Consider the following 1,153,433-nt stretch of genomic DNA (forward strand, 5'->3'; position numbering starts at 1 on the left):
AATATCTACTTTTTAGGATTGTTTTGAGAATCAAATTAGATTGTTATGAAGTTAATTAGGGGAAATATTCCATTTAGAAAGTATCTGACTTATTTAAAATGTGCATTGTAATTATTATTAAAATGATTAGCTCCATTGTAATTATCATTTCATGAAAAGAATAGGAGAATGTGGGTTTCTCCAGAGCATTGGGGAAAGTAGTTTTGAGTCCTCTAGCAGAATGGAGTTAGATGACTTGAGTCAGGGGTCATCTTCCTACCTAGAGCAGAAGCACAGGCACCAGGACTTGAATGGTGACTAATGTGCCAAGGATGACTTGGAACTTTATTTCTACTTACTTTTTACTAATTATATTGCTATGTTCTCAGAATATTTTTTGAATTTCCATTTTGGAATCACTGTCAATCCTTGAACGCTTTGAGTTTAGATGGCAATAGAGTGAAATGTGCAAGGTAATTTTAATTTTTGGGAATAGCTGAACATCAATTAGAAGTTAGTCTGGCAAAATGTGAATGACACTGGATTGCAATATTTTTTATTAAAATTAAGGTAAAACTACAAAGGAAGCCCAGCACTGGTGAATATTTATACTGATATTTGTGGTATTTTGAAATAGGTAACATCATTGGAATTCACTTAAAGTGTTCAAGAGGACAACTGTGAAGAACAGCATTTCATGAATATGTAAGTCCTGGTATGTTAATTACAAATAAATACTATTTTACAGTTCTGTTCTCGACCTCCATGAACACACTGTAGATTTTAATTCATATTAAGTGTAAAATACATGATTTAAATTCCACAGAAATCAAAAGGAATTGTTTACAAAGATTTTGAGCGATTTTGACAGGGAAGTGAGTCATATAAATTTATACCCAAGAGGTAAGAATAAGGTCATATTTTAAGACATTCCTGAGATCTGCTGAAGTAGTTGCTTGAATCCTGAAACACTAAAATAGTCACAAAAGCACATTTTATGGCATTTGTTCAGAAAGTGAGTGTGTATGCTATCTCAAGGTTGTGGTGAAGCAAACAAGATTTGTGCATTTAATTTATGGTCTAGCCAGAGGGTCAAGGTACTATGATTATTGGTGACAAAGTTACACATAATAGACATGGAAATGGACATTCTATAAATTTTCCTAGAAAAGGAGTTCAAATATCTCAGGGAAATGCAAGCACAGTGTCCTGTATCACCCTGCTGATAATCATTTTCATTATTTATTATGTGTGCCCAGAATTTTTCACAAAATAAAAAAGTTCCTATGAGTGAAATTTCTATCTTTAATAGGTAATTCCTGGAGGTCTCATCCTTCATAATTTTCCACTATTATCTTGTGGCAAACTACATTCTGCTTTTATCTTTATCCCCAATATTAAAATTACATTAAAAGACAGAAAAATAACAATAAAAATGTTTAAATACACACACACACACACATATAGCTAATACTATATGTATATAACTAATTCATATGTAGTCTGGACTAAGAATGACTTCTTGGTGAATGAAGGAACGATGTGGCCACCCCTGTTGAGAAGAGAAGAGCTTAAGTTCTAAGTTCTGTGACAATATAAAACTTCTAGTATTTATGTTTAATATATGCATTGAAATGATGTGGGTAATGTGATTATTCTTTATTAATTTTAATGCTCAGCTACTTAAATTTGCTTTCCCCATTGAAATAGGTTCCTACGACAAAGGCTGTTCTTGCAGTAGAAATGCTGCAATATGAGGGAGTGGTTTGTAATTTCTATAATTCTCTTCCTCACTGTAACCTAGTAGGGGCTCATTCCAAGATCTGCTTCTGACTCCTTTGACATTGGACAAATTACTTTATACTCTTCCTCAACCTTTCTTTCCTTCATCTGTAGAATAAGAATACTTAGCTCTACTTATCTCAACAGGAAATGTGTTTTATTAAAGACCCATTAGCTTCTTGGAGTATAAAATTGTAGTTTTGGTGAAGTTTGCTTTACTACAGCTTTTGGCATCAAATCTTTTCAAATCTTTATAAATGCTTCAGTGTCTAAATGTGCTTTCCAAGGACAAATGAAAAGTAGTTCATTCTGCTACAAAAGAGGACACTGCTTTTATTCTAACAATAACTGAGCCTGAGCAGGTTCCTTCCAAAAAATGGCAAATATTTTCTAGGTTTTTAAAATAAAATAAAAATGGCATAATTATACAAGAAGAATAGGACTAAATATAATGTAATTATCATGGAAATATATGACTGAGGTAAAGAATAATATGCTTCAGTTTATTTAAAATGTTCTTTAACGGGGCACCTGGGTGGCTCAGTGGGTTAAAGCCTCTGCCTTCAGCTCGGGTCATGATCCCGGGGTCCTGAGATCAAGCCCCAAATTGGGCTCTTTGCTCTGCAGAGAGCCTGCTTTTTCCTCTCTCTCCCTGCCTGCCTCTCTGACTACTTGTGATCTCTGTCTGTCAAATAAATAAATAAATAAAATCTTTTTTAAAAAAATGTTCTTTAACTTGGAGAAACCCTATAAATGAGAAACATTTGAATTTCTAGGACAAGGTAAATATAAGGGATGATTTAAAGACCGGAGATAAAATTTTATATATCAGTAAAAATTAATTTCCTGCTTGCTTTTAAAAATATTTTTATGATATAATTCTTATTTAGGAACCAGTAAGCTAGATATTTGTTTTATAAGTAAGAAATTATAGGAAGTTTTTAGGTACACTCCAAGGAGCCAATAAACAGATTGGCGTAAATATAATAGCTGCCAAACTTATGTAGAAGTCATTTAGAAATGCTCTTTCCTATCACAGGTCCCAAAATTTCTGTTTTAATCATGAAAGTGCTTCTACCTCCTTTAAAGAAGATAGGATAGAAAAGTCGGGTGAGGAAGTTGGTTAGGAGAGTGGAAGAAGGAATTGAGATAACTAACTTATTTCAGACTCTTTGTTGATTATTTGAACACATTATCCCCAAGGATTCCAAAGTTAAATGAAAAAATATAAGGACTTAACTATGATTCTTTCTTTCTTATTTAAGGGCTTTTATTGTGATCCAAGGAATAACTCATTCATGAAATGTAATCTCAGAAGGAGCCTCCTGTTGTACAGCATGTGTCTTAAACTGTATTACTGGTATACTCCCTCCCTCCCTTTCCTCTCCACCCATTCCCTGTGACCTGGTGCCTCCCGCTGGTGGGAGATACTTCCCTGTCCTTTTATTTTTATCAATGGATATGAGCAACTGTGATACACACTTTAAAACAGATTTCATAATTCATCACAGGCTCCTGCTTTTGCTCTCCGCCATAAAAACAGCATGTCCCAGAGACGGCACCTCCACACTGGGTCCAAGAAGAGAAAGAAGAGTCACAGCAGAGCCAAGTACTGTTGAACACTGACACAGCAGTCATAGCCACACCACAGTTTGCATGTAATGGGAGAGAAATAAAATGCTTTCTGAGGTAATCTACTGAGCTATGGGGTTATTTGTTATGGCAGCAAAAATGTCCAATTGAGAAATTGCTATTAAATCTTGTGGGCTGCTGTAACAAAAATGCCAAATATATGTGACAAAGATTTTTTTTGGACACCAGGAGGAAGAGAAACGATTATTGCAAACTGGAGAAGTGTTGTATGGTGGCAAAATATTTTGTAACATTTTTGTTTAAGACCATTTGGAAGGCAGTTGATATATAATAAAGGGTCATGGCCTCGGGCAAAAGGTTTCAAAGCAGTCCATTACTAGGATGAGCTGGTTTTTATTAGGAGCATTTGGGAAGGCTGAGATCGGAAAAGGGTGCTGTCTGAAAGTAGAGATGAAAGGACGTAGAGATCGCAGCAATTCTGTAACTTGCAAAATTGGAAAAAGGAGCAATTTCTCAATTCCAATCATCAGAACATAAAATTAGGAAATCTCTTGTCTGCAGTCTCAGGGTAAGTACTAAACATGACTGTACCGCATTCCACATTAAGATTTCTGAGTGGATTCAGATGTTCTTTCCATTGGACAAAATGTGGTAAAGAGAAGGGCATAATCCCACAAAAATCTGAGAGTTTCAAAGAACTGAAATTAAGTCAGGAAAAAAAAGCTACTTTCACAAGGCATTGTGGGGCTAGTGATTGCTTATGGCACTGATGGTAATAAAACTGAATTTTAAATAATACTGTTTTTGAGAAATTTGTTTTGGCAAAAGTAAGACAAGCCTAGAACAAAGACAGTGTGACTATTCAAGGTATTAAGAAACCCTTGATCCTCCAACTTTTATTTCCACCTGAGGAAGAAGGCTGAGAAACTTCTTTACCCTGGAGAATCTGAAGCCCAGAGAAGTTATACGGTCCCAGCAGTTCTGAAATTTGGGAAAACACTGTGAAAGGCCCTTCCACTGGAGTGGGGCAATGATCTTTCACTGGGTCTCTGCTCTGCAACCCTATTCACTGTTCTCCATGGATTTTGGCTCTATGTTCTGGGAAGTTCTTCTTTTTCTAACATCCTTCTTGGCTAAAAAGAGTAATAGAAAATCTTTAAATATGATTGCTTGATTCATTTTATCCTTTTCTCATGCCTCTGCCATGAAAACAAAATGTGCCCAGAATGGGTCCCAGAATGGGACGGTGTTGGAGAGCTGATCAGTTCAAGTGCAACCACAGCCTCCCTGCAGAGTACATGCTACATGAGGGAAACTAAGTGAAAGTTAATGGAAGCCACCCAATGAAATTTTGGAATTGTTTGTTGTCCAAAACCAATTAGTACATCTTTAATCCTTCCTTTTTACTCACAAACTTCTTACTAGTTTATATGTACTCTTTCCATTTTGCAAATTGAAAAGCATGTTCCAAAGGGAAAACACTTTTCAAGAGTATGAGACATATATCCTCCTAAGAGGTATGTACCATAGAGACTATCCCAGCTGCTCCAGTATAATCACCAGTTTCCAAATTCCCACGCAAGGAATTGGTCCCCAGTGCAGATGTGGGAATTCTGCCAACTCACTCAAAAGGGAGAAGTATAAACTTATTCATGGGACACACAGAAGCTGAAAAGTGAAAAGAGGAAGATGCTAGCCTAAAGATAAACCATTTGTAATAGGAGCACATAATTCCTTGTCTTGTACATGAAGATAACCAAGGACCACATAGTAACTGAAATTCCTTTCAATAGAGAAATGTAAAATACATTTTTCTGAATATGGGCTTTAAAAACAAGACTCCTGGAGTTCTATTCTTTTCAGAAGGGATCCTCTGGAATCTAAGTATTCACTATATTCAGTGATTACCTCTGATTCTGTAATTTTTTTCTCTGTTCAATACCTATAGTGCCTATAGTGTGAATAAGAACCTGCCTCACTTTAGATGGTTGCATTTTCCATGTCTGGCAGAAAAGAAGTGCCCAATAAATATTTATTGAATTGAACTGTATTCATGATTTAAAACATGAAATATTGTATAGCTTGGCATCATTATTATTGAAAGTCAGTTTTTGCACAGCCCTCCAGCTAAGACAGTTTTTTTACAATTTTAAAGAGTTGTGAACAAAATCAAAACACATGGTTATGCAATAGAGATTCCACGTGGCCTGCAAAGACTAAACTGTTTATCTTTTGGCTATCTACAGAAAACGTTTGCTGACTCCTGGTCTGAATTCAAAGAGTATTTCCCGGACTTAGTGCCAGACGTAGGGAACTTAGGCAGTGATACATATAATGATAACTCAGATGAAGAAACAATATTACAAACAGAGGAAAATGCATATTGGGAGAAGGAAGTTGCTGGAAAGTTATTCTGTCTTAAAAAGTAACAAAGGAAGAAGTGCAGTCTTGTTTTAAAGTCTCTGAGTGTCATGTGGGGATATAATGTTGAAGGTGCACACAGTCCTCTTGTGATCACAAGGGGATAAGCCAAATGATGGAAACGGACACACTTGACAAACCTCTAGCCAGACTTACCAAAAAGAGAAAGGACCCAAATAACTAAAACTACAAATGAGAGCCGAAACATAACAACCAACGCCCGCCACAAAAACATAAATAATTTTAAGAGACTATTATGAAAAATTATGTACCAACACATTGGACAACGTAGATGAAATGGATAAATTCCTAGAAACATATAAATCACCAGAACTGAAACAGGAAGAAATAGAAAAGTTGAACAAGCCAATAACCAGCAATGAAATTGAGTCAGGAATCAAAAAAAATCCCAATAAATAGAGAAGTCCAGGACCAGATGGCTTCACAGAAAAATTCTACCAAACATTTAAAGAAGAGTTAATACCTATTCTTCTCAAACTATTCCAAAAAATAAAAAAGGAAAGAAAACTTCCAAATTCATTCTATGAGGCCAGCATTATCCTGATACCAAGAGAACTAGAAGCCAATATCTCTGATGAACAGAGATACAAAAATCCTTAACAAAATATTAGCAACCAAATCCATAAAACATTAAAAAAAAAATCATTCACCACAATCAAGTGGGATTTGTTCCAGGACTGCAAGGTGTTTCAATATTCACAAATTAATCAATGCATATGCAACATTAAAAAAATAAAGAATACAAACCATCATTTCAAAATAGATACAAAAGAAGCATTTCACAAAGTACAGCATCATTATTGATAAAAATCCTCAACAAAATAAGTGTAGAGGGAATATACTTCAACATAATAAAGGTCATATATGAAAAACACACAGGTAATATCATCCTCAATGGGGAAAAATTAAAAGTTTTTCCTCTACAGGAACAAAACAGGGATGTCCGCTCTCACCACTGTTATTTAACATAGTGTTGCAAGTCCTAGCCACGGCAATCAGAGAAGAAAAGGAAATAAAAGACATCCAAATCGGCAAGGAAGTAGTAAAACATTCACTATTTGCAGGTGACATAATACTTTCATCATCGGCAGCTGGCACAAAAACCTAGAAAACCTGGAAGAATCCACCAAAAAACTTCTAGAACTGATAAATTCAGTAAAGTCACAGGGTGACAAATCAATGTACAGAAATCTATTGCATTTCTATACACTAGTAATGAAGCAACAGAAAGAGAAATAAGGAATCAATTCTATTATAATTGTACCAAAAGCAATAAGATACATAGGAATAAACTTAACCAAAGAGGTGAAAGACCTGTACTCTGAAAATTATAAACACTGATTAAAGAAATTAAATACAAATTAAATAAATTAAACTGGCACAAAGAAATGGAAAGATATTCCATGTTCATGGATTGGAAGAAAAAATATTGTTAAAATATCTATACCACCCAAAGCAATCTACACATTTATTATAATCCCTATGAAAATACCAACAGCATTTTTCACAGAGCCACAACAAACAATCCTAAAGTTTGTATGGAACCACAAAAGACTCCAAATAGCCAAAGCAACCTTAAAAAAGAAAAGCAAAGGGGTGCCTGGGTGGCTCAGTGGGTTAGGCCTCTGCCTTCAGCTCAGGTCATGATCCCAAGATCCTGGGATCGAGCCCCGCATCAGGCTCTCTGCTCAGCAGGGAGCCTGCTTCCCTTCCCCTCTCTCTGCCTGCCTCTCTGCCTACTTGTGATCTTTAAAAAAAAGAAAGAAAGAAAAAAGTAAAGCAAAGCTGGAGGCATCACAGTTGCAGACTTTAAGTTATGTTACACAGCTCTAATAACCAAAATGGCTGGCACAAAAATAGACACATAGATCAGTAGACTAGAATAGAAAACCCAGAAGTGAACCCACATGAGTCTTTGACAAAGCAAGAAATAATGTACAATGGGAAAAAGACTGTATCTTCAACAAATGGTGTTGGGAGAACTAGATAGCAACATGCAGCAGAATGAAACTGGATCACTTTTTTATACCACACACAATAATAAATTCTAAATGGGCTAAAGACCTAAATGTGAGACTTAGAACCATAAAAATCCTAGAGAACACAAACCATAACTTCTTTGACGTTGTTGTAGCCACTTCTTTCTAGATATGTCTCCAGAGGCAAAGGAAGCAAGAGCAAAAATAAACTATTGGGACATCAAAATAAAAAGCATCTGCACAGGGAAGGAAACAACAAAACTAAAAGGCAACATAAGAAATGGGAGAAGATATTTGTAAGTAACATCTGACAAAGGGATATCCAAAATATATAAAGAATTTATAAAACTCAATACCCCCAAAATGAATAATCCAATTAAGAAATGGGCCAAAGACATGAATAGACATTTCTCCAAAGACAGGCAAATGGCTAACGGACACCATGAAAAGTTGTTCAATATCCCTTATCAGGGAAATACAAATCAAAGTTGTAATGACATATCACTTTATACCTGTCAGAATGGCTAAAATCAACAACACAAGAATTAACAGGTGTTGGTGAGGCTGTGGAGAAAGGAGAACCCTCTAGCACTGTTGGTAGGAATGTAAACTGTGCAGCCACTTTGAAACCAGTATGGAGATTCATCAAGAAGTTAAAAATAGAACTATGTTATAATCCAACAATTGCACTATGAGGCATTTACCCAAAGGAAAAAAATTACCATTCAAAGGGATGCATTCACCCCAATTTTTATAACAGCATTATCAACAATAACCAAATTATGGAAACAGTCAAGTGTCCATTGATTGATAAATGGATAAAGAAGATGTGCGCACACACACACACACACACACACACACACACACTGGAATATTACTCAGCCACATAAAAGAATGAAATTTTGCCATTTGCCGTGACATGGATGGAATTGAGTATATTATGTCAAATGAAATAAGAGGAAGACAAATACCAAATGATTTCACTCATGTGGAATTTAAGAAATAAAACAAACAAGCAAAGGGGGGAACAAAAGAGAAGAATAAATCAAGAAACAGACTCTTGACTTTGAGAATGAACCAATGGTTCCCAGGGGAAGGTAGGTGGAGGGATGGGTGAAATAGGTGTGGGGATTAAGGAGTGTACTTGAGATGAGCACTGGGTAACCTACAGAAGTATTGAATCACTATATTATACATCTGAAACTAATATTACACTGAATTTTAACTGGAATTTAAATAAAAACTAAATTAGAAAATAGGGGAAAAAAAACAAACACACTGAGTATTACATAATGAAAAGATGAGGAGAATCTGGGTCCTATATCATGTTGTTGAGCCTCAGCATTACCAAACCTAGAAGTTTCATAATTATGTGTCTTGCTTTGAGTGATAACATATCCCTACTATTTAAGTCTGTTAATGCAAATTTTATATTCCTTGCATCTGAAAGTATTTTGAATGATACTATAAACAGAATCTGGTTGGGAAGACAAATGAAATGTCTTTTCATAACCATAAAAATGACCCCTTTTCTGACTAATATAAATAACTACTATTTCTTTACCAGTGATATCTGTAGGTAAACTATAATCCCCTGCTATTTGGAATAAAAATTATTAAGATGCCCATTGTTCCTTAAAAAAAAGTACCAGGGTCCCTGGTGGCTCAGTCAATTAAGTGTCTTTCATCAACTCAGGTCATGATCCTGGGGTCTTGGATCAAGCTCCACCTTGGGCTCTCTGACCAGTAGAGAGCCTACTTTTCCCTCTTCCTCTGCTGATCCCTCACTTGTGGTCTCTTGCTCTATCTGAAATAAATAAAATCTTAAAAAAAATTTTTTTTTGTTTCTGCCTCTGATAACATTCAAGCCAGTACTGACCCAAGTCCTCCATAGACCCTCTTTAAAATTATCAAGCTCAAATTCAATCCTATTAGAAGCCCCCTTTAAGTCCTTGTAACTTGAAGATCTCCCAGAGTTCCTCTGGTTTTCTATTTCCTGTTTTTCTTGCTGTAAAAAGCACAATAATTCTAATAGCTTTTCCTATGAGTATTTTCCTCGTGGTTTTTAACTTTTTAATTAATAGACTTTATTTTTTAGAGCAGTTTTCAGTTTAAAGAAAAACTGGGCAGAAAGTATAGAGTTCCCATATACTCCCTCTGCTCAGTTTTCCCATTACTAGCATCTTGCACTGATGTGGGACATTTATTGTAATTGATGAACCAATATAGATGGACATTATTATTAACTAAAGTCCATAATTACACTAGGATTCACTATTTTCTTTGCATACTTCTCTGGATTTTGTCAAATGCATAATGTCTTATATGCACCATTCATTATCATACAGAATAGTTTCACTGCCCTAAAAATCACCTAGACGCCACCTATTTTTCCTCTCTACCCCATGCCCTAGAAAGAACTGATCTTTTTAGTCCCTAGTTTTCCTTTTTTGAAAGTTCATGCAGTTGGTCATACACCATATAGCCTTTCCAACTCATTTCTTTCACTTAAAATATACATGTAGGGTCATCATGTTTTTTTCATGCCTTAATAACTTATTTCTTTGTATCAGTGAATAATATTCCATTGTCTGGGATGTCCCACAGTTTATATATCCATTCACTTACTAAAGGATATTTTTGTTGTTTTGAAAACAGTAGTTTTGCAAATTATTAATAAAGTTGCTGTAAATATTCTTGTGAAGGTTTTTGTGTGGACATAAACTTTCAACTTATTTGGGTAAATACCATAGAATGTGTCTGTTAGCATGATACATGGTTCTCCACCTCTTCACATTCAATCTGGAGGTGTCTTTAGGTCTAAAATGAGCCTCTTGTAAGCAGCATATTGGTGGGTCTTGTTTTTTCATCCCTTCTAATACCCTGTATTTCTTGATTGGAGCATTTAGTCCATTTACATTCAGAGTAATTATTGAAAGATATGAATTTAGTGCCATTATATTACCTGTAAAGTTGCTGTTCCTATAAATTGTCTCTGTTCCTTTCTAGTCTTTGTTGTTTTTGGTCCCTCTTTCCTGCTCAGAGTCCCCTTTAATATTTCCTGCAGAGCTGATTTAGTGTTCATGAACTCCTTTAGTTTTCGTTTGTCTTTGAAACTCTTTATCTCTCCTCTAGTCTGAATGAAAATCTTGCTGGATAAAGTATTCTTGGCTGCACATTTTTCCCGTTTAGCACTCTGAATATATCATTCCAACCTTTCTGGCCTCTTGGGTCTCTGTGGACAGGTCTGCTACTAGCCTTATGTGTCTACTCTTGTAGGTTAAGGACTTTTCCCCCTAGTTGCTTTCAGAATTCTCTCTTTATGTTTGTATTTTGCAATTTTCACTATGGTATGTCATGTTGTTCACCTGTTTTTACCGATTTTGAGGGGAGTTCTTTGTGCCTCTTGTGTTCAAATGCCTGTTTCCTTTCCCTGATTAGGGAAATTCTAATCTCTAATTTGTTCACATAAACTTTCTGCCCCTTTCCCCTGAACTCTTCTTTTTTGGGGGGACTCCTATGATACAGATATCATTTTGCTTCATGGAATCACTAAGTCTACATTTGTAGTCTAATAGTTTTCTTTCCCTCTTCTTTTCAGGTTCATTATTTTCCGTAATTTATCTTCTTTTTTTCCTCTAATTTTTAAAAAAGATTTTATTTATTTTAGAGATAGAGAACATGAGGAAGCAGGGGGTGGAGCAGAAGGGGAGGGAGAGGAAGAGTGAATGCAAAGCAGACTCTGCACTCAGGGTGAGCCTGACACAAGACTTGAATTCACAACTTTGAGATCACCACCTGATACAAAACCAAGAGACCTATACTTAACTGACTGTGCCACCTAGACACACCCATAATTTTATCTTCTCTATCACCTATTCTCTCCTCTGCTTCTTCAATCCCCATTGTGACTATATCCAGTCTGTTTTGTATCTCAGTTTATAGCATTTTTTATTTCAGTCTGACTAGTTTCTAGATCTTTTATCTTTGTAGCAGGGTTTTCTCTGTTGTCTTCTATGCTGTTTTCAAGTCCAGCTAGTAGTCTTATGACTGTTGATATAAATTCTTGTTCAGATATATTGCTTATATCTGCTTGGAGCAAGTCCCTAGCTGTTATAGCTTCCTGACCTTTCTTTTGGGGAGAATTCCTCCATCTTGTTATTTTGGCTAAGTTTCTATCGTTTGGATGTTTTGAAAGCTTGTTATGTTTCCTTCATCTCAGAGTAATGCTATATTAAAAAGAAGTCATTCATTGTCCAGGGCTTGGCACTTTGGGAAGTGTTTCTGGTGTATACTGTGTGCAGTCTGCTGTTGGGTTTTGAGTGCTCTTTCCCACTGGTCTGTTCTCTGCAAAGTTCCCTCTTGTATAGTGGGGACTGTTTATCTAGGTGTGCTTTGCTTTGTTTGTTGAAAAAAAGCCTAGAAAAAAAAGGGGGGGGAAAGCCTGAGAAAAAGGAATAAAAAAGTTAAATTAAATTTAAAGATAGTTTTAAAAAAGACAACTAAAAAGGAATAAAAATTAAAAACAAAAATTAAATTAAAAAGAAAAAGCAATTAAAAAATTAAATTAAAGTTAAAAACAATTTAAAAAGACAATATAAAAAAGCAAACAACAACAACAACAAAAAAACTGCAAGCCTGATTTCAATGGGAGAAAAAAGAAAAGAAATACAGCCTGGTCCATTTCCACCAGCACTGAAGGAGAGGCTGAGGCACTGTACGATCAGTGCGCTTGGTGCATGTGGTGTACTGCCTCTGCTGCCCTTCTAGAAGTAGGCTGGCTGTAGTGGCTTGGAGTCAATTCTGTCCACCACCCCCCCCCCCCCCCACAAAAAAAGCACTTGCCAAGCACTTGCCAAGCACCTGAAGAGGGTGCTTGGTGAAAGCAACTCCCACGTCCACCAGGGGCCGCTGTGTTGCTCTCTGAACTCCACCCGAGTTGGTAGTGAGGGTAAAATGGCAGCACCCTACGCTTTCGTGCTTGGATGGGGTCTCACACCGCTGCTGTTCAGGAAGCCCTCCCAGAAAAGCGAGAGCCATCAGCGCACCCAGAGCCCAGCTCTCCTGCGTTTTGTCTTTGGCGCATGCCTGCGATTCAAAACTAATCTTAGAGGAGTCGGCACTGCTTGAGTATGCTCGGTCCTCTGGATTAGAGTCTCACCGTGCTCTGACTAGCGCCCTTTGTTGCACAAAAAGAGCAGTTCCACGTATGCTAGATGCACGGATTCTATCTGTGGCACCACAAGCAGCAGTATCCTCTGCTCTGCGTGCTCCTTCATCCCCTGCGGATGGAAGGCGTTTGCTGACGCTTTTGTCCTTGGAGAGGAAATACACCCTCTTCAAATTGTACTGCAGGAAGGGAACCGACCCCTCTGAGCGTGACCCACGAGATCCCTGAGCCACTTGGAGCACCTTCTGGGAACCAGACCCTCCTTCTCTCTGGGAGTGCACGTCCCGGCCACGCCGTCTCCCTCCAGCCCTGAAGATCCCACTTCCAGTCCTGGGACGGATTTCCCGGGTGTTCCAAGTGATCTGCGCTCGGTAGAGCTGTGTTCTAGAGACCAGGTGAGCCCCCGGTCCCTCCACTTCTCCACCGTCTTAACTCCTCTCCCCCAAACTTCTTGGATAAGTCAAATACTGTAGAATGTGATTGCTGAACAGTGTGGTAGAGTATGTTTAGCTTGCTAAAAAACAAATAAAGAAAATAAACTGTCAAACTGCCTTCCAAAATGGCTGTGCCATTTATTTTGCAGCCCCACCGGCGATGCATGCAAGTTACTCTTGCTCTGCACCCTGTCAGCATGGAGTATTGTCAGCGTTCTCAAATTTAGCCCTTTTAGTAGATGTGGAGTGGTATATTGTTTTAATTCACAGTTCCCTGCTGGTATGTGATATAGAGCACCTCTTCATATGCGTACTTGTCATCTGTACATCTTTTTAAAAGTGAGGTGTTTGTTCAAATCTTTTCCTCAGTTTTTAATTGGGTTGTTTTCTCCTTGTTGAGTTTTAAGAGTTCTTTGCCTATATTAAATGCAAGTCCTCAATGAGATATGTGCTTTGCACCTGGTGGTCTTTTGTTGTTGGCCTTTTTAACGACAGAGAGGAGACTTACTTTCTGAACAAGACCGGTATCTCAGATGCAACAGAAATTGAGAAATTAGGAATGAGGAATTAGAATTGGTAGTGAAGGAGGAAAGATGTTTTTGAACATTAAGTTGTAACAAATCTTAATAAGCAGATGTAAAAATAGATCATTTCATTATTTCCACATTTCTAATGGGGGTCAGCTAACGTTCTTTCCAGGTGTTAGTTTCATGCTTAATGAAACTTCTTACCAGGCTTTTGATTCTATCATTAATAGTACTCTCCACACCTATTTATTACAGAATTGCAAGAAAATCATTAGGGAATAGAGTAGCTGTGTAGATTTGAGAGTGGTCATGCCTTTTGTGTCTCATCAAGCCATCCACCCAAATTTCAAGGAAATTGCTAAATTTAATTTCTAACATAGATAAAAAAGGAAATATAACCTATGTCCTCCCCCAGAAGGTTGAAAGTGTGTGTAGTTTAGTCCATACTTGTAAGTTGCACAGCTGAGAATATAAAATTTTCTTTTTAGGAGAAATGTGCTTAAGCTAGAAGGAAATGAGGCATTGTCTCAACAAGTGGTCTTTAAAAAACTAAATTTATTTCTTTTCATCTTTGCAGATAATAATAAACTTGAGTAAATATTAGGTCTTTTTCCCTTACAGATTTTGAGAATGTTCCAATTATAGAGAGACTAGAAATATATTTGGAGACTTTCTGTTATTTGTAGACAGTTTTAAACCATAGTCTCTTCCAAGAAATGTCTTCTCTTTGTTTGCCTACTACAGTATCCCCCTCCTACACCCACCTTTCAGGAAACATTCATCATTTGGTGGTGAATTACCTGCTGCATTTTCTTAAGATGTTGGTCCTTTTTGCCATGTGTTAAAGGAGTGGTTAATGAATGGGTCCAGTGGGTAATCTGTTTTTAAGTATGGTGTTTGTAGTGTATTTTCAGAACACTCTTATCTTTGGAATTCTGATGCTATAGTTCCATGAAAGCCTTTAATATTTCTTTGGCATCCTTTATAAACCCTTCTGGATTTTCTGTAGCAAAATATTTATAGTACTTTTTTTTCTCTAATGTTGTGGCTTTATAAATATCATATTGTAATCAATAAAGTCTGTGGACAGAACTGTCAATCTCTTTCCTTTTAATAATTCCTGATGTATGACTTTTAAATCTTATATACCCTAAAGATTTAAAAATCTAATTAGCTACCTTTTGAGTGCTGTTAACTTAAAGATCATGATTTTCCATCATCTCATTGAAAGATGTCAGATGCAATGTAGAAGAATTTCCATAACTTTGTGTGGTATATTGACAAATTGTCAGGAAAATAAACAGAAGTTATACAGGGACTCAGTAGCCCAAAACCATTGGGAAAATTCTTCAATAAAAGAGTCATACATAATTTTAAGTTTTATGATTTTACCCAGAAGAAACACATGTTGAGCATAAATAAGTAAATAACTATAAATAATCAAACTAGAATTGTTACCTTGTATACTATCTACAGTTACATATTCAGAAGAGCATTTTTGTTGAAAGTAGCATGAATGTGTTGAAAGTAATAGAACGTAGTAGCTATCCATTCAGCTCATACTGTCCTCTGATAATACATTGTTGGAGTATTTTTATAATTGTTCTTTACCATATTTACTCCAAGAGGTGGCTATATGAAACCACTACTAGAGACTCTCTTCTTCATCTGTACATCTTTGGGAGAAGCAACACATTATGTCACTAACTTATCAGTATGATTTAGTGACTGAAAAACAAAAATGAAGATCTTTATTGAGCATAAATTACACATTAAGTATGATGATAGACACCCCCCCCCCCCCCCCATGTATTGTCTCATCTCGGTTTTCTTTCTTACCTCCGGAAGGCAGGTGTCTTTAGCTCCAGTTTAGAAATGTGAAAATTGAAGTTGGGAAGTAGTAGGTGCTAAAAAAAGAATGATTTTTAAAAAGCAGAGTGTCGAGGAAGCATGAGACAGTTAATTTAGAAGCAAGTGGATCTTGAAGGAGAGGAAAAAGAACGTTCCAAGAAAAGGAATGGAGGTGAGACTTTTTGAGTAAAATATGTGCTTTATTATTTTTCTTTGCCTAGTTTTTTTTAGTGGATCCAATTCTGGGTATCTGCCCAGACAAAACTTATTTTTTTCTAAGAACTTTTACCACTCCTCGAGTGGTGGTCATAAGAGATAACAATATCTATCACAGTACACTTCTGTTGCTTCAGGTAGTCTGAAGGGAGTTCTGGTATTTGCAACCAAACAACAGTACACTGAGGAATTTTTTCTATAACTGTCTACCAACAGCATAGTAGAATTTTGTTTTGTTTTGTTTTCAGTTTACTTTTCCAGTCCTTGAGATTAAAGGAAACTTATTTGATTGACTAAGAATTTCCATGACTAAAATTCTTAATAAAAGTAAGCCAAGGCAGGAAGTTGGAAATGTACATCTTTAAAAATATATACCAAAGTATTTATCCAAAGGATGAATTTTGCAGAGTTGAAGGGGTGCCTCTCCCTTAGGAGGCATTCATATCTTCCTGTGAAAAGGTATGGTGTTTCTATGTCCATGCTAGTCCTACCCCAGATTCTACTAATTTTATGTACCGACTAGAGATCTTTGAAGACTGCTTTTGTAGTTTCTGTGTCGTGGAAGTCAGTAAACTTCAAAAGCCTCACAAATCAATTTGGGGCTTTGTTTCTAGTATCGTATTTTTGTACATGTTTTAGAAAATGGGTTTTTTAATTTCAGATGCTTTCATTCAGGGAGAAAAAAGAAACAAGAGAAAATGCTTCATTGAATAATACTGAGCAGAAACAAGGAGGAAACTCAGGAGGGTTGTGTGTGTTTGTTGAGGTGTGTTGATGTGTGTTGGGGAAGACTGTGAAGAGGAAATCCATGCATTTCTGTATCATATTTGGTGATTACATATGTAGCATGCTGGGAAGAAAATCAGGCCCCAAACATCCATTATGTGAGAGTATTTTTTTCTGTCCAGTACCCCCTGCTCTCTACTGAATCATATCCATTTATGTTTAATTCCACACAATCAAAACATAGTAATATTTTGAAGGGGAAGAGTTTAAACCAAGACAAGCAGTTACCTAGTTATTTTTTTATAATTTCCTCTGCTCCGTATTACTTTATCTAATAAAGACATGAATAGCACAGTATACATTTTAAAAAAATTAAATGTGCCCTGGTAAATAGGTTCAAAAGATCATATTTAATATTTTCAACTCTCCTAAAAAACAGAAATTTGGTATTCTCCAATGACATTAGTATGTAAAAAATAATCCTGTAGCCTTTTTTTTTAATGGTGAAAATTTCCTTTTAGACTGGTTGATAGGAAATATATAGTTACAAAATGATTTATATTTCATGATGCATTCTCCTACCGCAAAGAGCCCATTAGATAAAATGGGATATTTCTCTGGTATTTAAAATTTGGAGAAATTAAGGCTTAGGGTGGTAAGTCCTTTCATCAAGGCAACTCTATGAATAATTAAAATAGTACTAGAATCCTTTTCATTTCTTAGTCCAGAGCTCTTACCGCTTCTCTATAATATAGTGTACCATTTAAGCCCTATGAAATGATGTGTCCAGTTATTTGTTCCTAAATTTCTAGGCATTTAAGAAAGAATGAAATAATAGGACTTACAGAAATTATGACAGTAAGAAATCAAAATCTGTGAAGGGAAGATAGAGCAGTTGACATAGTTTAGCCTGGAGAAGAGAAGTTGAAGGGTGGCTTGATATGTGTGTTTGAGTAAAATGTTCCTGTGAAGAGGTATTCTATATCTCTCTCAAGAAGATGGTGTAAGTTATAGTGATGTACTACTGGGTTAGATCTAAAGTAACATTTATGGTCAAGGGGTACATTAAATTCAAGAAAAGGCAACAAAATGGGTGAAGCTTCCTTTTACATTGAAGTAAATAAAATAAACCTAGATTCCTTTTTGCCTGTTTATATAGTAACATTGTTTGTGGATATTCAAGCTTGTAATATTTCTCTGGTCATATACCAAATGGCGGAATTTCTAAAATGCTCAAATCTTATGTATAATCTATATGATATGTTAATTCCCTTTGAAGTCCACATTGCCTCATCCCAGTTGAATTAAATATTCTAACTAGAAGGAAGCTCAAGATATTGCTATCTAGTACATGATGTTTAATTAAATAACAGTACCTCAGGGTAAGCCCTAAAGATCTGCTCATGCAGTAGGAATTGCAATTCCGGCTTCCCCTCTTCTGCCTTTTTTTCTCCTTTCAGTTCACTTACTCTTCTTTTGCATAGAACACAGTACAACTGAGAAATCAAGATTTCCTAATGTGATTACTTCTTAGCTAACTTTGTTAAAAAAAAAAAAAGAAGAAGTGGGAAAAATCAGCAAATTTGTTGCATTTTTTGGAGTGTTTAGATCCATGTTATCAATGAGTATTTTAATCTATATGCCATTTTTTATGAGCTCCTGCCAGTATTTGAGAAGTAATTAAAGTACTGTGGCAAATGTAAAAGAAATGTAAAATATGGTTTCTGCACTGCACATGAGTTTAAACTAGTAACTATCGACAAAATACTTTATAACTAGCAGCTAACTGACATGATACAGACATTAAGTGTTGTAAAATCTTAGAAGAGAACAGGATTAATTGCATCATTTGATAATAATTGGGCATATACTATGTTTATTCATTTATTCATGAATTCAGTAATCTTTCATAGAGTGCCTACCTAGTGTCATACACAGAGGAGAGAGCCATGAATTCTCACTCTCACGGAGCTATAGTTCTAATGAAGGTTGAAGTGAGAAGATGTATAATAAATAAACATGAAATAAGCAGATATTGGTGAGTGTCATGAAGGACACTAAAGCAAATTAAGGGAGCTAGGGAGTGTGAGACAGGGAGGAAAGGTGACATTTTATGTAGGTAGCCATGGCGGCCACTGTGATTCCTTGAAGAAGCTAAAGGAATAACCCTTCTAGGAACTTATGCAGGGTCTTTCCAGGAAGAATGGTCAAAGTCAAAGTCATAGAGATGTTTGAGTAACTGAAATGGACTGAATTTGGGTCAGAGTCAAAGAAGAGATGAGTTGAGAGATGAGTTGAGGGGTAGAATGATAGGCAAACCATCTGGGGCCCTGTAGGTGAGTGTAAAGACATTGGCTTGCTCTCAGAGGTGGGATATCATTGGAGGGATTTGAAGAGAGGAGTGAAATGATTTGAGTTATTTGTAAAATAATCATCCTGGGTGCTGCATTGAGAATGAGCAGTAAGTAGGAGGGCAAGAGAGGAGGCAATCAGGGAGACACATAAAATAATTACCACAATAACCAGGCTAGATAAAATTGTTGCCAGGGCATCAGGGGTAGTAGTAGCAATCATGAAGAGCGGTAGATTGTGGATATATCTTAAAGTTAGATTATGTAGCCATGCTGTTGGTTGGCTGTGAATTGGGAGAGAAGCAAAGAAATAAAGAATAAACTTTAAAACTCTTCATATGGTTAAATAGAAAAATGAAATTTCAATTTGAAGTGATTGCAATAATGCTACAAGGATCAGATTTGTAATGGGTGAAAAAATCAGAAATTTGATTTTCGAACATATGCAGTTTAAGATGCCTACTGGCCACTCAAGAAAGAATATTGAAAAAGCATATGTACCTACAAGTTTTGAGTACAAAGAGATTCAGGCTGGAAATGTAACCCTGAAAGCCATTAGCTTAAAAATAGCTTGTATAACATAGGACTACATGACACTATCAAGGGCTTGAGTGTAGAAAGGGAAGAGGCCCATAGACTGATACACTGGGGAATCCTCAAGCAATGGACACTGAGAAGAAGAACCCAATAAGGTAGGATGAAAACCAAAAGAGAATGTTACCCAAGCGGAGAAAGTATTTTGGGGGAATAATAGAGTGATTGATTATTTCAAGTGTTGCTGATAAGTGAATGAGATAAAGACTGATCATTAGATTTAGCAATATTAAGTTCATTGATTATTTTATTATTATTTTTAAAAAGTTTATTTATTAATTTTAGAGGGAGAGAAAGAGTCAGAGAGAAATATGCTTGCATGCTTGAGTGCAGGGAGGGATCGAGGGAGAGAATTTTCAAGTGGACTCTCCACTGAACGTGGGGATTGATGCATGAGATCATGACCTTAGCCTAAACCAAGAGTGGGAGGCTTAACCACTGAGCAACCCAAGCACCCGTCATTGGTTATTTTATTTTATTGATTTTTTAATGTTTTATTTGTTCATGAGAAAGAGAGAGGGAGCCCAAGGAGGGGGAGGAGCAGAAGGAGAGGGAGAAGCAGACTCCCTGCCAAGCAGGGAGCCTGATGCAGGGCTCATTCCAGGACCCTGGGATCAGGACTTGAGCTGAAGGCAGATGCTGAAAACCAGCTGAACCACACATACAGCCCCTCATTGGTTATTCTAAAAATAAGTATTTCAGTGAATTGGTAAAAGCAATTTGAGAGAGAATTTGAGTTTGAGAAAATAAGGAGAGAAATGTTTGACATAATTATGAGTAATGTTTGAAGTTTTGGTAAATGGGGAACAGCTATGAGATGGTAGCTGGAGGAGGATCAAGGTTATACTTTTTGTTTGTTGATGGGAATAATCATGTAGAGAATGAGCAACTGATGAAGTAGGGAAAGGGAGACAAATTGCTGGAATAATAGATATTTGGGGAGGATGAAATCTAGTACACAAATGGAGGGTTGGTTGGTTTTGGACAGGGAAATGAGCAGTTTTTCTGTACTAAAAGCAAAGGCAGAGTCCATGGAATAACCCTAATCCTAACCTTAAACCTAGTTTATATGGCCAAAGTAATAGATAGAAAAATAGGGATGGAAAACTATGGAGATTGTCTTTTGATATCTCTGTTTTCTCAGTGAGAAAAGAATAAATATCATTGGCTAAAAGTAAATATGGGCAAGAGAATCTGGTGATTTGAAGAAAATGAAAAATTGCGAATTTTCCCTTAAAGAGAGTGCGAGACTGAAACAACTGGTCCATTGGGTCAGGATTATTGAGCGATATTAAAAGTCCACTTGAGGGGCGCCTGGGTGGCTCAGTGGGTTAAAGCCTCTGCCTTCAGCTCAGGTCATGATCCCAGGGTCCTGGGATCGAGCCCCACATCGGGCTCTCTGCTCAGCAGGGAGCCTGCTTCTTCCTCTCTCTCTCTCTGCCTGCCTCTCTGCCTACTTGTGATCTCTGTCAAATAAATAAATAAAATCTTAAAAAAAAAGTCCACTTGAGGTTATTGGTCATGAATTTAATGTAAACTATAGAAAAATTTGTGTGTTTTTTTCCCCAGTCATGCTTAATTACATGGGCCTTGATAAGTAGTATTTGGAGAATTAATCAAAATTTTGTTTTTGTCAGGCATTGTTGTGAAGAGAGGAATGGTGAAGGCAAGAATAAACATAAGAGGGCAATTATAATGATGGTACATGGTTTTTAATAGGTGAAAAAGAAGTACATGATCGATGTTAGAGCCAATGAAAAGGAGTTAGGATAGGGATTCCTGGCTGGCTCAGTGAGAAGCTCATGTGACTCTTGATCTTGGGGTTGTAAGTTCTCTACATGTTGGGTGTAGAGATTACTTAAATAAATAAATCTTTTAAAAAAGGTGTTAGGATTAATAGATCTATATCTTGGATTAATCAAACACTTACTGGAGTTGAACAACACAGTTGAGTGAGATAAAAGGCAAGGAGTTTGTAGGCAGAAGAAACATCCAAGAGAGTGTGGTTCTGCCCTGTTTTTAGAAAGAGTTAATTATAGAGTTACTTTCTACTGAGCTTAAATATTGACTACATTTGAGTGTAAAAAGTCATTATAACTTATATGGTATTTATATTTTTAATTTTGTGAGGAACGTCCATATTTCCAGCAACATACATTCCCAGGTGTTTACCCATAGAAAACAAAGTCTACTTTGAAAAGATATATGTGCTCCTATGTTTACTGCAGCATTATTTACAGTAGCTAAGGTATGGACCTAAGTGTTCATTGATAAATGAATGGATGAAGTTGTGGTATATATATACCCACACACACATACATCAATGGAATATCCCTCAGTCATAAAAACAATGAGATCTTGACATTTGTGATAACAAGGATGGATATTATACTAAGTGAAATAAGTCAGAAAGAAAAATACCATATGATTTCACTTATAGTTGAAATTTAAAAAACAGAGCAACAACAAAAAACAAAGCAGAAATAGACCCATAAACACAGAGAACAAACTGGTAGTTGCCAGAGGGGGCGGAGAGTGAGGGATTGACAAAACTGGGGAAGGGGAGTGGGAGATACAGGCTTCTGGCTATGGAATGAGTAGATAACAAAGATGAAAGGTACAGGATAGAGAATATTGTCAATGGTATTATAATGTTCTATGGTGACAGTTGGTAGCTACACTTGTGATGAGCACAGCATGACACAGACTTGTGGCTTCACTATGTTGCACACCTAAAACTAACATTACATTGTATGTCAACTATACTTCAATAAAGAGGTCTGTATAGCCCAATGAGGAAACAAGGGTCAAAGGCATTGTGGGAGTATGATCAGCTTGTCAGATATAACGTGGACTTTGCAGTGAAAGACACATGTTTGGAAGTAGTGAAAAATAATGGTAGCTTAAAATGTGGTTTACTTTCCTATTAATTTTGAAACGTTGTAATATGTAGAGAGAATAAAATAACATTATTTCTCTCTAGTTCTTCATCATTATGGCAGAAGACCAAAGACTATAAGAATCTCTTTGGTGGAGTCTGAACAGTATCCCTTTGTGCATTCCTAGCATAAGAAGAAAAGGGAAATGTGTGGGCTGGCAATGCTTCAGGCATTCTTTGCTGAAATAATCTTTTCTTCTATCTAAGCTTATATTCAAGGAACTATTCCTTAAAAACTTGAGGAGCATTCCAAATATTATCTATTTTAACTCTTGTTTTAATACTAGGAGTTATTATGCAGGTTGGGAACCTAAGCATCCACTCATAATGTAAGTGTCATAAAAGTTGGAACTCTCTGGGGCGCCTGGGTGGCTCAGTGGGTTAAAGCCTCTGCCTTCAGCTCAGGTCATGATCCCAGGGTCCTGGGTTTGAGCCCCATGTCCGGCTCTCTGCTCTGCAGGGAGCCTGCTTCCTCCTCTCTCTCTGCCTGCCTCTCTGCCTAGTTGTAATTTCTCCCTGTCAAATAAAAAAAAAAAAAAAAAGTTGGAACTCTCTTATTATAGTACATCTTGTGTCTGACAGCATCTTACAGTTGGTAGATTCTTTATAAATATTTTTCTTTATAAATATTTGTTAATATTTAAATAAATAAAATTTAATAACTCATCCAAATTCACACACAGATAGGAAATAAAGGAATATACAATTTTCCATGGATAATCATTGATATTTCCATTGATTTATTAAAAACCTTATTATATTAGCTTTGACAATATTGCTCATATGTGTATTGCTTCCTGATTCGCACCCAGTCTCTCTGTGCTATTTGGAATTGCCCAAACCAGGAAGGAAGACTTATAGTTCTTATTAGTTAAGTTCAGTGTTAATGCTTGTTCTGTGTATACTTGTAATAGGAGCCACAGTATGTTAAAAGAATATATTATGGGTATACCTCTCAGAGCAACCCTGATAATACACATGAGTTTTCCATCTGATTGTCCATTGTTATGCTTAGAAAATACATTTTCTTCTACTTACATTATTTTCTTAATTATTACTTTTGGTACTCTAATAAATCTAAAATCTCTTTGGGAATATAACATGAGAAAAATTACAAATCAAATTGTGTGTTTCTTATCTAATTATTCAACCAATTACTTCTATTAGTTTATTCTAGCTCTTGTTTATAATATCCTAATTATACAATTTATATCATAAAATTCTATTTAGTAGCATTTTCAAGGGGCTTAACATTTCACTTCAATCACATACCAAATTTTCATACTTGTTTAGATTTTTAGGATACACTTTTTTGGATTTTTCTGTTTTCTTCAGTTAATTATGTTGTTTATTCTGGTGGGGATACTGTTTTATCTTCATGCTATGCTTTAAAGTCTGGATTTTCCAACACTTGCTCTTATTACCCCCTCATCTGCAGTCTTGCTTTCTGTGGTTTCAGTTACTGGCAATCAACCAAAGAAGCAAATGACCCTCACCCTGACGTATTGTCAGATGATCTGTAGTAGCCTAATGCTAGTCGCAGTGCCTACGTCATTCACCTCATTTCAGTTCATTATGTAGGCGTTTTATCATATCAGATCATCACAAGAAGGGTCATTATACTACAGTAAGATATTTTGAGCAAGGCCACAGTCACATAACTTTTATTATAGTATAGTGTTATAATTGTTCTATTATATTATTACTTATTATTAATGTCTTACTCTACCTAATTTATAAATTAAACTTTATCATGGATATGTATGTATAGGAAAAACATAGTATATAGGGTTTTGTACTGTCTACAGTTTCAGACATCCATGGGGGGGTCTTGGAATTTATCTTCCTCAGATAAAGGGGGATTACTGTATTTTCCAATATTGTCTTAGGTATTCTAGGAGATATATTCCTAGGTTTGTTGTCTTTTAATAATCTTCAAAGTTTTTCAAGTTTTTTATCAAATTCAGGTACTTTTATTTTTGTGTCTGTATGTGTATATGTTAATTGTGACAAAACACATTTTATTCTAATTTTATAAGTTGTTTACAAGAGACACTCAATATACAAAGAACATGAAAAGATATAAAGAAGAGAATGAAAATATATGTAGCAGGCAAGTACTATCTAAACACAAAGTAGCTATTTTAATCAGACAAAATAGATGCCAAAAACAAAAGTCATTTCTTTTTTTTTTAATTTTTTTTAAATTTTATTTATTTGACAGACAGAGATCTCAAGTAGTTGGAGAGGCAGGCAGAGAGAGAGAGAGGAGAAAGCAGGCTTCTCTGTGGCTCAGTGGGTTAAAGCCTCTGCCCTCGGCTCAGGTCATGAACCCGGGGTCCTGGGATTGAGCCCGGCATTGGGCTCTCTGCTCAGCAGGAGTCTTCCTGTCTCTGCCTGCCTCTCTGCCTACTTGTGATCTCTGTCTGTCAAATAAATAAATAAAATCTTTGAATAAATAAATAAATAAATAAAATTGTATGTACCTAGCAACATATCTTTAAAAGCGAATATGCAGAATTTTACAAGACTATAGGAAGGAAAAGAAATTCGCCATACAGGAGGTGATTTCCACTACATTTGTCAGTTATTGAGGGGGAAAACACTCAACAATTACTGAGCATCATAATAATAAGTTCACCTGAATCAAACCCACAATTAAAACACATACTATTATGCTGTATAACTGAAACCTTTAACAAATTGTCCAGTAACTCAATAATAAAGTGATTTTCAACAGAATTCAAGCGCAGATCTGATCACACCAGTTCTCTAGTCAAATGCATTTGTATTAGAACTTGATTACATACAATAAAGTAAAATATTTGTTAAGCAACACACACCTAAATAATTGATAGGCCAAGAAATTTAACAATAGAGCATAAAATTATTAGAATTTATTAGTACCTTAAATATTGCCCTTTATAATTTGTGGGGTGAAGGAGGCCTAAATTCTCAAATGTTAAATTGTATGTTTAAATGGAAAGTTTGAATAAAGAAGTTAGAAAAGTGTAAGGGAATGAGCACAAAACAATTAGAAGTAAGGTTGTATAAAACTTAAAATCAGGAATTAATAAAATGGAAAATAAAATATGAAAAGTAGACCCAGGAAGGAAAAAAGTTATTTCTGTATAGAACCTGGTAAAATAGGCAAATCTCTAATAAGACTGATCTGGAGAAAGATGGAAAAGGCAAAAATAAGCAATACATTAGGATCTTTAAAGGAATCAAACTACAGATACAGCAGCAGTAAAGAGTGAGAGGAATATCATAAATAGCAATATAGAACAAATATTGGAACTCTGAATAACTGGAAAAATTCTGAAGAAAATACAGTTTAACAAAGCTGACTAAAAGTCAAAAAGAATGTCTAGATAGTTCTTTAAACATTATATAAATTGAATTTATATTCAAATCCTTAGCCCAAAGAAACCACCAGATCTATATTTTATCAAATTTTGAAGAACAGAGAATTTCAGTCTTATGGAAAATTTCTGAATTATAGAAGAGTAAAATTCTAAAAGTTATTCTTAGATCCTATTATCACCTAACAGTGATTGGAAAACAGTGGGTAAAAAAAAATAAAAGAGGGTGGAAGTTTTAGTCTAATCTCACCAGGAATGTAGAAAAAACATTTAAAAATATTCAGCTGTATCTAGAGAATATCAAAGGATAAGTACATCTAAATTGGTTTTGCTTTATCCCAACAATGTAATGGCAGTTTGATATTACAAAATCATTTAATATCATTTATATTAGCATATCATCTCAGTAGATGAACAAAATGATAAAATTCAGTAGTCACTCGCTATAAAAGATTTTGCCAGACTACAATAGAAGACTTTTTTTCCCTATATAAAGAATGTCTAACAAAAGCCTAGAATAATTATTCTTTAATCATTTTAATATTCTCTTTAATCAGAAGGCAAAAATGTCTGTTGTCATGATTTCTTTTCAACATTGTTCAGGATATCCTAGCTAGTATTGTAAGACTAATAAAAACTGTGAGGATTGGAAATGAAGGAGAGACACTCATTTGTATACGATTGTTTAAAAGAGCAAAGTATCAACAAATTATTAAGATAAATGGGAAACTTTAGTAACTTTGGCTATAACAACAATATATAAAATAAATTTCATTTTTATACATAAGTAGTACAAATATTTTGTTAACACTGATATCATTCTTTTTTTTTTAAAGATTTTATTTATTTGACAGATAGAGATCACAAGTAGGAGAGAGAGAGAGAGAGAGAGAGAGAGAGAGGAGGAAGCAGGCTCCCCGCCAAGCAGAGAGCCCGACGTGGGGCTCGATCCCAGGACCCTGGGATCATGACCCGAGCGAAAGGCAGAGGCTTTAACCCACTGAGCCACCCAGGCACCCCAACACTGATATCATTCTAATAGATGCAAAATACAGGAAATATATTCTGAATGAAAGTTTCTTAACTTTTTTTTCTCCTGAGCAGAGAGAATGCATTCTTCGTTGACCCTGTCAGTGTTCAACTAGATGTTATTTAGATTGCATTAAAATCCCCTCCTTATCTCTGAAGTTGAAGGGTGGAATAATTATAAAAGCAGTTCAGTTTTCATTGAGATTGAGGGAAATGGAAAGAGAAATGGAACTGTGAGCAGCCCTAGTAGGAGGGTCTCTAGATTTTTGTTTTTGTTTTTTTTCCTCTGATTGTTGATATCCGGGCTCCAGGAAAATTGTATGTAATGTATTATGTGCCCTGGCCTCCACTCCAGGTGTAAGGAGTAAAACTGATACCCCTTCCTCACAGCCCCATTACCGCCGCTGCCACCACCATGACCATGACCACCACCATCACCACCACCACTAAACCTGGGCCTACTCCTTGACTCACTGCCTATACCCTCAGTCTTATTAGTCCTGTAGATTCTTCCTACATTAAAATCCAACATGGTATATACGTGTATTTTCAAGACTAGGCAAAGAGTATAAAAATTCTACATTCAGATTGGGGCCAAGCCAATGATAGCACTAATTTGTACTATTAAGATTCATTTCTTGAGCTCTTTATATTGTTCTTTCTGTCCACTTTGCTTCCTGAACAAATGTGTCCATGGGGCAAAATCCATCAGCATGATATCCTACATATCCCTTTGCTGTGCTTATAGTCCCATTTTTACAATTTTAACAGTACTATGAAACATTTGTCAGTGTGCTGCTGCTTTTAAAATTCATGTAAGAGAAAACTCTATCTGCATATGGCAAGTTCCCAGATCCTTACTATAGTGAAACATTTTCCGTAATTAAAAACATTTATAAAAATTAACTGTAACGAGTTAGAGGCAAGGTTACTTCAGATTACATCCTATAAGAATATGAAGAAAAATGTGTGCTTCATGGTATAATGCTCTCTGCTGAGCAAGAGGCTGGATGTGTCTTTGCTCAAAGCTTGAGTTATATACTTAATTTTACACATTAAAATTTAATGGCCTTTTAAATGTAATATGCCTTTACCAAATAGACTTTTTTTTCTTTTTTAATAGTATAATTTCATAGTATTGTAATAATAATATTCTGGAGCATAGTTGACAGGTTTTTTTTTTCTCCCCAGTGTACAATTAACTATTTTTCATTGATTTTCAGAAGCTTTTTCTTTAATAGCAATCAAATTTCTTTTAAGGTCTGACAAAATTCTGAGATAAAATGATTTAAAACAGAATAGTATGCTTCTTTTAACTTAGAGAAAAATTAAAATTTGGCACGTGTAATACTTTTCATTGACTCCTTACGTTTATCATCATATGTACATATTGAGCTGCTTTTTATTCATCAGGATTTATGGGTTTTCTAAATTAAGATAATCTTCATTTGGAGAAAGCATATTTTGAAAAAAAAAAAGTCTCCAGGTGTTTTCAGGGACAACTACACTAGGGAAAGCATTTTTATAGGTGGGATAAATGCTTGTTTCACAGTACACTTATTTCCAAATGTTTCTGACAAGACTTACACAAGATCTTAATTTTACATTTCTTTCTCGTGTGTACTTTTTTATTTCCCACTGAAAAATGAAGTAGTGAAAAGACATTAGAGAGTGGCAGGGGGACCTGTTGTTGTACTAGGTATCTAGGCAACCAGCCCCCATTCCAGTGAATTACACAAAATGCTACTAAAATCTAAAATTCGTGGAATTTTATACTTTACAAAATGAGTTCACATTTACATGATAACTTTTGACTCCAGCCTTATGAGGTACGCAGGAAAAATATCATTATTTCTGTTTTGTGGGTAATAATACCAAAAATGGAGTAGACTGAGGCCATTTTGGATATCATAATAAATGGTGAAGATAAAATTTGACTCAGGAATCCTGATGCCTTATCTGTTCTTCCTCTGTTACACATGGTGAACTACCAAATAGGTGTTGACTGACTGACCAAATAAAAACAATACTTTCTTAAGCTTAAAAGCATATATATGTAATTTTAAGAAAGTTTTTTTAATTTTTTTTTCCATTTTATTTTTTCAGCGTAACAGTATTGTTTTTGCACAACACCCAGTGCTCCATGCAAAACGTGCCCTCCCCATTACCCACCACCTGTTCCCCCAACCTCCCACCCTTGACCCTTCAAAACCCTCAGGTTGCCCCAACCTCCCACCCCTGACCCTTCAAAACCCTCAGGTTGTTTTTCAGAGTCCATAGTCTCTTATGGTTTGCCTCCCCTTCCAAATTTTTTTTTTTTAATAAACATATAATGTATTTTTATCCCCAGGGGTACAGGTTTGTGAATCGCCAGGTTTACACACTTCACAGCACTCACCATAGCACATACCCTCCCCAATGTCCATAGCCCCCTCCCCCTCTCCCAATCCCACCTCCCCCCAGCAACCCCCAGTTTGTTTTGTGAGATTAAGAGTCATTTATGGTTTGTCTCCCTCCCAATCCCATCTTGTTTCATTTATTCTTAATAGCCTCTGAAAAATCTTATTCACTAGATAGTTATAATTTTAAGATTTTGTAGGCATCTGTATTTCTAATGAAATTACTATTTATTCCAATAATGTGCAGCAACTAAGAGAAAAAAAAAACTACAAAGTAAATATTTAGAACTCTGAACAAGATTTGGGTAACAAACTTTTTAAACCGATGCACCGTGTTTAAACTATTTTAAACAAATTGTATTTCCCACCTAGGCTGAAGAATTATAAAAATGGGAACTTGGGTGTGGTGCACATTCTTACCTCTTGTGGTCAAATTTGTACTGTTGAGAATGCCTTGAGCTGATGGCTAATGTCCGGAGTGAGAGCATTTATCTGACTGATGTGAGGTAACAAAAGATTCAAGGGACCCCCCCCCCAAAAGGCAGAAATTCTTTGGTATAGGAAGATAAAAGACGAGTCTCAAGAATTTATAGCAATCAGAGATGAGAATTAAATTTAGGAATGGAGTCTGTTTCCAGGATGAGAAAATAGATTTAATGAACATGCGTAAGGACAAACTGGGTGAAAGAAGCCAGAAATCATACCAAATTATATGGAACAACCATTGGCACTTGTAACAGGGCTATGGTGAGTGAATGAAAAGATCCTTTAGGGGCCTTGGGTGGCTCAGTCGGTTAACCATCTGACTTTTGGTTTCAGGTCAGGTCATGATCCCAGGGCTTTAAGATCCAGCCCTGACTTGAACCCCATGTCATGCTCCTGTGCTGGGCATGGAGCCTGCTTAAGACTTTCTTTTTCTCCCTCTGCCCCTTTCCTGGACATGAGAGCACACGTTCTCTTACTTTAAGAAAAAAAAAAAAAGATGCATTAACGGCTCAGGGCAGAGTAGACAGTCTCTTTTCTGGCATTCCCCCAATATGCCATTCTCTTTCCCTGATGGAGAATATCCTGAGTTCACCTACAGATAGCCCTTAAATACTCTTTTTTTTTTTTTTAAAGATTTATTTATTTGACAGAGAGAAATCACAAGAGAGGCAGGCAGAGAGAGAGGAAGGGAAGCAGGCTCTCCGCCGAGCAGAGAGCCTGATGCGGGACTCGATCCCAGGACCCCGAGATCATGACCTGAGCTGAAGGCAGCGGCTTAACCCACTGAGCCACCCAGGCGCCCCTTAAATACTCTTTTTCATTCTTAAGTTGACAATATTCTTGGAATGGAGAGCATTTTATACATGGGAAAGACAGTCATGACCATAGTGATAAGTATTAGTGCTGACCATGGTGCTGGTGAAACATGTTTCTAATTATGTACATATTCTTTTTCTTTATGATAACAGAGTTAAGTAAGTGTTGAGAAATGGAGTGTGTGAGGAAGGCAGGATCCAAATAAGGTGAGCAGAAGTGATAAATGCCGTTAGGTTGATGGCATCCATGTATTAGGTGGTGATAGTACAGTTTTTAATCAAGGGAGAGGTTATGGTTATGGTACCTGTATATCTGTTATGTGTATATATGCTTTGGGTTACCAGCCTCAATATAACATTTGAATAATTTTTTTTGCACTAGTGGCTATCTTTCTGTGTGAATGACCTATAAGCTTCCCAGATATTATCTAGCTGATGGGGTTCCAAATGGTGAAAAAACCAAAGACAGAAGCAGGTAGAGTCATTTCAAAATCCTTCTCTTCCTCTTTTTGGTCTGTCTATTACAGTTTACATATAAATAAATTTTTTTTTTTAAGATTTTATTTATTTGGCGGAGAGAGAGCACAAGGAGGGGGAGGGGGAGATGGAGGAGTAGGCTCCAGGGCTCGATCTGGGATTTGATCCCACAACTCTGGGATCATGACCTGAGCCAAAAGTAAACACTTAACTGACTGAGCCACCCAGGCATCCCATTAAAATTTTTGTCATATGTGTCTCATAGATCATGTATGAAGTTTGGTTTCCTAAATTTTTTGTTTTGGTGATATCTCTGAGAGTTTAAAGAAATGTTCTAATATGGTACACTCAAGTATCTTGAACCCATTATCAAAGGTCTAAAAGCACTTTACAATTAACTTGAACTTGATAATAATTGAATAAGATGAATAGACTTACCAATTTACAGGCAGAAAGGCCAGTAGTTATGACTGATATGTGTTCCTTTACATTCTTGTCGTTAGTTTAAAAAAAGGCAAAAATGTCACCAATTTTTCCAAAAGTAGTTAGTCCCTATGTATTTTGAAATCCCTTCTAGTTTCTTTAACATTTGAAGCAGAAATTCTGATGTTATTCCAAAACTTGAGACAGCTATATTAATAATATATTATCAACTAATTCATGATGAGGCAATAGAAAATTTGTTCACTTATTTTTTCCTTTTTAAAAAAAACTTGGCATAGCTACAGTTAATAAAAATAAGATAGTCTAAATTTTACATATATATGTATAGACCAGAAATAAAATAGGTAGAATATAATTTTGAGGGGCTTCTGGGTGGCGCAGTCATTAAGTGTCTGCTTTCGACTCACATCATGTTCCCAGGGTCTTGGGATAGAGCCCCACTTCGGGCTCCCAGCTTGGTGGGAAGCCTGATTCTCCCTCTCCCACTCCTCCTGCTTGTATTCCCTCTCTTGCTGTCTCTCTCTATCAAATAAATAAATAAAATCTTTAAAAAATATAATTTTGAGAGATTATACTTGCAGTTTGGTCAGGTAGTCAAGTAATTTTTAAGTAATTAAGATCCCAATTCATGGAATATTTATGCTATAGATTGGATTTCTTGGAAGCAGCTGCTGAAATAACAATTGAACCAGAATATATTTATTAGTAATCAACACATGTTAAGGGTAGGAGGGAGAAGCAGGACTGGATAGAGGAAAAACTGATTCAGGTTCAGTAGTCTCCATTAATCCACTGGAGAGTTTTGAAGACAGAATTTCCCTTTAGAAAGTCTCACACGGTGATAAAATGGCAGGGCTTTTGTAAACCTTTCTCATTTGGTCATCAGATGTTGGCTTTCCTGGGCAAGGCATGACCTGGAAATTATTGTGAAATTATTTGATTCTAAGTATTATGCTTATATTTGAAAAGGGTCTTTATTTTTTAAAAATTTTTGCTCCTTGCAATACTTATGAATGCAATTCTATGTTGTGTGAAATTAAGATAAAGTAGAAAAAACTAGAGAATATTCCATTTCAATGACTAAAGAGGGGATAAATTGAGCATGCCTCTCCCTAAAAAAGACCACAAGACATCAAAACACTTAAAATATATATACATGTGTTCATACTAATATTTTAAAATGGCATCATATTAGGAAGTTGATTGGACACCTGTTCATCATTTTGAAAATAAATGAGAAAAACCTAGCACTTTTTTTGACTTTTTTGTGCAAATATATTTAGAGTAACCAAGTATTTGAGAAAAAGTTCTTTACAAGAGAATTTCAGATAATAAGCATGTCAAAGAAAGAGCAATAGAATGGAAGAATTATTTAGCAACACAATAAAAGAATGGATTTAGGCAAAGATCATCAAAGACTGCTGAAACATTAGGCAAAAGATTGACAGAAAAGCTAAATGATTCAGGTTGAAACAAATGAACCAACTGTTCATTCTTGACCAGTTGGACATTTATGTATTATATACCTCCTGATAAGATGCACTAAGATGTATATAGGATCTCCTATACAATATTGACACTAATAGTTAAAACCTACATCTGATTAAGTCTTTAGTTCTGAGTTTACAGGAAATATGAGAAATGGAGAAACAATAGAATTAATAGTCAAATTCCAATCCTAAAGCACGAATGTGGGAAATATTATGTCACAGTCTTTTTTAGCAAATAACTGATATGAAAAAGAAAGGGAAGAACTATGACAAATTTTGAAAGACTTAAAAGACATACTAACCAATGCAATTATAAGGATATCGTTTGGATCCTGATTAGAAAAAAATCAGCTATGTATGGAAATGTTATCATGAATTAAGTATTAGGTTAACAAAACATTAGTGTTAACTTCATATGTATAACAATGTCATCATGGGTATTTTAATAAGGTCTTGTTAGAAATGAACACTGGGTTATTTTTCCCGGTTTATTGAAATATTATATAAACTATGCAAATATTATATGAGTTATTTATGGGTGGAATGCTAGATAGTGGTGGTGAGTAGGGGAAGAAATGAAATAAAATTAGCAAAAGTTGAAAATTATTAAAACTGAGTTGTATATATAAGTACATGGAAATTTATTATACCATTCTCTTATATATGGTTGAGAATTTCTAAACTAACTGTTAGGATATTAAATTACTTGTGTGGACCCATAGAAAACATTCTTATCAAACCAGCATACCAAAAAATGTCATAAATGACAGAAAATATGTTGAACGGCAAATCTGGATTCAAAGACATCTTGACAGTCATCATTATAGGCTGAATCCCATAAAATAAAATTTAACACAGATGCCATTGCAAATTGTCAGAATGAAGGTAAGCTTACTTAACTGTAGTTCGTGAGGAAGAACCCACAGTGTTTATATGAAATGGGTAACACCATGTCTATGAAGATTTTTTTTAAAGATTTTATTTTTAGAGAGAGAGAGTATGTGTGTGCTTTAGTGAAGAGGGTCGGAGGGACAGAGAGAGAGAATCTCAAGCAGTCTCCACACTCAACGTGGAACCGGACACAGGGTTGATCCCAAACACTGAGGTCATGACCTGAGCTGAAACCAAGAGTTGGATGCTTAATCAACTGATCCACCCAGACACCCCTGAAGGTTTTTTGTTGTTTTTGTTGTTTTTTTAAACAGTGGAAGCACAGAAGTGATTTTTTGTCCTCTCATTTCATCATAATAGGCTAACTGAGGTTGCTTAGTTCTGCAATTTTAGTTATATAATTAGTGAGGTTGAAAATTCTGTTCCTTTTCTATCGTCTTAAATAGAATATATTGAGCATAATTTGTGTATTGTCTTGATGTCTTATGTCACTGTTGCTCATCAGAAGTACTTGCTGTAGTATACTTGACAATCTCTTGGATACTGAGTTGGGAGAAGAGTTTGCTTTACAGTGGTAGCTCTGCAATTCTTGCTGCCTCTGTAGTTCATTGCTGTTCTCACGTCTAAGTATTTCAGCTTTCCAGAGCCTACTCAGAGCATGCACCCTTCCCAAGTGCCCAAAAAATGCAGCTATGCTGCTCTACTTTTCCAAGCTATAGGAGAGTTTGAGGGTAAATCTGTTTCATGAGCATAATTAGGTGAGGGATTCTTTGGAAGGGCTCTATTTTTTCAGGGTTTCCCATTATTGAAATAAGTGCCTTCCACACCAAATTCTGTAAATTAGGTAATGGTCAGCACAACTCTGATTTCTCTTGAGGAGTAGCACAGATTTAGATTGTAGAGTTGACTTATTTATTGCATGTGATTCACCCATCCCCCAACACTTGAGGTAGTAAACATTTTTGTGTTTCTTACTTGACAGAATTTAAGAGGCAGAAAGCAGATAATTTTCTCATTATTGAAAGTATTCAGTTGACTTTTAACTAAAGCATGATTCCACAGATGCATTTTCCTGTATAAATTGTATTTTTAAATTTTGGTCTTTGCTAACAGTCATTTTTGATACTTATATTCAAGAGATTTTCGTGTGTATTTTTGCTGCCAAATGATGTTGAAATAAGTCAAGCAGAGAGAGTCAATTATCATATGGTTTCACTTACTTGTGGAGCATAAGGAATAACATGGAGGACATTGGGAGATGGCGAGGAGAAGTGAGTTGGAGAAAATCAGAGGGTGAGACAAACCATGAGAGACTGTGGACTCTGAGAAACAAACTCAGGGTTTTTTGGGGGGGGTGAGCTGGTGGTGGGTGTTATGGAGGGCATGTATTGCATGGAGCACTGGATGTGGCACATAAACAATGAATTTTGGAACACTGAAAAAAAATTAAAATAAATTTTTAAAAAATGATGTTGAAATTATCTAAAATGAGAGAGAGACTTTTATGACTACCAATAAATAGATCCAAATCATGAACATAAGAATTGTACATAGCTATGGTTTTAAAAACTCCTATCCTAAATGAAAAAAAAAAAAATGGCCCAAGTGAAGAAAGAGCAGGCACACAAAACCATTTATGATTATTGGTGCCTTAAAGATCAGGGAATAGGGTATTTTTGTATTTATGTCTAGGAGGAAACTGAAGTCTGGCATTTTATAAAGGCTGAGACATGTAGAAGCTGGTAGCTTCTAAACCTTAGTTATTTCATAGAAGAAAAAAATCTCATTATTATTAATAGAATATTTGATGAATGCTCATTTACTTGTAGTAGTATTTGTGTGATTGAGAGAGGGGACTGAAAACTAGGAGGTCAGAGTAAGGTCGATGCCACAAAGTGAGCCAATTTACAGCCAAGGGTATATAATTCAAGAGATACCTAAAAGTAAGTCCTTCAATAGATACAGTATTTTCACATATAAACATTTCCTATCCGTATTTCATTTAATCTTTATCATTAGAAGGCACTGCCCACTATGTTGAATAAAATGTAAGTGATTAAGTCTCACCAGTTAAACATTTTAATTTGCTTATGAATTAAATTTGAACTGTCTTAGTAAAAAGAGCTAAGTTTAAAATCCTGCCAAGAGGTTTATTAATTCTGCATGTATTTATTTAGCACCCACTTTATAGAAGAGGCATTGCCAAATCCTAAGGACTAAGATGAATACCAGAACTAGACAGTGTGCACACATTTCAATTGTAGCAACTGTCACAGCACATCGAAACTGCTTTTTCTTGCATGTTTGTCTGACCATTGTGCTTCTGTTACATACACTTGTGTATGTGTGTGTGTGTGGTTGTCATGTAAAGAAAATATCTAAATGGGTATAATAAGAAACATTTGAAAAATACTACACTTAAGTATGAATTGCCTGAGCACAGAAAACTGTGGACTGTGTGAGAACAGAGACTATTTGATCTATTTTTCCTGCAACCCACACTATAGCTAGAATGTGGCAGAACTCAATGTTTGTTGAATCTTAGGCAAGAGGGAAAAAAAATGAAATATTGTTAGAATAGTGATAAAATTCTTCTAACCATTAAGCCTCAAGACAAATGATTCCATAAGCAATAAGGTTGGATTATTTTTTGTATTTGTTGTAAATGTCATCTAGGTAATTCTAAGGCTACTAGCCAGGGTGAAAATGTCAAGGAATCGTGGTGGAGAATGCTTTGTGAATATGTTATTGCAACTTGCTCGGTGAACATGATCATGTTGGAGTAAAGAAGGAAAAGAGATATGTCAAATGTTGGGTCAAATTTTCTTGAAATGGGCAACAGTCAGATTTGGGGATGAAGTTTAAGAAGTGAGGTGAAAGCCTGAGGAGGTGGACAAATAGAAATGCAATTCCAGCTTTAAGAAGGTAGGGGCTTGGGAGTTTAGCAATGGAAAAGAAAAATAAGGTGACAGCAAGATCCCAGAACCTCAGCTAGCTGATGGACAGATAATGATGCAGAAAGTAGAGGAAAAAATGGAAAAGGGATGAATGAAACTTGCAGGAGCATTGCAGGTAATAGTGACCCTTCGGATGGATCTCCATGAAGTTATCAGCTCTACCATCGCATACCCAGAGCGTATTGAGGAAATGTAAAATATGCTCAATTTGGTAATATGAGGATGTTCTAGAAAAATACACAGCAAAGACAAGTTTCAGATAGAAAGTCCAAGGTAAAGAAGGGAGGATATTATTTTTAGGTACCGAGGGAATGATTACATTTTTGAACGGGAGAGTTAGAAAATCAGAAGTGTACACTTGGCAGTATCCAGAATAAGCAGAAAAGGGAACAGAATTAAGGTCGGTGTGATGGGGAACAAATGCAATAGAAGTAGGAGTAGTAACCTTTGCTAGGTGACAGGCTTGGCAATAAGCATTATATACGCATCGCTCCTATTTAATTCCACAATAATCTTATGAAGTAGATACTAATTTTATCATCCATTTCACACTTGCAGACTGCAGTATAGATAGACTGCATGACATGTTAAGGTCGAAGTGCTAGAAGGTGAGAGGGTACAGTCAGGAAGCAGCGTCTGTTTGGATTTTAAAATCCTGCGTCTGGCAGGATTTTAAACTTAGCTCTTTTTACTAAATTTAATTTGTAAGCAAATTAAAATGTTTAACTGGTGAGACTTAATCACTTACATTTTATTCAACATAGTGAACTCTCAGTTACCAAGCCACGTTACTTCCATAGATAGCATTCTACATCCGGAATTATATTCATTACACATTTTAGAATAAAATAGCTCTGTGAACCAAGTTTCTCAAGTTTAACTTAACTTCTTTTTTAATCTCCAATTAGTCTTTTATAGCATAAACCAATTAGGCATATGGTTGAGACCAACTTGGCAGATTTCACTATCATATAACAAGCCTGGGCTCTTGTTATCTCTTCCATGTGTACTATTCAGAGCCTTACATACAGCCTCTGGCTGGCTTTGGGTATTGATTCCATTTTGCTGCCAACACCCTTCAATTGATGTAGAAAATCCAGGCTGATCTATTAATATACTCAAGTCTACCTTCTACAGCATAGGCTTGAAGCAACTTTTTAAAAGAATATGCTTGCAGGCAACTGTATTTCTAGACCTTTCACATATAATCATGTATAGGTTGACTTAGACACTGTCTCATTCAAGACCCCTCTGAAATATTGTCTTATAAAACTTCTCTACCCACATCTTTTCTGTTATTTTATAGAAGTCTTTCATTCTGTCATCTGGCCTAACTACCCTCTGTTCTTTGAAATGCATCTTTTTTTTTTTTAAAGATTTCATGTATTTATTTGACAGAGAGAGATCATAAGTAGGCAGAGAGGCAGGCAGAGAGAGTGAGAGGGAAGCAGGCTTCCTGCCGAGCAGAGAGCCCGATGTGGGACTCAATCCCAGGACCCTGAGATCATGACCTGAGCCGAAGGCAGCGGCCTAAACCACTGAGCCACCCAGGTGCCCTGAAATGCATCTTTTAATACAGTCATTGCTTATATGAATCCCATTCATTACTTCAAAATCAAGATAACATCCCACCTCTGCTAGTGGCCAATTACATAAGCCCTGGTGTTGCCTCTTTACATTTCCATAGCACTTTCTCGAAGTAATACTTATTAGTAAATTCATCTCTGACTCTTTCATGAGGTTAATCATATTTTTATGTGACCATATGAGTCTTAGTACAATAGATAATAGGTACTCCTCTCTCTAACTAGAGCAGGGTCTTGGCCACAACATTTATTTATATTTCCAAAAACCATTTACCACAATATTTTTTCCCATAAACCTCCAATAAGTATTTTTATTGATTGACATCTTTAAAAGTTATCAAATAATTCTTATTTTGTTATTATTAGATATAATAGTGTGTATTATTGAAGTCCCAAACTCAGGGACAAGATAGATAAAAGTTTAGCAAGTCATTTGGAGATTATATGCTTTTTCTAAAATGGAAAAGAACACTTTAGTGGTAAATTATGGCAATGTAGGAATGCACTTACAGTGTAAACAGACCTCGTTTATTTTTCAAGGCAATACAGAAATCCACGCTCGTGAAATTTCTTCAGTGTTGAATATTTGCTGAAACGAGTTTTAAACACCATAAAGGCAAAATAAACCCATATGTTGGTTCATGTTGTGCCTTCTGATGTATATCTGTCATTTCAATATATTTAGAACACTGTACTCACAAGCATGATCATCATAATTTAATGTATTAACATACACTATTTTTTCTTATAGACCACAATGTAACATAAAATAGAAAAGGACCTAGCCTTATTTCAAAATTCCATTTCATACATATATTTCAATAAGATTTGATGAACAATTTCCTACTGCACAGAAATGCAGTTGTGATGGGGAATGCAACCATCAATTCTAGCAGGAATTATTATAGTGTTCATAGATGTATTAGTATATACATTTTCCAGGCCCTAACATAACTTGCCAGGGTCTGTATCTGCAAAAATGAAACATTTTTGTGAAAACCCAAAGAATTATAATTATTGCTCTCTGCCTTTTTTTTTTTTTTTAAATCTGGGTTTAGGTTTCAGTTCATTTCAAACAACATGTACCTCATAGTAAATGCTGTAAAGAGCACGTAAAAATAAGTAGAATACTCTACCCTGTTTACACCTTTGCTGACATCTTCTTTGCCTATATAAATTCTACTTATTCCCTCAAAGACCAAGTCTTTTTTAAAATTTTTTATTTAAATTCAGTTAACCAACATATAGTACATCGTTAGTTTCAGATATGATGTTCAATAATTCATCAGTTTCAAAGCCCAAATCTTATCCAACCTCTCTGAGTCTAGTTGAGGGACAAGACAAATACTCAAGTACAGTATAAAAGACACTATAGTAAGTTCTTTAAAGTATATAACAAAAAGTTATCTGAGTGTGTAAACATTGTAATATATGAAAATAAGGTAGGGTAATAGTAAATGACCAATAAGAACTGAAAGCAACATTATTTAGTTTGGTCGTACAAACTGCCTTTGAGGAAATGATTTGAGCAAAGACCTATTAGTAAGGAGTTAACCAGAAATATGACTAACAGGGAGTCAGGCATAAGGCATAAATTTGGCACAGTCTGTGAGGAGAAAGAAGACAAGTGGGACAAGGACCGACATGAGCAAGGAGGAGGGTAGTAGGAAGTGAAGGCAAGTCACATGGAGTTTTGTTGACCAACATAATGACTCTGGAAGTCATTTGAAGTGTAATGTGAAGCCATGGAAGAGTTTTAAGCAAGGAATTAATACTATATAATTTACATGCTTAAAAGATCACTGGCTTACATGGACTGTGTTGATGCATTCGTTTGTTGAGACAGAAAAGGTTGGGGGAGGAACAAGTATAGAATATTTTAGTTCTTCTACGGTAACAGGCCCCTAAATGGCCATGGTTTACAAAACCATTTCTCATTTATGTTATCTGCCAGTTGCTCTGGTTCAACTGATGTGATTCTGTTCTGTGTGCCTTTGTAACACATGGCCAGGTTAAGGGACCAGACCCTATTTGGGACACATTTTTCTCAAAGCAGAGAGAAAAGAGCAAGAGTTAGTGCCTAATTTTGAAATTAATCTTAAAGTTTCTTAAAGTTTAAGAATTATACCCCCATTTTTAAAGTTTAAAGATGGGGGTATAATCACACTTACTCCCATTGGCTAAAGCAAGTCACGTGGCCAAGCCTTCAGACGGAATGGCATTCTTCTTCCATAGGGAGGCTCTGCAGGTCAAGCAGTAATACGTAAGCATTCACAGTCATTTTACAGAGGAGGCAGTGATTACTTGGGAGTAGTATTGTAATCCATCACAAGAAATTAAGGGGATAGACTTAAATGGGTAAATATAAAAGTGTTCATGGAATACCTTTAGAAGAATACACATCTTCAGCACTGGATTCATGTGACAGGAGGAAGAATTATCTGGGATCTAACTTTGCTTTGTGGGTAATAAACAGTGACTGTTAGCAATTCACTTATCCTATCTGAGCTACATTTTCTTCAACAGTAAAACAAAAAAGTTATACTAGAATTGTGGAAGATTATCTTTGCTTTTGAGAGGTATCCCCTAATATTGTAATCATGTAGTTATTTATCTTTATATGACATTTAAGTATGTACATTTTCTGGAGAAAGGAAAAAGGATGTTCAGCTGCTCAAAACTAGTGGGATGTGAAGAATGTTACAAACACTAGGAAAAAAAGAATTTCCTTGATTCACAGCTTTAAAAGTCTTGATTTTAAAAGTCTTTAAAAGTTTTAAAAAAGTTTTTAAAAGTTTTAAAAGTTTTGATTTCAGCTTTAAAAGCCTTCAAACCTACCTTCTGAGGCACATAGAATCCCCAGGTTTAGTTTATTTCTTTTTTCCATTTCTGTATTTTTCAGTGAAGGTGTACTGATTGTAGGAATAAAAACAATACAAAGGAATAATTAGTGGTCTCCACACAACCCTGTAAATGACTGGTGTTAACTCCCTGGTATGAATTCATCCATGCTATTTTCCATGAACAAACAAGCATGTATGGCCACTTGAAGAATCCATAATTTACACCTTGCTTACTTTCTTTCTTTTTTTAAAGATTTATTTATTTGACAGAGATCACAAGTAGGCAGAGAGGCAGGCAGAGAGAGAGAGGAAGGGAAGCAGGCTCCCCATTGAGCAGAGAGCCCGATGTGGGGCTCCATCCCAGGACCCTGAGATCATGACCTGAGCCGAAGGCAGAGGCTTTAACCCACTGAGCCACCCAGGTGCCCCACACCTTGCTTACTTTCTACAAAAGGGATAATGCAAATGCATTTGGACCAAACCTATTTCTGCAACTTTCTTTTTTTCTCTTACATAATATATTGTGATAATTCTTCCAGAATAGTATATATAGATCTAATTGCCTTTGATGCCTTTATAATTGTTTACAGTGTGGGTATACTGTAATGCATTTAACCATTCACCTATTTAAGCATGTTCATACTTCTATATAAAATTTTCATTATAAAAATATTGATATAGGGTGTCTGGGTTGCTTAGCAGATTAAATGTCTGACGGTTGGTTTCACCTTAGGTCATGATCTCAGGGTGGTAAGATCGGGTCCCATGTCAGGTTCCATGCAACATGGAGTCTGCTTGAGATTCACTCTCTCCCTCTCCCTCTCCCCCTCCTTTTACTCTCTCTCTCTCAAATAATTAAATAAATAAATAAAATCTTTAATTTTTTAAAATTTTTTTACATATAATTATTTATATATTATTCCCTTTATTTTTTAATGATAGATTCCCCTAAGTAGGATTGCTGTGTCAAGAATATGTGTACTCAGTTTCATTGAAGTGGTGGATGTTTTGATTTGTTGTACACATCTTCCCTCTGGAACTGTGGTTCTCATTTCCCAACTGCTGAGAGTCTTGATGGCCAAATTCTCTTAGCTGAGTTTCTCTCTGAATAAAAAGAGTTGAATAACTCAAAGATTCTTGAATTATGACCCAAAGGTCATTGGGTTATGAAAGGTCATGGGGCATGGCCCATGGGCATTTCAGGAGGGCATTCCAAAGTGTAATGACTGGTTGATGGAGGGATAGGAATGTCTAGTCTCTGTGCTCCAAATTGGGACAAGTCTAAGGACCATCTAAGCTCCAGATTTCTCATAATGACTGGCTAAGTTTTTGTTGCAACTGCACCAAAGTTCTACTGTTCCTCTGCCCAATTCAGCTTTCTTCGTTTCCCCACAGGTGCTTATAGTAAGAGTGTTTTCCGCTAGACTGATGCACATTAATCCCACTAATCTCCATCTCTGCTAGCCTGTGGCAGTGACAAACTGATTTCTGTAATGACTATTTAGATCTCTCTGGTAATCAGGAAGTCAAGCCTAACAACATTGCTCTGTAGATTTCACAAAGTATAGCTTCCATAGGATGAAGCATCCTATCACTCAGATTTCCTCAGCAGCAATTTGTTTATCTGATTTTAATGAGAGTTCTCTAATGAACATACACTGCAGTGAATGATTTGTTCAGTTTGTCCAAATAATAATCATCTTCCATAATCAAAGTGCCTTGCAATATTTATATAAATCATTTATTTCAGGTGAGTTTTCCTCAGAGACCTTGAGTTTACTACTTAGCATAGATGAAGCAAATGTTTACAAAGTATTTACAAAGCCAGAATTATGTTTATTAGGTACAAAATCAAAAGCAAAGTTTTTAGGATTACCCTGATTTTCTGTGCAGAGCTAGAGTTCTTCCATTTTGTCTGAAACCTCAATACTATTTCTGAGAGTAAGACTTTTAAGTAGGAAATTTGAAGCAATCCATTCCCATAGCAACCCTTTGGAGGTGCTATGTAGCTTGCCCATCAGTATATCAGATCCACACAGGAGACTTAGGGAAAGAAGATGCAAGCACAAGAGTAAGGGTGGGGAGAAGGAACTCGTTAAAAGTAACAGTAAAAATAAACTCCAGGATTTTTTTGTGTAAGAAATTAAATAGTGATAATTTTGTCAGAATATTTTATTTTTAGTAGATATGCCTGATTTAAGAAGTGTACATAGGCATTAAATTTTACCTTTAAAAGTCTAAAGATAATACAAACTAAGTGTATTCAGAAGCAGATAAAATGTGCTCCTCAAAATCAGCAAAGGAGTATGGTATGGTAACCACAGTGTTATAAAACTAGAAAACTAAAGGTTTCCATTAGGTGGGTAAGAAAGGGCCAATATGGAAAGAATATACTTTAAGTTGGTGAGCTTCCTTGTAAGGCACTGACAATAAATCACTATTTAATTTTGGCCATGTCAGAAAAAAAGTGAAAAGAAAATGTTTACCAAGCTTTTTTTTTTTTTTTTTTTTAAAGATTTTATTTATTTATTTGACAGAGAGAGATCACAAGCAGGCAGAGAGGCAGGCAGAGAGAGAGAGGAGGAAGCAGGCTCCCTGCGGAGCAGAGAGCCCGATGCGGGGCTCGATCCCAGGACCCTGAGATCATGACCTGAGCCGAAGGCAGTGGCTTAATCCACTGAGCCACCCAGGTACCCCTGTTTACCAAGCTTTAAGCTATTCCGTGTGCTGCACAGGAATACAATAGATCGATTTCATTACCTGAAAGTAACTGATTGACATTTTGAGTGTCAGTTTGAAATATGACTGCAACAAATCTCATCCAATTAAATAATTCCCCCAAAGAACAATCTTCTGCAGCTCTATGTTGAGGGACAGTGTTGTGCTTAGGATAATAAAGTAAATGGCAGCAGCTGACAACGAGAGCGCTCCTCCTTCAGTGTCGACATCTTGCCCTGCTAATGAGCTCCGCTTCACCCTGGGGAGAGCTGTCTGTTCCGGGTAAGGGAAGTTATTCTTTCTCATTGCCAGTTTGCTGCTAATTCCTTCCTGAAAAGAAAGTGTCAGTCATGCTTAATTGCATTAAATTAGGTGTAATAGTTTGAAACAGCACACGGTCTTCTTAAAGCTCAACCAAATCACTCAAATTCTCACTTCTTTCTTGAGCCCCAGGTTGTTGGTGTTTTAAGTCATGTCTAAGAAGTGTCCCTCAAGGGAATTAAATGTCATGTGTGTCCAAGGTCACCTAACTTCATTTTCTGACCGCATGTCGTAATCATCATCAAGAGGGATTAAATAGCATCATGTGTATGGCGCTCTCCAAGGAACAAGCCAGAACAACAGGGGCCTGACACGGCTGTTTCGTAGAATTCCGAATCAGACAATATGGTTCATCACACACACAAGTGTAGTGATGAATATAAAGTCATTATTAATTTGAATTTGACTCATTTGGAATCACTAATCATTCATGCCACAGACTATCTCCTCTTCGAAGAAAGAATTTCTGAGGAAAGTACAACACAAGGATTTCACAGGCAGGCTTGCCTACAGAAAGAAATATGTTTTCCAAACATGCATATATTTGTTTCTGCATTCATTTATGTATGAAATTGCTCATTCAGCCTTCATTCTGAGTATTCACTGTATGCCTTCAGAGATCATATAGAGATGTTGTAGGGTTTGAAATGATAATACGCTAAAGGTGAAACAGATTCTTCAAGAACATGGTCATTTAGTTAGAACTTATAGACATTTGCTCTTCGTAAAATTGGCTTGAACTAACATGACATCCTTTCAAAGGGTTTGTTTTGGTTTTTTTTACGTGTTTACTTTTGGGTTTAAAGTTTGATTTTATGGACTAAAGTTTTGTTTTTTATCTTAACCTGAGCTGATTCATTCTAGCTAATATTCAAAATTAGTTCCAAGAGAATGTTATTATTATCTTATCTGAATTTTTATAGAAGTCATTAGCAGATTCTGAGTTAAACAACATTCACAAGACATATGTCTACCTGTCCAGATATAGGTATGCATTAACTTTGAGGGCATTTTGGTACTGGGCACTAAATACATATTTGATAAGTATATATTGATTTAGCCAATTAAAAAATGAGAGAAAAAATACTTTATCTAGGTATTACAGTCAACTAGCTTAGCTTAACTTACAGAATTTTTCTCAATTTATTTTCCATAATAGACCTTCAACTTCTTCAGAATTCTCAATTCACTTTTAGCCTAGTCTTTCTGTCCCCTCTGAATATGTACCTGAAGGAGATGTGAGTTATAGGAAGGGGGTTGTTACAGCATGTAGCCTCTATATTGTTGGTAAATATAGTTCATCTAAGTGTAAATTTATACTACAGTAGCAAAAACAAAGCTACTTTTGATCTTTGTTTATGCAAATTCAAAGTGTTAAAAGATCTTAATTCCTACTGTGATAACTGAAAATGAAGTCACTTACGTTGCTTTTTAGTTCAACCACCTATCAGTCATCCCATCTATTTGTCCATCTGTCCAGCCAGCCAGCCATTAATACATACATCCAGCTATCTGTTCTATGCAACAAAATCTGTTCTATAAACTACCATGAATTTAGGAGTAAAAATATAAGATATATTCACTGTGTTTTAAAAAAAATCATACAGTCGGGGTGGAAGGAAAACAGCATAAAAACTCTTATAATTGAAGACAGTGGATAAAGAGGACAATTTGAGGTTAATACATAACTTGATGGCTGAAGAAGGGGAAAAGTTCACCTTTAATAAAAGTATTTGGCTGTGTATTTTGGAATCTAAACTACCTTAATAAAGATTTGTTGAATGAGTGAAAGAAGAAATCAATGCATTAGAATTAAAACTGAATCTAAAAACAATAGTATCTTGATGGGCGCCTGGGTGGCTCAGTGGGTTAAAGCCTCTGCCTTCGGCTCAGGTCATGATCCCAGGGTCCTGGGACCGAGTCCCGCATCGGACTCTCTGCTCAGCAGGGACCCTGCTTCCTCCTCTCTCTCTGCCTGCCTCTTTGTCTACTTGTGATCTCTCTCTGTCAAATAAATAAATAAAATCCTAAAAAAAATTAAAAAAAAATAGTATCTTGATAAGGAGAGATACAAACTTAACCTTTTCTTTGAGGAGAAAGCCATAAAGGCACCACTGCTCATACTCTGAAAAATACAAGATAACTGTGTGTGGTCTAAGTGAACATAAGTGTAGAGAATATGAAAGGAATTAAAAACCATTATCATAGTTCCAGAAAATGTGGTTCCAGTTTCTTCAGTATTCTTCCATCAGAGGTTAGGGTTGACATACCCTCTCCTTGAAACAGGTCAGTCTGGTGATCACTGACCAACAGAGTACAGTGGAATCAGTGACAATATGCAACTTCCCAAGCCAGGTCATAAAAGACCATGCAGCTTCTTTCTGGTTCTGTTAGAGTGTTCACTGTGGTGGATGCCAGCCACCATGTAAAAAATACCACCTCCTACCCCACACTGAGACTGCTGTGCTAGGAAGGCCATGGATAATCATTGCGTTTGGTAGCCGCCTGAACTGCGGCATTACCTACCAACCCTGTATGTAGACCCTTTTTTTACAGCCAACCCAGATAGCTCGCTGTTACCTTTGCCAACATCTGGCTGTAACCAGATGAGAATTTTCCTAGTGGACCCTTCCCAACTTCCTGACCACATATGGCATGTGAATCAAAAGAGTTGTTATTTTACACCACTAAGTTGTTGTACAATTATATAGGCAGAAGTAGTAACTACAATAGAAATATTCAACGTTCGTGTGAGTTTGAATCCTATCTTTATAGGATTCTATCCTATAAAGATAGGATTCAAACTCACACGAACGTTGAATATCTGGTTGGTTTGGATTTCTCATTCCAGCCAACACATCAGTAGTCAAGGAAGAGGTTTACTCTGCTGGGTAGGTTAATGGATCCTGACTTCCAAGGAAAAACTGGGATGCTTTACATGATGGAAATTAGGAGGAGAATGTCTGGAATAGAGAAGCTCCCCTGAATTTTCTCGTTGTATGTCTTATTGTAAAAGTCAGAAAATCTATAATAACCCAATATAGGCAGGACTTCTAGTGTCCCAAACCTTTAAGAAATGAAGATTTGGGTCATCCCACCTGGCAGAGAACTATGCCCAGTGCAAACGCTTACTGAAGGCAAATAAAACCTAGAGTGGGTGAAGAAAATGATAAATACTGGCTCAACCACATGATCAGTTGCAAAAACCAGAATCTGTAGTAGCTGTAAGTATTCCTTATTTTATATGAATATATAGGTATAATGAGAATCAGTTGTCTTCCTCTACCACGTCCCACTATTAACCCAGAATGTATTAATAGTAGCTAATGTTATATCTCATTATTTTAATTCTAAAATACCAAAAGGGGACAGTGACTCCTAGAAGAAAAATTTGCATTATCCCAAGATGGATAAAGAGAGTTGATACATTTTTTTTTTTTTTTTTGAGAGGGAAGGCAGGGAAGGGTAGAAGGAGAGGGAAAGAAAGAATCCCGACATTGGGCTCCATCTCATGACCCTGAGATCATGACCTGAGCCAAAATCAAGTGTTGGAATGTTAACCAACTGAGTCACCTAGGCACCCTAAGGGTTGATACACTTTTTTGGGGAGAGGGCCAGCGTATTTTTAGTTGTAGTTGGTTGTATCATATTAAGTAGAAGCACAATTTTGCTATTTATTTATTTGGAAGTTTTAGGTGCAATTAGAAGATCAATTAGAAGGTTTAGGATGACTCAAAAATGGCACGAAGTTGCCAACGGATTGAATGTGAAGGCTTTGTATTATGTCAGCGTAGTTAAATTGGAACAACATTTCCCAGTCCCCTTTCTCTGTGCTTCCCAATAAGCCACGAAATAAATTAACTCAGGGTTTGGAAAGTAGAAGTGAAGGAGCAACCATCTTTTTATGCTCTATAGGTCAGGACAGAGCTACGCACCATTGAAGCTCGTACATAGTTGATGATTTGTTGGTTCTCCATGTTTGTGTGGGGCAGAGGTTGTTTCAGTAGCTTCTCAGTTCCTGTTGGATCTCTTCCTTTACTTCTCTAAATCCTGAACCAGTGCTTGACTAGTTGTGGAGAAGAGTATCAGCTTATCATGCATACCGCCTGCATGACTATGATTGGAAGTTGTGAGAGATAGGCATGGTTACTATTTGATCTTTGGAGGTTCCTGTTGGCCTCACAGATTCTAGCTTTTTATTCCTTCCTCTTACATAAGTTTACATATCCTACCCAAATTCCATCCCCACGACTTTAGAAAAACACAGTATATAGAGGCAATGGCATTATATTTGATTGCCTAAACAACTATCATGACTTCATGAAGTCTAATGGCTATAATCTCTTATTCTATAATATGTATAGTGGTTTTTCTTATCAAATTCTGACTGCTAGGACTTCAAAAACTTATAATAGTTTGATGAAGAGAATTCTGAACTTGTGTTTTTCTCCTGTCTGTACCACTGACCCACTAATACATCATGGCATATCTCTTTGTCTCAATTTCTTCATTTGGAAGATAAGGATAAACACAGTTCATACCTGAAATGTGCACATTTTATGCATAGTACCTGGCATTCATTTTTGTATCTTCAGTTTCAACAAATTTGTCCAGTTTTGGTTCTTTTCTGAAATCGTCTTTACCTGGTTATCCTTCCCACAACATTTTTAAAAAAGATTTATTATTCATTTATTTATTTATTTTAGAAAGAGAGAGTGTGTGCAAGCTTGGAGAGAGGTAGAGGGAAAGGGAGAGAATCTGAAGGATACCCACTGAGTCCAGAGCCCCAAAGTGCTCAGTCTCAAGACACTGAGATCATGACCTGAGCTGAAACCAAGAGTTGGAAGCTTAATCCACTGAGCCACCCGAGTGCCCTTCCTTTCCACAACTTGAACAGAGCATATCCAGAAATAAATTTAGGGTCTTCCTTCCCGTAAGTCTTCTCTTTGTCTTTTAAAAAACTGCTAAAAAACTACTCTTTTACCAGTAATTTAGACTTCAACAGATCTGTTTAATTTTGCAAATTATTTTGTGCATCCTTTGGATTTGGAATGTAATGTGGCAAAGTCTGTCATGTGCATTCTCCCCATTATCCCGCTACCCCGAAACACCATTCCTCAATCTCATTCCAAATTCAGTTTCTCTCATGAATCTTGCTTAAACTTTCCTTGATATAGTCTCATGCTTGTAAAACAAATCCATGCCAGTATAATCCTTTGTTGTTTTGAACTCCATAACATAGTTTTTCTCTTATGTAGAAATTATTATCTGCCCTAGATTTTATTGTTTTGTGTATTTATCACCTGTTTTTCTATGTCCGTCCCACAAGACTATGGATGGAGACCATGTTTCATCTTCCATAAAGAACACTAAATAGATATTTGTTGGATGAATGAATAAATAAATGTAGGAAAAGGTAAGGAAAGAGACGTTTAAAAATAGGATAAGTGGTAGGGCACCTGGGTGGCTCTGTCGGTTAAGCCGCTGCCTTCAGCTCAGGTCATGATCCCAGGGTCCTGGGATCCAGTCCCATATCAGGCTCTCTGCTCAGCAGGGAGTCTGCTTCCTCCTCTCTCTCTGCCTGCCTCTCTGCCTACTTGTGATCTCTGTCAAATAAATAAATAAAATATTAAAAAAAAATAGGATAAGTGGAGTACATTGTGATGTGGTAAATGTTGTGTCATGCCATGTGATAAATGAGAACTGGGAAGATAACAGCTGTTTTATCTCTTGTCCTATAGAGAAAATAAATGTGCCTATTTCTACTACCTCAAAGAAAATCTTAAAAAAGTTTTCACCCCCTACCTGGAGAAAAAAAAAAAAAAAGAGAATTTTTAAAAGTGGAGCACAGTAAACAGCAGGTATCAATGTACAAATACACACACACACACACACACACACACAAACACATATATAATACAAATATGATCAGAGTAGGATTTGTATTAAAGAGTGAAAATGTGCTCAATGTGCAGATGGTGAGAATACAAAAGTATGGATTCCCCTCCCCACATAAACTGCACAAACACATACCTACTTTCAAAGAATCACAGAATGCCCATAGGCTCTCTTAAACTTGATCACCTCTGATTTAAACATGAATAATGAATAAACATGAATAAATATGAATATATATGAATAAACATGAATAAATGAATTTCTGGACTGCTGCATACAGTATCAGTAAGAATAACCGTGAAAATTTTAGTTGTCTATAATTATGGTTGTTGTTTTTTTTTTTTTTTCTACTTCTCTGCCCACATGACCCACACTCATTGTGTTCCTAGGCCAGCCCCTTTCTCTCATTCAGGACTATGGTATTAGCCTTTTCTATGAGAGGTGGCTGTGTATGAATAATTTACCATTTTGTTTTCATCATGAGCCCATACCATTAAAACACTGACTAGAGAGGTACACCTCACATAAAACTCAGGTACAATTAGTGTTAGTTTTCTAGGAATAGTCTCTAGTGAAGCTAAATAATTTCTTCTTTTCTGGGGCACCTGGGTGGCTCAGTGGGTTAAAGCCTCTGCCTTCCGCTCTGGTCATGATCCCAGGCTCTCTGCTAAGCAGGGAGCCTGCTTCCTCCTCTCTCTCTCTCTCTGCCTGCCTCTCTGCCTAGTTGTGATCTCTATCTGTCAAATAAGTAAAATCTTTAAAAATAAAATAAAATAAAATAATTTCTTCTTTTCTATCTTAAAGGACTCAGGCCAATTCCCTGCCTCTGATTCTGAGAAGACAAGGTTATAGAGACAAGTCCTCCCACAAAATGGCACAACCAAATTCCCTAAGGACATACATACTGCAGGAAACCCTTGATTAAGCTAGAAGACATGTTCCAACCTGACATGGATAGAGAAACTTTGTAAAGGGGGAAATAAGGATAAAGACTCAATCCTGCAGGAATCACATTGGCATAAATTGATAAAATTTCCTTGATGAATGATACCTGTCAGAGACAAACCAAGTCGATACTGGATTTTGTGCTCAAGAGACCTCATTGTGACCTTGGATTATGTCATCATAACATTAGCCAGAGATACCTGGGAGGTTAAACTACTTCTACTTCTCTGCAGGTTTTTTTTTTTTCCATTTTATTTATTTTTTCAGCATAACAGTATTCATTGTTTTTGCACAACACCCAGTGCTCCGTGCCTGAAGGTTTTTTGTTACCATTCCTCTATCTCTGGAATATTCCTCAAGCTATTATGTCTGCTCTTTAATATTCTCTTCTTCAGTACTGACTACATCCCTTCAATCTGCAAATGTGCATATCTCCTTGCTCCCCCTTAAAAGAGACAAAAGCAAAATAATAAACAAACAAACAAAAACAACCAAATTTTCCTCTTCATGCTATCACACCATTTTCAGTTTCCCTTCTGTGTCCCTTCTCTGAGCACTCTCCATTTTCTACTGCTATTTCTTTGTTCTGCTCCTCCATGACCTACTCTGTGACACTTTGCACTTTGCTTTCTGTTGTCAACATCCTATTAAAAATGCTTTTTATTAGTGGGAATGATCTTCCCCACTGTGAAATCTAGTGGCTATGATCTGAGGCTGGGATCTGAGCCTCATTCCAAAAGTTCAAAACATTTAGAAGAGACATACCAAAGGTATGGTGTCAAATTTTTCATCACGAGAAAAATGGTCTGGGCTTAAAATGCCACAGAATGTGAAGTTCCTATACAAATATGCACAAGTCCGTTACTACCCCTCAGTGTTTAGTTTCAGGAGATAATCTTTGACACAGTCTTCAAGCTGTTTCTCCTATTCACTAGGCTTGGTTGGTGTGGACCACTTTCTACTGAGTAAGATTATTATACATTCTCGTCCTAGCAACTAAGCATCGTCCTGAATGTTCACTCTTACAACACATACAATATAGGCACAATGTGCTATTTCTCTTTGGAGAATTATGTGGAGTTCATCAAAGCATATGTTTGGTGACTTACCTATCCCTATTTATTTTGTTTTTCTGCCTTATTTATGATGTTTACTTAATAGAGGAAAGTGTGAGTATCACTGTTTTTGAGTCTCCAATTTCTTTTCTTTAAACCTCTTGTTACTTCTGATTACCCAGATTTCTATAATTTCCTAGTAACATTTACCTCTCATTTTATACTCACTTCCTTTACTATTCGGTAACTCAACTTTTACCTTTGTACAGATTCCTAAAGCAGTATCTTACAAAAGTCTTCCCTCCTGATCTCCAGCTCAGATTTCCAGCTGTACTTGACTTACCCCATCCACCAGTGCAAATTATGCATGATTTTCTATCCTCAAAAGACAGTCAAAACACCTGTTCTCAAATAAATATTGATACAAATTGATGTTGAAGTTCCTTAGAAATTTATATGCAACATTTTCGTCAATGATTGGATGAGACCCCAAGTGACTTTCTCATGAAATTTGCAGATTACTAGATAGTGTGACATATGTTACATGCAGCTGAGTTGTTATCTTGAAGTATTTAGTAGATAAAAATTTGATGTGCATAATAATATGAAATGTAATTGGGAAAAAGTTAAGTCTTATTCTTGGTTCTTACACATAAACACACACACATACATCCCTAATAAATATATATATATTTCCATGGCTAGAGAGCATGGCTTAAATTGTTCTATAGTAACAAGACTCCTACATGAAGTGGCCAGAAGGAAGGACATTATTTTCTCTATGCTGAATCAATTAGAAAATTGTGGATTTTCAGGATTATTGTATTCGGTTACAGTTTCTACACTTAGGAATCTTCAATAAATGGAAAGAAGGATGTAAGAAAAGCCAGGTAAATGGCTAGGAAAAAAGGAAAAACAAAACTGAGAGTATTTAACTTGAGGAAAAATCACAAAAGTTCCATTAATTGATTTCAGAATACGTCAAAGGTTTTTGTGTAGATCAAGGTATACAGCACACTAAGTGATGCTCAAGTTCATATAACAAGCAAACCTGAATTCAAGTCTTGGCTATGAGATTCTATCACTGAGAAGGTCCTATAACTCTCCAGTCTTCAGTTTTCACAACTTCATTAAGTGACTGGAAGAATTACATAAATACAGATGAAGTGTAGGCACAGTGTCTAACACAGAGTAAGTAGTCGGTACTTTTAAGTTATAATGATCAGTGGAAATTGGAGAAACAAAAACAAATAATAGCTTAAAAATTTTTTAACAGGGGCGCCTGGGTGGCTCAGTGGGTTAAAGCCTCTGCCTTCAGCTCGGGTCATGATCCCAGGGTCCTGGGTTCGAGCCCCGCATTGGGTTCTCTGCTCGGCAGGGAGCCTGCTTCCTCCTCTCTCTCTCTCTCTGCCTGCCTCTCTGCCTACTTGAAATCTCTGTCTGTCAAATAAATAAATAAAGTCTTTTAAAAAAAAACTTTTTTTAACAAAAGTAGTCTGCATGTCCATAATTGGACAGTTTAAGAAATTTCTCTTGATAAAGTTCAAAATGATCTTCATTTCAACAACTTCCAGTGTTTGGAAGGCATTAATTACTTGTCTGATGTCTGCTATAATTCCAAACTATCATGATTCTCTCATGTTGTTTATGTAAGAAAGCATTTTATTGGAAGGAATGAGTACAACAGTAAGGCCAGTGAGAAAAATGCCCTTGGCCTTCAGATGCCTCTCAAATTCTACCACTGCTCCAAGGAGGCTGTCTCTGCCTCCAGGTACAATCTGCTTATGTAGGCTTTGAAATAACTTGTAAAAATATCTCTTGCCACTTTCCATCATTTCTAATCTTTTCAGAGTAACTACTTTTTCTAGAATCTGTATATCTTTAATGGTAAATGCTTTGATATCTCTTGGGAGCTTTCTATATTTTCATTTCAAACTAACGATGGTAGAATGAAGCAAATAAATGAATAAAAGTGTGTGAAAAGAAACAATTACCCTTCACATCCAGCTACCACCGTCCTTCAGAAACCAGAAGTCAGTATTAAAAAAAAAAAAAATCAACTGATAGGAGATTTTGGTGAATTTGACAGCTCTCTGAAGTCTTATCTCGATATTTCCTCCTAAGGATGAGAATACGTGCATATCTTAGGCCAATAAAATAGTTAAAGCACTTATTTGAAAAGTTATACATCATTTTACAGATATCCTGGGAGAAGTTAAAATTGGATACAGGTAATACATAAGAACAAGTGATATTCATGGGAGCAATAGGATGAAATTTGTTATGATAATTATTAGTGTGAATTTATATCTATGTTTTCTGCATACTGTTTTCACATTGTTCATTCTTCCTAGCCTATTTCCCTAAGAGTTGTGGGCCATTGTGTCTGTATTATGCCATTTCTGACTATCATTATGCATGAACTCTTAATTGCTTCATAGGGTAAAGCAGAGTATTTTATTCCAACTAAGTGCTACAAAAGGGATAATTAACCTATTTTTTTCCTGCTTGAGAATCACATCACATTACATATTAAAATCTTTAACTTGGGTATCAGGAAGCTGTATTAAGCATTCAGCCATGCAGAATGGTGACAAGTGGTGTGAAACATCATTAGAACACACATTTATTTTGGCCCCACTGGTTCTCTCAGATTATTTGTTTATTCTTGATTGATTTCATTGTTGGTGGTGTCAGGAGAAGAAAGAGTCACCACTTCTTCAGAATTAATTTTATTTCTTTTCCACCTTAAACTTTTTATGTGGCCTGGCATTCACCCATATCAGTACTGGTTTGTTTGTTTGTTTGTTGTCTGCATAACAGACTTAGTTTTGATGAATTTAGTGTTTTCCACATGAATCCAAGTTATTGCACTGGAGAACTAGTGAAGCTCCATCAGGATCAAAGATTTAGTAAATTACTATTAACTGTTTAGATATAAAGAAGAATCTCTCTGTCAGCTTCCAAATATAAGTACCTTCAGATACTGCCTGAAAGTAAAATTCCTTTTATAAAAAACAGGAAATAGGAAGAAAAACAAGTTTCAATATGTTCCTTAGACATATCCTATTACATTCTATCTTATGAAAATTAACAGTTGCTCTTCAGGATTTTATATTTACAAAAAGAAAGGTAAATATTACCTCCAAATGTTGAAAACATGCCAAAGTAACTGCACAGTTGTATTTTAATCTCAGTGAAATTCTCAGATTCTTTTCAAGCCACTACTTAGAGTAAAGATCAGCAAATCAGGCTACCACGTGTTTTGGTAAATAAAGTTTTATTGGAATATAGTGACATCTGATCATTTACATGCTGCCCATGGGTGCTGTCTGGCCATGGTGGCAGAGTTGAGTAGTTGCAAGAGACTGTATGCCTACAAAACCCAGAATAGTTGCTTTCTGGTTCTTTACAGAAAACATTTACTTTTGATGGAGAAAATTCTCCTAAAGCAAGATTATCTTGAGGGACCATCATGCTCTCTGATCTTAACAAGTTGGTAGATTCCCAATAACACTAAATATTTTAACTCTCAACTTTTTAAAATGAAAATTTTTAGTAAACTTTTTATTGGAATATGGTATATACACCAGAAGGGCTATAAATGAAATTGATTGAAAATAAGTGTTGGTGAGGATAGAACAACTAGAAATCCCATGCAATGCTGGTGACACTAAAAATGGGAACAGCCACTTTGGGAAAAAAAAATGTTTGGCAATGTCTAATAAATTTGACTGTGTACATGCCCTCTGAGCCAGAAATTCCATTTTTAGGTATATACTGAACAAAAAAATGTATACTGTTATCTCCCAAAGACATGTATCAGAATGTGCATAGTGATGCTGTTTGAATTAGCCAAAAACAGGAACTAGGCAGACATCCATTAATAGTAGATCAGTTAAATAATGTATAATATAGTTACATGATAGAATACGATACAACAAGGGAAATTACAGCGGTGTGGATCAGTCTCACAAATACAGTACTGAGCAAAAGAACCAAGATACACAAGCATATATCATATATTATTCCTCTTATATAAATTATATAAACAGGAAACTAATCTGTTTTTGTAGTGGTGAGGAGAGTGGTTACCTATGGGATTGGTAGTGTCTAGAAGGGGATACAAAGTGGGTTTTGGAGGTACTAGTACTCTTCTGTTCATCTGAAAGCTGATTATATGATGAGTTCTTAAAAATTTATCAAGAGACGGGTGCCTGGGTGGCTCAGTGGGTTAAGTCTCTGCCTTCAGCTCAGGTCATGATCTCAGGGTCCTGGGATCGAGCCCTGCATAAGGCTCTCGGCTCAGCAGGGAGCCTGCTTCCCCCCCCCCCCGCCCCCTGCCTGCCTCTCTGCCTACTTGAGATCTGTCGATCAAATAAATAAATAAAATCTTAAAAAAAATTTATCAAGAGGTATACTTAATGAGCATTGTAGTTATGTATATTATAATTTTTAAAAAGAAAAAAGTAGCGCATAGTGCAATCCATAGATTGATTCCATCTTCAAAGACTTGAAAGCTATGTATATGATGATTCTTTTTAGTCAGTATAGAAGTAGAATAGGCCCTTGGAGAATGAGAATGTATTATCATAAGCATCATTGGGTCTTGATTTAAGCTGTTGCTACTTTTTCAGATATTGTTTCTGTAGTTGGATTAAATCAACCCAGGCTCGAGTTCCTGGTATACAGCTATTGATTTGGCAAAAACTGTTTTCTCTCTGTTGGTTAGCAAAGACCACCAGAAGCAACTTGCTTTCATTTACTAGGACAGCAGCACACCTTCATTATCTTACCTCTGGTTGTTTGTCTTAATCTAGAACCCAGCAACATGGATGGGCCCGTCATTCCACCTATACTGGGGACACATGTATGGTCTACTAAATTGGCATTATTTTACAGTTTGAAAATGATGAGCAGGTTTCTTGGGTGCTTGCATAAGACACATGTGCTCTAGAGGGTGTAGAAGATTAGGTCTCATGAAGACTCTTGTGCCACTACCTCGGAAACATCTGCAGATCCACTGTGAGGCTTATGTTGTCATATCACCTTCAGGTGAAAGACAGTTTTCACATTGTATTCCTAACACTATGATCTTGGTGGGACTTTTGTTTGTTTGTTTTTTCCTTTTTAAAAAAAATTTTAATTTTTCTTTTTAGAGACAGTGTGCAAGTTGGGGGAGGCACAGGAGAGGGAGAGAAAGAATCCTGAGCAGGCTCCACGCCCAGTGCGGGGCCTGATGTGGTGTCTCAATCCTATGACCCTGAGATCATGCATGATCTGAGCTGAAATGAAGAGTCTGATGCTCAGTCAGCTAAGTCACCCCGGTACCCCTCCGGGATTTCTTTTTTTTTTTTTTTTTTATGCGGGCTGTATATGGCATATTTGAGTGTGTTCTACAGTCCTTTCAATGTTTAATTCAGCTTTGAGAGGTTCCAGAGCAGGAAAAGGAAAAACAAACAAACAAACAAGCAAACAAAAAAGACCTCTGAAGTTGGTCCTGGATACAGGTCAGCTACTCTGCATTGGAATTTTCTGACCCAGTAGATTCAATGATAATCGATATATTTGTAACATTTGGAAATGCTCTCTATCGTCTCTTATAAACTCCAGTGGTAGAATCACAACACAGACCCTTTGAATTTGGTAAAAATTGATACCTTCTTCAAATAATAATTCTGTTTTTGTGAAACAGATTTAGGTTTACTCCTGAGCTCTGGGAGGTCCGAGAAGTGAATCATCAATGGGTATTATCTTGCTTATCATGTCATAAAATTGGGCATATATAATAGCCCAAGATCAAATGCATCTTAAATTGGGCCCAGGATTTCCTAAACATACAAAAAGGCTGCTTGTGTAGGTGATTCTAGGATCCCATGCATTATGTCTGTTGTGCTGCCCATTCTCAAGCTAGGTATGTGACCTAGGAAGAATTTTGTAAGGTTTGTTGACAGAAATTTAAAAACTAGTGCTACATTTGATTCTATCAATGAATCTCACAAATACAATGAGAAGCCAGAAACAAAAAGGTACATTCTGTATTAATTCACTTACATGACTTTAAGAACACAATTTATCTGTGGTATTAGAAGTCTGAAAAGTATTTATCTTTGGAGAGTATTGCTAGGATGGCACACAGAGGAACCCTCTGAGGGGTTAGAAATATTTATTGTCTTGATATGGGTGAGTTATACATATACAGATGGTCCCTGACTTACAGTGGTCTGACGTAGGGTTTTTTTTTTTTTTTTAAGATTTTATTTATTTGACAGAGAGAGATCACAAGTAGATAGGCAGGCAGAGAGAGAGAGAGAGGGAAGCAGGCTCCCTGCTGAGCAGAGAGCCCGATGCAGGACTTGATCCCAGGACCCCAAGATCATGACCTGAGCCGAAGGCAGCGGCTTAACCCACTGAGCCACCCAGGCACCCCTGACTTAGGTTTTTTTTTTTAACGTTTTGATGGTGCAAGAGTGATATACATTCAGTGGACTCTATATTTTGAATTTCGATTATTTCTTGAGGTATTCATATGCAATAGGATATTCTCCCATGATGCTGGGCAGTGATAGCCAGCCTTAGCTCCCAGTCAGCCACAGAATCACAAGGGTAAACACCTGATACACCTACAATTATTCTGTACCTATACAACCATTCTGTTTTTTCCTTTCAGCATAGTATTCAGTACATTACATGAGAAATTAGGCACTGTTATAAAATTGGCTTTGTGTTGGATGATTTCACCCAACTATATATAGACTAATGCAAGTGTTCTGAGCACATTTAAGGTAGGTCAGGCTAGGCTGTGATGTTCACTAGGTTATGTTTATTAAATTCATTTTTGACTTACGATGGATTTATTGAGACATAAGTACATTGTAAATCAAGAAAGATGTGTATTGCAAAAGTCTTGGAGTTAAACACTTAAAATTTGATTTGCTCAAGTGAAAAAATTAAACATAATAATAAGAGAGAATTTTTGCAAATCTCCTAATTTCTATTTAAGGGGAATATATATAAGATACTGTGACTGGGGGCACCTGGGTGGCTCAGTGGGTTAAAGCCTCTGCCTTCGGCTTAGGTCATCACCTCAGGGTCCTGGGATCGAGCCCCGCATTGGGCTCTCTGCTCAGTAGGGAGTCTGCTTCCCCCTCTCTCTCTGCCTGCCTCTCTGACTACTTGTGATCTCTCTCTCTCTCTCTCTCTGTGTCAAATAAATAAAATCTTAAAAAAAAAAAAAGATACTGTTTTTGGACAAGAAGCTTTAGATATGTTTTTTCTAATATGAAAGATTATAGCAACCTTGTAGGGGACCCCAAGACAACACCCATGTTCATTGATTCACTAGGAGAACACACATGACACAGCATATAGTTGAACTCACAGATGTGATTTATTATAGCAGAAGGATACAAAGAAAAATTAAGAAAAGGAAAAGAAACATGGAATGAAGTCCAGAGGAAATCAGGCATACGCTTATAAGAGTCTTGTCCCAGTAGAGTCAGGATGCACTTAATTTCTTCAGCAATGAATTGTGACAATACATGAAATTTTGTCTACCAGAGAAGCTCAACAGAGACACAGTGCCCAGAGCTTTTTTTTTTTTTTAAAGATTTTATTTATTTATTTGACAGATAGAGATCACAAGTAGGGAGAGAGGCAGGCAGAGAGAGAGAGAGGAGAAAGCAGGCTCCCTGCCAAGCAGAGAGCTCGACGCGGGGCTCGATCCCAGGACCCTGGGATCATGACCTGAACGAAAGGCAGAGGCTTTAACCCACTGAGCCACCCAGGCGCCCCGTGCCCAGAGCTTTTATGGGGGCTTATTGCTTATGCACCTTCTAGATATATAACAAAATTGCACAAAGATGCTGATATTCTGAATAAACCACATTATTTGTACAAACAGTTTAGGTGCTGCCAGCCATTCTTATCAGGGAATGGTGGGAACCCTCCCCCAAATCCAAGTTTTGAGACACCGGATGACCAACATTGCAAGCAGGCCTTATTGAGGATACTAGTTCCAGGCCTGAAGAATGACCTATTCTCTGCACAGCCACCAAATATAGGCAGGTCCACTACAATCTCCAATACTTCAGGAATGAGGATTTGATTTAGTCTACTAAGTAAGAATCATGACCAGCTGAATTGATGAATGAAAAGTAAAGATACCCCAAAAATATGGTGGAAGACGAAAGATAAAATATCAATTATGGCCTCATGACTACTCTCAATTTCAGAAAGGAGGTAATTAGTAGTAGTTGTTATTCTCTTCCTGCTATTTTAATAGTGTTATTGTTGATGAATATATAAATTAAATTGTATTTTTATAAATGTGGGTTATACCTAATTTGGGAGAAGTAATCTTCGTGCAGAAAATGGGACTTGGGGTCTCCATTTTTTGAAAGAAGTAAGTACATTTTTATTTTATAAGAGTTAATTGCATGATGTTAGGCAGAAGTATGTTCTCGATATTTTTTGTGCAAAGATAACATGATGAGAATATGGATGCTGAGTAATCAAAGGAGGAAACCGTGCTACTTTTTTTCTTGGCAACTTGATCCTTTGTAGATCTACCTCCTTTTTTGATGGACTGAAAATGTGGAATTTGTGTGTCTTGGACTCTTGTCTCTAAGGATCTGAATTCTTTTTATTTTATTTTTTAAAGATTTTATTTATTTATTTGACAGAGAGAGAGATTACAAGTAGACAAAGAGGCAGGCAGAAAGAGATTGGGAAGCAGGCTCCCTGCCAAGCAGGAAGCCCAATGTGGGTCTCGATTCCAGGACCCAAGACCATGACCTGAGCCAAGGGCAGAGCCTTAACCCACTGAGCCTCCCAGGCACCCCTCTAAGGATCTGAATTCTGCCACATTTTGCAAAAAGAGATGTATTCTCATTAGAACTTACAGGAAGACAGGAGTCAGAAGCCATTTTCTAAAAGTGATAACAAAGATTGGTGGACTCCTGCAACTGTGAGCATTTGCAGAAGACATTATGTGTTTCCCTGAAAGAAAAGGCCTCCATTGCTGTAGGACAACTGTGGTTTCCAGAGGAGTTCCTCAGAATTCTAATGTAGTCCAGCAATTTTTTTCCTTTCAGCACCGCAGTTATGGTGGTAAACCTCAGAGCTAGCAGTGGTCTTCTCCCTGTTGCTCCTCTAACACTTACATTGGCTTCACTCATCTCCTACATTAAATTCTTTTTTAGTTATAAAACCTAGTGTCATTTCTGTTTCACTTAGCTTTCTGTCTGTGCTTTCTTTAGCTATATGTTCTGCAATCTTGTGACTTCCTCAAATCGACAAAATGTTTCCATATTCACCATAGCAGGAGAAAAGAAAGACAAGGACATCAGGCAGGGTTAGCCCAGAAACAATATCACTTTCACTCATACCTCATTGCCTATAACTAGTCACATGACATCAACAAACTGCAGGGGCCCTTAGAGGTGTAATTTTCCATATGCTCAGGAAGGAACAGAGAACTAATGATCTGTGAGTATGATACATGAATATGTTGGGGGGACTATTCTAGACAAGGATGAAATAATGAATTATTAGGATCTGGAGGCAAGAAAATATCTGACACATTCAAGAACTAATGAGGATGCCAGTGTGGCTGGAGCTGGATGAGAGAGGGGAAGTAGCAGGGGACATAGAGGTAATGGTGGGTCAACTCACAGAGTGATTCACAAGTCCTAATAAGGATTTTGGCTTTTAATCTGAGTAACATGCAATATACTAGAGAGTTTCGAATGTATGAATGACATAATCTGATTTGTATTTTAAAGTTGACTGGCATTAGTCACTCCAGCAAGGAGATAAGCAGTTGGAATTTATTGCCCTAATCCAGGAGAAAGATAATAAAGGCTTAGACCAGGGTGGTAACAGTGGGAGTAGTGAAAAGTGATGAGCTTCTGGGTATATTTTGAGTATGTAGTCAACAGGATAAATTGATGGACTGGACATAGTATATGAGAAAAGGAATGAATGAAGGATCACTTCAAGTTTTTGGCCTCAGTAATAGCAAGAATAGAGTTACTAAGAACTTGAAGGGCATAGTCTTGGAGGAAACAATTTGGGAGGATACTGGGAACTTCAATTTAGACATGTTAAGTTTGAGACAATAAATCTAAGTAGGAGGAATAATATATGAAATAGAATGCTGGACTAAGATCTATTTTAAATAAGTATGTTTTGGAGTCATCAAATATTACATAATAATTAGAGACATGAAACCAGGGATCACCTGGTGAGTGAGCGCAGATAGGGAAAAGGGGAAGAGCAAGGACTAAACTGTAAGACAGCTCAACATTAAGAAGTTGGAAAGTTGAGGAGGAACCAGCAAAGACACTGAGCATTAGAGGCCTGTGAAATAAGGGATACGTAGGATATTCCTAGGCAAGGCAAGGCAAGGCGATGCAAGGCAAGGAGAGGCTTTGGGTATCCTGGAAGCCAAGTAGGAGAGGTGATTCAATGGAGAGAATGAAAAGATACGTGATGCTAATGGTTAAGGAGCAAGAGGCTAGGGAACTGACTTTTAGCTTCAACAATGTGAAACATTTGATAATAGCAGATTCTCTGAGATAGTTTGAGTTAAAGCATGATAGCTGTTTTCCATACCTATTTTATGCTTTTGGAATGCTTTACCATCTCTTTCTGATGCTCATTTAAAAAAAAAAATCTTAATTATTTTTTCCAGTTTACTGACTCTATTACTTACTGTATCTCATGTATTCATTCTTTTTTTTTTTTAAGCATTTTATTTATTTGACAGAGACACAGCAAGAGAGGGAACACATGGGTGAGGGAGAAGCAGGCTTCCCGACGAGCAGGGAGCCTGATGTGGGGCTTGATCCCTGGTCCCTGGGATCGTGACCTGAGCCAAAGGCAGATGCTTAATCTACTGAGCCACCCAGGTGCCCCTATTCATTATTTCTTGATGGTGTAAGATTTTTCATTAATTTACTTTATTCTTTTATTCTTGTTTTATAGTCTTTGGATTTTTTTTCATTCCTAGAGGATGTAAACTTAATTTGCATACAATTTCCTTTTGTTTCTTAAAGGTAAGCATTTTTTCTAGAACAGATTTTTCATCTTTCCTTTTTTTTTAGCTTCCTTTTTTCTTCCTTTACTTTCTTTGTTATCATTCTGCCTGTCTTCTTAGTACTTTTGAACAGTTGCGTTTCATTTTATTTAGCTTGTTCATGAACATCTCAAGTTAGAATTTCTATTTGCCTGGGTATGGGATGGTTAAATGGTGCCTAAAATCTTTTTCCTATTTATCTCTCTTGTCTGGTCATTATTTATGTTTATCCTTATCAATCCACACTGAAAGTAGAATTGAATTAAAGGCATCTTGCACTTTCTCTTGTACCAACTATCAGACACACAGCTCATACACAGCAGTATATACTCTGCTTAGTTAGAGACAGTATCAAATGATGGAGAGAACATGGATTATATCACCATCATTAGCAGCAATCAAGTCACCGGAATCACTTCAGTACAGCTACTTCAGAGTAAAATAAGGAGGTCTCCTCCACTCCCATCCCCTCCCCTTCCCTCCCCTCCTTTTCTCTTCTCTTCTCTTCTCTTCTGTTCTCTTCTGTTCTCTTCTCTTCTCAAGTATCAAGGGCCTAAGTGTTTTCTTATTTAAAACTTAACCCACTGGGAGTTAAAGCCAATAGCAACATTTATTAGAAGACACATTGAAGAAATACAAGTGAGCCCCTGTCCTTCCCCCACTCCTAAGCCCCCAGTCAATACCGTTTGTCAAATTGAAGCTCCGCAAAAAGACAAAATGTATATAGCATTAGAACCAAGAATTTAAATCACCTTCATCATGGTGTAGTCTTGGCATGAAAACCAGTTTTCAACAAAGAGTTTTTACAAGCCATTGGTATTTCAGAGGCTAAGTGGGAATAGTTAAGAGCCTGGTTCTGGATTCCGGCCCATCTAGGTCCCCGCACTGCGGCATACTCCCAGTGTGACCGAGCCTCTGTTTTCTCATTCACGGAATAGTAACTACTTCAGGATTGTTGAAAACCTTGAGTGACAATCAATCTCTTAGCACAGAACGTGGCATATACCAAGACTTGTTAGATATGAACTATTACTATTTTTAGTTAGTTTAAAATAATTATTATTGTATAAGATAATGAGTTAATGAATGAGTTATAAGTATACTTGACTTTGTTTTCTGCCTAGGCTTTGACTGGCTAACGGTGATTCTCAAGTTCGGCTGTATATTGGGACCACCCAGGGAGATTTAAAAGTTGCTTCATCCCTACCGAAGAACAATTGAATCCCAGCTTCTGGGAGATGGCATCTGGGTATCATATTTTTAAAAATCTCTCCAGATGATTCTCATGTGCAACCAGAGTTGTGAGTTACTGAGCTACACATAAATGAGGAAGATACCCTCGTCTGTTAGCTAAGCTAATAGATAAAATTTCCAGGATGGATAGGTCTGTAATCTGAAAATGAACAGAAAGACAAACAGGACCACCAGGCATCTGATGTGGTCCTACACTTTGGTTTTACTTTTAGATTTAACTGACTCTTGTCCGGATCTGACCCCTTTTATTGGCTTTCCCCTTTTCTAGAGGCTGGCTCAGTCAGTAGATTCAATTATTTCTAAAGACCATTCCAGATGGGAATATCTATGTTTCTAATTACTTGAGCATATTCCTTGAAATATTAACATAGAATGGAATATTTACTTTTTTCCATTCCACAAATATTTTATTACATTTTTCAGTATATTAGGTCTTAAGAACACATTTCTTTCTGATTAAGAACAACTTTTAGAGATATTAATATAATAGGAATCACAGGAAATGATTGACTTTTACACAGAATATATTATATTATCCAAAACTTTTTTCCCTCATCACCAAAACATTAAAACACAAATAGCACTCAATAGTTTGATTCATAGAGGATAATTTGTTGGTCCAATTACAAAAATTTATGATTAAATGCTAAACTATTTGTAGACATATTAAGTGGGACTTTTTTTTTACTTTTTTAAAATTATAGTTAAGAAAAATATGCCATTCACTTGAGTGACACTAAGCACAACTATATTATTTGAGCATCATATTAACTTTTCCTTAAATGCCTTCAGAAACAACCTCTAATTTTATTCTAATTTTCAGTGCACAGTGAGTGGCATGAGCGTAATTTTCTCATTGAAAATACAATGCACTTCCCTTTTAATATAAAAATACACCTCAGTTTTCAATCTAGGAGCGAAAAATCTCTTCTTAAAGCTTTGGAGCTTATTGCAATTATAATAAAATAGGCAAAGTGGCTTTTGTTTGAGTTTGCATGTGACTTTGGAGAACTATTTTGGAATGAATAATATTTTCATTTTTCTGCTTCTTAACAGTACCCACCTCCTTTCTGGGATATACATGCCATCTGAACCAATGACTTATGTCTAATCAGATAGCAAATATAGGCTGATGTCTTGCAGCTAGGTTAATAGAAACCCAAATATTTTCACACAGACTAACAACACAAGGGATTTATTGCACTATGAGAAAGGAGCATTATTTTTCTAATATATATTTTTAAACATAATAAACCAATCCCAGAGGACTGTCACCAAATAAGTTCTTGGATGCACTCACAAGTCATATGATAAACACTAACAGGAAAGTTAGAATCGTGGGGGAAGTTCAATAATCTCATTTATACTGATCGAGTTAATTTTGGAATGGTTATGTCAACCATTGAACATTGCATACCTCAGCATTCTTTAAGGCAGCCAAGTGTATAAGACTCTACTAAATATTTTTGCTGTATGTGTAGATTTAGCAGCTGACGTTGATTTGGTGCAGATATTTGTTCTTGTACCATATATACCTAACACAAATATTGACAAATAATAGGATTTGGAAGAAAGTACTGAATTGGGAGTAAAGGGTGGTTTTAAATTCTGACTCCTTCACTAACTAGTCTTGGGACAGTCACTTGACTTTCTTCAGTCTCTGTTTTCTCCCTGTAAAATAAAGGTTATAATCCTACCCGCCTTAATGGGTCAGTAGGTTTGTTGATGAGAGCCTTGGCAGCATTTTCAGGAGATTTTATGAAGAAATTTCTGCTCTTTGGTTGAGGTCCCACTATTAAGGTAATAAAGCTATTGTCACTGATAACAGACTACCACAAAACTCAGTGGTATGCAAAAATATACATTCATTCCTTGCTCATGCATCTACAGTTGGTTGGAGTTCAACTGATCTAGGCTTGGTTTGTTGGAGTTGGATCCAAACTATAGGTTAGGTCCAGGTCTGTTCCACATGTCTCTTATTCTTCTTGGGTCAACAGTTATCTGAAACCTATTCTTGTTAAGGGGAAAGGCAGGTTATGCCAGAAGGCAAACCTAACTGTACAAACGTATTTCAAGCTTTTGATCCAAGCCTAACTGCTAACATTATATTGTTAAAACAAGTCACATGGCCCAGCCCAAAAACAACAGGACCAGGAAAATGTCCTTTGGTTCTTACAGGAGGAACTGCAGAGCAGCATGGCAAAGGGGGTAGATACAGAGGGGATGAAATCATTGAGAACAATATGTAAAGTACAGCAGCAGTAAGATTTTCTTCCTTAGAAATATTTCTCTTAAAAATCCACTTGAAATAGCATCTGTCATAGTATTTTCCTCTTCAATTAGTTTTTGCAAAATATATATGCTTCTTATTATAGAGTAAGTCTTTTACTGTGATCATTCAAATGTGTTCCAAAAGGCTACTGTCCCAATGCTAGGACAACTGTGAAGAATATTCTTTAAAAATTAAAACCCACTACAAAATTGTCTTGAAATTGAGACTGTGAGAATAATCTTTCAACTAGAGATTGGATGATTTAAATGTTATAAAATCACCTTAACATTTAATGACCTAGTGAGATGGTAGAGCAGGGTCCCACTCCTCAGTCATTTCCATGAAGTCATATGTGTGTGTACATAAATACATACATACATGTGGGAACAGATTCTATTGATTGTCTCTGAAATAGACTTTCACATTCCTAAACATATATTCATATCTCTCTAACTGAATGAATCCTTTTCTTTGCTCCTTTCCCCATCATTTTTACTGTCCTTATTTTTTACTTCTCTTCTCAAATATAATTTCTGCTGCAATTTTTGTTCCTTCCCAATATAGCATACAGGAAAAGAGGATGGATTGTAGAATGAAGTCCTCTGGCATTTACTGTTTACTCGATGCTGTTTACTCGATGCTAGACTTTCTGTATGAACACATCTTAACTATTTTTTTAATTGAAATATGATTGATATAACATTGTGTAACTTTAAAGCATAGGACCTGTTGATTTGATACATTTATATATGACACTATGATTCCCACTGTAGCAACAGCTAACATCTCTATTATGCCACATAATTACCATTTCTTTTTTGTACTGAGAACTTTTAAGATCTAGTCTCTTAGCAACTTTGAAATACATAATATGGAATTGTTGACTATAATTACTGTGCTATGCCTTAGATATCAGGAACTTAGTCATCTTCCAACGACAAGTTTTTACACTTTGATCCACATCTCCTCAATCCCTCTCCCCCCATTCTGTTCTCTGTTTCCACAAGTTTGGCTTTTTTATACTCCATATATATGTGATTTCCTACAGTATTTATCTTTCTTTGACTTATCTCAAAGTAATGCCTTGAGGTCCATCTATGTTGTGGTAGCAGGAATTTCCTTCTTTCTTGTGGCTGAATAATGTTCCATTATGTATAAATACCTAGAAGTAGAATTGCTGGATCATATGGTAGGTCTCTTTTTAATTCTTTGAGGAAACTCTATATGGTTTTCCATAGTGAATGAACAAATTTTCATTCCTATCAACAGTGCACAGGGGTTCTCTTTTCTCTGCATCTTTGCCAATATTTGTTATCTTTTGTCTTCTTGATGATAGCCATTCTAACAGGTGTGAGATGATATCTCATTGTGGTTTTTTTTTTTCTTTTTTTTTTTCCATTTTATTTATTTTTTCAGCGTAACAGTATTCATTCTTTTTGCACAACACCCAGTGCTCCATGCAAAACGTGCCCTCCCCATTACCCACCACCTGTTCCCCCAACCTCCCACCCCTGACCCTTCAAAACCCTCAGGTTGTTTTTCAGAGTCCATAGTCTCTTATGGTTCGCCTCCCCTCCCCAATGTCCATAGCCCGCTCCCCCTCTCCCAATCCCACCTCCCCCCAGCAACCCCCAGTTTGTTTTGTGAGATTAAGAGTCATTTATGGTTTGTCTCCCTCCCAATCCCATCTTGTTTCATTTATTCTTCTCCTATCCCCCTACCCCCCCATGTTGCTTCTCCATGTCCTCATATCAGGGAGATCATATGATAGTTGTCTTTCTCCAATTGACTTATTTCACTAAGCATGATACGCTCTAGTTCCATCCACGTCGTCGCAAATGGCAAGATTTCATTTCTTTTGATGGCTGCATAGTATTCCATTGTGTATATATACCACATCTTCTTTATCCATTCATCTGTTGATGGACATCTAGGTTCTTTCCATAGTCTGGCTATTGTAGACATTGCTGCTATAAACATTCGGGTACACGTGCCCCTTCGGATCACTATGTTTGTATCTTTAGGGTAAATACCCAGTAGTGCAATTGCTGGGTCATAGGGTAGTTCTATTTTCAACATTTTGAGGAACCTCTCATTGTGGTTTTGATTTGCATTTTTCTGATGACAGTGATGTTGAGCATCTTTTCATATACCTGTTGGCCATTTGGATGTCTTCTTTGGAAAAAATTTCTGTTCAGTTCCTCTGCCCATTTTTTAATTGACTTCTTTGTGGGCTTTTTCATTATTGATTTGTATGAATTCCTTTTAGTTTTTGGATATCAAACACTTATAATGGGTTTGCAAATATTTTCTTCTATTTGGTATATTGCCGTTTCATTTTGATGATTTTACTTTTGCTGTGCAGAAGCTTTTTAGTTTGATGTAGTCCCACTTGTTAATTTATGCTTTTGTTGCTTGTGCTTTTGGTATCAGATCCAAAAAATCATTGCACAGACCCTCTGAATCTTTTTTTTATCCTTAGAGTAACGTTGGAAAAATAAGATCTAAATTGTAGAGTTTAAAGACAAATTCTTGATTTCTATAACATTGCTATTGATCACAGTTGAAAAGCCATGTTTATCATCACATACATCATTCTTCATAATGCTGAAGAAATCAAACCAATTTATAGAGGCTCTTCATTATACTTGTAGTTCTCACCCACCATCCAAATTTGAAGAAATATTTGCCTTTTAAATTCATACCTCCTAAAATAGAAACCAAGATTTTATTCCCCAGCGTCCTATGAACATGGATGCAGGCATGTGACCTAAGTTCTCACTATCACATAAAATAGTGCAAGACCTCAGTGTATATGCTATTGCTTCTGAGCCTCCCTTGTCTCCTACTGCTGTGCTTCCTTGGTTGAGGACAAGTTCATTTGAAATAGTCACTTTCAGTGGGAAGCCAGTTCTCTTCATGCCGGTCTTCTGCCTCTCATTATTGCCAAGCCTATTATTACTAGAGTCATATCCTGTCGTGTTCTTTGTGACTAATCACAAATTCAGACTCAAGAGGAGAATATATACATGAATAAAAACCTGGGTTATACGTGTTAGTATGGCAATCATGGATGTTAGAACAGGAGGAACATAAGTTTATATCAGGCCAAGGTTCTCGATTCGAATATAGTACCAGGAGTTCTGGATTGAATTTGAACTCAAGTGAGTGGAGTTGTTCTGTATCTTCTTGTTTGAGTAGACTAAAAACTGAATTACCATTGCCTACATTAAATGACATCAAGATGCTGAAAGTTTTTTTTGTCTGAAAAGGGAAAGGAATACACAGATATTGAGAGAAAGATAACAACATTAGAGTAGATTCAGCAAATTGGAACAGTTCCCTCCATCCCCATTCTCTTCTCGTAGGGGGAGCTCTAGTTAATTTTTATTTCTATATTTCCAATTTTTGTATTCTGGATGAGGCCTTTCTTGGACAATTTTTATTTTTAAATTAAAAAAAAAAGATTTCCTGTAGAAGAGGAGAGTAGAGTAGAGGACAGAGAGCTTCCTGCAACGAATGGTGTATGTTTGTTCCCTGTAGAATAAAGAAGAAGCCTGGATAATATCAGAGTATGAGTCTGATCACCTTCTCAATGACCTTAAAGCAGCTCTCTTATTCCAACAATCCTACCTTTGCAGGGTGTGTGTATATATGTGTGTATATGCTTGTGTGACTGAGTGTAAAATGAAAAACTACTATCCATTCCTAACTGCTATACAGCACAGAAAAATTATGCATTTTGTTAGATGTGTATCATACTAACTTTATTTTATGTATAACCAGCTCAAAACCTGTCATCCTTTCACTCTTTCAATTTCTTAAATAATCTTAAAAATAAGACTATAGCTTTAATGTAAACCAGTAGTTCTCAGAATTACTTTACACTCCTAAATTTTTTTTGAGGACCTGAAGAACTTTATCTAGGTTTATCTATTCATATTTACCAATTAGAAATTAAAATTGAGAACTTCTGGAATACAAAAATATTAATGTACAAAATTTCATTCACTGTCACAGAGATGGTATCATCACACCTTATATAACCTCAAAAAATTTCATATTCACTCAGGATGAAAGTAAAATGAAATAATATCTGGTTATAATTATGAAAATACTTCTGACCTTGTGGATCCCTTGAAAGTACTCAGTGACCACTAGGAGTTCCTGTAATACACTTTAAGAACAATTGGTCTAAATCATTTTATCCCTTCTGAACCCTACTATAATTATCATCTGAACTGAGCACATTAACCTTTGAAGGAGAAGAACTGTATATTTTTATTTCTGAAGTATAGCTCCTAGAGGGCCTATCTTTGTATTATGCTTTTTTCCCTACTAGATAGTAGTAGGTATCCAAATATCCACGAATCTTGGTTCGTTTATTCTATGTGTAGTTCTTTAATACCATTATCAATTTGTCAACAAAATGATTATCATATACACTAGGAACTATTTAAGTGAACTTTTTATGGTAAATGAATATGTAAGTCACATTGACAAGTCCATACATTTCGTTTTTCTTTCTTTTCTTTTTTTTTTTTTTAAAGATTTTATTTATTTGACAGAGATCACAAATAGGCAGAGAGAGAGAGGAAGGGAAGCAGGCTCCCTGCCGAGCAGAGAGCCCGATGCAGGGCTCGATCGCAGGACCCTGAGACCATGACCTGAGCTGAAGGCAGAGGCTTTAACCCACTGAGCCACCCAGGTGCCCCTCTTTTTTTTTTTTTTAGGAATACATTTCAGGGGCGCCTGGGTGGCTCAGTGGGTTAAAGCCTCTGCCTTTGGCTCAGGTCATGGTCCCAGGGTCTTGGGATCGAGCTCCGTATCCGGCTCTCTGCTCGGCAGGGAGCCTGCTTCCTCCTCTCTCTCTGCCTGCCTCTCTGTCTACTTGTAATTTCTGTCTTTCAGATAAATAGGTGAAATCTTGAAAAAAAAAAAAAAAGGAATACATTTCATTTCTTATTTGTTATGGTGAATTTGATTATTTTTAAGAATCAGGTGGTCTGGGGGTGCCTGGGTGGCTCAGTGGGTTGGGCCTCTGCCTTCGGCTCAGGTCATGATCTCAGGGTCCTGGGATAGAGCCCCGCATTGGGCTCTCTGCTTAGTGGGGAGCCTGCTTCCCCCTCTCTCTTTGCTTGCTTTTCTGCCTACTTGTGATCTCTCTCTGTCAAGTAAATAAATAAAATCTTAAAAAAAAAAAGAATCAAGTGGTCTTCAAGAGTACAAATTTCCAAGAGCAATGAGATAACATGCTACAAAATATCACTATTTTCCGGTCTCTCTTTATTCTTAATTTGTTTCCTTTAAGAATAGAAATCTTGGGGACGCCTGGGTGGCTCAGTGGATTAAGCTGCTGCCTTCGGCTCAGGTCATGATCTCAGGGTCCTGAGATCGAGCCCCGCGTCGGGCTCTCTGCTCCACAGGGAGCCTGCTTCCTCCTCTCTCTGCCTGCCTCTCTGCCTACTTGTGATCTCTCTCTGTCAAATAAATAAAATAAAATCTTAAAAAAAAAAAAATAGAAATCTTGAATATAAGATTTGATGCTATTGAGAAAATAAACAGGAAATACTTATACAAGTGAAAAGACCTGTCTTTGAAATACTGTATTAAGGCCCTTTTTTCTGAGCTTTGCCACAGGAACTTTGTTGTACAATTACTCAGCTCTAAACTCAGCTCTCTGAACCATTTTCAGTCACTGCTAAAGCCAAGTTTTTGAAGGAGTCATTTATCAAAATTACTAAGCTCAGGATGCTGAAATGGATTCATAAAAATTGCTATTATAATTTGGCCTAAATCTGTAGCTTTATAACATTCATAGTGTGCATGGGGTTACATTAGTGGAAACATTAAAAAAAAAAATCTGGCCTCAAGTTAAAACTTGATGTCATTGTAAGTAACCCAAAATAACTGAATCTAAAGTCTTCTCTAGGAGATAATTATTGTAAAAGCTGCCGTATATTGAGTAGCTCAATATGACATGCTAGGAACTTGATATTTTTTCATTGTAATTCATGTAGCCATCTTGTGAAGTGGTTATCATAATACCCATTTCATAGGTGAGCAAACGGAAGTTCAGAGAGAAGTTGAGAATCTTAGCAATGTCACCTAGCTAAAAAGTGGTAGAACCACTATTTGTAATACAGTTTGTTTCACACTAATGCTATATTTTCTAATAAATTACCAGGATTTCTTTAATAAAGAAATTAAGTAACTAAAGCAATCAAAGAAGTTCAGTTAGTAGTGGCAAATAAACCCAAATTCATAATGGTGTAATGCAACCAAGGTTTGTTGCTGACTTGTGCTATGTGTCCGTCATTAGGTCAGCTGTGGGCTCTATTCCGTGTTTTTGTTACTCAGCAATGCAAGTTAAGTGGGGTCCATCTTTTGTATTATTGCTGGTTTCTGTGATAGGGAAAGGGACACAGAATTGTACATAACTTTTAAAGCCTTCAATTTTATTAATATTTTATTTGCCAAGGCAAATGTACATACCTAACTTCAAGGGGATGGGGATGTTCAATCCTCCAATATATGGGGAAGAAAGAAAGAATTTTGAAATTTTGAGTAAAAAACTCACTCTCTAAACATCAGTTCTTTGGTACCACTAGAAATAAAATTTGTGGTTTGTGATTATTTTTGAGATGATAGATAATTATACTTTTAACTTTTTTCCTTCTTTAGAAACTTAAGATGAAAATATCTAGAAAATGTTATAAAACATTGAGAATAATCTACAATTCTTATGCCTCCAGTTCTTATTAGCTAGTTTAAAAATGCACTTCAATTAGATGTACATTGTTTATATTATTTCAGTATGACAGTCATGCTATTGTATATGATATTCTTAGAAATTATGGCTTGCTTTTTGAAAGAAGCTACCAATTTATTTGTCCTTCAAAGAATAGGCTCATTGAGATTTAATATATTTATCTTTTTTCCTATCTCTCTCTTCATCTCTTAACCAGCATCATTACAGTATGTCTCCTATCTACCCCTTGGTTCTTATCAAAGCTTGAAAGTCACTGTAACAGGATAAGTCTTTCATCTACAAAAATAAATAATTAAATGAAAACAGGAATCTCATTATGTCCTCGAAGTTATGGCTCTGTTTGTTTACTTATTGTAATCAGAGAATAGTTATTGGGTTGAAGAGAATAGGCAGGCTATGTGGTAGCATAGAGAAGTCGTGGGCTTTTTACCTGGTGAGTTGTGTTAAATCCTGTTCTCTTCCACCCACAGAGGTGAGGACAGACAGAGGCCTGCCACCCCATCACATGATTATTTCTGAATGCATTCACCTGTGACATTGAAGTGCACTGTATGGAAATAGTCTTTTTTAAGTCACACAAAGATTGCTCTCCTACATGGCCATCTCTCCTATCATCCCTTCTGAAAACTATCATCAGGGACAGGTAATCAGTATCTACTCACTGGAGATGACACTTGAGAGTCAGACTGGGCAAAGGCCACTGTCTTTCGGAAATCAAAACATATGTTAGTCTACCCTTTTGAAATGCTGTCACATTCTGCCCCGTAGGGGAATGGTAAATAAATAGATCCACTTCAGCCCTCTTGTAAAAGAACGGGTGGAAGTCAACAAAGTAAGTAGGCTGTGCTGTGGGAACTTGTTGTGTTCAAGTATATAGAACCAAGTTCTGTATAAGTTCAAGTATATACTACCAAGGCCAACATATAGATGAGTCACTGCAGGCACTTTATTAGTGGCATGAACCAAGATTTATGGTGGATATGGAATTTAAATCATAGAGATATATAGGTCAGAGATTAGTGGGTAAAATAATATCATTCCTGAAACTGGAACAAGTACAACAGTGAAACACTTTTATTTTTTAAATAAATGATAAAATGTATTTTAACATTATAATTTATTTGAAATAGATGCTCCTCTTATTTATTTCCCTTGGACAGAATTGGCTTGAGAACCAGCAAAGCTTGAACAACCATCACTGTGATATTGATTCTCCACCATCCACTCAGGAATGTTGTAGAAGCTGCAAACATCCTGATTCTTGGGCTCCCCCCTTTCTTGTTGAGAGCTCAGTGTATCTCACACTGCCATCTGCCTGAAGTCAGTTCTTTTCTGCTGGTCATCATCTGTCTCTATGGCTCTCTGCTCTTCTATGGAGAGGTTCTATCCTGCATGGACAACAACTAACAGGAACAAAATCAAATATTAACCCAAAACTGCCAGCACCCTTACAACTATTCTGCCATCACCTAGACCCCCAACCTTCTTTCTTCCCAAACTATATTGTTCGATGCCAGTTCTATACTCTGCCTTCCAACATCTCTAAAGTTCTTAAAGACGACTTCCTCTTCTCTCGCTCTGAATACTGCTCTAAATAACTTGTTTTCACTCCTCCAAGCTACCTCTCTCAAGTTTCAGGGCCCTCTCCCTACGTCCTAGGGGCTAGGCAGAAGGCACTGAATGACACCAGTGTTGCACTGGGACGTTGCTTTTTCCTGCAGTTTCTGTTTCCCAGAACAAAGTCCTTACATCTGCCCTACATCGTGGTGAATTCTTGCTAACCTGGGATTCTCCCCTGCAGATTTAGACACAGTTGTTGTCTTCTTCATTTAGAATTGATATTTCCAGTGAGGTAGAACACACACTTACCTTTACCAAAATTTCCATTACTTGTTCACCTAGGAGGGCCTTCACATGCAAATAAAAAGTCTGGAGATCTGTTCCGTATCACATATATCAAGGCAGGTTTTCAATTATGTGATTTAATGAAATACCTTATAGGAATATATGTGGCTATCATGTTTTAAAATAATGAATGAAATTCTGCCCTCACTCAACTATTTTATAACGTGTAATTAAGGAAAAGGAAACTAGGAAGTGATCAAGGGCTAAATAAAAGACACTCCACATATCTATTCAATCTTAAAAGAGCCCCACCAGCTCAAATGAAGCAATGTGAAGTGAATATGATAATTTCATGTGTCCCCACAATTTGATTTGTAAGGCTTATTTATTCATCTACCATTTAGTCTGAATCTAGATCGTTAACAAACATGGTAATACTACTTTATATTTGCCCTTATCTCCTTTTCACTCACTTCAAGTCTCCTTTATACCCTTCCCAAAATGCCAGTAATAGGAAATAGTACCCTAAGTTGTTCATCGAGAGCTAATTAAAATTTCAAATGCCAATTGGAGACTTTGCATTCCTTATTTCTTTATCTACAAATATAAAAGATATGTCTGATGAGGTTATTTTCCCTGTCAGTGTCTAACTTCTGCCATTCTATTCCACCATGGCTCTGGGGGCATTGCTGTTAGTGAGCTATCAGCTTGCAAGGAACAGGAGCGTTCAGGATTTCACATTGGTTTCACCTCAAAATCCAATTGCTGGGCTCATGCAGCTCAGATGTTAATTTCATTGAGATGTGTGCAATTATTTTTTTTAAGATTTTATTTATTTAATTGGCAGAGATGACAAGTAGGCAGAGAGAGAGAGGAAGGGAAGCAGGCTCCCCACTGAGCAGGGAGCCCAATTCAGGGCTTGATCCCAAGACCCTGAGATCATGAGCTGAGTGGAAGACAGAGGCTTTAACACAATGAGCCACCCAGGCGCCCCAAGATGTGTGTAATTTTTGTTTTAACTAATTTGTAAGGGCTAACTGGAATCGGGTGTGTGTTTTGTGTGCCTACTAAGCGTTAGTCGCTACCAAGTAGAACAAATTGTCATCAGAAGTACAGTGACTTGATCGCTGTGCAGCCCTCCAGTCTCCTTAGCTCCCCAGGGTTTTGGCTGGCTTTGGCTCCTCTGCAGTGTGTCAGCAGCTCTCTCAATTGTGACTGGTGCACTGACTTTTATCAGCTTTAAATGGTAGATGCTAATGGCTTTGCAGCCTTGCAGTTTTCCCAGCAGGTTTCAGTGCTTTGTATTACTTTAAACACAATATACTTCAAAAACATACATAAATTAAGGCAGTAATTCCATCGCCAGTCTTTTGGCATGTGTTACTTGTCAACTTCTTAAGAAGCAAATGGCTGACATAAGGCATTCCAACAGGCTTGGGTCGGAGTATTTGCTCCTTCTGTTTCCCATCTATGTCCTGGACCTTCTGCCTTTAATCTACCTATTGCTCTTTTCTTGCCCCACGTTAACACTCTCAACCCTAAATTAAGCATCTTTTTTTTGTTTCCCTTTTAGCTTCCTCTTCTGTTTCTCGTTGTTTCGTCTGATTCATGGATTGGCTTATCAGAGCTGAGAGTGACCACAATTTCAATCTGGCATTTTGTCATTTCATACACATATAGGGAAAGATGGTTTTCTGAGTAAAGGACTTTGGGATACTGAGTATTCCTTTTGTTCTCATATTGTTTAAAAGGCAGTGATAAGTGTTTCATTTGTAACTAAGGGTTGAGCATTGAGAAAAGATGGGAGAGATGCACAGAAAACATATATGCTTTCTTGAGTATCAGTTGAGCTGGTTACTTTCTCCCCTGTGACAGGACCTGCCACCATTACCTAGAGAAGTGACTGGGGACCAGGGAAAGAATGAGATGTAATTTTATTGCACAGAGGAGTTCTGTTCTCATTTACTATTTCAGAACCTCTAAAGCACACTCATTGGGGAATGATAGTTCCCAGGCCGCCTGGACAGCCAGTCATAATATTTAATTCTGATGTTCAAAAACTTCTGTTAAACTTCTTTGAGTGAGATATACTCTGAATTGCACATAGCTCAGATTAAAATTCTTTTTTTTTTTTAAATATTTTATTTATTTATTTATTTATTTGACAGCGAGAGAGAGAGAGAGATCACAAGTAGGCAGAGAGGCAGGCAGAGAGAGAGAGAGAGGGAAGCAGGCTCCCTGCCAAGCAGAGAGCCCAATGTGGGACTTGATCCCAGGACCCTGAGACCATGACCTGAGCCGAAGGCAGCGGCTTAACCCACTGAGCCACCCAGGCGCCCAGATTAAAATTCTTAAGTGAGGTGTTGCACTGCTGTCCGCTAAAGACCTGGGTGGTAGAATGACTGAAGTTAGGGGTCATTACAATATCACCAGAGACCTTCTAATGGCTCACTAATTATTTACTCAGCTTTGAAAACTATCCCAGTTAACACTGGAAAAGAGCTATTATGTGTAATTAACAGACCTATGAGTACAAAATTACTTCTAACTCCATAGAAAGTGAGCTAAAAAGTTAAAAAAAAAAAAAAGACATATAGTTTCAAGTTTCTCTATTCCTAAACCAGCCAAATGGAAAAGCCTCCTCCTCAAAATGTACAACAGAAGGGTAATATTTTCATGTTTTCATAAAGGGAGTCTGTTCCTTTCCAGGTAAATCCAGAGTCCCGATAAAAACACTGATTCCAAATAACATTGCTTTACCTCCATCTCACCGGGGATACTCTGAACTGCACCCTTGTCACTGGGCATATCGGGGTGAAGACGAAGGGGTGAGAACTGTTTTAATAACTTTATTGAGCATCACTAGGGCACTTTGGAAGCAATGAAGCTTTCCCGCCTGGGTTGCAGTGTTCATTCCCCTGACACAAAAGCATTCCCTGATGAACCTCTGAAAATAATAAACATTCTGCTTTGCCTTTTTTTTTCTTGGTGGTTGTTTGTTGTTCCTAATTGCTAGCCATGTTGCCACTTATGGGAAATAAAAGCGCACATTAACAAGTTCTAGTCCCATCTGCCGGGATTCCACTCCACCAGTATTCTTTAGGACAATAAGTGAAGCAGACTTTCTGCTACTACTGGGGCGTTTTTAGCAGAGATTAAAGATTTTACAGAAGGAATAACTTCCGGGACACCAGTATATGCATTCGTAGGTAGGATGCTTTCTCAGGTATTTCTCCTAAATTATTTGGAATTTTCTTTTCTGGAAAAACAACCACCACCACCACCACCACCAAACTTAAACATGGTGTGATTCAGAGAAAGAACACAACTTGAATAATTATATCAGTATTGTCACTTACATAAAACAGCACAAATTGAGTGCCTGTATTTAATATTTACAGCTAATTTTAAAATTTCTACATACAGATTTTAAAACTTTCTGTTCTAATAGAACATTTCATAGCAAGAGGAAAAGGAAGAAGCACAAATGTTTAATATTTTAATAGCATGCTGAATTTTTAAAGACCAAGAATTTTGTAATGAATGTTAAGTTATTATAATAGCAGTCTGGTAACTGGCTTACTTTGAGTAAAAATTGAACAGATTGTATAGCAACCAACAGAAGTCTTATTTAAGCATCGAGTCAAAACTTTCTCAATATTTAGTGATCAGTCATCAATTATTTACAGCTAGATTTACATACAAACTTATCAAACCTAGTAGAGACAAGAAATAAGAATACTTTAAAGTTAGTAAATTTTTTACTTAAAGCCACAGGATATCTATAAACTTTCTCCTCTGGCATTGCTCCAGAATCATTTGAAATTTCTGAGAATACTGCTCACCTCTCCATTTCCTTTAACCATGTCAGTAAGAGTCAGTGTTTTTTATTTGTTTGTTTGTTTGTTTTGTTTTGTTTTAACTGATGAAGTCCATCAATTAAAGGAAATGGTTTTTGGGAAAAAATGCAGTTTAATTATTATTATTATCACAGTGCAAACCTAAAATAGGTGCTTAAAAATAAGGTAGGAGATCATATGAGAGATAAAGAGATCAAACTAGTTGTTCAGAGTCAAATACAAAATTCAACAGAACAAAAACAGAAACAGAACTAAGAATGGTCCAAAGCTGGTACCAGGACATAAAAAATAAGATAGTGAAATTTGTCTTGAGGGTCCTTCAGTGTCTCCTATTAATGCTCTTTTTATTGAAAGGTATTCTGGGTGTGGTTAAACGTTTTTAATTTTTTGTTTCTTTAATTTTACAAGTTATTCTTAAAAAGTTAGAAAACTTTTAAGCCCCACAGAAATAAATCCCTGTTCTGGAGTCTGAGGCTCACAAAAGTCATGGAAGTGATGTTTGCACCTATGGGCCTCCTAGGTGTCCTTCAGATCTTGCCCCTGAGCCATCTGCACATTCTTATATCTCTGTAGCGTGAAGAGGCAGCAACGTGTTGTCAGGACTGGACATGGGAAGAAATCCTGGGTGGGAGATTTGCTTCCATTCCTTACCAGTTGGGAGAAATTGTATTGTTTTTTTGTTTTGTTTTGTTTTACCTCTGTGAACCCTAGCTTTCTCATCTGTGTATATAATAACTTGTATTCCGCTGACTTCACAGTCCTGTGAGGGTCAGGATTAGAATGCACTTTAAAAGCAGAAGGCTCTATGCAAACATAATGTGATGTTACCCAACAGGACATTTGAAATCTGTATCGAAACCATAGGTTTTTATACTAGATGTCTCATTAAACTCTAAGATTCCATGTTTGTCTGTTGTTTTGTTTTTGTTTTTGTTTTGTTTTGTTTTGTTTTTATGTAGGAAGGAGTGCCATGAGATTACCCTTAAGTTCCAGGGAAGGATTGTCTTTTGGTTGTAATGAGCTAGATGAGGTTAACTCCCATTGGAACCCATTCTCTGTTCTTATTCCAGTGAATCTGTGGGGGATGTCAGGGAGCCTAAGCCTTAGTTTTCTCTTTTTACACTCAGTGCTGATATTACCAAAAAGATTTGCAATAACCATCTGATTAGTAGTTACTTAAAGATGCTGAGAATGTTTAGCTTGAAAAAGGGAAGACTAGAATGAGAAGTTGGAATAGTAATTATGGCTTGGTTGTTGTATTATTCAGCGTTCCCCAGAGGAACAAAACCAATAGGATATTAAAGATATATGTAGGAGGAGATTTATTATAGGAATTGACTCATAAAGTTTTGGATGCCGAGAAGTCTGCTGTTTGAAAGCTGGAGAACCAGGAAAGCTGGTGGTATAATTCAGTTGAGTAAGGCCTGAGAACTAGTGGGTGTGGGGTGAAGGGGGGTGGGAATGTGGCAGGGGTGGTGGTGCTTGTGTAAGTCCCACAGTCCAAAGTCCCAAGAACGAGGACCTCTGATATCCAAGCATAGGGAGAAGACAAGTGTTTCAGCTCAAAGAGAGAGAATTAGCCCTTCCTCTACCTTTTTGTTCTGTTTGGGCCCTGAGATTGGATGGTGCCTGCCCCCCTTGGTTGAAAAGGGACCTTCTTTTTTCAGTCTACTGATCCAAATGCTAATCTCCATTCTTTTTAGGAAATATCCTCGCAAACACACCCAGAAATGATGTTTTACCAGTTTGTCTGGACCTTTTGTTACTGTTTTTGGACACTTCTTAATCTAGTCAAGTTAATGCATAAAATTAACCTCTGCAGGTGATTACCAAGTATTTGAATCCCTGCTCAATGAAAAGAGACTGGATTTGTATGTAGTTCCCTCCATCTCACTAGATGCTGTGTTCACAGGGCTAGCTTGCAAAAAAGCCTTTTTCTGGGGGCTTCATTGGGATTGACTGAAAGATACTTCTTTACTATGTAATGGATTATGAAGAGGTATCTGTTTCTATATTTGTCCAAAGAGTCTCTAAAAAGACTAAGAAAACCAAGATGCAATTGCTCTGCCTTTAAATTCCAAGATAATGTAAAACCATGGGAAGTTAAAAAAAAAAATGAATAGGGGTAGGTTGATAAAAGTTCAAGGAAACTGTTTGGGTGGGAAAAAAAATATAAAGCTTATAATATTCTACCCCATAGTGTCCAAAAATCCAGTCCTGTGCTGCCAGCTTCACAGATGTTTCTTGTGAGGAAGATGGATGCCACTGGCGGTTCCTTCCAAAAACGTAATTTAAAACTTTAATTGGCATTCCTAATGTGCTGCACAGTTTAATCATATGAAAAAAGGGGTGTGCCTTGGACTTCCACTCTACAGTGTATTCACATTATGTTGAATGTTTGAAACGTCTTTTCTCCCCATTGTTAGGAGTAAATTATAAAACATTCGTTGTACTCTCTTTTGTGTGTACGTATAGTAATCTTAATTAGTAAGAATTTTTAGTGAAAAGTGTTACTAGGAAATGCATAGAGCCTCTCTTTTTTCTTTAACAATGACTTTTTTGCTTTGATATAGAGTTATTATTCTGTTGAGGAAGATTTTTTTCCTTTTCTTTTTTTTTTTTTATTTGTTTATTTTCAGCGTAACAGTGTTCATTGTTTTTGCACCACACCCAGTGCTCCATGCAGTACATGCCCTCCCTATTACCCACCACTGGTTCCTCAACCTCCCCCGCCCCCCCCCCCCCCCGCCCCTTCAAAACCCTCTGGTTGTTTTTCAGAGTCCATGGTCTCTCATGGTTCATCTCCCCTTCCAGTTTCCCTCAACTCCCTCTCCTCTCCATCTCCCCATGTCCACCATGTTCTTTGTTATGCTATGTTGAGGAAGATTTTAATTCTAACATAATAAATCTTAAAATGAGAACTTCTGAGGAAAATGGTGACATAGTTCATGCGTATTTGGAAGACTTCTTGTCCTTCGCTGGAAGCACATACACAAACATAGGCACTCACACACACACGTGGGAAAATTACCCCAAAATGGTGAGGATCTCCATGTACATGGACCTCATATGTTAGTTATTCTCAATTATAATTTGAGCCATTTGGGAAGGTTCAGTTAAAGTGATTGATTGGAATCAATGCAAGTCAATGCATTGTAACTCTCTGGTAGCTCTCATTAATAGGACTTCTGTTGTTTTCAAAAATTGCAAATTTACTTTTTTTAAAATAGGGAATAAATGCTTTAGGTTAATTTTTCTTTAGTCATTCCCTAACAGACATAATTTAAGTATAAAGAAATATGGCCGAGCTAGCCACACTTTAATGAGATTCTTGCAAAGTAATTTTGATAATGGTTCCTCCAACCTAGGTGCTGACAGGCCAAATAATACTCATTTGGTGAAGACCTAAACTTCTTCCTCTTCTAGTTTTCATATAAGAAATTTGTTTATCTTAAAGATTTGTTTATCTTAAAGATACATAATTTATATATACAACATTTAGCTCACATGCTTTTTTTAATCTTTATTTTCAAAATAAACAAATATGAAGTAGCTTGCTTCCTATTCGAAATGATTATTAGTAACTCATGGGGTCCCAGCTGCTGACCCGAGATCACCCAATTAGAGCTTCTAAATGGCAATATTGAGACCTATATTAGCTAATGATCATATGAATTCCAGTTATTTGATATAGATTCGAAAGCTTACTTTTCTCAGAAACCCATAGGCAAAAAGACCACACTTAGGGTTATTTTGAAGTCATCTATTTCTCTTGAATTATCTTAAATCCTGCTACTTTGCCATTATTATCTTCACCGTGGGTAAATACTACTCTGATCTCTAACAGAATAGATCAGTTTTGTCTGTTTAGAAACTTTGCATAAAGAGAATTGTAAGGTATTACTTCTGGCTTCTTTTGCTCCGTAGGTTTGTGGTATTTAGCCATAGTTTCATGTATAGTTATACATCATTCATTCATTCTTATTGTTGTATTATTATTTCACTGCATGCGTAGGCCACAATTTATCCATTCTACTGTTGATGGGTATTTGGTAGTTTGCTTTTTTTTCCCCCTGGCTATTACAAATTGTGCTGCTGTAAACATTCAACATTCATTTCTGTTAGGATTGGAGTAGAATGGAGTTGCTGGGTGTTGCTAGGCACATGTTGAGCTTTATTAGATAGTGTGAGAGTCTTGTAAAGTGGCTTTACCAATTTCCACTTGTACACAGTCTATGAGAAATTTAGTTTCTCCAAGCCTAACACTGGGTATTATCTGTATTTTTTATTTTAGCTAGTCTAGTAGGTATGTAATGGGACCACATTGTGGTTTTACCTTACATTTCCTATTGGCTAATGTAGTTGAAAACTTGTTTTGGGCAATAAGCATATAATAAGATTATTTGGACATTTTCTTATATGGATTATCTATAAAAACCCTCATTCTTTTTTATTCTATTGGATTTTCTGACCTTTCCTTATTGATTTAATGAGTTATTTAAGATATTTTAGATATTAATATTTTGTCAATTGCATGTATTATGAATATTGTTTTCCTTTTGGTTGATCAACTTTTCATTCTTTCAATGTTCTTAATATGTTCTTAGTTCTAATATAGTCTCATTTGTTATTTTTAATTTCATGGTTATTGCTTATTGTATCCTGTTTCCGAAGTATTTGCGTAATGCAGTACACAGTTATTGTGCTGTGTTTGTCACTAAAAGCTTTGTAATGTCACCTTTCATATGTAGATCTCTGTCCCTCTGGAGTTAGGAGTTAATTTTCATATAGTGGGGAGTCAAGATTTACTTTTCTCCAATGGACTGCACTTGACCCAGGACCATTTATTGGGAAGACTATCCTTCCTCCATGTACTGTGTTGAACCTTTGTCATGTAACTCAGGTGAATATATTAACACCATGATACACACATAAACACACAAACACATACGTATATACTTATACGTATGTATGCATCACCTGTATTCAAATAACAAAATTTTTAAAATATTGTGGACACTGTTTTCTTCTATTGGTCAATTTTCTGCCTATGCCAATGAAATTCTTTGTTTCTTTTTTTTGTTTCAGATTTCTATTTAAATTCTAGCTGGTTAACAAATAGTGTAATATTGGTTTCAGGAGTAGAATTTAGTGATTCATCACTTACATATAACACCCAAAGCTCATCACAACAAATGTCCTCCTTAATACCCATCACCCATCTAGCCCATCCCCCACTTACCTCCCTTCCAGCAACCCACAGTTTTTCTCTATAGTTAGGAGTCTCTTATGGTTTCCCTCCCTCTGTCTCTCTTTTTTTCCCCCCTTCCCATGTGTTCATTTGCTTTGTTTCTTAAATTCCATATATGAGTGAAATCATATGGTATTTGTCTTTCTCTGACTGACTTATTTCATTTAACATAATACACTCTAGCTCCATTCATGTCTTTGCAAATGGCAAGATTTCATTCTTTTTTACGACTGAGTAATATTCTATTGTATATATATCACTCCTTCTTTATCCATTCATCAGTCAGTGAACATTTGGGATCTTTCCATACTTTGGCTGTTGTTGATAATGCTGCTGTAAACATCATGCTGCATGTGTCCCCTTTGAATAAGTATTTTTGTGTCCTTAGGGTAAATACCTAGTAGTACAATTGCTGGGTTGTGGGATAGTTCTATTTTTAACTTTCTGAGGAACTTTCATACTGTTTTCCAGAATGGCTGCGCCAGTTTCCATTCCTACCAACAGTGTAAGAGTGTTGCCATTTCTCCAAATCCTTGCCAACATCTTTTGTTTCCTGTATTGTTAATTTTAGACATTTTCACCCATGGGGAGTGATGTCTTATTATAGTTTTGATTTGTAATTCTTTGATAATGGGCAGTATTGAGCATTTTTTCATGATGGGTAAATCTGTGATGTTGAGCATCCTGAAAAGATGCCAAAAGATCCTGAAAAGATGCCAAAATTTTATAAAAGTTTTTGCTCTCTGGTAGATAAATCATCCAGCTTTGTTCTTCTTCAAATTTGCCTTGGCTATTCTTGACCTCTGCTTTTCCATACAGATTTTTGACTCAGATTTTTAATTTCTACAAAAAAAAAAATCTCAGAAGGATATTAGTATGCATTGAATGTAAAGATCAGTTAACTAATTTAAAATTGAGACAGCCAATACATGAACATGTTATACTTCTATTACTTGTTTTCTGTAATTTCTCTCATGTTTTATAACCTTAAGCATCTTTTTGATGCATATGAGATCCCCCAAATAATAATAATTATCCCTTTATGAATTGAATTTTGTGAATAAAAATAAATAACAAAAACAAAATATGATATGTAAGAATTGAATTTTAGTTTTAGCTTTGCTTTCAAAATGTGAGCAAGTCATAGTTGCTCTCAGTGTCCTCAATTATAAAATTGAGGTTCAAATCTCCAATTTTGTCTGCCTCTATTTTAAATTTATATATTTGGAAAGTTTTTATGAACCTGCGAGGGTACATAGGTGTTGTTTTATGAAGTATAGAAATGCTACAAATATCTTTTATTAGATAAAGGAAGAATACATTTATGCACATCATTCCAGGATCCAGGTTGCCCTATTCAGGTCTAAACATGGCAAGGGCACCTGGGTGGCTCAGTGGGTTAAAGCCTCTGCCTTCGGCTCAGGTCGTGATCCCAGGGTCCTGAGATCAAGCCCCACGTGGGGCTCTCTACTCAGCGGGGAGCCTGCTTCCTCCTCCCTCTCTGCCTGCCTCTCTGCCTACTTGTGATCTCTGTCAAATAAATAAGATCTTAAAAAAAAAAATAAACGTGGCAGAAGCAGATTGGGGCCTGAGTTTAATACCAAAATAATATGTAGTTTCAGTGGTCCCATTAGCTTACACATTTAGCAGGTCTACACCTGACTAACAGTGGAGGTTGGCATTACTGTAGTATATGATATTGGCAGAGTGATATAAATATAGGATCCAAAGTTTACCATGGAGCAGGCTCAAACTATTTCTCTTGGTTAATTTTAATTTTAAATGATTATTAATTTTTACTATGAAACTAAGATTTCAAGTTAAGAATTGAGGTGAGGAGATAGTTTACATTTGTCAGTTTCATATTTTGACATAATTTTGTCTCCAATATGTAGGTACTGTAAACCACTGTGAGGAAGAATAGCCTGTAATAAAACTGGAGAACAGATTTCTTAGCCAGTGATGATACTAAATGCATATAACCATTTTATGTTGTTTTAAGTAATATGCTTTTTAAGTAATATGTTTTTTAAGTAATATGCTTTACTGATACATGTATCAGCAACCATTGACATTCCCAGTGCTAATAAATAGTGATATAGTCCAGTGCTTCTTTTTGAAAAGAATAGAATGCTCTTTTTTCTCATTTTAGGGAAAAAAAAGATGTATTATTGGAGTCCTTGACTTACCTGATACTCTATAGGGGAAACACAGTAAACAGAAAATTCAATATTCTGAAAGTTTTACTGGATTGAAAATATCACTGGACTGTATGTAAATTTAGATAGATTCATTTATCCTAAATCCGTAGCAGATCATTAAGTGCAGTTCAAGGATTTGTCCTTGAGTTTTTGAGACAGACATTGTTGTACCCTCTTGTAACATCTTTTGATTTCATGTTTACTAGTTTTGAATCATTTGCCTAACTCGTGTGCTCGTGTGAGCCTGTGAATGTATACATTATATTGAATGAAAAGGAATAGAACTTTATACAGCCCAGTCTTGTTTGGTGCAGTTATCACAGCTGATTATCATAATGGGTTAATGAGACAGAAATCATGGGTTTAATTTTTGGATAGAGCAGTTTTTATGTTGTAATATAATTAAAACTCTACCCTAGCACCTCCTAGACTTAAAAATTAGTGCAATGGCTGAATCGTGTTTTTCTACCAGCAAATGAATAGAAACATATTCATGTAAGAGAAATCTACACCATTGAAGAGTCTGCATATGGGTATGAAACATGTGCAGAAACTAGAGTTGTTGATTTAAGTATTTCCTCCACCTTCACTGAATTGAAGCAATTATTTTTTAGGTAATAGGATGAAGGACTCTGTGTTTCAGGAAAGGTGGTTTTGGAGTCCATACTGTGATCCAGTACTAGTCAATTAAATATAAGTGTATATTTGTCAGTTGGGAATTCTGGAATGTATTGTTCCATAATAAAAGCCTAGAGTCAGAGGATGAGTTCCTTCTCAGCCATGGTCACTTTTCTACCCTTTCCTTCTACCTTTTATGGTGTTGTATAATAGAGTGGTAGTAGCCATATTGCAACTACGAGCAGTAAGCCTGAGGGTAGGAATTAAAAATATAGACATGGCAAAGTAGAAGAGTGGAAAAATGCTGGGATCCTTAGTCACTGAGGCGATGGACCAACGTCAAGTGCTGCTCACCTCTAATATCTTCTAACACAAGGAAGAACAAACCCTTGTTTGACTAAGCCTATATTTTTATGGAGGAAAGCATTCCTAGCAAACAAAATATAAATGTTATTGGGTTGTAGATAATCTATCCTCTTCACCCATCATGTTTTCACTGATGCAGTAGACTCTGCAATAAATTGAGGTAGTGAGGTTAGCCTGCCACTTAATTCATTCTGTACACTTCAAGAGGAGAGGGTCTGTATTTCTTTATAAAGGTAAAAACATTTTAATATTTGTGAAATTATTTTCTTTAAGCGACAGTGATGAGATTAGTTGGATACTACTCTTCTTTTTCCTAATTATCTCTTTCACACCTAATACCCACATGTGCACATATTTGCACATTCATGCTACCATCTTTCTTAATGGCCTTAATATCATTTTAAGGAAACCGTTTCCTGTTATCTCTAAAAGGGCTAATTTCAGCAACAGTGCAATTCAGCCTTTTTCAGTGAAGATTTTCAGAAAGAATGTTATTAAGTCTCAAAAGTAGCTTTCTCTCTGTGTAAGGCACTTAGAGCTGCTATTGAGCCAATGGTTATTGGCAACGATGTGGTGGTCTAAAGCGGAAGCCACTGCAGGCGTGTGGTAGCAAAGTATTTGTTCCATAGCAGGTGAACTTGTGGAGTGAGGCTTATTGTAAATTAAATCATTCTGAGTAACACAGGAGTGTGAGTTTTCCAGCGACTGTCCATTTAAAACATCTTAATCCCTTCCTCCCAGTACTCAACAGCAGTGTCTTTGAGAATGTACAATTCATCTTAGAGCCATCCTTTTCCATTCCTCAGTGTTTTTGCTTTGTTCCTTCTCAGGAAAGCAGTCAGGCTGCTTGATTGTCTTAGATGCTCTGGCATAGCCCAGGACCAGGGTTGGTATATATTTTATTGCGTAGGTAGATGTTGTTCAAGTGACTAAGTCTTGTGACTGCCTTAAGCCACGTGTGTCAGAGACTGTATTCCAAGTGCCTTAATTCAGTTTGCTAGCCCTGATGACCTCCATGTATACCCTAAAAAGGTACTTGTTTTTTGTTTTGTATTTAGGAGTCTTCTCCTCTAATCCTATAAAACATTTACCAGGAAGGGATTTTGCTTTTCGGTTTCATAATTGGTTCTAATTCGCGTGCCTTCATACAAACAGTTGTTTGCCCTTTTCTCCTGTGTGTGAACCCGTTGTTTATCTCCACGAGAAAAATCAAAGCTGCTAGTGGGTAAACAGAAACAGTCACCTGAATTGTAACTGCTTTGGCTTAATTTATCAAAACACAGTTCTGTCAAGTCTGGGCTCCTAAATTTACTGTAAGCCAAAAAGTTTGGAGAGGAATCCGAAGGGGCATAAGCAAAGGCTCAGGCATAAATTTGCACAATTAAACTGTGAATAGCTGATGTCTACACATGCACTAATATCCTAAAGCCCGATGAGTTTTGATTGGCTGCAAAAGGGATGGGTCCTGCCCAGTAAGTTGGGCTGCTTTTCTTTTGAGGTGCAGCCATGGCGCTGACGTCTGCAGCTTCATTCCTCTCTACTCTGTGGCTCTGGATGCAGTTTGTCCTGTGACACTTTGAGGTCGGAAGTTATACTCTGATCAAGCTGATAGTTTTCACTAAATCAGAATTAAATGTTTCAGGACATTTGTTTTGTTTTAATTTTTCCAGGCATGTTGGCATTTTGTTTTTAAGCTTTTGCATTTTGGGAGGTGAGTTCCTAGAGGGCCACATATCAAGACCAGATCAGTCTTTTCTTTTGCACCTCCCTGAGTATTTGGCGGTGTGAACTTGAACCCTGAATCTCCATCAGTACCTGCAGCTCCCTGGCTGCTCTGCACAGTGACAAATATCACTGCTTGATATTACCTACAAGACAACACATGACAGTCACAGCTGCAGGTGTTCTTGACCGTTTGTTCTGTTGCATGTTTGGGACTGCCTTTCTGAATGTGTATTTTCAGGGAGTTTAATTAATATCCATAGGCATGCCCTACATGCTTTTATTTATGACAGCCAGTCTTCCTTAATGGAATTTTTAAAAATAAAAGAACTTTGATTTTGGTCTCTAGAGCTCACTGTTTTATTGTGGTTTTTTGTTGTTGTTGTTGTTGTTGTTATTTATTTATTTTTCTAAATTACTTTAGGTTGCTCTGCAGAGAGAATAGAACTTTTTTTTCCCCCAAGCTGTCATACATCAAAAGTATTAAGGTGTCCTACACATAGAATGTTCCTGAGTGACACACAAAATAAGATGCCTTTTTAAGAAGTTACAATTTAAAAATAGGTAAAATTATGTTACTGGAAAAATTCTAAATATAGGTGTGTGTATGTGTGTGTTTATATTGTGACAAGGCAGGAGCCTTGATGATGTCCTTGATGAGGACAGACATTGACTTTGCTTTTGTAATAACTATGGTGAGGTAGCTATGGCTACTATACTTTGCACGACCTGATCAAGCCTCACCAGCTGTTGGGTGTTCTTCACACATAAAGGATCCAGTTCAGGACTAGGGGTCACATTCTGTTGTCATGTCTCCTCAGGTTTCCATCTAGAAGAATTTCCCAGTTCCTCACTGTGAACCTTATTTTTTATTTTTTTCTAAGATAACAGGGCATTAATTTTGTATAATGTGCCTCAATCCAGATTGTCTGATATTTTCCTAAGATGAGGCTCAGACCATGAATTTTGGGGAGAGATACCACAGAAGCGATACCGTGATCATTTTATTGCTTTCTAGCAGGTAGTACATGATTTTGTTGTGTCCCATTACCCACGATGTTACCTGTGATCACTTGATTTAAGTTGGTGGTTGAGGATTTTCTCCATTGTAAATTATTCTTTTTACATTTGAAACTTATAAGTGTTTTGTGGGGAAGTGCTTTGAGATTACGTAAACATTCCATTCTTTGTCAGCCTTTTACTCACTAGTCAGGCATCAAGTGGTGTTTGGGGTTTTCAAATGACTTTTCATTTCCCCTATGATTTCTTTTACATTTGTTAGTTGACAGTCTATCAGAAATAAATTTTCTTCCCCGCCCTTCATTTACTCATCCATTCATTTAGCATTAGTTTAAAACCAAGTGAGCACAGCGTGAATATGATTTAAATGAAATCAGGCAGGAAGAGAATAATTTTAACGGGTCAGAAAAGTTAGGACTAAGAGGTGGTTTAGGAAAGTGTTTTTTACATTTTTTAATCATTCTTTTTTTGGCGATTTCCATTTTTATTTTTTCCACTCAGTACCTTTGTTTAAATATTTTGTTCTTCCAGGGGCACCTGGGTGGCTCTGGGTTAAAGCCTCTGCCTTCGGCTCAGGGCATGATCTCAGGGTCCTGGGATCGAGTCCCATATTGGGCTCTCTGCTCAGCGGGGAGCCTGCTTCCCGTCTCTCTCTGCCTGCCTCTCTGCCAACTTGTGATTTCTGGATGTAATTAAATAAATAAATAAAGTCTTAAAAAAAAAAAAGTTTTGTTCTTCCGTTTGGCTTCTGTATATTTGTTGGAGAATAATTGGGTCTTTTTAAAATCTTACTATCAGTTTTTTGTACATTCTCCATATGATTTTGAAAATAAAACACATTGTCTATTTGCATTGTAAAAAATTGATAAGTATCTATGGGATTTCAGATATTCTTTGATATTCAAATTTTCTTCCTTATGTTAATCTATTCTGTTTCTAAAGACTTAGAAAAATGTATCAAAATTTTATATAAGTAGTTCTATTTCAATTCCAATTACTCCTTTAAATTGAAGATTTGTTTATATATTATAAAGCCATATTATTTAATACACAAAGATCTATGAGAATTTACCTACTATATTAATTAAACCCTAGTGTCTTCATTAATTATAATTATTAGTTATTATATTAATTATAATTACCTCATGGGTTTGTTTGCATTTAATTGCTGTAAAGTTTTAGAGTAGTGTCTAGTTTTGAATACATGCTACATAAACATTGTTATAGAAATAAATGTAAGTAATATGTTTATGGGGATTATATTTCATAGCTATAACCAAACTATCTTAATCATTATTGTCCTACTTAATACCTTTCATCTTGAGGTTAACTTTATCTGATGTAAATCTTTTTATCTCTTTTGTTTTGCTTTGCTTTGGTTTAGGTGTTTATTTTTCCAGTGTTTCTTTGTTAATATTTTAATTAACTTCATTTGCATGAATCTTTTTTCCTCTCTAAAAAAATTTTTATTTTTAAGTAGGCTCCGTGCCCTGTGTGGGGCTTGAATTTACAACCCTGAGATCAAGAGTCACGTGTTCTATTGACTGAGCCAACTAGATGCCTCCAAATCTTTTTTCTTTTATATGGAGCATTTATGGAGTTTTATTAATCACCTAGGGGCCTTTGACTTCAATATATGATTAGAGTATATTGTTCTTATTTTGATCGAAACTATTTAAACTACCTATTTTCATCATAATGTGCATTTTCTATGTTCATTCTTACAAGTTCTCTCTTCTATTTCAGCCTTTCACCATACATATTATCCATGCTTTCTTGAAAGCAACACTGCCCTCTCCATTTCCCCAACACAGCAATTTGAAAGTTGTGTAGTTCAAGTTTGTTAACCTCATTATCACTTTAAAAATGTTATATAATTGCTTAAACTTATATTTTTTATTTACTAGCTTCTGAAATCTTGTGTCCCCTATGAATTATTATTTTTTTAATGTTTTCTTATTTTTATTTATTTTTTTTTCAGCGTAACAGTATTCATTGTTTTTGCACAACACCCAGTGCTACATGCAAAACGTGCCCTCCCTATTACCCACCACCTGTTCCCCCAACCTCCCACCCCTGCCCCTTCAAAACCCTCAGGTTGTTTTTCAGAGTCCATAGTCTCTTATGGTTCACCTCCCCTCCCCAATGTCCATAGACCCCTCCGCCTCTCCCAATCCCACCTCCCCCCAGCAACCCCCAGTTTGTTTTGTGAGATTAAGAGTCATTTATGGTTTGTCTCCCTCCCAATCCCATCTTGTTTCATTTATTCTTCTCCTATCCCCCTAACCCCCCATGTTGCTTCTCCATGTCCTCATATCAGGGAGATCATATGATAGTTGTCTTTCTCCAATTGACTTATTTCACTAAGCATGATACGCTCTAGTTCCATCCACGTCGTCGCAAATGGCAAGATTTCATTTCTTTTGTTGGCTGCATAGTATTCCATTGTGTATATATACCACATCTTCTTTATCCATTCATCTGTTGATGGACATCTAGGTTCTTTCCGTAGTTTGGCTATTGTAGACATTGCTGCTATAAACATTCGGGTACACGTGCCCCTTCGGATCACTATGTTTGTATCTTTAGGGTAAATACCCAGTAGTGCAATTGCTGGGTCATAGGGTAGTTCTATTTTCAACATTTTGAGGAACCTCCATGCTGTTTTCCAGAGTGGTTGCACCAGCTTGCATTCCCACCTCAGCCGTAGCAACATCTTCCTAGGAACAACGGCAAAGGCAAGGGAAGCAAGGGCAAAAATGAACTATTGTGATTTCATCAAGATCAAAAGCTTTTGCACAGCAAAGGAAACAGTTAACAAAACCAAAAGACAACTGACAGAATGGGAGAAGATATTTGCAAACGACATATCAGATAAAGGGCTAGTATCCAAAATCTATAAGGAACTTAGCAAACTCAACACCCAAAGAACAAACAATCCAATCAAGAAATGGGCAGAGGACATGAACAGACATTTCTGCAAAGAAGACATCCAGATGGCCAACAGACACATGAAAAAGTGCTCCCCTATGAATTATTTTTAAAAATTAATTTGTATTTCTTTCTACTTTATCTGTGTCACCTGTGACTTCTTAATGATATACAATGAGCTTTTTGTTTTACTCTAATTGTTCTTACATTTATATTGGTTTATGTTTTTTAAATTGTAATATTTACAATATACTTTATAATTACAAATGTAGACAAACATGAGAGTTATATAACTTTATCTTTCTTTTCCTTCCTTGTACGCAAGTTGATTTTTCAGGACAAAGAAGTAATATAGTCCTTGGGCTTTTCGACATTTGAACATGAATATAAATTGCCTATATGTGTTATAGTTAATTTAGTGTATAATCCTTAAATCATCTCTTTTACCCTGAAAACATTGTAGATATTGCTCTTCCCCTAGGATTTTATTATAAAAATTTCAAACATAGAGCTAAGTTGAAAATATTTTACAATGAACAGTAAAATAATGATTACTTACATTCTACATTAGTTTTTTTAACCATTCTTGTGTTATCACACAGTCCTCCATCTATTCTTTTATTTGTTCATAATCTATTTATTTTTTGATGATTTTGAAATAGATTAGAGATACTACTATATTCCTTCCACCAAGTACTTCCCATGTACAACACTAATCAGATTTAGATATCTGTATAACTTTTTAGATAAATTACATTCAGTAAAATGTGCAGATCTTAATTATATATTTGCAACATTTTGACACATGGATACCTCTGTATAACCTAAACCTCTCTTTAGGTACAAAAGGTTACCCCTACTCCAGAAAGTTCCCTAATACCTTTCCCAAGTTAATCCCAACCCTACTTCTTGAGGAATATTTAACAACCACTTTTTTTTTTTTAAGATTATTTATTTATTTATTTGACACAGAGAAAGAGATATGAGAGAGGGAACACAAGCAGGGGGAGTGGGAGAGGGAGAAGCAGGCCTCCTGCTGCCCAATGTAGGGCTCGATCCCAGGACTCTGGGATCATGACCTGAGCCAAAGGCTGATGCTTAATGACTGAGCCACCCAGGTGCCCCCACTTTTTAAATTTTTTGTCAATATAGATTCAGTCTAAGTTCTTAAAAATGCTACAAAATATGGAATTACATATTTTACATTTTTTGTGTAAGATTTCCTTCACTTGACATGCTTTTCAGATTCAGTTAGTTGTTGCAAGTCTCATATGCCTTTATCTTTTAATCTTTTTAAAATTTAATCTTTTAAATTTAATCTTTTTATTTTTTATTTATTTTTTTTTTTTAAGATTTTATTTACTTATTTGACAGAGAGAGATCACAAGTAGGCAGAGAGGCAGGCAGAGAGAGAGGGGGAAGCAGGCTCCCTGCTGAGCAGAGAGCCCGACGCGGGGCTCGATCCCAGGACCCTGAGATCATGACCTGAGCCGAAGGCAGCGGCTTAATCCACTGAGCCACCCAGGCGCCCCAATTTAATCTTTTCAAATTTTTTTCTTTTTATTACTAAGTTGTAAGAGTTCTTTTTATCTTGGATACTACTTTTCTTTGTGTCAATCTGTATCTATATATCTATATTGGCAACACTTCATACCCAGTTAGTATGCTTATTCTTTTTCTTAAAGTTGTTTTTGAAAAACATAATACTAACCTGTCAGTTATTTCATTTGGTTATTGCCTTGGTTTTGGTCATTGTTTTCTAAGATATCTTGGTCTGTCTCTAAGTCATGAAGATGTTCTCTAAAAAGTTTTAGACTTGGGGCACCTGGGTGACTCAGTGGGTTAAGCCTCTGCCTTCAGCTCAGGTCATGATTCCAGGGTCCTGGAATCGAGTCCTGCATCTGGCTCTCTGCTCAGCAGGAAACCTGCTCCCCCCCCACCCACCTCTGTCTGTCTCTCTGCCTACTTGTGATTTCTCTCTCTCTGTCAAATAAATAAATAAAAATTTTTTTTAAAATAGTTTTAGAATTTACATTTAAGGGAATGACCTATCTTCACTATTCTTCTGTATATGATGTGAATTATTATTATTTAGTGTTATCATTTAAACTTGAGATAAACTTTACATGATCATAATAAATTATCATTTTTATATGTTGCTGGCTTTGACTTATGAATATTTTGATAAATATTTTTGCATCCATAGTCATGAGAGATACTGGTCATATTTTGTTGTTGAGGAGTGATGTCTTGGTCAGGTTGTGATAGTAGGTTTATGTTACTGTCTCTGTTTTCTGATAGAGTTTGCATAATATTGGTGTTTTTCACGTATTAAATGTTTAATCGAATTCATCAGTGAACTCATCTATACCTGGAGTTTTGTTGGAAAGATTTTTGATAACAAGTTCAAAATTTAATTTCTTTAATAGATATAGGAGTATTCAGACTTTTGTTTCATCTTCAGTCAGTTCTGGTAAATTGTATTTTACAAGGAATTGTCTATTTAATCAAAGTTTTATAATTTTTAAAATTTAAAATTTAAATTTAAATTAAAAAAAAATCAAATTCTAAAGTTTAAAATTTAAAATTTTAAAAGATCTTGACTGTTTAAGTTTGCCTTTTCACTACACTTGTGAAACCATTTTTTAAAATTAACATATAATATATTATTTGTTTCAGGGGTACAGGTCTGTGATTCATCAGCCTTACACAATTCACAGCATTCACCATAGCACATACGCTCGCTCCCCAATGTCCATCACCCAGCCTCCCCATCCCACCCATCCCCTTCCACTTCAGCAACCCTCAATTTGTTTCCTGAGACCAAGAGTTTCTTAAGCTTTGTCTCTCTCTCTGGTTTCGTCTTGGGGAAATCATTTGTAAATACATTTTCTGCCTTATAATTTATCTTTTCTCTCACTGGGGTTCTGATTCCATCTATGCTATGAAATGCACTGATTCTTTTCCTATCTCTGGTATGCTATTAAACCCACCTCATGTATTTTTAATCACAGATATTATATTTGTATCTCTAGAATTTTTATTATGTATATATCTATTTCTACACTGAAATTTCTTTTTGTTTTTGTTGTTAGCATATTTTTCTGTACTTAATGGCTGCTTTTAACTCCTTCTGTACTTATTCTAACCTCTGACTCATTTTGGCATTTTTCTTTTCTTTCTAGATTTATTAAACATTCCTAGTTTATTTATGCTGAGCAATTATATCTGGGAAACTGCTAATGTTTTGCTGTGGAGAATTTCGTCTTGGTAATCTTCCTTTAGAGAGAGCTTTTGGGTTCAACTCTTCAGAGAGATTTTGTGTTATTCAGAAGGTTATTAACTTTAGTGAACTCACTCTGCAGCCACTGTCTGTCTCTTGGGTGACAGCTCAGATCTCAGTTGGGCTGCTTTGTGAATGCCCTACACATGTGTGGTTCAGGTTTAGTCAGAGGCTTGAGCAGATGTTATGCATGGAATTGGGAATATTCCCTTTCTAGCTCCTTCTTTGCCAAGATTTCACTTTGACTTTCCAATGGCTTTGATCTTAAGACCCAAAAGACTAGGTTTTTGCCAGAGTTTTAACCTTCCCAGGCAGTGCCTCCACTTAAGCTGAAAGTGTTAAAAGTGGGAATCTTAGTCACACTAGGAACAAAAGTCCAACTACATTGTATTTTGTCGTTTCATATTGATAAACAGAAGCCTGCAAATATCCTCTATTTTTCCTATATGTTGAGCAGCTTCTGTCTAGTTTTCTTAAGATTGTTTGGATTTGAAGTTTATATCTCAGTATCATATTTTATTATTTTTCTGGATTATGATGAGTCAATTTAATCTTTATTCAGTCAGGAAAGTTGCCTTGTATTATGTCTGAATGTTTTCCTATTTTAGTATTTCAGTTTTCTTCTCCAGTCATATCAGTAATTCATATTTTAATCTACTTTTCCTTTCCATTATATCTATCACTTCCTATCTAATATCTGTCATATCTTTGTCTTTTGCTCTGCTCTTTGGGAAGTTTTCCTTCAACAGCTGTTACATATAATTTTACTCCGATTCTCCTGGGGTTTTCAAATCCATCTTTTACACGACAGTTTTGTGTAAGATCTATGTTTATTTCCTTCATTCTTCATTCTTTCCTATCTCTTTATCTCCAGATAAATGCCAGGTGCTTAATACATTTTTGTTGTTGAATAAAGTTGGGGCAACCTGAGGGTTTTGAAGGGTCAAGGGTGGGAGGTTGGGGGAACAGGTGGTGGGTAATGGGGAGGGCACGTTTTGCATGGAGCACTGGGTGTTGTGCAAAAAGAATGAATACTGTTACGCTGAAAAAATAAATAAAATGGAAAAAAAAAGAATCCAAATTGAAATATAACTAGCTAATATTTCTTACACTTTATAATATGAGGATTGAACCATTGTCTGGTTTCAGTATTGATGTTGTATTTTTCTTTTTCTCTTCTTTCTCTTCTTTTCAAGCTATTTTATAAAAGGGAATTATGAATCTGCACATACATCATAATTTCCCCCAGAAATGGGCTTGTGAACTTTTCATAGAGCATCCTAATTTGGATAGTTAACACTTTAGGTTTGATGAATATTCAAATTTTATTTCTTCATTTAATTGGACTACATTTATTGTGGGTGGTTATTTTTTAAAAAAAATGTATCCTGGCAAGTTATTTTTCAGTATCCTTTAAATATAATCACAATAAATGCCCAGATCGCCATCTCCCACTTACCCTTTTCACCAGAGAATAAAGTAATGGACACTTTCTGTAGCCTTAAGTGACTATTCCTGATTAATGTTTATACCATATTGATTTTGTAAGAAGTGACTTCCTGTCATTTACTGCCACATTTACAACAGAAAAGTCCCCTTATGTAGGTTGTTGGCAAAGTAATTTCCTACAAAAATCGTCAATCTATGAACCAAAAGACTAAGTTACAAGATTATACAGTAAAGTTGGAGAAGTCTGATAATTATATATTTTATCTTTCTTAAGTACTTCGAGTTGATTGAGAACTAAACAGCATTCAAGATTGAAGTGTAAAACATTGTCTTCAGAGGCTAATCATAGCAATAAGGTCACATACATAAATAATTTACTAGGATCATTTTAATATCTTTTTTGGAAGAGCCAATTATTGAAATAAATATTTTGCCTTATCTCGACCAAAAAGAGAAAAATGTTTGGGGACAAAATATATTTAAGCCATGCAAATAAATTTAGTAATTTAAGTGCTTGTATACTATGGTTTGCTTTGTTAAATGAAGCATTTAAAGGTGACACATTTGGTTGCAAACTTGTCTCATAAAGTCAAATACAGATTTCAGTTTACTTTTGTTTTCTTGTAGTAGAACTTAGTAAGACCAATAATTCACATTTTATCAGTTCAACCTATTTAAACTTGGTTTTGCTTTTAAGTCACACGTGAAGATTGCCCTTAAAAGAAAACTATACAAACAAGCAAAATTTGCTTCCAGTACCTTATTTCTGTACATATTGGGCATATGAGTCTTTATTTCCTAACTAGGAAGGACATTTTCTTTGTATTTCAAAATCTTTTCCTGCTTTCCAGACATGCCGTTTTAGAACCTACTGTTGACTAGACTTCCATTCTAGATCAGCATCTTGAAAATGCTCAGTGAAATCTATCAGTTCTTTATCTAATCACTCTGGGACCCATAGCGGGGCCTTCCTTAGCAAAAATGTAAAATACGGGCTTAAGTACCTTAGACTTTATTTCTACTGTAGTTTTATTTTTCTCAGGTACTTTTTGTTCCTCAAAACAAAAAGTATGTATGTCTCACCCATTAAACACTCATGCCACAATCAAATTTGCTTATAGTTTGCCTCTTTCCACTCATCTTAACCCTTGCCCTATCTTAAAACTTAATGTGAATTCATCATTACACACTTTTTAGAAACCATATTGGATCAGAAAACCGAAATCTAATAAAAATCTAAGAGTAGATTCGAATAACAAATATATAGTGTATAATTAGTGTTATAATTAGTTATAGTGTTATAATTAATGTGTGACACTAATTATACACTTGACCCTAATCTTAACTCTCTTATAGACCCAACTTTAACCATGAGTATTAATGTTAATATATAGCTAAATCTTGAAGTAGTCTAGGATACCTGGAGCCAGGAATACTAAGTATTTATTCATTTATCCATTCATTCTTTATTTACAATTTATATTAGTTGATATAATTAATAGCAATGATGACTGATTAATTTACATTTAATTATACATTATTGGTAGGGTAGAATCTAATTTTTAACAAATCTTTCTGGAAAAGTTGAAATACCTAAAAATGCCTATTATGTTATATAGATGAACATATATTTACAGCCTTTATATATATGAATAATTTTTAATAATGGGGAGAGTAATCATAATAAGTCTAATGAATAATTAATATATAAAAACACATTATAATAAATGTTATCTTGAAAAAATAAAGAAATATTCTGAAATATAATATAAAACTTACTTAATAGATATCACTGGATGGTGGGCATAAAGGTGGTTTCTTTTTTTTTCTCCTTTTTCCTTTTCTAAATTTTTCCTGATATATAAAAATTATTTTCATAATCAGGGAAAAATATTCCCTAATTACAGAAGATGTTAACAATTATCAAGAAAAATAGAGGATAAGCTATAAGATATAAGATACACATTTGATTATGTCTTACATAAAGGGAGCTTTTCAGGTGAATGCAGAGTTTACTTGGTTGAGCAAAGCATTTTTCAAGTTACAACATCTACTCTTAAATGTTTGCATGATCCCTTTGACAGGAAAAATCCTTTTATTTTTAAAACTTATTCATGTAAAAATTTATCAAAAAACAAAATAATTTTTTCTTCTGTACTTCTGATGAAATTTTGCAAATGTTATAATATCTGAAAGCAGGAAGCATCTGAATTGTGTTCCTTTATTGCAGAAATAATTAATCCAGAGCATTTTTACAAAAAGGAATATTGGCTTATTGAGTCAAATAAGAAGCAATACAAAATTATTTTCCTTTTAATAAGTAAATAGAGGAGAATGGGGAGAGGTAGAGGCAGCAGAGGAAGAGAATCCTGCACTCTTTAGAACACCTCCTCTATTACTAACATTACATCATATAGACATAAAAATAGATCAGAGTGTTTTAAGTGATTTAGGGGACACCCTGAGTGGCTCAGTCACTTAAGCATCTGCCTTCAGCTCAGGTCATCATCCCAGGGTCCTGGGATAGAGTCCTCCCTCGGGCTCCCTGCTCAGTAGGGAGCCTGCTTCCCCTGCTCCCCCCGCGAATGCTCTCTCTCTTTCTCAGTCATTCTTTCTCTTTCTAATAAATAAATAAAATCTCTTAAAAAAACTGATTTAGGACATTAATTTTGATACAATATACTGATAGAAATGAAGTCAACTCAAATATTGATATTGAACATAATATCAAGTAAGTATTGATTTACTAAGATAATTTTGCAATTTAGTTTTCTAATGTATCGTTAGAATCAACAAGGAAGTTGCATTGTAATCGCACACTACTTCATTCATGTGTTGATATATTCTACTCTCTTTTCAGATTTCAACTAAGGGTTTAATTCCAAGTTATTACATGGAAAGCACTTGTATTATCACACAAACTATTAACTTCCCTTTTTCCTGTAAACTTTCTTCATTCTTTTCCCAAATATGAACCTATTCTGGACCAAAATATATAATTTGGAAGTAAGATTAAGGACACTCTTTTTTTTTTTTAAGTTTTTGTTTATTTATTTGACAGAGAGCTCAAGCAGCACAGTGGCAGGCAGAGAGAGGCAGACTCCTTGCTGAGCCGAGAGCCTGATGCGGGGCTTGATCCCAGGACTCTGGGATTATGACTGGAGCCAAGGCAGACACTTAATCAACTGACTGAGCCACACAGGTGCCCCAAGGATACTAATTCTAACATATTTTTTTTTTTGGCATCATATAGTCAGCTCATATAATATTACTTATACTTAAGTTTATGCTGCCTTAAAAGTATTCAAAAGCTGTATACTTATCTCCCCAAGACTAGGAATCATACCACCTTTTTAAGGCCTTTCTCAAACATAAAGCAATACACTGAATAATATTGAATGAATAAGTTCTATACAGTTACTGGAAATTTGTTCACACTAAATATCCTCTTCAAAGATTTGTTTGAAGTTTTTTTTTTCCTTTTTTAATCCACTATTTGTTCCTTTAGTAAAACCCTAAGATTATCGATTAGAAAATTCATTCATAATGAATTATGAAAACACCCTTCAAAGGAGATGGTGATCCCATAATTGAAAATAAAAGTAAATGGATAGGAAACAAGAGAAGAATAATTTTAGTATAGGTACTAGTATTAAAATAAGGAAAAATCTTTTGTGCCTGTCCAATCACTTTTAATACAGAATTTTGACTTAACTGAGAATATTAGTGTGGAAATCAAGCAAAAAGCAAATAACTAAATCTATTTCCATTGATGTGCCTTTGAAGAAAGTGGTGTAGATACTTCTGAAGTTTGTATCCAGAAATTTTTAAAAATTAAGGTACCAAAGGGGAGAGTTTATCAGAACTGGTTGTGTACATTTTCTGAAAACATCTATATAAGGTTGGAGTTGCTCCTTTAACTCAGCGTTGAAAAGCTCTGAAAATTTCCCTTAAAATGTGTGCAGAGAGCACCAACACTAGGTTTCCCTCAGGGTATCCTCCCCGTAGCACCCTGTTAGCTTTCTTTAAGGACAAAACATCTTTAGTGCTTATTGCAACTATTAAATGACTTTTTGTAGCTCTAAAATGTCAATTCCAGCAAAGCATTAACGTCTAAGAGAAGCTTCTTTCAATTTCCCAGTTACTTATGGCTTTCATTCCTGATGCTATCTATTGCAAAGATTTCTGAACTAACTACCTCTGAAGCACACGTTTACTGAAAACATTAGTAAAGTGAATGTTTGGAAAAAAAAAAAAAAAAAGCCTGTCACTCTCCATAAGAATCTTTGTAGCTTCTCTTTGCTGTGCAGCCTTGACATTTCAGTAATTGCTTCAACCTTAGTGCGGCCGGGCTTTGTGCCTTCCCTAGATGAAACATTTCTTAGACTCTCTATTTTAGAAGTTCTCCGCTTTGATTACTAAGGCACTAAGTTTCTCCTCTGACCGGCCAAGGCTGCTTTTAGCCTGTCAACATGTCTGAATCAAGTTTTTCCTCAGTGAAAATGGAGTACCCACAGTGAAAAGTGGTTTTATCATTTCCTGTCTTCTTTAAACTCTTTTCGACTGAACTAAATTTACTTTTGGGAATGTTTTTTGCTTTATTTTATTATTTTTTAAAAATGAAGCCCATAGATATTTTGTAGTAACTGCGAAAGCACTGAAAAGAGGTACTTATAATGAATACATCTGCATGTTAAGGACTTTTTAAATAGGATTGTTGACAATCACGGTTGTTTCAAATTGAAATAAGACTCTGCAAGGAATTATAAATGCATGGGGAAGAAATAATCCAAAATTAAAGGAAAGAATAAGATGTCACTCCTGTATCTTTGTTCAATGCACCCAGCTCTTCCCAATGTTTCTGTATTACCTGTTTGAATGAGAGGTGGTGGCAGGAGGGGGTAGTGGAGAGGTCTTAGACGCTGTGACTTTTCAAGAGATCTTGGCTGGGGGCACCTGGGTGGCTCAGTGGGTTAAGCCTCTGCCTTCAGCTCAGGTCATGATCTCAGGGTCCTGGGATGGAGCTCCACATCAGGCTCTCTGCTCAGCAGGGAGCCTACTAACTCCTGCCCTGCCCCCACCTGCCTCTCTGCCTACTTGTGATCACTGTCTGTCAAATAAATAAATAAAATCTTTAAAAAAACAAAGATCATGGCTGGAATTATAAACTGGTACATTTTCTAGGGAGGTTTAATGCAGTCTTCTAATAGTGTGAAGGTTAAGAGATGATACAGATACCTAGTAAAGCAGCTATACAGCGTGTGGTTGTTGGTCAGGCCTCCCATCCTTGCTCTCAGCTCAGGTGTTGATCTCAGGGTCATGAGCTCAAGCCTCGTGTTGAAAAAAGAGAGAGAGAGAGACCACATAAAATGTTATATAAAAATGAAAAAAAAAAAAAAAAGGTGGCACCTGGGTGGCTCAGTCATTAAGCTTCTGCCTTCACCTCAGGTCATGACCCCAGGGTTCTGGGATGGAGCCTGGCATCAGGTTCCCTGCTCAGCGGGGAGTCTGCTTCTCCCTTTGCCTGCTGTTCCCCCTGCTTGTATTCTCTCTCTCTCATTGTCTCTCCCTCTGTCAAATAAATAAATAAAATCTTTTTAAAAAATGAAAAACACCCCAATATCTACCTAATTTTCTTGCACTTTATACGTTTTGGGGACACCTGGCTGGCTCAGTTGGTTAAACGTCTGCCTTCAGCTCTGGTCATGATCCCAGGGTCCTGGAATGGATCCCAGCATCAGGCTCCCTGCTCAGCAGGGAGCGGAACCAGTTTCTCCCTCCCCCTCTCCCTCTGTGCTATCTCTGTCTCTCTCAAATACATAAATAAAATCTTTTTAAAAAATAAAGTATAGGGCACCTGGGTGGCTCAGTGGGTTAAGCCTCTGCCTTCGGCTCAGGTCATGATCTCAGGGTCCTGGGATCGAGCCCCACATGGGGCTCTCTGCTCAGCGGGGAGCCTGCTTTCCCCTCTCTCTCTGCCTGCCTCTCTGCCTACTTGTGATCTCTGTCTGTCTGTCAAATAAATAAATAAAATCTTTAAAAAAAATAAACTATAAGTTCTTAAACAGTAAAATCTGTACCTTCTCCTTTGGGGCCCTGCTTCACTTAGCATGGTAATAAAACCAACTTTTTATGGTTTCCAGTGCTCTCCTTTTCTAGGTTCTTTTATTATCAGCCATTTTATAGATTTTCCCTGTCCTCATTCTGACTTTGAGTTTCCCAAGCACTTACATCAGATGCGTGCCTAATATTTACATGGAATTAGTGTTAGCTGGAACTATCTAATGTATATTGAAACATTGGTAATTCATATATTTTTATGTATCACCCTTCCAAAGGTGTTTACACTTTAAAGACCATAATTGCTAACAGTGCATGTCCTCTGTTATGGTAGAATTTCAAGTATGATTTATCTATTGAAAGGAAATTGTGTATCAGAGAAAGTTCGTATTTCCCTGAAATGCAGTCATATAAGAATGTCCTCATCTGGTTAAGGGTAATAATACCTGTATCAGTCAGGACAGGGTAGGATTTGCTACGGTAACAAAATGTGAATGTGTCAGTGGCTTAATACAACAAAACATATCAAATCAGTTTCCTTGATAGTTATGGCAGGAACAAGTGGGCTGGAGAATTGAGCAAAGACCGTTCATTGTGTTCATGCACAAAGCTGACACCTTTTTCTCCCACTCACATTTTATTGGCCAACACAGCCGTGTGGCAGGCTTGAGTTTAAGAGACATGAGAGCACAGTTCTCCCTCCAGAACCAAGAATAGACAGGTGCCTGGCTGGCTCTGTCAGTAGAGCACATGACTCTTCATCTTAGGCTCATGAGTACAAGCCCCACATTGGGGGTAGATTATACAGGTGGAGAAGAGAACAGGATGTCGGAAACAGTGGAAATGTCTATTAAAATGGTCTTTTCTCTAACACTGAACTCCATTTCCAAGTATTTTATGACTGATAAAAGATGAAACTTCGTACAAAAATCATCGTTATCAAAAGACTTTTTAGTCCTATTTTCTTTGCTAAATAATTCCAACTCTTCTCCATCTCTCTTATAAACTCTATTTCTAAACTTTCAATTAATTTTTAATTTTTTTTCTTAACTCTTCTTTGAAAGGCAGAAATTAATCCATATAGCAAAGTGAGAATAGAGAAAAGAATAGAAATAGGAAAGCAAGTATTTGAGGCAGATGTAGCCTCAACTCCCAACTCTAAAATTGACGAGATTTATGCTCTTGCAGTCATTACTTGACCTCTCTAAATTTGGCTTCCTCAGATGAAATTTGGGATGACCTACTGGTAGGGTTTTACAAAGGCCAAATGGTGTTTGTGAGTTCTGAATCTGGTACCGAGTGGATAGCAAGTATACAATGAATGAACTGACTTCGGAATAAGCACATACATAGGGTGATGAAATTTTTTCCACCTGTTTTCTTTGTAAACAATTTTATGCATAGAGATGAAGAATGCAAATTCATTTTTGCTGTTTATTAAAAGCTTTCCTTCTGTTCTGAGCCTATGAAAAGGTGCCGTTTATTAGTTAAAGTGTAAGAAGTGTGTTGTCTTTCATTGAAAACTGAGCCAGTGGCACTGATGTAATTTTTAAGTTATTCAAAAATTCAATATTTTGGTTAAGAGACACTGCATCTGATTCTCTGGTATCTGTTTTTAAAATGCACTATTGTGATTCAGTTCTTAAAGTGCATATATTATTAGCACTTAGATTTAAAAACTTCAGTAAAACTGAATGAACAATTCAATTTAAATAAAGTGTATTTTAACTTCTACTACCGTAATACATAAAAAAAGATTTTTAAAATAGTACGTTTAGTATTTCCATGTATAGTTATGATCAGGGATGTTAATGTTAGTCCCAAATGCATTGCTATGTTCCATTTTTATATTATAAAAATAATCTGGAAGGCAAAGCTTGGGTGTATATTTCCAGACTCACAGTAAAAAGAAAAGGTGTAATTTCTCATTAGTGATAGTTTTACTAGAGACTGTGGTTTTCATAAAACATCTGGATTACTATAGCTAAGTTGGTTCTGGTTTTTCTTAGATGTAAAAGTAATATTCATACATAGGACAACAAGAAGATTTTCAACTTTTTTTTCTTTTTGTCAGCCCATGTAGTCTCCGAATAAATCAAGAACTGTTTATGTTTTGTTCACTGTCAGCTTCATTTCCATCTACTTTAACATGTGTGGTGAATGTAATGTATTCATTTTTCAAAAAAATTCTCTATTCTTCTGACACCATTCATGATTCAGCAAGACACCATCAGAGTCAATGATAGCTTTGGTGAACTGCCCTCCTATCTGTCTGACTACTGGAAAATAGTCTTAGAAAGTAGCCTGCATTTTTTCTCTTCCATGCCAGTGATCCATGGTTTCATATAACACATATCTTAAATCGTGCCATCCTTCGTAATATAATCTTCTTTTGGACAGACTCTTAAGATTTATACATTTGAAGCTATCTTTCTGCACATTTGACCTTAATCTAATTCCTCTTACACCTCAATGTAACCTATTTCTTGAACCATCAAAGTCATTTAAACCATCAGGGTGAGCTACTGATCTCTCAGTGCTGTTCACTGTAATCACACTGGGCAGTCCTCGCCTGCGCTTAACCTCTTATTGCTACAAATCTTACCTACCTTCCAACTCTCGGTTCTGTGTTCCCAATTTCAATCATATTTCTGGTCCTTAGGATTAAGTGTAAATCTTTGCTTTTACTAACAGATTCTTCTATAAAAGAATCTTTTGCTCTCCCTACATACTATCTTTTTTTAATGCTTACAGAGTCAAGCCCTGACACCAACAATTAGATAGTACCTTGCAGATATTGATAAGAAAAATACTTCAGGGCAGGACTAGGGAACACAAAATGAATGCTCCTTTGGGAGACTTTTAAAATTATATGTTCAAAATGATAACCTACTTTCTACTCAAATTTGAGAGCAGCGAAATCTTGCCTACTCACTCGTGGTGGTAGTTTGAATCCCTGTCATGTGCCAAGCACTGGACTAGGTGGCAGAGATACAGGGATGGCTAAGAGACACATTACTTCTGCCTCCTCAGAGCTTACAGTTTAGTAGGAAAGATGGAAAGTAATACATGAGATTATACTACAGTAGGATAAAATCTATGGTAATTTGTTAGTAAACATATGGAATGGTCAGATGGATATTTTTAAAAGATGATCATATAAACTGGGATCTGAGAGAGAAGGGGTGTTAGCTCAGTGAAATGACAGTGGTGTGGACATTTCTGCAGTCAAATACTCTACCACTGAGCTATACCCCCGGTGTGGACATTTCTTTTTTTTTTTTTTTTTTTTTTTTAAAGATTTCATCTACTTATTTGACAGAGAGAGATCACAGGTAGATAGATAGATAGATAGATAGGCAGAGAGCCCGATGCGGGACTCGATCCCAGGACCTGAGATCATGACCTGAGCTGAAGGCAGCGGCCCAACCCACTGAGCCACCCAGGCGCCCCGGTGTGGACATTTCTGACAGAGCAGATATCATATGCAAAGGGACTGAGGATTTTGTTCATTTGCTTCAGCAAATTGAAGTCTTGTTGCATAAAATATTAGAATCATCACATAGCCTTAATCTTACATTTTGCCACTTAAGAGTGCAACATACTGGATGGAAAATAATCATGGTGTCAAACTGTATGAAGTTGTCCAATTAGCTTTGTCAGGAGTATGGTGGCATGACTTTCTATTGCCTCATTTTCCTCCTCCTCACCCTGCCATCTCATATGGTTACAAGAAAATACACTTAACAGACTTTGTGGTGTCACAAAATTAGAATGAACACATCTGTAGATAATTAGTTTCCTTTCTAGTCGAGATGTACAGCCTGTACTGGAGGATGAAGCCTTGGTGGGCATGCCAGGTGAGGATAAGTAGGCCATTATTTCCCAGAGCATGGATTCCCTCTCTGTGGCTAGAAAAAGTCTGTCATTTGAAAGGAAGGTTTTAGTTTAGCCAACACATGAAGCTGAATATTCTCCATTTTCACGTATCTCAAAGAATACGAAAGATGGGGCAATTTTTTTTTTCCTAGCAGAACTGCCTTCGAATGAAATAAAAAACAACAGTACAATCTGAATGTAATAGGATACCAGATGGGACATTTTCTGTTGTCCTAGAATTACTTAGTAGTAATCAGGGATGAGACAAAGAGGTGACAATTACGAACAATTGGGGATAGAAATCACTTCTAATGAATACGGCAAGAGTAACAGGGTATTACTTCCAAGATTAGGTTACAGAAAGACTCTGGCTTCTGTTTTGCTTACTTTCGAGACCCTTATCTTGCTCACTCTGAGGGAAGCCAGCTGCCAGGTTGTGAGGTATCCCGTGGACAGGCCGACAGCACAGAGAATGGACATCTATGGTCAGCAGCTAGTAAGAACCTGAGGCCTGCCAGTATGGGCTGAATTGTGTTCCCATCCCCCAGATTCATTTCTTGAAGTGCTAACCCCAGTATCTCAGAATGGCATTATATTTAGAAATAGGAACTTTTCAGAGTTAAGTTAAAATGAGGTCAATAAAGCCCAGTATGAATCCAGTATGAATAGAATCCTCATGAGAAAAAATATGGACACAGACCTCAGGAACAGAGGGAAGACAAGGTGAAGACACAGGTAGAAGGCAGCCATCTATCAGCCAAGAATAGAGGCCTGGAACAGTTTCTCCTGTACAGCTCCCAGAAGGAAACAATCCTGCCAACCCCTTGTTCTCCCACTACTGGTCTTCCAGAACAGTGAGAAAATAAAGCCTGTTGTTTAAGCCACCCAGTCTGTGGTTGTTCTGTTAGGGCAGCCCTAGCAAGATAACACACCTGCCAACAACCATGTGAGTTAGCTTGTTAGGAGATCTTTTGAGGTTTGTCAACAGCGAGGTCAGTGAGTTTGGAAGAAGATCCTCCCCCAAATTGCACTTTGAGAAATGCTTACAGAAACACTCGAAATAGACAAGTTAGGCAGAGGAACTTGGTGCAAAAAGAGAAACGCAGAATATGTTGCGTATAGTGTGAAGGTAGAAGTAATTCATCCAAAGGGATCCTGGATATTTGAACCTGAAGTTTAAGAGTCAGTCTACTTCATACTGATATAAAACCCTGTATCATGAGACTACATTACGTTACTGAAGTAGAAAATGCGTGGCAAAAAAGTCAACATGGCAAGAATAAAACTTTGGAAAATAAGATTGGAGTAGGAGGGAGAATCCAGTAGAAAAGCCAAAGAAGGAAATATCTAGAAGTTGGCTGGCTACAAATGTTTCTTAAAGCTGAGAGGAGATGGCCTAATCTTGAAGTTAATATAATAAAGGAGAGAACCTCTTGAGAGTATTTCAGTTTCTTTTCCTAGATGAGAGTATATGCTAGAAAAATCTTTTACACACCTTATTATCTTCACTTTCTATCTTTCATCTATCTTTTCCATAGGCTCCCTATTGCATGGAAGGGTCCATTTTTTTTTTTAAAGATTTTATTTATTTATTTGACAGACAGAGATCACAAGTAGGCAGAGAGGCAGGCAGAGAAAGAGAGGGAAGCAGGCTCCCTGCTGAGCAGATAGCCCCAATGTGGGGCTCCATCCTAGGATCCTGAGATCATGACCTGAGCCGAAGGCAGAGGCTTTAACCCACTGAGCCACGCAGGCACCCCTGGAGGGTCCATTTTAATTGCAGTCTGGTTTCCACTTCTATCAGTTAGTTGGCAAGGCCCAGCCTTATATTTATGAGTGGATAATATCTTCTCAGGGGAATCCTTCTGCTCTGGCTCATGTCTCCTTATTACCCTATACAGTTTGCTATTTCTAACTCTATACCTCAAAAACTTAATATAGTCTAAATTTGAGTGTGTGCCATTTGTATTATTTTCTCTACATTTCTGTGTTTGAAATATTTCATAATTCATATACTAAATTGATGAAAGAATATTTGGAAGCCATGGAAAAAAATTTTTATAAAATACAAATTATTTCTAATTCTACTGCCTGTTCATAATCACTATAAAATTTCGGTCCGTATCTTTCTTGGTTTTCTTCTCTGCATGTCCATACGTACTTACTTACATGAGTATTTTAATTATGTTGAGATGACATTTGATAGTATACTGTAACCTATTTTTATCACTTAAAATTCATGCAGAAAAGCTTTACAACAGCTTTAAATATTTTTCCAGGCAGGATTTTTGAAAGCTACATACTAAAGCTTTTTATACCCTAGTTTATGTAATCAGTCTGTTACTCTTGGTCATGAGAGTGATTTTCTTGTCATATGGAAATGCTTATTTGTATTTTGCTCTGTCTTTGAGAGAAATTTCTTCAAGAGATTTGCATGTTCTTAAGACATTTGATTTATATTGTCAAAAAGTTCTTCAGCAAAGTTGTATAATCAATTTAAGAAGAATTGGCATTTTTACAATATATATATGCTATTCCTAGTAGAAACACAGTTGATCTCTCCGTTTACTTAATTTGGCTTTGGTAATATTTTATAGATTTTTAAAACATAGTTTCTATACATTTTTTTAAAAAAATCTATGCATTTTAACATTGTTCTTTGAGATAAAATTGTTCTAGTATTTTCTGTCTGCAGTCCAGACCTACAATGTCTTTCAGAAACTGAGCATAATATTCAGCAACCTAAAACCTAGCTTTTTAACCCTTTACTTTTACCCTCTACTGTACAGTACAGTGTTTCTCAATGATACTTTTTCAAATGACATGGCCAAATTTGCTACTTCCTATTGCTCTGCCTGTTTTCTTACTTCTGTAATCAAAATTTTAAAACTGAAATCTATTATTATTTTTTTAATGTTTTTAGAAAATATTCTTCCAAAGTTGGGTAATGGTGCTGTGAATTTTCTTGGTTCTTTTCCACAGAGGAAAACAGCCTTCCCATCTTACAGGTTACGTCCCAAAGGAAAATTCAAATCTTTGGATTTAAGGACTAATAATATAACCTAGCAGGGAAAATGAATGGCTGAGAGCATTTTTTATATTTTATCCCAACAATATTTCATGCATCTGTGTAATACCTAAAATGCAAACAAAATGGAACACGTGTTAAACAGATGAGTGAAGACTCTAGAAATTTTGCAGTCACAAGAATTTAATTTCTGACAGTATATGTGCAGTTTCTCTTATAAGGAAGTCGGTTCTCTTAATGCTATATATATTGTGATACCTCTTAGTAGATTACTTTGAATTTTTCAGAAGGTAGGATTGTCCTTTTTACTATGAAGTATCTGCTTTAGCAGTCAGTATAAAAATACTGGGTTCCTTTTCGGTCTGGAAGCCAAGAAACGAGGATGGACAGTTCTAATCCTGAAATTAAAAATTATTTGTCAAAAAGGACCTATTGCTCTTTATTAAGTTCTAGGCGAATCAACTTTTAGATTAAATCTCACCTAAAATTCAAAAACATGCAAAATTTTTATTTAAAAAATCTATAGCATTAAAACATGAGGTAATAATATGGCTTCTTAACTTTTGTTGTTATTGTTAATTTACGGCATTTCACTGGTGGTTTCCATAAATGTCTCTCCCTTCTAAATCTTTTCTCTTTTACAATTGGTTTGTCATCAGTTATTCAAAAATATCTCTAGCATTAGGGGTGCCTGGGTGGCTCAGTCAGTTAAGCAACTGCCTTCGGTTCAGGTCATGATCTCAGGGTCCTGGGATTGACCCCACATTGGGTGGCAGTACTCTGTTCAGCGGGGAGCCTGCTTCTCCCTCTCCCTCTCCCCCTCCTCCCTGGTTGTGCTCTCTCTCTCAAATGAATAAATAAAATCTTAAAAAAAAAATCTCTAACATCGTAAACACTAATTTAATACAGTAACCTGAAGCCAAACACAACTGTGTTTAAAATTTTAAAAACCAACGAGTGGTAGCTGAGTTTCTGAGAAAATACTCCATTAAGTATAGTAGGATAACTTTTTATTAAAGCTATATTTCAGAGATTTTTTTGAAGTAGAAATAAGACAAATTTAAGCAATGATAAACATAGTGAAAAGATTTGTGCTTCCTACTTCTGGTAAGGAAATACTTCACTATAGATAAAATTATGATCCAGCACAGTTTGTTCTATGGGTTCCTTACCACAGTTTCAAAACATAGGCAACACTCAAATTAAAAATAAAAAGACCTGGGGCGCCTGGGTGGCTCAGTGGTCTAAGCCTCTGCTTTCAGCTCAGGTCATAATTCCAGGGTCCTGGGATCGAGCCCCACATCTGGCTCTCTGCTCGGCAGGGAGCCTGCTTTCCCCCTCTCTCTCTGCCTGCCTCTCTGCCTACTTATGATCACTCTCTGTTAAATAAATAAATAAAATCTTTAAAAATAAATAAATAAATAAATAAAAATAAAAAGACCTAGCAAGTTGGACTTTTATCTGAGGGTGTTGTTGAGTAGCCTGAACTTGTTTATTTGGACATTTCCTTACTGTATTAGTTTGTATTCATTTCTCTTTAAGAGAGTAATGCTAGTAGTATCTTGCTATTGATGGACAATCATTTATAATATTGTAATTTATAGACAAAATAATGTTCCTGCATTATTTAAACTGTTCACTTTGATTGGAAAATTGGCCGAAAATGGAATCAATTTGGGAAAATTATAGCACATTAGTCAATTTTGTAGATACATTCCTTAACTAAGGTAGTAGAAAATGAGCTCTCTCTTTATTGAAAGGATTATTCTCAGTGGAGGAAACAATAAGCTAAATACCTGACCTTGAACCTGATACACACCTGCCAATGATCACATTAACTACCTCATGACCTACTAGCCCCAAACAAGTGACATATTCATGAAGACAAATTTAGCTAGGCACCTTTTTGTCCTATTTCCTCTAGTTACTGGTGGGCAAGACACATCTCGTAAAAATAACCTGTGAAAGTTTGCTTTATGACTTCTATATAAAATATGCATAATTTCCTCTTGGATTCCACCCAATTTCAGGTTGTAATTGATTCCGCAAAGAGAGCTTGTCATGGATATTCACTATTGGAAAAGATAATTTCATATATTTTCATCAGACCTGTTTGTTTATTCCAGTTGATTAAAGGTTACTCTTGATGTCCTAAGCTTCTTAAATTTACCTGCTCTATCAAGGACAAGAGATGCTCACAGGCAGCCAATTCACAATTATTTACTTAAAACAAACCACACCTCGGCATTTTATGCTTATAATAGCTATGTAGGTTGGAGTGCTCTCTCTTTTTTTTTTTTTAAGATTTTATTTATTTATTTGACACAGAGAGAGAGAGAGATTACAAGTAGGCAGAGAGGCAGGCAGACAGAGAGGGGGAAGCTGGCTCCCTGCTGAGCAGAGAGCCCTATGTGGGGCTGGATCCCAGGACCCTGAGATCAGGACGGGAGCTGAAGGCAGAGGCTTAACCCACTGAGCCACCCAGGCACCCTGGAGTGCTCTCTTACTAGCAGATGTTCTTTCCTCTGCTTATGCCCTTGGCTGGCATGCATTGGCAGATCAATTCTACCAGAGCACGAGGAAGGAGAGTCCATCTTTGTTTCCCATTGAGTGTTCTTATTCCAGATCAAAGAGTACAAATAATCACTTTAATTCCTTTCCTGCACATTTGTAACTTCAGCAATGAAGGCATTTCTTTGCAGATTGTGACTTAATATACATGAAATATTTAGTGCAGAAAGGGGCTTATCACAATGCATCGCATCAATATTGTCCACTTGACTCATTGCCCATGGACAGGCTTCTGGGATGCTACAGATTGGGAAGATGGGGGGAGGAATTATTGTGTAACAGAGGAGAGGAGAAAGGATAGAGTGGAGAACATTTACTCCCTAATACAATGTGTTACACGCACATACACACAAACCAAAGGTTACCTATGCTGTGATCCTGCATTATGAATTATTTAATAAATCATATTATATCTGTCACAACTCAGCAAACTCTGATGTTTATATTCCACAGTCAGGTGACACTGAAATGTCTTATGTTGGAGTAACTAATATGAAGCTCTAGCTTATTAATTGCCATGGCAAATCATTGCTTATAAAAATAATCAGTTAATAAAACTTATGTCACGAATTTACATTGAAATTTAAAGAAAATATTTTGCGTAGTATAAAATGTTTACAACTCAATGCATGTTTCCAAATCAGCATCTAAGATATTGATATAAAATACATTTTTTTTTTGGTCAAAATTTTCTGTTTCTGATGTAATGAGGTACATAATCATAGAAGTTTGTGTAGTATCTCATAAAGGTGAAAGTGGCCTTGTCAATATTTTCTTTGGTGCCATAATTAAAACAAACAAACAGATAATGGCAGGCCTTCCTCTCCTGCCTAGAGTTAGTCAGCCCTCCCATTCTGAAGAAAAACTATGTATTACAATTTCAGCAACTAAATTTGTCTTTAAAGGGAAAAAGTTCTCTTCATTTACATATTTGATGCAGTGAATTGAAGGGTTTCTAACATTTCATTTTAGTCACAATTTTTGATGAATGGAAAGAAATGTTTCAAGCTTTAATTTTGTACGATCTCTATTATCAAAGGAAGAGTTAATAAATGCATTTGATGAGCATTAACATGAAAGCTAGTGCTTGAACCACAATTAATGCTTACATCGTCAGCAGACACAGAAGAGAGGTGAATAACAGCCTAATGACAAGTCTGTTGGATGTGCCATGGAGAAAATGCCTTTTTTTTTTTTTAAACAGTAAAAACATCTAGCACCCAGCTTCAATCTGAGAGAGGGAAATGCCCAGAAGCATTGCCATTAGGCTATAAATCACTATTGGAAAGAGGTGAGCTATGTTTCCATAAGTAGTTAGAAAAAAATGACTCGGTGATGTTCCTGGTCTTTTGAAAAGTGTTCGGTTGTCATCTGACCAAGGGTCCTTTTTGAACGACTCTCTGGGCTGACAAAATAACATTCACTTTATGCAGGTTACAGAAGATCAACCATCCTAAAAATTAATCGCATTGACTGAACACGTTTTAATCTCACGGGATGCCTCTAGGACGTTTCCTGTGACTCTGCTTCCTATTTCACCTCCAGTCAGCATGGCTAGAGATCAGAAGCGCAAAGCCTTTCCCTAAGAGCCCATCAGCTGCATTCTTTTTGGTCACTGCAAGTGCCTTACAAAAGAAATAAAACCCTTCCCTTGTGAACAGAGGCTAGTACTACCGTGGGATTTAGTTTTGCCTTCAGATAAGAATCTTTGAAGTGAAGTAAAGATAAAATTACAATAAAGACAAGCAGTATATAATTGATTGTATAATTTAGTTTAGTGACAAACTATGAACAAAAAGTAATAAGTGCTATTTGCAAACAGAGGGTATCTCTCTTTTTTCTCACCGTGGGAATGGAATGTACCATATGGGGACTGTTCCTAATACCTATGTTGTACATAATGGGGGGGAAAGACAAGCATGTTTTTGTTAGGCATTAAAAATTTGGGTGTTTGTGGTGCCTGGGTGGCTCAGTGGTTTAAGCCTCTGCCTTTGGCTCAGGTCATGATCTCAGGGTCCTGGGATGGAGCTCCACATCGGGCTCTCTGCTCGGTGGGGAGCCTGTTTCTCCCTCTCTCTCTGCCTGCCTCTCTGACTACTTGTGACCTCTCTCTCTGTCAAAAAAAAAAAAAAAAAAAAATTTGGGTGTTTGTTACTGTCTAATAATCTTGCCTAGGCTGGCCATTAAGGTGATTTGCTACTCCATCACTCTCAGCTAATTTCTCTTCCATTTAGTGCTCCCTCCCTCTCCCTGGTATATATGGTTTTTCCTTACTCATTGTGTTTGGGTAGTATCTGTTGCTTTATGTCTTCTCCTATAGTGACTTCAGGTTTTTGGTTTTGTTTTTTTTTTTTTATTTTTGTCTCTTATGTCTTTTCTTTCCTATTTTTAACACTTACCTACTACCAGCCCTCTAAAATTCTCATTAAAATTCTCAAGAGCAGGGGTACCTGGAAGCGTTAGTGGTTAAACAGCCTACTGGTGAATTTAGCCCAAGTCATGATCTCATGGGTGGTGGGATGGGCCCTGCATCATTGGACTCCCTGCTCAGCAGGGAGTCTGCTTGAGATTCTCTCCCTCTGCCCTTCCCCCCACTCTTGCTTTCTCTCTCTGTAAAATGAATAAACCTTTAAAAAAAATTCCCAAGAGCATAGGAACAGAAGTCATTTTTTCATCCTTGCTGAGCAGAATGTCCATGTACAACCAGTTAATTGACCACTAGTCAGCCTGTATATTGATACATATGAGGACTCTACTGTGCTGTGTCATTTTCTATATGGGTAATATTTCGGTTATCAGTTCTCATGATTGAAAAAAATGTCACCTGCCCTTAAATTTTCTTAGAAATAATGAAGTTATTAGAATCTCTGTCTTAAAGACTCTCTAAACATTAGCATCTGTTAATGGACTAATTGTATGATTTCCATGGAGTTTATTCAAGAAATCAGATGTAATCAGATACTATATTAAAACAAAAGAAAACTGAATGTTCCTACTGTGCTTCTCTATATTAGCCAGAAAATATAGATTTTAATGAAAATCACATTAATCTCTTATTTTGGGATATTTAGTTTACTATTCCTCTACTATTATATAATACCCTAGTATTAGGTGCAGGAGACAAATGATGTCATTTGATTCAATCACTGTATTACAAATTTTATAATAGGGAACTCCAGGCACTTCTCACTCTGCTGTGTTTATGAGTCTGTCTAATCCTTACAACCACCTTTCAGGTTGACAATTCTTAAAACATCAGTGGATATGGATGCCAATTTCATGAAATATCCCGGAGAATAATACATCCTGAGTTGTTTTTTTGACTTAGAATATTTATACTGCAGAGGAGAAATAGCTTCAACATTCTTTTCATTTCTGTTCAATCAGTTTTCACAAATTCGTATTCCTATGCAGGCCTATTTCATTTAGTCACAGCATTACAGAAACCAAAAGCTCAAAATACTTGTAAAACTAGTGAATGGAATCCAGTCAAAATAGAACCTCAGGCTCATGGCTTAACATCCATCCTCAGAAAAACTGTGACATTTATAATGGCAACAGGGGGAGAGAGAATGCATTAGAAATAACAGTGGTGTTAACCTACAATATTTCTAGAAGGAATCCTGATTTTCCTACTTTCTGGGTATATGATCTCCACTCTCCTGAGCTTCAGTGCTCTCAGCCATAACACAAATTAGGTTCGTGTTCATTGTAACCAGTTGGAGATTCCTGTTTTGGTGACATCTCATTTTCCCCTAATTCAGTGCCTATCATTTCAGGATGCCCCTGGAAGCTTAGAATCTTCCCTGGGACCGCTGCTACCCTATTAGGCTAAGCAGTGTCTTATACTTTTCATCTTTTCCCAATCTTATCTTTCCTCATCTTCCAAATCCAGGTGGTTATTTTCATGTCTTATTTCAGATCATTAATTTATTTCATTATATCGATGTCATTAAATCGATGGAATTGTATCCCCATAAAATTCATAGGCTGAATCCTAACCCCAAAGTGGCAGTCTATGGGGACCGAGCTGAAAGGAGATAATCAAGGTGAAATGAGGTCATAAGGGTGGAGTCATAATCCAGTGGCATTGATGGCCTCATAAAAGAGGAAGAGAAAGAGATTTCTCTCTCCCTGTGCTTACAAAGAAGAGGTCTTATGAGCACCGTGAAATGGAGGCAACCTGCAAAGCAAGAGAAGAGACCTCAGAATGAAGCTTAGCATACTTGCACCTTGATTTGGGGCTGCCCAGTCTCCAGAACGATGAGAAATCAGTTTCTGTTGTTCAAGTCACCCAATCTGTAGTACTGGTTACGGCAGACTGAGATGACTAATACAATTAACCACTACCCTACCTTCCATCCCCCTAACCCACACTCTGCTGGAGTAGACATACCTCTATTTGTCAAGAGCCTCTTGAGACATTCTTAAACCAGCGGGATGGCATTAGTAGTGGGATGGAATGTCTGGCTTGGAACATAGCAGTGGAATAGAAATCAGATGAACCTGAAGAAAATCAAGGGGCAGATATAAAGAAGATTCTGCCAGCAAAGGGAATAGTGGGAAGTGACAGGAGATACAAGTGAAAATCTAGTACATGATGGTTCTCCTGTTTTTCTTCCTACTATGTTTTCAAAAACCATAGTGACTAGTTAAAAGGAGAGAGAATGTATTTGTTTTTTTACTTAAGTGTTTAAAGCAAATGCTTTAATATTTTTTTCCCATACATAGTAGTATAATAAAAAAGAAAGTTAAGGAGCCAAATGATATCTACAGAGAATGGAAACACACCAGAAAGATATGTTCATGTAAAATATGAAAATTTTTACATTTTATTTCTTAATAAGCTGAAGACATGAAATGTTACAAAATAAGGGGAATAACTTTAATAAGAATTGGAAACATTTAAAATGTAAGTGAAAGAACTTAGGAGAAAATATTAAATATTTAGAACTTTAAATTAGACAAAATTAAACATAAGAGCAAATGAACACAATATAAAATATAGATGTAATGTAAAATATGTATCAAAGCATAGGAAACATGGTATATAATGTATATGAATATACAAATTGAGATAGAAGATTAAAAGAAAAATAAAAAATCAGGGTGCCTGCGTGGCTCAATGGGTTAAGCATCTGTCTTTAGCTTAGCTCATGATCTCAGGGTCCTGGGATCAAGTCCCGTATTGGGCTGTCTGCTCAGCGGGGAGTCTGGTTCTCCCTCTTTCTCTGCCTTCCCTCTGCTTGTGCTCTTCCCCTCTCTCTCTCTCTCTCTCTCTCTCAAAATAAATAAATAAAATCTTAAAAAAAAAAAGAAAAATCAACTATCAAAAGGAACTGCAAAAAGATACACATATTCATTTCTAGTTTTACCGCCAAAGTTCACAAACAATGATCAACTCAGGAACAACTGGAATCTCTAGCACTCAGGTTGTAGTCTTGAAATACTACTTACCATCAGAAGATACTAGAGCTTCTTGGAAAAGTATCTGATGGAAGATCTGAGGCAGAAATATTCAAATCTAGCACACCTTGCTATAAAAATTGGTGGTGAAGTTTTCAAAGATTACTTGGGTCTTGTCAAAAGGAGCCAATTTGAAGAAGTTCCCACGACCAGAGGGACAGGACAATTTGTACTTTAATTAGGATAATAATTAAAATTTATTTAAATCCATCACTATGCTCTCTTAAGAATAGGTAATTAGGGGGAGAGAAACAAGCATTTATATTGAACCACAGGTAAATAAGTAATAGATGGAAGTGTCTCTTTGTAATAATATTCCAACTAAAAAATAAACAATAAATGATAGAATTGGAATATCGCTAATTTGCGATCTCAAGGAATTAATGGATCTAGGCATTGAGTATCAACAACTGCCAACATTACACACACACACACACACACACACACACGAAAACCATGCAGTCTATGCCTATGTAGTCTTCTCAAACATGAGTCATGTTAAACCTCTGAATTTACCTGTCCATAGAGAAAATAGAGGAACATACATATCTTTCAAATGAGTATGAAATTAGTAAATTTCATACAGTAAATTAGTAAATTCCAGATGGTGTGAAATGTGTAGGTCAAATGGCTCAGATTCTTCAACTATAAATTGTAAAAGCAAAGGAAAGGAGGGGATACTGGTAGACTAAAGGGACTAAAAATCATACCAAAAAAATTTTTTTTGAAGTTGTACAAAGCTACGACATTTAGGGATATACACTTTGGTGATAAAACTAGAAAGAAACAAAAATGATTACCATAAAAGCTAAGAGAGTAGATACTTTGTGGGGAGAGAGAGGGATATAATTGGGACTGGGAATGTATAGGGGCTTCTTGGTGGTTGGTAAAACTCTTGACCTGGATGGTGGTTACAAGAGTGTTCATCATCATTATTTAAATATGCACAACCCATGTTGTAGCATCCCAAAGTAAAGTGAGTTTCTTCTTTCAGCAACTCCCCTGTCTTCCCTCACCATTAGCTATTACTTTTAACACACTAGTATATATCCTCCTAGATATTTTTCTAACCTTTTACATGTATACTAGAGAGATAGATGGATAGACAGGCATATATAGGCATACACATGTAGTAGTAACTACATGTATTTGTGTATTTGCTTTATAGAAGTGCAATCGGGATATACATATAACCCACTGACTAGTTTTTCTCACTGAAAATATGTCTGTGATATGCTTTCCATTAACTCCTTTAACTGTATCCTCTTGAATGACTATGCAATGTTTTTTAGAATGGCCTAAAATTATTTAATGGGTTTATTAACTATTATGTATTTATTAATTATTATGTATTTACAAACATTTGTAAAAATATGACAAATATAAAGAGCAGTGGTACAATGAAGGCTCATGCTTCCATCACCAAATTAAAAAAATAGTCAATAACTTTGAAATTATCTGTATGCCAGATATTATCTCATTCCTTTTCCTGGGTTATTTTACAGGTGAACTTGGGCATTATCAAAGTTTCTTGTACTGTGCTCATATCTTCAAGATTTTATTACATTTCTTTTAATATATTATACATAATTATTTTAACATCTGCATCTGATAATTCCAATATCCAGTTTTGAGATCTTGAGGTTATGGTATCTAATCTAATTTCCATTTGTCATGTCATCTTACCTTCTTGTACATTTTGTGATTTGTTTTTACCCGAGTTCATAATTTTTGGATCTTTATTTATGGAAATACAGTTTAAAGCTTGGATTAGAGGTGGGTCTTTTTTCCTAGTGAAAATTTGCATATGATTTTGATAGATGACTGGTGGCACTACTAATCTGGAACCATCTTCAAATGAATTCTCAGCTTGAGGTTTTTAAGGTTATCCCACAAAGGTGAAATTTCTCATCACTGGCTCTTCAATGTCTCCTTAAGAGTGCATTTTTACAAAGTAAAAAGTCAATACAAATAGCCAAAAGAGCTATATTTAATACTGCAGTAGGCACTTTACAATGTGAGGTACAGGGATATGATTGTTTTTTGTTCTATTTATAATGCTGACAGTTTTCTTGTGTCTTATATGTTATCTCATTTTATCCTCAAGCTACTCTAGAAAGCCAATATTAGCAACATTCTACAGTTAAGGAAACTGAAGTTCATGAAATTTAGCCTTTTTTTCTGCAGCATTCTCAATTCCGCCTGTTTTGCTGCCACATCCCACAACCGTGGGGCCCGGTGGGGGGATAATTGTTCTCATATTTCTCATTACCGCTGGCAACCCATTTCTCCTCCCTGTTTCCTTTTATTTTTTTCTTTTTAAAGATTATTTATTTGACAGACAGAGATCACAATTAGTCAGAGAGGCGGGGGGGGGGGGCAGGCTCCCTGCTGAGCAGAGAGCCCGATGCGGGACTCGATCCCAGGACCCTGAGATCATGACCTGAGCCGAAGGCAGAGGCTTAACCCACTGAGCCACCCAGGCGCCCCTCTGTTTCCTTTTTTAAAGACAGTCCTTTCGGGGTGCCTGATTTCAGGCTAGGTCTGCTAGTTCTCTTGTCATCTAACGTTTTCAAGATTCTTCTTTTGCGGGTTGTCTATCTTAGTATCTACGTCACTCCCTTTCTAACTTTATGTCTATTATTATCCCATGTGACTATACCGTCTATTTTATTGATGTGTCCAATACCTAGCCCCTCAAAGTCTTATATATAAGTCCCCAACTCTGACCACTGACATGCTCTCTTTCAAATTCACTTCAGCGTCTTCTCTCCAACACTCCTTCTGCTTCCATTGAAACATCCAATCCTTCGACCCAACCTATTCTTCACTGTCATCTGCCTTATCTTATTCTCAATTTTCTCCTTAGTCATGCTGGCCTTCATGATTAATCACTTTAATCACTCCCTTGTAGAGGCCCTTGACTTCTTTGCCTTCCTCTAGTGCTTTCAAAACTTGCCTGGCAAAGTGTCAAACCTGATTAAACTCGTCATTCTGCTTACTCTGTGTGAGCCCCTGAATATCTGAATGTGCCTGAAGAAACAATGAACCATGCCGGTTGTTTTGCACTTTAAATTTATAGTCCCTAGCCTGCAGTGGGCACTCCGGAGTGCTTGGCAGTCTTATATTTCCTTCGTAAAATTACTTGCCTATTTATCAGAAAGACTCTCCTATTTCCCTTTTTTCGAATATCTTACACCCTCTAGCTTCCTTTACTGACAGGAAAAGGATTCTTGCTTCACTGATAACCTAGAAGCCACTAGGAGAGAATACTTTTGTCTTTTCATTTTATTTGAAAGAATTTACTTATTTGAGGGAGAGAGAGAGCACAAGCAGGGGGAGCGGCAGAAGGAGAGGGAGAAGCAGTCTCCTCGCTAAGCAGGGAAGCCATTGCGGAGCTCCATCCCAGGACCCTGAGATCATGACCTGAGCCGAAGGCAGATGCTTAACCCACTGAGCCACCCAGGTGCTCCTACTCTTGTCTTTTTATAATCAGGTCTTTCAGTGTCCATTTACATGCACCCATTGCTCACAGAACCAGTTATGATGCTTTTGCTGGCAAACAGCGAACTACACTACTAAAACTGGTTTTAGTAGTTTTAGAGTTTTAAATACCACTTTAAAGAAAACCAGAACTATATTGTTTTAAGGATAATTAATTCCACAGTTCAAAAATATTAGAGTTCTGGGTTGCTTCTCTATGATCCTCTTGATTGTAAGATAGCTGCCCAAACTCCAACATCATGTTCCAATACACCCAAACGTAGATAGCAGGGGTTTCCCTTTGAATGTCGCTTCTTTTTAATTAAGGAGGAAAAAGTTCCCTGCAGTTTTTGGTAAACTTTCTCTGGTATCTCTGAGTATACTGGATCATATACGGACCCCTAAACCAATTGTTATCAAAAAGGAAATATGGGGGCGCCTGGGTGGCTCAGTGGTTGTTAAAGCCTCTGCCTTCGGCTTGGGTCATGATCCCAGGGTCCTGGGATCGAGTCCCGCATCGGGCTCTCTGCTCAGTGGGGAGCCTGCTTCCTCCTCTCTCTCTGCCTGCCTCTCTGCCTACTTGTGATCTCTGTCTGTCAAATAAATAAATAAAATATTTAAAAAAAAAAGGAAATTTGATCGGTTAGTCCTTTGAAGTGGGTCCATTGATTCTCGGCCTCTCTTAGCATCATTTGAATTCTGTTAGAGGGGATGAAGGAGGAAATAGCAGTTTTGGAGACAACCAGCATGACATATAGCTCCTTTGATATTTTTCCTTACAATGGCTGGCCCGTCTATACCTATTAAAGATCAGCCCCGCCATTTATGCACAGGATCCCATTTCCTCTTGCTTGCTCAGGGATGTTGTGTGTCAAATAATTTCTATGTCCTTTGCATCAACAATTTCTCTCTTTCTAATCAGTTATTCCTATTAACACAGAGATGTGCTATAATATTTCTTAGCTGAAAAATTCCTCTTTGTGACCTGATGACCCTTCTCCAATTACATAAGAGAAACAAGAATTATTTAAACTGTTGTGTGTAACTGTCTTCAGTTTTTCTTTCTTCTCTTGAGTTAGAGTCAATTTACTATGTTGCATTGTAAGATATTTTATCTAATTAAAGTTATAATTATTGTAATTTACCCTCACCACAAGTGCTCCGAATGTGTTTCCTTATGTTCCATTGACTCTCTCTTTTTTTGCTTATATCGCTGTCATTTTATTATTTCATTATTGCATTCATTATTTCATTCATTCATTCACTTATTTCATTCATTATTTCCGTTAATGCCAAGTTGAACAAGGAGGGCTGGGTGGTGAGAATTGAAGAAAAGGGAGGAGATAATGAGGCTGTGTGAAAGATTAGCAGAATGATTGGAAAAGCATGGAAAGCAATGGAATCAAGGGAAGGCATTCTTATATGAGGGACCGTCATGGCCAATGCCTTTAGAGAGTGGTGATCCTTTATTAAATCAATGCAGAACACCATTTATATCTTTGTGGATGCCAATTTGACCAGCAAAATGCTTTGCTTATAAAGAGGTACAAAACAGTTATTTGTGAATTTTAATTTTTCACATTGCACAGTATTTTCAGAAAGACTAACCATGCATCACATGTGATTTGCATAACTACTTAGTGAATTAGGTTAAAGAAGAATTATCTTCTTCCTTCTACTACCTCTTGATTTGGAGCCATTTAACCACTCTGAATCCTAACTTCATCATCAGTAAAATGGGTAGAAAGGCCGTTGTTGATAAGGCTTTAATGAGGATTGAATTTAACTCAGCACCCAGCACACAGCAAGCATATTTGTGTGATCTGTCAATATTATTAACATTATTATTTTAAAGATAGGAAAGCTGAGATTCATAAAGCTTAGAATCACCTAACCAGAGAGTGATGAGTTCTTGACCAAAATCCTAGTCCTTTCATTTCAATTCAGTGATCTTTCTTTTTTTTTTTTTTAAAGATTTTATTTATTTATTTGACAGAGAGAGATCACAAGTAGACAGAGAGAGAGAAAGGAGGAAGCAAACTCCCCAGCGAGCAGAGATCCCGATGTGGGGCTTGATTCCAGGACCTTGGGATCATGACCTGAGCCGAAGGTAGAGGCTTAACCCACTGAGCCACCCAGGTGCCCCTTCAGTGATCTTTCTACTTTACCATCTTGTTGGATTCAGTGGATGATTTAGACATAAACTTGATTCTAGACAAACTTTTATTTCCTTTGGGAGACTGATATTTGTCTTCTTTCCTGACAATGAGAATTAAAAAACTGATTAGCTTTACCTCTGTTCACTGGCTGCTGAGAAGCTGAATCAAATTTAAAGTGTAATCATAGCAATTATCTGCCTTTATTGCCTTTATCTTCATTGCCTTTATGCTTGTCTTATTTGTATTCTGCTTTTTCCTGGTAATTACTTTTTATATATATTTTCTTATTAGCTGTTCTTCTGAATTTCTTTAAAGAATTACTCACCATTGTTGAACAAATAAATCTCTGCAACTACCATTGTTGGAAGTTACAGCGTAGAGTTGCCCGTGTGAGAAGTAGTAAATTGCAAGGAAAAGCCCACAGTTTGGAGCTTCCACCCTTGTGGCTCTTTATTTAGGGCTCATAATTGAAACCACTATTTGTTTTCTCAGCCTGTGATGTCTTAATATATGCAGGATGGTTCTTCCAATTGTCAGTTCTACAAACCTCTTTTTGTGTCTCAGGCTCAGCTGCTCTGGGGAACAACAGTCTTTCGTTTGAAGTGCTCACACCAGGGTTCTTCAGAATGAACACATTTACCACAGAGCCTCTACATATTTTCCATCTCTATCTCTTTTTAAGTTGAGATATAATATACATAAAGTGTGTGAAGTAGATTGCTCTTAATTATGCAGTTTAACAATTATTGGTACATGTTTACAGTATTTTAACCACCGCCCAGATCAAGGTATAGAACTAGAACATTTCTAGTATTTTATAAGATTCTCTTGTGCCTCTTCTTATCTATACCAACATCTCCAAGAAGTAACTACCATTCTGGCTTCTAGCATCATCAACTGGTTTCACCCGTTCTTGAACTTTCTCTAAATGAAATAATACAGCATGAACTGTTCTGGGTGTCTGACTGATTTTTGTTTTTTTTTTCCCCCACTTCATATATCCTTGAGATTTATCCATGTTTTCCATTGTGCCTATATTTTGTTGGTGTTGTTTGGTTGCTATATCTATAAGTGGGTATATTTTGCTAATACAATAGATTATTCTTTTTTATTTTTTGTCATATCCCATGGTATGACTATACCTCAGTGTATATGTCCACTCTTCTTTTTGATGGGCATTTGAGTTGTATCCAGTGTGGAACTACCATGAGTAAAGCCACTTTGAACATTCTATATTGAGTGTAAATCCATCTAGATATTTATGCAGAAGAGGCAAAAGTACAGAAACAAGATATTTTAGTTTCCTTCACTACTGAGTTTTTCTTGCAAATCTTCTCAATTTTTTGTAAAAATATGATAAATATGGAAGTCTTGCAAAGAAGGAAAAATGGAACTAAAAGTCCCAAAATACCAGTTAGAAGGATAAGATAGGAGAATCTCACTTGCCATTAAAAATGTTTCTATATACCATTTCTTTATAATCACAAAGCAAAAATTTTAGTTTTCTTTACACACCATTCTTACCCTTCATACACACAACAGGAAAGGCTTGTTTCTCTGTGGCCAGCCCCTACAGATTATTTTCCTCCCCAGTCCTAATTTATATTCTTTTCCCTTTAATACTGAGCTCTTATTTCTTTGCTTATCTGAGAGAGAGGCAAAGGAAACCTAGTGCTGTTTTTACTCTGATATTATCTGGAGCACACTGGCAATTTCTCTCTACATTTATATACTGCTTTCCCTGTGCACACAAAGTATTCCCTTTCTTATCTTACGTAAATGGTAATATCTTATAGGAATGTTGACTTTAAAAGATCCTCTAGGTTTTCTTCATCCTTATACAATTTCTGAACCATTTTACATACAGACATACAGTTTTTGTGTTATCTTTTTCACCAATATTGTTGATAGTTGGAAATATATTAAAAATTTCAGGATGTTTTCCTCCCTTTATCTCATCTTTCTTTTTATCAGTATGCTTCATTTCTTATCAACTTCTTATAGAGATCTGATTTCTTATTGGGTTCATCATTGCTTTATCATTTCTTACTTAGATTAAAGCCTGTATATGAGTTGTGAACCCTACTGTTTTTCTTTCAAGGATTCTTAGAATCTAAGTATACACTTCTCTATTACAAATGAGTGGAATAATGTTATTGAAGTAGAGCTAGGAAGGTGTGGACAAGCATCACACAGAGCTGGCTTCTGGCTGTGTTCTTACATGGCCTTCTTCAGGGCACCCATACCACACTACACCACACCACAGGGAAAAAAGGGGAGGGTAGAGAGAGAGAAGGGGTAGGGAGAGGAAGAGAGGAATATTTTTTCCTCTTCTTTTAAGGCCACTTAAAAGAAGGCCCACCCTCATGACTTAATCTCACCTTAATTACCTCTCAAAAGACATCTCCAAATACCAATACATCAAGGGTTAGGGTTTCAACATATGATTTTTGGGGGACACAAACTGTCATTCAGTTTGTAGGGGAAAACACACCTTGCCTCATTCTTCTCCTAAAAGCAGAGGACCTGGAAGGAAGTTCCTGTAAGTGTTTAAGTATCAGAAAGAACCTCAAAGGCCAGCTAGTCCAAACTTACCTATCCTGTGCATAGGATATCTTGAATATCACAGTGGCTGGACATTTCTGAGACAAAACATTTGGTGATCTTATACATCTTGTGTTTTGGGTATCCATAGATATAGCACAAATAATCCCTCAATTTGAGGGCTTTTAACAACAGTAATTTGTCATTTCTCATAATTCTGTAGGTTTTGAATTTGGACAAGAATCAGTGGGGCTGTTCCTCTAATCTACATGTTGTCAATGGGGTCAGTCACTCAGTTACATTCATCTGGCAGCTGGGCTGGGCCTAAAGATTCAAGAAGGTTTACTACCTAGCACTTTGGTGCTTCCCCCCATCAACTCTCTCGTTCCTGTTGTGTCTCATCCTTCAAATTCTACATGGCCCTCTCTGCAGCAGGCTGATCTGTAACTCCTTATAGAATTGCAGCTGCCTTTCATGAAGGAAGACAAGAGCTGCCAGGCATCCTAGAGTCTAAGCTCAGAATGGACATATCGGTGCTTCTTCCAGATCTTATTTATTAAAAGAAGTCACAAGTCTAGTTTCAAGGGATGGAGTGGAAGGAAACAAATAGGTTCCATACCTCAACAAGAGAAGCCACAAAGGCTCATTGCCAAAGTTGCAGGACTGGAGATACTGCGGTCACATTTGAAATCTCTTTGCCATGTCTAAAATGTAATAAAATCAGCTAGGACAACTTCTTCTCCTTTACTCTCTGCCAGTCAGTATTCCTGGTTGTTTTCATTCCCATATTCTAAAGAAATTTTTTTTTTAAAGAAAAAAAATTTTTTTTAAAAGATTTTATTTATTTATTTGACAGAGAAAGATCACAAGTAGACAGAGAGGCAGGTAGAGAGAGTGAGAGGGAAGCAGGCTCCCTGCCGAGCAGAGAGCCCGATGCGAGACTTGATCCCAGGACCCTGAGATCATGACCTGAGCAGAAGGCAGCGGCTTAAACCACTGAGCCACCCAGGCGCCCCTCATTCCCATATTCTAAAAGACCTTCTGACTCAAGCTTTATGAACTCTAACCTTGATCCCTAATTCTGGCCCAACTGAATTAAAAAAAAAAAAAAAGTAGACTTTTTTTTTTTTTTTAAGTTTTAGGTTCTTAACAAAGTTGAGTGGAAGGTACAGTGATTTCCCATATACTTCCTGATATCATCTATGCATACCTTTCCCTTTTATCAACATCCTCCACCAGAGTGCTCCCTGTGTTATAATTGATGAATATGCCTTGAAACATCATTATTTGGACTCATAGTCCATAGTTAACATGAGGGTTCACTCCTGATGTGGTACATTCTCTGTTAGGACGAATATATATACAATGTACATCTTCCATTATAGTACCAAATTGTCCAAATGAATTTCTTAAATATATTTTTTCATTCTTTTCATTGTCTGAGGTAGAAAATTCAATGTCATGAAAGGGGGTAGAGAGGAGTATGCCTCATATCATCTTAACACACCTCTACTTGTCAGAAAGCATCTCCACTGAGTGAATTAAAATCCAACTCCTGGTAAATACTAATTGTTCTTTGTTCTGCAGATGTGCTCTCTTTAAGTACTAAAGACAGCTACCATGCTCTCACATACCTAATGTTTGGAATACATACCCACTCTTCTGTCAATGTTTCCAGATCTTTCACTAGCCTGACAGTTCTCTTACATATAGGTTACATTTGGCTAATAGATCTCTTAATGGGAATATAGTTCATTTGGGGAGTCTGAGCAGTCCATAATAGATAGTGTCATTTATGTCCTAGTTCTGGACACTAAGAATCTATTGATACTGTTGTCTTATACTGAGCTTGTGAACAAACAAAATTAGGTTTTGTACACACTTTCTGTTCAGCCCTCTTTCCCTCATCCTAGAGTTAGTATACCCAGCTGTGTATAAACCTGGTGTGTATAAATTAGGAGAAGTGTCTGGGGACATTTGGGGAAACCATTTACAATGTACATTCATCTCATTCTATTCAGGTAGAGCCCAACAACCAAATTAAGGGATATAAACATCTTCAAATAAATCTTCCAAATGAGAAAATCATAATTTTTAATACCTCTAAGATTTACTCCTTCAGACTCTATTCTTCAAAAATCCTGAATACTTTTAAGTAACAGCTATAAGCAGATCTGGTTAAGTAAGGTCAAAAACTCTGCATGTCTTAAAATAAGAATGTTTTCATTCTTAATATTTTTTTCTAAACATAATGGAGCATTTAGAAAAATATCTTCTAATAGTTACTTGTCATAAAATCCTGAGGCAAGATTTTGTTATAGGTCTCAACTCCTATTATTGTGTTCTATTAAAATGTGCTGAAGGTTTATTCTTTTATATTAAGAAAATACTTCACACCTGAGAGTCTTTATTCTAATACCCACCCAAGTTTTTAATCCTACACACTAGAATACATTTATTTATTCAGTTAAAATGTCAGTTTCTTCTTTCCGTAAAATGACTATCCATGACAACTCATCTATTTTCTTCATTCACTCATTCAGCAAGTGTGCTAGATGGAAGGCATATACCAGTGAGCCGGCAGGCAAGTTCCATGCTTCTGTATAATTTACATTCTTATGGAGGAAAATAAATAAGTGAATGAATAAATAGGTGCTATAATTTCAAATATATTTTCTATAATGAAATGAAATAGAATGAAAAAGAATTCAAAGCAGGGAGTGAATGGGGGGAAGTCTACCTCATAGGCAGTTAAGGAAGGGCTCTCTGAATCTGATGTGGAGGTGTTTGAAGAGAGACATGACTTCTGGGAAGGAGCCAGTCTGAGGAGATGTGTTGGCAGAGCCTTCTGGATGGAGGCACAGAATGTGTAAAGGCCTGAAAATGGGTCAAATTTTGCAACTTCTGGAAGCAGTAATAAAGTCATGGTAAGCAAAAGGGAAGTGGTAGAAGCTGAGGCAGAAGTCAGTGAGGAAGGGCAGCTTGTGAAGTGATTCACATGTTATGTCACATTGTTCAGCTTTTAGTTTTCAATACGGTGAAAACTGTAGCCGACACTGCTGGAGTCACCCATAGAAGTATTTCTCGGATCCATTTATCAGGCTACTTAGAAGGATGCAAGTTTTGAGTAGGATCTACAGCTGAAGACAATTTTGTGGCAAGTTCAGATTGTGGTGCAAGCAGACTTGTTGCCACATGATCTGGCAAATTCCAGAGTTCTAGAAGTATCTGAGGTAAATAATGGCAATATGTGGAGTCTCAGGCAAGCCCCAGTAGAAGATTCTCCAAGAAGACTCTTTGGGATCTGGAGCAAGATCATATATTTTGCAGAAGATAAATCTTCACTGTTCAGAGAACATTTCCTGGTATGGCATTAGGCCCTGGTAGAGAGAGCGCCTTGATAACCGAACAGCAAATGTCTATGCAACTGGAGTTTCCATGGTAAACTAGTTGTTGTCATCCAAGAAGTTATAAGATCTGGCAGGAACAGTAACAATCCACTATACAAGAGACATGCTACATTTGGGATCAGTTCTAAGCAGATGGCTCAGAGCTCTGTGGCATCTGTTGTACCATTGACTCTCCCTCAGTGTAATTACATATAGGGTTTCATGGAATGTTTATTAGGACAGTCTGATGGAGGAGGAAAACCCTAGCCAGGTTCCAAGGGATACTGATCCACACAAAAATTGTATCTGAATGTTCATAGAACCATTATTCATTGTAGCTACAAAGTAGTGACAGCTCAAAGGCCAGCAACTAATAAACAGAAAAAAATGTGGTATATCCATATATGGAATATTATTAAATCTTAAAAAGAAATTAAGTACTGATACAAGCTACAACATAGATAAACCTTAAAAACTTTATGCTAAGTGAAAGAAGCCAGTCACAAAAAGCACGTATTTTATGATTCCATTTATATGAAATGTTCAGGGTCAGCAAATCCATAGAGACAGAAAGCAGATTAGTGATTGCCTAGGGCTGGAGGAGCTGGAAGTTTGGGGGATGATGGATAAGGGCTTTCTTTTTGGGGTAATGAAAATGTTCGAAAATGGACTGTGATGATAAATGCACAGCTTTGAGAATATACTAAAAGCCATTGCATTGTACACTTTAAATGGGTGAATTGTATGGTACATGCTTTATATCTCAAAAAAACACAAAAAACAAACCTGTTTTGAAAAAAAGATGGATTGGCTTATAATGATGCTGAACGCTTAAAATAGATTACCTATATACTACAGCCCCAGGTAGTGGTGGTCCTCAAAGACAGTGGTAAGGGGGACCGACACCCTCTCAGTTGGCAGAACATTGAGCAGGATACCTAGTTATCAGTTTAGAAGGAAAAGAGAAGTGGTTAAAATTAAGGTTATACACAGATTCCTAACAAGTTGAAAATAATTTGGTTTCAGAAGGGGAAAGCCTTAAAGAGCCAGTCATATGAGGTTTGCAAAAGAAGTATACAGATGGGTCTGTGGGAATGAGCACAAAATATGTAGATCTCTTTGTCTCACATTAATGACTACCAGGACAGTTCATCATACTGAATAGCTGGTAGTAGGGTATTCCTCTGCTGAGATCAGCCAGCTTCTACCCTGAATCACTGCTTGCTTGTATAATGGGTCTAACATGGAGAGGCTCTAGGAACAGAGATGGAGCATATGCATGTGTCCAAGCCTGATCTAACTACTGTTGCTGCTGAACATATAAGCAGCCTCAGAGAAAAACTCTGAGACCCCATTCTTTCAGATTAACAAGAAATTGGCACAGACTGTTTATATCAGACCCCGTCTACCCATGGTAGGCCATCAATTCATTATATTTGGATGGATACATATCATAAGTATGGGTTTACTTTCATGCCAACAGTGACTCAGCTAGTGCTATTATTCAAGAGTTCACAAAGTGTTTGATTTATCAAGATGAGAATCCAGCATAATACATTTTTGGACCAAGGAATCCACTTTTTTCTTGAAGGAGGTATGACAGTAGGCATATGGCCATAGGACCCACCGTTTCTGCCTTATATCATATCATGTAGAAGCTAGTAGATTGATAGTAGATTGGATAGAATTCTAAGATGGATCTCCAAGACTCTGAGCCCTTGTATATATATATATATACATATATACCTTCTCCCAGTTAGGCAATCAAATACTAATCTAGGTCTTGCTGTAAAGGGATTTTTATATGTAATTAATATCCCCAATCAGTTGATCTTAAGGGAAGGTGATTATCTAAGTGGAGCTAATCATATGAGCCTTAAAGGCAGACAATTTTCTCTGGCTGATGACAGAAGGGGAAGCAGAGATGCAAAGTACCAGAGTGATTTGATGTACGGCTCCTGCCACTTGGCAAGGAATGTGAACATTGTTGACAAGCTGAATGTGGTACCCAGATAACATTCAGCAAGGAAATAGGGATTTTTGTCCTAAAACCACAAGGAACTCAATTCTGCCAATAACTTGAATGAGCTTGGTGGTGGATTTTTTCCCCCAGAGCCTCCAGATAAGAACTCAGCCCAGTCAACGCTTTGATTTTAGTCTTGTGATACCCTGAACCCAGTCAAGCTGTGCTGATCTTCTAACCTACAGAACCATAAACTAATAAGTGGGAATTGTTTGCAGTCACTAAATTTGTGGTAACTTGTTACACAGTTATAGAAAACTAATATAGATGGCCTATGAGAGGTATATCTAGAATGCCAATCTTAAGGAGTTTGGGGCATTCTTTTTCAAGTTGCACTACATATTTTGAAACAGTGGCTATTATATAGTGTTGTGTCCCAACAAGTAGAATAATTGGGTCTGGGAACAGAGAGATAGAAGTAGGAGTGAACTATCTCCTTTGTTGCTTTGTACATTTTTCAATTCCACTTTAGGTTGTTTTGGACCAGAGTTCTTGGTTCCAGGCATGGGATGATGGGGACTTCCACCAGGAGACACAGATTACATTCCACTAAACCTAAATTATGGTGACCACCTGGTAATTTACAGATGCCGCATACCAGTAGACCTGCTAATAAAGGAAGGAATTACTTTACCAGCAAGAAGAATTGAGTCTGATTTTCATGAAGAGATAGGACTGCTATTATATAATGGAGGCAGATGTGGTTATGCCTGAAACTCAGGGGATTCACTGGGTCTTAATTCTTTAATGCCATGATTTGGCAGTTATAACAGCTCTAGCCTAACAGTAAGTAGAGGTTCAGACCCCTAAGAATAGACAGTAATGATGACCCGGTAGGCTATTCACCCAGTGGTTCTTAATGAGTGTGGGGGTTAGTCCCCCCAACCTCTGCTCCAGGAATATTTGGCAATATCTGAAGAAATTTGTAATCACAATGTTGGAAAAGATGTGCTCCTGGCATTAGTCAGTTGAGGCCTGGGCTTAATATCTTATAATGCACAAGACATTCCCCATAGCAAAGAATTTTCTGTCCAAAATATTAATAGTGCTTGAGGCTGAAGGTATCTGACTTAGACCAACAGAAATGCTGACCAAAGTTAAAGAGAATATAGAAGCAGTGGCAGAGGAAGGAAATGATAATATATCGGTTTTAGCCTTGGGATCAATTATAGGAATGGACTGCTACTGTTATATGCCTATATGTGTGTAAAGAATATAACGAGCCATTTTCTTGAGATTGAGTAAGAGATGAATGGATCAGAGTGATACAAAAGTTGTACTCTCCCTTAGCTCTCAGTGTCCCATATTTAATCTCTTGGCACTAACATATCTAGGCCTTCAGGGTTGACTTCATTCACCAGTATCTATGGCTCTTTGCCTGAGTGCTTGTTCACTCACTTTCTGTCCATGGTAGCCTGCTCCACTTGAAAGAACCCCAAACCAGAAGTGCTGGAGATTTAATGCCTACAGTCCCATCTACCAGCCCTTAAACGAACAGCCTCAAAAAAATGAATAACAAGAACTAGATTCTTTGGCCATCCAGTGGGATAACTTGAAGGACATGTTCTACATTGGCTTTTGGAATTCCCTGTGGGATTCATCCCCACTTGCTGATAAGTAGTAGATTGCTTAGTAATGCACTGTTTATGACTTTCTCCCTTTTTCTGTCTTACATCCCCAATCTCCTACGGGTATTTTTGGTCATCACCTGTCACATAAACTCTTTGTATTTCAATCCTTATCTGCTTCTGGTGAAGGAAGGTCTACTTCTGGGGAAACCCAAATTAAGACAAAATTTGGAGATTTTTAAGCCAGAAAATGACACTACCTAACTGCTATTTTTATTTATGCTTACTTAAAAAGTTTTTTTTTTAAAGATTTATTTATTTGAGAGAAAGAGAAGAGAAAGAGTGTGCATGTGAGTGGAGGGGAGGGACACAGGGAGAGAGAATCTCAAACAGACATCTCACTAAGCATGGATCATGATGTGGGGCTCAATCTCATGACCCTGAGATCATGACCGAGCCAAAATCAAAAGCCAGATGATCAACAAACTGACTCACCCAGGTACCCCTGAAATAGCCATTATAGCTATTTTGTGACTAATGGGAAATTGGGAGGGCGAGCAATAGTGTAAGTGGGAAAACTAGACAGGAAAGGCATTTCAGTGTCCAACAGATATGCTGGGGGCTGGCACCCATGTAGCATCAGATTAGGTTAGAAATGGATGGATTAAAGATAGAGCTGGAGATAGAGGAAAATGTAAAATTTTGGCATGAATAATTAGATGTATTCTTGAAAAAAAAGGAGAATGGGGAAGCTAATGATGCAGGGATGCTGAGCAGATAGGACAGGGCAGAGGAATAAAAATGTCTTTTTTGCACGTGTTCACTTGGTGAATTTTATTGGACTTCTAAGGTTAGGTGCTGAGTAGACAATTAAAATATTTCTCATTACCATCATTCTACCACCTCAATCCATTTATATCTATAAATACACTTGAGGAAAACATATCAGTTGTATCATTTACTATGCTGTTTGTTTTTTCAGTCCTCATCTCACTCATCAGCATTCAGGCTTGGGATGCTGGAGCTGAGGCTCTGGGAGTCACATGGACTCTTCAGCTGCTCTGTGTCTGGATCCGCCAGTAGGGAGTGCTGGGGGGAGGCTGCAAGGCAAGAAGAAGGTCAGGGAACTTATTCCTTCTCATCTGCTTCATGCAGGCTCCAGGTAGACTTCTGTTCCTGTCAGCATCTCCCTAGCAACACCTGTCCCCTTGGGCAGTAGTAATTCCTTCTTGTAGCAGTGACTGCATCTCTTGGCAGAAGACCCAACCGTCACAGAATCGGCTTCTGTTTATGCCCTCAGGAGCCCAGCACCAACCGCCAACACCCCTGCGTCAGAAGTCTGAATATCATCTTTGTGAAACCCTCTCAGACTTCACAGTATGAATACATCCAGCATCTTCCCTTTGTTTCTTCAGCCCTGGGGGTGGTAACTGCTTACGCAATTGCTATCTCTGTGATTCTGTAGAGTTCCCTTTTTACCTCTTCAGTCACCTTTTTAAGAACTTTATACCTCCCTATTCTAATTGGATTGATTTCCTTTTTTAATGACTAGACTCCGACTATAAACTGGAACATAGTATTTCTCCCCTGTATGAGTCAGAGTTCTCCAGAGAAACAGAATCGATAGGATGTGTATTTATATATTATTATACATGATTATGAGGTAGGCAAGTCCCAAGATCTTCAGGGTGAGTCAGCAAACTGAGGACCGTGGACACCTGATGGTTTAGTTCCAGTCGAAGTCCAGGGTCCTGAAAACCAGGAGAGCCAATGGGGTAGCCTCTGTCTGAAGGTTGGGAGGCTGGAGACCAGAAAGACCCATTATTTTAGTTCAGATCAATCAGCCAGGAAGAATTCTCTGTTACTTGGGCCATTATTATCAGCCTTTTTGTTTTATTCAGCCCTTCAACTGATTGGATGAGTCCCATCTACATGAAGGAGGCAATCTGCTTCACTCAGTCAATTTCAAAGTTAATCTCATCCAAAAACAATCTCACAAAAAAACACATAACAAAGTTTGGCCAACTATCTGGGCACCCCATGACTCAGTCAAGTTGACACATAAAAATAGCCATCATGGGGCGCCTGGGTGGCTCAGTGGGTTGGGCCGCTGCCTTCGGCTCGGGTGGTGATCTCGGGGTCCTGGGATCGAGTCCCGCATCGGGCTCTCTGCTCGGCGGCGAGCCTGCTTCCCTCTCTGTCTCTCTGCCTGCCTCTCTGTCTACTTGGGATCTCTCTCTGTCAAATGAATAAATAAAATCTTTTTAAAAAATAGCCATCATATTTCCATTTATTCACTTTTTCTAAGTTTCTTTTTTTAAAGAAGAATTTTACAATTCTTGTTCTATGTTCGTATTATTCATTTCTAGTTAATTATGCAATATTTTATACTTTGCTGTTTGTATGCAGGGGGTAACTTTGCAATACACAATCCAGCTGATTATTGCTGAAATAAAGGAAAAGTTTTTGTTTCCATTTTCATTTTAAATAACTATTTTTTTTCCTGAGGTTAAGGAAAGAAGAGAATTATATATTTGGGGGGATAATCACTGGAGATGTCTCTAACAGAATATATATTAAAAGCCTATGACAACACTAGAGCAACCTAACTATCTAGGCCAACGTCTGTATCACAATATGTCTTCACTGGGAAAAACGGAGAAGGCGTAGTAGAGACCACTGAGACAAGAACTATAACAGCAGAAATTACTTACAAAGGCAATAATTTTTTTAGATTTTTATTTATTTATTTGACAGACCGAGATTACAAGTAGGCAGAGAGGCAGAGAGAGAGAGAGAGAGAAAGAAAGAGAGGGAAGCAGGCTCCCTGCTGAGCAGAGAGCCCAATGTGGGGCTCGATCCCAGGACTCTGAGATCATGACCTGAGCGGAAGGCAGAGGCTTAACCCACTGAGCCACCTAGGCGCCTCAAAAAGGCAATAATTTCTAAAGGAAATACTATTTATAGTGAATTACAAATGTTATTTATTGGTGATGCGATCTGTGAAGGTATAAAAGAAAATTTCATTTTTGTCAGTATGAGAGTCTTGATAGGTCAATTTTTCAAGGATCAAAACAAGTTTAAAAACAAATGCTGTTTTTAATGGGATTTATGTTGTTCAGAGAATGAAGTATGTAGCTGTTAAAGGTCTTTATTTTGATTCAAATGCTTCTGTGGGAACTATGATTAGCAGAAAATAAAAGTTGGGGGTTTCAGGTAAAGAAAGCAGAGTTGACTGTTTGCAAACAGATTTCCATGTGAATTAGTGTTATCGATGAGATTGTGTCATAGTTCTGCATTTCCACCAAGGTCAAAATAAGCGAGTTAAATTGAGCTCAAGCAGAATTTGTATTAGGCAGAGGAGAACTTGCATTAAAAGGGCAAGTTTGGGGGCGCCTGGGTGGCTCAGTGGTTTAAGCCTCTGCCTTCGGCTCAGGTCATGATCTCAGAGTACCGGGATGGAGCCCCGCATCGGGCTCTCTGCTCAGCAGGGAGCCTGCTTCCTCCCCTCTCTCTGCCTGCCTCTCTGCCTAAATAAAATATTAAAAAAAAAAAAAGGGCAAGTTTGTATTATATTTTGGGAACCTACCTATGTCTTTCTTTAGAACAGGAATAGGCAAACTTTTTCTGTGAAGTGTCAGATAAGTAAGACTCTTAGACTCGGTGGGGCCACACAATCTGTCACCGTTACTCAACTCGGACCGTGCAGGACGAAAGCAGCCTTGGACAGTAGTAAACAAATGGATGTAGCTATGTTCCAACAAAACTTTGTTTACAAAAGTGGACAGCAGGCCAGATTTGGGCCCCAAGTTGTAGTTTACCAACCCTGCTTTAGAAGATTAGAAGCAAAACACTGTAAAATCAATTTTCCAGAAAAAAACATTTTGGGGGAGTTTTGTTTAGTAGCTCTCAAAATACATGAGAGCTCAGGGGCTCCGTACACGAGCCTTTCTCTTCCATGTGATCCCCTTCTGAGGATCCTGTCAGATAGCTATACCCTTTCGGTTTTCGAGTTGTTTTTTTTTTTTTTTTAAGATTGTATTTATTTATTTGACAGAGAGAGACCACAAGTAGATAGAGAGGCAGGCAGAGAGAGAGAGAGAGGGAAGCAGGCTCGCCACTGAGCAGAGAGCCCGATGCGGGACTCGATCCCAGGATCCTGAGATCATGACCTGAGCCGAAGGCAGCGGCTTAACCCACTGAGCCACCCAGGTGCCCCGGTTTTCGAGTTTTGACCTTAAAAGTGTTGTATGTGGGCACCTGAGTGGCTCAGTGGGTTAAGCAACCGCCTTTGGCTCAGGTGATGATCCCGGAGTCCTGCATCTGGCTCCCAGCTCTTCGGGGAGTCTGCTTCTCTCTCTGACCTCCTTCCCTCTCACACTCTGTCTCTGTCAAATAAATTTTAAAAAATTTTGAAAAAATAAAAAAATTAAAGTGTTGTATGATTTCTGAGCCATGTTACTGATATAAGTTGTCAAATCCTCTTCGGATGGTGTTAGGCCCCCCAATAATGGGTCCTTGATTAAAGGAGCAGGACTGATACAAAGGGAAGGTCAAGCAAAGCTTTATTTTGCGCCAAGCATCAAGAATCAAACCGAACATCGGGGGCCGCGCCTCTTACAGAGAAGGCGACCTCTCTCTGCTTCACAGACTAGCTTTTAAGGGCAAAGGCCATGTGGTTGGGCTTGGCCATGCACAAGTGGTCAATGAAATTGTAACACACAGAGAAAGCTGGACAGTCATGCTAGGTCACACATAAGTGACCAATTGAATTACAATTTACCCTAGTAGATATTTGAACCAGCCTATCATCTTGGTCAGAATTGGTGCCCAAAAGGTGCCCAAAGGGCGGGGCCCATACTCCTTGGTAACTAGAGAGACAGTATGTGCCCCCCCCACCCCCCACTGATTGGATGTCTCCACCTGGCCTGACCCACCCTTATATTTGGGCTTTGTTACCTGGGACTCCTTCCGAATTTGTTTTTAAGTAAATCCCCTGGGGGAAGAGGGCAGGGACAGTTTAAGGGTTAAACAACAAAGTTATTGTTTAACCTGGATGGAAGAGCTCTGGCTAAATAGGTCCTTACAATGGAACTTTTTATTTTGTTTATAAACATATTCAAGTGTGTTTTCACTTTAATAAATTAAATAGGCTAATAAACTGGCCTGCCTATCCTCATCCTCTTGCAAGGGCACTTGCATCACCTGTAGCCTCTGTTAATTAGGTGGCTATATTTTCTGTTTTAAAGCTACCCTGACTTTCAGAATCAGCGGATTGTGCTTTATTCTAGGGAAGCCCAGTAACAGACTGGCCACTGTGCTAGAAGGTACTTGGTGTGCTAAAATGTGATAGACCAGCAAAGACAGACTGGAAAGCTCCCAGAGGTCAGGGACATAATGTAAAAGACTGAAAGGGTCCAGTGACAAATACTGTCATTCATTTTGTGCTGCTTAATGGCACTCCTCTAAAATAAGGCAGTGCATAAAGACTCAGATAAAAGGGAAAGGAATCTCAGCTTAGTGTGGGACACAGTTGGGAGTGGTCGCCACCTGGACTGCATTAGCACTGTCTGGGGGACTAGAGCTAATCTGTTCAAGTAATTGTTAATGTGAAAAAAAAATGCCTGAAATGTAAGAACCTCTTTTTTGTTGTTATTGTTTTGTTGTTTGTTTTGCAAGAAGTGACAGACATTAATAATAATTAATTATTTATTAATTAATATATTATTAATAATAATAATAATTAAAATTTCCCAATTTTTAAATGTTCCACATTAATTCAATTTTTTAAAGATCTGTGAGGGGGGAAACAATGTATGTACTTGAAACCAAACAGATCTGACCACTTAAAATGTATGTACTTGAAACCAAACAGATCTGACCACTTAAAATCTATGTACTTAAAACCAAACAGATCTGACCGCTTAAAATGAACCGCTTAAAATTTACAACTTCTGTTGTAGAGATCAGGTTTCTTTTCTTTTGAAGAGCTTAAATTTGAATGATAAAGAAGTATATAATGGGCTTATCTAAGAGGCATAATAGGAAAGAAACTGACAGAAGATGAGACAGAGTTGGAGCTACTGGCAAAATGAAGTCATCTATCCCTAGAACACAGTCTGTGTCTAGTAAATATTTGCTTTTCAGATTGAATAAATTGAATAAACAAATCTTCAAGTTAAATATTTGAACTACCATGAGTATGAGTAAGCAGAGTAAGTGAATTGGGAGTAAATCAGTTGGGAGAAGAGCAGAAAAGACATACAAAGAACAGTAGAAACTCAAAAGATGATTTAGACCATGAGAGAGCAAGGGAAAGAATCTGGTCCTGGAGTTGCCGCTTTTCATTCCAGTTCTAGACATTTGCCACCTGTAACCTTACAGTAAAGTCTTCTTATCTTTAGCTAACCTGAGTAGATTTGTAATTTCTTGGTAATTAAAAGAATCTGAACCAAGCATATAGCATTATTGAATACTCTGGTTGTTGCAGAATCAGTGAATACGGGGACATGATGGCCAGTCTTACTGGTGGGGCCCTAAGGAAACTGATATGCAAAGTACATACAGTTACAAACTATAAGAATTGTTCATCATTCGTGGCAGCTGGGTTTCTCAGTCACTTGAGATCTGCCTTTGGCTCAGGTCATGATCTCGAGTCTGGGGTTCCAGCCCCCAGTTCAGTAGAGCTCCCTGCTTAGTGGGGAGCCTGCTTCTCCCTCTGCTCCTCCCCATGCTCCTGCTCTCACTCCCTCACGCTCTCAGAGAACTAAAATCTTTGACGAAAAAAAAAAAAGAATTGTTCATCATTCAGTGATGTACATTGTTGTTAGTTAATTTGAGATTATAAAGGTCATTACCTATCATTCAAAGGCTCTGATACAATCTGGTTCAAGTGATACTTTAAGCAATTGGAAAATTATTCAAAAAATATTTGAATTTGAAAATAATTCAAAAAAGTTACGCTTTAGTGAAGGAGTTTGGATGGTGTGCTATACAAAATACTTTAAATATAGTTTCTGGTAAATTAGGATCTTGAGTTTTTTCCCATTTAAAATAATATTATAATTTCTTAAATTGAAATTTCATAAAGTAGAATCTTGTTTTTCAAAATTCATAAATGCTTCGTTAAATCCCAGTGAATCTAATGAGTCGGTGCTTCATAATATAAAAGGGAAGTTTATCCACCTATCACATGTATTTACCTGATTATTTTAGTACTCTCATTGATGTCATATTAAAATATTTTAAATATAGATCTTATGAACACTTTTAGATTTATAAAAAGCATCCCTATTAACTCTTAGTTTTTGATGGGTAATAAGGCCACTTATTCTTTTTTTTTTAAGGTTTTTTATTCATTTACTTGAGAGGGAGAGAGCATGAGCAGTGGGGAAGAGCAGCAGTGCAGAGGAACAGCAGAGGGAGAGGGAGAAGCAGACTCCCCGCCAAGCAGGGAGCCTGATTTTGGGGGGGAGCAGAGGTTCTATTCCAGGACCCTGAGATCATGACCTGAGCTGAAGGCAGGCAGAAGCTTAACCCACTGAGCCACCCAGGTGCCTGAAGGCACTTGTTCTACACAGCTTGAGGTAGTTTCGGCACTCGAGGGTTGATTATTAGATTAATCTGTGCTATTAACATGTCCATTGTAACCATGCCTCTTTTTAAAGTAGTGAATTCAGCAAGAGCATTGAATTTGCCTTACTGTGCTAATAATTTAATAAAACAATATGGATTGATCTTTTCCACTGATCCAGGGTTAAGATAAAATAATTTTTAAAACTTTAATCTAGACTTTCTTTTCCAATTGGCAAATTATCTAAAGATATCTGAAAACAACATGCTATGTTAACTATGGCTTCAACACCCAGAAGCAATAACACTTGGAGAATTTATTGATGTGAAAAGACAAGGAGAAATATTATAATTGTCTAAACGATTTTGCAATATTTCTGAACTTGAAATCCATATATTACTCATAATTTGCAGCTTCATTAGATACTGAATTTTTCCTGACCTGTTTTGGAGTATACACATTTATAATTTTTTTTATCATTGACAAAATCAGACCCTAGAAAATCTGAGCCTATGCTAGCCTGGCTCTCTTTTCTAAACCACTAAGGAGTCATTGTGTGTTCATGAACTAGAAGACAACTTCAAAAAAGTGAGTAAACAAAATATTGTTTTAAATGTACTTGTAAATATACTGCACAATCATGACAAACTAACACAATAACCAGCTAAATTGCCACCATATTGTTTGTTATGTTAATTAATGAAACACAAAATTCTAAGTTCTCAGTTAAAGATAGGGTTTCTGCGTGCATCAAGGTCCAAACAGGAAAAAAATAAAAATTAAAAAAAGATAGTACATGCATGGGGTAATTTGAAGAATGCTTGCTTAATGAAGAACAGAGCCACAGGTAAACCACAGGTATAGTGCAATACCCTGAGGTTTTGTAACAGTAGCTGTAACAGCTATGTGATGAAGACTGACTGGCAGAAAATATAGCCTTATACAAGAAATAGAGTCAGCCCAGAATTACCCCAGGGGAGGCAGTGGGAGGACTATATACCCTGACCTCACTCTCCTGCTTCCCACTAATCTCTTGATAGTGTTGCCCATTGGATGAAGTCAACCAGAAGCCTTTTAAAAATAATAATAATGATAAATATATATGTTGTTATTTTTTTTTCCTTAGAGACTGTGAGGGGAATGGCAAAGGGAGAGTGTGAGAGAGAATCCCAAGCAGGCTCCAGGCCCAGTGCAGAGCTCATCTCACCACCCTGACATCATGACCTGAGCCAAAATCAAGTCTGCTGCTCAACCGACTGAGCCACCCAGTTACCCCTTACACCACAGCATAGGATACAGAAGGATGGAGAATGCAACTGAAAAGGTAAATAAAAGGTATTCAGTATAGATTCTGATCTTAGGTTTTCTCAAGACTTTATTGTGTATAACCTTGGAAAGTTACTTAACCTTTCTACATCTGATAATTCTTATCTTTTAAAATAGGATCCCTTACAATTCTAAACTAGCCATGATTCTCTGAAAACAACTTCAGAAAAGGAAAGTAACTTCATTTGCATTTGTCCCTAAATTTGCAGGGTTTTACACTACTTAATGGAACATATTTGAAAGTCTCATAACAATTTAAAGGTTTACTTTCAATTACATCTAGTTTTTATACGGTTTTAGGACCTTATTACTTACTCTTGGCAATTAACCTAACTTTTAAGTACAAAGGCTCTACAGAAAGAATGTTAGCTATTTAATATTTTCCTTCCTATGAAATAATTCTTTTGAACCTCTGGGATACAATTCATTTTGTCTTATACATGAAAATTTTCACCTTTAAAAATGTATTGGTATTTAAAATAATTTGTTCTTTTGTAATACTAAAACCCAAAATTATAGCATAATTCTAATTTATTTTAGATACTTTTCCTTAGCATGAGAAATTGTTTTCAAAAAATATGAATGAGTAAGTAATATTGATTGAGTCAAGAAGATTTTGAATTAGATATTTATACATATTTCATTTAAACTTACACACTCATATTATATAAATATTAGAGACTGATTTTACAGAAAAGGAAAGTAAGGAGTAGAGATATTAAGTCCTAGGTCACTTAGGTAATAAATGGTGGTCAGGATTTGAACACATATCTATCTCATCCCAAAGCTGAAACATTTCCTGAAATATACAACATAGCATTTATTCTCTCCTTCACTTCCTCTAATAATTTTTACTACACAGTATTTGCCTGGGTTTTGAGAAAATCACATGAGCATCTGTGTTATGGTTAGATTTCAAGTTTGAAGCAGAACATCTGTAAGTAGAGAATTATAATGAGGTTCTTGTTTAGTAAGTGGTCTGTGTCTATAACAATGCATTTTTGAGATCTGGAAAGTTGAAGTTAACACTCAAAACAAAGTACACAAAAGATGGTATTTACATTGACGATTTTCATTGTTGACATATTTCAGGTTTAAAATTTAAGCTTGTTGATTCACGGCAAATGAGGCAAGAATTGAAATCTTCAGGGATGTGTTTTCCTATTCAAAAGAAAATACAGTGGATGTGGAAAAAGAGAGTGGAGGTTTGGAGAGATTGTATTCCCAGTAATGGTAAAATAGCTTACTGTGGCACAACTTTGTTACTGAGAACAACCAGTAAAGTTGGGGGGAAAAAAGCCCCCAAATCTGACCCACAACATCAGAGAACTGGCAAGATGGCCAGGGTGGGAAGGAAGGGAAATAAGTTGAAATAAGCCTGACATTCTTTATCCCTTTTCCTTTTAAAATTATTTGCCAATTGATGTCATGCACAGCTGAGGGGCCAAGAAGTTTAAAAACAAGAGGCACTTAATGGATAAGAAACTGAGCAGATTTTTGACAGTCTCAGAGGCTGGTGAGACAAATATTGGAAATCAAGTAGTATCAAAGAGCAGATGTCCTGGAAAATACTCAAGATCCATGTTTAGGAATCTGAAGCTATTATAACCTAAGAGGCAGGGTAAACTGAAAATATACCAGTTCTCATAAAGGACTGAAAAACAACTTTAAACCAGCTCAGTCCTAAACTGCATAGCCTTCTTGTCTTACTCAGACTGCTTGCCATGAAGCAAAGATATGTATTTTGTTTGTTTGTTTTGTTTTCCTGAAGAGATGTCACATCAGCCAGATCCTCTTTCTAAAGAAAAAATATTTTTTTAAATATTCAGGACTGGCATGTAATGAAAAATAAAAAAATATCAAGAATTCCAAAAGAAGGGCAAATGGGCAAATATCTCTCTCTTTATATAGAGAGAGATATTTGCCCTTCAGAAAGAAGGGTCATTTGCCCTTCTTTTTTTTCATATATATATATAGAGAGAGATAGATAGATAGATAGATAGATAAAGATATATATAGAAATAAAAACAGTCCTCCAGGTAATCTAAATATTAGAATAATCATACCTGACTTTAAAATAACTGAGATTAGAGGTGCCTGGATGGTACAGTCAGTTAAGCAACTGACTCTTGCTTTTGGCACAGGTGGTGATCTCAGGGTCATGAGATCAAGCCCTGCCTTGTGCTGACTTAGTGCAAAGTCCGCTTAAGACAATCTCTCCCTCTCAATCTCTCCCTCCCTCCAGCTCTCGCTATCTCTCTAAAATCAATCAATCAATCAATCAATCTTAAAAAAAAAAAAACCGAGATTAAGATGTCTAAGAAAATATATGACAAAATTGAAAAAGTCACCAAGAAACTGAAATATATAAAATAGAATACATTGAGCATTCTAAACCTGAAGCAAAACTGAATAACTTTAATTAAGAATTTCGTACATGATTGCATGGAGCACTGGGTATGGTGCATAAACAATGAATCTTGGAACACTGAAAAAATAAAATAAAAAAAAGAATTTCAAACATGTATTTTAATAGCAAGTTAAAATAGCAGAAGAGAAGATTAGTGAACCAGAAAATATGTCAATAGGAAATAGTTATATTGAAGCCGTAGAGTAAAAAGGATGGAAAGTACATAAAAAAAAAGAACTTATGAGACATGATAAAGAGTAAAAAGGATGGAAAATACATAAAGAAAAGCTTATGCGACATGATAAAAAGATAAAATATTGGTATTTGGGGGTCCTGAGAAGGAGAGGAAAGAGAATGAGCAGAATAAGTATTTGAATAAATAGTGATGAATATTTTTCAAAATTGTCAATAGATAGTGTTACAGTTAATCTTAATGTGTCAACTTGACTGGCTCACAGACTGCCCAGAAATTTAGGTCAAATTTTATTTTGGATGGGAGGGTATTCCTGGGTGTTACTAACATTTGAAGCAGTATACTGAGTAAAGCAGATTGTCTCCTTAAGGTAGGTGGGCCTCATCCAATCATCTGAAGGCCTGAATAGACCAAAAAATCTTAGTAAAGGGGAATCTTCTCCTGCCTGACTGCTTGAGCTAGAACACTGGACTGAGACTGAAACGCTTGTTCTTCTTGGGTCTTAGATCTTTCAGCTTTCAGACTAGAACTTACACCACCAGTTCCCCTAGTTCTTGGGCCCTTGGACTCAGAGGAACTATATACATTGTCTTTCCTGGGTCTCAGTTTGCCAGCTACAAATCCTTGGACTTCTCAGCGTCCAAATCACTACATAAACCAAATCCATCATACACACACACACACACACACACACACACATGCACATGCACATACACATACATCCTATTTGTTCTGTAAAATTCTATAAATACAGATATTAAGCTACAAATTCAAGAAATTTCTTTAAAACCCATTCAGCATAAATACAGAATATCATTCTTATGTATGTCACTGTCAAATGATTATAAATCAAACACAGATCTTCAAAGCAGTCAGGGTGAAAACATACTGTTTTCAAAGAAGTAATGATCAGATGGAGAACTGATTTTCCAATGGAAATAAAGGAAAAAATAAGACAATGAAATGATAAATTTAAAGTACTGAGAAAAATCATCAACATACAATTCTATATCCAGTAAAAATACCCTTCAAGAATAAAGACCAAGTAAAGTTAAAGCCTTCTCTGGACTAACAACAATTTAGAAAAAAATTTTTTCAACAAATAAGCACTAAAAAGAAATATTGAAGAGAGTTCTTCAGGCAGAAGCAGAATGATTACTTGTGAAAACATAGGGATACAGAAATAAATGATGATGTACAAAAAAAGATAAAGATATGGAGAAATCCAAATGGATGTTTCACAAAACACCAGTAATTATTGCTTTAGAGTTTTTAATGTACGGAGAACTCAAAAAGAGGACTATAATAAATACAAGATGGGAGGAACTTAAGGGAGATAAAGTTTAAATATTGGTATTGTCAGGGAAGAGATTGAAATACAATGCATGTAGTAACATCTACAGATATTCACTAAGGAAAGTTATAATGTGTATGATATTCACTAAGGGGAAAATTAATGCATAATTAACAAGTGAATGAGAGTTTAAAAAGTGATGAAAATAGCTGATTAATTAAAAAAATGGAAGTGGGGGATAACTAGAAAACATCTTAAGGTGTTAGATTTAAACTTAAGCAAAAATTACATTAAATACAAATATTCTAAATAATTTGAAGATCATGATAGATAATTTTCATAACAAGTTAATTCATGATTTTTATGCAGAAATAACACTTAGTAAGGAGTTTAACTCATACTTATGAGTTAAACCTAGCATATTTATAACCAGTTCATGAAAGATCCCTAAGAACAGGCACATTTATAATTCTGGAATAGTGAAATGACTTACTGACAAAACTTTCTTCCAAAGGATGGGAGGGAAGGCAACTGAGTTTCCACAAATCAGACATAATTTACATGTCTACAAGTTTATGGATTTGCACAAGAGCTCAAAGATAATGAAAGGTTAGAATTAGATAACCTGTAAAGCTGTGCACATTATGGCTCTTTTCTCTCCAGTAGAGATTTCTAGAATGAATATAAAAACAAAACATAATTCATGCTCTTTGTAGGAGAAACATCTTAAATACAAGAATTCATGAAAGTTTAAGGTAAAAGAACGGAAAAATGTGTTCCATGTAAAAACTAACGGAAAATTCAGTGTAGTGAAATTATCATCAAAGCCTTCATGATAAGTAACACATTTCACAATGAGAAAGGGCTCTATCAAGATAGATTATTTATGGCAATTCTAAATTTTAATGCACCTAATACTACCATCCCTTCAAATTATATAGAAAAAATGGACAGATTTGAGTAAAAATTTCAAGCATCATAAAAGATTCGGAACACAAGTTTTTCAGTAACTCATACAAGCAGACCAAAAAAAAGAAAAATCAATAATATAGAAGATTTTAATATCATGGTTAACAAGTATATGTGCTCTTAAACACACATATACAAGACACATAATATTGTACTCAAAACTGAAAGAGTACATATGTAATATATACCAAAATCTCAACAAATTCCAGAAGAATAAAATCCTACAGAATATTTTCTCTGATCATAGTGGAAATAAGTTAAAAATCAATGGCAAAGAGATAACATGAGAATTCTTAGGTATTTGGAAATATAAGCAAGATATTTTAAATAATCCAGGGTAAAGATGCAATTATAATGAAATTAGAAAATGTTTTCAGCTAAGTGGAAATGAAAATAAGATATATGTCAAATTAGTTTTGTCCAGTTAAAGCAGTACTCATAATAGAATGTATAGTATGTCTTAAGTTTGTTTCTCCCAGAAGCACTCCCTAAATCAAGGATTTTTCAGAAAATGCTCCAGAGAAACTGATGAGAGAGTGGAGAAATCAGGTTGCTGAAATGCAAAAACCCAAGAAATTTGTGATTTCACCTAAAGACTCATCCTGTCTGATCCTGTAGAGAACTCCAGAGCTAAAAGTGTGTATTAGTATGAGTCTTTTCTAGGAGACAGAGAGCTAAATTTTCAGCCTCTGAATCAGTCTGTAACTCACTGTGGTCTCTTCCAGGAAGATGTAAATTTCTAGGTACCTCAAACTCTCCAAATAATCAAGGCTGCTCAAGAAATCCAAAGGTGAAACTTGGTGATTTGAAGGCAGGGTACAAGGTAGCTAAGGAAATCTACCTGGCATAAATGGGAAATTTAAACTCCCAGGCACGTAGAAATCTCCATATGGGCGAGGTAGTTTAAAGTACCTGATGTAAGAAGGTTGTAGCTACACACAAATAGCAACAAAAACATAGAAATAAGGAGAAGAGTGCACAGCACTAGGAGATACAAGAGGGTTTGAGCAAGGCACCATGATGTCCATTAGATTGTTTTAGTCTGAAAATTAATCTCTAAGAGTCCATCTCAAGAAGTCAGAAAAGCAAAAGTGTATTATACAAACAATGTAGAAATATAAAAATAATAAATATGAGAGTAGAAATTAATGACTAGAAGGCAAAACAAAAATCCAGCATATGTTTCTTCTTAAAAAATACTAATGACTCTTTGAGGAAGACGCGGTCGCAGGTTCAGCGGTGCCTCGGACGCCCCGCTTCTGCTCCTGACTCACCGCTGTTCGCTCTCACCGAGGAACAAGTCGGTCAGGAAGCCGCGCCGCAGCCATGGCTTTTAAAGACACCGGGAAGACACCCGTGGAACCGGAGGTGGCGATTCACCGAATTCGAATTACTCTCACCAGCCGCAACGTAAAATCACTGGAAAAGGTATGTGCTGATTTGATCAGAGGCGCAAAGGAAAAGAATCTCAAAGTGAAAGGACCAGTTCGGATGCCTACCAAGACTCTGAGAATCACTACAAGAAAAACTCCTTGTGGTGAAGGCTCTAAGACTTGGGATCGTTTCCAGATGAGGATCCACAAGCGGCTCATTGATTTGCACAGTCCTTCTGAGATTGTTAAGCAGATTACATCCATCAGTATTGAGCCAGGAGTTGAGGTTGAAGTCACCATTGCAGATGCTTAAATCAACCTTTTTAATAAATTGATAATCCGTTAAAAAAAAAAAATACTAATGAAATTAATCTGGTTAAATCATCTATCAAAAAATTAAAAGAAATACAAATTACCAATATCAGGAATTTTAGAAAAGGTGAATATCCCTACAGATCTTATGGGTAATAAAAACATTATATTTCTCATTTTATGTGAGAAAATAATGAAAGAAGTAACTATGCCAAAAACTTGAAAATATAGAGAAATAAATTCTTAGGTCAAAAATAAACTAACCTCAAGTGGAAACAGTATGAAATAGAAAATATGAAGTTTTCATAGCTACTGAAGTAATTGAATCTGTATTTGAAAACCTTTTCAAAGAAATTATAGGCCCAGATGATTTCACTGGTAAATTCTACAATATATGGAAGGAAGATACTATACTAATATGACAACTCTTTCAGAGAATAGGAAAATTTATTTTCCAAGCAAAATCTTGGTCCCCAAAACCTGACCAGAACATTATAAGAAAATTATAGGTCTTTCTCTCTTATTAGTTTAGCTGCAAAAATATTTAAATACAATATTAGCAATCAAAACCAATTAAATATAGAATAATACTGTATCAAGACCAAGTTGAATATATTCCAAGAGTGTACAATCATTTTAACATTCAACAATTAGTCAATTTAATTCACCACACTAACAGAATAAGGGAGTAAAAACTATATTATCATATCAATAGACAAAGAAAAAGTATTTGAGAAAAGTTAAAATCCATTCATGATAAAACTAGGAATAGAAGAAATTACCTTAAACTGAAAAAAAGCATCACAGAATTATACAAAAAAAAAAAAAACAAAAAAACAACAGACCCCAGAATAGTGAAATATCTAAAGCTTTCCCTTAGAGAATAGGAACAAGACTACAATGTCTGCTCTTAAACCTCGGTAACGAACTGAATCTAATATTGTATTCTCGCTTAGCAGTGAAATGACACAGGAAAAGGGAATAAAAATAAAAGGATTAGAATTCTGCTTCAGCAAAATATATCAAACAATAGTTTTCAGACAATCATTATTGGCCAATGGTGACAGTGATCTCTGAGAAAGGAGAAACAAACAAGGTAAGTCCCACAATTGCTACAGTTTATGACCTTGGGAACACTGGGAGGAAAAACCCTGGCAGCTCACACCAATCTACTTGAGCTGAGGGGACAATACTGGGAGGCCAGGGAGGCCAAGGTTAAGTTTATGAGATTAGAGAGCTTTACAGAGAACTGCACAGAGAGTTGCACAGAGAACTCCAGAAATCAATAACGGGCCTTTGAATATTCAGTGAAGAACTAAGGAGCATGTGTATAAGAAACTACCTGAGGCCAGAGAGACCATATCCTAGGAGTTGGCAAAGGTCTGGGAATAGTTTCTGTTCCTACTAGGCAGATAAAGATAGAATAACCTGAATGGTTTCACCTTAATGATGAAGGAGATGATGGGGGAAAGAAGGCCCTAAATAAAAATTATTTGGTCCTGCCTAACGAAGCATAAAAGCTAGCCTTTAAAAAAAAAAAATCAAACAATTTAACAAACAAATTAGCATTTTTCAGAACAAAGCCCAGAGACATTTATAGAAATACGAACATTTCTAGTGTTATGTGAAAATTCATAATGTTTGTCAGCCAATCAAAAATTGCCAAGAAAGAAGCAGGAAAATATGGTTCAAAATGTGGTGGAAAATCAACCAATAGAAACCGATGTAGAAAAGGCATGTATGATAATTAGTAGACATGGGCACTGAAAATTTTTTTATAATAATATTCCATGTATTCCATGAAAGAGGAAAGATTGTGTATAATTAGGAAATAGAAATCTGTATAAAAAAGAAGCAAATCAAACTGATAGCGGTGGAAAATAAAATTCCTAAGATGAGAAATGCATAGGATGAGATAAAATACAGATAAGACATTGTAGAAGAAAAGTTAGTAAACTTGAAGAATAGTAATCAAAACTAAATTAAATGATACAGAAGATATTAAAAAAAAAAGAACATTAGGATCTGTGGGACATTTTCAAGAAGGCTTGGTATAACTAGAGACCCTAAGTAAGTGTGGAGGGAGGAAATAGAGAAAATGTTAATGATAGATTTACCAAATTTTATGGAAATTATAAACTCATAGTTCTAAGAATTGCAACAATTGCAAGCACAGGAAACAAGAAAATCACACTATGGATTATCATAATCAACTTGCTTAAAATAAGTAATAAAGAAAATATAAAAATTAGTAAGAGAAATGAGACATTATATTGAGAGGAACAAAGGTAAAAATGACCATACAATTCTTGTTGGAAACGATTCAGACCATAAGAGAGTGCAGGAGCACCTTTAAAATACTGAAAGGAAAACACAATCTCAAATTCTGTATCCTTACCCTATATATAAGGGACAATAGCTTTAAAAATAGCTAAAATAAGGAATTTTAAGGACAGAAAAGCTGAAAGAATTGGTTGCCAGCAGATCTCCACTACAGCAAATGGTAATGAAATCCTTTAGGCAGAAGGAAAATGATTCCAGGTAAAAATATGCATCTACACAAATGAATGAGGAATATCAAATTTGTAAATATATAGATAAACATAAAAGACTATTTTTCTTAGTTTAAAAATCTATTTTTAAGATAATGAACTATTTAAAACAAAAGTAATAACAATGTCTTGGGACCTTTAACATATGAAGAGATAAAATACATGACAAGAATAGATAATACAAAGGCTGGAAGAGAGGAAGTGAAGCATAGTTCACAAAGTCTATACTTTGTGAAGTGATATAATATTACTTGAAGGTGGACTGTGATAACTTAAAGAGGTACGCTATTAACCTTAAGCCACTTGCCAAAATAACACAACAAAGAGTTACAGCTCATAATGCAAAAAAAAGAAGATATAATAGAGTCATAAATTTACTCAATCTAAATAGAGGCAGAAATATAATAAAGGAAACAACACATGGAATAAGAAGAAAACAGAGAGCAAGATGGTAGATTTAAATCCAACCATATCAACAGTCACATAAAATGTCAATGATCTAAGCACAATTAAAAGGCAGAGATCGACAAATTGAATACATTAAAATAAATAACAAAAAACAACAAAAGACCCAAGTATTCACTGCTTTCAAAAAAGACACTTTATACTATGTGAATACTAATCAAAAGAACATTGCAGTGGTTATATTAATGTTAGATAAAGTAGATAACTCAATCAAGATTTTTAGAAGTTCAAAACGTATAAAGCAAAAATGCATAGAACTGAAAGGAGAAATGGAAAAAAATTACAAATAGTTGGTTTTTCAACAAACTTCTCTAAACAATTGCTAGAAGTACATGGAAAATCAGTAAATATGTAGAAGACTTGAAAAACACTATCAACTGACTTGGCTTAATTAAAATTAATAGAATACTGCATGGAACAAACAGCAGAATACACAATGTAAGATGGTATAATTATTGAGGAAAATAGATGTTGTGGTTTTTTAAAACACTAAACATGTTAACTGTATCATCTAGCTATTTAACTGAAGTATTTAGTGAAAGAAAGAAAAAAAGAATATATCCACACAAACATGTGTGCACAAATGTTCATAGCACCTTTATTTATAAAAGCCAAAATCTGAAAACAACCCAGCTATCCCCAACAGGCAAATGGATCAACCAATTGTGATGTGTATGTGGAATACATCTCATCCATGGGAAACAATGAACTATTGATACATGTAATAACATGGATGTATTTCAGAATATAGTTGTGCTTAGTGAAATAAGTCAGAACACTAATATATGCAGTGTGATTCATTTATATGAAATTCTAGAAAATACAAACTAATCTGTAGTGACATAAAGCAGAATAACTATTGTCTAGGAATGAGAAGGGTGTTGGTGTGAGATTCATGAAGGAGTGATTACAAAAACACATGAAGAAATGTTGTGGACTGGTGGATATGTTCATTACTTATTGTGATGATAGTTTTAAGAGCATATGCATATGTCAGAATTAATAAGTTTGTGCATTTAAATATGTGAATTCATTGTCAATTACACCCCAATAAATCTATCTCTATATATAAATATTGGAAAGAAAGAAATACAGTTGTCCTTATCACAGATAACATAATTAAGAATCTAGGAAATCCAAAAGTAAGGGCACATAAACTATTGGAAATAATGTGTTGTTAGATACAATATTGCTGGATATAAAATCAACATATAAAATGTATTTCTATATATCATAAATATAAAAATATAACTTATCAGATACAATCAAGTCTCAAAATGTAATGAAAAATATATAAAATATTTACAAAGACAACTTCAAATATAATTGAAAGAAAGCAAAGGAAATATAACAATGGGAGTATATAACATTAACAAATAAAAATATTTTAAAATTCAGTTATCTACAAATTAACATGTAGTTTTAATATAAATCAAACAAAACCAAAAAATTTTGGGGGAAAATTGACACAGTGATTCTAAAATTGTATAGAAATGCAAAGGATGAGAATAATTGGACCAGTCTTGAAGAAGAATAGAAAGAAAAATGAATAACTTCCATTACAGAAACCAAAACATTGTCATAGTACATTAATTTTGACAATGTGATGTTGCTATGAAATAGATTTTCCATTAGTACAGACACAAGGAACATTCCTACATCTATGTAAACACTAACTTTGTAACAAATTTGAAATTTAAGAACAGTGCAAAATAGATTGTTTTTCCAGTAAATGGTGTTGAATTGATTACACACTTACGCGGAAAGAATTCATTTTGATCCATACCATTACATAAAGATCAATGCCAGTATATTAGAAATTAAACTCAGAGACTATCTTCATGACCTAGGAGTGGGGAGAGGATTCTGAAACAGAATGCATTAAACATTAGAAATTTTTTCTAAACTCTTAGAACTAAGTAATAGAAAGAAAAAGAATCTGATTAAAATGGACAAAGGAAAAATAAAAAATGGACAAGGGCTCTGAATAGACATTTCTCCAAAGAAGGTTACAAATGCCAATAAATACATGAAAAAATGTTCAACATTATTAGTTACCAGAGAAATGCAAATCAAATACACAAAAAATTATCACTTCACACCCACTGTGATGGCTCTAATCAAAAGAAGATGTGGTATATATACACAATGGAATACTATGCAGCCATCAAAAGAAATGAAATCTTGCCATTTGCGACGACGTGGATGGAACTAGAGCGTATCATGCTTAGTGAAATAAGTCAATCGGAGAAAGACAACTATCATATGATCTCCCTGATATGAGGACATGGAGAAGCAACATGGGGGGGGGTAGGGGGATAGGAGAAGAATAAATGAAACAAGATGGGATTGGGAGGGAGACAAACCATAAATGACTCTTAATCTCACAAAACAAACTGGGGGTTGCTGGAGGGAGGTGGGATTGGGAGAGGGGGAGCGGGCTATGGACATAGGGGAGGGGAGGCGAACCATAAGAGACTATGGACTCTGAAAAACAACCTGAGGGTTTTGAAGGGTCAGGGGTGGGAGGTTGGGGGAACAGGTGGTGGGTAATGGGGAGGGCACGTTTTGCATGGAGCACGGGGTGTTGTGCAAAAAGAATGAATACTGTTACGTTGAAAAAATAAATAAAATGGAAAAAAAAAAAGAACATAACAACTAGTATTGTCAAGGATATGGAGAAATTGTAACCCCACATACATTGCTGGTAGGACTGTAAAATGGTGCAGCTTCTTTGGAAAAGAGTCTGGCAATTCCTCAAAATGTTAAACATGAAGTTACTGTATGGCTCAGCATTTCCATTCCTAGGTCTATACATAAGAAAAAGGAAACCATATGTCCACACGAAAACTTGTATATGAATGTTCCTAGCAGCATTATTCATGATAGTCCAAAAGTGGAAACAAACTCAAAAGTTGAATGAATGAATAAAATGTAATATATCTGTACAACTGAATATTGTTCAGCTTTAAAAAAGAATAAAGCACTGATTCAAAATGCCACGTGGATGAACCTTGAAAACATTATGGTAAATGAAAGAAACCTGCCACAAAAGACCACATACTATATGATTTAATTTATGTGAAAAATGAAGAATATGGATGGACAGAAAGAAGATACATGGTTATCTAAGGCTGGTGAGGCCTGGTGGAAAATGGGGAGGTATTGAAAATACATATGGGGTTTATTTTGATAGTGATGATATTCTAGAATGTGTCATGATGATAGTTCCACAACTCTGTCAACATACTAAAAAACCATTGAGTTATAACTTAAAATGGGTGAATTGAAAGGTGTGTGAATAATTCTCAAAGCTGTAGTAGGTAGGTAGGTAGTCAGAAAACTAGATAGATGACGTATATATAGATAGAGATAAATTTGATTATTTTAAAATAAAAGACTTCTGATTATTAAAAAATTCCGCTGCGAACATTAAGATGCAAGTACCCGAGTGGTAAAAGATATTTTTAGTACCTGTAATCAACAAAGGGGTGGCATTTGGAATATATAAAGAACTATAAATCAACCATACAATCTGAAGAAAGATAGACCTAAGACTTAAGTTGACCACTTCACAAAAGAGAATGTCCAGTGGCTCACTTAACATGTAAAAATGTGCTCAATCTCACTAATCCTTCTGGGAAACAGATTTTAAATACAAATGAGATATAGCAACCAGAATGAATATATTTAAAAAGACCGAAAGTCCCATGCCTAGAAGATGTGGAGAAACAAGAATTTCCACACACTTTAAACAGTGGTGTAAATTCACATCATCACTTTGGAACCATTTTTGGCAGTTTCTAATAAGCCTGATATATTTATCCTCTGATCCAGTAATTCTTGTAGGAAGAAGTGAGTACTATAGGACACTGAGCACCTATGTTCACCAAAGGAAATGCTAAGAATTTCCATGGCAATGGAATGGTAATGATTACAATAATCATTATAATAAACAATGAATAGAAACAAATCAAATGTTTACCAACCCTAAAAAAGATACACATTATACCATGATACAGAATACTATACTGCACTGAAAATGAATGATTTATCACTACTTGCAATACATGGATCTATTTCATAAACACGGAAAAAGGAGCCATATTCAAAAGAGTGTATATTGCTCCTTTATATTAAATTCAAAAATAGATGCTGTGAGTCAGGGTGCCGGTTACCTGGGGTGAAGAGGGAAGTAGCCATTAGGTGAGAAACATGATAGGGCTTCTTGGGTTTTTGTGATATGTTGCAGCTGGCTTGCATCAGGTTGCAAGAATTGATTGGTAAATGTTTGAAATTTGCAAGCTGGTTGACATCAAGTTGGTAGCTTGAAATTGGCCATGCTGGGGTACTTATGCCGTGGCAATTGTGTTTTGTCAAGGTGTTTTTGTTTGGTTTTGAGGTAGGTCAGCTGGTTGTTACATACTTACCAGCGTAATACTGGTACAGGATGTTTTTATTTTGTTACATTCACAGAGATATGTACTTGTGATTTGTGAACTTTTCTTTAAGTTATACTTCAAAAGGTAATTCATATTTCAAAGGAGGAGAAATGGAAGCCACTGTAATTTCAAAAAAATATCTCTGTAGTATTGACTAACTCAAATCCAGGGAAAGTAGAGCAGGAGAGTAAGGTAGGCAGCTGTGAGAAAAATAATAGGGCCAAAGTACAAAGAAAAACAAAACAAAAACAAAACCACTGTTTTCTACTCCATTTTCACTACTTAAATCAAAGGGTCATGATCTTTTATTTTTTCAGAGGTCAGACAGATGGTACAAAAAATGAAGATAGTTAGCATATTTATTCACATAGCAACATTTTGTACCTCCATGCAAAAATGTTATTTCTGCTTCTTTGAAAATCACATACCTCTTCTTAATATTGCAACCTGAGGATCTAGGATATTGATTCCTGGTATCCGACTGCCAAGGTTTGAATTGTTGGCTTTTTGTTTTTTAGGTATGTGAACCTGGGCAAATTATATAAGTCTAACTTCTAGATTCCTCATTAGCAAACTGGCAAAAAATGATACTCCATCATTTATTCATTCAAAGCAATTTATGGAGTAAGGGCTATGCACAATGTAGGATTCTTAGAGCAGGGAATATAGCAAAAGTAAAATATTCAAAGATACATGATCTAAAGTTGCTGATATTATAAGGGGGACACAGAGTAAATAAGATATATAAGTAGAATCTATATGTGGGATTAACCATGGAGGAAAGTCAACTAGGGAAGGGAGAAAGGGGTGTCAGTGGTATAGACGGTTAGTTTTCACTAAAAACATTTAAGTAAAAACTTGAAGGAAACAAGAGAGCAAGATGGAACTGTCTGGGGAAGCGTCATCATAGGCAAAGGGGACAGGAAATGCAAAGGTATAATCTTGCCTGAACTGTTTGAGAAATAGGAAAGAGATCACTATGACTAGAGCAGAGTGGTAAAGGGTCACAAAGAGAGGCCACTATAAGGCCTGTCTCTTACTCTAAATGAGATGTGAAGGTGTGCAGAGTTTTGAGCAGAATGGTGATGGAATTGAATTTGCGTTTAATGGGATTAGTTTAACAGCTTCATTGAGAATATATTTGAGGAAAAAAAGAATAGAAAGAGGCGGCTGTTCCAATAATCCATGTGGGAAATAATAACTGCTTGGTCCAGTGAATTATGTCCACTTTGTACTTAATAAGGTGGGTTCAATTTTTCTATATCTTCTAATTTTTAAGACATGCCAGATATCAGGTTTTTATATGAGAAATATCCAATTTTCTAATATTGGATCAATTTATTTTGTTCAGTTTCATTTTTTAACACATGAAGACACACATATACAAAATTCATATCTACAGATTTTTTTACTAGAATCAGAGTGTCACTGGAATACTGCTCCTAACCTTCATGACTGCTCTTTGTAGCTAGGTCTATTTTTCACAAACAGATGAGTCTCCAGCTGGATTCTGGCTTGCTGTCTCTCCTTACTTGTTCCACATCTTTTGGTATCGGCTTTCATTTTCCTGTACCAAGTCTTAAAATATGACAAATTGAGAAACAGAAGAAACAAACAGGAAACTGACTAGTGCTCTTTTAGCCCCCAGTGAGCTATTTTTGACAATATTTTTCTTTGATACTTATCTCAAAATATGAGAGGTTAGTAACTGATGAAAGAAATAGATGAATAAAACAGTGTCCAGCTTTTGCTCAACATTAAGATAGAAGCAACAGAGATTGGCTCTTAACCACAGGTAGTGACTATGAAATGCAAATTTTGGAACATTTCCTAAATGTTATTGAAATATCCATATAAGTTTCTATTTAAAGAGTGCACATTTATTTTAAAATCTAGAAATCATCATTTCTGTACTTCCTAATGGAAGACTTTGCAAAAGCCTTATAGTAAATGCTGCAGTACTATTCAACATTAATAGAATAAGTGGCTTAGAATTCTATTCAGGTAGTTCTGTAGGTGGTATATCATGGATGCAGTTCATAATTTGTATGTATAAAACTAGTTCCTCTTTCCATTGGCACTGATAACAAAAACTCAGTAGTTTGAAGGTAAATAAAAGGAGTGGAAAAAGAAGTCCTAGATAATCTACTTCTCAATAATGAGTAAATTACATGCCAATACATTAATTTATTCAGGGGTTTTACACTTTCTTCTGAAACTCTGCAAATTGGACTGACAAAAGGCAAAAAAAAAAAAATATTGTGGTAAAATGGAAACTATCTCCCATAATGCTTTATAAGGAAAAGTTCTGAATTTGAAAATGTTAGAGTTACTATCAAAGTGTTTTTGAGTCCTGAGGAACAGATCATGCTTCTATTCCTGTTCTTTCTTAAGAGCTTCCTACATTTGTTACATCTTAGGCAGTTTAGGACATCTTTGTAGTGGCTGTAGTTGGCTAAGCAAAGTTCAGGGCAAGCTAGGAATATGAGACAGAGTTACTTTTTGAACTAGTCAAATTCTGTCCTCTTCTTTATGCAAAGTTTATGGTGGATTCAGCAGGTGGTTTTTGGCAAGGTGATCTTCACAGAGAACAGCATTTATTGCCTAAATGGAAGACTATTAAAAAGATTGGCAGGGGGCACCTGGGTGGCTCAGTGGGTTAAGCCTCTGCCTTCGGCTCAGGTCATGATCTCAGGGTCCTGGGATCGAGCCCTGCATTGGGTTCTCTGCTCAGCGGGGAGCCTGCTTCCCTCCACTCCCTCTCTGCCTGCCTCTCTGCCTACTTGTGATCTCTGTCTGTCAAATAAATAAAAAAAAAAAAAAGGACAGGAAGAGACTGATAAAAAGCCAATTTCCCCCCATATGTAGGGGTTATTGAGAGAAGAATACGATGATCTGTGCTATTTATTTGACCCTTATTAAGTGGCCCACACTTAGTTCTGTCTACTGGGATATTTCTATGACTAAAGCAGACAAAGCCCACGGAACTTACATTTTAACGTGGGAAACTGTGTACTCATGTGAGCATACCTGGTTATGCCTATGATGGGAGTATTAGGGCTAGAAGACTATTCATAGTACAAATGCTTATTCTGATTCTAAGTTAGGGCCATTATTGAGTTTAGAGATTGCAGGAGGGGGGAAGAAGTGAGAGAATTTTTGATACATAGCCAAATGGTGTTGATTATCTTGATTCCTTATTCTAAATTGTCCGCATAGCAGGGGAAATGAAATCTTCCTGGGTTCACCTTAAATCCCAATTATCTTTGAAAATCGACAATAGCATTTACAGTACAGGGAACACAAAAATAGAATGACTTATTGAGTGTCTAGGATGAGTCAGGTATACATACTACATCATTTATTTCTCCAAAATTCAATTATAATACTAGTGCATAATACTTCTGTTACCAAAAATGTGACTGCTTCCCAGAGAGGTACATTCCTGAGGTCACATAGCTGCTAAGTGACAGAACTTGCCATTTAATCCCTGTCTAATTTACTTCAAAGTCTACAAACTGTTTGGGTTGCCTGAGCCTAAGAAGAAAGATAATGTGTAGATTAAAAAAATGTGTACAACTTTGTATAGGTCCAGTGAGTAAATATGAGTGGACTTTCCATTTACTAATAGTATGGCTTGTTTGTGGTGAAAATGGAAGCAGAAGCACCACTTTTGAAAAGCTGATTCTCATACAGTTAACTTCTGCTGTGCATTCCTTTTTTAAATGGATGCTTAGAGGCCATGCATGACACCAGGTTTTATATAAAATTTTTAAATCTATTTACTGGAAGTTCACATATTTTGCAGATCTGTGTTTGTGGGGGAAGTATTATTTTCACTTTTTAAATTTTTAACCACTGTGAAAATCATTCAATATTGATTACTGAAGAATCTTTAAAATTTAGTATAATGCCTATATGTTGTATGAATACTGAGTCCCATTGTATGTTTAATGAGAGGTAGCTAAAAACATGATTTTTCACATTCAAGAAACTGAAAGCAATTATCCACATGGATAGCTCTGGGAATTCACTTCATGGAAAATGGTTGTACTATAGTTCATAGATTCACACATACACACACATGCATATACTCACATATACACATATACATATATATTATATATAATATATAATGACTTCTGTTCAGAGAAGGAATACAAAGATGTCAGTCAAATTGATATAACTGAAAGTCTGGAAAGAACTTTAAGAACTGTTCTAAATAGTCCTGGGGCAAAGATATGCTTAAATAGTTTAAATTCTATTTTCTTTACAAATTTGAGCAATTGCTCAAATCTTAGAATATAAATTAAGAAAAGCCAATTTCCATGTTTATGGAATTCTTCTCAGAGACTATATCATTAATGTCTTTATGGATAATAAATTTGATTATTTTTATCTGATACTAATGACTCTTTTAATTTCAAAACATCGCTACATACTCTAATCTGACGTGTCTTCTATAATACTCTCTATTGAGTTTAGAATCATGAAGGCTCTTGTTTCATCATTTTTCTTGTTCTTAATAATCTGCTAAATTTTACTTTTATACTTATTATTATACTTTACATTTATAAAATGCTTTCTACTTTTCAAAGAAACTATATATATGTATAATACTTATATATGTGTGTTTTCTTTGTATATATCATAATATAATTACTACCTATTTCTGACTTCATGAATTGTTATACATTTCAGGCTGATGAAAGGAAAAAAAATCCTAATAGCATGTTCTCCTTTCAAATTTAATCTGTTGTATAGTATCAACTTTTATTCTTTCAAAATAAAAATATCTCCCTTTATTTATTTACTTAAGTTTTGAAAATTCCTCAGTTAGTTGGAATCATCTTTTCCTAGTGATAGCCATACTTCTGTTCTTTCATACTGAGGCAGTTGCCTTTTCATATCAATTTGGCAATGCAGACAGATTTAAAATGCAACAGGTTCTTTCCTTTTTATTCTGATTCTAATTAGGTGTTTAGTTAGAGTCTAATACCAAAATTTGTGACACTCCACTTAATACTTCCTACTTCCTGTTCTTTGTTAAGCATTGAATAATTTATGAGTTTGTGTTGTTAAAATTGTTCAGTACACACAAATTTTGTATATTATGTAGCAACGTAAATAGTTTTCTTTGAATGGGATAGCTGAAGAAAAGACTGAGTAGGAAAATTTCATATGAATCTAGGAATTTTAAAATGTTACAATTTAAAAAGTGGTTTTAATACATTTCTTTATTCCTTGTACCTTATTTCCTCTAATTCTATAAGACAGTGACTTACATTTGTGCATTGATGGGGTAGAGGCCTCTAGTAGCTATTTGTTGACTAAAGGATTTTGTGGTTGTTACATTTTTTTGTATGTTGGATTTCTGAGTAAAGCTTCAAACAGCTAATTAAAACACACTGGAAAATCCTTCATTACAAGAAGGTGATATTTTGAATATAGTTTTAACATATGAAAACCAGTAAAACTTACTTGCTCTGTAACTATTTTTGATAAGCATTCATACTCAAACTTGAAATAAAAATTACTAGATTCTTAAATACATAAGTAGTTTTGCCAATATAATAGATTATTCATGAGTTTTAATAAGCAAGTGAAATATTATTTACAGGATGATGTCATTTAATCTATATGTTTAATAAATGTTTAATAATGTATATGTTTAATAAATAAATGACTATTATCTGCCAAATGTTATATTCAGTCCTGGGAATCAGTGATACAGCCCCTGCTTTCCAGGGATTTGCCTTCTAAATATATATATATATATATATATGTATATCCATATGGTGTACACAAGTAAAAAACTCTTGAGGTAGTGGATATGTGAGGCGAACGTGATAACCACTACACTACGGAAACCGATGAGGTAGTGGATATGTAATTGTTTTATACTTTGAACTCGGATGGTGTGTTTAACATTTGCTTCATATTTTCCTTTTGATTTAATGGAGATACAGAGATGTTAAGTGACAGCAAAGCCACATTCCCTTATGTGAATGCCAGTGCTTTTCCACATTGTTATGTTTTCCACTTATTTACTTATCTTTGTTTATGAATGCTGAATAGTAGCATAGTTCGTTTTTTACATATTGTTCTACCTTCTACCGATTTGCTTATCCCTGTCGATGTATGGTAAATACTAGCATAGGCTGTCCTGGGCACAGAATATGTTGGGAGATGCTTATGTGTTGCTCTCCGTGGTGCTGAAAATTATTATGAGCTGAAATTTTTTCCTCTATTTTTTTTTTAAAGATTTTTATTTATTTTGTGTGTGTGAGAGAGAGAGCACGGGGGAGTAGCAAGCAGACTTTGCACTAAATGTGGAGCCCTATGCAGGGCTGGATGTCGTGACCTTGAGATCATGACCTCAGCCAAAACCAAGAGTCAGGCGCTTAACCAACTAAGCCACCCAGGTGCCCCATTTCCTCTAATTCTTTGGCACTAATGATTATTACCCAGTCAAGAATTCAAAACAAAGAAAGGAAAAGTCTAGTGGGGAAAGGAGAGATGAAAAAGGAAAGTTCACACGCAAGATTCGGCCATTGGTTAATAGAGGGTTGGATTGATTAATTTATTTAACTTAAATATTCAACAGGTATTGTGTCTAGATTCAAGCTACAACTTTGCACCTCCACTGCTCCCACACAATTACATTTTGCTTTGGTGTATCATGTTGTATGTGGGATAAAACAGACATCAACACACAAATATGGAAAAATGTAAATTTTAAATGATGTTAGACGCTAAGAATCTGTGTCAGATGCTAAGATGCTGCAATGGATCATGAGATAAATTAGAGCAAAAATGAGTATTTAAGTATGGAGCTTGGTTAAAAATTAATTATCTTTCCCTCATATTTTTAAATTATTATGAAAATAATATATTGAAGAAGATAAGGTCTAGTGAATCATGTAAGACTTCCAAATACAATCTTAAAAAATATTTTAATGAGATCCTGCTTCCATGAACTGAACTTTTTAGTAACGGATTTCATATTTGAAATAACTATACTTTCTGATCATGAAATTTTAAATGATGATATAATAATTCATCAAGGATGAGAAAATATTTGCATAAAGTAGGTGTAAAAGATTTTATATCTTTATTTTTATGACAAAATGTTTGTCAATTTAAATGGTATTTAAAGTATATCAACTTTTTCTTTCATATGAGTTGGGATTTTGAATTTTTATGGATATAAATGGATTTTAAATCTATTAAAATTTTTTTATCAGAAAATTGAATATAACTATAAAGCTTAAATTTGAAAAACACTCAAACAGTATTAGAGCAGTCAATCTGCAGCTGACACGGCTATCACAAAAATAGCAAATCAGCATATGGCACAGAATTACAGTACATTTGTGTTGCTAGAGCTTTGGGTCATTAACTGAAAGTATACTAGCTACAATTTTCTGCCTAGGCTCCTTGCTTCCCCATGGGCAATGGGTTACATTTTGAACTACATGCAGTGTTTCTTGACCCCTAAAATAAAAGTTTTCTTTCTTTCTTTTTTTTTAAGATTTTATTTATTTACTTGACAGAAAGAGATCACAAGTAGACAGAGAGGCAGGCAGAGAGAGAGGAGGAAGCAGGCCCCCTGCTGAGCAGAGAGCCTGATGTGGGACTAGATCATGACCTGAGCGGAAGGCAGCGGCTTAATCCACTGAGCCACCCAGGCTCCCCTTTTCTTTCTTTTTTTTTTTTTTAAGATTTTATTTATTTATTTGACAGACAGAGAGCACAAGTAGGCAGAAAAGCAGGCGGGGGGTGAGCGGGGGGAAGCAGGGTCTTGATCCTGATGCGGGTCTTGATCCCAGGATCCTGGGATCATGACCTGAACTGAAGGCAGAGGCTTAACCCACTGAGCCACCCAGGTGCCCCTAAAATAAAAGTTTTCAAACCATTGCAAGAGCCCTTGCAGACTACTGGGTCTGTAGCCGAATGCTGAAGTAGATGTTCAGATGTAGATGCTTCTTTATATCACCTTCAGGAAGAATGGGACACATGCTCAGACTTCACTTGTTCAGGCCATCCTACAAAGAGCCCTAAACAAGTTTCTTCCGAGCAGAGGCCACCTGTCTATGAACTCTGGCAACTTGAGGCCACCCTACTTGGCCACTTCTGATGGTTAAGGTGGTCAGTATATCATGTGATATCTGTTAACCATTTTTGGTACAGTAGTTGGAAAGCTCAGCTTTCTTAGAATTTATTACCATCTGACATAAGTACATATTTGGTTTTTGTTTAGGACGTATTACACTAAAATGTAGCATTCATGAAAGTGAGTCTTATCTTTTTACTCCCTGTCCTAACCCAGAGCATGGTGTAAACATTCAATTCATATTCACTGGGTAAAGGGTTAGACTCTAAGTATCATGAGAGTTATCTTTATGTTCCTCTTTATCTTTTAGTACCTATCCCAGTGCTTAAGTCATTGTATTGCACTAGGGTAATAAGCAGGGGCCAGATTATAAAGATTCTTCTAAGACTTGTTAGGGCTTTTAGAGTACTTCCTAAAAAACAATGAGAATCCACTGAAATATAATTTGTAAGAAATATTTTTAGATTTTTATTTTAGAAAACAAGAGTTGTTGCTTCCTGCATCTCTTAATAATGGCATCTCTATTTTCCCACTTGCCCAGTTTTAAACTCTCACAGTAATGTGACACTTTTGCCCTTCTCCCTCATTGCTAATAATTTTTCAAGACCTGACAACTTACCTTCAGCAATTTCTCTCTCCTCTCTCCCTCTTTCTTTTCCACCCTCCCTCCCCCCCTTCCTTTATTCCTTCCCTTCTTCCTTTCTTTCATCTATCTGGATAATATCACCCTTTGTTTTCCATTTGGGCCTTGGTTGATCACTGGTTGGTCAAGTGTACCTGCTGAATTTCTGTCTTTAGTATATTCTCCATCTAAATCGCTTTATGCTTTATAGATGATTACTTGTACAATTCTGGTCATCCCATTTATCTAAACAACTACTTTCAGTAAATCTTCACTGATTAAAGTTAAATTCCTAGCTTTCTATTTGAAAAAAGTACAATATAAATTTTTATTACTTTCAACAGTCAGTCACATAAATTATTGCATTTATTCTTCTTCTAAGATAAGCAATGATTGTTTCTTCTCTCATTTTTAAAAATAAAATAAATTCAAACTTTAAAAATGTTGCAAAATTACTACAAAAAATTCCCACTGTATTCTTCATCCAAATTTACCAACTGTTAAGATTTGATCACATATCCTGCATTATTTTCTCTGTAGGTATTTCTGAATGATTGTGAATAAAATGCAGCCATTATGCCCTTCTTACCCCAAAATATTACAGTAACTATAGTAAAGTTATAAAAATTAAGACATTTAATATTGATGGAAAATTAATTGTAATTTAACATAAAAGGTCTATAGATTAGATATTATAGACTTTATTCATATTTTGCCAATTGTCCCAATAATGTATTTTTTTTTCCAGTCCAGTATCTAGTTCTGGATTATACATTGCTTTTAGGAGTCATGTATCTTTAATCTCCTATAGTCTAGAATAGTTCTCCAGCCTTTAACTTTACTCAGAATGATATTTTTGAAACGTATAGACAATATATTTTGTGGTATTTTCCTCAATTTGCACTTGTCTTTTGCTTTTTATCATGGTTACAATCAATTATGCTTTTTTTTGGGGTTTGAAATACCAAAAAAATTACATTGTGTGTATGTACTTTTGCTTGAGGCTTATGATGTTACCTGGTCCCATTATTGGTGATTTTAACCTTGATCATTTGGTTAAGGTGATATCTACTAGATTTATTCCCTACAAGGATTTTTTTTTTTAATTCCCTGGTAATTAGGAATCTATGACAGATTACAAAAATGGCTTCAAGTGCTTCCCATTTGTGTATGCATTCCTTTTTGCAAAATGATTTTGCAGTTTTTCCCATAAAGACATGGAATATATTATTCCATCATTTGAATCTGGGCTTGTCCATGTAATCTCCTTGGGCTAATGGGACACTGACAAATTTGTGTCAGCATAATCTTGAGGAATACTCTGCCTTGCAACCTGCACTCCATTGTTGTTTTCTGGAACCCTGAAAGTATCATTAGTCGAGAAAACATGGCTAACCTACTGAAGGATGACAGCAGGTGAACAAAGATGAGCCATCCCAGCTTAGCCCTGTTCCCTCCCCCCCTCAGTCAACCTGACAACCAGCAGACAAATGAGTGAAGTCATTTTAGACTATCCAGCCCAAACTAAGCCAGTCAGAAGAGATAATTACCCAGACAACCCATAAAACCTTGAGAAATTATAGATGTTTTATTATTTTAAGCCATGAAGTTTGGGAATGGTTTGTTATAAAGCAAAAGGGAAAGGGGTGCCTGCATAGCTCGGGTGGTTAAGAGTTGAACTCTCGGTTTCTGCTCAGGTCATGACCTCAGGGTCATGAGATCAAGCCCTACATCGGGTTCTGCTTAGTGCGGGGTCTGCTGGAAGAAATTCCCTCTGCCCCTCCCTTGGCACTCGTGCTCTCTCTCTCCCTCCCATCAAACAAACAAGTAGAATTAAAAAAAATAATAATACCCAGGGAGATACTTTGGGACTACATAAATATCTTGTTCAACATATAGTCTTTACCCACTAGAATTATGATTCTTGCTTTAGTTAAATATTAGCACAAAACTTGCAGGATAGTATTGCTACCTTTTTAAGAGATGAAGAATGTAAGGATAGGAGATTATATGTCTTCAAAGGACTTATGTCTGATAAGTGGCTATGCCAGCATTAGAACCCCAATCTTTAACTTGCTGGTCCATAGCTTTTTTTCAGTTGGCCATGCAGACGTGTGTAACCTGATGGTAGAACTGGAAGTCACATGAGGGAGCAATAGAGAGAAATTCCAGGGTGTCCCTGGTATTATGAATGGCATCCTGTGTCCTCACACATACACAGAATCTCCTCTGGTGGATGCTCCATCACTGAAAGTTGGAAGGGGTAGTAGGACAATGTAAGAGAAGATATTAAGTACGGTTATCATACTAGTTTAGATAATAATTGATTCATGAAAGATATAACATTTCTAGAAATTTGCTTTTGAGGATAGTCAAGAATGTCATTGACATTCTAGATAAAAATAATATGTTTGTACAACATGGCTCCTTAATATTTTTGAAGTAGCTGTTAGATCTTCCCCCAGTCTTGCCAAATAAACTTAGAAGAGTGAATTAAGACAGGTGAAATGACACCGGGAAAGGAGGAAAAGACCCCTATTTTATTCTCACAAATAAGAAAACCAACAGTGAATAAATGGCAAAGTAGGGATTTTAACTCAGTAAACCCAATTTCCTAGGAGAGTACTTCCCTCATGGCATTGAGGGATAGGTCCCAAGTCTTCAAATGCTAATATCTGAGTCTTAAGTCTGTGCCTTGTGCCAGACATTGTTCTAAGACCCTTACATACATTTTGACCATTTAGTACAAAACCTTCTGCCACACTATACATTAACTTTACTTAGAAATGACTTCACATGAACTTTACTTTGAAATGCAAGCATTCAGGCACTTCAGGGTGTATGCATGTGTATGTATGTGTGTGTATGTGCATACCTTGTTGACTGAGAAAGGAATTCAAAGCCCCACTTTTCCTCTTCACTTCTCCTTAAAAAATTTATGAACACAAGGAATCCTTTTGCGTTCCCAGTTCTCATATCCTGTGTAAGCTAGCAGCAGCTGTCGCCATCCAGAACACTAGGATCCTGTCAGGTGTAAAAACTGTAATGGACAAGAGGCCAAACTCTTGTCTGTCCTTTCTGCTTCAAGGCTCTGAAACCTTAAGTCCCCCGCATCATTTCTCCACTGGAGACACTACGACAGGGGGTGGGGTTGCCCCAGCTTTTCCCCGAGGGCAGTCCCCGATCCTCCAGCATCCCTGTAAGAGGCTCGCTGGTGCACCAGACTAACACCGTGTATGCAAGTCGGCTTTTGCACCATGGAAAACCTGGATGGCGGGGGTCACGAAACGCTCTGTAGGGGAGAGGAGTCGACCCCACAGTTGCTCTTGGGAGCCGTGCCTGCCAAGTATCGCGGGACTTGTGCACATCGCTGGAGCAGCAGCTCTAAGAGCAGCTGGAGCGCGCTCGGTGCACACCGCCCCAGCCCGGGGAGGAGCGGGAGCCGGGAGGGAGGAGGGCTGAAGGGTGCTGGTTACGTAAATGATACTAGCCCAGTGAGAGGCCTCCAGGCTGGGGTTACGGGAGGGGGAGGGACCGCGCGAGGAGGAGGGGCTGGGAGGGAGAGGGCCGGGGTGGGAGGGGGGCGGGGGCTGGGGGCGAAGTGACCAGGCGGTGGCGGCGGCGGTAACGGCGGCTCTGCCGAGGTGACAATGTGTTAAGAGCCCTCGTTCGGTCTCCTGCGCCTTTACGGCCTCGGCGCCCGCTCTTGCGGCGTTCGCGGAGCCCTCCAGCCCGCCGCTGCGCTATGAGGGCGCCTCTCTGGGGCTGGCCCAAGCCGGAGCCAGCTTGCTCCGCTCCCGGGGAAGTGTGAAGAGAGAGGCGCGGGCGGGAGCCGGGGCTGCGCGCGGCGTTCGCGGGCCGGCGCGGGTTCCAGGTGAGCGCGGGCTCGGCGCACCCGGCACTCTCGGCGCGGCCGACCGGCGCCTGCTGGGCTGGTCGGAAGCTGAATCCCGCGTGTGGACTGCGGTTCCCTCTTCGCGGGATCCTTGGCCACGATAGCAGGTCTCCGTCTCTCTCTTGCTCCCTTTCTCTTCCTGGTAATTGTCTGGGGCGAGTCCTCTCCGGGTGCCCAGGGTGCCCGGGTGGGTGCCGCAAAGTCCCGCAGCGAGTGTAGGGCGCGGAGTCGAGCGCCCGGGACCGGACGGGGGTCAGGGGCGCCCGCGGACCCCGCGAGACAGCCCCTTGGGCACTCTGAGCGCGCTCGCGGGTCGCTGCAGGTGCGGAGGGAGGATCGCGAGGCGCGGAACTTTCTGCCGCCGCCCGCTCTCTACCCGGCTTTTTCCGCTATTTGGCTGAGCTCCGGGTCGCTGGCCACCCCCTGCGCCTCGGTGGCTCGGCGGCAGGGGCAACTTTCTCCTACCAGCTGCGGGAGGCTGGGGCTTGCTGTGCGCGGACGCTTCTCGGCTTGACACCGCGGACGGTCTGGAGCTGGGGTGTCCTCTTCGACGATTGCCTTCCTTTCTTTCTGCCTCTCTCTTTTCGTGCCCCTCGGCCTCTCATTCTTTTCTGTGCGTCTCTGTCTCTGACTCAGTTTCTTTCTCTGACTTTCCCTCTGACTCTGGCTCCCCCTGCGCCCTTCGGGTCTGTTTCTTTTCCTCCTTGTCTTTCTTGGGATGTCTCTTCCTGTTACTCTGTCTCTTAGGCTTGTCTCTCCTTCTTGCCATATTTTCCGTTTTCCTCTCGCTGCCTCTCGCTGTTTCCTTTCCTCGCCTCTCCTGTCTTCCAGATCCCCAGACCCCAGGCGCTTTGGCCAGTGGAGCACGCCCCGGCCCACCTTCTGGGCATCTCCAGGTACAAAGATGTCCCTGGTCAGAGCCAGAGGATGTGCAGAGGATGCCCTTGTGTGGGCTCTTGTGGAGTCGAGGGGCTGAATGAGCTGCTCAATGGCCAGTCTCCCGGCTCCTCGCGGCCGCGAACCCGAGCGCACAGAGGATGCTGGCAGTGAAAGCTGCGGGCGCCCCTCCCCTTACTCCGTTATTTGACTACGATCAGTTGAATTTCCTGGTAGATAGTCTCCATCTCCAGCTTTTACAGGTAGCCCCAGGAGAAGAGACGGATGAAGATTTTGGATCCAGGGACTGACCTCGAAAGGGTGGGAGCTTTCGTGAGGCAAAGGTGTTGCTAGCGGAGGAGAGGAGCATTGGGGGCTATATGCTTTAAACTGCCATAACACTCAATCCTTGAGTGGTTTCCTTGGGAGAGATCGTGGTCACTCTTCCCAGGAACAGAGCGTAGAGATTTTATTTGCAGGGTAAAGACACTTGGCTGCTCTAGACGCCAGAAATTTCGGGTTTTCTTTGGGCCGTCAGATCTTTAGTTTTATATGAAGGCTGCCTTTGCTCAGGGTTGCTTCCCTGTCGTCCCCGTGTGTGTGTATGTGTGGTGTGCGCGTGTGCGTGTGTGTGCGCGCGCTATTCCTTGCGTTCATGCCCTCTAGTGTTAAAGAAACCAGCTTGTTTGAGAATAGTGAAAAGTAAGGTCAGCCTATTTGGTGACATATTTTGTACCTTTCACTTTCCCAGATCATTCTCCTTGCCTTCACCCATCCTTTCCTTTTCCTCATCTTCACTTTTGCATTGCATTACTAATTTTACCTTTTCCCTGATCTTTACAAACTCCTTCTCTCCTGCAGAATTAGAACCTTAGTATTGAAACCCTGTTTGAGTGACTTCACAGATGGATAGATTTGGAAAATCTTCATAGCCCAAGGCAGGCTTTGAACACGAGAAATGTGCATTTCTCTGCACTGTTTGCCACAAGCCAGAATTTCACATCTCTTCCTTATGCCCCTGCCCACCTTCAACTCCACTGAGCATTTTCTCTGGCTGCTCCTGCTTGTTTAAATAAATGCTTTTAATTCTCCGTGTGTGTGATGCTCATCCCATTCCAGGGCTTAAGCTGCTTGCTTAAGTAGAGGCACTGTGTCTGAGATCAGGTTCCGAGAGGAAGGAATGAAAGCTTTTGCAAAGAGGTACAGTGCTGCTGGTGTAGATTAATTCTGGATTCGAGAGTGCATAGTGGAATGGGATGCTGCTTCAGATATGTAGACCCTAGTGCAGTGTGGGAAAACTAGTAAATGCTTAATAAAAACTTGCTAGTTGAGTGATTAGCATGCAGCTAATTATGGGCTTTTAAGTCACCCAGTTATGCTAATGAGCCTACAAACAAGAAGTTGGATTCTGCCTCTTTTTTTTTTTTTTCTGTTTCATTTAGTCTTTTATGAATGGGAATTGAGGACTAGTAGAAGGGATGTTGAAACATGACTCTGCTGTCCCTTTTTGGTTCATTCACTGCTTGAATTTGCCCCTCTCTGCAAGTCTTAGACTTGGCTGATGCTCTTTAACAAGTCACTGCAAAATTGAAGAAATGATTTTAGAAGCTCTGATGGCTGGCATGTCTTAATCTTCCTACCTGAAAGTAAACTGCAACATGACATCATTTGTTAGTGAATACTTTCATGTGGTCTTTCACAAGTGAAAAGTTCTCTCTTTTAATATAAGGAACAGATCTGTCAGCTTAAAATATTTGGGGCTATAAATTGATCTGCAAACTGAATCACTTGCCTTAAATAATTTATAGGCTTCCTTACTGCTTCAAATATATATGAGAGGTGTGGTACTACATATATATGAGAATTTGCCAGAGTACCTGGAAATGTAGTCCTCCTGGCACAAGGTACTAGTAGGAATTTTTATGCTGCAGTATTGTTTTTTTGTTTTGTTTTGGGGTCTTTGTTTTTCCCATATTATTTTTTTGATGATAGGGTAGTCACTTCACAAAACAGTTGGGGATTTGCCCTGACTGTTGTATAGGAGTGTGTTCAAGGCAATTTTGCTTTAAAAATATTGGCTTATAGATCACCTGACATTGTACCCAATGTTTTATATTTAAAAGTAGCAAAGATACAGTGAAGGTAGAAATTCTGATACTGGTTGAGATATATTCTGATTTACTGATGATATTGAGGCATATTTAACTTTTTAATTTTATGTGCATTGAATTCACATTGAACAGTTTTGTCAGAGTGAAATACAATGTTTCCATTTTGCTTGCTTGATTTTTAGAAGTGGTAGTTCTTTTTTTCCTTTCCTTTGTTTTCTTTTTTAGAAGTGGTAGTTCTAACAGGAAGATTTCATGGAATAGAAGTTGTGCAGCTTTTTAAACTTAGCATTTTAGGGAGAAGGTGAGAGAAGGCAATACATGAGTATTTTTATTCTTTCTGGTTGAAAAATACAGAGGATATTTCTGAATAACATCAAATGAAAGTAAAGAGTATGATTGAGAATGATGTATGAATAAGGTCCACTAGGTGAAAGAAATAACAGTACTCCATGTCTTTAATAAGTGTTCATTGTGTTTTATGGAGATGAACAGTCTCTATTGGTATTTTTAGGTATCACTATCTCAAGTGGCATCTCTTAAAATAAACAAATTCTTTTTTTTTTTAAAAGATCTTATTTATATATTTATTTGACAGGCAGAGATCACAAGTAGGCAGAGGGGCAGGCAGAGAGAGAGGAGGAAGCAGGCTCCCTGCAGAGGAGAGAGCCTGATGTAGGGCTCTATCCCAGGACCCTGGGATCATGACCTGAGCCAAAGGCAGAGGCTTTAACCCACTGAGCCACCCAGGTGCCCCATAAACAAGAAATTCTTGACTATGACTTTTAATATATCACCTTGGGTTTGCATTGTCATCAGTAGTAGGAACATGTACATGTCTTAAATTTAATGAGACCTTACAGGATCACTACTTTGAAGTTTGAGTGACCATATGCCTAATTATTCAAAGAATTTCAACTGGGTTTTGGTTCTCATTCCTTCCTTCTGCTCTTGTTATGGGAATAAACACATGTGAAACATCGAATCGAGACTCATACTGACTTTGACAGTCTATTTGATGTCCTTCCTTAATGTCACCCCCCACCCACCCACTCACACAGATGTTCACACACATAAATCACATATAAAGATCTGGTACTGTCTGCTCTGATAAACCTTTTGTTGTTTTAACAGATTAGACTTTTTTTAAAAAAAGATTTTATTTTTAAATAATCTCTGTACCTAAAATGGGGCTTGAACTCAGAATCCTAAAATCCAAGAGTTTCATGATCTACTTAGCGAGTCAACGAGGTACCCCCAGATTAGACTTCTGTTTACAATTTCTATCTTAAAGCACATTGTTTAATAAAGGACATCTGCTATTCAGTTACAGACATGTGTTTTTGAAGAGTCCAGCTTTGTGTTGTGAAATTTAATACTTAGAAAATTAAAAAAGAAATTTGTGAAAGTGAGTGCACACAGTAATTCAGTAGTTGGTCATCCATTTGGGACATTATAAGCAATATATTTTGGAGCAAAATACAAATCAGGTGGACTTTATTCATTTGATACTTGTTTTTTCTGGATTCAGATTTAAATCTATGTATATGCTTTCAATATAGTGTATTATAAAAATATTTTTAATGAGTCTCTTTGCTTGATTACCAAGAAATAACAGGTGGTTAAAGATACCTATGTGATGAATGTATGTTCCAGTTCGCTTATAAATGAATTAGCTAAAATTTATTTTTAGCTATGAGTTTTCTGGTTTTATGGTCTTTGTATGAGTCAGGACCTATGTATTTAAGCTGAAATTCTTAGTTTTGAGAATTCTGGGGCCTACCATTTAAAATATAAGTGAAAGTAGGGAGATGTGCCTTTTCTCTATGGGGCTCAACTTCACTCGAATGTGCACATGTAATTGTCCTTATGAACTCCTGGGTTCTCTCTCAGCCTTTACCTTATTATAATTGTCCACTCCTCACAGTAGACCTAAAGCAAAATACAAAATATCGGCTGTTGAAAGTTGTTCCATGTTAATGGTAAATCCTTCCAACATAGCTTGAGAGGGATGCAGAGAAAATTGTGACTGTTAACATTGTAGATATGAACACAATTGTGATCATATTTTCTGTTATATTAGAAAATTAAAATGCTGCTCATATTAAATATTCAGACTTCCTTTGTATTATTATTGTTATTATTTTTGGAACTGCTTACTGTTTAGATGGGAACTGTCCAAGATCTAGCATATCAGGGTTTTAACAGGATGTGAAATTAATTAGGATTCTGATACATTAAACTACATTGATATCACTTAAATCTTATTTAAGCTCTTATAGAATATTATAGGAAGTGTGATTAAACTGTTAGTTGGCATTTTGGTGATCATAATACAAGTGCTGAGTAGCCACTGTAAACAGAAGAATTTAGAGCAAAGCCTGCATATTCAAAATCATCTAAATTACGCCTCAGAGATAGTAGTAAATGTCAACTTAATCTCTTGCCTAATATTAATTGCCTTGATATTATAAGCACAGCACCTCTTTTTTTGTTAAAAAATGGATTTTGACATATGGGGAGGATTATGTTCTTGTAGATCAGAAGCATAATAACTGAATTAATTTCCTCTTGAGATTTTTATTATATAATTAGTTTCAGATAGGAGAGGATGAGATTTATGTGACTATCAAGACCCCTATACGATACTACCATTAATCTAATGAAAGAAAAATGAGAACAAATACTTGGAAACAAATCTGTGTGAAGGTACAGCCATTTCCATTTATTTATGAGGAAGTTAAAAATGGTGAATTAAGTTACACGTTCAGAAAATAAAATCTGTTGGATACTTACTTTGTCCTTGTACTGTGGATAAGTAAACATCTAATAGGTCTTGCCATGTTTTATCCTCATAAGCATATGAATAGTAAGTAGTATTACTGTCCCCATTGTGTCCGTGAGGACTCCCTCACTCAGAATTACACCGTTAGTATGTATGAGCACCGGGGATCACATCAGTTCTTTATTTCGATGAAGACAATGCTCTGGTAGTTCTTAGTCTGACATTTTCACTGACGAATAATTTAAAAAATAAAAATGAGTGCCAACCTTCATGTGAACATTTCCTTCTGTATGGTAAGAATGATTTAAGAAGTCTACTTCTATCACCATTGTGTTCTAAAAGGGTAGACATTTGTACACCGGCTAAGATGGCAGAATTGATTATCAAAATATAGTTCTTAAAATAGAATAAATTTAGCTTTCTATGCGTTTTTCTACAGTGCACTTATTTTTCAAATTTCACAAAGACTGATGAAAATTTTATCACAGTCTGGTAAGTTATTTCACCCTCTTCTGTAGTCTGTGCTTGGGAACCCTGCTTGGTGGAACCTCTGTAATTTCCTATCTTACCCATGTGCCTTGTGCCCATAGACAGCACAGGCTAGTATGGTAGTCCTACCTGTCACTTAATGAGAAATACACAGCCCTTATAGCTATTCCACTTTTTTGCCAGTCGTAGCCTGGGCAATAAAATTTGGACCCAAGATGCTAGCAATTGCTCTAGCCTCAGTTTACTGTGGCAGTGTTTGTTGGAAGGATTAGAGAATTGGAGGTGACTTGTTCCCTCATGGCAGTTAAACACAAATCAGTGTCACTGAGATGGTGGCAGTCTGTGTCCTGGGACAAGAGGTGAATGTTGGGCCGAAATAAAGGAGCATGTCTTAAGAACTTTAACTCCTCTGTCCTTCCCCCAAACCTTTGTGTTCAGCCTTTAAGGAACAGCCTTCTGTTCGTTTTTCACTTCTTTGTTTGCCTTAGTGAGGACAAAGCAGTTTTGCTTTAGGTAAGAGAGAAAATTGCAAAGGTAAACTTCTAACTGCTTTTGTAAAACTGTTAAAGCTGTTAAATGCCAGCTTGCTTTGGATAGAGACTACTGGGGCCATCGAAGAGGGAAAAAAATGCCAGTGGGGGTAGATGAATGTAGCAAAATTGACCTAAGGCATCGTTTCGTATCCTTGCTAACAGATCTGTCTGTCAGATCCCACTGATACAGATTCTCATTTGCCTGGGATGGGTTTACAGAATCTGTTTTTGTTTATTTATTTAAAGATTTATTTATTTGAGGGGGAGAGAGAGAGACCACAAAAGGGAAGGGGAAGGGGCAGAGGCAGAGGGAGAAGCAGACTCCTTGCTGAGCGGATAGCCAGATGCCTTTCAGGTCCGATCATGTTCTCAGCCTGGGATGTGGGCCTTGATCCTAGACCGTGAGATCCTGACCTGACCTGAATGCTGCCCTTGAGCTACCCAGGAGCCTCCAGATTCTATTTTTATAAATACTTTTCTAGATGATTCTAAATACAGTGACATTTTAAGCAACTGATTTACTTCAAGTTCATCATTTTTCAGATTTACTTACTAATTGTTATTTATTAAAAAAGGTAGTAGTTACTGTCCTTTTAGCACAGCCAGATTACTCTCCACACCCACGCTTCTTTTTAAAATTGTGCCTTCATTTATGTCATAAATTACAATGACAAACAAATTGCTGTTAAAACAAATTAATGCATATTTTTCTACAGAGTTTGTTCATAGGACTTCTGATGTCAGTGAGTGTTCCCAACTACACACTTAACACATTTTAACATTCAGAGACTTGAACTATCACAAGAAATGCTAAAATTCTAGTAAACATAGTTGTGCATTTGATTTCATTTTCATGATGCCAAAATTTCAAAATAGTACTCAGAATATAAAATAACTGTAGATCTTAAAGGAAAAATAGAGTCAAATCTGAAGTCAGAATGTAGTTTCTGGGCAAGCTGTTAGGACTCAGTGATTCCTCTTTCATTTTGAGCTTTTAAAGTAGTGACTATTCACAATAAAAGAAAGTAGTAACCAGCTATTTTAGAAACAATAAAAATGGGCAGACATTAGGACCTGGAGCCTAAAACAGATACCCTGGGAATAGTAAAAATTTTCACTGCTACAAGTGTGAAGGCCAGTAATCTGTAAGGGGAGCAAATAGAATTAAACTGAACCGTCAAGTCCATGTCTCCATATTTAAGAAACAGAATAGTTTCTTTTAATATTACTTACCAGTTATTACTTTTGTAATCAATATTAGTTTTAATATTACTTATATTACTCTATGGTTTTGAATAGTCATGCATTCTAAAATAGGCATGTGGATTCCTTATGGTAGAAACCACTCAATTTTAACTAGGGTAGAATAGTTGGGAAAGAACACCCCAGCATTATGTAATAATTAAAATAGCTTCACATTACTGTAGACTCTTTCTTCCCTTAAAAAAGAAGTTACTATGTTATGGACACAATTCTAAGTGCTTTACAGATACTAATTCATTTTTATCATAACAGCCCTCCAAAGTAGGTTTTATTAGTACCTCCATTTTACACACAAGGAAATTGGGACACAGAAAGGTTAAGTGAATTGTTGCAGACTGAGCTGATGAGTGACAGGACAAGTACTGCGCTATTTTGATGAGATGGTCAATAAAATAACTTGCTTTACATCACAAAGCTCCAAGTAGCAGAATTGAAAATGGAACCCAGATTCTTAGGTCTTGTTTCCTATTTAAGTAAGTTTTGCCTTTAAAAATGAAGGAAGAAAACCTGACCAACAAATCGGATTTCTGCAGTGGGAAACAAAATTGTTTACATCTTAGAAGTCATAACACCGGATTAAGAAAGACAAGCTGCAAGTAAAAATTGAAGTTCTCTCCTGGGTGGCTCAGTGGGTTAAAGCCTCTGCCTTCAGCTTGGCTCTGGTCATGATCCCAGGGTCTTGGGATCAAGTCCCACATTGGGCTGTCTGCTCAGCAGGGAGCCTGTTTCCCTTCCTCTCTCTCTGCCTGTCTCTCTGCCTACTTGTGATCTCTGTCAAATAAATAAATAAATAAAATCTTTAAAAAAAAAAAGACAGTTAATTATGTAAGAGAATAAATGTGGGAAAATTGGAATGGATTTCTTAAGTATGTTGTCTCTACTTAGATGCAGACTGCCCCCACCTCCCCCAAAACGAAGAAATTAACATATAGTTATACAGACAGGAGGAAAAATAATTAAATCCTTAACTAAGTTAGATTTCTCTATATAGATTGTAATCCGTAACTGAGATATGTATGTGTAATCTAATAAGAAATAGCTTATTTTGCTGTGATATTGCTGATAAAATGTTTAAATTACATTAAGAAATCTTTATGGAAGGATTGAGGAAATCCTGCTGAAATTTCTGGCTTTTTTTCTCAAGTGTTTCAAGTTTTTCTTATAATGGCATATTTTTATAATTTGTAATCACTAGTAATCTGTGAGAACTGATGTATTAATTTTTGATAAAATACATTTTCTCTTTATGACCTTTGGTTGATTTTCACCAACTTTCTCTTTACTATTTTTGTTTAATGTACTAGGACAGTGTTTTAACGATTTTTCTTTAGTCTTTAAAAAACATAAATACTATTTTAGATTGACTGATAGTTGATTGGGTTATGTAAATTATTTCAGTTACATACCATCAATAATGAGTCACTCCACCTGCCTGGTTTTTTAAAAGCTAAAATTTGGGGGCGCCTGGGTGGCTCAGTGGGTCAAAGCCTCTGCCTTAGGCTCAGGTCATGATCTCAGGATGCTGGGATCCGGCCCCATCAGGCTATCTGCTCAGCAGGGAGCCTGCTTCACCTGCTCTCTCAGCCTGCCTCTCTGCCTATTTGTGATCTCGATCTCTCTCTTTCTCTGTCAAATAAATAAATAAAATCTTTTTAAAAAATCTAAAATTTGTACTTAACAGTGCTGTTTTCAGAGTCTATAAGTGAAAGGAAGGTTTATGGGGTTACTAACTAGCTTAGTATCAAAACTCGGTATAGTTTTTCCTTTTTTCTCACAGCAAATTCGTTTTTTCTGAATCTTTTTTTTTTTTTCTGAATCCACAAGGCTTGTCTTTCTTTGATTCTCTTGATAGTTAAGTCCCAAATGGGACTGTATGTCATTTGTCCTGAAAAATGTGAGAACCCTGAATATGGTTCAGATTTTATACCTCTCCTCTAGGTTGTCAGTGTGCCTCTGTATTTTCTTCTTAAGTAAATATGTGTTTATTGTTTCTTGATACTCTTTTTCTTCTCCCGTATCTTTTCCTTACTTCTCCTTTCCTTTATTTCTTCTTCATGGTCTACTTTACTTTAAATGGTCTTTCTTCTGTGGCTTGGTAAGTCCACATGTAGCAGGATTAGACTACTAGTACTCTTGATTTGTTAAAAAAAAATTACAAAAAGAGCTTCTGTTCATTTCATCAGTTAGTTCTGAGTAGGTAAGAGACAGACGCTCTAGCTTTTGCATCTGGGTCATTTAGCAGGAGGCTGGGGATGCTAAATTCACATCTCATTACCTTTGTCTACTTTTAGAATTGTGTACTTGGGCCCTGTGGTCAGTTGGCAGTTGGCCGGCCCGTGGCTCCAAGGGAATGCTGTGTTATTTGAAGGGATGCCAGTTTCAGTTGCCACACAGTTTCTATATTTCTTGGTCAGAGTTTCTATACAAAACATCCAGTATGTATTTTATTATTAACTCTTGGGTATTGACTTCATGTCAAAAATTATGATATTAACTGATAGATTGTAATGAACAACTTTAATAGTTTAGTTTCTGTGGCTCTCACTTCCTGATTTTGGGTAGTGTTTACCCTATTTGATAAATGTAGAGCAGACATTTTTGTCACAGATTTTTAAAGTTTTATTGTTGTGCACTAAGTTGAGATGAATCGTAGGTAATTGGATGGTGCAGCTGAATTAACACATTGAATTGCTAGTTATGAGACACTTCATTTGCTGTTGCAGACAACAGTAGGCCCATTCTGCTTCTACAATGCACAGATTCTTACTATCTATGTAAAATTCTAATTCAAGTGGGATAACGTGTATGCATCATTTCCATTCCTTTTGTGAGGAAAAATAACCTTCACAAATATAAGATACTTGCAACTATCTCATTAAATAATTTTGAACTTCAATAAATACTTTTTTTCTGAGAATGTTAATCACTTGTCTCATTCTCCACAAAAAGGACAGTATAAGACATTTCATAAACATGAAATCAGGAGTATTGCTTTTACCCTGTGTACCTTAAGACCTGTGCAGATGTGCAGTTCGCATTTCTTTCAACAGAGAGAGAAAATTTGAATCATTAAGAGCAGCATTGTTGCCATCATGATTATGTTGATATTCAATAGTATAATAATTTTGCTTGTTTTTTTTTTTATCATTTTAAGGGTTCTAAGTGTAGCTTCTCTAGGTCGGTGGAATCTTTTAAACAGGTCAGTATCCGTTTTTAAGAGGAAGTATTGATACATATCTGTATTTATTATATTTTTTTCTTGAAACCTCATTAATTTAAGCATAAATTAAAGAATCAAAAAGATATCAGACTGTTAAAAATTGGGTAGAGTAAAGCAAGGTAGAGGAAAACTTAAGATAGAGGAGAGTGGCCTGAAATTGAGGAGGGAACCACTGTGTCCTGAACAAGCCCCCAAAGGCCAAGAAATATAGAGGACATAATGCCAAGAAAAATAGAGGACAGAAACGAGACACTAGAGTTGACACAGAATAATGAATCAACCTGTATAGATGGAATAACAGCTTACTACTTAGTAATTCTACTTCGTATGCAAATAACCCTATAGCAAGTGTTTTTCACTAACTGTCTCATTATACCTCTTAGTACATTCTAATGATGTTACTTAAATGGCTGAGGAGCAATAAGGGCAATGAGGGTTACATCCTAGAACCATAGAATAAAGTCTCTTTTATTTTGGCACTTAAAGTCTTCAAGCCTAATGATCAGCATCTTGCTTATCCCAAAGCAAAGTCTTCTAATCAATAAGACCCATTCAAGTATGGAGGACTCAGTACTTTCTGTTTCTTTGTTCTTAATTATAAAATAGCAAGCATGGAGTACCAGACTTCTAAGAAATAATTTAAGAAAAGATATTAAGAAAAGCCTGCAACATGAAAAAGAGAGACCAAGATAACTGAAAAGCCATTAACAATAACATGACCTTGCAGGGAACAGATAATTGAAAGATCATAAGACAGACAAAAAACATTAGCGTTGTCGAAGAGGTGCAAGAAAATACTACATTCGTAAAACAATGGATGATATGAAAGAGATAATGAACAAGAAAATTATGGAAATTAAAGATTTTGAAATTAGTAGTTTAAGGGAAATTTTAAAATTTCTAATAAGGAAAATACTTACCAATGCAAAATGAAAAGACAAACAATACAAAATATTTAAGATAAACCTCCCTGAAGTGTGACTTCCTACTACTTAGGTTCTGTAAGAAAATAAAAAACAGAGTAGAACAAATACTGAAGAATTAATACGGGAATTCTACAACATGGAGGCCTAGGAAGACCCTGAACTCATTTCCTTCCATGGACACACCAAATCTTCAGCTACATATGAATCATTTCCCTCTGAAAACGTTCTGAAAACTAGGTGAACTTCTTCTCTACATCAGAGGATAAAAAGACCACATCGAGAAAGATAGGAGAGGCAGAGACCTGAGGTCACAAAAACTATACCCTAGCACAGCACTATGCCATAGCATACTAGTGCAGCACTTCTCCTGGAGAAGCAAGGGATTGATGCCTCACATCAGGCACCCCAACTCCCCATGGCCCACACCAGAGCGATGAGCCCCCAAAATGTGAGTGCAAGGGAGCCAAAATACTGTAGGAGACTGATTCCCTTTTTAAATGGCTCATGTCTAGTCTCATTCACCTTAGACCCAGTTAAAAAACAAAACAAAACAAAAAACAGTGGTTTGAAAAGCACCTAGACTGCATGTGAAGGAGGTTTAATTGCTGATCTGAAAGCATCTGCTGGAGGGACAGAGGACAGTTGGAACCCTCCCCAGAGATGAAGGTGCTGACAAATGCAGTTTCTGCATGTTCCACCTACCCTACTAGCAGGTGGGTGAGCTCATACACAGCACTGTCTCACTGCCATGCTAAGTCAGTCAAGGGCTAATAGTCATGGCGCTATCCTGCCTTGAGAAGCCAGGAAGCATGAATGGTGGCAGCACTTCCTGCTCCCTGGTGGGGCAGGTGAGTATGAATTGTTGTGGCATTCTCCTGCTCCCTAGCAAAAGTTGGTTAGCTGGGTATTTGTGATACTCCATTGCTTCTTGGCTGAGCCTGACAAGTGTGAGGGATCATGGCATTCTCCTACTAGCAGTCTGAAGGCAGTCTAAAGACCATGGACACACAGATGTTTTCATGCTGCCTTCTTGAAGTCGACGAGTGTACCCTACCCCCTATACTCTCCAGCTGCCCATAAACTAGTGGATGCATGCAGTCTGTAAAAGGGGAGGTCTCTTAACTGCCTGACCCTAGTGGCCAAGGGGACTGGCATTCTTGAGCTCCATGGGAATGTAACATTTGGAAAGGCAGTTCTTGGCAGGCCATCCCCCCCCCCCCCACCCCTTCAGGGCACTGCACAGAGAGCAGACTGAAACACAAATGCAGTCCTCCTGTGAAAAAGCCTTCTGAGTTAGTCTGGAACTTCAACCAGAGGGACATGCCTAAGGTTTCATGCGCATCTATAGCTTGAAAGAAGTGCTCCCAGGGAAGGTAAACAGGGAAACACCATCCTTGTGTTCCCTCTTGGTCTCAGTACAGCTCAACAAGACATCCCAGAAAGGAACTTACAAACTCATCTGGAGCCTTGATTTTTATAACTGTTTTCCAGGGACAACTGCAGATCTCCTAGACACCTGCAGATCTGGCCTAGAGGCCATCAGAATTTATATTTCTGGCCCCTCAGGACTGTACGTATTTGCATGCTTCCAGAGCTACTGCGTGAGGGTCAGACTTCAGTTAGTCTGAAACTCGGTGCTAAATGAGATTTCTTCCTTTGGAAAACTGACAGCTCTTTTCACACCCTCAAAAATGGGGTCATATCAAGAATAAATTGGGTAGTTTAGAGAGTCAAGGATTTGAGAGACAAGCAAAAGCGAGAGCAAGGTTGGATGAGAAAGTTCCTCACCTACATAAGACCACTCCTTCAAGATTGAGAGAGAGAGTTGTTTCAGCTAATACATATAAACAAACACAGTCAAGGGAAGTGAGGTAACAGAGAAATATGTTCCAAACAAAAGAGTAAGAGAAAGCCTCAGAAATAGACATTAGTGATATGGCGATAAATAAATTACCCAATAAATAATTCAAAGTAAGGTTATAATGGTGCTTACCAAACTCTGGAGAAGAAGAATGGATGAACGCAGTGAGGACATCAGCAAAGAGGTAGAAAATATATGAAAGTATCAAATGGAATTCATAAGAGTTGAAGAATATAGTAACTAAACTGAAAAAATATAGCAGAAGGCTTCAACAGCAGACTGGATAGATAAAACAGATCAGTGAACTGGAAGACAAGACACTAGAACTCACCCAACAAAGCAGCAAATAGACAAAAAAGAATTAGAAGATAAAGATGACTCAAAGAACCTTTGGGACATCAAGTGGAATAACATTTGCTTTGTAGTGGTCCCAGAAGTAGAAAAGAGAGGGAAAGGGGGTGAAAACTTCCCTAATCTAGGAAAGGAATGAGACATCCAGGTTCAGGGAGCCAAGAGAGATCCAAATAAAATTCATCCAAAGAGCTCCACACTAAGTAAGATACATTGTAATTAAAATATCAAAAGTTAAAGAGAAAATCTTAGAAGCAGCAAGAGAAAAACCAAGTATTATATATAAGGGAATTCCATTGGAGTATCGGCTGATTTCTTACCAGAAATATTGCAAGCCAGAATAGAGTGGCATGACCTACTCAAAGAACTAAAATGAAGAAACTTCCAACCAAGAGTGTTCTAATTGGCAAGATTATCATTCAGAACTGAAGGAGAGAGCATTTTCCAGATGTGCGAACGGAGTCCATCACTACTAAATCATTCTTACAAGAAATGTTAAAGGAACTTCTTTAAGCTGAAAATGATGGTGCTAATTAACAATAAGAAAACATAAAGTAAAAATGTCACTGGAAAATGTAAAAATATATGAAAGGCAATGGATCAAATACTTCTAAAGCTAGTATGGTTAAAAGATACAAATAGTAAGATTAACCAAAGCCAAAATAATTAGTTAAAGCATAGAATACAAGGATGTAAAATGTGACATTAAAACACAAAATGTGCTGGGGATGGGGTAAAAGTGTGGTTTTGAAAAATGTGTTCAAATATAAGTTGCCATTAACTTAAAATAGATCATTATATATAGAGAATGATACATGTGAACCTCTTGGTAACCACAAAACAAGAACTTACAGTAAATACACAAAAGAAAATGCAAAAGAGCGGACAGTGTGGGAGAGACGCTTTCCCAAAGGAAATGACTGTGCTCTTAACAGAAGCGAGGAGAATGCTTCAGTGTAGGCAGAAACTTCAAGTATTCACAGCAATAATTAAGGTATCTTCTCTGTTGACAGGACTTGAAATACTAATTTAATGATTGAGCAGCCTGTTCCAATAGCCAAGAGAGAATCTTGGAGTTTAAGATCAGAAGTCCTGGAGGAGAGGCAGGATGGCAGATGAGCAGGGGACTTCTTTTCACCCAGTCCCTTGAGTTGAGCTAGATACCTGACAAATAATTCTGAACACCTGTGAATTCAACTTGAGATCTAATAAAAGAATTGCTGCAATTATGCAAATAGAAAATCGACCGCTTTTTGTAGGGTAGGAGGTGTGGAGACATGAATCTGAGGGGATATATTGGAAAATAAACCATGGGGAGAGGGAGCTTCTGTAAGCCAGCTACTGGAAAGCAATTTAGCAGCGGAGTGCAAAATTAGAACTTTTACAATTCTCCTGCTGTGAGGGACTCCCCTGCCTGAAAGGTGCTCAGGTGGCAAAGTGGGGCAGAATTCTGGGTGGGACAGTGTGGTCTCAGGATCCCCAAAGTCACAGAAAGAATGGAAGTGCTTGAGTGCAGCAGAGTTCCGAAGCATTGGTGTGGGTAAGCCAGTTACATTAGCGAGCCCCAGGGTGGCCTCTTAACTTGGTGTTGCCATAAGCCATGAACTGCAGCAAGATCAAATGACTACGTTCCAATCAGGGACCCAGCAAGCAACAACTGCTGTTAGACCCTGCTTCTTCCCCTGGGAGGAGCAGTACAGGAGTGTACATGATCAGACAACTGCTCTGGAGCAGGGACCCAGGGAGTAGCAGGGCACAGTGAAACTCCCTCCCTTCCCCTGGGAGGATTAGGGTCCTATGCAGTGAAGGAATCTAAGGAGTTTGGTGCACACAAAAGGGACTGACTGCCTTTCCCTGAGGGTACATGTAGAGTGGGGGCAGTGATCCTTCAGCTCCAGGGCTGGAGATCAGGGTGCTGCCATTTTTTATTTTTATTTTTTAATTTTTCTTTTTTTTTCATCCTCTAAAAGAGTGTGAAAGAGAAAAGAAAAGAAAAGGACTGTGAAAAGAAAAGTCTTTAGGGAACAAAAGCCACATAGAGCAGCCCATAGTATAACCCCTTATACTGAGCCCGGCCCTCTAGCAAGGAGTTGTGCAGCTCCACCGAGGCAAAGACACCTGAGAATCAGTGCAACAGGCCCCTCTCCCAGAAGACCAGCAGGAACAGCAGGCAAATACCAAATTTATGAATCACACAGAACTGAAAAACGGTGCTAAGAGAAAATATATAGAATTTGAGGTTTTTTTCCTTACAAGTCATCTTTCAGTTTAAAATTTTCTTTTTTCCTTTTTCTTTTTTAACTAGTTTCTTTTTTTTTTAAGATTTTATTTATTTATTTGACGGACAGAGATCACAAGTAGGCAGAGAGGCAGGCAGAGAGAAAGGGGGAGGCAGGCTCCCTGCTGAGCAGAGAGCCCGATGCGGGACTTGATCCCAGGACCCTGGGATCATGACCTGAGCCGAAGGCAGAGGCTTTAACCCACTGAGCCACCCAGGCGCCCCAGACTAGTGTCTTATTTTATCAACTCCTTGTTTTTTAAGTCTTTTTAATTTTCATGTTTACACTTATATTTTATAGATATATTATTCATTTTTGGCTTCCTTTCACTGTATTCAATTTTATTTTTGTTTATATATAAGTTTTTCTTTCTTCACAATTTTGGGATTTAGTGTCTTCTAATAAACAGACCAAATACACCCAAGGATCAAGTGGATCACCCCGTTTTGTCCACCTATAAGATTATATTCTCCCTTTTTCCTTTTTTTTTTTCTTTTCTTTTTTCTTTTGGTTTCTGACTTCTTCAGATTTGCCTAGTGTGTATTTTGCTGGGGTCATGGTTGATATTTTTGATTTTATTCTCTTGTTCATCTGTTCTTCTCAGGACAAAATGACTGGAAAGAAAAATTCACAACAAAAGAAAGAAACAGAGATAATACTCTGTCATAGATCTAATTGATATGGATATAAGTAAAATGTAAGACCTAGAATTCAGAGTAATGATTATAGAATTATTAGCTGGGTTTGAAAAAAGCATACAAGACACTACAGAATCTCTTTAGTACAGAAATAAAACCTAATCAGAGCAAAATTAAAAATGCTTTAACAGAGATGAAGTTTAAAATGAATGTTCTAACAGCTAGGGTAAGTGAGGAAGACGAGTCAGTGAGATAGAAGACAAATGATGGAAAGGAAGGAAGCTGAGAAAAAGAAAAAACAACTAATAGACCATGAGGGGAGGCTTCAAGAAAGCAATACCATAAAGTGAAACTATTAAAATTATTGGGGTCACAGAGGAAGAAGATAGAGAGGGACACAAGGCATATTTGAGCAAATCATAGCTGAGAACTCCCCTAATCTAGGGGAAAAAAGAGGCATTCAAGTCCTGGAGACTCAGAGAACCCCCATCAAAATCAGTAAAAAGAGATCAACAGCCTGACATGGAATAGTGAAGCTTGCAAATTTCAGCAATAAAGAGAAAATCCTGAAAGCAGCTTGAGAGAAGAGGATCTTAACCTAATAAGGGCAGGAACATTAGTCTGGCAGCAGCCCTATCCACAGAGACCTGGCAGGCCAGAAAGGGCTGGCATGATATATTCAGGGTACTAAATGAGAAAAAATGTACAACCAAGAATATTTTGTCCAGCAGCTGTCATTCAGAATGGAAGGACAGATAAAGAACTTCAGGACAAAACAGAAATTTAAAGAATTTGCGATCACTCAGTCAGGCCCGCAAGAAATATTAAAGAGGATCCTGTAAATGAAGAGAGAGCCCAAAAGTAACTTGGCTGAGAAAGGAACAGAGACAATATGCAGAAATGGTGTTTACAGGTAATACAATGGCACTAAATTCATATCCTTCAGTAGTTACTATGAATGTGAATGGGCTAAATGCTCTAATCCAAAGCCCAGCCATTTCAAAGGAAATTGAAACTGTAATCAGAAATCTCCCAACAAATAAAAGAGTCCAGGGCTGGATGGCTTTCCAGAGCAATATATCCTGGGAAAAAATAAAAGGCATTCAAATTGGTAAAGAAGGTGTTTTGCAGATTACATGATACTTTATGTGGAAAACCCAGAAGACTTCACCCCAAAATTGCTAGAACTCATACAGGAAGTCAGCAGCAGTTGCAGAATAAAAAAATCAGTGGACAGAAATCAGTTGCATTTCTATGTAGTAATAATGAGAGGAAAGAGAAATTAAAGAATCCATCCCATTTACGATTGCACCAGAAACCATAAAATGGTGGGAAACCCAGAAGACTCCACCCCCAAATTGCTAGAACTCATACAGGAAATCAGCAGCATTGCAGAATAAAAAAATCAATGGACAGAAATAAGTTGCATTTCTATGTAGTAATAATGAGAGGAAAGAGAAATTAAAGAATCCATCCCATTTATGATTGCACCAGGAACACTAAGATACTTGGGAATAAACCTAACCAAAGTGGTAAAAGGATTGTACTCTAAAAACTACAGAACACTATGAAAGAAATTGAGGAATACACAAAGAAATGGAAAAACATTCCATGTTCAGGGATCAGAAGAATAAATATTGTTAAAATTTCTATGCTACCCAGAGCAATCAACACATTTGATGCAGTCCCTTTAAAATATCATTGATGTTTTTTCACAGGGCTGGAACAAATAATCCTAAAATCTGTGTGGAACCAGAAAAGACCCTGAACAGCCAGAGGAATGTTGAAAATGAAAATCTAAGCTGGGGTTAGCACAGTGCCAGACTTCAAGCTATATTACAAAGTTGTAATTATCAGAATATGGTGCTGGCTCAAAAATAGACACACCGATCAATGGAACAGAGTAGAGAACCCAGAAATGAACCTTCAACAATTTTCAGCAAAAGCAGAAAAGAATATCCAATGGAAAAAGGGCAGTCTCTTTAATAAATGGTGTTGGAAAATTGGACAGCCACATGTAGAAGAATGAAATTGGACCGTTTTCTTCACCATAACAAAGGTAAGCTCAGAATGAATGGAAGACCTAAATGTGAGACAGAGATCCATCAAAATCCTAGAGAGCATAGGCAGCAACGTCTTTCACCTCGGGTGCAGCACGTTCTTGCTGGACACATCTCCAAAGGCCAGGGAAACAAAGGCAAAAGTCAACTGTTGGGACTGCATCAAGATAAAAAGCTTCTGCACAGCAAAGGAAATAGTCAACAAAACTAAATTGCAACTTATGCATTGGGAGAAGATATTTGCAAATGACATTTCGGATAAAGGGGTAGTATCCATGATCTGTAAAGAACTTTCCAAGCTCAACACCCAAACAAAAAATCTGGTCAAGAAATGGGCAGAAGACATGGACAGACATTTCTCCAAAGAAGGCATAAAAATGGCTAACAAAAACATTAAAAAAATGCTCCACATCACTGGCATCAGCGAAGTAGAAATCTAAACCACAATGAGATACCACCACATACCAGTCAGAATGGCTAAAATTAACAAGTCAGGAAATGACAGATGTTTGCAAGGATGCAGAGAAACTATTGTTGGGAATGCAAGTTCATACAGCCATTCTGGAAAACAGTTCCTTAAGAAGTTAAAAATAGAGCTATGATTCTATCCAGCAATTGCATTACTAGGTATTTACCCCAAATATACAAATGTATTGATCTGAAGGGGCACCTGCACCCCAACATTTATAGCTGCAATGTCCACAATAGCCAAAATGGAGAGATCCCCGATGTTTGTCGACAGATGAATGAATAAAGAAGATGTGGTATATATATATACACAATGGAATAGTACTCAGCCATCAGAAAGAATGAATACTTAACATTAACATCGGCATGGATGAAACTGGTGAATATTGCGCCTAGCGAAATAAGTCAGAGAAAGACAGTTATATAGTTTCACACATATGTGGAATATAAGAAACAGCACAGAGTATCATAGGGGAAGAGAGGGAAAACTGAATGGGACGCCATCAGGGAGACAAAACATGAGAGACTCTTAACTATAGGAAACAAACTGAGGGTTGCTGGAGGTGAGATGAGTGGGTAGAATGGGCTAATTGGGTGATGGGCATTAAGGAGGGCACGTGATGAGATGAGCACAGGATGAATTACTGAACTGATGAATTATTGAACTCTACATCTGAAACTAATGATATACTGTATGTTGGCTAATTGAATTTAAAAAAATGCAAAAGTAAATCTAAACATAAATACAAAAACAATGCCAATTCTGTATGCTGCTTATAAGTGACTCCAAAAATAAATACACACACAGATTGAAAGTTAAGGGTAGGAAAAAAATATTCACTGCAAATGGAAATAAAAGAAAGCTGGTATAGCTCCATGCTCATCAGAGAATATAGACCTTAAAATATACTATGATAGAAGACAAAGAGGGGCATTGCATTATGATAAAGGGGTCAATCCAGCAAAAGATATAATATTTGTAATTATATGTGCACTCAACATAGGAAGACCAAAATATATAAAGCAAATATTAACAGACCTAAGAGGAAAAATTAAGAGTAATACAATAATATGTATTGAACTTGAACACCCGACTTACATCAATGGGTAGAGGATCCACACAGAAAATCAGTAAGGAAACATTTGTCTTAAAGGGCATAAGAGACCAGATGTACTTACTATATATAAAATAGCCTATTGATAAGTTACAAAATACACTATTTTCTCAAGTGCACATGGCATATTTTCTAGGATGGATCACATGATAGGTCAGAAAACAAATCCTAATAAGTTCAAGAAGATGGAAATCATCAAGCATCTTTTCTGACCTCAGATGAAACTAGAAATCAATTACAAGAAGAAAACCAGAAAAACTACAAATACATGGAGATTAAACAACTGGTCACTGAATAACTACTGGGTCATAAAAGAAATCAAAGGAGAGGACATACCTAGAGACAAATGAAAACAGAAATCTGACATATCAAAATCTATGGGATACAGCAAAGCAGTTCTAGGAGGGAAATTCATAGAAAGGCCTACCTCAAGAAATGAGAAATCTCAAACATTTTAACTTGACACGTTAAAGAAGTAGAAAAAGAAGAACAAAGCTGAAGTTTAGTAGAAGGAAGGAAATAAAGTCACAACCGAAATAAATGGAATAGAGGCTAAAAAGACAATAGAAAAGATTAATGAAACTGAGCTGTATCTTTGAAAAGATAAATGAAATTGCCAAGCTTTTAGCTAGATTCACCAAGAATAAAACAGAGAATACTCAAATAAAATCAGAAACGAAAGAGAAGTTACAGCTGATAACCACAGAAACATAAAGGATCATGAGACTACTGTGACCAATTATATGCTAACAGATTGGACACCTAGAAGAAATAGATTCATTTTTGGAAACTTAGTCTTCTAAGAATGAATCATGAGGAAATAGAAAATCTGAATAGATCAGTTACTAATAAGATTTTGAATAGTAATAAAAACCTCCCAATAAACAAAAGTCCAGGATCAGAGTGCTTCAGAGGTGATTCTACCAAATATCCAACAACTTAATACCTAGCCTTCTCAAACTCTTCCAAGAAGTTAAAGAGACGAGCAAGGACCCAAACTCATTTTATCAGACCAACATTATCCTGATACCAAAACCAGACAAGAATATTATAAAAAAGGAAATTGCAGGCCTCATGAACATAGATGCAAAAATCCTTAATAAAATATTAGCAAATCCAATAGGGCAATACATTAAAATTGTGATACAACATGATCAAGTGGGATTTGTTCAGGAATTCAAGGATTTTTGAATATCTACAAATCGATTAAAGTGATACAGCATTTAACATTTAACATTTGTATGCGGAAAAGCATATAAAACATTGATGAAGGAAATCAAGACACAAATAAATGGGAAGATATTCTGTGCCCATATATTGGAAGAACTGATACTAAATTAATAGTAAAATGACCATACTTCCCTAAGCAATGTATAGATTTAGTGGAATACCTATCAAAATTCAATGGCATTTTTTTTTTCTTTTTACCACTTGAACAAATCATTCTAAAATCTTTATGGAATCATTAAAGTTTCTGAATATCCAAAACCAATCTTGAGAAAGAGGAAAAAATCCAGAAGTGTCACACTCCCTGATTTCTAAATATGCTACAAGGATGTTATCAAAACTGCCTGGTGTTAGCATAAAAATAGATACACATATAGTTCAATAGAACAGAGTAGAAAGCCCAGAAATAAACCTACACATATATGGCAAAATAATTTATGGTAATATGGACAATAATATATAGTGGGGCTAGCACAGTCTCATCAATAAATGAGAATGGGAAAACTGGAAAACAATCAAAAAAATGAAACTAGGTAACTACCTTATGCCATATACAAAAATTGACTCAAAACGTATTAAAGACTTCAATGTAAGACCTGAAACCATAAAACTCATAAAAGAAAACATAGACAAGAAGTTTTTTGACTTATAATAAGTAGTGTTTTTTTTTTTTTTACTCTGGCTCCAAAGGCAAGGGAAAGAAAAGTAAAAATAAACAAATGGACAATATCAAACTAAAAAGTTTCTGCACAGTTAAGGAAATAAGTAACAAAACAGAAAGGCAGCCTACTGAATAGGAGAAGATTGTTGCAAATCAGATATCTGATAAGGGATTAATATTGAAAAAATAAAAACCTTATAACCCCATAACAAAAAATAATCTCATTTAAGAATTGGCAGAGGATCTGGTTAGAGGATAACTATAAACACATGGGAAAATGCTTGATGTCACTGTTCTTCAGGGAAATGTAAATCAAAACCATAGTGAGATACCACCTTACACCTGTCAGAGTGGCTGTTAGCAAAAAGACAAGAAATAACAAATATTGGTGAGGATGTAGATAAAAGGGAATACTTGTGCACTGCCAGTGGGAATGTAAATGGTGCTGGTACTATGGAAAGCAGTATACTACCACTATAGAGGATTCTCAGAATATTAAAACTAAAAATGCCATGCGGTCCAGCAATTACACTTCCAGGTATGTACCCAAAGAAAACATAAACACTAATTTGAAAAGATATTTGTACCCTAATTTTATTGCAATATAATTATTGAAATATTAGTATGGAAGCAACCTAAGTATCCATTGATGGATGTGATAGAAGATGTGATACATATATCTATTGTGTGTACAATAGTGTACTCTTCAGACATAAAAAACAAGTGAAGTCTTGCTATTTGATACAATATGGATGGACCTTGAGGATATTCTTTTGCATATACTAAGTTGGACAGAGAAGGATAAATACCACATAATTTCACTTACATATGGAGTCTAAGAAACAAAACAAAATCCAGAGTTGTAGAGGGAGATTGGGCAAGCCAGGTGGGTTCAGGGAGTCAAGAAGTACAAATTTCCCATTATAAAATCATGGGGATATGATGTACAACATGGGGAAAATAGTAATACTGTGCTAACTTTAGCAGGTGGCAGGTGGTAACTAGACTATGCTCATCATTTCAGTCTATACAAATGTGGCATCACTGTTGTATACCTGAAATCAACATAATTTGTGTATTAGTTGTATCTCAATAAAAAAGCAAGGATTAATAGAATAATTCTCAAATTTCTGAAGAAAGACAATTTGCAACTCAAATATCCACTGAAAATATCAATCAAGTGCAAGAGTAGAATAAAGACATTTTCAGACACACAAAGACTAAATATATTTTCCAGAAATATGGCCTTTCTTAAAAAATTACTTGAAGTGCAATTCTAGCAAAGTCTAACTGAGTAAGAAAAAGACATGGCAAGATAGTTATAAAGCAGTCCAAGACAGCAAACAGGTTATGTTGTTCCAGTGCAGTGCAGGATTAGTGTAAAAATGGAGTGCTTAGGTCAGTGAGTGTCTGTCTGACATAAGCAGATATTATAGAACATTTAATGTTCAAGATGTATTTGAAAAGAAAAAGAAAAGTAGTGCCAGGAGAAAAAGAGGAGAAGCTCCAGGAAAAAAAAAAAATCTTCAAGAAAGGAAAGTAATCTAATCATAGAATTTTACTTTACTCTTAAATGAACATAGTTTTAGGGGCACCTGGGTGGCTCAGTTGGTTAGTTGTCTGCTCAGGTCATGGTCTCAGAGTTCTGGATGGAGCCCTGTGTTGGACTCCCTGCTCAGTGGGGACTCTGCTTCTCCCTCTTCTCTGCTCCTCTTGCCCTGCTTATGCTCTTTCTCTTGCTCTTACATAAATCTTTAAAAATAAGTGAACATAGTTTTATGTTAATTAAATGATATTTAGTGATTTTCCATTTTTAGTATCAGTCTTTAGATAAAATGTCAAAGATAATCATGACTAGACCGTTGAATGCAAACATTATCAGCACTGGTAATGTTACAGTAAACATAAAGATGGTGAGGGCTGGAAGTTTGGCATGAGGTTTGCAGAAGGCAGCAGGGAATGGTAAGGATTGGATGATTAGCACATTACAAAGTGGGGTCAAGAGACAGTGTCTGCAGTTGATGACAAGAAATAACAGTGATGATGTATTCCTTAAAATTAGAAAGATAACCAAGAGGAGGAATAATGAATATATTAAGAGGAAGAGTACAGACAAGTGGGGAATGTGGCAAGTGAGATAATTTAGTTAACGTCTAAAATACTTTGAGTCCATTTGTGTGGTCAAAGTATGCCTCAATTTGATTTTTTAAAAATGTGCCTGCATTGAGGTGGTTATGTACTCTCCAGATTTTTACAAATTCCAGTTACTCTCTGTTAAATCATGCTGGTCTGTGAAGACATTTGAATTTAAGGCTTCTGTTGTGGAAGTAATAAACAATTATGATTCCCTCTGAGGAGAGGAACTGGTTGGATTTAGGCATGGGGGTTGCGCTATATAAAGAAATGTAAATACTAACCTCCTGCTAGCATAGTAGCCGTCACCCCCTACAGCATTATAAAGATCGTGGGGCTAAGAGGAGAAGAACTAGATTCTAGTCCAGAAAAAACCATTCATAACATCCGTGGCATGTCATTTAACTTTTCTGGAACTGAATTTCCCTACCTTTAAAATAAAGCAACTGGTGGGTGAGGGGATGCGTTAGATGGGGGATGGGTATTGAGGAGGGCACTTGTGATGAGCACTGGGTATTGTATGTAGTGACGAATCACAAGATTCTATTACTGAAACTAATATTACACTATATATTAACTCACTGGAATTTAAATAAAAACTTAAAAAGTAAAGCAACTAGTTTGAAAAAATACCTGATATCACTCTATAATCTACTGTTTATTTTTAATGAGATAGGCCTCTTACTTTCTTTGAGAATGAATTTTTGTAGGTATGATAGTTGTCAAGACTGACTCAGGTTTCTTACTTGCTCTAGCTGACTATTAAAGGTGTTAATTGTCTTTTTAACAGTGGTCCTTATTCTCTTTAACTTTACTTCTTTACCTTGTGTCTAACTGAATTGACCACTCAAACCGGAATCATGCTTCTTTAGCCTTATTAATCTGTAATAACCACTTCCCAAATAGTTTTGATAGTTTTTTTCATTATGTAAGGTTTTCCTTATAAGTAAAACAATGTAACTTTTTTTTTTTTTTGCTGATGTAGAAATGCAAAACATTACTAAAAGCTTCTTTAAAAGATCTTATCTCCATTCCATTTCTGTTTTCCTGAACATTTTCATGGCACTAAGCAATAATTTTAAACAACATTTTGTAGTGGTTTCCAGGTAGAGATGGTAAATTTTATAGTCCTCTGTGTTATTAAATTATACCAGTTACTGTGATTACCTGATGTGCCTGCAGATTCACAGAAGAATTGATAGATGAAGAGTGGGCATTTCACTGTTACACAGATGTGAGGATATTGCTATCTTAGATAATTGGCAGCTGGCTTGAATTTCTCAGTGCTGCTTATCATTTTGGCTAAAACTTTAATTTCATAGACAATCAGAAATAGTTGCTTTAAAAATGCTAGCTATTCCTAATAAATGTGAGAACACAAATGTGTTTCATTGAGAGATTTCTAAGCTACTGATTGCTGGAAGAATTGTGTGTGTGGTACGTGTATTATGTATCTGTGTGTTCTTCAGCATCTTTTAACTATGAATATCAGTGAGCTCAGTAAACCAAAAGAAAATTTGTGATAGTTTTAGAGGGAGAGAGAGAGAGGGAGGAATGAAATTTCCCAGTTTTCCTTCATAACTTGGGATGTATATAACACGAAAAGGTATTGTGGAAAATTGCCCCCCAAAATTACTTTTAATTGATATGTTAAAAAAATACATGTGTATATATATATATATATATATTTTTTTTTTTTTTCCTGGAGGGAGAGAATTCACCAGCTGGGGAAGGAGCAGAGGGAAAGGGGGAGAGAGAATCTTTTTTTTTTTTTAAGGTTTTATTTATTTATATGACAGAGAGAGGGAAATCACAAGTAGGCAGAGAGGCAGGCAGAGAGAGAGGGGGAAGCAGGCTCCCTGCTGAGCAAATCGTGACCTGAGCCGAAGGCAGAGGCTTAACCCACTGAGCCACCAATGCGCCCAGGGAGAGAGAATCTTAGGCAGGCTCCACACTCCATGTGGAGCCTGAGGTAGGGCTTGATTTCGGGACCTGAGATCATAACCTGAGCTGAAATCAAGAGTTGGACACTTAACTGATTGAGCCCTGAGGGTGCCTCCCAAATAAAGTGTTTTTATGGTATGAAAGGATGGGGGATTCTGAAGTGAGAAAAAGCAAATTATAAGGCATTCTTTAAAGCTGTGAATATCTTGTTTCTGTTGACAGCTTGTGATTATAATCCCTCTGGATCACCTCCTTTTACCATTTTTTGAGTAATGTGGTTTTTGGACAGTGTTTTGGGTGCAGTGAGAGTTGCTTTGTCCTGCTATATCATTTAGTTTGTTGAATCAAAGGTCCGTTTAATTTCCTTTTAAAGGTGGCGTTCTTGGCAGTTAATAATAACCTTTAAGTATATGAATGACCCCTTGATTGTAAGATAGAAAAAATGTAGACATTCAAGTTTGGAGGGGGCAGAGAAGCATGGTTGTGTTAAAGATACAAGTTTGACTGTGGGGTTTGCATAAATGCACTTTAGAAACTATGACTCATCCAATTACTAATAGACTGGCAAATGACAGTTACGTAGTCTCTGTGGAATTTAGTTACCTGATCTTAAAAATGAGGGTAATAGTAATAACAGCTACCACTATTAAAACCCAGGTCTCTAATGGGCATGAGGTTCCCTTTTAAGTGCTTTTCATAGATTAGCTCATTTTATTCTCACAATAGTAAGAGCTAGATATTTATTTTCACCCACCTAATAATTACAAGTATTTTAATAGGTTGTCATGAGGGTTGAGGTGACAATGCAGGTAATGTATCAATTACTGTGCTTGGCATTTAGCAAGCGCACAACAAATGCTATAGCTATTATTAATGTACCTCCTCTTCCAGGGTCCTCTACTGGCATTTAGCATGACAGGTGCCTAGTAAATCTGGCCTGCTTCTGATTTCTAAAATAAAATGATCAGACCTGGAAGAGTTATTGTAAAGAGTAACTGCAAAATCAGATCCCAGGAGACAATAAATAAATAGAAGTCAGAGATAGGATTGAAGGCAAGCAAAACAGAACCACAGTTAAACTGTATTAGCGCAGTATTTAGAAATTTTATTTAAGAGAAAAGAGAAGGTAAATGTGTGAAGGCAAAGATACACACTGATGATGTGTATGTAGAAATTGTACACAGTGCTTAACATGGAAATGCCTCTTTGCAGAAAGTGCATCTAGCTTTGAAAATGGGTGGTGGTAAGCTTCTATTTGCTTTAAGTTTATTTGGAAGATTCCGATGTCACTGCTAATTTTTGTTAGGTGTTCTTGGTTAAGTTGAACAGTCATCCTCCATTTTCTCTTTGGTTTCTTGATCATCTTTGACTGGATTTTTTTTTCTTGAGAATGATCCTAAGAGAACTGGAAAGATAAGAGTTTTTTTTGTGTGTGAGAATACAAAAAATAGTAAAAATTTAAAAACATGTTGCCATCCTAGCCTTAGTCCCTGAATGAAAAAGATGTGACATATTATTAGTTTTTTGTGCTTTAGAGAGAGATTTCATATTCAGTATGTGATATCTACTTTTCTTTTTTTTAAATAAATGCTTACCTGGAGGTTTTCTATTTTTTATTTAGAAGAACACAATTTAAATAACAAATTATAATTGATATCTCATTTAGAGATATTTGAAGTCTGATTCTCTTCTCATCATATGAGGAAAACGTGGTGTTTTAAACACCAATAGTTTGTAATTTACTCCACAATAATTTGAACAAATGGTAATTATACATAAATTAATAAACTGTTGGTGGGAATCTAATGATGTGTCATGCGATTTTGATTTATTTGTGAATTATTTGCAGATGGTTGAAATGTTCCAGAGCTAATTGTTAAATGTAACCTACCAGTTCCTCAACTCCAAAAACATGTTCAGGAAAATAGAATAGTTATTTTAAAAAAGTGACAAAGGACTAACTTACGTTATGTTTTGTGAGACTTAATCATATAAAAAGTGGTTTTATAGGATATTAATTAACGCATGTGTTTAATAAATTTTCATAGTACAAATAATGAAATTATTAAAATAACTTTTTATTACTTTTTTCTTGCTGTGATTCAAACAGTTTTCTGGTACTGCCTGGAAATACTGTGAGTCCTCAGCTGGCATTTGCTCAGTATTCCTTTTTCTTCCCATCATGAAGTTTTGTGTGCCACTTGAATAATATTTTAGGAGTTACTAAAAAGAAACCTTTATTATAAGCTTCAACAGTCTTGTAAAGAATTTCGGCATATGAAATACTTAAAATCCAGGGATGACTCCTGTGATGTGTGGGAACTATGCATGAGGTTAACAGTTTTCAATCAAGTTTACATTAAGTCACAGACGATTGATTTTTTTTGTACTGTTCCATCTATCCGCCAAAATATTACGCCACCTGTATTTTATAGTGTGATAGACTACTGATAATTAGCCTTGTAAGCTTGCTTTGTGATGAGTTTTCATTTTATTTAACAAGTGCTTCGGACATTAATGACTCACAAAAAATATTCTCCATCGTTATAAAACCAAGATATAGGAAGTTTAGCAAAGATTGATTTTGCAGTGTGGTTTTAACTAACTCTAAATCAAAGATAACATACTGTTTCCTGTCATAGGACCAGACTAATGCCCACCAGCTGTGTGTGTGTGTGTGTGTGTGTGTGTGTGTGTGTGTGTGTGTGTTTCCCCAAGGGTTTCTGCTGAAAGTTGAGTTTTTGTTTTTATGGGTTCCCTGGAGTTTTTAAGTGTGGCCTTCATTATTTTGTGTTTGGGCACCACTCAAGCTAGAAAAAAAGTTACTGATCTTATTTTTTGATAATTCAAATTTATTCTTGACTTTTAGTTGCTTTTTAATTATAGAGTTTATTTTGACCTTTATTGGACCAATTTAAATTATTGTCCAACTTCTTTAAACTGAATTACCTCAGACCTTATTTTCAGTATAACTATCTTAATCAGGTTTAACTCAGTAGTTTTAGTTTTTCACCAGCCTTAAAAATTTTCATGTACCCCAGTACCTTGTCACTTTTCTCCATAATAATACACCCTAAAACTCGCACATTTAGTCACTTTTAACCAATGTTATTTTCTGTCCATCTTTTTATTCGTATATATATTTATTGTATGTACATGTTATATATGTACTTACTTGCCATGAAAAAAATTACGTGATTTTAATCAAAATGTATTATATGCACCTGTATTTCATTGTAATTCCATAAATCGTATACACTTTCAATTAATCAAAGGGCTATATCTCACAATAAGTTGGTATAGACAATTGTGGGCCAATAAATTATCACATTTTAATACAGAAGTACCCTTGATTGGTGCATGAAATGATTCCTTCCTAAGCAGTCAGTGTACATAATCAATTAATAAATCTGGCCAGTGGTTTTTGGATTCATTTATTTTGAGACAACATGTAACTGCAAGATCGGGTGCTTCCAAAATTTCATTAAAGGGCACATACTTACAAATGCGTTTTCAGCAATGGGCTCATGTTCACTGCATGCAATTACTGAGTGCTTTTGCAGTTCTAAAACCCTGGAGATCCGCTAGGCAAAATCCCTTTTTCTGTGCATCTGCTCTTCTTGCTTCCTGTCTGTCAAGTTTCTGCCTTACTGAAGTCTTATACTATTAAAAAGATGATTTTCTCTTTCCCGCTTCTGAGGATTATTTTCTTATTCAGAGTTGAACAACATCTGCAAAATAGAGCTACATATTTTCATAACGCCATGTGTTCCAACAAGAAAAGGACCTCATACCATAAACAAACAGAATTATCATCTTTCTGCATTAACATTAACTTATCATTTGAGTATGTTACTACATATTGGTATTTTGTAGAAATTTTACTTTTTCTTCTCTGTTTTTCAGCAATTGTGTTCATAGCATATTATTCATGGCTGTATTTTCTAGGAAATTATGCAACTCATTTGTTCATTGTGCAGGGGCTTGAAGGACAGTGAGTTTCTTTATTTCTAGAACTGCGATCTGATGCTATGCTTGGCTGATTGCCATCAAGCAAGTCATCCAGAGGACTTAAGAATTCTGATGTCATGCACCATATATTTTATTTTTCAGGGGAAAAAATTCACATTGCACTCCAATTTCTTTTTCACATGTTACTGTCTCAATCCAGTTTCACGCTTTCTATTTATTAGCTATTTTATGAATTACTGTTTTGCTCTTACGCATCTATAGCTCTCCCTCTTTAAGGCCACATGAGCTTGTTGGAATGGCCCAACGCCAACACTAGTGAGAAGGAAGCAAGGATAGAAAAGGAAAGGAAGGAGCTAGTACCCCAGAACTGATGCTGTGTTGTGGTTGGCCTGTTTCTCCTGCTTCACTGACCTTGGCTTTTAGTGCTATTAAAGCTGAGTAGGACTGAGCTTTCCTTTTTTCTTACAGCAAGTCTCTGGAGTGAGATCTGGTCCCTGGTATTTATTCTCTGATCCTTAGCTCTGCTTTCCTTTGAAATGGAACTAATCAAGGAGTTGTCCTGCATATGGATGCTTATGAAGCAATCAGTGAAAGTACATGTATTTTTGCCTATTCCTATAGTTTAATGAAACTTTTCTTCTATCTTCCTAAGTTGTAGACTTATATCTACATCTGTCAGTCTTTTGTAGATTATGAAATCCAAACAGGCAGTCCAACACAGTTCTTTTTGTGCTGTATTAGCAAAATGTCCTCCACAATTAAGTCCTTACTACATGCTTTTAATTAGACTGCACACGTACAGATAGATCCCTTGAGCCTTCCAAAGTAGTAGATGCTACTTTGGAAAATGATGCAGGCTGAAAAGGATTTAGGTCACTCCAATTTTTATCTGGCTTTCCCAGTAGGATAGTTGAAAATGCCTTTCTACTCTGCTATGTTAATGTCTTCCTTGTGATTTTTTTCCTTTTCCATTTCCGTTGTCAGCAAGTCAAAGATTGTAGGACTTCTTGTCAAACACAATGGGTATTTGAAATGGTAGTGTCTTTTAGATATTCACCACAGTGGCCTAAGAGTTCTGCCACCTTGGTCATTTATAAGAATTTGTCTGTAACTCCTTTCTTTTGCAAGGGACAGAGTTTAAGATTGAGAGGAATCTTGAGGAGTGATCCTGTCACCCCGCCCGCCCTCAGTCAAGTTTGTACCTAGTCTAAACCCAGGGTTCCCCACATCATGTAGTCCTTTGTGCACTTCACGTTGCCAATAGAGGGATCTCTCTAATTCTGAACTTGTCATTCCTCGGTGTAAAGGCCTTTGAAAGCACCGCGGGGTAAATCTCAGATTCTTTAGTGTCTCATTCAAGATCATTTATAGAAATTTATCCCAAATGACCTTTGTAGCTTCATATTTCCTCTCTTAATCCTTCCAGACCTATTCAGGACTCTCTGGGTTACTTCTCTGTTACCTGGACAGGTCAGAGCTGTCCAGGGCAGTTTTCTTTGGGCACACTGCTTTTCAGCCTTGAATTACTTACTTCCACACAGCACAAATCAATTCAAATGATACGTCTTTTTTTAAGGAATTTTCCCAAGTCTTTAAGCCAGAATCATTGTATTCTTTTATTCTGTTCCCACAGCACTTTGTTCCTATTGCTGTTGCTGACTTACACCATGTTATTGTAGTTAATTGTGTCCCCATCTGTCTCCCATTTTAAATTATATGCTTTCTCACATTGGAGGCGTCATAGTTCTCATTGTTCCCCTGAGGCCCACCAAAGTCCATAACATTCCTAGTCATTCAATAAATGTCTTGAGAAATTGTTAAATATTGATTCAGTGGGAAAAGGGTTATGAATTTAATGATGCTCTATTGAATGAATCTTTGTGACATTCCTGGTAACTTTTTCTGGAATATGATGGGGATATAAAAATACTAGTGTAATGTTTTCCAAAGTAATCACCACAAATTTATCAAAATCATGGATTCAAGAGGCTGTTCAAAAACCATGTAATTTCAGGAACTAGCCAGTGCTTGAAGTCCTTTCCATGTATCTGGCATATGGACATTTAACTTTTACTTGAACTCTTAGGCCCTTTCTTCGGGCAGCCCATTCTGTTTTGGCATTCCTCATAGTAAGACAGCTTTTCCTTGGCTGAGCTCAAACATGATTCCTTATAACTTTTCTCATTGGTCTCACTGGTCTCAGTTATGCTTTTGGGGAGAACAGAAAACAAATTTACACCACTTACCACATTGTCAGTTCTTTATATAGGAACAGCACTCAGGGTTCTGCTATATAGTCTATTTTATAAGCTGAAGGCCCCCCCCCATACACTATACACTGTGTGTGTGTGTGTGTGTGTGTGTGTGTGGCCAGAAAAACCACTGGAAATAATTTTAATTGGAAATAAGATAATTTGTATAGGTAGAGGTAGAGACAGAGACCGAAAGATAGATTACCATACAAACAGTTCACATTTTGGTCAGTATATGTTTATATATATAATTTCAGATAAATAAAGGACATTAGATTAATTCATTATACTTCCAGATTTTACGTTCTAGGATGATCGCATTTTTTTCTGGTTATCTTACTGCTATGCAAGAAATAATCTCAAAAGTTACTGGCTTCAAACAGCAATTTATTTATAATCTCTCATAGTTGTATGGGTTGACTGGGCTCAGCTGGGAGATCCCCACTTAGGGTCTCTCATGTAGTTGCCACCAGGTGGTAGCTGGGGGTGGAGTCCTCAAAAGACTGATGAACTGGATTCCAATATGTCTTCTTTAGTCATGTCTGATTCTTGAATGAATCTCCCAACATGGGAAATTATTGAATCTCCCAACATGGGAGAGCTGAGGGCTCCAAGAGGCAGAAAATAGAAGACACTAGGCATGTGAAGAGCCACTCATGGAAATGGTACAGTATTGCTTCTACCATATCCTCTTGGTCAGTGGAGTCTTTGGGTCTGCTCCGATTCCAGGAAGTAAAGGAATAGATTCCTCTCATGATGGGTGGGATGTCTGGGTCACATAGCAGAAGAGCATGCTGGATGGGAGCTATTGTGACCATCTTTGGAAAATACAAACGGTCACACCATGTGTTTGAGTGGTGTAGTGGAGTAATGGGTGCATTTTTGATAAATACTAACTTATTCTCAAAAAAATTAATACAAATGTAATATATTTAAACAATGGCATAAAACATGAAGAAAACAAATATTGGTCATAAAATATACAATATAAAACTAACAATCTCTACCTACAGTTTATCATATAGTCACACCATATTTCTAATTGGATTTCATGATTTGAAAGATGTCATTCCTGAATTTAGACTTGAAGATATTTAGGATGCTTGCGTGGCTCAGTTGGTTAAATGAATGCCTACAGCTCAGGTGGTGATCCCCGGGTCCTGGGACAGAGTCTCGCATTGGACGGGCTCCCTGCTCCGCACGGAACCTGCTTCTCTCTCTCTCTCTCTCTCTGTGTGTGTCTCTGTCTCATGAATTAATAAATAAAATCTTAGAAGATGTTTAAAAGAGTTTTTGCTTTAAAAAGTAGTATCTAAGTAATTTTTAGTTTCTGGAAATTCATTTTTAATGCATAATATAATCCCTTCTACTTTTATAGATTTTTTGAAAAAATTATTTGAGAGAGAGAGGGAGAGCATGAGTGGGGCTGGGCGGGGCAGAAGGAGAGGGAGAAGCAGGCTCTCCACTGAGCAGGGAGCACGTCTCGGGGCTTGATCCCAGAACCCTGGGATGGTGAGATCTCATTTGAAGGCAGATGCTTAATTGACTGAGCCACCTAAGCTCCTCTCTTCTGCTATTTTTAGTGCTATTTCATTATTTGGATTTTAATTGTAAAAGCCTTCATGCAATTCAAGATAAAATACTAAATATTTCCTTTTATGAAATATAAATTTCTCTATTTGAGTCATTCTTAATATATCCTAATTTCCTAAATGTTAATTCTTTCCATTTTTCTTCTCTGAACTCCTTTAAATTTTTCTTCATTTTAAGTATGATTTGGCATATGAACCCTAAAATTTGATAATATATGTGCTGATTAAATAATCATTAAATCCATCACAGAGGAAACATTTTCTTTATTCTTACCTGCAATTTTTTTTTTAAGATTTTGTTTATTTATTTGACAGAGAGAGAGATCACAAGGAGGCAGAGAGGCAGGCAGAGAGAGAGGAGGAAGCAGGCTCCCTGCGACAGAGAGCCCAATGCAGGGCTCAATCCCAGGACCCCGGGTTCATGACCTGAGCCGAGGGCAGAGGCTTAATCCACTGAGCCACCCAGGTGTCCCTCTTACCTGCAAATTCTTAAATAATATGTATCACTTAGAAATTGTGTTCAGTGTATACCCAGAGTAGCATAAAGAAATTAGTGATTTATTTTCCCTCACAAAACATGAAGTCTTGATATTGGTAGACCAAGTGTGACAAGAGGGTTCTATCATGTCACCAAAGGGCTTGGATCCTTGTAGCCATCTTAAGATTCATATACTCAAAACAGGTGCCAGAATTCTAAGTATTATATCTACATTTCAGATAGGCAAAGGCCAAAGAGCCTAAAAGTACACATAGCTGGGGAGCCAGGGTGGCTCAGTCAGTTAAATGTCCAGCTCTTGATTTTGTCTCAGGTCATCAAATTCCACCTCAGGCTCTGTGTTCAGCAGGAGTCTGCTTGAGATCTCTCTCTCCCTCTCCCTCTGGCCACCCCCCCCCCCCCCCCAGTCTCTCTCTCTAAATAAATCTTAAAAAAAAAAAAAAAAGGTGCACATAGCAATGGAGGAAGGAGAGCATAGATATTGGGAAAGCAACTGTCAGGTCTAGCCACATCACATTAAAAAAATCACATTTTGTTAGTTTTTTTGACAATTTCATCTTATAATGCCCCAATTTTGTCTATGCTAGTCTCCAGCTCTTTTAAGGCTAGTTTTGTCTGATTTATAGCTGTGCATTTGGTTCTTACATATGTACTTTGTTGCTTTTCTTTCCACCGAGCTTTTATAAACTAGTATTCTTTCTTTCTTTTTGGATTATAACATGATACATATTTTTGCAGAAGATTTGCAAAATTAAGAAAATAAAAAAGAATGAATATTTCTTACATTTTTATATCATTCACAGATAACTGTTAACATTTTTCTGTATAGTCCTTTAATCTTTCTGAATTTTATATAAATATATGTAAATATAAATATATATTTGTAATACAATTGCTACCTTATCCATATTACTTTAAAAAAGCACATTGTTTTAAATATATTTAAGATTTTTGTATATAAATAAGTACTATTTGAGACATGAGTTTTGTGACTGCATAGCATTCTATTAGCTGCACAAATCACAACTTACGTATTTGATCTCTAATTCTTAGACACTCCAGGTACTTTTAAGGATTTATGTAATGAAATTCTCCTAACATCTGCCTTTGCCTGTATCTTTAATTAGTTTAGAATAATTTTATTCAGGTGAAATGGGTCAAAAGAGGAATATATAAAGGAAAAGGTAAAATTTCTACAGACTAGAAAATAATGAAGCGAAAGTCCAAAATATGGCATGCTTTAGTGCATGTTTGCGGAGAGTGGGGTGGAGTGAGCTAATAACCTGTTACAGCTTTCATGTAAGGATAAAGGAGCCAACATTTTCTCATCTCCAGGTAGATAGGAGCAGTTGAGGAAGGGGAAGGTATTTAAAGCTCTTTGCGTGGAGAGACTGGTAAATATTTGGAAAAGGCACTTTGCCAGTTCCTCCAATATTCAACAACAACAATAACAACAACAACAAAATGAAAAAAAAAAAAAGAAAAAGAAGGGAACAAAAAAATTGACTGAGAGCCCACTTGCCTTGGGAAACGGATCTTGACTTCTCCCAAGCTAAACAAGTAGAGAAGAGGGATAGATAAACAGTTTTCAGTTAGAGAATGCCACAGTGTAAATGCTGTCTGTAATGAAGAACACACTGTCGAAAATCAAAGGTCAAAGTTGTCCAGGAGCTTGGTCAAAGCAGTACCTATGCATTTAACCATAGAGTACAGACTGGACATGCAATTACGCACTCATATAAGTTGTCCAGTGGTCTTGAGAAGAATTATGTTTAAGTAATGTACAGTATCCAGAAGTTTCTGATTTGTCATGCTTTTCATGATTGAAATTATCATAGGATTTTTATCAAGTCATATTTGCAATAGAAATGATGCAAGGGAGTTAGTTTAAGGTTATTGAAGGCCACATGAAAATATTGGGGCAGGGAATGAGCAAGAGAGGGAGAAAGAGATGGGGAGAGAGGGAGAGGACCAGAACATACTAGTGATGACTTTAGAAGTTATAGATTAATGAGCTTGCTCTGGTATCTAGGAAAATAGAGGAATCAATTAAAATATAGTTGATTTCATACACCTCAAAAGAGCAAAACAAATGGGAGTAAAAACAACATGATTTTGAGAGAAGTAAATCACTTTGACTTAATCTAATTTTATTCACTGACACAGTGACAAGATTTAAATATGAGTGGAAATAAGTTTGTATATCTTCATGTTAGTGAAGTTTTGTTTTTGGCTTACATGAATGTGTGAAGGGAGTTATAACTTGTGATTATCCCTGGTTCAGTGCCTTGTCAGGGCAGACCAGCGAAGACTTCAGAGGGTTGAGTGGCTGCTTATACTGAATGAAATTTGTATTAATCTCCAGAATTAAAGAATACAAAATACGGAATCTCCAGACTAGAAAGTTGCTAAATCTATAGGGGCTCTGCAGGAATTCAGAGTGAATATAGGAAGAAAGGTGGCAGAAGGAGGTAGAAAGTCATTGAGAACCATCAATGAGAATGACATTTAAAGGCGCCAGGGTGCTTCAGTCCTTAAGCGTCTGCCTTCAGCTCAGGTCATGATGCCGGGGTCCTGGGATTGAGTTCCGCATCAGGCTCCCTGCTTGGCGGGAAGCCTGCTTCTCCCTCTCCCACTAGTTTCCTCTCTCACTGTCTGTCTCTGTGTCAAATAAATAAATAAAATCTTTTAAAAAATGAAAGAAAATGACTCTTAAAAAAAGGGTAATATCTATGTAATAAGATGTAAATGGTAATGGCTAGTGTAAATAAAATGGTAACATGCAGGCATTGGAACACATTGTTGCCATAATTAGAAATGAGACCTGGATCGCTGCCTGGCTTATTCAGAAGAATCTGTAGTGTTTCCTGCCTTCCCCTGCACCACTAGTCATGTAACAATCCTGTTGCATGTCCCAGTTACAGGACGGTAACACATGTTCATCTAGTTATTTTCCTTCCTTAGGTCCTATAAAGTACTTGACTGTTGCTTTGTAAGAGAATAAGGAATTGTGTTAATTCCTCCAAAAATAAATAATTATTTTACTAAAATTGCTCTGTTTCCGTTCTTTCCCATAGAGACAGTTTTTTATTTCAAGTTAGATGTTTGGGTAACTTCTTTTTGAAAACATCTTAAAAGGTAGTTCAACTCAACATGTATAATACCCAGAATGCATAGAAATCAAGTTAAGACATGACAATATGAAAAACTAGGGCCAAATCAGATTTCAAACAGGCAACAAATATTATGTCATGACCCCCACTGGCTGCGGTGATTATAAAGTATAACCTGATTGTGGGGTTCAAATATGAAAATTGTGCATATCAGTATTAATAAAATAGCCAAATACTATTAATATAATTAAAATTAGTATATTAATGGATGCCATATGATCTGACTTATAATGTAACATATTAATATAGTAAAACATCAAGTCTTTTTTTTTAAAGATTTTATTTATTTTTAATTTTTTTAATTTTTTTTATTTTTTTTTAAAGATTTTTATTTATTTAATTGACAGAGAGAGAGATCACAAGTAGGCAGAGAGAGAGGAGGAAGCAGGCTCCCCGCGGAGCAGAGAGCCCGATGCGGGGCTCGATCCCAGGACCCTGAGATCATGACCTGAGCCGAAGGCAGCGGCTTAATCCACTGAGCCACCCAGGTGCCCCAAAGATTTTATTTATTTATTTGACAGAGGGAGAGAGGCAGATAGAGAGAGAGGGAGAAGGAGGCTCCCTGCTGAGCAGAGAGCCGGATGTGGGGCTCTATCCCAGCACCCTGAGATCATGCCCTGAGCTGAAGGCAGAGGCTTAACCCACTGAGCCACCCAGGCGCCCGTAAAACATCAAGTCTTAACAGCGGCATGCTCTTTGATTTAACAATCCCCCTTCTGGGTATTTTATCCCAAGGAAACATGCTATAGCAGAAGATACATACAAAAGGATACCACAGTGTTTTTGTTCTTCATTGTTTTCGGTAACAGATACTTGATAACTTATGTATGAAAAAAATACAAAATAAATAATGGCATGTATGGGGTATCAATGAGTGAAATTGTTTCATATTGTAATGATAAAAAAATGGTATTGCTACAGAAAGAAATTCACAAGTAAAAAGATACTAATTATAAAATAGTTTATATGGTATAATTCTTTACAGAATAGTCTGGAAATAAAGGCAGAAAAGTTATACATAAAATAAATTACTTTAGGAATTAAGGATGATCTTATTTTTGAATTTTTTCTAAATTCATAAAAAACTTGATAATTTTTTATTTAGCAAAACAATTATATAAGGGAAAAAACACTTATATTGATAACCTTTAAGGCTATTTGATAATCTTCTTTTTCTTTATTTTTTTCCCTTTAACTGCAGATACCTTTTTTTGTGAATAAAATATCATTATTTGTTTTATATAATATTGTCTGTACTGTTTATTTAAAATTCCAAAACTAGATTCTACATTTATTTGCATTCTCCAGTAATTTATATATTTAATACATGTATGTAAATACAGAAATTGTAAACAATATTTTAATTTAAATACATTACATATAGATATAAAATATGTAAAATACAGGAGGATGTGTATATAGCGATACATACATGGATTTTTGTTATTTTAGTTGTCCAAACAACTTGCTTATTTTTTAACTTTCTAGTTTTTTTCTTGATTTAAAAATATGTCATTGAGGGACGCCTGGGTGGCTCAGCTGGTTAAGCAGCTGCCTTCGGCTCAGGTCATGATCCTAGCGTCCTGGGATCGAGTCCCACATCCGGCTCCTTGTTTGGCAGGGAGCCTGCTTCTCCCTCTGCCTGTCAGTCTGTCTGCCTGTGCCCGCTTGCTCGCGCTCTCTCTCTCTCTCTCTCTCTGACAAAAAAAAAAAAAAAAAAGTCATTGATTTATCTGTTTGCCTATTTTTTGTGATCCCAAAATATCATAGTGACTGTAAAGCATTTATTTACTTCTGTATTTTTCCTGTAATTTTAAGTTTTTTTAGAAATTTTATTTTATGTTTTTGAGAGAGCAAGAGAGAAAGTCTGAGCAGGTCGGGGAGGGGCAGAAGGTGAGGGAGAAGCTGACTCCCCACTGAGCAGGGAGCCTGATGTGAGGTTTGATCTCCAGACACTGGGCAAAGGCAGATGCTTAACTACCTGATTGAGCCACGTAGGCCCCCCTCTAATTTTAAATGTTGATACAGTTTCAGACATACAGAAAAGTTGCAGTTATTGTACTTAAGAATCCTAAATACTCTGTCCAAATTCATTAGCTATTTACATTTTGCTCCTTTATTATTTGTGCTTACTCTCCATGTATTCACATGTTTATATACATGTGCATCATTATGTAGTTATATAATCATGATTTTATATATATATATGTGCATATATATGTACACATATTTGTATTTTCCCCTGATTCATTTAAGAATAAGTTAAGGCATCATGCTTCTTTATTTAAGTATTTTAGTATGTATTTCCTAAGAATAAGGGCATTGTTTTATATAACCACAGAATTATAAAAATTGAGAAATGTATTATCAACAAAATACTGTTACATAACAGTGCATCTAGGATCACATGTGCCTTTGGTTGTCATGCCCTTTAAACTTCCTTTAATCTGGAACATTTTCTCAGTCCTTCAAGACTGAATTTGAAGATATTTTTAGACTTTCCTCAGTTTGGGTTTGTCTGATATTTCCAAATGATTGATTCAGGTTATGCCTTTGGGCAGACTTGTGTACCGCAGGAGTGATGGGTCTTTCTCAAGTGCACGTGAGGACTTCATGGAGTGGAGGCAGGTGTTGTGTATTTGCTCCATTATTGATGACGTTATCTTGTCTTCGATCATTTAGATAAGGGGGTCTCTGCCAAGTGTCACCCTTGAAAGTTTGTATTTCCCCCACTGTAATTAATAAGTGATTTGAGAGAGGATGCCTTAAGACTATGGAAATATCTTGCTCTTCATCCCACTCCCACCCATGAGTAAGTGTGGATCCACAGTGTTTTGTTGAGTGAATCGGTTAACTATAATGTTTGCTTAATGGTGATTTCCTAACTCCCTCAACATGCCTACATTTGTTAGGTGGCATTCCAAGCAGAGAAGAGGTTATCCTTCTTTCTTATATATTTCATTCATTTCTTTACTTATATTTACTGTAATGAATCTTAATTCTTTATGATAATTATTTATTTTGATTTTCCAGTTGTCCTAGATAGGACTGGTAAGAACTTCTTGAAGCTGACACCTGTGTCCTTTTGACATATCCCATCATTTTTAAATGCCTTACTTGCCCCCAACCCAAAATATAATCACCTTGAATTTTATATACTCTCATTGCTTCCCTGTGTGCATGTTTTAAAATGCCTGGATAGTTTTTTTACATTTTCATTGTTTCAGTAACTTTGTAAAAATGCCCAGGTAGTTTTTTCACATTTTCATTGTTTAGTAACTTTTTGAAAGTATTGTCTTACTTTTAGACCTTTGCTTTCCTCTTTTCCTCACAGTTTTTCTGTACTCCTTAGATCTCTGTAATACATACAGTGGGAGCATGTAAGGTAGCTCTGTTAGAAGTCAGTGTTTAATTTTCTGTTCACAGATAATTTGACATTTTTATTATCTTCCAACTTCCAGTTATACTGAAGACCTAGGATTTGTATATTTTTATGTTTGTATGTTATGTATATATGTTATGTTAATATGTTATGATTGTATATGTTTATGTTTTTGTTGGCTGTATATTTTTTGCAGCATGTGGGAAGAATTTCAGTTTAGGGCGGCTGGTTTTACCACAACTACCCAGAATTCCAGGTCTATTTTTTTTTTTTTTAAAGATTTTCTTTATTTGACAGACTGTGAGAGAGGGAACACAAACAAGGGGAGTGGGAGAGGGAGAAGCAGGCTCCCTGCTGAGCAGGGAACTCAATGAGTGGTTGGATCCCAGGACCCTGGGATCATGACCTGAGCTGAAGGCAGATGCTTAGCGACTGAACCACCCAGGTGCCCCTAGGTCTATGTATTTTAAGTGTTATACAAAACATTTCAACATTTCAAGTTATTTGCAATATGCCATGATGCAACCAGAATTTATGGATTGCTGATCTTTACCTTCAGTGGTCTGTGTTCTCTTAATCTGGTTTAATTTAGTAAAATTGAAAGTTTCTTTCTCTATTTTTACAATTATCTTACCATGTAGTATACTTGTCAGTCTAGAAAGTATGTTTTTGGAAGATGTGTTCATGGTAAATGTAAAATCATTATTCTAGATCATTAAGTACCTTGATTTGTACTAATCAGTTGGGTTTATAAATTTCTCTCTTAGCTTTAAAAATTATCAATTATAGGGGCAATTGGGTGGCTCAGTTAACTGTCTGTCTTCCGCTCAGATCATGATCGCAGGGTCCTGGAATCAAGCCCCACATTGGGGTTGAGTCTGCTTCTCCCTTTCCGTCTGCCCCTCTCCTGGGTCATGCTCTCTCTTGCTCTCTCTCTCAGGTAAACAAAATCTTACAAAAAAATAAAAATTATCAAATATGTATTTAAAAAATGGAAATTCAAACCTATGGAATTTTAAACATACATATATTAAAACAAGATAATTAATAATATCTAATTATAAGAATCCAGTGAAATGTGGTTATAAACAATGGCTTTATCAAATGAAATAAACTTTTTCCCCATAACTAAGGAAAGTTCTTCCTCTCCAGTTTCACAGCAAAGAGATCTGATTGTAGTTGGCATATAGGGATCAGGAACAAAACACTCAGGGCTTGCAAATGGCAGAGTAGAAGTCAGCTTACAAAAGTAGGCAATAGGTAAGTGTCCAAAGCGTGTCACATCCAGGAAGGGCAAGTGTTTCTCTGTTCTCTGGAGGCTGTGAGCCCAGCCTTACAAAATCTTTGCTCTTTCTTTCTTTCTTTTTTTTTTTTTTTAAGATTTTATTTATTTGACAGACAGAAATCACAAGTAAGCAGAGAGGCAGGCACAGAGAGAGGGGGAGGCAGGCTCCCTGCTGAGCAGAGAGCCCGATGCGGGGCTCGATCCCAGGACCCTGGGATCATGACCTGAGCCGAAGGCAGAGGCTTTAACCCACTGAGCCACCCAGGCGCCCCTCTTTGCTCTTTCAAAGAAGGTAGAAATGAGAATTCTTACGGGAAACCTCCTGCTTCAAAAAAGTTCTTAAATAGTTATAAAACCATGGTGTGGGATAAACAAAAATATGTCAGTAAACCAGATTTGGTTATTTTATCCCAGTTTGTACCCTCTACTGGGGATGCACTGTAGGGATTAGCAGGTGCTGTTGTGAAAAGAATCTGTGTCAGGAAAAGCTCGTTTGACGCCTGGGATCACCTCTTATTAGCTTGTCAAATTGGGAAAATCATGTGATTAGTATTAAGTTCTCTTGCCTATGAGGGTGACTATGCTAAGATCTGAAGAAAATACAGGTTTGCTAATTGTTAGAACTTTATAATTCTTCTGAAATTCTAGGTAGACATGAGTTGGTATCCTTTTTTAAGCTCTAGGTATTAAACTTAGAACAATGAAATTCATAAAAATACACAGTTCCTTAAAAATTTCTTAATTCACTTTCGACATGTAGTTATAAATTGCTAACCCTGTCTGGTTTCTTCTTCTGGGAGAGGCTGTGTGTTGGGGATTAGGAAAGTTACTCATTCTTGTGCGAGGTAGGGACTGGTGTCATCTTGTTGTCTCTCATACACTAGAGGAAGATAAATGAGACTTTCAACTCAGAAGACCTGTTCTGCTTGTTGAACTTCTGATTTGATTACATTTGTTTTTGGTTAACACAAAAGTATGCCTCCTGCATCAGTAAGGTGATATTTCTATTTGCACTGGAAACGCAATCTTTCTGGGCAGAAATTCTGCTTCTCCCTGAGAATGCATGTTCCACTAAAGATGCTGGCTACCTAAGAGGATTTTTATTCGTATTGTCCATAGTGTGTTCAATCTGTCTGAAATAACACATTGTACTACTGTAAGAGGTTATTTTGGTTCTCATTAGGTGTGTTTTGTTTTATTTTGTTTTGAGCAGCTCTTTCATGGCACCCTATACCCAATAGAACAAAATCCATTCAAGTTGAAATATTTTGAGCTTTGAAATTAATGTGCTCTTCCCAACACCTGTCCTCTAAAACAAATTAATTAATAAAATTTGATTAACTTTCTCCTTATAAGTGACTTTCTGACAAAAAAGAAATGGAAATTTGTGTATTTTTATAAGGTGTGCAAGTGGCATGCCTGCATTTTTCTCAAGGTGTGGTTTTCAATTAGAATTGAAATGCAATTACAAAGTGAATTGGTGCAATTCTCTGGATAAATCAAGCAAAATTCTCTTCTAACTCAGTGATCTTTATATGTCAGACAAAAGTACATTTTAAAGCTTGAAATATTTTAATAACCACCTCAAATCTCCAGCCTAAATTTACTTATAAATATCTTATATTTTTGAATTGCTTTTATGTTGTTCTGCCATGTTCTGGGTAAACTGTTTCTTGCATATATTTCTGAAGCCAGTGTGTAGACCTCATAAGAGTATCCTCCTTGATTGATGTATAGAATATTTGCATATAGTTGGAAATATTTCTGTTCACCAGCCCATTATAGTTTGCTAGATGTGTAATCTATATTTTGCAAAACCTTATTTCAGTATGTTAACGTATATATTGTCTAAGTGTGTGTTGGCCTGGAATAGTTTTTTGTGACCTTGGCAAATTGCTTTACTCTTTTGGATTTTTTTTTTCTTTTCACAGATGCATTTTGTAGGAGTATTTTGAGGATGAATGTTTGCAAATCATTTTGAAATTGCCAAATGCCACATACAGTAAGTAATACGTATTTTTATTTTTCCACTCAATTGCAGTCATGCTGAATGAATTTGGCAGTCATAAAAGAACACATTTCTATTTATGGTTCTTGATATTTGTGAATATTGAGGCAAAATGTATATAAAAGATAAAAATTTGATGAGCTATTTCCTAGTCTGAATTAAGTTGTATAAATTCAAGATTTCTAAGGACAGATTTTACTGTTGTTCTACTTATATAACTTGCACATAGTACTCCTCACTTATATTTGAGTGAGATTTTTTCTCTGAATCATAAATTGAGAAGAGTACAGGAAACATTAGTGTTATTAGCCAGTGCTGATACGGAGATTTAAAAAGGAGTATTGAATTAAGAATTAAGATTTGCCAAGTATTAAGACTTACTGTGAATCAGGCAATTTATATATGTTGCCTATAATTCTCCCCCAGGTATTTTAAGATCATTATTTTTATTCCCATTTTATATATAAAAGAAGCTGAGAGGAAGTTTTAACACCTTGCTCAATATCTATTCAAAGTAAGGAAATCTGGGCTTCCTACACAAGACTTTTCAGATAATACTGCCTCTATCTATTAACATAGACAAAGTTAAATAACTTCTCTAAGAGGATGAACATTTAAAGAGTTTAAACATGTTCTGATACTTTCTTTGTATTTCTGTTTTGCTTAAGCATTATCCTGGAATATTGTATTTTGTGCTGGATTGTCTGTCATTTGATTTCTTTCATTTCGAATGGTGTTTTCTAATTCCTCATTTAGACTGCTTTGAACTAGGATGGAAGAAGTGAAAATGAAGATTCTGAAAAAAAAGTTTCTAAATCACCTAAGTTTATATATTTTTTAAAGTGTTTAGAATTAGAGTTCTGAAGTTCTCCAAGAATTTTCTTTCATTCATTAAAAAAATTAAATTATGTTATTATTTTAAGAGTTTGCAGGGGACCACAGAATCAGAGTCCTGGCTTTCACATGCTCAAATTCCTTGTTTGATGAAATGAGATAATCAGGAGGGCAGTTATAAAGTAGAATTTATAAAAAATGTGGAAGCAGTAATGGCACCATTGATGTTTTTATGCTGTACCCCAACATGACTTTAAAAAGGTGGCCTAGTGCATGTTTAGGAATTCAGACTCTGGATTCAGACCACCTCCATTTGAATACTGATTTATCACTTAATAGCTTTGTGACTGAACAAATTACTGAATGTCTCTTTAAAATGGATGTAAGATTGGGAACTACTTCATTTGTAGTAAGTTAATACATGTGAAGTATAGCACAATTCCAGGTACAAAATAAATTGATATTTCAAGTCTGTTTGTTAGTAAGCATCATAACTTCATAGTCATGTCATGTAAAGTATGCAACAAAAGTACTCAGTGAATAATGTTGATTAACCTGGTCCAAAAGAAACTGAAGTTCAGCCTTCTTTATGAATGTAGAGATCTTTACTAATTGGAACTTCTAGTGAAGAGACAAACCATTTAGGTAATCAGTATGCATATATACAGTTTATAAAATCAGCACACATGATATGTCCTTTGTGTGTTGACTGTATATCTAGGCTGAAAGTATGTTTGTGTGGTTCGTGGAGAAAAGAAGGGGACAGTTGTGAAGTGCTTACAGAGTCTGAAATGCTTATTTTGAAAGAGGACAAACTTATGGATATAAAATAAATAATTGACATGATGGTCGATTAACTTGAGGGAATCATCTCATCCAGTGCTTTATGAAGCCATTCATGGAGATTGAAGTGATGTGGATGAGAAAACAGTATTAAGTATTTACTCTACCCCATGCACTTTACATTCAATATCTCAGGTAATCTAAGCAATAAGATGATGAGGTAGGTGTGTTACTATCTTTTTTTTTTTTTTTTTTTTGGTATGAGGAAAATATACCAGAGAAAGTTCAAATGTGTCATTTGTGGGACCAAACCTTGAGACTGATCTAATTCTAAAGCCTTTTTTTCTTTATACTCTTAACATGAGTGTTAAGGACTGAAATTCTGTGGCTGATCTTTCTTTCATTTGCATGAAAACACTGCTCTCAAACCTCAGATTATACATATGAATTCTTTAGTAAATAAGTAATTGATGATTAAATTTTAACTAAATAAATGACAGTTGTCTTAACATTTGTAATCCAGCCCAAGCTGATTCTGTTCCCTCCCTCTCCTGGCACAACAGGCCAGTAAGTCTAAAGGGAAGGTGTTGGGGCCCGGAAAGTGGCTTTATTCAGAAAGCCAGCAAACTGCAGAGATGGTATACTGTTGTCCCAGAGAACCATGTTCCCTCAACATGGAATTTGAGCTGCCTTTATATTAGCAAAAGAGGGAAGTGGGATGCGATTGTTGTCAGAAGGTGACTAATGTTTGTAGAAATCCAAGGAAGGTCATGTAACTTCTTGGTCAGTTCATCTTTGTGCACAGGCATCTGGTCATGCCATTCCTGTAAATCTTTTTTTTTTTTTTTAAGACATTTTTATTTATTTTAGAAAGAGAGTGTGAGTGGGACCGGGAGGCAGGCAGAAGGAGAAGGGGAGGGAGAGACTTTCAAGCAGACTGCTTACAGATCATGGAGCCCTTCAAAGGACTTGATCCCATGACCCTGAGGTCATGACCTAAGTCATAATCAAGAGTTGGATGCTTAAGTGACTGGGCCTTCCAGGTTCTCTGCCATTCTTGTAAATCTTAATCATAACATAATCATTTCTGTATTTCCTTATCTCCTGGGTGAAGTAGGTTTTGGGTAAAGAGTGGTTTTGGTAAATCATAGCTGTAGTATGTCTATGTGGCAGGGCTAAGCAGAAGTCTCTAAGCTATAGGTTATAGCAGCAAGGGAAAGAGAAGCAATATGAAGTCAGGCTAATTTTCTCCCTGTTAGATATTAAGTGTTAATAGGGGCATTCAGCAATCTGAAACAAATTGTCTTTAAAAAATGTTGTTTAGGGGGCGCATGGGTGGCTCAGTTGGTTAAGCATCTGCCTTGGGCTCAGGCCATGATCCCAGGGTTCTGGGATCGAGTTCCTCATCGGGTTCCTTGCTCGGTGGGGAGTCTGCTTCTCCTCTGTCCCTCTTTCAAAAATAAATAAAATCTTTAAAAAAATGTTGTTTATGTCAAGAAAACTAAAAAAATAAAAAAGCTGCTTCTCCAAGGGAAGAGACTGTATATATCTTAGCCTTCTCTGAATTTGAGGGGACTGTGGTCTTTTCTTTCAGTCCTGTGGTTTCATGCAGTGCAGAGAAGTTTGGAATGAGGAGTTTAGCTTGACTTAGTTAATTATTCTCCTGTTTGTCATCTTCAGGAGTGTCATCATTGAGGGACATCCTTTATAATACCACAGTGGCCACACTGATACTTTCCCTTTTTGTCTCTTGGGTGATCTTCATCTTTTTTCCATTTCAGTCATCCACTGATCCCAGTCCTTTTACATAACTTCTTGAAACAGTCAGACAACATTTTACCTGAGGGATATTTTCAAACTTACTAGTATTTAAAATATTATTGCCTTTAAAGGGAATGGGTCACAGTGTGTTCTCACACTACTGTTGGTTTTGAGAGGGAAGGACTTACAGAATGCTTCTCTTTTTAGTTTGCAAATTTGCTCTCTTAAATACAAAGCTAGTGATTACATGTAGTGATTCTTCACTTAATTCAATAAATATTTATTGCATGCTCCTATATGAGGAGCACCATGCTGGTTTAGTACTAGAGCAAGTAGGAGGGAAAGACAAAAATGGCTCTCAAGAAAATTCCGTGTTCAATTTAAGGAAATAAGACAGGCACAGGCATAAATAAAGAATAGGATATTAGGATATGGTATCACGAGAATAGCCTAAGGTAATCAGATCAGTAAAACTGTTTTAAATAATTTGAGAAATAATGAAGCAATTACATATATGTGAAAAAATAAAGGATTAGAAGAGATTTAAGAAAGATACAATTCTGGACTGCATTGGCTCAAGATTTCATCATGATGATTGCATTTGCCCTAGATCTTGGTGCAGGTGGAAAATGTTAATAGAGAAGTCAAGGAAATGGCATGCTTGGGCTTAGAGTCGAAGAGACATACTTCACATTCAATGAATGGTGAATTAATTAGTTTGACAACAGAATAAGTTTCTTGTGTTGGACTAAAAACAGCACTGGAAAATTAAGGCTGGAGCTAGGTTGTAGGAAATACTGATAATCACAGTAAGGACTTTGAATTTAATTGGTAGGCAATTGGGGGAAAAAAAAAGAAATATTTTGGGTGGGCCAATCCTGTGAATAAAAAGTTCCTCTTTGATATTAGTTTGGTGGTGTCTTCACAATGGATTCCAGTTGTAAGACATGTGGACAAGAGGATAGTTTTTAGGAAAATATAAAAGTAAAAGAATAAGGCATGAAGGAAGACCTAAGACCATAGCAATGGGAATGGAGAAAAGGAATAAATGCAGGTAAGACTTTGAAAGAAATGGGGTTAGGGAGTAATAATAATCATCATTTGTGTGGCATTTACTTGGCCCTAGACTCGGAGTGATTTATATTATTTAATTCCACATCAGACAACTCTGAGAGGTAGATACTAATACCATCCTCATTTTGCACAAGAGAAAACTGAGGGAGACTTTAGCCAAGTAAATTGTCCTAGGTCAGATAGCTAGAAAATAAAAAAGGTGAGGCTTAAGCCCATTCCTTCAATCTCCAGAGTCTCTGAGTAACCACAGTACATCATCTCTGTAAAAAATAACTCAGATTTCACTTCATAAAATCTATCTATGAAAGACCCACAGCAAATATCATCCTCAGTGGGAAAAAGCTTGCAGCCTTCCCGTTGAGATCAGGAACACGACAAGGATGCCCACTCTCACCACTCTTGTTCAACATAGTATTAGAAGTTCTAGCAATGGCAATCAGACAACAAAGAGAAATAAAAGGTATCCAGATTGGCAAGGAAGAAGTCAAACTCTCTCTCTTCGCAGATGACATGATTCTATATATGGAAAACCCCAAAGACTCCACCCCCAAACTACTACAACTCATACAGCAATTCAGTAACGTGGCAGGATACAAAGTCAATGTACAGAAATCAGTGGCTTTCTTATACACTAACAATGAAAATACAGAAAGGGAAATTAGAGAATCGATTCCATTTACTATAGCACCAAGAACCATAAGATACCTGGGAATAAACCTAACCAAAGAGGTAAAGGACCTGTACTCGAGGAACTACAGAACACTCAAGAAAGAAATTGAAGAAGACACAGAAAGATGGAAGGCTGTTCCATGCTCTTGGATTGGAAGAATAAACATTGTTAAAATGTCTATACTGCCTAGAGCAATCTATACTTTTAATGCCATTCTGAGCAAAATTCCACCGGTATTTTTCAAAGAGCTGGAGCAAATAATCCTAAAATTTGTATGGAATCAGAAGAGACCCCGAATTGCTAAGGAAATGTTGAAAAACAAAAACAATACTGGCGGCATCACGTTACCCGATTTCAAGCTTTACTACAAAGCTGTGATCACCAAGACAGCGTGGTACTGGCATAAAAACAGACACATAGACCAGTGGAACAGAGTGGAGAGCCCAGATATGGACCCTCAACTCTATGGTGAAATAATCTTCGACAAAACAGGAAAAAATATTCAATGGAAAAAAGACAGTCTCTTCAATAAATGGTGCTGGGAAAACTGGACAGCGATATGTAGAAGAATGAAACTCGACCATTCTCTTACACCGTTCACAAAGATAAACTCGAAATGGATAAAAGACCTCAACGTGAGACAGGAATCTATCAGAATCCTAGAGGAGAACAGAGGCAGTAACCTCTTCGATATCAGCCACAGCAACTTCTTTCAAGATATGTCTCCAAAGGCCAAGGAAACAAAAGCAAAAATGAACTTTTGGGACTTCATCAAGATCAAAAGCTTCTGCATAGCAAAGGAAACAGTCAACAAAACAAAAAGGCAACCCACGGAATGGGAGAAGATATTTGCAAATGACAGTACAGACAAAAGGTTGATATCCAGGATCTATAAAGAACTTCTCAAACTCAACACACACAAAACAGATAATCATATCAAAAAATGGGCAGAAGATATGAACAGACACTTCTCCAACGAAGACATACAAATGGCTCTCAGACACATGAAAAAATGTTCATCATCACTAGCCATCAGGGAGATTCAAATTAAAACCACATCGAGATACCACCTGACACCAGTTAGAATGGCCAAAATTAGCAAGACAGGAAACAACGTGTGTTGGAGAGGATGTGGAGAAAGGAGAACCCTCTTACACTGTTGGTGAGAATGCAAGTTAGTGCAGCCACTTTGGAGAACAGTGTGGAGATTCCTGAAGAAATTAAGAATAGAGCTTCCCTATGACCCTGCAATTGCACTGCTGGGTATTTACCCCAAAGATACAGATGTAGTGAAAAGAAGGGCCATCTGTACCCCAATGTTTATTGCAGCAATGGCTACGGTCGCCAAACTGTGGAAAGAACCAAGATGCCCTTCAGCGGATTAATGGATAAGGAAGATGTGGTCTATATACACTATGGAGTATTATGCCTCCATCAGAAAGGATGAATACCCAACTTTTGTAGCAACATGGACGGGACTGGAAGAAATTATGCTGAGCGAAATAAGTCAAGCAGAGAGAGTCAAGTATCATATGGTCTCACTTATTTGTGGAGCATAACAAAGAACATGGAGGACATGGGGAGATGGAGAGGAGAGGGAGTTGAGGGAAACTGGAAGGGGAGATGAACCATGAGAGACTATGGACTCTGAAAAACAACCAGAGGGTTTTGAAGGGGCAGGGGGGTGGGAGGTTGAGGAACCAGGTGGTGGGTAATAGGGAGGGCACGTACTGCATGGAGCACTGGGTGTGATGCCAAAACAATGAACACTGTTATGCTGTAAATAAAGAAATTAAAAAAAATAAAAAATAAAAAATAAACACAGAATACATGATGATCATAAAAACAAAAACAAAAACAAAAAAAACCCCTCAGGTTTCCAGGTTGACTGAACTGGAAAATGACATTACCAATAGTCAGAGAAACTTTTTTTTTTTTTTTTCCAGTTTACTACTTCTTTGGTTAAGTCTTTGGGTGGGAGGAAAATCTTTGGACTTTTAGGGAGAAATATCCCTTATGGTTCATGTAGAATCTCTTGGATACATTCATTTCTATGCTGGGCAACAGGAACAGTGTAATTTATGATATTGCTCGATTATAAATTAGAATAGTAAATATGTCATCTTAATATGATTTGTCTTCCTTCCTTAGCACAGCTTAAAATGAAACAAGGATAGAGTGCTAAATTAAAGATTAAATAGCTTGGGTGCATGAAAGACCAATATTTTACAGTTAGTTTACCATCATACTAAACAATAATCTTGACAGGGGAAAAAATCTAACTCCTAATATAGAGAGTATCTCTCTTTTTCTATACTGGAGAAGTAGCAAAATGTACTACTTAGGAGCTTGGGCTCTGGAACCATGCTATTGCATGGGTCCAGATCCCGAAATGAGTCCTCTTTAGCTGTGTGATTTTGTAAGGTGTGATTTTAGCTGTGTGATATTTTGTGTGTCAATTATGTAAGTTCTCTGGCCTCAGTCTCTTCACCTTCGAAGTGTGATGGAGCATAGCGTGTTTTCTGAATATTGTGAATGTTAAAGGAGATAAAGCACTTACAGTGGTCCCTAAAACACAGTAAATCCTCAATGATGTTTGTTATGTTCATTGAACTTGGTCTCATCTTTCATAATTTTTAAACATGTTATTGTGAATTTTTATGTGTTATGGGCACAAAACAGTGAATTTTATAAGCAAAAACCCATGTAACTTCACAGATCAAGAAGTGGAACATTTTCTGCATCTTGGAAACCCTGTTTTTGTTTGTTTGTTTGTTTATTTTTTGTTTTTTATCGCCCAAACATTACTCCCTTCCACCAGTTCCATATGGATAACTTTTTCATGACTTTTGTAATCACTTCTTTGCTTTTCATTATAGTTTTAACATTTAATCATGAGTCCTTAAATACAAAATGCTAGTATAGCTTGATTTTTTAATGTATTCATAATAGTCATGCATGCCTTTGTGTCTGGTTTCCTTTCCTAACTTACATATCTAAGTTTTGTTAATGTTTTTCTGTGGTTCATTAATTTTCATTGTTATGTAGTATTCCATTGCAGAAAGATGCTACAAAGTATTTATCCGTGGTTGTTGATGGACAATTGGACTGTTTCAGGGTTTGGACAATTTTAAATAGTGCTGCTGTGAACATTCCTTTAGATGTTTCTTGCTGTGCATATACATGAATTCTGTTAGTGATGAAATTGCTGAGTTAAATTGTATACAAATTTTCAATTTTAGTGAATAGTGCTAAACATTTTCCGAAGTAGTTATACTAATTATACTCCAGTCAGTAGTGTATGAGAGTTCCCATTGTTTTATCAGTATCAGTGTTTGGTGGAATCAGTTCTTTAAATTTAGCCATTCTCATGAGAATAAAGTTTACATTTCCCTTTGAATAATGTGCTTCTGTTATGTGGTTTAATTGCCATATGGATATTATTGTCTGTAAATTGCCTGTTCAAGTGTCTTGCCTATTTTTCTATTGTGTTGATTTTTTTATTGTTAATCTGCAGAAGTTAATTGTATTTGAATGAAGAGCCTCCTTTCAATTACATGTTGCAAATCCTTTTTTTTTCCTCTCTGTGACTTGCTTTTTCAGTTTCTTAATGGAGTTTTTGATGAGGAAAAGTTTCCAATTTTAATTATAATCATATTTTTATCTCTATATTTAGATCATTCCTTTTAAATTTATTTTTGTGACTGGTTTGAAGTAGAAGTCAAGTCCTATTTTCCTTCCAACTGGATGTCCAGTTGTTACAGAATCATACTGAAAAGTCACCTCTGCCCACTGCTCTTCAATGCCATCTTTATCATAAATTTAATTTTCATCTATATCTGCATTTTGGGGGCCAACTCTTCCTTCTTTTAGGGCAGGACTGGCAGGGTGAGAATGTTAAGCAAGCTCTGTGTCCAGTATGGAGCCTGAAGCAGGACTTGATCCTACCACCCTGAGATCATGACCTGAGTGGAAATCCAGAGTCAGATGCTTAACTGACTGAGTCCCCCAGGAGTCCCCCAACTATTGTTTTTAACTGGTCTATTAATTTCTTCTACTAATTATAACACTATTTTAACCATGGTCACTCTTTAATTATTTATGGTATTTATTAAAATGGGTTCTCCCATTATGTTTTTATTCAAGGAATCTTGAAATTGCCTTATTGCAAACAAATTTTACAATTAATCTGTTGAGTTTGACAAAAGAATAATTGTTGGGATTTTAGTTGGGATTATATTCAATCTATTGTCAAATATGTTTTTAAAGAATTGACATACTTACAATATTGACTTTTTAAATGAGCATGGTATATGTACTTCATATATCTAGGTCTTTTTTATTTCTCCTAATCATATTTTGTGGTTTTCTGCATAGATGTCTTATACATTGTGGTTAATTTGTTCTAGATGTTCTATACAGTTTAATAATATTACATATTATTAATTTTTAAAAACTTTTTTTTGTTCCTTGAGTAAAGAAATACAGTTTTTTATACTGTCCGTGCATATAGCAGATTATAAACTCACTTATTAATTCTAAAATTTTTAATAGATTCTTTTGAATTTTCTACATGAACAGTTATGTTTTCTGGGATTAAAGATAATATTATTTCATACCTTCCAAGCTTTACACTTTTATTTCTTTGTCATATCTTACTGAATTGGCTAGAATATCCCGAGCAATGCTGAATGAAAGTGGGAAGAATGAAAATTCTGCTTTTATTCCCAGGTCAAAGGGAACACTGTCACCATGTTACTATTGAGAATGCTGTTTGCTATAATGTTTTGACAAAAATCATATATTAGATTGAAAAGTTTGTATTTTTCTGGTTTAACTGGGATTTTTCCTTATAATTGGGTTTTGAATTTTACCAAATGCTTCCTTTGTATATATTGAGATTATCAAATGATTTTTCTTTTTTATTTTTTTAATCTGGTGATTTATATTGATTGATTTTTTTCACCCCAACAGACTTCACATTCCAGCAGCAGAGCTGCTGCTTTCTTGGGCTTACTGTGAGACTTAGAGTGCCAGAGGAACATCCCCCCATTTGCATAACAGAGTAAGGTTCTTGTTGCACCCTTGTACTTTCCTAGGTGGCAGAGTGCTATTACTTGTTACTGGCCCAGTGCTTCTGGTAGGGACAGGAGGATGCTGGGTTCCGTTGCTCTAGTCTCAACCTTAGACCTATTCTGGGCATCTGGATCTCCGGACAGTGGCTCTTTCAGTAATTCTGAATTCTCATGGTACCCATGAGAATGGGTACCCATGAGAAAGAGGAATTCTCATGGTACCCAAATTCTTCCTTGACTCTCTGGGGTTCTTTGTGGAAGATGGTCCTGTTCTTCCCCCAGTAGTAGCAGATCTCTGCTTTGTGTTGTTGTGCCTGAGTTTTCGCGTCTGAGAGACCACCAAGGAGCCAACACCGATGCAATCACAGGAGGGTTTATTTGACAAGCTTAAACTTGGGCCCAAGTATACCCGACACAGCGGAGTAGGGACTTGGACCCCGAGCTTAGTTAAGGCAGGGGTATTTATGGGTTCCTGTTACTAAAGCAGGGTGGGGGTCTCTGTAACTAAAGCAAGGTGGGGCTTCCTGTTACTAAAGCAGGGTGGGGGTCTCTGGAACCAAAGCAAAGTAGGGGAAAGTTCAGCCCTTGGGCACAGGGGTGTGAGATGGCTGCTGGAGCTAAGATGGCTGTACTTACGCTAAGGCTGACCCTGAAGTGGGATGGCCTTAATTTTTCTCGGCCTCCACAGTGTCAGTTTGAGAGTCTGGACACAAGAATTACCTGTTCCTCTAACAGAGCCAGATGAATTTTTCTTCTACCTCTTTCCCAGAAACTGTGGATCTTTTCCAGGGCACTGGAGATAATGAGAATTTTCTGTCCTAAAAGGTTAAATTTTGCATTGCATTAGAGAAGGGTCTGGGGAATCAGACAAGATTTTATGTTTTTGTGACACCAAAGTGCTCTTTCTGGTCTCTTGCCCTGACCTCAGTCTTTCTGCTAAGCAACTGGTAGCTGTCTGCAAAAAGAGCGTATGAATGAGTGCATATTCCTTTGTGTCTGGTGATCCCAGGGTGTCTGTATTGTTCTGGTGACCTATTCTGCCCTTCAAGTATTTGTTACAATTTTTAGCTGTTTTCTTCTTACCTACTTTCATAATGAACAACTATTCCTCTCATGTTCTGCCAAAGGTGAGAAGGTTCTTATGTCCTGTCTGTCCTCGGTGGCTGTTACTCTTTAAAATTTAGTTAATCTCTTTGTCTTGCAACTCCAGGTCTCTCGTGGGCTCAGAAAAAGTTATTATTTTGTAGATTATCAGGTCGTTTATTACTATTAGGATAAGAGCAATATTTTCTGGTGGCTTTGACTTTCTAAGTAGAAGGAAAACTGCAGATTTTTTCACATATATTTTAACTCAGCCTTTCAGGTTTTCCAAGCAAAATGATTTCTTTCCTTCACAGTGCCTAGTCTGCATTTACCAGAGCCAGAGTCCTAAATTAATGCTATCTTTATAGCCTTTCTACACAAAAGTGAGTTTTTGCTGTCACAGTTTTGTGCGTAACTGAAGCTCATTGGATTATGTGTAGCAAGATTCCATTGTTTTAAATAAGGTAGAATTCAAATTTTCTCCTATAAAAGAAAGTCTGGCCATGGGCACTGTGGGTCCGGAATTGTGGTACCTTGCTCATTAGAATCTAGTCTCCTTTGACAGTTCTGTTCTACCATCTTGGCCATATGACTTCATCCTTAAGGGTTTTCCAGTAGTTGAAGATGACTATTGGACAGCTATTTGTGTTCTATACAGCAAGAATGAAAAAAAAAAATGCAGTGGCAAAAGGGCATACTACCAGCTGATTTAGCCTTCTTTGAAGAGATTCACTGGAAACTCTACCCAGTATTTTTTACCTAACCATCGTTACTCTTTTTTTTTTTTTTAAGATTTTATTTATTTATTTGACAGGCAGAGATCACAAGTAGGCAGAGAGGCAGGCAGAGAGAGAGAGGAGGAAGCAGGTTCCCCGCTGAGCAGAGAGCCCGATGCAGGGCTCGATCCCAGGACCCTGGGATCATGACCTGAGCCAAAGGCAGAGGCCCCAACCCACTGAGCCACCCAGGTGCCCCTATCATTACTCTTTGTTGCAAAAGAAGCTGTTAATAGTATTTTTGTTGTACACATAATGGCTCTGAACATGTCCCTAGTAGGGAAGGGGAAGATAAGTATTGCGTGGGCTCTCAGAAGTCTCAGTTACAGTTAGAGGATGGGGAATATATTTTGGTAATGTGATTTCTGACCTAGAATGGTGTGTGTTAAAATAAACAGATTCTATCTTAAAACAGCTGGCTGGATTCTGATCTCAACTCTGCAAATTGCTAGTTATATGACCTTGAGCCAAGGTTCTTATCCTAACTTGTCTTATTTTCTTAGCTGTAAAAGAATTACTTTTTTGGAATTACTATTTGGAAATACTATTTGGAATTACTATTTGGAAATGTTTTGGTGGGGATTGAATATGGTAATATATGCAAAAGGTCTGTCACATAGGAATGGATCAGTAAGTGGTATGTTTTATGCCACCCACCATATATTAACTTACATTAGATTCAGTTATTTAAGGGAGGACAGAGTTTATTCAAGCCTGATACTGATTGATAAGGTAGCAAGGCCATTTACTTTGTTCCTCATGGGTAAAACTTTATCTTTTAGATGGGATTGAGAGTCTCAATTTCTACCCTTTAAATACATCATTTTGTACTTTGAATGATAGTGAAATATTGCTCAAAATTCAGGTTTATGATAGCAACACTTTATGTATTGTCGAACCAAGAAACAGATAAGATGAGTTCCAGTTTGAATTCTACCATTAGAAGTTCTGAAACTTTTGAAAGTCATTCTGACCCTCCGGACTTCAGTTTTGTCAGCTGACAAATCAATTAGGTAGACGAGCTGACCTCCACCACTGTTTGACAGCCTTGAAGCTCCGTGATTCCGTGCAGTTTCACTTGCCCCAGATGTATGCCCTTGTCAAAAGAAACATCCTAAAACCAGCAAATAAAGTGATAAAGACTTAATTTCTCAACCAAAGTTGAATTTTTACAGGAACTGTTTTTTTTTTTTTTAAGATTTATTTATTCGACAGATAGAGATCACAAGTAGACAGAGAGGCAGGCAGAGAGAGAGAGAGAGGAGGAAGTAGGCTCCCAGCCAAGCAGAGAGTCCGATGCGGGGCTCGATCCCGAGACCCTGGGATCATGACCTGAGCTGAAGGCAGAGGCTTTAACCTGCTGAGCCACCCAGGTGCCCCTACAGGAACTGGTTTTATTGTGAGGTTTTGCCAGTTCTGAAGTGAAGCGATAGATGTTAATTGAAAAACACAGTGCTGTATTTAAAAACTGGCTTCAGATTCTGCTTGCAGAGATCGCTGGGCTAGACAAAGTGTGTCCCTTTGGGCAAGTCATTTAAATTCTCTGCACCTTAGATTGCTCATTTATAAAATAGGCAATATATGTTAAGGCCACGGTGAGGACCAAATGAAATGACAATGTAAAAGTACTTTTAAAAACAGCACAATTTTTCAACGCTAAGTTCTTTAGAAAGTCCAGTGGGTTAAAAAAAAATGGAAAAAGCCTTCATGCTGTGGTGTGAAGATTATATAATAAAGTGGTATAAATAAAATACAATAAAGTAAAGCCACCAAGGATCTCTGTTTTACAGTTTATGTTGGATTTTGCCCACCAGTTTTTCCATCTACATTATGTTTTAGGAAGCTGTGGGTCTCAGGCACTTCAGAAGCCAGGCGAGCAAGGCATGTCTGTGATTTTTTGCATGAAGTGTCTCCTTGAGATATTTCTAGATGTGATCTTTGTATCTGAGGCATTCTGCTGGAGATCCAGCGAGGCTGAAACAAAGAGTGAATCTTTTGCAGCGTGTGGCTATTAGTGCTCTCTGCTCTCCTCAATTTGCCCATCTGAATTGACAGTTAAAGCTCCTTCTCTATAAATAGCAAGTTATTAGTTAAAGCATGGTTGCCATATGGCAAAATGGTCTCTTTTGCTAAACTGATTAAGTACAATAGCAATGTCCAGTCTTTAAGAAGATACTGTGTTCTGTGATACAAGCCTAGAGATTACTTTTGTTCCCTACATGAATCAAGCTTATATAGTCTCTTGTTTCTATATGCGTGTGTATATTTATTCATCTTGTCACTACTTCCTTAAACTCTCGAAACATGCCATATATGTATTAAAGTGTGTAAAGTGCACTGATATTATGTCTACAGATTGATGGATTTTTACAGAGTTATACACTTGTGTTACTACTGTGCAAACCAAGATACAGAGCACTTGCAATCCCCAAGATGTTCCCTTTAAATCTCTTCCCTGGCAATAATCTTAGGATTTTTAATAGTTAAAAAATTTTGCCTTTATGGTAATAAGCTTCTGAAAAGGAATGAAATATTTCTTAAAAAATTATTTATTCTTAGGAAGGAAGTATTTTGAAGGGCACTTCTGATTTTTTAAAATTTCTTGGAAGTAGTAATAATTATGACAAAAAAGAAAAAAAACTCTGTACAATGCTGAGTAATGCAATGAAGTATAATAATGTAAGTAATAAACTTCATTATATGATCACTGAAATGAAACAGGATTGCAGCGTGGAAACCTCGCGCTAATCTGTCCGAATCTCCCACCTGCGAACCAAAAAATAAGAGGTGCCTACAGGCTGGTGAGTGTTCTGTTGGTCATGTTGCCAGGCAACCTCAGTCAGTATCAGAGACACCCAATTGAGCAGCAGAGACTCAGACTGGAAGGTATCTTGGAAACAGAGGGGTCCAGCTGAAGGAGAGGGAGGGAGGGAGGAGAGAGAAAAATAAAGACTGCCACTTGAACATTTATCCGTGTTAGTCATGACCACAAAATGTTTTTTTTTTTTTTTTCCCTAGCAACATGCAGCTAGCTGAGAGCAAGATTCTTTGGGTTTCTGCTCCCTTCACTGTTTTCCTCCTTCATTGTGTCTACAGGTTAAGAGTGCAGAGACTTGGTAAACTGCATCATCATTAATTTGTAGGAGGGAAGGATGTTCTGTGAGTCATTTTCAGCAAATGCAAACCATGTTAACTAAAAGTTCTCTGAGATTTTAATCATACAGTCTTCTATACGATTCAGTCATGCTTAAAATAACCTGATTCTTACATTGATATACTTCTTCTAAAAAAGTGAAGTACAAGATAAAATACTCACCACCTGGGGTTAACCCTCTTTGTGGAAGGAGAAGGTAAAAAGGAAGAGAGAGGGACGCCTGCGTAAGCCCCTCTGGATGGGCATTAGAGGAGATGAGGTGCACCAAGCAAACAGGGAGAGAATCTGGGATCATGACCTTGGGTGAGCCCTCCACTCAGATGCAACTTCTATGTATCATCCTAGAAAGTTATCTTCCACTCTCCACAGTTTTCTGTAAAACCTTTTCTGCTGTACTATACTCTCACCCCACATTATTCTCCTTTCTTCCTGTTTAACCGATGTTAAACAGAGAAAATCACCTCTGTGAGATAGGAAGCACCTGCTAATTTAGCACTCTCCCTGACTTCTTTCGTTCTTCCCTTCTGATGCTTCTTCCCCTTATAAGCCAATGCCTTCATGCATGTTCTGGATCTTAACACCTGTGTGTTTTCTAAAAGCCCTGACTTGAGTATTTTCTTTCTCTTCCATATCCTCAGCCTTCTTCCCCTCTCCTGATTTCTTCCCATTGGCATTAGACCTGTCAAAGGATCTTTCCCCTTAAAAACAAACATTCACCTGTGCACGAATCCTCCCTTGTTCCAAGTACACTTTCAGCTACACAGAAACTCTTGTCTCCGCTCTCAACTAGATGTTTCATAGCTATATTCTCTGTCTCATATCTGCCTCTTCCATTCACACCTCAACACACTGACTCGCTTTTTCTGTTTGTCTGAAAGTGTTCTTTCCAAGGTCACAAAAGTGAGTCCTGGAGCTCTACATGGAATATATATACCTTTGATCTCTTTGTGTAACTTTGTACCATTGAGCATGTCCTCTCTTGTACGATATCCTTTCTGTTGGAAATTATTACAATTATTACAATTATTACAATTATTCTTACTCTTACAAGAAAGGCTGCTTCTTAATTTTTCATCTGGTTATGGCAAGCGCTAAAATTCTGACTTTGACAGAATAATACTTACAATGCCTCAGTGATTTAAGTTGAAAGTAGTACATCGCTACATGGCTCTTGTACTCAGTTATCAGGATTGTACAAATGTCTTTTTATTCAAAAACACAAAGTGAATGATCTGTAGCATGGTCAGTGACAGCAGTAAAGCATGATATGTTGTCAAATGAAGCCAGAAACTGATGATTATAGGGATTTTCTTAAATATCAACTTAGAAAAAAAAAAGATTTACTTATTCATCAGGGGATACAGGGTGCAGAGGGAGAAGGAGAGAGAGAATCCTCAAGCAGACTCCCCACTGAGCACGGAGCCAGTCGTAGGGCTTGATCTCAACAACCCTGAGATCAGGACCTGAGCCAAAATCAAGAGTTGGCCGCTTAACCGACCAAGCCATCCAGGCACCTGGCCAGGCTTTTCTTCAGTCATTTTCTTTAGCTGACTTCTCTGAAGTTATTCTTGAGGGCCTCTGCCTTGAGCTTCCTCTCACAGCTCATTAATAATGGTGAAGCACTATTCTAGGAAATAGAACATGCCTCCTCCCATACCACCTCTTCTTCCACTCATTGCACCCGTTCCAGGGCCCTTTCCTTCTTGAGGAACTCCCGTGATTACAACTTCTGCTGTAGTTAACAGAGAGGCCACTTCAGCTGCATTCAGTAAAGCAGTTTACAGTCTTAGTTGGATCAGTGATTCCTTTTTCCACCGTATTCACAGAGTCTCAAACATGGTGTCATAACCAACTTCTGAGGAACTTCACATAATTTTCTCAACTGTCAGTGCTCTTTCAACACCTGAATTCTTAGCAATGGTTATTGCAGGAATTTTGAGTGTCTTCTTCATAATTTCTGTACCAAGTTTTGGATCTTCATTAGCTGAAGTTACCGAATCCAAAGCTGGAATGTGCCGAAGCAGGGCACAACCCCTCTCCCAGAACACTGCCTGCTTCAACAGCAGCTACTGACAGCTCTGAGGGCACCTGCAACCCTCCCTGTCTTTTCATGCACTTTCTTATCACTTTTCTCACCACCCTTCAGCCCAGCTACTCCATCTGAGAGTTTGCCAGATGTTCATTCAGCTTTTCCTTTTCCTTTTCACTGGTTGTCGTATCTAACTGCTCAATGATTTTTTGAATACGTTTCTCAGTTTGGGCCTTGTCATCTTTTCCTTTAAAAGTGTGGCACCTATGACCCTGCAATTGCACTACTGGGTATTTACCCCAAAGATACAGATGTAGTGAAAAGAAGGGCCCTCTGTGCCCCAATGTTTATAGCAGCAATGGTCATGGTCGCCAAACTGTGGAAAGAACCAAGATGCCCTTCAGCAGACGAATGGAAAAAGAAGACATGGTCCATATACACTATGGAGTATTATACCTCCATCAGAAAGGATGAATACCCAACTTTTGTAGCAACATGGACGGGACTGGAAGAGATTATGCTGAGTGAAATAAGTCAAGCAGAGAGAGTCAGTTATCATATGGTTTCACTTATTTGTGGAGCATAAGAAATAACATGGAGGACATGGGGAGATGGAGAGGAGAAGGGAGTCGAGGGAAATTGGAGGGGGAGATGAACCATGAGAGACTATGGACTCTGAAAAACAATCTGAGGGGTTTGAAGGGGTGGGGGATGGGAGGTTGGGGGAAACAGGTGGTGGGTATTAGGGAGGGCACGTATTGCTTGGAGCACTGGGTGTGGTGCATAAACAATGAATTCTGTTACACTGAAAAGAAATTAAAAAACAAAAAACCATGGCATCATTTTTGGCCATAGAGATCTCTCCAACTTTTTCCAAGTTGTGAGGCTAAACATCTTTAAGATTCAGAGTAGATCCTTCTTCTGCAAACATTGCACCATCAGTAGCAATAGCCACATCTTTAAGCTAGTTCTTTGTATTGTCACCAAAACCTGGAGCTTTGACTGCTACAACCTGAAAACCCAACTTTTCGCCTATTCAGAACCAGTGTACTCAGAGCTTCCCTATCAGTATCTTCAGCATTATGACCAAGGGCTTAAGATGAGCACTGGCAGTTTTAAGAGCACGTACAATAGACTGGACACTCAGTGGAATTTTCTTTTCACTTGGTAGAACATAGGCATCTTGGAATTCACATTTCTTTTTTTTTTTTCTAAGTCTTATTTTAGAGAGAGAGCATGTGCACGTGCAAGTAGTGGGAGGGCAGAGGGGAGTGAGAGCAAGATGGAGAAATACAGACTCCCTGCTGAGTGCCAGAGCCCAACTTGGGGCTCGATCCTACGACCCTGAGGTCATGACCTGAGCCAAAATCAAGAGGTCCAAAGCTTAACCGACTGAGCCACCCAGGCACCTCCACATTGCTGAGCTTTTGATGTGTTCACGAGATATGGAGAAATACAACCTCGATCAGACTTCATACCTTCAACGATTTCTAATTCATCATTTAGTGTTTTTCCATCCTTTACTATGATAATATCCTTTCTCCTAAGCATTTTCACTGCATCAGAAATAATGTTGCCCATTTCTTTGTCTCCATTTGCAGAATTCCTCAGCAGTTGTCACAAAGGCAGACTGCTTCCTAAGTTCAGCAGTTATAGCAGCCACAGCGAGCATGACACCTCTCCTGATCGCCACAGGATTAGCACCTCCGCTAATCTTCTCAAAGCCTTCTTGGCAGTCGAGCATGCCAGGGCAGTAGCAGTCATGGCGCCATCCCCAGCCTCTTCATTTGTGTTATTGGCAACATCTTGAATAAGTTTAGCACCAATATTTTTATATTTATCTTGTAAGTCAATAGACTTTGCAACAGTCCCGCCATCTTCTGTTATTCTGGGAACTTCCCCAGCTCTGTTAAATAATCACTGTTCTTCCCTTTGGCCTCATAGTAATGGCTACAGCATTGACTAAATGGTCTACGCCTTGAAGCGTTAAGGCTCTGGCATCGATACCAAATTTTACATCTTTGGCATAGGCCCGAGTGAGATGAGGAGCCAGTGCCCTGGACACTGGCCTAATTTGACAAAGGACTGTTGGTAATCGAAGCATTTCTGTGGAACAGTGGCAGGGTGTGCGGGCAGTGAGGCAGGCATTTAGAAGCGAGTGAAGGCATAAAATCAGTAACTTTTAACAATGTTGGCCCCAGAAATCTTAATCTTCAACAGGTTTTTGATTTTTATCTAGAATTGCTGTATGATAAGCTCAGTGAAGACGTTGTCCCAACCATCTAGGACAGGGCTAAGAGCAGTAGGCACTTGAGTTTTCCAAATAAGTGAAATAGCTTATGTATGAATGAATTGTAAATGCTTTTCTCTTTTCCAGTTGTATTAAATTATTTTGCTCATCATACTGTTGATCGCAGCGTTAGCAATGGCTAACATGTATTGGTTAGTTACTGTGTGCCAGTTCCTATGATTCTCATTATATATATATTATATGTATAATATATATAGTATATATAATAGAGTCAGACAGCTATATATATTATATATATGTAATAAAGTCAGACAGTTATATATAATATATAACTTGTTAGGTTATGGTAAAGATTATATATATATTTTTTATATTAGGTTATGGTAAAGATTATTTATATATCAATATAAATATAATTAATCTTTACCGTAACCTAGCAAGTAGGTATTGCGCTCATGGGCACTTTGCAAACATGTGAACAACTGGGTTTAGACTAGGCAAATTAATCTCTCCAGTATCTCCAAATGAAAGGGTGGTGGAGTTGGCACTTGAATCAAAGTCTGGGGAGTACCCCTGACTGTACCATATAGGGGTGGATTTCTAGGAAACAATAGCAACAACAATGCACCATTTTCTGTATTTCCAGCTCTTCAATACAAACGTTTATTGTTGTGATCCTTTTCTATTGTTTAGTCTCTTCATTATCTCAGAAGTGGCACATGACTATAATTGCAGTCTTTCTTAGGGGTCAATGATTATCATTTTGGTTTGGTTTGGCATATGAAGAGAGAACCGAGAATATGCATTCAGGGAGCACAGGGGCGTCTCAGCTGGTTAGCTGACCGACTCTTGATTTTGGCTCAGGTTATGATCTCAAGGTCCTGGGATCAAGCCCTGTGGCAGGTTCTGTGCTCAGCGGGTAGTCTGCTTGAGGGTTTTCTCTTTCTGTTTCTGTCCCTCCCCTGGCCACACTCTATCTCTCTCCAAAATAAATAAATAAATAAATAAAAATAAAAATAAATAAAAAATTGTGCATTCAGGTATTTAGGTTTGGGCTAAGAGAAAAGGAGCTTCTGTAAAATGGCAAGAGGAGATAATGGAGGAGTATTGGGATGGCCAGGAGATACGGTGTTGTCTCCACGGAAGAGAGAGAAAATACAGGGAAGTTGGGGAAAGAATAGTAGAACAACTGACAAATACATCCTGCAGAGCCAATTGCAAATTGAAAAGAAAAAATCCTAGCTGCTGACTTTTATAAGTGGAAAAAAAAGGGGAGAATATAGAAAGGAAGTGAGATGAATGAAAAAGATGTACAAAAATGTGATGAAGAAAAGCATGACTTAAGTATGATCAAAGAGAAGTATAACATTATAAAATGAGAAGAGGGAATAACCAGGAATTAAAAATGGCATAAAGAAAAATATCCAGTGCATCAGTAATAGGTTTCATTGATTCAGATTGCTGCCTTTATAGGTATCTGCCAGAAATGTGAAGCAAAAAGAAAAATAAAATGTTGATCGCTATTCTGCTGGGGTGGAGCCTAATGGATGTGGGAAATCTGAGAATTTTTATGCTGATGGTGGATTTTTGCAGGGGAGAAATCATACCAACATTTTCTTTCTCTGTTTATACACTGTTTTATTCCACTGAAATTAATAGATAAGAGATTTTGGAATGGAGTCCACTTACTGATTTGTTTGGATGTCAATCAGTGGTTAGAATGTATTTACCAAGCTTATCAGAATCAAAAGAAAACATTATAACCATTCAGCCACATGTAGTGGAGCCTTTCCTTGGACAAATCAGATGTTATTGATCTTAAAGCTTTATGCTTTTGCTGTTTGAAGTATAAAACTATAAAAGCTTTGCAGAAAATTTATGAGTTATTTGCTTTTGGAATTTGAACCTTGATTCAAAAATAAACCATAATAAGGAAAACTATCTATTAATACCTTGTTTCTCACCGTTCTAATGTAAACTATAAAGATCTCAATTCTAGAAAAGAAATCTAACAATTGAGGTAAAATTGAGTAGGGCGATACTCGTTTTTGTCCTCCCCAGCCCTGTTCCTCAGCCTTCCTCTGTATTCCCCATAGCTCATTTCTGCTAAATAATACTGAAAGAAAGATTGTCCTCATAAGTTGATTTAATTGGCAATGATTGGTACAGAGTGATAAATGGACATACAATTTTATATGACCCAGGGACATAATATTATTTAATTATTGCATTAAAATGAGAATTAAGGTCATTTAAAATAGCATTTTTAGATTAGACATTTAAAAACAGACTACAGGATAGATTACCTTTCTTATATAGTGCATCTTCTTTTTAAATTTTTCTTTTGTCTGAATAAAAACAAATAATGGGGTGCCTTTAACAGGAAGTTTTTTGTTTGTTTTTTTGTTTTTTGTTTTTTCTTTTTTTTTTGCTCATGGTAATTTGATTTTTGAATTTGATTACTTTTGTCATTAACTCAATAATGATTTTTTTCAGGTTACAGTATGCTATTGATAGGAGACCATGTTTTTCTGTAGCAACAATCACTGTAGTTCTCAGGTACTTCAGTTAGTATGCTGTTTTAATCTAAATCATATAGAAGGGAAGAACCTTTTGGGGTTCAAGAAGGTATGTCTCTAATATATTAAAATTTCTTTACATAAGTGACATAGAAAATTCATTTATGTTGTTTCTTCTGTAAAAACTCAGTCGGATTTGATTAAATGTGGGCTGCAACAATAACAGTGATAAGAGGTGAAGTAGTCTTCCCTCATTTCAATGACTGCTTTTAAATACTGGGCCTGATGGTTTTGGGAAAGTATTTATTTGATACAAAAACCATAAATCCAACTTGAAGAAGATAGTTCCTGAACCTTGCATGAGACTCCAGGTTTGGAAGGTTAGCCAATTTTGTAGAGTTTTAATAGAATTTGACATGGGTGCAAACTTTTATCTTCCGAAGTCACATAGATTCTGTAACACTGGAGACTTTTGGAAATAAGAGAGAAAAATCTGGAAACAGAGTACTTAAATCAGACTTTATTTTATGGTATTTTAAAATTTTTAATTAACTAAAGAATTTATTCATTTATTTTAAGAGAGGGTGGGGAAGGGGCAGAGGGAGAGAGAGAGAGAATCTCAAGCAGACTCCCCACTCCCCACATGTTCATGTGAGCATGAACCTCCCCCACTCCCCACATGGGGCTCAATCCCAGTATCCTCAGATCATGACCTGAGTTGAAATCAGGAATCAGACATCTAACCAAATGAGTGACCCAGGCACCCCATAATTCAGCCATTATTTTAATAAAAAGTTCTGCCCTTCTTTTCATTCTCATTTACTCTGTTTTGTGAACAACTTTTGACAATCCTTTGAGTCTGATACTGTTTGTGACACTTCATTATAACTGAATATGTCCCCATGTACTCACATATGCACGTGCACAAGTGTCAGAGAATTTTTTTTAATTCTTTATCACTATTGCATGGTGCTTTTCTTACTTGTTTTCAAATAAAACACATATTTCCTATAATTCAGATAATAGATGCTATTTCTGGGTAATTTGAAGAGTAGAAAAAAATGATAAGAGTTGCAAAACAAACAAAAAAATTCACACATCCCCATCTATTCTTCCCAGCACTTTTATAAAAATAAGTAAAAAAAAAAGTTGTGATATAGTGTTAAAACAACTATGTATGTTAATTTGTTGAATTTTATAGTATCTTATAAGCTTTTTTCATGTTAGTGCAAAATTGCGTAAGTTTCTAATAGCAACATAATATGCTACCAATTTACCAATTGGTTATGTATCTATTTTGAATTCTTTTAAATAAATAATGCCATCATACCATCTCCCTTTAACATGGGGTTTGGATTTTATTTTTTCCTTCCTTATTTATTTTTTTTTTAATTTAAATTCAAGTTAGTTAACATATAGTATAGTAATTGGTTTCAGGAGCAGAATTTAGTGATTTATCACTTACCTACAACACCAAGTGCTCATCCCAACACATGCCCTGCTTAACACACACCACTCATGTAGCCCATCCCCCCAACCACCTCCCCTCCAGCAACCCTCAGTTTGTTCTCTATAGTTAAGTTTCTCTTATGGTTTGTCTTCTCGGTTTTTATCATATTTTCCCTTTTATCATATTTTTCCTTCTCTTCCCCCATGTTCTTCTGTTTTGTTTCTTAAATTCCACATATGTGTGAAATCATATGGTATTTGTCTTTCTCTGACTTGTTTCACCTTGTGTAATACACTCTAGTTCCATCTGTGTTGTTGCAAATGACAATATTTCATTCTTTTTTGATGGTTGAGTAATACTCCATTTTATGTACGTACGTACGTACGTATGTATGTATGTATGTATGTATATACCACTTCTTTATTTCTTCATCAGTCGATGAACATTTTGGCTTCTTCCATAATTTGGGTATTTTTGATAGTGCTTCTCTAAACATGGGGGTACATATGCCCCTTTGAATCAGAATTTTTGTATCCTTTGTATAAATACCTAGTAGTGCAATTGGTGGGTGTTAGGGTAGCTCTATTTTTAAGTTTTTGAGGACCCTCCATGTTGTATTCCAGAGTGGCTGCACCGGCTTGCATTCCCGCCAATAGTGTAGGAGGGTTCCCCTTTCGCTGTATCCTCGCCAACATCGTTTTTTCATGAGTTGTTAATTTTAGCCATTCTGACAGGTATAAGATGGTGTCTCATTTTGGTTTTAAGTTGTATTTCCATGATCATGAGTGATGTTGAGCATTTTTTGTGCGTCTGTCAGTTATTTGTAGGTCTTCTTTGGAGAAATGTATGCTCATGTCTTCTGTTCGCTTCTTTTTTTTCTGTTCGCTTCTTTTTTTTTTTTTTTTTTAATTTATTTGACAGAGAGAGACACAGTGAGAGAGGGAACACAAGCAGGGGGAGAGGGAGAGGGAGAAGCAGGCTCTCTGCGGAACAGGGAGCCAGATGTGGGGCTCGATCTCAGGATCCTGGGATCATGACCTGAGCCGAAGGCAGACACTTAGCGACTGCGCCATCCAGGCGCCCCTTCTGTTTGCTTCTTAACTGGATTATTTATTTTTGGGGTGTTGATTTTGATGAGTTCCTTATAGATTCTGCATACTAGCCCTTAACCTGATCTATCATTTGCAAGTATCTTCTCCCATTCTGCTGGTTGTGTTTTAGCACAACTTCACTGTGCAGAAGCTTTTTAGCTTGATGGAGTCCCAATAGTTCATTTCTGCTTTTGTTTCCCTTGCCTCCAGTGATGTGTCTAGTAAGAAGTTGCTACGGCTAAGGTCAAAGGGGTGGCTACTTGCTGTTTCCTCTAGGATTTTGATGGTTTCCGGTCTCACATTTAGATTTTTCTTCCATTTTGAATTTATTTTTGTGTATGATGTGAGAAAGTGCTATAGTTCCATGCTTTTTCATGTGGCTGTCTGGTTTTCTCAACACGATTTGTTGAAGAGACTGCGTTTTTCCATCGGATACCCTTTCCTGCTTCGTCAAAGATTAGTTGACTGTAGAGTTGTGGGTTCATTTCTGGTTTCTCTGTTCTGTTCCATTGATCTATGTGGCTGATTTTGTGCTAATACCACACTGTCTTGATGATTACAGTTTTATAAGAGTCTGAGGTCTGGGATTGTGATGCCTCCTGCTTTGCTTTTCTTTTTCTTTTCTTTTCTTTTCTTTTTTTTTTTTTTAGAAAGTAAAGGCATAGCTTCTTCTTCTTTTTTTTTTTTAAGCTTATATATTTTATTTATTTGACAGGCAGAGATCACAAATAGGCAGAGAGGCAGGCAGATAGAGAGAGGTAGAAGCAGGCTCCCCACAGAGCAGAGAGCCCGATGTGGGGCTTGATCCCAGGACCCTGGGATCATGAACTGAGCTGAAAGCAGAGGCTTTAACCCACTGAGCCACCCAGGCGCCCCTGCTTTTCTTTTTCAACATTACTTTGGCTATTCAAGTTCTTTCATGGTTCCATACAAATCTTAGGATTGTTTGTTCTAGTTCTCTGAAAACTGCTGGTGTTATTTATTTATTTTTTAAAATATTTTATTTATTTGGCAGAAATCACAAATAGGCAGAGAGGCAAGCAGAGAGAGAGGAGGAAGCAGGCTCCCCGCTGAGCAGAGAGCCTGATGCGGGGCTCGATCCCAGGACCCTGGGATCACGACCTGAGCCGAAGGCACTGGCGCCCCTGCTGGTGTTATTTTGATCACAATTGTATTGAATTTGTAGATTGCTTTGGGTAGTATAGACATTTTAGATATATCTGTTCTTCCAGTCCATGAGCCTGGAATGTTTTTCCATTTCTTTGTGTCTTCTTCAATCTCTTTCATAGTGTTCTATAACTTTCAGCATATAGATCTTTACCTCTTTAGTTAGGTTTATTCCTAAGTATCTTATGTTTTTTGGGGCAATTGTAAATGGGATCAGTTCCTTGCTTTCTCTTTCTGCAGCGTCATTATTGGTGTATAGAAGTGCAGCAGATTTCTGTACATTGATTTTATACCTTGCAACTTTGCTGAATTCCTCTATCAGTTACAGCAATTTTTCGGTAGAGTCTTTCAGGTTTTCTACATAGAATATCATGTCATCTGTGAGGAGTGAGTGTTTGACTTCTTCCTTGCAGATTTGGGTGCCTTTTATTTGTTTTCGTTGTCTGATTGCTGAGGCCAGGACTTGCAGTACTGTATTGAAAAGCAGTGGTGAGAATGGACATCCCTATCTTGTTCCTGCCCACAGAGGAAAAACTCTCAGATTTTCCCCATTGAGGATGATACTCACTGTGGGTCTTTCATATATGGCCTGTATGATGTTGAGGTATGTTCTTTGTGTCCCTATTTTCTTGTGGATTTTGTATCAAGAAAGGATGCTGTATTTTGTCAGATGCTTTTTCTGCGTCTATTGAGAGGATCATATTGTTCTTATCCTTTCTTTCATTAATGTGGTGTATCATGTCGATTGATTTGTGGATATTGAACCACCCCTGCAGCCCAGAAACAAATCCCACTTGATCATGGTGAATAATCCTTTTAATGTACTGTAGATTCGATTTGCTAGTATCTTGTTGAGAATTTCTATATCCATTTTCATCAGGGATGTTGGTCTGTAATGCTCCTTTATAGTGGGGTCTTTGGTTTTGGGATCAAGGTAATGCTGGCCTCATAGAGTGAATTAGTTTTCCTTTCATTCCTATTTTTTGGAATAGCTTCAGAAGACTAGGAATTACCACTTCTTTAAATGTCTGGTAGAATTCCCCTGGCAAGCCATCTGGCCCTGGACTCTTGTTTGTTGGGAGATTTTTGATTACTGACTAAATTTCTTTGCTGGTTATGAGGTCTGTTTAAATTTTCTATTCCTTCCTGTTTCAGTTTGGGTGGTTTATATGTTTCTAAGTATTTATCCATTTCTCCCAGACTGCCCAATTTGTTGCCATGTAATTGCTCATAATATTCTTTTATAATTGTTTGTATTTCTGTGGTGTTCTTTGTGATCTCTCTTCTTTCATTCATGATTGTGTTTATTTGGGTCCTTTCTCTTTTCTTTTTGATAGGTCTGGGCAGGGGTGTATCAGTTTTGTTAATTCTTTCAAAAAACCAGTTCCTACTTTTGCTCATCTGTTCTACTGCTTTTTTGATTTCTGCATTATTTATTTCTTCTTTCATCTTTATTACTTCCCCTCTTCTACTGGATTTAGGCTTTGTTTGCTGCTCTTTTTCCAGCTCATGTAGGTGTAAGGTCAGGCTGTGTATTTGAGAATTTTCTTGCTTCTTGAGGAAGGCCTGTATTGCTATACACTTCCCTCTTAGGATCCCCTTTGCTGGGTCCCAAAGGTTCTGGACTGTCGTGTTTTCATTTTCATTTGCTTCCATGTATTTTAAAAATTTCTTCTTGAATTTCCTCATTACCCATTCATTCTTCAGTAGGATGTTCTTTAGCCTCTATGTATTTGTGGTCTTCCAAAATTTTTTCTTGTGGTTGACTTCAAGTTTTACAGAGTTGTGGTCTAAAAATGTGCATGGTATGATCTTAATCTTTTTGTACTGACTGAGGCCTGTTTTGTGACCCAGTATGTGATCCATTCTGGAGAATGTTCCAGTTGCACCCAAAAAGAATGTGTATTCTGCTGCTTTAGGATGAATGCTCTGGATGTATCTGTTAAGTCCATCTGATCAAGTGAGTCATTCAAAGAGATTATTTCCTTGTTGATCTTCTGCTTAGACCATCTGTGCATTGCTGTGAGTAAGATGTTAAAGTCCTCTGCAATTATGGTATTGTTATTAGTGAGTTTCTTTAAGTTTGTTATTAACTTATTTGTATATCTGGCTGCTCCCAACCTGGGGGCATAAATATTTACAACTGATAGATCTTTTTTTTTTTTTTTCCCAAAGATTTTATTTATTTATTTGACAGAGAGAGATCACAAGTAGACAGAGAGGCAGGCAGAGAGAGAGAGAGGGAAGCAGGCTCCCTTCTGAGCAGAGAGCCCGACGCGGGACTCGATCCCAGGACCCTGAGATCATGACCTGAGCCGAAGGCAGTGGCCCAACCCACTGAGCCACCCAGGCGCCCCTGTTAGATCTTTTTGGATAGACCCCTTTGTTATGATATAGTAACCTTCTTCATCTCTTATTATAGTCTATAGTCTTATGGTTTAAAATCTAGTTATAGTCATATATCTATATATGGTCTCATAGTCTTTGGTTTAAAACCTAGTTATAGTCTTTGGTTTAAAACCTAGTTTATCCTATATATTATGGCTAGTTCAGCTTTCCTTTGATGTTCATTAACATGATAGATGGCTCTCCACCCCTCCTTTTCAACCTGTCAGTGTCTTTGGGTCAAAAATGAGTCTCTTGTAAGCAGAGAATTGATGGGTCATGTTTTTTCATCTATTCTGTTACCCTGTGTCTTTTGATTGGAGCGTCCATTCCATTACATTCCAAGTAACCATTGATAGATATGAATGTAGTGCCTTTGTATTACCTATAATGACTCTTTTCCTGTAGATTGTCTCTGTTCCTTCCTAGACTTTGTTGATTTTGGTGTCTTTCCCACTCAAAGGTCCACTTAAGTATTTTTTGCCAAGCTTAGTGTTTAATGTTCATGGTCTCCTTTAGTTTTTGCTTGTCTTGGAAACACTTTATTTTGCTTTCTATTCTGAATGACAGCCTTGCTAGAGATATAGTATTCTTGGCTGCATATTCTTCCATTTAGTTTGTTGAATATATCATTGCTACTGTCTTCTGGCCTGCCCAATTTCTCTGGACAGGTCTGCTGCTAACCTTCTAGGATAAGCACTTTTTGTGCCTAGCTTTCAGAATGACCTCTACTTCTTTATATTTTGCCAGTTTCACTGTGGTATGTCTTGGTGTTGACCTGTTTTTGTTGATTTTGAGGGGAGTTCTTTGTGCCTCTTGGACTTGAATGCCTATTTCCTTCCCTAAATTAGGGAAATTTCTCAACTATGATTTGCTCAAATAAACCTCCTGGTCCTTTTTCCCATTCTTCTTCTTCTAGGGCTCCTATGATGTGATTATTATTGCACTTTATGGAAGATCTAACAGTTGTAAATATTTATTTATGCCCCCAGCTTGGGAGCAGCCAGATATATAAATCAGTTAAAAACAAAACTCAACCTGAGGGTTTTGAAGGGTCAGGGGTGGGAGGTTGGGGCAACCTGAGGGTTTTGAAGGGTCAAGGGTGGGAGGTTGGGGGAACAGGTGGTGGGTAATGGGGAGGGCACGTTTTGCATGGAGCACTGGGTGTTGTGCAAAAAGAATGAATACTGTTAGGCTGAAAAAATAAATAAAATGGGAAAAAAAAAAACAAAACTCATTAATAACAGTACCATAATAGTAGGGGACTTCAACATCCCACTCACAGCAATGGACAGATCAACAAGGAAACAATTTCTTTGAATGACACATTTGATCGAACTTAACAGATATATCTAGAGCATTTCATCCTAAAGCAGAAGAATACATATTCTTTTTGGGTGCAACTGGAACATTCTTCAGAATGGATCACATACTGGGTCACAAATCAGGCCTCAGTCAGTACAAAAAGATTAAGATCATACCATGCACATTTTTAGACCACAACTCTGTAAAACTTGAAGTCAACCACAAGAAAAAATTTTGGAAGACCACAAATACATAGAGGCTAAAGAACATCCTACTGAAGAATGAATGGGTAATAAGGAAATTAAAGAAGTTAAAATATACATGGCAATATACCCTCTTCCACATGAACTCCAGGAAGGGGACCGTTCTCTCCCAGTGTGACCCAGGGTATCCCCACACTATAGCATCTTGCCTGTGTGCTGCTCTCTCTCCCACTCTCTCCTTCTCTCCCTGACTTCTGTCTTTGAAAAGGCTTTCCCTCTACGGCACTGAGGCTTTTCTTGATTCACATCTCTGAACCTTGTTTCTGCCACGTTCTCTCCTTGCAGTTGTGCAGACTGTTTTCTTATCCTCATATCGATTTCCTTGTTGTTCAAAATGGTTTGATGTTGATCTAGCTGTGTTTGAGGGATGAGGCAAGTCTGGGATCCCTACTACTCTGCCATCTTCTCTAATATGGGTTTTTTACAGAGAGTTTTCCAGTGCAGAAATTGTTGTTTCAAAGTATATGATTTTACAGAGGGTTTTCCAGTAAAGAAATGATTGTTTCAAAGTATATGGTTATTTTTAAGAAACTAGATAAAAAATCAGTTATTTCTAATAAGCCAACTTCTTTCCAAAGAAGTTTTTATCATTTTACATTTCCTCCCACAAAGTAAAAAAGGCCCCTTTTCATCCTAAAATATAATTTTATCAAAAACAGTATTTAATTTTAATGTACAGTTCTTTAATTCACACAATCCTTAATTAAATTAATTAGTAGTTTTTGCAGACAACAAGGAAAATGTTGCCTTGTTTTCGGGTTGGTTGTTCATTTGGTTGTACATGTAATGGTAATCTCTGCTCAGCTTTTAAATCTTGTTTCCTTTTCTCATGTATTTTTGGAAAATTTCCTTAATTGATAATTCTTCCATATTTTGTATTACTGTATTATATACTCCATTATATTAGATTGCTTTATATTGATAAACAAGTTATAGTCGTTAACAATTTTGTAAGACAAGATTGCTTTGCTAATAAGAATATGAATTTTCATTTTCATTCTTTGAGTATGTGATAATTTTACTTTACTGTTAATTAATTGGGGACTAATTAATCAATATTCTGATTTTTAATTCTTTATTTACTTCTTCCCTTTAATTGCCTGTTTTAAGGCACTTAATTTATGACTAATAACTTCACCAAGAAGGTTGCAGGAAATAAAAAACATAAACTCAAGCTGCAAATCAAAGTAGTAAGTAAGTATATGGTAGCTTTATTAAGGTGGACTTTTTTTTTTTTTTGAGTGGAGGATTTTGACTATTTTACATGTTAATACTTTTTCACTCTATTTTTGGAAAGTGTGCATTTCTTTCAGGTATCATTAAGGTTAGAAAAACCCACTATATTAAAATATTCAAGCAGGCAAATAAAACTTTATTTATGTTTGTGCATTTGTACTATAAAAATTTGGAAAGGAGCACTTGCTAGTTTTAATTCTGGGATTTTTTTTGTGTCTAAATCCTGTTTGCATCCTCTCCTTTGTGCTGCTGGCATCCTTTTGTGCCCTAGAGTTCTGGACTTTTCTTTGACTTTACTTTCTTTATGTCTCCTGCTAATTACCGGCTGGAGCAGAGTGATTCTGATATAATTTTAAAGATAATTTAATATGGTTTTTCATTGTCTTCTACAAATAAATGCTTTGGAAAGAAAGCCTAGACAAGAAATAGCCATTAGCCTCCACAGTTCAAATATGGAACACTTGTAATTCATTCCTTACATGTTTTGTTATGAAGAATTCAAAAGTCTTAAGACCAGCTAGGAAGCTGAGGTTAAGATTTTCTAATGGTTTAATGTCTCAGTGGAAACAATTATTTTCTTTTTTAATCATGTGACTTGTGACAGAAGATGGACAGCTCACTGGTGGATGTCTCTTGGGAACTGTCTAAATGCTCTGCTGTTGTCTTAAATCTCTAGGTCTTATATCCAGTTGAACATTGTGAATTTCTGTTTTCCCCTCTTGATAACTATTAATGAACAAGCTTAAACTCTGGTATGCCATTTTATAAGATGAATACTGAGTTGCATTAAATACCTGAAACAAATAAATGGTGAACTATTTGTAGGTTGATGAATACATTTTTTTAAATTTTATTTATTTGACAGAGAGAATCACAACTAGGCAGAGAGGCAGGCAGAGAGAGAGGAGGAAGCAGGTTACCTGCCGAGCAGAGAGCCCGATGTGGGGCTCGATCCCAGGACCCTGGGATCATGACCTGAGCCGAAGGCAGAGGCTTTAACCCACTGAGCCACCCAGGCACCCCAATGAATAAATTTTTTTAAAGATTTTATTTATTTATTTGATAGAGATCACAAGTAGGCAGGGAGGCAGGCAGAGAGAGAGGGGGAAGCAGGCTCCCTGCTGAGCAGAGAACCCAATGTGAGGCTTGATCCAGGACCCTGAGATTATGACCTGAGCTGAAGGCAGAGGCTTAACCTAACACTGAGCCACCCAGGTGCCTCTATGAATGCATTTTTTATTTTTTAATTTTTTTGAAAGATTTTATTTGTTTATTTCACAGACAGAGATCACAAGTAGGCAGAGAAGCAGGCAGAGAGAGAGGGGAGGAAGCAGGCTCCCCGCTGAGCAGAGAGCCTGATGTGGGGCTCAATCCCAGGACCCTTGGATCATGACCTGAGCTGAAGGCAGAGACTTTAACCCACTGAGCCACCGAGGTGCCCCATTTTTTAAAAACTACTTAATTTCATTATCTTTTTGAGGGTCACGAATAGCTTTTTATAAGCTTTCTTCATGAAGACTTAATTTCACTATATTTTATTGATAATCCATTGCTTGTAAAGTCTTATTAACATATACTTTAGACTTTGCCATTCATGGCATCTTCATAGAATGCATACTTGTGTTTACAATCATGACTACGAAGACCAATGTATAACAAACTGTTTTGAGAAGTGGCATCTGCCTCATAAATACTCGGTATAGAATTTCACTCTTCTTTCAATCTCTACATGCTCAATAATTTTGTTACTGCATTGTCCTAACATTAATAATTATATATAATAACTACATTAAAAAGAGCTTTGCATTTTGGAATCATTCCTAATGTTTCAGTTATCTTTGAGTGATAGCACTTCTAGGGATATGCTCAAGAGAAATGAATACATGTGTCCATACAAATATTTGTGCATGAATGTTCATAGCTGCATTATTCATAATAACCAAAAAGTGGAAATAATCCAAATATATACCTACTGATAAATGAATAAATAAAATGTGGTATGCCATACAATGGAATATTATTTGGTAAGAAAAAGACATATAGTACCGGTATATACTACAGCATGTATACATCTTGAAAATATTATGTCAAGTGAAGAAGACAGTCACAAAGGAGCATATGTTGTATGATTCCATTTAAATGAAAGTTCATAATGGACACTTTGGTAAGATGCAGAAATTAGATTAGCAATTACCTAGTTTGGGGCCCTGGGAAAATTGGGAGGTTATTGGGAAGGGGAGCTGTTTTCTTTTGAGGTAATGGAAGTGTTCTAAAAGTGTTTGTGCAGAGCTTTGTTACTATACTACAAGCCAATGCATTGCAAACTTTGAATGGGTGAAGTATATGGTTTGTAAATCTTCAGTAATTTTTTAAAAAAAGTTAAAGCGGTAAGTCAAGGTGGTGATGGTGGCTTGGTCTAGAGTGGCAGCGATGGAATCGGTGAGAAGTGGGTCAAATCTGAAAGCAGAGGCAACAGAATTTGCTGCAAGATCAAATAGGGGGTGTAAAAAAAAGTTGCACAGGAAACAACAGATGTTGACAAGGATGCAGAGAAAGGGGAACCCTCTTTCACTGTTGGTGGGAATGCAGACTAGTGTAGCCACTCTGGAAAATGGTATGGAGGTTCCTCAAAAAGTTAAAAATTAAAAAAAAAAAATCAAAAAACAAAGCAAAACAAAGTGACCCAGCAGTTGCCCTACTAGGTATTTACCCAAAGGATACATAATTCTAATTTGAAGGAATACATGCCCTGGAGTGTTTATGGCAGCATTATGAACAATAGCCAAATTATGGAAAGAGCCCAAATGTCCATTAACTGATGAATGGATAAAGACGATATGGTATCTGTCTATCTAGCTATCTATCTTTCCATTTATCTATCTGTAATGGAATATTGCTCAGCCATAAAAAGAATAAAATCTTCCATTTGCAATGATGTGGATGGTGCCAAAGAGTATTATGCTAAATGAAATAAGTCAGAGAAAGACCAATACCACATGATTTCACTCGTGTGGATTTAAGAAACAAAACAAATGAGCAAAGGAAAAAAAAATAAGAGAGACGAATCAAGAAACAGAGTCCTTAACTATGGAGAAAAATACTGATGGTTACTGGAGGGAAAGTGAGTCAAGGATGGGTTAAACAGGTGATGAGTATTAAGGAGGGCACTTGTGATGAGCACTGAGTGCTCTCTCTAAAGGATGAATCATTGATTTGTATGGATGAAAGAAAAAAAAAAGTACAATGTTTTTGGTACCAAAAAAAAAAAAAAAAAGAGAGTCCAAGGTTTTTTTTTTTTTGTTTTTTTTTTAAAGATTTGATTTATTTATTTGACAGACAGAGATCACAAGTAGGCAGAGAGAGAGGAGGAAGCAGGCTCCCTGCCGAGCAGAGAGCCCGATGTGGGGCTCAATACCAGGACCCTGGGATCATGACCTGAGCTGAAGGCAGAGGCTTTAACCCACTGAGCCGCCCAGGCGCCCCCCCCCAAGGTTTTTTGATACAGCCTACACTATGTCACATCCTGCTTAGGAGTTATGTAAAATGGTGCTTGAGGATTGACCATTGAATTGGTCAATCTGTATTGACCAATTGGCTGTGACTGTATCAAGTAAGGTTTCCATATGGTGGCAGGGGCCAAAGCCTGTTGGGTTCAAGAAAAAAATATGAGGTTAGGGGTATGGGATATGTAGGCAGTGGGTATACATAATTCTTTCTAGAAATTTTGTATTAAAGGTGAGTGGGCTGCTGGAGGAGTAGCTGAAGAGGGATGTGGGGGCAAATCAGTTTATTTTAAGATGATTATTCATACAGCATCGTTGTATGGATAGCATTGACTTAGTAGAGAAGAAAAAATGATGCAGAAGAGACAAGTGTAATCCGTCAGTGACATCCTATGGGAAAGCAGAGGGTGTTGCACTCCTAAAGGGACAGTCATCCATTGTAACACCTGGACGTGCAGATTTAGGCTTGGCAGTCATAGAACAAGCAAGTTGATACAATCAACAGGGCAGTAGGAAAAATAATTTTTTGATTGTTTATGTCTTCTCTGCTAAATGTAGAAATGTAACGATTGGCTAAGAGGTAGAAGTGTGGAGATGGCAGTCTGAGGAAGGCGGACAAGGTGCAAAAGTTTCCTGATGGATGAAGATTGATTTGAGTAGGAACTGTTGCAGGATTGCAGCAAAGCACTGAAAGATACTTGTAGTGGGATGTGAGTCTATAGTGTGAAAAGGAGCAGCATACAGGGGGTGGGGGACTCTTTCTAGGTCATGTTCATCTGTTTGCAAGTAGGAGTGGAATAGGAGAAAGTTCGACTAACCTGCTTATTGGTTTCGTAGAGCTGCCGAAAGAAAGTATCACAGACTGTGTTGCTTACACACAGAAATTTATCATCTCACAGATTTTAGAAGCCTATAATCAGTGTGTCAGTGGACTTAATTTCATTCTGAGGTCTTTCTCTATGGCATTTAGATGGCTGCCTTCTCTGTTTTCACATGGTCTTTCCTCTGTGTCCTAATGACCTTTTTTATAAGGATGCCCATCATTTAGATTAGGACCAATGTGTATGACCTAATTTTGCCTTAATTACCTCTTTAAAGGCTCTGTCTTCAAATATAGTCACGTTCTAAAATAATGGGGGTTAGGACTTCATATATGAATTTTTGGGGATGGCTGTGGCAAAATTCATAATAATCCATAACAACCAGTGCTAGAGTTTTAAAAACTTAAATATATTTGAGTGAGAAATGGAATATGTAATACATTTGAAATCTTGTTAATCTTTTAATATGTTTGGAAGTGTTCGGTACAAAGAAGAAAGATAAATGAATTAAAGAAATACAGAGTGACTGAGTTGTTGTGTTATTTTACATAGGTTGATAGGAAAGCTCTCCAAGATGTGACATTTGAGCAGGAAGGAAGGAAGAACTGAAGGAAGTAAGAGCAGGGAGCCATGACCATGTCAGTGGACAGAGAAAACAGCATATGCACAGGCCCTGAGGCAAGGTATATATGAGGAACAGTCTGGAGACCCAAGTTTCTGCTGTAGAGAACACAATTAGGAAAAGAGTCAGAAAGATACTAGTCAGGGAATCAAATGATAGGTACACCAACATTTTGCTTTTGCCTTAAGAAAATGGGGTATAATTTATACAGAATGAAATGCATAGCTCTTACGTCTATGGTTCAGAGTTTGACAGTTGTCAAATCCTGTGTGACTCTTCCTGATCATAAACTGTACTAAATATATTTGTGATTATTAACTATAAAACACTATAATTTGTAATACAGTTACTAATATTAAATATATTCATGATGATGATCTTGTCTTCCGACCCCCTGAATACATACATACTGAATTTATACTACTTCTGAAAGGATGGGCAAAGAGAATTCTCACTCTTTTTTCTCATTCTTTTGATCATGTTCATGATGTTGATAATATTATTGTTACTACTAGTACTACTAACTAATGTATATTGAATCCGTCCTGAGTGCCAGGCACTGTTATAAGAGCTTTGCCTATATCAGTTATTCAGCACTCACCATAGCCTGTGAAGTAGGTATTACTGTTCACATTTTCTGATTAGGAAAATCAAGGCACACATTTAAGTAACTTGAATTAAGCCATACAACTGGTGAGTACTGGAATGCAGATTCAATGCCTGGCATTCTAACTCTGCACTATATAATTTAAATCTTATGCTAGGTTGCCTCCCAATAGTCAAAGTTTATGTTATGAATATTCCACTTTCCTTAGTTTAAAAGCAAGTGAGGGCTGTTCTTTCCTTTCTATTCCACTGTTTCCACACAGGCATTCATTTAACATTATTTTTGCTTCTTTCTCTCTTAGTACATATTCCCATGTGTTGTGATTTTTATAGTGGCTCCTTTGGTTGAGGCTGGGGAAGATTCCCTTAGCTCATCTTAATTTTTGATTTTCATTCATACATAGATCAGTCTTCTTGTCAAGCATACCTGTGGCTAATGCAGGGTACTTTTTTCAGTGCATTAGATTTATCAGTCCGTAAACCAAATTCTGCAAATTTGTCCAGTCGTCAGGTCCCAGAAGCTCCTGCACAGTTATTTAAAACATCTGAAGCATGTTGGTGCCTGGAACTTCTGGGAGTACTATCAGCATTTTCTGCTAGCTCCCAGGATCCTTTTGCAGCCTCACATATAGTTTCACAAAGTAGATTGGATAAATTTGTACCTATTATGCAATTTTCTACAAAATAAATGAGTACAGATAAACATGTCTAGTAGCAACTAAGCTAGACTCTCTATGCAAGTGATAACCTCAATTCAAAAACAGAAAACTCTTTCTCCTTATTTAAAACATATGTACCAAACTCCTAAGCTTTGTCTAGATTTTTTAATTTAAAATCTATTTTTGATTAAAAAAAGAAAATGGTGCATATCATCAAATCATGTAATAGGTCATAGAATATCTGACTGATAGAAGAAAAAGAGAGGCAGTCTGACTAACAAGATAGTACTTGATGATTTTCTTTTATAAGTATTCCTACCTAGAGAAATACTTGTAACAGAGAGAAATAATTGTGCTCCAGAGATACTGAAATGGTTAGGAAAGGGGCTGTGTTTTCAGATAGAAGAGCCTCTAGTTTATGCAAGTTAGTCCTTTTCCACATTGGTTTGGCAAGCCAGTGATATTGCAGAACTTGGATTCGGTCTGAGAAACTGAGAAGTGTTTGCAAATTAATAGAGGCTTCCTGGAATAAAAACATAATACAGATGCTGATTCTCTTAAATAAACCTGGGCCGCCAACTGTGTTTATGCTGGTTACTGTTACTGTGTATGTTGTACCTTCCTTCTGCTCAATCAGTTTTGTTCTCATGAAGAGTATTGGGATACAATATATGAGATTACTGTTATACAAGTGTCAGCAGATAAAACTTACAAATGATAAGATTTAGTATTTTTTCAAGGTAGAGATGTTTTCAAGGTAGAGGTGGAATTCAAAAGTTGAAATATATGGGGGAAGACTTTCACAAACAAAAATTTAAATAGCAGTGCCATTTTATCATTAAAATAGTGAGGAGACTTCTCTCAGTGCTAATGCCTTGACATATAGCTCTGTCAGGCTATGAAATTAGATAATTTGAGTAATGCTTGAAGTGGCAATAAGATATGATTTTGACTTTCTATTATAACTAAAGTTTGTATTAAATTCTGAATAACCTTAAATGTTAGGCCATTAGGAAATGTCTTATCTTAGACATTTTAATATTTAAGTGGTTTCACATTTTTTATTATAATAATGTTTTTTATATTTTCTTTTTAAAGTGTTCTCATACTTTATCTCACTTAAGCCTTACAGTATTTTATGAGGTGAATACGACAGAGAATATGTTATAGTAAAGGCAATGAAGCACGGAGAGGCAAATGCCTACCCAAAGACATCTTTTCATTTTATGACAGAGCCAGGGATGGTGTTGTTTATGCCTTTTATTATAGATCTTTATATAACATATTAAGATCTTTTATTACAGGATCTTTTAAGATATTTCCGTCTTAAATCTGGGGATGGCCATTTGGTAACTATCAGTGTTATGTATACTTTCCTGTGAGACTTTTTTCCACAATAAACTGAAGGGGACTGCTTCATCATAGGACTGAAGAAAGATACAATAGCTTGAATTGTTTCATATCTCATATTCAGTAAAGCATGCAGAAAGTAAAAGGAAAGATACATAGGGGAACTATTCCCTTGTTATCAGGTTTAGAGGCTGAGTTCCAATGTTTAGTTTTAATATTTACAAAAAACGAAGTTGAAATGAAATAAAGTAGATAATTAATGTGCCATTTTTTAAGAAAAATAAGCAAATAGGTAAACCCCATAAATCATATATTCCTTCAGTTTGCAGTTTTTGCATCTTTCTTTAATAATTATATGCTGAATAAATGTAAATTTAATGCAGATCGTGAAAATAGACTGTTATATTTTTTCAGCTGTCACTTTATGTAAATTTCGAATTCATTATGAATCTGGGTAGTTTGTAACAGGCAGCAGCATTGGTGTTGCTTTATCATGCAAAGTCAGCTGCCATTAATTTAAAGAGCTTCTGCTTCTGCAAATTGCACTTTGGTGTTTTTATTTTGAGACAGATATTTATGAAATATTTCAAGTATCTTTGTATTTAAAAGCTGTTCTTCCCAAATATCTTTCAAGGCTATGTTACTAATTCACATCAAAGATTTTATATTTAAGTTATTATTATATTTTATTTTATTTTTTTAGAGAGAGAGTGAGTAGTGGGGGCAGAGGGAGTGGGAGAGAGAGAATCCCAAGCAGGCCAACATGGGCTCTATCTCATGACTCATGACCCTGAGATCATGCCAAGCAGAAATTAATAGTTGGACACCGAAGACTGAGTCACAGGAGCCCCACAGTTGATGTTATTTTAAATGTAACAGATGATATGAGAATATTTTTGGTTTGTTATACTTACTGTACCTGACTTAACTGTAACTTTATGTAAATTAATTAACCAGGCAGTTACGGCTCTTTATAATATAAATGAAAGAAATATGTTTATGGTATTCTATACTTAACTTTGAATATCTCTCAATGATTGTGCACTTATCTGTTATGCCTTTTAGAATTTTTGCTTTGGTTATTTTAAGTCACTTTAAACTAGTATTTTGTTTCCCCTCTGATAATTTTTTTGAACATATACGATCCTTTCTAAAGTATACATTTGTTGTAGATACTTTCTGTGCAGTCCAGATGGGGTGTTTAAGGCTATGTAACTGATGACTAATTTCATGTAATGGTCCTTTTTGAGAATTCAATTATTTTTGTTTTATATGTTAATATTAATAATTATCGTTTTGCAAGATACTTTACAAGCATTATTGTGGTTAGTCCTCATAACAATCTTTAGGTTTGGCCTTGTTACTCTCATTTTATAGATGTGGAAACAGAGGCTTAAAAGGGTCCCACAGAGGGTCACATGGAGGTCATGGTCCATTAAGCGTCTGACTTGTGGTTTTGGCTCAGGTCGTGATCTCAGGGTGAAGTCGAGTCCTGCATCTGGCTCTGTGCTCAACACGGAGTCTGCTTGAGATCTTCCCCCTTTCCCTCTGCCTCTCCTGCTTGTGCTCTTCTCTCAAATAAGTGAATAAATCTTTAAAAAATTTTTTTAAAGGATCCCACAGATAAGAGGTCACTAAACAAAGGCCTGTCTATGTATAAAGGTAGTTTTTAACTACTATTATATATTGTATTCCAGGATGATTTCTATTACAGCAGTATTGGCTCCTCAGAAGTGCTGAATCAGGGTAAATTCAGGGCTGTGACAACTTGGTGCTCTGCAGAATATCATCATAGGACTTTTGAAGAAAAGAATACAACCTAAAGAAATCAGATAGTTGTCAAGCGCCCGACAGAGTAGTGACAGATCCAGGATTAGCTGTTCGAATTTTAGCCACCTAGCTTGCTTGCAGGTTTCACTTATTTAGTCTTTTCAGTCTGAATTTGAAGACTGAGTGCGGATATGTATGTATAGATACATTAAATAAATCATGTATTTCGTGTTATATTTCCTTTATATGGACAACAAACTATGCAATAATGAAATTTTCTTTTCCTCCTCCTCCTTTTTTTAATACAGTGGGATGCATCCTGCTTTTATCTTGGAGTTCACCCCTGTGGCTTGGAGTTGTCACTGTAGCATCTGTCTTCGATCTGTGTGTTAACTAGAAATCAAAAGAAGACATGAGGAGGTTTGTTTACTGCAAGGTGGTTCTGGCCACTTCCCTGATGTGGGTGTTTGTTGACGTCTTCTTACTTCTGTACTTCAGTGAATGTAACAAATGTGATGACAAGAAAGAGAGATCCCTGCTACCTGCACTCAGGGGTAAGTGCTTCTGAAGCAAATGTTGCTTTTATAAAGATGAGAGTTGTGGTGACTCTTGACGAATCTGTGAGATAGGGATTTTGTAAGCTGTTGAGTTAGAAGAGCATTTTGGCAGAACTATTAATGTACATTTACCCGTGGGAAATCTACTTTACTTACTCAGCCTCAGGGGTCTTGTGGGAAGAAATGAGACGAGTTAGCTAACCTCTAAGGTACCCTCCAATTCTAATAATTCCAGTGTTCTGTGACTGTGTGGAAAGAACAGTGTAGTGAACATTCAAATTGGACAGATTTTAAAATTTAGACTTCCAGAAGCAAAAGCCCTTAGAGGCTAAGTACACAACATAAAAGGGAAAAATGACTAAAGTGAGATGGTTGGGATTATAACAAAATGTAAGGACACATGACACCCTTACTGGCTTCTAAAAACAATAAATGAACAAACAACTTTTTAAACAAAACACATATTGAGGGGAGGCGAACCATAAGAGACTATGGACTCTGAAAAACAACCTGAGGGTTTTGAAGGGTCAGGGGTGGGAGGTTGGGGGAACAGGTGGTGGGTGATGGGGAGGGCACGTTTTGCATGGAGCACTGGGTGTTGTGCAAAAAGAATGAATACTGTTACGCTGAAAAAAATAAATAAATAGAAAGCAAAAAAAAAAAAAAACACATATTGATGGCCAGATTCGATCTGCGGCCACCAGGTCGTAGCCCCATAATTTCAAGTACATGATAAAGTCACTTTAATGTAGTATTTCCTTCTTTAGGAAGGACCCAGTTTCCTTTTCATTTTTCCCTTCTTTAGGGACCAGTTTCAGTGACTACATAAGAAACAATTATTTTTATAAAAGGTGATTTATTAAGTCAAACCATGGGGATTCATTTTCTGCATTTATTCCAAATAATTTTCTCTATGCTTTTTGTTGACTTTTAGATTCATTAAAAAGTTTCCATAATACTCCCAGTATAGGAGTGCTTCTAATGTATAAAGGATGCTTGAAATTAGTTTTATTATCATTGCCTTAAACATTGGTTTTCTTGAAATCTAGTTTACAGTAATTCTCTGCTCAACAAATTTTTCTTTATAAATATGATAAAAGGTAGGCTTTCAGTCCCATTTCGAATGTTTGTACCTTTTAGAAAAGTAAATCTAAATTACTGACTTGAGTTTTGCATTTGCTTAATGGATGTAGTTAGCTTTTAATGTGACACATATTTTTGAGCTTATTAATCAAAATATGTGAATAAACAGAATTTTATTGTTACTATTTGGTTATATGAGGGTTAGGAAATACAGAAGATCATTTCCAAAAGTTAGTTTTTGGTAAGAGTATTTTGAACTTTTTTTCACTTTAGTTGCAGTAATGCTTTTGCTCAGTTGGAGGCATTCTGACTATCTTCTTCTTTTCCAAAATGAGTTTCTCTCACTGTAATTTTTTTGACTAGCACAAAAAATGGAGAGAAAGTGCTTTGGGAGTGACAGTGCCTAGACCCATTTAGGTAGTTTATATGCATATTTTATGCCTTTATACTAGAATTATTCAAAAAGGAGAACTTTATATGAGTCTATCAGTTTTTGATAAATGAACATGGGGATTGATAATGCTGATCTTTGGTTAAAATCCCAGAAAAAAATCCGCCTTCTCTGCTTCTTTGTTGAATCAGTTGAGCTACTGGTTGGCCGAAAGTGGAAGTGTGTTTTGATGGAGCTCATCAGTTTGGAATGATTGCTTTGTCATTTGTTAAATAGGGACATCTAGATTGGTCACAAAAAAAAAGTCATAATCTGATTCAGCAAAACTATCACAGCTTATTCTGCGAGTACCAAAAAACGTACAGCTTTGCTGATTTAAGCCCTTAATGCTCAGTCTTAAATCTCAAAATGTGAAATTTAATGATGCAGGGCAAAAGTAGTAATTTTTCCTTATACTTAAGTTGTAAAATTAAACTACATTCTTCGTATTTTTAAGACTTGTTTAATGTACATTAATATTTGTCTTGAATAAATGGAAATAGACTTCAGGGTTTTAAGTTTATTTTCTATTGTGACTTCTTATTTTAGAATCTTACTTTATTTAGGAATCGTGCCACATATTTAAAATGATATTTTATTTACAGGCAGACAGTGCTGTACAAACTGTTCTTGACTAAAAATTTCATGTTCTGTACATGCTAAAAACAAACTTTTTGACTTAAAAGAAGTTGATGCTTCTGGACTTATGTGTCCCCATTATTAAAAAAAAAAAGGGTTGGGACTAGGTGGTTTCTCAGATCCCTTTTAATACTAAATTTTAAGCAATGCTAAGTATCCACTGCTGGCATACACATGAATTAATTTTTGAGACACGTTTATTCATTTATTTATAAATTCGTCAATTATTTAAGTGCCTATTGAATCAACACTTTGTACATCTTAAACCTACATAATGTTCTATGTCTAGCTATATTTCGAAAAATAAAAGAAAGGAAAGAAAAAGAAAAGAATATAGCCTAGCGATGAGCAAAGGAAAGGAAGGTACTAGAATTTTTATGAAATAACAGAGATTACAGGGTACTTCTGAATGAGAAAAATGCAGAACTCTTATTAGAGTAATTAAGACTGCAGTATTGGTACAAGGGGTCACAATGGGTAGCTAAATTGCCCTAATAGAGTAGCATAGAGACTATAGAAGTAGACTTACACCAAGTGTTTGGACTTTCAAAATATGACAAGAGCACCACAGATCAGTGGGGGAGAGAGGGCTCTTTAATTAATGGATTTGAAAATAAGATGGTAATCTATGTGGAAAACATGAAATTGGATGCCCAACTCATGTCATGAACCAAGATAAACTTAGGATTTATTAATGTCAACAATACAACTAAAACTTTTAGTGAAAATAATTTAGGCATTTATAAGACCTTGAATTAAGGAAAAATTCTAAAACACTACATAAAAAACATAGACCATAAAAGAAAATATAAATAAATCTGGCTATTTGACCATATGAAAATTGAGAAAGTTCTTTCATTAAAGTATACGTTAAATGACAAGTTACAAACTGTAGGTGTTAAAAGATCATTGGGGCGCCTGGGTGGCTCAGTGGGTTAAGCCTCTGCCTTAGGCTCGGGTCATGATCTCAGGGTCCTGGGATCGAGCCCTGCATCGGGCTCTCTGCTCAGCAGGGAGTCTGCTTTTCCCTCCCTCTCTGCCTGCTTGTGATCTCTCTCTCTCTCTGTCAAATAAATAAATAAAATCTTAAAAAAAAAAGATCATGCAACTGAGATATATATGATACACACACACACACACACACACACTATTATTAATAAGGAAAGTGCAAATAACCCAATTGGAAAAAATGGGTGACAGGAATGAATAGATATACCTTAGAAAAGGAAACGTATAGCAACAAAACTTATGAAAAAATATTTAACCTTAATTGTGATCAGGGAAACATAGACCAAGGCTGTAATGACATATTTATATCCATTCAATTGTCAAAAATTAAATTGGATGATAATACCAATTGTAAGGATTTATTTATTATTTATTTGAAAGAGAGAGAGAAAGCATGTGTGGGTGAGTAAGGAGGGTGGGGGAGGGGCAGAGGGAAAAGGAGAGAAAGTCTAGAGCAGGGGATCAATGACCCAGAGATCACAACTTGATATGAAACCAAGAGTCAGTCACTTAACTGACTGAGACACCCAGGTACCCCCATCTCCACATTTTTATAATAACTTCAGATAACAGTTCATTATTTCTGAAATCTGAACATTCATATATAACCCATCACTCATAGTCATATGCTCAGGATTCTTCCACATAGACAAATATCTCATTATTTTATTTTATAAAAATAAAAGCTGAGGGGCACCTGGGTGGCTCAGTGGGTTAAAGCCTTTGCCTTTCGCTCAGGTCCTGTTCCCAGGGTCCTGGGATCCAGCCTTGAATCTGGCCCTCTGCTCAGTGGGGAGCCTGCTTCCCCCTCTCTCTCTGCCTGCCTATCTGCCTACTTGTGATCTCTGTCTGTTAAGTAAATAAATAAAATCTTAAAAAAAAAAGCCGAAAATAACCCATAGATCTATCAGTGGGAATGCTAATAAATGAACTGTGATAAATCAATGTAAGAGAATAGTATATATTAGTTAAAATGAGTCTATGAATGAATTTTGGTAGTATAATAGTAAGTTATATCCCTCAAAGATGACAAATAACATGCAAAACTAACTAAAATTTAAAAATACGGGGCGCCTGGGTGGCTCAGTGGATTGAGCCGCTGCCTTCGGCTCGGGTCGTGATCTCGGGGTCTTGGGATCGAGCCCCGCATCGGGTTCTCTGCTCCGCGGCGAGCCTGCTTCCTCCTCTCTCTCTGTCTGCCTCTCTGCCTACTTGTGATCTCTCTCTCTGTCAAATAAATAAATAAAATCTTAAAAAAAAAAAATAAAAATAAAAATACACATTTTAAGAATATGTAGAATTGCAACAAGACTCTATAAAGCAAGCAAGATTAATTATGATAGGGGCGCCTGGGTGGCTCAGTGGTTTAAAGCCTCTGCCTTCGGCTCAGCTCATGATCCCAGGGTCCTGGGATGGAGCCCCGCATTGGGCTCTCTGCTCCGCAGGGAGCCTGCTTCCTCCTCTCTCTCTCTCTCTCTGCCTGCCTCTCTGCCTACTTGTGATCTCTGTCTGTCAAATAAATAAAATCTTAAAAAAAAGATTAATTATGATAATGGGATTTAGGATGTTTATTTTCATGTGTTGGGTGAAGCAGGTGCATGAGATGGGGAATGGACATTTTGACTGAATCTGGGGCATTAGTAGTGTCCCTAGATTTGTTTTTCATATGGTTTTGATGTGTGTCTTGCATTATATTACATGGATAACTAAATGAATAAAAGCCACTGATTGGATTTAAAAATTGAGGAGCCACTTAACGTATTTAAAAGACAGAGCAGACATGATCACAGTAGTGTTATGGGAGGATCACTATGGATTCAGTGTGGAGAATGGGTTGGAGAAGAAGCAGCTCTTTAAGGAGGCTGGGTAGGATGCTGTGGTAGTGTCCCATGAATTCTGATTAGGCAGGGATGCCTACTTGGGGCAGAGGAATTGTGGTGAGGTGTGATGGAAGTGGGTAAAATGAAGAGGTATTTGAGATACGGGTGCTGGATACGTGACTGACTCTGGCAGGTGTGAGATATGGGAGTGTCAAGAAAGAGTCTTGGGTTTCTTGAGGGCATTCTTTGGTTCTGTTTCCTGAGAGGGGGGAAAGTGTAGGAGTAGATAAGTTGAGGGTGGACATTGAGTTTATTTTAGAGACATGTTGAATTTTAGACATCTACTAGGCAACTGAATGGAATTGTTCAGTAGGAATTTGGCTACATTATTAATCTCCAAATATCAAACTTAGAAACCACTACTTCGATGGAAATTTTTTTTCTACAGTCGATTGCATTTTTTCCTCCTTTATCAAAGACTGAACCATGTGGAATGTTATTGAATCTTTGTTACTGAGTCAGTATTATCATTTTCACACATCAATGATTGGATGATGCTGTTTAAAAAATGATTATTTCAGGGACCTGTTCCAATATGAAATACAGACGTGTAAATCCTTTTTTTCCCTCTTTTCTAAAGGACTGCTTTTTGGTTACATAAGTACTTGTTAGGGGAGCATGTTAACTTTTTCATGCCACTCTGGGACCACCTAGAATTAAAATGCACTGAAGGATATTTCTGACTCCTAACTGGTATGGAATACTAACTAGTGGTACTCCCAAGCTGGAAGAATTAGATGTTTGAGAGAAGAGGCTTTTAAAAAGACCAGTGCTGCTTTAGTCCACCTTGAAACACTTTGGACAAATTTGAGGTTGTGTGGTAGGCTTGCATGAGTGCTCTGGCATAGTGGGTCCAACTCTTGGCTGAGCCACTAAGGGCTTATGTCTGAGGGCAAGTTACTTAATCTTTCTGGGCCTCAGTTGCCATCTGTAAAATAAATGAATATGAGTTATGCCTTTAAAAATCCTGGTCTTCAGATGAATGATTATATGTTCCTAGCTCATTTTTTTTTAACAAAACTATGACAAGTAAACTCTTTTACTATCTAACTTTTGGTCAGTTTGTAAATAATGTGTGGTCTGAGATGAGAAGTAGTGATATCGAAGTGATATGATAGAAGGATTTTGCTTAGAACGCCCAGAGGTGGGCACCTGGGTGGTTTGGTTGTTTGAGTGTTGGACTCATTTCAGCGTAGGTCTTGATTTCAGGATGATAAGATCAAGTCCAGCGTCAGATTCCACACTTAGTGGGGAGTCTGCTTGAGATTCTCTCCCTTTCTCCCTCTGCCCCCCCCATCTAAAATAAATAAATCTTTAAAAGAAAAAAAGAAACCCCAGAGAGGTTCCTGTCATCACAGAGAACAGAAAGGCTATCTGTAAATTTATGATACTCAAGATGGGAAGGAGCCTACCTTTCTTTACCTGATCTGAGTCTTGAGCATATGGCACATACTTAGGGAATGAAATGAAATTTACTTTAAAAGGGGGAGATATCTAAGAAAGAATTGTTGCTTGTATGTAAACAAAGATAAGTACATAGCCAATAATGATCACAGTAATTATAGGCTGTCAACGATTCTAAATTATTTCCAAATGTTAACTCATTAATTTTTTACCAAAAAATATGTGAACTGAGGCAGAGTGAGTGTATGGGAAAAACACGTCTGTGTTTTCTGTTACTCACACATACAGTGCTACTAATACCAGATGTGTGGGCTTTTTCTCCACACCAAGCAATTGTCTGCACCAGCTGAGTGTCCTACAGTTCTGATGCTATCTACTTGGTATTAACATCAGATCTCACAAGGTAAGGGCTCAGTCCCATAGGACTGCCCCCACTTCAGATACCAATTGCAAGTCTCAGATTATTACCTGTACTTCTCATCCACAAGCTATAAATTGGTGTTTCCATGACCCCCTCTTTAAGTTTGATGATTTTCTAGAATGTCTCACAGAAATCAGAGAAATGGCTCTTTACAGTTATCATTTTATTATAAAAAATGTGATAAAGGACATGAATGAAGAGCAAGAAGAAGAGATACATAGAGTGAAATTTGGAAGGGTCCCAAAGGAAGGAGCTTCTGTCCCCATTGGAATTGGGTGTGCTACCTCCTGTCAGGTTTACCAACTGAGAAGTTCTCTGAAACCCATGCTTTTGGGCTTTTTATGGAGGCCACCTCACATAGAAATGATCCATCATTAATTTAATCTCCAGCCCGTCTCCCCTTCCCAGAGGATAGGAGTGAGGCCGAAAGTTCCAAGCTTGTAATCATGTATTTGTCTTTCTGATGACCAGTCCCCAGCCAGGAGTCATTTAGGAGCCCACCAAGAGTTACCTCATTAGAACAAAAGAAAATACGTATGTGTGTGTGTGTATTTTTACATATTTTACATATGTAAAAATACATATATACATAAATATATATTCATGTAAATTATGTAAAATACATAAATACATATTTGCATTTTACATATATGTGTGTGTGTGTATATATAAGTAAAATTTAAATTTGAGTTAGTCAACATAAGGCATAATATTGGTTTCAGGAGCAGAATTTAGTGCTTATCATGTACATATGACATGCAGTGCTTATCCCAAGGCATGCTCTTCTTAATACCCATCACCCATTTAGCCCATCCCCCGACCCCCTCCCCACCAGCAACCCTCTGTTACAAGACACTTCTATGACACAGGAAATTGCAAGGGATTTAGAAGCTCTGTGTCAGAGACACAGATTATTAGAACCAAAAGATGCTCCTAGTGGTCTTATCAGTTAGGAAATTACAAGGGCCAGAGATGTTCTCTGCTAGTAGCTGGAGGCAGAGACTAACACAGACACACACACACACACACGTATACACACACATTTATGTATATATATATAAAATTTATTTTTTTCCGTACTGAGATTAAGGGGGAGTGCCATAATTTTCACAATCAGTAGAATAGGATTTGGTTATTCAGGTGTTGGTTATTAACACTTTATTAAATAAAAGCCTTTCTTATAAATAAATTACAGTTGGTACTAGAGTTCCAGTACCATGCTTTCATTTGGATACCAGGAAGGAATACATATTCTGAAAACTTGAAGTGACTCTTTTGTTTTCACTCAGAGACACTATGGACCTTGCCAGATCTCCCTGGCTAGTAGGATGTATAAATTCCAGTCAGGAAGATAATTCCTAGGGATCCTCTGATTTCAGATCATTTATAGAGCAGTATCACCTTCTCTGGCATTTTAAGGTTTTACAGAGTTACAGTTAACCACTTGTGTCCTTTAAGACCTTCTCCTGTGGCTCTCAATGGGGGAAATCAAGAAAATGAATGGAATTACTCACCAATAACCCCAGTTTGATATTTCCATGTTTCCCTTCATCCTTTCTGGGAGAACAGCTTTTTTTTTTTTTTTTTTTTTTCCTTCATAAAGCTAAGGATACAAGTTGCCTTGTTCTCTTGGAATCTTGACAGTGGACTATTGCATCAGCCCTTTCTTTTATTTCTTTCTAGAGGATCTCCTTACAACATTAACACTGAGCCATACAATCATTTATTAAACAGTGAGTGTTCATTAATTTTGTTTGATTAGTCTTTGGTGCTTCAGAGAATTCCTGTGTGCAGGTGTGAGGGAAAACTGAAAACTGGTAAAGTATTAAAATTAACACTCAGTTTTCCTTATTTAAAAAACAAAAACAAAAACAAAAAAGACTATGGTTTCATCTTTTGGGGACAGAGTAGATGAATTTGATAGATTAAAATGTGTTGTCAGTATTGGAATTGCCCTTAATAAATTATGATGACTGCTGGAACTTTCAGGCAATAATATTTGTAGTCATATGAAAAGTAGGGCATATAGACACAGTTTCAATAGAGAACATGTATTTCCCAGACAATTTTCAATCAGATTTATAAATAGTGTTCAAAAATATATGGGCCTTATAAAATTATGACCTTTGTTATATGCTTTGGCCTTCCATACTTTATCCACAAGTCACTCTGATCCCTCTGCCAGTCCACATAGACATACTAATGTTAGGAATGAAAATGAATTTGATTTAATATAATCAATTATTAAGTTTGCTGTGTCAGGTGTTTTATATATATTGTTTTGATTAAATCTCAACAGAGGATTGAGGATACATACCATTATTATCCTCATTCTCATATGTGAAACTGAGACCTAAAATGGTTAATTAAATTACTCAGGTTCACAAGACTGGTAAGAGGGAAGAAAGGACTCACACCCTGATTTGTCAGACTTCTGGACCCACACTTTGAATCATATTCTGTGCCCTTGAATTAGGTGCATCTAGACTTCTTTTAAAACAATCACAACATTTATATGCTAATTTATGAAATATTTACACAAATAGGAATATTTCTGAAGTACATAGAAGGAGGTAGTCACTGACCTTCGGTAAAAAATATGTTATTTAATATACTTCAGAGGAAAGTATTCTGGCAGGTTTGCCTTGCTTATTTCAGACTTTAGCAATTTTGCATTTATTGACCCTCTACAGTTTACTGATTTATATTGCAGTTTTTTTCTGCAGGTCCCTTTGGGACTAAGCCTCTAAAGTCTTAGCAAGAATAGTTAAAAGTTGTGAACAGCAGTGGAACATTTTTTTTCAAGGTTTAATAGGACCAATTGGTACAATTCTTTCATCAATTTATTCAGTAAAAGTACTGGGCTTGGTATTTTGAAATATACAGAATTTCAGCAAATAGAACATTTGCCTTCAAGAATCACAGCCTGAGGTGCCTGGGGAGCTCAGTTGGTTAAGTGACTGCCTTCGGCTCAGGTCATGATCCCAGAGTTCTGGGACTGAGACCTGCATTCGGCTCCCTGCTCGACAGGAAGTCTGCTTCTCCCTTTGACCTTCCCCGTCTCATGCTCACACTCTCTCATTTTCTTTCTCTCAAATAAATAAAATCTTTTTTTTTTAAAGATTTCATTTATTTATTTGACAGATATCACAAGTAGGCAGAGAGGCAGGCAGAGAGAGAGAGAGGAGGAAGCAGGCTCCCTGCAGAGCAGAGAGCCCGATGTGGGGCTAGATCCCAGGACTCTGGGATCATGACCTGAGCCAAAGGCAGAGGCTTTAACCCACTGAGCCACCCAGGTGCCCCTCAAATAAATGAAATCTTAAAAAAAAAAAAGAAAAAGAATCACAGCCTAGCGGAAATAACGACATGTACATGCATGATATATACATAAACAACTGCATTACACGATAGGAAATAGTGACTTTTGTAAGAGGGATATCAAATGAACTAAGAAGAGAGGTCTTGAAGAACATAAATTATGTGGACATGTGAAATGCGGGAGGAAATAAAATGCCAGAAGAAAGCTATTGCCTTTTTCAAAGTGAGGATATAAGAGAACAGCGAATTGGTTGATTGAAGCAGAATCAGACATAAAGGGGATTTCTAGATTTTAGGTTGAAAGTTGGGATAGAGATAGATTTTAAAGGACTTTGAGTGCTGGAGAAAAAAAAAAATCTAACTTTGTTCTCTAAGAAATGAGGAACCACTGAAGGTTTCTGGAAAAGGAAAGGTGCGAGTGTCATGAGATTTAGAAGGAGAATGTAATGCTGTTAGTTAAGTATGCAGCACAATAGCATGAACACATTTTTATCTTTACATAAAGTCTCAGACATTAGCGTTTTATTCATTAAAACTACCTGAATTTCAAGGTTAAGTAAATGGAATATTAAGTCATTTAAATTGTTCACTTTGCAAATTAATTGGAACAAGAACATTTCCCATTTCCAAATTAAGATGTTTTAGAAACTTTCCTACTCAAAATCTTCACTAATTTAGTATTAAATAAGCTGAGACAGTTCTTTCAACAAACATTGGAATGCTTGATTTGTATCAGGGCTTGGGATAGGATGTTAAGGAAGTCATTCTTTCAGTTTAGAAAGGGAGAAAGGAATCCAGGATTGTATCAAGGAAATGTCAACATATTAATGCTGTACTATCAGGAGGAGAGAGAAATATGACATAAAAAAATCAGGGCACCTGGGTGGCTCAGTGGGTTAAAGCCTTTGCCTTTAGCTCAGGTCATGATCCCGGTGTCCTGGGATCAAGACTCATACTGGGCTCTCTGCTTGGCGGGGAGTCTGCTTCCTACTCGATCTCTCTCTCTCTCTGCCTGCCTCTCTGCCTACTTGTGATCTCTGTCTGTCAAATAAATAAATAAAATCCTAAAAAAAATCAGCAAGACATTATCTGTCTTTTGAGGGTAAGATCTAATTTTCAGTTCCATAAAGACTTGAGTTGATTGAGTAGAGGGTGGTGGGCAAAATATTTACCAAACAGTCCACCCTAAAATGGGAATGGACAAATTTTATCTTGAACTACTGGAAACTATTGTTGCTGAAGGGCTATAATGCAGCAGAGACAACTGGGTATGTAAGATTTTTATCAGTTTTGTCCTCTTCTATCCTTAGCACCTAAAACATTGCCTGGCTTATAGTTGGATGCTCAATGAGTAATTATTGAGTGAATGAAGAATGAATGCATGACCTGTTTGATATTTTCCAAGGGTTCTTATGATTATAGAATGTACAGTTTAAGTTGATGATTAAGAAATTTGAAATAACTCAATTATCATTTCAGAAGTAGTATTTGTTGTTTTTAATTGGTTATATACATAGTCCAAACCATTTCTTTTATCCTTTATTGGTACATATAATATGATTTAGAACCCAAATTGACACATTTATAGCCAGGGAACTATCTTTTTCCCCCTCAGAATTTGTTTTGTGTTACACTGTATATATTGTCTCTGGGATGCTGGGACAGAAGATCACTGCATGTTGACATGTGGCATTTGTCTAGATAGAGCAGGTGTATCACGTGGGGTATGGGGAATGAACCAATACGTAGCGGACACAGAGGAATGTTTATGGAAGTTAGATTAAGGACTTTTTTTTTTTAAGATTTTATTTATTTATTTGAAAGACAGAAATCACAAGTAGGCAGAGAGGCAGGCAGACGGGGAGGGGGAATCAGGCTCCCTGCTGAGCAGAGAGCCCAATATGGCCTTGATCCCAGGACCCTGGGATCATGACCTGAGCTGAAGACAGAGGCTCTAACCCACTGAGCGACCCAGGGGCCCCAGATTAAGGACTTTTGAAAAAAAAAAGATGTAGTATGTGGTAAATTTAATTCATCTGTAAAAAGAAGAGAGGGAAAATGGAGATGATGAAAAATGAATATAAGAAAGTCATATTGGAAAGCTTTAAAAATGAAAAATCCAATCAAAAAGGAAAATTACTGAGAGTAAGGTAATGTAATTTTACAACAGGACCCATGGTTAGTCAGTAAGTAAGGCTATATGTAAATATAGCTTTGAGAATGATTGAAGAGAGTATTTGGTGTAAGAATACTTTTTTAAAAAATAAATTTTATTGAGGATTAATATATTGCTCAACTTTAAGTGTACACAGTCTGATTAGTTTTGACAAATGGATCCCAGGGTTCAATCTCATAATCAGCCATGTCCCCCCAAAATGTTTCCTTACACCCATGTGCAGTCAGTTTCCTCCACTGTAGTTAAAACAACCACTGATTTGGTTTTGTGACTGTTGGTTAGTTTTGCTTATTCTGGAAAATCTGATGAGTGGAAACGTACAGTATGAACTCTTCTGTATCTGACTACTTTTGTCAGCATAAGGGTTTTGAGATTATTCCATGCTGGGGCGCTTGGGTGGCTCAGTGGGTTAAGGCTTCTGCCTTTGGCTCAGGTCATGATCACAGGGTCTTGGGATCTGCCTGCTCTCTCCTCAGAGAGGAGCCTGCTTCCTCCTCTCTCTGTCTCTGCCTGCCTCTGTGCCTACTTGTCTGTCAAATAAATAAATGAAATCTTAAAAAAAAAAAAGAGAGATTAATCCATACTATTGAGTGTATCAGTGGTTATTGCTGAAAGTATCCTGTTACTGTATATACTGCGATTTGTTTACCCTTTCACCTGATGATGGACATTTGGGTTTGTTCCCTGGCTGTTATGCATAAAGCTGCTGCATTTATACAAGAATCTTTGTGTGGACATATGTTTTCACAACTCTTGGGTAATATCAAGGAGAGGTAGTGCTGAGTCATATGCTAAGTGTGTTTTAATTTGGTAAGATAATGCCAGTTTATTTTTTCAGGTTGTTAAACTACTTGCTATTCCCATCAGTGACATAAGAGAGAGCTGGCTACTCTACATCGTGGCTGACAGTTCATAGCCAGTGCTTTAAATTTTAGCTATTTTAGTAAGCATGTGAAAATATCTCATTTGATTTGATTTGCATGTCCTGGTAACTGGTGGTATTCAGTAACTTCTCATATTTTTTGTTTGTTTGTTTGGTTGGTTTTGTTTTTTTTTTTTTTTTTGCTAGTCTTCTTTTATGAAATGTCTCAAATTCTTTTGCCTATTTTGTAAGTGAGTTGTTTCTGGCTTGCTTTTTAAAATTTTTAAAAAATTGTGTCTTTCAAAGAACAAAGATTTTTAATTTCATGAAGTCCAGTGTATTGTTTTTATTTATTTTATTGTTCTTTTTGTGTCCTATCTAAGAAATCTTTGCTTACGCCAAAGCCATGATGACTTTTTTTTTTTAATCTGTGCATGTTCCCAGAAGATTTATGGTTTTAGCCTTTAAGCTTTGACTTAATTTTTGTGTATGGTGTGAGAAGAGTCAAGATTACTTTCTTCCTGAAATAAAAACCCAGCTGTTCCAGAAACATTCGTTTCTTGAAGATAAAAAAAGGCATAGATTTTAGAAATAAGCATGCTATTTTCATGTAATACTCCTCAGGATATACCTATAAATTTTCCTATTTTTTAAAAGATTTTATTTAATTATTTGAGAGAGGGAACATGTATGAGTGTGTGAGGGGACTAGCAGAGGAAGGGGCAGAGGCAGAGGGAGAAAGCAGCAGACTCCCTGCTAACTAGGGAGCCTGATGCAGGGACTCAGGCCTAGCACCATGGGATCATGACCTGAGCCAAAGGCAGACACTTAACCAACTGAGCCACCCAAGTGCTCCTATTTCTTATACGAATGATTTGATTACAAATATTTGAGTTTATTTTCAGAATTTACTGCATATTATATGTAAATGATATAAATTTTATTATATAACTTGAAAAGTACCCAAATGTTACTAACTAAATCTCCTTTAGACATTTTGATTTGAAGGCAAATGAAAGTCTAACATAAAACTGTGTTTTAAAAAAAGTTCTTCTGTCTCTCCCTTCCTTCCTCCCTTCCTTCTTTCCTTCCTTTCTTTTAGATTCTATTTATTCATTTGACAGAGAAATAGAGCACAAGCAGGGGGAGGAGCAGGCAGAGGGAGAGGGAGAAGCAGGCTCCCCACTGAGCAGAGAGCCTGATGTGGTGCTCAATCCCAGGACCCTGTGATTATGACCTGAGCCAAGGGCAGACGCTTAACTGACTGAGCCACCGTGGCGCCCCAGTACTACCTTTTCAAATAATAAAATTGATAAGTATTTATTGTAGAAGAAATTTAAAATACAAATAAAAATAAAGAAGAAAAATAACTAGAAATTTCACTCAGAAATTGGCATCATAAAATAAAATTTAATATTTTAACTTTTTTGATCAATATAGCATGAGCATTTTGTACCTCATGAAATATTTATTCAAAACATGATTTTAATGGCTGCATATTTTATCATATGTATATACTATAATTTTCATAATTAGCTACTTTTTATTTTTGTAGATTACCTCTAATTATTATTATTATTTTTTTACCACAGAATAATCTTAAAAAGCATTTTTAGAAAGTTTGAAAATATTGAAAATGTTGCTGATTATATTCTTCGGCTAGATTCTTGGTTATGCGATTTACTCTTTTAAAGACATACGTACTTTTAAAAGGCTCTTCATTGTTGTATCTTTGTATCTTTGGTAAATACCAAAGTAGTGCAATATCTGGGTCATAGGATAGCTCAATTTGCAACGTTTTGAGGAACCTCCACTCTATTTTCCAGAGTAGCTGCACCAGCTTTCATTTCCAACAGTGTAGGAGGGTTTCCCTTTCTCAGCATCCTCACCAACATCGGTCATTTCCTGACTTGTTAATTTTAGCCTTACTGACTGGTGTGAGGTGGTATCGCATTGTGGTTTTGATTTATATTTCCCTGATGCCAAGTGATCTTGAGCATTTTTTTCATGTGTCTGTTGGTCATTTGGATGTCTTATTTGGAGAAGTGTCTGTGCATGTCTTCTGCCCATTTCTTTTTTTTTTTTTTTATTGTTTGGTCAATTTCAGGAAGACAATGTTTAATAGTTTCAAATTCCATTCTACTCCCAGTAGGGAAGCTCACCCAGCAAATTCTTTTTTTTTTTTTTAATTTTTTTTTATTTGTTTATTTACAACATAACAGTGTTCATTGTTTTGGCATCACACCCAGTGCTCCATGTGCCCTCCCTATTACCCACCACCTGGTTTCTCAACCTCCCACCCCCCCCGCCCCTTCAAAACCCTCTGGTTGTTTTTCAGAGTCCATAGTCTCTCATGGTTCATCTCCCCTTCCAGTTTCCCTCAACTCCCTCTCCTCTCCATCTCCCCATGTCCTCCATGTTATTTGTTATGCTCCACAAATAAGTGAGACCATATGATACTTTACTCTCTCTGCTTGACTTACTTGATTGGATTATTTGTTCTTTGGGGTTGGGTTTGATAAGTTCTTACAGATTTTGGATACTAGTGTTTATATGATATGTCATTTGCAAGTATCTTCTCCCATTCTGTTGGGTCTTTTGGTTTTGTCAACTGTTTCCTTTGGTATGCAAAAGTTTTTGTTTGTTTGTTTGTTTGTTTGTTTTTCTAAGATTTCATTTATTTATTTGACAGAGAAAGTGAGAGCAGAACACAAGCAGGGGGAGTGGGAGAGGGAGAAGCAGGCTTCAGGCTGAGTAGGGAGCTCGATGTGGGGCTTAATCCCAGGACCCTGAGATCATGACCTGAGCCAAAAGCAGATGCCTAACAACTGAGCCACCCAGGTGCCCTGCAGAAGCATTTTTGATGAAGTCCTAATAGTTCATTTTTGCCTTTGTTTTCCTTGCCTTTGGAGACAGGTCTAGCATGTGGCTGAGGTTGAAGAGGTCGCTGCCTGTGTTCTCCTCTAGGATTTTAGTGGATTCCTGTCTTGTATTTAGGTCTTTCATCCACTTTGAGTCTATTTTTGTGTGTGATGTAAGGAAACGGTCCAGTTTCATTCATTGTCATGTGACTGTCCAGTTTTCCCAACACCATTTGTTGAAGAGACTGTCTTTTTTCCATTGGATAGTCTTTCCTGCTTCATCGAAGATTAGATGTCCATAGAGTTGAGGGTCCATTTCTGGTTTTCTATTCTGTTCCATTGATCTGTGTGTTATTTTTTGTCCCAAAGGGGCACCTGCCCCCCAATGTTTGTAGCAGCAGTGTCCACAATAGCTAAACTATGGAAAGAGCTCAGATGCCCATTGACAGATTAATGGATAAGGAAGATGTGGGGTATATGTCTATATCTGTATCTATAATGGAATATTACACAGCCTTCAAAAATTGAAATCCTGCCATTTGCAATGAGGTGAATAGAACTAGAGGGTATTATGCTAAATGAAATAAATCAATCAGAGAAAGGTAATTATCATATGATCTCACTGATATGTGTAATCTAAGAAACAAAACAGAGGGTCATAGGGGAAGAGAGGAAAAAAATAAAACAAGATGAAACCCGAAAGGGAGATAAACCATGAGAGACTCTTAATCATATGAAACAAACTAAGGGCTGCTGGAGGGGGTATGGGTAGAGGGATGGGGTAACTGTGTGATGGACATTGGGAAGGGTATGTGTTACAATGAGCACTGGTTATTATATAAGACTAATGAATCACAGGCCTATACCTCTGAAACCAGTAATATATTATATGTTAATTAATTGAATTTAAATTTTAAAATGTTAAAAATAAATAAATAAAAGGCTCTAATGACTTCTTGGAAAGGTAATCTTCACATCTCATCACTGTTTGAGACCATTTATCTCACCACAATATTTATAATTTTAGAGTACCTTTTTTTAAAAAGATTTACTTATTTATTTGAGAGAGAGAGACAGACAGAAGGATAAAGCAGGCGGGATAGGCAGAAGAAGAGGGAAAGAGAGACTATCTTGAGCAGCCCCGCATAGAGCATGGAGCCCAACAGGTGCAGGGCTCCATTCCATAACCCTAAGATCATGACCTGAGCTGAAATCAAAAGTCAGACAAAACCGACTGAGCCACGCAGGCCCCTGATAAGATTACTATCTAATATATTTAAAATTTACCATTAAATACTAAGGATAAGTATGCTGGCCTTATTACAGACTTTTGAAATAAAAAAGATAAATGGATGTCTATAAAAGGTGATATATTAGTCACTGTAGATATATTCAACAACAACAAAACCTACGTAGTAGTAAAATTCTGTCTCTGTACTATGATGCATTTAGTGGTACAAGTAAACTCCATGGAGACAGGAAGAAAAACATAAAACTTTGAATTGCAGTTGGTGGAAAAAACCTGTTTAGGAATGAATGGAGAGATCCTTGTAGTCCCCAGTTTTTTTAGTTTTTCTGTTTTTAAACTTTTTTTTTTAATTGAATGATTTGATCCTTATGTATTTTATTTTTGCGTAGGAATAGGATGTATTGTTTTCACTAATTACTTGTGACACCTATATCTTTCCTCTCATTACTGATTGATAATGTTAAAATGAACACATGGAAATCTTTATATTTATCAACATCTTTATATCTGCATATTTATTTGACTCCATTGATTTGTCTTCTAAATCATATCCCAGACCTAAACTGTTTTGATTATTTGACTTTATATTATCTGATGAAACGCTTGACAAATTTGCAGCCTGCTTTAGTGTGGAGAATGAGAACACTGCAGTTCTGATCTTGGCTTTGCTACTCAGTATGTTCCCCGCTATCATTCTGTCTTGATCCGTAAAATGGGAGGTTTGGTGCAGACCTGTTCTTTTTCTGTATTTAAGAATTACAATTTTTTTTTCATGTTAACAAATGGGAAATACGTTGTTGTCATTGAATCTTACCATATTTAAATACAAACAGGTCTGATAAAATCAGGCTGTGGAAATGTACAGAATATGCATCTAAAAGCTATATTTGGCATTAGTATAAGCAGTATCCTTTTTTTGTTTCATATTTTTTGGAAATACATTCAGGTGTGTTTTCTTATAGGTCTGTCATACTGATTCCATTAGGTTGGTAAAATGAATGGGGATATTGGACATAAAATATTATAGTGACAGGAACATTGGTGCTGTGGTTGTAAGATATGGATTTCATTATGGTTCTGTACTTAACCAAAAGCGTGACCCAGATAGAATTTCACTTCTCTCTTTTAAGGATTAAATAGATACATTAAAAAAAAACTTTTTAAGGATCATAAAAAGCTCTATAGAAAGACATTAGTGCACAATATTTACCTGAAGTTAATAGCCCTGAAAACAAAACCTTGTTCCTTTAAGTAAAAACGCTTTTCAAATACTGTTGTTATTACAAATCACGTAAATATATGATTCTTTCTCTGGAAGATTAATCCTTCTTCCAAGTTACAGTAATGCATAATATTTATTTAAAAAGTGTTTTTTCAGTGTAGAAAAATACAAGAAAGGATATAAAAAACCCCTAGAGGCCAGCCACAGATAGACTGTTTTAATTAAAGTTTTGGTTTATTTCTTTATATTTCTAATAGGGATCCTACTTTATTTTATTTCATATATCCTGCTTTAATTCTCTCAATTTATATTTCACACATTTATCTACATCATCAAATATTCCTTAAAACAATTTTATTGGCTGTACATTATTCTAATAATCATAACTTATTTAAACATTTCTCTTTGTCTTTTAGAAAGGGAAAAAATTAAAAATCGTTACTAGTTCCTCATTTATAACTGTCCTTATTATTTGTTTCCAGGTAGTATGGTTCTTTTGTAGCTTTCTCTCCTTTAATCTATGAATTGTAATTTATTTCATTATTTCTGTGCCTATTCTGAACATGCCTAATTCTACCTATTATTTACTACATGAACTGTGAACTAGATCTCAAAAGATTAGATTCCAGGAGGTGAGAAATTGTTTTTGAGGAAATTGGCGCTCTTGCTGAATTGGAAGGATTGTGTGCATTAACATCTTCGCCATCATTAGAGATACCACTTACTGTCTCCTTTTTGCCAAGCCTTACACTCCAAGTTCCCTGTGCCATATCATTAAGTCTTCAGATATCTCTTTGGAGAAGTTAAGAGAGAATTATCTTGACAGATTTTTTTTTTTTTTTTTGGACTCAGTATCTTTGAATTAATTCTCTTAAATACAGACTGCACTGGTCAGGTTCTTTTCCACCCTGACTTCACCAAAAATGCTTTTATAAAGGCTACTCTATGAAGTCTCCATCTTGCTAAATCCAAATGCCTAATCTCAACCTTTATCTTACTTGACTATGAATAACATCTAAAACAGTTAATCATTTCTACTTCCTTGTAATACTACTGCTCTTGCCTTTTAAAGGCTTCACACTCGTCTGATTTTTACCTCACTGACTACTCCTTCTCAGTCTCCTTTCTCTGTCGCTTCACCTTACCTGAGAATGTTGAGGGATCCCAGGACATGGGATTCGATTTATCTGTTCTTTATCTATGCTTACTCCTTTTGCAAGCTCATCTAATCTGATCTCTTTGCTTTATAGGCTGTCTTACAATTTTACTTCAAAATTTATATATCCATCACACACTTTTCACCTACATTTTAAACATTTATGACCAGGACTTACTTGATATAGTCTATTGGATTCTAAGAGATACCTCAGACTGAGACTAAAATTGAACTTTTGATCCTCTGCTAAAAGCTTCCCTACTGGTAGTCTTCTCTCTCTGTTTTTAGAAGCCCTAGCACTCCAGTTGCTTAAACCAAAAATCTTAATCATCCATAATTTTTCTTTTCTCCATTTAGCAGATCCTATTTATACTTCCCTCAAATATATTCAGAATTCAAACACTTCTCACCAATTCACTGGTTTCCCTGCTTCTATCCTTGCTCACCTATAATCTATTTGCAGCAGACCAGGTAGAGTGATTCTTTCAAAACCTAAATCAGATCATGCCATTCCTATGCCCAAACTACTTCATTGGCTCTGTGTCATTCAGAGCAAAATGAAAGTTCTCAAATGGCCTAACCAAGTTCTGGAACACCTATACTGACGTCACCACCAACCTCAAGTCCTGTTAATGTCTCCTAGTTCATTCTACTCCATCCACCCTGACTTTTTTGCTATTCTTGGAATATGTCCCCTCACAGCTTTTGCACTTACTGACTCTTCTGTCTGTAATGTTCTTTCTCTGGGTGTCCTCAAATCTTAATTTTATCCCTCAGTTTTTGGGATATCTTCTCAAATGTAACTGGTAGAGTGCGGCCTCCATGGCATTTACTATTTGAAAATATAAATTGTTCCTTATCCCTGAACTCCTTATCTTTCTTTTCTGTTTTGCTTTTCCGTGCTGCATTTTTTTTTACCACCCGAAATATTACATATTTTTCTTACTTACATTATTTTCTTTTATTTTCCCCTCCCTGCTGACTACAGTAACATCATTCTGTGTAGTTTACTGCTATGAATCTGGTGCCTACAAGTACCAGGCATGTCAGATGTGTGAATGAGGCAAGGAATACTGAGTTATTACTTGCTTTATGGTATCATGATAAAAGGATCTGTAGAACAAAAATTCAACTTTTGTTCCCAAAATAAATTACCACTGGAGAGATTCATTTTAAGACTCTAACTAGAAATCTTTACAGAACATAAATAGTATATAAACATGGTCAATATATAAAGCAAGCATGACATTTTCAAATACTAGTTTTTCATAGCTGAAAGCATACTGCTTTTTTTTCACATAACTTTATAATATTAATAAAAATGTGTGTATTATTATCATATCTACTATTTTTCATGTTTCATACAAATTGGTAGAATATTTCTAACAAATTGGTGTTGCGGGTTGAGTAGTGTCTGAAAAAATTCATACTTACTTAGAATCTCTGAATGTGCCCTTATTTGGAAACTAGATCTTTGCTGATGGTAGTTAAAAGATCTTACCGATTAGGTTGCATCCTCAGTGCAATGGCTGGTGTCCTTAAAAGAGGAAGAGTGACCAGGGAGATGCACTGAAAGGAGACCATGAAAATGAAAAGAAGACCATGTGAACATGGAGGCAGAGATTAGAACTATGTTGCTCCAAGTCAAGCAATACCTTCCAGGAGCTGGAAGAAGCAAGGAAAGATTTTCCCCTAGAGCCTTTGAAAGGAGCATGGCCCTGCTGACAACCTGATTTTGGACTTCTAGCCTCCAGAACTGTGAGAAAATAAATTTCTCTTTTTTTAAGCCATGGAGTTTGTGGTAATTTGATATGGCAGTTCTAGGAAACACAACCACTAATAACCATTTTTAAAAAATGTTGCACAGTTGTAAAAGTACAAGAAGAGGGAAAATGTGGCTTATCTCGCATCACAAAGTAGTTCAGTCAGGATACTGAAAATGATATTAAGAAATCTTTATCAAGATTAAAGATGGTACACCAAAATACACTTCTCCAGTCTTTCTGACTTCAGCATCAGGATAAAAATAAGATATTTTAGAGTTCTGTGAAGATATGAAAATGTATTTCAGAAATCACCTATACTAGAAGAGAAGTTAGGAAATATTGAGAATATACAGACTTCTATCAACTTAGATAAGCAGACTTCTAGAATGATCATTTACATTATATAATTTGAAATTCTCACTTCTCATGATCAAAGGAGCTACAGGTGAACTGGAAGCTATGTACGTGCATGTAACTCTTTATAGGAAGTACACAGAGTAAAACTTAGTTTTATTCAGGGTGATCTGTGAAATGGCCTTATTGATAGAACTTATATCATGTAACATTTTAGAATTGATATCTGTATAACAAAGAGCAAATGATAAGGATGATGTAAAGATAGTTATTGAGTTTTAGAGCTTGTAATAATCTTAGAAATCATCTAGCCTATTTTCAAATTTCTCAAAATTTTCAATGACATAGCGTACATTTTTCAAATAAAATCTTACATAAATGTAATTTATCAATCAATCAAATAAAATATAAGACTCTAATGTATAAAGGAAAGGTTAGTGGTCCATAGCCTTTTTTGTTGTGGTGGTCGGGGGCGGGGGTGGTTAAAGGAAATGGAGATCTAAGATGGTGAATCAGTTACCAAAGGTAGACCAGTAGGAGAAGCCAAGCTAAATCTGTTGAGAGCCTTGAAGATTACAACCTAGTGCCCTGTTCAGAAATTATAGACTCTGTGAAAGGGCCTATACAGTTTGCAACCTTGCTTTTGCCCTCACGAGTCATAATAATTCTTCCTGTAATGTATCAGTATCATTATATCTGCTATACCCAATATCATTAAAAGTTACTGATGTTTACCCAAAATTACCCAAAATCTATGAGTACACTATGTTTGATGTGCTCTGATGTAATATATTTTGTAGTTCAGTTACTAGAAATTCACCCAAGATTTCTGTAATCCTAAACCGAAGGTAACCCTTTTCCCCTTTCAGTCTACATAATACTTTATCTAAACTTCTTCCATTATGATCTTTTTATTTTCAGGCTATTTGTGTGCATTTTTGTTCTCACTAAGGACACTTTGGATCTAGGATTAAGATCCATCTGTGACTCAGGAAACCATCTGCCATAGTGTCTTTCATAAAGCAGGTATAGAACCAACATTTGGTGAATAAATAAACTTTGATCTAGTTTGGATACCCTTTTCTACTTTTACTTTATAGTGGTCCTTTGAAGATCTGTAAGTTGTCTGTGCTATTCTCATGCCCATCAAGTAGAATGAAGTGAGCATGGCTATATATAGATGATCTTATCACTTGACATAAAATGTCTGGAAGAGTCTGTTGATGGTTGTTATGAACATTGTGTGCCCTCAATAAATATTTGTTGAATGAACATCTATAATAGGTCTGCATTTCAAAGCTGAAGACTAATTTGATGTTTCCAGTGATTTATAGACTTTACTTTGACTAGTTCCTGAAATTATCTTTGGCTTGTGCTTTTTTCTTTGAACTGTCTTTCTGCCTTGATGTTCTTCTCCTTCCAATCTATTCCACACACTGATGGCAGATAAACCTTCTTGAAACACTATTTTGATGCTGTTACTTGCCTGCTCGGTGTCCTTCAATAACTTCCTACTAATGGCAGCTCAAAGTCATAACTCCTTACGCTGGCTCTAGAGGTTGTGTATAGTCTGACCACTGCACACAATTCTAGTCATAGCTTCAAATGCATTACAAAATACTTAATGTGTGGTAGCTAAAACGTGGATCTTAGTCTGAGAAAGATATGCATTTTAATCCTGACTCTGTCATTTCCTAAAGATGTGACCTTGTACAATTCATTTGCCATCATGAGCCTCAGCTTCTTCATTTTGAAAATGGGACTGATGACTGTATTACTTTCATTCCTTCCTTCAGTATATGTCTTTTGGGTGCCCACTATGTGCTAGGCACGTTTCTGGGTACTGGGATAAATCAGTTAACAGAATAGACAAAATTATCATGGAGCTTGCATGCTAGTGGGGAGAGTATAAAATAAATGGATAAGAAACCTATAGAGTATCCTAGAAGGTAAAGTACTATGAAAAAAATGTAGGTGAGTATCAAGAATTGGGAGGAGGTCTTGGTGAAGAGGAAGGATAGAAATAGGTCTTGGACCAACTGAGGTATTTTTCCTCCCTTGCTTTCCAGAAATTATAGAGCTCCCAGAAAAATTCAGATTTTTGAGATAAACTGATTCAAGCTTTCTATTACTTGTTTTGTCAGAAGGTCCTAGGGAATTGTAGTTGTGTGTAAGGAAAAGAAGTTGGTTTTGACAGTTTAATATTCCTAGGCCTTTATAATGTAAAATAGTCTAGATGAAGAAGTGAATTTTTTTCCTTACGTGATGAATGAGAGACAGAATTCCTGATTAGTATATCGTATGGGTATCACCTTTAGAATAGATAATATTTTATACCATTCTCTGCTTTGCATATGACTGTCCTTGTTGTTTTCCTTTTGTATATAAATGCACAAATCAGGTAAGGGAAATGGAGAATTTGGGCAATGTATTTATTCTGAATTTATATTCAAGGCAATATCCATCTTCATGGCATTATTGGTTTTCTTCTGATTATAACCCTGTCATGGCATTCCGTGACAGTAGACTACAACCCAGAATTTTACTGGGTGTTTCGAAGTATGTAGATCATCGGTTGACACTGGATAGATATCAGATTCACTGGAGGGCTGAAGAACAAATGCTTGTGTTTGAACACCACTTTGCCCCCTTTCTGCTGATATAATTGGTCTCTGATAGAACCCAGGGATTGGTACTTTCTAAAATTCCTCAGATGATTTAATATGCAACCTGGCCAGAGAAGCATTGATTTAAGTAATTGATCTAGCCCTGCCTCTCTCTCCAACCTCATCTCCTATCATTCTTTCCATTTCTCTGTTCACAGGCCTTGTTTCCATTCCTCCACATTGCAGATTGTACACGCATCTCAGGGTCTTTGCATTTTCTGCTTTACTCAAAATGCTTTCTCCCAGATGCATTCATTTAACATTTCAATAAATATTTATCGATCACCTCCTCACTCTGCTATGGATAGAACTGAAATGAAAAATAATATAAAAATAAGATAAAGTAAAATAATAAAATAAAATATCCCTCTCAGCCTGGCTACTGGCTTCTTTTCATTAAAGGATTCAGTTTAAATACCAGATTCTGGTACACTTTCCCCAACCATTTCAGCTGAAATAGCTACTCCTAGCCTATTCTCTTTGTCCTTACCCTAATGTTTTAATTTCATGGCCCTTATCTTATTATGTAATTGGATTTGTCTTATCTATTTTTTCTCTCACGTATAGAACTATGATGATGAAAATTTTATGTTTTATTCAAAATTTCATTCTCAGCGCCTAGAATAGTATTGGCTATTCTATGATTTTGGAATATAGTAGGTACTTAAATTAATCAGTTAATCAACTATCTAATGTAAAGAATATTTACTCTATAGTTACTAAAAGGAATCTCACTTACCATGAAGCTATTGGAGCATAAGCTTTAGGGTCCCATATGATCAGGAACCAATTTCAATTTTGTATTTTTTGTAACAAGATTCCTTCAAATAATAATAAGTTTCAGGGCTTATAAAACATGGATGTCTACTATACCTAAACTAAATTTTCCTCATTTATCAGAAGAGTATTTGTATTGCTTTAGTTAAATAAGTAAAGTAATTTTGCTGTAAAGGACAGGCTATGTTGGAATCATGTGAGCTGAGTGAGTAAAACATTTGGACCTAATAATAAATGTTTGAGAAAAAGCTTGTTTTGGAAAACAAGAGGAATGCCTAGCTTTTATTGCAGAAACGGGTTTTTCTGTCAGTCTTCTGCATTGGGTCATTTACAATAAGTTGTATAACAATATATTTATTTCCATACGATTAAGTAATTAATTGCTGCAGAACACTTGATGTTTACATTTCTAAGAACATTTTTGATAAAAAATGAATAACATGAAAATATATGATTGGCAATCTTCAATGCTCGATTGAAAGTGGTGTGAAATTAGACTTTCAAAAATCACTGATTTGAAAGTACATTGAAAATAAATTAGAATAAAATTTTGAAATAATTCCATTTCAAGGATGTTTTTAAGGGCATATTATTCTAAGAATTGAGGGAATGGTAGCCTTAATTAAATTAAGTCTTTATATTTAATTTCTTTTAAACATTGCTCTTTTCAATTTAAGGGGATGTTTTTCTTTGAGAAAGCCTTGGAAACAAGTAATGCGTTTGAAATAAAATCTGATTAGTAAGCTGTTACTGAACGTCCTTCATAATTTGACTTAAATATTCCTTTCCAACTATTGCTTCCCCAGGGTAGGAGTGTTACTGGCTGTCAAAACACAGACGATTCTTTCCTGCCTTGTAGATTTGCTCATGCTATTTTGCATTTCTAGACTCATCTTGCTTTGCAAAATGCGGCCCTTACACCAGTGGCATTGGCATCACCTTGGAGCATTGTGGAAAGATGCAGAATTTTACGTCCCACCCCAATCAGTGGAATTAGAATCTCTGTATTAATGAGATTCCCAGGTTGTTCATGTACACTTTAAAAATGTAGAAGTAGGTCCAATTTTTGAGATTCTATTTTTTCTTCACATTCATACCTCTATCTTTTGATTTCTTCCCTGAATCCTCCAGAGAAATATGATGTCTCAAATGTGGGGGGTATTGTATTTTTAAAAATATTGCCTTTAATTGTTATTATTTGTGTCCAAACTTCTTCCTTGAGGATATTATTCATGCCTAAACCACCCCCTAAGTAAATGGATTTCATGGATCTTCCAAACATGTTCTGTTAAGTAATTCTATCCTTGCTTCCCAGAACATTACAAATGGAGTACTGAATTTAATGAAAACTAAATTTCTCTGAGGTAAGAAGACAGATTATCGTCTATAAGCTCCCTAAGCCATTATTTAATTGCTGGCATTGCTGGGTCTCAGAGTCAGAAACTTTCCGTCTTCTCCCTCTAAAATGGTAGCAGAGGGAAGGAAAACTGAAGAAATTCTCTACATTTTTCTGAATGGCCTGGATTATCATCTCTGCTTGCATTGAGGCAGCCTGAGTGTGAACTCCTTTTCTTCCTTGCTTTGTGTGAAGTTTAGCAGGTATCTTAGCTTTCTAAGTTTTCATTTCCTCATCTGTTAAATGAGGGTAATGATAATACAAAAACAATACCTACTTCATAGGCTTATCATTAAGTTAATCTGCAGAAAATTTTGCATGTTCTTAGCATATAATGAACACTGAGATGACTACCATTGATATTATTACTATTATTATTATTATTTTAAATGTAGGTTACTTTAGTGTACCTAAAGGAAGCACATAGAAAATTTCTTAAATTATTTAATTTATATTTACCTTTAATACATTGCCCCAAACCAATAGTTTTGAACTTTAAATATGGATATTTTCATGAATCTTGTCAGTAATTCAGCTAGCCACACTTACTTAAATGGTTTTCCAGGTTGTTGAGGGGCATAGGATTAAAAATTAATGTAGCAGTAAAGACTTCCTTGCTTTTGAACAGATCAATATCTGTAAGTGAAAAATAGGCACTTACAAGTAAATATCCAGGAATAAATTAAAAATAGATTCACTGTGGTAAAATGGAGTTAGGGATCTAAGATTATGGTCTCTACCAAAACTTAGTGACCCGAATACATATTCCTCTTCTGTTATCCTCCCTTTTAGTAATGCTTATCAATTTCAATATGTCTTGATATGTCTGGATGCTCAAAAGGAAATTGAAGAATTGAGCTCTTTAATCAGTAATAGCTTTGAAAATACAAATCAAGTCATGATCATTCTCTAAAGGAAACTTTTACAGAACATATGTTGTTTTGTATACGTGTATGTTTGTATAGAATTACCTACCTACAAATACAACATTTTGTATAGGTGATTCTAGACATTTGTCAACTTCATTAAAAGTATAACTAAGCTGAAAAAATAGAGAAGAGCAATTACAGAATCTAAGATTAGAACTGATCTGCTTCTTAAAAAGAGACTTGAAAAGGATTCGGTTTTAAATCTGGTCAAAAGTCTATGAAAATCAGATGAAAGGTAGGTCACATCCTTACCCACATTCCAGATTATCACTTACTACTCAACTGAGATACTCATTGAGCTCTGTTCTGTACAAGACATTTTACGTGCTGAGGTATAAGCGTGAGCCAGAGAGTCCAGCCAATATGGAACATAAACCTCAAAAATAGAATTGCATGTTGATTTACAGTTATGATGTTCCCCATCCCAAATGATATAACAGCATGTAAATGGTGACCTGATCATTCTGTGCCAAGGCCCTGGGGCAAGGAAGAATTACAAGATTTGAGGGACAGAGAAAATGCTAATAATTGCTGGAGGACAGAGACCAAGGAAGTTAATGGTGTGGTCAAATCATTCTAGGCTATATTAAGAGTGTTGCTTTTAATTCTAAAAGCAGCGGGACACCACTGAAGGATTTTAAACAGGGAAGCCCAAAGGTCATAACTAACTGCCATGTGAAAAAATAGATTAGAAAACCTGAAAAGTGGGTGGGAGGGAGGACCTTTTGGAAGGTTACTGCAGTAGATTGGAAGATGACATAATGGTAGCTTGAACTGGTTTAGTGGCAACACAGATGGAGAATCAGAAGAATAGATGGGACTGAGAAAGAAAGCTTTAAGAAGGGTAGTGGGCGGGGCGCCTGGGTGGCTCAGTGGGTTAAAGCCTCTGCCTTCGGCTCAGGTCATGATCCTAGGGTCCTGGGATGGAGCCCCACATCGGGCTCTCTGCTCCGCGGGGAGCCTGCTTCCTCCTCTCTCTCTGCCTGCCTCTCTGCCTAGTTGTGATTTCTCTCTGTCAAATAAATAAAATATTAAAAAAAAAAAAAGGGTAGTGGGCTTAGCTTAGAGACAGTGGCAGTGGGCTTAACTTAGAGACAGTGGTAGTGGGCTTAGCTTAGAGACAGTTGGAGATTGTTAGGGGATAAGTGAAAAGGGAGGTAACTAAGATGATTCCAGGTTTTGTGCTTAAGCTATTGCATAAATGAGAGTGATCTTTGCTAAGAAAATGAGTTTAATCTTGGATATGTTGCCCTTGAGTTGCCCTTGGGAGATTCATGTAAAAATGTGGAGTAGGCAACTACCTGCATGTTTCTGAAGCTTAGAGAACCATGAGGCAGCTTTTAAAATTTGAAAACTATCATTTTAAGGCAAATGAAAGGAACTACTTCTGCACTAATCATATAAACCCAGGAAACTTGTCATCTTATCCTTCTTGAAAGTTTAAAAAAACAGAAGAAGAATCGCAAAGGATTTAGATGCAGGCAATGGTTTGCAAGCTTTGTTTCTCAGAATCCTAAGATACCAGGAAGGAGCCTCAGAGCATCCTGTGTACTAAGGAGGTGGCCCTTAACCTCCTTCTCATGGAAAGGAACTTTGCTTTTTTCTACTACATAAGCTGCAATTTCAAATTATATTTTACTTTTAAAAGGATTCACCTTTTAAATTAAAAATATCTACCTCTATGAATGGTAATTCTCTGATACATTAATAAAGAATAGGAATCAGAGTTCACATAGGGCAACTACTCTTCTACACTTGACATTGGGTTGGAAGGACTGTTCGGTTCTTTTGCAAAATTATTCTCATCTCTGTGATATGTTTGAAAAATAATTTTCAGAAACAATAGGGCAAAAGTTGCTTCAATCCATGGTTTTATATTGTGAGTTTTGCCTTGTTACCTGAGATCAGCAACTGGGTGAACCAGATTATCTCCTTTTAGCTTGCAGATTTTTACCAGTTGCTGGGAACACAGACTAGTAGTGATCCATTTCCAATATTCCTCTGATAGAGATGGAATAGACTGAGATACATTTTGTCTTACTGGTCTCTTTTTCTGTAGTCTTGTTACTATTTTACTATATATTTTATCATGTCTGTTACTGTAATGTCATTTTCTGGACTAGGAAGTGGTGTTGCCCTTTTTCTTGCTATGAAGGACAAATAATTACCACACACAGAATGCCCCTGTACTACAGGAACTGAAAAGGTATAATTTCAGCTTTCTGATGCTCTTTCAGACTGACACTCAACTGTAACAAATGTGTGCTGAGAGAAATTAACATTTTTTTCTCTCATACTTCACTACAATTCACAGGAACAAACACAGTTCCAACACTGATCATTTTAGGCCAGTGAAACGTTAAGAATCAAAGTGCCAGTCTCAGAGAGAAGTTATACTGTGGAATTAAACTTTATGATCCATTTGCAAGGATTAAAACGTACTTGGCTCATCTTAGTAAGTAAATACTGCTAAATTTATTTAAATATTGATCTGTTTTCAGTGGAAGGATTAAATGGATTTCAAAATGTGGAGGTTATAAATGTATGCAAAGCATTTTCTACTGTGATACAAATCCTGAGCCATTTCACTTTACAAGTCTGTCAATAGGTTGCTGATAACTGCAAATTCTGTTGTAAGTTGTAGCCATCATCTGTCACCAAGTTGGTATGTGGAAGACAGGGACAGATTAGTTTCTGCATAGCATCTGTCAGTATAGATAGCTACTTCCTTTTATGGGTGAGAAGCTTTACTACCCTGAGCAGGTAATATAGGGCCTATTCTAAGATTGACTCTGTATTTCCCTTAACAAGTGACATGATGAAGTTGTAACTTCTACCTTGACTTTCAGAAATATGATGATCTTAAACATCATGTTTCATTTCATTTTTCAAAATAATTTGCACATGATCTTATAAATATAACATCATACAAAAAACACAAAACAAAACAGATGACAGTTGTTTTTAATCTGCCTAGAGGAAAAAAAAAAGCGTGTGTTCAATAAAAGTTTGATGTTTTCTGTACCAGATGCTGAGAATATTTCAGGTACTAGATGGCGAGAATTTTGTTAGCATTGGAAGAGAGGGGGAAAAAAAAGACGAAATTTACTGAAAGGAAAACTGTGTCTATCTGGAAATAATTTCAGTGAAAATTAGATATATTTTATAAAGTTAATTTGTCAGAAATACGAAAGCAAACTTGATATAAGCTGTTCTATTTATAAACTGATTTTCTCTGTTATGTAGCTAGTGAAATTTGGTATCAACAGTGTGTAGTGAAATTTGTTACAGCTCTTTCAATTCATACTATATATATATATTTTAATAAATACAAGTGTTACTTTAGTCTTTACCAGTTCTGAGCTGGAGTAGAACTTCCAAATAAATCTGATGCAGGTTATTATAGTAGTTTAAAAATAATAATTATTTATGGCATTGGAATGTTTTCTCCAAATTAAATAATTTTAAATGAGAAAATAGTTTTCTTTTTTCTTTTCTTCTAAAAAGTATCTAAGTTCTTGTTAAGTGTCAAGTCAATACTTGTTAAGTCAAGTAATTTCTTGTTAAGAAATAAAGTGGAGGTAAGTGTTAACTAGGCTAATACAGGTATTCATTTATAATCCCTGTACCTATTGGAAACTATGACTTAGAATGTGCATTTAAAATAATATAAGTTGGGTGCCTGGGTGTCTCCGTGAGTTAAGCCTCTGCTTTGGGCTCATGTCATGACCTCAGGGTTCTAGGATTGAGGCCTGCATGGGGGCTCTCTGCTCAGTGGGGAGCCTGTTTCCCACCTCTCTCTCTGCCTGCCTCTCTGCCTATTTGTGACCTCTCTCCATCTGTCAAATAAATAAATAAAATCTTTAAAAAAAACACACACACAAAAAAATACAATTTAATTCTCTTCTTCCTCTTCTCTCCATTTATTTTTTTGGGCTGGTTAAGGTTATTTGATAAAGTTGGTCTGTGACCAAACACTGAAGTGTTCAATGGATGATTTATGTTCATAGTGAAACATAATGAATGTTATGATGAATGAATGAATGAATAATAAAACATAATGAAAGATTTAGGTTACATTCTCTCAAACTGATTTCTAAATATGACCAACTAAAACGAGATTTTATTTGCATAAAGAAAGAATTTGAGTATCATTTATTCCACTGCAACCCTTTATGTCTTTGGCATTCTATTTTAATTTTTAACACGCATATAACAGGTGGCAGTGTATATAGTCTAAATGAACACATTTCATTCTGTGCCCTTTGTAGTGTGACATACTGGCAGTTTCCAGAAAGGTGGTGTCACTTACCTTGTTCCCTTTAGAGAAAATGTTGTGCTTCTTCCTAAAGGAAAGGAAAGATAATGTGAGGATAAAACAGGTAATATTTAATGGTATCACAAAACTATAATAAATTTTATTGGTTAGCTTAAGGAAATATCTTTCATATTTGATTACATCTGTCATCTTTAATTTTAAAGTTTTATTTTTTACAATAAAAGACTTCTTAAAGGAAATCCACTGAATGCTGATTTTTTTTTTAGGAGCTACAGCTTTTAGAGTTTAAGGAAATAACTGTATTGTGGTCAGAGATGATTACTAATAATGTAATGCTTTCATTGAGTCTCATGTTGTAGGATTTTTGTGGAATTTGGAAGGAGAAGAAATAGAGGACAGTTTATGAAAACCTTAAATTGTTTTTATAATTGGCCAGTTGGATCATCAGTGATATTCTGATGTGGAACACCACCACTATGTGTGCAGTTTCACCTAGATACTTGGAAGTGTATTTGGGAGGCTAGTGTAATCAAGGATATTATTCTAGCTCTAGAAGACTTGGATATACTAATAGCACCTAGAGAAATTAACATTCACGTAGAGCCAAAAAGTGAAATTTAGAGAAAGTTACCTTTAATGTTACCCAAATATTATTAGTACTATTATTAATATTACCATTAATATTACTAATTATTTATTATTATTTTTACCTTTAAAAATAAATTTTGTTATTTGAATTGAATAAATTCAAACCTTATTTTCATGAAATGTACGTCTTTTGACATTTCTCGCCATTCACTTTTTTCTTTAATCAGCTTTATTGAAATATAATTTATAAACCGTTACATTCGCCAGTTTTAAAGGTGCATGATGATTTTTGACAAATGCATACACTTGTATAATCACCAACATGATCCTTTCCCCCTCAGCCCCTGGAAACACTGATCTGGTTTTTGTAACTATAGTTTACTGTCTAACATATCACTGATGCTTCTGTTCACATTTTTAGGTTTTTTTCCCCCATTGTTTTACTTTTGTTAATGTGCATCACTATTAAGGTTGCTGTTATATTCTGCAGTATCGAGTCTATTGTTAATTCTATCCAGTTCCATTGTCCACTTCTGGAAGGACCTCTATAATAAAATATGCGTAATTTTTCAGTTGGCTATTCAAGATCAAATCCTGCTTTTGATGTTTGAACTTTCATCTGCAAAATGGAAAAATAATTATGTGTGCCTCATAGGATTAAATTCAATTATCTGTGTATAGCCCTTAACAGTAAACAGTAAGCTCTCAGTGAGTACTAGCTGTTATTTTTATTATAACAGTCTTCGTGACTTATTAAAAATGCCATTTCTTAGGTAATTAAATATGCTCATTATTTCTAGTTTTCAGCTAAGAGCATCACTTTCCCAGGAAAAAAGACTTGTACTTCCTTCTTAACTTCTCTTCCTTACAAAGTAAGTTCAGAGGGCAGTTTCTTTTGAAGTCCTCTTGACAACATCCTGCCTGGGCTCCTTCTCTCACCTTCATCCATACAGTATACCTTCTCAATTGGTAGTTGAGTTGTATGAAGAATTCCTTTCCTGTTTCTTGCTATTCCTCTTTTACATCAATTTTTACATTAAACAGATTGATTTATGAATTTTTCTTTGGACTGAGAGTTCCTGGAGGAGTGGGTTTTCATTTTATTTGTTGTATTTTCAGCACCAAGCACAGTATCTTGCATAGTAGTTACTTAATATTGAAGGTCAATATACAAAACGATAAACAAGTTCTAGGAAAAAACCATTAACTTTTGCAGGTGTCATTTTCATTTTAGCAGTTTTATGGGCTATATCAGCTTGACACATTAATGGCCTTCCTTCTCACCTATCTTAGCAAGCTGTAGAATATGAAGAATTTACCCTAACAACAACTTGACAATACGTGAAAACATGTTCTGACCAAATGTCTCCAGAAGACTTCCAGGCCTGTTTGCCTGATGCATTTCCTTGTTTCATTATTTATTAAAATGCTATTCAGGAAGCTGAATTTGGTGGTGGTTTGCAATGCTGCATTTTTATTGGAAATCTTTGGCTATATCTAGTTTCCTTGGTATAAGTTGTTATGTGATCTTAGCACAGTTGTCCAGGTCAGAGCACTTTTGTACTTTCATGGTAGTTCTAAAACTGGCCCTTGGCCAGATTATCAAGCATTATGTAAAAATAATGTGAAATTGCTAGATAGCATTTCCACTGATAAGTTACTGAGACCCTGATCAGGAGCCCCTAAGAGCTGGCTTTCTCCTATTCTTTGAGTGTAGCAGTAAAAAAAGACAACTATGTCTCTATGACTTTGCCTCTTTTCTGTATCATTACCTTGTATTTGCTTTTTATCGTAAATAGTTGGCTTCCAAATGTCAAAAGCTATATGCATTAATATGGAGGTTTGTTTATTCTGGAAGAGTATAACTTAGAGATTATAGTATTTTCTTTTGACTTTGCACCTCTAAATCAGAGGAAAGACATGCAGTACTCAAAAATGTATATTACTTAGTAAAACAAAAGGGAAATATCATTAATTTTCCAAATGAGATGTTCTAGTTTTAATTAGTTTTAATTTATAGTAATCAACAAGTACTAGAGGGTTCCTTTCTGGCTCAGTTGGTAGAGCATGGGACTCTAGATCATAGGGTTGTGAATTCAAGCTCTACGTTGAGCAGAAAGCTTACTTTAAAAAGAAAAAAAGAAAAAGTAAGGACTACAGCAGTATATTTGATCATATAGCAAACATTAACTAGGATCTGGTAATCACACATTTGAAAGTCACTAACAGGGAGATACACTCTGGGCATTCCAATTTAAACTTATGGACACTCAAAATTGTAGCTTGGCATTTATTTTTAACCTTTCCACTTCTAAAACCTTTTATTTCAAGTTTATCTCAATCACTTGTGACAAGATTTCCATGTCAGAGTGGAAGACTCAGTGTTCTGTATTAGTATTTTGAAAAGTAAAACACCCTCTAATTGTGGAAGTTTCTAAGGAGCTCAGGATGTTCAAGGAATTAAGGCCAAATTGGGTTTAGCTATGTAGATGAAGGGCAGAATTTATAAGAGACTCCTATGGAAAGTTAGTCAAGAGGCAGCTATACAGGCTAGCTCCTAGAGAAACTTTGAATTTTTTTCTGAAGTAGAGTGGAAGCCACTAAAAATTATCAACAACAAATAGAGGAGGGGCTTGAGAGGAAAATAACATAATTAGATTTACACTGAAAAAAAATCTCATTGTGGATATTGTTTGGCAAGTAGTTTGGAGGGAAAGGAGAAGCATGAGGACCAATAACTAGTCTAGTGCAAACTGAGGGTTTTGGAGGGTAAGCCTGGTGGTGGGTATTAAGGAGGGCACATATTGCATGGGTGTGGTACATAAACAATGAATCTTGGAACACTGAAAAAAAATAAAATTACCAAAAAAACCACCAAAATCCATAAAAAACCCCAGTAGTCTAGTGCAGTAGTCCAAGGGAGGAAGGGAAGAGGGTTTGAGCTTAGGAGGAGGAAATGGAAATGGGGAGAAACGCATGGAGTTGAAATACATTTATCCATTGAATGAACATGTCTTGATAATATATTGGCTCTAAAAGATGAAGGAATGGGAAGAATCATGATGAGGTCCAGAACTCTGGCCTAAGCAGTACATAAATGCTGAGGCCATTTACTTAAAAATTGGACAAGGCAATGGGGAGAGGAATTGTTTGGGAGTAGAAAGAAAGGGAGTTCTTATGAAACCAGAGTTTGGTATTAGCTATTAGATTCGAGAGGCTCATAATCCATCTTAGTGGAGTTGTTAGGTAAGTGGTTGAAAATTAGTCTAGTCTCAGGGAATAGGGACTTCGCTGCCTCTACCTTGGAGATAAAACAAATAGTAAGAAAAAGGTATCTGTCTGTGCACTAAAGGGGGCAAATATTATTAGATCTAACCCTGAAGCTGAAAGACCTTGCACTTTAATTGGGAGATATCAAATGCATATACACATGTTTAAATGGTCCCAGGATTGAGCCTATTCATGTGCTTATTATAAGGATTTGGGCGTTATTAGCTTATGCCAGAGCAGGACACAGGGATTATATTCTGCAGACTAGTTTTGGAAGAATTTTACTCCTGTGCTGAGAGGAGACCTCATAGACAATCATAGGAATAGATTTTGCCCCTTAATTAGATGGAATGGAGCTCACCCTGAGCTTTAGGATACTTGACTTAAAGGCAATGAAGATACGCTCTTTGCAGAGAAGGATGTTATGGAGTCATTCATTTGTTTCATGGACAAACTCTGTGTTTTGCAACAAAATTAAATAGAAAGGATTGTAAAATAAAAAGAGTTGTAATATTAAGGGCCTTACAGCAATCCATGAAGTCAGCATTAAGCTCCTTATCAGTGTGATGGGAAGGAGCACCGTGAACCAGGAATTTAAAATATGGGTGGTACTGGAATAAAGCCCTGGAGAATGATATCCACATCAGCTGACATCATGAGTTTGTGGGAAACAAGGATATTAATGGCCCTCCTGAGTAACATGTATCCACTCTATACTAGAAGAAAATTTAAAAATTTGAGAAAATGGCAAGGGCCTAAAGTACTGATATTAGTAAAGGCTACATATTTTTTTAAAAAGTTGCTGAATTATTTATGTATTAACTTTCTTACTGAACTCAGGTGACTAGTTAAAAGATAAGTATGATTTATTAATAAATTAGAAATAATATTGAGTAAAAAACGAGTAATTGCCAGAGATGGTAGTAAAAGAGGGATGATACCCCTGTTCTTGAGAGAGTCATCATGTTGTATTTAAATTGAAATTTTAAAAATGAGGTAACATGTCAAATTTGGTAATCATGGCTATGCCACATGCTTGCAATGATAGATAGAAGTGCAGTTATGGAGTGACAATTAGTTGTTATTCTTAAAACATCTTCGACCAGGCATTTGGGATACCTGAATCCTCTCCTATTGAAAGTTTGCTGGGAATTTTCTAGGGAATTAATGCATAATGATTTAAAACAAGGTGAAGTAATACTTTATGATGACATATTTGGTTCTGTTGAAAACTCTATTATTTGGCTTCAATATTCAGAATCAGAATACTGTGATAGGTCTGCATCATATATTTCAAGCCCTAAGTAGAAACCTGAATCTCATTCACATTCCTCTGTGCTTAAAAGAATATATCCTTTAGGGCCAAGGAACGAAATACAGTGGAGAAGGCTTAGTGTTTGCCTGATTATTTATATGTCTTCCTCTAAGGTATCAGTTTTTAAATATATATGGCCCAGTTCTGATAATAAAAGTCAGCCCATTTAATTTTACCCATTTAGGGTAGTTGCAAGGTAGCATGGAGATGAAGTGAAGAGGACTCCCTTCTCTTCGAAACTAACCGATGGGTGGAATTTGAGTATCTGTAAAGATGTGAAAAAGTATTTTTGGCAAGGTAGATTGTGGAAGGAAATGTATATGAGTGTGGCAAAGTCCAGGGCAGTTTTAGAAAAGTGAATATGACAGAGAACTATTTGTTAAGCATTTTTTCATATCTATTCACATTACAAACTACTGCAGCAATAAAAAGATGTGCATCCCTTTTCCTGTCTTCATACGTCTTAGGAATTTAGTGAGAAGTGTTAAGGAGTGAAAGATATTGATTGAAGTGATATTTTAAGGCATATTGATATGATATCAGAACACCTTTTGGATGCAGTTTGGACAAAGAAAATTCTAGAGGTAAATAAACTTGTGAGACAGTGGTATTTGTAGTTCTAAGAAGGATGATATTAACCTGCAGAGATGAAACAAAACAAAAAGATCCACAATTTATCAAAATAAGGTTATCGAAATGAAGCAAAACTTCCGAGTTTGATCTGTCTAGATCTCAGAGAGCCATTCTATTGATAGCATAATAACTAACATTTACTGAAGGCTTCTAATGAATACACACACACACACACACACACACTCATATACCACATATATATTACATATATAAAGGCACACAGAGGTTCAGTAACTTGCTCAAGATCACACAATTAGTAAATGGTGTAGGTGGCATTCTGTGTAAATCAGCTATCATTTACAAAAAGATGGAAAAGAGAAAAAAATGTAAAAAGGTGGTGTTTTCACAGAAAAGCAAGAGAGAAAATCTATTTATCAGCTGTGTGTTCTTGTATCATAATTTGTGTTTAGAGACTTTCCACACTTAATTATATGGATTGCCAATGTTAGAATCCTAAATCTCTATTGTATAAGGCTTACTTGTAATAAATAAATAAATGAGTAACTAATACGCACTTCCAGTTTCTTAGAATAAAGTCCACGCTTAATGCAGAAATGAAAATGAGTCACTGGAGGATGATAAATTTTAGAGATCTTTGTTATAAGGGAATTAGGCTCACTTAATCATATTTAAAAATATGTTTTGGAGTCTGACATGACATTCATTACATATAGTAGTGTTCTGTTACTGTGGAAAATAAAACAAAAGAGTAGGTTAGAGAATATGGAATGATAAATATCCCGAAGCTGTGCTAGACACAAATCTACGTGAATAATGTAATGTGGACTGCCCTGGTCATACAGCTTACAAAGCAGAACTAAAAACTTTCTTCTGCAACTTCAAGCTAGTTCAGACTAATATTTCAGAAAATTGTTGTACAAATGGTGATAGCTATTGTCTCAACATTTGATAGGCAGACTGAAACACAAAATTGGCTATTAGCCTAAAGCCCAAGTGCTTTTTAAGAAGAGGAAAACAACTGAAGCTAGCAAATTGACTTCCATTTGGGTGGGTGCCCAGAGTTCTGACTAAATTCACTTGTGGTCACTTTCAAATCTCTGGGGACATAGGTTCTACTGACCTTTGGGAAACGGAGCAAAGAGAAGCAGGACAGCTTTAACAAAACCACCCTTGGAGTTTCACTCAGCAAGACCTTCTCCAGGACAGTCAGCCAGAACGAATCACCAAATAACTTTCATAGAAACTGAAGCCTTGGCTGGGAGAGGGGCAGAAAAATTCTTTTATAATGTTGGGAATAGTGTAGAACGCATTCCAATAAACCCTTAGCTGGGGCTGAATTGCAGTAGGAAAGAGAATGTGAGAAGGAGCTGACCCTTGGCTGAGTGGAAAGGTTGGGGTGGAGAAGCCTGAGAAGAAGCCCAAATAGGGAACTAGAGGGAGGGGCCAGGAGTCCAGAGAATCAACCCAAATGAGATATCTTGGGAACAGTGAGGCTGTACTGGAGACAAGGGCAAGACTCAGAAGAGAAAGGGTAGACTTGTCCCAAGGTCCAAGTCAGAGAGGAGTCTGTGGTGGGGGGAGTGTACAGAGCATTTTGCCCTCAGACAGGGTGTCCCTTTTCAAATGAAGAAGTACTGTTGAAGCCTTGTTGGGGTATGTTACAAGAAGAGAAGGAATTTGGTACAGTTCATGCTATTGAGGGAATTATAAACTAGACCTATAAGCAAATAATTATTATATAATGCATTAAACAGAGATACTCTACAGTGGTTAAGGGGAAGGTCTTGACCTACATTTAATTCTCCTTTCTGCCATTCCTGGCCATATTAACCTTTAGAGATTATTTAGTGTTTAGACTTCCATTTCCATTTTCTTGTAAGGGAGTGATTACATTACTGATGTTATTGGGCTGCTGTGGATTAATGTGTTGATCCACAATGGGGGCAGGATTGGACTAAATGGGGACATGGATTGGACAGGGGATAGGACTGGACTAAATGGCAAAGAAATAAACAATGTGGAAGGCTAATGGCTTCAGCAATCTGTTTGAGATAACAGGAAAGTAAAATCACATAAATGAAATAATAATTTGATAATTGTTACTCTGTTTGGGGAGGCTGAACTTTTTAGAAACATAATACTACCTGATTATTTTGTCCTGGAATTTGATAAGTGAGTGAATTAGCATTGTTCTATTTTTATGCTATGCTTTTGGTCTGTGAGTTCTTCTAAATAACTAAAATATCAACCATTGTGTTTACTTAAATATTTGAATATCACAAACTGAAAGAACATGAAATGAAGTGGTAGTTAACATAGTTCAGTGTATCTTACTATCTCATATGCATGTCTAAAATTAGTGTGCTAGGATAATATACACTTGTTCAGTTTAATTTCGAACTCCAGAATTCTAGGCACAAGTTGTACTTTGGTGAAAATAAAATAACCGTGAATGCCAGGAATGTTTAATGCTACTTAGAATGCATGTTGCAACATACATTAGTCTGTGGACATGTATCTGGAACTAAAGTGGAGTAGGACCAGATAACTTAGTATTCAGTTATTCATTTTATATATAACTCATTGCAAAAAACATGTATGGATAAAGTTGGATTCACCCTGAACACTGAATGGTCTGCTTGTGTAACTTGTTTCTGGGCTTCTAGGACCACACAACTATATCCCTAGCAATAGTGGTAGGTGGTTCAGAACTGTGGATAGCTCCTCCTATAGCCTTCTAAAAAGACAAAGTACGTTTATAATATATTGTCTTGGGTTATCATTTATTCTGGGAAAACATTATGGTACTCATATTTCCTCCCACAGCCCCTTATTTTAGAAGAAAAGGTGGAATAAAACAGAAAAGGCGTGGCAGCAATAAGTGCTGCCTCATTATTCAGACCTATTAGGCAAATTAAATATTTTCATTGAGGCCAATAGAAGTAAACTAATTTTTATGATTGTTTTCCTTGCATATCTTATGTCTTTCCCTAATGCTCAGTTTTCTTCTATCATTAAAACCTTAAAACGTTACAAATGTCTGCTTTGAGAAAAAAATGTACTATGAAATCATATATGGTAGAGTCTAGGGAAGCATTTAGTTCCTTAGGAAAGGTTAGTCCAAGATTTTCTTTCGGAAGTAATTTTGAGAAATTCAGAAGGTGCTATATATATGACTAATATATTTTAAATTTTTAGCAAGTATGAAAAGTCAATTTATAAACATACCACTAAAAAATGTAGATAATTCAGGGGTGCCTGGGTGGCTCAGTCTTTAGTGTCTGCCTTTGACTGGGGTGGGGGGCTGGGGTCTTCATCGGGCTCCCTGCACCGCGGGAGGCCTGCTTCTGCCTCTCACACTCCCCCTGCTTGTGTTCCTGCTCTCGCTGTGTCTCTCTCTGTCAAATAAATAAATAAAATCTTAAAAAAAAAGTAGATAATTTGAACACCTAAGTGTACTATTATTATTTTAAGTTCCTATATTTAACAACAGTAGATATTTGCTGTAAATTAAATACCCAGTTTACACTGAATACATGGCATAAAAATTTAAAAAGTGACTATAAATTCACTAAATAAAACAGATTAAATATTAGTATTATTTAATATACTAATAGTAAAATTTAAAATATTCTTTTTATAGTAAAATTAACAAATGATTTCTTGCAAATTCAAATTCACTATAGAAGCCAGTATTAATATGATCAAATTCTAATAACATATTAGAAGATAGACCACAGAAATGCAAACATTTTTGTGGTGGTGCTTTTTCTTGCTTTTCAAAAGATGTATGTAATCCCACTGTATATCCATGATCATACTTTAATTACTGAGAATAAGGCAAACTTTTATTATTTAACTCATATTTTCAACAAAACATCTGTTGCTGTATTTTAGTAGCACTATAAATTATCTAAGATCATCTAAGAAAGTTGAAATGTTTAGTAGATGAGCTCATATATTTCTGAATATGATAAAGAATATTGTCATGGATACCCTTTAGTATAGACACATTGACTTATTTGCATCTACAGAAGTTGTTTATCAATTTTTAAATAGATTAGTTATAAATATTTACATATCTGTATTGGAAATTTTCTGTTTTTCAAATTCATTTACATATTTAATAATTTTAAAACTCGTGTATTGATAACTTGTTTAAAATCTGTAAATCAACTCTTTTTTTTTTTTTAAGATTTTATTTATTTTATTTGACAGATAGAGATCACGAGTAGGCAGAGAGGCAGGCACAGAGGCAGGCAGAGAGAGAGAGAGGAGGAAGCAGGCTCCCTGCTGAGCAGAGAGCCTGATGGGGGCTTGATCCCAGGACTCTGGGATCATGACCAGAGCCAAAGGCAGAGGCTTTAACCCATTGAGCCACCAGGTGCCCCTGTAAATCAACTCTTGATTTGCTTATGTGGTAAGAAAAGTTTAAACAATTTTCAACTCATTTTGATTTAAACATGTATTATGTTTACTCTTCTAAACTTAGTGCTGAGTCATATATACAAATAAACATCAACTGCATATTCATTTGGAACCTGTGAAGGTTTATATATAAGTTAGTAATAATAGGGCATTGCTGTTGCTCTCAAGGAGCTTAGAGGCAACTTAGAAATATTTTCAGTTATTTCATTACTGACATTTTGATATTTTTAAGTTGTGTTGAATACAGTCTTGTTTTGTAGTTTTTGATTTTTTTCCATAGGATTATTCCTAAGGTTTACTAGTTTACTATGGAGTATCCAAATAAAGGGTCAATTTCCCTGAAATACTAAACTGTTTATTGTGGACCTGACTTCATAAAATGGAGTTAAATACAATACATTGAAAGACAGAGTTTAGGGGCGCCTGGGTGGCTCAGTGGTTAAAGCCTCTGCCTTCAGCTCAGGTCATGATCTCAGGGTCCTGAGATCGAGCCCCACATCGGGCTCTCTGCTTGGCAGGAAGCCTGCTTCCCCCCTCTCTCTCTGCCTGCTTCTCTGCCTACTTGTGATCTTTTCTGTCAAATAAATAAAAAAAAAAAAAAAAAAGAAAGAGTTTAGTTCCTGACAGAATATGGAACATAAAATAATTTAGGGCCAGCCTTTCTTACTATTTATTATAGATTGGCCAACCGCTCAGTGTTTTTATTTGCGGCTAATATCTCTGAGTCCATAGATGGATACTTAACCTTTGATGCCATTAGTGACCTGCTGTCTCTCAATTAGCTCCGATCATCCATGGGACTAATGTTGAGTAACAGGTATTAAAACCTTTTCATTGGTGGAGAGAGTACTTTGAGCATAGATGTCTTTCAAATATTTATCCTTGCTTGCAAGGAGAGGAAATTTTTACACAATGCTAATAAGCAAAATACCAGGTAGTTGTTTGATCAGTAATATCAGCATTTTGCGTATTATTTTATTGCTTTAGTGTTAGGAAAATATTTAATCACTAAAGAGTGCATTACAATTAGAAAGAGTGGGATGACAAATTTAGTAATTTTTAATACAGGATTTCCATAATATAATGCTTTAGAATTCCATCTATGCGAGGGAAGTGGATCACATTCTGTGCAGGTTTCACTTTTTGACCTTAGGTTTTTCTGATTTTAAGTTCTGTGAATACTATAAATTTATGATTTTCATCTTTTTCAACCATATTAAATAATTAAACTTTAAAGTTATATCATGGTCTTATTGAAAGTCACTTAAAATTGTTGGTTAAATGGGTCAGTCATATTGATATTGATATACAAGCAGTAATTACCTTACATTTCAGAAGAATTATAAGGAGGATACTCCAGTAGTAAAGCTTTGGAAGTTTGATTACTTATATCATGTTTTTTTTTTGGTTGTAAGTTTTATTTTCAGGGCTATGCTTTTATTCTGAGTGATTTTTGGAATGTTGGAAACTTGTGCCCACTGTTGTATTTTTTAAAATCTTCTTTTAAATTCCTCACTGCATAATCTGCAAGGCTGAAGTGCTAGTATCTTTGATTTACTGTTTAGTTGTCTGCGCTCTGATGGAATTTATGGTCCCAAACCATCATGTGGAAATGAGAAATAACACTGGAACGTACGTTCAGGCTCTGGCCCTTTGCCCTTCATCCCAGAGGCCTATCCAAATATAGGGTGGGTTTGTTGTTCCCTTCCTTGTTGATGAGACAGTTTATTGACTAATTTGAAGAGGAGTATAAATAAAAGGGGAAAATTTCACATATGTATTTTGATCTATTTGTTTTGTTGGTAAAATTTGTATGGCTATCAAGATGAGCTAGATAAAATCTTGTCAAACTTGAGTGTGGATGAGAATCACCGGGAGAGATTGTTAAGACCCATTCCTGGCAATCACTTTGAGATTCTGATTTAGTAGGTCTAGGAGTAGGGTGCTTTAGAATTTTCATTTTGGGTAAGCTCTCAGGTGTTGCTAATGCTGTCTGTACAAGGACCATATTATGAGTAGCACTGAGGCGGATAATATTAACCAGGGATATTAGCTGAATGTTTAAAACTTGGAGAAGAATGAGAACATTTATTAATTAGGCACACGAAAGACTTCCACATGTTTGAATGTTACTAATTAACAGAGTGTAAGGGTGAAAATTTGGTGGCAATTATACTGAACATCTATTTTGTTCCATAAAATTTTTACGTTACAATAATTCTGTGAGATTCTTAATTCCCAAAGCTCATTGAGAGAGTTTAAGCCTCAAAATGGAAACTGCTTCCATTAATGATCACTTATTAAAAAATAATAACATGAAAATTAAAGGTTATTTTAAAGAGGACATTTTCAAAAATATCATTTCTGATGGCATATACTAAAATTTTTGCTTGAAGTCAGTGGTGTACTGTTAATAAAAATTACGTCTAAGTAGAATGATTAACATTAAAAGCTGACTTTTAAAATTTTTTCCCTAATTAATTCTTCATAGATTTTAATGATTAAAAAAAAGAAGTTAACTTTCTTTCAAACTAAACCAGTTGCCAGCTTATTACTGTTGTGCTGTATCTTATAAATCTTTTTGTGAATAAAATCTCATAAACTACCAGAGGTATTGAGTTCCAATAATGGTAGACCAGCTTGTTGGCGATTAGCATTTCTAATAACAACCAGAAAACCTGGATTCTATTTTTAAAAATAAAATAAAAAATAAATTTAAAATACCCCACGGCGAACATGTGTTTGAAAATCAAACAGTTACCAAGGTAGGGAGCACATGAGGGGTCAAGGATCCTGGAAAGAAGGGAAGCAGAGATTAGAGTCCAACATTCAGCGCAGATTTATTTTTCTGGTAACTGCCAATTTGCAAGTCAGAGGCCAAGCAGATAAACCAACAAGTTTTATTTCTGAAAAACCCTGGCAAATGGTAAAGATACTTGTTAAAAAGTAAGACTACTCAAGTCATTTTCCAGTGTTTCTGGACTTAACTCTTGATTAACTAGAAGTAGGCTGAAGACTGCAGCTGTTCTTCTAGCTGCACTTTGGGCAAAATTACCCTTAAATTATTCCCTCTACTTAATGAATCAGGAACCTAAATTAATAGAGACTAGCAGTAGCTTCCCACAGTGAAGTTTGAGTTCAGCCTTGACCATCCAATAGTTGTTCTAAGCTGAGCACCCATTTTGTGACTTTTGGTTGGATGAAGAATCATATGTTCTAATAAAAGGTTTGCTTTCTTTTTGGTGATCTTAAAAAAAAAAAAAAAAAAGAAGCCAAGCAGAGCTTCTGGTGGTTTTCTAGGGCTATGGTGGGTACCAAGGAGGAGCTGCAGTACATTCCCAGGCTTTCATTTGATAACACTGAAGGGCTACATTAGATACAGGGTTCTGATAGAATTCTAAGCTGAATCCCCAACCAGGGTCAGGAGAATTCTGAGATGCCCTCAATCACCATATCCATATCTGTGTAACATCCCTTCCTCTTGAGTGTTGGAGGACCTCAGAACATGATGGGATATCACGCTGTGATTAGATTCAACCCTGTGACAAAGGTCAAGGGATTTTGCAGATTATTTTGAGTTAATCACAAATCAAGTTATCCTAGGTGAGCTGGCTAATTAGGTAATTTCTTAAAAGAGTAACTGGACTTTCTCTAATGAGAGAGGTTCTCTTACTGGCCTTGCACTACTAAGCAACTATTGTTTGAGAGGGCCCTGTGGTCTCTAGAAGTTGAGAGTAGTCGGTGGCTGATAGGCAGCAAAGAAAGAGGGACCTCATTCCTGTAACTACAGGGTACTGAAGTTTGTCAACAATCATATGAGCTTACTACAGAAAGTGACATGGCCGGGCCAACACCTTGATTTCAGCCTCATGAGACCCTGACCAGATGGCATAGCCAAGCTGTGCTTGGATTCCTGACACATGGAAATGGTGAGAACTCTCAATAGTTACCAATAAAAGGTTTTGATTAGAAAACTTGAATAGTTCCTTTCATTTCTAAATATTATATTCCCAAATTGTGTTAGTATCATATTCTGAATTGAGTGTTTTGGAATTGACTCTGGATGATTTGTTCTTTGTTTCATTGAAAAGGATTTTTATATAACTAGGAAATGTACTGCAGGAATGTTCACCAAATTCTTAGTATTTAATATTTAGTTGCTGTAGTAGGATTAGGAAATGGTGGATGGGGGAGAGAGAGAAGGGAGCTTTGATATTTTCTTTATGCACTTACATACTTTTGACTTTTTGTGGAAGGGATGCTTATTCTTCACTCTCTTGCACCTTGATACCAACTTTGATCTCATAGTACAATGCGACAGGGTCAAAAATTATTTCTATGTACAGTCTTGAGGAAGTCCATTACCAACTATAGCCTCATCTATACTTAATGCTAGTGGGGAATCCTTTCTACATTCAGTGAAAAGATAGAGTGCTCATGTACCCACTCCTTCCCGACATCTACTGCTTCCTTGGTGCTTCCCAGTTACACCCATGTTCTTCACATTTTGGTCTCTGCATGTCCAGCCTCAGTTTATAACTTACTTCATTATGCTTTACTAGAATCTCATTATAGTTGATAGGGTCATCCAAAATCTTTCTCTCTCCAGACAGGGAATCAAATCAGGTCACTCAGCTTTCCTTTAAGGACATTTGGGTTATCCATTATCTTGCAACATAATACCACATTCTTTTCTTATCTGACCTTATAATGATTTCTTCCTGTTTGGGGTCAATTTTCTAGTTGCTTTTACTGCAACTTTTTATCTTTCTGACAGTTCTCTGTATCTATCTGACTCTAAATATACCAATAGAAAAATATATAATTTCCTTTTATTGACATATATATGAAATAGAAAATGAAAGCAAAACAGAACATGTGCTATCTACAGATAAACATGTATCCAGTCTTTATAGATAAATATCTGTTTAACAGAGGAAACAATGCTTTATACATGTCAGCACAAGAAATAAAGGAAAGTGATAGTGCTTTTCCAAATATTGGCTACAGTAACTTAAAATATAAATTCTTGCCACTAGAATATATCTAGTTTAGCAGATTTAAGCTGTTTTATTTTTCAGTCATAAGGGGAGAGTATGAGAAAAAATAAAATAAAATTAGTTACTTCCTGATACTAGATAAGACAAAGGCAGGGCTTCATTGATGAATTTTCAAGAAAATCCTTTTGCAGAAGTGGATGTTTCTGATCAATAGATACGATTTCTCTATCATTTATATCAATAAGAGGTGTCTAGTACATTGTGGCTGGTGAATCACCAGGTCGTCTTCCCCTTAGCGATCTCTCTTGAGGCTTCCCCTGAATTTCTTTGGGAGAAAACACAGCTCGCTGTGAGCAACTTTTCTTCTATCTTTCTAGATTTTAAAAACTATTTTTCATTTTTTGTCCTTGGAAATATGTATTACTGACTATACTGCCTTCTGTTACACTGGCTACTCTAAAGCTTGGAGGAAATGAACAAAAGCTTAAATTTAAATGAGAGAATATCTACTGGGAGGATTTTATTTTCAGATACTTTGAATGTTCCTAATTGTAATCAATTTTTTTTCTCCAATATTTAGCCTTTTAGTGCCATGATTTTGTACTCTCCTACCCAAAAAAGAAATCCTATATTATTTCTCTAAAGTTTCAAATCTTCGTAGTCCCCTAACGTTTTATATAACAAAAAACAATTTCCATATGGACATTGGGGAGGGGAGGCGAACCATAAGAGACTATGTACTCTGAAAAACAACCTGAGGGTTTTGAAGGGTCAGGGGTAGGAGGTTGGGGGAACAGGTGGTGGGTAATGGGGAGGGCACGTTTTGCATGGAGCACTGGGTGTTGTGCAAAAAGAATGAATACTGTTACACTGAAAAAATAAATAAAATGAAAGAAAAAAAAAAAAAAACAATTACCTGGAAGCAGTTGAATGCTGATGTGAAAATCTGAAGGTTTAGGTTTCATGGCCACACAGGTGCCAGCCAGAATGAAACTAATCAGTATCTACTTGTTCTAGGCAGTTTACCAGCACAGATGGTAGCAAATTAGCTTATTCTTTGGCTTAATATATATATTAATGAGGCATAATTATATGTGTTCCACTCTGGGCAAACACCTGACCAGATGACATGGACCATTTTAGAAACATGTGCCCTTGATTGATAAGGGTGAGGGAATACTTAATATTATTAGATGGCCCCCTCTTTATTTACTATGAGCGGTCTATCTTATTTTTCAGAATTTGAAGTTGGGACAAAGTGAGCAAAAGGGAAGTTCAGTGTGTTTGTTGAGTATATGATTAGAGTATTGGATCGGTCATTTATAAACATGGAGGCAACTTTTACAGATGCAATTTTTGAAACTTTCCTTTGGATGATGAGCTTTCTGGGAGGAGACTGGGGAGGTTTTCTTTGGGCCAGACCCTTAAATCAACAAATCAAGGCAGCCAGATAATTTGAATGGCTTATTTGAAACAACCAGAAAAAACTGAATAACAATCATACCTTTTACTTTTGAATGATAAGCGATCAACATTTGAATGCTAAAAGGTGTGATGTAGATGCTCATTATTGAAAGGAAAGTGCTTTTAGTCAAGGGGAAGTTTTTCTTAAGATATGGGAGCTTAAGAAGGAAGGATATGAATTAATAAGAATTTTCTGGGAGTGTGGTTAGGAAAGAAAGTACAAGCAGAGACTTGGAGAAGGTGTAACATACATTAGCGGAAAGGAGCCTATTCTTCCCGGCAGGATTATCATGTAGATCCTAAAAGATTATAAGGAACCCATGATTTGGGACAGAACAAAGAACAGTGTATCCATAGGTAGCATGGTACCTAAAGAAGAGCACTGGATTAGGAATCTAGGGATCTTCTTTTTTCATCTACAAAATGGAATTTATTGATTCTTTTTTTTTTTTTAAAGATTTTATCTATTTATTTGACAGAGAGAGATCACAAGTAGGCAGAGAGGCAGGCAGAGAGAGAGGAGGAAGTAGGCTCCCCGTGGAGCAGAGAGCCCGATGCGGGACTCGATCCCAGGACCCTGAGATCATGACCTGAGCCGAAGGCAGCGGCTTAAACCACTGAGCCACCCAGGCGCCCGAATTTATTGATTCTGCTTATTCTGATAAGTATGAAATTTGTGAGTGTATTTTAAAATTGTAAGTTACTAAATGTTATAATTGCTATTAAGTGTATATTAACTATAAAGTGAAATTACATCCACATATACTTTTCACTTAGCCATATGAGCAGGAATGGGGAGTGTGAAAATACTAGCTTTGGAGCCATACTATATTCATTGGATTTTAAAAACTATCAAAAGCCATTCTCTTAAATAAATGATTGCTATGATATTACAATATAAACTGAAGAACTCTGTCTTTGGAAATCATTTAACAGGTACAGTACTTTACTCTTTACTTAAAGTTTTATTTATTTATAAATCACTAAGGTCTTATTTATAATATTAACATCCAGAAATCTACATAGTTTCCACATAGTTTGGGAAGTCTATAATGTCCAGTTTTTTTATTGTCTAAACACTAAAAAATTAATTTGCCCTAGCTGATGAACAAATATACTCAGATTTCTCTGCCAAACATGAGCAAAACCTCATACCTTCTCTGAATTATAGAGTTAACTTTTCTTCTAAATGAATATTACTATCATTTTTTAATATTTTATTTATTTAGTTGACACACAGAGATCACAAGTAGGCAGAGAGGTAGGCAGAGAGAGAGGGAAGGGAAGCAGGCTCTCTGCTGTGCAGAGAGCCTGATGCGGGGCTCCTACCCAGGACTCTGGGATCCTGACCTGAGCCGAAGGCAGAGGCTTTAACCCACTGAGCCACCCAGGTGCCCTATTTTTATTATTTTTGAAATAGTTACTATTTATATCTTACCCCTGCAACTTGACATGCACATTGTGGACTTCATTTTGGTTCTTGATATGGAGGATATTTGACATTACGTTAAATGGCTAACTTCTAAAGTGCTGAAATGAACCTAGTTATAATAACTGTTGTCTTTAAACTCTTATTTATGTTTTTAGTACACAGGAAAATAAAGTTCTTTGTTGACATTTGTCAGTGTATATTGCTGACTTTTCTGCCCCCAGAAGTTCATTTTTTATTAGTGTACCTTTAATCCACTTTAATCTTCATAGCAGTACAAAGAAGAAAACATGTCAGATTTCATTCTCTCTGTTTTGCAACTGTGGAAACTGATAATCAGAGAAATTAAGTGGTTCAAGGAAACTAATAATCAGAGAAATTAAGTGATTTGAGGAAACTGATACTCAGAGAAATTAAATGATCAAAGATTGTTGTATATATATATGACATACCATATGGAATGGAAATGGAAAAACTGGAAGCAGACTCAGGTTCTCTGATGTCATGTCTGGTGACCTTTGCTATAGCTCTCTACTTTAAGAAAATTTGAATGATTTTTAGAGAATCAGATACCCATGTAGTCAAACAGAAGAGCAAACGATGGATGCAGACATATAATTATTTTTTTTTTAGCAATATTCTGTTCCTGTCTATTTTTGTATTTGGATATTTAAGGGTAAAAAACCCCAAGAATGGCTCTTTTTGAAATATCAGATGGTATATTTTCAGTTATAAATTCATAAACCTAGTAAATGTATGAGTGAAAAAATATTTTATATTTTTACTTATTTTGCTGTTACCACATTTTTATTTATTATTTAGGATTTATTCTCTCCTATAAACTGCTACTCACAGCCATGTGAGAAGGAACTGCGTTCTAAAATGTAATTCTGTCAGACCCTTCTCAGCAGCCTGGACACAGCTGATTGGCCACACCTTATACCAGCTAAGCGAATCAGATTCTCTCAGATGTTTGGAATTGGGTTTCATACAATATTTCTCTGTGGTCACTCAAATAAGATGATAAAAATTTCAGATGAAAGGGTTCTCTACACATTGGCCTATGTGTATAGATATCAGAGAAAGCCAGCCCTGAGGGGAGAGGAGGAGAAGGGGAGATTGTAGGAAACAGATGTGTCTTGAAGAGCAGGATCAAGAGATTAGGTGTCTTCCGGGAAGTAGAGATCCAGGTCATAACCATCTTTTTATTCCCTGATTTAGTTCCCAGAATCATGATTACACCTCATTTTTCTTTCTTGGCTTCCTTGAGGCCCATTCCTGTTGTTTTTTGTTTGTTTGTTTTCGTTTATTTTGCTTCATTTTTATGCCTTAAGAACTTTGACTAAAGCATAAATAAAAGCTTTACCACTCTCATGCTTTGAAATCAAATAGATAGTTTAGATTTTTAAACATTTTAATTTCATTTAACGTATTGTTTTGCTCTAGGAATAATAATTTTGTTTGTCATATTTTAAAAATGCACACATGTTTAACAAAAATAAAATAAAGTTTACCTTAATCCCACCATCCGGAAGTAGCTTCTGTTAATGTTTTGATATATTTTCCAGTAATCTTCTGTGTATGCCAGCATGCGTGCGCACACACACACACACACACACACACACACACACACACACATTCTTTCTGAACGGTGGTCAGCAGTCTATATGGTTTTAAATTCTACTATTTTTATTTAACAAAATGATTTTTGGAGTTTTTTTATTTACTATAGCATCATTTAACCATTTTCCTATTTATAATCATTCTGTTTTTAACTTTCACATGTTGCTTTATTGGAGCTTTGATTCTTTTTATTCCTTCTTTCATTCAACAAATCTTTATTAAATATCTCCTGTGTAGCAAACATATTGATCCATTAGGATGTATTTGCTTATTTTGAGAAGAGTAGAGCCTTAATGTGAAAGAGATTTGTAAACCAATAGGTTCCTCGAATTCAGGTTAGTAAATTCTTTGAGGAAAGGCATTGAAAATACTTCTTGGGGCTCTGGGTGGCTTAGTAAGTTGAGCTTCCAGCTCTTGAGCTCAGCCTAGGTCTTGGTCTCAGGGTCCTGAGTTCAAGCCCCATACTGAGATGCATGCTGGATGTAGAGCCTACTTAAAAACAAACAAACAAACAAAGAAACAAAAACAAAACAACAAATGTTTCTTAGAGGGAATCTGGGTCTTGAACTGAGTCTTTACATGCGAATAAATAACTGGAGAGGAGAGTATGTATGAAGCAACAAGAGATAAATTAGAACGGTAAGCAGGACCCAGTTAACGGTAGAGGAAAGCATGTTTGCCATTATCTAAGCAATGGATAAAACTGGTTTTGAGGTGGGGTGGGGATTGGTAGATTTGCATTTTCAGTTGATTTTTTTACAGCAGAAGATGGATTGCTTGAGTGTAAAACTAGATGTGAGGAAGCTACTTCAAGTGAGAAATCTACTGAAACAGTCCATGTAGGAAATGAGATCTAATATTATCACACTAGTCGTGGAGAGAAATTAAGTTATAGTGATATTGAAAAGATAATATATGGTATTTGATGACTGGTTGGCATTCAGAAAGTGTAAGGGTAAGGAGAATCTCAAATTGTTCTCAATTTTCTGACTTCTATTATTAGATAAAGAATACAAGAGGAGGGACAGGTTTAGTGGAAAAGTAATGAATTTTATTTTAAACATGTTTGGCTTGAATTACCTGTTGAATATCCTGGTAGAGATGACTAGTGGTCACCTGATCCACCCAGGTGCTCCCACAAATATTTTGATATATAATATGAAATAACATGTCAAAAACTACACTTTTACAACAAATAATCTGTTAAATTTTATGTTGTTCTTAGTTCAAAATAATGTCAAATTTAAGCTTATGGAAATGCCTCTGCCATGGAAATACCTGGAGATACATTCCCAGTCTCTATTCTCCATGATATTTCACAGATCCACCTGGGTGGATCACTTGGTTGAGGATCCGACTCTTGATGTTGGTTCAGGCCATGTTCTCAGGTTTGTACGATCAAGCCCCATGTGGGGTTCTGTGCGGAGCGCAAAGACTGCTTGAGATTCTTAGTCGCCCTTTGCCCCTCCCCCACTCACTCTGCCTGTGCTGTCTCTTCCCTTCTCTAAATAAATAAATAATAAAAATCTTTTAAAAATATTTGTTAATGAAAAAGATATTATATAATCTTTTTTGGTAAATTTTGCCTGTGAAAAATATAAAATTGGGGGTTTTGTTATCAGAAACGAACCTTGGTCTTTACAGGGTAACAGCTGCATCTCTAGAGCATTGTAGCCGAAGAAGGAGGGTAAACTTTTAGGTAATGCTGAACCTCCTTGTGTACAAGGGCATTTATAATGACAGTGACATGAATTGAAGGAAATAATGACATTGTCCTAAATAACATATTTTGAATTTTTAAAATTGTTTCATTGCGGGCAAAATCAGAAGTTAGATAAGGTCACAGTATATTGTAGTTTATTATTTTGCCTGTGCTGTTTTGCTAGAGAAATAAATTTGATTAGTCTGATCAATTTATTCTTCACAAGGGCATTTTTTTTTTTAGTCAATAGCCTGTAATTTTATTAGAGCTCACAAATTGATTTTTTTGTTTTATGATTTACATCAATATATTCCCAAGCAGGAAGTTATAGATAAGTATGCCTATCACATTTGAGGATTATTTTTTAATATACCCCTTTCTATAAATATGTATTGTTTAAAAAGGCAACATAGGGACACTTGGGTGGCTCAGTGGCTTAAAGCCTCTGCCTTTGATTCAGGTAATGATCCCAGGTCCTGGGATGGAGCCCCGCATCGGGCTCTCTGCTTGGCAGGGAACCTGCTTCCTCCTCTCTGCCTGCCTCTTTGCCTACTTGTGATCTCTATCTGTCAAATAAATAAATAAAATCTTTAAAAAATAAAAAAATAAATAAAAATAAAAAGGCAACATAGTTGCCCATTTCCCATCTCCTAACATCTTAAAATGTTCCATGTGTTAAAATAAATAATAGATAACTTTTCTGTGATTATTTTAGCCAATTCTTTAGGGTAATTGAGAAAGGCACATGGAGCATTCTCCACAATAGACCATATTCTAGGACATAAAATAGAACTTAATAAATTCAAAATAATAAAAATCATAGAAAACATGTTCTCTGAACATAGTAATTAAATTTAAAATAAAACAAATATAATCTGAAAAATCCTCAAATACCTGGCAATTATGAACACTAATAATTAATCCACAGAAGAATTTTCAAAGGGAACTGGAAATATATTTAATATTGAAATTACAAAATGATAACATTTGTGAATTGGTACTAATACAACTCTTAATGGAAAAGTCATAGCATTAAATGCTTATATTAGAAAAGAAGACATAAATCAATAATCAAATTTTCTACCTTAAGGTACTATAAACAGAAGAGCATATTGAATTTATGAGAAGCCAGAAGAAAGAAATTAATAAAGAGCAACAATATGAAATTTAGAACAATAGTAGAGAATAATAATAAATAATATAGAAATTTAATTGAGCTAAAAGATGATTTTGAAGGGGGAGGAAGCATTGAATTTGACAAACCTCTATCCAGACTAACTAAAAGGGAATAAAAAGAGAGAGAGATGGCAGGAACTGTCAAAATTGGAAATGAAAGGGCGTATCACTACATATCTCACAAGTTAAAAAAGATTTTAAAGCTTCCATTATATACCATAGATTCAAAAATTTAGATAAACCAATTCCTTAAAAGACATAGAATACTAGATTTAACTCATGAAAACATAGATTAAATGTATAGTAGTATCTGTAGTTAAAACCACTTAACAAGGAAAGAGTGTAGACTCAGATGGATTAACTTGTAAATTCTATTAAACATTTAAGGAAGAAAGAATACAAATTCTACCCAGTCTTCCAGAAAATGGAAGGAACACATTTCATTTTATGAAGCCAGCATTTTTCTAATACCAAAACCAAACTATAAATATCACTGAACAAACAAACAAAAAACCCCAAACCAAAACAAAAGAAAACTATCAACAATAGGTAGTAATAGATGTGAAAGTCTTCAACAAAAACTTAGGGGAAAAAAAAGTCCAACAATATATTAAAAGGAAATTATGTCATTAACAAGTGGGTTTATCTAGATCATCCCAAGCTTGTTTAACATTTGAAAATCAAGCAGTGTAATATACTTATGTTAAATATGTTTTTGTGAAATTTCTACTTTCATATTCATTCTCATTAGCAATATTGCATTTTCAAGTACAGCTTTCAGAGGCTTGTGACCTAACCAGAACAAAGCCAGTAGGGTGTGATCTAATGGCCCTTCTCAACTTTAATACATAATATATCTCTCTGTTGCGTCAAGAATTGAGTATTCCCTCAGGCAAAGGAGATTAACTGAAATCTTTTTTTTTTTACATTGACCTTATAGCCTGCAACCTTAGTAAATTCACTTTGTAATTCTAGGAGTTGTTTTGTAGATTGTTCAGAATTTTCTACATAGAAAAAACAGTGTAATCTGAATAGGTCTTAAGGGGAAAGATAAAGTCGGTAACTAGACCCAAATTGTCAGGTTTTCTAAGCAGTGTGAAGGAAATGTAGCAGAGAAAGATAATTTTTTTCAATAAATGGTGCTGGAAACTTTTGGACAACTTACATGTAAAAAAAAATGTTGCTCTGACACCTTGCACAAAAATTTGCTCAAAATAATTATAGGCCTAAATGTAAAGCATCAAACTGTACAATGCCAAGAAATCATACGAGAAAATCTTTGTGTCTTGGATAAGACTAAGAATTCTTAGAGACGATACCAAAGTCATGATCCATAAGAGAAAACATTAATATATTTAACTTTATCAAAATAAATTTTTGCTCTGTAGAAGACTCTGTTAAGACAGTGGAAAGAAAGCCACAAATTGGGAAAACGTATTTCCAAATCATTTAGTTAACAGAGGAGTTGTATCCAGGATATATGGAGAATTCTTACAAATTAATGATAAAACCCATCCAATTAAAACAAATGAGTAAAAGATGAACAAGCTCTTCACCAAAGAATATATGTGGATGGTATATAATCACATGAAAATATGCTCAACCTCATTAATCATAAAGGAAATGCAAATTAAAAATATAATGAAATATCACTACACACCTTTTATCATAATTCAAATAAAGGAAAAACTGACAGTAATGGATGCTAAAGAGGATATGGAAAAATTGGTCAACATAGAACAGTTCTCACAGTGCTGTGAGAATGTAAAATGGTCCAGTCACTTCAGAAAACAGTTTGTCAGTTTTTTTAACAAGTTCAACATAAAATTACTGTATAACCCAGCAGTTGCAATAAATAGGTATATACGTGGAAAACAAAAATTTATGTTTACACAAAGTCTTATACGTAATTATTTTTAGCAGCTTTATTTGTAACCACCTAAAAATGGAAACGATCAAGATGCCCTTCCACCAGTGAGCGGATGAACAAACTATAATGGAACCATACAGTGGACCCTCAGCCCTGAAAAGGAATGTATACTGATACACACGAAAACATAGATGAATCTCAAATATATTTTGCTAAGTGAAAGAAGGCAAGCACAAAAGACTACATGCTGTGATTCATTTATGTGATATGTTAGAAATGGCCAAAAAATAATTTTTCAGAATAAAATTAGTATCAGTAGGTGAAGTTTCCCTTGGTTTGCTTACTGCTTATCATTTCTCTATTCCCATCATGCAGTGTGTGTGTGTGTGTGTGTGTGTGTTTGTGTGTGTGGTAATTTTAGTAGTATTTTACATTAAAATATTATTTGCCATAGAAATGAATGTGAACAGCCTGTAGCATAATTCTTTTCACTTGATATGATGGTCAGTTGGAAGCCAAATGTACTTTGGGATTTAGTAATCTAGAATGTTAGCCCTATAACTAGGTTATATTTTGTCTTCACTGGTTAATGTCACTACAAATTGTTTCTCCATCACTGAATTATAAATAGGAGTAGTAAGAAAAAAAAATTTAAATATTTATTTATTTATTTTGGAGATAGAGCAGGAGCAGGGAAGGGCAGAGAGAGAGGGAGAGAGAGAGAATCTTAAGTGACTACCCTCTGAGCATAGAGCCCAGGGCTGGGGCCCATTTCACTCCCTAGATCATGACCTGAGCAGAAACTAAGAGTCTGACACTTAACTGATTGAGCCAGCTAGGCACCCTACGAGTAGTAAGAAAATTAACAGATGTCTAGCATGCTATTATTAAACAATAATTTCTTTAAAGTAGAAAACTCTCAAATTAGAGTGGTTTAAACTATTAATTGAGGTTTAAGTTTAAACAGTACGTTAGATCTGTGAAGACAGACATGCTTTGATCACTGTTTATTAATGCCTAGAGCAATGATTGGGACATAGTACATCTGATAATATTTGTTGGATAATTTGTTGGATAAATGAATCTGCAAAGAGAAAACATCATAACTAAATATAATAAAACTATTTTTCTAAGATTTTTTTTAGCAAAATCTAGAATACATATACCTTGAACATGTTTGGGATTTTAGCATTATTATATTACTGATATGGTCGTTGAACTCTTAGTCACATTTGGGGAGGGGAAGAATGAAGAACAAATAATCCTCTTTGAGGTGAAGATCTCATTCCATGCCCAATATCGAAGATACCTAGTAAGTCTTCACTGTTGGCAGATTTATAAACCTGACTTTTTTTTTTAATTTGTTTATTTTTATTTTTAGATTTCCTTTAATTTAATTTTATTTTTTCAGTGTTCCAAGATTCATTGCGCCCCACACCCAGTGCTCCATGCAGTTCGTGCCGTCCTTAATACCCACCACCAGGCTCACCTAATCCCTCCAACTCCCCACCCCTCCAAAACCCTCAGTTTGTTTCTCAGAGTCCACAGTCTCTCATGGTTTGTCTCCCTCTCTGATTTCTCCCAATTCACTTTTCCTTTCCTTCTCCTAATTTCCTTCATGTTATTCTTTATGCTCCACAAGTAAGTAAAACCATATGATAATTGACTGTCTGCTTGACTTATTTCACTCAGCATAGTCTCCTCCAGTTCTGTCCGTGTTGATATAAAAGTTGGGTATTCATCCTTACATTCATTCATACAATATCCCATTGTATATATGGGCCACATCTTCTTTAATCATTTGTCCGTTGAAGGGGATCTTGGCTCTTTCCAGTTTGGCGACTGTGGCCATTGCTGCTACGAACATTGGGGTACATACGACCCTTCTTTTCACTACATTTCTATCTTTAGGGAAAATAGCCAGTATTGCAATTGCAGGGTCATAAGGTAGCTTTATTTTGAATTTTTTGAGGAATCTTCACACTGTTTCCCAAAGTGGCTGCACCAACTTGCATTCCCACCAACAGTGTAAGAGGGTTCCCCTTTCTCCACATCCCCTCCAACACATTTTGTTTACTGTCTTGTTAATTTTGGCCATTCTGACTGGTATAAGGTAGTATCTCAGTGTGGTTTTGATTTGAATCTCCCTGATGACTAATGATAATGAACATTTTTCATGTGTCTTTTAGCCATTTGTATGTCGTCTTTGGAGAAGTGTCTGTTCATGGGAGAGGATATTCTCAAAATAACACTACAGACAAAGGGCTGATACCCAAGATCTATAAAGAACTCCTCAAACTCAACACTCAAAAAACAGATAATCATGTTAAACCTGACTTTTTATTATTTACTAATTTCTTGATGATTTTTTTGTTTTAATGTTTTTAACTTATTCATAATAAGAGCTCTTTGGTTATTTCTCCTCAATATATATATAAATTTATCTATTTTGAAGTGAAGAATTATTTATTAAGACAAATTGAAATTTTTGTGCCATCTGTTGATACAGTCTGCTGGCTATTAGTGTACAGTTTAAGAAATACTGCTATCACAATGTGACTTCCTTAGAGGCCTTCTTTAGTCATAAAGTGAGAAAATTTCATATTATAGCCCTTTTGTTTAAATTTATATATACCTAAAAATTGCAAAATTGATCCCTTGATATACCTGATATATTCAAATTGTCTTGTATGGGAGCCACAGATTCTGAATTGCAGATACCATTGTAGCAAATGCTATTTAACTTATGCAAAATTGATACAATGATGGCAAACAAAAGCTTCTGGGAGAATAATTGTTTTACCACAAAGCAGTTTATACATCTCAGACTCAATTCCTAAAATGTAAATCAGCCTTGACTTAGCATTAGTTCATTTGATGCACACAAGTAATGGGAAGAAAATGTTCTTAGTGGCCCATGGGTGGCATATGGGTGTGAATGCGTGTCTGTGTGTATAAATCCACACAACTTTTTTCACATACTTTCTTCTTTTATCTAAAATGACTTTATTCACTTTCTTTTATACCATCATGTGTTGTTGCTTTGACTTCTGTGGACAAGGAAAGCTGCCCTCTGTTCAGTGAGGGGCTGAAAAGAATACTGCAGGGACCAGGCAGAAGTCTGAGGATGGTCCGCAAACTTGGCCGGACATGGAAACACTTGTGGAGTTTGTTTTTAAAAAGTACTGGTCCCTTGGATATCGCCTCAGGGCTTCTGATTTAAAATGTATTGTGGGTAGACTGGATATTAGGATTAAAGGAGCCAAAACAAACAAGCAAACAAAACAAAACCCTGACCCCCTGGAGGACCCTGATGGGCAGGAAAGTTTGAAAACCACTGCTCTAGAAAATGTAGTTTCTATACCTGCCTAAGAAATAGAGATACTTGTGTACTTAGAAACAGAAGCAACCATTTTATTTAAAAAATGTATATAAGTTGTTTTCTTGAGGAATTTAAGGTGATAGGTCATGGTCCCAGGGTCCTGGGATCCACTCCCGAGACATGCTCCCTGCTCATTGGGGAGTCCGTTTCTACCTCTCCCTTTGCCGTTCCCCCTGCTTGTGCTCTCTCTCTTTCTGTAAAATAAAAATAAAATAAAATAAAAATAAAATCTTAAAAAAAGAGGTAGTATGAATTAAGGTGTAACTTGTTCTTTTTGTGGAGTGTACAGAATGGAAAATGAGTCAGGAAACATGTCTTTCAGTGGTGATTCTGCTACTTCCTAAATATATCGCATTAGCTGGGCTTCTCATGAAATTTAGTTCCTTATGTCTAAAGTGCAGATAGCAATATAGTCCTTATGGGATTTTGAAAATTAAGTGGTATGTGCGAAAGTAATTCTTAAACTTTAAGCACTGTACAGATTTAAGGTGTAATTATTCACTGCTATCCCAGCCTATTTCTGGCCTTTCATGTGCATAGAATATGATTTTTGAAATCATTTTACTGAATAACATATTTACTGTTAACCCATTGATGTTTTTGTTCATTAGAAAATCATTCATTCAAATGTCAGTTAAGTAGATACCTAGTTCTTATCTCAGTTAATGCAGAAGAAGAAAGACATGTGCACACACACACATTTGTATTTTGGATGGCAGGGGTGAAAATCCAGAATATGCACAAGTAAAATATGAACATGACAGATCAAGGAGGTCATTTTGGAGTCCTTTAAAGTGTAAACCCAAAAATTTCAGCTTTAAGGTATCTTTCTAAAGCCTCTTGAGCACTGGCATTGTGGTGCATGGAATGAGATACACTGTGATTAAGAATTTTTTTTTTAAAGATTTTATTTATTTATTTTACAGACAGAGATCACAAGTAGGCGGAGAGGCAGGCAGAGAGAGAGGAAGAAGCAAGCTCCCTGCTGAGCAGAGAGCCTGATAGGGGGCTCGATCCCAGGACCCTGAGATCATGACCTGAGCCGAAGGCAGAGGCTTTATTTAACCCACTGAGCCACCCAGGTGCCCCTTAAGAAATGTTTTTATTGGGAGGGTATAAACTAATGAATAAATGTTTAGACTCTGAAATCATACTGTCTTCACTGAAATCTTTGCCCCACCACAAGTTAGCTGCACAACCTTGGGCAGATTGTCGACTTCTGTGTTTTACTATCACCTGTAAAGTAAGTAATAATGATACCTGCTTCTTGGAGCTGTTATGAGCTTTAAAGCAGTAATACCTTTAAATTTTTTTGAATGATGCCTGACACAGAGGGAATGGTAATAATTTACAAGTCATCGTAAGATTTCTTTGATGATCATTTCATCAAAATGGTTAATTGGAAATCCTTTACTCTTATGGTAGGTGCTTGTCATTACTCCACTGGGGGAAAAAATGATTTCATCAACAAGTTATAGGAGAAAGCAAAATATTTTATTTTAAGTCAGTGTATCAATATTTTCTTCTTCTGCTTTCAGTCTCAAATCTAAAAATTGTTATTCATAAGACATTCTCTTCCTGTGGGTAATACCATGTGGCAGTTTTAAAGAGAACATCTGTATACATAGAAATTGCTGCTATAAAGCTTCATCAGTAGAAAAAATAGCAAACATGTAACTTGGGACTGCAGCTAAGGAGTGGGATTGTGTTCATTTGGTTTGACTGTTTATCATGAGTAGGACATGATTACAAGCTAAACTACACATTTCAGATGGATTGGTATTATAAATCCAGTGGTTATCTTGTTCTTTGATAAAAATCTTTATTTTATAGATTTCAGGGCCTGTGAAGTGGTTTATAAAATGTGGTTTCTTCCATGACTGAATGTATTTTATTGTAGAAATTACTCACACTAGTTTAAATGGGGAACCTTCTGGACATTTTTTAGACTGTGGTATTTTGCTTGTTTTTTGCAATAAGTATATTATTACTTTTTAGCATTCAGCTCTTGTTCTGAAGCCTTAATAATATATTTACATATATATATATTTGTAATATATGAATATTTACATTTTCATATTTATAAATATCTAAAATATATAAATTATGTATGTTATACATAAATTTTAAAGAGAGAGTCTTTTGATAGGAAATGCAGAATTTTCATTGCCCTCTAATTGTATTTTTTATCTTTAGAAAATGTGCTGTGTTTTCTTTCTGGGCAAATACTGTGACAGAATTGATCAAAACCAATGTAAACATCGTATTAAATTTACACACAAGAGAAGAGGTCCATGAATTAATTTATGTAAATCATTAAGATGACCATAAAATATATTGACAAATGAAAAATTCAGAATTCCTTCAGCCTGGCTTATCTTATTGAGAGTATTTTTTTTAAACAGACGTAAGAATTTATACAGATACTATAGAATTTTTTTCTTAGGATATAAAATGTGATTTATATTTAGTTACCGTTGATATAGGAAACTGCTTAATATCCTTTAAAATAATCATGATATTGGAGATGAGGTTTATAATGATTATCTAATTCAAATACAGATTTTAGTGCATTTTTCTTTTTGTTTCTGTATAATCTTTAAAACCAGCCAAAAGGTTGGCTAAGGTATGATGTTTTCCGCATCCCAAGGCTGTGTTTAAGACTTTATATTATGTCACCATGATTTGAGTCAGCCAAAAATCAGCTGCTAGTTTTTTCCTCTGATTTCTAAGAAACAAAGAGAAAAAGAAAGAAAATCGGAGAGATGAAACTATTTTGCCAGTTTAACAAGAAACACCTAATTCTTTGAATTAAATAGCATATTGATGAATTTTTCCCTTGGATTGTAAGCTTCTGTAAGACTCTAGGGAAAAGGCCTGTGTATTTTCTTCTGTTCTGTATCTTGAACAGTCCTTAAAATATCTGGATGCTGCCTCCTCTGTGTTTTCATCAAGTTTCATGCCTTATAGTGTGGTTTAGAGTGAGTTTTTCTCATATCTATATTTCTGAGTAGTTTGTAAACCTCCTGACAATAAACAGTATGATTAATAACATTTGTTTCTTCCCATGGCATTGCATAAACCAGGTGTTTGGTAAATTTATTTTGTATTTTCATCCCTAATAATTAAAACTGGGATGTTTTATAATTGATTTATAAAAATCATAATACATGATGTTCTTTCTACACAATGACTGTAACTTACCCATTCTAAGTATATCCACTCTGTGACTTGATGCAGCAAACTTGCTGGCTGTATATCATAGCTCTTTAAAGGAGAACAAGATCAGGATTTTGATGGGTGAGAAGAGCATTGGAGGAACTCAAGTCGAACTTGGCTTTTTTGAATGTCCATTACCATTTTACTTCTTTGGATCTGTTACCTTGCACATAAACTGGAAATGATGACATTTGCCTTACTAATCACAGTTTTGTTTTTTTCCCAGCCACCTTAGAAATATGTACTGAGTATCTGTTATGTGATGCTCATGATTCTAAGTACTGAGAATTTAATCCCTGTTTTCAAAGAAAGATCTTCTAACCAGTGGAATAGACAAACTAGCAAACTCTTACTACAGGGTAATATGTTATGATAGTATCATTTGAGTCTTATTTCTTGGTCCTTAAATGTCACCTCCTCAGAAAGGCAATCCCTGACCGCCCAGTCTAAAGCAGTTTCCCAGGCAATATCATAATCATTTTTAAAGTGCACAATACTCTATAAATCTTCCTTATTATCTATTTATATCTATCTGTTTGTCTATCAGTCTCTCAATAGATCAATCTACCAATCTATCAATATCAAACCTATCAATAGAGATAGCTTTATCATGATTTGTTTTCTGTTCTCCTCAAATGTAATGTTAGACCCATAGCAGCAGATACCATTTTATTTACTTTCTTTTGTTCCAATTTTATTTAGAAATATTGACATACATCATGGTTTGAATTACATATATTGTGAAATGATGACCACAGTTGATTGAGCTAACATCCGTCTTCTCATGTAGATAGAATAAAAAGAACAGAAAGAAAAAACATTCTCCTTGTGATGAGAACTCTTCGGATTTACTATCTTAATAATTTTCTTATATATTATACAGCACTGTTAGGTATAGTTACAGAGTTGTACATTATACTCCTTATACTTATTTATCTTAGAACGGCAAGTTTGTATCTTTTGACCACCTTCCTCCATTTCCCTCTCTGGCTACCCTCCTCTGCCTCTGCATCTAACAAGAAGTCTCATCTCTTTCCTATGGGGTTTTGTTTCATTTGTTTTGTTTTTTAGATTTACATTTAACTTAGAGAACATACAACATTTGTCTTTCTCTGATTGACTTATTTCACTTAGCATAATGCCTTCTGGTTTTATCCATGTTGTCACAAATGGCAGGACACACTTGTTTTCTTTTAATAACTGAATGTAAATTTTGTTTAATAATGATTTTGTTTCTTGGGCTTTAGATGTTATATCCAAAAATCCTTACCAAGACACATGCCAAGAGCTCTATTCTATGTTTTCTTCTAGAAATTTTATAATTTCGGGTTTTACAGTTAAGTCTTTAATCCATTTGAGTTAACTTTTGTGAATGATGTACAGTATGGGCCCAGTTTTATTTTTTTATATGTGAATATCCAGTTTATCCGAGCACCATTTACTGAAGAGACTGTCTTTTCTCTGTTGGGTATCCTTGGCACCCTTGTTATATATTTGTTGCTTGGGCTCTTGATTCTGTTCCGTTGGCCTTTTTGTCCTTTTTTTATGCCAGTACCATACCATTTTGATGATGATAGCTTTATTGTATAGCTTGAAATCAGGAAGTATAATACCTCTTACTTTGTTATTCTTTCTCAGAATTCCTTTGGCTACTTGACTTTTGTAGTTCTACATAAATATTAGTTTTTTTTTTTTCCTACTTTTATAAAAACTACTATTGGGGGTCACCTGGGTGGCTCAGTGGGTTAAGCCTCTGCCTTCGGCTCAGGTCATGATCTCAGGGTCCTGGGATCTAGTCCTACGTCGGGCTCTCTGCTCGGCGGGGAGCCTGCTTCCCCCTCTCTCTCTGCCTCCCTCTCTGCCTCCCTCTCTGCCTACTTGTGATCTCTCTCTCTGTCAAATAAGTAAATAAAATCTTAAAAAAAGAAAACAAAACCCATTATTGGAATCTTGTTAGGAATTCTGAGTTCTGTGGTCAGGCTCACTAAATGCCTGGGTCTAATCCACTACTATATTTCAGCTATAGATTAGTATGGATTAGTGTCCCTGCACTAGGAGGTCAGCAGGCCAGAGCCCACAGTCTATATGGCTTATTGTTTCCAGGCTTGAATCAGGCTGAGTGTACAGTGAATTCCTTGGTCGGGTGAGACCCTCAGTTTGATCTGCACATGAGGGAAGCCAGAGGCTGTGCTCTCTGTTCAAGTGCCACAGTCACTAGGGCTGATGAATGGGCTTTCCAGTTTGCTGTGTGCTCTGGTTAGGATCTCTGTTAGAATTGGGGCTTGCAGAAGGGAGGTGGGTGGGGGGATGGGGTAACTGGGCGATGAGCATTAAGGTGGGCGCTTGTGATGAACACTTGGTGTTATATGCAACTAATCGTTGAACCCTACATAAAAAAAAGAATGATGTACTGTATGTTGGCTAATTGAACTTAGTTTAAAAAAAAAAAAAAAAAGAATGAAGGCTATATTCAGCAATAAGTGGGACCACAAATTAGATTGTCTGTCTGGTTGCAGTGGGGGAAGCAGCCCCAAAGCCAATGAAGCTTTGTTGTCTTAACTCAAACTGACCCGCACCCTAAGTTCATTGGCCTAACAGGACCACTGGCTTTGTCCTGCAAACTGTTGGCTCTGCTGTCCTTGTCTCTGCTAAAGTGCTAATGGGCAGCACTGCTTTGGTGTTTCCACCCTTCCTCCTGGTCAGATGGGGCTGGAAGCCACATTGTAACTTATCTGGAAGCCAGATTGTAACTTATGTCCCAGCCCCCTTGCTTCTGTGGAAAAGGGAGGGGCTGCTGCATGCTACTCTCAGTTTCCCAAATGGGCTTTCTGTTCGGGAGGGCCTGGGAGCTACTCTCGGCCTTAGGATGAATTAATCTGCCTGACTGTGCATGTCATGACAAGCCCTCATGCTGGGTATTAGTTTTGCTGTGCAGGTGGTCAGCTCTGCCTGTCCACCTCTCAGCTTGAACATCCCTGGGTAGCATAGCTTCCAGAAGTTGTTGCCAACCTTTTGGTTCACATGAGATGAGAAGACTCTCTCCCCTCTCCAAGGGGCGGTGATTTAGCACCTTGCCTGGGCCCAGGCAAAATGGGCTTTAAGTCAGGCAAAACTCATCATGTGAGGATCCTCCAAATCTGCATCCCTCCAAATCCCTAGCTCAGAGTGCATCTTGACTTGGTACTGCAGGTGAGCAAATCTGCTGGTTGGGCATTGCAGGTATGAACTTGGTTTGCCAAGGTCCATGTGCTGTTTGTTGCAAGTCCTTCCCTCATTCTCCATCACAGTCAGATTCCCAGTGCTGAGCTCTAGAGATTACCCTGCAAGATCCTCATGGTGCAAGATCAATGTGGAACATTCCACAAAGTGACCCACTTTCTGGAGGAGGTTGGCTGTCCCTTCTGGGTTATCTGGAGGAACCAGAGGCTCACCTCTACCTGTGGTGCTGTGCTAGCCTGAGGGTGGGAGGGGGGGGAACAATGCGGTTAGTGTGTAGCCCCTTCTCTTACTCTTTTAATGCAGTCTGTCCCGGTCTCTCGGGTGTACAGGAATCACATTCTGTGATTCCCTCAGTGGTGTCTTGTTCTTGAATAGATGCAAGTTCTTTTTTTGAGGGGGCACAGCATCAGGACTGACCTATGCCACTGTCTTGGTCATGTCAACCCCTTTATTCACTCCTTTCCCTCACCTCTTAGAATTATGCCTCATACGTATAAGGCTTTTATTGAATATTTATTAAGTAAATGAGTGAAAGGATATTTAAAAAATACTTGGGCCATGGCAGTACTGATAAGAAGACTTCATTCATTTTGTAGATGTTTATTACGTGTTCACTGTGTTCCAGAGGCATAGCACTTGCTCCTGCGAATGCTTAATCTTAGTTGGGCGGAGAGACAGACATCATCCAGTTATGTAATTACAAACAGTCATAAGTACTATGAAGGAACAGTCTAGAGTGAAGTGTGTCCGCCTAATGAAATTTTTAACCTGATAACGAAAGTTCATAAACCTTTGAGGATGCTGCATTTGGGTTAATATCTGAAAGATTTGAGTTCATTGTGCAAAATCAGTGGCACTAAGATGTGCAAAGGCACCATGACAGTGGCAGCCTGGCTCTTGTAGGTAAATGAAGGAGGACAGTGTGGATGAACTCTGGGGGGTACTTGAGACAGTGGGAGAGATGTGACTGAGATACTGACCTCCGAACTTGTACAGCGTTGAGTTATGCTCTGTGTTGATTGTTGACATCAGAAAACAAATTGAATCTAGAGGGAATAGTGTGAGCAAAGGGAGAAGACAGAAAAGAGTCAGTGACACAGTGCCCTTGTCTTGGGGTATTACTGCACTATCCTGAAATACCAGCCTTTTCTAAATCTCTCCTCACACTTTTACTGTAAAGATGTGAAATGTTACATGCACACAAGTAAGGTATCTAGGAAATAGTTGTCAACAGTGACAGGATATACGGGTTGTTAAGAAAATAAAAAGCTGTCTGTCCAGCTGGAGCAAACTGAATTGAAAACCATGTGTGAAGTGTGAATAATAGAGAATTGAGAATTATAAATACATGAATAATTAAGTAAAAATATTTATTGAATGCTTGCTTTGCATAAAGGAAATAGAAAGTCTAGTCCTACTTTCAAAAAATCAGCTGAGAATTAAAATTTATATATGTGAAAAGTATCAAAGCAAATATATGGCTGGCACATAGTTTAAAAGAGAAGTGATGAATAAGATCTGGGCTTGGTTAAAGATACACGGCTCTGCCGAGCCGAGAGCCCGACGCGGGGCTCGATCCCAGGACCCCGAGATCACGACCCGAGCCGAAGGCAGGGAGCCTGCTTCTCTCTCTCTCTCTCTCTCTGCCTGCCTCTCTATCTACTTGTGATCTCTCTCTGTCAAATAAATAAATAAAATCCTTAAAAAAAAATTAAAAAAAAAAGATACACGGCTCTATAGGGGATCAGATTTTAATTAAGCTTTGAAAACAGAAGTAGATGTATATTAATAAGCAAATGGAGAGAATGGGAAAGATGTTAATAACAAAGTCACAAAGTCTAAGTCATAGAAGTAAGAATTAATAAAATTTGTGAAGTTAACATACAAACTGAAAAGACTTATGAAAAGACTGAGTTCAAGAGTATAAAAAATAAGACTGTAATGGAATGCTACCTTGACAAAATAATTCTAGTGAAGTAGATATTGGACTCTGACTTAAAAAGGGAAAAATAATTCAACATCTAGTTAATATTCTAGAGAAACTGCCTAATCATTCATGTACAAGTATTTGGATGATTTTCAAGTGCAATGTAAGTTGATACCTCTTACAAATATTGCCTTAAATGATACTTTTTTTCTATTTTTGAAGTATCTTACTTGTTTTATTGACTTGTTTCCTAACATTCTACATTTTCATTTTCAAATAATATTAAGGATAAGTAATATTTTTATAGAATTTATTTATTTACTTGTTTATTTATTTGGCTGATTAATTGAGGGAGAGGGAGCAAGCAGGGAGAGGGGCAGAGGGAGAGGAACAAGAAGATTCTGTGCTGAGCACAGAGCCCAACATGGATCTTGATCCTGTGATTCTGAGATCACAACCTGAGCTGAAATCAAGAGTCGAATGCCTAACCAACTGAGTCACCCAGGCACTCTAGTAATAATTTTTGATAAAACATATTCAAAGACTCTGTCAAAGGCTTTGAAAATAGAAAAATACTGCTTTTCTTTCAGTTGAATTGATTACAAACTCGTTATTCACTAATACAATGGATATTATTTTGCGGAGTATCAATTTCCCATCTCATATAATGGTAATATATTTTCTTGTGTTCTAGGATTTCACTTTGTGTTAGAATTAGAATTTTAATTTTAATTCACAAAGTGAAATCCTAGGACATGTAGTAACCCATTGATTTTACTTAAAATATTATTTTTATATTGTTACTAACATATTTCCCCTTATTTTTTTCTAAGATTTATTTGCTCATTTTAGAGAGAGAGAGCATGAGTGGGGCCTAGGGAGAGAGAGGAAATCCTCAAGCAGACTCCCCTCTGAGTGCAGATCCTGGCACAGGGCTTAATCTCACAACCCTGAGATGATGATTTGAGCTGAAATCAAGTCGGACACTCAACCAGTTGAGCCATCCAGATACTCCACTTCTACTTCTTTTTCATATAAATCATAAGATACTAAGACTTACATTTTATTAAGGCTCAGAAATTAAGTAATGCTTTAGGTTTTTAAGTAAAATGTCAAGGGGCACCTGGGTGGCTCAGTTGGTTTAAGCAGCTGCCTTCGGCTTAGGTCATGATCCTGGAGACCCTGGATCGAGTCCCACATCGGGCTCCCACCTTGGCTGGGAGTCTGCTTCTCCCTCTGATCCCTCCCTTCTCATTCTCTCTCTATCTCTCTCTCAAATATATAAATAAAATCTTAAAAATAAAATCAAAATTGTACTTGCATCTATAAAAATATTATGTGACTTATCTTTTTTAAATGTTTTTAAGTAGCATGTTACTATACATGTAGTAGATAGTTAGTCCTTGTGTGTTCAATCACTTATCATGCATCTACTTAAAATGTGGAATAATTACTCTGGAATGCATAAATAAACATGGAATAATTATTTTAGGAATGCATAAATAAAAAAATGCATCATCCAAACCAAACTGTTCATAGGCTACTTGCAAGAAAAATGTGTGAGAACTATATTATAACATTATCAGCTATATTATAACATTATATATGTTATATGTTATAACATAATCCTCTAGAATTGTGAGGAAGACGTGACCAAGTCTGCCTGGTGAAGTCAGGGAGACTTCATCAAATAGGTGCATTTGAACTGCATTAAAGTCTGTTTCAGAATTTATCTGAAGGGAAATGGAAGAAGGGACATTTCAGATAGAGGGCTGCTTTATGCAGAAACTCAGAGATACTCATCATCAGTTGTGTGATATGGTGGTATTACTGGCTTGGGGCTTTGAGAGGGATAGAGGCTGAGCACCGGTGCAGGTGCTAGATTAAGGCGGGCCTCAGTTGCCCTGCTGTAGAGCTAGAGTTTGGTTCACTGAAAAACATAGAGTGACAAGAAAGGTAAGTTAGGACCCTATGCAGTAGGCTAGGTGGGAGATGATGAATACAGGGTAAAAGATAGAAATTTGACGAAATGTTAGAGGCTTCTAAGAGGTCAGTTCTGTACAGTTCTAGTAAATGATTAGTGGGAGAGGTGGGTGAAGAGGAAGGGGAATGAAGGATGATTCTCAGGTCTGTCTTGGCCAAGTACTTAAGGGAACTCTGGGGCTGGAACAGCTTTCTGGAGGAGATAATGAATTCAGTGCTAGTTATGGTTAATGCGAGGTAACTGGGGGAGATAACAGGGTAAGATATCAGAGGGTAGACGGATATCAGGTCTAGCTTCCATTTGGAAGCCATCACTTGGAACAGATTGGATATTAGGTGAAGCTCAGAAAGTGAAGTGTCTAGTACAGGGAGAAGAGAAGACATTCTGGCCTGACTGGTGACCTGTTCTTAGAATAATGAGGAAATTGTTTTTTTTTTTTTTTTTTCTTTCATTTTATTTATTTTTTCAGTGTAACAGTATTCATTCTTTTTGCACAACACCCAGTGCTCCATGCAAAACGTGCCCTCCCCATTACCCACCACCTGTTCCCCCAACCTCCTACCCCTGACCCTTCAAAACGGTGGCTCAGTGGTTTAAGCCGCTGCCTTCGGCTCAGGTCATGATCTCGGGGTCCTGGGATCGAGTCCCGCATCGGGCTCTCTGCTCGGCAGGGAGCCTGCTTCCCTCTCACTCTCTCTGCCTGCCTCTGTGCCTACTTGAAATCTCTCTCTGTCAAATAAATAAAAAAAAAAAAAAAAAAAAAATCTTAAAAAAAAAAAAAAAAAAAAGAATAATGAGGAGACAGACATTATTAAATTCAGTGTGTGCTGGAGTAGTGTGTAATAAGGATGGATCATGGAACTGTAGGGTGAAACCAAATTATGGAGGGAAGCAGTAGAATAATTAAGAGCTGATGTGCCTTTTAATTGAAAGGTCTTTTAGAAAAGGGAAATGACATTGCATGATGAAAAAGCTGTTCAAGTGCCACTAATCAGGTAGAGGTTGAATGGGGAGACATTATTACAGTCAAACAAACCCACGTGAGTATTGGTTGCTGTGGTTAGAAGAGATAGGAGGGCGGAACATAATAGCCATGATATAGGAGACTAAAAATGAGTGAAATGGAAATTTATGTTCAAATGATTAATAGTTGTATTAGTGATTTGCTTACACTTAACAAATGTTTTTGTTGTTACCATGTTGCTTCTTATCTTTTTTCCGCTTAGCCGTGTTTTCCAAGAAATTATTCCTCTGTGACCCCTGTTTCAGTCCATTTGGTCTTTTCCTTCTGTTCTGCTTGACTCTCATCTTTTTCTCTTTGTTTTTGCTGACCTGCTGAGTAGGCAGACAGCTCTGAAGGCAAGTTGTGTTGCTTCATGAGTGGAGGAGAGAAAAACATGTTCTGCAGTTATGATCTGCTTTCTTGGCAGGCAGAGAAGGCAGGCAGAGAGAAGCAGGCTTTAAATTGTAGTGAAAACAACCTCCTTAACTTCAAGGTAGCCTTTCTGATCTTACTGTGACTTTGAAACCAAAGCCAGCAAAAAAGCAATAACAAACAGAAAAGAAACCTAAGTGAAAGCAAGGGAACTGTAGATTGCATTTATCTCTTTCTCTCACCGATAAAGATAATGATCTGTACGCTTTGATTGACATGCATTCTGGCCATCAAAGTTACTTACTGGTTTGTATGTTTGCTTGTCTGTCTTGTAAATGGGAAAATATTGAATGACTATGAATGGAGATGGTGATTGCCAAGCACTTAGCTTCGCCTGTAGACACAGCAGATTTCAAGTTGGGTCTGTCAGGGTGTTTGTCTTTACATTTAGCAACTGTGGTGCTGTCTTGGACTGACACCATTCTATTTATTCTCATAACTATTCTATAGATTTAAAAAAAATCTAAAAAACTATTAAAACTAATCCTCCATGGAGGAGTTCTTGACAGGTTAAACCCATGTCTTCTTAGGAACTGTCCTTGCCATATGTTTGGTGGGATTAAGTACTTTCAAATTTTAATGTTGTAGTCTTAATCCCTGATCCCTCAGAATATACAGTATTTGCATATACAGTCTTTAAAAGGATGATTAATTTAAAATATAGCCACAAAGGTGGGGCCATACTCCACTATGACTAGTCCTTACAAGAACAGGAAGAGACACCAGGGTTACAAACATAGAGGAAGACACAGGGAGAAGGCAGCCATTGGCAAACAAAGGAGAGGGGCCTCAGGAAAAGCCAGATCTGTCCACACCTTGCGCTTGGACCTCTAGCCTCCAGAACTGTAAGAAATACTTTACTGTTACTTAAGCCACCCAGTCTATTGTATTTTGTTATGGCAGTTGTAGCAAATTAATACACCATACTTTCTAGTTATTAAGTTTGTATTTTCCCTGAATGAATTTTTGGTAGCATATAACTTATCTCTGCTGTACTTGAAAGTACGAGGCGTCCTGACGATTCAGTGAATCTCTTACTCTTAACTTGCTTTTATACTTGTAATATTATACCAAGGCTAAGTGCTTTCTGTTCTCATTTTCTTGTTAGTGTGATATGTTTCACTTAGTTGCATTTTTCATTTTTCTAGACATTTTGAGTACATTTGCTAAAGCTGAAATGAGAATCTCAATAAATTAATAAATAATGATTTAGTGACATCTGCTGTGTGCTTGAACTTTTATTATTGGTCTTCAAGAATGAAATTTTGCAGTAGAGAGTAATACATCAGGGGATTTTATAGATCTTATTAAATACAATTTTTAAAAATCTATATCAGAAAGCAGGTTCTCTGATCACCGTGAAGATAATATAGTGATGTAGTCAAGAGTCTGTGACCTGGAGTTAGCACACTGTGGTTGAAATCCTGGCTCAGCCTCTTGGAAGCTCGGTAGCATTGAGCAAGATAATTAATTAAATTAAAGTCTCATTTGTTCATTCATAGGATAGTGATAGCAGTAGTAGTGCTCAAATTATAGGACTCTGATTAATGCTGAGTAAGCTAGTTAATAAAGCAAGCACCTGGTTCATGGTGAGTACTCCCGACATCTGTGCCATTAATAATAATAATAATATAATAATTATTATTTTCTGAATCTTACTGCTTACTAATCTGAAAAATCACTTTGCATTAATACTGTTCATATTAGAACCTTGTTTAGATACTGATTTCAATTAGGCTTGGCTCTAATTGGCTCCTTGGCTCTTGACATTTTGGGCTGGGAAATTTTATTTATTTATTTATTTATATCTTTTTGACACAGAGAGAGGGAGAGAGCATGAACAGGGAGGACTGCTGAGCAGGAAGCCCGATGTGAGGCTCCATCCCAGAACCCTGGGGTCATACCTGAGCAGAAGGTAGCCGTTTAACCTACCGAGCCACCCAGATGCCCCAAGGGCTGGACAATTCTTTGTTGTATGAACTTTGCATGCAATATGTTTAGTAACATGGGGGAAATCGGAAGGGGATATGAACCATGAGTGACAGCGGACTCTGAGAAGCAAACTGAGGGTTTTGGAGGGGAGGTGGGTGGAGGGTTTGGGTGAGCCTGGTGATGGGTATTAAGGAGGGCACATATTGCATGGAGCACTGTGTGTGGTGCACAAACAATGAATCTTGGAACACTGAAAAAATAAAATTAAAAAAAAAGTAATTAAAACAGATCACCTGAAATGTAACACATAATTTATTATGGCATAAGGCAAAAACATCTTTGTATATCTTTTTTTCTAAAATAATGTGTAAAATGGAAAAATATACTTGCCTTAAAAAATTGATCACATACATTTTCATGAAGATTTGCATTTGGATGAAATAAGTTACACCTACATTTGATCAGATCTAACTCAAATATCATCAGCAGTGGAAGCAATTACTGCCTGATATTTTTCATGTACTATAGAGCACTTTGACTAAAGTAGCATTGGGGGCAGGAGAGAGAAATTTAAGTATTCATCAAAGAGTGCTGCTATATTTCATTGTTCAATGTGTAGAAAGATGAAGTGTGGGGGGAATATTTAAAAGTACCATAGAGGCACTATTTTGCTAGATAAATAAAATACATGGCAGTCAAATGTATACCATCCTTCTAAATTGCAGTATAAGTGGAAATTATTGTGGCTCAAAAACCCAATAGAAAGTTAAAAAAAAATGTATATGTGGGTATTCCAAAGTATAATGATATGTGGGTATTCCAAAGTATAATGATAGATCAAATCTTGTGTCTGGCATCTGTTTAGGATCAGTCAAAATGATCAGCACCTGTCAGTCACTGTCCATTAGTCCTTTGCTGCTTAAAAATTGGGGTGTATCATTACTGATATACTAGTCTGTAAAATAGGCTTGTGTGTGTGTGTGTGTGTGTGTGTGTGTGTATGTGTGTGTCACATCACACCACAGTATAAAAGTCAAGAGCTGTAGTACCAAATGGATCCAGAATTCATGTTTTACCAAATATAGTGGGAGAAGATTATCTTCCTTTTTTTTAAAAAAGTTTATTTATTTGTTTGTTTATTTGAGAGAGAGACAGAGTGAGAGATAGCATGAGAGGGGAGAAGGTGAGAGGGAGAAGCTGACTCCCCATGGAGCTGGCAGCCTGATGCGGGACTAGATCCTAGGACTCCAGGATCATGACCAGGGCTGACGGCAGTTGCCTAACCAACTGAGCCACCCAGGTGCCCAATGATTATTTTTCTTATGAAAAAAAAATACTATTTTAGTAACTTTTAGAGCCTAATGGAGTTTTTCAAATGTTTACTAGTTACTGTAGCAGGTTTTTGTGTGAAGAAATTACATAATCTTTTATGGGCAAGGTGACAAGCAAGAAGAGAATGGCTTACCTCTTTATTGGTTAATGTGTAAGAAAAAGTTTTCCTTTGTTGCCACTTTGCAGATGGTATCCCAGAGTTTTTTCATAGGATTTTTTTAACTACCTCTTTTGTTTGCTTTTTGTTGGATACCATTTCTCTTTGAACAATACCTGTAAGCCTTTCTAAAATAATAATATAATTCTATGTAAATATGTACTTCCCTTCCTCAGTTAAGTGTTCATTATCGACTTGGGTAATTTTCTGTCAACATGTTATTTTAAATATGCGACCTAAAAATTAATGCAAAATTTTTGTCAACCCCTCTCTCTTTTTCCTTTAATTCTTTTTGTCTTAACAGAATCAAAATCGAAATCAAGAGTAGAAAGAGAGATAAGGGTTTTTAGATGTAATAATATTAACAGTTGTAAAATTTTACTATAATGATTTTTTAAAAATTAAAATAGTAGTGTGATACAGATGTGGTGGGAAAAAGTGAGCCTTTGGGTGGACAAGGGCTTGGTAGGTGGAGCAGCGAAGTGGTACTAATCCTAGTTCCTTTGGCTCCAGGGCCAGTGCTCTGTGCTCAGTCAGTGTCTGCTGAATCAACTTTTCTCACATCTGTTGCTGAGGAAATGAATACGTGACTATTGCAATGTGCAGTTCCTTTGGTGGAGTCTTTCAAAGACTGATGAAGACAACCAAAAGGTTTTCGAGAATGATGAAACTGTGCTCCCCATTTATTTTTTAGAAAGCCTCGAGGATCTCTCCTCTGATGCTGAAAAATACCGCAGCCACCTTAGGAGGGAAATAGTATGGAAATATGAATCTACATTTTAATAGCAAATCTACATTTTAATAGCAAAGTTTAAGATGTGCTGAGGTGCTCCAAGAGGGAGTATGTGAATAGATTGCTGCTTCCTTTTTGAAGCTACATAATATCATAATATGATACTTATAATATCATAATGTGTATACACATACATACATACATACATATGTGTATATATACACACATGCACATAAACACATGTGTATAGACTATATATGACATGCATGTGACATATATGACATGATAATCATATATGTGACAAATAGTTTATATATAGATACATAGTTTATATACTGCATATATAGTAGAGAGGAAAGTTAGTTATGTTAAAATAGTGAAATATTCTAATACTTAGTATTTTTGTTATTGTTTTTTCCTACACACTCATCATCTTTAAAATAATTAATATTACTTTCAGGAATACTGTCTTTATATTGCACTGTACTAGAAAGTAAGTAACAATACATTGTAGAAAAAATGAAAAGAAATCACATGTCATTTGTTTCAGTAACCAAAGGTGAGTATTTTATGTCTGCTTTCTGCCACAGACACAGTATTTGACCCCTGATCCAAGGACATAGGGTATTATAAACTCTGGAATAGAATATCCTCACGGAAACTTGGGGAGCATTGTGTCAGACTGAGGAGTGATGCTCAGATAAGAGCCAACAGTCGTTCTAACTCTCAGTAACAATATCTCTTCTATCATCTCATGAATCAGACATTGTCTGAGTGGAAATCAGAAGATAATGCCAAGGAGACATCAAATGTGCAGAATGTTCTATTCTGTAGAGTAAAACTTGTTAAATTTCACCCCGGTTTAAATCTCAATTACTGAAAGAAGCAAATAATGAAAAATTACCTCATTCCTTCTGGAAGCTGAAGCTTTTAACAATTAATTAATAATAAGGGTTCAAATCAAGTCAGAGAATCTATTTCAGTAAGCTTTTTCCTTTTAAACAATATACGTACTCATCGATACAGGTATCATTGGATGGATTCATGTCATTAGGTGTATAGATACAAGAAATTTTCCTTTCTAGATCAACGTATCATAAATTCTACTCCAGCATACAAATTCTGTGCTGCTTATATGTAGACCATTTGATTCTTATTCAGTGTACTGAATCTTACTCAGTAAGCTTCTTATTCAGTATACTGTCCTATCCTATGTCTAAACTTCCAAAGACCTATTTAGAAATTATTTTCATTTGTAAAACACTATTTTCAGTATTCATGGTTTTTAGCAAAATCAAAGTTAGGATGTAAAAGAAAATTGTTTGAATATTGTTTTTTACCTGTTCTTATGTTTATACTAATACCTGACTGCTTAAAAATCTTCATTAATAATTAATTATGTAATTATTTATAATAGTATATTAGATGATACTTAATAAGATATTGTATAATTATAATAATGATTAATTAATAATACTTAAATGAAGCCCAAATAAAAGCCAGATTCCTAATCCTCAAGACTTTAAGGTCCATAAGGACAGACAACTTGCATGTCTTGTCTGTGGCTGATACGGTCAATACTTGCTGTTGTGATTATCTTCTAGGAGGCACACAGGAAATATCTGTAAAAGGATAAATACTGCAACAAAACCCTGAATTGTCTGAGCTCAGTCTGCTTTACTGAGGTTATCTCCCATAATTGATCTTCACATTCTGTGTTTTAACGAATGAGCTATTTTTACCCTGTTCCCTACATATGTCCCCACTTTCTTCATGTATTTTATGCGCTGCTTCTCCTTAAAATGGCTTGCCCTCATATTGGAAGACTCCATTTTTCCTATCATCTAAAAACCAGCAGTTCACGTCTACTCTGCTCTTAGGGTTTTTCTAATCTTTTCATTTAGATTTTTTTTTTTTTTTTTGGTTTTCTAAAAATTCCCTTAACACTTTATTTACATTTCTTTTTACCAAATTTCTTTATTTTTCCTGTCGAAGCATAGTTACTGAATATATCTTTTCTCCCTTCTTGTGGGGAGTGAGTGTAAGAGCTACAGAGGGTCCTAATGCCTCTTTCTTTTAAAGCATCCAGCACAGAACCTTCGATGTGCTGTTGTTGTTCATTAAATGGCTGTTGAGCGAATGGACACATGGCTTCTATGTTCACACTTAACTACAGGATTGATTCTTTTGGTTATCGCTTTTCTCCATAGGTATCTTCAAAATTCCCCACAGCTGCTGTGATTCGGTAGGAATCCAACAGAACTCGGCTCTTAAAGATATCTGAAGAATAATTTTTGGTTCCAGGTATATAACTAGATCAAATTTGAATTAGGAGAAAAAAATCTTAACTTCTCTGACTGGCTTCTCTAAAAACTGGTTGAATACATTTGCCTCAGAACTGATGATTCAAAAAAATCCCCAGTATCATATGCAAAAGCATGTAATATGGTACATGTGATAGTAGGTGCTCAGTAATTACTCCTGTTTTCCATTTCCTAGTATTAACTCCCTTTCACGTTCCTCTTTTCTTTCCTTTTCCTTCTTGTCTTCCCTTTTAAAAATAGTGATTTTCTTAAATAAATCTTAATTCCTTTTAAACTTTCAAGCCCTTTTGAAACTATTATGATCTGAATTTCGTATCAGTTTACCCTTTTCCTTTTAGGGTGGTTGATTTCCCGTATGCAAAAACTGGAAGAAAAAATCTTCTTGTTTTGTTTTGAAGAGCAGAAGACTAACAATAGTCCCTTAAGCTCCTAGGAGGAAGTGTATAAATAAAAACTTAAATATAAATAAAAATAATGAATAAAAAATATTATTGTTGGCAGTATCTAGATATGCTGCTAGCATTTACGTCTTACATCCTTTTCAGAATGAAGTGCATAGAGAGGCCACACATACATGGTTAACTGATTTTCAAAAAAGATGCAAAAGCAATTCATGGAGTAAGGATAGCCTTTTTAAAACATGGTTTAGAACAATTGGACATCCATATGCAGAATAAATGAGGATTGATACATATTTTGCACTATAGACAAAAATTAACTCCAAAATGGTTCACAGATCATCTGTCTATAAAATTTAAAACCCTAAGACGTAGAGAACAAAACAGTAGAAATTTTTGTCACCTTGCATTAGGCAGAGGTTTCCTAAATACAACTCCAAAGCACTAAAAATACTGATAAATTGACCTTTATCAAAATTAAAAAACACCCGTCTGCTCTTCAAAAGACATTGTTAAGAATGAAAATACAATCAGCCAACTTGTGGAGAGAAATTGAGAGAAAATAATTCCAAATCATATGCCTGATGAGGTTCTTTTATTCAGATTACATAAAGAAATCTCTATAATAATAAAAAAACCCAACAACCCAATTATAAAAAGGACAAACTATTTGAACAGATATTCAGCAAGGAAGATATACAGCACATAAGCATATTAAAACATGCTTAACATCTTTGGCCATTAGGGGAATGCAAATTAAAACTGTAATGTGACACCACTATATTCCTGCTAAAATGGTTAAGAACTGGGGCACCTGGGTGGCTCAGTAGGTCAAGTGTCTGCCTCTTGATATTAGCTCAGGTTTTAATCTCAGGGTTGTGAGTTTAAGCCTTATATTGGGTTTCACACTGGGCATGGAGCCTACTTAAATTAAAAGAAAACTTAAAAAAATGGTTAACAACAACAAAATGATGGTACCATAGACAGCAGCTCGATCCATACATTGTTAGTGGGATGCAAAATAATATAGTCACTTAGGAAAATTGTTCAGCTGTTTATTTTAAGGTAAACTTATACTTACTACGTGACCCAACAATTCCACACTGGGTATTTACCCAAGGAAAGTAAAAACTTATGTTTACCTAAGTACATGCATGCAAATGTTCATAGCAGCTCTGTTCACTGCAAACAGCAGTCACTGCAAACAAGTGTCTTTCTTCTGGTGGTTGGACACCAAACTGGGGCATCCATATAATGCAATACTTCTCAGCAGCTGAAATGAACTAACTATGGATAAGTGCAGTGACATGGATAAATCTCAGATTCATTATGCTAAGTGAGAAAAACTAGACTCAGAGGGCTATAAGCTGTATGTTTCTTTTTATATGACATTCTGGAGAAAGCATAATTACAGAGACAGAAAACAGATCAATGGTTGCCAAGGGAAGGGAATAGAGGGTAGATTTTCCACAAAAGGACACAAGGAAGATCTTATGGGATGATGAAACTAATTTTATGTCTTGATTATGGTGGTAGTTACATAATCGTGTGTGTTTTCCAGAATTGATAGAGCTGTGCATTAAAAAGGACAACTGCAGTGTGTTGAAAGTATTTTATATCTTGATTTTGATGGTGGTTACATGCTTGTAACTCATAGAACTGTACATCAAAACCAGGGAAATTTACTAAATGTAATTATGCTCAGAGCACCTGGGTGATGCAGTTGGTTAAGCTCTGACTCTTGATTTCAGCTTAGGTCATGATCTCAGGGTCCTGGGATGGAGCCCCAAGTCGGGCTCCTCGCCCAGCACATTCTTGTCACCTCCCCCAGCCTACAGCATGTACATCCTTGGGCTAATCATTTAACTGCTTTGTACCATGGTTTCTCAAAATAGTTGTATTGATAGTTCTTATCCCATAAGATCATTATCAAATAATGCATGTAAATAACAGTGTTTAGCACATAATTACTCAATATATTTAGCTTGTTTTTAATTAAAATATTTTCTGTTTCTGTAAGGCTATCTTGCCTCACAGGCTGAGCCAGGAACCATATCTAACATTGTTTTGCATTAGGGCATTTATTTATTTATTTATTTTTTTTTTAGATTTTTATTTATTTATTTATTTGACAGAGAGAGATCACAAGTAGACAGAGAGGCAGGCGGGGAGAGAAGCAGGCTCCCTGCTGAGCAGAGAGCCCGATGCGGGACTCGATCCCAGGACCCTGAGATCATGACCTGAGCCGAAGGCAGCGGCTTAACCCACTGAGCCACCCAGGCGCCCCGCATTAGGGCATTTAGATCCTGTGTCAGACAATAGAGTGAATATTTGTAGGTAATGGAAAGCTTGTAAAGGGGTATAGGTAATTTGTGGCTTTGTTGTTTAGGTTATACATTAGTAGAATTTAAAGAAATCAACAGTTTGAATCTGGGCCAATAATGGATGAAAGACCAGTGTGGAGAGTTGTTTTGATTAAATGCTCTTTTTTTGTTGGTTTCTTTTTCTGACTTTCCTTTTCTTATAGAAACTGATAGTCCATCTGTCCTACTGTGTTTTCTATGATGAGAAATACATTTAACAGAATTGAGAGATTTCCTATTATTTTACCTGCAGATAAGCACCAGGCTCTGAACACTTAACTTCTCCTTTTGTCACTTTTTGCCTGAGGAACTTTTTGATTTATTTATTTTCTCTTTATTTTATATTCAGTATTTTTCTCCTTTACTTTCACTCTCTACATAGGAATACGGTGCATTTTTTTGCATGGAACTTTAAAAAATTTAAATTCCAGTGTAACTGACACACAGTGTTACATTAGTTTCAGTGTATAATGTAGTGATTCAAAAATGTTATACATTACTCAGTGTTCATCATGGTAAGTGTAACCTTAATCCCCTTCACCTATTTCACCCATCCCCCCACCTGCCTCCCTTTAACCATCAGTAACCATCAGTTTGTTCTCTATATTTAAGAGTGTTTTTTTGTTTGTCTCTTTTTTTAGTTTGTTCATTTATTTTGTTTCTTAAATCCCCTGTATGAGTGAAATCATTTGATATTTGTCTTTCTCTGACTGATTTCACTTAGCTTAATACCCTCTAGATTCATCCATGTTGTTACAAAAGACATGGAACACTTTTTTCAAATAAGTTCACTTTAATATTTTCTTTTGAACCTATATGATGTTGAGGAAGTTTTCCATATATGATTGTTTCCTTTTTATGGTGCAGGTTCAGTTCTTTTTCTTGTTTTTCTTTTTTTGTTTCCCTACCCACACACCCCACCCCACCCCACCCCCTGCCCCAAATGTTTCTTAGGCGTGTTCCTTAATTTTTTCCAAAATACTTTCTGAGCAAGTGTATTGTTAATTGCAGATAATCCATTTTTATTTTCATGCTCTGACATGACGTTCTCTGCCTCTGTTATTGTCTACATGCAGAGCAAAGGTGGAAAAGAATGATTACAAACTTCACCATTAAAGTTACTGCCAACTGATTACTTATTCTAATGTTTAAGAAATGTATTCATAGGATAGGGGTGCCTGGGTGGCGCAGTCAAACATCCAACTTTTGATTTCAGCTCAGGGTCCTGAGATCCAGCCCCATGTATGGCTCCGTGCTGAGCATGGAACCTGCCGGGATTCTCGCTTTCCTTCTCCCTGCCGCTCCCTATTATGCATGTGCACAAGCTTGCTCGCTCTCTCTCAAAAAAAAAAAAAAAAAAAAAAAGGAGAAAGAAAACTAAATTTATTCAAGAAATACTTTGCTTTTACTTTTCTCTTAAGAAACCTATGTTAAATAGGAAAAAAAATTGTTCACTTCCATTTTAAAAAATTAAGTGTGCAAGCATACGCATAATCCCTCAGAAAGTATCTTTCTGTGTGCATATATTCAAAAGGTAATTTCCTTCTTTCTTTATGGATTCCTTTCTTGGCAGAGAGGAATAGGGTTGCCTTATTCTTTCACTTGTAACATCCTTTGAGCAATGTATGCTAGTAGCCAACAGAACAACTTGTAGGTAGGAGGAGAAAAAATCAAGTTGACAGCAAAACTATTGGTTGAAGTATTTTCATAGGAAGTTTTATGAGGCGAGAATGATATCCAAAATAAAATACTTAAGAAAACTAAAAATTATGAGCATACCTTAAAATGTTCTTTAAATATTCTGTATGATTTCAGTGGACTGCATAACATATTCAGTGTCTAATTATGTTGGTAAAATATGATGTGGGACATAACTTTGTTAAAGTAAAAAAAATCCTATTGTAACTCGTTGCCCTTGTATGACAAATTACTCTCTTTAGGTAAAATTAATTGGAGGTTTGATCAAGGATCTAGACTCTCTAGTTCCCTAAATCCCACATAATCATTTCTCTACTCATATGATTTCCCTCATAAGTATGGATTTTTGTGGTGCAATGTTTTATTTTGCTACTTAGCTTAGGTAGATACAGCTATCACTTGGAAGCAGCAAGTTCTCTCTCTGAGAAGGCAAGATACCCTTGATGGTTTTATTCACAGCAGGGGTCCTTCCTCTTGAGCCCTGTTTTCCAATATGCAGCTATTTTTCTTTTTAATTGAACCAGTATTGTTCTTGGTATTATAGTTGTATATGAATTGAAGTAAATACAATGCCTTTTTTATGGGAGTGTGATGAGTCCATTACTCATCTAGAATTTATTACCTGACCACTACATTCACAACAATTTAAGCATATTCATGCCTCTGCACCATATACAGATTTTTGGAGACAAAACAAATGTATAATCATTAAAACAGAGATAAGCACATAATTACAAGATTGCATTGAGCTTCAGCTATAAGAGTGGGAGTCACTAATTGGAGGAAGTATCCCGAGGTGCAATTTTAGGGAAGAAAACTCTAGGGATAGGAGGAGGGATGCTGTCCCATACAATTAGAATAGTTTGAGGAAAGTAAATGGGGTTCAGTTCTAAAAATACAGAGCTAACTACAAAGACAGCACTAAGGCAAGCTAGTGTCTGTATTCACAAATAGACTTTTGTTAAATTTCTAGTTTCGGATTCATTCTCATTAGGAATATTGCATTTTCAAGTATAGCCTTCAGAGTTTTGTGACCTAACCAGAGCAAAGGCAATAGGGTGTGATCTAATGGACATTCTAAACTTTAATACATAATATATCTCTACTGGGCCAAGAATTGAGTATTTCCTCAGGCAGATGAGATTAACTGAAATCTAAATTTCACTCTTAAGTAAGCCAATAAGAAGTTTGATCTTTATGTTACAATTCTGTGAAAGGATTTTTTTTCGTGTGAGAATTCCTGATCTCCCATAAAGATAAAAGCTCAGGTAAGAAAAGTATGTTAAGCTGATTTTGTCCTATTTCTTAAAGCCGTGCATTTTTTTATATTACCAAATTGGAAGAAAAAAATGAATTATTTTCCTTTATGAAAGATAATTGAAAACGTGTTGGCCAAAAGTCAATATTTTTCTGTTTAAAAAAAATCACAAGTCTTACAATACATTCTATTTGCTTATAATAATTTAAGTATTACTGGGCAGCTAGGCTTATCTTATTCATCATAGAAATATTTTAGTAACATCCTTACATTTTTAATCTAAGGCAAAATATTGATCAGTCTATCCTAGGATATAGTTCATATATTAGTTGATCAATTTAACTGTCGTGATAACTTCAGATTCATACATCAAGTGCTTTTTATAGTACTTAAAAAATCCTTGAGTTTTTTGTACTTGAATTAATTTTCAGTCATTCTTCTTACTATACTTAAGGTTATTGATGGGAGAGTTAGCATTAAATAAATGGGAATTTGGAATGAAGCCTATAGTTGATACTGATAATAAGAACAGCTCAAATTTTACATAAACACTTAACTGCATCTTTGCTTAAAGTACTATGACCTACGTTCCCTGAATTTGTTACATATTTCATAGTATTTTAAGGATGATAAAGAGTATTAAAACAGTGCAAGTGTTAGCATATTCACATGACATTTTGAAAATAGTCAGTTACCCACATGTAAAACTAAAACACTACAAAAATTTTAGGATTATATGAATTAATTCTTTTTAGGTTGAGTTTTTATTCTTATTGGACTTGTGTGTGGGTTTCTTTTATCTGATTACTTTAAAGAAGACAGTAAGAAAAAGACGAGAAGGAAAGCTTTTAAGTTTTGAGACAACTAAACATCGATAGTAGGCAAAATAGATGTATAGTGCACTTTCTTGTTCCCTTTTTGTCTCCTTTTTATTCTTTAAATTTTTATGCAATGCTGACTTTAAGTGCTGGAGAAATTAAGGTGAATATAATACATACTGCCCTGGAAATTTTAATAAACTGTTGTGGAATAGACACACTAACAGATAACCCCAATTAAATAAATTAAGTGACATGGCGGAGCAAAGAGAAGGAAGGCCACCTAATCCAGCTTGGAGCTAATATGGGAGTGCAGAAAAGAGATGAGAGGGACCTATGACAAGGAAATCTTTTATTTATTTATTTTTTAAAATGTTTGAAATATATGTACAGAAACATTTGAAGAGGATTTACTCGAAATTAAAAATTCTTTTGTATGTGATAAAATCATATATTATGATTTCCATATCACTTAGACTTTGTAGTTAATCTACAGAATAAATGTTTATTGAAAAACCTGGGGCATTTATTGAAAATTCTGGGGCACCTGGGTAGCTCAGTTGGTTAAGCAACTACCTTCGGCTTGGGTCATGATCCCAGGGTCCTGGGGTTGAACCCTGCATCGGGCTCCTTGCTCTGCAAGGGAGCCTGCTTCTCCCTTTCCCTCTGCCTGCTGCTCCCCCTGCTTGTGCTCTCTCTGTGTGCATCAAATAAATAAAAATCTTTAAGAAAAAAAATTCTGAAGGCACTCAGTTCATATGGGTTGAATGTATTAATTCATCAGTTTATTGAACAGATATTTATTGAACATTTGATTAGTGCCAGTCATTGCAGTTAAATCACAGGAAATAATGAATGCAGTGCATAACTGATACAGAAAATGATAAGGCAATGACTGTGGTGGAGCAAAAAGTTAGGAAATGATAGGATGAGGGACATCTTACGAATATTAAATTGGAGGTCTGGGCCGGCCTCATTGAAAAGTTGACATTTGAGCAAATACATCAAGTTCGGCTTGTGGCTTGTGGGTAGTTGATCATATGGGACAGTGAGAATGGTTTGTGTTGAGGTGGCATCATGCCTGCTGCATTTGAGGAGAAGCACGGAGGCCAGTTTGATGAGAGGAGAGGGAAACTGTTGGAAATTAGTAAGCAATAATTTTAAAGAAATAATGGGAACATGATTGTACAGAGCCTTTTAAGCAATTGTAGACTGTGGGGTTTACTTTGAGTGAGCAGAGGAACCATTGTAGAGTTTTGAGAGTAAGTGTGACATAGTCTGCTTTACTTGTGAAAGGATTATCTGGCCACTGTGTTAGGAAGAGACTTTGATAGAAGCCAGATAGAATTAATAATACCAGTTAGACTACTGTAGTAATTTAGGTGAGAGACGATAGTTCACAGTAGGGTGGAGCAGTGGAAGTGATTAGTCAGGCTTTATGTTTCAAAGTCAGAAATAATAGCTTTTGTTAGTGGAGAGGATTTGTTGATGGATAAGAAAGGATTTTGTTGGTGGATAGGATAGGAGGCCAAGATAAGAATCAAAGATGGTGGGGCGCCTGGGTGGCTCAGTGGTTTAAGCCGCTGCCTTCGGCTCAGGTCACAATCTCAGGGTACTGGGATCGAGTCCGCATTGGCTCTCTGCTCAGCGGGGAGCCTGCTTCCCTCTCTCTCTCTCTGCCTCTCTGCCTACTTGTGGTCTCTCTCTGTCAAATAAATAAATAAATAAAATCTTAAAAAAAAAAAAGAATCAAAGATGGCCACAAGGTTTTGAGACAAAACAACTGGAAGATGGAGTTCCCATAAACTGAATGATAAAAGAAAAAGTTCATTTTCCCTAACTTGTTGATATTAATATTCAGTGGTAGAATTCAGATGGATTTGGTTATAGAATATGGATAGAATGTTTTGAGAAAAAAAAATGGAGGAAAGATAAAGAGAAACTAGGGAAAATAGTCAGGGTTTTGTACTTAAGTTAGCTATTTTGCAAATTCTTTTCCGTTGAATGGTCTTTGGGGTCTTGACCATGGCTGCAAGTAGAGTGATAAAAGTTCAGTGATAATAATTTACAATATAAGGAGTTGATCAGAAATAGCATGGACTCCACTTTGTTTTTAAGGCATTTCCTCTGGTATCCTCATATAAATATTTAATTCCTACCAAATTGTATATGCACTATTATGTTAGACTAATGTATGGAAATCTTTTGAGAAACATGTGATGCTTTTTTAACATGATTAAACATGTTCCATCTATTTTTCTTCTGAGAAACAGCCCATGCAGATACTTCAAAATGATTAATTTTTCATACTGTTTCACTGCTTCTCCTAAGTTACATTCTTGGTAAGATACTGTTTCAAAAATACTTTCAGTATTTGAATATACTACATTTTTCATAGTTTTTCTTTTTTCCATTAGCATTATGAATCAGACAACATTCCTGCAAGAGAAAGATAACACACAGAAAAATGACTATTAGGGGAATAGTTAATAAAGGAGATATTTACAAAGGTGCGGGCTGCATTAAAGGAAACCAGAAAGAGATAGTGAAGCTTAGTGAATAGACTCAACAAGGCTAAGGTTGGTGTTATATTTCCTAAACAAAGGGAAAGAATAGTTTTGCAGGTACCCAAAGGATAGAGTTGTAGCTCTTAGTATAGTTGTATCTATGCAAGATGGCCACTCAAAAGGATCCCTAAAGTTAGGTAAAGGAGTAGAGCTTGGAACAATGCAAGCTTGACCTAACTTGTCTTACACATGATGATACTGTTTAAAATTTAAATATGTGCAAAAAATCAAATAGGCATTTTAGAACTGAAAAATGCAATATGGAAAATTAAAACTTCATTGGATGTGGATTACCTGAAATGTAGATACAGCAGAAGACAGAATTAGTGAACTCATATCAGGCTAATGGAAAAAACATACACACTGAAGCATAAGATTTTAAAAAAAAAATGGTAGAAGAAAAAGAAAAATATATTGTAAAAGATGTTTTGTGCGACCAAGAGAGACATAAATACAAATGATTAAGATCTCAGAATGAGAAGAAAGAGAACAGGACAGAAGCAATTACCAGAAAAATAGTACTTGAGCCTCATTTCGAATCTAATGAACTACATCAATCTACAGACTTAAGAAAGATGAAAATGTAAAAAACCGTCTACAATAGCATAAAAAAACATAGACTGCCCAGGAGTGAATTTAATATATGTGTGAGACATTCTATACTGAATGCTTTAAAACATTACTTAGAGAATATAATGAATAAATGGAGAATGTACTTGATCTATAGATTTATTATTATTATTATTTTTGATTTATTATTATTATTAATTATTATTTTAAATTATATCCAAGGACTTTTTTACATTTTGATGTACATTAGATAATTTTAGTATGTACATAGAAATCCAAAGGATGTAGCATAGCTAGAATAGTCTTTAAGAAGAACATGTTATCAAATTTCAGGACTCATCATAAAGTTAGAGAAGTTAATAGAGTATAGGATTAGTTCCAGGATCAAAAATTCTACCAATAGGATAGAATATAGAGTATATAAATATATCAACACACAGACATTGGGGAAAGTTTGGTCTTTTAATGAAAATGGTTATTCCTTTCCATACATAAAAATTAACTTCAAAATGACCATTAACAGAAATATGTAGTATTACTCATTTTCTAATTCAGGTGACTTGCACAATTCATGGCATATATTGGAATTTCAATACATAGATGATGAACCTGTGGCACTTAAATCTCATTTTATGAAAATTTTATTGAAATTCATAATGAGGACCAGCAACATGACTGACCCAGAATTTAGGACCCTGGAACTATCACTATTGAGGGCTGAAGGAATAGAAATGAGGGCTGTTTCTATAGGTACTTGACTTGTGACTCTACATTTGAACTTAAGGGGATTCACAACTGAGCTGCCATCCAAGGATTTAGAAATCTACATTTGTGGAAGCAAACACAAAACAGAGTTCTTTACTTGGTGTTGAAGTAAAGAAGAAATGGAAGGGTGGTCTTTCATGTTCCCTCTGTGTCACTAAATAAGGGAAACCTCATTAAAAAAGGTGATTTCTAAAATTTCAGAGAGTTAACATGATACTGTCATATGGTTCTATGTATTGATAACCCCATACAAAATAGTTGGCTCAAAAAGACTTACTCCCAATTAGAATTAAAGCCAGACATAGGAGAGAGTGTTGTGGATGAGGTAAAAGGCTGGCATCCTTTAATGAAGAATATGAAAGGACTTTGAAAAGGAAACAAAGAAACTGTTAAAAGTCAACCAAAACAAAAGAGAAAAATAATAATTTATTACCTTTCCTCTTAACTATTGTGATAAAGATTCAAGTTTGAGATAAGAAAATTTTAGCATTTAGCTATTACTAAAGAGATCTTAAAATAGTTACAGATCTTTTGAAATGGACAATAATGATTTTTTGCAAATTGTATTTTTATACTTATTTGTGTTTTCTAAAATTTCTATAATCAATCACAGTCAAGGGAATACTAGTTTTTCAAAAATGAATTTTGAAAATAAAATTTAATGCTTCAGAAATATTTTCCAACTAACAGCTTTTTTGTTGCAAGTTGGCACTTTTTTCTTTATTAATTCAAGCATCATGGCTTTTCTACCAATATTTAATTCAATTAAAAGCTGAAATAATAGGGACGCATGGGTGGCTCAGTCAGTTGAGCATCTGACTCTTGATTTCTGCTCAGGTCATGATCTCGGGGTCATGGTATCAGGCTGTGCGTTCAGCAGGGAGTCTGCCTGGGATTCTCCCTCTCCCTCTCCCTCTGCCTCTTCCCCTCTACCACCCTAAATAAATAAACAAATCTTAAAAAAAACCCAAATTACAAAAAACTGAAATAATTAAAAATTTATTTTCTTTCATTGGACCCATACTGAGAATTGATGTCATTTGGATGAAGAGCTCATATTTAAAATTATCAAGAATTTCTGGGTTTTTAATTTACACCATGTGTAACAAGCTACTTTAATATCTTTAATACGTCATCTGTCCCTAAAAAACAGGAGTTTATAGATGAACACTTTCATTATTGACAAAAAAAAAATACACAAAGTGTTGTCTTTGTTTTTGGTTATACCACTTTTGTACTTCCAAATACCTTTGAACTTACACTGTGTTAGTGCTGCCAGTCCTCATTATTCATGGATCATGTGTTTGTGAATATACTTACTCACTAAATTATATTTGTTGGGGCGCCTGGGTGGCTCAGTGTGTTACAGCCTCTGCCTTCAGCTCAGGTCATGATCCCAGGGTCCTGGGATTGAGCCCCACATGGGGCTCTCTGCTCAGCAGGGAGCCCGCTTCCCCCCCACCCCCGCCTGCCTCTCTGCCTACTTGTGATCTCTGTCAAATAAATATATAAAATCTTTAAAAAAAAATTACATTTGTAACCACAAAATTAATACTTACAGCTTTTTCAGTCATTCTTGCATATATGTAGAACAGCAAAAAATACAAATTACTGATTGCATACATTACCACCTGAGAACAAGGTAATGCTCTGTTTCAGCTTGTCTCATGTAAACAAGTATCCTTAGTAATCTGTGTGGTACTTTTTTTTTTTTTTTTTGCATTTTTGTGGGTTTTGTAGGTGCTTTCACTATTGAAAATGGTCTTCATGCACAGTGCTATAGTGCACTGTGGCTTAGTATTCCTAAGTCTAAGAAGGCTGTGACGTGCTTTAGGGAGAAAATAGGTGTGTTACATGAGCTTTATTCTGGCATGAGTTACAGTGCTATTGGCCCTTGGTTCAATGTAAATGAATCAACAATATGATATATCCAGCAAAAGGAAGAGGAAATTTGCTGATCTGTACATGAGGTCGCTCTGCAGAGTGCTAAACTAACATTTGTAGTGAAGGTGAACCCAGAAAGATGGGGAAGTGGCTAAACGGGGGTTCATGAGATAACAACCAATAAAATGCATAGTGGACAGCATTGCTGTGAGGCCGGTAGCAAAAAAATTTACAGTCATGTTACCCAGAGTTAGGAAAATGCTAAACCCTTCTCAGCTAGTGATGGCTGGTTTGCACATTTCAAAGGGTATTATGACATGAAAATCTTGGGACTTGCAGGTGAGGCAGGTTCTGCAGATAGGAGGCGGCAGAGGAACTTTAAAAATGACTCTTAATCTCACAAAACAAACTGGGGGTTGCTGGGGGGAGGTGGGATTGGGAGAGGGGGAGGGGGCTATGGACATTGGGGAGGGTATGTGCTATCGTGAGTGCTGTGAAGTGTGTAAACCTAGCGATTCACAGACCTGTACCCCTGGAGTTAAAAATACATTATATGTTTATTAAAAAAAAAAATTTGGAAGGGGAGGCAAACCATAAGAGACTATGGACTCTGAAAAACAACCTGAGGGTTTTGAAGGGTCAGGGGTGGGAGGTTGGGGGAACAGGTGGTGGGTAATGGGGAGGGCACGTTTTGCATGGAGCACTGGGTGTTGTGCAAAAACAATGAATACTGTTACGCTGAAAAAATAAATAAAATGGAAAAAAAAGGATGCCTAGGTGGTTCAGTTGGTTAAGCATCTGCCTTCAGCTTGGGTCATGATCCCAGGGTCCTGGGATTGAGACCCATGTCCAGGTCTTTGCTCAGCAGGAAGCCTGTTCTCCCTCTGCCTGCTGCTTTCCCTGCTTGTAGGTACTCTCCTGCTCTCTGACCAAAAAAAAAAAAAAGTTAAAAAAAAATGCCTGCACTACGTGTGGAGCTTGCTTAAGATTCCTTTTCTCCCTCTCCTTCTGCTCCTCTCCCTTTCTCTCTCTATCCCGCTCTCTTAAAAAAAAAAAAAAAAAAAGAATCTTTCTGAATGTTGTACAGGAAAAGAGTTACATGTAAGAACAGATTCAAGGCTGATTGGCTAATTTTGTTAAGGACTTCAGTAAATGAACCTGTATAATGCAAATAGTATTTTGGTGACAAAAATGTTAGACCAGAGACGTGCAGGAAGAGAACTCTATTTCCCCTAAGAACTATAGTTCATTATTTTTTAATTCAGCATCCACAGCAACTTTATAGAACACAGTTGCTGCAAATAATGAGAATCCATTATACTTGATCTACGTTATATGCATAGTCATCATTTTTGCACATGAGACTTGTATATGAGACTGGTGTTTATGTTTGTGACTGACATGTAGCTTATACTCCGTTGTTTACCATCAAAGAGACTGGGTCTCATTGCAGTTTTTCCTCTTCATTACCGTGTATTCAAGACTTGGCTCAAAAATCACAACCTAGGGTGACTGGGTGGCTCAGTTGTTTGAGTGACTGACTCTTGATTGCAGCTCAGGTCATGATCTCAGAGTCTAGGATTGAGCCCTGCCATTGGGCTCTATGCTTACTGGGGAGTCTGCTTGAGATTCTCTCCCTCTCTCTCTCTGCCCCTCCTCTTTCTTATTCTCTCTCAAATAAATAAATACATCTTCTAAAAAAAAAATCACAATCTAGTTCTGCCCGTCATAACTGGTAGCAGTTGCCCAGAGCCCACATGTATATTTCCTTGTTTAATGCTCCCTCATTCACGGTGTTTGACCCAAGAGACGAAGACGTGCTTTGCAGAATCAATAGAACATTGTTGCCTGGTCATAAGTACTCGAAGACTGAAGATACTCATCCCTGAGGAGCCTTATGGCAGGTAGATGCACCTTCAGCATTTAAATAAAGCTGATTGATGACACTGCAACTTGCTGCCAAATTTTTTTTTTTAGAAGATTTTTCACTACTACAGAGAGGCAGGCAAAGAGAGAGGGGGAAACAGGCTCTCCACTGAGCAGGGAGCCTGATGCGGGGCTTGGTTCCAGGATCCTGAGATTATGACGTGAGCCAAAGGCAGAGGCTTAACCCACTGAGCCACCCAGGTGCCCCAGGACTTAGTGATCTTTACTGCCAATTGAAGTGGTGCTATTTGGCGCAGTCCCTGTGGTAAATACATGGAAAAGAGAGAACAGTAGAATGATGACTCAGTTGCTATATGGTGAAAAGATGCCCATAAACCACAAAACCAGAAGAAATATTTTGTTTGCTTGAGGTCTAAAGTATCAGTCAACTGATACAGCGTAATAACTCTTCTTATTCATGGGTGTCTGTTAAGATGATAGCATCTAGAGTCCATAGTCTCTTATGGTTCGCCTCCCCTCCCCAACAACCTGAGGGTTTTGAAGGATCAGGGGTGGGAGGTTGGGGGAACAGGTGGTGGGTAATGGGGAGGGCACGTTTTGCATGGAGCACTGGGTGTTGTGCAAAAAGAATGAATACTGTTACGCTGAAAAAATAAATAAAATGGAAAGACCTGAAAAAAAAAAAAAAGAAAAAAAAAAAAAGTTACCATCACAAGAAAAAAAAAAAAAAAAGATGATAGCATCTATTGAGAACAATCAGGTTTTCACTTGCAAACTCTTGTTTCCTTTCCATACAACCCAATGGAGTGGGTAATTACCCAAATTATCATTTGGTAAATTGTGGAAAACATGGCTCATTGATGAAGCTGAAATCACAGAGGGTGGGAGAGTTAGGATTCAGACTGGATATTCTCAGCACCACAGGTCTTTTAATTATTATTTATTTATTTATTTATATTTATTTATTTAATTATTTATTTATTTTATTTAATACTTTTTATCTTGATATGGTCCCAGTATTTCATTTTTGCTTTTGTTTCCCTTGCCTCCAGAATCGTGTCTAGTAAGAATTTGCTAAGGCCGATGTCAAAGAGGTTGTGGTTTATGTTCTTCTCTAGGATTTTGATGGTTTCCTGTCTGATATTTGAGTCTTTCAACCATTTTGAATTTATTTGTATGTAGAGTATAAGAAAGTGGTCCGGTTTCATTCTTTTGCATGTTGCTGTCCAGTTTTCCCAGCACTATTTGTTGAATAGACTGTCTTTTTCCATTGGATGTTCTTTCTGGCTTTGGTGAAGATTAGTTGACCAATTATGTGGGTCCATCTCTGAGTTTTCTATTTGTTCCATTGATCTATGTGTCTGTTTTCATGTCAGGCCATACTGTCTTGATCAGTAGAGCTTTGCCATATAACTTGAAATCTGTAATTGTCATGCCTCTAGCTTTGCTTTTCTTTATCAAGGTTGTTGTGGCTATTAAGGGTCTTGTGTGGTTCCATAAAAATTTTAGGATTGTTTGCTCTAGGTCTGTGAAAAACACCAGTGGTATTTTGGTAGGGATTACACTAAATGTGTAGATTGCTTTCAGTAGTATAGGTATTTTAACAGTATTTGTTCTTCCAAGCCATGAGCATGGAATGTTTTTCCATTTCTTCGTGTCCTCTTCAATTTCTTTCCTAAGTGTTCTATACTTTTCAGAGATCAGGCCTTTTGCTTCTTTGATTAGGTTTATTTCTAGGTATCTTAATGTTTTTGGTGCAGTTGTAAATTAGATCAATTCCTTGATTTCTCTTTCTGCTGTTTCATTTTTGTTGTATAAATGCCACAGATTTCTGTACACTGATTTTGCCACAGATTTCCTGCAACTTTACTGAATTTGTGTATCAGTTCTAGCAATTTTTTTGTGGAGTCTTTTGGGTTTTCTGTGTGGAGTATTATGTCATCTGCAAATAGTGAAATTTTGACTTCTTCCTTGCAGACTTGGATGCCTTTTATTTCTTTTTGTTGTCTGATTGCTGAGGCTAGGACTTCTAGTACTATGTTAAATAGTAATGTTGAAACAATGTTCCTGTCTTTCCTGAACATTGAGGAAAAGCTCTCAGTTTTCCTCATTGAGGATGATATTAGTTGTGGGATTTTCATATGGCCTTTATGATGTTAAGGATGTTTCCTCTGTTCCTACTTTGTTGAGAATTATTATCAAGAGTGGATGCTGTACTTTGCAATATGCTTTTTCTGCATCTATTGTGAAGATCATATAGTTCTTCCTTTTCTTATATTAATGTGGTATATCATGTTGGTTGAATTTTGAATATTGAACCACCCTGGCAACCCAGGAATCCTCTTGATCATTGTGAATAATTCTTTTAATGTATCATTGTGTTCGAATAGCTAGTATCTTGTTGATAATTTTTGCATCCATATGTATCAGGGATATTGGCCTATAATTATCTTTTTTAGTGGGGTCTTTGTCTGGCTTTGTAATTGAGGTGATTCTGACCTTATAGAATGAGTTTGGAAGTTTTCCTTCCATTTCTGTTTTTTGGAACAGTTTGAAAGGGACAGGTATTAGCTCTTGTTTAAATGTTTGGTAGATTCCCCTGGGAAGCCACCTGGCTCTGGATTTTTGCTTTTTGGGAGATTTTTGATGACTGATTCAGTTCTTGCTGGTTATCACTCTGTCAAAGTTTTCTTTTTTCTTAGCTTTTTAGATTTACTTACTTATTTTAGAGAAAGAAGGAGAGACAGAGAGACCATGAGTGGGAGGGGCAGCGGGAGAGGGAGAGAGAATCTCAAGCATTCAAAATCTCAAGGTTCGCACTCAGTGTGGAACCTGATACGGGACTTGATCTCAGGACCTGAGATCATGACCTGAACCAAAACAAAGAGATGCTTAATCAGCTGCACCGCCCATTGTCCCCTTTTCTCATTTTCTGTTTCTTCCTATTTCAGTTTTGATAGTTTTTATATGTTTCTAGGAATTTATCCATTTCTTCTAGGTTGTTCAATTTGTTGGCATCTAATTTTTCATAGATTCTCTTATAATCGTTTATATTTCTGTGATGTTGGTTATGATCTCTTCTCTTTCAGTTGTGATTTTATTATTCTGGCTCATTTCTTGTTTCTTTTTGGTAAGTCTGGCTAGGGGTTTACCAATTTTATTAATTCTTTCAAAGAACCAGCTCCTGGATTCATTGGTCTGTTCTATTATTTATCTGTATGTTTCTGTGTCATTTATTTCTGTTCTAATCTTTATTATTTCCCTTCTTCTACTGGCTTTGGGCTTCATTTGTTATTCTTTTTCTAGTTCCTTTAGGTGTAAGGATAAGTTGAGTATTTGATATTTTTCTTGCTTTTTAAGGTAGTATTGCTATATATTTCCCTCTTAAGACAGCTTTTCTGCTTTGCAAAGATTTGGACCATTGTGTTTTCATTTTCATTTGTTTCCATGTATTTTTAAAAATTATTCTTTAATTTCCTAGTTAACCATTCAGTATTTAGTAAAATGTTCTTTAACCTCCATGTATTTGTGGTCTTTCCAAGTTTTTTCTTGTAGGTGACTTCAAATCATAGCATTGTGGTCAGAAAATATGATCTGAATCTTTTTGTACTTTTATTGAGGCCTGACTTGTAACCCAGTATATGATCTATTCTAGAGAATGTCCCTTATGCGCTTACATAGGATGTATATTCTGCTGCTTTAGGATGAAGTGTTCTGAATATATCTGTAAAGTCTATCTGTTCCAGTGTGTTATTCAAAGTCAGTGTTTCCTTCCTGATCTTTTGTTTAGATGATCTCTCCATTGATGTAAGCAGGATGTTTAAGTCCCCCACCATCTTTGTATTATTATCAATGAGTTCCTTTATATTTGTTATTAATTGTTTTATATATTTGGTTGATCCCATGTTGAGGGCATGAATATTTACAATTGTTAGATCTTCTTTTTGGATAGTCCCCTTTATTGTGATATAGTATCCTCCTTCATCTCTTGTTAGAGTCTTTGTTTTAAAATCTAGTTTGTCTTGTATAAATATTGCTACCCCAGCTTTCTTTTGACATTTATTTACATACCAAATTGTTCCCTATTCCTCCTCTCACGTTCAGTCTGCAGGTGTTGTTAGGTCTAAGATGAGTCTTACAGGCAGCGTGTAGATGAGTCTTTTTTTTTTTCTTTTCTTTTCTTTTTATCTATTCTGATACCCTCTGTCTTTTGATTGGAGCATTTAGTCCATTCACAGAGTGAATTCACTCACAGAGTGAATGGACTAAATGTATTTAGTGCCGTTTTATTGCTTGTTTTGTGATTATTTCTGGAGATTTTCTCTGGTCCTTTCTTGTCATTGTTACTTTTGGTCTTTCTTTCCCACTCAGTGAGTCTCCTTTAGTATTTCTTGCAGGGCTGGTTTAGTGGTCACAAACTCTTTTAGTTTTTGTTTCTCTGGTTAATTCTTTCTCTCTCTCCTATTCAAAATGATAGCCTTGCTGGATAGAGTATTTTTAGCTGCACATTTTTCCCATTCAGCACATTGCGGAAATATCTTCTTGCCTGTCAAGTTTTTGTGGAGAAGTCTGCTGCTAACCTTATGTGTCTTTCCTTGTAAGTTAGGGACTTATTTTGTCTATGACTTTTAGGATTTTTTCTTTATTTCTATAATTTGCAAATTTAATTACGATGTGTCTTGATGCTGGCCTGCTTTTGCTGATTTTGATGGGAGTTCTCTGTGCCTCCTGTATTTGGCTAAGTGTTCCCTTCCCTAAATTAAGGAAGTTTTCAGCTATAATTTTCTAAAATAAATGTTCTGCTCCTTTTCCCCTCTCTTCTTCTAAGACTTCTATGATGAGATTCGTGGAGTCACTGAGTTCCCTCAGTCTATATTCATGATATAATATTTTTCTTTTCCTGTTCTTTTCAGCTGCATTATTGTCCATAATTTTATCTTCTGTGTCACTTACTCATTCCTCTGATTCTTCCATCCTGTGGTCATTACATCCTGTCAGTTCGCATCTCAGTTACAGCATTTTTTATTTAGGTCTTTTATCTTTGTGGTAAGGGACTTACTGGTGCTTTCTTTGCTTTCCTCAAACCAAGCTAGTATCCTTATGATTGTTGCTTTAAGTTCTGGATCAGGCATATTACTTATCCCTGTTTGGATTAGATCCCTGGCCATGACCTTTTTTTTGTTATTTCTTTTGGGCTGAATTCCTCTGTTTTGACATTTTGTCTAGGTCTCTCTCTTCTCTGTGTTAAGAAAGCCTGTTATGTTTCCTGCTCCTGAGAGTAATGGCTTTAGGAAGAACAGGTCATATACTGTCCAGGGCCCAGTACTTCAGGAAGTGTCTCTGGTATATGCTGTGTGTATTCTGCTGCTGTGTTTTGGCTGCTGTTTCCCTCAGATCAGTCCTCTGCAGTTTCTTCTGCCTGCAGTGAGGAGTGTTTGGACCTTAGCCAGAGTGTGGTGAGTTTCAACTATGTGTGCTCTGTCTACTTGTTAAAAGAGACCTGATTGTATTTCCACTACAGGTGAAACTTTGCAGAAGTCTGTGGTCACTAGATGTGGTGCATGTGGGGGCTCTGTGCTGATCTTCTGGGAAAGGAGCCGCTGTCCTTGTTTTCAGGTACACTTGTCCTAGAAAAGCAGCACCTACAGAGCATAAGGGGACAGGGCTTGGTGCAAGTGATTTAGATCACAACTGTTGGTGTTGTGCTGGCTAAAGAAGTCAGTTTATGTGAAGGGTCAGGGGAGAGAAATGGTACCTGCCACCTCTTTTGTCCCTGAGAGGCAATGCCACCTCTCCAAGATGTACTCCAGGAAGGGGGGACTGTCTCTCCCAGTGCATCCTAGGGAATCCTCAGATGATATGTCTACTCCTTGGCTGTCTGCCTTCCTTCTCCATAGGAGCACTGCAGCACCTTCAGGGCTCCACACTAGCCACACTGTGGACCTCTAAAACTCCAGTATTTCAACCCTGCTGGTTATAAAAATACATGAAAATCAGCCCTTCTCATTTTCCCAGTCAATCTTAGGGGAAGTGTTTTCTTTGCACGATCCCCTTATGCTTCTCTCACTTCCTCTCTCTATGACTAGGGATCCCTCCCCTCCATGGCACCTGAGATCCATTTCTCCCACAAACCATATCTCTGCACTGCCTGCCTTCCATGATGTGGCTTCTTTTCTCCCTCTGGTTGTGCAGTTTGTTCTGTCCATCTTCAGATAGGTTTCTTGGGTGTTCAGAACAACTTGGTATTTATCTATCTGTATTCAAGGGATGAGGCAAGCCAAGGGTCCTCCTATAACTTCATCATCTTAGCTCCTCCTGCCATGTGCAGTTTAAAAACATATTCATTAACTGTTGAAATATTACTAGAAGTAATCATTATCAACAGCACTTACATATTAATTACTATGAGCCAGGAAATGTTTTAAATGCTGTGTGTGTGTGTGTGTGTGTGTGTGTGTGTATTTTTTTTTTTCCTGAAAATACTTTGAGATAATATACTAGCTAGGCCCAAATATGCTGGTGCAACAAACAACCCTCAAATCTCACAAGCATACTAAAACTACAGAGTTTTATTTCTTGCTCTCAGTATGTAAGTATTGTTGACCAACAGCAGCTCTGCTTTACCTTTTCTTCATTTTAAGACCCTGGCTGAAGAATTAGTCCCTAGTTAATGTTTTGACAGAGATGAAAGAGAAAGGGCTTAAGCACACAGTGATTCATAAAACCTCACTGTGTATCGGGTATTCACTACTTTTTTTTTATATATATATTTTATTTATTTATTTGACAGAGAGAGATCACAAGTAGGCAGAGAGGCAGGCAGAGAGAGAGGGGGAAACGGACTCCCCACTGAGCAGAGAGCCCGATGCGGGGCTCGATCCCAGGACCCTGAGATCACGACCCGAGCCGAAGGCAGAGGCTTAAACCACTGAGCCACCCAGGCGCCCCCGGGTATTCACTACTTTTGTTCACACTGCTTTGAGCGCAAACATTCAAACGGCTACACCTGTCTTAATGGGGTAAAGATGTACAGTCCTTCCATGTTGAGGGGCACCACAAGTCACAGGGTCTGTCATGTTTTCAGTGGTGAACAGGAAGTATTACCTTCTTATAAGAAGGGATGCCAGATATTTAGGAACAAAAAGTAAAATCTGTCACATTAGATACAGTCATTTTCCACATTTTATAGATGAAAAAACTGAGATACAGAGAGTTTACATAGCTTGTCTATGCTCAGAAATTTAATAAATGGTGGAACAGGTCATAAGCCCAAGCACTCTGGTTTCAGGGACTGTTCTTTGACCCAGTGATGGGAAATAAATTATGTTCAGTAAAATCACCTTGTACCTTATGCTGTTTTATAAATACAATAGGTCTATAATTTATTGTCTAAACATGGACTCTTTTTCTTTGATAGATGCTAAATCTAATGGGATGCATTGACTAGTTTTCACCTGGGACTATATCAAAGAAATGAAGATGAGTGGTTAACCTCGAAGCAAATTTTATAAAGTACTGTACTGGTTAGTAATTAAGGGCTTTGGCAAGTATGGGTAAAGAGTACTAATCATGTAAATACTTACAGAGACTTCTCTGCCTAATACGTGAAGTAATACCCTCTAATGCATAGTAAATTTCTAAGTTGGGTTTGCTTCTTTGCTGCATACTATAAATGAAACTTACTAATATTTGTAGTGTTTCCCAAGATGGTCTCTAAAATCTGTTTTATTTTAGTTCATTTTAGCTACCTTTTAAAGTTATAAATATTTTTTAAAAAATTCAAATAATAGTTCTAAAATTTTAATAGCTAGAGTAGAATGAATAATAAAATGTACACTAAGAACCGGTTAGTGTAAGATGAAAAGGACCAAAATTTTCTGATCTTGGATTTTGTGCTTATTGTTTTGTGTGAGCAGTGAGGGAATTTATAAATGCAGCTGAGTATACAAATGACAAAACCTCATTAACTTCAACATAGCTTATTCATGTACTAGAAACCTTTAGGGGTAGCTTTTGTAAGTTTACCAGAGTCATTAGTTGTCTGGTACAACTTATATTTACAAGGTTCCCATTGGTTTGTATCTAACATTTGAAATTGGAAAACTTAAAAATGAAATATAAATTCCACATAGAGAACTTATCACAGGATCCAAAATAAGCAGGTATCCCTTGAAGAAATAGAATGATAAACAAAAATATATGTCACATTATGTGTGACATTACTTGTGAGTAAACACCCTTTAAATTAAAATGAAAAACCATTTCATCTATGAAATGGGCAAAGATTAGAAAATAGCATTCATTACTGATGAGGGTTTGGGTAAATGACCATTCTTTTATACTGACCCAACTTTTATCGAAAGTAATAAAAAAAGAGAGCAAGGTTTTATAACTATTTTTAATATTGAAATCAAGGAATTTGTCCTTTGGAAATACTCATAAATTTTAATGAAATGTTTCTGTTACAGCATTATTTCTAATATTGAAAAACTTGAAGTAATAATGAAGTTTAAGTAAATTATAGTCTATCCATAGGAGGGAAACCTATGCTGTAATTTTTAAAAAATGCCTTCAAATAATGCATCAGAGGAAATACTAATTTTTTTAATGTTGAGTGAAAACAGTCTATAAAATTGTTAAACAGATGATGATCACAATTTTAAAAGTAGGAAGAAATATAAATATGTACCAAATTTTTAACAGCAGTACTGTTGTGAAACAGTATTATGGGAAAATGGGTAACTTTTGTTTCTTTTCCCAAATTGTGGTGTTTTCCAAATATTCTGCAAAAAATTTTCATTATAATCAGTGTTATAACCAAAAAAATTACCAAATGAATTTAAACCATTAGAAATTTAAATTTATTAGTGGAATGTTGCTACTTGGAGGACTATTTTTTTTAAGATTTTTTTTTTATTTATTTGAGAGAGAGAGCACAAGCAGGGGGATCCAGAGAGGGAGAAACAGACTCCCCTCTGAGCAGGAGCCTGATGTGGAGCTCGATGCCAGGACCCTGGGATCATGACCTGAGCTAAAGGCAGACGCTTAACTGACTGAGTCACCGAGGTGTCCCAAGGAGGAGTTGCGTAGGGATTTGGGAGGTTGTTGTTGACTACCATCTGGCTTGCTAAATATCTTTAAATCCATAACATATTTGTGTAGTTCATTAACTCCACATACAATCCTGTCATTTCTGTTACAATAGAATTAATGTTTAATGAAGTCAGGTTACACCAGAAATCCAGAAAATTTAAAATGATTTTCTCATTTCGGTTTCATATATTTCCTTCCTCAGATGAAAGTATGTTTCTTAAATTGTAATTGTGGGTGGATGGGTGAATGGATAGATGGATAGATAGGTAGGGAGGAAGGTAGGTAGATAGATAGATAGATAGATAGATAGATAGATAGATAGGCAGACTGACAGACAAATTAAGGAAGTTAGCAAGCAAGTAAGCAAACTATAAGATACCTAGGTAGAGTTAATGTGGGTTGGAAGAAGTTTCCTTTTTCATCCTTCTTTATCCCTAAGTAATGTTAGAATTAATGGAAGGATCTTTCTGATCACTATTGTTGCATCTTAATTGAAAAAACAGTAATTTTGCCTCATAGTCATTTAAATGTACTTCTATTTTTCCCATTTGTTTTATGTATTTATATGATCATCTTTTTGTGGGTAGGGTTCTTAATTTCCTTCCCTTTTCTATCTGTCTAAACTACCAAATACATTGCATGTATAAATGATAGACAAATTACTAAACATATTTGCTTTCACACAGAGAAAGGCAGTGAATGCAGTGGTTGAGAGAGCAGACTCTAGAGTCAAATTGCTGGTGTTTAAATCCCAGGATTGCTATGTGACCTAAGGAAGTTAACTCAACTGTGCCTGTTTTCTCAAGTGTAATAACAGTGCTACCTATCTTTAGAGTTTTGAGAATTATATGACTTAATGCTTATAAAATGCTTAAAATAGTTCCTGGCACATGATATGTGTAGTTATTACTATTTCAAGATAATTTCCTTGCTCAGTGACTATAATGATTAAACCCATGTTTATCACATTGAGGAATACATAAACATATGCAAACTTGGAAATAATTTTGGGAGGAGCTCTCGTTACATAGCAGGATATAGAAGATAGTCAACATATGTAGAGTTAATCATCAAGAGATATCTGGTATAGAGAAATGCATGATAACTAGAATGTTTATTGATGAATTTATAATTAGAGAGATAAAAATTATGAATATTATGGGATGTAATTAAAGAGCTCTTAGAAGAGGAAGTTCTTATGGGATTCCCAAAACGGTATGGTGATAAGTATTTGTGGATCAGAATAAAAGCAGGTCTTTCAGTTCTGACAGAAGGTATGTTATGTAAGTAGTTCTCCTTAATGGCAATTTTCTTTTATTTTTTTCTTTACGTTTGGATACCTGATAAAAAATAATACTTTTAAATACATAAAATAACTTTTTAAAATATTTGCAAGTGATTACACTGCTTTCCTTATTAATAATCATCATCATCAAACTTAAAAAGTTGAAACTTACATAAAAGTAAAATCAAATTAGTCTGAGCCCTCTTTAACAACATTGACAATATTGAGAAAAAATGTTGAGCAAAATAAACATTACATTTTATCCTATTTATAATTTTTATAGGTAGTCAGTATTTTGGACTTGAGTATATTTGGATATTATGTTCCCAAGTACTTTGGGCTGCTTTCATCCCTTTGTTTTCTTAAGGTTCTTTATTTCATAGAGTTGACGCCCTGTGCAAGTATCACTTCCACAAAGGGTGCTGGGAGGAGGTATTTTGTGGAAACCTTTAAGTAGGCAACTTGGCTGCTTTGCTTGCAACATCTGTTCATTCTGTAAAAATTCACTGGACATAAACTAGAATACAGCTGATCTTTCCCAGTCCTATCCCCTGATGATTGAATGAAGCTGGCAGCAGAAAAGGGAGAGAAGAGGAGGAAGGATTCAGTATTACATTACCTTTATAACCAAGATGTTGAAGTGGTTCCATTAGATTTTAATGAAGAAAATTAAGGGAAAAGAGAGTTAAGGAGCAAGAAGGAAAAGTTAAAATGCACTTAGGTTAGGATATCAATCTGTAAATATGATTAAAGGGTAGACGCAGCAATCAATAGAAGGAAGTTTTGGAATGTTTTTCCTGGGGGATCATTTAAAAGCATTATTTCTCTGCAAGGAGATGACAAGGGGAGGAGTATTTACTTGACTTCTAACTTGGCATTTTTTTTTAGGTTCTCCTGACGTACTAACATTGGCCAGATTCCAGGATATACAGAACCCAAAGCATCCTTCCATGCTCTAGAGACACCTGTATTTCTCCCTAATCCTTTGGCTGTTCAAATGATATGAACACAGCAAGATGATTTCAGCTCTTTTTCCTAATAAATTAGGACCTTATATCACTGAAATGTATCCCTCATCTTGTCATCCTGAGAAATTTTGCAGTTCCTTGGGTAAACTCAGAAGTTAGGATCCCTCAGATTAAGTCTCTGGGAGAAAGGACAGGAAATATTAGATTTTGAAGAAAGCTTAGTATTTCATGTTTTCCATGACCTGGAGGATAAGTCAGCATGCCCTGTGGTCACACTGAAGCATTCGGTAATATATTTTATGTTACTGTGCATCCAATATTCACATATACTTCTCACACATAGGCCAAGTTTTATGATCTCACTATCTGGGTTTACCTGGGGAATGTCTGTAATCCAATCTAATTGTAGTAAAAAAAAACTCCACAGGGAAGTTATGAAGCCTGCAGACTCATCTTTTATCTAAATCTCACCTTTTCTGTGCACTGATCACCACCTTAGCACTCTTCTCTTGATATTTTTTCACTTTTATTTTCCTCCTTTCCATTTTGAAACCATCACAATATTGGCATACAAATCTGTCTTCCTGAGACAGAGAAGAAATTCTTTTAGCCTACTACCTTCTGCTCTGTGTTTCATAGCTACCCTTCTTCATGACTTACCTTCTAGTGACTTGTATCACTTTTTTTTTTAAAGATTTTATTTATTTATTTGACAGAGAGAAATCACAAGAGAGGCAGGCAGAGAGAGAGAGGAAGGGAAGCAGGCTCTCCGCTGAGCAGAGAGCCCATGTGGGACTCGATCCCAGGACCCTGAGATCATGACCTGAGCTGAAGGCAGCGGCTTAACCCACTGAGCCACCCAGGTGCTCCCGACTTGTATCACTTTTGATCAAGCAGTGCACTTGTATCCTCTTACTAGATAAACCACATCACTGCCCATCACTTTTCTCTACATGGCAATACCAGCAGTTCTATTTTAGTCCTTCCTAAAGTAGTGATAGTAGTAAAATGGGCTATGATGGATATAGCATTATCATTCCAAAGCCCAACATTCCATACCCAATACTCAGACCATAGACCCCAAACACGCTCTGGTACAAGGGTCTTTTTACTATAATCCACACTCATGTGATACCCCGTACTGCAATGACTTTCCACACACTACTGAGCAACTTCTCATAGATGTGAATGTTATCAAGATCCAGATGTAGTTTGCTTTGAAGGTAGAACTTTGTCAATGACCATTGATTTATCTTATTCATGCTTCAACAGTATGTCTGATGTTCAACACCATTCAACCTTGAATGGACACTGTGGTTAAACCACAATAAAGAAGTACACTTGAGCTTTGGGTTTTCTTAGTCTCTAGGCTCTAGCTCAAGAAATTTCCTATTCATACAAGCAAAAAAATTTCTTTAAATATTTTATGAATATGACAGATTTCTTCTAAAATAGTGCAGGTTATTAGTACCTAGATTCTAGGTTAAAATTTAGAAATCTCTTTATTTCCCTATCCTGTTAAATTCCTTAGTTGTATAGGCTTTTTCTTAACTTCAGTTCTTTATATCCATAGCTAGAGAGTTAAGAAGGAGGAGGAGGAAGAGGAGGAGGAGGAGGACTTGCTTATGCTTTTCTTTTCTTTTCCTTTTTTTTTTTTTTTTAAGATTTATTGTAGAAAGAGAGTGGGAGGGACAGGGAGAGGGAGAGAATCTCAGGCAGACTCCCTGCTGAGTCTGGAGCCTGATATGGATCTTGAGCCTGAGATATGACCTGAGCTGAAATTGAGACTTGAACATTAATTGACTGAGCCACCCCAGTGCCCCTATGGTTTTATTATATATGTTTATTTAATGAATTAGCTCCTTTGTTTTATAAACAATATAATATACATAAATTTTATTTTCATCTTTTACAAAATGAAGATGAAGTAAAGTAAATAACTTACATAAGGTCATAAAACAAAGACAACTGAGCTGGCATTTTGCCTGAGGCTTCAAAGCCTGAACTTTTCTCTACTTTATGTACCAGAGCAGTTAAAATTTATGTATGATATTAAAACTCTCTTTATTCATTTCATAAGCCTTGAAAATTAATTTAATGGCTGATTCTATTAATTTCTTTGTACCTATGTTTCCTCACTTAAATGAAGGGTGTTAAACATAATGGTGTCTACAATTCTTTAAAGCTCTCACTTTCTGAATTGGCATGGATGCTTGTTTTTTGAGCATACCTTATGTGCAGGTTGGTTATGATGAATATGATGAAGTGTAACAAACAGTTCATTCCCTCAAAGGAACAAATGATAAACATGTAATGATTGGTTCAGGAAATAAGTCTCATTGTCGTTCGTCTCTCTTGAGCTGGAGAACGAACAGGCTTTTTTGAATGGCTTTGAAGGAAGACTTGAAAGATACCTTGCTTCCATCCTCTGCTCTCTGATGCATGGGTACTTGTGTTTAGGACTCACCTTTATATAAGTAAGGTCTTGCACCACTGATAATGAAGCAGTACCTGTTTGTCCTCTCATCTGGTATCCACATTCCTGCCTGCAATTTCCTTTTATATGGCAATCACAGAAGTTCTAATTTGGTCCCTCTGGAAGTGAAGAAGGCAACAGAAGTGATGTTACTGGAGAAAGGGTGATGGCGACAGGCATTAGTAACCAAAGGAGATTGCTAGTGCTGAGCGCAAAGTGTCATGATGAATAACTCAACCTTGCCGTTTCCATGGACAACAGGAACGGAGAAAGGCAATATTCTGAACCTAAGGACTAATGGGGCAGGTGTTTTGAGACTGTCCATCTGGTGAAAGTGGAGGGCAGATTGAAAGGTTTGGGTGAGTTACGCTGTATGCAAATAGGCTGCGTCTGGAACACTAAAAAAAAAAAAAAAGCACTTTTTAATTTTTACTCTTGGAGATATTTAGCCTAAACACTGTCTGATGATTGCTGTTTTTAGAATCCCAAGGAATAATGGTCTAAAATTAGTATTTTAACTGTAAATGTCACTTTGTATTATAAGTTAAAGAATGTTACAAAATCACTTTTTATTAAGTTCCTTACATTTGTTTTCCTGGACATTCTCTCTACATTAAGCTGATTTTTAATATGGGAAATTTGTTGCTGAACTGGTAAACAAAATTCTTGGCTTATATAGTTTCTAATATACAGATCCTATCTGAGTTTTGTAACGATTAAATTGATACATCTTGACCATGAAAAGGATTGTTTAAAACTAAGTTGTAATCCACAAAACAGTATTACAAGTCTAAGGTAAACTCACTAAATTTCAGGGAATTGATTATTATTTAAGTAAAATATAATCCCTAAATTATTTAAATATACTGAGAGATCATATGATAGTCTAAAGATGCTTACAATACTACTAATGCTTTCACTTGCGTCTATCATGATGCTGACAAACTTAGTATTTAAAACAGATCTTTTGGAGTGCCTGGGTGCTCAATGGGTTAAGCCTCTGGCTTCGGCTCAGGTCATGATCTCAGGGTCCTGGGATCGAGCCCTGCATCGGGCTCTCTGCTCAGCGGGGAGCCAGCTTCATCCTTTCTCTCTGCCTGCCTCTCTGTCTACTTGTGATCTCTCTCTCTCTGTCAAATAAGTAAAATCTTCCAAAAAATAAAAATAAAGCAAAAATAAAACAGATCTTTCATGTCACCTATATTACAGGTATTTGTTTTAGCTAAAATAATAGGGAAGTTCTATGTTAACATTCAGGTAAGAATTCATTCTATCCATACTAAGAAAAATTTTGTGTATAATAAACATTTCCTTCTTCATTGTAAATGTCATTCTTTTGTAAATGTCATTCTTTTGTTTTTACTCCTCAACATAAAATAGTTACATTGTATTTGAAATTGTTTAGAAATCTTTTTTTTTTATTTTGAGTAATTGACCACAAGCATCAATTCACATTAAATTTCTTGCTTAAGAAATTCCTATATTCTCTGTCACTGTTCACTTTTCTCTTACTCACTAAGGCAGTCTAATTGCTTTCACGTAATTTCAAGGTCATGCTTAGTTATTAGTCTTCTGCCTGTTCCTACAGAACATTTTCTGTAATGAAAATGCCAGAGACCCCAGTTGCACACAGTTGATCTGTATTTATATTCTTGCTGAGCTGTCCCAGTACCTTTCACCCTCCTACTCCCCCAATCCAGCTTAGGAAATAAACATATTTGGGAGGGCTAATTCTCAAAAGGTAAAAAACACTCTAAATGAAAGAAATGTACCAATTGAAATTATTTCTTTGAATGAAGAAAAATGTTCTTAAATTTTTGCCCAGGTTTGAAATAGTGACAACTAAAAATAGTGAATTGGAGCTAATTGCTGAGTAAAACAAAGTTCAATTATAATTTCAGTGTAAGCTGTGTAGGAGTAGTGTGAGAATGACTCTTCTTTGTTCGTGTGAACCTTTACTGTTTTCAGGTACAGCTTAGACTCACAAAGCTAGCTGTAGAGCTAATAGCATCCAAATTCACAAATCAGGGGAGAGACAGACAGAAGCTTCATTCAAAATTCCGTGGCTTTATGAGGGACAGGAGAGTGTGAATGAGTCTGTGTTCTCTGATGAGGTGTGTTATAACGGAAGGACCAAAAGTTTGGTAGTCCTCGAGTCTTGGATTTGATTTCTGCTTCTGTGATTTATTTGAAGTACACTTGAGACAAGTTACCTGAATCGGCCTTAGTTTCCTTTTGTTCATACAACAGAGCATCTGTGAAGATTGCTCATGATAATGTATTTTAAGCTTCATGCATTAATGGAGTTCATCTCCCACCTTCTGAATTTCTTTTAATGAATTAATTCATGAAAATTATATATATGTATATATATTTAAGATTTTATTTATTTATTTGACAGACAGAGATCACAAGTAGGCAGAGAGTCAGGCAGAGAGAGAGGGGGAAGCAGGCTTCCTGCTGAGCAGAGAGCCCGATGCGGGGCTTGATTCTAGGACCCTGAGATCATGACCTGAGCGGAAGGCAGAGGCTTAACCCACTGAGCCACCCAGGTGCCCCGAAAATTATATTTTCTTAAGTACTTTGTAATTTGACTTCTTTAATTTTATAGTGCCACTAGTAGTATACATTGGGAAGTTACTATACTATGGTTGCTGCCCATTTGTCACTAGACTGTATTACACCAAGCTGTAATAGAAAACTGAGAGCACCCTTTTACCCTTTTTCTTTAGGGATATGTATATATTTTTTTTCTTTGCATAGAGAAGTCTCTCTTTCTCTCTCTCTCTCTATATATATACAGATATTATTGTGGGTTTATCTTAGCTATAGATATGAGTACTTAATGGATTTATAAATGTAATCAGTATTCTACATACTATATAAACTTTCGATTATATGCATCTGTGTTCAGAACATTAATTTTTTTTCACCCAATGAATGTAATTTTCTGTCCACAGAAGATTTACCTTTAAACTTGTTTTGGTGATACTTTAAAGCATGGGTTAACTTTCAGAAAACCAATAATTAAAAGTACAACTAGGGAACTGAATATTTGCCAAAGCAGAGTATACCTATTTATACTTTTAAATTTTATAAATAAAATATAGGAGGACCCTACAGATTGATGCCCTCAAGAATGTAACATTTTGGTTAAAGAAGATTAAATGAATTTATAGATACATCATTATGCAAAACTAAAACATCTTTCTGGGAGAAAAAAAAACAAATCTAGCTTAATCTAGCTTGTGATGAAACAGATGGAATTTAGTTCACCACATGCACTGTGGCATCAATATTTGTTTTTTATGAGAGGATTTAGTTATTTATATTGAATGTTTGCAGGTGCGAACTCAGGTCCCTGGTAGGGAAAAGAAAAAGATAAATTGTTACCTTTTGAAAGGAAATGACTGTTGACATTGTGTAAATTTTGTACTATTGAAAAATTAGTAAAAAAGCAGTAGACTATCAAAAAAATGTTTTTATAACAATGCCCTGTATGCCATTGGTCCATAGGCTCATTTTCCAGACTGTTGTTCAGATTAGTGGAAACTTAGATAAACGCTATGGTATGTGATTTTTAAGAAAAACTCTGAATCATTGAGCCTTAAAATACATCGCATATTAACTGAAGGCACATGTGTGTAGAATTCATATCACATACTATATTCTGATTATACAGAGCTTTTTTTTTTTTACAGGGATCTTTTTAATTATGACATTCACAAGTTTATCTTGGAGTTTCTTTAAATTAACTTTATTTTAGTGAGACTATGATATGATATCATAACCCATTATGAGTTTAATTGTTGAGGTCTAGCTGTCAATTTGTCTGCCTTCATCACTTCATGACTTCATATAGTTGAAAGACTTTATTGCTCTAAAATATGGTTATGTTAGCTTGGTCAGTAGTTCCCCAAATACATTTATTATGTACCTTTGGAAAAAATGGGAAAAATGGCATAAATTCAATAATGTTCAGAATTGATAAATTTGATCTAGGATGCCAATATATGTGTGGTCCATTTTCCTGTCATTACTCCCTAATACCAGAATAAGTACATATGGGAAATGTTTCTATCAGACCTTACTGCTAGAATAATAGGTTGACCTTCAGAGCGATAGTGTACTTTTCCTAGAATAAAAATGTGAGCCTCCAACTATTCATTTTTTCTCATTTCTTTGTCAAGGGAGAAAAAGAAAGAGAGAATTAAATTTGTATCCCAATTGTAGTAATGCTTACAGCGTTTATGTGAGACTTATCCATGAGTTTATGGTACCAATTGTGTTTCACTTTCTGGCAGTGGTTTTGTGTCAGAAAATTGTAAATGTTTCTATAAATTGCCTTATATTCTTTTTTGAATGAAGCAGATTATAAGTAAATAAGTGTACAGATAACTATAATACAGTGTGAAAAGTTTAAACACAAATGTCCACAGGCTATGTCCCATACACTATAATTCTTGATAATAGCCTTCAATCTCTTATTAATATTAACAAAGTAACCATAGCCTTCATCCCCTCTGTTTATATTCTCATATTCTTTTGTTTTCTCTTTAGTAGACTGGAAGAAGAAACTATTGTGTGCTTTAATTTTAACTAGATTCAGACACTATTTTCTTTCGCTCATTTATCCTACTTTAAGCCCTCCATAATCTATGTACTTTTAAAAGTATTTGTGTTTTCTGGAAAAGCACTCTATTCACCGTTAATTATATCTATCTACAGCTAAAAAGTAATGGTAAGAGTGCTTTTTAAAAAATAAATATCAGAACAGTTTGGGGAAGCATCTTGCACAAAAGTATCAGACCTATTTTGGTTCTTCAGCCCAGTTGTCAACTGATTGCTCCATTGTTTTCGACGAGCCTGGGGATATAAATTGCTCCAGAGTCTGAGCCAATTAAATTCAGACGTCTTTGCAGGAATAATGTTAGAGACTGGTCTTTGAGATTTGTCTGAACCCAGGAGGACACTTATTAACTGTCTCTTTACTTGGTTCTCTGTGGTGAACTGTGAAGGATCTACAGTTCAGCTTGTTACTCTCATCGAGCTACCAGTCTTCTCTTCATGCTCACTTCCAAAATCCCCGTTGTTACAGAGAAGAACATGGTTAGGCTCGATCTTCCTCATGTTCTGGTCCAAACAATGTCCATTCCTTTCGGGAGAACTTTGAAGCTTTATTTGTTCTTAAAACCTGTGTTGGGGGCACCTTGGTGGCTCAGTGGGTTAAAGCCTCTGCCTTCAGCTCAGTTCATGATCTCAGGGTCCTGAGATCGAGCCCCAAATCGGGCTCTCTACTCAGCAGGGAGCCTGCCTCCCCCCCCCACCACCCCGCCTGCCTCTCTGCCTACTTGTGATTTCTGTCTGTCAAATAAATTAAAAAAAATTAAAACAAAAAACAAAAAATCTGTGTTACTCCTGTGCAAAAAGTCTGTGCTTCACTACTCTACAGCTGAGTGGGACAGTGGTCTACTTCTCTTAAGAGTGACGCTCCTCCTTCATGAACAGGACATTGGGAGGGCATGGTGCCTTCTTGTCTTCTTGGTTTGCTTCTCCTAGCACAGAACTTCTGCCCTCCAAGTGTGATTTGGAGCAAATGCTATCAGGGCCCCACTATTCTTTGTCCAGCAGGTGTTTACTCAGCCTGTCATACCTGGGTTATACTATACCTGCGAGTGGAGGCTAGACAAGAGGAAAGCCCAGGTCTCTCAGGCATTGTTGTGTGGAATAGAACTTCTGCAATACAGACCTCAGGTGAGGGATAAGAAATGCTGGTTGCCTGCAATATAAAATGTAGTTCATCAATGCAAGCCCAAAATACAAGCCCGTAAAAAATAGCAAACTTAATTTACTCATTCTATTCTTTTGAAAACCTAGATTTCCTGTCCTACAGAATGTGTCTTCAGCACTTTTTCCTGATCTATTTTAAAATAACCTCTGTGATTGAGCATCTCCCGGAGAGTCAGGAAGCTGTTCCATAATTCATTTATTGTTCCTAGTTAGGAAGTCGCTCCAGATATTCAACTCAAATTTCCTTTACCTTTATAAAAATAACTTTCTATAAAAATAACTTTTCTCAATTAGGATATTTCATATCCTAATATTGTATTTATCCTACTCATTTACATGACCCTAAATTTTTGTCCTGTTTTACATAAATATGTGTGTTACAATTACTCAACAGAAATTTCTTTATGTCATCATGTTTTAAATCTTAAAATTCTAAAATGCAACAACAAATTTAATCTACTGTATTGGATAAGATTTCTTTGATACAGGAAGAAACAGCAAATGTTTTTATTAGAAGCTTTTGCATAATGGTTTAGGGTTTTTAATTTGATGAGCCAGACTAATTATTAAATACAGAATTATCAATATTATTAGTAGGAATGAAAAATAATTCAGCAAGAGCCAACTGTTGTCACCATAAAAATTGCCTTAAATGCCTTAGACTGCATGGGGTGCTTGGATGGCTCAGTCAGTTAAGCTACTGACTCTTGATCTCAGCTCAGGCCACAATCTCAGGGTCATGAGATAGAGGATCAGATTCTGTCTGTCTGTCTCTCTCCTTCTGCTCCTCCGCCACAGTAACTAACTCCATTTTACTGCTAAAGTTGCATTTGAAGTCCAGTGCTCAAGATATTTGATAGAATCTCTCATATTTTTGTTAAGATCTCCATTTTGGGATGGAGGTAGTAAATCTATGCTGAATGGTCCATTTAAAAACTTAATTTTTTTTTTATTTTATTGACTGTGATAGGTTTATTTTTAGTATTGACATATTTTATATACTTTTATAAATGCAGAATTAAGTTTGATTTATATTCAGTTTTTTCTGTACCTGTCAGCCCCCTTTATCTATTTCAGTATATATATTATCCATATGTATATTATCAGTATAGATAATGTAGAATTATCTATTTTTAGTTTTTAATCCTTTATTCATCTTGATTAGAATGAAGACAAATGGGCATGCTACATGCATATGTAAAGGATGGTCGACTGGGAGAATGTATTAATATAATGGTTCAAAAACTCAAGACCTTCAAAATAATCTTCACAGGCTGAAGCAGATGATCATATAAATATATATAGTCTGTATTCAGCATTTTAAAGTATGCTAGATAAAAGGGATGAGTTACCTTTTATCATTTTTATGGCTTACATAATGATTTCTGATTATATTTTATAATTAAGTTATAGTTTCAACAGTCTCAAATAGAAAAATTTGAGGTCATTAATCCAAATGTGTATGTCATTTTGCACATCTTTTTGTAATGGGGATTATTGTATTAAATCATTTTAATGATTTAGTTCATCTCTAAAAATGTTAATAAACCCTTTTTCCTCAGAATTACGGTCATTTCTGTCAGAAAATGACATATAGTGGTTAGACTGAGAGTTTTTATTTTGCACTCTATTGAGGTAGTTTTAAATTTTCATTTAGGTGTTAATTCATGGCTTGATGATACTCACCTAGTGACCAGGAAAGGCTCTGTAGTCAGCCACTAAATGGACCATTTAGATTATGGAACTGCTTTGAAATAATCAGATATTTAATGATACCCTGAGAGTTTATTATCAAAATTTAGATTTGATTTGGCAGTCCTACTATCACAAGCCAAGAATAGGGAATCTTGCTGCCAGTGGAGACATTTCATGCTTCGTGTCTGTAAAATATGCTGTAATTTGGTTGTGTACGGTTGTTCTGATGGTTTCAAGTCAGTGCTTTGACAGTCTACATTCCAGCTGCTCAAGCCTGGGAGTCCTCTTGTGAAAAATTATAAACTCCCAGCCAAGTTAACTGCAGTTGTTTTTGATAGATCTCATCTACATTGGTAAGAATTACTCTACACTGCTCTCTTTAAGACTAATTTGGTTCTAAAATAAGAACTAATTAAAATTATTAAGAAGAAAATTGAGGCAAATGTTTGACATTTTGTATGCATTGGAGGACCTGTCTTTTCTTAAGAAGGTGTTTTGCTAGACTAAATAAGATATGCAAAATGTCTGTTATAATATGAATCTTTTGGAGTTTAAAAGCAACTGCTCAATTTAAAATGCAGGCTCCATGTAGGCTGTATCTCCTGGAATGCTGAAAATATCTTCTCCAATTAACTTAATTAACTACTGGAATTGCACTGGCAGAACCAAATACTTAAAATGTACAATTATTCTTGTGAGTATCAGAAGCTGCTTTAAGTATACCTAGAATGTACTTAGGGGTACTTAGGGACTAGTTAATAGTGTCCAGACGAAGAGAAATCTAGAGTTGCACAGAACATCAACACTAAGAATGGTAACTATGTGAGGGTGGGTGATTGAGCACTGAATTTTCAATGAGAAAAATATAACATGTGTGCGTGGTAAGAGGCAAGGAATATGAGTACAGGGAATGTTGTGAAGTGTCGGCAGCTGATGCTTCTTGTTTGGGGAAAAGGAATCCAGGTAGAGAAAAATGACTCTAGTTTCTGTGCCATACCCCAGTGAATATTTGGATTGTGTCCTGTGCTTGTTCAAAAAATAAATAGAGTGCTCAACACATCTACTTTTAAAGCACTAAGTACAAAATTTTAAGATGGGATTGGGAGGGAGACAAACCATAAATGACTCTTAATCTCACAAAACAAACTGGGGGTTGCTGGGGGGAGGTGGGGTTGGGAGAGGGGGAGGGGGCTATGGACATTGGGGAGGGTGTGTGCTATCGTGAGTGCTGTGGAGTGTGTAAACCTGGTGATTCACAGACCTGTACCCCTGGGGATAAAAATACATTATATGTTTATTAAAAAAAAAAAAATTTTGGAAGGGGAGGCGAACCATAAGAGACTATGGACTCTGAAAAACAACCTGAGGGTTTTGAAGGGTCAGGGGTGGGAGGTTGGGGGAACAGGTGGTGGGTAATAGGGAGGGCACGTTTTGCATGGAGCACTGGGTGTTGTGCAAAAACAATGAATACTGTTACGCTGAAAAAATAAATAAATTAAAAAAAAATTTTTAAGTATACATTTAGGTGCTTAAAGGCTCAGAAGATTTCATGTCCCGTTTAAATGAACATAATATAGTCCTGCTTATGTCTTGAGGAAATCTCAGTTGTGGAAGAAATAAAATAATATGGATAAAGAAAATGAGATGTGACATAGGTAGTAAATGGTGAATATATGTTGTAAACTGTATTTTTTATAAACTATTTGAGTGTAGAGGATTTCTTTTACTCTTTCTTTTGTGCTTTTTTTGCTGATATCTGTAACCAAAAGATCAGTGATTGCAGAAATTAAGAGAAACTCCAAGATACACTTATGTGTAGTAAAAAAATGTGCCCTTAAGCATTTTTAAATTAAAAAAAAATTTAAATTCCAGTACTGTTAACGTACAGTGCTAGTTTAAGGTATACAACATAATGATTAAACAATTCCATACAACACCTGATATTTATCACAACAAATATACTCCTTAATGCCCTTTTACCCATCCACCTACCCATCTCCACTCTGGGAACCATCAGTTTATTCTCTATAGTTAAGAGTCTGTTTCTTGGTTTCTCTCTCTCTCTCTCTCTCTCTCTCTCTTTTTTTCTTTTCTCCTTCCCCCCCCCCCATTTGTTTTGTTTCTTAAGTGCCACAAAGAGTGAAATCTGTGTTAATCTGTGGTATTTGTCTTTTCCTGACTGACTTGCTTTGCTTATATTGTACTCTCTAGCTCCATCCACACCATTGCAAATGGCAAGATTTCATTCTTTTTTTGTGACTGAGTAATATTCCATTATGTGCTTGTGTCTGTGTCTGTTTGTGTGTCTGTGTGTGTATATCACATCTTCTTTATCCTTTCATTAGTTGATGGCTATTTGGGCTCTTTCCATAATTTGGCTATTGTTGATCGTGGTGATACGAACATAGGGTGCATGTATCCCTTCAAATTAGTACTTTTGTATTTGGGGGTAAATAGCCAGTAGTGCAATTATAGAATTGTAGTATAGTTCTATTTTCAACTTTTTGAGGAAACTTCCACATTGGCTGAACCAGCTTATGCACATTCCACCAATAGTGCAAGAGGGTTCTTTTTTCTTCACATCCTCACCAACATTTATTCTTTCTTGAGTTTTTGATTTTTGCTATTCTGACAGGTGTTTGGTGATATCTCATTTTAGTTTTGATTTGCATTTCCCTAATGATAAGTGATGTTGAACATCTTTTCATATGTCTGTTTGCCATCTGCATGTCTTCTTCGAAGAAATGTTTTTTCATGTCTTCTGCCCATTTTTAATTGAATTATATGTTTGGGGGTGTTGAGATGTATAAGTTTTTTACATATTTTGGATGCTAACCCTATAGCAGATATGTTATTTGGAAATACCTTCTCTCACTCAGTAGGTTGGCTTTTGGTTTGTTGATTATTTTCTTTGCTGTGCAGAAGTTTTTATTTAGATACAGTCCCAATAGTTTGGTTTTGCTTTTATTTCCCTTGTCTCGGGAGACATATCTAGAAAAATGTTTCTGTGACCAATGTCAGAGAAATTATTTCCTGTGCTTGCTTCTAGGATAGTTATGGTTTCAGGTCTCATATTTAGATTTTTAATACATTTTGAATTTATTTTTGTGTATGATAAAAGAAAGTGGTCCAGTTTTATTCTCTTGCATAGCTATCCAGTTTCACCAGCACCATTTTTTTTTAAAGATTTTATTTATTTTTTGACAGTGACAGAGATCACAAGTAGGCAGAGAGGCAGGCAGAGAGAGAAGGAAGCAGGCTCCCTCCTGAGCAGAGAGCCCGATGCGGGGCTCGATCGATCCCAGGACCCTGGGATCATGACCTGAGCTGAAGGCAGAGGCTTTAACCCACTGAGTCACCCAAGCGCCCCTCACCAGCACCATTGTTTGAAAAGTTTTTTTCTCATTGGATATTCATTCCTGCTTTGTCAAAAATTAATTGACTGTATAATTGTGTGTTTATTTCTGGGTTTTGAGTTCTATTCTATTTATCTGTCTGTTTTCATGCCAGTATCATACTCTTTTGATCATTACAGCATTTAATATATCTTAAGCTATGGAATTGTGATAGCTATAGCTTTGTTTTCCTTTTTCAAAATTGTTTTAGCAGTTCAGGGTCTTTTGTGGTTCCATATAAATTTCAGGATTGTTCTAGTTCTGTGAAAAATGCTATTGGTATTTTGATAGGAAATACATTAAATATGTAGATTGTTGTGTATAGTGTAGACATTTTAACAGTATTTTTTCTTCCAACTCATGAGCATGGAATGTCTTTCCATTTCTTTGTGTCCTCCTCAGTTTCTTTTCATGAGTGTTTTATAATATATAGAATATAGGTCTTTCACCTCTTTTGTTAGGTTTATTCCTAGGTTATCTCATTATTTATGGTACAGTTGTAAATGGAATCATTTTCTTAATTTCTCTTTCTGTTGCTTCATTATAAGTGTGTTGCAGTGCAACAGAGTCTGCTCATTGATATTGTATCCTGTGACATAAATTTACTGAATTCATTTATTAGCTCTAGTAGTGTTTTGGTGAAGTCTAGAGTATCGTGTCATCTGTAAATAGTGAAAGTTTTACTTCCTCCTTACCAATTTGGATGCCTTACCAATTTGGGTGCCTTTTATTTCTTTTTGTTGTTTAATTGCTATGGTTAGGACTCTAATACTGTGTTGAGTAAAGGTGGTGAAAGTGGATATCCTTGTCTTGTCCCTGACCTTGGGAAAGCTCTCAGTTTTTCCCCATTAAGGATGATGTTTGTTTTGGGTTTTTTACATATGGCCTTTATTTTGTTGTGGTATGTTCCCTCTAAACCTACTTGGTTCAGAGCTTTTATCATGAACAAATGTTGTACTTTGTTAAATGCTTTTTCTGTGTCTATTGAAATGATAATTTTTTAATCCTTTCTCATATTGATGTGCTACATCACATTGACTGATTTACAAATATTGAACCAAACTTTCACCCCAAGAATCCCATTTGACTGTGGTGAATGATTTTTTTTATTTAATTGTGTTGTTGGATTCTGTTTGCTAGCATTTTGTTGAGGATTTTTGCGTCTATGTTCATGAGAGATATTGGCCTGTAATTCTCTTTCCTTTTTTGGTGTTGTCTCTGTCAGGTTTTGGTATTAGGGTAATTCTGGACTCATACAATTCCTTCCTTTTTTATTTTTTGGGATAGTATGAGTAGAAGCATATTAACTCTTCTTTAAATGTTTGGTAGAATTTGCCTGTGAAGCTGTCTGGTCCTGGGCTTTTATTCATTGGGAGATTTTTTATTACTTTTTCAATCTCCTTGCTCATAACTGGTCTCTTCAGATTTCCTCTTTCTTTCTGTTTCAGTTTTGGTAGCTTGTATGTTTCTAGAAATTTATGTTTTCTAGGTTATCCAATTTTGTTGGCCTGTAGTTTTTCATAATAATCTCTTACAATTGTTTGTATTTCTGTGATATGTTGGTTGTTATTTTCCCTCTTTCATTTGTAATTTTACTTAAGTCCTTTCTCTTTGTTTTTTGGTGAGTCTGGTTACCTGGTGAGGTTAATGAATTTCATTTATGTTTTCAAAGAATCAGCTCCTAGTTTCACTTATTGGTTCTGCTGCTTTTTTAGTTTCTAGATCATTAATTTCTGCTCTAACCTTTATTATTTCCTTCTGCTGGTGTGTGTGTGTGTGTGTGTGTGTGTGTGTGTGTGTGTGTGTTTTCTTCTTGTTCTAGCTCCTTTAGGTATAGGTTAGGTTGTTTATTGGGGATTTTTCTTGCTTCTTGAGATAGGCCTATATTGCTATAAACTTTCCTCTTAGAACTGCAGCTGGAACTTAGAAATTTGTCTGAAAGTTTTGGAGTGTTGTGTTTTATTTTCATTTGTTTCTGTACTTTTGGATTTCTTCTTTGATTTCTCAGGTGACCCATTCATTATGAAGTAGCATGTTATTTAACCTCCATATATTTGTAGCATTTCCAGATTTTTTTTTTTTTTTTTTTTTTTTTGTGGTTGATTTCTAGTTCATAGTGTTATGGTCACAAAAGATGCATGGCATTACTTTGATCAATCAATTTGTTTAGACTTGTTTTGTGGCCTAATATGTGATCTGTTCTGGAAAATGTTCTGTGTGCACCTGAAAGGAATGCATGCTCTGCTGTTTTAGAATGGAATATAATAAATATATCTGTTAAATCTTCCTGGTCCAAGGTGTCACCCAAAGCCTTTGTTTCCTTATTGATTATCTGAATGGATGATCTGTTCCTGATGTAAATGGGGTGTTAAAATCCCCTACACTGACTGTCTTATTATCCATTAGTTCCTTTATGTTTGTTATTAACTATTCTATTTATTTGGGTGCATAAACTTTTATAGTTGTATCTTCTAAATTGGATTGTCCTGTATATTATTATACAGTATCTTCTTTGTCTCTTGTTAGGGTCTTCATTTTAAAATTTGTTTGTCTGATTAAGTACTGCTGCTCTTGCTTTCTTTTGACATCTGTTTGCATGATAGATATTCCTCCATCCACTCACTTTGAATCTGTAAGTATCTTTAGGTCTAAAATGAGTCTCCTGTATATAACTTAAAGATGGGTCTTTTTTTTTTTTTAATCCATTTTCTCACCCTATGTCTTTTGATTGGAACATTTTGTCAGTTTGTCAATTTCTGGAGATTTTCTTTGATTCTTTCTTCTCTTTCTTTCATGGTTTGGTCATTTTCATTCATGATGTGTTTGGAATTCTTTATCTTCATTCTCTGTGTATCTTTTAGTGGTTTTTAATTTGTGGTTGCCAGTGGGTTTTTGTATAACATCCTCTGCATGTAGCAGTATATATTAACTTGATGGTCATTTAAGGTTCAACCCATTCTTTACTCCTTTTCTCCCCACATTTTAGCTATATGGTGTCATATTTTTTGTCCTTTTATTCTGTGATTTCTCAACTGATTTTTTAAAAGAAGTGTCTATTGTTAGTACTTTTGTGCTTCCTACTTTTCCTACTTTTATACTGTCACTTTTAATCTTTCCAATCAAAGAGTCCCCTTTACTATTTCTTACAGGGCCGGTTAAGAGGTCTTGAACTCCTTTAGTTTTTGTTTGTCTGGGAAAATCTTTATCTCTCCTAATCTGAGTGGTAGCCTTGCTGTTTATAGAATATTCTTGGCTGCAGATTTTCCCCATTCAACACTTTGAATATATCAGGTCACTCTCTTCTGGCTTAAAAAGTTTCTGCTGCAAAATCTACTGATAGTTTTATGGAGTTTCCCTTGTATGTAATTGTCTTCTTTGAATTACTACATTTATTTATTTATTTAAATTTATTTATTTATTCCAGAGAGAGGGAGAGGGAGGGGAGGTAGAGAATCTTCAAACAGACTCCCTGCTTAGTGGGGCGTCTGATGCAGGACTTGATCTCATGACCCATGAGATCACAGCCTGAGCTGAAACCAGAAGTCAGATGCTTAACCACTTGAGCCAACCAGGTGTGCCTTGTATTGCTGCTTTTAAAATGTTTTCTTTTTCACTACATTTTACCATTTTAATTACAATGTGTTTTGGAATAGATCTAATTTTGTTGATTTTTATGGGGGTTCTCTGTGCCTCCTAGACCTGGATGTCTGTTTTCTTCTCCAGATTAGGGAACTTTTCAGCTGTTATTTCTTCAAATAATTTTTCTACCCCCTTTTCTCTCTCTTCTTCTTCTGGGATCTCTGTAATATGAATGTTACTATGTTTGGTTCAGTCACAGATTTCCCTAAGTCTATTCTCTTTTTCCATAATTCTTATTTCTCTCTTTTGTTCAGCTTATTTCCCATTACTCTGTCTTCAAGGTCATTAATTCATTCCTCTGCTGCTTCTAACCTGCTCTTGATTCCACCAAGCATGTTTCTCATTTTATTTATTGAACCCTGTATCTCTGCTCTGTTATTCTTTATCTCTGTGTTAAGGGTCTCACTGATATCTTCCACTCTTCTCAAGTCCAGTAAATATCTTTATGAACATTTCTTTGAATTCCCTATTGGGCATGTTACTTATATCTTTTTCGCTTAGATCTCTGGCTGTGGCTTTGCCTTGTTCTTCTGTTTGGGACAAGTTCCTCTACCTTCTCATTTTTTCTAAGTCTCTGTCTTTTTCTCTTCATTAGAAAAGTTACCTGTGTCTTGTGTTCTTTAGGGTAATAGCCTTATGAAGAAGGGGTCCTATAGTGCCTTGCAGTGTAGTGTTTCCTGTTTCAAGGTCCTGACACTTTAAAGAATGTCTCCTGTTAGTGCTGAGTGTCTTCTCCTATTGTGTTGTGACTCCTTTGTCTTTCATGCCAGTCATCTATGGAGGTGCTCTTTGCCTGCTGTGGGCAGTATTTGGTCCCTGGGCCAAATGGTGGCACATTTTAACTAGATGTGCTGTGGTGTGTTTGTGAGATACAGCCTGTCACTACTGCCATCAGAACTTAGGACCCTCAAAACTCTTAAGTCAGGAATCACAGTATTTGCCAGGGATTGGCATAGTCTGGGGGAGGGTCCTTCTGTACTTACACTAAGGCAGGTGTTAAAGGGTTGTTCCTTTGGAGTGTGTGGGGGCAGGGCTTGGTGTAAGCAAGTTAGGTAGCTAGTTAGCCACCAAGCAAGTTGGCACTGCTTTAGTTCCTGCAGGTGGCTCTGTGGTTATGCTGAGGGGTGGGGGAGGGAAATTGCCAGTTTCTTTATTCCTAGAGGGGGTCCTTTCGTGAATGTGGCTTCTATGGGATGAGCTCTGAGATGAAGTAAATAATCTCCCCCCCCCCCACCTTGCTTGAGCCACTCTTCAGAATACTGTTTCCACACTGTATGCCTGTGGGCTGTTTGCCCTGCCTTTTCTCTAAGAATAGCCCACCAGTTGGGGAGGGACACTGACCTTTAGTACACTGACCTTTAGAATTCTAAGCTTTAAGCCTGAGAGTTTGAAGAACTCATAAAATTCAACCCCTCTCACCTCCTAAGCTAATTGCTATGGGAATTCGCTTTCCCTATGCTCTCCCCTGTGTGTTAGTCTATCTCTCACCCTTCTCCATGACCTTGGCTCTCTCCCCACCACACTGGCCATGACCTAGTTCTTTTTCAAACTGTGTCTTCCTATCTTCTTTCATGTGGCCTCTTCTTTACCTTTAGTTGTCGAGTTTGTTCTACCAGTCTTCAGGTTGACTCTGGGTATTTAGGATTATCTGATAGTTATGTAGTTGTATTCATAGGACAAAACAAGTGTAGCGGCCTCCTACTCTGCCATCTTCTTTGCAGTCCCTCATTTTTTTTAGTTTTTAATTTTAGCTTAATCCAATTCAGCAGTACTTGTTGAGCATGTCTAATATACTCTGCTCTACCACTACAAAAACAAATAGTACATAGTTTCTGTGTGTGTTTGGTGTGGAAGATGAATTAGCTATATAAATATTCTTGTAAACATTTGCACAGGGGAGTATATAACTACAAAGAAGGGTAATATTCCAAACTAAGAGTTTACAGGAGACTTCTTGGAAGAGATTCCACATTAAATATAAAATAGTTAAATAAACATAAATACATAAAATCATTTATGAAATACCCTGAAATGTGTAAGCATTTTGCCAGATGTTATTTCATTTAAATCTAATGGGGATTTTGGGGCGCCTGGGTGGCTCAGTGGGTTAAGCCGCTGCCTTCGGCTCAGGTCATGATCTCAGGGTCCTGGGATCGAGTCCCGCATCGGGCTCTCTACTCAGCAGCGAGCCTGCTTCCCTCTCTCTCTCTCTGCCTGCCTCTCTGTCTACTTGTGATCTCTCTCATCAAATAAATAAATAAAATCTTTAAGAAAAAAATCTAATGGGGATTTTAGGCATTTCACAGGATAGTTATTGTCCTAATTTTGCAAATGAGAAAATTTATGGTAAGATGGTGAATATCTTTGCCTGATATACATGTACTTTGGTATACAATTAATATATCACAGAGCATGGCTTAAACCCAGGTAATCTTGTTCTAAATACAAGAAAATGTTAAATTGACTAAAAACAGTATGTAAATATAGCCATATAGGCAATAAATGGAACTTCCTGTTGTTGTTGTAAAAGTCAAATCTTTTCATGTGGTGATTTATGGCTATTTACTACATGTAAAACCTGCCACTGTTTAGTGTTTGCATTGTTTTTAGGTGTTGCATGAAGAGTTATCTCATAGTTCATAAATGTAAAGTACCTTTAAAACTAAGCATATGTTTTGTATAGATAAGTTATTATTATTGTCTTCCAAGCTTGTTTCTTTTGTGTAAAACTCAGTGCTGTTCAATAGCCCATTAAAGTCATCTGGATGAATTCCTATAAAACTAGGCCACCAGGCAGTTTCCAAGGTAGCAAAGTGTAGTGCCTTCACAAAAAGGAGAGCAAAAAAGTTCAATCACGAAAGGAAATATTTGGGCGATGTCTTGTTCCCCATTGAGGTTATTTGCTGTACTCTCAAAGTCTTGGTGTAATGCTGCATAGCCTCACCATCTTTTTTTATCATCCTTTATTACCCTAGGCTCTTGCGATTAATAAGGCATTAGTTTTAAGACATGATAGTATAGCAAATATGTAAAAATTATTTTCCAGCAGTAATTCTTCTTAAAATTGCCTAACGACCTCTTTGATTGAGGAAACAAGTTTCTGTTCAAATAAAAATTAATACTTTTCATTTAATTTGTGTGTATTCTAATTTTGTAATCAATTTTTCTCATTCTCTCTCTGTTTCTCTGTCTCTGACAGTCTCTCTGTTTCTGTCTCTTCCTCCCTCTCTTTCTCCCCGTTTCCTAATAATGTATTTCAATAGTTAACTTGGCACTGAGTAGTTTTGTACGATATTTAATTGGCACATCGACTTCACTGTCAAAGGAAAATATTACTTACTTAACACATTCTCTTGGTTTAAATGTAAACTATTCTTTTGCCAGTTAGCTAGCTTGCTAGCCTTATCTTCAATATTTTGCATTTCCAGAACTCTTGGTGTCACATAACCTGTGTCTGTAAGACACTAACTTATTTGTTAGATTAAGGAGAAAAGATAAAGTAATTTTAAGTTCAAAATAATGTAATGCATACTATTATTTTTGCCACTATGTAATGCTTCCTATCAGTTAATTTCTCAGCACCTATGCATATTTCATTGACTTTAGGTACAGTTTAAAAAGTTGAATATATTTTGTTTTAATAGAAAAATAGACTTTATTTGGAGGATGAATGTCTTTACCATCTCCACCTGATGCATAATTGATGGATGTAAGAACTATTTTTACAGTGAGAATTCCTGTTGCAAATGTCTAGGTCTTAATAGATTTTACCTATGCTGTTCATATATAGTCAATTTAATGTTGCGGTGACATTTTTAATGGCTGTTCTTTTTTGATTCCTTCGTCTGTCAACATATTGTCTAGATGTTCTAGTATCTTTTAAGTATCAGTTAGTCTCATCAGTACTTCATAAATATTGGAGATAATAGATATGCTACTAGATCATGTTACATGATGTGTTAGTAGAGAAGAATCCATGTTACTGTATCACACATTTTTAAAAAGATTTTATTATATTTTAATAGATGGGTTTCTATTGTAATCCTATATATTTTACCTGTTTAAAACATTAATTTGGGGGGCACCTGGGTGCCTCAGTCATTAAGCGTCTGCCTTTGACTCAGGTCCTGATCCCAGGGTCCTGGGATCTAGCCTCTCATTGGCCAAACTCCCCCTGCTTGTGTTCCTGCTCTCACTCTCTCTCTCTGTCAAATAAATAAATAAAATCCTTAAAACAAAACAAAACCATTAATCTGAAAAGAGCTAGAAGAGCTTTACTAGAATACCGAAGGGATCTATGGAGCAGAGAAGAGTCAAAAATCCCATTTTAAACCTATTTAAAAAGGTTTTAACTTAATATTTACTTTCAGATCATTGCTAATAATAAGCTGATTTTTGCATTCCACCCCCAATTCATTCTTGTCCTCAAATCTCTTTCATTATGCATAATGCATATGGGCTCTCTGCAAGAAGAAAAAAGAAAAAAAGAATTGTTTTTCTTAATATCTGAATGGAATGCAATTCTGTTTCGTCAGTTCTGTTTATTCATGGGTTATACCCAAAAATGTTCCATTTATTAAACTTAAAGTGAATGACATGGATTATTTATAGGGTAATTTAGAATTGCATAATTTCATCTGAATAAATCATAGGAAATTAAATAATTCACATAATTTAAAATATACTGGCTTTAATATTTGTAATACTGAACATAATGGTTCTGGTTTTATACCTTATAAAGATTTAAGAACCAAACATAAACACTTAAAACTTGAATATTGTCATTTATTTTATTTTATTTTAAGATTTTATTTGTTTATTTGAGAGAGAGAGTGAATGAGCAGGTGGGAGGGACAGAAGAAGAAGGAGAAGCAGACTCCCTGCTGAGCAGGGTGCCTGACACAGGACTTGATCCCAGGACCCTGGGATCATGACCAGAGCCAAAGGTAAATGCTTGACTGACTGAGCCATTCAGGTTCCCCGAATATTGTCATTTTCAAAGTGCATTTATCAGTTCCTACAAACCATGAAGTATGTAGATTAAAATAATTGTTTTTTCTCTCTCTAAGTACATATCTATAAAACATGGTAATGTCTTCTTATTAGCATGGTGCTAGACATGATAATGATTTGAGGCTCCTTGCAGTTCTAAGATCTATGTATTATTATTAGTATATATATATATATATATATATATAGTAAGGGAGAATTATATTTATTCTTCAGGTATCACTTTTAGTAAATTATGTATTTTCTTTGGATAAACAAATCAAAGTATAATTTTAAGTGTTCCAATGGAATTTATATAGCATATTATAAGAAAATAAAATCACAGGTTCTGGATAGTGTTTTTCATCTCTCTAACCCCCACCCCCCATTTCCTAGTGTTAAGTACATGCCACTCCTGTTCTGGCTTCTGGTTTTGAAACATATCGAGCTATCATAATTGATAGAATGGAGAAAAGAGACAAATACTCTTATTGTGAATCAGGTATTTCATAAGAAGCATGTCATCTTTCCAACTGGCTATGGGCAGTGACATTGAAATGGTTTATAGTAATCTCAAACTCAGTTAAAAATAACAGCAGATAAAGTCTCAACACTGAAATGGTTCTCAAAGCCTTTTCATCTCTTACATATACAGAGACTTAGAGACTTATATACGCAGAAATGTTTGTCATCTCATAATATTTTCTCAACCAATATTCCTGCTTCTCATTTTTATTATAAATAGCCATTTCCTTTGCTTCTAGTGATTAGTTATAAAATACTATACTTACGCCATGTGATTCAACTACTATAAATGACTAATTATTGCCTCCAGGATAAATCCAAACTTGGTAGCATAGGTATCAAGTCATCGGTGGTAAGGACTGTGAGGAATATCAAGAAATTGCAACTTTCTTTCCTTAAATGAGTTCTAAAAAATTGAAAAATGTGAAAAGATGTTAGCAGTTACAGGCTAAAATAGTAGTTATATTAATGATAAAGATTAAATTGCAAGACATAGCTTACTTAGTATGAGAATCAAAAAGTGCTCTTAATTGAATCAAATAATCAAACATGTGACATGAGGTATTTGGGGAGGACATAACCCATGTGTTCAAAATAAATACAAAAGAAAATGAGTAAATTAATAAGTAAATCCTTTTTTAAAGCATTAAAACACTCAGCAGATCACATCTTGTGTTTCTTATACTATAAAAAGTCTTTATGTTCACAGGGATTTGCCACACTACACATTTTTTTATTCAAATTAGTGTTAGGTTATTATTTTAGTGACATTTCATTAAGTGTTCACTCCATTCAAAGCTTATATATTAAGCTTTATAGGGAAACCTTGTATAGGTTTTGGTATTCACCTATAGCACTTTCATGCAGTTTAGAAACTAGTGGGCCAGATGGACACATAAATAAAAGCAAACAATAACACAAAACCTTTGGGATGACACAAAACCTTTGGGATGACAAGAAATAGTATGAAGGTGAATGATGTGCTGTTGATGGTAGGAGGGAAGAAAAGATAATTTTCTTTTTTTTTTTTTTTTTTTTTTATTTTTATTTATTTATTTATTTTTTTTCAGCGTAACAGTATTCATTCTTTTTGCACAACACCCAGTGCTCCATGCAAAACGTGCCCTCCCCATCACCCACCACCTGTTCCCCCAACCTCCCACCCCTGACCCTTCAAAACCCTCAGGTTGTTTTTCAGAGTCCATAGTCTCTTATGGTTCGCTATCCAGCAACAAATTGTAGTTAAAAGAGAATGTTATAAATAAATCAGAAATAAGAAAAAGCCTGTTTCTGTATTTATCTTGATAAACCTGACATGGACGATAATATGCACTGTTCATTAACATCATCAAATTGTTGAAATATCTCACCAGAAATATTCTGAAATTTGAACCTTTAGTAATCATTCCATTAAGACCCTTCCTTCATCAGATAAGGCAGTACTCCCAATCTTCATTAAATATGCCTAATACAATAACTATTAGGCATGAAAGTTTCTTCAGAATTAGAGTTTTACTAAGAAAAGATTTAAGGACCTTAGTAAAACTTTTATTTTTTTGACATTTGTAAAGAACTTTGACAGGATAACAAAAGTCTATGTGGATTAGTGTAGAGAATCTAGAAAGTGCTGTTTCATAGAACTCATTGCAGTGATAGAAATGTTTAAAAATTCTCACTGTCAAATAATACAGTAGCCACTAGCCCATGTGGATTTTGAGTACTCGAAATGCGGCTGTTGCAACTGAGGGACTAAATTTTTATTTCATTTCAGTTAATTTAAATGAAAATAGCCACATGTGGCTAGCAGATAACCATATTGTATAATGCAGCTCTAGAATGAATTTCTGAAAATTCTTGGTTAATTGATGAGGTAAGGAAACCAAAAACGACAAATCACAGTAAATCCTGCTGGAACCTCTGCTAGTTCCTGAAGCCCATTCAGTCTTCACTTTCCCCTTCAATGCATGCAACTAATGTGGCAGTCCTACCACTTAATATTAAAGGAGCAAGTGATCCCGACCATCAGAAGTATGACAAATGATGGATCTAGGAGCTGGCAAAGTGACTCCACTTTCATCAGGAGAGTTGTATCTGATGAGTTCCGTCATTTCCTTTCTAATAATGTGTGTCCAATAGGAAACAATCAATAATTGCCTGCTGAGTAGATCATCAAATAAAGTGAATTAGCCTTACAATTGGAAAAGAGTAGATAAATAGGAAAGATTGCACATGTAGAATGTATAGTATTTGAGATTTTGATTGAATTTTTTTGGGTTCATAGATCAAGTTGGAATAATTGTTATTTTACCAGTGTGTCTTCTAATCCATAGAAAAAGGAATATTTCCTATTCCTTTATGTCTGATTTGTTTCATTAGAGTCTTATAATTTTCCACATATATAGGTTTTGTACATCTTGGTGTTTTAGTTTGATTTCATTGTGGTGAAAACATACTTTGAATGCTTTTTATTATTTTAAAAATTTTATGATGCATTCTGTGTCTTCGAATATGTATCCTGTGGAGTCTGCCATGTGAGCTTGAGAAGAACGTGTATTTTGCTGTCATTAGATGGAGTATAAATTCAATTAGATTAAGGTGATTTATAAGATTCTATATTCTACTGATTTCAGATTCAGGTCATCTATATCCTTACTGATTTTCTGCCTGCTAGATCTACCAGTAATTGGATGAGAGGTGTTGAAATCTCTAATCCTACATTTTCAACTAATCTGAGTATCCATTAAAATGATGCTATATCACTTTCACATATAATATAGGTAACTTTAACAGAGTATTACCAATTCTTCCATCCTAAGCCTTATGACATTTCTTTCATTCATTTCACTTGTCTATATGCAATACCATCTACTAACTTATTACTATTATTGCTTTAGACAAACTAGTTATTAGTCAATTGATTTTAAACAACTATGGCAAGGTAATTCGGTAGAGATAGAATAGTCTTTCCAACAAGCAGTGCTAAAATAATTGGCTATCTGTGTGTATATACATATATACTTTTATATACATATATACTTTTATGTATAAAAGTATACATATATACTTTTATATACCAGTTATTTATTTAAAAATAATTTGAAATGGATTATAGAGCTACATGTAATAGATACAACTATTAAAATTGTAGAGGAAAATATAGGAGAAAGTTCAGTGACTTAGGGTAGGTGAAGATTGCTCAGGCAGGACAAAACTGAGTAAATCATAAAGGAAAAAGACATTGAGAAGTTGGGACTTCATAAAAATTATAAGTTCTGTTTTTAATTTTTTAATTTTAAAGATTTTATTTATTTGACAGAGAGAGAGTGAGAACACAAATGGGGAGAAGGGAAGGGAGAAGCAGGCTCCCCACTGAGCAGGGAGCCCAGTGCGGAACTCAATCTCAGGACCCCGGGGATCATGACCTGAGCCGAAGGTAGACGCTTAACTGACTGAGCCACCCAGCTGCCCTAAATTCTATTTTTTAAAAGAAAATAATGATACCACAAAGTGGCAGAAAACTTCTGTAAAGCATGTAGTTTATAATTGATTTTATCCAGAATATATAAAGAACTCTTACAAATTATAGAGATAATAGACTACCCAAGTAGAACAAATAGACAAAAAATTTGACCGGACATTTCACCAAAGAAGATAATGTGATGCAGATATGCATATAAACAGATGCGCCACATCATAGCATTAGGGAAATGCAAATTAAAGCCAAAACAAGAATACACATCTACTAGGATGGCTTAAGCCAAAGGGCTAAAAATACCAAGTTCTGGCTAGAATGCAGAACTAGAAATCTTATTAATTGCTGGTGGAGATGAAAAAAGATAACAGACACTTTGGAAAACAGTTTGGCAATTTCTAATAAATTTAGTTATATACTTACTTTATATTTCATCAATCTAATTCTTTAATATTTAACCAAGAGAATGCATCCAAAGATCCCTGTACAAATGTTCAAAGCTGCTTTATTTGTAACATGCAACAATTGAAAGCAATCCGATTCCCATTAACTGGTGAATGATAAAACAAATTTGGGTACATATTGATTGAGAACTACTACTTAATAAAAAGGGAACAAATTGATGCACAGAAGAACATGTCTGATTCTCAGAAACATCATGCCAAGTGAAAGAAGCAAGACACACCAAAAACGCAGAAAACTGAATGTTGTGAGATTCTATTAATAAGAAATTCTAGGATAGAAAAAAAATTATAGGAACATAAGACAGTTACAGTGATTATCAGGGGCTGCTAGTATGAGGAGCAGATTGTCTGCAAATGAGTACAATGAAACTTATTGGTCTGGAAATAGTCTATATTTTGATTTGGTGGCAGTTACATGCTGTCAACATTTGTCAAAAATAATCTTAATAAGGATGAATTTTATTGCATCAAAATTGTATTAATATATATAACTTTAATGGACTAGAATAAAAATCAAACAGCCCAACTCTTAGCCAGATGATCATGAATTTTCACAGTAAAGGGCTGTGGACTTCAGTATCTATTGCGTGTACAAATTTCTCTTTCAAGGAAAAAATAGAAGGCGTGCCAAAAAGCAATATAAAACAGAATGTGAAGCAACATAGTCATTATCAAAATTAGACTCAGATATTGTTCAGGTGGTGGAAATATCAGATGTGGAATTTAAAATAATTTTAATATGTTTAATAATTTTAATTTTAATATTTTTAATAGTTTTAATTTGTTAGACTCTAATGGAAAAGGTAAACAACATGCAATACCAGACTGATAATGTCAGTAGAGATATGGAAACTATGAGAAAAAATTAAAAGAAAATTTTAGAAATTAAAAGCATAGTAATAAAAAGGAAGAACAAACACACTCAAAGTGTTCATAGCAGACTTAATATAACCAAGAAAAGAAACAGCAAACTTGAACATAAGGTAGCAGAAGTTTCCCAAACTGAAATGCAAAGAGAATGAAGACTGGAGAAGAAAACAAAACACAAATCAACACAACACCCAAGACTATGGCACAAAGTAAAAAATATATTTGATGTAATTGGGATAGCAAAAGAATGAGCAGATGAAATATTTGAAGACATAATTATTTATTTCCTCAAATCACAGATCCCAGCAGCTCAGAAAACATAAATGAGATAAGTATCAAAACCATACACCTAGGCAATTCCTATTAAAATTGCAGAAAACCAAAGACAAATAGAAACTTTGAGGGCAGCCAGAGAGAAGGAACCTTATCTGTGGAGGAATGATAATAATTAGAGCCAACTACTCATCAGAATCCCTGCAAAAGAGTGATCCGAAGGGGCACGTGTACCCGAATGTTTATAGCAGCAATGTCTACAATAGCCAAACTATGGAAAGAGCCTAGATGTCCATCAACAGATGAATGGATAAAAAAGATGTGGTATATATACACAATGGAATACTATGCAGCCATCAAAAGAATTGAAATCTTGCCATTTGCGACGACGTCAATGGAACTAGAGGGTATCATGCTTAGTGAAATAAGTCAATCGGAGAAAGACAACTATCATATGATCTCCCTGATATGAGGACGTGGAGATGCAACATGGGGGGTTAGGGGGATAGGAGAAGAATAAATGAAACAAGATGGGATTGGGAGGGAGACAAACCATAAATGACTCTTAATCTCACAAAACAAAACAAACTGGGGGTTGCTGGGGGGAGGTGGGGTTGGGAGAGGGAGAGGGGGTTATGGACATTGGGGAGGGTATGTGCTATCATGAGTGCTGTGGAGTGTGTAAACTTGGCGATTCACAGACCTGTACCCCTGGGGATAAAAATACATTATATGTTTATAAAAAAAAAATTGGAAGGGGAGGCGAACCATAAGAGACTATGGACTCTGAAAATCAACCTGAGGGTTTTGAAGGGGCGGGGGTGGGAGGTTGGGGGAACAGGTGGTGGGTAATAGGGAGGGCACGTATTGCATGGAGCACTGGGTGTTGTGCAAAAACAATGAATACTGTTACGCTGAAAAAAATATATAAATTTAAATAAAAAAAAAAGATTCCATGCAAAAGAGAGTGCAGTCAAATCATTGAAGTATTAAAAAAAAAACAACAAAAAACAAAAAACCTCTACCAGTATAGAATTCTATATGGGATGAAATTGTCCTTCAATAGTGAAAGAGATATAAACATTTTCCTGAACACAAATTGAGGAAATTTATTGCTTGCAGACTGTACTGTAAAACATTTGAAAGTTCCTTTAAAGGAGCATGGTAACATGTGAAAAACTTGGATCTACATAAGGAAAGGAAGTATATCAGAAAAGGAATGTGTATCTGTATTTGATACTCTACAAAAAAAGATCTGTTATCACAAGTAAGGACCATGAGAAATAGAGGGGACATCCATAGAAACTTCTGAGATCAAAAAAAGATTAGAAATAGGACCATGATTAACTGACACATAGAGATGCAAAAGTCTGCATCTATAATGTCAACCTATAGAAAGAATTTCAGGCATGATAACATCAGGTATATTTCTTTCTTCATCTTCGTCGTCATCTTCATCTTCGTTGTTGTCTTCTTCGTCTTCGTCGTCTTCATCTTCATCGTCTTCTTCATCGTCGTCTTCTTCTTCTTCTTCTTCTTCGTATTTTTCGTCTTCTTTACCTTCTTCTTCTTTGTCTTCATCTTCTTCTTCTTCTTCTTCAGAGAGAGCAAGTGAACAAGCAGTGGGAGGGGAAGAGGGAGAGAATCCTTAAGCAGACTTCATGCTGAGTGTGAAGCTCAATTCCAGTTTATTTCACAACCCATGAGATGATGACCTGAGCCAAAAAGCAAGAGTCAGATGGGTTGAGCCACCCAGGCACCCCAAGGTGTATTTCTATAAAGTCTTCTCTAGAATGGTGTAGGGGATCGAAAGTAACTGTTTGCCTGCTACTGCCTGTACGATGCCTCAGTGTAGGCTCAACTTCAAACATTGGTCGGATAGAGATCAGGTAACAAAGATACCACATCATTTGTCTAAATATTTGCAAGTTACGAATCTGTAGAAAACTATTAAATAAAATACTTCTACTCTTAAAAAAACGATAATGAAATATCACTATGAACCCATTTTTAGAACTAAATAAGAATGGAGACAATACCTAGTAGTGGCAAGGATGGAGAGCAACCAGATTTGTCACGCATTGCTGGTAGGAATGTGATTTAGAGGAAGGTTTGCAATTTCTTGTAAAGTTGTACCATGCCATCCAGCAGTTTCATTTCTAGGTGTTTACTCAAGAAGAATGGTTACTGATATATTCAGTAGTATAGATGAATCTTGATATACTGAGGGAAATAAGTCAGACAGAAAAGGGTACATACTGTATCATTTTTTTTAATTTTTTTTTTATTTTTTCCATTTTATTTATTTTTTCAGCGTAACAGTATTCATTCTTTTTGCACAACACCCAGTGCTCCATGCAAAACGTGCCCTCCCCATTACCCACCACCTGTTCCCCCAACCTCCCACCCCTGACCCTTCAAAACCCTCAGGTTGCCCCAACCTCCCACCCCTGACCCTTCAAAACCCTCAGGTTGTTTTTCAGAGTCCATAGTCTCTTATGGTTCGCCTCCCCTCCCCAATGTCCATAGCCCGCTCCCCCTCTCCCAATCCCACCTCCCCCCAGCAACCCCCAGTTTGTTTTGTGAGATTAAGAGTCATTTATGGTTTGTCTCCCTCCCAATCCCATCTTGTTTCATTGATTCTTCTCCTATCCCCCTACCCCCCCATGTTGCTTCTCCATGTCCTCATATCAGGGAGATCATATGATAGTTGTCTTTCTCCGATTGACTTATTTCACTAAACATGATACGCTCTAGTTCCATCCACGTCATCGCAAATGGCAAGATTTCATTTCTTTTGATGGCTGCATAGTATTCCATTGTGTATATATACCACATCTTCTTTATCCATTCATCTGTTGATGGACATCTAGGTTCTTTCCATAGTTTGGCTATTGTAGACATTGCTGCTATAAACATTCGGGTACACGTGCCCCTTCGGATCACTATGTTTGTATCTTTAGGGTAAATACCCAGTAGTGCAATCATTTTTATTTATACAAATGCTATAAATATAAATATAAATACAAATTGGCAGAAAATATATGAACAAGTCTGAGCAGTTGTGTGACTGGAAACAAACATGGGGACTTTGAGAGTAATGGATAGTCTGCTTTTTGATTGAAATGGTTAAACATATATACATTTATAGAAAATTGAACTGCATGCATGAGTGTATTACATTTAAATAATACATCATTAAAGTTAGTCTTGAAAAATATATCTTAACTATGAGGGCCAGTTATTAACCTTAAAATGAATAACATATCTGCATTTCCTTCTCTTTCTCTCTCTCTTACTTGAAGATGTCATAATTAGAATCTGCTTAATTATCTTAAGAGATATTTAATCATCCAGAGGAGAGCAATATCATTTATATGCCAGATAAGGAAGCTATATATCTAATAATTATATGGGTGTGATAAAAAAGAAAAAAAAAGAAATATCCACCATTAGCAAGTTTCTAGCCAGGAGGAATATGCTGAACATGCTAGAACAGTGGCTCGAGAATAAGAACCAAGTACATTTGTCATTATGTATTAAATTGATTAACTTAATCTGATGCAGTAAACTTTGTTCTTTTATATTTTGTTATAGGTCTTTGTTGAATGAACAATATGCAGATAAAGTCACTATCTAAAGATACTCTATATTTGCTGCAGAAATAATTATACAATTATTAGAATCATTTTGTCCAAAACAAAATATTTGGAAATGTAGATAACATGTTTTGTCACAACCCAGAAAAATCATGGTATTAGGGAGTAATATACATTATTCTGTTAATACAATATATCTCTCGCTTGTAGGGAAAATTTAATTATTTTTAACAGATATGAGTTCTCTGCATTAACATGAAGAATGATCAGTTCAGAATTAAAGAGGAAAATTTTAAATCAGTAACCATAAGATTAACTTAAATTGATTAAGAATGGGAAAGATTACTGAGCTCTGAGACCTATTCAGTGTAATTTGATGTCTTTAAATTGACTTTAAATATACAGCATGATTTCAGCTAGATCAGAGATTGTGATCTAAGTTTTGAATTACTATGGAACAGATAATTAAAATAACCAAATTAAAAGAAATGCTACATAAATTTTTCTGGAGAGATTTTGGACAAATGCAGATTTTGTGCAAATAGCACAAAACCTGAGCTTATGCTGCCTGGTTTGATCAGGGCTTCGCTCATTAACTGGGCAAGCATGGACATTATTAAAGCTTTCTCTATTTTTGTGTTTCCCCTTCCATAAAATTGGGGTGATAATAAGTAGTGTCCACCCCATATACTTGTTACAGTGCAGATTAAATGAGTTAACATATATAATACATTTAGAACAGTGCCTAATATATCAACACAATTTAAGTATTACATGGTTTTTTGTTTTTTTACTATTTTTATTGGACATTAGCACAAGTGTTCATTGAAAGTTTTCCAGTGGTACTAATGCGAATGAATAACAGAAGGAAATGGAAATTGTTGGTGGGTGGAACAGAACTAAAGAATGTATATTGTAAGATCTCAGAAGCACTAGAGTAGGAATTTTTTTCCCTAGTGTTCACTGATACATGCCAAGTATTATAAATAGAGCCTGGCATATAAAAGAAAATAAGTGCTTGTTAAATTGAATTGTCATAAATATGAAGAGACAATTCCATCATGTCCAACACTTATAAAAGTTAAACATCTCAATTACATCTGAACAATTATAACTAAACATGTAATACACATGAGAATAAAATTTTGAAATTGTTTCATGAAACACTGTCCCAAACTTGAAAAATGAAGTCTGCATGAGGTAGATAATTTGCTGGTAGGAGAAAAGGCTACAAAATGCCTTGATAAGTCATTGGCATCTGATAGGACAAAGAGAAGATGGCAACAATTTATATTAGCTGAGGAAAAAACTGGGAGGAAATGGAAAACCTCTAAGGAGAACAAATTTCCATTGATCAAGGAATTCCTTAGTTGTATTCTGTGAGGAATGCATCACACTGAACCTTACACAGTTAAACTTGACAAAGTTTGGTTTCATCTTCCTCACTTCTTTTTTGCTATTCTATATGGTTAAAAGGTGACCAATATGAAAGGAGTTTCCTGAAATGATTATCGTGAAAATAAACTTTTAATTCTGCCTTGGACCTCCAGGTATAGCTTGCTTTAAAGTCTTAGGGATATCTTTTTATATGAACAGAATGACTTTACATAAGGATCTCAGATGCTTTGTTACAAGAGAGATGTGCACCTTCTTCAACATCTTAAGCTGAGGGTTCCTGACTACTTTTCAGTGAGTGAGCAAATTATGTCAGTTAATACGCAAGGGAATAGCAAGTTGCTACTATCACGGGATTCTGTTTTAGTTCGGTGTGATCCTTAATATGAAGAGAAACTTTACTACATTGCTCTACCTTTTCTACTCTCCCAACAGTCTGTTTTTCCTGAGACAAATACTTTTATTCTTTAAATTGTCATAAACTATTGGTAAGATCATGGATGATTTGCACGACTGACCTGCACACTAAACTCAGCTTTATTTTGTAAAAAGCTAATGCAAAAAGAGATACTTTAGCCGTAAGCACGTCTCTGTTCAAAACACTTCTGTGCATTCACTTTAGTGCATTTAGGCAAAACACCTAAATTTCCTATCTTGAGATACTGTGAGTCTATAATCTGAGAAGATACAGGGGGGTGGGTTTTGATAAATGCAAGTCAATATGGCCATACATGTACCTGTTGTTAGTCTTTTCACCCAACTGGTCTCTCATTGGAGAGTTTATGAAACAGGACAGTACATAAGAAAAATGAGGTCAGAGTGAAGAAACAGAGCTGAAAGGAAACAAATTCCGAGGGGTGGTGAAATGTTTTTGCTATGCTACAATGGAAGATGAACTAACATATGATAAGTAAGCAATCTGAAAGGTCACTTCTAAAAGAACACTCATCTGATAGCTGCACTTAAAAAAAAAACTCATTTTGAAATCACTGGAGTCTTTTTAACTTGATGGGCTATAAAATAAGAAATAATTCAAATTAGTTCAGTGATGCAGAAGAGTAAATATAAAATAACTGTGAAAATATAACAGTATAATGATAGATATTAAATTAGTTGTCCCTTCCTACTAGCATGAACAAAGAGCTATTAACCCTAAATTGCAATGGAATTACCTATAGGATGAGAAAACCCTGATATAAAGAGATTTTAAAGCTGTTTCCTAAAGTGACTACTACTGCTTATTCCTATAGAGAGCTGAATCTGTTAGTAAACATTGGCAGGCAACTGTGCCAGAGTAAATGGCTTTTTTTCTTCTGGTTAAAATAAATTAAAAAACAATTCCTCAAAAGGTGCATAGTTACCTTGGAAATCAAGTTTGAGTCCATAATCACTATAAATAAACTTTAACCTATCATGATAGGTTTTCAGTAGTATAGGATTTAAATTATCAATGTATACAAAATGAAACTTGAACAGTTTCATATGTGGTTATGAAAAGGTGAAAATCATCAAATATGAAAGAAAAAAGTAGAATCAATAGATATTTTCAATATTACCACCCAAAACTGTAAAGATGTGTGTTTATATATTTTTTGCATAAATATAAGCATATATATGTGTATATACATACATATACATCTTTATTATATAGTCAGGTAGAATGTTAATTAGGAATTTTTAAGAGGAAACTATAAAGAAAGAAGGAGGAAAAGGTTATTGCTTATTCTTAGCTTTAAAAGACTGTTATTTTGTATTGGTTCACTAATTTAACCCATAGCTTACCTAGATGAGTAAGTACCCCCAGTATGCCTTTAACCTTATAATATAACCAAAATTCTGTTTAAAAAACAAACAAAACAAATAAAAACAAGGTTTAGATAACAAAAGCCAGAGTATATTTGACAATATTTGATATAGTTCTGACGAGTTTTAAAAAGGATTGTTTTCATTTAAATATGTACCTTATTGATGGTTGAGCATCTTGATTTTTATGACAGCATTTAAATTTTAGAATTATCGTATGTCTTTGGCACAGACAGTAAATGCTTATTGAATGAGTATTGATTTAAGTCTGGGGTGTTTTGAGTGGTTAAGTTTCTGGGATATTTGGATACTTTAAAAAGGGCAAGAGTATTTGTATATGATGGATTTCTGAAATTTTAATGACACATTTATGTTCTAGCATATTCAGTTTAACTTTTGACTGTTATATAAAGTCGTCCTTTACTATAGCACATTATTAGTATCCTGGTTGCTCTTAATGTTAACTAATAAAAAATGCCCAGAGGCAATAGAAAATTCAAAACTCAATATAAGTTAGTGTTAAGCAATAAGATTTATCACAACTGTGAATAAATACAAAGATCAGCAGCTGGTTTATACAGATGGCCAATAAAATGTTGGAATGCCCCAAACATAAACATAAGGAGTGACGGTAGGAGGCAGGTAGTGATTAGATATGTGATGGCTGAGGTTAGCTTTTGGTTTGGGTAGAACATTGGGCTTTTTTTTTTTTTCTTCCAGTAGAAATTTTCTCTGAAAAAATAATTATCAAAATGTTATGTTTCCCCTTGTAACAAATTTACATCATTTTATTTTGATAGGCTGAAATTATTGCTGGAACTTCTGAAAAGGACTTTATTTAAAGATCAAGTAACCATTTATGTAATAGGAAATCTGAGTCCATTACTGGACAGCCAAATTGAAGAACTGATATAATTTCATTTTTATAAGTTTACTGATGAAATACCCAAGCTTTCTTTTGGGATTATATCTGATCATTCAGAAATGTAAACCTTACAAACCCTCATTAACTTCATGATATTTTTAGTATCATAAAAACTGGCAGTTTTTTAACCTGACTCAAAGGAGTACATTCTGATTAATATTTAGAATAAAACAAGCAAATTATACTTTCATGATTCCACTCTGTGTGCAGAATTCTAAACTTTTCCAGTTTTTGTATTCTGCCCAAGCCCCCTTTACCACACCACATCAGAATATACACATATATACAATACCTTAACATATTTTACTCCATGAAATGTGGCAATGTTGTTATCACAAAAGGGAACAAAGCACATCTGCTACTTGAACCTGATCCATGTTTTTGCCTAAGAAGTCCTGTCCATTAACTTTCTCTTTTTTTGATGTTATGCCATTAAGGATAATCAGTAAGAAGGTCAAACCCATGCTCAGCATCAAGAGGTGAATACAGAAATGAAATAGTATCGGTATAACAGCCAACCAACCAGCAATGTCAACAAACAACTATTTTTGATGGCAAAATGTCTTGAGACAAGAAGAAATGCATGTTATGATTGATTTATTGACAGTGATTTCCAGAATGTGCCATATGCACCTCAAGGATGCATAAGATACTCTATTGAGGTGGAAAAAGAAAATGTTAGAATTGTTTTTTACACTACTTCAAATTTCCTATTTTTGGTTTGCTGTGATACCTCTATTAATCATCAACAAATAATCATAATACATTACAGATATGTAGTCATATTTTTTTAATTGGTTGAAGAATATGACCCCCCAAAATGTTGACTTTTAGGAGATCATATTAGAGAGTTAAATTGAAAAGTAGAATTGAATACAGAAAAAATGGTGAGTTAAGTGCTTGTTAGAGTCATTTAACTCTGAACTTTATCATGAAGTGGGGTATCCGCCATAACTCTCACATACCTTCCTAAAAATTTTTTATCAGCAGGAAACAGATGGCATACTTCATGCAAGTAGCCAAGGAAAGTATAATACAAGAAGTATTCACACAGGAATTCACACAGCCCTCAACAGAGTTTAGATAGTGCGAAAGGAATGGTTGGTTGTGCACTGGGCTAGTAATCAGGGAGTAAGTCATCATGACTCCTAGACCTTAAATGGAAGGGGAGAAGGCAATTATATGAACTCATAAAAAGTACCTTTTTGCAGAGGGTCACCTGAAAGAGACTATGGTCTCAGGACAGGGGAGGGCCACTACCCAAGGAAGAGCCAAGGAAATAGATACCTTGACTTTATGTTTTTGCCACTTTCCAAACTCTTACTACTGGTTTCTTCTATTGGCCAGATCCAGTCTGATGCCAGAGAAGTGGACAAGTGTAGTCCATACAGGCCAGCCTCCTGGGGCATAGTTTGAGAAAGAGAGTGGAGTGTGGATCTGCAGGAACAAATTGAAAATTTACTGCATTCTGCTCCTCTTTATTTTCAGCATCTTTTCTCTTCCAGAGGAAAAATAATGTGTCTCAATACAAGGGATAAGTGAATCCCATTATCTGCCATAGCCTAATGAATTAATGTTGGTTTAGTCATATTCCCAAATAAAACCTAAAATATTAGCAGACTTCGGTATTCTTTATATAAGATAATATAGAAAAAAGATGGGGAAAGAAATTCTTAATTAACATAAAATATAGCCGCCATAGTCCCATGACTTAGGCATGACTTAAATGACAATTATATGTCCTTTCAGCTACATCCATTCAGTGTGTATTCTAAGTTCTGTCAGTGAGTGGGCTGTAGTATTCTTTACCTGGTTTTATGATCCTGTGGTATGAGCCTTTGATTGCTTCTGCCTTGATTAGATCAATTCATTATTCGGTTACTGGCCTTTTATGGAAGTGAGGCAATCTAGAGAAACCTCTAGGTTCCAGAAATAGTTCTTCTTGCTTCCATTGTGTGGCAGCAATATGAGTTCCTATTAAGTAACATCAGTCACCTCTACCATTATTGTAGTCCCTTTCTCTGCCAGTGAGTTTACTGGCTTGAGTTTATGATGGCCAGAGGGCATACTCGGTTTCCGATTTGACAGAGATTGTGTGGTCTAGTGGAAGCATTTCTTCTGTGGAAACTAGTGCACTTCTACCTATTTGCTGGAAGAAGCCAGTCTCAGTTTCTGGACATGCGCATTCTGTCTATAGGAGAGATGAATCAAGCATTGGATATTGGTGTAAGGTCTGTAACATCCATTGGAACATCATTCTAAATCCACAAGATCGCATCTCCCAAAAGACTCTATAGAAGCCTTTAGCAGATTATTCCATTCTATCAAGTCAGCTGTTTCTAGATGTTGAGACGGGCGGATTTTTTTGGGTGAGACCATGGACACATTTCTTTTTTTTAAAAAATTTTTATTTATTTTTTAAAAATTTTTTCAGTGTTCCAGAATTCATTCTTTATGCACCACACCCAGTGCTCCATGCAGTACATGCCCAATATCCACCACCAGCTTCACCCCACCTCTCACACCCCCTCCCCTCCAAAACCCTCAGTTAGTTCCTTAGAGTCCATAGTCTCTCATGGTTTGTCTCTCCCCTCCAATTTCCCCCAACTCCCTTCTCCTCTCCAACTTTCCATGTCCTCCGTGTTACTCCTTATGCTCCACAAATAAGCAAAACCATATGATAATTGACTCTCTCTGCTTGACTTAATTCACTCAGCATAATCTCTTCCAGTCCCATCCATGTTGATAAAAAAGTTGGACACATTTCTTTTGTTACAAATTACTTCCCCTTGTCTGAGGTAAGATTATGTCAGAATCCAGAGAAAATTAGGATTTTGCAAACCTGCAAGTTGCAGTGCTGACATAATTGTGACCAGAGAAGACAGTATCCAGATACGTTTCTTCCTGCAAGAAAACATTTCCCCATAGAGATAAAAGGAGTCCAATAGAATCAACCTCATACCAGTTACTCGAGAATGTTGCCTATCAGTGGCTTGGTGTTGTCTTCTGCTATTGGCAAGCTGGTTGGCCATAACCATGTCAACTATGGTGAGAAGTTCATGTTGTCAAACCTAGACATAGTCTTTCCTTGTGTTATCCTGGCTTAGTAGTATCTTTCCTATTGAGCAAACACTTGAATTAACTGAAAAGAGAGACTAACAGCTATAGGACAGATAATGTTGTATATTTTATTATTGAGAGGTCTTCTGAAGTGGAAGTCTTCTTTGAAAGATTAAATGGGACACAAATATGCATATTTTATGCTCTTTTTAAGGGGACCACTCAGATACTTCATCAAAACTTCTTGTCAGTTTTCTAGTTGGGTTCTTCTAAATTCCTCCTTACCAGGGGCCCAGCCTGTCAGCTTCTGCTCAAAGATTGGAGTAGATCCTAACCTCACGCTATATTTCCCTTTATGCTGGGTGTGGGATAAGGGGGTGGGTGAAGTAGGTATGTTTTTGCAAACTTGAGGAATTGTGTGTGATGATATATCAAATGTCAAGAGTTTATCTTTGTGTATCTTAGGAACAGTGTATATGAATGTTGGGCTGTGTAAAGGGCTTCTTTTAAAAATTGTTGGGTGCCTGGGTGGCTCAGTTGGTTAAGCTTCTGACTTCGGCTCAGGTCATGATCTCAGGATCCTGGGACTGAGCCCTCTGCGGACCCGTACTAAACGGGGAGGCTGCTGCTCTCTCTCCCCGTTTCTCTGCCCCATTCCCTCACTCGTGTGACCTCTCTCTCTCAAATAAATAAAATCCTAAAATAAAATAAATAAAATGACCATTGTTCCATCTGAAATGTGCCTTTACAAAGGGCTTCCCAAAGCAGCTGACAGCCCAAATTGGTGCTTTTGTTAACAAGAATTCTTTTTTTCTTGCCTTGCCCTTGGCCTTTGCCTTGCCTTTGCCTTGCCTTTGCCTTGCCTTTCCTCTTTTCTTTTCTTTTCTTTTCTTTTCTTTTTGGCAGTGTAGGGGAATGGGATTTCCTACTTTAAGCTCAAACTAAGGCTATTACTAGAGCCATTGCAAGATGAGGGCCTTTTAAATACTTTTAATGAGGAAGCTCATTCTTGATGGAGAAGGAAATAATTTCATATTTCAGCATTATTTTATTACCTCAGTGAACACTTGAAACGCTGGGCCAGTTGTTTCCAGGAAACATTTATGACTGTAACATGTGCCAAACAACCTCTTAGAGTATGTGAGAATAGCACTGGCTTAATAAATGTGTAGAATCTTCTGTAAGGATGATTGTGGGGAGAAAAAAGTAAAACATTTTATGCTAATACAAGAATTTGCTTTGTCCTATAAAGAAATGAAGAATTTTGCTACTTGTCCTTGCTCAGGTGCTAAGTGTTTTCTTCCTTAGTTGTAAATTGTAGTGAAGCTCCTGGGAAGAACTTTCCTGCTGGAAAAAACATAATTCCTGTGGGTGATCTACCTGCTTTTCATCTTATGTTCACTGAGAGGCTTTCCTTCCTTCAGGAACTCCACCCAACACCCATCTCTCTGTTTTCATGCCCCCAGCATCTACTGCCTTTACTTTGTACCTGTCACTGTAACAAGTTGTGTATGTCTTGACTAAAGCCAGGCCTCTGGTCAATACGTGGCTGAAATCACCTTATGAGGTGATGAACTGATTTAGAAAATACGGATAATGCTAAGGGAAGCATGTAAAATCTCCTCGAATGAAAGGAACCACTGCTAGCCTTCACTGGAGACATGTACTTATATATCATGGAACTTAATTCTTTATAGAAATGAGCTTATTTTGGTAACATTACTCATGATCCTTTTCCTCATTTGATTATAAAATGAACATCTTCCATATCATTACGTACTTTTGTGCAGAAAATTTGTAATTACTGCAGAGTTTTCATTGTATCTAACACAGTTTATAGTATGTACTATGTGTACATATGCATGTTTATATATAGAGAGAATATACATTTATTTTTACCTGCAAATACTACTTTAATCATCGATGTAAGTGTAACTTTGGACATATCATATCTCTCCTTCCTTAGAATACATTTTTTAAAAAGGATTCTTGAGTCAGAGTTTATAAGCTGTGTTTCATTTTCTTGTATGGAACATTATAGAAAGTGTGTTATGGGCAACCACTGTAGTACTTATGTGCATTGGCATATAATATTCATTCATTCATTCATTCATTCATTTTGTTTCCAGCTTTATTGAGGCATAATTGACAAAAATTTTATAGATTTATGATGTACAGTGTGGTTTTTGATATATGTGTATTTTTTGTAATGATTACAAAAACATATTTTGTATGTTTTTGAAACTAATTAGCATACCTTTTACCTCACATAATTTTGTTTTCTTTCTTATGGTGAGAACATTGGTGACCTACTCTCTTAGCAAATTTCAAGTATACAAAAATAGTATTTTTTAAAAGTTTTTATTTAAATTCTAGTTAATGAACTAGAGATTTTTCATTTTTTAAAATACCACATGGATAATTTTATGCATCTCTGAGATGCAGAAAATTTCTATTTTAACTCCTCTGTTCCTCAGTTTTTCCACAGAACTCTATTGTCTGAAAATTTTCTTTTATCTTTTTCAACTTGTTCACTGATTGAATGAACAGTATCAGGCACTGGGTTGAGGCAGAATGCACTGGTGAGTCTTCATAGACTAAAGGGGAAAGTACGAAGTGCATTAGTAAAAATAACACTATCGGGTAGAATAGGTCCAAAATCCCAACAGTTTAGCAAAATAGAGTTGTTTTTCTTTTATGTAAATTATACTATGTATCTATGTATCTATATATCTTATTTGTTAGTGGCTCTCCTCCAAGTAGCGATTCATACACCCATGTTACTATCTTTTTGTTTTGGCACTGTTTTCTTTTTCTCTCTCTCTCTCTGTCTCTCTCTCTTTTTTTAAATTTTTTTGTGGGGAGGTGCTTAGGGAGAGAGAGAATCTTAAGGAAGCTCCACACCGATCGTGGAGTCTGAGGCAGGGCTTGATCTCACAACCCTGAGATCATGACCTTAGACAAAATTCAGAGTTGGGCACTTAACCAGCTGAGAACACCCAGGTGCCCCTCTGTCCCACCATTGCTGCTTTCAACCTGGCTTCCAGAATTGCTGTATTGAGGGAAAGAGCATGAAGAATCACTAGGCCTGGGTTTGGCTCATATCATTTCTATCCTCAGTTACAAAACACATTTAACTACAGGGGAGGCTGGGGAATGTTGTATGGCTGTGTGTTTAGGTAGGAGAGAAAATGGGCTCAATAGTTTGGCTCTCTTTCATAACATGTGAACAGGTAGTGATAATTTAGGTAGTGATAAAAGGATAATGAAGTAAAGTTAAAGAGCTATAAAATCATGGAGGAGAGAACAATTACCTTTCCTTAAAGTTGAAATTGGTGAACAGAGACTGTTTTGGTCATCAGAAATAGAAGATACTTCCTAGCCAAAGGGATATATGGAAAGTCAGAGATAATGAAAAGAATAATTCCCTATATAACATGATAAATATATAATTTCTTCATTAAATTTCTGCCACTTTTTCAAAACAAATTTTCAGACAAATTTGTAAGAATTGATTCACAATGAAGTATATTAATTGAATCATGATTTATATTAGGAATTTTTGAAGCAATATAAATGTTTAGTGAAAACAGATTGATTAAATAAATCATAATATAGCCAAGCTATGGCATACTTTGCAGACAATAGAAAGTAGGTATGGATTCATATATATATATATATATATATATATATATATATATACACACACACAATCGCTTTTTAAATTATAAAAGTAAGCATTAATCATAAGATCATGCTAAATGAAATGATAAAATTCAGTGATATGAATGATCCTACTTTAAATACATAAGTATGTTTCTACAGAGATCAAAGTTAATCATCCACGCAGTCATTTCATGATTATTCACTTTCTTTTTCATAGTGCCTGCCTACCCCTGCCTCTGTCTCTCCTCTTTGTCTATCTCTACCATCTTTCTTTCTTCTTTTCTTTTAAATGAGTGTATTATTTTTATTTGTTGTAAAAATAATATACTTTTTATTTAAAAAGAAATGAAAGTTTGGCAATTAGTGTCCCCTTCGTTCTGCATATGATCTCTCATTTAGCTAGCTGGTAAAAATACCACCTTATTGATACCTACCACAAGGCCCTCCTGGGAAACAGTAGCTAATGCTATTTACAACATTTTGCCACATAAAAATCTAGTTACTGAAAAGTAGTAGACAAAAATCAGAACACCACATATGGCTAGGATAAAAAATGAAAAAAATGTTATTGCCAGATGTGTTAGATTTATTAAAGTTGTATATATTTTTCAAAGAGATAGTAAGTGAATTCATGTTTATGCATTAGAGTCATTTTGATTATTTAATATATTAAGCTATATGTTGTAATATCAGTACTGTATTTATATTTGAAGTCTGTTACTGTTTCTACAGAAATGTGCCTAAGTAAGTGAATATAAATTTCCTTGTTCCTAAGCAAGTATTACCTTTGACAAATTCAGGGTCTTTAGAATGGCAAAAGAGCATGGCCCAGGGAATCCTGAAGGGAGACAAAATGGTCTGGATGGTGAAAGTATATCCCAGTGATGGTTTGATTTCCTTATCTCTGAGTCCACCACGAACACATTTATGATTGGCAAGATAAAAAGCACTGTCTTAGAGAAATTGATTTATTAGCAATGGAGTATGAATATTCAAAGATGAGAGAGGTTGAAAGTCAGGGTTTTAAATTTATTACAGTTCACAAACTAGAAGTGATACAAGTGAGAGAAAAGCTGTAGTGTTACCAAAAAGAATGCTTTTAAAGGCAAATATACAGAAATTAGCAACTGAGTAAATTTGAGAATAGAAATACAATTTGAAGTAATTTCCTGGAGGGCATGGCACCTGGAATAACATTAGGTTTTGGTTCAAAATTATGCTTTTACCAACATACATTATATATTACTGTGCTCTTTAACTGCATAAAGTTATTACTTTAAAATCAACATAATGGGCACCTGGGTGGCTTAGTCAGTTAAGTGTCCAGCTCTTGATTTTGTCTCAGGTCATGATCGTGGGTTCCTGGGATTGAACCCAGCGATGGGCTCTGCGCTTAGCATGGAGTCTGCTTGGGATTCTCAGTTTCCTGGGATTCTCAATTTCCCACTCTCTCTGCTCTTTCCCCTGCTCATGCTCTTTCTCTGTCTCTCTCTGAAATAAATAAATTCTTTTAAAAGTATATGTATATATATGAAATAAAAGAAAATAAACTTGAAATTTTCTTACTCAGGTTTTTTTTTTTCTACATATAGATTGTCTTACCTCTCTTTTTTCAAATAAATAATGCTCATTGTTCTTGGGACATTTCTGCAATTGAAAAAAATGATCATAATGCAATCTACATAACCAATAATGAAATTAATACATAGTGTTCCTTTGGTAGGTTAATCGGTTGGTTTGTAGTTATATTTTTATATTTCGGTAGTTATCCTTTTTATCAGCAGGAATTCTAAGATTAAAGTGAAATCTCCTTAAAATCTTTGCAGTATGTACTATGTGAAATAAATATGTATATACATACACACATATATGTAATGATTCTGCTTTCATATTTCTGTAAGCTTTACAATGTCATTTTGAGTGAAGTTACTACTTTTTAATGATTTCATCATATAATTAGGAAGAAAATAACAGAGCCCAGCATATTATTTTTGCAGTTCAAACTAGCTTTGGAATTGGGACATTTCCATTCCTGTTCAAATTAAAAATAATAGAATCATAGATTTTGTTGCCTTTTGTATTATATTTGCCTTTTGTATTACATTTGTAGCCTTTTGTATTTACATTTGTATTAGAGGAGAAAAGTTGAATCAATACTTCAATGATTTTTTTTTTAAAGTTTGGCTGTGGGGGAGCATGATATTGTTTGGATGTAGGAGGTCTTTTTCTTTTTTTTTTTCCTTTTCTTTTTTTCCCCTTTTTCTTTTCTTTTCTTTCTTTCTTTCTTTTTTTTTTTTTTTTTTTTTAGCTATGTAGAGGGGAGAAATCAATAGGTTAGAAAAAAAAATAGGAGTTGCTTTTAAACAAAATGCAAATCAGAGATAAGCCACGTATCTAATAATTTAATCTTTCCCATTTCCTTTTTATATAACTGAAGAAAAAAGTACCTTGTAGTGCGTATTTCTAGCAAGATGAATTCTTCCAGAAAAGATCCAGAAAAAGAAAAAGTCTAGTTCTATGGAGTAATTACCTAGCATTCTTTTCCATTTTTGCTTAAAGAAGGTGAAAAACACCAATAGGTCTGCTCATGCAAAAGAAAAAAAAAATTTTATAAAATGTCAAATATGCATTCGTTAACAGCTTTTACAGAAAAAAATATTTAACTTTAGGAATGAGAATTTAACCTGGTAGACATTAAGCTTTTGTCTCTTCTCCACTAAGAAAATCAGAATAATTAAGAATGATAATAGGTGCTTGCTGACTGGTTCTTAGTGTAAGGATACTGTTTATGACAATTTTGTTTTTATTGATGATGATTCTATAACATGATCACATTTATTGTTACTAACACTGACATGTCATCCTGAGAATGCTAAGCAAAGCAAATGGCTGCATCTTTGAACATATAGCAGAAACCAAATACTTTTGTGTGCAACTTGATCTTCATGCCCTAAGATGTAGCTGAGTGCCCTGTCTTTTCCACATAGAATAAAATGTTAACCCTGTTTGGTTCCTAGATAGCGATTCTGGTGCATTTTTCTGCAATGTGATATACTTTTGTTAGAGTACACAGAGGGACTTTAGAAAAAACTATAAATGGTGAATTACTTTCTTAATTTCTAAAAATTCTTAACCTCCAATTCTTCAATCACTTTATTTTCTGAAGAATTTTTTAAAATTTTATTGAAGTAAATCATTTTGAACAGTTGTTCTTTTAATGGTGTTTTCTTAGTTATTCCCTTGAGCTCTCTGCTCTCTTTTAAAAATAGCATGTATGTATGTATGTATGTGTATATGTATTTATTTTTATCATGTTAACTTTAAAAAAAAAATCTCTCTTCTCTCTTCCCATAACTGCCATCATTTTTACAAGAAAAAAGTCAATTTTAAATGGTTTATTCCCATTCTTCTCTTGTCAGTTATCCTTCCAAGTCCTGTGACCTTGGCTGATGGTTGACTTGAATGATGGGAATGTGCTGGTAGCATGGCACCTGGTTGTGTTCAACACAGAAAGGAATTCCAAAAGCATTAAGGATAGAAACAAAACAAGGAGTTTAGATATATATGACAATAGAGAAAATGAACAAGTACTAACTGAAAAAAGGAAAAAAAAAACCCATTTTCTTAAGAATGTTAAATGCCGTTTCTCGAATATCTCCAAACCAGAGAGGATAGGCATACAGCTATAATGCAATAGCTGATGACAACAAGTAAATATATACCTTTTAAAAAAGACTTTATTTATTTATTTATGCAGAGAGAGTGATCACAAGTAGGCAGAGAGGCAGGCAGAGAGTGTGGAGGAAGCAGGCTCCCCGCTGAGCAAAGAGCCTGATGCGGGGATCAATCCCAAGACCCTGAGATCATGACCTGAGCCAAAGGCAGAGGCTTAACCCACTGAGCCACTCAGGTGCCCCTATATACATTTTATTACCAAAACAGTGAATTGTTGAAAAATGAAAATTGAGGGGTGCCTGGGTGGCTCAGTGGGTTAAAGCCTCTGCCTTCAGCTCAGGTCATGATCCCAGGGTCCTGGGATTGAGCCCCGCATCGGGCTCTCTGCTTAGCGGGGAGCCTGCTTCCTCCTCTCTCTCTGCCTGCCTCTCTGCCTACTTGTCTGTCAAATAAGTAAATAAAATCTTTAAAAAAAAAAAAAAAGAAAAGTGAAACAGCACTAAGATGTGATTATTTTGCCTATCATATTGGGGGAAAAAGAAGATACTACACAATACTGGCAAGAATATGGAGAAAGTAGTGTTGATTTCCTGCAATAGGGAGGGCTAATTGGTTCAAGTTTTTGTGGCCAATTTGAAAATACATGTTTAAGTTCAAATATTGCATAACCTTTGGCTCAGCAATTTTGTGTTGATAAATGTACCATGCATGCACTAACACAAGTTTATAAAAATTTATGTACAAAAGTATTTTCTGAGGGAATGTTGAGCTTTAGTTCTAGAATCAGACAGATGTGAGTTGTAATCACTGCTTCATCACTTTCGAAGTATATGAGCTTGGGCAAGTTACATACCATGTTTAGGTGTTTAGATATCACTATACTTTGATAATTAAATGAAATTGTGTCATAAAGTGTGTAACAAAGTATTTGGCATCTTGTAAATACTTTATTACTCTTTGTAGTGAAGATAATATTGTTATAAATATTATGCAGTGTGGTTTAGTATAGCAAAAATCTGAAAACAACCCTATTATTCAACTACGATATCAGTTAAATAAGGTTCATTGACTAGACTACAACACAGTCATTAAAAAGAGTAAGATCAATCTACATGGAAGTAGAGGCAAGAAATACTTTGAAAAAAACCAAGTTTTAGTATTAATGGTATTACTCTACGTGTATGAAAAGACAGAGTAATATATTTTTACTAGTATATATAAACAGAGAGGGAGGAAAAGAATATTAACCAACATATTAATAGTAGTTATCTCTGGGATGTAGAATAATGAGCCACTTTTATTTTTTCTCTATTTTTTGAACTATTTTATGTTTTTTAAAATCATTCTTTATGTATCCAGAAGTCAAAAGATTTTTATCACAAAAAATTAATCCTATTTTTCTGGCATTATCTATCTATACATATGTATGCTGGTTCCAGACCAGAACATATAATCTAGCCATATCTATCTCCATAAAGATAGATTACATATTCTGGTCTATAACCTTAATGCCACAGAAATAGGATATATGCACACACACATAAAGTATCAGTGGTAACTAAGTATCATGTAGCCTGATTTTACTTGAAAATGAGAGGGAACTACAGAAATTCATTTTTAACCCTTTTTATGGAATCAGTACTTTAAAAAGACACCCTAGAAATGGAAGGAAAATTAGTATTTATCCAAGTCCAGCATCTCACCAGGAGCACAAGTCAGGGAAAGCCAACTCCACCAACTTTATCTGATTTGGGGATAATAAACATATTAACTCCCAAAGTAAAATATTGCTGTTAGAATTTTATTTCCTAAATTGACTAAAATGTGCTTTTTCATAAAATTTCTGCCATCATTTCTATTTTTGCTTCATAAAGTGAATGAGGCTCTTTATAAACTCTTTAGATGACCGCTTTTTAAATAATTTGGGGTTGGATACATACAATTTTTTCATTTAAAATTTTCCCAATTCTTAGTATTTTTCTGTATATCAGAGGATTTCTGGGCTTGTTATCCTCTTCTCATAGCTCATACTTATATCTGAAGGTCCTTAGAGATGCTTATTCTCTTTTATAGCCTGACTCATGCCATTCCAAAAAGAATAATCAACTGAATGATCCCATTGTTTATTAGTATTAATAATATCAGGCTAGATGTTCTCTAACTACAAATATCAAGGCAGACAAAAGTTTCTTACTATGTTCTAGTTTCAAACCTATTCTATTATTTTGGAATTTGTATTTTTATGAAATAATTCACAAATTATTTTCACAGTCTTTATATCCTTTATAACTTTTACAATTTTTAAGGTAATCTGGCTCCAAATATTTGCCCTTATGTGGGAAGCTAATTTCAGTAAGATTAATGTCAGGGAATAAAATAGCAACACATTGAAAGAGTCAAGACCAGACCACATTCCTTTCATTTTAACTTAATTTAGCATCATTATGAAGAGTAAATTAAGGATCCATTAGGATGGACTGGAATTTTTAAAAAATTATAAACATTCACATCCACATATGCGTGTGCATGCACATACACACACACACACACACACACACACACACACACACAAACATTGAAACGTATTTTGGAGCAAGAGGGGATATTAGTGTAGTGATAACTTGCAGTGTTATGACCAGAACATTAGCCTGTATTGGAATCCCAAGTACTCTTAATAGTCAAGTCCAGAATATTGTTGCGAGGTTCCAGTAATGGAGCATATAGTGTCCAAATCCAACTTGACATTTGAAATTCTATTTCACTACTGTGAAAGTTCTATTTTTTTAAAAAGCTTAGAGGAATCAAATTACAGTTGAGATGGGTTATCAACCTTGCTTTCTTTTATAAAGGTGCACTGGGAGTAGGTATGTGAAATATCAAAACATTTAATTGAATGAAAATAAATTTATCTTGGTATATTCTCAAAAGTTCTCTTCGATTTTGCACAATTTTGTCTGCCTAAGTGCTCAAGTTCATCCCTTCTCTAATTTATATTAAAAATATGACAGGGACGCCTGAGTGGCTTAGTGGTTTAAAGTCTCTGCCTTCGGTTCAGGTCATGATCCCAGGGTCCTGGGATTGAGCCCCGCATCGTGCTCTCTGCTTAGCAAGGAGTCTGCTTCCCCCCCGCCAACCCTGCCGCCTGCCTTTCTGCCTACTTGTGATCTCTGTCTGTCAAATAATAAATAAAAAATCTTAAAAAAAATGACAGAGAAGTTTAAAGTTTTGGTGCTTGCTATTGCTTAATTATCAAGCCTAGATGATTAGTCAAATCAAATGTTTAGACTTAAAAGGCAACAGGCAGTATTGAGATAATGAATTAAAATAGGTTGTTTCATTAGCATAGTATATGGTTTGTAAGTAAGCAATAAAGACTTGATGAATATATTATTAAACCAGTCTCTAGATAATAGACTTCAAAATCTAATCTAACATATGAGTTTATTTATTCAGTTCATTATCTGTGTGTTTGTATGTGTGTGTGTACCTGTGTGTGTCTTACAGCTGTTATTTCAAGAAATCAAGAAGGGCCAGGAGAAATGGGAAAAGCTGTGCTGATTCCTAAAGATGACCAGGAGAAGATGAAAGAACTGTTTAAAATCAATCAGTTTAATCTTATGGCCAGTGACTTGATCGCCCTTAACAGAAGTCTACCGGATGTGAGATTAGAAGGGTGAGTTTACATGTGTTCTATAATCTTATATATTGCTAATCTCTATATTTCACAATATCTCAGAACTTCTGGATCTCTATGGTTCTGAATACCTATGCCATAGTGGGGATGTACTGTGCAACATATGATAAGAAATACGAACTATTTTCTTCCCTGGCAGAGCAAAATAGTATGCTTGCAAAGACACCACAGGATATGCAAGCCTAACAAGTTTCTCTTCATGAGATGTTTTTTGTTTTGCTTTGCTTTATCTTCCTAAATACAGAATAAACATGCTATTTGATAGGTTATATGCTTGCCTGCCTAGAAATCTCTTACACTTTGTATTGAAAAACTATATGCTTTACTTCCAGTGTAAAAATGGCCTATTGCCTGTATGATTCTTTGACCCTTTAAACATTATTTATTAAGGATTCCAGCAATTTATGGTACTATTTATAATTAGAATGCTCAGCTATCAGCCATGGAAGAAATATTCACTGGGAAATAGTAATACTGCATGCAAGATGATGTTGAAAAATTCAGCTTGTTTATGATTAACTGTAAGCTATGCTCTAGATAGTTGAACATATTTTAAATGGGTGTAATAAAAATCAGAATACTTAGTGGCAGAATTGTCATCCTAGTAATATAGTTCTTACAAAGCAGACTCTTGGCGCTTAGAAAAGATATATCCTGAGACTTTAGAAAATTTCTAAGTTTACAGATATGCTGCAGACCCCACTTCCATGGAAATAGAAGTTGTTCTTTTAGACATGTAATGACTTTTTCCATATAGAATAAAATCACAGTTAATGCAAATAATGACTGCCACCTATAATGGTTATGTTATATTAGCAGCTTAGTGATGTTAACATCATATTAAATAAATCTGATTTTTTCCTTTCTAAATTACTACAAATGAGACCAAAACAGAGTAACCAATTCTTGTTGAATTGGTGGGACTGGATTGTCAGGTTTATTTGATAGCTAAGTAACTGGGCTTGTATACCTTTCTATGCTTTTGAAATGTCTCTCTCAAAAAAAAACCCAAAAAAATCCCAAAACCAACCACAAATAACTACATATTATGGACATCTCTGGTCTCTAGTAAATGACTAAAACATTGAATATTACATTTGTGCATTCCAAAGACCTATATCATTTTATACGTAGTTTTATCCATGTTTTTATGTTTGTATATAGACACATTTAAGGTATACAATAAGCATATTCTGTGAAAGAATTTTGAACACTTTAGATGCTGTTTCTACCATTATAATAATGCATTTCTTACTTTGTTTTATATATCATATTGTGATAAAATGGATAAATGTGATGCCTATTCAGGAAAAACATAAACACTATTTCAAATTTTTAAGAACTCTTCACTTTCAACTATAAGAACATAAATTGTATATGAGATCTGGGATAATTAAGGTGACAGCTGTTTTAGTACAGAACCATCACTTTAAAAAAAGAATGAAAATCTTCACCGAGCATTGTTTAAAATATTTGTGGCCAATGCATTTCTTCTTTTAAGAATCACTTAGTAAATTAAGTACTTGAGTAATTAAGCCTTAAAATATAGAACAATTCAGCATTTTAATATGGAAATTTCAAATGGATTACTATAAAAATTACACAAAATGCAATACTTACTGTGTTTTTATTTATTTATTTTCCATAATGACTGCACCAGTTTACATTCCCACCAGCAGTATATGAAAGTCTTTTCTCTACATTTTTACCAACACTGATTTCTTGTCTTTTTGATATTAACCATTCTGACAGTTGTGAGTTGATATGTCATTGAGATTTTGATTTCCATTGCTTGATATTTTAGTGATAATGAGTATATTTTCATGTGCCTATTGGCCACCTGTATATCGTCTTTGTGCCCATTTTTTAATTGGATTGTAATTATTGTTACTGAGTTGTATCATTTTTTTGCATATTTTGGATATTAACCCCAATCATATATGTGATTTCTTCAGATATCTTCTTCCTTTTGGTAGGTGGCCCTTTCATTTTGTTTCTGGTTTTCTTTGCAGTTCAGGGAGTTTTTAGTTTGATGCAGCCCCACTTGTTTATTTTTGCTTTTCTTGTTTTTAACTTTGGAATCAGATCCAAAAAGTCATCACCAAGATAGATGTCAAGAGCGGACTGTGTCTGTTTTCTTCTGGGAGTTTTATGGTTTCAAGTCTTAACATTCAAGTCTTTAAGCCATTTTGAGTTAATTTTTGAGTATGGTGTAAGATTGTGGTCTAATTTTATTCTGTTGCTTATGTCTGTCCAGTTTTTCTAATACCATTTATTAAGAGTCTGTCTTTTCCCCATTGTACATTCTTGCCTTCTTTTTCATAAATTAATTGATCATAGATGCATGGGTTTATTTGGGGGCTCTCTATTCTGTCCCATTGATCTATGGGTCTGTTTTTATGCCAATAGCATGCTGTTTGGTTACTGAAACTTTGTCATATACTTTGAAGTTAGGGACCATGATGCCTCCAGCTTATTTCTTCTTTCCAGATATTGCTTTGTCTATTTGGGATCTTTTGTGGTTCCATACATGTTTTGGGATTGTTTGTTCTATTTCTGTGAAAAAATCCTTTGCAATTTTGAATAGAAATTGCATTAAATCTGTAGATTGCTTTGAGCAATATGGGCATTTTAACAATACTTATTCTTCTCATCCATGAGCATTCAATATCTTTCTATTTATTTGTGTCTTCAATTTTTGTATCATTATCACAGTTTTCAGTATATAGGTCTTTCACCTCCTTAAATTAAATTTATTAAATTTATTCCTAAGTATTTTATTCTTTTTGATATAGTTGTAAATGGGATTGTTTTCTTAATTTCTCTTCCCGATAGTTTGTTGTTAGTGTATAAAAACACAGCAGATATTTGTGTATTGATTCTGTATCATGCAACTTTACTGAATTAGCTAGTGAATTAGCTAGCTTATTAGTTCTAACAGTTTTTTGATTAGTTTTAACAGACTCTTTTTGATAGAGTCTTGGGGGTTTTTGTGTATAAAATTTTATCATTTACAAATAGTGACAGTTTTACTTCTTTTTGTCCAATTTGAATGCCTTTCATTTCTTCCTCCTCTTCTTTTCCTCTTCCTCTTCCTCCTTCTCTTCCTGCAATCCTTCTCCTCCTCCTTCCCCTTCTTTCCAAATTGTTCTGGTAAGTACATCTAGTGCTATGTTGAATAAAAGTGGTAAGAGTGGGAATCCTCGGCATTTTCCTGATAATGGAGTAACAGCTTTTCACCAATGAGTATGATGTTAGCTGTCGGCTTGTCATATATGAGCTTTAGTATGTTGAACTATATTTTATCTTTACACATTTTGTAGACCATTTTTATTTTAAATAGATGTTGAACTTTGTCAGATGCTTTTTCTGCATCTATTGAGATGATTATGTGATTTTTATCCCTTATTTTATTAATGTGGAGTATCACATTGATTGATTTGCAGATGTTGAATCATTCTTTCATCCCAGAAATAAATCCCACTTAATCATTATGCAAGGTCCTTTTTTTAAAAATTAATTAATTAATTTATTTATTTTCAGCGTAACAGTATTCGTTGTTTTTTCACCACACCCAGTGCTCCATGCAGTAGGTGCCCTTCCTATTACCCACCACCTTGTTCCTCAGCCTCCCATACCCTGCCCCTTCAAAACCCTCTGGTTGTTTTTCAGAGTCCATAGTCTCTCATGGTTCATCTCCCCTTCCAGTTTCCCTCAACTCCCTCTCCTCTCCATCTCCCCATGTCCTCCATGTTCTTTGTTATGCTCCACAAATAAGTGAGACCATATGATACTTGACTCTCTCTGCTTGACTTATTTCGCTCAGCATAATCTCTTCCAGTCCCGTCCATGTTGCTACAAAAGTTGGGTATTCATCCTTTCTGATGGAGGCATAATACTCCATTGTGTATATGGACCACATCTTCCTTATCCATTCATCCGTTGAAGGGCATCTTGGTTCTTTCCACAGTTTGGCGACCGTGGCCATTGCTGCAATAAACATTGGGGTAGAGATGGCTCGTCTTTTCACTACATCTGTATCTTTGGGGTAAATACCCAGCAGTGCAATTGCAGGGTCATGGGGAAGCTCTATTTTTAATTTCTTGAGGAATCTCCACACTGTTCTCCAAAGTGGCTGCACCAACTTGCATTCCCACCAACAGTGTAAGAGGGTTCCCCTTTCTCCACATCCTCTCCAACACACGTTGTTTCCTGTCTTGCTAATTTTGGCCATCCTAATTGGTGTCAGGTGGTATCTCAATGTGGTTTTAATTTGAATCTCCCTGATGGCTAGTGATGATGAACATTTTTTCATGTGTCTGATAGCCATTTGTATGTCTTCATTGGAGAAGTGTTTGTTCATATCTTCTGCCCATTTTTTGATATGATTATCTGTTTTGTGTGTGTTGAGTTTGAGGAGTTCTTTATAGATCCGGATATCAACCTTTTGTCTGTACTGTCATTTGCAAATATCTTCTCCCATTCTGTGGGTTGCCTTTTTGTTTTGTTGACTGTTTCCTTTGCTGTGCAGAAGCTTTTGATCTTGATGAAGTCCCAAAAGTTCATTTTTGCTTTTGTTTCCTTTGCCAGCAAGGTCCTTTTAATATTGAATTGGGTTTGCAAATATCTGTTGAAGATTAGATTTTGCATTTATGCACATCAGGGGTGTTGGCCTATAATTTTCTTTTTTGTGGTCTTGTCTGGCTTTGGTATTAGGGTAATTATGACCTTGTAAAATGAATTTGTCTAAGTATTCATTCCTCTTCAATTTTTGGGGAAGAGTTTGAGAAAGATGTGTATTAAATTTTTGAAGTTTTGATAGAATTTACCAGTGAAGCCATCTGGTCCTGGACTTTTGTTTGTTGGGAAGTTTTTGACTATTAATTTAATCTCCTTACTAGTAATTGGTCCATTCAGATTTTCTCTTTCTTCATGATTCAGGAAGGTTGTATGTTTCAGGAATTTATCCATCTTTTCAGGTTGTCTAATTTGGTGGTGTATAATTGTTCATAGCAGTCTCTTTTGATCCTTTGTATTCTCTAGTACCAGTTGTAATTTCTGGTCTTTCATTTCCGATTTATTTGTTTGGGTCCTCTCTGTCTCTCTGTCTCTCTCTTTTTCCCCTTGATGAGTCTAGTGAAAGGTTTATCAATATTGTTTACCTTTTACCAGCTCTTTCACTGATATTTTCTATTACATTTTATTCTTTATTTCATTCATTTCTGCTCTGATTTTTATTTTGTCTGTCTTTCTTCTTCCCTTTCTAGTTCTGTTAAGTGTACAACCAGATTGGGATTTTTCATTTATTGACGTAGTATCACTCTGAGCTTCCTTCTTAGAACTGCTTTTGCTCCATCCCATAGATTTTGGTGTGTTCTCTTTTCATTTACATTCTCAAGAGTTTTTTGTTTTTTGGTTTGCTTGCTTGTTTTAGTTCCCTATTGATTTCTTCATTGACACATTAGTTGTTCAGTACCATGTTGTTTAATCTCCACATATATATTTTTTTAAATTTTCTAGTCATGATCTTGTAATTGATTTCCACTTTCATACCATTGTGGTTGGAAAAGATGCTTGATAGGATTTCAGTCTTCTTAAATATGTTTAGACTCATTCTGTGGTTTAACATATGGTCTATCCTGGAGAGTGTTCCATATGCATCTGAGAAGAATATGTATTTTGCTGTCTTGGGTGGAATGTTCATATTTTAGAGTCCATTTGGTCTAATGTGTTGTTTAAGGCTGATGTTTCCTTATTGATTTTCTGTCTGGACAGTCTATCCACTGATGTAAGTGAGGTTTTAAAAACCCTACTCTTACCGTACCGCTGTTCTGCTGTTAATTTCACTCTTTAGGTCTGTTAATAAATGCTATGGACATATTGGGTGTATAGGTATTTATAGGTCACATCTTCTTGCTGGATTGATCCTTTACCATTATGTAATGCCTTCTTTGTCTTTTATTATAGTCTTTGTTTTAAAATCTAATTTATCTGATAAAAGTATAGCTACTGTAACTTCCTTTTGGTTTGCATTTGCATGATTGCAGGATTTTTCCATACCTCCACTTTCAGTCAGTGCATGTTCTACTAAGTGAGTTTCTTGTAGGCAACATTTGGATGGGTGTTATTTGTTTGTTTGTTTTAATCCACTCAGCCAGTCTTTGTTTATCCCATTGGAGAATTTAGTCCACTTATATGTAAAGTAATTATAGATAGCTATGTACTATTTGCCATTTTGTTAATTGTTTTCTGACTCTTATAGTTTTGTACTTATTCTTTATTTTTTCTTCTTTTTCTCTCTTCCTTGGTGGTTTGAAGACTGTCTTTAATGTTATGCTTTAATTCTTTTATCATTACCTTTTGTGTATCTTCTTACAGGTTTTTGCTTGGTGGTTACCATAATGCTTACATATAGTGGCCTACATATTCAACAGTGTATTTTAAGTTGATAACAAGTTAAGTCTGAATACATTCTAAAACTCTACATTTTCACTCTACCACCCCCCCTGCACTTTATATTTTCATGTCACATTTTGAATCTTTTTATTTTGTGTATGCCTTAACAAATTATAGGCACTTATACTACTTTTGTCTTTTAACCTTCACACTAGCTATGTAAGTTTAATCTGTTACCTTTCTTAAATATTTGCCTTTACCATTGAGATTTTCACTTTCATATGTTTCTTGTTACTAATTAGTATTCTTTCTTTTCAGCTTAAGGTAGTCCCTTTAACATTTCTTATAAGGCTCATTTAGTGGTGTGAATTCCCTTAGCTTTTGCTTGTTGGAAAACTCTTTATCTTTCCTTCAGTTCTGCATGATATTATTGCTGGGTAGAGTATTTGTGGCTGGAAGTTTTTTCCCTTCAGCTCTTTAGGTATACCATGTCTCTCTTCTGACCTGCAAAGTTACTTGCAATAAATCTGCTTATAGTTTTATGGGGGTTCTCTTATACATATCAAGTCCTTTTTCTCTTGTGGCATTTAAGATTCTTTATACTTAACTGTTGACATTTTAATTATAATGTGACTTGGTTTTGATTTCTTTCAGTTCATTTTTTTTTTAGACTCATTGGCTTCCTGGCCCTGGATATCTGTTTTCTTCCCCAAGCTAGAGCAGTTTTCAGCTATTACTTCTTCAAATAAGTTTCCTGCCCCTTTCTCACTTTATTCTCCTGGGACCCCTAACATGAAAATGTTGTTTTATTTGATGTTGACTCCGTAAGCTATCTTTACTTTTTTTTAATTATTATTTTTTTTCATTTTGCTACTGTGCTTTAGTGAGTTCCACTGCCCCTTTTCCAGATCACTAATCCTTTTTCTGCTTCATCTAGTCTATTGTTGAAAACTCTTATGTACTTTTTAGTTCAGTTGTCTCTTTCTTCAGCTCTGTGACTTCTGTTTGGTACTTTATAATATTTCTCTCTCTTTGTCATCCATTCTTCTCCTGAGTCAGTGAGCATCCTTATTCCATTACATCGAACTATTTATCAGATAAATTACTTATTTTCCTTTCATTAAGGTTTTTTTTTCCCAGAGTCTTGTTCTTTCATCTGGAGCATATTTGTTTTTTCAGTTTCCTTGATTCTTTGTGTTTGTCCACATGTATTAGGAGAAACACTTACTCCTCTCAGTCTTGAAGGAGGGGCTTTATGTAGAAGATGACACTTATCTTTCAACCTTGTCCTAGCTCTCGGCTGTCTCTGAAACCTTTGCAGTTGTCTAAACAGCCTGATTTACTTTTGATCCATCCCTATTTTTGAGGTTGAATCAAGACCTGTCATTGTTTCAGAGGGAGGAGTCTTAGCCCCCAGTGTCAGGCTGATTGGAAATCAGACCCTCACACAAAAGCTTTTAAAGTATGCTAACATACACAGTCCTGCAGGACTACAGTTGTAAACCCAGCTGGCCTCCAGAAGAAGTTTTTGGAGTATCTCCTTAGCAACAATTGCAAAAGTCAAAGCTCTAATGACTACATAAACTCCTTTCTGGGAGGTACTGGCTGGCTGTAGCATAGCCACAGGAGAGCACAAAGATGGCATCCACAGCCTATGCCCCTAAAAGCAACTCTGTGTCCTCTCCTTCTCCTTCTCCTTCTCCTTCTCCTTCTCCTTCTCCTTCTCCTTCTCCTTCTCCTCCTCCTCCTCCTCCTCCTCCTCCTCCTCCTTCTTCTTCTTCTTCTTCTTCTTCTTCTTCTTCTTCTTCTTCTTCTTCTTCTTCTAAGATTTTATTTATTTATTTGACAGAGTGAGAGAGAGAACGAAAGCAGAGGGAGAGAGAGAACCAGGCTCCCTGCTGAGCAAGGAACCGATGCTATGGGAGGCTCTATCCCAGGCCCTTAGATCATGACCTGAGAAGAAGGCAGATGCTTAACTGACTGAGCCACCCAGGCACCCCCAGGTGTTTCAGCCTTCTGTCTGTGCTGAACCTTGGGGTTGTAACCCTGCCAAAAACTTTCACTCCAATTGTTTGTACTGTGGGGCCCCAAAATACAAACCTCCCATGCCACTATAGTTGAACGCTCAAGAGGTATCCCATGTATGAACTCTACACACACCCACCAGCTTTAATGGGGCAATGGGGCATGGGATCAGGTATTTCCACTTGTTTTAGTGGTCCTGTGGGGTAGTATAGGACCTGGGCCTGCCTGCCAGCTTTAGTGTAGTAGAGCACTCAGGTGGGATGCAACTGCCGGCATTAGCAAATCCATGGGAGAGTACAGGGTTGGGGCACACTCACTGGCACTAGGAAGAGTGTGAAAAATGTCAGCCACCATCACTGGCTCTACCAAGTAGAATGAGAGCCCCAAAATCTTGTTCACCAATGTCTCTGTCTCGCAAGTCACATGAGGCCCCTTCCCCTCCAGCAGACACTTTAAGATTAACAACTGAATCTCTTCCACACACGGTATAGTGATTTTCACTTTGCTGCTTTTGTGCTGGGTCTTGGGGTGCATGAGGCTTCATGCAATCCCTTTAGGAGAGATTCTCATCTTCCTACATCCCTCTGGGCTTGCGGAACACAAGTTCTGTTGGTTTTCAAAGCCAGCTCTTCTGGGGCCTTTTCTCTTCAGTGTAGGTTTCAAGGGTTGGGAGTCCTGATGTGGAGCAGGAGCCTCTTGCTCCTCAGGGAAAAACTGTGTTTGTAAGACGTGATTGTGATCAGATTGTAAGTTGATGCGTTGTTGGGTGGGGGTTTTGGTGAGACCAAGTGTCTTCCTCCCCCACCCCCCCATCCTAATGTGACCCCATTATCCTTTGTTGTGGAGGATCTGATCAGCCAGTTTTCAGGTTTTTTTCAGAGAATTGTTCTATATGTAGCTGCAAATTTGGTGTGTCTGTGGGAGGAATTAAGTTGAGGATTTTTCTATATCACCATCTTGAACCACCTCCTGTTTACTGTGATGATTACTGCTCGAATTTTGAGATTTTAAAAATGCCCTGTGAGACGCCTGGGTGGCTCAGTTGGTTAAGCAGCTGCCTTCGGCTCAGGTCATGATCCCAGCATCCTGGGATCGAGTCCCACATCGGGCTCCTTGCTCAGCAGGGCGCCTGCTTCTCCCTCTGACTCTGCTTGCCACTCTGTCTGCCTGTGCTTGCTTGCTCTCTCTCTCTCTCTGACAAATAAATAAATAAAATCTTTAAAAAAAAATGCCCTGTGAAATAATATTAATGAAATGAACATTTTCTGTTTTATTTTTATGTACCACCATAGTGTGTACTATCAGTAAGAAAACATAAAACCATCCAAACTTTCTATGCAAATCATAAAATGTATGTGAGTTTTACTGGAGATATTTGCAAGTCATGTTGAATGACTCAGTTCTGTGACTGTCTGGGAATATCTAATGTTGAAAAACACATTATGAATCATATATCCAAACTGTTATTTAAAAGAAGTAGAAATCTGCCAATACTCATTTGATGTAGAAAACTTTCTTTCAATTTTGGTGTTAGTTACTATTCAATTTTTGGATAGTTATGTCTTAAAACGATATGAACACATTAAGTTAGTCTCAGTGATGACTGATAAATTACATAAAGGTGTACAAAATTGGTATTGGAAAATAGTTTTAAAAAGAGCTCTATTTATTTTAGTGGAAAACAGAGTTGATATTTACTTACAAAGTGTCTGAATGACACAGTCAATTCATTCGAGTATCTCAGCATATTTTACTAGAATATAGCCTTAAACTGGCTTGACTGAATTCAGAAAAATTATCCTATTAGTTTAGTGTTGTGTTTGGCCTTAATATCCATCTATAAATATTTGAAGATATGTTCAGAGCAAAAAACTTTATATCCCGTGTTTTCACAGAGAAGAGAGTAGATAAGAATATTTTTTTCCTTGAGGTGATTGTGATGAGACATCAGGACAAGTTAGGGTTAAGTTCTGGAATATCCATTCCTAGTGAATTTGAATTTTGAATAGTGAATAGTAAATATTGAATAGTGAATAGTGAATATTGTTTGAATGTTTACATTAATTAATTAACTTACTTGTACTTAATTTATTGACATGTGTAATACATTTGTATATACTCTTTATTTATTTATTTGAGCAAATAAAATAATAGTATTACAAATAGTCATGGCAATAGGCTATTTTAAGTGCAGTTAAGACTGAAGATCTTACTAAATTTTTTACTTTCTTTAAGTCCCTCCATTTCTAGGATTCTTGTTATAGTGTGCATATACATATAAATAAAATTACTGATGGTCTTACCACCCCTCTCTCTCCTTTGCCCGTAAACTTCCTAACTTAAAAAACAAAAGTGAAATGTCATAAAATTCTGATTCAGAACTTTGAGGAAAATGAATATTAGCTTAATGTGTTAAGGATCAGCATTAGGGATTTGTTACCATGTTTCTCAATAATTATGGTTCTAAGATTTTGTAAATTTATGTAGTTTGTATATAAGAACAGGCCCTAAATATTACTATTTTCAGAAAACAAGCAAATAGATGTCATATTGTTTAGATTTTTAACATAAGATTTTTATGTTAATATCTAGAGAGAGAAATTTAAAGAGTTACCAAATTAAAAATTCCATTAAGAGACATTTAATACATTATTTTTGAGCACTTAGTAAGCTAATATGTGCCAGATATTGTTCTGTGTGCCTGGGATATAATAGTGAACACAAAAGTTCCTGCTTCATGGAATTTAGAATGAATAAAAGACCTGAGAATGGTAAGGTGTGGTGAATAAAGTAGTGAGGGAAAGCCTCTTTGAGAAACCCACATCTGGGTAAGTTGATGGAACTTTAAACACCTAAATATTCTAATTTCTTTTTACTAATACATAGAGATGTTAAGTATTTACTGAGTGCCTGAAACAGTCAATGCTAGAAATACAATGAATCTATGGATATGTAAAACTCCATAAAGGTACAAAAGTGAAGGAAAAATCATTAAATAAAAATAAATCATTAAGTAAAGGAATAATCATTAAGTAAATTAAGTGTAGATGCTTGTGTGTTTGCATTATTTTTGAAAATAGCGTTGAATTACATATTCAGTGAATGCCAGCAAAAACCATGCTTTGGTTTGCTTGGGCATCAGTAGTCAGTGTTATCTCATGGTTCTGGGCTGTCCTAGAAGTAGAAAAAACATGACTATGACCATAATCAATGAAGTTTAGATACATGACTCTATGCTATTATATGTAAAACAAATGTGGGAAGAAAAAGTCAACTGTGGAGAGAGATTTTTCAAATAATTGGGAAAAATCTCTAGGTATAGAGCCGAACACGTAAGTTTAAGATCAGTCTCTGTGGCTAACTGTTAGGTCTTGGGCAAGACATTTTCTAAGCCCCAGTTTCCTTTCACTGATTAAACCAGCAAATCAGTCAACCAGCCAAACTGCCCTGTCACGTACCTACCATAAACTTAGCTTTGAGAACAAATTAATGCACATAACAGCTCCTGTCTATGAGGAAATAAAAGGGCTATATTTACATAAACAACTAATTAACAGTATTGTGTGAACACACCTATAATTGCAAAGTTGACAAAGTAAGAATAGGATTGCCTTGAATTCCTGGTGAAATTTTTATGTTTATTATTACTATTATTATTCTGTCTGATTCTCTTATGCCCTAGGCTCCCTTTTTCAACTAAGTGAGGAAACTTTTTAAGCAGTCGGCTTTTCCCTTTACTCTGCAATTATTTTTGAATAAGAAATTAACAGTAATTATTGGGTGAATATTTATAAAAAAGCTATGGGCAATTAAAACAAAATACTAAGGTTCTTTAGCATTTACTTGTATTCAGACATTTAATAGCACTTCAAGTTCTGGTATTGAGTTATTTGAAGGTTATAATGCAGCTGGCATTTAAATATATTTCATCAGGGAAAAAAATGAGGAAATCGGAGATTTATTTCAGCTATTTATATCCTAGACCAAATAACTGCTTCTTACGTATGCACACATGCAAGCCGATAAATAGAAAAAGACTGGAGCAGTCTTGCATTATTAGTGGAAGAGCTGTAGCATACAGATTCTGAATAAGTTGCTCTCAGAGGACAACAAGTTTATTTACTACATAAAACAAAAATAAACCGTAGTATACATTTTTTGCTGTGCTCAATCTCATAAATGTACTTGTCCATTTATATGGATGGCCTTTCCCATGAATTAAAAAGTGACAAATTCAGCATTGATGGCACAAAGGAGAAAGAGAAAATGAAAATATTAATTGGATTTCTCATCTCTGTTCCACATCTTTTCTTTTTAATTTGAGAATTACTACAACTTTCATATGCTGGCAAAAATTTTGATGATAAAAATAATTTCTACAATACTTGATTTATGTAATGTGCTCATGTGTGGAATTAATTTCACTACCCAGATAAAAAGGGGTGTGTAAGAATATTTGTGTATGTTTATAGGCACATAAATATATATTTGACAGAAATGGAGATGATAGGTATTACTATCTTTGGGATAATAATATTACACTATAATTTTCCTTTCAAATAAGAAAGTGGAGTAAAGCATTTTTAGGTATGTTCTCAGGGACACATTTAAGTACCACTGTAAACAGCACACTGCATAACCCAATTTAGACTTGAACTACCCCCAAAAAATCTCTTTAATTTTTTGACTCTGTTACTTTGAATTTTAAAAAATTATGGTAAAATATATGTAGTATAAAATGTGTTATCTTAACTATCTTTAAGTGTACATTTTATTAGTGTTAAGTATGAAGGGGATCAGAATATGGTACCTCAAGCCGTACCATTTTGACATAAAAATTATTTTAAGTTGAAGGCAACTGAGAAATTGCAGACAGGAAAAGTTCTCTTATGCTTTCAGTCTGATTAAAAGGAAGGCATGCATTTCCATTTCGAAAATGTCCTTCTCTCTCCTGAATCAGGAAAGGCACAACAACTTTTTTCAATAGAGATAGATATGGCACTGAGATGATTATGCATAAACTAAACTAACCCTTATTTGCCACTAGTTTCTCCCATACGTTTGCTTTTCTACAATTCACCAACCTAAACATGGTTGTTGGGTTGTTTTGTTTTGTTTCTGTCTTGTCACTTCTTCACAATTTATCACCTTTGTTAAAAGATGTATAAGCTGCCAGGTTTAACCACTTTTTTGGGTATTCAGTACTTTTCTCTGAAGGCCTCCATACACGTAAAAATAAAAAAATATTAATATCAAGTAAAATTTATATGCCTTTTCTCCGGTTACTTTTTCTTTTATCAATTTAATTTGTGAGCCTTATGTTTCCAAAACAAGAGGGGGAGAGAAAAAGTTTTTTTCCCCTCCTCTGTAAATATAGTCACGTTGTTGTGCAACCAATCTCCAGAAGTCTTTTCATCTTGCAAAATTGAAACTCTGTATCCATTAAACAGCTCCTCCATAGTCCCTCTGATCCCTGGCCCCTGGCAATCAGCATTCAAATTTCTGTCTCTCTGAATATGACTACTCTTGGTACTTCATATAATTGGGATCATACAGCTTTTGTCTTTTTCTGACTGGCTTGTTTCACTTAGATGAATGTTTCAAGGTTCATCCATGTTATAGTGTGTGTTAGAATTTCTGAACTTTTTAAAGTTAAATGTTATTTCATTATATGTATATACTATTTTCATCCACCCATCTGTTGATGAACACTGGGTTTACTTTCACCTTTTGGCTCCTGTGAATAATACCTCAATGAACATGGGTTCACAAGTAACTCTTTTTTTTTTTTTTTTTTTTTTACAAGTAACTCTTTTAGGTTGTGTTTTCAGTGCTTTTGGATATATATACCCAGAAGTGGAATTACTTAGTCATATGCTAATTCAACTTTTAATTTTGGGGGGAAGCACTATACTGATTATCACAGCAGCTGTACCAGTGTGCATGGTTCCAATTTCTCCATATCTTTTCCAACACTTTCTCCTTTCCTTCTCTTTTTCTTTTTTTATTCTTTCTTTCTTTCTTTCTTTCTTTCTTTCTTTCTTTCTTTCTTTCTTTCATCCAAGTAGCCATTCTTCTAGATGCGAGGTGGTATCTTATAGTTTTAATGTCATTGATTAGTCGTGTTGAATATCTTTTCATGTGCTTTTTAGTCATTTGTATATTTTCTTTGCAGAAATGTCTGTTCAAGTCATTTACCTGTGTTTTAATTGGATTGCTTGGGTTACTTTGATGTTGAGTTGTAGGAGGTTTTTGTTTGTTTGTTCTATTTTTTTGAATTGTAGGAGTTTCTTAATATATTTTAGATATCAACTCCTTATCAGGTATGTGATTTGCAAATATCTTTCCCCATTTTTTAAGGTGCATTTTCACTCTGTTACTTTTGTCTTTTGATCAAAAACAGAAGTTTTAAATTTTGACATCATCTAGTTTATCTGTTTTTACCCCTTTGCCTGTGCTTTTTTGTCATATCCAAGAAATGATTGCTAAATCCAATGTCGTAAAGCTTTTTCCCCTATTTTTTTTTTAAGATTTATTTACTCATTTGAGAAAGGAGAGAGAGAACACATGGGATGGGAGGAGGGGCAGAGGGAGAGGAAGAGAAAATGCCAAGCAGACCACCCACCTGCCCTGCCCTGATTGCAAAGCCTGACATGGGGCCAGAGATCATGACCTGAACCAAAATCAAGAGTCAACTGCAGAACCAACTGGGCCATCCACATGCCACCCTGTTTTTTGTTTTTGTTTTTGTTTTTTCCCTAAGAGTTTTATACTTTTAGCTCCTTTACTTAGGTCTTTGATTTATTTTGAATTAACTGTGGATACAGTTATACCAACATAATTTCTTGAAAAGGCTATTCTGTTCCCTTTGTGTTATCTTGACACCATTGCTGAAAACCATTTGACTATATATGTAAGGGGTTATTTCTGAGCTTTCCATTCTATTTGATTGATCTGTATTTCTGCTTTTATGGCAGTAACAGTCTTACTTTGTAATAAATTTTGAAATCAAAGTATGAGACTTCCAACTTTGTTTTTTCAAAAACAAACTTTGTTTTCAAAAAGTGTTTTTTGGGGGCGCCTGGGTGGCTCAGTGGGTTAGGCCGCTGCCTTTGGCTCAGGTCATGATCTCGGGGTCCTGGGATCGAGTCCCGCGTCGGGCTCTCTGCTCAGCGGGGAGTCTGCTTCCCTCTCTCTCTCTCTCTCTGCCTGCCTCTCTGCCTGCCTCTCTGCCTACTTGTGATCTCTGTCTGTCAAATAAATAAATAAAATCTTTAAAAAAAAAAGTGTTTTTTGAACACTTTTTTTTTTAAATGATAGGTGCTTTCTTCCCAGTATTGCAAATATAGTTTTCAGTTTTCATTCACAGCCTAATCATTCTATAAAATTATTTTTAATTATTTTATATATTCATCATTTATCAAGATCTAATTGTGTACTTATGAAAACCAGCAGATACAGTTCTTCATTACAGAACATTATGAATTCAAAATAGAAAATAGCCAAAAAATTATAGTACCTTTGACCTTTGAACAACTTGGGGTTAGTGGCACCAAATCCCCATTGGTCAAAAATCTGTATATAATTTTTGACTCTCCCAAAATCTTAACTAGTGCTAGCCTACTATTAACATTTTGTGTATGTATTACCTACTGTATTATTACAATAATGTAAACTACAGAGAAGACAGTGTTTTTAAGAAAATCATAAGGAAAAGAAAATACATTTATAGTAATATACTATATTGATATTTAAAAAAATTATGTGTGTAAGTGGACCCACACAGTTCAGTCCCGTGTTGTTCTGGGGTCAGTTGGACCTGGAAGTGTGAATTTAGAACTACCACTGTGTGGAGGTGTGATGAAGGAAAGCTTTAAGTGAGTGTATTTGAACCCTGGCTTTAAGGAACGGATGTGTATGGAACCAGGCTTAGAAAGAAAGAAGACAGTTTTCTGGATAGGAATAAAAGCACTTGAGAAGCAAGCCATTTCTTTGTAGAACAGAGCCAATGAAAGTACTTGTTAAGAACATGGATTATAGGTCAACTTGGATATGTTTCCTGGCTATTTGTTCATTTATCTTTTTAAGAGTTTATATATTGAAGTTGACCAAATATCTTTTTTCCTTTTATTTTGCAAATTGTTTATTTTATTTTATATTTGAGAGAGAGAGTGAGCATGAGCAGGGGGAAAGGACAGAGGAGAGGGAGAAGCAGACTCCCCACTGATCAGGGATCCCTGGATATAAGGCTCCATCCCAGGACCCTGAGATCATGACCCAAGCTGAAGGTAGATGCTTAACTGACTGAGCTATCGAGGTGCCCCTTATTTCACAAATTCTAATAGAATAATCAGGTAATTTAATTTTTAGTTTTAAAATCTAGCATGGTAATTATATTTTTATATTTTTACTTATATTTTTCCTACTTGAGGTATTTAGGACTACAAGTGTTTTTATATTTATCCACTTTTATATCCATTATATTTCTAATTTTGTATACCTCAAATTTTTACTCTGTGTGACTTCTGGCAGAATCTATTAAAGATAATAAATCTTCATTAATCTTTATTAAAGGTTTTATTGATTAAAGATTAATTTGTTAAATTAATCTATTAAAAATCAGGGCTCATATAAAAAATGTGATGGATTGCATTCTTAAAAAAGTAAAGAAAAAAAGAAAAAGAAATTTTTCAAAAGCAGAGATTTTGGATAATTGGGGAATAGAAAAAGATGATAGGGTTTAGACAGTAAGTATTTGATGTCTTGTGAGGAAACAACCCTTGGAGAATGGAAGGCTAACCATTCCAGATCATTGGCCTAGGAAGGATGATGAAGAATGTTACAAACAATGCCCCTGCCTTTGTTTAGACATGTCTTGGTAGACAAATAGAAGGTAGTAGAGGAGAAACATGACATGAAGAAAAAGATATTTAGGAAGAACCATTTCTGCCATTTTATTTCTGTGAAGGATATTACAGATAGGAAAAGCTTAGATTTAATAGGATTTCTCCTGGCTTTATATTCATGTAGATATGATTAGATAAGGAGCTTCTCTAGGATAATTGTCTTAGAAATTTAAAGCAATATGTAGTAATTAATTAAAATGAAGGGGAAAGATAAACACCAAATTCAGGAGGGCTTCAGGATAGATAGTCATGTAGTCGAATTTTCAGTTGTGTGTGTGTATGTGTATGTGTGTGTTTTAAACCTGAAGCAAATTAGGGGGAGGGAAGGGAGATGATTGCAAGTATATTTTGAAATGATGTCCAGTGACTGACCGGATACAAGAGATGAGAAAACAAAGGAATCAAAAGATGATTGTAAAGTCTCACATTGGGGTGACTAGGAGGTTGGTGGTATTGCTGATTTTACACACATGAATGCACACACACATACAAACACACACACAAAGTCATACTTACATACTAATTTTTTTTTTAAAGATTTTATTTACTTGACAGAAAGAGATCACAAGTAGGCAGAGAGGCAGGTAGAGAGAGAGAGAGAGAGGGAAGCAGGCCCCCTGTTGAGCAGAGAGCCCGATGCGGGACTCGATCCCAGGACCCTGAGATCATGACCTGAGCCGAGGGCAGCGGCTTAACCCACTGAGCCACCCAGGTGCCCCTACTTACATACTAATTTTAATCTGGGTAGTGACATTAGTTCCACAAATGAACACATGAGATAAACCAAAGTATTGTGGAAACTATTGTTATCTTTACAGGCAAGGCTTTTGCCAACACATGAAAATTATAGTTTTTCTCAAATTAAAAAGGAAAGATGTGGAAGAGAGATGAGAAATCCAATTAATATTCTCATTTTCTATTTTTCCTTTGTGAAATTGATGCTACATTTATCTGCATAGTGTTAGCATAATTGTACAAAATATAATTTAAAAAATTTAAAATTAGCCCTTGAAAGGTAGACTTGGGGGTTACAAATGTGTAGTTATTAACTTACCATATTAAAAAAAAAAAACGAATTTAAAGCAAAGATGATACTTTACCAAATATTTGCAAATTGACTTACCTTAAGAAAATAGAGTTCTGCATTTGCTAGAATAATCCTGTGTGGAAGGAATATTTGACTTCTGTGTGAAATTTTTCCTTACTATTTTTTCCCATGACAGATGTTGTCTCTACACATATCAGTGCCCTACAGGAAGCCTAAATTGTTTCTGATGCCAACTTCTGCCAGTGTTAACTTTGCTGAGGAAGATGTGATTTCATAGTCAATATACTTTAATATAGTTATAGCAGTAAGTCATTTTATTGACATGGGAGATGTTGGCAGGTGCCTAAAAATTCTCATTGTATATCATAATATTTTCATGACCTTGCAAAGTTTCCTTGCTGAAAGCAATATACATTCATAATGATAATTGCTATATAAGTGAGAAAACTTGTGTTCAGTCTTCTAATTTTAATATTTAATACCTTAATATTACTATGTAACTTTGTTCATTAAAACATATTAAAACAGTGTCAAAAATAAAACATATTAAAGCACTGTTAAGAATACATAAATTTCATTTTGTACACTTCATGTCCAACTTAAAATGTATGGAATATATGATTTATATGTATGGAACATATGATTTTAGTATAAAAAATATATTGTCCACCATATGTTATTTACTGCATTTATCATGTCTTGACTTATTTTTCCCCTGAAAAAAGACATTCTTTCTGTTTGTTCGTTTGTTTTAATAACTTTTTCTTTTTAAGTAATGATGTGGTAGAGATTAGGTAGAGACTTTTTTTTTCTAAAATATCATAGGAAACTAACTGGTTATATTTAATAGGTTAGTTAATTTTCTAAGGAATTCAAATGGAAAGATCCAGTATAAAGTAACTGTTGTTTGTTTTTTAAGATTTTTATTTGTTATTTTAGAGAGAGAGGGGAGGGGCAGATCCCTGGATCTCACAACCCTGAGATCATGACCTAAGCTGAACTCAGTTTCACCTAGGCACTCTGTAAAGTAACTATTGTATCATCATACTATGTAAGATAAAGTTAAATTTTACAGTGCAAGCTAGTAAGTAAAATTCAATTTTGTAAACACTCATTCAGTGTCTTTCTGACACTATTTTGTGAGAAATTTAAAAGCAAATATAGCACATAGTTCCTATCCTTAATGGGCTTACATAGCATAGTGATTAAGGGAAGATTTTCCCCATGAATCCATTATTATACATAAATTAATAAATTATATAATAATAGTAAATGTAACTAATTGTCATTGTCAATATTTGTGGAACTTTTGCTACTTAGCAGGCATTATATTAAGTGGTTTACCTGCATTATGTCTTGGAATTCTCAACAAAAGCCCCTTGAAGTATATCCTATGTTTTGTTGTGTCTGTTTTATGGATTGGGAATCCTCTCAGAGAGGATAAGGAATTTCTCCAAAGTCATACATGTCATACATACATCTGAATCCAGGCAGTATAATTCGCAGTATGTGCTTTTAGTTACTAGAGAACGCTAGTAAATATAAAGAGGAATATAAAGAGGAAATAAGACAGAGATTCATGTTACTAAAAACTTCGGATAGTACGAACCATGGGTTAGCCCTTAAATAATGGGCAGAACTTATTCAAGGGAGAACATGGAGATCCCAAGGCAGAGAAAGAGATGAGGAGATGCACAAAATGGGATGACACAAAATGGCGTGTTGAAGAGGCTGATCTAATGTAATAGATTATTTTGAGGACTGTTCATATGGTCATGCTGGCAGTCATGCTGACTCACAGTCATGATCGCTGCCCTCAAGCAGGCCCTCCAACAGTCATCTGACATTTCCCTTGTCTGTTCTCTCTTCCACTTGTAACTTATTATTTCATAATTTTAGCACTCCCCTCACACCTCCAGTACATCCTCTCACTCAGTTTATGATCTTACTATTTATTTTATTGAGCAAACCAGAAGCAAATAGAAGAAAATCCCCACTGGTCTCACCATCACATCTCCTTCTTCCTTGCATTTGTAGCCCTACACTCTTTCTGCCTTCTCTCCTATTCACTATGAATGCATTGTCCATGCTGCTAATGACCACTGGCCCGTCTTTTCGCAATCTGATGCCGTCCCCTCATACTCAAGCACATTATGACAACAACTCTGCACACCTCTTCCATCAATTCCTTTTTCTCTCGATTTATCCTCAACAGGAGGCAAGCATGCTATTTATTCTTCCTTAAAAACAAACATATATTCTTTTTGCACAACACCCAGTGCTCCATGCAAAACGTGCCCTCCCCATTACCCACCACCTGTTCCCCCAACCTCCCACCCCTGACCCTTCAAAACCCTCAGGTTGTTTTTCAGAGTCCATAGTCTCTTATGGTTCGCCTCCCCTTCCAATTTTTTTTTTTTAACAAACATATAATGTATTTTTATCCCCAGGGGTACAGGTCTGTGAATCGCCAGGTTTACACACTTCACAGCACTCACGATAGCACTTACCCTCCCCAATGTCCATAGCCCCCTCCCCCTCTCCCAATCCCACCTCCCCCCATACTGTTACGCTGAAAAAATAAATAAAATGGGAAAAAAAAAAAGAATATCATCATATATGATCCCTGCCACTCACAATTACTAGTAATATTTCAATATATTCCTTTGTATTCTATTCTCCACACTTATTACACTGACAGTTTTTACTTTTATTTACTATGTTTAAAAATTATTAATAAACAAGTAATGGTGGCTGTGTAAAAAAAAAAAACAAAAAACAAACAAACATATAAACAAAGTATCTCTTCAGACAACGCTTCTCACAGATACGTCTGTTTTTCTTCCTTTTCAAAATCTTTTTGAAAAAATTGGCTGTAGTCACTGTCTTGAACCACTCCATACCTCCATGTTGTCTTAAACCCACTTTGGTTAACTTTAATCTTGCAATAGCCGCAAAACTGCTCCTGCCAAAGTCACTAATGAGTCCTACATTGTTTTATTTAATTGTAAGTTCTCAGTCCTCATGTTTCTTGGGTTATCAGCATTAAAATATACTTGATTCCTATCTTCTTTTTGAAACAAATTTTCACTTGGCTGTCCAGTCACTGTGCTGCCCGAATTTTTCTTGCACCTCTCTTGGCCATTCCTTCCCTTTGTTATTTCTTGGTGTTTTTTCCTCTCCGTAACTCTAACTCTAAGTATGTCCCAAGGATAAGTCCTTGGAGCTGGCCTGTTTTCCATCAGCACTCACTTCCTTGCTAATTTCAGATAGTCTCTTCATTTTAAATATTGTCTCGATCTCCAGTCTAAACCTCTCCCTGTCATCCAGAATTGAGCATCAACAGTGTTCTTGATTTGTTCTTTTGAATGTCGAATGCTGATCTGAAACTTAACATATTCAAAACTCAGTACCAATTCATCATCTTGGGAGATGGAAACTCCATTCTTCTAGCTGCTTCTGCCAACCCCTGACGACTCATTGGAGTAATCTCTTGCACTCCACATCTGATGCATCAGCAAATTCAAAATACTAGCTTTTTCATTACCTCTACTGCTGTTACCTGAGCCCAAGCTTCCAACATTTTTATTTTTTTAAATCCTTTTTTTTAAAGATTTTATTTATTTACTTGACAGACAGAGATCACAAGTAGGCAGAGAGACAGGCAGAGAGAGAGGAGGAAGCAGACTCCCTGCTGATTCAGGGCTCTATCCCAGGACCCTGGGATCATGACCTGAGCCGAAGGCAGAGGCTTTAACCCACTGAGCCACCTAGGCATCCCCTGATATTTTTAACTGAATTCTTGTGGTAACCAACTAAGTGTTTTTATTTTATTTTGTTTTGTTTGTGTTTGTTTGTTTGCTTTTCCTTTGGTACCCTACAGTCTCAGAACAACATAATAGAATGATCCTACCACACTTTGTGCTACTAGTTGGCTTACATCTCTTCAGTGCTTTGCATCTCTTTCAGTGTAAAATCCGCTCTTTTTTTTTTTCTCATTTTATTTATTTTTTCAGTGTAACAGTTTTCATTCTTTTTGCACAACACCCAGTGCTCCGTGCAAAACGTGCCCTCCCCATTACCTACCACCTGTTCCCCCAACCTCCCACCCCTGACCCTTCAAAACCCTCAGGTTGCCCCAACCTCCCACCCCTGACCCTTCAAAACCCTCAGGTTGTTTTTCAGAGTACATAGTCTCTTATGGTTCACCTCCCCTCCCCAATGTCCATAGCCCGCTCCCCCTCTCCCAATCCCACCTCCCCCCAGCAACCCCCAGTTTGTTTTGTGAGATTAAGAGTCATTTATGGTTTGTCTCCCTCCCAATCCCATCTTGTTTCATTTACTCTTCTCCTATCCCCCTACCCCCCCCATGTTGCTTCTCCATGTCCTCATATCAGGGAGATCATATGATAGTTGTCTTTCTCCGAAAATCCGCTCTTTTTGATGCCTATAAAGCTTTGGATGATTTGACTTTCCATACTTCTTGCACATTCTCTGTTAGCATTCACCGGATTTCTCCCTCAGTTCCAGATATAGATGAAAACTGGAACACACCAAGAACACTACTACTTCAAGACATTTGTACTTTCTGTTCCCTCTGCCTGGGATGTCTGTACTCTGAATATTCACATGGTTTATTCCCTTCTTTTCAAGATTTTTACTCAAATGTCATCTTCTCTTTGAGGTCTTCCCTGACACATTATATAAAATTACACCCATCTATAACACTTTCTATCTCATTTCTCTGCTTTATTTTTCCCCTTTATACTACTGGCTACCTAATGTCGAGCATGTTTTACTTAATTATCTTGTTCATTATATGCTTCTTTCATTAGAATGTAAGCTCGTTGCGTGCAGAGATGGATGTTTTATTCACTGCTATATCCCTTGCTCTTAGAAGAATCTCTGTTGTATGATGGGCACTCAATAAATATTTGTTCACTGAGTTTATAAATCGATGAATAATAACATATATTCTGGTAGTATTTTGAGGATGAGACAGGCAGAAAAGCTTGACTTTCATAATAAGAAGAAGAGCCGTTACTGGTTTTCAGAGGGATACTGACATGATGATAGAAACATAGATCTGAATTGGGCTAAGTTAGTTAGCACTTTTGTCATTTTATTTATTTATTTATTTATTTTCCCACCTGGACAGTTTAGCCTGAAGCAGAATAAGAAAAAATGGACATTGGAAATTGTCTAATATTGGGAATTACTATAATATGCTTAGTGTATTAGAGCAAAATTGAATTAGTTGGAATATAATGACAGCTAAGAGAGGACTGACAAAAATGTTAAATATAAAGTTGGGGTCCTTTTTTGCTTGCATGTATTGAGAAACTAATAGCTGCAAATCACTATGCGAGGTGCTCAAAAATACTCAACCTTAGTCCTCCTCTCCAACGTTTAAATTAGCCTTAAAAAGTAAATGGCATTATTCCCATTTACAATTTAGGAAACTGAGGTCAAAGGAGCTGAGCTATTGGAAATGGCTTTCTCCCATAATTTCTTCCAAATATGATGCCAGATCTCCCTCCCCAGGCTTTGGTTGACTTATCTGCATTTTTCTGGCTATGTTAAGATAGTAGAAAAGTCTCATTTTCAAATAGTAAATGATGCAGCCTAGCGTAGGCTAATAGTGGATGGCCTATGACCCTTCAGTGTGACAGGCATCTGGTTTTAATTTTTAGTGAGGGGCATTTTGGAGCTTTCTTCACTGTATAATTGCCAAAGACTCCCAGCAAACTTCTTTCGATCTCCTCACCCAGTTCCTGCCTTGGGTCATGTGCCACCGAAGCATTTGCTGCTTGAGCTTCCTTTCCTCAGCAGACAGCTCTATAGAGCAGAACCCACTGAGAAGCTGTGAGTCCAGCTACTTCCTACCATGTCCACTTGCCCTTTGAAACTCATGGCTCCATGCCACACATAACGGAAATGTGCTTCCATGACCACTGACTTCTTTTTCTCACCCCACCCTTAAAGACTCCTCTAGAATGCTTCCTGCCTTGCATGTCTACAAACACCAAGGAGAGGAGATCATAGTTCTTCAGGTCCTTTCTCACTGCATTCTTTTATGGCTCCAAAACATCATTTCAGTTTAAAATTAAACGGCCAGTAAACATCTGTTCAAAAAGGGGAGATGCCGATCTCTTAAAAATAGTCACAACCTCTGAGAATGAATAATTTTAGATTTCTGTCATTTGGCTTTAGTTAGAAGTACTTTTCTCCTTTGTCTTAGATGTAGGAAATACCACCACACCCTCAATACCTTTGAATTCCCTCACTTCATTGAATTTTTCTCCAAATTCCTAATCTCCTCTCATACAAGCTGTGGGTGGGTGATCTTTAGTCACAATATGAACTCTGCTATCTTTCCAGCATTAGTTGGCTTCAGTTTTGAGACTTGCTGAAATTGCAAAACTATTTTTTTTTAATCCCATTATGCCTATCCATGTTTCTCTGTTTTCAGACAGTCTACAACACCACTTGCATAGCCAGAATTTGTACAAAGGCTCTTTGGCTCTAAAACTGTACTGTTTCTGATATTCTTACTTGAGTTCTGTGAGAAGACAGAGGACACTGAAAGTGCATACAGTAGGGAGGAAGCAGTGGTAAGAAGACTGAGATCTTAAAGGCAAGCAGACTTGGCTGCGAAATGCTGGAGTGTACCTTGTTCAATGAATGTATTCCCAAGGTCCGATGATCATGTACTGTCCTATTACTGAGCATTCAACTGGAATGAATACGTCTGCCTTTAAAACATGAGAAGTCCATGCCAAATGCATTTCGGAACCAGACGATGGGAGTGGACTCTGGAGTAGAAATATAAATGTGAGCCCTACCGCGGTGTCATTTCAGGGAGTCCAGAATTGATATGCATTGTGGTGGGAGTGGGGACAAGAGAGAACAACGGGGGTGATTAAGTGGGTGGCTGAGACAGATGGTGTGGATTTCAAATAAAGAAACCCAGAGGGTGGTGGATAAATAACCATGCGAGTAGCATTGGGGAGTAAGGAAGGAAAGGATAGTCCCATCCCGAGAATTCAGAGACTGTATGATGAGGTAAGACCTTTAAATGGTTAATACATTTGAGAGTGAAAATTATGCAACATTTTTTTCAGTGTTTTTGCTAAAACCTCTTGTTACAGCCAAGAGGATCCGTTTATAAGAAAAGATGAGGCTGAGCAATGTAACAGAATCAAGTGTGTTTTTTTCTTTTGAAAAATTTTGTTGCAGCTTTCCTTCCTCACATAAATACTCTGTATCAGAAGCAAACAAACAAAAAAACAATGAAGGAAGAAAAGTGGTCATATACCAGAATTTAAGTAACGATGAAATTTTTACTGGTAGAAGGGTGCCAGTGTTTATTTGTGGGGAGGTGTCAATTTAACTGTAAAATTTTTGTGTCCTATACAACTCCAAAGCAACATGATAATTTTTAAAAAGACATTTAGTGACTTTCATAAACAGTTTCGGTTATCTGAGAGTCAGTTCAGCTGTGAGTGATTTTAACAGGAGTGCATTGCTTCAACTGTGTGCTTAATAGACTGTGTCATAAAACTGCAGCCCCGATAACAGGAGGGCTGAAAGCCATGAGGTATCTGTGAGATGAGTTTGTTTCTGTCATGGCCTGGCTATGGCAGATGCTTTCTGGGAGAACTCAGCTGAGGCCACACAGTTAATACATTTTCATATTTGTTCTTGAGGAGAGAGGGGGTAGACAGCGATTGGGTCTTCCTAATAAAGAATATTCATTTGGGGCATCTGGGTGGCTCAGTGGGTTAAGCCTCTGCCTTCGGCTCATGTCACGATCTCAGGGTCCTGGGATTGAGTCCCACATCAGGCTCTCTGCTCGGCAAGGAGCCTGCTTCCTCCTCTCTGTCTGTCTGCCTGCCTCTCTGCCTACTTATGATCTCTCTGTGTCAAATGAATAAATAAAAAATCTCTTTAAAAAGTTCATTTATTTTATAAGTACATCTAATATCTGAGCCTTGCAAAGAACATTATTAAAGATAGAAATAGTTAAGTGACGCAAGTTTCCCATCCTCACTATGCTTAAAAGTGGCAACCAAAAAATATTCATTGCGAATTATTAGTTTCATCTTCATGAAGTTATGATGATGAAAGAGTTAATTTGGTGCCACTTCCAAGTATGTGAATAGATGTCACACTGTCTTTATTGTGTTTATAGGGACCCACATACAATTATTATGAGAATTATTGTGAATTATATTTCCCACTCAATATTTTATTACAGTGGATACACAGAACATCAGGTGGGTTAGTGTCATCATCATCGCTTACAGTGGTTAGTGGGGGTTCTAAAATCATTTATGAGAAAGGACAAAACTACGTCTCAACTCATATTCTTTGAATACATGAGTGTTTCACTATTCATCTCACTGCCATTGTTTGCGTGACACTCAGGCTGTGGTGGCTGTGTGATCATTGGTATGGTTATGTATTTTATACTTAATACCTGGTGTGATTGTGAGTTTCTTCAATTTTTGTTGTTGTTGTTGTTTTGCTGTAACTTTTTCTTTCTTTTTTTTTTTTAAGTGTTTATTTTTAGAGTGCTAGTGGTTATACAACAAAATCAAGGGTAAGGTACAGAGGTTTCCCATATTCCCTGACCCCCACTCATGCAGTTTCCCCCATTATCAACATCTCCAATTAACATTTGTTTCAACTGATGAGCCTATTTTGATGCACCATAATCACCCAAAGTCCATAGTTTAAATTAGGGTTCACTCTTGGTGGTGTACATCCTATAGGGTTAGACAAATATACATTGACATGTAGCCATGATTGTAATATCATGCAGAGTAGTTTCACCCCTTCACCCCCCAAAAGTCCTCTGTGCTCTGCCTGTTCAACCCTCCCTCCATACCCCACAACTCTTGGCAACCATTGATCCTTTTGCTGTCTTCACAGTTCTGCTCTTTCAGAATGTCATATAGTTAGAATCTTACATAGCCTTTCCAAATGGCCTTCTGCTACTTAGTAATATACAGTTAAGTTTTCTCCATGTCTTGTCATGGCTAGATAGCTCCTTTTGTTTTAGCACTGAGTAATACTCTGTTGTCTAGATATGCCACAGTCTGTTTGTCCATTTACCAACTGAAGGAGATTTTGGTTGTCTTCAAGTTTGGGAATTATGAATAACCTCCTATAAATATCCATGTGCAGGTTTTTATGTGGTTGTATTCTTTAGTTTAGTGTCTACACAGGAACGCCGAAGGTATCATAGGAAAAGGAAAAGGAATGGTAAATACAGAAGAATGTCGTGAGGACCAAGATCATAACAGTGGGAAGTTAGTAAAAATGGGGCACATAGTTAAACCTATTTTAAATTTTTTTTTAAGGTTCGAGTCTTTCTGTCTTTCAAGGATTTTATTTATTTATTTGACAGAGAGACAGTGAGAGAGGGAACTAAAGCAGGGGGACCGGAAGAGGGACAAGAAGGCTTCCTGCTGAACAGGGAGCCCAGCGCAGGGCTCCATCCCAGGACCCTGGGATCGTGACCTGATCCAAAGGCAGACGCTTCATGGCTGAGCTACCTAGTTGCCCTGAAAAAAGTGTTTTAAACTGGGGTCTAAAAAACACCATTGTGTAGGAGTTCAGAAATCATTTAAAAAAGTCATCCTCTGTCATTAACTCATTATGCCATGTCATATATGTTCTATGGGTTTATGTTTCTCATTTATAAAAGTTTTTACCTTGATGTCATTAGAGATTTCTTTCAGCTCTAAGATTCCTTTGTAAAATGAAGATTTTGTTAAGATGCATCCTCTGTCTAATAAAGATCACTAGATCATTTGGCATGAGAAATAGTGCAAGGTCTTTACATCACACTGAATTACAGATGCTGTGTTACTTATTTATATAACCTATACTTAGGTTACATTGATTACATTTGAGATTTGGAGGTCTAACTTAAATAGTTAAAGTATTTTTATGGTTTCAACAATAAAAATGTTTTTTAGCAAAAAGTAATAGGGGTATGAGGTCCTGGCCATCCAAATGAAAAATAGTTTAAGTTCACTAAAACGTACAAGAAATCTAAACTTGGCATTCCAGACAACAAAATACAGGGTTTGTTCAAGAACAGCAACTGTACTGACTAAATAAAGAACTGTTGTATTTGCTTAAAAGATTTACTCAGTTTATCTACTCAAAAGTTTCATGTAATTTTAATATTGAAAAATTATTCATAAGGAACAGAAAGCACATGATGTGTCAGCTTCGAATACAGTAATTTAAATTTAGAATCTTAAATATCAAATAGATACTTGGACTTGAATGCACACACACACACACAGAAACATTCAAATTTAGAACTGAGAATATCTAAAGGTTTGGAAAAAATCAACCATGTTATTTTTTTTTTTTAACCAAAAAGGTTGGTTTATTTATAATAAATCTTAAGTTTAAGGGGGACAGGGGCTTGGGCTTATTTTTTTCATTACTGAAATTGTGAAGTCTAGCAAAGTATTTAACACATAGTCTATACTCAGTAGTAATTATATATTGATTAAATTAATAAATGCATGCTGAAAAAATAAAATCCAAGTGAAAATTCCACACCAAATGGAAAGTGCTAATTGTTTCAGAGTTCCAAAAGAGAACTCAAAGAAGGAAAATAAATATTAGGATGCTATTTTTTTCTTTTAATCAATGTTAGTGTGAAAGGAAGATCAATAAAAATATTAGTCTTTAAGTAGTGAAAGTTGGTATTTTTGTTTGGAGATTTTTGCCTCTACTCTATTGACCAAAACAAAAAGCATCAATAAATTTGGATGGAATCATCCTATTTCCATTTGAGGAAAGGTCCTTTTCAATTTTCAGAAATTGGTAATTAATAGGACATGTGTATATGCTTACTCAGTGGCATTACATCACCAAAATACAAATAAAGTCAGCTAGAGAAAGGATAAAACTTTGATTTGGGTATTTAATCATTTTAAGATGTGACTAAAATGCTATGAATGAATATTTATTTACAGTTTATTATGTGAGGGTTTTTTTTAATTCAGTTTATTTCATGAGTATTCAGAATTATTGGAATGTAACTTTCTGGGATAAGATACAACATGGGGTTCTAATTCCTTACAGTGAGAAAATCTAAGGGATGTCCTGGAAGTTCCTATTAGATGAAGAAGGAATCTGAAAGAACCATTACCAGGGGCTACTGATCGTATTTTTGGTAGAGAAAAGTGAAATTAAAGCAGTATCTGGGTTCCAAGCTGAGAATAAAATTACACAAAGAAAAAAGCTATTAGAAGAGCTCACTCGAGAGGGTCTCATTGGGTTATACTCCACAGGTGGCAGAAGACTTTCAGTTGATTATGAGCTCAACAGAGTAGTGGGCAGAGGTATGTTTCGCTTGAGATCTTTGGGCCCAAGATGGTTATTATCTCAGGCTCTGTGTGAGATGTTTGGATGTCATAGCCTAGGTCTGGTATGCCAGTCAGTTTCTCCAGAAGTCTCATGACCCTAACAAAATAGCTTTCTATTTGTTCTGAACGACTGGTCTAAAGGAACTCAACTAACTCGTTCACTAAGCAATATTGATATGGTCTACCAGATGGCAGGAACTGTGCCAAATCCTGTGATTGCAATCTAAACGTGGAGTTAAACATGTTCTCCACATTGTGGGATTTGCATTTTAGCAGGAGAAAAAGTGAAGAGTACCCAAGAAATACCTTGTATGCCAGAAAACTTAGCAAGATCAATTGATAGGTTTCTCCAACACATATAGCACTTTAAAAAATTATATTCTTCTAGGGCTAACCAGGGAATATTAGTACTAACCGAGGCTTTGATATTTAAGCAGCTTTCAGGAATTAGTTTAAATGTCTGAAAGGTTAAAAAGAAAAAGGCAACTTCTTGAATGAGCCGTTGGGAATCACAACAGCAAAGTTTTTCACATTCAAAATAAAGCACAAGGCTTTTTTCCTTTTCTTTTTCCTTTCTTCCCCCCTCTCTCTACTTCCTATTACCCTTCTCTTCCTAAAGATTTCAGTTCAGAAGCCATTAGATGGGGCTGATCAGTGTGGGAGGGCCACACTTAGCTGATCAGAAAGCCAGAGCTCCTTTTGGATAAAGAAGACCTCTATGCATCCATGTGTGATAGAAGGTGTCAGAGCCTGTAGAGTACAATGAGGGCAACCACATGGCCATGAGATCCCAAGCTGGGTGAAGGGAGAGTCTTCCTTGAATGGCAGATTTGCACCAGGTTTCAGAATCTTTGCAAATCTAGCAATCCATTGGGAGGTGGCCTGGGATGGCATGTCAGAACAAATAGCATGCGGAAAATATCTGCATAGGAGGGCTTCCCAGAAAAGGATTTTAGAGCCTGAGTGAGATGAAGAGTACTTTCTCATTAGGACCAGCCAGTTTGTGGTTTCAAAGCCAAGTCTGGTGTACAGGACATCACTGTGTGAAAGAGAGGCATTTAGCATGAGCAGGTGGACTCCAAGTGGTATGACTAGGTTGTCCATGCAGGAACTGGACAGGGAAGAGTGTTGGAGCTTGGGTAGTGGAAGGAAAGCTGCTGTGTGGCAGAATAGCCCAGAGCTACATGTTGGAGTATGGGTAGGGTGAGGAAACTGACCACATAGAGCTTGGGTGGTACCCTTTCTGAGTTTCAGAGCTCATTTGTGTGGGGAAAAAGATGATTGGGAGATTTGTTGCATATGGGGGGGTGTGTGTGAAGCAAATAAAGCAGGCTTCTTACTGCCAGAAAAAGGAGATAAAAACATGGAAATGAAAAAATTAGATGAACCCTGTATTTTTGAGATGTCATTTTATATTTCCCTCAAATGAATAAGTAATAAAATAACCCTACGATAAAATTCCAACATGAAAATTTTCAGGACTGATGATAAAAAGAAATGTTTGATTTAACAGGAGAATCTTCTGGAACAACTTGTGTAGTTTTCTAGAGAAGCTTTGGACTCAAAAGACTTCAGTCAGCTCTAAAATCTAACAAGCAGTAGTGAAGCCTTGAGTAATTTGCTTTAACTTCCCAGCCTGGCCTTTCTCCGTTGTGTTGTTAAAGATCAAAAAGGATATCTTTAAAGCATTATAGTATCCGTCTGGCTTTATCCCACATTCGTCAATGTCAGTTTTCTTTTCCTGGCTGAAAAAAGTGACTGAGGTTAGAAATATTTTTGAGACTGAACAACTACCCATTAAGCATGAAAAGAGTTTTCTCAACAAATTTCCCAGACAGTCGTCCATCCCCAGCCACTCCTTATCGAGTTATAAAATTCTCATTCACAGGTTGGAATGGAAAGGGATTAGCACTACTGCTACTCTAGGAACTTGTCCTCCATTCCACTTGCCTCCTACCATTCCACTGTAACTTGAAGCATAAGAACTATACTGGAAATGTGTATGCTTTCAGTATATAAAATGACCTCACCTATTATATTTCAATTGAACTTCAAGGCAGAACATGGGTTGGCAAATGAGGTAATAATCCCATTTCACAGATGGGAGATACATAATTTCAAGAGATTAGTTGACTTACTCTAGATAATACAGCTAATAATTGGAAAAGACAGGCTAAATATGGACCTTGTTTTCTTGACTTCAAAGTGTCTGTCTACTTTTGACACTCTGAGGTCCTTGACTTTAAAATAGAAGCTCTGGATGTCTTATTAAGGCAAGTATCAGTGAAGTATGAACACATAAGTGCTAAACTGTTTCTCAGCTTCACAGCTTGTTTTATCAGCTATTTCAAAATTATTCCACTTGAGAGTTTTTGTACTTCTGGCCTGCTGTGAGTCACTAATGATATAATCCATTTGTGAAAGTGGTAGTAAATTGTGGGTTATGATAACTCTGTTATGAGTTTCGTATTAATTCTTTGACCTCACTTTCCATCTGATACTTTGTTGTTTCATAGACATGACATTTGTGTTCAATACAAGAATGAAATATATGTCTATATATATATATAACTTTACTTGACCTTGAGTTTGAATATCAAATATGAACCTGGATTCCTGAAAAACTGAGTTTTCAACTGTTTGCCAAATAGGAAAAACCCAGAGAGGGTGTTTGAAGATCAATTTCAAAAGACCATTCCCAATTAAAATGTTCTTTGAACTTAAATTAGATAGGTGTAATTTAATTGCAGTAAGTTTCCAATGCATACCTAGCTCATTAAGTTTTCTTAACCTAGCTCATTTAGCGTTTTCTTGGGATATTATCTTTGGAAGAAATTTTAAGATACATTGCAATTGTGCAGTCTCCATTTTTTCATTGATACGTTGGATGGTCTAAGAGAGCTCCAGCTAGATAGTGCCTCAGAGTGTTTTGCAAACCCTTCATCAAATACCAGTATTCATGTGAAGGGGATGTGGATTGGTGTACTTGCAGCCACAGTCTGAGCCTGGATGAGCAGTCCTACCCATGGGCACAGAATCCTTGGGGCCACACTGAAAGTAGGCACTTGTCTACAGAGTCAAATAGCCTGAGAAATGGTTGGGAGGGGGGTTGCAGTGTAGGGAAGATATTATTAAATAAGAAATTCAGTGAGATAAATCTGAGGATTGTGTAAGGATGCATAGAGTCCCGTGGTGATGTTGGAATACAGACATAAAGTAGACAGACATAAGTAGACAGACATAAAGTTTGAAAAATGAACATTAACTTGTCTAAAATAACCTTTTCTAATCAAAGGAAGTTTTTAAGCCAGACTAGTAGAAGTGTTTGACTTTTTTTAGATTTACCTAAAGAGATAACCTTCATTATTTTTTCCCCTCTGTAAGGATATATAGGAAACTTGACTTTTGGTTTACTAATGTTTTAGATTTGACATTGAGAAATAAAGCAGAAGCTTTTTGAAAATTTAAAGCAATTATGGAAGTGGGACTTTTGTTTTTGTTTTTGCCATCATTTGTTATTGTTGACTATAATAGATCATCACCACATTTTTCTTGCTGCATATCTATTATCATATGGAAATGTTTTTAGTCTTGGGGAAATAAGGAAATTCTTCTTGTCAACAAAACTATATTGCTTCCCATATGCTTGATTAAAAAGTCTCTGCATATTAAAATGAGATTTATCATGAGTTCTTATGAAAACTTGAGCTGATATTAATTCATTTCATTGCAGTTATAATAACCATTATCTTTTTCCTGAACAAATCATGTATAATATTCCCTATCATTTTGTTAGTTTGATTAGAGAAGTTGTAAATTCAGATATTCCAGTCCTTGAAAAGAACAAGTAATCTGCATATCCTTAAAATAAATACTATTAGGAAGTTAACTAGTAATTTGAACAATTTTACTTTAGGGTTTTTTTTTTTTCTTTTTACCTTCTGGACTAGCTAAGTTATACAACAAATGTATCAGTATTTGGCATAACTAATCTGTTCATGTCAGCTGTTTTCCTGATCGATACTGTGGTCAATTCAATTTATAGAGATCCACACTGATCACATCACACGACACTTCCAGCATCCTGAGGTTCATCCAGAAAGAGCTGAGTCTTTCTATTGTCTTAGTAACCACATCTCTAATATCAGCCCTGCATATGAGAGACACTAGTCAGATGGCAAACTGAGAACCATTCTGGATGGAATAATTCAAGCCAGTAGGATCCTTAGTACTAATTTGGAACAGAAAAGATGTGTTTTTTTGTTTGTTTGTTTTGTTTTGTTTTGTTTTACCAAGTTCTATAGCTTCTCTTAAACTTTCAGGGTCATGGACTCCTTGGAAAATCTGCTTCAATCTATGGACCCCTTTTCAGAATGTACAAAATATGAAAATAAAGAAGCCATTTATAGTTGATTCTTGAACAACATACGTTTGATCTGTGTGGGTCCACTTACATGTGGATTTTTTTTTTTTTTGAGAAATGCAGTACTATGCTATAAATTTATTTTTCTTCCCTATAATTTCCTCATTAATAATTTCTTTGCTCTAACTTGCTTTATTATAAGAATACAGTGTATAATACATATAACAAACAAATATGTATAATCCACTGTTCATGTTAGCGGTAAGGCTTCCAGTCAACAGTAGGCAATTAGCAGTTAAGTTTGAGGAGTCAAATGTTATATGTGGATTTTCGTCTGTGCTAGGGGATCAGCACCAGTAAACCTTGCACTGTTTGAGGATAAACTGTATATCGAAATAGAGTCACCAACATATTTTTAAATAACTTGTATTACAGTAGTGTGTCCTATCTCTAACTTGAGGTACTTCCAATAGCTATCATAATTTCAAAATAGTGATAACCACAGATAATAATCCCAGATACCTGCGACTGTGATATGCTTACGAAAATATCTATAATTGTTTGTAGTATCAAAGTAACAGGTACTGCAATATGTCCATGGGTTGCTGCCTATGTGTACCTAAAGTAACTTCTGTCTCCCATTTAGAAATTAATGAAATATGTATTTTTTCCAACTAATCTCATGCACTCCCAATTTCTATCCATGAATCCCTTTGGGAAAGTAGAAACCAGGGTAAGAAACCCTGTGTCAGTGATTCTTCTGAAAGATAGAAACGAGAATAATAGCCTTGGACAATGCTACTTAAGTTATATATGCACACATATACACATAAAGGAAAAAAGGAACATTTCCCATTTTGTATTAAATTCTCTATCCCTTTGGTTGTGGGAATATGTTACTCTTAGAAGTCAGCATGATCCAGATTTTTTTGTTGTTGTTGTTGAAGTTATAGTAGAGGAACATAAAATTTAATGAATAACTCTTTTTTGTGAACTCCTAAAGGAGTATGGTTAAAAGATGAGGTTTTGTTGTTGTTGTTGTTTGTTTGTTTGTTTCCAACCCATTATTTATTGACATGTTGCCTTTTTTCATATCGGTGACCACATGTCACAACTTTTTTTTTTCCAACCCATTATTTATGGACATGTTGCCTTTTTTCATATCAAAAAGATGAGGTTTTTAACAGATACAAACAGTGGAAAAAACAGTAGCAACAACCTGGATTAGCCAATGTTTAAACACGGAAAGACCTCATGTTAAAATAATTCTAGCATTCTACTCTAATAAAAAAAGCAAAATTTATGGTACATCCATGCAATAGAGTGATAATTCAACAACAAGAAGAGGGTGTCTCAGTCAGTTAAGTGTCTGCCTCTTGGTTTTGGCTCAGGTCATGATCTCAGGGTCCTGAGATCCAGCCCTGAGTTGGGGGTCTGCGCTCAGGGCAGAAGCTGCTTGAGATTCTCTCCCTCTCCCTCTGCCTCCACTCTCCCCCTGCCCTCTCTCTCTCAAATAAATAAGATCTTAAACAAACAAAAGAGAAACAATAAAAAGAATGAGCTTTCAAGCCACTGAAAAGACATGGAAGAAAGCTTAAATGCGGGGCGCCTGGGTGGCTCAGTGGGTTAAAGCCTCTGCCTTCGGCTCAGGTCATGATCCCAGGATCCTGGGATCGAGCCCCACATTGGGCTCTCTGCTCAGCAGGGAGCCTGCTTCCTCTCTCTGCCTGCCTCTCTGCCTAGTTGTGATTTCTCTCTGTCAAATAAATAAAATATATATATATATATATATAAGAAAGCTTAAATGCCTATTGTTAAGTGAAAGAGGGCAGTCAAAAAAGGCTACAGACTATATGATTCCAACTACATGATATTCTGGAAAAAGCAAAATGATAGAAACAGTTAAAAAAAAAAAAACAGTGGATGTCAGGGATTAAGGGTTAGGGAAGGAGAGGAAGCACAGGGTATTTTCAGGTCAGTGAAACCATTCTGCATGGTACTATAATGGTAGATACATGTCATACATTTGTTAAAATCCATAGAATGTACAACACAGAGTGAACCAATGTATACTATGGACTTTAGTTAATAATTAATTATGCATCTATATTGGTTCACCAATTGTAGCAAATGTACCATACTCATGCAAGATGTTAATAATAGGGGAAACTCTGTGGTGAGGGAAGAGGATGTAGTGGGACATAAGGGCACTTCATATTTCCTGATCATTTTTTCCTTAATTCTTAAGCTACCATAAAAAATAGAAGCTGTTTGTATATATGTAACAGATGAAAAAGCAGCTAGCCATATGGGTTAGGTTTTTCGCATAATAAAGCTCCACAGGTGAGTGGTGGCCACTCTCTTTTGAAGGGCCAAGACATACCCATTTGCCCCAATGCCTAATTTACCATTTTAGGAATTTGATTTTTATACACCAAGCTCTCACACCTTAATCACTCAGATCACCCACTGGTAAGTTTAAGAGCAGAATTGCCGTTTACTTCATCAATATTTGAAATCTTTTGCTCTTGAGAAACTTTGGTCAAGGAGGCCACTGGTATGATATCTTCAGCTACGCCTGTGCCTAGCTGTGGTCATTGTTTTTAAGGTCCAAGTGCCCAGTACCTTACGTATTGTAGCTCATTTACTCCTCGGTTCATGTCCGTGAGATAGGGGCTAAGAGATGGAAGCAACGTGCTTGGTGACACAAGCACTAAATGGAGAAGTAGCCCTTGTCTACTGGATTACCAACCTGCAGAGCCGGTACTCAAGAGTGACCGGCTTATACCAAAACGTCTCTGACTGCTTTTACATCTGACAGATTTGACAGGGAGTTTTCAAATGGGAAATAGAATGTAGAGGGAAGAAACGATATTTAAAACATGGGAGCTGCTAAGTGAGAAAATAACTCAGAATTTCACGTGTCTTCCCTCATATTTACCCTTCATATCCAGATCGTCACAATGTCTTAATTCTGTCAATTACAGGTTCTGCATCCTTCCAATTGCACTGTCCTCATCTTGGCTGCCTGAGGGTTTGCAATAGCTTCCTAATTTATCTCCTTGTCACCAGCTCTGCGGTCAGCTTCCTTCCCTATTCAGCCAGCTCCAATTTCTTTCACAAGTCTGCCAGAATTATCTTCTAAATGCAAATATGGTCATATGGCTCTCTTCCTAACACCTTTCACTGACATCCTAACTCTAAATGCCTTGACATCATTTAAAACTCCTTCAGACAGCCTTTCTAAGTTCTTCTGCAACCGCTGCCCCAAAGGTCCCTTCTGATCCAGACATGCAGAACCAACTTGGAGTTCTAGAGCACTCAGTTTTCTCATATGGACATTCCCCTTTACCGTGCTATTCCATTTTCTAGAATTCCCTCCCCGACCAAATCCACCTGATAACCTCCCAGTTGCTCTTCATGGCCCAGCAAAAATCACCTCCCTCCTCTGAAGCCGTTTCTAATCCCTTCCACCCCTAACTGTACCCCCAAGTATGGTAAGCAGTACCCCTCAGCAGAGCGGTCTGTATACACCTTTGTGAGCTTACTACACAGCTCATTGTGGTTAGTTTTTACAAATCTGTTTTCCTCCTGAAGAGTGCAAACTAAAGACTGTATTTTCTTCCTCTCTCTTTTCCTAACATGGAGTAAATACTCAGTAACTGATCAGTGAACAAAAGGATACATGCATAAATGGGTGAAGGAATCTGCATATGAAATGTATGGTTATTTTTCAGCCTGATTTCATTACATTGTTACGAAATGGGAAATTTGGTGGTAAATTGCACGTATGATTTCACTTCTTCCCATGGATTTTCTCATAGTCATTTAAAAATGTTAAGTATGCATAAAGTGTTCTAAAGTGAGAAGGTGGGAGAAGTTATGTAAAATGTGGAAAGTAAGCCCTTAAATGCTTCCAGGGTTGTAGGACTGAGTGTCAAAGGACTTTACTAATATTCACTATAAAATAAAATGTCTTGCATTTGTTCTTCTTCTGCAATAGGCCATGAAGACATACTAAATGCTAACTTTAAGGGCTGTTCCTTCCTCTGACATTTATAACTTAAAGAGGCTTCAGCTACAATTTCATATCAAGGCAAAGCAGCTTTTCCAGAAAGGACATACAAGTGTCAGTGTTTTGGGTTTGGGGGCTCTCTTTCATGATGAAAATTTTCAAGAATGTTTGCAGCTAACTTTGACATAATTCTGTTTGTTACTTGACTGCCTATCCAATTAGATACTTTGGGAGGCAGATGTTTTTGGACACACATTTCTCTATAGCTGACTTAGAGCGCATTTTATTATGTGCTTGATTTGAAAACAAATTTCACAGCAAAATTTACAGAAATATGCTGCTTGTTTTGTACTGCAGTTCACATACTCAGCATGAATACCAATTTATGAAGGTGTCATCAAGTTGTTTAAACCAACCCAAACACACATAACACAGATGGCACTGAAGGCATTAGTGCCTGAAAAATAATTTGTGACATCTGTAGCCTTCTCATAATCATTTCAGGGTTTTGTGCTTTTTGTTCAGTGAGTATTTTAAGCTATTTCAAAATACATGCAGACTCATAGCATCATGGAAATTGTTTTCCTGAGCATTAAAAATAAAAGCTGATTATATATAATTATTGTTCTTTTATCTTCCATTACTTTTGCATAACTAGACTGTTAAATATGTTTTGATAGTTCATTTTCTCTTTTTTGGGGTGTGTGTGTGTGTGTGTGTGGTGCCTTTCCTCAGTTAAATAAACCACTTATTTTAAAAATCAGTGTAAATACACTTTACATATCTACATTTATAATTTCTTAAAGTATGCATTTCTATGGTTATATGTATTTGTTGAAACAAGTAGCTTTATTTTCTTTCTGATTATAAATGTAATAAATCCATTTGGAAAAAATTTCCCCCAAAATCCTAACTATGTAATAAAAATCTAAAAATCACTTCCACAAATAAGCATAAATATTTGCTATTCATATTCCCAAACTTTTTAAACTATTATCCTTATGTAGATATCTCAATCTATGTATATAGCTATAGAATTCATCTGTGTGTTACTTAGGCAGATTTTATGGATTTTTTTTTTTTTAATCTGTTCTGTGTATTTAATTTCATGGCTATCTTTCACTGTCAATAACTGTAGATCTTCCCCCGGATATTACTGATAAAACAAGTGTTCAGTAGATATACATATTTCTATTTAATTGACCTTTTATTGTTATATATTGAGTCATTTTTATTTTTTTGCAGACAATATTGACAAATATTGAGAATTTAATAGAAGAATAGGTTTTAGAACTGAGATCAGAATAAGAATATATTCCTTAAAAGAAAAATATTTTATCCTTGAAGAGAAAATATTCTTGGACTTTACTATACATAATGCATTTATTTATTGCTCATATTTATAGCATTTTTTCATTGCTCGTATTTATAGCATTTTTTCCTATTTACATTAACATTTTCCTCTCTGCTAAGTACTCTAGTAAAATAGTGATTTTAGGTTTTATTGCTTGATTTAAAATGGATATGTACTTTTCCTAAAGGGATAATTAAAACTTCAAGATGAAGCAATACCATACTGCATTTTAGAGCATTGTGTTTGGTCAGCTTCCACAGCATGAGATACAGCCTTTTAAATTTTAACTATAAAACATATCTTTTTTCAGTTCACTTTTAAATAGTTACTGGATTTCATAAGTTAAAATAGAAATAATTTAGTTTTTATTTGATCCAGATAACAGTAAGTTATATTTATATGCCTCTTGGAGATTATAAACAATGATTTTTCTTAAAATGAGTTACAGATAAATACTTAATATTAGAAGTATTTTCCCATTTTAGTCATGTCCTTAATATCCAAGTTAAGTGTATTCTTTAAGAACATTTTAGACTTTCTTTTTTTTCTTCATATATTGTTGGAATTATTTATCTCTCCTCTCTCTAAGAAAGTCTTTCAGTCTGCTCATCTAATAAGAATAATAGTAACTGTGATAATACAGTTTGAAATACTGACTGATATTTAGAGGATTCTTACATAATGTCAGATACTGTGCTAAATACTTTATTTGCATTGTTTACTTAATCTTCTTAGAACCTATTGAGGTTGGTGCTATCATAGCTGGCTTCCCTTATAAAGAAGCAGATGCTTATTATAGAGGTCAAATAAATGGTCCAGGTTAACAGAGCAAGGAAAATGAGAAACAGATTTTCAAACTCGGGCTGTCTGACTTCTAAACTTATGCCAGTCATTTAACTACTAAACTCATTCAGTGTTTTGTTTCTTCTCGGGATCTCTAGTTGCACAACTGGCAAAAGCATAAATTCTACCATATTTCATGAAGTATCTCTAGTTTGAAAATTGTCAGCCTGTTCTGCACACCATGATCAGAACCGAGCCTCAGAGGGCTGCTGCTTTTTTACAGTGATGTTGAGTGTATTCTGAGGTCATTAGAGATCCTTCTTTCTCACTATTAATATGGAGAATAAACCAACAGCACTCAAACTTTAATCTTAGAAATTATTGAACAACCCAAAAGTTGTTCATATATGTAGATTATAACAAATGATATTTATCATATTTGAAGTTCAAGCAGAATAATTTTAAATATATATTTACTGATTCATTAAAAATAACAGTAAGCCCATTATATATTAAATATTAAATAAAATATTTTTATGAAAAGTAACAGTGTTTTACAAATTTAGAAACTAACAGGAGTAGTATTAATTTCATGTCAGTCTTTGAAAACTGCTGAATTCTTGTATGTGCTTATGCATTCAATCTGTTGGAAATGAAGAATATTAGATCTCACAGAGACATAGAGTGAGAAAAGGAGGATGTGTTTTAACGTCCTGTAAGAGAACTATGGAATTTTAAATCTTGCATTGGTAGTTTCTTAAAGATCACCTGCAATGTAGAATCTGAAATTGTATCAGTGCACTTTCTATTCTGGTATATTAAAATCTTTTACTCAATGAAACTTGGTAACATCATCCATTATTTGTTTGGAAAATACTTGTTTACTAAATTTTACTAGTCTTCCAAATTTGGTGCATTTGCTATCATAAAATTTGACAGATTTATATATAAAACAATCATTTTAGCTAATACCACAACCAGTATCATCAGAGAACTCCTCCATAGCTGTAGGGCTCTGTACAGAGCTCTCAGGATCAAAGTAAGGATTTGAGTTTTCTGAACTTATTAATTTTTGCTTTAAGTCTTGAATTTGTATCATTGATGAAAAATCCACTACTGTCAGTTGTCTTCCTTCAAAAAAAAAAAACCAGAATTATTTTTGTTAATTTTCAAGAAAATATCAAGCAGGTTTCTTAATTATTTAATGATAGTTTGTCTAAGAAGGGCATTCCGTGGAACAAGTAGCAAGTTTAACTTGTGACTCAGTCTCTTGGGTGCTTTTCTTTAGACAACCATCCTATTTGTCTGTGTAGCCAGGTGGTTTAGACATTGTAGTATTCAGGTTTCTCTAGAGAAATAGAACCAGCACATATCTATGTGTGTAAGGTAGAGAACCAGGAATCCCCGTGGTGTAATTCAGTCCATAGAGAACCAGGAATCAGTCCAAATCTAAAGGCCTGAGCTGGTGGGGTGCAGGGGAGGCTGATGATGTAAGTCTCTACTTGAGTCCCCAAAGCCCAGGAAGTAGGAGTCCTAATGTCCAAGAGCAGGAGGAGATGGATGTCTCAGCTCTAGCAGTGAAGAGAGCAAATTCTCCCTTCCTCTGCCTTGTTTTCTTCAGGCCCTCAACAGATTGGATAATGCTCACCCACCCTGGGGAGGGCCATCTGCTTTATTCAGTTCCACCAATTCAAATGTTAATCTCTCCTGGAAACATTTTCTGCAGACACACCCAGAAATAAAGTTTTACCAGCTCTCTAGGTGCCCCTCAGCCCAGTCAAATTGCTATATAAAATTAATCACCAGACGTCTCTTTCCATTTCATCACACAGAATATTTAAAAAGTATTTGTTACCATGTTGCTTTCTTGCTGGGAGATGTATTTCTATTGCTTTTTACTGGGAGGTATATTGGTGAAGAATTTAATGATCTCTAGGACAGCTTGGTGCTGAAGGGGCCAGCACTTTACCCACCATTGACTTTATTCCATCAGTACAAATGTCAACTCTGAAAGGCAGATAACATCCTAGTTTTGCTTTGAAACTATTTGGGAAATACTGCAGTAATGCATTCACATTTCTTTACCTGATTCCTCCTCTTTCAAAGATGTAAGTTTGGGCTGGAGTAAGTCCAATTGTACATTTATAAACATATATAGTTAGGTAATCCATCCTTTATCATTACTACAATGCATTACTCATTAATCATGCTAAAGGTTCTAGGTACTCTACTGGGGTAGAGAGACATATGGGCTCAAACTCGAACAACCACCTGAGGTCACAGTTAGAAATTAAAAACTGAGGATGGGGTGCCTGGGTGGCTCAGCGGGTTATAGCCTCTGCCTTTGGCTCAGGTCATGATCCCAGGGTCCTGGGATTGAGCCTGGCATGGGGCTCTCTGCTCAGCGGGGAGCCTGCTTCCTCCTCTCTCTCTCTCTGCCTTCCTCTCTGCCTACTTGTGATCTCTGTCTGTCAAAAAAAAAAAAAAATAAATAAAATCTTTAAAAAAATTAATAAATAATAAAAACTGAGGGTGGAAGAAAGAAGTGCAAGTAATTTGCAGTATATTTTGAGGATATTAAAGATGGAATTTTATATTAAAATTAAAAATAAAATAGAAATCTTCTCTGTTCCTGTGGCATTTTTATTAGGGTTCTTTAGACTGTAAGTAATAGAAACACAACTCATATTAGCTCACCAAAAAGTGGTAAATCGTCGGCATTATTCTCTTCTATTAATGTTGATGAGAAGAATTTCCTTATTTTGCAGAATAATTAAGCCAGGGAAAGAATAGTGATGTAGCCAGGAATCAGACCTCTTTCCCTGTGTCTCTCACTTCTGCTTTTCTCTCTGTATTAGCTTACATTTCCGTACTGTTGTACAACTCCCAAATAGTGGAAACATGGCCTTTTATAGTAACTTGACTCCTCTGGACAGACATCCAAAAATAACAAGGATTCATTGGCCCACCTTTGGTCAGATGAACACTCTAGACCACACAAAATAATGACCAGAAACTAAAGAGTCAATGGCAATCCCCACTTGACCTAGATAAAGTATGGGACAATGACAATTCCCAAATCAAGAGTAGGATTGTCTCTGAAGAAGGGAGTGGCTACTGAGCAGGCAAAATAAAGGTATATATTGTAGAGATTCATTATTAGGTTTTAAAACTAGGTCTATTAAAAGTTACTATAATTTATAGTTACAAAATGTATCCACGTTGAATAAAAATGAAATCCATTACTAGGCTGACTGCCAGCTGGGGAAACAAAACACAAAAAGATGCAATGATTATGAGCCCAGCTGAAGCCTTGCATGTAAGTTAATTAGTATTTATTAATGTTAGAGCAGGAAAGATAAGCATATTAATCTCCTAACAGCAAAGAACATTTGATAAATAGCAGACTATTTCTAAATTAGATTGGTGAATATTTTATTTGTACTTGTTTATAACAAATGGAGTAAGATATGACTTTTCTTATTTTTGGTTACTTTAATATTATGGTGGAAACAAAAATCATCACAGAGAAACAAGTATATTTTATTTCATTCTCAAAATACCAAGCATTATCTTTCACTCAAATACAGCCTTTAGTTTTTCTGTACCTTAACCTAGATTGAAAATATTTTTTAAGTCCCTGCTCCTTCCACTGACTGTCATAGCTCTGAATCAGTGTTTAGACTGATGTGCCTCAGTTTCCCAATCTGAAAACAGCTTTAATAATCCTGTCTCGTAAGATTAAAAGCTATGAATGAGGTGATGTAAAAGAGAAATATTTTGAACTGGGATAATTAAAGTGTTTCTCTTATTTATATAATTATACTTTCTAATCTTTTCAACAATAGCATGTAGAAAGAATGAAGATGTTCTCAATCAGAATTAGGACATACACACTAAAAAGTGAGATAAAAATTAGAATTGGGGGCCTGGATGGCTCAGTCATTAAGCGTCTGCCTTCGGCTCTGGTCATGATCCCAGGGTCCTGGGATTCAGCCCTGTATTGGGCTCCCTGCTCAACGGTAAGCCTGCTTCTCCCTCTCACACTCCCCCTGCTTGTGTTCCCTCTCTTGCTGTCTCTCTCTCTGTCAAATCAATAAGTAAAATCTTTTTTAAAAAATTAGAAGTTAATTTAGAAAAAACAGATTGAATTGAAATGCTGGAGTGATGTCAGCTTCCACCTCAGTAAATATTATACCCCTAACATTTACTCTGCCACCCATTCTTGCTGAGGTGGGGTGCAGGGTGAATGCTTTAGTGATAAGTAAAGCTGTTTTACCAGTGTCAGTGACAATTGCCTCACCTCATAGAAAAACAAAAGAGAAAGAAAGATTCACATTCTTATACCTGTAATAGCGCTGCTTGAATTTTTCTGTCATGAGTTTTAACATGTCAAATGCAAGTGGTTATCAAAGCCATAAAAAGATACAAAAATAAAAGATTGTTCAGTCGGAGTGTCTGATCCTAAGATACCTTATTTGGTTTCCTTTTGTGTGTGTGTTTCTTTTCAGTGTCTTGTCCTCGATGAAATTCCCTGAAATGCTCCTTAGAGGCAGGCTTGCTTACAGCAGGTTCCATGGTGTGAGAGGACTGTAACTCAATTTTCTGATTTAATAGTGCAGGGCTATTCAAGCATGAAATTACCTCCTTCATGTAGAGCAATCTCCTTTGCCTGGCAAGTCAAGGCTCAAAAACTTGATGTCTACTGTGATTACAGCTGTTGACCCAACCAATTGTTGCTGGAATCCAAGTTAAGCTTTCCTGTATACCCCACTGAAGAAAATATGTCTCTTCGGACAGTTAAAAGGTGAAAATAGGCATGTGGCTCTTCTTAGAATCTCAGCACTGTGTGATTAACGTGCTGGGTTAAAAAGAGCCAGATAGGATTATAGCATAAATCCTATCTCTAAAATTGACTAAAAAAAAAAAAAAATGCTTTCAGTAGATCTAAACAAGTTCCTTTTAATAAAAATTCTATCAGGTCTAAAAATTATAGAGGAGGCAAAGTCTAGCTCAGCTTTGTCTCTGACCATCTGCTATGCAGGAAACAATCAATTTGTTTTTTTTTCCTCATTAACTTAAGCAAACACCATGAGCGCGGATGTTTTGCATAGCAGCCTCTGAAGTCTGAGAATGGTAATAGTCTACAGAGCTGTCCGGTAGTAATCGAAATCCCGACCACAAATGCAAGCCAGAGATGTAATTTTATTTTTTCCCAAGAGTCACTTTTAAAAAGTAAAAAGAAAACAGGTTAAATTAATTTCAATACCATCTATTTTAATTTACCCAACATATCAGATAAATATGGCAATTTCAACACTTAATAAAAAATATGCTGGATGATATATTTTATATTGTTTTTTATATTAGGTTTTTTAAATCTAGGGCATACTTTATGTTTAAAGCACATCTCGATTTGGAGTAGCGAGATTTCAGGTGCTCGATAGCCACTCGCTCCTGTCATGGGGCAATGCAGGTCCACCATCCTTAACATCCTGAGATAAAGTCTGCACTCGGGGGTTTGTGGAGCCCTTTTATAAGTGACGAATACTGGAGATGTGAAATGATAGGAATGCATACGATTATTTGCTTTAGTGAGGCTTTTTCAATATGCTAAGACTATAAAGGATAAGTTTCCTTGCATAGACAATGGGAACAATAGCAAATATTCATACACACATACACACACACAGAGCATTTATTTTCTCAGCTTACTGACTTTCTTGTCTTGAGCAAAGTATGAATTAAGTTTAAATTTATTTAGATTTTAAGGGATGGAAAACTACAGTTTGTAAAGCAAAAACACAACTGGGAAGGCTGCAGTTGGGAGCAAGTTAAGTGTAATTGTTGAGTGAGATTCAGGGGAGAGTGATAGAGAGATTGAAGATCCCCCACTACAAGAAGAGAAATGCAGAAAGGTAACATTCCGTTGTGTGATAGGCATGTCACTCACTGAGTTATCCATGCCAGTGCCTTCGGTAAAGATTTAAATCTCCTTTCAGTTTGACAAGATGGTGAAATAAGGATTTTTAGAAATGTGACGTGATATGAGACCTAGATGGGCCACGAGGCTAGTTACGTTTATTTAGGTTCCATTTATAATCACAGGGGCTCGGTGACCCAATGATACAGCTTCTTTCTTTCTTTTATTTTTTTAAGATTTGATATATTTGTCAGCGAGAGAACACAAGCAGGGGAGAGGCAGGCTTAATGAAAGTTGAAATTTGTTGATGTCCTTAAATTGTCTATAAGTTCTGTTTCTTGAGGAAAAGAGCTGTTGACATATATTAATTAAAATGGGTAAAGAATAAATACCATATCACATGTGCATTAAAACATTTTGACACAATGTGGTGTGGGTATGCATATGTTTCTGAACAAAAAAATATAAGCATGCATGTGTTTTGCCTCAGATCAGGATAAGAATACAGATCTTTCTGGCTATTTCTGAACAATGACAGCAAATAATTTTATTTGAAAATACCTGTAAATAATTTATAGTTGTTTTGCACAGAACCAGATGAGCATAATTACGTATGCCAAATGATTCACTGCTTCTTCTCTCCTACAACCTTATATGGCACTGATATCTCTTGCTACTTTATTTTTCACTATTATTAAATAGAACCCATAAACTCAGGCCGGGAGGCATGCAAGTTTGTGCCTTCCTGTTGTGTTTCCAGAATTGGGACCACTATCTTTGGGGGAGAGTAGATGGCCTTCCTCAGACCTGACCAGTCTGCTATCGGGCAGTTAGTTCCCAAAGAACCATGACTGTGACTACGTATCATTTGAATTTAGGAGTGTTTCTCCTAACAATTTTCCTCCAGGAGCCTGATTTCCTATAGACACCTGGTATGTGATAATCATAGTATGGATCTTGATAGGGTCTGATGGAAGCACATGGCCCTGTCCCAAGGAGCTCCTGCTGTAGGGCTGCACAGAATTCCCATTTGCCATAGAGATAATAACTAATGATAATTTCCCTCATCTCATTTGTCTGCACTAATTCCTTGAGAGCAAATGTCAAAAGCTTGCTTTGCTTTCTAATATTGACAGGCAATAGATGGCTTCTGGAGCCAGAATTCCTGGATTTCAATTCCCGCTGCACCTCTTACTAGTTGTGCTGCTTTGGGCAAGTTACTAACCTCCCTATGCCTCAATTTCCTCGTCTGTGAAATGAAATAACAATAGCAGCCTGCCTTTAAAAATAGCTGTGAGGATCAGGTGAGCTGAGAGTCAAGTGTATTAATCCATGTAAACCACATTGAATCCTGTCTGGCACTTGGTAAGAACAGATAGGTATTAACTGGATTTACAATATAGGATGGTGTATACTCACAGCAATGCTTCTAGATTGCTCATCAGAACTCCTCAACAAAATTTTTAAAAATCGTGATGCTTTAGCAGTCAACCTAGACTTACTGAACTAGCATCTTGTATCCTGTCCTGGGTCCTCCTCCTCTTCCTCCTTCTTCTTTTTTAAAATTATGTTATGTTAGTCACCATACAGTACATCATTCATTTTTGATGTAGTGTTCCATGACACAGGTACTTCTTTAAAAAAAAAAAAAAGTTTTATAAGTATTTCTGATTTATAGCCAAGTTTGAGACTAACTACTATACCAAGACATTATCAGTCTATTTGAAGACCAGTTTTGAATAGTTACAAACTAACTATATGCTAACAGTAGCCATGGTATGTTTGGTTGACTCTAGACCACCATTCAATGTTAACATTTTCCTGGAGATCTCAAGTGAGAGGCTGAGACTAATTCTGTCTGTGCCATTCATATGCATTAAAAAAAAAACAAGTTGGAAAAAGAAGCACAAAGTGTCAAAGTTCAGCTATGAAAATACAAGGTCGACAAAGAGAGAAATCACAGTTTTTGTTAAGCTCCTTAGAGTGAACACTCATTTTTTGTGGGATTGGTGATGAACTTGTTGTGTCCATTTGAACCAGATCATGCATCTGAATGTCTTTGGATCCTCGTTTTCCCCAAGATTTCCACTGCTCCTTCCAGAGCAGAACAGCATCCTACTCAGGATAAACTTGGCAGGTGACCCTCAGTATTATTGTTTAGCTAAGATTTATTAAAGGCCCTTTGGGAATCAGACACTATTCCATGGACATTGCATGAGTTTATCACAAAAATGCAATGAACTAGTAGCTGTTCATATCACCATTTTACCTATAAGGGACCTGTGGTCAAAGAGATTAAGCAAGTTGCCCAAAGTCAGAAAACTTATAAGTGATACAGCCAGGATTTTAAGTATTTTAACCAACTCCAGAGCCACATTCTTAACTACTGCTGTTTGCTGCACCCCCTACAACCACAGACTTTCGGCCGATGCTTTTGAGAATAAACTGATCCCTTTATATAGACTACTTTTTCTGGGAACCGGGAATACTCTTACCTGGGAATTTCTTTCTCTCTGCTGACTTTTATCTTCAGCCACCCAAGGTGGCCATTACCACACTTTCTTGGAGGAAATTGCTGTTCTTAGCATTTCAAGTTTGAGTGCAATGGAGAGCTGTTCTCCATTTTTTTCTAAAAACTTATCATGGGAGAAATGTAACCATTTCTGCTTAAGGGTTCTTTCCTTTAGACATGCTTAAATAATCCATATCAATACATGTGTTCAACCAGCAAAACAGAGAAGTCCTAAGAAATCATAATTCTCCTTAGTTTTAAAGTCTGCTGTTCACTTCAGGTTATTGAGATAAAACACTTCACCTTAAAACGATTTAATCCTACCATCTTGATCCTCTGCTGCCTCTAGCACGTCTCAGATTTTCAACCCTTTGGCCTGACAAAGAGGGTGGTTTGTTTTGATTTTTTTTTTTTTTTTTTTAGATTTTATTCATTTGACAGATCACAAGCAGGCAGAGAGGCAGGCAGAGAGAGGGGGAAGCAGGCTCCCCGCTGAGCAGAGAGCCCCCTGCGGGGCTCTATCCCAGGACCCTGAGTTGAAGGCAGAGGCTTTAACCCACTGAGCCACCCAGGCACCCCAATTTGTTTTGTTTTTTGCATCTATTATTTCACTGTTCTGCGATCAAGGTTTTCCACACATATAGGAAGAGGGCTCGTAGTTTCTTCTTAGTGGTAATTAAACATGAACCTCTTCAAATTTCGAAAAAGTTGCAGATGTGGGGCTTTAATGAATTACTCTGTCTCAATTTAAGAGACCATTGGAAAGTTATAGGCAAACCTACCCTGCACAACTAAGCTCTTGTAGTGAAATGATTAGGCCTCTGGCAAGCATCCTTCCTGCTACCCTTCCCAGTAACTGCAGCTTCACTTTGAAGAACTGTATGAATGACTCCTATTCCTATATCTATTATTTCGGTAATATTGACCAGCCAGGCTAGAGGCTGAACCTGTGAAATCCTTTCTCCTGCCCACATTAATTTCATCTGGCCCGAGCTTGTGAGTCGGTTTGAACCAGTGCTACATTGCAAATATTTGCAGGTTGTCTTCTGAGTAAGAAACTTCCTCTTTCGGGGCGCCTGGGTGGCTCAGTGGATTAGGCCGCTGCCTTCGGCTCAGGTCATGATCTCAGGGTCCTGGGATCGAGCCCCGCATCGGGCTCTCTGCTCCTCAGGGAGCCTGCTTCCTCCTCTCTCTCTGCCTGCCTCTCTGCCTACTTGTGATCTCTGCCTGTCAAATAAATAAATAAAATCTTAAAAAATAAATAAATAAAAAATAAAAAAATAAAAAAAAAAGAAACTTCCTCTTTCTTCTGAGAGCTGTGGAGAAAAAGCAGTCCTTCTTTCTTCTGGACATTGGAACATAAAATGTAAAGCTTGGGACTATTGCAGCTCTTTCCGAGAGAGAAAACCAGTCTTTAGAAGTATAGGATACTCAGAAAAGGAAAAAAAGAATCGCTAATGACATTGTGAGAATTCAGATTGAACCATATGTATATGAACTCAGAGTATTCTGAGCTTTTCAAATCCCTTTCGTGCTTAAGGCTGTGTTGTCTGGGATTTTGATTGCATACAACATAAAAAGTTCTAACGATATTCAAGAGAGAAAGAGAAAAAATTATTAAATTTTATAATCGTTTAGAGTAGTTATTTTATTTTCATTTATTTATTTTTAAGTTCACTTGTTAGTCACACCAAAGACACAGGAAAGTCAATTTCTTAGCTAATCATACACTTTGTAATATAATGACAGAAATTTAAAAAAAAAAGAAGGTATACTAAAACTCAGTTTCATTGAAAGGCTTTGATTTGATCAATATGTATCTGAAAACAATGATGATAGTAATAGGAAGCGACTACTCGTCATTGTTGGTAAGTTATAATATTATATAAACTTTATTATCATTATAAATAAGGACATGTTTGAAGAGTTGCATGTGAATTATAGATGTAAACTTAAAGAATGAAAGTTAATGTTCTTTTGATGCTCTTTGTATTCCAGTTTCAAAGAATTAGGTTCTCTTAATAATCATTTCATGAACTTTCTGTTGAATGCCTTTTGGCAGTGTATTTGCTAAGTGGTCATTCAGCCTGCATTTGAGTCCCATAAGTTCTAATTTTGATTTGTTCTATTATTTCCTGCTTCCTACATCAAAACATGAATCATTCTGTTACTATCCTATTCCCTTGGTGCCATATAGAAATTCTATTTACACATGAAAGCCTTTTAGAGATTTAAACATATTTTTCATAAGTCTTTTTTCCTCCAAATATCCAGCGTCTTCTCTAGGATATATTCCCTCAGTATCCTCAACTTACTTGATTATTTTCTCAATATGTTATAAATATAACAGTGTTTTTCTCTTAAGCATGTGACTACTGTCTCAGTACAGGAAATTGGGGTGGAGAAGGTACTGAAAAAAGATTGTAGCTTCCTCCACTGAGACGTGAGTTCTAAGGGATACCTCTGAGCTAATAGCTTTTTCAGCTGAGATTACAGAATAGAAAATAAATATTATTGACCTTGACAAAATAAAAAGTAAAATGACAGCAACAGATGAGGAAATGGAAGTGGGAAGAGTTGAAGGGTTGAGGAGTTAATAGGCTTTTCTGAAAAACTGGGAAATCAAGACATACTGTCTGTAGTTGATATAGGAAGAGACAGATTTAGATATGGTATTTACAAATATACAAATGCAACTAACAGAGTAATTAACAATTGTATTGCAACTGTATTGTATCAAGAGGAGCATGATATAAATGAACATAGATGGTTGATGTTAAATCATCAAAAAATGAGGAATATCCAATAATATGTTCAGATTTTTAAAAAATAGTTTATTGCTTATAACTATGGAAAAGTAACTAAAAAAAGTTTCCAAGTGCATGCATCTGAAAAACTGGACTGAGAGTGGAGAGGTTAATCAGGTGATTATGTCTTTTAATTCTAAGTTCCTCTGTATATTTTTTTGACCATTTGCATGTATTGCTTTTACTAAAAAATAATTCTGTTAGGTTCAGCAAACTGATTCTGTTCTTTCACTAATGTCTCTTAAATTTGTGTTCTATCTAAATTTTAATATTTCACTGTTAATGGAATAGTATACCTATTATTGAATTGCTCTAAAAAATTGAGTGCAAGAGGATAGGAGAAGTGTTTTTACCCTAAGAAGTAAACTAAAACGCATTGCAGATGATTTTTTAGGTCTAGTAGACTTGAAATAAAATTCAACCTTGATTTTAGGGAGGATTTTAAACTGCATTATGCTTTCTTCATAATCAAATACAAGCACAGAGTGGGCACATTAAACTTCAGGAAACTTGAGAGTTAGTCATTTTCTTCCTTAACACTTTATCCATTATCACAGTGGTTTCATTAAGTGGATTTTGTTGTTCTTTTGTGCAATTTACCTGTAAGGCAGGGTAGTTAGTGAGAGGGTTTTAGAGTTAACAGTGGTAGCTAAACAAAATAAGTCTAAGCGGAGTAATTTGTTGCCTCTGTGTGCGTTACAAGTTTTAACTAGTACAAAAATAATCAGTCTCATAATTTTGTCATATAATTTGATTAGGGGCATAAAACTACAGATTGTAATACCATTAGCGTACAGAGAGTCTGCAAGTTTCTTTCTTTCTTTTTTTAAATCTAATTTTGAAACGTGTCTCTTTTGGACACCAAAGACAAGACTTTTTGACCCTAGGGTAAGAAGTTCTTTATTTGAACTCTGTCTTGAATTTTCTAAGACCTAAAACAATCAAGGCTTGGATTAAAAAGCATAATACATTATTCAGATACACATTATGTCCTTGAACTTGTAATTGCAGAGGAGGAATCCCAAGAGATATGCACAATTGCCATATTCTTCCTAGACTCCTCAGAAATCACATCTTCAACATTTGTAAAATTGCTTCCACTAGCAAGACATTTTTTGTTTTGCTTTTTGGTGGTGGGTAGGGGGGATTAACTCAAAGAAACCTACTTTTTTTTTAAAGATTTTATTTATCTATTTGACACAGACAGAGATCGCAAGTACCAGAGAGGCAGGCAGAGAGAGAGGGAAAAGCAGGGTCTCTGCAAGCAGAAAGGCTGATGTGGGGTTCAATCCCAGGACCCTGAGATCATGACCTGAGCTGAAGGCAGAGGCTTTAACCCACTGAGCCACCCAGGTGCCCCCCTATTCTTTTATTCTAAATATTTTTTAAATTTATTTATCTGACATAGAGATCACAAGTAGACAGAGAGAGACTCCCCGCTGAGCAGAGAGCCCGATGGGGGCTTGATCCCAGGACCCTGAGATCATAACCTGAGCCGAAGGCAGAGGCTTAACCCACTGAGCCACCGAGGTGCCCCAGAAACCTAACTTTTAAGGCATTAATGTTGTCTATAAATTATTATCTCTCCAAGCTTTTACTTTAGGGGTCATAATGATATGTTGGACCATGAACAGAGAATTAGGTGTTGTTCTTGCATTGAAGTCAATTATCTAAATATTACACATGAAGCATACTTCTTCCTATCTCCCATTCTTCCAGTTAAAAGCCCTGCTGCTTTAACAAGGGGGTTGGGGTGGTGAATAAGGAGAGGATCCTACCAAAGATATGGATGTGTGGTCTGGAGGGCATACAGCAAGAGGGAAGGCGGGAAAGCGAGTGCACTAACTTTTAGTTGCATTTTCCTGTGGAGACTCTGCTGTAAAATTTGGCTAACAAATATGATGATGCTTTTCATCTTTTTAGCTATATTGTGAACTAAAGAGGCTTTAGGGGCTAGCCTGGAAAATTAACATCTTATATAATTTTGTTTTTCTAAGAAAATACAATCCAATTTCACAAGAACTAAATGAACTTTTAAAAAGGCATTTTGGAGTATTATCAGTGCTTACATTTAAGGTCACTTTAGATGTGTGTATGTATGTGTGTGTGAGCAGTCGTACTGATTGGTTTATGTATAAATAATATTTGTATTATTATTTATACACTTTATTATTGTATTAGTCTGTGAGAGCTGTTACTATCAAGTTCACTTGGCTAACTGGAGGAATCTTGGGCAGCCTATGAAGAATTGTTCTAAGTATTAATAATGTAATCCGAATGACTTCACAGTGATAAAATTATAATGTTGGTAGTTAATAAAGGCGATAGAAAGTCCTGCGTGAATGTATGTTGAGGACGGTGTGGGAGAATAATTCTTTCTAGGTGCACTTTGAAATCCTGACATGTCATAGAAGCTTTGTCTGATTTGTTGCTGTCGCTTTCTTGACAGAAATTCAATTTAGGAAGGAAGCCCTGAGACCCACGCATTTGTGACCTGCTTTGTGAAGCATGGCATGGAGAAGTGTCTCACACCCGTTAGCAGTCATGATGAGAGATGTTAGTGATGATGGCACACGTGTATATCATCTCCCTCTAACTTTATTTAGGGTGACATGGGATTGTGCCCCTTCAATAACGACTCCGAATGGGCTTAGATAATTCTTCCACTTAAACATACAGAGACAATCAAAATCATAGACCATATAATGTTACTCCTTTGACCACATTTTTTAAAGCCTTTTTTGTTATCTGCTTCTTTCACAGGCTTCCTTTATCTTCATTTGTGTTCTGATAATGGTAAGAGTCAATTCTAAATGTTTTTCGCCATAAGCTTGTGTATCTGAGAATTCTTTGCTTCTCACTTATGGAATCGGCATCCGGTTGAGCAAGATATGTCCAAAAAGATTGATTTATCTGGCATTGCTTCCCCTTCACCTAAATTCTTGTTCAGTTGGAGTGATCGTATTGATGAATACTTGTGCACTCTGTGATTTGTCCTTGACATCTTAAAGACTCTGAGAGATTCCCCTAACTTTATTATTGTTATTTACAGTTTGTTGTTTGACAATCACCTTTTCATAACTAAGCTACATTGGTGAAAGTAACCCTGCAGCATTTATACTGTTTATACTGCTTATGCTAAGATTTAGTTCAATCCAAAATAGTTTTATAAAAAACTTGCTGGGCGCCTGGGTGGCTCAGTGGGTTGAGCTGCTGCCTTCGGCTCAGGTCATGATCTCGGGGTCCTGGGATCGAGTCCCGCATCGGGCTCTCTGCTCAGCAGGGAGCCTGCTTCCCTCTCTCTCTCTCTGCCTGCCTCTCTGCCTACTTGTGATCTCTCTCTGTCAAATAAATAAATAAAATCTTTAAAAAAAAAACACAAAAAAAAACTTGCTGAGTGTCTGGCTGTAGGAGAAGTTGCTCTTTGTCTTGCAGGGAAAACAGATAAATAACTATATGACAGAATAATGCAGACCTGTATAAAGTCTTAATGGAGTATCTATAGGGGAGGGAAAAAAAACTTCGCCTTTTGTAGGAAGAGATTGGATCAGAGTAGTCATGGAAAATACCAGTAAGGTAATATTTGAGCTAGAATTTAAAGGGGAAAAAAATGCATTTTCATTGCATATAGTAAACACTGTATGTTTTCTGATTAAAAAAAGTTTTTTTAAGGGAAAACTACTGTGAATGTCCTTGAGAACACAATCCTGTTTTTGTATTAGTGTAAACGTGAAGGAAGTAGTGGGGTTTTCTTGCTGTTGTTTTTTTTCAGATGTGGATCCGTGAGGTGGGATCCTTCACGTTAGGATAATGACTACCAGTATCCTTTTTCTTCAGCCATAGTGCAGGAATCCAGAGTAACATAAAACCATAGAGTAAAGTAATAGATTGGTAGCCTGAGAAATTTAGTTTTATTGGATATCCAATGGCCAATACCAAGGTCCAAACTTCAGTTGCTATAAAGATTTTATAAATTGAAATACTAATTTTCTTATAAGTCTATTCATCTTTCACTCCCATGACTATTAAATTATTAAAAATAGATTTGTTTTTGTTTAAAATCTTTTTATATTCCATATAGGCTAAGACCATATTCCTTAGCACTTCAAGATACATATCAGTAATCCCAACTGATCCCTATCAAGGGTTTCAGCCTAAGTGGACATTAGGTCCCCTAAGGAAATTAGTAAAAATGAAGATTCCTGAACTTAACATTGGATGTTTTGCTGTAGTAGGTCTGGCGAACAAAAATAAAATACTTTAAATATGTAATTTAGGTGATTACGATTTAGTCTGTCTATGAAATGGGGCCTGGAAACCATTGTTTTAGATTTTATACATCAGCTAGTGAAATATATATTTCTTACATTTTCAGTCTGTTCTTTTGTTCTCAGGGGGCTGTAACTGACCCCCAAGCAAAAGTATCTCAGAATTTAAAACTTAACTGCAACCCAGCTGGGGGTAGGGAGAAACATCATAATGAAATTCATTATGTGGACTCATAACCAGTCAGCCATTTTTGCCTTGAGCAGCCCTGGCAGAACATGATGGAGAAGTAAATGTGAGTGTTTTATATTCTTCCTTGTTAACTTCCAATTTTTTTTCATGAGAAACATCTGGATGATTAATAACTTATTAATATTCTTCAATAGGAGACTCTCAGTTTGTCAAGATTGAAAGTCTTGCTGTCAAGGTATCAGGATTGGCATCCCCATTTATAACTGAACTGTCCTATGATACGTCTCATGTCACTATATATACATATATATAGTGTATATATACTGTATGTGTATGCATATATACAATATATATACATATATACTATATATACAATATATATACATATATATGCATACACATACAGTATATATAACAGTATTATATATTATATTATATATAAATATATATAAGAAATATATATATATTTGTGTATATTTTTTAATATATGTATTTTTAATGTTAATTTCCCTTTTGCCACAAAACCTCCTCCTAGTCCTATAATTCCTTTCAAAGTCATTCGCACTAGACACCTGGAGACTCCCCCAACTCTTGGTTCCCAGGGAACCCCCTTCTTCTGTTCCTCCTCTAGTCTTCCCTGCTTGAATGTGTGACAACACATTCTATCCGGTGACTTGGAGAAAAAGCCAGGAGTCTTTAAGGTATTTCTGTTTCACTTGTAACCTGCTTTCAGTTTCAGCAGTCTGAAACACTTACTCATTTAATTCCATAATGTATCCTGAATCAACTCACTTCTCTCCAGTAGGCTGCCACCATATGCCGCTGCCATTGTTGAGTTTCCTTTGTTGCCTATCTCCAGTCCATTATCCACAGAAAAGCAAAAGGAGACTTCATTAAAACAAAGTATGAAACTGTCATTGCCTCAGTAGTGACTTTCAATGCATTCTGATTGCATTAAATAAAATAGAAATCCCTCACTTTACCTGCTAGGCCTTCAATAATATGGCCTCTGCCAATCTCTTTGACCACATTTATATTATCACGTTCCCAAAAAGCCCGTTTTGATTCAGAAGCATGGGTCGTAATTCTGTTCTTCAGACATTCAAGTTCATAACCTCTGGACCACTGCTCTTTACTATCTTCTGGGGCACTTCACTCCTGACTGACTCCTTGTTCAGTAGGTCTAAGTTTGAGCATCAATCACCTCAGAGAGCCTTCTCTAATCAGCCTAATTATAATTCCACTGCTCCATTCTCTCTCTCAGTACTTTATCCCATTTAATTGTTTTATGGAACTTAAAATATGTGTTTATTTATTACTATTTTTTAAGATTTTATTTATTTGTTTGAGAGACAGAGAGAGTACAAGCAGGGGGAGGAACTGAGGGAGAGGGAGAAGCAGCAGACTCCCTGCTGAGCTGGGAGCCTGACATGGGGCCCCATCCCAGGACCTGGAGATCATGACCTGGAGATCATGACCTGAGCCGAAAGCAGAGACTTAACCATCTGAGCCACCCAGGTGCCCCTTAAAATATTTTTTAAATTGTATATTGATTTAGAGGCACCTGGATGGCTCAGTCGGTTAAGCCTCTGCCTTAGGCTCAGGGTCCTGGGATGGAGCCCCATGTCGGACTGTCTGCTCAGTGGGGAGTCTGTTTCTCTCTCTCCTTCTGTGCTCTTTCTCTTTCTCTCTCAAATTAATAAAGGAAATCTTCTAAAAAAATCTATATTGATTTAATAAAAATTTGCTCCCAGTAAAATATGACTCGTTTTTTTAAATTTTCCATTCCTCACCCTAGAAAAGTACCATAGTTGTAGGTATGCAAGAAATATTTATTGAATAAATACATACATTTCGGTGCATGATAACTTGAATTCTTAACTTTCTTTTTTTCCATCAAAAACCTCCTGAATTATGAGAGGGCTTTAGTATGACACTCTTTTTAAGCTCAGTTAGAACATTCTAACAATTCTTTCCCCAGTTTTTTTTTTTTCCCTTTTTATTTATTTTTTTCAGCGTAACAGTATTCACTTTTTGCACAACACCCAGTGCTCCATGCAAAACGTGCCCTCCCCATCACCCACCACCTGTTCCCCCAACCTCCCACCCCTGACCCTTCAAAACCCTCAGGTTGTTTTTCAGAGTCCATAGTCTCTTATGGTTCGCCTCCCCTCCCCAATGTCCATAGCCCGCTCCCCCTCTCCCAATCCCACCTCCCCCCAGCAACCCCCAGTTTGTTTTGTGAGATTAAGAGTCATTTATGGTTTGTCTCCCTCCCAATCCCATCTTGTTTCATTTATTCTTCTCCTATCCCCCTACCCCCCCATGTTGCTTCTCCATGTCCTCATATCAGGGAGATCATATGATAGTTGTCTTTCTCCGATTGACTTATTTCACTAAGCATGATATGCTCTAGTTCCATCCACGTCGTCGCAAATGGCAAGATTTCATTTCTTTTGATGGCTGCATAGTATTCCATTGTGTATATATACCACATCTTCTTGATCCATTCATCTGTGGATGGACATCTAGGTTCTTTCGGGCAGAGGACATGAACAGACATTTCTGCAAAGAAGACATCCAGATGGCCAACAGACACATGAAAAAGTGCTCCACGTCACTCGGCATCAGGGAAATACAAATCAAAACCACAATGAGATATCACCTCACACCAGTCAGAATGGCTAAAATTAACAAGTCAGGAAATGACAGATGCTGGAGAGGATGTGGAGAAAGGGGAACCCTCCTCCACTGTTGGTGGGAATGCAAGCTGGTGCAACCACTCTGGAAAACAGCATGGAGGTTCCTCAAAATGTTGAAAATAGAACTACCCTATGACCCAGCAATTGCACTACTGGGTATTTACCCTAAAGATACAAACATAGTGATCCGAAGGGGCACGTGTACCCGAATGTTTATAGCAGCAATGTCTACAATTTCCCCAGTTTTGATCTCACTACAATTCATCTTCCACAGAATTACCAAAGTTAAATTTCTAAGCCAATAAGATGATACACTTTTACAGTTTCCCAAATCAGTAACATAAAGTCAGAAGTCCTGAGTAAGGCCTACAGGCATTTTATATGTTTGTCTCCATCTTTATATCTACCTTTATTTTCTGCTACTTCTCCCATAAGAACCCTACTATCCAATCACTTAAAACTGTGAGTAGTCTCAGGCATAACATCCTATTTTTGTCTTTGCTCATGGTTAGTACATTATTCCTTTGGAGGTTCTCCTCCTGTCAGTTCTTCCCTCTTTGTTTTTTGTTTTGTTGTGTTTTGTTTTTGTTTTTTTAGATTTTTATTTTTTTGACACAGAGAGGGTGAGCACACAAGCAGGGGGAGCGGCAGGCAGAGGGAAAGGGAGAAGCAGGCTCCCCGCTGATCAGAGAGCCCCTTGTGAGGTTAGATTCCAGGACCCTGAGATCATGACCTGAGCTGAAGGCAGATGCTTAACTGACTGAGCCACCCAGGCACCCCAGTTCTTCCCTCTTTGTAGGTAGCTAATGGTTTGTACAAGTCTCTACTTAGCACTTATTACACTATATGGTAATTATTTCTTTATAAGCTATTCTAGTCCCACAGACTAACATAGTGATAGGCTTATGTTCCATTTGCAAACTGATGAGTGATGGATGGATGGTTGGAAGGATGGATGGATGGATGAATGGATAGATGGCTGGATAGAAAATATCCTTCTAATCCCTAATCATCATGTGGACAGGACCCTTTCTAAATCATCTGGGTGTCCCCTTGACACAGTGCCTTAAACATGCTAAGGGCTTAGCGCTGTTTATTAAATGAATGGATAAAGTGACTACTTATTAAATAAGTGCCTAAAGAATAGTATTCTCATACTTTTCTTTAAAAGAGATTTATCCTCCTCTTAGAAAAAGTATAGTGTCCTATGTTCTACACCTGTGTTCTCTAACGTCATAGCCAGTAGGCACTTGATTCTACAGAATGCTTGGAATATACGTAGTCCAAACTGAGATGTGCTATAAGTATAAACTACATATGTGGTTTTAGTAGAAAAAAACGAATGTAAATTATCTAAATAATAACTTTAAATGGATTAAATATTGAAGTGTTAATGATTTGTATATATTAAACTACATAATTAAAATTAATTCACCTATTTCTTTTTGTGTTTTTGACGTGGCAGCTAAATTCAGAACTGCATCTATGACTTGCATTTTATTTGTATTTTATTACAGCTGTAGTTGTCTTCTTTCTAACATGTATTGTTTGTTATTAGCAGTTATTTCTAATTTTCACAGTGTTTATGCCAGTGATGCTGTTCTGTTCCTAGGAGTGCCTCCTTCTTTCACATTTTTTATTATTCTCATTATTTACTTTTTGCAGAATAAAATGGTTAAATCAGATAACTGCCATGTAACTTTTTGTGTCTCTAGTTTATCAGTAACCCTCCCAAGACATTATTATTAAGTGACCCCTTCTCTGTTTACCTCCACTGCCTGAAAAATCTAGGGATTATTTATTATAAATTTTTGGAATATGCCCAATGTTAGTACCAGAAAAAATCCATTGTTTTGGTTTTCTATATTTAAACTTCATTCAGTTTATCTTTAAATATCTTCTTTTGCATTGCATTTTATTTAGAAACTCTGTTTTCAAGGTTTGAGACATTTACGAGTTTTATGTTTACCGGTTATTTATGGTAAGGCAAATTCGATTCTTGAAAACTTTTATTTGTTGCTTTCTTTAGTTGAGTGAAAGTTGTGGTTCTGAATAAGTCTGCTTATTCAGATGCAGTTAATTACCTTCTGAACTTCTGAAGTTTAGGACCATATTTGTCTTGGGGTGTAAGAGGAAGAGGATTTTGGGAGTTAGGGGATAAGTCCAAGGTCAAGAATAAAGAGGCTACTTCACCCTGCAGAATTGGCTACTGGGATAAATTCATCAAATCTGATCATCCTCCTCACCTCTAATACCATGTCTTTTGCTGGGGCTTTCTGATCTCTTACCTGGATGACTTCAGTAATCTTTCAACTACTTCATTTTCCTCTAGTACTGTCTCCATCAAATCCATTTTCCACATGACTACCAGAGAGATGATTAAATATGTATCATCTAAAAATACCACTTTCCTAAGTAAGAACCTCTGTTAATCATTAACTATGAGCTCATTAAGTACAGAGATGGAGTTTAAACCCTTTGAAAGGGCATCCGTGGTCCCTGTGTAATTGAGCTTTTGGCTGCCTCTCCAACATTGTGTCTTGCTTACTACTTTCTATTTCCTGCTATATTTTCTAGCAACAGCAGTTATGTCTTCCTTTTTCTCCTCTCCATGCTGTGTTCCTCTGTCTGCCTTTGCTGAATACTTTTGTTGCCTCCCCTTAATAACCTGTAGATTAGCTATCATTGCTATACCAAGTTTTATTATTAATCTGTTCATTATAAATCTCACCACTATACTGTTTTGCCTATAAGGCTGAGACCATGTCTTCTTTTATGTGGCTTACTTTCCTCATCAGAAAAATGAGAATGACACATTACTTTGTTGGAGGTTAATTGTGTTAGAAGTTGTATGAACTCAATCAATAGTCCGTGTTCCTAGAGTTTTAGTTGTATTGTAATTATTGTTATAATTATCGGTAGTAGCAGTAGTTTGTTATTATCGCATGTAATAGTGACACATAGTAGGCACTTGGTAAAGTGTGTAGACTGAATAAGGACAGTTGATCAACTACATTGAGGAATCCAGGAATAACGGTAGGAAGAGAACTGAACTGAATTAAAAGCAAAAAACTAAAAAAGAAAGCATGAGGCCAGAAATTTCCAACTGAAACTAGTAATGCTGCATCCTAGCCTGAACCTTGATCACTCGATTTGTCCCCTGAGCAGTCATTTTTCACATAGTCGTTGTAAGTCCCCTCAGAAACCGTAGTATTAGGTCATGTTAGAACTAAGGGAGCATATGCAGTGCTGACATGGAAATTTGCAGTGAAGCCTCCACAACAATACTCTGATTTACTTCCTATAGTTCTGTTCTACTAATTTAGCTCCTTTCTACCTATGCAATAGTTAGGGTATTATTATTATTATTATTATTATTATTATTATTTGCAACAAATAAGGAGGTTAGCAACTTTTACTAAGTTTCCAATTAGAAGAAAGAGGAGATATATCATGTAGTTTCTAAAAACTGAATTAACCAAAAGATCATTCCAGAAAAAGCTATACAAACAGTGGGAATAATACCATAGTGTTTAATAGTTGGTATTGTGCCTGGCACTTATGATATTATTCAGTAACCATAAAAAATATATTTACCTAAAGGATGGACTGAGTTACTGGGCTTTTGACTATTTATTATGAGAAAAATGGGACATAGAGTCAGAAAATTAATCTGGATATTGCATTTATATAAAATTAAATATAAAATTATTTCATGCATAGTCTTATAAATATGATGTGTAACAATGTGTAAAACCTAATAATATTAGATAATACTTACTGAACATTTATTATGTTTTCATGCTTAATCCTCACAACATAGGGCTAAGATTAAATATGTTTCCTGGAATCATGAAGTCACAGAACCACCAGATTCAAGCTAGATCTGCTTGACTCTGGAGTCATATCTGAAGCACTACACCCTCCTGTTTTAATCAATGTGTGTATGTGTGTATTGTTTATTGAATATTTATGCCTATAGTGCACTAGTCATACTTTAGATGAGTTTCATATATTTTCATTATTTCAAATGCCCTCTAGTGTCATAGTTTTCATAATCATTTATCCCAGTTTGACTTCCTACTTCCTTTGAGTCTGTATGTATTTTAATTGCATGTGAATACCTTTTATAATGAGACCCATAAATGTGGTAGCTGGTTGAATACTAAGAAGTAGAAATTCTTTTTATTTTATTTTTTTTCCATTTTATTTTTTCAGCGTAACAGTATTCATTCTTTTTGCACAACACCCAGAGCTCCATGCAAAACGTGCCCTCCCCATTACCCACCACCTGTTCCCCCAACCTCCCACCCCTGACCCTTCAAAACCCTCAGGTTGTTTTTCAGAGTCCATAGTCTCTTATGGTTCGCCTCCCCTTCCAAATTTTTTTTTTTAATAAACATATAATGTATTTTTATCCCCAGGGGTACAGGTCTGTGAATCGCCAGGTTTACACACTTCACAGCACTCACGATAGCACTTACCCTCCCCAATGTCCATAGCCCCCTCCCCCTCTCCCAATCCCACCTCCCCCCAGCAACCACCAGTTTGTTTTGTGAGATTAAGAGTCATTTATGGTTTGTCTCCCTCCCAATCCCATCTTGTTTCATTTATTCTTCTCCTATCCCCCTATCCCCCCATGTTGCTTCTCCATGTCCTCATATCAGGGAGATCATATGATAGTTGTCTTTCTCCGATTGACTTATTTCACTAAGCATGATACGCTCTAGTTCCATCCATGTCGTCGCAAATGGCATGATTTCATTTCTTTTGATGGCTGCATAGTATTCCATTGTGTATATATACCACCTCTTCTTTATCCATTCATCTGTTGATGGACATCTAGGTTCTTTCCATAGTTTGGCTATTGTAGACATTGCTGCTATAAACATTCGGGTACACGTGCCCCTTCGGATCACTATGTTTGTATCTTTAGGGTAAATACCCAGTAGTGCAATTGCTGGGTCATAGGGTAGTTCTATTTTCAACATTTTGAGGAACCTCCATGCTGTTTTCCAGAGTGGTTGCACCAGCTTGCATTCCCACCAACAGTGGAGGAGGGTTCCCCTTTCTCCACATCCTCGCCAGCATCTGTCATTTCCTGACTTGTTAATTTTAGCCATTCTGACTGGTGTGAGGTGATATCTCATTGTGGTTTTGATTTGTATTTCCCTGATGCCGAGTGACGTGGAGCACTTTTTCATGTGTCTGTTGGCCATCTGGATGTCTTCTTTGCAGAAATGTCTGTTCATGTCCTCTGCCCATTTCTTGATTGGATTGTTTGTTCTTTGGGTGTTGAGTTTGCTAAGTTCCTTATAGATTTTGGATACTAGCCCTTTATCTGATATGTCATTTGCAAATATCTTCTCCCATTCTGTCAGCTGTCTTTTGGTTTTGTTAACTGTTTCCTTTGCTGTGCAAAAGCTTTTGATCTTGATGAAATCCCAATAGTTCATTTTTGCCCTTGCTTCCCTTGCCTTTGCCGTTGTTCCTAGGAAGATGTTGCTACGGCTGAGGTCGAAGAGGTTGCGGCCTGCATTCTCCTCAAGGATTTTGATGGATTCCTTTCTCACATTGAGGTCCTTCATCCATTTGGAGTCTATTTTCGTGTGTGGTGTAAGGAAGTGGTCCAATTTCATTTTTCTGCATGTGGCTGTCCAATTTTCCCAGCACCATTTATTGAAGAGGCTGTCTTTTTTCCATTGGACATTCTTTCCTGCTTTGTCGAAGATTAGTTGACCATAGAGTTGAGGGTCGATTTCTGGGCTCTCTATTCTGTTCCACTGATCTATGTGTCTGTTTTTGTGCCAGTACCATGCTGTCTTAATGATGACAGCTTTGTAATAGAGCTTGAAGTCCGGAATTGTGATGCCACCAACTTTGGCTTGCTTTTTCAATATTCCTTTGGCTATTCGAGGTCTTTTCTGGTTCCATATAAATTTTAGGATTATTTGTTCCATTTCTTTGAAAAAAATGGATGGTATTTTGATAGGGATTGCATTAAATGTGTAGATTGCTTTACGTAGCATAGACATTTTCACAATATTTATTCTTCCAATCCAGGAGCATGGAACATTTTTCCATTTTTTTGTGTCTTCCTCAATTTCTTTCATGAGTACTTTATAATTTTCTGTGTATAGATTCTTAGTCTCTTTGGTTAGGTTTATTCCTAGGTATTTATATAGTTTTGGGTACAATTGTAAATGGGATTGACTCCTTAATTTCTCTTTCTTCAGTCTTGTTGTTGGTGTACAGAAATGCAACTGATTTCTGTGCATTGATTTTATATCCTGACACTTTACTGAATTCCTGTACAAGTTTTAGCAGTTTTGGAGTGGAGTCTTTTGGGTTTTCCACATATAGTATCATATCATCTGCGAAGAGTGATAGTTTGACTTCTTCTTTACCAATTTGGATGCCTTTAATTTCTTTTTGTTGTCTGATTGCTGAGGCTAGGACTTCTAGTACTATGTTGAATAGCAGTGGTGATAATGGACATCCCTGCCGTGTTCCTGACCTTAACGGAAAAGCTTTCAGTTTTTCTCCATTGAGAATGATATTTGCGGTGGGTTTTTCATAGATGGCTTTGATAATATTGAGGTATGTGCCCTCTATCCCCACACTTTGAAGAGTTTTGATCAGGAAGGGATGCTGTACTTTGTCAAATGCTTTTTCAGCATCTATTGAGAGTATCATATGGTTCTTGTTCTTTCTTTTATTAATGTGTTCTATCACACTGATTGATTTGCGGATGTTGAACCAACCCTGCAGCCCTGGAATAAATCTCACTTGATCGTGGTGAATAATCCTTTTAATGTACTGTTGAATCCTATTGGTTAGTATTTTGGCGAGAATTTTTGCATCTGTGTTCATCAAGGATATTGGTCTGTGGTTCTCTTTTTTGGTGGGATCCTTGTCTGGTTTTGGGATCAAGGTGATGCTGGCCTCATAAAATGAGTTTGGAAGTTTTCCTTCCATTTCTATTTTTTGGAACAGTTTCAGGAGAATAGGAATGAGTTCTTCTTTAAATGTTTGGTAGAATTCCCCTGGGAAGCCGTCTGGCCCTGGGCTTTTGTTTGTTTGGAGATTTTTGATGACTGTTTCAATCTCCTTACTGGTTATGGGCCTGTTCATGTTTTCTATTTCTTCCTGGTTCAGTTGTGGTAGTTTATATGTCTCTAGGAATGCATCCATTTCTTCCAGATTGTCCAATTTGTTGGCGTAGAGTTGCTCATAGTATGTTCTTATAATTGTCTGTATTTCTTTGGTGTTAGTTGTGATCTCTCCTCTTTCATTCATGATTTTATTTATGGGTCCTTTCTCTTTTCTTTTTGATGAGTCTGGCCAGGGGTTTATCAATCTTATTGATTCTTTCAAAGAACCAGCTCCTAGTTTCATTGATTTTTTCTATTGTTTTTTTGGTTTCTATTTCATTGATTTCTGCTCTGATCTTTATGATTTCTCTTCTCCTGCTGGGTTTAGGGTTTCTTTCTTGTTCTTTCTCCAGCTCCTTTACGTGTAGGGTTAGGTTATGTACTTGAGACCTTTCTTGTTTCTTGAGAAAAGCTTGTACTGCTATATATTTTCCTCTCAGGACTGCCTTTGCTGTGTCCCACAGATTTTGAACTGTTGTGTTTTCATTATCATTTGTTTCCATGAATTTTTTTCAATTCTTCTTTAATTTCCTGGTTGACCCATTCATTCTTTAGAAGGATGCTGTTTAGTCCCCATGTATTTGGGTTCTTTCCAGCTTTCCTCTTGTGATTGAGTTCTAGCTTCAGAGCATTGTGGTCTGAAAATATGCAGGGAATAATCCTAATCTTTTGATACCGGTTGAGACCCGATTTGTGACCCAGGATGTGATCTATTCTGGAGAAGGTTCCATGTGCACTAGAGAAGAATGTGTATTCTGTTGCTTTGGGATGAAATGTTCTGAATATATCTGTGATGTCCATCTGGTCCAGTGTGTCATTTAAGGCCTTTATTTCCTTGTTGATCTTTTGCTTGGATGATCTGTCCATTTCAGTGAGGGGAGTGTTCAAGTCCCCTACTATTATTGTATCATTATTGATGTGTTTCTTTGATTTTGTTATTAATTGGTTGATATAGTTGGCTGCTCCCACGTTAGGGGCATAGATATTTAAAATTGTTAGATCTTCTTGTTGGACAGACCCTTTGAGTAGGATATAGTGTCCTTCCTCATCTCTTATTATAGTCTTTGGCTTAAAATCTAATTGATCTGATATAAGGATTGCCACCCCAGCTTTTTTCTGATGCCCATTAGCATGGTAAATCGTTTTCCACCCCCTCACTTTCAATCTGGAGGTGTCTTCGCGTCTAAAATGAGTTTCTTGTAGGCAACATACTGATGGGTTTTGTTTTTTTATCCATTCTGATACCCTGTGTCTTTTGATTGGGGCATTTAGCCCATTAACATTCAGGGTAACTATTGAGAGATATGAATTTAGTGCCATTATTAGCCTGTAAGGTGACTGTTACTGTATATTGTCTCTGTACCTTTCTGATCTACTACTTTTAGGCTCTCTCTTTGCTTAGAGGACCCCTTTCAATATTTCCTGGAGAGCTGATTTGGTGTTTGCAAATTCTTTCAGTTTTTGTTTGTCCTGGAAGCTTTTGATCTCTCCTTCTATTTTCAATGATAGCCTAGCTGGATAGAGTATTCTTGGCTGCATGTTTTTCTCGTTTAGTGCTCTGAATATCATGCCAGCTCTTTCTGGCCTGCCAGGTCTCTGTGGATAAGTCTGCCGCCAATCTAATATTTTTACCATTGTATGTTACAGACTTCTTTTCTCGGGCTGCTTTCAGGATTTTCTCTTTGTCACTAAGACTTGTAAATTTTACTATTAGGTGACGGGGTGTGGACCTATTCTTGTTGACTTTGAGGGGGGTTCTCTGCATCTCCTGGATTTTGATGCTTGTTCCCTTTGCCATATTAGGGAAATTCTCTCCAATGATTCTCTCCAATAGACCTTCTGCTCCCCTCTCTGTTTCTTCTTCTTCTGGAATCCCAATTATTCTAATGTTGTTTCGTCTTATGGTGTCACTTATCTCTCGAATTCTCCCCTCATGGTCCAGTAGCTGTTTGTCCCTCTTTTGCTCGGCTTCCTTATTCTCTGTCATTTGGTCTTCTATATCACTAATTCTTTCTTCTGCCTCATTTATCCTAGCAGTGAGAGTCTCCATTTTTGATTGCACCTCATTAATAGCTTTTTTGATTTCAACTTGGTTAGATTTTAGTTCTTTAATTTCTCCAGAAAGGGCTTTAATATCTCCAGAGAGGGTTTCTCTAATATCTTCCATGCCTTTTTCGAGCCCGGCTAGGATGTTCAGAATCGTCATTCTGAACTCTTGATCTGACATATTACCAATGTCTGTGTTGATTAGGTCCCTAGCCTTCGGTACTGTCTCTTGTTCTTTTGTTTGTTGTGATTTTTTCTGCCTTGTCATTTTGTCCAGATAAGAGGATATGAAGGAGCAAATAAACTACTAACAGGGTGGCAAAGACCCCAGAAAAATGCGCTGTAACCAAATCAGAAGATACCCCTAATTGTGGGGGGGAGAAAGAGGATAAAAACAGGTTCTGAAAAAAAAAAAGAAAAAAAAAAAAGAAAAAAAAAGGAAAAAAAAGAAAAAATTTAAAAAATAAAACAAATAAAAAAATATAAAAAGGAAAGAAAAAATATATATATATTTAGATGAACTAGTCAAAAAACGTTAAAAAAGAAAAGGGTAAAAGTTTTAAAAAATTTAGCAGAAGAAGAAAAAAGAAAAAAGAAAAAAAATTTGAAAAAAGAAAAAAAAATAAATTGAAGTAGCTGCAAGACTAAAGAATCATGGGGAGAAAGCCATGAGTTCCGTGCTTTGCTTTCTCCTCCTCTGGAATTGCTCTGCTGTCTTAGGAATTGAACCTGCTTTCTCCTTGATAGATGAACTTCGTCCTGGCTGGATATTTTGTTGATCTTCTGGGGGAGGGGCCTGTTGTAGTGACTCTCAAGTGTCTTTGCCCGAGGCGGGATTGCACCGCCCTTACCGGCGGCCGGACTAAGTAATCGGTTCGGGTTTGCTTTTGGGAGCTTCTGTTCCCTGAACGCTTTCCGTAGAGTTCCGGAGGATGGGAATGAAAATGGCGGCCTCCCAGTCTCTGGCCCGGAGGAGCCGAGAGCCTGGGGCCCCACTCCTCAGTGCGCCCCCAGAGGACAGCACCCAATCACTCCCGTATCCCCAGCCTCTAGCCGCGCTCCGAGCTCACCCAGCCCGCGACCGGTTCAAGGTAACCCCGAGCTGAGAGTTCAGTCCTCGGCTCTGTCTCTGCAGCCGGCTTCTCCGTTCTAATACCTGCGAGCTCTCCGACACTCCGACACCCCCGATCCTTCTGTGACCCTGCGGGGCCTGGGGCCACGCTGACCCCGCGTGGGCTTCACCCTGGTTTAGCCTCTGGAGCAATGTCCCTCAGTGGAACAGACTTTTAAAAGTCCTGATTTTGTGCTCGGTTCCTCCGCCGCTTGCCGGGAGCCGGCGCCTCCCCCCGCGGTCTATCTTCCCGTCGTTTTAGATTCACTTCTCCGCCAGTCCTACCTTTCAGAAAGTGGTTGATTTTCTGTTTCTAGAGTTGCTGTTCTTCTTCTCTTCGCTCTCCCGTTGGATTTGTAGGTGTTTGCAATGTTTAGATAAGCTATCGAGCTGATCTCCTGCTACCTGATGTAGTTTCAGGCTGCTACTTCTCCGCCATCTTGACTCCTCCCTCAGAAATTCTTTTTATTTTAACTAACTTGTCTCTGTTGTTTTGCAAGGGGTACCCATAATAATAGTAATTAATGACTTGATATTTAAGTCCATGTATCCTCTTTACACTTTCTGATGACTTTATAGACAGTTATCAAGTCCCTTCTAGACTGTCCTAGCTCCTGATCAGAGTCAGAATTTTCAGTGTGTGAGTATAACTACAAAAAGAGGAAGAATGATGACTTTCTAAAAGAAAAAGAAGAAAGAAAAATGGTTTGTGAACATTCAGAATAAAAGAAAGAATATCAATAAATGAGAGTAAATGATCTTTTCAACTGAAAAAAATGAAAATACCCAAATCCTTCATGAAAGCCAATTTAATTACATTTCGGAATATAGGGGAGTTTGTGGTTATGGTTTTGGAGACCTATTTTTAGGTCACAAACCTTGGGGGAGCATTTAATGAAAGCTAGGATTCTTTTCTCTCAAGCAAAATGCATGTTTGCAAATAAGTACAAACTTTTTTTCATATAATCTCAGAGAATAGTACCCAAAGGATGGACCTTAGGTTAATAACTTGTGACTGAATCTATAAATTAGGATTCACTTTACTGAATTGCACTCAGTTTCCACTATCTTCTGCTGAAGATTTTTTTTTTCCAAACTGTAACATTTCTTACTGCTTCAGCATTGAAATTTTCTCCCAGCATTTATGTAATGCTGATGCTAAGCTCTCCATTGCTGCTGGAAGTTTCTTTCCAGTAAAAAAATTTTAGGAAAAATCTAGCCTTTCAGAAATTGTCCTATATGCCAGTACATTATTTGGGCATTGTTTCAGAGTGATCACTGCATATTTCTTCAGTTCCAGTAGTGTGTCTGTGTATCTGTAGTGACAAAATCAGTAAATGTAAGCTTCTTGAAGCTTATATCAACTTTCTATCCTTGTTTTTCAACTAGAATGATGCACACTCTTTCTGTATTTTAACTTTCCGACATGTTCACATAAAACATTTTATTGAAATTTCCTTAAGATTTGGATGATATCTCTTAACAGGAATGTGCATAATTTCTTTTCTATGTGTTTTATATTTTCCTGAATTTTTATGAATTTTCCAGTTATTGGAAAATGCCACCAACCTTTGGTGATAAGATATAAAATGTATTTTCATTATAACATTTTATTCATTTATTTATTGAATCTATGTGCCCCGGAATTTGTTAGATGTTTGAAGTACAATGTGACTGATTCAAAAGAGACTCTGCCCCAGTACGGCCTACAGTTCAGAAGAAGATACCTAATAAAGTGTCAAGCTATAAAATGGTCCTGTAATTATGATTTGTGATAAATGGAAAAGAGGAAAAGACAGGTGAGATAGAGTAATTTATGAAGGGGCCCACTTCTTTGAGAGATACATATTTGGGGTAATATTTATTTGTGACGCTTAAAAGAATATGTATATTTAAGCTGTATATAATATGTATATTTAAGCTGAATATGTATGTATATTTAAATAACTAGGGTCTGACCAGATGAAATGAAGAATAAAATTCCCATCAAAGGGTAAAACCTGACTTAGTGCTGGAAAGATGTTGGCACCTTTACCAAACTGAATGAAAGCCAATGTGTTTACGTACATAAGTCACTGGGAGAATATCAGATAATGAGGTTTGAGAGGTAGGCATGGTCTGTATCATGCAGGGTCTTGAGGGCCATGTTAAAGAGTTTGTATTTCATTTAAATGTGATGATGACCATTTAATGGTTTCACACCAAGGAATTATACCATCATAATTCCATTTTTAAAATATCATTTTGGGGGCACCTGTGTGGCTCGGTCGCTTAAACATCCGACTCTGATTTTGGCTCAGGTCAGGATCTCATAGTCATGAATCAAGCCCTGCATTGGTTCTGCACTGGCATGGAGGCTGCTTAAGATTCTCTCTCCCTCTCCCTTTGCACCTTCCCAGCTCACGCACATGTGTGCACCCTCCGTTTCTCTCAAATAAATAAATAACATAAATTTTAAAATGAAATAACTAAAATAAAATATGATTTAAATTATTTATGAAAAATTGAATTGGGCAAATATGGTGGCAGGGAAACCATTTAGGAGGCTATTTTTCTATTATTGGCAAGGGAATTATGGTGATTTAAACTATGAAGGTTGGGGCACCTGGGTGGCTCAGCGGGTTAAAGCCTCTGCCTTCAGCTCGGGTCATGGTCCCGGGGTCCTGGGATGGAGTCCCGCATCGGGCTCTCTGCTTGGCTGGGAGCCTGCTTCCTCCTCTCTCTCTCTCTGCGTGCCTCTCTGCCTACTTGTGATCTCTATCTGTCAAATAAATAAATCTTTTAAAAAATAAATAAATAAATAAACTATGAAGGTTTAGTGATGATTGATAGAAGGTGGATTCATGATGTATTTAGAGAGTGTAGTTGACAGACTGAAGGTGGGGACACTGTTAGAAATGACTCCTAAGTTTCTACTTTACGTAAATTAGTGAATGTGGACATCCTTAATGGAGATACTGAAAACTAAAAGAGTGGTAGTTTGATAGTTCAATTTTGAATATGCTAATCTTGACGTCTTTGAGACACTCAAGTAGATATATCAAGTTGATAGCCCAAAGAAGAGATTAGGGCTTGATACAGAAATGTGTAAGTGGTATTTAAAGCCACGGTCCTAGATGAGAATTCCTAAGGTGAAAGTATGAAAGGAGAAATGAATTCAGAGGGGCCCTTGAAGACTTTGTAAGCATAGGTCAAGGAAGACAATCCAGAAAAGTAAATTGAGGAGAACTGATTAGATACTTAACAGGATAACCCAGAGAACGTATGGCAAAAAAGCCAGAAGAAAACAATAGTAATCTATCAGTGATTTACCAAGGTGAGGACTGCAAAACGTCCACTGAATTTGGAAAAATGCATTATTGGTAATACTCTCCAAAGAAATTTTGCTAAAATGCTAGGTTCAGAAGTCAGATTGAGTTGAGATTAAAATTAAATGAGAAGCAAAACGGTGGAGACAGAAAGTAGGGCAACTTTTCAAGAATCTTTGCCTTTGAAAGGGTACAAAGTATTTGGGGAGAAGGTACCATTTTGGAGATATGCAGTCAAGCAAATGTTTTAAACATATATTCCCTTCCTCCCCCATTTCTTCTTTAATTTTAAAGTCAATAGATACTACTAGAGCACTTTTTCAAAAAAGAGTTTTCCTATTTTTTTAATAGATTTTATTTATTTATCAGAGAGAGAGAGCACAAGAAGTGGGAGTGGCAGGCAGAGGGGAAAGCAGGCTCCCTGCTGAGCAAAGAGCCCCCTATGGGGCTTGCTCCCAGGACTCTCTGATCATTACCTAAGCTGAAGGCAGGTGCTTTGCTGACTGAGCTACCCAGGTGTCCCTACTAGAACAAGTTTAAATGCATAGAGAAATAATACAGTGGAGTATATATAAGGAGTTTGCAGGTGTAGGTAGTACAATCCCTTCAATAAAATACAATGGTTATTAAGAATTGGGGATGTTCCTTTCCAGATTTTTCCACTTTGATACCTACTTTAAAAAAAAAAAATCACAATAGTAGAAATAAAACAGTGTAAATATCAAAATATTCTGCAGTCTTATACACAATGTTTTGATGTTTGTTTTGGATATTAAAATCAAAGGACTGAGCCAGTAATTGAAGATTGTTTTTCAGATCGGTTAAAAAAGTAAGAATGGTGATAGTTGCTGTAAAGGTGAAGAAGTATGGATTTAGGTGCAGAAACAATCAGTTTTCTTTATATTGAGGCTGAAGTTGCCAAGCGACTTTTAGTTTGAAGGTAAATGTTGCGGACAGACTAGCAGAAAGCAGGTTGCAGATACAAATGCCAAAACTCTCTTCAGATTCAAGTTAATAAAATAAATATATAGTATATATATATATATATATATATATATATATATATATAGCAGATACAAGGCTAAAGTCTGTGAAAAGAACATTTAGGCGGGTATGGGGAATGAGGAGGAGAGGAAGATACTCTTTCTTTATAGGGAGAAAGGAAAAAGAGTAGGAACAAGGCAGATGGTGAGAATTTGGGTATTGATCTACCAGGAGGTGATGGTAACTGAACTAAACCTGGGGAGTCCTCTTCTGAAAGAAAGTAGAAAATCATGTTTGTTTGTTTAAGATTTATTTGAGAGAGAGAGAGAGAGAGAGAGAGAGAGAATCTCAAGCATACTCCCTGCAAAACCTAAAGCCTGACATGGGGCTGGATCCCATGACGCTGAGATCATGGCCTGAGACAAATTCAAGAGTCAGCCACCTAACCAACTGGGCTACCCAGGCACCCCCAAAATCATGTTTTTATAACCAGATGGCTCATCTTTAAATGACAAGATAGATGAGACCAAAAAATATTCAGTAGCATTTATTTTATATTTACCTAAAATCATTCAAATATTCCAGTTTGTTCATAATTCTTTGAGAAGAGTTAGAGTAATAGTCATTCTCGTGTGCCTTCTCCCCATCTGTTAATATTCCTGTCTTTTCCCTCTTTTTACTTCCCCAAATTTTTCTTTATTTTCTCATTCAGTTAAACAATTTTAACTTTCATTTGTCCAGATCTCTCTTTTGAGGTCCATCTCAAAATATCCCACTGATATCCTTACATAATTTATCAATCCCAGTTATGAATCCACAATAGGATTCTTTCTCTGTGACTAGCTCTGTGATTCACGCTATTCACTAAGATGAGGTGTTAGGATATCTCTTTTCTCTTTCCTCTCTCTGGGAACTGATAACCAATCCTTCATCAAATGATGTCAGTCTTTGATTTTGTCCTAAGCTCATCTTGAATCCAACCCTAATCTGCCATCTTCTTAATTTAAACCCTCGTCATTTTATTACATGCTGTACTGAAGCATTCTACCTAGGGATCCAACATGTTGACCTTGCTTGTTGTGCTACTGTTTTTGCTTCTCATCCTCAGTCCCATCTTACTTAAATAACATTATTCCAGTTCATGATTAGGGGAACCATCCTTTCCCTACTCAGTCTATGTGATAGGAGTGAAATTGCTGCCAGCTTCCGACCCTGAGGGATGGGCTTGTGATGGGTTTGCGCCATTAACAGCAGCCTGCTACCCTAGCCACAGTACTGGATTCAGGAATGGCACATGACTAAAGATGATCTGTGAAACTCTCACTCAACTTTAATTTCAGATGTTTGGGGAAATGTCAAATTTTCAGAAGTATCGCTGAGTTGGGTAGAATATTCAATCCAAAAATTTCTGGTGGCTAATTCTCCAACCATGTGTAGAGAGAGAAGTTAACATAGAGGAAAATTGAACCTAGACAGAGGAGAGGGTTTCAACTTTCAGCCCCATACCCTGATGTCCATGGAGAAAAGAGGGACTGGAGATTGAGTTCAATCACCAAAGGTCAGTGATTCAATCAACCATACCTATGTAATGAGGACTCCATAAAAACTCAAAAGGACAGGGTGCAGAGAGCTTCCCTGTGGGTAATCACATGGAGATGTGGAAAGAATGGCATACCTGGAGAGAGAATGGAAACTCCACACCCCTCCCCCAATACCTCACTCAAAGCATCTCTTCCATCTGCCTGTTCCTAAATTATACTCTTTTATAGTATAAGGGAAATCCAGTAAGTAAACTGTTTTCTTGAGTTCTGTGAGCTTCTCTAGCAAATTGATCAAACCTGAGAAGGGAAATGTAGAAACCTCTGATTTCTAGTGAATCAGTCAGAAGCGCAGATAACAACCCAGACTTATGATTTGTACCTGAGGTGGAGGGTAGGCAGTGTTGTGGAACTGAGCCTTTAATCTGTGGGGTTTGATTCCAACTCCACATAGATACTGTCAGAATTAAGTTGAATTTTAGGACAGCCAGCTGTGTTCCAGAATTGCTGGATATGTGAAAACCAATCGCCCATTTCTTGGTCAGAACTAACAAGTGAAATAAATAGAGTATTGAGAGTAGAGGATCCCTAAGTCTATTCTTGTGTTCCATAATTATTCTTTCTCTCTTTTGTTCAGCTTCATTATTTTCCATTATTTTGTCTGCTGTATCACTAACTCATCCCTCTGTTTCTTTTAGCCTGCTGTTTACTTCATCAAGCCCATTTCCAATCTCATTACTGCCTTCTTTGTCTCTGATTGATTGTTCTTTAACTCTTTAATCTCTGTGGTAGGTGCTGATGGCTTTTCTCAAGGCCAGGGAGTATCCTCATGATTTTTACTTTAAATTTTCCATCAGGCATGTTACTTATATCTGTTTCATTTAGATCTCTGGCTGTGACCTCATCTCGTTCTTTCATTTGGGATGAATTCTTTTGTCTTGGCAATTTGTTTAAGTCTTTACCTCCTTCTGTGTGTATTAGAAAAGCCGGTTATGTTTCCTGCTCCTGAAAGCAGTGGCTTTATGAAGGAGAGGTCATGTAGTGTCCGGGGCCTGGTGCTTCAGGGAGTATCTCAGGTCTGTGCTGTGTGAGCTCTGCTGCTGTGTTTTCACTGCACTATCCTTCAGGCCAGATGTCTGCAGAGGCTGGCCTTGCCTGCAGTGGGCAGTGTTTGGTCCTTGGCCAGAATGTGACAAGTTTGAACTAGACGAGTTCTGGTCTGTTTGCTGAAGACACACTGGGGGAGTGTTTTTCCTTTACAGTTTGGTATCCAAAATAGATTTAGAGTATGTCATTATTAGGAATTGCCAGCTGAAGGTGTGACTGAGGGGCTTTGTTCTTACAGCCTACAAACCTAATTATATAGCATAATGGAACATTAGAGAGCCATTCCCTTTACCTATTTCTATATACATCATTTTCTAGGTATAAAAATTTACTGGCTTTTGAGTATTTTCATTCAGTAACATTCAAGAACTTAGTGAAATCGAGGAGCCCCTTTTCATATGAGGCTATCAAGCACTTGAAATATAACTAATCCTAATTTGACATTCTATAAACATAAAATAGACTCTGATTTTGAAAACAATACAGAAAAGGAATGTAGAAAACCTCAATAATTTTTATATTGATTATATGTTGAAACATGATATTTTGGACATACTAGGTTAAATAAAATAAATTAAAAGTAAAAATAAAAAATAAGTTAGTGAAGATGTAGTTTTTTTGTTTGTTTGTTTGTTTTTTTAAGATTTTATTTATTTATTTGACCGAGAGAGACACAGCAAGAGCGGGAACACAAGCAAGGGGAGTAGGAGAGGGAGAAGCAGGCTTCCCACTGGGCAGAAAGCCCCACGCAGGGCTTGATCCCAGAACCCTGGATCATGAGCGGAAGGCAGATGCTTAACAACTGAGCCACTGAGGCGCCCCAAGATGTAGTTTTTTATAGGGTCTGTTCTCCCACACGAAGCATTATTTTTTGTTAGTTTTTATTATTGATTATGATAACATATTATGAATTTGAAGTATGACTGGTTTAAAAATGCTCCAGATGTTGCCCTTGATTTATTAAAAGGAGGTCAAATAAGGATGATCCAAAATATTATAATAGGGTTTGTTTTTACATTTGTTTTTTTTTTTTTCCCATTTTATTTATTTTTTCAGCGTAACAGTATTCATTCTTTTTGCACAACACCCAGTGCTCCATGCAAAACGTGCCCTCCCCATTACCCACCACCTGTTCCCCCAACCTCCCACCCCTGACCCTTCAAAACCCTCAGGTTGCCCCAACCTCCCACCCCTGACCCTTCAAAACCCTCAGGTTGTTTTTCAGAGTCCATAGTCTCTTATGGTTCGCCTCCCCTCCCCAATGTCCATAGCCCACTCCCCCTCTCCCAATCCCACTTGTTTTTAATGCATTGCAATTTGGTATAGGTAGACTTTCAGGATAATCACTTTTTATACATTTTAGTCAATGTTTTTATATATACATTTAAAGAAGAAAATACAAAAAGAATTTGTTTCCCTTTCTTAAAATTCTTTATAGATGGCAGCTATACCAAACACTTTACATTTTTTAAATTTCTTTTTTTTTAATTTTTTATTTTTAATTAACATTTAATGTATTATTAGCCCCAGGGGTACAAGTCTGTGAATCGCCAGGTTCTTTTTATTTCTTTTTTTGTAATTAAGTTATTCAGGTTTCTTCTGTCTTCCTAAAATGCTTTTATATTTTTTATTATTAGGGGGTAAAAACAAACAAACAAAAAGAAGGTACCCATTTGCTTTACCTCTTATAAACACCATCTCTGAAGAACATAATAAATGAAATTTAAACTTCAATTTCCAGTGATGAAATTCTCACTGTTTAGGACATAACTCACATGTCACTTCTTATTTGGAAACATAAAAGTGAACAAACTATTATTTCTGGAGGGAATTACATCTGGCTGTACATTTGGAAACCAGCTTAATGTGTTTGAAGGGAAGATACAATTGTGTAAATTAGTGAGAAGAAAAGTTATCAACATTTTTACATTTATATTTTAATTTTATGTCTCAGATGTTCTATTTTAATTTATATACCTCTTGATTTCCATGACATTTAGTGATATTATACACATGTTCTGACAGTTGTTAGTATCATGAATTTTACAGATCATGCTGACTCTGAAGATTCCCTTATGTATACAGAGCTTTAGAAATATCTATAAAAAACAAAAACCAAAACAAAAGCCATGGCTGAAGAATCAGCATTCTAGTAATATGAGAATTATGCACTGTTAAGATTAAAATACTTTTCCTTTTTCAGGACTCTAAGAGAAATTGAATGTCCATGGCTAAAAGCAAAACCCAAAACAAAACAGTAACACTAAATTAAAACTGCATAGAAATATTTAAATAGAAAATGAAAAAAAAAAAAAAAGCCTTTCTCAGGAAAACATTTTAGAACTTATTTTCAAAAGAGTCAGTGTGAACATAATTTGTGTATACCAAATCCCTCTAGAATTCAATAATAATACAGAAAATCATCCAGAATAAGATCCTAGATAAGCAGTAGGAGTTTAGGAGTTATATACTGCAAGGAAAGACCAGGAATATCTAGTGAAGCAGGAAACGTCCAGCCAGGAAATGGTATGGTGCCAAGAGGATATTTCAGTTTCCAGGACACCAGGATACTACATCAGATACGCATAAGATACTACATTCCAGGAAATAAAAAAAATAAAAAATTGACAAAAAGGCTAGCCAATAAAAGGTCAAATACATAGATTAGTAAACCCAAAGAATGATCTTTCATTAGCATAGTTTTGGTAGTCATGTGGGACATTGGCATTCAACCAAGATTGTATTTACTCATTTTAATAAGTCTGTGAAAGGTGATTCTCTACATATTCCACTATCAGCCATAGACAGAAATGTGGGGGTAACCACATGTCTTCCTCAGTCTTCATACCTTCCCTGTCTACTGACTCTTTCCTCAGCCTATGAACACTTTCACATCACATCACTCCTTTGACTCCAGATCTTCCAGTTGTTGCACTATTTCTCACTTTTTCTTAATAGCAAGAACTCTAAAGTAATTTTTAATTGACTGGCTCTACTTACTTACCTTCAGTTTATTATTCCAGCTAGTGTAATCTGTCTGTGCTCCAAGACTGTCTGTCGAAATTCCTTTCAGTAGGGTTACAGAGGGATGGACTCCTTATTGGGGAATCCAAGAGATTTTTCAGTCTTTCTCTTACTATGCACTATGGGCTATGCCTTCCATTAAATCACTTTATCTTGGATCTTATTCAAATAATCTCAGAGTTCTTCCCAAGGTTCCTCCATGTACGAGGTTTTTTGCCACTCACATCTTGAATATTAGTATCCATTCTTGACACATATTTTTTCATTCATTATTATTAATTTTGTGAACAATCCTCTGTTGGTGATTTCTCATATCTATCTGAACTTTTGACTAACCCCAGGTCTTCAAAGTCAAATATTTTTATCTTTTGCTTTCCATACTTCTTGCATCTATCAAAGTCAACATATAACCTAAAATGATGCACAATCTTTCCCTTTGTATCTCCCATACCAGTTCCTTTTAGAGCATTGCTTATCTCTATTTTGTCTCTTTTTGTGAATCTGGAATCATCTCAGACTTCTCCATATCTTTCCCCACTCATCATAATCAACCAGAAAGATGCAAATATCTCTTAAATATATCTTTAATTTTTGTCTGTTTCCTAGTCTTACTATAACTAGTGATAACTAGTAACTAATAAATGGTAGCCAACATTTATTGAGTGCTCACTATGATGTAGGCACTGTGCCAAGTGCCTTTTTATGTATCAATTTATTTGATCCAATACCTTTATAAGATAGAGGTTATAACTAATTTCATTTTAAAGATGAGGACATGAAGGTGAAAGGTGATGAAGTCATTTTCTCAAGTTCCCATCTATAGTGAATGATGAAGTCAGGGTTTGAGTCTAGACATTCTGGTGCCAAAGCCTACCTCCTAATTTCATTACCTTGTCTTTATCTTTCCAGTATTACCACTTCCCAAACCTAAATATATGTATAAATTTGCTATCCATAATTTTTTTTTAGGAGCACTAGTTTGGTGTCCACATGAATGGTATATATTACATACCACTAACATGACTCAAATTTGATTCCATCATTTCAGAAGTCTCTTACAAATAAGCCACTTCAGCTTATGTTTATGATGAAGCCGCATCTCGCCAGCCCAATCCTGCTTTCAGTTGAGCTGTTTGCAGATGGCCTTGGCCTTGGGTGTTTTGGGGGAACTAGAGCTGTTAAAGTGCCAATATAGTTTTGTGGTTGCTGGTCCTGGATGTGCCATGGTCAGGCCCTGTTTCCCTGCTGAGGTAGAAGAATGCCACTCTCTACCTGGGAAGTGACAGTTTTTAGCAGAGTTTGTGGTTTGATAAAGCCTTCAGTCTGTGGGCCACATACCGTGTCTAGATGTCTAATGCACTGAGAACAGATGGTCCTCAGCAAGCAGCAAGCTAATTTCTGATAAGTGAAGAATGAGGAAATACCTTATACAATCATACTCAATTTCCAGGGCAGATCTATGTTTGTGGGGCTTGGAACCTAAACTCATTTGGGGTCTTCTTTGTGAAAAATAAAAACATTTGTAGGGGCACATGAGTGACTTAGTTAAGTGTCTGACTCTTGATTCACCTCAGGTTGTGATCTCAGGGTTGTGGGATCGAGCCCCATGTCAGGCTCTGCACTGGGCATGGAGCCTGCTTCAGATTCTCTCTCCCTCTACCCCTCCTCCAGCCCCTCCCCATCCCTCTATAATAATAATAATAGTAATAACATTTGTGATCAGAAAATTGGTTTTGAGTGTGCTGAATGGGCTGTGCTGTGGGCTCTGATGCTTGATCTTCTTTGGTTTTATGGTACATCTGCTTCTATCTATTTCATTAAATACTGGAATCATGTTGATTCAACAGTTCCCCCCCATGGGTGGATACTCCCATATGTTCCAAGTGTAAATTTTATCCATGAGTCATAAGTGAAAAGTTTGAATGTATAGTACACAGGAAAGCTTGAAGAGATAGAGATTACAAAGTAGAACAAAGAAACTGAAAACAAATCTTAAAATTAGTATAAGTCTTAAAGGTTGAAATACTAAGGAGAAACTAGTTATTCCATGAGGTGCCAAAGAAAGAAATCACCCAATTTCCAGTTTTTACATTCTCTTAGCAATTTTAAAGTCACTTTCTTCTGCATTACATGATCTTAAATTAATTTCTTTTTAAATCCATTTCTTCACTTCAGATCTTAAAAATGTGTGTAAATATGTGTACATGTATGTATGCATAAATACTCTCATGTATATCTTTGAAGAGTCAAATGTTATTTTAACTTGAATATTTTACATCATGACCTTGAGATAGGAATTCTTAAAATTTTGATCTCATAAAAAGTTCTACACTTGAATATCTTATTACGAATTCTACTATTCTGGTGTTAATGACACTAATAAAGCAAGTTGTAACATTAATAATCAAGAGTGAATCATCCTCATCACTGTGTTTAAAGCCAGTATCTATTGTAATTAGGATTCTTATGAGAAAAACTCCTTGACTTGTACTTCACCTAACTGAACAGTTTTGTTGGGCAAGTAGGTATTTCCTTTGGCTTTCGGCTTGAGGTTGATTTGGTTCCCTAAGATTGACATCCATGTGCGCCATCTGACATCTGAGAGAAGAGTACCCTTGAGCATATAAATTTGACAATCACAACTGCAATAATTTCTCCTTGGAGAATGAAAGGAAACACTGTTTGAGGCTTCTGGTAATGGATTCCAGTGATAACTCATTCCTCCCTGCAACACGTGGAAAAAGGAATTAGATTGCAGACCGTAACTCTACTCACTCACTATTCTTAAAACCCTTCTTATGATGTGAAAACATTTTCTTTTAGAACACAAAGATTGACATTAAAATGAAGTTTGTTCTTGCCTTGGCTGAAAACATCTCTTCTTTCTCTTGTTGTAGAAAGTCAGTTGTTTTATTTTTTTATTAGTATTTGAAGTATAGTACAAAGTTAGTGGCCTAGCCTCTTTCCCAAGAGACCAAACTACATAGTCCTCCAAGAGATGGAATCACCACAGCATTTCTTTATAATAGTTAGTAGTTCCTCCGTCACTGTCTCAATTCGAGCTTTGTTTGCTATGTTGGGAAAAGTTTTAAATGCTATGCATGATTGCCTTTCCCTAGCATTTCAGAGGCAGCCACTATTTTTGTCTTTTCTTTTCACCATCTATTCTCTACGTATTACCTGTATTCTTATCCTACCTGCTCTCTTTGTACATTTTACAGGTTGATCCCACTCCCTCTAGAGAAGAAAGTATTGGGTATTTTGTCTATAAGCCCTATGTAGGACATCTTAATAAAATCAAATATTTAATCTAGATAAAATTTAAATTCCAGAATGCTATAATAAATTCTATAATGAATTACATAAATTAGTAGTCAATGAGAAAGACTTCTGAAACACTTCACTGCTTTTCCTCATCTGTACTCTGTTGTTTCAATGAAAATGTATACTTAAGCAGCCAACCTCATGAAAGATAAAGAAGGCTTAAGAATAAGAAAACCAGACAGGGATAGATGGTACAGAAATGGGAGGGGGAGTCCCTTATATTGTATTGATACCTAAAATGATTTTCAGTAAACCACTGAATGAACATTGACCTGGCCCCTTTCTTTTGTTTTTAATCTATTGTTATATGCTTCATAAAACGTGAAATATATAAAGCCTTTGTGTTTCATGGGGAAAGTTCCCCCAGCAACCTCTGGACACACTGAAGAGGGAAAGTCACACTGTCCAGGGAGTTCAAAAACCTAGATTCTGGTGACATCACAGCCACCACGTATTTGTGAACCCTTGCCAGGTTTTTTCTTCATCTGTGATGCAGTTTCCCCATCAATAGAATTAAAGGTTATTATGTGGTCTGTAAGGCACTTTCCTCATCTATGATTCTGTGGATACTAAATAAATGTAAAGCCAGGAAAATAGAAAATATACACATAACATTGCTCAAGATGATGAGAATCATGGCGTCTTAAGGGCTTAGGTTCCTAACTGTGTCCCAGACATTGTATCAGTCACTTCCTCCTCCTCTTTTGCCAACTTCCTCCTCTCCTGCCTACATCATGGTGCTGGATGTCTCTATGGGTATAATTCTCCAGAATGGAAATTGGGTTAACTGTCCCAGGGAGTAAATGCTAATGCTGGTACCAGGAGTCTAAGCCATTTAGAAACTAATGAAATTGGGGTTGCAATGAGGAAACAGAAGCTAAGTCTACCCAGCATAAATATCTCTCAGGAAAAGAAATTAGGAGGAAGAGTTGATGCGCATATGTTGTCTCTTGAAGCAGGGACTTGCTCTGCAAGTGTGAGTACATGGAATGGGTCGGATTAGCATGGGTGCATCATTGAAGTGGTAGGATCTATGGAACTATGTGAACAGAAGAGAGGCAAACAGTGTTTTTTTGTTTGTTTGTTTGATTTTTTTTGTTTCCACTTTATTCCAGAAGATTTAAAGATAAAGGAGAATAGCATGTTGATTAAGAAGACCACATTAAGAATTTTTTTTTTTTGGGCGCCTGGGTGGCTCAGTGGGTTAAGCCACTGCCTTCAGCTCGGGTCATGATATCGGGGTCCTGGGATCGAGTCCCACATCGGGCTCTCTGCTCAGCGGAGAGCCTGCTTCCCTTCCTCTCTCTCTGCCTGCCTCTCTTGTGATTTCTCTCTGTCAAATAAATAAATCTTTAAAAAAAAAAAAAGAATTTTTTTTTTTTTAGGTCCAGCCCAGACATTACATTTGCAGAGTAGAAATATTTGGTTTAAGTCATTGATTTCTGTTTTTTTTTTAATCAAAAGATAATATCTAGAATTTCTTTAGCATATAAAATGATCCACCTTTAGGTATTTAATCAGGTAGTCTTAAATCTTAAATCTTTAAAAGAGAAAATAATTATAATGATACACAACTTAATTTTTCTTTTTTTAAGTCCTTTTAAAATCAAATACAGATCTGGAATCTTTTAATAATGAATTAAGTAAATACATACCATTTTTAAAGATAGCTCAGTGGAAGAGATATTAGCAACATGCAACGGTTGCTGGATGGATACCAAATCTATTTGGCAGTCATTATATTCACTATTTCTCTTCACTATGTAATTGTAGATGAATAGCTGGTGTACTTTGCTAGAATTCATTACTTCATTTTTTTAATAAATCATTTGGGAATTATCTTATTACAGGTAAAAGTATTTATCACCCAGGGTTCTCATTCTTCAATAGTAATGGCTGCTCTTAACTAACATTACATTGAAATTAAGAACAGATATATTTGACATTTCGATATTGCTTGCAGTCACTGAAGCATGGTATTTTATGTTAAATTCAGCAGTAACAGTTGAGGCTCAGGGCATTTATGAGGTGTAAATGATGGGAAGGGAGGAGTTGATATACAGACTGCTTCTCTTCAGTTATTCATTATAGTTTAGAAAATGCTTGATAGTAAGGTTGTTCTTCGCTTTTTTTTTTTTTTTAGGTAAAAAGAGTTTTCATTGTTTTTTAATTGTGTGTGTGTGTGTGTGTGTGTGTGTGTGTGTGTAGAGAGAGAGAGAATGAAATGTCTTATATACTATATAATACCATAATACCGTGGCAGAGTAATTATATGATTAAAGAAAGGTAGTTAAGTGGTTGATTTGGTGGGTAAAAACTAGTTAATGAAGAAGGTTTTCTGCTGTTATAATGTTTCATAATTTGATAGGAGTTTAGGTTATACAAGTGCATGCATTTATCAAATTAACATTTGTGTATTTCATTGAACTTAAATTTTATATTAAAAAAACGGAATAAAATTCCAACTCTAGTTAATAAGCATGCTGCAAAATTTAGGGAGGGAGTGCATTGATTCTTTGAAATGCATTAAAATAAGATGGATAATGGGCCTCACAGGGGGGCATAAACATGCCAGAATAACTAGGTAAGCAAAAGAAAAAAGCTACAAAAGAGAACTTGTCTTACCACATATTAAAACATAGTATAAAGCGCTATAAGTTAAAAAAAAAAAAAAGTGTGGCGGTGCCCGGATGGTTCAGTCGGTTAAGAATCTGGCTCTTGGCCTCTGCTCAGGGCCTGATCTAATGGGTCTTGAGATCCAGCCCTGCCTTGGGCTCAGCAGGGAGTCAGCTTAAAGATTCTCTCCCTCTGCCCCTTGCCCCTCTCAACCTTTCTCTCTCTCTCTGAAATAAATAAATAAATCTTTTTAAAATAAAAGAATAATGTGATAATAGGGTATGGGTACACAGACAAGTGGAATGAAATAGAAAATATACAGATAAATAAGAGAGTAATTTAATATATGATAAAGGTGACATCTGAAATCACTGTCCTAGTGCTAATAAGTAAGGCTGAAACAACTGTTTAGTCATTTGGAAAGGAAATAATTAGATCCATGCTGCACACCCTACAAAAGAATAAGTCCCATATCAACCAGCTTTCTAAATTAAAAACAAAACAAAACGAGTTCTCTATAACCCGGTGAAGGGAATACTAACTGCAATTATCATGCACATATAATAAAAGGAAATGTTGAAACATTTGAATACATACAGTAAAATTTACATAGCAAAATAAGTAAAATGAAAAGACAAATATCAAATAATAGAAAATAGTGATAAAAGTTTAGTATCATTATAATGTGAAGGTCTGAAAATTTGAGGAGCAAAAGCAAAACAAGTGAAGAAAAAAAAAGGAAACCTTCAATACAAAAATGGACGAAGAATTAGAAGAGATATTTACATACGCACACACTCACATACACCCAAACACACACACACACAGATACAAAGTTGACTGCTAAACATCTTGAAATATATATGACTTCATTCCCAATTGGAAAAATGCAAGCTGAAACTACTTTGAGTTATCTTTACTCACCACTCAGACTGGTGAAAATTTAAAAATTTGTTAATAAATTCTGTTTGCAAATCTATCGGAAAACAAAAATTGTCAAACATTGTTGAAGGGAAAGCAAATTGGTACAACTTTTACAGTGAGAGATTTGTTAATATCTATTAAAATTACATAGGCATTTACCTTTGAATCAGCAATTCTACTTTTAGAAATTTACCACAAGAATACACTTTCATATGTATGAAGAAATGCATGCACAGATATATATTAAAGGCAATACTCATCAATGGGTAGTGTAACGGGTGAAACATTGGTTTAAAAAAACCGAAGAAAATATACAAAATTTCAAGTTATCTTCTCACAAATCATTTATTATAGTGGGAAAAATACTGTAATAAGAAAAACCTGGCAGATACCACCCTACTCAAGTGATCATTATTTCCATTAGTAATGGCACATTGCAACACGCTGTGCTTTGTGTGATAGTACACTAAGATTGACACAACATTATCCAAAATGGTTACCTGAGCCTGAGTCTGATGATGTGGAAACATCAGACAAATCTCCCTTCCTGAAAGATGGTGTTCCTGATGTTGTCTTTAATAACAATGGCTGTACTCAATGACAAATAATGTGAAGAAAAAAAAATTTATTTCTTATTTAAAACCAGGTGTGGAAAAATATACAAGAAGAAAAATTCATGATGCATACAGTCTTTTAATTGATACTTAATTTAGCAGAAATTAAACCTTGCAATTATTATTTGGTATTTTTATACTTACATTTTAGTAGGTAATGGAATTTGGTTTCTATGCTTTAATTTCTTCATTTTTTTCACACATAGGACTTTGATCTTAATTTTGTTCTATTCATGAATTTAAAATAGTTTTGTGAATATATATAACATAGAGTATTTGAATTCTATGTGAGGAAACAAAGTATAGTTCCCTGAAGCATTTCTATAATGTTAGAAATCCATGATATTCAATTTCTTTGAATATTATTAAGTATAACTTATGTTGATTTGTATACATATATATTTATAGATACAGGTATAGATGAATATTTAGTTATATAGTCCTTTATAGTAAACAAACCTAGAAGTGAATGAAAACATTGTCTGAGCCAAAGCAAAAAAATTATCACAAAGCCTGCATGCTTGACTCCATACACTTCACATTGACCCCATTCAAATAAAATGCACTTACCTCCCTAATTTTCCCCCACATTCATTCTATTCCAAATTCTTAATCTAAAGATGCAGCTGTGCATCTGGAAACAGAGCTAATTGTCTTCATAGGATAATTACAGGATTTCGAGGCTTATGACATCCTTTAGAGTTGCCCAGGGTGTGCACTGTACAAAGACATCCAGCTAGAAGGTTGAGTGGATAATAATACACTCTGTTTATGATGCTGTGCACCTTGGCAAGGGGCTGGAAGGAATGCCTTTTTCTGGGCACAGAGGCCTAATTTGCTTTTAAGTCTTTTGTAGCAGGACTCCACTGTCCAGAAGGAGCATATTTTTCTAATTACACAGTGGTTATGATAGGCTGGTTGTGGCCTGATTCTAGTTCAGCATGTCCATTTTACATCTTTCCTAATCCTATGTATCTCTTTCAATTACCATTTTGATCCTAAAATATAGTTCCCATGTTATACCCTGCTGCATGAACTGAGTGTGTTTTTGTACTTGTGTATGAATATCCTTGATCTAATAAAAGCAGAACCCCAGTTTCTTCATGAGTGAATTCTTTACTTTCTCTGACCTTTCAGGGACTGCAGTGTTCTATTTCTGAATTCATCCATAAACTTTGTCCCTATTATCTGATACTAAGTCCTGTAAATATCACCAGTTTCTCTGTTGGTATATCTTCATTTTGCTTGTTGCTAGGCCTCCCATGGCGATGCTTTCATCCCTTGCCAACACCTGGCTGTTCTTGACAGACTTTTACTCTGAAACATCATCTGTCACAATTCACTCTGGATTTAGAGCTTTGCTTGATCAACTAAAAATTTCTTTCATTCTCTTTAATTCCATCTTTCCTCAAGAATGTATGATTTACAACCAGTGTATTGTTTAGTATATATAAATTCTCACGTATTTGATGAGTAAGTACTTTTTTATATTCAAATAATTGTGTAGCTAAAAAGTCTTATTAGAGGAATACTAAGATGAAAGGGATCCTTTCAGGGAACCTTTCAGGTCTTTACTTGAAAACAGTAGCCATAGCATGAGAGGGAGAATTTTCCACACATTCAGAATGACTCCATTTCCTCAATGTGTTGAATTATCTATTAACTTATGTATATGAGAAGAAAAGAAAAATAAATATATAAAATATACTGATATCTTAAGACAATGAACAATTGAATATCTCTGGAGAAAGCATGAAGCATGATTTGAGCGACACCTTGAACAGTATGTGTGTTTTCTTCAGTGAAGAAGGTGTTTCAAATACAAGAGATAATTCTAGAGATAGAGAGAGATAAAGGCGTGAGAAAGATTTGTTTCCTGAAGGAACTCTGAGATGTTCAGTATTGCTAAGAGTTAAATGCCATAGTGAGAGGAGAAAGTAACTAAGTAGGCTGAGCCAGATCTAGAGGAGCCTTTATATTTTAGCATTAGGCAATGAAGAGGTATCAGAAACATTTGAAGAAAAGAGTGGTTTTTGGATCTACATTTTGGTCAGAATTGAGAAAGATACAATTTGGGGATCAAGAATATTCCAAAATTGCACCATATTGATCCCATGCATTAACTAAAAGGAGAGGTGATGGTCTATGGAAAGGGCATATTTTCAGGAAAGCATAGTAAAGATATGGGAACAATCATCAGGATTTGGTGACTGTGTCAACATCAAAGTTTCTGGCTTTGAACCTGGGTGGATAGTGGTTTCATTATCTCAGAGAAGTGAAAAATGTGAGTTCAGTGTGGTCAGTTAACTTGACATAAATGATGGCCCAAGCAAAGCTTGGTTCAGTCAGATCCAAGCCCCCTGATACAAAAATTAGTATTATTTTCACTTACAAATCTAAGAACTTAAACCTATGAATGGCAGTAGTAAGTAATTTTGTTGTAAAGTCGCTTTAATTATATTTATCATACTCAATAACATTGAATTGTTTTCATTGTTAAAATACTTTCAGTAGCATGAAAGAGCTATATTGAGAGGCCACAGAAAGGCCTGATAAATTCATGTTCCAAAACCACAAAGACTATATACAGCCCTTATTCAAATATATTCTTTTTACTTTTAGCAGAGAGTTGAATTATAGTTCATTACCAAAATTCAGGAGAATTCTTCACCATAGAAAGGATACAAAATTTATTTGTAGAATAATCACATTTATGTCCTTAAAAAAAAAAAAAAGACTATTAGCATTATAGAAATAACTCCAACAGGAGTGTATGATTGCCATTTATTTGGTAGAAATTAGATCTACAAAGTTTTTTGGTTTTCTTTGTATAAACCAGATGTCAACTGAGTGTATCTAATCTGTTAAAGTCATAATCAGGTTAGTTTAAACTCCAAAAGAATAATCTGTGGAAGTCCAGGACTTGCTCAGCAGAGAGTCTACCTGGGATTCTCTCTCCCTCCCTCTCCATTTGCTCTTACCCCTCCCTCTCTCTCTCTAATAAAAAAAAAAATCTTTTATAAAGTATATAATTAAATAACGCGTATCACATCATTGAGGAAAGTCCACTGGACCCTTGAACTTCTCATCATTGTACTTGCTGTCTCCTCTCCCTAGTCCCTTTTTACTTCTTCCTTTAGTGTTCTCTACTTCAAGCTCCAATCTCCTGGAGTGAAGCAAAGGCTTCTGTTTAAGTGGTTAATGATTTCCTTTGTTTCCTGGGTATATACCTTCAGGCTCAAACCTTTCCCTTGGTGCCTTATCTCAGAATTCTCCCGAACAAAGGCAGTTTCTTGCTAAGGATACTCTATATAAAAGAACAGTCAGAGTTCCAAGGTTTGAAACCCAGTTCCATCACTTAGAAGGAAGTTGCAGGAGTTTATAATTGAGCTTTGCCCACCTGAGGCTGACTTTAAATTACCGAAACAAATAATCCTCCCTCTGTCCTATGGTTAGAAGGCCAGTTGTAGCCTAACACTAGGTCTCGGTACCTTTGTCATCCACCCACTTGATCTCATCATGTAGGCATTTTATCATCTCACATTATCACAAGACGGGTAAATATAATACAGTAAGATATTTTGAGAGAAAGAGACCACATTCATATAACTTTTATTACAGTATATGGTTACAACTATCCAATTTTATTATTAGTTATTGTTAATTTCCTACTGTGCCTATGAATTTAATTTTAATTTTAATTTATGAATTAAACTTCATCATGGGTATACATGTATAGGAAAAACAGAGCATATAGAGGGTGCAGTGTTGTCATGGCTTCAGGCACCCACTGGAAGGGGCAGGGAAGGTATCTTCCACAGGTAAGGGGAGACTTGTACTTGACTGATCTGAATGTGGGTTCTTGACTTAATCATCACCAGATGGGAGTAACAATATATCTAGTTCATAAGGTATATTATAAGGATTATCAATTGCTGACTCCATAAAAGGCCCCCAGAGTAACCACCATAGTGGCAGGGTCCTAACAGTCTTACGTGGAGGAGATAAAGGTAGATATTTATAGAGATTGGGCATCTGGACTTCAGTGGTTTAAGACTGGTCTGTCAACGCTGGAATCTTTCTGAGATCAGTCAAGGATGTGATGTAATAGTTTAGGATTGCTGGACATAATGAGGAATCTCGAAGTCAATTGATAAGCAAACAGTTTGTCTAGTTAAGTTATATATCATCCTGAGAAGACAGCTGAGCAACCTATTCTCCATAGAAGGGCATAGTCTGAGCAATTTATTGTTAGAATCAATTTATTTTCTGGAAGTTCTTGAAGCATGCAGCAAAGCTATTTATGAGTTTATAGCCTTGTCATAGTTCTGATAGGTTACCTATTTGGTTGCAGAAGGTTTCCGTTCTCAGGGTCAAATGAGAATAACGCGTTTAGTACAATGTCTGCTGCATAATTAAGAGTTTAAGAAATGTTCATCAGTTAGTACTGGCTATCTTATTCTGATGTTTCTTAAATCAGGACTTGACTGCCAGAGGGAATGGCCTCACTCTGGCTGAGGAATGCAATATTTGATAACTGGACTAACACACAGGGTAAAGCAAGTAGTGGGTTAGTAGGAGGGAGCACAAGTTGCTAGATAGTGAGCTTATGGATATTCAAGAGCAGGCAAGAAGCAGAGATCTCATCAGGAAGGCAGAACAGGGCCCTTTGAGATTTCCAGCAGAAAATAATAAGAAGAGATGAAGGTAAGTAAGCAGGAAGATTTACAGGCAGCCAGAGAAATTCAAGATTAGGGCAATAAATAATTTAGAAGCACTAAAAGAGGAAGAGGCAGGACCTGTATTCTACACCACTACACTGGACAAACGAGTAAACCAGTTCTTAAGCCACAATACTCTAAACACCAGATGTGTTACTGAAACTGTACCGAAGTTAGGAATAAAGTAGCAGATTGGCCACAAGAACTAAGGACAAAAGACAAGTTATTAGAAAAAGGCAATTGTCGGGGTGCCTGGGTGGCTCAGTAGATTAAGCCGCTGCCTTCGGCCTAGGTCATGATCTCAGGGTCCTGGGATCAAGCCCCGCATCGGGCTCTGCTCCGCAGGGAGCCTGCTTCCTTCTCTCTCTGTGCCTGCCTCTCTGCCTACTTGTGATCTCTCTCTCTGTCAAATAAATAAATAAAATCTTTAAAAAAAAGAAAAAGGCAATTGTCAGAGACCTATCAGCAGCAGAGCTGACTCAAATAATTATAGAGACTTTATCTGTAATATTCTCTATGGTGCTTCATAGCATAAAAATAAAATGATAATAAATTATATTCACCTAATCCCTTTATAATTCCATTTGTTTTTGGTAAAAGTACTGCGATATAGAAATGGCAGCAGACTTCCTTCTGTTTAGTTGATGGCAAAACCAAAATGTAATGAGTTTGCTCACAGATCCTATATGGCAGAAGGGGGAGGCAAACATAGGTTTCCAGGGACAGAGCTTGCTCCAATATGCCAAATAGGAATGTTGTTACCTATGTTTGAGAGAACTGTGTTACAGTACAATGACTTGCAGCCCAGTTTTCTTATACTCTTTCCCTTCCCTATCCTTAGCTCATTTATTTGCCCTGGCTCTAGAAGCTGGAAAAACAAAACCAACTGAAGATACCCCTTGCAAAAAAAAAGGGTAGATAATTGGTATTTCTGCACCTCTACTTCAGACTATGACAATGCAGAGCTATGAGCAGAAGTCTATCTGATAATTCATACAATAGCCTGCCTTATTGTGAAGTTTTCATGCATCAGCCCCTTATCAAATGTATTTTGTGATATGCAGAATACTAAGTTCTGGAAAGGCAGAGATAAATAATGTTAACCTTCGTTCTTCTTTTGAAGAATCCCCTAATCTATTGAATTAGATAGCTGTGCTGTGAAAAAGCATAATATGTTCAGAAAGATTGAGGCATTCATGAGGTACAAGGCTAAGGAAGGGGACTGAGTGGTCTTCTCTGAGATTAGCGGGGGAATGTAGAAAGAAATTCCCTGGCTTTCTGTTCTTGTTTCCTATAGCATGGCACTCTCCCACCTGAGATCCTACTGATTGATGTATTTCAAACAGAAGCCAACAAGCAAGGGGTTTTGGAAATGTTTCTTTCCCAGTAACCTTACCATTCCACCCATCCCAACACTTAAAAAGAGAACAGAAGGTTCAAAGAGTGGATCTGATAGCAAATAGGTCAAGAATGTGTATAGTGTCCAATGAGATATTAACACAAAGGTGCTTGGGACATAGGAACTTTAAAAACATTAGTCAATAATTATGACTTGTAGTAACTCACTCTTGGAAGGTTGAACACAATATTAATATAAATCAACATATAGTAACCCATGCAAAATTAAGTGCTTCATTTTACTTGAGGCCCCAAGCTGTTCGGTTATTATGGAAGAATCACTTTGCTGTTGCCCAAGTTCTCTTTGCATGGATGCATTGGCAAAAGATGAAAATTCCCTCTGTGAATATGAATTTTAATGATTGGGAAACAAAGAAACCACACATAATTCTGCAAGGTTCACGGCAATTCCCATAGCTGTTAAAAATAAGAAGTATATAGAGGACTTGTATTGTAAGTCTTTATTTTTAATTACTATTATTAATCTTCTTGATTGAGGCAGTAAAAGGTAACCACTGACTCACTGAGCAGCAATTCAACAAGTCATGCAAACTACAGTGTTGACAGCCTTTGTAGTCCTGAATGGATTGTGTCTAACTAAACCACTGTGTAATTATGGATCCTTTGTGATTTCACATTCTCATCTTATAGTCAATTTTTCTTTCTTTGATGTGGCATATTGTGTTCAGTAACTTATCTGAAAACATCAATATGGTTTTGAAAAGAATAAACTCTAATTGTAACAGTCTATGTTCCTATAATGTATGCATAGCCAAGGGGAAAGATGGTAAATAGGTATGCTGTCTCACCGGTTTTCCATGTTCCAGACATTGGAAATACGATTCTATCCCCATATACTCTCTAAATAAGAGCAGCTAGATGTATTTCTCATATGTTTATAAATCAACAGCTGATACACAGAAGACTGGGCCAACATTAGTGTATATTCAGATGATAGAAAAGATTATAAATGGAGTGGACAAGACTTTCTGACTCCAGTACTGACTATTACAGGAAAAAGGGCTTTATTAATTTCATCTGATGTAGCTGCAAAAAAGAGATGTATTAACCTTAAGCATCTTATTCTGAAATGTTGATGCAAGCAAAAAGGTTATATCTACACTGATATGTGTATACACACACACACACACACACACACACACACACGTGCGCCTTTTTAAAATCAATGTTTCTAGGCACCTGGGTGGTTCAGTGGGTTAAGCCTCTGCCTTCGGCTCAGGTCATGATCTCAGGGTCCTGGGATCGAGCCCCGCATCTGGCTCTCTGCTCAGCAGGGAGCCTGCTTCCCGCTCTCTCTCTGCCTGCTTCTCTCCCTACTTGTGATTTCTCTCTCTCTCTCTCTGTCAAATAAATAAATTAAATATTTTTAAAAAAATAAATAAAATCAGTGTTTCTGATAAATAATTTTAGACAAACTTTTTTAGCTTTGGCTTCACATTCATATCCCCAAGGGAGATTTTTTTGAAGTCCCATTGAATCTGGTCACACCCTGGACACCTAAATCGGAATCTCTGTGGTTGAAACCCATGCATCAGTATTTTTTTCCGGCTCATGGGATTATTCCAATGTCTGACCAAGTTTAAAAGCCATAGATATATTATTACAGAATTAAAAAGAAATAAACTTTCACTTCCTTTCAAGTATTACAGATTTAGCATGTCATAATATAGTGTAAATATGAAATGCTGCTATAATAAAAGTGTATTTTACTAGAATACCGGATTTCAGGAACTAAATTTGAGTAGTGGGCATCAGCTATGCCTTTCAAACTGATGAAAATTGCTATTGCAGTCTGCCACTTTTACTCTCACAGTTACTTACATATACATTGTGTTCCCACAATAATGTCAACGTTTGCCAATTCCATTTAGATTATTACACAGAAGAAAACTAACATCTTCACAGGACAGATTGCTAAAAGAGTATTTGGTCTACATGTGCATAATTTCAATGAAAGCTGTTTTCTGTGCTTTGTTTTAATCAAATGATTCTAGGGGATTCTCTGTTTTAAAGATACATGTTTGAGTGTAAGATTAAGGTGTAGTTTTTAAGTTCAGATTTTTTTTCCTAATATTCCAGACACCAATAATACCACTTAAAACATTTGATGTAGCATATAATGTGGGGCATAAATCTTTACTGTTAACTAATATAATTAAAGAATAAAATATATTATTATTACTTTATTATGCTGAATACTGAACCAGTTCTGTGACTTGAGACTTGCTTTCTGTAAAATGAAGATTTTAATTAGCTAACTTTGACAGCTGTTTCCAAGTCCACCATTTGGAGACTCTGAGCTTAATTCTGCAGTGTAGCCCAAGCAATGTCTCCTACACATTTCAGGTTACCTACTACTTGCATCTTACATAAAAGATGTAAAAGCTGAGGTGGCCAGTGTTAAAATAATTCTTACAGTATCACAAAGAAGTTGTTTGTCATGTATCAGGAGAATAGGTTATTAGAGAGGTCCAGTCCATGTAAGTACGTACCTCCCTCCATCATATAGGTCTCTTGTTTTTGTTTTGTTTTTAATTATGTCTTGAAAAGGCAGTGAGTTATAACTCTGACAGCTTAGATACCTAAAGTTCTTAAAAAAAAACAAAAAACAAAACCCTAAACTAAACTAAAACTAATAGCCCTGTAAATGCTTTTTCTTGGCTAAACAAAAAATTGTTCTATTCACCTGTTGTAAGATACACCCTTTTAGTTTTCTGTGTCTGAAATCAGGACGAGGGGCAATGGTTAGTTACGATCATTGTCAACCAGCTGGCAGTTGTTATAAAGAAAGATTTCTCAAGCTTGTATGAATGCGGTCATGACTGTTCACATAGTCATGCTTCTAAGTTATTAACCAGTGTTTAAACCACAGGTGCAGAGTTTAATTGTCATTCAACATTCCTTCAGAAAAGCTGTAGTCTGATTCAGTATTAGAACAAAAGTTATTGTGTGAAAAGAAAGGCGAGGAAATGGTGACAAGTATTAAATTTCATAAGACAAAGCAAATATTTATTGTCAGAGCAATGATAACAACTCTGTATTTTCTTATTAATCAATAGCTGACTGATTTATATAGCCTTTTTCCTGATCATGTCAACCAGGCGTCAGTATCAGCAGGGATCTCATTAGAAATACAGAATCTTGGGGTGCCTTGCCTCAGTGGCTAAGTTGCTTAAGCATCTGATTCTTGATTTCAGCTAAGGTCATGATCTCAGGGTTGTTAGGTGGAGTCCTCTTGGGCACCACACTGGGCGTGGAGACTCCTTAAGATTCTCTCTCTCTCCCTTTGCACCCCCTTAAAAAAATGCACTATCTTGGACCCACCCCGAATTTACGAAAGCAGAATCTGCATTTTATCAAGATTCCCATGTAATTTCTTTGCATCTTAAGATTTGAAAAGCGTATCTTTATAGTTCCAAAGAATAAACCCACAAGAAGATGAAGGTGTTTTATATTTTGTTACTGATATATATACTTAATGTATGCCTCTAATATGCTAAGCGGTGCAACATAAAGCTGGAGAAAGCCCCTTAGAAAAGATGAAAGAAACTTCAAAGTAACAAAAAGCTGTTGTGACTGATTCATAAGCAAGCATGACAATATTGATAGAAATCTATGTCCAGGTAATTTTAAAAGCTTGTTCTGTAAGCTCTATTTAGGTATTAAATGGATTCTAGAAATAAGAAAGCATATGCTATGGTTTATTTGACAACATTTTTTTTCTCTCCTAGCAACACTTAAAATGACCATGTATCTTATGATAGGTCAAACAATAGATGTGATGAAATACAGAAAATGGTAATAGAACAGTGTATCACAACCCCATTAGAAACCATGGAAATAACTCCTGTTCAGGAGTCCCTTGAGATAACAGGACAAACTGACATTGAAAATAATTAATTTGTATAGCTTAAGAATTATTCTAGAAATTATTTTATTATCATCCAAAGTTTTCTTTGCTAAATAATTATTTACGTAGGAAGAAGGGGAGGAATTAATTAAAATATTAGCCACATTTTATTTGTATGCTACATTAAATAATGACATAGTGGAAATTTTTTTCTAAACATAATAGTTGCATTAATAGTAAATTAGTTCATTATAACTTTGTCACATACATCGAATATAAAATTAACATTTGTGATTAGATTTTTTCAACCACAAAAACAAAGCAGGATAGAAATATTTTAAGTAGCTGGATTTGAATATCTGCTTTTAGTTTGGTATTTTAAAAGGTTCATCTAAATATCTCATTCATTTTTGTCTTTGTTGCCATTTAGAATACAAAACATACAATGTACATGCATATATAACATGCCAAAAAATTAAAATTTTTTTTTCAAGTGATACTGGGTAGCCATTAGAGACTGCTGTCCTTGGGTTAAACCAATCTTTGTGGACTGTTGCACTGCTTTCAGCCTGATTTTTCAGTTTTACTTCTTTATTGATGCTGATCATGATGGTCTTTAACACACTGTTTGCTCAGCATGCTATTTTGTTGGGCAGAAGAAGAATGGAGGTTTGAAGAAGATCATGGTGAGAACATTTTTTAATTTACCAAGATGGCTTTCTGAGTTCATTTAGTGATAAGCTGCTGGGATGCCCAAGTCACGTGCTGATGAGGCATATAGAAAACATTGGAATCTTGCCACCAGAAGGGGAAAAGAGGACTATGAATCAAAGTACTTTTTCCCACTACATTTTGATTTTTCTGTATACACGAAATATTCTATAGGGTGGATGATTAATGAATGCTTTTCAAAAAATTTATGCAGAGAAAATGTCATAGTTCAGGTATGGTTCCTTCTTATCTGGCTACACTACAGAAGATTTCACTGAGTAGATGAAATTTCAGACTGTTTTAAAGGATGATTAACATCTCAAAAGTCATACAATCAGTATTTGTTTAATTATATGCCGTTATGTCCGACATTTTATTGAATTTTTTTCCACTTTCCTGTGAAGAAGGCTAATTTTAACAATGCTTATTTTGTGTCGTGTATGAGATCATTCATGAGTGGCAGGAAGTATCTAGTTCATTTTATTTTGGGGACGATTTTAATTCTCTAGCTCTTTAGAGTATTTCCATGAAACTATAACCTAAGGTGAATAAACTCTGCTCCTGTTCCAGATACCCAGAGATATTTTTTTTTCTAAAATTTTATAATTACATGAGTTAAATGTCTGAATGTTGACAAGTTGATGGGGGTGAGGACCAGCTACATGTTAAATTGAGGATAATCACCTAGAGCACTACACATACTATTAATCCAAATGTACCTTTTTGGATTGATTTCTAGAAAAGTAAAATTTGGGCTTCTTTGGATTTATAAGCAAAATTAAAAAAATTTTTTTTCTCAAAACAGCAAACTCTAAAAGTGATGAGAATTATGGTGTGGTCTGGGAGTGCCTGGGTGGCTCGGTTGGTCTAAGCATCTGTGTTTGCCTCAGGTCATGATCCCAGAGTTCTGGGATTCAGTCCTGCAGAGCCCACTCTGCCTCTCCTCCTGTGCTCTCTTTCTCTCTCTCAAATAAATAAAGTTAAAAAAAATTATGGTGTGCTCTGTGTGACTGGTAGCATTCGCATCACCTGGAAGCAAGCTTTTTTTCAAAAATGAATAATCTCGGGGTACACCCCAGACTGACTGAATCTGAATCTGCATTTTCAGAAATCTCTAGGCGATTCCTTTGCACGCCAAAGTTTGGGAAGTGCTAATAGCCTATTCCCTTCCCTGATCTCCAATTTTGATTATGTAGTACTAACCAAGAATCTGCAAAGTAAATCCTAGCCCCTCAGTGTTTCCTTCAAAGTAGACACGGTTTATAGCATTCTCAAACAGAATGGAAAACACATGACTAGATTTTAGAATAGAAAAATAATATCAGCTTTATATGTTCAGAACTCTGTGAGCATGTCTTTTCATGTTCTTACAACTTTTTGAGTTATATAATAAGTTTTTTTTTCTGAACAAGGAATAAAATTATATCCACTAAATGAATTCATATGTCCCTGTTGTACTGTAGTCTTCTGTTGATAGTGTCAGAATGTTATTTTAGCTTTCTTGGACTTGTGGAAATCATTCTGCTTGTTCCCTACAGGAATTAGAATAAAATACTAACAATTATGCATCTTTAATTTTCAAAATGCCAAGTAATTACTCACATTTATAAAAAGGAAAATTATTTTTGATAATCATAAGGTATTTCCTTAGTAAGGGGCAGTTAAATCTAAAGTGTTATCATGAATATTTTTATTACAATAATCAGAATGAAAAATGAATTTATAAGCTTGCCTCTCTTCTTTCTTTTCCAGATGCAAGACAAAGGTCTACCCTGATGAACTTCCAAACACAAGTGTAGTCATTGTGTTTCACAATGAAGCTTGGAGTACTCTCCTTAGAACTGTTTACAGTGTTATAAATCGTTCCCCACGTTATCTGCTCTCTGAGGTCGTCTTGGTAGATGATGCCAGTGAAAGAGGTATAAATATTCTTCCCCCTATATATTTTTTTAATCAGAAAACTTCATTATGGTTGAAAAGATAGCTGGGTAATGATCTGTATTTTCCTTAAAATTCTGCTAGCCCTGAAATCACCTATCAAACTTCATCAATATACCTAGCCAGTGCCAATGCCGGGAGTCTGCAACTAATTCTTTCAGTTTCTCTCATGATTCCATTTGGTCCATACTAACCTAAGAAATCAGACAAAGTGATGTTCAAAAGTGTTTATTTTTTTCCCAACTTAAATGATCACATGATTGAGCATTAATACAACTTTGTGGACTTCTGTCTTTTGTGTGTGTATGTGCAGGTAAAAGCAAAATAACTTGCAATTAAGAAGTCTCCATTTACTCTTGTGGCCCAATTTCTAAATTAAAGTCCAGTATATTAACTTCCTAATAATGTCCTTATCTTTGCCAGTCAACTGATAGAGTTATTGTGAAATATACATTAATTTACTGATAAGATCTCTCTGTATTTTTTTCACCTAGTGCAAAAAAATGATGGGAGTTGGCTTCCATTTCTGTGTGTTGAATTCCTTCTGGGCAGTAGTAGCTCTGCTGTGTCTTCAAATAGTTTCAAAACTTTATAAATTCTTATTGCACATTACAGATTTTCTCAAGTTGACATTAGAGAATTATGTGAAAAATTTAGAGGTGCCGGTAAAAATTATTAGAATGGAAGAGCGCTCTGGGTTAATACGTGCCCGCCTTCGAGGAGCAGCTGCTTCAAAAGGGCAGGTCATAACTTTTCTCGATGCACATTGTGAATGCACCTTAGGATGGCTGGAGCCTTTGCTGGCAAGAATAAAAGAAGACAGGTAAGAATTCATGTGTTATGTCTGCCTGGGTTTTGACTGAACCTGTTAGGACAGTTCCAGGTACCCGTCAAAACTTCCTTATAAATTGCTATTTTTAGAAGGTTTATTATCTAGCTTTTAAAAAGCACCCCTCCCCCCTTTAATATAGGCTGATTCATGCTGAGTATTAATATTTGTTTAAGAAGCAGTTGAGCAATTCAGACAGTAAAAATGTGTTGAATATTCATTTTGTAGGTGATAGAAATGAGTCCAATTTGAATTAGTGTCATGTTTTATAATTTCAAAGCACCTCATTGTGTCCCCACAACCACCCTGTGAGGAAGGTAATATGGGTATTCTCATCTGTGCTAGTACTAAGGAGGAACAAAGAATTAAGTAGCTTGTCCCAGTTACTGGAAGTGTTGGGAACAACAATTTACTTCTTCCCATTCCCAGACCAGTCTTTTCTCTACTAGGTCACTGCCCTTATTCAAAATCTGGTTCAAAACCACCTAGAGAATCTTAAAAATGAAGACACACACTCACACATTCCACTGGGATGAAATCGTGGTTAAATAAAAAAAAACAAACAAAAACCAAAAACAGAGCACATCTATCAGAATTTTAACTATTTAAACAATGGTGCCAGTTTGTATACACAAATTGTGAAATCTGAAAAAATTGAATAGTACTAAATAGGAATTAAGAACCCTCACACTTAACTGAAATTCCATCTGATAATGATGCTATCAAGTACAAGTTTTCTTGTAGATATTTGTACACACTGATGATAAATGATTCCTAATTCCTAAGTACCTAATGAAGACAACTGTGTTGAATGCCCTGATACAGTAACAAAGCGTTGCATAACAGCGTAACACCTTGTTTGCATAGTCATTTCACCTACCCCAGAAAGGTCTTCCTAGAATTGAAGTTTTTAATTAAGCATCCAAGACAAGGGCTGCTTAGGGTGAACTAGTCCAACTACATCATGTAAACGGCAGGATTTGGTACTTGCCAGGAAGATAGATGGAGGTTGTCAGTAAAATGAACCATAGCAGTTGAAGAAAGCAGTAGGAACCTTTTAGTCAACTGAGTGTAGAACACAGCTAATAACATTTTTCCACTCCATGTATTGTACAGTATGCACTGGAGGGTAAGGCTGGTGAAGTAAAATGAACTTAGAACATCTTAAATGCATTTCCTGGCAACTTTTCCAACACTATGCTGCTCTTTTAAACATGTGCTTCATATTCAACTTACTGAATTTTTAATATAATGTTCAATATCATCATGCATAGATTATTTATTTTTTAATCTAACCATATGTTTATATTGTATTTGCATGTCATGAATTCTAATGTCTTGTCCTGCTTAAACGTTCAAAAGTTGCCATAACTAGATAATGAAGTCCTATTCGAGGTTATTAGAACTAATTTTTGCCTCCTTACAAATTAAGCCATTAAATTTAATGAAGAAGGAGAGAAAAATACTGATTTTGTAAGGACCAGAATTACCAAAAAACTTTTCCAAGGCTGGATGAATCCAATTGATTTCGGAGAACTCGAGACTTTGGCTAATTGTGTGGAGTAGAAGACCTAGTTGCAAGTGAGCATTTCTGATAACTGGTGTTACAAAACCAGAATAAATTATGGACAACATTTATTTGCTTTCCACACTTAGGGGTGATTCAAAAGCATACTTGTATTTACCCCCTACAAAATATGAAAAATAAGCTCTGCTCTTTGGAATTAGCTACCAGCAATGCAAACTTGAGTAGACCTGAGCGTTCATTGTGGAGATGACAGACTGATCCTGTAATAAAACGTATAAGTCAGGAATAGAGGAAGACTGAGGGAAGCACAACATGGATTAGAAGAATACCCAGTCTTCTGGTGGAAGTTTCTTACCCTAAAAAGCCACCATCAAGAACACCCATTCTTTAAGAAGAAATAGATCATAAGATAAAACACCAGAAACTTAAGTTGCTTATCTTTCCCTATTTTAAAATATGCATATTGTTATGGTAAATTCTGAGATCTAGGACAACACACTTAGAAACGTCCTGTCCCTAATACTTTCAGAGGAGACATTTACTTACACTGATGATCATGATTTCCATGGCTGCTCTGTTTGTTGATTTTTACTTGTTTGTTTTTAGAGTAGGTATTTTCTCGGGGGGGGGGAAAAATTCAGAACTCTTTAAACTAACCTGCCCCCTTTGAGATTCAAAATACCAGGTCTAATTTGCCATCATCCACTCTTTGCTTGTGCGTGCTGTTTCTTTTCAGTGAGCTCTAGCTAAAATGATGCATAAGATCAAAGTAGAGCTACTAATCATGCTGTGGGTGGAGGTTTTATGAAAAATAGACCATGTTCATCCTGCTGAGTTAGTACTTAGAATGCATTTGGAAATCAACTTGAAGACCAATTAGTATATTTGATTAGACTATAAATGATAGAATGAAGTAGAGACTATAAGCAAGATGTAGTAAAAGGAAATGATTCCATTGAGAAAGAGAATAAAATGAAAATAAAGTGATATTAAAGTCACAAAATGATTGAATTTCAGCTTAACATCTATACTGAGTCTGAAAAAGTTAATGTAGTATTTAAACTAATATTCATAAGTAAACTGGTTTTGCTTTTTCTGCAGGAAAACAGTTGTATGCCCCATCATTGATGTGATTAGTGATGATACCTTTGAATATATGGCTGGGTCAGACATGACTTACGGGGGTTTTAACTGGAAACTGAATTTCCGTTGGTATCCTGTTCCCCAAAGAGAAATGGATAGGAGGAAAGGAGATAGAACATTACCTGTCAGGTATGTAGTGCATATCTTCCAAAGGATAGTATGTGTGTTTCTATAATAATTACTGAGTATTGTAAATCTGTGCTCTCATTTTTAAGTCTTTAAAAAGCATTACTTTTTATTCATATACACATTTGCATTATCACTGCTTACATGATAATCTAAGAATCAGTGACAACATTAAATTTAGTTTAAATTGGCACAGGCAAATTTAACTATTGGTGAAAGTGCCAGATTTCTTGGAAACTTTGTATATTTTGATACATAGAATATATTTATTGTGGATTTTCTGACAGTCTTGATGCTTCCAGTAAATATGTATCTTACCTAAATGCATATGCTTTATAAATAGAGATATTCTCAAAATTGAAATAACCAAAAATGTTTTGTCAGATACTCTAAATTTACCAACCTCAAAGAACTATCTTCTCTATGGATACAAAAGAAAGATCCATTTGGAAAACTAATATATTAATAATTATGAAGGATTTATTTTTGTTCTAAATTAGTAAAAATAGCTACTTATTTTGAAGTATTGATTCATAAAATACATTTGCTATTAATACAAAATAAGAAATATCATGAATATCTTTAGTTGCCCAGATGAGAATTACTCACTGTATTAACGTAAAATGATCACCTTCTTATTTTAACATATTACTGTGTACCTCTTACCTGCAACCAAAAATTGATTTCCTAACGATCTATTTGAGAGGGAGGGTCACTAGTTTTGTTCTTTAAAGATGAATTTGGCAAATCATGATTTAGTTTCATTCTAAAACAATATATATGACCCATTATCCAAACAAGGAAGTTATTATGTCAGTGTTTAAGTATAACTTAGTGGTCTTTAAATCTTGCTATAATCTTCACATTCACCAAGTCTTAGTGATCATTGCTTTTAACAACTTGAGGAAAGACAAGCATCTTTATTACCATTGTTTATTAGAAAACCTGTTTTCCCAGATCATGGTTTCATTTAGTGTTAGCTGATTTTTCAGCTTCTGGACCTATGTCAGAATTTTCAGGATACTTGACCAGTACACTCAAATACATTTTCAGAATGAAGTTTGAAATAATGTCATTTTTAAAAACACATTGGCAAAAGACATGCTTTATTTAACTGTATTTTTTCATAAGAGTGAAAAGGTAGATAGATAAATCAGTTACCCAACATTCACAGTAAGAAATTGTTGATCTCATACACAAAAGTAAAGATCTACATAGAAATTGGCCATTATTTCTCACCTTTCATTAGTTAAAAAAAAGGAAACATCCAGCTTGCTGTGTTTTAACCACAGCTTACATGTTTTTACCATAGTAACATGGAGACCCAATAAAATTGAAGTATATTATATCTGTTTTCCTCAGTAATGGCACAGTATTTCACTTTATAAAGTGCTGAGGTAGTTGGAACAAGAGAAAGAGAGAAACCTCAGTCTTTGCTGAAGTTCCAGATTTTTATGGCAAAAGGTTAATTAATTCACAGGCTATGTTGTAACAGCCTGCAGGTAATTTTCATCAGCATAGCTGTAATGTGAACTTTCTTTGTACTTGTAATCTATTACTCGAAGAGATCATTTTTCTCACATTTGTACAAACAGATAAATCATTCTAGGTGTTGAAGATGATTTTTTTCCCTACTTGATTAACAGAATTCTGAATAGCTAAAGTGATTAAAATGAGGTTGAAATTTTAGCTTTTTTAGCAGAATGCCTCATTTAAAATGTCAGTTATGACAGAACTTTCTAGTGACTATAATTGGCTAGTTAGTCATCATTTAGAAATACAGTCATGCATCTGCATACATAGAGAACCAACTTGAACTTGTGACTTAACCTTAGTTATACTACATTTAAGCTAAACTTTATAATGGTTATACATATTATTCTATTGTCAACTTCTGGGCTTTCATATTTTCATTTTGATACTAAGTGAAGTTTATAAAATACTTGGTATTTGTAAAGTTAGGAGTTTGGAATAATAGCACACATAACCTTGAACATTTAGTTTTCTTAAATCAGTAAACTCTCCTTGACATTTTAGCAGTCATATTATGTGACTTTCAGTAATATCTCAATTATATGTGCAACAGTAGACTAATCAAATTGTTAAACCAGAGGTCATAAACCAGGAGCTTATGTATCATACATGCCGTGTAGATGTGGGTTTTGTGGGGGGGGGGCATACATAGTGTTTGTCATTTTAAAAAATTACCAACATTAAAAAATTTTTTTTATTAACATACAGTGTATTGTTTGTTTCAGGGGTACAGGTCTGTGATTCATCAGTCTTACACAATTCATAGCACTCCCCATAGCACATACCCCCTCTTATGTCCATCACCCAACCACCCCACCCCTCAAACCCCCCTCCCCTCTAGCAGCTCTCAGTTTGTTTCCTGAGACCAAGAGTTTCTTAAGGTTTGTCTCCCTCTCTGGTTTCGTCTTGTTTCATTTTCCATCCCTTCCCCTATGATCCTCTGTCTTGTTTCTCAAATTCCTCAAATCAGCGAGATTATATGATAATTGTCCCTCTCTGATTGACATATTTCACTTAGCATAATACCCTCTAGTTCCAGCCACACCGTTGCAGATGGCAAGATTACCAACATTGTAAAAATGAGATGTTCTAAGTAAATGTATGAATTTTTACCTATCCTTGAAAAGTCAGATCTTGCTATAGTGGTCTTGTATTGCTACTTTGGCACCATCAGGTGGGGCTGAGTAAAAGCTACCATGTAGAAATAGCCTAAGGGGTGCCTGGTTGGCTCAGTCAGTTAAGCATCTGCCTTCAGCTCAGGTCATGATTCCAGGGTCCTGGGGTCGAGCCCTGCGTCTGGCTCCCTTGCTCGGCAGGAAGGCTGCTTCTCCCTCTGCCTCTGCCTGCTGCTCCCCTCCTTGTGCTCTCTCTCTCTGGTCTGTCAAATGAATAAATTAAAAAAAAAAAAATCTTCAGAAATGGCCTGAAGGTTTACCGTAGTCCCCCAACCCCTTTTCTTTTGTGTTCCTGAGGTTGAGGCTGAGGATCCGTGTCCATTTGCAGCCATTCTTTTTTTTTTTTTTTTAAGATCATTTATTTATTTATTTATGTGACAGGCAAAGATCTCAAGTAGGCAGAGAGGCAGGCAGAGAGAGAAGAGGAAGGAGGCTCCCCACTGAGCAGAGAGCCTGATGCGGGGCTCCATCCCAGGACCCTGGGATCATGACCTAAGCCGAAGGCAGAGGCTAAACCCATTGAGCCACCCGAGTGCCCCCATTTGCCACCATTCTTCCTTAAAGAAATGTTTCTTGGTAACTGTCCCAGTCAAGCTTGTTGCAACTAATCAACTTCACATGTTGACTTTATTTGCCTCACTATAATCTTTTAAATTTGTGACCTTGACTTAGAGGCTACTGCCTGGGAAATGATTGAATTTGAAGCTTGTGAAACATGTTAGCCCTGCATGAATATGCATCTCCATGACCTAATGGAATAGGTAACCAGTAACATAAGTTATCCAATAATGCATATAATCCCCTAAATCATTTCATTAGGTTGGGGGTATATTATGCATTTTGCTAGTGTGTATCTTTTTTGAGGTGATATGGTTCAGGCTACTGAAGTGAGTTGGATTACGTTTGCAAACGTGTATGCCTCCCCACTGGGGAGCACTGTGCTAGGTTCTGCCCATACAAAAATGAATCTGGCTATCTCTGCTCTGAAGTGGCTCACTGGCGCTGGCCATATGTATGCTGGACAAGGGAATGGGGAGAGCCTACGTGGCCAGAGCACAGATGCACAGGAGTTAGACTACATCAAGTGTTAGAGCAGTATGTGCTTCTGGAAGAATCCGGCTTTAATATTATTGATTGTTTGAGTCTTTTAATTATGCCCTGTAGTAATCCTCAATAAATAATTATAAAGATAATAGTTTCTACTTTAATTTCTCATTGATTAAAATAGATTACTTTATTAAAAAACCTCCTAGTTATTTATCAAGTCTATATAACTTTCTTTACTCTTTCTGTCTGCCTTATGGACTCTTTTACATTTAGTCATTATTAATATTCTTGACATGACTTTTTTCATTCTTACGTGGAACACCATATTCAGTATCTTCCTCAGGTAAAACAAAAGCGTTAGATTTGCTTCTAATATTTGCTCTCATAATAAATCAAACACAGATGTAATGATGAATTTTATTCCTTACACATTTTACTTACTTAGAGATCCCTTTTTATTAACATTTGTCTGATATTATACATTTATTTTTCTCTCAACTAGAATTAGAAATTTGTAAAGAAGAAACAATTAATTAAACATTATTAATAACATCTCAGATTATAATTATTGTTCCTTATTGTGAAAAACTCATACAATGTTCATATATATTAGTTCCTGTAACCTTCTCGTATGGTATCATAGAGGAAGCATTGAGGCTGGCTTTGAAGGATCTAGGTTTTATTTCAAGCTCCTTCAGTTGGGAAATTACCCATTCTTCTCAGCGATGAAAAGGAATATTATTCCCTGCTTTGCTTAACTTGTGAAGTGTTAACATGTTAAATGAGAAATATATTTGAAAGGAGTTACTTTAAATTTACTTCTGAAAATGTAAGTAACAAATATATGCGTTCCTAAATAAACGTGACAAGTATCTAAAGGTATAAAGAATCAGAACACCAATGAGCCACCTCTTTTAGTATTTCATTATATTTCCTTCCAGAGAGTTTCTTTTCAGATAGATAGATTTCTCCATAATTGTTTTTATTTATTTATCTGAGAAAGAGAGCAAAAGACCGAGAGAAAGCAGGAGCAGGGGGAGGGGCAGAGGGAGAAGCAGGCTCCTCGCTGAGCAAGGAGCCCAATGTGGGGCTTGATGCCCGGATCCCAAGATTACAACCTGAGCCAAAGGCAGATGCTTAACCAGCTGAGCCACCTGGTGCCCCAGATTTCTCCACAATTTTAAAAATTGATATATTATTGTTTTTTTTCCCAAGCCATTAATTTTTTTTTCAAAAATAAAAATTTTAATCTTGATGAAATCCTAGGAGGTGGGGTTGGGAGAGGGGGAGGGGGGTTATGGACACTGGGGAGGGTATGTGCTATGGTGAGTGCTGTGAAGTGTGTAAACCTGGCGATTCACAGACCTGTACCCCTGGGGATAAAAATACATTATATGTTTATAAAAAATAAGAAATAAAAAATAAAGCAAAAAAATAAAATAAAATAAAAATTTTAATGGCTGTTAGCATCTCAATTATTTACTTAGCTCTTTTATTTTTTTAAGATTTATTTATTTATTTTAGAGAGAGTGAGGGTTGAGAGAGAGCCGGGGTGGGGCAGAGAGAGAGAGAGAGAAGGAGAGAGAATCCTCAAGCCGACTCCCTGCTGACCATGGAGGTGTGACATGGGGCTCGATCCCAGGACCCTGAAATCATGATCTGAGCCCATATAAAGAGTCTGTCACTCAGCAGACTGAGCCACCCAGGCACCCCAGCTTTTTTATTTTTTATAAAGCCAATTGAGAGTTTTTTAAAATGCTTAATTTTGCCAATTTTGTCATCTGATTTTTTGCATATAATATGGTTTTTTTAGAATTATTGCAGTTAAGAAATATGAAATTTGTTTTAATATGTTGATACCTTTTGCCAGTTTGAGTCCCCCCCAAAATTATCAGGCTCTAATTTATAGTTCCTCTAGTAAGTATAATTTTAAAAAACACACTTATTTTATTCTGTAAAATGTTTTACAAATGAGACACAATATTTTCTACAATTTAGTAACAACTAAGAATATATTGCTGGGGCACCTAGGCTAAGAGGTGGGACATCGGGTGGCTCAGTCAGTTAAGCATCTGCCTTTGGCAGATTGGAGGGACAGCAGGGACCCATGATCACAGGGTCCTGGGATGCAGCCCCGCATCCAGCTCCCTGCTCAGTGAGGAGTCTGCTTCTCCCTTTCACTCTGCCTGTTGCTCCTCCTGCTTGTACTCTCTCTCCCTCTTTCTCTTGAATAAATGAATAAAATCTATATATATTGCTTAATTTTTATCTGTCAGATGTTCTCTATTAGATTTTTCCCATGCCAATGAAAATACATTTTACATTGGAGGAGAGAAGCAAAGATAATCTCAAATCCTGTGAAACACTTCTGTACAATAGAAGATACTAACACAAAGCACAGGGAAGAGTCAAAATTATGGGATGAACAAAGACTTTGAAGGAAAAAGTTTGAAGGAAAAACTTTAGAATATTCTAACTGTTCAACATTCTTCTTTTTTTTTTTTATTAATTTTTTCAGCGTAACAGTATTCATTGTTTTTGCACAACACCCAGTGCTCCATGCAAAACGTGCCCTCCCCATCACCCACCACCTGTTCCCCCAACCTCCCACCCCTGACCCTTCAAAACCCTCAGGTTGTTTTTCAGAGTCCATAGTCTCTTATGGTTCGCCTCCCCTCCCCAATGTCCATAGCCCGCTTCCCCTCTCCCAATCCCACCTCCCCCCAGCAACCCCCAGTTTGTTTTTAACTCATGTTAAAATATGCTGAGCGACAGCGGAGAGCCTGCTTCCCTTCCTCTCTCTCTGCCTGCCTCTCTTGTGATTTCTCTCTGTCAAATAAATAAATCTTTAAAAAAAAAAAATATGCTGAGCGAAATAAGTCAAGCAGAGAGAGTCAAGTATCATATGGTCTCACTTATTTGTGGAGCATAACAAATAACATGGAGGACATGGGGAGATGGAGAGGAGAGGGAGTTGAGGGAAACTGGAAGGGGAGATGAACCATTAGAGACTATGGACTCTGAAAAACAACCAGAGGGTTTTGAAGGGGCGGGGGGGGGGGGAGGGGGGGGAGGTTGAGGAACCAGGTGGTGGGTAATAGGGAGGGCACGCACTGCATGGAGCACTGGGTGTGATGCCAAAACAATGAACACTGTTATGCTGTAAATAAACAAATTAAAAAAAAATCTAATGTATGTTCATTTTGAAAGAAAAAAATCACACCTTATGTGGAGTATGTGAATCTGTATGTTTTCAAGAAAATAGCACATGTATATTATATTATTTCCTAATAGTTTAGAAGATAATTTATAAGACTTTCGTAGCACTCTGTTGAGATAAGATGAAAACAGGGTATTAACCAAAACATTTAAAAACATCTGGCCCCATTGTTTATTTTGACTCTTCCTATGCATAAAATGAAAGTAAAGGAAAGATAAAAAATTTGCACCAAGGTTTTATCAGGTTGTGAGGATTATGAAAAAGGATTAAGGAAAAAGGAAAAAAAATAACTTTTGCTTTCCTGTATATAGGTCTTTAAGCACAAGCTGAAGTATTTCATTCCATACTTGTTGGTAAATGGGATCTTTGGCAGCAAAGCAAGCCATTTGCCCATACTAAACAGAACTTTTCTCTTCTTTTTTTTTTTCTTTTTCTTATCCTTTAAAAATAGCTTTGAAACTGTTTGTGTGTTCCACAGACTAAAGGATTGAGCAGGTTTCCTTGTTCAGAGCTTAAACCAGGGTGGGCTCTTACAGTGGCAGTGTCTTTACCAAAGCTGCGTCTTTCTTACTCAAGTATATATTCAAATGAGTATCATGGTGTGCAGTATTTCACTAAACCCCATTTCTGTTCTCTATAAAAACCTTGAAGTACATTCAACATTTGATTACTCATCACTCTAATAAAATCATAGTTACACTTTTGCTTCCTTTCTGTCTCTTCTGCTTTCTATATTAGGGATAGTAGACAGAATAAGGAGGGAAGGAGAGAAATTCACAGCATCTAATTTTTCTTTCCTAATTTCAGCTGTTATGCCCCACATTTGTGTAAATAATAAAATATTTATGTCTATAGTTTCTCTTTATTATGGCTTATAATATATATGAGAAATGTTATTAACACAGAGCTAAATACTTACAGGCTAGATGTTGTGTTATTTGATCATTGAAAATCACAGCTTGAAGCTGACCTATAGTCTCTCAAATCTTTAGATTTTTTTTTTCCACAGAGACATTACTTTTTTGCCAAGTAAGATGAATAGAATCCTAATATATTAAAGGGAAAGACTAGTGAGAAGAAATGATGTGTCAATAGCTTTGAAATAAAATGCTCTGAAGAGCAGTGCTCAAATTCATAGGAAGACACGGTGCATATATTTGGGGCTTGAAATTAGGAAAAGTGTATTTCTAATTAGCTACTTCAAATTCTTTGGTGCATTTGGATACATTGAGAGATGACTAATTGGTAAATAAATAGGGAGAGAGGTATGTAGGGAGAGGGAGAGGGAAAGGAAGGAAAGAAAAAAGAGAAGAGATGGAAAGGAAAGGAAAGAGAGAAAAGAGAAAACAGAAAAAAAGAGAAAAGAAAGATTGTTTCCTTAACTGGGCTACTCACTATCTGGGGGCTCTTGAACAAGTCATTTAAACATATTGCAACTAAATTTGGTTGACCAGATCTATATGGATTTTAAAGTTCTAAAATACTACAATTCTATTAAAATTAATTAGATTCTGAAAGTAATTTTTAAAAAGCTGATTATAATCCAGCCAAACACAGATGTTGTCTCTTCCTTATTAAAATTATTATTTAAAATGTGTAGTTCTTGTTTTGTCTGGTACTACTCTAATAGTGTTGTATCCATTAACACATGTATCCTCATTTTATAGATGTTCCTATTAACAGCTAAACACTTTGAATACAGGAAGATAGTTAATAATAGATTAAGCTGGAACATAGAGTTTAAGTGGCTTACCAAAGGTCACACTGTGGGGTTGAGTTTTAACCCCAGTCAGTTTAGATACAAGTCTAAGCTCCTAAAAAGTAAACTTACCCTCTCTTGAGTCTCCTGTGATCTCTGCTTTTTACACACGTGGTGTTGATCCTAGCGTGATTAACTGACTTACCATCTTATCGGTGAAACTGTAGACATCACAGTTTAGCGTTAATGAATAATCAGATGTGTTCTGTCATAATTTCTTTAACTTTGCCGACTTCTGGTGAAATACTTCAGTGTTTTTCCATGTCAAATGCTTACTTTTTGGAATCCTTTCCTAAAGTCAACATTGTGACAAAACTTTGTGTCTTTAATTCTAAAGTACTACCAAGCTCAATCCCCAAAACTTCTACTAGATGATAAAATCCTGGGATGACCTAAGGCCTCTTTGTTACTTATCTACTACTTATCTACTTAAACTACTACTTAGTTTAGTAGATGTGAAGAAAGAATTATTTTTGTAATTTCAGAAATAAAGTTGCAGGTGATTTTAACTTACAAATAGATTGCTTTGTGGGCATGGGGATACATGCATATTTGTTTATTTTACCTATTTAACAAGTATCTATTAATAGCCTAATAATATTAAATAATATTAAACAAATATATTAGCTATATATATAAAGGTGGCAAAATACATGCAGAAATAAATGTAATACTCAAAAAAAAAAAAAAAGTAACAAAGTGCCTTGAGAGAGAAAGAGACTGAGGGCTATTGAAGGAGGCAGAAGGGGAGGATTATATCCAGATTGGAGGGACAGCAGCTGTACTGAGGGCAGGCTGCATAGAATAATAGTCTTTGGCCTAAGAATAGAGCAGGTTTGAACATACACCAGAAGTTTCCAAAGAGAAATCCAAGTGACAAGTGGATGTGGACATGTGCACCGGAGTGGGAAAGTTCCTGTTAACAGCTAAACACTTTGAATATAGGAAAATAGTTAAAAAGGAATGGAGATGCTCTTTGGGTGGCACCACTTCACTGATGCCACAATAAGGAGCTGGGATTTCTATTTTTTAAGAGAGTGAGTGCGTGATTTGGGGGGTGGGGAGGGGTGGGACAGTGGGAGACAGAGAGAAACTCTCAGATCCAAGATCAGCGTTGAACCCAACACAGGGCTTGATCTCACAACCCTGAGGTCATGACCAGAGTGGAAATCAGTAGTCAGAAGCTTAACCAACGGAGCCATCCAGGCACCCCTGGAATTTATTTCTTAAAATAGATATTTAAGCATCTCGTAAACAGTTTCAGAAGAGTTTTTACTGAGAAAGATTAATCTGGCTATGGTTTGTAGAATGAATTTTGGAAGCAGGAGACTCCAGAAGCAAGAGGATTACCTTAACAGAATTAGAAATAAGAGGACTAAAATTGGATAGCGACCATGATAACAGAGAGCGAAGAGTCAGAGATACTTTGGGGAAAAAAACAAAACCAAACAAAACAGGAAGTATTTGGGAAATGATTGAATGGGGCACAGAAAAGAAAGTTGCTAAAAGGGATTTTATCCTTTCATATTGAGATTCTGGAAGGAACTAGAGGACACTGAAGGAGAAGCATATATGGAAGGATAGCACAGGTTCAGTGCTATTTTGTATACCCTGAGCAGACTCAATGGGATTTTTTTTCCTAAGAAAACATCTAGAAAATAATTAGAAAAACACAAACAATGCATGAAGAGGCAATGAAAAAAGAAAACACGGGTTTGGACTCTGCCTCACAGAGAGGACAATTAAAGGCATACAATGAAAGAGCTTATTTAGGTAAGGAGTATAGGAAGGGGAAAGTTCCACTGAGAGGTCCTTGGGAAGACTACATATTGGGACAAAAGAAGATAATTATTAAGTATACACATCTACAAAACAGTATTCTAATTGTATATTATACTCATGTCACAAACATGGAATTAGGAACTTGAGGCAGCCAGGAAGGAAAAGGAAAAGGAAGGGATATCAATAAGAATCATAAAGTGAATAAGGAAAACCTCTCTGGAAAAAATGCAATTGGAGTCAGGGGTGAAATGTGTTTTAAGCAGGGAGGCTGAATGGTGTTCAAATGCTTCCAATAGAAGACATTTGAAGGAAAGACTATTGAAGTTCAGAATCAGTGGGGCCTTTTCAGAAAGAAGTTATTGTAGAGGTGGGAGCAAGATCCAGATTCCAGTTAGAAGGTCAAGAGGAGTTGAGGGAGTATGTAGAGAGCATCCTTTCAATAAGGTTACCAGTGAAGGGAATAGAAAATGTATATCCCTCATTTGAGTGAGTAGTAGGGTGGAGTGAAGGACTACTGTGGTTTAGAATAGAACTTGATTGAGCAGTACCATAAACTCAAGGGGACAGTCTAGAAACCAAAGGCATAAAACATAAATGTTATAGTCAATGAGCAAGTGGCTGAAAGAATAGTCAGAAAAGAGCTGGCTGAGGGCAGAAGAGTGGATGTTAGCTCACAGTGAAGAAGGAGATACTCTTTGTTCTGAGGCAGGAGTAAGGAAGAGGCCATGAGAAGACAGACACATACTGAGACGGGAGGAGTTTAGATTTCATGGCCGAGGGAATTTTGATTTTGTGCATTGCCTTAATCTTCAGTTTTTTGAGGCGAGTCCAGAACTTTTAGGTAAAAGTCAGTTAAAAAATGAGACAGGTGAGCAAATTAACGCAGATAAAAGGATTGTTAGCTGTTCATAGGCTAAGCCGAGAGAATGTGGAATTGATGCATTACTGGGTGACCTCATCTTAATACTTTTTCAGTGATTCTCTGGTTCCAAGGAGCAGAAGTAGATAACGCAAGGGTAGGTTTACCCAGACACCAAAATTTACAAAAAGAGAATTGGGTCAGATAAGGGAAGGCGGGAGAACTTAGGATGCTAAGCTGTTTTTTTCACTGACCTGGCAGAACCTTAGAGAGCAAGTGAGAGGACAGAAAGGAGCAATTCCTGAAGGGGGTTATTATGTGAGAATGAGTAGTTAAGAAACCCTAAACACAAAGGTTGAATAAAAAAGTGACTGTTGCAGGATTGAAATAGGAGCAGTTAAAAAATAGAAAGTTGTGTTCCAAGAGACAGATTTCAGAATTCAACCATCTTGGATCTGAAGTAGATTGAAATGATTTTGAAATGAAATGAGGGTGCATGTGAGAAGTCAAAATTAAGTGAAGGACACTCAAGACCAATGAATGATTATCAACAACAGTGATGGCAGATTCAAAGATATACCACCTAACCTTATTAACTATTTGTTATGTGCTGGGAATTGTGCTAAGTGCTTTACTTCTACTAACTCAGTTCATCTTCACCTACTGACTGTGTGGTAGGCAGTAGTCACAGCCGTTGGGCTGATTATTACCCCTCTCCCCAGCCAATGGGTTAAATTGATAATAGGGTTAGTCCTCACATAGGTTTTTAATTTTCTAGGCATCCTGAATGCTTAAGGTCCACACAAGTAATTCATTAGGGACAGTACAGAAGGGTTAACTTAGAATAGAACATGTTGCATAACACCTGGGTATGGCTGTAAATATTATATAAGGCACAGTCTCTGGACTGTTTGAGAGAGCTGACATTGCAAATCCAAAAAAAAAAAAAAAAAAAAAAATCTCCCTAGAAGCATCTGTCTTCAGAAAATACAGGACTTTTTTTTTTCTTGAGGAATTGTGACTTTATGTTCTTATTTTTGTTAACTTTTTAAGCATAAGTGAAACTTCTGAGACATTCTTATGGTTAAATATATAAATTATTTTTGTCATTTATTATCCATATCTCATATATTTGTAGGAATTATGACCAACATTAAAATGAAATTCAATGCATGTATTTAAGCTAAATGCATCAGTACTTGATTAGTAAATAGAGAAGTGGGTAGGCACTCTGAACTGATCATTAAAAATGCATCACTTAACATTCTTAAGCACTTGGTTGCATTATGATAATTGCAGCAATTTTTGTTCCTAGTTTCATTAAATGGACTACCCATCACTATTACACCTTGTATAGTTATTACCACAGAATTCCAAAACCCCAATCAGGTGAGGGTCGTGGCTACTCCATAATTACCATCTGTTTGGCTGTGTTAGTGTTTCTCATTATAACTCAGAAGGTCAATGATACTGTTCATGATAGCAAGGCAGCAAGACCAGAAGTAATAAAATAGTTCTGAGACTAAGGAGGCTCTGCTACTCCAGCTGATGGACAGTTAATTGCTTGAGTATAAAACAGTGAGAGCACTGGGAGAAATAGAGAACTTTGCAATATGGTCGATATCCAAGTACAATATTATTTGGTGGTTTTCCAATAAACTACATTGTTCAGTTAGAGGACACAAGCATATCCTATGGCAGAAGAGGATATAATCTTGAGAAAAGGAACATTTGTTGTTGTTTTTTGCACAATCTCAGACTACTTGGATGAGCATTCCAAATCCCTTAGACCCGCATTTCTCCTCTTCAGCAGCACATTAGAATCACCAGGGGACTTGATGCATCACGAAAGATGGCACCCCACCCCAGGCCAATTAAATCTGAATCTGTGGAGAGCAATACCCAAGCATGGAAATGTGTTTTTCAAAGGTGTTTCGGGGGCCTCTAATGTGCTAGGAAGGTTTAAAACCTCTCTTCTAACAATTAACATTAAAAAATAATAATTGTCAGTAGAGAAAGATCCATTTGTGAAAAACTAGAATTTTCTATTTTAGTTTCATTTTATATGGCTTATATAGGAAGACTTGCATAGTTCATACTTTAACCATTGACTTTGATCAGTCTCTTAAAATTAATTAAGTAATCCTTTAGGAATTAGTTCCTATAGAGAAATTTCAAATGTGAGAGTCGAAAGGCATTTATTCCTAGGAAAAAGTTTTAGATGCTGTGCAAAATGTTCTTTTAATCAAATGGGATTTATGTTTATCCATAGGGCTGTGTGATTAACTCTATCATTTTACTTGAGTAAAGAGAAAAATAAGTGAATAGATGTAAAGCTCTTACCTTTAAAAAAATATTTCTGTAACTATTGTTAGATACTTACTGCCTATAAACATTTTATAGTGTTTAATATTTTATATTTAAATAGATTGTAGATCATTTCATAGAGAAACCATTTCCACAGGTTTCTAGAATTCACATTAAAATTATGTATAATTAGGTGATAGAAGATCACAACTGGTAAGACTAAGAGCACTAACTTCTCTTCACTATGCCTTTCGGAGGGAATATAGATGCCTCCCTCTTAAGTGGCCAGTATTTCTTCCACATTATCTATTTGATCACCTGTAAGAAAAATATAGACTAATCTAAATTTAGTTTTACAGAAACTGTGAAATAAAATGCTACTTATCAATTTTAAAACCTCTGGCTCCTTGGCTTTATGTTTCCAGTTTAAGATTTTTGAGTACTATTTTTTTTAATTTAAAATGTCTCAAAACTATTTGCTATAGTCTCATTAAACTCCACACATTGTTTTCAAAAAATATTCTTTTCTTTTTGTTTTTTTTCAACTAGGACCCCTACTATGGCTGGTGGCCTATTTTCTATTGACAGAAACTACTTTGAAGAGATAGGAACTTACGATGCAGGAATGGATATCTGGGGTGGAGAGAATCTTGAAATGTCTTTTAGGGTAATTCCATTTTACTTTATTTTTTTAACTCTGACACACTATGCTGTAGCATGCACATATAGACCCAGTAATTTATTGTCAAATCTTTTTTTCTTTTTGTGAAGTGATGCAAATTACTGATCAGTTGGTCATTTTGATACTTATTTAGAAGCTTTGCTAGAGTCTTTTTGCATGCAATATTTACTATTAAATGGGAAATTATAGCTATTTTTAAAGTTTTCAAAGATAATTCTTTTATTCATAGTGCAAAGACATTAGGGCTTTCAGTTTTTGAAATAAAGAAGGGCTTTATTTTTTTAAATAAAGCATTACCTTTTAAAGTCACATTGTATTTTTGAACTGAAACTTGGAAGTATTTATGTTACCTGAATTTGCAAGTGCTGCCTGAAGTTATTTTCAAATACCTTTACGAATAACCTGTGGTCAAAGGAACTCTGGATAATTCTGCAAGTAGCATGATTGATTTCACAATTATAGACATTAGTGTTTGATGAATCAGTTTGAATAATGCAAATTCACTTATTAAAAGGCCTTCCAAGCAAATGAAAATTCAGGATTAATCCTTCATGCATATGATATTGGAAAGCATATGAATAATTTTTATTATATTTAGAAATCTAAAAAGCAGACACATAAATGTGCCTTCATGCTAACAGAGGATAAGTGCTAGAATACTGTTTTTTCTTCAAACCACATATATTATTATTATTAAATGAATTAAGTTAATAATACTGTTGTTTTCTTTCTTCCTAGAATTTAACATGAAATATTCAAAACACTGTATTGATTTTGCCAAAATCATGTAATAAAATTATTAGAGTTTAGATATAATTATCTATGAAGTGGAAGAGTTATAACTTTTAGTTTCTCGTTTAGAAAGTAAAGTTTGTTTTTCACTAACAAAATATAAATATATGATGTGTAAGAAAAGTAAAAATTTGAGAATAAGAATTACTTTGAATTTATATAATGCAGAATTTAGTGGATCTCAGTAATCTGAATTATTTTAGAACCACTAGAATGGCCTTCTTGTACAATCTTTTTGCCTATAAACCTCCTTATAGCCAAACGTCTGAGAACATCGTTAGCTAATGGAGTTTTATTCTTTTCTGTATTTGCTTATGTACTTATAGTCAGATTAGAACTTGCCCCATGAGATTTAGCACCATACTTGGGAATATCTTCTTGACATCAGGCACATGATAAGTCTTTGCACAACCTTTAGGGACATTTGGGGACCCAACCTTTTCACTTGGTGTAGTTCTCAAAGTGCAGAAAACAAGAGATAATGGTTAAAAAAAAAACAGAGGAGTGGAAGGAAGGAAGAAAACAAGGAAGGAAGGCAGTATATTCAAAAGCTGAACAAAAAATTTTCTCTTACCCTGAGATGTAGCAATGAGAGTATTTACCCATTCATTAGCCATGTTCCTTTGATGTTGTGTGGGGATTATATAAGGAAAAAAAATCAATATAGCAATATTGCTATTATCTGTGATCCTATTACCCATCTTTTTCCTCTTAACTATTAAGCTTGATTCTCTGCCAGTGGACTCCCCTTACTTTCATCACATAGCCTCCATATCGGATGGATGTTCTTTATCCAACTAATTGAAAGCTCTGTTAGGGAGCAGCTTATTAGTAGAGTAATACGAAAAACCAGGAGAACATGATCAGAAAAGGCAACAGATACATAAATGCACCAAAAAGGAGGATTGGGGAATATGGTAGGTGAAACAGATTCCAGGGGGACAGACAGAGTGAATGCAACTGGTGGCCATAAGAGTGATCAGATCCCTGGAAAATGACACAGGAGGTTAGTTTGATTGCTTGTATGAAATTACGAAGGAATAAAGCACAGTAACACCCCCTTATATGTGGTTTTGCTTTCCGCGGTTTCAGTTACCTGTGGTCAACTGTAATCCAGAAGCAGATGATCTTCCTTCTGACGTATTGTCAGAAGGTCAACAGTAGTAGCCTAATGCTATGTCACAGTGCCTACATCATTTACCTCACTTCATCTCATCATGTAGATATTTTATTACCTCATATCATCACAAGAAGAGGGGTGAGTACAGTACAATAAGGTATTTCTAGAGAGAGAGAACATAGTCACATAAATATATAAATATATTACAGTATATTCTTATAATTGTTCGTCTTATGATTAGTGACTATTGCTAATCGCTCACCATGCCTAGTTCATAAATTAAACTTTATTGTAGGTACGTATATATAGAAAAAAAACATAGTATATATAGGGTTTGGTACCTCCTTGGTTTCAAGCATCCACTGGCGGTCTTGGAAAATATCACCCATGAATAAGGGGAGACTATGGTAAAAAGTGACTGGTTTGAATATTTTTAAATGAACCACTGCCTTTAGTTTCCATATGCTTCCCATAGAAACAAAGTATTTATTTTGCTTTCTATTAGACTTCTTTTTCTATGACTTGAATGTAAATGTGTTCTTGATAGTTAATACTGTAGCTGAGGAAGATATTGAGTAAGAGAAAATGCTAGGACAGTATATTACAAAAAAATGAGACCCTCCCTTCAGAATAATTTCATGAAAAGATATTTGACCTAATGAGATGATAATATGTTGAGGATTTAAAATCAGAAAACCTGAGGCTAATATCCGGGTCAATCATTATGCTACAGACATGTTGAGCATGTAGTATGTGCTATACACTTTTCAGATGCTGAAGCTACAAAAATGAATAAGGCATGATGCTTTTACTCTCAAAGAACCACGTTTCCTTGAAAGAGATACATAGGTATTATTGACAGTAAAATGCGATGATTTATTTTTTAAAAATCTGTCTGAGATTTTCTTGACTCTGTCATATTAGATAGGGAAATCACTCAACCTCCATTGTGAAAAGGTGAATAAAATAATAATGAAGTTAACATTTTGTAGCTCTAGTCTGTGTAGGTGGATAAGTAAAAACCATAGAAATATTAAGAGCTTATAAAATATTAGCATTTTGTCTGGCCCTAAGAAGTTCAAGACAATCCAAAAGAATGTATTTGTGTAGATTTATTTATAACAGTAGCACTTGGCTTTTGATGCCCTGAGTATTTTAAGTACTGAGAGGTGTTGAAAATGAGATGAAAACTAGAGACCTCCTAAGAAAGATACATCTTACCTCTTACACACAGTAAATTTGAATATGGTTTCAAAGGGCTGAAGAATCCCTTGACTTCTCAGGATGAACATCTTTAGCATAAAATAATAGTGACTTGTAATACTTATAAAGCTTATAAGCAGAATAGCTGAGAATTGAACTCCAGCATTCTGAGACCAGTGGCTATGTTACTATTATATCACTATTTCCCCATTAAGATTTATATCTTCATAACATGACAGTCTTAACAGCTGATAGTATTATCAAGAGAGAAGGGAGGAGCTAACAAGCAAATGTAATCTTCCTCCACAGTTCTGAGATGGTTGTCTCATCTTATCTTCCTCTTACAGGCTTTAGCCTCTTAGAGTAGATGATACATATCCAATAGCTGTGTGAATGTGTACAGGTACATCATAATGCTTCTGAAAACTTGGTCTCATATATTGCTCTCCACTCCATTATATAACAATCAAAATAACATAAATCTTAAGAATACTGTCTAAGCATAAAGGTTAATTTATTTAGCCAATGTTTATTGAGTTCTTATTCATTAGTTGTAGGGGATACAGTTGTGAACAAAACAGACAAAACTTTGTGTCCTTATGGCACTTTTATGTTAGTGGAGGCAAATAGTAAACAAAATAAATAAATATATTAAAATTTTAGTGATGAGTGTTAAAGAGAAAAAATAAGGGGAGAGGAATATGAAATGGTAGATGTTAGAGATAGGTAGGGGTTGAAATTTTAGATAGGAAGAACTTGGAAATGAATATCCATATAACTGATGACAGAATGAACCCAGTATGGTATGAATTTACCCCTGTCAAAAGAGTCATCTATCTTTAAGTGATATTCCTGATGCCACCGTAAGTACTACCCAATAAGCATTATCCACAAAAGTCCTTGCTTTTCATGAGCAATAACACAGGAGCAGTATTCCCAAGAGTGGACAATGTTTTGTCCATTTTAAAATGAGAAAATCTGCCATTGTTGAACCAATTGAGGTCATGGAAAAAGAGAGTAAGAAGATAGTCAGAGGATCATCTCACTTCTATGAGAAGTAGTCTAGTGGTTCTAAGAATGCAGACCAGGCAACCTGGGTTCAAGATGGCTGGAGCACTTCCCAGCTGTATAAATTTGGTTAAGGTAGTATGTCTTCTAAGCTCTGGTTTGTTTATATCTGGAACAAGGAAAATTCTAACACTTTTCTGATAATGTTTTTGAGAAGATTAAATGAGGTTGTATAGATAGAGCTAAGCACCCTACTTACCACACATGAAGTGTATCATAAATGGTGGGTGTTATTCCTGTAGTGGTTGTAAGCTGTGCAACTTTGAGCAAGTCAGGACACTCCTGAGCATCACTTAGTAACAACCTTGGCCTTAATAATCCGACCTTGACTACAGATAATCAAATGAGAGAATATACATGAAAATCCCTTTAAAACAAGAATATGCAATACTTACACAAAGTGCTTCTGCTCTAAGTGTTAGTCAAGGTGTGGTTCTAAAACTCCTACCCAGAAAAGAGATTAAATTTTAGAAAAGAAAAAAAGAAAAAACTTTCTTTTTAGACTGCTGCAACATCCTTTAAGATAACTACAGACATCCTTTAAACATTTACCCATACTCATATTATTGAAATAAAACACTGGAGTTAAAAAGTGTCATCTAGACTTGATGTAACAGGTACAAGGTTCACACACACAGACACACAAACACACCCAAATCAATCAAAAATGGAAAAAACATATGAAATAATTGTTTCAAGGCATTGGATAGCAGGTCATGCAGGACAATGGTCTGAGAGAGGGGAAAGAAAAAAGGAGAGCCCTTAAGTATGCCTCAGCTTATGGCCTTGAGAAAGTGTCTAGATGTCAGCTACAGAAGGGGGATCTCGGCAGATCCCAGCTGACCCCTGAGTTGAAAAGACGAAGCCAAATGTCTGGGAAGACCTAGGCAGCTATAATTTGGTAGACAGAATATGGAAAGGAGAAAGTTGCACAGACAGAACTCAGGAAATACTGAGTGCTGATCAGTGAATATGTGTGAGAAAACAGTGAAGATTAAGGAAAAAATCATCAGCAAGATTAGAGGTCTCATTACACAGTGCTCACATAGGACCAGCAAGAGTGTCTGTGTACTCTGCAGCCAGGGTGATTCATGGAGCGTGGGGAAAGATCAATATTGGGAAACTATATAATATGCTTCTAAATAGCCCATGGATCAAAGAAGCAGTCAAAAGTGAAATTAATCATGTTTTTTAGCTGAATGAAAATGAAAACAAAGCATATTAAAGTTTGTGGTACGACTAAAGCAATATTTAGAGGAAATTTATAGCACTAAACATCTGCATTAGAAAGAAAAAAATGAGATCTAAAAGTAATGACTTCAGCTTCCACCTTCAGAAAATAGAGAAAAGGAGAGTAACCCCAAAATATATAGGAAAAAGGAAAAAAGGGGCGCCTGGGTGGCTCAGTGGGTTAAGGCCTCTGCCTTCGGCTCAGGTCATGATCCCAGGGTCCTGGGATCGAGCCCCACATTGGGCTCTCTGCTCCGCAGGGAACCCACTTCCTCCTCTCTCTCTCTCTGCCTGCCTCTCTGCCTAGTGTGATTTCTCTCTGTCAAATAAAAAAAAAAAAAAAAAAAAAAAGAAAAGAAAAAAGGAAAAAATAAAGATTTGAAGAGGAGATTATGAAATATAAAAGAGGAAATTTTAGATGAAAGGAGTGATATCAAAAACTGTTTCCTTGAGATGATCAATAAAACTGATAAATTTCTAGCCGAACTTATAGGAAAAATAGAAGAGACAAATTACCAATATTGAAAATTAGCAAGGTAACTTTATTATGGCCTCTACAGATATTTAAAAGGTTATAAAATAACACGGTTAACATTATGACAATAAACTTGACAATTTTGGTAAAGTAGACTACTTTCTGAAAAGACACAAACTATCAATGCTTGCAAGAAAAAAATATACCAAGCAAATACCCCAATATCTAGTAAGGAAATGAAATCTGTAGTTTTAAAAAAATACTTTTTACAAAGGAAACTCTATTGTCAGATGACTTCACTGGTGGATTCTACCAAATATTTTGAGTAAAAGAAGAATATTTCTACACAAACTTTCGGAAAGTTGAAGAAGGCATACTACCTCCCAACTCAAACTATGAGGTCAGGATTACTCAAATAGCAAACCTTGACAGGCCATTACAAGAATAAAGACAAAGCAGTAGAGAAATGATAGTTTTTCAGTACATAGTGCTGGAACATCTGGCTATCCATGTAGACAAAAATATCTTAGATCCACATCTCACACCATTTAAAAATAAATTCAAAATATAAAACCTAAAATTATAAAAGAAAACATAAGAGAAAAACTTCTGACCTCTGAAAAGCAATCCATAAAGTACAAATTGACAAATTAGAATTCATCAAAATGAAAAATGTTTGCTCTTCAAAGCCACTGTGAAGAGACTGAAGGGATACGCTTCTGAGAGGAAGAAACTGGCAGCAAATAATTTACCTGATAATGGGCTTGTGTCCAGAAGCAAACAAACAAACAAACAAAAGCCCTCTCAAAACTCAGTGATAAGGAAAAAAAAAGAATCAACCCAATAAAAATGACTCAAAGATTTGAATAGATATTTCATGAAGGCAGGCCAAAAGATGGCAAGTAAGCACATGAGAAAATCCTTAATATTATTACTTACTAGAAAAATGAAATTAAACCCATAGTGAAATCACACTACCCATCTATTAGAATAGCTATGATCAAAAAGGACCGTGTTGGTAAGAATTTGGAAGAACATGCAAAAGAGGTGGGAATGTAAATGGTAACAATAACTGAAGCATTTTTACTCCTTTTTTTTTTTAAGATTTTATTTATTAATTTGACAGAGAGGGAACACATGCAGAGAGAGTGGGAGAGGGAGTTGGGCTACCAACTGAGCAGGAAGCCCAATGAGGGGCTTCATCCCAGGACCCTGGGATCATGACCTGAATGGAAGTCAGATGCTTAACCAACTGTGCCACCCAGGCACCCAGTTTAGTTCAAGATTTCTTTAGCAACCCGTAGGTATTTGCTCAAAGGAAAAAAAAATCATATGTCTATACAAAGAGTTGTATACTGATGTTCATAGCAGTTTTATTTGCAATAGCCAAAAGCCAGAAACAATCCAGATGTCCATTAAAAGGTGAATAGATAAACTGTGGTATGTCCATACATGGAACACCATTCAGAAAAATAAAGGAACTATTGATAACACCATATAACATTTTGAATTTTTTGAAATAATTGCATTGACTCATACTGACGCCGGACAAAATAGATTACATGCTGTAATAGTCAGTTCATACAAGATTTTAGTAACTACAAGCTAATCCTTAAGTGACAGAAAGCAGATAAACTGTCTAGGAATAAGGTATTGGGAGGGGAGAGAAGTGGCAGGTAGAAGGAGGGGACACATGAAAATAGTTGGGGGTAATGGATATATTCGTTTATCTTGATTGTGATGATGCTGTCAGTTACACAATTTAAATTATGCAGTTCAATGTATGTTAATTATACTTCAGTAAAGCTGTCAAAGCTGTCAAAATATTTACACACACACACACACACACACACACACACACACACACAAATTCTCTCTCTCTCTCTTTCTCTCTGAATGGATCCACCAAGGAGAAAGAAATGAAGAGAAAATGTGTGGATGGTATCTAGTCAACTGTAGACCTATATACTTTAGATTTCGGTATATGTTAGCCAAGTTAGTTTAAAATATCCTGTTGATGGGAGTCTAACAATCTATCTCTCAGGACAATTGTGTGGATTAAATAAGACATTGAAATTTTTAATAAGCTGTACCGTACTACAGAAATACTAATTTTATTGTTATCATTACCTTAAAAATATAAGCTATTTTTTCAATAACCAGTATTTTAATTAGCAGGATGAAATACATGTTCTTTAAGTGCCCTAATTTTCTTTTTCTTCCAAATCACAATGAAAACAGTGGTATATTTATCTGAAGGATATAACCAAGTGAAATGTCTTATGATGTGAAATCCATTTATTTCCAAATTGCACAAGCAATGAAGTGGAAAGGAAATGAGAGCTGACATAATAAATAATGGAAAAATGAAAGGCAAAGGTTCTTACCGAGCAGAAGAGTATGGTAAATGAGGCAAAAAAGTTTGTAGACTTTTGGGGGATTATAGCATGCAGGTTCTTGACAGTATTTGAAAGAAAGTAAAGAACTGGGGCACCTGGGTGGCTCAGTAGGTTAAGCCTCTGCCTTCAGCCCCGCATCGGGCTCTCTGCTCAGCAGGGAGCCTGCTTCCCCCTCTCTCTTTGCCTGCCTCTCTGCCTACTGTGATCTCTCTCTCTCTGTCAAATACATAGATAAAATCTTAAAAAAAAAAAAAAGTAAAGAACTATCTAGAAATGCCCATACAATTTAAATAATGACAAGCAAAAATATCAGTTATAGTAATTTGTTAGGCAGAAATAAATTTAGACCCTGAGATCATGACCAAAGCTGAAGGCAAAGGCTTAACCCACTGAGCCACCCAGGCACCCATATTCTCACATTCTAAATCTTTAGGATCACAAATATCCTAATGCTTTTGGGGACATAAAGCTTTCTTTTTCAAGGGTTAAGAAATCATCATTCTCTCAGAACAGTATTTGGTTGACTGATTTATTCAGCCAATAATTAACATGTACCTGCTACGTACTAACCAGTGTACTGGCTACTAGAGGTAGAGATGTAGAAATGAGCAAAACAGGATGCCAGGCCATGCTCTCGAGTTTATTTGTTGATGAGGCTTTACATTTAATAGCACTTTGCAGAATTCTTTTATACATGTGATTATAATGCATCTCAACATGGTTTAAAATATGAGAAACTTTTTCCCCAATTAGTTTTATCTTTAATGCCTTTGATAATGTCTGCATTATACTTCAGATTACCTCTCTATAACAGCCAGGTATCAATCTAACCTCATTTTACCCGTCAATCAATATAATAGTTACATACTTAGACCTGCATTAGACACTGTGGGTGGTATATATGAGATGTAGCTCTTCCTCTGTCTTAGAAAGTCCAGTATGGTCTAGGTGTTCTCTGAAAGTACAGATATAAAGTGCATCAAGTTCAAAAGAAGGAAAGATTTCTGTGATCTAGGATAGTCTGGGAAGAATTTAGAAATTAAAAATCCAAGGATCTTGTCGTATAGACAGCAGGGCAGGAGAGGAACAGGGTCTAGAAAACAGCAAGCTCTCAGATGTATACTCCTGTGGTGATCCTTTGTGCTTTCAGCCATACTTAAGTTTAGGCTAAAGTATCTGGTCTCCCCACTTTATGTTTTCCCTCTTGAAAATTACGTGAATAACATGTAACTAACTCATTAAATATGTATTTTGCAGAACTGGGATTCAAGTGACAGAATTAATAAAGTATTCTTTAAAAACTGATGAAATGAACCTATTATTTTTACATACCTATATCTGATCCCTTAAAGATTTCTAGGACAGAATTCCCAAACTCTTGTTTCTATATATGTGCATTCAGTTGGGAAACCTAATGCTCTTTACTAGCCAAAATTAATGCATTCAAAATTGAATTCATGCACTTTTTATTAAAGAGCTAAATTTAAATCTCTATGGTAACCAATGCAATAAATGTGCAACATCTTAAGCTATGATTATACTGTCACACTTAGTGATATCTATCTTAAGTACATGACTACCAATCGTTTTACTGTTGTTCTAGTCAACCAGAAATGTAGTTAAAAAAGGAAACCAATTATGACATTTATTTAAATAAGGCTGACTGATTTCAGCAATAACATTCTAGATACTAGGAATGATTCTTTTGAAGGTGTGAAATAATGTGGAGGGAGGACTTTGATCCAACTGTTCACAATTTGAGTATTAAGTACCAGTAAAACTGAGTTTTTAAGTATCATTTAAAAGGTAGTAGTGATCTTTTTTTTTAAATTTCGTTAAGTTTTTTATTTAAATTTATTTGGTAGTTATAGACTTCTAATGTGTAATTTTTAAATTACCCTTTAAAAATAAATCCAAATTAACAATCTTTCTCTGTCTGCAAAAATTCAAACTTGATGAGTTAAAAATCCTTAAGATCCTTTATAATCAAACTACTCACTGGTTTACAGTGCAAATAGGATAAAATTGAAATCAAATTTTGGTGTAGAATTATTAGCACTTCTTGAATGCTAAAATGTTTCTGCATTAACTGTTTCAATTATGAGAGGTTTGACTACATTTTTCTACTCATTCCATTACTTCACAATCCTATAATATGCAATTCTAATTTTTTTTTTCTCTGAGAGATCAACCAAATTCTTTGTGTTTATATTTAAATCCTGGCCATCTGATTTTATAGTCTATAACTTTTAATTGGCCAAACAAAGCTATTGGCGTTTGAGCAATTATGATACCTTCTATAACTTTAGAATTAACATGAAAAGATTTAAATAAATCTTTCCCCACACAAATTCCATACTAATGTAACTGGATAGTGATTGGGACTGATGTAAGATTCACTCCTTGATCATTTCTCTGACCCTGCATGACAAAACCCCAGAAAGTACAAATTTTGTTTTTACAGTTGGAGAATGGAAGGAAACTCTTGGCTCTTTAAGGTCATGGAAAGTTAAAGATGTACCTGAAGAAGCTGGAAATGTGTTGCAGTGTCGAGGTAAAGTATAGGGAAAGTGACAGATTTGAGAGTTAGCGTTACAGAATTTATAATTAAATGAACGTGTGAGAATCGATGAGTTTGCCAAGAAAGAAAATAGGGAGAGCAGAATAGCAAGGCATGTCCTTAGGTGGCACCTACATTTAGGGGCGGGAGAAAAAAAGAGAAACTGAATGCTAAGTCAAGGCTGTCAGAGCAGAACAAATATATATCACAAAAACTTAGAAAGTTATGGTGATTGTCAACAGTGTCAAATGCTGCAAAGAAGGGAGAAAGAATAATGAGAGCCCGTCAAAAGCTTTATGAGCAGTTGCAGATTATAGAATCAAGATACTAGAATATAAGTTGTGAAGAAAATTGAATTGCAAAGATATGTAGGGAAAAGAAAAACTTTAAGAAGTTTCCCAGTAAGTAGGAAAGAAAACACATAGTAACTTGAATGATTATTTTATATTTTCTGTTCTTTTATTTTGTCATAGGGAGTAAGATAAAATATAAGCTGATAAGAAGTATTATTAGAAAAAGTAGGTGATATTGAAGAAGAAAGAGGAAGGCACAATTGATGAGATAAATACTTACAGGTGCTGAAAAAATATTTTAGATACTAAAGGACATCTTTGCAACAGTTTCTAGTTTGTACCAGTTTTATGTTCATCATGTTTTCCTGTGCCTTTACCAGAATAATGTGGGTGAGTTGTCATTACTGTCTAATTCTCTAAATAATGGTTTTGAGTTTCAAAGAAACTAAGTCATGTGGATAGAAATTGGCAGGGCTAAGCATTAACCCGATGTCCTCTGCTCCTAGTTTAGTTCTCCTCTATTCTGAGTTCAACATCCCAAGGGCAGGGTTTAATTTTGAAGAAAAAAGTTGCCTCGTTTTCCTAAAGAAGAAACTAAGGCAGTATGAGATGTTTCAAGGTGGAAATGGATAGAAAGTCAGGTCAGCTGTTCTTAAATTCAAAAAAAGTAGAAAGGCAAAAATTCTCCATAGAGACAATGGTCTTGATATCGAGGTTTGTTAAGAGGAGCAAGGTTTGGATAAACACATCTTCTTTAGCAAGCATTTTAATGAGCATTGATGTTCTCTATTAAAAAATCCTTTAAATGTTACAAGAATGACATCTTGTAATTCTAGTAAAGAGAGACTGGAAACTTACCTTCATTGTGCTTTAACATTGTATCTGGTCAAATAAACTTTGCCAAACAGCACCATCCTTGTTTGTGAGTAAGTGAGCAAAGGATCAAGCTAATGTGGCAATTTTTGTGGTTACTTCTTCACTCCTCTTTTAAAGTATGAGATAGCCAACATTGACTACTACAATTTATTTTTAAAAGACCAAAAACTGTCAAAGGAGAATATTATCTTCCTTCATAGTGGGTCTTAGGGATATTTGTAATGAGTGCTGGAGGTGACATCAATATGGATATTTTTATATGTTTCACATTTATCTCACTAAGTATTTTTATGGCCAAAAAAAAAAAAAAAGATGATTTTTGGAAAGGAATCATAGTTTTCCATTGATAGCATTAGAGCTTTATATGGGCTCCCGAGGGTAAGTATAGTATTTTGCTATAAGCAAAACTTATAGCTTCCTATAAAAATGTCTCAGGTCCTTGACAAGAAACAAAATGTCTCTTGCTGACTGAAAACTAGGAAAAGAAAATTCTGTCCATGAAAGGATTACTGTTAGGATAAGTACCTCTTAAAACAGTTCTTTTCTTGTAGGCATGAAAGACTACTCTTCAACTGTCAGATGCAAATTGATGACTGGACTTTAATATGTCCTGCACTAACAGTCACAACTAGATGGGCTGTGAGCTACTTGAAGACAGAGAGCCATGCTTTTGTATTCTTCCTCTATGCCCCAGAGCCCAGCACGGTGCTTGACACCAATATAATGGCTAGTATATATTTGCCGAATGGACCAGCCAAGGCCTGAAGAAAAATGCTTGAGAGGGGAGGGCTTATTTCTTCCTCTCAGGTTTATCCCAGGGCCTTACATTTGAAAAGCATTTGACCACTTTACAATTTATACAGGAAATTTCATTGAAACTAAAATGCTATGGCTACAGTCAGGTGAGATGGACAGTTTTTAGATAGGAGATTGAGTAACTAAAGGATAACTCTTTCTGAGGTACCGAGTTTTCTTCCCTCACCCCATCCAAGTTCGTTTTAAGTATCTCTGGCATCTGCAAGAGAGCAAGAGATGTTGTCGCACACTGCAGCTGGGTACCCAGGTGGTCTGCTGATATTCAAAGAGGACTGTTCTGGCATGAATTCTAGGGCAGCATCACACAGCTGTCACGAGCTGCTCTGTGGCTAGAAGCAGCAGATGTTACTGTTATCTGACAGGCAATCAGATCATCAGACATGGGAGGACACCAATGTAAAATGCAAAATATCTGACCCAAATATCATTTAATAAATCACAGACCCTTTCCATCCAGTTCTCAAAAATCTCACCTACATACAGTTTTTTGTTTCACAATCAAGATTTATTCATAGGATTAATTGTACAATGAGGAAAGCACAATTCCAATAATTCTACTTTTGTCTTGGTTAATATTCCCCTAGAATGCACTGAGAATACTTCCAAACCCTCTAGAATTTATCACACTTTAAAACTATTAATAATTGAAAAATGAAAAAGTATGACTGCCTCATATTATTTCTGTTGCTCTTTTTTTGTATGAATTATCTGCTTGCACCAATCTATGCTAATATAAAAAGCAATATTTTTTGTAAATATGAAAAGCTAGACACTAATTTTCTTAAGCAGAACCACCTTATATTACGTAGCATTTGCAATATCCGGTAGGCTGCTTTATGTTCTTCATTTCTTGCCTGCTCTACTCATACATGTCATTAGGCAGAAGATGGAAGATTTGCCCTAACACAGTCAGGATCTAAAGGAGAATTGGGAATTTCTTCAATATCAGCAGTCCTGATAAGATGTGGAATAATGACAAGTAACAATTCTCCTGATACCAAGAAATATAGTAGTTATAATGTGTGGTAATTCTGAAGGTCAGAAAGCTCCAAGGCAAAGAAAGTCATTGAGAGGCAAAAAGTAATAGATAATAGAATGTACATTATAAAATGTTGCCATATATATATATATATTGCTTTTATATATATATTATATTTATATATATTATATTATATAATATATAATAATATATATATTATTATTATATATATTATATATATAATATATAATAATATATAATATAATTATATTATATAATATATATATTATATAATATATATAAATATAATATATATATATTATATATATATATATATATATACTATTACTTTTTGTAAAAAAGTTATCTCCACTATGTACTTTAACTGCTGGGAGTGGTGGGAATGGGTGTTTGTATTTGAGGACAGTGGAAAGGATAGTGAGATCATGTCTGTCACTACTCCCACCACACCATACCTCTGATACCTACTGGTTCATATGCAAACTGTCTCCGTTCCGTTTCAAAACAGTTCCCACTTCAAACCACACTCAGTATAAGCACACCTTTCTATTCTTCTGCTCTATTTTCTTCTTCTCTGCCTTCCTTGTACTCTTGTCGCCCTCCCTCCTACCCCTAATTCCCAAGAGTCATTTGCTAAGTCTTTGGCAAAGCAAAAAGATAAAGCTGGGTTGGGAGACGTCCCTTAAAGAAATTTATTTTAGAATTAATTTGTTAGGTCCCATAGAAAATGAGTAGGTATAAAAGGGTTCATTTCAAACTCAGGGGTTTTGGGAAATTCATTTCCAAGTTGAAAAGAGATCACAGATTCAAGATGGCCAAGAATGAAAGTACTTAGTATCTGACAACTGGATATTTTAGTAGCAAATTGATGGGATATATGAGATAGTATAAGTTTGACAGAATTGTCTATATTTCATGCCAATATGAAAATAAAATCTTCAAGTTACTTTATTATATAGTGATTTCCTGAAAAATTCTCATTCTCTGAGAGAACAACAGTACTTTTGTGATTTCTCTTGTTTTTATAACAATTACGACCTTTCTAAAATAGGTAACTCCCAGATCTGAGGGGGAAGAAACCACATTGATTGCCTCATAAGTTTTACAGTGTTCTCTCTTTCATACTTGCTCATGTTCAGAGAATAACATCTACACAGCATGTACTTCTAATACAACTAAAGTCAAGTCAGCTTGCCTAAGTAGGAAAATGTTGATTAAATTTTGGAGAGATGTATTATTCCTATCAAAAAATCTAATATCTAGGGGGCCTGGGTGGCTCAGTCAGTTAAACATCCACCTTCAGTTCAGGCCATGATCCCAGGGTCCTGGGATCAAGCCCTGCATCAGGCTCTCTGCTCAGTAGGGAGCCTGCTTCTCCCTCTCCCTCTCTGTATGCACGTTCTCTCTCTCTCTTTCAGATAAATAAATAAAATCCTTAAAATAAAAAGAAAAATCTGATATCGAAAAGTGTTCATATGCTCCATATAAAGAGATCAGTCTGAGTTTTAGAAATCTGGAAGAAAATTTAGCCATTACCAAGTTCAGTGTTTTTTCTTTTACATATGAATTTTCTGAGGACTCTCAAGATTAAGTGACTTATTCCAAATTCTACAACCAGTTTGTTTTTATTTCAAGTCAAGAGTACAGTTTTCCTATTTCAAATCTGGCACTTTTTCTTTTTTAGCCAAAAAATAATTTTTGTTTTAAGCATTAAATTACCAAGTACTGGATACATACCTTGGGCAGGTTAGCTCTGTGATTTCTTGCAACTCAGGTACACACTTAAAGGCCACAGCAGCTTGATTTACATGAGTCTTTATCTTGAGATGTTATGATACCAGATATGACCCCAGCTCTAGAGTCCCCTTCCAGACCACATGGATCTCCCCAATTGCATTGTAAAGTGAAAATGAAGTCAAGAGTCAAACCAACCAATTAAAGAAGACATCACCCCCATCAAAACAACTGTGAGGAATAACTGGCAAATTTCATGTCAAGAATGAATAGAAAATGCCTACTGAATCCCTTGTACCCGCCCCTTTTAAATAATGACTTCTAGGTCTCTTTAAGGAACATAGTGCCTTCAGGATCTCAATGAAGTCTCTTTTAGACTTTGTTTCAGTTATTAAAATTAAATAATTTGTCTTCAGTCTGTTTGAATATGTATAAACAAAGTGGAGAGTTGAAGTGCTGAGGGGGTTATTACAAACAATAAATAGAATGAAATATTGTGAAAATTGAATCATCATTTTCTTGTTTCAGTTCTCCCTTTGCCAAAACTGGAAAAAAAAATCACTTTTGTTTCTAATTCCATCTTGTAGTAGACACATTTTCTGTATGCTGTGTAATTTCCCAGATTTCTCTGACTCAAGATTAATAATAGATTAATAAGCCAGTCAATACTGAGCACCAGTAGCAGCTATACATTTTTCAAACCTTGCAAATCCTGATTAAATGGTATATTTATGTTCTGATTTTTTTTCACTGTATGCGAATTATGCCAATTTTGTAAAGTAAAACATGGGATGATGAAATTCAATTTTACAAAGTAAATTTTAATTTCATGGGATGATGAAATTCAATTCATAAAGTTCTCAAAGAGATAATAACATGACTGGGGAGATCAGATTAATATATGTATATAGTATATATACATAAATACACATGCACATAAATATATATACATATGTGTGTGTGTATGCACGCACGCACACACACACACAAGAACATTTTACAAGATGACTATATAGAATTGAGAGCTGCAAGGGGAGAGATGATTAAGTAGCAACTGCTATGAGGCAGTAGAAACAGATCCACAAAAGCTGGCAGACTTGAGGACTGTTTACCAGAAGAAAATGGTATGTTGGGCCTAATAGGGAAAACATAGATAAGGGAAAGCATGTACAGTAATTCTTAATTCTCATTCCCCAAATTATATCAAGTTACTACATTCCTCTGTTTCCAGTCCCATAAATCTGGTCCAGGTCATTATCATCACTTTCCTAGATTATTGTGATAACCTCTTTAATGAATCTATCCTATTTGCTCCATTTCGATCCATTTTTCACATAAAGGCAGAGTATCTTTAGGAGCGCTGATCAGCCTTAATCCTCACAAGAGCCTTCTGAGGTCTATTCTGCTAGTCTCATGTTACTGCCTGAAACCTGAAGCACAGAAAGATGAAGTCACCACGTTTGCCCTGCTAGGAAGTGGCAGAGCCAGGATACAACCTGTGCTCCATAACCGTGGTGCTCCGTGACCTCAATAGTAGATTGCTGCTGTTGTCATTAGGGCCATATATAACAGTGACTTTGTGCCAGAGATAGTATGTGTGTGGGCTGGCATTGGGGGATAAAGATTAGTATAAAAACAAGCAGCTGCATGACTTTGGCACAACAGCTATAAAATTAGAAACAGTAGCACTAGAACTGAGATTGCAGGGCTGGAGCTTATGAAGTTTATGAACCTTAATTAAAATGTCACTGATTTAGGTGCCAAAAAACATGAAAAGAATAATGTATGTTAGTTAATTGTCTTCTAGCTGGGGGAAGAAAATCAAGTAGATAATCAAATGAGCAATGGGCATTTTACATTTTGATTAATAACCTTCTCCATCATCAAAAGACTCTCATAAAAATATCTGGGAAAGAAAACAAGTAACTGGCTAGCTTCAATCCTCTGTGGATAAAAGGACAGTTTGCATTTCATACATGGTCAGATTTACTTGAGAGAGATACAATAGACAAATATGAATCTGTCGGAAGCCTGGGAAATAACAGTCAGATATGCTCTGTGATGCAAAGTAATTCGGACATCACATGCTCTTGTGAATGAGACATCATGTTTTATTCAGTTTCTACTGTTTGTTCAGACACTGTAAAATAATTTCAGAGAATGAAATGTAGTGTTCTAATTGGAAACTAATTGGCTGTTCTTTTAAACTCTGAACTGTGTACCTAAACCCCTGGAAGTTAATACTGCAATTCCAATAAGAGGCAAACCTTACCAAGTTTAAATAAAACACTTTTTTAAGAAGCAACAATAAGCTGATTGACTACAGATGCTGGTTTCCCTCAACAACAATAAAGTTAAGTAATATACAGATAACATTTTACATCTTGCCCTATGAAGAGTCAGGCACAAAGCTTGGTATGTGCTATCTTATTAGGGTCTTAGGAATTAGTTGTTATATCCTTATTTTTGAGGAGGAAAATGGAGGCCTTGAAGACTTAAATAAGTTTTGCACAGATAGTGATAGAACTAAAGAAACTCTGCTTGCTTATTTGTAAGCCCAGGTTCTTAATGACTGTATCGTATTTTTTCTTCTTCTTTTTTTTTTTTTGCTTCCTTCCTTCCATTTTTCTAAAATATTTATTGATATTGAAGACACACTAAGGAAAATTGTCATGTAGTTACTGGAGTCTCCACTCAGTTTGAGTTCTTCCCACTGTAATATTTAACCATATAGTTTTCTGGGAATTCTTCATGTCTCAATTACTTCACATTACCCAAGTGTCTCCTGAGTACAGAGTAACTATTTGGCCAGCATTTGATCAATTACATATTTTGTTTTCACATTAACTAACTGGGTATTATTATGACCAGATACCAGCCAATTAACTCATAATGTTAGGCATTCCTACCTTGATCTCTTCATTTTCATGCAAATTTTGAGGCGAGGCTTTCCCTAGGTGATGCAATATGAGTGTTAATCCACACATTCTGTGAGCACTGATGGCAATGGGAGAAGACTTAATTTATTCCAGGGGTCAGTAGGCTACGTATGGCTCACAAGCAGAGCATGAGCCAGGAGTCACTGAGTCATGGAACAGTTATTCTACCTATGTTACTGCTCCTAAATATACTTCAGAACTGCTACCATCTTTGAGAATCAAAGTCAGGGCCAAGTTTGCCTTCTGTCTCATAAATCAGCAGCCATTACTGCATTATGCCTATACATGTGCACACAAAATCTTCTTGAAAGTTAGCATGATAATCAAACATCAGCACTTGCATTTACCCTTACTTTTGCCTATTAGGCAGGAAAGAAGAGAGACCACTGGAACTCAATTTTTTAATGTTTTCAAAGTAGGAATCCTTTTTGCTTACATATTCAGGACAAAGAACCCATATGCCTCCAAACCAGGCAAAGGCCAAGAAGTGACAGAGTGGAAATAAAGTACCCTCATTTACCTAACCACAGTGCTAATCCATATTTGCAAAAAGGCAAATTGTGAACTCAGAAGACAGTTGTCAGTCACTGGTTTGTAGGCAACAGGGTTTATTGTACAGTCTAAATTTAGAGAAGCACAAACTTAAAATGATTTTTTTCCCCTCCAAGCCTTGTATAATGCTCTGAGGAATAGTCCTTTCCAGTCCTGATGTCATTTAGGATATACTCAATAGCTTTCTAGCCACTTTTGATTCTTAAAAATACTAGTAATATTCCAGTTTAAAGCTTTGGTTTCATAAACAGTGCAAGCCTCAAATTCTCTTCTCTCCCCAGGCCCATGCTGACAGAAGCACTTAGAAGAGGGAAGGCAAGGTTTTCCGGGCTCCCACTCCCCCAGTGTATGTCAAATAGTAGGGCTACAGAAACATCAGGTTTCATCTGATTTCATGTTTTATGATGGCCGCCTGCTGTTGGCTCAGTTTGGTTCCACTTTCTGCTAGTGGCCTCCATCTGTGAGTCTTCTATACACAGTTTCATTGTTGTCTCAGAAGTGTTCTCAGCTTTACCTTCTATTGCCTCTGTTATCCAAGGGCCTTCTGCAGAGGGTTTAAATCTTAGCCTGTCTTAGCCCGAATGGTCTCCAGCTGCCTTTCTCAATGTTACATCTCCTTTCTGATCTGCCATATTGCTAGTCTCACAGCTCATTTTCCCTCTTCTCTATTCCATCATCTACAGAGTTTGGGAACTGCTAAAGTCTTACCCCATTGTCTTCAAAGACTACTTCTTCCCAGGAGTACTACATGACTGGATATACCAATTCGGTTACCAACAAACTGTCCAGTATACCCTAGCCCACCTTAGGGATTCTCTAGGACAGAAATGTTTCCTGTCCTACTAGGATCACATTTTTCCACAGTCTCACTCTCTACATTCTGCTGTGTTGTGATGGTAACACCAAGGTAGTCTGCTGATTGTACTGCTCTGCAAGTATCCAACAGGGAGTGAAATGCCAGCCTTTCCTTCACTCGTGTAGTTCCCATATATGAGTTGGGTGAAGGAAGGAAGAAGGTGTTCGGTCATGCCTAATCCATAGAAGAGGACCGGGAGCTTTACCACTACTAACACAGCGCAATGAAAAGAATATCTGAAATTCCCTCTCCAGTGAAACACATGATGTGCTCTTTCTTCTGAATCTGGGGCACTTTGCTGAGTGGCCTTGTACAAATACTTGAGTATTTAGTAAATTGTGTTTTCAAGAGAGAGATAATGTGAATTTGACTAAATGGTTACTTTAGTAACATTAAAAATTAACAGTGTGTCATTTAGAAACCTTGTTTGTCATAAGCCATCAACCATTTCTAATGTTTATCTGTTGTGCTGTGACCTCCAAAGAACTTTGTCAATTCCCAAAGCGTGTGAAATAACAGTGACATTCCATTTTACTAGACTACTGTGCTTAGTCTGGTACTAAAAATATTTCCTTCATAAATACTGTTTGAAACCCCTTCAAAATATGTCTGCTTAAATCTCTTCATTCTGCCAGGGATGCTTTTCTTTAATATTAATTTTGGTAGCTAATTGTGAGTTATTCATTTTTTCATTCAACCAACATGGAGTGACATCTCCTGTGTAAACAAGCCCTGGGCTTGGCGGGTGGGGAAGGAAGGGGGGCATGAACAATGACCTGATAGCTCTGTTGCCCTTTTAGAGTCTCCATTCTAGTTGGGGGGAAAAAGTGTGCAGCCAAACAAATAGATAAATTACAAATTGTGATAATTAAAGAAGGAAATAAAGAGGGTGCTCCTGCAGAAAATAATTGGAGTGGAACACTTTAAATATGGAAATGAGGCAAGAGCTCTCTGATGCAGCAACGTTTTGGCAGAGATGAGTAGTATGGGAAAGAGGCAGTCAGTTGCAGGGCAGACAGAATTGTATTCTGGGTATAGGGAAAGCACTTGTTGAGGCTTTGGTGTGTGATAGAGTATATGAGTTATTCTAGGAAATGGCAGAGGGCCAATATCCCCAGTGCTTACTGACAGAGGGGGAGAATCACGTAGGGTCTACGAGGCCCTGCCAAAGGATTTTGTTTATATTCCACAGATCAGTAAGAAACCATGGAAGTATTTAAACACAGAAGTAAAATGAAATGATTAAATTTTTAAAAGACCACCATGCTTTCTCAGCACAAAACAAATTACAGGAGAGCAACAGTGAGCGTAGCAAGACAATTTAGAGTGTGTTGCAATTGACCCGCAGGAGATGTTGGTGATTAGGACAAGGATGGTGGTGGAGAGGCAGAGAGAGATGGATATACAGAGAATTAATTTTACAGCTAGCAAAGCCAGGGTTTGTTAACAGATTGAATATAAGTGATGAAAAAAAAAAATGAAGTCAATAGTGACTTCTAGGATGTAGCAAGGGGGAGAGGCTTCTGTTTTTTTCTTTTTTTGGTTGGTTTTTGGTTTTTGGTTTTTGGTTTGGAGGTCTTTTTTTTTTTTTTTTAATTGACCACCAGAGTTAGTGGGGCACTATTTATAAATGATTAAAAGGACCAAAAGGAAGTAAGACCTGGCTGGCTGACAGGGCCAGGATGAATCAGCACTGTGGATGCAGTGGATGAATTCACTGCAGACATGTTTATTTAGGTATATCTGAGACATGGCAAGAGGAGATACAAAGTAGATGCTTGGATCCACAAGTGTAGATCCCAGAGGAGAGGTCTGGACCGAGGTGTCACTGTTGAGGTTGTGAGTATTCAGATCACATGCAAAATAGTAGGATGAATGAAACCACCTGGTGAATGAATAAAGGTAGGTAGGAAGGTAGAGGCTAACATTTAAATATAAATTTAGGGTGGAAAAACATAAACAGTGAGGTTCTGGGAGGAAAAGTAAGATAATTCAAGAAAGGAGTCTACAAGATATTCATTAAGGGAAAAATTTGTGTTTTCACCATGGCAATTTTGGGGAGCTACAAAAATAAAGAGTGTTTCATTATGAGGAAGAGAAACAACGTATGTCTGTAAAATTTTATGTTAATTTACAGTGAGGGGAAACAGAAAAATGAGATACTTTGAACCCGGAGAATATGGGTCAAGGGAAAAACTTTTTGTTGTGTTTATAATCTTTTTACTTGTTTTCTATTTTAAAAATCTATTTAGAAGATAGGAGATTTTAGGAGATATTATGTGAAGGTAAAACATAATCTTGTAATGAGCAAAATCATTGATGTTTCTGGAGAAAATCAAAGAACCAGACTAGTGAAGTTCTTAAGCTATGGTCTAGACTGACATACAAGTATAGATTTACCTTTGATAGGAGAAGGGTCAAGTTCCTCCATTTTAATGGGGTGGAAGGATGTAATGATTGTGTAATTCCAAGAAGGTTTATAGATTTAATGCTGCAAAGATGAAAGAGTTACCAATCAGTTAAATACTCTGATCATTTAAGAATGCTCTATCCTGTCTTTTGAGGGTAATAGTGAATTCCATTCTTTTGTATTTCATTTACATTTTATACTTACATTTTAGTGTTAGGTTGAAACTTCTTTACTATTCGCATTATGCTCTTTAAACCATTAGAAAATGAAAAAGGATAGATTGCACAAGTAATGCACAAGCCAGTGTTGATGAATATAACTTGTTATTTAGCATCTTCCATCTTCTGATAAAAATGAATATCTCTTACTGTTACCCAAGCCCAAAGACCACCCTCTTCTAAGATGAAAGTTGCTTGAGAGGTCTGCTGAAGGAAACTTTGTCTTTCAAAATGAGCAACTCTCCTTAAAATTAAAACAATGTTAGTTACAATATAAAATCCAATATTTCCAGTTACATATAGCAATAACTATGGCTCTTGTTTATGGGGATAAGCAACCTGTAGTACATACACAATGTGTTACATGTATGTAATAAACATATATGAGTGTGTGTTATATGTGTATATATCTACATATATACATACGCTGTTAGTAAATCCTGTGGCTAAACCATGTAATTTTATAGAAAGAAATGTGTTTGGGATGCCTAATAACTAGCCTGAACTCCACAGTAAATCCAGGATACCAGGAAGGATATGACATATGTTTTCTAAGAGTTTGTAGTTTTAAAGGAGAGATAGTGAAGTAAACAATTGCTTATAAGACAGTGTAATCAGTTCTTCATGAAAGGATGTAAAGGATCACCTAGTTGAGTGCCAGATTCTTTTTTTTTTTTTTTTTAATTTATTTGACAGACAGAGATCACAAGTAGGCAGAGAGGCAGGCGGGGGATGGGGGGGGAAGCAGACTCCCTGCTGGGCAGAGAGAGCCGGATGTGGGGCTCGATCCCAGGACCCTGAGATCATGACCTGAGCTGAAGGCAGAGTCTTAACCCACTGAGCCACCCAGGTGCCCCTTGAGTGCTAGATTCTTGGTTTCAGGTCATGGATCCAGGATTAATGGATCCAGCCCCAAGCTGGGCTCTACATAGTGGGGAGTCTGCTTGAGGATTCTCTCCCTCTATCCCTGCCCCCACTCATGTGTGCTCAATCTCTCTCTCTCTCTAATAAATAAATAAATCTTTAAAAAAATGGATGTTTAAAGTACAAAAGTCACAAAATACTAAACCTCTCCACATAGCTTTCTAAAAGAAGTGACGTGAAGACAGATTTTGAAGATGCGTACATGTTGAGCAGATGTAGAGTCCTAGCACATTTTAGTAAGAATGACATATCCAAAGATGTAAGACACAGTGAATGTAGGAAAGCTGAGAATTAGTGGTCATTTAAAATTGCAGATGAATAGAGTACAATTGGTTTTTCTCCAAATCAAATTTAGTTATTTACCATGGCATCTAACATGTACAAATTCATTAATCCATAGCAGATTTTAGATACTAAATATCTATTAAATAGTGATTAGGTTAACTACTAGAAACTGAAAATTTGGTAGTCTGCTAAAGACACCTGAAAAAATAAATGCATCTTACTTCCGCAAATGCAGTGCTGCAATATTTACATAAAGCTATTCTAAGTTGAATCTTTTGCCAAGCTGAGTATACCTGTTCTAAATTTTGTGCCCATCCAACGTTTGCTTGAACCATATAAAATCTAAGATCTGGCCTTAGTTAGACTTGTCAGACAATATTTCTGCATTATTTGCAATGATTGTGATAGATCGATTGTTCCTTTTCTCAGATTTGGCAATGTGGAGGCTCTCTGGAGATTGTGACGTGTTCCCATGTTGGTCACGTTTTTCGGAAGGCAACTCCCTACACTTTCCCTGGTGGCACTGGTCACGTCATCAATAAGAACAACAGGAGACTGGCAGAAGTTTGGATGGATGAATTTAAAGACTTCTTCTATATCATATCCCCAGGTAAACATGATTTCTTCCTCTGCAGGGGAAGATAAAATTTTAAACATGTTGAATATATGTTTCATTATTGCTGCTCTTGTGCTAGCTTAAATAAGAAGTTGTTTATCACCATAGTACTACAGAAAATCATGTTTGAGAAAGTTATACTATGAAGTCATTTTTCATCTAGATTGAGAAAGACTACACTTATCTCAAATGCCTAAATACTCTTTTTTTCTTAGTTTCTTTCTTGGCACAAGTATTATGCTAGAAAAGTGGAGTAAGCAGTACATAGTGAGATCCAAATTTAGTTAATATATATTAGCTCAATTTAAGAAAAACAGCTTTTTAAGGAGAAGTAAGCCTGTATTTCCTTATTTCACAAATAAAGCTGGCTGAGTTGGTAAGAAATTCTGTTAATGTTTAAACAGAGATATTTTCTACTGCCTGATGATTTCCTGAAGATAAGCTGGTAAATTATGGAGACATTAAAGTGTATATTTTTAAAGAATATTAAATGACATAGTAAATTACTCATTAATTGATATGTGGAAAAGCATAATATAGGATAATAAAATATTACCCTACTTTAGTTACAGAGAGTAGATATGGAAATAGAAGTAAATGTAGACTATCACTGGGTGATGGGACTGTGATTTCATTATTTTCCTTACACTTTTCTAAATTTTTAAAAATAAAGCATACTACTTATTTTTTAAAAATTATTTTAAAAGAATTTAAACGGAAAATAAATTTTAATAGAGAATTTTTAAAAATTTTGAGTTAAAAAAGAAAAAATAATGCGTGAGAAAATTCCATACCCGAGTACTATGATTATGAATGATCTCATTTTTATAATTTTCTAGTATTTTTTCAACAAATTACTTATTTAAAAAAAACAACTCCTGAGAGATTACATTGTTTTTTAAGGAAATAAGATATGACATTGTGAGAAGCTACAAACAAGGAGAAGACACAAGGGTCTTCAACATCTCAAAGTTTAGACAAAGAGACCAAAGGATAAATTAATACAATGGGAATTCAATTGTACTGATGAAATAATTCTTCAAGTTCTGTTTTGATAGTTTATGTTTACACCATGTAGGCATCAGTGACATTATTATGTAACCCCAAGAACAACAACAAAAATTCATGCTCACCTCCTCGTTTTTTTTTTTTTTTTTGAAGAGTTTTCTTTTTTTTTTTTTTTCCCTTTTTATTTATTTTTTCAGCGTAACAGTATTCATTCTTTTTGCACAACACCCAGTGCTCCATGCAAAACGTGCCCTCCCCATCACCCACCACCTGTTCCCCCAACCTCCCACCCCTGACCCTTCAAAACCCTCAGGTTGTTTTTCAGAGTCCATAGTCTCTTATGGTTCGCCTCCCCTCCCCAATGTCCATAGCCCGCTCCCCCTCCCCCAATCCCACCTCCCCCCAGCAACCTCGTTTTTATATTAAAATATATTGCATGGTTTGGAAAAACCAGTTTGGGTTCTGATTGACATGCTCTGATTTCTGAAAGTAGATATGAGGCTGTGAAAACTCTTCTTTTATAGATAAAGAGGCTATAAGTAGTATGAACTTTCTTATTAAGATTCAATATTACTATAGAAAAGAAAAATGAGGGCAATGCATGTATAAATGTGTCATTAGGCAAAGGATTTTTTTCACACGTTTTCAAGCTTCTTGTTTGTCAAGAAGCTATTGTCAGAAACACTATTTCACGCATAGATGTTTTTTTCTTTATAGTAGAAAGCCAGTCCAGCTATTCACAGAGTTGAGTTCAGCAAGAACATGTAAAATTCATAGCAAGGCAGTGACATTTACGTAACCTTTTCATTTTCTTTTGATAATACTTTCTGAATTCAAATCATTACTTGTAGAAACACATAAGCTCAAATATGAAGAAAGGAGTAATGGAAGAAAGAAATGTGTTATGTGTGATTATATACAACTTATATCCGGGAATATAAGTAATTGAGAATAATTGCCACCATGTGTATTATTAGCCATTCATGATGAATATTATTTGTAAAAAGTGATGTGTTAGTCTTTTGTATAATTTCCCGTTGAATGAAAAAGGCAGATAAATGGTAGAACCATTTCTCAAACTGTAATGAAATGACAGGCTTTAGAGTTTAAAGGGTAAGAAGGAACGTTTGCTGTCTCGAACTATTGACTTTACGTTGCTCAATAGGGACTGTTGGTATATTCTGGAAAGTGTAGTTTTTGTGTTAAAATAAATATCATTTAGAAGCTTACAGTTTTTATGAGATGGGCTCATTTAGATCTGGAAAGGTATTTTGGAGTGCAGAAAAAGGACATTTGGGGAATATGCTGAAAATATCTGAGAACTTGCTAAGGAACATTACAGTGTCTCAGAAACTGTCAGCATTGCTGGACATGGGACCTGCCTGCTGTAGTATGGGCAAACTGGAAACACCAAAAACACGAAACAATAAATTGCTTCTCAGTGGAAAAGGAAAGGACGTAAGCTGGAAACCAGAGCTGGATTTCAAGAATAATTCTAGCCCTGGGCAGCTTTCAGATCATCCAAAAATAGATAAAATGGGTTGTATTGTGAAGTCAGGAATCTGTCACTTGTATGGTGTTGAGCCTTTTTTGAGTGAATAACTATTTAAGTCATTACTGATGGTTTCTGATACTCTTACAATCAAAATCATGGATTTCTTTGCTATCATCTAGAATTGTTGGGATTCTATTTTTCACTGCCTTGAGTAGGAAAGTTTGTAAAGAGAGTAGTTGGTGTACAGGGATGGGTAGGGGGTCCATGCATGGACATCTACACTTAGACTTACATCGTTTGCTATAATATACATAGACACAAAAACACACACATGTATTTATGAAAAATTTTGAAGAGCTTCTATTGTGTTCTGTTTAATTCTCCAGACCTTCCTTAATAATCTAGCTAAGGAAATTTCTGTGATTCTTTCTAGAAGGAGCTCCATGTATCTGTTAATTTGCCCAAGATGTTGGGCATCTTCTGTGACGAAACTCCCATTTTTTATACCGGGGCTTCTATCACAGAATCTTATTCTCCTTTTATGCAGCTGCTCAAAATGCAGTCTTTAAGTACTGAGGCTTCATGCGTTGAATTCTGACAACTTTGCTTCCTCTCAATATGGCCTATACAATACTACTTACCTATTTTATTGTTTGGTCTCTGCTTCATCTCTGTCCTGGAAAAAGTGGGTATTCTTTCTCTCTCAAAAATGTATTCCCTGCTGTTGTGGTACCATGGCCAATTCTTTATTACCACGTAACACATTGTTTTATGTTTATTACGTGTCTCTGTATCCAGAGACTTGCATTTACAGTGCTTAGCAACTTCCCTGTCACTTTGCAGTCCTTGAGAAAAAATATGTGTTAAATAATTAGAAGAATCAGTGAGTGACTAAATGAATGGATGCCTTTGAAATGGAAGCTGCTTATGTTTCATCTTTTCTGCTGAATTCTCCATGGATGCCTGGTCTGTACCAGGGGATCTCACAAGAATTGCAGCAGATTGGGAGCCTTTCCCCACTTCTCTGATCTAACCCCTGATTGAGGATTCACCAATAAAGAGAGGTGAAAAGGACTCTTCATGTATCCATGATGTCATTCCTGTGTGTTTGCCCCCCAAAACAAAGGTTCCACTTGCTTACCCGTGTTCTTAGGGTATGATAATTACACCGTAATTAGAGGCCCACACAGTAATACAGTCTTTCCTCCCAAGACTAATATAAAGTCAAACCGACATGATTAGGTAGACGACAACATTTTGTACTAGAGCAGCATAATACAAGAGCCCATAAGCTTGAGATAACTTTTTACACATGTTGATTTTTATTTTTCTCATGACCCCCATTAATTTAAAGTGACAATAGGTTGTATAAATAACTACGTATGTGAAATTACCTTTATCTGATTTTATTTTTTCAAAACATTTACTGTGTGTCTTAATTGTCTGGGCTATGCCCATTAGCCATAGACAACTATTGATAGAGCTGGCGGGTCTAATTATGTCTCTCAAATGGGTATATGAATTAAGAGTAGAAATACTTTGAAATAGTGTTGAAGAATACATTTTCAACATTTGTTTAGTTTGGTTTTTGGCTGCCTTTTTTAGGATGCAAATACTATAGCATCATTGATTTTTAAAGCCCTGTAGGCTCTTAAAGTCTGAGGCAGTTTTTACTAGTAATTGGGCTGTTTCAGCTTGAGGCATCTGATTGTCCTAGCAAATCCTTTGAAATGAAGTGATGTAAGCAGAAACCACTCTTCACCGAGCATCCCATTATAAATGGCAACAATTTTTCCTGTTGGGTCGCAGGTAAAAAGCTTAAGAACTTCAAAATAGAGTGTAGTCATAACACTAACCGTATATTCGAAATGCTGGCCGTTCTATAAATACTGATTTTCTTTTTGGGGAGGTAGATTTCTAACTGTGTATCAGTTGACATAGTGATTAGAAACCGCTGTCCTTGCATAACCTCCCTTTTCTTAATGGACAGCTTGTGCTCTTGTTCTGAGCAGAAAAAAACAAATAGAAAACAGAATTTAAAGATCCCCAAAACATACAATAAAGTTATTTGTATGTAACTGGGAAAAAAGCTAATTTTCCTTTGGAAATACTGTAGCATTTTGATCTGTATTCCAGATAAACAGAAACCACACATTTAGAAACACACCCTTGAACTTATTTTGAAGGTTAACTCTATTTGTTAACCTTTTAAAAATACTTTAGAAAGATCAGTCCATCAAAGGCAGCCTTTGTTAAGCAGCATCTTTGGATCATTATTAAAGTTTAAGACCTATATTCATTTCTATCTCTTGAAATTTTTACCTATGAAATACAAATGTTTTTCAGCCTGTTGATTTTTTTAAAGATAAAATATTTAATAACCAACCCTTTGAGTGAAGGGTCTAATTTCTTTTATAAGTCATAAAAATGTGGTTCCAGGCAGATTTCATAAGGACAGGTTTTGATGTTCCCTGTGAAATGTGCAGCATGCAGATTTTTTTTTAATAATCCAGGGTATCAGTTTTTGTTTGGTTAGCATGAACTCATCTGAAAAGTGTGCAGCAATTCTGAACATAAAGTACATTTGCATCTATGAATTTTGTATTTTTTTTATTTAATAAACAGTTTTTCAGCAGCATCAACCATGGTATCACCGAGTGAATATGATATGATGAGGAAGAAATTCTAAATCATTTTAATAGGTTATATTGTGATAACATGTAATTCATATATCTGGTTGATACCATGAAATGCTAAATGTGGAAGTAAGGGAATGACAGCTGTACTCAATATTGTTGGTATAATGGACAGACAACTTTTTCCTTGCTATGGTTAAAGGCTTTTGAATTCTTCAAGACATTAGGTCAGTTTTTATCATTGGTATTTTTGTTGGTATTTTATGGGTATTTATTTGTATTTTTTATAATAATGATAATTCCTTGCTTCTGTCTTCATTGGGTAAGTATTTATTAAGTTCCTGATCTGTACTATGCCAGGTAGGGGGGATACAAACACAGAAAAGATGTTGCCTTTGCCTTTAGAAAGTGAACTGTCTACATCATCACATTTTACTTGTTTAAATGAAAAATGTTATTAAGTGCTTAGTACATGGGGAGCACATTGTCAAGACTTTAAAGGGTTACTGATGTGAACTGCCTACATTTTCTTTGATTACTCCTTCTCACTTAGAAGCATCAAAGTCAAATGAATCTCTAAGCCTTTTCTAATCTACCTGCTAAGTTCTCAGATGTCTTCAGGTGTCCTCATTCTTCCAGTCATCCCACATTCAGAGAAACTCCTGATGGTCTTCTGGCTTCAAAGCTTGTGGACTTTTCACCCACTTTTACCGTATTGCTGGAGGACATTCCTAAAACTAAATTTCATTTGATCTCTCACTTACCCAACAACCTTTTATTTATTTATTTTTAAATATTTTATTTATTTATTTGACAGAGAGAGAAAGACAGTGAGAGTGGGAACAGTGGGAGAGGGAGAAGCAGGCTTCCTGCTGAGCAGGGAGACCTATGCAGGGCTCCTTTGAACTCTTGAGCGCTTAAAATGTGCTATCACCACTCTAGATTTTCAGCACTTTTTTTTTTCACATGTATATGTGTGTTTGCACATATATGTGTATATTTATTTATATTTCCATATAGATTTACTTATGTATCTAGCTTTTTTCATATTGCTACTAGGAATGAACATCTTTTTTTTATTACTTGGATTCCTTCTTTTTATTCAAATCATTTGTTCACTTTGCTATTGGATAGCTTTTGTCCTTTTACGTATCAGTAGATCTTTATGTATTCTGGTTACTCTGCTATATCCACTGCAAGTGGTTCCTCCCCAAATCTATTAAATGAATTGTAAAAATTGATACACAAAAAGATATCTTTAAAAGGAATTTAATTATTGAAGTAAAATCTGGCTTGCTTAAGCCTTTATGGCTTTAGGGATTATTTTTTGTAAAAACAGTGCCCTCCCATCCCCCCACCCTCCCAGGGCTTGGCAAATTTTAGGTACTCCAGAAGTGTTTATGATTTAATTTAAGTTCGAGTTAGTAAAATACATGGGATTTTTTTTTTTTTTTTTAGGAATTCAGTGATCTCTCTGGGTTGTAATACAAGCAGAATGCCACAATCAGATGACTCTCCTTGTGGAAAGTATTAGTATCTTTATCCATGGAGCAAAAATAAAATATTAGCTTCAACAGTTACATCAGCTATAGCTAGTTAATCAGCTACAGCAGTTATAATTTTAGAGAAATCTATTAAATGAGTATCAGTTCCCATTACAGTAATTCCTTCCAAGTATCTTGAATTGTATTCATGGTCCATAAAGTTTATAAACAGATGCTATAAATTATATTTATTGAATGTTACAAAAATATTGAATTGGAACAGTAAGTGTGGATCATTGTATCCTGTCTTCGATTAACAACTCAGAAATTCAGAGAATTAGCCCCTCAAATGATTTTATCATTACCAAATCTAGGTAGGTTCTAGAGTGAATAAATATCACTTTAGTTCTAATTTAGATTTATTCACAGAATTATCACTACCTTCTAGGATTTAGATACCAAAATTACTCATGCATCTAGTTTCTGCTTCTTCAAAAGAAACATGTGTAGCTCTAGTGTAATCGTGTGTGTGTGTGTGTGTGTGTGTGTGTGCACCTTCTGCACTATTCTAAAGTTTCCAGTAAGTCAGTCCTACCCCACTTGGATTGGATGTCATAACTAATTTTCACTTCCTTGAGGCATGTTCAGCTAGACAAAGTAGAAAATTGCAGTGTTTTTCAAATTGGTATAAATGATCAAGAACACTTGTGTTAGATGCATGGATTTTTACTGTTAACGAGGAATTGGCTAAGAGGTTTTATTTGGTGTAAGAGCCTTTAATATGGATCAGACAGGATCCAGGTGCATACAGAGGCTTTCTCATACTTACTTTCATCTTGTCATCTTCAGAGTGCCCCAATTTCATTATTTAATTTTAGCATAACTAAAATTGAACAGTTTAACACTTACATAATCGGTTACATTAAATTTCAATTCTGATTCTTAACTCAATTGAATGGCTTACTCTGACACTCAGCGGCAGTCATTTACATAAAGTTATTGATGGTCAGATGGTTATAAATTGCAGATTTCTTATTTCAAATACTCTCAGGCTCAGTCCCTCGCATTAGGTATTCTGGTGGATTATCTTTGCCTGGATTTCTATGTTATCATCATCTTGTAGCTATTTTAAATAAAATATGAGTTCAATTTTGGAGTTATTTATTTGCATATACTCTGTGGAAAGTAAACAGAGTCAAAGATAATCTTTAGAGACTTAGGAAACATAGTCTTTTTCAGATCCAATAATGATAGAAGGTGGATTAAACTCCTCAATGTGCTAAATTGAGGCTCCTTAAAATAATCCTTTGCAAAAATAAAAGAGTACAAATAAAAAGACCAGCCATATATTTGCCTACCAGATATTAAATGCTAATGGCAGATTACCTCAGCATCCTAATAATTTACAGTCTTTTGGGAGTAGCATGTTAACACAAATTATCTAGAAAATAAAACTCTATTATTTATAGTTATCTTTATCCAGTGGGATAGTAAGTTAGTGAGAGCTTTGCAGCAAGTCTTTGGTAGAAAAGAATGTGGGGCAATAGTTGTAGACCAGGATGGAAAGATGAACTGGGGAGACAGGGTTAGGGCTTTGCAAAGGAAAGTGGAAACAGTTTCTGAAAAGTAAAGATGCCTGCTTGACAAATAAGCTTTTTGCGTGCTTTTACCAGAAGCAGCATTAATATGAAGTAGTTACTGTTAATGTAGGATTGTCAATTCCTGAAGAGCAGGTGGCCGCCACATTGATAACTGTCTATAAGCCACCTGATGTGAATGCTCTACTTTAGACCATATGCACACATACACATTGATTCATTAACACATAGTCAATGAAGTAAGTACTAATTCATGTTTTAATTGCAGGAAACGTGAGCCAAAATTAAGAGATTGTTATATTTTATAAATAAAATGACAAAATAATGAAAAACTCAGATTAGTATTTATCTTTGGTTAGTTTGGCTTAGCAAGTAAGTTTTATTATTTATTTATTTATTCTTTTATTTATTTAACAAGAAGATTTTAAATAGTATATATTAGCAGTTTGACTTAAGGCATATTCTAAATACATGGAAATATCAAAATATATCAAACAGTTAAATCTTTGTGATTTATATGGTTGAAAATAAGATAAATGAATTTATAGTGATAGTGTTCTTATAACTAAAAGTTACTGTCATAATTGTCATTACTAAAGGAGCTCCATTATGACATTATTTTAATTTTTAAACTGTTTTGTATTATAAATTTTGTGCATTTTTAGTGCAACATCTCAGTTAACAAAATTTGAGAACTTTGACTAATTAGGGATTTTGTACAACTTAATCATTTAGGTAATTCTGTTATTTCAGCATAATTTAATTGAATTTCCAATAAAAAATTCTCATTGGAATTAGAGAATATAGATCATGATTGTCTGAATAAGTTATTAATTGATCAAAATGAACACCAAATTAGACATAACTATATGTAACCTGCCTTTGATCTATGATATATAAACAACAGTGGAAGGAAGGGGGGCTTTGATTGGGAAATAAGGTAAGAGAGGGTGCAATGTTTTTACTAAAATGGGATATGATGTGGAAGAGATTAGACACTTGTACAGATTCAAAAGATAAGAAATTAAAAGCAGACAATTTTAAGTTCTCAATCAGGACGCTTTCCAGAAATATAATGAATTGATTTGTAATGCAATGAGCTTCTTGTCTTGGGAAATATTCAAACAGAGACTCGATGTCTGTCTTTTTGAGATGCTTTAATGAGAATTGAATAAGAGGTTAGATTTGATTTCTTACCAGATATTTCTAACTCTAAAAAATCTAGCAGAGAAACTTACATATCAATGAATAAAAACACGGTATTAATTAGCACCTGATTTAAAATTGAAAAAAAAAAAAGGATTTCAACTCAAAATGAAAAACTTCTAATAAATTTTTCAACCATGACACAGGAAGCCTTGAAGAAGGGTGACTATATATAGTTGTTTGTTTGGGACAGTCACGGTGCATGCCTGTTATGTGGGCATAATTATTAATAGCCTCCTCTTTCACTCACAGTAGTGTCCTGATTTGAACAATAATTATTTAATCATTCTGCTTATAAGCGTTGAATGAACTGTAGGTGGAAGTAACTATCTCTGGAAGAAGCCAAATGGTCTGACAGAGATAGCAATCATTATGGCATTGAACGGAATGTAGACTTCTGTGAAGGCAAATTCTTGTCTCACCAAAATCTAGGGAAAATCCATAAGTCTTTTAGGCTTCTGGACTGTCAGTTTCAAGTAAATGCTCTAGTTCAATGACTTCTCTGACACCCAAAATAAATGTCCTTCTTTGAAATTCTATCTACAAAGAGACAATTAGTTTTTTAAAAGCTATCCCTTTGAAGATACAATAATGTCACTGAATTCTCACTCATCTTGGTAATGTATTGGCCAATATCTTCTTATTAATTTGTGCGATTATAGTAAGGTTACTTTTTCATTTTTTATGTACAGTAAGTTTATACTTTCATCTATAAATGAATTCATTTATAGATGAAAGTATAAACTTACTCAATTCTTGGTTATACCAGCAAAAGAAAAGTTGTGCTGCTATACATATATGAAATCTATCTTGTGATACAAGAATATATATTTTTCCACATAATAAAATGTATGTATGTATATATACATACTTATGTATATATATTTTTCCACATGAGAAAGAAAATATGTATATATACATATATACGTGTGTATATATACCCCCACACACACAGACACACACACAGACACACATATTTGTGTGCATGTATATTTTTTTTCCTAGATTCATAATTGTTTGGGAAATACTGACTAATTTCAATTTCATTTTGGCTGTTTATTATATTGTATTTCCTCTAGCAATAATAAAAGTGCCTTACTTTTAATATACTGGAAGGTAAAGCCATATAAAATTCTCATTTTGATTGAAATATCATTATAGGTTACAGTCTGATAGATTTCCCTACATGTTTGGAAAACTAAGTAAACATGCCATAATAATATTTGCCAGCACCCTTCTTTCCAAAACTCAGAAGTTTTCTATAAAATTATTTTGTAATCTCAGACTATTATGAAATCCTTCTCAAGAGAATATGTATAGCAGACATCCATGCACTTTCTGACTCCTACTATTAAAATCCTGTGGCATCTGTTTGATTTATATTCTTTCAACCCCAGAATTATAAAATTACATTTTTTTCTTACGGATGTTTATGTCTGCTGGATGGTTGCACTGCTAGTAGATATCTTGATGGTTGTGTGTTCAGCAATAAAACACATAAATCGGATGAAATAATTACCAAAATCAAATATTTTCATAGTCATGGGCCCTATTTTTGAGGAAGTCTATGGAATATCAGGTTTAATTATTATTTCTCTGAATACTGTGAATCTGTCTTTGAAAAATGGACATTTTCAGGAAAAGTTGTATATTGAGGTTAGATTTTTTTCCCTGTCAGTCTATAAAGTACACAATGGGAACATAATTTATCATCTCGAATTAATAGTTCACCAATCTAGAGTCTCCACCTTTGGCAAGGAAAATATAATGTCCTTCATTGCCAAATAAAATAAGAAAACTTCGAAGCCAGTGCGTATGGGCTGAAGAACAATCTAAGGAGATTTTGCATAGGCTGTGCTCTACTCTTTTCCATTGGACTTCCCTGTGTTTAGAGTCACTATATTTTATGAACAAAGAAATAGGCAAGGAAGGAAAGCAACAATGAGGTGTGGGCCCTTGGGGGGCAGGCTTCCTGGTGTAGGTTCAACAGAGACATGGCTCAGAAATGTTCATTTGTGTCAGACACCACGGCGTGCGCATGGCAGCCTTTCTCCCCATGGCTGTCAGTAGAATCATTGAGGAGTATGATAGTTATTGAGAAAAGTTACAAATACATATTCTTATAGGAACCATAGCATGAAAGCTGTGTTTTATTTGTAAATACACCAGCATCTTCTGTGACCCACCTTTTCCATTCTCACTCTCCACAAAATTTTTCTTAGTTTTTGAAAAATGTTTAACTTTTTATTAAAGTTCAACATGATTCAGAAACGTGCATATTTTCTAAGTATATATCTCAATAGATTTTCGTACCCCAACACACCTGTGTAACCAGCGTCCAGATCAAGCACCAGAACATTCCAAAGCTTCCTATTTCCCCTGCCCCTCGAAGTCCCTCATGCCACTTCTGGTTACTACCCTTTCATAAATCTGATTTCTGAGATCATAGACTTGCCTGATCTTAGACTTTATAGAAATGGAATTAGACAGTGTGTGCTCATCTGTGTCTGGCTTCTTTTCTTGGCGTGATGTTGCGTAGCTCAGCCATTCTTATTGTTACGTAGAGTTCCATTATGTGACTATAACACTTTATATTTATTTTTTGTTGATGGGAATTTGGGTGATTTCCAAGGTTGGATCTATTATGAACAGCCTTGCTATGAGAATTTGTGTACTTGTCCTTGAATGAACATATGAATCATTTATGTTGGTATGTTCCTAGGAATGTAATTGCTATAACATAAAATTTGTAGTTTCTTTTTCACATAAAACTTGTTTGTTTTTTTTTTACATTCTGGTTTTTTTTAAAAATTTGAGTATAGTTGACACATTGTGTTACATTAGTTTCAGATGTACAACCTAATGATTTGAAAAGTTTCTACATTATGCTATGTTCAGGACAAATAGAGCCACAGTCGGTCCCATTACATTGCTATTACAATATTGTTGACTGTATTCTTTATACTCTGTTTTGTGTTCCTGTGAATTTCTCATTCCATAACTGAAGACCTGTATCTCCCTCTTCTATTCAACCATTTTGCTAAACCCAACCTCCCCTCCCCCTGATATCCAACTGTTTGTTCTCTTTATTTACTATTCTGATTCTGCTTTTTATTTTTTTGTTTTCTTTAAAGATTCCGTTTATGAGTGAAATCATAGGGTATTTCTCTTTATCTGATTGACTTATTTACTTAGCATAATACCTTCTAGGTCCATCCGTTGTACCTCAAATGGTTCAATCTTATTCTTTTTTATAATTGTGTAATATTCCATTACATATATATATACCACATTTTCTTTATCCATTCATCTATTGATGGGAACTTAGGTTGCTTCCATATCTTGGCTGTTGTAAATAATGCTGCAGTAAACATACGGGTGCCTATATCTTCTCAAGTTGGTGTATACTTTTACCCTGAGTAAATTAAATACCCAAAAGAGAAATTACTGGATCATATTGTATTTCTATTTTAAATTTTTTGAGGAAGTTTCCTCAAAACTATACTGTTTTCCTTAGTGGCTGTACCAGTTCGCATTCCCACAGGTAGTGCTTGAGGATTCTTTCTCTACATCTTTGCAAATGCTTGTTGTTTCTTGTCTTCTCAGTTTTAGGCATTCTAGCAGACAGGAGCTGATATCTCATTTTGGTTTTGATTTGCATTTCCCTGATGATAAGTCATGTTGAGCATTTTTTTTTTTCATGTGTCTATTGGCCATCTGTAGGTTTTCTTTGGGAAAAATGTCTATGCAGGTCCTCTGCTCATTTTTAACTGGACTCTGTGTGTGTGTGTGTGTGTGTGTGTGTGCGTGCGTGCGTGTGTGTGTGTGTGTGTGTGTTGAGTTGTATGAGTTCTTTATATATTTTAGATATTAACCCCTACTGGATATATAATTTGCAAATATCTTTTCCTATTCATTTCATTGTCTTTGTTTTGTTGATGGTTTCCTTTCCTGTGCAGAAGATTTTTATTTTGATGTAGTCTCAACAGTTTATTTTTGCTTTTGTTTCCATGGCCTTGGGAGATGTATCTAGGAAAATGTTGCTGTGGCTGAAGTCATAGAGATTACTGTCTGTGTTCTCTTCTAGGATTTTTATGATTTCAGTTCTCACATTTAGGTTTTTAGTCCATTTTGAGTTTATTTTTGTGTCTGCTGTTAGAAAGCAGTCCAATTTCATTTTGTACATATAGCTATCCAGTTTTCCAGCTATTGAAAAAAGACTGTATTTTCCCCATTGTTTATTCTTGTTTCCTTTGTCATAGATTAAATGACCACATAAATATGGGCTTATTTCTGGGCTCTCTCTTCTGTTCCACTGTTCTATATTTCTGTTTTCCTGCCAGAACCATACTGTTTTGATTACTACAGCTTTGTAATATATCTTGAAGCCTAGAATTGTGATACGTCCAGCTTTGTTCTTTCTCAGCATTGCTGTGACTATCTAGGGTCTTCTGTGGTTGCATACAAATAAGTATTACTTGCTCTAGTTTTGCTAAAAAAAAAAAAAGGCTATGATATTTTGACTATGATACTTTGATAGGTATTGTATTTAATCTGTAGCTTCCTTTGGATAACGCAAACATTTTGATGATATTAATTCTTCCAATCCACGAGCATGGAGTATCTTTCCATTTGTTTATGAAATCTTCAATTTCTTTGATCAGTGTTTTATAGTTTTCAGACTACAAGTCTTTCATTTCTTTGGTTAAGTTTATTCCTAGGTATTTTATTCTTTTTGGCGCAATTATGAATAGTGTTATTTTTTCTCTTTCTGTGATTTCTTCATTAGTGTATAGAAGTCCAAGAATTTCTGGGTATTAATTTTGTATTAATTAATTAACCTGGTATTAACCCTGCCAGTTTACTGAATTTGTTTATTATTTCTCACAGTTTTGATGGATTCTTTTAAGATTTTCTATGTATAGTATCATGTCATTTGCAAATAGTTTAACTTTTTCTTCACCAGTATGGTTGCCTCTTATTTCTTTTTCCTGTCTGATTACAGTGGCTAGGACTTCTAGTATGTTGAATAAAAATGGCAAGAGTGAATATCTTTATCTTGTTCCTGACTTTAGAGGAAAAGTTGTTTTTTAGCATTGAGTATGACATTATCTGTGTGTTTTTCATATGTGACCTTTATTATGTTGTGGTTTGTTCCCTGTAACCCCACTTTTGAGAGTTTTTATCATGAATGGATGTTGAATCTTGTCAGATGCTTTTTCTGCATCTGTTGAGATGATCATATGATTTTTATCCTTTCTTTTGTTAATGTGGTATATGATGTTGATTGATTTGTCAATTTTGAACCATCCTTGCATCCCAGGAGTAACTCCCACCTGATTCTGGTGAATGCTGTTTTTAATGTATTGTTCTATGTGGTCCATAACTTTCTTAATTATCTTTGGTAGCCAGTCTAGTCTTCCCCAAGCATGGACCAGAGAGGCTAAAGAATGCTCTTATAATCTTCTACTTCCAGATGCCATTCCATTTTGGTACTGAAAGCCAGATCTTCCTGTCACAAACTTATATCATCTAAGATTCTACATTTTTTTTTAAATTTTTTTTTTAAGATTTTATTTTATTTATTTGACAGATAGAGATCACAAGTAGGGAGAGAGGCAGGCAGAGAGAGAGAGAGGAGGAAGCAGGCTCCCTGCCAAGCAGAGAGCCCGAAGCGGGGCTCGATCCCAGGACCCTGGGATCATGACCTGAGCGAAAGGCAGAGGCTTTAACCCACTGAGCCACCCAGGCGCCCCTAAGATTCTACATTTAATTCTGAACTTTATCCCAGATCAGACTCCTGGGGAGATTAACACTGAAAGGAGGTTTTTTGTTTTGTTTTGTTTTTGTTTTTGTTTTATGTAGAACCTTTCTAATAAGACTTAAAAGATGGTCTGATTTCCCTTTTTTTTCCTGGTATTTATTGGACTCACTTGGGGAAATCCTCACAAATATGTTTAAAAACAGTAAGTAGAAAAGCACCTGAAGGAAAATGTATTAGCAACTATTATCATAAATGTGCTTTGCTTAAGAATTGTCCAGTTAAGTGGAAGGTAACAGGGGATGCCAATTATGGGAAAAGTGGACAGGAATGAGTAAAGTTGGAAAAAGAGAAAGAGCCCTGAATTGTAAGGAGTCAGCCTGGTTTCATCATGGTCAGCCTGGTTTCATCATGGTAAGGGCAATAAGGTTCAATGAGGAAAGACTTGGAGCAATAGTAGCTATCTCCCACAAAGCTTTGAGCATGTTATCCATTGTCTTCTTTTCTCCTATCCTAGGATCTTTGCCTAATATCCCCTATTTTCCCATTCCTGCTTCTAATATTTTCTTATTCTACCATCTTTTAAAACTCTCCTATTACTTAAAATACCAATAACTGCTATCCCTTCCTACCCATTTATTGTGTTAATGAAAACATTAACACAATAAATATTTCAACTTTTTTGATCAAACATATATGAATATATTAATCAAAAGTAGAGTCATAATCCAGTACTAGCTAAGTAATCTAGGATAAATTATGTAATCTCTTTATGTCTCAGTTTCTGCATCTGTAAAGTAAGAATTTTAATAATGTTTATCTTACAGAATCTCAGATTTTTGAGGTTTTTATTTATTTCACAGATCCCATTTTTATTATCATAAATGAGATAAAGAATACAAAGATACTGGAATTGTATCTGAGACATACTAAGAACTTAATGAACTGTGAGTAATAATAAATTTCTGAAGAAAATAATATAAGGAAACCCTGATCTAGGGTCAAATGTTTTATTCTATTTTATATTTCAAAGTTTTTATTTATTTGAGAGAGAGAGAGATAGCAAGAGAGATAGCACAAGCAGTGGGGAGGGGGAAAAGCCGGCTCCCTGCTGAGCAGAGAGCTCTATGCAGGACTCCATCCCAGGACCTTGGGATGAGGACCTGAGCTGAATGCAGACACTTCACCAACTAAGTCACCCAGGCACCCTGTATAGGGTCAAATATTTTATACATATATGCATATTCTGTTATTTTTAGAGAGATCATTATTTAAAATGTTATTGATTAATAACAGATATGTGACAAAAACCTTTGCATAATAAAATAACACTTTTTTTTTTCTTATACAAGAATATACATCTGGCTTTCCTTTTTTTTTTTTTTTAAAGATTTTATTTATTTATTTGACAGAGAGAGATCACAAGTAGCCAGAGAGGCAGGCAGAGAGAGAGAGAGAGGGAAGCAGGCTCGCTGCTGAGCAGAGAGCCGGATGCGGGACTCGATCCCAGGACCCTGGGATCATGACCTGAGCCAAAGGCAGCGGCTTAACCCACTGAGCCACCCAGGCGCCCCACATCTGGCTTTCCTTAAGGCATTGTTTCTTAACTTGGAACAGCTATCACAAACTGCTTCAAAAATATGATGAAGTGTACGAAATCATTCCCAATTATATACATATATACACAACACTATTCTGCTGATTTGGAATTCATGGAAGTTTTAGTTCCCATTTATGGAATTCACGGGAGCCCAAAACCCCAGGTCTAGGATGTTAGCTTTAAAGGCAATAAAGTAAATTGGAAATGTTGAATTTAAGATATAAACATGTAGACTTTTTCTTCTAGGAAAGTAATAATATCTTAGGTATTGAATATGTTCATTAAATTGGGAATTGAAAATGATGGTCTGTAATTTCAACTCTAACATTCTATATTATGAAATAACTAGCTTCTCCAATTATTTTAAAATATGAAACCATTTTCTGTCACCTGCTTAGGTAGATATGAATGGGATGTTTCAGCCACACAGACTAAGGAAATATACTTTTCTCCTCTGACTTTCGACTTTTAAATTAGAGCAAGGCACAGAGGGTAAGAGCCAAAAACAGAAAGGATAAGAGGTTTGCTCTCAAAGACTAGGGGAACAATTACATAGAAATATAACTGGATTGTAGTAGCATTCTTAATTTGAAGGACTCTGATTCACAGTAGGAAGCTGTTTCAGAATGTAAACCATTTTTTTGTCTTTTAATCCTTCAGTCCTTCATAATTTTATCCTCAATTCCTGGTATTTTAAAGTTTGGTAGTAGTCAGGTTTTGTTATCTGTTTGTCTCAATTCCCATTTTCTATTACTGCATAACAAATTATCCCTAAACTTAGTGGCTTAAAACAGAACTTTTTTTTTTTTTTTTTTTTTTAGTATCTCATGATTCTGTGGGTCAGGAATTCAGGCAGGGCTTAGCAGAATACTTCCTTTGCTTCATATGTCATTGACTGAAGTCACTCAGTGGTATTCAGCTGGCACATGGCTAGTCTGGAGAGTCCAAGATGGCTTCTCATCCATGTCTGGCACCTTGCTCTGATGGCTGAAGGGCCGAGCTGTGCTAGGATAGTCAACTGAGGTTGGCTATCTTATCTTATCTGTGGCTTCTCCAGTAGAGTGGTCTCAAGATACTCAGGAAACGGGGCGCCTGGGTGGCTCAGTGGTTTAAGCCTCTGCCTTCGGCTCAGGTCATGATCTCAGGATCCTGGGATCAAGCCCCGCATCGGGCTCTCAGCTCAGTGGGGAGCCTGTTTCTCCCTCTTTCTCTGCCTGTCTCTCTGCCTACTTGTGACCTCTCTCTCTGTCAAATAAATAAATAAAATATTAAAAAAAAAAAAAAGATACTCAGGAACTATCAAGGAAGCTCTAGGGAACTCTTTAAAGCACATGTTTCCAGAAGTCTCGGCAAAAGCTGCAGGGGTTCTTTTGACCTAGACTTGGGAATCCCAACATGCCTCTTTAGTCATATTCTACTAGGTAAGCAAATCATCAATGCAAACTCAAAACCAAGAAGAGATTTTATACCCTATCTCTCAAAGGAAGGAATAACAAAGTATTTGCTATCATTTTTTAATGTGTCACAAACAGATCCCCCCTAAACTTTGGGTCAAGAAGACTCAGTTAATCATATTTTTGGTTCATGGCTATAGCCTATCTGCCTGCCTATCTATCTATCCATCTACCTACCTGTCCGCCTATTTATTACCTTAATCCCCCACCATAGGCAACCATTTTTAATTAGTTTAATTTGTATATTTTATGTGAATGTTTTGCTTAAAAAATGTACACTGGGGTCAGTTTACTTTTAATTAGCATAAATGATGTTGAGGATATGTCCCCATTTTCTTCTCTCTTTTTAAAAAGATTTATTTATTTTAGAGAGAGGGAATGAAAGCAGGAGCATGAGAGACAGAGGGAGAGGGGAAGGGATCCCAAGCAGACTCTGTGCTGAGCATGGAGCCCAATACTGAGCTCCATCTCACTACCCTGAGACCACTACATGACTGGAAACCAAGAGTCAGACTCTTAACTGACTGCAGCACCCAGATACTCCTTTTTCTTTTCTTTATAACACAAACATTATGATTTAAACACCAATTCCTGTTTTCTACGTATATATCTATGTGCTGCAAAGCCCTCAAGGTTGGAAATCTTCTCTATTTCAGCTATTCATTCTGAGATGGTTGTCCAAATGTAGCTCCAACTCACTGCCACCATTATTAGTTTCCTCAACAAATAATATCATCTATTCCCTGTGTGCCAAGCACTGTTCTAGGCAGTAGCAACATATATGTTCTTATAGACTTATATAAGAATGAGGAGGGGGATTTATGCCCAGGAGCAAAGTTTCTGGGTCAAAGAATTTTTGTCAGGTGGTTTTGCAGAATCCCGCAAGTATCTTTTCCCAGGAGCCTATTAACTTTGTACATAGCTCTCTCATTAAATAAGATTTTTTTTTTAATTTTTAAATGTTTGTTCAAATACATTCACATACTTCAAAAATAAAAACAATATAATGAGATCAATATGGAGAACTCTTTTATTTTACATATTTTTAGTTTAAGTATAGTTAACCTACTGTGTTATATTATTTTCAGGTGTACAACGTAGTGATTCAACTATTCTATATATTACTTAGTGCTCATCCTGATAAGTGTAGTCATCATCTGTCACCAAACATTTTCACAATCTTACCAACTATATTCCTTATGTAGGACTTTTCAGCTCCTTGACTTACCTATTTTGTAAATGGAAGTCTGTGCCTCTTAATCCCCATTTGTCAGTATGGAGAAATCTTGACCCAAACTAATTTCCTTAACCCAGCTTGTCTCCCTTTTTAAAATTTCTCCTGCATCCTTCCAGTGAAAAATCCTTGATTTTTATGTAATCAGATTCATTATTTTTTTTCCTGCCTTTTGGTGCTCTTGAAGATCATTTAGGAAACGTTTTCAAGGTCTTTTTTAGTTATTCTCTCTTTAATATCTTTGTTATTTATCACCTTATTATTGCTACTATATATTGTCTTTATTTATTCTCAACTATGTCTTGTTCTTTGTTTTGTTTTGTTTTGATTTCCGGTATAGTTGACATACAGTGTTATATTAGTTTCAGGTATATAATATAGTGACTCAGCAATTCTGTACTTTACTCAGTGCTTATTACAATAACTGTACCCTTATATTTATATATATATATTAATAACTGTACTCCCCATCACCTCTTTCACTCGTCCTCTGACCCACCTCCCCTCTAGTAACCATCATTTTATTCTCTATAGTTAAGAGTTGGTTATTTAACTTGTCTCTTTTTTGCTTGTTTTGTTTCTTAAATTTCATGTATGAGTGAAATCATATGGTATTTGTCTTTCTCTGACCTATTTCACTTAGCGTTATACTAACTCCATCCATGTTTTTGCAAATAATAAGATTTTATTCTTTTTAATGGCTGAGTAATATTCCATTGCATATATACATATTTGTAGATATGCCTGTATATGTAGATACACATATATGTGTATATACACAAATATACATATATATCTACATATGCACACATATGTACCCCATCTTCTTTATCAGTTCCTCTTTTGAGGAACATTTGGGCTTCTTCCAAAATATGACTATTTAAATAATGCTGCAATAAATGTAGGGTAGATAAATCTTTTTGAATCATATTCTTTAGGTAAATACCCAGTAGTGTGATTACTGAATCATATGATAATTCTGTTTTTAATTTTTTGAGGAACCTCTATACTGTTGTCCACAGTGGCTGCATGAGTTTGCATTTGTACCAGTAGTGCATGAGGGCTCCTTTTTCTCCACAACCTCAACGACACTTGTTTATTGTGCTTTTATTTTAGCCATTCTGATGGTGTGAGGTGACATCTTACTGTGCTTCTGATTTGCATTTCCCTGATGATGAGTGATGCTGAGTACCTTTTCATGAATCTGTTGGCCATCTGTATGTCTTCTTTGAAGAGATGTCTGTTCATGTCTTCTGCTTATTTTTAATTATATTTTGGATATAAGCTCTTTATATATTTTGGATACTAATCCTTTATTGGGTATGTCATTTGCAAGTATCTTCTCCCACTCAGTAAGTTGCCTTTGTTTCCTTCGTGGTGCAGAAGCTTTTATTTTGTTATAGTTCCAATAAATTATTTTTTCTTTTGTTTCCCTTGCCTCAGTTGACATATCTAGAAAAATGTTGCTATAACCAATGTTAAAGAAATTACTGCCTATGTTCTTTTCTAGGATTTTTATGGTTTCAGGTCTCACATTTAGGTCTTTGATCTATTTGAATTTATTTTTGTGTATGGCATAAGAAAGTAGTCCAGTTTCATTCTTGTACATGTAGCTATCCAGTTTTCCCAACACCATTTATTGAAGAGACTATATTTTTCCCATTGCTTATTCTTGCCTCCTTTGTCTAAGATTAATTGACCATATAAATGTCAATTTGTTCTGGGCTCTCTTTTTCTGTTACATTGACCTGTGTCAATTTTTGTACCAGTACTACACTGTTTTGATTATTACCACTTTGTCGTGTATCTTGAAATCTGGGATTATGATGCCTCCAGTTTTGTTCTTTCCAAGATTACTTTGTTTATTATCTTTTGTCCTTCCATAAAAATTTTAGGATTATTTCTTCTAGGTCTGTGAAAAATGTTGGTATTTTGGTAGACATTAAATCCATAGATGGCTTTGGATAATATGGACATTTTAACAATATTTATACTTCCAATCCAGTAGCGTGGAATACCTTTCCCTTTGTTATCTTCAGTTTCTTTCATAATTATTTTATAGTTTTCAGAGTGCAGGTCTTTCATCTCCTGGATTAAGTTTATTCCTAGATATTTTATTATTTTGGGGGCAATTATAAATGGAATTGTTTTCTTAATTTCTCTTTCTGCAACCTCATTATTAGTTGTATAGAAATGCAGTAGATATCTCTATATTGATTTTGTATGCTGCAACCTTACTGAATTCATTTATCAGTTCTTGTAGTTTTTTGTGGAGTCTTTTTGTTCTCTATATAGTATCATTTCATCATTTTACTTATTCCCTCCCAGATTTGGTGCTTATATTTCTTTTTCTTGTCTAATGGCCATGGCTTGGACATCTAGTACTATGTTGAATAATAGTGGTGAGAGAGACATCCTTGTCTTAATCCTCATCTTAGGGAAAAGTTCTAGTTTTTCACCCTTGAAGATGATACTAGCTTTGCTTTTGCATATATGGCCTTTATTGTGTTGAGATATGTTTTCTCTAAATCTATTTTGTTGAAGATTTTTATCATGACTAGATGTTGTTCTTGTCTACTGCTTTTTCCATATTGAAATGATCATATGATTTTTTTTAAAGATTTATTTATTTGACAGATAGAGATTACAAGTAGGCAAGTAGGCAGAGAGGCAGGCAGAGAGAGAGAGAGGAGGAAGCAGGCTCCCAGCCAAGCAGAGAGCCCGATGCGGGGCTCGATCCCAGAACCCTGGGATCATGACCTGAGCCGAAGGCAGAGGCTTTAACCCGCTGAGCCACCCAGGCACCCCGTGAAATGATCATATGATTTTTATCCTTTCTCTTGAGTTGATGGGATATACCACATTGATTCATTTGTGAACATTGGACCACTCTTGTATCCAGGAATAAATGCCACTTGATCATGGTAAATACTTTTTTTAATGTAGTGTTGGATTCTATTTGCTAATAACTCATTGAAGATTCCTGCATGTTTGTTTATCAAATATATTGGTCTGTAGTGCTTTTTTTTTTTAAAGTATTTTTATCTGGTTTTGGTATTGGTAATGCAGGCCTCATAGAATGAATCTTGCAGTTTTCTTCCTCTTCTTCTTTTTTTTTGGGGGGGGGATAGTTTGAGAATGGGTATTAACTCTTTTTTTTTTTTAAGTGTTATTTGTGTAAGTAATCCCTATACCCAATGGAGCTTGAAGTCACAATCCTGAGGTCAAGACCTGCATGCTCCTCTCACTGAGCCAGTCAGGTACCCCAGTATTAACTCTTCTTTAAATGTTTGGTAGAATTTGCCTGTGAAGCCATCTGGTCCTGGACTTATATTTGTTGGGAGTTTTTGATTATTGATTCCATTTCATTCCTGGTAATTGATCTGTTCAAATTTTCCATTTCTTCCTGATTCAGTTTTGGGAAGTTCTTTTTTTCTAGAAATTTATCCATTTCTTTTAGGTTGTCCAGTTTGTTGGCATAACTATGTATTGTTCTTTCTAACTTTAAAACCATATGCAAAGGTACAAATTTGCATTACTGTTTGTTAATAGATTAAATCTGATTTTGGTCTTCTAGATGTTATTGAGCATTGCAATGCCTGAAGACTTGTGTTTTTATGTTGTGTTATATTTAAATGACAAATTTCAAAAAGCTTTTCCAATGACTTGGCTAATGCTATCTCAACATCTTTTACAAAGCTCTGGTCTGTGGAGATAAATTAGATTGATTTGCATGAGGGGCCCATGGCCTTCCCAAAGGAGCCAATCTTCTTTCAAGTTCTATATTTATTGGGTTAAACAAGCATGGCCATAAGAAAGTAAGTAGGTTGCAGAGATGATAAGGAAGACCAGTTTGCCAGTCCTGACCCTGAAACAGAAAAGGTGGGAATGGATACAGTGGTTCTGGTGATGGATCAAACATAAGGCCACCCATTGTAACAGAGTAATCCAGAGATTGATTGCTCCCTGGAAGTAATGTGATTACTTGGGACTATCTGTGGGAGGGAATACTTCAGTTCTGCCAAAGCACTTTGGACATGGGCTCCACAAATAGTAGTTAATTTCCAACGAAGAGATCCAACCTTATCTGTGATACATTTTAACCTATTAAAAGTGTTTGCCTCATTTTTATTCCTATCTCTTTATAAGAGACCCAGCTACCATACCCCCCTTATATCCTGAAACTGGTGGTTCCATTGTAATCAAAATCTCCACCATGTCATCTCTATGAGGCCAAACCCTGACACATATTAGCTCCCCGTGGAAGTGGTTGGGTGAGAAAATAAAAAAAAATGTTTCCTGTTGGAAATCCTATAACAATAGAATAGTTAGATCCTCATCCCCTAGGCCTGAGAAATGAGCCAGGCCAGCCTTAGAGGAGAGCAAGGTACCACCTCAGGGCTCATGGCTATGCCAGAACAAAACGTTTTGCTCTTGCTCTTAATGTGACACACAGTTATTTAAGGCTAGCTTGAGATATCAGTCTATGGTACTTTATTATAGTAGCCCTAAATAAGACACCACTGTATCAGAATCTGCCTTTTTTTTTAAAATGAAGTATAATAAATATACAGTGTTACATAATACAGTTTCAGGTGTACAAAACTGATTCAACAATTCTATACATAACTCAATGTTTACCGTTCTAAGTGTAGTCACCATCTGTCACCATACAATGTTATTACAATATTACAATCCCCTTCATCTATTTCTCCCACTCCCACCTCCCCTCTGACAACCTCCAGTTTATTCTCTGTATTTAAGAGTCTGCATTTTAACAAGACATCTAGTGATTCTTTTGCATGTTTATGTTTGAAACAATTATTCCATCTCTCTCTCTATTTTTAATCTCCTCTGGTAGGCCCTTTTGTTTCCCTCTGACCCCTGTAATGGGTGCACAGGTTTTTCCAACCTTGTACCCCTTAATTCTAAAATTATTAAGCTTTATATTGTGATTACTAAATGAAAAAAGAGGTAATAATAGTAATACAATACTATTAAATTTGAATGTAGGATCAGTAACCAAAATTCCTCACTACGTCTACGTTAAAGGAACTAGATTGGACTCCTCTGGATTCAAGCACGCAACTTCCCTAAAGTTAACGAGGTGAAGTCTTGAAGGCAATAGATCTTGCTACTATTGGCACTGGCTTTTAAGATTTACAGTCTAGGAACTAAAATTTCCCTTTAACCTTCTTTTTGTAATTTATTTTTTTTAAAAGATTTTATTTATTTATTTATTTATTTGCCAGACAGAGATCATAAATAGGCAGAGCAGCTGGCAGAGAGAGAGGTGGAAGCAGACGCCCTGCTGAGCAGGCAGCCCGATGTGGGACTCCATCCCAGTATCCTGAGACCATGACCTGAGCTGAAGGCAGAAGCTTAACCCACTGAGCCACCCAGGCATCCCTGTAATTTATTTTTTAAAGGACGCATTTCCTTTTCATTATGTGTGATTTGTTTTACTTTTTCAATGTGGTAGATAACTAGCTTAGACATTTAAGAGATCAGCTGTGCAGGTAAACTCATTATCCTGGGCTTACTGCAGTGTGGGTCCAACCAGCTAAATGAACATCACCTGGCAACTCAGAAATGAACTCTAAGGACAGTGCCCAGGGGATCTGTGTTTAAAAAGCCTCCAGCTGCTTCTGATGGGCACTACAGCTGAGAAGCACTCTTATAAACCCTTTTTACTCCATGTGCGCCAGATACGGACGCCATCCCTTGTGCTTGTCAACAATGCAGTTTCAGTCTCCATTCCAGACCCATTATGGAACTGAACGTGTGTTTTCAAAATTCATATGTTGAAATCCAGACCTCCCCCCACCAGAATGATGAAATTGGGAGGTGGGATCTTGGGGGAGATAACCAGGTCATGAGAATGGAGAGCTCATGATGGAGATTAGTGCCTTTATCAAAGGAGCCCAGAGAGCTTTCACGCTTTCTGTCTGTCATGTGAGGATATAGCAAGAAGTTGGTAGTTCACGACCTGGAAGAGGGTTCTCAATGGAACCAGACCCTGCTGGCATCCTGATCTCAGACTTCAAGCCTCCACAACTTTGAGAAGTAAGTATCTGTTTCTTATAAGCTCCCATTGCTCCCCAGTGTATGGTGCTTTGTTAAAGCAGCCCTAAGTAAGACACCACTGTAACAGAATCTACATTCTAATAAGATCTCTGGTGATTCCGGTGCATGTTAAAGTTTGAGAAACACTAAAATCTAGTAAAAATTGTTCAGGCTCATGTTTATCTTCTCTGGTTAACCTTTTTGCTGCTCTCTGGCCCCTGAAATAGATGCACAGGTTTTCCCAACATTGAGCCCTTAAATTCTAAAATCGAACCACTAAAGTTTATGATTACTCCATATAGAAAGGGATTTCAGCCCTTTCTCCTCCATCATGTGACTTCCTGTCAAATTTCAGTGTAGATAAACAAGGAACATTTAACATTTAATGTGTGTCCCATGCAATATTTGATACTTGGGATATATTTATACTGAAAAATTGGACATCCTATATTTTTATTTGCTAAATTTGGCAACTCTACATATAGCTCAAAAAATCCCCCCAGAAACTGATTAATTTCTTGCAATATCAATATGGATATTCGCTTAAACACCCATATCTTTTTATATGACAATTTTTCAGTTCCTTTTAAATGAGACAGAAGCTGAAATTCTGATCTCTACCCTCTATTAAGCCACCATCTATATGACTTTGTTTACCTACAAAAGATAACATCATTGTGCATAACCTTATAAAGTCAGAATTGGCTTTAAAATACAAACTCCCTGGGGCACCTGGGTGGCTCAGTGGGTTAAAGCCTCTGCCTTCGGCTCAGATCATGATCCCAGGGTCCTGGGATCAAGCCCCACATGGCATGGGGCTTTCTGCTCAGCAGGTAGCCTGCTTCCCCCACCCCTCTCTGCCTTCCTCTCTGCCTACTTGTGATCTCTGTCTGTCAACTAAATAAATAAAATCTTTAGCAAAAAAAACAAAAACAAAAACAAAAAACAAAAAACCCTGCCATCCAACATTTGTCAGCAGGACAGTTTCAAATTAACTATGAAAATAGAAAAAAAATCCTTAATATCTCTGTCATACAAAGTATATTGTCCACAATTCTTTGTAGTGGGTTAAGTCTTTCAGGTGCCAAGGGCACATTTGCAGTGAGGTCATTCTGGCTTGCCCATTGGGGGTCCCTGTTGCTTTAAATTTGACACTCTGTTGGATCACTACTAAAGGTTCCTTTAGTTTTGGAGGCTAGCTGGTAATGCCTGCTTTGAGTGCTTTTTTTAGGTTAAAATTGTCTCTGCTATAATCTGTGTTGGGGATTTGCCGTGAAATTTTAGTTCAGTGCTGGGGAATAACTAAGACACTTTCCTGAAGAAATTACTTATCAGTTGTCCTTGGGCCCAATTCCATTAGGAGATGAAGTGTACCTTTATTTGGATGAGAGTACTCTTTAATTTCAACAATATACAGTCTGTCTCTGTTCAGCTGGTTTCCAGAACTTACATAAATGACCTTAATCAGCAAAATCATTTTTGCAATTTAAACTCTCACTAAAGGAGTACTGTTGTTGTTTAATTTGTGGGTTCTACCAAAAAGCCTTATTGAAGTTATTTAAGGGATACACTAATGACAATGCGTTCCTCTATTATAAAATAGACTTCCTAAAAAAGTCTATTTTTTAGATCAAATTAGAATGCTAGAGAGCTGTAAATTTTATCATATCACACTGGCAGAATTCTTTTCTGAATTCTCTTTTTAAGTTTTGCCTTCTAATTTTATGTCATTATATAGTCCATGCGTTTTGTTTCCTTTTGTTTTTAAGATTTTATTTATTTGAGAGGGAGAGAGCGCATGAGCAGGGTGGGGTGGAGGGAGCAGAGGGAGAGAGACAAGTTGATTTCCCACTGAGCAGAGAGCCCGATGCAAATCCATCTCAGGACCCTGGGATCCTGATCTGAGCATAAAGCAAACAACCTACTAAGCCACCCAGGCACCCCAATTCATGCATTTTGATTTTCACTTTTTTGGGTTATTTTGTTAACTTCCTTTTCCTCTTTTGTATTACATTTACATTCTATTAGTTTATATTTAATTAAGGAAATAGTACAGAAGACTTGTTTTTATTATGAAAACCAGCATTGGCATGATAAAATACAGTTTAAAGAAAAAACAAGCTAAATATACTTGTATCCAACATGCTATTTAAAAACTAGGTACTGATTGTGCCTTAAGAGAATCTGTGCCTTTTCTTTCTTTTATTTTATTTATTTATTTTAGAGGGTTCTTGAAAGAGGGAGGGAGGGAGGGAGAGCATGCTCCTTTGCACTGAGTGGGAGAGGGACACGCAGACTCCACACTGAGCACAGAGCCCATTGTGGGGCTCAGTCTCGTGACCCTGAGAACATAACCTGAGCCAAAACCAAGAGTTGGATGTTTAACCAGCTGAGCCACCCAGGCACCCTTGGGTACATTTTCTTAATTGCATTGTCTTGACCATCTTGCTGCCAGAGTTGAGTACTATCCTAAATTTTGTGATAGTCTTTTTCTTCCTTCTCTTGATGGTTTTACCACATACTTGTTTATTTGCTTGCCTTTGATCCTTTATATGTAAACTGGAACTATTTTTTATGTATTCTTCTGGAATGCATATTTTTGCTCAATGTTATGTTTCTAATATTTACCCATACTAGTTCATTTGCACTGCTGCATAGTGTTTTACAGTAAAACTGTGTCATGAAGTGTTTATTCCTGCTACCAAATACGGATATTTGGGTTGGCTTCAACTCTCACTTACTGCAAGCAGTGCTGCTGTGAACACTCTTTTACAAAACTCCTGTTGCACAGGTGAAGAGATTCTCTGGGGCTTGGGACGGCAAGTGTGCGGTGCACAGACCAGCAACAGCAGCATCACCTGGAGCTTATTAAAAATAGCCCACCCTAGAGCCACCGAACCATAACCTACACCTTATTCTATCCTTCTGGGTCTATTAAAGTTTGAAAAGCACTAGTCTATGGTATATACCAAGGGGCGAAATTACTGAGCAAGTAATTTTTTTTTGCAAGATAAAGCTCAGTGTTTTTCCAAAGTTGTTTTGCCAGTGTATTCCTGCCCACAGAGTTCCCATTGCCCCAGTACTGTCACTAACAAGGAAGGGTATTTTCAGGCTTTAAAATAGTGTAACATGGAAACGTATTTATATTTTGCCGATTATCAGTACCGTGTAAAAATGTGATCGATATTTATCAATTTTCTATGCAGCCATCTTGCTAACGAGGTTAAGCATCAGTTACTTGTTGGCAATCAATATTTCTTAAAAGCTTGTTTATAATTTTACTAATTTTTAAATTTTTTGATCCCTTATTGATCTTAAGGTATTCATTGTGTATTCTACTACTCTGTTGTTTATAGGTATGGAAGATATTTTCACCCAGTTTATGGCTTGTGATTTTAATCTCTTTGAGGTTAACTGAAAGTTGTTGTTGTTGTTGTTTTTTAATATAGTCAAATTTATCAACCTTTTCTTAGTGGGTAGCAGGTGTTTTGTTGTTGTTGTGCTTGGCCAGTTTGGTTTCTCTAGGCATCTAGTCTTCCACGTTTTTGGAAGGAGAAGTCATAGTGAAGTTCTCATATCTAGACCTATAACCCCCTTTATAGCCTAGCTTATTATTTCCCAGCAGGAATGTACAAACAAGAAAAAAACAAGAAAAAACAAGAAAAACAAGAAAAAAATAGCTAAATGAGAAACAAAGATCACTTACTAGAGCCAGGCAGATCTGATTACCCATCCTGACAGTAAGATTCCAAAGAAGATGCAGTCTTACCTAGGAACCCAGTGAGAGGAAATTGAAACACACACATACTTTAAAGCAGAAAGAATGACCAGCACGCATTCACTCATCACAAGCAAACAGGCAGTGCTAGAGAGACTAGATAGAGCTGCTTGGTCTTCCTCCTTGTTGGGACTAAGAAATCCACCATTAGCATAACATGCTCAGTGAGTGTTTGGGACAGATCCCAATCAAATTTGCAGTGCCTGCCTCCACAGCTGGGGGTGAAAAAAAGCCACAAAGGCAATGTAATTAATATAAAATTCTCATGTTCCTTCACCTGTTGGCCAAAGCAAAAATGGTAAATTGACACAGACATTAGTAACCTTCTCCCCCCAATATATACATCTGTTTTCTTTTCTCTCTATGAACCCATTGTGCTGTGGTCAATTAAGAGTGAAACTAGTCTGATTCCCAGCTTCCTCTCCTTCTCTGTATCCAGGGACCAGCAGTTTGGGCATTTAGAGCTCCCAGAAAGCTCTGAAATGTATCTCAATAAGAATATTAATTTTTTCACTCAGACCATACCACACCGTGGATCAAAAATTCATGCCTTATTCTAACCCCCATTGACATTAAGTTCAGATGTGTTATGCAGTATAGTTCACATGACATTACACAGGTTCAAATAACAAAATGACCTAAAGAATAACATAAGATGGCAAGTATAACTAAATTTAAACAATGTAATTTATCCCTCCTATTACCATACTTACCATTGTTTTTAAATCCTCCTTCCTTTGTACTAATGTAAATTCAAAAGAATTGCCGTACAAATGTTTTTCTTCCACAATCTAGGATTTCCCTTGTCTTGGCTGGAGGAATGACAACGACAAAAGATAATATGACAAAAGTAGGATTGAAGGAATTAACATGCCTGGGCACTTTGTTATTTTGTCATTATGAGGACTTAAAGAAAAACTTATAGCTCATAATAAATATTCCCCTTATAACAATTTCTTTATTAACATGAGGTGCAAAGTAAAGCTTTAATCAAGGCATTGGCTATACATGAAACAAAAATAATGTAAGGTTTTGAAAATGGAGAGAAAAGCATGTGGCAAGATTTTGGTGAGGTTACCTCTGAAATAATCTATGTAAAAAAATATTAAAAAAACCACATTTTTAAAATTTAGAAATGTCCCTGTACTTCTATTTTTCAAAAATATCATTTTCATTACAAATAGCAACTCCTCTAGAATTTTAAGGAAAAGAAATTTCTAGGAGCACCTGGGTGGCTCAGTCAGTTAAGCGTCTGCCTTGGCTCAGGTCATGATCCCAGGGTCCTGGGATGGAGCCCTTCATCATCGATGGGGTCCTCTGCTTAATGGAAAAGCTGCTTCTCCCTTTCCCTCTGCCTGCCACTCTGCTTGTTTGTGCTCTCTCTCTCTCTGTCAAATAAATAAATAAAATCTTCAAAAATAAATATGTAAATTTCTAGAAAGTTTAGAAAAAAGTGAAGATATAATCAAATTTTGACAATGTTTATGCATTATTTTTTACACTCTGAATGATGCCTATCTTTATCAACAACATGGAGGTCTTAACATGTGGCCAACTGCCCCTGAGTAGTGAGAACTAATTTGAAATACCTTTAATTTTTTCTTTAAAACCACAAACCTCTAGCTCCGCAGTAAGTTGATATCTGCTTCTTGCTAAAGACATAGAGAAAGGTAGATGTGTTATTTGTGAAAGAGATGAGAGCTCTGGAGGCAAATGCCCAAGGCAGTCTTCATTAAGGAAGAATTCATTTGACGAGTGTGAACAATTTAAAACAGAAGCTCTGTGTTGATCTATTTGGGGCTTGGATGCAGTAGTAGTGGGGTATGTAATTTATTTTATCTAATGGAAGATATTTAAAATTATTAATTCTTGGATTTAGCATTCAAAATACCCATGCTCCTTACTCTTGACTAATAGTCCAGACACTTAGAGCTTCTGTATCTTTATGCATACTCTTATTTCAGCCCAGAATGACCTTATCCTTTATTCATCTGAAAAATGCCTTCAAAATTCTGTTCAGCTGCTACCTTTGTGCTGAATATTCTCCTATGAAACTTAATGTAGGTCTCTAAAGTTGCATTTATAACTATGTGCTTTTCTTTATATCTTTCACTTAATTAGGAGTTCCTCAAGGATGAGGACTTTGATTTATTCATAGATCTTTGCCCAGTGCCTGGCACAAATGCTGTTCTATATGTGCACAGGAGAATGGGCAAGGGATAAATGAATAAATGAGTGAACAGAAGAATAAAAATAGTATTTATTGATTCAAGCACATTTGAACACTGAGTTTATAATTTGTCTAATCACCCAATATTGCCCAGCAAATAAATTGCTTTAGGCATTATGATCTATGAGAAAAGCTAGCGTTTGGAGGCATTAAAGAGAAAAGAATTGAGTTTGTTGCTAAGCGACTATAAACATGAATGTTGTATATGTATATGAACGCTGTGTTAGAGATAAAAATATACTTTGCCAAGTCTAGAAATGAGGAACATAGACACAGACTTTGCCAAGTCTAGAAATGAGGAACATAGGCACAGACTTTGTAGCTAGATTGTTCAAGTACTGGTTTTACAAGACAGCTCTAGTTTCGGTAAATCCTTGACTCTTACTGAGCCTCAGCAACTTATCTATAAAATGGGAATAATCAATTCTGCCCCTTCTCCCCACAGAAAAACTGAGTATCTAACCAAATAAGGTATTAAAGAAATTCTGTACGGTCTGTGAAACTCTGCCACGTGGTTTGCAAAGGAGATTACCCCCCCCTTTTTTTTAAACGTAGTATTCTTTACCAGACCCAGTTTTCCAGATGCAGAGAGGTCAGACAAACAAGCTAAAAGGCCTCTTTACAAGAATATACTTACTTCTTCTGGGTGCTCATCCAGCAAGAGAAATCACCAGAACATGGTTTGGGCTAGTTTTCTTGTGCTCAAACTTGTCAGTAGCTATGGCCTGTGCTGCTCTCTCCCAGACCCAGATAAAGTGGTGAGGTGTCTATTGAAATTGGGGAAATTTATGAAATTATATTTAAGCCTAAAGGCAAATGCAGAAAATTCATTAGTAGTTGTTTTTTTTTTTTTTTTTTTTTTTTTGGTGTGTGGGTTTTGTTTTTTTTTTTTTTTTGCTTTTTTTATTTGATAACAGAAGAAAATGAAAAAAACAAGGACTCTATTTACTCATACATGTTTTCAGAGCACATAGGTATGTGCTGACTGCTTCTGGAAGCCTTCCTACCTCACCCAGTTCCCTTTCCTAATTTTTCCTGAGCAGAATCACTCCATTCTCCATGCTTCCATAGATTGCTTAAACCTTGAATTTAAAATGCCACATGGCTTGGAATTATCTGTTTATGAATCTACCTCACTGCCTCTCTTCCCGCCAGCCTCCAAAAAGGAAGATTCTTAGGAGGCTTATCTTCTCATTTTTGTATTAACCAAGACCTGCCTAGCTCCACACCTAAGACTTAGTAGGGCCCCAACAAATACAGACTCTTGAAAAATGATGCTGTTTTAAACTTTTCCTTCAGACCCATTAGTATTAAGTATGTTCTGAAAGAGGCAAGGAAAAAAGAGGGCTTGAATACATGGCAGAGAATAGGGAAGTGTGGGAAAAGAAAAATCACTCAACTTTATTTTTCCGAAACTTTGGTAATAATGGAAGGCTGTATAGCTGCTTCAGCCTGGCACTGAGCAAATGAGGGTTTTTCATTTGAACCATTGCTCCCTATTCGCATGGATGCATTTATGGAAGGGATATAAGAAAGAGCTGTTCCAACAAAGGCCATTATGGAGAAGGGTCCTAGGAGTCCATTATTAAGCTTAATATCCTTGGTGTTTTGGCATTGGAAGGAGTGGGCTGTAAAACAAATAGGAAACTTGTTTGTGAGAGAGAAATTGATTTTATTTGTACAAAAGGAAGAAAAACCTCAGCCTCTGAAAGGAGAGGGGAAAAAATTGGAACAATGTAAGAGAAGTGTGATGTCTTTGGAATGATGACATTATTTAAAGTACTCAAGATAGGGGTAAGGAGTTCAAACCCCTGAGCTGGAAGAAAATTAGGTAGTTCTAATCATCTGACAATAAACTGGAGTTGTCATGAAATGTATATGAATAATTTTGTCTGTTAAATCTTAAATCAGTCCCCCCCCCTTTTTAACATATGTTGAGCAAATGTCCTATTCCTATTCTCAATGTTACCCCATCGGGTAGATAGAGGCAAGTCAAGAAGCAGTTAGGATGCAGTTGGAAAATAGGATATAGACTGAAAGAATGCACAGCAGAACAGAGAAGAGGCCTTCAGAAAATAGTTTTAGTAGGTCAGAGCGGTCTTTCTGAGTGAAGTGATTTCTAAGCAGAGACCTGAATGATAAGCTGAAGTTAGCCAGGGAAAAAGGAGACTAGTGGGAAAATGGAGTTTTTCTGACAGAAAGATTAAAGTCTGTCACTGCAGAGAACTAAGAGAAAGCATGATGCTTTCCAGGAACTGAAAGTGAGAAATTTGATACGGTTGGAAGAGTTACAGCAGCGTAGAATTTATCTCACAGGGCAACTGGGTGCCATTGAAGAACATAAGTGGGAAGTGAATTGATTTTATTTTGAAAGATCACCCTGGCTGTTACATGGTAGAAGAATTGGAGCGGGCACGCGGTTGAGAGCCACAACGTGTGGCGTGTCCCACCAAGGGCAAATGGTGTTGATGACCTAAACACGTACAGTAGTGAGAATAGAGAGATATATGTAAAGTCCAGGCATAATTTGGTGGTAGAACCAGCAATACGTAGTGATCATTTAAATGCTTTAAATTCAGAGAGGGAAAAAGTCAATGATGACTGCAAGTTTCCTGTTGCAAACAAGTGGGTGGGTGAAATGGGGACCCCCAAGGAAAAGTTCTGGTGTAGGGATTGTGGGGCTTAGATGATAAGGACTGAAAACCCACATAATTTTTCAACATTGTTTGCTGTGTCATACGTATTTACAGCTTAAATTTTTCCAAGGCTGTGAATGCTTCTAGTTCCAATTCAGTTTAAAGGGTGTTTATTGATTTCTTGGACATCAGTGAATTATCTCAGTGGATGTTCTAAGAATCCATAATGAACTGAGAGTGTGTAGAAGGTTACGGTATCCTATAGTTTTTCATAAGTGCAGGCAGAAAAAAAAATTCTCAAGGTAATAGTGCTAATGATTTTAAAAATTTGAGAATAGCTTGAGGAGTTCTATCTTAAACATTAGTGGAATGAAAAAACATCTTATTTCCCTGTTTTGGCAACGAAAATCTTATGGGGATCTTCTGGAATGTCATTTGTAAGGATATAGAATGGAATGTTTAAATATTCTATGAAAGAGCAGAGAAAAGAAATGTCCATGAGGAACCATAACAATGGAAGTTCAAAAGCAGTATAAATGACTGCCTATGTGATTGGCAGCTCCAACTGAATGAACTCAGCTGTCTGTGAAGCTTTGCAAGTTACTACAATTGTAGATAAAAGCCTCCCTGATATTATCTTCCATGATTCTATCCAGGCAAAGACACTAGATCGGTTTCATTTGTGGAAACAAAAGGATGGTTTCAAAGGAAGCATCCGCTGCCATTTGCAGATTTGGGAGGAGAACAACTCACTTTTTCCTTTAACAGGGAGAAATATTCAGCATTTTAATTTGTCTAGGGGAAGGGCTAAGCTGCTAATTGCCTTTACAATAGCAGGAGATACTGATTTAGCACCATTAGTAGCCATTGCTGAGTACTGATATTTTAAGAAAGTTTTTGGCATTTCTTTTATGGTTAAGCAGAGATAAAAAGAATTCATTGCTATTTCAAATGAATTCACAACTAATATTATAATATAAAATAACGGGGAAAATAGAACAATTTTATGGAAAATATGTCCACGTAATTAGAGACTTGCAAGTCTCGTTCTTCCTTCAGTGAGTATGTTCAACAAATGGCAAATGCTAAACACCATTATTTTGAAACTGAAAATATAATTGTATTTTTTTCAAAGAATGAAGCTTTCTAGACAAAGCATTTATACCTTTAATGCAGCACTAGAGCAACTGGCTAAAAGAATCACTTTAATCACTAAACCACTTCATTTGATCATTTTTAATAATTCATATTTTATCATACAATGAAAGTTTGTGCAGGAAAAATAGAAATAAAAAACACATTTTTAAAAAGTCAATGAGAAATAACTACTCTAATACCAGTGATAATTGCTGTGAACATTTTTGTACATCTAATCTCTAGATAGAAAAAAGGAAAAACAATTAACTTACATACCTTGAACATTTTCTCATTCAGAAATTATATTTGTCCTTCATTAATTATGACTGCATTAGGTTAAACTATGTAGATTGATCAAAATTATTTGAACTCTAATGACTGGGATTTTAGGTCATTTTAAATATGCTAAAAGCAATATAGCAATGAATATTTTGGAACTAAATCTTTGCATCCTTAGTCTAAAACATTAGAAGTTACAATGTTGAGATAAATGGTAAAGTAAAAAAAAATTGAGTTTTTTCATGATCTGACAACTTTATTCCTTATATCACCTTTAAGTTTACATTTATGTCTTATAGTGTCTGTTCACTAATTTTCTACCTGGTACTTTAATTTGTTAGAAAGCCTTAGGGATTCTGAGCTGAATAATGTATAGATAATGGCTGTAAAAGAGCATATATGTATCAAGATGAATGACAGATAAAATACCAAAGGACTGAATAGCATGAATGGTGGATAGGAGAAGGGATTGAGTGCCACCTGCATATGGAAACTACCAGGCGCATCTAGAGATCTAATTGGTTAAATGAGCTCCTGCTGGATTTGGGATTAAAAGAACAGATTGTAGGGGCTACTAGAATGGTTGGTGGTAGAAATATTTTAAATAAGAGATACAGTTTGTGAAGTCAAGAACCATAAACTTTTTTGGTTTTTTTTTTTTAAAGATTTTATTTATTTATTTGTCAGAGAGAGATCACAAGTAGGCAGAGAGGCAGGCAGAGAGAGAGAGGGAAGCAGGCTCCCTGCCGAGCAAAGAGCCTGATGTGGGGCTTGATCCCAGGATCCTGAGATCATGACCTGAGCCAAAGGCAGAGGCTTAACCCACTGACCCACCCAGGTGCCCCTTCTTTGGTTTTTTTTAAAAGTGGCCGTCGCCCGGCCAGCCCATCAGGAAAACCAGAAAGCTTTGTCCACCCAGGCACTGGGAGCCCATGCACTTGGATAATAACCGCTGTACTATAACGAAGGATATTCTTGGCTCTCATTTGTGAGATCACAGTTTAAATTTCCAATCATCAGTTGGGTTTATTTCACACACAGAACTTCAGAACTTTCCCTATTAAGCACTAAAAGAGTGCAAAGTTACTCTATAGGTGGAACATTTTATTTAAGATGAGGTTATATTTAAAGGCTGCTTTTAGAATTCAGATTAGAATTTGGAGGTCCTGGACAATTTCTTTTACCTAGGCACACTTAAAAGCACAGGTCCTTTTCAATATATTTGTAACATTAGTTTGAGAATGGTCAAATTTATTTTTAGATTAAAATTTCTTGGCAGACTTCCGCTCAGGTCATGATCCCAGAGTCCTGGGATCGAGCCCCGCATCGGGCTCTCTGCTCCGCGGGGAGCCTGCTTTCTCCTCTCTCTCTCTGCCTGCCTCTCTGCCTACTTGTGATCTCTGTCAAGTGAATAAATGGAATCTTTAAAAAAAAAAAAAATTCTTGGCAGAATTACAACTTGGCATTCAGTTGTTTAAAAATGTTAACATCCCAATATTTATTACTAAAGGAAACTGCAGTGAATGAAATTACTTCAAGTTAACAAAGTCATTCCCCCAGAATGGAACTTCTTTTTTTTTTTTTTTTTTCATTTTATTTTATTTCTTTGTACCAAAATCCATGGTTTGTACACCACACCCAGCACGTATTGCTCCATGCAATAGTGCTCTCCTTAATACCCACCACCAGGCTTACCCACCCCCCCACCCCAAAACCCTCAGTTTGTTTCTCAGAGACGGAATGGAACTTCTTGCTGCAAGGACTTTACGCTCTACCTAGCTGGTAAGCTCCTGGAGCAAGAGTTCTAATTAGTTCAGGATATTGAAGTTATTTTCTGGTTTGATGCTATAAATACCATCCAGGCAAAAGTGTATAATCAGTAACTTCATAAATCTACCGTTTTTAGCTATTAATAAATGAATATAAATGTTAAATGCTTAAAAGATTTCTCTATAAAGAAATATATACATATGTATCTCCATCAAAGGATTCCTGATAGTGCCTGGCAGTCTCTGGTCGAGTGTCAGGACCCATACAAAAAGTTAAAGCCAAGGTTTAAGTGGAAATGGTACCATTTTAAAAAATAAAATATTGATGCAGAGTAATGAAGAGACGTTACAATACCACACCAAAAAAGTTTAATATGGGTTTCCTAATTCCAAAGTAGTATGTATTTACTGTAAAAACTTTAAAAATACATAGATATGGAAGATAATTGCTTTATAAGTAAATTATGAGGAGGAATGTAAGGAAGAGGGTTAGGTGGGGCTTTTAGTTGTGTTTGTAATGGTATATTTTTAAAAAAAGAGATCTGAAGTTAATACGGTAAGCTGTTTGCCTTTGTTACACCTAGACTTACAGGTACATAATTTAATTCCTCTATTTTTTATATTTAAAATTTTTATATAAAAATATTTAAAACACCCATGAAGTCACCACATAGGATACTCGTTCAACATTTCAGTGTTTAGCCTTCCAGCCTTTGTTGTATGAATAAGCAAATACGTATTTTGTTATAAATGTAGAATTATATTTTTATATTTTTCTTTGAATAATATACATTTCCACAGAAGATACAGTAAGTGTTCTAGATTAATATATGTTATTAACATTGTCCTGTTTTATTAGGTATTGTGGCTAGGTTTTTTTTTTTTCCTGTGAAAGTTAATTTTTGCAATATTAGTTTAAGTGTTACCAAAATGTCTTACCAAAGTAGTAAGCACAAAATTACACTCGGAATGACCAATTTAAAAATCTTTGCTAACTTCATAGGAGAGGAGTCTCTCATCATTTTCATATGAGATCATTTTCTTTTCTCAAATGTGGAGTTTATATTTCATTTGCCCACAGTTTGAATGGAAACACTTTCTAACAGCAGTTTGTTTTAATCAGGTGTGATAAAACATGTGGGCATGGAAGTGACTGTCAGAAAGGAAGAAGTTTGTTGTACTCACAGACCCCTGGAAACAGGCACAACATGGAGGGGTCAGTCAGGAGGCAGAGGGAATGAGGCTGTGTATGTAAGAGCCTCTAATTGTGGTTTTCATGGGACAGAACAGACAAGGCAGGTGAACAGTACTAGGTTGGCTATTTTAATGTTTTCAGCAGGCTCTAGTATACAGGGTCTGTCCCTCGTTATCTGGTACCTAGTCCTGGCAGAGTGGGGTAAGTAGATATTTGGCCCCTGGAGAACCCTGTAATAGTGTGAGGGCCCTATAGGAGAGTTCCTGGCGGTGTGAGCTCTCTGTTGGTTTACACTTGAAAGGCATGCTCCCTAGTAGGTTGTTTGCTGTCTCCAGACATAAACTAATTCTGGAAGGATCAGTCCACTTAGGGTCAGCAAGGTCCCAGACATTAAAGCATCAAAATACAGAAAGTAAAAGGCATAGTTAATAGAAATTGGTTATTACATATGATGCTCTTAATGAATGAGTGGAAATGCGTAATGTGTGTGACGATGAAGGGAATCGGGCCAAAGATAACATGGTTGTGAAAATTAGTCATTTGTTAGGCAGATGTTTTCTGAGCACCTACCACATGCTAATAAGCATTCAGTCAGGCAAAATTGGGTACAGATCTGCTTTCACTAAACTTACACTCCTGAACCTAATTTTCAAGTACATCATACTAATGTAGCTTTCTCATAGTTTATAGTAACACAAAATGTTTCCAAATCAAAGAGTATTAAATATGCAGATGGTATATCATTATTTCATTATCTTCTGTGTATTCTGTATATGATAGTTTGTTTAGGCTTTCAGGCTTGCCTTACTCTTTCACAGAGATAATAGTATTGCATAATTTGATCATAATTTGAAGGAACTTTGGATAATTAGCAAGCTTTTTTTTTTTTGTAGAGACTCTATAAAATAATAAACATATTTTAAGCTAGCATGAAAACGTGCTGGTACAGTTCGGTACTTACCACCCTCCTTTTGTAAGTCAAGAAGTGTGTTGGCCAAATGGGATGTTTGAAATATCTCACTATTTGGAATGAAATTGTAGGGTCTCTTCTCTAATTCTTACACAGGCATATTTGACTGGAGATAGTGAAAATAAGGATTACAATTTGCTATGAGGACATGGGTAGAATTTTAGCTTTGAACTGCGTTCAGTTCATATACAGAAATATACACTTTAGTGACTATGGATTTTAAATGATTAGATTTTACCAAGGACTAATTTTTTTTTGGGAGGGGGGCAATTACTGACTTAAATTCTGATTGCTAAGGAATGATTTGTGCCCTTATCAGTCGTAAAAGTTTGTTGAGAGTCAAATTTTGGGACCTGAGCCTTCTTTCTCTGTGTACACCAGAGTTTCTCAGATTGATGACTTATTTCCCAATGGTTGGAAGGAATTTTTATGTTTAATCTACTGGAGGTTTATTGTTAGATAAAATATACTTTCAGTTGCAGTAGATGCCTTGTAAACATATATTTCATGTTTATCACAAGAATATTTTGCAGGTACATTGGGCGATTATTATACGAACTGATTTTAAAACGAGCTCCCATTTCTGTCTTCAAATGATAGATGTGGAAGGCACTGGAATATTGTACGTGGCTTTAAGTAATAGAACTTGTTGAGATTTAAACCAGCCAGCATGTATTATTCCCATCATCCATCTCTTAGCAGATTTATTTCCATTGTCCCAACTGTCTAACTTGTTAGGAGACCAAGTTTCCCTCATCCCCCATCTTCTATTTGCAACTCCACTAATCATCCTTGAACCCCTTCATTCCATCTCAGCCTTCTTCATTGATGTAAGACACATAAATTCTTTAAATGCAGCACTTGAAAATTATTTGGCTTTAATGCTATTTGGCATTGTTTTGTTAATGATTTCAACTTAATAAAATGGCTTTCCAATTCATTTCTTTTTTATTGTTCCTTGTGTCACCCAATATACCGTATTGATGTTGATGGTAAAATTGAATTTTTTTCAAGACTTCTCTTTCTTTTCTTCTTCCATAGCTGGAGAAAAAAATCAATATACCATCAAACTGAATTTAGATTCAAAATGAGTCCATTAAATTCAGATTATAGCATCCATGAAACAGAAATAAATATGTGAACATAATTGGGTCTATTGCTTATCCTAAAATGATTAGTAGATATAAATATAATAAACTCTTTATAATGATCTCATGTTTAATAGCATTTAATAGTTCAAAAATACTTTCAAAAACACTTACTATATTTTATCCTCAAAGTAATCCATATGAGGCAGAGTATCATTTTTTTTAATTTATTTATTTGCTTCAGCGTAACAGTATTCATTGTTTTTGCACAACACCCAGTGCTCCATGCAATACATGCCCTCCCTATTACCCGCCACCTGGTTCCCCCAACCTCTCACCCCCCCCCCTTCAAAACCCTCAGGTTGTTTTTCAGAGTCCATAGTCTCTTATGGTTTACCTCCCCTTCCAATTTTTTTTTTTTTAATAAACATATAATGTATTTTTATCCCCAGGGGTACAGATCTGTGAATCGCCAGGTTTACACACTTCACAGCACTCACGATAGCACATACCCTCCCCAGTGTCTATAACCCCCTCCCCCTCTCCCAACCCCACCTCCGCCCAGCAACCCCCAGTTTGTTTTGTGAGATTAAGAGTCATTTATGGTTTGTCTCCCTCCCAATCCCATCTTGTTTCATTTATTCTTCTCCTATCCCCCTAACCCCCCATGTTGCTTCTCCATGTCCTCATATCAGGGAGATCATATGATAGTTGTCTTTCTCCGATTGACTTATTTCACTAAGCATGATACCCTCTAGTTCCATCCACGTCGTCGCAAATGGCAAGATTTCATTTCTTTTGATGGCTGCATAGTATTCCATTGTGTATATATTCCACACCTTCTTTATCCATTCATCTGTTGATGGACATCTAGGTTCTTTCCATAGTCTGGCTATTGTAGACATTGCTGCTATAAACATTCGGGTACACATGCCCCTTCGGATCTCTATGTTTGTATCTTTAGGGCAAATACCCAGTAGTGCAATTGCTGGGTCATAGGGTAGTTCTATTTTCAACATTTTGAGGAACCTCCATGCTGTTTTCCACAGTGGTTGCACCAGCTTGCATTCCCACCAACAGTGTAGGAGGGTTCCTCTTTCTCCGCATCCTCGCCAGCATCTGTCATTTCCTGACTTGTTAATTTTAGCCATTCTGACTGGTGTGAGGTGATATCTCATTGTGGTTTTGATTTGTATTTCCCTGGTGCCGAGTAACGTGGAGCACTTTTTCATGTGTCTGTTGGCCATCTGGATGTCTTCTTTGCAGAAATGTCTGTTCATGTCCTCTGCCCATTTCTTGATTGGATTGTTTGTTCCTTGGGTGTTGAGTTTGCTAAGTTCCTTATAAATTTTGGATGCTAGCCGTTTATCTGATATGTCGTTTGCAAATGTCTTCTCCCATTCTGTCAGTTGTCTTTTGGTTTTGTTGACTGTTTCCTTTGCTGTGCAAAAGCTTTTGATCTTGATGAAATCCCAATAGTTCATTTTTGCCCTTGCTTCCCTTGCCTTTGCCGATGTTCCTAGGAAGATGTTGATGCAGCTGAGGTCGAAGAGGTTGCTGCCTGCATTCTCCTCAAGGATTTTGATGGAATCCTTTCTCACATTGAGGTCCTTCATCCATTTTGAGTCTATTTTCGTGTGTGGTGTAAGGAAGTGGTCCAATTTCATTTTTCTGCATGTGGCTGTCCAATTTTCCCAGCACCATTTATTGAAGAGGCTGTCTTTTTTCCATTGGACATTCTTTCCTGCTTTGTCGAAGATTAGTTGACCATAGAGTTGAGGGTCTATTTCTGGGCTCTCTATTCTGTTCCATTGATCTATGTGTCTGTTTTTGTGCCAGTACCATACTGTCTTGATGATGACAGCTTTGTAATAGAGCTTGAAGTCCGGAATTGTGATGCCACCAACTTTGGCTTTGTTCTTCAATATTCCTTTGGCTATTCGAGGTCTTTTCTGATTCCATATAAATTTTAGGATTATTTGTTCCATTTCTTTGAAAAAAATGGATGGTATTTTGATAGGGATTGCATTAAATGTGTAGATTGCTTTAGGTAGCATAGACATTTTCACAATATTTATTCTTCCAATCCAGGAGCATGGAACATTTTTCCATTTCTTTGTGTCTTCCTCAATTTCTTTCATGAGTACTTTATAGTTTTCTGTGTATAGATTCTTAGTCTCTTTGGTTAGGTTTATTCCTAGGTATCTTATAGTTTGGGGTGCCATTGTAAATGGGATTGACTCCTTAATTTCTCTTTCTTCTGTCTTGTTGTTGGTATACAGAAATGCAACTGATTTCTGTGCATTGATTTTATATCCTGACACTTTGCTGAATTCCTGTACAAGTTCTAGCAGTTTTGGAGTGGAGTCTTTTGGGTTTTCCACATATAGTATCATATCATCTGCAAAGAGTGATAGTTTGACTTCTTCTCTGCCCATTTGGATGCCTTTAATTTCTTTTTGTTGTCTGATTGCTGAGGCTAGGACTTCTAGTGCTATGTTGAATAGCAGTGGTGATAATGGACATCCCTGCCATGTTCCTGACCTTAACGGAAAAACTTTCAGTTTTTCTCCATTGAGAATGATATTTGCGGTGGGTTTTTCATAGATGGCTTTGATAATATTGAGGTATGTGCCCTCTATCCCTACACTTTGAAGAGTTCTGATCAGGAAGGGATGCTGTACTTTGTCAAATGCTTTTTCAGCATCTATTGAGAGTATCATATGGTTCTTGTTCTTTCTTTTATTAATGTGTTCTATCACATTGATTGATTTGCGGATGTTGAACCAACCCTGCAGCCCTGGAATAAATCCCACTTGGTCGTGGTGAATAATCCTTTTAATGTACTGTTGAATCCTATTGGGTAGTATTTTGGTGAGAATTTTTGCATCTGCGTTCATCAACAATATTGGACTGTAGTTCTCTTTTTTGGTGGGATCCTTGTCTAGTTTTGGGATCAAGGTGATGCTGGCCTCATAAAATGAGTTTGGAAGTTTTCCTTCCATTTCTATTTTTTGGAACAGTTTCAGGAGAATAGGAATAAGTTCTTCTTTAAATGTTTAGTAGAATTCCCCTGGGAAGCTGTCTGGCCCTGGGCTTTTGTTTGGAGATTTTTGATGACTGTTTCAATCTCCTTACTGGTTATGGGCCTGTTCATGTTTTCTATTTCTTCCTGGTTCAGTTGTGGTAGTTTATATGTCTCTAGGAATGCATCCATTTCTTCCAGATTGTCAAATTTGTTGGCGTAGAGTTGCTCATAGTATGTTCTTATAATTGTCTGTATTTATTTGGTGTTAGTTGTGATCTCTCCTCTTTCATTCATGATTTCATTTATTTGGGTCCTTTCTCTTTTCTTTTTGATGAGTCTGGCCAGGGGTTTATCAATCTTATTGGTTCTTTAAAAGAACCAGCTCTTAGTTTCATTGATTTTTTTCTATTGTTTTTTTTTTTTTTTTTGGTTTCTATTTCATTGATTTCTGCTCTGATCTTTATGATTTCTCTTCTCCTGCTGGGTTTAGGGTTTCTTTCTTGTTCTTTCTCCAGCTCCTTTAGGTGTAGGGTTAGGTTGTACACTTGAGACCTTTCTTGTTTCTTGAGAAAGGCTTGTACCGCTATATATTTTCCTCTCAGGACTGCCTTTGCTGTGTCCCACAGATTTTGAACCGTTGTGTTTTCATTATCATTTGTTTCCATGAATTTTTTCAATCCTTCTTTAATTTCCTGGTTGACCCATTCATTCTTTAGAAGGATGCTGTTTAGTCTCCATATATTTGGGTTCTTTCCAGCTTTCCTCTTGTGATTGAATTCTAGCTTCAGAGCATTGTGGTCTGAAAATATGCAGGGAATGATCCTAATCTTTTGATACCGGTTGAGACCTGATTTGTGACCCAGGATGTGATCTATTCTGGAGAATGTTCCATGTGCACTAGAGAAGAATGTGTATTCTGTTGCTTTGGGATGAAGTGTTCTGAATATATCTGTGATGTCCATCTGGTCCAGTGTGTCATTTAAGGCCTTTATTTCCTTGTTGATCTTTTGCTTGGATGATGTGTCCATTTCAGTGAGGGGAGTGTTAAAATCCCCTACTATTATTGTATTATTGTTGATGTGTTTCTTTGATTGTTATTAATTGGTTTATATAGTTGGCTGCTCCCACGTTAGGGGCATAGATATTTAAAATTGTTAGATCTGGGCGCCTGGGTGGCTCAGCGGGTTAAAGCCTCTGCCTTCAGCTCAGGTCATGATCCCAGGGTCCTGGGATCGAGCCCCGCATCGGGCTCTCTGCTTGGCTGGGAGCCTGCTTCCTCCTCTCTCTCTCTCTGCCTGCCTCTCTGCCTACTTGTAATCTCTGTCAAATAAATAAATCTTTAAAAAAAAAAATTGTTAGATCTTCTTGTTGGACAGACCCTTTGAGTATGATATAGTGTCCTTCCTCATCTCTTATTATAGTCTTTGGCTTAAAATCTAATTGATCTGATATAAGGATTGCCACCCCAGCTTTCTTCTGATGCCCATTAGCATGGAAATTGTTTTCCACCCCCTCACTTTAAATCTGGAGGTGTCTTCGCGTCTAAAATGAGTTTCTTGTAGGCAACATACTGATGGGTTTTGTTTTTTTATCCATTCTGATACCCTGTGTCTTTTGATTGGGGCATTTAGCCCATTAACTTTCAGGGTAACTTTGAGAGATATGAATTTAGTGCCATTATTAGCCTGTAAGGTGAGAGACAGAGTATCATTTTACTTAATTATACGTGTATATATACTTTACATACACACAAAGATACATGTATCCCTATATACACACATATGTAAAATATATCATCTTGTTTTAGTCATACAGATAAAAATTCAGGTGACACACTTTTGAACTTACGCAAGTTCACACAGATACAAAGTGACCTATCCAAGGCTAAAGCCCAACATTCCTATCTCCTGATCTAAACTTTGTTTTACTTTTTTAATAGGAAATATAGGCATGCACAGAAGCGGGGGGAAGATCTACCACAATTCCAGCACTAAAATGTCCAGCTATTCAATAACTACATTTTTGAGTCCCACTATGCCAGGTACCATTCTGTTTTAGTAGGGAGAACCACAGTGAAAAAGAAGCAGATGAGGATCATTGACCTTATAAAGACTGCATTCTAATAGGGTGGTTTAAGTAGTTAAATTATGCAGTATTTGTGAAGTAGTAACGATGTGATAGAGAAAAATAAAGCAACAAAGTGGAGATTGGAGATGTCCGATATTGGATTTAATCCATCAGTAATCAGGGAATGTCTCACTGAGAAAGTAACATTTGAGTGAAAACCTACATTAAAAGCATTAGGTACAGTATTCCAGACAGAGGTGTGACTGTCTTGCTTAAAGTACAGCTGCAGCAAGTAAGTACAAGAACTGAGGAAGATGAAGTCAGCTGGGGGAGTGGGGGAAATAGAGGAAATAGGGACTATGAGTGAATTATATAGGACAAGGCAAGGAGTCTAGCATTTTCTTTGAGTGAAACTGAGCCATTTCAGAAGGTTTTGAGCACAGGAGTGACATGATCTAACTTAGACTGGAACAGATTACTCTGAATCTTATATTGGGAATAGAATGTAGAGAGCTGGGCATTGGGGGGTGGTGTTGGATAGTGGGACCAATTGGGAGACTGTTGCAACATTTCAACTGATAGATGATCATCATGGTAACGTGAGATGACATGAAATGATTGTATTTCAAATATATTTTGAAGATAGAGCCAAGAGGATTTGCAGGTAGACTAAATATGTATTGTGAGGGAAAGAAAAGAATCAGGATGACTCAGTTTTTGGCCTGCACAAATAGAAAGAGGAGTTTCCATGAATTAGGTCAGAAAGGGTATGGAAGAAACAATTTTAGAAGGAAGATCATGAGTTTAATTTTGGACATATTAAGTTTGACATCAACTTCAGACATCCAGGTGGAAATATTGAAGAGGGTTTTGAAATATGAATCTAGGGGTTCAGGAAAAAGCTCAAGATGAAGATATCTGTACATTTGGGAGTTGTCAATTTGCAGATGATTTTTCAGGTCAGAACACTGGATGAGTTCACCAAGAGAGTAGGTATAGAGAAAATGAGATCTAATAAGGGTTGAGTACAAATGCAGTCCAGAGACACTAATAATAACCATTATCCACCTCTAAAAGATGGTTGAGTTATTAAGTTAGCACATAAGGGAGAAAAACTGTATGGTAAACATAATCTTGAAAATTCCCTAAATCACCCACAAATTCAGTGTACATGGCTTGGTTTATACCAGAAGTTGGCAAACTATGGCCATGGGACAAATCAAGCCTGCTGGCTTTTTTGTTGTTGTTTTTAGTTTCTTGTTTGTTTTTATGGCCTGTGAGCTAAGAATGTTTTTTACATTTCTAAATGGGGAAAAAAATCAAAAGTATAATATTTTATGACATGAAAATTCTATGGAATTCATATTTCAGTATCCATAAATAAAGTTTTATTACAACATAGCCATGCTCATTGTTGATGTATTATTTAGGGCTGCTTTAGTACTACAGTAGCAAAGCTGAATATTGCAACAGAGACCATATGTCCCACAAAACCTAAAATATTTACTGTTTGGCTCTTTCCAGAAAAATATGACAACTCCTGGTTTATACAATTCTCTACATTTATATGCATGTAAAGTGCATTATATAATTAAGAGTGTGGGGTGTGTGTGTGTGTGTGTGTGTGTGTGTGTGTGTAAGATATTTGGGATTTTTAATTTTAAAGCTATTTAAAATGTGGGGTTTTTTTGTTTTTGTTTGTTTGTTTGTTTTTATGGAACATGCATTTAATTTGCCCGAGTTAAGCTGGCTGAACCTTTACCATGTCTTGAGCATCTGCTGTGTTGCAAGTGCTTTGTAAATTTTTCATATTTGGTATGACTTTGGCACCCCCATTTTACAGACAAGAAAGTTGAGGGTCAGAGAGATCAACAAGAATATCAGAACACAAAGTCAGTTTTACGTCTGGGATTTCTTGTACTCTACCACAGTCCTAACATGTGGAACTGCATATATGGGCTATTAGCATCTGACGTACTGTATGCAGCTCCAGCAGGTCCTCTCAAAGAAGGCACCAGAGATTTGGAGAATATTCAAAGTTGAGAGAAAGACAAATAAAATGGCTTTTTAGAAATACAGTATTAGGGGCACCTGGGTGGCTTAGTGGGTTAAAGCCTCTGCCTTAGTGCACCTGGGTGGCTCAGTGGGTTAAAGCCTCTGCCTTTGGCTTGGGTCATGATCCCAGGGTCCTGGGATGGAGCCCTGCATCTGGCTCTCTGCTTGGCGGGGAGCCTGCCTCCCCCTCTGTGCCTGTCTCTCTGCCTACTTGTGATCTCTGTCTGTCAAATAAATAAAATCTTTAAAAAAAAAAAAAAAGGGGGCGCCTTGGTGGCTCAGTGGATTAAGCCGCTGCCTTCGGCTCAGGTCATGATCTCAGGGTCCTGGGATCGAGCCCCGCATCGGGGTCTCTGCTCCGCAGGGAGCCTGCTTCCTCCTCTCTCTCTGCCTGCCTCTCTGCCTACTTGTGATCTCTCTCTCTGTCAAATAAATAAATAAAATCTTTAAAAAAAAAAAAAAGAAAAAAAAAAAAGCCTCTGCCTTTGCCTGGGGTCATGGTCCCAGGGTTCTGGGATCAAGCCCCACATGGGGCTCTCTGCTCAGCAGGGATCCTGCTTCCCCCTCTCTCTCTCTGCCTGCCTCTCTGCCTACTTGTGATCTCTCTCTCTCTCTCAGATAAATAATAAAATCCTTAAAAAAATACCACAATATTAAAGACTATTACCCACTTTAGAATTGTATGTATTTACTCTGAATCTGGAGATAAAATGATAAATGACACCTTCCTTGACTTGAAGAAATTTTCAAACCATTGGTCAGATAAGAGGCAACTTTGCTATAAAGGAGTTACAAACGTGTGATTTCATGGACCTGAACACTAGAATACTAGAGCTATTTTAATTTTCTATTTTAATTGTCATTGAACTATTTTAATTTTCATTAAAAAGTATTTTGGTCTTTATGCTAGCCTCTAAAATTTATGTCAAAAAATCAATCAACAAAGTACAGTCATACCCTTCCCCAACCTGCCTTTTGTATCCGTCAAAGGGTATTCTGATTTGAATGAGTCTTACGTATGATGAGATCCTGGAAGTTGTAGGTTATCTTGAATATGCTATCCCAAATCATGGCTACAGCACTGTGTGCAGTGAAGCCAGTTCAGTCACAATTACTGGTATGATTAGAAAAAGAGTACCAGAGATTTTTGGCTGCATTAAATGAGAAAATTCTGAAAACATGTTTTTTAAAAATATGAGCTATTCGAACTTGGGAAGGTAGTGCTGTTACTGTTTTACTGGGCCTGATTGAACCCCTGAGAAGAACATTTTGCATTTTGAGAAGACATGATTCTATCACTTACTATTTATAGACAGAATACTTCAGTGTTTTTGAGTGGCACCTCAATGGCTTGGAAATAGGAATATGGCTCCAAATATACACTATTTTCTCTCCCCTTTGTAAGTCTTATGACCCATGACTTGATAGACTATTTCTAAAGAAGGGTTTTTATGCATCCTGTCTCTGTGATCTTTACAAATCCTTTATCAGGCAGTGACATTAACCTCAGTTCTAAAATCTTCTGCTTTTAAAGCACAAAAGACTTTGTTTGCAAACTGCATAATTACATGGTGTAAATTTATAAAACTTAAAGCAAATTAACTCCTACAACACAGCACACAAATAGAAGTTCCTGTTTGTTGTCTGGCCTGACAAAGACTTTTAACATGCCATTATGTTGCTGTTACTGTCATCCTTTTATCTTCAGACTAACAAATAACATTCTGACAGCGTTAAAGGACATCTGAATTTTTCTGCAGAAAACAGCCCTTGAGCTGACATCAATGCTTTCACAAAGGAATAATATAAAACCGGCAAAGATATTAACTTGACATCATGGGGGAAAATTGTTAGAATGGATTTATATCCAGACCCATTATCCCATTTAATCTTTGCAAAAGCCATGTGTTGTAGGTATTACTGTCCTCATTCTTCATATGAAGAATCCAGCTCAAGATAGTTGGATAGTTGAATACTACGCCTGTAGCTACACAATTAAGAAATGGCAGAGGCAGAATTAAATCCAGGTTGTCTTACTCCATTTTTCATTCTCTTTCAAGGACACAGTCTTGCAAAACTAGCACCCACACATGAAATCCAAGTACTCTTATTTCTAGGGCATTCTCTTTATGCCATCAGCATTAGTCATTAACTACACAGACAAAAATTAGATAATACAATAAGCTGGAGAGAATTATAGAAAGGTATATTTTGACAACAGTTGGAGGGATAAAAGAAGCAGGATAAATTTTGAGCTTGAGAAGTTACCTGGGATCAGGTTATGGGTGCCAGGACCATGAGAAGATGTGTTAAAGGCTCCAGGCATACTGTGGTTAAAAATACGGAAAGATAGACTTACAGGATTATTGCTAAAAACAAACTCCATACACTGTACAACTTTGCTTCAAATTGGAAATGCTTGAAGGTTTACTATTTGGGGAATGAAGTCAAGAAGATTAGGCTTTCCCATGAGCAACTTTTGTATATCTCCTGAGATTGAAGAAACCTTAGATAAGTATACAATCATTGATCACTTGACTCCTAACAGTGCTATTGATTGATGTGCTTTCTTCTAGCCTTTGCTATTCTTTCCCAAGACCTTAGTAAGTGGAAAGTACATAAAGAGTCCCCATGGGGTATCTGGATGGCTCAGTTGGTTAAGTGTCTGACTCTTGATTTTGGCTCAAGTCATGATCTTATGGGTCATGAGATGGAGCCCTACATCACGCTCCATGCTCAGCAGGGAGTCTGCTTCTAGATACTCTCCCTCTGCCACTCCCCCTTCCTCTCTCTCTGTCTCTATCCCTCTCTCTCGCAAATACATAAATAAATTTAAAAAAAAAAATCCCCAAACACCTGGAGCATGAGACAAATAGTCCTCTGAGATCAAGAACAACCCCAGGAAAAGAATTCAGCCTCACCGAATTGTTCGACTTCCCATGTTCCCACAGTTGAGAGTTTTCTTTCACAAAGAAGTAGCCAGGCTCTAGGAAACCTGTTACTCAGTAGAATATTCTGCAATGATTAAACATGTTCGACAGTTTTACACTGTTCAAAAAGTAACTATAGCTGTATTGCCTATTGAGCACTTGAAAAGTACCTAGAATGATTAAGGAACTGCCTTTCACATTTTATTTTATCTTAAATAATGCGGATAGCACAGCTCCGGAGTACAGAGAGTAATGCTTGACCCAAAGCAAAGCCCTAAAATCAAATCACTTTTGAGACCTAGTGAGGAATACAGTAGTGGCACAAACTCCCAGTACTAATGGAAGTTCTCTCTCTGCTGGGATTGCCATTGACTCGGGTTGGAGATCCTCAGAGCTGGTAACTATTAACAGAGCCTCGGATGTAAATTCCCTTCTTCATTGAAAAGTCTTTCAAGTTCAAGTTTCCACCTCTGGCCTTCCTGGCAGTTACTCCAGGAATCCGCAGAACCTTTTATCCATTGTTCTCAAAACAGTAAAAACTTAAGAAAACTTCCTTTGTATGTGCTCATCCTCTCTCTGTGCACCTCATTCTCTGTCCAAAATCTCCATGAGAGCCTATTTGTTCTTTCTCAGTGAAGCTCATACATTAATACTTATTCCATCCAGGCTGGCAGAGTGGGAAGTAGAGAAATAGCCAAGAGACCGAGGCTCAAGCCCTGCTGAAGTCTTTATTGGCCTTGGTATTTGAAGAAGGAAGTCATCTTACTTCTTTCAGTCTCTGTATCCCCATCTGCAACAGCACAGTAATATAGATCTTACAGACTCATTGAAGGGATTAGATGAGAAGACATGTATGACAGTGCTTTACAAAAACAAATGTTAGGGGAATGTCAAAAATTATAATTACTTTGTCAGTTGTCCATTCTTTCTTTGATAGACTTGTCCCTTCCCATTTCTGAAATTTCACCCTTAATAGCACATATTCACAGCAGACATTATATTTTCCGTTTTTAAATATAACACTGCATGCATTTACTGCCTGATGTATATATTTACTCTTAGATTCTGATCAAATACCGATGTAACTTAGTTTCCAGAAATACTCTTAGAAAAAGATTTAATATGTAATTGTTGTAAATAACAATGAACTGTAGGTTCCATGTGTCTCATTCTGGTGTGAAATTTCTGTCAACTACTCCAAACCTGTTCATCTAGTATCCAGTTATTTTATGTAAAAATTATTTTAGGAATAAAATGTCATTCAGAAATTTGAAAGGTAAGGGAAATTCAATGTTTGAACATTAGAGTTTATTAGACATCATGACTTTTTATTGACTATTCATCAAATTTTAAAATAGTAAGAGATTAATCCTGTCTCAGTATTTTAGTTTACATGCTTGGATTAAGAAAACTTCTGGATATTTTATGTTTATTTAATAGTTGTGTGTCTTCTTTTGTAAAGTCTATTTTGATTTTGCCCATTTACTTATCAGGGTCTCAGTATATTATCAGTTCATGGGAGCATATACTATAAGAAAGAACCCTTGATTTCTCATATCTGTTATAAACATAACATTTTATTCCAAATTTTTTTCCCTATTTTGGTAATGTACTTTGAGGGCATGACTTTTTAAATACTTATGTACTCAGACCTGCATTTATTGTTCCTTGTAACTTTTTTCTGTCTCTTCTGAACTTTGTAAATCTTTCATTCGCCAATGGTTTGGCCAGTTATTGTCAAATTTGTTCTCTAACCATCAGTTGCTTATATATTTTGTTTGTTCTTACCTCTGTCTTTGCTCATAATATTGAAGCTAATACATTTACAAAGTTGTATTGTCAGAAAAGAGGCCGTAGTGTCAAACAAGAGTCATAAAAGAAACATTTAGTCTTTTTGATTCTGCCCAACTAAAATGATGGACTGTGATTATAGCCATGGATTTCCCATGAAGTCCAAAGGGACTAGCCAAGTAGATACTTGGGGGCATGTGTGAGCTTATTTCATGTTAACTACAGCTTTCAGAAATAGGTATTACTCTTATTCACAGAGGAAGCCGCAAAGCTCTAAGAGGCTAGATGCTGAAATCATATACCTAGACGTTAGTGGACCTGGTTCCTGATCCATATGCAGCTGCTTTAGTCCATGTTTCCCTCCCAGAATATTTCTAAGACCACTTAACCTCACCAGGACTTTTCTTTTTATCAGGTACATTCATGTTAACAATGATTCAGAAATAGCTAATAATTACTGAGCCTTCCTGGAAAGCAGGTGCCCTGCTCAAGAACTTGTCATGCTTTATTTTAATTTGGTATTGATCACAATACTATAGAGTTGTATCACATCCCTGTTTTAAAGATGGGAAAACAGAAGCTCAAGGTCACATAATTACCAAGTAGTGAGTATTTATAATCTTGGTTAGCCCTTCACCTCTATAATCCTGTTTCAAATTTACTCTATCTTGTCTCACACTTTAAATGATTTCCCAGTGGTTTCGGAGTGGAATGAATTGCTGCCCAAATAGTTTGTTGTTGTTGTTGTTTTAGCACATTTACTTGATTAGGCACTTCATATATTCACTGCCAATTTCATAGTGTCAGTAGTGCTTCATAGTTTCACGGTGTTAAAAATTTGGCTTCCCTGTTTAAGTGTACTTTCTATTATTCAGAATTGAGAGTTCAGAGAGAAGAAACACCCACACAAGTGAGGTTGCCTAGCATGTACTAGAGCTTCTTTGAAAAACAGTGTACATTCCCTCCTGACAGGAGTGTTGACCCTGAAGTCTGCCATATTCATAACAAAGCCACAGAGTCTATTTCATGTTAGGGCCTGGAGTGTCTCTGATGTGCTGTGAGTTGCTTTCCAACTGTGTGTCCCAGCAGGGGCATCTATTTGAGGAAGTCCCAATACCATTTTATACCAGACAGTAGGAAAGCCTTCACAAAGCAGTCCTTGACACTTTTATTCGGCAAGGTCCTGGAAATGCACTTGAATATGTGGCTCTCTGGAGTCTGCACATTATTCAGAGGTGAGCATTATGGATGGAAGAGTATAGTCAGAATCAAACAGAGTCTTTCCAGAACTTTCTAAAGGGTCATGGAAATGAAAAGCCTAGTGAATTCCTTCTAATAATTCTGCCTTTCTCTGTTTTTCACAAGATTTTTAGAAATGAATACTGTGATTTCAGGATCACCTCTGTTGCTGATTTATTACAATACTTTAAATATCAAAGTATCTCAAATTACCATAATATTTGAAAATACCATAATTCATACTTGTTCTACTAATCAAATGCAATTTTAGAGAGAACCAAGAACATTCACATGGGCAGTCATCAGTAAACAGGTTTGTATAATCCAAGGAGAGAACCATAAAGTAGGGATCAAAGGATCTCCATTTAATTATCATTAATAATCAGGCACATGAATGAGGGAATGAGTCAGTGAATTTACCCTGTTATAGTTTCCTGTCCATGACATGTGGATAAAATACAACCATCGTATCTTGCTTATGGAAACATTGCAAGGTTAATCTGAGTACCATGTAAAACAGTTTAAAGAAGTTTTAACAAAAGGGACTGACATGCAGGTTTTTCCTTAACCAAAGTATAGATGAACATGATAAACATTTTTAATTATAAATATTTCCCTTAGAAAGAAGAAATCAAATTCTTCTTCACATTAAATCAAGTTATTCACAAGCAACACTGCTGTTAGATCCAAAATTAAAGCTATCACAAGTCACTCTTTAAGATGTGGCTCTCCATGGCTTAATTTACCATGAAATCATTCATATTGGGAAAGGTCAGGGAACTGATATAAATCCAAACCCTAGGGTGCAAAGAAAGAAGCCAAGAGGGAGGGAAATGGGCATATCCAAAAACTATAGTTAGGGAGATGTTCAATTCCTATGTCTGTGGACACGGATAAGAGGTGGCCATCTAAGCCCTCAGTCAATGTAAAATGGATCCAGTGTTAAGTAACTTTGAGTCTTGCTCATGATTGCAGAACATGGCAATGCTGAATGAGATGTGGAAGGACTGTATCAGTCACGTCTGCTGGAAGTATGAAGGCTCTGCTTATTAAAGTGGGTGCAGATCAAAAATAGATGTCCATTCTCCTAGGTGTTGCTAAGAACAAGAGAGATTCAGTAACCTAGAGTATATGGGATTAAAGGACAAGAGAATAAAGCAGAAGCAACTGTATTGTAAAAGCATTAATTCAGAGTCAATAGTAAGGGTGATTTTTACCTGTTCACTTCATTCAAAAAATATTCATGGAATCCCTACTATCCCTACTGCTTCTAGAAATATGGACTTAAAAGGTACAGTAGCTTTCATATACTTGTATTCAAGTTAGGAGACGTGTGTAGACAAGCAGATGGGAGTATTATGTAGCAGGGAGCACAAGGGGGTGGGGACCAGACAAAAGGCTTACCAGAGAACCTCACACTTGAATCCTATCTTAAATGACCAGTAGAAACTAGTAGTTCCACTTGAAGAAGAATATGACAGAGGAAGTGTGTGTGTGTGTGTGTGTGTGTGTGTGTGTGTGTGTGTGTGTGTGTTATTAAGGTCTGGATTATTAGAGAACAGTAAATAGTTTATTACTGAAGATTAAGCTATGTATATGGGAGTGGGGTTGGAGCTGGAGGTGGGGCAGGTAGGGATGCGGATCTGAAGCTGAAGAGAAAGGAAGTTTATCGTTTCGTGTAGGTTCATGTATGCTGCATCTATAGCTCTGGTCTCTATCATGAAGAACACAGGGAGGCACTGAACAACAGCAATGACTCAGCACGGTTTAGTTCTGATTCAGTCTAAGTATTAATGGCAAAGCCATGGAAAATCTTTCAGAAATGGTGTCATAAACATGATTTTATTATTTTGAAAAGTCTCAGATTAAATAAAGCTGAGAAAATGTGTGTTTGAAAACCCGAGTTAGCATTATAATATTCTTGCATGTTGTGGAAGTTTGCAGTTGTGAGCTTTTAGAGCTGAATTGAAAAAAAAATTCAATAAAGTCCAGAGCTCTATTTTATGAGATCACTCAGTCACTAGTACACAAATAAATCTCTTATAAGATTGTATTGATCCATGCATTTCTATCACAAGGAAAAATATAGGTTCTAACTGTTTTGATCAATAAAGCAAGTAGTTCTATATAAGCATATAAAAAGGAAAAAGTATGATACATATATTAATCAACCATAGATTATAAAAGCTCCACATAGAGCTTGTTTTTCTTTGAGACAAACAATTTACTAAATGCACCATCTCTCAGAAAGTCGAATTATTTCATATGATTTTTTCCTACATTTCAGTTCCGTGAGGAACATTTAATACTTTTTCAGTGCTGTTTGATAATAATACAAAGCTAGTTTCCATATCGCTCCCTTTTAGGGAGTATAGTAGTCACACAGTTTTAATTGGTTGCAATCCTTGTAACAGGCTATGAACTAAATATCACTACCCCTTTTAATAAATTAACAAAGTGAAGCCTGAGGGGTAATAGAGATTCACCCAGTATCACTGTACTTGCCTTAACCCCATTTCTTAAGGTCAACCTGCCTTGCCTATGCTCTGATAACCAAGATACTAAACCACAGACCTGCCATTGCACTCGGCCTTCTACAGCACTACACAACCTGCTTCTACTGTGGGCCAGTTTCTCCCTCCCTAAAACTTGGCCCTGATTCTCAGGTAGATGAAACAGGTATTTACTTTTTAACATCTTCTGAAAAGTAAAATGCATACCCTTCCAATCAACAAATGCTACTCTTTACTGAGCACTTCCTCATTATTGTTAGACATAGTTCTAAGTGTTGTCCATGCGTTATCTCATTTAAGACTTATAACCCACGAGGTAGGTCCTTTTATTTTTCTCAGTTTACAAATGAGAAATTTGAGGCAAATTTGAGGTAAAGTAACTTCCTAAAGTCTGCGCTGTAGGAAGTGGTGGTGCAAAGTTTGAACTTAATCCGAGTCAGTCTGACTTGGTGGCTCATAACCTTGCCAACAATTCATCTCCCTTTCCTTTCCATGGCCACCATTGTAAGAAATGATTCCCAATCTTATCAGAGTTCCTTTGGTGTACCTACGAGTATAGGAATCGTCACTGTCTCCACTTGATCTCCTCCAGCTCTGCCTATGAAAGCTTATTTAGTTAGCCTCTTCTAGCATTCTGAGAACTTGGCAAGTCCAGTACACAGTCCAGCTGGGAGATCTTCTCTGAGGAGCATTCAGTTGGTCTTAATAGTAGTATCTTACTAATCTCATTCTTCTGGTTCCCTGCAACCCGAGTCTAACTTTGATTGACAATTACTCAGGAATGGAGAACTGGCCTTTTTCTGTGATGACTGGGTAATTTTCTTTTAGAAAGTTATGGAATGATCATGAGTTTTGCACTACTGCGATCCCATTTCAGAGGTCAACTCAGCCATTTACTAGTTGTATGACTTTTGTCAAGTGACTTAAACTCTTTATGCTTCATCTTACCATCTGAATAATAGGTATACAATGTATTTCTCATTGGGCTTCTTACCAGTTCAAACTAAATAATGGATATAGAGGGCATTAGCATAATGCCTCCTATATAGTTAGCTTTCAGTAAACCTGTCTTGTTAAAATTCTTAACCCTATCTCTCCATGCCAATTCTTTCTTTTGGAGTCCAGCTCCTTCATATCTGGATTCTTCTACTTGCATGCTGGTGTTTCCATGCCCCCATGCCTGGGACTTCCCATTTGTTTCTATGATACTGATTTTCTTCTTATCTGGATCTTTGCCATCAATCCTTCCCAGGCAAAAATTAGACTTAGTTGGAATTTAATAACAAACGTGTGATTCCCATATTCTGTGGGCTGATTTTGAATTTACAAACAACTTTTAAGCTTTAGTCCCCACTCACCTACAGGTAGAATCACACACCCTAGGCTTGCATCACATCCTAGGCTTGCATCCATACACAGCCCCGCATCTTCCCTCTTCCCAAACTCAAGTGGTATTGCCAAAGACATATTTATAGCGTACTAAGTATTTTCAAATTTGCCATCTCATTTGATTCACTCAATAAGTCAGTTGAGGACTTGTAACTGGTCAAATGAAGAAATGGAGACTTGCCTTTTAAAAATAACATTTAGTTGAACCATATGAAATTGCTGATACTTGAGCATTATTGGCCTGTGCAAACAGTTTCTTATGATTCAATCTAATACTTACCGAAATATGTAGCATATGAGTTCTTTTCCTTAGATTAAATAGTCTTGGTTCTTGAAATGCATCAACAGAGGTACATGTAAATGTCACTCTTCATTCTGACATTGTGCTATTGGCCACACTGAAATGAGAGAAGCCATCTTTAAGGTTTCTCCTTTGGCACAAAGGATGGGATTCTATGGGACAGATGCTGCCTTGACATCATCAACTGACACAACATGAAAGCTCCTCAGTTTCCTCCTCCTCTCTAGAATTCAAAAAGCTAAATTCCTGGTCATGCTTGGAAGGTGGCCTTGATCTTCTTACCTGGTGTTACGTTCATTAATGCTTCTTGAGTTATGTGTTTAGTAGAAGACTGGTGACCTTTTGTGGAAACTTATAAATCCAATATATCCTTATTAGCACAATGACTGACACATTATAGCTGCTTAATAAATCTTGTTAACTGAATTGATAAATTGCCTAAAATAATTTATCAGGCACTACATAATGAATAGTATATGTATATTAAATGTTCATTTTTTTCTCTTTGAGAATAGTTGACACACAATGTTACACTAGTTTTAGGTATACAACATAGTGATTCAGTAGGTTTATGTATAATATTGTGCTTACCACAAGTGTAGCTACAATTTGTCTCCATACATGGCTATTAGAATATTGTTTACTCTATGCCCTATGCTTTCCTTTTATACCCGCTTAATTGATACATTCCATAAGTGGAAGGCTGTATGTCCCACTCCCCTTAACTCATTCTGCCCAAATCCCACCTCCCTTCCCTCTGGCAACCATCAATTTGTTCTCTGTATTTATAGTTTAATTTTGCTTTTCATTTGTTTATTCATTTTTTTAAAGATTTCACTTATAAATAAAATCATGTAATATTTGTCTTTCTTAGTCTGACTTATTTCACTTAGCACAGTACACTCTAGGTCTCCACATTGTCTCAAATGATACAATCTTGTCCTTTTTATGACTGTGTAATATTCCATTGTGTGTGGTAATTGTGTGTGTGTGTGTGAGTGCGTGTGTATGCATGACATGCACACATGGCTTCTTTATCCATTCATCTATTGATGGACACTTAGGTTGCTTGTCTCTAGTCTACTGTTAAAAATGGGGACAGAAAAAAAGGAACTTGAAAGTAAATGGTTTTTGAACTTTATTCATTGAGATATCTTCCTATATGAAATCAACAAGCTCATGTTACCCTTAGAACATCAATTTTTCTCAAAATAGATAAAATAATATACATCAATGAAACTGTGCCTTGGGCACTTTACTTAAAAGTGGTTAAGTGTTTTAATGATTTATAAGCACTACTCAAAAATATTGTTGAGAGACTCAGAATGCAAAGAATAATTATGATTATATTTGAATTAAGCTCAAAGATTTTAACATGAAAGAGAAAGACAGTTGTTCTGTGATCACAGAAGTTGTTATCAAAGATGCATGGAAATGTACTACAAAAGTACTGCTCTACCTTTAGTTTGCAGAAACCACCGGGTGCCTCTAAACTTCCTTTAAAGATGTCATTCAAAAGATTTCTAAAATCTTGTTGGTAAGTGTGGTGTTTGGTGAAGAAAACAGAAGTTTTTAATCTGTCATTATCAAATCAATTTTAATGTAGAAGATTCCACTGTCTATATATACTCCATATTGAAGTGAAACACCCTAAATAATTCTATTTTATGGGGCTATAGTGTCTTATGTATACATTTTTAATGTTCTAGCAGTAATGTGACCTTTCTTTTGTTCTATGGTAAAATAGTAAACCTTTTCCTCAAAATTTGATGAAAATTTTAAACATACAGCAAAGTTGACAGAACTTTACAAACAACTGTGTATTCGCGCACCTATATTCTCCTATTAACATCTTACTGTGTACTTCCTTTATCACCTACCTAACCTTTTATGTATTAATCCATTTTATTCTTAATGCATTTTAAAGCAAATTGCCAACATCAGTACATTTCCCATGAATACTTAAATATAATACTTTATTTAAATACTAAATATTTAAGTATTTAATACTTAATATTTAACATTAAATATTTAATATTTAAATACTTAAAGAGCACAGCTATAGTCAATATTTGTTTGAAGGGGTTTTTTTTAGGTAAAACTTACATACAGTGAAATATAAATGTCGTGCATATTTCTGAGTTTTGACAAACGTATACAACTGTGTAACCCAAGACTTTATTCAAAATATCATACATTATCATCACTCCAGAAGATTGCCCTTTGCCCTTCACCTGTCAGTCCCATCCTTCCAAAGGCAGCTGCAGTTCCAGTGCAACTCTGATGTGTGTTCTAGAACTTCGTATTAATGGAATCATATAGTATGGACTCTTTTGTGTAAGGCCTCTTTGACTCTGTATTTTTTTTAGATTTATCTCTGATATTGCATGCATTACTGGTAAACACTTTGTTTACCCAATTAATTATCCTATTAATGAATGTCTAGGTATTTCCTGTTCAATTTGGTTTCATTTTACTTTGAAGAATCAAAGCGCTATGGACATTTATGAACAAGTATTCTTGTGAACATCTGCTTTCATATAATTTCCATAAATATTTAGAGGTAGAACTTCTGAGTCATAGGAGAGATACATGTTTAAGTTTTATGAGAAAAAATCAGGTTACTTTATAATCCCACCAACAATATATGAAAGTGATGGTTGCCACATCTTCATAGAAATTAGATGTTATCAATCTTCTTAATTTTTACCAATCTGGGGTATATATGGTGGTATCTCCTTTTTAATTTTCATTTCCTGATAACTAATGATGTTGAGTAATTTTCGTGCACTTATTGGCCATTCGAATATCCTTACTTGAAATATCTCTGTACAAATACTTAAATACTTTTAATAATTGAGTTGTCTTTTTATATTATTGACTTGTGGAGGACTTCATATATCTTTTGTATTAGTCCTTTGTCAGATATATTTTGCAAGTATTCTTTCTCTGTGATTTGCTTGTTGTTCATTTTAATAGTGTCTTTTGGTGAGCAGAATTTTTAAACTTTTGATGTTTATTTTAAATGTATTTAATGTTTATTTTAAACTCTTGATGTTAACTTATCAGTGGTGATTTATGATGTCCTAAGACTTCTTTGCCTACCTCCATGTCACAGCCATTTTCCTATGCTTACTTCTTTAAAAGCTTTATGGGCTTAGCTTTTATATTTAGGTCTGTGGCCAATCTTAGATTATTTTTTATGTGTAGTGAAGTAGGGTTTGAGCATTTTGTTTTGTCTGTACAGTTATTTCAGCACCAATTTTGAAAATATTCTTTCCTTATTGTGTTGCCTTGGTATCTTTGTTGAAAAGCAGGTATCTGTTTAAGTGTATGTTTATTTCTGGACTCCTCTTTTTGTTCCATTTATCTGTATGTCAGTTCTGTTGCCTATACTACACTACCTTGATTACTATAACTTTACAGGTCTTGTAGTGAGATAGTATAAGTCTTCCAAATTGGTTCTTTTCCAAGATTGTGTTGGGTAATATAAGTCCTCTTGTTCTGATAGACCATTTAAAGAGTAAATGCATATTTTACCCTGTTGGGAGACACAGCAGGGGCTGGAAAAGAATATTCACTTTAATACTTTCTAAAATAACAATTCAGTTTTTGTTTTTCTTAAATGTCTCCATGTCTGAACATTTAACTTGAGTTTTGTCATTAATGGGTTGGTCATCTCAAGAAAATGCAGTGTTTCAAATATTTCCAGAGAGAGTAGAGATTCTTTGAAAGTTCCTAATAAGGAAAAAAAAGTTCCTAATAAGATACATTTCAATTATTCAAACATAATTTAAAATTAAAGTGCATTTCAATTATTTAAACATGATTTAAAGCAATGAAATATGTAAAACTTCTCAGAGGTTGAAAGTAACATGATTTCTGTATAGAAATGGATACATGAGACTTCTGATTGCACGAATGTGCCCGTTCTTGAACTGTTCATGGGTATCTGGACTATTTCTTATTTATGCTATACTCTGGTAACCCCTAAAATACCTGGTAGTTGTCTATGGACTTAATTTATTGGTGTGTTGTTTATTTTCATTGCTGAGCCTGAAAGAAGATGCCATGTAGTCTTCATGAAACTGGTGGGAGAACCATGGTTGTGAATGAGACATGTTTAATTCTGGCACCTAATAGGTATTCAGTGTATTTTCATAGCTGCTGTTGATGAGGATCCCAAATCTTTTAAACCTTCTTAACTACTACATACATTGAGAGGTTGGATGTCATTATTTTAGACAATGTGATTATTGTTTCTTTTTAGGCAAATGTAGTTTATCTTAAACCCCCAATGAGATGAGTTGCAACTCTGGTCGACATTGTTTAAAATTTGTCTTGAGGTAACATGTTTCAGATGTTGGTGGCTAATACCTCAGAATGTATATTATAGGGGCACCTGGGTGGCTCAGTTGTTAAGTGTCTGCCTTTGGCTCAGGTCATGATCCCAGGGTCCTGGGATCAAGCTGGCATGGGGCTCCCTTTTCAGCAGGAAGACTGCTTCTCTCTCTCCCACTCCCCTTGCTTGTGTCCCTTCTCTGTCTCTGTCTCTCTCTGTGCCAAATAAATAAATAAAATCTTAAAAAAAAAAAAAGAATGTATATTACATATTACATTGCCACTGCTTTAAAAAATCATCTACATGAAACACAAACATAAAACATGTATCAGAAAAGTTTATTACAGAATTATGAAGCATCGATTTTCATTATTACTGATATCTGAGCTGGTAACCCTAGAGTTTATTTATAAACATAGTCATAAAATCTCAAAGCATCCATAGGACTGCTTTTTGTTTAGGAGACTGCATAAAATAAGAACTTTCCTCAAGTAAAACTATCTAATAATGTTCTAGAACTTTAGACATTATGTTCTGAGATCAAATTGTTTTTGATAATGGATTGTGAGGTCACATTTTTCCTCTTGCTACCAGTCTAACAGAGGGGATTTAAGTTTCCTCATTAGTGGTAGGAGTCAGAGTCTCAGCACTGTTTCTTCCTGCCAATATCTTTAATTGCTGTTTGTTCTTACTGAGACCAAAATTTCTTGTTTGTCATCAGGTTCCCTTTGAAATTAAAATGGTTTCACACATCTCAATTTGACTTCATTTGGATCTGCTATTGTTCACTATATTTCTACTAAACTCAATTTCTAATGATTTCTCTTTGATCACCGTTTTACTACTATTTGTGAGCAAAGCCTCTCAGAATTGGTTTAAAACCCTGTCTTGTCTGCTTTATTTTCAAAATAGGTATCTACAGATCTTCCCGTTAGCTTTCTGTTATTCATCAAGTAAATTTAAATCTAAATGCTAGTAAGTAGATTTTTCTTAGCATTCTTTGGAATAAAACCTTGAAGAAATGTGCCTCCAGTGTATTATTCTGATTTTCTAAATTCAGACTCTAAAATCCTGTGTTTTCACTTAAGAGCCTGGGAATTGCCAGTTTTCAATTTGCTTAGATTGGATTTTAGTTATGAGAAACGTAGACCCATGGAAAAGTGCTTTTTAATCAGTTCTTGAAATCAATATAGCAATAAAGCAATGCATGAGAAATAAATTATTTTAAAAAAACTTCTAGGATGACTATCATGGAGCATTCGAGCTGATTTCTTATTTAGGTGAGGTATTTTGTCATTTACACTAAATTATTCTGTTTAGGAAACCCTATGCAGCTTTTGGTAAATAACCACTTTCCTCAATTTTCTATGTTAATATAGTCTACTTTAGACCAGTATTTCCCAAACCTGTCATTAATTTGCATTGTTTATTATTTCTTTTTGCCATATCCTAACCTATGTTTATTTTTTTATTTAAATTGATCTCAAATCTCATCACAATTCAACTGAGCCTTGAACTATGAAATTATAGATTGATGCACATTAAGTACATATTTAGCTATTAAGATTTAAATTGATATCTACCATATCACCTAGAAACCGTGTTTTCTACTAGTGACACAGGTGTCTGTTTAAGAAAAAACTTTTAGTTTCCTGTGTGACCTGTGTAAATATGGATATTTGACAAGACCTGTTTCTATTAACCTGGGGTCGATTGAAAAGAAATAGAGGTGTGGAGACTCAGGCAGTATGTTCAAATTCTTTAGTTAGTTTAGTCATAGCAGGAGGCAATCATGAGGTTTTGTGTTGGTGGAGGAGAGTTGGAAAAAGACTTGACTTTGATATTCTCTCTAACATGGGGCAAGCTACTCAAATCCTCTGATCTTCCACGTTCTGCACCTGTAACAGATCTACAGTTATTTGAACTGACCAGTATTGGTCAGGGATAGCAGATCATTTGGAGAAGTGATCAGGACATTCTCTAACACATGGATATCAGTCATGTTTGACATTTAGCTGGTGCAACGGTAGGACTAGATAGATATCATCAATCTTTTGGTGTATGCCTTACAGCAGACAAAAAAAAAAAAAAATGGCAGGATTCAGCTCTGTTATGTTTATGGCTTTATAAGATAAACTACTGATTGAGTACTAAATAAAATGAAACTGGTAATATTTTGACTTTCCTCATTTATTTGCCTCTAATGCTCTTTGGTCTTCTCTACTGAGGTTCTGACTTCACAGAATTTGAGTGTATCTGAGCTTTACATGGACTATGTATGCCATTAAAGTATTTCTGTAGAATGTGAACATATTTGTATATTGCCTATAGAATTGCTTAATGGAATACCTCTTGAAATCATCTTACTTGCTTTGCCCTCACGGAGATGACATGGTGCACTAAACAGGTTCACTGAAATCAAGAAGACTGCTCTTCCGAGCAGCAAGTTCTGTTACCATGGAGGAGGGATCCAGTATCTCGGATGTTACACTTCTTCCCTCTTACTTCTCCTAGTGAATCACTCATTTAGATAAGTCTGCAGTGTTTATCATAAAATGATTATTTCAAGTGAATTTTGGTATTTCCAAAGGAAGTTTTTTCTTTACTCTTCATTATGTGAACTCACAGTTGGTTACATTTTGTGGGATGCTTTGGTGAAAGAGCACATCATTCTATGCCAATTCTAGGTACAACCAGAAAACTGTGTTCACTTTTCTTTAAATTTTACAGTGTCTTATATATTAAAACAGTATCTGTGTTCAAAATCACTTCCCTTGACTTTCCCATGCAATTTAATAACTTACACCAACAATGGGAAACTTTATACAATACCACACAAAAGACTCTTAATTGGGGCTGTTCTGGTTTTGTTTGTCTGATTGCTTCTTTTTTCTTTTTTGCGACTAACATCTTACCATTTTTCAAAGTATGTCTTTATTTGCTGATTTGATTCACAAATTTGCAGGATCTTTGAACAGGTACTTGTCCATTCCCTTTGTGTGATTCCAATTTTTATACAGCTAGCTTTACTACTCAGGTACTTGCCAAGTGCAATCTCCAGCTCTTTTAGTCTATAAGAAGCTACACTAGAAGAGATGTGTGACCTGCATTCATCGTACTATGATTTTTTTTTTTACCTCACTGAAATTCACTAAAAACAGAACCTATTTTCAGCCATTCCTTATTTCAATCTGCATTCCTTGCCTGAATCAGTGTAATAAAATAGGACAAAACAAATTTTGATGAGTAATTTCATCACAGTCCATCTGTTCGGTTATGCCGTGTGGCAGAAACCTAGGCTTAGGTTAGATGCTGTCTAAGGCATCTGTCCTGCTGCTCACAGGACTGCCTTACTAAAGTGTGGAGAATCAAAACAACAAGGTATTTCATTTGCTTCTGTCGCTGTTGTTTGACTCCCTCCCCCCCGCCCCTTTACAGTGGGCCTACAGCAGCTGTCAGGTAGCTAGTGGCACCAGAGATGGGAGTTCAGATGGAGTTGGAACTAGGCCAGGTATCCTGCCAGAGGGGGTCATGAGGACAGAGCATTGGCGGGATGAGTCCAAGCTGTACCCCACTAGGGAGAACAGATTCAGACAGTAGAGAAACCCATTATATACTCCAGGTTCAAACAAGAGGGATAATTAAAGTGAGGGTTCAGAGCCAGGAGTGAGCAGGCAGGCAGAGACCAGACCTGCACTGGAGCTTGTTGTAATCCAGCAAAGAGGACTGCTGCCCGGAGCCATTGTGCCTGGGACTGCCGTTTACCAAATGGAGGTTTCCTGAGATTGAAAGATCATGAAAATATTGACAACTACCTTGGTACTTGAAGGCTAAAACTAGGCCATGCTGAAACTTAGGACTTTCTCCTTACTTTTCTGGTAAAATTCCTCAGATCTCCTACTCAAAGGAAGGGAATCTGCTTGTGATTCATGGGTCACTTGTTCTTCCTCCAGAATGGCCTTGCACATTTTATTATATTTTATTTGAATGTAAATGCAATTACTGAGCAGTAAATAATGATTTTCCTTACCCATTGATTACTTAGTGCATGTTGATGCATTGATTTGAACAAGTCCAGCTTAAAATGGAGCAGATTGGTATGTAAAGGTTTATTCAAAATCAATGTGAATTAGATTGCTGCTCCCCAGTAAAATGGATTGTAAGTTAGAATGGCTATTTTCTTAAACCTAATGTGATAGAATGTTGTCTAAGGCAATCTGTTAAGGTGCACTGACTGAAAATGCAGCTCTTGATCTCAAAAATAAGCATTGCAAAAGATACTATGATTTAATGAGCATAGATATAAATATCATATGAAGGGACCATATTGTGTCTCGGAAAATGTAGTTAATGAATTTTAGCAAATCTCTGGAAAAAAAAACTTGGCAATAAATCTTGTAAAAAAGAAAGATAATCATATTCTTTTCAGTTATACAGTATTACATTGACTGCTTTTCTTCCTAGATTGGGTGTTTGCAAATATTCCCATATACATATGTTACAGTGGCTTAATCATTACTCTGAATGCAAGAGTGCTGATGGGATGGCTTCAGTTAAAAGAAAATCATTAACATTTATGTCCTCACTACTGCTGTTGCTTACAATGTAAAGAAAATGATACCCATATACAGTTCGTTGGTTCTCTATTCAAGCTTGTTCTTCAACACAAAAACTGTCTAAACATTCATGTTCCTGATTATTAAGGGAATAGGCAATTCTTTGTCCAGCTCCTTTTCCTAGGTCGATCTTGGAGGTTTGGAAAGTCCAGGCAGGAGAGGAATGTGTCAGACCGTACAAAAGATGGGTTTTATTCCACTACAGGGTACCACTTTGGCAGAAAACAAAACATATACGAAAATGAATGTGGGCTTTTGGATTTCCAAAAAAACACTGGAAGTGTTGATCAATGGGTTGTGCTTCTGATTCCTTGTCCATTTACAGAGTGGTAGATTTGCAACAGTGTACCAGCGTGTGGCGAGATGTCCCAAGGAAAGCCTATTCTCATAAATGAGTTTACTCAATAATGTTTTATTGAGTATATAATTTGTACCAAGTAGTACACTGTGCACCAGGGATTTAAAGAAATATAAAGCAGACCTCCTGCTTTCAAGGAACTGTTGGGTGTGAGATCCTGATAACTATCAGGCAATGTAAGCCCTATGCAAACTGTGTGAGTATAATGCTCCAAGAACTCAGAGGAGAAAGGGTGAGATGACTCCATCCGAGGGCTGTTACGGCATTTGAGTTGGGTCATAAAGATGAAATTTGGAGCATTGGGATAGCAGGGTGAAGATGGGATTGGTGGAAAAGCTGGGGAATTCGGTAAAGCAAGAGAAATGAAAACACAGTGCATAGTTTAGAAGGGTAGGTTATGTAAAGTAATTGGAGCATGGAGCAGTTGGTAGGGAAAGAAGATAGATCTTTTTTTTTTTTTTAATTTTTATTAACATATAATGCATTATTAGCCCCAGGGGTACAGGTCTGTGAATCGCCAGGTTTGCACACTTCACAGCACTCACCATACCACATACCTTTCCCAATGTCCATAACCCATCACCCTCTCCCTACCCCCCTCACCCCCCAGCAACCCTCAGTTTGTTTTCTGAGATTAAGAGTCTCTTATGGTTTGTCTCCCTCCCGATCCCATCTTGTTTCATTTATTCTTTTCCTATCCCCCAAACTCCCCATGTTGCCTCTCAAATTCCTCATATCAGGGAGATCATATGATAATTATCTTTCTCTGATTGACTTATTTTGCTAAGCATAATACCCTCTAGTTCCATCTACGTCATCACAAATGGAAAGATTTCATGTCTTTTGATGGCTGCATAGTATTCCATTGTATATATATGTACCACATCTTCTTTATCCATTCATCCGTTGATGGACATCTAGGTTCTTTCCATAGTTTGGCTATTGTGGACATTGCTGCTATAAACGTTCAGGTGGATGTGCCGCTTCAGATCCCTACATTTGTATCTTTACTTTTTTTTTTTTTTTTTTTTTTTTTTTTCCATTTTATTTATTTTTTCAGCGTAACAGTATTCATTCTTCTTGCACAACACCCAGTGCTCCATGCAAAATGTGCCCTCCCCATTACCCACCACCTGTTCCCCCAACCTCCCACCCTTGACCCTTCAAAACCCTCAGGTTGCCCCAACCTCCCACCCCTGACCCTTCAAAACCCTCAGGTTGTTTTTCAGAGTCCATAGTCTCTTATGGTTCGCCTCCCCTCCCCAATGTCCATAGCCCGCTCCCCCTCTCCCAATCCCACCTCCCCCCAGCAACCCCCAGTTTGTTTTGTGAGATTAAGAGTCATTTATGGTTTGTCTCCCTCTCAATCCCATCTTGTTTCATTTATTCTTCTCCTATCCCCCTACCCCCCCATGTTGCTTCTCCATGTCCTCATATCAGGGAGATCATATGATAGTTGTCTTTCTCCGATTGACTTATTTCACTAAGCATGATACCCTCTAGTTCCATCCACGTCGTCGCAAATGGCAAGATTTCATTTCTTTTGATGGCTGCATAGTATTCCATTGTGTATATATTCCACATCTTCTTTATACATTCTTCTGTTGATGGACATCTAGGTTCTTTCCATAGTTTGGCTATTGTAGACATTGCTGCTATAAACATTCGGGTACACGTGCCCCTTCGGATCTCTATGTTTGTATCTTTAGGGCAAATACCCAGTAGTGCAATTGCTGGGTCATAGGGTAGTTCTATTTTCAACATTTTGAGGAACCTCCATGCTGTTTTCCAGAGTGGTTGCACCAGCTTGCATTCCCACCAACAGTGCAGGAGGGTTCCCCTTTCTCCACATCCTCGCCAGCATCTGTCATTTCCCGACTTGTTAATTTTAGCCATTCTGACTGGTGTGAGGTGATATCTCATTGTGGTTTTGATTTGTATTTCCCTGATGCCGAGTGACGTGGAGCACTTTTTCATGTGTCTGTTGGCCATCTGGATGTCTTCTTTGCAGAAATGTCTGTTCATGTCCTCTGCCCATTTCTTGATTGGATTGTTTGTTCTTTGGGTGTTGAGTTGGCTAAGTTCCTTATAGATTTTTGGATACTAGCCCTTTGTCTGATATGTCGTTTGCAAATATCTTCTCCCATTCTGTCAGTTGTCTTTTGGTTTTGTTAACTGTTTCCTTTGCTGTGCAAAAGCTTTTGATCTTGATGAAATCCCAATAGTTCATTTTTGCCCTTGCTTCCCTTGCCTTTGCCGTTGTTCCTAGGAAGATGTTGCTGCGGCTGAGGTCGAAGAGGTTGCTGCCTGCATTCTCCTCAAGGATTTTGATGGATTCCTTTCTCACATTGAGGTCCTTCATCCATTTGGAGTCTATTTTCGTGTGTGGTGTAAGGAAGTGGTCCAATTTCATTTTTCTGCATGTGGCTGTCCAATTTTCCCAGCACCATTTATTGAAGAGGCTGTCTTATTTCCAGTGGACATTCTTTCCTGCTTTGTCGAAGATTAGTTGACCATAGAGTTGAGGGTCGATTTCTGGGCTCTCTATTCTGTTCCGCTGATCTATGTGTCTGTTTTTGTGCCAGTACCATGCTGTCTTGATGATGACAGCTTTGTAATAGAGCTTGAAGTCTGGAATTGTGATGCCACCAACTTTGGCTTTGTTCTTCAATATTCCTTTGGCTATTCGAGGTCTTTTCTGGTTCCATATAAATTTTAGGATTATTTGTTCCATTTCTTTGAAAAAAATGGATGGTATTTTGATAGGGATTGCATTAAATGTGTAGATTGCTTTAGGTAGCATAGACATTTTCACAATATTTATTCTTCCAATCCAGGAGCATGGAACATTTTTCCATTTTTTTGTGTCTTCCTCAATTTCTTTCATGAGTACTTTATAATTTTCTGTGTATAGATTCTTAGTCTCTTTGGTTAGATTTATTCCTAGGTATCTTATAGTTTTGGGTACAATTGTAAATGGGATTGACTCCTTAATTTCTCTTTCTTCAGTCTTGTTGTTGGTGTACAGAAATGCAACTGATTTCTGTGCATTGATTTTTTTTTAATTAATTTATTTATTTTTATTTGCTTATTTACAGCATAACAGTGTTCATTGTTTTGGCATCACACCCAGTGCTCCATGCAGTACGTGCCCTCCCTATTACCCACCACCTGGTTCCTCAACCTCCCACCCCACCCCACCCCCTCCCGCCGCCCCTTCATAACCCTCTGGTTGTTTTTCAGAGTCCATAGTCTCTCATGGTTCATCTCCCCGTGCATTGATTTTATATCCTGAGACTTTACTGAATTCCTGTACAAGTTCTAGCAGTTTTGGAGTGGAGTCTTTTGGGTTTTCCACATATAGTATCATATCATCTGCGAAGAGTGATAGTTTGACTTCTTCTTTGTTGATTTGGATGCCTTTAATTTCTTTTTGTTTTCTGATTGCTGAGGCTAGGACTTCTAATACTATGTTGAATAGCAGTGGTGATAATGGACATCCCTGCCGAGTTCCTGACCTTAACGGAAAAGCTTTCAGTTTTTCTCCATTGAGAATGATATTTGCGGTGGGTTTTTCATAGATGGCTTTGATAATATTGAGGTATGTGCCCTCTATCCCTACACTTTGAAGAGTTTTGATCAGGAAGGGATGCTGTACTTTGTCAAGTGCTTTTTCAGCATCTATTGAGAGTATCATATGGTTCTTGTTCTTTCTTTTATTAATGTGTTCTATCACATTGATTGATTTGCGGATATTGAACCAACCCTGCAGCCCTCGAATAAATCCCACTTGATCGTGGTGAATAATCCTTTTAATGTACTGTTGAATCCTATTGGCTAGTATTTTGGCGAGAATTTTTGCGTCTGTGTTCATCAAGGATATTGGTCTGTAGTTCTCTTTTTTGGTGGGATCCTTGTCTGGTTTTGGGATCAAGGTGATGCTGGCCTCATAGAATGAGTTTGGAAGTTTTCCTTCCATTTCTATTTTTTGGAACAGTTTCAGGAGAATAGGAATGAGTTCTTCTTTAAATGTTTGGTAGAATTCCCCTGGGAAGCCGTCTGGCCCTGGGCTTTTGTTTGTTTGGAGATTTTTGATGACTGTTTCAATCTCCTTACTGGTTATGGCCCTGTTCAGGTTTTCTATTTCTTCCTGGTTCAGTTGTGGTAGTTTATATGTCTCTAGGAATGCATCCATTTCTTCCAGATTGTCCAATTTGTTGGCGTAGAGTTGCTCATAGTATGTTCTTATAATTGTCTGTATTTCTTTGGTGTTAGTTGTGATCTCTCCTCTTTCATTCATGATTTTATTGATTTGGGTCCTTTCTCTTTTCTTTTTGATGAGTCTGGCCAGGGGTTTATCAATCCTATTGATTCTTTCAAAGAACCAGCTCCTAGTTTCATTGATTTTTTCTATTGTTTTTTTGGTTTCTATTTCATTGATTTCTGCTCTGATCTTTATGATTTCTCTTCTCCTGCTGGGTTTAGGGTTTCTTTCTTGTTCTTTCTCCAGCTCCTTTACGCGTAGGGTTAGGTTGTGTACTTGAGACCTTTCTTGTTTCTTGAGAAAGGCTTGTACCGCTATATATTTTCCTCTCAGGACTGCCTTTGCTGTGTCCCACAGATTTTGAACTGTTGTGTTTTCATTATCATTTGTTTCCATGAATTTTTTCAATTCTTCTTTAATTTCCTGGTTAACCCATTCATTCTTTAGAAGGATGCTGTTTAGTCTCCATGTATTTGGGTTCTTTCCAGCTTTCCTCTTGTGATTGAGTTCTAGCTTCAGAGCATTGTGGTCTGAAAATATACAGGGAATGATCCTAATCTTTTGATACCGGTTGAGACCTGATTTGTGACCCAGGATGTGATCTATTCTGGAGAAGGTTCCATGTGCACTAGAGAAGAATGTGTATTCTGTTGCTTTGGCATGAAATGTTCTGAATGTATCTGTGATGTCCATCTGGTCCAGTGTGTTATTTAAGGCCTTTATTTCCTTGTTGATCTTTTGCTTGGATGATCTGTCCATTTCAGTGAGGGGAGTGTTCAAGTCCCCTACTATTATTGTATTATTATTGATGTGTTTCTTTGATTTTGTTATTAATTGGTTGATATAGTTGGCTGCTCCCACGTTAGGGGCATAGATATTTAAAATTGTTAGATCTTCTTGTTGGACAGACCCTTTGAGTAGGATATAGTGTCCTTCCTCATCTCTTATTATAGTCTTTGGCTTAAAATCTAATTGATCTGATATAAGGATTGCCACCCCAGCTTTTTTCTGATGCCCATTAGCATGGTAAATCGTTTTCCACCCCCTCACTTTCAATCTGGAGGTGTCTTCGTGTCTAAAATGAGTTTCTTGTAGGCAACATACTGATGGGTTTTGTTTTTTTATCCATTCTGATACCCTGTGTCTTTTGATTGGGGCATTTAGCCCATTAACATTCAGGGTAACTATTGAGAGATATGAATTTAGTGCCATTATTAGCCTGTAAGGTGACTGTTACGGTATATTGTCTCTGTACCTTTCTGATCTACTACTTTTAGGCTCTCTCTTTGCTTAGAGGACCCCTTTCAATATTTCCTGTAGAGCTGGTTTGGTGTTTGCAAATTCTTTCAGTTTTTGTTTGTCCTGGAAGCTTTTGATCTCTCCTTCTATTTTCAATGATAGCCTAGCTGGATAGAGTATTCTTGGCTGCATGTTTTTCTCGTTTAGTGCTCTGAATATCATGCCAGCTCTTTCTGGCCTGCCAGGTCTCTGTGGATAAGTCTGCCGCCAATCTAATATTTTTACCATTGTATGTTACAGACTTCTTTTCTCGGGCTGCTTTCAGGATTTTCTCTTTGTCACTAAGACTTGTAAATTTTACTATTAGGTGACGGGGTGTGGACCTATTCTTGTTGACTTTGAGGGGGGTTCTCTGCATCTCCTGGATTTTGATGCTTGTTCCCTTTGCCATATTAGGGAAATTCTCTCCAATGATTCTCTCCAATAGACCTTCTGCTCCCCTCTGTTTCTTCTTCTTCTGGAATCCCAATTATTCTAATGTTGTTTCGTCTTATGGTGTCACTTATCTCTCGAATTCTCCCCTCATGGTCCAGTAGCTGTTTGTCCCTCTTTTGCTCGGCTTCCTTATTCTCTGTCATTTGGTCTTCTATATCACTAATTCTTTCTTCTGCCTCATTGATCCTAGCAGTGAGAGCCTCCATTTTTGATTGCACCTCATTAATAGCTTTTTTGATTTCAACTTGGTTAGATTTTAGTTCTTTAATTTCTCCAGAAAGGGCTTTAATATCTCCAGAGAGGGTTTCTCTAATATCTTCCATGCCTTTTTCGAGCCTGGCTAGAATGTTCAGAATCGTCATTCTGAACTCTTGATCTGACATATTACCAATGTCTGTGTTGATTAGGTCCCTAGCTTTCGGTACTGTCTCTTGTTCTTTTGTTTGTGGTGATTTTTTCCGCCTTGTCATTTTGTCCAGATAAGAGGATATGAAGGAGCAAATAAACTACTAAAAGGGTGGCAAAGACCCCGGAAAAATGCGCTGTAACCAAATCAGAAGAGACCCCAAATTGTGGGGGGGAGAAAGGGGATAAAAAATAGGTTCTGAAAAAAAAAAGAAAAAAAAAAAAGAAAGAAAGAAAGAAAGAAATTTAAAAAATAAAACAAATGAAAAAAATATAAAAAAGAAAGAAAAAATATATATATTTAGATGAACTAGTCAAAAAACGTTAAAAAAGAAAAGGGTAAAAGTTTTAAAAAATTTAGCAGAAGAAGAAAAAAGAAAAAAGAAAAAAAAGATTGAAAAAAGAAAAAAAAAATTGAAGTAGCCGCAAGACTAAAGAATCATGGGGAGAAAGCCATGAGTTCCGTGCTTTGGTTTCTCCTCCTCTGGAATTGCTCTGCTGTCTTAGGAATTGAATCTGCTTTCTCCTTGATAGATGAACTTCGTCCTGGCTGGATATTTTGTTGATCTTCTGGGGGAGGGGCCTGTTGTAGTGACTCTCAAGTGTCTTTGCCCGAGGTGGGATTGCACCGCCCTTACCGGCGGCCGGACTAAGTAATCGGCTCGGGTTCGCTTTTGGGAGCTTCTGTTCCCTGAACGCTTTCCGTAGAGTTCCGGAGGACGGGAATGAAAATGGCGGCCTCCCAGTCTCTGGCCCGGAGGAGCCGAGAGCCTGGGGCCCCACTCCTCAGTGCGCCCCCATTGGACAGCACCCAATCACTCCCGTATCCCCAGCCTCTAGCCGCGCTCCGAGCTCACCCAGCCCGCGACCAGTTCAAGGTAACCCCGAGCTGAGAGTTCAGTCCTCGGCTCTGTCTCTGCAGCCGGCTTCTCCGTTCTAATACCTGCGAGCTCTCCGACACTCCGACACCCCTGATCCTTCTGTGACCCTGCGGGGCCTGGGGCCACGCTGGCCCCGCGTGGGCTTCACCCTGGTTTAGCCTCTGGAGCAATGTCAGTGGAACACCCTGGTTTAGCCTCTGGAGCAAAGTCAGTGGAACAGACTTTTAAAAGTCCTGATTTTGTGCTCCGTTCCTCCGCCGCTTGCCGGGAGCCGGCCCCTCCCCCCGCGGTCTATCTTCCCGTCGTTTTAGATTCACTTCTCTGCCAGTCCTACCTTTCAGAAAGTGGTTGGTTTTCTGTTTCTAGAGTTGCTGTTCTTCTTCTCTTCGCTCTCCCGTTGGATTTGTAGGTGTTTGCAATGTTTAGATAAGCTATCGAGCTGATCTCCTGTTACCTGATGTAGTCTCAGGCTGCTACTTCTCCGCCATCTTGACTCCTCCAAGAAGATAGATCTTTAACAGACTATGTTTCCTGTGTATTTTTCAGACTAAAACACCTAAAAGAGCATCTTACTTATTTTTGTCAGATTATTTAAGTTTAAGGAGGATGTTATTGAGGAGAATGTGGTCAAAACTTCTGGATGTATCACTGAATGGACATATTTGTAGGTCAACAGATAGAACAATGTACCTATACACTGTGTGTGTCTGTGTGTGTGTGTTTTATAAACTGTCCTTTCAAGTTCAGTGTGTGTGTGACCTAAATTATATTTTAGTTCCAATTCTGACACTGCCCAAATATGTGACTTCAGCTTAAGTTATCAAACTTTCTGAAATGTAACTAGGTAGTCTCTAGTATTTCTTTCAGCTGTAATCTTCTTTAGGGTGACCATACAATTCTCTTGTTCAAAGCAAAATATAAGGAGTCAGACTGTCTTGAGTTTGAATCTTAGCTCTAATACTTACTAGCTGTGTAAGGTTTTTCATTTTGTTATAATACAGGGTATACACTAATCCTGATTCCTCTTGCATAAAATTGAAGTGATTTATAATTTAATAATAATTTTAAAATAGTGCCTACCTCACACAACTGCCTTCAGATTAAATGTAAAATGCTTACTTAGCCCATTTTCTGTCATGTAATGAGGTGCTTAACAGATGCTACTGATTAGTATTATACTATATTGATTAGTAAAATAGCAATGTCCACTCAGTTTCTTAGCCATTGAATGTAGAAAATCAGCCTTTTTATTAGCATTATTCATCTTGACCTTGGGCAGTGACTTCGAATCCTTGAATTTTAGTTCTAGCTTTTCTAGGGCTTAATGGTTTCTCTTCTAGTACTCCCCTAAGGCCTGATTCATTTTTAGAAAACTAATTAGACCCATTTCTTAAGGTAACTCTTCCTTGACTGCCAAACTTGATTTCGTTTATTCATAGTTCTGAGTAAGAAGTGCCACCACTGTTCAGCGCAGTCACAGGGAATTGACACTGACTGGGCTATCACTGTAGAAATAGGAGACAAGGGGTAAGGTAAGCAGGCAGGATATGTAAAGACCTGGGTGGCCACAGAAAAAAGGTGGCACTCTATTATTATTGCATAAACATAGGCAGTAAGAATCAGCTCCTTAGAAGTTTCTACTCTAGTACTCAGAAAATCGCCACAGATGTGTCCCTCCCATCAAGAAGTGAGTCCAGTTTTCCACCTCTTGAATCTAGACTGGTCTTATAATTCGCCTTTGTGGCATAAGTGACATAAGGCAAGTTCTGAGCCTGGGACTGAAGAGGACTGTCCACCTCATTCCTCTGTCTTGGAAGAGAGAAGGTTTGCCATGTGAGCAAGCCAATTCTAGCTTATTGAAAGGTAAGAGATACGTGGACAGAGGTTTCACTTCATCGCAGCCTTCCCACCTGAAATCATCATAAACAAGCCAGCCCCTATCAGTTCAGCAGCTCTTCCCAAATGGAACATACCTCAATATCATAAAAGCCGTCTACAAGAAGCCCACAGCGAATATCATTCTCAATGAGGAAAAACAGAGCTTCCCTCCTAAGGTCAGGAACACGGAAAGGATGTCCACTATCACCACTGTTGTTCAACGTAGTACTAGGAGTCCTAGCCTTAGCAATCAGACAACAAAAAGAAATAAAAGGCATCTGAATCGACAAAGAAGTCAGACTCTCACTCTTTGCAGATGACATGATATTCTATGTGGAAAACCCAAAAGACTCCACCCCAAAATTGCTAAAATTCGTACAGGAATTCAACAAAGTGGAGGATTTAAAATCAATGCACAGAAATCAGCTGCATTTCTATACACCAACAGCAGGACAGAAGAAAGAGAAATTAAGGAGTGGATCCCACTTACAATTGCATAAAAATGGTGAGATACCTAGGAATAACCCAATCAGAGATGTAAATGATCTGTATTCAGCGAAGTATAGAACACTCATGAAAGAAATGGAGGAACACACAAAGAAATGGAAAAACTTTCCATGCTCATGGATTGGAAGACCAAATGCAAGATGAAACTTAAACCAGAAGAGAAGAGAAAAAAGCCCAAACTGATGGCCTGTAGAGTTGTGAGCCAAGTAACGGACTGTCATTTTAGACACTGTGTGGGGTGGTTTGTCCTGTAGCAGAAGTTAACTGCTATCCTTAGCAATGTGGGAATCACCTCTAAAATATCTCCTACAAGCTTTTGCATTAAAGAAAAGATTCCAGCTTTCGTTTTCTCCATATTTATTTTCATGACTGAGGGGACTCTGTGGGCTCAATAATTAGTTTAGATCAACCTTTAAAGTCTTTAAAATAATAAATGCATTAATTGAGTTTTCACCATAACAGACTTAAGTCACAAATAAAATTCATAGTCTATTTTTGAGGTACTTAATTTCATTATGCATCTTTTAAATTGTCCAGAATTTTTTTTTAATTTCTAATTTACTAGAACCCAGTGATACTTTCTAGGCATAAGTGCATCTAATACTTGTATTTTGTTGTTTTTTTTCTTACCCAATGTAACTGATGTCTGGGATTTGCTGAAGTTTTCTGAATCCAGTTTTGATTTTTGTAACTCTCTCTAGTACTTTTATACCTTAGCTGTGTCAAAAACCCAAAGGCTTGGTGAGGCAGACGTATGCCTGTCCTACCAGCTCACCCCAGTTTGAAAGACGACTCTTTCATCATTCCTGTCTTCCTGTTATAGCTTAGATGTTCTCAAACTTTGGCTTGCCTCCAGTCTTCTCAGAGCAGCACTCTGAATTATGTCTATGGCATTTGTTTTATCTTTTTTTGGGTAAATGTCCTGATCATTTATTCTATGGATTTCTGTGATGGACCTAGTGAGGATTCTGCCAGCCATAGTTATCTCTATCAATCCATCAGCTAATTGCACGACCTTTTCTTAAAAATGCAATTTTGCTGCAATCACTGTTCTGCACACTCTGACCCATTATAGTAATGAAAGAAAATTAAAGCACACTCCAAAATATGAAAAAAAGCAAAGAGCAGCGAGATGAAATGAAATGGTTATGTCTATAGCCTGAAATTTAAATGTGGGCAAATTCTTTGTCTGGAGGGAGTTTTTATGTGAAGCTCTTTTAGAATAAATATAAAAGATAAAGACTAGAGTTAAATAGAAGTGTTGAATTGACTCCCCAGACCTGTGCCTTCCACATCATGTTTATGCAATTGTGTTTTTAAGTCAATGTCTTTATTCATCTGAAAATATCACCCAAGTGCTTTATCTCAGCTACAAAGGAATCACTTTCAGTACTGCTCAGTGGGTTGGCATAAAAGTTTTAATCCCTTTATAGTCATCAGAAGAAACTAACTAAAGGGAGGGGTTCCTAAAAAATGAAACAGTCTCAGTCATTTACCTTTCAATAATTATTTTTTGATGTTAAGAGCGCTTAAAATCCATCATCCTTCACCTACAGATTGCAAAAGCCAAAAGTCACACAGGTTATGTACTGACTGGAATACAAAGAAAAGTATCTTATATTGAGCAGAGATGAGAGACTGTTGTCTCTCCCATAGAATTCAAATTATCCCAGAATACTTATTTGTAGGCAAGTGATATTGCACTGAGAAACAAAGAAATAATTTCCAACTCTTACAATTATGGAAATATGTAATTTTATCTCATGGCGTTAAAATAGAAACAATTTTTAATTAACATATTCTGGGAACCTCATAATGCAACCTCCTTGTTGGCAAGAACACATTTAACCTAACTTTATAAAGCATTAACATATTGTTCAATATTACTTCTCCTATGGGAAATCAGCAAAATTTGATGATTACAGAGGAGTGGCCTTGAAGATTGAAGGGTGAACACATCATTCCTAGGGACTCCTAATAAGACTCTGAAAATGTTGTGATAGCAATTAGAAAGTACAGCAAATTAATATCATTAGACCATTTTGGGCCCAGTAAAATTATATCTCACCTAAATGCTGTGTTTTAGAAATTAAATTTTAACCCACCTTTTAAGACTTAAGTATTGTTATACTATGCATGTACGTTTTTATATTTTGCATGACAATTTATGTATCTATATGTGTGTGTGTGTGTGTGTGTGTGTGTGTGTGTGTGCTGCAAAATTATAATTGCCATTTTAATACCTCCTGGATAATCTAGTTCAATAACCCTTACTCAACACGTGAGAGTTAGAATCCTCTTAGCTGGGGTGGTTTTCGCATTCTTCTCTACTGCTTTATTCTTTTTGAATGGCTCTATTTGCTCATTTTTTTCCCATTCACCAAGCACCTTCATCAAGTCTATCTACATCAGGCTCTGGGGATAGTAGACATGTTTTTCTAATCCAGTCAGTTGTTAGATATAAATATTTTTATGAACATTGTTCCCAACTGTAACCTTAAGTTTAAACAAACCAGAAAAACGCTATACCACCAATAAAGAATAGAAAGAATATATTTGTCCAGTTATTTAAATCCCAATATTTTTTTTAAAAATTTTAAAAATCAACCCTAAAGAATGTGACATTTATATTACACAAGTTCCACAGTCTTATGTGTGCATTATTTTATGAGTCATACCAAAATTGTTTGAAAGAGTAAGTTTTCCCAATAAAGTGAAGATTCAGTTTATAGAAGCATATTTATTCCATAAAGTAATGTGGGTTGCTATGATGTAGTCATCCTATGAATGGACCCAGATTTGCCATTTTGAGTAAAACAAGGAAATGCTTCCCCACTGGTTTTATTTAGAGCAAGCAGGAACAGCCATAGGCTTAGGATTCCATTGCCTGTATTCTTTCCTGTTAGATATTCAATAAATGTAATTAGATTGATTGACTGACTAAACAGTCTTATTTACTTCATAGAAGGAACTATCACTATAAAAGGAAATACCCCTTGATAGCCAAATCTTCTGAAGGATATCTTCAATGCAACGAGTAATGAGTATTTCTCTCCAGAGAAAATTGACCTAATACCAGCTTGGTGAAGAGACTCGCCCCGGGTCCATTAGTGTAAAGTCAATGCTATCGATAATCATCTAATGCTTTTATGCTTTGCAGTAGAGTACTTAAGAAAGAAATATCATTGATGAGAACTAAAGGCTGTTAATGTGTTCCTGTAATTAATCTTAATTAATAATACATTAAATATTTTCCTGATTGTGTGCACATACATCATTTAACATTGACTTACATCAAAGCCATTAGGAACGATTTAGTGGCATATCACAGCCAGGGCTATTCTTTTATTTATTTTTCTTCTCCCTTCTCAGAAAATGCACCAGTTACCAATAATGATATTGTCATTGATAGTAGTGCCCTTGTTTCCAATCTGATACTACATTTGAAACAATTGTGAGGTTCCTGTCTCCTTTAAAGAAAAAAGTTTTCAAGATTGTCTTTGTCTAATGTATACAGTTTAGAAAAATGTGTGTATATACATGCATAAACACAGTAATGCCTATATATGAATATGTGTATACCTCTATATAAATATGAATATAAATAGAAATGTATGTATGTCTATGTGTGTATATATGTGTGGATTTAAGAGACCTCTCTTTTGAACTAATAAGATAACAAATGCAGTGAGTTAAACTGCTTAATCAAGTTCATATCTCCAAACCAGCATTAATTTCCAAAATGTGTTACATACTGTCAAGACTTCTGAGTAGTGTTAATCAGGTGAAAATTAATCAGGTGAAAGTGAGGGTGATCTCTCAAGGAACTGGGCAGGAATTGGCATACAATAGGAAGAATCTTCTCTGTGAAATAGAGACTGTGGGGGAATTGAGCAATAATTAACATATGAAAGGAGGCTACCAGGTAGGAGGAGAGGAGGAAATAGTTACACAGAAGGAGCATGTCCCAATTTGAAGTCACGTAGTCTCATAAGAGTCAATTCCAAGATGTCACTAAAGGTGCAGGAATCCCAATAAAGTGGGTCAAGCATTGAAAGTAAGTGTACGTGAACTGGTTAGACTGTACTATGAGTGATGTAAATCAAGAGATGCCATGCAGTACTCTTTCCCTTACGCCTGGTTGGATGGGAGAAAGAATTTCATTGCTACTATCTTGTGGCTTCATTTGTTTAGGTATCCTGGGCACTGTGATATCATTTTTTTGTTTTTTTTTGTTTTTTGTGATATCATTCTTAAATCTAGGCTACCCATAGCAAATTATGTATTCTAATAGAGCCCAAAATTGATTTGATCTATGACATAATATAATTTGTTGACTGTATCCAAAATAGAGTAGTTAAGAGCACAGATCAGAAATGCCTACCTTTAGATCCAGATTCTATCAGTTATTAGTTAACGTTACATTGAAAAGGTAGTATTGCCTCTGTTATCTTCAGTGTCTTTTTATAGAAGATGGAGAAAAAAATTTGTCTCAAGTTACCGTGCACATAAGACTTTACCACAGAGCTTATAATGTATTAAAAACTCAATAAGTGGTTGTTATTAGTGATGTAACCCTCTGAGTTATGCCAAGGTTTCAAAGATCACCATTAAAAATACAAGTTAAGATTAAAGAAAGGAAGACTGAATCCTAAAAGAACAGGAGAAAATAATGTGTTGCAAGTCAAAGAGAAACATAAGCATATAACGATGGAGTTTGAAGGCAATAAAATTGAGAAGTAAACTTTTCCTTTTTTAATTAAAATTGCTGTAATGGGATGGAAATAGAATCTGCGTTATAGTGTGGAAAGTTCCTGGTTATAAGACAACTGTGCTATAAAGCATGAATGAAGAGATAAAACACAAATGACCTAAGCCAGATCATTCTGACTGGCAGGGAACAAAAGAATAAGGCAAAATTTTCATGACCTTGTCAATTTCTCTATTGATAAAGCAAGAATGAGAAAGATAGAGATATCTAAAAGCATTTTCAGATGACAAGCAGGGATAAAAAATTGTCCAAAGTAGAATAATAATGGAACTAAGACAGTTAGAATAAAAACATTTGTCATGGGAAATGGGAATGCTGGGGGGGAAATAGAAACTCAAGAGGAAGGTATAATAATTTATGATAATAGAGATTCTCAATATTTTCTGATTTGTGGTTGAAAAATGAGTAGTGCTAGGTTTTAAAGAATCAATAGGCCAGTAATATAGGTAGGAAAGATTGGGTTTCAGTAAAAAATGAATTTTCAAATATGGGGGTTTTTTCCCCTTGGAATAAACTATTTGTATATGTCTCCAATGAATTCCTTTTGATTAAAAGAAAATTCAATAGATAATACATTGGATAAAAATGTGAAAAAATATTTCTGGCCCTGATAAAAAATGACCATCTCAGAGATTTGCTACTATAACTTTATAATGAAAAGTCCACAGTAATATTTTTCTGATATTTTTACTGTGAGTTTGTTCCCATAGCAGATTAGATAATGCATAGGTCAGTATTGCTCTGACAAAGCTGGCTACAACATAGAAATCCCCACCAACACTAAGATAATAGCAGAGCCCTCTCTGGGAGGGTTGGCCCACCAGCTGCAGATCAGTTTTTCTCTGAAAGAACCATAGGTGCTGTTTGGGATGAAGGCAAATCTTCTATGGAGGACATTCAATCAAATGTCTCCCTAATACTACCTTGTTTCTATTTTACTTGTAGAGTAAATCCTACTGGGTTGTAACTTTGGAGGACTTGACTAATGGGAGGCAGGGAGTTGGGTTCAGCTGGTCTAGAGAGCCAGAGCTCTGGAGTCAGGCCTGTCTTTGACTCTGATTTCTACCATTGCCTTATTGGATGCCTCATGGTTAGTTAATTTTTCTGAGCCTCGGTTTTCCCATTCTTAAATGGTGTATAACACTTGCATCAAATAGTTATGGAAACAGGGCCTGGGAGAAAAAATAATAAAAGTTGACTACTGTAATTATTACCTCAGTGGAACATCCCAGAAAATTCTCTACAACTTTGTAGTGGCTCATAAGGTATGGTGACAGTAAGATGCTACTGAGGCATCATTCTCTTTAACTTCCTTCACAAGTCTGAGCTCGCTGGTTTTATACCACAGTTCATCAAGTGAAGGTTCCATTATATTCTAGAATCATAAGCGTCTGGTAGAGACTTCAAGGGGCCACCAAGTTTATTTTCTTGCAGATTGTACTTAATTTATCCAAGTCAAAGTTTCCCTTGGGGAACTTTTTTTTTTTTAAGATTTTATTTATTTATTTGACAGACAGAGATCACAAGTAGACAGAGAGGCAGGCAGAGAGAGAAGGGGAAACAGGCTCCCCGCTGAGCAGAGAGCTTGATGTGGGGCTCGATCCCAGGACCCTGGGATCATGACCTGAGTCGAAGGCAGCGGCTTAACCGACTGAGCCACCCAGGCGCCCCATCCCTTGGGGAACTTTTAAAGCCAGAGACAAATTTTCTTTCAGATGACATTGTGCCTAGTTGTATCTAAAGGGACTTCGAGCACGACACCATTGAGAGAGTAGAGATTTTTAAACAGACTGGGCTAAATCCTGCTTACTTTGTAACTTTGGTTAAGGTTCACGTAGATAAGCTTCAGTTTTCTTAAATGAAATGAAATCATAATCCATATGGGTTTTGTGAAAATTGTTTAAGAAATAATACAATACCCATGCAGAATTTCTAGCCAGTCACTGCCATGTCTCAGGAGAGGAGGAAAATCAAAGACCTCTGTTTAATCAATGCCTGTTTGCCACTACTGTATCATTATTTCATATAGCTCCTTCAAACCATTTAAACACTTCTCAGATCATGTAGTTTGTCTTCTTTTGCAGAAATCCTTTTGGCTTTATTAAATTTTGTTATGAGTTGTAGGCATTTATTCATTCAACCAGCATCTATTAACCTACTACTACATCCTAGGCACTGTTCTAAATGCTAGAGGTACTACAATGAACAGGACACACGCATTTCCAGCTCTCAGAGAGCTTAAATTTAGTAGAGTAGATGAATAATTTACAAGAAAATAAGACAATTTCAAAGACAAAGTGCTGTGAAGAAAATAAAATAAGGTAAGAGCAAGTGGAGGAGATGCCTGCTTTATATTAAGTGATTCAGAAATGTCTCTGAGTGAAAGTGTCATCTGAAGCAGTGACTAGGTGCAACAAGGTAAAAAAGAGAATGGTCAAGGCAGAAGACATAATGCAAAACCATAAGACCAGGATAGGCTTGATGTTTCTGAGGAAAAGAAAGAAAAACTGTATTAGTCTCCTCAGCCTTCCATGACAGAATACTACAGACTCTGAGGCTTAAATACCAGAAATCTATTTTGTCACTGCTCTGGAGGCTGAGTCATCCAAAATAAAGGTGTCCGTGAGATAGGCTTTATGCTGAGGCCTCTTCTCTTGGCTTGTAGGTGGTCAGCATCTCACTGGGTGCTCCCAGGACCTCTTCTTTGTGGGTGTGTGGAGATCTCTCTTTTTGCCTCTTCTTATATTGCCACTGATCCTATTGGATTAGGGACCCACACTTATGACCTTATTTAACCTTAATTATATCCTAAGGGCCCTAGCTTCAGATAGAGTCATATTGAGGCTTAGAGTTTCAACGTATAAATGTAGGGGAGAAGGATAAGGGGTACATATCAGTCCATAGAAGCTACTAAGGCATAATTAGAGAGGGAGTGATTATTACGAGATATATAGAGGTGGTCAAGTAGAGAGGTGTGAAATCATGCAGGGCTCTAGACTATTCTAAGGAGTTTGATTTTATTCTAGGTGCTAGCAACTCATTAGAGGGTTTATAAAGCGTGTTAAAATTTGACTTAGGTTTTCAAATAAATTACTATGGTGGCTTTTTGGGGTGTTGAATATAAAGAGGAACATGTATAAGCAAGGAAACCAGTTTGAAGGCTACTTTTACAGTCAAAAGGGGAACTCAGGGTAGTTTTACTGGGATAGTGGTAAGCAGGATGTCATAATGATCTAAACTTGTATGTATCATAGAGTCAACAGGCTTTGCTAATAGACTGGATAGAGGGGAGTGATAAGAGAAATAGAAGTAGCTATCTTAATTTTAGCTATGAGCTTGCTGAGTTGTTGGAGGTGCCATTTGCTAAGATGGAGAAAATTGGTTCGGGGGGGTTGCTGGGGTGACTCAATAACTGAGCATCCAACTGTTGGTTTTGGCTCAGGTCATGATCTCAGTGCCCTGGGATTGAGCCCTGAGTCAGGCTTCATGCTCAGTGTAGCGTCTGCTTGTCCTTCTCCCTCTCCCTCTGCTCGTCCCCTCACTCATGTTCCTTCTCAAATAAAATCTTTAAAAAAAATAAAATAAAATGGAGAAATTTGGAAGAGAGCAGCTTCAGGTTGAGTAAAGTTGAATCCAGAGCTTTTTCTGTTTTGTTTTGTTTTTGTTTTTGTTTTTTTTTTGGACTTGGTGAGGTGCCCTCCTAGATACTCAAATATAGGTGTCAAATAGGCAGTTGAATTGGAGTTGTCTGGAGTTGTCTGGAGTTGTCAGGATTGGTGTTAACAGTTTGAGACTCAGCTGTGTGTAGATAGTATTTAAACCCCTTAGACTAAATGAGATTCCCCAAAGGGAAATTTTAGATTAAAACAAAGCATCTCAGAATGGAATCTCGGGGTATAACATTTCAACACCCTGCAAGACAGGAGGCACCACAGATACTCTAGAGTGGCTGTTGGGATAGAAAAACTCAGAAGACTGTGGTGTTGTGAAAGCTGAGAAAAAGTAATATGGCAGGAAAGGAATAGTCACTTGCACGAGATGCTGCTGAGAATGGAAGATGAGGACAAAATGTGACTGTTTTATCTGGTTGGGTGGAAGTGACTGGTGACCTCACTTAGCGGGGTTTCTACTGGTGTTGAACACCAGTGTCCCACCTAGAGTTGATGGGAGCCAACTAGAGTAGATGGAAAACAGAATGGGAGGTGTGGAATTGCAAACAGAAACCAGTGTCTTTCAACCCTGGATTCATCTTAGAATCTCTTACGGAATTTGGGAAATTCCCAGTGAAATTCCAAGTGTTTAATTCTAAGCCAGTCTAATCTCAAATTAGTTAAACCAGAGCCTCTGAGAGGGAGGGGGCTGGGTGTAGAGGATAGAGCTTAGCAGTGTTATTAGAGCTTGGAGTATTTTAAGAGTTCCTCAAGTAATTCTAATATACTGCCAGCATTGAGAAACACTTTTTTATAGTCTGATGTTTCCTTCCAGAAGTTGTATGTATATGAAAGAAGGTAACAGTGTGGCAACAAAAATGTCTGCTGTCCTTATTGTCATTGTAGTTTTAACTGTGTGTGTGTGGTTTTTTTTTAATCAAAAATACTAAAGGGTATTTATGCACTAATGAGAAGGATCTAGTAGAGAGGGAGAAGTTAATGATTCAGGCTAAGATAAACAATATAGCAAGAAGAAAGGAGGAGGAGGCCAGAGGGATGGAATACTGTGTAATTTCAGTTATCTTCTGTTAGCAGGACTAGACATTTTTATTTTCTACCACTGGAGGAATTCATTTTGTCTGACTTGCAGCTGTAGTCTGATCCTGAGTGGAGAAAAGATATGATGGTCCTTAAATTTAAAACACGAGTTAATGTTCTTTCTGTTTAGAGAGAGAGCATGTGTGTAGGGGGAGGCAAAGGGAGAGTGAGACTCTCAAGCAGGCTCCACTCTTAGCACGCCCCTCCCCGCCGCCTCCACAACACACATCTTGATCTCTCAACCCTGGGATCATGACCTGAGCTGAAATTAAGAGTGGGATGCTCGGGGCCCCTGGGTGGCTCAGTGGTTTAAGCCTCTGCCTTCGGCTCAGGTCATGATCCCAGGGTCTGGACCAAGCCCCGCATCGGGCTCTCCACTCAGTGGGGAGCCTGCTTCTTCCTCTCTCTCTGCCTGCCTCTCTGCCTACTTGTGATCTCTCTCTGTCAAATAAATAAATAAAATCTTTAAAAAAATAAAAAGAGTGGGATGCTCAACTGACTGAGCTACCCAGGTGCCCCAAAGGAAACTTGTTTTCAAAAGCAATTTTAGGGGCACCTGGGTGGCTCAGCAATTAAGCATCTGCCTTTGGCTCAGGTCATGAGCCCAGGGTCCTAGGATGGAGCCCCGAATGGTGCTCCCTGCTCAGCGGGAAGCCTGCTTCTCCCTCACTTCCCCTAATTGTGTTCCCTCACTGTGTTTCTCTCTGTCAAATAAATAAATAAGAATCTTTTAAAAAATCTTTAAAAACTGCCCCAATTTTTTATCTTTTATTTTCTTAATTATATTAATTAATTAGAAAAGACAGTCCTCATAACGTGTTAGTGCTTTAGTTAAAATTTTATTTCCCACAGAAACAATCTTTTGGGGTCCTGACAAGACATGTCTAGAAATACTTACATATATATATATATATACACCCATATTTACTTAGAGTGAACAATTTATTTAATACGGAGATTTTCTGAGTTTAAGGGAGCAGGTTTGTAAGTGCCTACACCTGGCATAGACAAATACAGTAGGAAATGGAACTCTTGCTTAAAATCATATTCAACACATTATTATAACAGAAAGGAAGAGATGTTTTCATCAAGATTAGAGTGTATAGAAGGCTACTTTTTGGTGAATAGTTCAAATGTCTTTGAAAAGATTCTAAAGTTTAATGGCTTTATAAAAAGCAAATAAGCCTTTTTTTAGATTGCAAGAAAGTTACTTGGATTTACACAAAATGAATGTGTAAATTTACACATCCATTCAAAATTCAGAACTTAAAAAAATCATCAAATTGAGTAAGATTTTACTTCACACTAACTTTATCTAGAGAGAAGACTAGAACTTGCTCAAACTAATAGTCCAGTGGTCCTCAAGATCTTAGGATGTGGAAAAATTCACTATTTCCTCTGCTTTGCTGATTTATTTGTGTGGTTGTAAATTTTCCCTAGCAACTAGAGGCAATAGAAAACAGATTTTTGGTCCCTGGAGTCCTATTAAGAGAAAGGTTTACAGGTTATTACAAAATTCGTGCAGATATTTATGCACAAGTGTGTTTATCACACTGTTACTTGTAATACTTTACAGGGATAAGATCTATCAACAGTAGGGACTGAGGAAATGATGGTATATCAAACAGATTATCATGTACCCATTAAAATATTTATAAAGTGTTTTTCATCAGGAAATTGCTTAGGAAGTACAATAAAATATTAAAAAAAAACCCCAAATGTAAAATGCAGTATATTATCAGTTAGATGAAAAATACATAGAATATAAATATTGAAAAGAAATGTGGTAAAATTAACTTTTGCTTATTTCTGGATAGTGGGGGTTGTATGTGACTTTTACATTTTTCTTCCTTTTCTGTATATTTGAAACTTTTCATAGTAAGCATTTAATTTGTCTATATTTTTAAAAAATGCCTTTTATAGGTGAACTCAAATAATCAGAATGTTATAAAACTCCATTTACTTATTTTTTATTTTTCAATACATTAAAATAAGTTAAAAAATGGACTTGGTCTTACATTTAATCAAATAAATCTATCTATTAGATATCTGTAGATAGATATATATATATAAATGTTTTTTTAAAGAACATTTTTAAAGGATACTATTTCTAGGAATTAAGATAGGCTAAATTAAATAACGGCTTTAAAATTAAAAATATTTCATAAGTATTTTATGCCAAAGTCAATTAGAGTCATAAAAACATTTTGAAAAATGAATAATGTGCAAAAAGAATTTCTCATTTTGTAATAAAGCTTCAGCACTTGTAATTTATTACCAGATGCTGATGCTGAGACTGAGACATCTGGCATAATATATGAGGAAACACACTAATTAAAAAGAAAAAAAGGAAAAGAAGCATTGAACTTAGATGTTTCAGTCATCCCAGTAAATACAGGAATGACATGAGAAAATTGAAGCCATACTACATGTATGTCCTCAAAATTCAAGTTGAGAGTTGAAGGGCACCTGGGTGGCTCAGTGGGTTAAGCAACTGACTCTTGATTTTGGCTCAGGTCATGATCTAAGGGTATAAGATCGAGCCCCCCAGTATCAGGCTCTGCACTCAGTGTACAGTCTGCTTGAGGTTCTCTCTCTCCCTCTCTCTCTGCCCCTCCCACCAGCTCACACACTCTCTAAATACATACATACATACATATATACATGCATACATTAAATAAATAAATAAAATCTTTAAAAACATTTAAAAAAATTTTTTAAAGATTTTATTTATTTATTTGACAGATCACAAGTAGGCAGAGAGGCAGGTGGTGGGGGCGGGGGTGGTGGAAGGTTGGGGGGGGGTGGAAAGCAGGCTCCCTGCTGAGCAGAGAGCCCGATGCGGGGCTCCATCCCAGGACCCTGAGATCATGACCTGAGCCAAAGGCAGAGGCTTAACCCACTGAGCCCCAGGCTCCCCTAAAACATTTTTTTAAATAAAAATAAAGACTTGAATCTGAATGATACCAGGATTTTTCTATCCCTTTCTTCTTTGATTTTTGTCTGTCCATATCTCTAATAATTCCAAACCTTAAATATAATTTTCAGATCATCTAGTCCAACCACCTAAGAAGAAAAGCAATGTGCAAAAAATATATATTCTCTGTTGAAGATCACAAAGACAATATGGATAGACCAAAGAACCTCATCACTGGATGAGGATAAAAACCATACCTGCTCTTAAAATAAATGAACATCTCGTGTACATTTTAAAAATTCAATTAACAAAAAATTACTTTATCTTACAAACTAGCTAGGTCAAAAACACAAAATCTGTTTTGATCGCAGAATGATTACAACAAGTGCTTTTCCATCACGGGCACAAATGTTACCTTGACCTTGTGATCACAGTTTACATGTGTAACAGGAATACTGCATTCAGGACTTTCAAAGATTTTTCAGTGGAGTGTGGGTAATAACACAGATACTCATAGCTCTGTAGGTTTTATGTGTATCGCATCTTGTTTTGTTTGTTTAGGTGGAGTTCATACATCCGGGTGCTATTTTTGGTCTTGTGAGTTGTAAGGCTAGTGTGTTCAAATATGTGATAACCCCTCAAAGCCTTTTGTGAGTTTCTCCTTGACACTTGTCAGCTGAAGCAATTCACCGGTTATAACAGGGTTATTTCCTTTACTTCTGGCCTTCTGTGGTTTCCTGTTTCTTTCTCTCTTGGTTCGTGTGCAGTACGGAAATAGAGGCTTGACTGAGATACAAAACCCTCCATTTTGCAAATTGGAAAATTATTTAATTGCATCGCTGTAAACCATTGAGAGACATGATGAATTTCCAGTATTCAGGAAACATAATTCAGATATTTTATCCAGATCGCTGCCTGTTGAAGAAAGAGTGCTTACATACTACTAACCTAGAGAAGTCGTTGTAGCTGTTGTTTTTCAAATCTTAATTAAGTATATTGCTTTTTTGTCCTTAAAAGCATATGGGAGATGGTTAAATGAGTTTTCAATGAAATGGGAGCTGATGACTCTTGCTTAGTACAAGGAAAACTGATGAGCAGTTAGAGCAGTTAGGAGCCATTACCACAGATAAAGCTCTAAATTAAGGCTTAACTATAAACTTCAAAATTGAGTAACAAAAGGAGCAGGAACCATTAACTAATTGTGATGCAATTCAGTGGAAAGTAGGTAGTGTTGATTTCAAGCACCCTGGCTGTAGGAGCAGAGGTTGCCATTTTACATAATGGTTTCATTAGTTTGACTTGTAAACACATGGAATAACATTTAAGAGCCCCATTTGGAATTAAAGAAAAGTGTAGGTTTCCTGCCAAAGTGTTAATTCCATATTGCAATTTGAGCTGACAAAAATACCCAGCTTACCCTGTACAGTGAAATGCTCTGAACCCAGACATTTTTATTTATTTATTTTTTCAGCGTAACAGTATTCATTGTTTTTGCACAACACCCAGTGCTCTGTGCAATACGCGCCCTCCCTATTACCCACCACCTGGTTCCCCCAACCTCCCACCCCCGCCCCTTCAAAACCCTCAGGTTGTTTTTCAGAGTCCATAGTCTCTTATGTGAACCCAGACATTTTAACTATCCCAGACATTTTAACTATTAGTTTTGAATACCTTTTTTTTAAAAAATCTTTTTTAATTTATTCATCTGACAGACAGAGATCAGAAGCAGGCAGAGAGAGAAGGAAGCAGGCTTCCCACCGAGCAGAGAGCCTGATGCGGGGCTCAATCCCAGGACCCTGGGATCATGACCTGAGCCGAAGGCAGAGGCTTTAACCCACTGAGCCACCCAGGCGCCCCTTGAATACCTTTCTAAAGACAAAGAGCTAAACAACCAATCTAATAGACTAATAGTGATTTAATTCAGCTTAATAATTAAATCTGATCAATTATTTAGAATGCAATCATTTATTCCTTGGACAGTCAAGTGTAAGAACAATCTATAGATGTCCCCGAGATAATAGGACTCTGGTAAGAAGACAGAGGTCATCAGCCTGAGAGAGGAAGATGGAGACCATTCTCAAGGACTGAGAGATAGCCAAGCCATGCATTTGAGCATCATCCATCAGGAGAAACCCTGAGCCATTTTCTCCTTTGCTCACCCCAGTAGAGCCCAATTCAGAAGATCCTTTGTTCATCAGCGTCAAGAGCCATAATGTAAGGAAACAGGTGTAATCAGTAGCCTAAGGAATTTATCACTGAGGGAGGGCAATAAGAGCTTGGACACTAATGCAGGAAGACAAACCAGACTACAGCCACCAAGAGCTGGTGAATCAGTCTTTTGGAATTAGTCGATATGCTTATTCTTCCCTTTCTCCTTCACCTCATGGGGGTCAAAACAACTTGACTTTGATAATGCGATTTCAAACCACTTACAAAGCAGGTAAATTGTGGTTTCTGATATGCTCTTAGGAGAGCAAGTGTTTCCCCCCACCCCCAAGCCCCCACTCCACCCCTCCCCCAGCTATTTCCAGCTCCTCTTTCATCCGAAATAGCAAATAACAACCACAAGCTTTCTAAGCAGTTTGAATTTTGAAAGGGAAAGGCTTCCATCTACTGGATCCTTTGAGTAATAGACTCTGAGTCCACATTAGATTTTCTTTTGCTGTTGGCAGTGCAGAACCCACCATGTCCACTTAGAGGTTTCATAATTCATTTTTTTAAAAGATTTTATTTATTTATTTGACAAGAGATCACAAGTGGGCAGAGAGGCAGGCAGAGAGAGAGGAGGAAGCAGGTTCCCCGCTGAGCAGAGAGCCAGATGCTATGTGGTGCTCCATCCCAAGACTCTGGGATCATGACCTGAGCCTGAGCCGAAGGCAGAGGCTGTAACCCACTGAGCCACCCAGGCACCCCAAGTTTCATAATTCATTTAATCTGCATTTCATTTTAAGACTCGAGTGGTTAATGAGTACATTCAGATATTACAAAACATAACACCCCTCTTTATGTTACACAAGGGAGTCAAAAGTAATACATGACTTGCCTTTTCTTTAAAAAAAAAAATGATACGAAACAGTAATATACCCAGCAAAAAAGTTCTAGTAATAAAATCCATAATGACAGTAACTTTAACTTGGAATATCAAGCTGATTAAAAGTAATGGAATGTTTTGTTTTATTTATACTAATAGAGACCTTACTTTTTTTCTTTTCTAAAAATTGTCTTTTCACCACCAAATCCCATCTCAAGTTAGAACGCCCCTATTTTGAGTTCAGCTTATGTTATTTAATGACATATCTTGTTGCTTATTTGTTGCATTACACAGAAGATAGCAGGGGTCCTTTTGGGGGGCATACTTTGAACTACACTAGAGGCTATATATGCAATTTGAGAAAAGTCATATAGTACTCCTTTTCTATCATCTTTCACCGCTGAGTCAATACAAAGAGGTAAAGATCTATCCCCCATCAGCAGGTTGGATTTTTTTTTTTAAGATTTTTTTTTTTAATTTATTTGACAGACAGAGATCACAAGTAGGCAGAGAGGCAGGCAGAGAGAGAGAGAGGAGGAAACAGGCTCCCTGCAGAGCAGAGAGCCCCATGTGGGGCTCCATCCCAGGACCCTGGGATCATGACCTGAGCCGAAGGCAGAAGTTTTAACCCACTGAGCCACCCAGGCGCCCCAGCAAGTTGGATTTTTTTAAAAGAACATTAGAAATTAAGGCTTTTATTTAAAACAAATTCAGTCAATAGAATGCAGATGGACATGCAGCATTTTTAGGTGTCTATCTCATACTGAACTCTCTTGAATTTGTAATCCCAATTCATGTCAAAATCATAGTGACTATATTTTACACCAAATGAAAATGAATTAGAAGTTATGGGTTAATGTCTGTGTATAACTATGGTAGATATCTGGCAAATAAGATAAAATTTAAAAATCATGACAAAAATTCTTTTCACTGAGAACTCATAGATATTTAGGACACTATTATCTCTACATTTTCCAGTCCCATAAGACTTGAAGAAATAAAACAGAAAAATGTTGATTTGTCTCCTAAACTACAACAAACACCTAAAGGTTCGCAGGTGCATTCCCCATGACTTCAGATTCCTTCCTTTACAAATTAGTGAATATATAATTCCACATCTATAAAAGAATTTGTCGTGCTAAAACACAATTCATTATTGAATTATGTTGAATGAAACAGTGTTGCCATAGACCTCATTTTGAATACTGTTAGCATCAGAACCCAGAATACACTAGAATGTTAGAATCTACCCAGTTGAGATATGACCTTATGATTGTATCTAAAGAGCTTCCTAAAATGGGATTTTTGAACATTGTGAAATGATTTGCTGAGAATAGTAGATACTCTAGTTTAGATTTAAAAATATATAATAGCTTGCTAAGTATATTCAACAAATACCAAGTTACAAGCAATGATGTGATAGTAATTCTCTTTAGTAAGGACCTATTTTAGTCCTGTGGTTTCCTCTTTTTGAATTGTCTAGGTTCTGTTTGTTATCTTTTTTATGACTAACCTTTATCACATATCTATAACCCATGCTAATTGACATGGAGAACTTTTTAGTTTTGCATCAGAAATCTCCTGCCATTTGAGAGACAGTCAAGCAGAAATTAGCTTTTCCTTTGCACTTTATTCCCTAACAAACTCAAGCCCAGACATTCTAAATTTAGCAAGAAATAAAGAATCATTCTGCGGCTTTAGCCTATGCATTAACCTTTAGTTATTTAAGAAAGACTTTACAAGGGAAACAAAAATGAAAAGTTACATAGAATTAGTTGATCTGACCAAAAAGGAATAATTTTGTTTACTTGATGAACATTTATTATTTCATACGTGCCATCATTCTTCTAGGTCCTGGGGGTCTAGAAGTATATAAAATAGGCAAAAATCTTCCTTATCTTCCTGGAGCTTACCTAATAGTAGGAAGATAGTAAATATGATAAATAATTAAATAGTATGTTTGATTATGATAGCAGCTTAAAAGATTAGTAGGTCATGAAAGAGGACTGGGCCAGAGTCGCTGTGCCATTTTAGATAGGGTAGTTAGGAAAGGCCTCCTGGACAAAGTTTAGTGATTTAAGCATTCCTGGCACTGTGGCTTATTGGTGAAAAAGCTTGGGGGTCTTTGAGGACATGGATTTTATCTAGGTTATCCTGACCTACCACCTTGTGACCCCATGATCTGGGAGTACCCTTAAGCCTAAGTACACTCCTCAAATTTCAGACCCACTGACAGTCCAGAGAACTGTCCCAGGGAAACCGAGTTCTCTATAAAGGAATCCCATCCCAATACACCGCATTTAAAAATAAAAACCCCATTTAAGAAGTTCCCAGGGAGCTTCCCTCTCTCTCTCTCTCTCTCTGCCTCTCTGCCTACTTGTGATCTCTCCCTGTCAAATAAATAAATAAAATTAAAAAAAAAAAGTTCACAGGGATCATAGCAGAAGGTTGCTCTGCTATACTTACTCCATATTCACATTAAGAATTGTTCATTTGTCACAAATGTACTAAAACCTCCTGGTTGACCACCTTGTGAATGATCTGAGATGCACTTTTATGCTTCTTCTCTTGATATAATGAAGCAGTGTATAATGACTATCTTATGTTAGGGAGAATGACTTCTGCCCAAACCACCTTCTCATAGGAAAAGCCTGAACTCTAAGAAACTTCTGTCAAAACCATGATTCCACTTCTGTTGTAGATGCCTTATCTAAAATAGTTTACACTTGCATAAAAATTGAATTTTATTTTGTCTGAGTGAAGCAATGCAGAGGTCAGGTTGGCTGCAACAATTTCTTGTATTATAAAAGTATGCATTAGAAATTCTATCTTATAAAGTAAGGAAAACATTTCCCTTGGATTATCCATTGATCTGCATCATTTTGTCATGATGTTTCTGCTTTGGCATGCATAATTAAGAACCTACCGTCTGGGGGCACCTGGGTGGCTCAGTTGGTTAAGCGTCTGCTGCCTTCAGCTCAGGTCATGATCCTGGGGTCTTGGAATCAGGCCTCACATCCGGCTCCCTGCTCATTGGAAAGCCTGCTTCTCCCTCTCGTTCTGGCCCATCTCCCCACCCACCCCTGCTTATGCACTCTCTCTCTCTCTCAAATAAATAAATAAAATCTTTTTTTTTGAAATAAATAAAATCTTAAAAAAAAGAGAAACTACTGTCTACACCTAAAATTTGGTAAACTGTAACTTAAAAAAATGTTTAAGACACAGTCTCAGGAAAATTTCTTATTATACTATAAAAAATCATAAAAATAACATTTCAGAGAACATATAATAGGTGACTGGAAATACGTAATGTCTGCTTAAGAAATGATACCTAGCTCTTTAAAGTAGAAAATAAAGCCACATCAGCAACTATTTTTTTTTAAAGCCAAATTTTATGTCTTTAGCCCATTTTGGTAGGACAGTTGGAAATTTGGTTATTTATGTATAATAATACATATTTCATATGGGCTATGAATTACATTCTAATGAAATAAACTCACCATGTAAAATGCCATGAAGCTTTCTCTCCTTTTTTAAGAAAGCCTTAAGTTGAATTTGTATTAACAAGGTTTGTTAAAATGTTCTTTTTGGTAATGTTACTATTGACCTTATTTAAGAATAGAGACCTTGGCTATGAAGCTATGAGTAAAAATTAAAATAATGTTTTAGCATAGATAATTTTAAAATAATTCATATTTGGTCTATTAACATTATCTGATATTTCCCCCACATAGTCTACTTCTTAGATGGCTTTTTGGTTCTCATGTTGTATATCTAAAATTTTAAAAAAACTTATAAAAGTTAATTATCTAGAAACTATTTAAAGTATAAATTATGCTAATATGTTAATAATTACTGGATCTGCATTAAATCCAACAGTGTTTATGTTCTATAAAATACTGAAACAACATTGGTTTATTGTCAGCTAGAAATCTGTAATTATACTAAATGGTAGCCATACAATTTTAATGTTCTTAAAAATTTGTGATAAAATCTATAACTTTTCAGAGTACTTCTTACCTTAGTAAACACTGAACACTGGGTAGGAAGCAAAAAAAAAAAAGTAAGATTAAGGACTGCATAAAAATATTAAAGGGATTAAGATCCTTGAGCCCACAGTAAAGCACTGTCTTAATTACTACTATCTGCAGTAACAAATATCTTAATCTATGACCAAAATCACTGAAAGTTGCTTTAAAACTGTTCCAGTTTAGCAGCAGGAATGTAGTCAAATGTGAAATTTTTCTCATTTGTATTTAAAGATTCAAAAAATGAAATAATAAGATAATTTGTCATTAGGTTATGAACTACTTCACTGCAAAGTCTATATAACTGAACAAAAGGCATTTATAATTGTTTTTGTCATTGTAGGAGTCACGGTTTTTTGAGTTCTCTCTCCGTGCCACGGTACTTTGTGTGTATTACCTTATTCATTTCCTTACGAGTCTATGGAGTCATTACACTTAGAATTTCTGTTGTGCCTTCTGCAAGTAAAGGAGTTTATTCAAGGTCATATGGCTAGTACATGATGAATCTGGAATTCATCGTCAGGTGGATCATTCACATGTGAAACACCACAGTTAGTCACCCAAGTCTCCATTTCTCCGCAGTTTTCAGCCTAATGCTTATTAGAATATAGTAAAACATTTTGAAAAAAAGGTGGTAGAGGGTTTTGAAGGGTCAGGGGTGGGAGGTTGGGGGAACAGGTGGTGGGTAATGGGGAGGGCACGTTTTGCATGGAGCACTGGGTGTTGTGCAAAAAGAATGAATACTGTTACACTGAAAAAATAAATAAAATGAAAAAAAAAAAAGGTGGTAGACTATCTTTATGTATTTTTAAATGAGATTCTGAATGTTCAACTCTAAAAGCCTTTTTAAATGTATATAAAAATAATGATACAAATAATTTTAGAATATTATCCCAAAGAATTTCATAGTTTGTTTTCTAGGAAAATTTTTTTTTAAGATTTGATTCATTTATTTATTTTGGAGAGTGAGAGAACAGGGGTAAGGGGAGAGGGAGAGAGAGAATCTCAAGCAGACTCCGTCCAGATGCAGAGCTCCATGCAGTGCTCCATCTCACAACCCCAAGGTCATGACCTGAGCCAAAACCAAGAGTCTGACGCTCCCAACTGTCTGAGCCAACCACATGCCCATCTAGGAGAGTTTTCTAAAACAGGATTTAATGCTATCAGTACCAAAAAGGAGACATTTTAAATACAATCTGAAATGACACGAGAGGGTAATATATTACGTATTTATATGTAGTAAATTAACACAGACTTAGTGGCTTGAAACTATGCACATTTATTATGTCACAATTCCTGCAGGGCAGGCGAACTCTTGCTTCAGCCTCTCACATGGCTACATTCAACATGTGAGCCAGGGCTGCAGTCACATCTCAAGGCCTGACTAGGGAAGGATCTATTTCTAAGTTAATGTAATTGTTGTCGGAATTTAGTTTCTTCCTAGTTGTTAAACTGAGAGGTTCCGTTCCTTGTTGGGTGTTAGCCAGCAGTTTCTTGGGATCCGAGTCTCTCCATAGACAGCTTATAACATGGCAGCCTATTCACCAGAGCCAACAACGGAGAGACTCAGTAGAGAATCTGCTACCAAGATATAAGTTACAGTCTTAGATAATACAGTAGTGATATCCTCTCATCTTTGTTACATTCTCTTCCTCAGAAGCAAGTCGCAGGTTCTGCCTACATTCAAGGGAAAAGGCCCACACAGGGGCCTGAATAGTGGGAGGTGGGGATAATCAGGACCATCGCAGAGACCATTTGCCACAGAAAATAATACAGAAATAAAGAAGTGAGTAGTCATTGGTAGGAGCTAAAGAAAAATACCCTTTTTATCAGTATGTTCCTAAAACACAAAACCAGGTGGCATTTCCTGTAGTACCCACCCAATTCACTCTCTGTCTCATGTTCCCCACATTCGATTACTGTTTCAGCTTAATGACCACTTCTTCAGAGAAGCTTTCCCTGACCTACCCCTCCCTAACCACCAGAGGCTCAATTGCCTGCATGCTTTTATACTCTGAACATCTCTCAAACACATTTGTGATTTTACATTTGACAGCTTTCATTTGTGTTGGCTATTTGATGACTGATTAAGCTGTGAGGGAAGAAACCATATATCATTTTTGTTCAGCATTTTACCCCTGTCACCCAGCGCAGTATATAACCCAGAAAGAGGAACTCTGAAAACAACTTGACTGAAGGAACAGATGTTAAGGGCACTGACCTAGAAATCAAGAGACCTAGGTTCTAATGTAAGCTCTTTCACTTATCAGCTGTGCTTCTTCCCGTCCAGTCAGCTTTCCGAGCCTTAGCTTTTCCAACTGTGAAAGGTCAATTATAACTCAGTGTTATATATATATATGTGTGTATATATATATATATATATATATATATATTTATAACAGTTAAAATTTTGCTGCAGTTTTGTGATTTTATACAGTTAACCAATTTGTTAACCAGTAAATTTCCACTACATTGAATTTTTTCCCCAGAGTTTTCAGAAACTAGTCCTCCATTTTTTGATCAATGATTTTGAGGTTTTAACCGGTTTGCAACAAGTCAAGTCCGGGGACGGGAGAAATAACACGAGAAGCCAAAATCAACATCTGGAAGAAGATTTATAATTTAAAGAACACTCCTGATATTCTTCAGAGTTTGTATTTGAATACCATCGCTATGATATGATTCAAAATGCTCTGCTTTCCTCTAGACAAATCAAACTCTCACCAGAAAACAAAAAGACTACCTTGTAAGCATGCTATTCCTTTAAGATGTTGGCTTTCTGCCTTTCCCGTCAGCTGCCCAGTCCCCCGTATGGACCCAGAAGGCTTGCTGAATTAGAGGGTGGCACAGACTTAGACCAGTGACATCCTGAGAAAAACACAAAGCTCTAAGGAAGAAGACAGGCATGTTAGAATTCCCTGTGCTAGAGTAGGAGACAATTATGTAGACTGTATTAGCATCACAATAGCACAGCTGACACACTTGGCCTGTTTCCATCATTACTGAATGTTGCCCTTCTTTAGTAAGTGCTGAGAAGTTCTCCTACCAGCCCGCGTTAAGTCTGGTTTGTGAACTGCATCTGATGTATGCAATAAATAAACTTGGTGGTGTGTTCGGTATCCAGTCTTTGACATGACTAGTGCTGGAGGAAGATAAATACTGCATGGGAACCCCAGGAGCAATATGTTACTCTACCATTCCCAACATCATAAGTCAAGCTCGTGCTTATTGAAATTTTTGTCATTGGTTGTTTCGCTGGAACAGCACAGTGTCCCGGGGGTAACTAATGGCTCTCCTTCAGCCTTTCCCGGCTGGCTCATTTATAGTATGTTCGGGACAGAAGAGGGAAATCCGTTGACAGTGGGGACTGAGTGTATATTTGCAAGTTTTCTCTCAAAATAAATCAATGGGTCCTCTTAGAACAGTTTTTGTTTTTTTTTTAATCTGAATTCATGCTGTACTTAGTCGTGTATCTTCTACACTGAAAGACCCTGATTATGGAATTTATGTTTTCCTGTGTGGCCTGTGCGTGAAAAGCACCGCAGCACACAAACCTGAACAGGGGGAGTGGCAAGTGAGAGATGGGTGGCACTTCGGCTGCATTTTCTTCGTAACTTGGGTTTAGAAAAATGCTTGAGTCGAGACCTTGAGTAATACCTATACTAGTGCAATTCTGAGGAGTCTTGAAAGTGATGTATGGTATGCTTCTCCCTGAAAGGACATCTGGACCAAAGTTAAGTTGCTTATTTCCCATTTTATTCATCTAATCTACAGCAGAAGTGCGCAGGCTCAGAAAATAATCAGGCTGCTCTGCTATGGGGGGGGTGATGAGCCCCTCGAGGTCTGTATCCACAAGAAAACAACCACCATTGTAGGTAGCATTCAGTGAGCACTTACTAGTATGATGCACTATTTAAGTGTTCTACATGTTAACAATGAATAAGCACAATGACCCTCTGAGGAAGGTGCTAGTATCATGCCCGTTTCATAGAGGAAAGAACTGAGGCCCCGTGAGGTACATATAATTGCCCAATATCACCCATCTAGTATGCGGCAGAACAGAATTCACACCCAGGCAGTGGGAGTCAGTCTGTAAGTGCACTGGTGTGTTCTTGATCTTACTTAATCATATCTGCATATAATCAGAATTCTTTCCCTTTGCTGCATAAATAGAGATATTAAAATGCTATGGAAGCATTCCTTTTGAGAAGAATTATGTACCCTACGTTTACATTGTTAGACTAGATTATTAATAATTGAGCAACATAATTGTTAGCATGTTCCATAATATAATCGCAGACATTGTTTGAGTTAATAAGATGGGGTTGCCAACTTACATTAGTTTTTCTGGGTTGTGTTTTTTTTCCTTTGTAACTCATAATTCAAAAATATAATTAGATTTTCTTGTTGGCTTTGCAGACAAGAATGCTGAATAAATATAGACTAGGAAGGTGCATTTTAATAAACACTGATAATTGTTAATGAGACCAAGTAGCACTTTGGAAACAAATTTTGCATAAACTTACTTTCTCCGTATATATGTATATATACACACATATATAATACTTTTAATAAATATAAAGTAATTGTAAGTCATAAGAGAAAATTATATAGTAATTTCTTATAAACACATATATGTGAGACAAAGAGAGAATGAGATGGAAAGCCCAGAAGGAAAAAGAGTATGTACCAGACAGTCATGCAGCTAATATCTAAAGAATGTCAGTTGGTGCCAGATAATGTTCTAGGGACTGAATGCAAACACATCAACAAATATGTGTTTGTATTTCATACCTTTTTCTTGGTTTAATTAAAATCTTAAGATGGAAACTGGCTAATGAAAATAACTGAACAGCATATTTATTTATTGTTTATTTATAAATTTGTTAATTAAAAAATTTGGGGGGCATCTAGGGCGGCTCACTCAGTTAAGCGTCTGCCTTCAGCTCAGATCATGATCCCAGGGTCCTGGGATTGAGTTCCTCATGGGGCTTCCTGCTCAATGGGGAGCCTGCTTCTCCCTCTCCCTGCTTGTATGAGCTCTCTCTGTCTCTCTCTCTTGCTCTGCTCTCTCTCCCTAATAAATAAATAAAGTCTTTCTAAAAAGTTTAAATTTTCTTTTTTTTAAATTATGATGTCCCTATTGAAGGAAGTCTTTCAGATAAACTAATTCAGACAGCTTTTTGGTGTATCTTATTCTTATACATACATAGAATTTTTCTGTAAATAAGCAAAATGAATTAATCAAGCAGCTTCTTCATATTTGGAGACTGACACTTTCAAATCACTTTTCAGTGCAGATTTGCTGGTATAGTTGCTGGTTTTCCAACCATCTATTCTCAGTGCTGTCAAGATGATCAGTGACATAGGCTCTCTGAAAACTTTTCATCCCTGGGATTATCTTTCAGATTCCCACAACCATTCAGTAAATTTTCATTTTGGTACTTTCTGGATTTTACTAGAAGTACCAAAGGAAAGTTTTTCAGGCAATAATCGGGATGTATTTAACTGTCCATTCATTTAAATGCTCATCAATTAATAATTACTGAAATTGCAATTGGCTAGTTATTACTCAAAGAGAAAAAAAAAAAGTTTGCTGTGCTCAAGCCATGACAACTATAATACAGTTTTCTCTCTAGGAGCAAAGTAAGGTGATACTGATTATAAAATATATCACTGTTTCAGAGATGGTATAATAATACCTGTGTCAAGAACTGAAGGAACGGTTATATTTGGCCTCCTCTGGAACTAGTGAGGGATAGCGTACAATTTGTGAAGCACTTTGTGGAAAAATGTTGGTAGGCTAGTCAGCTGCCCACCGAAACTTCCTAGCTTGTACTTGTCAGGTCAGTAGAATGAATCCAAGTGATGCCAGACTGGCGCACGTGGTTGTCTTCCCATCTCCCCAGGGCAGAGTCACTGGCGCGGTGCTGGCCCCTCTTCAGGCTGCAGTATGTGACACCACTTTGGACGGGCTCCAACCTAGGGCATATTGGAAGAAACAGGTCTACAAGAGAATGTGGGGACGGGGCACGGGGTGCCAGCAAAGTTTGCACAGATCTGCCGTGGGAGGGGACCTGGAGCTGGGGCCTGGCTGGAGGAGGGTGTCTGCAGGAGAATGCTGGGACTGGGCACACTGGTGCTTGCAGGTGTCTGTGTATCTAGGCTGGGGTTCAAAGGAGGGATGTGGCACCTGCCAGCTCTTTTGTTCTTGGAGGAGTCTCCCAAGGATCTCTGTGCCTCCAGCACAGGCTCTGAGATTAGTAAATAGATCTCCCTCCTGTTCGCACCAGGCATTTTTCAACCTGTTGCTTCTATGCTGTATCTCAGCCTGCTGATTTTTGAAGTTGCACACTGTTAAATTGTTAAGCCCTGCTGATTATAAGAACTTGTGAAATTAGGCCCCTCTGGTTTTCAAAGTCAAATGTTATGGGGATTCAACTTCCCTTTGGTCTGCTGCTTTCCCCTCTCAGTCCGCATGTCTTCCCCTTCTCCTGTGTGCAACCCTGGGGGTCAGTTTAGCTCCCAACTGCCTCTTGAACCTTCCTACCCTCTTTGATGTGGCCTCTTCTCTACAGTTAGCTGTGGAGAGTCTGTTCTGCCATTCTTCAGGTTGTTTTCTGGGTTATTTCCAGGAATGTGGCTGTTACCTAGTTGTATCCTTGTGATAAGATGAGCTTAGCACCCTCAGACTCTTCCATCTTCCCTGGAAGTCGCTAGTCAACAGTTTTAAATAGTAGTGTGATACCATTTATCTCCACATAATAAAAAGTGGTAAACTAAATGATAAATTAAAATAGTGTTCTGGAAGGGAAATTAGCTTCTTACACCTTAAGACGGTATGTGAATTTGGACCACTTTCTAGAAAGCAGGTTATTAATAAATATTTTTAAAGTCTTGAAATCAGCATATGATTTATGAAAATATATTGCTTCTAAAAATGACCTTCATGAAATAATCAAGGGCATAATAAAAAATGTACAAAGATGTTCACTGATTTTAAAGTCTAAAATTAGAAACAACTTGAGTGTCCAAGTATAAGGCATTGATTAATAAGCTATTACCAATTGGTAAAATAGACTACCACAGAGGCATTAAAAACAAAGTTACAGGGGAGTTTAGAGGACCTGAAAGTGTTCATGACACACTGTTTTAGGGAAAAAGTAAATTGCAATTACGTATTACAGTGTGAATCATCTTTTGCAAGAAAAGTACGTTATAGTTATCCTTAAATAGAAGTCCAGAAAAGTCATTACCATAAGGTAAATACAGTCCTATTACAAGTGATTTTTGTTTTACTTTTCATAGTTGTTAATGTTTTCTAATTATTTGCAATGAATATATATTTTTCAAATAATTGTAAGAAGTTTTTTGAAGACCAATATACAAATTATACACAAGTTTTTCCTTACTACTGGGGGCTAAAAAAATGCATATAAGTACAGCAGTAGTATTTTTATTGGCTCAATACGTCCTTTGGATTTTCTATAGAATTCATGGTTATAGAGCAAGTGTCTACATACTCTGTTCTAATCTCTGAAAGGTGATAAACACTGCCTTAATATCCTTACTTGGAATTTTTTTCCTAGCAGTTACAGATTTTATACTCCATTTGCTTTAACTGATACTAAATTGACCTTTATTTTTAAAGGCCATTGCAAAGATTCATTCTTCTTGTTTCCCATATTGTCATTGATTAAGGATCAAGCAGTTGAATATGAGACTTCTATTGCCAAATTGAATTGAAGTTTGAGGCAATTACCTAGAAACTTTACCCTCAAGATAAGCCAACTTTTGACTATGGGATCAGACAGACTTAAATAAATTGACAAGTTGTCTACTACTTGCAGCTTCTATGTAATATACATTCTCAGTAGAAGCTATGATCTTTGTACCATTCATTATCTCATTTTTACTCCATTAAAACAAATTTCAGTAATAATAGGAAATGATAAACTCAACAGATAATCACTGTATATTATTAACTGGCATGTGCCATCAGCCTCTTAATGTAATTCTGTCCAGTAACTTCCTAATGAGTGGTTATGAGCATGGGTAATTTGTGTGCATGTCAAGAACAGAAAAAAATTAAAATGGTGATTTAAAAGACTAGTTTAAAATTAGAAAAATTTTTGAAATAATCTGCTAAACTTCTGACACAATATAGTTTTTAGATATTCTAGAATACAATAATCTCTAGGTGGCTTAAATAGATGATAAATAAAATGACAGATGATAAATAAAAATGATTTCTTATTATTACTTCTCTTGAGGAGAAAGAAAATGCAGATCCTTATCCATAAAGCTCCTGATGACAGATTTTCAAAATAACAAAAAAAGAAGGTTATTTTCTCTTAATAAAGAATTTTGCAAATCTATTAAAAAATTCTGAGTTGAAACTATATATAATGGTCTACTATACAAGGATATCATTAATATGATATCACTGTATCTAAAAAACATTGATTAGCTGCGTAGTTTTAACTGTGCTTAAGGAAAAATAGATTCTTTTTAAAGATTATTTATTTTAGAAAGAGAGAGAATATGCATGCACATGAACGGGGTTGGGGTAGAGGGAGAGAATCGTCATGCAGACTCTGATGAGTGTGGAGTCCTGAGCTGAGGCCCAGGAGATCATGACATGAACTGAAATCAGGAGTCAGAAGCTTAACTGACTAAACCACCCAGGTGCCCCAGATAGGAGACTTTTTATTTTAATTTTATTTATTTATTTGGTAAGAGTCAGTGAGAGAGGGAATACAAGCACAGGGAGTTAGAGAGGTAGAAGCAGGCTTCCTGCTGAGCAGGGATCGTGATGTGGGCTCAATGATCCCAGCTAGGATCATGACCTGAGCCGAAGGAGAATCTTAACAACTAAGCCACCCAGGTGCCCCCAAGTGGAGACTTTAAGTTTTTTTCCCTCTCTTTTTGTTCTTTTACTATCAAAGGGAACATGCTGTTTTCATTTTTCTCAGGTTTTTTTTTTTTGCTTTATATGTATTTTATTTTATTTCATTATAATGTCAATATAATAAAAATTATTTATATTTTAGTAACATTTTTCCATGTTCTAATAGAGACCTAATTGTTTCAATATATGTATTTTTGACAATTAGATATACCATTGAACTACTTGAACATTCCTGATTAAAGGAAATCATTTCCCCTCTTCTCTCCATTAAGCTATACTGCAGTTAGTTCTGTGTTTTTATAGAGAAAACTCTAAGCCTTGGCCTAAAATCAGGCTATTCTATCATCAGGTACCTTGATTATGGGGAACCAGAACTATAGGCCTCTTAGCCATCTACTAAGGAAGAACTTGAGATTATCATGATCTTCAATCTGTTATCTTTTTAAAAATTTAAAACAGGATTACATGTATAAATTTAATGCTACCTTAAAATAAATATCTAAATGATGAAAAAAGGATAGGTTATTAAATAAAATATATAACAAACCTGTATGTATTATCATTTACTTATTAAATACACCTGCAAACTGGGAGTTAATTAAAATACCTTTTTAACTTATGAAGTTTTATCTAATTGTCAGAGCTTTCTCTGGGTTTGTGCAAGTCCTGCTGAAAGACTTACCTTAAAAACTTAAAGCTTTTATAAGTTGCCTTTGAGTTAGATTCATTCTATCACAACATTCCTCCCTCCCCCAATGCTATTTTTGTCATAGCATTTATCACCTTCTGATGTATTCCTGTATATGCCTCCCTCTTCTAGAATGTAAACTCCATAGAGGAAGATATATATTTTTAAATTTTTTTTATTAACATATAATGTATTATTAGCCCCAGGGGTACAGGTCTGTGAATCACCAGGTTTACACTTCACAGCACTCAACCTTAGCACATACCTTCCCCACTGTCCATAACCCAAACCCTCTCTCCCTACCCTGCCCCTACAACCCTCAGTTTGTTTATGAGATTAAGAGTCTCTTATGGTTTTTTTCCCTCCCAATCCTATCTTGTTTTCATTTATACCTTTCCTATCCTCCCAACCCCCCACCTTGCCTCTCAACTTGTACAGGAAGATATTGTTAAATTGTTTTGTTCACTGATAAATCCCAAGTGCCTAGAAAATGTGTCTTGTATGTGGTTGGAACACATTAAATATCTGCTAACTTAATCTTGTCTTGGCCTCTGCTCTGCATTTTCTCTTCTTTTTTCTCACTTTCTCTTTCCATCTGTTTATCTCACTCCTATATCTGTGTCATTGTAAGACATTCTCTATATGGCACCCTCCGAAGTTCCAGTCTTAAATCAGCTAGCAATTCCAGAGGAAATAGAGCTTTAACTTCCTAATAGTCCTAGCAAATTCTCAGAGTATATACTTTTATTAAACTGGCTGGTCCATAGGCCCATTCCTGAGCCAATCATCGAAATGGGTTATGTGTAAGATGGAAAAAGGGAATGCTTTGATTGTCTTGGGTGTTACTTGGAATTTGGCCTGAGCAACAGCAGCATCCTCTGGGAACTTGTTAGATATGCAGTCTCAGACTTTCTTCCAGATGAACTGAAATAGAATCTGCATTTAAACAGATTCCCTGTTGATATCCTTTTATACCCCCAGTTGGAGCTAGAAAGGTGGGAAGGATAGTGTGGTCACCAAACCACAAAAACCAAAAGTGGAAGAAGAATGATTGCTCAAAGAGAGCTTGAATGCTCTTATCAGAAGACAAAATGGATATTGGGCATGTGGCAAGAAGAGATACCCATTACAATTGTATGTACTCAGCAATTATTATGTATCAGGCACTGTACTATGCCTTTTTCAGATATTATATAGTATTCATAACATCATGTAAGACATTATCAGATAGGATACTCTGGACTTCAAGTGACCAAGTAATTTATCCAAAGTTTTTGTTGTGGAAGCAATAACAGAATTAATCTATAATAAAATGTCAAGTAGTTATAAGTACCCTGGAGAATGATCAAGCAAAATAGAGGGTAGAGCAGTGACCCAGAATGATGGGAACAAGGGATTGATTTAGATAGGAAGGTCAGGGTGAATCTGAGGAAATGAATTCTTAGCAGATGCTTGAATGTAGTAATGGATAGCTCATGGAATTTACTGGTTAATACCACTCTAGACAGGAAAAAGGACAAGTACAAAGCCATGAGTAAGGAATGAACTTATCATGTTCGAAGAAAAGCAAAGAGAAAGGGACCTGGGTGGCTCAGTCAGTTAAGCGTCTAACTCGGTTTCAGCTCAGGTCATGATCTCATGGGTCATGGGACTGAGCCTCACTTTGGGCTCTGCTCTCAGCGAGGAATCTGCTTGAAGATTCTCTCCCTCTACCCATCTCCCCATGCATACATGCACTCTCTCTCTCTCAAATAAATAAATCATTAAAAAAAAAAAAAGCAAAGGAAGGAAAAAAAAAAAAGCCAGTGTGGCCACAGTAAAGTGAATACAGATGATTAGATCATAGATATAATCAAGAACCATGTCATGAAGGATCTTAGGCAATAGTTAGGATATTGTCAATTATTCCTAGCACAATGAAAAATTCATTAGAAGCTTTGGAGCAGGGTAGTGACATGACGTTCTTTTTATTTCAAATATATTGTCCAGGGAGGAAGCAGTAGTGAATAAAGGATAGATGGAGAAATGTAAGATGTCAGGGGCACTAGTTAGAAGCCTATTACAATGCTGGTTTAGTCAGGAGAGGAGGGATTATGCACCCAGGATGGCAAAGGAGATGTTTGATGGACTGAGGATATATTGTGAATGTAGAACAAATAGGACTTGCTAATGAGCTGAATATGGAAGTATGAGTTAAAGATAATTATTTTTATATTGTTTGCCTGAGAAAATGGGTGGATATTTGTGGCGGTTGCTGAAACGGAGAATCTCGGAGATGGTGAAGTTGAAAAATCAAGAGGACTGTTGGAGATATACCGAATTTGAGATGCCTGTTTAAGACCCCAGTGAAATCATTGGGTCAACAATTGAGGAGCCTATTTTGGAGAGGTTTGGGTTGCAGATAAGAGTTTGGGAAACACGCGAGAATGTATTTCAAGCCCTGGAATGGAATAATTCAGGCTCTACTTCACAGTCTTTCAGGGACACAGGCTAACAAAGGCCTCACCATTTTGAAGCCATGCCTGCTGTGTACAAGGCTTCCTCAGTCCCTGTAGTAAAGGAAAAAAGAGGTAGAGGGTCTTCCCTGGTCTTCATACCTGCTTATCCATCTTCAAGACAAGCCTACTAGATATTTGCCCAAAGGATACAAAAATACTGATTTGAAGGGACACATGCACCCTGATGTTTATAGCAGCATTATCAACAATAGCCAAGCTATGGAAAGGGGCCAGATATTCATTGACTGATAAATGAATGAAGAAGAAGTGGTATGCATCCACAAATATTACTCAGCCATAAAAAAAGAATGAAATCTTGCCATTTACAATGACTTGGATGGAGCTGGAGAGTATAATGCTGAGCAAAATAAGTCAGTCAGTGAACAATAAATACCATATGATTTCACTCTTATGTGGCATTTAAGAAACAAAACAAATGAGCAAAGGAAAAAAAAAGAGACAAAGACAAACCAAGAAACAGACTCTTAACTATAGAGAATAAACTGATTGTTATATGGAAGTGATAAATCACTAAATTCTACTCCTGAAACCAGTAATACACGATGTTAACTAGAATTTAAATAAAAACTTGAAAAAAAAATTTAATGGGATATGGAGAACTTAGGGGGCACCTGGCTGGTTCAGTTGGTAGAGCATGCAACTCTAATTTCAGGCTTGTTGTTTCAGGCCCCACATTGGGTGTAGAGATTACTTAAAAATGAAATCTTAAAAAAAAAAAAAATCAGGTGACATTTGTACCTTTCCCCTATAGTTTATTGACCAGTGGCAGTCAATGCCCATGCCTAAATGAAGGGGCCGAGAAATGTGGAGAAATATATGAATGTTGGGTGACTACTGCTGTCTCTCACATAATGTCTCATTTGTTTTTTTAGGGCCCAACTAATAGTTGTTTTCATTTATTTTTAATTTTTTTAGTTTTATTTTAATTCCAGTATAGTTAACATACAGTGTTATATTAGTTTCAAGTATACTATATAGTGGTTCAACAATTCCATACAACACCCACTGCCCCATCACCTATTTCACCCATCCCCCATTAACCTCACCTCTGGCAATGATCAGTGTGTTCTTTGTAGTTAAGAGTCTGTTTCTTGGTTTGTCTCTCTCACTCTCTTTTTTCTTTGCTCATTTGTTTCTTAAATTACACATATGAGTGAAATCATATAGTATTTGTCTTTCCCTAACTGACCGACTTCCCTTAGCTTTATACTCTCTAGCTCCATCCAAGTGATTGCAAATAGCAAGATTACATTCTTTTTTGTGGTTGAATAATATTTCACTGATCTCACACACACACACACACACACACACACACACACACCATATCTTTTTTTTTTAATTTTTATTTATTTCTTATTTTTTTATAAACATATAATGTATTTTTATCCCCAGGGGTACAGGTCTGTAAATCGCCAGGTTTACACACTTCACAGCACTAACCATAGCACATACCCTCCCCAATGTCCATAACTCTGCTCCCCATCTCCCAAATCCCTCTCCCCCCAGCAACCCTCAGTTTGTTTTGTGAGATTAAGAGTCACATATGGTTTGTCTCCCTTTCAATCCGATCTTGTTTCATTTATTCTTCTCCTATCCCCCTAACCCCACATGTTGCATCTCCACGTCCTCATATCAGGGAGATCATATGATAGTTGTCTTTCTCCAATTGACTTATTTCACTAAGCATGATACCCTCTAGTTCCATCCACGTCATCGCAAATGGCAAGATTTCATTTCTTTTGATGGCTGCATAGTATTCCATTGTGTATATATACCACCTCTTCTTTATCCATTCATCTGTTGATGGACATCTAGGTTCTTTCCATAGTTTGGCTCTTGTAGACATTGCTGCTATAAACATTTGGGTGCACGTGCCCCTTCGGATCACTACATTTGTATCTTTAGGGTAAATACCCAGTAGTGCAATTGCTGGGTCATAGGGTAGTTCTATTTTCAACATTTTGAGGAACCTCCATGCTGTTTTCCAGAGTATTTGCACCAGCTTGCATTCCCACCAACAGTGTAGGAGGGTTCCCCTTTCTCCGCATCCTCACCAGCATCTGTCATTTCCTGACTTGTTAATTTTAGCCATTCTGACTGGTGTGAGGTGATATCTCATTGTGGTTTTGATTTGTATTTCCCTGATGCCGAGTGATGTGGAGCACTTTTTCATGTGTCTGTTGGCCATCTGGATGTCTTCTTTGCAGAAATGTCTGTTCATGTCCTCTGCCCATTTCTTGATTGGATTCTTTGCTCTTTGGGTGTTGAGTTTGCTAAGTTCCTTATAGATTTTGGATACTAGCCATTTATCTGATATGTCGTTTGCAAATATCTTCTCCCATTCTGTCAGTTGTCTTTTGGTTTTGTTGACTGTTTCCTTTGCTGTGCAAAAGCTTTTGATCTTGATGAAATCCCAATAATTCATTTTTGCCCTTGCTTCCCTTGCCTTTGGCGATGTTCCTAGGAAGATGTTGCTGCGGCTGAGGTTGAAGAGGTTGCTGCCTGTGTTCTCCTCAAGGATTTTGATGGAATCCTTTCTCACATTGAGGTCATTCATCCATTTTGAGTCTATTTTCGTGTGTGGTATAAGGAAGTGGTCCAATTTCATTTTTCTGCATGTGGCTGTCCAATTTTCCCAGTGCCATTTATTGAAGAGGCTGTCTTTTTTCCAGTGGACATTCTTTCCTGCTTTGTCGAAGATTAGTTGACCATAGAGTTGAGGGTCTATTTCTGGGCTCTCTATTCTGTTCCATTGATCTATGTGTCTGTTTTTGTGCCAGTACCATACTGTCTTGATGATGACAGCTTTGTAATAGAGCTTGAAGTCCGGAATTGTGATGCCACCAACTTTGGCTTGCTTTTTCAATATTCCTTTGGCTATTCGAGGTCTTTTCTGGTTCCATATAAATTTTAGGATTATTTGTTCCATTTCTTTGAAAAAAATGGATGGTATTTTGATAGGGATTGCATTAAATGTGTAGATTGCTTTAGGTAGCATAGACATTTTCACAATATTTATTCTTCCAATCCAGGAGCATGGAACATTTTTCCATTTCTTTGTGTCTTCCTCAATTTCTTTCATGAGTACTTTATAGTTTTCTGCGTATAGATTCTTAGCCTCTTTGGTGAGGTTTATTCCTAGGTATCTTATAGTTTGGGGTGCAATTGTAAATGGGATTGACTCCTTAATTTCTCTTTCTTCTGTCTTGTTGGTGGTGTACAGAAATGCAACTGATTTCTGTGCATTGATTTTATATCCTGACACTTTACTGAATTCCTGTACAAGTTCTAGCAGTTTTGGAGTGGAGTCTTTTGGGTTTTCCACATATAGTATCGTATCATCTGCAAAGAGTGATAGTTTGACTTCTTCTCTGCCGATTTGGATGCCTTTAATTTCTTTTTGTTGTCTGATTTCTGAAGCTAGGACTTCTAGTGCTATGTTGAATAGCAGTGGTGATAATGGACATCCCTGCCGTGTTCCTGACCTTAACGGAAAAGCTTTCAGTTTTTCTCCATTGAGAATGATATTTGCGGTGGGTTTTTCATAGATGGCTTTGATAATATTGAGGTATGTGCCCTCTGTCCCTACACTTTGAAGAGTTTGGATCAGGAAGGGATGCTGTACTTTGTCAAATGCTTTTTCAGCATCTATTGAGAGTATCATATGGTTCTTGTTCTTTCTTTTATTAATGTGTTCTATCACATTGATTGATTTGCGGATGTTGAACCAACCTTGCAGCCCTGGAATAAATCCCACTTGGTCGTGGTGAATAATCCTTTTAATGTACTGTTGAATCCTATTGGCTAGTATTTTGGTGAGAATTTTTGCATCTGCACACACCCCATATCTTGATCTCTTCATCTATCGATGGATAACTGGGCTGCTTCCATAATTTGGCTGTTATAAATAATGGTGCAGTAAACATAGGGGTGCATGTACCCTTTGAATTAATATTTTTGTATTCTTTGGGTAAATACACAGTAGTGTGATTACTAGATCATATGGAAGTTCTTTTTTTAACTTTTTAAGGAAACTCTATACTGTTTTCCAGTGGCTGCATCAGTTTGCACTCCCACCAACGAGGGTTCCTTTTTCTCCACATCCTTGCCAACACTTGTTCTTGTGTTTTTGATTTTCACCATTCAGAGGTAGTTTTCATTTACATTTCCCTGATGATAAATGACAAGGAACAACTTTTTATGTATCTGTTGGCTCTCTGTATAGCTTCTTTGGAGAAATGTCTGTTCATGCCTTCTGCCTTAATTTTTGAGTGTTGAGTCTTATAAGTTCTTTATACATTTTGGATACTAACCCTCATAGTATCTCACTGCGAAGCAGGAAAATAGAACTACAAAGGGAAAAAAACCATCCTCACCAAAATATTAAGATAAGCCGACAGTATTTTTGTGCTTTTCTAACAGTAATTAAAGTAATTATCTAGGACTAAGACAAAACTCATGTTGTAGTGGCAATGCCATGGGGTAGCTTAGGAGTTTTAGGGTGAGACGGTTTTAGCTTTTCTCAATACTAACTGCCATTTTATACCAACCAGATCTTTGCCAAATCTGATGTGGGCAATTAATATTTTCTCTTACTTAATGTAAAATAGATGCAAATGAATCTTCAAACTCCCTTCCAATCAGAAAACTGCTTATAAAAGCCTCCTGAGAAAAAATTCTGGAGCCAGGACTATTGCCTTTTAATGATGAAAAAGGAAAGGTATATAATAAGCTATCTCAATTAAATTTGCCTACCTCAAAAATGAGAAAGAACAGAAAAGTAAAACTAATTGTTGAATTAAGTCCGCTGAAGCTACAGTGCCCTTCTTTTTCTCTTTTCCCTGGATCGAATGGAATCTCTTTAAATGATTTTCAAGACTACGTATTAGATCACTGCAGTTGATACAGCACTTAATAGAATGAGAAATTCACGTAGTGATCCTTTGTAAATGTTTTCCAGCTTCTTCTTTTGAAGGTTGCATTCTAGGTTGCAAGTTCTGAATAGGATTATTTTGAAAGCAAATATTTATATGTTTAAAAAGCCCAAAGACCTTGTTGTTTTCTGTCCAAACACCAGCTAAAAAAATCAATATTGTCTTTTAGAAGGAAATGGTTTGGCTGTTTAAGCATCATCAGAGTGCTTTCTAACAACACTAAGGCATTTAAATTTGGAAAAACAAAAGTTAAGAATTTTTAAGGAACAGTGAGGGTAGGGGGAAACTAAGAGGTGGTGGGCTTTCAAGAGTGTCACCACATTTGAATAGAGTGACTCAAATAATGGCAATAGTTACGGATGTCTGCATTGCCTAAACAATTATTCATTGTTTTATAGAATGGTTGTTGGATTGTGCTGTTTGGCTGAGATAGAATGTGCCAAATACTTGGCCTTTTTTTTTCCTGTGCCCAACTCTGGTTGCTTACTCATCTTAAAGAAACATGTGAAACACAGACCTTGTCAAAAATAATTTAAGAAAAGCAATCTTCTCACAGTTATTTAGTCATTTCAGTCAAATCATTTTTAATATTGATAGTAATGAGCAAATCATGTCACCATGGTATAGAAATTAGTAGCATTGCTGTTTTTAATTCTCAACTAAAAAGCATCATTTTATGATCATCAATGGAAATATTCCTTTTAATTTCATATATTCTACTACTACATGAATTGAACTTAAGTAGGTTTAATGTACACATGTGAGTATAAGCCATTTCTTTATTTTAGCTTATTTATATACTAACTTACTTATCTAAGAATTTGAGGTGGCTCACATTTAACTCATAAAATAATACAGGAAAAAAAAAAGAAAAAATCAGGTCTGTAGTAAACCTAGATAGAATAAAAGTTCAAGAAAAAAAAGATAAAGTTAGAACACATAAGTGTTCATTGTGAGGATCATATTTATATAAATTTATTGTGAAATCTACGATGGTGAATAAAAGACACTTGGAAAATACGGGGATTGGAATTTTTATTAAAGAGAGACGGCCCTATTACTACACAGCTCAGTTAAGCTTTGATTATGAGATACTAAATTAATACCAATTTACACTTACTTGATTAATTATTCCATATAAGAAGTGTAAGTGTTTGGTGATAAATATTTGCACTTGAAAAGTCATAACCAAAGGAAAAGCTGTTTTTTATATCTATTTCATGTACTAATTGGTTGCTAGGAAGAAAATCAGTGTAGTGGCAGCTGCATATGGAATTGAATTTGATGGACTTGTAATTACAGAGGGAAGAAAACTGACAGCAAAGTAAACAGAGGAAACCCATACTAAATCGAAAATAGCACAAACTGATTTGTGTGTTTCTCTGAAAAATTCCAGGTGTTGTCAAAGTGGATTATGGAGATGTGTCAGTCAGAAAAACACTAAGAGAAAACCTGAAGTGTAAGCCCTTTTCTTGGTACCTTGAAAACATCTATCCGGACTCTCAGATCCCGAGACGTTATTACTCACTTGGTGAGGTATGAATTATTTATTTTGGTTAAGTTATAAATATATTTTGCAAATGGAACAATTCCGAAGGAGCTCAATATTTTTTATGTTGTGAATAAAATGCTTTCAGGGTTTTTAAATGGATCCGTTTTAAATAACTTCTCAAGTCACTTATGGTCTCAAGGACCAATAAAGGTCTTTATCGTTGGGATTTGCAAAAGTAAGGGCATAGTTTAATACTAAATAGTATTTTCTTGTTTCTTTACCAACAGTTCAGAAACATTTTGTCATATGGACCTTACTCTCTTAAAATTTACTGTGAACCCCAAGAGCTTTGGTTTAGGTGGGTGTAAACTATTCATACTTAATGTATTGAACCTAAACCTGAGAGCTGTAAAACCCATTTATTAATTTATTAAAAGTAATGTTCTCCATTACATGTTAATTTAAGTAATGCATTTTTAAAAATAAATGTATTTTCCAAAACAAAATCAAATAGTAAGATTAGCATCAGTTATATTTTTGTAAATTATATTACTGTCTGGTATGATAGAAGTTAACTGGAATCTGTTTTGTTATTCAGTCTACTGTAATATCACAAACCATGTAGCCTCTGAGAGACTCCTTGTACTTCATGGAAAGTGAAAGTGCAAACTGCAAGTAATTTCTTGGTGTTACTGTATAATCCTGTTGATTTTATAGGCCCACTGAAAACCATTGATCCTTTACCATTGTTTTCCAAAATACCTACTTAAAAAAAATTTTTTTAACTTAAATTCAGTTGATTAACATATAGTGTATTATTGGTTTCAGAGGTAGAGGTCAGTGATTCATCAGTCTTACTGTATAATACCCAGGGCTCATTACATCATGTGCCCTCCTTAAAGTGTTTTCCAAAATATCTACTATCTGTAAAAATACATAGTTAGCTTCATTATGATTATATAAACATATTCATAATATATATTCAGTTGCTCAAAATAAGAACTGTACCTTTATGAATTATATGTCTCAAATTGTAATTTCTCACTTAATAGGGATCAGCTTAGGGAAACAAAACTATTTAATATTGGTTGTAATTAAAGCATTTTGACAGAAATGATACAATGCACTTGGAAAATAATTATTAATAAAGTATGTCTTTAGGTTGAAACTGCTATTTTCTTAGGTCATAATAGTAGAATATCTGAACATGTGTGAAAATGTCTAATACTTTTTTGGTTCATTTGCCAAAAATAACAATCTGTAACTTTATCCACTCTGTCACTTTAATCCATAAACATTATTTATAATTAACTGGAAAATAATTGAAGCAAAAAATACTGAGACTGAGTGGACCCCTAGCACAATTGGTTTTTGTTTTGTTTTGTTTTGTTTTTAATTTTTTTGTAAACATATAATGTATTTTTAGCCCCAGGGTTATAGGTCTGTGAATCATCAGGCTTACAGCTTCACAGCACTCACGACAGCACACACACACCCCCTAATGTCCATAGCCCAACCACCCTCTCCCGACCCCCCTCCCCCCAGCAACCCTCAGTTTGTTCTGTGAGATTTAGAGTCTCTTATGGTTAGTCTCCATCCTGATCCCATCTTGTTTCATTTATTCTTTTCCTACCCCCAACGCCCCCCATGTAGCATCTTCAATTCCTCATATCAGGGAGATCATATGATAGTTGTCTTTCTCCAACTGACTTATTTCGCTAAGCATAATACCCTCTAGTTCTATCCACGTCGTTGCAAATGGCAAGATTTCACTTCTTTTGATGGCTGCATAGTATTCCATTTCTTTTTCTTTTTCTTTAAGATTTTATTTATTTGACAGAGGGAGAGATAGCAAGAGAGGGGAGCCGGGGGAGTGGGAGAGGAAGAAGCAGGCTCCCCCCTGAGCAGGGAGCCTGATGTGACCTCAGGACCCTGGGATCATGACCTGAGCTGAAGGCAGGCACTTAACAACTGAGCCACTCAGGCGTCCCTAAAGGCTGTTTTTCTCTGTCCACATTCCTGGTCTAGTTGTCAAATCTCCTCATTAGCCACGTAATATCTCTTTATAGAATTTTTTTCAGTTTTCATCTATTTAACCTTAATCTGAATGATGTAGTGCAAGGATTTCCGTGTAATAACAGTGAATGTATGACTTTTTTTTTAAGATTTTTTTTAATTTATTTTGGAGAGAAATAGCATGGGGGGAGAGACAGAAAGAAAGGGAGAGGAGCATCTCTCTCTCTCTGTCAAATAAATAAATAAATAAATCTTAAAAAAAAAAAAGGAAAGGGAGTGGGAGAGAAAGAAGCAGATTCGCCACTGAGCCCAAAGCCCATCTCAGGGCTTGATACAAAGACCCTGAGATCATGACCTGAGGCAAAATCCAGTTGGTTGCTTAACTGACCAAGCCACCTGGGCACCCCCTACAACTTTCTAAGTGTGACTCTAGTTACTTAATAGCCCTGTGCCTCAGGGTGTTTTGTTTGTTTTGTTTTGCTTTGCTTTTACTAAGGGCATTATGCTTTGCTTTTATTATGTTGCCATTGTTTTCAAATAATGAAACATTCTGTGTAAGCACTAATGTTACAGGGATTTATATTCAATACATACATTACATGAGTGCTTTTTATTTTATTTTTTTTTAAGATTTTATTTATTTATTTGACGGAGGGAGAGAGACAGCAAGAGAGGGAACACAAGCAGGGGGAGTGGGAGAGGGAGAAGCAGGCTTCCTGCAGAGCAGAGAGCCCGATATGGGACTCGATTCCAGGACCCTGGGATCATGACCTGAGCCAGAGGCAGATACTTAACAACTGAGCCACCCACGTGCCCACATGAGTACTTTTTAAGCTAGAACACTGTTTGCATGCTGGTTATTATGATCTAGTGCTTCTAAAGATCCCCAATATCTAATACTTTCATTTCTTTACTGAAAAGTTTGTTTCAACAATCATGAACCTGACTTGAACAGTAAGAAGAGCATGTTTCTGTTCCTGTCATAGAGTGTTGCTCCTGCTGCAGTCAGGGTACTCAGCTGATGAATCAGCACTGATTACTTTTTCTAAAAGGAGGTATAACCAGGGCCTATAACGAAACACATGAGTAAGGAGGACTTTTTAGAAATTTTCTGGGGCTACCAGAGTGACTCCTGAGAAGGACTCTACAACAGAATCTAGATGTTTACTTCTGTGTTAAAAATCCAATTTTATGGTTTCCTGTACTACATCAAGGAAATCTAATTAACTGACTTCCTGAAAAAGGAAAAATAGAGTGTGGGCAAATTCCTTTGTACAACCTACAGATTTTGAATTAGCTGTCTTCTGTGATAGATTGGGTAGCCATATTTTAATGTACAGAAATAATTTGAAAGAAAGAGACTGTACCTTTCTGGGTTTTTAAAACATATCCAAGAAGAGGCAGTTTGTATTAAACAAAACAAAACAAAACAAAACACACACACACAAAAAACAGGCCTTGAAGGCAAGCAGAGGAAGGTTTAAATCCTGACCTCACAGCCTAGCTCTGGAGTGGCTCTAGGTATCCTGTCTGGCCCCTGTGGGCAGTGTGGAGATAATCAGAAAGGGATATAGTGATGACTGAAGACCTAGAGTACTTAGCACAATGTCTGGCAAGAAGTAGTAGCAGCAGTAGTAATAGTTACTGTATTATTATAGCTACCATTTACTGTTTTCTTATTAAGTCAAACATTATGCTAGATGCTTTATAACAATTATTTTATTTAAAAATCTCAACTCCAAAAATAAAATAAAATAAAAATCTCAACTCCATGACTTCAGTTTTGTTAGGATCCCAACTGAAAATGGAAACTGACATGTAGAAAGTTTAAGTGATTTACCTATGGGTCATTGAGCTCGCTATTAAAGTCGGGATTAAAATAAATGTTAGTCTGACACTAATGCTCATTTTTTCTTTAAGCTAGAAGGACAAAATAGGTTGTATTATTATATTATATTATATTATTGTATTATTATATTATTTATTCAGAATGCTTTTGTTAAATTAGAGGTGGAGTTGAAGCCTATATGTTACCTGCTAAGGATAAAAAGTCCCGTAACGAAGCTCTTTACTCTTTTTTTTTTTTTTAAAGATTTTATTTATTTATTTGACAGAGAGAAATCACAAGAGAGGCAGGTAGAGAGAGAGGAAGGGAAGCAGGCTCTCCGCTGAGCAGAGAGCCTGATGCGGGACTCAATCCCAGGACCCTGAGATCATGACCTGAGCCGAAGGCAGCAGCTTAACCCACTGAGCCACCCAGGTGCCTGAAGCTCTTTACTCTTAAGCCGTTCTACTGAATTGGGGGCAGGAGAGTTGGCTAAAAAGAAACAAATAGTTAAGAAATTCAGAGAAATAGGGGAGTCTGGGTCGCTCAGTCAGTTAGGTGTCCAACTCTTGATTTTGGCCCAGGTCATGGTCTTGAGGTCCCAGGATCAAGCCCTGGGCTGGGCTCCGCACTCAGCAGGGAGTCTGCTTGGCATTCTCTCTCCCTCTCCTTCCACCCCTCCCCGAAGCTCCCATGCTCTTTCTCAAATAAATCAATCAATCAAAAAAAAAAAATTCATAGAAATTAAAGATACCCTACATGAAGTATAGAGTCATGCTATAAACTGCTCCTTTAAAACCCCTGATAAACTAAAAAAAAAAAAAAAAATCTGTGAGATATGTTAAATTTTAAACTTTTGGGGATATTATCGTGCTGTAGTTTTCCACTTTGAAACCAGCCTTAAAGAGATGCAACCCAGCATCTGTTTCCATGGAAACAGAAAGACAATTTTACCAAGCACTACTTCCCAATTTGATTTTGCATAGTCATGTATACATAATTTAAGACAGACATTTTGATAATGAGTTTGGGATGAACTGTTAATGGACAACAGACATTTACTTAAAGATTTTCTTTCTTACTGCCTGCCATTAACCATTTTTAGAAGAAGGTAAAAAAGCTATCTTTTCTTATATATGAGGGTATTTTTTTTCTTCCCAGATAGTTAATATCTCAAAGTGGTATCAGATGTCCAACCTACTTATCAAAATAACAGATTATTTCTTTGTGATATGTATATTTTTCATATGTACTCATCATTAATATAAAATGAAATTGGTAGGATTTAACAGTTCACAATTTCCTTAAGTTTCAATGTTGTTCAAAGCTTATTATTTAATATTGCAGTGTTTTGGTGAATAAAAACTTTTCTCCGTTAACTTCTCTTTATAACTTTTTTAGCTATATTGAAAGATGTAAATATGATACTCAGTTTCTCATTATCCTGTATCATCACCAGAATAATCATTAGGTAAATTATTGATATCAGTATCTCAATTTGTTATGTTTGAATTATACTCAGGTAATTGAAATATTCTTTAACCAGCCCATGAATTACATGCAATTTCCAATGGGAAGTTAAAAGCTGTGCAATTGCTTTGAACTAAAACCTTTAAGTAGCTTAATGAAGCATGTGCCTTTTAGGCTCAGTAAGCATATCATAATGGAATAAAGAAGTCAAGTCCTTTCCAGCATTAAATTCTTTCCTAACCAGCCCTTTAGCTTATATAGATTTAACATGTCAGGTTTTGATCTTGTAAATATAAAGGCGAATTCAAGTATGATAGGATTGAAAAATGGGGATTCTAAAGTCATAATGTTTCATATTTGGGGGCCTATGACAGGCCAGCATTTTGAGGGAAAAAAAAAAGAGAGAGAAGTATTGTGAGCTATGTAGGGCAACTGGGAGAAGTGGATTTCTGTAGCCAAATGGCTTAACTCTTGGGGCTTAGCAGTTTACATTTGCTTACGATTTAGACGATTACGATTAGACGGTGTTTAGACATCAGTCTCTGCGTTTCGGATTGCCTACTCAACTTCAGGACTCCTTTTCCTTTTGGATCCTCTAACCATAACAACTAGTTAAGATTCTGGTACATATTGGCACTGTATTCCATAAATTTTGTTAAAAAGCAAATTTACGTAACTAAAAATAGGCACTTGAAGCTGCTTGGCCGCAGGGATTAAGGGTACAATCAGTGCCTGCCAAATTCAGACATGAAAACGCTTAGAGATTTACCCTCGGTTGGTAATCAGGAGATCTGTTTATAGATTCGCATCTTCCTGACCTTTCGCTAGGATAACAGTGAGGAAGGCTCCTTTTAGACGACTTACACGAATCAGAGTATTCTCTTTGCCCACAATTCAATTTCACAAACTCTTTATGACCCAGTAGCAAATTTTCAACCTAGCGTAACTGGACAGGCTTATGTACAGAAAAAAAAAAAAAAAAGATGTTACTCTTCATCAGATGTTAACTTTAAAGACTGCTGGACTGTGTAGCCCACCTGTGAACAAAGTGAGTGAGTTTATCACTGAAAAAATATTTTTTACTTCACACTGCTGATCATTAGAAACTAGAATTAATTCTAATTTTATTACTCAGGTAGATATTGGCACAAACAATTGGTAACATACTCTTTGCTAGTTGGGCAATTACTGAATTCTCCCAGCATTCTTGTTGCTTGTTTTTGTTATCCACTAAAGTAAATGTAAATGTTCAATTTTCCATGTTCTTTACTATTTGTGTGTGTTGGACAGGGCTTAGTCTATCATGTAATCAGAATTTTTAAATCTTGTAGTCATTAATCAGGGCTTTCTATTTTATTTATTTATTTATTTATTTGAGAGAGAGTCCCTGGGGTGGGGGATGGGCAGCAAGGCAGAGGGAGATAGAGAATCCTAAGCAGATTCCATGCCAAGCACAGAGCCCTGTTCAGGGCTTGATCTCACACTCCTGAGATCATAACTTGAGCTGAAATCAAGAGTCTAATGCTTAACTGAGTGAGCCATCTTGGGGCCCAAGCAGGGCATTTTAAACCTCGGTCTACATAAGCAGTCAGCTTGCATTTTTTAAATATATAGATATTGCACCCATCCTTCTGATTTATGCACAATTTGGTAAAGAGAAAGTATACTTAAATGCATATTCACTAGAGCAATTATAATATGGAAACATTAACATTAAACTGGAATCACTGCAAATGTGCCTATTTTCTTCTTTTCAAGTAAAGAAAAACCAAACGAGGTTGACATATGTAAAATAATGATAATGAGTAACATAATGTGCAATTGAAGGATAAGCATGTGTTGGAGTAATTAAAGCAAAAAATATAAAAGCTAGTTTAAGTTTAGATTATTATCTTTAGAATGGATTTTACATATTGGTTTTGAAATGCAAAGGTATGAGGCTGAGGGGGGAGTATATGCCTCTTTTTTAAAATTGAGAGTTCTCATTGTTTCTTGCTGTTACAATCCAGCAGAGGGAGCATGAGCTAATGAACAAACTGTGTAAGTGGTAAGAACATTACCAGCGATGCTGCTGAGTAGAAAAATTTAGAAAAAGGCTTGCTGATTTCAAACATAAAAACACAAGTGGGAAAAACACTCTCAATTTTATGTCATTAAAAATTGTTTTCAAGCAATAAAAGATGATGTGTAAACAAAGGCATCTCAAAGTAGACAACGATTAAAGTTAAAACTAAGCTGGCCCTATGCCACATAGTCAAATCTATACTGTAACATAAAGAATGATTCGAAAGAATTTTCCAGATCTGAGAACTACCAGTGTGTTCTACTTATGTGGATACAAGTAATAAAACAAAATCTGTAAGGAATTTCTAATGAATGAGAGATCATCAGTGGTTGTTTGCCTAGATTTTTCTCAGTGTTACTAGATGGCCAAGTAATTGGTGTTGTCGGATAATATGGTACCAGTGACAAGATCAGGGTCTTTCCTAAATTCACTTTTTTGCTTAAATAATATTTTGTGAGCTCGCAGGGTATTATTAGACATGTTCTGATTGAAAAAATCACACGAGATTATCCTAAATCAAATCATCCTTTGCATCTCAAATATAAGGAGCATAGACTGAACCTTTCTGTATGCCAGTATCATAATTTGCAGTAAGATTTGCTTGATGAGGATTGTCAGTACACATTTATGACCATTTTTATATTTTGAAGACAGTATAGCAGATTCCTATAGTGTTGGGTTCATTGACTTGAGAACAACCTGATGTACACTAACCTGCCTTCTAAGTGTGCATGGATTTTTTTAAAAGTCTGAATATTATAGCTCTAGTGACATAAACCTTTTTTTTAAAAAAAGATTTTATTTATTTATTTGACAGAGAGACAGTGAGAGAGGGAACACAAGCAGGGGGATTGGGAGCAGGAGAGGGAGAAGCAGGCTTCCCGCTGAGCAGGAAGCCCAATGTTGGTCTCGAACCCAGGACCCTGGGATCATGAACTGAACGGAAGGTAGACGCTTAATGACTGAGCCACCCAGGCACCCTGACATAAACCTTTTGATATTGTCTCTATTTAGATGAAATATCTCTTTTATGTATTTAGTTAGTTAGTTAGTTAGTTGGCTTTTGATAACTCCTATTCCTGACATTCTATGTCTTATCCTGTTGTGTCTAATGTCATCCTGGCCATAGCCAGAAATTATTTACATGACCTCAGCCCAAGAGTGTGGCACTTAGCATGTAGACTTGGTCCTCTAGGTCTGATCCTAGCCTGCCTTCATGTTCCTTGTTTTATGTGTCTTCACCATTGTCTGAATGACCAGTTGTAACCTTTACTCAGGTTAGCTACAACCCAGCCCTTCCTTGCTCCTTCTACACCTTCTTTCTGACAAATACTGCCTGCCTGTCTGGATGTCAGTATTATAATAACTTTCAGTTCCTTATTTGGGCAAATTATTTATTCATTTTATCTTAATGTTTTCATTTATGAAATGGGGGTAATAGGTTGGTGGTAAATTACCTATTACATATAAATGCTGAGAACAGCACAAAACACATACAAGTACGATTGCTAATTATTATTATTGGTGGTTGTGGTAGTGTTAGTCACCTCATCTCATTCTGACAATTATCCTGAACCCCTGACTTCTGTTTGCTTTTAGCCCAGATCCCAAGTCTAGCCAACCTCACCAGCTTTGACTTGAGTTTCTGTTTTGTATCTTCGTAGCCCTTGCTATATCCTATAGGACAGAATATTACATGGCCAGAAATTATCAAACCATTTTGTGGAATAGTTAGAACACATTCAAAATAGCACAAGATTCTTTTCATGAAGTCTGTAAATCAGTCTGTCTTGGGGGGGGAAAAAAAAAAAAATATATATATATATATATATATATATGTATATATATATATATATATTAGCAGCAGTGACATAGTAAAAACAGAAAGTGCATCCAGGATAGCGAACCAAAAATCAATGGAAGACACTGATCACAAAATTGACAAAGCTGTCAATTTCATGGCCATGTGATACTCCGTGGAAGGAAAGCAAAGGAAAGTGATGAGATGCCTGATGGAAATGAGACCAGATTACACCCGAATTGCCAACAGATACTCATGAGAAATTGCTTCAGACCAGTTTGAGAATAGCTGGGAGAGATGTTTTCATACAATCCAATTTGTAAGTCAGTGAAAGTTCTCCTTTCTAATGTCTGAAGGGCCTGAGCACCCTGCGACCTATGTGGATGTCTTAAAACTCACTAGTGGAAATTCTTCTTAGGAGAAACTTCAAGGAGTAAAGCACAATTGAGACAATATTTGTAGAGACAATAGGGACAAAGAAAATGGGAGGTCCAGATGAAAATAGGGGTGATGAACAGAACCCAGAGATCTCAAAAAATAGAAGGCATTTTTTTTCAACTCTTCAGAAAAGTGCAGGAGCCAGAGAGCTAGACTTGCAAAGTTAGAAGTGGTCTCCTGTGTAAACCTTTCCTGTCAGGGACTGCTGGAAACCTTTGCCCTTCAGCTTCCCCACTGGGTACAAAAGGAATCAGCTTTACTATGAAAACCTCCCTTTCTTTCCACCAACATCCAGAATTTTCAGACTGATTCACAAAATAGTTAAGCCTTCAGCTAGCAAGTACTCCACTGTATGCTCTTGATACGGGGGGTTTCAACTCTGAATATACACTCAAATCATTTGAAGAGCTTTATGCTGTCTCCTGGTCCTACTCCAGACCATTTGGATCATAATCTGTGAGGGTGAGGCCAAGCAGAAGTATATTCTAAAAGCTTTCTCAGAGGGAACCCCTGAAAAAGAAGTTACTTTAAAAAGGAAAAGTGATTGTGGGGGCGCCTGGGTGGCTTGGTGGTTTAGGCCTCTGCCTTCGGCTCAGGTCATGATCTCAGGGTCCTGGGATTGAGCCCCGCATCGGGCTCCCTGCTTGGCGGGGAGCCCGCTTCCTCCTCTCTCTCTGCCTACTTGTGATCCGTCTGTCAAATGAATAAAATCTAAAAAAAAAAAAAAAAAGGAAAAGTGATTGTAATTGTAATGTCACCATTTAACATCAAGACACTGCACACCTTTCCCCCAGAATGGTAATCGCTAAACTTCACTGCACATTAGAATTACCTGGGGAGGGGCACCTGGGTGCTCAGTGGGTTAAGCATCTGCCTTCAGCTTAGGTCATGATCCCAAGGTCCTGGGATCAAGCCCCGCATCCAGCCTCCTGCTTAGTGGGGAGCCTGCTTCTCCTTCTCCCACTCCCCTTCCCCCTGCTTGTGCTCTTGTGCTCTATCTCTCAACTAAATAAAATCTTAAAAAAAAAAAAAATTACCTGGGGAAGAATTTAAAACCTCCAATGGCCAAATTACACCCTCTACCAACTAAATGGGAATGCATGGACTTGGGAAGCAGGCAACAGGATAATTTTAAAGATGCCAGGTGATTGCCCAAAAAAGAAAAGAAAGAATGGTCTCCTGATCAAACCCAGTCTCTTAAAAGACCAGGAGAATTGGACTCATCCCAACAATAAGAACAGCAGCGATAGTGGAAGAGACTGGCCACAATAAGAATAAAGAAAATATGGAGGAAGATGATCTCTCTACAAACAAGGCAAGGACACCAAAGCTTCATGCTCATAGATGGGAAAAGTGCAACCTAATATTTCAAAGCAAGCTAAAAGAAATTGTATAATGATAAAATGTACAAAAGAACACTATAAATCAAATTTAGAAATACCTCTGAAATAAGGGCCAGAAATGCAGTAAGGATTTAGAAATTAAAGAATGAATTCATTTAGAAACAAAGGCTAAATTTGAAGCATCACATGAGTCAGTAACCCCAAAACCTTAATAATCCCACTTTTAATAGAAGGTGGCATATAGAGAGATAAGCAACAAGATCCAAAATAATAGGATTTCCTAGTGAGAAAAATCAAAGCAACAAGACAAAATGAACATTAATACTTATAATTTAAGAAAATGTGCCTGAAATAAAATTGAAACTGCATATTGAAAAGGAATGCTGGGGTGCCTGGGTGGCTCAGTGGGTTAAGCCTCTGCCTTTGGCTCAGGTTGTGATCCCAGGGCCCTGGGATCGAGCCCCGCATCAGGGTCTCTGCTCAGCAGGGAGCCTGCTTCCTCCTCTCTCTCTCGCCTGCCTCTCAGCCTACTTGTGATCTCTGTCTGTCAAATGAATAAATAAAATCTTAAAAAAAAAAAGAAGAGGAATGCTGTCTATCTGGAAGAGTGATCCAGAATGAACAATATTAAGATACATTGTGGTAAACCTATTGAACTTAAAAAAAAATAAAATCAGTTTGGCATTCAAACAAATAGACATTTGTAAAAAAGAATAAGGTAAAGAAAACCAGATTATCGTCAGACTTTTCAAAAGCAGCTATTTGTGTTAGAAGTAAATAGCAATAACATTTTAAAGATACTCAAGGAAATAGATGGCGAGCCAAGGACTTCATATATACCAAATTGATTTTTTAATACAAAGACTGCAGATATGTTCATCGACATGCAGGAAATCAGAATATTGTTCCTAGTAAATGGAAACATCATTTGTCCATTTGCTCAAGCAAAACCTGAGAATGCTTCTTGATCTTTTCTCTTCCTCTCATAGCTTATGTCAGATTCAATTGCAATTCTTCCTTGGTTCTATCTTAAAAGCATCCCAAATTGGGACATCTAGGTGGCTCAGTTGGTTGAGCATCAGGCTCTTGGTTTTAGTTCAGGTCATGATCTTAGGGTCCAGAAAGCATGTCCCAACCACTAACCCCCATCTCGCCCCAACCCTTGGGCTCCAGCTCCAGGCTCTGGGCTCCATGCAAATCTACTTGGGATTCTTTCCCTCTGTCCCTTCCTCCCCTGTCAAGTAAATAAACAAAATCTTAAAAAAAAAAAAAAAGATAATGGGAACCTGGGTGGCTCAGTTGTTAAGCGCCTGCCTTTAGCTCAGGTCATGATCCCAGGGTCCTGGGATCGAGCCACCCGTCACTCCACAGGAAGCCTGCTTCTCCCTCTCCCACTCCCCACTGCTTGTGTTCCCTCTCTTGCTGTCTCTCTCTCTGTCAAATAAATTAATAAATTAATAAATTCTTCAAAAAATAAATAATAGGCTCTTACAGGGGACAAAACACTTTGGAAGCATTCTTGTTCTGCGCTTAATTTGTCAAAAAGTAGGATGATACGAATCTCTCGTGTTTCTTTGAAATGCTTCTGTCAGAGTATGTACTGACCTGAAAATGGCTTTGAATCTTCTGTGATTCGGCAAAGAGACAAAATTTTATAAATCACTCAACTTGTAGCCCTTGTAATTTTTAACTAGTATCTTTTCAAGTACTATGAATCTAGCCAAGGTCCTTTGAACCAGATTGCATAGATTACATGTAAAGGTGAATTAATCATTTTATGAGATATTTATTCCCTTAAGTATTATAGTATTACACTCTCCCATACTTTTTTAGGATAATAAATAACAATACATCATTTTACTGTTTCTCAAGAAGTCTGTCTTTTGTGAAATGTTAACAAGAAAAGTTCATATAAAGGACTTAAAAAGAAACTTGTATGTGACATACTGATTACATTATGTGAAACATAAACAGACTGATACATGGCATCATCTATCAGCTGTAACCTTTCTCAATCCTGTCCTAGCTACAGGTCTGGAAAAATCTTTAACCTTTGCATATAGGCTCGGTATCCTCCAGTGCCTGAACCAACCTACACCAGATAACCCAAACTTACCAGTGTGGAACTTGAACATCATTTTTCTTCTTGAAGCTTGTAACTTTTCTCTTTATTTTTTAAAATATTTCTTTATTTTAGAAATAGAAAGAGAGAGTGCATAAGTTGTTGGGGGAGGGGCGGTGGTGATCAGAGGGAAGGGGAGAAGGGAAGCACACTCTCTGCTTAGTAGGACAAGGGACTCTGCCCAGGACCCGAGCTGGAACCAAGCGTCTGAAGGTTAAGCTACTGAGCCACTCAGGTACCCCTCCTTTTTCTTTGATAGTCACGGTGTGTTCTGTCCTTTCTAATGGGTGCTGCTCAGATTTCTCCATGAAAGCATCTATAATCCTGCTCTAAATCTCAAGGCATTGGAACAGGGCTTGACAGTTGTGCTCAGTTCTTTCCAATCCTTCCAAAGTATGAACTCCAGTCCCCACTCTTCTCAATTGCTGACTGGGGCCTTAATGCAGATCACACCATTTTTCCCAACTCCAGGAGCCATTACTTGACTTTGGGGCTCTGCATCATACAAAAAAGTGATTCATATATACCTAATCCATCCTCTTGAGAAGTTTTTGATATTATTAATTTGCTAATATGAAGAAATGAGTGCTTAAAGCATAGATAACTAAACAGATACATGCAAGTAATGTATGAGTGAACAGTGAAATATGCATGTTCTAAGAAGAGTCAGAGATAAGAACTTTTCAGAAACAGAGTGGACAGTTATCAATACATACTTGGGGTTTGAACTAATAGAAGAAATTTAAAACATTCCATTTTTTAGAAATGCCATTTTTATTATTCATTTGTGCTTGATTTAGTAATTTTAGCATCTTTAAATTCAGGGAATGGCTTTTGTAATTACATGTGTCTCAAATACATATTAACATTATGTTAATTATGGAACTAATGCAGTATTTGAGTATAAACCAAGAATCTTATGTTTGCAGTTGGCAGTTTAATCTTGTTTTTTAAGGGATTTTTAATGTGAAATTACCATTTAGTCTCGTAATAGCTTTTCTTAGGGTCAACTCTTTTCCATTAAGTTTGGCATTAGGGATGGAAAAAGATGTATGACTATGTTTTAGCTACAGAAATAAACAATAATTAATCTTTACTAACATAGGATAGAACATCTAGTAATAAAGCAATCTAAAAACACATTAATTTGAATATTTAACCAATTTGTTTCAGTTCCTTTGCATATGGTACCATAGGAGTTCAAGAATAGACTGGTTTTTTTAGTGGAATTTGGCAACTGTCCTAATTTTAAGAGGATATGGAGAAGAATGACTAATTTGTAATGTTTCCTCTTTCTCTGATACTGTGCTATAAACGAGGGGTGCTTCTTGATTAGATGCTAATGACAAGGCCATTGCTGTTCACATTTACTATCGTAGGAGATAGAAATTTACACAAAATTAAGACTGGACATAGAAAAATAAATATTTAAAACAGTGTGTTCTTCTTGGGGAAATTTCCCTGCAAATATGCATCATCTCATTATCAATATACAATTTGATAACACCAGGAAGATTTTCTCACTTAAATCACTATCTGACTTCTGTTTTTGTGTGTTTCCTTTAGATACGAAATGTTGAAACCAACCAGTGTTTAGACAACATGGGCCGCAAGGAAAATGAAAAAGTGGGTATATTCAACTGTCATGGTATGGGAGGAAATCAGGTAAACTCTCTCTCTCTCTCTCTCTCTCTCTCTTTTTTTTTTAATCAACTTCATCTTTGGGGGGAAAGTATTGCTATGAAAACTGTCACAGTAAACCATGACTCACATGCCAATAACAAAAAAGTCTTAGCTTAGGAAATTAATGGACATTCAAATCAAGAACTACTTTGGCTATCTTGTTAATCCCAGTATCCTAAGAAAACACTACAGAATTTAATAAATAAATACTACAGAATTTAAATAAATAGAATTTAATAAGTGAGCCCAATTAATGAAGATAGCCAAATATTTTAGACTGTTCTCATTCTACCATATATGAGCAAATGAACAGTACATTTTATTCTATTAACTGAATAGTATAAAATAATCCCTCAAGAACAGTGATACTTTCCAATGGTGATTACTCTTAATTTCTTTTTTAAGTGTTTATATGTATCATGTTTTCTATAAATTTCTGAGGTTCAGTAAATTTGAAAATGCATGATAAGCACATCTGTTAGATTTGCACTTTGGCTCTCTGAAGATGCCCTTTGAACCAGGTAAAAATTAAGTGTTTAAACAAAATTGATGGTCGATTAAAAGTCTAGGACAGCTTTTTGTGTGTGTTGCTGTCCAGTTATCAGAGACCTGTCGGATTATAACAGGGATCCTTGTACTCTCTTTAATAAAATGTTGGACAGTAGCTTGGTAAGGTGGGTCGTGTGGAGGCTGCTTAGCCCTGAGTCTTCAGGTGGAGCAGCCCTACTGTCATGGCCATTTTGAGAGGCAGAATTTAGAATTTGTAGGAATTCATAACAGAGTTTGAGGTAGCTAATCCTCTGTAGACAAGTTGTCCAAAAAATTGAGGAGAAACACATCAGTGAGTTCTTCATGTAGTGTATTAGAGTGAAATTAGGAAGTAAAAGTTATTCTGTGCAGCACAACATCATGGTTATATTGGTAATGCAGCTGAATACAGGGGAATACTATGCAGCCGTCAAAAAACCCAAAATCTTAGGATCTGAATGGAACTAGAGGGTATTGTGCTAAGTGAAATAAGTCAGTCAGAGAAAGACAATTATCATATGGTCTCACTGATATGAGGAATTTGAGAAACAAGACAGAGGATCATAGGGGAAGGGAGGGGAAAGATGAAACAAGATGAAACCAGAGAGGGAGACAAACATAAGAGACTCATAATCTCAGGAAACAAACTGAGGGTTGCTGGTGGGAGGAGGGTGGGAGGGATGGGGTCTCTGGGGGATGGACACTGGGGAGGGCATGTGTTGTGGTGAGCACTGTGAATTGTGTAAGACTGATGAATCACAGACCTGTACCCCTGAAACAAATAATACATTATATGTTTAAAAAAAAAAATCTACAGGGGAAAAAGCAGTAGCCCTGTTGTGTTTTGACCCCATACTTCAAATAGGACCCGTGTGATCAAATGGAGAACATTCAAAAATTAAATTTTCTTCTTTAAGAAAAAAACAAAAAAATTATTAAAATCCTAATTAGTGTTCTAAAATTTCAACTTAAGCAGAAAAATATTGAAATCAAAATTTCTAAATTACAGCATGGAAAAATAACTTCATGAAAGAGAGTAATAGGAAAAAACAATACAGACAGAACAATGGCAGAGCATTCAGAAATGGTCCAGCTTTTATATCGATTCACAATGAATGTGAGAGGCCTCTACTACCAAAACCAATGGAATCCCAGTGAATTCATTTGGAAATGGCCAACAGCTTAACTGTTAGTGGACTAACTATGCAGAGTTTAATTTTTTCACAAATGGAAGTAAGAGATCTGAAGGTAGTCAACTCTTGACATTTGTTCAGGTCTTCAGTGACTTTGTCAAGAAATCAAAAACTTTCTTTCCATTCTTCAGTCCTTAAAATTAAGTTTTATCATCAGCTGGTCACATGAGGGCTGCTGAAACTCCAGACATCATATCCACATTCAGGGCAGGGAGAAGTTGGGGTAGAGAAGAACTGCAGTAGTCATGACTGACCTTTTACTGGGAAAAACAAAACTTCCTAAAGGCTTTCTACCCTGCTTCTTGTAAGTCTCTTTGGCCAGAAATATGTTACTTGAATACCTGTAGCACAAAAACACAGAATATTTTATTACCCTTACATGTGTAAATGTCCTTACAGTTTATTTACCATGGATACTGGGTGGACATGTAGAACTGTCTCCAGAATGTGTTTTATCAGCTGATGAAAAAAGTCAACTGATTATCTGCACCATGATGACCTACAGAATTCCAAAAAAAAAAAAAACCAAAAAAAACCACAGTATTTATGATTTCATCCTAATTCTAAGGCAGATGAAAATGAAGATAGGAAAATGAAAAGGAAGATAATCTAGATAAATTATGCTCATTGATTTTTAAGTTGCCATAATTAATATTAAAAAATATAACCAGACATACCTGTGTTTGTCTAAATGACACAAAACACCTGGATCATAAATGTTAAAAGCTACATTACGCATTTACAAGGGTTCAAATACCTAGAAAGAAGCTATGCCACTCTACCATAAACTTCTTGTTAGCAGGGCCTGTGTCTTATTCTCTTCATCTCTAGTACTTGGCCAAGGGCCTGGGATATGGTAGGTAACTAATAACTAACAGTAAGTAAATAGATGAAAGAATTCACAGTCAGAACAATAGACTTGGGGCACCTTGTTGGCTCAGTGGGTTAAGCCTCTGCCTTCGTCTCAGGTCCTGATCTCAGGGTCCTGGGATCGAAGGCATCCTGCATTGGGCTTCCTGCTGAACTAGGAGCCTGCTTCCCCCTCTCCCTCTGCCTGTCTCTCTGCCTACTGGTGATCTCTCTCGCTCTCTCTCTCTCTTTCAGGTAAAAAATAAAATCTTAAAAAAAAAAAAAAAAAAAGAACAATAGACTTATACCGTAGTACTGTGTAGACATTGCCATAGAATACTGTTATTGTCATGGTAACTGGAAGTATATAAAGACACGAGTCTTAGGGATTCATAAATAAAGGGAACAAACAATAAGTAAAAACCCATACCTATGTATATTCTAATGTTTCTATACTGTCAAGTTAATGACAAGGTAGAAATTAAAACCTGAGTTTTTCCATCTACATGATTAGTTATTGATGTCTACAGATATGCATAGAAGAAAGTTTACAGGAGCCCTTTTTGCTCTAACAGAACAATGGACACAGCTAAATATTTACCAAGACAGGAATGTTTAAATAAATTGTGGCTCATCCACAGTACTAAGAACTCCGCAGTCACCAAATTGAGTGAAAGAGGTCTATAAGTATTGTCATGGAAAACTGAAAAAGAGGGGGAAAATCCATAGTAAAACTTATTTTGAATTACCTCATTTATGAACAATGTATGTGAATGTTTTTCTCTATAAAGTATCTATAATATCTATATTTGTATAGATGCAATATAATCTGTTAGAAATGCATACAAATCTCTCTGCACTATAATTACATATGGTGAGAAGAATGAGTTGGAATGGGAAACTTTACTTTTTACCCCACATTTTTCTGTATATAGGTATTACTTTCATAGTAAAACAAAAATAGAGAAAATTAAACTATTGAGAATAAAAGAGTATCATTTTATTTTTCTAAGATTTTATTGATTTGTTTATTTATTTATTTGAGAGGGAGAGAGAAAATGAGCAGGGAGAGTAGCATTGGGAGAGGGAGAAGCAGGATCCCTGCTGACACGGGGCTCCTTCCCAGGACCCTTCAATCATGACCTCAGCTGAAGACGTTAACCACCTGAGCCACCCCAGTGTCCCAAAAGAGTATTATTTTAGAGCATTGCTCTGACCTGATCAATTGTGTCATTTATGGTAAATTACTTAATATTTTTTAGGTTTACTATTCTATTCATAAAATGGGTTAAAGACTTTCCCACAATTTTCTTTTTTTCCTCTAAAGATTTAGTGAAATTTATATAACAACTAACACTAGCTTGGCATATACTGGATACTCGGGACATACACTGGTCTATTGACATTAATTATTCCCTTTACGTATTTCGATTTCTATTCTCAATTGTTTCTCTTTTCTCTGTAAGAAAATAGAAGTATTCGTTCAATAGCTAATGCCAGAGGCAAGGTAAATGCACACACTTCCTATGGTATTGTTAAGCTTAATAAAATGAACTACCTCTCCTGTTATTTTAATATATATTATGAAAAATTAAATCTTTTTAATTTATTCTTTGAAGGAATTCAATATTTCTTGGATATTGATCCTAGTTCATCCCTAATTAAGAAAATGTTTACATTTTTTACTTACTTTAGAAAAGAACAGATTTGAGGATTTTATTCTCCAAGCTACCTTCCCTGTGTTTTATTGTTACTCTTTTATGTTACTATTTTTATGTATCTATTTTTATGGTTATTTTGTTTAAAATTTTTAAAAGTAGCTCCAACCCATATAAAATATTCAAGTTTCTCACTCTTGCTTTTACACAAAATTCATGAGATGTTAACACTGTTTTTTTGTTTTGTTTTGTTTTGTTTTTAGCATTTCCACTTGGTTTCATTTCTAAATGAAGGTGTTTTGTGTTTGTTGACAACTATCCCTTAACCATTTCCCCTTGCAGGGGAGTTTTGTTATTTTTTTTTTAAATGTTCTTGGAGATATCAGGAAGAAACTTACTTTTCAGTAGTTGTCAGAAATACTTTTCTTAAGCACTTAAACACTCAAATACCCAACATGCTCTCCCTCCACCCCACCCAGGGCTTGGGATACGGTAGGCACCTAATAAAAACTCGCCAAGAAAGAAAGAATGCTTGGAAGTTTCTGTAGTAAGAATACTGTAAAAATAAGATACCAAGTGTAGAATTATTATTACATTCAACATTTGATCATTTTGAGGTACTTTTCTTTTTTTGAGGTATTCTTTTAGAACCTTAGTAATAAAAATCTTCTGTCTCAAACAATAATGACATAATTAGAAAGTCCATTCCTATCTGTTCTTAAAATGCTTTCATTCACAAATAATGTGATGAACAATAAACACTTTGAAAAGAATGAAAGTAAATAGGAATTTGATTAAAACTTGAATATATATTTGTATACATATGTGTGTGTGTGTGTGTGTATGTGTATGGGAAAGAAGAACTTACAGTTTCCTAGTAGAATGTATATTACTGGAAGTTATAGGATTGTCTTCTCTTTACTTCTGAAAAGATGAAATTGATTCCTGGAAGCAGTTTCATGTCCCCTACGATACTAATGCCTCAGATTTATATCTTTGTCTCCAACCTCCCTTCTAAACTCTGGAATCTCTTGCCAGTTAATTATTGGGGATCTCTACAGGCATCTCAAACTTAGCTGTTTTCAGAATGTGCTCATTTTCTTCTCTATCACATAAGCATCCAGAATTTAAACCCAACATGGACATTTCTGAAGTTTGGTTGGTCACCCAATCCTGATATTAACATGAAAATAATATACCTTGACTCTGATCTCTAAGACTGTTTATAACTAGGGCCTCTATCTTCCTTGAACTATGTGATCAGAAAACCTCATTATTACCATGCATCATATGGAATTCCATGTTACATTCTACATATAACACTTTATAATTAAATTTGATGAAAATCTCCAGCAATTCTCCACTGCCCTATGAATTACATAAAAATTCCTCAGTTATGTGTATAGTTATGTATTCCTTAGTTATGTATATATACAAAACCCCACATAGTTTCATCCTCATCTGACTTCCGAGCAGTCTCCTTTGATGTTCTAATAGTTTTGTGTTTTGTTTTTTTTTTTTTGTCCTGTAGACATATGTATGATACTTTTCCATTCCCTGTAGGCTCTGTGCATTTTCATATCTCTGCATTCACTGACACTGTTCTTGTACTTGCACTGTTGACCACATACTACTCCATTCACAAACTTAAGACATACTGTTTAAAACCCAAATAATTTAACTTCTTTTTGACTATCCATTGATTAACAACTTCTTAACCTGAACAGGGCATATTTGAATGGATACACCATAACTTATTTAATTAATCTCTTATTATTTAATACACAGTATCATTAGAGAATTTTTACTGTTACAGGTGAGGCTCCTCAATAACCTTGTAGCTAAAATCTAGTAAGCATCTCTATTTACTTCTTTAGAAATAATGTCTCGGGGCGCCTGGGTAGCACAGTGGGTTAAAGCCTCTGCCTTAGGCTCAGGTCATGATCCCAGGGTCCTGGCATTGAGGGCTTTCTGCTCAGCAGGGGGCCTGCTTCCCTTCCTCTCTCTCTCTCTCTGCCTGCCTCTCTGCCTACTTGTGATCTCTGTGAAATAAATAAATAAAATCTTTATAAAAAAATACTGTCAAAGTAAATCGGACAAGTAAATTGGACAAGTCAAAACTTTGGCAACATTATAAGGCTTTTAATACATGGTGACAAATTGTCCCTTTTAATAAAGGTTTTACTAGTTTAATGGGACTAATTGCTAAGCTATGAAGAGGCACTGAGGTAAATATTTTACATACATATCTGCCTTTCATTCCTACAACAATCTATGAAGTATATACTATTACTATCCTGATTTTACTCATGAGTCTAATGGGAAGCCTGAGAGACTGGTAATATGATTAGGAGGTAAAGCCAGTTTGAATCTAAATCTGGCTGATTCCCCACCACATATATGTTCATTGCATTTATATTGATTTCCAATCCTGCTCCCCAGGATTGTGATCCGACTGAACAACCCAAAACAGGCATTATATTTTTGCCTTGTTCTGTTTTTCATCTTTGCCAATTTAGTATGGGAGAAACATTTTATCTTTTTAAAATCGTATCTCTAATGCTAATGCATTTTAGCAATTTAAAAATTGACATTCAGACTTTGTAGATTTTCTAGTCAGCTTTTTGCCTTTGTCTCTGCTTACATTTTCATTGGTGGTTGAGAGGGCTCTTGTTTCTCTTCTCCACTTATAAAAATACTTTATTGAGATTATTACCTTCTGTGATACGTGTTCCAAATTTTTTTTTCTGATTTGATATTTTGTTTCTGGTGTGTTTTCATGTACAGACTTTTAAACAGTTTATATATTTCAATCATTGCTTGCTTTTATGCTTTCTCTTTTTGTTGCAGAAATACCATTCTTTTTTAATGAGATGCTTTTAAATGATATTTGCATCTGCTTTAAGGAGCCAGTATCAAAATTGGCAAATAGGTCTTAGTCCTATTGGTCATATATCTGACACTTTTTTTATTTAAAATTTATATAAAATATACCTGTAATTAGATATAAGATTAATATATTTATAAAATAACCATTTTACTTTAATAACAAATATCCGTATAAAATTTTTAAAAATCCAGTGTTGAGTGTTTCCCTTTGAATTGCAGTATCCTTTTAATCAAAAGGGGGGAAAAGCATGCATATTGTACTCATTCTTTCTAAAGACAAAAAAATACATAAAATGATGGAAAAATACTCACATTTTAGCAAATGCATTTATAATGTTCTCTTTCTCCCTGGAGCCACTCATTTGGAGGCAGCTAGAAAGCATATGGAAACATTCCATGTAATTTATTGTAGTAAATGATTCACAGCCATTTTTCAAGGTAGGAAGCATTTAGGGAAGCTTATGCTAGCCATTTATTAAAACCGTGTATTCTGCCAAGGTAAAGAAGAGATCATTAGGTCTTATCAATACTTTCAAACAAATGTCTCCTCCTCTAAAATGTGACTACTTATATTTAAGAAGAATCTAACCTTATGATAGTAAACAAATTTTAAGGGTAAAAAAATACTTCCTGGCCTTATTACAGACCTTCTCCTAGAAAGAGTTTAATTATTTTAGTAATGCATTCTGATGTACTCACAGATTGTAATGAATACATTCATTCAACAAAAATGAATTGACTTTACAGTTTGCATTTTTATCAGTATTATAATTACTTAGAAGCCCTTTCTACATTAATTTGGTCCCCTTTTAGTAAAGTTTGCACAATAGAATTAAAATCAGCAGGGTAAATTTGCAAGTGAAATGAAATGGCCTAAGAGAAAAGAAGGAGCATGTCCCATTCATTAAATGTTTAAATGAGCTGGATACATGCAAGCTGGAGGAGAGCAGCATTATTTATGTTAAGGGAATATCTGGTAAGCTTGGAAATGATTGAAATTTGCAGAACTTAAACTTGAACGTAGGATGTGATTCTGCCTAGTTTTCCTGTTGGAGTGTTTCCTGGCATAAAAACAAAGAGCAGATCTGTTGTGTTCAACCCCTTTCTTTTCCTGGTAGGAGTTACTCAAAGATTGTGAATTTTTTTTTCTTAAGGTTTCCTATAAAATGAGCACGAATATTGGCCATTTCTTAGATTTATCTTTTCTTCTGGATGTAATCTTATATATCTCAACATAATGATCATTAATATCTATCACCTGACATTTTTTTCAAAAGCTCTGGAAGAATTGGCAGTGCAAGTTAACCTAGAAAGCACTTTTACTATTTTACTGTAAAGTACTTAAAATTAATTCCCTGAAATCCCACCTTCATTTAAATAAGCCAAACCTTTGGCTTTCTAGCTAATAAGTACAAAATTGGTTATATGGTTCATTGTGTAAATAATATAAAAACAAGCCACCTTCAGAAAGGTTCAGTTATTCCTAATGTTGAAATGAGAAAAATTTCTACTCTGATTCCTGGTAAAGAAAGCAACAAGGAGGGACACTAGATTAAACTTAAAGGGACACCAGTCTCTGAGAAGTCATCTAGGGGGCACTTGGGTGGTTCAGTCCCTTAAGCATCTGCCTTGGGCTCAGGTCATGATCTCAGGGTTCTGGGATCAAGCTGTATCAGTCTGGTTCCCTGCTCAGTGGGGAATCTGCTTCTCCTTCTTGCTCCTGCTTTCTCTCTTGCTGTCTCTCAAATAAATAAATAAAAGCTTAAAAAATAAGTCATCTTAGGAAACGACAATGATATCAAAGTATGTCACTGCACATAGCAGGACAAAAGAAATATTTATCCTGTTGATTAATCGATTAATTATGGTGTATCATATTAGCCTATGCTCTAAAGAGCTTAAAATTAAATTTCTATAGGGCTTAAATGTTAAAATACTTTAAGCTCTTTGGGAAATTCATGTAAATTTATGTTCATTTTACTAATGAGATTCCCAGAATTTTTTTTTAAAACCTCCCTTAAAAAGTTAAATATCACAATTCTCATAAAGAAGAAAGTTTAATACTAGTTTAATAAAATCCCAATACACACACACACACACACACACACACACACACACAACTTCTGTTATCTCACACCATCAATAGAGCTTTTCTTACTGAGAAGGGTAAGCTGTTAGCACAAAAATCTACCAGAAGAAAAATGTTAGCAGCATCAGTCTGTTCCCTCAGTTCACCCGTTTATCTCCTCTGCAGCCCATGTTAAGTAGACACACTCCAAGCTTTCCGCTAACATTACTAACATTTGTTAGTCTGCATTCAACTATTCAGTCCCGGCAGAGCTTTTTCCCCCCTGCGCTGTTTCAATCTTCAGAACCTCATTCCTCTCTCGGTTTTATCTTTAAGTGCTTTTCTCCTGATTTATGCATAATTCTTCTTGACTCAGCACCTTAGTCTTATCATTACTCTGAGCTGCTTCCTTGTTCAAGTAATCTTCCTCCTGACATTTTTATATTTAATATTAAAAGAAATAATAATGTGAATGCATGAATCTACTATATATAAAGAACATTGAGGTCCTTTGAAATGATCTCCTATTTTTCCCCCTTAAGACCACATGTGTACCTAAATTTCACTGAGGATGCAAATAATTATTTTAATTTATCATGTAAAGCTGTTCATAGCAGGTGATGTAATAATTTCATCTTGGCTCAATCTAGCAGTAAAAGCCATTTTATTAGCTTCTAAGTAAGGTAAATAATGTCTGTGATTTCCAAATTAACGGTGTGGGCTAGCCTACTTTTATATTCACTGGAAGTGAAGCAGAATCCATACTTAAAGTTACTTGCTTTGCTGTACCTAAGAAACTCCTTTTCTTAGAGTTCTTAGTTCTACCATAGTTATTAAACTCTATAGAAGAGAAGTAACAGGTAAGGGTATTTCTAGGTTTCTGTTTTTCTTTGAACTATGAAAGCTTGATTTTTCCGAGAAAGAAAAGGTAGCACAATAAAGCATCGGTAACAAAAAACTAGAAAAGAAATTCATATTCAGCTGCTTGACTAACCAGTGCCAGGGAAGGAAACATAAAGTTTGGGAAAAGGAAAAATCTATAAAATCTGTAAATATTATGGCCAAATAAAATGCCAAGTATAGGGGCACCTGGGTGGCTCAGTGGGTTAAGCCTCTGCCTTCGGCTCAGGTCATGATCTCAGGGTCCTGGGATCGAGCCCCACATCGGGCTCTCTGCTCAGCAGGGAGACTGCTTCTCCCCCTCTCTCTCTGCCTGCCTCTCTGCCTACCTGTGATCTCTGTCTGTCAAATAAATAAATTCTTTAAAAAAAATGCGAAGTATAATATTTTTGTAGCACCAAGATTCTTAAAGGGGTCCTTAGTTAATACTTACCAGTTTTTGAAAGGAGTTATCAAGGGCACCTGGGTGATTCAGTCAAGTAAGTGTCTTGGTTTCTGCTCAGGTCATGAGCTCAGTGTTGTGAGATCAAGCTCTGCACTGGGCTCCAGGCTGACTGTGGAGCCTGCTTAAGATTCTTTCTCTCCCTAACCTTCTGCCCCCACCCACCCCCTCCACTTGATCCCTGTTTCTCTCAAAGAAAAAAAGAAAGAAAGGAAAGGAATTATCATATATATAAGATATTATGAAGATAAACCAACTAAAGGCAAGCTTACATATCTGTATGACAGAAAACAAAATGTTCTGGAGTAAGTATATATTCCATAAATATTTTGCATGGTTAGAAATGTAGGCATAACAACAGTGACAAAATATCAACAAAATGCCTTTCATATTTTAATGGTCCAAATTCTATATTCTTTGTGTCAAATAAATAAGAATTATGTCTCAGATATCATGGGAATGTCATTGCTTTTCTGTATAAACCATGAACAGTTCTCTCTCATTTTATTAGGCAGTCCTAGTTAATAATCTATTTTCACCATTAAAACTTATCATTTTTATTTAAATAGAAATATACCAATAATTTCTTCTTTGCATAAAATATTTTTCTAAGATTAATTGCATTCTACACTAAATTAAAGCACAGATCAGCAGCATGAGTTGGTTTAGTTATTTCTGTTTTTAAAGCTTTTAAGAATAGAGCATGAATTTTTGGTCCCAGTAGCCTATGACAGTGGGGGGGGGGGGTTGAATCTGTTCTATATTGAACATTATTCCCATAGTAGACCTTTACCAGATGCTTTAAATATATTAGAATTTGATTCTCAGAGTAACCCTAGTAGGTATCGTAAATGGGTTTCATTTTTCATATACCTTATTATATACTGCATCATACTTGATCTGAGTCAGTTTTAGTAAAAAGTTAAGATAACATCAGAAGACCTGAGTGTCTGCTTATCTTAGTCTGCTCAGGCTTCCATAACACAAGATGGTAGACTGGGTGGTTTCAACAACAGACGGACATGTCTCTCTCCAGTTCTGGAGACTGAAAGTTCCAGATCAGGGTGCTAGCATGGTTGGGTTCTGGCAGGGACACTTGCCTGGCTGGTATGTTGCCACATTCTGACTGTGTCTTCCTGTGGCAGAAAGAGAGCTAGCTCTGGTCTCTCCTTTCCTTTCCCAGTAAGGCACTAATCACATCATTGGGGCTCCACCCTCGAGACTTCCTCTAAACCTAATTAATTCCCACAGACCTCATCAGCAAATGCCATGACCTTGGCCACTAGGGTCAGCATAACAATTAGGGAGAGGCGGAAACACAAACATCCAGCTGGTAGCAGTGGCTGTACAGAAGTTCCTTATCCTTTCTGCCTTCAGTTTCTAATACTGTAATTGATATGTCTGAACTAGATGTTCACCAGTTCTAGTATTCTTTATCCCTATTGTTAGATAAGCAAGAGCAGCAAGTCCAGATTATTTGTGAAATCTTTGTTCCAAGGGCAGGCACATGAATTTAGAAAGCTAGAATTGGGGGGGGGGGGCGGGTAAATAAAAAATATATATATATATAAAATTTCATTATATATATTATATATAATTGTTTTTATTATATATAATATATATTATATATAATATAATTGTTTATATAAAATGTCTTAGAACATTGTGAAAATTTTAGGCAATCTGTCAGTCACCAAAACCTAATGATTTAAAGAAAAAAAAAAAAGAAAAACTGTTAATCAAGAATTCCCTGAACACCATATGTATACCCAACAATGTATGGGCACCAAGAGGAATATGAAAATATACCCAAAACTCAAACTCTTTTTTTGTGTATAGGGAAGTTGGTAAAGATGCTATTTGTTACATAACATGGCATTCTTCCATGAGTGTCCCTAAGAGAATTTCATACTGCATTGAGTATTAGGAAGAGTTGGTTGTCTCCTGAGAAACAAATTTTTCCTTTTCTTTTTTGCTGCCAGACACATGGTTTTTCCAGAGGAAATTAATAATATCTTATGGGAAAATATTTATATTGGCCTTATTTGAATTCTTTTGTTCTTTTAAACATTACCATTTTTATGCAGATGGATTTTTTCTCTCATTTCTCTCTGTGTGTATGTTACATATATATGTAACATTCTTTTTTAAATCTACTCCTACTTTTTTACAAGATGAAATCTCAATAAACAAATAGGCACACAATCTCTATACTCAAGCCTAATGAGAATACAAAACAGTCATTGTTGAAACAAAAAGTCTGTGTATTGCTATGCCTTAGGAGGCATTCAGCGAAACCTCTAATAAGTACAGGAGTGGGTCTGAAAGGCTTCACAGAGCTGTCAGTAAGCACAGAGAACGGAGTGTCTGCAAGGACAGCGGGGATAGTGGTCCAAATGGAAGAGAAGTTCTGGACTGAGGAGAGTGGAACATTAAGTTTTATAAGTAGAGGAGCTAAGATTATAATAGAATGTAAATGTCAAGCAAGGGAATTTTGATTTGAAGGGACAAAAGAAGCAAAGAGCTTTCAGACTGCAAAGGTTGTCAAAAGAGAGCTTGTAACCTATTCCTAATACAACCTCATGAAAATACTTGGACGTGAACTTCTGTTATTAAAAATGACATGGTGAATACAGGCAAAATGAAAAAGGCTTTTTATTCTTGTTATTTATTACCCAAGTATAATTTCACCACAAGCAGGGACAGACTATATAACTTTCTTTCAGTTCATTTCTTTTATTCTTTTATCAAAGGACTTGATCCAATAGAGAGCAAGGAGCCACCTGTAGTACATACAGAAATGATACCTTTCCATTAAAGAAAAAAAGGCTTCAGTAGGTTACCATAGAAACAGCCTAGCGTCCATTCCAGTTTTTAATAAAAGACCTAGTCTTCTAATGAAAACCTACCAGATAGGTATATTCCTATTCCAACTTTCTAGCTGCTAACTCTCTAAATAGATTTGGGGATGTTCTTTTTATTTAAAAGAAGTAAAAACGTGCATCTGGTGGGGAAATGCAGAATTTTTTTTAAGAGACTCTCCTTTTGCAAAAATATAAAATAAAATAAACCTGACAAATTCAGAAGTGCCTTTTATGCTCATTGCAACATTAAGGAATGATCAAAGTGGTCTTTAAAGCTCGCAGGGGCCAGTGTTCAATCCATGTCTTACACATGGCTATGAGCAAATGCCACTTCTATGTGGCAAAAGTGGTCACATTATAATTCCATCTACTAAAGAGAACTTGTCTTCATCTTGCCAGTGAAACAAGTGGCCCAAACGAGATTTATTACAGGAGTCTGAGTATGTTACAGACCAATCCAATATAAAGATATAGTTCCCAATTTTAGACTCAAGTTTTTAGAGACATGTTAAAATTGATCTCTAAGATCTCCTGGAAAGAAGAATTCCAAATAATTTAGGTCGATAATCCCCCCTTCAGAAAGTAGAATTTAACTCTGTTGCCCACCTTGCGTGTGGACTCTGCTTACTGATTTGCTTTCAAACAGTAAAACATGAAAGCTGGTGGTGAGGTTATAACTTCATAGTGGAGAAACATGGCCGACACTCCCTTGGGTAAGTGACCAGGGCTCTGCATCGTGAGTCATGTTGGCACCCTACACCTCTGATATGATGCGATGAGAATGGTACTTTACCTTCATGGTCATCCTCTCAAAAACATTCTAACCACAAGATAAACATTAAACAATCCCACACAGGGGGACAATCTGTAAAATACCTACCCAGTGTTCCTCAAAACTGTCCAAGTCATCAAAAAGATGAAAGTCTGAGCATCGGTCAGAGTATGCTAAGGAGACCTGATGGCTAAATGTAATATGGTATCAGATGAGATCCTAGAAAAATATGAACATGGGATCAGATGGACACTTTAGGGAAAACAGTGAAATATGAATAGTCTAGAGTGTAATTCTTTAAATATCCAAGAAGCAGGTGTTAAGTGTGTAGAAGAGCATGGGATTTGGGGGCTGATAGACTGTATTTCAAAGACAGGTTCTCATAAACCGAGTGAGGTGGGAGAATCTGTTTGATCTTTTCATGCACCCTGTTCCTCGTTTGTAAAGGAGGAAACACAATGCTTACCTTGAAAGGTCACTAAAAATCCTATAACATATGATATGTGGTCTGTCATATCTCCATATACAATATACTTAAAATGACTTCCATCTTCACAGCAGGTACTCCCCAAATGGCATGCACTTTCTCTCCTTTCATTTGTTTGCCTCCTAGCATCCAAAGGCCAGACAGAATCTCTGTCCCTTTGCCTGAGCACCTGTCAGAGTAGTCTTTCACTGCCAGAGGCCACTTTGCCCACCTAGTTATTCCTGGGGAATTAATTCTACCTGGAAACATACCTCAAGCCAACGAAGGGCATATGGCATATGTTATCCCAGCTTCTTCACCCTTCCATGGGACTGCTTGTTCTCTACCAGAGATCCCTAAAGGTTTAAACTCCAGTTACCCACAGCATAATTAATCTGTAATGTACCCTCCCGTTACTTCTTTTTCCTTCCCTGTTCACCTACTAGTCTTTTCTGGGATCATCGAATGGCTAAACTACTTGCACTTGAATCTCTGTTTCAGTTGCAAACTCAGTAGAGCCTGATCTTTGTTTGCAGCCATGATGAATGCCATAAATCCAAAGGACTACTTTAAGCTTGAAACCACCTAGAAAAGTTTAGTTTTATTTGCATCCAGTGCAAATGTAATAATCTGGAGTTTAAGTTTTTTAAATTATGTCTAATATAACCTAAAGAGTAGTTTACCTTTACAGATCAGAGGCAGTTGTAACTGATATACAGTAAGTGTATCTTTGTGCCATCCAGGACATTATAATTTGCCTTTTGAGTTTTTTTATGTATTTAATCATTTTTATCTAGTTATATATGCCATATACCAGACTTCCTAGAAGTATCTAATGATATAAGGAATACCTTTTAAGACAAGAAATTTTACGGGATGCCTGGGCGGCTCAGTCGGTTAAGTGTCTGCCTTAGGCTCAGGTCATGATCCCAGGGTCCTGGAATTGAGTCCCGCATCAGGCTCCCTGCTTATCGGGGAGCCTGCTTCTCCCGCTGCCTGGTGCTCCCCCTGCTTGTGCTCACTCACTCTCTCACTCTTGCTCTCTTTCTGACAAATAAATATTTAGAAAAAAAAAAAGATAGGAAATTTTACGAAAATACCAGTAAAATTATATTCAGAAAGGATGACACAAAGTCTTTCACCATGAATTTGTGGCTGATAAAACACTAAAACAAATATACTAGTTTATATAGATGTCACATGAATGATATATGTTATCGCTGCTATGTCTACTTTACATTTGCAGGCATAAATCAATAAGAACCTCAAAGACCAAATATCTTGGTGCTCATGGTACCAACTAATGAGGTAGTGATCGAGGGAAAGTAGATATTAAATTGCCTATGACTGAAGGAAATTATCCTATCCAGTAATCCATTTGACTTTCCTTACAGTCTGTATGTGTGAGGGCAAATTCTTCAGAGAATAAATATTTAAGGAATGATATGATCAGAGGAAATATAGCAGAGAATACCATCAAGAGGAAGATAATCCAGGAAATCATTACAATGAGAACACGGAGAACAAAGTTCAAAGTGGTTTGGAAGAGTGGAGGAAACGTTTACAAAAATGTTGGCACCCTATTAGATGTTTGTGTCTTGAATTCAGTTTCACGAAGAGCCTATATGGTTCAGATAAGGTCTGAAGCATTTAACATGCTCAAAAGTATTTGTTGAATAAATAGATGGATGAACGATTGAATGAATAAATAAATGATAGGGACATAGCACGGGAGAAGATACTCCACATGGTAAAAATAATTGTAGTTTTTGTATGTATTTCCTTTTTCCTGATGGTCACTCATTGTATCAGTTTTCTGCTGTTGTATAGCAAGATACTACAACTTTAGTGGCTTAGGACAACACAAAATTACTAATCTCACAGTTCTATGGGTCTAATTCAGGCATGGCTGCTTAGGATCTCACAGAATTAAAATCAAGGTGTTGGCCAGAACTGAAACCTCACTGGAGGGTCAGAGTCCGAGGTTCCTGGTTATCAGCAGATTTTAGTTTCTTGCAGTTGGAGGACTGAGCTCCAATCATTTTGTGTTATGGTACATGGCTTTTTGTGTTTTTTGTTTTGTTTTCTGGCTCTCTGCCAGTTCCTCCTCCCACCAGTGGGGAAGCTATTCTCAGTTCCCTTGCTATGCTGGCCCCCTCTAAAACAAGACTGTGTGTGTCTTCATGGCCAGTAGGAAAATCTCACTCTTTAAGTTGGCTAATTCTAGGTCTTAATATAACATAAAGTAGTCATGGAGTGACTTTTCCTGTCATGGTCTCACCCACACTCAAGGGGAGGGTATTTATGAAGGGCATGTATATTGGATAGGAATCTTGGGGCTCTCTGAGAATTCTGCCACAGTCACATAAAGAACAACATCTGCACGTTCAAGTGTATCCAGTGGGATATCCAATTGGGCTTAAATTTGCAATTTATATTCTTTAGCATTACAATAGTTAAATGTGAGTAGCTGGAACATAATGTTTATGTATTAGATATCTTGAATTGTAGACTCCCTTGAAAACCCTTCAAGACAGAGTGAAGTGGGATGCCTGATGGCTCAGCCTTAAGTGTCTGCCTTCAGCTCAGGTCATGATCTCAGGGTCCTGGGATCAGACCCCACATTGGGCTTCTGCTCAGTGGGGAGTCCCTTCTCCCTCTCCCTCTGCCCTTCCCCCTGCTTGTGCGAGCTCTCTTCCCCACTCCCGTCAAATAAATAAATAAATAAACAAATCTTTAAAAATAAATTAAATTTAAAAAGATACACACAAATGATGCCATGCCTGCAATGCAATGCAGATAAGTAGGTGAGAATAGTTAACAAAGTTATACAAGAAGAAAGTGAAAAAGGTACTAGAGCTTCAGGCTGGGTAGTAGTCTTTTTCTGGGCAAAGTGGAATTAGGCTAGTTCTTGTGATGAGAGCAGAACATACCCAGTCAGGGATGGAAAGATGAGGTGACTTGCTGATCACCAATTCAGAAATGTAAAGTTGTAATATACAGTTATATCAAAGTAAAAAGAGAAAGAGTTAATGAATCCCGGACGATGTTGAGGACAGGATGGGAATACTGAACATGAGATGCACACCCACATCCCATTTTTTTTTTGAAGATTTTATTTATTTGAAAGAGAAAGAGAGCACAAGCAGGAAGGAGGCTCAGAGAGAGAGGGAGAAGCAGGCAGAGCTCCATCCCAGGACCCTGAGATTATGACCTGAGCCGAGGCAGTTGTCCAACTGACTAGGCCACCCAGGCACATCCCACACCCTACTTTTAGCAATAGAGTTTGAGAGCATTAAATCTGTAAAGACCATAGATACCATCTAGGCACATAAGTCAAGATCACAAAGAAGCTACCTGCTCTTCTTACCTGCTTCTACCCAGAAAACTGAGCTGACAGGCCAGAGGTGAAGACTGAAATCAGTTAAGTCAGAAAAAAATCCTGTTTGGGAGCAGACGTCTCTTTCCTTGGCAGCTCCAGTGATGAATTCAATTCCATCTACGCATTCCTCATGCTAATTTCACGATGGGATGACATACAGTCAGAACATTTTGAAATAAAAATCACATTGCTGAAGGTCTTAGTTTTTGTTGTTAAATAATTTTTCTTATTATTTCAATACAAATTTACCTGGGCCATTTTTACAGAATGAGGGGGGTGGAGGGAGAAAACTATTAGAATGTATGTGAGAGCTTTTTAAAATAATTTATCCTTCCAGATTCTTGTTAATAGACGTCTCAAACTGACTGCGCTTCAGATAGCTAAAGCGATCTGCTAGAGGGCCCACAGTTCCAAAGTAACGAAGTGATGGGATGTAAGAGGCAATGTAGTAAAGTGAAAGAAAAATAACCAGTGAGCCTGGGGTCCAGAGAAACTTCTGTCACTAAGTGGCTCTGGCCAAGTATGTGAATCCTGTAACTCCATTGGCTTAAGGTTCTTCATAGAGAAAGCAAAGCAGTTGACATATAGTAATAGAGCCCCTTCAAACTGTGAACTTTTACAGTAAATTGGAAGAACTCAACAGAAATGCTTTATAAATTCACAACTATATCTAGAAAAATCACCACCTCTATAATAAAGCTGAATCAAACGCACTTATGAGCCTTTTAAACACACACAGGACATCTATATGAGCGTAATGTAAATATATGAAAATTAGTGTGTGTATTGCAAAGTATTTCTTCCTGTTAAGATGGAAGAACCCCTATAGCAATTCAGAGCCAGCAGAGGGCGTTTGGTTCCTGAGCCTCTCGCACGGAACAAGTGAACCAGCTCTGCATCTTGCTTTGCTTCGACAGTTTTGCCAGCAGCTGCTTATGCTACAAATCTGAGCAAAATTTGCTTGCAGTTTTTCAAATTTCAGATTTTTCAAAGGGGTGAACATAAATGCCTTCGAACATACTCCCCAAAGTGAAAAAATCCAGAACAAACCATATGCGTATGTGAAGTAATGAAAATGCTTACCTTCTCTGAAAAAAATGTTAAGATTGTAAAGAACTGAGACTGAAATTGGCTGTCACCTTTTATATGTTAGGAATTGTTCGTAAACTCATCTGAGTACATCAGTTCAGAGACAGAAATTAATCTGGTCCCTATAAAATCTACAATAAAAGCAGGTAATTCGGGGCACCTGGGTAGCTCAATGGGTTAAAGCCTCTGCCTTTGGCTCAGGTCATGATCTCAGGGTCCTGGGATCGAGCCCTGCATCAGGCTCTCTGCTCAGTGGGGAGCCTGCTTCCCCCTCTCTCTTTCTCTTCCTGCCTCTCTGCCTACTTGTGATCTCTGTCTGTCAAATAAATAAATAAAATCTTTAAAAAAAAAAAAAAGCAGGTCATCACCTCATCAAAGTCAAGAACCACTTTATGAAGACACATTTCAATAGAAAAATGATTGTAAAAATGATTGATGCGTTCAGAAATCATAACTGGATGTTAAAATTTTAGCCCAGACAGCAAGATAAAATAGATGTGAAATCTAAAATCGGACTTCCCTATGCAGAATTTGCAGATATTGTGGAAATTGCTTCCATGACTTTTAGACCCTTCAACCATCATACGGAATCAAAGGAGGCGTGTAAATTTTTTAGAGTGCCATAACAAACTCACACAAACCGTGTGGCGTGAGCAGAAGTTTATTGTGTTTCAATACTTGAGGCTACAGTCAGAAATCACAGTGTCAGGAGGGGCATATTTCTTCCAAAACCTGTAAGGGAGAAGCATTTGTTGCTGCTTTTAACTTGTGGTGTTCGCCTGCAAGCCCCATGGCCTGTGATGATGCATTGCTCCGACGCAGGCATTTTTTTCTGTGTCTCTCTCCATCTCTGTCTTCTCCTAAGGACACCAGCCATTTTGGTTAAGCCTCTACCCTCTCCATTATGATCTCCTCATCACTTACCTAATCCCATCTGCAATGACCTTACTTCCAAATACATTCACATTCTGAGGCACTTAGAGGTTAAGGACTTCAGCATTTCTTTTGGGGGACACAATTCTACCCATAACAGGAGGTATCACAAGATGGAGAAGATTCAGGTTTTCTGTGAAAAGAGCAGTTGCCCTCCCTCTAGAGAGGAGGGGGTGGGATTCTAGTTTCCAGGGACAAACCTTACTGAGGAGGACTCAAGGCAGGGGCACCTTCCTGGCTGTGCAACCCATGCCATCAAGCAGAGCCCTACAATTGGAAAGCCTTAATAATTTTTGAACAGTAAATCCTGCATGTGCATTTGGCGCTAGGCCCTGCAGATTACGTAGAACACCATTTTAAGCACTTGTTTGCTGTGTGCTTGGTGCTCTTGGGGAATGTGGCAGGCTGTGACTTGATTGACACATTGTAAAGCTGGCCTGTGACAACTGAAGTGACTCCACCGCCTGAGTCAGCTCGCCTCCCCAGGTTGCTCAAGTCGTAAGAAGTGGCCCACTTACAAAACACGCATTGTCCTCCTCGTTAGTACACAGTGAGAGGTGCTTAGCGATGAGAATCTCCGAAGAACCATAAATGCTCCCAGGAGAAGGAGCTGGAAATCTCTGCCATGCCAAAGATCAGGAAGTAGTTACCAAGACACAGTTTAGGTAAGACCTCTTACAGAGGCTTTTATGACCCAGGGGGAATCAAAACCCAGTTAGCAACCTGGGAGTGGGCAAGACAGATAAAAAAGAAAAGAAGTTCTCAAGATGGTAAAATAGAGAATTTGACCAAGCCCTATCCCACTGCTGGCTTCCAGCCTAAAGCACATCCAATTTCAAGAAAAAGAGAAGATTTGGGATTACATTCCATTCAGAATTTTGATGAATAATGTTAAACAGATCATTCTTATTTCTGAACTGAATTCCTAGGGGTCCTGGACAAGTAAGCAAAAAAACCTATAGTTTCCATCTAGGAGTAGGGAAAGATGCATTATTTCCTTCAATGTAAGGGTGTTAGGGGCTGAGTTGTGTCCCCCCTCCCCATTCGTATGTTGAAGTTCTAATCCCAGTATCTGAGAACGTGACATTTGGAGATACAGGAGCTTTAAAGATGTGATTGATATAATTAAAGTGGTTCCTAACCTAATATGGATGTTGTTTTTATAAGAAGAAGTGATCAGGACACAGGCATCAAAGTAAGACCACGGAGGACACAGGGAAAAAATGGTCATCCACGAGCAAAAGAGAGAGGTCTACAGGAGAAACCAATTGCACTGATAACCTGATCTAGAACTTTTGGCCTCCAGTACTCCGAGGAGATTAAAAGCCATCTAGTCCATGGCACTGTGTTATGGCCATAGCAAACTAATGTAATAGGAGATGATAAAAACTGCATTGTTATAGTCATCAGAGTAGTTTTGGGAGGGCCCACGAAACGGAACAAAGGAGCTATCACTTCTTAAAAGATAGTTGTTAATTGAGTAAAATTGGCCTCTATAGTGGTTGTTTCTAGGGCAAGCGTGACCAGCAGACTACAGAAGAAGATGTATAGTGGTAGATGGCTCATAATTTTATGTGTTAGAACAAATGTGAAGATTAGTGCAAAATGAAATATTCAAAGCACCATAAATTATTGCATCTATACAGTTCATGTAAAAAGCTCTGCTTAGGGGCTCCTGGGGGGCTCAGTGGGTTAAAGCGTCTGCCTTCAGCTCAGGTCGTGATCTCAGGGTCCTGGGTTCGAGCCCCGCATCGGGCTCTCCGCTTGGCGGGGAGCCTGCTTCCTCCTCTCTCTCCGCCTGCCTCTCTGCCTCCTTGTGATCTCTGTCAAATAAATAAACAATTAAAAAACAAACAAACAAACAACCTCTACTTACTATGCTTTGCAATAATATTAAGTTGGTACACATAGGAATGAGTATAATTGTACAATGGAACAACAGGGCAAACTTATTCAATATAATATATATGGACTGTGTCACACGCGGTTTCTAACACAAACAGGTGCTCAGTTAATGTTAACTTTCCCCATATTCCTCTTTTATAGTGGATGGAAGGACACCGAGATTATTTTACTCTGCTTCTAGTCCCTGTCGTTAAGTGATGAGACTTTGATTTAATGCATCATTACTAGAACCGACCTGGCATTGCAGCAACTGAAATACGTGCTAAATCTAGTATTTGTGTAACTCACTTCTGGTTTTCGTGAGAATCAGTATTGATAGCCAGTGATAAAGCAATTTGAGTGGTAACTAGAAAGGGGGGAATAGTGTCCAATTTTTGAAAAGAACATACAAGTAGACTTCACTAATGAGGGACTCGATCTTGTAAAGACATCACCATGTGTGATGCTTAAGTTAATGTGCTTCATATGTATTCAGAATTGAAAATCTTACCTTATAACCAGGCATAAGTGTTTTAACTGCAACAGGAGAGCAGGTCAGGCAGATACTCTACCAGGAACTACACGTACCAAACTGAGATGTGGGGTACTGACACAGGCAACAGCTGTAGGGAGTCCTCACTTCCTGGAGAACCTAAAATGAGATGTGAGGTTGTCCCCAAAGTCGTAAGAAACTCAGTAGAGGCTGACTGTATATAGTGCAAGGGTCGGGACAGTCTGTCCTGACCTATGAGAGCCCCTCCTCAAGATTGTGTACCTAGGGGTGGGCACACAGAGGCAAGAGCCGAGCCTGGTGGGCTCCTGTTCTAAAATTCTTTGGGAACTGGACATACTATCAAGGCAGGAATCCATATACAAGGCCACATCCTGGGAGCACCTCTAGGCCTGGGGTAATAACGCTAGCTGTCAGCCACTGCTCTCTGTGTACCTGGATCTCTACAAAGTACGTTGCATGTAAAATTTTCATCTGTCCCAAAGTGAGTTCCATGAACCTCCTGTGGTAGGAGATATAAAAAGCATGAAGATGACAATTATGGGTAAAAAGACAATAGATATAAAGGGTAAATAATTGAGATCAAGCCTAATAATTTTCCAGGTAAAAATCAAGAAAGACATATGTATACTGATGCACTGACTTTTTATTATTATACAGAATATAAACAATCTTAGGAACACCTCTGCATAAAAATGAGATTCTCAGGTATGAAAAATAAATTAATCCTGTTAATTATTCATTAGGATTTGTTAACCAGTTAATTAATGCCAGAAAATAATGAAAGCATTATATACAGATTTTTTTTTTTAAGATTTTATTTATGTATTTGAAGGGAGAGAGTGAGAGCACAAGCTGGGAGACAGAGGGAGAGGGAGAAGCAGGCTCCCTGCTGAGCAGGGAGCCCAACGCAAGGCTCTATCCCAGGACCCCGGCATCATGACCTGAACCAAAGACAGCCACTTAACCAACTGAGCCACTCAGGCATCCCTATATAGATTTTTTTTTAAAGAAAAATTATTTGTGAGCCAAGTATTTTTTTTTCAAGTGCAAAGGCCAAAGAATGATAACTTCAGATAATATAGGCTCAGAAAATATTTTACAAATATATCTTTCTTGAATATAAATCACTTAAAATAGCTACTGATTGGCCATAAATGAATTACAGTTAGGAATTAAGAAGCAAAGAATGTGGTTGACTTCTCTGAACAGGTAAAGTCTCCAAACTATCATAAGAGATCTGAGGAGAAATCATTGTTCAAGCCATAATTATACAAAATTAGTGGCAAATGTGGATACTTTGGTGTTTCCATTTACACTGGCATCTGTATACAACTAAAAGTATAATTTCTATGTGGAAAATTATACTTCACATTAAAACAAAAGGTAAAAGAAATTTCTCTAGAAATTTCCCTCCAAATTAAGGTTTATTACTAGATTCATTTACTTAAATGTGTTTATATGAAATTAAATATTATGTTAATGAAGACCATGTTTGGAAAGGATATAGTACTAATTATCTGAGAGGTGTTTCTTTTATTCTCTTAATTTAATCATAATTTCCATTAAAAGTGTCAATATTAAGGGCACATGGGTGGCTCAGTGGGTTAAGCCTCTGCCTTCAGCTCAGGTCATGATCTCAGGGTCCTGGCATTGAGCCCCACATCAGGCTGTCTGCTCAGTAGGGAGCCTGCTTCCCCCACCCCCCCAACCCCTGCCTCCTTCTCTGCCTACTTCTGATCTCTGTCTGTCAAATAAATAAATAAAATCTTTATTAAAAAGTACTGAAGATAGTAATTTTTTTTCTGAATGCCAAACATGAAATCTGTATTTTATATAGTTTAATTAAATGAACTTCATATATTTCTCAAGTTTTTACATCTTTGTGAAGAATTTCTTTTGCGTTTTTCTCCTACCACCTATGATTTTCAGGGAAGCCCTTAGTTCTGGAGAGGCAACCCTTTCAAGACTAACTCATTCAGCTTACACCCTAAGGCTCCAGAGTTTATAGGGGAATATTGAGCTGACTTCCTCTAATTTTACAGTCTGTTTTGGGAAACTAAAAGATCCTCAAATAACCTTCCTCATTACACTACCTCTTGACATTGTAAGGAAAAAAATACCCACAGAATACTGAAGCATGCTTATCAGAGCAAACAGAAGAAAATAACTTCCGTAATTATTAACTTAATAGCTCTTGTGACCCTTTAATAGTCAATGTTATAAATAAAATATTCATACTAGGAGTTTAAAAAATAGAGATTATTATAGTATCAGTTCAAGTTAGCTAACAATGAATCTACAATCCACTGTAACATTTCTTGGCTATTTTGAGAAGTACTGTAGCCAAAATCAGCTATAATCATATGAGAAAGATAAGTATAGAGCCTACCTTTTTTTAATGAGGTCTCTAGAGAAGCTAATTCTACAACGTTTGGTAACACACTGACAGTATTTAATAAAATTTACATGATGTTCTTATGGAGAGAAAGATTTAAATGTCTTCATGAAAAACATCGTTCTCTCTATAGAATTAGGCAATTGGTCATGTGGTGAGAACAAGGGCTGCCCTCTTCTAGTCCCCTATAGTTAACTTTATTTTACTGAGTCTGTTGTGAGATATATAAGGCAAGTACAGGGCAGGAAATACGGTGCCGGCAAATAATGTGTTTAATAATTTGTTAAATTGAGGCTTCACAAAAAACTTTAACACAGATAACACTGTCCCTATTTTCCAGTTGAGGAAAGGGACTGAGAGATGCGAACTCACTTTCTCAAGATCACACACAGCAGAGACTGTTTGAAAACACAAGTTGATATGAATGCTTCCACAGAGATTTTGCTATACTGTGACTTTGTTTTTAGGGGATTATTTCATCAGTTGAATTTTATATTTTCAGGTATTTTCTTATACTGCTGACAAAGAAATCCGAACCGATGACTTATGCTTGGATGTGTCTAGACTCAGTGGACCTGTAATCATGCTAAAATGCCACCACATGAGAGGAAATCAGTTATGGGAATATGATCCTGAGGTATAGTCTTTTCCTTAATTTACTTACTATTTAGTGCTTAAATCCAGTTACGTATTTCAAATACACTTCATTTCTGAGCTCTTTTTTCTGCACTGGAAAAACTGTATTTTCAAGCATGCACTCCTCTATCTGATAGCATTAGGATGGTATAGTATATAAATAGGGTTTTTTTCGAACGCGTTCTTTAGTATAAAAAATGAATAAGGAAAATAGTCATTTTTATGTGTTTAAAATGTGTTAGCACGTGTACATGCTTAACCTAAGTTATGCAAAGGGGCCAGCTACGGTTATCTGAGAGGTGTGTAAGAAGATGCACATTATAGGACAATATCAACAATATTTCCATTTGTCAAATTTTATACTGTTTCAGTCGGTGAAATCTGTCCTTCTCAAATTAACGGGGAAAAAGGGGGGGGGGAGCTTGAATGCTTTTTATAATAGTAAATACTTTGGAAAATTCAATAAAGTAATTAGGTCCATAATCAACTAAAAAGCATTTTCTCAATATAGCACATCTTTCTGATAGAAGAGTGGGAGGGAAAACAGTAAAATTACAGTTGGGAATTTATAGCCGGGCAGTGTGTAAAAACCAGATCAACCATCAGATGGAGCTAATAAAAAAGAAATATCTTCTTCTCCATAAAGAAGTCGCCTTGAAACAGCTTCATTTCTTTCAGTTCCCTTGGCTTAGCAAAATGAATTGGGTCATCTGTGTTACATTTTCCACATTATTAAATGGTTGGTGACTTATTTAAGATAAGAAATAAACTACTCTTGCAAGATAAATAATGCACTAGAGGCAAATGAATTTCACAAATGCGGTGTTCTACCTCAGCCCAAGATACTCAGCCAGTGTAACATTTTAAAAACCAATCTACAGCATCCTTGGTATTATTGATATTGCAATAAGGCCTTCTTTGAATGTTGTTTCAAATTGCATGATGTTGTAGTTTCTTAACAGGAAAACTTATCGAAGTTTTATGTAATTTGAAACTGATTATGAAGGGTTAAAATTTGACCTTAAAATTTATATAATAGAACCGAGCTCTTTGGACATGCAATGCTCTTCTGGACATAAGGAAGGGCAAATATCTCGAATCTTTCCTGTAATAGACCAGTGTGTTCTGCTCAGATTCTTGTCTCCCCGATACCTTGTTTACCTCAGTCTGACCCTCATATTTTTTCCTTTTGAGCTCTCATCATACCACCCTTAATATTAAGACTGCAGAAGGTATTTCCTTCAGTAATAATGGAGATAAACCTGGAACTTTGGTTCCCTCCCTCTTCCATTCGGAAAAGTACGATAAATGTTCAGATAAAAGAGAAATCCTGAAAGTAGTATTTTTTTAAAATAAAATTTTTTGTTGTTGCTCTTGCCCTTTAGTTTTCAATAGGAGCTCAGAACATTGTTGGGCTTGTATGAAAAATAAAGAAATCTAGCATATATTTCTAAGGGAAGGGGATGAGTGTATATACTTTTTATAAGATGAAGCAGTGTTGAATTTCAGGATACCACTTTAAATCTTCAAAATTTTCTTTAATCTTTGAGTAGATGATGGCTGCTATAGTCATAAGTCAGATTCTTTAATTTCTGAACTAACCATATTGTTAGTATATAGGTGTGCATTTTATGTTTTTATCAGCCAATAGAAAGATTTTTGAGTACTAAGGGATTTTGACAGTCTTAGAAGAGGAAAAAAAAATAAAGGTTGCTTCACGTAGGACAGAGAAACGGATTTTATAAATTTACTATTTTGGATAAGTAGTAGTTACCTGTTGTAGAATTTTTCAAGCATTGCGATATTTTATATCATGTAAACTTTGTTTCTAGAACACACACAAAAAGCTTATAATATGCTATAAATATGGAGAAATGGTTTTTAAATAATCTGATCATTGTGATGATTATGTCACATAGCTTACTCTACTCTCCTATATGTTTATGTTTTCAAAATTAAATTGTGGGGATGCCTGGGTGGTTCAGTCAGTTAAGCATCTGCCTTCAGCTCAGTTCATGATCCCAGGGTCCTGGGATCGAGTCCTGCTTCAGGCTCCTTGTTAAGTAGGGAGCCTGCTTCTCCATCTGCCTGCCACTGCTTGTGCTCTCTCTCTGACAAATAAATAAAATCTTTAAAAAAGTTAAATTGTGATGTTCAGCCTGCCTAAATTTAATATTTCAAATCATAGTATAGACTTTTTTTGCTAATTTTATGAATGTATAAATCATAATGTAGAGAAGTCACAAAAGAGTCGAATAATTATAGGAATAATGAATTGCCTTTCTGGAAATTTCAGCTTTGAAGTAAGACTGATTTTATTTGTGGAAAATGTCAGAAAGAGACTTTTTTTTTAAAGAAATGAAAATATAATACACAGGGTCATTTTAGTCTATAGAATAGTCCCAATCCTCACCACCCAAAGTGTGATTCTGGGACTAGTAACATCACCTGGGAACTTTGTAGAATTTAGGAACCTGAGAACCCTGTATCAGAGTCTGCCTTTTAACAAATCCCAGGTCATTTACATACATATTAAAGTCTGAGAAGGGTAGGTCTAGACAGTGGCCAAACATCTACTTATCTTCCTTAGTCTTTTTATACTCTGTTGGAATTTTTGCAAAGTTAGGAAAAAAAAAAGAAAAAAAATATGCTGTGGAAAATGACAGGCCTCCAGGAGAGATGGGGGAGACATGGGGGCCCAAGGGTAAGAGATGCTGAGATGGGAAAGAAGAGTCATTGCCAAGTCGGGCTGGTCGTCTGGCATCCACCCTGTGGGAAGTAGGAAATGCTGCGTGCTACTTTTTAAATTCAGTTCTTTATCTGCTGCTGTCAAAGCAAAATTATTTTTCTTTGAGAAACGTCTGAGGTGGTGTACTATCAAAGCAGAATAAAACTTGGTGGAGGTCACAGAATTACAAGCGCTGAAACTTTTCTTAAAGTTCTCTTCTTTCAGCCTTTATCAGGAGGAAAGTAAGCACAAAGATCACCCCGCCAGCGGCAGGGACCGGAGTTCACTTCTAAGAAAGTAATCAAAGAAAGCTAGTTACGAGGACAATGCGAAACTCGGTGTGAACAGCTCAAATATTCCAACACTTTGTCACCCATAGTACTTTCAGTTTTAGAAAAGCAAGTCATAAATAGCAGCAGAATTATTGGAATATGTAGAGAAAAACTGAAACCGATTCATAAAGCCTCTTCTTAGGTGAGGGGTGGGGGCAAAGAAAGGGAATGAAATTTATTGTCTGTAATTTCATCTGTTTTCTCAAGCAATTCTAACAATAGGCCTGTAAGATTCTATTTTTATTTTTATTCTTTACATTATTAAATATAAGAGTGTTTAAATAGCTTCTCTAGGTTTTAGACCCCAGGTTTCTGGCACTGAATTTAGCCGTGTTTCTACTATGCTACCTTGCCTCTTGAGGTCATTGAGAAACTAGAAAACAATTAGGCATTTTAAATGATGCTGACCTGATAAGCTAAATGTATTACTATAATAAATGAAAGGAATGATTAAATATTATCAGTTATTTGTGGTACCAAATTTTATTCACATAGAATTTCTCCTTTCCTTAATAACTGGAAAGATGTTCTGCAATAATACTTAGTTGAATAGTCATAAAACCACTTTGTCAGTATGGTCTAATTGCTAAACATTGTCTGTTTTGTTGAATAGTCATAAAACCACTTTGTCAGTATGGTCTAATTGCTTACAAACTTTACACATATTCATTATGATCTAATTGCTTCTCCTTCTATTTGAATGAAACTAAGCACATGTTGGTAACAAATACATGTCTTTGGCCAACTTTGATTTGAAATATAGAGGTTCCTACTTTCGTAGCTAAGTATTTTTTAGCACAGTCATGAATTTAATTCAGTTACCACATTATAGCTGGCTAAACATGTTCAATTTGGGGGCAACTGAGCATCATTAGCAGAACTACAAGACCCTCACCCGGTCTAGAGTCTCTTAAATAAATTACCTGAATATTTTGTTGCCATGAAAGCCATTGCCACAGAACTAACACAGAAAAGGAACCCTAAATTGTGTCTCACTGAAACATTTTTAAGGATATTTTTAGGGGCATCTGGGTGGCTCAGTCAGTTAAGCATCTGCCTTCAATTCAGGTCATAGTCATGGACTCTGGGGATCAAGTCCCGTGTCCGGCTCTCTGCTCAGCAGGGGAGTCTGCTTCTGCCTTTCCCTCTTCTCCTCCTTTCTCTCAAGTAAGTAAATAAATAAATAAAATCTTTCTAAAAAGATTATTTTTATAAAGTTCTGTCATCCATCCATTCTGTTTTATTCAGATTTTCTCATATTCTGTTTGAACATTGCAGTTGTGTTCCAATCCATCTGAAATTTACATTTTCTGACAATAAGTGCACATAATCACATTTCTTTTAGAACATCCAAGCAGCTATATACAGTGTAAGAATCTAATTTTAGAACAGAACACTTATGCTCAACAAACACTATGCAACAAAGAAAAAAAAATAAGGGAGCAAAATATGATGCTAAAAATAAGTCTTGTTTTTCATGTGACTGAGCAAGTTGACTGAGAAGATGAATTCAATATCCATCTGTATCCAGTGTTTCCTAGAGTCACAAGATAAGGGATATTTTTTGAGTAGGGAAAATATGTCGGATCGATATTTACTGAAATCACACAAGCTTATATTTAGACTTTACTTAATACCTCCTCTTTCATTTACCTTTATCAGAAAGCAGGTAAATGGCAGTATAATTTCAAGGTAAGTAATCTATAATGGCAACACGGCTATTTCCCTGTGTAGCACTCCTAATAAAAATAGTGGCTCAGTTTACCTTTAGAAGGCTGTGTATATCTGACTAGTATTACCTTTCCACATTCCCATTGACCCATAGTTGTGGTTTCTTACGTAGACTCATTAGTGAATAGGAACCGTAGGAGTATAGTATTGCAATTTTAGTTCTTGTTTCTTAAACATTTACACTTGGTCTTTAGAATACTCATATTCTGTTCTAATAAAACATGGTTCACCTTGTCAGGAGATCATACTTAATATTTTGAATAACAACTCTATTATAATTTTTTAAAATTATGATTTTGCACTTAACCAATAGGGAAATTTTACTGCCTTGGCTATTAAATATCTGGAACAGTCTGTTTTATCTTACTTTGTTCATTATCATATATAACAGTCAACTGAGTTTCATTTTAAACTTTTTAACTCTTTAAACTTCATTTTAGTATGACATCTTTTACACAGAGGCCAATATGATTAACTCTTTAATCAACCATGCGGTCATTTCTGTTCATTAAATTATTAGGTTTTTCACTTAGTGCTTTTTAATAAAGAAGGTACAAAGGTATGACTTGATTTTATAATTTTGTACATTTTACTTTGTCATTAACCTTGCTTTCCTAGCCTGATTTCCATAGCCATTGCCTCTTCAAAAGGGTAGATCAAGGGATCCCCCATGACACATCTTGTCTTAGATAGCAAAACATACAGGTACATTTAAAGGCAGGAGTTATGAATCGTTTTCTTGTGTATCTTAAAGCAGTCTGTCTAAAATTCTGTCAGAAATACTATAGTGCTTTATACCTCAGAGGAGAATAATTAAGTAATATTATAAACAAAAACCAGTCTAGCTTAGGGTTCACAGTACCCTGTTTTCTAGTGGATATTTTAAATGAAGCAATAGGAAGAGATACGTGGCAGTATGCTTCCTGTCAGCTGGAATGTCACATTACCTTCAAAACTGAGTGATTGTTGAGGGTTTTGAAGGGTCAGGGGTGGGAGGTTGGGGGAACAGGTGGTGGGTAATGGGGAGGGCACGTTTTGCATGGAGCACTGGGTGTTGTGCAAAAAGAATGAATACTGTTACGCTGAAAAAATAAATAAAATGGAAAAAAAAAAAAAAACAAAAACAAAAACTGATTGTGACAGTCTTCCGAAGTTGTGAGAGGCCTTAGCAACAAGTATGGTAAGGGCTGATATGCTGCATAAAGAGTAAGTTAGAAGAAGAAAAAGTGTACACCCAATATAAAAATAAGCAAAGTCTTGAATAGTCAGCACAGGAGAAACATTTAAATTAACCTTATTTTCCCATTTTCATGGGCTATTTGTAACTATTAAAAATACATAAAAAATCATTTCATCTGTGTTCTTTTCTCTTCATTATCCTATGGCAAGAAGTATTTTCAGTGGGACACACAATCTTGGTGTAGGTGTAGTAAAACTGACACACAGACAGTACCCTGGCGTACAGCATAAGAAATGTTAGCTGCTACTGCTATTACTACCAAATCATTATTACAGGTTTTTAAAAACTTTGCCATTATATATTACAAGGTTCATACCTTTTGATCTTGTGATTTCCCTTCTAAGAATCATTTCTGAATAAATGGTTGTAGATGTGGAAAGAGATGATCAGAGATGTTTGTTATAGCATTATTTATAATAGCTCCAAATTGGAAAAACACTCCCTCCAAATGGAAAAGCGAAATGACTTTTGGCAAGTCTACTTTGTAAAAACTGTGTATTTCTTATGTTTTTAGATTACGTTAATGATAACAAAGATGATAAGAATTGATAAGAAAACCCACAATAAAGTGGGAGTATATTTAATTGGATGACCACAGTTAATACATTTGCATAATATAAATGCTAGAAATAACTAGAAAACACATAAAATATTAGTAATTGGTATCTCTTCTAGACAGAATATTCAGAAAAATAAGTAAACTACATTTCTTTTTCAAAGAAATAAAAATGCTAATTGTTTTTGTGGGTATTTTGTAAAATGAAAAATACCCTTTATCTCAATGAAATTATTTGAGATTTCTAATTTTTCTTCTGGTTTAATGGGTTTTCAGAAGCGCCAGGAGTGAAAGTTCTTTGAATTTTTTTCATGGTAATTCACATAATAATATTTTGGGGGAAATATTACAAATGTATTTATGAAAAAAATTATAGTGTGTTTATGTGCTGAGTATTTCTATTTCTAGTTCTATGTTCTAGTATTTCTATTTCCTGAGTATAAGTAAGACCAAATTTTGTTTCATTTTAAATCAAGAGCAAATTTTTAATTTGTTTTTGTTTTTAATAACAGATGAAATTCACAATCACTAACACTGGGGTCTTTGATGTTAACATGACATTTACCAAGAAAAATTTGGTTGAAAAGAAACATCACTGAAGGTAGAGGATTATCAAGCTTAGGAATTTTAAACAGGATAGATAGGAAATTCAGGTATGACTAAAAAAACCAAAATGAAGGGGCACCTGGGTGGCTCAGTGGTTTAAGCCTCTGCCTTCGGCTCAGGTCATGATCCCAGGGTCCTGGGATCGAGTCCCGCATCGGGCTCTCTGCTCAGCAGGGAGCCTGCTTCCTCCTCTCTCTCTCTCTCTGCCTGCCTCTCTGTCTACTTGTGATCTCTCTCTGTCAAATAAATAAAAAATAAAATCTTAAAAAAAAATGAAAATAAAACTAGCCTCCTTAACAAATCAGACTATGTAGTGAACATTATCATTTTACAAATAAAATTATATATGATCTTACCTTTCATATCTTTATAAATCATTGTCTACCATTGTCCTTGAAATGGAAAATCTAATGATTTGTGTCCATTGAGCTGCCAAAGGAATGTAGTCCAATTTTATCAGAATTTATTTTCTGCATTGGCCATTCACCATGTGTTTCAGTCAAAACTTAACAAAGTGCCTCCTGTGGGCAGGCACTGGGCTTGATGACGTATGCAGTCATAGTTCCTGGCCTTCCTGGAGCTCAAGCTCCTGAAGAGGAAATATCTGAAAAACAAGAGACTAATTAATTATAAATTGTGTTTAGGAGAATTAGGCCAAATTAAGAGCCCAAGTGGAGCTGACCTTTTTCTTTTTCCACTCTTCCTTAACTTTCTAATTGACATGTAGCTGAACGTGGCCATGCCGATGTGTAACCCTGGTTAGACCTGTGAAAACATAATGGAAACAGGTTAACACAGGTTAGCCCTGTGAAAACATTATGGAAATAATTCAAGTACCAAACTGTACAAGTGAAGCAAAGAGTTAAAGCTAAATCATCCCCTGGATTTTCCCCTGGGTCCACTCAAATTTAGGTCAAAGGAATGAAGCAGCCAAAAACCATAACTGAAAACTCTCTAAGTAGCCAACAGTTTTGAATATCTCCTCACAAAATAACCCATTTAGCACCAAAAAAAAAAAAAAAAGTATCACTAGAATGAACACCGAGAATATACCTTTTCTGCCCAAAATAACCTTTTGCTCAAAATGTTTCACTGTTTGTTCTCAGGCTCTTCTCCAGCTTCCCAGGCTTATCTTCATTTACCCCTACTTAATACAGTTAATACTAACCCCATCTAAAAGGAGGTGGCTCATACTTCCATGGGTGCAATTATTGTGATGTGTGCTTGCCATCCTTATCCAGTAGAAATTGTATGTTGCCAAGAATGATTGATTTATTACCGCCTTTGTACTTGATTTTGTCATTATTCATTATTTTCTTTGTCAAACAGACCCACACTCTTCTTCACATAATCACCCAGTCCTGTCTCTCAGTAAGCAGAGTAGCTGATGGCTCCCAGCAGCCCACTGTGGAAACATGTAATGATAGCCCTTTGCAGAAATGGCTACTAAGAAACTATACAAGGATGGAAGTTTTTAGAAATATTTTTAAGAGTCCTACTGATTACATTCTCTAATAAGTTTTGGAAGTTTGTGTGTAGACTATGCTAAAATTATTTTACTAATTTTGTCATGTTCTGTTACTGAAATCTAGAAACTTCTTTAAAATATACTTAAGAAAAATCTTTATGTGCTATTTCTCTATGGAATTATTTTTCTGTCTTTTACTTCTTAGCTGCATATTAATTTGGAGGCTGACTATATTAAGTAGTGTTTTCTCTATTATTAATTAAAAGTATTTTTCAGTTTTTACTTTATTTCAAATATTTATACATGCATAAATATAATTAACAGAATACATTAGTTCCTTTTAAGGCTAACTATAGCCATGTTTATGTAACAGTAGATTTTGCATTAGAGCTGAGAAAAATCAGTTAAAAAAAAACTAACATAGCCAAAAAAAGGATTGTTTTTGGAACATTAAAATTAATTAATTTTGTTAATTTTTTTCCAATACTTCCACTATGTGCACATTTAGGACAGCTTGTCTATAATTTATTTTAACCTGAGACTTTAAGCAAATGCATTTTGAAAACTAAGATGTACTTTTCAGTAACTTTATAAATTCTAAGTATTTCTTTGTGATTGGCAAAGATATAATAATAAAAGCTTTTTAAAAATTTTACCTCTTACCACTTGTGTGATTTGTGAATATCTCCTCAGTAAGCGATAAAATGAATCATTATTCAGCTGAATTCAAAAAACTGTTACGGGATTTTTATAAAGAGTGCAAATAAGAATATGTCCTAGTTCTTCATCTTAAGGGGATTATTGTCCTGTAAATAAAGGATATTACATTGTGTAGTACCTTCCTGTGACAACACATGGGAAGTTAGGGCATTGTTCTGGTTCCAGTGAACCAGGTAAAGGTTGTCAGTAGAAGGCACAGTTGAGCTTGGAATGCTCCTGACGAGGCTGCATGAGGTATAGAGAGGTGCGGAGAGAAGGGGCATTGTTTACATTAGAACTACATTTGAGATGTGTTAGAAAGCTGGGAAAGTCTAGACTCCTTGCACAGAGATCTTGTGTACAAGGCAATTGACATACATTATGTTCGTTTCCAAAGCATACTTGGTAGTATAATGCCTAACAAGGGGTCTTGTTAGGCTTACCTAGACATTTAGTCTCACGAGTTTACTTACAGAATTCTCGGACAGAAACCACAACTTGATTCTCTCAGCAGACCTCGTAGCAGTTCGTATTAGCCTAGGGGAACCAGCTTTTCCACAGGTGACAGCCCACTGGGAGGGGATGAGAGCCATATCAGGCTGGTGTGGCTTTAAGACTCACAGGAGACATCTCTGTAACAACTCCATAGCCCAGCTCCTAGGCCCCAGGACATATGCAAAATTCAAGTCTTGACACCTTTGAGAAGTCCACAATTGGGTTTCCTATCAGTTACTTATAATGTTGATCAGACACAGATGCAGTTTACTCTTCAGAGGTTATTTTTCCCATCTGCCATGTTGCCTAGAAACATGTTAACATCCTTACTCTTATCAGATTGCTAAGGGATCACAGTTACATCGTTGACTAAAGGTTAACTTTTTTAAGCGGAAGAGAAAAAGGCATTTTTAAATACTCCTAAGTATAATTAAGCATTTTCTGACAAAGAATCTGAATCCTCAGAATGATTTGGTAGCTTGCCCAAATTTTCATAGCTAGTAAATGGGGGAGCAGGAACTCTCCCTAAGTTCTGTCTAATCTGACCTTATCTATGGGTCTGATATGGACCCTATGGACCCATTTTCCCTATGGAAAAGCTGGCTCCCCTAGGCTAATACGAACTGCTACGAGGTCTGCTTTGGAAACGAACATAATGTATGTCAATTGCCTTGTACACAAGATCTCTGTGCAAGGAGTCTAGACTTTCCCAGCTTTCTAACACATCTCAAATGTAGTTCTAATGTAAACAATGCCCCATCTCTCCCTAAAGTAGACCCTAAACTGCCTAATCTTTCTACTGCTCTCCGTTACAAAGGGGAGGTTTTTGGTGAGTTGTTTGTTATCTTTACAATGGTGGCTTTTGACTAATGAATTCCTTCAAAGAAAATACTTGTTACCAAAAAAAAAAAAAAAGACTAATCTTTTTAAAACTATCATTATTTGTGTACTTAACGCATAATTTGATCTGATCCTTAAAGTCATATACATTTGAAAAGAAAAAGATCTAATCAAAGCAAGCAAAGACTAGTGGCTTTTTTGAAAGAGGACATATATACACAAAGGACCTCAGGTACATAACAAAAATAAAGAATATTTTGTTGATTTTAACTGGAATTTTCTAGAAAAAGTGTTTTGTTCTGTATCCTTTTTTTCATGTTGGTTGCTGGTTCATAAACCAAGAGCATCATCTCTGGTACCATAAGCGTAAATTAACCATCATCTTTGGTCTTTGGCCTTTTCATCTCCCCCCCCTCCAATCTCTGTTTGTTTTTTTTTTATAAATAGCTTGATTTCATGTATTGAAAGAACAACAAAGGCCTCAATCTTGAAATCTCCTTCCTGTCTAATAGCCTTGTGCTTTTAATTTCCTGCTCATTGCCAATGAACCATCCCACCACAATCCTATTTTCCCTTTAGTCTTTCCTCAGGATAGTGCAGCCCAGGATATGCAGTCCTAATCCAAACAAATTAAAATTGTCCAGGCAGTGTTTCTCCACCATTTTTATCGCATACGCTGTGCATTTTTTTTAAACCCAACTTTTAGTGTTATTTTTACAGCTGCCCCCTGCAAAAATGTTTACCTTTTAGTATTGGCAACAGAAGTATAGGGCATGCTCTTTTTTGAGATATACCTGCAAATCACCCTCCATACATGCAAATGCTTTTCTTCTGGTTTAAGGTTTTTTGTATAAAATGGTTCTAAGCATTGCCCATGAAACTGAGCAGAAATGTATATAATACATATGTATAAATTAATATGCATAAAACACGTGGACTTAAAATGTGTATCCGGGGGTACATGGGTAGTTCAGATGGTTCAGTGTCTGCCTTCAGCTCAGGTCATGTTCTCCAGGTCCTGGGATCAAGCCCCAAGTCAGGCTCCTGGCTCAGTGGGGAGTCTGCTTCTCCTTCTCCCTCTCTCCCCTGCTCATTCTCTTTCTCTCTCAAATGAATAAATTAAAAAAAAAAGCTTTCAGACGTTCATTTGAAAAGTTCAAAAAACAGGATTTCAAAATATAAATGTAAACTCAAAAGACAAGACGTGATGACTGGTTCGCATGCTAAAATTACTGGAATTAAATTTCAGCATTTGGGTACTGAGAGGATGCTTATTAATGAATATCATTATTATGCACAAAGTAAAATACACATATGATATTTCAAAACATATAACCATAACATCTCTTTTTATATTTGGTTTGATTTTTTTAAGATTCTTAAAATGAAAACCAAAATATGGTGAGCATACTATCAAGTAACACAGGTCTTTGTTGCTATGATAATCAATCGTCTACGCTGAATGTCTCATAGACACAGATACTATGGAGTGCTTAGTATTTTGAAATGGGAACATCTTTACCGGTTTTGTTCATTTGGGTCACAGCTGTGACATCTCTTTGCATGTTTACCAAATGGTTACTGAATTCACACATGCCTAAGAAAACTAAGCTTTTGTAAAAGCATGTTAATATTTGCAGCCCTCAAGTGAACTCAGAGCTCACAAATGGGCTTTTTGCAAAGGAGACTGAATTCTTGGAAATGCATATAAATGTCAGCCAGTTTCTTTAACCATCTGCAGCAAAAGGTGCATTAGACAATGGATGAAACTGTAACAGTGAAATTTGTGTAATAATTCAGAACCACGTGCACAGTTCATTTTACAAACCTATCACTGTGGGTACTAAAAAAATTATGAAGGATTTTTAAGATTCTCTTTTAAATCTCTTTAAAATTCTCTTTAAATCTCTTTTAAGATTTAATCAGATGAACTAGTGAAGTTAAAGATAAAATAGGTTGCACTGATTATTCATTGTCTTTTACAGAGACTCACCTTGAGACATGTTAACAGTAACCAATGCCTCGATGAACCTTCTGAAGATGACAAAATGGTGCCTACCATGCAGGACTGTAGTGGAAGCAGATCCCAACAATGGCTGCTAAGGAACATGACCTTGGGGGCATGAAGATTGTTTCCCCAAAGCCATGAAAGTATCTACACTTTTGTTTTTCCATTATTTCAATTAGGGAAAGATATTAACTTTGCTGTATTGAAAGTTTTAAAATCCTTTTAGTATTCTAAAATACAGTTTATAATTCATTTTTAGGAATGTTTGCTTATTTCCCTACTAAAATTTGTATCTGATCAAAAGAAGCACATACCATATATAAATAACAGCAAACTGTTATTAAGCAAATATCAGAACAACTTGAAAAATAAATTGTGTTTGCTTTAAATAAAAAAAAAAAGAATCTCTATTGCCCTCATCTCATAAGATCAGTCAGGACTTCCTTTAATTTTCTTTTTGTCATAGTGATTAAAAGAGAGACAATGTAAATGCCTTATAAAATATCTTCGTTGTGATATATTATCAATTGTTTTAAAAACTCACTGTTTCTAATGGACCTTCATGGCAACATGTTGAATTTCTATGTCAACAACAAGGCCACATATTGAATTATTTCTGAGCAGTGAATTCATCGTACAAGATAAGTTTCAATTTTGTAGGAAAAAAATTAAATTGGATATTGACTTCTCATAGAGTCCTTACAAAAGCATCACCATTAAACAAAATAGAGGAGAGTTTGAAAGTTCAATTTCAAGTACATGAAATCAGAGGAAACTAGCTAGGCATTGAGGAGAGCAAGATTAAGTGAAACTGAAAAAAATAAATCATTTTAAAAGACAATTCTCTTTGGGTTCCAATCACTCCTAACACAGTTTGAGCATAACAGTCATCTTGGTCCCAGAGTTGATGCTGGAAACTCAATTCTTAACCACTGCCTCTGTCTCAAACTACACAGACCCTTTTCTCTTCATGCTAGAGAGTGACTTGTCTCTTACGCTGTACAGAATTGTAGGTGAAGGGTATAGTACTTTCCATAATTTTTAATTCTTTTGCATTTGAAGGTTCTAGTTAGGTCACTATTACCATTTTAATTGTATGTTTTAAAAAATAATGTGCTACTATCAGAATTTCACTGCCATCCAGTAGTATCTAAAGTTTTCACCAGGGGCATGAGCTCAATACACAGCCATTAAACTTTTATTTTAATTAAACTTCTTGAAATCATTTGCCATAAACTATAGTTCAAGGAAGAATAATAATTAGATCAGTTTCACATGTTCTTTTTCCATCTTAAAACCCTTTATGTTCAAAATACATGAGCAGAAGACGTGAAAAGGAAAGAAAATTGATTTGAGATTCATGCTAAACCTTTAGTTTTAGGATCTGACACCGTTTAAAATGCTCATAAAGTTTTTCAGCGTCTGTATCTTATTCCTTATACGTGCACTCGGCTGCTAAAAGAAATTTAGGGGGAAAATGGAAGAAGCATCCTCTGGAGCAAAAGATGCTACATTTTTGTCCCCATCTTTTCTTAAAAATCTCTGAGAGAAACTTTAATGAATATGGCTACACAAAAATTTTCTCTTTGTCTCTATCTCTGTCTCTCTCTCTCTCTCTCTCTCTCACACACACACACACACACACACACACACACACACACACTGCTTTATAATGAAAAGGAGGACACTTTCTGAAAGCCAGTAAAATCCTGTATGATTTTCCCCAGCTAGCATCCCCTTTCTCTTTTGGCTGTACACTGGTACAACTCTAAAGAAGATTTCTACAACCTGAAGCATTCCAGTTTACTTCTTAAAGTGGACACACCCCTCACCTCAAGGTGGTGGAGAATCCGTCAATATCCTAAAATTTTAAACAAAAGTTTGAGTGTTGGGGCCTGTTGTTTTGAGAAAAGAATCTGTAGCTTAGAGCAAACTTCAAAGGAAGCTATGACTCCCAAAAGTTAGTGAACCACTGCCTTAAATTGATAACGGCCTCACGAGACAACAGCTGCTCCATGGAAACTGCCTTTGACACATTTCAGCAGCACTTTAAAAATCTGAAAGTCTGTTATGGTCATAGCAACAATACAGGAAAAATTGAACCTGTGGAAGTTTCATGCCAGAGCTTTTCAGAGAACCCTCAGATGGTTTAAACACGTTGTTTAAATGTGAGTTAGAGTGTTTAATAAACAACCAAAAAATGCCATAAAATAGAAAATACCAAAACCCAGAGAGCAGTGACTAACATTCAACTTATCAGCAAAAAGATCTATTGTATTCAGTACAGAACATTAAAAATGATGACTGGCTTCACAATGGATTCTTCTTAGCTGTGGGGCTAGACTAACAAATATTTCAAAGTTCCCCTTCTGATGTTTTCCCCACAGCAGTTAATGCCAATTCCATCTTTCCAGATGTCGAGATCAAAAACCTCTAGTCACTTTTGATTCCTCTGTTTCTTCTTTCAACTTTCATCTAATCCATCAGCAAATTCCCTTGATTCTATATTTGAAATACAACCAGAAGCCAATGACTTCCCACCTCATCCACTATGTGCCACCACCTCAATTTTTTTTTTTAAACTGTGGTATGCTTATAATTTGGTTCCCCTGATTGACCAACCCTTGCCTCCAACAGTCTGTATCAGTCACAGCAGCCTTAGTGATTTCGTTAAACATCAGTTTAATTTTGTCACTTCTTTGCTCACAACCCTCCAATGCCTTCCCATGTCTAACGAAATCTCTTAGAGTGGTCTTCAAGGGCCCCTCTCTCCATGCATGTGCTCACGAGCACTCCCCCCCAACCCCCACATCCTCACAAGGGCTCCTTTCTGAGTGCATCTCCTCATGCCTCCCCTTACTTGCTCCACGCTGGTTGCCAAGCAGGTTTTCGTCTTCTTGTTTTGCTCCCTCTGCCCCACAGAGTTCTCTCACCTCACTTTCTTTAGGTATCTCTCCAAATACTGTCTCATCAGTAAGGCAAACCCTTCTTCCTCATGCCCTCCCTATCCCATGTATGTTCTCTGACAAACTATAAATTGGCTTTTTTTTTTTCCTGTCTACCCTTCCACCTCTCCTTCCCTTCCCAACATTCTGATCACACATCCTAGAATGAAGCGCCATAAAGGCCAGGCTTTGCCAGTTTTATTCACTGTGGTATCCCCAGCATCTAATATAGTTCTGGGCTCAAAGTTAGTATTCTTTAACTATTTCTTGAATTAATGAACTGAAAAATGTGTATTAAAGTTGCTAAGTGCTACTGTATCATATTTTTTTGCACAGTATTTTAAATTTTAAAATAAAACCTAGTAATATATTTAGACAAAATTTGCATAACTTTGTCTCCAAATGATAATTTTCTTCCTAATATTCTTTATGTTAAAGTATGGACTATATTTTGTTCCCTGTGGTAAAATAGCCTGCCTTATGGAAGTGAAATACAACATTTTATAAACATGCTGCTATATTATGTAAGTTGCTTTATGAAGATAAAATTTTTATTTTTATTTTTTGGTTGTATTCAATGGCTACCTGAAGAAGTGAGAATTTTTACTTTTTGAGTAGAGACGTATCATCCTCTTAAAAGTCATATGTATTTTCATATTTTCATAGGCGCTATTACTAATTTATTTTCTAAGTACAATTCTATAAATGGAACACAAACCCAGTAACTTTGAGAGGAATTTACAGATGATCTATTCCTTCTCCATTTACAAATAAGACCAACATCCAGATATGTAATGTGGCCTGCCTAGGGATCAGATTAAACTATAAACAGTGTTGCCAGGACTCATCATTGTTAATATAACCTAATATTGTCTTCAATGAAAAAGCATTCAAAAATAAAGTAGAAAGGGTACAATAATGAGGAAGAAATGTCTTCATTAAACATTTTGTGATAAGTACATTGATTTTTTTTGAGATATATTACTTCTCACTACCTTTCATATTTAAATAAGATTAGTTCTACAAAATAATACCACAGGAAATAAATATCTATAGCAGAAATAAAGAAATTAACAGGAAATAGCGTGATTACAGAACATCCTGGCATTACTGGGCAAAATGGGTTTCAGGGAAGCAAAGCCTCTTGAGCAATAACAATGGAGCATACCCTCCCCTCACTTCTATTTTCCATGTAATTATGTTCAAGTTAAAAATGACTGGCCTACAGCTTGCACAGAGCATTAGACCCATCTATTACTGTGAACACTGGATAGATTCTAAGCTATGCAGGTTTAAAGACCACAGGGTAATCAGCAGAGAATTCTAGGCTTCCCAGTAGAGCTCTCTAGACTCTAGTCAACACAATCCATAAATTTGATTTTGCCATGGTTCTTAGAAAGAGCATAATAAATAAAAGGGGAAAACAGCAAAGAGAAAAAGGAAGAAAGAACCACTAGAGTAAAACAACAGGCATGATTTTACCTTTTTTTCTTTCTTTTCTTTTTTTTTAAGTGGGAAGTTAAGAGAATAGTATGAATTGGTTCAGTAAACCTTAAAATATTGGCTGCCTACCTACATTATTTTTTACCACCTGAGAAATGATGATCATATGTGATCACGGACATTTTATTTGCATCTTATTTATAGATGTTCAGTCTCGTCTCAGAGGAGGCAAAACTTATATGCATTCATAAGTCCTGAAGTAAGTCATAAAGTCGTAAGTCATAAAGTCTGCTGATTTAACAAATATGAAGAATTCAAGAAATTCAAGATCTTAATGGATGTGTGATCATCCACAAAGGGTCCTTCTGCAGAGCAGATATCTGCAACCCTTGAATAAATTTCTAATTCTGTTGGACAGCAAAAATTCATTTAAGTCTTAAGGCAGTTAGTGTTTCCGGATTCAGCCACTACCCTCCACTTTCTCCTTATTTTTCCCCAGTAGGTCTAAGCATGGAATAGATAAAATCAGCACTCTTCTGTACAGCACATGAACACATCTGGTATGACTACACCATGCTCAAAATGCTATTAAGTATCAGTTGTTGTAGGAATTTAAGGTGTTGAATGAACACCAGCAATGTATTTTAAATAGTTTGTGTGCATTTGTGTCCAACTTTTGTTTCATATTGTTCAATAAATTCTAAAGGCAATTTTCATTGTATGTGTTCAAATAATCTCTCTGAAATACTAGTGGTGCAGGGCAGCTCTTTCGTTAACCATCTTTTAAGATAAAGGCCATTTCTATGTTAACCAGTGTCGTCATTATATAAAATTATTTTGTTTTTGTTTTTATCTGGGGAGAACAAGTCTCTTAATACTGGGTATTTAATGAGTCCGAATGAGAATGGAACATTAAATGATTAAGGCTATATCTATAATGGTTTTAAAATATGAAATTTTCATCATGCACTTAATTTGGTGTAAAAATGAACGTAAGCTGCTGCTTGGTTTCAGTTGTACTTTCTGCTAAAAATAGCACAAGTGAAAAAAGAGAACTTGATGATTATATGATTTTTCTTTTGTAGCTTTGTTTTTCCATTGAGTGTAGCCACAGCTTAAGCAAAATAATTTCAAAAATCTTTTAGATATATGCTTGGCACACAGTTCTTTAACATTTATAAAAGTAGCTTGTGCATAAGGAATTACACATTTTAAATATTGTAAGCATTACTAAATGGTATAATTGTTCTTTTGCTATAAATTTAAATATTTATATGTTTTTGTAGAATTAAAAAATACCAATTTAGTTTTCCTTGCTATATGTTGTCTTTTTTAAAAAAAAAAAAAAGTTGTTAGCATTTTAAACAGATAAACAAGTTCAGTATTTTATGCTTGTGCTCCATTTTGTAGATTATTTAAATAAGTGCCTATGGATATCTCTTAGCAGTAAGAAAATATTGTGATCCTAGTACAATTTTGATAGCAAAAAATATATAAAATAGAAACATTAAAATGTGCATGATTTTACGAATTTATCATTTTATTTATTTTTGTTCTAAAATGATTTGAAATCGGTATTTTTTTCTCTTCCTGTTTTATAAAAATGACTTGAAACAGAAAAGCTAAAGTGTTTCATATTATATGATGAAAGCTATTTCCCAGACTGCTGTGAGTCCTGGCCAGTTCCTTGGACCTGATACTGGAATTCTGCAATACAGTCTGTCCGGGTTAGGAGGCAAGGATGGAGGAGGCTGAGAACTCCAAGGGCAGTGAGCCCCCAGAACCAACCCTGCAATCCTAACCACACACAGACTCAAGAGAGAAAATGATAGATCATTTCCTTTTCTACGTTGAAAGAAAGAAGAAAGAAAAAAAAGAGAAGGAAAGGAGGAGGGTGGGAGTATCCTAACACTATTTTCATATCTTATTTTGTTCTAAAGTAGACTTACCTAAATTATGATTCAGAAGCTCATTGATTTGCAAACATCGTGAATACCACTGGTTTTCCAAAAATTTTTCTATGACTGTCGGTAAGAGTGATAAGGAAAATCTGTGTTCTGAGGTGGCTGACGAATCCAGCAGGGGAATCCCAGTCTTGCCCCAGGGTCGTTGTAGGCTTTCCCCTAGCCCCCATTGGTCACAGGTGCAAGAGTGGCACAGATAAAAAAGTACAAGTGCATAAGAGACTCCCTTTGTGCTCAGGCTCACACCTTGCGAGATTACGCTCTTTGGGGCCCACTAGCATGAAATAAACCTCTGATCTTCCAAGGTCCGAGTGCTGCTTGGTTTTTTTTGGCCAGGATCCAGTCTGCATTCTGTAACATTTGGTTCTCTGACTGGGAAACCCAACCATCCTGGCCCATTATTGCCGCTGGTTTGAGGGCAACGGTGGGAACAAGGGGTCCTAATGGAGAAGGTGCGCCCTGCATAATCTTTGGCAGTCTCCCTCCCAGTGGCTTCGGACCAGCCTCACTCTGCTGTTCCCGCCAGACTCAAAACACACTTGGTAGGTGAGAACCTGGTTCTGACATCAGATTCCAGTAAGGTCCCCAGGATCAGTCAGACCCACCCGTCCCTGTGGAAGCGGAAGCTTGATCACCTCCCAGAAGCCCTCTGTGTGCCCCTTGCACACCCGGGATGCTAGGTTACTCCCCTTTCAAGTTAGTGTATGGAGGGTCTTCCCCATGCCGGGGGAGCCTTCGAGGAAACTTACATCAGATTGGGAATAAAGGAATAGACAACTTCAGGCCCTGGGGGCCACCCTAAATAAATTACAAAGGTACACCACCAAGAGGGCTCCGATCTCTTTGGGGTCCCAGGTGCACTCCTTCTAGGCAGGAGACTCAGTCTGGGTCAAAAATTGGAAAAGGGACCTCCTCAAACCACAGTAAACAGGGCCTCTCTCTGGTGTTCTAACCACCCCTGCTGCCCTCAAGGTCTCTAGTACCTCCAGTGGGGCCACCACTCCAGAGTAAGAGCGCATTACCTGGATGAGAAGCTGCACCAGCGAAAAGTCCAGCCAAACCCTGCAGACCTGCTCTGGCTTCGCCTCGGACAAGACCCCACTGACTGATGGACACCAGCTCGCCGTGGTCCCTAGTTCTTACCGCCACAATATCCCTCATCTGAGGGGTCAGACTCTACACTGTTGCCCCTTCTGACTGGACTTTCCCCCAGAGACTTGCTATTGTTATTATTTATTGGATGACCCTAGGGTGTTTTATGGCTCTTGTCCACGGGTTGGGCTAGCCACAATGGCTCCCTCTAACTAAGCTCGTGGGCCCCACTTTTGTTGGCCCTCTGCTGTCTACTCCTAAGGGCATTTCACTACGGTTTTCCCAACTCCAGTCAGTCCTGGTCTTCTGCTACCTGGTGTATTGTCCCTCCTCACTGCCTCTAGCTCACCCCACCGACAGGGGGTGGTGCCCAAACACCCCACCCAACCATTAATCATGCACGCCTGTCAGTCCCTTACCCAATCTTTCAGTCCACCCTGGGAGCCAGGCTCCACTTACATGAAAACCTCCTAGCCACCCCTGACACTCCCCCACAGCCATTCCCCTTCTCGTGAGCCTGTTGGCTGTGTCGGGAGCTACCCTTAGCGCCACTAGCGTGGAAAAGTCACAGGTTCAGTGCCAGGGGCTAACTCAACAACTCTGGGCAGATTTTTCCACCCTCCCTCAGTCAGCCCTGGCCCTGCAGCACCAGCTCCATTCACTGGCCTCAGTGGTCCTCCAATCCAGGCACGGACTCCGCTTACAGCTGCACAAGGGAGACTCTGCCTCTTCTTACGGGAGAAAATGTTGTTTCTGGGCTAGTAAGTTGGGTGTAGTCCAAGAAACTCTAGCCCAGTTGCCAAAACAAGTAAATCGCTGGTGGGAGGCACTCCAACAGGCGACTTGATGAGATTCCCTCTCACAAGGGTCCCCTTGGTTCGCCGCTCCCCCATATGCTCCCTCCTATGCTTCTCCTCACGGTAGTATTTGGTCCTTTATTTTTAATGACCTCACCGGGTTTATCCCTGCTATTGCCAAGGTCACACTCCAGATGCTCCTCACTCACAATTGCCCCATAAATAATAAAAACGATGCCATCTAAACCAAGTGTTTAAACGGCATGAAAGGGAGGAATGATAAGGAAAATCTGGTTCTGAAGTGGCTGACCAGTCCAGCAGAGGAATCCCAGTCCCGGCCCCAGGGCCATTCTAGGCTTTCCCGTAGCCCCACCGGCTGCAGCCTCAAGAGTGGCACAGGTACGGAAGTAAAAGTGTCTAAACTACCCCCTTTACCTGTGCTTGGGGGCTCAGACCTTGCGAGATGACTCTCTTCTGGCCCACTAGTGTGAAATAAACCTCTGATCCTCCAAAACAAGAGTGCCGCTTGGGTTTTTTTGGCCAGGATCCAGTCCGCGTTCTGTAACAAGAGTAAAGGATATTTTCTTGCTATATGTTGTCTTTTTTTTTTTCTTTTTTAAGATTTATTCATTTATCCCAGAGACAGAGACAGAGAAAGAGGGAGAGCAAGGGGAGGGGCAGAGGGAAAGGAACCCAAGCAGGCTCCCCACTGAGCACAGAGCCCCATTGGGCTCCCTCTTGCGACCCATGAGATTATAACCTGAACTAAAATCGGGGGTCAGACACTGGACACTCAATGGACTGAGCCACCCAGGTGCCCCAATAGACTTTGTATCTTACACACACTAAGTCCCTTCTTAGTATGTGTAACCAGATGGGACTCCCTATTACACCTACTTTTTTTCTGCTCTGTTCTGTTCTCTTAACTCTCGCCCCCCAGTACAGCCTTGCATTTCAAATACTCAGCAGGTTAACTCAGTCAAGCAGCTCCTCCCACCTCAGGTTTTGGTTGTCCTGTGCCTTACCCTGTTTAGCTTCTCTTCAGCTCCTGGTAGAAACGAAACGGGTCTCTTCCGCTCAACACCTGCACATTCCTGCCTCCTCAGTGGGAGGAGCTCTTTGCAGGCCTTCCGCCATCTCCCTCTTTTCTGACATAACAGTTATTTTTTTCCACATGATAGAAGATATTAATTACCAATCTCAGCTTCGACTATCAGAGTTGGCAGATAGAGAGTTGACTGAATTTCTGCTGACAAATCTCTTCACCAATTTTGTGGCGTGGAAACCTAGATAAACATGCAAACATCTGTTCACAATTTTCTCTGCTAATGAGACACATGAGTGTGGTACAGCAAGCACCCTTCATAGACCACGTGATAACTTATTTAAGGCAGAGACTAAGAGATCAAGACGGTCTAAACAAGTGAAATTGGCCTTTACAAAGACAAGTGGAATCTCTGCTCCCAGCTCCTGCCCTGACAGCCACCCTCTTTGCTCCCATCTCTTACTATTGGAGCATTCCGGGGTCATTGTCAGCTGCACTCATTCCCTTGGGGGGGTCTCTTCTAGAACTGTGGATTTCTATACATGCCACATGCTGCTCGCTACAAATGTCTCTCCCGAGGTCCAAACTCTTTCAAATCCAACTATCTACTCGACATCCACTGGATGACTACTACCCATCCCAAACTTTATGTGTATGAGACTGAATTCCTTATTTTACCTACAGATATGTTCAATCCAAAGAGATCTTCCAGCTCAGTTGATGGCAACTCCATTCTGCCAGTGGTTTAGTCCAATGATATTGGTGTCCTCGAAACCTCCTTCTCAATTAGAAAATCATGTTGATGCCGTCTTCACAATATTTCCCAAGTCCGACCCCGGATGGCACCTCCACTACCCCATGCCGGGTGGGGGTATCATCAGATTTACTGCTCTTGCAATTGGTTGTACCCTTGTGTCTTCCACAGTCTATTCTCAACACACAACCAGAAGGATGCTCTAAAATGTTACCCGGTAGATCTCTCCTCTGCTCAAAATCCTGTGGCTTCCTGTTTCACACAGAGCAAAAGACCGTGGCCTCACAGGAGCCTAAAAGGCACTTCATGATCTGACCCCTGTTAGCTCTCTGGCCTCCTTTCCTACAATACTTCTCCTTGTTTGCTTCATCGCCGTCACTGTCCTTGCCGTTTCTTTGAACACGCCAGGTATGCTCTTGGTTTATGGCCTATGCTAGGAGCAGTTGTTCTGAGATATCCACACATTAACTCTCTCGCCTTGATCACAACTTACATTCTCAGGGGGACTCCCTTCCACACATTTTAATACCGTAGCCCACCTCTCTCTCGCCAGATGAACCAATCCACAAACCCTGTCTCACTTTTTTGTTCCATAGCACTTATCACCTGCTGATGTATTATCTAATTCACTTATTTATTATTTTTAATGATTACTTATTACCTCTTTCTCTCCACCCCGCCACCCCACCCCTACCAAGCATTCACCACTTGAAGGTACAAAAGAGCATACCATCATTGTGATATGTTGCATGTGTCTAAGACAACGCCCAGCATGTACTAGGCATCCAACAAATATTTATTGACTATTAAATTAATTTTCATCTTTTCTCCCTCTACTAGTGTGCTATATTCTTATATGCAGAGGACAAATGGGAGGCAGAGAGAAGGACTTTAAGATTTGTCTTGTTATTTTTGTGTTGATATTTTAACCTCCCCTTTACTTTTTAAATGTCCTCCTACTGAAAGGATTACACTGTCTTTCTTCATTGCAAAACTATTAATTTTTAAGATAATGGATGCATTTGGAACTTGAGACAACTCCATAATTATATGAGTATTAGAGTAATTAAATTTGATATGACCCAGATGAGCATTTTCCTTTCATAGAAGCATGGTATTTAGTGATAGGATAATGGAACGTTAGGATGACAAGGCAGCTAGAGATGTGATCAACCCCCGAAACATTAAAAAAAAAAAGTTTGCTATCACAGTCTAACTTTATTTTTACAAATTTATTGTAATTTCTCTCTAAGATTTATTTCTGCAAGCTATATACATACCACTTAGACATCCCTAAAGATGTGTGTTTATGAAAGTAAAGAAAATACACGGTATATACATTTATAAATTTCAAATTTTAAAAAATACTGAAAATTAAATTTTACCTGCTGTGCCCTTTATCAGAATCAAAATTTATATGCACAAGTCCCTGAAGATGGACAAGTAGATGGGGCTCTCCCTCTTCTGTTTCTCAAATCTGAAGTGGTGTCACCTCTGCACTCTGACCCCCCTGTCCTCTTCCACGGCAGATCCAGGAGGCTGTCCCCACTGTATCACCTACGGCAGGGGGTGGAAGGCACAGGCTCTTGTTAGCTACATCATAGCCAGCTGACTCTGAGGATCTAATGACAATTGCTTGCAACTGACAGAAATCTATTTCAATAACCGGTCAAGCACCAGAAGAGCTTTTCTTGCTTAGATAATAACCATGGAGATGGGTCCTGACCTTTTAACCCTGTAATCAGAGTGCAGCGGGAAGAATGAGGTTTTGAAACCAGCTGACTTGTGTTACCGTCTCACATGGGCCACATATTCTCAAAGCTGGCAAACGGCCTGGTCGTTATCAGCCAACGTGCCCACCTGGGGCATACGTACCTCAAAGTGCAGTTGGAGGGTTGGCATGATTCAGGTAAGTGCTTCCTGAACAAAATATAAGGTGCACAGGGCAGGTTCATGCTGTGTCTGGCCTGGTCATTGTTGATTCCTCCATCTACTAGAAGAGCTGACACAAAGGATGCTTTTGATAGAAAACAAATCGCCAGGCATCCTGTGTTTCTCTTATCCCTCCACCACGTATGGAAATTGGCTTCTGTTTTGCACAATAAGCCGCTAAAAACACTGTGTTTATCCCTGTGGCCCCACAATCAGTGGAATAGAATTTAAACTAGAGCACCCTGAGGCAGACACATTCTGGAATTTAGGAACTTTATGTAAGAAGCTCTTCAGATCAGCTTCTCTGAAAAGAAGCAACTTAGATTTGCAGAAGCCAGAATGCAAACGTTTTTAGCTGTTCCCCGGTAGCCTGCCCTACTGAAACACAAAACTCTTTGTGAGAAGCTCTACTGATCCCTGATCCTGGGCTCTACAGATAAATATTTTTGAAAGATTTCCAATGTTACTGGAGTTGTTGCTGCTTTGTTTTTCAAAAGATGCAATTAGCAGCAAAGCTCAAGTTAATGTACATGTGCTTATACATGAGCCATTATAGAAATTAGTTGTGACTTTACGAGATGAAGTATCCGGTAGCATTGAACTTAAAAATTATCAAGAACTAAAAATTAGAACCATTTCTCTTCACCACAGTGACTTGTTGGAATATTTTCTATTTTTTAAAAAATTTTTAGTCTATTTACAGAGGAAGTCACTAAGTCAGAAACACTTGTGTCGTTTGTGATTCTGAAACTATTTGGTTTTGATCAAATGCTGGATTCTCTAAAAGGATAAATTCATTGTTTTTTTATACTCTGAGTTTTGCTAGGAAGCTTGGTTTAAGGATACTTTTGTGCAAATAAGTGACCGCAGTGTGGTGTATGAGGACTTGTAGTGTGCATTATCATTAAACATCAAATAGTTACTACATAATTAGCTATATAATGTCACCCTCCAAAAATTAGAGAAAGGTGAAAAACATCTATCTGCACTTTTTTAATAGTTAAATTCAAACTGGCTCATCAAGTCATGAGCTTCAAAGAAGGTTAGGGACCCAGTAAACCAGAAGAGATCTCTTCATTCTTTATTCTCCATTCAGACAGAATGTTTCAATCTGATTTCTCCTTCTTTTTCCCATTCAGCTCCCTCCACTTACATGCCAAACAAATACACAATTAGAAGGATGATGTCTTTTTCGCATTCTGGAAATTTGCCAAGATCTGAGGCAATGGAAGGTAGGATTAAGAGAAAAGTTGTTGAAGAGCAAAGTGAGAGGTTTTTTTTTTCTTAATTGAAATTCTTATAAATCTCTGTGGAAAAAAAATTGCCCTGATTAAAATAACATGCACAGTTTATGAAAAGTGTGATCTGCTAACCTAAGTGCACTGAAAATAAGAAGAACATATTAACATGCGTCCTTATGCTTATATGCTAGGATTTCATGGTTAGAGAATATGGTTAAAAAATCATTCTTGGGGTGCCTGGATGGCTCAGTCACTTGGGTGTCCAATTCTTGATTTCAACTCAGGTCATGATCTCCAGGTCCTAAGATTGAGCCCCACATCAGGCTCTGTGCTAGGGGGAAGTCCACTTGAGATCCTCTCTTTCCCTCTTTCTCTCCCTCTACCCCTCACTCACAGGCTCTCTCTCCCCCCAAAAAAGACACTAAATAAATCTTTTTAAAAAGTAATTCTCAAATTAAATCTCTTGAGCTAACATGTAATTAGGTAAATCTAGTTTCTGACTGATGCTCTGTGATGAGACTGCAGCTTGAATGTTAAGGTAGTGATAAGATGGGTAGACAGAAATGCTCACACATTCACTGTGATATTGCCTTATTTTGTGACTTCCTGCCTATTATAACTACTGCTTATTTTATTGTTTCAAAATAAGAAGTGTCCCTTGTAGGTCAAATCTGTATAGTTAAAAGAGAATGTGATGTTCCTTCAAAGTATAGTTTGATTCAACTTTAACCTAAAACTTCCATAATTATGGCAAATGTATTTTACAATAACATGGTGTATTAGAAAGGACAGCCTTGAAGTTGATAGATCACAAATAAATTGACAATTGCAGCATTGGGAAAGTATCTTAAAAACGTTGCTTTCATGGCTGACCACAACCACCCCTCTCTACGTCATACCCTCTTCTGATAAGAGATCATAATCCAAAACCACAGGAGCGAGTACATGATCCAGACTGAGCCAATGGAACTCTTTGTCCCTGACTGTAGTGATTATTCCAGAAATGGAATTGTGATAGAAGCTAAGCCAATTAGATTTTTTTTAAATAAGTGTTCTATTTGGAAGTATTGGGAAATATTCTCATTTTTCCCTAACAATCAATTGAAAGAACCTATGTTCCAGCTTCATGCAAAAGTAAGTTGAAAGAAACTACAGAGAGAGTAGAGGATAATGAAAAAGGGAGAGTTTCAGACTGTCACTAAACATCACTAAACCCAGTCCTACCCTTACCCTTTCTTTTCTTTGACTAATGCATCAATACCTCCCTTTTTCCTTAAACTAGTTTAGATTGGCTGTTAGGCACATGCAAATGAGATTATGCTAACTAATCAGTTATATCAACTGGCTCAGCTTTATTTGTACAATGTAAATGATAAAATCCATATCATGTATTTCTTACAAAATTGTAATCTATGCAAAGCATACAATTGTGCTGGACTTAAGAGGGTCTACAAAAGAAACTAGTTTTTTCTTTCTGCTCTTATTTCCAATACACCAAAGAAAAAGAACATGTACAACAGACATTATTACATGCCAAGTGAAATTCCTACACATTATTAATGTACCTAGAGTTTAAGCTAAATGACCGACTTTTTTCTTTTATGTTCAGTGTTTTAGTAAAAGAAAAAAAAAGTGAGTCTTAATAACACAATTTCTCTCAATTGAGATTTTTAAAAAATTTTTATGAAAATAAAACTATCATGAGGAGTATATTTGCTACTTTTAAAATGTAATGGCTTGAAATATAAAAATGTGTTCATTAAACGACAGCTGGGTGCAGTAATTATAAACTATAATTCCACCTGTTTAAAGCCAAAACCTTCACTTCTGTGTAACCTTTATAAAGGAAGCCATTTTAATTCTGTCTCCCATAAAATAGATCCCCCAAATCTAACATCCAAGGAGAAAGTCTTTTTAAAGGCAAGACACAACTAGAAATAAGTTGTAGCAATGACTGACAAGGATTATGATTGGATCAAAACAATGATGAAATTTACATTGGAAAAGAAAAGATGAATCATATTTGTATTTGATTAAATCAAGTGAATAGTTTCATCACTTAAATTATCAAATAAGATCAGCAATAGTATGATTAACATGAGTAATATGAATATTAATACTCATCACTTAACCTATTTTCAATTATGAGTGGTCCTATGAATAACGTAAGTAATATTATGAAAATTAATACTCATCACTGAAATTATTTTTAAGCCCCTATCTTCTGAGGACTTAAAGCTAAATACTTCATGAATGATTTTAATATTCCCAGTTTCTACTTTCTAGGAGCGTATCAGTAAGATAATTAAATAATGATATTATGAAAAGCCATCAGCATTATTGTCACCTTTGCCTACCTTCATTTGTCATCTGAGAATACAACTTTCTAATTTTATCAAGGAGAATGGAGTATATGCAATATTATGATAATATAATATCATTTACTATATTGTCTGTGGAAAAGGTGTGTTACTGAGTCAGGGCTTGCAACAAAAGTAACCTTACGATAGTAAGAATGAAATCTCAAAGGCAATCCTTCAGAGGCTAAAGCAAATATTTTCATGATGGGTTTTCCTGGTAAAGATACCTAATAGCTATAAAAATGTATACCTAAAGTTAATACACAAAATCATAACTTAATAAAAATATTCTTTTTTAAAGTTTTTTATTGTTTTATTAACATATATTATTAGCCTCAGGGGTAGAGGTCTGTGAATCACCAGTTTCACACACTTCACAGCACTCACCACAGCACATACCATCCCCAATGTCCATAACCCAACCACCCTCTCCCTACCTCCCTACCCCCAGCAACCCTCAGTTTGTATTGTGAGGTTAAGGGTCTCTTATGATTTGTCTCCCTCCTGATCCCATCTTGTTTCATTTTTTCCTTTCCTACCCCCCAAACCCCCCACATTGCCTCTCAAATTATTCATATCAGGGAGATCATATGGTAATTCTCTTTCTCTGACTGACTAATTTTGCTCAGCATAATACCCTCTAGTTCCATCCACGCCATTGCAAAAGGCATGATTTCATTTCTTTTGATGACTGTATAGTATTCCATTGTGTGTATGTATATATATATATATATACCACTTCTTCTATATCCATTCATCTGTTGATGGACATCTAGGTTCTTTCCATAGTTTGGCTATTGTGGACGTTGCTGCTATAAACATTTGGGTGCATGTACCCCCTTTCAGATCACTACATTTGTATCTTTAAGGTAAATACCCCATAGTGTGATTGCTGGGTTGTAGGGTAGCTCTATTTTCAACTTTTTGAGGAACCTCCATGATGTTTTCCAGAGTGGTTGCACCAGCTTACATTCCCACCAACAGTGTAGGAGGGTTCCCTTTTCTCTGCATCCTTGCCAGCATCTGTCATTTCCTGACTTGTTAATTTTAGCCATTCTGACTGGCGTGAGGTGGTATCTCACTGTGGTTTTGAATTGTATTTCTCTGATGCCAAGTGACATGGAGCACTTTTTCATCTGTCTGTTGGCATCTGGATGTCTTCTTTGCAGAAATGTCTGTTCATGTCCTCTGCCCAGTTCTTGATTGGATTATTTGTTCTTTGGGTGTTGAGTTTGATAAGTTCTTTGTAGATTTTGGATACTAGCCCTTTATCTGATATGTCCTTTGCAAATATCTTCTCCCATTCTGACAGTCATCTTTTGGTTTTGTTGACTGTTTCCTTTACTGTGCAAAAGCTTTTGATCTTGATGAAGTCCCAATAGTTCATTTTTGCCCTTGCTTTCCTTGCCTTTGGCAATGTTTCCAGGAAAAAGTTGGTGTGTCTGAGGTCAAAGAGGTTGCTGCCTATATTCTCCTCAAGGATTTTGATGGATTTCTATCTCACATGGAGATCTTTCACCCATTTTAAGTCTATTTTTGTTTGTGGTGAAAGGAAATGGTTCAGTTTCATTTTTCTGGATGTGGCTGTCCAGTTTTCCCAACACCATTTGTTGAAGAGACTGTCTTTTTTCCATTGGACATTCTTTCCTGCTTTGTTGAAGATTAGTTGACTATAGAGTTGAGGGTCTATTTCTGGGCTTTCTATTCTGTTCCATTCATCTATGTGTCTGTTTTTGTGCCAGTACCATGCTGTCTTGATGATGACAGCTTTGTAATAGAGCTTCAAGTCTGGAATTATAATGCCACCAACTTTGGCTTTCTTTTTCAACATTCCTCTGGCTATTTGAGGTCTTTTCTGGTTCCATATAAATTTTAGGATTATTTGTTCCATTTCCTTGAAAAAAAAAATGGATGGGATTTTGATAGGGATTGCATTAAACGTGTAGATTGCTTTAGATAGCATAGACATTTTCACAATATTTGTTCTTCCAATCCATGAGCATGGAACATTTTTCCATTTCTTTGTGTCTTCCTCAATTTCTTTCATGAATACTTTATAGTTTTCTGAGTACAGATTCTTTTCTTTTTTGGTTAGGTTTATTCCTAGGTATCTTATGGCTTGGGGTGCAATTGTAAATGGGATTGACTCCTTAATTTCTCTCTCTTCTGTCTTGTTCTTGGTGTAGAGAAATGCAACCGATTTTTGTGTATTGATTTTATATCCTGACACTTTACTGAATTCCTGTATAAGTTCTAGCAGATTTGGAATGGAGTCTTTTGAGTTTTCTACATAAAGTATCTTATCATCTCCAAAGAGTGGTAGTTTTATTTCTTTGCTGATTTATATGGCTTTAGTTTCTTTTTGTTGATGATTGCTGAGGTTAGGACTTTTAGTATTATGTTGAATAGCAGTGGTGATAATAGACATCCCTGCCGTGTTTCTGACCTTAGAGGAAAAGCTCTCAGTTTTTCTCCACTGAGAACGATACTCGCTGTGGGATTTTCACAGACGACTTTGATGATATTGAGGTATGTACCTTCTATCCCTATACAGTGGAGAGTTTTGGTCAAGAAAGGATGCTGTACCTTTTTTCAGCATATATTGAAAGTATCATATTGTTCTTATTCTTTCATTTTTTAATGTATTGTATCATATTGATTGATTTGCAGATGTTGAACCAAACTTGCAGCCGAGGAATAAATCCCACTTGGTCATGGTGAATAATCCTTTTAATGTACTGTTGGATCCTATTGGCTAATATTTTGGTGAGAATTTTCACATCTGTGTTCATCAAGGATATTTGTATGTAATTCTCTTTTTTGATGGGGTCTTTGTCTTGTTGTGGGATCAAGGTAATGCTGGCCTCATAAAATGAGTTTGGAAGTTTTCCTTCCATTTCTATTTTTTGGAGCAGTTTCAGGAGAATAGGAATTAATTCTTCTTTAAATATTTGGTAGAATTCTCCTGGGAAGCCCTCTTCCCCTGAGCTCTTGTTTGTTGGGAGATTTTTGATGACTGCTTTAATCTCCTTACTTGTTATGGGTCTGTTCAGGTTTTCTATTTCTTCCTGGTTCAGTTGTGGTAGTTTATATGTCTCGTTGTGGTAGTTTATATGTCTCTAGGAATGTATCCATTTCTTCCAGATTGTCAAATTTGCTGGCGTATAGTTGCTCATAGTATGTTCTTATAATTGTTTGTATTTCTTTGGTGTTGGTTGTGATCTCTCCTTTTTCATTCATGATTTTATTAATTTGGGTCCTTTCTCTTTTCTTTTTGATAAGTTTGGCCAGGGGTTTATCAATCTTATTAATTCTTTCAAAGAATCAGCTCCTAGTTTTGTTGATTTGTTCTACTGTTCTTTTGGTTTCTATTTCATTGATTTCTGCTCTGGTCTTTATTATTTTTCTTCTCCTACTGAGTTTAGGCTTTCTTTGCTGTTCTTTCTCCAGCTCCTTTAGGTGTAGGGTTAGGTTGTTTGTTTGTTTAAGACCTTTCTTGTTTCTTGAGAAAGGCTTGTATCTCTATATATTTTCCTCTCAGGAATGTCTTTGCTGTGTCCCACAGATTTGAACAGTTGTGCTTTCATTGTGATTTGTTTCCATGAATTTTTTTCAATTCTTCTTTAATTTCATGGTTGACCCATTCATTCTTTAGTAGGATGATCTTTAGCTTCCATGTATTTGGGTTCTTTCCAAATTTCTTCTTCTGACTGAGTTCTAGCTTCAGAGCATTGTGGTCTGAAAATATGCAGGGTATGATCCCAATCTTTTGGTACCAGTTGAGACATAATTTGTGACCCAGGATGTGATCTATTCTGAAGAATGTTCCATATGCACTAGAGAAAAATGTGTATTCTGTTGCTTTGGGATGGAATGTTCTGAATATATCTGTGATGTCCATCTGGTCCAGTATGTCATTTAAGGCCTTTATTTCCTTGTTGATCTTTTGCTTGGATGATCTGTCCATTTTAGTGAAGAGGGTGTTAAAGTCCTCTACTATTATTGTATTATTGTCAATGTATTTCTTTGATTTTGTTATTAATTGGTTTATATAATTGGCTGCTACCATGTTAGGGGCATAGATTTTTAAATTGTTAGATGTTCTTGTTGGACAGACCCTTTGAGAATGATATAGTGTCCTTCCTCATCTCTTATTATAGTCTTTGGCTTAAAATCTAATTGATCTGATAGAAGAATTGCTACCCAGCTTTCTTTGGATGTGCATTAGCATGGTAAATTACTTTCCACCCCCTCACTTTAAATCTGGATGTGACTTTGGGTCTAAAATGAGTTTCTTTCAGACAGCATATTGATGGGTTTTGTTTTTTTATCCATTCTGATACCCTGTGTCTTTTGTTTGGGGCATTTAACCCATTTTCTTTCAGGGTAACTATTGAGAGATATGAATTTAGTGCCATTGTGCTGCCTGTAAGGTGACTGTTACTGTATATTGTCTCTGTTCCTTTCTGACCTACTACTTTTAGGCTCTCTCTTTGCTTAGAGGACCTCTTTCAATATTTCCTTAGAGTTGGTTTGGTGTTTACAAATTCTTTTAGTTTTTGTTTTTCCTGGAAGCTTTTATCTCTCCTTCTATTTTCAGTGATAGCCTAGCTGGATATAGTATTCATGGCTGCATGTTTTTCTCATTTAGTGCTCTGAATATATCGTGCCAGTCCTTTTTGGCCTGCCAGGTCTCTGTGGATAAGTCTGCTGCCAATCTAATATTTTTACCATTGTATGTTACAGACTTTTTGTCCTGGGGTGCTTTTAGGATTTTCTCTTTGTCATTAAGACTTGTAAGTTTTACTATTAGATGACAGGGTGTGGACCTATACTTACTGATTTTGAGGGGGGTTCTCTGCACCTCCTAGATTTTGATGTTAGTTTCCTTTGCCATATTAGGGAAATACTCTACAATAATTCTCTCCAATATACCTTCTGCCCCCCTCTCTGTTTCTTCTTCTTCTGGAATCCCAATTATTCTAATATTGTTTCGTCTTATGTTATCACTTATTTTTCTAATTCTCCCCTCATGGTCCGGTAGTTGTTTGTCTCTCTTTCACTCAGCTTCTTTATTCTCCATCATTTTGTCTTCTGTGTCACTAATTCTCTCTTCTGCCTCATTTATCCTAGTAGTAAGAGCCTCTATTTTTGATCACACCTCATTAGATTTCAGCTTGGTTAGATTTAAATTATTTTATTTCTCCAGAAAGGGCTTTTATTTCTTCAGACATGGTTTTTTTTAATATCTTCCATGCCTTTTCAAGCCCAGCTAGCATTGAGAATCATCATTCTGAACTCTAGATCTGACATATTACCCATGCCTGTATTGATTAGGTCCCTAGCCTTCAGTACTGCCTCTTGTTCTTTTTGTATGTGTGTGTGAATGAGTTTTTCCTCCTTGTCATTTTATCCAGATAAGAATATATGAAGGAGAGAATAAAATACTAAAAGGGTGGCAAAAACCTGAGAAAAATGTATTTTTTTTAAGATTTTATTTACTTATTTGACAGAGAGATCACAAGTAGTCAGAGAGACAAGCAGAGAGAGAGGGGAAGCAGGCTCCTTGCTGAGTAGAGAACCTGATGCAGGGCTGGATCCCAGGACCCTGAGATCATGACCTGAGCTGAAAGCAGTGGCTTAACTCACTGAGCCACCCTTGAAAAATGTATTTTAACCAAATCAGAAGAGACCCCAAGTTGTGGGGAGAAGAAAGGCAGTAAAAAGAAGTTAAAAAAAATTTTTTTTTAAATAAAAACAAATATATATATATTTGGCTGGTGAATAGAAGAGAGCCACCCACCTGATTTTGGGTGTATTTTGGCCTCTTAGAAGAAACTACCTCCCAAAATTTTAATGAAAGAAAGAAAGAAAAAATACACACACACACACACACACACACACACACACACACACACACACAAATAAAGGTAAACATGATGAAGGGATGGACTATGACTATAAAGATGAAAATTTTAAAAAAAATTCTAAAAAAGGAGTTGATAAGATATGTTGGTTGGGAAAAGAAAGATAAAGAAAGTGGAGAGAATTTGTTCAGCATGGAGAATAGAACAAAGCCCTGTGCTAGAGTTAGGGTATATTTTGACCTATTAGAAGAAGTTGTATTCCAAATTTTTTTAGAAGAAAAAACCCTATATGTATACAAAAAATAAAGTTAGATACAATGAAGGACAAAATATGAGTTTAATAATGAAGGATCAAAACGATTTTTTTTAAAGAAAGGTATTGTTAAGATAAACTAGTTGAAAAATGTTAAAAGAGGAAAGAGGAAATGTTAATAAACTTAGAATAAGAAGAAAATAAAATTTAAAAAAATTAATTAACTTTGCAAGACTAAAGAATCATGGGGAGAAAGCCATGAATTCCATGCTTTGCTTTCCCTTCCTCTGGAATTCCGCTGTTCTCCTCGATAAGTGAGCTTGGTCTTGGCGGATGGTCTTGCTGATCTGGGGGAGGGGCCTGTTGTACTGATTCTCAAGTGTCTTTGACTGAGGCAGAATTGCACGATCCTTACCAGGGGCTGGGCTAAATAATCTGCTCAGGTTAGCTCTCAGGAGCTTTTGTTCCCTGAATGCTTTCTGTAGAGCTGTGGAGGACGGGAATGAAAAAGGCGGCCTCCCAATCTCTAGTCTGGAGGAGCTGAGACCTTGGGGCCCCGCTCCACAGTGTGCCCTTGGAGAAAAGTGCTCAATCACTCCCATCTCCCTGGTCTCCGGCTGTGCTCCAAGCTCACCCGGCCTGTGACTGAGCATTTCTGTCTCTGGCACACAGGCCCATTTGGAGTCTCCAAACCCATTAGATTTCTGCTGCTCTGCTCTTCCATGGGGGTCTCCTTGGATCTGCCACTTGTGGGGTCCCTTTTCAAAAAGCAGTTCCCTGACTGTGCCACTGATCACTCCTCGGCTCTGTCTCTGTAGCCGGCTTCCCTGCTCTAATACCTGCGAGCTCTGCTACACTCAGACACCCCCAATCCTTCTGTGACCCTGCGGGACCTGAGACCACACTGTCCCTGCAAGGTTTCCACACCTGCTTAGCCTCTGGAGCTATGTCTCTCAGTGGAGCAGACTTTTAAAAGTTCTGATTTTGTGCGCCATTGCTCTGCCGCCTGCCGGGAGCCAGCCCCTCCCCCCACTATCTATCTTCCTGATGCTTCGGATTCATTTCTCCGCAGGTCCTACCTTTCAGAAAATAGTCAATTTTCTCTTTCTAGAATTGCTGCTCTTCTCTTTGATCTCCTGTTGGATTTGTAGGTGTTCGGAATGGTTTGGTAACTATCTAACTGAACTCCTGCGACCTGATGTCTTCTCAGCCTGCTGCTCCTCTGTCATCTTGACTCCTCCACCAATAAAAATATTCTTAAACCCTATTGAAGAAAAACCTTTCAAATCACTCATCAATTAGTGTGTACATATGGGTCTGTGTATGTGTGTAGAGTTCTGGTTAAAAAAAAAAAAAAAAGGAAAGAAAACCATAGACGTCTTACAGGCTTGGAACCAGGCCAACACTATCCTTCTGTGCTCCCTTTGGCTTCATGGACTAGATTTGGAGTTTGAAGTTAAGTAATCTGAATTCTATCTTCTTCTAAACTTCAGAAAATAAAGCTTCAAGGCCCTTTTCCCATTGTCTATAAGCAGAGTAGGGGTGGGAAGAACAGTTCTTTGAAGATTCCTGTCCTGTCACAGCTGATCTAACCCTGTTGGTTTCCAAGATTGCCATTCTCTTTAATGGCTGCCTTCAGGATTCTTTCTCTGTGCATTTATTTCCTAGAGCTGTTCTAACAAAGTAACAAACTGAGTGGCTTAACCCACAGAAGTTAATTCTCTCACTATTTTGGAAGCTTGAGTCTGGAATCAATGTATTAGCAGGGCCAGGCTCCCTCTGAAGGTTCTAGGGGAGAATCTTTCCTTCCAGTTCAGGCAATACTTGGCGTTCCTTGATTTATAGAGAAACATCACTCCAGTCACATGACCATCTTGTCCAATATTCTCCTCTTTGTGGATGTCTGTCTCTGCACTTAAATCTCCCCTTTTTGTAGGCTGGTCATAGTTAGGGCCTACGCTGATGATGGCATTTTTTTCCCTATAGAGGGACCTTTTTCCAAATAAGGCCACATTCTGAAGTACTGGAGGAATTCAAACATATCTGTTAGAGGAGACACAATCCAAGTTATAACTCTTGAGGTTTGCCTCTTCCTTTGAAGCACAAAAAGAAGAGTGCTAAGGGGGCGGTTGGGTGGCTCAGGCATTTAAGCATCTGAATCTTGGTTTTGGCTCAGGTTATGATCTCAGGGTTATAAGTTTGAGCCCCTGCATCAGGCTCCCTGCTCAGTGAGGAATAAGTCTGCCAGATTCTCTCTATTCCTCCTCCTCTGCCCTTCTGTCCTGCTCTCTCTCAAATAAATAAATAAATAAATGTTTAACAAACAAAGAAACAAACAAAAACCTCCCCATTAAGCCCCCAAGATGTTAGGGAATTTTGAAGAAACTTCAGTCACCTTCAATAACAGTCATTCTTATCCATGCTCTTTACCTTATGCATGTCTTGCCCTTCTTCCTCCATACCTCCTTTTCTTCCAAAAAACATAAATATTGTTTTACATTCCCACATTTTCTCTATAATACTCTCCTCTATTACCTACTTCCTTTTTACCAATGTTAATGATCAATCCAAACTTCTCTAAGAAACCCTAAGATGTAGGCAATGTTATTTTCTTTACTCTGACTCTAAACTTATGTGGTTCGAACTTCCATGTGGACAGGATTCCATTAATAAGAGGGCCTGTCAGTGTAAAATAAGAAACACTACAATATCACTGCAGTGAGAAATCTCTCTGGGAATATGCTAAGATGAAGAGAGCTGTCCCTTTCACTCCTAATTCTGTCTGTGGATCAAAGAAATATATTAATTAAAGAGATGGGGGATTTGAAGTGCAATGTGATGGAACTCCTTTAAGAGTCAAACATTTGGTACCAATGTGTAACATCTTCTCTTCATTAGGAATGGGGTTCTGATGAAGTCTTTTATTTGTTAAGTGGGAGTTTATATACAGGATTTTTGCCAAGAGTAATCTTTTCTACCTTCTTATCATTTTCCCTGAATCTCCTATTAGAACTCTTCATACTAGATGTTAGGTTAAAGGTATGCTGAGTTGTTGCTATCCCTTAGTCTTTAAGTCAGGTGATGCTTTTTTTTTTCACTGCCAGACTGTGCCATTAAAGCATTGCTGTATAGTGATGAAGCATAGTACCCAGAGACAATGAGAAACCCACCCATTGTCAAACAAAATTGCGGGTATTAATGTGTTCCAGCAAGACATATATCATGCTGAACCCTGGGATGGCTCAGTGAGAGAAAGTTGGTAGGTAAGGAGAGAGAACTATCTGAGGAAAGGAAGCAAAATATGCAATGAAAACGATATGAATTTTAATGGTACAATTTAAGGAGTTGTATGAGGTTTCCTATGACAGGAGCATAAGGTTTGTATGGGAGCAAACAGAAATAAGAAATAAGGGTCAGGTGACAGCTCTGCATGTCTGATGAAGATTTGGAGTGTTTTTTTTTTTTTTAATATATAGGCAATGGGGAAATCATTGAAGGATTATAAGCATCCTAGTGGTTATATCTGCATTTTAGAAATACGTCTTTAAAATCAGAAGAAGGGATGAGTTGAGAAATTGAGACTTTTTCAATAGTTTAGGCTTGAAAGGATTAGACCTCAAAATAGAACTGTGACATAGGAGTGATTTGTGGGTTGTGTCAGAGATGAAATTGTATGACTTAGTAGGTAATGGGGGATGGGGATGAAATAGGAAGAATTCAGAGCAGGAACAGCAAATAGCTTTCAACACAGGGTGATAACTCTGATGAATTTAAAGTGCTGCCAGGAGTGCTCAGTTCAGCGTGATTGGAGGGCTATTTGAACATGTTCTAGAAAAGTGACGGATTAAACAGTTGCTTGGCATGAGAGGAGACACATTTGTTATGTGAAAATGGCATTATTGGTTACTTAACTAGAAACCTCATTTCCCCATTCTCTCTTCCTTCCAGAACTTCAATTTTCCCTCAGACACCCACTCCTCTGAGATATAATTCATGTTCTTTGGGAAAAGTTGATCACATAAGGGAACTTCAGTAGATATTCGTGATAAGGTATCCAATCTACCTTTGCAAAGGGATTGTTTATGAAGCCAATTAGCATTTAATACTTCCCCAAACACAGAGATTAGTTTAGAAATGAACCTGTCACAAGATGCAGCCAGGGAGGGAGACTCAGGAAACAAAATGAAAGTTGCTGGGAGGTGGGTGGAAAGGGATAGAGTGGCTGGGTTATGGACATTGGAAAGGTTATGTGCTATGGTGAATGCTGCGAATTGTGTAAGACTGATGATTCACAGACCTGTACCCCTGAAGCAAATAATACATTATATGTTAATTAAAAAAAAAAAAAAAAAGAAATGAGCATGTCAATAGAAGTCAGTTAGATGCCAGGAGAGTTTTTTCATGGGGTTCTAGGAAAGAAGTTTCTTGCTTTTAAGAGTAAGCTAGTTTTAAGCCAACCTCAATGATCCAGTAAGTCTCCTTATTGTTTAAATCAGTTTGAACTAAAATTTCTTTTACTTATAGTTAAAAAACAATGATTTCTTTTCTCCATCTAGCACAACTCCCAAATTTCTACTTTCAGTGATGAGTTTGAAGTTGGTTCCATTCAGTAAGGTGGAAAATAGAAAAGGTTTTAATCTGAAGTAGTTGGATTCAGGAGATGTATAGGACGTTTATAGAAGGACACCTATAAATACACATAAATGCACATCTAGACTTCAAGAACAAGATCTAGGTTGGAGTTTCAGATTTGGAAATCCTTAGTGTACAGTACGTACTTTAAGGCATCATGCAATATTAGATATAATGTCCACCTATTGGGTAGCATTCTTTTTTGGTAACCTAGAAATAGAGTAGCTAAGGTTGGATAGAATACAAAATATGAGCATGTATTGAATGTAATGGAAGAAAGTATTTTTTCTTAAAGTTTTTACTTTTTTACTTATATAGATTTATATTCTGGATCATAATATAAAATATATTTATTACCATAAGTAACATTCAAGAAAGTTTCTAAAACATTAATGTAGACTGAAAAACTGAGAAAACTGACAACAAAACCAGGGGACCATGTAGAGAAAGGCATGGGAAGAGAAATCTGAAGAGGCGGTGACTGAGAAAGTAAAAGGGGGCCTGGGAGGTAATGAGTTACAAAACCCATATGACATGATCTCATCCCTTTTCCACATATAGTTCCCTTTTAGTGAAAATGTCTTTTTTTTTTCTCTTTAATTAAAGTTTCTGGTATAACCACAGGCTGATGGAGTGTCAACTTTGGGTAATTCAACTTTTGGTTTAGTGTCTATTGCGTGTCTTATCCGTCCTGCTCCTATCAAAAATCTGTCTTTACTTTATGCCCACTGATCCTATGAATGACTCAGCTAGTCTCCTATCTCTTGAACCCTCATCTTTTCTCAATATCCCATTTCTTTTTCCATAATAATTTCTGAATTTTCATCATTTTTCAGTATTCTTCATACCAGCTTAAGGACACTCTCTAACTTCAGGGATGCCTGGGTGGCTCAGTTGGTTAAGTGACTGCCTTTGGCTCAGGTCATGATCCTGGAGACCCAGGATTGAGATCTACATCAGGCTTCCTTCCAGTGAGGAGTCTGCTTCTTCCTCTGACCCTCCCCCCTCTCATGCTCTGTCTTTCGCTCTCTGTCTCTCTGAAATTAATTTTTTTTTAACTTTTTAAAGAACACTCTACTTCAGGTGTTTTGAACTTCTTAGATTACTTCACACCTTAACATGACTAAGCATGTAAAAAAAAAAAAAGGAAAATCATCAGTTTCAATTCTTAGAGCTGAATTATTTCACATAAATACGGTATTTTTCAATGAAAAGTTTAATGAAATTGGTGCTTGTGGACTTAGATTGGACAGACTGAACTGTTTTTCTTACTTGAATTGTAGAAAAAAATCCTCATTTTCACAGAAAAAACTCTAGTGATGTTACAGGAAATCCCCTCAGACTTAGTTGGATCAAAATTCAATTCTGCTTTTAAATAGATCTGAAACAGCATGGATCACTGTTTTCTGCAGCATCTCATGTAGTGATAAAAATTTCATGCTGGCACCTAACAAATCAATTTTTTTTAAGACTTTCTCTTTTTGTGGACTCGTTTGAGGTGCTAGGAGGATTAATTTGCTTTCTCATCAAGGTACAAACCACACAATACTGCATAAAGGATATTTTAATACACTATCCAATGATTGTTTCTTTGTTATGTAATGTGTGCTATAATTTCAAAATATGTCTGGAATATTATTTGGTTTTTTTATATAATGTTAATCTATAGTCCACAAATGCATTCCTCTAAGAATCTACAATCAAAAGGGGCTCATTTCCAGAGAAGAATAGAATATTTTGTTCCTCACTGAATCTGCATCAAAAAGCAAAAATAGAAAATTTTTTAAGTGCATACTTTCACTCTGAAGACACACAAAATATAAAAATAAAAAGAGTGACTTTTGCATAAGACTATCCAATATAGCATTGTTTGTATATCAATTAATTTTGAATAACAAAACCTATTCTCTATGCCAAAACAAAATATCTATCAGTAGGGAGCCAATTGAATGAGCTATGGTATAATGAAATAATGAAATATTATGCATCCATAAAAATAATACCATCTATTTATATTATTCTGTAGTGATCTCAAAAACCTATGCTAGATAAAAACATTAGTTAAAAAAAAAAACAAAAAAACCCCACATTAGTTTATAGAAGAATAGCCAATTATATTTTCCAGGAACTTTGCAATATATTTTTCATCCAAATCAACATGTTCATGTTCACCTCATTAAGAGGTGGAGTGTGTAAATATGTCTATCTCCCTCCCTTTGAAACTTGGGAGATTTTGACTGTTGCGATTAATAAGATATGATGGAAATGAATTATGTCACTTCCAAGGCTAGGTTATAAATGGCAATTAACTTCTGCCAGTCACCAGGTTGATTACTTTTGAACATATTCATCGTAGATAGGGCAACACTCTATTTTTTACTGGAGTAAGTGCTAATTCTAGAGGTGGATTAACCTTCCTTCCCAAAATGCTACCCAAATCACCATCCTTGGATTTACAACATGACTTATTTGTCTTCATGATATTCTACCATAGCATCACTTCTGACCAAGAAACTAATTTTGTTGCAAATGCTGCAATGAGTTCACACTTACTGGGTAGGTCGGCCTTTGCAGACATAGTAAAGGAACCAGCTTGTTTGCTGCATGTCGTGGGATGGGAGTCTATATTTTCCAGGATGCTGTGTAAATTCTAAATGAATGACTAATGTATAGTATGTTTTTCTTCCCATAGTTAGGATTTATGGATCTGGGAATCAAGGAATGGGAAGAGGAGTCACTGTTCTGACTATAACACCAGGGATATAGTAGTTGCTTCCTCTATCTGTAACAGTGGGCTCCCATTTATATGGAGGTCTTAGATTACATGGGTAGAATTCTTCCACCAGGGAATACAGCAATGAATCATTGAATTGGAAACAAGAGACAAAAGGGGACTTATTGCACTTGTAGGTTAGATTGATCCTAAATATCAAGGGAAAATTGGGTTACAATTTTACTATGGGAGTAAGGAAGAGTGTGGCTAAATTCAGGAGATCCTTTAGGGTACCTTTGTGAACTCCCCTGTCCTGTCATTAAAGTCAGTAGTAACTATCATGACTCAATAGAGAAAGCAATCCCAATGGTCTAGACCTTTAGGAATGAAGATTTAGGTCACCCCACTAGGCAAGGAATTGCCATCCATGAAGGTGCTTGCCAAGATCATAGGGGATATGGAAAGTGTCAGTTATGACCATCTGTCAAGTTGAAGAAATGAATTGGTAGTCCTGAATATCTCTTCCTTACTTTGATATAAATGCATTAAACATATCGATGTGTATAGGGATGTCATATATACATCAGTCATATTTTTCTTACTCTCTACCATTCTCTACTATCCAATGTGTTAATAGTAGGAAGCATCATGTCCATATTTAAGTTATAAAATACCGAAGGGGAGGCCCTCTTCAGCAAGAAGAGGAATGGATGTCACACAAGATGAATAAAAGAACTTTGTGACCTCTTTTGGGAAGAGGGCCGTATGTTTTTGGTTATATGAAGTATAGCTGCATTATGTTAAATGGAATCATGATTTTGTTATTGAATTTTGGAGGGCACTTAACTATGATTAAAAGAGGGATATATATTGGATAACAAGTTGACAGAGGATGGACTGTGATGGCTTTGTATTCTGTCAGCTAAGTTGGAGCTAAGTTTTCTACTGTTCTCTTCCATGCACAGTTCTAGGTTAGGGTTGGCCACAGGCAAAATTTGCATGGGATTTGAAGACTGATTGGAATCAGCTGCTAGATATATGCTTAGATCAGTGTGAGGTCAGGCACCATTGCAACTCATACAGCCTGTGTCATTGTGGTGGTGCTGCAGAGGGCAGCAGCTCAGCAAGCAAGCTCCTCCAAATCCCCCTGGATTTCCTCCTCCAGCTTCTCCAAATAAGGTCATGTTGGGGGCTAACACTGTGGCAAAGCATCCTATCTCTTTTGCAGGTCCATCCACATCATCAAAGTCAGAGGCTTGGAGGTGGCTGAGATACCATTGCCAGTGCAGAGAGGCAGGAGGAGATTCCAGTGCATCTTCACAGGTTCTAGTTTGTCCTTGTTCTCCCTTTATGTGTTCATCCTTCCTTCTGGACTGCTGGGCCAGCTGACTTCAAGCCCAGAACCAGATCGAGTGGCACCAGGCTTACAGAGACAGCTTAGCCAGCCTTCTTGATTGCATAATGTCTAATCCCTACAATAAATCCTTTATATCACTTATAGTGGTTCTCCTTCACTGATCAAATCCTAATAGATTTAAGAAGAGTTTGTAAAGTATGCTAACATTTTTTTTTTTTTAAGTGGAAAGATAATCTGGAAAGTAAGAAAAATAGTTTCTCTGTGGGAAAGAATAAGGAGGGAAGAGGATTAGGCTGGGAGCTGAAAGCGTTTTAGTTCATAGTTTTGACTTTAAAATCATGTCAATATTTTTCATGAATTAAAAGCCCAAATTAAACAAAAGTAAACAGAAAAATGAAAGTAATTCCTTAAAATGGAAAGAAACCAACAATGGACCTGTTAGTATGTAAACTTGGTTGAATAACCAGGTTCAGAAGTTCTTCGAAATGAATTTTAAATACACAATACTTTTTTTTTTAATTTTTTTAAATTAATTTATTTATTTTTATTTGCTTATTTACAGCATAACAGTGTTCATTGTTTTGGCATCACACCCAGTGCTCCATGCAGTACGTGCCCTCCCTATTACCCACCACCTGGTTCCTCAACCTCCCACCCCACCCTACCCCCTCCCGCCGCCCCTTCAAAACCCTCTGGTTGTTTTTCAGAGTCCATAGTCTCTCATGGTTCATCTCCCCTTCCAGTTTCCCTCAACTCCCTCTCCTCTCCATCTCCCCATGTCCTCCATGTTATTTGTTATGCTCCACAAATAAGTGAGACCATATGATACTTGACTCTCTCTGCTTGACTTATTTCGCTCAGCATAATTTCTTCCAGTCCTGTCCATGTTGCTACAAAAGTTGGGTATTCGTCCTTTCTGATGGAGGCATAATACTCCATTGTAAATACACAATACTTTGACCGCCAAATGGAGAAGTACATATTCTAAGTTCTGAAAAGAACCACACAGATTGTAAACTGCTTTTAGTCGCAGGCTTATTTTTAATGACAATTTGGGTAATTGTATTTCAAAACTATAAACTATACATGTACAAACTATGTTACATATATATAAAATAAAGCAAAGAAAATATAATTATGCTAACATCATTTAGAATCCTAAATTTTTATTTATTTTATTTTTTTAAGATTTTATTTATTTATTTGACAGAGAGAGATCATAAGTGGGCAGAGAGGCAGGCAGAGAGAGAGGGGGAAACAGTGTCTCCACTGAACAGACAGCCAGATGTAGGGCTCCATTCCAGGACCCTGTGACCATGACCTGAGCCAAAGGCAGATGCTTAACCAACTGAGCCACCCATACCACTAGAATCTTAAATTTTTAGAAGGACATAAGTATACATATTTTTAAAATCATGTGAAGTTCTACACATTAAACCCTGTGTTGCCAATTCCAAATATTGGTATGAATTCATGGATGTTTTGTTTTCCTACAGTTGATGTATGGGTTTTCTACAGTTTGTATACTTTCCAGCTCTAAAATGTTCTAGAAGAAAGAAGCATCCCTAATGCCCATACTGTCATCCCTAAATGCAACTTACTATTGAAAGGAACCACTGTCCTTGGGAAATGGCTGATTCAGAGTCTAGGGAAGGAAATGTGCGAGATGAACTTGAAATAGATTGTTGCACCTAAAAGCAAGAAATCCATCAAAGAAAAAAGAGCCAGGAGCCACTGGCATTGACAGCATAACCTAAAGACCATATTATTATTATTTTATAATATAATATAATATATAATATAATAATATAATAATAATAATAATAGTAGTAGTAGTAGTAGTAATATTGGCTGCAATGGACAAATCATAAAATGTGTTAAAATCCATGGATTCCTAAAATAAAACAAATAACAAAGCAGAGAAAAAAATTATTGGTCTCCTTAAGAAAGGGAACCAATTCAAATTATTTTGAAAATTGAGAAAGTTCAAGCATTATTCTATCTTCAGTAAACTTTAAGTATCATCAAATTCTTGATAAAGATCTTCCTTATGTAAGAATCGAGGTTAATCAATGCAGGAGATATGCTAAAACTATAAAGTCCTATAAGTCCAATATCTAAAGGAAAAATATATCTAGGCAATACCATTAGTAGATGTTAAAATCCTTTGGTGCAAATTTGATAAGGATGTAAGAAATGGATGACACTGTAGGAAACTATTGATGAATCTTTATAATATTAAATTCAAACAACCCATACAATGTGTCTCTTGATGGAATACAATGGAATGCTCAATACAATATTCCATAAATAGATCTAGCTACCTATATACAGAAAATAAAGAAAATTGATGAACTAATAAGCAGAATGTTGATAATTGTTGAGTTTTGGTTACAGGAACATGGGAGTTTATTTTATTCTCTCTTTTTCAATGTATATTTGCAATTTTCCATAATTAGAGTTATATATTTCTTAAAAAATGTATATTTTGGTTTCTAAAAGTTATGAAAGCTCAATTATTGGTGAAGAAAATTTCTTAGGAGCAAGTCTAATATGAAGCTCTTTGAAAATCTGAAAATTATGTAATTCTGTATGTTTCTTCCTTTTCTATATATCCTAAGGGATAGAATATGTATGTATGTTACTCTACAGTGAAAACAAAGTATTAAGCAGGATGCTGCTCTTGAAGTGAGAATCCAGCTCAGCTATATTTCTAATATTTGTCCACTGTTTAATATTCAATGACTAAAAAGAAAGTAAAACACTCTTCTGGGCTTTTTAAAGATTTTATTTACTTATTTATTTCAGAGGGAGAAAGAGCATGGCCTGGGGGGTGGGGGGTGGGGTGCAGAAGGAATAGGGGGAGAAGGAAAGAAAGAATCCCAAGCCGACTCCAACCTGAGCAGGGAGCCTGAAGCAGGACTCCATCACATGACCCTGAGATCATGACCTGAAGCAGAAACCAAGAGCCAGTCACTTTAACCCATTGAGCTACCCAGGAAACCCCTACTCTTCTGGCTTTAGATGTTCTTAAAATAATGTTTTGTAACAGAGCTTCAGAAATGAAAGTATTTAGCTTTGTAAATCTTTAAGAGAGTTTTAAAACTATGAATTAAAAGTGCCTCTTTAGGAGTTAGTACTATTCTTTAGCTCCCAAATTCAGATTTTTATTATCTCCTCCTTTGGGTGATTTCTTGAGACATGTGATCTAGGGGATTGGTAATGGGCCACCAGGGCCAAGGTTCCTAGTAGTGGTCAGAGTGCCATTTGCAAACCCCCCTTTCTCAAAAGAAACTGTGCCCTGACAATTTTCTTGTGAGGGTAGTATGTGTGCCTTAAAATCCTTTGGTGCAAATTTGATAGGGATGTAAGAAATGGATGACATTGTAAGAAACTATGGATGAATCTTTGTAATATTAAATTCAAACAACCCATATGATGCTTGCCCTCTTTGTTCTCCAGCTCACCTGAGCCCCAGTGCTTACTGGGTGGGCAATTAATGAATGGATGCAGCAGTCTGGAAGAAAATAGAGAAAGAATGCTTAATCCAGCTCTAAGAGATTAAGAAACCAGAAAGGAAAGCAAGAGCTGCTGAAAAAGCTGCTCATTGGAGCCCTATCAAGGGGATGTTTTCCGAGGCAGCTGCACAAATATACCCGCTAGAGTAGGGCAGCTTTCACCCTGCAATGTTTGGAAAATACATCCTCCAGGCTTCTGCCTCCTGCTGTAGATCTGTAGGGTATATTAATGGCTGGTGGACAGCAGTAGGCTGTGTCTGATTGCTCAGGGCATTATTTTTTTCCTCCGAAGTTTGCATCAGAAAATATTTTTCAGAATGTTTCTAAAGGTCATTTGGAATCTTACTGAAACGAGAAAATAATGAGATGCCTGGAAATGTTGAAACGCTTCCTTTCAAACTGGTAGCTGAAACACCATGAGCATTGATGTATATGGCATCAGGACAGCCTTCATTTTCTGCAGAGATGCTCTCTCCCAAATGAAGCAGAAGTTCTAAACTCCATACTATACCTAAACTTGGCAGAGTTTAGTCTCATCTGTGCTGAAGTTTTTGGATATATATTGCTAAACTTCTAAAACATTTTGCGTATTTCCAAGAATATAATTTTATTTCTGTAATTATTTCCAATAATTACAATAGAGTTACTAATGTGCAGAAGAGCAAAATCCTCACAAAAGGGCAGCTAACCACTCCCTTTATATTAATATTCCTCAATATAAGTCTCACTTGTTTTCTTAGTAAACAGCAATACTGTATAATATAAAATGTTGTGAAAGCAATGCTTTTCAATTCTAATGAAAACAGTAATGATGATGTTGATGATTAAAACAATCATAATGGTCAGAATCCACATGTTTCCATTTGGGAAGTACAGTTGTTTACTCCTGAACAAGTTGGTGATGTTTATTGCATGTAAATTGCAATGAGATAGCTATAAGGTTACAATTATTAGCCTAAATAAAAATTTTACTTAATTTTGACACTAATAAAAATCATGTCAAAATAATCTCTTCGGAGGAGAGTGTAAGAGGTAAGGCTTATAAAATCACGCAACTTTCAAGCTGAAATGAAACACAGAGATCATTTCATTTAACTTCTTTTTCACAGGAGGAAACAAAGAAGCCCAGACTGCTGAATTTTTTTTTTTTTTTTGCCCAAAACAATTAGTGCAAGTGTTGGAAGTAGAACCCAAATTGTCTATCTCCAAACTGAGGGGGCAGAAAAACAGTAAGGTTGGCAGGCATTGCTACCTTTTTTGGAGCTGTCAGCCTTCAAAATAAAACACCAGTTATTTACTAGCAAAATGAGTTTATTCTGGAATAGCAGAGGGATAACAAATTGGGACATGCAAGCTGTACTGAGTCATAGGCAGATCTGAAGAGACAAAGGGAAGGTCGGCTTTTATTGGGTTTTATGAAGAAAGTGGGAAGGGTTGTCTTAAAAGTTCACTGGAGAAGAACCGAAGTTCAAGGTTGTGGAGATTCCTCATTGGCTGCAATTGATTAGTGCGTTGTTGCTGGGGTAGAGAGGGCTCTTCCTTCTTTTTCTTAAAAAACAGGAGATAGATTTCCTATGCAAAAAATATCCTTCCTTATCAAGACTACTTATCTTTCTTTGCTGGTTTATGCAGGCTGCAGCCAGGGGTATGTGTGGGACAGTACTCCCTTCTTGGCTTCTCTAGCTCATTTTAAATGAGGTTGCCTGGGGGCACTGGGGGCTCATTTGGTTAAGCTTCCCACTGTTGATTTGGCTGACATCATGATCTCCCGGTCGTGAGACTGAGCCCCACTTTGGACTCCACACTAGGCACGGAGACTGCTTAAGATGCTCTCTCTTCCTCTCCCTCTGTCCACCACCCCCTCCCCGGACCCCTCATGCATATGCTCTATTTATCTCTCTCTCTCCCTCAAAAAAAAAAAAAAAAAGAAAAGAAAAGAAAGAAAGAAAGAAAGAAAAAGTTGTCTCTGTTTATTTCCACAGAGCATATAAATTGTGGACTTCCAACTTGGGTAGAGTAGTGTCAGTTCCTCTCCTTCCTGATTTGTATACTCCCTTCTCTCTATATTTATTCTCTAAGCATTTCCAAGGACATGGCAAATGCAAGGGTGAAAAGGGGTTGGATCAGGAACCTTTAAGTTAGGGTGGATCTGCTCTCTCAATACTCACTCCGATTCTCCCATATGCAACTGGAATGTTTCTGGAAACCAGAGATCCTTCCATATCAGGATAAGATGGAATAGATATAATGTAGACAACAACTTACTATGGACCCAATACTGTCCTAATGCCATTTATATGGATAATCTTAATTCAGCTGCCTGCAACTCCATGAGGTGGTTAACACAGATGATGAAAGCAAAGCACATAGATTGTAAACAATTTATACAAATCTCATGGGTAATAAGTGTTGGAGCCAGAATTTCATTCCAAATCCTTGACTCTAGAGAAGTGTTCTTGATAGTTATTATATGCCAGATATGAAAATAATGCCAATTCTATCATTAAAGATTGTAGTTACAGTTAATGTTTTAAAGTTTCATTTTGATAAATAATTTCAAACTTCTACAGCATGAATTTTATTGCAACTGACAAAAAGTAAATATCGTTGATAGGATTTTTAGTTCTGAGATGCCTGGGTGGCTCAGTCATTAAGCATCTGCCTTCAGCTCAGGTCAAAATTCCAGGGTCCCAAGACAGAGCCCAGCATCAGACTACCTAGTCAGTGGGAAGCCTGCTTTCTCCTTCTTCCTCTCTCCTGGTTTGTGTTCTCTCTCTCTCTCTCTCTCTCTCTGTCAAATAAATAAATAATCTTTTAAAAATTGGATTAAAAAAAAGGATTTTTAGTTCCTTGATCTTGGGGACAAGAGGTGATTCCCATGAAAACAAAATTCATCAATCTATTTAATAAATAGTGCCTGTTCTGCATATCAGGCATTAGGCATGGAGATATAATGGGAAGCAAGAGAGGTATATCGAAGCTGCATCACATAATACATAATGAAAAACAAAATTCCAAGATTTATATTACTTTGGTTAGATTTAGAAAATTTTCATGAATTCTCTTAAACAAGCGGAAGAGATGGTAACTTGATGAGTAGGAGAAAGAAAGCAAGGTAGTTTCAAAAAGCTGAACGTTGAGGAATGATTTCTAAGAAGTATCCAGTGCTGAAAAACAGTGAAGGTCAAGGACCTCCATTCTCCAGTACTGATTATAATAGAGTGAAGACTAAGCTGCCTTTTGAGGGTATTAACTTTCTTGAGAGATATTTCACTGGGGCAAGTAAGTGAAGAGAGATGGAACGTCTCTTTCTTTAGCTCTCACAAGAACATCTTACCCATTTTTATTTCTTATTCTTCTCTGAACTAACAATGAAAAGGTCAAGGGAATTTTTTTTAAACCTCTGCTATACACCTACTAAAAGAAGTTTCTACTGCATTTAAGGAATGGCAACAGGATTAATAGTAAGATCTTCCAGAACATATAATGTGGAATATGATTTAAAGTCTTTTATCCCTACAAGATAAATCAGAATATTAGAAGAAAAAAAAGAAATCTCTTTTTAACCCTAAACTGGGAAACAGCAATGAACTTGCTGCTGATTTTTATTTATACCAGTTTTCTAACCCAAGGTACTTCCCCTTGATCAAAATTAGAAGCAAACATTTTCATATTCATGTAATCTCTGTTTCAATTTGATTGAGGACTTCTAGGCTGTTTTCTTACAAAATGTGTGTGTCTATCCATATTAGCATATTAGTCGTAGATGGAAAATCTGCTGGGTTAATTCTCTTTGTTCTATGCTAGAACAACACATGTAATTAGCCCCTTAATTAAAGCTTGCCGAGGAGGGTGACTCATATTCAAATACATCTTTGCTTCCAGTGTGCAGCAGTAAGAAAAGTGGTTCTCACCTCCAGCTTCTGCCTCTTGCTTTCACTGTGGTACCCTAAATAATGAGGAACTTAAGGTTCTTTCTTACCGGCCATTATTAATTGAATCTTTATAAAATAAGCCATCTTAAGGATATCAAAGTGGTTTTACTTGCCATGATTTGACTGATAGTGGGTAGAGACTTGATTCAAAAAAAGTTTTTAATAGCTTGTGTCATGTATAATATTTTCACATTTAGCAACAATTCCTCTACATGGCAGCTACCTCACAAATATTTGTGGAATGAATGGCTGAATCCTTTTCTGTCTAACAGTTTAGAAGCACCCTATCAAAATGAGATTAGAACTAGGTGGAATCAAAGCCCTTCGTATATGGAGCAGGTCAGGCTTTTGGAGCTGTAGAGAAACGTGAGTGGACGGTCTGGAATGATTCACAGGCCGATAGAAGCAGAGGAGAAAGTCTCAAAAACAAACTCTCCAAACTGTTTTGCACAACACCTTGGAAGAAAAGGCCATAAAATTATATGTGTGGACTAAATTGAAACTATTGGGTGATGATGCTGGTGTTTTTATTCTGTAAATGGAAATTATGCCAAATATTATTGTTCTGGGAATAACACTAGTGATGATTTATCAGAAATGACATTTGATAATTAGAAAAAATGGTGAGTAAATAATGTGTATCTGCAGAAAATACAAAGAAATCTAGGAGACAGTTTCCACTCTGCGATACACATTATTTAATGCTTGTAAAAATAAGTGAGCATTATTTGCCCTTATGTTACAGATGGGAAATGAATCTCAGACAGGTTAACTACTTTCTTTACTGTCACATAAATAATAAGAAGCTAAGCTGAAAATTAAAGCAGAAGCCCCTTTCCTTTTTATTATTCTGTTCTGAAAACTCATAGTAGAAGTTAATATATAGTATGTACCACTACCTTGTAGAAATCCTTAGTAGCATGCCTGACCCGTAATAGGCTCACCTAAGAAGTTAGTAAATGAGTAACACATTTAGCATGTTGGTCATTAAAATCTTCTTCTTCTCTCCTTCTCCTTCTCCTTCTCCTTCTCCTTCTCCTTCTCCTTCTCCTTCTCCTTCTTCTTCTTCTTCTTCAGCTAGTACCATCAGAACAACCTACCAATCTCCAACACCCCTGCTTTGTCTAAATTAGCTGAATGGTGGCTTCTGTTACCTAGTTTCATATCAATTGAAGAGATTTCATGTATAGGGTCTTGTTTTCTGATTACAGAATTTGCAAATGCTAACCACTGAGGACTGAGATATTTAAGGTCAAATTAGAAGTGTTTCCTTATGCTCTGTTCTTTAAAGAATTTTTAGATTTGAACCTTCAGACTCAGAAACCAAGCTTTACAATTTCCAATTGCAGGAGAGCATGGAATTCAGTCTTTAAGAGACAAAAATGGGAAGAGAATGTATCCTAATCTTTAGAATATTATCAGGGGTTTATTAATGTTTCCCCTAGCAAGCTGAAACTGTGGTTTCAAAGGCCCTTGAGGAAATGTGTTTAAAGGGCAGGGAACTGGGTGTGGAGTTTGGTCTATTTTTATTCCGCCCCCGAGATTCTGTATGATTCTCACACAAAGAAGTGCTGGAAAGGATGACACTGCTAATTAATTTATTCCTGATTTCATATATAGGTCTATAAATTTTTTTCCTTCATATCCTGAGTCTCCTAGATTGAATTTCTTGGGTAAAAATAAAACACATCAGGGTCTTAAGAGTTGTGTGAATATCAACTTGGGGATTCCCTCCAAGATGGCAGACTTGAACAAAAGAACCTATGGAATGGGTATATTGACTTGTTGTCTGAATTACTTCCTATTATCTGGAAAGGTGAGGGCACTGAGGAATGCTACCTGGGAAGTTTCTTGCTGTCAACATTTGAACTTCGAGTTTATAAATAGAAAAAGAAAAAAGGCTTTACTGAGAATTTACCTTGCAATTTGGTATGCTAAATCTATTTTTTTTTTTAAGGTAAATCCAGCTATAGATAAAGAGTTACATAATTTGTACTGAGTAAGGAGATAATCCAGAACACAGATTCTGGAAAAACATACCAATTCTAACACATATTAAATGTATACCCTTGAGAAGCTTGGAGTTATTCTCTCCAAGCCTCAATCTGTATTCTGTAAAATGGGCTCATAATCATACCCAATTCTTATGGTTGTGAAAATTAAATGAGATAATTCATGTTTACTGTTTAATAACAAAAGGTTTGATGCACAACAACTGCTAAAAAAATGGTGGTGATGATGATAATGACGTTCTTTGAGAGCTCACGTTGTTTTTACACCTTTGATCTTATTTTTCTTCAAATTGCTATATGTATGTAATAGCCTTATTTCCTCACATGGGTGGAGGGGAAGATTTTATGAAACCAAAGAAGGAAACACTTTATTAACTTAAAAACAAAGCAAACAAACAAAAAAACCCCTAAAACCAGGAAGAACAAATTAGAGAAGGAAGATGGGTACACTCAAAGTTGTATTAGTCTACCCTTAAAAGTTAGAAGGAGAGCAAAGTAACAAACCTCTCTTAATACAGGTGGGAACACTTAGTAGACTGACAGTAAGTGACTTTCAGGATCACCAAGTGATTTTGCCACAGATGGGAGACAAAAACTTCCTGAATGTGAAATCCCCACAGGCATGTCTGCATCTTTTCTAGGCTTTTCCATTTTTATGATTGCTCTTTTTACTATTTCACAGTGATATGTTTAAAACACCAATGAAATTTTAAGGCTTAGAAGATTTCAAATTTTACTACATACTTATGAGGTAAGGTCTGTCATCACACGGCAGTGATGACAAAGATGACAGATAACGGTAGTTGCTGTTCCTTATGGAACTGCAGAGAATAAGAGGAGACCAGGACCCTATGCATGTACACCAGGCTTATCTGCAAGCCCAATGGTCTGCAGTGGAGGGGAATATCATATTTACTTAATTTTTATTACTTATTTGTTTACTTATTTGCTTTTTAGAAAGTGGGGGAGGGGCAGAAGGTGAGGGAGAACCTCAAGCAGGCTCCACGGTCTGAGTGGAGAAAGAGGCGGGGCTTGATCTCATGACCCTGAGACCGAGATCTGAGCCGAAATCAAGAATCAGACACGTAACTGACTGAGTCAACCGGACACCCTAGGAAATCACATTTAATATAATAGTATGGATTGTGAGGAAAGTTCCTGAGGCTTATCTGCCACATGAACAACATTTTCCTTCTCTCTAGTCTTATAGCACTGACCTTTTATAGTGTATGTGATTTTAAAGATCAGACTATGGCTGACAGCCAAACTGCATATCTTGCCATTTGTTCTCAGACTGTAGAAGTTCTGGTGAGCTGTTTAGTCACTTTGGTTAAATTAAAGTGGAGTTAATCTCACCTGGTTAACTTCTTTAATCCTTCCCTCTCTCTCCCTGTCACTTCCTTACGGAGTTCTTATCCAACCTTTAGTCAAGACCAGGGATCTAGTTACAAGTACAAGCTGGGATCCTTTTTCCTTCAGGGGACTTTTGTTACTGGGCATATTTCCTTAATGCTCAAATACCTCTACTAACCTGTAATTCCAGCCAGAGCTATGTTTCCTTTGCTCACCAGTGTTTCTCCAGTCCGTTAGGGTGGTGGGAACCAAGTGATACCCAGCAAGCATTCATTTGGTCAATGAACCCTTGTTTTGAATTGGGGGAAATGGTTCCTGGGCTCCTCATAAAAAAAATTTACCCAGGTTCATTTTTGGAGAAAGGGTTTATATAGAAATAGTATTAATAGTTCTGTTCTAATCTTCATTGAAAGTTCTGATGAATGAAAATTTTTAGGCTTTTCCCAAAAAGCGGATGTTTTATTTTAGGTGGAAAGAGTCAATGAATTTGTCTTTACAGTGCACTCAGAAAATGGATAAAGTGATCTGACAGACAGTTGACTCTTGACTTTTAGCGAAGGTTGAAAAGATACATAAAATTACCTCATGAGATATGTGATACCTAAAATTACCTCATGAGTTTTGTGTGCAAGACCAGTTCTGAAGATCTTGGTCCTTCCTTGTGTACTCTGCCCACAGTTTTAATGGCAAACAGCTTGGTCTAGACATGGTTATCTAAGAGAGAGTAGTGGCTACCATAGGATAAATTTTTGTAAGTCCTTACCAAGAAAAATGAGCTTTTGGATGTTTTTGTTTTGCTAGTTTATTTTAGTAGTTTAATTATAGTTTTAACTGAGAAGTCTGTTGTTTCTAACACAAGCAAAGGGTGCATTGCCTGTACCTTCAAATCTTTTTGTCAGCTTCAGTACCAGTACAGCTTCCCATTCTGGTTTGATTTCCTCTTGGGTCTTGTTTGATCTTGTTGAAGAAATTTTTATTACCATGACCTATATGAGAATGCCAATACCTATGCCAGAGGATGGTGTCTTTGCCTTTGTACTGGTTGTTAAAGTGCTAGACAGTCTGATTTCCCTGCAGGAAGAGAAAGAAAGTTCTTTCCAACTTCTAAACATACCTTCTTGGATGAGACCTGAATTTTCAGTCTCCAGCGAATTTGTTCCTGCAGATCTGGCCCATACTCTTCACTCATAGGTAACCAGTTCTATAGTCAGCTTATGCCAGACATACTGCCCTACCTTGGCACTGAAGAAAGGAGGAGCATGCAGGTTCTTATGTCATCAGTTATCCTTTTGCTTTATCCTTTCCTGCTATAAAGAGGGAAGAATTTGAATGTAGAAAATTGGTATTTAGCTTAGGGTGATTTAGGAATTGATTTATTTTACTTTATTTTATTAAAGAATTTATTTATCTATTTATTTGAGAGCAAGAGAGAGAGAAGGGAGAGAGAGAGTGAGTGAGTGGGAGGGGGAGGAGCAAAGGGAGAGGGAGAAGCAGACTCCCTGCTGAGCAGGGAGCCTGACATGGGGCTCAATCCCAGGACCCTGAGATCCTGACCTGAACTGAAGGCAGATGCTTGACCAACTGAGCCACCCAGATGCCCTGGCAATTGATTTATTTTAAATAAGTCTTAATGTCTTCTCACCTTAGGCAGCAGTGTCTATAGCAAGAATTTTCAAGGGCACCCCGAAAATAGACTAATTTTATACTTGTGTCTCTCTTTTCTCCATCTCTTATCCTTCCTTCCTCCCTATGGGAATTAGGAACTTTTTAGTGTTCGATGTCTAAACATTGTCCTCCTGCATCTTTCTGGCCACCCAAATAACTTCCCCTTCCAAAACAAAAGATGCCTTTGTTTCAGTCCTTGACAAGGTAGACATTATTTTGATGTTAATAACTCACAGTAAGGGATAATGGACAGTCATAATGGAGGGTGGATATTAACATGAGATATTTCTTTTTAAAACAACTAACAGCCCAAATGAACTTCAGATAGAAGATTTTGTGAAAAAGTCATTCTGCCAGTTACTTCCAGGGCCTCAAACTTGAGCAACAGAGTGCAAGCTAGGTTCTTGTCATTTCATCTCATTGTGTAAAACTCAAGTTATAGTAAAGGAAAGAAGATAAGCATTAGTTATTAGATGGAAGATTCAATAAACTATTAGATTTTGACACCTATAAACATAACTTTTAAAAATATAAAAACCTTTCAGTATAAAGAAAGGTACAATTTTAAGCAAAATTTAAAAAAACCAAACTTCTCAAACCTTTATTGTTAGTAGTAACTGTAAGCCTAATTTTCTTTCTGGGAAGTTAAATTTTTCTCATATATGCCAATAGAAAAAAAAGTTTATTAATAAGTATTAAAATTCCCTTACATAGTAGTGGGATAAATCATTTATGTTCTTTTTTTAAAAAATTTAATTTTTTTTCAGTGTTCTGAAATTCATTGTTTATGCACCACACTCAGTGCTCCATGCAATATGTGCTCTCCAAAATACCCACCACCAGGCTCACCCAACCCCCCCCCCAAAACCCTCACTTTGTTTCTCAGAGTCCACAGTCTCATGGTTTGTCTCCCCCTCCAATTTCCCCCATCTCACTCCTCTCCATCTCCCCATGTCCTCCGTGTTATTCCTTATGCTCCACAAGTGAAACCATGTGATAATTGACTCTCTCTGCTTGACCTATTTCACTCAGCATAATCTCTTCCAGTCCCATCCATGTTGATACAAAAGTTGGGTATTCATTTCTGATGGAGGCATAATACTCCATGGTATATAACGACCATATCTTCTTTATCCATTCATCTGTTGAAGGGCATCTTGGTTCTTTCCACAGTTTGGTGACTGTGGCCATTGCTGCTATGAACATTGGGGTACAGATGGCCCTTCTTTTCATTACATCTGTATCTTTGGGGTGATACCCAGTAGTGCAATTGCAGGGTCATAGGATAGCTCTATTTTAATTTCTTAAGGAATCTCCACACTGTTTTCCAAAGTGGCTGCACCAACTTTCATTGCCACCGACAGTATAAGAGCATTCCTCTTTCTCCACATCCTCTCCAACACTTGTTTACTCTCTTGTTTATTTTGGTCATTCTAACTGGTGTAAGGTGGTATCTCAATGTGGTTTTGATTTGAATCACGCTGATAGCTAATGCTGATGAACATTTTTTCATGTTTCTGTTAGCCATTTGTATGTCTTCTTTGAAGAAGTGTCTGTTCATGTCTTCTGCCCATTTTTTGATGTGATTATCTGTTTATGTGTGTTGAGTTTAAGGAATTCTTTATAGATCTTAGATATCAGCCCTTTGTCTGTAGTGTCATTTGTGAGTTCCTTCTCCCATTCTGTGGATTGCCTCTTTGTTTTGTTGGCTGTTTCCTTTGCTGTGCAGAAGATTTTGATCTTGATTAAGTTCCAAAAGTTCATTTTTGCTTTTGCTTCCTTTGCCCTTGGAGACATATCTTGAATGAAGTTGCTGTGGCCGATGTCGAAGAGGATGTTCTCCTCTAGCCTTTTGATAGATTCCTGCTTCACGCTGAGGTCTTTTATCCATTTTGAGTTTATCTTTGTGTAATGTATACGAGAAGGGTCAAGTTTCATTCTTCTACACATAGATGTCCAATTTTCCCAGCACCATTTACTGAAGAGACTGTCTTTTTTCCGCTGTTTATTTTTTCCTACTTTGTCGAAGATTATTTGGCCATTGAATTGAGGGTCCATATCTGGGCTCTCTACTCTGTTCCACTGGTTTATGTGTCTGATTTTGTGCCAGTACCACACTGTCTTAGTGATCACAACTTTGTAGTAAAGCTTGAAATCAGGCAACGTGATGCCCCCAGTTTTTTTTTCCTTTATCGACATTTGCTTAGCAATTCAAGGTCTCTTCTGGTTCCACACAAGTTTTAAGATTATTCTAGCTCTTTGAAAAATGCCTCTAGAATTTTGATCAGGATGGCATTGAAAGTATAGATTGCTCTAGACAGTATAGACATTTTAACAAATGTTTATTCTTCCAATCCAAGAACATGGAATGGTCTTCCATCTTTTTGTGTCTTCTTCAATTTCTTTCATGAGTGTTCTGTAGTTCCTTGAGTATAGATCCTTTACCTCTTTGGTTAGGTTTATTCCCAGGTATCTTGTGATTCTTGGTGCTACAGTAAATGGAATCAATTCTCTAAATTCCCTTTCTATATTTTCATTGTTGGTGTATAAGAAAGCAACTGATTTCTGTACATTGATTTTATATCCTGTCACATTACTGAATTGCTATATGAGTTCTAGTAGTTTGGGGATGGAGTCTTTGGGTTTTCATATAAAGTATCATGTCATCTGCAAAGAGAGAGTTTGACTACTCTTTGACAATTTGAATGCTGTTTGTTTCTTTTTGTTGTCTAATTGCTGTTGCTAGGACTTCTAGTACTATGTTGAATAATAGTGGTTTGAGTGGACATCCTTGTCATGTTCCTGATCTCAGAGGGAAGGCTGTCAGCTTTTCCCCATTGAGGGTGATATTCAATGTGGTTTTTTCATAGATAGATTTTATGAAGTTGAGGAATGTTCCCTCTATCCCTATACTTTGAATTGTTTTAATCAGGAACAGATGCTGTATCTTGTCAAATGCTTTTTCTGCATCAACTGAGAGAACCATGTGGTTCTTCTCTCTTCTCTTATTGATTTGTTTTATCACATTGATTGATTTGTGAATGTTGAACCACCCTTGTATCCCATGGATAAATCCCACCAGGTCATGGTAGATAATCTTTTTTTTTTTTTTAAGATTTTATTTATTTATTTGACAGATACAGATCACAAGTAGGGAGAGAGGCAGGCAGAGAGAGAGAGAGAGGAGGAAGCAGGCTCCCTGCCAAGCAGAGAGCCCGATGCGGGGCTCGATCCCAGGACCCTGGGATCATGACCTGAGCGAAAGGCAGAGGCTTTAACCCACTGAGCCACCCAGGCGCCCCAGTAGATAATCTTTTTAATGTACTGTTGGAACCTATTAGCTAGGACCTTGTTGAGACTTTTGGCTTCCATATTCACCAGGAATATTGGTCTGAAATTCTTTTTGGTGAGGTCTTTGCCTGGTTTGGGAATCAGGGTAATGCTGGCTTCATAAAAAGAGTCTGGAAGGTTTCCTTCTGTTTCTATTTTTTGAAAGACCTTCAGGAGAATAGGTATTGTTTCTTTTTTGAATGTTTGGTAGAATTCTCCAGGGAATCCATCAGGATTGGGCTCTTTCTTTGGGAGGTTTTTGATCACTGCTTCAATCTCGTTATGAGATATTGGTATATTCAGGTTGTCAATTTCTTCCTGATTCAGTTTTGGAAGTTTATAGCTTCCAGGAATGCATCGTTTCATCTAGGTTACTTAACTTATTGGCATATAACTGTTGATAATAATTTCTGATGATTGTTTCTTTTGTGTTATTCATGATATCTCCCTTTTCATTCAGAATTTTGTTAATTTGGGTCCTCTCTCTTTTCTTTTGGATTAGTTTGGCCAATGGGTTTATCGATCTTATTGATTCTTTAAAAAAAAAACAACAGCTTCTAGTTTTGTTGATGTGTTCTACTGTATCCCTTGTTTCTATCTCATTGATTTCTGCTCTAATCTGGATTATTACTCTTCTTGTGTGTGGGGTTAGCTTAATTTGTTATTGATTCTCCAGTTCTTTAAGGTGTAAAGAGAGCTGGTGTATTCTGGATTTTTCAATTTTTTTGAGGGAGGCTTGGATGGCTATATATTTCCCCCTTAGGACCGCCTTTGCCGTATCCCATAGGTTTTAGATGAAAGTGTCTTCATTCTCATTGGTTTCCATGAACTGTTTAAGTTCTTTTTGATTTCCTGGTTAATCCGAACATTCTTAAGGAGGGTGGTCTTTAGCTTCCAAGTATTTGAATCCCTTCCAAACTTTTTCTTGTGGTTGAGTTCCAGTTTCAAAGCCTTGTGGTTTGAGAATATGCAGGGAATAATCTCAGTCTTTTGGTATCAGTTGAGCCCTGATTTGTGACCCAGTATGTGGTCTATTCTGGAGAAAGTTCCATATATGCTCAGGAAGAATGAGTATTCTGTTGTTTTAGGGTGGAATGTTCTGTATATATCTATGAGGTCCATCTGGTCCAATGTGTCATTCAATGTTCTTGTTTCTTTATTGATATTCTGCTTGGATGATCTATTACTGAGAGCGGCATGTTAAGATCCCTACTATTAATGTATTCATATCAATGACTCTTTACCTTGATTAACAGTTGTCTTATGTAGTTGGCCGTTCCTGTATTGGGGGCATAAATATTTACAATTGTTAGAGCTTCTTGGTGGATAGAAATTTTAAGAATGATCTAGTGTCCTTCTTTATCTTTCATTACAGTCTTTAGTTTAAAATCTAACTTGTCTGTTATGAGAATCACTACCCCAGTTTTTTTTTTGAGGCCCATTGGCATGAAAGATGCTTCTCTATCCCTTCACTTTCAGTCTGGATGTATCCTTAGGTTCCAAATGGGTATCTTGTAGACAACATATGGACAGGTCCTGTCGTTTTATCCAATCTGCAACCCTGTGTTGTTTTACGGGAGCATTTAGGCCGTTCATGTTGAGAGTAATTATTGAAAGATACATTTTTATTGACATCATATTGCCTGTGAAGTCCTTGTTTCTGTAGATTGTCTTGTGAATTTCTGTTCTATGACACTCTTGGGTTCTTTCTTCTTTTATGGAACCCCCCTTAATTTTCTTGTAGTGCCAGCTTGGTGGTCACATACTTTTTAAAACTTTGCTGGTCTTTATCTCTCCATCCATTTTGAATGTCAGTCTTGCTGGATAAAGTATTCTTGGCTGCATGTTCTTCTCATTTAGTGCCCTGAATATGTCTTGCCAGCCCTTTGTGGCATGCTAGGTTTCTGTGGACAGGTCTGACATTATTCTGATAGATCTTCCTCTGTATGTAAGGAATCTCTTCCCCTTAGCTGCTCTAAAGAGCTCCTGTCTAAAATTATGATTCATCAGTTTCACAATCAAGTGTCTCAAGATCTTTCTAGATTCATTCATCTTGGAGGGTGATCTTTCTGCCTCTAGGACATGAACACCAGTTCCATTCCCCAGATTGGGAAAATTTTCTGGGAGAATTTGTTCAACTATATCTTCTAGTCTTCTTTCTTTCTCCTCCCCCTCAGGGATCCCAATAATTCTAACATTGGAACATTTCATAGCATCATTTATTTTCCTAATTCTGTTTTCATGGCTTCTAAGTTGTTTGTTCCAGGCCTCCTCCTGATCCTTTTTCTCTATCAGTTTGTCTTCTAGATCACTAATTTTATCTTCTGCCTCAGTTGCCCTAGCTCTTAGAGTATTTAGATTGGATTGGATCTCATTGATAGCATTTTTAACTTCTTTCCGGGCAGCTTTTACTTCTGCCTTAATCGATTCCATGTTGTCACTAATGGTTTTCTCCAACCTAGCCATTGCCTGTATAACTGTTACCCTGAATTCTCTTTCTGACATACTGTTTATGTCCATATCCAATAGTTCTGATGGAGAGGGCACAGTCTCTGAATTTTTCCTCTGTTGGGTGTTCCTTCTCCTAGTCATTTTGGTAAGAGGTGATTGAGGGGATGTGTACCTGAATATATCAACTGCAATCCAGGCAAGGAGCACCCTGGAATGCTTCTGAGCAATCAGAAGTCTCCACCAAAAAGAAAGAAAAAAGAAAAAAAGAGAGAAAGAGAGAGGCAGAAAAAAAGAGAACACCTAGCCAGAATGGGCCCCAAAGGCAAGATTTATAAGGTATACAAATAAAAATGGACAAACAAAAAGACTGACAAAAGTAGGGACGCCTGCGTGGCTCAGTTGGTTAAGCGGCTGCCTTCGGCTCAGGTCATGATCCCAGCGTCCTGGGATTGAGTCCCACATCGGGCTCCGTGCTCCGCAGGGAGCCTGCTTCTCTCTCTGTCTCTGCCTGCCTCTCTGTCTGCCTGTGCTCGCTCTTGCTCTCTCTCTCTCTCTGACAAATAAATAAATAAAAATCTTTAAAGACTGACAAAAGTAAATGACAAGAAAATAAAAGAGAACCCAGCCAAAATGAACCCCAAGGATGAGAGTTATATAATACCAGAACAAAAACAAATACTCAGAAATACTGACAGAAGAAAAACATGGGAGGGTGGTTATAAATCCTCGATGTGGGCGAGGAAGTTTATTTTATTCTTCATGGGTGTATCTCGATATTTTTGTTAAGGGACTCAACTTTCCAGAAATAAAGGGAAATTAAAACTGGTTTATATATAGGGGTAGTATTGATTAGGGAAAGAGTATTACCTTGAAGCTTATATCTATATTTTTTTAAAAATATAGCTTATATCTATAAGCTTATATAATCTCTCTCTCTCCATATATATTATATATATATATTATATATATATATCTACAAGCTTATATCTGTATTTTTTAAAAAATAGAAATGAAAAACAAAAATACAGGTGTATGTATGAAAAAAGTTCAAGTTAAAAGGTTATTATGGAACATGTATTAAACCTCTAGTTATAATGGTAAGTAGGTTAAAAAAATAAAAAGAACAAGAATAGTGAGAATGAATTAAAAATAAAGGTTATATTTATGAAATATACAGGTTTTAGGGCAACACCGGGAGCTTAATATATTGTTTTCCCCTGATATTGGGGTTTTACAGTTTTATGGGGACCCTGTGGTGGTTGTCCTCTTGTTCTTTTGGCTGGCTTTATGGGGGAGGGGACTGCCACATTGTTTTTCAGTCACTCTTGCTTGGGTTGAGTCCTCATGCTCCCTATCAAGGGGCTGGGCTCTGTAGAAACCAGTTTTTCAGGGTTTGCTCTCTGGAGGTTTTTGTTCTTCGCCAGCTTTTTGGAGGTTTAGTGGAAAGCAACTGCATCCAGACCTCTGCCTCCGAAAGAAGCCTCAGTCTGCTCCCCTCTGGGTGGTCCAGAACACACAGACTCCCCCTCTGCAAACACTCAGCTGAGCTGTGCAACCTCCCACAGGCAGTGCACGTCCCTAGCCACTGTCTCAGGGTTTGTCCAAAGCACCCGCTTGTCTCTGCACCCCTGTGCCAAAACCATGAGCGATATTGGTCCTAGGAGCCCACTTCCAGTGGCTGCTTTGCCTGGACTGCTGTCTGGGGTAGTTCCTTCAAGTCCAGGCTGGGAGTGTTCAGACTGGAAGTTGCTCCTAGAGACCACTGGCTGGTGCCAGCCTGGAGCACTCTCAGGTGCAGGTAGGAAGCGCTGTTCAGTCCCTGGTCATGCAGTGACTGCAGAATGCAAGAGGTTGTGGTTCTAGAGAGCGCCCACCAGACTCCCTCATGCGGGGGGCAGGAGTGCACCCCAGCTCAACAGTGGTGCAAGTTGCACAACACTGGGGGCTCGAGGACCAGGAACTGGAGGCTCTGCTGTACCCTCTCTGGCATGGGCAGTCACCAGCAATGGCTGTCCTGGGTCCATGGCCTTAGGCCCATGCCCATGACTACCCAATTCCACCAGCTGCCCTTTAAGATCTTTTGCTCTTGTTAGGGTATGGAGTCGACTACCCCTCAATTAGACAGAGAACACGCTCGATAATGCAAGTCACGCAGCGAGGTTTATTTCCAGCTAGCTGGGATCCGAGTATCTGCCCGGCGCAGCGGGTTTCAACAAGGACCCCGAGTTCTCAGAGCCACGGGTTTATATAGCATTTTCAAGGCACTTTTTCATAGCTACATACATATCTTGTGCCCCACTTTGACAGTTTAACTTTATTTAACTTTTTGCCACCCTGGCGTCACCCTGGTGGTTAAGTGAGATTTAGGTTTAGAAGAAATTTAACTTTATTTACATTTCCCTCCACCTCAGCCTCCTTCAGTTTTTGTTTTGTTTTGTTTTGTTTTGTTTTAAAGATTTTATTTATTTATTTGACAGACAGAGATCACAAGCAGGCAGAGAGGCAGGCAGAGAGAGAGGAGAGAGCAGGCTCCCCACTGAGCAGAGAGCCCCATGTGGGGCTTGATCCCAGGACTCTGGGATCAGACCTGAGCCAAAGGCAGAGGCTCCAACCCACTGAACCACCCAGGCGCCCCAGCCTCCTTCAGTTCTATGGTGGGGAGGGCGACCTTAGGCCTCAGGGAACTGAGCTATTTGTCTCTTGAAATTGGACTATTGAGAAGATGGTTTCTTTGTTGTAAATCACTAGGACATTTGTAAACCAAGGGAGACTCCTGTCTTGCAGGACTGTGATCTCTGCAAGTTAACTATTTGTTTTTTATTAACATCTGGTCCCTGTGGTGCCACTGCCTAACAGTCCTGGTGGTATATGATTAAGTTGTTTTTCCAGGTTTTAACCAGTTTCTCTTATCTCAAGTCACATAGGCAGTGTTGGCCAGTTAGGGATGCTCAGTAAAATGGCTTCCTGGCCTTCAGGATGGCCATTCTTATGCTAACCCACTCTTACAGTGCAAGGTGCCAGCTTTTGCTTTGCCAAGATGGCTGTACTTATGTCAGGGCTATACTCAGGTGGGTACAGCCTTGTTTTTCTTGGCCTCCACACCTGGAGCTGGTTTCCAGGACTTGTTTTTGAGTCCCCTGGGGGAAGGGTAGCAGGGATAGTTTAAGGGTTAAACAACAAAGTTATTGTTTAACCTCAATGGAAGCCTCTGGCTAAGATAAAAAAATATATATATATAATAGATCCTTACACTCTTTTTGAGTGCTTTTAACTAGACTCCAAATTTATGCTGGTCCCCAATCACAGAGCACTTTTGTATTGGGGTATTACTTTCCAATGGGTTGCTTCTGGTGGCTCCCTCACCCTTCTGTTTATCCTCTGATATCAGTCCAATCATTTCTAGTTTGCTTTACCTCTCCATTCATGTGTTCTGCCCCTGTAGAGATCCAGAAGTGTATAATCCTACATCTCTGGCTGGTTTCATGGGTGTTCAGAGTGATCTGGTAGGTAATTAGCTCACTTTAGTGGACTGGTTGAAACTGGGTTTCCTACTTCTCCACCATCTTGCCCCTCCCCCTCATTTATGTTCTTTAATCCCAGAGGTCTATAGCTGAGGCCTTGATTTACATCAGAAGGCAAACTTTCTCTCTCCTCATTAGGCTTGGCTGTGAACAAGTTCATTTCAACAGGACCTGGTGAGTCCATTACCAAACTCATCTCCTTAAAAGATTTTAGAGTCAGGGGAAGCTTTTATCTGACAAATAACTTTATCCAGCTCTGATATATGTGTATCACAGTCCACCACATGCTCAGGTTTGGAGTAATGAATTCTTTTTTTTTTTAATTTATTTATTTTTTCAGCGTAACAGTATTCATTGTTTTTGCACAACACCCAGTGCTCCATGCAATATGTGCCCTCCCTATTACCCACCACCTGTTCCCCCAACCTCCCACCCCCGACCCTACATAGTCTCTTATGGTTCGCCTCCCCTTCCAATTTTTTTTTATAAACATATAATGTATTTTTATCCCCAGGGGCACAGGTCTGTGAATCGCTAGGTTTACACACTTCACAGCACTCACGATAGCACATACCCTCCCCAATGTCCATAACCCCCTCCCCCTCTCCCAACCCCACTTCCCCCCAGCAACCCCCAGTTTGTTTTGTGAGATTAAAAGTCATTTATGGTTTGTCTCCCTCCCAATCCCATCTTGTTTCATTTATTCTTCTCCTATCCCCCTAACCCCCCATGTTGCATCTCCATGTCCTCATATCAGGGAGATCATATGATAGTTGTCTTTCTCCAATTGATTTATTTCACTAAACATGAATGTTTATAGCAGCAATGTCTACAATAGCCAAACTATGGAAAGAACCTAGATGTCCATCAACAGATGAATGGATAAAGAAGATGTGGTATATATACACAATGGAATACTATGCAGCCATCAAAAGAAATGAAATCTTGCCATTTGCGACGATGTGGATGGAACTGGAGTAATGAATTCTAACACAGAGAGACAGGGTGTGGTAAAGAAAGCTCTGGGTCTAGTTGTTCTGTGGGAAAATGGCACCGCTGCTCCAGATGCTGGAGATCTTGCAGCCTAGAAGCTGGAACAACATCAGTAAAGAGTTCACCAATAGCTCTTAATCTTATTCAGCAGTTTTCTTCAAGTATACCCCAGAAGTGTAAATACACTCTTCAGGACATAGGTAAAAGACAGTCCTAGCAATATTCAAAAATTTAGTTAGGCAGGTGGCTTAAAGAAGAGAAGTAAATAAGGCTAGGGGCCTGGAGGTTGATATTTAACCTGATATTTTCATGAAAGCTAGAAATATAAAGGTATGCTGATTATATATTTTAGAATATGTTAGCATGGCAAAGTAGAAAATATACTGAGCTTAGAGTTAGATCATTGGAATTTCATCCAGTGACTTCCAGTTGCCACCTACTTGGATTTTGAAAAGTGATTCTGCTTTCAGTTTCTTCATTTATATTAGGGTTTATGTGGCCTCCCTTGCTGATAGGGAATGTGTGAGGCTCAAGAAAAGGACGTAAACAAACACACATGTAAAGTTAAATGCTAAGAAAAAACAGAAAGGTAAAAATAAGAAATAGAAGAAAATAAGAGAGACCTCAGCATTAGTAATATGATGGGAGGCAAGCAAGAGGGATTAGAGGGTGATGTCCACAGGAAGAATTTAATTCTGTATTCAGATATAAGGTAAGTAGAGAAACAATGAAAAAGATGGTCAGGTTGCATGAATATTCTTTTGCAGACATGAGAGCTAACTCCCAGATATATAATATAATCACTTCCCACTGTCCTTAAAATGCAAATCAATTAATTCTTTATCTCAGCTCTTTAGCTACTCTGTATCTTAAAACATGAGTAATGATGAAATTGGTTCATCAAAGCAGTCCCTGTGACGCGAAATTTGTTTCTGGGTGGCTGCATTGACAAATAGAGAAATGAAACTCTGTACATATACAGTAAATAAACTGAAGCCTATGGAAGTCAGCTTGTCTAACTCTTAGCCATGCACCTGTTGTTCCCAAGGGGAAGAAAGAAATTCTTGAGTGCCCCCCCTACCCCAGGTCAGGGAGTATGCCTATCTCACCTACTCTCTACAGCCAGTTTATGAGGAGGGTGCTATTTACATATGGGGAAATGAAGGTCTATTGATGTTCAGTAGACTTAGAGAAAGATCTTCTAAAGCCATTTAGATATTCATAACTGTGATTATGCTAACAGAACAAGTCACACTGGTCAGGGTGGACAGACAGAAGTTGATTTCATTCCTATGCTATTGTCAGCAATAGGGGTGAGCACAAGTCAAATGTAAACAGCCAAATCTGTTAGGACAAAGGGCAGAAGGGGTTTTATGGGCTGGGGTGACCTAATGGAAAAGTACTAGAGGAGGTTAGGAGTGGGGGTGTAGTGAGCACATTGAGTTATTCCTGAGTTTACAAATGTTCTTCTTGGTGTAGGGCATCTGTGTTCACTAACAGGGGCCCATCCATCTCAGTCAGACTTCTACCCTCCCACGGAGACTGGGAAATAGGGGGACTATCTCGTTGAATGTTTAATTTTCACAGAGTGGTTAGCAGTTCCTTGAGAAAGACACTTCCTGGATTGTAAAACTAGCAAGAGGCTGGGAATAGATTTGCATACATTTCAAAGGAGCACAGAGAAAATCGACAAACTTTCTAAAGTAAATGCTTTAAGAAAAGGAAAGGCAGGGAACTACAGTGGGGAAGAAATCTGTTTTAAGTTTAATCAAGCTAAGGGGAGCATTAAGACTGTCTGGGTCAGTTACACTTTAGAATTGCCATGTAAATGTACAACCAACCAATGAAAACACAAACCCAGAAAACTCCAGACTCTAGTCCATACAAACTCAATCTGAAAATCAGTATCTGTGTTTGTGTGTGTGTGTGTTTGTGTATATATGTGTTTGTGCACATAGTTGTGGTAAAGAACATATAGCATGAAATCCACCTTCTTAATGAGTTTTAAAGTGTACATTACAGTATTGTTAACTATATGTTCATTGTTATATAGCAGATCTCTAAGACTCTGGAACTTTTTTACCCTGTATGACTAAAATTCTAAGCTGTTAGAAAATGTGGTATATATACAAAATGAAATATTATTCAGTCCAAGAAAGAAGGCACTTCTGTCATATGCTACAATATGGATGAACTTTGAGAATATTATGCTAAGTGAAATAAGTCAGCCACAGATGGACAAACTGTATAATTCCACTTTAGTGAGATATTGAAAGTAGGCATCAATACTTTTAAAAGCAGCTCAGGCTGCTTTTAGATGTGGCTTAAGAATCAGGCCTGTAGGTGTTTGTTCTTTAAGGTCACATGCCAAGACTCTTTGATGGAACTATGAGCCTATTCCTCATCGTCCATGATATCAACTTCCTTGTCCCCATGATACTTTTGTCAGCAAAAATTATTTTAGATTTGGTGATGGTGTAGTCATTTCAGTCTTGGTGACAATGTAATCTCTGAGAATTTGGTTATATGAATATGTCCCGGCAGACTCTGTTGGTCATCAACTCTCTTTTCCTCCTTGTTTTGGTTCACACATTTTTTAATTTGTTTGGGCAACGACAGGCTCAGGGAAAGCAGGCCCCTCCACAGATTCAGGAAATGAATGATGACTGCTCAAAGACAAGGAAGATGGCATTTTCCCATTTGCTAAGTAATTCCATTAGGAGTAAACATGACCCAGTACTGGCAAAGAAAATGTAAGAGAAATATCCTGGGATGTTAATGGGCAGGATTTGTGTCCCTGATATAAAGAAATAGTGACAAATCTTACTCCTTTCTTCTTATTTTGGATAGATTGGATAGCAAATGATATTTAAGCTGAGGCAGCCCTCTTACAACCAGGAAGTAACAAGCTAAATAATAAGAAATCAAATACCGAAGTTGGCTGAGTGGAGAGCCCAGGTCCTTAATGATAACCTTCAGTTACTATACCTCACTTAGAAATCCCCTATGCCAGACTATTTTTTCTGTGTGAGATTTCTTTTTCTCACTAAACCAAGGCTAGGTAATCATTATTGTACATGTTAAGTATTCTACTTGGTAATATGTCATAGCATGGTGAGCAAAAGCTGAGTCTTATAAGAGGAGGTTGCAAAGGTCATGAGTGGGAGAAAAGAAAGTGCTCTGTCTAGGTTCTTTCACACAGCCAGAAGTCATCTTTTTTTCTACAACCTAATAGTAGAAACACTCATCAAAGATCCCCTTGTTTTAAAATTATTGATGTGCATGTCTCTCCTCCCTATTGGACTGTGATCTCCTGGAGGGTAGAGGTTATGTTCTATTTATCTTGGAATCCCCTCAAGCCCTAATTCAATGTGTGGCACGTGCTTGTTGCTCACTAAGTGTTGCATTGAGTGAACTGAAGTTTAAAGTCAGCAGCTGAGTGATTTATGAAGAGTGGGATGATGTGTGAGCTGAATGAAGCTCTCCAAGGACATCAAGATGTTGGTAAGATTAAGCATGTCTTTAAAAATTACCCTATGAAATGAATGTCAAGAGATCTCCTTAAACTGGTCTTTGCACTGTCACATTATCCCACCAACACTTGAACTGTTGGATGTGGTTGGAATAATCAAATTAGAAAGTCCCTGTAACTTTTTATTTGCTGGTATTCCTCAATAGTTCACTAATATAGCTGTTTTATTATTTGTTTTATTTCAGTTGTCATTCTTTTTTTGTGGTGCTCTCCACTACCCTAAGGAATCCTGTGAAACGATTGGCTGTACCCCAATCTCTCACCTCAGCAATAGAAACGTCCTATCAGTGTGGCTCACTTGCCCGGCAAGGACAATCATGTGCACTGATAGTGGAGTTAAAAATAACTTTGTTTGGAATACAGGATGGGTAGGAGACTCATCAACCTCTAAGGCTATAGCCTTTCAGAATTGTCAACTGCCACTCAAGGGAGCTAACATAGCTGCGAGGCATTTCAATACCAAATAATTTCCCCACAGACTAGTTGGTTCAAGATTGTGCACAAGGGAAAGAAATACACTTAAGATTTGAGCTCAAATGGTCTTCTTTCTTAAAGTCATGTAGATTCTCTTTTAACAATATTATTTAATTGCACATAGAGCTCTGGGCTGTCATAGGAGGCTCTATAGGCTTGTACCTTTGGACTCAAGGTGGTCAGTGCCTACACCATTCATCACAAGTATTATCTATTTAATTTTTATAGAAAACTAGACACAGGGATTTTACGAACATTGGACAGAACGAACGTGGTGTTGATCAGCATTAGAGTAAAGCAGTTATTTCATTTTGATCATATTGATACTGCAGTATGTAGTATATCTATCTGATCATGCCAAGGGGACATGAGTAGACATTATAGACCAGCTAAAAATATATTTTTAGAAAATTTCATCACTAAAACAATTTTTTTCAAGATTTTATTTATTTATTTGGCAGAGACACAGTGAGAGAGGTAACACAAGCAGGGGGAGTTGGAGAGGGAGAAGCAGGCTTCCCTCTGAACAGGAAACTGATGGGGGGCTCAATCCCAGGACCCTGGGATCATGACCTGAGCTGAAGACAGCTGCTTAATGGCTGAGCCTCCCAGGTGCCCCTCATCACTAAAAAATTAACAATTATGTGCACAACAGAGTCCTAGACTTTATTCTCTCATTGACTGTCCTCTCATTCTAAGTCCTCAACAAGGCTCATTCTGATCATAAGCCTGCCACCACCCATCATTTCTACACTTAGCAGCTCTAGCAAAATGAACCAGTCATTTTTTCAGGGGAATCTATTGTCTTATTTTATATACAACTATTTGTGTGAGGGCTTAAATGTAACTCCTTGCTTTTTCTATAAAGTGAAGACTATATAGCTCTCATGTCTCAGAAAACTTGTTTTTATTTTTTGTAGTCACTCAGCCAAGTAAAGATAAATTGGACAAAAGATATGAGGTCTGTATGCACACTGAAATCTACAGAATCTTGCTGGGAGAAATTTCAAAAAATCTAAGTGAATGATCTTTTCCCACTAGTCAAAAGCTCAGTATCATTAAGATTTCAAATCTCCTCAATTGGATCTATAAATTAAACACAATCTCAATAAAAAATCAAGCAGGATTTTTAGTGGAAATTGACAAGTGCATTCTGATGTTTGTATGGAAATATAAAGAACCTAGTATAGCCAAAACATTTTTGAAGAATAACAACAAGTTGAAAGACTGACACTATCTGATTTCAAGGATTATTCTAAAATTAGGATAATTTTCAGAGTGTAGGGTTGATGTCAAGACTGACAAATATATCAGTGAAATAGAACAAGGAATCCAGAAATAAATCCATATATATTTGGACAACGGAAATGTGACAAAGTTGCAAAAGTAATTGAATGAAGAAAGGGTAGTTTGTTTATTTTTTCTTTAATGCTGAATTAAAAATTATAGCTCTATATGCAATAAGAAGAAAGAGGAAGGGAAGAAAGAACTTCATAGCCTTCACCCTTTACAAAAATTTAATAGTTGTGTAGACTAAAGCTATGCAACTTCTAGAAAACAAGGAGAAAAATCTTTGTGACTTGGGTTAGTCAAAGATTTCTTAGATGTCCATAAGATGACACTGAAGTTGCACTAAAAGTATAATATATACGAGAAAAAAATAATAAATTATATTTCATACAAATTAAAATCTTCTGCTCTTCAACAATATTAAAAGAGAATCAAGATATAATCAAAAGATTGAAAGAAAACATTTTCAAATAATAAATCTGACAAAGGAATTATATCCAGGGTATAAAAAGAACTTTCAACCTCCCTTATAAGGGAGGGTTGTTAAAAGCCCTCAAAAAAATCTAGGGGCACCTGGGTGGCTCAGTGGGTTAAGCTTCTCCTTTGGCTCGGGTCATGATCTCAGGGTCCTGGGATCGAGTCCCGTGTCAGGCTCTCTGCTCAGTGGGGAGCCTGCTTCCTCCTCTTTCTCTGTGTGCCTCTCTGCCTACTTGTGATCTCTCTCTCTCTGTGTCAAATAAAATCTTAAAAAAAAAAAAAACCCGCAGAGAAATCTGAACAGACCCTTTACCAAACAAGATATATGGAGAGCAAATCTCAGTATCATTTGTTTTTCTTATGAGAGGAACTGGAACTCTCAAGTATTGCTATTGGTAATAAACGGTCCTACAACCACTTTGGAAAATATTTTTAGCAGCTTCTTAAAAAAATACAGCTACCATATTATCTAGCCACTCTACTCCTAGGTATTTATCAAAGAGAATTTATACAAAGACTTGTATAAGGACGTTCTAATAAACCTTATTTTGTGTTAACCCTAATCTAGAAATAACCTAAATGCTCATCAACAGATGGCTGGATAAGCAACTTATGGTATATTTATTTAAGAAAATATTACTCAGCAACAGAAAGGAACGCATTATTGATACATACAAAACTGTAAATGACTCTCCCCCAAATTATGCCATGTATAAAGAATCAAACAAAAAAGACTACTATATGATACCATTTATATAAAATACAAATTAATTTATATTGACTGACAGTAGAAGATCAGGACGGAGTGGGGGGAGGAGTCATATGAAAACTTTGGAACTGATTGATACGTTAATTATCTTCACTGTGGTGATGATTCCTTGAGTGTGTACATATGTTAAACCATAGCAAATTGCACATGTAAATATGTACACTTTTTTCTATGTAAATTAAACATCATAAAGCTGTTTAAAAGAGTAAAAGCTTGTCCCCAGCCATATGTGAGCAGTGAGCTTACTGTCCTAAATTTCTGTTAAATTATTTGAGACTGCAGTAATTAAAAACAACAACAACAAAAACAGAAGAGTAGTTGGCAGTCATATATGAATGAATGAATGCATGAAAGAGTGAATCTCAAATGTACTCATCCCTTGCAGAATTCATTTGAGAGCAAAGAGCAGAGGAAAGAGTGCTAAGTGGCATCTTGCCCTTACTGGTCCTAGTTATACAGCTTTGGGCAAGGCAATTCATTTTTATATACCTATTGTCTTCAGCTCAATAAGAAGAATGATGATATCTACTTAGGCATCTGAAGTTTTTTTGATCACGATCAAATATGATAATTCTATAAAGTCATTCTATAAGCTTTGAAGTACCCCATGATGAGAACAGTTAAAAATGGGTAGCCAATTTACTAATAGATAAGTGAGAAGAATGCAGCATAGGCCATATTAGGAAATGAATTTATCATTTTTTTCATTACTCTATTCCAAAACTCTTGTCAAATCCTTTTTCTCTTTTCTGCAAGTTATCTCTCAGATGCCTTGGAATTTGTAGACATTCTCAGGAATTAATTAATAATCTCCTTTTTCAAGATATAAAAATATTAGTTCAATCTAAATAAGATCTTTTCTCTCTCATTTGATTGAAAGGTTGCATTTCCCACCATCCTGATACCCAGCCTAGGCCCAGTAGGCTGGGAAGCCTGCAGGGAAGGGCCATGAAAGTTTACTTCACTCTGGATCTATATCATCTTTTCTACTAGCTAGTTCCCTGTCTTGGACCTCCAGTTGCAAGCAGGGGGTTGACCAATTCTAGCTTGAATGCTGCTCTCTTAATTTGTCTTTAGAGTTGTCTCTGTGAGATGCCTTAACTGCTACTTTTCCCATGGGGCAATTTTGTGACTACCTAGAAGTTCCACCCCCTTGTGACCTCCCATAGTAGCCTTGTTTTTCACAGGTGACACCTTCCTCCTTAGGCTGCTTATGACTTCTTCAGCTCTTAGCTACTATAGTAAAAAGACACTGTATTGAGTTCAATTTAGGTCTTGTACATGGGGGTTCCTTTCAAGATAATTCCATTCCGAATCAGTTCTGCAGATACCAAAGTTAGTTCTTGGAAACAAGCATCTCTGCTGTGTCCCTGGTAAAAGTAGGGCTTGTTCCCATTGTAGATTTCTGTTTCCTGTGTTACAGGGGAAGCTCCAGCCAGGCTTTGACCATTGGCAGTTGTTTACATATGAGGAAGATGTGGACACCCAACTTCCAAGTTCTCAAAGGGGTTCTCTTGAGCACCACCCAGCTTGATTGAGAAAGACACAAACTTCTCTCTTTTCTGAGCAGAGAGGCAAGGAAAAGAATACAATCCTTTAAAAATCTTTGCAAAGAAGCTTCTCTAGGTTTTCTTCCTTTGGTGTTTTGCAGCCTTTCTTTCTGTAGCCTGAAGGTAGAGAGAGGGCAACGTTTGATGGATGCTTTAGAAAATGAGTGTTCTTTGGCACATCTTGTACTTTGTTCACCTCAGTCAGAAATCCCAAACAGAAAGAGTCTTGGTTTTAGCTCCTATTAGAAAGCCCAAATTTGAGGGTGCCTGGTTGGCTCAGTGGGTTAAAGCCTCTGTCTTCAGCTTAGGTCATGATCCCAGGGTCCTGGGATTGAGCCCCACATCGAGTTCTTTGCTCAGCAGGGAGCCTGATTCCCACTCTCTCTCTGCCTGCCTCTCTGCCTACTTGTGATCTCTGTCTGTCAAATAAATAAATAAAATCTTAAAAAAAAAAAAAAGAAAAGCCGAAGTTTGATCAAAGAATGCAGCAAAAAAAAAAAAAATGCAAGAAATCTTGTGTTGAAAATGTATGTTGATATAGTTTTCAGGTCCTGGTAATGAAGCAGTGAAAAGTGTATCTCTTATGAGCTCAGTTTTTGGAAATAAATAAATCACCTCTCTTCTTTTTTTTAAAGAAATATTATATATAAATATATATGTATATATACATATATATGTACATATATATACATATACATACATATGTATATATACATATATATGTACATATATATACATATTTGTCTTTTAGGTCTTTATTTATTTTTAAATTAAATTTTTTTTCAGTGATCCATAATTCATTGTTTATGTATTACACCTAGTGCTCCATTCAGTACAGCTCCTCCTTAATACCCACCACTGGGCTCACCCAATTCCCCTCCACTCTCCCCTCCAAAACCCTCAATCTGTTTCTCAGATTGAGGGTTTTGGAGGGGAGGGGGGTGAGTCTGAAAAATAAATCATCTCTTTGCATACTGTAACCATTTGTAAATCAGAATATTATTCAAGGACTATTGAGTACATAATTGTTTTCTATTCCAGAATATAAAATGGAAGGAGATTAATGATTATGGGAAGAGATGTATACTAGTAATTATTAATAGAGCTGACATGCTCTTGTACTCTTTTTAATAAAAAGGGGAATGACTCCCCTTTTTTAAATTTGAGAATAATCCTGGGCAGAAAGTACTTACCTTGAAAGTTAGAAATTATAGTGATAATTTTGCTTGTTCTACTCATAGTTTTTTAAAGAGCATGGAATAATGTAGGCCACTGTCAACATCAATAATCACTCTAGCAAATAAGAATATTCATCTTTCTTATCCTTTTCATGTGCCAGAAAGTTTTCGTATGAATTTAATGCACCAGAGGAGTATATCAATGATTGGAAGAAATTATTTATGTTCAATGGTTCTAAATCATTATAGATATATAACCTTTAATAAATTTAGTTAACAAAACAGAATGACCATGCTTATATATTTATTTGTAAATACTTCAAAATATAAGCATTCTCTTGTTTTAATTATGTATAATAAAAACCAATACTTTGAATCACTTTATATATAATAGTTAAATTTTAGCTGTTATTCTTCAAATCTGCTAATGTGAAAACTGTGACTTGTTTACTTGCATTTCTAGTCTTCCAGGAAGAAATGTTTATAGTTTAGTTACTAAGAAACTGTCATTCTGTATTCTTAAGAGGCCACCTGTTGTCAGACAAGTAATTCTAGGAGGATAAAGCATATGCTGAAAAAAAGTGACACCCAAACAGCATATTTGTTTTGTAGTTCTCACAAATTAAGTTACATGGTATTAACATCTAATAACTCTGACTTCATACAGGGAGTGTTGTAATGTCTTCTCATATATTAAAAAAAAATCAAGCAGGAAATTACAGAAGATGTTACATATGATGGTAAATATTTTGTATGTGGATCTAGAGTTGGATCACATACCCAAAAACTGCTTGTCTCAACATCCTAAAAATAAGTCAGTAGGTTACATAGTATTTTGATTCATTTGACCAGTGAAGAGTTAGGCAAGTAAAACTGACTTGATATTTTACATGCTTTCTAAAAAAATTAAAGACGACAAAGCTTGAGATTTACTTTATTTTTGGAAGGTTAACAGTGATTAAACCTCTATTAAATAATAATAATAATTAGATTATTAGTGGCATCTGGGTGACTCAGTCAGTTAAGCGTCTGACTCTTGGTTTTAGCTCAGGTCATGATCTCAGGGTCCTGGCATCAAGCCCCATGTTGGGCTCTGCACTCAGCAGGGAGTCTGCTTGAGAGTCCCTCTCCCTCTCCCTCTGGTTCTCCCATCTCTACTCACAAGAGCTGCATAGAGTCTTCCTGACTCTTGGAGTTTGTTTGAAAGAATAACCATCTTTAGTAGTGATCTATCACATTTATTAGAGTTTGAAGAGCAGTGCAGTAAAATGTGAACTCCAGTTTGGAGATCTGTGAACAAAATGCATTTATTTATTTCGCTTATACTCTCTGAGGTCTTAATAAGTTTAGGATGAGAATTTCAGTACAAAACGACTGGCAAGAAAAATAAATTAGGAAGTTATTATTACTATGACCTAAAAGAATGGAAACTGAAAGAAATAAAAACTTCTAGCTGTGCTGCTGATGACCAAAAATTATATAAAACATCAGGCTTTAATATATTAAGTTCTAAGTTTTGATTGATAAACATATGCATGATATTTTCCAGAAAAATAATGGACTGTAGCATATTAAGTAAATTGGATTTTAAGATAAAATATCTTAAAAGATAATTGCAGATGTTATTTCCTAAAGTTTAAAGTATTTGTTTAAGAGATACTATTACAGTTAAATTATAAGCTAAGAAAAAGTGTATAATTGAGGGAAAAGCATTAACACCCATATTACATAATAAATCCTACAGATAATAATACAAACTTTCAAATGTAAAATAGGCAAAATAATTCTATTAGGAAATTATACAAATTGAAATATAAACAGTCAACAATTATATGAAAACCTTCAATTTTGCTAATAGTCAAATAAATAAAAATTTAAAATACCAGTAAGATACAGCTTTTCAGCTGTCATATTGGTAACATTTTTGAAAGTCTGGGGTAACCAGTATGAAAACTCATACATTGCTGATAAGAATGTGAACTGATGCCACTTTATTTTAAAAAAGAGCAATTTGTAGGCGAAGCTAAAATACCCCTAGAAATCAACTATTTGCAGATGACATAACATTGTATATAGAAAACCCTAAAGACTTTGTCAGAAAATTGTTAGAACTGATTGATGAATTCAATAAATTTGCAGCATACAAAATCAATGTATAGAAATTTGTTGCATTTCTATGCACCAATAATGAGACAGCAGAAAGAGAAATCAAGGAACTGATCTCATACAATTGCACCAAAACCAAAAAAGATATCTAAGAATAAACCTAAGCAAAGAAGTAAAAGATCTGGGGCGCCTGGGTGGCTCAGTGGGTTAAGCCGCTGCCTTCAGCTCAGGTCATGTTCTCAGGGTCCTGGGATCGAGTCCTGCATCGGGCTCTCTGCTCGGCAGGGAGCCTGCTTCCCTCTCTCTCTCTCTCTCTCTCTCTCTGCCTGCCTCTCTATCTACTTGTGATCTCTCTCTGTCAAATAAATAAATAAAATCTTTTTTAAAAAAAGAAGTAAAAGATCTGTAGTCTGAAAATGATAAAATAGAAAGAAATTGAAGATGACACAAAGAAATGGAAAAACATCCAATGCTAATGGATTGGAAGAAAAAATATTGTTAAAATGTCTGTATAACCCAAAGCAATCTACACATTTAATGCAATCCCTATCAAAATATCACCAGCATATTTCACAAAGCTAAAACAAACAATCTAAAAATTTGTATTGAACCACAAAGGACCCTGAATAGCTAAAGCAACCTTGAAAAAGAAAACCAAAGCAGCAGGCATCACAATTTCAAACTTCAATTTAATATTACAAAGCTGTAATCAAGACAGTCTGGTACTGGTGCAAAAAGAGACACATAGATCAATAGAATAGAATAGAAAACCCATAAGTAAACCCGCAATTATACCATCAATTAATTTTTCACAAAGCAGGAAAGAATATCCAATGGAAAAAAGTCTCTTCAATAAATACTATTGGGAAAACTGGATAGCCACATTCAGAAGAATGAAACTGGACCACTTTTTTATACTAAACACAGAAATAAGTTCAAAATGGATTAAAGACCTGAATGTGAGACAGGAAGCCATAAAAATCCTAGAGGAGAAAATAGGCCGTAATCTCTTGGACATTGGCCATAGCAAATTCTTACTACATAGGTCTCCTGAGGCAAGGGAAAGAAGAGCAAAAATAAACCATTGGGACTTCATCAAGATAAAAATCTTCGGTACAGCAAAGGTACAAACAAAATTATAAGACATTCTGTGGAATGGGAGGAGATATTTGCAAATGACATATCTGAAAAAGGCTTAGTATTCCAAATATATAAAGAACACATAAAATTCACCCAGAAAGCAAATAATCCAATTAAAAAATGGGCAGAAGACACAAATAGACATTTTTCCAAAGAAAAGACATACAGAAAGCCAATAGATACATGAAATGGTACTCATCTTCCCTCATCATCGGGGAATTACAAATCAAAACTGTAATGGATATTATCTCACACCACTCAGAATGGCTAAAATTAACAACCCAAGAAACACAAGTGTTGGTGAGGATGTGGAGAAAGGGAAACTTTCTTACATGTTAGTGGGATTGCAAACTGGTACAGCCACTCAGGGAAAATAAGTGAGGGTGTTCCTCAAAAACTTAAAAATAGAACTACCTTATGATCCAGCAACTGCACTACTAGGTCTTTAGCCAAAGAATACCAAAATACTAATTCAAAGGGATACATACACCCTGATTTTTATAGCAGCATTACCAACAATAGCCAAATTATGGAAAGAGCCCCAAATTTCCATTGATTGATGAATGTGTAAAGAATCTATGGCATATATAAAATGGATATTACTCAACCATAAAAAAGAATGAAATCTTGCCATTGACAATGACATGGATGGAGCTAAAGTGTCTTGTGTTCAGCAAAACAAGTTGGTCAGAGAAAGAGAGATACCATATGATTTCACTCATATGTGGAATTTAAGAAACAAAAGAAATGAACATAGGGGAAAGAGAGAGGGATAACAAAAAACAGACTCTTAACTATAGAGAACAAACTGATGGTTGCCAGAAGGGAGGTGGGTGGAGGGAGTTGTGTTAAATAGGTGATGGGGATAAAAGAGGGCACTTGTGATGAGCACTGGGTATTGCATATAAGTGTCGAATCACTAAATTCTACATCTGAAACTAACATTATGCTCTATGTCATCTAACTGGAATTTAAATAAAAACATAAAACATTTTTAAATAAAAAAAGAAACATAAAAAAGAGCAATTTGGTAATGTAGATTAAGTATATCCTTAAATTTATACCAAGTAAGTTATTCTTAAAGATACTCACATAAGGAAATATGTGTGGAATGATATGGATTCAGGATACTTTTTGCAGCACAGTAATGGCAAAACAAAATGACACAAATATTTATCCAGAGAAAATTTTTCTTTTTATAATATGGCTGCATACAATGGACTAACTATAGCCATTAGAGTAATGGCATAGATTTTCACATCCTGATTTTCACATCCTAAGATATGTTCATAACTTATTATTAATAGAAGAATGAATGGTACAAAATAATATACTTAATATAACCTCAATTTTTAAAATTAAAATCATATAAGTGATAGATATAGAGAGAGGTCACCCCTTAAAGACTTATCATCTACCTTAATGATGGTTGTTTCTGGAAAATAAAATGGTAAGGACAAAGTTGGGAATGGTTTCAATTTCTCTTTTAATTTAGGCACATCTGTATTATATAAATAATCCTGTATTAGCTTTATATCAAAAGAGGAATTTTCATATTAAGAATTAACTAATTTTGGAACCCCTCTGGCATTTTCCATTTCATATTGTCACTTCTGTATGCTTCCCCAGTTATTCTCTGTCTGAAAACTTGCCATTCCTAAGTCATTCAGACATTTTCCCTGTACTGCTTCTTTGAAAAGTCAAGTGAAATTACTTATTGATATACTTGGAAATGTCTACTATCTGAAACTTTGATTTTTTTTAAAGATTTTATTTATTTATTTGACAGAGAGATCACAAGTAGACAGAGAGGTAGGCAAAGAGAGAGAGAGAGAGAGGGAAGCAGGCTCCCTGCTGAGCAGAGAGCCCGATGCGGGACTTGATCCTAGGACCCCAAGATCATGACCTGAGCCGAAGCCAGTGGCTCAACCCACTGAGCCACGCAGGTGCCCCTGAAACTTTGATTTTTGAATCCACCAAGATGGTAACATAGAAAGTAGAAACAGGGCAGTCAATTTTCCAGAAATCAGTTTTGGATGACTAACAATGGTGCTGAACTGAACCCAGGAAAAAGGTAAGAAGATAGAGAAGGTCGTGGGTGCTTATTTCTCCTTAGATTTATGAGCCTTTGAGCCTTGTTTAGCCAACCTGAATGGATACAATGCTATTCCTGGCAATTTCCATCTGAGGATGCAACCACCACTAGCTATAGTAATCCCACCAGGGTAATTTCCTTACCACTTCCTTGTTTTGCCAAACAAGCCCAATGGCATAAGCCCTTCTGCACATGGAAGATATGGTTGATTTCTTATGGTCAGGCATTCAATGGGGCTGAGTTTAATTTCCAAATCTTACAAGTGATAGCTCTGTGACTTGAAGCAAGCTATGGGAACTCTCAGGCTTGGCACCCAATCTGAAAAATTGCAATACACCTACTTTATAGAGTTATTGTGAGGGGTAAGTAAGATAGCATATGCAAAGCACTTATCACAGCGCCTGCACAGAATAACACTCAAAATATTGGGTCTTAGTATTAATATATTTTGCATTAGTATCAATGCATTGTCTTAGTATTAATATACAATATTATTATATAAATATTAGTACGGTGGGACTTAAAGTACTTACCAAATATTTTAGTGTTTACATAAATCCCTAGGAGTCTTGTCAAAATTCAGATTATTATTGATTAGGTCTAGTGATGGACCTGGAAGTCTGAGGTCCACAGTCAAGGAACAAACCATTAAGGGATATTAAAAATCAGCTGACTAAAGAAAAACATTAGTTTCTTAAGTCCAAAAACAGTGTCTGAAATCCCTAACACAATATAAATTTCTTCAGGTTAATTGTCCCTAGGAGGTGTATATTTTTACTGAAGATGGATGACATTTTACCATGGAGTTTTATGAACTAATTAGCATTTGAGTTAATCAGATTAGGTAATTTTCACTAAAACATGGCTTTAAGAAAATGAAACACAGAAAATTTATGTTTACATTAGAATTTGAAAAAAGAAGAAAAGATCTAGAACACAGGTGGCTATCTAGGTAGAGGGCTCAGTCTACATAGTAAAATGACATCAGAGTCTTCATGGTCTGCGCATACGGTATTGTAAAGAAACAAAGGGCATTATTAGAAAATGGAAAAGTGTTGGAGAGGAATTATTCTTGCAAACTAAGCACAGAGAGAGCTATCAAAAAATATAAGCATGATATAAATAGCGGGAGTTAAAAAAATTTTAAAAAAATCCGAGTGGCACTTGGGCTTAGAGATGATGGTAATTATTGTACAATTTTTTAAAAAAGTTTTTGTGTATGGACTCATTCTTTAGTTTAAAAATACTAAATGTAAAAAATTGTTGAATGACCTATTTTCATGCTGGAGAAACCTATCTAATTGCCTGCACTATGAAAACTAAGAAACACAAGTAATTAAAGCACTATTCAAGCTGCTTAATCTAACTGCTTTATTTCTCAAAAGCCTTGTGTCTACAGGCAATCTCAATTCAGTTTCTCAAAACTAAGTTTAGATCCACCATGAATCATTACCCCCAACAAACTGAGTTTAGTAGATACTCTGATTTTCTGGGAAGCTCCCCGTCTTAAGGACGGTTCTCCTGAGGTACTGGCTGTGGCATTCCAAGGCTATAGGAGTGGGAAATGTAGATTCCATCACTCTGCCTGTATTACACATCTCTGAACAACCTTGGGATCCTCTGAGTTTCCGGTCAGGAGAGAACTGTAGTTGTAATAGAAGGTCCAGTGGTTGGGCATGAGGCCAGTGTTAAAAACATGACAGAGAAAGATTTAAGTGACCGTGGCATTAGTGTCATCTTCACCATGTATTTTCAAGATGTAATTTTTATTTAAAAAAATTTTAAGGAGCATGGTAATTATAAAGATGCTAAACCACCTTAACATCTCTCAGAGACGGCGTGTCAATAGTCCTTTGAAACAGAGATCTGGATTAGAAGCTAGTTGAGGAATATAGAGAACGTTTAAGGGTGAAGATCATTCTTAATGTTATTTAAAGATTTATTATTTACCTACTTATTTATTTATTTCAGAGAGAGAAAGAAAGAATGTGGGAGGGAAGGGACAAAGGAAAAGGGAGAGGGAAAGAGAGAATCCCAAGCAGACTCCCTATTGAGAGTGAAGCTTTGGGGGGCCTAAGGTAGGGCCGGATCCCATGACCTGAGATCATAATCCCAAGATCATGATCTGAACCAAAATGAAGAGCCCAATTCTTAACCTGCTGAGCCATGCAGGTGCCCCTAGAGGATAAAGATCATTCCTATAAATAAAGGGGAGCTATCAAGAGGAATGCTGAAGAAACCCTCTGGGACCTCACATTCAACATTGCTTACATTAATTACCTGAAAAAGAAGGTAAACATTCTCTAATTAAGCCTGAAGATGGTACTACATAAAGCTCATTGTTAACTCCAGTGGAGGACAGTATTTTCAAAAAAGGGAGTCTTGGAATTGGGAAAGAAGGTCATCAATTCCCAGGTGAGATGTGATCCCAAAATGATCCATAATTACCAGGGTATTAGTATTTTCCAAAAACAACTACATTTTCTCTTTCTTTTTTTTGTTTTTTTTTCAATTGTTTATTACAAAATGGGCAAAACTGAAAATAAAAAATACATTAACAGAACAAGAATTAATAGCTGCTGTTTATACTTTGTTCTGGATTTCCAGACTATTTTTCTTTATATATATAACACATTCATTACCATGTTTTCAAATGGATTGGTTTCTCTAATTTTTAACTTTTTAATAGCAATTTATTTCTCCATTTCCAGGAATCTGGGGCTCTCTGCTGTTTTAACTGATCAGGCACAGCTGTTACACAGAAGCCACTCATCAGGGAAGCCCGTTTTCTTATTTTGGTTATGTCTGTACAGTTTCCAGTAGATAGCTAAACCCTGAGAAAATGCGGGCAGATGAAACAGAAAAAGTGCAACACAGGGGCTCCTGGGTGGCTCAGTGGGTTCAGCGTCTGCCTTCAGCTCAGGTCATGATCCCAGGGTGCTGGGGATCAGGCTGCTTGGGCTCTCTGCTCTGTGGGGAGCCTGCTTCTCCCTTTCCATATGCCTGCCACTCCCCCTGGTTGTGCTCTCTGTCTCTCTGTCAAATAAATAAAGTCTTTTTAAAAAAATAGAAATATAGATGCATATCAATATGTAAATACAGCCATTTCCCAATTGCTTTAAACATACCTTTTATTCCAGGCTTCATACCGATCACATATGCTTGTGTAGGTATCAATCGCATGCTATTGAACAAAGGAATGAAGACAACACTGATCTGGTATTTTCATCTAGTACACATATCATTTAAAATTATTTCAATTCTTAGGGAGAGTTAGTAGGGCGTGACATTATGAGACTGTCAAACACACAAAATCTTTCACTCATTTCAGTGCTTGTGAGCCAGTTCAACTGACATCTGTAATTGCTGACAGCAGAATACAGCGGAAAGGAATGAAAATCAGATGGGAAGCTTTAAACAGAGCTGTGGTCAATGAACACATCGTAAAGTGAAAGTATCTAATTATCCAGTTATTGCCCACGATTAAGAAGACTTTCAAAGTTCTAGCCTTTGGCTCCTTACCAAAAATCAAAATTTGGTTTGATGTACCAGATTTCATGTCTTTACTTCTAAGCTATCAGTCAGGCTGAAACTATAGACTTTCAGTTTTGACTGCAGTGGAACCAACATATGGGAAGCATGTGGAATTTGTGAATAATGTGCTTTGCTGGGCCAACAGTCTCAATGCCAGCCTAATTGTTCCAAGTAGTGGTTTGTTCCTTAATGAAGATTCCACAATGAAACTGTTGTAGAAAAATAATGATCACTTTAGGACAGATGGCAAAGTGGCAAGATGGGGAAATTGTCCATATAATTCTGACTCTCAATCCTGAGCTTGATGAAGGGTAAGAGTCTGACTGAATACTCCAGGTGGGGTGTTTATACAGCTCTGAATCACCCATTTATGGCTCAGCTCTTCATTCTCTTTTCCTTAAATAATGTGATCTTTCCCTGTGGGGCTGAAGAAGTGAATGGCAATGTTTATTCTTTAACTAATTAAATGCTTTGAGTAATGCTAAAATGTTCTTTTTTTAAAAAAATATTTTATTTATTTGACAGAGAGAGAGGTCACAAGTAGGCAGAGAGGCAGGCAGAGAGAGAGGGAGAAACAGGCTCCCCATTGAGCAGAGAGACCGATGCGGGGCTCGATCCCAGGACCCGAACTGAAGACAGAGGCATAAACCACTGAGCCACCCAGGCACCCCAATGCTAAAATGTTCTGAAACTTTTGTCTCTCTGTGTGTCTCCTATATTTAAAGGGAAAAGTAAGACTGAAAGTCCAGATAAATGTATTTTTAAAAATTAACATACACATGAGACAGCCACCTGGATTTTTTAGATTAAACCCGAATAGCCATGTTTTTTGACTTTCACAGTTGTTTCTCTACCAATAGACTTGTGTTCAAATATCATGGGCATCTATTTCAGCAACATGCCTCTCTGAGACTATTAGCATATGTAAACACATCTTACTTAACAGCATAATAATAAATATATAAATAATATAATATAAATATAATATAAATAATTAATGATAAAACTCATTTTTAATTGACATTCTTTCTTTAGTTTTCTAAAGTTCATTTATTTGTTTTGGGCTTGTGAAATGTGATTTAATTAGTAATTTTCAGAGAAATGATAGGATTTTTTTAAATTGACATATAATGTATTATTTGCTTCAGGGGTACAGGTCTATGAATCATAAGACTTACACATTCACAGCACTGACTATAGCACATACCCACCCCAATATCCATAACCCAGCCACTCCATCCCTTCTACCCCCCTCCCCTCCAGCAGCCATCAGTTTATTTCCTGAGATTGAGTCTCTTACAGTTTGTCTCCCTCCCCATTCCCATCTTGTTTCACTTTCCCCTCTCTTCCCCCCAAGACCCCCTGCCCTGACTCTTTAAGAGTCATTTTCACATCAGAGAGATCATATGATAATTGTCTTTCTCTGATTGACTTATTTCACTTAGCATAATATCCTCTAATTCCATCCACGTCATTGCAAATGGCAAGATTTTGGCTTTTTTGATAGCTGCATAGTATTCTATTGTATATATATACAACACATCTTCTTTATCCATCCAGATGTTGATGGACATCTAGGTTCTTTCCATAATTTGGCTCTTGTGGACATGGCCACTATAAACATTTGGGTGCACGTGCCCCTTCAGATCACTACATTCATATCTTTAGGGTAAATATCCAGTAGTGTGATTGCTGGTCGTAGGGTAGCTCTATTTTCAACTTTTTGAGGAACCTCCATACTGTTTTCCAGAGTGGCTGCACCAGCTTGCATTCCCACCAACACTGCAGGAGGTTTCCCCTTTCTCTATATCCTCACCAACATCTGTCATTTCCTGACTTGTTAATTTTAGCCATTCTGACTGGTGTGAGGTGGTATCTCACTGTGGTTTTGATTTGTATTTCCCTAATGCCGAGTGATGTGGAGCACTTTTTCATGTGTCTGTTGGCCATTTGGATGTCTTCTTTGCATAAATGTCTGTTCATGTCTTCTGCCCATCTCTTGATTGGATTATTTGTTCTTTGGGGGTTGAGTTTGAAAAGTTGTTTATGGATTTTGGTTACTAGCCCTTTATTTGATATATCATTTGCAACTATCTTCTCCCATTCTGTCAGTTGTCTTTTGGTTTTGTTGACTGTTTCTTTTGCTGTGCAAAAGCTTTTGATCTTGATGAAGGCCCAATAGTTCATTTTTGCCCTTACTTCTTTTGCCTTTGGTGATGTTTCTAGGAAGAATTTGGTGTGGCTGAGGTCAAAGAGGTAGCTGCCTGTGTTCTCCTCAAGGATTTTGATGGATTCCTATCTCACATTTAGGTTTTTCATCCATTTTGAGTCTACTTTTGTGTGTGGTGTAAGGAAATGGTCCAGTTCATTGTTCTGAATGTGGTGTCCAATTTTCCCAACACCATTTGTTGAAGAAACTATCTATTTTCCATTGGACATTCTTTCCTGCTTTGTTGAAGATGAGTTGACCATAGAGTTGGCTGTCCATTTCTGGGCTCTGTATTCTGTTCCATTGATCTATGTGGCTTTTTGTGCCAGTACCATACTGTCTTGATGATTACAGCTTGGTAATAGAGCTTGAATTTTGGAATTGTGATGCCGTATCCCAAAATTTTAAGGAAAGAAAACATATGTATATTAAAAATAAGGTTAAATACAATGAAGGGATAGAATATGACTATAACAGTGAAAATTTAAAAAGATTTTTTAAAAAGGTATTGAGAAGATAAAATAGTGAAAAAAAAAGGTTAAGTAGGAAAGAGAAAAAATAGAAAACTAGAATAAAAAAAATAAAATTTAATTTTCAAAGACTAAAGAATCATGGGGGAAAAGCCATGAATTCTATGTGTTGCATTCCCCTAGCTCTGGATTTCCAGAGTTCTCATTGATCAGTGAACTTGGTCTTGGCTGGATGTTCTTGCTGATCTTCTGGGGAATGCCTGTTGTAGTGATTCTTAAATGTCTGTGTCCAAGGCAGAATTGCACCATCCTTGCCAGGGGCCAGGCGCTAAATAATCTGCTCAGGTTTGCTCTAGGAGCTTTTGTTCCTCAAACATTTTTCATACAGCTTTGGAGGATGGGAATGAAGATGGCAGCCTCCTAATCTCCGACTAGAGGAGCTGAGAGCTCAGAACCCCAGTCGTCAGTGCAGCATCAGAGAAAAGCAGTTAATCACTCCCATCTCCCTGGTCTCTGGCCACACTCCGAACTCACCCAGGCTGTGACCAAGTGTTTCTATCTCTGGTGCATGGCCCCGTTTGGAGTTTCCAAACCCAGCCGATTCCTGCAGCAACTCCCACACTGCTCCTTTTGGAGGAAGAAGAAGGGGGTTTCCTTGGATCTGCCTCTTGTGGCGTCCCTGCTTGAAGAGCAGTGATCTGACTGTGCCTAGGATCATAGTTTAAGGCAACCCTGAGCTAAAGTTCCCTCCTCAGCTCCATCTCTGTAGCCAGCTTCCCCATTCCAATACCTGGGAGTTCTGCCACACTCAGGCACCCCCAGTCTTTCTGTGACCCTGCAGGTCCTGAGACCACACTGTCCCTGCAAGGGCTCCATTCCCTGCTTAGCCTCTGGAGCGATGTCCCTCAGTGAAGCAGGCTTCTAAATGTTGTGATGATGTTGTGCTCTGCTGCTCTACAGCTTGCCAGGAGCCAGCCCCTTCCCCCGCTCTCTATCTTCCCATATAGTGCCTCAGATTCACTTCTCTGCAGGTTTTACCTTCCAGAGAGTGGTTGCTTTTTTGTTCCTAGAATTGGTGCTCTTCTCTTCCATCTCCTATTGAGTTTGTTGGTGTTCAGAATGGTTTGATAACTATTTAGCTGAACTCCTGGGACCCAACAATACTTAGGTCTCCTACTCCTCTACCATCTTGCCCCTCCCAGCAGGATTTTTTTTTTTTAATTTTATTGAACACAGTTGCCCAGTGTCTGCTGGAGGAGAGAGTACAGGGCTGCAAAGACACACCTGCCAAGGCAGCAACAGCAGAAGGTCCAGGCTCCATGCACGAGTGTGCAGCATTCACTGTGCAGAGCTGACCTATTATTCTTAAGCCAATCACTAGCCTTTTGGTTTTATCATCTACTCTAATAGAGTACTTATCATCTAATACTGTGATAGAGTATATAATTCTATTGCAATTTTTCTTGATACAACTTTTAAGCCTCACTTAACCAAACAATAGGGAACATTTAATTAGCATTATGTATTTATTACAGCATGAATTCTTAAGCCACACTCAGTAAAGTCACCAAAATTTTATGTAAAACCTTGTGAACGCAGGTTCATATACACTTTTCTTCTAAAAGTGCCTTTAGCATTCATTTAATTGCCAAAGAAGGCTCTCTAATCCAAAATAAACAAGGACTACTTAAAATAGGAATGATGTTATGGAATATTTCATTTTCAAAAGATTTTGCCCAGTTTTTCTGAGGAGGTTTTATTTGTATCTAGTCCTAAAGCAAACAGACACCAATCAGTACACAAATTAATTGCCTTATTGGTGTAACATATGTGTTCAGATTGCTATATCAGCAATTTTGTTATCCACCGCTACTGCTTAGCTATTGGAAATGTTGGTATGCCACTTTGCTTTTGTTACCTATAGATCTTTTTGTCCAGTCATTCAAGATAATCTCTTATATATTTCTAGTGTTCATTTAATTCATTTCTGGATATGTTTTGTGTGCTACTAAATACCATATAGAATGCTCCATGAATCACTTAAGTGAAGATAAGATCTAGTGCCGGAAGGATAATCAGGGGCCATATCTTCAGAAATTTATGTATCAGCCTAAAGATTTGGGGATTTGTAGAAAATAAGAAAGAACTGAAGGGTTTTTAGGTGGGAAATGACACGCTGAATTTGGATTCTCTATGGATCACTCTGGTGGTAGAATGAAAGATGAATTTGAGGGGGGCACCTGGTTGGCTCAGTGGGTTAAGCCTCTGCCTTTGGCTAAGGTCATGATCTCAGGGTCCTGGGATGGAGCCCCACATTGGGCTCTTTGCTCAGCAGGGAGCCTTCTTCCCTTCCTCTCTCTCTGCCTGCCTCTCTGCCTGCTTGCAGTCTCTATCTATCAAATAAATAAATAGAAGCTTTTTTTTTTTTTAAGATGAATTTGAGGGATATAAGGTCAGAGGCCAAAATAAGAGGTAAAGAACACCCTGCTTTTGCCATTTGGGGGCTGGATCTGAAAGAGTAGACTGATTTTAGAATTATTAAGGAAGAAAGATACACAGGACATACATACATTTAGCCATAAGTTGAATTAGAGAAGATAGAAGAAAAAATAACTTTTGGGGAAAATACCCCAAGATTTCTGTTTAGGACTTTTGTTTTGGTTTGTTTTTAGTTTTTATGCCCAGCCTTGAAACTGTACAACAGACACCTGCAGGTGGAGATTTTAAGCTAGGGGAATCAGTTGGGAATTAGAGAAGACATCTGGAAAATGTCTTTTCATCATTTATGAAGTAGCTAAATCATAAAAATGGGTTAAATTATGAGAATAGTCAATAGGACAATAGACTAGAGTAAAAGTACAAGTGAAAAGAGTGGTAGGAGTAGCCTAGAACCTTGACTGTTTACACTTTCAAGGATGGACTCAAACGCTTAAAAGAGACAGAAAAGGAATAGTTAGAAAAATTTGAGGAGAAACAAGGAGATATAATGTCATGTAAGCAAGTGTGCAGAGTTTAAGAAAGGTTCAACAATATCAATCAAAGCAAAGATGTAGAAGAGATAAGAATAGAAGAAAATTGCTTTATTATTTAGCATTTATGAATTGCTTACTGATTGATAAAGCTATCTCCAAAAATTTGCTTGCCTCCTACAATGTATTTGACCAGTGACATTAAAAGCCATTTCACTTGATTATCTGATTATTATTATATTAATTTACTGATATTGTGCTATTTCTATTTTATATGAGGACTCAAAGTGCTATACATGTGGATATGATGTTACATATTCTATATTTCTCAGATAATGTTTACTCTGATAGGTCAGTAGCCAAAATGACTCTTATGAACTAATTCACTGAAAGGTTTTATATAAAAATGCTACTGATTTTTCATAAATATGTTTTCATTTTAGAAGAGTGAAGGGGAGAGGCCTTTACCTACATTAATCAGTCATTGGATAAGGGTTGCAACAGGGAATGGGCACAATCTTAGAGGACACAGCTGCTCTGGACAAGGGAACTTTAGAGGGTGGCGAGGACTGGGCTGTGTGTCAACAGGCAAGTGAAGTGAGTTTAAAATAAACTCACAGAACCTGATGTATAGTGTATATTTTTAATAAGGGATAACTGATCTTATTAAGTGCTTGAATAAAAGACCTAAATATTATACATGGCTGAAGACTTTGTATGGCCAGCCTCTACATAAGTCATCATTCTCAACATGAACAAGCTCTTTTCCCCTACCCCCTGCCATTTTGTGTTCCTGAAACTGGTCATCCTCCTGGACTGAAAACATAAAATTCCCCTTACTTAGAATCTACTCCCACACCCCCAATTCATAATTATTTACTTTTAATTCACAGCCCAACAAGTATCACTCTTTAGGGTTTTTTCGCCTAACCCTAAATATGTGCTCTCTTTTTCCCATTCAATAGTCCTTGGCCTTATGTGACTTTCCTTCAAATCATTTGTTATAGTTGAAATTATATTCATAGTCACGAGTCTACAGGAGAGTCTATATGCTATAAATAAAGGCAATAAATTTCCTTTGAATAAAGAAGTGAATGAATGAACCAGTAGCTTTTAGATAAATGTCATGTAGTGAGTATTTTCTAGAACATGCTCCATAAAATAATAACAATGGTAAAAATTTTTATAGAGTAATCACTTTTCATATCTCAGGATTTATTTATCTTTATCTGAAATCTCTGATTGTATTTTATCAATCTGCATTCAAAGAAAAAAAACTACTAGAGTGTGTAATATTTATACAAGTAAATAGGGAACAAATTTCAGGTAGTGTGGGCTACCAACCTACTTGGAAAAGTTCACTTAATGAAGTAGCTCCATGAGATAGCAGTTGATTTTTCCTTTGTTTTCTATGACAAACCAGGCCAAGTCTACAACTGAAAGTAGGTAATTCTTGCAAACCTAGCCATGACCTGGACCATCATTATGACAGCGAATCATTCCTTTGCTAAAGCTTTTTATCTCCACAGCTGAAAATATGTTTCTGACCAGGACAAAATATCTTTCACTCCAGTATACTAAAAAATGCTCAGATGAAACCGAGTGTACACTTCCAATTTCAATTAATTCTAACATTATAATTTGCTGCCTACACTGCAGGTTCTTACCAACTAAACATAGAGAGCTGGGATGCTGCCGTGGCCTGGCCTGTGACAGGGACTTGGGGAGGCTACAGATGCGGGTGCTCATAGTGACTTCCAGCCTGACCTGCCTCTAGTGTGGGAAATATTTGTGAACATGTGAGGTAACTGCTCAGCATGAAATTTCCTGAAAAGTCTGATCCTCATGCCATACTGGTTTCCTACTGTGGGCTCTCAACTTTTAGTTACCTAGAAAGTTTGTGAAAAACTAAGATTCTCAACCCATAGCCAGAGGGTCTTAACAAGGACCTTGGACAATTCGGATACAGGTGATCTGTGGACTACAGTTCTTGGGAACATTGGTCTGGGGGATTATGTTCCAACCCCTCAGCATACATGAAATGGGACCTATGATTGTGCTCCATTGAACACCAGCCTGTCATTTCCATGCTTCTTTTCCAACCCACTTCCTAGTTACAGGGAATGCTGATCGTAACACTGCATCTACTTTATAACTGTTGTCTTTCTTCATACATTCCCCTTTGCTCTGATTGGTCTTCACCAGTTTCTATATAGTTAGGTCTAATTTTCAAGGCCCATCACAGATGTCAACTCTTCTCTAAAGTCTTGAGTCACGTCCCTCCTCTGTATACACATTTTCTACACTACACAGCAGAGACAGCAAATAGACAATGTACTGACTGACCTCTAGCCCATAGCCATCCCTGACTGATCATGTCTGACTTCATTTCAAATGCTTCTAAATCATGCTCCAGAAACTAACAGCAACCTCTGAGGTTTAGTGGATAAAATGAAACCTATTGGTCATTCCAGCTGTTAATTTTTAAAATTATTATTATTACTAAAGTTCTACTATTCTATAACATTCCTTTGTTTATATATGTGTCTCCTACTAGACAGAAATGAGGATCATGCCTTTTCATCATCAGCTCCTATCCTCGCAGCTGGCACAAAGTAGGCTCACAATAAATGTTTGATGAATTCATAACTGAATGATACTACTTGCTTGAGGAATTGCTCAACTACACTTTAGAAATAGCTTTTCTAAAATAAATAGCTTTTCTTTTATCCCTTTGATTATAGCTTCACTCAATAAATGTCTTCATAATCATTCAATCAAGAACAAAAGCTAGTCTGTGTGAGAAATATTTTCATCATATCATTGGTATGCCGGAAGATTTCTAAAGCAAGATTTTCTAACAATGAAACTTTACTTAGTGATGCTAAAGCATTGGAACTGCTCAACCTCTGATCATTAGGAGTTAACAGAAGTTGAGAAAGAAGTCTCCTCTGTCTTAATTCCTACTTATCTAGGGCAAATGTCATTTTATCATCATCAGAGCAATAGCGTTTACTGAACATCCTCTAAGCTTCTGACTTTAATATATAAGGGTTTCACTCTACTGACCTGCCCTTAAAGAGCTTTAATAAAGCTTATTCTCCTTAATTGGGTGAGATAAGATTGCAATGGAATGGGATTGGCAGAATGAGAAAGAAGGAACCAGAAGGAACAAATGTTCACAGAAGAACAGATAGAATTAGTATCTTCAAAATAGAAGCACTAAAACTTTCAAAGTCCTTGTTATTAACAAGAATAGTACCATTCATAAGATTATTGTGGGTTTATATAACAAGTATCCTCCAAAGAGCTCAAAATAAAATAGATTTGCTGAAGATAGTTGTTCAGTTTTATGAATTGACTCTCCAAATAAGTAATTAATATGGGTGAGGGAAAAAAATAACCTCTAGGACTAATTATTCTAGCTTCCAAAGCTCTTTAAAGTATGTTTAGGCACCAGACAAATGTTTGGTGAAAGAATTAGCTGGCAAAACACATGTGGTGTGTTAGGTGGGATATACATTTGTGGGAGGTTTGTTTCTAAAGAATAGCCTGCAGTTTTCCCAAAAACATAGGCATCATTTTTTAGAAAAGACCTCTTGAAGGCGAGATTTGATTGTCAATCATAATTGTCCTCCAATCCTGTGGACCCTTTTTTTCTAACATTGTTTCCCATTTGTTCTATTGGTTTAACAAATGCTTTGAGTTAAACATTCATGTTCAGACATCCCTGCCTAATGGAAAATACTACAGTGACAGACTGGCTTATCTCAGAATGTTCTAACTTAAAAAAAAAAAATCTATCTCAGAGTTATACTAAGAGTGATTTGGATCCCTTAGAGAGGCAACATGGATAGGAACAAGACTGAGGAGCTTAGGGGAAATGTAAGATGAGTAAATCCAAGGTTATTCATTGTTATAATTTCAAATGATTGAAAATAATCTAAATGTCCACCAATAGTGGGCTGGTTAACAAATTATGATAAAAAAAAAGATGGCCTTAAAAAAGGAGGTTTTTTTTTTTTTTCTAAGCTGGTATTGAAAATTAGGAACTTAAAGGAAAAAGCAAGTTGTAGAGAAGCCAACATTTTGTGATAGTTTGTGTTTTAAAAGTAGCAATTATGTATACACACATATATATGTTTTTGCTTATTTATGCTTATAATTTTTTTAGGACGTATCAAAATCTAACAAGGTTATCAATCTAAATCAATCTAAAGGTTGATTACTCACCTTTGGAGTTTCAATCATGTGATTAGAAAACTTTTTAAAAAATAAGTAAATATAATTTTAAAACAGCAGTTGAATTACAAATGAGATGATATGACACAAGACTTTTGCCTAGGTTTGAAACTTGGCTCCACTACTTGCAGTCTGTGTGAATTTTAACTTTGTGAGCCAGAGTCCTCATTTACAAAATGGGGCTTAAATAGTGCCTACTCCAAATCCTCCAGGAAAGATTAAATGAGATAGCACATTGAATACGTAGTCTGACCCATAGTACTACTCAATAAAGGAGGTCATTATTGTTATTATTAAGTTGTAACGACTCATTGAGCTAACCTGCCTAATTTAATAATCTTTTTCTTTCAAAGGGGGCCCAGGGTTTTGATTGGGGAATTTAAAGAATTTTCTACTTTCCACTAGCCAGAAATTAGAAGGAAAATGGAAAATTAAAAAAACAAAGTTGAATTTCAAGTCTTTTTTTTAAAAAAAGAGTTTTATTGTGGTTTATTTGTGAAACACTCCTTGAAATGGGATTTCCCACTTTATGAATGAATTTATAATCTTGAAGATTTCTCATAACCTCTTTTCTTTTTTTTTAAGACTTCATTTATTTACTCGACAGACAGAGAGAAAGAGCACAAGCAGGGGGAGTGGAAGAGGGAGAATTAAGATCCCCACTAAGCAGGGAGCCTAATGTGGGGCTTGATCCCAGGACCCTAAAATCACTACCCGAGCCAAAGGCAGTCACTCAACCGAGCCATCCAGGCGCCCTTCATGATCTCTTATTAAGGTAATTTTTTCCCTGTTTTCTTCCTTCCTAGCTTTTGTGACTTCAAATATCCTTTCTTATTCTCTTACTCAGTTAGTTTTCTATTTTCTTATTCTCTTATTCAGCTAGTTTTCATGTTTGAACAAATTAAACAGAGTGGTACTGAATTCTTGCTCTGCCACGTTAAAGAACCCTTGATGTTCCAGATTCTCAAGATTTCTAAGCATTAAGTCCCCTATATTAGGATAGAGTTCTCCACTTTGCTGTTAGATTTGACACTAATATTAGGCTGCCAGTGTGAAAAGACCTGGCTTACCTTGAAAGTCCCATTTTCTTTCCATGAACCATTCTAATTCTCACTGAATCTATAATTAGTTTTTTTTAAATTCTTTATTTTTATTTTTGTCCTCTTTACTGTTTCTTTATCTTCCTTTATACACTACTCTTTCTGCAAACCCTAGCCAAATGCAGACATTCCTGAGGTAATAGTTGGGCCATTCCACTAATGAACAGATAGAGAGTGGATCAACCAGGAGTTAATCTCATAATATTGTTGATTATATTTATCTATTCATTTTCTCTATAGTACAAAACATGCTTCTTGAAGATACATTCTTTGTCTTAACAATTTGTTTCTTTTCCTCAGGGCTTTTTACCTCTCAGAAAGCAGGCACTCAAGAAAGATTTGTCGATTGCTTATTGTAAGCACATGAATCTGAAGACTACATTTTTATGAGAACGTGATTTTTTTTCAAAATATACATTATATTATTACAAGTAAAGGGATGCCTGGAAGAACAAAGGATATTTTTCCTAATTTGTGATTTATATAAATTTTATAAAGGAATAACCGTTAATAATTGGACACTTTGTAAACATATCTTTATTGAATAGAATCTCATTACATGACATGAGGTCAGTCTTAGACAAATGTGGAAGAATGGCCAGCTCTTTCAGTTACGTGTTGCCACATCACAAACTGGTCATGTTAATTCAGGTCTTCCAAGATGGGGTTAGATGTGTAAGAAATTTCTTGAGAGAAATGTATCAAGGATAAACAGAAAGAAGCCATGGAAGGTCTACAACTTGTGAAGGAGAGAAAAGGAAGTTCAGGTAAAAAGAATTTCAGGTTGTACCACAGTTCTGATCATGTTTCTGCCAGGCCATTAAGGAATACTCAAGCCAAAGTCCTAAGTTTATTTCCCTCAAGCAAATGGGTCTGCATTAGCACAGTTGCCACACTCAGCCATTAGGTAGGAGCACCTGGAGGAAAGTATGGCCTCAGCCCTGACCTGGGGTGGACCAGGAGGAGTGTGGCTAACACTCCAGTGGATTAGCCTGCCTGCAAAATCTCTTAAAGGCTAGGCTAGGAACAGACAGCTTCACTTCTGCAAACCAAAGTGCATCTCAAAGCCCAACCAAGATTCAGTGGGAGGAGACATAGCCTCCACCCGTGGACAGAGAAATAATTAAGAATTCGTAGCTTTTTTTTTTTTTTTTTAAAGATCTGCAGCCATCTTTAATCCTCCGCTCTTTGTTCTCAGGATAACTACTTTCACTTAAATTTCTCTTGATTTAACATGCCCAGCCTTGTTTTGCTCCTCTCATCTCCTTCTTTGTATGGTTCTGGATTACACTAGCTAAAAGGAAAACTTGCATGAGATTTGGAAAGTGGAGGTGATGTGACAACATTCCTCTCTAAAAGTTTCTATCACTAGGTGTGGTGACAAGACAGACACATTGTAAGAGATTTTAGCTTTTCCTTATTCTCCTTCACCCCATGTAGAACCTCCATCCAACTGCTGATTTTGTTGACCAACCCCTATACCAAGCCCATCACCAGACCAGAGACTAAAGACCCAGAGAGATAGCAGCTTCTGATAGACTTCTCTACCAACTTACCCTTCCTAGTTTGACTTCAGTGACTTCATTCTGGCTTCTCACTGACTGGTAGGTGCCTCCTCTGAACGTCTGACTCCACCTTCAGACCTCTCCTTACCCAGTGCTTCATCCAGGTCATCATAGGCATTGGTTATCCTCCTGGATATTAAGATTTCATATCTGGAACACAACAGTGTTTTTTTCTTAAGACAGATTGTTATGTTGTTCACTGGATTATGGTTTTATGTTCATGGGGAAAATATCTCCTCAAACAAACAGCTATGTTGATATAAGCAGTTTCAGTTCTCAGTCCCAATAGTTGAATTAAGTTGGAGCAGGTGATTTCAAATCTCAAAAGGAAAGTTTGTAGAGAGAATAAGATTTAGCTGTGAATTAACTAATAGAAGTGATGAAAGAATATGAATTGATTCCAAGAGTCTGGAACGTGGGGGATGTGAAAATACCTTACACTGAAGATCTATGATCCCAATCGCTAATATAAATGACCTGGAAAAAATGATATTACATGATGGTTATAGAATTGGAGATAGAAAGTTTGGTATTCAGCCTCAAGTAATTGACAGTTGAAACCCCATGAATGAGTGAATGCATACAGAAAATGAATAGGGGTAGGCATAGAAGAGTAGAAAAAGATTGAAAATCAGCTCAAGAGAGGACAGAGCCTAATAACCAGCAAAGAAGTGCAAACTAGTGTTAGAGAAGGTAAGGGAGAGATTACAGTTGTGGAAGCTGGGCAGGACTGGTAGATTTACAGGCATTTCATGCTCGGTTATAACTTAGAAAATTTTTATTTTATTGATGAGAGAACTGAGATCAAGAATGAGTGTGACTTAGGCAAAATCGTACAACTGCTATAGTTTTCGGAAAAGCGATAGCATATAAAGCGGGTCTTCCTAATACTTGATTTGCCTGTAGAACACACTGGTTGGCCAATGGCCTTTAATGCAAATGAGACATCCACGCATTTAAGCACTCAGAAAAAACTGTTAGCTTTAGCCTGGAGGAATGTAACCAATGACTATCAACCTAATCCCTGAGTGAAGTTTTGACAAAATAGATCTGCTAGCACAGCCGTGAGGAGAGGAATTGGTGAAGAGAGGGAGACAGCAGAAAAGACCGGCTATTTGTGTCTATTTGCATGGCTTAGAGAGTGTTGGGTGGTAATTAAGAGGTATTTGTACTTGGGATATCTGAGCTGAATTGTGGCTTATGCTTTTTTTAAAATTACAATTTGTACTTCATATTTTTAGAACTTTGCAGTTTTATTTCTTCCAGGTTTTCTTGCAGCATAGCCTGTCACAAAATTCAACTTTAAAAAGGTCAAACCTATTAAAAAGCAGAAGTGCTTGAGATATTTCTTTTATCTCCCTTTCTATATTCTGCTTTAATTTTGAGTGGTTAATTGGAAACCAGCTTCAACTTCAAATGCCCAGGTGTATTTGAAGACAACTACCCATGTAATTGTGACTAGCTGACGTCAGACCTCTTCTGGCCAGTCATGTCCTTACCCATTTTGGTAAAACTTGGGAGCGAATTTAACCAAGAGTACCCAGACTTTCAGTGTAAGGGAGAATAGCAGGTTTTAGCTTTGCTCTGCAAATAGGAAGTAGTCCTTCAACAGTTCTCACTTGTTCATGTCAGAAAGCCCTTTGGATTTGTTGCCTGGTTCTTACTGTAATTAGGAAGACTCACCTCCTCTTGTCAGCCCTCAATAACCTCGAATTCCAGTTTGCTAGCAAGTACACACCCAACATGTTGTTTTTCTGTGTAAATTGACACCTCTGTCCAGGTAAGACCACAGCTCTGGCTCTCTATCAAGGAGATCCTGTCCCCTTTGTTGAGTAGCTTTGGCCCTTAAACAAGCTCCCCAGGCTTCACTTTCTTCAGTCTTAAATTGAACTAATAATTGAAGCTGCCATACAAGGTTATGTTGAAGCTTAAGTGAGGTAACACTTATGAAGGCCCTACTATACTGTCTTAGAATATACCTACTACACTTTTAGAAATATCAAATAACTTAAATTCACATCCATATCTTCTTTCACAGTCACTTAAATGATAGGTCCATAAATGTATCGGGTTATCGTCACTATTATTGTGTTCAAGAAAATCTGCTAGTGCCTGTAAAATCACAAAGTTATAGGACTTTTATTTTCCTCTCTACTGCCTTAGACAAGGACTTCATATAAATGACTACTGTTTAGTAGCAAATGTGTGCTACATGAGCAAAACACAGTGGGCATTTTAAGATTTGGATTGAGGCAGAGACTACATAAGGCAGATGTATATTGGTAAACCTCATGAAGAAGGAACTTGAACTAGACTTTGAGAGATTAGCCAAGTGTGGACAAGTAGAATGAAACAGGGTATTATTCCAAGGAGGGATCAAATGAACAAAGATACAGACTTTGGTATGGATGGGAGATGACTTGCAGATTTGGCTGCTGGAGTGATTTGTGTAGAGAAATAATAGGAAATACATTGAAAGAGGGAGACAGCAATGAATAGCTGAGCACTTTGAATGTCAAACTAGAGGTTAAACGTTTCCGTGGATGATGGTAAATTGATGAAGGACTTAGGACCTTTGCAGAAAAATTTTATCTTCTTATCACATTTGCTCAAAAATGCCATCTGAAATTGTGCCATGTTTTTAGCTAGCATTGGACCAAATCTCATTAATTAGACTAAGAGTTTTAATTCAGTAGAATCTCTTTTTTACAATGAAAGTAAAGAACAAAATGCAGATTTGAAATCCTCTAGAAAATATTAAACAACAAGAAAAAATTTTAACAGAATTCCTGACACAGAAAAAAAGTCAATAGAAGAAAAAAATACATAAAGAATAATTAAAAATTTAGTCTTCCTACTATTATCTTTGCTATTATTATAAAGATAAGAACATCAAATCCAAAGTCTAGAAATGTGCTCTTTTTTTCATAGCCACAGAAAAAGCTATTTTACTGATGTAGAAATTGACATTCTGCAGGCTGTGGGAAGAAGTTGTGAGCTGGGTATCTTTCCTAGTTTTCTATAGACTCTACCTTTGTTAACATGGTGGGTGATGCATGAAAGTAATCATAGATATTCCTTGATCAAACAAAACCAAACACTACTTCTAAAGCTACGCACTCACATCCTCCCTATTATATTCTGTCACTGTTTTCTGGTGTTCTGTGTTTCAACATATAGGACAATCATCTAGGATTTTTTTTTTTAAGTCTGGTGCTTTTAGAAACACAATCCAACGCTGCAGTAAAAGCTTACCAACATCTATCAGTTTGCTATAAAAATGCTCTTATAGTTTAGAATTTTGTATACATGAACTCAGTTGAAACAAGGTGATCGTGCATCTTTTTGTTTCTCTTTAAAATGAGATATTTTGACTACTTAGTTTCAGAAAAGCTGGGATAAAGTGAGAAAATGTCATTTATATACTTTCTTACAGCTATAAAATTGGCCCCATTAAATAAGTAAGACTGTTTTGGGTTGTTATACTCTAATGTGGAGGGAAATACGCTTAGCAGCATAATAAGAATATGACATTTTGAATGTAGTTGAATTCTGAAAGGTTAAAGACTACTAATAAACTGCCAAATATACGTATAATGGAAAGAGTTTAAGCAAAGGTTATTTGTTTTGAGAGTTAGAGAAAAAATATGTGTGTTTTATAATCTGACTCAGACTTTATTTGAAGATTCTCTGCATCTACCCATTCTTGGCTACACTTTTTAATTTATTTTCATTTTTTACTCATGTTCTTAAATTTATTGAAAAGTATTGAAAAGGTATTGAGTCTCAGATATAGAGTAAATGTTTTTGTTGTTAAAGAAGTGACAATATTAAAAACATTATTACAAAAAATAGCTTATCAATGTATTACAGATATTTGGTTATTTAAATTTTATTAATAAGAATATTACTTCTATTTTATAAAATAGATGCTTTTAAATCACTTTCTAAACAAGCTATGTAACTTTATACTCACAGTGATAAGGAAAGGAGGAAAAATGTTATCTCCATTTTAGAGCAAGCAAAAATAAAATCTTCTCAATTGTACTTCAGATGCTCTCACCTCAACCAGTAGGCTTTACTATGAAATATAGGTGAATTTTTAGAAATAGACATTCATTGATCTATCTGGTATCAATGGTTAGCTTTCCCTATTTAACCCACAGCCACAACATCAGTTGGAAAGGGAGGCTGTGAGTTGCTTCTTGGAATGACTGTAACACCGCCATCTTGCCCTCCCCTGTCAGAACAGTGTGGCCTGAAGCACATGAGGAAGCTACCCTGCTGATTTGTTAGTTTCCTCTGTCCTCTATTTTGTTTAAACTTGCTTTCTGCATTAATATCTGATTTCAAATCCCTTGCATTTTCTTCCTTTGTTATTACATATCTGTCTATTTTTAAATTACCTGATAAAACTGTGAATACAGAAACATTCATCAGTTTGAGGTTGGGGGTTTTGTTTTTGTGTGTGTGGTTAGTAATACTGCTGCAGTGGTTGTTATAGTAACCAGTTCTCTTCAGCAGAGGAAGGAGTATGGGCATTTGACAATACTTAAGATGCAATAGAAGAAGATAAAGTTCCTAGATTTCATATTTCATCAGGAGATGATTCCAGGGTTGCTGCTATCTTTTAAAGTCTATATTTAAGTAAAGGGTAAAGTAAATGTAGGTGCTATCTACCCATTTTCCTGAAGTAAGCTGGATAAATTGTCTCCGTTGGGTACTTTAATTTGTGTATGTATTTATTCATCTGATGCATATACAGGGATTTCAGACAAAAAAAGTCCCCAAGTTACCCAGAAAAATGAGGAAGTTGCAGAGAACTACAAAGTCAGTTTTGTATGGCATGGCTGTTCACAGTAGGCAATTTGCAAAGAACAACTAGATTCTCAGAAAGTGCTTCCCTCTTTTGCCTCATTTTATTTAGCTTTTTTTGTTTTATTTATTCTTCATCTCAACAGTATCATTTGTTGGTTTGAAACAGGTATTTCTGTACTCCCTTTCCATTCTCAATTGTTTTCCAGAAATAGTGCCATTAACAAATCAATTTTTAGGTAATTACAAGAACATCGGTGTACTTATATCTATTTAAATCAATCTACTTAAACCAAGCACCATACACTATGAGATTTAAAAATACATTTGATCATAGGCTATCAGAATTGCTCTTATTTGCTTAATACATATGGAATAGTTTCCAAGTTAACATATAAAGATATGCCTTATTAAAATGTATGAGTGCATACTCTGTTTTGTCATAATATAATCAGTGCCTATTAGTGAACAGTTAGATGCTTTCCAACCTGTTGCCCCGATTGCTGGGGTGAAGGAAATGCTTCATATCTTGATATGGTTAGTAGTTATATGAATGATTATATCAATCAAAAGTCATCAGAATGTTTACTTAAGAACTGTTCTTCATTATATGTAAATTTTACTTTAATTTGAAAATATGTATAAATATATTTTTTAAAGATTTTATTTATTTATTTGACAGAGAGAGATCACAAGTAGGCAGAGAGGCAGGCAGAGAGAGAGAGAGGGAAGCAGGCTCCCTGCTGAGCAGAGAGCCCAATGCGGGACTCGATCCCAGGACCCTGAGATCATGACCTGAGCCGAAGGCAGCGGCTTAACCCACTGAGCCACCCAGGCGTCCCAAAAAATATGTATAAATATTTATTGCTGTGTTACTTGCTATGTTACATAGTATTATATTATTGCCATGTTACCTAATATTTTGGACAATGTTTTTTGCTAAAAATTAAGCAATTTACCAAGCTTACAAAATATTATCCTGACGAATTTTTTTTAAAGCATACCAAGGGAATGATAAGTGATGAGCAGGACTGATTATTCTTTTTTCACTATTAAAAGTACTGAAGTGAGAAATCTGTAGCTTGAAATAGAAAATAAACAAATATAATCAGTGTTCTCATGGCAACAAATGCTGAAGCCATTGTCTTCTCCTGCAAACTGTCACAGGACAGGTTTGGAATTCTGGGGTAATACTAGTGGCAGTACATGGTAACTTCACTGTTTATTAGAAATACCCTTCTCTCGTAAAACACTCTCTTCCTCCCATCTTTCCCTGTTATAATGTAGTCTTTCCATGTCAGTTTATTTCAGAATTTCAGATCAGCTTCTTTCTTTCTTTCCTTCTTTCTTTCCTTCTCTTTCTTTCTTTCCTTCTTTCAAGATTTTATTTATTTGAGAAAGAGCATGAGTGGGGGGACCATCAGAGGAAAAGGGAAAAGCAGACTCTCCCACTGAGCGGGGAATCCAGTGCAGGGCTTGATCCCAGGATTCTGGGATCATGACCTGAGCTAGAGGCAGACACTTAACCAACTAAGCCAGCCAGGCACCCCTTGGGTCAGTTTCTTAACAATGATAATTGTGTGTAATAACATTGTCTCATTTGCTATGGATTTTGGGCTTTGTTGGAGATTGAGAGGAGCAAGGATTTGGAAACAGTAAACATGGGTTCCAATTTTGGCTAAACTAGCTAGTAATTCTGGGGTCTTATGTAAGAAAAAACCAGGTATACTAGAGCTATAATTAGACTGGGTTGTTTTAATGTATAATTGTATAAAATATATACAAAGTGCTTTGGTTTTGGTAAGGGCACAATAAATGTTGGTTTCCTTTTCTTCTGTTTACATGCATTATGTAGGAGGTACCAAATCATTCTGCGTTATTCATTTATTAAATAATTCACTGGAATACCAATTATTATACCCAATGTCATCTAGTACCAATTCCGATTTGTGTGCATGGTAGAGAACTCCCCATACCACCAATGAACTATTCTTGGATACCAGCCGTCTTTCCACAAGATTTCAACTAAATTCTGACTGTATCTATCCGGATTCAGCATCAAGTTCCACAGGTCAAGAGTTTAGTCCTGCAAGAATGTGTCCCCCCACACTTCAGATGCCAGTTACAAACCCAGGTTGTTACTGTGCTTCTGACTGTCACAAATCATAAGTTCCCATCACCTCCTCCTTAAGCTCAGTTAATTTGCTAGAGGGGTTCTCAGAACTCAGAGAAATATTTTGCTTACTAGATCACTGGCTCATTAATAAAAGGATATAATGCAGGAACAGACAAGTGGAAGCGATGCATAGGGCAATGTATGGGAACAAGGCACTCAGCTCCCATCCCCTCTCCACGCATATCACTCTCAGCACCTCCAAGTATTCATCAATTGGAAGTTCTCTGAACCCCATCTCTTTTGGATTTTTATGGAAGTTTCATTATATATGAACTATTGATTAAATCACTGGCCATTAAGCAATCTCCAGCCCTTCTTCCCTCCCAGGAGGTCAAGAGGTAGGGATATAAGGCTGAAAGTTCCAACCTCCTAAATCACACAGTTTTCATAAACTAATGTACTAACATACGCACAATTGCTCATGAACTCCATAAAACAAGTTTTAAATATATAAAAGGGTACTTCTGATATACACTGTAAGACTCCAGTATAAGCTGGAGCAGACAATTCTACTCTAAAATATACCTTTTTGGCATATTGATTATTTTGAGCTAGTTATTTTTTAAGAAAAAGAAGACAACAGGTGAAATTCTGAAAATGGAGAAGTTACCCTTTTATACAATGTAAGAGACATTTTCATTTATAAGGGAAACCTTCATTTTAAGGGTGTTTCCCTCTCTGTCCCTGGAAAAGAAGAATGACTCTAAATATCTAGAAACTTTTATCAGTGAAGAAGGCAATAACTTCAATCTGCATAAGAACCTTTCCCTTGTTTACTGTGTTTTTCCTGGTGTCCTCCTATAGCTGGTTCACCACACCAGCAGCTTCTCTTTTCCTTAGCCTGAGATGTTAAGTGACTTCTCCAAGGTGGTGGCTTTAGTTATTCTTGAGTTACTGGGTTTTCCTGGATATCTTTTATGTATTCAGGAGGTATAAAAATTGTTAAGTTTCTGTGTGTTTTTCTTCTGTTAATTTGTCCTTTATTGCAGGGTAATCTTAGCCAAGAATCCAGAGAGGTGGAAGGAAAATTATTCCATCCCCTGCCCAAAATAGAGTTGACTTGTGTACTTACTTCCAGTGATTTCCCAAATCCCACTGAAATGACAGGGAAAAATATGAGAATAAATTCATAACAGTACTGGGTGGCCAGAAAATTGCCACCGACCACCCAAAATAAATAGGAATTCAGGAGTTATAAAGCAAACCCCATCAATTTGAAGAAGAAACCCAAGGTAATAGAGGATTGTGCCAACTCAAAGTAGAAAATCCCCAAAGGTGAATTTCTCTGATAGAAACATAATAATTCCATCATCAAAGAACTTCTCAGATTAAATCTGTGCATATAAATCTCCAAATAAGGCAGATGTTATGACAAGGAGACTCATTGATTTGTCACTGGGGTCAGAGAGGCAGAACAGTGACACAGTTACTTAGGCCCAAGGAGAAGGTAAACCATTCTACTTAGAGTAATAGGAAGTTAGTGGAAATTAGTCACAACACCAGAGGAAATGCTCCTTAATGGCAGGATTAGCTCTCTCCTGTGCAGCCCTGGCTTTGGGCTTCCTGAGAGACTACATCATCTCCCTGACATATAACAACCCTTCTCGTGGTGAGCTTTTCTCTAATTTGATGTCTCAGACAGTGTCATCTTTTCCATCTTTTCAGGGAAGACGTCCCCGACCACCCTACTTAGATTAGGCCTTCCTTTATTATTCCCTATATTAGTCCTTGTTTGTTTTCATTAGAACTTCTATTATGACTTGAAATTATTTTATTTCCTTACTTCTATTTGTCTGTCTCCCTCATTTCAAATGTAAGCTTTATCCCTGTGACCTTGTTTCTTGTTCATGGTGCTATTCCCTTCTTTTCCTGCAGTCTGGCACACACAAAAAGTTGCTCAATAGCTTTCCTGAAAAAATGAGTAAAGCCTATATGGAATATTTAAAAATAAGCCATGTTTCTAGCTACAGGGAAAATATTATTTCTTTAGAAATTATATAGAGTATGTTCTGTGAAAGCAATGCAATATTCCAGAAATGAGTCACAAAGAGATTGCAAAAAAAGAAACAAGCAGAATCCATTTCTATATAAAACCCTTATAAATAACTCTGAGGTAAAAAAGAAAATATCACTGAAATTATAAATTTTAGAAACGGATAGAAAGCAGGGACTACAGAGATAAACTGATGGAATGAGTCTTAAGTATATATTTATTTTTAAAAAAGCTTAAATAAGTTTCATTTTAAAATACAGGAGACTTGGGGCACTTGGGTGTCTCAGTCAGTGAAGCATCTGCCTTTGGCTCTGGTCCCAGGAACCTGGGATCCCAGGAACCTGGGATCAAGCCCCATATTCTGGGGGGGGGGGGGGCTGCTCAGTGGGGAGTCTACTTCTCCCTCTCCCTCTGCCCTTCCCCCCGTGCTTGTGCATTCTTTCTCTCTCCTTCCCTCCCTCTATCTCTCCTTCCTGCTTGCTCGCTCTCGTGCGCACGTGCACGCTGTTAAATAAATAAAAAAATATTTTTTAAAAATAGATGAAATACAAGAGACTTAATAAAAACCAAAACAGAAATAGCTTAAAGATAAGATAAACTTAAAACCATGAACTAAATAAAACTAAAAGTTGGCCTTAAGGAAAGGAAAAGTAAAATAACAAACCTTTGGTAAACCTGATCAATACAAAACATATTAGAATACCGCAGGTGGGATGGGTTCAGCAACAGAAATTTACTTTCTCAGTTTTGGAGGCTAGAAGTCCAAATCAAGGTGTTGGTAGGTTTGGTTTTTCCTGAAGCTTTTTTCCTTGACGTAAAGATGACTGTCTCCTTACTTGTCCATCCATGTCTCTTCCTCTCTGTGATGGCATTCCTAGTGTCTCTCCTGGTATGTCATAATCCTCTCTTATAAGGATACCATTCAGTTTGGCTTAGGACCCAATATGAAGATCTCATTTTAACTTAATTTCTTCTTCAGTGGCCCTATCTCCAGATATAGCACATTCTAAAATATTAGGGCATAGGAACTCAATATATGAATTTTGAGAGGGAAGCATAATTTGGTTCCTAATAGTTAGGAACAAATATTAAGAAACTATATTAAACATGAGAAAAGGGTTAGAACCACTTCTGTGGCAAATAGACATTTTAATTAAAATGACATTAAAATTTTACAATTTGAAACTTTTTGAATGGATTCAGTAAATCTCAGAAAACAAAAATACCCAAAATTGATTCATGAAATAGTATTACGGTTGAATCTTCTATTAATTAAAAAAAAATGGTATTCAAACCTAACCCTCCATCTTCATTTCTAACCTTAAAGTCAATAGACCCAGGCAACATCAAGTAACATAGTTTTTATGTATGTACATTTTTTTCCCAGAACATAGAAAAATACAGTTTTTAACACACTCTGTCAGAATAATACCGTAGGTTCTATAACAGAACAAGAATATTAGAAATGCAAAATAAAATAACTACATCTCAACTTAATTGAAAATACTTACAAATATCTCAAATATACCTTTGTTTATGCAATCCAGCAGAATATAAGCAGACTAATACAACATGCCCAACATCTTCTAGAAGTATCCAAGAATAGCATTGGACTACATATAAGCTTAATGATTTTAATAAGTTAAAATCCAAAAAAAGACTTTCAAGAAAAGATAAACAATGCATTTTATATGATTTATTAGATATTTCTAATTTAAGAAGAGTAAGCCAGAAAAATAAAGAATATGTCTAAACTCGATAGACCAGAAATATATAAGAAACATTACATTTAGAGTTGTAATATTAGAAGCTTTTTCCTCTGAAGTCAATTAAATTACAAATTAATTAACAATTGAATTAATTATTAATTAACTTAATTCATTAACTTTGTTAATTAACAAAATTAATTAACAATTTAAAAAGTCTTAGTGTTCTACCTCTTACAGCATAATAGGAAAAATACATGTAGATCAGATTTCTATTTGTTCAGCATTCTCTTAGGAGGTATTACTTTTATATTATAGCCTTGACATTAATATCCATAAGTATTTAGATTTTTGTGTTACATTTTCCCAGTATGTCGCTTCCTCTGCGTGCATGCATGCGCACACACAAACACATTGTCCAATTTAGATATTATTTTAAAATATTTACCTGGAAATCCATGAATCCAGAATACTGCACAATAAACCACTATCTATGTGTTTTAGAAATGATCTGTTACTGAATACAGTAGGGATAGCAATCAAAAAAGCTGTTTTCTATTAAGACTGTTCTAACCGAAGAACTTAATGGAACGATTGATAGTTTGTACTGCAGGTTCTACTTGTGCCTGTAGCAGCAGCACAGAACTGTTAGCAGCCCTAACCATGATGAGATATTTAAGGGTCACTTGTATGCTTATTATGGGGCAGACACTTGCTCATGGCATCATTTGTTGTTCTTAATAAGTAAACTTATTCCAGCATACAACAGAAGCTGTAAAAGGGACTGAAGGTCAACTAGTAGCAACCCAACCCTACAGAACTGTTGACAGAACACTGCTTCTGATAACCACACCTGTAGAGCACACTTTTCCTATATTATATATCATGCGAATGTATATCAATAGTCCCTCCAAAATAAAGCTTGAAATTATTCAATATCTCTGTAGGAATAGTACATAAACCAAGTGCTAAATCTGTCTCTGAGTTCAAGCCCACATTCACTCTGCACTGTGTTACAGGCTGGAGACCTAAAATTATATTTCTTGGACCCTCTTGCCAGCTGTTTGCTGGTTAAATTCTGCCAAAGTGAGGCATTTGTACTGGAGTAGAATTTAAAGAGGAAGCTATGTCACTGTTGCTCTGTCTTCTGCAAAAGCAGACAACTGAAAGTGACTGTGCACTCTAGGAATACTGGCGGCAGGTGAGCACTGCAAATGGAGCACAGATTTCAAGCTCCTGTATCAGTGTGGCCTACTAGCTGTCAGCTTATCTAATTGGGTGACATTTCCACAGCATTCTGCTGACACAGTAGTGGCCTTGGAGATGGGCTGTGGGTAATACTACTGTCTCTTTCATTTCCTGACCTTTCTAATACTTATATAACCAGTTCTTTCTTGTATTAACTTCTCTTTATTTGAAATACTCGAGGGTCTTTTTTTTCTCAGGCTGGATGGATACAATGAGATACAGAGGAATCTGATGACTTCAGAGGGTTATAGAAAACAAATATGAAATCTGAATAAACTAGGAAGTCTAGTGTTATAGTTAAGAGTCTGGGCAGGTAAGAGCTAAGGAAACACAAGACGCTATTATGTGTTCTCTGTTTGTTGGACAATAGTATCATATCAGAATTGCTCTCAACCTGTATTAACCACAGGAGTTTGTTTTAGGAGGCACAATAATTGGAAAGTCTAACTCTCAGTACATGGGCTCTTATATTTCTTTCATTAACTAATTGGCTTGTGACAGCTTTGGAAATCTACCACATTTTTCTTGTCTATAGCATTTTTGGCTCTATTAGGAAACTAGGTTTTCCTTTGGCATGCAAAATTTTTGCAAATTAGGATTTTAAAAACACTATCCTAAAATTAGCCCTTGAAATGAAAACCCTCTTGGAAACTATTTACCAAGAATACATGATTCAGGATAAATACTCATCTCAGTGATGCTATTTTTGTAACTGATACCAACATACATCAAAACATACTTCTTGGAGAGCTTCAGACATCACCTTATTTACTTTCAAGTATTCCATTAATTTTGAGGGGTTTTAATTTTCCCAGTTTTGTAGACTGTGCCAGAAGCCAAAATATGTCATAATTACCATGGAAGGAGTTTGGGAGTTAGTGTGGGGTGAGATAGAAGAAGATATTTTTGTGAGAGGTTAAGCAGAGAGACTTACAACATGGACTTTCCTGTGAAATGGATGCCATAAAGAGAATGAGATTTATAGGTTTATGCAAGTGGAAAGCTTACTTATTTTAAATTGTGTATCATTTTTCTAAAATATGTGCCCCGTATATACAGATGTTTGAGATCCACAGTGTTTGTAAAATAAGTACAGAAATATGATATTATACACATTACCCAAAGAACCATATACTTCAACCTAAAGTGTTAGAATTATCCTACTGAGCAAATTATTCCTGGAAGATGAAATGTTATATGAGCTATTTTAAATATTTTCAGGTATAGCACAATGCTCTTCAAGAAATATGTACTTTATAACCTAAAGTTATAATCTAAAGTGTGCTGTTCCTCTAAATAGAATGTCTAATACAGAAAATAGAAAGAAGTTAATTTCAGTTCTTAAAACTTCACATAACAAGTCTGCTGGAAAGTTTTGTAGGATTTGGTGATAAGGGCTTGGCACAGGGATTGGGAATCTATATTCTAAAGAAATTGGCTTTTCTAAGAGTGTGGATGCACTCAAAGCTATATTCATTGTAGTCTGGGTATATGGAGAAACAGAGGATATCCAGTTCTTTATACTTATCACAGTTGTAATTTTATGCTTTGTGAAATTATGTGACAGCTGCCTTCCTATTAGATTGTGAGCTAAGTGACAGGTTATTTGGTTTTCTTTGGTTTTATTTCTCTTCTGGTGGGAAGCAAGATGGTGGTTTCATCATTCTCCACCCAGAAACTAGTAGAGTGCATGGCAAATGGAAGGGAGATGAAATGTATTTATGACTTCATTGACTGAATAATGAATAAGATGGGAATTGAAATCCTTACTGATTTTAATGATCTAGGTAGTTGTCAGGTTGAAAAATGGAGAGGACCTAGTCAAAAGGGACTTGTGGTTATTTTAGCATCACCCCTCAAAATACCAGAAAAAAAAAAAAAACGGCCGTGAAACATACAGCATATAAGCAGTATTTAAAAGGACTGGTTGTGTTAACAAAGCCAATAACCCAACAATATGTTAAATAGCTCTGTATACCAAAAATGAGAGAAAACCCAGCAGTGAGCTAGGTGGATACTTCATTGAAAGCTGAAAAAAAGGTGGATGTGGGTGGAATAATGATCAAAAGCAATACACAAATGGCTAGGTCCAAGCCAGGGTGAAGGTATGAAAATGGGGGCAGTAGCAGCCTGTGCAAGCACATAAAAAGATTTCAATTGTATGAAATCTGTACTCTAGACTTTGGTATTTTTAAAGCTTCATCAGTGATTCTATTGTGTAATCAAGGTTGAGAACAGCTAAGAAAAGTTATCTTCATATACTTAACAGGGTAAACACAATCTCTGTAAAATTTCTGCTACAAATAAAAAAATGGATTCTGCATACTGACAATTCAGAGAAGAGGAAAGATGAATGGCCATAAAATGAAAAGGTATAAAAACATGTTCCAATTAACGTGTAATCATAGAAGTGGAAATTAAAACATTGTTAAATATTAGTCCATATTCAGATAGTCATAAGTAGTAAAAATAGAACCTTAGTAATTACAGAGCATGTAGAGAAATAGAAATATCTATAGATTACTGATTTTAATGTAAAAATAAAATTACTTAGGAACATTTTGAGTTAGGACCAAAAGTTTGATTAGTTTTTTAAATACATTTTGGCAAGCATATTTCATTGATGATACTGCATATTTCGTATTTCATCATATCAGAAAGCATAGGATGCTAGTAGTGAAGTTAGGTTTGATCACTTGGTTATGGTAGTGACAGCCAGATATTTTCTTTGGAAAGCCTTTTCTCTTGCATTCAGAAAGTAATCTATAGAGTGACATTGTACAAATATCTGCTTCTTATCAACTTTTCACCTCATGGTTTTATCATTTATTAATAATACTTATATGAACAAATTATTTCATTGAGGGTTGCAAAATTATGATTTTTTCTAATACTGTCATTTTTTCTTCTTTTAATAGCTGGCATTATTACCTAATGATGAGGAGTTGTGTAATTTTGCTTTTGCTTTATATTTCCAATGCATTTACTGGGTAGATGATTGGGTTTTTTATCTTTAATTTCCAATTTTGGTGTAAGGAGGTCCTGTAATAGTCAACTTCATTAGGGCATATGAGTATTTTTCCTTTTCCTCTTTTGATTTTCATTATAGGTTTTTATGTATTCAGCATGTAAACATGAACTGCAGACATTATTTATTTAGATGTTTATGTTTTGTTGAATTTGGTTGGTAATAAGTCTATTTCCAGAGTCTATTTGATAAAGCATCAATGTCTTTGAAGTCTTTCTTGCTTTCCAACATAAGAAGATGTCCTACAATTTACCTGTATTTCCCCTGCCTTTTACTTGGAATAGCAATTACTCCATGAAGCTCTGATTTCCTTTAGCTGGGGATGCTCTTGGAAACTAAGATTTGGGAACTAAGTGTGCTATTGAGTTGGTAATTCTACTTGGTTTCAGGGAACAAAGCTGTTTTTTATTTTCCCATAAAAAATGTTATTAACATGTAATGTATTATTTGCTTCAGGGGTACAGGTCTGTGAATCATCAGTCACACAATTCATAGCACTTGCCATAGCATATATCTTCCCGATGTCCATAATCCAGCCACCCTATTCTTCCCCCACCTACCAGCAAACCTCAGTTTGTTTGCTGAAATTAAATCCCTTATGGTGTGTCTCCCTCCAATCCCATCTTGTTTCATTCCCCCCCCCATGACCCCTCACCTTGCCATTCAATTGTCTTTCTCTGATTGACTTATATCACTTAGCGTTAATACCCTCTAATTCCATCCACATCATTGCAAATGGCAAGATTTTGTCTCTTTTAATGGCTGCATAGTATTCCATCGTGTGTGTGTGTGTGTGTGTGTGTGTGTGTGTGTGCGCGTGCACGTGCATATGCATATACATACGCACACAATGGAAAAAAAAATATATATATACCCACTAGTATGATTGCTGATCATAGGGTAGCTCTATTTTCAACTTTTTGAGGAAAACTCTGTTTTCCAGAGTGGCTGCACCACCTTGCATTCCCACCGACACTGCAGGAGGTTTCCCCTTACTCCACATCCTCACCGTCTGTCATTTCCTGACTTGTTAATTTTAGCCATTCTGACTAGTGTGAGGTGGTATTTCACTGTGGTTTTGATTTGTGTTTCCCTGATGCCCAGTGATGTTGAGCACTTTTTCATGTGTCTGTTGGCTTCTTTGCAGAAATGTCTGTTCATGTTTTCTGCCCATTTCTTGATTGGATTATTTGTTCTTTGGGTGTTGAATTTGAGAAGTTGTTTATGGATTTTGGATACTAGCCCTTTATCTGATATGTCATTTGCAAATATCTTCTCCCATTCTGTCAGTTGTCTTTTGGTTTTGTTGACTGTTTCTTTTGCTGTGCAAAAGCTTTTGATCTTGATAAAGGCCCAGTAGTTCATTTTTGCCCTTTCTTCCCTTGCCTTTTGTGATGTGTCTAGGAAGAATTTGGTGTGGCTGAGGTCAAAGAGGTAGCTGCCTGTGTTTTCCTCTAGAATTTTGATGAATTCCTGTGTCACATTGAGGTGCTTCGTCCATTTTGAGTCCATTTTTGTGTGTGATGTAAGGAAATGATCCAGGGTCATTTTTCTGCATGTGGCTGTACAATTTTCCCAACCACATTTGTTGAAGAAACTGTCTATTTTCCATTGGACATACTTTCTTGCTTTGTCAAAGATGATTTGACATAGAGTTGAGAGTCCATTTCTGGGTTCTGTATTCTGTTTCATAGATCTATGTGTCCTTTTGTGCCAGCACCATGCTGTCTTGATGATTACAGCTTAGTAACAGAGTTTGAAGTCTGGAATTGTGATGCTGCCAACTTTGGTTTTCTTTTTCAACATTCTTCTGGCTATTCAGGGTCTTTTCTGGTTCCATATAAACTTTAGGATTATTCCATTTCCTTGAAAAAAGATGGTGGAAGTTTGATAGGGGATTGCATTAAATTTGTACATTGCTTTAGGTAACATAGACATTTTCACAATATTTGTTCTCCCAATCCATGAGCATAGAACATTTTTCCATTTCTTTGTGTCTTCCTCCATTTCTTTCATGAATACTTTATAGTTTTCTGAATATAGGTTCTTTGCCTCTTTGGTTAGGTTTATTCCTAGGTATCTTAGTGGGATTGACTCCTTAATTTCTCTTTCTTCTGTCTTGCTGTTGGTGTATAAAAATGCAACTGATTTCTGTGCATTGATTTTTATGTCCTGACACTTTATGGAATTCCTGTATGAGTTCTAGCAGTTTTTGAGTGGAGTCTTTGGGGTTTTCCACATAAAGTATCATGTCATCTGCAAAGAGTAAGAGTTTGACTTCTTCATTGCCAACTTGGATGCCTTTTATTTCTTTTTGTTGTCTGATTGCTGAGGCTATGAGTTATAATACTCTGTTGAATAGCATCGGTGATAGTGGACAGCCCTTCCATGTTCCTGACCTTAGGGGAAAAGCTCTCAATTTTTCCCCATTGAAAATGATATTTGCTGTGGGTTTTTCTTAGATGGCTTCAATGATATTGAAGTATCTACCCTCTATCCCTACACTGTGAAGAGTTTTGATTAAGAAAAAAAAAAAAAAAAGCCACACTGAGATACCACCTTACACCAGTAAGAGTGGCCAAAATTAGCAAGACAGAAAACAACATGTGTTGGAGAGGATGTGGGGAAAGGGGAACCCTCTTACACTGTTGGTGGGAACGCAAGTTGGTGTAGCCACTTTGGAGAACAGTGTGGAGATTCCTCAAGAAATTAAAAATAGAGCTTCCCTATGACCCTGCAATTGCACTAGTGGGTATTTACCCCAAAGATACAGATGTAGTGAAAAGAAGGGCCATCTGTACCCCAATGTTTATAGCAGCAATGGCCACGGTCGCCAAACTGTGGAAAGAACCAAGATACCCTTCAACGGACAAATGGATAAGGAAGATGTGGTCCATATACATGATGGGGTATTATGCCTCCAACAGATAGGATGAATACCCAACTTTAGTAGCAACATGGACTGGACTGGAAGAGATTATGCTGACTAAAAGAAGTCAAGCAGAGAGAGTCAATTATCATATGGTTTCACTTATTTGTGGAGCATAACAAATAACATGGAGGACATAGGGAGATGGAGATGAGAACGGAGTTGAGGGAAATTGGAAGGGGAGATGAACCATGAGAGACTATGGACTCTGAAAAACAACCTGAGGGTTTTGAAGGGGTGGGGGCTGGAAGTTGGGGGAACCAGGTGGTGGGTCATAGGGAGGGCACGCATTGCATGGAGCACTGGGTGTGGTGCAAAAACAATGAATACTGTTATGCTGAAAAGTAATTTAAAAAAATGGACTGAGGGAAAATAAAAACGTTTGCTGTACTCTGTCAGATGCTTTTTCCTCATCTATTGAGAGGATCATATGGTTCTTGTTCTTTCTTTTATTAATGTATTATATCATATTGATTGATTTGAGGATGTTGAACCAAACTTGCAGCCCAGGAATAAATCCCACTTTGTTGTGGTGAATAATCCTTTTAATGTACTGTTGGATCCTATTGGCTAGTATTTTGGTGAGAATTTTTGCATCTGTGTTCATCAAGGTTATTGGTATGTAATTATCCTTTTTGATGGGGTCTTTATCTGGTTTTGGGATCAAGGTAATGCTGGCTCATAAAATGAGTTTGGAAGTTTTCCTTCCATTTCTATTTTTTCAGAACACTTTCAGGAGAATAGGTATTAATTCTTCTTTAAATGTTTGATAGAATTGGGAAGCCGTCTGGCCCTGGGCTCTTGTTTGTTGGGAGATTTTTTTTTTTCCCATTTTATTTATTTTTGTCAGCATAACAGTATTCATTGTTTTTGCACAACACCCAGTGTTCCATGCAAAACGTGCCCTCCCTATTACCCACCACCTGTTCCCCCAACCTCTCACCCCTGACCCTTCAAAACCCTCAGGTTGTTTTTCAGAGTCCATAGTCTCTTATGGTTCGCCTCCCCTCCCCAATGTCCATAGCCCCCTCCCCCTCTCCCAATCCCACCTCCCCCCAGCAACCCCCAGTTTGTTTTGTGAGATTAAGAGTCATTTATGGTTTGTCTCCCTCCCAATCCCATCTTGTTTCATTTATTCTTCTCCTATCGCCCTAACCCCCCATGTTGCTTCTCCATGTCCTCATATCAGGGAGATCATATGATAGTTGTCTTTCTCTGATTGACTTATTTCACTAAGCATGATACGCTCTAGTTCCATCCACGTTGTCGCAAATGGCAAGATTTCATTTATTTTGATGGCTGCATAGTATTCCATTGTGTATATATACCACCTCTTCTTTATCCATTCATCTGTTGATGGACATCTAGGTTCTTTCCATAGTTTGGCTATTGTAGACATTGCTGCTATCAACATTCGGGTACACGTGCCCCTTCGGATCACTACGTCTGTATCTTTAGGGTAAATACCCGGTAGTGCAATTGCTGGGTCATAGGGTAGTTCTATTTTCAACATTTTGAGGAACCTCCATGCTGTTTTCCACAGTGGTTGCACCAGCTTGCATTCCCACCAACAGTGGAGGAGGGTTCCCCTTTCTCCACATCCTCGCCAGCATCTGTCATTTCCTGACTTGTTAATTTTAGCCATTCTGACTGGTGTGAGGTGATATCTCATTGTGGTTTTGATTTGTATTTCCCTGATGCCGAGTGACGTGGAGCACTTTTTCATGTGTCTGTTGGCCATCTGGATGTCTTCTTTGCAGAAATGTCTGTTCATGTCCTCTGCCCATTTCTTGACTGGATTGTTTGTTCTTTGGGTGTTGAGTTTGCTAAGTTCCTTATAGATTTTGGATACTAGCCCTTTATCTGATATGTCGTTTGCAAATATCTTCTCCCATTCTGTCAGTTGTCTTTTGCTTTTGTTGACTGTTTCCTTTGCTGTGCAAAAGCTTTTGATCTTGATGAAATCCCAATAGTTCATTTTTGCCCTTGCTTCCCTTGCCTTTGCCGTTGTTCCTAGGAAGATGTTGCTACAGCTGAGGTCAAAGAGGTTGCTGCCTGCATTCTCCTCAAGGATTTTGATGGAATCCTTTCTCACATTGAGGTCCTTCATCCATTTGGAGTCTATTTTCGTGTGTGGTGTAAGGAAGTGGTCCAATTTCATTTTTCTGCATGTGGCTGTCCAATTTTCCCAGCGCCATTTATTGAAGAGGCTGTCATTTTTCCATTGGACATTCTTTCCTGCTTTGTCGAAGATTAGTTGACCATAGGTTTGAGGGTCGATCTCTGGGCTCTCTGTTCTGTTCCACTGATCTATGTGTCTGTTTTTGTGCCGGTACCATGCTGTCTTGATGATGACAGCTTTGTAATAGAGCTTGAAGTCCGGAATTGTGATGCCACCAACTTTGGCTTTCTTTTTCAATATTCCTTTGGCTATTCGAGGTCTTTTCTGGTTCCATATAAATTTGAGGATTATTTGTTCCATTTCTTTGAAAAAAATGGATGGTATTTTGATAGGGATTGCATTAAATGTGTAGATTGCTTTAGGTAGCATGGACATTTTCACAATATTTATTCTTCCAATCCAGGAGCATGGAACATTTTTCCATTTCTTTGTGTCTTCCTCAATTTCTTTCATGAGTACTTTATAATTTTCTGTGTATAGATTCTTAGCCTCTTTGGTTAGGTTTATTCCTAGGTATCTTATAGTTTTGGGTGCAATTGTAAATGGGATTGACTCCTTAATTTCTCTTTCTTCTGTCTTGTTGGTGTACAGAAATGCAACTGATTTCTGTGCATTGATTTTATATCCTGACACTTTACTGAATTCCTGTACAAGTTCTAGCAGTTTTGGAGTGGAGTCTTTTGGGTTTTCCACATATATTATCATATCATCTGCGAAGAGTGATAGTTTGACTTCTTCTTTGCTGATGTCGATGCCTTTAATTTCTTTTTGTTGTCTGATTGCTGAGGCTAGGACTTCTAGTACTATGTTGAATAGCAGTGGTGATAATGGACATCCCTGCTGTGTTCCTGACCTTAGCGGGAAAGCTTTCAGTTTTTCTCCATTGAGAATGATATTTGCGGTGGGTTTTTCATAGATAGCTTTGATAATATTGAGGTATGTGCCCTCTATCCCTACACTTTGAAGAGTTTTGATCAGGAAGGGATGCTGTACTTTGTCAAATGGTTTTTCAGCATCTATTGAGAGTATCATATGGTTCTTGTTCTTTCTTTTATTAATGTGTTGTATCACATTGATTGATTTGCGGATGTTGAACCAACCCTGCAGCCCTGGAATAAATCCCACTTGATCGTGGTGAATAATGCTTTTAATGTACTTTTGAATCCTATTGGCTAGTATTTTGGCGAGAATTTTTGCGTCTGTGTTCATCAAGGATATTGGTCTGTAGTTCTCTTTTTTGGTGGGATCCTTGTCTGGTTTTGGGTTCAAGGTGATGCTGGCCTCATAGAATGAGTTTGGAAGTTTTCCTTCCATTTCTATTTTTTGGAACAGTTTCAGGAGTATAGGAATGAGTTCTTCTTTAAATGTTTGGTAGTATTCCCCTGGGAAGCTGTCTGGCCCTGGGCTTTTGTTTGTTTGGAGATTTTTGATGACTGTTTCAATCTCCTTACTGGTTATGGGCCTGTTCAGGTTTTCTATTTCTTCCTGGTTCAGTTGTGATAGTTTATATGCCTCTAGGAATACGTCCATTTCTTCCAGATTGTCAAATTTGTTGGCGTAGAGTTGCTCATAGTATGTTCTTATAATTGTCTGTATTTCTTTGGTGTTAGTTGTAATCTCTCCTCTTTCATTCATGATTTTATTTATTTGGGTCCTTTCTCTTTTCTTTTTGATGAGTCTGGCCAGGGGTTTATCAATCTTATTGATTCTTTCAAAGAACCAGCTCCTAGTTTCATTGATTTTTTCTATTGTTTTTTTTTGTTTGTTTGTTTCTATTTCATTGATTTCTGCTCTGATCTTTATGATTTCTCTTCTCCTGCTGGGTTTAGGGTTTCTTTCTTGTTCTTTCTCCAGCTCCTTTACCTGTAGGGTTAGGTTGTGTACTTGAGACCTTTCTTGTTTCTTGAGAAAGGCTTGTACCGCTATATATTTTCCTCTCAGGACTGCCTTTGCTGTGTCCCATAGATTTTGAACTGTTGTGTTTTCATTATCATTTGTTTCCATGAATTTTTTCAGTTCTTCTTTAATTTCCTGGTTGACCCATTCATTCTTTAGAAGGATGCTGTTTAGTCTCCATGTATTTGGGTTCTTTCCAGCTTTCCTCTTGTGATTGAATTCTAGCTTCAGAGCATTGTGGTCTGAAAATATGCAGGGAATGATCCCAATCTTTTGATACCAGTTGAGACATGATTTGTGACCCAGGATGTGATCTATTCTGGAGAAGGTTCCATGTGCACTAGAGAAGAATGTGTATTCTGTTGCTTTGGGATGAAATGTTCTGAATATATCTGTGATGTCCATCTGGTCCAGTGTGTCATTTAAGGCCTTTATTTCCTTGTTGATCTTTTGCTTAGATGATCTGTCCATTTCAGTGAGGGGAGTGTTCAAGTCCCCTACTATTATTGTATCATTATTGATGTGTTTCTTTGATTTTGTTATTAATTGGTTGATATAGTTGGCTGCTCCCACGTTAGGGGCATAGATATTTAAAATTGTTAGATCTTCTTGTTGGACAGACCCTTTGAGTAGGATATAGTGTCCTTCCTCATCTCTTATTATAGTCTTTGGCTTAAAATCTAATTGATCTGATATAAGGATTGCCATCCCAGCTTTTTTCTGATGCCCATTAGCATGGTAAATTGTTTTCCACCCCCTCACTTTCAATCTGGAGGTGTCTTCGCGTCTAAAATGAGTTTCTTGTAGGCAACATACTGATGGGTTTTGTTATTTTTATCCATTCTGATACCCTGTGTCTTTTGATTGGGCCATTTAGCCCATTAACATTCAGGGTAACTATTGAGAGATATGAATTTAGTGCCATTATTAGTCTGTAAGGTGACTGTTACTGTATATTGTCTCTGTACCTTTCTGATCTACTACTTTTAGGCTCTCTCTTTGCTTAGAGGACCCCTTTCAATATTTCCTGTAGAGCTGGTTTGGTGTTTGCAAATTCTTTCAGTTTTTGTTTGTCCTGGAAGCTTTTGATCTCTCCTTCTATTTTCAATGATAGCCTAGCTGGATAGAGTATTCTTGGCTGCATGTTTTTCTCGTTTAGTGCTCTGAATATATCATGCCAGCTCTTCCTGGCCTGCCAGGTCTCTGTGGATAAGTCTGCTGCCAATCTAATATTTTTACCATTGTATGTTACAGACTTCTTTTCTCGGGCTGCTTTCAGGATTTTCTCTTTTTCACTAAGACTTGTAAATTTTACTATTAGGTGACGGGGTGTGGACCTATTCTTGTTGACTTTGAGGGGGGTTCTCTGCATCTCCTGGATTTTGATGCTTGTTCCCTTTGCCATATTAGGGAAATTCTCTCCAATAATTCTCTCCAATAGACCTTCTGCTCCCTTCTCTGTTTCTTCTTCTTCTGGAATCCCAATTATTCTAATGTTGTTTCTTATGGTGTCACTTATCTCTTGAATTCTCCCCTCATGGTCCAGTAGCTGTTTGTCCCTCTTTTGTTCGGCTTCTTTATTCTCTGTCATTTGGTCTTCTATATCACTAATTCTTTCTTCTGCCCCATTGATCCTAGCAGTGAGAGCCTCCATTTTTGATTGCACCTCATTAATAGCTTTTTTGATTTCAACTTGGTTAGATTTTAGTTCTTTAATTTCTCCAGAAAGGGCTTTAATATCTCCAGAGAGGGTTTCTCTAATATCTTCCATGCCTTTTTCGAGCCCGGCTAGAATGTTCAAAATCGTCATTCTGAACTCTTGATCTGACATATTACCAATGTCTGTGTTGATTAGGTCCCTAGCCTTCGGTACTGTCTCTTGTTCTTTTGTTTGTTGTGATTTTTTCTGCCTTGTCATTTTGTCCAGATAAGAGGATATGAAAGAGCAAATATAATACTAAAAGGGTGGCAAAGACCCCAGAAAAATGCGCTGTAACCAAATGAGAGGAGACCCCAAATTGTGGGGGGGAGAAAGGGGATAAAAAGAGGTTCAGAAAAAAAAAAGAAAGAAATAAATTTAAAAAATAAAACAAATAAAGAAAAAATATAAAAAAGAAAGAAAAAATATATATATTTAGATAAACTAGTCAAAAAACGTTAAAAAAGAAAAGGGTAAAAGTTTTAAAAAATTTAGCAGAAGAAGAAAAAAGAAAAAAAATTGAAAAAAGAATAAAGAAAAAAAAATTGAAGTAGCCGCAAGACTAAAGAATCATGGGGAGAAAGCTATGAGTTCCATGCTTTGCTTTCTCCTCCTCTGGAATTGCGCTGCTTTCTTAGGAGTTGAACCTACTTTCCTTGATAGATGAACTTTATCCTGGCTGGATATTTTGTTGATCTTCTGGGGGAGGGGCCTGTTGTAGTGACTCTCAAGTGTTTTGCCCGAGGTGGGATTGCACTGCCCTTACCGGCGGCCGGACTAAGTAATGGGCTCGGGTTCGCTTTTGGGAGCTTCTGTTCCTGAACGCTTTCCGTAGAGTTCCGGAGGACGGGAATGAAAATGGCCACCTCCTAGTCTCCGGCCCGGAGGAGCCGTGAGCCTGGGGCCCCACTCCTCAGTGCGCCCCCAGAGGACAGCACCCAATCACTCCCGTATCCCCAGCCTCTAGCCGCGCTCCGAGCTCACCCAGCCCGCGACCAGTTCAAGGTAACCCCGAGCTGAGAGTTCAGTCCTCGGCTCTGTCTCTGCAGTTGGCTTCTCCATTCTAATACCTGCGAGCTCTGCGACACTCCAACACCCCCGATCCTTCTGTGACCCTGCGGGACCTGCGGCCACGCTGACCCCGCGTGGGCTTCATCCTGGGTTAGCCTCTGGAGCAATGTACCTCAGTGGAACAGACTTTTAAAAGTCCTGATTTTGTGCTCGGTTCCTCCGTCGCTTGCCGGGAGCCGGCCCCTCCCCCCGCGGTCTATCTTCCCGTCGTTTTAGATTCACTTCTCCGCCAGTCCTACCTTTCAGAAAGTGGTTGATTTTCTGTTTCTACAGTTGCTGTTCTTCTTCTCTTCGATCTCCCGTTGGATTTGTAGGTGTTTGCAATGTTTAGATAAGCTATCGAGCTGATCTCCTGCTACCTGATGTAGTTTCAGCCTGCTACTTCTCCGCCATCTTGACTCCTCCTCCTGGGAGATTTAAAAAAAAAAAAATATTTTATTTATTTGACAGAGAGAAATCACAACTAGGTAGAGAGGCAGGCAGAGAGAGAGGAGGAAGCAGGCTCCCTGTGGAGCAGAGAGCCTGCTGTAGGGCTCGATCCCAGGATGCTGGGATCATGACCTGAGCCGAAGGCAGAGGCTTTAACCCACTGAGCCACCCAGGCACCCCTGTTGGGAGATTTTTAATGACTGCTTCAATATCCTTACTGGTTATGGGTCTTTTCAACTTTTCCATTTCTTTCTGGTTCAGTTTTGGTAGTTCCTATTTCTCTAGGAATGCATCCATTTCTTCCAGATTGTCAAATTTGCTGGTGCATAGTTGTTCATAATACATTCTTATAATTGTTTGTATTTCATTGGTGTTGGTTGTGATCTCTCCTCTTTCATACATGATTTTATTAATTTGGGTCTTTTTTCTTTTTGATAAGTCTGGCCAGTGGTTTATCAATCTTATGAATTCTTTCAAAGAACAAGTTCCTAATTTTGTTTTGTTCTACTGTTCTTTTGGTTTCTATTTCATTAATTTCTGCTCTGATCTTTATTATTTCTCTTCTCCTGCTGGGTTTAGGCTTTCTTTGCTGTTCTTTCTCCAGCTCCTTTAGGTGTAGGATTAGGTTGTGTACTTGAGACCTTTCTTGTTTCTTGAGAAAGGTTTGTATTGCTATATACTTTTCTCTCAGGACCGCTTTTGCTGTGTCCTATTGATTTTGAAAAGTTGTGTTTTCATCTTCATTTGTTTCCATGAGTTTTTTTTAATTCTCTAACTTCTTGGTTCATCCACTCATTCTTTAGTAGGATGCTCTTTAGCCTCCATGTATTTGAGTTCTTTCCAGCTTTCCTCTTGTTATTGAGTTCTAGCTTCAGAGCGTTGTGGTCTGAAAATATGCAGGGAATGATCCTAATCTTTTGATACCGGTTGAGACCTGATTTGTGACCCAGGATGTGATCTATTCTAGAGAATGCTCCATGTGCACTAGAGAAGAATGTATATTCTGTTGCTTTGGGATGGAATGATCTGAATATATCTGTGATGTCCATCTGGTCCAGTGTGTCATCTAAAGCCTTTATTTCCTTGTTGATCTTTTGCTTAGATGATCTGTCCATTTCAGTGAAGGGGGTGTTAAAGTCCCCTACTATTATTGTATTATTGTCGATGTGTTTCTTTTATTTTATTAATTGGTTTATATAATTGGCTTGTCCCATGTTAGGGGCATAGATATTTAAAATTGTTAGATCTTTTTGTTGGGTGCACCCTTAATGTATGACACAGTGTCCTTCCTCTTCTCTTATTATGGTCTTTGGCTTAAAATCTTATTTATTTGGTGTAAGGATTGCCACTGCAGCTTTCTTTTAATGTCCATTAGTATGTAAAATGGTTTTCCACTCCCTGACTTTCAATTTGGAGGTGTCTTTGGTCTAGAATGAATTTCTTTCAGACAGCATATTGATGGGCCTTGTGTTTTTATCCATTCTGGTATCCTGTGTATTTGATTGGGGCATTTAGCCCATTTACATTCAATAACTATAGAAAGATATGAACTTAGTGCCATTGTATTACCTGTAAGGTAACTGTTATTGTATATTGTGTCTGTTCCTTTATGGTCTATGTTACTTTTAGGCTCTTTCTGCTTGAGGATTCCTTTCAATTATTTCCTGTAGGGCTGGTTTGGTGTTTGCAAATTCGTTTAGTTGTTATTTGTCCTGGAAGGTTTTTAATCTCTCTTTCTATTTTCAGTGGTAGCCTAACTGGATATAGTATTCTTGGCTGCATATTTTTCTCATTTAGTGCTCTGAATATATCATGCCAGTCCTTTCTGTCCTGCCAGCTCTCTGTGGATAGGTCTGTTGCCAATCTAGTATTTCTACTGTTGTATGTTTACAGACCTCTTGTCCTGAGCTGCTTTCAGGATATTTTCTGTCACTGAGACTTTTAAGTTTTGCTATTAGATGATGAGGTGTTGACCTATTTTTATTGATTCTGAGGGGCATTCTCTATGCCTCCTGGATTTTGATGCTTATTCCCTTCACCAAATTAGGGAAATTCTCTGCTACAATTTACTCCAATGTACCTTCTGTCCCTCTCTCTCTTTCTTCTGGAATCCTAATTATTCTAATATTGTTTCATCTTATGGTATCACTTATCTCTCAAATTCTCCCCTCATGGTCCAGTAGTTGTTTATCTCTCTTTTTCTCAGCTTTTTTATTCTCCATCATTTGGTCTTCTATATCACTAATTCTCCCTTCTGCCTTATTTATCCTAGCAATAATAGCCTCCATTTTTGTTTGCACCTCATTAATTGCTTTTTTGATTTCAACTTGGTTAGATTTCAGTCCTTTTATTTCTTCAGAAAGGGATTATCTGGTGTCTTCCATGCTTTTTTAAGCGCAGTTAGGACCTTGATAGTCATCATTCTGATCTCTAGTTCAGACATCTTACTAATGTCCATATTGATTAGGTCCCTAGCCATCGGTACTACCTCTTGTTTTTTTTTTTTTGAAGTGAGTTTTCTGCCTTGTTATTTTATCCAGATAAGAATAGATGAATGAGAGAATAAAATACTAAAAGGGTGGCAATGACCCCAGAATAATATACACTAACCTAATTGGAAGAGACCCAAAACCAGGGGGAAAAGAAAGGAGGAACAAAAATTTTAAAAAATATATATGTATTAGACTGAGGAATAGAACAGAGCCACACACCTGATTTTTGGTGTATTTTGGTCTGTTAGAAGAAGCTGCCTCCCAAAATTTTAAAGAAAAAAAATTTATATATATGCACAAAAATAAAGGTAAACATGATGAAGGGATGGACTATGACTGCAAAGATGAAAGTTAAGAAAGATTCTAAAAATGGAATTGGTAAGATAAGAAGTTGGTTGAAAAAAAAAAGAGGAAAAAATGTGATCAGGCTGGAAACTAGAACAAAGCCATGTGCTAGATTTAGGGTATATTTTGATCTATTAAAAGATACTGAATCCCAAAATTTTAAAGAAAGAAAACCTATATGTATAGAAAAAAAGCTTTAGTACAATGGAAAGATTGAATATGAGCATAACAATGAAAATTTAAAAAGATTTTTTAAAAAGGTACTGATAAGATAAAATAGTTTAAAAGGGTTAAAATAGGAAAGAGAAAAATTTTAAAAATAGAATAAGAAAAAAATAAAATTTAAAAAATTAACTTTGAAAGACTAAAGAATCATGGGAAAAGAGCCATGAATCTATTTGTTACATTCCCCTAGTTCTGGAGTTCCACAGTTTTCATTGTTTGGTGAACTTGTTCTTGGCTAGGTGTTCTTGCTAATCTCTTGGGACGAGGGGCCTGTTGCAGTGATTCTCATATATCTTTGCCTGAGTTGGAATTGCATCACTCTTGCCAGGGGCCAGGCTAAGTAATTTGCTCGGTTTTGCTCTCTGTAGCTTTTGTTCCCTGAGTGCTTTCCAATGAGCTTTGAAGGACAGGAATGAAGATGGTGGCCTCCCAATCTCTGGCCCCATAGGAGCTGAGAGCTAGGGGCCCCACTGCTAAGTATGCCCTCAGAGAAAAATCTGTCAATCACTGCTGTCTCTCTGGTCTCCGGCTGCACTCTGAGATCACCCAGCTTGTGACCCAGCATTTCTATCTCTGGCACACAGCCCTTCTCCAAACCCAGCAGATTCCTGCAGCATGCTCCCATGCCACTCCTCCCAGAGAAGGAAGGAGGGGGTCTCCCCGGATCTGCCACTTATGGAGTTTCTACTTGAAGACCAGTGGCCTGATTGTGCCTTGGATCATGGTTTAAGCTGAGAGCTGAGAGCTCATTCTTCATCTTTGTCTCTGCAGCTGGATTCCTCGGTCCAATATCTGGGAGTTCTGCCACACTCAAAACATCCCCGGTCTTTTTGTGACCCCACAAGTCCTGAGACCATACTGTCCCACCGAGGGCTCCACTCCCTGCTTAGCCTCTGGAGTGAAATCCCTCAGTGGAGCAGACTTCTAAAAGTTCCAATTTTGTGCTCGACTGCTCTGCTGCTTGTCGAGAGCCGGCCGCTCCCCCTATGGTCTGTATATCACCTTGGATCCACTTCTCCACACATCCTACCTTCCAAAAGTGGTCAGTTTTCTGTTCCTAGAATTGCTGCTCTTCTCTTCAATCTCCTGTTGAGTTTGTCAGTGTTCAGAATGGTTTGGCAACTATCTAGCTGCACTGCTGTTACTGGATGATATTTAGGTCTCCTACTCCTCTGCCATCTTGCTCCTCCCCACTCTATTTTTTTTAATATGCATCATGTATTTATATTGATATTTTTTAACTTAATGTGCTTGATGTAATATTGGTATCTCTTTTCTCTTGCATTGAGAATCTTAATACCTAATAATATTAATATATAAGCACAATTACTTATTTGCTTTATCTTATAGTATGGTTAGGATGGTGTCAAAATTACACTGGTAATAACTAATACTAACGTTATACCTATCGAGTTATATATAAGAGTTCTTTGCTGATCTATCTTTCCTTCTTTTCTCCCTCCCTCCCTCCATTACTTCTTTCTTTCTTCCTTCCTTCCTTCTCAATATATATACCACCAAGAATATACAGAATACAGTGTTCAAACATCTCTGAAAATAGTATTCCCCCTTCTGTGGTTAATGTTAGCAAATTGATAAGTAGCTAGTACTATTTATATCTCTCTTTTTAAATTTTAGTGTTTGATTTTTAAGTAATTTTTTAATTTTTGAATAGATAAAACATATATAGCTCAAAGTAAAAATTATGTAAAATATTTCATTTAGAAGTGTCTTCCTTTCTTTTCTCTAGTATACTTCTGCCTCCTGTGGTTGTCTACTTTTGCTTTAGGTTTATATTTCCAATGCATCTTAATGCAAAAGTAAGCAAATACACATGTGTTTTGTGTACTCGACTTATTTATTTCTTTTTTATAGAAAATGTAACGAGTGTATGAATTGTTCAACTTTTTGAATTTTTAAACTTGAAAAGGTACTGTATTGACTACACCCTATCAGTGGATAGATATATTACTCCCTATATGCCCCTTAGTTGCATATAATTCCATTGTGTAGGTAGTAAATAATTATTTTCAATTAGGACCCTAGTGATAGACATTTAATTTAATTTTTTATTGTAATGTATAATGGTATAATGAATGATCAAATGCATCCATTGTTTTATACTTGTGTAGGAATAAAAGGGCAAATCCATCTATTTTATCTTAATTTCTTAAATATTAATTTTAAAATAATTTACACATTCAAATGATATAAAATAATCTCATTTTAAATAAACTGAATTCGAGTTGAATGAATAGAAACAGTTTGGGCAGACTAATCTTTTGGGATGCTTTACGGTTTATAGAACAGTAAGGTGACAAAGATATAATTATTTTTAAAATTCGAATCTAACTTATTATTTGTTTTTTTGTTCACTTATTTATTTTGAGAGAGAGAGAGAGCATAAGCATGTGGGGATGGTCAGAGGGAGAGGGAGAGAGAATCTTAAGTAGGCGGCACACCTAGCTCAGAGCCCAACACAGTGCTCGATCTCATGACCCTGAGATCATGACCTGCACTGAAATCAAAGAGTTAGATGCTTACTGACTGAACCTCACAGGTTCAGTCCCCTAAAATATAAGTAAGTTTTAAAATAATACCTTTATGCTCTATGAATATGTACTAAATGTACCAAGTATTTAACTTACATAGTGAAAATCCTTTTATCTTATATACTAAATATTTTGCTAATCAATTAGCTATATTATATTGTAATGCATTAAAATTATGCCTCTAATAGTAAATTTCAAAGGTTTTTTCTACTTGCATCGGTCAAATAAAGTAGGCTATAGACCAGATATCTACAGTAGTGTCTACTAAAATGTTTTTAGAAATGTTGCTTATTTCAGGAGCTTCTTTTAAGAAGCAATTCCAGGATCAAGATTACATCTAGAATTTCTCTCCTGAATTCCTTTTTAAAGTAACATTACAGTTTGTATTAGTTATTGCTGAAACCTTAAAATTTACTAGAAGTTGTTTCCTAGAAAATAAGAAAGATAAATGAGCTCATTTCTTATTGCTCTTATTTTCATTGCATTAACACACAGTAGGTAAATTAACAGCATCTATTTATCTCAGTCACTACTCCTGAATGTTTTTTTACATTTTAACCTGTCTTCCTACCCACCTTCAGGAGGTCATATTTCATTATTTAGTGCATATTTATGAGAAGTGGCCCATTTTAAATAATTACTCATTGTATTTACCTTTCAACAATTGATGCCTTAAATTAATTTCTTCTGGGGACTAACTGGTGTCATTAAAATTTAAGCAAGAGACTTTAAAAAATTCTATAAAAGTAGTATTGATTAGTCAAAACAAGAAAAAAATTAGCTGTACTCTGTTAAATGTTAACATCTGAGAAAATTACTTAATAACTCTACATCAAAATTTTAACTTACATAATCAAAATATGGCAGTATTCCATGCACTGTTCATTTACATTTTTCTCTCTCAAGAATATTATGGAAATTAAAAAAAATTGATATGATAATACTCCATTTTCTTTCTGTGGAGGCATCATTGACATACAGCATTATATTAGTTTCAGGTATACAACATGATTTAATATTTGTATCTACTATATAAAATGATTACCACAAAAAAATCTAGTTTCTTCCAATATTGTTGGCTATTGTCACCATCCCTATGACTTGTTTATTTTATGACTGGAAGGAATTCTGTGCCTCTTGACCCCTTTCTCATGTTTTGCTTACCCCCATACACTCCTCCCATCTGGCAGCTTCCAACAAGTTCTCCTCATGTATGAACTATGTTTTGTTCTGTTTTTTAGATTCCACATATAAGCAAAATCACATAGTTTTTGTCTAGCTCTGTCTGACTTATTTCACTTAGCATAACATCCTCAAGTTTTATCTGTGTTTTCACAAATGGCAAGATTTCATTATACATATATATGATGCCACATCATTATCCATTCATCCATTGATGAACACTTTGGTTGTTTCCAAATCTTGGCTATTGCGAACATATATCTTTTCAAATTAGTATTTTTGTTTTCTTCTGATAAATACCCAGAAATGGAATTGCTTGATCATATGGTAGTTCTATTTTTAACTTTCTGAAAGAAGCTTCCTACTGTTTTCCATAATGACTGCAACAATTTACATTCCTATGAATGGTATAGGAGGATTTCCCTTTTCTAACTTTACCAACATTTTTTATTTCTTATTTTTCTGATACTAGTCATCCTGACAGGTGTGAGATGATATCTCTTTGTGAGTTTGACTTGTACTTCCCTGATGATTAGTGATGCTGAGCATCTTTTCATGTGTCTGTTGGTTTTCTGTATGTTTTCTTTGGAAGAATGTCTTCTCAGGCCCTCTGTCCATTTTTTAATTGAATTGGGGTTTTTTTGTGTGTGTATTATTTTGGGGGGGAGTATATGAGTTCTTTTTATATTTTGGCTATTAATCCCTTATTGGAAATATAATTTGAAACTCCTGTCTCATTCAGTAGGTTGTCTTTTTATTTTGTTGGTGATTTTCTTCACTATAAAGAGGATTTTTAGTTTGATCCCATGCCATTTGCTTATTTTTGCTTTTGTTGTCATTTTGTTGCCTTTGGGCTCAGAACCAAAAAAAATATTGCAAGATTAATGTCAAAGAGCTTACTTCCTGTACTTTTTCCTAGGAGTTTTATGATTTCTAATTTTATATTAAAGTCTTTAATCTATTTTCAGGTAATTATTGTACATAGGGTAAGATAGTGGTCCAGTTTCATTCTTTTACATGTGGCTGTCCAGTTTCTGAATATTATTTGTTGAAGAGACTTTCCTTTCCCATTGTATATTCTTACTTCCTTTATGTGAATTAATTGACCATATAAGCATGGGTTTAATTCTGGACTATTTAGTTCTGTTGATCTATGTGTCTGTTTTTAAAAGTACCATACTGTTTTGATTGCTGTACTTTGTGATATAGTTTGAAATCAGACAGAGTATGCCTCTAGGTTTGTTCTTTCTTAAGATTACTTTGGCTATTTGGGATCTTCTGTTGTTCCATACAAATTTTAAGATCATCTCTTCTATTTTTGTGAAAATTTCTATTGGGATTTTGGTAGAGATTACATTAAATGTATTGATTGTTTTGGGTAATACAGAAATTTTAATAATATTAATCCTTCCTCACTCTTTCCTAACATTAGATATCCTAGGAAAGTGAATTCATTTGGACTTTAGCAAGACATGTTGGTATTTGCTATGAAACCAAGATATAAACAAATTGTGGGTAAAAAAAATGATCTCACTACACCCAATATTAAAAACAGGAACACAATTGTGTTCAACAGACAGCTTAGGTAGAATTTTATCCTCATGCTTATGATATACTGAAGAATTTTGCCCTTTATGCTTATGATATACTGAAACAGATGTTTATGGGGCAATAAAATTCTCTGCCCAGTGCTATTACACAAGACATAGTTTATGATCATTTTCTGTTTGTAGTTTGAATTTACTGCTAAAGAGAAAGAAATATGGTAAAGCCTGGAACCAAAGTCACTCTATTGGTCTTGTCAACAGATGTGGTAATATGTTCTGGGATTCTCCACTTGACTACATCAGCCACTGGCAGGAAGATACTCTGTCATGGAGGCAACTTAAACTCCCTAGCTAGTTAACTGAGAAATCATGAATTTGGTTATTCTGATAAGTCTTATTTATTATCCTTCATTTGTTTATTCTTCACTTTCTCTTTTCTTTTATTTATTTATTTATTTATTTTAAAAATCTTTGTCTTTTAGGCTCTGTCACTATCCTCCCAGCAAGGGACTTAAGAATATAGAACTATGTCACCCTTCCATTAGTGTTCTCTTTGGCCATTCAGTATACTCATTCTTAAAATGTGTGTGGTTTGAAGCTTGTGGATTTTTCAGCCAGAATTAAAAGCTCTCTGTCCCTTTAAAATTGACTCAGGAGAGCGAGTATGATAGATTTTAATAAGGATATTATTTTCCTACATTTCTCTTTTTAAAAGATTTTATTTTATTTGTTTATTATAGAGAGAGGGAGAGCACGTGTGCATGAGTCGGGGTCAGGGCAGAGGGAAAGGGAGAGAATCTCAAGCGGACTTCCCAGTAAGGGCAGAGCCCCACTCAGGGCTTGGTCTCAGGACTCTGAGATCATGACCTGAGTTGCAATCAAGAGTCTGGATGCTTAACTGACTGAGCCCCCCAGGCAAACCCCTACATTTCTGTAGTGCTTTGCAATTTAAATTTAGAGCTTCCACATGCCCTTCCATGCTCTTAACTGCACTCTAAGTTAGAAACTAAGTGATATTATCCAAATTGACACACTGAGAAATTTGGGAAGGAAGTATTTGTAAAGATACCCAGCTTGCATGTAATAATCAAAACTCAAACCTGAGTCTTAGGATTTCTAGTCCAATTCTTTGGTCAGCATGTGACAACAGAGATTACTGCAGTTTTGTGTCATTTATTTCTCAGCTGCCTTAAGTAATGTTCGAATAACTAACTTCTTAAAGAAAATAATTTACTGGCAGTTTCCAAAAAAAAATGAGATAATATTTCTGTACCCTTTAATCTTACATTTTAGCAAAATAAAAACACATTGTACTACTGTATGAATGAACTGCCTGCCATCTCACTCCTAGGTTTAGCTAAAATTTTGATAAAAAGAAACTTCTCAGGGTTATTGCACTGAATCAGAGAATTATTGCAAATGTTTTCACTTTGGCATGAAACTGAAGTCTGCAAAACAATTAAAAATAAGTTGAAGACTTTTGGTTTCAGTTCTGATATGTAATGAGGTTCAAAGTCCTCAGTTTCTTTCTTGCAACAAGGAAAAGCTGAATACAAAAAGTGAAAATCAATGATCTTTCCTTTGATCCATCAGGGAACTGAGGTTGCAGGGAAAAGTGCCACCCTGAAATCAGGAGAGTTCAGTGAGTTACAAGTGAGATTTGTTTACCTGGACCAGAAGTCTCTGCTGTCATGTATCCACGATGTCTTTTATTATCAGTATTAAATATCTGGGACCTTGCTGTCTTTCCCAGGGTTAGCCAACATCTGCTACTAAGCAACCTGCCAGCAATTGTGCTTTTCAAATGCAAACAGGGGCGCCTGAGTGGCTCAGTGGGTTAAGCCTCTGTCTTCAGCTCAGGTCATGATCTCAGGGTCCTGGGATCCAGCCCCATATCACATATCACATCGGGCTCTCTGCTCAGCGGGGAGCCTGCTTCCCCCTCTTTCTCTGCCTGCCTCTCTGCCTACTTTTGATCTCTGTCCGTCAAATAAATAAATAAAATCTTTAAAAACAAACAAACAAATGCAAACAAACCAATCCAGAGCCCCCTTCCCCCCTACCATCTCCTTTATTAGGATCTTATACTTACCACAGAAACTGAGTAAAAAATTAATGACTTTCCAAAAAAGAAAGTAACAGGCTCAGATTATTTCACCAGTGAATTCTACCATATATTTAAGGTACAAATGAAACGAATTCTTTACAATTTCTTCCACCAAACAGAAGCAGAGGGAATGTAGCCTAACTCTTTTTGTGAGACCAGCAGTCTCCTAATACCAAAACCAGTAAAGACATTACTAGAACACCATAGACCAATATCTCTCATGAACATAGATGTAAAAATCTTCAAAGTATTAGCAAATCAAATCCAATAATGTATACCATGTATAAATTATATACCACTACCAAGTGGGATTTTTGTCTCAAGTATGCAAGGCTAGAAAAGCATTTGAAAAGCAGTCAAACGATGTAATCTATTCTATCAAGAAGATAAAGAGGAAGATCGTATGATTATATCTATTGAGGCAGAAAAACATTGATAAAACCCAACAGTTCTTAATGAAAACTCTTAGCAAACCAGGAATAGAAGAATTTGCTCAACTTGATAAAGAACATTAGAAAAATTCCTGTAGTCATGTTCATAGTATGTACTCTTGACATGATGTGATATAAATGGCACTTCTGTGTTTTTCTTCCCAAAACCTATAACCTCAGACTGATTGATCATGAGTAAAACATCAGGCAAATCCCAGCTGAGGGATATTCCATAAAATATGTGGTCAGTGTTCCTCAAAATGGTCAAGGTCCTCAAAAACAGAAAACCTGAGAAACGCTCACAGCCTCAAGGCATCTAAGGAGACATGATGACTAAATGTCAGGTAATATCCTGAAAAGGATCTTGAATGAAAAAGGCAATTAGGTAAAAGCTAAGCCATTATGAGCAAAGTATGGGTGTTAGTTTACAATATGTATCAATATTGGGTCTTTAATTATGACAAATATATATGCTAAGCTAATGTTAATAATAAGGAAACTAAACATCGGTATATGGGAACTCTCTGTATTAGTCTTATAATTTTTCTGTAAATCAAAAACTATCCTAAAAATAGTTTACTTTAAAAAATGTATGAAAAGTATCAGATGCCAATATCAACATTTTCCAAACAACTTTGTGTTTGTCTCTGCTCTAGACTCTGCCTTAGCTTGCTCTTAAATTGTATGTTAACTTTGCTCCATGCTGAGGCTCTCTCTACCTTCTTTATGCTGTTTATTTGTTTGTCACTTAGGTAGAGTGGACAGGACAATTTGGAAAACCCTGCACTTATCTCCTATTGAAAGCATGCCTTTTTTTATTAGACAATATCTGAATTACAAAATTTCTTATATCATTGTAATAAGCAAAGAAGTTTTTTTAGCAGTGCTAAAGCACATTTCCCAAAAGTATTGTAATGATATCGCTATTTCTGTCACTTACTTCCGGATTATGCCTTGCCTTCCTTAGCCCTTTTCAGCTACAGGCACTGATGCTGTTAAGTGCCAGATTAAGGCCTGCCTTCTTTCTGAGCCAACCCTTATTTAGTAGTCTTTTGATCTTAACTAGGTGAAGTGTGAGCTTTCTACCCTTTTGCCTGGTTAGACAGCAAGTCAGGTCCTGTAGATTTGATTCCCACGTGCATTGGCTTCTTCCTCTTTCCAGACTTGCCCATATAATCAAAGTGCCATAATGCCTTCTGGCTTAGCCTGAAGTAATAATACTAATATACTCCAGAATATTCTGCCATAAATAATAATCCATCCCAGTTTCCCAGGAGGGTTATTCACTATTTAAAAACAGTTATCAGGGAGCACCTTGGTGGCTCAGTGGATTAAGCCTTTGCCTTCAGCTCAGGTCATGATCTCAGGGTCCTGGGATCTAGCCCCACATCGGGCTTTCTGATCAGCATGGAGCCTGCTTCCTCCTCTCTCTCTGCCTGCCTCTCTGTCTACTTGTGATCTCTCTCTCTCTGTGTCAAAGAAATAAATAAAATATTTAAAAAATAATAAAAAATTAAAAAATAAAAAAAATAAAAACAGTTATAAGATCACCAAGAGATATATTTTCCCTGGATGAAGTATATATACATCTGGTTCCAACATCTTGATTGTCCTTCAAGAAAGGGCTCTTCCTTTTGGATATGGTCCCAAAGACAGGACTTTATTATCCCAGTGCCAAACCCACTTATCACCATGAAGTGTTTATGAAAGTATTAACATAACTAGTATATGGGATGCTTTGCTGATTACATAGAAATGCCAGAGTGTGTCTGCCTTTTAAGATCTAAGAGCTTTGTAAAACAATTAGAAAATAATGAAGCATGTGATAAATCCCATTAAGGGCTAGCCATGAAATCCCCTGAGAATTAAGAATCAGAGCTCACTTCAAAACTTGATATAAACATGGAAGGCTTTCTGGAGAAGCTGGACCTTTTGAGAAATATTTTCTCAGAGGAAGAAAGCTATTTTCAAATAGGGAGAAGGATGCTCAAATCATTACCGGGGACTCATCTTCTGTTTAGACTTCAGTATGTAACGTGAGATAAGTTACGTACAAATATGAGAAGCTTGAAAAAATGGTAGATGATTCTGCACACAGAAATTCTCCACCAGTCCAGTCAGACTTCACATGACCTTCAGGAGTTTCAGGGAAAATTCTTTTGTCTACTCCTTTAGCCCTCAAAGACCTCACTCTCAGTACAGCAGAGACATGGGTTGAATAATCAGCACAGACACCAAAGTGTTCTAAAGATCGTTTGTCAGAAACTCTGATTTATGGTCCAAAATAATAAATCTTGAATCCATGAGACTTTAGGGTCATCTATCCCAAATGTGGGGCTAATTTGGCAGAAAAGGCTGTGGAAAATTAGAAGCCTTACTCACAGCAACAAAAGACTTCTCCAATTCTGATCTGACCTTCTACGACCTTCACTCTGACCACTAATTCTGTGATTAAATGATTTTGAATCTTTGTCCCTCTGGGCCATCTTTCTGATAACAACAATAACTAATTGTATTAGTCAAGGTTCTCCAGATAAATAGAACCAACAGGATGTGTGTGTTATAAGGAATTGGCTCACATGATTAGGGAGGCTGAGTAGTCCCAAGATCTGCAGTGGCAAGCCAGAGACCCAGGAGAGCTAATGGTAAATTTCCAATTGGAGTCCAAAGGCCTGTGAACCAAGCAAACCGATACCATAAATCCTAGTCCAAGTCTGAGTCTGAGGACCAAAGAAAATCAGTGTCTCAGGTTGAAGACAGCCAGGTGGAAAGCAAATTCTCCCTTCCTCAATCTTTTGTTTTATTCAGGCCTCCAAGGGTTGAATGAGATCTGTCCACACTGAGGAGAGCAACCTGCTTTACTCAGTCTACTGACTGAAATGTTAATCTCATTTAGAAACATACTCATAGACATACCTGCAATAGTGTTTAATCAAATATCTGGGCTTCTGATGGCCCAGCCAAACCAATACATAAAATTAGCCATCTCACTAATATTTACTGAGAAACCTATATATTTCTGCCACTTAAACTGGACTTTTACCACATTCAACTTAATCGTCTCAGAAACTCTGAGCGGTCAAGTCTAATTATTATCTATACCTTTCCAAATGAGGAATCAGAGGTACAGAGCTGTTAAGTACCTTTTCCAAATATCCTACCTACAAGTGGTGGAACAATATCTGTCTGGCTTCAGAGCTGGTGAAACCACCATGCCATGCTAACTGACCCTACTATCTCTGTATCTTGAGTCTAATGAGCCAGCCAAAGGATTATGATTCCAGCTTTGGGAACAATGGTTACTCTAATGAAAATGGACTTAAATCACATTTTTGACTATATATTATAAGCTTGGTTGAAGAGCAGTTATCCCTACTATTATAAGATGATTATGGGAAAAGAAAATCACAACGATGGGGGGCGGGTAGTTTGGACAATCTAACCACTGGAATATGGAGCATATGAGGGTGGATGATAGTAAATAATGACTACAATTTAATGACACCCGTAAGAGTTGAGATGTAGTGCTCTTTAGAGTTGGCCTGATTCCACCCCTTGATTTCTTTAAGAATAAATTAAAATGTAAAGAAGTTGGTTTTGTGACTGGCCCAAGCCTCCATGGATTGTTAGATTTAAAATATTAAATTATAGAAAATCTTGAATAATAGCAAACAAATATATACTTCATGTTCTGATAATACCAGGCGACTTATAGTTTCCTGCTCACCTTTCCATATTGCTGCATGCATCTATTAAATGATGTGCTTAAGTCTGCTCCAAGTATGTACGTATCCTTCCCAGAGACTAATGTCAAACATTTTGGCAGCCGACTGCTCTCTTTCTTCTGATGATCACTTTTCTTCTATGAACTTTCCTATTTTTACCTGTCTTTATTTTCCAGAGCTACTCATCCATCCATTAAAACTCAGCTAATGTGTAACCTCTTCAAGTAATTTCTAAAACTTTTCTTGATGCTTTAATAACACCTCATGCAAATATCTATCTCATTGCCCTTTTAATTGTTTGAAAGTTGTTTTGTTGTGTCTGAGCTTCTCAGAGATTGAATCTGTGTTTTTTAATCTTTGTATTCCCAGGATGGAACAGAGATCCAGCGTACAGTTGATGGCCAGGAAATGAATGTTTGGCAGGGGACTTTTCTGAAGTTTTTGAGCCCAGAATTTGTTAATAATCAGGTGGGATAGAAATCCTTGCTATATACAGGGTGGCATCTGGGCCAGCAGTGCTCGCATTTCTTAGAATCTAGGTAGGAAAGGTAGAATCTCAGTCCCCATTAGAGACCCAGGGAGTCAAATCTGTGTAAGAACAGGGTTCCCAGGTGATATGTATGCATAGCCCTGTTTGGAGAACACTGGCTAAAGTGGAGGAAAGAGTAAAGAGGACAGACTTCATTCCTTTATTTTGTCTTCAAAGGATGTCTCAATATTTACTCCTTTACAAATTCCTATGAAGAGTTCAGAGGTCAGGCACAGGTAAAATACATTAGTTTTCTCGAGGAACTGTGAAAACCAATTGAGAATTTTTTGTGGAAAATAAAGCCCTGCTATTCAGAGAAGGTAGGCATTTCTTTAGAAATTTCGTAATGGGGGTTGGGGGGCGAGGTCATGATGAAACATGAAGCAACAAACTTGTTTTCCATTACATTTTTGTGACAAATATGTCTTAACTGTATGTAGAGATGCATAGGTCCATAAGCAGCCTTAATTCCCAGGTAGCACTGTGAGGCCTTCAAATCAGGCTTGTCTCCCCCATAGAAACTTTTACAACCTTCCTTTTGCTCATTATTTCTAATAGTCTTGTTCTTCAGGGCCATTCTTTTTTTTTAATATTTTATTTATTAATTTGATAGACAGAGATCACAAGCAGGCAGAGAGGCAGGCAGAGAGAGAGGAGGAAGCAGGCTCCCCGCTGAGCAGAGAGCCCGATGCGGGGCTTGATCCCAGGACCCTGAGACCATGACCTGAGCCGAAGGCAGAGGCTTTAACCCACTGAGCCACCCAGGTGCCCCCTTCAGGGCCATTCTTGATGCTAAATTCCAGTCAGTTAATCTAGTAGATGAGTTGTAGTGTGATAACATGTTAATAAGAAGAGTATATCGTGTTTATAAAGATTATAATGTGCTAGGGACCTATTTTACACATATCTTCATAACAACACTGTGAAATAAGTAATATTCGCGTAGGCTTTCTCAGTTTACAAAAGAAACTGATGTACAGAGATAAAGTCTTTATCTCTGTTCACATACCTAAATGGCAGGCTGGGATTCAAACCTAGTGACTGATCTCAGAGACAGTAACTCTGAACCACTCAGCCAAGGTTCTCCCAACTTCAACATGTATCAAAATCACATGGGGTGTTTGTTAAAATAAAATGCCTTTCTAAGATTTTCTGTTGCAGTAGGTCTGCAGTGTGTCTTGAGAATTTGCATTTTGTGAAAAATTGACATGACTGGAGCCATTTTTAAATGGTGTTAGAGCAGCCACGTTAGAGAACCTGCCTTACTTGTGTTTGTTTAAACTGGGCCCAGACCTTTGGACTGGGCAAAATGGCAATTGTTTTTTGTTTTTTTTTTAAGTATTAACTTATTTAATTAAGTTAAATGGAGAAGCATTAGCTAACTATATACAAGTCAAGTCTATTCATGAGAGAGGCAAGAAAAACAATTACTGATTGTCATTTTCCTTTAACAATGCAATGTGTGGGTTTTCTTTCCAAAAATTCTCATAAGTACATAAAATTATGAGGAATAGAAAACAACAGTGATACTTATCATTCAGGTTTGAGAACAGTAATTTGTCAATATTCATGTCCAGTATTTTCTGCATCACAGACACATCACCAAGAACATTTGATGGGTCACAAGTACTAGCTTTTCTCAAAGAAAATGTTTGCTCCAATCTTTTTTTTTTTTTCCCATTTTATTTATTTTTTCAGCGTAACAGTATTCATTCTTTTTGCACAACACCCAGTGCTCCATGCAAAATGTGCCCTCCCCATTACCCACCACCTGTTCCCCCAACCTCCCACCCCTGACCCTTCAAAACCCTCAGGTTGCCCCAACCTCCCACCCCTGACCCTTCAAAACCCTCAGGTTGTTTTTCAGAGTCCATAGTCTCTTATGGTTCGCCTCGCCTCCCCAGTGTCCATAGCCCGCTCCCCCTCTCCCAATCCCACCTCCCCCCAGCAACCCCCAGTTTGTTTTGTGAGATTAAGAGTCATTTATGGTTTGTCTCCCTCCCAATCCCATCTTGTTTCATTTATTCTTCTCCTATCCCCCTAACCCCCCATGTTGCTTCTCCATGTCCTCATATCAGGGAGATCATATGATAGTTGTCTTTCTCCGATTGACTTATTTCACTAAGCATGATACGCTCTAGCTCCATCCACGTCGTTGCAAATGGCAAGATTTCATTTCTTTTGATGGCTGCATAGTATTCCATTGTGTATATATACCACCTCTTCTTTATCCATTCATCTGTTGATGGACATCTAGGTTCTTTCCATAGTCTGGCTATTGTAGACATTGCTGCTATAAACATTCGGGTACACGTGCCCCTTCGGATCACTATGTTTGTATCTTTAGGGTAAATACCCAGTAGTGCAATTGCTGGGTCATAGGGTAGTTCTATTTTCAACATTTTGAGGAACCTCCATGCTGTTTTCCAGCTTGCATTCCCACCAACAGTGGAGGAGGGTTCCCCTTTCTCCACATCCTCGCCAGCATCTGTCATTTCCTGACTTGTTAATTTTAGCCATTCTGACTGGTGTGAGGTGATATCTCATTGTGGTTTTGATTTGTATTTCCCTGATGCCGAGTGATGTGGAGCACTTTTTCATGTGTCTGTTGGCCATCTGGATGTCTTCTTTGCAGAAATGTCTGTTCATGTCCTCTGCCCATTTCTTGATTGGATTGTTTGTTCTTTGGGTGTTGAGTTTGCTAAGTTCCTTATAGATTTTGGATACTAGCCCTTTATCTGATATGTCGTTTGCAAATATCTTCTACCATTCTGTCAGTTGTCTTTTGGTTTTGTTAACTGTTTCCTTTGCTGTGCAAAAGCTTTTGATCTTGATGAAATCCCAATAGTTCATTTTTGCCCTTGCTTCCCTTGCCTTTGCCGTTGTTCCTAGGAAGATGTTGCTACAGCTGAGGTCGAAGAGGTTGCTGAAAATGGCAATTGTTTTAAGTGATTGCATGAGAAGTCTGTGGAAGAACAAACATCCTAAATGCAAAACTGATGGTTGTGGATTTTCTGAACATAAAATCAGTAGTCAATCAGTGTAGAACCCAGACTAGCTTAATTGGTTGACACTCTCAGATTTTTTTTTTTTCTTCAATTCGTATAATTGTCTCTGCTCCTTTTCCATATAAAACCTCTTTGCTTTCATCTCACCAATGGGAGACTATTTGAGCTTCTACCTGAATCTTTGCTCCCCCAATTGCAATTCTTTAATTCCAAATAAACACTCCTTTGACTCTCATTTTGGTTCTTTATTTTCAGGTTGACAATTTCTGCTGAGCTCCCAGGTGATTGGGCCAGGCATCACATTTGGAGAGTCACTTCATTATGTAACACGCCACCCCTCTGTGTTTGCTAATTTTTAACTTACATAATTACATTTTAATTTGTCTCTTTGTAAGAAGAAAAAGCTAGACCTAAAGCAATGATGTAAATTGAGAATCATCAGAAGGTTCCAAAATACTTTTTTGGAATTAAGTAAAACATCTTTTGTAAGTCCTCATATTAGACTATACAACTAATTCTTTTGCAGTAATTCTGTTCATAAATTTTTCTGTTATTCCAGAAAGAATGATTTTCTAATTATTTGATTTATGGAAAATGTTAAATCCTGGTGCTGAAATAATAAGCGATGTAACAAGTTCAGTATGATGGGTTAAATTTGCAAGGGATCTAGATACTGTATTTGTTTCCTCTTGTCATTAATTACCTGCCTGCCCTCTGACAGGTCACATGACCTCGACTTCGTTCTCTGTGAAATGAGCATCTTGAACTAAGTCTAATCATTTCCTTTGTTCTGATCCTATGGCTGGACAAATCAAGGTAGAGCACCAATAATCTCCTATCAGAGACCAGATTAGAGGTCCAACTGCAGAGCTACTTTATGATGTTGCAAAGATGCCCACGGCTTTCTTGTTACTAAAAAGGAGGAAATAAAAGAGAACTCTGCCAGCAGTCTACTAATCATGAATCTATGCAACAGTGACAGTTAATCTTCTCTTCCTATTAATAGATGCAAATGCCTAGGGGCTTAACATTTTCCTACTAGCTTAATAAGGAGAAAAGGATTGAAGGGGAGGCAGACAGAGATGCCTAATTGCATAGCCAGCAGCTATTGCTGCGTTGCTCAAAGGGACAGACTCAAAAAGAAAGGAAAGAGGCAAGATGGTAATTCAGCATTGCCCATGCCAGGGAGTTGCCCCCAAAGGAAATTAAAAGCAAGTCATTTTGATCTGTTTTGGTGCTCTTTAGGAGCACAGTCAATTAAAAACCTAGATGAAATTTCAGTCACCACTCTACCTGCCTGGCTGTATAAAACAAAGCTGAAACTGTATTGATCTGCCAGAATGTGCCATGGAATACTCAGTAAGAATCCAAAAAAAAAGAAAAGAAAAAAAAAAGGAAAAGAAAAGAAAGCAAAGTTTCCTTGCCATATAAGACTGCTGTGATTTCCACTTCAGAAAGTTATCAGATGTTTCATGGACATTTGAACACAGGAAGCTTGTGACAGAGAAAGGCCATATATGTCTGTAAAGAGGAAAAACATTTCACATATATGTAAGTTGTGGCATTTTTTTTTATAGTTCCATTTCTAAATTAAATGAATTTTAGTCACATCTGAAGTACAACATCCTGACAGTTACTTCGGGTTCTTGGAGTTCAGAAATAATTTTTTCCCAATAGAGAAAAATAGTACCTTGGAAATAATATATAAATTAAGAAGAAATAGAAAGTTCTGTAAGTTAGACCAAATCTTGCACATTGAATGAATTTATCTTTGAACAACTTCCTCACTAAGGAATAACTACCATACAGACTATTAGAATGACAACTATGAAGTTCCTATGCTGATATTACAAGTCATGTCTTAATGAAACACATTGCATAGAATCTGATTTGTGCCCAGGAACTACTCAACAATTTTAAATTAAATGGTCATGTTTGCCTTCTTACTGTGAGCCAGGTCTTCTGGTAGATGTTGAGCACACAGCTATGAAAAGATAATTGCCTTTGCCTCAAGTAAGTTAGTGAGAAAGCAAGACTGTTGTTTACAAATAACAAAACATTCCCTGGTTAACTTCTTGTATTTCCCCATGAGGGAGAGTCTGTTTGGATTCTGGGAAGGCTGAGGTAAATAATTTCTGCTGTAACGCTAATGAAAGTTTCTGTAAGTTAGTACAAATATAAGAGATTTTCCTCAGACTGTTCAGGAAGCAGGGAAGGGCTTATAGAGGGTCCTACAACTTGAGCATATGTTGAAATTATGAGGACCTTCAGCATTACAAAATATTGCCAGATTGTTTGGCAACGTGGTTGTCTTAATCCACACCAACCAGCTATGTAGGAGTTCCTGGTACTCCACTTTCTGTCCAATAGTTGACATTATCAGACATTTAAAGTTTTGCCAATATGTAGGTATGAGGTTATAAACCATTATGGTCTTGTTTTGCATGTTTCCATTTTATAGTGAGGTTGAGGATTTTCTTTTTTGTTTATTTCATATTCAGTTTTTTCAGTTTCACCGTCTGTGATGTCTGTTTATGTCTTTTGCCTATTTTTTAGTTTATAGTTTTTCTATGGAGTTGTAAAACACTTCATTTTAAATTCTGGTTATGTCTTGTGTCTGTACTACTAATGATATAGGGTAGGCTGTGATGCACTAATTAATACATAACTCTAAAAGAGTATCAGTTAATTCACACATCAGCATCTTGTTTCTGGCTTGACAGAAATTCTATTTGGGTCCAGACAGCTCTTTTGGGATTGAAGTTGAACTATGGCACATTTATGATCAAGTCAGGGAAAGAAAAATCGAAAATTGCCCATAGACCCTTCAATTCATTGGGTGTAAGTAGTCATATGGCTCTGCCTTAAGACAAAGGATGTGGGAAATACAGGCGAAAATGAAACATTTTGATGAGCCTACTGTCTCTGTTACCGACACCTTTTATCATGGATGAAATAAATTACTAATGTAATAAGGAGAGTGTGTCCCTTTGTAAAATTATGTCCCCATGGTTATTAAACTGGTCATGTTTTTGTCTTTTAATATGTTGGTGTGATAAATGATATTAATCTATGTTTAATTGTTAAGTCATCCTAGCATTAGTGGTAAAAATCCAACTTGCTCTCACCTGCTATACTTTTATATGTTGAAGGACTCAGGTTGCTAGCATTTTATTTAGGATTTCTGTACTGTTTACATAATACTAAACATCAATTTACTTTTCTTATAATTTTTTTCTGAATTTTTTATGGAGGTTATATTAGCTTCATAAAAAAAATGGGTCAGTAATATTCTATTTTGTGAAAGAGCTTGTGTGCAGATGACATTCATTCTTTGAATGTTTAGTGAATTTGTCTGAAATCCCATATATTCTTAAGTTTGTGTGTGTGTGTTTGTGTGTGTGTGTGTGTGTGTGTGTGTGTGTGTGTTTTGGTTTTTGTTTTTGCTGGGGTATATGACGGGGAATGTATAGATTACCTTCTACTGATTTATTTTCTTAAATAGTTATAGATATATTCAGATTTTCTTTTTTGTGTGTGTCAGTTTTGCTAATTTTATTTTTCTTAAAAGCTTTCCATTTCATCTGTTTTGACATGAAAGTAATTGCAAGATTCTCTTTCATTATGCCATATCTATATTTGTCGTCTTTTTGTATGCTGATCAGAAGTTTAGGTCTATGTTATTTGCCTAGATGACTTAATGAAAACAATTTAATAGTTTTTGCATTATCCTTTTGTTTTCTTTTTATTAATTTCTGCTCATATTTTAATTTTTTTGTATGTTATTTAATAGCTTATATTAAGAGGTTAGCTTATTATTATTTTGGCTCTCTTTTAACATAAAAAACTTTAAGAAAACAAATTTTTCTTTAATTCCTGTGGCTGAAATCATTACACTTTGATTTGTAGTATTTTCTCTATCATTCAGTTCTTTGTATTTTTCAATTTACGCTATAAATTTTTAAATTTTAAAAATTTTTATTCATTTACTTTTGTCAATGAGTTATTTTGAAGTGGTTTGTTAGTTTTATGTTTAGTTTTTTTTCCAATTACTCCAATTTTTAAAATTTTCTTTCTAACTTAATGGATTGCAATTTATATGAAACAATTGTTAAAATGTTTTTGAGACTGTCTTTATGCCTTAAAATATAACTTTTTTTATTTATTAATGAAAGCTTGGGAAGTATGCATTCTCTAACTTTGGAGGTAGAGAAATCAAGCTGATAAATTGTATTGTTAAAATAGTTTCCATATGTTTGTGTTAGCTTCATCTATCAATTAGTGAGCAAGTTAACATCTTTGTTTGATGGAGAATATCTGCTTTACAAGGTCATGTTAATATGTACTTTTAAGTCAAGAAAAGTACAATACTTCTGATAAAATGAACCTTTGATCTTTAAGTAGTGACCCTTTTGGTTTCTGTAAATATTTTGTGTCTTAAAGACTCTTTCAGCTTCATATTGGTGTATTAACAGCATTTTTTTTGGTATTATTTTATTAGGTATCCTTTCCTTTTTTTTCCTGTGTGTAAAAAAAAAAACTGTTTTGTTTTTTTTTAAAGTAAATTTTATAAAACAAAATGAAAGTTGATTTTCTTTTGTATTCCATCTTTGGTCTCTAAGCATTTTTATTCTATTCACATTTATTGTGATTATTGATATCTGGATTTATTTCAAACAATTGTTACTGTGCGAGCTGTAAGACCTGGGTTTGTTTGTTTTTTTTTTTTTTTTTCTTATTTTTTCCCCTTCTTTTTGTCTTCTTTTGTATTACTTAAATTTTCTAAAATATAACTGTTCTGGTGTTAAACATTTCGTATATATTCTCAAGGTTAATTTAAAAGTTTTCCATGTTCAGGTCTAAACTAAATCATTCTCTACCTTCTTTCTAAACAATATAAAATTTTTAAAATATCTTCTGTCTTCCTCTCCATCCCTGTTGTTGTGCAGGGTCACAGTTCTTTCTAGCTTTTATTTCCCAAACAGATGTTGCTCTTACTATTATTGTTGTTTTATTCCATTATTCTTTGATTACATTTACTACATATTTTCCCATTTCTTTATATTACTGTGTTTTGTGTTAGAAATTTCTGCAGGATCATTTTCACATTTTCTTTATTCCTGAAGTACATCTTTCAAAAGTCCATTTGTGAGAGTCTATTGGTGATAAAATCAGTTTTGTTTGTTTGAAAGTGTCTTTATTCTACCCTAACATCTCAGTGACTATCTTTATTTAAATCATATTTCTCAATAATAGTTTGGGCTTAATTATGACTTTTTCACAGCATCTTTAAAATATTTTTTCCTGTCTTTTGTCTTTTGTTGGTAAGAAGTCTGCCTCCATATGCTCCCTGAGTCAGACTACTGGAAGTCCCACAGACCTCTGTAAGACTGTCCACTTTCTCACATTCCATAAACTTCTTTTATTTTCCATCTCTTACATTTGGGATTATGCTTTCAGATCCATATTTCCATGCCATTAATTCCATCTTCAGTAGTGCCAAGTATGCTGTTTAACCTGTCCTTGGAGTTATATTTTTAGTGATTGCATTCATTTCCTGAAGTACTACTTAATTTCCTTTCAAACCTGCCTAGACTTCTAAAATTGTATCACGTTTCTCAGTCATGTTTGTTTTTTTATCTTTTTCATAATTGAAGCATTTAGTTCATCATTTTAATTAATTAATTTGCATTTTTAAAATCCTGTCTTTCTTCCTCTTTGATATGCTATTTTGTATTCCACATTTTACAGTTTAAACGTACAAAATCCTTGAGAGACTAATGTGTGTTGTCTTTACCAACTCTCATTAATAATGTTCAGTGCCCATTTATTTTATAAATGTAATTTGTGTTGCTTACGTTCAACTGATTTTAATCATGGAAATAGTATAAGTCCTGTGTTGTGGGTGAATTCCTTAAGAAATGATTTGTGTTTAGCTCAACTAAGGGTCTTGCGCTACTGAAATCTGGACTGCTTGAGCTATTCCTTTGTTTGGGATTTCCTGGACCACACAGAGTATAAATCTGCACAACAAACTATGGATTATAAGTTCTTATTTCCTACTCAGATCCCTGGTCAGGAGAGATGTATTTCTAGTCCTTTCCCTTTGCTGGACAGTAAATAGGTCCTGCCCCATATTTTATAGATCCAGTCTTTTGTGGGACAGATCAACTCTCCCCCTTGCTTGGGTAAAAAGCCCAGTCTCCTGTTTGCAGCTTGCCTTTTAAGTCACGAGTTTCTCAGCCATGGAGACTGGCATACTCTTGATAACTGATTAAAACTCTTATTTCTGTGCCTTGTCATTTTTGGCCTCTGGGCATATTGCTTAATTTGGGAGAATGTTGTATTTATTCCAGTATTTCTAGATATTTGGTAGAGGAAGCATTTTTAGGCTTCCTTGACTCCTAGGTTACCAGAATAGATAGCAGTTTTATGTGTTCTTTTTAGAAAAGTAATCACATCAAGAACTGCTTTGTTATGTATCCTGTCTAAATATGGAAATGCTCAGAGGCAGCAGAATGTACAGTGTCTGGTACCAAACTGTTCAGAATCTTACTCTCATCCTATCACTTAGTTTTATGATCTTGGATACATTGCCTAACCTCCCTCTGCCTTGGTTTCCTCTTCCGTAAAATGAGGATGATGCCTTAAGGGTTGGATTTAAGAAGCAAGGGAGTCCATAAAGATAGCGCTGTGTGTGTACGTTAAGCTTTCCATAAAAATTGTTGCTTATCAGCGTATCATATGTAAACAGTGACATAAAAGTACTTGCTCAGGACTTGAAAGTGGAATAATCTACTGTCTTGGTGGTGCACGTCAGGCTTCTGGGGCACATTATTTATTATAACGACAAATTTAACCTCATAAGTAGTCTGTTATGTTATGTTTGTATTTTTTATTCCCGTTCAATTGATGAAGAAAAATGCTCACCCCAAAATTCACACAGCCTTTGCACAGTGCAATAAGAATCAGAATCCAAGTTTGTCTTTCTCCAGACTTGACATCAGAAGATTTCAGTTCAAGTCTGGACTCCATCAGTTACCAGTTTTATAGTAATGCTATGCAACACTAATATTGAAATTTCTGTGTGCCACGAACTGGTTCCAGGAACATTTAAAGTCACTTAGTTATCATAATAAGACCTTGAGAAGGGTATTATCATATCCATCATCCCATTTCATAGATGAGGAAACCGAGACACAGAGAGTACAGTCACTTGAACGAAATTACTCAATAAATAGGAAGTAGAGAAAAACTCGAGTCTAGACTATTCCCGAGTCCATACTTTATTAATCTGTGCTCTAGAACTTGTGTAAGATCCCTGTTCTATCTGAACTTTAGGTTCTTCATCTCCAATGTGGAAATTACATAATGTACTGTAAAGGATTTTATTGAGGATTGAATAACATCAGACAGATGAAAGGTGTTTGTTTATTTGTTTGTTTTTTAAACATGTAGCACTTTAAAATGAAGGTTTCTGTATAGAGACATTTTTGTGCTGTGGGCAACAAATTGGGCTCATAAGATGAATAAATTGCAATCTTGATAGTTTAATATTTACTTTTAATTGTGTTATATCTGAGAGAAAAGGTTATCAACATTGAGGTGATCATTTCATCACCTTTTGTGGAAAAACGGATTTCATCAGAGTGATTACATCTTGACTATCATTTATAAATATTTACTTACATCTTCCCCATTCATTATAACAATGACTAATCACACATCTCATCTTGATTATAATGAGTGATTTACGGAACACTGAGTTATTTTACATGATGGGGGGTTTAGATATTCAAGAGAGTTGAAAATTGTCAAAAGAGACACCTGTGAATAGTAGAGATTAGAAATTGTATTGTTCTTGTTTGGAATTTGGGGACTGAAGATATGTGTATTATTTAAAAATATATCAACCTAAACTTCTCATCCCAGCCCCTTCAACTTTCTATTATATGAAATATCTGTGCAGATATTCTTGGGTGGTAAGAAAGAAACTTGGGGAGGTACACATTTTTAAGTGTCATGGCCAGCTAATGAGGAGAAATGACTTCGGAGATTATTTGAATAAAACTGTCACTAAGGCCATAAATGGTAATGACCGTCAAATTAAGATTAATAATAATATTTTTACTCAGATGCTTTAGATTGAGCATATGATCTCTATTATGTGCCATATTTTTTTTCATTTTAAAGTGATGACAAATTTGTTTTGTTAAACTTACTTTTATAATGTAGATTGTATCTCAATTCCTCAGTTTATACTAACAGATCAATTATTTTTTCGAAAGATTTTATTTATTTATTTGACAGAGGGAGAAACAGAGAGAACGAGTGCAAGCAGGGGGTTGGGGGAGGGGAAGCAGGCTCCCTGCTGAGCAGAGAGCCTGACCTGGGGCTCAGTCCCAGGACCCTGGGATCATGACCTGAGCCAAAGGCAGCCGCTTAACTGACGGAAGCACGCAGGTGCCCCCTAACAGGTCAATTAGAGTGGTGTTTAGCTGCAGGAGACCTGTCAGAAGACTGGTGGGACACCTTAACTCTGATGAAAGCAATCGTGAATGCAAGTGACAGCAGTTTGCAGAATGCCATGAAATTAATCTGTAATACACTTTACAGGTAATGATAAGTCAGTCAGTCCACCAGGGCATACTACTATTCCTAAATGATTCATTGGAAAGAAAAGAGTTAAAAGTAAGTGCTGTCTTATTAGAATCAGTTTCATCAAAGGTAGAGACAACATTTAAAATGAAAACTTCGTACCCCTCTCTGATCTTTTGTTTGTCTTTTTTTCCTCATAATTTTGTATTCTCTTTATCCTTCCAGTGTATGACACTTCTGTTTCTCCAATATATATGATTATAAAATGTAAAGAGACTTTTTAAGCTTATCAATGTAATTAAGCCATGTTTCCATTCCTGTACAAAGATGCTTACCTTTTTATACTGAATGGTCGCATAGTATTTCATGGTAATATGATCAAATGTCATTTTCCTGTTAATAACCTTCTAAGTTATCTCTATGGTCTGTCTACTACAAGCAATATGACAATGAACATTCTTGCATTATTGTCTATGTGGGACTATTTGTATGGATTTCTAAATAATGAAATTTTGGGTACAAAGACAATGCGCATATTAAATTTCCAAAATTTTGCTAATTTTTCCTCCAAAAGGCCTACGCCAATTTATGTAAACATAAGCAAGTGAATGAGGGGAGTTTTCCCCCATATGGTGCCATGGTTCTCAATCACTCTTAAGAAAGTTTTTTATTTATTTATTTATTTTTATTATTATTATTTTTTTAAGATTTTATTTATTTGACACAGAGAGAGAGACTGCAAGAGAGGGAATATAAGCACAGGGAGTGGGAGAGGGAGAAACAGGCTTCCTGCAGAGCAGGGAGCCTGATGTGGGTCTTGATCTCAGGACCCTGGGATCATTACCTGAGCCTAAGGCAGATGCTGAACAACTGAACCGCCCAGGTACCCCAAGAAAATTTTTTTTAAATGTGGTTGTATTTCTTTTTAAATTGTGGTGTCCCTTCCTTTATTTGACAACTTTATGCTTAGCACTGTATGATGCTATATTAAGGAACTCGAGTTTCTTTCTAGATAGGTAGTTTCTGAAGGAGGATGAGAACAACAATGGACTCTTCCAAAATGTCAAGTTTGTGGTTTTCAGGAAAAAAATTCAAATGTGATAAACAAACTTCATATACTTTTAGTTATGTTATATGATTGTTGTTGATGATGGAGTTTTGATGTGGACAATGTGCAGGATTGTATTTTAAGCATTATACATTATTTTCATTTAACTTGTCCCTCAAGGAACACAGAGATTAAAAAAATAAATTTATATTGAACAGAACATAGATAATGGTCATATTTATTATTAAGATACAGAAAGTGAAATTATTGCTACTCATTAAAAGGGCAATATTATAATTGACCTAATTTTTATACTTGTATCTTTATATATACATATATTATTTCATAAAGAAAGAATTTTTTCCAATTTCCAGAGTGTAGATGATGAAACGACATTTAAATAAAAAAAAGGGAGGAAAAGCAGGTTTTTCAGAATACTAAAGTTATTTTTAAAGCCCCGAATAGCTGCCAGCCTTAGAAAATTGAGTCATTTGTGTAAAAGATGATTCTCTAGCTATGGTACTTGACTAATATTATAACATTGAAGACCAGTTGATACTGCATAGTGAATACATGTGATAGTGGGTTTCTAAATATGTCCCTGATTTTCCTTGAAAATCACTTTACATTTTAGAAGCACCAGCTATGAATAAATGTTTCTATAATATACTCTTAATTTCAGGTTTTTTGGAATTATTCATAACAACTTGCTACATAGAAAGTTGTCACAATTGCAAGCTGCTAAACATTACATAAGTTGCTAAATAATTTTATGCAGTATTCTATTAAATAACATTCAAGTAAAATATGTTGGAACTAAAAAATGGAGTGTATTGAGTATGTTACATTTCATAAAACATTATTTTAAAGTTTTATTTTATAAAATAAAGCACTAAATAAAACCCACCCAATAGAGCAAATACTGCACTGCTATCAGTTTTTAGTGAAATTTAAATATAGCATTTTATTTGAGAAGACATAAAACTGTTTACATAAAGAATTGAACTGCCAAAGCAGACTCATAAGGATTTCATTTAACCAAAGGAAACAAACTTCGACTCGTACTGCATGTGTTCAGTGACTACAATAGTGACCAGCTATGGTTTGGTAATTCTGGATTCCATCAATGTTTTTATTTCTTCCTGAGTCAGTTTTTATAAGTTGGATTTTTTAATGGAATTTATCTTTTTATTTATATATATTTTTAATTTCTTGGTGTAATGCTCATAGTAACATTTTTATATATTTATAGTGTGAAGGATCTGTAGTTATGTACCCTTTCCCATCCCTGAAATTGTTTCATGGTGTCTAATTTCCTTTCTTAATCAATTTGTGGATCCTTCACTATACGTGTGTCTCCACTTCATTATTTTCTACTTTGATCTTCATTATTTCCTTCCCTCTATTTTCTTCAGGTTTATTTCCTGATTCCTACCCACCCCAACCAGTTCTTAGAATAAACACCTTATTAATTTAAAAGTTTTTATACTAAAATATATACATTTAGCTTGAAAAATTTCCTTCAAAGTAATCTTTCAGTTCTATCTCTTCCTTTTTATATGATTCAGTTAAAAATTTTAAACATTCTGGGGCACTTGGGTGGCTCAGTGGGTTAAAGCCTCTGCCTTCGGCTCAGATCATGATCCCAGGGTCCTGGAATCGAGCTCCACATCAGGCTCTCTGCTTGGCGGGGAGCCTGCTTCCTCCTCTCTGCCTGCCTCTCTGCCTACTTGTGATCTCTCTCTGTTAAAAAAAAAAAAAAATTAAACATTCTTAGTATGATTTATTGATTCATTTATTTATATTTTATTTATTTATTTGTTTGTTTAGAGCCAGAGAGAGTAAGCAAGTGGATAGGGAGGAAGAGAGAGAGAAAGATAGAGATAGAGAATCTTAAGAAGGCTCCACACCCAGCATGGAACCTTACATGCGGTTCCATCTCTCCATCCTGAGATTATGATATGAGCAGAAATCAAGAATCAGACACTTAACTGACTGAGCCACACAGGCACCCCGGAGATTTTTCTTTTGATTGCAAAACATCTATGAATTGGCAAAATGCAACACTTTTATATTTTTGTTTCCATAACTGCTAGGATTTAGAAGGTGTACTTAGATTTTCCAAATAATTGCATCAAGTTACAAAAAATTCTGTTAAAGTAGGCTAGCTTTATGTAGGTCAGACTCATTCATTGTATGCCCCATTTGTTTTACAACATTAAATATACCTGGCTCCAGTTATATATGCACTTACTGATTCAGGGTTAACTTGAGCTAGTTCCTGGTAATCAATTTCCTTGCCTTCCATCTTTTCTGTTTATCAGCTTGCTGAGGTCAACATTCTTCCTTGGATTTTGGTTCTCTAACTTTATTCTTTAAATTTATAATTATTCACAGCTTTTTCATGAATGTTCCTGAGGCATATAAAGGAAACCAAGGGGCGCCTGGGTGGCTCAGTGGGTTAAAGCCTCTGCCTTTCGCTCAGGTCATGATCCCAGGGTCCTGGGATCGAGCCCCGCATCGGGCTCTCTGCTTGGCAGGGAGCCTGCTTCCTCCTCTCTCTCTCTCTCTCTCTCTCTCTGCCTGCCTCTCTGCCTACTTGTGGTCTCTGTCTGTCAAATGTATAAATAAAATCTAAAGGAAACCAAAAGCCCTCAGCATAGTTGCAAAACAAGAAAAATTTGGTTTGTAAAGCGATGATGCAGACATATTTCCAGAATGTTGGTGCAGAGTCTTTGCAGCTTTACTACCTGTGCTAAATATGTCTAGAGATGCCAGGAACTTGGAAACATACTTTTAATGACTTATCTTCTGTATTGAGTCAGTTTTGCTAAAAATGAGATTGAAGTGAAGATTTGTGTGCATGGAAGAGACTTGCTAAGGGAACGATATTAGACAATGATGGGAGTGAGAGGAGCTAGACAGGATAGAGGAAGCAGCAGGACAAGTCCTTGGTATCAGGTGATTCGAGCCTCCATGTATCCCTCAAGGAACAAGAACTTAATCTGCAATTCAGATTCTGTTCCAGCTTTAGGTAGGAAAGCTAGACTTTTGTAACTGCCTCCAGTCTTTCATTGAATATACATCTGACTGTGTAACCCCAAGCAAACTCCCAGAGAAGTGGTTCCAATTACTGAAGGGCAAGGCTCTGGAGAAGCTGTAGATGTGAGTCTTAAGCAGCACTTTTGTCTGCTGAGGGATGGGCACACTGAACAGACAAGTGATTCCAGTGCATGTGGTTAGGTGCCATGCTATATCTTTAGTCCCTCGAGAGCTCTCTTTTACATAAACCAGTGCTTATAACAAATACCTACCTCATTGTTGACCATATTTCTTATTGTATATAATATTCATTTATTGTACTAGAATGATTTAGAAGAAATTCACTAATCTGCAGTTACACATAAATTTAGAAGGATGTTCTTTTGCTTTCTACATGAGTTTTAAAAAATATATCTGGGGATCAACTATTTTCAAAAGAAGAAACATTGAAATTGTAATGTAGTTAATAGGGATATTAATGGAATTAGGCCATTCAAAAGACACTGGCTAGCCTTTTACCAAAACTGTTTTCCTGTTCTTCCCTGTCTTCTTAGACTATTTCCCAGTCTACCTCCATTGGGAGGGTTAGGTTCCTGAACTATGACCAGTAGAATGCCATGGAGGTGATGTATATGACTACCAAGACTGGTCTGTAAAAATCTCTCATTCTATCCTTCAGACTCTATCTTTCTTTGCATGCTGCTTGGCTGTCAATACACATGGCGATCTTGTGGGACATGTATTCAAGACTACAGAGCCTCCATCAATATGAGCTCCTCAATCACTAAACAGAGCATATCTCTTCCTTTGCCTCTAATTGGACTTTAAATAAGCAAGAAACAAATCTCAATAATAGTAAGCTATGGAGATTTGAGCGTTTAAATTCCTGATATTTCTCATATTCCTCCAAACCAAATAATTTTCAAAAAGGTAGAGTCTCCAGAAACATATGAAAATCATACGATTAACCAGAAACTCAATAGCATCCATTTTCACAATATCTTGGTTTATCAGAAAGATTATCATCAAAAGAACAGGAGATGAAATTCCAAGATGTTTTGAGAAAAAGAGGCCTCAGATTTCTTTTTGTTGATATACTAGATATAAAAGTGTTGCTTGTAAATAAACATGCCACTTGTGTCCTAATGGTGGAAGGAAATGGGTTCACTGACTATGGACAGAACCTCCAAGCCTCCTATTATAGATTGCATCCAGGGCTGTCCTTTTCTCAAAAACTATAGATAAATATAAATATAAATATATATATATAAAACTTAGTTGGGATTATAGCTACAATAGCTCTGAGATATTTTCTTCTGTATAGCCATGCTTTTAAATCTAATAATTTTGGAGAAAAATACACTTAACATGATGAAAAGTGTGGCACTACTAACTGGGTCATTGTGCCTTCAAAGCGAGCATTATTTGAGAAGTAATTTATCACAGTGTTTCCTTCCTTTCCTGGCTACTGTTCCCTAGAATCATACTATATTCAAAGTTATGTTTAGGCATTATGTATAAAGTTTGGGAAATTTAATGTATGTTCTATTTTCAAACATCAAATCATGCACATCTAACAATAAATAGTTATTAAACATCTATTGAGTTTAAGACATGTTAGAACTTTCTAGAATTTCCCATACTTAAATATGAATGTAATGATTTGAACTATTTCTTCAAAGTCTATTGTAATTCATTCTTCCTTCAGTGGGAGATTTCTATAGATCTAAATTGTAGAGGTTTGTTGTTTTTATCTTTTGCTTCAGAAAGTAGTAATTGGCTTTATTGCTTTTTCCAGTGAACTATGTGAGAGTAATCTATATGTATTTTCTAGATACCTAGAGAAATAATCACATATCAGTTTTCATGTCCTTTTACCATCATTATTTGAGACTGTATAAAATAAAACAAAAGTCTACCTATAATTATATTTTATTTTGTTGGTGATGGGGGTTACAGATGTACTTTTGGTAATTCAGGTTTGTTAAACTCCTCAAGGTCATCAAATTTCCTGAGCAAATTGCTAAATTTAAAATGAAAAATCCTAGGTTGTCAGGGCGCCTGGGTAGCTCAGTGGTCTTCTAGGGTTACCAGTGAGAGAAATAAGAATTTCAGTGGGCTCTTTTATTTGAGATGATGCCTGCTTTCTTACTTGGTGCCTTTTAAGAACCTCACTCTGAGCTTTTTCCCAGAGACAAGCACATCTCTCATTGAGCATTCTTGGACCCTTCATTCTATAATTTTCTTGCCTTTTGTAAGATCACAAAGTAGAGAGAAGGAAGTCATTTGAGATAAATAGTTGTGAGAACACTGATACAGACAGGGGCCTCCTTGTTTCCTTGTCAAGCTATTAACCACCTGAGAAATTCACAGTCTTATACCCACAGAGAGACAAACCTATTCTGGAGCTGAATGAGCCAGGCTCTTCCCCCTTAGGTGGCCAAACCAGATGCAGAAAGGGCAGTAAAACCTCTCCTATGCAGCTTCTCCAGACTTGTGTCCCAGAATAGCTGGTTTCTCATATTAGCAAGGAAAAACTTAGATCACAAAGTTTTACCTTTTTTAACTTGGTTGGTTCTCTCCCTGGCCCACCCAAATCCTTACAAACATAAAACAGGGGGGTATGACATTACCCACAGTAAATTCAACCCTGGCTGCTCAGAATCTCTCTCTTCAGGTCATCCTACCAGTCCTGTGCCTAAGCATGTCTGTTTTAAGACTTTCGTTTTAGTTTTATTTTTAGTTTAGTTTTATTTTTAATTCCAAAATAGCTTCATGGGACTCAGTGTGGTTCAGGACATACTACTCCAAAATATGGTAGCTTGTCTTATTGTATGCTTCAAGCTGTAGGAATTTGAGAAATGGTATGTGGAGGAAGGGCTTGCTGATCTTCCCCTGAAGCATGTCAAAAAACCCTCCTGTGAGAGGTATCCTTCTTACACTCAGAGGAAAGGAGCAAGCATCCTTATCTCCAAAGACAAAGAGACACTGAGAGGTATCTAAATGAACAGACCTTGCTAATTCTCCTCCAGTTTGCTATACTCAGCTCGCCTTTGTCCTTCCACCGCTTTCCACAGTTTTCTACCTTTCATCAAACCTAGCATAAAAGCACTCAGGTTTAACCATTTCTTTGAGTCTGCATTTCCTTATGAAGATTTCTGTGTCACGTAAGACTTATAGTGAATAAATCCATGTGCTTTTCTCTTGCTAATCTGTCTTTTGTTACAAGAATAACAAGGACAAGAATGTAGATAGGTGGAGGAAAAAGATATTATTTCCTCCACTATAAACTTTTCTTCCCATCCTGATTGCTTGTAGATCCATAGACATGGCTTGGAGCAGAAATGTATTCACAGATTTTGAGATGCAAAGCTCAGTATTGATTACCATCTGTGTCCAAAAGAGTAAAAACTTTCTCTTATGCTATTTGTTTTTACCATTTCCTAGCTTAGCACTTCACATTTAAATGGAGAAATTCCAAAGAAAAGAAAACACCTTTAGTAATTACTACAATGTACATGACAAGAAGGAAACCTATTAGTGGAAAGGTAGATTTATATTTATATGTCTACTTTCTGAGTGACAATTGCATTAAAAGAAGTAAGAGAAGAGAGACACTTTGATTATATAAGGGAAAGCTCAGTGTTTTTAATTAAGAGGAAAGACTAACTAAAGAGCAGAAGGGAAACATTTTTTTTTATTATCAAAGTTATTGATGAGAATAGAAAATAGTCTGTGTGTGCCCCATTATTTTTTTTTTCCCTCCAACTCTATTTATATTATAGCTGTCAGAGTGGGTGCAGGTTTTCAAGCAAATAAACCCATGGCAATGTGCTCACTCCTGCTCTATCTCACTATTTATTTCTCTTTCTAGTGCAGGGTTATAACTTGTCCTCAACTTGCACCCTGCTTTGTCATAATTAAACATGGCCGGCCTTCCTTCCTTCCTTATTTCCAACTTTCTTTCTTTTTAAGAGATTTTATTTATTTATGAGAGACAGAGAGGCAAAGGCAGAGGGAGAAGAAGGCTCTCTGCTGAGCAGGGAGTCCAATGTGGGGCTTGATCCCAGGACCCTGGGATCATGACCTGAGCCAGAGGTAGATTAACCAACTGAGCCACCCAGGTGCCCCTCTTCCTCCCTCTCTCCCTCTTTCTTTCCTCCCTCCCTCCCTTCCTTTCTTTTTCTTTCTTTCTCTCTTAGAAAGAGAACACACATGCACAGGGGGTGGGAGATGGCAGGGGAAGAGGGAGAGAGAGAAGAGAAAGAATATTAAGCAGGTCCCATGCCCAGAGTGGAGTGCCCAGAGTCTGACATGGGGCTCAGTCTCATGACCCTAACATCATGCCCTGAGCGGAAACCAGATGCTTAACCAACTGAGTCAGACGCTTAACCAACTGAGCCATCCAGGTGCTGCTAAACATGGTATCTCTAGCAAGCATAGTGTCAGTCTCCTTGAAAGTTCATTTCCATTTCTTCAGTAACAGTTTGTCTTCAGTCCCCTACCCACTTGCAGAGATTATTAATTCAGACCCCAGAGATTAAACAGGTTACTTAGTTACTAGCAGAAAGGCATGGTGCCAGAATATACCAAGAATTTAATGGAGTACAAATGCTTTACCAGGATACAGTATAATCAAGTAAATTTTGCAAATGGTAAAAGCCTATATGTTTATTTCATTGTGTAAATGTTAATATGAAAATCTATATATTTATTTCATTGCATAGATGTCAATATGATATTTGTAAGTATGTATGAAATGGTGGTTTGCGATCTTTTCTAAAGCAGCAAATGATTGCTAACCATAGGTATCTCTGCTATTTCCTTATTGACTGGTAATCTGATATTTAACTAAACTAGCTTAAACTGAAATGAATTTCAATTGTACAATATCCTTCGTGAACTTGAGCAGAGTGCAGTTTAAAATTCCGTAGGCTATGGTACATCAGATATTACCATACTAAAGAATGAGACTGATTTCTTAATCAGTTGTCACAAAAGCAAGAAAAAGTGTAAAGAAAAAACCCTTGGGCTTGCTAACTGCAGACTTGGTATATTTGTTGCAACGTAACAGCAGCAGCCTTTGACCTCTGACTTATAAAAATGTATTAGGAGCTAGCTAAACAAATTAGTAGGATTTGTTAGACAATTCCTAGAGAGTACTTTAAGCTGAAATAGTATTATTTCTACGGCAAAAAAAGATGAAGGGTTTGGCATTTACTTACTCATGTATGCTTTCTTCTATCAATTCATTAATAGACATATTAAACACAGTCTCTGGAAGTAGAAACAAAAGGGACGAGCAGATTAGTGGCAGTGATCAGGTTGCTAGCACCTATATTGGTGGGAACCATGTAATAATCACATGAGACAGGATAACTTCGTTTCAATTTGCAAAACAGTAGCTATGACATGCTTTTCACTGACCATGTTTGTAGATATATTGGAATCATTTTAAATAAAGATATGTCAGGATTGATTAGTTTTGTCAAGTTTTAAAATTTGTATTTCATGTAGAAAGAGATTGTTTCTAATATTTGCTTAGAACACTCAAAGCACCAAATGACATCACCCTCGTCCAGGCCCCCCAAAAGTGCAGATTAATACACTGTAAGTAGTAAGATACTTGAGTTTTTCTTTTTCTTTCTCTGATGTTATGAGCATCCTAAGACTCTTGAATGGTGCTATTTTCAGAAGACTGCATATGTGTGCCTTTTTGAAATATCATCATCTCTCATGTGATCTTTACCATAATAATATTTTTAGAGCATTTTGCTATTTTTCAAGTCAATGCATTTCTTCTTTACGGTTTTCCTGAAGTCTTGTCTGATTTCCCCAGTATGATCAACCTGTTCAATATTCAGATGAGTAGGTGGAGATCCTTGCTGCCCAAATTCTCCTATGTGCGTAGCATACATAAATAGTAGCTCTCATTAACGGCTTCACTGCTACCTCACTTGTGAATATGAACCATTAGGAAAGCAAGCAACTCTGTTTCCAAAAATGACTCCACTGACAGCTCTAGGGATATTAGAAAGCATTACCCAGTATGACTTCAGGAAGGGGAGAGACTTTATAATATGTATTTCCTTCTTTATTTCCCGAGCCATAAATCTGTGACAAGTGTCTACCTGATATTTGATTTTTACTGCATTGGAAAACTTCAATAATTAACAGTTTTTTTTTTATTCCTTCCAGCACATTCTGGTTGAAAATGAAATGTCGTTAATCAAATTCTATTTTCATATTGTTTTTCACACTTGATGAAAAAGCTTGGTAACTGTGTCTTTTCTTCATTCTTCTCTTTGTTCTTCTTCTTCTTTATTCATCTCTAGAATATTGTAATCCTCTACAGTTTTTAAGTTGCAAGTGTTAAAAGATAAACCAAGGCATATAAAAAAATTTTAAGATCTTATTTATTTATTTATTTATTTTTTAAAGATTTATTTATTTATTTGACAGACAGAGATCACAAGCAGGCAGAGAGGCAGGCAGAGAGAGAGGAGGAGGCAGGTCTCCCGCTGAGCAGAGAGCCCTATGCGGGGCTTGATCCCAGAACCCTGGGATCATGACCTGAGCTGAAGGCAGAGGCTTTAACCCACTGAGCCACACAGGCGCCCCTATTTTTTAAAGGTTTTATTTATTCATTTATTCCAGGAGAGAGAAAGAGAGACAGAGATAAAGAGGGAGAGGGAGAGAAAGAGAGAGAGGATGAACTGGGAGAGGAGCAGGGACAGAGGGACAAGCAGACCCCACATTGAATACAGAGCTGGATGCAGGGCTCTACCCCAGGACCCTGAGATCGTGACCTGGGTCAAAATCAAGAGTCAGACACCTAACTGACACTTAACCAACTGAGCCACTCAAGTGCCCCCCAAACATTAAGACTTTGAGTAAAAATCAGTTCTCATTGGACAGGCCAATGTGGGATTGATTAGGAGCTCTCCACCTACCTATAGGAGTTGAGGAAAAACTTTTATAGAATATGGGAGCAAAGCAAGGAAGTTATTTGAAGAGCTGCAGTTTATGTGTTTTCCTTATTTGAAAAAGCGTAGTTGGCTATTTGTAACTGGTTGGTCTTCAGTTTTGATTTTTTTTTTTTTTTTTTTTACTTTGAGGCCCTTTACAGCATTAGGTTTCAGTTTTCTTACATAGGACACCAAAGCACTGTCACTTCTATATGATGACCTCTTTGTTAAATTAATTTAACACAAGTAATTTATTTACCTAACTTTTCCCAGTGCATGCTATCTTATGCTACCTTTATGAATTGTGATAGTTCAGTATCGTTGATGGGGCAGCAAACCCCTGATCTATCTGGCTGTTCTAACACTTGCACTGCTCACCTGGAAATGCTCATATGGCCGTAATAGAGTCACTTTTGTGTCATTAAGTAATATGCCAAAACAAGCACTTGGTAGATCAAGTGCTTAAAAACTAAACCCCAAAATTATTTGGATTTAGTGACCAAGCAATTAAATAATTAATTTTTTAACATCTTGCTTTTGTCCCCTTGACCTTATGTTTTGCCCATATCTTCACAGTGACTTCAAGCAGTCTTTTGACTCTTGCCATGACTTGTGGCTCTATACTGCATCATCATTTGACTTTCTAAAATAATGGCTGTTCTCCTCTTACCAGGATTAAAAAAAAATCAGCTTTTAAATACTGAGACATACCTGATTTTAAACAAGACATAGCAATGATAGTTGTAACTATTCAAGTAATTCAGCAACCCAACTATACCTTTGTCATCTAAGTCAGCTGGTTTATTGAGGGAAAGGATAGGAATTTTGAATCTATCTGCATGGTATTTTTTTGCTTTGATTTGAGCTTATTATGTTTTTCAGTAAAATCCAGGATCTCTTTTACCTGTTACAATTCAGCATATCTTAATGAGCCACACAAAGCTGTTGTTGAGAATTGTAGGGCTACAGAGCCAAACCTTTGACTCTATGCTTACATAACTTTCTGCCAGAAATTCTGCCTTCCGGGAAAAGCATAAATTGAAAAGCCAGTTACTGCTCAAATCAAGTTTGTCTCAAAACTCATTAGATGAAGGAGATTTGTGAGAACAACTGAAAGAATGAGTAAAATGAAAAAAACAAAAACACAAACAGTAGCTTAGAAAATAAGGAAAATTAGTGATTATAAAATATCACCTTTATTTTTAAGAATAAAGGACTATTATTCGTGTTAATGTGGTTTCCATTCTCTGCAAAAGCATTAAAAAGTTCAACATTTTTATTTAAGCTTTTATGTTCTACTTATATTATTTCCAAGTTAAAACCCTAAAGAAAACATTTTAAGATAAAGTAAGCATACAACTTACCTTAAAGGTAATTATTGCAGCTAAGAGACAAAAACTGATATTTTTTGGAGAATTTGAATAGTTTTGCCTTCTGATAGCTTGTAATAAGATGTCAGAATTAAAACAATAATTTTTTAAAAAAATTTAAAAAATATTTATTTTTTATAGAGTTAACATACAGGTTTATATTAATTTCAGGTGTAAAATATAATGATTCACCAATTCGATATATTATTCAGTGCTCATCATGATAAGTGTAATCTTAATTCCCATCACCTATTTCGCCCATCCCCTCACCCACCTACCCTCTGGTAACCATGCGTACATTTTCTGTAGTTAAGAGAGTGTTTTTTGGTTTGTCTTTCTTTCCTTTCCTTTCTTCATTTGTTTTGTTCCTTAAACTCCACATATGAGTGAAATCATATGGCATTTGTTCTTCTCTGACTTTTTTCATTTAGCATTATACTCTCTATTTCAATCCATGTTGTTGCAAATGGCTAGATTTTTTATGGTTGAATAATATTCCACTGTACATATATACCACATATCCTTTATCCATATTCTTTGATTAAATACTCAGTAGTGTAATTACAGGAGTATATAGTTTTTAACTTTTTGAGGAACCTCCATACCGTTTCCCACGGCGGCTCCACCAGTCTGCACTCCCACCAACAGTGCACAGGGTTTCTTTTTCTCCATATCCTGGCCAGCATTTGTTTCTTCTGCTTTTTATTTTAGCCATTTGACAGGCCTGTGATGATATCCCATTGTGGTTTTGATTTGTATTTCCCTGATGGTGAGTGATGTTGAGTATCTTTTCATGTGTCTGTTGGCCATCTGGATGTCTTCTTTGGATAAATGTCTATCGTATCTTCTGTCTATTTTTAAATTGCATTATTCATTTTTGGGAGGTTTTGAGTTGTATAAGTCCTGCATATATTTTGGATACTAACTCTCTATCAGATATGTCATTTGGAAATGTCTTCTCCCATTCAGTAGGTTGTCTTTTTTGGGTGTTTCCTTTGCTGTGCAGAAGCTTTTATCTTGATGTAGTCCCAATCGTTTATTTTTGCTTTTCTTCCCTTGCCTCAGGGAAATATCTAGAAAGATGTTTTTGTGAACAATGTTAGGGAAATTACGTTCTGGAGGCTGTATGGTTTCAGGTCTCACATTTAGGTCCTTAATCCATTTTGAGCTTATTTTTGTGTATGGTGTAAGAAAGTGGTCTAGTCTCATTCTTCTGCATGTAGCTGTCCACTTTTTACCAACACCATTTGTCAGAGAGGCCTTTTCCCATTGCATATTCTTGCCTCCTTTGCCAAAAATGGATTGACTATAAAACTGTGGGTTTATTTCTGAGCTCTTCTCTATTCTGTTCTACTGATCTATGTGTCTGTTTTTGTGCCAGTACCATACTGTTTTGATTACTACAGCTTTGTAAAATAACTTAAAGTCTGAAATTGTGATACCTCCAGTTTTATTTTTCTTTTTCCAGATCGCTTTGGCTATTTATGGTCTTTTGTGATTTCATAAAAATTTTAGGGTTGTCTCATCTATTCTGTGAAATATGCTGTTGGCATTTTGAAAGGGATTGCATTAAATGTGTAGATTGCTTTGGGTAATATAGACATTTGAACAATATTTGTTCTTCCCATCCATGACCATGGCATCTTTCCCTTTGTTGTGTGGTCTTCAATTTCTTTCCTGAGCATTTTATAGTTTTCAGAGTACAGGTCTTTCATCTCTTTGGTTAAGTTTATTCCTAGGTACTTTTTTCTTTGTAGTGCAATTGTAAACGGGATTATTTTCTTAATTTCTCTTTCCACCTGTCATCAAAGTATATAGAAATGCAACAGATTTCTGTATATTGATATTATACCCTGGGACTCACTGAATTCATTTATCAGTTCTAGCAGTTTTTGTGGAGTCTTGTAGGGTTTTCTATATAGAGTATTATGTCATGTGCAAACAGTGAAAGTTTGACTTCTCCCTTACCAACTCGGATGCCTTTTATTTCTTTTTGTTGTCTGACTGTTATGGCTAGTACTTCCAGGACTAAGCTGAATAAAAGTGGTGAGATTGAAGGGCACCTGGGTGCTCAGTGGGTTAAGCCTCTGCCTTCAGCTCAGGTCATGATCTCGGGGTCCTGGGATTGAGTCCCGCATCGGGCTCTCTGTTCGGCAGGAGCCTGCTTCCTCCTCTGTCTCTCTCTGCTTGCCTCTCTGTCTACTTGTGATCTCTCTCTGTCAAATAAATAAAATCTTTAAAAAAAAAAAAGTGGTGAGATTGGACATCCTTGTCTTGTTCCTGACCTGAGGGGAAAAGCTCTCAGTTTTCACCATTGAGTATGATGTTAGCTGCGTAAATAAATGATATTTTTAAAGAATCTAGAAGAGTACACTTAATTCTATTGGAAACTATAAGGAAAAATCTATTCAACATATTTAATCTTCATATTAAACTGACCTCGATCAGTATGTTCCTAAATCAGGAAGTAGTTTGGAAAGGCCAGTGCATCACAATTTCAGTTTACTGGAAGTACAAGAGCATGACGTAAACTGAAATTGTGATGCACTGGTCTTTCCAAACTACAAGACCTAAACCTCTGGGCATAGAATGGGGCTTGTTGAGGGAATGTAAAACAGCAGGATTTTGAAGCCTAATGAATGAAGTAAGTGGTAAGAGTCAGAGGTAGGCACCACTGGCCAGATGGAAAGGGATGTTATAGGCCTTACAAAGAAAGAGGTTTTTTATTTTTGGTTTTTGTTTTCTAATAATATGACAGTAAGGATTTTTATTATGAGAAGCAATAGGATCTAATTTATACTTTTAAAAGATTTGAAGAATGGGCTCTGATTAAACCATATGGAGAGTGACTGGCTCAAACACAGGTAAAGAAAGCTGCCCTAACATTGCTTCTATTTAAAAAAGCAATATGCTGCAATAGCATGATTCTTTGTAGAATCTTTCATATTAGAGGTAAAAATAATGTTTCAGTCAGAATCTTTAAGTTTGTACCTTATACTTACATTTTAGTTGTATTTTTCATTTCTCTCTGGCCTTTCAGGCCTGAACAGCAGGGAGCTTCCACTCAATGACACAGAAACTAGTTTGTCCACGTGTCTAGTAAATGGACGACTTCCTCACCACCAACCCCATCCAACAAGGTGGGAATCTAAAGGCAAAAAGCTCAAAGAGCTCTCAATCACATTCATAACCAAAAATGTTGCAGGGAGACTTTGAAAAGAACTTCATCATTGTGCAAGAACATCACGACAAGGACAGAAACAGAAGAGAACATTTCTGACTTGGGGAAGTTAGGGAAGATATCACAGAGAATGTGGTATTTGGGCAAGGCCTAAAGATGACTTAAAGAGTTTCCAAGCAAAGCAAATTTGAACATGAAATTATTTCTAAAGTACAAGAAGAAGCAGAATGAAGTAAAGCATGGAAGTATAAGCATCTCTGATTTTAAAAATAGAACAAAAAGCACATGACTTTATGAGAAAAAACTGAACATTTTTAATGTCACTGGCAACAGTAAGAAATGAAATTGAAAGCTTTATATTTGAAACTGTGATAAGGAGCTTGAGCATTAATTTTTAGGCCCTCAGTGAAGAGTCAGTGAATAATTTTTGAGCAGGAGGTTGACTTTACCAAATTTGTGTTTTAGAAAGATAACGCTAAGAAAGGATGTGGATATTAGGAGTGGGAAGATCCATTAGACATCTTTAAAATGATCTCCCTCAGGTGTGTTAAGGTCTGGATTATAGGAGTAGGAATAGTCACAGGAAATTGGGATGAATTCAAGAATCACATTGGTGTGGAAATGGCAGGGTTAATGATTGACTCAGGTTTATCTGCCAGGAGGAGGGAGGCTAAAGAAGTTTATAAAGCTTCAGGCTTAGACTGCTTGCTGGATTGAGATTCCAGTAATCAAGTAACTTACTACCTGACCCACCCAGGAGAGGTCTTCTAAGGATTATAGTCACTTCCTAGACTAGAACTACCTTCAAATCTCTTTATAATCACCTTGACTTTGTCTCTTTTTTCCTCCCACAGTCTTTTCTTCTATTTGCATAATGAATGTGGACTTTCTTCACGCTGGGTGTAATATGCTCTGTGGTTTGAGTTAGAAATATCTGCTCCCTATTAGTTTTGTCTGTTGTCTGCTTCACAGAAGAATTAATTTTGATTGAACCATTTGCTTTTAACAGGCAATGTATTTACATATTATTTTGGGTCCTGATTCATAAAGCAGCCATATTTTTCACTTGCTATTGATACACGTCTTCTATCCATGAATTTATATTCCATCTATCAATCACTCCAACCTAAAGAAGAGATGGAGTTGCAAATCCATATTGGTGATATGAATTGGCTACTATAGAAAGTTAAGATTTACTCAACTATGAATAATAAAAACCAACACAACTACTTTTTTAAATGAGATATTTTATCTAGTAAATCCAAAAAACTAGGGTGACTATGAGATTTATTGATTAAGAGGCTAAATATAAAGGATACAGTTTCTTTCAATCTTTCTGTACTACCATTCTCATCATATTGAGTTATCTTTTTAGACTGGCTGTCATCATGGCCCTGAGATGATTTTTAGTTCCAGACCTCACAGAAGAACGGATGGTTCTTATGTTGTATCTCTTTATAAGAATTAGGTGGTATCCACTAGACTTGCCCTTATATTTGATTAACCAGAATTTAAACACTTGCTCAGTCTATGTCAATCAAGTATAATGGCAAGTGTAAGGAGACTACCAGGTTGGCACAGATTCATCTTTGCCCCAAACATGTGACAATCTGTACCTGAACAAAATCGGGATCCCATCTACAAGTATGGAAGAGCTTAAAGAATCCTCTTAAAGGTAGGAACCACATATATGCACCGTAGTAAACCTGAAGAATGTTTCCTCTGGAATATTTCTACATTTGTTGGTTCTATAGCATGATATTTTGGTGATAATTCTCTCTCAATATCTGCCCAAACCTCAGAGCTTCCAGTATTTATTGGTCCCTCAGTAGAGAATGTTGAGAAGATCAGATATTAAAGATGCTATTGCTACTATTGGGACATAGCCTCATGAATTTGAACTGAATATTAACAAATTTCAATATTGGTCAACCATTCGCTGTTAGAATTTAGTGCATTCATGCTATTCTGTGACTGTCAGAGTCTCATTTACATATTTTCTCTAATTAGTAGCTTTATTTTTTAAGCTTCTGTCTTTCATCATAGTGTACTTATTTTCTTTTTTGAAATTTTTTCTTTAAATTCTATTAAGTTCATATATAGTGTATCATTAGTTTCAGGGGCAGAATTTAGTGATTCGTCATTTGCATATAACACCCAGTACTCATTACATCAAGTGCCCTCCTTAATGCCCATCATCCAGTTACCCCCTCTTCTCTCACTTCCCCTCCAGCAACCTTCGGTTTGTTTCCTCTAGTTAAGAGTCTCTTACGGTTTACATCCCTCTCTGTTTTAACCTTATTTTATTTTTCCTTCCTTTCCCCTATGTTCATATGTTTTGTTTCTTAAATTCCACGTATGAGTGAAATCATATGGTATTTGTCTTTCTCTGACTGACTTATTTCTCTTAGCATAATACCTTCTAGTTCCATCCACATCATTGCAAACATCAAGATTTCATTCTTTTTGATGGATGAGGAATATTCCAATGTATATACATACCACATTTCTTTATCTATTCATCTGTTAACGGAAATCTGGGCTCTTTCCATATCTTCATTGTTGTACATATTGCTGCTATAAACATCGGAGTGCATGTGCCCCTTTGAATCACTATTTTTGTGTCCTTTGGATAAATACTTAGTAGTACAATTGCTGGGTCATAAGGTAGTTCTATTTTTAACTTTCTGAGGAACCTCCATACTGTTTTCCAGAGTGACTACCCCAACTTGCATTCACACCAACAATGTAAAGAAGAACAATGTTCTCCTTTTTCTGTGTCCTCACCAATGTCTATTGTTTTGTGAGTTGTTAATTTTAGCCATTCTGACTATGTGAGGTAATACCTCATTGTGGTTTTGATTTGTATTGCCCTGGTGTCAAATGATGTTGAGCATTTTTCCATGTATCTGTTAGTAATCCATATACCTTCTTTGAAGAAATATCTGTTCATATCTTTTCCCATTTTGTGACTGGATTTCATGGTTTTGGGTATTGATTTTGATAAGTTTTTTATGCTTTTGGATACTAGCCCTTTATCTGATATGTCATTTGTGAATATCTTCTCCTATTGGGGAGGTTGCTTTTTAGTTTTATTGATTAAAGTGTACTTATCTTCTACTTTCTGAATCATTTCTGATTAATGTAAGAAATTAATCCTATATTTTTATTCACTGGGATTAGCGTATTTTTTAAATAGCATCTCTCAAGGAATAAAGGTGTATTTTGACAAAGGTGTAAAAATATGAAGAACCCAAAGAGGGCACTCACTTTAGGAAAATTTTCTAGTCTGCTGCCTACTTGACATCTGACCATGCAATCACATCTCAAAATGACACCCCAGGTAAAGTAATATGTTTAATAGGACACTGTCATTGTGGGGTGTTGCCTGATGTGCCACTAAGAAATTCTTCATGATACTTGGGGCAGAAGATGCCATTTAGGAGCTTATGACCACTGTGATTAGTGATTTGGGCACTGGCTAGCTTCAGTTTTCAATAGAACCAAAGTATGAAAATTGGTAAGTCGGGGTGTCAAAAATCTCTGATCACCATCCTCATGTCTCTGGGAAGCCACAGAGTAACTATTTTATAAACTGTTGATAATTGAGCTCAGCTACCCAAGGATGATCTAATTAATTTCTACAACTGATGGGCAGCTATGGTAGAGACACTAGTCAGAAAATGAGTACTACAATGATTATTACTTTAGAAAGAGATTAGTGCTTTAGAAAGATTTAGAAAAATTAGTGCTTTAGAAAGAGATGTAGCATTAAATCAATTAAAGATGAGCCCCTCTGTGTGTGTGTGTGTGTGTGTGTGTGTGTGTGTATACAGAGAAGATGTATATGTACACAAATACAGAAGGGAATTATGATGAGAATCTATACTGCTTAATAAATGCATCACTTTGTAACCTATATAAGTTCTGAAATTTAACAAAAAGTGGATCTTCAAAGTCTTGAGTAATTATAACAATGAGAATACTTTATTTGAAGGATTTGATAGTAGATAGAAAGAATTTCTATTTCTTTGATCATTTTTTCTTCTTTAGTTTTTCTGTATTTTACATCTCACTATCTTTCTTTTCTGAATGTCAAAATAATTTATGTTAACTTGATAGGGTATTGAAAAATTATGTAAATTATTAAAATGTTGCTCCTACAGGTAAAAAGAGTCCATCCATGTCATCTTATTCTTCGGTACTTCAGAATGACTTCCTGCCTTCCTCTCTATGGCGTGGCCTTCTCCACTTGTCTGAACACAAGTGACATCTTTTATGTATAACAACTAAAGTGAAGTGCCATGAATCATTTCCTTTTTAATGTTTCCCATCGAGCATATCCTCTCCCTGTCAAATAGAAACCCACATTATTCTCTTTTAGACTTAGCCTGATGTATTTTCTCTCTACTTGGAGTATTTTTCTATTTTACATTGGTTCTACATTGCTTCTTACATTGGGTTTCTTTGCTCTCTAGTTCCATGTACCCATCCTATTTCTTTGTAACCTGGCCTTGTTCAGTGGAAGGGGATATTTCAAAGCCCTAAGTGTCCGAAAGCATGATGATTTATAATAGGTGTTACAGTGAGCCTAATAAAACATGATTATAAATTGTGAAGTTTTATGAAATTTAGTGAATATAATTTGAGAAATAAACATTATAATAACCAAAAACAAAAAAGAAATTGTCAACCACATGTATAAAGTAATAAGGCAAACACTAGCCCTAGAGTCAGAAAAGGACACTAATAAGCCTATGATACTATACAAGTCACTTTATCAGCCCGACCTTCTGTTTACACATTTATAAGTGTGTGAATTTTGAGTTAGATGATCACTATGATTCCTTGTAAATCAAATGATCTCTGATTGTTAACATAATAGATTTCTCTATTTTAGGTTATTTTAATCATAATCTAGAGGAATTGAAACTTCAAATGTTCTTACATGAAAACAACTTCCAAAGCACCAATTTGTAATTATGGTTCAGGAAAGTCTTATTGCAGAGTATAGATTTTTAGGCAGTTTCCTGTAATGAGTCATAAATTTTCCCAGGAGAACTTGGAATGGGGATGGTTACATACAATGTTTATTACAGAGTACTGTATACATTTTAAAGGAAAGAAAGCTATTTGAAAGGATATTGTACTGTCCTCTCACTCCATTTTTATGTCTTTAATTCTACAATTGTTACCAGAGTCTCAATAAGAAATTCTGCTCCTCATTTAGAAAATTTATTTGCTAACATACATTTGCTAAGCAATGTGGGTAATATTGTAGAATGAGTATATTCCCCATCATGTATCCCTTTCTCTCTTCATTCATTTGTTACTTTATTTTGAATAATTATCATCTGGATAAATAATTTGGAGAGAAAGAGTTCTGGAATTTTGGATACCAAGAGTTTATCCAGCAACAGTTTGGGTGTAAAGGACAGTGAGGATACTGTGTACATGAGGGAAGCAGAATTCCTTTATGAAAAGGTATGAGAATTCAAGTAAGGAGAGCAGGGCTCATGCAAATCCTTTTTCTCTGTTTTCTGTTTGTGTGACCAGGAACAAAGAAATTGGGAAGATATTTATGTTAGGATTCACAGTTGTAAGTAACAGAAATCAGTTCTAGCTTTTTAACTGAATCCTGATTTATTATAAGGATTATGTAAGGCTGGGAGACTGAGGAGAATAAACTGAAACCAGTGATTCTTCTAAAGGGCTAGAAATAAGAACCAACTGCTTCAAAGCTAAGACAGCTGCAGGTATGAGACAGCACATGTAATCAGCTGCTATCACCACATCCCACTGGAATAACTCATCTATAAATATTCTCTCATACTTACCTCAGATGCTCAGATTAAATGCTCTTGAAGGGTGAAGATTATGACATATGTGGGCCACAGGTGTAGCTGGCCAAAAAGAGGGAAGATGTGGCCTCATGAACATTCCCAATGTCCGTTGTTTACTCCCTTCAAGATGACCAGAATGGGGAGCAAGTCATTCCTCAGTAGAAAACTGAGATCCTAAGAGGGAAGAAGCAAGGATCCTTGGCAGACAGAAGTTGACTAATGTCCACTGTACAGCAAACAAACACAAAATATTTAATTTCTTTTTTTTAAAAGATTTTATTTATTTATTTGACAGAGTGAGAGAGAGAGAGATCACAAGTAGACAGAGAGGCAGGCAGAGAGAAAGGGGGAAGCAGGCTCCCCGCTGAGTGGAGAACCCAATATGGGGCTCAATCCCAGGACCCTGAGATCATGACCTGAGCTGAAGGCAGTGGCTTAACCCACTGAGCCACCCAGCTGCCCCCAAAATATTTAATTTCTTTGAGCTTTATCTTCAAAATTAGTTATTCAGAAAAATCACCACAATATCCTATTTTTAGTTCTAGAGTTCTATAAATTCTACTGTGATTTCTATAAATTGTAAGTAGTTATTACTATCTATAGCCACGAATGAAGATATCTTATAGAAAAAAGATAGAATATAAATTATTGAATAAAAAATTTGAATTGGGCACCTGGGTGGCTCCATTGGTTAAGTGTCTGCCTTCAGCTTATGTCATGATCCCAGACTCCTGGGATCAAGCCCCACATCAGGCTCCCCATTTAGCAGGGAGTCTGCTTCTCCCTCAGCCCCTTCCCCAGCTTGTGCTCTCTCTCTGTCACTTTCTCCCTCTCAGATAAATAAGTAAAATCTTTAAGAAGTTTCTGAACTTACTTTCTCAAAATCTAACAGAGTGGAGAGCTTTTAGTGATTTATGAAAGTGTCATAAGTTCATTGTAGTAGGTAGGAAGGTTTCCCAAAGGATCTGTAATTTTTCCAGATAAAAATACATGTACAGGCCAAAAAACATGACAAGAAATTGATTTATATGAATGACTGTATTTTTACCTCTTAACAGTGGTCCTGTGTCAGAGTCAATAGAGCATAACCATTAAATACATGAACTTTAAACTAAGTTTGAATCATTCTTCATCATGGCTTACTAACTGTGTGACCCTGGGCAACTTCTTTTCTGGGCTGTGATTTTGCTTATATGAAAAGTGGAGATGACAGTAGTCATGCATATCTCATAGGGCTGCTGTGAGGATTACATGAATTAGTATTTGTAAGCACTATGCAAATGTAAAGTTAAATAGACTTAAAGATTATTCTTCCAAATATAGACTCTCATGAATTCATATAAATGACATATATCAAATAATCCTTCAATTTACTGTCTATATAAAACTTCGCATTTATTAGATGCTTAATTAATATAGATGAAAAATCAATGCTTATGTAAATAAGTAAAAACGGATTTTAAAATTTGATTTATTATGTTGTATGTCCATTTTAATTGCTTGGGCTAGAAATAATACATTGTAAATGTCATACAGTTTCTGAAGCTGATGTTATACCAATGCTATTTGAATTCTTGTACTAATAATCTGTTAAATGACTGTTTGATAAGAACATGAGGAACTTAAATTGGTTATTAGTTGTGAAAGACTAAAAAGCTTACCAGGATCTGCTGTAAATGTCATACAGTTTCTGAAGCTGATGTTATACCAATGCTATTTGAATTCTTGTACTAATAATCTGTTAAATGACTGTTTGATAAGAACATGAAGAACTTAAATTGGTTATTAGTTGTGAAAGACTAAAAAGCTTACCAGGATCTGCTGATTCAGTTTTGCCTTGTTCTTTCCAAAAAAACGAGTTCCTCATTTATACCTCTCAGGTAAAAGAACGATATTGAAATCTTCATGTAGCACTCTTGAATCAAATCCTATTCAAGGGATATAGATGCCAAAACAATTTCACAATAAGATGATCTCACCCTCAAGAAGGTTACAAGAAGGGGCGCCTGGGTGGCTCAGTGAGTTAAGCCGCTGCCTTCGGCTCAGGTCATGATCTCAGGGTCCTGGGATCGAGTACCGCATCGGGCTCTCTGCTCCGCGGCGAGCCTGCTTCCCTCTCTCTCTCTGCCTGTCTCTCTGTCTGCTTGTGATCTCTCTCTGTCAAATAAATAAATAAAATCTTTAAAAGAAAAAAACAAGGTTACAAGAAACTTAGACTTTACCAACAATTTGTTTATTCACTCTTTTTATTTTTTCCCCTTCATTTTTTACCAATCTCTAATTATCACTTACTTTACCTATAGCTATCTTAATCAGTTTGGACCTCACATAATTGCTCAGAATCTTGGAAGAAAATGAGGTTGTATAGTACGTGGCCACTTTCCTTTCATGTGAACTTTACAAATAAGACATTATAGGATTAGGCATCCAGGAACCCACAATTAAAAGATATGGTCTATTCATAACCATATTAATCAGACTGACAGAATTTTCTGGCTAGTCCCATATAAACCAATCACAAAAATGGCTAAAATCCTTTTTGGTATAAAGGGACACAAGGATAATTTGTTAAAATGATAGCTTAGCTTGAAAGATAGAGAGGTTTAGTTGTGTTTTCTAAGTATTTGTAATAATTTAAAGCATTATTCAATAATCATTTGATGTGAACTATTTGAACTATTTAAATATGATAATATAAGAGAGATTGCTTAACAGCCTGAGATCTAGGCTTCAGAATTTTAAAATTTTGACCACTTATAGTGAAAAAGAGGTATTCGTTCATTATAAACAATCCTCATTAGTGTGACAATTTCACATGATGAGTAAAAGAAAAAAGAGTAAGGAAAAGTTCCTTCTTTCCCACCAAGCTGCACTTGGCATAGATGGCGTAACTCGGGTGAGTGGTGGCCAACGTCAATATTCATATGCTGGATCTGTTTGGTCAAAATGCAGATCTCTGGTTGTTACTTCCAGAGATTTCTGATCTGACAGATTTTAAAATCCGCCTTTAAGGGACGCAGAAGCTGGTACGGAAGCTCAAGGACCACCTCGGAGAACAGGGCTGTGGTGTAAATGGGGACAATATCACACATTTTCTTGACATTTTTGAACCCCATTGGTAATCGGTAACTGGGTGTGTGACCCATCAGTTGAGATGTAGCTCTCACTTCAGCCTCACGGCCGGCAAAAATCAATCTTGTTAACAGGGTTTTGACTATAATAACAGGTAGCATTCTCTGCAGGCATCTTTGCCCAAACAATCACAGCCAAGTCCTCTAAGTGATGTTTTGCACACTACCCATGGCCCGTGAAGCTGCTATTATTGTCCATGAAAGGATGGAGGAAATCAGGTGAACCTGGAAAGGAGAAACTCCTTACCACGAGCCACCAGTCCTTCCTTATAAAAGCATCTATTAGTGTCTGTCCTTGTTATTTAGCATAAATAACAATGTACTGATTATCTCACACACGTGCGAATCAGAGAAGTCTGATGGCCAGCATCCCTTACACCCATGCTGCAGAAGAGAGATGTGTTGATTCCATTTCTTGGGTGGCTCCTTTGCTATACGCACGTGTGTGTTTCTTACCATCACCCATCTTTCTGCTTTCAGTTCTGCCAGTGTAGTGTGAGTTCAGCTCCCTCCTCAGGTGCCTCAGTCCTGCCATGGGAATCATCCACCTAGCTGATGTCATCTCCATTTCCATAGAAAATACGTATGCACAAATTTGATGATTTCCTATGATGTAGCTTAAAAGAAAAGCTTTATAGAGACTTATAAACTATTCTTTAAAATCACAAAAGAAAGAATTGGTCCATTACGTGACAAAAATAGCATGATGTGATATAATTAATTGTCTGTGCTAGGGCTGCCATTGTGAAGCTTTTCATCCTTTTATAATCACCAGGCATTCATTATGTATTAATACACCACATTTCTTTTCTTCTTTCTGTACTATTATCTGTATAGTTTGGAAGGTAAAAGGCATAATAAAGTGTTTTGGCAGAAAGAACATTCTAAATTCAGGCAGACTTGTTTGAATCCTGACCTCTTCTGTTACTAGCAAGTTTACTTAGCTTGTATGAAATGAGGTTCACCTCATGGGATTATTCTGAGGATGTGATACATTGATAAATTTAAAGTGACAAATTAAGTCTCACGGAATCTGGGTCTTTTTCTTAGGTGTGCGGAGGTAGAAAGTGAGCTGCTTCATTATGTTCAAATGCAGATTTATTTATATCATAGACTCCCTGTAGACCATAAATCACATCAGCATGAAAAAACATGCGGTGGCAAAGACAGAGCAGGGATTTTGATGCCCTGGGGTTAGCATAAATAAGTGGCTTCATTCTATGTATAGCCATATGCCCTTTGGATATTCCTAGTTTATAATTCTTTAAAAGATTACATTGCTCCCCAAATTATTTTCACATTAGAATTTATTTATTCTTCTTTTTCTAAAATGAGACTTTCACCCATATACAAATTCACACTGATAATAATAAATAATAAAAATAGAGTTAGAAAATCATAACTGAATAAAACAGTAAATGACCCATATGGTAAATTAGAAGAACAATCAAGCTTCATGTTTGTTTCCAAGCTCCTTTAAAGGAGGATAATATTGGCAAAAAAGGGGAGAATGTTATCAGAGGGGAGAATGCATATCATTACCTCAGCTGAAGTAAGAAAATTTTTCATATGTGTCTTCAAAACAGGCATAGGGTGATATAATGAGCAATATCATCAATGAAAAATTCATAACAAAATAGAAGCACATTTAATATGACTTTCAGATCTTCAACAGTATGTGGAGATACAATAAATATTCATAATTCCATGAAAATTGTCATAAGAGGCATGAAAAAAATGTGATTCAGGCATGCATCTTTCTGGTGGTGCAAATAAGAATCGTATCCAAGTAAGAAAACATTCATAGAAGTGGATGAAGTATGGGCAACATTTTGCTAAAACAAGGTTCCATGAATATTACTTTCATAACCCAAGGTTTTTTTTTTTTCCCATTTTATTTATTTATTTATTTATTTTTCCCTTTTTATTTATTTTTTCAGCGTAACAGTATTCATTCTTTTTGCACAACACCCAGTGCTCCATGCAAAACGTGCCCTCCCCATCACCCACCACCTGTTCCCCCAACCTCCCACCCCTGACCCTTCAAAACCCTCAGGTTGTTTTTCAGAGTCCATAGTCTCTTATGGTTCGCCTCCCCTCCCCAATGTCCATAACCCGCTCCCCCTCTCCCAATCCCACCTTCCCCCAGGAACCCCCAGTTTGTTTTGTGAGATTAAGAGTCATTTATGGTTTGTCTCCCTCCCAATCCCATCTTGTGTTTATTTATTTTTTCAGCGTAACAGTATTCATTCTTTTTGCACAACACCCAGTGCTCCATGCAAAACGTGCCCTCCCCATTACCCACCACCTGTTCCCCCAACCTCCCACCCCTGACCCTTCAAAACCCTCAGATTGCCCCAACCTCCCACCCCTGACCCTTCAAAACCCTCAGATATGAGGACATGGAGAAGCAACATGGGGGGGTAGGGGGATAGGAGAAGAATAAATGAAACAAGATGGGATTGGGAGGGAGACAAACCATAAATGACTCTTAATCTCACAAAACAAACTGGGGGTTGCTGGGGGGAGGTGGGATTGGGAGAGGGGGAGCGGGCTATGGACATTGGGGAGGGGAGGCGAACCATAAGAGACTATGGACTCTGATAACCCAAGGTTTTAAGTGTCAGTGACTTAAGGTAGGTTGGTAATGTTGGTATTCTCAGTGCTGCCCCACAGAAAAATCAGCCTCTTTAGGGACCAGCTGAGCATGTAACAAGACAGATGCGATAATCTGTAGAAGAGTACATACACTATTTACTCTTCATTAAATATCTCTCTATACATGTGGTCCGAGAGACTCCCAAAGTTTATGTTTTACAGCTAATATTGTTAAAAATTGCTTTCCTGTACTTTTCGATCTTAAACATTATGTGTGTGTGGGGGGGGAGTATTTAATTATCTCCCCTTCCAATTTCCCTGAACATCTCTCACTGGATCTCTCTTTCTCTTTTGACTTCATGGATCATCAGGGTCTTATTTCCTCAGAAAATGAGGCCTGTATTCTTTAATTTAGTAATTGCTTATCCTTCTAAAGACAGACTTATTTCTCATCTATCTTTATCATCTGGCCTCTAGTTGCAAATAATTCAGGGCATTTCTCTTTTTTCAGGTCAATCCTGATCAACACATATCAACCCCACTTGTCCCTGACCTCCATCTCTCACTAAACTATGAATTTTTTCTAGACCAGTTAATGTGTCCTAACCACTTTGGTGCCCTCTAGCAGATGTGTGAGTGGTCTTCCTGTATCCCTGAGACCACTCGCTGGGCTAACTCTTGTGTTTCTTTGCCTGTGCTTTCTGTGGGGGCAGTGCCTTACGTGGAGGTCCTGGAGATTAATTACCTCTTTAATCTGGCCAGGGTTCTGCCCTCAACTGATGAATTTAAAGAGCTGATATATAAATGGCCCAGCCCTCTTGTCACTCAGGTGGAAAAACTATGAGGCACAAGGTCTACACTTCTCTCCAGAATTTATCAGAGTGATTAAATTTTAGTGACCCACAGTCGTAACTGGCTTAATACTACACGCTTCATTAGCTGCCATCCCTTATCTGTCTCAATTGCCCCTTCCCCTCTCCAGGTACTTCCTGAGATCACTTCCCAGAGAAATACAACCTACAACCAATCCCGGTCTCAGGGTTTGCTTTGGGGGAAGCATTAAAAAAAAAAAAATTCCCTGGGCCAACTCTGAGTCTATCACCTAGCCAGAACAATATTAAAGTCTATTGAATGGATAGATGAATAAATCAGTAAGATTAACAAACCACGAATCTTGTCATGTTACTTGAATTTATATAAAGTCTTTTAAGGTTTGAAATGACTCAACCACACTTTTGCCATATTTTCACACCACACAGAGTTCAGAATCATGTCCACATTGTAGTAAGCTTAGATCGTCTTTTGTATGAATTGCTTTACCTTGTCAGCACATATTCTTTAACACTGGCATTTTTCTGTATTATAAAAGGTTCCCAGAAGAATAAGCACGTGCAGTCTGCATACCAGAAGTGGCTCATAAATAGCAGACATTTAAGATAATGATACCAGGTCTGCCTTCAAAAGAGATCACAATGACAATACTCAGCTTCTCCTGTTGGTGTGAATGATGTATCCTGGCTATTCCTCCTAAATAAAAAAATAATAAAATAAAAATCTAGTCACAGAAGGCACATCTGTGATAGGGACAGGTCTCTTTGGAATCCCTTATTTTTCGGCTGTGTTAAACTGTCATATGCTTGACTTCTTTGTGATCTTTGTTTAATCTCTCCTAATTTCTCAGTAATTGTAAAGGAAGTTAGGTACCTTGTCAAACTTGAGGATTTGAAGATGCTTTTCTTTTTGACCTCCGTAGTCCAGCAGAGGGAGCAGTGTGTCCCCCAGAAAAGTCTCAATGGCCTACACCCCTGACATTGGACACTGAGGTAGACAGATGCACAGATACCCATGCAAGGTTTGCCCTGATGGCAGAGGATCAAACAAAAATGCTAGTGAAAATGGAAAGAACAGTCACCGTGTGGAAGAATTTGAGAGACTGTGGCCGAACACTCTCATCTGAATTCTCTTTCATAATCAGTTCTTTCTATGGATACATTAAAGATTTCTCTGAAATAGTTTTCAGAGAAAAAAAATACGCTAGGGAATCATAGATCATGGATGTCTTACAGGGGTTAGTCAGTAGGAAAGAGTGAATGTGATGGCTAAGAGCACAAACCTTGAGAGGATACTCTAATGGAGCCAGGCTCCATTATTCCTGGCTCATTCACATCTTAGTTGTGTGACATTATTCAAGGGATGTAACACCTTTAACACTCATGTTTCTAACCTTAAAAATAAGAATTACTTTACATGTGCTTCATAATATGGTTTTAAGTATTAAATGAGATAATACCCATAAAAAGCTTAGCATTAATAGGCCTATAATAATATCTCAATAAAATTTAGCCTTTCTTTTTAGGATTGATTGAAATCATTTTCCATGGTCTTGAGGAAAAGGAGGAAGTTCATGTGAATTTCCATGTAAATAGAGAAAAAGGGAAAATTGTACAGGAAGGAAATCCCAGGGAGGAGATGAAATGATGGGTATTGAAATTTGGTTGCCACTCAGCATGTCTGCTGCTATTTGACACCTGAGTATTGAGGATTTTTTGATGCTCAAAAGAAGCAGGGATATGATATTTAAGTCAAACACGGCCTTCTTTATAAATTTAACTGGCTTTATTGGGCCAGGAACAACTTCATTCACTGGGACCAAAGTGTTCAAGAGGAGGGTGAAATAGCTAAATTCAAGTCAATTTTCTTTGGAGTGTAAAAAGCATAAAAATATTGGCAAAGGCATGTGAACACTTGGCATTGAAGGCAGCTGGGAGTAAAGTAGGCTGAGCTTCCCTCTTTGGTAGCTACCTCACGTTAGCTCTGTTTGGCTGTGGGCCAGTATGGAGACCTAATGTGTTTCCTGCTCCTACTTTAAGAATTATCCTGCTGTCTTTCAGGAGGTCCGTCTCTCTGTTTTAGGTTATCTAGAGGTGTATTCAGAGTTATATGAGAACAGAGGTGACCAATACGAAAATAGTCTGCATGTTCTGCAGTCTGCTCTTTCCCCCTTTCCCCATGTACCTTGAGTGTTTTATATTCCTCCCTTGAAAATTGACTAAATTACATTCCACAGTCCACTGCATTTCACCTGTATTTCTACCCCCCTTCCCCCAATCCCATGCATACATATAGAAGGGATGTTGCTGTGGCAACCTTCTGTGAGGAAGCTTTCAAGCTGTTCTATTACTATATATTAAAGAAGATTATAGCAGAGGGAATCATTTTTAAAATAGAAGAAATTTAACCAAATTTATATCTAAAAATTAAAAAGCATCAGGATTCAGGGTATAAAAATATTCTGTAATTGAGTGCCTCATTTACAAATATTATTAGAGTTATTACACTTTGTATTCATTTTTACCTTGGGTTTAGAAAATCATTTCCATTTCTTCCCATTTTTACCCTAGAGCACACTGCAAATTGGCATCTAGTACAATTGTTCTCGAGTGTATTTCTCAATATGTGCTGTAATATGTGACTCTCTCTTTATTCTCTTCGGTTTTCAATAAATATTAGCTCATAATTTTCTTTTTTCCTCTCTGAATGACTCTTTGTGAAACAAACCTCCCATCTATAGAAGATGAATTGGCTCCTTTGTAAGACCAATCTGTCATGTGCCAGAGTGTCGTGAACTCAGTGCATTACAGAAAAGCTATGATTTCTAAATGTGACTCTCAGGTGGGTATCGAGAAATAAGGAATATTGGCAGAAGAGGCTAGCCTTTTGTTGTGTCCTCCCCTCCTTTGTTTCTATAGCTTCTACTCATGGGCAGTTCTCTCCTTGCTCCACCAGCTCTGCCTATGGGCATGTGTGCCCAGACATGTGTATGCATGCGTGCACACACACACGCACACACACACACACACACACACACTCCTCATCCAGGGAAGAGCAGACCACACTAAGGCATTTACATATTCCATTCAAACAGAAAGATTCAGAGCACTTCTTCCTCAGTTTCTTTTCCATAATTTTCTTTCACTCTTCATAGTCCACTTTTTTTGAACTTGTGTCTTTTAATTCTCATTATTTTGGGGCTCACTAGACTCAGAATTGCTGAGAGGAGTTATAGATTTCTCATTTTCCTATTCTCTACCACAGGTTCTGGTACATTAAAGACACCTGACAGCTGATTTTTGAGGACTATAATGAACGATATAAGACATTACATATGTCCCACAATATATAAATATATCCTTCTTAAATACTTGAAAACGACATATGGAATAAGGGGTTGATACACAAAATATATGAAGAACTCATACAACTTAATAACAAAGGACCAAATAATCGGATTATAAATGGGCAGAGGACCTGAATAGACATTTTTCTAAAGAAGACATACACATAGCCAGCAGACACTTGAAAAGAGGTTCAACATCACTCATCATCAGGGAAATGCAAAATCAAAACTCCAGTGACATACCACTTCACATCTATCAGAATGGCTATTATCAAAAATATAAGAAGTAACAAGTGTTGGCAAAGATGTGGAGAAAAGGCAATCCTCATACACTGTTGGTGGGAATATAAATTGGTGCATCCACTGTGGAAAACAGTACGGAGGTTCCTCAAAAAACTAAAAATAGAAATACCATATGATCCAGTAATTCCACTTCTGGGTATTTGTCCAAAGAAAACAAAAACACTAATTTAAAAAGACATATGCTCCTGTTTGTTGCAGAACTATTCACAGTAGTCAAGATATGGAAGTAACCCTAAGTGTCCATCAAATGGATAAGAAGATGTGGTATGTACACACACACACACACACAGTGAAATATTACTTGGCCATAAAAATGAATGACATCTTGCCATTTGGGGCAGCATGGATGGAGCTAGACATTATTATGTTAAATGAAATAAGTTAGACAGAGAAAGATAAATATTGTATAATTTCACTTATCTGTGGAATATAAGAAACAAAAACAAACAAAACAAACAAACAAAAGAAAACAGAAACAGATTCATACTGGTTGTTGTCAGAGAGGAGAGGGCCTGTGGGTATAGGCATAATAGGTAAAGGGGATTAAAAGGTACCAAACTTCCAATTAGAAAATAAGTCACAGGGATCTAATATACAGCATAGAGAATATAGTCAATTACATTATAATAATGTTGTATGGTGACCAATGATAGTCCTATCATGGTGATCATTTCATAATGTAAAAAAAGTATCAAATTACTATCTTGTAGATCTGAAACTAGTATAATTTTGCATGATCAATTATAATTCAACTTAAAAAATCACAATCATTATGTTATATATCATCACAACTGACACTACACAATACAGTGTATGCCCTACACAGATACGTGACATCAGATACATGGAAATCAGTTCATTTTAATACTTGCTCCACATTTTTGGGCTGGCTAATGAAACATCTTAAATCCTTTGTTTCTGTACCAGTTTGTCATTCACTAGCATTTGTATATAGATGCTTGCCACTACTGAAATGTGAATAGCAATCTGGATCTTCAGGGAATATTTCACACATTCTAAGGAGTAACGCTATTATCCTGTCTGGTATATTTGGTACAAAAGAATTTATAAGCTTCAAAACCTTAAGCTTATTGTAAAGTTTTTACTTTAGTATGTGGTTACTTTAGAAAATTCTTATTCTTGATTCTTTGAGTTTAATATAAAACATGGCTTCAAAATATCCCAAATATTAAAAAGCAAAATACCAATATCTCAAATATAAACAAAAATAAAGTTTTTATCTTGATGTTTTAATTTTAATTAACTATTTTTTTAAAGATTTTATTTATTTATTTATTTATTTGTCAGAGAGAGAGAGAGAGAGAGAGAGAAGCAGAACACAAGCAGGCAGAGTGGCAGGCAGAGGCAGAGAGAGAAGCAGGCTCCTTGCTGAGCAAGGAGCCCGACGTGGGACTCGATCCCAGGACCCCGGGATCACGACCTGAGCCTAAGGCAGTGGCTTAACCAACTGAGCCACCCAGGTGTCCCTAATTAACTATTTTAAATTTTAGATTTAACCATTTCTTTATAGAACTTATCAATACCATTGCTATTTTTGAAGCTATGTTATATTAGGGTTATTTGGACAAACAGAACTGAGAGATTATGAAATATTGCCTCACATGATTAGGGAGGCTGAGAAGTCCCATGATCTGCCATCTGGAAGTTGGAGACCTAGGAAAGCCAGGGGTTTAAAAGCCTTGAATGGTAAAGAGCTGATGGTACAGATGCTAGTTCAGGGCTGAAGGCCTGAGAGCCAGATGTTCTGAAGGCAGGAGGAGATTCATGGCCTAGCAGGTAATCAGGTTGGACAAATTCAAACTCTCTCTGCTTTTTTGTTCTAGTCAAGCTCTCAAGGGGCAGGATGACTGGTTGGTGGCCACCCACGCGGGAGAGGGTCATCTGTTTACTCACAAACATACCCAGAAATAATACCTAACCAGCTATCTGGGCATCCTGTGGCCCAGGCAATTTGACCATCACCCCTTCCTTGTTGACTTGGCACAGATACGTACCTCCTGACACCATACTTAATCTTCAAATGAGTAGATTAGCAAGATAATAACTCTGCCTTACACAATGCAAATATCCTGCATACAACTGAAAATACACTGTTTCCTCGGAAGAAATGGTAAAGTTCTTGAGTGATATTTACTCTTCTTCTTGATATTTTATAACCTAAATACTGCAATGTAAAATGAGCAAACTTAAATTCTGTGATATAGTTCATGCATCTTATATTACATGGTAAGGGAGTAAGAGAAGGAAGAAAGCAAACATGGATGCACACACACACAAACATATTCATAATAAAATAAGGAGGGAATACACAAGACAATTATAGTCTTCAGTCTATAACTGGTCATAGAATTGTAGCTGATATGTATCTACCTTCCAGTCTGTGTATCCCCTTTGCCTTTAGCAATCATCTCAGCTGGTAATTGTTCTTTATGTAGGGCAGTGACACAAACCTTCATTCTGAAGGGTCTGGGCCTTGAATAATCTTATCAGTATTGGGTTATTGTAGTTTTCCAATGGCCTTAATCATAGGGTATGGAAAGCTAAGACATGCTCTAGGGAAGATCACCTGTATTCCAGACATCCTCTTCCTTATCTCTACTGTGGAGAAGTAGTCCAGTTTCCCTATCCAGTACTGTAACTCCTTACTTTGCCTGTTAATCCAGAGACATAAGAAGCCCAACATGGTTGGGTGGCAGTCTTAACTTCTAGCTCAGGATAATCATTGTGTTTCTTATGAAAACATTTTTCCCTCTGCAACTAAGGTCTCTGGACCAGCAGAACATGAAATCTTGGGAACAATAAGCAAAAACTGTGCTCCTGGGTCACTAGAGTTAAATAATAGTGAGTGGTGCCTCTTCCATTTTTACCTTTTGATTTCTGGACCTATGAATCTTAGTGATGGGAGAAATAACACCACATATTGGATGCTAATTGAGAGCATATACAACCTTCTAGTGAATCTTGCGGCCAACCTACAAAGTAACACCACCTAGCTTCTGCAGGCTTTCAAAAGGTCATTCCACTGTTCTATCAAAAGATCAGTGAATTCCATGAACATGGCTTCATTGACATGTATTTTTTTTTCCTCTGCAGAGTAAGTTCTTTGATCAGGAGTAATGCTGTGTGGAATACCATGATGGTGGAGAAGACATTCTGTAAATCCAGGGGCAGTAGTTTGGAAGAAGCATTGTATGCAGGGAAAGCAAATCTATATCTAGGATATTTATTTTAGTAAAGACAAGATGCTGCCCCTTCTATGACAGGTCATCCTATTCACCTGAGTATTAAAATACTCCTCTGCAGAGGGTGGAGGTGGGGGAAGGGTGGGGTGAATTTTTATGTAAAAAAACAGTTCCTTTGTTGCAGGAGGTAATAGGTAATTGAGAGGAAATGACCTCCTGTTGACCCAGGAACTGAGCCTGGCAATCAGAGGCCTCTTACTTTCTCTGCTGTCCTTAGAATGTGAGTTCTGCCAATGTTCCCACAGTGGGAACTGTTTTCAAGGATGCAACCTTGAGGAGGAATGTGCTGTTGAGAGACCATCTGGAGGGTATATATGACTGAAACCAGTCATATATACCCTCCAGAGCAAAGGCCAAGATTTACTCGTCTTGTGGTTGCCCAAGACAAACCTTGCACCTACCAATCTTGTATGTCTCTTTTTTCAATCTCTCACTACCCTCCCGGTATGGGGTCAGTTTGTGAAGCAATACTACCGCAGAAATCGTTGTTAGAGTGCAGGTTGTATGAAACAAAGTAAGAAAAAAGAAGATGATGAACTAAAAAGATGTTAAAAAAATAATGCTAAGTTTAAATAAGTCAGCCAAAGAAAGACAAATACCATATGATTTCACCCATATGTAGAACTTAAGAAAGAAAACGAACAAGCAAAGGAAAAAAGAGAGAGAGACAAACCAAGAGACTCTTAACTATGGAGAACAAAGTGATGGTTGGGGGAAATAGTTGATGGGGAGTAAGGAGGGCACTCATGACGAGCACTGGGTGATGTATGGAAGTGTCGAATCACTATACTGTACACCTGAAACTAATATAATATATGTTAACAATGCTGGGATTAAAATAATAAAAAAGCCTTTAAAGACATCCAGATGGCCAACAGACACATGAAAAAGTGCTCCACGTCACTCGGCATCAGGGAAATACAAATCAAAACCACAATGAGATATCACCTCACACCAGTCAGAATGGCTAAAATTAACAAGTCAGGAAATGACAGATGCTGGAGAGGATGTGGAGAAAGGGGAACCCTCCTCCACTGTTGGTGGGAATGCAAGCTGGTGCAACCACTCTGGAAAACAGCATGGAGGTTCCTCAAAATGTTGAAAATAGAACTACCCTATGACCCAGCAATTGCACTACTGGGTATTTACCCTAAAGATACTAACATAGTGATCCGAAGGGGCACGTGTACCCGAATGTTTATAGCAGCAATGTCTACAATAGCCAGACTATGGAAAGAACCTAGATGTCCATCAACAGATGAATGGATCAAGAAGATGTGGTATATATACACAATGGAATACTATGCAGCCATCAAAAGAAATGAAATCTTGCCATTTGCGACGACGTGGATGGAACTAGAGCGTATCATGCTTAGTGAAATAAGTTAATCGGAGAAAGACAACTATCATATGATCTCCCTGATATGAGGACATGGAGAAGCAACATGGGGGGGTAGGGGGATAGGAGAAGAATAAATGAAACAAGATGGGATTGGGAGGGAGACAAACCATAAATGACTCTTAATCTCACAAAACAAACTGGGGGTTGCTGGGGGGAGGTGGGATTGGGAGAGGGGGAGCGGGCTATGGACATTGGGGAGGGGAGGCGAACCATAAGAGACTATGGACTCTGAAAAACAACCTGAGGGTTTTGAAGGGTCAGGGGTGGGAGGTTGGGGGAACAGGTGGTGGGTGATGGGGAGGGCACGTTTTGCATGGAGCACTGGGTGTTGTGCAAAAAGAATGAATACTGTTACGCTGAAAAAATTAATAAAAAGGGAGGAAAAAAAATAAAAAAATAAAAAAAAATAAAAAAAAAATACCCAGAACCTAAAAAAAAAAAAAATAAATAAAAAATAAAAAAAAAATAAAAAAGCCTTTACTTTCATATTTGTATTTTTAATATTACATATTCATTTCAATTTACATAAATATTTATGCAGTAAATTCTATTCATCATATCCTTGGAGATATTGGTGATATCTTCTATTGTCATTAAGCTTAGAAAATTGTTCTTCATCTAAATGTTAGTTAAATAGTCTCATATATTTTTCTGTATTTTATTGGCTTAAATTTTTAAACTATCAAAAACATTTTTTCATGTTTGAAATACTATAAATATCTTTAAATGAGTTTAATCTATACAAATCTAATAAATTCAGAGACGGTTATGACCAAATGGAATTTTTATTGCCTGCAAGCTTATACTTAGAAACAATAAGACTATATGCAACAGTAGAGCCCTGACCTACTACCTCTGTGGCAAGAGGTCTGGGGAAACCCAAGTACCATCTCCAGAGACCTAATCTTAGCAAGGTCAAGAGTTGGTCAGTGACTTCCAGTTTCTCCAATATTTGCTGCTACTCTAACTCAGGACCAACCAGAACAACCAGAGGAAGCCAGGCACATTTTCCTAACCAAGAACATGAGATACCCTGCTTCTAACTAGCCTGCCTCCTCATATCATCAACTTGCAATCAGAACATACCTGAAGCATTTTTTTTTTACAACCCCCCCCCGCCCCGCCCACTGTAAACTTTCCCACTTCCTGGCCTACATTTAAGGCTCTGGCAAATCCAAGTGATGGTAGCTGAGTCCCTTGCAATAGCAAACTCTGAATAAATAGCCTGTTTATTCTCATTATGGAGGTCTTGATTTATTTCCAATGTGACATGTATTTTGAGCCTGGATGCTTTGTGAATTTTCTTTTTTACCTTTGGAATTAGAATAATATATAAAATTATCATAGTATGTTGTGTCGTACATTGGTCTTTTATAATTAATTTATCTGGTTTTTTGTTTGTTTGTTTGTTTTGTTTTGTTTTTAAGTAGGCTCTACACCAAGTGTGAGGCTTAAACTCACAACCCTGAGATCAAGAGTTGCATGCTCTATTGACTGAGCCAGCCAGGCACCCCTATCATGAGTTTTATGTGTAATTCTGTGATTTCTACCTTTTGGTATACTCAAGTCCTTTTTCATGGTCAGACTTTCCATGTTGTATCATGTATTGCTCTTCTCTTCCTGTTTTTATTTTATTTTATTTTTTTAAAGATTTATTTATTTGAGGGACACTTGGGTGGCTCAGTGGGTTAAAGCCTCTTCGGCTCAGGTCATGATCTCGGGGTCCTGGGATTGAGCCCCACGTCAGGCTCTTGCTCAGCAGGGAGCCTACATCCTTTCCTCTCTCTCCGCCTGCCTCTCTGTCTACTTGTGATCTCTGTCTGTCAAATAAATAAATAAAATCTTAAAAAAAAAGATTTATTTATTTGAGAGAGAGAATGCAAGCATGTGAGAGCTCAGGGAGGGGGTGCAGAGGGAGGGTATCTCAAGCAGACTCCCTGCTGAGCACAGAGGTCCCCATGCAGGACTTGAACTCAGGACTTCGTGGCTGAGATGAGCTCATGACCTGAGCTGAAACCAAGTCTGTTACTTAACCAACTGAGCCACCCAGGTGCCCCTCTTCCTGTTTTTACATTTTATTTGAAAGTCAGTGTCATCATTTAGGTCTCAGTTGTCAGAATTCTATGTCTTTTATCTTCTCTGTCATGGTTTCAACAATAGTTCTTTTACTTTCATATTCTCTTCTGTTTTTCTCCTCAGTTTGTTTTTCTTTATTCTACTCTTATTAATGTAAATTGAACCCTGCTACTGTCTTTTGGAATTTCTCACACTCTTATTTCCTCACCCATCATTTTTGTCTCCCCTTGCATTTAATTTTGATTACATCTTACAAATATCTGTAATGTGTCCTTTACAATGCTTTCGAAGACAAGCAAGAAGCTTCTATTTTTTTTTTTTCTGTTTACTTAAAAGTGTAGTTTTCAAACTATTGGTCTTAAAGCTAAGGAGATCATATACATATAAAGAGTTAAGCAAGAGATAATCTTCAAGGTCAAATAATTAGCACATTAACCTTGACTCTGCCTGATTGTGCTGGATTGGTGAAATCTCTTAATTCCTGTTTCTTAATTTTTCACCTGAAAGTAGAAATAATAATATTCATCTCTTTTGGGCCACTGAAAGATGAACATGAATCAAAATATTTTCCTCTATGTTCTTTGTGTTTGTGCCAGTGGTTCCCAAACTTCAGAGGGTATGGGAATCACCTGGAGAGTTTGGTATGGCCTTTAAGTTTGGAGCCTGTAATTTGCTGTGTTTGCAGTTCTAACAAATTCCCAGTTGATGTTAGTTCTGCCAGTCTATTGGTCCCACCACCACACTGATAATTTCAAAGTATATTTTTATGTTGTTTAGGTTTTTTGTTTGTTTTATTTACCAAAGAAAAAGCACATCATGCCTAACTCAAGCCTCTGCTTCCCATTAAATTATCACAATAACAAAGTTCATGAACTTTCTTTTGCCTGTTGATATACGATTTTAATTTTATCTTTAGTTCTAGTGCTACTATTTCTTTTGGCTTTTTGGTTATATTCCTAGACATTTTAACAGGAAGTATAGAGAACAAGAATTAAAGTTGGAAAATCTTGTTTCCATATTGAATAGGGAATCCTATATTTCTGTACAAAATTTCACCATATGTAGAAAGCTAATTCATCTCTTCTGGTTGTAAATTCAATGTTGCAATATTACCATGCCTTAGAGCCAGGTGCTATTATATGCTATTATATGTGCTATTATAACTTCATACTGACCAAAAGTAATTTTCACTATTATCATTATTTATATTACTAATATTGTCATTATTAATTGTCTAACATTTTTATCATTTATGCTATAGTAACAAGTGTGGTTATAAGTTGGTCTCACACACGCTACCTCACTTTATCTTCATCACAGAGATGTCATTTTGGTTTTATTTTCCCCATTTTAGAAGTGAAATTACCTTTGCTAAATGATGGCACATGGCAAAGCCCAGCTTAAGCCCATGTTTTCTGATTCTAATTTTAGTGCACAGAACAGGTAGTATGCTAGAAAGACTGGGTGAACAATACCACTGAAAAATTAATTAACAAAACATGGGAACCTATAAAATATTGGGGTACGGAACTTCGGTTTACCATATCACCCTTGTCTCTTGTGCCCTTGTAAGCTCTCACAGCAGAGAGCCTTTTGCTGTCTTCCCTTATTGTATAAACCAAATTAACCTTGAGTTTTGCATTCATGGTGGTAGGCCCTGTAAAATTTCAGGACTATTGCTGAAAAATTTGGCATTCTTTCTGTGACACTCAAAATGTCAGTTAAGATTCCATGTGTGTGTATCATTTATATATTATTTATGTATGTATATATACTATGTATGTGTACATATATATTCGTTTTCCTTTCCCTTTTCCTTTCTTCTGAAAAAGACCAGATTGCCTGCTTTGCTGGTTTAGTCAAAGCAAAGGGAAATGATTGCAATTCATTAAACAGGTCTGAAATATGTCTCTATTTCCCTTAATCTTCCTTGGAATTCGTTCAATTTGTGTGGCAGAGCGCCTTCTCCCCTTCATTGCAGTGTCGATGTGGAAATGCTGGTACTAGCGTCTCCTCGTTTTTCTGAATTGAATTTTCTACTCTATAAACATTTCCCTCTTTTCCTCAGCATCACCTAGAAAAAGATGTTTTTTCTACCCAACGTACATTAACTGAAGGCGGGAGCTGGACTAGATACATTAGAAAAGGATAGCATTAAAGGTTGGATTTCGGTACTTGTTTTTACTCATAAGTAGGATATGCAAGCTTTAATGGTGTGTTTTCTATCTTAAACTCCTGGGATTTTTACTGTTTACCTTTTGAGATTGGATGAGGATATGTGGTTTTTATGTGCTAATAAAAGATTAATTTGGTTGCTACAAAATCGATTCGATTCTGCTTTCTGAACATATTTTGCTTCTCAGCTCCTGTAGGAAGTTGACAACTGGATAGCATCCCTTCTCATAGTGACTTGGCAAGTGCCTCTTCACTGGATAGGGAGAAATGCTAGCAGTTTTTGATTCACATCTCCTAAGTTGATCTCCTAAACTTCATAGTTTTTGGAGTTTCCTTTTCATTGCTCATAATAATAGGGCACGCTAGTCACTGGGATCCATTAATTATAATGTGAATTAAATGATTTAATTCACTTAAGTGATTGCAGACTCCTTTTGGGGTGACAGTATAGCTCACACCTCTCTCTGGAACGGCTCCTTGCAGTCTCCTTTGTACCCTGCAGGACAGTCTGCCTGACCATGGCTTACTGATTAAGTTGGGTTTCTGTTGGACTTCAAAATAACCTTGAAGGACTTGCTTATTGTTTTGGAAGTATCCCAATTGGCTAGGCCTTTGTTTGCTGTTATATATTTTCTAGATTACCTTCAAATCTACAAGTCAGTGATTAAATCCTGTTACGTTAACATAAGTTAGGTAAAGATGATTTACATGTGAATGACTCCTGAATATTCAAGACTTGGTTATGCACAAGTGCAAATGGCATGATTAAAGGCTAAAATAAAGTACATTTCGTAATTGGCATTATGTCTTGACCTCAGCAATGTGCAATAAACTTTCCACCTTCCTCAGAAAGCCTATTATTCTCCTTGGACCTCACTAAATAGAGAGGCAATTTGCATATTGATAAAATATGTAGTCTGTGAAGGCAGACTGGGTTTTATTCCTAGTTCTGCCACTTCCTACCTTTGTGCCCTTGAATACGTTACTTTAAGATCCTATAATGGGATTTCTCTAAAATGGGTATAATAGCAATATCTTACTTCACAAGATTCTTGTGACATTTAAATGCATTAACCAACTACTTATTCTAGATTTTCTCAGTTGTCTTCTTACTAAAAAAAAAAAAAAAAAAAAAAAAAGTTTCTGGGAGCGCGTAGGTGATTCAGTAGATTAAGAATCTGCCTTCAGCTCAGGTCATGAGTCCAGGGTTCTGGGATGGATGGAGCCTGGCAACCAGCTTCCTGCTCAGCAGGGGTCTGCTTCTCCCTCTCCCTCTGTGCACTTTCTCTCTCCATCCGTCTCTCACTCTCTCAGGTAAACAATAAAATCTTTTTAAAAAAGCTTAGAATATGGTTACAATATATAAATATGCCACACATAAACTATGGAGTTTGACAACTTTATTTTAGCATAGATTCATCTGGGAACATGTCTGTTATTCAGAATTGTCTCATAATGACAATCTGCATTTCATTTCAGTCTAGGTAACTTTGTCATTTTCATAAAGTGTCAGGCCTACATGAGGCTCAATAATTATATTGTCATAAACCATATAGAGCCTCCTGAACCATGTGCCAAGACCTTCATGCACGAAAGGGCAAAGCAATGCTTCAGAAGAATTTAGCACCATTGCGAAACTACTTAGGAATATAGCATATAGTATTTGGCAGCAGAGGATTATCTCTGTTAGGAAGCTTGGAAACAGTATCACTGTGTCCCATAAGGTGTTATAGCACATATGGTGAGCTGTTCTGTTGAAAGCTACTAAGAGGTCATCTGTGCTTGAGTCGAGACTAGTTTGTCTCTGCATTCTTTGCCTTCCTCTGGTAAAATATCCACCTTTACCCTGAAAGGATTTTACTCTGGGAGGGGGGGAAGCAAGCCCAATCTAAGTGGGGAGAAACCCATTATATCCATTTCTGGTTCTCCAGTGATTTTATTCAAACCTCATTACGTTTAGTAGAGATGCATATCATGAATTTTTCACCTCTAACAGCCTTAGGATGTGATGGGTTGTTTATTAGAAATGAATTCATCATCGTCTTTATTCTTCCATTTAGATCTAGGACATAGCAATTAGACTTTTTCAGCTTTTAGCTGGGAGAGGAGTTTCCAAGTTATTTGTCCTTTGGGATAACTTGGAAGGTGAAGTGGAATGGCCAGGTGAGAGAGTGATGACAGTATGAGTATAGTTAGCACAAACACCAAGTGATACAAACCTAAATCTCTCCTGAGAAAGTTGTGCTTTCCACTGGGTGGAGCCCCGAGAGAGTCTGCTGCTGTTTTCCTCCAGACTGTTATGGAAATATGGAAATAAAGTTATATGCCAGATACTGCATTAATTGGTCTGGGGGGGTTCCCAGGTGAACTGGGCATTCTGTCATTTTAAAAATGCTAATGGTTTAAGAGTAGTTCCAGCCTCACCAATTATGAATGATAGTATGAGTGGGGGATGTTAGGTGAGAAGTTATGTAGAACATGTGATTTGAATGCAGAGCAAGGGGGAGATTAATTCTGCCCCGAGAGCTGAGGTTGCTCCTAGGGATAGGTTTTCAGAGAAGTTACTGAGCTGGATGTTGCAGAATAATTAATTGTTTTCCAGGAAGAGTTTAGGGGTCAGGACATTTGAAGCAGCAGAAGAACATGTAGAACATGTAGAACTGCATGGATCAAGAGGAAAGATGGCATGCTTGGAGAAAAGTAAGACCTACAAACCAAGCACTTCTAGACTGGAGGCCAGAAATGTGTGGAAGAATGATAGTAGAAGAAAGTAAGCTCAGGGAGGGGGTTGGGGTCTAGTCATGAAGAGCTGTGGATGAAAACACGCTGAGCAGTTTGATTTTCCCACAAGGAAAAAGGGTGAATTATTACTATTTTTTATTTAGAAGGATAACTCTGGTATTTGTGTCTCAAGGATTGATAGAAAAAAGGGGGGAAAGGAAAAGGAAAAGAAAAAGAAGAAAAAGAAGACCATTTTGAGTTGAGATGCTTTTGAATGCCGTGAACAAAAAACCTGATTCAGACTGGTTTCATAAGGAGAGTGTTTATCTCAAATGTTGCAATGACTTTTCAACTTCAAACTCTTTCTTAGGTTTACTTTCCTCATCAACACTCAATGGTTGCTTAGAAGGAATTGAGGTTATATGCTTGGGGAGAGGAAAAGAGAGAGGAAGAGACAGAGAGGGAGAGAGAAAAAAAAAGAGGGGAAGAGAGTTCTTTCATTTAACAGTGAGAATGAAAGCTGCTCCCTTCAGACTGATAGGACCAAGTAAAATACGTGCTCATCTCTGGTCAGATAATAATCACTAGGGAAAGGCCATTGTGGTACAGGCTTGCCATCATTGGTTAGAGGTTTAAAATCCCAATAACTGACTGAGAGAGGCTATTGTTGGGTAAACACAGAGATTCCCTCTGCTTAGCCTAGTATTTATGTCCAATAGTTGCTGAGACTAATGCCAATGCATCTTATAGAGAGTAGAATATTATTTGAGCTCAGTTTGGCTCAAAGACATAAAGGTGTTTTTTTTGTTGTTGTTGTTTTTGTTTTTGTTATTTGTGTGTGTGTGTGTGTAAGAACATAAATGCTTATGTTTTAAAAGGCATAAAGAAGGTGGGTTTTCATAATATCACTCACTCATTAGTTGCTAAGTGTCTTGAGCTCTGGCTAATAGCCAAGCCACTGGCATCCATCCTTTCTTTATGGAGGGAGTTATTCAAACATCACCAACAGGCTTAAACCCCTGCTAGTGCCCCAATCCAACCTTTTAATGCACTATTTATGCTTTGTTAACCTCCCTTGCTTTTGCTAAGACTTTAGTATTTCATCCATCAGCATTATCAAGATCCAAAGGGTAAGGCAGATTTCATTTTGGTATAGTTAGTTCTCATTTGGAACTTCCTATCTTAGTGCTCCCTGCTGAGTTCCACACCAGTCCTAAAGTTGCCACTCCATTGCCTTCAGAGAGAACACCTTCTGGTCTCTTCACCGCTGCCTCATGTGCCTAAGCCTGAATTTTCTTGTGTCCTTTAGTTCATGGTTCAGCTCCTACTTTCGATCCTATTCTGTTCCAAAAACTTGTATGTTCTTCTGTCTGCCTTTCAGAACTGGATTCCTTCAGAACTAGGAACCTAACTCTTACTATTTCAACTTGCCCTGGGTCTGAATAGTGAATAGAATTAAGAAACAAATCATCTGCTGTGTTGAATATTCTAGATACCCATTCCACCCTGGTGGGCAATTTGAGGCTAAGCCTGGGCTCTCTCCAATACCCGAGATATCTGACAATAAAGACACCGCCCCTCCTCACAGATGAACATGGAGAGGGAACACTTTTCACTGTCAGCTTCACTTCCCCCATAGCTCTAAACAGATTTTCACATATTTCTATAGTCCAAAAAGTTTATATATCATGGATTTTAAAGAAAACATTTGATGTATTAATGATTTAATGCTCTTATTTATATATTTATTTATTTATAAGAATTAAACCAACTTTTAAATCAAAGCCAGAAAATACACTATGATAACTTTGGGAAGGAATTTAGACCTTACTTGCATTCAGCCTATAATTTATGTAGTTGAAAATGGAGTATTTATGCAATTTGCAGAGCCAACACGAATTCAGTTTAGCTTGTACTGTTGATGAATCGTGACTATTGTTATCTATCAGTTAAGTAATCTTAAAACCATTGCAAGTTAGACCCCATCTATAGGACATAAAGGAAGAGATTCCTTTTCCCAAACCATTTTGGTGTTTCTAATCTGTCAGTCTGAATTTATGTCACTAATTTGGTTCCAGCTTTATCTGTATTATTTCTTACTCAAGTTTACGATAACGAGTTCTTCTGGGATTCTAATGTTATCAGGAGCCACTTTTTGTAAAACATTTGAAAGGAATAATACTTACACAAAATAGGGGCATTGTTCATACAATTGACTGTACTCGGTATGTTCCTATCTTTTAAGTCAGGTAAATGTCTGAAACCGAATCCTTTTAATGACTTTCCTCTCCTAGCTCCTTATCACCTACAGGGTGGTTAAAAAAAAATAAACACTTTAAAAATATACTACTCAGTAAGTTGGATATATATGAATATGTAGCCAAAACCAAGTTGAAAAGAACAAACAAGAATATCATTCCACATGTTCAATATGTATCCTTTATTTCACAGGGCACACATCAATTTTGTGGTTGAATTCTTTCCCGATTTTTATTTTTGCACATCGCCTTCCTTGACTGAAACGGGTTTCACTATGTGCTCCTTCCTTTCCTTAAAGCTAGGCGAAGGAAGTGTTACAACATTAAGCTTGTTAATCTATCCCTCTTAGAGTCTTGTGGTTTGCTCTCTGGGCATCCCCTCTCCAAGAGTTTATTACATATGCGGAGTATATAAGTATGTATATATTTTTACCTTTCAGATGTACTGTCATATTTAGAGGTGATTATGCCATATTAAAATAAATAAAAGTGAAAATTGTTACATTTCTTGACCACTGTTAGAACACATTGAACCAATGTTTATCTTTCTGTTTAGTGCATAAGGTAATTCCAGTATTATTTTATTATCATTTTTAATATGTTGCACATGGCAAGAATAAAGAAAATAGGGAAACTATCAAAAGTAATAAGTACTTTTTGAGGTGCTTTGAGAAATTAGCACTTTTTCATCCACTGTTGATGGACCTGGGAGATCTTAAATTGACTGTTCTCAATAAAAACTCCTGACCCAAAAGGTGCATTTTAAAAATGGATTTAAATAATAGAAGATGGAAAGAAGATAATTGAAGATGGAAAATTATGTCATTTTATATCACATATAGATCATCGATTTGTTACTCGCAGACATAATGTAACAGCAAAATAAAATTAGAAGTTGGCACTGCAAACATGAATGGGAGGAAAATCATACTTGTTATTAAATGTTATTAAAATGCAGAAGAGTGGTATATACAATGTACCATGATTTTTAGAGAAGGCCTGATTAATGGAGATGCCTCAAAATTATAAATTTCATATAACCAGGTAATGCACTGTATTTCAGAAATCAGTGTTCTGATGTAGTAGATAAAATACAAAGATTATTGTGTTAGAGCTAAGAGAAAAGATATTTTTGAATCAACTTCAACTTCACAATATAACTCTATAGTTTCCTAACAATATTTTTTTTTTGTTGCTGGACAATCTTCTGTCGTATTTCATTGGTGACTGCATGTAATTTATTTAAACACATTAAATTGTATTGAATATTTTACTATTACAAACTGCATCAATGTCATTTCACTTGTCATTTCTTACATCTTACATATGTAAGAATACATATATTTCTATAAATTTTTAGATACAGAATTGTTGCTGGATCAAAGCATTCATTGTGCTTCTGAACTCTCAGAAGTTTGTTTTGGAACAAGTAAAAGTATACAATTAATAATATCAGAGGTAATCTATGAAGAATCATGTCACATAACTATTTCTGAAATTTCCCTCTTTAAATGAGCATTGAATTACATGGAGAGAATTTCTCTGTGGCATTAATATTTCATTGCTAAATGATGATATCTCATTATCTTTTCTCTCTGAATTTATCTCCTCTTAAACTTTTACTTTATGCTTTTATTTTATAGGAGTATCTGATAGAATTTTGTGTTTGCAGTGGGGAATAAGGCATAGAAAAGAAAGGTAAAGGACATGACAAATTGCTATTGTACAGTGATGATTTGATGATAACATTAACTGCCTTGTTAATTCCATTGTGACAGAGAAACAATTCATTTTCTTCATACTTGGCAGAATCATTCACCTATATTAAGTGATTCCTTGAGCCTTGCTCCTATCACTCCTAAAATGGCACTCTCATCTTGATGGTACGCCGTTCAAAGTAAGTATCAATTTTCAGTAGCTTACAGTAATTAACGCTAGTCAATTATTTTAAAGATTTTATTTATTTATTTGAGAGCAAAAGAGTGAAAGAGAGAAAGCACGGAGAAGGGGAAGGGTCAGAGGGAGAAGCAGACTCCCCACTGAGCCAGGAGCTACAGGATCCTAAGACTGCGGGATCATGACCTGAGCCACAGGCAAACGCTTAACCACCCAGATGCCCTAGTTAATTATTTAAATGAAGGAAACATGTTGAGAGAGAAAGCAATATATCATTATTATTACCCAAGTAAACTTTAAAATGCTGGGGCCATCCAAGAACCTGGAGGAACTGGAGTCTGGTCACATATTTGGCTTTTCTGATTTGATTTCTCTTTATGCTTTCAAGGCTTGTTTTTAAGTTTTTAAAATGGGGTCTAGAGTAGCCCTGACTGTAAGGTTGGTTTTCAATCCACTATCAAGATATGACCACAGTTGGATATCTACTAAATATACCATGTGTTCAACAAGGTCTCTCCACTTCCACTCATGGTTGTAACTCACCTAGAACTTGTCATTATTAATAACTGTGCTACAACCTCAGACCAATATCTCCTCTTTCTGCTTCATTGCCTCTAAACCCCTTCCTGACCTTTAACAGTCTGTTTTGCTGGTTGTTTCTCATCTCCCAGACCTCCAAGTCCTTTACTGTGTCAGTTCAACACCCTCTTTTCTATCTTCACTCCCTCCCTTCAGGAGTCTCACTGTTTTCCCTCAAGGCTAGGCAGGAACACACAGGACAGTATGTCAGAGCAAGTCAAGGAATTGCTCACAACCCAGAAGCTGGGAATTAATTTTGAAGCTGTGAGTTTAATTCCAGGCCTGTTGTGAGGCCAAAAAATGCTCAGAAAGGAGATGACAAGAGAAAAGAGAAACATTGACATTGGAGGAATTCCTGACTCAGACACAAAGTTTCCTAGACTCGTATTCCAGTAGAAACAAATTATTGAAATCCTAGGGCCTTATTCTAGGCTATGAATAGTTAAAATGCATTAAGAAAATAATGAATAGACTTAAGTAGAGTGAAAGTGGTTCTAATTGTTTGCAAACAAGTGTTCTTTTTTTTTTTTTCCTACTCTTTCAACAAACAAATTAGGAAGAATCTTCCTCTATAGTTTTAGTCCTTGGAATTTCCAGTGTATCGTGTTGAAGACAAAGAAAAATATTGCAGATATGAAGCTGTTTGCTACACTGGAGCAGGTGCTGAGCTTTTTGTAAGTTCTAAAATAATTCTTTCACTGCAACACTGCAAACTTTTGTCATAGTTTCCTTTTTTTCCACTGCCACAATAATAAAACAAAACCAACCCATACAAACTGCGACCATGTGGACACAATTGAACTAAGCTCTCCCCGTGCTGTCACTTTGCCCCTTCAGGGATATTTACTTGTGTCCTTTCTAGCAAAGAATCTTGCCTTATTTTTACAAAATTTTGAGATTTTATGACACACTGTGTCATTTTTTCCACCCTGGAAGACGTTCTAGGTTCATCTAGGCATGCTAATACCTATGCTCCTGAGGAATTCTTAGAATCCTCGAATTTTTCCGAGGAATACCAAAGTAGTTCTAATTCCTACACGTCAAGTAGGAATTCCAAAAGGAATGCAGAATATCATCTTTTAAATCCATTTAATACACTGAAGGGTTATACAGAAATGCATACATTCTTATTTTTAAGAAGATAGAGGAAATGTAAATTAAATCATATTTGCCATCAGAAATTCTCCTCTTGTCAGATTTTGATGGGTAATTGTCTCTATTAGGTCTCTACAGTAAGTTTTCATTATTTAGAAGATTAGGATATAACAGCCTGGGTAATCTACCTGGTGTAAAGACTGGTTATACTACATAAAATGTCTATGCTTGAGCAAGTATTTAAACTCTGCACCTAAATGATCCATCTGTAATGTGTTGTGAGGATTAAACACAATAATTATCCCCAAATACCTTCAATAGTGCTTAACATATAGAAAATATTCAGCTGAGGTAATCATCATCCCTATCTTCATGATCATAATTTTTTATTATCATTGCATTTTCATCAACTTTTGTAATGAGTGGATAAAATTTTACAAAAATGTTCATAATACATTAACTGGGAAAAACAAAAATATAGTACACTTTGGGCGCCTGGGTGGGTCAGTGGTTTAAGCCTCTGCCTTCGGCTCGGGTCATGATCTCAGGGTCCTGGGATCGAGCCCCGCATCGGGCTCTCTGCTCAGTGGGGAGCCTGTTTCTCCCTCTCTCTCTGCCTGCCTCTCTGCCTACTTGTGACCTCTCTCTCTGTCAAATAAATAAATAAAATATTAAAAATATATATATAGTACACTTAATGCTACTCTATAATACATGTTAGCAAGTAGGAAAGGATTACATAACTATTTGCAATAGTGGAAATAGATATGTTACCGTTATTTTTTTCCCAATAATAAAGATGATGATGTTAATAATATTTTTGAGACAGGATGGTTTTAATTAAAAAAAAAAAAGAAATAAGGTCTCTTCTTGCTTTAAAAGTTATCTTCCTCTCCTGACAATTAGTCTAGCCCCACATACCTCAATATTATCAAAGCCATCTATGAAAAACCCACCGCAAATATCATTCTAAATGGAGAAAACTGAAAGCTTTTCCATTAAGGTCAGGAACACGGCAGGGATGTCCATTATCACCACTGCTATTCAACATAGTACTAGAAGTCCTAGCCTCAGCAATCAGACAACAAAAAGAAATTAAAGGCATCCAAATTGGTAAAGAAGAAGTCAAACTATCACTCTTCGCAGATGATATGATACTATATGTGGAAAACCCAAAAGACTCCACTCCAAAACTGCTAGAACTTGTACAGGAATTCAGTAAAGTGTCAGGATATAAAATCAATGCACAGAAATCAGTTGCATTTCTGTACACCAACAACAAGACTGAAGAAAGAGAAATTAAGGAGTCAATCCCATTCACAATTGTACCCAAAACTATAAGATACCTAGGAATAAACCTAACCAAAGAGACTAAGAATCTATACACAGAAAATTATAAAGTACTCATGAAAGAAATTGAGGAAGACACAAAAAAATGGAAAAATGTTCCATGCTCCTGGATTGGAAGAATAAATGTTGTGAAAATGTCTATGCTACCTAAAGCAATCTACACATTTAATGCAATCCCTATCAAAATACCATCCATTTTTTTCAAAGAAATGGAACAAATAATCCTAAAATTTATATGGAACCAGAAAAGACCTCGAATAGCCAAAGGAATATTGAAGAACAAAGCCAAAGTTGGTGGCATCATTTTCAATTTGATCCATGAAAACATTCAATGAAATTTCTCTAAAGGGACCTCTGGATCACTGTTACGGCGCTGATCCTCTAGTGATCATCTTTGGAAGGTAGTTCCGTCTTCTGGTGCATGCTTCCAAATTACCACATCTCAGAGCAGAGAGCTCCAATTGTTAGAAACTGTCCCCTTGTGCTGAGCTTACATCTGTCTCCCAGGATGGGTACTGATAGATTCCAGTTCTGCCTTCTGAAGCTGTATCGTTAATTCTAGCATGTTTTCAGGAAAAAAATCCCTTTACTCTTGTAATAGAGGATTTAAAATAAGCCTAATTAAACAAGTCTCTGGAAATACGTGTCTGTTTTACTCTGAATTTCAATCTTGAGGAAATAATAGAGCATTTACATACAATGTTATGGCTACTTTCAGTTCATTTTGGGATTCTAATTTTAATGTAATTTATAATATTTATCATATAAATGAATTACTTGAGTGAATGCTGTTGGTAAAATACATTGCTCAGTTTTTAAATTGAATTTAAATTCAAAAACGAAACTTAGATATTCAGTTGAAATGTTTTTAAAAGCATTTCCAACTATTATGTTTGATGTTCATATTAGGATATGTAATACAAGCTTCCAATTTAAAGAAAATGAGATTTTTGGTTATCTTCATTTTTGGATCTATAAAAATATATTTAAATTCCTTTTTTGAAAGGAGAACTGCTTTTTGATACAGTAACCTTGCAAATGTCATCCCAGCAGGAGAATTTTTGAAGAGCTCTGGGTAATAGAAAACACAGCTTACTAATCATAGTTATCTTGCTGGCGGGGTTTTCTCTTGCAAAAACTGTAATATACAGTTCCAAAGATTACTAAATTGCCAAAAGTGGTCATAAATGTGGATCTGAAGTATTCTCTTCAATTTTTGGTATATTTTAACCTGATTTTTACTTTGGAATAGCCTAAAACTGTAACACTATTTGAAACTAAAATCTTATTCTATAAATACAGTTTTTACCAGCAGTTTAATGTACTTATCATTTTTTTAAAAGTGAGTATTTTATTTAGTTACCCATTTTTAAAAATTTTTTTAACTTTAAAGTTAATGAATAGGAGCACTTGAAAATTGGTACTCCTGCATGGGGATTTTACTTCTTTTTTTTTTTTTTAATACTTTATTTATTTGACAGAGAGAAACCACAACTAGGCAGAGAGGCAGGCAGAGAGAGAGGAGGAAGCAGGCTTCCCCCGGAGCAGAGAGCCCGATGTGGGGCTCGATCCCAGGACCCTGGGATCATGACCTGAGCCGAAGGCAGAGGCTTTAACCCACTGAACCACCCAGGCACCCTGGTGATTTTACTTCTTGCTAAGATTCTGTGATCCTTACGTCATAGTTAGAGATTTAGGGTTATTTTTTCCTTCCTTAAACATATGAAGATGAAACTGAGTAGGAAAAAGAGTTCTAAAACTATATTCTCTAATAGTATTTTAAGGTAAAGGGCTTTATTTCACAATTGAGGTGACAGAATGAAAGGCCATTATTGTTAGCATTCTGCTAGAATTATCAGGTGTGAAGTGTTTGTTTTCTCCAAGCTTTTCCTTTTCTTTTTCTTTGTTTTTATAATTTGTTCCTCTATTTAGAAGTTGGAGGAGTGACCAAATTAACCAAGGAGACTTTTGTGTTTTTGCAAAGCAACTAATGTTTTATTCAATAGACCATTGGATACAACAAGTATTTATTAAGTAGCTGCTTTGTGGTAAACTAGGCATTTCCATAATCACATGGATGAATGTATTATATCTGTTATTCAGAAGAAACTAAGGTTAAAGAATAAGTCATATAATGTATTAGGGATACAGTGTTAACATAAGTAGGTCTTAACTCTATAGTTGTGACATTTCCCAGTTTCCCATGCTGCTGCTACAATAACAAGATACCAGATAATAAAATTAGTTACATACAAAATCAGAGTTGACATGAAACATTCCGAGTATAAAACCTTTGGAAATTGCATATATTGAAACATACTGAACCTGTCTATCACTCTTCTGAACAATTATACGATGTAACATTTAATGTGTAACACTGACACAAATATGTATGTTCACAGAATTAAAATCATCACAATAATTCTGTGAATTAGATGGAGTGGTTGTATACTGACCCCATAACTGATAAATAGGGAAATGGATACAAAGAAGTCTTTGGGTTATGAGTGTAGGAAGAAAAGCACAAGTTGTTTTTTTTTAAGATTTTATTTATTTATTTGATAGACAGAGATCACAAGTAGTCAGAGAGGCAGGCAGAGAGAGAGAGAGGAGGAAGCAGGTTTCCCGCTGAGCAGAGAGTACAATGCCTGGCTCGATCCCAGGACCCCGAGACCATGACCTGAGCCGAAGGCAGAGGCTTTAACCCACTGAGCCACCCAGGCACCCCAAGAAAAGTGTAAGTTTTAAGAAAATCTCAGATCTTCTCCCTGTCCATTTTCCCTGTTTGAAGACTAAAACATTCTACATAACTACCATTTATCATCACAAATACAAACTGTAACTTTCTCCTTACTCTCCTTTCTCTGTCGTCTCTTCATCTCTCTCTCTCTCACACACACACACACACACGCACACACGCACACATGCACACACACAAACACAGAGTGTTTTGACTTTGTAACTTGAATTCAGACATGGTACAAGCCTCTGTAAGTTTTGTGGTAAGCTCTATGGAGGCTTTGTAGACCTTCTTTCTTAGGAGTTATTTAAACTATGAAGGATTATATTTTATGTCCTTTTTGGGTTGATATTTCAAGCTTTATTTGTGTGACCGCACACTTTGAAAAATTCATCAAGCTTTTCCTAAAGCAATATAAACTTGAAGAGGAAGTAGTTCACCATTGGCTAAATTTTATTGAAAAATAAACAAGTGCTCAGAGATACTGTGGCTTGTGTGGTTACAAAATATTTTGATTGTTCTCTTTTTCAGTGTAATTCTAAATTTGGCCACCTCTGCCACAATGTGATGCTGACATAATATTTGACAGTGAAGGGCATTTAAGCCAGCAGATCCAGGAGCCCTGAAACAAAATTGGATAACACTTTAAAAAGTTTCATTCTTCCACCTTCACTAGAAAACTGTGGAATGCAAAATGACAACTGTGCCTTAGCCATAACTTTTGAAATTTATCTTTTTTCCTCTAACAACTGTTTTGTTGTTTTTTTAAATTTTTTTGAATATGCATTTTCAGCAAAATCTTGTCCTTATAGACACGCCTGTGTAACCTGGCATTTTACTTGGTTCATTTCTCTACAGTAGCTCTGTCTTCTAAATCTAAGTGTCAGTATAGCTTATCTCTGAGCTAGTGAACTCAGGTTCTCATTCAAGAGTGCATGGAACTTCATATATTCTGATACATTGGCTCAGAGTGTCATTGTAACAGTGTAATTTATAACAAAATAATTCAGATTGCTTTGTTGACTTTTTAAAATTGCATTCAAGCAAATACTTGTAGTTCATCATTGTTCCTCATTCTTAATATTCTAGGAGCAAACCATTCTTTTGAGTTTGAAAGGTGAGGCAAGAGCTAATTTTTTGGAGTGTCAAAAAATGCAGGTAAAAAGACTGGCAAAAGACAATGTTCAAACCACAACAGTGCATATACATTTTTCTTGGTACTTTTTTGTCTATTGAAGAAAAATAAAAGAATGACATTTTGCATGTGGATTTTAAATATGGGTTTTTCAGTAGAGAAATTCTATTTATCTAATCTATCATCTCCTTATATCTATCTGTCATCTATCTATCTTGACAAATGAACAGGCACAGGTACAAAGAGACATTTTCCTATTTTATAGGTAAGTGAAATAAAACCAGTTATTACAGCTGAAGTTAATATTAAAAGGATACTGGCCAAATAATTGTCCCACAGAAGAAAAGACAATCTAATAAACAATTAACAAATAATGATTTTAACAGTTAACATACAATTACACCAAAATATATAGAGATGATACATATTTAAATGTGCTGTTCTATTTAATATAAAAACCTTTTCATGGGTACTGTAATTGTCCTGATTTTCAGATAGAACAGCTGAAACTTAGATTAACTACATTGCTTCTTTTTTAAGGAACTGAATGTTTGTGTCTCTCCAAAAGTCATTATATCAAAGGCCTAATCTCCAATGTGATGGTATTCGGAAGTAGGGCCTTTGGGAAATAATTAGGTTTAGACGAGATCATGAGGATGTAGTGCTTTTGATGAGATTAGTGTCCTTACAAGAAGAGGAAGAGACAGGGAGATCTCTCTCTCCAGGAGAACCAACCTGAGGAAAGGTAATGAAAGAAGGCTGCCATCTGCAATCCAGGTAAAGAACCCTCACTTGATGCCAAATCTACTGGCCCCTTGATCTTGGACTTTCAGTCTCCAGAACTGAGAAGTATGTCTCCCTTGTCTAAGCCACCTAGTCTACGGCATTTTGTTACAGCAGCCTGAGCTGCTAATAGGTAGCAGATCTCCAGATTTCACTAGACTCCAGATTTCACTCTGCCACATTCTGGAGTCTATGCACTTAACCATTAAAATATAAACTTGGATAAATAATGTTTTATCTTCCCAGCAGTGTAGCTAACATGGTTTTGTTTCAGTTCCCAGATAAGTAAAAGATTGAAAAGGATGAATGAGAGAATCTTCACAATATCCTTTTCTATTTAAGGATCATTCCTAGAAGACCCCTTGGTGTATAGTACTTTTGTATTTAAATCAGAGAATTTGAGGGTCTAATAGTTTTTCTTCCTGGATGCTACAAAATTTAGATTTTATCACACCACTAGTTTTCCAGACACAAACTATTTCTAGGAATGTGTGGTATTCCCCATTATAAGTGCTATATATTAAATTGAAAATGAGCATAACAAGGTAGTTTTTGTAGACCGAATGTTTGTGTCCCCCTCAAAATTCATATGTTGAAATCCTTACCCTCAATGTGAGCGTTTTAGGAGGTGGAATCTTTGGGAGCTGAATTAGGTCATGAAGGTGGAGTCCCTAGTGCTTTCCCAAGAGGCCCAAGAGAGCTTCTTCACTCCTTCTGCCCTATGGGGACCCAGTGAGAAGACTTCCAGGAAGCAGGCTCTCACAAGACACTGAATGAGCAGGTGCTCAATATTGGACTTTACAACCTCCAGAATTGTAAGAAATAAATTTCTGTCATTTATAAGCTACCCAGTTTATAGTGCTCTGTTATAGCAGCCAAAATAGATTAAGACTGTGGCCTTGAATAAAAATGTAGCTATAATATTTGTCAGAGAGGATGAGACACAGATATTAAATGAGATGCAAGTATTTTCATTGTAGTCAGAGTCATCTTAAGTAAAATAACCCATTAATATTTTAGAATGCTGGTAGATTTACATTTTTGTTTGGGGAGATTCTGTTTGAATATACATCCATCACTCATTAGATTAACCAAGATTTAATGAGCTCCTACTATATTTGATACATTGCATTCATCAAATAAGAAAGCAAATGTGAACACTGAATTTAAGAAAAAAAAACTTAGCAACTATTAATGTCATGACTTTTGCAAATAAGTAATCTTTTGAATATCTTAGGAAAATGAGATAAGGATTATAATTAATTAGAAGATAAATTCTGAAAAATTCAATGTCTTTATTTTGGTCATGTAGAAATAGTCCTTTTCACATAACTTTTATTAGCTCTGCTATAGTACAAAATGTGCATTTGATCTGAATTTCAAGTTTAATCCACCTTCTCATGAATATTAATGTGAATATTGCTGAAAAATTGCCAAGATGGGAAACAATGGGAAAAAAGAGAAGAAGTTACTAGCTTGAATAAATCTTACATTTACTAACAGAATGAATCAAGACAGGGAGGGGAAGTTGGACTCTTTGATTTGTAATACAAGATTTCAAGGTTTCAAGCTCACCAACTAATGGAAGAGGAGACAAAAGAGGTGGTGAAAAAAATTTTTACAATGCAATGGAAAACCAGAGGTTTTATTGGAACCCTTAGTCTCAAAGGTCTAACAGATTAATCAGGAGTCAATAATGGCAAATGCCTTTTAATCAGACAAGAGATATGAATTGTGAGGATGGGGTAGGAATTTGGGGCTTGATAATCAAATAACCCTCTATATTTGGCCCCATATTCTCTAAAGATTTCTGTAATGAGAAAGAACTATTGGAGGGCAAATCCAAACAATCCACTCTAATCCTGTAAAAATTACACAACATGGAACTAAAAACAGGCTCTGGGGTTCATAGATCTGTTTTCAGCTATAGTCCCTTTGCTTTACTTCTGCTTCTGATCATCCGTTGCTTTATTCAATGTATGACAGAATGCTGAACTACCTCTAATAATGATGTCTTCTCTCTCTTTCTGGTTAAGCTACTTTAGCAATACAATTTTTTTGCGGTTACATACATACGTATGGAGCCCTAGAGAGATATATATTATTTCTAAATGTGAATTTATTTATTTTGCATAACAAACATTGTCATTTTGATATCTTAGAAATCTATTTTAATATCTAGAGATCTATTTCATTCTTGGATAATTTAGCCATTCACACCCTGATGGAAATTTAGTGAGGAAATTTGATTCTATCGTTTATTCTTTCAAAAAGGCTGCTCTGAACACCCTTATACATTCTTCTTTGTGGTTATATATGTCTCTTTTTCTAAGATAAATATACAGAAGCTGAATTGCTATATAAGAGAATAAGATTATTTTTAATTATGGTAGACATTGTGAAATTGAGTGCCCTCAATTTATATTCACATCAGCAGTGTTTGGGAGTACCAATTTCTCCATACTTTCATCAAAATTTATCAGCCTTTTTCTTTCTTTTTTTTGGTGGGTGTGGGGGGATAATTATTATTTTGCTTTAATTTGCATTTCCATAGGCATATTAAGTAGCTTGTCATTTGTTGACTTTCTGATTTCAAAATTGAGTTTAAAAGGGAGTCTTAACTCCCTACACTTAATTTATAAAAATGAAATAAAAAGAAAATAAACACTTAAAGAGCTGAACTAGAAAACAAGAAGGGAAATTGCTTGGCAGACAAGAGTCTGAGAAATCCCAACCAGAATTAATCCTTGCTATTCAGTTTACTTTTCCTGGGACATTGCTTGAGTCTGTATCCTGGCATCAGCTTAATTCTTCTTACTATGGTTGAACAGTTTTATGTCCATCAGCCCCTGTTAGCTCATAAGCAGGACATCAAAAACCATGTTTGGTTTTTCTTGATCTGCCAAAATATTCAACAGAGCTCTGCCCATTTTAGACATGCAATAGATGTGTGCTGAATACTCCTTAACATCAAGATTAGGATGAAATCTTTCAAACTGGATATACTAGTTTCATAGGTCTCTGAATTATCTTCCCAAAACCTATTAATTTGTTGTAATTCAAAAACACAGCTGGTGTTCTTCAAGAGACCATACAAAGTCATAGGGGCATACCTCAGAGATTTTGTGGGTTTGGTTCCAGACCAGCACAATAAAGTTCATATTGCAATAAAGCAAGTCAAATGAATTTTTTGGTTTCCCGGTACATAGAAAAGTTAAAATTTACATTATACTCTAGTCTATTTGGTATGCAATAATATTATGTCTAAAAACAATGTGGATGCCTTCATTAAAAATTTCTTCATTGCTAAAAAAATTGCTAACCATCAACTGCACTTTCAGTAAGTTGTAATCACTGATCGCAGATCACCATAGTAAATATAGTAATGAAAAAGTTGAAATATTGTGAGAATTATCAAATGTGGCACAGACACAAAGTGAGGAAATGCTGTTGAAAAAATGGTGCTGATAAACTTGTTGGGTACAAGGTTGCCACAAACCTTCGATTCATAAAAAATTGCAATAAAATGCAGTAAAGTGAAGCTTTATAAAATGAGGTATGCCTATCTTATTTTGCTCCGTAATATTGAAATGATATATTTCTGAACATGTAGTCCTCTAGAGGAAAATAACAATAAAAATACTTCTGTTTCAAATAATCTCTATAAATTCATATTTTTATGAGCAGAAATTGCTGATAGAATCGGAATGTTCCATGTAATGCTGCTATGGCAGGAGTACCTGGAGAACTTCCAGAGGACCTTTCTATCATAGACATTTCCAATGACTATTTCTCAAAATAGACACACCAAAACGGAGATAGGATGAGCCCTTTTATTCAAAAGAAAGGTGGGTTGAGATGACTAGCTGTACAAAGATATGTCTTTGAGAATTATTATCAAATATTTCTGTTGCTATTTACGGTCCTTAAATTGTGACCTAAAAGTAAATTGCTCATTTATCAATAATGGTCCATTGAAAACATAACTAATAAGTTTGACCTAAAGGGCTTATTAACATATCACACAAGACATTGTTTATTTTCAATGTTATTTTAAAAGCAGGAAAGGACAGAAAAGGAAGTTTCCAGTCCAAAGAAACGTATTTTCAGCACCATAATTATTGTCATTGACAGTGCACTGAAGCTTTAATCCAGGGGAAACTCATCAGTGGAATATGACTCAGTTTGATCTGAAAGTCCTTGAGAGGAGGAGAAATCTCTGCAGATGGTTGCTCATCTGCATCTCGTAATTACAGTATATGTTCACACTCTAATAAACCTAAAAATATAGGAAGACCAATATAGCCAGTCCTCTGAATAAGCAATAACTAATGAACATCTGGATACGGCTACATGCCTTATAATTGAGTAGATCATTTTCAAATCAGTCAATGAAGTGGCGGTGGTTAATTTCATAGTTCTTAGTTTGAGGACTCCGCTACCACCTAGACATTGAAAAAATCTGTAGCCCTGTCTGAAACCTTTATTTGTACGAGTTATAATATTATGGAGGTCTGAAGAAGCCTCTGAATGAAAAGGTACTTCTTGGAGATAGACAACCACAAGGTTTGGTGAGTGACTGGGAACACTGATAAAGTAATTCTAGGAAAAGCAGCCTGGTTAGAAAATAAGTAAGTTCTGTCCAGATACTTCATGTAAGCATAGCTGAGCCATAGGAAAAAAGCATTTCAGAGAAAAGATTCAGAAAGGGGCAATTAGGATTAGCCTCCAATCCAAAGACACCTTCTTTTCTGTTGTCTTTCATTCTCAGTTACGCCTGTCATTTTTGTGGCCCTCATGGGAAATGAGTTATTAAAACCACTCACAGGGAAACATGACGTTCTGTAAGATAAAGGTATTCCAGATTTGCTATTTTAGCTTGGTGTTCTGGACTCCTGGCTTCCTGAGTCTCCTTCTATCAGAGTAGTTCTGTTTTTACTTGCTTTGTTTTCCCAAATGCCACTAGTGCTTGTTTTAATAAGGCATTCTGCTGCGAAACAGAAAGCCTTGAAACCTACTCTTGTAAAGTTATTTCTGTTGCAAAGAAGACAGATCAATGCTTGATTTCAGCAGATAAATTATTCAATGTGAAGTCCTAGAAAATAACACAACAGGCCTGAAGAGTAGGTATTTTTTGAAAGAAGTCTTTCCCGGTACTTACCTACAAACATTGCATTGGAGACAACATTTTTAACCTATCGGAAATATTAGGGCTGGTCTTACATAAAGAAAAGACACAGAAACTAAAATAATAATAAAAATAATAATTTTGATTATTTGATATGACTTCTACATTTCTGGTTTCCGAAAATCCAGAACTACCCCTTCACCTAGCCTTTGGATTAAAAAAAGAGCGAGTGAAGGAATAGGAGACAAAGCCCTCCTTTTATTCAGCTGTAAGTACTGAGTCAAGCATTTAATAGGTGTTATCTTACTTAATCCTTACAACAATTTGTTTAGTATTAAAAATAGTCAGTACTGGTGTGTTGAAAAAAAAATTAATGTCCTTACTGTCTACAGCCCATTGACAAGTCTTTAAAAAAGTAGAGTGACCTTCCTCTAAGAGCTCAGTTGCCTCGATGTTGACACTTTGCTAAGGGCAAAAGGCAATCTTATCCTTTAATGTATAGAAATTCTTTTGGAAACTTGCTTATGACCGACTCACTGATCTACATCTAAAGGATTTCATGACTGAGTTTTTGTTACACAGTAATAAATGGCCTTTTCCTAACAATGGCTAGTCTCCTCAAGGTCCTGGAAACCTTGCTTCCAAAATATACTGGAGGCTTGCGCTGTCCCTAACCCCCTCCCAACTTGAAAGTATAAAATGAGCCACTCCCCATCACCCCAGTGCAGCATTTTCAGCCCACGGGCCCTGTCCTGTGTTTTAATAAGACCACTTTTTGCACTGAAGACATCTCAAGAATTCCTTCTTGGCTGTCGTCTCTGAACCCCAGCCATATCCTACATCAGGTACTATTTTTATTCTTATTTAATAAGAGAAATTTGGTCTGGACAACTACATCCTTCAAAACCTGTGACTAATACTACATTCTTGATCCCACAGTCACTTATTTTTCTCTCATTATGTCTACAAGAAAATGCTACTTTAAGAGTACTAAGGGTGCGGTGTTGTGTTAGTAAACTAGCCCTGATCTCTTTTCTGTTCCTATACTTTTGGGGGAATGTGAATAGCAGCAAACTCAAAACCAATATAACTGTTCCTTGAGAGATACAAATATGATTAAGAAAAATTTTGAACTGACTAGGTGGTCTGTGTTTGTCCTTTTTCCCAAATAGACAATGCTCACTGGTCATTTATTATAAGGTAATAGAAGACCCTAAAGGCCGTTTTCTTCAAAAATTATAAAAGTTCCTCTATCTCATACTTTAGGATTTGGGTTATTATCAATTTGAATTTATGCATTATTATTAATATATTTCCTAATATTCCAACTAGTTGCTAACAAATAAAAATATTTGGCTCTATTTCTTTAGAAATGGGTATTTTGTTTGTTTGTTTTTGCCTTTGCAAGATATTGTCATCATTTCATTCTTTACAACTAATTTTTTTCCCTATTCCCAACTATGAAAAATTTATTTTGGATGTTTATTTTATGTTATTTTATTTTATTGGAGAGAGAGTGAGTATGAACAGGAGTAGAGGTAGAGGGAGAGAGAGAATATTAAACAGTCTCCAAGCCCAGTGTGGAGCTTGACAGAGGGCTCCATCCCAGGATCCTGAGATCACGATCTAAGTAGAATCAAGAGTTAGATGATTAACCAACCTAGCCTACCCAGGCGTCCCTGGATGTTATTTTAAAGTAATTTTTCTACCTAACAAAAAACAAAGCATAACACATTTTAACAGCCTTCATATGATATTTTGTACTCAGTTTTCCAAATATCACGGGTTGCTAATACAGAATATCTTAAATGTTCTCACTATAGACAAAGACGTGGTAATTACATGAGGTGATAGATGTGTTAACTAATCTTATTGTAGTAATTAGTTCACAATATATATGTGTAGCAAATAATCGTGTCAAACACCTTAAACTTGCACAAAGTTGTCAATTATATCTCAGTATTGCTGGGAAAAAATTTAAAAAAATCAAATATCATGTTTGGTTTCTGTAATTATATATATTCTCCAGGCCAAGGAGTATTTCTTTGTAAGTTATTTGCCTTTATTTTAGGGAATAAAAATAAGTAACTTCTCTTATAACTTGCAATTTCATACAGTGTATTAGAATAGCTATTGTTATAGGCTAAATTCTATCCTCCCCCAAATTAATGTATTGAAACCCAAGCCATTGAATGGTATCTCAGAATGTGATCATATTTGGAGATAGGGCCTCTAAAGTGGTAATTAAGATTAAATCAGGTCATAAGGCTGGGACCCTAATTTGATATGACAGGTATCCCTATAAAAAATCAAAACAGTCTAGGGATGTGTGCTCCCTCAGAGAAAAGTTCATATGAGGGTGTAGCAAAAAGATGGCCATCAGCAAGCCAAGAAGAAAGACTTAAGAGAAACCCAATATGCTGACATCTTGAAATTGGACTTCCAGCTTCTAGAATTGGGAGAAAAAAAAATTCTGTTGTTTAAGTCACCCAGTCTTTGGTAATTTGTTAATGGCAGCCCTAGCAAACTCATACAACTAGGCGGGGTTTCTTATTTGCATAAATAAGTCTATATATATGAGAAAAACAAATTGCATTTGGATGAGCAAATTGACAGCCTATATCTCTGTCCTTCCTCACTCAACAGCTTATCAGACAATTTTTTAAAAGATTTTATTTATTTGAGAGAGAGAGAGTATATGTGTAGGGAGGGGCAGAGGGAGAGGAGAGAGAGAGAATCCCAAGCAGACTCCCGTGGAGTCTGAGGTGGGGCTCCATCCCAAATCCTTGAGATCATGACCTGAGCTGAAATTAAGAGTCAGACACTCCACCAGTTGAGCTACCCAGGCGCACCTTACTAGACAAATGTTTAAGTGTGTAGAAAGAAAGCCAACTCAGACTGCCTTGCACCTATAAAATGAATATTCTGATATTATGCTTTCTAATTTTATAGGTAGTAATCATAATGATCATTATACACAATTACTGATTGTTCAAATTATATGACATTTTATTAGTCAGACTCCACATTCTGATCATGGAAAATCATCAAACATTATAAAAGAAATATGGGTTAATGGTCAATCCAAATATTGGATTGTAAAATTTTCTTCCAGCTCACCACTCTCTGTTTCTACATTTCCTCCAAACCATTCTTCTCACTCAAAAGAGTAATCTTTGGGGGTGCCTGGGTGGCTGAGTGGGTTAAAGCCTCTGCCTTCGGCTCAGGTCATGATCTCAGGGTCCTGGGATCAAGCCCCGCATTGGGCTCTCTGCTCAGCAGGGAGCCTGCTTCCTCCTCTCTCTTTCTCTGCCTGCCTCTCTGCCTGCTTGTGATCTCTGTCTGTCAGATAAATAAATAAAATCTTTAAAAAAAAGAGCAATCTTTGCAAGATATATTTGATCATGTCACTTTTTGGAAAACACTTGAGTTGTTCTCCCTTTGATTCAAGATAAAATTTTAATCTCTCAAGCCTGACACAAAGAATCTGTGGTAACTTAGTGCCTGCTGCCTTTCCAACCTCCATCCCAGCATCCCCAGCTAATGCTCTGTAATTCAAGTCCCCAGCCAGCTATGCTCCTTGGTTTCCTTACCTGTTTGCCATCTCACCTGTTTCTCTCTTTGTTTGGGATTATTCTTTGTCAACCATACCACACTTGACAAATGAGTGTAGGGGCTAAGATTAGGGATTCTGGAGCTAGAAGTTGTGGGTGGAAATTCCCATTTTGTTACTTATTATGACCTCTTTCTGTTTCAGTTTTCTCATCCATTTGTATCTGTGTGATAGAATTTATATTGAAGTTAATACCCCAGGATTGTCATACTTGATAAATAAATTAATACATGTAAAGAGAACATCATTTGACTTATTCTCAGCACTTAATAAGTGTTAGTTGTGAAGATTCAGCTCAGGGAAATTCTAACTTCCTCCCCCAGCCTGGGTTAGCTGCTGTCCATGTATTTCCATGTTATCACAACAATTTTAACTGCTTATTGTAATAGCATCATAATGCAAACTAGAAACAACTTGTGACATATAAGGTTTTACTTTTCATTGCATCCTTGAGCATATCATTGCACCAGACATACAGTAAGTGCTCTATAAATAGTTTGGATAAGTGAATAAATTAGTGGAAGACCAATGTTTGATTTAAAGATTGAAAATGCTTTGAAGAAATACTTGAGGGCACTTGGGTGGTTCAGTTGGTTAAGTGTCTGCCTTTGGCTCAGGTCAAGATCTTAGGATTCTTGGATAGAGCCCCACATTGTGCTCCCTGCTCAGCGGGGAGCCTGCTTCTCCTTCTCCCTCTCCCCAACTCATGTTCTTTCTCCCACACTCTCCCTCTCTCTCAAATTAGTAAATAAAATCTTTAAAAAAAAAAAAAAGAAATACTTGAGAGAGATGTTACATAAATCACTTTATCTAGAGTAACAATTATCATTCTTGCTATCAATCAGTGTTCTTCTTTTTTTTTTTTTTTTTAAATGGGCTCCATGCACAGGTAAAGGCAGTTTTTGTTTGTTTGTTTGTTTTAATATTTTATTTATTTGACAGAGAGAAATCACAACTAGGCAGAGAGGCAGGCAGAGAGAGAGGAGGAAGCAGGCTCCCCGCGGAGCAGAGAGCCCAATGTGGGGCTCGATCCCAGGACCCCGGAATCATGACCTGAGCCGAAGGCAGAGGCTTTAACCCACTGAGCCACCCAGGCGCCCCTCAATCAGTGTTCTTAAGTACTGAATCAATAGGAAGCAAAAGTCCATGCAAATGTATTAAAAAAAATTGAGGGGTGCCTTGGTGGCTTAGTTGGTTAAGTGTCTAGCTTTGGCTGAGGTTATGATCCCCGGGTTCTGGTATTGAGCCCCACATCTGGCTCCTTGCTCAGTGAGGAGGCTATTTCTCCCTCTCCCTCTTCCTACTGCTCTCCCTGCTTGTGCTCTCTCTCTGTGTCAAGTAAATAAATTAAAAAATCATTAAAAGTTTTTTTTGAAAATATTTAAGAGGCAAAACATGGTTAAAAAATAATCATTTCACCGAAAGATAAATATTATTAATATTTTAATATTATTTTTCTTAAATATGAATTTATATGATAGGTATAACTTAAAAGCACCTCTAAATTTTTGTTCTTTTACTTATTTAAAAAAACTAATATAACAGATGACATGACATAGAAACTCCAAAGATTCTACCAAAAAACTACTACAACTGATAAATGAATTCAGTAAGGTCACAGAATACAAAATCAATATACAGAAATCCGTTGCATTTCCACAGTAATGAAGCAGCAAAAAGAGAAATTTAAAAATTATCCCACTTACAATTGCACTAAAAATAATAAAATACATAGTAATAAATTTAACCAAAGAAGTGAAAGATTGGTACTCTGAAAATTATAAAACACTCATGAGAGAAACTGAAGACCTCACACGAAAAATGGATTGGAAGAATAAATATTGTTAAAATGTCTCTACTACCCAAAGCAATCTACACATTAAATGCAGTCCCTATCAAAATACCACTGACATTTTTCACGTAACTAGAAGAAATAATTCTAAAATTTGTATGGAACCACCAAAGACCCCGAGTCACCAAAGCAATCTGGAAAAAGAAAAACGAAACTAGAGGTATCACAATTTCAGACTTTAAGTCATATTACAAATCTGCAATAACCAGAACAGTATGGTACTGGCACAAAAGTAGACACAGATTGATAGGACAGAACTCAGAAATAAATTCACAAATACATGGTCAATTAATTTTTGACAAAGGAGGCAAGAGTATGGAATCTGCAATGGTAAAAAAGTCTCTTTGACAAAAGGTGGAAAAAGTGGACAGCTATATGCAAAAGAATGAAACTGGACCACTTTCTTACACCATACACAAAAACTCAAAATGGATTAATTTTGAATTAATGTGAGACCTGGAACCATAACAATCTTAGAAGAGAACACAGTAATTTCCCTGACATTGATCCCCAAAACATCTTTCTAGATATGTCTCCTGAGGTAAGGGAAAGAAAAGCAAAAATAAACTATTAGTACTCTATCCAAATAAAAGCTTCTGCACAGCAAAGGACACAACCAGCAAAACTAAAAAGACAACCGACTGAATGGGGGAAGACATTTCCAAATGACATCTCTGATAGAGGGTTAGTATTCGATGTATATAAAGAACTTATACAACTTAAAACCCCCAAAATGAATAAACCAGTTTAAAAATGGACAGAAGACATGACAGAGAGACATCCAAAGAAGACATACAGATGGCCAACAGACACATGAAAAGATCCTCAACATCACTCATCATCAGGGAAATGCAAACCAAAACCACAATGAGATATCATCACATGCCTGTCAAATGGCTAAAATCAAAAACAGAAGAAACAAATGCTGGCCAGGATATGGAGAAAAAGAAACCCTGTGCACTGTTGGTGGGAGTGCAGACTGGTGGAGCCGCTGTGGGAAACGGTATTGAGGTTCCTCAAAAAGTTAAACACTATATAATCCTGTAATCACACTACTGAGTATTTACCCAAAAGTATGAAAACACTAACTTGAAGTGATACATGCTCTGTTATGTTTATTACAACATTATGTATAATCCCAGACTATGGAGGCAGCTCAAGTGTTAATTGATTGACGAATGGATAAAGAAGATGTAGTATATACATATATACACGCACACAATGGAATATTATTGAGCCATAAAATATAACGAAGTCTTACCATTTACAACAACATGATGCATCTCGAGAGTGTAATGCTAAGTGACACAAGTCAGAGAAAGACAATAACATATGATTTCCACTCATACATGGAATTTAAGAAATGAGACAAATGAACAAAGAAAAGAAGGAGATAAACCAAAAAACAAACTCTTAATTATAGAGAACAAACAGATTGTTATCAGAGGGGAGGTGGGTGGAGTATGGATGAAATAAGTGAAGGGGTTTGAGTACACTTATCTTGATGAGCACTGACTAATATTTGGAACTTCTGAAACCTTGTATCATGTACCTAAAACGAATATAGCACTGTATATTGACTATACTGGAATTAAAATGAAAAAGAAACTAAGGTAAATTGTATTTCAATATCTTAGCAAATATTGTTTTTATAGTCAAGCCAATAGATGTGTCATTGTTTGCTTAAATATTTTTTTATTGCAGGTCAAGAAATTGATCAATTTTGTTAGGTTGTAAGAGATGCCTCACCGAATATCTTTGTGGATGAAACTTGATTATGCATATAGAATTATTCTTTAGAATGTTATCTGAATAACTGAATATCCAGTTTAAAGTCTGTGGACATTTTTAAGATACTTGAAATCTACTCACAAGTTTAATACTAACATATACCCCCATTAGAAATGTATGTTCAGGGGCACCTGAATGGCTCAGTTTAAGTGTTTGTCTTTCACTCAGTTCATGGTCCCAGGGTCCTGGGATCAAGCCTCCTGTTGGGCTCCCTGCTTTGTGGGGAGTCTGCCTCTCCCTTTCTTTCTGTCTACCAGCTCTCACTCTCATTCTCTATCTCAAATAAATAAATAAAATACTAAAAAAAGAAATGCATATTCATTTACCTTTAGAACTGATATAATTTTTTTAAATCTATAAACTTAACAAAACTGAGAAAAATCCATCATTGTCCCATTTTTTCATATTTTAGCCCCTTCTCTCATTTTTTTATGAATTCTTCTAGTATTTAAGTTTACTCTGATGACTAAGGAAATTTTTACTTATCAAATATATTCTTTCCTTTCAATGAGTATATGTATTTTCCTTTCCTAGCCTCCTTTGCAAGCATTTTCTCATATACCAATATTTTTTGGATAATTATTGTGAATTATCAAAAATGACAATTAGGACCATTATTAATAAGAATGTTTTCCTTGTTAAATGGGAGGCAAGTGTAATGAACATCAGAAAACCAAGGCACAGAGAAAAAGAAGGGGTGCTACCTGGACAAGATGTCTTGCTGTATAGATCGGTGTCCTTGTTTCAAAGTCTGTTCCTCCTTTACTCAGGATTAGAAGTTAAATTAAATTTAGAGATCTGTGCAATTGTAGGGGACAGTCTCCTATTAAATATACTAACAAGGAGCTGTTGCAGAAAAACATGAATGTCAAATGACTAATAAGCAATGAGAGGAATAATTATATTCACTGCTATAGGGAATGTCATGTGAGAAGCCAAATTATTTAAAAAATATGCTGGGTGAACATGAAGTTGGAAAGTGAAGAGTTAGTTGCAATATTTCTATGACCAAGGTTATTGAGCCACAAACAGAATGCAACCTTCTTCTACACTTGGATGTATCTGTTCTGTAGAACCTGTGATTTTGTTCATGGAGCTCTGTTGGCACTTCAATAATTGCTCATTGGGCTTATTTTTCCTCTTTGTTCACAGTAGAGAAATCCACTTCTTGATGATATAGTCTCACAATATGTCTGTTAATTTTTACAAGTTAAGATATAGTTATAGAACATAGCTGACAGTCATTTTTTCTTATGAAGATGTTGGTGATGATAGTGATGATGATGTTCTTGCTAAAATGATAATGGTGCTTTGTGTTTCTTTACCTTAATTCTCTAAAATTTGTATTTATAGTTTAAGTGGATCACAGTCTTATTTTGTTTTGTTTTTTTTTTTCTTTTTTATTTATAAGTTTACAGCTAGGACGAAGAGACAGACATCTTATATTGGTCCCATGTACTAAAAAAAAAGAAAAAAATGTTCATAAATATTATAGAATTTATTTGATTATCAGTATGCAATATGATATAACAAGATATAATAAATTCCTATTTTTTTGACTTACAAGAAATCAGGACCCTACAGGTAAGACCATTTATTTCTTTGCCTGGTTACAGAGGAAGGACAGCTGCTCTTTTTAGAACACTTCCACACCAAAACCAACTGTTGATTTGCAATGACTTTTTAAAAATCTCTCAGATTCTGCTGAATTTCAGAATTGAGTTGCTAACTCAGTCTCATTGTCCTCAATTGAAGCCACCCAAATCGCCTCCTCCACCACTGAACTTTTCTTTCTGATTTTCTCTCTGGCTGCTGTGGCTGGAATGGGTTTTTCTTTCCACTGTGTCCTTAGTCCTATTTCCCTGTAGCTGCTGCTGCTGAGCCTGTCAATTGGTCCCACACATCTCTGCGGCCGAAAGGAGAGTGCCTCTGAAAGCCATTATCCTGGCAGCATGTGTCAGTGAGCACTGTTAGGAGAAGCCTCATTACAGTTGTTCTTACTACAGGGCCAGACTAATGAAGAATATCCAAGAATTTTCCTGGAGAGTGCAATTTCCTAGTTATGGGTTTTGAACAAGAGCAATACAACCTTTGATCATGACACTCTTTTTATTAATGTTTTAATTACTTCTGAGCAGATATCCAGTCACAGTGACAACATTTTACCTGGTGAATCGGTTTTTGTGCAACCCCTGGATCATACATCAAAGAAATAGTTGTAGCAAAATTTGGAAGGAGAGACTCATTATCTATTTATTCTTACCATTGTATTTCAAAAAATGACAAAGCATTATTTTCACTTCATTAACTTTGTTGACTATTGATTTATTTTTGCCTTTGGTTCTAACATATGTAAGAAAATTATTACTTATGTAATATAACAAAAGAAATACCTATAAATGACATAAGACTCTTTTGAATATTTCAAGATACTAACAGTGATGGCATGCAAGTAGAATTACGACTACATCAAGGCAAGTCTAATTCACAGCATTTGATTATTTTCATTCATTACTAATGCCGTTTCTGGTTCTCCTACTAATCAAAATTTGTATACATCTTTGTACAAAAAGATTCAATTTACTTCTGATTTAAGTGCAAAAGCTTAATCTACTGGAACTTTAGAGGGTGAACATATTAATATTTGGAATACTTTTGCTTTCTCATAGGCTGCTCTCCCAAGAACAAGTGAAACTTAACTCGTAACATAGAAATTACTTTTATATCTTCTTGTCATGTATTCTTTGAAAATATACAGCTCAAATGAATGAAAATAGAGCAGACAATATAGTTGGTGGTATTTGTGTGTGTGTGTGTGTGTGTGTGTGAATATGTATGCTTGTGTGAAGAGGGAAGTAAATGTATGTATGTGTGTATCACCTTGTGCTAATCTGTGGTGAAGCTTTGTTTTATATTAATTGGCAGCATTTATATTTTAACATCATTGACAGTTCCTAATCAGCTTAATTACCTATTTGTTGACTTATTGTATTAATTTACATTGAAAATAATGGAAAGCCCCCTGTAATTGCCTGGAAAAATACCAGAAATTTTTGGTTGAGTACATGTATTGGTGGAAGGGAAAGGGAGGGCTCAGGCATTACTTCATCCATCATGAGGGATCCAGCTCTGGGTCTCTCAGCTTTGCTCATCTTCAAATATTGGTGTTTTCCTGTATGACTTTATTAAAAAGACTGCAGTAGAAGTAGGCCTCAGTCTGTTTAAGGGAAGGGAATCCAGTTGTAACACTTCAAAATTGTGAGGTTTACTGTTATTGGGCTAGCTTAGAATGAATGTGTAGGTCTAAACCCCATGACTATGGCGAAGGGCCTGGGATGTACTGAGTCATGGTCACATTTCCCCATCTGAAGCTGGAGGGTGCCTGGGTCACCTTCCCATGCCTGTAGCTGGGAGAGGAGCCAATTTTCCTGGAAGCACTGGGATCTCTAAGGTGAAAACCAGGAACAGTTGAAAAAAGGATAGGATGAAAGGAAAATACATACTAAAATAACATTATAATCAACAGATATAGTTATTTTATTTTAAATCTGCATGGTCTGCTGCAAAAAAAGTAGTCTGGTACTCAAACTCTCATCTCTTGTTCTATAAGGACTTCCATTCTGCTAAAAAACAGTTTAGCTATTCATTGTGGTGTCAGAGAGTGGGTGTAAAAGAGGAGTTCAGCAGGGAAGCAGAATGAAGAGAAAGCTGGACAATTTCCCAGCTCTCCTGAGTCAGGTCTTCACAGAACTGCTTCATTAATTTCTTTGAAGTAATTTCTCAAAACATCAGACCCACATTCAAATGTTAGCACAAAAATACATTTCAAAGCTAAATATGAATGCTCTTCGTGCCATGTAGCATTTTGAATTAACCAAATCTCTTGGATAAGGTATGACTATTCCTGCAGGTTTCAGCCAATAATAGCTTTAGGTAGGCCCAGGAGAGATACTCAAAATATTTAATAATTGTTCTGACAGGGCTTCTGCCAATTACAGAGCCCACAGCCAAGGAGATGGGTTAGCAGTTAACGTCCCTAAACTGTGAGTCCTATTAAGTGACAGTCTGGTTAGGTCCTTCCACAGGGACCTCTTGAGTAGTTATAGTGAACTCTAAAGATTTAAAAAGGATTTATTATTTTAAAAATTCCACTCTGTGGTAAAAATAGTGTTAAATGGCTTGATATTTGTGAGTACAACGTCACTTGGGTATCTTTCACTGTTGGTTTTTCACTATTGGTTTGAACTTTTCTATTACAATTAATAGTCTAAGTTGCTTTTTTTTTTTTCAACATAACAGTATTCATTGTTTTTGCACAACACCCAGTGCTCCATGCAAAACGTGCCCTCCCTATTACCCACCACCTGTTCCCCCAACCTCCCACCCCTGACCCTTCAAAATCCTCAGGTTGTTTTTCAGAGTCCATAGTCTCTTATGGTTTGCCTCCCCCTCTAATTTTTTTTTTTATAAACATATAATGTATTTTAATCCCCAGGGGTACAGGTCTGTGAATCGCCAGGTTTACACACTTCACAGCACTCACGATAGCACATACCCTCCCCAATGTCCATAACCCCCTCCCCCTCTCCCAACCCCACCTCCCCCCAGCAACCCCCAGTTTGTTTTGTGAGATTAAGAGTCATTTATGGTTTGTCTCCCTCCCAATCCCATCTTGTTTCATTTATACTTCTCCTATCCCCCTAACCCCCCATGTTGCTTCTCCATGTCCTCATATCAGGGAGATCATATGATAGTTGTCTTTCTCCAATTCACTTATTTCACTAAGCATGATACCCTCTAGTTCCATCCACGTCGTCGCAAATGGCAAGATTTCATTTCTTTTGATGGCTGCATAGTATTCGATTGTGTATATATACGACATCTTCTTTATCCATTCATCTGTTGATGGACATCTAGGTTCTTTCCATAGTTTGGCTATTGTAGACATTGCTGCTATAAACATTCGGGTACACGTGCTCCTTCGGATCACTACGTTTGTATCTTTAGGGTAAATACCCAGTAGTGCAATTGCTGGGTCATAGGGTAGTTCTATTTTCAACATTTTGAGGAACCTCCATGCTGTTTTCCAGAGTGGTTGCACCAGCTTGCATTCCCACCAACAGTGGAGGAGAGTTCCCCTTTCTCCATATCCTCGCCAGCATCTGTCATTTCCTGACTTGTTAATTTTAGCCATTCTGACTGGTGTGAGGTGATATCTCATTGTGGTTTTGATTTGTATTTCCCTGGTGCCGAGTAACGTGGAGCACTTTTTCATGTGTCTGTTGGCCATCTGGATGTCTTCTTTGCAGAAATGTCTGTTCATGTCCTCTGCCCATTTCTTGATTGGATTGTTTGTTCTTTGGGTGTTGAGTTTGCTAAGTTCCTTATAGATTTTGGATACTAGCCCTTTATCTGATATGTCGTTTGCAAATATCTTCTCCCATTCTGTCAGTTGTCTTTTGGTTTTGTTGACTGTTTCCTTTGCTGTGCAGAAGCTTTTGATCTTGATGAAATCCCAATAGTTCATTTTTGCCCTTGCTTCCCTTGCCTTTGCCGTTGTTCCTAGGAAGATGTTGATGCAGCTGAGGTCGAAGAGGTTGCTGCCTGCGTTCTCCTCAAGGATTTTGATGGATTCCTTTCTCACATTGAGGTCCTTCATCCATTTTGAGTCTATTTACGTGTGTGGTATAAGGAAGTGGTCCAATTTCATTTTTCTGCATGTGGCTGTCCAATTTTCCCAGCACCATTTATTGAAGAGGCTGTCTTTTTTCCATTGGACATTCTTTCTTGCTTTGTCAAAGATTAGTTGACCATAGAGTTGAGGGTCTATTTCTGGGCTCTCTATTCTGTTCCATTGATCTATGTGTCTGTTTTTGTGCCAGTACCATGCTGTCTTGATGATGACAGCTTTGTAATAGAGCTTGAAGTCCGGAATTGTGATGCCACCAACTTTGGCTTTCTTTTTCAATATTCCTTTGGCTATTCGAGGTCTTTTCTGGTTCCATATAAATTTGAGGATTATTTGTTCCATTTCTTTGAAAAAAATGGATGGTATTTTGATAGGGATTGCATTAAATGTGTAGATTGCTTTAGGTAGCATAGACATTTTCACAATATTTATTCTTCCAATCCAGGAGCATGGAACATTTTTCCATTTCTTTGTGTCTTCCTCAATTTCTTTCATGAGTACTTTATAATTTTCTGCGTATAGATTCTTAGCCTCTTTGGTTAGGTTTATTCCTAGGTATCTTATAGTTTTGGGTGCAATTGTAAATGGGATTGACTCCTTAATTTCTCTTTCTTCTGTCTTGTTGTTGGTGTACAGAAATGCAACTGATTTCTGAGCATTGATTTTATATCCTGACACTTTACTGAATTCCTGTACAAGTTCTAGCGGTTTTGGAGTGGAGTCTTTTGGGTTTTCCACATATAGTATCCTATCATCTGCGAAGAGTGATAGTTTGACTTCTTCTTTGCCGATTTGGATGCCTTTAATTTCTTTTTGTTGTCTGATTGCTGAGGCTAGGACTTCTAGTACTATGTTGAATAGCAATGGTGATAATGGACATCCCTGCCGTGTTCCTGACCTTAGCGGAAAAGCTTTCAGTTTTTCTCCATTGAGAATGATATTTGCGGTGGGTTTTTCATAGATGGCTTTGATAATATTGAGGTATGTGCCCTCTATCCCTACACTTTGAAGAGTTTGGATCAGGAAGGGATGCTGTACTTTGTCAAATGCTTTTTCGGCATCTATTGAGAGTATCATATGGTTCTTGTTCTTTCTTTTATTAATGTGTTGTATCACATTGATTGATATGCGGTTGTTGAACCAACCTTGCAGCCCTGGAATAAATCCCACTTGATCGTGGTGAATAATCCTTTTAATGTACTGTTGAATCCTATTGGTTAGTATTTTGGCGAGAATTTTAGCGACTGTGTTCATCAAGGATATTGGTCTGTGGTTCTCTTTTTTGGTGGGATCCTTGTCTGGTTTTGGGATCAAGGTGATGCTGGCCTCATAAAATGAGTTTGGAAGTTTTCCTTCCATTTCTATTTTTTGGAACAATTTCAGGAGAATAGGAATTAGTTCTTCTTTAAATGTTTGGTAGAATTCCCCTGGGAAGCCGTCTGGCCCTGGGCTTTTGTTTGTTTGGAGATTTTTTTTTTTTTAAAGATTTTATTTATATATTTGACAGATAGAGATTTCAAGCAGGCAGAGAGGCAGGCAGAGAGAGAGAGGAGGAAGCAGGCTCCCCACAGAGCAGAGAGCCCGATGCGGGGCTCGATCCCAGGACCCTGAGATCATGACCTGAGCTGAAGACAGTGGCTTAATCCACTGAGCCACCCAGGTGCCCCTGTTTGGAGATTTTTGATGACTGTTTCAATCTCCTTACTGGTTATGGGCCTGTTCAGGTTTTCTATTTCTTCCTGGTTCAGTTGTGGTAGTTTATATGTCTCTAGGAATGCATCCATTTCTTCCAGATTGTCAAATTTGTTGGCGTAGAGTTGCTCATAGTATGTTCTTATAATTGTCTGTATTTCTTTGGTGTTAGTTGTGATCTCTCCTCTTTCATTCATCATTTTATTTATTTGGGTCCTTTCTCTTTTCTTTTTGATAAGTCTGGCCAGGGGTTTATCAATCTTATTGATTCTTTCAAAGAACCATCTCCTAGTTTCATTGATTTTTTTCTATTGTTTTTTTGGTTTCTATTTCATTGATTTCTGCTCTGATCTTTATGATTTCTCTTCTCCTGCTGAGTTTAGGGTTTCTTTCTTGTTCTTTCTCCAGCGCCTTTACATGTAGGGTTAGGTTGTGTACTTGAGACCTTTCTTGTTTCTTGAGAAAGGCTTGTACCGCTATATATTTTCCTCTCAGGACTGCCTTTGCTGTGTCCCACAGATTTTGAACCGTTGTGTTTTCATTATCATTTGTTTCCATGAATTTTTTCAATTCTTCTTTAATTTCCTGGTTGACCCATTCATTCTTTAGAAGGATGCTGTTTAGTCTCCATGTATTTGGGTTCTTTCCAGCTTTCCTCTTGTGATTGAGTTCTAGCTTCAGAGCATTGTGGTCTGAAAATATACAGGGAATGATCCTAATCTTTTGATACCAGTTGAGACCTGATTTGTGACCCAGGATGTGATCTATTCTGGAGAAGGTTCCATGTGCACTAGAGAAGAATGTGTATTCTGTTGCTTTGGGATGAAATGTTCTGAATATATCTGTGATGTCCATCTGGTCCAGTGTGTCATTTAAGGCCTTTATTTCCTTGTTGATCTTTTGCTTGGATGATCTGTCCATTTCAGTGAGGGGAGTGTTCAAGTCCCCTACTATTATTGTATCATTATTGATGTGTTTCTTTGATTTTGTTATTAATTGGTTGATATAGTTGGCTGCTCCCACGTTAGGGGCATAGATATTTAAAATTGTTAGATCTTCTTGTTGGACAGACCCTTTGAGTAGGATATAGTGTCCTTCCTCATCTTTTATTATAATCTTTGGCTTAAAATCTAATTGATCTGATATAAGGATTGCCACCCCAGCTTTCTTCTGATGCCCATTAGCATGGTAAATTGTTTTCCACCCCCTCACTTTAAATCTGGAGGTGTCTTCGCGTCTAAAATGAGTTTCTTGTAGGCAACATACTGATGGGTTTTGTTTTTTTATCCATTCTGATACCCTGTGTCTTTTGATTGGGGCATTTAGCCCATTAACATTCAGGGTAACTATTGAGAGATATGAATTTAGTGCCATTAGTAGCCTGTAAGGTGACTGTTACTGTATATTGTCTCTGTACCTTTCTGATCTACTACTTTTAGGCTCTCTCTTTGCTTAGAGGACCCCTTTCAATATTTCCTGTAGAGCTGGTTTGGTGTTTGCAAATTCTTTCAGTTTTTGTTTGTCCTGGAAGCTTTTTATCTCTCCTTCTATTTTCAATGATAGCCTAGCTGGATAGAGTATTCTTGGCTGCATGTTTTTCTCGTTTAGTGCTCTGAATATATCATACCAGCTCTTTCTGGCCTGCCAGGTCTCTGTGGATAAGTCTGCTGCCAATCTAATACTTTTACCATTGTATGTTATAGACTGCTTTTCCCGGGCTGCTTTCAGGATTTTCTCTTTGTCACTAAGACTTGTAAATTTTACTATTAGATGATGGGGTGTGGACCTATTCTTGTTGACTTTGAGGGGGGTTCTCTGCATCTCCTGGATTTTGATGCTTGTTCCCTTTGCCATATTAGGGAAATTCTCTCCAATGATTCTCTCCAATAGACCTTCTGCTCCCCTCTCTGTTTCTTCTTCTTCTGGAATTCCAATTATTCTAATGTTGTTTCGTCTTATGGTGTCACTTATCTCTCGAATTCTCCCCTCGTTGTCCAATAGCTGTTTGTCCCTCTTTTGCTCAGCTTCTTTATTCTCTCATTTGGTCTTCTCTATCACTAATTCTTTCTTCTGCCTCATTGATCCTAGCAGTGAGAGCCTCCATTTTTTATTGCACCTCATTAATAGCTTTTTTGATTTCTATTTGGTTAGATTTTAGTTCTTTAATTTCTCCAGAAAGGGCTTTTATATCTCCAGAGAGGGTTTCTCTAATATCTTCCATGCCTTTTTCGAGCCTGGCTAGAACGTTCAGAATCGTCATTCTGAACTCTTGATCTGACATATTACCAATGTCTGTGTTGATTAGGTCCCTAGCCTTTGGTACTGTCTCTTGTTCTTTTGTTTGTGGTGATTTTTTCCGCCTTGTCATTTTGTCCAGCTAAGAGGATATGAAGGATTAAATAAAATACTAAAAGGGTGGCAAAGACCCCAGAAAAATGTGCTGTAACGAAATCAGAAGAGACCCCAAATTGTGGGGGGGGAGAAAGGGGATAAAAAGAGGTTCAGGAAAAAAAAAAGAAAAAAATTTAAAAAATAATACAAATAAAGAAAAAATATAAAAAGAAAGAAAAAATATATAGATAAACTAGTCAGAAAACGTTAAAAAAGAAAAGGGTAAAAGTTTTAAAAAATTTAGCAGAAGAAGAAAAAAGAAAAAAGAAAAATAATTGAAAAAAGAAAAAAAAATTGAATTAGCCGCAGACTAAAGAATCATGGGGAGAAAGCCATGAGTTCCATGCTTTGCTTTCTCCTCCTCTGGAATTGCGCTGCTGTCTTAGGAATTGAACCTGCTTTCCTTGATAGATGAACTTTGTCCTGGCTGGATATTTTGTTGATCTTCTGGGGGAGGGGCCTGTTGTAGTGACTCTCAAGTGTCTTTGCCCGAGGCGGGATTGCACCGCCCTTACCGGGGCCGGACTAAGTAATCGGCTCGGGTTCGCTTTTGGGAACTTCTGTTCCCTGAACGCTTTCCGTAGAGTTCCGGAGGACGGGAATGAAAATGGCGGCCTCCTAGTCTCCGGCTCGGAGGAGCCGAGAGCCCGGGGCCCCACTCCTCAGTGCACCCCCAGAGGACAGCACCCAATCACTCCCGTATCCCCAGCCTCTAGCCGCGCTCCGAGCTCACCCAGCCCGCGACCAGTTCAAGGTAACCCCGAGCTGAGAGTTCAGTCCTCGGCTCTGTCTCTGTAGCCGGCTTCTCTGTTCTAATACCTGCGAGCTCTGTGACACTCCGACACCCCCGATCCTTCTGTGACCCTGAGGGATCTGGGGCCACGCTGACCGCACGTGAGCTTCACCCTGGTTTAGCCTCTGGAGCAATGTCCCTCAGTGGAACAGACTTTTAAAAGTCCTGATTTTGTGCTCGGTTCCTCCGCCGCTTGCCGGGAGCCGGCCCCTCCCCCCGCGGTCTATCTTCCCGTCGTTTTAGATTCACTTCTCTGTCAGTCCTACTTTTCAGAAAGTGGTTGATTTTCTGTTTCTAGAATTGCTGTTCTTCTTCTCTTCGATCTCCCATTGGATTTGTAGGTGTTTGCAATGTTTAGATAAGCTATCGAGCTGATCTCCTGCTACCTGATGTAGTCTCAGCCTGCTACTTCTCCGCCATCTTGACTCCTCCCCAGTCTAAGTTGCTTTTTTTAAAAAAAAAATAGATGTCTATCAAACAGACTTAAGTTTTTGACCTAGAAGAACAGATAAATAAACCTCCAATTTATAAATTATTTCTCCTAAGTTCATAATAATTTTTTTGCTTCATCTTGTTCTTCATCAATTTGCTTCTATGTTAATAATCTGTCAATGTCTTTTATTTTATCTTTTGGAAGAATGTGTTTGCTGAAAGAAAGCCATCATGCCTTTGACTGCCATCCACAATTGTTTGCATTTCCAGCTTTAGGGATGAGTGATCATAGGTTCTTCCAAGCCACAAGATAATGATTATTTTGTTGGGAAACTAATTTTCCCCAGAAAAACACTGCTGATAATTTCTGAACGACTTTTGGTGACTATTATTCTCTAGTCACTATAACTTTCTGATGTTATGGTCACTGTTTTTGGATTTAACCACCAAAATAATACCTATAGTCAGGAAAACCTGTTCCCTTGATAGGTCGGGCAACATGTGTTTTTAAAATTTTATTATTATTATTATTATTTTAAGTAGGCTCCACATCCAACATGACCATGGGGCTTGAACTCATGGTCCTGAGATCAAGACCTGAGCTGAGATCAAGAGTCGGTTGCATAACCACCTGAACCAAACAGGCACCCGAGGTGGGCAATACTTAGATATTTTTTCTAACATTAAGACTAAATCATATTGGCATATGTAGATCTTTTAATATCTTTTTTTTTTTTTTAAGTAGATTCCATGCCAGGCATGGAGCCCAGTTCCGGGCTTGAACTCATGACCCTGAGATTAAGATCAAGATCAAGAGCTGAGATCAAGAGTTGGACACTTAACCAACTGAGCCACCCAGGTGCCCCTAGATCTTTTAATATCTTAAATAAAAACCAGAGAAACATTTATTGAAATGATAGAGTTAGATTATTATTTACTTTAACTGCCACTGGGCACTGTTTATTCATTCTGAACTCCCTTCTGCTCTGAAAAAAAAAAAGAGAGAAGAAAAGAAATGCTTTGAAGGATTATTTAGAAACTATATTGATCTCTCTCTGTCTCTTTTTTTTTTTTTCCCTGTTTCTCAGATCAGGCAATGCTGTATCTTAAGCACAGTTAAAAGAAGCAAATCTTGATAATACTTCAAGATTAAAAAAAAAAAACTGTCCCTACTGCAACATTTCATATTTTCTTTCTAATTCAGCCCCTTTCTCAACTCTATAATAATTCATACTCCCTGGAACCAGTGTGTTACTAGAGAAGAGAGAATACCGAGTTTTCAGTGTGATAATCACTCCCAAATTTTTTTTCTGTATTTTACACATACATAGTCAACTTCAGACTCAAATACCCAAGATAGAATTCAAAACTTCATTCTCTTGCATCATTTCCTATTTAGTAAATGTCAGAATGTTATTGCCATCATCTCTTGCTTGTAAAACTCTTTAAGTCAGTTCTGATGCCCTCACTCTTTCTAAAGGCCACACCTAGACAATCAAATGATACTTTCCCATCAATTTTATCTCTTAATAAACTTTGAATCCATCAACTTTTCATTCTTCATTGCTACTTCCCTCACTCAAGTCACATAATCTTTTGTAACTGCATGTATCCCTCCTAATCCAATTCACATTCTCATGGCTGCCAAAATGAACATACAAAAAACCTTCAACCCTGATAGGGACACTTTTATTTAAGACCTGTTAGTGGCTTTCCATGGCTCCTAGAATTAAAATCAAAACAAAGAGGCAAACAAACCATTGGTCTTGATATGGCACATAACGTCTCAGATCACTGGTTCTCAGTGTTGGCTTCAAATGATAAATACCTAGAATCCTTTTCTTTGAAACCTCAAGGGAAGTCGATTTCACTTGCTAAGTTTTATTTCTGATGCTCCAGGGATATAGTATGGCTGATTTAACCAGACATACATGGTGGAGAGGACAGGTAGAAGAATAAATAGAATGGGAATTCCCAGAAGATTATAATAGAGTGCAGGCAAACCAATTGGTAGGAATTCTATATTCTAGCTTGACAAAGTTGGGACAAGTGTCATTTTATAATTACTGTCCTTAGTTTTCCCTATATATCACTCAGAGTTCTCCTGAGAAATAGAACCATGAGAATATTCATTCATTCATTCATTCATTCACTCACTCATTTTAAAGAATTTCCTCCTGTGATTGAGGAATCTTGGCAAGTCAAAATTCTGATGAAGAAAACTGGCCTATTAGAAACCTAGGAGAGTTGTAGTTCCAGTCCGAAGGTAGTCTTCTGACAAGCCAGAGAGAACTGATGTTGCAGATGATGTCTGAAGGAACTCTGCTGGAGAATTTCCTCTTGCTTGGGTGAAACAGGGGGAAAAGAGCTGTTCAGTCTTTTGCAGCAACTCAAGCCTTCAACCGATTAGGTAAGGTCTACCAGTGTGATGGGTAATTTACTTTATTCAAATTTCACTGATTTAATGCAAATCTCTTTCCCAAATACCCTTATAGAAACATCCAGAATAGTGCTGGACCAAATATTTTGATACCACGGCCCTGCCAAATTGTCACGTAAAATTATTCATCACACTCTTATTTACTTTCCTTCATGTAGCCTTTTAATGGACTGCTATAATTTAAATCAGGGCATGTAAGATGTTATCTGTTAATTTCTGAATCATTTGAACAAGAATTACAAGGAAAACTTTTAAAAGGATAGATTCCTGGACCCTATACAGATTGATGGAATCAGAATTTGTCTTTTACTAAACACGGCAAATCATTTTCCACCTAGTGAAATTGGAGAATAATTGTTTTTCTTCTGAAATCATTGAATCATATGGTAGTTATTATTTTCTTGAATTGTTTGCTTTACTGTAGGCACAGTAATGATAAGTGTGCATGCTTTTCATTATCAGCATTGCCCTCAAGGAGTTCTCAGAGGCTTGAACCACCAGTTTCATAAGGATATGAACACAACCCAGGGGAAAAAAAAATTACATGATCCTTCATATTATTGTTGTGGTTGCATGGAATTGGACATCATCTACAATATTTGCTTGGGATGGCATTAGAAAATTAACGTTGCCCTAAGTTGCTTTCACCTGCCTTGCAGAATTTCTAAATTCAAGAAAATTGTACCTTGAGTCATGTTATATATTCTCCTGAAGAATAAAGACATATATGAGAAGAAGCTGTCTTTATTATTCTTTAATAGTGAATTAGGAAGTTTGTATATAAAAGTATTTCCAAAATCATTTCCTTGGGACAGTATTCATCTCAAAAATTGGTTCATGGGTCGGGGCGCCTGGGTGACTCAGTGGGTTAAAGCCTCTGCCTTTCACTCAGGTCATGATCCCAGGGTCCTGGGTTGGAGCCCCGTGTCAGGCTCTCTGCTTGGCAGAGAGCTTGCTTCCTCCTCTCTCTCTCTGCCTGCCTCTCTCCCTACTTGTGATCTCTGTCAAATAAATAAATAAAATCTTTAAAAAAAAAAAATTGGTTCATGGGTCAAAAAGTTCAGTGATATTTTATATTGCATTGATTTTTTTAAGAGTCTTGATATACATTAAGGGCTATTAATGCTCCTGAGAAGTTCTTCAGTTTAAAAAAAAAAAAAATTGTTCCATTTGTTTTCCTAAAATCGGTTTATCTATAAAACCATATTTTTATATGACATTATTTCATGTATTTCTGGAACAGGTTTTGGAAGTTAATTTAGCAATTCCTATCATTAATTATTCATTCAGTAATAATCATTTTTGAGATACCTCTCTGTTCTAGGCAGTATATTATGCTCTGAACACACAAATATGCATAATATAGAGCTCTTGTTATAAGGGAAGGCATGGTTTGGAATTTTCAGACACATAAATGGATAAATTGCAAAACTATGACCTAGATGTTTAACAGAGGCCCAAACAGGGTCAAGAGTTATACTTTGTCTTCCAGGTAATCTTGAGGTTAAAAAAATTATGGCTTTGAATAAACATAATCTTGCTGTGAGAAGTGGGAACAAGAAGAGGTTATAAAGCAGGATAGAGACATGATCAATTAAAAATGCTTTCAGGAAGATTACTTGGCAGAACTATGGTGGAGGGGCTTTAGTGTGGAGAGCCTGGTGAGGGAAAGAACAGATGGGAAGCTATGACAACATCTCAGATGAGTGATCCTGAGTTTCTGAACTAAGACAGTTGCAGTAGAATTGAAGAAGACAGGCCAGATATGAGACACATTCTGAGAAGAACGGATAGGAGAAGCTGACATATTGAATATAGGGAAGGAAGGGAGATAGAAAGGGTGTTGAAGATCACTCTAAGATTTGTACCTTAGGACATGGTATGGATGGTAATTCTAATAACATCTCAGGACAGAGAGGAAGGAAAGGAGGTATTGATTTCAAACTTGAACCCACAAAGTTGCCTTCCAGGCAACAACATGGACATATCCAACTGGAGGCAGAAATACTGACCTCCAAAGAGATCAGGGCTGACAAATTTGCTTGCAAGTCATCAACCAATAGATAACTGAAGTTGGGACTATGGATGAGAACATTCAGAAGCACACAGAATAAGGGGAAACAGAAACAAGACAGGAATCTGGCTGAAAGTAATGTGTATAGGCATGCCTGGGTGGTACATTTGGTTAGGTGTCCAACTCTTGGTTTTGTCATGTCATGATCTCAGGGTTGTGAGATTGAACCCCATGTAAGGCTCTGTACTGGGTGGGAGGCTACTTAAGAATTTCTCTCTATATATATCCCCCACTCCCCCTCAAATGAATAAAAACATAATAAAAAAGAGAGTAATGTGTATAATACAAACTAAACAGGGTGAGCCCTTGGAGAAGACCAAGTGTATGTAATTAGAAAACATCAAGAGAACAAGGAGAGGGAAGGAGATTCAGGAAATGTTTCCCAGAGTTTTGATATACCTTATCGTTTCTTCTTTTCAGCCTCTTCCACTGCTAGAGTGCTTAGATGTGTTAAAATGCACCAGCATTGTCTTCTATTCGATAGTTTCATTTTCTATTCATTCCAGTGGCATTCATTTTAGGGTAAGATGTGACATATAGGTTTGAGTTGATGCCCCTCTTCCACCCAGAAGTTAATTTTTCCATCTCGGATATGCACCGCATCAAAATGGGCCCATCTCAACTCTTCTATGACATCTGATTCCCTTGCTCCAGCCTGTGACGATTGCCAGTACTAACTGGGGAACCCATTTCACTAGAGGTCCACTCTGGGGCTTCCTTAATAATGGAGAAGAATGAAAATTGATATTTCCTATTCAATGAGGAAATACGTGTAAATGGTGTGTGTGTGTTTGTTGTTACTGGAATAAATCTCCTTGGGTCACTTCCTTGACCAACCAATGACAGATGGTAGAGGGGAAAACTAAAGATCAATTTTCTGCCTTTGACCCCAGATGATGTGTCATGAGAAGTAATAGTCTACACCGTTTCTTAGAAAATGATCTCTCAGGTGGAGCAGTCAGCCAATCAATACAATTCTTGCACCTTCCACTGGCATTCTCCCTTTCTTACCTCATTCCTCTTTCTTTTCCTTTTGCTGTCTGGGATAAGGCTCCTTACTAAAGGGGATCCTATTAGTCTTTGCCTCAGGATCTACTTTGCATGGATCCAAAGCTCAGACATTACTCAACAATAATAACAATATTTGCTAAGAACCCATTCTTGCCTCTCTGGTTTGATATTCTTTCATAATGTAATAGGATATTAAGTGGGACTCTGGGTATATCATCTGTGCAGTTGAGGTCTCTTTAGGTGACTTATTATAGTCACATAACTCATTTCAATAGGTGATTTATCAATTCTCTCCACATTATTCTTTATTTTCAAATTGCTCTTCCATCTTTCTCTTAATGCATAATGTTATCCATATACAATATGATTGCTGTGTAATGGGATCCATGTATATAGTACGATCAGTTTTGTAACTGTGTTTCATCCATCACAGGACTCAGAAGTTATAAACAGTACCATAGTTAGCAAGTCACTCCTTTTCTAAAATGAAGTGCCAGGGTGTGCCTGGGTGGCTCAGTCAGTTAAAGGTCTGCCTTTGGCTCAGGTCATGATCCTAAGGTTCTGGGATGGAGCCCCACAGCAACCTGTTGGTGGGGGTTCAGTCTGTTCTCAGCAGGGAGTTTGCTGTTGCTTCTCCCTCTGTGCTCCTGCTCTCTCTCATTTGTTCACTCTCTCTCAAATAAATAAATAAATAAATAAAATCTTAAAAAAATTTTAAAAAGAGGCACCTGGGTGGCTCAGTGGTTAAGCCTCTGCCTTTGGCTCAGGTCGTGGTCTCAGGGTCCTGGGATCAAGCCCCACATCGGGCTCTCTGCTCGGTGGGGAGCCTGCTTCCCCCTCCCACCGCCTGCCTCTCTGCCTGCTTGTGATCTCTCTCCTCTGTCAAATAAATAAATAAAAATCTTTTAAAAATTAATAAAATAAAATGAAGTGCCAGACCTCTTTGAGACATGCTCAAGTATTATGAAAGTGGTTCAACCAGTACTATTCCACTTGCCATTTCCAGTTGGTTGTGAGAAAATAATTATTTGAGGTCTAAAAGGCTCTAATGAAACCTGCTTTGTAAAAAGTTGACAGATTACTATGTGTCCTCTTCACAATTGCCCAAGAGGGAAAGAGGAAGATAAAGGCAGATGGAAAGAATTTCAAGAGACTATTTTGGGAAGCTTGCCATGGATGCCCAGGGCCTGAGGAACACTGGAACAAGAACCTGGATCACACCTAGAAAATATAATGATGAGCTCTGCCTGGATGGACAGCCAGGACAGCCAGATAAGAGGCTTTCACTGTGAACAAGCTGTGCTTGGTGGGGCAAAGTGTCTGTGGGGAGGGGAGCTGACTATGAGCCATTTTGGAGAGGCTCCCAAGGGTGTTCCTGCTAAGAAAGCAAAGAAGGTAGGACATGTACTCCCAAAGGTGAGAAGCTGAGGGAGGAGTTATGGGCAGACAGAACAGTTGGTCCATCTGCAATTGGAGGATACCAGCAGGGAAATTCTGAGGGCTCTCCAAAAGAACACCCAAAACCTCTTTAAAAGAGAATATCTTCAATCAAAGAGGCCAATGCCCTTGAACAAGTCCTTTTAATTCTCTGTCATTTCATGAATTTGAGACAGGGAAGTTTGGCTTTGGAGGATGGCTCAGTAGGGGAACTCTGGAGCTGCTGAGGGGAACGATAGGGCTCCAGGTGAGGTGCTGCCTTATCCAGCACCTGAGAGCTGTGACTGGAGCACTCCTGAGACTGTTTTCTCTATCCAGAGTCCAGATCTTGTAACTAGGGTTTTCTTATCATATAAAAGGCCATCTCTTCAGGAAGACAAATCTGATCTCACGAGCACTGGGTCAGGGCAGAAGCAAACTCCCTGCCACTTCAGAACACACGGCTTCTACTGCCTTATCTGTCACCCACATGCGGCTGCAACCTTTACCGAATTAAGACCACGGCCTCCTGCTGTGCTTAAGGAAAGTAACTCCCAGTGATTCCAAGATGGATTATTCTTCTGAACAATGTTATTCTCGGTGATCCCATAGTAACTTCCCATCTTAATTTATCTTGTAAAGTAGCATCAGCTTCTTACACTAAAGAAAAAAGAGGAAGGGGACCCACACATTCAATTTTTTTATAAGGCAGCTAGGCTAGGAGGGCACCTAATGCATGGGAGCCCCAGAGGGCCATAGATATCCACTTAACAAAATGTGAAATGATTGGAATATCCTAAGTGTGGCAAGGAATTTGGCCAGTGGTTTTCTTAAAACTTGAAAGAGTTAAGTATATGCAATCCCATTCTTGTTGTTAACGTTTTTTCATTGCTACTTGATCCTAGCATTTTCTTTTACAATTAATGCACCATCTTCCATCCATCACATTTTTTAGAGGAATCTTTTGGTGATCACTGATAACTATTGATGTGCAAGTCTAGATCTGGTCAAATAACATGATTTTCCCTTTTTCCTGTTCTGCCTCCTCTTAGGAAATGGAAGGTGTCCCAACAGAGAAAACAAAACAAAAGAAACTCAAACCTCTTTATGCTGCCAACTCTGTCACTTTTCTTGGGTCCTGCTTGAGGAACAGCATATGGCACTGTCTCTCCTGGGCATTTCAGTCTCCAGCTATGACATCCCCTACCCATATTCTGAAACTGGGGTCAAATCCACTCCATCCCACAGCAGTTAGGGTAGGCATGCTTTGGAAATCCTGATGCTCAGAAACCAAGCATTTTCAAAACAACTCTCTCCTGCAGTGTTAATATTTTTTCACAAGTGTACCAAAACATGTTGCTTATACACAACATTTTCTCCACACAATTCTTAATGAACAGATTACTCTTTCTTTGTTAAGGATACCATCAACTCTGCTTCACACCTGCACATTTGTAATATTCATGCATTCTATTAGGCCATTAGTGCCTGGATGAGAGACATTCTGTGTGACAGGTAACCTATGGCAGAATTGCTCATCCCTCTGTGACTAAGGCTTTGTTACTGGCTTCTGGGCCTTGTTCCTTCTTCTCTTCAAAGGAATGAGCATCTTCCATGAGGGTTTCAGTTCCTCAAGGAATTCATTTTCATCACGTTGGTCTTATCATTCATCTAAATGTCAGAGAATCTCAGAAGATGACATGGTTTGGGATGAAGCTGGCATTTCTCTCTTACTTCACTTCCTTTCTATTCTATATATTGAATTCCAGAGAATCATAGAGGATAGACTATGTTCCTCAGAGCCCTGAGGTTTCTGAGCTTTCCTAGGACCACCATAAGAAAAGAGGGAAGATCTAAGCTGGTGGGGTTCTGTGTCCCAACCCAGCTTCAGTGGGGGTAGCTCTGCTTTTATCTGTTTTATTTTTCCTCCTTCAAAAGTTTTCTTAAGAGTTCTAAGAATTTTATCTGCCCCTATCTTCAATCACAGTTCTAGAAGGTGCTTAGAGTCTTGAGTTACTTAGCCCTGGTCACTAGTAACAGCAACCTTGGTACTGGTGCAGCCAATTGTAACTTCTTGTAAAAAGATGGTGAATAATATACAATTTTGAGAAATGTACTTTCAATATAAAATGTTTCTCCCCTCACACTCTCATCATAAGAGTTACATGAAGCTAATATATTACATATAAGTGTCCTTGCTTTGTTCTTGCTCTACAATGAGTGCATGAAGATGTTTCTCAGGAAATTACACACACACACACACTGCCACAATTTTTTTGTCTTTATTTGAGCATCCCCTGAAGTTATAGCTTTTCATACTGTTTGAAAGGCGTGTAGAATTGAAGTATCAGTGACACTTTGTATAGCACAGCTATTTTGCCTTTAAATGGCACCAATTTAAATGTGCATTATTATGTTAGGTGGGTTTACTTTCTCAAGTCATTATTTGAAACACTGTGCTAATGTTTCTAGATAGTTCTTTGCATAGCTGTTTCACTGGCCTGGCCTAGCCCAACTCTGAATTTTAAACTGTTCCTTTCTTCAGTTGTGTCTCTGAACACAACACAGAACCCAAGAAAGGTTAATGGGGGAAAATGCTGATTTAGATCATCTGTTTGACTTAGGAAAATGTTTTTAAATGAATCACCCACACAAAATCAAAAATAAAGCAAGGGTCACCTGGGAGCCCTATTGGCCCTTAGTGTACTATTCCAGCTCAGTTTGAACCCTATCCGATGCAAAGTCCTCTAAGAGATTTCTCTGTTTTTAGGGGCTATTCCTTCCTGCATATCTTTACCTTTCAGCTCTTAGACCTGCAAGAACCACCTTGGCTTTGCCTTGTATCAGGTGAGGTGGATCCCAGGCACATCTTTGGCATCAAAACCAATCATCAGACAGATGAGCTTTGTAAATGACTGTCATGGGGAGGGGTCACCTCACCGAGTGGAAGGCCTCCCATCCCAGTGCTAATGCCACTTTGACTCTTTTCTTTCTTCCTCTTTCTTCTTCCCTTCAGGACTAACAAGCAATTCTTGAGTTTTTACCACTCACAGATGTCCCAGAATCTGCCCAAACACTTTCCTTCATAAGAAAAGTTTTGGTGAATGGATCTTTCACCATTTTATCACAGAGAAAAATTAAGAAACGTTTTGTTTTGCTGTGCTTCTAGTAGTAGTTTTTTTGCCACTGAGAGTGAGACTATTTTTTGTTGGGCTGCCAAGAAGCCAATTTGTTTCTTACATGAAGGCAAGCACTTGGGTGGGGTGGGGTGTGGTGGTGGTGGGATGGGATGGTAAATGGATTTCTTCTCCATTACTTCTCTGTAGGCAAAGGTATCCTGAGTAAATGAAGGTACTAATTAAATTACGAATAGCAGAGTCAGTGTTGGGTCACTTCAGATACAGGCAACGAAAGAGAAGAGCAACACAATGGGAGAGTGTAGGGAATAAAAGCAAGCATACTCTTATTTCTGTTGAATTGAGGTGAAGAAACACAGTATGTAACTTGTGAGCCTACAAGGTTGTAAAGAAAGATGGAAACATGAGAAGTGTTTTTGCATTAAGTTATTTTTTCATTTCAGTACATGTCTGTGGTTATAAAATCATTTGTGGGCTATAGTAAATTAGAAGTTCTCCATGTGGATTTGCTCTTCGTTTAAAGATAATATTTAAATTTATTTGCTTTTCATTGAATTTGAAACTATCTTGTGCTAGATATTAGGCTGCATGCTTTATGTAAGTTTCCTCTTCTAATTCTCACATCAGACTACATAAAAGAAGTAGAAGCTATATCTATCTCATTTTAATAATGAGAAAAGCCAAGCCCAGAGAGGTTAGGAAATTGCCTAAGATCACACAGCTAGAAACGTCAAAGCAAGGATTCATACTCCAACAGTTCTATAGCAGCATCAAAGGTCTTACTCAAGATCCTAAAAGCCATAGGGATTTAGGTGACTTTGAATTGTGTTTTGAGCATGGTATGTGTCAGTATGATTAGTAGAGTGGTATGTTAGTAGAATGTTAACCCTAATAAAACAGTACCTTTTAACTATTCTCTAATATATGCAATGTATGGTAACAGATTTATAATAACCTTACCATTTAACTGACTAATTTGATAAAATATTTTCACAATACATGGTTTTGTGCTAATGATTGACACTATGCCTCTTACTCCTCAATAAGTACTCATCTTTGGAACAGGAGATGATATGGGATTTGGGAACAATCAGTGGCCTGAATACATTAGCCACTTTGTGTATATATATCAAAGACTTTATCATTGTGTCATTTGGTTTGTTCTGTGTTATCCAAACTTCATTAGTAATTGCAGTCTCCTCCAAACACGTGGACTCCAAATTCAATTCCAGAAGAAGGAACATTTTGAAACAGTGAGCAAATAAAGAAAAAAAATAAATGACACTTTTCTTTCAGTAATACTAACTACTTGATAACAGAGATTCACAAATACATGTTAATTCCTAGATGATTTGCATTAAGTTGTTCAGTCAATATTTTTCCTTCCGGAGAATTAGAACAGTATTTACTATGTTGGCTACTGGTAACGTATCTAATTTAATGGCACAACTGAAATGAATTCTGATGTCTACACTGTCCTTCATCTATGTTACCTCTCACAATTGGTATGCAACCTTTCTCAGCCATAGAGGCAGCCTTGTCATTCATTGGTGTTGTCAAGAAGCATAAATAATCACTACGCGACATTTTGACACGAGGGTTTATTTAGTGATGTTTGCATTCTGACATTGACAGAATATGTGAGGACATTTCATCAACAGCAACTCCAGCCTCACAGAATGCAAAAAAGAAGATGCCCATTACTGAGAGCTGGGACTGGGCTTTGCCCACCACCCCTCCTTTTAAATCTTTCTTCTTTCTCTCCCCTTTGCTAATTGTTACATTTTTATTCTCTGATTTTACTAAAAAGAACTCACTGAAAGAACTTTCTTTCCAAAGGTAGAGAAAATCAGTTCATTATTTGGTCATTTCACAGCATAGTTTGTCTTTCTTTTTTTAATCTGGATGCAAAAGGAAACTTGGTGTGAAACAAAAACAATGCTGATATGTAAATGTTGAACAGCGGGCATCTTCTTTATGTTCTGTGCATAATAGAGTGCTAACACCCATCCACTCCTTTTAACAGAGAAAGTCACTAATTTAAAAAAAACTCTGTCAATCATCTCAGCTCTGTTTGGCTTTCCGATTAGTAGATAAAGAGGAGAGAAGGAAAAAGAATGGCTTTAGAGAATCATTATTTTTAATTATTATTCCAAATACCAAGATATTTCTAGAGTCATGGTATTATTATCTATGGGGCCATAACCCATAGGAAGAAGCTCCCTACAAATGAATTGGATAAAATTTTTGCTTTTTTCCCCTTAATTTTTACTTTCAGATCAGTTTTGAACAATTGCAACTGAACTAGAAATTTGAATGGTTTTAAGCACCTACTTTGTAAGTTAGCAGGGCAGTGGGGAGGGAAGGGAACCACAAAACAAGGAAGTGGTTTAATGCATTCCCACTCCACACTGAAACTAATCCCCAAGGCCTCCTCCATCATTTTGTGGGCAACATGAAAATGATTTACTGGGTAATCACTAACATGGGTGAGTTTACACTGTCATTTTACCAAGTGAACTCCAATCAGTTATTCCCTGAGACAAGCTAAAAAAAAATAATAATAATAATAAAAAATAAATAAATAAATAAATAAAAATTTTGTGTGTTTTCCCTGAATAAAATCTGGGAGGTAATCTAGAAATAAGCATGTATAAAAATGACATGCTGGTTTCTCATAGTTATTGGTTTTGTTTCTGTAATTCTTCCCCCCGCCCCCCCCCCCAAATAATCACATAATGTAAACAAATGACCAAGTATGCCTATGGGCTTTAGAATTTGGTGGCCTCAAATTCTTCCATTGTGCTCACAATTTAGGATTGCGAGTGGTAGGACTGGATTAAACTGCAGTCAAGTCACAATGCGCCCTGCTTGGGCCACATGCTTTTCCAATGAGGGGAAGAGCCTCCTGCACATTGAGGTTTGGTCCGTACATGTTGGACTCTGGTGATGTGAGAGTGTGGACACCGTGGCTCACTAATCCCCAGGATCTCTCTTTGGTGCCAAAGGATGAAGGCTTTCTGAGGATGAAGACTTCTGAGGAATGGGGAGGAAGTGAGGTTTGGGGAGGAAAGATTGATGGGACTCCCATGTGTGACATTTCTCAGGGAAGCTCTTCTACTATTGGACATGAGTTCCCACAGATCAGTGTTTCTCCATTCTTGCTGTTCTGCCACAGTCGCCAAGGCAGCTTTTGAAAAATACTGATGGCTGGGCTCTATGCCCACAGAATCTGATATAATTATCTGGGGCAATTCTGATGCATAGCTAGGAACTATAAACAGGGCAATCAGATTTCAGAAAATTCTATTCATCGTTCTTCCTTCCTTTCTAGCCTGGGGTTACATGCTGTGAAATATTTGAGTTCTGTTCACTGTTGCTTTGTCATCCATGGTTTTTCTGACTTCTTTATTTTCCTACCCTGTGCTATGGGCCAATTGCTTCATTACTCCTGTCTCTCCTCAATCCTTTGTGCAGTCTTAATGAAGATTCAGTATTGGAAGATGCTAAAAGGTATAATATTTTTCTTTCAGGAGAATTACAGTAGCATTTACCATGTTGGCTACTGGTAACATATCTAATTAAATGGCACAACTGAAATGAATTCTGATGTCTGCATTGCCCTTCATCTATGTTACCTCTCACAGTTGGTATGTAGTCTTTCTCAGCCATAGAGGCAGCCTTGTCATTCATTGGTGTTGTCAAGAAGCATATATATGTATGTATGATCCTATTTTCTAGCAGACTTTAAACAAAGTCAAATTGACATGGGCATTCACTATTACCCCTCTAATCGTCACCCTTCCCCGCCCAGACTCCTGATTCTACCAGATTCATGTGATTCAGACAAAACTGAAGATTTAGGTATACATTCTTCATCAGCTGGTTGGATTATATTAGTATTTCTGGATATTTGTAACAAAACTTCTGGAAAGACACTGATATATTCTATTTCTCTACTCTGGCAGCCAAGGAGTTGTGCTACTTGATCTTCCTTCAAGAAGAACTTGTCTTTCTGCTGGAAGAAGTGTGTTTAGCTGATGGCCTCCGGCTACAGCAACTTTCCAAATCTAATGTAGCATTCTGCAGAAGTCATGTCCTTTTGAGGGTAGTCCCCAGTCAATGACAGCTCAATGGGCCCCTTAGGACAGGCCCATTCCTGTCCCTGCCCCATATGGTACTACTCCAATGGGAGACCTTTGCTCTGGAGCTCCCCATTGGGTTGACCAAACCTTTATCAAATGTGCACCATAGTTATAGCATCACTCTACTCAATTCTGCCTCCTCGGGCCTTTCCTTTCACTGGTGTCCAATCAGCACCATGGTGTACAGGCTCTTTCTGCTTCATTCTGTTCCTTTCCTTTTAGCTTTTGTGGATGCTGCCCCTAAAAAAACTTTTGCACACCTAGCTTTGTCTCAGTATCTGCTTCCAAGATAAACTGTATTGACACAATTTATCAATCTTTTTTAACATTTAAAAATAAAATTACGAATTTGCACTTTTTATTTTCCAGTCTTGGAAAATAATTCCAGTCTTCTCTCTGTATACCAACACAGAAAATCAGAGTGAAAAAAATCTACTCCACCAACTCCAAAATGCTACTGGTTGTATTTTTTTTCTCCTGGTATTTTAACCTATGTTTGTAAGGTTCTATAAAATGAGCACAAATTATTTCTCCTCTTGGAAATCTTGTCATTAAAAATAAATCTGCAGATTTCTAAAATAAAATCATTTAGATTGAAGTAATTTAATGCTCCACAAAATGTAAGTGATACCAGTTTGGTAGGTTTGGAAAATTCAGAATAGCTAGAGAAGTCTATTTCCTGAAAAGAATTGTTTCTCTGAATGTTAACAACAATCCTCTTCAGGTACTTGCCACATTGTATTAACCATTATTGTTGTTGTTAATATTTTGGTTGGCATGACTTTGTCCTAATTTCTGACCTGTGCAACCCTTGGCATGGAGCTAGGCACATGGTTTGTGTATGTTGAGTATTAAACTAAACAATATTCTTGTACATATTTTGATATCTGGGACCTCACTGTTGTTCTCAGGGAAGAGATCCTTAGAAATAGAACTTTGACTGACATGGATAAGGATGGGAATTTATTATTTTTCCTTGATGCTCTGCCAACAAACCCTTGGGGCTGACAAAACAATCATTATTATTATTAATTTTTTTTTAACAGAGGTTGAGTTCTGGAAGTTTCTTTGAAAAGCCCTTATTCTTTCATAAACCAGAGTACTCCCATGTACAGGGTTGAAGTGAAGAGAGGGTTTAAATCAGGAAAACCTTGTTAAATAAATGGCTTCCAAGTGACAATGGCGTTTTGCCTTTCTCTGAATCCTCAGGCAGAGGCCAGGGTTTGGAGCCAAGATTAAGGGCTAGATGAGTCATCCACCATGGTATGGCAATGCCTCTCTCTTCCCAAGTCTGTGCAATCAAATCTCCAACTGATTTCTCCTTTTCATTTTTTTCCTCCTCTTTTTGGCAAGAGAGAAAATAACTTCAGTATTCTTTTTTTAGGAGGGTTAAAAAAAAAGTAACACCATTCTATTGCCAAAAATTGCATATAGAATTTCAAAGGGTGACCTCTTCCCAGATATAGCAGAACTTATGGTGGCAATGGAATGTGTCACCTTTGAAACATAAGCACTTCAGATCCCCAAGCCTGCCCATGTCTTCATTGTACTTTGGAGAATGATAGCATTAGGAGTAAAGGGATATTAAAAATAATGCCATTTTCACCTGAGAGTAATTAATGTTTCTGGCAATGCTGACTCCCACGTGGTAGGAGTTGCAGTGGCAATAAGTGAGTGACGAGAAGAAGGATCCAGGTGTGTGGAGATGTTCAAAGCCTTGCTTTTTTCACAGTTGGCTGATTAAGCCATTTTTAGAATTTGGACTTTTCAGGGGCAGAGGGTTTTTTATCCTTTTACATTAAATATACTCTTCCCTACACTGTTCAGTTACATAATAGGGCGAGTGCCTGTGCAAAGTCATGCCTTTTAGTATTAAGACACAGACTCATAGCCTTCATTTTTGAAGTTCTAGTTATTGGTGAAACTACTGATCCTGGACACAGCAAATAAGATATTGCCAGAAGTACTTTCTGGGAAGAATAAGTATGAAGCTTGTTCTTAACTGAGTTTGTTGTTAAATATAGCCTTGATTCCCCTTCTCTGACGACTTGCCCCTCCCCCAAGAACTGTGCCGTAGTCTGTTTATAATCTACTGCCCTATCTTTAAATGTTAGACTATAAATGCTCGTGTATGCTGTAGTTATGTTTTCCAGATTTTTCTGGCCTTGTGGCCTTGGCTGAAATTGTGTGCCTCTCCTTCCTTTGACCCATTGTGTTTATAGTGTTTCTACTTCAGTTCATCAGACAGCACCTGATTAGGTGGCCTTCTGTTATCCATCTATTCCCCACACATCCTGCCTGGCCTCAGCACAGTGGGGCTGGCTGCCCTCCAGAATGTCATCATGGAAGCATCTGTCCTAACAGGGGAAGATGAGTTTTGTTCATCTTTAAACATTTCCAAGGAGTTGGACTCAATGTCACAAGCAGGTCAAAGGCTCAGCCACATTTAAAGTGGGACATGATGGCATCCCGAAAGATATGTAACTTATCAGGCCATACTGTTCCTCTAAGAGAATAAGGACCTTGAGAATGGGCAGACGGGTTTTGAAATTCCTGCTCTGCCATCTTCCTAGCTAGGTAAATACTAACTATAAAGTTCCAAGCACGTTGCCTGACGCATTAAAGCAGGCTAAATACATTGTAGTTCTCTCTAAATTTTTATTAATTATTTGCCATGAGCAAGGAAATGTTGGGGATCCAGAGTATTAGGTAGTAGCAAAATATTAAGAGGTGTGATAGTCAGGATGACTACCACTGTATTGGGGAAATCTTGGTGAATTTTGATTTCAAATACAGACAGGAGAGTAAAAATAAATAAATAAACACATACATACATACATAACACATTGCAAATCTAGGGGAATGAGAATTCAGAGAAGAGGTAGATCACTGTTAGGGGCAGAATAAAACAAAGCCTCATGGAGGGGGTGGCCCTTGGAATAAAAGCTGAAGAAATCCTTCCCGGCCCAGCACACTAGGGATGATGATTTGAACTTTGCAGGGACAGAAAAAGGGTATTTATGTGATAAGAAAGAAGCTGAGCGAATGAAGTTCATGTAGAGTATGTTTGGGAAACTGCCAAGAGTCAAAATTGGCTGGAGCAGAGCCCACACTAAAGGGAAGGTGGGAGATGATTTTGGAAAGACAGATAAGGCCAAATTTGGAGGCCCTTTGATCTCAGCCTGCATGAGAAACATGGCAGAGTGGAAGGAGACCCTGGCCGTTGAGCAGGAATCCTATACTCCTTTCTAGGAACCAGATAAGCACATTCTGGGGATGCATTGCTCTGGGTTCAAATTTCAAGGTCTCCACTTATCGATTCTGTGACATTGAGCAACTTTATTTTCTCTTTCTAGCTTTGAGTTGCTTCTTTGTGAAGTGAGAGGATTAGACTTGACCATGTCTCAAAGTATAAAGTTATTTGTTTTTAAGTTCATTTGTTGGAAAATGGCAAAGGATTTCATAGAGAAGTGTTTTTTTGAAAGGTGGGAATGCATAAGATTTTGGAAATGAAATAATCAAATGAAATAATCAGAGAACTCTTTGGTTTCCATTCTACTGCTAAGCTTATATGGTTCTAAGGAGATAGATTTAGTAATACTGTCTAGGACAGTTTGAAGGAGCAAAAGACTGAGGACAAGAAAATCATTTGACTCGAGGCTTAAAGTCAAATGGGGATTTGAAGAAAGCATTTTTTAAAGAGAGAGGGGGAAATCCTGAGAGATATTGTAGCAATACATTCAAAAACATTTGGCAGCTCATTGAATATCAGTTCCAAAGTTAACAAGCACGGAAAATATCGCTTTTTAAAAATGGACACATTCTTTTATATTAAATCCTATAATTGATTTAGTGATGACTTCCAATTCTGTATCATTCAGAGAGAGTTTCAGTGTACATGGAGTTTCTAGTGATACAGATTGGTACATTTGTTATAGATTGGCATATCTGTTATTGATTCTACAAATATTTATAGTGGCCTGACTATGTGACTGGTAGTGTCCCAGGATTTGGGGACGTAGCAGTGAACAAGACAGAAAAAGAACAAGAACAGACAAAATTCTTGCTCCTGTAGAGCTTACTTGCCAGGACTGTGATGGGGGCAGGGGGGTGGGTGGAGCGAATGAACAAATGAAGAAAATGGCGGCTAGGAAAATCAAATGTAGATGAACTGAGCTGTGTGATGGGGGTACCTGGGAGGCGGCCAAGGCCTTGCTGAGGAGAATGCTTTCAGGTTGAGATCTGAGGGACTGGAGGAGCCAGCAACACAGAACAGCAGGTCAAAAACACTGCAAGAAGAGAGAACAGATAGGCCAAGGCACAAGGATAGGGCTTACGCCTCTGTGGGTTTTGGGAATTGAAAGAAGCCAGCCTGACAAGGGCAGAGGGAGTCAGGGGGAGAGTAGTCAGAAATGAGAAGGGAATGTATGTGTTAGTAACAACATGGGCCAACCCCCAAAACTCATTCCTAATCTGGCCTTGTTGCAACTTGGCAGCCCAGTATATAATATCCTTCACAGCAAAAATAGTTAATAAAACCAACATTGGGAAAATGTTAAAATTCAGTTTTTCTAGAGCAGAAGATTGGGGCTCAAAGATGTTTAGCTATTTGCTCAAGGTCACAGAGTTTGTAAATGGCAAGGCCAGGACTCAAATCAGGTCTTATGATTGCAGACCCACAGCAGTTTCCACTTCCCACAGTGTCACTTTCCCTTCTTATGTAACCTTAAAGAATAACAGAGTTACTGACCTCTTATCAGAGAGCCTGCAGGAGAACACTCTGTAACTTGGGATAGATGACAAATGCCACAGAGAGACCGAATGACAGTGAGAGTTCTGTACTTATGGCTGACAAGGTGCAAGGCTTACCTGCACTAGGGTTTAGGGCTAGAGAGGTAGAAGAGAGTACCTATTGGCAGAGAACTAGTAGGATGATTATGTACTAATTTTCATTTGCATGTGAGTCTTACAGCAAGCCCTTTGCTTTTGTAACACCACAATTCGATGATTTTCCAAGAAGAACAATTTCATGTATCTGAACTGAATGGAGCATGCCATAAGATACAATAGCATTTTAAAGGGAACATGAAATGTGGTAAATAAGCTGGTATTTACACATGGGCACTATATTAACTATTTCTTCACTTTGCCCTTCCATTAAGTTAACTGTCAGGCTCCGGATCATTAAAGTCCAGTTTTCCTCCCTACTTTACAGCCACACATTAACTGTGGACATCCTGAGCGTTTCTAATAGAGCCATTTTCAGAAAGAATTGTGAATTTTTCTATTAGTATCTCCCCTCCCTTCCGTTCCCATCCTAAGCACCCCCCTGCTACTTGCAACTCTGAGTTCTGAACATGCCCATGGTGGTGCCGGTTGGTTTCTCTGTTTATGGTGCATCTCCGGATCCACGCATCGGTTTAGATGAGAGCCTTAGTTACAGAGACGTATTATTACTTCTTTCAGAGGACAGCATACGCGGCTTGCTGGGGCTTTCTGACCTGAGGCCGGGGGCGAAGAAGGAGAGTTGGCAGGCTTTGGGGAGCGGATGTAGAGTTGTTCCTCACTGGAGGGGTTCGCCTTTTCCTGAGCTGTCAGACACTGCGGGCTCAACTGAGGCGCGGAGGTGCAATTCAGGCTGGTGGAACAGCGGGGGAAGGCAGGGACAGGCGGGGCTAGCGCGGCTCTGCAGCTGATCACACGCACCAGCGCATACACCACTCTCCCGCCGCCCCTGCTCGCGCCTCGCATCTTACCCGGAGCCACCGAGGCGCGGACAGGGAGTGGGGGACCCAGGAGGGAAGAGGCAAAGGTAGGCACCGTGAAGCAGAAGAAGGGCTGAAGCGGCGCTGGTTTTTAACCTGAAAGTCTGACCGGCAGCTCGAGGCTCGAACCCTTTACAGCAGCACCGCGGTTGCCTGCTAAGAGAGCACGGCGCCAAGGAACCCTCAAGTCCCGCGCCCAAGTCAGTCCGGGAGGGCGCTCCAGGGTCCTCCTGGTGGGGGCAGCGTGGTGCCCTCAGGGAGGTGCGGAGCTTGGGGGACCTGCGTTGGTGCCCACCGTGGTGCACCAGGAAAAGTGGGGGTGAGGAAAACAGCCGTGAGCGCGGAGTGCGAGGCCAGGCTGCCGCTGCCGCCCGCTGCGCCTCCTCCTGCCCTCTCCCGGTGGGTGAGTGCTCCGGTTTCGCGCAGCGCCGCGTCTCCGCTGGGCGCGGGGGCGGCCTGGGGGCCCTTGAGAGTCGGCCGGAGGGCCCTGGGGGCGCCCGCGGAAACTCAGCAGCCCGCCGACGCCAGGCGAGCGCGTCTCTGGAGTCCGGAGCCGGGGACTCTGAGCCCGGAGGGCGTGGGTGGGGGGGTGTTGCACCGGTGCCCGGCAGACATGCCTCTGGGCGGGATTTTGGCCAAAAGATAGGAGGCGGGAGTGCCGGGGAGAGCCGGGAGCGGTTCCGGGGGGCGGGCGATCGGGGAGCGGCGGGGTGGGGGGAGGGTCTGGTCCGAGCAGGTAGCGCAGTTTCGGCAGCCTGGCGAGTTGGCAGGTGGGGTGGGACTCGCCTGTCAACTCATTAATTTTAAAAAAGTCAGTTTGGGAGGGCTGCAGGGTAGTCGGGAGGGCTGTGGCAAGGCGAAAGGTGGCCCGGGATGCCGATGGTGGGGGAAGAAAAGAGAAGCCTCGAAAAGCTTGGAGGCAAAATTGCGCTTGGGTTCCTGGTCCTTGCATCCCTCCTGCCTTGAGTGCGGGAGAACACTTTCTTGTTTTAAGACTCAGCTTGGAGAGAAAGCCTCCGTCCCGGGGGAAGAGAGGAGTCCGCAGGGGGCCAAGAGCGCAGCTACCTGCCGGGTGCGCCCCCCACCCCGGGCGCGCTCGCTTTTGTCCCCCCTCTCTCCCCCGCCCCCACCTCCTTATTGGTGCTGGTTTGCAGCGCTCGGCCCCTGCGCCTCCGCTTCGCGTTTTGAATCTGGCTCGTCCCTCCGTATTATGTCTGCACTCCGAAGGAAATTTGGGGACGATTACCAGGTAGTGACCACCTCGTCCAGCGGCTCGGGCTTGCAGCCCCAGGGGCCGGGCCAGGGCCCGCAGCAGCAGCTTGTGCCCAAGAAGAAGCGGCAGCGGTTCGTGGACAAGAACGGCCGGTGCAATGTGCAGCACGGCAACCTGGGCAGCGAGACCAGCCGCTACCTCTCGGACCTCTTCACCACCCTGGTGGACCTCAAGTGGCGCTGGAACCTCTTCATCTTCATCCTCACCTACACGGTGGCCTGGCTCTTCATGGCGTCCATGTGGTGGGTGATCGCCTACACTCGGGGCGACCTGAACAAAGCCCACGTTGGCAACTACACGCCCTGCGTCGCCAATGTTTATAACTTCCCCTCCGCCTTCCTCTTCTTCATCGAGACCGAGGCTACCATCGGCTATGGCTACCGCTACATTACCGACAAGTGCCCCGAGGGCATCATTCTCTTCCTCTTCCAGTCCATCCTCGGCTCCATCGTGGACGCCTTCCTCATTGGCTGCATGTTCATCAAGATGTCCCAGCCCAAGAAGCGCGCGGAGACCCTGATGTTTAGCGAGCACGCGGTGATCTCCATGAGGGACGGAAAACTCACGCTCATGTTCCGGGTGGGCAACCTGCGCAACAGCCACATGGTCTCCGCGCAGATCCGCTGTAAGCTGCTCAAAGTAAGTGTTACCCGCCCCTTCCCCACCTGGCTGCCGCCAACCCTCCACGGCGGAAAATAGCTCACCTGAGAACTCTCTCCCGGCTCTTAGTCTGATCTGTCTGGCAGGTAAACCTTCTTGAGGGCGCGGGGGTGGTGGAGTGGAGTTGGGTGGCCTGGAGGACTGGGCAATGAGAGAACAGCTGCCAGTTCTGTTCCTTTTCCACTCACTCTCGTGCTCTTATTTATATTAATAATTGGAATGTGCTTGTATCACTTTCTGACTAGTCACACTTACCGAGTGGTGTTGGCTCCTGGAGCCTTGAGGTAGAGGGCCTTGTTCTCCCTACCCGTGCTGCTTGGCTCTTTAAAGAGTTTCTGATTTGTTGTCAATACACTATTCCACTAATCTTGAGGTACTAAAACTGAGCAGCTGTTATTTTGAAGAATTAGGTCCTGAACTTGCCTTAATTTTCACTTAGGGCTTTTCTTTACTTTTTCTTTATCTCTTTTTTTATTCCCTCCTAACATATTAGCAGGTGAATTATTTTTTTAGACTCAATAACATGAACTGTATATGCTCATCTTTTTTTAACAAGCGCAGTGATCAGAAAAGTAGTTAATAATGTGGAAGAAACAACACCGGGCTCTTTCAAATTTTTATTTTTATTAAGTATTTTCCTAGAGAAGAATTCTGTGAAAGCTTGAGTGCTTTTTCTGTGGAGCCTCTTGTTAATTTTGTTCTTAATTGCCAGTTTCTATGAAGCCTTTGTCAATTACAGATTTCACTTGGAGCTTTTCAGCATCCATTAAAGAAGATTGCTTCTTAACCATCAGCAGTGTAAATGCTAAGACAGATTGCTCATGGAGTGGTTATTAAAATAAGGTCCATCTAGTCCTTAAAGGGCTCCACTACAAACAAGAAGAGCCCACCCTTATCATTCATCCAATTAGAGCCTGGGAATAAGAAATAAAAAGCTCAGTTCTCTCTGTGTGTCATTTACAATTCAACTTTTTTATAAAAAAAACCCTCAACTTTCTGAGGCATTTGCCTTAGGTAGTTTTCAACTGTTCATAAATTGAAAAGGATGATTTCAAATAAAATCTTAAGAATTTATCTGAGGTTGCATAGAGAACCATAGCCAGATTCAGAATTTAGCATTAATAAAATGAAAATCTTATGAAGATTTGAGATTTTGCCTTTGAAATTCCAATGCCATCCTGCAAATATGTTGTCTTACAGAGCTTCAACTGATGTTGTAGTTAAAAGTGCTCTTAAAAAGTTTGGCTTGCCTGTCATTTTTTAAATTTATTTATAAGATCTTACCCAAATTCCTCTTCATCATGTTGCTCAGTAGAGTGTTAGACTTAACTCAGCTGCCCTGTCACTCCCCATCATACACTATAAACAGGAAAACACACTAACTTCTGCAGAGCTTGGTGGCAAATTTTCAACTTAGTTTTGATGTGCATGTTCATTTAGGTAACTATGAATAAACGATGTGAGGCCATGTTCTTCATAATTAATTTCACTGAGCTGCATACGGGTTTTTATGTAACTTAGGACATGTGTTATTGACCACTATTTGAACTAAGTGAGTTTTTTGAACTAGGCTAAGCAGTTGTCTCTAGACATGTTTATTGCATTGGTGTTAGTTTTATGTGCCTCTTTCAATGAATAGATCAAGATGTGTAATCTCTCTCTTTAGTTCAGGCCTGCATGGAGGATAGGAACACCTCATTAATACAGCGTAAATATCTATGTCAAGGAACTCATGTTTATGTGTCACTGTGAGAGTCTTATTGAAGAATAGTTTACCATATTGATTGGATATTGGAAATTTAAAATTAGGCTTTAGAGATCATTTACTGCTGTTCTCTACTTTTTCAAATATATAGTCGTTTATTAAAATAAGTATCTTTTGAGGCAACATATTTTAGATGTTTCTAGACTTTTTAAATTGTGTTTTAACAAAGCCAGAATAATTAGAATTAATCTACATATCAGTTTTTTGTTTTGTGTGTGTGTGTGTGTGTGTGTGTTTTGTTGTTCCGTTTTGTTTTGTTCTTTACAAAGGTACAATGAATTTGAAGTATTCAGTCTAACAGTGGTTCAGGACACTGATAATGATTCTTATGTAAAGGCAATGTACCACATATACCATAAGGAGTGTCCTGATTAAAAACAATAAAAGATTTGTGGTGTTGAAAAATTTGGAGCAGGGTGCTATATTAACACAAGGTGATAAAATAACATCTAATTAAAATGATATATATAATATTCTTATAAAATTCTTTACTTTTGATTTGTTAGAAGGTGTCAGTGCTAGGAGTAAAAATAATTGACATGTAGTGTCAATTTATATCTAAAGAAAATTATGGTGAAATAATGTCCTGCTGTCTATTGAATGCGAGGGTCAGTCAGTTCTTCAGCCTGCCACTTAGTGTTGTTTGTTTGAGTTGATTTTTCCTGTAGCCATAGTAATTACAATGAATTCTCATAGTTCTTGTCATTTCCTTAGACTTCATTAAAAAGGAGTCCTGTTTTATTACGGAGCTCATAACATTCAGCAAAATTAGAGGGGAGATTTGTCTTTAAAAAGTTAACTCTCATGTTCTCTTAGAGACTGAGATTGAAGTGACCCAAAACATCCAACTATATTTTGAAAGAGAGGCTGTACCCTAATCTTATAGTAATAAGTGGAATGTTTTGATATCAGTCTTATGCAGTCTTCTTGTTAAATATTATTATGCATATTTAGCTTCCCATTTTAACCCCTGTTTGACATTTTAAATATAGGATTGATATATTTTTAATAGAGAGAAATATTCAGAATTTTATGGCATTAAAAACATACTATTCAATGATAAAAATTATAGTCTATGTTCTTCCTATTATCTAATTTAATTTCATTTATATTTTTCTATTGTTATTTTCTTATTTTTTGAACAAAAGCTTATTTATCTGTATTAATATAAGAATTCTTTTAATGATTATAAAGTACTTTCTATTCTTGGAAGATAGGACATGAATATGGCTTTCTTGTCCTTGCTACTATGAATTTTCATACTTATATCTTTTGAATTATCTAAGTTTTGATAAGTTCTTTAAATAATTTCTCTGCCTTATTTTAAATTATGTTATTAACTTAAATGAAAGCATTTTTTTTTAAGGAATCTATACAACCGGCATGGGAACGTGAACTCAGGACCCTGAGATCAAGAGAAAAATGCTCTACTTTCTGAGCCAACCACATACTCCTATGTGAAGGCAAATTTTATTTCAACTCTATTCCTGTCTTTCAAGCTTGCAAATACTGAAATTAATTTTGATATTCAAATATAGATCTTCCAACTTTTTGCTTGGAGTGGTCAGTCTTTTTTTTTTTTTTTTTTTAACTCAGAAATTAAAAAAAAAACAGATTCAGTAAAAATTAAAGAATATAATTGGAAGTTATTCTTTGAAATTTATAATTTGATCATAAATATAGCTTCAGGAAACTCTTTTAAAATGAATATTCTTTCTCTTTTCTTCTTCACATCCTCATATTGATGTTTCATTTGGATTTTAAGTTTATTTTAGTTACCTTCTTTTTTTAAATTCTAAATTATAGGAACTAATGAACAGCATGGTCATGTTAAGTTAATGTATCATCTAGCAGAAAGTTGTTTTTTTTTTTAAGATTTTATTTATTTATTTGACAGACAGAGATCACAAGTAGGCAGAGAGGCAGGCAGAGAGAGAGGAGGAAGCAGGCTCCCCGCTGAGCAGAAAGCCCGATGTGGGGCTTGATCCCAGGACTCTGGGATCATGACCTGAGCCGAAGGCAGAGGCTTTAACCCACTGAGCCACCCAGGCGCCCCAGTAGAAGGTTTTAATAAAAATGCCTGAGACTTTAGGCTAATGGCTCAAACTCTGGACCTTGTAATTTCATAGTAAGTTTAAAGGATTTGGAAATCTGACTACTCCTTTCTGTAAATCTAACACGAATGGTTGACTGCCCTAGATATACATCTTGTAAGGGAAGATTTAAATAATCGTTGTTGATACATTGTTCAAGAATTTAGAAGCTTATTATCCAGAAGCCATCATGAGTTTATACGTATTTATATAGTCATCCAAGCAAACTATATTTACTTGCATAAAGTAAATTTTAAAATCAATGATTGTTGGATCCATATTTTAAAAGATAAAAATAAGGATAAATTTTTCTCATGGAAGTATAATTTACTTCTTCATGTTGTTAGTCATTGCAGATAGTTATCTTTCTTTCCTAGGAGTGCAGTTTTGCAACCCTTAACTTTCACTTATTGAAAGGTAATGGTGCACAGTCACCTTTTGATGTATCATATATATTCTTCTTGTATTCACGTCTTTTATTTTACATTTATATGAATACTCATTTTGGCAGCTATCTGGTTTCACCATATGAATGTGAGCAAGTGCAGATGTAATAAAAAAGAAAATTATTGTTTTTGAAATCAATAAGCTCTTCATCCTCTTCGTATGTCTTAACCTTTGTTAATTTTTGAACCATGGTCATTTCTGAACCACATGGTTCCTGATTTTTTTCATATTTTTATTTGTTTGCCTTCATTTCATACTATGCACTGAAACATAGTTAGGTGTTTGATTCTCTGTGACTTTATTTTGTATGACTGACTCTTTTCACCAATTGGTCTTGGCCAATTTAATTTTGGTCTTGAAATAATTAGTTACCTCCTTTAGAAAAATTAAATCCACAAATGTATGCCTAATAAACACCTGTTCTCAGTATCATACAAGCTGTCAGTAAAAATATTCAAGGAACCTAAGACCAAGTTTCCCAGAACTCTTGGGGCTAGATCCTATATTGTTTGGTGACTTTTTTTCAGGTGGATTCATTATGTCTTTAAAGAGAAAGCACAGTTCCTAGTCTAGCTTTGCTTTTTTTGACATGAGTATAATTCTCCAATAGGTAAAGAAGTTTTTTAAAAAGCCGAATTCTTATTCTTTCAAAAAATACTAGTAATATATATATTTTTAATACGTTTCCTGAAAAATGCAGTGTAGCTTGTGCTCAGGGTAATACAGTGTGAACAGAAATAAGGGACACAAAGACCCACAAATTAACAGCAGTAGGTGAGAACAAATGATAAAGAGAAGTAGGAAAAAAATATTTGATGGATTTGAGGGAGTTTGGTGAGTAGGAGGAAAATGTGCATGCAGGGTTACAAATCCTGTCCACAGTTATTATAAATTCCATAAAAGGCCCTCAAGGAATTATAAAGCTGTTCTTTCATTTGAATAGTATAAAAGCCTCACATAATTTATTACAAGATAAATTACATTTTGTTCTATAAGGTACTTTCTTTTCATGAAAATAAACATATTTTTATGGGATGATTATCTTAGCATTACATTTTTTAATTTTAGACTTGATGTTGGTCATATTTTTTCTACATGAGTATTGATGAAATTTCAAACTTAAGGAGTCAAAAGAAATGTACAATTTAATTAGAGGTAGCCTAGATAAAAATCTAGGTCCATACTCTCTTGTACCTGGATTGCATTTTGGTCTGAGTCCCAAATCCATTGCCAGAACTGCTTCAAGTCACAGGGTACTTTTGTTCCTTATTCTAGTACCTGTTTTTAGCTTATTTCCTAATTTTAGCTTGCAGATAGCACTGCAACTTCATTTCATTTGTGATTTTGTGACTTCAGTATGTATTCAACACACACACACACACACACATACAAACACACACATTGCACATTTAAAGAGGAGAAATGAAATTACAGATAAATGTAAAATGGTGGGAGGTGGGAGGCACAGAGGGCTTGCCCTCTCCATCTTAGTTTCCTTTCCTGTCTTTTCCTTCCTGACCAGTGGCCCTCAGCATCCTTTTCCAGTAGACTCTAGTGGGAGGTAGTGGGACACAGGACAAGCCTTAGAGTATGATAGAGGCACATCTCATGAATCAGATGGTAGTGATTAAATGTTCTTTTCAACATTCCCCTAGCCTCCCTCCAAGCTAGGAAAGAGAACAATGGTTATAATTAGAACAGTGTTTTGGGTTAGAGAGATGGGAGAAAGGCTGCAAAGAGATTGATTATATTGGTGGAGTGTGTTCCTGTTGAATGAATGTGGGTAAATGGTTACAAATCTCACAGAGGGAAGAGATGCCAGGGCAGTTCTAAATGTGTGTGTGCGTGTGTGTGTGTGTGTGTGTGTGTGTGTGTATGTGTGCACACGTATTTGGACATGTACTCCATAGTCTTTCATCTGTAATATGAAAGCTATTTGTCTATAGAGTTCATGACATTGATAATCCCTTCCAGGCATCTGTGACTTTTGAATCGTTTTTCATCTTTAGTCAGAATTTGTAATTGATTATCCAGTAGGCCTCTTTTAGACTTTAAGGGAGTTCAAAGTCATTTGATATTAGCTGCTTCTTTGAGATCAGTACATGAGACTGTAAGATGAGACATAATCTTTTACACATATCCACGTTTCCATATAATTAAAATGTATATAATCGAAATACTTTTATATAGCATTTTTATAATGAAGAGTAACTTAGAAATTATTGCCACATTCTAAGTTGTACAAAACCATTTCAAAAATCCATGTTCTACTTATAATTTTTTATACAGTAAATTTAAATAAACTTTAAGCCTCAGATTTTAAAAATTGTTTTCTTATCTCCCAGAAATTGCTATAATGCTATCAACTAGAAAGATCCTCCTTATTTCCTTCCCCACATTCCATACAATTGAAAATAAAAAAGTCATCTGGAACTCATTCTCCAGTCCTAGTGTTTTTAAATTGTGTGCTAAATTTTTAAGAATTACCAGTTTTCCATGAACTCTTTTGTTTTGGTGCTTCTTTCTCACTTTCTTATTCATTCAGTCATTTTATGATTCTAAATGATTATTTCATCAAATGAAGTCAACCTTAGTAATCAGATTTTTAGGAATTTTAGTAATTTATCAGCATTAATCTTAATCTATAGCAATTATTTGGAATTATATTGATATTGACCATATCTGTTTATACATTTTTATCTAGGAAATGATCATGATTCTGCATTCCTATAGGCTTAGGAGGTTTATAGAGCTAAAGGAGATCAGGTAGATCATCAGCAAACTGCTCTGTTAATGAAAGATTTCTTCTTATTTCATAATTTTTAAGGAGACATAATAAAGAAAGGTTAGCTTGATTTTTCCTGCAGTTTTTCTGCTTGTTATCAAAATTCCTGGGTGAAATTTGGTAATTGATAGCTAAATAGGAAAACTAGAAACTGATGGAATATTAGTGCCATTAATTTATCACACACTCAAGGTAGAGATCACACTTTAATCATATGAAGGTACATATATAACTCCTTTCTTTCTGCTTTCCTTTTCATTTACATGTGTAGATCACAGTTCTTGAACAGTTCTCTTACTTACGCAAGTGGAGAGACTTAAAACTAACTTGCTTCTGAAAATGTATTTGGTAAGCATATGCAGGTTTTTGGAACATTGTATTTGGCTGAGCACTGATAAGCTAACTTTGCTCTATCCAGGAGCTCAGACTTCAGACAATTCTAGTACTCCAAACACCTGCCACATTCAAACCACACCGTTCACTCCTCTAAAAGAAGAGCTTTCTGTTTACTTACAGAAATGACTAGGCTTCCCAGTCTATTACAAGGTCAGAGAAGCAAACCAAAATCAGGGAGGTAAGCATTTTGATAGCTGAAATATTTGTTGACCTAACATGAAGGACGAAGACTCAAAAGACAAAATTGTGGATACCTGCAATGTCTCAGAATCATTTAAAGAAAGGTTAAATTATATGGCACCCACTGGAAAATAATTTTCAATGAATATGCAGGGAATTTTACTCATCTGAAAAGTATGTAATCATGGAAAATATCTTTCAAAATAATGAAAGTGTTACTTTACGCATAGCGTCACCTAATAGGTACAGTTGTCAACTTTGTTTCTGCTAAGACTTGGATGGAATATAAAGCATTTTGGGAAGGAGGAACATAGGTATAATTTTGTATATATATAAAAGATTTTAAAACCAGAAGATATATGGAGTCTGAATGGAACAGATTTTTATATATTTGAGTCTTAATTACCTATATATATATATTAATTACCTATAATTACCTATATTAATTACCTATATATATAATTACCTATATATATACCTATATTTGAGTCTTAATTACCTATATATGAGTTAACTGCTTGCTAAAAATGAAACATTTCTTATTCTAGGTTGGCTTTCTCCTGATAGCTTGTTTCTAGGCCACTTCTCTTCATGGTTTGTTGAATGATCAGAAAATATGAAAGTTAATAGATTACAGCCTTTTAGAATGAGGCACAGGTATAAATATCAAATATATTAAAAAAGGAAGATTAATTTTAGTTTTGATGTGTATATATGTATATAAATAAGAAAAAATACATCTTTTGGGGGGAAAATTATTTTAAAATAAATGGAAAAAAAACTGAGTTTTTAAGGAATTATTTTTATGGACATTTTCATTTAGTACAGAAAAAGCAGACCTTAGAATAACTAGTGAAATGGCCCAAATTCTGTTCATTAACTACAAACATCAGAATACCACCTTGTGTTTATATAGCACCTGCTTCTTACTAGGTGAGAGAAAAATGACACAGGGTTTTGTTTTTATTTGTTTTTGTTTTGTTTTTGGTTTTTATTTTGTAGTACTAATCAGTACTTGTTATACCGTTTTCTAGTTGGAAGGATGCTGGTCTCATTCATATTTTACCAATTTGGGAATAAGTTAGAAATACAGGTAACTGCTACTGGCTTCAAAAATGTCTAGTTTTCTCCTACATTGGTTGTTAGAGCTACTGTTTTTATTTTTGGACTATTAGGTTTTCCCATGGATTTTTTTTTCTTGTCACTAATCATTGTGTTTCTTCCTCCTCCTCTTCTCTTCCTTCTCCTTCTTCTCTTTTTTCTTCTTCTCCTTCTCCTCCTCCTTCTCCTTCCTCTACTTCCTCTTTCTACCCCCCCCCCCTTTTCTTCTTACTCTTCTTTAGTCAGCTACTCACAAGGCAGAGAAGAAAAATATTCTCACCATTTTCATTGGATTTTTTTTCTACGCAAATAAAATTCCTGAATATCACTAATTACAAAATAGCCTGCCTAATTGATTCTGCTGTTGGGAGTCTAAAATTGCTGCGGTGACCATCTACCACTAACTTGGTTTAGTTTTGTCACAGAGGACAGCTTACTAAACCATATTTCTCAGTGTTTTCAGACCCATTTACTCTGCTTAAAAAGCCAAGGTATTTCTTGGAACACTGACCTTACCAAAAGGAAGGATTTTGTCTTTGCACTATCACTTCATTGCACAGACTAGTGTTATAGATTCAGTTTTGTAAATGAGCTTTGCAGATTCTGTTAAATGTATTGGATTCTTCCAAGCCCCATTTGACCAGCAGCTAGCTCCCACCCTGCCGCAGGTTTTTCTGTATGCAACTATTTAACCCTTATTTTACCAGCATCATCATTTAAAGCAAACAAATATTTGCTTATATATGATCTTTATAAGGAACAGATACGGAAAATAAAATAAGAATGAATAGAAAAGAAAGACGTTAACTTTCATGGCTTGCGAATTGTTCATTGTCATTTTTAGGTACTCGTTCAGAGTTTTAGCATATAAGCGATTTAAGTTTTTTATAATGATTTATACTGATACCGAACGCCACTACCTTATGAAAGTTGTAGGAAACTGAAAGTTTACCTAATATAGATTTTTAATTGCATTTTGTTTAAAAAATTTCAATGTAGCACAGCTTTTACACTATGTTTTAAAATTCATGAAATAAACAGAGAGCTAACCAACTTTAATGCAGTTTGGTATTGGGAGTTTGAAAGCTATCAGCTGACATCATATGCCTTTTCTTTTTATTATGTGACCTATTGTGTGCATAACATAATAAGATATCATCTTCACTTTTATATCAAAGTTTATATCTATCTGTTACTTTTCAAAAGTCCTAGAAAACTTATTGGTTTGCTTTGTAACAATGCAGTTAATCTTTTCTGAAATTACGATCAACCTTTTTCAGCTTTAACAAACTCCCTAAGAAGTGCCCATTTATTTGCTTTGTGAGGAAAACAAATCTGGCATGCAATGAGTTACCCTGAAGTGATTTATGTCAAGCAGTAGCACATGGACACTCGGTTCCACAGTTTGTGCTAACAGCCATTGTTGGACCAGGCATTTCTCCAAAGCTCATGAGTTAGGGAATGATAATTATAGTAAGTCGTATATTATAAATAATGCATGTATGTTCCCCATGAGCTATGTGGGATTTCGGCCCGTTTGCTAGAGCATAGCTGCATAATGATTTGTTTGGATTTTGTTGCAGATGATTGATAGTGCTGAATGTTGGCAATGATGTAAATTACTGTTGGGCTGCCTTGAAAATTTCAGTACAAGTGGTGATTTCTTCTCTTTTTCTGTGTGCTTGTCTAGTCTCGGCAGACACCTGAGGGTGAGTTCCTTCCCCTTGACCAACTTGAACTGGATGTAGGTTTTAGTACAGGGGCAGATCAACTTTTTCTTGTTTCCCCCCTCACAATTTGCCACGTGATCGATGCCAAAAGCCCCTTTTATGACCTATCGCAGCGAAGCATGCAAACTGAACAGTTCGAGATTGTCGTCATCCTAGAAGGCATTGTGGAAACCACTGGTGAGTAGAAACACAGATCTGTCATCACATTTCTTTGTTCTATAATAACTTTATATTATAGCACAGTATCTATCATGAATGGGTCGAAATATCTCAACTCACAGTATTGAAAATACTGACTTATTTCTTTGTGACATTAAGTTGATAACACTTTGAAAATGAAGATTACTGTTGTGATCATTGCGTGTGTAATGTTAACTCAGGAATACAGCAAAAAAAAAAAAAAAAAAAAGGAAACAGATGACTCCTAGAAATGATTATGATATTTTAGTCTAATTGCAAAGTTAGATTTCCTATAATCATAATTTTTTAAAAAGATGTAAGGTTAAAATAAATTCAGGGTAATTAGTGAGCTGCCTAAACTCAGCATGGATATTCTTGCCTTGGGGATGGTGGTTCGGGGTGTCATTGGTAGAGCTTCGATATTATGTGCAACCTCAGTGGAAAATTCCCTGTGTGTGTCTGTGCTAAAGCCGCATTTTAATTTCAAAGTGGGTCAGTAGATTTCCTCAGCTAAACCTTGACCAAAAATATTTTTAAAGATATTTTTCTTTTCCTGCTTCGGTATAGTTATGTGCTATATGTTATTCCTTAAGATACACTGTAACTTTGGTATGTCCCAAATATTTACAGTTTGCTGCACTGTGAGGAGAGTCAGGAACAAAGGAAAGAAACAATAAATCAGAATATATTATTTGGCGTCTGAGTATTGCCCAGTTGGTTTGGAACCTGCTAGATACTCGAGACCAATATATCTGTACATCTCTACTTGTGTGTGTGCGTGCGTGCGGACACACACACACACACACACACACACACAATAAGTGCGTGTATACATGCATGAATGTGTATCTTCAATTTTGCCCTTTCTATAAGTAATGAAAAAGCAAGAAATACCTTAGCTCTCATTTTTTCTACCAATGTCACTTCAATATTACAATGCTAATTGTTATGTAAAACTATAGCTATTTTGAAAGTAACGTTGGCATAACATGGACATGTTCAAGCTTTATACTAAGGTGGGAGATGTTACGTAATGAAAAAATCTCCCACCATGGTATAGAGTATTGTTCAAGGAGCAGGAGAAGGCAAGCCTTTTAATCTTTGTGCGGCTATCACATACCACTGTTTCAATTTTGGGGAAGATAGTTAATCTGTATAAGCTTCTTTTCCTTCTCTGTAAAGTAAGAATGGTATAATAACCACCTCAAAGCTGCTTGCTGTATTACTATTATTTTTATTATTATTAGTGCTTTAGTTTAAAGATTAAGATTTTTAGGGACAATGAGTAAAGATTTAAATCAGTAATGTATATCTGCAGTTTGATTTCTGTGGACTATTTTGTGGTTTAAATCCTCCAATTATTGTTGTAACTCAAAATTGAAATGATGCCATAGTATATTTCTAATATACCATCTATTGATAAATAATGAAAACAGTTGCAAAAGGTTCTAGTTCAATGAATCTTTACATTTCATTTTTAATTTTTATTCATCTCACTTAATGAAGTAATGTTATATTGTTAGGGCTTAAACAGCAGATATTACAATTCTTATTGATTTATTTATTATAGCATATGGTTCTATATTTGACACATCTGTTTACTAATTATTTACTGTTATTCTGATCATGAGTGAGGTTTTTGTTTCACCTGACAATCTTAGAAATTTTTCATTAGGCCAGTTGATTGAATGATTGATCTATCTATCATCTTTCCATCCATCCATCCATCCATCCATCCATCCATCCATTAATTTTCCCTATTTATCCCTAGTTTGTTTGTGTTTCTTAAGAATGAGAAAGTTTTCCTGCAAAATCACAGTGAAATTCAGAAAAAAATTAGAAAATTTAACTATGATAGAATTCTACCATTTAGCTCACAGTCCATGTTCAGATTTCATCTGGAAATAGTAATTGCCATCGTAGCTACCCTCCACCATTCCAACAGCCCCATTCAACATCAGATTAAGGATTATGCTCTTTACTTGTCTCCTCAGGTTTAAGATGGAATAGTTCTTCAGCCTTGCTTTGTGTTGTTGACCTTGATGTACTTGAATAGCATAGGTCAGGTATTTTGTAGAACATGTCTCAATTTGGATTCGTCTAAGGTTTCTTTATTCATTAACCTTTTGATTTTTGGCTGCTACATGGATATCTTATGAGATTTTGAAAATATACCTGTGTATGGACTTAACTGATACATTTTCATCAGATTTCAGAGGATTTTAGTTAATAAATAATGTCCTATATAAGGTAATTAGTAGTTTTATTTGTAAAATTATTCATTAAGACTGCAGATTTTAACATTTCCTACCCTCTCTTTTTTTTCTTTATTTTCTTTTCACTTTATTTTGTTTTGTTTTGGTAACAATGAACCGGCAGAGAATACTTAACACAGAAAGTGTGAAAACTTGACTGGAGCCTGAATTTCTTATTTTGAGATTGCCTTTTATGGAGAAAAGATTAAAATCTGCTTTTTCTGACCTCAAAATTGAGCCTGTTTCTAGATAAAATATAGCAAGACAAACAGCAAAAACATTATTCATAATTTATAAGATTATTTTTGGAAAATTTATCTGACATTTTGTTTGTGTATGTGCCCTAACTAATTAAATCCCACACTGTTCAAATTCTGTAAAATCTGTCTATATTTCCAAACCTCTCTGATCCTAGCAAAAATAACAGAAATATTTTTATGTGCATCTGATCATTTATATCTTTACTGAGATATATTTGGATTCGTCTTCAGGGAGGTTTCCTCCTTTATCTTTCCATTTACAATCAAGTTTTCTTTCTCATAATATGTATTGCTTGTAATAAGACAGATATGGTATTTTAGGATGTTCTGAGATAGCAATAATACCATTTTTATCTCACATAAACTCAGTTTTCTGGAACACGGTCTTAGGAACAAACATATACACAGTGTAATGTCCCATCATGTTTAACATTAAAATACTAAGTTTTATCATTCATTCATTCATTCATTCATTCAATAAATAATTGAATGCACACTGTGTGCTTGGTAGTCTTTGAAATGCTGGCAATGTGGTGGTGACCAAGACAGCCAGAATCCCTTTCCTCATGGAGGTCTTATTCTAAGTGGAGGAGGCAGATGGCCAACAAGAAAAATAAATAAGCAAGCTTTTATCAGGAAAAATGTGTCAGGAATAAAAAGCACTACAAAACCAGGTGATGGGAGAGAGTGCCTTTCACGGCACTTTGGGTTGACAGAAGAGCTCTCTCTGAGGTGACACCTAAGCAGAGACCTGACTGTCAAGAAGGCCCTCCTGGTCCTGGCTGGGAGAACAGAATGGCTGGCAAGGGTCCTTCATTGGGAATCAGTTAGATTTTTCCAGAAACTAAAAATAGGCAGAGGTGGTTGGAGCAGAGTGAATGATGTGGATGGAGAGTGGGGTGAGAAGTCAGAGAGGTGGAGAGGCCATCTCTGCACTACAGATGACTGTGTTGAGCCAATGGGAAGCATTGGGATTTGACTAAAAAAGCATTGGGATTGTATTTATATGGTAGAAATCTCAAATTGTGTATAATAAACAAAATACACTTTTTTTTTTCGTTCTAGCAGGTTGCCTTGTAGTTTAAAAATGAGTGACCCTAATGCCTTTGAAATGCATACAACTTTAGGTAGTTATGACTTTTTTTGTGTTAGTAGTAATACCCATCCTTCCCTTCCCCAACACACACACACACACACACACACACACACACACACACGCACGCACACGCTGCTCATTTCACTTCACATCAGTCCTCTGATAAGAATCTTCTGGTCTTTTTTAGATTTGCTTCTTCCCATTCCTTTAGTCTCAGCAGGAGTGGTGGTGGGGGTGGGAATGAGAAGCTTTCTAATTTCCTTGAAAGTTTTAGCTTTCAGTTCAGAACTCATAATAATTACTTTCCCTACTTCCTTGGAAATACTCCTCAATGATTAGACTCTGGTGCCTTCCTTGTTTCAGATGATTTTGGATATTCACTCCCAACAATGAGCACGAGCTTCACCTCTTCATTAATAACCTTTGCTTCTTTATTGGCCCAGTAAATTCCTAAACCTTTGTTACCTCTAACTTTGGTTCCCTGGGTTTCTTTTCTCAGGAGAGAGAGCACTGCTAGAGGCAAACAGCATTGCAGATTTGGCTCATTAGAACTGGATGCTTTCAAACTTCAATCTGCTCTCTGCTGCTATTTGGCAGTCTTTTTAATTGTCTTTTCTGCACTCCCAGGCTCTCTCCCTGTGGGAGCTATTTTAGACCTTTTCTCTCTTTCCATGCCCCCAGTCCCAGCTGTCCTATCCTTTCCTTGGCATATCATCTCCACCTATTCTATCAAAAAGAATGTGACACTTCAGTTTTTATACATTTTTTTTTTTTTACTCTCCTTATCCTTTTCTCATAATTATCTTCTCTTTCTCTTTCCGAGTGTCTATGGGGAAAAGTGTCCTTATTCTCCAAAACCATCTCCTTTATAGCTAGTTCTGTTCCCCACCACTCGTGGCTCAAGCTCCTATACCTAACACAGCTACTACCTAAAATCCTGTTGACTGTATTTGTTCTCAAATATTTCGAGCTCTTTAGAAAAATACAAAACCCATTATTTGTGTTTTTATACTCAAGGTTCTTCCCCGGATTCCGAGACATCCCATTCTCCCTCTCTTTGTTTTTTTTTAACTTCTTCTAATTTACGTTTTCTGATTGTTCCTAGATTCCTGCACCACTGCCGCCTCCTCTTTCCTGTAAATGTAAATCTCTGCCGTTGCCTCCTTCCTTTTCAAATCTACATCCTCTCCTCTCCCTCCACTTTTTAAAATGTATTCACAGAATACAAGTCCACCGTTCCTTTTATCTTTAACTCTGAAATCTCTCACCAGTTATGGTCTTGTAGTTATTGTTAACTTCCAGGCCACTTTCCTTACTTGGATGCCACCGTTTTAATTCAGAGTCAGCTTGTCCGAATACGAAATCATCATATTACATGCAGATTATCTCCTCATTTTGGAAAGTTTGTCCCTGTTAGTGTTTGTAGTTTTATCTCAGACTCCCCACCTCTTTCCCTTTTTAGATCCAATTGTTCATCCCACAAATTCCTATTGAATAACTATTGTACTCTAAACACTCTTCTGACCCTACGGGACACCTTTGTTAACAACAACAAATTTCGGCCCTTGTGGATACATATATTCTTATGTAGGAAACAGAAAACAAAATAAATATAAAGTGTTTCATCTGGAATGTTGAAAGTGATCAGTTCTGTGGAAAAAATAAAGCAAGGGAAGAGGGATTGGGAGCATAGGCAAATCAGGGTGGGCTGGAATGAGAAGGTGAACTTTGAGACCAAACACCATATCTTAAGTAGAACTTACGAGAAGGGCATTCCAGGTATGGGTATTAGTAAAGGCTCCAAAGGAGCAGGGTACTGGCTGCCCCTCTCTCTCTTATGGAGGTCTCTCAGTTCAATTCTTTTTAAAGCCCTGATAACAGTACTTCCAAATCACTGTACTTGTCGTGGGAGTGGATTTAGGATCTCTGCTTACATGCAGATTACCACTATTGCCCAGTAAATTTGCTTGCAACACGAATTTCATGATATATCTGTGCTCAAAAATCCCTAATGACTGTCATATCAAAATGCATGTATTTCTTCCTGAGAAAATTAGGCTGCTTTTCTTTAATGTAATGTCCATACACTGATGCTCACTTTTGGCTCCCCTGTCTGCAATAATACCATTTTTGTTGCCATATTTATTCACTCTTCCCTGTAGGTGTTTTTCTTTAGTCTATATTTTTCTTTAATAATTCACTTTAAAAAGCTGTTTTTGACTATGAAATGATTATTAAATAATGCTCATTAAAGAACAAATAAAACCCACAAATATGCAAAATAAAAACTACTCTTAATTTCAACCACTGTACTGCTACCTTATTAACCTCATTAACCTTTCAGGTATCTGCATTCAGATATACTGTTAGTAGGCCACATGTACTGTTTTATAACTTACTTTATTGTATAATATACTATTAACACCTTTCACATCAAATTGTAATTCTCCACCATTAGTTTTAATGGTGTTCTTGTATGCTAATCTATGCTATCTTCTAGTCTGGACTTTTTAGGCATTTCCTTTTAATAAAGTACATATTTTATAGTTCATAGTTTTAATTCATTTACACCAACATTCTATAAATCGCTAGAGATAGGATTCTTGGGGAAAGAGGCATATAAATCTGCTAGTTTTTAATGCATATGTTAAGATTGCTATCCAGAAAGTTGGTAACAATTCACAACTGTGAAGGTGCCCATTTCTTCATACCCTTGCCAATAATGGATATTACAATTGATTTTTTCCCCAATCTGGCATTATTTTATTCTTTCTGATTACTAATGAGGTTAAAATTATTGTATCTATGGGCTATTAGTTTTATTTCATGAATTCTCAGTTCATATTGTTCATTTGCCTGCATTTCCTTTTATGTATAAGTTGCTTATATAACTAGAACATTATTAAGAGCAACCATGTCCCTTTATGTGTGTGTATACATATATATTTGTGTGTGTGTGTATATTCATATATACATATATATGTGTAATTTTTCACCTTCATCACTTATGTACTTTATTATACCTACAGAGACTGATAGAGGACTTTTTTTTTTTTTTTTTTTTAAAGATTTTATTTATTTACTTGACAGATAGAGATCACAAATAGGGAGAGAGGCAGGCAGAGAGAGAGAGAGAGGAGGAAGCAGGCTCCCTGCCAAGCAGAGAGCCCGACGCGGGGCTCGATCCCAGGACCCTGGGATCATGACCTGAGCGAAAGGCAGAGGCTTTAACCCACTGAGCCACCCAGGCGCCCCTAGAGGACTTTTTTTAATGGCTATTTATGTTGTATTTCATAGATCCCAGTAAACACTTCTGATCAGTTGTTATTTTTAACTGATTTTAATAGAGTTGCTCTCTTTTTATGAGCTTGTTTCTTATAGGAAATTGTTTCTTATAGGAAATCAGTCAATACATGCTTGTTGATTATCCATGTTATATTAAATGTGAGTTAGTATAGAAACGGTTAAGGAAGAAGCCCACATCCACAGGGAGAAAGAAGGTGAGTAACAATGAGTATTAACAAAATATGCTCAAACAGATGTGTGTCAGTCCTGTGTAGGGGCCTAGAATAGTGATCACTGATGGATTTGTTCTCAAGAAGGTCTGAGAAGACCCTCCCTAGAGGATATGGCATGAGCTGAGACAGGAAGCAGAAGCAGAAGGTCATCAGGAAGATAAAGATTGCTGGGCATTCTGGCTAGAGGGACAGAAAGTGAGACTTCATTTTGTTGAGTCAAGTAATTTGGTATGGTCAGAGATTAGAACCGGTGGAGGGTAACTGGCTGGAGAGGAACTTATCTATGACTTACAGTTTGGTCCTGATTCTGCAGGCAATAAATCTCTTGAAAGATTTTAAGCAGTAAAATGCCATGATCATATTTGCATGATTGAAAGGTCCTTCTGGTTGTAGGTGGAGAATGGATTGAATGGGGCTGAGACCGGAGACAGATCAGTTATTAGGCTGTTACAGTAGGCCAGATCAGAGGTAATTGGGTCCTGCGTGAAATTGTCTGGCTCAGGCAACTGTGCGACTGTTGAAAATAAGGGAAAAAAGCCTCTGGTTTCAAAGCTGTTATTTGTGATTAAACAGGAATGGAGAAAAGGGCCCTAGGATCCTTCCCACTGAAGTTCTTCAGTCTAGAACTTGGAAGCCGAGGCACCCAAAGAAACCAAAGGATAAATGGAGAAAAAGAAATAAAACAGCACAAATAAGACATTGACTTTTCTCCTTACTAGTTAAAAACAGTTTGAAATTTTCTAATGAATAAATCACAGAGCAGAAATTCAACTTTGAATAATTGAGATGTGCCTCTAATTGTCCCCTACACGACTTAACTTTATTAATTATAATTAATCATTAAACTGTTTAACTTTTTAAATTGTAATTAATCATGACTCCTCAGTGATCTGTCAGAACATAGTGATCAGCAACCACCTAGTTGTAACTCAGTTGTAACTGAGGTAGTTCTCTTCTGACCGCTGGCAATTTGATCTCTCCTTCTACATTGCAGGTTCAAAACCATTAGCATTGAGGTCCTCACAACTGTTGTAGTCAGGACCTACATCAAGTGTGACTTGTTTAACTCTTTGGTTTTCTTGTTCCTACCCGGATTGCTGTTACTTTTTAAAGTAATTTTTGTAGTTTTAGAAGACTTTCTACCTTATCAATTAAAAGTCCATGATATTTGAATCTGTATATATTGGAAATGTCAGCGTACATTCCTCCTAATAACTTCTATGATTATATATTTGTTAAGCATTTATTGCTTCTGAATATGTTTGCATTCTGACTCATGCCCCTGATCTCTTTTTTAGAGATCCTTCTTCAGTAATTTGTTGAATCAAAATAAAGCTCAAACTTTAGGGTGCCATGGTTCTTTCTTAAATCTAAGGCCTTAATTTTCATGAGCATTCCTATATAAAATCCTACTTAACCTAATTTTCTTTTGATAGTCCATTATAGGGATTTTTAATGTGCTTTACAAATGTAATGCCTAAATACTGAAACATTAAGTAGGGTGGCCAGCCAACTCAGCCAGTTGAAAGCTTTATGAGGCATGGGTCTTACAGTGCTAAAACCAGGACTCTTGGGATGCTGGGGTAGCTCAGTCAGTTAAGCATCTGCTTTTGGCTCAGGTCACGATCCTAGGGTCCTGGGATAGAGTTCCGCATCAGGCTCCTTGCTCAGTGGGTAGCCAGCTTCTCCCTCTTTCTCTGACTGCCACCCCCCCCCCCCCCCGCCGCATGTGTGCTCTCTCTCTCTCTGACAAATAAATAAAACCTTAAAAAAGGATAAAAACAAATAAAACCAGGAGTCCTGAGCAAAATAGGGTATTTGGTTATCCTACTTAATAGCCAGGAATGTTAGTTAAACCTTCCTGAATGCCTACTTCAATTTGATTGAGAAGTTTACTTTAATAATGGTGGATTAGGTCTTTTCAGACTCATGACTGGAGTTACTCCAGCATTTTCCTTATTCCACCTTTGTCAGCACTGGAGTCCCCAAAATACTTACAAATAGTATTTTCACATGTGTTATTTTCTCGATTATTTTCACTGCTGTATATTATAGGGGATTTAATTAATATAGTGCTAGCATCTTAGGATGGAAGTTTCTCATTTGCTTTGCAGGAGGTTGGTCTGGGTCAATTATTGGGGGCAGGATGGGTTAGGGAGTGTAAGACCAAATTTTGTGACACTCTGACCTATGGCTGATATGAATAAAACAAGTCAGCAAACTTTATAGATAATCTAGCTAATTGTTAAATGTAGATATAGGAGAATTGAAATTGGGTAGAACAGTTTTGGATAAGATGCGGTATAGTTCGATGACAGGGAATTTCACAGTTTAAACATTAATGCATTCTCAGAGATTTTTTCAGTGAAGTTTTGGACTATGTATGTTGAAATCCCATGGTATACTGGTATAACTATTAAAATACTGATTTCTGGGCTTTTACCTACATTTACAGTGTTAAAGTGTCTGGTGTTTGTGGCTCAGGAAATCTGCATTTTTAATAAGCATCCAGGTGATTCTTATTAAGAACACTGCAGTTTGAGAATGCATCAATCCAGCAACCAGGAAAGCCACTTATAGCTACTGAATTAACTACTCAACTACATTGTCTTGGCCTAATCTACCACACTGACATGTTATAAAAATGAAAGAGAACTTAGCTCTTGAAATTTCTCAAGTCTTCAGAGATGAAGCTTTGTGTCTGTTCAGACTGTGCTGATCAGTGTAGCCAAATGCAAATTAATATGGGTAGAAAAGCAGTGAAAATCAGAAGTATGAATTAAAATGCATTGCTATTCATCATCATAAGCAAGAACAAGATGTGATAGCTATTGTGGAACATTGTGTGAAGATGTAATATAAACGCCAGGCAAGGATGTTAGGGCCACTCGCTGATGGAGAGAATTCTGGTCACTGAAGTTGCAACACATGCATTAGACCAGAACACTGTCTGTGGTTATTTATTGTTTCATAGGAGAGAATATCATTATGCTTACTGTGAAGTTCAAAAGAGCAGTCTCACAACTGTATACTAAGACTAACACAGGCTCTTAGACATTAAAGCTAAACTGCTGAGAGTTTTCTGGGATAGCTTTTGTAGAGATTGCAGAGATTAAATAAAAATGTAAATATGTTTTTAAATAAAAAGTGATAATGAGTGGATAAGACCTGAGATCCAGATAGACTGAGTTCATTTTGACAAATCAGGATCATAGGCACAATTTGACATTGCTTTGTTTTGATTAGTTATTACTTTGTGAATTCTGTGTGGTGGGCTCTATCTGGGCCTATGGATCCTTGGCCAAGATCGGGCCAAGATCATTGGCCCATTTAGCTCAAGAGAGGTTAGAACTGAAACTCAAATAGAAAGTCATTGTTGCTGTTGAAAAAATATGTTGAATGAGATAAACATTATATAGAGTTATTGTATAAATGATGGCATTTTAATATGTATTAATAATGATAACAGGGTGCCATCATGAAATTGAGAAGGTCCTGTCTGGGGCGGAGGAGTAAGGAGGAAAACATTTTTTTGTTGTTGTTGTTCAGAGGTGACTTATCCTTGGAGCATTACCTTAATTGTGTTGATTATGTATGGGATGTATTTGCTGAACCTCCTGTGCCAAAAATATACTCATAAGCCTGAGAATAGCTCATGATCCATTCTTGCTGCCTAGTTCAGAGAACAGTGACGTCTAGACCATTTCAGAGAGAGAATTAAATCTTAAAGGCTTTTGGAGAAAGAGTATCTTAGTCTTCCTTAAATTACTGTCAAACAATTTTTTTGTATGTCTCTGAATTAATTTTTAATATAATTTAAGCCTTTATTTTATTTTGTTTAATTTTATTTTTAGTTCAGATTTCTTGTCATTTAAGATGAAAAATGTCCTGCCATTAGTTTTCAGAGCCATCTTTTAGTTTAGCAGGACCTACTCTGTGCTGTACCTCAACATTTAGATACAGGTGTAATCTGGATTCCTGGGAGGGCAGATTTCTTCCAGATGGGGTAAGTTTGGGAAGGGAAGAGTGACTGGTGCTTTGATGACTAGAGAAAGTTTGGACCTTATGAACTGAATGTCTGTCTATTTGTGTATGAGCTCTCAACGTTTTTTGTTTTTTTTTTTTCTTTTAAGTACTTTCTCTGTGCTGAGGGTTTACTTTCTGACTCATGCTCCTGATTCAGCAGTTCCCCAGAAATGGCTCCAATCCTTCCATATTTGGCAGCACTACTTAGAAAATGTAGAAAGAAAATGATGTAGCCTCTTTGTATATGTGTATTTATTCAGATTAGCATTATCGGTTCCAAAAATGTCTTCACATGTGTTATCTGTTTCTTCCTGGTTTTGCTTTGCTCTACATTTCTCCCAGTGGCCTTTTCTCAAATATGTTTCATTACTCTCCGTTTTGCATTTTTATACATGAAATGCAAAGCTTTCTTATACATACATGGCTTTTCTCTTCATGTAGTTAAGATTTTAATATGTTGTAGTCTGTAAATTGTAGACTGCTAATGCTTCACATTAGTCCTTTATGATAACGTTTAGGTGTCTTAAGTTTTTCAGGCTAACTCGCTAAAATAGGGGACAGATTTTTGGTCCAGAACTTTTTATGTCCATTCTATGCAATATTCTGATGGTCTTTAGTTTTTAATTCAGTTATTGAATATGTTTAAATTCAGTCTAGCCATGCTGAATTTTCTTTAAAATTGTCAAATTTTAAAAGTGTCAAATGTACTATAGGAGGGTACTGAACCTTTATAGAGTACCCTCCTATCTTCCAGGTTCTAGTAGACCAGTAGTACAGATACCAGTTAAATATTATTTCTTATTAGAATTAGTCATTTAATTATATGTGCTTGATATGATGTCTTCTCTGGTTTGGATACACTTGGGAAAATCTAATATGCTACTTTTAGCTTTGAAGAAGCATATTTCTACCTTTACACGGGAAATCATAATATCATCAGAACCAGACAATGTTGAGGGGGAGAAAAGAGATACATTCATGATTTTTGAAACAACTGTCATACAACTGAATAGTAGAATTGAAATGATAGAATTATAGAGATTAAATTCTTCTCAGTGATAATCTAGTTAAAATTTTAGGGAAATGGAAAGCATGATTCAATGAGGTAAAAAAACTTGCTTATCTTTTCAGAAGCATTTGGTGGAACCGTCTGGAATATGCTTTTATGTTTGACTCTTATTCTGGCTTTCTCCTTACTAACAATAATTCAGTTATTTAGATGCATTTCTGGCTTCTCTAATTTAACATAATTTATAATGATGGAGACTATATTTTGTTAAGACACGTCAAGGATTTTCTATTACTAGGGTGGAAATTTTAGATCAGATCAGCTAGTTGCCTATCTGAGCAGAGGGGAAGGGCAGTCAAGAGGTTTATGCCTTTTACATTTGTCTGATCTTGAACAGCATTGCCAAGTCCCCTTTTAGGCAAATACAATAAGGGAAAGAGAAAACTTGCTATGTTTTAGGTTCTGAGTGATAGTCATATGGCTAAAGACAGAGTACATATGGAGTAATGGGAAAAGGGGTTTCAGATGATGGTAATAGAAAAGCGAAGGCTGGAAAATGCAGTGCCTTTAAGTTATGTATGTGTTTGCACTTAATTGTTATGAGTAACGGGGAGCCACAGATGACTTTTAAGCAGGAAAGTGGCATGATCACAATTGTGTTTTAGGAAAAACAATCACTCTGGCTCACCATGGAGAACGTAGTAAATAAAGCAAAACAGAGGTTGGTTAAACAGTCAGCGTGCTACCGCAGTAATTCAGAGGAGAGGTGGGAATCTGTTGCTTAAGGAAATTTGAAGAAGCATCCACTCTTGGCGATACTATGAAGAAAACTTGATGTTTGTAAACTTGTTGAAAACTTGAAGTATGTAAACTTTGCTCTTGCCCTTGAGGAAGTTCGATGCCTGAAGATGGAGGAGAAGATACTTATGAAGAAAGAGTACAGGCTTGGGGGTGTGAAGATGCAGGGACCACCTAGCACAATAGCTTCTAGGTTCATATTTGGACTGAAGCATGTGAAGTAGGAAGTGTGGGTAAAAGTTAAGGCCAGAAAGATACCGAGAGAAGGTTGTGGATGGCCAAGAATGCCAGGACTTCAATTTATCAGACGGAAGAGAAGGTAGTACAGGTTTCTGAGCAGATAAGCAAAAACTACAATGAGGTTTGTGCTTAAGATCTCCAGATTATAATGTATAAAATAAATAATACCGTATATAACATTGTCATGCTAACTTCATTTAGTTTTTTAAAAACACTTCACATCAATGTGATAGGTACATATCAGATGAGATATTCTAAATTAATTTTTAACCAAAATTTGTTGCACAAATTTATTCTTTTAAAAAAGTTTAGTATTTAAAATGAATTTTTCTTTAACATCATCGTTTGAAGATCCTCTACACAGTGATATGAAAAATCGTGTTAAATTAGAAGTGCAATTTCAAAACATTTTTTAGAAGAAATCTGTGAAGATATGTGAACTCATTCAACTATGCATTTATACTCTATAGTTTAACATGAAGTTCTAGAGGTTTTGAATTATGCCCCATTTGTCTTTCAGAGTTCTTTAAGAAATAATATTATGACTCTGTGAAGAAAAAAATTTCATAAATTTGATGTATATTAAAATTAGATGAACACTTTGAAGATGATAAATTTTATCATTCCAGAAATTAGTCTAGTGATAATTCCTAATTAAAAGATCCTACGAGTATCTGAAATTTCAAAATGTCAGTGTGTGTGTACATATGTCTTCTGATGAGCACACCTAAGGTTAACCAAGAGTTGCTATTATGATTATTATTGCTGTTCTGTTATTATTATTTTGATCTGTGTTGTTATAAGAGTAACAATTCAGTAGGTACCAAATATAGACAAATTCTGTGCTATTTTTGACACAAATCCATTTCAACTTGTTTTAGGGGGGAAAAATGTATAGATAAGTCGATTTCTCCAAGAGCTGAAGGATTTTTTCCTGCTGTATTATCAAGGTCAATCTAAGTTACAGATTTCCTGCTAATGCAGTGGTTTTCACTCTGCAAGCAAAAGTGAGAAGAGAGCATAACCTGTTGAAAAATGCCTCCTTCTCTGACTCATTTCATTTCCTGAAATAATGCCAGCAATTATGAGCCATAGGAACGGGTTGATTGTTTTTGTGCATTAACTTTGATATGCCCCTATATAATTTAGTTTCAAATTGGAAAAAGGATCTTAACTGGTTGGGAGAATAAAATCTGGTGTAATGGGTGAATGTAAATTCTATATTATTGTTACATTGCCCATGTGATGTTTTACTTCACATTCTTTATAAATATAAGTAAAATGTTACTTTTTTTTGAACCTACATATATATTTTAATGCAGAGCTGAGACAAGGAGAAGTATTATCTGCCTCCGAAGAGTTTTTAATGACTCATCTGGCCTTTTAATGTTTCCCATAGGAGATTCTTTTGTTGCTTAATGGTCCATGTTTCAAAATAATTTTCTTACATTTAAAAATCTCCTTTGAGAAATGTAATCTCATTGGTAATAATATCCTCTAATAATATCCTCTTTTTTTTTTTCCGAAAATCAAAACCTTCAAATTGTTACTTGTTTGATCACATTCCTGCCCTGTCATTCACTAGTCACACAATAAATGTTTTTTTGTTTTGTTTTGTTTTATCTTCAAAATTATCTTTTGGGGACTTATGTTCTTCTTGTTTTTAGTTTTTATATCTTGCATCCTCCACCAACTAACGGGGTGTTTTGGGCAGATTTTTTTTTTTTTCTTTGAAAGTTTACTTTTATTTTGGAAATGGTAATAATACATATCCTCTCCTCTCCACTTACCACTCAAAGTTATCCTAAGGGTTCAAAGACATGATATATAGACCATGCATTGCAGAATTTAAGCCCTGTATAGGAAAACATCTTCAAACTTATTGTGTCTGCTATTTTTCACTCCCCCAACCCACCCCCGTGCCACCTATTTAAAGACACGAATTTTTCTGGTTCTGTTTACAATATTTTTCTTTAGAAATATTCAGTTAACTTTCTGTGTCAAACTATTTCAGTAGCTCTTGGCAATACTCTCGACTTCCGTTTTTATTAACTATTTGTTATTACCTGTAAAGATCGGCAATTACCCTGAAAACTAATGTTTGGGAAGGGTATAAACTACATTTATTCAAAAGCTGTATCTTTCAGTGTTTAGAGAATACTATAGATCTTTTTGTATAGTTTTTCATGTTGAGAATTTGGTTATATTGAAAACTTCCGGAGTGCGGAGGCTACACATGGCACTTTTAAAAACAGCATTTAGAATAGTCTTATACCTACATGGCTGGCTACTGTGGTAGAAAGAACCAGCTCTGCTCCTAACTGGCCACTTTATGTTTACTAAGTCCAATAATATTCTTGAATAAATTCTTTTATTTTTAATATATAAATAATATTCTTTTTCTCATATTTGCAAGACAAAGGTAAATTAATATTTAATCATAAATTTCCATAATATATAAAATATGATTTTGATGAATGAAAATGACTTAAATATCCCTTTTTCTTGTCATTTTCAACTTATTAGTATTTCATTTATATCATTTTTGTTCAGGTGTATTTTTTTAACCCTTTTGGTTGCACAAAAATTTCAATAGTATTTTGTGTCCTTGCATATATGTTTAGTAAAAATACAATCTTGGTTATTTATTGTGGCCTCATTTTTTTTAATGATGGTTTAAATGTAGCCAATAAAACCACTGATGCACTTGACATTGTTTATTCTCTGTATAAATAGCCTTGTGGTTTACTTTTGTCTACCATGTTATGACCTCACTTTTATATATTTTAAAACACTCTGGTCTGGTGTTGGAAAAGCCTTATAATTCTCTGGACCACTTTTTATTGATGTCAATTTGGAAAGAGATATCAAAAAGATCATATATTTTCAAAACTTTGTTGATATTACAGGAAACTTCTCTATTTATTTACCACAGGTTTAACCTCACTTTCTGGGAATTTTTATGGTAGGTTCCTGAAACCACAGGAACAAATCTGTCATGCTTAGTAATAAGATTCACTATTTGAAGAGTCAGTTTACTATAGAAGAAGGTGTTGCATGATACCAACCTCTGCTGTTTTTAAAATATGTCAGGTCTCAGAGGAGATTGGGTATTGAGTTTGAGAGAGTAAGTGTACACAGTGACTACAGCTATAAACTTCAGAGTCAGATAGTCTGGTTTTAGAGTCTATACACTATGTGTTTGCATGATTCTGGGCAAGTTGATTAATTTCCCTTTCTTTGGTATCTTCATTTGTAAAAAAGAAGGTAGAAATTATTTCTTTCTCTTTTTGGGAGTGAATATTAAGATACTATAGTGAGTGTGCTTAGTATATTATCTAGCACTTAAGGGTCACCCAATAAAATTAATAAGTGTTATCAATGTCATAAAAAACATTAAAATAGAGAGTTCTTAGTTGAACACATTTTTGGAATTAACATATATAATATATACCAATATTATTAGTTCTCTAAAACTGTTGACCAAAGATGGGCCCTTATATGAATTACAATGCCGTTTTATTGATAAGTACCAGAAATGAAGACTTCCTCAATTGCAGCAGATTTTTAATGGACAGGTGCAAGTTTAGCATGACTAGAATGAGTTGAAAATCATATTTATTTATTTATTTATTAAAGATTTTTATTTCTTTATTTAAAAGAGAGAGAGAGATCACAAGAAGGCAGAGAGACAGGCGGGGGGGGGGGTGGGCAGGCTCCCTGCTGAACAAAGAGCCTGATGCAGGGCTCAATCCTAGGACTCTGGGATCATAACCTGAGCCAAAGGCAGAGGCTTTAACCCACTGAACCACCCAGGTGCTCCGAAAATTATATTTATTTATACCAGGAAGGATTCCAGGCAAAATTTATAGTTTTTACAATTACCTTTGCCAGCCAGACATAGAGGAATTTCACCTGTCCTTTAATTAAATAATAATTAAATGCTGTAAAATATCATAGAGTGCTAACAAGAGTAAGGGCCTTTCCTTTGACTAAGTCATGGTCATTTAATTAAGTTCCTTTAGAACTGGTCCATGAATCTAAATATAGTGTCCAACATTCAGAATATCTCTCTGAGATCTTATTTTATTAGCAGCTTATTTAACTCAGAATTGACTTAGGCCTTTTTTTTCCATTCTGTTATACCATATTTTTTGAAGTATTTTTCAGTAGCTTAATGCTTTTATAAACCATCATCCGTGAGACAGTATATTGGCCTATAATGACTGACAAAAAAGATTAATTATTGTGACTTCTCATCATCCATGTGAAGAAAGGACTGGGGACTAACCCTCTATATATCCAGAGTAATGTGCACTATATAAATTGGTTTTTAAAAACAGGGTGAATAAAAATAGTTAATGTTTTATTATAAGGCATATCCTAATGAAATTATTTTGAATCAGAATAACTTTCAGTTAGAAAGCTTGATTTATATTTGCAGTGTTTCCTCCTAAATGAGATTGTATGAATTAGGTGTGCATTTGATTGCAAATAGTAGAAAATCCAATCAACAGTGACTTCCACACTTGGATCTTCATTTTTCACCTGTAACAGTATGTTCAGAGCAGGCAGTCAGGCTGGTCCAGCTGCTCCAGAATGTCATCAGAGACTCTCCTGGAGTCCTGAGATGCCTCCAGTCTTCCTGTGCTGCCATCTTCAACATTTGTCTTTCCGACTAGTGGTCCCAAGGGCTGCTGCACCTTCAGCTGTCATTTTAGTTTCAAGTGGAAAGAATGGGGAGGAGCAAAGGCCAACAGAGCTTTCTCCTAGGGAGGTTTTGATGTTGTATTCAGGAAAGACATTTCCTAGGAAAGTTTCTATCCATTGCATTGTTCTGAATGTCCTCTGACTCCCTTGCCCCAACTAGAAGAGTATCAGGAATTGATTGCTTTTAGCTGTACATAATTTCTTGAATTAAGTACGGTGGTTTTCTGTGGCTTTTTGTGTGTGTGTGTGTGTGTGTGTGTGTGTGAAAATGATGGGATCAGAGTGTGGATAATATCAAAAAAAGGAGATCCTTCCCTAACCAAATTTTAAAGGTTATGTGAATAGGCAATATAATGAAAAATATTGATTTTAAATTATATTTCTTCTACTTAACTTAAAAAGGCAAATGACCAAGTGCAAGATTTTTGTATTATTCCTGTAAGAGCTAATGTAAAGTAAGAAAAATTAGTGGCAGAAGAGAATTAAAATTATTCAGTCTAGTCATTTGGTGTTAACCTATGATTATTATTTTTTTTAATATGAAATAAGACTAAGGTCTAAGGAAAGAAAAATAGCATAAGCTTTTTGAAGAGTCTCATTAATTGTATAGCAATAAATGTTAAAGCCCATATAAAATATTATGGAAATAGCCAATTTATCTTTAATTGTGCATTTTGCAAGGAGCTTTTTCCCTCCTAAACATATTCTAGTTTGACTGTCATCACAGATTAAAAATGTACTTCCATTAGGTGGTTCTTTATGTACAAGGCATTGTTAAATCATATCCTCCAATAAGTTGCAATTACTCCCTACCTGAGGTGTGGTGCATTGGGTCTACTAAAACTTTAAATCGTATTTAAAAAGTAATTTAGCATATTTTTTTCCTGAAAAAGGAAAAATGTGTAATTCTTCTAACTCTATGGTGTGATTCATATAATAATAGAAGGACATGGAATAAAGAAGGGTCCTGTAGAGGAAAGTATGATTAAATGCTCCTGAGAGTTCAAGGTCATGGCAGCCTATTCAGATGAAGTTATCACTTCACTAGGATTTTAAAAGGTGAATAGACTTTTACCTAACACCACGAGCAAAGGCTTGAAGGACTGAGGCAGTGTGGTATCATTGGGTTAGCTCTGTGCACTTCTGTAAGGGACACAAAATAAGGGATGGGGTTGTCACACAATGAAGCTATTCAGAAAGCATCTTTGGGATTAACAGAATTCTGGACCATTTAAAAAATCCAAATGTATGTGATAAAAATTCTTATCTTAAAATCACTAGCTTCTGTTGCTTATCTGTGCTTTTTGCCAAATGCTAACTATGCCAGTTAGCTATTTGTGAATATGAGAATTTACCTAGGTGATTCAAGCAAATTTAAAAAGAATACTAATGTTTGATATATACTTGACTTGTTCTGAATAAGCCAGTGAACTTCTTTGGATATCTTTTAAATATATATAACTTGTACCTCTTGTTCATAAAATTAGCAATCATATTATGCATTACCCTTTCAAACAGGTGACAGGGATCTTGCTCTGGGGAAAAAAATTCTCTCTCAGTACTTTTTCAAACAACACAACTCAATGTTTTAGGTTTTTTTGTTTTTGTTTTATTTATTTTTGTTTGTTTTTAGTGGAGGGAATTCCTGGATCCGTGCCTTCTCAGACACACATTTTTTTTTTTTTCCCCTACTACATGAGTTGTCAAGATGAAATGCTAATTCACTTCAAGGAGGCTTTTTGTGCCAAAAAGTCAGCATCATGCTCTACTGACATGTAGTGCTAGCTCAGTTATAGTGTATTGATTATAATATGCCAGAAACCAGGTTAAACACATTGAAATATGCCTTTTGTTTACTCAACAACCTCCATATGAGTTAGGCAGTATTTTTCTCAGTAGACGAAGAAATAATCTGAGAGTATTTGCCTTTTATATGTCAAAGTCTTCATTTCGACCTTGTGAGATAAGCCAAGATACATACTCACTAGGTTAAAAAGTGCTAGTCCTACAATTTATTCATTTTTTCCTGCTGTTATGAAAGTATTTGTAGAGGCACAGATTTTTAAGAAAAAAGTTTTGCACCTTGTCTCGTTCTGCACATCTTTGTATTTTAAATTTCTAAATGTCCTAGGTATCCCAGGACAATTTTGTTGCTATGAAATTTGTCATTGTTTCCTAATTAGCATAGCGTTTATGTTTTGCATTTTTCTCTTTTCAACCCTCACTTTCTTCTTTCATGACAGTCCATACTTTACTTACCCACTGGTGTTTCTGTAAATGAAAGACCATTCCAGACTTCAATGGACTCTTCAAAAACATAAAAACATCTTACAGGGTCATATTTTGGAATAAGGCTCAAAAGATTTGTGACTTTAATCATTTTTTTCCTTTGTATCACCACTTGGTTTGAAGTTTTTCCTGGACAGAATGCCAGGCTGGCATCCCAAGTACCTCATTAGCTGTTCATCTTTGCATTGTTCCACTAACTGCCCATCAAAATTCAGTGTGTGGTTCTGGGCCCACTAAAAACAATCGGGCAAGATATCATTCAGAAACATTATGGGATCTGTATTATTTACAGATCACTTGAAAGCTTCAACTAGAGATTACTAAAGGATGGAAAGTACAAAAAACACACTTAGCTTTTATCAGTAATTTATTTTAAAAAGTGGAAAATAAATCAGATGTTGAGTGCATTTCCAAGAAATAGAGCTAAGCCTGCCCAACCCAACGCTGGAAAAAGCAGACAAATGAAAGTTTCAGTATTGATTTTTGGTGTAGCCTATTAATGATATGTATGCCTTTTGGTTTTCAAAATTTGTTTCCCTTTATCCAGACTTAGAGATTAAACTAGCCAGCTTACCTCTGGTAAAAAACCATTTTGAGTATTGAAGCTGATTTTATTTTTAGCAGATTCTGTTTTACGTTTTCTTTTAATTGTAGAATTAATTTTATTTTTTTAGTTACTGTATTATAACTTTTATTGAATTGGCTGTTTTAAACCCAGTTCTTAAGTGATTTTGTCTTACTCTATATCAATTATAAATTTGAATTTAAAAACTACAGATTCTTACCGTCTGCAAAATAATCTACAGTGTTTTGCTTTTCATTGAGATATAATAAAATTTTGGCAAACTGTCAGCTTTGTTTCTATTGTCCCTTCAAGAGAAAAAGGGTTGTTTTTTTTTTTCCAGGAAAATAAAATAAAATATAAAATGTAAATATATTCTCTTGAATATTTTTATCATTTTTATTTTAAGTGGAAGCTGTTTTAGATGACTAAGGAGGCTTAAGTCAGTGATATCCGCCTGTGCTGTCTCAGGTGAATACATATATAATAGGGAGTTACATGAAAATTTCCTTATTGCCTTACATTTTACAACTGAAGCTCCAAAGCTGAAATTACTGATATGTGCTGTTTATATGTAAAGGAGGTGCTCAATATATTTATGTAGGATTTTCAAAAAAATAGCAAATGAATGGTTCAGTTACTATTAGTGTCCATTGCTAACTTCCATTTTGAAGGGAATTATTGAGATTTATTAATGTAGATTGTTAGCCTCCTGGGGAGTTTGTTATCCTGGAAGGTTTGTCCACCCTATCCCATAGAAGATTGATGAGGAGAAATCCTAATGAGAGTTCCTAGAGAAGCTGATATGAGTTTGTCCCTCTTGCAGTTCAGTGAGCATAAATGAATATAGAGAAAATCCACATTTTGTAGGACCTGGAGCTTTTTCAGTAGGTGGTTTAATTATATTACTCTTTACATTAGTTTTGCAACTTTTACAACTTTTAATTATATGAACACATTGTTAAGGCCCTTTCCAGAGATTTGGATAGAGCCCAGGCAAGGGGGGTGGGTTGCTAAGTTTCAACCTCTTTATCTTTATGATAAATTCACTTCTAATATAAATTCATATTTGCTTCTCACTTACCAAATTCATGGAAATTTTTGGAAATTTGCTGGAGATGCTTGAGGTGACAGAATTCTATAGGACTGGAAAGACCTAACCTACAGGACTGGAAAGGCATGGCAAGGGTGCCTTTGTTTGCCATAAGTTAACTGCATATTAGAGGAAGCAGCTGGACTGCAACCATCCTGAGGGGAATCCTGCCCAAGAAGGCTGCCTGTTGGAGGCGGGGAGACTCTAACCTAAGAAAATCTGGGGTGATTCCCCATGGTCTGAAATTTATTTCTTTTTTAAAGATTTATTTATTTATTTGAGGGAAGAGAGAGAGAAGGAGAGAGATTGGAGGGGGGGGCAGAGAAAGGGGGAGACAAGGAGACTCCCGCTGAGTGGGGAGCCCAACACATGGCTCAGCCCCAGAACCCTGAGATCATGACCTGAGCCAAAACCAAGAGGCAGACGCTTAACTGACTGAGCCACACAGGCACCCCTGACTTCTTTCTAAAAAGTCATTATATCCCAACTGCCTGCCTCAACAAAGAAAGGGAATTAGTGAAATACCAATCATAAGAAATGGTAAGGTACCTCAGCCTGCCCCTCCCCCGCCACGCCGCACCATATGCATACACGTGTTCTATAAAAGAACCAGCAACTAGTGATTGCTAGAATGGAGAGCAAGACAGCCAGCTGTGCTGGACAGGCTGGAACCAGACGCACCGGTGTTTCACTCCTCTCCCTCTGATCCCTCTTCCCAGTGTCCTTTCCAGTCCCACTGAAGAAGCAAACTCAGAGGGTGAAGAAGGAGACAGAGTGAAGAAGGATCAGACCACATGCCCTTGCTGATGTGAACTAAAAAAAAATTACACGGGAGATAGAAGTTTGATTTTAAATGAGACTAAACCATCTAGTAATGAAAGTGAACTGTAATGAGAACCATTTAGTAGTAAAAGTGAGTTGTAGTGATCAGCAAAGGATGCTCTTCACCCAAAGGCCACCCCAAAGCTGAAATGTTGAAGAAATGTTGTCCTTTACTGAAGAATTGAGATCCCACAGAATGACTTGAAAGGCAGGAAAACAGGGGAAAAAAGGACATTTTTCCTATCCACAAGTTCAGGCTGCTCAAGAAACAAGTTCCATGTATATTCCGTCAAGGAATAGTGCCGGCTTTAGCTCACTGTGCTTTGCGTCCCTGTTGGGGGCCTGGTGACACAAACCGTCTGAGATCCCAAGACAGTCCTCCTCCCAGGGTAAGAATAGGTTAATTGTGTGGCAGCTTTCTCCCAACATGAAGGGAAATCCCTGGAAATACATTTAGTAAAAATCCTACATTATGCTGTTTTCATCTGGGATGTAGTTAATTAAATTTGCTTGAATTATTGATGCGAGTACAAACTGTTTTTGAATATTAAGAAGGCCAATTTGAAAGTAGAACTAGGCATCTATAGAGACATTGACAATTGTTCTGAAGATTTAATTTTTCCTTTATATGTTATCATAGATGACTTCATTTAATTACCATTTTAATATTTATGTCTTTCGGAATTATCAAAAATTCTGAAGAAAGTCATGCTTGGTGTATATTTCACTTTATATCTCCATTAATATCTTTGAGAAGAAGTGAAAGAGAACAGAACTGAGAAAATTTGATTTTGAATGATTGGCTTTCGTCTGTTTAATAAAAAGATACTATGGTATGGCTTAAGCAGTTATAGCTCTATCCTTTTAATTTGATACAGTAAAATATGTAGTAAGTTCAATTTTGAATTTTATAACTCTTGACTGTAAAGAAAAGGCTACTGTGTTTCTATTAATGTCCCAGGGCACAGTATACAGTGTATGATCATGACATTAGTTTCTGGAAACTCAGTGTCTCCTGAATCTTTAATGGAGTTTGTTTCCTTTGTTCCTTTTTCTCTCATTGCTGTAAACTATATAAGGTTTTCCTGAACTCAGCACACATTGGCTGGTATACTAAATCACAAATGTAAGCATTTCAGCTTTTGATGCAGTCATTTTAATGTCTAGAACCTCAGTCTGCTTCAAAACAGACTCCAAAACAATAAGAAGTCTCTTACCTTCTTGCCGTTATTTCTTGCCTTTTTAGAGTGGGAGAAAGTGACAGGGAGTCACTAGTCCCAAGGAAAAGCAAAAGAACTTTTCCTAAGTAAAAGTAAAAAGCAGCAAAACAGAAACAAGAAGACATAGCGTTGGATTCTGCTTGTGGACACCCTGGTTTAACTTATTCTAGTGCTATTTCCTTACTGTGAAGGTTTACAATGTGCATATTTAATGAAGCAATAGGAATTGTAAAGGGTAATGAATGTGGGGAAAAAAGAACAGATTCTTACTCTTTATTTTTATTTTTTTAAATTTTTATTTATTTGAGAGAGAGAGAGAGAGAGCATAAGCAGGGAGAGGGGGAGAAGCAGACTCTCTGTGAAGATGGAGCTCCACACCAGGCTCCACATGGGACTGGATCCCAGGATCTCAGGACCTTGAGATCATGACTGGAGCTGAAGGCAGATGCTTAACTTAACTGAATGAGCCACCCAGGCGGCCCTAGATTCTTCTAAATTATATATCCATGAAAGAAAAAGAAAAATTCCATGAAGCAAAGATGGTGTAACAGGAACACAGTATACTCTTTCACCTGACACATCAAAAAAAGGACAAACTATATTAAACAACAAGTTTCAGGACGTTGGCTATCAGACAAGGAAGGGCAATGGCAATGATCCCTGAGAGACAGGAGGCAAATGAGGTGAGACCTAGGACTGCCCCTGCTCACTGTCTGCCCAGTTTCCAGATTGTGGAGCAGGGAGGAGACGCCCAGGAGGAGTTTGGAGGTTTCCCTCAGTTGAGGGGAAGAATGGGGAGCCCAGAGAGGTCAAAGTGTGTATTGTTCATGAGGTAGACTACCTGAGAGAAGAGAGCAACAAAGAGATAGAATTTTGGAGATCTATAATCTTCAACTCATGTACTTGAGGAAGCTACCCAAGGCTAGGGAGTAAATCACTTAAGAAGTACTAAGAGGGAAGAGAGGCTGGAAGTCACACAAGCCCAGGGAGAGTTCTTGTTCCTACCAGCCAGAGTAAAAACCTTATACTTTGTGGGGCATTGGGTAGAATATTCTGTGTTGGCAAGAACACACAAATATACAGAATAGTACTCAAGCTATAGCACTCAAGCTAATACTTCAAGATATAATCTGCCATATATGTTTTGACAAATACGTTCTTTCTGCCTTTATTTTGATATTTGAAAAATAATCCAGTATTTTCATTTGTGTTCAGCAACTGAATAACATGGCGTTGTGTCATGTTAGTGTATATATATATATGAGTTTCCTTTTCTGTAAATAGAAATAAGAAGCAGTGAAGTATAGAAATGGAAAAGTTTGGCTGATGGTAAGAAAATTTCCATGTCAATTTTCCTTAGAATGAAATAAGCAAAAGTGGGTAATAAGGGTTTCCTGGAGTGAAGTAGCAGTTTAAATTTATAAAATATTCACCTTTGGAAGCCTTATATTCATTTTTCCCTTTGATGTGTTTTTATTGGTGGTGTTTGTTTTTACTCAAGTACTAAAAAGGAGAAAGAAAGATATATTTATTTGAGTCTCTTCCATTAGACTTGTATTTGGTGGTTCATATCTCATTAAAACACAGTCATTATTCATGATTTTATTTTCCTCTGAAACACTGAATAAGCCAACTAACAACCAGACTGGGTTATATTTCTGCTTCTTCTCACCTGAAACACAAATAGAAATTTATATTATTATTTTTTTTAAAGATTTTATTCTTTATTTATTTATACATTTATTTATTTGGATAGAGAGAGCATAAGCAGGGTGAGAGGAAGAGGGAGAAGCAGACTCCCCACAAAGCAGGGAGCTCCATGCAGGGCTTGATCCCCGGACTCTGGGATCATGACCTGAGCTGAAGGCAGACGGCTCACTCAACTAAGTCACCCAGGTGTCCCCAAATTTATATTATTCTTTTACCTTTTAGAAATAAAACTAATAGCTACTAGATTTCTCTCGTTTTCTTTTGGTTTCTTGAGAAATCTAGCATTGCTTCTGATATTAGGGTGCTGAATAAAGCTTTATAATCCTGTTTTTCTTAGTTTAGATCTTTTGTATACATACATGCTAAAAAAAAACTGAACAGAACTTGCAAGTCACAGGCCCTTATCTTCTTTTAAAAAGTCATGTGATTTTGAGGGGCATGTATGGTTAAATCATCATACTCTCCAAACAAAGCTAAACAAACAAAACAGCTATATTTACCCTTATGAGCTTTAATTATAATGGAAACCCTTCTGAGATTACCATCTGGTAACCTGTATGTTAGATTTAGTTTATTGTCTTATTTGGCACCCATGGTTTTAAAATAGTGCTTGATTTATCTCCTTTCTTTATCTTTTCTTTTCCTTTCTTTCCTTCCTTCCTCCCTCCCCTTCCTCCTCTTCCTTCCTTCTTTCTTCCAACACTTACATAACTTGGTGATTCAAATACAAGTGTGGATTTTATAAAACTTTCCCTTAAAAAATGAGATTTGACAATACCAGGCTTGCTTTCTAGCATGCAGCTAAGTGGCATCCATCCCCTGTACTTGGGGCATCCTCTGTCTGGGTTCCCGCAGTTCTCACACAGTTGGCTTCACCCATTCATGTTACCTGTTCGGCACACGCTTGAAGCTTGCAACCTCTGCTTTAGATATTAAAGCTGCAAGTCCACTTCAGATTCAGCCTGGCTGGAAAACAGCTGAAGACTCTCAAATCTTAAAAGCCAAATTTCTTTTCTGATATAAGTGAAAATTTAATGGGAGTGAAAATCCAAATTCAACAGTTCTTGAATGAGTCTGAAGTATGTTTTACTGAAGGATATCTGTTTTTCTGGACCATTGATTCCCCATGTAATATTGCTAATTATAGATTGTTTTCCTTTTTTTTTTTTTAAAGATTTTATTTATTTATTTGACAGAGATCACAAGCAGGCAGAGAGGCAGGCAGAGAGAGAGGAGGAAGCAGGCTGTCCGCAGAGCAGAGAACCCGATGCGGGGCTCGATCCCAGAACCCTGGGATCATGACCTGAGCCGAAGGCAGAGGCTTTAACCCACTGAGCCACCCAAGCGCCCCTTGTTTTCCATTTTTGATGCTGATTGAAATCTTTGAGTTATCAGTTTTCATTATCAGGTCAGGGTATTGTTAAAACAGCAGGAGAGATTTCCTTATTGTTTTTCTTTGACTCTGCACTGTCATGGAAATTATTTTTGGTAATGGCTTCTGTTATTATTTTCCTTATTGATCATATGTTCCCTGTTGTTGCCAATAATTTAAAAAAAAATGCCTCCTGGTCTCTTGGAAAATAGCTCAATACAGATTTTACTTCCCATCCTACAAACCAGTATGTTCGTTTTTGTTAAAAAAATTTTAGTAGTATAACTATTTAATGGAAGCCATTCTTCATTAAGAAGGGTGGTTTTGTTTTCTCCTTAATACTTTGTTGCTGTGTTGGTGACTGATGCTTTTTTAGAGAGAAATTATAGAACTCTGATGTCACGCCCTAGATGAGACTTTCCAATTTTAGCATCTGTCCCCTTGGCACATTTCCTGGTGTTGACAGTTGGGTAAGATGACACCCCTGGGTTTTATGAAGTCCTCCCGCTACAGATGGTGGGTTTTTGCTTTTAAAGAGTCTGCTTTAGAACCAACTCTTTTTAATCTTCTTCTTATATTTTTTGGTGAAAATTTTATATAACAAAAAAATGCTAAGTTTCTTATCTAAAATCATTTTATTGTGGCACATGATAAAAATCAAAACCACAAATTTGTATTGGCAGAGCATACAAGTTCTGGCTCTGCATTCTGCCAGACAGAAAATAATACAAATTACAAATAAGATCAATACAAAACACTTCAGTCATTTTTCTTGAGCTTTCATACTAGGTACTGCAGAGCTGAATATTTTACTCACTACAACACAGCTTTCTAGAGAATCTTGTAACTGGAATTAATGGTGTAGTACTGTTTCAAGACAGGACTATATCCGTACTTTCTGAGAAAAACAGCTTTAATAATCTTAGAAAATCTTAGGATATAGTTATTGAGCAGTTATGTACTAGTCCTGATTTTCAGTGTTTCATGTATTATTGAAACCTCTCGTCACCTTGTGAGGTAGACACTGTTACTGTATTTTATAGAAGACAGATGAAACTGATTGTCAGAAAAGTTAAATACCTGCTCAAAGTCACATGGTCAGCTAGTGGTGCATCTGAGCTAAGAGTCCTTTCATTCTGAGTCTAGGCCAGGTGCTGGTAAGCAGTATCCTGCACTGCTTGATTATCTCCAGGAGGCTACAAACCCATCTCGTGCTACATTTGTCCACTAAGTTTGATTAAAACTCTCCTACAGAGAAATTAAAAATACTTTAACATCTTTGTTATATCATTTTCCAGTTTTGTAATTTAATAGAAGTTTTGCTCCCTCTGCCTCTCACCCCAACTCGGACTTTTTATTTATTTATTTGATCTTGACATGGGCAACAAGGGATTGATGGTGTTAAAAATTATGAGAGTCGAATTGCTTTATTGGTATTGGGACATGGCAATTTCTTTGGTAAAAATCTTCTGGGTATGGAAGTAGCTGGAATTGAACAAAATTGTGCCAGAAAACTTATTCCCAATGTCTATGTGGAAAATCATAGCTGAAAATTTAATTTATACTACTGACCTGAAGTTCAAAATGGAATGTTACGTGTATGAGTTTAAGCTCCCGTCCTTCGAATTTCATTGACGTGACAGAAAAATGTTTATGCAGAGAAAGGAAGCTGTAAGAATCCTGGTAAGCAGGAAAGGATACAATCAGAAAATAAGACAGTTTGATGAATTTCTAAAATGTGTTAAGCAAATGGAGAACTCAGAGCAGAAAAATTTAGAACACGAAAATTGAAGCTAAATTTGCTTCAGAGCAAAGACATTGGTCACTATGGAACTTACAACAGAATTCTTCCCCACAGAGAGAGTCTGCTAAAGCATTGGTCCACTGGGCCCCTCTGACCCACTGGGGGCTTCAGTGCTCACGACCTTGGTAAACCTGGGAGAACAGTTATTAAGGTTAAGTGAGAATTTCCTCATTTGAGTTTGAGGGAAAGATGATGTTAGTGAGCAAAACAAAGCCCATTGAAACCTCAGTACTTCACATCTGATAAAGCCTAGGTACATTTTCTGTTTAAAAGGACTTCTTAGACCAGTTCATCACCCAGGGCTATGATGTTTAACATGACAAAGAAAGGTCAGTTAGGAAGATGAAAATATAATGGCAGATGGATAGACAAAGATATACCAGGCAAAAGGAACTCAATGATGAGAAAATATCAAGTAATATATAGAGACTAATGCAGTCAATAAAAAAGCAATTGTCAAAAAAGAAAAAAGAAAAGAAAAACAATTGTCAAAAAAAGTACAAGTATATTAAATGATAGTGCTGCTACCTTTTAGGTGATAAAATAGAAGAGACTCAACAACAAATATAGAAGAATAAAAAATATGGAAATACAAGGGTAATTTGACAAATCTACAAGGATACAATATTTCTGTCCAAAGTAGTAAACAACAAAATCTAAGTAGGATATAAAGGATATTATTCACAAAGGTTAGAAAATTTAGTTTGTTAGGTGCATTGTAGAGTGACTGCTGTACCCTACTGAGAGTAAATTTTAGAGGATATTTGCAGACATCACAGTACATCAGGTCATGGAGAAAATCCCAACATGTTTCAAAAATTGATACTCATTGGCCACATTTCTTGCTACTTTGAAATAAAAATAAAAATTCAGAGCAAAAACATATATTCTTTACCTACCTAACTTGAATCTGTGTCTCAGAAAGGAAGTACTGAACTCCAGGCTTGATTTGTTCAAATGGGCAAGAGAATTGGCGAATTATTGGCAAGAGAGAGAGAGAGAGGAAGGCAGTAGGATGGAAAGGAGAGAACACACTGTGCAAACTGCTTTTTGGGAAGAAAAATGAACAGTAGTCTTGACATCAGCAGTAAATCAAAAGATGAAGAATGCATAAGACAATGGTGGAATCAAGGTTTACTCCTTGCAAGACATGTTTACATGTCACCTGTTGGTTCTGTTTAACTTATTTAGAATCCTTTTTTTTTTTTTTTAAAGATTTTATTTATTTGTTTGACAGAGAGAGATCACAAGTAGGCAGAGAGGCAAGCAGAGAGAGAGAGAGAGGGAAGCAGGCTCCCTGCTGAGCGGAGAGCCTGATGCTAAACTCGATCCCAGGACCCAGGACCACCCTGAAGGCAGCGGCTTAACCCACTGAGCCACCCAGGTGCCCCCTTAGAAGTCTTTTAAAATTGAAATCACAAAGTGTTTACTGAATTATTGATTTCAGAATATAAAGCTTCCTAAGGAAAAATAAAAATATTTCTATATGACAACATAGTATATTCAGATGACTTTGTTTTCTAAAATAACATTGCTTTAATGAAAAATACTTGAATATATTCAGATTACCAGTTGGAATCTTTTATTTGTGGTGTTTTTGTCATGACACAAAGTTTCTGTGTGCATTAAATAACTAAATCCTATAGTTATTTGTAATACAGATTTCTAGAATAGTTTTATTTTTGCTAAAGTGATCTATAAAGTACATATCTACAAATGTAGGCTTATGTATATGACAGTAGAAGTATCACAATTTTTATGGGAATGAACCTAAGTACCATAGATATATATGTAATAATAGTGTAAGTATGCCAATGAAAAGGCTTAGAAATTAACATGAGCATGTCTTTGGTTCTTTATAGTATGAGCTACAGTTAAAAAGTCAAAAGACTCAGTCAACTCCTTTACAATCATAATGATTCCTCATTAAGGACAGTTTTCTCTTTAAATTTCTTATTCAAATTTGTAGTGGAACTATATTTGATATTTCCTTTAGGAAGTCCAGTATGTAGTTTATGTTCAATTCGGCTGCATCCACAAGTTCTGGATCTGGGCAAACTCATGAATTTCATAAGCATTAATTAGAACACTTATTAAAAAAAGCATATTTACTGTTTTCAAAAAGCACAAAATTATATTTTAGGGTGGACAATGATGAATGTAGCTGTTTATTTTTTAAGATTGTAAGGCAATTTAAATTGATTTTTATTTTTTTATAAGCAATCACTGTAATCTCATTTTATCTTTATAGAAACACTATGTTTAAAATCTTCTAATTTTATCAATGAAGAAGCTGTGTTCAAAGGTAGAATAGCTAGTATATGTTGGAACAAGTCCTTGTTCCTGCTGACCTGTTTACTCTTGAACTTAATGTTCATAATGGTATCATTTATATCACACTTTATTGTGTAATTGTATCATTCTATTTTTAAATCTATCTGGACACATTTGATACAAGGCTTTTCCCAAGTACTGAATATTTCTGCGGGTCCTTCATAAATACTCATCAGTTGACTTGTGGTCATCTGATACTCATCTGATATCATGATGATAAATACTCATCAGTTGACTGGCTCCTGGAGGGAGCTTTGTCATGTGGGAGTCAACCTTCCAATCAGTGAAAATGGAGAAGTGCCATCAGGAATAAGGTAGCCAAGTATTTGAAACTCCCAGGAAGGGGGTGTCTGGGTGTCTCAGTGGGTTAAAGCCTCTGCCTTCGGCTCAGGTCATGATCTCAGGGTCCTGGGATTGAGCCCCACATTGGGCTCTCTGCTCAGAGGGGATCCTGCCTCCCCCTCTCTCTGCCTGCCTCTCTGCCTACTTGTGATCTCTCTCTCTCTCTCAAGTAAATAAAATATTAAAAAAGAAAGAAACTCCCAGGCAATTTTCCCTTCCTTGTTGTCTGCTCTTTTTTTTTTTTTTTTTTTTTTTTTTTTGGCGGCGAGGAGGGGGGGTGGCTTTTGGTAGTCTAGGCAGAAATCTTAAAACTTTGGTTTGACCTTTTGACGAAAATCTATTTTTTTATTTATTTGACAGAGATCACAAGTAGGCAGAGAAGCAGGCAGAGATAGGAGGAAGCAGGCTCCCTGCTGAGCAGAGACTGGGATGCAGGGCTCCATCCCAGGACACTGGGATTGTGACCTGAGCCAAAGGCAGAGGCTTAACCCATTGAGCCATCCAGGCACCCTAAGATCTCCTGTTCTTGACCTAGTTTCTGACTTGGCTCTTTCTCCTAATCTGCCTCTTTGAGAAAAGCCCATCAGCCCTTACTTTCTGATGACTTCTTTCACTTCAAGCGTTTATTTTGATTCTATCCTATCTTTTTACCCTGATGTCACCCAGGCAGAGTTACTCAGTAGAAAGGGCGTAGGCATATTTCTCGCCGATTTCTGGGCCAGTTAACATTTTTGAGCTTTAATTTCTTAAACTTTTTATTTTGAGATTCTTGTTGATTCATATGCTCTTACAAAGACATGCTAGAGACCCCTTGTATCCCTGACCCTGTTTTCCCTAATGTTTTTCAAACATTCAATGAATGTTCATTCAATGAACTTTCAAAATTCAAGAATCAAAAAAAAAAAAATACAATCAGAACATGGGGAAAGGAAATTAATAGACATTTTGCTGAGAAGGATCTATACATTTATAGATGGCAAGTAAGTTCAAATTACCCATTAGGTAAATGCAAGTTAAAGCCACAGTGAGACACCTATAGGAACATCTAAAAAAAAAAAAAAAAAAAAAAAAAACCAGCACCAATATTAGCAAAGTTGCAGAGATGTATATGGTACGTTATACAAAACGTGTTGGCATTTTCTTACAAAAATAAACATATGATTACCATATATCCTAGCAATTGCATTCTTGGTTATCCAGAGAGATAAAAACTTATATTCACACAAAAACATATACATGAATATGTATAAGGAGTGTTATTCATAAGAGTCAAAAAATAAAAACAACTCAGATATCATCCAAAGGGTAAATGGTTAAAGTATGCTAGATCAATACCATAGAACTGTACTCAAAATATAGAAAAACACACTAGTGACACACAAAACAATCAGGATGAATTTCCACAGAATTGTACTGAATGGAAAAAAATTGTAAAATGTTACATAATGTAGCTTCTATGTACATGACATTCTTTTTTTTTTTTTTTTTTTTATTTATTTGACAGAGAGAGAGGTCACAACTAGGCAGAGAGGCAGGCAGAGAGAGAGGAGGAAGCAGGCTCCCCACGGAGCAGAGAGTCCGATGTGGGGCTCGATCCCAGGACCCTGAGATCATGACCTGAGCCGAAGGCAGAGGCTTAACTACTGAGCCACCAGGCACCCCCCAGTTTTGTTTTTAATTATTTTTTTCTAACAGTTTTTTAGCTAAGATCATGACCTGAGCTGAAATCAGAAGTCAGATGCTCAACCAACAGAGCCACCCTGGCGTCCCTGCCATGGACATTTTCGTCTTATATTTCTTTTTTAGAGCAGCATTTAGTTATTTTAACATTAAATATAATATTACCTATAGATTTTGTAGACATTCTTTATAAAGTTGACAAAGTCCCCCCTCTATTCCTATCTTATGGAGTGTTTTTATTATGAATGGGTATTTTGTCAAATACTTTTTCTGTGTCAATTGATATGACAAACTTTTTTTTGGCAGGTTAATATAGTAGATTATATTGATTGATTTTTAAATATTGAACTAGTCTTGCATTCCTAGACTAAACCTCACTTGGTCATGGTGTAAAATTCTTTTTATATGTTGCTTAATTCTATTTGCTTATATTTGTTAGAGATTTGGGCATCTATATACATGAAGGATATTGATCTATAAATTTCTTTTGATTGGACTGTTTTTGTTTTGGTATTGGTGTGATACTAACTTCATAAAATGAATGTTTTCTTTCTCTTTTGTATTTTGGGAAGGGAGTATTTGGATATTGTTGTTAATTCTTTTTAAAATATTTTGTAGAATTCTGCAGTGAAAGCAGCCTGAAGTTGTATATTTTAGGAGTTTTTAACTAGGAATTGAACTTCTTTACAGCTATAGTACTACTCAAAATTTCTATTTTCTATTGTATTTTATTAGTTTATTTTTTTAAGGAATTATTCTATTTTATCAAAGTTTAAACTACTTTATGTAGAATATTTGAAGTATTACCTTACTACGGTCTAATGTCTACAGATCTTATAGTGGGTCTGTAGTGGTATCTCTTATTTCATTACTGATATTGGCCATTTACATCTTTTTTTGTTAGAGCTTGATAAATATTTGTTATTTTTATTGATCATTTTAAACAACCAGCTATAGTATCATTTATTTTTTTGAGTTTTTTTTTTTTTTTTTTTTTTGTTTTCACTTCATTGGCTTATGTGCTTATCTTTTTATTTTTTTCCTTCCTTTTGGTTGCATTGGGATTTTTCTCTTTTCTTTTTCTAGGTCCTTTGAGGTAGGGTTTTAGATTATGCATTTGAGGACTTCCCTCTTTTCTAATGTATGCATTTAGTGCTGTAAATTGACCTCTAGCATTGCTTTAGCTGTCTTATACTACATAAGATGCATTGCATCTTCATTTTCATAAGCTCAGTGTACTTTTTTGATTTTCCTAGAAATTCCACTTGACCCATGAATTATTGAGAAGCGTGTTATTTCATTTCATTTCCAGGTGTTTGGAAATTTTCCTCTTATCTTTCGTTCACTGATTTCTGGTTGTGGTTAGTGAGCACATGATGCATGATTTCACATTTCTCAAAGTTGATGAGTTTTTTTGTTTGTTTGTTTGTTTTTGTTTTTTAACGACCCAGTATATGGCCTATCTTGGTATGGGTTCTGTGGGTACTGAAAGGAATGCATATTTTGATGTTGATTAGTAGAATATTTACTAAATGTTGATTAGATCCTGTTGGCTAAAGTTGTTTCTAGTTGTTCTATATCCTTCCTATGCTTCTCTGTAGTTGTTCTATCAATTGTGGGAGGAATAAGTGGTTTAGAGTCTCTAACTATGCTTGTCAATTTGTATATTTCTCTTTTTATTTCTATCAGATTTTATTTCCTGTAGTTTTCATCTATGCCGTTTGGTACATACACATTTAGGGTTATGTCTTGGTGGATTGGCTCTTTTATCATTATTGATGTCCTTCTTTGTTCTGATAATTTTTATTTCAGTTATTGTGTTTTTCAATTCCAAAATTCCATTTTGTTTATATTTTCTGTATGTTTGCTGGGATTTTTTTTTTTCATTTTTTTCAAGCATGTTTACAATTGGTCATTAAAGCATTTTTGGGATATCTGCTTTAAATTCTTTCTCAGATAATACTAATTGTTTCTTGGTTTTGGTATCTATTGGTTGTCTTTTTTCATTCATTTTGAGACTTTTCTGGTTCTTGGAATGACTAATGGACATCTTAAGAGACTTTGGACCTTATTTAACCCTTCCACATTAGTGGGCCTCCTCTGATACCATTTTGCTAGGGTAAGGAATGTGGGAATTAGAAACTGTTAGGCAGGGGTAGCAATTCTGTCCCCTGCTAGGTCTCCACTAATGACTACATGGCTGGGAAGTGTAGGAATGCCATTTTATTGCTCCCCAGGTAGCTTCTGTTGACTCTGTGAGCTGAAGGGGTTGTCATGGTTACTGATGAAAATCCTTTCTTTTGAATAGGCCTCCCTGACTCTACGACACTATTGACACTATCAGGACAGAAGCAAGGAAGGCACTTTGTTACTACCCGTTGGTGGTAGAAGTCCAGGCTCCTCATGTGATCTCCACTGACACAGTAGGGATGAGGATGGGAAGCATCTACTCAGTTTTCTCTGAGACTTCTCCAGCAGGAGAGTTGGGGTACCTTGTCAGAGCCCAATAAGGGTAGAAATCTAGGCTCCTTTCTTAATATTTGCAGGTGTGAATGGGGCAGGGCCAAAGTTTTTCCGTGATGTTTGACTTGTGTGGAGTGATTATTGCCTAAGAGCTTTCTATCTTAGTGGCTTGTCCTTCTCCTGGTCCTTTGACTAGAGAAAGCAGACTTTTGTTGGGGCTTTTATATCCGTGCCCATTGGAGTTTCTCAGTTGCCCATTCTTTGCTTCAAGGCTGGAATATGTGATGCAAAAAGAAAGCCCACTGATTTGGGGCACCTGGGTGGCTCAGAGGGTTAAGCATCTGGTTCAGCTCTCGTCCTGGTCTCAGGGTCCTGGCATCCAATCCCCCTTAGCTCCCTGTTCAGTGCGGGGTCTGCTTTTCCCTCTTCCTCTGCCCCTCCCCCCACTTGTGTTTTCTCTCGATCACTTTCTCTCTCTCAAGCTGAAATAAATAAAACTTTTTTTTTAATCAAATAATTGAATTAATTGCCATGTCTTGCTTTGGTCCCTGAGATACACTGCCATTTTCCCTTTTTCAGTTTCTCTAGCTTTCAGTTTTCTTATGTTTGTTTTGTATATAGTGTTTAGGGTTTTCAGTTATATTCAACCAGAGGAACAGGGATAAATATATCTAGCCTGTCTTCCCAGAAGTGGAAGTCCCTCTGAACTTTTTTGTTTTTATTTATAAGATGTATTTAGTGTAATCTATTTGCTTGTTGCCTTTTAGGGAAATTTATGAAATTTTTGATTCTTAGACAAATGTATACTAGAATGATAAAGGCACATACTAACATTACTTCCATTATCATTACTGGTGGTAAGGATATACATACATACATACATATATTATATATATATATTTCTGAAATATATTTATTTTGAAGATGATCACAGTGGATACAAGAATTTTCATAAAGGCTTCTGAGGCAGTATAGGAAATTATAGGCTGTAAACTCTCTCCTTGGATGTTTTATTTGCAGAACTTCTAGGAAAATTGTTGTGAAATGTATTTCCCAAGTTATTATACCATAATTTTTATGAGTAAGTTTTAATCTAAATGAGCAATAATAGCACATTGTTCAGATCATAGTAATAAAATCTAGTCTGCCTATTGTAAAATGACAGTAAGAGCTTCTAACAGTCAAACTACTTCCTCCAGTTGCTATTAAAAATAGGGAAGCCCCAAAATATTACTTTATGAACAATAAAGGGTATGTACCAAACTTGTAGCACTTTTTCATTGCTACTTTCATTGGTACCACTTTAGAGTTGTTCTGTATAGTCTATTAAGTAATAAGTGAAATGAAAATAATGTCTCTCTTGAGAAGTCAGTATTATACTTGTCATCAAATGTAAACCCTTTGAGCTATTAATAGTTATTCCTTTTACTCATTTATCTGTGTGATTAGGGCAATATTTTCCAATTCTTTTTTTTTTTTTTAAGATTTTTATTTATTTATTTGACAAACAGAGATCACAAGCAGGCAGAGAGGCAGGCAGAGAGAGAGGAAGAAGCAGGCTCCCTGCTGAGCAGAGAGCCTGATGTGGGGCTCGATCCCAGGACCCTGGGATCATGACCAGAGCCGAAGGCAGAGGCTTTAACCCACTGAGCCACCCAGGTGCCCCAATATTCTCTAATTCTTATATAATTGTTTGCAAAATAGAAAAGTTGTAAGAGATAAAACTAAAGAATTCTTGAAGGGGAAACTTAGAAAATTTAATTAGTATTCTACTTCACTTTTTATCTTTTGCTTATTTTTTAAAATAAAACTTATATAACAAGGTGTATTTTGAAGAAGAAAACCGGTGTATGGTTGTTTTGTTTTGTTTTGTGTGTTTCCTGTGGACCATTAAGTAAGAATGAATCTAACCTGTTTTCTACTCATATTCTGGAAAATGGGGTGGAGGGAAGTGGTAGGGCATGGCATTGCTGTTTCTAAAAGCCTGAGCTTGCTTTATACTACTCATCTGTCCTCCTACAAGTAAAGGGCTTTACAGTTTCATTCCTGTTTCAGATAAGAAAAGGGATAGGTTATTGCTATCATTTGAAAAGGACAAGTAGCCCAACATGGAGTAATTTCTCCAAAGAAATGAGCTTACAGATGTAGGTCATAGCAATGGCAAAACTTTGAGCCCAGAACCCTACAGAGCACCAGAGGAAGGCTACATGTTTGATGCAGTGATATGTAGCTGCCAGGAGCTGAATACCAAGGCTCATGGCTTTGGGAAAAAAATGTGAAAGATTCTCGTGCCCAAGGCAAGAAAGCAGTTCATCTTCAAATGAACTCCATGAACATAGTCAGATAACATCCCAGTGACCAATTCGCATTAAACCCAAGGCTCTTCAAGTTTTCGGGACAAAATATGCCTTCCTGGGACTTGAGTAAAACCCTAGACATAGTGAGGGTCCTTACCTCTACCATCTCCCATCCTAGAATACAATGCATGACTAAGAATTTCCTCTTGTCCCTGAGTGACAAGAAGAAACAAACCATATTAGATTATTTTGATCTCTTAAAAAGTTATGAAATATGACTTTTCTTCCACTTGAATGCCGCTCATAAACCAAATGCATGTTGCACACATGCCCCTTAAGCAATATTCTTTAAAAGTAATGTGCCTCTTCTTTTTAAACCAATTTAAGTTTGATTCCCTGTTTTTTACCTCTCTCTCTTTTACGGGCTAACAATATAACAAACTTTCAAGTAAAAATTTGCAAAAAAATAAAAATATTTTGGCATCTTAGAAGTAGGATCGCTCACCTTGATTGTTCCCTTTAAGAACTAATAAGTGGAAAGTTCTATGTGGGTTTTCTACTAGAAGTCTGTTTTTCCTTTTAGATTGTTATGGAGTATGATATGACCTATTAAGAGCAAGTAAGGAAACAATTTTCTGCAACATTTCTAGGATATCTGGTACCCTTATCCTGTGCCTTGGAACCAACCCATTCAATTGTATGATCTAGTTTAGAATAAATATGAATGAGGGGCATCTTGGTGGCTCAGTCAGTTAAGCATCTGGCTCTTGGTTTCGGCTGACGTCATGATCTCAGTGTCCTGGGATTGAACTATGTGTCTGGCTCCACAATCAGCGGGGAGTCGGCTTCAGATTCTTTCTCTCTGCCCCTCCCCTAACTCATGCACACTCTCTCTCAAGTAAGTAAGTAAATAAATAATAATAAAAAAATAAGTGAATTGAAAACTATCAGCTATACATTGATTGACAAATTTCTTAGAAGCCTGTACTTTTCTTCAGTCAGTTGTATTAGGCAAATAAAATAGGTAATAACATGCTCAAGAAGCAGTGATAAAATCAAAATTTTCTTCTTTTTTTTTTTTTAACCAAACTGTCAGTGGAACACTGATAGACATACTAAGAAAACACAAATTGCCTTATATGATCTTAAGAGATAAGACATTTGATAACTATACTACAGATATGGACATCTGAACAATTATTTGTCAGCTACTTCACTTTTCCATAGCTCAATGGTGAAAATGAAGTAACTTGCAAAACACTCTATAAGTTTCAGCTTACCAGACTCATTATAGTGGAAAATTGTTAGTATTTTCATTGTTCAACATTAGCAGAGATAATTCCCATTTCATTTTTAAATATACCAGATGTATTGCATAATGAGAATCACTGGTTTTATTTTTAACTGGAATGGGCAGTTGGTGGGGTGAATTTGTGTCAACAAAGAAGTCAGACTGTTCTTACAGAAGCTATTAATTTTGTGTGAATTATCATTTAAGAATTTACCCACTGAACAGTAACTACTAGATTCACCAACAAATAAGAAACCTTTCAAATGCATTTAGTTGAGACCAAGCGACCCTAAAACATTAAAGTTTTTCTCAGATATCCATTTTTGTAGTAGACTCATCTCCATCTCCATGAAAAGTTGGATTTTCTCTAAAGTTTCAGGATATCTGCCTCATCATGATTCATGAAGGTAGTGAGTTTGCCAACCCCTCGGATGGTAAGCCAGTTCTCTGTTGATCTCAGCATTCTGCAGGTTATTCTGGACAAATAATCAGTGCAATTATTGGTTGTATCTGTCATATTGCATACATGTAACTCAAAATTGTTGAACTGTGTGAGAATGTAATTCATTTCAGAGGATTATAACTTAAGACATTTTGCTTTTTGTTTTTCTGTATTTTAAACTGTGCTTGAGTACTGGTTTTATCATTTAGTTTTATGACCTTGGCAAAGCAGTGTGACTTCTCTGATACGTATTTCTCTCATCTGTAAAATGGAAAAGATTATTTCTGAGGGAGTGGTGATGAGTGTATATTAACCACTAAATATTCACTCATTTACCTTTGTATAGATTTGAAACTGAAAATATGCCCTCCAATTAAGATGGCACATTTCCAGAGTTATCTTTTTCTCATATTTCTCCCAACAAGCAATGTTTTTTAAATTTTTATCTATTTATTCCAGAGGGGGAGGGGCGGAGGGAGAGGGAGAGAATCTCAAGCAGACTCTGCACTGAGCGAGGAGCCCAAAACAGGGCTCTTCATCCCACAACCCTGAAATCATGACCTGAGTTGAAACCAAGAGTAGGACACCCAACTGAGCCCATCAGGCCTTCCTCTCCCATCAAACAATATTAAACTATAAACCTATATAAACATTATGTGCAGTGTGTAAATGAAATAGGCCCATGTAAAGGGCTTTTTTATATTTTATTTGAACACATTTATATTGCGGTGCTATAATTAATCAGGTGATTAACAAAAGCTTTTAATTTAGCTTCAGTGGCTAGCTGTAGGTTTTGGTCATAAACTTTGCTAATTTATAATAATACTGTACTACTAACTATTGGTAATATATTTAAAATATCTACACTAAAAAACCTTAGATAAAGCAAATATATGTAAACCATAGAACTTTTAGAAAATAATATTTTGTGGTTATTTTTTAAAAAGATTTTTATTTATTTATTTGCCAGAGAAAGAGAGAGAGAGAGAGCATAAGCAGGGGGAGTGACAGGCAGAGGGAGAAGCAGGCTCCCTGCTGAGCAAGGAGCCAGATACGGGTCTGGATCTCAGGACCTTGGGATCATGACCTGAGGTGAAGGCAGATGCTTAACCGACTGAGCCACCCAGGCATCTCATGTTTTGTGGTTATTTAATACAATGGTGACTTATTTCAAAACTGACTAAAATTCTATATCTATGGCTATCTATGAATTCTTATCTTGAAATTTCACCATTTATTGGAATAACTTCTTAACTGTGGCTTAACTGTGGCTTATTGACATATTATGACATTATTTCATGTCAGTCATGAACAGACGAACACATAAGCAACAACAAAAACAATATTTATTAATTTATCCTCAATCATATAGCTGCTGATATGATATAGGAGAAATCCTATATATAACCTTATTACAAGATTGATCTAACAATGAAAAATATGGATTTGATTTACCCTTATGGATTCTTTTCAACTAAATTTTTGTAGTTCCCTCTTCATGGCAACTCTTATTTACAGGGCATGAATAGAATGAAAAAAGGTATGAGTTTTATAACTAGAGGACAACAAAAATCTTCATAATTGCATGTATTTTCCAGTAAGAAATGAATATTTTTCACTTTTGTTTTTAGTCATAAGGAATTATTTTCTTTCAAATAAACTTTGAAAATTTGTATTTATTATTTGGCAAGTTGAGCTTAGTATATGATTATTATAATGCCAAAAACCTTTAGTATCCATATCATTTTAAAGTTATAACACTTGGATGAATTTTTATCTTTCTATTTTTTTTTTAAATAGTTTAGCCTGTTGACTTTCAGCCTTTTTTCTTTTCAGATATATGCTCTAAAGTTGCCCCCTAAGATACAGATTCCCTTCAGGAAAGCCTTAGCTCTATCTAACAAGATAGTAAGTTTTTATTAAATAAAAAAATACTTTCTTTTTTTTAAAGTCTTTTCCTTTATTCAGTCAACAGACTTTTTAAAACACTTTTATTTATTTGTTTGAGAGAGGTAGAGAGAACACACAGGAGTAGGGGTGGGGATGGGGAGGAGGGGCAGAGTGATATGGAGAAGGAGGAAGCAGACTTCCTGCTGAATGTGGAGCCCACCTGGCGCTTGATACCACAAGCCATGAGATCACAACCTGAGCTGAAACCAAGAGCTGGGCACTTAACAGACTGAGCCACCCAGGTGTCCCTAAAGTTATTTTCTAATTACTGTTTTAAGCTAGGGTATTGAGAACTTTACCACATAATTTCCCCAAATTTGTGACAATTTTAACTGCATTATTAATGTTTCCCTTAATTGATTTCCAGAGAACATGCCCTATATGACTGGTATCCAGTTAGTTGTAATATACATCTTTATTATGTGATCCTTTTGTGTCTTAATTACATTTCACTGTAAATGTTAGAAGACTAAAATGATGTCTCATAATATGTCACAAAATCATGCAATTATTTCTTCCAGAATGGAACAAGGGACTTCATTGTTTGCTTCTATTATATTGGTTTGCCAGCATTGCCAATAGATTGGGTGGTGGAAACCACAGAAATGCATTTTCTTACAGTTCTGTGGGTGGGAAGACCAAAATTAAGGTGTCAGCTGGGTTGGTGTCTTTTGAGTTCTCTCCTTGGCTTATAGATTGTTGTCTTCATGTGGTCTTTTGTCTGTGTCTGTACATCCTATTTTTTTTTTTTTTAAGATTTTATTTATTTATTTGACAGACAGAGATCACAAGTAGGCAGAGAGGCAGGCAGAGAGAGAGAGAGGAGGAAGCAGGCTCCCTGCAGAGCAGAGAGCCCAATGCGGTGCTCCATTCCAGGACCCTGGGGTCATGACCTGAGCCGAAGCCAGAGGCTTTAACCAACTGAGCCACCCAGGTGCCCCTGTACATCCTATTTTATGACAGCAGTCACATCGGACCAAGGGCCACCCTGATGATCTCATTTTTACTTAATTATCTCTTTGAAGGCCCTATCTCCAAACACAGTTACATTCTGAGGTATTGGGGCTTAGTAAGGATTTCAGCATATGAATTTTAGAAGAGTGCAGTTCAGCTTACAACATCTATTAAAATGACTTTGACTCATTTAAAGAAATGTTTCTTCTTTTATTTTCATTTCAATTAATTCCTTCTTATAGGTGTCCAGGCAAGTGAAGTGCCTTGACATTATCTTGAGTGCAGAACAAAAAAATATTACTGAATACAGAAAGAACATTTTGTTGTACCCAAAGTGATATTTTTTTTCTTTTAAACTGTACAACTGTCATTATAAAAGTAATACAACAAAAATTGTTACTTTTCCTTTGCAACATCAATAACCAGTTAGGAAATGTGATGGGAAAAGTCAAACCCATTCATAATAACAGATATAAACTACAATACAAACTACAAAATACATATGAATAAATCTGATATAGAAGGTACACAAAAAGTATGAAGCTTTATAGAAGGGTATAAAGTATTTGAAAAAATGGAGAGACATGTTTTTAGTTAAACCAAAATTCTATGATGTAAAAGAGTAGTTAACCAAAAATAATCTATTTGGTGCACCCTTATAATATTAGTGATAGTTTACTACTAGCTTTTTATTAAATATTTACTATTTGTAAGTTTCTAGAGTTTCTCAAGTAGTAGTATGTGTTGGGTCCAAACCTTTCTCAACTATTTACTTTTCATAAGATCTTTTGCAATCCTTTGTATTTCTCTATACCTTGGTCTTCTCAACTGTAAAATTGGGATAATAATTTTTCCAATAAGACATGAGGGGTTAGGAATTCTATTAAACTATTGAACATAGAGTTATAAAACTAAGTAAGTAAAGACAGCTATTGGTAATATGACTAGATGCAGATTAGATCTTTTGTAATCTAAAAATATCATGAATAGAGTTAAAAGAAGAATATCAGAGACAAAGAACGCATACATGAAATATAACAAATTATCATGTCTAAAACATAGAAGTAACAGTCAGTGTATGAGACAGTCTAGTAGAAGTAATATTAAGCAATTTTTACGTATCAGTTATTGTCCTAAGATAGCAATCCCATTTGGTTGGTATTATTATTGACCTCAGATGAAGAGCCCAATCCTCTCTATGGGACACAAATTTTGTCTAGTGAATTACAATGTAATAACTATTATTGTAGAAAACCTTTTTGGGTTATTGAAATATTTCTTTGTAATGGATAGTTAAAAGTATAATTATGAGGTCAGAGGCCCATAATATGACAACTCCCTATTGTTTTCAATACAGGTTATACCAATTATCCCCTTCCTGTGAAGTATCGTAAGTTTATTAATAGCAGCATTTATGATTTATTTAAAATTCAAAATGACTTGCCATTTACAAGAAGCATGGAATGTTGGTTTATTCAAATTGTGTTGATGCTAACAGTAGGAAAATTTTCTCCTTTATTTCATTTATTGTTTATTTTTGCCTTCACCCAGATTTAAGATGGTGAGAGTTTATCTTAATTGTTGAACTTGTTCTAGGTCTTAGCACTGAAGCATAAATGTCTTGTCTTTCACCCAAGTTTTTAATTTCCAGTGGGAATTTCCTTATTCTCATACTTACTCTGTTTCTGCAAACTGCACTCCACAGTGTAAATAGTTTTTGTTTGTTTGTTTTATCCATGTGAGTGGCTTTTTGCTCCAAGTTTTTAAATTGCATTTTGTAAATAGAGTGTATCTGAAACTCTGAAAGAATTCAAGTGGGAAACACTTCCAGAAGCTATGATGGGAGTAGGGGAGAAGGACTTTTTGGCATTAATATAGGACAGATTTTAAATATGCAAATGATATTTCCAAAAAAATTAGTATTTACTTCATATATACATAGATGTTTGTTTACCCATAAAATTTGCCTTATCTTTTAAAAACCTCATTACTTTGAAATAATGTTATATTTACAGAAAAGTTACAATAAATAATACAGAGAATTTCCACGTGGACCTCACCTAACATCTCTTGATGTTATCTTTCATAACTATGGTATAATTTTCAGACCCAGGGAATTCACATTAACTCAACAATTGTTTACTACGTACCTTACTTGAACTCTCCCGGTTTTCCCACTAATCTCTTTCCTAAAATTAAACTTTTAATTGGAAATCGTAAAGAAGAACAGTATTCCTTTCTGTTTTTAGTTTGTTTCATGAATAATTATTGACTACTATTCCATGGATGTACTACGATACATTGATTTGAGGTATTTAATCAACCTAACATTTTTTAACTACCTTGAGTAAACATTCCTTTGGTAAATGTTTTAATATGTGGTATTTTTTTTTATATAATGGTAAATTTGATTTGGAATTAATTTAGGCGTTTTCATCTGTTTATATATTAGTCTACAACTTGTTATATCTCTATAACAAGTATATATGTATATATATATAAACACATACATATATACATATAGTACCTGCTAGGTTTAGGACATTTTCTCTTCTTGAATGAATTTAAGATTGATATTATTTCTGCTTTCAGTATTTGATGAAATTCATTAGTGAATTTATCTGTCTGTGGAGTTTGTGTTATTGTGAGTTTTTTTTTTTTTTTCAACTTTTTGAGGAACATAGTTGACCCTTGAACAACGTGGAATTAAGGGCATTAACCCCACCCACACTTGAAAATCCATGTACAACTTTTAACTCCCCCAAAACATAACTGCTTGCAGCCTATTTACTGGAGCCTTACCAAGAACATAAACAGTTGGTTAACACATATTTTGCATGTTCTATGTATTATATACTGCATTCTCCCAATAAAATAAGCTAGAGAAAAGAAAAGGCTATGGAGAAAATCATAGGGAAGAGGAAGTACATTTACAGTATTGTGATGTATTTATCCAAGAAAATCCATGTATAAGTGGAACTTCTCAGTTCAAACCCATATTATTTAAGGATCAACTGTAATTGACAAATATAACTGTGGATATTTGAGTTGTAGAATGTGATGATTTGGTATAAGTATACGTTGTGGAATAATTACCAAGATCAAGATACTTAGTGCACCCATCACTTCACAAAATTAATAGTTAACTTTTTTTTTTCTTTTTTTATGGTGAGAAGGCTTAAGATCTACTCTGAGCAACTTTCAAGTACACAATACCATATTATTAACAGCAGTCACCATGCGGTACATTGTATCCCCAGAACTTCTTCTTATAATTGAAATGTGTATTATCCTTTAACCTACATCATTCCATTTCCCCCTCACATCTGCCCCTGGCAAATACCGTTCTATTCTCTGTCTGTATGAAATCTGCTTATTTCACTTAGCATTAATGCCCTCCAGTTTCATCTCATTGTTGCAAATGGCAGGATCTCATTCATTTTTAGAGTTGAATAATATTCCTGTGTGTGTGTGTGTGTGTGTGTGTGTGTGTGTGTGTGTACATTTTCTTTATTCATTCATCCATTGTAGGCCATGAAGTATGTGTTAACTGCAAATATAAGTTCTTTAACACATACAGGACTATTCAGATTTTGTTTTTTCTTGTATCAGTTTTAGTGAGTTGTATTTCCAAGGATTTTGTGTATTTATTTTAAGCTGTCAAATTTATCAATGCAAAGTTGTTTATAATATTTTTATATTATCTTTGTAGTATCTGTAAGGTCTATAATGATGCCTCTCTTTTCTTTCTTGTAGTTGGTAGTGCGTCTTTTCTTTCCTTTTCGTTCATCAGTCTTGCTTGAGGTTTTTCAACATTTTTAAAGCTTTTCAAAGAACAAACATTTGACTTTATTGAGGTTCTATATTGTATGTCTGCCATCTTTTCCATTGGCTTCTTCTATTAACATTCTTTTTTTTTTAATTTTTCTTGAAGTTGATTTGTTATATTTTTGTACATTCTTGAATTGAAAGCTTAGATTACTGATTCTTGACTTATCAAATTCAAAATATTACAAAAGATATAGTTTTTATTCTGACAAATTTTGTCACATAGACTTTTTTAGAGTTTTGTTGCTAAATTACTGTTTTATTTAATCTGATATTTTATGCATTTACAAACATTATCTTGCCTAAGAAATTCATATCCAAAAGATGAAGAATCCCTGTGATATATGTGGTCACAGAAAGTAGTTAAATTCAAATACTTTTGATTTTTATTATAGTACACTAGATTGTTTCTCATGTTCAGCATTTTATGTTCATAAAGCTTGTGAGGACAAACATAGATATTTATTTTATCCTAAGGTTCTCATTCACATTTTTCTCACAGACCTGCTTTTCTTTATTGTTTGATATTGAATCTAGACTGACATGTTCTTTATTGCTTCTTAAGTTTACATAGAAATGAACTTACACAAAAAGAATATAAAAAATGTAACAAATAATTCCATCTAAATGTTAGTGTGTTGGATTTGGAGTTTGGTTCTGGCTTTTATTGGCTTTTTGATATTAGGTAAGTTAATTAAACTTTCCTGCACTATATTTACTTATGAATTGGTGATAAATAATATAGATAGAGATATCTGGAAGAGTCTATCACTATTTTTTTACATTTTAAGTATGTTGGCATTCTTCCACACTATCTGCCCTTAAAGATACCACGTTGAGGACATTAATTTTTTCGTTTCATTCTGATGGTCTTCATCATTTTACATTATGGTTCCTGGATTTCAGGAAAAGTAAATAGCATACATGGCACACTCTTTCTTATTATCAGCATTTGACCAATGCTAGAATCTAATCTCTGTCTTCCTCACATCAAATCAATGGGAATTTCATGTTTAGGGATGGGTGCCATCTCCATTCTACAACGTTCTTATTTTCTTCATTTTGTGTAAATGCAGTATAACTAGATACCAGTACCAAACAGAGTTAGTGATTATCCATGAATATAAATGCTAATGGTGGTGACGCTAGTAATTATCATTCATATGTTTATATATATATAAATTTACTCCCATTTGTAAAGTTCTATTTTAAAAACTTTGTGCATGTTTTTTTATTTTTCAAAACAACACTGTATCATGTATTCAAGCACTGATATCCTCTAGCCTAGTTGTGATGCATGTTTGAATTCAATGAATATAAAAGTCATATTTTTGTATATTGAGAATATCTATATTAGATTTCTATAAAACTGGTGCTATAAGTAGCTATATTTTCATAGTGCTTTTTCAAATTTGAAAGCATTTTCAAAATGCTTTCGTAGTGCATTTTCATTAAATGTGATATGTGGTATAAGAAAAACAAAGCCCTTTTTTCAGTCAAGTATAATATTTAGGACAAAAATAAATTTGTGAATTTTAACATGTAAGAAATTTATAGTAGAAAGTGTTCAAGATATATGTGAGAGGATTTTGACTCAACATCTCCTTTGGGGAACTGTATGATCTTGGAAAAATTATAGAACTTAAGATCTCTAGGCTTCTATGTCATTACAAGTAAAATAGGCAAAAAGAAAAATGATAATGATAACTTCATAGGCCATTACAAAGACATTAATAATGAATTTGAAAGGTACTTTCAAATGTCAAAGTATTATATAAATATTTTCACAGGAAGTACGGATTTTTCAGAGTGAATTACAACATATTAATAGATAAAATAGTATAAATCTAGATATATTTAAATGCAACAGAATGTTCTTTCCATTCCTTTTTTTTTTTTTTTTTTTTTTTTTGGCTCTTTCTAGATGAGCAACTAAGGAAAGCTGCTGATTTTGTATTTGTGAGCAGTAGAGCAGTATTATAAGTGAAGTGAATATTTTTGGGAGGAAGGTTTAGTATTGCGACAGCTGGTTCAGGCTGTTCCCTTATCAGAAATAGTGTTTCTGGACTATCAAAAGTAGGAATAGAAGCTTAAAATATAATTTTCACTCAACCAAGTAAACTCTTTGCCCCTTTTCCCTCCTTAAATTCTTCTCTGTTTCTCCCAACTTTATGTATACACACATTTTGGCTTTCATCTCTCCCTGTGAGATATCATTATGTAGTATGAAGGAGGAAAAAAAAAATTAGATACCTTGCTCTATTTTGTAAGCTTGGTTTTAATCTCTGATTTTGATGACATCTTAAGAAATTCTTTACTTAATATTGGAGAACTACTCAGCATTTCAAGCTTATTGAACATAATCTTAACCAAGTGAAGGTCCTGTAAATCTCTTGACAATAGAAAAATCTCTTGACAATTATTTTTTTACATTTAAGGTGAGCATATTTACAGGGCTTTTGGTGGGGAATCAGAATTCCAGAGTAAGGACAGTTTTCAGTGTGGTGAGGGTGGCACTTGGTCAGCACATTGTTCAGAATTTATACCCCGTGTTGACTTCCGAAGAAGTGGTAGATTAAACGATATTGAATGAAGACATAATTATAGCGCACAGGGTGGTCATGTAAGTGCTGTGCCTAACCAAGGACATTTGCATGCTAATGTTGGGTGTCCCTGGAGGAACTGCCATCTTGGACAATAGGTAAAGTGTGTTAAGGGAGAAAGCTTCTTTTTTGATGTGAAAAAAATGCTGATCCCTTTATTGGATTACATAATAAGCTGGCTATACTGGGAGCCCAGTTTAAAGCAAAAGTGCACTTTGAAAGTATTTGTCATGATAGTTCTTTTTTAGCTTTTTCTTGAGGGCATTATGCTTAGTAATTTCAAGTTTGCAGTTTACACTGTAGATTGGACTCTTGGGTTTGGCCTGGAGGCCTCTGACAATACTAAAACAAGTTTCACAAATAAAGAATTAAAATGCTTGACAGAAATTCTGTTTTTGCTGACTCATGAACAGATGGTGCTCCTAATCCTTCCATTAAATTCCCTTTTATAATGTTTGTGTCTGTGCCCAACCCAGAATGAGTGTCAGGGCTGTAAAGTACAGGTTTGTGTGGAATTAGATTGAACCTTGGAACAAGCTCACAGTACTTAAACAGATAGACACTCCAGTCCAGCGTTTGAATTGATATCATTGATATCATTGTGGCTCTAGACGTCTGCTCTTTACCATTTGAGCTGGTTCTTTTTTGCAATATACTTAAAAGGGCCTTTCTTCATATTGGTTTTAATTCAATTTAACTTTAAAATATTTCAAACATATGGGTAAAAATAAACATTTGTGTATCTACTATTCAGAATCTAATAGTTGTTTACATCAGGAAATATTTGTTTCAGGTTTTGTGTTTAAGAACACACTAAAGACCTAACTATATTTTTTTTCCATTTCTTCCTTCCTCCAAGGAAAAGACGAATCTGAAATCACATGTATTAATACCATGAACAGTTTTTCTTAAATGTTCATCATATTTATATGCATCCTTATAAAAGTGATTTTTCTGTTGTTAAAATGTAGGCAAATTATATCATTTGTAACTTGTTGCTTTTTTTTTTTAACTTCATTGTATATTTTGGAAACTTAGATTTTGTTTATGTATTTAATACTTTATAGTCTTCCATGGTATGAATAAAATGTTCATTCATCAGTGTTTTCTTGATGGATTGTTCATTTCTAGTTTCACGTACTTGAAGCCTTGCTGAACTGAATATCATTTTAGAAAGATAAGGCAGTTGTACAAGCTATAGAACTGTGGAAGGAAATGCAGGATGGTAGGGAGAGCACCTCCAGCAAATTTTCTAAGTACTGTAACACTTTGCCAAAATTGCTTATTATTTTTTGATTTGCAGGCATACTTTGATTGTTTTGGATATGACCTTTTATGCAATATGTGTTTTATAACTGTTTTCTTCCAGTTTTTGGCTTTAAACACTTATGGAGGAGTTTGTGTTATACAGTAGGTTTCAATTTGTTGTTAAATTTGTTTTTTCTTTAAAATTAGTTTGCTTTTATCTCTGGAATCTGCTCTCAATCTAACAGTCTAAGGGTATTCTTTTTTATTTTTCCAAATATTGTAAAGCCTTATTTTTCATTTTTGGTCTGTAATCCCTTTTGAAATCATTTATCTATATTATGTGACGTCATGATTTAACGTCATCTTTTTTCCATGTGGATGGCCGACTTTGATAGAAGAAATATCGATATTTTCTCCACCAAACTGAAATGCCACTTCCAGCTTCACAAGTTTTTGTTTACACCTGCATCAGTTTTTAGTCTTTTAGCTTATTTCAGAGATCTGTCTATCCCTGTACCAAGTCCTCACTATTTTAATTACTAGAAATTTAAAATAAGTCATGAGATCTTATAAGGCAAGTGTCCCTATGTTATTTTTGGTTGTTTCATCTTTTATGTAATTTCAGGATCAGCCTATCAAGTTCTAAGGAAAAAAAAAGCAAAAACAAAAAACCTTATGGGAATGGTGATTGGAATTTCCTTGAACTTTTAGATTTATTTTGGGAGACTTGCAACTTCATAATCTTTCCATCTTTCTATGGTCTACATTTTTCTTGTTTTATTATGCTTTCTAGGACACCCATACATCCTGAATAAAGTAGATAACATTCATTGACATTGATATTATTCCTATTCTGTGCTTTAAAAAGAATGCTTCTAGTTTTTATCATTAAATATGAATTAGATTAGTTTTTTTTTTCTTTTTTTTTAAAGTGACTATGTCAGAGCCTGGGAGAATTATGTAAAATGTGATTATTTTGATACCTGCTTTTTTAAAATTTACCTTTGGTGGTAGGCAGAACAACAACCCTTCAAAAATATCTGTGTCATAATCCCCAGAACCTGTGAATATATACTTGATGTGGCAGAAGGGCCTTTGCAGACATTTGAGTTAAGGATCTTGAGAAGGGGAGATTATCCTAGCTCATCCAGGTGGACCCAATGTCATCGCAGGTGTTCTTATAAGTGAATGAGAGAGATAGGAGGCAGAGAAAAATTTGGAACTGATGCAAGTAGAGGCTAAGTTGATGTGGCCACAAGCCAGCAAATGTGTGTAGCTTCTAGAGGCTAGAAAAGGCAAGTAATGGCATCTCCCCAAGAGCCTCTAGAGGGAACTCAATTCTACCAATACATTAGTTTTATACTTCTGACCTCTAGAAGTATAAGATAATAAATTTGGGTTGATTTTAGCTACTAAGGGTGTGATTATTTGTTTCAACAGCAATAGGAAACACACGGGCCTTCTGATAAAATTGCTTTGCAAGGCTCTGATCAGATTCAGTGTGAAGAAGGAAGAAAAGTGTCTTTAATATTATATATCAAATAACAAATGTGGTATCTATTTTAAAAAGTTCATTATTTTAGTGAAGGTAATCACGGAGTTCAGGCATATAGAGATGGATCTTCATTACCAGTTGTTCATCTGTGATGGATCCACAAGACTCTGGAGAGTCCTTGAGCCAGGGCTTATGCCTGTTTGAAAATATGAAAGACAGTCGTTTGTCATAAGTGATATCTGGAGTAGACAACGGAAGACCTGCGAGTCACTTATTTACAAAGTGCTCCCAGCCAGTTCACCTCCTGGGAACATGTGAATATAAGTGCATGCGCACACACAGAAGGATTTATAACGTCCTCTACCTCCAGGAGTTGTTAGGAAGAACAAGTCAGATCTTGTATATAGGCAACCTAGTGGTAAACAGAGGGATATGATAAGGACTCTTTCCCAAGGCCTATACAAAGGGAGAGAGTAAGAAAGAGGAAACAAATCGGGAATTAAAATGGAATAGATCCTTTCTAACTGTGGCCATTACATTACGTCGGCTACTGACTTGAAAATACTGTAAGTCAACTCTCTTGCTTATTGAGAGGACTGGGAAACTTTAAGCTGTTTGGCCTAGAGAAAGAGAGGGGTGGGAGATTGGGTGGGGTGCAGTGGAGGGTAGGAGTTAGGGAACAATGGCCCACAGGTGGTTTGCTGGAAAGTGCAGAGAAGTGTTCATTCTACTATGCATTATCTGTTCAGGCCAATTACTCAATTTCTCCAAGACAGAGTCTCTTCCTCTATAACATTAAGACAGTCCTAAAGCTTTGCAGAGCTGTAGTGGTGGTAAAATAAAGCAATACAATGCAAATACTCATCAGTCCAGTATGTTTGTGCCTGTAACTTTGGGATTTAAATTAATGAAAACAAATTTTATGAGGATTTCACCTAGTTATTGAAAGCTTAAATACAGAGTATAACTTTTTAAAAGTTATACAGAGTATAACTTTTTGTTTTATATGGTGCTACCAGAATGAATGTCGTCCCTTGCCTGTGGTTACCTACTACTGCTTTAGAAGCCAGTGCAGTGTGGAGAAGAAATAAATGGAATCTTTGTCTCCTCCATTGGATTTTTTCTATGTAGCCCTCTTATTTTGTCCTCTTCAGGTGGTTCTGCACAGGTCTAGACTGCCAGCAGTCCCAGAATTATTGCAATTGTCTACACTAGCCTCTATCTACAGTAGCTTTCCGTTGGTTTGTTAGATGTACTAGATTCTTACCACTGAAGAGTCTTTGCATGTGCGGTTCCCTTTCTTGGAATGCCTACTGATACCGCCTACCTGCGAATGTATACCCACATATATACCTTCGTCTATTTAAATTCTTCTCAGTATTATTAATATTTCGGGTCAGAAATTCTTTGTTGGGGGTGGTAGTGCATGGGAACTGTCCTATGCATTGTGGGATGTTTGCAGCATCCTTGGCTGCTACCCACTAGAGTGATGATAGCATACCTCCCATTCATGACAACAAAATGGCTCCAAACTCTGCCACATGTCCCATGGGGGGAAAATTTACCCTCAACTGAGAATGACTACTTTAGAGTTTATTGCAAATATTATTTCTTTATTGAGGGAAGACTTACATCCTAAAATAACTTGGTTCCATCCACCTGTTATTCTAAAATCAGCCTATCCTATTTGTCTGTTCGTTTTGTTTGTAAAACTTAGGACAAATAAAATTATGGAATGAATACTTATTTTCATATTTTGCATTAATTGTTTTAATTGCTATAATGTAAATTCCAGAGAGGAAGTAACTTTTACTGACAGTTCTGCCGAATGTTCCTAGTGCCTAGCATACCACCTTGCATAGATCTGGCACTCATTATGCATCTGTAAACTTAATGAACTCTGATTTGAGTTCTTTTTGTTTCCTACTATATAACATTAACATTTCTTGAAATTAGTTGTTCTTTGTAATCATTAGGGTCTCAACACTGAGTTTTGTTATTGTAATAATCTTTAGCCCTGTGGTTCCCAGATCATGTGCTAAGGTGGCCCAGGGAACTCTGTGGAATATTTTAATTTTTTTTCCCAAGGAAAATAGAGTAACATTTGCAATATACCTTGCAGACTACTAACTCACGCTGGTTCAGTTTCAACATCAGGCTATATTACATTGCTATTGACAATGTCATATCTTTGCAAAGCAAGGTTTTTGAGGGTTGCTGTGATACAAAGCAAGTACCATAAGAAAAATCAATATGAGGGTCATGATGTTCAGACTGATCTAGGATTTGAGAAATGGTTTGGTGACAAACAGGTGCACACATGCCATTAACAAGTAACTGGTTATTTGAAAATGGAATAAAATACCATTTCTCTTTTGATTTCTGTTACTAGTTTTTTTTTTTTTTTTTTAAGATTTTCTTTATTGATTTCACAGAGAGAGAGAGATCACAAGTAAGCAGAGAGGCAGGCAGAGAGAGGGAAGCAGGCTCCCTGCTGAGCAGAGAGCCCGATGTGGGGCTTGATCCCAGGACCCTGAGACCATGACCTGAGACCATAACCTGGGAGGAAGGCAGAGGCTTAACCCACTGAGCCACCCAGGAGCCCCTCTGTTACTAGTTTTTAAAATGACTACCAAGTTGTTAAGGACATAAATAATTAGTAAGTTGCTTGAACTAACTCTCTAATGAATAGACAATGAGGTATTTCTTTTGGACAAAGGACTAAAGAAGAAAATGTGTAAGGCAATCAGAGAGTGACACGAAGAGACAGTTTGGAAATGGAAATCTCAGCATTATCCAGTTTAACCATTTCCATTTCGAAATGCTTTCTTTTTATAGACACTAGTTTCTAGTTCCTTATATAAGAAGTAACATATTTTAAGCAGTCTGACTGTAATGTATTTATGATGTGATGCATCATGATGATTTGGAAAAGAAAATATGATAAGAAACTTAAAATGGATGTGGGCTGCAGGTTTTCTTCTGCCATTATGTTGAAACTCAATCCTCAAAGAAAATACAGTTGATTTTAGAGGATATTTGGGTTACTCAAAACAAGAAGAAATTTTAGTTAAGAAAGTATTATTACTTATATTTTCACTTTCACAGTGAAAATAGTCTCTCTGTTAAGAAAAACAGTCTCTCTGTTAAGACCGAAACTAAGCTATTGTCTTTGGTTAGACCTTAGCACTGTATCTACCAGAGGGCTCCTGAAGTACTCAGAAGTTATTAATAACTTGGTTGTACTAGATAAGGCTTTCAGAAGAATTTATTCGGAATAGGCCTTAACGATCACTTTTCATTAAACTCCAAATCTCCTTGCTTTTGATTTTTCAATAACTTTCACTAAATTGTACCATAGATGGAGTAAATGTCATTATAATTAAATCAAATTTATTAACTTAGCTCTTATTTAATGCCAGGATATTCTTTACAATTGTAATGGATTCCGTAGGCCAATCCCAATATTCTGTGGTGATATGAATTACTATAGAGATGGGTGAAAAGGAAGCTTTATGAATCTTGAAACTATTTATAAACTTTGCTTATTGATATCATTTCTCCATTGATAGTTTTAATACAGAAATTTTCAGTAATAAATTCAAGTCTTTTAAAAGATGTCTAGTAAGATGATTATATCTTCAAACTTGTATTATTACTAGTTCTGGGAAAGTACAGCAACAATAGATTAAATTGCAGAATGAGTTCCACACCTTAACTGTGTCATTTAGAGAAAATCCAACAATCTGCAATTCTCAGTATTAAACATATTTACAAAAAATATGTATAATAACGAGCTTTCTTTTGCTTTCTCATGCCCTCTCATGTCTTTTCATTGCACTGCTCTCCTCAACAGTTCTTTCTGAAATTCCAGATACTGCGCACCAAGCTAGCTAGTTAGGAATCTGTATACTGAAACTTCTTGGAAAGATGAATACAAGTCATGTGGGCAGAAGCTGTCCTAGTCCTACATTCTGTTCCAGCACAGCTCTTGGGAGAGGGATGCAGCATATCTGGCAGATTGAAGAAACTGAGAACTAGGATTTTTTTGTCTGTTTTTTTTTTCTTTTTTTCTTTCTTTCTTGCCTGCAGTGTTTTGAAAGTGTATTATTGTGTAGTATCTTGATCATTTCTTGCCATTGCTAATGAGATGATTTTCTGATGTAAGGGAGTTGTCCTCTGTTTCAGTCATTCCATTGCTGGTTATTTTTAAAGTCTTTTTTTTTTTTTTCCCCTGAGTACTGGGAAGGTAGCGAATTGGAGGTCAGTTAGGAATCATAAGATTCAATAAAGATCCTATAATTTTCATTAGCTAGTTTGTCAGAAGCAGTTTTGTTATTCCTTACTCTAGTCCCTGGATGGGTTCTCTTAGAGATACTGAAACCCTCATTTTGAAAGTGCCAACATAATTTGATTTATGTTATATGTTTGTAATGGTTAAAACATTATATTTCCTTTCATAAATAGTAAATTTCAAAACCATGATTTTTTTAAAAGATTTTATTTATTTATTTGACAGAGATCACAAGTAGGCAGAGAGGCAGGAAGAGAGAGAGAGAGGGGAAAGCAGGCTCCCCACTGAGCAGAGAGCCTGATGTGGGGCTCGATCCCAGGACTCTGAGATCATGACCTGAGCAGAAGGCAGAAGCTTTAACCCACTGAGCCACCCAGGCGCCCCAGGATGATTTTTAATAGTTGTTTGTTAAGTATAATTTGCTTAGAAGATGAAAAAAAAGGGATAAAAACATTAGTGATCCGTCCCCCACAAAACAACAACAATAAAACAAGACTTTTTGATAAATCATGTTGAGATAAGTAAGCAGTCATGTGGAAAGGATAATAAATTTGGATCCATACCTCATATATCTGACATAAATTACAAAGATGTCAAATATTCAAATATAAACACTGAAAACATTAAAGTACTAAATTAAAACATTAGGGGATTTTTTTTTTTTTTTTTTTGTAACTATGGAATGGTACTGTGAAACATTTATTTGATGGTAGTGAGAAGGAATCTATAGGAAAGTTTGGAACTACTGGGCTGGGGGATAGCGGAAAAGATAAGGGTGAAAGGGCAAAATAGGGCTAACCTAACCATACAGTTGATAGTTTCTGTATTTTAAAAAGGTGAACCCATTATAATTTGGGCCAGCTGTCAAGAAATTGTGCTCCATGACAGATGATAGCAACTATTTTGCACATGTTTAGAAGGCTCTACGAGTCCAGTGGAAAAAGAATGGGCACTGGTCAAGAGGGAAGTAGATTCTAGGTACCAAACAATGTTTTTAATAGCTGGCAGGGTCATAGCCTTAGATTGAGGTCAGGAGCCTGACCAATTTAGTAGGTTGAATTCCTTTTGCTTATGTTTGGAATTACTCAGAGAAACCACTTGGTCTTTGGAAGTTTAGCCCCCAGTGTTCTGGAACAGATGCGGAGATGTAAATGAAAGAAGATCTGGTGTCAGGCCAACTAAAAATACTCAAATTAGTACTGGGAAAGGTGACTGGTTCTGAGTGAGACCTTTAGCCAATACTGACAACCAATCATCTGTAATGAAAGTTTGAATTTCAAATTGTAATGGATGTCTTTCTGATTGTTTACAGAGATGCAGGATACTTTTGTATTTTACATGATATACGCAGGGGATCAGTCTTGTCCTCCCATCTTCATTGCCTTAAATTTGTTTTTTCAATGGGACTGAGAGAGAAAGCAAAATATAAAAGATGAGAATGACTATGGGTAACAGTTTCTTATCTCAGTTCATTTTTTGAATTTGTTACCAGCTGTTGGAATAAAGAAAATTCTAATGTGCAATTCATGGGTATTAAAAATGCATCATGGAATTTGGAATGCTTGTAACACAAGTAATATAATATTTGCATCTACGTTAGCAGTTGGTTTATTCTCAAAGTGTGATTTTTGACAGTATGATACTGTGTGGTTACCTCAATCTAAAATATTTGATTGAATTTAAACATTAGCTTAGAAAATCAGAGGTATTTGAAATACCTCTGAGAGAATGAGGTTCATTCTTAATTATTATCCTTAAACTTCTGCTTTTAGAGGCCATTTCTTATAAGCTGGATCAGAAATGGCAGTGGCAAACTTTTCAAGCCTTCTTGCCTTTACCAATCTCAGCGTGACTTGGATGGAGCTAGAGGGTATTATGCTAAGCAAAATAAGTCAGTCAGAGAAAGATAAATACCATATGATTTCACTCATATGTGGAACTTAAGAAACAAAACAAATGAGCAAAGAGGGAAAAAAGAGAAAAAGAGAGAAGCAAACTAAAAAACAGACTCTTAACTATAAAGAACAAAATTATGGTCACCAGAAGGGAATTTGGTGGGGGGATTGGTTAACTAGGTGATTGGGATTAAAGAGTGAACTTGGGAGCGCCTGGGTGGTTCAGGGGGTTAAGGCCTCTGCCTTCGGCCCTGGTCATGGTCCCAGGGTTCTGGGATTGAGCCCTGTATGGGGCTCTCTGCTCAGCAGGGAGCCTGCTTCCCTTCCTCTCTCTCTGCCTGCCTCTCTGCCTACTTGTGATCTCTGTCTGTCAAATAAATAAATAAAATCTTTAAAAAAGAAAAAAAATAAAGAGTGAACTTGTCCTGATAAGCACTGGGTGATGTATAGAAGTGTTGAGTCACTAAATTCTAAATGTGAAACAAATGTTACACTGTATAACTGACATTTAATATAAACATTTAAAAAATTAAAAGCTCAGAAAGTTTTAATAATTCAAACTGTGCAGTTAACTAAATATGATGAATTCTATTCACAAAAGTATTTTTACTAACCCAGTATTGCACTAAAATAATAGTTGGAAATTTAAATTCACCTTCTCAGTATTCCATGAAAAATCACTTTTTTTTTAAATTTTTTAAAATTAAAAAATTAAAATTTTTTAAAATTTTAAAAGATTTAAAAAATCTTTTTTTTTTTAATACTGATTTTATTTATTTATTTGTCAGTGTGTGAGAGAGAGAGCATGCACAAGCAGGGGGAGCGCAGGTAGGGGGAGAAGCAGGCTCCCTGCTGAGCATGGAGCCCAATGTGGGACTGAATTGCAGGACCCTGAGATCATGACCTGAGCTGAAGGCAGACACTTTACATAATGAGCCACCCAGGTGTCCCATCATCGGAGTTTTTGATGCTTTGTAAAATATAATCCATTGATCAAGAAGTGGGTCACAAATTCCAGCAAACAGATTAGAACAGGGCAGTTAAATGCATTAAACATGGGACATTAGTAGAGACCCAGATTAAAAGTTACCACATTTAATATGGGGGAGATGGCATATTTTAACTATTAAAATTAACTTTTAATTTACATTGATTGTTTTAATTATTTTAATACATTTAGATTTTGTTTTTAATCTCTAAACACCTCTTTGAATGACTTACTGTATTTCCTGCAAGCATGACACCGTGGGATTGCTTTCTTCTTCATAGCTGCTGAGATTAGCACCAAAATATGATTTTTAAGACTGTGTGTATGAAGGGTGGTGTTAAATCTGGGATATCTTTGGACCATGGCTGTTTTACTAAGTGGTTGGCTTAAGCGTGATTCTGAAAATAGGAATTTGAGGGTAGTTTGAGGACAGCCTTAGGATATGAGGTACCTAGAATTTGGGGACAGATTTTATGATCTTGAGATGATTTTTGCCTTTGCAATATTTTTCAATTTTGAGCAGATCTATGGGGCTGCCAAATTGATTTTTTTCTTCCACATGTCAAGAACCATTGAGCTAGAGTCATGTGAAATTTCAATTAATGCCTTTTTATTCTGACTTGGCTAATACTAGTATTCCGCATTTTAATAATTCAAAACTATCCCTTTTTTGGTTCTACATTTTTTCTTTATGCACTTTTACAAGTTTTAAAGAGTCATTAAAGTGATTGCATATCTCATATTCATACTTGAAAAGATGTCTTAATATGTAAACTACACCTGCTAAAAACATTTGTGTAATCATTGGGATATTACATTATTTCTTTTTTTTTATTAACATATAATGTATTATTTGTCCCAGGGGTACAGGTCTGTGAATCATCAGGCTTACACATTTCACAGGACTCACCATAGCACATACCCTTCCTAATGTCCATAACCCAGCCACCCTATCCCTACCCATCCCCCAGCCCCACCCAGCAACCCTAGGTTGGTTCCTGAGATTGAGTCTCTTATGGTTTGTCTCCCTCCCTGGTCCCATCTTGCTTCACTCGTTCTCTCCCTGCCCCTCATGACCCCCCACCCTACCTCTCAAATTCTTCATATCAGAGAGATCATATGATAATTGTCTTATTACACTATTTCATAATACTTCATCAGAGAATGGGTTTTTAGATACAAACTCATTTGTCTTCAGCTGTTTTTAAACTTACTATGTAACTATTAATATCACCAATGCATGATTGCTAGAATCTTTTTCTTTAATTCTTTTCTTTCTTAGGAGTTCATAGTTCTATTTATGGCATCCCAGTGAGATGCAGAAAAGGTCATCAGATGTAGTTTTGATAAATTAAGTTGACCAAGGATGAATATTGGTCTCCTATTTTATTAAATTAAAAAAAATTATTCAGTAATGCTTTAAGATTTTAATTAACTCCGAGAAGACCAACTTTCATTTGCCAACCATAATTTGCTTCCAGCAAATAAGGTTGAAAATGACACATATCTTCGCAATGCAAAAAAAAAACTCGCTGGTCCAGGACAAATGCTTTAAAGGAAAGTAGAACTAGTTCCCTCAAATAGAAACTAATTTCCATGCCTGTAAACTCTGCCTCATTTCATCTCCAAGAATGGTTTAACAACACTCAGATAAAAGAAGGCTGCATTCCTGTACTATCTCTTGGTTGCTTGTATTAGTTCAGTGTTTCAGTTTAATGTAGTGATTTGTGGTCAGTTGAGTCAATGTAATATTTTACATCAGATATTTTTACAAATAACAACAATTACCTACCCCAGTAATAGAAGTATTTAAAGTAAGATAGTTGATTGGCTTAGTGTTTTATATTCAGAACTGACTAATGTTATAATTTCTTGCAATATCTTTAACTTGCTTTAGGATTTAATTATTTTTTTAAATTTATTTATTTATTTGAGCGAGAGAAAGTGAAAGAGAGCATGAGAGCAGAGAAGGTCAGAGGGAGAAGCAGAATCCCCATGGAGCCAGAAACCTGACGCGGGGACTCAATTCCGGGACTCCAGGATCATGACCTAAGCGGAAGGCAGTTGCTTAACCAACTGAGCCACCTCGGTGCCCCTAGGATTTAATTATTTAAATCATCATTATAGGGGCACCGAGGTGAATCAGTTGGGTAAGCATCTGCCTTCAATTAGGTCATGATCCGGGTTCAAGGATCAAGCCCCCACATTGGGCTCTCTGCTCTGCGGGGAGCCTGCTTCTCCCTCTCCCTCTGCCTGCTGCTCTGCCTACTTGTATTCTCTCTGACATATAAATAAATTCATCATTATAGTGAAAATACTTACTTTTTTAGGGCAATGATTTGTTTTCATTTGTTCAGAGATTAACTATAATAATAAAGGGGCAAGTATTTTGATAAAATGGTTAAAACTATAATGAGCAGTTGATGGAAGTCAAATACCACTTGAAATGACCAGTTTCATAAGTAATGTATGGAAGCAATTCTGGAAACAACTTAGAATCATGAACTTGTTAGAAAAAGGGAAAAGATATATTTTTTTAAAACCATGATTAGCCCTTTTGGATGTCACTTATTTTAGCTTTCTTAATCACAATATAGTAATTGGATACTTTTTATTTATTAAATTTAGATAAACAACTGCATGCAATAATTCCTTTTTTTAACCTCATCCATTGAATTTTGTTTTCGCTAACTTAAACTTTTTTTGAGGATAAAAGAATGGCTTTCTTCATAATATTTATGGAATATCACAGAATATTGTGTATCTTTCTGGTTGGATAAGATTTTTAAAAATCATGAACAACTTGACCAATTTATTTTTGCTATTCAGAAACCAGCATTTTGCCAAACAGTTTTTGCTAGATCACTCATCTCTGTTTTTTGTATTCTATTTCTGTAATACGGTGCTGTTTGCTTCACAGAATTTGGGAATTTGTCTTATTCTGTGTTGAGTATTTCCCTAATATATAATCTGTTTCGTTTTCCCCTTTTCTAAATATCATAGACTGCTAAAATATAAAAAACTGAGTTCACAGCACATTTTATAAAGTAAGTCAACATCAAAAACAATCAAATAATACTACCTAACTGGATACATTATTGAATTCAGAACACATTTTTACAAATGTCATTATGTAACAACATTCATTTTAGAATCAAGGGAATTCAGTATGCACTATACTGCTTTTCAAAAGTTTGCTTTTCAAAAGTTCACTCTAGACCACTTCACTTGTTTGAAAAACCTACATTAGTACCTGTTTTCACTAACTGAAATCCAAAGAGGATTTTCTCTTTTACTAAAAAAGGCAAAAAGCTTTTGAAGGGTCAGGGGTGGGAGGTTGGGGGAACAGGTGGTGGGTAATAGGGAGGGCACGTATTGCATGGAGCACTGGGTGTTGTGCAAAAGCAATGAATACTGTTACGCTGAAAAAATAAATAAATAAAAATTTAAAAAAAAGGCAAAAAGCAAAAACAACAAAAACCAAAATGCTAAGCATGGTTTGCAGCAAGCTTTAGGGAGGCAGCCATCACCTGAAGCAGGAAGAATAGCACCACACAGCTCTTTCCACAGGAACTACATTCAGCATTTGAGCATCAAGCCATCATAGTTTTGAAGTCTATCTGTGGCCATCTGTTGTTGTGCTTTTTTTAAAATCTTAATTTATTTTGTGCATCACTAGCAAGATGTGCCCTAAGGTAAAAGGAAAGCCCAAGAGAGTTTAGTTTATTTTTTGGGTCTGAGAATGCTCAAAATTTTCAATGCTCAAAAATTTTCAATGTAAATATAAATTAATATTGATATAAATTTATAGAAATATAATGATAATTTCTTCTTTGCTTTATACCATTTTGGCGTAAGAAAAATTCATAAAAATGGTCTTTCAGATAGCAAAGGACACCTACTTGTCCCTTTGGAATTTTATAGAACAAATCAGCTAAATGATTTGGGCATATGTTATTTCAGTGAACATTGAAAAAGCAAGACCTAGGCTAGGGCAGCCTTGGAGATAAAAGAAGTACCAGGAAGGAGGGAGAAACCAGAGTTCAGATAAACCAATTTGTCTATGGGCAAACAAAAATTCCTTCTAAAATACTGAGCTTGCTTTTTTTTTTTATTTTCTTGTGTTCATAATAGCATCTTTATTTGTCAAACCATGGACATTTTAAAAAGGATTTCAGGAGAAGGGATACTTAGTGCTGTGCTCTTTCACTCTCATGGTTCACTTTTCCACCCTCTCTACCTGCTTGAATGTTTAGAGAATAAATGGGAAGGGACCTTAACAAAAGCAGAGGTTCACTATTGGTCATGATAAAGACCTACAGGTACTGTAGATGAGGAAATGTTTTCTCTACCCTTCAAGATTCTTCTAGCTGAATTAAGGGATTAATAGAAGAAAATCAAATTTCATTCCATAAGTATGGAAAATCCACACAGACATGAGATTCCAAAGACATTCAAGCAAAATGAGGTATATATGTCATCCTAAATTAAAGGAAAGTAGGGTAATGGTCTGGGACTTCAAAGGGAATGACTGCAATTCACAGGAAGATGAAAAAAAGTGAATGTTTGGTAAACAAATGTTTGTTGGTTCATATGGAAACAAAGAAGCACAAAGTTTCCTCCTTGTCTACCAGACCTAGTTCATATTATAATATTATGAGGTAGTTATTTGTGTTGATAGCTCTCTTCCTGAAGCAGGTTCTCTATTTAAATTCTTTTGGGCTATTGTGGGGAAGGGGACAGTATCAAGGGTTTCTTCCTAGGACTTCTGGGCCTTGAATGTTTTCAGCTCAGCATAAAGTGCATGCAAAATGGCACATTTGGAAGTGGCCTCCCTTGGCTGCTACAGTATACATAATATACTGATATACATATTAATGAATTAATTCATAAACTATTTAATTCAATGTAGTGCATTTGAAGTTGAAGATTTCAGACATTTCATGGTGATTTTCAAACCACAATATTTGTAAAACAAGGTCCTTTCCATTGTTGAAAGTGTCACATAACTAATATAGGAAACATTCTTTCAATGGCATGGTCATATTTGTACAATATGATTCAAGTAAGGACAGATAAGTACTTTTAAAAACTTCTTGATTACATTGAATTAATATCGTAGTTCCACTAAAGAAAACGTATGTATCTATAATATCAATTTTAAAAATTATTATAGTTAAATGATGATAATGCAAGAAAAAGATGACAGTACTAGACATTTAGCAATGTTCCCCAAGATTATTGATATTATTTTCTGTCCTGTATTTTTACATTTATTAGCAATCCTTTTGCAATAAATAGAAAAACAAAAACAAAAAAAACGCCTTCTATATTAAAAAAAAAAAAAAAGAATTCCAGAACAGTGGAATTACATTCTAGTATTCTTTTTTAAAATGGCATCATCACACATGTCAATCCCTCATTTTCTAACTGTTCTAAAGAAAATCTCTTCATGAAGTCTCTCACCTGATTTTCTCCCTATCCTTCTCCATTCCCACCCCGCCACACACACGTACACATACAGGTCATCAAATTGGAAAGATGCAGTTGAAGCATGAACTACCCTCTTCTGGTAGAACAAAATAGTAAACCCACACTGAAATCTATTCATACACAATACACATAAATAAAAATGTTTTGTACAAGTATGGTCTTTAGAAATAGTTTGCATTGAGAATGTATGGATTGAATTGTTATGGGCTTTGTTAGTTCCCTGTGACTACATCATATTCCTATATGTTCCTGGGTTTGTTTTTTTTACATGGATGTGTATATGTGGGTGTATATGTACATGTGGGTATGTCAGACTTAAGCAAGTGTTTTTTTTTTAATTTTTTTAATTTTTTTCATTGTTATTAAACATCACATGTATTTTTTGGTTTAGCCAGGTTGGCTCTGTCTGAACTGGTGCAAACTATACAGGCATCAACAATCCTATGGAATTCGTAACTTATCTTCCCTCTTTTCTATCAAATTCTATTTTTTAAAAAATTCCATATTTTCCCCTCTTTCATTTCCTGCCAGTGAACTGATACTTTTCATAGTTCTACATAGTGTAGGATATCAAAAACTGGTAATTTTATGAGTTGAATCAGCAACCACCCTTCCTCTGAACCCCACAGTTTTGCATATTCTCTTAAAAATATACGTGACTTTTTGGGAGTATTTTAACTTTTATTTTATTTTTCTTTTGAAGTGCATTCTTCAGTGATGCTTTTTCCAAAGGCTTAAAAAAGATTTGTTGGATAAACCTGCTGATTTTACAACTTCAGCTACTCTAAGTCAGTTGAACGAATTTAATTTATAGACTAAGTTGACAAAAGAAAACTGAAGGGATAAAGGTGACTGGCTTGTGGTACCTTTAAGGAATAAAACATCAACATGAGTATGGAACTCTGATGGTGGAGTTTTAATGGCAAAGAGCCAAAAACGAAGTCGATGAACCACTTCATCCACAAATTCTGCATGCCATGTCGTGAATGTTCCCTAGTGTGTTCATTGACTTATTCTTTCTTCCTTACTCTTTGCAAATTAGAGGAAAAGCAGAAATCATAAAGGAAAGACACGAGGCATGATACTTGTAAAGTTTTGTTTTCTTCTGATTCTTTACTGAAGAACCTTTATGTTTACACAATACGTTTAAACACTATAGGTTTCCTCAGCATTTTTACAACGAAAGTCTTATTCTGTATCTTCATTGAGAGAACTTGTATTTTGAAAAAAAAGTAAATTTCAAAAGATTAATATAAATAAATAATTCATTAAAAAAATCAACAGTTAATGATTAATCACACTTTCTGCTTAGTATGCTGTTACCAAGATTACTATACTGCATAGTAATGTAGATTAATCTGGTAGGTTGAAATGTCTAGAATAGGAATGGTTTTCTGCAGTATCACTCAGAGAGTGTTGTTTTTCACCATTTGAAATGTAAACCTTTCAAACTTTTAGTCTATAATGGGATTTATTATAGAGTTAGGCATGGATAGTTTTCCTTTAAGACAGTTAAGTATGTAAACATGTAAACGATATAATAGCTCTAGGAACTGAGATCATTTTATTTGGTTGTTATTATTGATTTATTTAATCATTATACTATGTATGCATAGGCCTCTTTCAAAGAACAATAAATAATCTGACTATATAGTTGAGATTGGGTATACTCTCCCTTCTCTTCCTTATTTTCCTTATTTTGTTCCTTAATTATTCCTTAATTTGTTATTCCTTAATTTGTTCAGGGTCATGGGAAGTAGAAAACTTGCAGTTTAAGTGTATGTGCTTAGTCATTGGAGGGGGCTTAAGCTTTGTGACCTTAGCAACACCCTCAACTTTAGTTTTTTCCTATGAAGTAGGGATACTGGTATGCCTCTCATTAAACTGCCATAAGGATTAAATGTGTGTAAGTTCCATAGGAACATACTAGACATCAAATAAAACATAGCATTACTTCAAAACACTTCATTAATTCTTCAAAAATGAAAGAAAACTTATTACCAATCTGTTAGGGTTTTATTCTACTTTTATGCATGGTACAGAGGAAACTGCAGTTTGTTGATCATCACATTGTGTAATTTGGAGATTGATTGAATGCAGAATGATCTGAGAAGTTTAAGTATGTTAGTTTGAAGTTATTTATCTCTATCCTGGAATTAGTGTCTGTGGACCCTGTGCAAAATAATTGATAAGAAGAGAGCATACCAGGTGATGTCTAGGAAACTGAAGTTGTTGAAGATGCCTGCTGGGAGCTCCCACTACCAACCCAATGGTCTTAAATACTTGGTGACTTATTGGGCCAGTTCTTAGTGTGATGATTGAATAATACGCTAGTTAGGAAATCTTCCAAATTCGCTCCAGAGTCAGACTCTTTGTGTGCTCTTCTAGTTAGGATAATGATGAAGTATTGGAATTTTATTTTTTGTGGGTTTCAAAATATGCCTCAGCACTATTGTCCTGTAAGGAAAATTAAGTTTTCTTACGCTAGGCTAACTAAATACTAATAATATAAATATGATAATAACTATACATAATATATGTATATAACATTATATAATACCATATGATATAATAATAAAAGAATAACTTGTGTTTCACAAATATTTCAATGCCACCAATAAGCTCATTACATGTTGAAAAGGTTGAGAAATGGCAACGATGTAGCCTTTGCTCTCCAAGGGATCAAATCCCAGGCAGAGAGCAAGAGAAAAGAGTGAGTAGCAGAGAGGAGAGGAGAGAAGGGTATGTGTGTGTGTGTGTGTGTGTGTGTGTGTGAGAAAGAAAGATAGAAAAAGAGATGTGAGAATACGTATTCAAAAGTAATCTGATAAACTCACTAGTAGAATGGTAAATGTGTCGTTTTATTTAAGAGATTATAGAGGAAGAAATATCCTACTTTGGAAAGGCCAGGGAAGAATTTACTTATGAAAAAGTATTTGAGGTAAATGATGAAGAGGAACCTCTCTCAGAAAATTTGTGGTTATGATGTCCTTGTCTTATACAAACATAACATACTATGTATATGTCGTACAAGTATATGACACACATCAATTTAGAAAGTATCTCTCAGTCTTTTCCTCTTGTTTTGAAAGAAAGATTGATAGGAATGATGTCTAAGTATCAAAGTAAGAATGGCCTCTTGCTGTAGTCAGAGAATGTCCCCCAAAAGATGTTCACATATGACACCCAGAACCTCTGATTATGTTCATACCACATGGCAAAGGGGAATTAAAGTGATAGATAAGATAATGTTGTTAATGAGTTGACTTTAAATTAGAGAGGGTATACTGAGTTATCTGAGTGGACCCAGTGTGACCACAGAGGTTCTTAAATGTGGAAGGGGAAAAAAAGCAGAAGAATCAGTGTCAGAGTGATGACATGTGGGAAAGACTCAGCCAGCCATTGTTGGCTTTGAAGATGGAATTGGGCCATGAGCCAAATAATTAAGGTAGTCATTAGAAGAAGAAAAACAAGGACATGGAGCCTGCCCCAGAGGCTCCGGTAGGGACTGCAGCGCAGCCAACATACTGATTTTAGCTCAGAGAGACCCATTTCAGATTTCTGATTTACAGAACTGTGAGATAATAAATTTGTTTGAAACACTACATTTGTGATAATTTGTTAATGTAGCCCTAAGAAATTAGTTCGTCCCTGGAACACAAATGCACCTTAAGACTAACTTTTTTTCTATCATCCCATGCTCATTACATTAAGGGTACAAGTAATACATTAGTACTAAAACACCATATATAACCTTTCCAAAGATATTTTAGCTGTGAATTTTAGTCTTTTGCTAGTAGAAAAAAAAAGTCTTAAAAGGAAAAAAGAAGCAGCACCCAGTGAAACAAAAGTACAGATGCAAAAATTAGCCATGTGAGTCTGTTTAAAAATTTGTACTTAAGTAATACGCATTTTAATCACTGAAATAGTAGTAGAATTCAATAGCATGCAAGATGTTGGCTTCTAATTGGCTTGCTTCCTGGCTACTGGTGATATAGGAAGATTAAAGTAGATCTTAAAGAGAAAAAAAATCAATATTTGGTTAATTCTTACTTGCCTGAATTGTTTGATAATTTATACTGCCGCTAAACCTAATTCATACAGAGATTAACGACATAAATGTTGGGTACACCTGTGACTTCTTATTTCTCCCACTAATGACTACCTTCTATTTAGTAGGAGCTCAGTAAGCCCTTAATGATTGCATTTGCTGTGGTTCAGTGTTGAATTGGGTCAGGCGACCTGGTGAATAGCGAACTGGTCTGTCCACTGGACAGAATGTTCAGTGGCATCAAGTGCTGAGTAATGTTCTGAAGTGGGTACATAATTCTTGGTGCATTTTCAGCTGTTGTTGTAATTATTTGGCCTGTCAGTGAAGTTGAAACATTGTTTCATTAATGGTTGTTTAAGAGCTTCATTTTGCTTATGCATATCCAGCGCTGTGAGAAGCACTGGTAGTGCTTGAGAAGAAGGGAAGAATCAGTGCATCGTTACAAATATTGTTATCCTGCCTGCCCACCCTGGGATTCTGGGCAAGTTCCTTATCCTTCCTTATGTGTAGAATGAGGATAACAATATTGCTTATCTCATTCGCACATTGAAAGGATTAAGTAAGTTAATATAATGAAGGTATTCAGAATTGTGGCTGGCTCATAGTAGGTGCTAAATAAATGCTAGCTATAATTATTTACATGTGGTTAGAAATGAGTGAAACATACAATTTGAACTGTTAAAAAAACATATATACATCCTACATACATATTTATTTTCCTACAAAGTACATGCACACACACACATGCATATACACTTTTACCTCCAGTTTACAATTTATAGGTTAGAAAATGACTATTTATCATGACTGACATGATAAAATATCTACTGGTAAAAGTATGTCCCAAGCTGCCCGTCTAGTGCCATGCATGGGGACTAATAAAGCACGTTTCCTTGTGGTCTGCATCAATGAAAAGATCTGGATGAGAGAGACAACTTCTTTGTAGTGTTTCACTCAGATCAAAGCATAGAGAACTCATCCTTATTTTGTTTACTTTCTCCATTGATCAGGGTGTGTAAAGATACAGAAGGAGGATAAGGGTTAAAATTACATTACTTAAAGACAAAATTTCGTACTTCCTTTGAATGAAGAGCTCCACATTTAAAGAGTGAAAGAGTACTTTCAGTATATTTTTGGTGAAGAAACTTCTAGAGGTGACATTGGAGCAACAAAAAGTAGCTTGGATTTTAAGTGTTGGAATGGTCAAGGATGTTTAAAGTTTTTTATTTGCATCCCCTGGTGCATTTTTCAGGATTCAGATTTTTTTCATATGAGTTTTAGTAATGTTCACAGATCTAGTCTTTGTTTGTTGGATTCTTTCTTTCACTTGGAACGATACAGAGATGAAGAAACATTGGGGGTGTGGTTTCTCATGAAATAGCAAGGAAACTGTTCCTTACTACGTATGTTTCTGCCACACTAACATCTTGGGTTAACTACAAATTTATAATATTTCCTTGTCTTTAAAAATCATATGTAGGATATACTGTGACCAAGTTATAGTTTTAAGTGACTTATAAATATGAACTGTTTAAATCCCCATAAAAACTCCAAAGTACACATTGCAATTATACACATAGAAGAGAAGACTGAGGTAACAAGAGGCTAAAGAACTTGCCCAAGATCTCACGGCTGCAAAGTGGCAGAGTCAGGTTTCAGCTCAGGTAACCTTTACTCGCCATTTCTGAACTACAAGTTTCTTTTCCATACAAGAAACTCAGTGATAAGTATTCCCATTACCCTACCTTTTTAAAAATGCCTACTTTAAATTCTGTGTGTGCTACATCCTTAGACTGTATTTGGTTTACAGCTTTTTGACTGGATTAGATAGCAGAAAACAATTTCTCAAACACGTATCATAATGAAATTTAACATTGATTTATAAGCGAATGATGGAAGAGTTTGCTACTCTTTTCGTTTAATAAGCTTTAAAGAAAAAAATCTAATTTAAATTCTTTTCTTGTGGGGGGATAAAATTTGAGGTTTACAATGTATTTGATTTATATTTTAAGGTAGTGCTTTAATAATATATCAATAATTGTGGCAAAGGTAAATTTGGTTTTCCAAATGGTAGATTTACCAAGGATTTCAAACTGTTTGAATAGTTAAAAGTTAAAATAGTTAAAAGTTATCTTGTATCTTAGAAATATTATTTATGACAATTTCTAAATTGAACAAAATTTACCTTTAGCTTATTTATCTATCTCAGCCAAGAATCTATTGGCATTATATAATAATTAGTAGATAAGACTTTCAAAATAAAGATTTAGATTATCCAAGGAGAGTAATTGAGCCAAAACGGAAGGCAGGTTCACTTTCTAAATGGCAGAGAGGTATTTTTTTAAATTTTTTATTTATTTTTTCACTGTAACAGTATTCATTGTTTTTGCACAACACCCAGTGCTCCATGCAATACGTGCACTCCCTATTACCCACCACCTCGTTCTCCCAACCTCCCACCCCCGCCCCTTCAAAACCCTCAGGTTGTTTTTCAGAGTCCATAGTCTCTTATGGTTCGCCTCCCCTTCCAATTTCCCTCAACTTCCTTCTCCTCTCCATCTCCCAATGTCCTCCGTGTCATTTGTTATGCTCCACAAATAAGTGAAACCATATGATACTTGACTCGCAGAGAGGTATTTTTAAACCCTACAAAGTCGTGGTTAAGGAATGATCTATGGTTGGTTTGCTTGGATTTGTATCCTAGCTCTGTGTCTTGGCAAACTTACTTAACCTCTCTGGGTCTGTTTCCCAGTTGATAAAATGACTACAGTAATTGTAGAATCATGAGAATTAAATGGTTTCATATATAAAGCATTTGTAATAGTGCCTACCACACTTTGGTGTTGTTGGGGTGATGGTGGTGATAATGAGGAGAAGGAGGAAGAAAGAGGAGGAGAGCTTTACTGGACTGTGTTCTAAATATACAGAACAGCAGGTATGAGAGGGCAACATTATATAAGTGAAATATTACTCAAAATATTGCAGCTACCAACCTTTCTCTCGTAGAAAACTTATGGCGACTAAAGAAAATGTGCAATTTTCTTTCATGCGAATGGTAACAAAGTGTGGTAAAATCATTTATTAGTTTGCTAGGGCTCTCATAACAAAATATCACAGACTGCATACTGTAAGCAACAGGAAATTTTTTTTTTTTTTAATTTTCCAGCAGTTCTGGAGACTAGAATTCCAAGATCAAGGTGTCGGCATGTTTCGTTTATTCTGAGGTCTTTCTCATTGGCTTGTAGATAGCGGCTTTCTCACTGTGTCCTCACAAAGGATTTCCTTGGTCTGGACTCATACCTAGTGTCTCTGTGTTTCAGATTCCCTCTTCATATAACAACATCAGTCAGATTGGTTTAGAACCCACTCTAATAGCCTCATTTTAATTCACTTATTTAGAGTCCCTATATCCATATGCAGTTACATCCTGAGGTAGTGGGGCGTAGGGCTTCAACGTAATAGGTTAGCCCACAACCGTTATATTTGGAGCAAAGGAATTAAAGAGCAGAGGCTAAATGTCGAGACCAACTGTGAAAAGTCATCATCTCCTTTTAATGCTTCAGTCTTGAAATTGGAAGGTATATGTCTTTTAGGATTGCCTGTTGTGATACAAAGCTTATCTCCTAAGGAAATGGATTGATAATACTATAATCAGACCAAAGCTATTTTAAAGAATTCCAAATCTGATAGTAACTTTTGAAATGGACTTCTGACATATATTTACAACTGAAATAATCACCAGTTAGAAAATTTAGCGGTCCCTTCAGTGTTCAATTAATTTCTGATGAAATTTTTATACTGTCACTTTGAGAATCAAAGGGAGAAATTTATGAATCTTTCCCTCCATAGACCCCTGGGGACATAGTGGACATTGAAGACCAAGCATTTCTTGAAAAACAATTACTCAAATTTATAAGTATTTCAGTAATTTCTGAGCATTAGGAATTGGACCATAGAAATGTTTTTCAAGATCAATAGTGTTATCGACCAAAGTTATAGAATTAATAATTGGTTCTTGGACACAGTTTGCATGAGGAATGAAATGTCATCCCCAGGTTACTTGCAATCAAATTGTTTCTTCGTATTTGGTGCTACTGTAATTTGTACCATTTAGATGCATATATCTATACATAAATACATATATATGGAGAAAGAGAGAGAGGAATCTTAGTATAAATAATAAATACAGAGAAATAAATATTCATACACATACATGCACAAGACTTTATTATTTATTACTTTACTGTGGCCAAAACAAAGCAAATCAAAGTATTTTCAGATAACATCAGGATTGCTGTACTAACGGTATCATCATAAAAATAACTTCATTTTAGTCAACTGAAAAAAAAAAGACAGTGTGTATACTCCTTTGTTTAATACAGCATTTGCCAAAAGCTGAATTATGAATTTTATTGTTTTTAATTGAAGGGCAAACCCAGAATGAAGTAGCCAGACTATTTTAGAGGATAATGTCCATGTTAGAGGAGAAGCAGATGTGACAGTTATGTTTGCAAATATACACCAGATATTTTGCGGTTTTCAAATGTAGTTTACTATACAATTTAGAGGAATCTTTAGTTATCAGGTGGGGACCTGCTGTTTATGAATGATACTGGTTGGCCTTTTTAATCGGAATCTTCTAATAAGTGTTTTTTGTTTTGTTTTGTTTTTGCCACTAGAAAGAATGTGTGCCAGTTAAAAAAAGCTAAAAAAAAAAAAAAAAAAAAAGCAAATTGAGATGAGGAAGATTTCCTTTTAGGGGTGCCTGGATGGCTCAGTCTCTTAAGCATCTGCCTTTGACTCAGGTCATGATCCCAGGGTCCTGAGATCCAGCCCCACATCAGGCTCCCTGCTCAGCGGAAAGCCTACTCTCCCTCTCCCTCTGCTGTGTCCCTTGCTTGTACTCTCTGTCTCTCTCTGTCAAATAAATAAATATGTAAAATCTTAAAAAAATTCTTTTTATAATGGGAAAATGAAGGAAAACGATATTTTTTATTCTGTTTTGGAGTTAAGGTTCCAGTTCACTCTCCTTGTGTTTCTATAACATTGGGTATTACTGACATGACCTTGTCTTCCTCTCATTGATCTTTCATTCCTTCATGTCTCAGTGGCTCTCCTAGTATTCTTTCTAAGAAATTGATTTTTAAGTATATATTTTTTTCTTTTTTGCCCTTTCACCCTCTTTTTGAATAAGAACTTCACTAGAATTTCAACATATCCTTATGGAGCTGCTCTGCCCCAATGATTGAGTAAACCCTGTGGACTCTTTCCTCCTTTTTTGCCTCCCTCCCACCACAGCAAGCCCTGGGGGCCTTTTGGAAACCCTAGGGAACCAGGAGCCACATAGGAATTGACTGCTCCAAGCATTACAGAGTTGTTTATTTAATCCCTCCTAGTCTTCCTTTTATCTCAAACTTCCCCATTCCAATTCTTATAACAAGCAGTAGTAAATAAATGGAAAAGCCATATCTGGGTGGATTTAGATGTAGATAGTATGGGGTACCATACCCACTATTCAACCTGTGCCTCTCAGGTTCCTTAAACTTACCCTGTGTCCTTCCGCATTCATGATTTTTTCCCCCACTGTGATTTTCCCTCTAAGTGGGACACAACATCTTTCATCTTTGCCTTTTGAAAAGTTGTCCATCCTTTGCTAGTCATTTCAAGTATTCTAACTACCATCCTCTGGTGCTTTCCAACAAAATGAGATTCAATACTTTTTAACAATAATCTTACCCTTCTTTGTAATATAATCCAACATACATTTGTATTAACTGGCCAAAAACTTCTTGAGTGGAGGGAAGGGTGTTCAGGAAGATACCTAGACATTCACCCACACCCATTTCTACAGTTTGGAAATTTAAGAAATAGAGTGGCTGATATTGCTACAAAATGCATGAAAAGTTAGATGAGAGGTGCTTGGACGATGCCTTGAAGATGACCAATATTTAAGATACAGAAAAGGAGGCCAATCAGAGAGAATAAGAAGAAACACACACATGTCATGTATCTGTAGTCTTTACCATGTTATAAGGTAAATGTCATCTACAGAAGTATAGTATATTCTAAATGTACACCAGGCAAAGTAGAAATATTGAGATGTAATAAAGCAAATAGTAAAAGTTATTTCAAATAATTCTATGTCATTGTTTTTTGATAGTAAAGGGTGGCTTAAATGTAAGCTTAGGAACTGAGCACGTGGTCCTGGTGTATACCATAGGTTGCTGGTATTCTCAGATTTGAGTTCAGGTGCTGTCCTGCTACAACTGAGAAATATGGCAGTCTTTTCTCAATTTGCAGAAGAAGCAAATTTACTGGATAGAGTTTTCTTGAATCTAAGTGGATATTTTGTCATTTTCTGTATTCCTTTAATACCCACAGCTGCTTGTCTGCTAGCAAAACTAGTCTTTTAAATAAATGTTGATGGAAAAATTTAAAATAGCTAGTAATATTTATTGTAGGCATGTGGCTTGCGTAGTCATCCATTCTTCCTATTTTTAACATCTTGATTTCAAATATATTTATGTTTCCTGTAATTAATATTGCTGTAGTTTTTAAGATGAATGAAGAAATGTCACTGAGTTTGAAATGTTTTTCAACTCAAGTATGAGAACTACTAGTCAAACATATTTGACAGCTGATTTCCAAGAAATGAGGTAACATGTTGCATGAAAAATAAGGATGTACTGGAGGGAAAAAAAAAAAGAAGTTACCCTAAATTTGTCTTGGTGTGGATATGAGAGTTCTGAACCAACCTATGTAATCTGCTCTTGATTCAGACTTATTTGTGATTTTTAACTCTGAAGTTCAGTTTTAGGTTTTGAGAAACCTTTACCAGGTGGTCAATAACTTTTTATTATGAATGTTAACCTTTGCTATTATTAGTTATCTTGTATTATATTAATTCCACAATCCTTAATTTGCTGAGGACAGAGATTTGGTGGCTGATATTTTTCTGAGCTGCATAATATTGCAATAAGAAAATGTACAAGAATTTTTGAGTATTAGATTTTCTACTACCCAGCAAACCCAGAAGTTAGGTATATAGGGCCTCATGGTAATCAGGTTAGGCTTACAACAAAGACTGTGCCCCAGGGGAAATTAAATCCACTACCTCTTTGAATTTACTTTGGTTTTTTTTGGAATGTCATGGGGCTTTTATGTGAAGAGAACACCAAAGAATCTGAATTGTGTGAGTTTGCTTTAGGGGAGCCTTTATCAGGAACTAGCAGGGCCAAGGGAGCTCAGAAACCAGGGTTATTTTCTTTGGAAAATACTAACTCTACACATTATGCTTCTAATATACTTCACGGGACGGTGTTGACATCCACTCTGATTACTAAGATAATAGAGTCAAAGCGCCTTAGAATAGACAAAGCACCATCCAAATGTTAGATATTATTAGTTTATTTGAGCATAAGTTCTTCCTGGCAAGATAAAGAGATATCCACAAAAGATATATAGAGAAATTAATTTCCTTTATCCTCTGTCCTCAACTCTATAGATGTGTATTTTAACCCAGGAATTTTAGATTATCATCTAGAGTCTAAAACCTTTGCTGACATTCTGTGAGATGTGTGACATTGATTCTTAAGTGCCCAAATAAGAAAGGCTTTGGATATTAGAAGATAAAGAGGTAGATAGAAGAAGAAAGTTTAACGAAGTTGTGAGGCAGAGAAAAGAGATTTGCAACAGAGAGCATTTGGAGCAAAATAAAGGAATATAAAATGAACATTAATGTGATCAGGGTTCTCGAATACTTTGTGATGTTTGAGAATTCATAGAAATCAGGTTCCATCAAGTCTGATCAATAACAAGCAGCTGTTTTATTATATGTAGGAAAAGGGGAAGGCAACTGATCTGATATGTATCACAAATAGGACGCTCATTTGGGGGCCATGACCTTTCCTCCCTTTCATGACAGGTAGATAAGAGATACTGTCTCAAAAGTAGTCCAAAAATAGCACAACTTTTAAGACAAGTTGACCAAATTGTTCCAAGTAATACAGAGAACGAAAAAGATACCCTAGAGTATGTGTTTTGCCATTACAGGTAAGACAGTCATGTGTAGAACAAGCCTTAACTTTAGTAAGTCTTACTCTGACAACCATATTGCTAGGGAAACAGAGCAGCAGATGCCAAACAAAACTTGAACCCTTTTCTGACACTTTTAATGATTCCTTAATTATATTGTTGCATGAACTTCAATTATCTCCTCCACTTGCTTTCATTACTCCTCTTACATACTTGTCCTGAATCTGACGTTCTCAAATTATTCTGAGGCTTCCCAAATGAATGACTCGTATGATGATAGCTACATTAATGTTTAACTATTTTGCTTGTCTTTCATCTCTCACAGCAGTTTTGTTGTGAGGTTGAAGTGCTTTGAAGAAAGTTGCTCCTCCCCACAAAGAAATCAAACAGGTTTATAAAGATTATTGTAAGATATGAGAATGTTTCCTTGTTGTTGATGATTAAAATCTTGGGGGGGTGTAGTTTGGATGAGTTCTCAAGGGGAAGCCATATGTTTTCAACTCCATGGAACTCCAATGGCTGAGGTGATTCCAGCTAAAAGAAGCCGAATGGAATATGTAGCAAAGGTTGAGTGAGAGGCCCGAGGGCCTGGCCAAAGAGGTTTTTGCCTCTTCTGGTGTGGAGCGGAGAGTGGGAGAGCTCAGTGAGATAAGAGGGAGGTCCTTGAATAACTCAGAAACATATCCCAGTGGAGGTTACTAGTATTTGGATTTCAACAGCCTTAGCAAATACGACTTTGATTTTATCTTCACATTTCTCCTGTTCTCTGACAATCTGGAGAGCTAGAATATGTTTAGAGGTAGAGGCTCAGACATGGAACTGGGGCTTAAAGGAGAAGCATGCTGATAAACAAACAAACCAACCAACAAATGAAAAAAGCAACCCTTAAGTCTTTGCCCTCACTGTTGGCCTTTGGAATGTGTAGGTTGTGCCTGAGCTAAGGCAGTGCATCAGGTTTAACTGGTTAAGATAAAAATTTTAGTAGCTTAAAATACATTGCATCAAGATCTGTTTGATGATTGATTTCTGAAAGTGGGTAAAAATCCCAAGAGTCTGCCCCAAACTATGTCCGGAGAAGAGTAGAAATGGTGCTCCAGAGTGAATTTTAGAAGCCTATCATGTCAAAATAAATAAATAAATAAATAAATAAATAAATAAATGTTTTTATTCTGTGTTGAATCCTTCCGAGTCCAGTCTACCCTGCACTGGTTACACATGCTCTCCCTCATTTGATTCTCATGAAACGGATTCTATTATTGTTACCATTTTAAAGAATGGGATTCCAAGAGAGACTGCAGGGCATGACAGAGCTCCTGCAGCTGGAGGACGGCTAAGCCAGGTTTTGAAACTCGAGTTTGACCGGGCCATCTGCCCTTTTCAGCAGTATGGATGAACGTTAGAACCAGGAGAGTAGGAGGTAAGAACGCACAAATGTGGATAACAAAACCAGGCTAGTGATATAAAAGCTCCAGGGTAGATAAAGGGCAGGAGAGCTAGAGCAAGAGTCTGGGAGCAGAGACTAGAAAGCCGTTAGTGTTAGTTTACAGGAACAAGATTTTTTTTTTTTTTTTTTTTTTTAATAGCAAAGGATAGCAGTCTAAGCAGCAAATAGATCAGATCCAAGTCGTCAACCAGCAGGGTGTCTAATAGAATGGGACAAGTACACTGGCAAGCAGAAGTCATTTATTCATTCAAGAAACACATGTTAAACCCTTGTTATGGGCCAAGGTCTATATTAGGTCCTGGGCTTACCTTGGTCTGAAAAGCAAATAAAGGCCCCATCCTTATACAGCTTCTTCAGAGGGCAAAGCAGAAGGAAGTAGAAGTGGACGGTTTGTTTTTGTTTTTAACTGTTTTATGTTTCTAGTTAGGAGCACAGGACTTCCCAACTTTGGGTACATGTGAAATTTTTTTCAGATATTTTGTGACACAGTCCACTGTCGTCCACTTGTGTTTTTATGGGTCTTGCAGAAAGTGCCACATCATTCCTTTACCTGTGCCCCTCCCAGGATTGTTTGTACAACAGGGGACTCCGGAAGGTGAGGAAATTCATCTTAAGAATGCGTCCTGCATTATTGGTCTCCCTCTGAACAGAACAGAGGCTTGCTTACTGCTTGCTGTAAAAGTAGCAGATTCCCTAAGCTCAGGGTTCTTCTCTGTAGCACAACCCCACGGCACTCCGAGCCTCCACATAGAACTCTGGGTTATCCTGTGGCACTGAGGGCTCAGGGAACCAGCACCACCATGGTGACGACATGTTTCTGCCCTTGCCACGAGTAGTAAGTTTCAATGTCCCTGATCCAGGAGTCCTCTCTGTTTTCAGCAAGAATCCATAGAGCCGTGACAAGCTAACTTATTAGTTCATATTTGTATTTCAGTATGGATTTTCCTGCTTCTAGCGCTCCTCCCCATAATGACACTTATATAAGTAGTGTAAAATTCCAACCGAATTCTCTTAGGAGCAATGCAGACTTCGTCTAAATCAGGGAATCGGTCATAAGTGATCGTGTCAGCCTGGAGATCCATGCTCTATTTTGATCACAGCCAAGGCCAAAAGCAGAGATCTGTAGCCACACAGAATGCTTGTCCTTGTTTATTTACTTCCCTTTTAGGTGTTCGTGTGGCTTTTAGAGACATGACTATCTTACCTAAAAATATTAACTTAGTTCATTATACTTTCAAACACACTTCAACCCATTCAAATGGAAAACTGTCTCCCGAATAAGGTAATCTTTTATGATTATAAATAAACATCACAGAAGTAGAAAGGAGAGAAAGGAAGTCTTTACCATAAACCCCTACCATAAATCTTCAGAAGGGAATTAAAAATAAAACAGTTTTATTTGAAATGAGAACCTGGAGTTGTACTAAATAGAGCATTGGGAAGTGCTTCTTAAAATGGCCAGTTTTAAGGATACAGAATAGATTTAGGCACCATACTGATTCAAGGTATTTTTTTCCCTCAGAATCTAGTGTAGCTTCTAACGGTTTATATTATGGCACTTGAAAGGAAAACGCTTCATGTTCTTGGGAGCCTCAGTGAGTTAATGAAAACTTCAAGTTAGCATCGTAAGCCTTATATTGGTGAGTTGGCACTGTATTTTCTTTCTCTTTGAGGAAGTCCAATACCTTTGATCTACGTTTTGCTCACTGGAAAATACCCACTGATAGACTGAACTGTTTTGAGCAATCAGGGTAACTGCATAAACTCTGTCAGGATTGTGCCTCATAGGCACCTGCTTGTCAGTTGATGGTGAACTCGGGAAACCGCAGGTATGTATCTGACCGGGTGGAAATGAGGGACACGGCCGTGTTGTGGTATCCTGCCTTTTAATGTCCTCTTTGAAAATATGATTTCCAGAACTCTACCATACCACAGAAATTCAGAAAGATGTGATTGAATCACTTTACCATGACTCCATGGTCCTTAATCCTTTTATATTCCTTACACATAAGAATTTTTCTAAAGTGATTTCATAAAGCAGTATCTGTGGGAGGCGAACCATAAGAGACTATGGACTCTGAAAAACAACCTGAGGGTTTTGAAGGGTCAGGGGTGGGAGGTTGGGGGAACAGGTGGTGGGTGATGGGGAGGGCACGTTTTGCATGGAGCACTGGGTGTTGTGCAAAAAGAATGAATACTGTTACGCTGAAAAAATAAATAAAAAGGGAAAAAAAAATCATAAAAAAAAAAAAAAAAAAAAAAAAAAAAAAAAGATGAACAGACATGTTCTGAATGAGAGCATTACATAATGTATTGAATGTCTTAAGCTTCTCAAATTTTATGTTTGTCTTGTATTAGTTACTGGATACAACCCCCCCGCCTCACAGAAACACACACACAGGGCTGGGATTGAGGTTTTCAGGGAGTGCGGATGAACCTACAGTCCATATGTCTGTAAAGGCAGCAACTGGCCCAGGGGGCCTGGCACTTCACAAATACTTGTTGGTTGAACGAGTAAATAAGTGAAAAGTGCCACAAGAAAAATGGCTATGGATGGAACATAGATGCTTGGATTGAATGCTTCTAGACACTCATCTTGCTGATTCTGAGCCCAAACATTATGGTAATTCCTCCCCCTCTCCACCCCCAAGCCAGTGCCTTGCTATAGTCAGGGCTTAATGCGTTCACTTTCAGCAGTGTAAGGTGGAGGTGTCTAGAAACTCCTCAGAGCCAACCCATGAGGAAAGCTTGGTTTTACTGAATTAAAAGCTGACATTTCAAATCGAACTGGAAGACTTGGACAAATATATTCTGTAATTTTATATCCTGGGCTATCGAGTAAGAATTTCTGTTGCTTTATTGGTAGGAAGCTTTTGTTCAGAGAGTGTTGCTTTTGTCAGACAGGAAATAACATATATTTTGTTGTCATTTTTCTTTGATGTTTTTATTTCCTTTCAGAGAACTGATTTCACTTGAGAAACTTTTGTTCTTATTCAGTATTTTTCTTTCAATGTTCTTTAAAACATATCTACCAAGAAAAATAATTCACCTTCTTGCAAAATGTTAACATTTTCAATTTTAAGCAAAAGCCACCTTGCCAACAGTGTTATTTCAAAATGTTTGATTTGTCATGATATGTTCAGTCTATTTTTAAGGTTTTCCAAATTGAATTTTGAAGTTGGTGCTTGTTCCAAGTTAAAGCAGTGTGCAATATGTTGCGGTATGACTGAGTGGAGGAGAGAAAGAGATCCAGGAATAAATATATCTAGAAGAGCATTAACAGCTAAATTCTCTTTTCGTTTCCCCAGCAGAGGGGATTAACCAGCCAAATGGCATCTTGCCCTCAAAGTCATAATGAATCTAATTTATGAACAAGTGCGATCATTACTTTTGATGAATACTTCCATTTACGTGAAGTACTAAACATTGAAAAATAAATGAGTCATCTGACACCTCATCCTTCTCAGTCACAGGTAATTTGGCACCCAGTTCAGTCCACATAACTGTCTGCACTGTGCTGAGCACGTAGCAGGTATTCTAGTAAGTATAAGTGAATGATGACATATCGAACATCCACAAACCTTGCCTAGAACTTTTCTTATCAAGAACAATTACAATGTATTGTTTTCTTTTCTAACACCCAAAATATATGCTAGCCACTGTGTAATGAGTTATAAAAATGAGTTTAAAACAGTGGGAGCACCTGTGGTTCATTTGGTTAAGTGTCAGACTCTTAATTTGCTCAGGTCATGATCTCAGGGTGGTGAGAGGGAGTCCTGTGTTGGACTCTGCGCTCAGTGTGAAGTCTCCTTGTCCCTCTCCCTCTGCTCCCCACCCCCCATTCTCACTCTCTCTTTCCCAAATAAATAAATAAATAAGTAAAATCCTCCCAAAAAGAAAAGAAAAAACAACGTTGTAGCCATCAGGTAACTCTAGTAAGGACCACAGACCTGTAATACTAAGGGGGATGTTCTACAGGGCATTAAGGAAACTTCATCAAGAAAGGATATTTGCTTAGTAACATTTGCAGGTATGATTAATCTGATTAAAGCTGCCGCTTTGGACAGTTTACTGTTTGAAAAACCATAATTTCCTTTTATCTTCTCTGTGAGGCTTGTATTTTAAGTTAGCAAATGAATTGGCAGTTGAACTGTAACACACGTCTGTTGTTACAAATCAGTGCTCTTCAGTAAATAACTTTGGTTGACATCATGAATCTTTAGGAGATTATATTCTGGCTTATAGTATTAAAAAACAGATATGTTGGTTTCTTCTATGCACAGGTTTGTTAATTTTTTTTTTCTTACGTTCTTTGCCTAAGGAAGCCTATTATGTTGACTTTCTCAATTTCCTTTAGATGGGCTTAGTGTACATTTATGATGTATTTTTCACAATTCTAAAGGAAAATAAATTTTATAAGATTGGAGACCACAGATCTATAACCTGTCACCTAGAAAAACAAAAATCAAGTAAAATTGCCTCTGTAAAAGAGCTGAAGATGTATTTTACTGCCTATAATATGTATGTATATTATATATGCATTCAGGTACATATACATATATGAATACTTACACATATATGTGAGTGTATGTATATACATTTATGTGTGTATATATATATAGTGCTTCCTGTTTACTGGACAGTCGGTTGTTAAAATTCCCTTTGGCTATTTCACTATTGCAATAATAGTAGTTACTAAATTTTTATGAATGTTTCAGAAAATTTCAGTGTTCAAACTCATTTTTTTAATATCTTCATACATAACTTTTTCCCTATTTAAAATTTTCAAGCCTTTTAGCTTATTAAGAACACCTAATAGACTAAAAGCCTTTTCTTTTTAAAGTTTCATTTCGATTTGCTACCTGTCTAAATGAAATAAATTAAGGACGGCACTTTTGTCTAATATCCATTTAAAAAGCAGGTCTTTTTGGGGTCCTAAAAGAGTAGTTTTAGTTTTGCATTTCTTTGTGAGGTGGTTTCCTTTTATGCTCTGTATTAAATTGGTGTGGAGCGCAAGGCATCATTACAGAGTAGGAGAAGACTTAGAGAATTAGATTTCTACCTGAGAAATTGGATTTTGAGGAATTGGATTTCCCCATTGGAGTATGAATGACAGTAACGCAAACTCTAAGAGAAGAGTGTCCTTGCAGACCCGATTCACAAAACCCTGGACCACTTTTCTTCTTCACGAAACTGCAGCTTGCTTTCATTGGCCTCTCTCCTGCTATCACTTGCATAACATGGGTGATGGATTAAGCAACACCTGGGTTGCGTGTCTAAACAAAGGTTGTGGTGGAATGCTACATTACGTAACCCTGTGAGGTTATCTGAAGATCTTTAAGGTACAGGATCTACAACAGAGGGACTCATTCTAGGAATGCCACTCAAGGGATATATTCAGAAAAGAAATGCTAAATCAAGTAGGCACTGAATAGAACTGTGGATTTCTGTGGGTTTTTAAAAAATTCTGCAGAGGGGCCCCTGGGTGGCTCAGTCACTTGAGCATCTGGCTCTTGATTTTGGCTGTGGTCATGATCTTCCGGTCATGGGAGGGACCCCTGGGAGGGGCTCCCCCGCTCAGCAGGGAATCTTCTGGAGATTCTCTCTCTCTTTCTCTCCCTCTCCCTCCCCTTGCTCATGCCCTCTTTCTCAAATAAATAAATAAATCTTTAAAAAAAGATCCCACAGAATGTCTTCTTACAAAAGTGACAAATGCAGTTTTCCCAATTATGTTGTCTAGACAATGTGTAAGTATTCCCATTATCTGCCTTTTTCATTTTCTTTTAGAGATTTCGCTGATATATATTGACATAACTATTCATTTTGTGCTTTTTGAATACTAACCACCTGTTCAATGAAGTGACACCTTTTGGCTATTAACTCAGTTGAGGCTCCTGAGTCATGTTTTCCTATCAAACACACGCATAGCATTCAACATTTGAAAAGCCAATACAGAAGTCTGCGTTGCTAATTAATTTTTGAGTCACTGTATTCAAATCATATTTTAAAGTTTTCTTTGTGATAATAATTATGGAAAAAAGATACCATATTACAGAGTTGAATGGTTTTATGTAGTTTAAAGTAGTTTACCTAGGTTACCAAATGATTGTTAGTTTTATTGTTATTTATTACTTTAAATTTGTAGGGTATTTAAGAGTTGCAGAATATATTGCAGAATGGGAGGAGCGATAAATTCAGTTTTAACAACAATTCTTTTAAAAACAGAAGAGTCTTTCTAAAAATTCTTGCTTTAGAATCTTATGGCTAGGGGCACCTGGGTGGCTCAGTGGGTTAAAGCCTCTGCCTTCAGCTCAGGTCATGATCCCAGGGTCCTGGGATAGAGCTCCACATCAGGCTCTCTGCTCAGTGGGGAGCCTGCTTCCCCCTCTCTCTGCCTGGGTCTCTGCCTACTTGTGATCTCCATCTGTCAAATAAATAAATAAAATCAAAAAAAAAAAAAAGGAATCTTATGGCTATAGCTGGGCTGAGTTGTTTCTGTCTTTTAGACCCATTTTTGAGCCCATTCAATGGTAGCATTGCTGACCAAAAGTCTATGGCACGTTGCCATTCAGTTGTATCTAGCAAAGGGCTTAACCTGTTCAGGGAGTGGAAGAAGGGGGAGTCTTAAACTTGGTGTTTACATTCCTGGCTTTTAGAAACAGTCTGTCTCTTATTCATGTCACTGAACATTTACTAAGACATGTCATGCATCGCTTAATGTTCTAGTTGCTTGGCATACAAAGGAGGCTGTCACTTTCCCAGTGTATAAGCATTCTGATTACATTTTATGGAGCATCTCATTTGACTTCTTTTCTCACTTGTAAAATTGAATATTAATGTGCGGTTGGGTTTCACAAAGTTGATATAAAATAAATTAGAAAATAGATATTTTTTAAAAGCCTAAAATTCGATACCATGATACATGCACAAATACACATTTAATTATAAAAGTAAAACATTAAATATGTTCCTTATTTGAAATTTTCAGTAATACAAAACTCTCTAAAACAGAAAGTGAAAATCTCCTCTTCCCACACCTCACCAGTCTTACTGTGCTCTCTGATTTTTTAGCTATGTCCATGCATATAGGCAAACATGTTTGTTTTGTTGTTGTTGTTGTTTTTAGTGTTACTTTATAAAAATAGACCCATATTTTATGCGTGTGTATATATATATGTATATACATATATGTATATCTTGTATATGCACATATTCTATATCTTTCTCTTTGTTTTCCTGTAAGTTATATTGTTGGCATTCTCCCCTATATACCCTATTTTATGGACTATATGACGAGTTATTTAACCATTCTTAAGTTGAACATTTAGATTGCCTCTATTGTTTTTAACACTAAATGAAGTTGTACCAAATGTCATATAGTTCATTTATCCTAAATCTCAGGTTCCCATATTCACAGACGTTACTCTTTTTCACTGAGGTATTCCTTCACTGAAACCATGCTATCTTAATTACCGCAACCTTTTGTGTGTTTTGATATTGAGAAAGGCTGGTCCTCCCTTATTATTCTACTTTTTTCCGAAATATCTTGGCTGTTCTTGCACAATTTTTCTTCCAGATGGACTTTAGAATCAACTTGACAAGATCCACTTAGAAAAAAACAACAACAAGGAACTTGTTGAGATTTTGCTTAAGATTGTCATGAATTTCAGATCTATCTTGGAAGAGTTGACGTAAGGTACTAAAGTTTTGTCGAGAAACCTTTGAAGTTTAACCATGTATCTTGCATCTGGTATGTGGTGCGCTATGGCTTAGGAACACACTGTGTGTTGTGGGTGTGTGTGCATGTGCGTGCCTGGGTGGGTGGGTGTGTATGCATTAGGGTGGGAGAGAAATAAGGCTGAATATGTAAGATGGTGAGTATTTGAAGATTCTGTGTATGATTCTATGAATTTGTGGTAGATTGGCAGGGAGAGTGAAGAGTGATGGAGAAGCCACTGGTCTACTCAAGTCCTAGATGTTTCTAAGTCTCTGCCCTTTGGATTCAAACACCAGCTCTACTTTTACTTAGGAAAGCTCCAAGTCAAAATCCCATTGTCTCTACAACTATCTCCACATTTCTTAGATGAAAACACCCTTCTTCGTGATTTGACCTCCATCTGCCATTTCAGCCACATTTCTGGTTTTTCTCCCAAGTGTAGGTACTTGAGGCCTGATATTTCTTCTGTGTATAGCCTACCCTCTGTCCCCTTCATGGGCACTTCATTCCTTAATAAAATAAACAATTAATATCTAATATGTGTCAGGCATTTTTCTCTAGAGATTTATCAATAATTCATGCAAAAATGTTCAGTTCCTCACTGGGATTATGTCCTAGACCTAAAATATGGGAAATTATATGACATATCAACATGTGGTAAGTGTTAAGGACAAATAAAAACAGAAGAGTGGGATTAAGTTGTGGGTGGGTTGTAATTATAAATAGGATGGTCAGGACAGAGTCAATGAAGAGGTAACATTTGTGCTTGGTCTTGAAAGAGGCAAAGGGATTAGCAGTGCATGGAGTTGGGCTCTACAGTAAAAAAAGTTTATTTTCAGTACTCTTGAAACTCTGGGAAAAAAAAAAGTCAGGAAAATATGTAAATGTGGGCTCCTTTGTGTTACATTTGTCTATTACATTTGTGTAACAAATGTGTTACATTTGTTTCTGTCACTTGTTTTAATCTCTAGATTTGGGTCCTCTCTGCCCCCTGCTCTGGAGAGTTTACTGTTCATATATCTCTGAATATAGCTTAGTTTTTTTCTAGTTCGTTCTATGAGAACTCTTGGAATTCCGTCACGATTCAAACAAATGAGGGTGAGAGGTCAGCTTCTCTCAATTTATGATTCTATAAAAATGTGGACATGAATTTTTTTTTTTTTTTAACAGATTTTATTTATTTGAGAGTGAGAGAGGGTGTCTGAGCTGGGGGGTGGAAGGGGGAAGGGAGAGAGAGAATCTTAAGCAGGCTCTCCACTCAGTGTGAAGCCTGACTGTGGGCCTTGAGAGCTTGACCTGAGCTGAAATCAAGAGTCAGACACTTAAATGACTGAGCCACCCAAGCACCCCTTTATCCTATTCTATTATTTTATTTTATTTTTTGAACAAGATTTTGGAAGCAAGAAGTTTTGGGTTTTGAGCAGTCCTGGGAAAAAATAAATATTTGTTGAATGAAAGAATGGGAATGAAAATATAGGTTTGCTCTCCATTTTTTGCCCTCACATCTGTCATATTTTGTATCTTTTTTTCAGTGATTTTCTTTTTGTTTTATTTTCAGAGTACTTACATGTTTTTCCTCTACATCAGTAATTTTCAGTTTTTAATTCTGCTTTTTATTGCTTTCAAAACGGTTTTTAATTGAGCAACAGTGTTTGGGATATTTTGCATTTTTTTTCCTTCCTTTCTGCCAACTTCTTTATAATATCTTGTTCATTCTAGCTTGTCTTCTCCTTCTGGCCCATTGTCTTATTTCATCGAACTTGACACACTTTGATGATGTCAAATAATTATTTTCAAAAATGTGTTTCGAGTCCTAATTTTAAAATAATTTTTTTACTGTTGTACCTTTTCATAGTGCCTTTAGAGGAAGCTTTGCTTGTTGTATTGATTATGTTTTAAGTAAAAAGTATAAAAACCTAATTGGAAGGCGGCTGTATGAAAGCAGGACACTTAGTGGGATCCTTCCTCTCAGAGGAGTGAGCTTCCATGACCTTTCTGTCTCCAACAGCCTCCTGCCTATCTGGCTTCCCCCTGACTTGGAGGAGGTACCCACTAAGTGTTTTAAAATCTTAGACAGTCTTACTTTCTTTTTTTTTTTTTTTTTTAAGCCACAGATACAGAAGATAAAGTGAGTATTAAGCCTGTCTCCTCTGGAGCCAGATGCCTGAGTTCAATTTCACTTTTACTTACTCAGGTCTGTTGCATGACCCCAGACAAATCACTTACTTTAATTTGGTAAGTTACTTGGCTTCATTTTTCTGATCTTAAAAAATGGAAATAAAGTGCCGTGGCTGTGGATGTGGAGGGTGATTGCCAGGATTAAATAGAAAAACATTTTAAATATTCAAAAGGATGTTTGACAAATAGTAAGAATGATACATGTGAGCAAATTTATTCTTAATTTTATTTATAATTATTTATAAGCCCCAGAGTTTGTATTTATTTGTTTCTGTTTACTCAACTCTAAAAGAGAATACATGTATCAGTTGCTAGCTTTGGGTGCCGGAAAGGAATTGTGTTTACCTCCCTCAGTTTTTCCAGGTTCCTAAAAAAAAAAAAAAAAAAAAAAGCCTTGGTCCCATTTTCTTTTTTAATCCTCACTGTCTTAGAATGTATTAATGTAGTTTGGATCTGTATGCTGCTGCTTTGGGATTTTCTGCAGTTCTGGCTGTTTTGATTCTGGTTGTAGTTCAGTTAGGAGTAATGTGCAGCTGCTTAAGTGTGTCTTTGATGGAAGAACCTACTGCCCATTTACCCATTATGTGATGTTTCCAGGGTTTTAAAGTTTTGTTTATTTGTTTGTTGTACTCTGTCTCTAGCCTTCTTGTCTCTCATTTGTGTACAGTGATATTGAAAGTGCTGCTAGGGGGCGCCTGGGTGGCTCAGTCTGTTAAGTGTCTGCCTTCAGCTCAGGTCATGATCTCAGGGTCCTGGGATCAAGCCCTGCACCAGGCTCAGTGAGGAGTCTGCTTCTGCCTCTCCCTCTATCCCTCCCCCAACTTGTGCACACTCTTTCTTCTTTCTCTCTCTCCCCCTCTCTCTCAAATAAATAAATAAAATCTTAAAAAAAAAATTGCTAGTGAGAACAAAAGAGGAGTTGTCACATGGGGAGGCTTGATTCAGTGTGGCTTGGGTGAGGGACCCTAGCAGAGTTGCAACTTGGTTGCGTCATCTCAAATATAGTAATTTCAGTTAATATTGCCAGTTTTTGCAGTTGTATATCTACCTGGTGTTTTTGAGCAAATTAATCACAGAAAACGATTAAGAAAATCTGGGTTGCATATTCTTGATCATGATTGTATCCTTTAGCTTTGAACTGAATTATGCTTCTCTTTAATCATAACTCCAGAAACCTAGGATTAAAATCCTGGTTATTAAAATTCATATATAGACATGGGGGTGTGCTGACATTGTTTTCTTTGTCATGGATTTGAAATCAGAATGAAAAGTTAATTAGAGCATCTCATGAACAAGCTGTCTATAAAAATAAAGATATGTTATGGTATGGAAATGAAATGTAGTCAGGATTAATACTGAATTTGAGCCAAAGTGTAATAAAAAAGTGAGTAAATAATGTTGATGACATTGTACATGAACAATAATGGTGTTCCTTGCTACAGAAAATTATGCTATTTTAAGCACTATTTTTGAACAGAAGAAAAAAATTAAAAAGAATACATGAAAAGTTACAAAATCTAAGAGCTGTGATAGTATCTAATTAGTAGTAAAATGCATTCTATATTAAGGTATTCAGGCTTATTTTTAAAAAAACCTTTTATATTTCTAAGAAAGGTTTCAACACTCTGAAGGTCCGTTTCAAAATTTGGAATCCTAGAGTTTTATTAGCTGTGATTTTTCTCAAGACATTTTAAATTTTGAGCATTGGTTTTAGTTCTAAAATAGTAAAAATAGGGGCCCTTGAATGGGCTCAATTGGTTAAGCATCTGACTCTTCATTTCAGCTCAGGTCATGACCTCGGGGTCATGAGATCAAACCCTGCTTCTGGCTCTCCCGTCAGCAGGGAGTCTGCTTGAGATTCTTTCCCCCTCTCCCCTTTACCCTCCCTTCCCCCATGCTCATGCTTTCATGCTCTCTCTCTCTAAAATAATAAATAAATAAATCTTAAAAAATTGTAAAGATAATACCTCCTCCAAAGGGTAGATTTTCAGACATATGAAAGGTAATACATGCAAAAGAGTACAACACAGTGTGTGGCACAAAAGGTAGTAAACATTGAGTCTGGGGGTACAGGCTTGTGATATATCTCTAAGGAAATAGATATGAAGTTATAGAATTTCAGCTGAATTGAAAATGCCAGCTTTTAAAAAAGTTTTAAAAGATTTTATTTATTTATTTGCGAGAAAGAGAGCACAAGATGGGGAGGGCCAGAGAGAGAACAGATTCCCCGCTGGGCAGGGAGCCCGATGCGGGGCTCGATCCCAGAACCCTGGGATCATGACCCGAGTTGAGGACAGGTATTTAACAGACTGAACAACAGAGGTGTGCCGAAAATGCCGGTTTTAAATAAAAAACTAATCAAGGGAATTTACTGTACAGCTATTTCTTTTCTTTTTTTTTTTTTTAAAGATTTTATTTATTTATTTGACAGACAGAGACCACAAGTAGGCAGAGAGGCAGGCAGAGAGAGAGAGAGAGGAGGAAGCAGGCTGTCCGCAGAGCAGAGAGCCCGATGCGGGGCTCGATCCCAGAACCCTGGGATCATGACCTGAGCCAAAGGCAGAGGCTTTAACCCACTGAGCCACCCAGGCGCCCCTGTACAGCTATTTCTGATACTATGTCATTTGCTTTGCTTTTCAGGCACACAGACTTAATTTTCCTTCATTGTCCATATTTTCAAAAATTCTCTTTCCCAATTGTCTAGCAGATATTTGAAGAAGTAGTCAAATGAGTAAAAATGAAGGAAGAACCATATTCTATCATATTCTCAAGATAAATTTTCTGCTGAATTTCTTATCAGATAATAATAGATTGGATTTACTTCCCCCACTGTGACAAGTGCCAGGTATCATGCAAGGTGCATTTACGGCATCCAGCCCTGTAAACTCGGTGTTATGCGCTTTTATTGATGACTAACCCAAAACAGAGGGAGTTAGAGAGTTCATTCATGTTCACATCCTAAAAAGTAATGGCATTGATCTTAAGATCTGGGTCAGTTTAACTCAAAGCCATATTCCCAGCTGGGGAAATGCTTGCCAATGCTTGGCGTGTTCCTAACCTTATCAAACATCAGACATAATCGACTATAATATGAAGTATTTACACATTATCAATTTTCCATTATTATACCATTTGAAATTTTCTATATTTTAATATAAAATTCTAGGGAGTCCCCAAGTTAAAAATGGATTATGTCCCAAAATTCATTTCAAAATCAGTTTTTAAAGATGAGGATAGAAATAAAATTTAAAATTATCTTTAAAGTTGATGAAATCTAATATAATCAGAAGGTGTAAAGAAGTATACAAGATATGTGAGATTCCAAAAGTGACCCTCTGAGTACTTTGAAGGACTAATAAATGGAATTCTGAGAAGAAAGAACAATTTTCTTAAGAAGTCCTTTCAGCAGGGGCGCCTGGGTGGCTCAGTGCTTTAAGCCTCTGCCTTCAGCTCAGGTCATGATCTCAGGGTCCTGGGATGGAGCCCCACATCAGGCTCTCTGCTCAGCAGGGAGCCTGCTTCCCCCTCTCTCTCTGCCTGCCTCTCTGCCTACTTGTGATCTCTCTCAGTCTGTCAAACAAATAAATAAAATCTTTTTTTTTTTTTAAAAAGTCCTTTCAGCGATTGGAATGGGTTTTAGGTGGAAAGTCATAGTTTATAGATGTGTGTACAAAAGGAGTAGACTTAATAACTAGTGGTGAATGTATTTAAAAATAAGGTAGATGTGTAGTATTTGATAAAAACCCTGCCCTAACAGACTGAGGAGAGGCTAAAAGGAAGTGATGGGAATTTGGGGCAGGATATCCTCCTGTTTGGTGCCATTGCTCTAGGGTAGCTCAGTTGCTCAGATAGTGTAAGTGGCTGGAAAAGAGCAAAAACCTGAGGAGTAGAATAGCTAAGGCTAAGAGGAATAGAAGTCTTGAGGAGCTGGCGTATTTTGTATTCATGAATAGAGTATCTGTAAGTCATTTTTTTTTCTGTTTCAGAAAACATTTTCATAACACATTGAAATTATTTTAAATTTGTATTTTCTTTTCTTGGTTAATTAGTAAGTGATAGTACAGGGGTAATTTCAAAGTAGGCACATCCTATAAATTATAAATTGGGACAAGGTAACTAAAAGATTTTATTTTTACTTTGTAAAGTTTTGGCATCTAAATTTCTGGAATTTTTCAACTAACAGGCTATGATATAACTAGATTTAAATTATTTTTTAATCAATATTGAATCAACCTGCTTTTAACGGTTCATTATATTCAAATGATAGTTATGGTGTAAAACGTTGGCATGTTAGAATTAGTTTGTTTTGAAAATGTTTATCATACACAAACTAAAGAAAATGATCAGATTTGTCAAATTTAAAGTGATTACCAACTTAGAAAATAGGACTTTGAAAAATTTGATGGTTAGTGAGCTGTAAGCAAAATCACATAAAGGAGACATGGGACATTCACCAAATTAAATGCAAAATATTCCAATGCTTTTAAACAACATCAACATATAGAGAAATATAGGAGAATAAAAACACACTCTGTATCCATATTGCCTAATTCAAATCCTAGTCCAACTATTTTCCAGCTAATGTGCTTTTTGTTTACTGAAAGGGTATATTTAAAATATTTGGAAGATGGTTAAGAGCTGTTTAAGTAGAATACAATTCTATCCCACTCAAAATCATGTTGTTTCTCTAAGAAACTGTAAACATTCTAAGATTTGATTTTACCCTACTTGCAAGCCAACAAGTCAGCCAGCCATCATTACATGCGTTCTGGCAGAAGACTCAAGACTCCTGGGTCAGAGACAAAGAACTTTATTACTCTTGGCACAGCCAGAAGCATGAACATCAGCATATTTGCTGGCCCCTCTTGCTTCCCAAGTCCCACCGAGGCCATGCCATGGGCCCAGATAGATGCTGCACATGGAGTGGGTTTGTTTCACAACTGAGGGACCCAGGGCCAAAGCACTTTTTGAGCAAGCAGCAAACATTACAGCAAATGGCAAAAAAGCCAGATTCCCCTTCCACAGGAAAACAAGCAGTTACATGGTTGTCACACTCTAGTGGACTTGGCCTACTTAGTTGCTTATGTGACAAGCTAGAAAAACTGCTCAGTATCAGGAGATGGGTAAGCTTTCCAATTTGGCTCACTCAGCAAGAATATGCAGGGATGCTCAGAGCCCTGGCAGACGGTCTCTCCCAAAAACCACCCCTTAGCCCTACACATTCTTAGACGAAGTCAAATTTTCACAGGATTGTGCCACTCTGTGGGCCATTCTGATTAATCTTATCAATAGGGACTAGACCTATATTTGTTCAATTTGTCTCAGACAACATTTAATTAAAGCTGCTATCAGTAATTCTGCAAGTGGCAGGATGAAGCCAATCTGCAGTATTGACTTCAATCATGACCCCCAGGGCCCCCAGACAAAGCAGGCTGAAGAAATCCCATAAACATAAAGACATAAAGACACATGACTTTCTATTTAAGTCTCTGCACTGACCTTGCCACCTATTCAGAAGAATTAATCCAGGTTGGCAATGTATAAGTAATTGCACAGGTTTCACCGTGGTCTTGAAAGATGGATGTCTAGGGCCATTCTGTTTTCCATAGCAGTTCTGGCCAGTGAGTTGAAACTCACCTGAATGTCTTCTGTGTCCGAAATGGTATCCTTGATAATTTCAGCTGAAGTCTGGGGACACATTTCCTACCACCTTCTCTGATTGTTTGGTTCTTGTTGTAGGGATACTTGCCCAATGAGTGCATATACAGTGAGTAATTTATCCCTTCTGGAATGCCCCAAATAACCTAAGGGTACCCTATTCCAGAGAGATCTCCACAGTCATCTGGAAGTCACATGATCTACTGGTGGTATTTTCTTAAACACTTGAGAAGAGCTCTTACGATCACTCCTTAGCTACAAATTACAGCAAGTACATACAAATTTATGTCTGGCTTCCACAGAAGTAATTCAGTCCCTAGTCAGCCCCAGAGGCACCCAGATGCTCCTGGAAGGAAAATGTTAGTTGCAGTTGTTGTTCACTGCAAATATGACTGGCATGAGTCAGGGGACGTGGATTAACAGTCTCTAGTAAGTCTTTCTGGCCAACTGGTAAATATTAGTTTTCCCAGGTCTGGTTCAGCCTTTGTCTTTGGAGGGATTGCATGAGGGCAGTCAGTCTGACATACAGTGTTTGTCTGTACCACCTGCTAGAAGGCGTTCATCCATCCCATGTCATGAACCAGAGATAGAGATAGGAATAGAGGTGGAAAGACATTTAAGGTGCTGACAGTCATTTTGTATGGAAGATGCAGGAGCTGGGATCATCCCCTAGTATTGCTGGTTGCCTGCTCAGTAAAGTTATAGAGACTTGAAATCAAGTCCTGGTCATCACCATTTGGTCGGGGTGGCAGATCTAGGTGTGATTTGAATGAAGCAGCTTGCTATCTTTTGCGAAAGCTGCCCTGAGATGTTTTTCTTTGTGAAGAAGGTTCCAGGCTGGTTCTAAAAGACAAGAGAGCATTAGTGTGTCTCCCTCCTCTGCACCCACATTCTAAGGCGTCCCCTCCCAGATGTCTGAGTTATTGCTCTCTCTATACTCCCCCAAATTAATATGTTCCATTCTAGGAGCTGTAAATATACCTTTTCTCCATCATCATCTCCCTGTACCCAGACCTCTCAGCTGGGGTGTTATATGCAAGGGGGCTAAGAGCATCTTAGTAAAATGTATTGAGATGCATTATTACCCTCCCTCCTGCCTTGCCTCACATGGGTCACTGCCATGCACTTGAGAATCAATGTACACAACTTAGTAATTACAAGCTATATGACTGCAACAATCCAACAAGAGAATTCAGGTAGCAGAAGTAGGATTAAGTTTGCAATCCATAGGCCCCGTTGTGGCCAGAATGCCACCCAGAGTATGTGCCAGGACAACCTGAGGCTGTTGTTAAGGGATAAAAAGAAGCGGCATGGCCAAGAATGGTATAGTGGAATCCCAAATTTTCAGAATAGGTCAGTACAACTCCACCCAGTGATCCTGATCATTACTCAGGAGAGGACCAGGAAAAGAACCATTTTGGGGAACTGCCACATTGAGTGAACAAACCGCCTTATCTAAGGTATGCGGATCAGGAGAAGGTGAGGGAGGTGGAATCAGAAATCTATTAAGTTTATTATTACTTTTAAACCATGACACTTCTTAATGATACTGACTTCCAGGATGAAAGAAGTGTGGAATGTCTATCAAATACCTTGACTTCGATCCAATGTTGGGTGACCTTTGTGACAAAAGGTGCACCATTGTCAGATAGTTATGGGTAAGTGATCTCAAAGCCTGAACATACACATAATTTAGCTGCGGCAACCACAGGTAGCCGTGTCCAGGGGTGGGCACCTTAGTGCGGGAACAGAGGGGCAGCAGGAAGAAATCTGCAATTCCTGATAAATCGCCCAGTTCCTTCTCCTGATCACACCATTCAGAGAAGTAAGACCAGTGAAAGGAGTTTTCCTAATGACTTTGAGAAATTAGAACTTCATTTTGATAAGCAGAAAACTGGGGGAAGGAGGGCAGGATCTCACCTACAACCATGCTGTGAAAATGACTAGGCTACAGTTAGCTAATTACCTAAGATAATCAGGTTAATTACCAAATTGAGAGGCAAAGTGAATTGGCTACAAAGCAATTATCAGAAACACTCATAGAGGGCTGAGAATAAGTAGCATTGGATTGACAAAAGAGTAGTCAGGTTTTTTTGTTTAACCTGCTTATACCACAGAGAGCCTTAGCTTGGTATTTTTCCTTTATTTACCGGTTTTCCAGCAGAAGTAGAGGGGTCAGTTGTGTCTGTTTTAACTTTAAACTGAAACCCAAAGCCATCTTGACGATGTCCTCAAACAGAGCAGCAACATACTTTGTAGAATAGTGCCTTATCCCCAATAATATTTTATTTTTATCTAGTATTCAATGAGCCAGTATTGCATATCAAATTTATACAAGTTTTATACCTTATATAACTTTATACAACTATATATATATAACTATATGTAACTATTTCACAATGCATATGAAATTACACATCATTGAATATTACAGATATACACACATACATGCATACACGTATTTATTTTACTTACATTTTTGCAAAACGTAGTTCAGTACCACATATATGGAGCATTTATATGTGCAGGATACTAAGTAGGGTTTTTATAACTATTAAGACGTGTTCTCCACATTAAGGTCGGGAGTAAGAAAAGCAGGCAAGACAAGGACACATTAAAAACCCTATCTTAATAGATAGGACATCTTTAGGCAATTATTAAAGCAATTTATGAGATTAAGAGATTATGTACTTAAAAAATAAAATAAAAATACAAAAATAAGAGATTATGTACAAAAAAGTACTAGACCAGACTTGATCAAAGCAGGATACCGAGATACAGATTTAGCATATCTTAAACCTGGCTTCCCAAATCAATTTATATTAATAAAATCATTAAATGTTACTATAACAGTTGGTTTACTCTTTGAGAAATATCAAAAAGTGTACTAAATTAAAGTACAGATGAATTAAAAAATAAAATTTAAACCAAAATTAACCAGATTGACATCTAATTTAAATATTTGAGTTCAGTGTGGTAAGGCTAGTTTTTAGACCAGTGAAAAGAAACTATAATAGATATCGACTGAAATTTCAATACATAAAACTTTCTTTCCTGGCCAGTGCTTCGGGTTCAAACTCTTACAAAACTGTCAGAATGAAGACAGTTTATTTGCTATTGCTCATAGGTGGCTCTTTCACCATTCTAAGTTAAATGTTATCTTAGAACATTTTGCTGTGATGTCTTTTGCATTCTCTTGTCCAAAGTAGAAATAGGATGACTGGGTCTGTTCCTGTGTGAGATAAAGTCTGAGCAACTTTCTTCACTTGTATATACTCATTACATTTGTTGTATATTTAGTTAAGTGCCAAACACTGCTCTAAGCACAGATAAATAAAAACCCATTTAAACCCAGCCGTAGCCCTGTTTAGCTGAGGGAACTGAGCAGGGAAGGCCACGGTGTACTCGGTCAGAGTCTTATGGTTAAAAAGTGTCTTTTGGGGACTTCTCCTCCCCCGCCCCTTCGAAATCTCCTAAAATTCGTGGTCAAAGGAAAGATAAGATTTATGATGGGTGTTAAATAGGGGTTTACATTAACATAACAGATTGTGTTAAATGTGATAGGAATGACAGGGTGTTGGCTCTAAATTGGTTTGTATGTGTTTGGAGTCTTCCCCAATGAAGTAGCTTCCTTAGGAAAGATAAGTGTTTGGGAGACAGTTTTGCACTTTATTTCAAGTCCCTCCGCTTCCTTGGAGAGTAGCAGCATTGTCTCCCTTTGGTCCCTGTCAGCTAAGGTGAGGTTCCCATCCAGCACACCATTGTCCCTTCCCATCCTACCAGCTTGTTAGTGTGCTTTGCAGCCATCTTAGGGAAAGGGGAGAGTAGGAAGAGAACTGTGGGCTCACAGGAGATACTGGTGATATTTCATCCAATTCTGCCACACTTGACTAGTCTCGTGGAAGGATGTAGCTCTGTTGCATGAAATTCTCTTTAAAACAAGAAATATTTACAGCTTCCTTTTGGTTTTCACAAAAGTTTTCCCCTGGTGTCAATTGTTAGGCAAAGGAAAAAGTTCCACTCAGCATCTTTTAAACTGGTAAATGTGACAATTAAATAGAAAATTCTAAACGAGGAAAAAGATTTAATTTACCAAAAACACAAACTGCTTTGATATAACTTTGAAGAGAAATGTTAAGACCTTTTTTAAGAACACTGCAAAAAATAATTGGGTGGCATTTATTTATTCCTTTCATAAATGCTTGTCTACTGTTTATTGTACAAAATTTGAATGCCGTTGTCCTGGACGAGAAGAATCAATATGAAAAAGGGAAAACTTTGTTCACATTGATCTCGAAAATTAATGCAATTCTAATCAAAAGCACATAGAACCAAACAGGCGCTTACATAATCAACGAAATTTTGACAAACTGCCTTATCATAGTGTGTAGCACACAGAATGTGTCCAATTTGTTAGTTGAAAAAGAGGAGTGAGGACAAAAACTTTAACAAATAGGTTACATATCTATATATAGCATATATATTTATACTTCTAATTCTGAAACCACCTTAAAAAAAATCTCTGAGCTTTCCTCGTGTATCATGACTGTTATACTGTGAAAACTGCAGAGGCTTTTGAATTCTGTTGAGAAGATACATTAGAAATTTTCTGAAGTTGTTTCATATTTCTTTTTTTTTTTAAGATTTTATTTATTTATTTGACAGAGAGAGATCACAAGTAGGCAGAGAGGCAAGCAGAGAGAGTGAGAGGGAAGCAGGCTCCCCGCCGAGCAGAGAGCCCGATGCGGGACTCGATCCCAGGACCCTGAGATCATGACCTGAGCCGAAGGCAGTGGCCTAAACCACTGAGCCACCCAGGCGCCCCTGTTTCATATTTCTTGTAGGACCTTGATTTCATGGTGAGACTGTGGTTCTCTAGGGTAACTGTGAGTCTCCAGGGTAACCCCCTGTTTCAGACTAAAGAATCTTTTTTTAACAAAACATCTGGGATCTTTCTGTTTTCTCGTTCCGGTGGGCACGATACAATATTGGAAGTTGATGTGAACTCTACAAAATTTTGTTTTGATTTATTATGGTTCTCCATAAACTGGTGAGGAGATATGAAAATAGTTTGTCTATAATGTACTTTGCCAGATAGTATGTCAGATTGCCTGTCATAAGACAGAGTTAGTGAAGCGAGAAAAAGGGCAATAAAAGCCTCATTATAGATGTCATGGATATTAATAATTATTTTAACCAATATTTATTGAGCACTTCCTGTCTATCTCGTATATTCTAAGACTTTACATTCAGTGTCTCCACTAATCTAGACGGTATCCACAAAATAAATATTACTGTCATCATTCTGTTTTTCAGATGCAGCAATTGATGTTAGTAAAGACTCGATGTTAACTAATGAACCCAGGTTACGCAGCTAGTAAGTAGCTGGAACTCAGACCTCTAAACGATGTGTTGGATAGCGATGTTTAGAAGTCGGGAGGGCAGGCCACCCTCTTTTCGTGAGCCTGTTTGCCCACACTAGTAACCACCTTGCAGCCGTGCCCTTCTTTCTTTCCAAGCACAAACCATGGGAAGCCCTCTGAAGCCGTTAGCTAAGAACAGCTGCTAAGAACCCACTGTCCATGACCTCTCCGAGATAGAGCATGTTGTTCCTGGATCTTTGAGATCGGCTCCACTTATTTCCCCAGCAGGCTTTTGCACCATACCTGGAATCAGGGACCAGAATCATCTTTCCATTGTGTGATCTTCTCTACACTCTAGTTGACAGAGTTTACTTCTTTTACGATCCAATGTTTAATTCATTTTTTCCCCTTTTTTCTTACATGTTTTGCCTACTGGTAGATAGATATATAATTAACCACTATTCAAGACAAACTTGTTATAAAGGACCAGATTTATAAATTGCTCAGCAAAATATGAAATCACCTGTGTTTGGTGTTGATATCATTCAGTGAGCTGAATCAGATTTCACATTAGAGACTGAAATATGTATCTCCTCATACCGATTTTGTAAATTCAGCCTTTTTGCCTTCAGGACAGGATGTTAAGATTGGGTGAGGGCTTGAGTTATAAACTCTGATGGTGTCAGCATCTTCTTCATATAGAAATAACATAAATGCATTGTCCCCTATAATGTATTCCAAAAATTGAGCTAACTTGCCCCAGATGAATAGTCACAACTTATAGCCTTCAAAGATATGTATATTAATTAACTGGTATTGCTATCTACATGGTTGCCACTCGCTGGGCAATGACCGCATGTCTCTTAACTAAACGAATTCTGGTCTCATCACGTTCTCTCCCACCCTATCATGAAAGCCTCAGCACGTCATACACATTGTTATTAAGCTGTAGCTTAACTTTTTAAATTGAATGATTTAACTTTTTAAATTTAATGATTTCTCTTAGTTCTTACTTACGTGCCTGACTTTTGACCAAAGATGACATAGCTCCACTCCCAGGGGCAGATGTAATCCCATGCATTACTAGCAAAACTTCAAATACAGAGTACCTGGTATAATAGTGGTATAAGTCAAAGTGGATTCACAGACTATAAAAAATAACATCTGATAAGGGAGGCTATCCTTCAGTATGTTAAGTTGATAAAAATTATTTTTGCTTCCCTTTCAATCTTTTTCTTTTCTAATGATCCGAGTGGAAACGCCTTCCAAGGCCTTCAGGTGAAAATCGATCTCAGGGATGGTATGTGGATTATTGTGAAAGGCGGCCACCCCGAAACGTTTTAGGGCCCTTGTTAAATCCGAAGAATAAAGTGATAACAAAAGGATTTATTGTAAGATAGACAATTTAACGAACTACTTGGAGAGCCAGAGAGCCAGTCTGGAAAAGATCACAGCCATAAATAGGTAAGACAGTTAAAGCAGGCACCGTGACTTACCCAGAACAGAAGCAAGGCTTGTGTATTTATGGCATGTTGAGCATACAGGAATAGCTGTGGCTGCCCCCCAGAGTCAGGCAGATAGGAGAGGAGAGTGGCCTGATTTGACTTCTGCATGGTATAAACATTTCCTTTAAAGCCATATTTCTAGATAAATTATTTCTCTGTATCACTTTTTTTTCTCCTTAAGAAGAGGCTCTTCTTAGCTTCTTCAACATATGTTTTGAATTGAACTCAGTCTTAAAAAGGTGAATACACATGGTTCTTAATTCTGCTATAGAGAATATGCAGGAATTAAAAAAAAAAAGAAATGTCAACAGTTAACTGTGTTCAAAAGGCATTACTAGTAACTGGTAATAGCCGACAGGTTCTCCTTATTTTATTCGGGTCTTTATTTTTCCTCCTCTTTTTTTCTTTTAAAAATTGCATTAGATATGAATATTGATTGTATCTTGTCAGCTTTCTACATCGTTCTTCTTTGTAATTTATTTATAGGTTTATTACAAATGCCTATTTCACCAGAAAGAGTCAATGCTGGATAGATGGAAAATGTATAAGTCAACCCAATATTGTCTTTATGTGTACTTACTCATAGACATATATGAAGTGCTTATACATTTTGACTAAAGAGAGATCCCCTTCCTTTCTTCCTTGTAACCTGCACCTCCTTCCTTGGTTCTACAGGGCTTACTCCAGCAGACTCCCTGATTCAATTCTTAGTATTCATTGCCTTACTCCCTACCTGTTAGTCACACTGAACTCTCTGTTGTTACTCATACTTGCCAAGTTTGCATTTATCCCAGGGCCTTTGCATTTACTGTCCTTTTGCAAAAACCCTATTTTGCCAGATAGTTTCACAGCTTCCTTTGCTCATTTTATTTATACATCTACAGGGAGGTGTTTCTTGATGCCCAGTATGTCAATGCATTCCCCATAACACTGGGGAATAAACATACACTGCTTTATTATTCTTCAAAGAGCATTTCACTCCCTGGTATGATGTTATTTAATTATTTCTTTATATTCTGTCTCTTTTCCCATTAGAATATCAATTTCATGAGGTGTTCTTCCTGGCATAGAGTGGATTCTCAAAATTATTTATAATTGAAATGATTAAGAAATTCAGAATACTTTTTAAATAAAAGGAAGTAAATTAATTAACCTAATCAGACAAAAGAATTTCTTATGAAGAAGCTGCAATGAGTAAAAATTGCTATTTGTTACCATATGAAAGGGAATCTTGGTTGTTGGAACTTGAGCAATATTTTTCAAAAGCTGTGCATTTCTAAGAATAGTTTGTATGCTATAGTATGGTTGTCACGGATGAAAAAGAAAAAAATAATAGTTTGGTTTTGGTTTTGAATTGTTTTTAAATGTTTCCCTTCATACAACACATATTTTGTAGTGCCTGCTGTATACATATCACACAATGTGGTATTTAGATGAATGAGATCCCTAAGCCAAAGGAGGTCGTTTTCTAGTTGGAAATGAAAGCACATCTACAAATGTTAACTGTTGAAAACATAAAAGCACTAACAATGAACTATGTTATACACATACTTTTTAATAAATGTAGATAATTATGAATTGATAGACTCTTTCTGCATCATTCTTTATAACTGGGCTATAAAGTATTAGAAAATTCTGTATACATCAGCAGATGTCACAGCATATAACATTTACCATTAAATGTTCAGTTTATGTAAGTCTTGGAAAAAATAATCCTCCAAGGATGACATTTTCATCTAAGTGTGAATAATTATTCTATAGGAATTTTCAGAAATGTGGATTTAAAGTATAATTCTGAGTCTGCCCTCTTATCCTTACTGCGATTTCTCATCAGCCTTTACTTTAGTCACTAATAATAGTTTCGCATCTAAAAGATGAAACCTATGAGAGAGAGAATTTAGACAGCTCAGGGCTTTGTTTCTGTTCTGTTGCCAAGTCATTCGGCCCTGAGGCATTGTGTCATACCCATGCCAGTCCACAGTTATAAAAGTGATTAATGGGAGGAAACAAGAGAAACCATTTTAGTGCATTAATTGCATCCAAGACACAATCTTTTTCTTTTCTCTGGTAATAAGAACCTATGTTTGGTTTTCCTCCCATTAATTTCATATTCCTTTTGCATCCTAATAATAACCTGCAATCTGCAGGCTTAATCATGATAAGCAGTCTCAAATCACTTTATCTCATCACAGTGTTGGATAAACACTTCTGATTTAAATTTCAATAATTCTACATTAGCAGTGCTGGTATGAGCCTTAGATGTCTGATGGAAATTCTGCACAGGGATTACTTAGTAATTATTGGTTTCATTGAGGTTTATGTTAGAGCTGTAGTTAGTGCCGTGCCAGAAATCCAAGCCCCAGAGAGCAAGCCAGGCCAAGCCTGAATGATCACTGCTGTTCACCTATTAGATATGTCATAAAAAATGAAATTAAAGTCTCTCTATTGGGTGATCAAACCGTCTAAAAAAATCTCTTAGAATTTTAGACTCAAGGAAATCTAAAGATGAGACAGCTTTATTAGATTATCTAATCAATCTCCTACCCCTGTCTTTCTCTTGAGGGACTGTTCTCTTAATGCCATTTTTGATTATTTTGTCTAGTCTATTTGAAATGACTTGGTCCATAAGACCGCTATACTTCCCCTAGGAGAACTTTTCCTGCTCTAATAGATTTCATTGTTGGGAAGTGCTTCCTAATTGCTACATCTTTTCCCCTTTACTTTCATGCTATTCTCTTATTTTAACCTCTTTTTTTTTTTTTACTGTCCATTTGTTTCTGTGCCTCATATTCAGCCCACATCTCAAATAAGTTTTACATTTCACCAATTGAGAGTCAAAATGTCAGCAATAAGAAGACTTATGAAGGGTAAAAAACTTGTCCAACCAAAGTCATCTTTACTCATCAATTAAGAGATATCCTGATTTTATGTGTTAGAAATTGAGATAATCATTTTTGTATAATCATCTCTGCCTCCATGTCCTTATATTAAAAATCAGAGATGTCTCCCACCACCACCACCACTACCACCACCACCATTCAGCTCCTTTGTGGTGGAGAGAGAGTTAAAACAAATATTCCATGACATGTGCTGTGCATAAGTTATTCTCCCCTCCCCCAAACTCATATGTTGGAGGCCTCATCCCTAGTGTGACCCATGACCATCTTTGGATATAGGACCTTTAGGAGGTAATTTTAAGGTAAAATGCGGTCCTAAGAGTAGGGCTTGAATTCAGTAGGATTGACAGCTTCATAAGAAGAGAAAGAAAGGCAGATCTTTTTCTCAAACCGAATGCACTTAGAGGAAAGGCCCCGTGAGACCTTGTCAAGATGGTGGCTATCTACAAATCAGTAAGAGAGATCTCCCCAGGAAAAGAAACAGCTGATGCTTTGATCTAGGGCAGGTTCCAAAACAGTAGAAAATAAGTTTCCTTTGTTTAAACCACCCAGTCTATGGTATTTTGTTGTGGTAACCCAAGCGGACTAAGACAACAGATATCAGGAAATATGCTTTTATCATACCACATATGACTCTGGGCTCCTCTAGTTTATGGAGAACAACATATCTTTCCCCAGTCTCAGAAATCCCCCTGAATCATGGGTCTTGGATCAGAGTTAACTTTGAAAATGTTTTCTGAAGAGATGGCTAGTGAGGACAATCACATACTTTTCTTTTTTTTTAAAGTGAACATAAGTCAACAATCTGTAGCCTATCATTTGACCAGCATTGTTTCAACAGAAACATCTATTTTTTCTGTCTTGAGAATAGAATTAACATGGCATCATTATTATTAATGTTACTAAGTGTGTAGATGTTTAAGAAACTATACTTCTTTAATTACTCGGATTCCATGCATGGAGTGTTCAGACTTCTGAAAATCATAATTGTGGACAAAGCATGATGGATGCAGTTGACATTCTGTTTGTTTTGTTAGAATTCAGTAGCATACTAAATGTAATGGAAATCCTGTAGCACTCAAGCTTTAGTTGCAGAATATTTCTTTGTCTTGTGAAATCCTCCTGCAGGCCTAAGAGTAGGCACAGAGGGTGCCAGGCAGTCCTCACCATAGCAAGGTCTGAAGCAGTTGTCCCACTCGGTAACACAGAGCAGTGAACACTGTGGGTAGACACTGAGAATATGCCCAGAACTCTGTTGTAGTGGCATGACCAAGCAAAAGTTATAGAAGACACACTTTTTAGTAGCTTTTTCTTGTTTGCAAAGAAACACAAATGTGAAAAGGATGTTATAACGAACTCCCATTTACCATCCCCAGATTCAGACCTATCAGTGAAAAATAGCCAATGCTTCGTTTTCCTTTTTTCTTCCTATAGAATTTTAAAGTCAAATTCTTGGCGTTGTGATATTTATCACTACATGCTTTTGTGTGTGTGTGTGTATGTGTCTCTGTGTGTGTGTGTGTTTTCTGAATAAAGAGTTGTTCTATAACCACGGTACCATTTTCATACCTATAAAATTCAGTTCATCTAATACTAAATTTATATTAGAATTTCTTAGATTGTCTTTTTAAAAAGTCCCCTTCTAAGCTGGTATGTGCAAATCAAGAACCAAATATGCCATGCACTTTTGCATTTCTCTCTTTTTTTATACTTTTAAATTTGAAATAATTTCAATTATGGAAACATTGGAAAAATCATACAGAGAGTTGCCAAAAAGCCTTCATGTACCTTCCCCTAAGGTCAACATCTTGTGTAACCATGATCAAAATGAGGAAATTAGTATTGGTACAATATTATTAACTAAACTATGTACTTTATTCTGATTTCACCTGTTTTTGTTTGTTTGTTTGTTTTTGTTTTTGTTTTACTGGTGCTCTTTTTATTCCAGGATTCAAAGGACTTCTTGTTTAATTTACAGTCCATATTTGCCTGCCCTTATAAACTTACAAAAAAAAAAAAAATTGGAAGGGTAGAATGCCCTCCATTTTGAACTTGTCTGACTGCTTCCTCATGGTGTTTATTGAATATGTACCTGGTTCTAACACTTTTCTTGAGAACTGGAAGTTATATCAAAAGGCTTGATTCAATTTAGGTTCATCTTTTTGAGAAAAATACTTCAAGGCCTATGCTGTATACTTGATATGGTATCACATCAGGACACACTTGTCCCATTTAAATGATGGAGATAGGCTGGGGTTGCAGGTGTTCACAGTGAGGTTATTATGTTGTAAATTCCCTCATCAACTTTTCATGTTTTGATTTCATATCCACTGATAATCATTGCCTTAATCACTTATTTCATTTGGGATTTCAAAATGGCGCTATTTTTCTAATTTTTGTATTCCTTTTATAATTTATTATCTGGAATCACACCATAAAGAGAAATTTGCACGTAACAGCTAGAATTACTTAGTTACCCTGTGTATTATCCTCATTTATCAGATGAGGATAGTGCACAGAGAGCTGTCAGCTCAGTTGGCAAGGGCTGCCCTAATAAATTACTACAGACAGGGTGGCTTAAAAACAGCAATTTCTTTCAGTTCTGGAGACTGGTAGTTGGAAATCAAGACGTCAACAGGTTTGGTTTCTCCCGAAGTCTCTCTCCTTGACTTACAAATGGCAGTTTTCTCACTGTGTCCTCACGTGGCCTTTTCTCTGTGCTTATGAATCCTCAGATTTTCTTCCTCTTCTAATAAGAACACAATCATATTTTCTTAGAGCTTCACCCTTTGATCTCCTTTAACCATAATTGCCTCTTTAAAAGACCTGTCACCAAATACAGTCACCTACTAAGGTCCTGGGGGTTAAGGCTTCAACATACGGATTTTAAGGGAACCCAGTTCAATCTATAACACACTGAAATTTAATTTTCTCCCTTTATTACTAGTTTTTTAAAATAAAACTAGATGCTCCAGCTACCGCCAATGAAAACCAGAGATTTTATTTCTCTCATTTGTTTCTTTGAAGACTTTGTTTCTCTTTATATCTATAGATATGTTTTTAAATACCATTATGAGTTAGTAGATTTGTATATACTCACTGTTTTCATTCATGGCACCCATTCTTTTTTACACTGAAATTCTCTGTCTCTCATCAGTCCTAGCTTACAACCTGGTTCTTGTGTTCTTTCCTTACAACCCCATTAGACTCTGACAATTTTCTTGTTTTTCAGGGTAACAAAATGTCAGATTCTCATCTTGTGCATTTCTTATCTGAGACCTCAAATGAGCCAATTCTTCAAAAAGCCCAGGATCCTCTATGCATGTGTGTGTGTTTGTGTGTGTATGTGTGAGAGAGAGAGAGGGTGGGGGGGTAGAGGAAAATTGGTATTGAGAATGTATAGCCTGGACATCAAGAGTCAAAACATGGACACTGTTTCCTTGAAGTGGATGATTTTCCTGGGTAGCACCCTAGGTGATTGGCTATTAGAAAATAATCTACTTCAAATATTTAGAGATTGGAAATTTTGTTTAAAAAATATTTTACCAAGGTGGCTCAGTCAGTTGGGTGTCTGGCTCTTGATTTTGGCTCAGGTCATGGTCTCAGGATTGTGGGATAAAGCCGCATGTTGGACTCTGCACTCAAAAAAGGCAGTCTGCTTGAGATTTTCTCTCCCTCTGACCTTCCCCCTGTTTTCTCTCTCTCTCAAATAAATAAATAAATAAATAAAATCTTTAACAAAAAATCCCCCTCCCTCACAAGGATACCTTACATGTTTCAGAATGGCTGTTATCAAAATACAACATCTAGGTGTTGGTGAAGATGGGAGAAAAGAGAACCCTTGTACATTGGTGAGAATAAAGATTTTTTGTAGTCATTATGAAAAACAGCATGGAGTTTCCTCAAAAAAATTAAAAATAGAGCTATCATATGATTCAGCAATTCCACTACTAGGTATCTATCAGAAGAAAATGAACACACTAATTTGAAAAGATATATGCACCCCTATGTTCATTACAGCATTGTTCATAATAACCTAGATATGGAAGCAACCAAGTGTCCATATACACACACACACATACACTCTTACAATGGAATACCACTCAGCCATAAAAAGGAATGAAATCTTGTCATTTGCGACAACATGGATAGAACTTGAGGTTATTAAGCTAAGTGAAAGAAGTCAGACAGAGAAAGACAAATACCACATGGTTTCACTTACATATGGAGCTTAAAAACAAAACATAACAAAAAGAACAAAACCCAGACTCATAGATACAGAGAACAGACTGGTGGTTGTCATAGGGGAGGGGGGTTAGGGGAAAATGGGTAAAGAGGATTAAAAAGGTACAAACTTTCAGTTATAAAATAAGTAAGTTATGGGAATGTAATGTGCAGCATGGGGAACATATTCAGTAATAGTAATAACTTCATATCGGAAAACTGTTAATTGTGATATTGTGGTGACCATTTCACAATGTATACAAATATGAAATCATTGTGTTGTACACATGAAACTAATATAATGCCATATATCAAATATACCTCAATAAAAAGCACCAGGGAGGGGCACCTGGGTGGCTCAGTGGGTTAAAGCCCCTGCCTTCGGCTCAAGTCATGATCCCAGGGTCATGGGATCCAGTCCTGCATCGGGCTCTCTGCTCAGCAGGGAGCCTGCTTCCCCTCCTCTCTCTCTGCCTGCCTCTCTGCCTACTTGTGATCTCTGTCTGTTAAATAAATAAATAAAATCTTAAAAAAAAAGACACTGGGGAAATATATAAATATGTGTGTGTGTGTGTGTATTCCAATATGTATATATTTATAATATACCCCCTTCCTTAGATAAAATGAATTTGTATACACAAAATAAAAAATTTTTCTCCAGCCCTTCAAAAATGATGCTATCTCCAAACCGTTTTCTGCACAGTAAGTTTAATAAGATTTTATGAGTTGTATCTTGCACCTTTCTTGGGATGGCTTTCTAGTTTCAAGAATGCAAAACCTACCTCAGAAGCTTTCAGTGACTAAATGGGAATGTTTAGCACCAAAATCTTTCCAAAAAAGCAGAAGAGAATATGCTAAGTTTTTCAAAAGAGTATGTATCTCTCTGACAGCAGAACTATACCAAAGACTGCAGTCATGCTATTTTCTTATTTTGGACTCAGAGTACCTCACAGGCCACTGTTACTGCTCACAACCTGCGGTACTCTTGTCAGGCTTAATGATGTTTTCTCCACAAAAACACGGAGAATGAGTAGCAGAGTCCTATTTTCCTGACTCTGGGATTTGGGTGTGAAGTATCTGCAGATGTTTGCAAGTGAGACGGAGCGGGTTTTCAAATATCGAAGGTGGAATAAGTCATATGTATGTGATCACTTAGTTTTTTTAAATCTGCAAATTTTAAACTACAGTACTACCAGAGGTATTCATAATGCCTTCATCGTCCCTCTGTGTGCCTCATAATTATCTTGAACCACTGGGGCATTTGAGTAGCTCTAACAGACCTAGGATAACATTTAAATCTGTTTTATTTCATTTCTGTCATTGCAAAATGAAATAGTGAGTGCGGCATATACTAGAAGCATCGGGCTCATGACAACCTGTCCATTCATTATGATACGGAGAATACCCATCTTTACATTTTTTTTTTTTTTTAAAGATTTTATTCATCTATTTGACAGAGAGAGATCACAAGTAGGCAGAGAGGCAGGCAGAGAGAGAGGAGGAAGCAGGCTCCCCACGGAGCAGAGAGCCCGATGCGGGGCTCGATCCCAGGACCCTGAGATCATGACCTGAGCCGAAGGCAGCGGCTTAACTCACTGAGCCACCCAGGCGCCCCCCCATCTTTACATTTGCCTTTGTTTCCTTGACAAGATAACTGTAATCAGTTCAGCTTGTGTGTTGATAATTCATGTAGTACGGCTTCTGAACTCTTTGGTGTAGTAATGGACATTGTGTTTGAATGAGGACAGAACATTCCTAGGAGATTTCAAGAGTAAGTTTCTAATTGTTCCAAGTAAATGAATCTATTTTAATTAATATACTAATAAGATGTTAAAACACATTTTTCAATTGCTCAAATTATTAAAATGACACATATTTTCTAAAGTATCAACATCTGGGTGTACAAGCATTTCAATAAAGAGTAAGATAGAGTAATCTGATGTAGTAGTAGATAGAAAAACAATTTTTAGGGCTATAATTATAAATGTTCTTAGCTTGACTATGCAATAGTTGAGGTTTTAAGTTAAATTTGGTATTGGATATTTTGTGGAAATACTAGTTAGGAGTTCTTTTCTAACATGAAAGATATTATTTTACCTAAGTAAATGACAGCACTATATATATTATTTGATAGCTTGGAATTTTAACAGCTGTTCTCTAATATTTATATTGCAAAATAATATTGACACAACTCTAACAAAAAATATGGTGTATAAATCAGGCATATGAAACTTTGAGTTGATTTTTACCCATTTATTACTGTACATTAATGTAATTACATGAGGAATAACTGGAAGATAAAAAGACAAGGAACAGTTAATGCTGACACAGAATTAGAATATAGAAGGAAAACCAAAGGCCAAGGTAAATCAAGACAACTGTGATACTATAGAGATTTTCCACAATCTCTCTTCCCTCAGCTAGTCAATGACCAAAGTCTGGTGATAACTTATGATTTTACTTAGTCTTTACTACCTCCACAAGTATTCTTTAAACATATAAGTTGGTGATCTCATAAATCCTGATGGCTCCATCTCTCACCTGTGGCCTCCATCTCACATGCAGTCTCAAATCTCACTGCTTCGTTAGTCCATATATCTATTTCTTGTCTTCTTTTGCTCTTCATCAATCATGTAAGTTGTTTTGTATCAGCTCATGTATTACCTCCTCTTGAATAGTGTCCCTACTTTCACCCAAATTGCCCAGTATTAGTTTTTTTTTGTTATCTATCTATCTATACACACATTTCTTGTTTTATTCATATTAATTTTTTGTGAGGAATTTGTGTATAATTTTGCCTTTTATATAAGGCTGTGATCTGCATGGAATCAGGGGTTTTGTGTCATTTATTCATCTCTGGTCTCACTACTATCATTTAGTGTTTGGCATAAAGGAAGTAGTCATCATGGAATTCCCTCCCCCCCCTTTTTTAACCTCATCAGAATATATTAGCTATTTTTAAAAATTTTTTTAAATTTATTTTAATTTTTATTATGTTCAATTAGCAAGCATGTAGTACATCAGTAGTTTTTGATGCAGTGTTCAACAGTTCATTAGTTGTGTGTAACACCCTGCGCTCATCACTACACATGCCCTCCTTAATATCCATCATCTGGTTATTTCATCCCCTCACCCCCACCCCCTTATCTATCCCTCAGTTTGGTTCCTGGAGTCTCTCATGGTTTGTCTCCCTCTCTGATTCCTTCCCACTCAGTTTTCCCTCCCTTCCCCTGTGATCATCCGTGCTATTCCTTATTTTCACATATGAATGAAACCATTCATCATGGAATTCTTGAATATATGGGTAGATTATTGAAGAGCTGCTACTTCCTTGAAGTAAAATCTGTTGGTGGGTAATATTTGTCTTCTTTGTTTTCATTTAAGTTTTAATTCCAGTATAGTTAACATACAGTGTTACGTTATGTTAGTTTCAGGTGTACAATATAGTGATTCTACAGTTCTCTATATTCTCAGTGTTCACCATGATAAGCGTACTTTCTTTGCTTTGGTTTTAAATCTTTTTTTTTTTTTTTTTTTTTTTTTTTTTTTTTATTTATCAGAGAGAGAGGTCACAAGTAGGCAGAGAGGCAGGCAGAGAGAGAGGGAGAAACAGGCTCCTCACTGAGCAGAGAGCCTGATGCGGGGCTCGATCCCAGGACCCTGAGATCATGACCTGAGCTGAAGGCAGAGGCTTAAACCACTGAGCCACCCAGGCACCCCTGCTTTGGTTTTAAAGAGATGTGAATTTGAGGAAAGCATATTTGCCTTAAATTATCCTACACTTGAGTTTGTATCACTAATATTGACATGAGTTCACACTATATCAAATTTGATTCCTTTCAAAGTCATTTGAAGTCTAGTGTTCATTGAGAGTCTACCACTGAAATGAAACTGGTGAACAATCTCTAAGAAGCTTAAGATCTACCTCTTACTTGCAGTGTATTCTTTCTATTGAGAAAAATGCAAATGCATTTGCAAAATGGGAAAGCTGTATGTATTTTTAAATTGTTTGACATGGGCCATATACACAATTTCATGCATGGAAACCAAGAAGCACAATCCAGCCACAAGGAAAGGATATTGCTAGAGCCAGATGAGGGATCAGGTGGCTGCTACAAGATGGCTTATACCAAAACACATTTATAGATAACCTTTCAATGGATGTAGGCCAAAGCAATTACTATAAACTAATGACCCTAGTGGGGTCCTTTCAAAAGGGTTGCAGTGAAGCACATGTAAAACTCCTTTATGGGAAGGTAGTCACGTGAAATATTTGGTACTAGTAGTGCTATACAGTCTGTATTAGGGAGACCTTTGAAAGGGAAAACAAATCTGGAAGGGAAATGATCACTTGCTAGATATGTGGTACATTTAAAATCTTTTGGTGCTTACACATTTCTCTTAAAGTTCTGAGTGATTACTATGGTTTCTTCGTTCCCTGTGGCCTGGTCACTGTCTAGTTGGTATCCCTTCCTTCCCTTCTTTCTAACAGCCTGAGCTTTCTTTGTCCATGACTGGTTTCCTTCAGTATATTAGAGGTGCTTTCTGGCTTCCCTCTGGGCATTCTGGTACACAGGTCTCTTGGGTTGGACCGGTCTTCCTCCAACTTACCTGTTCTCTATTATCCTTCCATGTACTCTCTACCTTGAGAAGCTCACTTTCCCTGACCTCTAATAACGAGGGCAAATGCCTCAGCTTTGTGTTCCAAAAGGGCCTGGATTGGAATTCCTCACACTTCAGTGAAATGTTGTGTTTAAAAATCTACTCTTTGCTCAACCACTAGAGTGGAGAACAAACTGTTTTGTTCGCCAGTATATACTGAGTACCTCCTTTGGTGCTCAATCCCTACAGGTGTGATTGAATATGTCCATGACATAACTTCAACATTTGGAGAAATGTTAAGTAGCAAGTAGCAGTTTTGAGGAGTTAATCTCGGGAATGAAGGTTCAGGGCCCCAGGGACCCAGGCAAACTTTTTCATTACCGATCACCTGTAACCAACAAGCTTAATTGTACATTTACATTCCACCAACAACACTGGACTGGGACAGAAATTGTATTAGTCGGAGGTCAGCGGTGAAATTAACTGACATGAACTCACTATTTGTTTTGTAGAAAAAAAAAAATCCTCAGCAATACTTCTCTCCTGTTTATTGATCTTACAGTGTAGACGTGGTGCATACTTGGCTTGGAAGAATGAGTGAGAGAGACTAAGGCCCTGTCTTCCCCTTGTTATCCCTAGTCACTTGGTAGATTGCTACTCAAGCAAGATTCATGAATTATTTATCGAGAGCCAAGTATGTACCAGCTTCGACTGGTCATTAGAAGGGGCATAGATGAATAAGAAATAGTCTGTCCAGTGGGGCATGTCCAAATGCCCATAAACAGTTTAGAGAACATAGCATTTTGGCCAGAAACAAGTTTTTTTTTTTCTCTCTCTGAAATGTTAACCTTTGTATTTGAAAATTTTCATATACTTATAAATATTTAAAGAGTTTTTAACCCTTACTTTCTTTTTACTTATATGAAAGGGAATTTAGTGAAGATGTCAGGCACTTGCAGTGTTAGTTCATGGAGTTTTGCTAATTTAATTTAACATGGGAAAAACCTTTACTGTTTCCACACGGATAATTTGTTAAGAATTGTCATTAAAATTTGCTTTTCAGACATAATGTTAAAGCTCATTTTACAGTGAACTAGAAATAAATACATGTGGGTACTTTTGCATAGTTGTTTCTGTTTGACAAGAGCACCCTGATAATCATTATATTTAGATTGGATATGATGAGCTCAGGCAACACACCTCGCTCCAATGTGCTACAAAATGTTGCACGGTGAGTCCAGAAAGCACCGGTTCTGTGATGCATATTTTGACCAAACATTTTATTTTTTGAATAAAGCTACCTGTGTGTGTGTGTGTGTGTGTGTGTGCACGTGTGTGTGTGTGTGAGAGAGAGAGAGAGATTTTTCTACAACTTCATTTTCACTGAAAGCATGTGAACTTCATTTAACAGAATTTTGAACTTCATGAATTTGCATTTATTTCTGGTGACTGTTCGCAAACAGCATACACGATTTGGGGGCCTTCAGACATCTAGTACAGTTTCATGTTCAAGAGCAGATTAGAGGGTGTATATCTCCACTGTCTTTCTATGGCTGTTTATCTGAGCCTCCAAGATCCCCATTTCCCTCTCTTACTGGTACTGTGTGTTCGCAGGGATGACAAATCAAATCCTTCATTCCTCCAGCTAAATAAATCTGCCTTTATTTCCCTTCACTTTCCCAGAAGTTAGTATGACATAAGCATATATTTTTAACTAATTTATATTCTCTTTGATTTGCTGAGAAAATCTAGCTTTTGGAGGCAAAATGTTCTGTGCATAGGCTTGCAATACATCTTTTGGGGGGCTTGCAATATTTTTTTAAAAATAGATATCTATCATGAAATTCTCTAAAGAGGCCCTCATTCTTTTTGATGTGTGTTGATAAAAACCATCACCGTTTTCTGTGGCTTAGTGCTGTAACCTAGAAAGTACCCTCTAGTACTTCCAAAGGGTATTTTTACTAAATCAGCTTAACAGATATTTTACTAAATGGGCTGCCCCATGTTAATGAAACTGTCTCTGCTTGAGAAGTATGAAGAGACTGTTACCCCTTTCTAGTGATGGTCTCTGCTTGCTATATAATTTACAGCAGGCTCTAAATTTCTAGGAGTCTCACAAGTTAGTGAGATTTGGAGAACACAGGAGGAGTAGGGAGAGGTAAACACATTGAAGACAGGCTTATAAAGGTGCTTTCTGTAAATGTTCTTATTAAACGTGCATTTAAAATATTTCATTCTTAACTAGGCTTTTGTTATATTAGCTCTTTCTGATATATTCACTAGTGTGTATATACACTGGTGTCTATATATTACATCAATAATTGTGTATATACATACATAAATACACATGCTAACATGTTATATATTAGTATAGGCCTAATAATGTGTTAGATTCAAGAACATGATTTTTAATGCATTTCTATGCTCAATTTCCTTCATATTAAATAGGCAATACAGGTTTGATGTTTGCATTGTAGTTATACTTAAATTAAATCCTGGAAGATTAAATAAACAGCCAGAATGCAATGAGTCACTACTTGAAATCGCTACTAACTAGTTCTCTACTATCAGCTGCATTTAAAAATTAAAAAGCATGGCTTTCACAAGATCACTGGATGTGTATGTTTCATTAACAAGAACCATCATATGAAAACCTATGTAACTGAATCTTGGACAGCCTACCCAAATGTTTGGAATAGGTTATTAAGAAATGTAGGTAGTGTACTAGGACCCATAGTGATTTCAGTCTTGCCCACATCCCACATGCAAGAACAACCAAGGCAGATTCTCCCAAATGCCAGGAAGGAGGAAGGTTGAGTTAGAAGTTTCCAGTATGTTTAAGGTCATCAGTTTGCTGGATGAGGGAGGAGTGTTGGCATTTCTGAGAGGTGACTTGGCAAGAATGGTCAGGGGATTTGAAGTAATCAGTTGACTTAGGACCACCAGGGTTGAGAAACATCAACAGGGGATGGAAATGAGAAGAGCAGATAAACATGGACTCTTAGCTCAAGTAAATCCAGATTATTCTATTCCCATGTGGAAAACACAAGCTTTGCACCTAAGCTGTTCTTTTGAGTGGTGATCTTTCTGCCAATCGTGGAAGTTTTCTTGTTACTCTCTCTTTTTTGTCCATACCTTTGGATAAGTACAATTTTTAACATTGAAAATCAAGAAAGCTTGCTCTATACTGTTAGATAGATTTAGGAGTAGAATATTTAGTTTGAGTTTTTTAAGCAGAAGACAGCAGAAAACAGATTTTTTAACCAAATCACTATTATCAAAAATTAGTAAGCTCTCTCATATAGTAAATTTTATATAATACTTAGGTCTAAAGTAATAAACTAAAAAAATCCTATATTTGATAGTGTATTTTCATCCATCACACCATCTTGGTTCTGTAACTTGCCTCTTTGCCCTAGTTGAGTAAGGGTTGAAAGGAGCTGTTAGGATCTTAGAATAGGTATACCAAGAACCAAAACACAAATATTATTTTAAAATGACAGTAGAGGAAGAGACAGATGGCTGTTCCATTCACATGTTCTAATAGCAACTAGAGCTATTAATTAAAATAAGGGGCAGCTCAGAATGTGACAAACCTATACAGCAAATTAAGCTAATATGGAGAATTTAGGCAAGATAACCTTTCTCATTTTATTTTTTTAAATTTTTTTAAAGATTTTATTTATTTATTTGGCAGATTGAGATCACAAGTAGGCAGAGAGGCAAGCAGAGAGAGAGAGAGAGAGAGAGAGAGAGAGGAGGAAGTAGGCTCCCTGCTGAGCAGAGAGCCTGATGCGGGATTTGATCCCAGGACCCTGAGATCATGACCCGAGCTGAAGGCAGAGGCTTAATCCACTCAGCCACCCAGGTGCCCCTAGCCTTTCTCATTTTAAAGGAATGATGTAGATTGTGTTCAGATCATCCAGTCATTAAGCCCATGTTCTCATTTCACCTTTCCAGTGTTGACATCATCTTTAAACCAAATTGTGCTATAAGTGAAAATAGCTAAAAAAAAAAAAAGTGGACATCTAGGTTCTCTCCAATAGACCCTCTGCTCCCCTCTCTGTTTCTTCTTCTTCTGGAATCCCAATTATTCTAATGTTGTTTCGTCTTATGGTGTCACTTATCTCTCGAATTCTCCCCTCATGGTCCAGTAGCTGTTTGTCCCTCTTTTGCTCGGCTTCCTTATTCTCTGTCATTTGGTCTTCTATATCACTAATTCTTTCTTCTGCCTCATTGATCCTAGCAGTGAGAGCCTCCATTTTTTATTGCACCTCATTAATAGCTTTTTTGATTTCAACTTGGTTAGACTTTAGTTCTTTAATTTCTCCAGAAAGGGAATGGATCAAGAAGATGTGGTATATATACACAATGGAATACTATGCAGCCATCAAAAGAAATGAAATCTTGCCATTTGCGACGACGTGGATGGAACTAGAGCGTATCATGCTTAGTGAAATAAGTCAATCGGAGAAAGACAACTATCATATGATCTCCCTGATATGAGGACATGGAGAAGCAACATGGGGGGGTAGGGGGATAGGAGAAGAATAAATGAAACAAGATGGGATTGGGAGGGAGACAAACCATAAATGACTCTTAATCTCACAAAACAAACTGGGGGTTGCTGGGGGGAGGTGGGATTGGGAGAGGGGGAGCGGGCTATGGACATTGGGGAGGGGAGGCGAACCATAAGAGACTATGGACTCTGAAAAACAACCTGAGGGTTTTGAAGGGTCAGGGGTGGGAGGTTGGGGGAACAGGTGGTGGGTGATGGGGAGGGCACGTTTTTCATGGAGCACTGGGTGTTGTGCAAAAAGAATGAATACTGTTACGCTGAAAAAAAAATAAATAAAAAGGGAAAAAAAAAGTGAAAATAAGTAAAGTCAGTTACTCCTCTGCATCTCAGTTATCCTCTTGGATACAAGTTAGTGTTTTAGATTGTTTCCTAAGGCCTCTCCAACTCAAATTATTAGGTGTTTCTCTAATTGCACTATTCAGGCAATAAAGTTATTCGATTTACCACAGACACAATTCTTTGTCTCATCAAAGCTTTGATAAAGAACATTTTCTTTGCCTATTTTGATTTTATATTCCTGAAAAAGAAGTAAATGAATTATGGCTGTACTCCAACAGATTCCTGTTGATTTAAGAAAGTTAAAAGCTTCTTTTAAATACATATTTTTTTTTTAAAGATTTTATTTATTTATTTGACAGAGAGAGATCACAAGTAGGCAGAGAGGTAGGCAGAGAGAGAGGAGGAAGCAGGCTCCCTGCGGAGCAGAGAGCCCGATGCGGGACTCGATCCCAGGACCCTGAGATCATGACCTGAGCCGAAGGCAGAGGCTTAACCCACTGAGCCACCCAGGTGCCCCTTAAATACACATTTTAAAATCACCAAATAGCCGTAAATATTGATACCTGTTTGTTTAGAAAAGGAGCCCAGGAAAAACAATTTCATTAAGATGCACATCATGTGTTTCAGACACAATGTATTTAATCTGATTAGTTGGCTGAGACCCAGCCAGTGCTCTGTCAGCAGATCAGGAGTAAAACAATGAAGCTATAATTAATGAAATTAATGCCAGTTATAGAAACTTGAGATTTGAGGTGACATTGTGGTCATAACATTTCCTTTGAGTTTAGCAGAATGGAGAGACAGTTTAGTTGGAAGTAATTGTTCTTAGTTTAATGGCACATGATTAGATGAGAATGGTTATTTTTCTCATGCTATGGGCTGCTTGGACTATAAGTTGGCAGGCATGACGATGGTACAAAACTGCCAGACAAATTTAATCAGAAAGTTCAAAAAATAAAGGGTATGATTTAATTTACTATTTTTAGCTTATCTTTCTTATGAGTACAAGTGAAGTTTCATGGCATGTCCGTTTTCATCATTCTAACCATTTGAAATGTTGGCCGCCAGTCTTTCTAACCCTCTCCATCCAATCAACTGTCAAGTTTCTTTAGATTTGCCTCCTAAATATCTTTTAGATCTGTCTCCACAGCCATTTGTTAGGTCATTATCCCTCACCAGAGCTTCCCAACTGGTCTGCCTGCTTCAGTCTTACCCTGATCAGATATTTTCTTCATAGAGCAGTTGAGGTGATTTCTAGCAAACACTGTCAAACTGTGCTACAGTTTTTGATAAAACACACCAATTACCACCCAGTGAGCCGAGAGATGAATTTTTTTCAGGTGATAAGTACAATTTCCCTTCAAGATACCATACCAAATACTCCTTATCCAATAGAGGTTTTTCAGCATCCCAAGGAAATAGACAAGTTTAACCTCTCACTATAGAAATAGTTTTGTGTAAGATGATCTTGGTCTCTGAAAGTAGATATTAAAACAATAATAGTCATAGTAATCATAGCCAACACTAATGGAGTCATTTATGAAAGACAGGAATGAAAATTGTGAGGAAGAGTCCACAGTCAGGATGATCGCCAGGTGCTGTGGAAGGCTGATTCTTGCACAGATTTGGGGCGGGAGAGCATGATGTCAAGTTAAGAACAGTGTTCAGTGAGCAATTTGTATGGATGAGATGTGAGTACACACTTGAGGTGAAATAGGAAATGCTTCTAAAAGGTACATGGAATGTGTAATCTCCTTCTGGAGTTCATAAATATTTAGGACAGATGAATTATAAAACGGTATCAGCAAGGTGATGCAAGTCTTTCTAACTGCATGCAGTCTAAGTCACTGAGCCTTATTTGGATTATATGTTCTAGCACTTTGCAGGTGCAAATATACCTAGCAGTGGATACTTCCATAATTTGGGGCTTTCTTTTTAAGATAAAAAAATAATATAAAACTATGACATCAAATATACGAAAATGTGCTTCACTGTGCTAGTGAAGGTCTCTGAAACCTAAGCTTTGGGTGTGTCACATTAAGTCCCCCTCTGGACGTCTGAACTTTTTTTTTTTTTTAAAGATTTTATTCATTCATTTGACAGACAGATCACAGGTAGGCAGAGAGGCAGCCAGAGAGAGAGGAGGGGAAGCAGGCTCCCTGCTGAGCAGAGAGCCCGACGTGGGGTTCGATCCCAGGACCCCGGGACCATGACCCGGGCCGAAGGCAGAGGCTTTAACCCACTGAGCCACCCAGGTGCCCCTGGACGTCTGAACTTTTGAATGTTTACTTTGCTTGCCTTGAAATATAGTCTGTGTACTTTTCCCATTCCTTTACGGTGATAGGAACGTTTCGGCATTAAGATACTACCATAGTCTAAAAACCGGGCTAGACTTGGATTTTGTAGTAGTTTGTGGTGAGCTCTACTGCTTCCACACTTTATTACATATTACATACACTGAAAAGAATGTCGGTCTCAAGAAAGATTAGGAAAACAGTTATCTATTGCTGGAGGCCACAAGTGGATTTAAAAGAGCATGATAGCAGCCTACACAATAACTCGGAGCTGTCAGCATCAGCGGGAATGGAGCCCTCAAAGACTGTATGAGCAATAGTGATGGCTTCACATCACAGAGTGGAAATTTTCTTTATATTTTGAAAGAATAATTATGTAATTTTATCTTTGTTGGTGGAAACTTTGACATTAGACATGGCTTTTGGAAATCAGTTTAGCCTACATAGAAAACCTACCAATTTCTTGCCTCCATTCATTTCGTGGAGGTAAAATATACATACAGAAAAACAGATGTGCGTACTTATACATGTATGAATAGGCTAGATATTGTCTAATTCAGTCAGCAGGGTATTTGGAATATGCACATTTAAGAACCACAAAATTGGGTGTATGATTATGTGACTTCTCATTTTAACCTCAAAAGCAATTTTTTAAGTAAATTTTTACAGTTATTAAAATGTCTTTATTTATGGCTTCCCGAACTATAATCATCAAAATTTAGAACTCGTTAGAGAGAAAGACAAATTTTGTGACAAATTTCTACATTAATCATCTTTTTTTTCCTCACCGTATGCATCATGGTATATAGATCCACCTTTATGGCTTAGAGGAACTGTGGGAACGTGGCAGTTAAGCATAGATGAGGGCTCTAGAGATGCAGCACAGTGAGCATCAAGAACAGAAGTAACCTGGATCCATCACTCACAAGCCATGAGGCCTGGAGCAAGTTCTGTAATCTCTCTTAGGTACTGACCTTTGGGGGCAGGGGGGAGTTGTAATTTTTTTATTGGAAAACAAATCTACAACTTGGGATGGATTTGAGCCAAGTTATGTCATAAGCAGATTTTCTTTACGTGGCAAAACAAAGTGTTAAAAGCAAGTAACAACAAAAGAAAATGTTTCTGGTACAGGAGCAGCAGTACAAAAAACTAGCGTATGGGTTCCTGGATAAGGCACCCATTTTGCAACAGTGCAACTTTTAAAAAATATATTTCTTAATTTTTTTATAAACATATAATGTATTATTAGCCCCAGGGGGCATAGGTCTGTGAATCACCAGGTAATAGTGCAACTTTTAAGTACATGTTGTTGACTGTTCATAGTCCATGCAGAGTTACAACTCCACACTTCAACAACAACATGCTGACAGTTCCTAAAGAAAACTACTTTAAAAAGGCATAACCCAGATGTTTCCTCGTTTGACCAGCTCCATCTAAGTTTAGATATGCAGAAGGGCTTAGATATATCCAGAGTAAGCGACATGAAACATGTTACTTGATCAGTTTTCTAAAATAAGGTTTCAGGACAATGACAGTAAGGTAAGAGAAGAAAACCTTTTTTTAACTTTTTAATTTACTTATTATCAGTAGACCTTGTGTTTTGGAGAAGTTTTAGGCTCACAAATTGTGCAGGAAGTACATACGTCCCCCAGCCCTGCAGCCCCTCCTTTGCCAGCCTCCCCCACCATTACCATGGAGCCCCGGTGTGCTACATTTGTTACAGTGAACCAACATTGGCTGGCCATTATCAACCTAAGTCCACAGTTTACATTAGAGCTCACTCTTTGTGTTGTACATTCTAAGTCTTGACAAGTGTATAATGACACCTATCCACTACTATAGTATCATGCAGAATAGCCTTGCACCTATTCATCCCCAAATTCTGGTAATCACTGATGTTTTTACTTTCCTCATAGTTGCATTTTCCAGAATGTCATGCAACTGGAATCATACTGTATGTAGCATTTCAGATTATCTTCTTTCTCTTAGTGATATGCATTTATGGTTACTTGTGATTTTTTTGTGGCTTATTAGCTCATTCTTTTAATCACTGAATAATATTCCATTGTATACATATACAGCATTGTGTTTACTCTTCCACCAATTAAAGGACATTTTGGTTGCTTCCAACTTTTGGCAATTATGAATAAAGTTACCATAAACATTTGTGTGCGGATTTCTGTGTAGACATAAATTTTCAGCTCATTTGGGTAAACACCAAAGAGTCCAATTGCTGAATAGTACGGTAAGAGTATATTTAGTTTTGCAAGTTTTGCAATTGTCTTCCAGAGTGGCTGTATTATTTTGTATTCCTAGCAGCAAAGAGTGAGCGGTCCTGTTTTCTGTACCCTCACCAGCGTTTGCTGTTTTCTGTGTCCCATGTTTTGGCCATTCTAATAGGCATCTAGTGGCATCCCATTGTTTTAATTTTCAGCCTCATAATGACATATAATGTGGAGCATCTTTCCATATGATCAGTTGCCATCTGTATATCTTTGATGAAGGGTCTGATCATAACTTTTACCCATTATATTTTAGGGACAGGTTTATCAAATAAAAAAAAAATAACTACTCCACAGGGATTTTGAAAATAAACTAATTCATTTAGATATCTTATCATAGGCCCTAGAATATAAGTACAGTAAATATTAGATGATATCTTTGTTACAAACTATCTGCTTAACTTCATAACACGTCCGAAGCAATTTTTCCCCATTCTATCCCATCCCACCAACCAGCTTCTTTTCCCATTTAAAAAAAATTGGTCTCAGTATTCTTCTTTTTGATTTGGCTTAAAATATTTCTATTATTCTCTACTCATCCTCTAAATGCAGACAAATTTCATCATATTATTTCTTATGGAATTTTTGGATCAATGAATGAAACAGTCTTAGAATGATATTGGGTACTTCTCTTTTCATATATATACATATATATATGGATTTAATCATGCACAGTTCATGTACCTTTCAGGTTATCAAATTAAGGATTACCTCATTAACTTCTGAAATGTATACTAGGCAGAGAAAAATAACTGCATAATTAAATTATTTTCTAATTCTTTTTTTTTTTTGGTTCAAAAGTGATCTAAGAATAAACACCACTAATTCAAAGTTTATTAAAATTGGTAGAATATATAAGAATGGAGTTTCTGATTATAAATGACATGAAAATTGATACCTGTGGGTATGTACGGCCACAAAATGCAAGCTTCTTCACCAGTTACTAATTCTATCTTATGATTTCTATGTGGGCATCTGGCCAGAGAGCTTGATTTTCATTATTCCAAGTAGATTAACTCACTCGTCTTTTCTTCCTTCTCTCTTCCTTGTTTAGACCTTGGATATATTGTTTTGTAATATTAATAAGCATTTGAATATTAGACATTATTATATATGGTTTCTCTTCATATTGTTTATATGATATAAATAATTCTCTTCATAAGTATCAAAACATTCTGCAAAGATATACAAGATAAAATTTCCCCCAAAGATCACCAAGTCAGATAAGAATTTTGCCTACATACCGTTTCTCTCTACTATTAACAGAATGCTTGTAGACAGGTCATTTTTCACTTTAAAATCTGGGAGAAAATCTACACTGCCTTAGGAGTTCAACTATATTTAAGTTTAGTTATCATTTCCTTTTAGAAAATGTCAATCTTAAGGAAGTTTCTGATTACGCCCCATATGCTATTTGCCTCAGCATTTTTATATTGTGGCTTTTTAAAAGTGATTTTCTTTTTTAAAAATTAAAATACTATCGATGAAGCTGAGAAACCATGCGGCTTAGGGAAACTTTAAAAAAATTCTAGTATAATTAACACACAGTGTTATGTTAGTTTCAGGTGTACAATACAGTGATTCTGTAATTCTCTACATTATCCAGTGCTTTGCTCATCACAATAAATGTACTCTTGATCCCCCTCACCTCTTTCACCCATATCCCATTCATCTCACCTCTGGTGACTACCAATTTGTCCTCTATGTTTGAGTCTCTTTTTTTGTTTGTTTGTTTTTTCTTTGATCATTTATTGTGTTTCTTAAATTCCATGTGAGTGACATCATGAGGTATTTATCTTTCTCTGACTTATTTTATTTAGCATGAATATCCTGTAGATCCATCCATGCTGTTGCAAATGGCAAGATTTCATTCTTTACTATGGCTGAGTAATATTCACACACAACAGTTCTTTAACCACTCATCTATTGATGGGCATTTGGGTTGCTTCTATATTTTGACTATTGTAAATAATGCCGCAATAAACCTAGGTATTCTTTGGGTAAATACCCAGTAGTTACTGGATCATACAGTAATTCTGTTTTGTTTTTGAGGAACCTCCATACTGTTTTCCACAGTGGCTGCTTCAGTTTGCACTCCCACCAACATTGCAGTAGGGTTCCTTTTTTTCCACATACTTGCCAAAACTTGCTGTTTCTTGTGTTTTTTATTTTAGCCGTTCTGACAGGTATGAGGTGATATCTCATTGTAGTTTTGGTTGTGTTCCCCTGATGATTAGTGATGTCGATAGGGAAACTTCTAATACTTTACTTTTTAAATACCTGTTTAAATTGTTTCATAAGGCTTATATGTACATGTTCAAGCTGTTCATTCATTTTTCTTTTAAAATAAATGTGCTAAATATCATCTTTGTAATTATTACTGCAGAGTGACATTTTCACATCTAGAATAAAGCCACTCAGTAATAGTGCCCATAAAATTATATAGACTTTATTTTACATTTCAGTAAGTTTCTGTAAATAACTTAAGAGCAAAAATTAGAAGTGAAATTCTCTTTTTACTGCAAAGCATGGAACCAGAATAACTGCTGAATTGCAAATATTTATCCAGGCTCTGTTCTAAGCCTGCTAGCAAACAAAAAAATACTTGAATTTCTGCCAAAGGAGATGTTAAAAAATAGCTATAGTTCGAGATTGAAAAAGATGTAGCAGCCTATATACAAAAAGTAAGCCTATGTCTTTGGGAGAAAACAAGTTTTAAATTGTCAGGTAAAAATCGATATACTGCATTTTCTAAAGTGAACAGTTATAGTTGCATGAGGGATAGAAATTTCACCAAAACTTCAGATTTAACTAGGGGTCAAGTATTCAAGCATAGCAAAATATCCAATTAATTTAATTATCATGTGGCTTAATGGTTAAATGCAAATAAATCTAACCTCTCTATGAAATATATCTAGACATACATCTGTCTGTGTATATTTTCACAAAAGTGTAAGGAAAAAACCAACTGGTTATCACTGAATGTGATTTATAAGCAAGTGTCTCTTGCTTCTTTGTGTGAGAGTCATTCATATTTTCTATCGTTATTATATATGATTTATTTGATGTTCTTCCCTGCCCCATTTCATTAATCAACATAATAAGCTCTTAGCATAATTTTGTCCCTTGCATTTATGTTTCTGATCCCCTCTAGTGGATTTGTCGATCTAATAGATTATGACCAGTATGGGAGTTCTGTCATTCAAGAAGTTGACTTCTCTGGCACTGACATTTTTAACTTTCCCGTTCTTTCTGTTCCTCCATTCCTCCTGGTGTCTCTCCTGAAGAATGCCTTGAGCATTTAATACCTGATACAATGTTGGATGCTAGAGATCCAAGGTAGATAAGGGCTCCCTTAAGAAGCTTATTCCAGTCTAATATGTGTGTGTAATTGCAGCAAATAGACAAATAGAAATGGTGTCTTGTATTCAGGGGAAGCTGGTTGTGCTTTTGCATGTGTTCTTTACCCATCCCAGAATGTGTCTTTCTCACATGGTAGACAAGGACTGTGGAACAAATTACTACTCATTTTTCGAGACTAGGTTTAAACATAGTGGTTGAGTGGGTTGATCCTTCATTCCATTGCCATAGCATCTTATCATTCAGCCTCTAGAAGAGTACCTGGCGGAAAGTAGATGTTTAATAGATTAATAAATGTTAAGTATTTTTACTGAATGAAGTTAATTATGCATGTCAGTGTGATATTTATAGTACCTAGTGGGTGAAAAATGTGGGTATATGTGCCTATGCACGTGTATGTGCATTACAATATGGTGTGTTTCAAAGACAATAAATTAAAGTAGAAAAATCAGGAAAGATTTCATACATTTAATAACATTTGATTAGAGGTTTGAATACGAGGAATTATGTCAAGAGTTGGAGAGAGGAAAGAGGACATTTCAAGCATTTGATACAACATGGATCAAGTAGTATGGTTGGAACATAGTAATTTTAATGGGAAAGCCATCCATTAAGAAAATTGGGGCAGAATAGCAGAGGGGTTAAAAAGAATAGCGTGAAATTGGAGGACTTCACTTTACACCTTGACTACCACCGTGTTTTGTCAGGTGACATGGGACAAGCCATTTCCCCTCCCAATACCTCAGTAGCATTATCTATCATATGAGAAAAAGAAGACTACCTACTTCATAGAATGGTGGAGAGAATTACAATATACATAAAAAATACTTTGGATATAGCATATATTTTTTACTATGTGTTGTAGTTATTGTTAAGAATTTTTAAAGAGAGAAAATTATAATGGACACTTAGATTTTGAAGGAACTAGGAAGATATACTGGTAAGTTTGGGGTTTGTTTCTTGTTTAAATTTGACTTATTTATTTTGTTAAATATCACATAGTTTCAAAGTTACTATGCCCTGCCTCCTGATACTTTCACATTAGAGGTTAGGATTGCAGCCTGTATATTAAGGGGACACAAACATTCAGTTCATAACCCCATACAAAGTGATTATGAATGACATTTTAATGTTGTAGAAATATTTTTTTTAAAAATGAGAAATAATGTAAGTGTTTAATTATTGTAATTTACATGTAATAGTTTTTAAAAGCTGACATGTGTTTTATTGCTTTAGATAATATTTCAAAAAGTTTTTTCCCCATGATTAGAGATTATGTTCTTCAAAATAATTAAATTCCAGCATTATCTGAAAAATGTTTTTTTTTTAAGTGAGAAATGTATTATATTTGCTCTTTAAAAAACATCTTTTCTGATGTCAGTCTTACAATATGGGGTATTCCCCAACAGTAATTTTGCTCCATTATGTTTACACTAGTAAGATGTTTTAGAAGCTAAAAATCAAATTTTAACAGGAGAAAATGCTATAAAGAATAGATTTAGGTAGCTGTTGTTCCGATTTTGTAATTGTCAGTGCGAGGAAACATGTTTTAATAGGTACCATATAGGAAAAGAGAAAGAGATACTTTCAGAATGGAACATTTCCATTGTTAGATTAAAAAAATGATAATCAGTTGAAAGTATATTGGTCAAATCCCATAATGCTTCTGTATGAGGTGGGAGTTGAGAGCTGAAGGTAGTGCCTTGTTAATGCAGCAGAGAAGTTAATTGTATTTCGAGGGAAGTATTTGCTACTGTAAAGTCAGACACATTTGTGCAGGGTAGACCATGTTGACAGTGCCAGGCATTACTCTGTTAATATCTTAGGTACTAACAGACCTTCTTTTTATTTCAGATATATGTGGACTACGTGGTCTATGTCAAATTCATAGAAACTAAAAATGTAAAAATTACTTCGTTTCCTTGAAATTATTTCTGAGAAAGGGGGTGATCGTGAAAGAATCAAAATATATCTAAAATGACCTTTTAACTAATTGGAACCCCCAATAATGGTGATGATTGATAATAGCCACCAATTATTGAGTCTTTGTTATTTACCAGGTAATACAGTAGACCCATCAAATAGATTATATAATTTGTAATTGCAATAACCTTATAAATTATATTTATCTATCCCTTGTAACTATCCATATTTTATAACAGTTAAGGTTCAGATAATTTCAATAACATGCCTAAGGTCTTACTAATAGTATGTGGTTAAAACCACAACAACCTCAATATTCAAAGCCCGTTTTCTTTGGCTTCATATAAGCCTAAGTCTCTTCAATATGTTTTCAGCAGTATGACATGAATTATCTGTCATATTTTCTACCTGCCATTAACTCTTTACACCTGCATTTATGTTCCTTTTTGGTAGTCTAACATTTTCTGTGTTGTCACTAAAAATCTCTTTTCCTTTATTTTGTTCTTCTGGAAACTGAGAAACTTGAAGTTGTTACATTTGCAATCTTTTTACTAGGTTTCTTATTGACATTTTATTTTCTAACAAATGTAATTGGGTTTTTCTTCTTCCTTTTATCTTTCAATTTTTTTAGAATTTTTTGACCCAGCTTGAGCAATAAATGGCACACTTATGCCTGAGAACACATTGTAAGACCAAGTACTTGTAAATAATAGAGGATAATATTGGTTTGAATGCATGCCAGAAACTTCTACTCTTCTCTAAAAGTGTTTGAGCAGAATATATTGTGCTTTAAAGGGATTCCATCTACTTGAAAACTGCAGTTTCTGGAAGCACTTTATATATTCTTCATAGCTTTACAACCTATATCCCAGAGCAACCTGATTCCATAACCTTAGTATTATTGAACAGTGGTGTACACAGTGTCTTTGTTTTATAAACAAGATAAAAAAAAAAAACAACCCCAAACATCATGTACTTCCTCAGAAAGTTTATAGTTTCACCTTGGGTTCAGCTCCATGCAGCACAATAGAGAGCAGGCAAAGAATGCCAATAAGCCTTACACTTATGATAGCTTGGGAGATGGGCAGAATTTGGGGAGTACTGTCAGAAAGAAGTGGCTACAGACTTTAGTAATCCTCAGAGCAATAACACAGGGCAGTCTAGGAGGCTGCTAGGGATAATAGCACATGCTTCACATGCTAAACTGTTAGTCGATTCAGTTATAAAAGCTACTGCCAAGTTGAACAAAAAAAAAGACAAAAGGACAGATTTAATGAAGAAAAACAATACATTATTTGGCTAAAATTTGCAGTTGTGTGTGCCTATGTGTATACACGAAACTTGTAGCATAGTCAAATAAGCTCCATTTAGAAACTCTTCTGGAAGAATTTATGGTACATGCAATTTATACCTATCACTTAATTTCATTTAATCCTCTAAATATCTATGTCAAATCAGCAGAGTGGGCCTTAATTTACATATGATGAAACTGAGAATTAAGGAGATTTAATCACTGTCTTCAAGGTCACACATTAATTAGTGGCGGACTGGGGTTCAAGTACTTCCTCAGAGTTGTGAAAAGTGAAGGTAACACGTACAATGTGCTTAGAGAGACTCTTGGCATACAGTGAGCTCTGTAAGAACATTACTGTTATTACCTATCATTATTATTACATGGCTTAATGAAAGGAGACTTTCCCTATGTTTTTCCCTTTTGTTTAGTGCACACAAAATACACAGCCACTGTAATAGGAGTTTTCTCTCTCTCTGTCTCTCTCCCTCTCTCAGCAATTTCTCTATTAAGGTTTAGAGAAAGACTCTGCTGTGCAGAAGTTATTGATTATTTGATGTTTTCTGTGTCACAGCATCCAGACATTCCCCTTGGCCTGTGGTTATTTTGTGTTTAACCCTCTTGTGCCCACCTCATGTAGACGACTGTTTCTGACCAGCAGGAACAATAGAGAATAACTGAATTGGAGGCATTCCGAAAGTTTCATTAAGGACTTGTCAAATAGCAACTCGCTTTGCCATTTTCATTTAAAAAGCTCTCAGACTTGTTATTTGAATGAGTGTCCAGTTCAGTTAAAGAGGAACTTACAGGTAGAATCAGGAAGGGGGAAAGTCAAAAGGAAAAAGGTTAGACGCCATTGCCTCCATCATTTTAGAGCAACACGCTAATGTTGGAATACATTAAACAGCAGTATATAGCTTTTTTTTATCTAAGAATTAATGAAGAGAATACATCTTTTTTTCACAAAATGTTTTTCGTCTGAGGATCAAAAGTCCCAGCTATTTCCAGTAGCAGCATCTGTTGCTTTACCAGTTTCCACAGAGATGAGCTCGTGTTGATTTTCATCACATTTGTTCAAGTCTGGAATCTGGTTAAAATACGCAAACAGCCACACTGCCAGTTAAGAGTTGCAATCATATAGTGTCCTGTGAATAATGCTCTTCACCTACCTCCGTTTATTTTGATTCTAATGGCGTTTGCAATTATGAATCCAAGCATGGATTATTTAAAAATGATTTAGAGTAAGAAGCCTAAGATAAAACAATGTAGGAGGAATCATACTATGCTACACACATGTTCTTAGGAAACATAATTATATTTACTTTAAATCTTTTCACTTGTACTTTATTTTTTTAACCTCATTTTTTGAAAACTTTTGTAAAAAGAAGTCGTCTGTCCATTATGTGTTATCTTAGAACATTGTCCAAACTGCAGATGGATCGTCATAGGCATTTCTCTGTTATCCAACTTACAGTGCTTTAATATCATTATCCATATGTTGACTGCACATTAATATTCTGAGTCGAAACCAGATTTAAAAATGATGCTGCTGGATACAAAAATACTGATTCAAAGGGACACATGCACCCCAATATTTATAGCATCATTATCAACAGTAGACAAATTATGGAAAGAGTCCAAATGTCCATCAACTGATGAATGGATAAAGAAGAGGGTGTGTGTGTGTGTGTGTGTGTGCAAACATACATAGTCGTTTCTGGATTGTATGTTTTTTCAGTGGTTAGGGGGTAGGTGAAGAGTATGAGAAGATGCCTCAGTGTCCTAGATGCAAAAGACACCACAAAGAACTAGAAGGAGGAAGACTGCCCTTTCCCTGCCTTTCTCGGTCAGTGTCACCTTGTCCTGAGAAGGGCCTCCCCATCTTTGATTCTTGCCATCTCCCTGTCAAGTCCACAGTGTCCAGGTCACATAAAAAGAGAAGCCTGAATGGGGATTACAGCACCAGCAGTTTTAATGGCTTTGTTTTCTCCCTCCCATTTTCCCATTGTTAGTATTATTATCATTACAAGAATAAAGGATTATTGAGAGCCTGTCCCCTCCTATCTCCTGGATGCCTCTTGACAGAATTTGACCCTACCAACACCCCTTGTATTTCTAGGTTAAAAAAAAAAAAAGTGAAAGGAACTGCAGGGGTGGGGACGGGCTCAAGTGCCAGGAGTCTGAGGGGTGATTCAGGGACAGGGCCAGGCCCCTGAGGGTTGAGAAGAGTCCCAAAGGCTCCAGCAAAAGCCTTCCTAGAGGGCCTAACAGGCCTAGGAAAGTCTTTACTCCCACCCCAGCCCACTCAGGGTCTGCAGCAGGAGGATAATTAGTTTTGGGCTCAGAAAGGAGGAACAGAGGGCCCACTCTTCATGGACCCAAGGGCCAAACCCAATATACATACAAAACACATACATATACATATACATATAATGGAATATTACTCAGCCATCAAAAAGAACAAAATTTTGCTATTTGCAACCATGTGGCTGGAGCTAGAATGTGTTTTGCTAAATGAATTAAATCAAAGAAAGACGAACACTGTATGATTGCACTTATGGGTGAAATTTAAGAAATGAAACTGATGAACATGGAGGAATAAAAAGAGAAGCAATGCAAAAAACAGACTCTTAAATAAAGAAAACAAACTGAGGGTTGCTGGAGGGGAAGTGGGCAGACTGATGGGTTAAACGGGTGATAAGGATTAAGGAAGGCACTTGTGATGAGCACTGTGTATGTAAGTAGATGAATCACAGAATTCTACTTCAGAAACTAACATTATATATTATTTAACTGGAACGTAAATAGACTTAAAAAAACAAACAAACAAAAAATCTTAGGGGTGTGTGAGTGGCGCAGTTGATTAAATAAAACATCTACCTTTGGCGCAAGTCATGATCCAAGGGTCCTGAGCTGGAGCCCCACATAGGGCTCCCTGTTCAGTGTGGAACCTGCTTCTCCCTCTCCCACTTCCCCTGCTTGTGCTCTCTCCCTCTCTCAAATAAGCACATAAATAAAATCTTTAAAAAAAGAAAAAAAGGGCACCTGGGTGGCTCAGTGGGTTAAGCTGCTGCCTTCGGCTCAGGTCATGATCTCAGGGTCCTGGGATCGAGTCCCACATCGATCCTTCCTCCTCTCTCTCTGCCTGCCTCTCTCTCTGCCTGCCTCTCTGCCTGCTTGTGATCTTTCTCTGTCAAATAAATAAATAAAATCTAAAAAAAAAAAAGGAAAAAACTTAAAAAAACTATGATGTTGTTGAACTGGAAATGTTTATATTTGAGTACCGACGTCTAATGAAAGTGTAAAACAAACAGCAGAAAACAAATGAGGGTTAAAGGGCTGGTAAATGTTCTTGGTATAGTTACTAAAGTATGTTCATGGTTTTAGTCACCTTGCTGCAGTCCTTTTTAATACACCCAAGCGTCTACATTTAGTCTCCCAAGCTATTAGAGATACTTAGGTGAAAAATAAGAAGCCATAAAAATTGGGAATATGAGTAATGTATGTTTTTCTATATTTTAAAACATTTTGAATATTTAACCAACCATTTCCAAAAAGCGAGTAGCTATCTGGTATCTAGCCATTTTTAAACTTAATTTTCTGTGTTGCTAATATGGCACAAATTTCTAAGATTTCAAAATTCTCCACTTATGGGTGATGCAGTAACACTAATTTTCAGGGACAATAGGAAATGCAAGTGATCACTACAGAGCAATAAACTCAGCAGTCATTATTAAGCATCGCCTAAATACCAAGCAGTGTTTCGTGCCCTTGTCCCAAACTCTCAAAGGCTTTATAAGAGGGTACTACTCGTCTGTTTGTAGAAGAGAGAACTGAAGCTCATGGAGTTTCAGATAATTTTCACAAGCTACTGAAGTAATGGAATTGACAGCCAAATTTATACACTTTTCAATTTTATAAAGATGCTGCCTCCCAAGTATTGGTTTGCTATGGAAGAAAGTTAATTATTTCATATAGTAGAATAAAATCTCTCCACCGCACTTTTCTGTTAGAATCATCCACTGGCATTTGAGTATCAATGCTTACAGGTATTCTTATGTGATCAAATATTTGAAATTACCTATTGACATTGTAGATATCATTGTACCTTAAGCACCTTAAAAATCCAATGCCTGTTTCCCCAAAGAGAAAATTTTATAAGACTTTATTTCCCCCATTTTCCTCCATCATTTAAATTTCTCTAGTGTTTTTTCCATGATTTATGGTAACTTCACGGGAAACAACTCAGGGGAAGTAAGCATTGGAGAGCAGCAATGTGGTATGTTATAATGACAAGTAATGGGGACAGAATTTTGATTTTTAGTTTCATCTTCCTTTCCGAATATAAAAAAGTCACTAAAATGAAATGAGCCAAGATGGTGATAGTAATAAAATTTTGTTTCAAAATTTACTCTTTTATTGTTTTAAGTAATTGAACAAAGTTAGGATCTGAATTTACTTCAGAGATTAATATATACATACATTTATAGTGACCAAAGGACAGACCTACAAACCAACATGGCCCCGAGTTATACTGACTGTGTGCCCTTACTTCAGATAATTCTATCCACCATCAATTTTCAATGGAATAATATTTAAAAAATTAAAGTGGGGTTATAAAGGAAATACTACTACTTAGCAGTAAATATGTATTTATGATCTTTTCTTAAATTTAAATTAATAGCCTGGACCGGAAAGATACATAAAGAATTTATAAGAGTAACTGCTTTTGGAAAGAAATGAAATGTTACTTCTTTAAAGAAATATGGGGTACTTATTTATTTTATTTTTGTAACTTAATGGGTAGATACATTTATAGTTGTCATTTATTCTAGGTACTGTGCTAGATCTTTAAACTATTCGAAATAAAGTCAAGTAAATATATCAGGCAATACATTTTTGAGTATTTTCTGAATTAGTGTTGATATGTAATTTTTTTCATGAAATAGGTGCTAAGAAATTATTTGAAAAGACAGATGTTACTGTGTGTACGTCTATAAAACTTACAAATTACCTTTTAAACTAATTTTGTTATCTCATATATAAATGTTTCTGGGAACTATTCCAGATAAGATGTTGACTATGAAGACTGGTATTTGGCTAGTATTAGATTTTCACCATGACAGTTAATATGACAGTTTGTTTAGAATGGGGTTCCTAACTAAAATAACAGAACATGATGGCAAAGTAAAAAGAAAGATCAACCCCCCCAGAAATTAGAATAATACAGTATTTTCTCTACAGTTTCCTAGATCTGTGCCCAAGGGAGGTCAACAGATAATCATTTCTCTGAGCGTTATATTCCTTATCTAAATTAGACATAGGAATGTTTTCTTGTTAGGATGATATTGAGAATTAGAAATAATATACAGAGAGCACCTAACCCAGTGCCTGAGATGTGATAGGCATTTATCTTCAGCCTCAGTTATTTTAAAAACATCTAGAAAAAGGGGCGCCTGGGTGGCTCAGTGGGTTAAGCCGCTGCCTTCGGCTCAGGTCATGATCTCAGGGTCCTGGGATCGAGTCCCGCATCGGGCTCTCTGCTCAGCAGGGAGCCTGCTTCCCTCTCTCTCTCTCTGCCTGCCTCTCTGTCTACTTGTGATCTCTCTCTGTCAAATAAATAAATAAAATCTTAAAAAAAAAAAAAATCTAGAAAAAGATGGTATATAAGTGTAATAACTGCTTCCTTGGTGATGTATCACTGATAGTTACAAGGCAAGATCTTGGAAAGATTCAAGGAAGAAATCATCTTCAATATTGCTTTTTAGTTATGCATTTATCCTAATTCCAGGTATTGTATGTGTGATCACCAGTCAAGGGGAAAAGACAGAATATCGCTTTATCCAGACTATTCCAGGCTTTAAATACAATAGAAATTATTTATAAACTGACAGAGGGAGAATAGAAATGTAACAGAAAGATTGTCATCCTTTGGTTAAAATATACTTAATTTTACAGAGATGCATTTTTAAAACGTGTCTATCCTTTTATGCTTTAATAGGTTCTACTAGAAGTCTGATAATAAGGTAGAAGAAAGTGAATTTTATAAGTTACAGAAATTATATCTTGTGACTAAAATAAGATTGTGTAGTATGTATAATATCTGTAAAGTGTATTCATTTACTTCCAGTGTTCACATCTCTAACGAATATCAGAGGTGGACTGATTTAATAGTAACTCACTCTAACTCACAAATTTGTGAAGAGAATATGGTTGGGTAAAAAAAGAGTAGCATGAAGTAAATGATATCCAAGTAACATAACATGTAAGTAGCAAAACTTTTGATCTGATATCCAGCATCCAGTCTCAGAGATCCCTATAGCAGGTATAAAATCGGAAACAACACGTTGACACAGATTACTGATTTTACTGTATGGATTTCTAAGACGTTAGCAAAAGTTCATCCTGACCTTAAAGGTCCAGACAAATAGAACCACCGCAATGACCTTCCATTATCCGATATAAAAATATTTTCAACTTTTATTCATGAAGCAAATACTTGCAATAGTTGTATTTGCTCTCCTTTAAGAAGACATTCTATGACACATTTTACATTTTTGTACGTTATTGATCTCATGCTTACAGCAGTCCTGGGATGCAGGTATTTTCATGCTTTACAGAATAGGGAAGTGTGATACTCAGTAAAGTGTCAAGATTTCTTAAGTTTACACAGTGCTAACGTTTGGATGCAAAGTCAGGTTTGTTTCATATCTCACATGGCTTTGTGAACAAAGGAAAATGATTTTGTGATTTCTCCACTTCTTCTAGAGCTACGTATGTTATGAAATTGGTCTGTGCCATTTTTACTTTTGGTTCGTGGATGAAAGGCAATTAATCATGCGTTGATCTACCGCCCTCCAAACATTACAGTAAAAATTCCATGTTTTTCGTTGGAAGAAAGTGTATGTAACAAAACCACTGACATGAAAACTTTTAACATAGTCTTTTACTTAGTCTACTTAGATAAAGAGTTCAAAGATTAAATAAGAAAGCAAATGAATTCCTTTGGTCAAACCGACTTTCTATTTCCTTCTGTTATGTATAATTTATCAAAGATTTTCCTGTTGCTTATAGGGATGACTTGTCAAGCTCGAACATCTTACACTGAAGATGAAGTTCTTTGGGGTCATCGTTTCTTTCCTGTGATTTCCTTAGAAGAAGGGTTCTTTAAAGTTGATTACTCCCAGTTCCATGCAACATTTGAAGTACCCACCCCACCTTACAGTGTGAAAGAACAGGAGGAGATGCTTCTTATGTCGTCCCCTTTAATAGCACCAGCCATAACTAACAGCAAAGAAAGACATAACTCTGTGGAATGCTTAGATGGACTAGATGACATTACTACAAAACTTCCATCGAAGCTGCAGAAAATTACCGGAAGAGAAGACTTTCCCAAAAAACTCTTGAGGATGAGTTCTACTACTTCAGAAAAAGCCTACAGCTTGGGAGATTTGCCCATGAAACTTCAACGAATAAGTTCGGTTCCTGGCAACTCAGAAGAAAAACTGGTGTCTAAAACCACCAAGATGTTGTCTGACCCCATGAGTCAGTCAGTGGCCGATTTGCCACCAAAGCTTCAAAAGATAGCGGGAGGAGCAGCCAGGATGGAAGGGAATCTCCCAGCCAAATTAAGAAAAATGAACTCTGATCGGTTCACATAACAAAACACCCCCATAGGCATTATTTACTGTATGATTTAGTAATAGTCCAATATTTGGCTGATGAGGTAATTCTCGAAGGAATCCGAAAGGTACATTTTACCCCCAGTCATATATGCATATTTGAGAACCCTTTCTTCCTAAGTATTGCCACTGTGCAGAAAGCAAAAGTTGTGTGAAGGGAGGACATCTTAAGAAAGTTCTTATTAACGGGCATGTATTATCACATCAAGCATGCAATAATGTGCAAATTTTGCATTTAGTTTTATGGCATGATTTATATATGGTATATTTATATTGTATATTCTGGAAAAAAATATATATATATATTTAAAGAGGTGGTACTCTTCATGACATTTCTAACATATGTATTAAGCCAAACATGAGTGGATAGCTTTCAGGGCGATAAAACTATATATATGTGTGTGTGTGTGTGTGTGTGTATACACACACACACACACACACACATACATACATACATATATATCCGATAAAATTGTGATGTTTTGTTCAAACTTGTAGTTCTTGTGCATGTTTACTTTATTAGGCTAGGAAGGCTTCTGGCATTAATTATTAATACCAAATATTTTAGCCTTAAATTATTTGTCATTTTAAAATCTGATTTAATGTTTTCTTGCTGTTTAAGGTCCTGGGAGGTTATCAATTGTACTTTATATGAGGGAGTCACATAAGTCTATGCTATTTATGGCCCTGCATAAATATAACCATTATATATTTAACTTGTAAATTTTAGAACATACCAACATGCTAAAAATTTCTTCTGATTTTTAAAAGTTGGTAGTACTAGGGGGAAATTGGTTAATTTGAGAATTGGTCCTTTGCTGGACTACTTGAAGTCTGAAAATCTGTTTTGTAAATGATCTAACACAAACATGAGCTCTGAGCATATGCGGAATCATTGTAATCATCAGTAGCCAACTTACATTGACTATATCAGTATCTGCCTGAAATTACATAATGAATGGTCCCTGTTTCAAAGTGAGTCAATTGGTAACATTTCCACTCTGTTTCTGGAATTTCTGTCATTTTAAAAACCAATAATTTATTCTTGAGGAGATACAACAGTACAACAAAACAAATGATAAATATTTATGCTTAAAATATGTATGTCTAAATGAGTCTTTTTTAATGCTGTTCTCTTGTTTGTGGAACTTACTGTATCAGGACAAGACTTTCTCCACATCTGGGGAACCTATCCCACCCATGTGTGTCACTCTATTCGGGAAGAATGTTGTGTATATACCTGAGAGAATTTTAAATTAGATGAATTGAAAATATTTTACCCCTGTGGGTTTTTTGTTTGTTTGTGTGTTTGGTAAACACTGATTTTATTGGTGTCTTGGATCCCTGGCCTACCAAAGTGATTTTAGCCGTACTTGTTTTCTAACCCCAAGGTCTGATATTTAGTACTTGTTAGTGGAAATAAAAACTATTGCTCAGAAGAACACCTACAAAATAAAGATTTGGAATGCAGAGATTTTTATGAAAATTCATATAAGTGCTCCTTATCAAAATATCATGGATTTTCCTATAAAATTTCTTTGGGCATTGCATTGTAAGTCTGTCCAGAATTAAGCTATTTCTCCTTCTTAATATCTAAATCCTTAATGGCTGGTTTAGGGTCCCGTCGTTTCCCACTTTTTAGTAATCCTGTGATGATTTCTTAGTGGAAAATTATTACATCAACAATCCTATAATAATTACAATAATACCTTCTGGCTACCTCTGTATCAACCAAATTCTGTAGGTGCGAACATATCCCAGGGAATAGTTACTGGCAAAATGATCAACCTTGAGCATTCATCCACTGTGAATAGAGCTAGTCGCTCTACCCCTTGATCCCATTTGCTGCTTATAGAAAATGAAATTGTAGCAGAGAGAGAAGGGGGTCGAGGGGACATGAGATATTTATTATCAGTGGAAGAAACTCCATGGATCATTTAGTCCAAACACTTAAAACTAAATAGAGCCATAATTTATTTTGAGGAGTCCTTCTAATTTGTCTTTGGTACCAAGGAGAGTATGGGACCAAAAACAAAATCTCTGAATGTATTCGCTCATTCATTCAACAAAATTTTTGCATGACTTTTATGTCCTAGGCAGTTTTAGGTCCTGGAGATTTGGCTATGATGAAGTCAGAGGAGGTCGGTGCCCATTTGAACACTGCATATTGGTAGGAGAGTGGGAAGGGGCCCTGTGGAGACAGAACACAAATAAGATCATTTCAGATACTCAAAATACCAGTTTAAGATAAGAAAGAGAGGACATCAAAATGGAAAATGACTGGGTGGAATAAGAATTGATTATTTTAGAAGAGGTGACTGGCTTAGGGAGGGAGTGATATTTCAACAGACATCTGAATAATGAATAATGAGAAAGAACCACTCTTGCCAAAATTAATTTTTCTCAGTGATGCTATTCCTTTATCTTTTCCACATATGTATGGGAAAGGTACGAATTCTGCATGTAATTGCAGTTTACCCCATATTGCTAAGTTGATCAGAGGTCCCAGTTTACCCTGGAAAGTTCCAGTTTATACCTATCGTACCTGTGTAATTAATAATAGCACCCCCTTTCACTCTTAGAATGTCCTGGTTTGGATGATACATTATATGGTGACTCTATGTTTTTGTTGAAACTAACTAAATTATGAAGTCTGATATATTTGGATAAAAATAAAGAATTGCTTTTTCTTCTCTTTTTGCTGATTTTTTTGACACTGATCATTCCAAGAAAGATCATCTCCATTTCATATATTTCAGCCTGCAGGACTTCTTATCAAAGTGATTTCATGTAACATTTGTTCAATCTGTATATGACATGTTTTCTCAGCAGTGAAAAGTTATGAATTTTATTGACTGAATAAAACATAAATCTCTGGTATTTCCATTTCAGGAAGTTATAAGAGCTCAAATCAAAGAGAATAAAAGTCAACTGAAGTCAGGATAATTGTCAGCCCATCGATGTGGTGACTATTGGAAAGCAAAATGTAATGTGTTCATTGAACTGAATAACTCTGCTTAACAACTGGAAACTAGTCCCTTTTGTGGGATTTTCATGGTATAGCTCCTATCATGGTAAAATATTTCATTCTACTTATCCAAATGATGTGAATAAAAGAAATATGATTATTTTGATAATGCCTTTCTGCAATTGAAATATTCTTCTCAGCAATATGTGAATAGTTTTGTAAATATATATAAATTAAAAGTGAGAATATTTTATCATTAGTTATTTCTGAAAAATTCTTATGTGGTTTTAAATTCATCCATATATAGCTTTAAATACTAAGAAATGTATTTAGTTGTCTCAGTACTGAAGAACCTATTTGTCTAGAGAGGATGAGGCAAAAATGGGTTATTTCTGTTGGAGAAAGAATGAGATTATGAAAAAAACAAACAAAAAGAATGAGATTATGGAGAAGGTGGCTTGTAGTCTATCTGTGTTATGACCAATTTCTACAATTCCATACTATGAAGAGAGTTCAGCTTGACTGCACAGCACCTCTGTGGGTTCTACTTCAGAATTTGTGTTTAAATTACATTGTACATAGTATTCAAATTAGAATCAAGCTAATTGCATTTTCTGGCATGCAATTAATTATTCAAATGTTCAGGTCATTTAGGGTACAAAAGTACAAATTCGTGTATTCGGTACTGCAAGTTCAGTTTTATAAAAACCATATTAAACTTTCAAAACATGATTGGGTTTAATCTTTACAGTGTATTCATCGTTTTTCCATTTCCAACAGTGAATTACCCTTAGTCCTTACTTCAGTTTGTTTATCACGAGACTCTTAACTCCTAAAAGATGATTCAATCCATCACCACTCATTCCTTAAGGGTTACTTTTTTGTTGTTGTTCTTTCCTGGTGAGATGCTTCAGTAACATGGAACCTGCACATGATAATGCAGACTATTTAAGACCTGCATTTCTTAAAGGAATCTTCATGACCATCCTGTCCTTGCGTTTCAAAAGCCATAGTAAGTCAAGCAGACAAATACATAAATATCAAATCACCTTTTTAAAAAGTGTTGAGATCCCTTTCCTAAAAATGTTCCTTAAAAGAGCATGTTCCTAATTTGGCATCAGACGAGTTCTGTGATATGTAATGTGTCCAATACCCTGGTACCTCACAGAAGTAATTTTAAAAAGCCAAGTTGCCGAAGCTTCTGGCCTAGTGGAGTTCAAAGAACGTGCACGTCATCATTCAGTAAGTAGAACTTTTTTTTTTTCTGCAAATTCTGATTTTTTTTTTAACCTAAAAATTTGCCTTGAAGTGATGGCTGTTTCAGGATATTTGGCTGCACGTGACAATGGATGCTATCTGTAAACAGCATATCCGGTGGTAAGGCTAAGGCGCATCAGCTCCTCGCCTCATATTACAAATCCCATCCTGAGCCCCTTCTTAGTCTTTCCCAGCTCCCTGCGTCCATCACTTACAGGGTGATTTACACGCATTATTTGAGTCTTTACAGTGATTCTGCATGGTAGAGATTATCCCCATTTTACACCTGAAGAAACTGATTCTCAGAGAGGCTGTTGAGCCAGTTTTTCCTTAAATTAAATCCACAAACAAGAGTAGTACCGGCTCTCAGGGTGATGCAGTTGTTATTCATATGCAAATCTTTAGCCATTTTTATCATGTGTCTTCTTGATTTTCCATTGGGGGGCATTATCTATTTGCTTTTTACCGTGGTAAAGATCTAGTTCAGTTTCAACTCCTGCTACCAACCCTACACCTCCACCACACTGCCTACCCTAAGTTTCCAATAGTGTTACTTTTTTTTATTTAATTGCCAGTGTTTTCATCAGTGCCATCAGAACTGAGCCCATGTATTTTGGTCCTTTTTCTCACCCTTCACAGCATTTTCCCCCATAGGGTTAATAACTGTTTTTTTCTTTGCTTCTTTATATGTATACTTATAATTAATTCAGCCCCAGTGTCTTTCCCAGTTAGAAATCCTTTCCTATTAGCTCATCAAACACATTAATATTTGAACAATTTTATCTTCTTGAGGAAATCTCTCCCAAAGCATTCTGACCTGCTCCATTATGTAAATTTAAGTCTACTCTGCAGCTTTTGTCTTGGGATCTCCTTTTATCATCATCCTGGAGGATTCCTTTCCTCATATTCTGTTTCATGGAGCACAGACTTTCATCTTCCTTAGTTTATTCTTTTTAGTGCCGCGCATTTTCTAGGAGTTTCTGAGAAAGAAAATATGACAGTAAATTTTGAAGATCTTTAGTCTTTTCCTCATAATTATTGTTAATAGTTTGGCCTAGTGTAGAAATTTCTTTCCTCCTGAATTTCAGTGACATTGTTACTTTTTTTCCTAGTTGCCAATGTGGCTATTAAGATGTCTGATCCCATTCTGAGTTACAATCCCTTATCTGAAGCATTTCTCTCCTTCAAGGTTTAGAATATGCTGGTTTTCCACAGTGTTCTAAAATTTCCCAATGATCTGCCTAAAGTATGAGCCCACTTTAGTCCCTTTAGCGGTGACTTTTCAATCTGAAAACTCATTTTTTTTCCCCAGGGAAATTTTCTTAAGTTCTTTATTTACTCCCCTTCGTTTTCTTCTCTTCTGTCTTTTTAGGGCTTTCCTTATTTGGATGCTAGAATTCTTGGAATTATGTTCTAATGGTCTTCTAGTTCCACTTTTGTTATCCCTTTGCATTTTTTCTCAACTCTCTTGAAAATTTTCTTAATTTTATATTCTATGACTGTTTATGTCCATTTACTTGATTTCATTTATCTTCCAAGATTTTCATTTACTGATAATAATTTTCATTTTCAAGATTTTAAAAAATTTTTGGTTCTCTATGTGTTCCTTTTTTTAAAGGATTTTTTCCTTGTATCATGTAGATAAAGGATCTTAGGTCTTTCAAATTATTAATGATAGTGTATTTTAAATGTCTTTTTTTCCTACATTCTGTTTCTAGTATTTTTTGATATGTATTTTCTAGCCCATTTTCCAGTGGGACAATTACAAAGATGATTGAGGCGCTCTGCGAATTATGGGGTAAGTCCAACCACCATCTTCACTGTGGAGTGACAGTGTTGTATTATGTACCTGAACTCAGAATCTCTGAGCTGCTTCTTTAAGGTCAATAACATTGCCCTGATAAGATTCTTTTAATTACCTCTTTGCAGAAGAGGTCCCTGATGACCAATGTTCTGAGAGCCACGTGAGTTCAGATTTCAGGACAGCATCCCCATCCTCAGTTGTGTGTAGGGTCCAGAATTCTAAATAAAATCTTACCCTCAATCAAAAACAAATCTTAAGTTTTTTTGTCAGGGTGTGGAAGGGGCAGTCAAAAAGTTGGCTTGATTAGAACAAAGGAAAGTGTGCCTTTCCCTGACATCTTTGCTCTGCTATGCCTTTAAAATGCCTTCCATTTCAGTGTTTCAGGAAGCATCAGAGATTAATGTATATTTGATCTGCCACTTTGAGAAGAAAACCTAGTTAACTGTATTAGTTTTCCGTCACTGTTATAATAAATTGCCACAAATTTAGCAACATAAATAATACAAATTTATTATCTTACAGACTATAGATAGAAGTCCAGCATGGGTCTCACTGGGCTAAAATCAGTATGCTTCTACAGAGGCTTTTCTTTCTAAAGGCTCTAGAAGAGAATTCATTTCTTTGATCCATCCAGTTTCCAGAGGCCACCCACAGTCTTGGCTGGTTTCCCCGTCCTTCCATTATTAAAATCAGAAAAATGGAATCTCTCTGTGCCTTTCCTTCACAGACACATCCTGTTCTGACTCCTCTACCTTGCTCTTCTACTTTTAAAGACCCCAGTGATTACACTGGGCCCACCTAGGTAATTCAAAATAAGCTTCCCATGTCAAGGTCCTTAATTTAATCCTATATGTTGGTCCTTTTTGCCAAGTAATTTAACATATTCATAGGCTCCAGAGATTAGGATGTGGATTTGAGGGGTCATTATTCTTACTACCTCACTTTTCTTATTTATCCTTTCTCTTTATATAAAGAGAATATAATTTGAACAAAAATACTTTCCTCCTCAAATATAAATATATTTTCATGTAGATTTAAAAGATAAGGGTAGGCATTTAATTAATGACATCCTTCCATGTGAGGAAACATTTAACGAGATATTATTTAATTATTCCCTTAAGAATCTATTTTTATCATAGTCTATGTGCAAATGTCTGACCAGGTTTTATTTTATAGTTATTGATAGAAGAGAAAAACAAAACAACAACAAAACAAAATAAAAGCAAAATGGCTTCATGAAATAGATTGACAGTAGCATCCATATCTTCAATGTCCTGAACCTAAGCTTAAATGCCAGGTCCACTGTTTTCTTGGCTGGGCACCCTACCCTTTGATCTTCAAATATTATTAAGGGTGGATTTAAATCTCAGTAGATAACCTAAAAGCTGGTGTCAGTATTTATTAACAGATAAATATTACTATGCCACACAGACCCTTAAAGTCTGAAAGTTTGTAACCTAGAAATTAATTTTAGAAATAAATCCTGCTATATTTTAACCAAATGATCAATGAACTGCTTGCAGAGACTCTGGGTAGGCCCTTGTATGTTGGCACTTTGACAAAGGTTTAGTTTAAATTTTAGCGGCTAATCAAATGAGAAGGCTAAAATAGAAAAAAATGTTACTTAGATGCAGGTTTATTTTTGTAAATGAAGGAGGTAGCATGTCCTCTACCTTATATCCCATTGTGAAATCAAATGAGATTTATGGCTTCCTTTCTTATTGAACATTCCAAATAAATAATTGTTATTTTTATTATCCACTTTTATCTCCTTCCCCTCTTCACTGCTAAAGTGACTTCTCAGTTTTATAAAACAAACTATATTAAAGGGAAGTTGTGTGCAGAATGAAACAATTATTTATACTATAGAGTCATATTTTTGTATCCCTGTATAGGTTTGGCTCTACTGGTTCTCTATTTCCCTATACCTAAAATTTGTAGTATGATAGTATGTTAACATCAAATCCTGGATTCATATTTCATATGACCCACACCTTTACCTTAAATATCTAGATTTGGATATGTGACTGAACTTTGTCATCCAACCATTTTTTTTTTTAAACTAATATAAGACTCTTGTTTCACACCAGGCATTTTCCATTCTGGATGACTTACAGAGTTAATATTCAGCTATAAAGAAGACATTAAGTGCCATCTATTTGGTAAATTGAGATCTATACCATGATGGGAATATATAGTTTCTTTTGAAAAAGTAAGAATTAATTATAAGCCCTAGTCTTGCTAATATCTGGTTAAAGTCATTATTGATGACCAAGCTGAAGAGGAAAAATTGCTTTAGGAAGTATGCATTATATATAGTCTTGAAGAGGGAGTTTTCCCCAGAGATGAGAATCAAAATGTTGGTTGGAGGTGAAATGGAGCACAAACTGTGAATGACCTGTATTCATATCGATAATCTATTCTGAACCACTAAGTTATGTTTTAGTCACTGGTTACATAATTTACTTGGTTTCTTCCCCTTCTAAAACTTGTCCTACTAAACTTTCCAATGTCCTACTAAAACTTTCCAAATTGTCAAACAGGCTTTTTATACAGGGGGAGATCTTGTTTGAGTGTTACAGACTGCTAATTAGAAAATAGTGTTCTACATGTTTCGAAACATAATGCACAGGATACTGTGGGGGCTCGAGAAAGACGGTAGACTAATTCAGATCTGTGAGTGGGACTGGGTGAGGTTAAAGAAAGTGGGAAGATCTTCAAAAGTATTTTGCTCTAAGGAATACTAAGACTGTGTTTTCAGAGATTTGAGGAAATTGCCTACATAACAAAAAGGAAGAGAAGTAAAGGAAGCACTGTGTATAGACAGATTCCTGGGCTTTGGAAACCATATTATATTTTACAAGTATAACTAATTCGGAATGTCTGGAACAGGGGATGTGAGAAGTGGATTAATATGGAAGATAATTAGAAAGGTAAGTAGAGGCCCATTCATAAAGGATATTATAACCCACAGAAAATAGTTGGGTTTTTATGTTGAAGACAAGTTCTAAAGTTTTAAAAGGATGATGGAATCAGATGTATATTTTAGAAAGTTGGCTCCTCCAACATACACTAGGGAAAAATGAACTCCACAATTTCTATTCCCCTGGAACCAATATATTTTTCATTAAATTTTATTTATAGCTTATATCCCCCAGAAAAAGAATTTATGAGACTTACAAAATATTATAGGAAATATGCATAAAACCAAATATACAAGAGAGATGAGAAAAAAAGCAAAAAAATATATTCTAACTGCAAAGTTTAATATAGATGGTATAACTGAATGTAATATTTCATTTCTGGCAGGTAAGAGAAAAAAAGGAAATAATTTTATGTGGTTTTCTTTATCTAAAAAGGAGAAAACCAACAATTCTCCAAAGAACCAACAATTTCAGGTCTTTTTAGATTTCATTAGACGTTCACACAATGTCTCTTTATTCAACCATTGCAATCAAGCTCTCCAAATTACCTGAACCTTTCCCCAAAGTAAAGTGTTATTTGAAAGTTTATTCCTCCTCTTCCTTTTTTTCTGTTACACTTAAGAGTAGTATGTCAATTTAAATTAATGATGGTAAAATGCAAACTGTAAAGAAGTAAAGATTGAAAACAACAATTTTGATATTGGAACACTTGCTAATTGGGAAGTGATTTTGAATCAGGTACATGTTTCAGAAGAGTAACTCCTACTCATCTCAGCTACAAGATGGAATAAAATAATATAATACCCAATGTTGGCAAATAAATTGGAGTCATCTGACATAATATCATAGGTATTCCACTATTTAAAGTTTAATAATTAATGATTCACTGCTTAAATTACTAGAGCTTAGAATGTATGCAGTAAAATATATTTTTCCAGTAACTACTTGCATAGAAATAAAAACTTGATTGTTATCAGACATCTCACTAATAAATGTTTTTACATTGACCCTTTCCTTCAACCCAGGGGTTCAGCATAGTGACCCATCAATGTAGACCACATGTGGACTGATATTCAAGTAAGTCGTATATATTTTCATCCCTGTAACTGTATGAGCTTTGACAAAATGAAAATCACAGTTACCCTTTTAGAATTTTAACTTATAGATAAGTTCTCACATCTATGGAAAGAAAAATGAAGGCATGGCCAATCAGTGGTGTGGATCTTGATCTCCTCAAAATCATACAGACCATTGGGAATATCAGTAGAAATTGAACTGAATTGATCACCCAAATCAATATCTGGAATAATGAGCACCAATACAGTGTATGTTCTCTGAGTTTCTTGGTTAGGTTAGACATGTGCCAACCTCTATTAAGTCTCTCCATATAATTCAAGTTTAATTTATGTCTAGTAAAAAATTAAACATGGCAGACACACTTTTGTATGATTAACAGGTTTGTTTTCAGTTTTCTCTCAGAAAAATTCCTCAGTGTAGAGGCTTTCTTGGAGGAAATTCATTTCTGGACTTACCTGAAAATGTTCACTGACAGCTGACTTGGGAAAAAACAAAAAAGGAAACAATACTGAAGAAACTAGTCAGCCAAACTCCATCTCAAAAGAGTTTAAAAAAGAATTTAAGCTGCCAAATCACTAAGCCAGGTATTTATTTTAATTAGTGTTAAAATTCATGTCTATTCAATAAATAAAAATAACTAGATTATAGTTTCAAAATAATAAATGACCTAACATATTTTGGTATACATATATTTATACACATTTCCAGAAAGTTTGCAATGTGAAAATTATGCTCTTTGTTTGAGAGGAAAAAAAGAGGCAACAATTATTAAATATGCAAGTGGAAAGAGGATATGAAAAATAGATATAATACTCTGATTTTTTTTAACACATTAGGAAGATTACTTTTGTATTTATCTATAAATGAGACACTTGGGTCATAGAATAATTTCAGCTGACTCTAGAGGAGGAAACTAATATCGTAATAAAGAAAATTCAGTGACTCTAGTCTGCACCAGGCCTCTGGGTAAACAATCTGGATGATTCAAACGGTTCACTTCATGCTGTGGCTTGGATTGTCAATAATTCTTTTTGGTAAATGGATAACATCTTATTTGCCAAACTGTAGAACCATTTTCTTTTCCATAATCACTTTCCAAATAGAAATTAATGTCATGCCAGTGAAGATATATCATATTTTCTTCCAGAGCTATGGTACAAGAAAACATTCCTCAGGTAATAATCGGTGTGTGATTACAATTCCACCCATCCTGCAGAACATTTTGGATACAAGCCCACTGAACTCTTCCTTAATCTTCATTCCTTTCATTATCAACACAATGGTAGCTTCTAACAGAAAATATGCAGTCTAGTTGCTGAGTGCTATTTTTCTGATAAAGTCTAATTAAAATGACTCTTGTGATCTTCCATTCTTGGGTGAGAAATATATGGGCCTGCTTATCTTTGATTAAAAATTAAGTTATGCATTATAATAACTCTACTACTTAGAAGTAATATGATCAAGACAGGTAAGAAATATTGCTTTCCTTGGGGCTATAGGATTCATGGCAGCTTGCTTCTTCAAGGCCAGGAATGGGCAGAGAGACAGGTGTCACACTTTCTATGTATCACATGTATGTAACCATCTAAATCCCATCAGCTTTGCCACACTCATTCTGTTTGAGCCAGCCACAGGTCCTTCCAACTCTCAAGTCTGGGGATTACATAAAGGCATTGATAATATGAGATGGGGATCATATGAGTTTTTTTTTCTGCCCGGCTTGGAGACTATGATAATTCTGAAAAGAATTTGACAATGTAGGCAAATAAATCCCCCAAATTCTAGGCCAACAAGAAATTGCCAGAATATGTCTTTTGCTGTTCTATCTTTAAAAAACGATCAAATATAAAATGTGTAGCACTCCACAGAAATCTCCAGGTAGCTAAAGAATTACATCGTTATTACATTGTTATTCAATCCAAAAAATTTTTGAGATTTATAAAATGACTTAAAGAAGAGATGTATACCTCTGAGTCAGATCTTACCCAGGAAGGTAAGCTAGACTTTTACTGGAATACATATATAATATATATATTTAGCAATGTTCAGGTACATATACATATATATCTAAACACTGCTAAACAGATATACATATCTAATTTTCTGTTAATTCTCAAAATAATATGTTTCTTTCCTTATATCCCTTATGAATATGTCCCTTTTATTTGTGTATTTATTAATTTTTTTTTCATTCCTTTTTTTTCCATTTTATTTATTTTTTTCAGCGTAACAGTATTCATTGTTTTTGCACAACACCCAGTGCTCCATGCAAAACATGCCCTCCCCATTACCCACCACCTGTTCCCCCAACCTCCCACCCCTGACCCTTCAAAACCCTCAGGTTGTTTTTCAGAGTCCATAGTCTCTTATGGTTCGCCTCCCCTTCCAATTTTTTTTTTTTAATAAACATATAATGTATTTTTATCCCCAGGGGTACAGGTCTGTGAATCGCCAGGTTTACACACTTTAATTAATTTTTTACTTAACTCTTTTCTCTGCCTTTTAGAGTCTTAACCACAAAGACTCTGAGGTAGCTTTTTAAATACAAAGAATCACAAAATTTAAATAAAGTTATTTTGAAAATCAAACACAAGAGCATGACCAAACTAAAAGGACAAAGAAATGAAACAGAAATATATGACTTAAAAGGTCCTACATTGTGTTTTAACTGGACTGAGAATTTGGCCTGACTTTGTAGGCAAAATGATGTGAAGGACAATTTTTTCATTTACTTTTGTATAGAAAAACTCATAGGAAAATATGGCCTTATGTATTAAAATTAAAGCTATCTCCATCTGCAGTCACCGTTTTCACTCCTCCATACATACACTAGAGAAGCTCAGGCACATTCAACCTAAATTCCATGAAAGGATATTCACAATAGCGTTGCCCATATATTCAAAAAACAAAAAACCCCATATGTCCTTCAACGGTAGAAAAGAAAAATAAATTATAAGTCTATGTAATTGAATTCTATAAAGCAATGAAAATAAAGGAACTAGACCACAGATAACAATGTGGATGGGTCTGGCAAGCATAACATTGTATAAAAAAGAAAAAAAGAAAAAGAAAATTAACTTCCCACATGCATTTTTGCAAAGCACAGCTTGACAGATCCCATAGATGAAGTCGTCAGTCATACTCTGTCTACAACTGGTTGCTGAATAACTAGGCTCATGTAGTTTTATCCCATTGCCTGCCTCTGTAAGTCAGAAAACAACCGACACTGCTACCCCCCCACCACAAAACCTCACAAACTAAAACATGAATGTTTTAACACACTTATCTGATAACAATTTATAGAAACTCATCAAGAAAGTGATACTGCTTTTCTGATAAAAATAGCCAATAAGAAGATGACAAAAATTTTTAAGATTTTATTTATTTACTTGACAGAGAGAAAGAGAAAGAGAGAAAGCAGAAGCAAGCTCAATAGCAGGCAGAGGCAGGCTTCCTGCTGAGCAGAGAACCCAACATGGGTTCGATTCCAGGATCCTGGGATCATGACCTGAGCCAAAGACAGATGCTTAACCAATTGAGCCACCCGGGAGCCCAAGAAGATGACAATTTTTCTCTAAACATATCCTGTTTCCAAAAAATTAAATGGCATTTATCTTCCACGCTTTGATTTTGGGGTTTTTTTTTTGTATCTTCTATAAAAGTACATAGATTATATAATGCCTTCATTAAAAAGGAATGATTTTTTCCAAGAATTATTTCTTTGATAACCTAGGCTTTTCGTTTCCCCTTAAAATCATATCCTATAGAAGAAACTCCAGTATCAATACAAGCCTGTGCATACAAGTCAATTCTATCATGGAATTCAATAATTACTTTGAAACAGCAAGCACTTTTAAAATTGAGTTAATCTATAAACATATCTCTTTGTGGTAAGGTTAAAGCACAATTAAGCTTTCAAAGTACCAATAAGAACAATGTTTAATTCACTAGTTTTTTAATCTTTTTGAAGGAAAATTGACACATAATATTGTATTAGTTTCAGGTTATTGCGTAGTGATTTGACAATTATATACCATTACAAAATGCTCAGCATGAAAAGTGTAGTTACAGTTTTTCACCACATAAAGTTAGGATAACATTATTGGTTATATTTCCTATGCTGTGCTTTTTATCCCTGTGACTGACTTACTTTATAACTGGAAGTGTCTATCTCTTAATCCCCTCCCCTATTTCACCCATTCCCCTAAACACCAGCACCCTCTGGCAGCCACTGGTTTATTGCTTATATTTAATGAGTCTATTTCTGTTTTGGTTTGTTTGTTTGTTTTAAACAAAGCGATCTATGATTGTGGCATTAAAAAATCTTCATTTTCTGGGGTGCCTGGGTGGCTCAGTGGGTTAAGCCTCTGCCTTCGGCTCAGGTCATGATCTCGGGGTCCTGGGATGGAGCCCCGCATCGGGCTCTCTGCTCCGCAGGGAGCCTGCTTCCTCCTCTCTCTCTGCCTGCTTCTCTGCCTACCTGTGATCTCTGTCTGTCAAATAAATAAATAAAAATCTTAAAAAAAAAAAAAAAGATTCTCCTCTCCCTCTGTCCTCCCACTCGTGTGTGCTCTCTCTCTCTCTTTAAAAAAAAAAAAAAAAAATCTTCATTTTCTCTGGGTGAAAACAAGGTAACTTTTTCTGGTGTTTATATTTAAATGGTGTTGAGTAAAACCATTGAAATGGCCCATATATATATATATATATGTATATATATACATATATATATGCATATTTCACCTTCTGAGTTCAGTTTGCAAATCCGATATTGAAATTTTAGTTTGCAAAATTCAATACAAAAATTTGTATGGAACTTAATTTAAGATGATGCCTCTGATAGTATACCCAAAATCAGTGTGATCTTTAGGTAAAGCTGATCTCAGACTAGTAATACCTAATAATTTTGACATTTGTGTTCTTAAAAGTTTTGACAAAGCAATAATAGTATCACTGAGTTCCTGGTAAAATAGTGTTTAGTTCTCTGGGGAATGACATTTTAGGCCATGTGGCAAATGAGTAAAAGCATATGGTTAAGGATGACAAGAAAGGGTGTGTATGTAGAAGTAACATTCCAATATTGTGGAAGGAAAAGTGGTTTGTGATTTAGAGGAAATGGAACACATCTAAACAGAAATTATATTAAGAAGTGAAATGATTTGGGATGAATGAATTGGAAGCTGCAATTCCCTCTGAGAATTAAAGCCTTGGGAAGATGAAATGTTTGCCTATACATTTTGGACTGCACAGCTTGAATGATAAAACTGGTGAAAAGAGAATCCTTTGTTTCATGAGATGATTTTTGGCTGAACGGTATATATAGACAGGAAAATTATAATAAAGAGAATTGGCAAGATAGAAAAGGAGATGAAATTATAGATTTGAAGTGTACTGTCCTGGCAAATGCAGAATGGCAAATAAATACATTAATAGACTTCTGAGAACATGTGTCTTTGCTGGGCAATTAGCCTTTGGTTGGCTGAGCTCTTTAAGGGATAGGCAGTCAGGTTTTGTTTTTGTTTTTTGTGTTTTAAGAAACCAAATCCAGGGCGCCTGGGTGGCTCAGTGGGTTAAAGCCTCTGCCTTCGGCTCAGGTCGTGATCCCAGGGTCCTGGGATCGAGCCCCACATTGGGATCTCTGCTCCACAGGGAGTCTGCTTCCTTCTCTCTCTCTGCCTGCCTCTTTGCCTACTTGTGATCTCTGTCTGTCAAATAAGTTAAATCTTAAAAAAAAAAGAAAGAAAGAAAAAAAGAAACCAAATCCAACCAAGTATTCCCCAAATCAGGTGGAAAATCATTATCATTCACCATAATTATTAATGTAGTTATTATTAATGGAGCCCTACTATGTGTCTGGAATAATAACTCTTTTTACATGCATTTTCTTCTTTTTAACCATCAAAGGAATTCAATGGGATAAGTGTGATTATTACACTCCTATTAAAAATGAAGATATTGGGGTGTCTGGCTGGCTCAGTCAGTAGTACATGCGACTCTTGATCTCATGAATTCAAGTTCCATGTTGGGAGTAGAACTCACTTTTTAAAAATGATAAAGATGAAGACACTGACACACAGAGACATTAAACAGCTTGACCAGTGCTCTTCTACTGTGGGCAGGGACCTGGTCAATGAGTGAAATGAATGTATTTTCTGAACAAATACGTGTTACAGAAGACAAAATACTCAAAACGAAAAACGTTTTCTCACAGAGCCTATCTTGCCATGTTGCAAATATAAACAACAAATAAAACATATAGAATATATGATAGGCAGAGAGTGATGTTTGTTATTTGAAGAATGTCAGAATATAGAATGTGCCAGTGTGGGGGACCCAGAAGGCGTGAGATAGTGCGATTTGAATAATGAACGAAAGGAGGTCCCAGACACTCTATTAGAGAAGAGCATTCTAGAAAGTGGGCATATTTTCAAGGCACCAACACGTTTGGTGCTTTGATTCAAGAAATGGCAAGGAGAGTTCAGCTAGGGATAACTGAGGAGGAGGGCGAGATGAAGTAGTGGGTAGTGGTGGTGAGTGACCATGTATGAAGATGGGTGGAATCTTGCAATGAATTTACTGACATGGAATGAGAAGTTATTGGGAGAATTTTGAGCAAACGAGTGACACTGATCTCATTTATATTTTACTACGATCACACCAGCTTGCTTTGTTTAGATTGGTAAAGGGCATGAATGACCCAGTGAGAGAATTTGGGAGGCATCTGTGAGAATCTACACAGGAAATACTGACAAAAGAACCAGGGAGGCAGCTGTGGATTTAGGGAAAAGTGGTTGCAATCCAAATATCTTTCAAGATAACTGACTGGATTTACTGGCGTAATAGAATACAATGGCCTTTATAATTTCAACACAACTTATGACAAATCAAACTGTCGATACATATTGTATAACCCTAGCTGTCCCACCAAAGCATCATCTAAATGATCGATATCAACTAAGACACAGATATGAAAAGGAAAATTAAAAAAAAAATTACTTGCAAAGATGAATACAAAAGATGTTTTGGCTCTCCAAATAAAAATATCTCAGGTATTTATAAAGCGGAAAAAATCGACAAATATAGCAAGATAATTGACAGAAACCAGTTGCTGATGAAAAGCTGTTTTTACACATAATTATCATATTTGCAAGACTTCTCAGATTTTCAGACCTTTGCCCTCTAAAATCAGTAAATTGGTTTTTTTTTTTCCCTCTTGTGGGTGAGGATTCAGGAAAATCTCAAGGTGTCATTGATTTAGGGGTAGAACTAACTGGAGATGGGGTGGCTCTGTTTGAAGGAGAAGTATATTTATTTATATTGATTTATCTGAGAGAACAAAGTTGTTTTTCTTTTTCTCAGACACGAGTTCTAATACACGGCTCACTCTTAGTGAAGACAGGGCAAGATGTCAGTTTTCTTTGACAAAACATATATTAGTTGATATGAAGTAAACCAATAGTCCTGAACTGCACCTGGAATCTTCTCCATCCTTAGGCTGGTCAAGACAGCTCTCCCCATGGTATTGGATGGTTTGTGTTTTGGCTGGGGGGCTAATATCCAGCCTCTGCACAGTCCACCAAGTTGTACACTGTGCTTCTATGTATCGTACACTGTGCTCTGTGCCCCAGATGGGCATCATTTTCGCCTAATTGCTCAGTCCAGAGAGGAAATGTTTCTCTAATGTGTCTATACAGAAAGAGTTCCTTATCTAATTTTTACAAAAGTGCTGTATTGTTGAGCTTTTGAAAGCAGAATCATATATTGAAATATGACTGATCTAAATAATATTCTTGTCTTCAAGTTCATGCCAACATTGAGGAAAGAAAAGAAGTCCTATACTTGTGGTATTCTACACAATAATTAAGAGAAACAGAAGCATTAGCATAGAATTTTAAAAAATGGATAATGGATGTCATAGCTGTTGGCAGAGACCATCGTTTTTAACTTATAATTATTGCAAGGATACCTCAAATTGTTCAAAGAAATTCCAGAAAATCTGAGCCCTTGAAAATGTCATATTTGATTTAAAGGGATATTAACTGTTCATCTCCAGCCAATGACTTGAAGGTAATTGTTAAGGCATATTGGATACAACTTTGAGACTTAATATTTTTGGTTAATAGTATTTTTTAAGTAGTTGGTAAAATTTCACAGTATAAAATTCGGAATTTATAATCAACTGCATAGTGAAAAGTGTGTTGTATACACTTTTCTCACTGAACTGAACTTGCCTCTCCAGAGGCAAAAACTGGCCAGTTCCATTTTTATGTACCCAGAAATATTCTTTATATGTATACACAAATTAATCATAATATTCCAGAGACATTTTGTGCAGTTCTAAAAATAAAATTCATAGAAAATTACATGTGCTCACACTCTCACACGTATTTGTGTTTACGTAATTATTTATGACTATATATGTTATATAACTCTCTTTCTCATTGTGAAATGATATCTTGTTGTGGCTTAATGTACATTTCCTCATGACTAATGATATTGAACATCTTTCCATGTATTTAGTGTCCAAGATATATTTCCTTTGATGAGTTATCGATTCTAAGATTTTTTCATTTTACTGGGCTAAGATTATCTTATATGTTTAAAACATAAAGATTTTTATTATATCCAAATTGTAAATATTTTCATCAGTATATGGCTCGCTTTTCATTTTCTTAATGGTGTCCTTAAAAACAAATGTTTTTCATTTTTATGAAATTCAGTTTATCATTTGTGTCTTTAATGGATCATGCCTTTAGTGTCATATCTTTGAAGTCTTTGACAAATTCAAAGCCATGAAAATATTCTCACATGTTTTATTATAAGTTTATAGTTTTAGCTCTTTCATTTAAGTCTGTTATTAATTTTGAGCTAATTTTTGTGTTTGGCGTGAGATAAGGATAAAGATCTGCATGTGTATATCTGATTGTCTTGGGACATTCTGTTGAAAAGTCCATCTTTTCCCTACCAAATTTCTTTGGCACCTTTGTGAAAAAATCAGTGTACCACAAATGTAAGGTTTATTTTTGGATTATCAAATATCTATCTACTTGTCTGTCCTTATGATATGACCAGACTGTCTAGATTATTATAGATTTAAAGGTAGCAAGTCCTCAAAGTGGATAAATAATTTAACACAAAACAAACATATTAAGTCATTGTAAGAAAACAGATAATCTTTCTACCATTAAAAGAAATGTGAATTAAGATAATGTTAAGATTCAAATAAATTCATATTAACTAGAACAATGAAATAATGAGTTTTAAATTCAAATATAAACTTAGACTTTGCAATTTCATGTTTGAGTCCACACCTTGGAAATATATTTGAAGAAAGAAAACATTTTTTTTTTTTAAGCAAAGAACACAATACAGTATACTACATGAGAGTTAAAAAAAAAACACAAAACAAAAACAAAAACCTCTCCCAAGCAATCAACAAAATGAGGACAAATTATAACAAATACCACACTATCGACAAAATGAGAAGAAAGCATACCTTGTCCTAAATGAAAATGCAGTATAAGAACTAAATTAAATTGCATAAACAGAACTGAAAATAAAATAGCAATAGTGATTAGAGCTTTTTACTCTAGTGCTTTGGATAGATAACAAAGATCAAACGTAAATTCGGTATGATTTAATAATTTTATTTGCCTCCTGTTTATCTTTGTAAATTTGTCCAATTTTCATTGGATGTATTTTTTTCTGTAAAATTGTCTAAGGTCATAATTATCACATGCAATACACATTTTAAAAGAGCAATATAACTTTATGGAAACTTCTTGTGTGTGTGTGTGTGTGTGTGAACAAGCAACAGTGTGTGGGTGATGGAAACCACAAACAGAATACTTACTAATCCTACTTACGGACCTCAACATTTGTGAATCAAGCACTTGGGGACAAGAATGCAGATTTCAGGTGATTGCTCTGATTTATTGAGTCAAGAAGACAAATCAACAGCCTCAAAATTCTAAAGAATTTTTCTTCAGCAGAAGTCCTTACATTTTTAATGGTTTTATTATTTTTAATCTTCCATTTCTCGCATCCTGTGTCACGTCACTTCTTACCTTTCCATTTCCTCTCACTTACCCTCACTTCCAGCACACCGAGTCTCCTGCCTTTCTCCTTCCCTCGTCTTTTTTATTGTTGCCAGACTAGTATTGCTGAAATCTGGTTGTTTTTGAAGTAAAAGATGTCACTGCAGATCAGGGTCTCGACACCACAGAGCATCTATTGGGCAGAAACACAAGGAATCAATAACAAATAAATGGTGTGTTCTATCTATTCTGAGGCGAAGGTAGCATTGTCATAGCAGTTTTTCTTACTGTGAAAAGAAAGTCAAAGGGCCAAGCTGGGACCCAGGACAAGAGATTCTAGATAAAAAGACTTCTGTAGCAATGCCGTTTACTCCCCAGAATGCCAACACACAGCACATTCCGGCATGCTCTGTGCAAAAATTCAGCTATCTGATATAAAGAGTTTCCAGAAATAGGCATTGAGATACAAAAACAGATAGTCTTTTATTGACCAGGGTGAATATCTGTATCGCTCTCCTAAAAATGAACTCCTATTACAAAAGGGAAAGCAGGCACATTATTTACTGCTCACGAGATGGCTATTACTTGAAGTCTTGTACAAACAGGTGCCTTTATTGTTGTTTGACTCTGGCAATTTTGATGCATTTTCTTTTTTTATATCTTCTTTTTTTCCCTCCTATAATAGCCCTCTGGCCTGACATTTTAGCACAGTTTTCTGCATTCTTCTAACATTTAAATGCAACCTGTATTCCTTTTCCATTTAGGTCATGCAGGTTAATTGGCTTTGTGCCTGCTGAGCTATTAATACCAGCTAGCTTGCAGAGGAGTCTTTGTGTGAAACCACACTGCATTCAACTCATGATGCCTGTGGTTCATTATGAGTTTGTAATTAAGTTATAACTGTAAGGAAAAGGGAAAAAAAAAACTTAATGATCTTTGTTTGGTAAAAAAAAAAATATTGCCTAACTTCCTTATGTGGATAAAAAAAGAGCATAATGAGTCTTCCAAATGTGGGCTTCATAATATACTGTAAACAACTGGATCTTTAAATCAATGCCTCTGTCCGGGAGAAACTGTCATTGCCTTCTCCTAGTAAATTTAACAATAACCAACTACTTTCAGTTTTGGTTGTTACCCCACAAAATATGGTGAGATCCCTGACTGCACAATTCTGAAGTTGTCTTAGTGATTTGGATGTTTGCTTTTATAAAATAATTAAAAGTTTATAAAAAGTATTTTATTTACATAAAATATTTATAAAGTATTTTATTTGTATAAAATATTTATAAAGTATTTTATTGACTGCTCTGACTGATTAGCTGGAGTAAATCTGCTGCTTTCCTTTTTTTTATTTTAAAGATTTTATTTATTTATTTGACAGAGAGAGATCACAAGCAGGCAGAGAGGCAGGCAGAGAGAGAGAGAGGAGGAAGCAGGCTCCCTGCCGAGCAGAGAGCCCGATGCGGGACTCCATCCCGGGACCCTGAGATCATGACCTGAGCCGAAGGCAGAGGCTTAACCCACTGAGCCACCCAGGCACCCAATCTGCTGCTTTCAAAAAAGGGTCATTTGATAGAGATATTTTTCCATTCATGTATAAGTCAAACATAGTCATTAAAAGGATTTAAATATAGCTATATGAATTTATATAGAGGCACTTCCTGGACGTATTTTTGGGAAAATGAGCAGCCTTCCTCTTCTGCGTATGTGTATATAAGCATGTAGGTGTGTGCGCATGTGCATGACAAACGTACGTCTCTATGTATGTTGCTGTTAGTACAATGAATAATACAGGAAGACGTATTTACTTTTTAACAAGTATGGTGAGAATAAGGCTCAAATATAGAGTGGAGAAGGAGAAGAGGAAGAAAGAGGAATCAAACAGAAAAGAAAAGAAAGAAAAATATTGTCTTAAACGAAAAACATTTTGGTACATGGCTATATTTATTCATTCATGTGAATTTAAATATACATGAGTATATATGTAAGAATAAAATAACTGTATTTTTTATTTAAATGGCTAAAATAAATCAATTAAAATACACAAATTAATTAAACCGTGCATTTAAAGCCTTGGTGAGAGGCAATTTCTATGTAAATAATTAGTGAAAGCCAGTGGAATTCTTTGCAAACCTTAATGACACATATAGGATTGTACTACACCTACATTTGACAATCAATGAAGAATGCACATTCATAGGTGTTATTTTGATTTCTACCACCAGAGACTTGTAAAGAAGGAACTTTTTAAAATCATCTTTTATTTTTAGTTTGGAGAAGCTTCTTTGAAAAGCAGCCTTGCGAGGGGATGTCTCGGCTTTAGATGGCTTGGTCTATGTGAAACAAAGAACAGCTGACTCTTGAACAATGTGGGTGTTAGGGGGTGCTGACCCCCACACAATCAGTACCAACTTATAACTTCTGACTCTCCAAAAACTCAACTGCAATTAGCTTAGTGTTCACAGGAAGCCTTACCAATAATGTAAATTAGTCTATTAACATATATTTTATATGTTGTATGTATTATATACTATATTCTTAAAGCAAAGTAAGCCAGAGGAAAGAAAACATTAAGAGAATCATAAGGAAGGGTGCCTGGATAGTTCAGTTGGTTAAGCATCTGCCTTCCGCTCAGGTCATGATCCCAGGGTCCTGGGATAGAGTCCTGCCTCGGGCTCCCTGCTCAGCGGGCAGTCTCCTTCTCCCTCTCCTTCTCCCTCTCCTTCTCCTTGTGTGCTCTCTCTCTCTTTTTCTCTTGCTCTTAAATAATAAAACAAAAATCTTTAAAAAAAAAAAAAAACAGAATTATAAGGAAGAGAGGATATATACAGTGTTGTACTGTATTTATCAACAAAAATCCACATATAAGTGGACCCATGCAGATTAAACTCAAGTTGTTCAAGGTTCAGCTGTGACAGCCACACTGTTATTCATAAAACACCAATAAGGAATTTGGAATTTGCTGCAAACCAGGAGAAATGGAGTGTGACAGGGGAAGTAGTCATGTAATAAGACACATGAGGCTAGGTCTTATGCGGAAAGTTGACAAGAGAAAAATGCTCAGAAGTGAGAAGGCCAAAGAACTTTTACAAAAAACAGTAGATGCCTGCTTTTCAGATATATAAAAATGCTTCACTGCCCCAAAAGTGTCAGTGAAAGTTGCTGTACATTAAAAACTTTGAATGCACTATTTTTGGGGGTGGGGTGGATGAGAAAAAGTGCTTCAACGATCCATCTGGGTCAGAATTGTAAAGCAGAAAACAAATGCCTAAGGAAGGAGGGGTTGAAGTAAGAATTAATTCAGCAGAGCCCAGAATTGGTAATTCAAAGTTGCCATGAAATTACAAACTATCAGAATTTTGCTTATGTTTGAAGAAGGACTTCCCACCGCTGCTAAAAGACACAGGAAATCTAAATCATTCCCAAGCTTCAATCAGATAATTTTGTGTTTGCAGGTTGCTTCCCATGTTCTTTTGCAGTCTTCCCCCATTTTGTTGTTATTGTTGTTGTTGTTGTTGTTGTTGTAATAGCTCCCTTGTTGGTGACCACAGCCCGCAAAACTACCGAGGAGAACTCCATCATTATTGCAGTTAGGCGTTCTGTATGTCCGTGCTATTGACCAAGGTTTTCACAGGACAGACCTTAAAAGCAAAGTCCTTCAATTTTTTCCTTGGAGCCTTCTCATTCTCTAAGAGCAATTTCTCATCCAGCTGAATTAACATTGCCTGGAGCTTGTTAGAAATGAAGAATCTCAGGCCGACCCTACACCTGATCAGAATACATGTTAACAACCCCACAAGGGGATCATTTGCACATTAAAGTTTTAGAAGCACTGCTCTAAGTGGTGAGAGGCCAAATCCTTGCTATGCTCTATGCAGAAGTGCGATAAATGTTAATCTCCCCAGACTTGTCTTCTGGAGTTCTGAGAGCCCTTTGTGCCTTGTGCTTCTTGTACAAACAGCTTTTTATTTCTGGTTAAGAATTCTTCTCTCCTTAAGTGTCGGGCACAAGTTCATTGTTCCTGCTGGAGAGCTATTACCCAAGACAGGTACCATGGCATATTCCGCAGTCTTTTCCAATTCTCCCAGGTACCTGCACAGAAACCTTTTACCAATTTTTCTTTTTTATTTGACGTTAAAAATAATCCCTTTTGCAAATAACTCCTGGTGGACTTACCAACGGTTCATCAGACAAGGCTAGAAACAGACAAAAATTGTTTGCCACTATAGTCAATTGTAAGGTTATATAGGGTAATGTTTGGGAACATAGACTTCTAGAGCTACACTGCTTGTGTCTGGATCCCTGCTCCTTCACCTACTTTCTGTAAGATCTTGGGTAAGCTAAGAACATGTCTATCTCGATTCCCTCATCTATAAAATCAAAATAATTATAACACCTATACTTTAATTGACTGAATAATTTTTAGAGTATTTCCAAGGTTACAAAGCATTAGATAATATTAAGTATTAGAAATATTATGTATTAGAGAATATTAAATGAGAAGCAGTAGATTAATGTTTCTCTAGCATAGGAATATGATTTAAGCACTAACAGTGACCGTGTTTCCCTCTTCATTTTAACTCTCTGTGGGTACTTCATACTAACAGAGTAGCAGCTGAGTGGCAGGTACTTAACAGGAAAACCAGGTGATCTATATTAAGCTTTCCCCCTCAGATCCATGAGTATTAAAAATGAGCACATGGCGTGATTAAGGAATGGGTTAGCCATGAATGTACCCAATTAGGACCTTCTTGCACTCATACTCAACAAGTATTTATTGAGTTCCTTATATGTGCCATGACCATGTCCCCGTCTGGGAACACAGTGGTGACAATAATTAGTCTCCATCTTCAAAAAATATGTAGGCTAGTTGGAAGAAAATCATGCAAATTAGAATTGTGAAAACACTAATAATAATGAGTATCACGTACAAGATACGGTGGGAAAACAACTGAGGATTTTAGATTAATTTGTAGAAACCACATACAGTATACCACACAACACGAATCTAAGACTTGAAAGAAGACTAAGGTTGCTCTGGTACTAAGTCGGTTGAATATTTCAGAGAAAAGAGCAACAAATGCAGAGATGGCATTTCGGTTGTGCATTGTGATTTGGAGAATGCAAATACTTCAACATTTCTGTAGTGTAGAGTTCAGGGATGATGGTGGTGGGAAAATGGGCCAAACAACAAGGGCCTGCATGTCGTGTAGTAAACACGAGCATTTATCTTTCAGTTGTTGAGAACTGGTGAGGAATTTTTAGCAAGGTCATGGCATGACGTGATTGCATGATGAGTCCCCCTGACAAGAGGTGATTAGAAGGACTCAGGTACTAGGATCCCGCAAAGCAGCTGTTGGGTGTTCAGGCAGGGGATGATGAGTTCCTCAGGTAGAAAAAAAGCTAGTGGGGTCAAGGCAGTAGTTAGGGAATGTGTAAACAGAAAACTGTCTCAACCTTGGGATTGCCTGGATGGTCTCCATGTGGACACATGAGGAAAGAAGTTACTTGTGTGTTTCCAGATAGCTGATGTTGACTGGATGGTCGAACTAAGACAAAGGGAACTTCACTTCCCTTCTAGCCTGAAACATTCAGCACAGTGGATGGACTTCCTTCTAAAAGGTCACCTCAGAAATGCATAGAAATGGGGAGCCTGGGTGGCTCAGTGGGTTAAGCCTCTGTCTTCAGGTCAGGTCATGATCTCAGGGTCCTGGGATCGAGCCCCGCATCCAGCTCTCTGCTCAGCGGGGAGCCTGCTTTCTCCTCTCTCTCTGCCTGCCTCTCTGCCTACTTGTGATCTCTCAGTCAAATAAATAAATAAAATCTTAAAAAAAAAAGAAAGAAATACACAGAAATGACCTATATGGGGAGGATCATTATCGGTCCTTTCTCTGTCAGAACACATTAGTATGGCTATCACATTAATCCTCACACTGAAACACACTGTGATGGCAGGATGTTAGAAGGAGAAATCATACATCTCCATTTGGTTTTGGAAGGCAGAAGGTGAGAACCCTGCTTTAGGATAAGCAGCTAGCTCTACTGGGGTGGGGGGGCTCAGATTGACAAGTAACACCAGAAATGGCAAAAATTTCACACACAAAAACTGCGGAAAGTTAGGAATGAAATGGTTGCAGAACTGATGAGTAAATTAGAACTCATAAGAAAGAAAACGAAGGTCAGAAAGATCTAAAAATGTCCATACTTCGATTGTGGGTCCTTGCTGAGTATTCAGGCAAGTGAATGGTAGGCAATGTATAAGAGTAATAAGAAATAGCATGTACTGGGCTCCTGGGTGGCTCAGTGGGTTAAGCCTCTGTCTTCAGGTCAGGTCATGATCTCAGGGTCCTGGGATCGAGCCCCGCATCCAGCTCTCTGCTCAGCGGGGAGCCTGCTTCCTTCTCTCTCTCTGCCTGCCTCTCTGCCTACTTTTGATCTCCGTCTGTCAAATAAATAAATTAATTAAAAAAAAAGAAATAGTGTGTACTTGATAAACATATAAAGCATTTTTATATTGCATAATATTAATACAGTAAATATATGTTTATGTTATAATATATTATATACAATATGATATGATATAATATAAATAATAGTAAGCAATGAGACTTGTAGAATGTAGATAGACTACTAAAAGATAGATACAGTTGGCATCAGAAGTTCGTTAATCAACAGTATTTGCATTTGTACTACGTCGTCACCAAAGAGAAACAAAAGGAGATCAAGGTTGAATGCTGTCCCATGAGTCTCAACGTTTAACCATTTTTCTCCATCCTCTTGGTATATAGGAGGTTTTAACTATTCTCCTTTTAAGATTTTTAATATGCAGTTTACCTTTTTCCTGATACATGACAAAGTATTTCAGGAAATTATTGAAATTTCTGAATAAATTTGGCTATACATATAGAATTAATTTCAGAAAGATTTATCAATTTATCAAACCCTGGCTTATAAAGCCTCAAGATATTAGTAACTACATATTAAGAATGGTGATAAGGAATGAACTATAGATTTTTAGATGCAATGATTGGCTTTAAAAATATACTCAGTAGTGATTTAAATTACATGAAATCAATGTGGTCTACTTTAATTATTCACATAAACATTCTATTCATATCCTCAAAATTGATTATAATAATCCCTGTATCTGGCATGAGATGGTTTCAGAAACTTGAGGAGTTTTTCAGTTGATCCCAGAAAACATTTAGGTAGCAATAACCATTGTGTTAGATAATAGGGCACAGAGATAAGATATAATCACTGTGCACAGAGAATTCCCACTTTAGTTGGCCAATATAGATATGTGGTACCTAAGTGTAATTCACTGTATTAGCTGAAAACTCCCGTAAGGAACCAAATTTATGACAGTCACCATAAATAATAGTTATCGATTAGTGTTTTCTGTATCAGGCACTGTATATGACATTATCTCTAGTTATTGCAAAAACCCTATCAGACAGGTTTTCTTTTGCCTCATACAGATAAAGAAAAAGGAAGATTAAAGAGGTGGTAGCTTGTTAATGTCATAGACTGGGAAAGGGTGGGTGGAGTCAGGATTACATCTCAGGGCTAGCTGCCCATGCTTACAACTTCATAAGCTACACAAAATCTCTCTTCCATGAATCTATTTTTCTAAGCGTAATGATGTAAAAGCAACCTAAATGTTTTAAATTCATTTTTTAGGATTATCTAAATCATTCCTATATAATTAATTCATTAAAACAGCTATATATCTATACAAAATAATCCACTCTAGAATGTTTATCTATAAATTTTCTACTACATATGAGGAATCAAAGGATTTGTTTTGATGACATTTTTTAGGACATTTTTTGAAGCTGGGGAGCTTATTTTCAAATTTTCTCTCTTCACTGGGATATGATGAGCTATAATTAAGTCTGTTCCTTTTAAAACCTATTGATCCTGGGGAGCCTGGGTGGCTCAGTCTGTTAAGCATCTGCCTTTGGCTCAGGTCATGATCCTAGGGTACTGGGATTGATGCCCCACATAGAACTCCCTGCTCAGGGGGAAGTCTGCTTCTCCCTCTCCCTTTTGCCCCTCTCCTCCACTCCTGCACATGTACTTTCTCAAATAAATAAATAAAATCTTTTAAAAAAATTTAAAAAATCTCTTGACCCTAAGAAAATGCCTCCTTTGTGATGTGATGTGGGTCAAGGCAGGACATAAAACCTACAGCTTTGTATAGACAGCTCTAGGAGGAATGGAGAGAGATACTGGCCAGTGTTAATGAGCATCTGAATCATTTGGCATTAAAGTTAAATTCATCAGAATATGTTCACAAACTATGGGTAGAAAATGTACAATACATTGTTAATTTGAAACAGTAGTATACAGATTGTTTTTTGTTATAATAATTTATCTGAAGCAATGCAATCATTTGTTGCCTTCAGAAAGGCAACCCTATGATAAACAATATTGATTTCACCCCATTTTTAACTTGAATTCCTTCATAAGTCTGTGAATAGTATAAATTCTCTCTTTCCATCTCTCGGCTTCACTCGGTGTTAATCAACCTTGAATAAAAGTTTTCACTATTTGAGTAGGCCCTTGCCTCTTTCAAAATAATAGCTAGTAATTTTGCTCTGGGGGGGGAAAAACCCTCAAAGTGAGAGTTTCCTGGCTAGTATCCATTCCTTGAGGTCAGTTAATATTGGATAAGTGGGAACATTCACACAGTCTTGATGAAAAGGTTTTATGACACAGTCTTTCTGGAGGTAGTTTTGCATTATACTTCCAAAATTAAAGCATATTTATCCCCTGAGAAATTTTCTTTGTGGGGATAAATCTAATGAAAAATATGGAAGAAAGCATGAATAAATATGAAGAAACATATTCATCAAATAAATATTGATATTTGTAATAGTCGTTGGGAAACTAATTGTTTATTAAAAATTGAATGGTTATCCTAAACATAAATGATACTATTGATAATACTAATATCATATACAAACTAGCACTGTAAACATGATGTATCTTCTAGGCCTTACAATATTATCTTAAGGATCCATGAGGTGCATATCTATACAGTCTAATTTATACTTGAAATATATATTTTCAATGAACAAATGTTACCAGTATATTTCCAAGTGTGTGAGTTAGATTTCATTCATACATCTTTTTTTTTTTTTTAAAGATTTTATTTATTTGACAGATCACAAGTAGGCAGAGAGACAGAGAGAGAGGAGGAGGCAGGCTCCCCGCTGAGCAGAGAGCCCGATGCGGGGCTTGATCCCAGGACCCTGAGATCATGACCTGAGCCGAAGGCAGAGGCTTTACCCACTGAGCCACCCAGGCACCCCTCATTCATACATCTTTATTGAGATGCAGAAGCTTTCCATCCCACCAGGATCCCTCATGTGGGCTTCTTAGAGCCTCACCCACATCCATTTTGCTCTCCCCTGACCACTGGTAACTTCTAACCTGTCCACCATTCCTATAATTTTTCCATTACAAAAACATCACATAAATGAAAATACACAGGATGTAACCTTTCGGGATTGGCATTTTCATTCAGAATTCTCTGGAAATTCACTTAATTGTTTGTTGCTTATATAAAAAATTTGTTCCTTTTATTGCTAAGTGGTATTCCATGTAAGAATATTAGCACAGGTTAACTATTCTCTCCTCAAAACACTTCTGAGTTGTTTCTGGTTTTGAGCTATTATGGATAAAATTGCTATGAACATTTGCATGTAGATTTTTCTGTGAACATAAGCTTTTATTTCTCTTGAGTAATTATCCAGGAGCACAGGTTTTTTTTTGTTTTTTTTGTTTTTTTTAAGGTCTTATGGTAGCTTCATGTTTAGTTTTTTAAGAAAATGTTAAAGTGTGTTCCAGAGTCATATTATTTTACATTCCCACCAGTAATGTACAAGTTAACCAGGATTCCCTCCCAACATTTTTTTTGTCCCTATTTATTGTTGCCAATATTTCTTTTTTTTTGGTTGCTATTTTTTATTTTAGTCATCCTGACAGGTATCATGTATCTCATTGAAGGTTTAACTTGCATTTTCCTAATGGCTAAATGAGTCAAACGTCTTCACATGTGCTTATTTGGCTTCTGTACCTCCTCCTCAATGAAATGTCTCTTCAAGTCTCTATCCACTTTCATATTTAATTTTTTAATGTTTCAGGTTTTTATTTAAATTCCAGTTGGTTAACATATAGTGTAATAGTATTTTCATGAGTAGAATTTAGTGATTCTTCATTACATAGAACACCGTGCTCATCACAAGTGCCCTCCTTGACACCCTTCACCCAGTTAGCCCATCCCCACCCACCTCCCCTCCAGCAGCCCTCAGTTTTCTACTGCTCTCTATTGCTTGCTTTTTATCGTGAAGAGTCTCTCTTACGGTTTCTCTCTCTCTCTCTCTCTCTCTTTTTTTTTTTGATACCTGAGTCTTGAGGATTCTTTATAAATACTAGATAGTAATCCTTTGTTCAATATAAGGTTTGCAAATATTTTGTCTCAGCTTGTATGTTATCGTTTCATCTTCTTCATATGGACCATTGCTTAACAAAACTTTGTAATTTTGATAATGTCCAATTTGTCAATATTTCTTTAATGGATCCTATTTTCGGTGTCAGATTTAAAAACACTTTGACTTGCATTAAGATTAAGAAGATTTTGTGCTATCTTTTTATGCAGAAATTTTGTAGTTTTCTATGTATGTCTGTAATCCATTTTGAGTCAATTCAGTATAAGGTATGTATAAGGAAAGAGGTGTAGGTTGAGATTAATTTTTTTTTTTTTACCATACAGATCTTCACTTGCCCTAACACTCTTATTAAAAATGCTATAATTTTGTTTACTGTAGCTATATGAGTCTTGAAATCAGGTGGATTAAATTTTACCTTTTGGGGATTCACTAAGCTTCCTTTGTCTGTAGAATCATCTTTTCTCAAGTTTGGAACATTTTCAGCCATTATTTCTTTAAGTACTTTTCCTGTTTTTATTGTATTGTATTTTTTCAGTTATTGTGTTTTTTCAGTTCTAAAATATCCATTTGTCTTTTTATTGATATCTTCTACTTCTTTGCTGAGACTTTTTATTTATTTTCTAAGATTCTACTTTTTATTTTGTTCAAAAAAGTTCATTTCTCACTGAGCATTTTTATGATGGTTGTCTTAAAATCTTTGTCAGATAATCCAAACATCTCTGTCATTTAGGGATTAGCATTGAGTACCTTTTATCATCTAGTTTGGGCTCTTCCTGGTTCTTGGAAGCCTGACTGGTCTTCACCTGAAACTTGGACACTTTGGGTATTATGAGACTCTGGATCTTTTTTAAAACTTGCATTTTAGCTGGATTTCCCCGACATTGCTCTAGCAGGAAAATGGGGTCTCCCTTGTTACTACTGCCTGCTAGGAACAGAAGTCCAGATACCAAACTGATCTCAATTGATGCTACATAGAAGTAATAGTTCTGGCTCCCCAGTAGGTCTCCACTGGCTGAGAAGTAGAGAAATGCCTCATTACTACTCCTCATGTATCCTCACTACCAACTGGTGGCAAGTGGCCTCATTACCATTATGTTGAAGAGAAAGCCCTAAATTTCTCTAGGATTCCTCTAATACCAGTGTCAGAAGTGTGGTGCCTCTTTACTGCCTGCTGGGGCTTGAAGCTCAGGTTCCCCTAGTGGTTTCTCCTGACACTGAAGGTCATCATTTCTACCCAGTGTGGATGGAAATCCCAGCTCTCTACATATCCTCCTCTGACATATCCTCCCCTAGAAACCTCTCTCTACCAGCTGGAGGACTGGGTTCCCAAAAGCTTTCTCGGGGTAGAAGTCTAGGTTCCCCACTTAGCTTCTGTTGTCATGCATGGGGATGAGCCACAGTTTTTTCTTTATTGTTTGGTTGAAATAGAGCAGTTATTCGGTATTGTTTAAAACATCAGCCATAGAAAGATGCTCCTTTTCTGGTCCTTTGGATGGAGAAAGCAGGCTTTTTGTAGGTTTTTGATTTTCCCTTATTGGCATTTCTTGTTGCTAGTTTTTTCATTCCCATGTCTGATACAAATGAGGTAAAAAGTAAACCCAGTAAACTCATCACTGTGTCGTTCTTTAGATCCCAAGGTCCCTCTCCCATCTACCATCTCCCGTCTACCTTTGAGAGTTTCCTTACGTCTATTTCATATATAATCTCCATGTTTTTTAGTTATATTTAGTGGGAGGAATAAGCAAAGTCCAGTCCATCGTCCTTGAAGCTAAAGTCTTATAAAGTTATTTTATTGTATAATTCTAACATAATTGTTAAGTTAAAATATTATCATCACCTTGTTCTTTAGCTTTTTTTTTTTTAAGATTTAATTATTTATTTGAGAGAAAGAAAGAGAGAGCATGAGAGAGGGCAGGGTGGGAGGGGGAAGCAGACTCCTTGCTGAGCAGAGAGCCTGATGCTGGACTCCATCCCAGGACCCCAGAATCATGACTGATCCAAAGGCAGTCGCCTAACCAACAGAGACACCCAGGTGCCCTGTTCTTTAACTTTTATTATGGAGATTTCCTGACATCTGCAGAAGTAGAGAGAAATCTATAACACTCCCCATCACCAAGTATTTGTTTACTGTGATGTTTAGCTAATACAGGAAAGTTAGGTTAAATGCTTGAGTTCTTCCTCATATTTACAAGTTTTCAGTGTGATGGCCTGGTCATCTCGGCCCCTCCAAATGGAAAAATAAGAGTTTCAGGTTTTTTGTTTTGTTTTGTTTTGCTATTATTATCATATGGGTTTAAATATATTTGAAGTGATTCAGCCTATTGCAGTTTTTTTTTTTTTTCTTATTGAAGCTCAAATTATTCTATCTTTGGATAATGGAAGCCAGCTTCAGTTGATTCCTTACTTCTTTTGACCTTTTGTTTTGCCTCCTACTATATTACTACTTTAAAACAGAACCTATAAACCAAAAATCTTCACCATCTCGTGTAGTTTTTGCGGATCAGGAACTCAGAAATAGCTCAGCTGGGTAGTTCTGGAATGAGATCTCTTATGAACTTTCAATCAAGACATTTGTCTTAATTGTAATCATATGACAACTTGAATCAAAATGGAGGATCCACTTTTGTGTTGTTGCATTCATATACTTGCCAAGTTTGTGATGCCTGAGGGCGGGAGGCCTCAATTCCTTGCCACAAGAGTCTCTCCAGGGGCTCTTATGATATGGTGGGTGGTTCCCCCCAGAGCAAGTCATATCAGAAGGAGCAAAGCCCAAGTACCAATGTCTTTTATGACCTAGCCTCAGAACACACATAGAATTATTTCTACATCTCCTATTGATTATATGGGTCTGCTCTCCTCACTATTGAGGGCAATACACAAGCACAGGACTAACAAGATACGCAGGTCACTGGCAGCCCTTTTGGAGGCAGGTTGCCACCTATATCTTTAGTAGTCTTGAAAGCATCCTTACTTTCTATTATACAGAGAATTTTCAGGCTCACTTTGTTTCCTTCCCCAGACATGGAACTGTTGATTTTTCCATGGTATCTTGATTTATTTTAATAGAAAAAAACATGCATATAGTATAAGTTAGGACCAAGGGATGTTCATTATATGGGATTGGTCTGTTTTTGTAAGGAAAATACTTGTTCTTGCTTTTAGCAAACAATAACATGAATTGGTGATGCAAAATGAATTAAATTTTTTTCATGTATTCAATTTTTAGAGAATTTTGGTGAGATTTTCTTTCATTATTTTGTCCTATTTCTTTTATGACATTTGGACTTAAAATTTAGATTCTCATTCCCTCAATCAAAAAATATGAATACAAACATAATCATATTTTAGTTTTGAGAATAATTTAAATCATTTTAATTATTAGGTCATTTTAGTTATTTAGATCATCATTTGGTTAAAATAATCTGGAATCATGAAAATGTCAGAAGGATAATATGGGCTAGAAAAGAATATTATAAATGCCCCAGATCTAGAAAATATAAGTCAGTTAAATATTTATATTTACATAGACCAAGAATTTATGTGCTGAAATACCTACAGATTATCAAATATATAATTATTATTGCTAATATATGGCAGGATATTTCTACATAACTCAATTCCTATTTTATGATACTTTTTTTGTTGAATGATGGTTTGTTCAAATTAACTTTATTTCACACTTAGATTGATGAGAATTTTACTTCAAAGTACTGAGAGGTTATTGCATAATTTCCACACTATTTTTAGTTTCTAGGGTGTTTCATTATCAATTTCTAAATATGGAAGCTATTTCTTCAAAAACATATTATCCATTAAAATGGCAGAATACAAATGTGATATTATTCACACATTAAAGCTACATGAATTACTTAGTCATAACCTACTAATATTTGAATGAGAAGTAATGTAGACTTTTTTTAAAATAATAACCTACCACTGCTGATCATTTTTTACCTCTTGTTGCAGAAGAATAACTAACACCAGCATCTAAACTAATATTTTCCATTGGAGTTTATAGTTACATTTATGAAATATCATAGCTGTTACTATGGACTACTCCTTTTATTTAGCTTTTATAAATAAATACTTTTGACCTTAAGTAAAGTCTCTCCCATTGTACATTAACCTCCATCTCCCATGTACTCAGGGATATCACACTTGGACAGAAAGAAGACTTTTATTTGAAGGTTACAATAGAACATTGTGAATTGAAACTTGACAATATCTTTTATAATAATGTCAAAAAGATGAAAGATTTAAGGATTTCTATATCAAAACTATAAAATATTGTGGAGATAAGGAAGACCTAAGTAAAGAGAAACACATATAATGTTTGGGAGTTGGAAGAGAAAAATACACTCAGCTATCAAATTCTTTCCAAAATGACCTAAGAACAAATGCAACCTCAATAAAAATTCCACACCTTTTAAGAAAATTGGGCACTCAGTTATAAAATTTATATGGAAAAGCACCAGAATAGCCAAACAATTTTTTTTTCTCATTTTATTTATTTTTTCAGCGTAACAGTATTCGTTCTTTTTGCACAACACCCAGTGCTCCATGCAAAACGTGCCCTCTCCATTACCCACCACCTGTTCCCCCAACCTCCCACCCCTGACCCTTCAAAACCCTCAGGTTGCCCCAACCTCCCACTCCTGACCCTTCAAAACCCTCAGGTTGTTTTTCAGAGTCCATAGTCTCTTATGGTTCGCTTCCCCTCCCCAATGTCCATAGCCCGCTCCCCCTCCCCCAATCCCACCTCCCCGCAGCAACCCCCAGTTTGTTTTGTGAGATTAAGAGTCATTTATGGTTTGTCTCCCTCCCAATCCCATCTTGTTTCATTTATTCTTCTCCTATCTCCTACCCCCCCATGTTGCTTCTCCATGTCCTCATATCAGGGAGATCATATGATAGTTGTCTTTCTCCGATTGAGTTATTTCACTAAGCATGATACGCTCTAGTTCCATCCACGTCGTCGCAAATGGCAAGATTTCATTTCTTTTGATGGCTGCATAGTATTCCATTGTGTATATATACCACATCTTCTTTATCCATTCATCTGTTGATGGACATCTAGGTTCTTTCCATAGTCTGGCTATTGTAGACATTGCTGCTATAAACATTCGGGTACACGTGCTCCTTCGGATCACTATGTTTGTATCTTTAGGGTAAATACCCAGTAGTGCAATTGCTGGGTCATAGGGTAGTTCTATTTTCAACATTTTGAGGAACCTCCATGCTGTTTTCCAGAGTGGTTGCACCAGCTTGCATTCCCACCAACAGTGGAGGAGGGTTCCCCTTTCTCCACATCCTCTCCAGCATCTGTCATTTCCTGACTTGTTCATTTTAGCCATTCTGACTGGTGTGAGGTGATATCTCATTGTGGTTTTGATTTGTATTTCCCTGATGCCGAGTGACGTGGAGCACTTTTTCATGTGTCTGTTGGCCATCTGGATGTCTTCTTTGCAGAAATGTCTGTTCATGTCCTCTGCCCATTTCTTGATTGGATTGTTTGTTCTTTGGGTGTTGAGTTTGCTAAGTTCCTTATAGATTTTGGATACTAGCCCTTTATCTGATATGTTGTTTGCAAATATCTTCTCCCATTCTGTCAGTTGTCTTTTGGTTTTGTTAACTGTTTCCTTTGCTGTGCAAAAGCTTTTGATCTTGATGAAATCCCAACAGTTCATTTTTGCCCTTGCTTCCCTTGCCTTTGCCGTTGTTCCTAGGAAGATGTTGCTACGGCTGAGGTCGAAGAGGTTGCTGCCTGCATTCTCCTCAAGGATTTTGATGGATTCCTTTCTCACATTGAGGTCCTTCATCCATTTGGAGTCTATTTTTGTGTGTGGTGTAAGGAAGTGGTCCAATTTCATTTTTCTGCATGTGGCTGTCCAATTTTCCCAGCACCATTTATTGAAGAGGCTGTCTTTTTTCCATTGGACATTCTTTCCTGCTTTGTCGAAGATGAGTTGACCATAGAGTTGAGGGTCGATTTCTGGGCTCTCTATTCTGTTCCACTGATCTATGTGTCTGTTTTTGTGCCAGTACCATGCTGTCTTGATGATGACAGCTTTGTAATAGAGCTTGAAGTCCGGAATTGTAATGCCACCAACTTTGGCTTTGTTCTTCAATATTCCTTTGGCTATTCGAGGTCTTTTCTGGTTCCATATAAATTTGAGGATTATTTGTTCCATTTCTTTGAAAAAAATGGATGGTATTTTGATAGGGATTGCATTAAATGTGTAGATTGCTTTAGGTAGCATAGACATTTTCACAATATTTATTCTTCCAATCCAGGAGCATGGAACATTTTTCCATTTTTTTGTGTCTTCCTCAATTTCTTTCATGAGTACTTTATAATTTTCTGTGTATAGATTCTTAGTCTCTTTGGTTAGGTTTATTCCTAGGTATCTTATAGTTTTGGGTACAATTGTAAATGGGATTGACTCCTTAATTTCTCTTTCTTCAGTCTTGTTGTTGGTGTACAGAAATGCAACTGATTTCTGTGCATTGATTTTATATCCTGACACTTTACTGAATTCCTGGACAAGTTCTAGCAGTTTTGGAGTGGAGTCTTTTGGGTTTTCCACATATAGTATCATATCATCTGCGAAGAGTGATAGTTTGACTTCTTCTTTACCAATTTGGATGCCTTTAATTTCTTTTTGTTGTCTGATTGCTGAGGCTAGGACTTCTAATACTATGTTGAATAGCAGTGGTGATAATGGACATCCCTGCCGTGTTCCTGACCTTAACGGAAAAGCTTTCAGTTTTTCTCCATTGAGAATGATATTTGCGGTGGGTTTTTCATAGATGGCTTTGATAATATTGAGGTATGTGCCCTCTATCCCTACACTTTGAAGAGTTTTGATCAGGAAGGGATGCTGTACTTTGTCAAATGCTTTTTCAGCATCTATTGAGAGTATCATATGGTTCTTGTTCTTTCTTTTATTAATGTGTTCTATCACATTGATTGATTTGCGGATGTTGAACCAACCCTGCAGCCCTGGAATAAATCCCACTTGATCGTGGTGAATAATCCTTTTAATGTACTGTTGAATCCTATTGGCTAGTATTTTGGCGAGAATTTTTGCGTCTGTGTTCATCAAGGATATTGGTCTGTAGTTCTCTTTTTTGGTAGGATCCTTGTCTGGTTTTGGGATCAAGGTGATGCTGGCCTCATAAAATGAGTTTGGAAGTTTTCCTTCCATTTCTATTTTTTGGAACAGTTTCAGGAGAATAGGAATGAGTTCTTCTTTAAATGAGCCAAACAATTTTTTAAAAGAAAGCACAAATTGGAAGGCACAGACTATTGCATTTTAAGACTTACCTATAAATGAAGACATTGTCAGAAAAACAATAGCTGAGAAAATTCAAGGCAGTGTCATTTTTGGAAAAGAAAAGACATAAATATCAACGAAACAAAATACAGAATGCAGAAATACAGTCACATATAGAAAATTATTGATTTTTAACGAGGTAAAATAATTCAAAGGGGAAAAGAGTAGTCCTTTGCATAAAGGGTGCTGCAGTAATTAGACTTTATATAAGAATGAAATTAACCTTTAGCCTTATTTCACACAATATACAAAATTAGCTTGAAGAAATAGAACTAAATATAAAACATGAAACTATAACAATTCAGTTGAAACATAAGAAAACATTTTGGTACCTTGAGTTAGGCAAAGATTTCTTAAAACAAAAGGAAAATGAACCATAAAGAAATAAATAATAATTCCAACACCAAAATTATAAATGTCTGCTCTTCAGAAGACACTGTAAAAAAAATATATGTATATATATATAAACCATGGATGGGCAGAAAATGCTTACAAAACACATATCTGATAAAAGACTTGTATCTAAATAAGTTGTATGAAGAACACTACAATTCAACAATAAGAATAAAGACACCCAGTGAATTACATGGCTAAAGATGTGAACAAAAGAGCACATATACATGGCAGATGAACTCATGAATAGATGCTTGGCATCATTAGTCATGAAGGAAATGCAAATTACATTGGTAATGAGCTACTTCTACATACCTGCTATAATGTTTCAATGTAGAAATACTGGCAATTCCAAATCCTGGTGAGGATGCAGAGCAAGTGGAACTCTCCTACATTGTTTTGGGAAGGTAGTATGATACAACACTTTGGAAAACAGTCTGGCAGTTATCTTGTAAAGGAATGGGTAGAAGACATGAACAGACATCTCAGCAAAGAAGACATCCAAATGGTCAAGAGACATGCGAAAAAGTGCTCAGCATCACTCACCATCAGAGAAATACAAATCAAAACAGTGAGATACTATCTCACAACAATAAGAATGGCTAAAATTAACAAGTCAGGAAACAACTGGTGTTGGTGAGAATGGAGAGAAAGGGGAACCCTCCTACATTGCTGGTAGGTATGCAAGCTGGTGCAGTCACTCTGGAAAACAGTATGGAGGTGCCTCAAAAAGTTGAAAATAGATACCCCATGACCCAGCAATCACACTACTGTGTATTTACCCCAAAGATACAAATGCAGTGCTCCAAAGAGGCATGTGAGCCTCAATGTTTATAGCAGCAATGTCCACAATAGCCAAACTATGGAAAGAATCTAGATGTCCAACAACAGATGAATGGATAAAGAAGATGTGAGATTTTATATATATATATATGTGTGTGTGTGTGTGTGTGTGTGTGTGTGTGTGTGTGTATAAATACTATGCAGCCATCAAAAACCCCCCCAAATCTTGCCATTTGCAATGACGGGGATGGAACTAGAGGGCATTAAGCTAAGCAAAATAAGTAAATTGGAAAAAGACAATTATCATATGACCTCTCTGATATGAGGAGTTTGAGAGGCAGGACAAGGGGGCATGGGGGACAGGGAGGGAAAAAAATGAAACAAGATGGGACCAAGGAGGGTGACAAACCATCAGAGACTTAATCTCAGGAAACAAAGTGAGGGTTGCTGGAGGGAGGGATAGGATGTCTGAGTGATGGACATTGGGGAGGGTATGTGGTATGGTGAGTGTTGTGAATTCTATAAGATTGATGATTCACAGACCTGTACCCCTGAAGCAAACAATGCATTATATGTTAATAAATAAAATAAAATAATTAAAAAATAAAGTTAACTATATATGGAGCATATGGAACATATGGAGCATATGGAACATATGGAACATATGACCCTCAAATTCCACTTCCATGTATTTGCCTAAGAAAATTGAAAACATATGTCTACATAAAGACCTGTACACAAATAGTGATGGTAGTTTTATGCATAATTGCCCCAAAGTGGCAGCAATCCAAATGACCATCAATATGCAAATGGATAAACAAATGTGGTGCATCTGTGCAGTGGGGTATTTCTCAGTAATCAAAACGGATGAACTACTGGTGTATGTAACATGAAAGATGGATCAGTAAAGCATTAGATTAGGTGAAAGAAACCAGATGGATAAGGTTATGTGTTTTCTGATGGCATTTATAAGACATTATAGAAAAGACAAAACCATAGAGACAGAAATTAGATCAGTGATTTCCAGGTGCTTGGGACGGGGAGGAGGGGATTGATTAGCAGTGCTTGGAAATTTTGAGGTGAAATATATTTTGACTATAATATGGTTTCACCACTGGGTTCATTTGTCAAAACTTGTTGCAGTATGTGCTTTTAAAAAGGTGATTTTTATCAAATGTGAATTGTATGCCAAGAAATATGACTAAAGCTCACTAAATTAAAATAATCCTGTTCTTATAAAATTGGGAAAGGTGTTCCAAATGCTGAATTTGACATAGTGTTTCTGCTGCTTATTTATGATTTCCAGCTAATCATCAATGTTACTTAATGCAGCAGGGAAATTAAAAAAGTAAATAATATATTTTCTATCCCTTAGAAACACACAATGTAACAGATGTCATTGCAACTGAAGACACTTTATTGTCAAGGCTTAAAATAATGTCATGAACAATCAGTGGTGTAATAAATGCTTTGGGAGTGGTAGTTCTATGTATATTTTTGGTATTTAGATTTCTAAATCAGTATTTGCATTTCATTATTAGGATTCTTAAAATTAATTGTATAATGCTTTCTAATTTTAGATTTCCTTTTCATTTGTGTGATACAAGAAGTAGAGAGCCTTCTAACATGTCTTATTTTAAATTTAAATAAAGACCAAATGCTTATTTAAGAAATGGATAAGCATTTGTTCTGAAACCAAATTTAATTTAAAGCTATTTTTCTGTTTGTATTAATCTGCAAGACAGGCTTACGATACATTAAAATTCAGATCATGTTGAGTAAATAAATAAGAATAACCTGTTTTTATTATAAGGGAAAGTAAAATGGGACTCTTCTTTGAATGGTCAGTATTAACTCCACTATATATATTAAAACTTAAATCGAAATCAGGATGTTTCTTTCTGTAAGCACATCTAGAAAGTGCTGAGGGGATGTTAAAGCCAAGAAAATATCCCAGTGTGTAATCAAAAGACTTTTCAATATTTTAAAATCTGCAATGCATTTTATCAGAATTAAACAATTAAGGGACATTAGGAATTAGAAATATTTCTAACCTTTTAAACATTAAGGAAGGCAGTCTGTTCACCTAGGAATAGCCAGATACATCTTTAAATCACCTTTCCGTTGACTCTCTCTCTTTCCTGCATGCATCAATTTACTGAATCAGACACTGCAGATTCTGTTGATTCTCTGTAGTTTGAATAGATTTACCATAGACATTGTCTTCCTTCTGGTTTTCTAGATTAAAAAAAATTCTTTCTCTCTCTCTCTGTTTTTTTGTTTGTTTTGATTTTCTAATATGAAATTTAATGATTAAGTAGTCTCATTGCTTTGTTATTCATGAATATGGTAACAGAATGCTTCTTAAACTACATTTACTTATAGTTTTAAGCAAAATAATGAATATATCAACTATTACTGAATGGTGAGAAAAAGACTCCCTTTTTGCTCAGGATTGGACTTATTCTCTGAAGTAGCTAGACTGCTCTTTGGTTCTTACCCTTTTGAGCCCTGAATGGTGTTTTCATTATCAAGGATTGTGTGAGAACATGTATATTCCTAGAACATTTATTTTCATTAATATTTCTTTAGATGAATAAGATATGAAGGATTAGAGCTAGTCACTCAATTTCCTCCTAAACAGTTCCTGAAAATGTTAAGGAGAAGGGATTTTTGTGATTTAACTAAATATAGGAAGGCAACTATCTTCTCTTAGCTTATTAGACCAGGTACATAATTTAGAATATTTGCTTCAAGTGACAAGAAACACAGCTCAAATTAGAAAAATATGAGACATATAATCAGACATGGTCTTAGTCTGATTAAAGAATTATTAATAATCTATTAAATAACTACCAGTAAATTTCATTTGGCATTTTCACAATTTATGTAAGTAAAAAGAGAAAAATACCTGCCTCATTTCTAGCATCTCTCCCTGCCTTTCCCCCACCTCCATTCCCTTCCCTCTCACTGTCTTAAGTTGGCCTATATGCCCATCCTCCTTTTAATCATATGGCTAGGGCAATATGTTGCTCTAATCTGTCAGGCCTAGTCCAATGTCCACTTCAGCCAAAAGAGTGGAATCTTCTCTAGAAGCACAGAGACCACTGATGTTCTCTAAGGGTATTAGTGGGAGGTTACTAGGAGAAATGTAAAATAAATATCAGATAGTGAAATGTCAAAGAATGAATGATTCTGATACTTACCATGTGGTAAGGTGCTATTATAAGTGCTTAGTAGATATTAGTTTATTTAATATTTGGAAAAACCCTATGAGATACATCTTTATTATACTGAGGAAATGGAGAATCTAAGAAAGTAATTACTTGTCTGAGGTTATATGGATAGTAACAGAACTCAGAGTCCAACCCAGGCAGTCTGGTTTCAGAGAAAACATATGAGTTTTTTGGGAAGTATATAGTCAAATTTATATGAAAAGAAGAAAATATTTGTTTTTAATGTAAACCAAAAAAGAGGGTGGGTAGTGAGGGATCAGGGAAGATTGTGGGAGAAATTCTGAAGGCCTAGGGAGTGTCCAAATCAGATATAAATTCAGAAAAACCCAGCAAAAGGGAAAAATCCAGAAATCAAGCACAACGTGGCTTCACTTTTCCAAGTCAATCGCATGCTACTCTTTGGAGTAATCTCCAGCTCCTTTCATCAAGAAATCATTAAACCTGCAGTTGAGATACAGACTGTATTTCTTATGGGAAGACATTTGGGGAATAGAAAGTTAGGCAAGATTCATACCATTAGAGGGTAGAAACATCATTGTCATTCTGGACCATTCTACGACTGGTGATGAAGCTGTTGGAAGCTAACAAATTAATATGAGGATTAATCCTCCCTAGGAGATAACTTGACATACCCATTGTGGAACCAACCAAAAAAATTCTAATTATAAAGATTAAATTTGTTCATGTAAGAAATATATACATCAACTATTAATATCTCTGACTCATTTCAAAGGTCATCATAATCTAATACCATTTTCTAAATCCCTAATTATCTATCACTTTAGCCCAGAATATAAAATCTGCTCCATTTAGATCAGGCTCTGCATTCATCCTTCAACATATCCTAGTAATATCCGAGTAATATCCTTGTTGCTGACTTTTTTCCTTTTCTTATACTACACTCTCTTGCTCTTTCCAAATTCTATGATTTTTGAGGTCCATTTGAGATTATGAATTCTTTTACTTTTACATTGTCTTCCCTTGTGCCTATTCCTTTTGTTCTATTATACATACATTTCATGTCATCACATATACATTTATAGACAAAGGGACATTAATCATGAAATGCAGTATGTCTTTCAAAGTAATTTTATTTTTATACTTTGGAAATTAATAATAACAATAATAATAAAATATAGAATGAAATATAAGTGAATCCATGTATGCCTCACTAAGATTTGTCAAAGTTAATACATAATTTTTCTTCAAAGTTTTTATGAAAGTAAAAGAGTATGGATGCTTTTATTTATTTTTTTTTATGATTTTATTTATTTATTTGACAGAGAGAATGAGAGAGGGCATAAGCAAGGGGAGTGACACAAAGACGGAGAGGGAGAAGCAGACTCCCTGCTGAGCAAGGAGCCTGATGCAGGGTTTGATCCCAGGACCCCAGGATCGAGACCTGAGCCAAAGATAGACATTTAATCCCTTGAGCCACCCAGGCACTCTCATTATGCATGCTTTTAAAAGCTATTCTTTTTCTCTCCTTATTTCTGTGTTCAGTAAGTATCTTATAGATCATGAGTATTATCAAAACCAGATTAGTGGGGTGCCTGGGTAGCTCAGTCATTAAGCGTCTACATTCGACTCAGGTCACAATCCCAGCAGCCTGGGATTGGGCCCCACATCAGGCTCCCTGCTCAGCAGGAAGCCTGCTTCTCCCTCTCCCACTCCCTCTGCTTCTGTTCCCCCCTTGGTGTGTCTCTCTCTGTCAAAAAAATAAATAAAATCTTTAAAAAAACCAGATTGTTTAATTCACATAGTATTCCACTTTATGGCTTTTCAACAAATACATAAATGAATATATGTCTACATATGTGTGTTTTTCCAATATGTACTTCAACAAAGAGAACACATAGACATATATACATATATGTATACATACAACAACAAGGAAGAATCAAGCATATGGTCTAGGAAGCTGAGAAGTACAAAGCTGAAGATGAAAAGTAGTGAGACAAGGTGTTTTCAAAGAATTTGCTTGAACACTATGCATTCAATATGAAAACAACTGTTGAAGACAAGATCAATGATGAGGACAAAGAGAAGATTCTTGACAAATGTAAGGAAATTATCAACTGGCTTGGTAAGAATCAGACTTCAGAGAAGGAACATCAACAGCAAGAGCTGGGAAGTCTGCAACCACACCATTGTCAACCCCCAGAGTTTAAGAGGGTTATATATTCCCCCGCGGTGGAGTTCCTCCACCTGGTGGTGCCTTCTCTGGGCCCACCATTAGAAAGGCTGATTAAGTTAATCTTACCATAGACTAGCATTATTCTACTTTAAAAAAAAAAAAATTGAAGGGTCCAAATTTGTAGCAAATTCCATTACAGTTTTAAAGTTGAGATGCTATAGTAAATACCTGACTATTCTTAATTCTTGAATATGGAATATGTGCACAGGGAAAAGAAATAACACTGTGCTTTATGTACCCTGTGTTGTAAGGGAAAAATGTAATACCTTAAAACTGAATTTAAAATTGGCATCAGGGCACATCGGTGGCTCAGATGGTTAAGCATCTGTTTTTGGCTCTGGTCATGATCTCCTGGTCCTGGGATGGAGCCCCACATCAGGCTCTCAGCTCAGCAGGGAGTCTGTTTCTCCTCTCCTTCTGACTGCTGCTCCCCCAGCTCGTGCTCTCTCTATCTCTTCCTTTCTCTCAAATGAATAAATAAAATCTTAAAAAATAAAATAGACATAAAAACAATTAAATAAATTGGCAACATATAAAATCTATCATCTATCTATCTATCTCTCTTAATCTGTCTATATCTGTATAACTTATGTATTCATGTGTATACTTCCAAATTTCACTCTTCCGAACAATACTTCACCTAAAAAATCTTTGCAGTTCTTCTTGGGCACATGTTGTGTTTCCAGAAGAAGAATGACTACCAAAATTGAATTGGTTATATGCATTGCAAATACTTTGCTCAGACTATGGATTTCCTTTCAACTTTACAGGGATAATGTTGTCTGTCTTGTTGTTTTTGTTGTTTTCTCTCTCTACATTGATGTCATAAAGATGCTTTCACATATTTTCTTATAAATGTTGCAATGTTTTGCTTTCTACATATAGGTATTTAATTCACCTGGAATTTATTTTTGAGTATGAGGTAGGCATCTAATTTATCATTCTCTATATGGAGAGCCAGTTGTCCTAGCATAATTTGTAGGAAGAGTGCATCTTTTCTTTGCTGATGCATAACACTGCTGCCAAAACCACCTTCCAGTATATTCAGAGGTCTGTTTATGCTACATTCTCATGATTTTTGTGTGTGTTTTACTAGTATCTCTATTTATATATCATAAATGTATTTGGCTAACATTACCTTGAAACCACCCAGTTTTAATTATTTGGAAATCCGACAGACAAGTTCCTTTTACTTGTTACTTTTCAAAACATTATGGCTACTCTTGTTTTCCTTTATATGCCTTTTAGGTATCTTGGTAAGTTTCATGAAAAACCGTGTTATTCTTTTTGAGGTACGTTAAAATTTATCAGATGATTTGGGGAGAATTATTATCTCCAAAATGCTGAATTTTTTCCTTCAATGTGGTATTTCTCATTCTTTATTGAGTCTTTTTTTCATGTCCTTTAATGTTTTCTTAATTTATCTTTTAAGATGTTAAATAAACATTTCATAGCCTTATTTCTAGATTGTTATAACAATTTGGATATTTAGAATAGAATTTTGTTTTTAAAATTTATTTTATATTAGGGACGCCTGGGTGTCTCAGTCAGTTAAGCATCTGTCTTGGGCTCAGGTCATGATCCTGGGATCAAGTGCCATATGGGACTCCCTGCTTGGCGGGGAGCCTGCTTCTCCTTCTGCCTGCTACTCTCCCTGATCGTACTTTCTCTCTCTTTCTGACAAATAAATAAATAAAATCTTTAAAAATTTTTATTTTATTTTAGAATAGAATTTTAAAAATGTATTATCTAGCCAGTTCCTGGTATATGAAATTATATTAATATTTGCATATAGCTTTTAGGGTTGACAATATTGTTGAAACATCTCATAAGTTTTTAAGACTTTTTTGTTAATTATTTTTGGATTTTCTGTGCTTAAAAATGTATCATTTATTAATAATCACAATTTTTTTCCAGTCATTAAGACTCATTTCTTTCACTAATTAGCTGAATTGACAAAAATATCCTCTTGATTCAATCTTAAAAATGTATGATTCTTTGGATTGATTAAAGAAGTAATTTTTTTCAAATTTATTTTCATAAGGTAGTTTATAGTACTTTCCTAAAACTACAGACTTCTCTTATGTCTTTCTTATTTCTACATTACTTTTTAACTTTTTATTGAAGAGTGATATATACACTAATCATAAATATATGACTTGATAAATTTTTACATATAGATATACCCAATTTTCCAAGCAGTTGAATCAATCTGAACTCTTGTCAGAACTGTAGATGTCTACATCCTTGATATATACTTGATATCACTAGTCATTTTAATTATAGCCATTGTAATGGGGTGTATTTATTTCCTGGTTTTACTTACCATTTCCCTGACGACTAATGATGTAACACATATATTCATATGCCTGCTGGATAATTTACATATATATTTTATTCAAGTACATTTATTGCATGACTGTGGCTTTCTTTTCATTTTCTTATTATTGTCATTGATGAACGGAGTTTATTTCTTAATTTTCTTTCATGGTCAGTGCTTTCTGCATCTTATTTAAAAAATATATTACTATCCCAAGGTTATGAATTAATTGCCTGAGAGTTTTCTCTAGCAGCCAACTGTTTTTAACATTTAGGCCTCAGACCCAAATTAAAATAATTTTTATGCATAGTGTAAGGTAACGGTCAAAGTTTTGTCTGCTTTTTTATATGAATATTTAATTGAGTACCATTTTTTTGGTTGAAGACAGTTTTTTCTTCACTAACTTGTAGTGGGTTTTTTGGTTATAAATCAAGTCACTGAAGGGATGTCTGGGTGGCTCAGTCAATGATGTATCTGCCTTCAACTCAGTTATGATCCCAGGCTCCCTGCTCAGTGGGGAATCTGCTTATTGACATTTCATTGGTTGTATACATATAAGTCTGCTTATTCCTCTGTCGCTCCCCTCCACTTGTGCTCTCTCACTGGATCTCTCTCTCTCTCTCTCAAATAAGTAAAATCTTTTAAAAAAATAAATAAATCAAGTCACTGTATATACGTAAGTCTATTTAGAGACTCCATTCTGTTCTAATGATTTGTTTTACTCAATTACCATATCTTAAATGTAATAATATAGAATAAATGCAGGTATCACAGTGTAAGCCTTTAGTCTTCTTTTCTTATCTTTCTAAACTAATTAAGGTTTCTTATTTTCCTTTCTGTAATGTTTTTCTCTTTCCTGAGTGTTTTCAAAGAGCCTCGTTTTCCTATTTTTGGTCATTTCTTATTTTTTGCCCTTTTCTATCATAATTATACCTGCAATTATCATTCTTCTTCTTCCTGCCTAATATATATTGCATTTGTTTTCTGATGCTCTATAAAAAATCACCACAAACCTAGTAGCTTAAACCCACTCACATGGTTTTTTTTTTTTAAGATTTTTAAAAAAAAATTTATTCATTTGATAGAGAGAGAGAGAGAGAGAGAACAAGAGAACATGAGAAGGTGGAGGGTCAGAAGGAGGAGCAGACTTCCTGCTGAGCTGGGAGCTGATCCTGGGACTCTAGGACCATGACCTGAGCCAAAGGCAGTTGCTTAATCAACTGAACCACCCAGGTGTTCCCCAACTCACATAGTCTTACACTCATATAGTCAAAAGCCCAGATGACCTTTACTGATTCTTCTGCTCTTGGTCTCCCAAGGCTAAAATTAGGTGCTATCTTCTTCTCTGAGGGAGAATCTGTTCCTAAGCTAATTCATGACATTGGCACAATTCTGTCTCTTGTGACTGTAAGGCTGAGGTCTTTGCTGTGTGACAGCAGGGAGACTTTCTTATCTCGTTAATGCCCCTGCATTGCTGACATGGCCCCTCCATTCTCAAACCGGTAGCAGTGAGGCATGTCCTTCTGGTGCTTAAAATCTCTTTGACTTCTCCTTCTATCACATCTCTTCTTCCCCCAGAAAGCTCCACTTTTAGGGACTCAGATGCAAAAGAGCACGTGGTGTACAATTTCATATATGAATCATTAGAAAACCCCGATCTACATCTCTACTGATCAGATAAGTTGTTTTCTGATCACAGGTAGAAGTTAGGATTGAGTGGACAGGGTTATGAGGGAACATTTTGGGGTGATAGAAATATTTTGTGTATTGACTGTGTTAGTGGCTATAAGGTCTATATGTTTGATAAAACTACTGTTCACCAAAAAGGTTCAATTTATATTATGCAACATATACCTTAGTAAGTTGATTTCACAAAAATACATTTCACTGTTTTTCAGATGAGCAATGTTACGTTCAATCAGTTGTTTCAGGATATGTTGTCATAATATACCAGAAAGAAAAGTTAGCTGATCATTATGTTTTAACTTTGTTTCATTTAGATAGAAGTTAGAAACCTTTTCAAAGAAATGGTATTAACAGAACAGATTTATTTTTTTATAAAACTGAGAAGTGTTCAGAAAAGAAAAGATTGACTGTCCTTTAAAGCTTCAGGCTGAGTCCCAGCAGAGTGAAAAGACATAATAGAATCATTTCAGAAATTTGAAGTTCTGAGAGTTACAAATGTCTATATTAGATTATGCATTTGTTATGTCTTTCTATCTAAAATTAATTATTTGGACTGTGCATTTGAAATATCTTTTCAACAATTTTAATGACTTCTATGCCAAGAAAAGCATAACATGTTAAAACAAGAATAGTCTCTGTGAGGGTCAATGTCAAATCTGTTTTGTATGTCCTACAACACATTTTCTATTTTGTATTAACAACAATGTTATTATTATGACCAATGACAACCCCACCCAAATTAAGATGTCATGTTTTAAGAAATAATTGTCTTAAAAAAGTTCCCTTGACTTGGTGTTCATGATACATTATATATAACATAGTTTACTATTTTAACAATTTTTAAGTATATAATTCAATGACATTAAGTACATTCACCTTGTGCAACCATTACTTTGCATCTTTAAGATTTTTTTTATCTTCCCAACTGATATTTTCTATTTTCTTTTTTTTAACTTCTAAATAAAAAACCAGACTCTTTTTTTTTCAGTATTTAAATTTATTTATTTTTTCAGCGTAACAGTATTCATTATTTTTGTACAACACCCAGTCCTCCATGCAATACGTGCCCTCCCTATTACCCCCCACCTGTTCCCCCAACCTCCCACCCCCGACCCTTCAAAACCCTCAGGTTGTTTTTCAGAGTCCATAGTCTCTTATGGTTCGCCTCTCCTTCCAATTTTTTTTTATAAACATATAATGTATTTTTATCCCCAGGGGTACAGGTCTGTGAATCGCCAGGTTTACACACTTCACATCGGCAAAGGTAAGGGAAGCAAGGGCAAAAATGAACTATTGGGATTTCATCAAGATAAAAAGCTTTTGCACAGCAAAGGAAACAGTTAACAAAACCAAAAGACAACTGACAGAATGGGAGAAGATATTTGCAAACGACATATCAGATAAAGGGCTAGTATCCAAAATCTATAAGGAACTTAGCAAACTCAACACCCAAAGAACAAACAATCCAATCAAGAAATGGGCAGAGGACATGAACAGACATTTCTGCAAAGAAGACATCCAGATGGCCAACAGACACATGAAAAAGTGCTCCACGTCACTTGGCATCAGGGAAATACAAATCAAAACCACAATGAGATATCACCTCACACCAGTCAGAATGGCTAAAATTAACAAGTCAGGAAATGACAGATGCTGGCGAGGATGCAGAAAAAGCAGACTCTTAAATACAGAGAAAAAACTCATGGTTTCCAGAGGGGAGATGAGATGGGGGTGGGGGAATGGTTAGAAATAGATAAAGGGTTTCATTCTTCTACATATAGCTGTCCAGTTTTCCCAGCACCATTTATTGAAGAGACTGTCTTTTTTCCATTGTATATTTTTTCCTGTTTTGTCAAAGATTATTTGACCATAGAGTTGAGGGTCCATATCTGGGCTCTCTACTCTGTTCCACTGGTCTATGTGTCTGTTTTTATGCCAGTACCACGCTGTCTTGGTGATCACAGCTTTGTACTAAAGCTTGAAATCAGGTAACGTGATGCCGCCAGTTTTGTTTTTGTTTGTCAACATTTCCTTAGCGATTCGAGGTCTCTTCTGATTCCATACAAATTTTAGGATTATTTGCTCCAGCTCTTTGAAAAATAAATGGTGCTGGGAAAACTGAACAGCTATATGTAGAAGAATGAAACTCGACCATTCTTTTACATCATACACAAAGATAAACTTGAAATGGATAAAAGACCTCAACATGAGACAGGAATCCATCAGAATCCTAGAGGAGGACATAGGCAGTAACCTCTTCGATATCAGCCACAGCAACTTCTTTCAAGATATGTCTCCAAAGGCCAAGAAAACAAAAGCGAAAATGAACTTTTGGAACTTCATCAAGATCAAAAGCTTCTGCACAGCAAAGGAAACAGTCAACAAAACAAAAAGGCAACCCACAGAATGGGAGAAGATATTTGCAATTGACAGTACAGACAAAAGGTTGATATCCAGGATCTATAAAGAACTCCTCAAACTCAACACACACAAAACAGATAATCATATCAAAAAATGGGCAGAAGATATGAACAGACACTTCTCCAATGAAGACATACAAATGGCTATCAGACACATGAAAAAATGCTCATCATCACTAGCCATCAGGGAGATTCAAATTAAAACTACATTGAGATACCACCTGACACCAGTTAGAATGGCCAAAATTAGCAAGACAGGAAACAACGTGTGTTAGAGAGGATGTGGAAAAAGGAGAACCCTCTTACACTGTTGGTGGGAATGCAAGTTGGTGCAGCCACTTTGGAGAACAGTGTGGATATTCCTTAAGAAATTAAGAATAGAGCTTCCCTATGACCCTGCAATTGCACTGCTGGGCATTTACCCCAAAGATACAGATGTAGTGAAAAGACGAGCCATCTATACCCCAGTGTTTATAGCAGCAATGGCCACGGTCGCCAAACTGTGGAAAGAACCAAGATGCCCTTCAACGGATGAATGGATAAGGAAGATGTGGTCCATATACACGATGGAGTATTATGCCTCCATCAGAAAGGATGAATACCCAACTTTCGTAGCAACATGGATGGGACTGAAAGAGATTATGCTGAGTGAAATAAGTCAAGCATCATATGGTTTCACTTATTTGTGGAGCATAACAAAGAACATGGAGGACATGGGGAGATGGAGAGGAGAAGGGAGTTGAGGGAAATTGGAAGGGGAGATGAACCATGGGAGACTGTGGACTCTGAAAAACAACCTGAAGGTTTTGAAGGGGCAGGGGGGTGGGAGGTTGGGGAACCAGCTGGTGGGTAATAGGGAGGGCATGTAATACATGGAGCACTGGGTGTGGTGCAGAAACAAGGAATACTGTTACACTGAAAATAAATAAATAAATAAATAAATAAATAAATAAATAAATTAAAAAAAAAGAAATAGATAAAGGGGATAAAGAGTACACTTACCTTGATGAGAACTGAAAAACATATAAAAATCATGGAATCATTACTTAAAAATATTATTAAATCAGCATTAGGAATAATTAAGCATCTTTAACTTATTATAATGCTAGACTGTGTATATAATATTATTAATTATTATTATATTATTATATAATATTATTAATTATTAATTAATGCGACTGCTTCATTATGTTTAAAAAACATGAACTTGGGGTGCCTGGGTGGCTCAGTCAGTTAAGCATCTGCTTTCAGCTCAGGTCATGATCCCAGGGTCCTGGGACTGACTCCCACATCGGGTTCCCTGCTCAGTGGGGAGTCTGCGTCTCCCTCTTCTTCTGCAGCTCCCCCAGCTTGTGTTCACTCTCTGTGAAATAAATAAATAAAATCTTTAAAAAATAAATTAATTAAAATTAAAATTTAAAAAATGAACTTACAGTATTAAATTTAAAAGCTAATATAGGACTTATTGGAGGGTTCTATGAAATAGAATTATAGCCTCAACTTTTAGCCCCTTCAAAAGCAATGTCTTAATACAGGTATATGATATCAACATGATTGAAATAATGTATTTTTGTGTAAACATAACTCACATTTATGGTGTACATGTACTACCTAATAAAGATATTAATATTCTAAATCTGATTACCTAAAATGCTGGATATACAGTCTGCAGATGACCAGTGAATAGCCACTGTCATTTTCTAAGTGTGTATTTTTCTCTCAATTGGTTATTCAACTTATCTCATTATCATCCATCTGTTAAATTAGACTTTTTTATAATTAATGTCATCTCCAATCAAA

The 1,153,433-nt window shown here is 36.4% G+C and overlaps 3 protein-coding genes and 1 pseudogene across 6 annotated transcripts; 3 read left to right on the forward strand and 1 right to left on the reverse strand.

The window, feature by feature from the left end:
- The first annotated feature begins 149,368 nt into the window (after positions 1 to 149,368).
- LOC123950874 (40S ribosomal protein S20) lies at positions 149,369 to 149,889 on the forward strand. The gene has a single exon (XM_046019338.1). It carries the CDS (start codon positions 149,487 to 149,489, stop codon positions 149,844 to 149,846), a length of 360 nt encoding a protein of 119 aa, XP_045875294.1. The 5' UTR covers positions 149,369 to 149,486; the 3' UTR covers positions 149,847 to 149,889.
- A 19,755-nt stretch (positions 149,890 to 169,644) lies between these two features.
- Positions 169,645 to 723,967, forward strand: GALNT13 (polypeptide N-acetylgalactosaminyltransferase 13). 2 transcript variants are annotated; one of them, XM_046019643.1, is made up of 13 exons: positions 169,645 to 170,044; positions 214,958 to 215,028; positions 255,580 to 255,825; positions 408,577 to 408,745; positions 507,664 to 507,830; positions 508,465 to 508,672; positions 511,308 to 511,478; positions 525,707 to 525,824; positions 550,019 to 550,199; positions 665,071 to 665,210; positions 679,813 to 679,911; positions 705,258 to 705,392; positions 718,072 to 723,967. In XM_046019643.1, exons 3-13 carry the CDS (start codon positions 255,684 to 255,686, stop codon positions 718,210 to 718,212), a joined length of 1,671 nt encoding a protein of 556 aa, XP_045875599.1. In that variant the 5' UTR covers positions 169,645 to 170,044; positions 214,958 to 215,028; positions 255,580 to 255,683; the 3' UTR covers positions 718,213 to 723,967. The 2 variants fall into 2 exon arrangements, with proteins under 2 accessions (XP_045875599.1, XP_045875600.1); XM_046019644.1 differs by having other exon boundaries at positions 169,645 to 169,916.
- LOC123950407 lies at positions 231,867 to 234,377 on the reverse strand (annotated as a pseudogene).
- A 228,241-nt stretch (positions 723,968 to 952,208) lies between the features above and the next one.
- KCNJ3 (potassium inwardly rectifying channel subfamily J member 3) lies at positions 952,209 to 1,103,871 on the forward strand. 3 transcript variants are annotated; one of them, XM_046019865.1, is made up of 4 exons: positions 952,215 to 952,430; positions 953,538 to 954,295; positions 964,774 to 964,990; positions 1,100,130 to 1,103,871. In XM_046019865.1, exons 2-4 carry the CDS (start codon positions 953,594 to 953,596, stop codon positions 1,100,714 to 1,100,716), a joined length of 1,506 nt encoding a protein of 501 aa, XP_045875821.1. In that variant the 5' UTR covers positions 952,215 to 952,430; positions 953,538 to 953,593; the 3' UTR covers positions 1,100,717 to 1,103,871. The 3 variants fall into 3 exon arrangements, with proteins under 3 accessions (XP_045875823.1, XP_045875821.1, XP_045875822.1); XM_046019867.1 differs by lacking the exon at positions 964,774 to 964,990 and having other exon boundaries at positions 952,209 to 952,430; positions 1,100,130 to 1,100,224; XM_046019866.1 differs by lacking the exon at positions 952,215 to 952,430 and having other exon boundaries at positions 953,476 to 954,295.
- The last annotated feature ends 49,562 nt before the right edge of the window (positions 1,103,872 to 1,153,433 follow it).

This window comes from Meles meles, chromosome 9 (assembly GCF_922984935.1).
Source record: "Meles meles chromosome 9, mMelMel3.1 paternal haplotype, whole genome shotgun sequence".
NCBI classification, from domain to species: Eukaryota; Metazoa; Chordata; class Mammalia; order Carnivora; family Mustelidae; genus Meles; species Meles meles.

Coding starts and splice junctions, on each gene's coding strand:
- GALNT13 (XM_046019643.1), top strand. CDS start 255,684: ATGAGGAGGTTTGTTTACTGCAAGGTGGTTCTGGCCACTTCCCTGATG. Junction 550,200..665,070: donor CTTCTATATCATATCCCCAG/GTAAACATGATT, acceptor GAAAAATTCCAG/GTGTTGTCAAAGTGGATTAT. Junction 679,912..705,257: donor ATGGTATGGGAGGAAATCAG/GTAAACTCTCTC, acceptor TTATATTTTCAG/GTATTTTCTTATACTGCTGA.
- KCNJ3 (XM_046019865.1), top strand. CDS start 953,594: ATGTCTGCACTCCGAAGGAAATTTGGGGACGATTACCAGGTAGTGACC. Junction 954,296..964,773: donor TCCGCTGTAAGCTGCTCAAA/GTAAGTGTTACC, acceptor GTGCTTGTCTAG/TCTCGGCAGACACCTGAGGG. Junction 964,991..1,100,129: donor AGGCATTGTGGAAACCACTG/GTGAGTAGAAAC, acceptor TGTTGCTTATAG/GGATGACTTGTCAAGCTCGA.
- LOC123950874 (XM_046019338.1), top strand. CDS start 149,487: ATGGCTTTTAAAGACACCGGGAAGACACCCGTGGAACCGGAGGTGGCG.